Raw genomic sequence first — 1,153,433 nt, 5'->3', positions numbered from 1 at the left:
TATTTGAAGGAAACAAAGTCATTATCTTGAAGAGATATTTATACCACTATGTTCCTGAAAGCATTATTTGCAATTGGCAAGACATAGAAACAGCCTAAGTGTTCATCAGCAAATGAATGGATAAAGAAATGTGATTACTACTATTATTCAGCCATAAAAAGAAGGAAATACTGCCATTTTTGACAACATGGATGAACTTCGAGAGCATTATGCTGAGTGAAGTATGTCAGACAGAGAAACACCAATTCTGTATGATCACACTTATTTGTAGAATCTGAACTCATAAAAGCAGAAAACAGATTGTTGGTTGTCAGAGTTGGTAGGGTAGTCTGTGGAGGAAATGGGTGAAGGTTGTCAAAAGGTACAAACTTCCGGTTAGAAGATAAATAAGTCTTGGAAATGCAATGTACAGCATGGTGACTATAGTTACTGTGTTAATCATTTCACAAATCCTATGTGTCAATTACATATCAATAAAACTGAAAAGAGTATTAATCACATATTAGAGCTAGTAATTAGCAGAATAAAATATAGTACTTAATGTTCCCTGGTCAGTATTCTTTTTCTTAAATTCATTTGTCTTTGTAAATGTGTTTTTGTGGTACTACCTATATTTAAAAAGCAGACAAATTTCTTTTTCTTTTTTTTTTTAAAGATTTATCCATTTATTTTAGAGAGAGAGAAAGCTCAGGAGGGAGGGGCAGAGGAAGAGGGAGAGAGAGAGAATCCCAAGCAGATTCCCTACTGAACTCAGAGCCCAATGTGGGGCTCAATCCCACCTCCTGGAGATCATGACCTGAGCCGAACCAAGAGTGGGGTGCTTAACCAACTGAGCCACCCAGGTGCCCCAATCAGACAAATTTCTGAATGAGATTTGTACACTTTAAAGCAATAAATTATCACTTTTTAAAACAGAATTGTAAAGAAATCTATTAACTGACTTTGAGGGTAGCTGTTATCCACAACCTGGTATTAGACTATATGTGGTTGATACTTACAAAAGTTGTATAGGAGGATGTTCTGTTTTAATCCTCAAATCTCAATGATTGAAATTTCTTTCTTTTTGTTCTTAGTAAAAACCAGATAAAATATGCTGCTTGGTTTTATTGAGGAAAATATTTCCTTCTGAGCTAATGTAAAATATCCTATGATTTCTAGAAATGTATTCGCTAAAACAAAATGGATCAATTCGCCAAAAATTAAATGAAGCAATATTCAATCTAACCATCTGAGCACGATGATATTTGCCTACCTAAACTTTTCTTGACATTTTCATTGGTTAAGGAATTACTCCTCACTGCACGACTCAAAGTTGCTTATGTTTCAGTAAAAACATCTGCTTAGTCTCTTTCCTGAACTGACTATTCAAAAATTGTAAATAGAGCAGTATTTGAAAGTATTTTGATATTCATTTATAAATTATTTGGAAGTTTCGGTTGCAAAAGGTAGGCATACAATTCAATATGCTATACAGACAATTTCTCATCACCGCAATGTTAAAAAAAATTTTCAATGCAAATATGTCCTTTTTAAGAAAAATCACTAATACATGAACATGATTTTTTGGGGGAAAAAGGCTAAAATCCCTTTCAATAATCTGCAATCCAGTTCTTTTCCCCCAGAAATGAACACAGTTTTTGGTTTGATGACATCCTCCAAAAACAATTTTATATATTGATTAAATATAAAATATATACCTGTATTATAATTTTACTTAATAATTCACATGATATGTTTTGTGTCACAATTTGATTTTCTTCAATTATTAATCTTTTTTTAAACTGTAAATAAGAATGTATTGTACAGTTTTTAGTCATTCTGTTGATAGAGATTTAGGTCATTTATTTACTTGTTGTTTATATCTAATATATATATATATATAAATAATACTTTTTGAGACCTTACTGTGTGCCCTCACCCTATATGATCTAAATGAATTATTTTTCACAAAAATTCAATAAATAATTTCTGTTATTGTCCCTACTTTACAGACAAGGACTAGAGAGAGAACCTAATTTCCTCAAGGTCATACTGCTAGGAAGATGTGGTTTCAGGGTTCACCTTCAGGAAATCTGACCCCAGAACTGTGCTCTTTACTGCTATTTTGTATATTTTGATACTGCAATTTCAAATGTCTGTCTTCAGTTCTCAAAAGACCACCAGGAAAATCTGTAACCAGGCAACGATTAGATTGACTGCAATAAGAGAGAAATTCAAGTTGACATAGTCTTAGGGATGTCCAGGAAAAGGGAATCAAGATTTTGTTTGGGCAGGGTAACTTTTTAAGAAAGTCTTACATGGTAAAGAACTGAGTGGGACTGAGCAGAATTTATAATGTAACCCTTTTCCATTGGTGGGAACAGAGAAGTGAGGTACTGGAAGCAAGTTTTGACAAGAAATGTTATTCTTTTTTTTTTATGTTATGTTAATCACCATACATTACAACATTGGTTTTTGATGTAGTGTTCCATGATTCATTGTTTGTGTATAACACCCAATGCACCATGCAGTACGTGCCCTCTTTAATACCCATCACCAGGCTAACCCATCCCCCCATATGATGGACTCCTGTCTCATATTTAAGTCTTTCAAGCATTTTGAGTCTATTTTTGTGTGTGGTGTAAGGAAATGGTCCACTTTCATTCTTCTGCATGTGGCTGTCCAATTTTCCCAACACCATTTGTTGAAGAGACTGTCTTTATTCCATTGGACATTCTTTCCTGCCTTGCCGAAGATTAGTTGACCATGGAGGTGAGGGTCCATTTCTGGGCTCTCTATTCTGTTCCATTGATCTATGTGTCTGTTTTTGTGCCAGTACCATACTGTCTTGATGATGACAGCTTTGTAATAGAGCTGGAAGTCCGGAATTGTGATGCCACCAGCTTTGCTTTTCTTTTTCAACATTCCTCTGGCTATTCGGGGTCTTTTCTGGTTCCATACAAACTTTAGGATTATTTGTTGCATTTCTTTGAAAAAAATGGATGGTATTTTGATAGGGATTGTATTGAATGTGTAGATTGCTCTGGGTAGCATTGACATCTTCACAATGTTTTCTCTTCCAATCCATGAGCATGGAACGTTTTCCCATTTCTTTGTGTCTTCCTCAATTTCTTTCATGAGTTTTTATAGTTTTCTGAGTACAGATTCTTTGCCTCTTTGGTTAGATTTATTCCTAGGTATTTTATCGTTTTGGGTACAATTGTAAATGGGATCGACTACTTAATTTCTCTTTCTTCTGTCTTGTTGTTGGTGTAGAGGTATGCCACTGATTTCTGTGCATTGATTTTCTATCCTGCCATTTTACTGAATTCCTGTATGAGTTCTAGCAGTTTGGGGGAGGAGTCTTGGGTTTTCCACATAAAGTATCATATCATCTGCAAACAGTGAGAGTTTGACTTCTTCTTTGCTGATTCAGATGCCTTTGATTTCTTTTGTTGTCTGATTGCTGTGGCTAGAACTTCTAATAATATGTTAAATAACAGTGGTGACAGTGGACATCCCTGGCACATTCCTGACCTTAGGGAGAAAGCTCTCAGTTTTTCCCTATTGAGAATGATATTCGCTATAAGTTTTTCGTAGATGGCTTTTATGATATGGAGGTATGTACCCTCTGTCCCTATACTCTGAAGAGTTTTGATCAAGAAAGGATGCTGTACTTGGTCAAATGCTTTTTCTACATCTATTGAGAGGATCATATGGTGGTTGTTCTTTCTTTTATTAATGTATTGTATCACATTTATTGATTTGTGGATGTTGAACCAACCTTGCAGCCGAGGGATAAATCCCACTTGGTCGTGGTGAATAATCCTTTTAATGTACTGTTGGATCCTATTGGCTAGTATTTTGATGAGAAGTTTTGCATCCATGTTCATCAGGGATATTGTTCTGTAATCCTCCTTTTTTTGATGGGGTCTTTGTCTGGTTTTGAGATCAAGGTAATGGTGGCCTCATAAAAAGAGTTTGGAAGTTTTCCTTCCATTTCTATTTTTTGGAACAGTTTCAGAAGAATAGGTATTAATTCTTCTTCAAATGTTTGGTAGAATTCCCCTGGGAAGCCATCTGGCCCTGGGCTTTTGTTTGTTGGGAGACTTTTGATGACTGCTTCAATTTCCTTAGTGGTTATAGGTCTTTCACATTTTCTATTTCTTCCTGGTTCAGTTTTGGTAGTTGATACATCTCTAGGAATACAGCCATTTCTTCCAGATTATCTAATTTGCTGGCATAGAGTTGCTCATAATATGTTCTTATAATTGTTTGTATTTCTTTGGTGTTGGTAGTGATCCCTCCTCTTTCATTCATGATTTTATTTATTTGGGTCCTTTTTCTTTTCTTTTTGATAAGTCTGGCCAGGGTTTTATCAATCTTGTTAATTCTTTCAAAGAACAAGCTCCTAGTTTCGTTGATCTGTTCTACTGTTCTTTTGGTTTCTATTTCATTGATTTCTGCTCTGATCTTTATTATTTCTCTTCTCCTGCTGGGTTTAGGCTTTATTTGCTGTTCTTTCTCCAGCTCCTTTAGGTGTAGGGTTAGGTTGTGTAGTTGAGACCTTTCTTGTTTCTTGAGAAAGGCTTGTATTGCTATATGCTTTCCTCTTAGGACGGCCTTTACTGCATCCCAAAGATTTTGAACAGTTGTGTTTTCATTTTCACTGGTTTCCATGAACTTTTTTTAATTCTTCTTTAATTTCCTGGTTGACCCATTCTTTCTTTAGTAGGATGCTCTTTAGCCTCCATGTATTTGAGTTCTTTCCGACTTTCCTCTTCAGTTTGAGTTTTAGTTTCAAAGCATTGTGGTCTGAAAATATGCAGGGAATGATCCCAATCTTTTGGTTCCTGTTGAGATCTGATTGGTGACCTAGTATGTGATCTATTCTGGAGAATGTTCCAGGGGCACTACAGAAGAATGTGTATTCTGTTGCTTTGGGATGGAATGTTCTGAATATATCTGTGAAGTCCATTTGGTCCAGTGTGTCATTTAAAGTCTTTATTTCCTTGTTGATCTTTTGCTTAGATGATCTGTCCATTTCAGTCAGGGGGGTGTTAAAGTTCCCCACTATTTTTGTATGTTCTTGATGTGTTTCTTTGCTTTTGTTATTAATTGTTTTATATAATTGGCTGCTCCCGTGTTAGGGTCATAGTTATTTACAATTGTTAGATCTTCTTTTGGATAGACCCTTTAAGTAGGATATAGTGTCCTTCCTCATCTCTTATTACAGTCTTTGGTTTAAAATCTAATTTGTCTGATATAAGGATTGCCACCCCAGCTTTCTTTTGGTGTCCATTAGCATGGTAAATCATTTTCCACCCCCTCTCTTTCAATCTGGGGGTGTCTTTGGGTCTAAAATGAGTCTCTTGCAGACAGCATATTGATGGATCTTGTTTTTTTACCCAATCTGATAGCCTGTGTCTTTTGATTGGGGAATTTAGCCCATTTATATTCAGGGTAACTATTGAAAGATATGAATTTAGTGCCATTGTGTTGCCTATAAGGTGAATGTTATGGTATATTGTCTTAGTTCCTTTCTGGTCTATGTTACTCTTAGGCTCTCTCTTTGCTTAGAGGACCCCTTTAAATATTTCTTCTAGGGCTGGTTTTGTGTTTGCAAATTCCTTTAGTTTTTGTTTGTCCTGGAAGGTTTTTATCTCTCCTTCTATTTTCAATGACAGCCTAGCTGAATATAGTATCCTTGGCTGCATATTTTTCTCATTTAGTGGTCTGAAGATATCATGGCAGTCCTTTCTGGCCTGCCAGGTCTCTGTGGATAGGTTTGCTGCCAATCTAATGTTTCTACCATTTTAGGTTACATATCTCTGTCCCAAGCTGCTTTCAGGATTTTCTCTTTGTCTCTGAGACTCATAAGTTTTAGTATTAGATGTCGGGGTGTTGACCTATTTTTATTGATTTTGAGAGGGGTTCTCTGTGTGCCTCCTGGATTTTGATGCCTGTTTCCTTCCCCAAATTAGGGAAGTTCTCTGATATAATTTGCTCCAATATCGCTTCTGCCCCTCTCTCTTTCTTCTTCTTCTGGGATTCCAATTATTGTAATGTTGTTTTGTCTTCTGGTATCACTTCTCTCTTGAATTCTGCCCTGGTGATCCAGTAGTTTTTTTATCCCTCTTTTTCTCAGTTTCTTAATATCCATCATTTGGTCTTCTATATCCCTAGTTCTATCTTCTGCCTCATTTATCCTAGCAGTTAGAGCCTCCATTTTTTATTGCACCTCATTAATAGCCTTTTTGATTTCGACTTGGTTAGAATTTAGTTCTTTTATTTCTCCAGAAAGGGTTTCAGAAAGGAAAAAGAAAAAAATAAAAACAAACAAAAACAAAAACAAAAAAAACAGAATATGATCAAATATGATCAGGCTGGTGCATAGATCAGTGCCCCACACTAGATTTTGGGCATATTTTGTTCTGTTAGAAGAAAGTGCCTCCCTAAATTTTAAAGAAAGAAAAACTTATATATGTACAAATGTAAGGGTAAATACGATGAAGGGATGGAATATGACTGTAAAGATGAAAAGTATAAAAGATTTTATAAAAGGAATGGATAAGATAAGAAGTTGATTGAAAAAAGAAAGAAGAGGTTTAAAAAAAAAGGGGAGAAAATGTGATCAGGCAGGAGACTACAACAAAGCCATACACTAGAGATTTAGGGTATATTTTGATCTGTTAGAAGAAACTGTATCCCAAAATTTTAAAGAGAAAACAACTTTTATATATATATATACCAAAAATAAGGTTAACTACTATGAAGGGATAGAATATGACTCTAAAAATGAAAAATAAAAAAGATCTTTTAAAACAGGTATTGATAAGATGTTGGTTGGAAAAGGGAAAAAGAAAAATTCAAAAAGAAAAAGAAAAAAATTAATTTTGAAAGACTAAACAATCATGGGAAAAAAGTCATGAATTCTATGTGCAATATTCCCCTAGCGCTGGAGTTCTGCTGTTCTCATTGATCGCTAAACTTGGTCTTGGCTGGCTGTTCTTGTGGATCTTCTGGGAGAGGGGCCTGTTGCCGTGGTTCCCAAATGTCTTTGCTGGAGGCAGAATTGCCCCGCCCTTGTCAGTCTGAGCTAAGTAATCTGCTCAGGTTTGCTCTCAGGAGCTTTTGTTCCCTGCAAGCTCTCAGTACAGCTTTGGAGAACGAGAGTGAAAATGGCGGCTTCCCAATAATCTGCCCCGGAGGAGCCAAGAACTCAGGGCCCCGCTCCTCAGTGAGCCCCCAGAGAAAATCAGTCAGTCACTCCCGTGTCCCTGGTCTCCGGTTCACTCCGTGCTCACCTGGCCTGTGACTGAGCATTTCTATCTCTGGCACGTGACCCAGTGTGGAGTCTCCAAACCCAGCAGATCCCTGTGATGCACTCCCACTCTGCTCCTCCCGGGGGAGGAAGGGGAGTCTCCCCGGATCTGTCTCTTGTTGGGTCCCTGTTGGAGGAGCAGTGGCCCGACTGTGTCGCCAATCACAGTTTATGGCAACCCCGAGCTGAGAGCCCGCCCCTCGGCTCTGTCTCTGCAGCCAGCTTCCCCGCTCTGATACCTGGGAGCTCTGCCGCACTCAGTCACCCCCGGTCTTGTGTGACCCCGAGGGTCCTGAGACCACACTGTCCCGTGACAGTTCCACCCACCACTTAGCCACTGGAGCAACGTCCCTTAGTGGAGTAGACTTCTAAAAGTTCCAATTTTGTGCTCTGCTGCTCTATCATTTGCCAGTAGCAGCAGATGGAGGCCCCCTCCCGTGCCATCTATCCTCCCAAATATCACCCTGGATTCACTTCTCTGCATGTCCTACCTTCCAGAAAGTGATTGCTTTTCTGTTCAGAGAGTTGCTGCTATTGTTTTCTTCACTCTCCTGTTGAGTTCATAGGTGTTCAGAATGTTTTGATCCCTATCTAGTTGAATTCCTGGGACCAGACAAAATTTAGGTCTCCTACTCCTCCACCATCTTGCTCCTCCCCTTCAAGAAATGTTATTCTTAATGAGTAAGCTTATTATAATTGACTCTTAGTCTTACCTTCCTGGAGCAAGTATCTAAGTTATTTGGCCAGTTCTTGATATTATTTAACAATGGGACAGGAAGGTATATTTAACTTCTCACTAAACTGCTGCAATAAATAGAGTTTTGCATGACTCTCCATGTATGTGCACAATATTTTTCTATGATCTATAGAAGTGGAAACTGAGGCTCTATATTTGTATATTTTTTAAGTTAATAGGTACTGTCAAATTGTGTTCCAAAAATGCTATAATAATTAACATTTCCAGCAAAGGTATATGATGCTCAATTCCCCGTACCCTCACTAACACTATATATGATCAAGGTGGTAATTTTACCAATGAGGTAAGAGAAAAGTGCTGCTTTATTTGACATTTTAATTATAACTTCCCCAATTTTTTTCCTGTACTTTCCTAACAAATTTGAGCATCTTTCTTATGGTGCTTATTTACATTTAGTCTTCTGTAATGTATTTGTTTATATCCTTTGTCATTTTTTTCTGTTGATTTGCAGGACTATTTTATATAATATGGATTTCTTGCTCATGTGTCTAAGGGATGGTTTGGTCAGCTCTCATAAAGGCTGCCATTGAGTTTGGGTCCATTCCACTTGTACCAATTTTGGGCTTTGGTTGAGTGACAGCAGAAACTGGGAACATTTCCTTTTCATGGAGGAAATGGAAGTTCCCAGAGAGGTGAGTGGAAATACAGGATTTCTCCTCGGGGTTAATATACCTTCACTTCAATCCATATTTTACTGCTCAAACAAATCATATGGACCAGCTCCAAATCAATAGGGCGCTGAATTTACTCTTTTCATGGATGTCATGGGAAGAAAGGAGTAAATATTTGTGAACAAAAATCTAATCTCCTCAATTTTAGTCTTAGCTCACTCTAGCTTAAGCCCTCCCAGAAGGTGGTCATGATGCAGAATTTGGTGAATATCATTGCTATATATGTTTTTGTAACTACTCAACAAATAAAATGCATGTGTGTATGAACTATATTATATAGACTGTTCTTTTCAAGATTTATCCATGTTTACAAAAGTAATCACTAGTAAACATGAACAGATTCTCAATCTGACAGGTAATTAGGGAAATATAAATTTAAATAACAAGATATACTTTTTTTCTTTTTATGCAAATGAATGAGTATGATAACATCAAGTGGGGGCACATGGGTGGCTCGGTTGGTTAAGAGTCTGCCTTCGGCTCAGGTCGTGATCCCAGGGTCCTGGGATGGAGCCCTGCGCTGGGCTTCCTGCTTGGTAGGAAGCCTGCTTCTCCCACTCACACTCTGCCTGCTTGTGTTCCCTCTCTGGTTGTCTCTCTGTCAAATAAATAAAAAATAAAACAACATTAAGTGTTGGTGGGTAACTATGAAGTTACAATTTTTATTTATTGATCATGAAAGTATATATAGAGAGATAGTGATTTGGTTTTGACTCATTAAGCTGATGTTTCACAAGCCCTACAATAAAGCAGATTCCCTTGTTTTTCTGGAAGAGATTATATAACACAGGAATTTTCTGTTCCTTCAAAGTTTTATAAAACTCAGCCACATAACCTTTGGGGACTAATGTATATTTTTCATAAAACATGAACTACATTTTTCCCCCATGGTTATTATGTTATACGGATTTTTTTTCTTGATTCATGAATAAATTTAGATAATTTGTATTTTTAGATATTATTAATTAGATAATTAATAATTAGATATTATTAATTTTATTCAGGGACCCCATTGATATCTATATTTTCTCTGTAGATCCCTCCTTGTTTTCCAGCACTGCTCTAAAGTATTGCTACTTTTCAGATCTATAGTTTCCATGGCTTCATTTGGGGATGTGAGATAAGCCTGTCTGTCTAGGTTATCAAACTGATTTCCTCTGTTCATTCTAGCAGTGAGACTGGATAGACAACGTGTTAAATGTGTTATCTTTGACATGCCATGTCTTCAAAATTTCACACTAAGTATGCATACATTTTAGAAATCAAATGTTTAGGTTTCCAAGAAAATGTAATCACTTCCAATGAGACTTGTAATAGCTCTTGACCATGATTATAGCATAGGAAGTATCTTTGATTCAGCATCTTTTTTTCCTTTTAGCTAGAACTTAGTAAGAATCAAAGGTGGTGATGTTATCATTTCTTCCTCAGTTTGCACTATAGTACACATTCTGTGTTTCATTGTTTTTAGGTTCATGAAAATTCTTCATGTTCACACAACTTAGGCAATGTGGCCAATTTGCAAATTGAAATGAGGTATGAAACAATGTTATCTGGCCAATTCAGAAAATATTCTTAATTTTGAGATTCATATTTGGACAAACTAAAGCTACTTCATTCTGTATAATTAAAGTTTATTTGCAAATTTTTATACACATATTTTACACAGGTTTTAGTAAATGTTTTTATGGATTACTGAATGTATTATAGATATTTTATAATTGATCTAGTTTTTCCATGTACATAAAATTATCTGGAGTTTGGAGCCTCACATTTTTTTCTAAGATAATTCCAGTTGTATTTTATGATCTCAAGTGAAGCTGGAAAGATAAAAATGATATCATCTGAAAAAGAAAGTTGAGCTATTCTAAAATAGAAATAACTGAGGTGTTTGAACAATTTGTAAAATTAATTCTTCCAATGAGTTTGCTCTTGACCCAGAACTAATAAAAATCTGCCTAATTAAAAAATTCTTAGATGGAATTAGTGGCAAAACAATCATCACAACCCAACTGCAGTTATTTTAGCCATCCTTATTAATAACTAATAATTCATCCAAAAATCTTTCCATATTCTTTACTATTACAGTTTTACCAAAATATCTCTCTACATAAATATGTAATATAGCTTCTATAAATACAACCTCAGCTCAGAGTTATTTGGTGAGAGGGTAACTAAATTAAAGTTCTGACTATTTACTCTCTCACCAAACGACTTTGGGTTAAGGTTGTATTTAGAATATTCATTGAGTAGCCGCATCGGTGCCAACCAACTGGCCCATAATGAATTAGCCTGCTGTCTAATATATTTCAAAAATGAGATGAGATACATATTTTAATGTAACCCCAAATGTTCTTTTTGTAAATAGACAAAAATCTCAGCTTCAAATTCACAGTTTATATATATCAAAATTAAAAGGACATGTGAGATTTTTAATGTATTTGTACAAATTTGGAGGTTTCAAGCTGCAATTCTGTTTTAAAACTTCTTTGTATGAACAAATTTGCTATTAAAAATGATAATTGCATTTCTCAAATACCAATATAATTCCAAACATTAAAAAGATTCAGCACATTCCCACTCATTATTTGTGCTTCAGGCACAGGGCAGTTCATATTTTAATTAGTCATTATCATGTAATTTCTAATTTTCTCAATTTTAAACATTAAAAATTAGAAGATCAAAGTTTTAAATGATAGTAGCAATGAATTAGCCACCAAGAGTGTTGAGAGAATTGAATTCAATACAAGAAAAAAATCTATTATTTTCAAATGTCATTTTTTTATTAAATGAATTTTACTTTATATTACCTGAAAAACCATAACCAGTAATTTTAGAAGTAAATTGAAAGACCCAATTATTGAGGGGAAAGATCAACTGATTAACAAAATGATATTTCAAAAGCTTCTATTTCCTCTAATGATACAAAACTATAAAATATTAATATATTTTTGCTGCCAACACATCCCAGAACAATTTTCCCAATTTTCTAAATGAGAGAGTAGTGATAATAATCTGTGAGGTTTTACAGAACAAACTTCACCAAAGTGTATAATCTCTATGCCACAAGGGTGACCATAGGAGATCAAACTGAGTTGAAAATTATATAAATATCAATTAAAAAAACTAATTCTGACCAAAATGAATCCCATTTCAACAAGTGAATGAGGTCAAGTGACAGCACTGTTGGGTTGTGGAGGAGAGTAATGTTCAAAGTGCTTTACATAACATACAGTCTTGGGGGTAAAATAGTTTCTTTTGGAGTTTCAGTGTCCTAGTACAGAAAGTAAATATGTATTTCAAATTCACCTAAATAAATCCTTTTCAAATAATAGCTGAAGGTTAATTTCAAATTCAGAGAATGCAAACTCAGAGAGGTTTCATGGTAGAGCAGTGGAAAAAAGAGCAAATTTAATAGACATACAAAACTGTAAGAAAAGGAGGGGCGTCTGGGTGGCTCAGGTGGTTAAGCATCTGCCTTTGGCTCAGGTCATGATCCCAGGGTCCTGGGATCGAGCCCTGCATCTGGCTCCTTGTTTGGCGGGGAGCCTGCTTCTCCCTCACCCTCTACTGTTCCCCCAGCTTGTGCTCTCTTGCTCTCTCTGCCAAATAAATAAATGAAATCTTAAAAAAAAAAGACTTTGTTTCTAAAAAAAATGTAAGAAAAGGAAATCTACAATTATAATATGAGAGGCAACTTAAAATTGGGACAGATTAAAAGGGGTCCATGGTTCACTATAAAATTTAAATGTGATTAACTGGAAGCGATGAGTTTAAACCATGTTTTGGCATTGAAGGCACTTCCCAACAAAAGATAGAGTTCTGCCGAAGATAATTAAGATCAAGTCTTATTTACATGAACAATAGAGTTTTAAATAGTTATGAAAGTTGTTGGTGTTGTTTTGTTGTAGATGGAGTAGAGAATATAAAGGATGAGTTGAAGGGAAAAACAATTCTCTGAGAAAATTAAAGAAAGATAAAAAAAAAGAATCAGATCCTAGAGTAAAATAGGTGTGTCATAGGAAAAATGTAGCATATAGCAAAATAATTACACTTTATTTTCCAGGGTACAGTATTCCCAGGCCAGAAAATTGGGAAACAAACCTGGAATTATACATTGCCAGGTATACAAGTATTAATCTATGGGACTAGATCTCAGATCTGAATCATAAAAATAGTTATTTTTAGAAAGACCTATGTTACCCAAAGAAATATAATCAACTGCAAAGTTGAGAAAGGTAAGAAATTTTAGGCTTTATGGAAATACATAGACCTTATTTGGATAAGCCTCAAAGAAGAAAGGAGAAGTAATTACGTAATTACTTTGTAGTAATTACATGACTTCCCCAATCATTATTTTGCTATATGTTACATTTTTCCTTCCATGGAGAAAGAGGGTACTGGCATTTTTTTTTTTTCTAATAATGCTTATAGAACCAGTTCAGTGGGAAAATGTATAGGGGTGGTATATAATACAGAGATATAAGAAATGTTTCACTTTTCTAAATTCAAATTTCCATGAAGCCTTAATTTGCTTTACTGAGCACCAAAAAGGGTGGAGAAACAATGAGGCGGTGCTTTTTGAGATTTCTTTCATATCAGAAAGGAGGAGCTGGTTCATAAATTGAAAGTGGTAAGAATTGCAGTGGGAATTGACCCTACTGTTCCATATGTGTAATATTGAAGGACACAGTCACATGCAAACTAAAGATCAAATTGTTTCCTCCTTCGTGATTCTCCAGTGATAAGAACGCAATTACATTGGACTGGCATTACCTGTTGATATTCCATCTCCCCAGATAGACTTTTTTTTTTTAAAGATTTTATTTATCCATTCATGGAAGAGAGAGAGAGAGAGGCAGAGGGAAAAGCAGGCTCCCAAGGATCAGGGAGCCCGACGTGGGACTCGATCCCAGGACCCTGGGATCATGACCTGAGCCGAAAGGCAGACGCTTAACCATCTGAGCCACCCAGGCGCCTGCCCCAGGTAGACTTTGAACCTTTCAAAATCAGGGATAATATTTTATTCATCTTCTTTAATGCATAGTACAATATTTCTTGTTTGGGGAATTTAGTATAGTTGATTCTCATTATTCATGGATTCTGTGTTTACAAATTCGCTAACCGACTAAAATTTATTTGTAACCCCCAAATCAGTGCTCATGATACTTTCACAGTAATTTGGAGACATACATATGTCCAGAGAGGTGAAAAATGTGAATCACTCAACATGTGCTTTCCCATCTAAGATCAAATCAAGAGACAGTTTGTCTTCTTGTTTTGGTTCTTATATTATAAACAAGTGTACTTTTTGTGGGTTATTTATTGCCATGCTATTTTTCATATTTTATTATTAATATCACTGCTTAAAATGGCCACCTAGCAGAGTGTTGAGTGCTGTCTACTGTTCCTAATTACAAAAGGCTGTGATGTGCCTTACTGAGACTATGTGTGTTGGACAAGCTTTGTTCAGGCATGGGTTATAGTGCTGTTGACTGTGGGTTAATGTTAATGAATCAACAATATGTATTAAATAAGGTGCTTTTAAACAAAAGACATGTAAAACAAGGTTATGTGTGCAAAAATGTTGTGGCCATGGCTTGTAGGCATCTAACACTGCATTTTTTGAAGGAGCAATGATTCAGGATTTCCTCATTCACTGTTTGCAGCAACTTTACGGAACATGACTATAATGAATAATGAGAAACAAACGTATATATTTTCTTGAAAAAGTGTTCTTTCAAAGATGTATTTATTTTTCACAAAGCTAGTTAGACTTCCTTTTTTTTACATAAATTCTCTTTCATATATTTTTTAAAAATAGAGTTAATGTGTAATTAAATAGATTCAGATTTTTAAGTATTCAATAGCTAAAGTTCTTGAATTTAATTTGTACCTCCACCAGTTGCATTCCGAATGACATGCTATAACTTCACATTGTCTCTAACTTCTTTGAGTTTTTGCCCTCAATATTTGTATAAATAATTTCCTCATGAGGCAGTTATAAAGACACAAAGGGCTAGTGTACAACAAAATATTTTTTATACTTTAAAAATGCTGAACAGATCATTGTTATTCTTTGATTATATAGATTTGATCTATTGAGACAAATTAAACTTATTTAAATAATTATTACTAGCATAAACATTTTACTCAGTTTTTAAAAAAAAACTGACTCAGCAACTACTGGATACTTGGAAGGCATCATCTTTGGGGCTGTGAGCATAAGGAATGTAAAAGTATAAGGTTCCTATACTCAAAAGAGCTTGTAGTGTAGGTGGAAAAATTTGGCATTCATACATTTTAATAGCAGTATAAGGTAGTATTTGATAAACACAAAAAGTCAGTTTCCATTAGGGCACTAAGAAGGGTGAAACCATAAATAAAACTTCCCTCCAAGAGACAGTATAAGTGATAGACAGTTCTTTCACATGGAAACAGGAAGAAAGGAAGAGAAAAATTTTGTTTTTGGCATTTTATTTTTCTGGATTTTAAAAATTAATTTAAAATTTGTTAAGAAAAATACTGTTAAAAAATTCCTGTGTAATAATTTTTACCTAGATATGAAGTACAATACGTTTGATGTCAAGTTTGTTCCAAAAGGTGATTGGGGAAGTCATGTAATGCACTTTTTTTTCTTGCAAAAAAAAAAATACAGGCTTTTCTATACTTGTATGCTTTAATGATGTTTGCTAATTGTGACATGATCTCTACTTACACTAATTACTAACTGCTGTAATCATACAAATCATGCTTATACACACTAATTTACTTAAGATGGTATTTAAACAAAAATTAATTTTTCCTACCAGCAGCAGGAGAGGATGAGGTGCTGAGGTATATTAAATAAGGAGGGCCAAGAACCACAGAAGATGGTATGAGTGGTGCAAGCAAGTTGGTGGCAAGATGAGGCAGGTGTTCTTTACTTGTGCTGAGCAGTCTCTCCTTGTTTCTAAAGCACTTTCTTATCCCCTTAACCACAAGTGTGAAACCCACAAACATTGGGGATCAAATAAAAGGGAATTATCTTACTGGGTGATGTAGCAATCCATCCTAGATGCCATTTCTTTGTAACCAGATTCTGTGTACCTATTGCATCCTCTACTTCTCTAACACAACATTTTGAATGTTGCTAAGCACATCAATAAACCAGCAGCTAGTAGCTAGAGGAGGCACCTGAAACTCCCAGTCCTTCTTCTATATATTATTTACTAGAAGAGAAGAAGACAAAGAATGTATTAAACCCTGATAACTTGTTTTACTTTTAATATCCCCCTAGATTGTCATCACAATCTGAAGAGATTTTGCCTATTGAAAAAAATAAGTGGATTTCGAAGAATGGTTTTCTAAATTTATGGAGAATAAGTGGTAAAATTGGTATTAGAACACTGATTCTAATATACTGTTCTATGTTCTAATACCTGTCCTATTTTATGTTACATCAACAGCACCTGCAGGACACCTGTTAGAATTATCTTAAGCCAGAGTCACACAGGTCCCGCCACTCAAGACACAGTTTGACTATAAAACAAGTCGGAAAGAAAAATTCCTTTTCTCTACGATAAAAGCTGATTAATATTTGTTCCATTATTTTTGCCTTTGATTCTGGATCTTGCTTGCCTGTGCCAGCAGTTCCCACTAGGATCTGGGTCTCCGGCTCATAGTGCTCTGGTTGTTCCCTTCCCCAGTGCTATTCATATTCAGTATGTCCTGCCTAGTATAGAACAGAGATCAGGATATCAGCAGTCATCTTAACAAAATCTTCTCAGCCTTGGTGTTGGAGGCAAAACATTTGGATTTATATTACTATTCCCAAATAGTAAGATGTACTTTATCTAGAAGCCATACAGAGTTCAACAGCTTGGTTTGGTAGTTGACATTAAAAAGGCAGAAGAATATTTTTTTAAAGGACTTGAGGTTGGAAATTGAAAAGTGAGTAGGAAGACGTGGAGAATTGTGGAATATGGGTTCAGTTAAAAAAAAATCAGCTTCTGGGGCACCTGGGTGGCTCAGTCGGTTAAGTGTCTGCTCAGGTGTTCTTCAGCTCAGGTCATGGTCCCAGGGTCCTGGGATTGAGCCCCACATCAGGCTCCCTGCTCAGTGGGGCGTCTGCTTATCCCTCTCCCTCTGTGTGCTCTCTCCCTCTGTGTTCTCTTGCTCGCTCTCAAATAAAAATAAATAAAATCTTTAAAAAAAATCAGCTTCTTAACCATTGCATTTTATATATACGTTGTACTCATTTTTTTTTAACTTGGTATAGTTGACAAGTAATGTTACATTAGTTTCAGGTATATAACATAATGATTCACCCTCTCTATACTTTATGCTACGCTCACTGCAAGTGTAGCTACCATCTGTCACCATGCAACTCTATTACAATGTCGTTGACTATATTCCCTATGCTGGGTCTTTTATTCCTGTTACTTATTCATTCTATTACTAGAAGCCTGTATCAAGTACTTACCTGCACATGTTTTGCTCATCTCCCCCATTTCCCACCCCTCTGGCAAACACCAGTTTGTTCTTTTTATTTGTAATCTGCTTCTGCCTTTTGTTTGTTTATTCATTTGGTTTGTTTTTTATTCATTTTTTGTTTATCCTTTTGCTTTGTCTTTAGATTCCACATATAAGTGACATCATATGGTATTTCTCTTTCTCAGCCTGACTTATTTCACTTAGCATAATACCCTCTAGATCTTCCATGTCATCTCAAATGGCAAGGTCTCATCCTCTTTTATGGCTGCATGGTATTCTATTGTATATATGGATACCACATCTTCTTTACCCATGCATCTATCAATGGACACTATGTTGTCTTCATATCTTGGCTATTGAAATAATGATGCAATAAACATAGGGGTGCATATATCTTTTCAAATGAGTATTTTTGTATTCTTCAGATAAATACCTAGAAGTGGAATTACTGGATCATATGGTAGTTTTATTTTAATTTTTGAGTAACCTCCATGTTGTTTTATACTGTGGCTGTACCAATTTATACTCCCACCAATAGTGCACAAGAGTTCCTTTTTCTTTTTCTTTTGTAAAAGATCTTATTTATTTGAGGGGGGAGAGAGAGAGCGAGAGCATGAGCAAGTGAGAGCACAAGATCAGGGGGAGGGAGAAACAGACTCCCCACTGAGCAGGGAGTCCAGTGCAGGGCTAGATCCTAGGACCCTGAGATCATGACCTGAGCCAAAGGTAGACACTTAACCAAGTGAGCCACCCAGGTGCCCCAAGGGTTCCTTTTTCTCCACATCCTCACCAACACTTGTTATTTCCTTTTTGTAGTAGCCATTCTGACAGGTATAAGGTGATATCATGTTGTGGTTTTGATTTGCATTTCTCTGAAGATTAGTGGTATTGAACATCTTCTCATGAGAGAGAGAGAGCAAGAGAGCACAAATCAGGGGAGAGGCAGAGGGAGAGGGAGAAGCAGGCTCCCCGCTGAGCAGGGAGCCCAATATGGGGCTCGATCCCAGGACCCTGGGATCATGACCTGAGCCGAAGGCAGATACTTAACTGACTGAGCCACCCAGGCATCCCCCTTTGCCCATTTTTTAATCAGGTTTTTTCCCCCCTTTGGTGTTGCGTTGTATGAATTTCTTATATATTTTAGATATTAACCCTTTATTGAATCTATGGCTTGCAAATATTTTCACCCATTTAGCAGATTACCTTTTTGTTTTGATGCTGGTTTCCTTTGCTATATAGAAGCTTTTTAGTTTGATGTAGACCCATTTGTTTTCTTTTGCTTCTGTTTCCCTTGACTTTGGAGACAGATCCACAAATATGTTGTTAAGACTGATGTCAAGGAGTTTACCACCCATGTTTTTCCCTAAGACTTTCATGGTTTCAGGACTTACATTCAAATCTTTTATCCATTTTGAGTTAATTTTTGTGTATGGTGTAAGATTGTGGTCAAATTTTATCCTTTTGCATGTGACCGTCCACTTTTCCCAACATTTATTAAAAAGACTGCTCTTTCTCCATTGTGTGTTCTTGGCTTCCTTGTCATAGATTAATTTTTCATATGTGTGTGAGTTTACCTCTGGCCTCTCAATTCTGTTCTTTTGTCTGTGTGTCTGTTTTTGTACTAATACCATACTGTTTTGATTACTGTAGCTTTGTTGTACAGTTTGAAAGCAGGGAGCATGATATCCCCATCTTTGTTCTTCTTTCTCAAGATTACTTCTGTTATTCAGGATCTTTTGTGGTTCCATACAAATTTTAGAATTATTTGTTCTAGTTCTGTGAAGTATGCCCCTTAAATTTCGATAGGTATGAGCAACAACTTCATTAGTTTTCTATGTCAGCCTTCTATTTCATAAATATGTCTGTGTATGTGTGTGTATGTATATGCATAAAGATATACATATTTACATATGAGTACATATTGTGCATATACTGTATACTGTATACATAGCTTATATTACATTGTTTCAATATACAAAAACTAATATTATATATATATTCTTTTGCTAGTGAGATACCTGTTATTAGAGTCTTAAATGTCCATGAAAACACCATAAAAACTGTTTACAAAATCCTATTCCATCTAGGTTGCAGCTGTAATCAAGTGTTTTATTGTTGGTAGGTTCATTTTGCCTTTTTTTTTTTTAATGAAGTTTGAACAGCATGAAATGAACCTGTTACAGTAGATGAGATTTAGGTGAGTATTCCTAATTAAAAAGTATATATAGTCTTTAAAATAAATAGCTTTGTAAGTTGTCACACTTTCTCTGAATTTTTTAGAAATAAACAACACTAGTTTTTAGACTTTATTTTACATTTATATTTGGGCTAGGCAGATTGAACGGATGAAATTTTCTAGCATTCTGTTTCTTCAGGCAAGTATTCCAACTCATGAAGGAAATGAAATATGTTATCTCATATTTCACCTCTATATGGCTGGCATAGAAACCTAAGACATGCATTACACTTATCAAACACAATTCCCACTGTTTGTCTCTTTCCTCATTTATGAGCTCTTTGAGGAAAAAGACCAAATTTTTAATATTTTTGTTTTTCCAGTGCCTGGCATAGTACCTGAACATAGCAGATTTTGGAATAGTTTATTTGTAGAACTTTATATGAGAAGAGGCGGCTAGGTCAAGAACAGGGAACATTTTTTAAAAAGAAGAAAAATGGTCTCTTCACTTCATCTGTCCCCCTCACCATGTCTATCCCTACTAGAACAGCTAGCTCTTGACTCTTAAAATACATTGGTTGCATTTCATCTAACATTAGCTAAATCTATTTCAGGAAGTGGGAATATCGATGTCAATATTGGCTGTGTGAGTGGGTCAGTTTGTATGTTAGCTGCTAACACAGAGACCAAGAACTGTTAATTTTTTTTTTATTGTGCTTTTGAAAGAATTCTTCCTGTCTTCTTTATTCCAAATCTGCGAGTGGATATTTCCTAATACGACATTGAATCTACTGACAGAGAGATGATATTTTCTTTCTAGTCAACAACTGGTCTTCCCCCATATGTGGTAAAATAGTAAAGATTTTAAGTATTCACATTGATAATTCATTAAGCTGACCTCTAGCAAAATGTGGATTTCTGGAGTTTAGTCTGTTTCTGTGCACTGACTTCCCCATGATTTATATGTTTTACAATGAATTCTACTTTTCCAATCTTCTTGTCACCAATTTTACTCTTTCTGATCAGTCTTTTCTGTCGCTGTCTCTGGAGTCTCATTTCAGTCTGCCTCATAAAAAATATATTAGTTATCATCCTAAAAGACTCCCAACTTCTGTTTCTGTGCCTGTCTGTCTACATGCAGACTGCTCTAACAAGCATCACTGGCTCTGCTTGCTCGAGTTTACTGGGGTCCAGAATTATTATTCAAGGTAGCTTCTCCAGGCCCCAATGAACCCCTGGCCTTGTGCTAATGGGTTTTCTCCTAAAGATGCAAATAATGGCTGCCTAAAGTCCTGTTTAATTGTCTCAAAATGAGGCAATCTGGCATCTTTGCAGAGCCATAAATAATCCTCTGAAACTACTTACAGAAATACTCTATCAAGATGTTTTTTTGAGACTTGTAGTAAAAAATGTGCAATGCCAAATAGCCACCATAAACCAGATCACATCTGTAGGAGGAGGTTTGCTGAAAGAAACTTCTCTCTGAGTCTCCCCTTTTACTGTAGTTATAAAAACCACCTTTACTAATTAGTATTACTCTGGTACTGATGTTTAGGACTCATACTATCCAAAGAGCCAGTGTAAAGTTAGGGCTTTAGGAAAATGAAAAGTGAGGCTTCATTTGGTGCTGCAGTCAGATCAATCATGCTTATTTTTTTTTAAACCAGACTAGGTCAGCTACATTCTATCACTATTTAAATTTATTATTTCTTTTTTTTAAAGATTTTATTTATTTATTTGAGAGAGAGAATGAGAGATAGAGAGCACAAGAGGGAAGAGGGTCAGAGGGAGAAGCAGACTCCTTGCTGAGCAGGGAGCCGGATGCGGGACTCGATCCCGGGACTCCAGGATCATGACCTGAGCCGAAGACAGTCGTTTATTTCAAAACTACCCAGAACCGCACTTCAAGCACTTCGATAATTTATACCTAGGATTAGAAGAGTAAATAGGGTAAATTAGAGTAGTAAAGAGTTCTTGACAAAAATTCAGTTTTATTACTACATATTAAATATAATATAGCTAACCCATTATGGAAAATCAAATGCAGAGAATTAGGGTGTTAATGTTAACCAAGCCTCAATATTTATAATTGACATTTATATTTATCATTACATACTCAGATGTACAGTCTCTGAAGCATAATAAGTATGCAATAAATATTTATTGAACACATGAATTAATGAATAAAATTTTTAATATCATCCTTAGTTTTCTGATTAAAGCATTGCACACACTTTCGTAGGCATTCACCTCAGCAGTAATTAGACATTCATCCAGAAATCTAATTTCCATAATCTTAGCCCTCTGGAAAGGAGTCAAGAGCCCCACACACTGTACCTGAGAACATACAGGTTTTGGTGTTCACAAATGAGTCTCTGATACCACGGATATCAAATAGCTTTGTGTTTAAGAATTAAACAGAAAAAAAAGATGCAAAATACAGCTGCTTAACATTTTAGAATGTGGATAAATGAAGAGAAGTTTCAATCATACAGAATATTCATTTCCACTGAAGTTTTATATAATGTCATACCTTGATAAAGAAGTTATTTTTTTCATTAAGAAGACTTTGATGAAAACGAGATCCTGGAGAAGAAGGGTAGGAAGACTATGTGTCATAATTCAACATTCTCAAAATATAGATGGTGACTGGATTATTTAGTGAGCCAGGCACAGTGAAGGCTAATCAGTGAAAATAGAAATTAGCTGATTAAGCATTCTTAGATGACTGAGAGAAAGCATGTTACAAAAATAGAGAAATTGGAAAAAATTCATTTATCCTGTTCAGTCTTATTCTTCCAGAAAACTATTTAAAACATTTATTTCTAGGTAAAATAACATTAGAACAACTTTTCTCAGTAACCTACATTATCTCTTAACAATCTCTACTCTCAAAATGCACTTCCCAATATTGAATCCAAAATTTTGCCAAGTGACAAGCTGATAAATTATCCATGCAAATATTTAAATATTTACCAGCTTATTTTTCAACTTTTTATTTCTTTTCATGGTTCTCTATTCAATGTTTACAGTTTTTAGGGCACAGTTTTTCTGCATTCTGTACATCAACTAGTAAGAATTTCTGAACCTCTTAAAAATAGGACCTGAATGTATAATCTGCTAACTATGGAAACAAATCAATCAAAAGATAATTATGATTTTAACTTAGGTCTGTATGAAATAAAAAGACTTATGTCCCTGCCTCAAACAACAGGAGAATTGGATAAAATATTAGAAACCATATTTTTCAAATATTGGGCAACAGGCAGCATATGATGGTGATGCCTGAGTGATAGAAAGCAGATGAAGTAAACCCTCTGAACACCTCAGCTTCCTGCCCAGAAGAAGTTTTGGGGTTGTAGGGCAGGGAGAGAAAACCTACAAAGAATGTGGTGGTCATTTATATGAGGGGACATAGATCAAAGTTTATGGAGGCCATGGTGCCCATAATTTGTGACTCAATAATGGAGAGGGGTTGTTGCACAGAGGGAAGGGTAAAGAGATTTGAAGAAGATCCTCAGCTCTTCAGCTGAGTACAACTCAATGCATGTGATAAAGGAAGTTAACACAGGTTGGGAAAAGACCTTCCAGAAAAGAGAAAACTGAACAATTTCCAAATCTCACACATGTCTAGTAATAATTCATATTACTACCAGCCAAAAATGGAAAAATTTCAATAAATAAGACATCAGACAGAATTCTCAGAAAATATCACCTTGGTAATAGAGCTCAATTAGCCCTGGATTAAAGAACGCAAGTACTGACCAGCAAAGCTTAAAAGTAAACCTCAGGATATATTAAACAAATTCCAAATAACTTAAACGATGTGCCAAAAAAGTCCAACACTATTTACATGAACAGTAATAGCAAGAACTCAAAAACGTAGAATTCATACTGTTCAGCATCCAAATTTCCAAACTTGCTAAGAAACAGGAAATTATGACCCATAATGAGGATAAAATTCAATCAATGCAAACTCAAAAATTACATAGATGATGTAATTTTTTAAATTATAAGTTCTAATTATAATTTTATTTAAAACAGATCCAGAAAAATAAAATGTGTTCCATATATTCAGAAAAGTGAAGGGAAAACACAAACCTGCTAAGAGAGTAAAGTGAATAAAAACAAACAAAAAACACAGTGGAAATTCCAGAGAGATAAAATTCAATACTAGAAGTGGAAAAAAATAATGAAATTAGCAATGATTAGATATTGAAGAAGAAATCAATAGACTTAAAGACTTAGCATTAGAACTATCCAAAATGAAGCACATAGAAAAGAAATATAAGCAAAGCAACTAGCAGATCAGTGACCTGAGGAATGATATTAAATGTACTGTAATATTCATAATTTAATTCTTAGGAGAGGAAAGAAAAGAAAGCAGAGAAGAAAAAGTAAAAAATAAAAAAATAAATGAAAAGAAATTGATGGAAACTATAAAACCAAATATCCTAGAAACTTTAAGAAATCAAAGCAGTATAAACATAAAGAAAACCACACCAAGCCACCCTGAAATGAAACTTTTAAAAAACCAATGATAAAGAGAACAAAAGGTAAGAACAGAGAAGGATTAAAGTTATGAAGTGATATATTGAAAGTGCTAAAAGAAATAACTGCCAAACTCAGATTTGATAGTGAGCAAAAACAATTTTTTAAAACATAAAAGCAAAATAAAGACATTTCAGACAAAAAAAAATGTGTGGAGCAGCAGACCTGCATCACAAAATATGTTTAAAAAGTTTTTCTGGCAAAAGAAAAATTGGGGCACCCTAAACAGTAATTATGCAATTAATTGCAAAAGACATTGCTTATTTTTTAAATTTACTATAAAATATAACTGCCTCCTTATAGCAAAAAACAATAACAATGTAGAAGTCAACATATGTAGAAGTAAAATACATGACATCTGTAATGCAGGGGATAGGTGGTGGGAAATAATGGCTAAAACATACCATATCAATAATTTCATTAAATGTTCTTATAACACTTCTCATTAGAACTGTAATGCAAGCCATATATGGAATTGTAAATTTTGTAGTAGCCATATTAAAAAAGAAAAAAGAAACAGGTGTAACTAATTTTAATAATACATGTTGTTCAACTCAATATACACAAAATATTATCACTTCAACATGTAACCAATGTAAAAATTATTAATGAGTATTTCACATTTTTTTTACAAAATCTTTAAAACCCAGAGTGTATTCTACACTTACAGCATTTCTTAGTATCAATTACTACTTATCTCACTAGCATATATGGCTTTTGATTACCATAAAGAACAGAAGAGATATAAGTCATGATTGTGGTGTTGGTTATATGATCTAGCACATTTGTCAAAACTTACCAAATTGGGTGCTTTAAATGATAAGTTTTATTATACTGCGTTATACTCAGCATAAGACACCACCCAAATCACAGTACAGAATATTTCCATCATACTTGAAAGTTCCCTCATGACCTTTCCAGTCAATCCCAACCATACTCACAGAAGTTAGCACTATTTCAACTTCTAACACCATAGGTTTGTTCTGCCTGTTCTTGACCTTTATATATATATATATATATATATATATATATATATACACACATATATATATATATATGAAATCATATATCATTCATTCTTTCATGTCTGTATTATTTTATTTGACATGATATTTGGAAGACTCATTCATGTTGTGTACAGTTTATTATTTTTTTACTACTAAGTGGTATTCCATTGTATGAATACAATTTAGGTATCCATTTTTCTCTTGGCAGACATTTGGCATGCTTTCAGTCTTTAACCATTATGAATAAAGTCACTATGATGTTCTTGTACACAGCTTTTTGTGTATATAAAAATATTTTTTCATAATACCTAGTAATGGAATTGCTATGTCATGGACATTGCATACATCATATGTGTTGTGTTTGTGTTTATTAGAAAATGTCAAATAGTCTTACAAAATGGTACCATTTTATGTTCTCACCGGCAATGTATAAGAATTACATTTGCTTCACATCCTTGCCAATATTTAGTATGGCCAGTCTTTATAAATTTTAGTCATTTCAAAAGGTGTGCAATAGTACCTCTTTGTAGTTTTAATGGGCATTTCCTTGATGAATGATAATATTGAGCATCTTTTCAAATGTGTATTGATCATTATGTATCTTTTTTGGAAAGTGCCTGTTCATTTATTTTTCCCATTTTTATTTTGGGATGTCTGTGTTTTTATTACTGATTTATAGAAGTCCTCTATTCTCTCTCTGATCATTGAAGTATCTTTAGCCAATTACTTATCTTTATGGGAGAGCATGTCAGATTTGTTTTCCACATTACTTGTCTGATTATTTAGTTTATCTCTACCTCCCTAACTATAATGCAGATATTAATTCTTTTATTTTATTTTCCTTAAATAAGTATGTTTCATCCAGCTCACTCCCTCAGTGACATTTCCTTCTACATTAAATTATGTCATTTCACCTTCCATCTCTTATTTAATAAGATAATTAATTCAATATATTGAAAAGGAAGAAAATGGCAATTTAAAATTTTTACTTTTTTAATAACAAATATTGTTCCAAATGATGCTTGTTTTTTGTTTTTTGTTTTTTTTTGCCTTGTGCCAAAATTATTTAGCAGAATCTTTTTCAATACCATGTACTTTCTCCCACATTTTAGGTTGATAATGCTTCTTAAAGCCTGTATGGTGAATTTTTATTGAATCTTTTCAGTCTCCTACATTTCAAAGTTAAAGCAAAAGGATACATTGAGGGAGGGAATTGCAGACCAAATTTTTCTGCTCTAATGAGGATTCTGTTAGAATGAGGAAAGGGCTCCTATTTCCAAGGACTGATGACCATGGAAAAGAATATATTCTTCCAGGTCTTTCTTTAGTAGGCACTGTGCTTGAAAAGCTGACACACAGAGTATACTACTCCCTTGACTTTTATCTGCGTTTGCAGTTTTTCTTAATGACTTCCCAACCTATAACTTTCCTCTATTATTTTGACCCTGATATTTTTTGCATCATTATGATATGTGGACACCAATTTGATTTTTTTAAAAGCCAAGATGAGAGGTTATTCACTTGGCTGCCTCAGAAAGCAGATCATGGTCAATAGGTAAAGTGGCTTCTGACTGTGTACTACATCAAATGGTTTTTGTAATATTTATCATATCACATTATAGTTAGCTTTTTTTTTTTTAAGTGACTGCTGGCTGAACTCAGAGCTCATTCATAGGCTGCAATAACTACCAGAACACTTTTTGCCAAGCCTTGTATTAAACATTTCACAAGCAATATTTCTTTTAATTCTCAAGATAACATTTGAGGTAAATAGTATTATTACCTCTTTTTTACAGATGACAAAACTACTGACTAAAGGTGTTAAGTACATTGGCTAAAGTCACATGGCAAGGTGAAAATAAATGAAAGTAAGAGTTTCAGTAGGTCTTTTAGGGGTGTAAAAAGCATATTGGTAGAGTCTCTCCCCTTTGTCTTCATCATTTTTTTGCAGACTCAACTCAATATTGATATTGTTTAAGATGAGTTGCTTGAGTAATACTTTCTTATGGTGATTAATTTGTATCCTATGCTTTCCTGAGCACTGACATTCTAATGGTGACAGTAAGTCATCATGGGTAGAGAGGAGCACACAGATGGTAACACAGAACTCAGATCTCCCCTGTCCTTCTACAGCTCCAGTTTCCATTTTTTAAAATTTGTAAAACTATTTAATATCATCACTTGTGGTGCTCTTCAAAATTCTAAAATAATAATGTAAATTCATATACAATTAATTATTCCTAAATACTGAAAAATAAGAGCTAATAAAATCTGCTCTGTGAAGTGAATCTTTTTCTACTTTTAAAATTACTCACAATATCTTAATATAAGTGAATAAAATGAACTTCTTTGTTAAAGACATTATATAGGCAAAGTAGGGGAAACATAAACCTTTCCATCTTAGAACATTTGTACAAGTAAAATATAATCACTTTTATTAAACTGGACAGATAAACAAAAAAGTAAGTTTAAAAGAACTGTCCTGAAATCTCAGTACCATGCAATTCTTATCTTACCACATTTTCTTTTTTGTAAAACATGACAGGAAGGATAAAAACAAAATAATTCCAGACATATTCTGGTTGAGATGTGTGAGATGGGAGAGATGAAATTCATTCACCCCCTCAAAAGAATCCACCCTGTTTTAATGAATGCTATAGTGTTCTCTAATGCTAGACATTTTATAGCTTCAAATACCTTTAAGTTCTTGCTTATTTATATTCTAGATGTGAATTTCTTGGTAGTTCCTAGTGATTTTTCATAAAAAATGTAGGATTCTATCAGATGACATAGTCCACTAAATGGAAATATTTCAGAGAATTAAATTTTTTTAAATTTATTATTCTGGTTGTGATAGTGTATTATATAGTTTCAGAAGATGTTTACCATTGGATAAAGGGCACATGGGATCTGTCTGATTATTTCTTTTTTTTAAGATTTTATTTATTTGAGAGAGAGAGAGAGCAAGTGAGAGTGAGAGCATGAGCAGGAGGAGAGGGAGAAACAGACTCCCCACTCAGCAGAAAACCAGATGCGGGGCTCAACCCCAGGACGCTGGGATGGTGACCTGAGCAGAAGGCAGAAGCTTAACCGACTGAGCCACCCAGGTGCCCTGTCTTGATTATTTCATAGCACTGCATATGAATCTATAATTCTCTGAAAAGATTGATTAATAAAATTTAGAAGTAGTTTGAACAATACTTGCTCTCTTCTTAGTGTATAACTAAATATATGGAATGGGCATCTTCTCTATGCCTTGGTGAATTGCCATGCTTCTTTCTAAGTTTGCATCAGCTTCCAATATTTTATCCTTTGGTCTTTCAATTTCAATAAAATATCTCCAAATTTTCCTTTATTGTGAGGATTTTGCCAGCATCACTTCCTCTGAGACATCTTCATCTTTTTCATCACACCCACTTTACTTATTATGTCAATAAATTCTCCATCAAATTCCTCTCTGGGTGTATATCTAGAGTCTCTCTAATGACAGTAATGTTAACATTCTCATGGTCAGCTATCGCTTCTCTAGCTTTATTTACGTTATACTCAAATGTCACATCAAGCATTATTACTTTCTATTACTTCAAACACTTTCATCTTTTTTTGCATAAGTCTCTCTCTCTTGATGATCCATTTAAAAAAAAATACCACATGAGTTTATCACTAGGAAAGTAGGAGGTAACACAACAACATGCTTTTATGTCTGCGTGTGAACTGAATAATTGATGCTCAAAGATCATTTGCTGATTGGTCATTGATTATAATATGCATGTGTTATTTACACAGTGATTTGGGGACTGAAAAGCTACCAGCAAAGTTTGTGCTTTATGGAATTACAGTTAATATAACATGGTAACTGAAACTTGAGCCATGTTCTTGGGAGATTGGTTTTATCTAAATAAACTCTGGTAACTGAAATTTGTGCACATCAGAACCATGCACAGCAAAGGCTGCCTGTACTTAACCCTGATCACTAGATGATGTAGTGTAAGTAATGCTTTGTCCTTTTCAGGGCTATGTCAGAAAAGGCCATGCACTGTCTACCTACTTCCCATGAAATGCTTGCCTTGGGAAAAAACAGCTATCATGTAAGAACTCCAAATACTCTAGGGTCTCAGCATGTACTACTATAGATGACATCCTCACCTGAGCTCTTAACCAATAGCTTGTATCAAATGGTATCCAGGTGAGTGAGTTATCTTAGATATCTAATCCAGTTGAGTTTTCAGATGGCTACAACCTCAGCCAGCATCTGACCACACCAGCACGAGAAGTCCTGAGTAAAAACTGCCCAACTGAGTTCTTCCTGAATTCCTGATCCACAAAATAGGAGAGAAATAAAATGATTATTTTAAGCCACTAAGCTTTGGGATAATTTGTTATAGCAGTAGTAACCAGAACAAAGGATTATACCAACTAGCAAATAAGATGTGCATTTTGATTATATGTTTGAGGACTTAGAAAATTACTAACTAGTGTGTCTGTGGAACAAGTGAAACCAGAGTGAAATGAACCTGGGCCAGGTTCATTAATTATCCATTTATTATCTCTCTGCCATATACTCCCAGGAAATGATTATTGAGTTAATATTTGCAGATTCTTTTGGGGAAGAACTGAGAGAATCATTACACATTTCCTATGTTGTTACAGGGTGCTGGAGACCCAGCCTCCCATTCACTCTGTGAGTTCTTGGTCTATAAACTGACTTGAGTGTGCAAACCGGGCAAAGCATTATGACTTTTATTGAGGCTGTTTTTCTTGATTTCCTTTTCAACCAGTGTGGGTAATGTTTGTTTTACTTTGTTTTATTTTATAAATCCAGCAATGTCACTGTTGGCTACCATATAGTTTTTTTCCAGAAGTCCTGTGTTCTATTAGCAGTTACCATAGTGATGGTTGGTTCAGTTCCTGGCTTCCTCTCTGACTTTGACACATATTTCAATAATTTCACTCATCTTTCTCCTGACAATTAAGCCTTACCACCTGGCCTCTATTAATGTGGCATTCCATCACCTTTCTTTCAATCAGATAATATCATCTTTTAAAATCATTCCCAGCCTGCAGGGGATAGCCATCACGGATATTTACAATACCGGTGTACTCCTCACTAACACTTTTCTTCCCACTTTGCTAAATGAATTGCACTCAGGGTTCCCATAGCGTTTCACAGATTTATGTATTATGCGCACTCTAATTGCCCATGTTTGTGAGCAGTTGATCTTTTCTCCACTGTTTACCAGGGTATCTCTGCATTTCTCTTTATTTAGTGAGGGCAATCACTTTTTCCAGCCTTTCACAAGCCACCCAGTAGTAATTAGCAACATCTCCCACTGTCTTTGTCAAAGGGTCAAATTCTATGTGACAGGGCGCCTGGGTGGCTCAGTTGGTTAAGCGACTGCCTTCGGCTCGGGTCATGATCCTGGAGTCCCAGGATCGAGTCCCGCATCGGGCTCCTTGCTTGGCGGGGAGTCTGCTTCTCCCTCTGACCCTCCCCCCTCTCATGCTCTCTCTCTCTCTCTCTCTCTCTCTCTCTCTCTCAAATAAATAAATAAATAAATAAATAAATAAATAAATAAATAAATAAATAAATTCTATGTGACCGGGGAGTGTCCCCATGTGAGGAAACTCTTCCTTATATAACTATATAGTCTGTTATCCTTGATCTAGCACCCTCAGATATAATCCCATATATACTGTCCAGGGTCCTGTCTGTAATTTTGGCTAGGTCCTGCCATTTCTTTGGCACTTAGTGATTTTTTTCTCCTTTAGCAGACCCAGCACTTCCCAAGCCAACTTAATCTGGCAAGGAGCAGAAGTAGAGGCATACCCTGAGAAAGGAATGTGTTGTCTTGCAAGCAGAAGTGTCTGCATCATCCTTAAGTATGGATAAAATGGTAATCTTTGAACAGGGAGGAGTGAGACATTTCTGAAAGCCCCGAGAGTTTAAGGTTATCTGAAGTGTCAAGGTTCTAGGGACCATTAACCCAGATACCAACATCCTTAATCTCAGGCTTCCACCCTTCCTTATCGAAGCCCAGACTTCTTCTGTTCTCTAGCATCAGAAAATATGAATATTTTTTATGTATTTCCAAGGAGGCATTGTGACTTTAATATACTGCCTTAAAACAGTGATCAGAGTCTTTGTCTTTTTCCAGTGCATTGATAGTACCCCACGAGAGGCACCTAATTCCTACATTATAATGACTACTCCTTTTTTATTTCTTAAATGCTTGAGATATTGTATTACCCAGTGTATTTATTTTCATTTGTTCAGTACTGGTTAAAGTTTAATAATGGCATCGCTGTAGTGTACCAGGGCTTATCAGTATCCCCTTTACTATCATTCATAGGATTGATTCATCATGGTGGCCAGCCAGTGGGTCACCTAGCTCTAATATCCCATTTTATAGTTCATTCTTTAGACTCACTCTTGACACCAATTGGCTTAGGTCATGGTCTTCAAAAACAGTATCTATGATAGGAATTTGTATGCAGAAGTTGTACTGGGGAAGACATACCGGAACAACAACTGTAGTAAAGTGAAGGGAACAGGACAGGACAGAGAAAGAAGTTGAACTGTAATGCAGTTGCAACAGAAGACTCAACCAACCCCGTGGGCATCTATGGAATGAGTTGTCCCCGCAGAACTGTCCCAAGTTAAAGTTGCAAGGCCAAGACTTCAGAGACATGCATGTACCAGTCACTGACGCCAGCAATGGCCATGACCTTGGGAGAGGCAGCTTCCTCAGACTGAGAGCAGTTTCCAAAATGAACCAATTATAAGCCATCTGCAGCCAATACACATGACTATTGGAGGAATGAATATCTCCATCCTGGAGGAGAATCTGAGAGGTATACGTTGTAATTGCAAAGTACGTAAAGAAGGTCATTCAATAGTAATACACATATTCACTGGAGAATCTGTTTTCAGCAAGGAACTATAAGTTGCAAATGACTGTGTCAAATATCCTTTCACTAGGAGATATCTTATGGTGATGGTGGCATGGTGAAAATATGTAGCAATTAGAGTACAGAAAGCATGTTTAACTAAACTAGTGTTAGAGGACAGGAACTGTAGCCATTTCCAATAATAAGTAAAGAAAAAACAACTAACATTTTGAAGTTTGTGATACAAAGCAAAACTTCTGTTCTTAAAGGATGTTATTGTGAACAAATGCAAATATAAAAACCAAAAGTTGTCTTTAAGTAGTAATATGTCCCATACATGACAAATAAAACAGTATGGAAACCAGAGAAGACATAACAGACTTGAGCAATTCTAAGAGAAAACGTAGCCCAACCAAAGCCTTAAAGAAATGCAACCCTTAGACATCCTGCCCAATTAGAGCTCTCACCATATACTTTGTAAAAGAGAAATCAGAAATAGAACATCACTGAAGGGTTATGGTTACAGTCCTCTTCCACCCATAGAGTTGGGACAGATAAAATTATCAACATATATCCATATTGAACAATCCTTAAGTTAATGAATGACTATCAAATACTTATATTTAGCAACCCTGCTAAGCCAACTCTGCCAGGTTGTGGCAACCAGTATCCTGTTGTCCAGATAGACAAAATCAGTAGACTCTACGTATAGTTATAGCTTTCCAAGTCAGTCTTAGACTTAATTCTGTTTAGATTGATTGCCTGTAAAAACCATTGCCCCAGTGACAAGAATTTTGATAGAATTTAACTGTTAACAAGATTAAAACTCAATTTGGAATGAAATTTTTAAAAATAAACCACATTGAGAGAATCAGAAATACTTTAGTAATATAAAGCTTATAAAACATTTTAATTGGCAAGAAATAGGAGGGAGAAAATGTTAGGATCTTTTGGTTTCTCTAGATTATAAGCAATTTGGGGACAAGAAATGACTGAACTCATGTTCACTCTTACAGTCCCATTAATTAGCAGGTTTGATACTCATTGATACTTGTTTAGTGAAATGAAAACATGCCTCAACAGTATTTCAATATAATTGTCTGTGGACCTCTCAAGCCTTGTGCCTGTTTTTTTAGTTTTTTGTTTGTTTTTAATTCTAAAAATTGTTCTCTTTTGACATTTGGCTTTAGGTTTGTCATATCCCTCTCTTTCCCTATTTGTGACCTGTCTTATCCAGCTTTGGCCATTTAATGTCATTTCCTACCTCCTAATGCCTGAGATAGGTCTTCTCTCAGTATTCTTCTTCTATCCTAAATTCAGTTAAAGCTTTTTACCATACAACGTTGACCTTCAAATCCATACAGTAGAGCCCTTTTTCTTCTTACTGACTAAAAGCAGAAGGAAAAACATTTCCACACTGTCAGCTCTTTGCTATCCTTCATGGATTCCCATTGTTTATAACTTTAGCTGTCTAAATTTAAAGTCATGCTTTTAACTCCAAAATTCATAAAGTATAAATGAATAGTCAAGGCCATTTAACTAGTAAAACAGTTTATTAAGAAATATCAACTTTTGATATAAACAAGTAACAATTTTTTTTATCCAAATATTGCTATGCAGTGAGTCCATTAATATCTTGGGATTTTCAATAAACTTAGTCATTTGTAAGTAATTAGAAGAGTTTCATTTCAGTATTTAGTGTGCTGTCCCATTATTTAATAAACATTCACATTAAATTAGATTCAAACTTTTATTCTTCTTCCCACCATCCCAAGCAAAGTCTCTTATGGCTTCAGTGTTTTGAAAGAGGAGCAGGAAGAGGGAAAATCTGACAAGATCACTATTTACACATTCCCTTCTTTCATTTTCTAAGGCTAGTTAAAAGGAGGAATAGAGAGGGGGAAATAGGAGTGTTCCTTGACTTAACTGGGATTGATGGCAAGTTGGCTAGGTTGACTATAGTTGTTTCTCTACATAACTGAAAGTGGTTACTCTTGCTTTTTATATAGTAGTTACTTAAATACTGGCTTTTTTGGAAGGACACCTATTGGATGTTAAGATTCCCTTCCAAAGCAGTGTTAAATAGCACAATTTCTTGATATCAGAGATAAGGCTCTGGCTAGACCTATTCCAATGCCACTCATTTCCCACTAGCATCAATCTACCCCAGAGCCTCTTACTGATGAAGTTCCTTCTGTCTGTTCACAGCAGACACTGACAAATGGTGAAGGACAAGGAGCTCCATTCAGCTTCCTCTTTCCTTGCTCTACCATTTCTTCCTAATTCTCTCTTTCTGCCTCTGTAGTACAGTGGCAAGTTCACTGCCTAAGCAGACAGCCATTGGGGAACAAAATTCTCTCCCTTTATTTTGGGCACCCATTCCTGAGAAGTGATCCCTTGGCTTTGGAAAAGAGAATACTTTTCTCTAATAACATTTACAGCATTCCCTAAGGGCTTGTCTCATTTCAGTTCTTTATTATACAGTCTCCTCTGATTGGGTCTCACTTTTGAAAAACAAGGAAAATCCTACTTAGTCTCATTTGACATTAATAAGAAGAATAGCCAGCACTATAAGTTTCTACTCCTTTGTCCTTCAAGGGAAGCATGGAGAGGAAGACCCATCAGGCATGGGTCAGGAGGGTTTGAGTTGTGATGAAGCTGACAGGTTTTCAAGTCAAGCAAGCCAAGAGGATTGGCTGAGATCTAGAGAAGTCTGGCCAGATAGCACTCAAAGCAAGAAGATAGTGGGAGATAACTGCTGTCAAAATTTGGATCAGAGTATGCTGATTTCTATGAGATGTCAAAAGGAAGTTCATCACTTAGGAGAACCATATATAATATATTATATATATGTATATATATATATGTATGTATATATATAGCAACTTATATAACCATATATGTTACTTAGGGAACCACATATATTATATGTATAATATGTATAGCAATTTTGTAAACTCATAAATTTATGTTTTGAATAAATCTGGATGGTCATATATAAAAAAGTATTTCTTGGGCCACAGCAAATTAAGTCTGATATAATTGGAGTAAAAGTGACCAGTAAACAAACTCAAGAGCATGAATAAAGTGGAAACTTTCTGATATGTCCCTAACTTGGAATCTTTACACCTACACCCAGGAACATTTCCTGCCATTGTGCATATGAATATTTTGCATTTCCTTTGTAACCATTGCTACAAATGTACTTTTCTATGTTTGATCGTAAAAGCAGTAGTGCTTTGTGCCCTTTATTTTATTTTATTATTTTATTATTATTTTATTCAGAAGACTTGGCTATACAGTACTTTAAATATCTCAGCCTCCTTCCTTCCAAATTTCTTTGCCCTGATCAAAAGGTGCTGACGTGGGGAAAAAAAAAAAATAGTGTATGGACAGGTGATGCTGAGGTTGTCTTCATACACGTCACACTTTAGACCTTCTTGTCCTTTCTAGTATGCTGCCTGGAGTATGAAGAGTGACCTGATAATGAAGCAGGTTAGGCATCTTAGTCTTGGTGACTTTGTAATAGGGGTCTACTTAGTTGCCATGCAACATCCTAAAAATGATCTTAGTTAATCTGGCCCTACAAACCATACCAGTACCTCAGACTTTGCAACGCAAAAAGTTTTAGGTCTTCACTCTGAGATCTGTTTCTCACATATATTCAGTTTCTTTAAAGTAAGGTACATATACACACACTTTAAAAAGCTATATAGTGTATTTCAAAGGCCAAGAGCATACTCAGTAAGGAAAGAGTCTAAAAATAAGAATGAAATAAAGTTCTGAAAAAGAACAACTAGGCCGGCATATTTCAAACATACTTTTCCTTATAAAGTGTGCTGTCAAAATAATTCCCCGCTGATGTTACAACTTGAAAGCTTTTTTCCTGTTGTTTTTCATATTTTTTTCTGATAGAGCAAAAAACCAATTGGCTTTGTTCATTTATAAAGACAGTCTTGTCCAATTAACACAAAATTTTCTAATTAATTACTGTCAATTGGCGATTATTCTTTAAGTGAATTAAGATCATGGAAAATAGTTTCTAATCATTTGGTGTCATAAAAAAGGATTCTTTCCAAGGCATCTTTTAAAATATATTCCTCTAAAAGAGTATTCCTCTACATGTGCTTATTTTGTTGATTTATTATAGGTGTGGTTCCTGCACTTCATTTATTTACATCATTTCCTGATGTGACTCAGTAAGCAACCTGAGACTAACTATGGCCTCTGATCAGGATGAAAGAACTTGGAAATCACTTTTGTGAGTAAAAATGCCTATTGAAAAACAAGGAGGGCAATGGTAAGAGAAAGTCATCCTGTCTGTGTTTTAGTATAGTGCTTTAGTCTTCCCCTTCCCATTCCATTTTCTGCTTCATCTTGAAAAATTTAGTCTACTAACCATTGAGGGCTCTCATGAGCCCCTGAACCATGGGGCTAAGGACAATAGAAGTCCATGCCAGGGGTGGGGGCACAGTGCTCAGTGTGGGGTGTTGTAATCAGTGTGAGTAAAGAGGCTGTCCCAAGGGGAGGTGGTCCAGTGAAAATGATCAAAACTCAAAACTGTTTAGGAATGCCCAGTAAGAGGGCGGCCTGACCTGGGATGTCAGAGCCAGAACATGGTGAGAAGCATGTCCACATGAAGGTATAGATAGTTATAGGATTTCCGACATAAGTAGTGTAGAAGGGTATTCATGTGTTGGGTAGAGGCTGGCTCTGTGTGGGATGTTGAGTCTCAAAATGGATGAGGTGAAGTATCATGGGGCAGGGGGCAGTGAGGAGTCTTCAGGGCTCAAGCAAGGTAAGAAAAGCATGTGTAAAGGAGGGGGTTGCAATGTGGTCTGGCATGGGGTGTTGGGGCCTGAGGGGAGTGTGGAGGGGTTAATCCAGTGCAGTGTCAATGTTTGAGCGGCCTAAGGAGGACATTCCTGTGTGTGTGTGTGTGTGTGTGTGTGTGTGTGTGTGTGTGCGGAGAGAAGCTTGGCATGAAGGATCAAATTATGAACGGTATGAAGAAGATGTCTCCAGAAGGGTTATCTCTTCACTAAGTGTGCGAGCCCAGGTGGGTTAAGGAGGGCATCTGTGTGGTATGACTGTCCAACAGGGCTATCATAACTATAGCTGGGAGAGAGTATTTCCACCTGGGAGACCATATCATTAGGAGGTATTTGACCCTAGGTGGGGTAATGAGGATGGAGTGAGAACATTTTCCATATGATAGGGAAATCCCACCTGGGAAGTTGGAACAAAGTGTGGAGAGAAGGGCATTCATATGTGGTGGGGAGCAGTGCAGCCTGGTTCAGTGTGTTGGAGCCAAAGTGGGATGAGAGAGGAATCTGTGCATGAAGAGGCTGACAGTATCAATTGCATAGAGGGGGGAGATCAATTAAATAGAGGGGGATGGATCACATAAATAAATATGTCAGGTAGGGATAATGAGAACTGGATTTCTCATCATCACAGATGGAAATTACAAATATGGAAAGGGGGGAACCTAACATGAGCTCAGCAGTATTATATTGAAATTAAAGACATTAGTGTGAACCTGTGATTTTCAATACAGAAATAAATATAGGAATAGAGGTGTAAATGTGTATGTCTTTATTTTTTTTTCTAGTTTTTTTTTTTTTCCATGTGGAAAGTCTGAAAGCAAGGACATCCCAATAGTAATAAGCACATCTTGAACCCAGGTGTTGGTTTCTAAATTCTGTTCTCCCCCAAAATAACTAGGAATCCTTGCAGAAAAGTCTCATTCCAGAGGTAGGCCAGAAAAGGACAACATGAGCCTAGAACATCATGTATGAAGAATAATAAAAGTCTCAAACAATGAAGGGACATGCCAAAAGGACATAAAAGGCAGCTTGAAGGACTTCCACTGGCCAATTCTGGGACAAATGAATATCAAAATAAATAATGATGTTAATGGATTGCAGCCCACTGAATAAAACAGATAACCATGGTTCAGAGTGATACGCAAAAATGAATGAATAAATTGAAAGTTTGTGTAGTGGAGAAGCACGATAGATACCACCTTCACCACGTGATCAAAATTAACATTACCAGGAATAAGGCAAACTGAAACATTGGGCAATCTAATAAGATGCAATGGGAACACAATATTACTTCTGTGGTATTCCTAAAATGCACAACCTGAATCTAGTTGTAAGTAAACATCAGATAAACTCAAATTGTGGTATGGTCTATGAAATTTCTGGCCTGTATTCTATGAAGATGTAGTGTGATAAAAGCCAATGAAAGATTGAGGAAAGGTTTCATATAGAAGGGGAAGATTAAATACAAATACCCCCCACAGAATTCTGAATTGTATTATTTTGCCATTAAAAACATTCCTGGAACATTTGGTAAAACTTAGATGGCAGCTTGAATTCAACTTTGTTGAGTAAATGGTAGTGACGTGTCAATGTTAATTTTTCTATTTCTATGATTCTGTTGTGCTCTGTAGAAAAATGTTCTTGTTTTATTTATTTTTTTTTAATTTTTAAAAAGATTTTATTTATTTATTTATTTGACAGACAGACAGTGAGAGAGGGAACACAAGCAGGGGGAGTGGGAGAGGGAGAAGCTGGCTTCCTGCTGAGCAGGGAGCTCGATGCAGGGCTCAATCCCAGGACGCCGGGATCATGATCTGAGCCAAAGGCAGACACGTAACAACTGAGCCACCCAGGTGCCCCTTATTTATTTATTTATTTGACAGAGATAGAGAGGGCACAAGCAGGGGAAGCAGGCAGAGGGAGAGGGAGAAGCAGACTCCCTATGGAGCAGGGAGCCCCATGTGAGGCCTGATCCCAGGACCCTGGGATCATGACCTGAGCCGAAGGCAGGTGCTTAACCGACTGAGCCACCCAGGCGCCCCATTGTTCTCGTTTTAAAACTATACATTTAGGAGGGCATTGTGTAAATAACTCTTTTAAATGATAAAGGGCAAATATTTGTGCTCTTCTTGCAATTTTTTGTACTTTTGAGTTTTTTTCAAAATAATAAAGAATTAAAGTTTACGAAAATAAAAGCATGGCATTTTCAACATATACTGATGTGAGAAAAGGAAAAGGAATTTGATGTTCTTTCCACTCTGCATATGACAGTGTAATGCAAAGAAGGATGTAAAATGTTTAAAAAATCCTGAATTTTGGACCAGATAGCATCAGGAACTACTCCAAATCTTACTATGTTGAACTTGAACAAGTCTACTTCAGGTCTCATGTTTCTTCATGTTGCATGTGATATCAATGCCTACATTATTTACATCAGTTCTTTTATTTGAGCTAGGAGGCTCAAAGGGGTTGTTTGTGAAAACAGTCTGTAGACAGTAAAGCAGCATAGAAGAGTCAGCTCTTAGGAATTGACATGACTGAGCTGTGCTCAGCCTGTAGCCTTAGAGTGTATTGCAAAGTTCCTGGTGTTTTTGTTGGAAGTCCATCAGTTCAATTCTGATTCCATTGCCCTTTCTGTTGGTTTGACAAAGATCACACTCCACAGCTGTGCCATCTGGTCAAGGGGGGCTGTAAGTTTGTGACTACGGTATTCCTTCTGGTTCTGTTCAGCACAGTGCACTAAAGCCACCTCACTCTTACTGTCGGATGCTGGTGCGCACACTCAGCCAAGCAGAGCTGTATTTCTGCAAGTATTTGCTTTCAGATCGGTGAGCTGGCTGAGGTCAAAACTTTTTCCTGGAAAATCCATCTTAACTTTGAAATTAAGAACACACATTTGAAGTCAATAAAGGTCAGGCAAAATCTTTTTTTTTTTTATTTCACAGTGTGGTAACCCTCTAAGATTAATATGGTGGGAGTTTTTGTTTGTATTTCTTGTTTGTTTGCATAGTACTATTTCTAACCATTTAAAAGATTAAAATCCAGAGAGACAATTGGTTTCCTTAAGAAAACTCAGAGTCAGACAAGAGTCTGTAACCTCTCAGGTATTTGCTGGGACTATCCAACTATAATCCTATCATGAACGTTGACTCTGATGTCTGATGTGGCATTTGTTTCCAACTTGATGCTGCAAAGGGGGGGATACATTAAAGAAAGTGGTAACACTCCCTGCTAAGTAACAAGTGTACATTTTAAATGGGCCTTTAACTAAAGGCTGTTGGCATAGTTTTTTGTTTCTTTGTTTTCTTTTCTTACTTTTCTTTTTTCTTTTTTTTATTTTTTTGGTTGGTCAAATCATGACTTTTAACAGAACCAGTGAAAGCATCTTTCTGAGATATATTAAGGACTAAGAAAAAAGAAAAAAATTAGTATGATTACTGAGATTTTGGATGCTTCCTTAAATTTTGTGCTGAGACAAGTAATCTCATTGTGTCACCCTAGTCTTAGCCTTGGACCCTAGAATAAGCTTGGCTACAAAGCAAATAGTGTTTGTTACTACTGTTATTCCATGAAATCTAGATTTTCAAAACCATATCATGAGACCTGACCGCACCCTGACATCATTGTCTCCGTGGCTGCTGAAACCTATGCACACATCAGCATACGCTTGTGTGTAGATTCCTCTGCAGAAACTGAAGGAACTGTAAGAAAATGTCTCCATTCTCACCGCATTATAAGAGAGATGAAACTGAATGGGAGAAGCCTGAGAAAACATTCCCCATAAGAATTCATCTTTTCCTGTTAAGCTGCAGTAATCACCCACTAGTCCAATGGTGCCCATTTCTCAAAGGAATTCCAGGGAAGCTTGTACCCATGTACTGGCTTAGATTTATAATCTAACTTGCTCTCATTTAACATGTTTTTTTCCCCTTGCTTTAAGGCTTAAAGAACTCCATTTATCCATCCATCTTCTCATTCATTCAGCAGGCATTTTCTGAGCACCTACAGAGCTCATAGAAGAAGCTTGGGGAAGATATTTAAGAGGTGACATTTGAACAGAATGTTTGGGAACAAATATGTGGTCATGGACTGTGTAAGAACAGGAAAATCATTTAATGCATTTAATGCGGAAGAAGTGGACACATGAAACTGTAAAGTTTTCCTGAAAATTTTAGTCATACAAAAAAATCTAGACAATAGTGTGTGTTGTTGTGGCAAAATATGACTCTGGAGAGGAAGTCAGAGGCCCGTGTATGAATGGATGTGCAGAAAACGAGAAGGATTTAACAACATTCTTCTTGTCACATGGATCATGGACTATTTAAGCAATTGATTATGATGCATCTTGGAATGGTTTTCTTCATGTTTCTTCACTTGGGCTTCAGTGAGCTTTTTGAATATGTAGGTTGGTAGCTTCATCAAATTTAGAAAGATTTTGACCATTATTTCTTCAAATTGTTTTTCCTCCCTCTGCCAGCTCTTTTCTCCTCCACTGGGACTCTAATTCCATAAATATAGACTGCTTGATTCTGTCCTCAGCTCACTAGTCTCCATTCAACTTTTTAAATGCAATATACAGTTTAGGATAATTTTCAGTTTACAGAAAAGTTGTTAGGATAGTACAGAAAATTCTCCATACCCCACAACCAGTTTTCCCTATTATTAACATCTTACATTATTAGTATGGTACATTTGTAAATTATGTTTTCTGTATGTTTTTCATCTTGTATAGTTTCTATTCATGTGTATTTAACTTCCTTTATCTTTTCTTTGCAATATATAACCTACTATAATCCTATCCAAAGCACTTTTCATTTCAGACATTATTTTTTATGACTGGAAGTTCATTTTGGCCATTTTTATATCTTACATGCCTCTCATTTTTATATTCATGCTTCCTACTATATCTTTTTGCATATATGGAGCATATTTATAATAGTGGTCTTACTTTCCTTGTCTACTATTCTATTTATGTCTCTTTCCTTTTTCTGTTCTGTTTCTGTTGGTTAATTTTTCTTCTCATCATGAATTGTATTTGCTTGACCTCTTCAAATGCCTGGTAATTCCTACCTTCCTTCCTTCCTTCCTTCCTTCCTTCCTTCATCCCTCCCTCCCTCCTTCCCTCCCACTCTTTCTTTTTCTTTCTTTTTCTTTCTTTTTCTTTCTTTCTTTCTTTCTTTCTTTCTTTCTTTCTTTCTTTCTTTCTTTCTTTCTTTCTTTCTTTCTTTTCTTTCTTTCTTTCTTTCTTTCTTTCTTTCTTTCTTTCTTTCTTTCTTTCTTTCTTTCTTTCTTTCTTTTTCTTCTTTCTTTCTTCTTTTTCTTCTCTTTCTTTCTTATGCCAGTTATGAATTTCATGAATGGGGTGCTATAATTTTTGTATGCCTTTATGGATTTTAAAATCTTATTCTGTTGCAGTTAAGTTAAGTGCAGTTAAGTTAGTTGGAAGCAATTTGATCCTTTTGAAGTTTGCTATGCTAGGTGGATCTAGAACAGTATTGTTTTAATATGACCTTATTGTTTTAATATGACCTTATTACTGAAACATCTTTTTAAGATTCTACTAAATATCACATCATTTGAAGATCTTTCTAGCAAGATAAACTATTGTCTAATGAGAACAAACTGTTTCTATCCCTGTGTAAACTCTGAGAATGTACTGTAAGTTCTTTTCCAGTGGTTCTTTTCCTAGCATATGTTGATTAGACTCAGGTGAAGCCTTAAGGGAAAACTTCTGCATTTCTCTAGATCTCTCTCCCTCTCCCTTTCCCTCCATCTTTGGCTCTGTCCTCTATGACACTCTATCTTGCAATTCTATTTGCCTTGGCCTCCTTGAAATCTAAACTGTGTCTCTCAACTCACATTTCTAAATATGCTGTCTACATGGTATCCTGGAGTCATCAAAGAGCTCCCTTCTTTTTGTTTTCCTTCTCTCCGAGATTATCATCCTGCTATGCCTATGGTCTTGTGTCCATCATTTTATAGATTTTGTTTTTAGTTCTTTAAAGTAGAAGAGTAAATCTTCTTTCTATTCTATTGTGTCCATAAGAAAGGGTATTAGGTATATAGAGATTTTAGTTCTTCTTTTCATACTGATACAACGAAAAATTTAGATGTGTTTGACCACTAATCCATTTCTTTCACATTTTTTTTTCAATCAATTGATGTCTATTCTTTGTTTCGGACACATAAAATACAAAGGGACCCATTGTGATTTTTTTTTTTAAACTGGAATCCTAAGAGAAAGCAGCTGAAGTTGCAGGATGGCTAGGAATGTGCAAGTGTTGTCGAAGGCGGAGAAGAGTAGAAAGATAGGACTCTGGTTTGTTTTGGGTACTTTTAAATCGGCTTCTTCATGTATCACTATTTCTATCCGTATTACCTAAGAATGTGATTGAAAGTGACTGATTTTATATCTATGAACTCTGGTTGTTTTTGGTGAATTAGAAAACAGCCCACATTCCTCTTGGATTTTGATGCTGGACTCTTCTTTCTTTAATTTACAATCATGGGAGGGAACTTACGCCACTAAACTACCACAATTATAATAATTCTCTGACATATGAAGCAGTTGACTCAAATTGTTTTTTCCAAAATTAGCACTATATATGTATATAATCTGAATATATTTTCTGATGCATTTGAAATACAGTCAATAACCAAATGGTTGTGTGATGCTGGGTAATAGTAAGGCTGAGATTCTATTTTGATAAACAATAAAGAACTCACATTTAAAGATAAATATGGAAAATAACCTCATATTTATAAAGTGATTCTGGAAAGAAAATAATATAATTATTTTGAGAAACTCAACTCTATTTCCCTATCATATGATATTTTCCAATTTTGTTCATAAGTGATTATTGAATGATACATCTGGTGGGTGGTTTTATATATATATATATATATATATTTTTTTTTTTTTTTTTTACAGAAGATAAACCTAATATTGCCTTCTAATTTTACTAACTTCTATGGCAGCTTCCAATTTTGTCAGCAATGATTAAGGATGCAGTTCTCTTTGTCTCAAAAATGTTTATATCATTCAAAAGGTGAGAAAGAAAGGATATTCCAAGAAGCTGACCTTGTAAAACTAAATGGATTATTAATTAGTCTGCCAAGTTTAATTTTTGATCAAGAAAGAAAGGTAACACTTGAGCACATTTTAATTAGCTGATTTTAAATTTTTCCATCATGGCCATTGAAGATCTGCAAGTAGAAGAGATTCGACAAGTGATGGCATTTATTCTCATCTCTCCAAAGACATGATCATTTAGATGATTGTGGTGGATAGCATAATATATCCAGAAGACATTAGCAAAGAAAGGCTATTTTTTACCCCTGATCTTTGATTTGCTGGAGTCCCTATGAAGAACTGCACACTGCATCTCACTTACCCTAAAGTCTGTGCTGTCACTTGAAATATTTCCGAAAGTTTTCTTCTTCTGTTATGTCATCCAACAAAGTTTTACAAAACAGCATGCTTTCATTCACAGGGTTTTCCAAAATATATCTTACAAATGCCAACAACTGAGCACAACCTGAAACATCTGTGGATGTGTCCATTTAGGGGGCAAAGTAATCACTTTTCATACTCTTTAAAACCAGCTGTTCACAGGCATTAATTGCCATGTCACTTGTACGCTGTAGAACAGCAACATTTGACAGTGGTGCACGTGTTAATTTGTTTACCACATCTGGTTCTTTTTCAGTGAATACTGTCTTCATGGCAGATGGCAATAGAAGAGTTGTTGCAATTAAGTAGTTTAAGAGGGCTTTGAGTTGTGATGGATACAGTATGCATTTAAGTGACTACATTTTTATATTAAAATGCATATGTAGTGCGCCTGCGCGCTGCCGCCGCCGCGCCTGCGTAGTGTAGCCGGGAGGCCCCGGGGTCACCCTGAGCTGCGGACCGCGCCGCGATGCTGAGCAGGTTTCTGGGCCCGCGCTACCGTGAGCTGGCCAAAAACTGGATGCCCACAGCAGGCATGTGGGGCGCCGTGGGCACTGTGGGACTGGTGTGGGCCACGGACTGGCGGTTGATTCTGGACTGGGTGCCCTACATCAACGGCAAGTTTAAGAAGGACGATTGAACTGACTCTCCTCGGACCCCTCTGGTGTCTGTTGATGCTGTCTCCCGTGGGAGCCCCTGCAGTGCCTGGACCAGCCCCCACCCTCAGGATGGGCCTCAAGGAAAGGACAGCATGACTGAGGACTCTGTTTCTGAGAATAGCTTTCATGTTTGAATGCACACAGCATTAAACCTTGCTCTGGAAAAAAAATGCATATGTAAATGCCTTCAAACTTCTAGCTAAGGACTTCCATAACCTAGGTTTTGTCTTATTTTTAGAAATCTACATGTTGTCTGTATGATGACAAAGTGCAGAATGGTTTTAAAGATTTACTACTTTTATATATCAGATCTTCAGAATATATACCATGTCTGTCTTAAAAGAGATATACATGTTGGTGTCTTCTTCAAGTGATCCAAGAACATTAAAGCTCACTTATAGAGAGAAAGATTAAATATTGCCAGTTTCAAGCACTAAGGTTCTTTTTCTGTTTCCTCTTCAGTTTGTATAGATGCACACAAGTGTACACACACACACACACACACACACACACCCTACCCTGAAGGTCCAAGTGGCCTGGGAGAAGAGATTTATGTAAGAATTCTACCAAATACTTAGTCTCATGAAATCCCTCTGCAATTAATATAAATCTCTTGTAGCTTCTATACCTTGGCCTTGACTTGACTTCCTAAACTATTCTACATTCTTCTTTTTTTTAAACTATGATACATTCCTGATGCTTGATTTGGGCAGTCTCCTGCCTTACTCTATGTAGTGGCTGATGAATTCTTAGATTTTGTTTAATTCTTCTTCTTATCCTACCCTTTAGATATCAGTGCTCTCAGCAACAATATCAAAAGACAAACACTAAGAATAATATTTGCAGAACTGATGACAAAGGAGTAAGTCTTTAAATATATCTTTTCCATCAACCATGCTGTAACATCTGTCATGTCAAAAAAAAAAAAAAAAAAAAAAAATCCCTTCCATGACCTCACAGCTCTTGTGCTATTGTCAAGGCATTTCTCTTCCTGCTGATAGAGTAAATGTGCAGTTGCCTGTTTTGCAGTCTCCAGTTCTTTTCTGTCATTTCTTTTGCCTATAGCACACCACCACTGAGCTCTCACCAAGGTGGCCAATGCCATCTATCTTGCTAAATCTAATGAGACTTTGAAGTCCTCATTGTTTGTAACTTATAGACAGCCTTTGACATAGTTACTCTTCTTTCTTTAAAGACTTTCCTCACTTCGTGCCTAGGATAGCACTTTCTGCAGGTTCTCTTCTTCCCATGGGACCTGACCCACCTCCCCCAACCCCCCATTCTCTTTCCTGGCTTGTCTTCAACTCTAGGATTTCTCACGTTTGGGTGTCCTAGAGCTCAGTCCTCAGGTGTCTCTGCTTTCTTGTGGACCCCCACTTCCTAGATCGTTCCATCATGGCTCAGGGAATAGCATACTACTTGTATGCCGAAGACTTCATGACTTACGTCTGTGGTCAACCGTTCTCAATGTCATTTTTGCACATAAAATCACCTCTTAGAAATCTTCACTTGAAGGCTCAGTGGTATCTCAAACTTAAATGGATGTTTCAGTAAAGAAGTAAATTTAAAAACCTAAAAAAATATGTATTAAATTGAATATAAAATCCCACTCGATATCCAAATTTGCACTGATCATGTTCCTCGTTTCAGTAATTTTAGGAATTTTGTTATCCTATTTGCTTTGATCAAAAGCCTTGCAGATACTCTTGTGTCCTCTCTTTATCTGATGTTTTACAGACAAACTCAGCAGCAAATTAGGGCAATTCTGCCTTTAAAATACACTCAGAAGCTCACTACTTCTCTCTTTTTCACTTTTCACTTTCACCATCATCGTGGGCATGTGGGTGGCAATTGTCTCTTAGTAGATTTTCTTGCTTTGCCTCTTCCTATCCACCTTCCAGCACAATCTATCCTGAACACAGCAGACAAGGAGATCCTCTGAAACAGAAGTCAGATCACATCTCTCCTTTCCTCAAAACGCTTCAGTGACTTCCTGTCTTTCTGAGAGTAAGAGCCAAAGTTTTCTTTTTTAAAGATTTATTTATTTACTTGAGAGAGAGAGAGAGAGAGAGCAGGGGCGGTGGCAGAGGGAGATGGAGAGAGAAACTCTAAGCAGACCCTGTGCTAAGCACAGAACCTGACTCGGGGCTCTATCTCAGGACCCTGAGACCATGATCCAAGCCGAAACCAAAAGTCAGACCCCTAACAGACTGTGCCACCCAGGTGCCCCCAAAACCAGAGTTTTTTAAAGTTATACAATAGTTTTTATCTTGTTACCTGTGGATCTCAATTCTGGCTACACACTAAAATTTCTTGGCAAGCTTTCAAAATATATATGAATTTTGGAGTCTTATTCCAGAGATTCTGATTGAATTTGTATGGGATGAGGCTTAGATATTGGTTTTTTGTTTGTTCGTTTGCTTATTTGATTTCGGTTTTTTCGTTGTTGTTTTGTTTTGTTTTTGTTTTGTTTTGTTGTTTAAGTTTATGCAAACTAAGCTGAGAACAACTGTCCCATGGTCCAGCCCATAGCCACCACTCTAGCTGCCTTTTCAGCCACTCTTCCCTTCGCTTGTTTCACTACCGTGTTTTGACTTCTTGGCTATTCCTCTGACATGCCAAGCACATTTTCCCCCTTAGAGCCATTTCACTTGCTGTGATGTCCCAGTTACCTCCCAGGCTCTTACTACTTCACTTCCTTCAAGTCTCTGCTCAAATACTGCATAATAGATAAGGGCATAGCTCCCTAACCTATATAGCATAGCAACTCTATCACCATTACCTCTGGCCTTCTTTATGTTCTTCTTGCATATGATATATTTATTTATTTACTCTCTGCCTCCTTCCCCCCATTAAATGTAAATTCAAGTTTGCTGGATTGTTCATACATAGTCTCAGAGCCCAGAACAAAGCCCGACCAAAGTAAGTGCAGAATAAATATTTATGTAATAAATCAATGAATACAGAGTTATTTTTAAAAATGGGGGGGAAAAGACAGTTGAATTTTTGAAAATTGAAGGAATATACATGAGCAAGTGTCTCAGGCAAGGTAATTAAAACATTCAAAATGTAACAATACAAAGAAGGTTTCTTTCTTTCTTCCTTCCTTTCTTTTTTTTTTTAAGATTCTATTTATTTATTTGACAGAGAGCACAAACAGGAAGAGTGGCAAGCAGAGGGAGAGGGAGAAGCAGGCTTTCCGCTGAGTGGAGAGCCCAATGGGGGCTTGATCCCAGGACCCTGGGATCATGACCTGAGCTGAAGGCAGACGCCTAACTGACTGAGCCACCCAGGAGCACCACAAAGAGGGTTTCTTTATGAGGTGTAGGTGTAGGGAAAACACATGACACAGGTACAGACCCCCAGGTTTAGTAAAATTTCATTTAGTCCCAAACCTAGGCTCTAAGTTACCAGAACCTGGATGGACAGAGAGTTAGTTCTGAGAGCTCCATTGCCCTCAAAGGAGCTGTGACCTTCAGTTCAGGAACACAGTTGGCTTAAGGTGCCTCATGGTGGGGAAAGAGATTACCAGGGAATAAATACTTGAACTTTACCATCCTTCCTTCCTCTTTCTCTTCTTTTGGGATCCCTGTTAGGTGAATCCAATGAGAAACTAGAGAATGTGAGATCTCTGAGAGGTCCAGATGAAAGCCAAAATCCTTTGTATGATCTTTCAGGCCCAACTATGGGCACTTATAAAGTCTTTTCCTGGCTCCCATGGGGAGAAGCCACCCACCTCATATCAGACTTTGTACACAGCCAGTTACATTGCAATCTCTGGCGGGAATTACATACAGTAAAGGTCTTATTCCTCCTTGCCAACTCCCACTGGTCAGCCAGCCATGCTCTCACATATATCTGCATTCCTAGCTCAGGTGCTTGCATTTAGAGGCCTCTGAAGCAGGCAAAGGCCTTAAGACACTTCTACTTGTGCTTACTCAGTACCCAGTACTTCTCCATTCCTAACATTTTCCCCTTCCCCCAGGTCTGTAGAATGACAGGAGCCTTTCGGATTGGAGGTTCTCTTGGCAATGAAATGATCCCTCTGCATTGATTCACCTAATCCTCACCCCAGTGCCATTCTGTGGGGGAGAATGGAACTCTGGGGGAGCCAGAAACTTCTTTCTGGTCTTTATCTTAAACTATCTCAGTAAATGAATAAAAACTTGGCTGTTACTTTCAGTACTTTTAGTTTATTATCCTAATTGGCCACCTCAAAACTTAGCAGCGTGCTCTCTCTCTCTGACAATCCCTTTGATGTAATCCATATTTGTTATCATCTCTGGACAGATTACAAGGCAGAAAAATGGACCATGGATCTGGAGAATAAAATAAAAGATCTTCAGTAAATTTCAGTCCTTTTGCCTCTCAATCATCACTCTTGTCTTACACTTCAGCTTCCATTCTTGTCCTTCATCCAAGTAAACTTTGTGTCCCTAACATGGGGAATGCATGAAGTCCCATTAACTGCAATATCACGGTAAAGTGTTGCCAATTTAATCATATTCTAAAACCCAAATAAGCAAAGGATAAAACAGGGAGAATATAAACAATTTAATTCCATAAAACACAACTACTACAGAAACTGCTTCTATAGTTGATCACAAGATTTATATTAAATAACATAGCCGACTTCGTCAACTCATTCCAGGTCATCTTATCTTCTGCCCCCAGTTTATCTGAATGGATTCTCTACCTGATTGTGTGACTCAGCTATTTACTTTTATAAGATCTGAATCCTTGATGATCTTATCTCTACTGAATTGTTGCAGATTTCCAATGACCAGAACTATTTAGCAAGGGGCTATTAAGATGTACTCCAAATAAATTCCCGAGTTTCAGACATAGTCCTCTTGCAAAAAGTTATAGCAGCAACTCATTGACCTTTAATAATTGGGATCAACCCTCTTGGCCAATAAAATACTTCTCTTCCTAATGATTCAGTTTTGTGAAAGCCTATATCATCTGAAGATGGTCTCAAATTCCAATTTATGGAAAGCATGACCATGTTCCCTCATAGAAACATTACTTCCTTGGGCATAAGACCCGCCAAATTCATTGAGCCAAAATTCATGAGGAAAGGGGAACAAATTCTTCTGGTAGGCCATTCTTACCTCTTGCTTCCTCTCACCATTTGCTTCCTGGTTCTTACATCTTGGTTATGGGGGAGAAGGCACAAAATATTGACTAATAGACTGAGACATATACACCACTCTGTAGGACTTCACCCCAAACTTGCTGAGTTGGGTCCTATCCTGGCAACTAAGCCTTCAGCAGCCCAAAGTTTCTGCCAGGTCAGTTGTATGTGGATGATGGGACTTATCATAAGGCCAGTATATACCATAGGACTGAGCCACTGCCACATGCCTTTCTCTCACACACATACACACACACACACACACACACACACACACACACACACACGTCCTTTGGTTGGATGTAATATTGTGTGGGATACTGCAGTGAAATCCATAATTAGCACAAGTTTTTTGAGAAAAGAGGCAAATCTATATTGAAAATACTTGATTCAGGTATTTAAGAAAAGATTAATAAAATTTACCTTTACTAACATGGAATGAATTTTGTGACAAAATATAAAAGGAACTTGCAGAACAGATAGTAAAGTATGCTTCTATGAAAGTAAACAAAGAAAATATATGTAAATTATCCAGCTATTACTAGGAAATTTTATAAAATTCAGCCATGATCTAATTCCATTATCTGGGACATAAATGTCCTCTCCACATTTTCTATTTCTCATGCTTTTTTTTTTTCCTATCTCTGCCCAAGCATGAATATAGATTTGAAGCACAAACTCACACACACACCCCGGAGTCTTTTTTTTTTTTTTTAACTATGAAAGTTTGTAAGGAGGTAGAAGAGAAACGCAAGTCCAGGGCCCCCAAAATTTTGGCCATCATCCTTGTTCCCACCTCAATTTTTTTAACTTCTTATTTCCTCAGAGATAAACACAAATTATTCCTCTTCTTTACTGAAAGTCCTTCTTTATTTTACTCATACTTCAGTTCTTTCAGTCTCTTAGGGGGTCTTACCTTCCGTAATGAGTTGTCAAGTGAAAGGTATTTTCCAGACCAAAAATCATGATCTACCTGAAACTCTGGTGAATGTCATTTTCTCTATTTACTTATTTAAACTATAGGTTTGCATATTCTTAAAATACATATTCAGAGATATTTATAAAATTATTGACAGTAGCTATCTATAAGACCAGTTGGGATAGTGCATAGTAGAAACTTTATTATTTTTCCAACAAACATGTATCACTTTTATAAACTGGAAAAAAAAAACTTTTAATAAAAGTATTGACATGCCCCAGGATTAATCCTAGTTCACATCTCCTTCTATTTGTTTTCCTTTAGTCATCACATTCTATCCAAAGGTTTTAATTACATTCTGTATGGCAATGATTACAAATCCATATTTCCATTTAGATATTTTTTCAAGGCACAAATATCTGTATTTCTTACTGGAGATTCATCTTTTCATGGAGATACATGTATTACCTGCCTACTACATGCCCTGGTGCCATGATAACTGACAGGCTACACAGTGGCTAAAGTAAAGTGATGTAGTCTCTGAATTCATGCATTTGAAAACTTTTGGAAGTGCTATATAATAAACAATTAAGTAAATAAATAAATGTACTTAACATATTGTAAGCAATGCCTTTCAGAAAAATAAACACAATGCTATAATTAAAAAAATTAGCTTTCAATTGAAAAACAAATAAACAAACTGGGTAGCCAAGGAAGTTCTTTCTGAGGACATAATATTTAAGGTGAGGCCAGATGGAGAATTGTCCAGGCATGTGAAGAGTAGCTTCAAGGCAGGTGGACAGCAAGTGGGAAAATCTGAGTTGGGAAAGTGCTTGCTGTGTTTTCCAAATGGAAAGAGAGCTGTGTGATTTAGACATAGACATTGACGGGGGGTGAGGCATAAAATAATCTCAGAGATATAAGCACAGGAACTCAGTCATGACAATCTTAGACCATATGGAAATTTTGGACTTTTATCTTAAAAGCAATGGGATTCATTGGTGTGATTTAAGTAGATTAGTGATGTGTTTTGGTTTATATTTTTAAAAATTCTCTTTGTTCTATTATTTATGCTGTAAAAGGAGGTCAGAGAGGTAGGGAAAGAGCAGATCATTAAGAACATTTAAGGTATTTAGATTTTCCCTATTAACATTTTCCATTTCAAAACTCTGGATATTCTCTATTGACTTCTCTATTCCTTTCATTTGTCCTACCATCTCTGATCAAGCTTTGGCAATTTTAGATTCTTAACATCTTTCAGAGGTATAATTTTTTTTCTTTTTCTCAACCTTTACTTTCTTAAATTAGTGCTTCATAATCTTTTATCTGGATCATTACAATAGTCTTCTGAACACATTTCTGTGGCTACTGTCATGCATATCAACCCGGATCATGCAAACTGATGCCTTAGTCATTTTAATGAAATAAAAATTTAGATATGGTACTCTACTACTTATATTATCATTGCATGTCCACAATTAATTGCATGTATTTATTTACATAGGAAATGCCATTTATTGAGCACTTTTGTGGGCAAGGTTAATCTATCAGATATTTGTAACAGCCTTGTATATTGGGTTTTGTCACTGTTCTTGCTTTATATATGAAGAAACTGGGGCTTGGGGAGAGTAAATGATAGTGAAAGTGAGTCATTTGGTCCATTGCAGAGTAAAGACACTCTTAGAAACTCCTTGACTGGGGTGCCTCGGTGGCTCAGTTGTTAAGTGTCTGCCTTCAGCTCAGGCCATGATCCCAGGGTCCTGGGATCGCGCCCCACATCGGGCCCCACATTGGCTCCCTGCTTGACAGGAAGCTTGCTTCTCCCTCTCCCACTCCCCCTGCTCGTGTTCCCTCTCTCGCTGTGTCTCTCTCTGTCCAATAAAATCTTCAAAAAAAAAAGAAAGGAAGGAAGGAAGAAAGGAAGGAAGGAAGGAAGGAAGGAAGGAAGGAAGGAAGGAAAGAAAGAAAGAAAGAAAGAAAGAAAGAAAGAAGCTCAAATTTATAGATAAAATGCATCCTCTTTAAGATTTTAAACTGTTTTAAGTTCTTTGGTGTAGATCATCTTGGCCAGCAACTTGTTGTGCTGTCATTGGGAAATTTAAGACTTTAGAAAATTATAACAATTTCTGATTAAAATTAGTAAAACATTCTTTGTGGTGTTTTTTTTATTGGCATTAATATTTTTGACCTACATACTTATAGGAAATTTCCCAAATTTTGCCTTTTATGATACATTTACTCAAATAATTAAGCATAAAAATTTCAAATGACTGAGTTTTAAGATGAGTAGAACTATATCTCATTTTCTTAACATGGGGATAAACTTTATACAATAAGGAGTATAGATTTCTGTCAACTTGTGAGTCATTAGAATTGAGGCTCACTTTGTCTTCCAATCAAAGACCCTGAGCCTGGTACACTCAATATCTGTACTTATTGTTCTCACTTCTCTCGCCACTATACCATCATCCCTTTAGAATCAGCTTCATTTCCTGGAAAAGGTTACCAGCCAGTCCAACCAATATTGGTCCCAGCAGGCCTTAATAAAGCAAGTTTTAATAAAAGAAAATAACATAAAGTGACAACTATAGAATTCTACAGAGAGCTAGTCTGTTATCAAAACACACATCAGTGCCCCCCCACGCCCCCCCACCCTGCCTTTAATGCTTTCCTTTTCCTCTGATAGTTAAGAAGAGGAAGAACTGGAAGTGATTTGTAACTTTTGGTTCAGGGTTTTCTTTTCAATTTAAGGATTTGTTTTCCATATAGTTGTTGAGGCAATAATTTCATAATCTTTATGAAGATTTTTGGTTGTTCTGAGATTTCCATCCAAACTTGACCCCTGGGATGAAGAACATCAATATTAACAATAGATCTCTTTTGTCCAGTTCCAAGTGTTGGATAATTTTTTATTGACATCCCACAAACTCATACCCTACACACATCTCATGCATGTAAACATTGATTAATATATCTCATAATATATAAACACACTTTGCCTGCATTCAGTAATACTTGTGGAATTAGTTTGCTTAGTAGCTTCTACATACATGACATTTAGGACAGGAGAACATCCTCGGTCCTGGATGAATCTCCTCTTCCGTTATTCTTGTCAGGTTGTCGGTTTCTACCATTATCTATCAGCTCATATTCAGAAGTTTTATCATGCCCAGATGAAGCATGCAATCATCATTCCACATATACACAAACATCAGATTCTCATAAAAATGAGACTGCTTATACACCTCAATAAAATGGATAAATCTATTTCCACACATACAAATCTGTTTTGAATTGTATTACTTCTTTGAAAGAATTAAATTCAAATTTTTTTTGTTGATTATTCTTCCAAGTAAACATAAGGATCCTGACAATTGGAGGTGGGGAGGGAGTATTACAGGAGACATAGAAACAGGATTTAGAAATTATGAAGCTTTGCCCACTCTACAAGATTTATTAGACCGCTCCTGCTCTTAAGCCATATACTCCCTGGTTTTATTCATTCATAATCTGATTTATTTTTAACATCATGTGGCAATACTTTAAATTTTTTTCAAGACCCCTCTGATAATCAGCATAAGGCTGAAATATTATGTAAAAGAACAATTGAAGAGGTAATTTAACCAAAGTAAACTTTAACACATCTTTGTCAGACTGTCTACTTCCTCCTCACAGAGTTTTTTTCCAGCATTTGGCCCTAAAGTCCAATGTTAGGGACACACAGGAAATGCCACATCCTCTAATCCCTCTTTCCCAAAGGTTATGCTGTTAACTTGGACCTCATTTGCTTTTTCTATTTTAAATCAAATTTTCCCAACAAATTGAAACATTATTTAAGTTACTCCAATGCCCAGTTTAAAAATCAAAGGGAGATGAAAATTTGACTTGGCAATGATTTGTGAATGACAGTAATGAGTGTGGGGGAGATGAAGAACATGAACTTTTCAGAGTGCCTTAAAAATGACATTGTTATTTAAAGTGCTGATCATTTAATGATTTTTAAAAAAATTATGATTTTCTTGTTTCACCAAGAGAAGATTAAGCTGTGCTTTTCATCACACTCTTCTCCAAAGCACTGGAATTATGCTCTTTGTTCAGTCCATGCCCAGCTGCTGCCCTAGTAAGCCCCATAAACTTGGCTTCACAGCTGCTTGGCTGTTCCAGATTTTGGAGTCGGAATTTTCCTCTCAGTAGTCTTGGTGATGTTGTCCCAGATTTCAGGTGAACATTGTGACAATCCACTGAAAAGCACTTTTTGTGAAAATCACAAAGTGATTTTGTTATTTTATTTAATTTTTTGTTTTGTCTGTTGGTTTTTTGTTTTGTTTTGTTTTGTTTTCTGTGCTTTTCTTAGTGCTGTTGGAAATATCTAAACCGATTTACCAACTTCTTAAAGGAAGCTCAGTATATGAAAAGGTGTTCAACATCACTAATCATCAGGGAAACATGAATCAAATCAAAATGACATATCATCTCACATCTGTTAAGATGACAATTATTAAAAAAATAGATAACAATTGTCAAGGATGTGGAGAAATTGGAACCCTTATACACTGTTGGTGGGAATGTAAGATGATACAGCTACTATGGAAATAGTATGGAGGTAAAATTTACAAATAGAATAACCATATGATCCAGCAATCCCATTTCTGGGTATATGCAAAATAATTGAAATCAGGATTTCAAAAAGATATTTGCACTCCCGTGTTCATTGCAGCATTATTCACAATCGCCAAGGTGTAGAAAAAAAAACTTGGGAGATGAACGGATAAAGAAAATATGATGTATACATATAATATAAAATATTTTTGTCTCAAAAAAGGAAATCCTTCCGCATGCAACAACACGGATGAACTGGAGGACCTTATGCTAAGTGAAATACACCAGTCATGGAAGACAAATACTGCATGATTCCACTTTTATGAGGTATCTAAAATTATTAAACTCATAGAAGCAGAGAGTATGATGATGGTTGCCAAGAGCTGAAAGGAGGGGGAAATGAAGAGTTGTTTTCCAACAAGCATAAAGTTTCAGTTATGCAATATGAGTAAGTTGTAGGGATCTGCTATATAGCATAGTACCTATGGTCAACAATTCTCTACAGTGCACTTAAAATTTTGTTAAGAGTGTAGATCCCATATTAAGTGTTCTTAGCACAGACAGATACACACACACACACAATGAGGTGTGAGGAAACTTTTGGAGATGATTGATATGTTTATTACCTTAATTGAGGTGATGATTTCATGAGTATATGTAAAAAAATCATTAAAATGTATACATTAAATATGTGCAATTTTCTGTATATCAATTATACTTTGATAAAGCTATTTAAAAAAAAAGCTTGGGAATGTGAAGCTAAATGGTCTACCATTTCCAGTGACGAAGTGAAGCTGAACACCTAAGTGTTTTTAAGTAACTATTCCAGCCCTCAACTATCTCCAACTGACTTTGACAGTAGCCAAGGGCATGTATACGTCAGTCTCTATCTTGGGCATATCATCCTGGAATCCAAGGTCTCATCCAGTCTCACTGACATTTCTTCATTGAGCTTCCACTCAAGCAGAAGAGTATGGTGTACTTTTTCTGTTTCTAATTTCTGTTTTTATCCTCTCAGAAAACACCTTTTGCTTTGAATCTTTGCCCAGCCTCTCCTGGAAAGCAAAATATAATTGTCTTTTGTTTTATTCCATAGATAGTCTATTTAGTACAAGGCCAAGTAATCCTATAAATATATTTAATAAACTATGAAATTAATGCATGATAGATTATGACATTTATTCTCTCTGTATTAAAGTTATGTTTGTGCTCTTTTGTTATTTACTAGGTTGTGAGTTTCTTGAGGGCAAAATTATGTCTTATTTTTCTGTCACTGAAATTAAGCAATTGGTTATAATTGTAACGTGTATATAAATGTACGTACTATATTTTTTAAAAAAATCATAGAGGGTGTGGTATCATAGAAAGGTATTTGGTCTTTGTCCCTCGTTCCTGGCATCTCCTAAAACCTCTGGAGTTTCCTGAGTGATAGGGTGATAGGATCTTTTGTGCTGATGAGTTTCCCTTGATTAGCTACTATAGCTTCAGGGTGGTGGCTGATGTCCAGATAAACCAAATCTTGATTAGAAGTTTGGAACTTTCAGCCTCAACCTTCAGGAAAGAGAGAGAAACTGGAGATTGGGTTAGTCACCAATTGTTAATTTAATCAATCACACTGTATAATGAAACCTTCATAAAAACCCTTACTGATGGGATTCAGAGAGTTTGTCAAATAGATTCACGTGTCAGGAGCATGGCACACCCCAGCTGCAGAGCAGTAAAAATTCCTATGCTTGAGATCCTTTCAGACTTTGCCCTATATACCTCTTCATTTGGCTATTCATTTGTATCCTTTAAAATAAACCGGTAAATGTAAGTACTCTGTCATCAAACCCGAGGAGGTAGTCGTGAGAACTTCCAAATTATAGCCAATCAGAAGTATGGTGTCCATACTTCCGGCATCTGAGGCAGGGTGCAGTTTTGTGGGACGGAGTCCTTAAACTTGTGAAGTCTGACTCTAATTCCAGATAGTTAGTGTCAGAATTGAATTGTAGGACATTCAGTTGTTATTAGAACCAGTGTTGGTGTCAGGAGGAAAAAGAAACCTCTCAGAGAGCCAAAAAATAAGAAAATGACCCAAACCTTCTCACTCCCCAGATAGTTAAGATACATAGATATATAGATACACATACACCCACTCTTTCTTCAAAAACATTTACACACACAAATAGTTTGAGATCATAGTGTACAGACTTTTTCGCTGTCAATGCATAGTTTCTTTAATGGACTAAAATGTCATTTTACTAATATATACAATTTACTTAATGTCAATTATTGCATTTCAAGATAATATGAATCGTCATTTTAGTGTCTTATAAGTGTAACAGCATGGACAAACTACACTAAGAAAATATCGCACTAAAAGTTGTAGCAAAAAGTAGTAGGCTGTGACTGTCCATAACACTTTTCATTTTCTTTCCAATTAAAATAAGACCTGAGATAATGATAATTTCTGTGAAATACATCTGATAATATGAAAAAGTATTTATTACCTAAAATCTGGAGTTTCTGCGCTCCAAACTTTTAAAGGTTCTTTTATTTATTAAACCACATTTCATTGGAACAAAACTTTCAATTTATTTGAAATGGAATACACAGGAGGATTTTGGATGACTGAATCTTTGGATAAGCTGAGATATTGTATTAATCAAAAGAGACAAAAAGAGCATAAATCAAATTCCTCATATAAACTAAAATCAATAGGGTTCTGTCAGGCTGAATTAAGCAATATTGTAGTATTAACTTCAAATATTTTCTTGTGTGGTTAAATGATTTCATTTATTTTTATCTGAGTTCATTTTTTTCTTGCACATAAGAATCTAGAGTCATATAATTGTTGAGCACAGAGAGACAACCAAACAATACATGGTTGGAGTGCAAACTCATTTGGATTAAATACTGCATTTTCTTCATCTTCAACTCAATACAGTACTTTGTACAAGTGTACCTAATTTTTTATTTTAAGTGAATTAAAAATAAGGAAACTATGACCCAACAAGTTAAACAACTTATCCAGTGACTACTAGAGACTTAAGTATAGCTGGGCTTTAGAGTTATTTTTTAATCCTAGACAATAGTAGTAGTATTATGCCAGACTTCCTCTGTCAACATAAATTTCATTAATTACAAGAATATATTGGATATAGCAATTTTTATCTAATGGAATTTTATAGTGGTATGGGCTTATTTATATTTGAGTTTCCATACTGAAATGCCCATGAAGAATAGGACAAATAAAGTGAGAGAATATGTCCACTATTGGGTGTCTGAGTATACATTGAGTAAATGGAAGGGGCTGTGATAAACTGAATAACTCATGTCCTCTCTAAACAAGGCTTCTGCCTCTCAACTTCAGGAAATCTTAGATGTTTATCAGTGTTGGAGGGAGGTCAAGAAACTGTCTCTTCTCAATACTCAAAACAGATACAAGGCAGAGTCTGGGTGTCATTAAAGGGAAGACTCAGGGATGCAGACAGACAAAACCCCATCTCCAAGACCCAGGAACACAAAACCTGTCTCAGATGGAGAATGAGCCAAGAGAGTAGAGGAGCATAGATGTTTATGGCATTTTTATTCATAATTGCCAAAACCTGGAAGCAACCAAGATATCCTTCAGTAAATGAATGAATAAACTGTGGTACCTGCAGACAATGGAATGTTACTCAGCACTAAAAAGAAATGAGCAATCAAGCCGTGAAAAGACATGGATAAACCTTAAATGCTTATTACAAAATGAAAGAAGCCAATATGAAAAGTCTATATATTGTATGAGTCTAATATATGACTTTCTGGAAAAAGCAAAGCTATGGAGACAGTAAAATGATCAGTAGTTGCCAGGGAGGAGGTGGAGGAGGGAGGGATGAATAGGCAGAGCACAGAGGATTTTTAGTGCAGTGACAATACTCTATGATATTATAATGATGAATACATGTCACTATAAATTTGTCTAAATCCATAATATGGATTCACCAAGAGGGAACAATAATGCAGATTATTGACTTTGGGTGACTATGTGTCAAACTAGGTTCATCAGCTATACTTAATCTAACACTCTAGTAGGGGATGTTGATAATGAGGGAGGCTATGCATGTATGAGGGCAGGTGTATATGCAGAATCTCTATACCTTTTCCCTCAATTTTGCTGTGAATCTATAACTGCTCTAAAAGTAATAAAGACTTTAAAAACTCAAAAAAATAAAGAAATTAATAGAGAAGCTGATTGGTCAAAAGTATTATCAAGGAAGCTAATTAGATATATGGAAAGAAATGAGCAGGGCTAGAAAAAGCAAAATACATAAATAATTATAATCAATATATTTTTAATTATACTATGAATAACTTATAGATGACACAAATACTATAAATATGTATTATGCAATTTATACACATGTAAAAATAAAACACATGCCAACAACAGTACCAGGAATGGATGGCTCTAAAATTCTTATACTGTACGGAAATAATATGGTATTATTCAAAATTTCACTGTAATAACCCCAGAACGGTTTTTCTCAGATGAAGACAATTACTCCTCCACCTCTTGTCACACACACATACATAAACACTCACACACACGTACACAGGGTATATTCATCAATGTCTGAAGACATTTTTGTTCATTGAAATTGAGATGTGCTACTGTGTCTACTGGGTATAGTCCAGGGATGTGTTATACATCTTAGAGTGCGGAAGACGGAACCCTATGACAAAGTGAGAATTGTCTGACCCAAAAATGTTGTTGGTAATAAGGTAACAAATGCTGTTCAAGAATTATCATCCAAAAAATTTTTTTCAAGTAACATATATAGAAAACCAATAGTGGTGATAAAATGGGATATGAATAATTATGCCCAGTTAATCCAAAAAGAAGTCAGGAAAAGAGAACAAGAGGAATAAAGAATGGATAGGAAAAATAGAAAACACCTTGAAAAATGGTGATTCAAATCCAACTATACCTACATTAAATTACATTAAGATGCATTTAGTTGACATTAAAATTGAATAATCTAAACACCCTCTATTTTTTTTAAGATTTTTATCTATTTATTTGACAGAGAGAGATACAGTGAGAGAGGGAACATAAGCAAGGGGAGTGGGAGAGGGAGAAGCAGGCTTCCCACAGAGCAGGGAGCCCAATGCGGGGCTCAATCCCAGGATCCTGGGATCATGACCCGAGCCAAAGACAGACGCTTAAGGACTGAGCCACCCAGGTGCCCCTAAACATCCTCTATTTAAAGTTAGAGATTTTCAGATTGCAAAAGAGAGTAAGACCCAAATATATACTCTATGAAACTCAAATGTCAATACAGATTGGTTAATTTTTTTTAATGTGAACTATGTTCCATGTAAACATTAATTAAGAACAAGGTGGCCTGGTTATAATAATAACAGGCAAAGTAGAATTACAACAAGAAATATTATCAGGTATAAAGAAGGGCATCATATGATATAAAATTTAATTAACATAGAAGACCTAGGATCATAAATGTGTATCAGACACAGTTTCAAAATATGGGAAGCAAAACTGATAGAGCAAAATAAGAAATAGACAAATCAATGATTACAGTTGGCTAAATCAGTACCCCACTCATTAATTGACTGCAAAAGCATATGGAAATTTAGTAAAGATATAGACAACCAGAACAATACTATCAACCAATGTTGTCTAACTGATATTTATACTTCCCACCAAGAACTGGATGTGTATTCTTTTCAACTGCACATGGAACATTCACCATGATATGCAGAATCCTAGGGCATTACAAAAATCAACAAATTCAAAAAGATATAAATCATACAATCAACTGATGGTATGCAAATAAAAATAAATAAAAACCACCTCTGTGTAATGCATGCATCAAACAATATATCACAATGAAAATTAGAAAATAATTCAAATGAAAATAAAACAATATTTGAGGGACTAAGCTAAATTTTGAGGGAAAATTTGTAGCACTAAATGCTTATATTAGAAAACAAAAAGGCCTTAAATCAGTAATCTAAACTTCTGCATTAGGAAAGTACAAAAACAAGGGCAAACTAAACCCAGAACAAGCAGAAGGAATAAAACAATTAAGATAGGAACAAAAAGCAATGAAATTAACAAGAAACCAGTAGAGAAAGTCAGGAAACAAAAGACAGGTTATTTGTAAAATAACAAAATTGATAAGACTTTGACTAGACCAAAAAGGGGGGGGAAGAAAAAGAGATAGAATACCAATAATATCAATGTCGGGGAGGGGCAGGGAAAGGGAATGTCACTACAGATTATATAGACATTTAGAAGACAATAGGGTAGTGTTATAAAAAATACTTTATGTCAACAAATGTGATTACTTAGATGAAATAGACATTTTTGGAAAGTCACAAACTACCAAAGATTACACAAGAAGAAATGGATACCCTGAGTTACTTTTGTCTTTTAAATAAATTGCATTTATCATTAAACATTTCTGACTTCCTTCCCCCTAAAATGATAACAACTCCATGCCAAATGGCTTTACTGATAAATTCAACCAAACATATAAGTAAGAAATCATATCAATTCAATGGAAGCATCTCTCCACTATGTACTTACTACAAAGGAAAAAAAATAAAAACTTTACAGTAGAGTAATCCAACTGACACCATTTTTACCAAGTGACTGATTAACGTTAACTTTAATAGGACAGTTAACTTTAATGTCAGTAATAGGACAAATGAACACAGTGTGCATCTTCATGTGATGGACCAAGAACAAAGTATTACTTCTGTACTATTCCTGAAAAACATACATAACAGAATTAAGTCATACTTTACAAGATAAATGTCCTGTTCTCTATAAAATTATCAATGTCATGAATCACAAAGAAAAGCTGAAGAAATCAATACCTCAATTGAAGATGCCTGGAATGAAATTGACTATTTCCTCCCCAAACATGTTATTACATCTGATTTTTTAAATTATAAATAGTGGCAATACCACACACACCACAGTCACACAGATCAGTCAGAGGATGACATTTTATTGACCATCTTATTCATCAACATTCTAAGTTAATGAATTACTAGATTCTGCCAATTTTACCTTTGAAATATTATTCAACTCCACTCACACTTGATATTTTTATTTTTTAATTTAAATTCAATTAATTAACATATAGTTTATTATTAGTTTCAGGGGTAGAGTTCAGTGATTCATTATATAACACCCAGTGAACATTGTATCACGTGCCCTCCTTAATGTACATCACCCAATTACCCCTCCCCCCCACCCCAGCCCCCTCCAGCAACCCTCAATTTGTTTCCTATGATTAAGAGTCTCTTATGGTTTGTCTCCCTCTCTTATTTCATCTTGTTTTATTTTTCCCTTCCTTCCCCCATGATCCTCTGCTTTGTTTCTTAAATTCCACATATGAGTGAAATCATATGATAATTGTCTTTCTCTGATTGATTTATTTCGCTTAGCATGATACTCTCTAGCTCCATCCATGTTGTTGCAAATGTCAAGATTTCATTTTTTGATGGCTAATATTCCATTGTATATATATATACCACATCTTCTTTATATATTCATCTGTCAGTGGCCATCAGGACTCTTTCCATAGTTTGGCTATTGTGGACATTGCCGCTATAAATATTGGGATGCAGGTATCCTTTCTCATCACTATGTTTGTTTGTATCTTTGGGGTAAAACCCTAGCAGTGCAATTGCTGAGTCATAGGTAGCTCTATTTTCAACTTTTTGAGGAACCTCCATACTGTTTCCCAGAGGGGCTATACCAGCTTTCATTTCCACCAACAGTGTAGGAGGGTTCCTGTTTTTTCCCCAACCTCGCCAACATCTGTCATTTCCTGACTTGTTAATTTTACCCATTCTGACCAGTGTGAGGTGATTATTTCATTATGGTTTTGATTTGTATTTCCTTGATGCTGAGTGATGTTGAGAAATTTTTTCATGTATCTGTTGGCCATTTGTATGTCTTCTTTGGAGAAATGTCTGTTCATGTCTTCTGCCCATTTCTTGATAGGATTATTCATTCTTTGGGTGTTGAATTTGATAAGTTCTTTATAGATTTTGGATACTAGCCCTTTATCTGATAAGACATGTGCAAATATCTTCTCCCATTCTGTTGGTTGTCTTTTGGTTTAGTCGATTGTTTCCTTTGCTATGTGAAAGCTTTTTATCTTATGAAGTCCCAATAGTTCATTTTTGCCTTTTTTTCCCTTGCCTTTGGAGATGTGTCTAGCAAGAAGTTGCTGTGGCCGAGGTCACAAAGGTTGCTGCCTGTGTTCTCCTTTAGGATTTTGATGGACTCCTGTTTCACATTTAGGTCTTTCAACCATTTTGAGTCTATTTTTGTGTGTGGTATAAGGAAATGGTCCAGTTTCATTCGTCTGCATGTGGCTGTCCAATTTTCCCAACACCATTTGTTGAAGAGACTGTCTTTTTGCCATTGGACATTCTTTCCTGCTTTGTCAAAGATTAGTTGACCATAGAGTTGAGGGTCCATTTCTGGGCTCTCTATTCTGTTCCATTGATCTATGTGTCTGTTTTTGTGCCAGTACCATACTGTCTTGATGATGACAGCTTTGTAGTAGACCTTGAAGAATTGTGATGCCATCAGCCTTGGTTTTCTCTTTCAACATTCCTTTGGCTATTTGGGTTGTTCTGATTCCTTACAAATTTTAGGATTATTTGTTCCAGCTCTGTGAAAAAAAGTTGATGGTATTTTGATAGGGATTGCATTGAATGTATAGGTTGCTCTAAGTAGTATAAACATTTTAACAATATTTGTTCTTCTAATCTATGAGCATGGAATGTTTTTCCATTTGTTTATGGCTTCCTCATTTTCTTTCATGAGTGTTCTGTAGTGTTCAGTGTAAAGAACCTTTGCATCTTTGGTCAAGTTTATTCCTAGGTATCTTATGGTGTTTGGTGCAGTTGTAAATGGGTTCGACTCCACAATTTCTCTTTCTTCTGTCTCATTGTTAGTGTATAGAAATGCAACTGATTTCTGTGCATTGATTTTTATATCCTGCCACTTTGCTGAATTCCTGTATGAGTTCTATCATTTTGGGTTGGAGTCTTTTGGGTTTTCCACATAGAGTTATCATGTTATCTGCGGAGTGAGAGTTTGACTTCTTCTTTGCCAATTTGGATACCTTTTATTTCTTTTTGTTGTCTGATTGCTGAGGCTAGGACTTCTTACTACTATGTTGAACAATAGTGATAGTGGACATCCCTGCCATGTTCCTGACGTTAGGGGAAAAGCTGTTTTTCCCCCACTGAGAATAATATTCACTGTGATCTTTTCATATATGGCTTTTATGGTATTGAGGTATGTTCCCTCTATCCCTACACTGTGAAGAATTTTAATCAAGAAAGGATGTTGTACTTCATCAAATGCTTTTTCTGCATCTATTGAGAGGATCCTATGGTTCTTGTCCTTTCCTTTATTAATGTAGTGTATCACATTGATTGATTTTTGGATGTTGAAGCACCCTTGCAGCCCAGGAATAAATCCTACTTGGTCGTGGTGAATAATCTTTTTAATGGAAGGTTGGATCCTATTGGCTAGTATTTTGGAGAATTTTGGCATCCATGTTCATCAGGGATATTGATCTGTAATTCTCCTTTTTGCTAGGGTCTTTGTCCGGTTTTGGGATCAAAGTAATGCTGGCCTCATTGAAAGAGTTTGGAAGTTTTCCTTCCATTTCTATTTTTTGAAACAGCTTCAGAAGAATACATATTAATTCTTCTTCAAATGTTTGGTAGAATTCCCCTGGGAAGCCATCTGGCCATGGGCTCTTGTTTGATGAGAGATTTTTGATTACTACTTCAATTTCCTTCCTAGTTATGGGTCTGTTGAGGTTTTCTATTTCTTCCTGTTTCAGTTTTGATAGTTTACATGTTTCTAGAAATGCATCCATTTCTTCTAGATTGCCTAATTTGTTGGCATATAGTTGCTCATAATATGTTCTTATAATTGTTTGTATCTCTTCAGTGTTGGTTGTGATCTCTCCTCTTTCATTCATGATTTTATTTATCTGGGTCCTTTCTCTTTTCTTTTTGATAAGTTTGGCCAGGAGTTTATCGATCTTATTAATTCTTTCAAAGAGCCAGCTCCTAGTTTTTTTGATCTATTCTTTGATTTCTATTTCATTGATTTCTGCTCTAATCTTTATTAATTCTCTTCTCCTGCTGAGTTTAGGCTTTATTTGCTGTTCTTTCTCCAGCTCCTTTGGGTTAGGTTATGTATTTGAGAACTTTGTTTCTTGAGAAAGGTTTGTATTGCTATATACTTTCTTCTTAGGACCGCCTTTGCTGCATCCCAAAGGTTTAGAACAGTTGTGTTTTCATTTTCATTTGTTTCCATGAATTTCTTTAATTCTTCCTTAATTTCCTGGTTGACCCATTCATTCTTTAGTAGGATGCTCTTTAACGTCAATGTATTTGAGTTCTTTCCAAATTTCCTCTTGTGACTGAGTTCCAATTTCAAAGCAACTGTGGTCTGAAAATATGTAGGGAATGATCCCAATCTTTTGGTACTGGTTGAGACCTGATTTGTGACCCAGGATGTGATCCATTCTGCAGAATGTTCCATGCACACTACAGAAGAATGTGTATTCTGTTGCTTTAGGATGGAATGTTCTGAATATATCTGTGAAGTCCATCTGGTCTAGTGTGTCCTTCAAAACCCTTGTTTCCTTGTTGATCTTCTGCTTAGACAATCTGTCCACTGCAATGAGTGGGGTGTTAAAGTCCCCTATTATTATTGTATTATTATCAGTATATTTCTTTAATTTTGTTATTAATTGACTTATATAATTGGCTGCTCCCATGTTAGGGGCATGAATATTTACGATTGTTAGATCTTCTTGTTGGATAGACCTTTTCATTATGATATAGTGTCCTTTTTTGACTCACTTCTTTCATGTAACATAATGTTTTCATTGTTTATACATGTTGTGGTACATATCAGCATTTCTTCTTCCTTTTTCAAATAATATCCCTTTATATAGATATATCACATTTTGTTTATCTATTAATCAGTTGGTGAACATTTTGGTTGTTTATTATGCTTTTTGGTAATCTTCACTGATGCTGCTATGAACGTTTGTGTACAAGTATTTACATGGATATATGTTTTCATTTCTGTTGGGTATATATTTAGGATTGGAATTACTGGGTCATATGGTAACTCCATACTTAATGTTTGAAGAAATGCCAAACTTTTTCCCAAAATGGCTGCACCATTTTACATGTCTATTAGTGATGTGTGAGGATTTCAGTTTCTTCACATCTTCACCCACATTTGTTATTATACGTCTTTTTTATTATAACCATCCTCATAGGTGTGAAGTGATGTCTCATTATGGTTTAGATATACATTTCTGTAATGGCTAATGATGAACATCTTTTCATGTGTTCACTGGTTTTTGGGGTCTTTTTTTGCATATCTTCTTTGGAGAAATAGCTATTCAGATCATTTTTCTGGTATTTTAATTGAGTTATTTATCCTCATTGCGTTTTAAGTATTTTTTATATATTCTTAATGTAAGTCCCTTATTAAATGTATGAATTGCAAATATTCAGCTACATTCTGTAAGTTACCTTTTTATTTTCTTGAAGGTATCATTTGCCACCCAATTCTTTTTATTCTCACAGTAACTATTTGAATTTAGATCCTTATTATTTTTGGAATCATTTCTGAATTGTCTTGTAGACTTCAAAATGGACTCTTGTCTTCACTTTCTTAGCCTCTCACATCAATCCATCATGTAGCTGTCAGCTGTCCTCCAAAACCAAAAATCAGATTGCCATTTCTTCCTTACAAACTATCTGTCTTCTCTTTGTGTCTAGTATAAATCTTAACTCCTAAAAATGACATCAAACACCTTACATACTGGTCCAACCTAGGATTTTAGCATTATCTCAGGTTATCAATGCCCTCTGTTCCCTTAAACCTTCAGTTCACACCACCCTCACCATTTATTAGGTTATTTACACAATTACTTCTGTACCTCTGTACTTTTACTCATGACTGAAACATCTTTCTCTTCCTCCATCTCCACCACAAAATTGGCACTTATTCTTTACACCATATTTGGAAATCAACTTCTTCGGAAAGCCTTTTAGGAATTACTATGTCCCCAGCATAATCTTAGCATTTCTTCTATTCTCTCTTATGGAAATGCCATGGAAATGGTGTGAGGTTTAAACATTATAGTTAAAGATATATCTGTTTCACTAGTTGTTAAACTGCTTTCTTATGTAGGAGAACCATATATCTTTACACGTGTTCCATGTCCAAGCATGTATTGCACATACCAGGCACATACTTATTTATTAAATATGAAAATGGGGGGGTGCTTGGGTGGCTCAGTCATTAAGCATCTGCCTTCCATTCAGTCATGATCCCAAAGTCCTGGGATCGAGCCCCGCATTGGGCTGCCTGCTCAGGGGGAAGCCTGCTTCTCCCTCTCCCATTCCCCCGGCTTATGTTCCTTCTCTCACTGTGTCTCTCTTTGTCAAATAAATAAATAAAATCTTTAAAAGAATATGAAAATGTGATGTGATGAGCACTGGGTGTTATATGCAACTGATGAATAATAACTGAACTCTACATCTGAAACTAATGATATACTATATGTTGGCTAATTGAACTTAAATTAAAAAAGAGAAAAAATATGAAAATTAAAATTTTAAAGAGATTATTTAGAATTTATTGCCTACATTATGAAATAATTACTTATTTTATGAAGAGGTTAACTACATAGTACTTTTGTTTGTTTACTGACTTGTTTTTATGTTGAAATGTCCTGGCAAAAGTTTCATTGTTTTAGAACAGACTTTATTTACAATCTACTTTCAGAATATCTGTATCAGCATGACTGGAACAGCTATACTACCAGTGCTACAAATATACTTCTGAAACTCATGTTGCCAGAGGACCTGATTCCAGAAATAAGGCGAATTGCTTTGTTTTATTCCTCTTTTTCCTTAGCAATTTACATCAGTGGGAAATGCCACATTTTTCATCTTGTGCATTTTTAACCTCAGTTACCTTATCAGTAAAATAATTTCTTTTTTTTAAAGATTTACTTATTTATTTAAGAGAAAGGGAGAGCAGGGGGAGGGGCCGAGGGAAAGGAAGAGAGAATCCTTGAGTAGGCTTCCTGCTGAGCACCATAAGGGGCTTCATCTCAGGACCCTGAGTAGGTCAGATGATTTCTAGTGTTCCATTTAATTCTTAATACATGTCATGTGCTGGGCATTTGCATGTGATCTCTGGCAGCAACCACAGATTTGGGGTGTTATTTTCCCCATTTATATTTACCATCAGCATTTAAATTTCTGCTCCTTCTTTAAAGGAAATACTTTTAAAATGTTTCAGCTCTTCCAAGATGGTGGTGCCTTTCATGTTTCAAGACCTTAACAGGATATGCATGAAATTTCCACAACTGTAAACCTGAGCCAGTGATCCATTCTTAGCCTCTAACTAATTGTTTATAAGAATTTGTGAATATTTTAAATGTGTTCAACTCATACTTTTCCTTCCCCTTAAATTCCCAATATGATGTTTCCCTTTTCTGCCTTTACCTAGAAAAATGAATGCTGATGAGAAAAATTTAATTTGACTCTATAAAATTATATTTTCTTTGCTTCAGTCATTTTAACTTATACCTTTTCTCATTATATATTCCAATTTTCTGAGGTATCTCTCATCCACACTGATACAATTAGCTGTAGCTGATTTGTTAGGCTAGGTTATTTCCTTTCTATGCCTCAATATTTTTGAAGAGACTTACTCTTCTTCCTCCTATTTATCTTCACCATTCTTATCATCACCATATATCAATAGCAATAATAAAATGATAATAATAATATATCATTATTAAGTACCTTTTATGGGTCAGAACTCATTATAGGTGTTTTGCAATGTTTTTCTGTCACTAAACTATCACTACAATGAATGGCATGATGAAATGAATATTGCTAAATTCAATTTATCAGTAAGAAAATTGAGAATCAGAAAGATAAGATAATTTATCCAAGGTTTTATTGTTAATAAATGGAGAAACCTGGATATGTGGAAAGAAAAGTCTGACTTCAAACCACATTTTGCAGGTTCATATTTCCACTGAATAGATTTAATTAAAAACAAACAAACTCTTGCATATTAAGGATTTTCAAGTGAACGTTTTCTTATACAACTGTATAGAATTTTAGAAGGCTGAGTCTAAAATCATAAAATCAGAATGTAAGGAAAGAAACAATTTATTAAACAATATAGACTCTAAATTTGAGTCTCTGTCCATGACAACACTATCTAGACTTACACCCCTCTCATTCAGTGGATCTCTCTGGGGCTCAGTTTTTTCCTCTTTCAAAAAGGAAAACATTGTTTACCTGCATGAGTTTTGTAAAGATGATAGTTGTTATTGCTATTTCAATATCAAATTTTAATCCAAGAATGTACTGGAAGATATTAGCGAACCATGTGAACTTACAAAAAAATAGTATATGGGGTTTAAAACAGGTCAAATTTAAAATTTTTTTAAATTACTTCCCAAAAAAGTCATTCAACTAGTTTTTCACAAGATGATTTTTCTGAAGTATTATATATCAATACATACTAAGAAATCAATTAAGGGACTTCTAATCTGGGCAAGATGGTGTAGAATTGTTTTTCCCTGCATCTCTCCTCTAAGGACAACTTTATACCCTAGAAATGATACAAGACACAACCAAAGAACTCTGAAGGACACTGGGACTGGGGGAAAAACACAGCAGCAGTAGGGTATCTTGTTTCCCCACCCAACAGAAGAAGGCCACCCAGAACCAGCATTTCCCAAATCTTAAAGTGGCAACGGAAAGCAAGTCATTTCTCCACAAACAGAATTCCCTCTGACAAAAGCAGGGAAGCATGATACTACTAAAAAAGAGAGTCAGTTGGAAGCCCTGCCAGGAATAAATAGCCAGGAGAGGTATTCTCATTTCCCACTAGGCCTGAAACTCCCCGCATCCACCAGGAGATAATCAACTGGGCAGGCAGAGCTGGGAGAAGAGCCAACATACAGCAGGTGACCTGGTTCAGGTAGCCTCATTGTACCTGCTCTACCCACACTCACCTCCCCTGCCCAGCAAAGGGAATGGGCAGCTGGAACTGGGAAAATGAATGTAGCCACCATAAGCGGCCTGGTCCAGGAAGTCTTTTTGCTTCAGTGGAACCCAGATTCCTCCTCTCTGCAAGAGTCACTGGGTTGCGCTAGTGGGGTAAAGGACCCAGCTACTTCAAGGGGCTCAATCTGAGAAGCACCTATATCCCTGTGGGCACAAGACTTTCCTCTCTCATCCAGAAATACCATGGAGCAGAGGAACCCCCAGAGGGCAGTACCACTATACCCTCCCTGCTGAGAGATACCTGGCAGTCAGGACTAAGGAAACTCCTTCCACTCCCTGAGGCAGCACCAGCAGGAAATAGCTTGGAGCCACTGTAGCAACAGCTGAACCAGATTGATCAAAATAATACCACAAAAGCTCTGATAATTAAACTGACATTAGTACCAAAGCCCACAAATAATAGGCCAAGCCTCATGTGCTAAATCTGTCCACTAAAATTTAAAAAATATTAAATAGAACCCAGATTCTCCTAAGAGACAAAAGGTCCAGGATACAATAAAAAAAATCACCCATCATAACAAGAACCAAGAAAATACAACTTGAATAAAAAAAAGACAATCAACTGAAGCCAACACCAAAATAAATCATATGTTGGAATTAGCTGACAAGATTTTTAAGGCAGCTGTCATATAAAAATATTTCAACAGACAATTACAAAAACTGAAACAAATTAAAAAATAGGAAATCTCAACAAAGAGATAAAAGTCATAAAATAAACCAAATTGAAATTATAAAACTGAAAAATACAATAACAGCATAAAAAAATCTTGGATGAGCTCAATTATAGAGTGGAGATGACAGAAAATATCATGAATGAACAATATAATTGATGCAATCTGAAAAATAAAAAAATAAGCAGAAACAACAGCAACAGAAACACGAGCAGGGACTCAGGGACCTGTGAAACATAACAGAAGGTCCAATATTTGTATCATTGGAATCCCAGAAGAAGAGGAAAAAGAAATTGGGACTGAAAGGGCATTTTAAAAAATGATGGCTGAAAACTCCTCAAATTTGGTAAAAGACAAACCTACAAATAAGAAGTTGAACAAATTTTATACGAACCCAAAGAAATCCATATCAAGACACACCATAATTACACTTTTAAAAGCTAAAGGAAAAGATTAAAAAATATTGAGAACAGCCAAGATGGATGGCACATTACCCATAGGGAACACCAGTTTGGGTTGGAGTGGATTTCTCATCTGAAACTGTGGAGTCCAGAAGAAAGTGCCACAATATTTTCTAAGTGCTGAAAGAAAATGACTGTAGTTACTAATATTATAATACCTGGCGAATACCTTCTTTTTGGGATAATAGAGGAAATAAAAACATTCTAAAACAAAGCAAAACTAAATTTGTCACTAGCAGACCTACCCTGCAGATTGGCTAAATGAAGTTCTTCAAACAGGAAGGAAACAATAAAAGAAGGAATCATAGAACATCAGGAAGAAGGAACAGTGGGGAGAGAGGAAATAGGGGTACATACAATAAGCCATTCTTTTTTCCTGAGTTTTATAAATCATATATGATGATTGAAGCAAAAATTACAACACCATCTCATATTCAAGACAATGATATTTAAAAGTGGGACCGCAATGGAAGTGAGATTTCCACACTTCACTTGAACTGGTGAAATGTTGATGCCAGGAGCCTGTTGTAAGTCACATATATGTATTTTAATACTCAGAGCAACCACTATGAAAACTATACCAACGGATACTCTCAAACACATTTTAAGTAAATCAAGATGGAACCTTAAAAAATATTCCTACAACCCCACAATAAAGCAAGAAAAGAGTAACCCGGGTATGAGAACTAAAACAAATGGAAAGCAAATAAAATAGCAGATTGAAACTCTGACATATCAATAATTATCTTAAATGTAAATGCTCTAAATACATGCTTTTTGCAGCAAAGGACTAACATAGCAGGTTTGAGGTTGTTATCCTTAAAAGAACCAGCTTGTAAGATTGACCCCTACTTGATGTCCCAGAACTTGGTTTTCTCTAAGAATGTCTCTCTGTGCCCAAACTATGTAAACAGTATGGTCCATAATGAACACCTGCTTTTTTTTTGGGGGGGGGACTCTGGAATTTTGGTACATGCCCAGCAGAAGATGCCTACATGACCAGTTGCCAATAAAAAAACTCTGGGTGCTGAGTCTCTAAGGAGGTTTCCTAGTGGAAAAATTTTCCACACTTGCTTTCATAACACATTGCCTGAGGAATTGAGCACTTAGTGTGTGATTCTACTGGGAGAGGACTCTTCTTCAAGAGCTACACCTGTTTTTCTCTGGATTTTACTCTGTGACTTTCCCTTTGCTGAGTAAATCCTTTGCTCTAATATATCGTAGCTGTGAATCTGACTAGATGCGGAATATTGCTAACAAATCTTCACACAAGGGTATGGTGTTGAGAAATCCCGACACATGCTGTTTATGAGAAATGACCTCAAATTCAACATAAGTAATTTGAAAGTAAAAATCTCTCTCTCTCTCTCTCTCTCTATATATATATATATACCTCATGCAAACATTAAACAAGAATAGCAGGAGTGGCTATATTAACATATCATAAAGTAGATTTCAGAGCAAAAAAAATTAGAGACAAAGAGGGTCATTATATATTGATGAAAGAATTAACGTACCAGGAAGTAATATGATCCTAAATATAGACACATCTACCATTGGGAGAAACTGGGCAAAATGTTCAAAAAAATCTCTCTGTATCTTTCTTGTAACTGCATGCAAATATACAATTATCTCAATAAAAGTTTTAATTAAAACTAGAAAATAAAAGTCCGGCAGTCCAGAAGGCTTGTCATGAAAAATATTTTGGATTGAAAATCATTGTTCACTTAGTGTCACAAAGGAATGACTTCATTCATTTTCTTATAAGAACAATGATGCTGGGTTCACCTACAATGGGTTTTCCCCCACCCCATCCCAAAGAATTTTAGGATTTCCTCTGTATCTAAGCTTTGATAATTTTTCATTCACTGTGTATGATTCGGGCCTCTCTAATGTGAAAGTATTTCAATCAGAGAAATTTTCTTGTATTAATATTATCATTATTATTGATAACTTTCTATGACCTTTCTAATAGTTGAAATTTTTTTCTCTTTTCTCTTTTCTGTCATATTTTTACTTAAATTTATTTTTATGTCTTATATTCAGGGAGACTTCTTCAGATGTATCTTTTAATCTTTGTATATTTGCTTTTAGTTTCCAGGAAACTTACTTTGTGACTATTTCTTTTTCATAGTACCTTCTTTAATGGATGCAATACACACATATGTATGTATATGTGTATACGGAAATATATATTCTCTTGCTCTATCTGAAGATTTTAATTAGAATTTTGGTTCGTGTTATTTAGTTTTATATATATTTTTCTGTTTCCTAACTTCTTTCTCCTTCAGAATTGGTTTTCCTTTGTTTATCTTGGTCTTTGTTTTTCATGTTAGAGTCTTACATGGGACCGACAGTTAATTATTCATATTTAAGCGAGCCAAATAAAGGTTGATTTGCAGCTGTGTATACTTGTGTGAGTTTTGTCACCTGGAGAATGTATCTTCCGGGTGAGGGTCAGGCACAAGTTCATTTTGCTGGGGAACCCTTAAGTGCAAGAATAGGAATGGAGGCACTAATGCCTATTATTTCTGCCCAAGTAATTCATCCCTAACGTAGTTTTTTTTAAAGCAATGAAACCTAATTTTAGATTTCCCATTTGTGGGGTGGAGTTGTAGACTGGCAGGAACAACCACTCCCGTGACCTTGCAATCAACCCTACTTTGCACTCCCGCCTTTATAGCCTGGCAGGGAGTTTAGCTAGCTTGTCAGTTACAACTCCTTTTGCTTGTCAACTAAACTATGGCTTTCTCATGTCATCAGTCAATACTGTGTCTACTGTTTTCTGTCTTCTAGAAACTTACTCACATTTCTCATTTTTTCATGGCCTCCATTTGGTATTCTTTATTGTAGTGGTTTATACTACTTACTGTTTTGCCATTATTTTAATGATGTGTCAAGATAAAGAGGAAATATGCATTTGTGTTGTCTGCAATTTGCAAACATTAGTCACCGTTAAAATAATCTTGAAGTAAAAATATAACTGTTGTACATTTTACCAATGGTAATTTAAAAATCAATAAAAATTTCTCTTTACCCTCAGAAATATAATCAAAAACTAAAGCCATAATTAGATTTTGCCACGCTAACAAGTAATTGAGTCATGGATTTCTTTTACTTTACAACTCATGCTTCATGTGATTTTTAACAACCAGTCTCTCATGATTAAAATAAGTAAATTCCATTTCTTCCAAAGTGTTTTAAAATCCTAACTAGAAAGAGATTTGTTTATTTATAGAAAAGTATTTTCCTATATTATATTTTACTGAGTCAATGCTAGGCACACAGTATTCAATCAATTAATACTTCTTTGCAGAAAACCACAAGTGTAATTTTAATGTGCAGTGATGTGCAGTTTTGTGTTCTGTGAATCTCTGCTGGTCCTCTAACATCATCGCCCCCACCCCCAAATCAACTTTCCTTCCAACCTTGTCATAAGTTTCACTGACAGTAAAGTCACTCTTATCAGTGAAGCAGAAAAGCAAAAGCAGAATCACCATTTGGAACTACTGGCACATTGTACATTTATTTCATTTAGTTCAAGAACCAAAACATCTAAGTCATCTTAACCATGCCAATAATAACAAAAAATCTTCTGAGCCCTTCAATCTCTTAACAGCTACAAAACTTCAATTATGTACTTTTTTCCCCCCTTCTTCCTGACGTCCTATTTCTCACTGAAGCCATTTTGTGTAACTCTGTGTTCCTGATTAGAAGATGAGAACAAAGGCGATGATGAAAATAATAACCAGGGGAAACACTTAAAAATGCACTCCTGATTTAACTACTTTTGTGAAGGCTTATGTTAGCATATAATATTATTTATCATTTGGAGAGCTACTATTAAGATTTAATTAGCAGTGAAGGAAGAGGAGAACAGAAAATTTTGTGTTAAGGCAGCTTGACTTTGAGTAACTAAACACTGACATGGTGGCTTTCTCTAGTTTCTCTTCATAGCTACAAAAAAAAAAAAAGAAGGAAAGAAAAAAAGGTGAAGTTTCTCAAAAAAAAAAAAAAAGCCCAAGGCAAAGCAGTAAGTCAATATAATCTTGTGGTTATAAAATCACTGTGAAGGTCTAACTCTCTCACAGTGAAGCTTAAACCAGGGAATGGTTTATTTCCCATGGTGTGGATTATAGAAAAATAAAGTCCTAATTTAATTTTATCTTGCCAGTAGACCTTATAGGTTGGAGGAACCAGGGTAAGGTAGGAAAAGAGTCTAGGTTATTCTAATATTTTTCAAGATCATTCTTTTTTTTAAAGATTTGTTTATTTATTTATTTGAGAGAGAGAGTATGGGAGAGCACAGGGAGAGGAAGAGAGGGAGAGAATCTCAAGCAGACTCCCTGCTGAGCATATAGCCCAATGTGGGGCTCAATCTCACAACCCTGAGACTGTGACCTGAGCCGAAACTGACAGGCACTTAATGGACTGAGCTGCCCAGCCCCAGGATTATTCTTATTTCCTAACTACAACAACTGAATGAACAGTTGTTATTTTTGGTGTTACCTCTATTTTTATATCTAGAAATACTATTTCTTGCTCAGGTAATAAAGCTAAAACCTCTTGTTTTAGAATAAACTATGTTTTATTCAGAGGGGCCAGCTACTATAATAAACAATCTTAAAGTCCAGGGTTTAATATAATAAGAATTTATTTCTAGCTAATATTACAGTCCAAATCAAGGGGCTTTGCTCCATGGTGTCATTCAGGGGATCCATTTTTTTGTTCGGTTTTTATTTTGTTTTGTTTTTATAAATACATCTTTGAAAGTGGTTGAAGGGAAGAAGGGAAGTAGCTGTTTTGATCATTAGTATCTTTCTTAAAAGGTTTTATTTCAATCTGATAATCAGGATAGCTAAATTCTAGCTCTGTAACAAAACACCTGTAATTCTAAATATACTTTTTTTTTCCTCAGCTGTATTTTCAATGTCAGGCCATAGTCAGCAGGATTGTGAACTTTCTCCCTTTACTCATTAAGAAAAGAAAGGAAAGGAAAGGGAAGGAAGGAAGGAAGGAAGGAAGGAAGGAAGGAAGGAAGGAAGGAAAGAAGGAAAAGAAAGAAGAAAAAATGGAAGGGAAGGGGGAAAAGAAGAAAAGAAAAGAAAGAAGGGAAGGGAAGGGGAGGGAAGGGGGGAGGGAAGGAGAGGGAAAAGAAAGGAACAGAAAAAAGAAAAGAGAAAAGAAAAGAAAAAGAAAAAAACAGTCTAGGCCAGCTTCATGGCCTTATGACCTATGTAGATGAAGAAGGCTCCCCAGTCAAAAAGGCACTGCTCAGTTCTGCTTTTGGCGTCTTGAAATTTTTAAACATTTTGTCTTTGAACTGGTGTCATATAAGTTAAGTCAAAGGGCCAGTAGAGCAAGTGCCTGTACAGAGGTTTGATGTACAATATGTGTGACTCTTCCTTTCCCAGCAGCACCTTTCCATTCACGTGTTGTTGTTCATAGTGCCCAGTGAGCACAGAATTCCCGTTAGCCTTCCTAGCCTAGTGGACCCAGCATTTCTTGGGACTTCTGCATCCTTACTGGATCCTCTAATTCTTGGTAGCAAATGAAAAAAGAGAAACATAAGAATTGAGAAGTTTTTAATTTAATTGAATTATTTTATCTTAGGGTCCATCCCCCAAAGCTGCATATATCATCTCTGTCAATGTCATTGGGCAGACCTCGGTCCTATAGTCTCAACAGGACCATCTACATAATTTGGGGGCCCGGGAGAAAATGAAACTGTGGGGCCTCTTGGTCAACTATTATTGAGAATTTCATGATTATAACAACAGGGCATTAAGCCAAGCCCATGGCCTTCTTAAGTGCAGGTCATGGGGCACTCTACAGTCCTCATGCCCTTGTAGATGGCCCTAAGTCTCACCTAAATTCCAGGGAATCTGAGAAATGTGGTTCAACTGTTGTATCTAGCAGGAAAGGGCAATGGAGTTTGGTAAGTACATTGCCGAACAAAGGCTGCTACAACAAACTGCCACAAACACAATGGCTTCAATAATACAGATTTATTATTTTATAGTTCTGGAGGACAGAAGTCTAAAATGAATTTCGCTGGGCTAAAATCAAGCTGTTGGTGGAGCTGCGTTCCCTTCTGGAGGTTCTAGGGAAAATCTGTTTGCCTTTTCCAACTTCTAGAGACCAGCATATTCCTTGGCTCATAGGTTATTCTTCCATCTTCTGACTGCATCTTTCTGGTGATCCTTCCCCGGTCATATCTCTTTCTGACCATAGTTGGAAAAGATTATAAGGACCCATGTGATTCTCTTTGCCCACCTGGATAATCCAGGACAATCTCTTCACTTTAAGGTCTTTAATCACATTTGCATGGTCCTTTTGTCATGTAAAGTAACGGGTTTACAGGTCCGGGGCATTAAGGCATGGATAGCTTGGAGAGCCAATATTCTGCCGCCACAACAAGCATATGGCATTGTTTCCACTACATCTTGCTATATCATGAGGGTTAATATAAATTATTTCTCTAATGAATTCTACCCAAAGAAGTTTAGTTTCTGAAAGTGATTAGTTCTAATTAAGGCAGTATCTTATCATGGAAACTATGGCTCCAGTGATAGCCTGGTGGAGTCTTTCCTTTATACATTCTCCCTAAAATGTTTTCCTTTTCAAGATCATATGACTGCTATTTTTTTTGGAATGCTTATTAAATTACTCAGTCTTAGATCTCTTTTTCTACCTTTGTTTGCCTAATCTTATTTCTAAAAAAAAAAAAAAAAAAACAAACAACAACAAAAACTCCAGCTCTCTGAATTACATGAAGATTGAATTACTGAAGTTGAATCAGGGTGGGAGAAAAAGAAGGAAAAATGTGTGTGTATATATCCCAAGTCAAAGAGTTAAAACTAGTACCCACAAGTATTTTCTTAATTCATCTCTTTTCTTTATGTTAAATGCAGTTGTTTTGAATTCTGATAAAACGTAGCCTGCCAACTTATGCAGAGATTTTTTAAAGTTCATTTGGTACCCCCCAAAAGCAAAAAAAAAAAAAAAAAAATCCGTAACTTTTCTCTCATTTTTTAATTAGTAGCAGCAAAACTGTTTACGAGATGTTTAGGGGCATGTTCAGACAATGTAGTGAGGATACAATGAGAGGAAAATCACATTTTGATTCTTCCTTGGGCAACTTTGATTTAGTTCAACTACTTCTGAAAGAATGAAAGTCCCGCTTGAATGCTTTCTGCTTGATTTCTACTAAGCTTCATCTCTTGTTTCTTTATTAATAGGAGAACTTAGAGAAAGGATGAGGATTCACATTAAAAAAGGAAGAGAGAAAACTGGAGGAGCAGTTCTAGACATTTTATTTTCCCTTCATTTCACCTCACCTGTGTCAGAAATAACAATGAGCACTCCCTGTAAGATGAACTCACCAAACACAGTCTCTGATAATGGCTAAAATGTACCTGTAGGGAAAGGAAGAAAGATGACCCTCAGGTGCAAGTGACCTCTTAGACCACATTGGCTTAACAAGAAATTTTAATAGCATCAGATTAAAAAAAGGAAAACTTTCATTTGTATACATGTGTATTAGAATAAGTCCCTTATGCACTTTAGTATTGGACAACTTTCAGCAACTTTTGCAATAATGATAAGTAACCCTAACATCTTAATAGCATACATTAACATTAGTTTAGTTCTTGCTTGATAGGTCTATGGCTGTCATCTACTGCGCCTCTACTTTATATGCCATCACCCTTCAGAGCAGAGGCTAAACGGAGAGCCCCATCTGGGACATGCTATTCTTATGGCAAAGGGAAAAGAACAAGATTGATTTTTAAAAAGATTTCATATATTTATTTTATTTTAGAGAGAGAGAGAGTGAAAGCAGAGGGATGGGCAGAAGGAGAAGGAGAGAATCTCAAGCAGACTCCCCGCTGAGCGCAAAGCCCAACATAGGGCACAATCTCACCACCCGGAGATCACGACCTGAGCCAAAACCAAGAGTCAGACGCTTAACCGACTGAGCCATCCCAGCTCCCCAAGAACAAGATAGTTTATGGAAACGGACAACAACAGCATATAAAGCTTCCTCTAAGAATAAGCTTATACCATTTCTGGTTCATTTTATTGGCTGAAGTAAGCCACATGGACACACTTGACACTGAAGGAGGGAAATATATTTTACCTACAGTGAGCTAATGCAAGACATATAGCAATGTGCCAAGATATGTAATAAACCTCTAAGACAAAAAGAGAAAGAGACACAAATGATTTGGAATCATAATGCAATCAACCACACAAGTAGTAGAAAGGAAGCTATTTTTTTTTTCTTAAACTACTGAGTTCCTCAAATTATATCTCCTATATTATAAAAGTTACAGAAATTATTGTAGAAATTAGAGTAGAAACATTTTGCTATGTTTAGGGTAATTACAAATTTAAAGAGCTAATGTAAAATTTAGAGAAAGCTGGAATATTCATTGCAATACTACTGTTTTCCCCCCTAGGGAGAAAAATACTTTAATCAAAGAATACAAGTTTCCTACATCAAGTCTGGTCTGCTTTTCTAGTAGGAATGAATTACTAGTTCCTTGCTTGACCATGTGCCCATATAAACAACTACATTTCTCAGGCTCCATTGCAGCTAAGGTGGTCCATTAGGCATAAGTGGGATTTGACAGATGGCACTTCTGAGAAAATTCCTTGAGGGTGGGACAGAGGGCTAATGTGTTCCTTTCTGCCACCACTCCCTTCCATTTCCTTCTTCCTGTCTAGAACTAAGACTGAGTGGATGAAGATCTGTAGTTATTTTGGGCCTTGACTTTGAGGATGGAAGCTGAGTGTTAAATTGTTGGGGCTAACTATTAAAAGTGTTTGCATCTTTGCTGGCAATAGGTAGCCTTCCTATCAGTCCTGGAGGGCTTAACTGTGTACTTCTTTTATGACAGGGCAATATAAACTTCATTTTTGGTTGACTTGCTATGATTTTCTATTTTTTTTTACTAGCAGCTGGGCACAATTACTGTATGTTACAAGACTTAGTTAAAGAATATTGATTAAAAATTGAGGGGAGCTCATTGCAGCATTTCTCACTGAGACCTGTATGGGTGTTTAACTGGGGAATAAAACAATGCAGAATAAGATGCCAAGGAGAACAAAGCAAGATTTCCATGTCCAACACCAGGAAAAAGATTGAAACAGTGCTAGTGTTCAGCCAAATGAGTAAAACTAAAGAAATGGTATTGTAGTAAGATTATGAATGCACGAAGCTTAAACATTTAGCTGTAATGATAGATATAGATATAGGTCTTTGATTATATATGGATACATACAGATTCAAATACATAAATAAAAATCACTTATTTTTTATGGGTAGGATCAAATCAAATAGACTCCTCAAGACACTTAAACTGGGACACTATAGAACTATGAGCCCTTAGTTAAGTAGATTGATATAATGTTCTCTCTTTGGGCCACCTGGCACCACTGTCAGCCATTTGTTTTGCTTCTACAGACTTCTCAATGATAGCTACTCCCAAAGAATAGGAACTGTTCAAATGGGTCTATTGGTAATGGGATTGGGGTTCGTGAACACGTGAGTGCCCCAGTTTTTTAAAAATCTATTATTCCAACATTTTTTTCCCCTCTGTTAGTTCCTATTCAATATAAAACCAGAAAAAAATAATAGAACTTCTCATTCCATTCTGCAGAATCTCTGTTCCAAATATCCAGGATCCTTTCCAAACAGTGGGCTAAGCGGGCCAGTCTCAGCATTTCTTAACTCCTGTGATGGGCTGTCTTTGTCTACACCCTGATTTTGTCCTCTCTCATTTATTCATCATCAGTTGAAGACAGCAAATCTAAGAGGCCTCTTAGTTGCTAGAAGTTTTAACTGTTTAAATCTGCCAGAGCAGGTATCTGAATTTAATATGGATTGAGAAAAAGAGCAAGAAAAAATATTCTCAAATGGCATGTCAAGAAATATCACCAATACTCTAAAGCATGTGTAATCAGCCCATATAAGCTGATAGGTCCACAGAGGATGTTGACAACCAATTACACAATTCAAAAAATGATTTTAATTAATTATAATTGCAGGCAGAGAAGACTCATGGTAAATCCCTGTTTTAGTTTTCATAGAGAAATATTTCAAAGTGTCCCAGGAGGAATTGAAAATATTTGATTGTTTGAAGTAAAGAAAGTATTATTAGTGTGTGGAGTTGGAACATGAAGAATGAGAAGGAGCAGGAGTAAAAGGAGGAGGAAGAGAAAGAAGAGTGTGTGAAGTTGGGCTTTAAGCAAGTGAGAGGGTGAAATGAACAAATGTTGGAGGTGAGCAAGTGAAAGTTGGCTGAAGACCATAGGAAAATAAAGGAGCTGGACTTAAGCAGCTGGCTAGAGGCCAACAAACTAGCGTGTTCGGGCTACTTGAATACTTGCATTAGTTTCTATCGACTGGAATTAGAAATTCACTTAGATATTTCAAAGAGGATGTGAACTAACACGGGGTTTGGATAGTATTAATATCCTGGTTTTGTAGAGATGTTTGGGTAACATCTTGGTTTTGTAGTGGGCTTTGTTGTTTTTATTTTAATAACTAAAGACATAACATTTTTGTATAATTGACAAATAGTGGTAGATTAAAAAATATTAAATAATTCTTAAAATGAATCTCTTGCCAGTCAATGAAATATTTTAAATCTTTTTAACATAAAGAAGCCAATGTTTTATTTGTACTTATATTCCTTTTTCTCCTGGGGAAGGAGGAGTAATTATATATTTTTTTCTACTTCAGAATCTGCCTCTTAGAAGTATATCAATTGCATTCAAGTTCTTACAGTTAAATGTGTCCATTTAAAGTTATTTTCTGTATTTACCTTGCTGATGCTACTTAAGGCACAATAGCTAGGTGTCTTGTTGAAATAGAAATGTCCACACTAGACTCTTTTTTCCTTTCAGAAATGATTTCAAGCCTGATAAAGAAAGAAAAAAATAAAGGCAGCAAAGCGCTTGTCATTTTTTTGGAAGTGTTGCACTTGTTTGTTTCAGGCATTTGGGAAAGGACTGAATATATATTATTTGATTTATTTTACTGTCTCTCGAAGTACATTTGGTTTTGTGTATTTTAAACAGAGAGACAGAAATGACTTGATAAACAATAGCCATCAAAACAACTTGGAAACCACTTAGGATGTTGGTCTTTGTAAGAAGTCAAGACAGCTTTTCCAATCAAGAGGCTGTGAGTGCTTCTGTTGAAAGTATATAGCACGAAGGAGATGAGGATGGTGGTAAAGCAAAGAAGCAAAAAGGTTTAAATTGGAAAGAGGACTTTAAATACTGTTAGTACCTTTCAGAACAGATACCCCAACCAGTAAGCCCCTGCTTGATAGCAATGGATTGTCAGTGTTTGCTCTGAAGTTAAAGCACTGTTGAAAAGCTCATTAGCTAAATATGAAATTCTGTTTAAAATAACAAACTTTCAGATGTTGTAATTGATTCCAAGTGACTTGCTCAAGGAAGATACTCAATTTATGTACATGAGATTGCTTTATTGCTTTTCAAAAGACTAACTAGGACTTACCACTTTAGAATACGTGAATCAGCTTTGAAATATACCCTGGCAAATATTTAACAGCAAACAACGCTGATTAATAAGAGAGAAAAGGAATGGATATTGCTCCAGTAAAGTAATGGAAATTCAGGAAGTTTGTAAAGAATGATCCAACTTGAAATTTGACCAGAAACCAGTGCCTGACATACACCCACACCCTCCTTTGGCAATATGTTCTCTGCTATTTCAAATGGCCACGAACAGCTGTAACATTAGTTTTGTAGCTAAGTGATGAGAAAAGGATTGTAAAACCAGTACCCTGAATTCTAACCCCAAGCTCCCTATTTATTTTGTTTATGAGGATATATCATTTCTTGACATTAGTCTATTTTGTGGAGGACTGAGGGGCTTAACTGGTGTAATATATTTATTAAATTTTCTGCCAAGTCCCAGTAAATTAAAATGACCAATACATATGTAGTAATGATCATGTCTGATAAGAGTAACATGCATGATCAGTATTAGAGGGATAAAGAAGTGAAAGGAAACTCAATCCTTTAACCTACAATCAGGGTAGAGCTCAAAGGCAAACCCCACTACTGTCTGTGGAACCATCACAAAAAGCCATACTATCCCCCATAAAAAATTCTATTTTCAGTTGCTGCAATTCATCTCACTGTGTTCTCTTGCCTGAATCATCTCCCCTCCTGGGCACAGTAATTCTCCAAATTTTCACGTTAAATCCCCACTGAACTTTTGATCACGAGCAGCATGCTAGACAGGAAAGAAGCATGATGGCCTCTCAATCACCCACCTGATGGACAGCATGACTTTCTTTACAAGAGTAAGTGTGGTTCATTCTTGCAAACTGAGAAAATCCCATTTTAAATGCCTTGTCTATAGGCTATTTGGAGCTAATTTGAGACAGTGCATTTCTCTGAGGCTGAAGACTTAAGTGAACGTTAAGATTATCCAGCTAACTTGGAGCCCTGATAGATTCTGTCATGTGCAAGCCAGTAGTCTACACCCTTGGTCAAAGTCTTTTATTCCACCCACCTCTACTTCATGTCTCTTAAAAACAAAACACACAATTAATGGAAAAAAAAAAAAAAAGAGGAGGAGACAGTGAGGGAGTGCAGGAATAATGAAGTTATTCCAGCAGCTTATCCAAAAAAAAGATTACCTGTTATCTCTAGGTTGATATTTTCAGTGGATATTTTTAAGTCTTTTTCTTATTTGAACTCACAGTAGCATTAGGTAGTATTAATCATTCTCTTGAAATTCCCCTTTCCCTTGTCTTTCATGAACAATACACTCTTCCAATCTACCACACCTCCCGCCTTTCTGACCAATCCATGTTAATCTTTCTTCTCCTTTTTTTAAAATTTGTTTAAAGATTTTATTTATTTATTTGAGATATAGCACACAAGCATGAGTGGTGGAGAGGGGCAGAGGGAGAGAGAAAAGCAGACTCCCTGCTGAACAAGGAGACCGATACAGGACTCGATCCCGGGACCCTGAGATCATGACCAGAGCTGAAGGCAGATGCTTAACCAAGTGAGCCACCCCGGGGCCCCTCTTCTCCTTTTTTTTTTTTTTTTTTTAAGATTTTAGATATTAGAAGGCCCTAAGATTTGGTACTCTTTCTCATCCTCTTATTGCATTCTTTCTTCTTTGGCAATCCATTGACAACTGTGGTTTTGCTTTTTAATTTCTTTATCTCAGAACTCACTTCTGAGTTCTAGACCCATATCACCCTGTTTCTGTACAGCAACTGAATTTGAGTATTTCAAAGGTAACTCCTTTTCATCATACCCAAAGTTGAACTCAGTTTTTCTTTAAATATCATGCCCTCCTCTAACATTCTGTATTTTAATAAATGCAGAATAATAAATGCACATTCTTATGAAGCTAAGCAAATTAGAAATTCAGAGGTTCTAATTCTCCCTCCTTTTTCTATTTTCCATACCATATCCATTTCCCCCTTCTGTATTTATATTTTCTAAATATGTATTCCATCCTAACACCACCACTCTGGTTTAACCAGGCTCCTATTAGGCTCACCTGGACTACTAAAATATATTCCATCTAGTCTTTCCCCTTCCCTTCTGGACCACCTTGAATCTGTTCTTACATGAAAGCCATAGTGATATATTTTAAAAATAAACTCATTTCTGTTATTTTCTGCTAAAACTCTTCCAAAAATGGCCCATTGTTCTTGTGACAAATATGCATTCAAAATTCACTTCCTGACTACATTTTTAGGTGATTTTAGACCATTCTTCCTCTCTCTTTCTCTCTTTCATCTATAAAAAAATCTTTAAGTCTAAAAATTCCACTTTGATCTTTCTGTTCATGCCATTGCACCAGCTCCAACCTGGCAACCACCTTAAGCAAGTTATTCATCTTCTCAGGTCCAACATCTTTCCCTGAGGTGAGCCTCGCCCCTTGTACACCTCAAATAGCCCCATTCTAGCCTCTCATAACTCACAATCGTTTCCTTTTTCACAATTATTATACCTTATAATTATACATGTGTCCCAAATTAGATGATGAGCTCCATATAGTAACATTTTATCTACTTGTATTCACCTGAATGATAACCCAGTGCCTGAAATATACATATTAGACGCTCAAGATTTTTTTTTTTTTGGATGTCTAAAGGAACGACCTGGTTTATTTTACATATCATCAAGCTGAATTGCATCACTACCGTTGCTCCGCGTTCCCTGTGTCCTCCCACTTTTCCACATGGTAACTTTACTTTAATAACATCTTTTTTCCAGTGTTGCCTCAATGTCTTCAATGATCTATGAGGGAGCATAACACAAGGTTAAGAATACGTTTTCTGCAAAGGGCTGTGTGGTTCAAATGACTTGTCTCCTTTCCTAGCTCTGAGATACTTGTTAAGCTACTTAATTGCTCTGTTTTAGTTCCTCATGTGTAAAAATGTGGATTAATATTGATTTATAAGATTATGTGAAAGTTAAATAAAACTTCCTATTTAAAGCCCTTGGAAAAGCACATGATATATGTTCAATAAATATTAGCAAATTTTTCAATCATACTTTTCATTGGAAAATTTAAAGGGATATACAGGGCAATACTGGGGGCAGATACGCTATTTTTGAGTAACTGGTTGGTAGAAAGAGTTTTGTAGTAGGAATTTGGAATCTGTCCAAAACACTAATTTACAAAACTTTTTTTTTTCTCAGTAATGATGCAGTTTTCATAAACATTAAGGGGAAACACAGGCACTATCCCAGATCTTTAGGCCCCACTAAGGAGAAAAATGACAAAATACTGGTCAGCAATTCATCTTTTGTATAAATGCTTGAGTCTGTGCAGATGTTTTAAGTTATAGCCTTGGGTATGAAACTTACAGTAAAAATTACTTAATTGGTTTCTATAAAGAACATGTTTATTCTAGACTTGATTTTTAAATAGAATATTCATTTTGATGAGGATTATTACAGTTGCAGAATTTTCTAGCTTACATCAATATGATTCTGAAAAAAAAATCATTACAAAGTCTAGAGATAACCAGAATAAGAAGCAATTTATATAACAGTTGAATTGTAGGGGCACCTGGGTGGCTCAGTTCTTAGGCAACTGCCTTCGGCTCGGGTCATGATCCTGGAGTCCCGAGATCGAGTCCCGCATCGGGCTCCCTGCTCGGCAGGGAGTCTGCTTCTCCCTCTGACCCTCTTCCCTCTCGTGCTTTCTATCTCTCATTCTCTCTCTCTCTCAAATAAATAAATAAAATCTTAAAAAAAAAAAACAGTTGAATTGTAATAAAACATGGTAGGTATTTTGCATCTTTTTATCTGATAGCTCTGAAAATTATTTGCTCTTCACAATTATCTTGTGTTTTTTTTGGTATATTTTAAATTGGTTATTATATTTAGTTTGTTCTTGAATTATCCACTGCAAGCCAAAAATATAGATATATTGGAAAATACTTAATAGTTCCCGTGTTCTAAATTTAAATAGCACACAAATCTACCACAGTCATCAGTTGGTTGTACAATCTTCCTTTACCTTTTATAGCAGGATTATAGCTTGAAGGCAGCTTCAAGTGTCTTTCCCAGAGATAGAGACAATATGAAAAATAAGAGTATATGAACATTCACTCTACTGAGATTTTTGTCTCGTCTCAAATATACCGTGAGGTACCAAAAAGTTACAGTTTTAAACAAAGGTATAGGCAAGCATGAAAATGATGTCAACTATGGAAATACTCTGAATGTTAAAATATTTTTGTTAATTTACATATGTCCATATTAATAATTACTAATAAATTGATATGGCCAATTAACATATAAAAGGATAGTCAACTCATTACTAAAAACATGTTTACAAATTTAAAAAGCAATATAATTTTAACCTAGCATATGAAAATATTTAACAAAATCATAATATTCTGAGTAAATTCATAGAGGTAAATAGGTACTTACAAATTCAGTTCATGTACATAGTACACCCTACTAAAGGACAATTTAAAAATATATGTTCAAAGTATTTCAAATGTGAATTCTCTGGCCCCCAATTTTTTCATTCTTAGAAATTTGTATTATTTTTGATAATAGGAAATATTTATATAAGAAGTTTTTTTTTGAAAAGTTACAAAGATAGAATTCCCATACATCCCACACCCATTTTCCCCAATTATTAACATCTTCCTTGGTGTGGTGCATTTGTTACAATTAATGTTGTATTGTAATTAATATTGGTGCATTGTGATTAACTGAAGTCCATATTTTATTCAGATATCCTTCGTTTTTTTTTTAAGATTTTATTTATTTATTTGAGAGTGAGCAAGAGAGAGAACAGGAGTGGTGGGGAGGGGCAGAGAGAGAGAGAGAGAGAGAAGCAGACTCCCCGCTGAGCAAGGAGCCCAATGTGGCCTGATTCCAGGACCCTGAGATCATGACCTGAGCTGAAGGCAGACTCTTGACCGACGGAGCCACCCACGCACCCCCTTGGTTTTTATCTAATGTCTCCTTTCTTTTCTAAAATCCCTTCCAAATTACCATATTACACTTCGTCCTCATGTCTCCTTAGGCTGTATCTCTTGGCTGTGAGTTTCTCAGACTTTTCTTATTTTTCATGACCTTGATAGTTTTGAGGGGTACTGTTAAGGTGTTTTGTAGAATGTCCCTCAATTAAGATTTGTCTGATTTTTTTTTCAGGATTAGACTGGAGTTATGTTTTTTTCGAGAGAAAAACCACAGTGGAAAAGTGCCATTTTTCATTACAAAGGTATGTACTATCAGCACAACTTATCACTATAATGTTAAACTTGATCATCTGGATGAAGCAGTATTGGTCAGGTTTCTTTACTATAAAGTGCCCCTTTTCTTCCTATATTGGACTCTTTGGAAGGAAGTCACTATGTACAACTCACCTCCTCAAAGGCAGAGCGTTTACATAAATTATTTGGAATCTCTCTGCACAGGAGATTTGTCTGTTCTCTCCCATTTATTTTTTCAATAGTTTATTTACATTAGTATGGACTCATGAAAATTTTATTCTAACATCATTTATAATAACACAATTTTGAAAACTTTAAATGTCCATCATCAGTGATTGGTTAAATAAAGTATGAAATTCTATGCAATGGAGTAATATGTAGCATATTATATCAACGTATATATTGACATGGAAAGATATCTATATCCAAGAAGGCAAGATACTTATTCTTAGTAAAGTTAATTTTTACCAAAAAATAAAGTAAAATAAAGTGTGTGAATGAGTATGTGTATATGTGAATATATTTTTAAAAGTCTGAGCATTAGTTAACCTATAGTAAAATGTATATAATCTGTTGTATGTTTAGTTCTCCCTAATAAATGGTTTTTTCCTTAAAAAAAAAAAGTCTGAGGTGAAAGAAAAATGTTGAAAGTGATTATATCTAGATGTTGGGATTATGGAAGTGATTTTTAACTTTTTATATTATATAATTTTAAATATTTTTGTTTGGATATTTTTCACAATGAATAGATATTAGTCTCATCGGGGTTTTTTTTGGTTTTTTTTTAAAGATTTTATTTATTTATTCGACAGAGAGAGAGAGAGAGACAGCGAGAGAGGGAACACAAGCAGGGGGAGTGGGAAAGGAAGAGGCAGGCTTCCCGCGGAGCGGGGAGCCCGATGCGGGGCTCGATCCCAGGATCCTGGGATCATGACCAGAGCCGAAGGCAGGCGATTAACGACTGAGCCACCCAGGCGCCCCAGTCTCATCGTTTTTGTCTTTCATTTTTTTCCACATTGAATTCTGTTTTAAATGCACATCACTATTCACCTTCACACAGTTTTACTTTCTTCTTGCATTATATATAGTGACAAATAATTGGCTCAGTCCAGTTCTATTTAAATAAATCTGTCCGCCCATGCGATAGAAATACCTGTTATTTGTTGCATGTACCGAGCGCTATGTCCTCTGCGTGCATCCTCAGACTTTCTGATGCAAAAACCTATGTGTCATCATCATCATCATCAATACAGAGATGAAATTCCTGAGACTAGAACTTGTGATGAGTCCCACAGTTAGTAAAGGGAAGAGTTAAGTTTTGAACAAAGACATGTTTAAATCCAAAGTCCATGTTCTTATTCATTATGTTACATGTAGGAACACTTGCTCCTATACAAGACTGCCTCCACTCACCTATTTAATACCACCTGCTTTCTCTTACATCTTCCCTGGCTCTTTTCAATACCTCATCTTTACACCTTATGTCAAAATATTCTCCTGGAGTCCTCCCTTACTTAATAACTCATCCAAATGAGTCACCATTGTTTTTTCCCTTAAATTTCAAATGTATTCATGATGATGTACTGCCCTCTGATGCCACATACCTATAGTTATGAGTTGAATGATATCTCTAAGAAATTTGGGCAATATCAGGCCCACATTATTATAAGTCATATTCATAAAAGCAAGGTCTGTGGCATTGGTATGCTGTATTTGTGATGCACATAGAGTTTTTTATTAGCTTTTAATATTAATTCCATAGAAAGAGAAAATATAACCCTTACCCCTTTGAGAAGGACAAACATAATTTTTAAAAATGAGTTACCCCTTCAAGAAAGAATTCTGTTTTAATTAAAGGCTAAGTATGAAGTAATCACTCATTCTTTTTGTTTGACCAGGTTTAATAAATGGTCTGTGCACCTGAATATTTTAAATACATTATGATCACAGACCTTGACATCTGGTGCAGTTGGGCCAAGAGCAAGTCTTAACTGAGGTTGCATTCTATAACACTCTACCATATTTCAGCTAGTTTTTGTATGTATTTTTTTCCTGTCACCTGAGGCCCTAGGAAGCATGTCTCTCATTAATATTTAAGGACCCTGTATTCATCTTATTCTTTTGTAAATATAAATTTTAAATTTAAGTTTTGATGTTCTTCAGTTGTTGTAACATATGTTTTAGGTTAATTGCATGAAATCATAAAACATGGCTAGTGTAGGAGATAAATTTCAAAAAACGAAAACTGCTGTTAATTACTCAAAATGTAAATGAGTTCATAAGGAATAGCTAGCTTTCTTTTTTTTTTTTTAAGTTTTCTGCCCCCTTTTGGCTTTTCTCCCCCTCTCTCCAACACAATAACTTGATGTTACATAATTCACAAGTCACATAACACAAAACTCAGTGTTATATCTAATTTTGAGATATTTATTAATTTTCCTAGCAGTGGAGGTTTTAAGAATCTTGTATTATTGAAAATGCTACCTACCATAATGGGTTTGCTATCATTTTATAGGAGAGTAGGAGTATTATTAAGTAATCTTTTGTATTATTGATTTACTGTTGATGGTAAGTATGGTTGTTCCTCTCAACCAGTCACCCTCCTTAGATCATGTTTTTGGTGTAGACATATGATATTTGTCAATACTTTGTGCAGGTGGTCTTTGAAAAGTGTTAATTGTTGTGAACAATAAAAGGGTAACAATTAGACAAGGTTCAGATTGATCCCATTTAAAGTTTCTGTCAGTTAGGGAAATCTAAATGTGTATTAAATTTGTTAATGGAATGTTTATGAGTTATGCTTAACTTAGTAAAGAAGTTTAACAACACAAAAACAAAACAAAAGAAAACAAGAAACCCCAACAAGCTATGAAGTTCTTTAGGACTAATACATAATAATACTGAATTATAACAATTATCCCTTCAAATTGTGCCCCCAAAATGGCAGAATACAGTCTTCCATGTGGAGGCAAGAAGCAGGAGAGTTGCATATTTAACATTATACAGAAAACATGTTAATAAGTAAGTTGCAAAATGGTTATGAGTAGCAGATGAGAAGGCATTTAATCAACCAGTGTCAAACAATATGCTACTGTGGTTCAGAGCCAAGAATTTTGACGTTCATCTCATTTAATACTCATGACAATTAAGGGAGGTAACGGCTGTTACCTTCATTTTACAAATGAGAAAACTGAAGCCAAAGGTCATTCTATGTAAAAAATGGGTCAAAGCGTTAAGGAAACAGATCTAGGCAGAGGACATCAAGAAGAAGGAAAAGGACCTCTTAGACAAAGATTTCTAAACTTCTAGGGGAGAAAAGTATCTTTTTTATTTTTATTTTTTTGCAAAAGTAAGAGACTTTATCCCAGAAACTTACATAGGTAGAAATCAGCAATTACTAGTCAAAAACAATTCTCCCAAGAGATAAAAATCACAAGCCTCTATGAAGTCTTAAAAGTTGCTTTTATGATTCTGCCTCCCATTGTAAGACCATATGTAGCCACAAGATGTTTAAAAACAAATGAATCACATCATTGAGTAAGAAGTCTCGTTGATTACAATATTTTTAACGCTCCAAAGCATGTCACTTTGGGCCCCTTCCTCTGTACCCACTGTCACATGATTACTGAAGTTTTTCTATTTGTGCTGTTACTTCAGGGAATGAAAATAAACGAAGTGGAAATGCATTGATGGCTCAGGTTAGTGAAGAGGTCAAATGAACTCTTGGCTCTGGGCTTTGCAGCCACAGAAGGCGGTGGCTTCCACATCAAATAGTCCTACTAAAAAGATCTGGAGCACAGGAAGTGGAAAAGTTGGTTCTTTGGGGTTCCAGGACTGGAAAGAAATGTTAATATTGTTTTCATCATTCATGTACAAATGATCTTCTCATTGTTAATCATTAATCAGGAGAACTAAGGAGGGAATGATAGGTTTGGCTAGGATAAACATTTCCTCTAAAAATGTAAGTAGTTTTAAAAGAATCACCATGTTTCAGATTGCCAGATTTAGCAGATAAAACTGCAAGATGCCCAGCTAAATTAGAATTTCAGATAAACAATGAATGATTTTTTTAAGTAGAAGTATGCCAAAAACATTTACTGGTACATACTTATATTTTTTAAAAATTATTTATTGTTTATCTGAAATTCAAATCTTTGAAGGAGTCTATATTTTAATTGTCAATGCTACTAGAAAATGTATCGACTGGAAGACATTTGGGGAATATGGAAAATAAGATGATAGCTCGATAACACTTCAGGAAGAAGAATGGATATATCAAAATAAAATCAAGTATATTAGCCTAGGAGTTACCACTTTTCTAGGCCAAAGCCTATTAGGCATGAAAGAAATGTCAGTTCCCTGAAATAAGGGTGAGGTGGCTACTCACTTCCCAGTTCTGTGGAGGTAAATGCAGTGCTTTCCATAAATGATGTTGCTTTACTTGCTGAAGATACAATGGCTCACATATCACATCCATTGCATCTCCTGGGTTTTCTAATCTTTATTACTAAGAGGCATTGGCTTTTATTTATTTAGTTTTGACCTCAGACTTAATTCTGGTCAGTGATTTTATGTATGTATAAGGTTTGTTTCAAAGGACTTCTAGGACTTAGAAATTAAATAGGATTCCTGATTTTTTGTGTATGGCTGTGCCTTTACATTTTGTAATGTTGGCAGATGAGAAAACGAACAAAAAGGGCAAATTTTCGAAAAACTCAATGACCCTAGTTGCTTTAGACACTTAATAAGAATGGGGTTAGCTAGAGATAAAATGACAAGGGCTATCCAGTCTTACGCTTATGAACATACACTTATTTGCTAAATTTAAGAGCAACACCCTGCCCTCACCCCCATTTTCTCATTGGTAAACTGGTAGGCAATATAGAAAGAATGTCAAATCTGGGTACATTCCGTGACGTTAATGGGTTTCTCTGAAACATTTGCAAGCACATGTCAGAGAGGCTCAACACAAAGTTGGTTTGTCACAACAATCTATGTTAGAAGACTGGAACTTCATGCCTCAGAGATTGACAAAGCATTCAGCTATTGGTCTGGAGAATGAGGTTCAAAACTGGAAATAAGTTTCCCTGAATCCCTAGCCACATGTATTAATTAACTTTGTCCCCTCTAGCAAGAGTCTCAGAAGAGTTCTATCCTTCAGTTTGAGATTTTCACAATTAAATCATCATCTTCCCTGTTTTTAGGCTATACTTTTATTTATAAATGGTATTAATGCTTGGGTATTGTGTTAAAAGCTACACAAAAACACCATGCCAATTTTCTTTCATTCATCATAAGCAAAGGTTGAAAATGTTTTATCTTGTGAATATTTTTTGCCCTTGTGGACCTCATATTTATATAGAAAGACAGATAAAGAGATATACACATGTAAAACTCTGAATTTTATATATGTATATTTAACATAATTACATATATAAAAATATATATAAATATTTATTTTCAAATGATTTTGCTGAATTTCTAAGATGATGCAGACAATAATTCCATCTTGGAAATATACTCCCCTTTAGAGGATTGAGAATGTGCATTTGTAAATTTGTCACACACTTTGGTCACATTCTTGTTTGCCTCATTTGATTTGTGTTTGCCTAGTAAGCTGCAAGTCGCTAGCAAGAGCATGAGGCTTTCCTTGGGCACTGTAGGTGCTCAGTGAATAATTAATCACCAAAGGAAGCTGCAGCAGTTACCAGGAGGTTAGCCACCAGGCATCAGCTGCTATTGTGTGTTGGCTTGAGAGGAAAATAACTGACTGACATGAAATCAGGTAATTCCTAATGAAATTAGGACCTTCCTTTAAAAGAAAAAAAAGTCTGCTGGAATCATTCAATAATAATAATAGTAAAGGGAATAAGAGAAAAAAAACAATCAGCATTTTTTTTCAACTTTTCTACAAGTGAGTTGATAAAAAGCCATCTACTGTCATTCATAAATGCATTTCCAGACTTTATCATTTTCTCGACTTCCTTGATGATCTTTTGGTAGTTTTATTCCCTCCCCCATCAATTGTAACACCTTACTAAGCTTTAGCAGTTTTGAGTTACTGTGTCTTCCTGAAGCATTGATAATTTCTACCTCATACATTGTAGTGCTTGCAACTAGGAAAGGAAAATTGTGATGTGTCATCAGCTTGTTTTTAAGAGATTTCATTTGCAAAATTCTCTTAGTGCATACCTTACGATGATATTAAGTTAGACAACTTGAAAAGCACATTACAACCTGGCAAATTCTAACATACTCTAAATTACTAGCAAGGAGATCAAATAAAGGATAAATAAGTTTGCTAGTCTGTGGGTAGGTGGGAGAAGAAGGAGAAGGCAGCAAATATAGAGAAATGATAAAGGTTAGAAATTGTGTTCCTTGAATAAAGTTGGCATAACTCTGTTGAAACATTAAAATGCACTGGAGTTAGAAAAAGGCCAAAAGAACTCTGAAATCAGATAAATCTCTTTATCACATAACCAGAAAATGTGAAAGAACTGAGGCTGAGGTTATGTCAAAAGTATATTGAAGAGTTGTCTGAAACTTTTTATCACCACCAAACCTATGATTCCTTTGAATTCTCTGGTCATTAGTTGGCCAATTATATGAGTCACATTATGTCACCTGATTTTCTGTCTTCTAATCAAATAGATTTTAATCTCTAATCGGGATAAAAGAAGAACACAGTATGTACAAATTGTTCAAGATTGTCTTCTTTGATAGTTTCTCTTGATCACCTCCTTCCAGTACACTCTCCTGGTCATTTTTCTTTTTCATGTTTTCTGGTCTGAGGTGTCCTTTCTCTGGGAAACCCAAAGGCAAGACCCTGACTTCAGGATCTTTTTGACCCTCTGAGTACACTGCTCCATTCTCTGTAAACCCTGGGTCTCAATCAAAATTTTTTCATCTTTTACTCTTTCTTCACAGTCCAGGCCAATACACATAAAAATGCTTGATTATGAGATTTCACATTAAATTTTTAAGTTAAACTCAAAATTTTGCCAGTCATTTGAAAACTGACTGATTCTTCATTAGCCTCTATGACTCAAAGCATTAACCAAGCCAGAGAGGTAGGTAAGGAAGTGGTGAGGTATGCAGGGATTTTTCCATAGAAGTAATTTATAAGAGCATTCGTCTCTCACCCTCTCTTTCAACAAATATCTGTCTTTAGAGGCACTTAAAGATCACACATTATTTTCCTAGAGTAAATGTTAGAAAATATTATTATTAAATTTAGAGTATATTCATATCTTTAATTATAAAATAAACATCTTACTGAAGTGAGGGTTTAGAAGACATGACTCCAGGGACACCTGGGTGGCTCGGTCCCTTAAGCGTCTGCCTTCGGCTCAGATCATGATATCAGGGTCTTGGGATCAAGCCCCACTTTGGGCTCTCTGCTCAGCAGGGAGTCTGCTTCTCCCTCTACCTCTGCCCCTCCACCCCGCTCACGCTTGCTCTCTCTCTCAAATAAATAAAATCTTAAAAAAAAAAAAAGAAGAGATGACTCCAACTTCTCTTTTTTTAAGGGCTTTGTTGAAGTACAATTTACCATAAAATTCACATATTTAAAGTGTACAACTCAAGGATTTTTCATATATTCAGAGTTGTACAACCATCACCACAATCAATCTAGAATATTTTCATCAACCCAAAAAAGAAACTCAAAACTCTTTAGCTATCATGTTTCAACTGTGCCTACTTCCACCTTTACCCCTAGGTAACCACTAATCTACTTTCTGACTATATTTGCTTATTCTGAACATTTCAAATTTTTGTGATTGTCCAAGCCATCTTTTTTTCTTACTGGCTCCCAGTGTTGAGGGTGCACCAGTACCTGTCAGTGTCCCATGGGGGAGGATCACAGTCAGCACCTGGAGGCAAGTTGATGGGTTTCTTCATCTGCTCCCTCTGTGCTGGTTCTGGGTGTATTGTCAAGGGGGGAGGGAGGGTGCTCTTGTGCCCAGGAATAGTCTTTTTTTGTTTGCTGTAGTCCTATGAGACTTGAGAGAGCAAGCTGCATTGACTTTTAGAGCCGGATGACCTAGAAGCCTGTCCCTTAAGTGGTAGCCACAAAAGCTGGGTTGTTGGCTATGTGTGCAAGTTCCTCCTAGGGAGATATTGGCTATTAAGAGTGGGCTTGAATGAGAGGCAAAAATGGTGTCTGCTGGCTTCCTTGGTCCCTAGGGAGGATCACAGATAGCTCCCAGGTATGTGCTAAATTAGAAGCTTGACCCTCAGGCAGCAGCTTTTAAAGTATGCAAATAGTCCTCTTTCAGGGAAAGAGTAGGAAATGGGATTTTGTGTGCTCTCTCTGGGCTGAACCCTTGGAGCATAGCCATATTAATGAAGGATAGTCCGAAGAAAGGCAGGCAGGGACAAGGGGCCCCCAACCTACGAGGAAACCACCCTAAAAAGGATTTTATACCACCCTGGAAGGAGCCCTCCACCCTTTCCCACATGATAGGTAGATGACAAAAATCTGATAGGATGACAGGTGTAGGAAGGGTTAATCGGGATTAAAACAGCCCACCAACAAACCTATAAAAATCCCTAGACTTAGAAACTCCCATGGCAACCTCCCCAGGTCCCCTCCCTCTTTGGGAGCTTTGTACTATCACTCAAAAAACTTTGCTTTGCTGCCCACCACTCTTCATCCGGTCTACCTCTTCATTCTTCCAAGCGGCATGATCAAGAACCACAGGCACTGAAGGAAAAGAAATCTTGCAACAACATGTCCTTGCGAGCCCATTAAGAACAATGTTTTCTGTCATCTGTGGGTCTCTGGATGCAAGTTCTGTTGGCTTTAAGAGCTAGGTTTGGGGGGACATTTCCTAGGTGGGAATCTTAGAAGTTGGAACTTTAGGTGTGGGGTCCAAACCCATCATTACTCAGAGAGAAGCTGGGAGTTGTGGATTCCCTCCTGATTGATGAGTGAAGGGTTTGGACATTGTCTTTAAATATAACCCCTAATTCTGAAGTACTATGGTCATATACACTCCAGTTATGCACATCTCATGTATGCTATTTTGTGGAATTAAAAAAAAATTAATTAAGGGGTGCCTGGCTGGCTCAGTAAGTACAGCATGTGACTCTTGATCTTAGAATCATGAGTTCAAGCCCCATGTAGGGTGTAGAGATTACTTAAAGAAATAAAATCTTAAATAAATACAAAAATAAAAATCTTTATTTAAAATTCATATATAAAAGCATTACTGAAAAAAATAAATTAAAATCTTTGTTAAATTTATTTTGCTTATGTTTTCCCTTTCGTGCATGAGCAGAAATCCTACGTACCAAAAAAAAAAAAAAGTATAGTTCTAATAAGTCTCAAGGGGTTATTTAAATAAATATAAACATTCTAGGTGAAAAAAAAAACCAACCAAAACACCCCATAGATTGGAAAACTGAAGTGTGTGCTTGAAAGCAATACAAAAAACAAAACAAAACAAAACAAAACAAACACCCCCCCCAAAAAACCCAAATATCAAAGGAGTTTAGTGAAGTTTTAAAACTGGTAGAAATTAAAATGATGAATAAAGTGTCAAAATTGTCACTCTTCTGATTAGAATGAAAGCATGGATATTGACTTTTAAAGAGGTGGATGAAGATTAATCTTCACTAGTGTCAAATACAGGTATAAGTAGTCTGAGAGTACTAAATGAGTGTTTTTGAAATATCAGAAATTTTAAGGACATTTGTTCTCTCATGCAAACTATAAGGAAAAGCTTCTTTACTGGACTGCACAGAGAAGCTTACTATATATGTTTCCTGGATTATTTAAAAAGCATTCCCGCATAGCAGGGACTTGATGCTGGTGTCAAATCCATCCTAATGCCTGTTTTGAACAAAGCCACCCCCATTTTTGACAATTTTATGTGATTGTTTTCACCCTGTGTTGCAGAGTTGAGTAGTTGCGACAGAGACCCTAAAGCCCACAAAGCCAATTTTGATTCTCTGGCCTTTTACAGAAAGTTTGTCATTGTCTGTTGCACAGTAAACTTTTTAAAGTTAGTTCATATCACTGTTTTTAAAATTGGATAATTAGGTTTTATCATCTCAATAAATTTAATTGTATGTATGTTAGCATAGAAATGATAAAGGTAAGGAAGGAAAAGAAATCAAATCTCTATTGCTTTGGGACACTGCTGCTAATGACTAATTTCATGTTTACAATTACAAATCTCTGCGACACTCCACCAGACACCGTCTGCACTGAAATAAGGATGCTGCAGTTAGATCAATCTGGAATTATTTTCCGTGAAAATTTAGTATTTGGCCCTAGAAGTGAGTTTGATGAGACCAACAGCTAAGCCTAGACAAATTGTTTCTGTTTAATGCCACGTCAGACACCCACGCTCAGAGCTTTGGCCATTCTCTCTCTCTTTCCCTCTCTCCCTCTCTCTTTCTCCCTCTCCCCCCAGCCCCGACTGTCTCTGCCTTTCAGTCTCTGCCTTTCAGTCTCTGCTTCAGTCCCTCTTGCCTTCTTTTTGTGTCTTTCTCTTCCCGCATCTGGTTCTCCCAATCTCTTTGCTTCCTCTCGCCGTCCTCTTCTTGACTCCCTAATTCACAAAAGCCATACAAATTCCCTCGCTGAGGCTTTGTTTCTACAGTGTGACTTTCAGTATTTCATTAGAAACCCAAATTGAAAGCTGCCTAATGATCCCAGGAGAAGCCTCTCCCAGTTTAACATAACCTCTAAACAACATCTGAGAGGCGAGCGCAGAGGGCCACCGGGGAGCGGGTACTGCTAAGAAGCCCGTGCACGGGCAGTTGAAAGTAATACGCACTTTGGTTCCTCCTCTTTGCTTTTAGCACTGCCATGGGGTCCTACAGACATTTGCTCCCGATACTGCTGGCTTCTCACTTTCATTTTTATTAAAAAACTAACAAGGAGCATTAAGCAGCTCCCTGTTTAATTTCCCATAGAAAAGCAATAGTTTCGAGCAGGCCGCTGGTGGAGGGATATTTAAATGCAAAATGCACAGCTTGCCAAATGTATGCGCCCGAGCAAAAAGGCTTTTTTAATATGACAGGTTAACACCGTGGATTTTTATTTCATTTGCCACTGAAAAAGCTAATCAGAGAGAACTGGACCAGTGGAAGCAGAGGTGAAATTGGATAGTTGTTAGGAGACAAAAGATACTGCTTGTCGACCTTCTATGGTTTTAATATTATGCTAGTGAAGTGCTGCAGAATTGACCAAAAGTTACCCCGCTGAGGAGATTTGCTCGGACCTACCCTTACTTAGCTGAGCCTCTAGAAGCTTCCTACACGGAGACACTAAGTGAACCATGTTTTTGCCCAGCCACATGCTCCGGCCCTGCATCTGTCCTACCCAATGGGGGGAAAATTATATTAAATCAAAAGCTAGACAAGATCACACAGAGGAAATCTTGAAGGCTTTATATCAGTCTGAACACTTGGCTACCCTTTGGCTCTGGGTAAATAGACACATAGTAATGTAAATGATTGTAGAAAAAAGAATGCCCTAAGCACAGATTTCATGAAATCTCTGTATAAGCTAGGCAACCATGTCAGATGACCAGCTTAGGCCAGCCCAGCTTTATAGGAGAACAATCCTTTAATTACATTTTTAACAGATGTCCCTCCTAAGTGGATCCCGCTTCCTTAGGCCAGGTTTCCATAATGACCTTTACTTTTCTTTAGTTTGTAACATACACATTCTAGTGAAAAGCCATGTAATGAATAATAATGCTTCCTGATAGGAAACTTGGCAAAACCTCTCAAAGATATCTAAGATCTTAGGTAAAGATGCAATTATGATGTTCACACCCATTAGGTCTGTTTTCCTCCTAAAGAACAAGGTTTTGTCAAGAGATAGGTCAAAAAATAACTTTCAGTGTCAAAGTGAGTATTGACAAATATGCTCTGAATTGTCTCTTTTAGAATTTTTCCTTTTACTTGAAATGAATTTGTGCTTGGCCCCAGGGCACTTTCTCTAACATCACTATTCAAGTTCTAACATTCTGTTTCTCAAGTCCAGACCCACTACCACCTAGATCACGTTAGAATACAACTATAAAGTTTTGACACATATGTTCTATTTTTCAAATAGTAAGTCAAGTGATTAGGGTTTGAAAGAGGCCACAGTCCACATATCTGAAGGGAACAAGGCGTTAGATGTTCTAAGCAGTAGACAGATCACTACAGAGTAAAGGAAGGAAATGTTTTCCATTAATTTGTTGACTTACAGCTCAGGGAACAGTTCCCTTGCTTTCAAATTAAGTCATTTCTGCTCTGCTACCCTAGACAAGCATCATGAAGGAACCATCTGATGATCTGAGTGATGCTTTCAACAATAAATTGAAAATAGCCATTTACAAATGACTGCTTTCATACAGGTCCTTCGTCTGTTAGCTAAGGCAAAAGAGGTTAGCTTCCTAAAATGGTAAGCGGAAAACGAGAGAGAAAGAGAGGGAGAAGGGTAAAAGGAAAATGTATCTGTAGAAATTAACTACTAAAGGATTGATCTAAGGGGAAAGGCTATTATTATATTTCCAGGGGAGGGAGCAAATAGATCACCTGTAGTTTTATTAAGTAGACACCTGATATATGGATAACTCTGAAATGGCATTTCCATTTCTTCTGGTTAAATGGTGTTATGCATGTATAATGCAGCTTCTGAATGCTGAGCCCAGAATACACATGGATAGCAATATTTGCTGCCATTTGGTAAGTGTTTATTGCATGTCAGGTATCACATTAAGTGCTTTGTAAAAAAATGAATTTCAAAATCTTGTTTAGTGTTTGAGATGACAGGTCAGCCTGAGAATAGCTGGAGAATATTTGGGTATTAAGCCTTATAGCTAGAATCCGATTACTATAAAGTTATAGTTCTTCCTATTTAACACTTTCTTCTCTCTCAGTCCGTGCTCTTGTCCCTTTGGTACAAACTCTTCTTCCATCCCCTCATTCCTAACAACACGTAATCTGCACGCTGATTCCATAGCCCTTGGTCCAACTCCAAATCAGCACAATTGAGTTTTCTCCCCAGCTTTACTGGGGTATCACTGACAGATAAAATTGAAAATTTATTTTCAGCTCTGAGTACAAAAATAAAAGTTTACAAATCAACATATCCCCATGTCTCCTTTCATCTTCTACTCCACCCTTCCTCCTTTTTTTGTCAATAAGTGTAAACAGGCTCATCGTGCCAATTCACATGCCTGAAGTATTCATTTTTTTCTGCTGGAGAGCTACACCAATGAACTCTTCCAAAGCTCAGCTTGTGTCTTAATTTAAATAATAATGCTAGAAAATAAATCCCATCCTGATCCAGTTGAGTGAAAAATGGCTCCAGCGGCACAGAGGTCTGTCTGGCCAGTCTAGAAGTTCCTCTCCAGGTCTGGAATACACTTAGGCTGTGAGAGTAGCTCTGTCCCCTTGAGCACAGTAAAAGAATGTTCACAATTAAGCCCTACGATTTATTTACTTATAATTATGCTTGTCTCGGCAGATCGCCTTTTCCTTAGCTTTTCAATGCCCTGACTCTAAAGGCATCGTGTGCTTTTATAGGCCAAAGTATCTTTTTAAAACTTTTTAAAAGAGAGTTCAGTTGTTCTACTAACAAGAACATACTTACCCAGAGAAAGTGAATAAGGCAGGAGTAACTGAACTCGTAGAATTCTAGGTGATAACAGCAATGAAGTTCTAATTTGGCAAAGTCAAAGTGGGGAGTTTCCATCACCGTATAGTCTGTATTTCTGATATCTTATTTCTTCAGCTTTACCCCTTTTTACAAAATGCCTATAGGAAGAAGGTAACACCTAAGAACTAAAAGTCAGTACTTATAAAAATCTAAAGTGATTCATATATACTTTAGAGAAAAAATCATTATCTGAAATTAGTTGGAAGTGACACCAATAATGAATGACAAAGGAGGCATGTTGTCTCTATTTTGTCTTAACAGAGGAGACAAAAATGAAACGTTTGAAAGCTAAACAGAAGCAAAAAGCTTATTCCGTTTTTCTTCTTAATATACTTTATCCTTTTGATAAATTCACAAAATCATAATCTAAATTCCACTTCAAAAGTGCAGTTTGATTTTAGATATGCCCATGTTTCACGTTGCCCATCTGACACTTCCCTTCTCCTAGTCCTTTATCTCTGCTTCCCCTTCTTCCTCTTTCCCTTCCTCTTTGTATTTTCTTCCAAGAATCAGAGTCTGTCTGTAAGGATACGCATCTGTGTGTTTGTGTATAAGTTAAAGAGCATGTCTTTTCAGACATCAGCCTTTGGGAATTTCAGGATCTGGAATCGGGTCAGAACCTGGAATTAGTTGGAAAAGACAAAAGAAACTTTTTTGGGCCGATAAACAACATTTGAGAACCGTGGAACATACAGTTCTGCCACGCATCAAAGAACCTTATGCTAAACTTGATGGACAGCTATTGTTTAGTTCACTGTGCAAGAGAATCGAAGTGTGTAGATTCACTGGTAAAACTTACGAAAGCATTCTCAGCCAAGAGCTGTTGAGGGCAAACAGAGCACAGAACAAGACAACAGGGGCTGAATAATATCAAGGATTCATTTCCTTTACATCCGAAAAGAGTTCACCTTCAGGCCCTAGGAAAGCAGTCAAACTGACCATCTGAGATAGAGATTATCTGTGATCACCACCAACATCAACCTCTTGGTGTTTGTTTTTATTTATGTTTTTATCTTGTTGTTCTTGCCTTCTCTCTTTTAGCAATGTAAGGACTTTTCCCTGGATAACTTCATCATTTCTAATTTTAACATTCTCACTTTTTTTCTATAATGTAAGTGCTGTGTATTTCTCATAAAAATGTAGAAAACACTTAAGAGAAAACAGAAAAGAAAACAGATACAAATTGCTACCACATGAAGACAGCCACTTTAAAAAAAGTATTAATTGATGTTTTGACTTGCTCCTTGGTATGTTCCTGATATTTCTTCCCCAAAACACTGAGATCCTTAAGTATTAGTTGACTTCATCTCAGGTAGAGATTTCATCTTACATACATTAAAAACAAACAAACAAACAGAAAAACAAAAACGAGGGAGATGCAAAGAGCCCTTCATCAACATCACATAATACAGAAATAACTAAAGAGAAGCTACAATTAAAAGCAATGAAGGTTTGCAGATTTATTTAGCTGGGAAGAATAAGAGAACTAAACGTAATGTGGATATATTGATTCAGAAGGAACGTGGTTACCCATCCTACTCTACAAGGAACGTACAACTGTACTTCAAGACCTACAGAGTGTCTGTGCACCCACTTCTGTCCTGGCCAACAAAACAGCAATAATGCAGTTGTGGTTGGTACTAGGTTTGTGGGAGATTGGCATGGAAGAGCTCATAGGATAGATGGTGTCATGGCCGCATTAGGATAACATCTGTAGTGTATCATAACCATATTCATAAAATGTGTTCATTTGAGGCTTCAAATACTCATTTATATTTAGCATATTCTCTCTTAAAGATGTCTAGTTCATTCTCTGCATTCGTAAGGTCTCTGCCTTAAGTGTCATCTCCTCAGAGAATTATTTCCTGAACTTTATATTTTCAGTAGGCCTGTTTACTGTCATGTCATTTGATCTTAATTTCTTTTTTTTTTTTAAAAAAATTTTATTTATTTATCTGACAGAGAGAGACACAGCGAGAGAGGGAACACAAGCAGGGGGAGTGGGAGAGGGAGAAGCAGGCCTCCCGCTGAGCAGGGAGCCCCATGCGGGGCTCGATCCCAGGGCCCTGGGATCATGACCTGAGCCGAGGGCAGACGCTTAACAACTGAACCACCCAGGCGCCCTGATCTTAATTTCTTCATAGTAGTTATCATCTGAAATTATCTTATTTGGTAAATTGTTTATTTGTTTATCTCTCATCTTTCCCCCAAAGAATATAAACCTAATGTCATCAAGGTAGTTGTCTGTGTTCTTGATCATTGTATTACAAGATATAGAGCTTAAAATATTGCCTAGAACACAGCAGGTGTTTGATAAATACTTATCATAGAAACTTAAGTAAAATAAAACCAAAAAACAAAACAAATTGGATGCATGTAAGATCCAGAGTTTCACTGATTATTTTGTCTTCTTTTTCTCTTTTTCCCTGTTTTGAAAGCTATGTGTTAAAACTCCCCCGCTGTTATTGTGGATTTTCCTTTCAGTTTTATACATTTTTTTTCTGTTTAAAAATTAAAGAGATTTTATCATATGCATACAAAGTAAGAATTGGGGAGTGGAGAAGTGTGTCAGAGGCGAAACAGGCAACAAGTATTCAAAAAACATTTGACCTTAAACCAGTTTACCATCTTTAAGTTCTCTCTCATGTTTGTCACACCTTTCCCACCTCTTCCTGCTTACACTGTATGCAAAGAGTCAGGGCTCAGAATTACCCAAAGAACACTTGTTCCAGATTTTCATAGCACTCTTATATGGCTAGGAGATCAAAACAAAGACTTCATACACGTTTCATCTTATCAAATGCAGAGTAAAGCATGAAAGAAAAAGCGTGAAAAAGTTGTATCTTTTTTTTTAGTTTCTTTCTTTTTTTCACACAAAAAATAATAATATGGCTAGGAAGCCATTGTCGAAACTTGCATTCTGCATCCTTCAAATGAGCATTGTATTCGGAGGAGGAAAGCGATGTGTTTTATTTTAACTAACACATGACAAAAAATTTCCAGTTGAGTCATGGAAAGGGTGAAAAAGAGAAGAAAAATGAGCCGGACAGTGAGACAGTGCTGAATGCACAGATAATAAGGAAATGGTTTCCTTGGCAACAACAGCACTTTGGAAGGTTTCAGACAAGAGTACAACTGGGTACAAAGTATCTGATTAAAATTTATTGCCGGAGAAGGAAATTGTGCAAATTTAACAGTACCAGAATATGCACTGTAAATCTGAATGCGATTGCTGAAAATTGATATACATACAATTTTTCTAATTGATTTTATTTTCTCTGTTTTGGTATAAAGTAGCATTTGGGAGGCCACATTAATCTAGCAAAGAAAGTTTTAAAGTAGCCAAAAGATATTTATGCTTGATTTGTGACTTAAGAATCAAAATCCATTGACAAAAGCAACAAAGTATATATCTTTAAAAAAAATTCTGACACCTGTTATTAAATTCCTAATATCTCCTTTAAATCCATTTCTTCAGCGAAAGATAATATTCAGTCTTCTTCATTTTCAACCATCAAGAATAAGAATTATGGGTCATTTTCTATACATTTAAAAATAATTCATGCTTAGCATTTAGTTTTCAAAGCTAAAATGGGACTACAGATCATCATGATAAAAATCTATTGTATAAGCTTTGGACAAACAGAGTCAACGGGTCATTCTGATGGGCATATGCTATTACATACAATGATGACCACTTGGATTTCATATTCTTAGGCACTGTCCTGCATATTGCATACTATTAGGACATAAAGAATAAAGGGTTATTGGATCTCTAAAATATTGCCAGTTCTGGGGGGAAGATTTTAAATGTCATAAGCTAAAATGAATCATCATAGTATTTAAGAAATCCTGTTTTACATTCCTACTTGTGCACAGAATGTTTGTTATAAAATAATTTTATAAAGATAATTCTGTGTTCTAAGACTTATTTGATTGGCATTGATATGTAAGGAAACTTCACCATTCAATTCTCATTTACTTCACCTTACATACTGGAGGTAAGCATAGGAACTGGTGAGTGAGCTTTAGTTCATTTTTGTCTGTGATTACCACTTAAGTTTTCTGACAACTCAGCATGCCTAAGATGTTAACTCCTAAAGAAGTAAGAAAGGTAATATTTCTATAAGGAAATTGAAAGTAAGGGAGCCGTATTAGCTTTTTAATGTACAAGGTACACTTGGAGAATTTTGCTGAAAAGATGTAGAAAAGCAGAAAGGATTTCTATTTATTAATTTTGTCCTTAGTTACAGCTAATATTAAGAAATCTAAATAAAAGATACATATGCCTGTACTTAATTTTTAATTTTAGCTCTCTAGGAAAAATATGCTAGGTCAAAATTTTAGCAAAAGGTCTGGTTTTGACTAATGGAAACGATTCATTCATCCCAAATAATGGGCGCTTTCTAATGAGTAGAAAGCGAGAAATAAAATTAAAATGTTCTACAGAACAGTATATGGGTACCCACATTTTCTTTCATTTACTTCTATTTCTGGTAGGTTGTATTTAAGATACCATTGGTAAAAGGACAATGGAATTTCTAATTCTACCTCTTTTATAATTATATTGGCAAATAAAATGCCTTTGCATTTGGTTCTGAACTTTTACCGTTAATTTTTTAGTTTATTTAAATTCTCACGTTAAAAAGACTGTTATTTGAGAGTGAAAAGTCCTGTGTTTGGGTAGAATACAAACTTTTTTTCCCATGTTATTAAATTGGTATGGTGCACAGATCATTATTACCCATGTTAATTGACGTGCCATTGAAAATCTAATGATTTTATAGAGATAATTACTAATGTACACATTTCTAGTAATTTTCAGCATGATGTTAAATTCATTCTATTAGACCTTTATTTTTTTAAGAGAACTTTATAGAGAGCCTTAATATTTGAATGAATACTTAGAATCTGAAAAAGAAGACTAGAGCAAGGACTTTGCTCTAAAAGAAATACACACTCCCTAGGGGGAAAAGATAGGACTGTCAAATTACTTTCACATCTCTGGGCCTAGATACAAGTTACTAGTGCACCTAGTCATTAAGGTCTATCTGAAATGCCACTAATTCTATACCTGCACTGATTCACCCAGCTAGCTACACTCTTACATTATGTTTTCTTCCTCATAGGATTATTCTTGAACTGAGTATCATCAACACTAAGATGTGTATAGTTTTCATAGTTATTATCATGTAAGATCTTTCCCATTAGGGAGGTACATGAAAGGATATATAGGCTGGGGTAAAGCCAGAAGGGTCATTAAAAGGCAGTTAAGGAGCTACGACTCTGGCAAAGCAGATGGGAGGGACCTATATGAAGTGGGGATTATAGGATGATTAATTAGTGGTGATTGAAGGATGGGTAAGTTAGATAGAGAACTAAAGTCATAGAAGTGGTAAGCTGATGAAATCTGTGTAAAGATGGTGACTGTGATGGCACAAAGGAAGTGACGGATTTAAAAAATGATTGAAAAGTTAGAAAGCTGACTGGCCTTGATGAAAGAGTGAATGTAAAGGGAGAAAGACAAATCTAGGGCCAGAGTACAATCAGGAAACAAGAATGCAGTAAAAAAAAAGTGAGAGATGATCCGGGTTCAAGTTTTAATCATTGTACTAACTGGTGGACTTTTAGTAATTTTCTTAACTTTTCTTATCCTCAGCACTTCACTTTTAAAAGATAAAAATAATACTTATTTCATTTGGTAGTTTTCAAGACTAAGCAAGATAATACGATATAAGTTCCTTAATATGGTGTCTGGCAGGTAGGGAGAATTCAAAAATTATTCATTTAAATCTTACTAATCTGTTATTACATTAATAATAATAACTTAATATTAACTTATAACTTTAATAACATTGCTAGTATTATTCTTCTGATTTTTTTAAAGATTTGATTTTTAAATAATCTCTACACCAAATGTGGGGCTCAAACTCACGACCATAAAATCAGAAGTTGCGTGCTCTACCGACTGAGCCAGCCAGGTGCCCCATCTTCTGATTTGAACCTAGGTGACCCCCCCACCCCGAAGAGATGAGAAGGGACATCTAAATAAAAAACTGACTGGGAGAAAGAAAATATTTGAATATTTTTATTTTTAAATAATTATTGAAGATCTTGGAAACTAGTTCAAAGAGTTAGGAACAAGGATAAGAGGGGACCTTTCCATAAATCTTTTTGAGTTGAGCCAAAAGTGGTGTTTTGTCTATTCCTATGATGTCCTAGGAAGCACAGAGTAAAAATAAATAAATGAATGAACAAAAAAATAAATAAAATTTTGTAAGCCAAACTGGTCTCTAACTTTAGTTTGCTACCCCAAATCTGGGTGGTTTTGCTGAGACTAGTAACTGGCAATGTTATATAATTTCAAAAGAGGGTGTATTATCCTAAAAACCAGGGGAACTTCAGAATATTTATATCAATAAAACATAAGAGACAAAAACTATAAGATACACCCACCTGATTAAAAGCTCCATGGGGGCAGAAACGGTATCTTGTTCTATTTACAGGTAGATACCCAACGAGTCTTGCACTCAACAAGGAGGCTTTGAGTGAATGAAATATTATGAGTTAATACCAATTTGACTACCATTTATTATGAGCTCACTCATGACTGCCCATTCTGTAAGTCACCAAGAGGTGACTCTGCATCTATTCGACTCCAATGTGTATTTTGTCTTACCACATATGTGTCAGTAACTGAGTCCAGTGTTTGGTGAGATTCTAGTGTTTTTAATGATGCTCACAAGAGAGAATGTGATTGATCAAAAAGATTAATTTTTAGTTTTTATTCACTAGAACACGTTCTTTGGTTTTGAGAAGTAACATTAAAAATTTTCAATAAAAATTTAATATTTCTAAGGACCTTAAATTATATTATAGGTATTAGTTTTCCAGATAAATAAAACTATCTGTCTGAAATTCAGTTCTAATGAAACACTCTAGTCAAGGGCTTTGTGAAAGTAACTCTATTTATAACATGTCCTTCTGGAAATTGAAGGCAACCTCTGAATGGCACAAAACTTCAGAAATATTGTTAAATGCTTCTTGTCATTGTTAAATAAATATGGGTAGGCATCGGAATTTTCCAAGAAACCTCAGAATTAGTATACATAAGTGTCAGGAATTCAATCCTAACTACACATTGGATTTAAGGATGTCTCAAAGCTAATAAAGGTAAAATAAGTTATTTTCCTGTGATATATATGAGTTTTCTAAAACCAGCATATAAAAGTGGATTTGTATTAATTTTTGGAAGCAACAGAAATGTATGTTTTGGCTTCTCAGTGGGCTCCACAATTTCTTCTGTGTCTAAGTTGATGCTGAAAACAAACCACGTGTTTTAAATGCATCAATCTATAAATCTCACTTTTCTAAAACAATAGATCTTTTTATCTAGAGTCTTTGATATTAGCTTAAGGACCCTTCATTTTCCATAAGTTCACGTGTAAAATCCTTCTCTCCAATAAAAGCCAAAACAGACATGACATGAAACCACATTATATGCCTTGGATATTCGCCAGCTGTTAGGGGTTTTGTTTCCTTTTGTTTGTTTTGTTTTTTTTTTTTTTAATTTTCCTCAGTAACTCTGTTCTTTCAGTTATAGGAACATACAGTGACAACTGAATATGGATAGCACAAGTCTTTTCTTAAGTGTTTTAGTGTTCTTACTCATTGTTTTGTTTTACATTATTTTATTGATAAATATACTAAGCTTAGGGAACAACTTATCTTTGCAGTCTCATCAATTTAAAAGCTACATTTGATTTAATTAATAGGAGGAGTTTATGGGAAAAGCTTTTATCGATGGGCATTGGTTAAGATATCTTGGCCTTTTGGGGACGATGCACTATAATAATTGGTCTAAGATCACGTTAGAGAGGGCAGGTCACTTTATATTCTCTCCAAACTAATAGAGGAGTCAGGTGAGGTTGCTTCCTGACACGGCTACTGTTTCATTATTTTGGCTGATATTACCGACCTGAAGAAGCTATTTCCAGTATTACTTGGACCCAGCAGATATAGTCACTGACAAGCACAGTGTAAATATAGAAAACAAGCCAGTTTATTCGTATCTGGACCTCAATTTACCATTGATTTTCCACTCTTGATTACATGATAAATGACATCTATCAAATCCATTGTGCTGTTATCTAAAAAAAAGATAGGTAATTGTGTGTAGTCATCAGGGTAATTATTGTTCTGGATGCAGGGAAGCTGTAGTCTACCTCAGGTTTTGAAACAGTGAGGCTTTGGCCAAATAATTTTATGCAGTGATTCTCAACTTGCACTGCACACTCTAGTCACTGGAGCATCTTAACAAATCCGAAAGCACACAACTGACTTCCACTGCCGGAGTTTTATACTTCTATGATTTATTTTTAGAAAATAAAATATTCCAGGTATAAATTTGATACATTTGGTTTGGTTTTGTTTTTTTACAAATAAGCAGTAGCATATTTAACCTAAAATTGAGAAGTCAAGAATAAATATTTAATTTAATTCATATAATTTTTAATAATAAAATGCACTTCCATTTTTAAGTGATTTTGAAGCTGCAGATAGACACTTTCCTTAAAGGCATTTTGTATCCTCATTTTCTTCTTTAATGAAGTCCATATAATCTAATCTAAAAAACAAATGGAATCAAGTCTAATCCTAAATATGATTCTTTTAGAGGGTATAGACTCCTGATTCCTTTACCTTTTCTGTTAAAAACATACCTCTAAATGAAGCTATAAAAGCATTTTTCAAATAATTACCTAAAAGTATAAAAAAAAGTTTCATTAGTTGGTTATTACATAATATATACCTTTTTACTATTATCCCATTGAATTTTTGAGTCTTTTATGCAATCAGGAGGAATTATCGGTCTACAGTCTCTTCTATCTGCAATATGGTAAGGAAGATATACACTAATAATCTTACAAATATTATTACTGTGTTTAATAGATGAGGAGAAGATAGTCTTGGACTCCAGAAATCTTAAAACCTAACAGTTGAAGACACAGCTGTTGTCACTCCAGAAAATGAAAGAAAATCTTTAATTAACCAGGTAATTAAATTATTTGAAGGAGGGATAAAATGTAGAGATTTTTTAGTCTCAGAAAATGGAAAAGAGCAGAGGGAAACTGACATATACATCACACATATCTAGGGACACCTGGGTGGCTCAGTTGGTTAACGTCCAACTCTTGATTTCGGCTCAGGTACATATCTCAGGGTCTTGAGATCAAGCCCCTCGTGAGGCTCAGCACTGGGCATGGAGCCTGCTTAAGGTTCTGTTTTTGTCCCTATCCCCTCTCCCTCTCTCTCTTAAAAAAATTGGCACATATCTAACTTCTCATGCCTTGAATCTCTGACATGAAGCTATATATGGCATCCTGAAAAGGTGGCTGAAACTTTTCCCTCCCTATATCTAGCTATGAGCATTTGCATAGGGTATGCATCCCAGTCGGCTTTTGGTGGTTCCAAATTCTCTTTAATTTCTCCTGAATTTGCACAAATCATTAAAGTTGATCAAAAAAGTCAAGTTGAAGATCATATTTTCACAGTTTACACCAAGGAAATTAATTTAAAGCTAAAATGAAACATGTGTGATGGAATTAATGGGGAATCAGAAGCTATTAGAATCTCATTTCCAACGTAGAAGAAGGAGCTGAACACAGACACATTCCATCTTCACCTGATAGAGAAATTTAAGACCCTCTGGAAATGAAAATGTCTTTGCCTCTCTGTCTGTATCTTTTTGTCCTGCGCTTGTCGGCTAGGTTCATTGTATCAATTACTATCAAGCTATTTTTTAAACTTCTATTTCACACAATCATAAATTTTTGAGACTAAAAAAAGCCTCCAGAGTCTCATTCTTATTTCTCCTTCACCCTCCAAAAGGATTTTTTCCTCACAATCATAGGCTGCAAAAAATGTTCAGAGTATCTCAGGTTAAGTGTCCTGCACATATCAGAACCAGATACTATGTCACTCCTTATTTCCAGTCTTTAACAGAAAAATGTCATGCTTTTATATCTTCTTAAGAATCTACCTTTTGATACAAACTGATATTGTGCCACATGAACTCACAGGTTTATTCCCTGATTTCACTTTGATTCTATTATTTTATTTTTATTTCATCTTTTTGTATACATATTTGCTTTCTACTTCATTTCAATTAGCTCGCCTTTAGATTTTTCCTCCTTACAGTGCCCACCAATGAAAAATCTAGAAGGCTCTTCATCTATTGCTATTTGTAACCTAGAAATTACATATTGTCTCAGAATATAAAAGGACTTAAGCTTAAATTACCTATATCTATACTGTTATCTGTTCTAAAATTCTATATTTTATACTTGGCTCTATTCACTTTTTTTAAATTTTTTATTGTTATGTTAAGCACCATACATTACATCATTAGTTCTTGATGTAGTGTTCCATGATTCATTGTTTGTGCATAACACCCAGTGCTCCACGCAGAACGTGCCCTCTTTAATACCCATCACCAGGCTAACCCATCCCCCCACCCCCTCCCCTCTAGAACCCTCAGTTTGTTTCTCAGAGTCCATTGTCTCTCATGGTTCGTCTTGTCTTCACTTTTTTAACTGTCCAATTCAATTAGCACTTATTAATTCCCTGCTAATTGATGACATTGCACTATGGGTTGAAAGCATAGAACAATTAACTCTCAGGAACTTTACAATCATGGCCCCAAATGTCAATATGCCACAAGCATCCATCAATTTAATTTGATTTAAAATTGGCTTTTACTAGTTACTTGAATACACCAACAGTTAATGGTTCCCTTCAGTCGACTAAATGTGAATAGTTACTATCCTGTAAGTATGACTCCTGAGGTGAGCGAAAATGTGAGCTCTTATCATAGATACCCTCACCACCCCTGCTCACAACCTTCTGAAGACCTGACCCTACACATATTTGAAAGATATTTTACCATCCTTTCTAGTAGAGAAGAACTTAAATTTAATTACAGTAAGTCCAAAATTATAGCTTTTGGGAAAGAGTCACATACTAAATCCAGGTTTATAGATAACCATAAAATTGAAAAAGTTGGTACTTAGACCAAAGTCAGAACCGACTTTTAATACCAAGTTATTGAGCAGCCCATTCAGATTAAGGGGAAAACAAAACATTTCACTCATGGATTACTATCTCCTTTGGAAGCTTGGTGACTTTTTTTTTTTTTGGTCTGTTTCATCTTTGAAAGCTGTTATAAAATAATTTCATTATAAAATGTGTTACATGTATGTTGGCGAAGATAGTAAAAAATACTTAAACGCAATTCAGAGTCATTTTTCAAATGCACCATGCCTAATCTAATATTCCACAGATTACAAATAACATAAGTAAAATCTGGTCAGCCAAAATTTCTATTGTTTTCCATCATATTGAATGTGCACATCACAATAAGGCCTATTTTGTTCTTATTGATGTTATTAAAATTTTATTTTGAATGTACTTTATTTCTGAAGTGTGAATTCTTTCCCTTTCCAATGGATATTAATATTTCTGTGGAAAACAAGTAAGCAAAACTTAAAATGCACTTAATAGTGAACTAAAATTCTGTAGGATAAATCATTTTCCAGAAGAGAAAGTAAGAGGGAATGTTGAATTTTCCATCAAATAGCTCTTTTTAAAATTTTTCTATCTGCTGGACCTAACCCCTTTGAAAACATCTTCTTTCATTCTTCTCCTTTTCTTTCTATTGTCACTTTCTTGCATCTTCATCTCAATCATCATCATAAGCAACACTAATTGTGCCACTTACCATGTTCTGGACACTGTTCTCACTGCTTTCATGTATTATTTGATTTACTATTCATATCTACACAAGGTAGGTACTACTACTACTCTTGTTTGTACAAATAAGAAAAATATAGAGAGATTTACAGTTTTTTGTTGTTGCTTCTTTTTAAGATTTTTTGTTTATTTATTGACAGAGAGAGGGAGAGAGAGAGCGAGCACAAACAGGGGGAGGGTGAAGCAGGCTCCCCACCAAGCAGGGAGCCTGACATGGGGCTCGATCCCAGGACCCTGGGATCATGACCTGAGCCGAAGGCATATGCTTAACCGACTGACTGAGCTACCCAGGGGCTCCGAGATTTACAGTTTTTCTTCCCACATCTCTATTTCCTGAAAACCCTCAGTTATTTTAGAATAGATGAACTTTGCTCAAGTTTTTCTTGGACAAAAACAATTAACTTAGGATTTGAAATGCAAAGTTGTTAATAGGATATGAACACAATTTATGCATCCCTCCCTCCTTACTATTCAAGTATGAATCTGGCCCTCATCTGAATAAGTTCAAGAACTCAGTGTTTTAGCTCACTCAGAAAATGATCAGACCAGATCCTCTCTGGCATAAAAATTCCTTAATGCTAATCAAATTTATAAAAATATCTCTGATACAGCAAAGTGTCAATGTATTAATTTGCAATGAGAAATTTACTTTCCTGAGATACAGTGATATTTGCACTGACTAAAGATGAGGGCTAGTCTCATCCTTGAATAACAAGGAAGGAGGGTTGTATAAGTTATATTCATATCTTATTAACACCGCGTTCAGTCTCCCCTAAAGACTCGTCCTAGGCACCAAACTGCCCTTTTATTAAAGAATTTATCATTTATAGTTTCCTCTGGCCCCAACCTGCTTTCCATGCCTGTTCTCATATGCCTTAAGATATCTCTATGCCATCATTCCAATTAGCTAATATCCTCAAAGTACCTTTTATTTTTCTTTTGTCTCCTTTCTTCCTTGCATCTCTTTTCCCATCAAAGTAAGGCTTATTTTCTATTTTTCTGTATGTGCTGTAACATCTTTTGATTTCCATTCCTAATGTTATCACTATGATAAGAAATGTCACTATATCCTGCATAGAAAGTTATAATAGTCCCTGAATTGGAATATCCAATAAATTGTCTCCATTGCCACAAGATTCATTTTCTTAAAGTATAACTCAAATAATATTATTTATCTTCACAGGCTCTACTGAATTAATGAATATTTTTTTAAACAAACCCATAGTTGAACTTTTAAGAACATTCAATACCTTACTAATCTCCTTCATATACCACTCATGGCTCTCTTAATTAACTTTACACTTTTTTGATTTACTCATTCTGTTCCTTTTCCTAGAATAATTTCCCTTCCTATCTCTTGCCTACTAAAATTTTTATCACTCTACAAGACCATTTAAATGTCACCTCCATGCAGTCTCCTGGAGCTTTAGTAGAAGGATATCATTTATCCCTCCTTTGATTTCTCAGAAGACTACATTTTTACTTTTCTTACACATTATTATTCTTTCTTACATTAGAGAGATTTTGTAATCATTTGTTTCTAATAGTCCACTAGATCACAGCTTCTAAAGATCAAGGACTATGTATGTCTCAGTCATTTTTGCTTCCCTCTGTTATCTACTCCCTAAGTAAGTATTTAATAAAAGTGTGTCCCATTTTAAATTAAATAGATCAGAGTGAAGCATTTGGAGCCCCTACTTTTTGTTTTATTTTATCTTGAAACTTTGTTTCTCTGACATTTCTCCCAAAAGGTTTATACATTCTGTTTGAGCATAATTTCCCAATAGGTGAACAGCTTCAACCTATATACGAAAAGTTGTAGGCAGCAGTTCCTGTCTAGACAGTATTTCATTGTCTTCAATAATATTTGAGTCTAAGAGGATCATCTTTATTAGATGGATGCTATAAAGAAATGTAGTTTAAATGGAAAATCATGTATTTATTTTATACAGTTGAAGAATATTATCAGTAATGGTTCTTCTCAGGTTTTCCTTGAGATACCCAATGTCTTTCAGTGTTCAAATAATTTTAAAATTAAATTTAGCTACCCTTCCACTCAGACACCATGGGCTCTTTGGAATGGTTTTGTTTGTTGGTTTTTTGTTTTGTTTTTGTTTTTGTTTTTGATGGGTTTAGTGTAGTAGATGTCCTCTCTAGTTTTCCAAGTCAACATTTGGTAAGAGAAATTGTTGAGCAGACAGCATACATAAGGAATTGAGATGTGCAAGCTCTGCATTGGGCATCTAAGTGCTTATGGTTTATGCTCAGATATAGTGCAGTTTCACCAATGAACTCAGAAAAACAAAGTGGATATTTGGCATGTTCCTTTCCAATCTGTTTCAGCGTATTTTATTCATGGTATGGACAATCTTTGAATTTTTTTGTTAAAGAGATGAAATCTCACTGCTCATAAACAGAGGGGATTATAACATGTCAGCTAATTAAAAAAGATGTCAAACTAATAAGAGCGCCCTTTATTACAAGCACATATGGAAAAAATCTTCTTGAAAATGTAATTTCTTTCCATTCTCTTAAACCAATGAGACATTTCCCTCCTAGAAGAATCTTGATTATATGTGTTGAAAACCCCTTAGGACTTCTCCAATACTTTATCCAGCTAGGTATATTTTCTCTATATATCTACTAAAATAAAATTTGGGGCTTATATTATACTTTATTTTCTCCATTTTTTGAAAAGACAGACAATAAACCCATGTCCAATTTTGTTGATTTTTTTTTTTAGTTTTCTTTTGATTTAACCAGACATAGAATTCATTGTTTCTCTCTCTCTATCTTTCTCTCTTTTTAGGTTTTAGGACCTCAAAATAAAATTGTAAAGTGCTGCTGAAGGTCAAGATAAGTTAGGAAATGACAGTAAGTCTCATACTATCTGGTCACTTGCCTCTTTTTCTTGCTTTACTTGTGCTACAAGGTAAGCAGTGCTCACTTGCAGGAATTAAATTTGAATCTATCTATCTGTATTATGTATTATGTCATAGTATATATTATAATTATATATATATAATAACACATTTTTAAATATATATTGTTATGATATATATGTTACTATAGTCCAGTGAAAAAGAATGGACCAGAAATCAAGAAACTCTCCAGTTTTCTCTCTGGCATAACTAACTGCATGAGCTAGCACACATCATTTCCTCCATGGTCAAATATGTAGCAAAATGTATTTGCTTTACTTCTTTTTTAAGATTTTATTTATTTATTTGAGAGACAGAGAGAATGAGAGACAGAGAGCATGAGAGGGAGGAGGGTCAGAGGGAGACGCAGACTCCCTGCTGAGGAGGGAGCCCAATGTGGGACTCAATCCCGGGACTCCAGGATCATGACCCGAGCCGAAGGCAGTCGCTTAACCAACTGAGCCACCCAGGCGCCCCTTGCTTTACGTTTTTATGAGGTTCAACTGAAATATTGGATCCAAAAATATTTTTAAGTAAGCCTATGTACTGTGCAAATTCAGGTGGAAGCAGTAAGTTGAATTATAAAATAGAAAAGGAAAAAAAGTTAAATAGTTGAGAGGGAGTAGATAGAACATTTAAGAACATCTCCAATAAATACTTATCTTCTCAATTAAATTTGCAACATGGTATTTCTAAATAAATCTTTCATATACCTGGTTTCTTTTGGAGGTCAGTCAATGAACACTGATTACAACATGTAAATACTGATGACAATACTGACTGATGATGGATGGAGCATTTAGTTAAAGCTCATGTAAAGGCTGGAATAACTAAGAGGATGATGGAGATAAAGTAAATATTGGGAACATTCAGGAGGTCCTTCTAGTTCTGAAAGCACTCCTTAAAAATTTTGAAATTATTATTATTTTTCCTTTAAACTCAGGAACTTATAGAGCCTAGAAAAGAATATTGTTAAAAAGGTGTAAAGTCACAGTAGCAAATAAAGAGCTTACAAAAAATATATTCAGTGGCAAATTCCAAACAAATATAGCTATATTATACACTGTGGATCCCACGTTAATTCCCCCTAATCTTTTAAAAATATTTCTAAAGCAAGGAGTGACTTCTTTTCATTCTGTTGTCACCCCCAAGCATGAATCAATTACTTGCGATAACTGTTTGTCATCAATATTCACACCAATATCTTTAGTTTCCAACTGCAATGAATCAAAAGTTAATATCTTAAGTACAAGTCTTTCTGCATCATCTCAAAATCGATTGAAACATATCTGCCACGACTACCGAGTAGCTTGTTTTGTTTTTAGTTGTCATTAGACTAATTCCCTGCCAACCCACCGCCCCCCAAAAATGGATTCCATGAGATGGAAACAAATAATGCTTCTAAATATGAGCATACTGGATAAACTTCCTTGCTTGTGAATGGTACCAAGGGGAAACCTGTTACAAACTTCCCAGGCTTAGGCAGGTAGGCAAATAGCTTTTGGAATGAATGCTGTGTACAACACTCCCCTCCATCACCGTTCTCCCTTCTTTTCCCACGGTTATTCTTCACCAGCAACTACTTTAGGCTACAGCACCCAGGACTCAAACTAAATAATCTGCCAGGTGACATTGTTTTTCCCTGGCCTTATTGTTTCCTGCACACTAGTTAATAGTGGTAAGTAGAGTGATGGTGCAGAGCCTTACTTTGTGTATAAATGAAGGATACATAAAGTCACTACGCAGTGACAGGGATAAAACCAAAGATACTGAGGAAGTCACTGGAATATTTGGAAATGGGGTGTGGGCATACAGGTAAAAGAAAAAGGAAATAGGGAAAAAAGGGACAAAACCCACAAAATATCATGATGGAGGAAGTCAAGGCAGTACAAATTTTAGCCATTTTTCTTTATAAATATGTTAGAGTGGTTTTATAAAGTGATGCATCTTAGTTGTGATTTTCTCACCAGTGCAGAAAAAAATTTCAAGTATGTTCTCTGAACATTTTTCTTAAACAAAATAAACTTAGTTTTGCTTTCTTTTAACATGCTTTTTAAATTGCATGTTCAAATACCATATTCAGGTAGTATTTGTAATTCGAATTTAAAAGTTACCATGTGGTTGATGGAGCTGAGATAAAGCCATCAAAAGCAGGATATTTCTATTGAGTTCTCCCTGCACTGCAATGGTATGTGGAGTGACAGTATCAAAGAGAACAGTTGCAGTATTATAAAATATGAAAAATGATACATTCTTTACATAACATCTAAAAAAATCATCTTTAAAAAAATGAATTGCTGAGTTGTACTTGTTCTGTGGTGCTTTACATCTGATCCCTTTGAAGCGGCTTCAAAGGGATCCCCCAGTCTCCTTTACATCCACACATTGCTAAAGACTATTTTTTTGGCACTTTTCCAGATATTGTGCTTACCTTTCAGTTTTAAACTTTGTTTTGAAAATATGTGTTCGCTAAATTACACAATGTCTAAGGAGGCATTTAAATTCAAACTACTGTATTGAGATATTTGGAGCAAAACTGTAATCGTATTTTTTCTGTCTTTTCCTTTGGCATCTTAGGAAAATCCATGTCTCTGATGCAGTCCACATACTGCAAGAATGGTATGCCGTCTCAGTAATTTATCACTTTCTGTATGATGGAAAGCCTCATTTTCTAAAAGAAATATCAGAAAAGTGAAGGAAAGCACTTTGTACATTATTTTATCATTTTACCAAGAACAAAAAGAATGGTTTAATACTTCCTGTAATTCCACTTTTTCCTTCTGCATACAAAGTAAGTTGCACAAGTTCAAGATTAACAGATCCTAATTGAAATGCTAAAAGACAAATATACAGTGTAATTATCCAGTTTGAAGTTTAACATTTTTGAAGATATTTCAATGTGAAAAAATCTGTTCAAAGACTTCTCAACACATGTCATCTTATAGAAAGAAATGAGCACTGATTTTTCTAGATATTTTCAGTGCCTAACAAAATATGGTATTTTATCTTGACTTTGTAACCAAGCACCATATTTTTTAACAGATGCCATTTCTCTTCTGATTACTGTATCCCTTTATGAATTACCTCAGTTGGGAAGAGGAGGGGGAAAGCTTTTCATCAAAAAATAAATCGGGATGCCTGGGTGGCTCAGTCGTTAAGCGTCTGCCTTCAGCTCAGGTCATGATCCCAGGGTCCTGGGTTAGAGCCCCGCATCGGGCTCCCTGCTCCGCGGGAAGCCTGCTTCTCCCTCTCCCACTCCCCCTGCTTGTGTTCCCTCTCTCGCTGTCTTGCTCTCTCTGTCAAATAAATAAAATCTTTAAAAAACAATAATAAAAATAAATAATAAATCTATGCATCTGAAATACACTATGTTCTGAAGATAAAAAAAAAATGCACACATACAATAATTTAACTTTGCCAATTTGAAAAATCATCAGATTTTTACAGCCAAAATACTGAGGTCTTGGGAGTTACCATAAAACCACTCGCGTGGTATATTTATACTTCTAAAGGTGGTATTCTTCTATCCCGATGAAACCTTTCCACATATGCAAACAATAATGGCAACAATACAAACTGAATTATCTATAAAATATTATGTTTTTATTGCTAAAAAGATGTTGTGGATTACAGTGCGTTAGAAAGTGCTATCATGTTGTACATACCAAGGGTTCTAATTAGACTTGTCAATTACTGATTGATTACACCATAAGATGGAAGAGCAATTATATTATCTTAAGGGTACAAAATGCAATGCTCTGCTCTCAGCTGTCAGCAAGATTTCACTGAATGAAGGTCTGTTCTATCACTGCAGGCTGTTCAAAGGCCCTTCTGAGAACCTAAATGGAACATTAAGCTCTAGAAATATTGCTACTCAAAAGAAAATATGTAGTAGATTGAAATTGACTAAATTTTAATTGATGAATGAGAAATCACATGGCATTGCAGCTTCACATTCTGTAATTTTGGGAAAATATGATCCTTACAAACATGCAAAATTTCCCTGTTTCCATACTTCATATGGTTCCCTTCTCATTCCTCCCCACCTCTCTCTCCCTGTTGACTCTCTGCACGTATAGACACTTGCACTTCTCTGAGGAAGGCACATGTGTTTCATACACTGAACTTTGCTTTGTGGCTTTTTAGAATTTTAAAATATTCAGTGGATATTTATATTTCTAAATATGTTTTAGCTACATAAGTATTCTTTTTTCTCCTTTTCCTAAGGATGAAATATTGTCAAGTCAATAATTATTTAATAATGACTCAAGAATAATTATTAAACATTGTTTTTCATACCCAAACATACTCTTTGGGGATTAACAAGCTTTCCAGTAGCATTGTTTTAGGTGTATCTTTCAAATTCCAAAGTCAAGAATATGGTTTAGGAGAAGTATGTGGTTTTAGGAACTCTACGGCCATGATAGCTGCTAACTGCTGTAGTTTCAAATACTTTGGCGGGGGGGGGGGGCAAATAACTGATTTGGAATGTGGAAGAAAGGCTTTAAGTTAGAGACAGATTTTGAACTTAACTTTTTTTTTTTTTTTTTCAGCTTTTCCAGTAAGGACTACTGGATGGCATCCTGGTTACTATTGCTGTGAAACAAATCACCCAGAACTCGGAGTAGAAAACCACACCATTTTCCTACACTCAAGGTTTCTGTAGGCCAAGAAATGGGATGGAGCACTGCTTCACAGTGTCTGGGGCTCACCTGGGAAGGTTTGAACAGCAGGGGACTGGAATTATCTAGAACTTTCTTCTCATGCCTTCCTTGTACCAGGGATGAGATGACTCAAAGGTAGGCATAGCTGGATCTGCCAACTGGAACGCCTACAAGAGGCTTTCTGTGTGGCTTGGTGTTCTCACAATACAATGGCTGGGTTCCAAGAGAGAATGTGATATGAGTGAGCATGAGGATGTGGAAGAAGCTATATGAGTTTTCATAAATTAACCCCAGCTACATAGGGTCACTTCTGCTGGGCTCTATTAGTTGAAGCAAATGCAAACTTCACCCATACACAAGGAAAGGGGACATAGAACAACCTCTCCTGGGAGGAGGCTTAAATAATTTACCACTATTTAAAAAAGCCAACAAATTTCAGCTGGCCACAAATTATTTATATTTTTATATTTTATCACACCTACAAAATAAATCAGGCTTTCCCATGACTCTCAAAATGACTAAACTCTTCATGGAATTAGGTTCAAATTCAAGAGCCAAGATCTGGTCATTTAAATATGATCCAGGTATGGATGATGCTCCTTCAGTGTGATCCCTCTAGTATAATCCTGGAGTTTAGTTTCTCTTGGTCTTAAAGCTAGTGAACTGAAGAAATGTGTTATCTTACTTCACACATCCTAAGTACAATGGTGAGGTAGACATAGGCTAACTGCAAATGGCAGTCCTGCTAGGAGACAGATACAAGGAAGGGAGAGGAGGAGGGACAGGAAGTACAAAGCAGTCACTGTCCCATTGCATTTCTAAGATCCAGCCAGTATGAGTTGCCAGGTTCTGGATTAGAGTCCAGTCTTATCCCTTGGCTCCTGGCTCTGGAATTCTCCATGGCTGTGAGCTCCACCCTCCAGGCCCTTGTTCTTTCCTCTGCGGTCTTTTTCTGTGAAATGCAGCCCATATTTGCAGCTGTGTAGCTGTTGCAACCAGAATTCTGCCTGGAAAAATAGGGAGTTCAAAGCCCCCCCCTTTTTTTTTTTTTCATTTTGCTCTGTCTCTTACCATCCAAGCTGCTATAAAAATCTTTAAATTTTATGTTTCTTGTGTGCTGATTTATCATTCATTTCATTAGACAAAAGCCACACCTACAAATCTTTCTTTCTTGCACTTGCTTTAAAGGTGCTATGAGGGAAAAAAACCCTAAGAGTCTTAGAACCCTTGGTGTTCCACAAAACAGGTCCGAGAGAGACTTTATACACTGAAAGGGTTTATGATGCACATCTTAAATCTTTCAGGAGTCTTACAAAATATGTTATAGTCATCCATTGTTTAATTTTTAGTCTGAAACCATACTTTGCTGTTGCATCTTGGATTTGCCTTGAGGCCTTTTGCTACTTGAAAATACTCTGCTGGCAATAATGGGTGTGGTAGCCGTAAAAACATGCCACTCAGATATCTTGCTTGATGAAGCCCGTTGACAGATGATCCCAGCTGCTGTACTCAGAATCTACTACGTACGGAATGAACCTTTGTTTCCCATGGGCTGTTCTCAGCAACTAAGTGAGGCAAGGGTACTAAATTAAGCACATTCTTGTGAGAGGCAAGACTCCCCTGACAGGGGACTTGGGCTTGAGGACTCTTTTATCTGCCTAGCAGAAATTTCTTAGAACTGCACAGTAGTTGAGTAATCTGCCTACCCAACACTTTTTCTCTCTCTCCTTCAGGGTGGACAGAACTGCATCATGATCAAATGTTTTTTCCCACCACCTCTGGCTTCCCCACTCTTTTTCCCTCACAGTAGTTACTTGAGTAAATCTCTTGCTCATTTGATCCTTAGAGTAACTGACTAACACACATGATACTGAGAGTAAGAATTTCACAGTGGAGAAGGCCAGGTAGAAAACTCTGAAACTATCTCCCTAAAAACAATATCATATCTTAGAGTGACTAGAGTTGAGAACTAATGACCTAAAAGATGCAAAGGTGATGGTTTTATGATAGATAACCTCCATTTAATTCACCAATATGACCCCTGCAAAAAATTGATGGATTCTGAATAGTGACTATAGACTATTAACCAAGTACTAACCCAGATTATAGCTGCTGTACCAGAAGTGATATCATTGCAGGGTGCCTGGGTGGCTCAGTTGGTTAAGCGGCTGCCTTCGGCTCAGGTCATGATCCCGGGGTCCGGTCCTGGGATCGAGTCCCACATCGGGCTCTTTGCTCAGCGGGAAAGCTGTTTCTCCCTCTCCCTCTGCCTGTCCGCCGCTCCCCCTGCTTATGCTCTCTGTCTCACTATCTCTGTCTCTGTGTCAAATAAAAATGAATAAAATCTTTAAAAAAAAAAAGAAGTGATATCATTGCAAGAACAAATTAGCAAGACTTCAGGTACAGTGCATGTGACCACTAATCTGACAACTGTGTTAGACTCAGATTACAAAGGGCTATCAAACGGTTTGCATTCATGTCACTTAGACAACAACATTCATTTACAGTTTGCCTCAGGACTATGTTAATACTCTTATTTTTTGCCATAATATAGTCTGAAGATATCAGTTCTGCATGGACATCCCAAAGAACATTACACAGATCATTACACTGATTATATCACACTGGTGGACAAAATGATTAAGAGGTGACTGGTGGCCACGTAAAGACCCATAAGCCACAGAAGCTAAGAGATAAATGCTATAAAATTCAGAGACCTACCACTTCAGTTAAATTTTTAGGGGTCTTCAGAGACATGCCAGGATAATTTCTTTCAAAATAAAAGATGCATTGCTGCATCTTATGGGCTCCACCACAAAGAATCACAGTATTTGGTAATAAGTCCCTTTGGGTTCTGGAGACAACATATGTCAGACTTAAGACTACTGCTTCCCTCCATCTACAGAATAACATGGAAGACTTTAACTTTTCATGGGGCCTGCAAGCATCTCTGTTATCTGTAGTGTGACCTCAGTTTTCCTGGAACAAAGGGGTTTCCTGGGACATGAGACTTTCAATGCTAAAACCAAGAAAGCGCTAGACCAACGTGGTTGGTCACCCTAGTTGGGGCATAAAATCTGGCAGATGCGGCAGTGTTGTAGGCATCAGCAGTGGGAAAAATGTAGGATAGAGCTCATGGTAAGCCCCAGTGAAAGAATAAAAATGGAGACCCCTGGAATTATGGGAAAAGGCCATGCCATTTCCAGCAGAGAATTATACCCCATATGAGAGTGAGAGGAGTTTAGAATGGATAGCAGAGGAGGGAGAGGATGACGCTGATGGCCCCAAGAGATAAGCTACTGTGATGGGAGCTAACATTCATCTCAATAAGCCCTCCTTCGAAGTTTACTCTCAGGAAAAGAGGTCCCAGGGAACCATAGAGAAGTTGCTCTTGGCACACGTATAGAGAGTATACTGTGCAGTATAAGCAGTGAACTGTGGTTGCTCAGAAAATTCATAACCTAGATTTCCTGCTGCAGGGAGTCTAATTGACAGATGACCACCATCTGTCCATTCCTCTATTTTTGTACTGCAGTCTTAATTCCCAGCTACTTTGGCCTGGCTAAAATTTCTTAGAACTGCACTATAGTCTAAGATTCTGTCTATGCAGTCTTCTTTCCTTTTCTCTCTCCTTTATAGTTATCATGCCTGCATCATGGTCTACCACCTCTCTCTCCCTCCCTAGGCTCTCTTCTCTTCTTACCTTACAGCTATTTCCACCCGCCACCCACCACCATAAATGTATTACACTCTAATCTTGTTTGACATCTACTTCTTGGAGGACCTGAACTAATGCACTGGGGATGAGTTGTTGCATTTTATAACCAGAAAATTCTGATTCTCATAGTTTCTCTATGTTGCACTTGAAAAACTAAATAAGTTCTCTTTAGCTCATCACTCATTCTATTCTCATCTTATGGTGCATAGTTACAGAATATAATGGACACTTTGAACATGTTGCCTAAAAATCTCCTTAGCCGGCTCTATCAGGTCATTAGATAGTTTGCCTATTTTCCATGCTACTGCAGGTGCCGGTGGTGCTTAGTTCCACATCACTATGTAACAAGAAATCTGTTTTCCTCCAGCTTCCAATAACAACTTCTTTACTTATTTTTAAGCCTTTCCAACAGCCTCCTCAAGGCCTACTGAAGCATATTCCATGACCCAGTTCCAAGGCTAATAACATATGTTTTCAATTTTTGCTTTATATTTTAAATTCTTGTGTTTTGTTGTTTTGTATTTTATTTTTGTTTTATGACTTTAGCCCACCTCAAGGTACCACATTCCATTTCAATTGTTATTGCTGCATAAGAACCCATTTCAAACTAAGGGCATACACCAAAGACTCTACTATGTTCATGCATTCACTTTTGCCTTTCTCTCATGTTCGAAGTAGATCCAAACCCACTCAGTATTAAAAGGGGGAGTGCATAGACCCTACTGCTCAATAAGAAAAGTGCCAACAAATTTGGAGCCACTTATTAAAATGCCCATAGATAATATTTATCAACTGATTACCATTTTTTAAAATGTGTAATATTAATGAAAGGAAATGCATGAAGCTAACTAACAGCCTAGGGAGAGTTTTCAGACCTACAAAAGTTATTCACTAACCCTTCCTGTACTTAAGATTCTTCTTTCTATCACATGCTACTACCACCCTTTCAGTATAGAAAAGCAATTGTCTTTAAAACAGTTTCTCTACTACCAGGGACATGTTTTTTTTCTCTACTAATGAGCCTACAGTGCTTTCCCTTATGTTACCTCAAATCCAAATTTTTCAAACTTCCTTTGTCTCTGCCTTGAAATTTGATTATCTTCCTCTTCTTCTTCACACCAGTCCTCTTTTCTAGAGAGTTCAGTCCTTCCTAAATGCCTTCATAATGCCCAAATGAAATGGATTTTGTCTTTCTTCTCCATCAATCTAAAACTCATGTTTTTGTTATGACAAATGGTTAAAAACCTAACTTTTCCCAAAAGATTGTCCTAACCCACTATTTCACAGATCTTTCTCTTTGAATTTCTAAGTCTCCATGGCATGTATGTTTTCTAATCATATACCCTGTTAGCTACATGAGAATGAGATACTCATTCTTATTAATTTTGTGTTGTTTAAAATCTATTTCGGGATTAATAAATTAATTCTGTTTGTTGGGCATTTTTGCGTATTTGATTTTTTTTTCTTCTAATTCATGGTGTTGATCTTCCTCAGATGTCTGCTGCTCATTAGTTGTGTGCTTTAGTTTGGGAACAGAATTCTCCCATTTGCATTCTGGGCTGTGTGACCTGCCTTGTGGGCTATGACATCCTATTTGGGTCCTTAGCTTATTGCTGTTGTGGTAAATTTCAGTTGGATACCTTCAAAAAATGTTGCACAAGTTCAGTGCCTCTGAAAAATCCTCTTTATTTTGGTCAGGACTATATGCTCATTAACCGGTTTTTACATTTCTTTTCTTATAATTTTTGTAGATTGGAGATGGCAAGCAGTGATTTCAATGTGTGACCCATCTGCCATTTTTTCAGTGAAATTTTCCACTGTATACTTTATGTTATCTTCCATATACTTGACAAGGATTATATTTTCATCATCTTGGCTTTCACAGTAGCTAAAAGAGTATCTTAAATGTAGTAAATGCTCAATGAATGTTTTTTGAATGATCTAATTAAATATCATAGTTTTAACTCATGGTTTAATTCTGACATCTTGGAAATATAGTTTTAAACTGAAATGAAACCACAACATCCCCTTGGATCTAGAATATAAGAAAATATTCATAACCAGAGATAAATTTGGGAATTAAGATTTACTTCAGAGAAAACTGTAATTTTAGATTCAATCTAAATTTCTATAGCTTTTCAGCTCCATTCAAAGCTCCATTTTGCTCCATTCAAAAAAGAAAAAAAGATTTATAAAGACTAATGTTTTTTAGGTATTGTTCTGGATACTGAGTTTATAGAAATAAACAAAATGAAAAAATACCCCATCATCAAGGAGTTCATATGTGTTAGAGCACTGAGATGTTTTCAAGGAGGAAACAAGAGTGACAAGAACAATAACAGGATGGTGGGGGCAGAGAGGTTGTGAAGGAAAGATTGGGTAGAAACTTTAAGGCCATTGTGACGATTTTGGGTTTTAATCTGAGCTATATGGGGGACCACAAGAAGGTTTCAATAGGGGAATGACATAATTTTACTTCTATTTTAGCAGTATCACTCTGGCTATGTAGAGGCCAGCCTGCCATGTAGATATGAGCCTGGAAGAGGTAAGAGTGGACTCCAGTTAGGGTGTCATTGTCATTATACAGGTAGGAAGGCTTGGTTTAGGAGCAATAGTAATAAAAGTGGTAAGATGTGGGCAGATTCTTGGCTAGAAACGGGTTTTGGAAAAAGATCAGTATGTGCTTTTTAAATGTCCCCAAAGTAATATATTTTATTAACTGAAACCATAAGGGTAAAGGAGAGTGTTCTAAAATTATTATAACCACAAGAAGATGTCTCTCTTTCATTTCAGAAGACATTTTAATTTCTAAGCCTTTATTAGAATGGAATGATTGCTAGAAGGACAAGTGCTTTGAATGATATTGTTGCCTAGTGCCTCTATGCAGTGGCTGTCACCTTCGTTTACTTTTACACCCCCCTATAACAGTCATTCTCAAACTTCTTGATCTCAGAACACTTTTACCATCTCAGAAACTATTGAGAACTCTGGGTCCAACAAGGAGTCAGAAACCACACAGTATTTTCAATAGTGGAAGTTCAATGTAAATAATTATTATCAAGCTTTTATAGTAGAATAAATATAAAGATGGAAAGGTAACTCAGAAGGGTACCTTGGGGCTGAGAGAGAGTTCCTGAAAAAAAGGACAAATTTGAAAAGGGAATCCTGTCCTCAGGGTTGGGGCTCAGATCTTGTTGAAGAAGGTCTGAACAGCAGAATAGATGGTAGAAATTTTTGCTGAGTTGCCTGGAAGAGCTGGTCCAGAGTCACTGGACAAGGTGTAAGAACCCTCTGAGGAACAAGTGAGCTGAAGCCAGTAGCCACACTCCTAGAGGGACTCAGAGCATCACTGCAAGAACTGCTGAAAACTGGGGCTGGCCAGGCCTCCTTCTCTACAAACCTAGAATACTCTATGCATGGCCTGGGCTGTGTGGGATGAAGGTAGGGTGGTCTGCTCCCTAAATGGCAGCCTGATGGGACCTCTGGCATGTACATGTATGTGCAGAACTGAAGAGAGAATGCAAGGAGCAGTGATCTAGGCTGGGCTGCAGATGCTGCAGTGTCTGGGTGTCCTAGCTATACCATTGCTCCCTAATGTTGAAAGCCACAGAGCATGTTCTCCACAAGTCTGGCAATGAAGCCACACCAGAAGCAGGAAGGAAAACCTCCTCCATCTCTAGTGTCACTCCAGTGTTCTCATAGACCAAGCTTCACCTCCCACTGACTGGCAAAGGGGAAATATTTAGAGGGAACAACTCCATTATCACAGAGAAGGCAAAAAGAATGAATTTGGAGCTGAGACACCATAAAGTGGTAATTGGCACAAAGACCCAAAGGAGTTTTTTTTAATGTGGGTTAAATCTAGTATAAATTAAAACTGTAAAATTTTTAAAATATTTTTATTAACTTATTTAAATTGGTAATAATAAATCCACTTCATGTTTACATATAAACTTTTTTTATGAAAAAATATTTTAAAAATATAGAAGGGTAACATTGTTTGACATTTTGCAGATTTCTTTGATGTCTGCTTTGAAAGAAGACAATTGGATTCTTACATCTGCTTCTGCATTCAATCTATTACAGTATGTTGTTTTGGTTGTAGTATATTGAAAAAAATCAAATTCACCCTCATAAAAATACGTAGTTAGAAAATGGAAGAATATTTAATAGTCTTTTCATATGATCATGGAGAGTTTTCTTTGATATAACACCAAAAATTGATAAAAGGTAGTTTCTTAAATATTGATTACACAGCAAAACCTGAAATCATATCAATGAAACTTTCACACTCTATTGCACTAATATTCATTGATCAATCTTGCAATCTGAATGAATGTTATCAATACATGATTTTACAACAATGCGTTGATCATTTGGTAAATACAGGTTCATTGATTTTTGCAGATCTATTATTGACATGTTTCATTATATAATATTAAAATATCACACTCATTAAAGCACCTTTGATCTTACAAAAAAAAAGTCTTTAAATATTATGAAGCTGACAAACACATAGTGGCAGATAAAAGTTTTCCAAATTTTAATTTTCTCTTGAATACTCAATTTGTTTTTTCCCTTAGCATCATGTATTGTCAGTTGCTTTAGTCACTTGTTTATTTTTTTTTAAGTTTTTTTTTTTAAGATTATTTATTTATTTATTTGACAGAGAGAGCCATAATGAGAGAGGGAACACAAGCAGGGGGAGTGAGAGTGGGAGAAGCAGGCTCCCTACTGAGCAGGGAGCCTGATGCAGGGCTCGATCCCAGGACCCCAGCATCATGACCTGAGCCCAAGGCAGACGCTTGACTGAGCAACCCAGGCACCCCGTCATTTGTTTATTTTTGAGAAAATATCTGACAAATACCCAAATACCAGTTTGTCATTCTTTTAAGGAAAAATGATATTTCATGAAATTTTTAATTCAGTTCACAACTTAATCACACAGCTTTCCTTTAGGCAACCATCGTACTCAGTATGCTACAGAAGTACTATATGCACACTTCCCATTTTGTCATACACTATATTAGAAATAGGTACTCAAAAGCTGCTATTTAATAAAACTGGTAGTTTTTAGTAATTTATAACAGGATATTTATAACTGAAATTGTCATTGTATTACTGCCAAACTGTAGCAGTTATTACTGCAGTCTTACTTAACTATTAGTATATGCCTTGATCCCTGTTAAGGCACCAGTACTTTTACCCACTATTGTTTTTAGCCGTCATTTCTTTTCTTTATAATTTCTTTTCTGTACTCCCATAGATCTTTCAGTGAACTTCTTTTAGTGCATGTATCTTACTCACCCTTGAATTATGACTAATTATGTTTCTGTCTCTGCCATATTCCCAAGCTCCCAGAAGTCAGGATTTATATTTGATTTTACTCCATACTCCACCCCAGTAACCCCAGTGATTTCTATTTAGGAGTAGTGTAATAAGTACTGGTTGAATGGGTAAATAAACAGATTTTTTTTTTTGTCCTAAACAGGAGACAATATATATTACAATTTTGTTGATGATCATTCCCACCAAGTCCTCTGTACTTGAGCTATCTACAGTGTCATATTGTGATAGATGGGTACATTATAATTTATATTTACCAATGCACAGGAGTAATCATTTGCCTTACAAGAATATATACATGTGTGTGATTTTATTTCAATTATTGATTTACTCCTCTGTATCTTTTATGATAGAGTTCCTTGTGGACAAAGAACTTAGGTTTTATGAAAATTTAGTATCTAGCATAGTATCTTGTATGTATGAGTCATTCAAAAATTGATTGCTGATGAATAAATAAATAGATTTTTTTAATAAAAAACTTATTCACACATTAAAAAAAAAAGGCAATAGAGTCCGAGTGGGGCAAACAAGCTGAGTGGTTGTGTGGTCGCTTCTTGGAGACCAGTAATGCTTACAGCATGGCTGACCAACTGACTCAAGAGCAGATTGCAGAATTCAAAGAAGCTTTTCCACTATTTGACAAGGATGGTGATGGAACTATAACAACAAAGGAATTGGGAACTGTAATGAGGCCTTTTGGGCAAAATCCCACAGAAGCAGAGTTATAGGACATGATTAATGAAGTGGATGCTGATGGTAATGGCACAATTGACTTCCTGCAATTTCTGACAATGATGGCAAGAAAAATGAAAGACACAGACAGTGAAGAAGAAATTAGAGAAACATTCCATGTGTTTGATAAGAATGGCAATGGCAATATTAGTGCAGCAGAGTTTTGCCATGGGATGACAAATCTGGGAGAGAAGTTAACAGATGAAGAGGTTGATGAAATGATCAGGGAAGCAGTTATTGATGGTGATGGTCAAGTAAACTATGAAGGGTTTGTACAAATGATGACAGCAAAGTGAAGACATTGTACAGAATGTGTTAAATTTCTTGTACAAAATTGTTTATTTGCCTTTTCTTTGATTGTAACTTATCTGTAAAAGGTTCCCCCCTGCTGTCAAAAAATATGCATGTATAGTCATTAGGACTTCATTCCTCCATGTTTTCTTCCCTTATCTTACTGTCATTGTCCTGAAACCTTATTTTAGAAAATTGATCAAGTAACATGTTGCATGTGGCTTACTCTGGATATATCTAAGCCCTTCTGCACAACTAAACTTAGACGGAGTTGGTCAAATGAGGGAACATCTGGATTATGCCTTTTTTTTAAGTAGTTTTCCTTAGGAACTGTCAGCATGCTGTTGTTGAAGTGTGGAGTTGTAACTCTGCATGGACTATGGACCGTCAACAATGTGTACTTAAAAGTTGCACTATTGCAAAATGGGTGTATTATCCAGGTACTCATACACTATTTTTTTGTACTGCTGGTCCTGTACCAGAAACATTTTATTTTATTGTTACTTGCTTTTTAAACTTTGTTTAGCCACTTAAAGAAAATCTGCTTATGACACAATTTGCCTCAAATCCATTCCAAGTTGTATATTTGTTTTCCAATAAAAAAATTACAATTTAAAAAAAAAGAGGCAATAAATGATGCTGGAACAACTAGGAAATCACATGAAAAAAGTTGTCTAAACACAGACCTTACACATTTCACAAAAATTAACTCAAAATGGATCCTAAGCCTGCATGCAAAATGTACAACTATAAAACTCCTAGAAGAGAACATAGGAGAAAACCTAGATGACCTCTCATTTGGTGATGACTTTTTACATATAACACCAAAGGCAAGATCCATGAGAGAAAAGATTGATAAGTTGGACTCCATTAAAATTAAAAAGTTCTCTGTGTGGGACACTGTCAAAAGAATGAAAAGACCAAAACAAACAAACAAAAAACAAAAAAAGCAAAAAGAAAAGACAAGCCACAGAGCACAGATTGGGAGAAAATATTTCCAAGACTTCCTTGCTAAAATACCATTATTCAGAACACACAAAGAACTCTTAAAACTCAACAATGAGAAAACAAACAACCTTTTTAAAACATGGGCCCAAGGCCTTAACAGACACCTCACCAAAGAAAATATACGAATGACAAATAAACATATGAAAAGATCATATGTCATTGGGAAATGCAAAGTAAAACAACGAGGTACCACCACACACTTATTAAAATGTTCAAAATCCAGAACACTGACAACACCAAGTTCTGGTGAAGATGTGAAACAACAGGAACTCTTTTTCATTGTTGGTGAGAATATAAAATGGTACAGTCACTTTGGAAGACAGTTTGCAGTTTCTTTTTTTTTTTAATTTAAGTTTATTTTATTATGTTTTTTAGTCACCATACAATACATCATTAGTTTTTGATGTAGTGATCAATTGTTGATGTAGTGATTCATTGTTTTCGTATAACACCCCATGCTTCATGCAGTACGTGCCCTCCTTAATACCCATCACCAGGCTAATCCATCCCCCCATCCCCCTCCCCTCTAGAACCCTCAATTTGTTTCTCAGAGTTTGTTTCTCATGGTTCATCTCTACCTCTGATTCCCCCCCTTCATTTTTCCCTTCCTTCTCCTAATGTCCTCCATGCTATTCTTATGTTCCACAAATAAGTGAAACCATATGATAATTGACTTTCTCTGCTTGACTTATTTCACTTAGCATAATCTCCTCCCGTCCCATCCATGTTGATGTAAAAGTTGGGTATTTATCCTTTCTGATGGCTGAGTAATATTCCATTGTATATATGGACCACATCTTCCTTATCCATTCATTTGTCAAAGGGCATCTCGCTCTTTCCACAATTTGGCTATTGTGGACATTGCTGCTATGAACACTGGGGTGCATATGACCCTTCTTTTCACTACATCTGTGTCTTTGGGGTAAATACCCAGTAGTGGAATTGCTGGGTCATAGGGTAGCTTTATTTTTAATTTTTTGAGGAACCTCCACACTGTTTTCCAAAGTGGCTATACCAACTTGCATTCCTACCAATAGTTTAAGAGAGTTCCTCTTTCTCCACAACCTCTCTAACATTTGTTGTTTCTTGCCTTGTCAATTTTTGCCATTCTAACTGGTGTAAGGTGGTGTCTCAATGTGGTTATGATTTGAATTTCCCTGATGACTAATGATGATGAACATTTTTTCATGTGTCTGTTAGCTATTTGTATGTCTTCTTTGGAGAAGTGTCTGTTCATGTCTTCTGCCCATTTTTTTAGTTGATTATTTGTTTTTTGGGTGTTGAGTTTGAGAAGTTCTTTATAGATCTTGGAAATCAGCCCTTTGTCTGTAGTGTCATTTGCAAATATCTTCTCCCATTCTGTGGGTTGCCTCTTTTTTGTTGACTGTTTCCTTTGCTGTGCAGAAGCTTTTTATCTTGATGAAGTCCCAAAAGGTCATTTTTGCTTTTGTTTCACTAACATTTGGAGATGTATCTTGAAAGCAGTTGTTGTGGCCGATGTCAAAGAGGTTACTGCCTACGTTCTCTAGGATTTTGATGGATTCCTGTCTCACATTGAGGTCTTTCATCCATTTGAGTTTATCTTTGTGTATGGTGTTAGAGAATGGTCAAGTTTCATTCTTCTGTATATAGCTGTCTCATTTTCCCAGCACCGTTTATTGAAGAGACTGTATTTTTCCATTGCATATTTTTTCCTGCTTTGTCTAAGATTATTTGGCCATAGAGTTGAGGGTCCATATCTGGGCTTTCTATTCTGTTCCATTGGTCTATATGTCTGTTTTTGAGCCAGTACTGTGCTGTCTTGGTGATCACTGCTTTGTAATATAGCTTGAAATCAGGCAATGTGATGCCCCCAGCTTTGTTTTTCTTTTTCAATATTTCCTTGGCAATTCGGGGTCTTTTCTGATTCCATACAAATTTTAGGATGGTTTGTTCTAGCACTTTGAAAAAAGTCACTGGAATTTTGATCGGGATGGCGTTGAAGGTATAGATTGCTCTGGGTAGCATAGACATTTTAACAATGTTTATTCTTCTGATCCATGATCATGGAATGTTTTCCATCTTTTTGTGTCTTCTTCAATTTCTTTCATGAGTGTTCTGTAGTTCCTAGAGTATGGATCCTTTAACTCTTGGTTAGATTTATTCTGAGGTATCTTATGGTTTTTGGTGCTATTGTAAATGGAATTGTTTCTCTAATTTCTCTTTCTACAGTTGCTTTGTTAGTGTATAAGAAAGCAACTGATTTCTGTGCATTGATTTTGTATCCTGCCACATTCCTGAATTGCTGTATGAGTTCTAATAATTTGGGGGTGGAGTCTTTTGGATTTTCCGCATAAAGTATCGTGTCATCTGCGAAGAGAGAGAGTTTGACTTCTTCTTTGCCAATTTGAATACCTTTCATTTCTTTTTGTTGTCTGATTCAGTTTGCAGTTTCTTGTAAAACTAAACATACTCTTACCATACAATCCACTGTTATATGTGCCTTGGTATACCCAAAAGGGTTGAAAATTTACATTCACACAAAAACCTGCTCACAAATGTTTATATCAACTTTATTCATAATTGCCCAAGTTTGGAGGAGACCAAGATGTACTTTAGTATGTAAATGAATAAACTGTGGTACACCCAGACATTGGGATATTATCCAGCACACACCCATACACAAAAGCTATCCAGCCAAGAAAATACATGGAAGAAACTTAAGTGTACATTACTATGTGAAAGAAGCCAATGCTAAATAATTTCAACTATATTATATTTATATATGACATTCTGGGAAAAGCAAAGCTATGGAGATAGTAAAAAGATCAGTAGTTGCCAGGGTTTGGGGCAGGGGGAGCAGAGAGGATTTTAGGACAGTAAATTACCCTTTATGAAACTACAATGGTACATGATCATTTATACAGATGTATGTCATTATAAATTTGTCCAGTCCCATAGAATGTACTACACCAACAGTGACTCTTGTGATAACACGTGTCAGTGTCAATGTAGGTTTATCAGGTGGCTCAAACGTACCATTCTGGTCAGAATGTTGATAATCAAGGAGGCTATGTTTGTGTTGGGCGCAGGTGGTATATGGGAAATTTTGGTACTCTCTGCACAATTTTGCTGTGAACCTGAAACTACTCTAAAAAATAGTCAATAAAAAAAAGAAGAAAGGAACTTTCTTGTATGTTGGTGCCCACTGAATATAATCCATACTATATAGATTATAAAACATATTCACACAGAAAATTTTATTTTCCCTTATGATAAACCAATTAAGCATAAAGTACAGATGTTATTAACCATTTCCTTCACTTGTAATTGCTCTACATTTATGCTGCTGTTAACCAGTCTTTCTATTACTGTTAAATGTTAACTTTTGGCAAACCTTTAGCTGCATAATAAATGCATACAAATGGATGGATTGATAATTAGCTGAAAACTTATAGCTTGATCACACTATTAAAGTTATAATAAGAACAATAGTTAACATGTATTGACTATGCAGTAAAAATTGTGCTAAATGCTCAATATGGTCTCATTTATTTTTCTTAACAACTATGTATAGGTTATATAAGTATTTGTATTTTCACATAAGGAAATTGAAGTATAGAAACATCAAGTAATTTACAGAAAGCTACACAGTAAGCAGTTAGAACCAGGGTTTGAACCCATGTGTTCATTCCATTATGCTTCTAAATACCATAATATAATGTCACCCTGTTTGCAAAAATAATCATTAAATATTATTGAAAGCATGATAATTTGCTAAGTATTCTAAATCAGACACTGTCTAACCTTTTAATGGTTTATAGTCCAAAATGCCCATTGTGCAAATGAAGAACAACATGTAGGTGGAGTTTGTATTGGCCTAAATAGCTTGTTTTACATGACAGTATGAAATTAAATAATTGCAATGATTTAAATTCCACTGACTTATATCTCCCCTGCTATTGTAATAGACTAACAACCTACAGGGTCCTCTTTTCACTCATCACTACTTCCAGGAATCCCCAAGGGTGTTAAATATGTTCATTAACCTATCTTCTCCCCTCAGATATTGGCAGTTGTGATGGCTAATTTTTTGTGTCAACTTTGAGAGTGTTTTTGAATGAAATTAACACTTACATTTGTGAACTTTGGGTAAAGCAGAATGCCCTCCATAGTGTAGGTAGGCCTTTTCAGAAGGCCTGAATAGAACAAAAAGACTGGTTTCCCCAAGCAGAAGAAAATTCTCCAGTATGTTGCCTTTGGACTTCATCTGCACCATCAGCTCTCCTGGGTCTGCAGCCTGCCTTCCCACACTGCAGATTTTGGACTTCAGTCTCCATAATCATTTGGACAATTCCATATAATAAATCTTTTCTTTTATCTTCTTTCTTTTCTCTTTTCTTCTTTTCCTGTCTTCCTTCCTTCCTTTCTTCCTTCCTTCCTCCCTTATCTGGAGAACCCTGACTAATATACCAGTGACCTAGCCTGTCATGGTGACATACCTACATGGTGATGTATGACAAACTGTAGCAAAAGGCCACTCCCTCTCATGCAGTATTCTGCTGGAGAGCTCCCAAAGCAGACCTGCTTGTAACCCAGTGTTTTATATAGATTTTCTGTACAGTTTTTTTTACAGTCCTTTTTCTCCTTGGGATAAATGAGATTGGGCTGGAAGTACTCATCATGGTGTAATCAGAATCATGACTGCCCTTCAACAATGACTCTAAACAGTTAACTCTCATGCATGGCTACTTCTCTTGGGATGAGTTATTTCCCTCTGTTACTGGCAGGTTGGTGTGTTACACTCTTTTTCCAAGACATGCTTCAGATATTTCTGTTCCCTAGAAGAGTTCTTTCCTAAGGATCACTTCAGATGCCTCACAAAGAAAATTTTCTTAGGAATGTCCCACCAGGACTCTAAGAAAGCCAAGTATGTCTGAATCTCAGCAAAGGCAATATTACCCAACAAAGTTAATATTTCTGCAGTATGCTATACTGCAGAAATATTTCTTACTTTTGTTCTAATTCCCAAGGCATTCATATTCTCTGGAAAAATTAACCTTCATGTATCCTATATGATGTATCATTTTTCCATTTGACACAATGATATAAATGATGTATTGATACAAATGATGTATCATTTTTCCATTTGACCAGCTGGCAATGCACACAAAACACTGGAAGTTCCACTAACTTCACTTACGAACATGGAGAACTATAATTTTACCCAAATTGTGTCTATATAGGAGGAGTCTTCTGCATGAAGGGTAAGGACAAATTCTGTTCTATGAGGGAGTGATTTGATAAACATGTATGATGTGTCATCTGACCAGTAAGCACATATTTATGTGGACAATGAGGCAGAATGTGATATCTGAAGTGTCCCAAAAAATCTGACCTACACACTAATATTAGTCATCACTCTGTGAAAAGATGAGATTAGGAAGAAAAAGTAAGAATAGAAGAACATACAATCTAAAACAAAAGTTCTGTTTAATTTTTTGAGACAGTGAACAATGACAACTAATTAGGGTTTAATGTTTAACTAGGTAAGGTCACAGCTGAATTTTTGATTTTCCTCCTATTATTAAGTCTTCTATAAAGAAGACTATAAAAGTCTTCTATTAAATTTAGAACCTATTTGAGGATCAGAGAAGAAAATGCACTTAGCACTCCAGGGGATAAAAAGAAGATTCTCCAGACATTAAGGTAACTTTACTATACCTACTCATTATCTGTCTTACAACAATAGCCACCTAGTCAGTGACTCATCCAAACCAAATGTGCAAAGTGTGCAACAAACTCTGAATAGATCAAAGACTTGTACTCCATTTGCTGGTATTAACATACAGATGTTAAAGTTGAGGAAATAGAAAATAAAAAGTGATGGAAAATTTACTACAGTTGTTGGCTGTAAGGAGTTTCCAAGTGAGCCAACCTCAGTCATCTGTTGTTCAAACAAATGTACTCTATTATGCCCCTAGAGCTATGTCTACTGGCCTGAAGGATGCCCTCCAGGTGATCTCAGGAGATAACAATAATTCAGGTCTGTCTGTGAGTTAAGATAAATTTCTACCACATTAATATTGGATGTGTCAGTATTTAACTGATATTATGGAGGAAGCATTTTCTTTTTACTGAATTCTTTGTTCATTTTTAAATCTCAAAGTATTATTGTTATAATTACAAGCAAAAATTATTAGCTAGAGAACGCCCCCCCTTTTTTTAAAGAAAAAGGCTGTTTATGATTCTGTGGGCTAAAACTTCCACATCTAAAAGTTACCCTTCAAGTTAATGATACTAAGTTTTCTTAATAACAACTTACCGACAGTATGTTAGTTTTGAACATCTTAGAGTTAATTTTGAACCAGTATATTTAATACACATTGATAGATTTTTCAGCTCAGGTCATGATCCTGGGGTTCTGGAATCAAACCCCACATTGGGCTCTCTGCTCAGCAGGGAGCCTGCTTCTCCCTCTCCTTGTGCCTACCCACCCCTGCTCATGCTCTCTCTCAAATGAATAAATAAAAACAAATTTTTTAAAAAAAGAATAGCATTTCAGTGTAGCCTAAACAATAACTTTCTTTGGTACACCTGGGTGGTTCAGTTGGTTAAGCACTGACTCTTGGTTTCTGCTCAGGTCATGATCTCATGGGTCATGAGATAGAGCCCTATGTCGGGCTCTGTGCTCTGCGTGTCCCTCTCCCTCTGTTCCATTCTCTCTCTCTCTCAAATAAATAAATAAAATTTTTTTTAAAAAACCTTTCTTTTATATTGTAACAGAAGTTATTTATTGTTCCAATATGTTAAAATTTTCTTATTCTCTTTACCTGCATCAAGGGTACTCAGGTACGTCCTTTGCATTATTTTTCTTCTCCATATATATTTTCCAGTCTTTCATGGTTTTAATGTTTCCATTCAAATGCTCAGTCTTACAATCCATAACTATTTTAATTATACAACAATACTAATCATCAGAAGGATTAGCAAGTAAAAAAATAATATTTCTGCAAATGGGAAATAGTACCAAAACATCCCATTTTACCCCTCATCACATTCCTCTTAGTATTTATTTTTGGATCCTTTGAAATAATCCTCTCATGCTCTAGGGCAAGCACTATTGGTCACCTACCTAATAGTCATTCTTCCCCAATTTTTCTTTGTTAATCTAACCACAAATTTACTTAGACCTCAGGTGGCCACCTGCTTTAGAAAAAGGGGATGCTCTTCAGACCTAGCTAGAGGATGAATCTTGATTACTGAATATCATGGCAATTCTAGTCCTCTCAAGCCTGAATTAAGAAGGATTTAAGAAGGATTTTGTTATATAAGGACAGTGTTGAGGAAATCTAGGGACCTCTGGAAAAGATCTCATCCTTCTTAAGAATACATCCTCTTTGCCTCTTTTGACATTTCAATGGTTGTGTGAGGATGGGATGCTGAAAGCTCATCAGTAATACCAAAAAGAGTCAAGTCTAAGGACATTAGCTGACAGGAAGATGATGCTTGCTCAGAAAGATTAGAGGAATTGGGTGTTTGATGATTTCATTTAGCCATTGATTTAATGAATTCTGGAAACTCCTCCCTTGGGACTCTTGTTGCATGGGGTCATGTGGTCCCTATTGTCTAAGCAGTTCTGAGTTGGGAACAGTACTACTTGAGGCTGGAACAATTCTAATTGATACATCTTACATTTAGGACCCATGCATATTTATTATTTGCTTTCACTTTAGCTCCAGGACCTTGAATTTTTGAAAGGAAATGTTAAATCCCTGCTCTCAGAGAGACCAAACATTCTTCCACATAACCATTGGTGAGGAGCTACAGGGCACATTCTGAAAGAATATGTACTGTTTTTTAGGTATTAAATCTGAAATTAGGAATTCCCATCCAACTTTGGTAACTATACAGTTAAGCACTACATTTTAAAATGTAGAAGAGTGACTACTGTTGAAATAATTAGATTTTAATTTTGGATATCATCTTAGAAGAGTTAAAATTACCTTTATATATACATATTATTATACATTCCTTATCTTATAAATACTTCAGACTAATCTATAATCTGTGTCAATATTATGCAAATGCTGAGATTTGTAACCTAGATATCTCACTAAATTTTCAGAGAACAACTAGGAAACTGCAAAATTTCTTGTTAGAACAGATGGTCTTTTGATTAATTCTCTAGTGAATAATTCTACCTCTGTTGAGTCATTTTAACAAGAAAGTGTTTAAGTGTTCCACCAGTTGGCTGGTCAAATTAGCAACAGGCACCAGTTAAGGTGTAAACCACAAGCATAAATCCACCTAGTGACCCATGAGCAAGTGAAACTATATCTGCAAGAGTCTTTCTAATAGAGAAGATAGTGCTTAAAGATTTCAGAAAGCAGCATGACAAGTTGCTTTAAATTCCTAGCCAATGACAATTATTATATACAGGTCTATGTCAAAACTAGTCATTTAAATATTTCAAAAAAATCAGAAATAACCAAAGTAATCAAAGACCTTTGGATTTAGTCTTCAAAATGTTCTGAGGTTAGAACTGAAATGCCTCAACACCAGATTTAAATCAATTGAAATAACTGGAGAAATGATATTTTCAACTCACAAATTCATAGTTCATTGGGTTTAATAGTGTGCAAACATGACATTTAGAACACTACTGGCATTACCTACACATCCTCTCCCATAAATAGCCAAAAATGTTTGCATTCAAATAATTCTGATAAAAAAAACTTCAAATTTGAAATGTAGTTATGAATCCAGTTATTTTCTCTTAGAAAATTTAAAAGCTCCAGGAATTTATCCACTCAATTTCATTATAGTTCATTTCAAAGCCCTTTTTATAAAAATGAAGCCTTTTAGATTAAGCTTTTCCCAACTGCTGCTTTCAGTTTTACCATATTACAGAATTTTGCTTAAAAAAAACAAAGACTCTTGAATTTTTAACCTTGTCCTATAGGCTAAGTCATAAGTTTTCGGTTATTAGTGCTCTTTTATATAAATTGGAAAGAAGTAAAGGCAATGGATAGGTTTAGACTTCTCTGAGCATGTTGCTGGTTACCTCAGTCTGCTGGTTGATCTGCTGGATTCAGAGTATATCTTTTTACCTTGTACCACTTCCCAGCTTTTCCATTCATATCCTAATTATTAGTTTCCTTCAGCATAATTATTTAATGATAGAATAATTATTGAGGGCTAGTAATGGTCCTCCATTATTGTGGTCTTCCAAAAGCCCTAGTCCCTTTAAGCAACTTATTCATATACACATATACTTTCCTAATTTTTAACTTATTTTAGCCCCCCAATTATACTTAGATATATTTGTTGGATGTCTATATGGGTAAAGTAAGTGTCCAGTGATACTGAAGGGAGGAGATAAAACTGATATCTCAGATAAGAATTAGTCAGTACAGAGCAGGGTACACTATGCTAACAATCACGAGGGTTCTCTGGTTTAACAAAACAAAAGGTTATTTCTCTCTTGTACATAATCTGTTATGGATTAGGACAACTGTTTAGGACAGCAGGGCCCCAGCAATTGAGAATGAACTGATCTATGACTTTACCATATCAGCATGAGACCTTGTCTGCTTTTCCCTTAGCAGAAGAAAGAACTTGAGAGTTGTCTGTTGGCTTTTCTAAGCTTTGGCTGGAGGTGACACACATCATTGCTGCCCAAAGTCCATGGGCCGGTACTAGTTACAGTGTCAAGCGGAACAGAAATGTGGTGCAGATGGAATGCTTGGAAAGTACAATTGTTGCTGCCGTAGTGGGAATTTGAAAATATTTATCCTTTTTAATAACAACAATGACAACAACAAAAATTCTGCTAACATTTCAGGAAGGAGTGTGAATGAACAATGGTAGATTATAACTCAGAGGTAAACCAATTATTACTTGGTAAATTGGGACCCCTTTGATTCATTGATCTTATAATTTTTTTACAGTAGCAAGTAATTGTTTTTGTTTTGGGGAATTAGAAAATGTTAGCAAATCAGATAGAAAGTACCTGTTAATCCTCCACTTGATTTTACAGACCTCACTTCCCTCCTCTTTTCATTTATACTGCATTCATAGAACAAAAATTTAAAGTATAAAATTTGCATTTATTTCAAAAAGCATACATTTTGTATATTGGTTTAGTAAATCATGACTTTTAGACCCTCAATATATCTTATGATCATATGACTCTTTCTAGGTGAGAAAAACAAGAAAGTGCACATAGTTTATTTTTTTTATTTTATTATGTTATGTTAATCACCATACGTTACATCATTAGTTTTTGATGTAGTGTTCCATGATTCATTGTTTGCGTATAACACCCAGTGCTCCATGCAGTACGTGCCCTCTTTAATACCCATCACCAGGCTAACCCATCCTCCCACCCCCTCCCCTCTAGAACCCTCAGTTTGTTTCTCAGAGTCCATAGTCTCTCATGGTTTGTCTCCCCCTCCAATTTCTCCCCCTTCATTTTTCCCTTCCTGCTATCTTCTTCTTCTTTTTTTTTTTTAACGTATAATATATTATTTGTTTCAGAGATACAGGTCTGCGATTCAACAGACTTACACAATTCACAGCATTCGCCATAGCACATACTCTCCCCAATGTCTATCACCCAGCTTCCCCATCCCACCCACCACCAATCCAGCAATGCTCAGTTTGTTTCCTGAGATTAAGAATTCCTCATATCAGTGATATCATATGATACATGTTTTTCTCTGATTGACTTATTTCGTTCAGCATAATACCCTCCAGTTCTATCCATGTTGTAGCAAATGGCAAGATTTCATTCCTTTTGATGGCTGCATAATATTCCATTGTATATCTATACCGCCTCTTCTTTATCCATTCATCTGTCGATGGACATCTTGGCTCTTTCCATAGTTTGGTTATTGTGGACATTGCTGCTATGAACATCAGGGTGCACGTACCCTTTCGGACCCCTACATTTGTATCTTTGGGGTAAATACCCAGTAGTGCAATTGCTGGGTCATATGGTAGCTCTATTTTCAACTTTTTGAGGAACCTCCATACTGTTTTCCAGAGTGGCTGCCCAGCTTGCATTCCCACCAACAGTGTAAGAGGGTTCCCCTTTCTCTACATCCCTGCCAACATCTGTTGTTTCCTGACTTGTTAATTTTAGCCATTCTGACGGGTGTGAGGTGGTATCTCATTGACGTTTTGATTTGGATTTCCCTGAGCCGAGCAAAGTTCAGCACTTTTTCATGTGTCTGTTGGCCATTTGGATGTCTTCTTTGCAAAAATGTCTGTTCATGTCTTCTGCCCATTTCCTGATTGGATCATTTGTTCTTTGGGTGTTGAGTTTGATAAGTTCTTTATAGATTTTGGGTACTCGCCCTTTATCTGATATGTCATTTGCAAATATCTTCTCCCATTCTGTCGGTTGTCTTTTGGTTTTGTTGACAGTTTCTTTTGCTGTGCAAAAGCTTTTCATCCTGATGAAGTCCCAATAGTTCATTTTTGCCCTTGCTTCCCTTGCCTTTGGCGATGTTTCTAGGAAGAAGTTGCTGCGGTTAAGGTCGAAGAGGTTGCTGCCTGTGTTCTCCTTTAGGATTTTGATGGACTCTGGTCTCATTTAGGTCTTTCAACCATTTGGAGTCTATTTTTGTGTGTGGTGTAAGGAAATGGTCCAGTTTCATTCCTATGCATGTCCTTTCCAATTTTCCCAACACCATCTGTTGAAGAGATTGTCTTTTTTTTTGGACATTCTTTCCCGCTTTGTCAAAGATTAGTTGACCGTGGAGTTGAGGGTCCATTTCTGGGCTCTCTATTCTGTTCCATTAATCTATGTGTCTGTTTTTGTGCCAGTGCCATACTGTCTTGATGATGACAGCTTTGTAATAGAGCTGGAGGTCCAGAATGGTGATACCACCAGCTTTGCTTTACTTTTTCAACATTCCTCTGGCTATTCGGGGTCTTTTCTGGTTTCATACAAATTTTAGGATTATTTGTTCCATTTCTTTGAAAAAAGTGGATGGTATTTTGATAGGGATTGCATTAAATGTGTAGATTGCTCGAGGAAGCATTGACATCTTCACAATATTTGTTCTGCCAATTTTTGAGCATGGAATGTTTTTCCATTTCTTTGTGTCTTCCTCAATTTCTTTCATGGGTATTTTATAGTTTTCTGAGTACAGATTCTTTGACTCTTTGGTTAGATTTATTCCTAGGTATCTTCTGGTTTTGGGTGTAATTGTAAATGAGATCGACTCCTTAATTTCTCTTTTTTCTGTCTTCTTGTTGGTGTATAGGAATGCCAGTGATTTCTGTGCATATCATCTGCAAAGAGTGAGAGTTTGACTTCTTCTTTGCTGATTAGGATGCCTTTTATTTCTTTTTGTTGTCTGATTGCTGTGGCTAGGACTTCTAGTACTATGTTGAATAGCAGTGGTGATAGTGGACATCCCTGCTGTATTCCTGACCTTAGGGGGAAAGCTCTCAGTTTTTCCCCATTGAGAATGATATTCGCTGTGGGTTTTTCATAGATGGCTTTTATGATATTGAGGTATGTACCCTCAATATCCTATCCCTATATAGTATCCCTATACTCTGAAGAGTTTTGATCAGGAAAGGATGCTGTACTTGGTCAAAGGCTTTTTCTGCATCTATTGAGAGGATCATATGGTTCTTATTCTTTCTTTTATGAATGTATTGTATCACATTGATTGATTTGCAGATGGTGAACCAACCTTTCAGCCCAGGGAAAAATCCCACTTGGTTGTGGTGAATAATCCTTTTAATGTACTGTTGGATCCTATTGACTAGTATTTGGTGAGAATTTTTGCATCCATGTTCATCAGGATATTGGTCTGTAATTCTCCTTTTTGAGGGGGTCTTTGTCTGGTTTGGGGATCAAGGTAATGGTGGCCTCATAAAAAGAGATTGGAAGTTTTCCTTCCATTTCTATTTTTTGGAACAGTTTCAGAAGAATAGGTATTAATTCTTCTTTAAATGTTTGGTAGAATTCTCCTGGGAAGCCATCTGGCCTTGGGCTTTTGTTTGTTGGGAGATTTTTGATAACTGCTTCAATTTCCTTAGTAGTTATAGGTCTGTTCAGGTTTTCTATTTCTTCCTGGTTCAATTTTGGGAATTGATACATCTCTAGGAATGCATCCATTTCTTCCAGATCATCTAATTTGCTGGCCTAGAGTTGCTCATAATATGTTCTTATAATTGTTTGTATTTCTTTGGTGTTGGTTGTGATCTCTCCTCTTTCATTCAAGATTTTATTTATTTGTGTCCTTTCTCTTTTCTTCTTGATAAGTCTGGCCAGGGATTTATCAATCTTGTTAATTCTTTCAAAGAACCAGCTCCTAGTTCCGTTGATCTGTTCTACTGTTCTTTTAGTTTCTATTTCATTGATTTCTGCTCGGATCTTTATTATTTCTCTTCTCCTGCTGGGTTTAGGCTTTATTTGCTGTTCTTTCTCTAGCTCCTTTAGGTGTAGGGTTAGGTTGTGTATTTGAGATCTTTCTTGTTTCTTAAGAAAGGCTTGTATTGCTATATACTTTCCTTTTAGGACTGCCTTTGCTGCATCCTAAAGATTTTGAACAGTTGTGTTTTAATTTTCATTGGTTTCCATGATTTTTCTTAATTCTTTAATTTCCTGGTTGACCCATTCATTCTTTAGTAGGATGCTCTTTAGCCTCCATTCTGACTTTCCTCTTGTGATTGAGTTCTAGTTTCAAAGCATTGTGGTCTGAAAATATGCAGGGAATGACCACAATCTTTTGGTACTGGTTGAGAACTGCTTTATGACCTAGGATGTAATTTATTCTGGAGAATGTTCCATGGGCACTACAGAAGAATGTGTATTCTGTTGCTTTGGGATGGATTGCTCTGAATATATCTGTGAAGTCTATTTGGTCCAATGTGTCATTTAAAGTCCTTATTTCCTTGTTGATCTTTTGCTTAGATGGTCTGTTACATATCTCTTCTCTCAAGCTGCTTTCAGGATTTTCTCTTTGTCTCTGATACTTGTAAGTTTTACTATTAGATGTCAGGGTGTTGATCTATTTTTATTGATTTTGAGAGGGGTTCTCTGTGGCTCCTGGATTTTGATGCTTGTTTCCTTCCCCAAATTAGGGAAGTTCTCTGCTATAATTTGCTCCAATATACCTTCTGCCCCCCCTTTCTTCTTCTTCTGCGATCCTAATTATTCTAATATTGATTGTTTCATCTTATGGTATCACTTATCTCTCGAATTCTGCCCCCATGATCTAGTAATTGTTTATCTCTCTTTTTCTCAGCTTCTTTTTTCCATCATTTGGTCTATCATATCATATCACTAATTCTCTCTTCTGCCTCATTTATCTTAGCCGTTAGAGCCTCCATTTTTGATTGCACCTCATTAATAGCCTTTTTGATTTTGACTTGGTTAGATTTTAGTTCTTTTATTTCTCCAGAAAGGGTTTCTCTAATAACTTCCATGCTTTTTTCAAGCCCAGCTAGTATCTTTATAATCCTCATTCTGAACTCTAGTTCTGACATCTTACTAATGTCTGTATTGATTAAGTCCCTGGCAGTCAGACTGCCTCTTGTTCTTTTTGTTGAGGTGATTTTTTCCATCTTGTCATTTTGTCCAGAGGAGAATAGATGAATGAGAGAACAAAATGCTAACAGGGTAACAACAACCCCAGATAAATATACACTAAACAAATCAGAAGAGACCTGAAACCAGGGGAAAAAAAGGGAAAGAAGGAAAAAAGAAAAAGATAAAGATAAAGATAACAAAAAAAACAAAATATGATCAAATATGATCAGACTGGTGCATAGATCAGTGCCACGCACTAGATTTTGGGCATATTTTGGTCTGTTAGAAGAAAGTGCCTCCCAAAATTAAAAAAATCTATATATATATATGTACAAACATAAGGGAAAATACCATGAAGGGATGGAATATGACTGTAAAGATGAAAATTATAAAAGATTTTATAAAAGGAATTGATAAGATAAGAAGTTGGTTGAAAAAAGAAAGAAGAGGATTTAAAACAAAAATGGGGGGGAGAATGTGAACAGGCAGGAGACTAGAACAAAGCTATACATTAGAGATTTAGGGTATATTTTGGTCTGTTAGAAGAAACTGTATCCCAAAATTTTAAAGAGAAATCAACTTATATATATATATATATATATATATATATATATATATATATATATACATATATATATATACACACACACACACCAAAAATAAGGTTAATTACTATGAAGGGATAGAATATGACTCTAAAAATGAAAAAAAATGATATTTTTTTGGGGATTGATAAGATGTTGGTTGAAAAAGGAAAAATAAAAATTCAAAAAAAGAGAAAAAGAAAAAGAAAAAAAGAAAATTTAAAAAATTAACTTTTAAAGACTGAAGAATCATGGGAAAAAAGCAATGAATGCTATGTGCAGTATTCCCCTAGCACTGGAGTTCTGCCTTTCTCATTGATGGGTAAACTTGGTCTTGGCTGGCTGTTCTTGCTGATCTTCTGGGGGAGGGGCCTGTTGCTGTGGTTCTCAAATGTCTTTGCTGGAGGCAGAATTGCCCCGCCCTTCCTGGGTCTGGGCTAAGTAATCTGTTCAGGTTTGCTCTCGGGAGCTTTTGTTCCCTGTAAGCTTTCCCTACAGCTTTGAAAGATGAAAGTGAAAATGGTAGCCTCCCAATCTCTGCCCTGGAGGAGCGGAGAACTCGGGGCCCCACTCCTCAGTGAGCCCCAGAGAAAAGCAGTCAATCACTCCTATTTCCCCGGTCCCCGGCCTCACTCTGTGCTCACCCAGCCTGTGACTGAGCATTTCTATCTCTGGCACACGACCCCATATGGAGTGTCCAAACCCAGCAGATCCCTGTGGTGTGCTCCTGCGCAGCTCCTCCCAGGGGAGGAAGAGGAGTCTCCCCGGATCTGCCAATTGTTGGGTCCCTGCTGGAAGAGCAGTGGCCCAACTGTGCTGCAGATCACAGTTTATGGCAACCCAGAGCTGAGAGCCCGTGCCTCGGCAACATCTCTGCGGCCAGCTTCCCCGCTTTGATACCTGGGAGCTCTGCCGCACTCAGGCACCCCCGGTCTTTCTGTGACCCCGAGGGTCCTGAGACCACACTGTCCCAGCAAGGGTTCCACCCCCCACTTAGCCACTGGACCGACGTCCCTCAGTGGAGCAGACTTCTAAACGTTCCGATTTTGTGCTCCGCTGCTCTGTCACTTGCCGGTAGCAGCCACCAGAGGCCCCCTCCCCCGCCGTCTTTCCTCCTGAATATTGCCTCTGATTCAATTCTCCGCACATCCTACCTTCCAGAAAGTGGTCACTTTTCTGTTCAGAGAGTTGCTGCTATTGTTTTCTTCAATCTCCTTGTTGAGTTTGTAGGTGTTCAGAATGTTTTGATCCCTATCTAGCTGAATTCCTGGGACCAGATGAAATTTAGGACTCCTACACCTCTGCCATCTTGCTCTTCCCCTCAAGAAAGTGCACATAGTTTAAATGACTGCCAATATTCCTGAATTTAAGCACACAGCTGGCTCTATGTGCACTGAATCCAAGTCCTGTGTTCATATCTTGCTCCCTTTGTGCTATACTTTGAAAATATCTCCCTGTTATGTTCATCTCATCCACCAGATAGAGAACTTCTAAGGTCAAGCAACATGGATTTTTGGTGTATGTTTGATCTATACTACATAGACTATGTATTTGATATGGGTGCTCTGACCAGGAAATTAGTGTCTTCTATATTCCAGAGGTCTAAAGAGGCACTAAGTTGTGTTCACACTCATGCATATGCTAATGTCATCAGGTCCAGGTTCAGTAGCTGTTTTTATTTTTTACTCAAGTAAAATTAACATATACTAGTATAATAGTTTCAGGTGTATAATATAATGACTCAACAATTCTATACATCTCTCAGTACTCATCAAGTACTCTTTTTTTTAAAGATTTTATTTATTTATTTGACAGAGAGAGACACAGCAAGAGAGGGAATACAAGTAGGGGGAGTGGGAGAGGGAGAAGCAGACTTCCCATGGAGCAGAGAACTTTATGTGGGGCTCGATCCTAGGATCCTGGGATCATGACCTGAGCCGAAGGCAGACGCTTAACAACTGAGTGACCTGGGTGCCCCTCATCAGGTACTCTTAGTCCCCTTTATGTATTTCACCCATCCTCCTTCTGGCAACCACCATTTTTTTCTCTGTGTTTAAGAGTCTGATTCCTTTTTTTTTTTTTTGGCTTTTTTTCTTAGTTTGTTCACTTATTGTGTTTCTTAAATTCCACACATGTGTGAAATTATATGGTATTTGTCTTTCCCTAATTGACATTTCACTTAGCATTATACACTCTAAATCATCAAGGTTGTTGCAAATGGCAAGATTTCATTCTTTTTTGTGGGTGATAATATTCCATTCTTTATCCATTTATCTATTGATGAACACTCAGGTTGCTTCCATATCTTGGCTATTATAATTAATGTTGCAATAAACATAGAGGTGCATATATCTCTTTGAATTAATATTTCCATTTTCTTTGGATATAAAACCAGTAGTGGAATTGCTGGATCATAGGGCAATTCTATTTTTAATTTTTTGAGAGCCTCCATACTCTTTTCCAGTGGCTGCTCTAATTTGCATTCCTGCCAACAATGCAAAAGGGTTCTTTTTTTCTCCACATCCATGCCAACACTTATTGTTTCTTGTATCTTTTATTTTAGCCATTCTGACAGGTGTGAGGTAATATCTAATTGTCATTTTGATTTGCATTTCCCTGATGATTAGTGATGTTGAGCATCTTTTCATGTATCTGTTGGACATCTGTATATCTTCTTAGGTTCAATAATTTCTGAAAGATATCTGGCATTCATTACTGATTAACATACACACCACAGTTATAAATCCCTAGATATGGTAATTATCCAGGATTAACTACTGATGACAAAAAGAAGAGAATGGGAGAGACACTGTTGTACACAGGCTGCTTACATTATATGATGTAATACTCAAAACAACTATATTGACAAATGAGTTTACTGGCTCAGAGAAGTTCAGTAGCTTTCCAAAGTCAGTATTAAAGCAGAGATTTGATCACATGTCTACCTGATTCTAAATATTGTGTTTTTCCTCAGTCCCGTAACGATTCGCCCATAAGAATATTTAGTACTCTAGCAAGTAAAAACATCATCAATAAAAATTGCATGCCTTCCTTTCCTCTTTCCTTGACATACTATTCACTTTCATATTGAATAGGGATTTTTTTAAGATAAAGGTTTTATTTTGAGATAATTATAAATTTGTATATAACTATAAAAAATAGTACTTAGAGATCCTGTGTATCTTTTCACCAGTTTCCTCCAATAATTACATTTCTCAAAACTATAGTACAGTATCACACCTAGGATATTGACAGTGATGCAGTGAAGACAGCATTTCCATCACCACGAATATCCATGGTGCTGCACTTTTGTAGCCACACCTAGTTCATTCTAGCCCTGACTTCCTCCACAATCCCTGGCAGCTACTAATCTATTCTCCATTTCTAGAATCTTATCATTTCAAGAACTTGAATAGGGATTTTATCCACCCTTGCCAGCAGTAAGGCCACCAGTTGACATGTTTTTTAAATAAGTTTGCAGTGCATAAGAATTACTATTTAAATATTTCCCCTAGACTTGGCCTCTGCATTTTTCTTCTTTACCTGGGAAAAGTCAGAGATCATAGCTGTCTTCAGGCTAGGTATACCTGTTTTTGGGGAATGATGGAGTTTGTGAGAATGGATATCTCTCTTACAGGTATACCAAAAAATTATAAAGCGAACTATATTCTGGGTTTAAAAGGGGGAAAGGGTATCCTGCTAAATCTAGTTAAATCATAGTCCTCTCTCTAATCCAGAAAAGACTCTCTTGTTGAAATTTCTTTTTTTGTTTCTAAACTGGAGGTCAATTACATTTTTGACAAAGAAAGAGTTTTCAAATACTTACTAATTTGTTTATTCAGTAAATACATATTTATTGAATGAATTTTTATTGAGTTTTTAAATACTAGATACGGTAGTAATTGTGTATGGTTGAAAACATATTTACTGTCACTTTTCAATTTCAGTCAAAAAAGAGAGGGCAAAAGGAGATAGCATGAGTGCAGAGGAAAGAGTAGCCATCTCCTCTCCATCACCTCAAACATAACAAGATGAACAGATTCCAATGTTGTAATAGAATTTTCAATTTAAGGATATTGGGACAAAGAGCACACCCAAAGTCTTTAATGTAACAAGAGTCGTGGCTTTTATTCAGCTCCCCAAGTCTTGGATCATCCTCTGGGCCAGAGTAATAAACCAAGTACTTTTCTATTTACTACACACATTGTTGGTGTCAAGTTTGTATGTCGGTCTTTTACATTTATTGTTTCATTTAAGCAGGATGTTTTTCCAGTCAGCAAAAGTTGTTACTGATTTGGGGGCTTAGGAGTGAAGCAGAGTCAAGAATTTTTAAGTGGATCTTTGTGCTGAATGGGAAGTGGCTTTGATATATGCCTGATCTATACTGTAGAGATTACTTACTTGATACAGGTGACCTGACCAGGAATTCACAATCTTAAATACTACAAAGTTCTAAGGAACCACCAGGATGTGGTGGAAAATAAACGTAGCAAAGTAAAGAAATAATAAAGATGGGAGTATAAGTAAATAAAATAGAGAACAGAAAAACAATAGAAAAAGATTAACCAAGCTAAGGATCAGTTCTTTGAAAATATCAAAATCAAACTGAAAACCCTTAGCTAGACTAAGTAAGGAAAAAAAAGAAAGGCCCAAATCAACAAAATTATAAATGAGAAAGACATTATAATTGGTACCACAGAAATTCAAATGTGCACTGATGTCATCAGGTTCAGGTTCACTATTTTAAATCTAAGATAGAGAAGCAGGCAGTAGGTGGCTTACATTAGGGAAGAAGGAGTGACATCACAAAGATGGTGAATAGGTTGGTCCTGATTTCTATCTCACTCACAATAAGTATAACTGACAACTATTCACAAATAAGATACCACTGAGAGATCGTAGCACACAAAGGTGAGGCTGAAGTAATCCTCCCCCTGCCCCTGCCTGCACAAAAGAGGCCAAGAAAGACTGCATTAGAAGGGTAAAAGAAGAGACTACACAATGAACTCATTGTCCCCTCCCTTAGGCCAGCACACTATCATGTGGAGAGGTCTCCCCTGAGCCTCCAGTTTCTCCAGTGGGAAAAGAAAACTCAGGGGGTACCACCTCTCCCCAAATTGGGATTTCTCTGTGGGCACCCTTACTCTGATCTTGCACCATGGGTATTGAAGAAAAATCTGGGGGCTCTGCCACTGAGACTGTGACTGTGACAAAGAAGAGGGAAGGTGCTGGCAACAACTAGCACATGGATGTTGGCATACTGAGTTCAGACCTGCAGTGCCCATGTAATAATCCCAACTGGGAGATTTGTTCATCAGCAAAACTAAGATAGGGACACACCCTGCCCAGGGAGCTTGTCAGGGTGTAGATATTCCTGATTTGGATCCTCAAGTGATGAGCTTTGCTGGCTCCAGAGCCCTGTTTGCCCACCTTCAGCCAAGGAGCTGAATTACAGCCCAACTCAGTATACAAAGTGTTTTCTAACCCTGTCTGATCAGAAGGGCAGGTGACAACTCCTGGAAGCAGTACAGCCCAGCAGCACTTGAGCTGAGAGAAGGACACACAGAATTGATTGCCCACAGAGCAAATATAGTACCAAGCATGGAGCATTCTCATGTTCCACACAGGCAGGGGGATAATTCATAACCAAGGCTCAGGGTAGCACCTGACCCCATCCAAATAGAAAGCCTGCTTGAGAAAATTAAGATATTTTATGTAAGTTTCATGGTAACCACAATGGCAAATCCTGGAGTAATTACACACCAAAAAAAACATAATAAATGAGTCAGAGCATATGGATACCGTAATACATCAAAACACATACACAAAAAAGACAGCAGAAACAAGGAAGAATGGATCTACAAAACTAGAAAACAGCAATATTAAGTCCTTACCTATCAATAATTATTTTAAATGTAAATGAATCAAATTCTCCAATTAAAAGGCATAGAATGGCTGAATGAATTAAAACACACACACACACACACACACACACACACACAAGATCCAAAAAATGCCTTAAAGACACACACACAGACTAAGAGTAAAGCAATGGAAAAAGACATTTAAAGCAAATGGTGACAAAATAAAAGGTGGTGTGGGTAACTACACTTATATCAGACAAAATAGATTTTAAACTAAAAATTATAAAAAGAGACAAAGAAGGTCATTATATAATGATAAAGTTGTCAATACATAAAGAAGATACAATTGTAAATACTTACACACCCAATATTGTAACACTTAAATCTATAAAGCAAAAACTAACAGAGCTAAAGGGAGAAATAACATTAATACAAGAATAGTTGGAAATTTTAATATCTCATACTCAATAATGAATAGATTATATATAGAGAGAATCAGTAAAGGAACAGTGGATTTGAATAACACTACAGACCAGATGGACTTAATGGACATATACAGAACATTGTATCCAACAATAGTAGAATATACATTCTTCTCAAGCACACATAGAACGTTTTCTAGGATAGACCATACTTTAGACCATAAAATGAGTCTTAGCAAGTTGAAGAAGATTGAAATCATACCAAGTAGTTTCTCTAGCCACAATGGCATGAAACTAGAAATCAATAATGAGGAAATCTGGAAAATTTCCAAACACATAAAAAATTAAATAAGACACTCCTGAACAAGCAATGGATCAAAGAAGAAACTAAGGGGGCAATAAAAGTTCATTGAGACAAATGATAATGGAAACATAATATATCAGAACTTGTGGCAGGACGCCTGGGTAGCTCAGTCAGTTAAGTGTCTGCCTTCAGCTTGGGTCATGATCTCGAGTCCTGGGATCGAGTCCTGAATCAGGATCCTTGCTCAGTGGGGAGTCTGCTTCTCCCTCTGCCTGCCACTCCCCTTGCTTGTGCACTCTCACTCTCTCTCTTTGACAAATAAATAAATAAAATCTTTAAAAAAAAGAAAAAACAAAGAACTTGTGGGATATAACAAAAGCAGTTCTAAAAAGAAGTTTTATACCAATAAAGAGCTATAGTAAGAAACAAGAAAGATCTCAAATTAACAACCTAAATCTACACCTGAAAGAATTAGAAAAAGGAAAATAAACGTAGCAAAGTAAAGAAATAATAAAGATTGGAGTATAAGTAAATAAAATAGAGAACAGAAAAACAATAGAAAAAGATTAACCAAGCTAAGGATCAGTTCTTTGAAAATATCAAAATCAAACTGAAAACCCTTAGCTAGACTAAGTAAGGAAAAAAAAGAAAGGCCCAAATCAACAAAATTATAAATGAGAAAGACATTATAATTGGTACCACAGAAATTCAAAAGACCATAAGAGGCTATTATGAACTACTAAACACCAACAAACTGTACAACCTAGAAGAATGGAAAAATTGTTAGAAACATACAACTTGCCAACAGTGAATCAGGAAGAAATAGAAAATCTGAATAGCCCAATTACAAGTAACAATATTGAACCAATAATCTAAAATTTCCCAATGAAGAGAAGCCCAGGATCTGATGGCTTCATTGGTGAATTTTATTAAACATTTAAAGAATTAACACCAATCCTTCTCAAACTCTTCCAAAATATCAAAGAGGAAGGAACACTTCCAAATGCATTTTACAAGGCCAATATTATCTTGATACCAAAATCAGAAAAGGATACAAGTAGAAGAGAAAACTATGGGGCAATATCCCTGATGAATAGAGATGCAAAAATTCTGAAGAAAATATTAGCAAACTGAATTCAATAACACACCAAAAAGATCATATACCATATCAAGTGGGATTTATCCCTGGGATGTAAAGATAGTTCAACATATGCAAACCAACCAATGTGATACTTGATGAATGAAAGAAATGAATCATATAATCATCTCCATAGATGCAGAAAAACAATTTGACAACATTCCACATCATGCATGATGAAGACTCTTAGCACATTTCGCATAGAAGAAACATATGTTAGCATAATAAAGGCAATGTATGACAAGTCCACAGCTACCATTATCCTCAATGATGAAAGACTGAAAGGTTTTCCTCTAAGATCAGGAACAGAACAAGAATGCCCACTCTTACCACTCTTATTCAACATAGTAGTAGAAGTCCTGTGTAGAACAATCAAGCAAGAAAACGAAATAAAAGATATCAAAATTGGAAAGCAAAAGTAAAATTATCTCTATTTGCAGTTGACATGATATTTTTATATATGAAAAATCCTAAAGACTCAACCAAAAAACTCTTGGATCCAATGATGAATTCAGTAAAGTTACATGATACAAAATTAACACACAAAAATCAGTAGCATTTCAATGCACTAACAGTGAATTTTCTGAAAAGGAAATAAAGAAATCAATCACATTTCCAAGAGTACCAAAAAATAATAAAATACTTAGGACTAAATTTACTTAGGAGGTGAAAAATCTTTACTCTGAAAACTAAAAGACATTGGGGAATAAAATCAAAGAAGATGCAAATAAGTGTAAAGGTATCCCATGTTCATGGATTAGAAGAACTAATTTTATTAAAATGTCAGTAGTATAAAAAGTCATCCTTAGATTCAAGCAGTTCCTGTCAAGGGATTCCAATGACTGTTTTTTTTTTTTCCACAGAATTCAAAAAAATAAAAATAAAACTCCTAAAATTCATATAGAACCACAAAATTCCCCAAGTAACAAAGGAAATCCTGAGACAAAAAGAAGCAGGAGGTATCACCCTTCCTGATTTCAAGGTATACTATAAATCTATAGTCATCAAAACAGTATGGAACTGGCATAAAAATAGACAGTGGAACAGATCACAAGCCCAGAAATAAAGCCATGTATTTATAGTCAAGTAATATTGACAAGGGAGTCAAGAATATTTAATGGAGAAAAGACAGTCTTTTCAATAAATGGTGCTGGAACAACTGGATATTCATATGTAAAAGAATGAAACTGGACTTTATGTTTTAAACCACTCAAAAAAATAACTTAAAATGGATTAAAGACTTAAATTTAAGACCTGAAACCATGGAACTCCTAGAAGTAAACAGAGAAATAAAGCTCCTTGACATTGGCGTTAGTAATGCATTTTTGGATATGACACCTAAAACACAAGCAACAAAACCAGAAATCAACAGGTGGGACCATATCAAACTAAAAAGCTCCTGCACAGCAAAAGAAAGCATCAACAATGTGGGGGGGGGGGGAACCTACAGAATGGAAAAAAAATATTTTCATGTCATATATCTAATAAGGGATTAATATCCAAAATATTAAAGAAATTATGCAACTCAACAAAAACAAACAAAATCCAATTTAAAAAATGGGCAAAGGACCTGAATAGACATTTTTTTCAAAGAAGATACATGAAAAGCCAACAGGTACATGAAAAGATGCTGACTATCACTAGTCATTTGGGAAATGCAAATTAAAACCACAATGAGATATCACTTCACATTTGGTAGAATGGCCATCATCAAAAAGACAACTGATAACAAATGTTGGCATGAACATGGAGAAAAGTGAAACTTTGTGCATTGTTCGTGAGATCGTAAATTGATGCAGCCACTATGGAAAACAAAGGGAAGATTCTCAAATAATTACAAACAAAACTACCATATCATCCAGCAATTCTGTTTCTGGGAATATATCTAAAGGAAATGAAAACACTAAATTGAAAAGGTATGTGCCCCCATATTCATAGCAGCATTGTTTACAACATATATATGTATGTGTGTGTGTGTGTGTATATATATATATATATATATATATATATATATATATATATATATGATGGAATACTATTGAGCCATAAAAGAAACAAGAAAATTGTACCATTTGGGAAACATGGATGGATATGAAATTCATTATGCCCATATGAAATAATTCAGAGAAAGACAAATACTCCATGATGTCACTTTTAAGTGGAATCTTCAAGTCATAGAAAAAGAGATCAGACTTGTGATTATGAGATGGACATTGGGAAGGGAGGGGAAATTGAAGGTAGTGAAATGGTACAAACTTTGGGTTATTAGATAAATAAGTACTGGGGATATAAGATACAACATGATGACTAGCTAACCCTGCTATATGATATAAGAAAAGTTAAGAGAGTAAATCCTATGATTTAGCATCACAAGGAGAAAACCTTTTTTTTTCCCTTTTTTCTTTCTTTCTTTTCTTTTTATTGTATCTGTATGAGAAGATGGATATTAGCTGAACTTACTGTGGTAGTCATTTCACACTATGTAAATCCAATCATCATGCTGTACTCTTCAAAGTTATACAGTGATGTATCCCAATTATTTCTCAATAAAATTGGAAAAAATCAAGAAATGTTTTATTGTTTCTGGGTAAAATGTGATTGGACTTTTCCAAACCAGTCAATTATTCCTCTGTGTATTTGGGCATTAGCTGGATTCTTACTTATCTTGAACGTTGTCAAGGTACTTAGGCTTTACACAAAGGATTAGACTAAATAACTAATGAATCCATCTTAGTATGCAAAGGAACAGAAAATCAAAGAGTCATAGAACATTACAGATTTAGGAAATATTTTCTTGTTATTAGAGAAGAAACTTATTTTAAATTTGGGAAAAATAAACCACTGTTCATTTGAATGAACATATATACTTGGTTGGATTTGAAATCTCAATGCATACAAAATGCTAAGTTGAATGTATTTTTTTATTTATTTATTTGCTAGAGAGCGAGAGAGACAGCAGGAGCAGGTTGGGGGGTAGGGGCAGAGGGACAAGCTGACTCCCCACTGAACAAGCCTGACTGGAGGCTCTGTCTCAGTACCCAGAGATCATGACCTAAGCTGAAGTCATATGCTTAACTGACTGAGCCACCACACAATAATTATATGCATTTATAATTAAAATATTTTGTGCTGATATTTGCAATTTAGGTAAAGTTAGAGTCTATTTTTGATTGGAAAATTTAGTAAAAGAGCTGCATTAAAAATGATTTTTTTTTTAAAATTCCTCAAACAAGAAGTAAAATCCATTGTCTTCTCCCCTTCAAACTGAATGGGCCTTTGCAAGTGCCTTGACAAATAGAATGTGATGAAAGTGATGCTTCATGACTTCCAAGTGTAGTTTAGAAAAGGCCATGCATGTTTCTCTTGGGACACTGGTCTGGGAGCATTAACCCATCATGTACTAAGTTCCAAATACCCTCGGCTGCCATATGGAGATAGATACCATGTAGGGAGAGGGGGGACCAGCACCAGATGCTTGAGTAAAAAATTCTTCTCTATGTCCCAGTTCCAGCCAATGTCTGACTACTACTCCATGAGATGAGAAAGAACTGGCCTAGCTGAGTCCCAATCCTCAAATTTGTGAACAAATAGATGACTGCTATTGATTTAAGCCACTGTTGTGGAGTGGTTTGTTACAGAAAAATAAACAACCAGAACACACAGATGTCTCACTATCATGCTTTCTTTATACAGTGCTTACCTATTGACTTGCAAAGAGGAAAATTTGGTCAATTGATCAGTGGTTTTGGTTTTCTTAGCTCTAAATATAATTTCCCATTAAGTTCCTAGAGAGAGTATATTTTTGGTGACTATATGGAAGTATAGTTCATGTGGGAATTTAAATAAATAAGCTTTTGCCCTTAATTATTAGTTTTTAATCTTTGATATATTAACTTCAACCAATAAAACCCCAACTAATAAAAAGAAGATTTAGATAGATGATAGATATAGAGATATTTGGACAGAGACAGAGATAATGATAGGATAGAGATTTCTGTCCAAATATTAACCAAATTCCTAGATTAGTTAAAGAAATGTTTCAAGAATAGGGCAAAGCAAGATTTGTAGTGCTGACAAACATGAATGCCTCAGCTGTTAAGACCCTGGGGATGAATAACCATCTTAAGAAGGAATGAATGCTAAAAAAGTGAATAGTGAGTCAGTGCCCAAAACTGTGGGTGGCGATTTAATCAACAAGTCAGTTTAGTGCACCACCTCCTTCCCATTGAAGCCACCCAAATAACACATCCTTTTCAATATGTCATTGAACAAGAGTGTAAAGAAATAAAATCTTAATATTTTCAAATATAACTCGTTAACATATACATAAGTTCTGTTACTGTTTACTCATTTCATGCATAGTCAAATATACTATTTTAATCAGTACTATTACCAATTAATTAAAATGTTGATAAAAAGAAACATTTTAATTTTGTAGCTTGAATGTTACAATAACATCACTTAAAATAAAAATATTACAATATCTTATGCAAAAGTAATAGGAAAAATAATTACTTCTAATGCCTTATTTTATAGATTCCATTTTCAGATTAAAGTATAAATGAGGTAAAATATATATGCTTACTTATGTAACATTCAGCATCTTCTAAATATATTTGAAACAAAAGAAAGTATGAACAATCCATATTCTTCACATGTATAGAAATAATGTTCATATAATTCTAAAATAAATTAACATTATAAAAATGAATGAAAGTAAGACCATGTCAATATGATTCTATTTCTTTAAAAATTTCTTATGAACTTTACTTTTCCTGTGCAAATCAATTTTAATGTATATTCCTGTACATGCTGTTGTATTCCATTGGATATTTTAATATAATCCTGTTAACTGTCCATATTTCCCATAATTTTTTTACAATGATTAAAGAGATTGGTTCTCATCAAGAGTGTCTCTGGATTCTCATTGGTTGTTCTGCTTTGGATAATAACATATTTAAATGAATATTAATTTAAAGAAGATAGTAATAATTTCTAATTTGAAAAATAGACATTAGTTTGTAAACCAAAATTTATACTCAAGTTGTTTCTTTGGTCTTGTCCTAAAACCTCCCATTCCTTACAGGAATGAATGAAATCTGTTTTATTAGATGAACAGGAGATTATTAACAACAGTAAAAATTACAAGGTGATAAATATGAATCATGTGAAAGTTTAAATACCACAACCAGTGTTAATTACCCATCCCCAAGTGATTATTAGAATTAAAAAAGGAAATAAAAACTGAAAGTTTCAATATATGACATTCTGATAACATAAATTGTATAGTACTACAGTATAAGAGTGCCTCCAAGTGGCATTCATCAAAACTCCATATGAAAAAACTTAAATACAAGAGTTAAAATTTAAGCTTTAGTAACAGTAGACCCTAAAGGAACACTATCACTCTTTTCTTTCTGCTTACTTAGGATCTACTCTTCATATTTATAAACTAGTTTAGAGGAAATTCCTAAGTATCTTTAAATATCCACACGTAAGCCCCATTAACCTTCAGAACTCTAGGTTGTTTTTAAAACATTATTTATACTGTCTTGCTATAGTGTTTAGGTAGCTGATGAGTAATTTCCATTAAATTTGGATAGTAGAATCTGTTATGATTAGTAATACCAGTGTTCTGGTATTACTTTTCAGTGTTCTTGAAAATAGTTCCTAGATCTTAGAGGATAAGAGGGACAAAGGACTTATTTCCCATCTATAGAATCCTAGAGTCATTGGATCATCTAATTCCACCTCTCTGATTTCACAATTAAATAGAAGAGTTTAAGGAATTTACACAAGGTCAACCTGGTTGATAACTAATGGAATCTGCCTGACAAGACTTGTAATTCAGTTCACTTTCAAATATATTTGCTAAGACACCAAAAATAGAGCTCTTCCCCATGCCCTAAACATATGCATTTTTAATACATGGTTTTCTTAAAACTCAACCAAACCCTAGAACACCAAATAAATTTAGAAGTTGCCTAAGGCAAAAAGTGCTCAGTAACTGACAAATGTACCAATAGGCTCTAAATAGGCTTTAAAAAAAATTAATGTGTAGCGTTTGGGAATTATTCTAGGTTTATGTCACAGAAATATTTAAATTAGTAGAGCAGAAAGGATGCTAAAATAGTAATAAACAGGGCAGTTGAGCTTAGAACATAACTTAGAGACAGATCTGTTTGCTCTGAAAAGATAATCTTTGTAGTGAAAGTTATTTTCAAACTCATTTCATTTGTAAATACTACTCTCCATCATTTTACCACCCTTTTCATGATATTTCTTCTAAATTTTATGTTCTACTGTTTATTTCCTTTCTTCTGTTTCATATAAATGCTTCCAGGAAGGCATTCTTCTCTCTTTTCCCAAAGGTGTCATTCCAATGCTATTCTTTCCTAATTCTTATTCCTTTTTTCCCCTCTTAATTGCTTTTTATGGGTCTTTTTCTTTCTCTCCTGCCACTTCCTCTACAACTTTCTTGGAATGAGTTAGCCAACATCAGTAACAAGATTTAAAGTTTAGTCTCTGAGGAGCTATAATGTAGATATATCCAGAGTATTAAGTACAGAAAAGTACCTGTAGATTTTCAAATAGATAATGTGGCTATCTGTATATGTAATATAAACTACTAACTTCTTAAACTTTTGAATGTCATGCTGTACTATCTATGGAACTAAATTGTTGTGAAATTAGAAAACATGTTCTAATTTAATATTTACTGTTGTGTAACTGCAAACTGCCTTGTAAAGGCTGAGTTCACACTGTAGTTTCCGTTAATTTCATCAGCTGTATCCCATTTTTAAAAATTAAATGTGCTTTAACTTTCTTGCCAAGATTCTACTTGTTTGAGTTTGTCTCAAGCGATGACCATTTTTTTACTCATGTTTTCACTACCTACCAATCTGAGCTCATCTCAGAATTTCATTAGTACACTATTTGCGCCAACTCTCACACCATTAATGAGGTTTCAAATAAACCAGGCTGACATTCATCCCTATGGGCACCCAGAAAACATGACACTTTTTACCGTCATTCTGATTCAAGCCCATTGTCCAGATTTTAAACATTTCAACAGTGCTCAATGCAAAACCAATTTAAATTAGCTCCTCTGAGAAAAATTTGTGACAAATTTAATGAGACACATCAAAACTTGGCTATAATTAATACAAAGGTCTTCTACATGTCTGTAGTTGTTAATCCTGCCTATTTCTCCCATAACTAACTATTCATTGGCTTATTTGTCTCATAGTGAGTTCCTCAGATATTTTCTTTGATATTTGCATTCATTTTGTTAGTGATGAAAGATGCATGTCAACCTTCATAAATATTTCAATAACTTTTCATTTGGTAAAGATTACTTAACTTTTCATATCTCATGCCAAATAAACCCAGATGGTATGCATATATCAGAACTAAATACATATAATTATAAAATCCAAGTTAATATTTTACCACATTTTTGATGACTTATTCCCAGAATTAGAACAAGGAATAAACTGAAAATGAATAAACCACATATTCTCTGGGCTTTATGCTAATTAAATATAGCAATTTAATTCTTTAGAATTCAAAATTCTAAGGATAGAATCATTTTTAAAAGACCAAAAAATCTATAGATTAAACAAAATTATAAGATATTTAATTGACCCTAATAATAATAATTTATTTATATTCATGGACTATTTACTTTTCAACCAGCGGTCAATATTCTATGCTACATGTAGAAAAAGATGCAAGATTAACTTTCTGTATGCACCTTAAATGAAAATGGTCAGGGAAAATAATGTTGAAATAAAGGTAATGAAGAATATATGTTGAGAAACTACTCAACAAATACTACGTGATTATTATCTCACAGATATCCTAAAACCTGTGAATATTTTATCTCCCTAAATACATTTAAGAATACTCAAGGGCAGGAATATATGCTACTGAAACTAATACAGTGTTTCTCACTAAATAAATATTATTTGCTAAATGAGTGATATTAATTGGCTGTATTCCCTATAACAGTGTGGTCCTTGCGTTAATCTGCCTCAGAATGACTAGATGTGTCAATTATTGAATTAGAATCTCTAAGATGGGACCAATTATAAACTCTCTAGATGAGTTGTGAGTCAACAATGTTTGAGAATTATTGTCCTACAAGCAACATGAGCAATGAGTGAATGAATGAAAAATATTTAGGTGCTGTCACATGGTGAAAAAACAGCAACAATATTTCTATCGAGCTTAGACAGAATAACCTCAGGTTATTTTTGACTTATTATCAGCATCAATACGATGTGATGACAGAGAATTACTCAGTTTATCTGATTATACTGTCTAGTTGACTGAATGTGATATATATTGTAGCTGTTTAAGGACATAAAATGTCAGATTATAAATGATATGTCTCAAATTAAAATGACAGTGAAAGCTGAAAACTGATCAATAATGTATTTATGTTCATTTCCAAAGATTTAAAGGTATCTATATTGGTAAAATTGATGTCAACAATTGACCTAGAAAACTAAGTCAAAACATATTCACAAGATATACCTGCATCCTTTGGCTGTCTCTAGATTCCCAAAATTAATACTCCAAAATGGGAATTACCTAATTTCCCCAATTGTCACAGTAGTAGAAATGTAAAGAATAAATGTCATAAATTAAAAAAAAAAAAACTGCCATTAGTTCACACTTTATATTTGAAAGGATTTGTGGAGGCAAAATGGTTTACTCAAGAATGTGAATTTAAAGAAAGACAAATTTATATTTGAATTCTCATTGTAAAACTTGTTATTGCAGTGATCTAAGCCAAGTCATTTCAATTTGTCTTCTCTAAAACAGAATAATAAAACCTACTGTGGGTTGGATGGGGGATTATTACCACATAGGATGATTAAATGTGATGATAACACAATGTCTGAAACCTACTGGAGGCTTTGTGAATGTTTAGTTATTAATTTAAAACTGTGTGACTTAAAGCAATCACAATGATAAGAACCTAAAGATACTACAATTAACGGGGCACGTGGGTGGCTCAGTTGGTTAAATGTCCAACTCTGGATTTTAGCTCAGGTGGGCTCCGTGCTTAGCAAGGAGTCTGCTTGGGACTCTCTCTTCCTCTCCTTCTGCCCCTCCCCCTGCTTGCACACATGCTCTCTCTCTCTCTCAAATAAATAAATAAATAAATAAATAAATAAATAAATAAATAAATAAAGTCTTTAAAAAAATAATAAAGATACCACAGTTGAGGGCCTAGCTGCAGAGAGCAACTAAGGTTCTTCTCTGGTATATTTAAACAGACACCTCTTTTCTTATGTGGGTAGGATTCACTGAGTTCACAACACCTTGATTTTCTTCAGTAAAATTTGTAATTCATGATTTTGTTCCAGCAGAAATGCTATACCGAGGAAGAAGCAAATGTCAGGGCAATCTTCATACATTCTTGTGACTTGTAGCCTCTGTAGGGACTATTTCAACAGACGGAAAGTGGCTTTGATTAGACAGCCAAGGGGGTAAAGGTCCCTATTGCACTGATGAAGATAGCCTATCTAATGTTTTAATTAATAGATAACTGAAAATTGGCTGTTGGGGCATTAACATATAGCTGAGAGGATACTAAAACTAAATAGTACACAGAGTTTTGTGGTCCGTCTTAAACATTATCACATTGTCACTAATATTTACATTGAATCGGGGCGCCTGGGGGGCTCAGTCGGTTAAGCGTCTGCCTTCAGCTCAGGTCCTATTCCCGGGTTCCCGGGATCGAGTCCCACATCGTGGTCCCTGCTCAGCAGAGTCTGTTTCTCCCTTTCCCTCTCCCTCTGCCTCTCCCCTTGCTTATGCTCTCTCTCTCTCTCAAATAAATAAATAAAAATCTTTAAAAAAATAATGGATTCTTCATTGGAAAATTTAATGTGTATTTTAAAATTTTTCAAAATGTAAAGTTAAAGTTATTCTGATGAGAAGATAACAAGATAGTAAGATCAGAGAAGAAATCTTATCTAGCACATAGAATAAAAAGTAAACAATGATACTTAAGATTATCTGGCTTGATGAGGGAATTAAATAGAAAGATTTTAGACTGTGTTTATTTAGTCATTGGGAATTTGTGTGTCAGTGTATGTAGTAATAAATTTCATGTCTGTGTAATGCAAGTTAACAACCACTTCAAAATTCTGGTTAAGAAAGATTTATAATCTTCCAGATCTGAAGATGCAACTTCAATAGGTTTCAGGAATTATGAAAACAGAGTTGTCACAATTCAGTTACTTATGTCATTTCCAGAATTGGAAAACACAATAATATCACAAATTATTTTATAGCAGAAAATATCAAACATTTACAGACATGCACTAGAGATGACTTAGCAGCAGACCTGCTAATTGCCTACCTTCTATAAATTAGCAATTAGGAAATTACTTTCACTCCTCATGACATCTATTTCTGCACATTTTTCTGCATCATTTCCCAGGTGATCTTATTCTACCTCTTTATAAATTGCCTATTTTCTAAGCATAATAACTTTATATTAAAACATATGAATAGCCATATACATTTTAGTGTGAATTCAACAGAAAAACATTTATTGAAAACATAATATTGCTAAGAATAGGTTGGATAATGTGGGAACTTCAAATATTAACCAGGTAATGTCTTTGCTTTCAAGGATATTGAAGCGGATTGATATAGATACAGATGATACAGATAGAGATATAAATATAAATATATACCTATCACAAAATCTAATTTGCTGTTGACCATCAAAGTGTTCTAATTTTGTATAACAAAGAAGCAGCTGTGGTGAGGTGCCCGGGTGGCTCAGTCGGTTAAGCATCTGCCTTTGGCTCAGGTCATGATCCCAGGGTCCTGGGATCAAGTCCTGCATGTGGTTCCCTGCTCAGCGGGGAGCCTGCTTCTCCCTCTCCCTCTGCCCTTCCCCACCACCTGCTAGTGCTAGCTCTCCCTCTCACTCTCTTGCTTTCTCTCAAATAAATAAAATCTTAAAAAGAAGAAGAAGAGGAAAAGGAAGAGAAGAAGAAGGAGGAGGGGGAGGGGGAGGGGGAGGAGGAGGAGGAGAAAAGCAGCAGCTGTGGAACCACAGAGGGAATTGTTTTGAATCCACTCAGGGGGGAAATGCTTCAATCATGGTATATGTAGCTTTTGAGAGGACTCTCAACGAATGTGTAGGCTTTCAGTTGGTGACACACAAAATTCAGACAGGGGTTATGAATGGGAGGGGAAGAACACCAACATATTTTTTGAAGATGCGGGAACAGAATATGGGATTTACCTTTTGGGGTAGTAAGGAGGAGTCTGAATATATTATAGAGCAAGAAGCTCTTTCTGTGGCTCTTGTGTGTTGTTCTCCAGTCAGAATTACAGGAGTGTTAACTTACTCCTCACTTTGAAATACTGCTAGTATCTTTACTGTGCTGCTTTCTAATTTGGCGAATCTTTCATATATACAATTCTCATTCAGAAAACTGATTATCAAAATGAGCAAGTTCACTTAGGTTTCCTTTGATTATAAGTAATTTTATTTTAGCTAAGGTTCAGAATTTTCTTTGGTTAGATTTGACTAAAGAGAATATTGCAAACCTGGAGTCAACTTCATTTTAGTTGAGCTTCACAATACAGTCAATTGTTTTTTCTTTCCAGTGTAATCTTTTTGTCTTTTAGCAAACAGCTTTCAGACTTACATGGGCTATCTGGATTAAATGCTTTGCATTTAGCCAGGAAAAGCTGATGAAACTCTTCAAAAATTGGAGAGGTTTTACTTTCTAGAATTTAATATGTATTGAACCTCAAAATGGTCATCTATGGAATTCTGATGAAATTGCCTAAGAAGCCCAAGGTGTTTGTTAATTAATTGCTCATGATATAATTAAAAATTTTTCATTCCTCCTATGTAAAATTCATAATCAATTATTTTTATTTTATTATTTTTAATTGAAATATAGTTGACATACAATATTATTTTAGTTTCAGATGTATAACATAGTGATTAGACAATTATATACATTATGCAGTGTTGACCACAATAAGGGCAGTTACCATCTGTCACCATACAAAGTTTTCATACATAATCAATTATTTTTAAATTCATAGGTTTCAGCTGGAATGTATTTATGACCCAATAAAAATATATTGGGTAAAATTCTATCATGAAATGAATGTGAGGTTGCATTGGCAATACAGCCCCACACTCTAAAAAGCAATCTTTTCATGGTTTTTCTACCTGCTTTGCAGAGATTACATGGAATATCCAAGAGAGACCATATTGTTACCACAGAAGGGCATTTAGTGTCTACTCAAGTTTTTTTTTTAACTTTTCAACAGAAAACTTGATAATAACTTTGCATTTTATTTCTCTGGCTCTTCTTTTCTTTTTTTTTTTTAAGATTTTATTTATTTATTTGACAGAGAGAGAGAGAGAGCACAAGCAGGGGGAGCATCAGGGAGAGGGAGAAGCAGCCTCCTGCTGAGCAGGGAGCCCGATGAGGGGCTCAATCCCAGGACCCTGGGATCATGACCTGAGCTAAAGGCAGACGCTTAACTAACTGAGTCACCCAGGCATCCCTCTGATTCTCATTTTCTAATCCGCAAAGTGGAAACCAGTGAAAGGAGGCATAACCAGCACTCTCCACGCTTAAAAAGTCAACCCTCTCTTCAACCCATTCTACATTCTGCAATACCCATTAGAACATCAATCATGCATGAGGACTAAATGAATATTTTCAAAAATACTCTCCACAGATAGATGAATGGATAAAGATGTGGTACACACACAGTAGAATATTATTCAGTCATAAAAACAAAATCTTGTCATTTGCAAGAACATGGATGAATCCAGAGAATATAATGCTAAGTGAAATAAGCCCGTCAGACAAAAATACTATCCATATAACAAGACATGGAGGACTCAGAGAAATGGGTCCAAGGAGATATAATAATGAAAGGGTATCTATCTTTGAGATGATGAACAACAATGAACCGTGGTTCTCTAACTTTAATGGGAATGGGAACTATGGAGATACTGCTCTGGTTCATTAAGTATAAAGGGTCTTAAGATTCTGCATTTTCAACAAGCCTTTGACAAAGAAACGCCAATGTTGCTGACCAGTAGACTGCACTCTGAGTAGCAAATGATAAGAGACACTCAGAAAGCCTGGGCGTAACCAGTGAAGCATGAAGACAGGGAAAAGATTTTCATATATGTGCCCAAGCAGATATGTGACTCAGAATCTCAGTGGGATCAGAAAGAATATTAAATCCATGCTCTGTTATGGCAATACTTTGCACCAAAAGTCACTTACCAACCATACAAATTGAGCCTTGATTCTGGAAATTACCTGGCAATTGATATTTTAGCTAAAAAAGATCTACCTTTTTGTAGGCCATCTACCTGAATATCTAGAAAGACACAGGTCCTAAGAAGAGATAAGACATTGAAAACATTGTGAAGGAAGGCAGAATTAAGAAATGTGAATCAAAAAAAGGTGGTTAATCCATTTTCTGGAGAAAATATGGTGGAAAAATATGGTGGAAGATAATTGCTTTGGTCATCTGCGTATAATAAAAGAATGTAGTTTTTGTTTTGTTTTTTTTCTTTTCTTTTTGAGCTCCAATATATCACTTTTTTTTTTTTTACTGCCTAGATAGATTTCTTTAAAGTTTTTCCTGATATAACTCATTTGCTTCAAAGAATTGTTTCATTTTCTTTAATTTGTAGTTAGTATTCCCTCTTTATATCACCAGGTAAGGACAGTCTATGAAACCCCAAACAGTGGACTTGGACAAAGTAAGTACTTTAGGCTTTTCAGTTTTCTCTGTGCAGATCCAAAAGTTCTTGTGCTCATTCAGCATTGAGTTAATGACACAGTCAGGACCAAAACCCAGATATTAAATTCTCATTTCACTTCTCTCTTCACATTATCAAATGCTTCTTATTTATTGTATTGTGGTATGATATAAAATCAAAAAACTTAGAACTAGAAGAGTTGGGTTCAAATTCTACCTTGGGTAACCTTGGGAAATGCAATCTTTCTGAACCTATTACCTCATCTATAAAAGAAGGATAATTGTAATATCTTATTTCAAAGGGATGGTTCGAAGATGATATGATAACATTTGGCTATCCATCAATTATTATGTAACCATTAAATTTATAAAAATAAGAATTATCATTAGGCAATTATGTTGCTCTTATGTAAATAATCCACTGGGGTTAGGAAATTGTTTCTAATGCTATCCTAACATGTTTTTATTGCCCTTTTTTTCAAAACAAACCTATCATTAATGAATTTCTATCCAAATAAAGTTTGTTTATAATTATTGTCTTAAAAAATGGTGTGTATTCCATACTAGCCGTTATAACAACCTTTTATGTCAAAAATTAAATTTTTGAGAAGGTTTAACTTTTTTTAAAACATGTTACCACTCCTTTGCTTCTTTTTTTTAATATTTTATTTATTTATTTATTTATTTGAGAGAGAGAATGAGATAGAGAGGGTACATGAGAGGGGGGAGGGTCAGAGGGGGAAGCGGACTCCCCGCCCAGCAGGGAGCCTGATGCGAGATTCGATCCCGGGACTCCAGGATCATGACCTGAGCTGAAGGCAGTTGCCCAACCAACTGAGCCACCCAGGCACCCACCACTCCTTTGCTTCTTATTAGGAAGAGTTCTGCAGGCACATTCATCTTCCTAATGCTTTGGTACCTTAATCCAAATATTTGTCTCAACAACTCACAAGTTTAGATTGAGGTTAACCATTATTGTCTGATATTTTATAAGTATTGCTTCTGAGATTTCTCCTCTAGAATTAGGCAACAGCAAGAATGAAGGTGATTTGATTCATAAAATATTTTAATTTTCAAATAGTCCTAAAATTTAAAGTTCCATTTTAAATAGATGATCTCAACAATTACATTGTGTTTCTTGAACAGCAATCCAAGTCAGCAATCAAATGATTGAATTTTGACATTTTTGAACCATTTCACCAATATCATATACAGGACTAAGTTTTTTTCTGTGGGAAAAAAATATTATAAGAGGATTTCAGGATCCTATGCTTGCAAGATCAAATAGAGAAGAGGCAAAGGGAGCTATATAGAGAACAAGTGAATCAGCACTCACTTTCATTTCTGTTCAGGGAAATACAATGGAAAAAATGAAAATTTACAATAAATCCTCCACTCAAAGAAATACACAAGCTATTTCTAGCTGCGGTTTATTTCTAATGCAGTGAGATTGAAAGGCAAACTTCCTCAAATCCTTTCTGCTCCTCTCTCCGCTCAACCACTGACAACAATGAAATGTTTTAGAGTATTTTAACTCTTTGACTAAAAAGAATAATTTTAACAAAATCTGCTACCTACAGTCATAAAAGTAATATTTCCAAGAGAACAGAGTTAAGGAATAATTTTCAAGATCTGATGGTGGGTTTCTCTGAAACAATAAAAATAAAAGAAGGAAATTTAATTATGGTGTATTTGCCCTTTTTTCCCCACATAAACCTATGAAGTAGTCATTAGCAATAAAGAGTATATGAAGAAATTGAGACCCAATAGATTATATAACTTGACAAATATCACACAGCCAGTAACTGCAAGAAACTTGGATTCTCCAAAAACAATGTATTAAAGGTCAGGTCACATTTCTTTTTATCCCCAGATATGTCATTACTTTTATGATGTCACAAAATCTTTAATCTTTCTGGACTACAATTTATGGCTCCCTAAAATGAAGCTGTTTGAGTAGAGGCTCTCATTCTGCTTTGTACCTCTGTGATATCATGAGTCTGGCTGGGGCATACATTGATAGAATAATCGGCCAGTAATACAGGGTCGTGGCATCATCTCTGAAGCTTGCTATAAATGACCTGAATAAAGAAAACCCAAATATAATAACAGCTCCATTATAATTCACTCAATAGTCTTCCTTTGGCCTGAGAGAGTTAACATGCCACCCTGAATGCCTTGTCTAATATCAGACAGTAAATGAGGCATTTGGGAGATGGAGATCAATGATGTCCCTGCATGCACATCAGTTGTAGAATAATTAACTAAAACCAAAAACCAGGAAGTTCAAAAATTGAAATGCTCTCCACTGCACTTTTCTATCACCGATCATTGTTGTACATTATTGTACAGGATGTACTTGTGATTGAGGAGAGAAGCCTTGACAATTTAATGAAGAAAAGATAAAACACAGTAATCCTATAGAGAGAAAAGCTGGTCTCCTATTTATCAACAAATGCATTAGGAATCTTCCATCATTAAATTATACATCAATAATGGTATGAAATGAAAAGAAATACGTGCCAAATAGGTTTCCTGGTATAACAAAGGTTTTAGAAATTTAAGCTCTTATACTCATGTAAAAAAACCTAAAAATCCTCCTGATCTATGACCTAATTGTACAGTGATATTAATAGGAATGGTTCTATAGTTATTAATCATGCAAAAATTGAAATTGATAAAGAATTTGCCTGAGTAAAAACTACAACATGAGTCCCAATAAACTGCACAAATACTATGCAGCATTTTTTTAACTTATAAGGACACATAAATTAAAATAATACTGCTGTTGAAAGCACATAGTTCAGCACCAGAGGAAGCAAAATAGCTTAACAAATAATACAATAAAAAATGTATGTATTTTAAATATAGCTTCTTTAATTAAACTTCTGGAAAGAAACAGAATGGAAAATTTTGGATTAAACTTCAAAGATATTAAGGTAATTTGTAGCAGCCTTCCAAAACATCAGTAGATGAACAGAGAAGCTGCAGATTTCTTTAACCTCAAATTATCTGTATTGCTATCCTTAAGTAAAAATAAATGCATTGTAAAGTATTTTGCTTTGCTCTGCCAGTATTCAATTTTATCTGTGAAATCATAGCCATGATGATGTCCCATATGCAGAACAATGCAATAAAAAAATAATAAAAATATGAAATACGACTGTAAGTAATTGTGGGAAATTAAGATTTTAATTTTTTAAGAAAAACTTACTAGATTTTAGTATCAATGTGACTACTGTTATTTTAAAAGTAGTTGTTTCAGTAAATTTTGCACCAATTCTAGAAATAAAACAAATGTTCAAAAAGTTTTGGAACTTCTCTTCACCATTGTAACACAGAACCAAAGGAGAAAAAAAAATCTGTTTTTCTTCATTTTGTTTTCAATAATTTTAATCACCACCCTGAGACATTTCATTCCCAAGTTTAGACCCAACTGGTTGTAGAATTTTTGAGAAATTATGTTTAATTTCAGTGAAGATACAACAAACAGAACAACAGAATTTGGTGAAAGAGTCTTTTACTTTCTAGCTAGGTCATATTGGGCAAGTGGTTTAAATTCTCAGAGACTCAATTTCTTATCTTCTAGATGAAAATGAAATAACTACTGAAATCAAAGAGTTGTGAGGACTATATAATAGCACAGTTTAAGAGAAATGTTATGAGATCTGTAAAGATATTTAAATGATAGTTATTAATTTTAAGGAAAAAGTTATTTTTTTCCCATTTTATGGGTTGATAGTGGGAATACACTTCTTCACTCCAAGAATTTTCTTCTTATTAAGACTGCTGAATGAAAAAAAAAAGACTGTTGAATGAGCACAACTCCCAGACTCTTTGTGCTTATGTGTCCACTCTTCTCTGGACATAAAGTTACTTAACTGGTAGTTAAATTTAGGAAGATTAAGTAGATATGGCTGTCCCCGCCCTACCTGCTTTCTTCCTCTTGCTGCCAGGGAGTGAGTTCTCTCTGCTCCTCTGTGCTTTGGGCTTTGAGGGGGGTTGTTTAGGAGGGCTACTGTGCAGGGCAAGTCCTGCCTGGATCCAGAACAATTGTGTCTCGCTGGGAGAGTCTGCATATTTCTGGGATTTATTGAGAAGACTGATTCGGCACACGTGCTCTGTCTCTCCCACAAATCAGGCATTATCAGATATAAAGTGACAATTTGGCATCCATATTTATATTTTAAAATATCAATTATACCTCAATAAAAAAATAAAAAATAATTCTCTTCTTCAGTACCAGGTGGAAGCTTTCAACATGGATATTGAATAGAATATACCATAAACTCCAAAGGTAAGTTGAAATAAAAATAACAAAATGTATAAGAGCAAATCGTTGAAATTTGTTATAAGTATCTCTTAGTGACTACTGATAAGCATAGCACTTAGATGCTGTACATGTCCTGGCAGAAATGTTACCAAATTAATTCAGAAATAAAATAATCTTTTAATTTTGCATAAAGACATAATTATTTTTAGAGTTCTATGTTCAAAAAAAGAAGAAAATTCTGTAGCATTTTATGTGTACCCTTGTGATTGTGTTCCAGATCAATAGAAATATAGTGCTAACCATAAATGTGTATTTAAAATTTAAATCCCTATAATTTAAATTTTCTAGTAGTCACATTTAAAAAGGTAGAAAGAAAAGATCTAATTAAATTTAATAGTGTATTTAACTGAATATAGCCAAAATATTATCATTTAACATGTAATCTGTATAAAACACTGATGAAAAATATTATATTAATTTTTTTCTTACTACTTTTCCTAAAGTCTGATAGGTCTTTTACATTTATCTCAATTTGGACTAGCCACATTTCACATGTGCAGTTGCCGTATGTATCTAGAGGTTACTGCACTTGATAACAGCACAGGTGTAGACCCCTAACAGAATACTATATCAAAATATCAGACCCACACACATACACGCACGTGCACACTCAGGTATATTAAAGTGAAACCTTCATTAACCAAAATGAGTGAAGTATGAAAAATTCAAATTGAATGCTTTTGATTGATTTATGTTTGGGGTGGTTTTTTTTCCATTATATATATATATGTATCATATATATATATATATATATATATATGATACATATATGTATCAATCCTCTTTTCTTGATTAGGTGTTATTTAGCAAAAATAATTATATATTTAATATGGAGTTAAATAAATAAATAAGTGACATGATGAAGAGTTTGTCTGTCTGTCTGTTTGTTTTGGAAGAGAAAGAACAGATGCTGTGGACTGATTTACCTGCCATGCAATCTGAGCTCATAAAAATTAACTATATTTTTTCCCCAAATTTCCTGCAACACATCTAGTTATTCAACATCAGAGCAGCTTAAAATGTCTCAGAGAGATTTAGCACAGTCGGTAATCCAGCATTAAGTTGTTTTTATCAACATATTGAAGCTTATTGCTTTGATTGATTCACAAAGCTTTGTTCCCCCAAATTTTGTAAGGCTTCTTACAAAACAAATGTATGCAGAAACTAAAACTACAACTAGATCAAACTTAGAGACAATATAGATCAAATCAAGACTAGGGATCCTTGGGATATAGATGTGCTTGTCATAGTGTTCTACAATTACTCTCACAGAGTACAGAATTGCATTGTCTTTGTGGCAGCTTGTACAATCACTTGATCACTTATGTAGTATTTGGTAAGGAAAAATGTTCTGGTTTCTCATAGACACAAAAGTTTTCTCCAACTCAAATCTGAAGTCAGTCTTAACACGTAATTTGTCTGATTTTTTTCATCCACTCTTAGTCTTAAGCAACCCTTCCAGGAAGACCAAAAGGGCAGAAGCAAACACCTACCTTGCCTAGTCCACCCTGCGCTCCATCCTAAAGTCAGAGAAAGACTCCAGCTGCCATACTTCCTTAGCGTGAAAAGAAAATAAATTGTTTCTGAATATTTAAGTGCCTATAAATAATTATGTAGTTTTCCGATTCAAACTTTTCTGTAGTTTTTGCCACTTTGATGCAAATCTTAAAAAAAATCTTTTAAAACTGTATTAAATAGCTAGAGTCTATCTTCTGGAAATCTCAAAATAAACTTCAGAAGCTGCGAAAAATGGTTTACATATGTTATGATTGTAATTAAGTTAAAAATAAAGGTATGCATATAAAAGTACTAAAAGAAGTCAGATGTTAGTAACAGTGTCTTTGTGTTATGGAATATGGTTGTGTTGTTTCTTTCTTATTTTGGAATTTGATTTTGTTGTACAATAAGCATATATTACTTTTTGAATCATAAACTTCATAAAATAAAATGAAACACCCATAGATATGTGCATCAGGTAAGGTATAGTGACTCAGAAATGATAAAAACACACACAGCCCCAATACAATTTGATGTTAAAACATAAAATTACAGTTTTAACAACTCCCAGAAACTTCACTCCTCAGTGCATAGCTTTCAGTATTAACACTGTCATTGTTTTGGGTCAAAATACTTAATACCTATTTCAAATAACCTTCCCAGCCAGAACTTGTCTTGCTTCTCCTCATTCTTTTACTTCCAGGAAAATATTATCTTTCAACTATTGTATATTCTTCTATTTTTCACAGTATTATGATTAAATCGTAAACTTGAACACAAAAACATAGCTCATGCTAAAAATAAATCATGCTAACATCTAGTCAGTATAACTACTGAAGAAAATTCTTAATACTTCTGCATGCATTAATTTATTCAGACAGGCAGGCAGGCAAAGTGTTTATATTTTTGTATTTTTTTTAAGTTTTCATATTGAAATGTTTTAAACATACAGACAGAAACAAAGAATACTGTGACATATCCATGTTCCCACCGTCCACATTGAACAGTGCCATCATTTTTCCAGAGCTGCCTCCAGTCTTCATTTTAGAGAAATATAGCATTTCATAAACAGTTAAAGCTTCCCACTCTTCTATTTTTCCTTTAGTCTCTTTATCCAAAGGTAATAACTATCCTCAATTTGTGGGAGTGTTTTCTAGGTATGGTGTCAAATTTCTAGCATTTTATGTTTATAAATAATAGATTATATTGTTCTGCATTTTTAATTTCCATAAATGGCATATATCCTTTGAGACTTATTTTATAGCACATTAGGGCTTTTAGGATTATCCCAGTTTACCCGTTGGATCTAGCTAATTTATTTTAATAAAAATTTAATAATTTATTTCTCACTCCCATATTGATAAGTATTTTTTTTCAATTTTTTTCCAAAACAAACAATATCATAAGAAACACCATGAACATCCTTATAATGTGCAGGTGACAGTGTTTCACCAAGGTAGGCACATTACAAACAGAAATTCTGAATTATGAAAGATGACCATCATCAAGTATGCTAGGCAATGTCAAATAAAACTCCATAATAATCGTGTTAATATACACTCCCTCCAACCATGTATATTTTTCCATATCCTCAGATGAACTTGTTGGGATTTTGAATGGACTTGAAATAAACTCATAAGTTAATCTAGGGATAATCAACGTATTTATATGATGTATATGTTCCATTGCCATGAACATGATACATGCTGGGAGGACAGTCCTCCTTGGGCCTCTTGTATTCCTGCTACATATCTTGTGGGTGTGACAAGAATGCAGGGCCCTGACTGCTTCCCAGTGGGCTGGAAACAGGTCATTTCTATTTATTTATGTAGCTGGTAACCGTGAGAAAAGAGATAATGCCTCCTTTCAACCCTAAAGATGAAAACAAACAAAAAAGTCTTGCTTACTGCTTCCAGTGGAAGCAGTGGATCCCTAAACTGAGTTTTCTTCTCCTATAATTCAGCCCACTGTGTGTGCAGGCATCTACTTGTCATATCAACTCTGTGGTCTTGGGCCATGAGGGCAAAGGGACCAAAACAAATAGGGCAATATTCATGCTGCTTCTTTAGCTGTAATCGTTAGATCTCCAACTCAGGAGCCTTGTGCCCTCTGCCAGAATCTATGAAATAGTAAGGAATTGGGTGGGTTTTAAGTGGGGCAAAGTAAAATCTCAGAACCAACAGCATATATCTGATTTATCGAAGATTTGTAACCCTCAACACAAACTTACAATTTTCTCTATAAAGGGTTTACACATCTTCTGTCAGAAGGAAGGAAGGGAAGGAGAGAGGGAAGAAGATGGAGGGAAGGAGTGAGAAAGAAATGGATGGAGGGAAGAAGAGAGGGAGGGAGGAAGGGAAGGAGGGAGGGAAATGGGACAGTGTATTGGCCAAACAAAACACATCTTTCAATCAGATTTGGGATTATGGTCTGCTAAATTGCCACCACTGTGCCAAACTGTCCGATGTGTGTTACACATGTTTTGTGCAAACCTATATTATTCCCCTTAGCCCATTTTATTGCAATTATTTGGTTGCATTTGTTTTTCTTACTGTTACTCAAGAGTAGATACTCTGTCTTGATCTTGACATAGTTTATATGCTTGGTATTTCGTATATAATGTGCATATGTTATCGTTCACATATTCACTTAAGATTATCATGCGCTCTCTTTAAACTGTGAAGTCTTCAAAAATCACCTATCATGGAATCGCCTTCATTCCTATCTCACCAATTGTCATAATAGAGAATTCGGTGTGTGTACTCACAAAATAAATGCAATTGACTGACAGACTGACTGATTATCCTAGTTGGAAGCATATTTTAAGGTGTTCACAGCAGTTACTCTCACGATTTATGATGATTATAACAATCATGTCCATTTGTATAATGCTTTATATTTTCCAAAACCGTTTTTATATACATTATTTAATCTGATCTCCTAGGAAGCCTGGATCTACAGTAATCAACATATTTATTATCCATTTGGCAAGATAAATGGATTATATATACTTTTACACATAAGGTTAAAATAAACTAACATTATGCAAAAATAAAAAGGCAAAGGACACATTCGCTTGTCATTTTACCTATGGTGAACATTAATCCAAATCATTTATGTTGACTTTGATCAAACTACATCTGTTTATAAAAGTGCTTTGATCTGTTTTACAAAGCAAGTTGCACCTAGGGTATTCTCAGACTGAGAGAAGAGGGTAAAATTATCCTTTCTTCTCAGATTTTGAATTAGATAACCTTGCTTAGCCACAATGTCTCAGGGCAGGGAATATTACCATTCTCAACTTAATTTATAAGTGTGTTCATAAGTGGGTTTTTTTCCCCCTTCTTCTTCTCAACCCATTTGTAATATTGCTTACTGCTCTCCAGGTCTAAAATGTTTCTATGCTCAATCATCTTAAAGTGTAAAATTGTCTCTCAATTTGAAGATCCCCAGGATGGACTGCATCTCTGAGAATAATTAATATCTGGAGACCCAATTTAGTTCTTTTTGTTCTAATGCTCAGCAAAGATGCTCATTTATCAATGTATGTTTCCCATGTGTCACATTGCTATCTTAAAAGTAGGTCACAGGAAGAACACTATTAACTTTTAAGGTCTAGTATTCAAAGATGCTGTTCCAGTGAAATTGCACGTTCCCAAAACAATGACATCTAAAAGGTCATTGTATGGTCAACCACAACCACCTAATGATGATGACAGAAATCCAAGAAATGGGGGTGCTTCGGTGGCTCAGTCATTAAGCGTCTGCCTTCAGCTAAGGTCATGATCCCAGGGTCCTGGGATCGAGCCCCGCATCGGGCTCCCTGCTCAGTGGGAAGCCTACTTCTCCCTCTCCTCTTTCGCTGTGTCTGTCTCTGTCAAATAAATAAAAAAATTTTAAAAAGAAAAAAGAAAGAAAACCAAGAAATGTTTCAAAGTGGTAGAAAAACTGTTTTCAACTCAATATTGTACTATTACATTATATTACAAATCTGGAGAATATATATGTGTATGCATAGTAACTCTCAGCCCAATCTGCTTAAAGATAATATTTATCTTTAATTCATATGATTATGATGTCTATTACTATTTTAATTTAGAGACGATGTTTTTAGTAATAATAAGTAAGTTCATTGAACTAAACAGTCGGGTCAATTAATGAAAATCTGTCTAAATAGGAAGGTTTGGCATAAGCAACTTTAAATTACAGGGAAAGAAATATTGGTAAAAGACATGAAAGGAATAAAGGAAAAAGGGAAGGAAGGTAGGGAGAAAGGAAAGAAATAAGGGAGGAAGGAGGAGAGAGGGAGAGAGGGAGGGGGGAAGAGAGGAATGAAAGCCTAATTCATACATACTTTATCAAAATGCCAGTCAAAGCGAATGTGTCCTCTGCGGTATGTTTGCTTTGGAATAACCTAAAATTTTAAAACATCACAATTAGCTTCCACGTTTTAGAATTCTTTGGGGGGGACTATTCTTGTTCATCATAAGTGTTCCAACCTTCATTTACTTCAAGAGTCTTTATCACTGATGAAGAACTATCATTATTTGCAAAAGTCCTATCCTGGACTGTTGCCTTTTAATTCATTTGTATGATTAACTATTCGGTGCCTATTATATCCCTCAGTGTCTCTCACTTCAGGGATACAGAAAGAAGGAACAAGTTCAAGGGGTGCCTGGGTGGCTCAATTGGTTAAGCATTAGACTCTTGGTTTTGGCTCAAGCCATGATCTCAGGGTCATGAGATAGAGCCCCGCATCAGGCTCCATACTGAGAATGGAGCCAGCTTGAGATTCTCTCTCTCTCCCTCTCCCTCTGCCCCTTCCCCAATTGTCTCTCTCTCTCTCTCAAAAAGTTTAAAAAAAAAAAAAAGTCTATTGAAGAAGGAACAAGTTCTGACCTGAAGGAGATCATAATCAATGGGGAAAATAAGTATAGAAATAAGAGTAATTCTATCTGATAGACACTAAAGCAGAAAAAATATAGGTTATTTTGGAACACTCAGAGTTTTTTTCCCCCTCATGTATTTCAATGCGTGATCATTAGTATGACATTTTGCAATATGGAGCTACCACCTGAAGTTATGGCAACCCTCAGAAAGACACAGAACTTTCAAGTCCAAATAGTACTATTTTCCAATAAGGAAGAGGAATTCTTCCAAAGTCCAGTATCATATTCACAAGACAGTTGTACTAGGTGTTTTGGTCAGAATTCTCCACAGAAACAGAACCAGTAGGATGCGCATGTGTGTGTGTGTGTTTATATGTGCACAAGCATACCTCATTTTATTGTAATTAGCAGTTGTTGCATTTTTAACAAATTGAAGGTGTGTGGTAACCCTGGGTTGAGCACGTCTACAGGCACCATTTTCCAACAGCATTTGTTCACTTAGTGTCTCTCACATTTTGGTAATTCTCACAATATTGCTAACTTTTTCATTAGTATTACATTTGTTATGACAATCTTTGATCAGTGATCTTTGATGTACAATTGTATATTGTAGTTGTTTTGGGGGGCCATGAACCATGCCCAGATGAGACAGTGAACTTAATCCATAAATGTTGTGTGTTCTAACTGTTCCACTGACCGACCATCCCCCCATCTCTCTCCCTCTCCTTGGGCCTCCCTATTCCCTGAGACACGATAATATTGAAATTAGGCCAATTAATAACCCTGCAAAGGCCTCTAAGTGTTCAGTGGAAATGAAGAGTTGCACATCTCTCACTTTAAATCAAAAGCTGGGAATTATTAAGCTTAGTGAGGAAGACGTGTCAAAAGCTCAGATAGGCTGAAAGCTAGGCCACTTGTGCCAAACAGTCAGCCAAATTGCAAATATAAAGAAAAGGTTCTTTTTTTTCTTTCTAAAGATTTTATTTATTTATTTGACAGAGAGACACAGCAAGAGAGGGAACACAAGCAGGGGGAGTGGGAGAGGGAGAAGCAGGCCTCCCGCTGAGCAGAGAGCCTGATGCAGGGCTCGATCCCAGGACCCCGGGATCATGACCTGAGTCGAAGGCAGATGCTTAATAACTGAGCCACCCAGGCACCCCTAAAGAAAAAGTTTTTAAAGAAAATTAAAAGTACTACTCCAGGGGGCCTGGCTGACTCAGTCAGTGGAGCATGCGAATTTTGATCTCTGGGTTGTAGGTTCAAGCCCCACATTGGGTATAGAGATTACTTAAAAATAAAAAAATAAGATCTTTAAAAAAAAAAAAAGAACTGCTCCAGTGAACATATGAATAATAAAAAAGTGAAACAGTCTTATTGCTGATCTGGAGAAAATTTTAATGGTCTGGTTAGAAAATCAAACCAGCCACAACATTACCTTAAGCCAAAGCCTAATCCAGAGCAAGACTCTTCAATTCTGTGAAGGCTGAGAGAGGTGAGGAAGCCGTAGAAGAAAAGTGAACCTGGCAGAGGTTGCTTCATGAGGTTTATCATAACATAAAAGTGTTGGGTGTGTTGCGGTATTTGTTTTATTGTGTTGATCTGGAACTGAACTTACAATGTCTCCAAGATATGACTGTATGTAAATATATCTAGATATGTGTGTAAGTGTGTATATGTATATGTATATACATAAGGAACTGGCTTACGTCATTGTGTGGGTTGGTAAGTCCAAACTCTGCAGATCAAGCTGCCGAATGGGATGCAGGGAATAGCTGATATTGCATCTTTAGTCCAAAGGCTGTCAGTTCGGAGGCAGAATTTCTCCTCTTCAGGGGACTTCAGTTTTTTTCTCTCAAGACCTTCAACTGATTGGATGAAGCTTACCTACATTATGGAGGATGATATGCCTTATTGAAACTTGACCGATTTAAATATTAATTGCTTCTAAAAAAAAAAATGTCTTTATAGCCACTTCCAGGCTGATGTTTGACCCAAAATTGGGAATCATGGCTTAGCCAGGGTGACACATAAAATTAACCATCACACTAGCTGAAATGCATTCTCTGTATTTACAGTGTTTGGGCTAATAATTTTATGTGGAGGGATTTCTGCTAGAGCAGTACATCTATCTTCTTTCCCTAATATTTACAGTTCCCAGAAAAGAAGTAAGAATCTGATTGCCAATGGCATGAGTATCTCTATGCTTCTCACTGATGGAATTAATATATTAAAAATCTGAAAATACTGAAGACTCATTCTCTCTCTTTTCTCCATCTCAGATATGAGACAATTCTTGTCTAGTGTTTAGACTACAGAGAGATGCATGGTGTTAGCAAGTTCTTCTCACTGCAGATATGAAGACCTGCTCTTTAGTCAGCTTTATTAATATTACAGCTGACATTTTGAATTCCATTTGCTTCCTATAAATTGTCACTTAAATTCAGAAAAGAAAAAAGTGTATTTATTAGTGTTCTAAAACCAAAGCAACTTGGTCGTTGTCTAGGACCTTGAGAAATAGACAAAGACTGGCTCTTGGTAACCACAATAACAAGTGGACATCAGTTTATGGAGAAGTCATGTGGGTTGCTTAGGCTTTCACCTAAGTTAGTACAGCTGACATGGGATTGTCTCAGTGGGTCACTGCAGTTTACAGACATTTTGTCTACTGGTGAGTGACTATCATCGTATACCCAAGGCCATTTGTTAATAAATAGAAACTGGCCTTAGTAAGGTTACATCCAAATAAGGGGAGAAGAGATGGATGTCTTCAACTGGCCTTCACTTGATTCTTACACATACCAAAATAGATACCCCTGAGGACAATATTAAGTTACACAGAATGGAGTCTTAAAGTCTTAGTTAAAAGCTCTTGTATAAAAGCCTTTTAGGCATTAATGACTGGAATAATTTTCAGCTACTTTTACTCTACTCCTCTGTTAGACTTACAGGCCTGGACCTTAACTTGCTGAAGTAGCTAAATTACAAAGCAATATGGTACTCCATGCCAGGCTTAGTTAATCAGCACTATATCAGCTGTCTGAATCCTTTTTTTTTTTTTTAAGATTTTATTTATTCATTTGGGACACAGAGATACAGAGAGAGAGCATGAGCAGGGGGAGAGGCAGACTCACTGCTGAGCCAGGAGCCCAATGTGGGCCTCGATCCCAGGACCCTGGGACCATGACCTGAGCTGAAGGTAGACGGTTAATGACTGAGCCACCCAGATGCCCCCACCTGTCCGAATTCTGTTCCTCTAATGTTTAGAACCACTATCAGGATCAGTAAAAAGAACTGTGGAGAAATTAACCTCTTAGAATTATGTATCTCATCCACAGGTTTAGAAGTCATGCTCCATATGTGCTCTGAAGTTGGTTCCATATTTATGAAGTACATAAGCATTGGCAATAACTTTAGATTTCAGGGACTCAGTCTAAGGTTTCATCCTGAAACCAGAGAAAAAATTTACTAGTGAACATATGAGAAGAGACGGGGATATTATTACATAAAGCAGTGGTCTTCTTTTTTTTTTTTTTTACTTTTGCCCTTGTATGTCCAAAAGAATTTTGAGAACTATGTACCCTCAAATAAAATTTTAGATTGATATTTAGAATCTGTTTATTGGTTAAAATAATTGTGAAGACCACAGTTTCAGTTATATTATAGGCATTGGCACTTTAAAATAAAATGACCTTGTTTAAATAGAACAAATGGGATCTAAGTACCATAGTACTGTAGAGACTTAATATCTATCATCTTTTAAAAAAATATAAAATAAATAAGCTTGATTTTAATAATGAAATATTTTACACCATTTCTTTTTTCTTTGAACTTGTATTCCCATTCAATTTCTGCCATATAATTTTATTCAATATACATATTTTTATGCTTGAAAGACTCATAGGTTATCCACTGCATTCCCAGCAACAACAAAAACATACATATAATTAAATTTTTTTAACTGAAAAATTTCTACTTGCTATGGACTCTAAGTTTAAAATTTTTAATTAAATTATTCTTATAATTATTCTTTATTTGAATTGATCAAAACAATAGAAATATATTATAAAAATTGGCAGTTACTCTTTAAACCGTGTTAAAAAGTATTAAATCTTCTAATGGGATAATTGTAATTTGTAATTTTAAGTAGTTCTTGTATACACAGATGACTCATTTATGTCTAGAATAAAGCAGGATTTAAAGATTTAACATAAGTTCCATTTCTATAGTTTATTATTAATATACACACTGAAAAAAGTGGTTGTATTAACAAATGCAAGAGAAGAGGAAGAGTATTGTTTTGTGGAAGTTTTCTGTTTTTGTGTTTGTTTTTTTTGTTTAGCGGCAACACTAAATTCTCTTCTGAGATGCATGCCAAAATTTGCATAGTCATCTATGATTGCCATTATTAATGATATATCATCTGACAAATTGATTACTTTCACCTTTAATTTTACTGAAACAAGAGAATCAGAAATACCATCACTTGTAAAAATGACTAGGTAAACTGTCTTGAAAGATATATCCTAACTCACTGGAAAATATACCAATGAGGCATTAAAATAAGTTTATCAAATAACAATTATCCTGTTTAGTTGATTCTATTCATTTATTTTTTCTTTTTTGTTTTTTTCTTTCTCTTTTTGCTTTGAGATCCTTGTCAATCGATTACATTTCAAAGTTGTCAAAACTGTCTAAATTTCATTTCAACACATTTTGCCAAGAAATATACATAATAAATAGTTTTATTGTTTCTCAAAGTATATTTTTATCAAAATACGAATGCCACAGATTTGGGTCATCTCATTTATTGAACATGAGCCCCACCTATCTAATTATCAAAATTAACCATTATCATTATAAAGCTAACCAGCCAATCAGAATTAATTTTGATTTTAAAAAGAATCTAATATTATTTTCTAATATAAGTAAATGTGTTAATATGATTTAGGGAAGTATAAAAAATGATATAGAAATTATGGAATCCAATTTGTGACATACTTTGCTAAAATTAGCTAAATCGAGATTAAAATAAACAGTGTCTAAAATAATTAATTTAGGCTTTTCCATAGTAAGTTGAAAAACAGGGGTGCCTGGGTGGCTCAGTCATTAAGCGTCTGCCTTCAGCTCTGGTCATGATCCTAGAGTCCTGGGATCGAGTCCCGCGTCAGGCTCCCCGCTCAGCGGGAAGCCTGCTTCTCCCTCTCCCACTCCCCCTGCTTGTGTTCCTGCTCTCACTCTCTCTCTCTCTGTGTCAAATAAATAAATAAAATCTTAAAAAAAAATAAATAAGTTGAAAAACATAAACAATCCAACATTCTGTTTCTATAATTTAATTTTTAGTACTAAAAATAATGTATAAATAAAATTATATATATATATATATATTTTTTTTTCTGAAATGAAGAGCATAATAGGTACTGTGTTTGTTGAGTAAATGTCAGTGCATAACTGTGTTGACGGCTGGGGTTCAACTTTTATAAGTTATAAGTATAATAAATAGAACTGTGTTAAAAAAAATAAGAACCAACACAGAAATAACCCCATTAAGACATCACAACTAAACCGTTTGTAGGTATTTAATGAAAGACAGATGTATGCTATTTTTTAAAAAGATGTACACAGTTTAAGACTAACATGTGTTTTTAGTTTTGTTAAGCATTTTATATGATAAAATAAAATGATAACATGATTGCAAATAGAATGAGCATTTCATGATACAGTTTGATAAAATAGATTTAAAATATCTGATCATAACACATTCACTGAATCTGGTGGAATCATATAAAATGTCTGTGAGTTTTCTCAAACATAACTTAGAATATTTGATGGTCCTCGGAAAATGTTCTGATTTTATTTAAAATAATCAATATCATAAGCTGTACTGTTTCCTCTGTTAGAAGTTTCTGGCAATTAGCCAGTCCTATGACCAAGCATTAAAATAACTGAAAATAATTTTTATAATTAAAGACAATAAAATCATTTTTACATTCATAATTTTTAAACCAATGTTGTCAGATTTTTGCATATATATGGACCATGGAATTCATGAAGTCCCGAAGTGAAAACTGCCATCAGTTTTACCATTCACAATATGTAAAAAATCCAATTTAGAATATCTCCCCTTTTCTAATTTTGAATTCCATTTGCCTCCTATAAATTGTCACTTAAATTCAGAAAAGTAATGCGTTATGTAAGATACTGAATTCTTAAAACACTAGTATAGATTTATGGAACTTTGAATTGTCATTAAAACTTTTCTCCAAAAAATATTGTTTTAATTGTCTCATGGTTAGGATCTCTTATTTTTGTTTCCAGAACAGAGCGTAACTGCAAAATTCGGGATGAGAAATTCTATCCCTTTTGTAAAGTGGGGGGACTACTATGCACTCACTAGGGAAAAGAACACATGAAAGTTGAGGAGGCAGAAACTATGCCCCTGGGAAGATTTCTGTGTAGCTCCAGGGTTTCACACATCCCATTTTAAAGACCACTGACTTTAAAATACTCAGAGTACTGAGAATACAAATACAGGGAAGACAAAGAATACCAAGTATTCTCGGAAATACTGAGATTCTCTGAAAATACTGTTTTCTTTGATGGAGGAAGGAAATAGCTTAATGGAATTACTACATGCTCAAAGATAAATAAAGTAATTACAGAAGCCTGTGTTTGAAAAGCTCAGTCTCTATCACACAAGTTTGCTGGAATGTAAGTGGCAACCGGATTGGTTTTGTTTTTGTTTTTGTTTTTAAAGACTTTATTTATTTATTTGACAGAGAGAGAGACACAACGAGAGAGGGAACACAAGCAGGAGGAATGAGAGAGGAAGAAGGCTTCCGTGGAGCAGGGAGCCCGATGTGGGGCTTGATCTCAAAACCCTGGGATCATGACCAGAGCCGAAGGCAGACGCTTAATGACTGAGCCACCCAGGCGCCCCTGGATTGGTTTTAAAAACATATTTCAGTACAACTCTCAGAACAGAAGCAATGTGGGAATGATATAAATATCAGAAAGAGAAGGTTATTTTTTTTTCTTAAAAGAAAGGTTATAATGTTATAGGACAAGCCTGAGGTGAGGTAAGAAATATCAAAGATGTGCCTGAGTCCACCGCTGGTGAAGATGTGATAAAAAAAAGGGGGGGGAATAATTTTAGTTATTATTATGTATGAAAAAAATGCATGGGGATCAATGTTATAAAACAGAAAAAGAAAGGCAAGACTTCAGTGAGGAGACAAGTGACTGAGCACAAGCCCAGGTACCAGATACACAGAACCAATAAGAAAATGGACCGTAAGAGATTTTGGAATATGTTAAATACGAAGAAGAACATGTCAAGTAAGTCCTGCCTACTACAGTTGCCAAATTACAGCCGTCTCAATTTTGCAGAAAGTCAGAAATGTCCCAGTAGCTACACCCACAGAGCAGGTACATTATTTAAAGATAAGATTTCCCCCCAAGGAAACTTTAAATAAGGTAAGTGTTGTGTCACAGTCTGATGAGATATTTCTTCCTTACTGAGTTTTAGTTCACAATTCACTATCGATGGACAACTGTGATAAGCTGACCAACGAGGCTGTGCCATAGAAGAGTTTGCTTCTTCCCACAGATATTGCTGAGGCTCTCCTGTGGGTTTTTAGCAGGAGCATCAATTATCTGGTTTACGTGAAGTACTGATTTCTGGGTACTGAGTATTTTTGCCTCAGACAAGACCTTAGCAACTGGAAAGCTATTTGCATTTCTAAACTGTATGATGGGAGCTTGTACTGTTCATTTGTGTATCCAATTCCAAAAGTTAATACCGTTAGTACTCTTCAAAAATTAAAGAACGTGAATTTGCACTGGATTAGTTCAAATTTTAAAAATGCTAGAGAAACCATATCCAGAGTTTTTAAAGATAGCCTAGGTTGTTGCTGCTGAAAGGACCCCAAATATGCCCAGGTTTAAAAAAAAAAAAAAAAAAATCAAATCCTGTCCTGGCTAAGAGTGAACAGAATAAGAAATTAGGGATTTTTCTCAGACTTTAATTTTTTTTAAATCTGTAATTAATTACTCTGGACATTGATCATATTTTACTTTCACTTATGAGGGAATGTAGATTACATTTTGGATTTTTTAATTCCTTTCTCAGAATTTAATTCAAATTATAGGAATCTCTCTGTGGTTGGCATCCGTGTTGCATAACCTCTGTTGAGTTCTGTTGCACAAGGTACCTGAACACAATTTGGGAGGAGAATTAGAATAAAGGATACGTTTGGGTTCTTAGAGTTAATTATATTAATGTTATTTCATGACCTAATTTAAAATTTCCTCATGTTAGAGGTAAACTGAACACTAGTGTCTCCCCCCAAGATACAAAACAAAACAAACAAAAGGAGTAGTCCTAGGTATGGTGGGGAAGCCTGGCCAATTGCTGATCTCTTCCCCTGGTGGGGTCAGCCATGTTCCATTGACTACAAATCTAATTGTTAAAGTCTAGTGAGAGACAGGAAAGTACAAAGTATTGAGTAAGTGTATGGGGGAAGGGCACTCATTCATTACTCCTCCTGTATGTGTAGAGAAGAGCAAAATTTTACTCTCCTGCCCAAGTGGAAAAATAATAGAGGAAACATTTCCAGCCGCATTGTGCCCTCACTCATTCTGCCCCAGGGAGGAATGCTTCATTTGATTAATGCTTGTGGCAGAAGAAATTTAATTTCCTTGTATTCTGTCTTTTTCTATATTTGCCTTCCTGTGAAGAGGTTGTGTTTTGCTTGTTCTTTCATGGCAGGATGTGGTCATCCAGGTGGGTCAATAACTGAGTAGATCAATCTGCTAACTCTGGGGAGTTAGCTCACTTTTCCCACACTGATCCAAAACCATGTTCTTCCATCAACCTAACTAACAATAAATGTAAATATAAGTCTGATCTCTAAATGTTTGAACTGTGTCTACATTTCAACCAGTTATGAACCCACGGGGACAAAGTGGGGACGTTATTGCTATTCTGGATAAAATACAGAGGTTTTGGTACTATGTGTCAACTAGTTGGGCTTACTAGTTCCCTATACCCTAGAAGTCTCATTGTTTCCAGCTCAGTGCTATATCTACTCTTTAATTTTCTCAAGATCACATTTTAATGACAGACAGTAATCAGTGCAAAACCTAATGTCTCCTGCCCAGAAATATCAAAACCATACATGAATGGTAACAGGGAAAAAGGAGAGAGTTTGGTTTCTAGTAGAAGGTAGTCTGAGAGCAATATTTAAAAAGTTGCAATAGATATAACTGAATTTGTATTCAAATTATGAAAAGTCAATACTTTGTTCAAAAAGAAATGTTTATTTTCCTAAATTCATCTTACTCCAAAGTAATCAGCAGTAAAGAACTTTTTTGACAAACAAAAATCTCTGATTTAAATAATAACTGCTATTTTATAAACTCTACCTGGTTTCCATCAAAAAGACAAGGTAACATTTGTTAGATTTTGTTAATTTTTTTTAAATCTAAAAAAATTAAAATAAATCACACAGCATCGCAATGATTAACTGGAATGTTTTCCCTGTTGAACACATGTATAATTATTTTAAACTGATGACTTTTAAACATTAAAAATTACCTTCCTGTTTTCTTCTGTCACATCTTGCCCTCCAATTAAGAGATATAGTACTTTTTAACTTACTATGCCATATGGATTATCCACTGTAGTAGGATGCTTTGGCTGCAAGGAAAAAAATCTATGAAAAGCAGCTTACAGGGCACCTGGGTGGCTCAGTCGTTAAGCATCTGCCTTCTGCTCAGGTCATGATCCCCGGGTCCTGGGATCGAGCCCCACATCTGGCTCCCTGCTCAGCGGGGAGCCTGCTTCTCCCTTTCCCACTCCCCCTGCTTGTATTCCCTCTCTCGCTATGTCTCTCTCTGTCAAATAAATAAATAAAATCTTAAAAAAAAAGAAAGGCAGCTTAAAAACTAACACATGTAATCTCATATAACAAAAAGTATGAAGATTGTGTGGTCCCTCAAAATGGACCTCTCAGCAATATCATTAAGGTCCGAGGTTCCTTTCATGTTCTCTGCTCAGCCTTTTGCAATGGTTGGCTTATCCTCTAAAATGTACTCCTTTTTTTATCCAGAGATAGCTACCTTATTTTCTGGTGTCACATGTAGATAGAAGACTGTATCCAGATCCAGAAAAGTCTCTTTCTTCAGATGCATTTTTTTTTTCCAAAAACAAGAAAATATTTTTCGGAAGTTTTCAGTAGAGCTCTTATTACTTTTGGCCAGAATCAGATCTCATGCACCTTTCTAAATCGAGAAAGGGAGAACAAAATGAATTATTTGGAGTGATATTTAAATATTCAACAGCCAGTGTAGCATAATCACCTATCAAAACAGAATATTACTAATTAGAATGAACAGTGGTCATCAACCAGTATGTATGAATATTTGGATGTTTACTATCTATGTGTACGGCACTAGGAAGTACTTATTGTTGGCTTAGACTAATGGTTCTTAAATTGTATTCCCTGAACCAACAACATCAGCATCATTTAGGATCTAGTTAAAAATGGAAATTCTCAGCTGCCATCTCAGACTGACTGAATTAGAAAAATCTGAAGGTGGGACCCAGCAATTTGTGTCTTAGCAAGTCCCCCAGGTGAATACAGTGCATGTTAAAGTTTGAAAATTGTGGATTTAGTCCAATCATGATCCCTAACCTAAAATGCATAGTCATCAAACAAATACCCAAGTTAGGTACTTATTACAGCCAGGTACTATAAAGCTAAAACTAATATTCTAATATGAAAAAGAAATGGAGATAGCGGGTATTGGACAGGAAACCAACAGTGTTTCTGTCATATTCACCCGCTCCTTTGTATCTTTAAAAAATACCCCCCCTTTTAAAATAATATTACCTACATTACAGCATGCATTGCAAAATACATTGATATGACATTGTGGTTAATTATATTTGCCTTAAAAAACTTGTAGTGAAAATAATCATAAAGAAACATGGCTCTTTTTTTTTTGTCATGATTATGTTAAGATAAAATAAGCTAGAGATATTTCCAACAGAAGTGAGTTAATAAATTATCTTATCCTACCAGTAATTAATGAGCACCTATTATATGCCTGACTCTATGGTATACACTAATTATGTTGCATTTTTTCTTAAAACAGTTCAAAAATATCCCCCTTCAATGTAAATGAGTAGGAGTGGAATCTTATGGTGAAGGAATCTAATCTTAGGTCCAAAATTCTTAGGGCCACAGCCTTCTTCTTTGAAGAGAGTCATTGCCTCATCATTGATTTACTATGAAATCAAACAACAGTGATAGTCTTAGTACAGAATGGTTTAATGTTGAACACATGTACAGATAACGAATAATATTTCTACTAATCTATAATCCCTTCAGTGGTTTCTGTCACCTTTTATGAACTCCCTGGAGGAAGTCACTTGTGATAATGTTTCTAGGGTGAGAAGCATTTTCAGAAGTTCAGATTTGCACTTCATTGACAATTTCCCTACAGAGATAGGAGGATCACAGTTATTTTCTTTAAAAGAGATGTAAGTTAAAGAAAAAAGGCAAACTTTAAAGCTTTCAGGACATCAAACAGAATAATCAAATATTTTATAAAATATATATCTTGATATGTCAGCCAATATGTGTTTTCAACAGAAGAAAAAAGTTGTAAAAATCCTCAAACAACAATGATTTTCATGCATGCAAACTTAAATGTTAACTTTGGGCTTATTTTAATTCTACTGAAATATTTAAACTAGTTTTATCATATTGCTTCTTATTTCCCAACCCCTTTGACAAATACTCTTTACACAAAAAGTGAGACATTTGCAAGCTGATGAATCATTATCAATTCATGAGGTATGAATATGCAGTGAAATTTGCAACTAAAGGATATTTATACCTTGCAAGTTTGCAGTTATTTGTTATATTTCTTGTACCCAGCAGGTAATAGTGCTTTGAAAATTTTGTATTTGTCATATGTTAATATTAGAATTTACAAGATTAAATTCAAAATTTCTGGATTAAAAATTAAGTTAAAAACATCCTATTTGCTTATACATTTCTCCCTCATGTAGTCTTATTCCCATGCTCAATTTTAAGAATTCAATGTTTTGATTCAATTTTGTTTTTCTGTTAAATTATCAAATATTTAAAAAGTAAGAGTCTTTCTAAAGTTTTAGCTAGCACGTTTGAAGAATATACAATTATTCTGTTTGCAAAAATGTAAGAAATCAGACTTGCAGAGGTATTAACAATGGACTCTACTCTCTCCAGCCAAACCTCAGAAATTACACTGGAGCCAAAAATTTCACTCATGATTGTGGAGGCTAAGTACATCAAGGTTACTCACTGGAAATAGCAACTCCACTAAATTGGAGATAATGTGTTATTTTATAGCTTGCTGAAAAAAAGAAATAAAATCTGGAATTAAAGTTGCAAATTGACATTGATTGTAAGGCATCTTGATTTTAGAGATATGAAGATGTGTAAATACATTGGCTCTAGACTGATGGAATAAACTATATTATATATGTTTCCCTTCCTCTTGGCATTTTACTCAGAAATAAGAAAGGCTCATGCAAATTACGAGTGCACTACTACTAAGAAAGTGTATTATGTTTTTGGGAAAACTTTTTATTAGAACAATATCAAATGCTCAATTCAGATTTTTAACTTAGTTTAATTCATTACTTTATATTGGTTAAAACCAATACTACTAAAATGTTTTGTCAAAAAGAGTTATTTTAAGGTTCAGACCTGAAAACACCACAGTAGCTCATCAACAATTTAGAATCTGGGACTAACCCGGAGGTCTAAATAGGGAGGGTCTTGGGGTGCCTGGGTGGCTCAGTTGTTAAGCATCTGCCTTCTGCTCAGGTCATGATCCCAGACTCCTGGGATTGAGCCCGGCGTCGGGCTCCCTGCTCCTCGGGAAGGCTGCTTCTCCCTCTCCCACTCCCCCTGCTTGTGTTCCTGCTCTCGCGCTCTCTTTCTGTCAAATAAATAAATAAAATCTTAAAAAAAAAATAGGGAGAGTCTTAATCATTGCTTATCAATGTCTCTCTATTGCCTACAGGAGTGAAGCGCAAACCCTCAGCACCGTCTACATGCAAGCTGGAGCCACACCCACACCTCCCCTATGACATCTCATCTAAGCTTCTCTCTTGCACTCTGTATCGCCACCATACACGGTAACAGCCAGTCCCTCAACCTATATCGTACTTCTCTGGTTTCACAGATGCTCTTCCATTGTAGACTCCATGGAATATTCCTCTCCATACTTCTCCTCTCCAAGTGGCTCTTCTTCTCTGAAGACTTTCCTAACCTACTTATAAAAAAGCTTGCCCTTTAGCCACCACTGTTTCTGGCACTTAATTTATAGGATTAGTGTGTGTGTGTGCATGTGTGTGTGCCTATCAACCTGTCTATAAATTCCTGAAGGGGCAGGATTATGTCCTTCATCTCTGTTTTCTTCTGTAACAATCACAATGAGATGTGTATAACCAGCATTCAGTGAAACTGTTGAATCAATAACTATTTAATTAAATCAAATCTATACACACAGTTACACTTCCATCAAACAGATTACATTCAAGCTCCTTTTTAGAAATTTTTTTTTAAATTTTCCTTGTTTCATTGTGAAAACGATGAGGCATGAGCATTCTCTCTTTTCTACTCGAGAAAGGACATTAGTGATCCTTTTCTATCTGAAGAGTGAGATCCTTGCTTAGGACTTCATTTTTGAAAGGAAAGTTAGATGCTTTGTTATTAAATTTTCTGTCTTTATTTAGATAGTGTATATAGGATGGTAAAGAAATAATTTATTTTTAGTGAGATTTTTAAGAGAAGTAAGGGACAGAAAACTCTAAGAAATGTCTTACCAATATTGTTTCTTAGGACATAAACAAAAATAACTCCACAAGATTTCTCTTAGTGAGGTTGAATCAGAGTTCAGATTTAATTTTCTCTTCCCTTTTAAAAATAGAAATGCAGATAATGCAGGAGGCCAGGTAGGACTCTCCATTCAGTACAGATGGTGCCTCTTCACATTTGCTGTAACAATGAATCATGCCTGGCTTTACTGCTTTCCATTGGTGATTGCATTTCTTTCAACTAACACTCCTGACCAAACACATATCCTCAGTCCCTGTATAAAAACCACCAACTACTTATTCACACCAGCTCTCTTTCTTCCTACGCTCTTTCCCTACCACAAAGAGAGTAAGACTTTGAAAATACTTTCACTTCCTTACATCCCCACCAAGAGACAAAACTCTGGGAAGTACCTTATTTCTCTACTCCATCCCCACTCAGCAGAGTTTGCTGTGATGGTTTAGCACTTTAAGTTTCTTATAAAAGTTTGTTTCTTCTACTTTAAGAAACCATAACTTGGACTGCTCATATATTTTTAGTTATTGTATCTTTGGCCACCACTCATTACTGCATTGTTTTCTTCTCTTCCTCCCATTGGGATCACTGATCTGGTTCATTTAATGTTTACTGAGTTTTGCTTGAAAACTAAATATGAGGATAATATATGTTATGAAGGCTTATGTATTCTCCAACATTTCACAGCCATGTGAAAGCTTTCTTAGCTGGGTAGAAGGTTCTTGGGTTGAAGTCCATTTGTCTCAAGAATCTATATTATCTTGTAATATCTCAGGTCACTGAGGAAAAATTATGTTCCTTTGCTTATAACCTTAGTCTTCTATGTGGCAGACTATAAGATTTTTTTTTAACCTTAGGGTTCAGGAATTTGTCCAGGATATACCTAGGTCTGCATTCCACCAATCCTGTCTGGAAATCAGTGAATTACTGTAATTTGCAGACTCAAGTATTTCTTCACACCAGGGAAATTTCCTTCTTTATTTGTTGAATTACTGTCTCTCTTCCATCTGTTTCTTTTTCTCCTTTGGAAACCTTTATTATTCATATCTTATGTCTTTTGTATCTGTTTTCTTTGCCTCTTTTCTCTACTTTGTGATTTTCATCTCTTTATATTTTTGCTCTGTGTTTTGAGGTATTCTTCTACTTGATTTCCCAGACCACTAATTCAAATCTCAACAGTGATAATCTTTCCTTTTTATTCATTCTTTGAAATGATGGTTTAGAAGCATGTTCTTTAACTTCTAGTAAGTTATTTTTTGTGTTGTGTTGACTCTCGACTGAGAGGTAAATAGATAGATAGATAGATACATAGATAGATAGATAGATAGATAGATGGTAAATACATAGATAATTATAGAGATAGATAGAAGTATAAATGTATGAAACCAGAAGTATAATATGCATTTACTGTCTGGATTTCTCTATAGCTAAATATGCTTATGAAATATCTTTTTTACGGTTGTTTCTGTTTTACTAACTAATTCTTTAGTACACATTACTAAATGTTTTGGCTATTAGAAGTGTTTTGCTATTTCAGATATTGCTGGGGTAGTTCTGCTAGTTGTGCATATTCTAGAAGTCAATATACATGTGTGTTAATATCTATGGATTGAACAAGGGATGGGTGATTTTTCCCCTTGTTACACTGTCCATTTTATGAAAAATGTATTTAATAAATGCATATTACTTTTATAATAGATAAATTTAAAGGTTAATTTAAAAGCTTAAAAAATAAGTCTCTTTATAGTACAAATTTGGCTACTTAAATATTTACATATTTCTCAACTCACTTCTGATCAGCCACCCCTTCTTCTCTGATTACTGCCCTCTATCATTTTTATACAATTATATAATCTCTTTATAATGGAAATTTCTTCCAGGTTAAGGACTGTTTTATTCATTTACATAGGTCTCACAATGTTAAAACATTGCCTTGAAAAATTGCAGATAAGCAAACACACAAACAAAAAGGATGAATTAACAGATAAAAGTTATAGAAGATAAATTAGTAGCTAAAAAGTATTGTTATACGTTTCATTGTTAATACTGTGTTCAGTTTCCATGCAAACGTTTGTCATTCAACATAGGTGAAATTCAATGCTTAAATAACTTCTTTTAGCTGAATGTACCAGAGAAATACACTCATACATTCATCTTTTTACATTTATCATTTATTCATTTATTCATCAAACATTGATTATGTTTCAGATACTTAGCTTAAGGCTTAGAATCCTTCCCTGTCCTTTTAAAATGAGAAACATTCCATGGGCGCCTGGGTGGCTCAGTTGGTTAGGCGACTGCCTTCGGCTTGGGTCGTGATCTCAGGGTCCTGGGATCGAGCCCCGCATCCGGCTCCCTGCTCGGCGGGAGGGCTGCTTCTCCCTTTCCCACTCCCCCTGCTTGTGTTCCCTCTCTCGCTGTCTCTCTCTGTGTCAAATAAATAAATACAATCTTTAAAAAAAATAAAATAAAATAAAATGAGAAACATTCCAAAGGCATTCTTCCATCTCCCTTTTGCACCTTACTGGTCTGGTCTCCACAAATGGTTTCCACATCCCATTCTTCTCATTTAATCTCTCAATTAGCAATTCTCCCACCTCTCTGCTTGAAATACCATTCCATCATCTATAGCATGTTCAGGTACAACAATTTTGTTTATCAAAAAGAAGTTGGGGCAACAAAAAGGTCTTACTCTTTACTCGTTCCTGCCTTCACCAACCCTCTAAAAAAGATGGATGCTTTGGGGAATTATTAACTGTAATGAAGTCTGCAGAAAGTTTAAAAAACAAATCTTTTAGCATCAGACTTAGAGTCTCTAATCAATTTGGATGGACTGGGGATGGGTGTAAAAAATGGAAAATAGCTTAATTCCTGCCATCAGTTGTGAACTGCAGTGATATTCCTGTGTGCTAGCAGACTGAACAACGCCATAGGGCTGTGAATAGCCTCAAGCATTGTAACAGTGAGGCTAACTAATGCGAAGTAACTGTTGCCTTCAGATTAAGGGGGAGCAAAACCACACAGGTAACTATATTTTAATACTCCAAAATGTTTCACCATTTGCAAGTGTATTATCACTCTGTATCCTAGTTTTTGGTATTTTCCTGATTAAGAAACAATGAATCAGGCCTATGGACAAAATTCTTCTCTAGGACTATCAAAGCATTAGCTTGAACATTTTGACTTTAGTACTGCCCTTGGTTTCTTAAAAGTGAAGGCAGGAAAGGTTTACATATGTAGTATAAAGCAAGCAATAGGAATAATGTCTAATGAAGACTACTCTGGAAGAGTACTTATTGATATGTCTGCCTTCCTAGGATCAACAGTCTAAAGGGAAATCATGTGTTGAATTCACCTAGACAACTCTAATTTTTCTTGGATGCATTTGAAAAAAGAAAAGAAAAGAAAAACCTCCTATATAAAAACACAAAATAAGTTTATGAGAAAGACTATCTTCTTTCTATAGAGTATCAGCCATGTAGTTAACAACTCAAATTCTGAAATACTACTAATTCTGTGCAGTGTAATACTGGAAGTGACTTGTAATTATGTCTCATTAAGAAATAAGCAAAATTCTTAACCAGGCTAAAGAAATGTTCTCTAATGGCTCAAGCTGGATTATCTCTTTGATTAGCTCAACATCTTGCGTTTTTCTAGATCCAGTGCATTCTCTCTTGGAATGGCAGGGGGTGAATTTTATCAGTGCACTCTATTATAGTTATTCTATATATAATTGAAAAAAATTTCTAGACTCTGGGTTGCTCAGAATTTACATTCTAAATGCTGTTTTAATTCCAATTAAATATAACAAAGCCCCTTGCTTTCTTTTCACATTGCAGAATGTTAACTGCCTTTTAAATTTAAGACCAGTGTCCTTGTGCACCACTGTGATCCTCAAGCATGTCTCTCCGAACTGTGTGTCTGTGGGCAATCACTTCCATGTTCTGCTACCACCTGCTGAAGAGGAAAAGTTCTATAGCCCTTTGCTTTATGATTCAGGTTGAAAAATTTTCTAAATCAAACAAGTTATGACCCTATTAATATCAGTGTAACTCTATTAAATTATCTCCCTTTAAATCTGAATTTTTTTTCCCCTTTTCATAGCCACGGCAGTGTGTCTAGGCTAAGTTTCTTCAGTTTTCAAGTAACAGGAACTTACTCAGGTTAACTTTACAAAAAAATAAGAAATGTAGGATAAAACTAAAGCTGTAGCTCATGAACATCAGGAAAAGGTAGAGATGTCAGCCTTCAGGGGAGAGGACTAAAAAGGCATCAGGAATTAAGGCAGTTCCTCAATAGTCCCTCCGGTTGTTCTCATTCATTTTGTCCCCCTCCTTCTCTCTGTCCTCCCTCACTCTGGATCACAGTGTCCTTCAAATCTGAATCATTCTGAGTATCTTAAATTCCACTCTCAGTGAAGTCCTTCTCTGCTCTTCTTTTATATGGGAAAAATGTTAGCCCAACTGCTTTGTAGTTTGGAAGTTTCAGTTCGGAAAAGAACCAGAATTGACTAGTATCTCTGAATGCCCAATCAAAATTTCTGCTCGATCCAGCTGTCTAAACCAATTGCACATAGCTATATCCAGGAAAATGAAGTCACTCAGAGCATCAACCAAAGTGCCAGGACCCCCACTGTTAGCTTGGCAGACAATCTGAAAGGTCTTCATTTCACCATCTGAAAACAAACCAGAAAGTTTTTTCTCATGAAGTATCAAAAATATAAGCAGTCTTAGGTCATAAAGAAAAAAAGAAGAAAAAGAAATCATTTCCAGAACTACTATAGTCAAAACGTATACTGATGCACGTCAGTTTTCAGACTCTGAATTTATATGACTAGGATAAATTTGTAGCTTCTTCAGGAAAAAGTCTCAACCAAGCAGCCTAAGGAAATAGAGGGCTAATATGTAAGATTAGGGATTTTGTAGTTCCCATAGAGAAATAGATGCAGAAGTAATACAAGGAAATCAGGCAGTAGTTTCTTCTTTTCAAAGGTGCTTGCACTCTAGTTAGAGTGTGAGGCATCTGATATAACAAGAGAACTATATTCCCCAGTTTGAAGTCCAGTGTGAGGTAGTATGACATGAGTTAGGATTACTAGAAATCAGGGAAATCAGTTATTAATGTAGGTGATACGAGTTGTGTTGAAGATTAGACTTTACCCAGGCCTTTTGTTCAGGTGTAGGATTGGCAGCACAAGAAGGGAAGGAGATGGGGATAAACAAGACCAGTGTTACCAGGGTGGGAATGAAAATTGTGTGGACAGTGAATAAAAGAGATCATGAGTCATTGTGGAGAAAATGTTGATAGGGCAAGACTATTGTCAGATATACTGATTGCACAACTGTTCATTCTTTTCTTCTGTAAAACAATCAGAAAAAAAGTAAATTTTTAGTATCAACAAAAATGGTTTTTATCATCAAAATGTCACAATCTCATACATAAAATGTCTCCGATATTATTTCAGTTATTACCAACAGAAGGCTGGGAGTGGCCAAATGTTTTCATAATTTTCAGAATGGGTCAGTGATATATTAAAGATACTAAAATAGATTTTGGTGTTATTATAATCCCCAGAATAATTATAGATGAATTGATTTACCAAACAGAGAGTTCTCATGCAACAAACTAAATTTAACCTCATGTTTCATAAAATTACTGAATAGAAAGATAAGAAAAGTGCCACAACATAACACATCTTAATCACAGCACGAGATTCCATAGCGGCACAACATCTTTCAGATGAGTGTGTCAGCCCTAAGTGTAAACAACAGAATCTAATTCTGGCTGATTAAACAACAAAAACAAAACCAATATAAAGGTTACCCTAAAAATAGCTGATTAGAAGGAAACCACTTTTTCCAAAAGGCTAAAGTATAAATCACAATTCTTGGGAGAGAGGACGAATCAGACTTGAATATCAGGTACGAGGAGTCTCGCCCAAAGCCAAGGCACAGGTCTAGTTTTCAGAGGAAATCACTGTCACCAGCAGTACCCGTCTGAGCCCACTGATCATGTGATAGAGTCGCCAGCATTTTACTTTAGGAATGCAGTTTTGTCTAGTGGCTAAGTATATGAGCTTTGACATGAGATAGTTCAGGCTTTCTGTCTCCTTGGTAGCTATGTAAGCTTGGGCATGACATGGGTTTTCTTGTCTGAATCACATGAATAAAAATACCCAACTAAGATGGTTGTTATATAAATAAAGCAAACTGCCTAAAATAGTACCTGACACTTAATAACTGACCAGGAGGAGGAGGAGTGTAGTTGTTAATTTACCCAATTTTGACCAGCAGAGCAGCACTGCTGGGGGACAATGACCTGATACATATTCATAGTCCGTAGGAAATAATATTTCCATTATGCATTGCTCTTGTTAGGTAATACACAGTAATGTGTTCAGTTCTGGCTGTGATACTTTAGGAAGAATTTTGAAATCTGTGTATTTACTATTTGATATCTGGAGTAATGTCATGTAGAAACAGACTTAATCTGTATAGTTCCATACATGAGATAAGAACTTAATCTGTATAGTTCCATACATGAGATAAGAACGAATAAATTGGAATTACAGGGAAATAAATTTCAGATCAATATAAGAAACAACTCCCTAAAGAGTATAGAAATAGGGTGCTTTTTCATATCCAACAAAGGAGAGTGACTTTCTTTGAAGTAATGAGAACCACAGATATCTTCAAGCAATAGTTAAATGAGTATTTTTAACAATATTATGGAAGTTCCTACATTTTATAAGATTTTAAATGCCCTTAAGGTCATTTCCCATGATGAGTGAATTGGTTTAAGAATACTTACCTACCTGGGGCGCCTGGGTGGCTCAGTCATTAAGCGTCTGCCTTTGGCTCAGGTCATGATCCCAGAGTCCTGGGATCGAGCCCCGCATCGAGCCCCGCCCCGCGTCGAGCCCCGCCCCGCGTCGAGCCCCGCCCCGCGTCGAGCCCCGCCCCGCGTCGGGCTCCCTACTTGGCAGGAAGCCTGTTTCTCCCTCTCCCGCTCCCCCTGCTTATGTTCCCTCTCTCGCTGTGTCTCTCTCTGTCAAATAAATAAATAAAATCTTAAAAAAAAAAAAAGAATACCTACCTACCCCTGTGAAACATATTCTACAAGTTCATTTTGAAAAGAAGGAGGAGATTGGATCAACAAACTGCTAACAACCCACACAATATACTTAATGCAGTATTCAAAAATCTACTTTGTGACATATCAAATACCCTTTCTCTTACTGAGAAAGTTCTATTAGTGCTGCAGGAAAAATGACAAAATAAAGTTACCCTAAAAATCTTTTTACTTTGGTGGCCAGCTTTGGAGCTTTGGTGTTAACAGGAGTGAAAGACAAATTTTCGTAATATTTTACACATAGAAAAAAATTAGTGAATTTTTAGTTGCCTCATCAAAACAGAAAAGAATATCAGAAATTGAATGAAAATAAATGAAGTTTTCAAAATCTAGGAGCAATTTATATAGGTTGATATTGATACCAAATTCTACTATTCTCAAATAGCAGCATGCCTTAAAGAATTTTTAAATGTGACTAATAAAGGAACTCTTTTTAAAGATTTTATAGACTTATTTGAGAGAGAAAGAGAGACAGAGAGCATGGCGGGGTGGCGGGGGTGGAGCACAGAGGTAGAAGCAGGCTCCCCACTGAGCAGGGAGCCGGTCCTGGGGCTGGATCCCAGAGCCCTGAGCCAAAGGCCTATGTTTAACCAACTGAGCCACCCAAGTGCCCCAGAACTTTATTTGTTTTAATGATCTTTTAAAATAAGGCAAATTGTTCCTCTCATGTAAAAAATAATTCTAGTTTCCAGAAAGTGCTGTAAAGACTATTTCCTAATCAAAATGCGAGGCAAGCTATGACCAGGATGAAATTAGCATTCTATTGATTTTCAAACAATTTCCCTTTCATGTGGAGAAATACACAAAGTTGTTTTAGTGTAGATCGAGCCTCATTTTCTTCTAACTTATTTGTAAGGGAATGTGCTGAAATCCAAGGATATTTGGTTAAATTCTAGAAATAAACATGTAAGTTTCATTCTACCAAACTACTAATCCAGAAGTTATTTATCCACAGACAGCATTACAGAAGTCCAAACAATAGGGGCGCCTGGGTGGCTCAGATGGTTAAGCGTCTGCCTTCGGCTCAGGTCATGGTCCTGGAGTCCTGGGATCGAGTCCCATATCAGGCTCCCTGCTTCTTGGGAGCCTGCTTCTCCCTCTGCCTCTCTCTCTCTCTCTCTCTCATGAATAAATAAATAAAATCTTTAAAAAAAAAAAAAGTCCAAACAATAAGAAAGTCATGCAGTATAGAAAACAGCTAATGAAGTATTGAGTTTGTCTTGGATTCTCCACTCAAAAACCCTGTGACCTTGAATAATTTGCCCTTTCCTCCAACTTTTCCCCTCAAAAACTGTAGATAAAATACCTTCTGATCAATTATATTTCTACAAAGATGTTGGCATATTATGAATCACTATGCAAGAATAAGGGTACTATTATTACTTTAGTGTAACTACAGAAATAAAGTCTCAGAGGTACATGCTGGTTTAGTGGAATAATTTTCTGAAACTGCTTTCCATCTTGGGATTCAAATGCTCAGAATTTTAGACACACAAAAAGTTTAAAGTAAAAAAACTTATCAAACTTCGCCATAGTTAAAGGGGATGGATGAAATAGGTGATGGGGATTAAGGAGGGTAGTTGACATGATGAGCACAGGGTGATGTATGGAACTGTTGAATCACTGTATTGTACACCTGAAACTAATATTATACCCTATGTTAACTAACTGGAATTTGAATAAAACTTTTAAAGAAAGGGGGTGCCTGGGTGTCTCAGTCAGTTAAGTGTCTGCTTTCTGCTCAGGTCATGATCCCAGGGTCCTGGGATCTAGTCCCACATCAGACTCTCTGCTCAGCAGGGAGTCTGCTTCTCCCTTTTCCTCTGCCTCTCCCCCAGCTCATGCTCTCTCTCTCTCTCTCTTAAATTAAAAAAAAAGAAAAGAAAAATTTAAAGATAAGAAACCTAGCAATAACTTTTCTGATGCTATTATGTTAGTATATCAAGCATATATTGACAACATGAAAGAATAAGCGTAACCATAAAAATAAGCATCTGGCCTTCATCAGAGGGGTCATACTACTGTCATGTATCTCACCTGTTCTGATCAATAATGATGTATGGGGAATTATAAAAATAAATACAATAATCATTTCAATCTTGTGATGGATCCTTTATATGTATTATTTCTAGCTCCTCAACCATCTTAAATTGTACCCTTTTGTTCATTTTGGGGAGGAGGAAGCAGGTTTACCATCGCTGTGACTGGCCTAAGACAGTCAGTAAGGAAAAGGAATGAGTTTTATTTCAGGCCTGTGTTACTAGGTTTTTTTTTTTTTCTTACTCCAAGTTTTTTTTCTTACTCCAAGTTTTTTTCAAGATCCTGTGGTATGTTCATACCTAGCATATGGATCCTCTTCTCACGACTATATAAAAACCAGTGTGGAAAAGATGATTTGCTTCTCTTGTCTTTTATGTTCCATGTCTCTCTTTTCCTGAAGACAATCATATTCGGCCCTGGAGAAAGCTGCCTGTTTTCCAGTATTTCCTAATTGCCCATCAGAAAATATCATAGAATGACTAATTTTATTCTAAGACAACATCTACAGTACCAAATGTTGAGAGATGCCAAATGTGTTAGTTCCAAAGACAAGGGTATTAATCACTAAAAACGTCTGTGGATGTGTCTGTCAAGACAGTAAGGAAAATAAGTTTAAAGAGTAAGGAAAGGGAATATAATCACACAACACAATTATGAGAAGAAAGACGGGGATATAAAGAAGATATAGACGGGCTGCTCAAGAGAAAAGTAACCTTGGAATGTAGGCCAATAAAAGGGAGAGGAAAAGAAACTTAAGAGGGGCATATAGAAGTTAAGTGCCATTAAAGCTTGTTCTCGTGCCATAAACAGCACCATTGATTGCCCACTCTTTACTGGAATGCAATAAGGATTATATGCAAGGATAACTGCTTTGTTGTATTTCGTATTAGATTCCCCAAGTGGATTAGGAAGGCCCTTTCAGAACTTAAAATTGGTTATTATTGCTATCGTGTAACAATCAAATTGTTTTTGTACATGAGCTCTATAATCTATCTCCCTTTTTCTATCTATGTGTAAATTAATATGTTTAATTTGATCATAGATTAATTTTTAACAGTTGCTCTGGTTTAAAAGTGAAAAATTATTATTTACTTGTAGAAGTCAGATTACAGAGTCGGATTACATTGGAAATGTGACCTTTGTCCTAGATAAGCAAGTATCGCCGGGTCCAAGTTAAGCCAGTTTTCTTTCAATCATCACATAAGTTACAAAGACAACCAGAAGCATCTTTCTTTTCTATATTTGGTATCATCAAGATGCTCCAATTGAATGAATATATTATGTTAGCACCAAATCTTGTTGGCAAGAGCTTTATCCGACAAACTCCACATTCCTCATCCAACCATCTGTTTTTCTTGGTCCTTAGTCATAAGGAAAAAATTCTAATTTTTTGCAACACCCACATCAAGCTAACCTAATAACAGATTTCCATTGACTTCAGAGAATACTCAGCACTTGCATTCTTACCCATGGTGTGTGAAGAAAGATGCGAAAACGATTCAGAGAACTATGTAAATGAAGTAGTGTTGCCATTGGGAGCAGATACAGATGCCTTCACTCTGGATACCGTGAACTAAGGCCAAACATTCTCATGTATTGAAACACTTTGCAAGATAAGTTATTTTTAGGAAAGGATTGGAAGTGCAGGCTGACTCTCAACAGTGTACTCCAGTAAATATGTTTTCATGTATCATCCACTTGCTTTGATGGTAGACACATACTGCAAAAAAAGTTTGCCCTTGTGAATCCATCAATCATTAAAATGATTACTGGCCTGGATATTCATGATTTAATTACACAACACATTGGCCCTCATTCATACCTAATAGCTTCTCTTTGCTAACTCTTTCTAACATTTTCCTTCTCTAAACATATCATTGATTTTTATATATTCAATGTTTATGAACCCAGGCCATACCAAATGAGTAATAAGTTCTCCTATAGGTTTTATAATTATTTTAGGTTCGTTCAGTCACCAGCAAATAATTGAAGACCTTCTATATCCTCTGGCTATGCTTAAGCTAAGATACAGGCTTGTCACTTAAGCAACTTCACCCCCTTTAGGGATTGTACATTGTACATCTGTATATTTTTCTCTTCAAATAAGCTGGGAAATCCTCTTCAACAATAGCAGTTGTTGTGTATTTAATATTTCAATAAATAGTTTGTTTAGAAACTCAGGCACAATCCCTATGTTAATGGTGAAAAGTCTGAATTAGCCATGTAAACGGCTCTATGAAAACACCTTTTTCAGCGACACCCGTGTTACTGTATTCTTGCTTATCCATCATAAATTCTCTCTGTATTTGAAGTAATTTGGAAATAGAGACCAAATCCAGTCATCTTTATTTTCCTCTAGGATCTAGTACAATGTGTGGTACATAGAACAACATATTCAAGAAATGTATTTTTTTGGCTATGAAGAAGAGAAATTAACTCAATTAAGCCTCTAAATGGCTGCTCCTTAATCATCCGTAGTCTACACTAAATCAGTTTTGTGATTCTGTCATATTTCTGTGTCATTACATTGTTCTGCATAGCAGCAACATTCCTTTTGTTGTTTTTCCTCTTGAGTAGAAGCATTTGATCAAAAGATCTACAATTATAAACAAATATTTATCATCTTGACAAAAGAACATTATTATTCCATTCAGACAGCAACCCTTGTAACTGAGAGTTACAATAGAGATCTGCAGAAATAGTCCATGTAAGTTCCAGTCAAGGCATTTGTGGATTTATTGGAAATACTTTCAAAATGGCTCCAGTGGTATATGAGATAGTGATAATTGTTGGACAAAGCATTTATGGTTTTCTGCAGTCTTGACTACTTTAGAGAACTTAGTAATCAGCCAAAGTTACTCCCTATGAATGATTGCAGCCTTCTTTCAGGCATTCAGTGCAAGCCTCATTGATTCTCTTCATGATTTATTAAGCCAGGGCACTTTTGTGGTTAAGCGACAGAATTCAGATTTCACTGTAATATCTTTTGTATTGGTTTTTTAAAAACTTTATGTAAGAATGTGAAGATGTACATTGTCTAAATTAAGTGTGTACTTATTCAAACAAATGTGACTTGTTTTCAGACAATTTTGAAACTGTTCATAGTTAACGCTTACATCAGATATAAAATTATTTGACTTTAAAGTATGATTAAAACATTTATGCAAATGGTTGCTTGTATTATGTATACTATTTTAACTAGGACTTGGTCGGAAAGAGAATAGTCTCATCAATAATGACCAAGAGCTGGGAGACCGGTGGGTTAGAATATTTGGGAAAGTCCATGGAAATAGGCACTTACCCTCCAAGAGGATTCTGTTTAAGGAGTTTGCTAGGCAATTGGCCTCAGAGGGATCTAAAAGCCACGAGTGAAGACTCTACCATAACGAGGAGGAACAAGAAAGAAGCTATTTCCCTGGAAAAATAAAGGACAGGAGAATGAAGGATTTGGGTTCAGTAGAGCTTAAGTATTACCCAACGGACAGAGGAACAGCCCAACTCTATGCTGATACAAGAGGGTTGCAACAATTAGAAATGTAACATAAAGCAAGATCCTGGTCATAGTCAATGAAAAGTCCTGTTCTTAGTCCTGCTGTGTTAACATCTAAGTAAGATCAAAAACCTGGCTGAGTTGATCCTAAAAAGATAAATAGTAGCCCAGAGATTTTTTTTAACCCACCCTAGGCCCCAAGACAGTTCACCTTGTCACGAAGATAATTTTGAGTTAAAAAGCAATCAAACCCCAGCAGATTCAGGAAAAACTCTTTACCTCCACAACTGCCAAAAAGAATTTAGATCGAGGACCTGCTCCAAGATGAGAGCTATCACCATAGGTAAATTCACTAGGACATGAACTAGGTACAGTAGATAAAGAGGAACCTAGCAAGGCCTGTTTGATCAAAGTTCTCTATGTCCCAGTTTTTCTGAGTGGCCCAGCAAACATTTGTTTACCAAACATTAATTCTTTTTCTTCTTCCTCTGAATTGCATTTCTTCCCTTTGAAGTCCTAGAGCCCTACCCCCTTGTCCTTAGTTCAGAATGACCTATATACTTTCAAGTGGCCTGTCTTTGGAATTTCCACTTTTGTGTGGCTTCCTCATATATGTATGAAATTAAATTTGATTTTCTTCTATTAATCTGCCTCATGCCAACTTGATTCTTATTCCAGTTAAAAGGACCTTGGAAAGTCAGGAAATCCTTGCTCCTTGACACCTACCCAAGGGTTTTAGATTCTGTGGAAGAGCTAAATTTACATGAGGAAGTGAAATGACACCAGCAGAAAGGGTCAGTGTGCTGTTAAGAGCTGATAACTTGACAGACTCAGCATTCATTGCATTTACTGCCTCCATGAAGATTATAAAATCTAAGGGCTTTTAAAACAGAGAAGGAGATTATAAGACTTCAGTGGCTATCTTGAGTTCCTTGTGTGAAAGTGTGCAGAAAGAACATACTTTTAGTTTGCAATGTGTTTTGTTTTATTTTTGTTTGTTTGTTGTTTGTTTTAGAAAGAATCCAAAGGAATCGTGAATTTTCTGGCCTTTCCAACAAGATAGAGTGTTGGATAGAGAAAAGATTTGCACCTGAAGTAGAATAATAATGGAAGTGTCATTTTCATTGTCTTTAAATTATCAAGGGAGGGACGCCTGAGTGGCTCAGTCGGTTAAGCTTCTGCCTTCGGCTCAGGTCATGATCCGGGAGTCCCAACATTGAGCCCCGCATCAGGCTCCCTGCTCATCAGGCAGTGTGCTTCTCCCTCTGACCCTCCCCCTTCTTGTGCTCTCTCTCTTTCTCTCTCTCTCAAATAAATAAAATTATCAAGGGAATGAACTCACTACCTGGAAAAAGGAACTGAAGGAAAGAGAGAGGGAGAGACAGAAAGTGACAGAGACCCTTGTGGTCGTTTTCCCTCCCCTCTAAATACACATCACTATTTACCTTCATCACTGTATCACTCTGTGTCACTCTTTCGTTTACTGTGATTTTTTTTCTTTTAAAATGTTATTTTTTGGGATGAAGGGAACAATAAAAAAGAGAAAGTAGAAAATAATGCCTTGAAAATAAGTATTAGTAGCTTTAGTAGTGAAATGACTACCTTTTTCCTTCATCTTTCCCTACCTCCCTTAGCAACGTAAACCTGTGAAATCAATCCACAGCTGCACTTTTGTCTTTCCCCCGCCCCCCAGGTGTGAAGGAATCAGTGTCTGGCATAAGCACATAATTCAGAAATAAGATTTCTGAATGAGATCATTGCTTCTATGAAAAGGTTAATGAAACTAGGGCCTGCTGTGAAGAGCACATTACTTTATGCACAATAGATGTAGGGAGGTTTCATAATAAATTATAATTAGCCTTTTCATAATGCATTTCACAAATACCATTGATTTTGATAACCAGCTTCTTTGAGATACTCAATATGTTTCACACCTCAAATATCTAAAACATAAACAGAATAAATCTGAACTGACCATTAGATCTAAGCTCTGCAAGAAACTCCAAATGTAGAATTAGTAGGAGCAAAATCAGACTGGGGACTCCTGAAATTTTTGTGAGTTTATAAACATTTTATAAACTGATTAATTTGCTTGCCCTTCTTGCCAGCCACCATGAGTTTTCCCTCTCCTCAGCAGTCACAAAGATGCAAATATAGTAGCCTCATTTTGGATGCAAAAAGATGAATCTAGGTCATTAAATAATTTATGCTCTTGGGGCAGATTTACACCCTTCTGAACTCTGTGGGAAGAAGCTCAAATCCTTGCTTAGGTTTTTTACTTCAGAGTGTGACCCTAGAGCCTGTGTCTTAAACTGCCTGAGTCTATTTTATCATCTGTAAAAGCAGAAGCAACAAAATCTATTATGCTATTCTTATGAATGTTGCTGCACATAACAAGGGTGCATGCAATACAGCTCGAATAGGTTAAAATTTTATAAAAACACAAGATAATGGGATTAATCTTGGCATTCCAAATCACTTATTTCTCTACACTGAGGCCACTTGAGTCTATTCCTGAAATATTATGAGAGCATTCTAAGGATATGAATTACTCCTGCCAGGCTAGAAAAAGACCTTAATGGGATGCCTGGGTGGCTCAATTGGTTAAGCGTCTGCCTTTGGCTCAGGTCATGATCCCAGGGTCTTGGGATCGAGTCCCACATCAGGCTCCCTGCTCAGCAGGGAGTCTGCTTCTCCCACTGACTGCTGCTCCCCTGCTTGTGCTCATTCTCTCTCTCTGACAAATAAATAAATAAAATCTTAAAAAAAAAAGAAAAAGACCTTAATTATAGCAGTAAGAACAAAATCTTTATTCATTCAATAAATATTTGTTGAACACCTTACTATTAGGTACCAGGCATTGTATTAGTTGCTGAGTATGATGGTGAATGAAATAGACATAATCATTACCTTGATGGAGGTTACATCTCATGGTGAAGCAAACACTTTTATAAGAATTTCACTTAAATGATCCCCCCATGAGAAATAAGTTTTCCTATGAAGAGCAATTATATTTTTAATTTAGGCCTATGAACAATTCATAGAACCATAAGAAATTTAGAGTCATTCAATTTTCTTCTTTGGATTAGATCTTTGATGACAGTGTGTAGAGGAATAAAAGAATAGAAATCACAATACTACACACACACACACACACACACACACACTATTTATTTTTTTTTGCATTATTTGAATCTATATTTGGACAAAATTTTTCAGCTAACTTATTTCTACAGTCTGCCAAGACAAATATAAGGGGGCAAAAAGACATCGAGGCTGATTTATAGCTCAACAAAATCATCCCACTAGTAGAGATTCATCAAGATCAACTGAGTAATGGTCCCACCAAGTTAGTGAAGGCAAAATAGTGCTGACACAGCACATAGCACATCTTAAACTCGAGAATGATAGCTTTGAATTGGTGGAATTGATACCACTTTTACTCAGTAAAACCTCAATTCACTAGACATTAAAGGAAAGAAGGCTATGTCCATACCAGTTCTTCTGATTAACAAAAGGATAAGCAGAAAACTTTTTCTAGCAGAAATATTTCCACTTTCCTTCCTTAGTAAGTGTATAAATGATTTAATCTCTCATGACTCAGGTTCTTGCTTTGCTTCAAGTTCCTCAATTTATCTCCAAAGAGCCACTGAAGAAGCCACTTTACATTAAAGACAAAAATAACATTTAGAGGTATTTTATACTTTGTGAAAAACGTGGTTGATAATTTGGAAATAAAAGTTAGATGTGAGAGGTAACATAATGTAGTGGTTAATCAAGTACTATGAGGGCTTTGAGTTCAGTCTAACTCCCTAAATTCTTAAGTGTGTAATATTGGGTGATATGATACATCAGTTTCCTTATTGATAAAATTAGGAGGATCATATTATTTGCTTCATGAGGTTGGCATAAGGATCAAGTAAAGGAACATTTAGAAAGGACATTGTCTTAGGACATGGCTGCATCAATTTAGCCTATGTAAGTGTTTATTAAATGGGTAATACACAGAGACAAACAATTTTCTTAGGTGACTCATAAATGGGTTCTGAAGCTGAATGAAAACAAAACCAAATAGGCTTTAAAACATATTTTGAATAAGAACGGTGTCATTAGAACAAGTAAATGACCCCTCCAAAGGTGGCCACTTAGAGGAAAACATTAATTTGAATGTGTAAGTAGAAGCATGCTTCTTAAAAGCTATTTTATTTCTCTTGAATTCCACCCTATATGATGGCCTAGATCTGTCTGCTAATCATATCAAAGATTTCTTGTTGTTGTTCAACTTCTTCTGGAAGAGGAAGGGAGCTTTGAAATCCGCTGATGAAAATGAGATCCACTACATTAGACACAATAAAGGGTTCTTCTTTTTTCAAATTAACAAAATGTCATTAGCTTTGCACCTAAAGTCAAAAATGAAAAAGATAAAATACAGTTATTAGGAATCAGAGCTAGAACTCATGAAAAATATATGGAAATATAGGAAGACCAGAATTACTTAGCCCTTGCGGGGCGGGTGGTTAATATTCCGCAGAGGGCTTTCTTGTTAAAAACAACACTGTATGTCACAATTCATATGACTTAGAAAATATTGGAACTTTTAGTGTCAACTTGAAGAATCAGAATTTTGGAAGCTTCATTCTAAGATTCAATTGTGAGGAATTGGCAAATTTAGAAATAGTTTGTATTTTAATTTCTTAGGGGATGTTTTCCTGCTGCCAGGGAGCCACAGGGAAAATGACAATTTATTGAAATAATTGTCAGGGGAGAACAGGGGAGGGGTGTTAGAGACTTTTTGTTTGTTATAAAACAATAAATAATCAACTTTCTTTTATTTTGCTTTTATTTTTATTTGACATATTAGTCTGTGGTTTTATCACTGGCAGATCCAGACTTAATTGGAGACTTAAAATCTAGAAATGATATGTACACTTTATCATGTAAAGATATCAACACATGAAGACTATTCTAAAGGAAGTAACAATACTGAGCTCAGGGGGCTGGAAACTGTTAGTGGATTTAATGATTGTCAATTTGCCCAGCCTGCCCAACAAATAAAGTCTGACTGTGAGGCATAGCTAATAATGCTGACATCATATCCGATCATTTTGTCTCCCCTCATTCCCTCTGCCCAAACCACTCTGATCTCATTGCTTTCTTGAAATCACCAAAAATCCAAAAATATATATACACACATATATAGGAATTAGGTCACACAGCTGTGGAGATGCAAATCAAAAATCTTCAGGGTGGATTAGCAGGCTGGAGACCCAGGGAACAGATGCAGTTTAAGTTCAAAGGAGATCTGTTGGCAGAATTCCTTCTTTCTGGGGAGGCCAGTCTTTGTTCTATTAAGGCTTTCAACTGATTGGCTGAGGTCCACCCACATCATGGGGAATAATAGGCTTTACTCAAAGTCCACTGATTTAAATGTAACTCTTATCCAAAAGCGTCTTCACAGATATATCTAGAATAACATTTGATCAACTGTCTGGGCACTGTTACCTAACCAATTTGACACAACAATTAATGATCACATCTGTTATATCCCACTCATGACCATTGCACCTGTAACCATGATATTCCCTCTCCAGCCATCTGTGCAACACACTCCCTCCTCTTCTGGTCTTCTCTATCCTCTGCTCCATGGTACTTACCACTACTTCACCGATAATATACCCACTTGTTTGTTTTTTTGTATGTTGGTTTTTGTGGAGGGCCCATTTTTCCTATTAAAATGAAATCAGAGATGTTTGTTTTGTTCACTGTTGCTAACTTCTCACATATAGGCACTCAAGCATTCACTAAAAAATAATAATGAATGAACATATGTACCACATTGTCTTCAATTAACTCATTTATTAAAGGAAAATACCAAACTGCTTCATTAAATAGAATGGTTGTATTTCATACAAATTTTGAGGAATAAATCAGACAACTCTCTTCAATAGACTATATTGTCAATCTGTGCCACTAGGTCCATAGTTTAAGCTATGCAAAGAGTGTCTCCCAAGGAGAAAACCTTGTTAGAAACTCTGTACTCCCCCAACAATTCTCTGCTTTATCTCAAATACATCTATCAGTTAGAATTAGAATAATTGATTGCCAGGGTCACAACTTGAGCTGGCTTCAGCAAAAGTAGGATCGTGCTGGCTATTATTAGTGGCGAAGAACAAAAGTTGTAGTTGATTTAAAAATTAATCAACTAGATCCAGGAGCTCAAAAAATGTGATTAAGAATAAGCATTACACTCTGCAAATCTCAGCTCATTTTTTCATTCTGTCCTAAGTCAGGTACTGCTTTGTGGTGGCCTTCATGCACACAGCTCATCTGGCAGAAGAGAAGAAACATAAAACACCTCTTTTTTTTTTAGTCCCTCCAGAAAACACTTCAGGATTTGCTCTGATTGAGGTAATATAAATTCTATGTCCATCTCTGAAACAATTTCTGTTTATGTAAGAGGCAGTGCTCAGCTGAGCCAGGCCTGCTTCACATTCTCTACTGGTGTTGGGCATCAAGCAAGCTCTGCTGAAGTGGCATCATCTCAGAATGGAACAAGTGAATTTTTTAAAATAAGCTTCCTATTTTAAAACAGTCTTAGATTTTTAAAAAAATTGCAAAGGTAGTGAAGAGAGTTCCCATATACCCTATACCCAGTGTCCCCTGTTACTAACATCTTATATTAATCTGGTACCTTTGTTACAATTAATGTGCCAATATTGATACATTATTATTATTATTTCTGAGAGTGAGAGAAAGAGAGAGCAGGGGGACAGGCAGAGGGGAAGGGAGTGAGAAACCCAAGCAGACTCCAAGCTGTGCATGGAACCGGACATGGGGTTCAATCTCACAACGCAGAGATAATGACCTGAGCTGAAATCAAGAGTCAGACACTTAACCCACTGAGCTACCCAGGCGCCCCTTGATACATTATAAAGTCCACATTTATTCAGATTCCTTCAGTTTTATCAAATGTTCTTAGTCCATTCCAGGATCCCATCCAAGACAGTGCATTACATTTAGTTGTCACGTCTCCTTAGGCTACTCTTGACTGAGACATTTCCTCAGGTCTTTTTTTGATCACCTTGATAGAGCACTGATAAACTATTTTCTAAAATATTTCTCACCTGGGATTTATTTGATATTCTCTCATGATTAGAATGGGGATATAGGTTCCTGGAAGGCAGACCACAGAGGTAAATTGCCATTTCAATACATCATATCAAGGGATATAATATCAACCTAACATATCACTATTGCTGTTACCCTGATCACCTGGCTGAGGTGGTGTTTGAGATATTGCGCTCTAAGGAAGTCACTATGCTCAGCTCAGGTGTAGGGAGTTATGATGCTCCACCTTTTTGAAGACAGCGTATCTCTATAAATTATTTCGTATTCTTCTGCATAGGATATTTGCCTATCCTCCCCCATTTGTTTATTTATTCAATCATTTATTCATATCAGTATAAACCCATAGATATTTATTTTATGCTTACATTATAGTCTAATAATACATTATTTATTTTGTTGTTCAAATAGTTCCAGCTGTCGCCACTGAGAGCTCTTTCCATTGGCTCCGGTGTCCTTTTGACATAATTCCAACACTGTGGGATTTTCTTCAGTATTTTCTTGTTTTATGATGTTACACAATGCTGTAAAAGTGGATTTTTAATGACAGTCTGGAACTATGATCAGAAAAATGGTGAATGCATATATGCCCCAAAAAGTCCACCTGAGTTTGTTGTGTATCAAACCCTTTATATAATATTAGACCAAGAAAATTTCTATGAAATGAGCTCAGATTCTGTTCTATGATGTATGATCCCAGTCTAGTGTTGGGTTTCTCCACCCAGTCATGCTCTGATTCCTACCAATGATTCAGAACAATGACAGTTTATCTTACCTGCAGTCCCTCAATCTGAAGTCGCTTTCTTTCAGGAGCATATATTTACAGTTTTTTAGCCAAAGACTATTGTCTCTTAGAAAACTTCTATCATCTACAAACAAAATATTTTCCAGTTTAGTGCTATTTGAATGCATTTTTATGTGTTAAAATAGTAATTATTGCTTGTTATAATTTCCTACTGGTTTCAGAAAGGTCTTAACATTATTTATTACTTTGGAGCCAGTTGAAAGAGAGGTGCAATATGTTGGTACAAGCAAGATGACGGAGGAGTAGGAGACCTGGATTTTGTCTGGTCTCAGGAATTCAGCTGAATAGGGATCAAACCATTCTGAACACCTACGAACTTAACAGGAGATCGAAGAGGAGAGTAGCAACAACTCTCTGAACAGAAAAGCGACCACTTTCTGGAAGGTAGGACGTGCGGAGAAGTGAATCTGAGGCGATATTCGGGAGGATAGATGGCAGGGGAGGGGGCCTCTGTCGGCCGCTTCTGGCAAGTGATGGAGCCGCGGAGCACAAAATCGGACCTTTTAGAAGTTGGCTCCACTGAGGGACATCGCTCCAGTGGCTAAGCGGGAGGTGGAACCCTCACGGGACAGTGTGGTCTCAGGACCCTCCGGGTCACAGAAAGACTGGGGGTGCCTGAATACAGCAGAGCTCCCAGGTATTGGAGCGGGGAAGCTAGCTGCAGAACAGAGACAAGGCGTGGGCTCTCAGCTCAGGGTTGCCATAAACTGTGATCCACGGCCCAGTCGGGCTACTGCTCCTCCAGCAGGGACCCAACAAGCGGCAGATCTGCGGAGACTCCCCTTCCTCCCCCGGGAGGAGCGGCGCGGGAGCGCACCGCATGGATCTGCTGGGTTTGGAGACTCCACATGGGGTCGGGTGCCAGAGATAGAAACGATCGGTCACAGGCCAGGTGAGCACGGAGTGCGGCCGGAGACCAGGGACACGGGAGTGACTGACTGCTTTTCTCTGGGGGCGCACTGAGGAGCAGAGCCCCGAGTTCTTGCCTCCTCTGGGAAGGAGATTGGGAGGCCGCCATTTTCACTGTCGTCCTCCAAAGCCATACGGAAACCTTGCAGGGAACAAAAGCTCCTGAGAGCAAACCCGAGCAGCTTCCTTAGCCCGGACCGACAAGGGCGGGCAATTCCGCCTCCGGCAAAGACATTTGGGAACCACGGCAACAGGCCCCTCCCCCAGAAGATCAGCACAAACAGCCAGCAAGCCAAGACCAAGTTTAGCGATCAAGGAGAACGGGAGAACTCCAGCGCTAGGGGAATACTGCACATAGAATTCATGGCTATTTTTTACCATGATTCATTAGTTTTTCAAAGTTAATTATTTAACTGTTTTTTTTAATTTCTCTTTTTCCCTTTTTCAACCAACATCTTATCAATCCCTTTTTTTAAAAAAACATTTTTTATTTTTCATTTTTAGAGTCATATTTTATCCCTTCATAGTAGTTACCCTTATTTTTGGCATATATATATATATATATATATATATAAGTTGTTCTCTCTTTAAAATTTTGAGATACAGTTTCTTCTAACAGATCAAAATATACCCTAAATCACTAGTGTATGGCTTTGTTCTAGTCTCCTGCCTGATCACATTCTCTCCCTCCCCCCTTTTTTTTTAAATCTTCTTCTTTCTTTTTTCAAACAACTTCTTATCGTATCAATTCCTTTTATAAAATCTTTTATAATTTTCATCTTTACAGTCATCTTCCATCCCTTCATTGTATCAACCCTTATTTTGTACATATATAAGTCTTTCTTCCTTTAAAATTTTAGGAGGCACTTTTTTCTAACAGACCAAAATACACCCAAAATCTAGTGTGTGACACTGATCTATGCACTAGCCTGATCATATTTGATCATATTCGGTTTTTTTTGTATTGTCCTGTTTTTGTTTTTAATCTTTTTCTTTTTGTTTTTTTTTTCTTTCTTTTCTCCTTCTTTTTTCTTTTTTCCCTATCTTTTCCCCTGGTTTCAGGTCTTTTCTGATTTGTATAGAGTATATTTCCTGGGGATGTTGTTAACCTGTTAGCATATTGTTCTCGCATTCATCTCTTCTCCTCTGGACAAAATGACAAGACGAAAAAAATCACCTCAGCAAAAAAAACAAGAGATAGTACCGTCAGCCAGGGACCTACTCAATACGGACATTAGTACAATGTTGGACCTAGAGTTCAGAATCATGACTTTAAAGATACTAGCTGGGCTTGAAAAAAGCATGGAAGTTATTAGAGAAACACTTTCTGGAGAAGTAAAAGAACTAAAATCTAACCAAATCGAAATCAAAAAGGTTATTAATGAGGTGCAATCAAAAATGGGGGCACTAACTGCTAGGATAAATGAGGCAGAAGAGAGAATCAGCGATATAGAAGACCAAATGATGGAAAATAAAGAGGCTGAGAAAAAGAGAGAGAAACAACTACAGGATCACGAGGGCAGATTCGAGAGATAACCCATATGATAAGACAAAACAACATTAGAATAATTGGGATCCCAGAAGACGAAGAAAGAGAGAGAGGGGCAGAAGGTATATTGGAGCAAATTATAGCAGAGAACCTCCCTAATGTGAGGAAGGAAACAGGGATCAAAATCCAGGAGGCACAGAGAACCCCTCTCAAAATCAATATAAATAGGTCAACACCCTGACATCTAATAGTAAAACTTACGAGTCTCAGAGACAAAGAGAAAATCCTGAAAGCAGCTTGGGAGAAGAGATCTGTAACCTACAATGGTAGAAATATTAGATTGGCAACAGATCTATCCACAGAGACCTGGCAGGCCAGAGAGGACTGGCATGATATCTTCAGAGCACTAAACGAGAAAAATATGCAGCCAAGAATACTATATCCAGCTAGGCTGTCATTGAAAATTGAAGGAGAGATAAAAAGCTTCCAGGACAAACAAAAACTAAATGAATTTGCAAACACAAAACAAGCCCTCCAAGAAATATTGAAAGGGGTCCTCTAAGCAAAGAGAGAGACTAAAAGCAGCACAGATCAGAAAGGAACAGAGACAATATACAGTAACAGTCACCTAGAGGCAATACAATGGCACTAAATTCATACCTTTCAATAGTCACCCTGAATGTAAATGGGCTAAATGCCCCAATCAAAAGACACAGGCTATCAGATTGGATTAAAAAACAAGACCCATCGATATGCTGTCTGCAAGAGACTCATTTGAGACCCAAAGACACCCCCAGGTTGAAAGTGAGGGGGTGGAAAACCATTTACCATGCTAATGGACACCAAAAGAAAGCTGGGGTGGCAATCCTTATATCAGACAAACTAGATTTTAAAACAAAGACTGTAATAAGAGATGAGGAAGGATACTATATCCTACTTAAAGGGTCTATCCAACAAGAAGATCTAACAATTGTAAATATCTATGCCCCGAACATGGGAGCAGCCAATTATATAAGGCAATTACTAAAAAAGCAAAGAAACACATTGACAGCAATACAATAATAGTGGGGGACTTTAACACCCCCCTGACTGAAATGGACAGATCATCTAAGCAAAAGATCAACAAGGAAATAAAGATTTTAAATGACACACTGGACCAAATGGACTTCACAGACATATTCAGGACATTCCATCCCAAAGCAACGGAATACACATTCTTCTCTAGTGCCCATGGAACATTCTCGAGAACTGATCACATCCTAGGTCACAAATCAGGTCTCAACCAGTACCAAAATATTGGGATTATTCCCTGCATATTTTCAGACATCAATGCTTTGAAACTAGAACTCAATCACAAGAGGAAAGTTGGAAAGAACAAAAATACATGGAGGCTAAAGAGCATCCTACTAAAGAATGAATGGGTCAACCAGGAAATTAAAGAAGAATTAAAAAATTCAGGGAAACCAATGAAAATGAAAACACAACTGTTCAAAATCTTTGTGATACAGCAAAAGCGGTCCTGAGAGGAAAGTATATAGCAATACAAGCCTTTCTCAAGAAACAAGAAAGCTCTCAAATACACAACCTAACCCTACACCTAAAGGAGCTAGAGAAAAAACAGCAAATAAAGCCTAAACCCAGCAGGAGAGGAGAAATAATAAAGATCAGAGCAGAAATCAATGAAATAGAAACCAAAAGAACAGTAGAACAGATCAACGAAACTAGGAGCTGGTTCTTTAAAAGAATTAACAAGATTGATAAACCCCTGGCCAGACTTATCAAAAAGAAAAGAGAAATGACCCAAATCAACAAAATCATGAATGAAAGAGGAGAGATCACAACCAAACCAAAGAAATACAAACAATTATAAGAACATATTATGAGCAACTCTATGCCAGCAAATTAGATAACCTGGAAGAAATGGGTGCATTCCTAGAGATGTATCAACTAACAAAATTGAACCAGGAAGAAATAGAAAACCTGAACAGACCTATAACCACTAAGGAAATTGAAGCAGTCATCAAAAATCTCCCAACAAAAATAGTCCAGGGCCAGATGGCTTCCCAGGGGAATTCTATCAGACATTTAAAGAAGAATTAATACCTATTCTCCTGAAACTGTTCCAAAAAATAGAAATGTAAGGAAAACTTCTGAACTCATTTTATGAGGCCACCATTACCTTGATCCCAAAACCAGACAAAGACCCCATCAAAAAGGAGAACTACAGACCAATATCTTTGATGAACATGGATGCAAAAATTCTCACCAAAATACTAGCCAATAGGGTCCAACAATACATTAAAAGGATTATTCACCATGACCAAGTGGGATTTATCCCTGGGCTGCAAGGCTAGTTCAACATCTGCAAATCAATCAACGTGATACAATACATTAACAAAAGAAAGAACAAGAATCATATGATCCTCTCAATAGATGCAGAAAAAGCATTTGACAAAGTACAGCATCCTTTCTTGATCAAAACTCTTCAAAGTATAGGGATAGAGGGTACATTCCTCAGTATCATAAAAGCCATCTATGAAAAACCTACAGCGAATACCATTCTCAATGGGGAAAAGCTGAGAGCTTTTCCCCTAAGGTCAAGAACACGGCAGGGATGTCCACTATCACCACTGCTATTCAACATAGTATTAGAAGTCCTAGCCACAGCATTCAGACAACAAAAAGAAATCAACGGCATCCAAATTGGCAAAGAGGAAGTCAAACTCTCACTCTTTGCAGATGATATGATACTGTATGTGGAAAACACAAACGACTCCACCCCAAAACTGCTAGAACTCCTACAGGAATTCAGTAAAGTAGCAGGATATAAAATCAATGCACAGAAATCAGTGGAATTCCTATACGCCAACAAGACAGAAAAGAGAAAAATCAAGGAGTCGATCCCATTTACACTTGCACCCAAAACCATAAGATACCTAGGAATAAGTCTAACCAAAAAGGCAAAGGATCTGTACTCAGAAAACTATAAAATACTCATGAAAGAAATTGAAGAAGACACAAAGAAATGGGAAAACGTTCCATGCTGATGGATTGGAAGAACTAACATTGTGAAGATGTCAATGCTACCTAGAGCAATCTACACATTCAATGCAATCCCCATCAAAATACCATCCACTTTTTTCAAAGAAATGGAACAAATAATCCTAAAATTTGTATGGAACCAGAAGAGACCCTGAATAGCCAGAGGAATATTGAAAAAGAAAAGCAAAGCTGGTGGCATCACAATTCCAGACTTCCAGCTCTATTACAAAGTTGTCATCATCAAGACAGTATGGTACTGGCACAAAAACAGACACATAGATCAATGGAACAGAATCGAGAGGCTAGAAAAGGACCCTCAATTCTATGGTCAACTAATCTTTGACAAAGTAGGAAAGAATGTCCAATGGAAAAAAGACAATCTCTTCAACAAATGGTGTTGGGAAAATTGGACAGCCATCTGCAGAAGAATGAAACTGGACCATTTCCTTACACCACACACAAAAATAGACTCAAAATGGTTGAAAGACCTAAACGTGAGACAGGAGTCCATCAAAATCCTGAAGGAGAACACAGGTAGCAACCTCTTCGACCTCAGATGCAGCAACTTCTTCCTAGAAACATCGCCAAAGGCAAGGGAAGCAAGGGCAAAAATGAACTATTGGGATTTCATCAAGATAAAAAGCTTTTGCACAGCAAAAGAAACAGTCACAAAACGAAAAGACAACCGACAGAATGGGAGAAGATATTTGCAAATGACATATCAGATAAAGGGCTAGTATCCAAAATCTATAAAGAACTTATCAAACTCAACACCCAAAGAATAAATAATCCAATCAAGAAATGGGCAGAAGACTGAACAGACATTTTTCCAGAGAAGACAACCAAATGGCCAACAGACACATGAAAAAGTGCTCAACATCGCTCGGCATCAGGGAAATCCAAATCAAAACCTCCATGAGATACCACCTCACACCAGTCAGAATGGCTAAAATGAACAAGTCAGGAAACGACAGATGCTGGCGGGGATGTGGAGAAAGGGGAGCCCTCCTACACTGTTGGTGGGAATGCAAGCTGGTGCAGCCACTCTGGAAAACAGTATGGAGGTTCCTCAAACAGTTGAAAATAGAGCTACCATATGATCCAGCAATTGCACTACTGGGTATTTACCCCAAAGATACAAATGTAGGGATCCGAAGGGGTACGTGCACCCCAATGTTTATAGCCGCAATGTCCACAATAGCCAAACTGTGGAAAGAGCCAAGATGTCCATCGACAGATGAATGGATAAAGAAGAAGTGGTATATATACACAATGGAATATTATGCAGCCATCAAAAGGAATGAGATCTTGCCATTTGCAACGACGTGGATAGAACTGGAGGGTGTTATGCTGAGTGAAATAAGTCAATCAGAGAAAGACATGTATCATATGACCTCACTGATATGAGGAATTCTTAATCTCAGGAAACAAACTGAGTGTTGCTGAGTGGTGGGGGGTGGGAGGGATGGGGTGGCTGGGTGATAGACATTGGGGAGGGTATGTGCTATGTGAGCCCTGTGAATTGTGCAAGACTGTTGAATCACAGATCTGTACTTCTGAAACAAATAATGCAAGATATGTTAAGAAAAAAGAAAAAGAAGAAGATAGCAGGAGGAGAAGAATGAAGGGGAGTAAATTGGAGGGGGAGACGAACCATGAGAGACGATGGACTCTGAAAAACAAACTGAGGGTTCTAGAGGGGAGGGGGGTGGGGGGATGGGTTAGCCTGGTGATGGGTATTAAGGAGGGCACATTCTGCGTGGAGCACTGGGTGTTATGCACAAACAATGAATCATGGAACACTACATCAAGAATTAATGATGTAATTTGTGGTGATTAACATAACAATAAAAAATTAAAAAATAAATAAATATATGTTGGTATATACAAAAAAAAAGAAAGAAAAAAGGTGCATCTCTGGATTCCTTGTTGATGGGACTGCTTTCATAGAAATCTGTATTTCTGAGACAGTTGTTAAGTTCTGTGTATATAGTATTCCCACAATTGCATGAGTCTCCAAGGCCATGTTTTCCCATTATCAACAACCTGTGGGCTTCTAGCCACATTGCAAAATTCATCTCTGTGCCTTTCTTCTTTTGTGTGTGTCTCTCTCTGAGTATCTTCACATTAATTCTTGGTTGATGGCTTATAGGGCTTCATTCCTTTTTTGGGATCTGTTGACAACATCCCATGGATGACTGACCTGAAGTGCTCTTGTCATCTATAGCCAACAGGAAAGATCCTACTGTTCCTTAAGGCCAGCTTCTTCAAAGAGGTTTACCAGAGTGAGGCAATTAAAAAACAGTGATCAAAGAATAGTATGTGTGTGTGTGTGTGTGTGTGTGTGTGTGTGTGTGTGTGTGTGTAATTGATACTTTGAACAAGACAGTATCATATTATGGGATCAAAAAAAAAAAAAAATCTTTTGTTTTCACTCTAGAATTGACCCAACAGGGGCACCTGGGTGGTGCAGTCGGTTAAGTGTTGCACTCTTGGTTTTGGCTCAGTCATGATCTCAGGGCTGTAAGAACAAGCCCCAGGTAGTGCTCCAAGCTCAGTGCACAGAGTCGCCTTGGGTTTCTCTCTCCCTCTGCCCCTCCCCCCCGCTTTCTCCCTCTCTCTCAAATAAATAAATCTTTTTAAAATAAAATAAAATTGGCCCAAGAGCACTAATTTTTGGGGTAGGAAGCAGGACGGTTACACTTCCCATAGCCTTGAATAAAGATTCAGGAAAATTCTGTGATTTCTGCTATCACTGAAGGGTGTCCATGAGACACTGAATATCACAAACACAATTTCAATTAATTCTAATTAGAGAGCCCCATGTAACAAATCTTCACAATTTACTGTGGTGGATAGTCAGCTACCAGAATGAGAGTCATGATTAACAAACTCATCAAATCTTTTAGAAATATTCTCCCTGAAGTAAAAAGCAACATGAGCAAACCTAAAAGTTAGTTGACAATAATAATTTAATTCATAGAAATATGAAGAAAGTGAAAAAAATTTGAAATCCCAGTTAAATCCTTTTATCTTCCTCAACCAGTTTAAAACCCTTCAATGACTCCTTAATATCAAAAGAATTGTGGTCAGCTTGTCTTGGAGGCTATAGAAGATTGACATGATTTGGCTCTTGAATTCCTCTCTATCTTCACTTCTCACCAAAACTTTCTCTGTATTCTTTTGTCATATAGAACTGCTTGCAGTTCTCAAAACTCAACATGTTATTTCAAAGCTGTCTTTTCTATCATGCTGTTTCCGCTACTTGGAATGTATCACTTCTAATACAATATAGCCATTAAAAATCTCAACTTATGATTGCTGCATATTTAGAACCTTGGCTATCCCATTATGTTCTGTTTTTCATTTATTATGTTTTATTCATTGTTATATCCTAAGTGTCTAGTAAAGTGTATAGCACCTTCCAGACACAAAATGAATGCTTGTTGAATGTGTAATCGAATCCAATCCTTAAAAATTGAAAAAAGAGATAAACCAAGACCAGGCATATGACTATAGGAGAGAATTAAAATAAAATAACAAAGGCAGTATGGCCTGTTATATAAATGTAACAAAATGCATACTTAACTACTGATATTAATGTAACACTTGTACCTACAGTAGGTTGAGTGGTGCCCCTCAAAACTCTGTACTCGACTAAAACCTCAGAATGTGACCATATTTGGAAATGGGGTCTTTGCAAATGTGACTGAACTAAAAGGAGGTCATACTGGATTAAGTTGGGCCCAAATCCAATGTGCAGTGTCCTTGTAGTAGGATAAGAGACAGAGAAACAGAGGGAAGAAGTCCATTTGAAGATGAAGGCAGAGATTGGAATGACGCAGCTCTAAGGCATAGACTGCCACCAGAAAGTAGAAAGAGAAAATGGAGGATTCTTCCCTAGAACTTTCAGAGGAAGCATGGTCTTGCTGATAGCTTGATTTTGGACTTACAGCCTCCAGAAATGTGGGGAATAAATTTCTACTTTTTAAGGCACCCGGTTTGTGGTAATTTGTATAGCATCCCTTCTAAAACTAATATAATACCTAAGAAGTAATTGAAAGAAGTGATTATACCTGATACAGATTTTCATTATTAAAGTGAATTTGGGGGATGCCTAGGTGTCTCAGTCAGTTGAGCGTCTGCCTTCAGCTCAGGTTGTGATCCCAGGGTCCTGGGACTGAGTCCCACATCAGGCTCTTTGATCAGTGGAGAGCCTGCTTTTCCCTCTGTCTGCCACCCTCCCCCCACCGGCTTGTGCTCACTCTTTCTTTCTCTCTGACAAACAAATAAATAAAATCTTTAAAAAAATAAAGTGAATTTTCTCACAGTTTTGTTCATGTATACCTGTATAAATAACACTGCGTAATAACATCCTTTGGTGATATGTACTGCTTAGCCCTCAACCCTCATTTGAACCCTGACATGTAAATTCCTTACAAGCCAGACAGTCCAGATCTTCTTCCTAAAAGCCATAATTCCTGACTCTGATGGCTAATCCCACCCATTCCTAATGCCTAGATAGTCTTATATTTCTTATATTTCCTTATATTTTTCCCCCACAGATCCTCAATCCATCCCCTCCCAGGTGTAACCGTCTGGAAAGTCTTTAAAAATTCTGTATGTTCTGTAATTTTTCTCTGAGGTAGCATACTTTACAAACTCATTTTTCTTTCCAAAGTCTCATTCCTTTTCCTTCCTCCTGCCTCTGATGTTGCAGTTAAAACATTTTCTTACCTTTCAGCCAGTAATACCATGCTGTTCGACACTCAAAAGCTGAAATACCACCAATGGAAGAAGCAGAGACTAATGAAAGAAAAAGAAAAAAAAAAGGGAGGAATGATTGGAAGCTGGAAGTTTTGATAAAAACTTTGCTAAAAATCACAATTCCAAAGAGGACTGCTCTTTTGTTGTCAACACTGCTATGAAAAATACAAATGGCAAGAGAGGAGGTATTGGGGGTCTTGTTGCTCTTCATGTACCAAGCTCAAAGAGGGCATGTGAGGGTGAGGAGGCTCTCAGAGGAGGGCTTGCTAACTCCAGGAGCCCACTTTAACTCTGCAAATGGCTGATTAGGTATCCAGACTAACGCTCCTGCTTAGGAGCTCTAAGAAGGTAGGGCAGCATGTAAAGTTCATCAGACAAACATTAAAGAGTTAATAAGAGAGTGAAGAATTAGAAATCTTCTGAAAATCAAGAGAGGCAAAAACCACAGAGACAAGCCCAACATTTGGGGCTGCTTAGAGCTACATTTGGTACTTTGTAAGAAATTGCAGAGGTAAGTCTTTTTGTTATTAGTCCAAAGCTTGCAGCTGCCACCTTTTCTTAACCATGTACTTCCAATATATGCCTAGGCTATGGAAAACAAAAGGTGGAGTTCTCTTCTATGATCTCACAGAAAGAGGACACACACACACACACACACACACACACACACACACACACATAGGAAAGTAGGAAAAGACATATGAAAAATAAAATAAAAATTAATAGACTATATTAAAATTCACTGGCTCATTATTAACTTAAGTAATAGAAAGATTAAATTCTGTCTGATGTCCCCAATTTGAGGTAGGTACAGAAAAGTGAACTTTACTTTTGTAAAACCACTCCAGCTTCAGTGTACTGAATGAATAAAGCAATACTGTGGACGTACCCGTTTTTTTAGAGCCAACAGATCCAAGCACAGCACCAGCCTCAACTCATACCAAATAAATATCTATTGAATAGAAAGTAAAATTGCATGGTAATGTTTGTAATTATTTCATAAACCACTAAAAGATGCCCTCAAGATCTTCAAATGCATAGACCAAGTAGCCTGGGCTCTTTCTCAGAGCCACTTTTGGGACTCCAGCTGGGGCACTGTGGTGACTTACTGACACTATTTCAGAAAAGAACATGGATTCATCAGGAATCCAATTTGTTGGAGGTTAATAACATTTAGCATTTGCCTGCAGAGGTCTGTTAGCATAGGATTTAGAAAATGTGGATAACTTAGACACTGATGAAAGGGAAGCTAAAGAATGCCAAATTCAGGTGTTGCTCCTTCAATGAGCAATTTCTATTAAGAAACGACTGTAAAGAGGCTCTGAGTATAGTTATTAGGAAAAGCATGAGACCCTAGAAACACCATACTTTCCTAAACTGAGAAACTAGACATGGCATGTTATTAACATTTTCACATTTTGAAATGGGGTTTTTATTTATTTCCTGACATTCTGTTGAGACAAGGTTAGGTCTTCAGTTTTCTTCCCTGTATTATAAACAAAAGGGTACTCCGCAAATGCAAAAAGGAGTCGAAACTGATAAGATTCAGCATTTGTATCTTTAATAACATGTTAAGAATTAGCTAAACATATTGATAGCGCTGGGAAAGTTATACAGAGAATTTATACCATTCTAAATGGTTCTAAATAAAATACAAGGGGTTATATTCAAAAATAGAAAAATAATTGATTTCAGTATCAAACTTGAAATTCACAAAGCAAAGTAATATATTCTATAACTACTCGAAATACTTAATTGCAATTATACAATGATATTGGAAAAAAACATACTAATGTCCTGTATTATTGAAGAATATTAATGTTTACAAGTTAACACAGAAAGAAATACAGAGTTTGACATAGTGACTGACTTCAATTATTATTCAACACATTGACCAAGCACTACCAAAATTCTGCTAAGCAAACTTTATTGAATATCTGTCTTAAAAATGCTTAAACCAATAAGAAAGACAAAGTTTATTTGACTTGTAGTCAGATTCTAGTTCTACTTTCACTTTTTCTACAGGCTAAATAATTACAATTAACCACTGATTAATGTTGTAGTTAATGAGAAATTAAAGCATTCTTCAATTTTCTCCCTAAATCGAAAGCAACATTTAGCTAAAATATATTTCATTGTTGACAGGAAAAGCAGAATAGTGAGCAAATATTTGTTTAAGATTAAATGTTAATTTCAATCCTTTTTGTTTTAATACAAAAGTGTATTTTAAGTCCTTGAGATTTTTTCCAGGAGTATCAATATTTTAAAACTACATTGTAATTTGTTTTATTCTAAAAAGAAGGTGATTAGATTTCACTGAATCGTTCAAGACATTATTTTTTTCCAAATAAAAATCCATTATAATCAAAACAAAATCTTTGGAGAAGCTGACACAATCTTTAAAATAATATATTTACCTTCTATTTTATTTTCTTTCTTCAACAGCTGTTTTAATTGCATTGTTTAAAACCATTTTAACTGGTATAAAGTTGAGGAAGAAAATGTGAGAAAAAATTTGAGAGATTTTGAAGATCAAGTTTATCTATAAGAGCAACAATTTTAATTATCACAAGAAACTGTTGAGTTCTAGCTCAATTAATTGAAGAAAGATCATTATATTAAGAAAGTCTCTTCATTGTAACTTCTATAAACTTCGACAGAATTAACTGTTTTCCAAGCAAATTGGTTAACTAATTCCAGTGACAGGGTTAGATGAATGGAAAACTTACACGAACACCATTCTTTAGCACCGAAATCTCTTGTCACTATCAATTCCACCATATCACCTATCTTAACAGAGGACCTATTCATTATGTGGGTCAGGAGAAGAGTTAAAAACATGAAGGACTAAACTGATCATGTTTTCTTTCCAGTGTCTTTGTTTCCTTTTGTGTCTTCACTACAAAGTGAGCAAGGTTGAGGAATGGTAGTATACTTTTATTCTTCTATATTTATATTTATTTACCAATTTCAGTGGATTATCCAGTCCGATGCTGGTAAGTTTTGATGTGGGAAAGATTTACATTTGATGTCCTTGCACATTCTTAGATCACCTTTCTTTTCTTAGCTTATTATTTTATCAAGTGCCTGAGACCTTCATTCTGCTCATTGGTACCCAGAATTCCCCATTGTAATACCCAAGTAGCATTTCCTCTTAAAGTAGAACTATGCTTTTCAAAAACTGCATACTTCACAATTATTCTTACAGAAGATAGGATTTGAGTCCCAAAGATGTTCAACATCTTGCCAGAGAGATCACTCTACAGGGATACTTTTCATGATTATCAGATCCCAAACTATGTACCTTCTACTTACTCTCTTATATTCTGTACTTTGATTAGAGGAAAAGAACAGGTCAGTGAAATGCTTTAGGGAGATGATTCTATACACCTCCAGAGGGTGCCATTCCCAACAGAGAATATATGAATAGAAGCCCTGGAGTTGTGCAGTGAACAACATGAGTGACCATACATGCTGGCTCTAATGTATAACAAGAAGGAAAGAAAAAAAAGAAAGAAAGAAAGAAAGAAAGAAAGAAGAAAGAAAGAAAGAAAGAAAGAGAAAAAAGGAAAGGAAAGGAAAGGAAAGGAAAAGAAAAGAAAAGGAAAGAAAAGGAAAGGAAAGGAAAGGAAAGGAAAGGAAAGGAAAGGAAAGGAAAGGAAAGGAAAGGAAAGAAAAGAAAAGAAAGAAAAGAAAAGAAAGAAAGGAAAAGATTGCATGGATTTCAAACAACCGTAATTAATGATTTAACGCAAAAGACTAGAAAGGAGACATCAAGAATGATTCTAGAGTCCATCGTCTCTAATGGTTCGTCTCCCCCTCTGACTTACTCCCCTTCATTCTTCCCCTCCTGCTATCTTCTTCTTCTTTTTTTTCTTTTCTTAACATATATTGCATTATTTGTTTCAGAAGTACAAAAAAAAAAAAGAATGATTCTAAAACCTTAATTCTGAAAGATAGTTTTAATTTTAATAGAATAAAGGGATAGGAAAGGTCGCAACAGTGGAAAGAACAATAATATGTTCATCCTTAGATACTTTGGATTTGAAGTACACAGAGTACCTGTAGATAGAAGTCTCCAAGAGATAGTTAAAATTATGGTGCTGGATCATGAGAGAGAGAATCACTGAAGATTTGGATAATACCCACTGACAGAGAAGTAAAAATTGAAGTCATGGTATTGCCTGGAAATAGATTAGAGAAAATAGGAGACACTCAAGTATGAAACACTGGGGGAAAGATGGTTTTCTGTTCAGAGAAGTGAAAAGGCCAGACTGCAGTGTTAATAAATAAAGTGGAATCAAAAACTTGACAATGATACAGACCTCAAGGAATGGAAAATCTTTAAAGCCTAAGATACAAAACCTCTATGAAATGATACCAGGAAGAAATAGACAATAAAATCCAAAAAGATAAATTCCAAAAAAGGAGCTCATCAGTAAAAATAATAAAATTAAAATAAAATAAAATAAAATAAACCTACACTGAGATGTGCATACGATCTGCTAGGCTCACTCACTTAGCTAAGGGAATTTTCCTTCCCAGTAGTCTCAAAATATACCACCTATTTTAGCCTGTGCCTCAAACACTTTGCAGATTAGATATGTCCATTTAATAAGGGAATTCAAGGTAGTTTGAGCTTTCAGAATCTAGAAATCAAAAGATCTATTATCTCTAAGATTGTATAACTCCAGAGTTGAAAGGACCTGGATTTGACAGAAGGAGATTGGCAGAGAAAAGGAAGGAAAGAAACATAGTTTCCTTTATTTACTCTCTTGCCCTTTCCTTAGTTATAGGAAAAGCTGAAAAGCAAAGTTATCATGTTTATTGCCTGTCCCACACAATAAAATGTGAGCTTCCTGAGGTTAAAAATTTTTGCTATTTTGTATTTCCAGCATCTTGAATTGTACCTGACACCAAGCATGAATGTTGAATAAGTCTTTGTTGAAAAATTAGTATTTATTTTTTAACTTGGCCTTCCAAAAGTCAGTCCTAGAGACTTAAGGGTGGTTTATTGGATCAAATGTGATTCTTTATCTTATTCCCTGTCTATAGAATCTAATCCCTACACAAGCCAGGGCACCATCATTTTGGACGACTGTTTATGTCCAAAAGTTGTGCATGAACTCACATAATACATCTCTAGCACACCACACAGTTGGCATGCATGGAAACAAAATTGTTTGCCATCACATGTGTGGAGTATAAAGGAAAACTTTGAACAAACAAGAGCTGAAGTCTGATAAATTAGAATATCAAAAAAGAAAAAAGCTAGTATGAGATTTAAATTTTTAAAATACATTAAAATCTGGCCCTGATACTTTTGAATTTTAAGTATTTTTGTGGCTTCACTAAGAATTTTGGTATTCCATGAAGCCCAGAGTTATCTCATTATGGGCTATCCTCTTAAAATTGCATCTAAAATGTACAGATTTTCAAATATAAATTGCATATTTTCTTTTTTCCAGGGAACAAATCCATTGATTTCCTCAAATTTCAAAAAATAAAGTTTAGACTATTGACAAATGAGGATTATTTTTAAATCATGCTTTATTTTTACTCACACTCAGTCATTTTCATTTATTCAACAAGCACAAATATACTAGGAATATATACTAGGTGCATGCTATGTGCTCCGGGTAGGCCCTTGAGATAAACATAAACAGCAAATAGATGCAAACTATTCATGCCCCTTTACGTAGAGTCTATTAACTAACATCTAGAAGTGCTAAGGTTTCTAGTTTAGGACCAAATAGTCCTATGTGTTTGCATCATCCTTTCTTTTTTTTTTTTTTTTAAAGATTATTTATTTATTTATTTATTTATTTATTTATTTATTTATTTGAGAGAGAGAGAGAGAGAATGAGAGAGAGAACACGAGATGGGGGGAGGGTCAGAAGCAGATTCCCCGCTGAGCAGGGAGCCCGATGTGGGACTCGATCCCCGGACTCCCGGATCATGACCTGAGCCGAAGGCAGTCGCTTAACCAACTGAGCCACCCAGGCGCCCCTGCATCATCCTTTCTTCACTAAAATTCAACTCAAATCATATTCCAATGAATTCAAAACTTATTAACACAGAGATAAAAGCCATTCAATTACATGTTTGTGGAAATGTATTTAAAGAACATGAAAACATTCATTTCTCATTATGTGGTGTAATACCATAAATTATTGATAGTCAGCTCTCCTTTTACTTGTTAAAATATGCAGCATTTGGTTTTGATATTTTAAGTGTTTCACACATTTATAAAAATAAAATAGTCAGCACTTAAGAGTTGTTATGATCTCCAACCGAATCTTGATGCAAATGTGTAAATTTTCTTCTTGCAAATTAATAAGAAAATACATAAAAACAAACTAATTTGAAATCGCTCTTATCCCCTTTCCCTCTTCATAGTACTTCTTTATACTTCTATATAAGTGTGTTAGGAATGCTAACTCTCTTCAAATACTCAATGTGTTAGGCTTCTTATTCCTCTGTTTACAGAATATTAGTCTTGTGACATAAGACATTATTACTCTTGTGGACAGTTTTTAAATTTCATCATTGTTTCCCTGATGTATGAATAATCAGGTCAAAGTTCTGTCTAAAGTCCTTATGAGATAATGGCTGTTGGTTTCAGATTTATTTTTTCTCCTTTCCACATTTCTTAATTCCACACAACATGGTAGAGATAGAAATCAATTGTGATTCCATTACCTTTTCTCCTTTTTTTTTTTATAATTTCTCTACGAAGCTGGCCCTACACAGCCTGTGATAGTAGTAAAAAGTGAAGCTCTATTTTAATGGAGAGAAAGATCTTCATTCGGCTTTTTCCATGGAATCATGACTCATGCAACTTTTTTTTTTTTCCGTGATAAACTAAATACTGAAGTAAGTGCTGATTTAAGGTTACTTTTATGTAGTTAAAACCAACATTGTCTGCAAAAGCTTGCATTGCATTTACCATCAAATTTATATTGTTTTGTTCTCAGACCAAATCATTTAACAGGTGGACCTCCAGCTAAATGGTTTCCGTTAAATATATGTACTTCGTTATTTTAGATACTGCTCCTAATCTGCCTTTTAAACAGTGAGACTGTACTTTTCTGCACATTTATCCTCTTGCACTATGCGTGTACTTTAGCACATTGTAAATCCTTTTATTGGCTTCTTAACTAATATTTTATATATCTTAATATTATATACTTTAAATCCCAGAATATTTTTATAATCACTCTATCTCATCAGGATTCATTTAGATTTATTCCCAGATTCAAATTATTTGCCTTTTTTTTCTCTTGCTTCATCTCCTAGATTCCATCGGAATCATTTCTTTTCCTACCTGAAGAACAGTTCTTATAGTTTCCTTTTGGGTGTGTGCACAGGTAGTGAATTCTTTACTCTGTATGCGGATGCTTTTATGCTACCTTCATTTTTAAAAATGTTATCCACAGTGGAGAAATTAAGCTTGGCAATTGTACCCTTTAGCATCCTGAAGATGCTGTACCATCCTGTGGCCACTAATGTTATTTAGTAGCCACTCAGTCTCTCCCTTGAGGTTAATCTCTGGCTACTTTTAATATTTTATGTTTTATTTTCTTCATCAGTTATGGGAAAGTCTCAGCCATTACCTCATGAAAAATCTCTTGGTGGCCCATTTTTGCTCTTCCTTTTTTCTAGAATTTCAGATAAAAAGGTATTAGACTTTCTCATTGTATCCTCTCTTACCCCTTCTTTATTTCTATATTTTGCCTCTCTTTGCTTCCTTCCAGCTCAGCTGTGTCTAACTTGCTATTAAAATCATTCCTTGTCTTCTTGGTTTTAGTTATTATATTTTTCAGTTCTGTAATTTCTAGTTGATTCTTATTCTTATAGGCAGTATCACTATTTATAGTTTCCAGTTCCTTTCTCTAAATTTTAAATTCAGGTTTATTTCCCTGAACACAGTGGGCGTAATTGTATTACAGTTTATATCTAACAATTCCCACAACAGATTTTGTGTCAACCAATTTCTGTTCAATGTCGTTCTACTAATTCTGGTTTGTGCATTTTCATTCTGCTATTTGCTTTATTATCTTGATTGTTTCTTTGAACAATTATCTTCAGAAATAATTTGAGTCCTAGGATATTTCTATATTCTTTCAAAGATGAGTTTGTTTTCTTTTGCCAGGCAGAAGCATGTGCTAACCTAACAAATTCAGAGCAAGGGATGTTGCCCTAGAGTTGCTATCTTTGGCAATCACTTAATATGAACTTGCATCTTTCCAGCTCAATGACTTTCCTAAATGATAGATTTTTCTCTCATGTGTCTTGAGGATTGGCAGAATTTTTCAGTACAAAGGTGATAAGTGGTGTTCTAGTTCTCAGAGATGGTCCCTGTTCCTGGGGCTCCAGGATTCTGACCCCTGTTATCTGCTGCCCTTCAGCTGCCTGATATGATTGAAAAAAAATGCCCCTAAGAAGTGACTCATTCTCTCCCTTATTTTTAGATGAGGACCTCAGCAGTGTATTAGGATGCTTTTAGGTCCAACGTTTTAGGTGCCTTTGGCAGGAGGTGCCCAGAGTCACCTAGTTCACCATTTACTGGAAAAAAATTTCCTTCAAATGTTAATTTTTCATAGACTTTATTTATAGACATATTATATTTGGAATTTAACAATTTATAGATCTATATTGAGATCTTAAAAATAGTGATAGCCTTTGTCCTAACAATTTCACCTTGGCAGTTTATTTTAAGGAGATACAACCCTCTCCCCACCCACCAGTGATTCCCCCCCCAACACACAATAAACTATGGGAACATTTTATACAAAAGGATATTGATTATCACATTTTTTTAAATCCTAAGAAAAAATGGAAACAAATGACATATCAGATAAAAGGGAATAGATGTTCTAATTATGATTTATCCATACAATGGATTAGTATTTAGCAATTAAAACTAATATTTACTATAATCATGCTATCTAATATCAGAATATGAGATTTCATAGACTATGTGATTAACATTTTATAAATAGAAGAACCAAGACTATAAATCAAAAACACTAAAAGACCTGGGGCACCTGAGTGGCACAGTTGGTTAAGTGTCTGACTCTGGGTGTCAGCTCAGGTCATGATCTCAGGGTCATGAGATTTAGCTCCACGTTGGGCTCTGCACAGCGTAGAGTGTGCTCAAAATTCTCTCTCCCTCTCCCTTCATCCCTCTTGCTCATGTGCTCTCTCTGTCTAAAACAAATAAAATCTTAAAAAAAAAAAACTGAACAAATCGCCAGAAATCTGTATAGTTTTTCTGAATGCCAATTTATATTTTCATTTATATTTTTCCGTATTTTTCTATTTATACAATAAAACCATAACAACTTTTAAAATAAGAAAAATATTATTGTAAGTCTCTCTGAAAGAAAATATAGCAAAATATAATTAGTAATTTTATTTGGGTAATGGGAATTTCAGGACACCCCTTTCAAATTTCTTTGCATTTCATAAATTCTCTAAGATTAGCATGCCCAGCTTTTATGATCAAAATAAGATATAGTCTATTTTAAAACTAAATGCTAAAAAATCAAAGTCTTTATTCCTTCCTGAAAATAATGTTGCATATGCTCTTTTTTACGTTACATAAAGCTGTCCCTAAAATAAGGTTAAAACTTATTCAGAAGGACGTGTGGTAAAGTTCTGCAAAGCATGTTCTAAGCAAATGGCTATATGTTAGCATTTAGAGTGATAAGTACTTTCAGGGATCATTTCTATAGTTTGTTACTAGAGTGATAGGTAGTTCACAAAGGTAACCAATAGGAGCTGGCAGAAATTTATTTTCAAGTTCTTTTTTTTTCCAAAAACAATTTGGCTATTAAAAAAAATGCACTTACACTGTTTAAGTAAGCAGTTTAAATAAGGTCTGAATTAAAGAAGACTTTCATATGGAATTAATTTTTCAGTCATTTCTTCAATGTAAAATATAGCTAAAGAAAGGACAGCAGTCTCTAAAGGCTTTATACCAGAAGTAAAATACTACCTGCTATTTAAAAAAAGCAAACTTTCTAGAGCATATCTTTTGTGCAGTAAGTACCATAATAGGAAAGAGTAATACAGACTAATTGCATAAAGATATGGCCTTCTGGCCCACATAATGTGCTCCTTTTCTTTTTGTGCATTCTTAAGTACTTTCTCTCATTATAAACGGTGAAAGAAAAAGCATTTCTAGTTCTTCCGTTACTGTCTCGGTGTCCAAATCTGATGTTGCCCTAATCGATCAACTCCTATTAATTCTAGCTTTGTGTCCTTAGTCACTCTTGGCAACGCCCACAATTCTGTTTCTGATGTTGCAATTGCAGTTATGTAATATTCATCTTGCATAGTATTTATAAAAACTACAGGTTTTAAGTTGCTTGCAATAGTCTTTAGTTACCAAAATAAAACAAAACTGTATTACGCCCTTGAATTGTCTTGCACGCGCTGCGAGTTAGTTGTGACCTCATTATAAGGAAATAAAGGCTAACTAATAACTGGGTTACTAAGGTGGTTTGACTTGTTTGGAAAACAGAATGTGGTTCTTTGCAAATTAATCTGGTAAAATTGTAATTTTTACTTTCTTCACAAATCAGTGACTTTCAAACACATATTTGTTCACTCCTGATACTTACATAAACAAATCAATAAATATTTTTATATCCTAAATTTATCAAGATTTTTTAAATCCCGTATTCATCACAGAATTTGTTGACCAGATGGACATATGACCAACTTGAATATGAAAGTTTTAAGCACAGATCCCTTTTTTTGTGCCTTAAGATACTTTATGAAATCAGTCTTTATATCCATTCGTTTATATGTATCCCATCTTGTCTGAAAGATTTTGAGATATATGTGTAGGTGTGTATGCATGTAACAGGATACAAATATGAATAAAATTAATGATTAAGAAAAGTAGGACAAAGGAAAATGACACAAGGAAAGCTGGGGTCAAATTAATGTGGCATTAATGCATGAAAAGCTCACCAAGGACTTCTATGTATTTGCTGGCTGAAGAATACAAATTTGACCCTAAATTAATTAATTCATATGAAATTAAGTCCAGTAATTAAGATGAATTAAGAAACATGTTGAATAAATAAGTTAGCAGGAAGAAAGGAAGAGTTGTTTAGGAGAAGTATCATTCTCCCTGATACTAAGATCAGAGAGAAATTACTTTTGTGAATTCTCAGGGAAAGGATACCGTGTTATCCAAACAATAATTTTTATAGCAATAAAGCAACTGGTTCAATGCCACTCTTTCTTATGTAACAGGCTCCTTCTGGATAAATGGGAAAAGACCAGTATTCATTTCAGGAGAAACAGCTAGATAAGGGGATTTGAGATGAGTGAGACTAAGTGTATAAGCTCTACTCTGGTCTAGTTTACTTCAAGGCTCCTTCAAGATTCTTTTCTTTAAATAAAAATTCTCTCTGCCAAGGCTTTAGTTCATTTTAAACAGCAGTGATTCCAAGATTTTAAATCTTGACCAGTAGCTATTTTAGGTTTCAAGTTAAGCAAAAAGCCACAGGCAGTTATCAGTCAGTTGAGCTGACATACACGTGACATGCACTTTCGAGGATGGAGCACCCTAGCATGGGGCGCCTGGGTGGCTCAGTCATTACGTGTCTGCCTTCGACTCAGGTCAAGATCCCAGGGTCCTGGGATCGAGCCCCGCATCGGGCTCCTGCGGGAGGCCTGCTTCTCCCTCTCCCACTCCCCCTGCTTGTATTCCCTCTCTCGCTGTGTCTCTGTCAAATGAATAAAATCTTAAAAAAAAAAAAAAAAGAATCGACCTAAAGATAAGGCCACTGTTCCCTGGCTTCTGTGCAGAAATGAAGGAATACTAATGGGATGGATACAGTGTCTCTTAGGAAGTAGTTATGAATAAAGTAACAATTCATGCTGTAACTTACAGCTGTGTAGGTGTGCTCTGAATGATGCTCTCCTCGCTAGCATGTTGCCTGGCAGGATTGCATCTATGGGGGTTTGTTGGCACCTTTTTCTAATTCACATAAATTCTCTCTAGAACTCAGCATTGGCCAAGGTAAGATGTCTTAATAGATTAATATAGACAGTCCTTACATGGTTCTGAATGCATAAAATCCAGTAACAATGATTTAGTTAAATAACCCCAGTCCCCCAACAACACAGTTTAAATTTCAGTTATGGTGTTGTGAGTAATTACATACTAGTACAAACTTCACTACTAGCTCTTCAGTCCACAGATCACTAAGGAAATAATCGATGTGCGTCATGATCAGTGACCAACTGTGTTACTTGCTTCAAAGTCTGTTGGTGATTGATTTCTGAGCATCAGTTAACAAGTCCACAGGCAAACAGCAAGGTATGTAATTACACTGACTTCTTGTCTCGCTGTGGTAAATCCAGATGATATTTTACAAAATGGGTAATTAAAAGAGAGACATTGAAAGCCTTTTTTAAATAAATAAAACATTTTAATTTTCATGATCAAAATGCAGCAGGAAGAAAGAGAGAGAAAAAAAAGGAAATAAAGAGACAAAGGAAGGAAGGGAGGAAGGAAGGAAGGAAGGAAGGAAATAACATTGGAAGTGAAATTTGAATCAAATGTAAATGGAGTTATAGAAGAAATAGCTGAGTATGGGAATCTTGACACTGGCACCATTCAGAGGGTGAACTTGTTAACATAAATGAGTAAAGGAGTTGTGATGGAAAGGATGAAGATGTCTCAGGGGAAGTGATACCATCAAAAACCTTTGCATTAAAGGCACTCTTCAAAGATATTTCACAGCATTGAAGTACAAAGGGTGAATTTCGAAAGGAGTAAGATAATTCTCCAGAGCATAGAAAAGATGTTCGCTTCATATGGTAAGTGACATGAAGAAAAGAAAGTGTTGCTTAAGCAACTCATAAACTTTTTTTTAAAGATTTTATTTATTTATTTATTTGAGAGAGAGCAAGAGAGCATGAGTAGGGGGAGGGGCAGAGGGAGAAGTAGAAGAAGACTCCTCACTGAGCAGGGAGCCTGACCAGGGCTTGATCCCAGGACCCTGAGATCACGACCTGAGCCAAAGGCAGACACTTAACCGATTGAGCCACCCAGGCGCCCCAATATAAGCTTTTTTTTAATAAACAAATAAAACATTTTAATTTTCAGTGTCTCTAATGTTTTAAATTACAGTGTACTACATTAGTGTAGTTTCACTAATTTTTCAATTATCCATACATGTTAACAGATAGTAAGAAAACTTAATGTTTGACAACAAATTTTAAAGCCTACAGAACAATGATTATTTTCCCATAGATTATTAAAATTGCTTTACACAGTCACAGGCTCCGTGGTCTTTTTTATAGTCCCTTAAAAGGACCACTTGAAGTAAAATTTCATCACCTTTTGGTTCAAGGGGCAACTATGGTTGACACTACTTTCTGATATTATATGTCGAGGTTCTCAGTAAAAATTCTGGTGAACCACCAATTATTTGACTGGTTTCAGGACAAGTTTAATATCTGGAGATAATTATGCAATTTGTTGGCTATTTACAGGGATCTGAGCAGGACAGATACGTTTACTGACATGTGCAATCTAGGTAGTTAACAAAAGAGGAAATTACAAAGATTAATGAACATTTGAAGATACTTAAAATTGCATTCAAGGAATCAATCCATAAAACAGTGAGACATTTATCAGATTTTAAATGTTTTATCTAGTTATTTATTTACAGTAAAATATGCATCATCAGGAAAAAGCAGACAAATAAGAGAGAAAATTGACAACACCTATGAGCACTGCTTGAGAGATTACAAACTAGTACAGTTGTTTCAGGGAGAAATATCTGGATTTCCAAAGACCTAATTTCACTTTTATAAAAATTTACCTTTAGGAAATCATTATGGGTTTGTGAAAAAAGATTATATATAGGTAAGCTCATTTATATAGTATTTATAATAGAGAATGAAATGAACAATTTCAGTATTAGATAAGAAAGAATTACTAAGTGGTAATGTTTTCATATGATGAAATGTCATTCACTCATTACAATTCATAAAAGCCCTGAAATTCACTTTTGTAGACATCAGTGCTCCATGCAATAACATGGAGAAAAGTGTAAGTTCTGTACACACTGAGAGGAAGTTGTAAGTATGTGGAAGAATTTGATAAAAATTACTTAATACAAAAGAATAACTACAGATCAGTGCTTCTCAAACTATACGTGGTAAAAGACCAGTGTTACTATTTTCTTTTTAATCCCAAATCACTATAGACCAATACTCAAAAAAAAAACTATAATAAAGTAAATCAATAGAAAAATGAAATAAAATGATGTGTTAAAATGTGCTATTTTTATTAGATTATGTCACATTGTTATACAAGTTTCTAAGCACTTTCCCTTCTTGCACTTATCACAGACTGATAACAACCAATTTGCAGAACAACACAGGTTGAATAGCAATGCAATTGATCTTCTTTTTGCTGTCTCCTAAAAAGGGTTGGTCTTAATAACTGCAAAGCTTTTGATTTGCTAAATGAGATGCAAGTTTATTATTAAAATTAGTAGTTATCATAACTAACATATATTGAAGACTTTCTACGTTAGGCACTATTTTCTATACCAAAAATGACTCAAACCTCAAAATATCAATGTAAGATAAGTAAAATGACTCCATTTGTTTTTTTTTATTTTTTAAGATTTTATTTATTTATTTGACAGAGAGAGAGAAAGGGCACAAGCAGGCGGAGTGGCAGGCAGAGGGAGAGGGAGAAGCAGGCTCCCCGCTGAGCAGGGAGCACGACGTCGCAGGGCTGGATCCCAGGACTCTGGGATCATGACCTGAGCTGAAGGCAGACACTTAACGGACTGAGCCACCCAGGCACCCCTCATCCATCTGTTTTACAGACACACTGAAGTTAAGTAATTTTCCCAGGGACACACAGCTAGTCAGTAGTAAACCTGGGATTTGAATGGAGGCAATGTGACCCTAAAGCACACTTTCTAAGGCACTCTCCTGATGGCCCCCCCATCACCTCCCCCTTCACCATACCACATTGCCTTGTGGCCAGAAGCTAAACTTGGAACCATGGAGTAGAGGTGGAGCACTAAATCGGGGCTATGCAAGGATGGAGGTCTTCTCTTGACAGGAAAAGAACTCACAGACAGACACATCTTAAAAGGAGAATTAACGGAGTTTAATGTGAGATGTGTTCTGGAAACTCCTTTATCTGTTTTAGTAGGTCGCTGATAAATTTGTGTCTCCCAAACCCATAAAATATTGAGTATAATTGCATTTCTGAGGAAAATAGAAGAGGCTGAGGTGTGTTTCGATGTTCTAGTTGTCACTATTTTCATTGTGCCATAGATAACACACCAAAATTAACTCTGTTAAAATTTATATTTTTTAAAAATTAGGGACTTATTGTCTTATTTTTTCTTTTTTATGTATTTGTTTTTCTGGACCTCAGAAACAGAGAGTTGTATTAACCATATGCCTCCCTTTTTGACTCACATTGATCTGGGCGATTTCTCTTTTGTTTTATCTTAATTTTCTTGTCTTTTGTCCCAATTCCCTACTCACATTTGTCTACCCACCAAAGAAGGCAACCATTTTAACATGTTAAGTAGGTAGTGAGTTAGGGAGGTAAATAGATAGATGATAGATAAATAGATAGAGCTATAATATCACCTATCTGTTTTTAAAATATATCTTTTTAGGGATGCCTGGGTGGCTCAGTCAGTTAGTCTGCCTTCGGCTCAGGTCATGATCTCAGTGTTCTGGGATCGAGTCCTGCGGTGGGCTCCCTGCTCAATGGAGAGTCTGCTTTTCCCTCTGCCTGCTGCCCCCCCTGCTTGTATTCCCTCTCCCTCTCTCTCTCTCTGACAAATAAATAAATAAAATCTTTAAAATAAAAAATAAATCTTTTTATTTATATACATTCTTATAAAATATGTATCTTTGTGTGTTTTTAATTTTTTTCTCTCAGTACCATTTTTTTTTTTTTTTGAGCCTGACACGGGGCCAGGACCCTGGGATCATGACCTGAGCCAAAGGCAGATGCTTAACCAACTGAGCCACCCAGCCGCCCCTCTCAGTACCATGTTTTTAAGATCTGCCTACATCACTGTCTATACATATCGCTCACTGCTTCTGAGCATGCCACAACGTGCATTTAGGATGCAATATAACTTTAAAGACTATTTTCCCCTTGATGCATTGGCCCAAAATAACCATAATCCATTCCCATAAAACAAGTCAACAAAACAAAAAGAAAATCCTTTTTTTTGTAAAATTAAACAAAGCTCTTTTGTGGTCTTTAGCTTGATTCTATAACATGCTTAAATAAGAAATAAAAGTTAAATTTAGTCAGTTCTGGTGAATTACAATAATCCTCAAGTGGTTTTGCCCTTTAGACCACAGGTTTTAAGCCATTATTTTTCTATATGCAAAGTTCTGAGAACAAAAGTTCCTATCTGTGTGATTTTTAAGGATGTTTGTTATATTTCTAAAGAGTTATTTAGATAATTAAGTATCCTAATGCTGACCCATCTAAACCCCGACATGCTTAGGATTCTGGACAAACAATATAAAAAAAATAGATGCTGTAGATTCTCCACATTTTGATAATTAGGTCTTGGTGGAAAAAATTTGGGTGATTAAATGTGTGTGTGATACGACCCATTAAATTAGTCAAAATTCAAAGCAACTTAAAAGAGTTTAATTTCGGGCGCCTGGGTGGTTCAGTCATTAGGCATCTGCCTTGGGCTCAGGTCATGATCCCGGGGTCCTGGGATCGAACCCCACATCGGGCTCCCTGCTTGGCGGGAAGTCTGCTTCTCCCTCTCTCACTCCCCCTGCTTGTGTTCCTGCTCTCGCTGTCTCTCTCTCTGTCAAATAAATAAAAATAAAATCTTAAAAAAAAAGAGTTTAATTTCATTTGAGCTTAATGTTCAACATTATTTTGTAATGACTTTTAATAATAATATGCCAAATAATGTATGGCTAAGAATACATTTTATATTTTTTGTTTTTGTTTTCTATTATAAAAAGAAAAAAGTCTTTAATGATATTAAGAAATTTACTGTGGATTAATTAAAAATTGGCAGCGATGCCAAGACTAGCTATTGAACCCACTACAGATGGTCCCTGGTTTATGATGCTTTGACTTGGGATTTTTTTGACTTTATGATGGTGTGAAAGTGATATGTATTCAGTAGAAATCGTACTTCAAATTCTGAGTTTTGATCTCTCCCCAGATTAGTGATACTCGTTATGATGCTTTCTTGTGTTGCTGGGCAGTTACAAGGAGCCATAGCACCCAGTCAACTACCTGATCACGAGGATAAGCAACCATTCTGTACCCAGACAATCATTCTGTTTTTCACTTTCATTACAGGGTTCAATAAATCATTTGAGATCTTTAACACTTTATTATAAAACAGGCTTTGTGTTAGATGATTTTTTTTTTCCAACTGTAGGCTAATACAAGTGTTCTGGGAACATTTCAGGTAGGTTGGGCTAAGCTATGGTTGTTCAGTAGGTTAGGTGTAGTAAATGCATTTTTGACTTACAATGTTTTAAACTTACGATGGATTTATCAAGATGTAATCACTCTATAGGTCAAGGAAGATCTGGAGACTATGAGTTCTTAAGAGGATAAAGATACTTAGCTTTGTCCACCTAGCATCTAGCACCAGGCCAAGCACCCTGGGCATCCCCAATGAGGTTTGATAAGCAGAGGATAATTTAGCCTAATTAATAGTATTTGTCCATTGGATTTTTAGGATTTTAGAAGGAGGAAAAATGTACAGAACTTGGGGAAAATAAAGTATGTGATCATTGACAATATAATATTTAATGGTAGAGATAACATAAGTCAACATACAGAGATGGTTCACAGGTGTGCAGACCAGGAAATCTGAGGTATGTGGGTGGCAAAATAACTTATGCTAATCAATCACCTTAATTGCAGTTTCTCAACTCAGTTCCACATTTGAACCACAGAACATAGGAAATGTTTGGAGTGACTGTTTTCTTAATTGTTTCAGTGAGTACCATTTAAATGCATAAGTGAAAAGATAAATTCATAACCTTCAACGGATGCCTTAGGGCAACAGGACCTAAATCTCTCATGATATTCCAGTTGAGAAAGACCTAGAGACTGATATATATGTTATTTATGGATATACCTATGTTTATCTATGTATTTATATCCATATCTATATTGTTATCTATATACTTATCTATTATCTATCTATATCCTATATATTTGTGTATATCTATCCATGTGTCTATCTTTTTTTCCTCTTGAGAGAAAGAAAGAGAAGTTATTTACTTATAATGAGAAATATGACCATTGAGTTTGTCAGATACTGATCAGCATTTTCAATCGCTGCAGGCAGACCTTACATATAAAGGCTGATTATTATCAGAAAGATGGTTCTTGGACTATAAAGTAATAGTACCACTGGGCCATAAGGACCTGATTTATATCTTTCCCAAATAAGACAGACTTGTTGCAAAGCCTGCATGATTACTTGAAGCCCAGAGCACATTCTCTCTTCCCTGAGGCTTAGGCACACTGCCATTGTTTGTTTTTCTAACTGCTGTCTTTTTACTGCTTTCCTGGAAAACTCTCTTGCAATGGAAGCACCCTCTTTTTAGATATCTCTCGTGTATATTATTATGCTGAAAATATGTTTGACTTAACTTTCTAAGTCATATGGCTTGCAGGTTTTAAAGGAGAGCCCTTCCCAGAAGCTTAAAATATAAAATCTCTAATTGCATATCACATTTTAGATGTGATCTTTGCTGTTATATTTCAAGCATTTCATACATTTCTTACTTTGTTCTTTCCCTTCACAAGTGAACACACAGCTGACAGGCTTAAGTCTAATGAGCATCTATTTGGGTCAAAATATTCTCCACTTTCAACTCTCCTAATGAATTTAAACTTTCACCTCAAATGTATTTAGGTTATGAGACCTGTAGTCCTTATCATTAAAATCAATACTTTCATTTGCTGTTTTTTACTCATTTAATAAGATAAATCAAAAAAATGCAGTAAAACAGTGGTTTTAAGGTTTTCTTGAGCAGAATCATCCATCATTCAAATGACGACTTGTGAAAGGAGAATTACTGTGTTTGAAATGCAGTGAGTGCCTGGAGGCCCGATTTCTTGCTCCTTCCTTTCCTCCAGTCCGTGCTGTAAAGAAATTTCCAAGGCCCGTATGTGGGGCCAGACTGTGAGGTTTCAAAACCACTGCAAGACCCATGATAGATGATACATACAGATATTTAGATAGAGAGATGAGATGGGTAGATGTCTGGTCTGTACAGCAGTGTAAGAGTTTCCTTTCACAAACTGCAACAAACTCAGTGACTTACACAATACAAATGTATCATTTTACAGTTCTGCCTCCTGGAAGTCCAACATGGAACTCACTGGAACTAAAATCAAGGTGGCAGCAGGACTCCATTTCTTTCTGGAGTCTCTAAATTTTTAATCCCTTTCCTAGATTATTTGAGTCTTGGCACAATTCAAGTTCTTGCAGTTGTAGTACTGAAATCCCAATTTGCTTGCTGGCTGTCGGCTGGTAGCCGTTCCCAGCTTCTAGATTCCACCTGGATTCCTTGGCTGGTGGCCCCCTTCCTCCATCTTCAAATCCATTAGCAGTGGTCCAGTACTACTTATGCTACAAATCTGTCCTTTCCTCATCATCTTCTAACCCAGCCAGAAGAGGTCTCCACTTTTAAGGATTCATAAGATTGGGCCAACTGAATAATGCAAAATAATCTCCTTATCTCGGGATAATCTCAAGTTCTGCATTCATCATCCAATCTTAAAACCATGTTTTCCATGGAAAATAACATATTCATAGGTTCCAGGGATTAGAGTGTGGACATCTTTAGGGAGGGAGGGTCACTATGATACTTAGTGCATACAGGGTTTGTGTGGTTATTTGCATTTGTTTCTAAAGTGGAGGTCTCAACCAACAGGCAGGGCTATTATGAAATGTGCTAATTAGTTATTTTTTTAAATCTAAACAGCTTCTTTAATCAATTTTTATGTCTTAGATATCACTCTGATTTTGAAGTTTTGCACACCACAGTTTGGTTAATTATACATTGCTTTTCTGTTAATTCCTAGAGGAGAATCTTGGGTCTCTATTTCCAGTATTTTAACTGAATGGAAGTGGGACAAACTCACAATTATGTGATGTACTGTTGAAGTGGGGGAGTGAGGTTCTTGTCTCATGGAGTCCAAGAATGAATCTCGTGGACAAAGGAGGGTGAGTAAAATGATAGACTTTTATTAAGCAATGATACAGAAAAAAGCTCTCAGGAGTGAGAGCAGTCTTGATAGGGTTGCCAGTGTGGGCAGTCCTTTATTTAGAACTGACCAGGGAGCTTGTGGCCTTATCATTCTTGTGATGTCTTGGCTGGAGTAGGGACTGGCAATTACATCTTTAATGGTTTACTTCTTTTTTAAGGTCTGACTATTCTTTTTTCATCACAGGTGACTGTGATAAAAAAAGACACACACACCCCACCCCCATAACACACACCTAGGGCAGGGTGGTCTGGTTTGTTCCCTTATCTCTGGTTTCCTTACACCTCAGTATTTTGGGGATTTCTATGAGCCTGATCCCCTAGCCCTCTACCTATCTCTCCCTACCTAGCCCTTTCTGTCCCTTACTCATTCTTCCCCCTGGAATACTAACCCTAACTGCCCTTAGGAAATGGGACAATAACTGCTCTGACTGCTTCCTGCTGAAATGGGGTGGTGGGAGGTATGGCAGTTAGAATCTATCCAGGGGTGGGTCCAGGGGCCTTCGGTATGGCTCCAGGGGATCATGATGGACAGCAACCAGTACATGCATCAGCATATGCAAAAGGATAAACATGAAACAGGTATTAGGCCCCAAATTATGATCACATGCCTTAGATAAGATCTCCAATTACCAATTCTGTCAAATAGATCAGTGGTTATCTTGATCTTATTTAATTGATCACAAATGTCCCCCATTAATTGGGACACCTTGCAGGAGTTAACTGTAATGTTAAAACAACACATGTGGAGGAAATTCCTCACTCCCCAAATGGTGTAGCAATAGTAGACCATCAATAGTGGTGTAGTACTTGAGAAGTCCTTCTCTGACTTCACTTAATTCTTGGCCGTAGATCTAGTGCCAGGGAAGTACCATTTAGAGTCCTGCTAAACAAGCATACTGTTTTGCTTATTTTATGTTGCTGTCCTAACGCAAGTCCTGGAAGTCCCATAGTGAGCTTTGAGGCTCTTTTTACCAGGAGGGCTGTTGTATGCTTGGCTAAAGCCTTTGTTTGCAATTGTACCTCAACAGAGGTGGCTTCTAGGATAAATATGACTAAGGAATAAAACCATCAAGAAAGAAGCCCTCTGTTTGAGGTCCAGCCTTAACAATATCCTAATTATAAGGAATCACTAGCAAGTGGGGGAAGACTTGTCTCAGAAGATAAGAGCATCCCCAAGTACATCATCCAATCCAATCAAAAAGAAAGTGGAGTCATCCATTATCTCCATAAGCCTACAGTTAACCCCATGCAGTGGCGGAACACTCTGGTTTTGAAGAAATGATTCTGTCATCCCAGCCACACAGAATTGGTCAAGGTGCTAGTTGAGTTATACAACTGTTGGGAATCAATCCCATCTTTTCCCCATCTGTTTAAATAATCATATGCCCATGGGGTCCTGTTATTATCCCCACAGAATAACAAGCAAGAAGACTGCCTAGGGGCGCCTGGGTGGCTCAGTCGTTAAGCGTCTGCCTTTGGCTTAGGTCATGATCCCAGGGTCCTGGGATGGAGCCCCGCATCGGGCTCCCTGCTCCGCGAGAAGCCTGCTTCTCCCTCTCCCACTCCCCCTGCTTGTGTTCCTTCTCTCACTGTGTCTCTCTCTGTCAAATAAATAAATAAAATCTTTAAAAAAAAACATATATAAAAAAGAAGACTGCCTATACATGAGCTATTGTGGCAATTTCTCTAAAGTTTACCTCAAGCTGTCTAGCTTAGGCAAACAACATTCAAAGACAATAAGAACTAAATTTAACATCCGCAAATGTATGTTATTGAAACATAATTACAAAGGATTCCTCTTCAGGAGGTCCGCAATAAATCCTGAGGTTCCTGCACCTCCCAGGAAGTGATATTCTTTACTCACCTGGTAAGGCTGCTGGGAACTCTGTAAGCAAATTATCAGCCAACATTTCCAACGACTTTATGGTTCCATGTTTTATAAAGTCAACCTTGGCTCCTCAAAGCTGTCTGGTCATAACTGAGTCTTGCATGTCTCTCAAATATGACATTCCAGTCAAAGCCTTGGTAAAATAATCAATGTTTCCAATGGTGTCCTGTTATAAGGAGAACAGAATTTTTTTTTTTTTTTTTTTTTTAGGAGAACAGATTCTTCTTGAACTTATGCAAATGACTATGATTGCCATGGAAGAAAGAATACTTACTGAGACCTTTTGAATTCAGGTAGAGGATTCAGGTAGAGAGAAAAGTTAAATGCTTCCAATTGTTTACAAATAAATACTTTATCACACTTTTGTAAGTCATAGATATCTTAAGAGAAAGTTTCCTAAATCTGAGAGAGCAAACATTAGAGAATCAGTATTGCAAACAAGAGTCACAAAACTATAATTATCTTTTTAGTTCATTTAGTCCCATGTTACTATTCTTGTTTAATTTGACTGCAACTTTAGTTAGTTTTGGAAATTTTTATCCATTTCAGTTTGATTTGAAAGACCTCAAAAACCTGTATTTTTCCTAAAGTCCTCTTTATGAACCTCCTTGAAGATGAAAATCATTTTGCAAGAGAATAAGAACAATTATAAATGACAAAAACTCAGAATGGGCATGGTTAAAGATCTGATGAGATTGAGAGTTTACAATATAGCTGGCAAGGAAATCAGGTTATTTCTGTGACAGGTAACACTTCAGTGATCAAATATCAAGTGGTAACCTTATATTAAAACATAGTAAAACTTTAGGAATTGCATATCATCTCTAGAATAGTCATATCATTTACCCAAATGTAACCTAAGGCTTATCATTTGTTTAACAGTGTTTCTGGAGTAATTTAAAATACCAAATAAAAAGGCCTAATGAGTCAAAGAGACTTCATTTACAATTTAAATCTTGGGGAGTTTGTTAAAACCTTAGAAAGGTTTAAAGCACATGCCTAAATAGGATTACAGGTTATTACAAAATTTAATTTAACCAAGGTGACAATAAGAGATTCCAAAGGCAAATATGTAGGCGTATATAGCTGTTAGCAAAACTTAGCTTCTTTAACATGAGAAGTTTTAATTAAGTGATCAAAGACCGATAAAGGCAAAACATAGAAACTGGTTTTTCTGCGACGACAATGAAAAAAGTAAACAACTATATTTTCTTATCAAGAGCAGACCAATAATTCAAAAAAACTTTGTCTTTTGAACAGAAAGAAAAGCAGAATTTCAATCTTATACCCTTGTACTTTTAAAATCCCTTCATTTTAATCTTAGTCCATCCTGACCACATGTAAAATTCCTTTCCAAAGAATTCCCTACAACAAACCTACAACTTTCCTTTACATTGAGATTTTGTCCTAAGCCATTTCTCTCCAAACAACCATTCCCATTTCTTGGATCTTTTTTTTTTTTTTAATATAGCTTTGCTTCCCTTATTTCCATCAATCTAATGTAGGAAAGACCTTAGGGTTCAAAGCCAATGGCCAAGAAAGAATACTTCAGGTGTCTTTGGTGCAGAAAGTGATTTCATTAAAGTATGGGGGAGGAGCCCTGGGCAGAAAGAGCGGCAATGGGGTCATGAGGAGTGGCCCATTATATACTTTCAAGTTGGGAGGGGGTTAGAGAGAGTTTAAGTCTCTAAGGAATTTTGGAAGCAAGGTTTCCAGGATCTCGAGGGGGCTAGCTATGGTTGGGAAAAGGTCATTTATTACCGTTTAATAAAACGTTAGTCATGAGACCCTTCAGATATATATCGGGGGGCCATATGCTTAGGGAATGGTTGCCAACACGTATCTTGGGTGGTTTAGAGATAAAGGAAGTTTCCAAAAGAATTTTTATATGTTTAAGTAGGCTTACAGGATCCTGGGGTGGGGGGAGGGGGTTGGACAGGATTGCTTTTTGCCTTTAGCAAAGTGTCAACAATGAGGCAGTTGAGTCTTTAGAGTCATGTCACTCTGCCTGTTTCAAGGACTTGTCAATGGGCTGTAGGCAGTAAGGAAATTTAATAATTTTTCTTCTGCTTTTCTTTACCACATCAAGTCTTAATTATTTTAGCAGGATTTTAACTCTTACAAACATTAGTCTCCAGTGAAAACTAAGTAGTAACCAATTGTGAATTGTCACACCAGAATTCTTTAGATGGCAAATTTATGAATCAATTAAGCACAAAACATGTTTACCAACAGATTTAAATATCCTTAGTTTCTCTGCAGTAAGAAGTCAAAGCACAAACCTACATCCAGTAATCAATGCTTTAGCACTTTATCCCATTTGTAAAAGACCTAGATGGCCAATGAGCTGAATCCTGCTTATCATCCAAGCAAAACTCTAAAGTTTCAGGTTACCAAAGACTTTGAAGGCTATCTTAACAATTACCCATGAAAACTTTGAGATAGACAATTAACCATCATTTTAAGTCAATTTTTTGCTAAGAAATTGCAACAGCGATAACGCGAGCTTACTTGACCTTTAGCAAACCTTGATAGAATAAAAGTTTTATATTTAATGCTGATAATTTTAAAGACATGTCTATCTTAATTAAACCAACAAACTTAAATTAGTTTAAATAGTGAATATGTCTCACCTAGGTCCACTTTTAAAAGTCAATCAGTTTGTTCCCTATTGTCAGTTTTTATCTGAGACACTGGTGGGGAAAACTGAAGTGAGTGGTGTTTGCAGACCGCACCCAAGGTGATGCAGAAACAGGAGAAGGGGGAGGGGGAGGGGGAGGACAAAAGAGGCAAAGTGCAGCCAGAGGCAGAAGAAAAGCATTCCTGGTTCTAAAGCTCATCCACTTGGACAGATGAGCAAACACCATGTTCTTCCACCAATAAGTGGAATTAGTCAGTCCATGTCAGGCCAGAGAAGACAGGTAACTTTCCCGAAAGAGAGTTTCAGCAGCTGCTTGGGAATATTCCTTAAAGCCCCCTTCCTGAGGTAGACTAACCACAGTTGTCTCCAATTATAGCCATCAACCTGGGAAATGAGTGAGGGAGAGAAGCCCCCACATCTATTAGGAGGAACAATGAGAGAGTGAGAGTGAGAGTCAGTGTCCCTTTTGCTAGGGAGGGTCTGTGTTTCCTCCAGCAACCTAGGCTTATTTGGAGGAGGCCTGTTGAGACAATTATCCAGTATGTCAGGAGGGAGTTTACTGGTCTGGTTCTCAAGAGGCCCTTAGGTCTGGGTCCTAATTGAGAGCCCTGAAAGCCTGGATGGATCTAGGGTACCTCCATCTATTCACCTTGTTTCCTGCAGAAGAGACCTGATAGGTCCCACTGAGGTCACGCAGTGTTACAGGAGCTCAGTCCTTTCCTAAATTTGCAATCCAAATTGTTTTCAGTAGGTTAAAAGGCACCCCAAGGGAGAGTCCTTCGGAACCAAAGAAGAGACCATGCCTTGCCAGGAAGATCACACCTTATTTTACCTTGCCTTGAAGAACCTGCCATGTTTAATCCATGCAAAACACTAGGAAAGTTTTACAAGGGGAAATTACCCAATTTTGTAGTACCCAATTCAGAGGAGTCCCCACAGAGAATGGTTTGTTTTCCATCTTGTGATCCTGGTAGGAGTTACCCCATACCTGTTATAGAGAGGTAACTGTGAAGGCATCCCTACATATCAGCTCTCCCCTGTGAACCCAGGCATCCCATGGTTTCCTACACAAGGTGAAAGAGTGTCCTAACATATTGGGTCCAGGAGGGCTCAGGTCAGTGGGAGTAGCCACTCTTATCCGTCTGTCACCCAATCCTCCTTGTCTCCTCTGGATTTCCCTAAGAAGTCTGGCCTAATCATAAGGGGTTTAACGAGGTTAATAGTTTAAACTTTAATATTCTTTTTAGAGGGTTAAGAATGCGAACGGAACAGCTAGGGTCTCTCAGTGAGAGGTGTGTACTGCTTATGGATAAGGCTTCCCGAGGTGTGGCCCCCAGGGCCAGTCTCTATCATTTTATGTGTCAAGGAGACCCTAAGGTCACCAATGGTAATCAAAAGGCAGGATCAGAGGGCTGGATTGCCAGTCCTTACGTGCACTCCCCAGATGAACCTTAAAAAAGCAGGGAATCCTTTTAACGATCTCATTCTTCAGAGCTCTCTTGACTGAGCCCTCATTATTTGGTCAAATAAATTCGCTTGTATTCCTAGCTCCATGATGCCTGATCAGTCAGGCCAAAAAATCCTCCTCCTGAACTAAGTTCTCAGGAAACATACTTTAAAAAAGCCTCATATCTACATAGGTAACATTCTTCCTGAAATGAATCCCTGATTAAAAGGGCAGACTGATCATCGGAGATTGAAAGGGCCCTATTATAGGCACAGTCCCTGAGGTGGGAAAAGACATTTAAGAAAAGCCAGTGAACAGAAGGAGAACTGGGTAGGATTAGGCCAACATAACCTTCTCTTGGGAAGGGGGATTGACTAAAATTTGTTCGGAAGCCTGTCACTTGAGACTTAAGACCGGCCGCCATGCTATTTGCCTTTAACTGGCCAACAGGTGCCCGGTTTTGTTGTTTATTAAAAGAAGAGGTTATCCAAGGGATAGACATCTCCCCAGAAAGAAAGAAAAGAGTCTGCTTTTACTCAGCCCTCAGTGAGAGTGTTTTTGCGTTTTGGCACCAAAATGAAGCGGGAGAGCAAGGTCTTGTCTCACAGAGTCAAAGAATGAATCTCATGGACAAAGGAGAGTGAGTGAAGTGATAGAGTTTTATTAAGCAAGGATACAGTAAAAAGCTCTCAGGAGTGGGGCACCTGGATGGCTCAGTCGTTAAGCATCTACCTTTGGCTCAGGTCCTGGGGTCCTGGGATTGAGCCTTGCATCGGGCTCCCTGCTTAGCGGGAAGCCTGCTTCTCCCTCTCCCACTCCCCCTGCTTGTGTTCCCACTCTTGCTGTGTCTCTCTCTGTCAAAATAAATCTTTAAAAAAAAAATAAAAGCTCTCAAGAGTGAGAGGAGTCTCGACAGGGTTGCCAACGTGGGCCTCCACTGATAGTCTTTCATTTAGAACTGACCAGGGAGCTTGTGGCCTTATCATTCTTGTGATGTCTTGGCTGGAGTAAGGACTGGTGATTACATCTTTAATGGCTTACTTCTTTTTGAAAGTCTGATTATTCTTTGTTGGTCACAGATGACTGTCATAAAAAATGAATCCCTCCCCCCCACCACATGCCTAGTCTGGTTTGTTCCCTTATCTCTGGTTTCCTTTCACCTCAGCATTTTGGGGGTTTCTGTGAGCCTGATCCCTGGGCCCCTTCCTACCTCTCCCAACCTAGCCCTGCCTGTCTCTTACTCACCATCAGCATAAAAAAGAAGGTTGTATTTTAGATTATGGGCTGTCAGGTTGATCCGTAACATACTATTAGCCTTTCTGCCAGCAATTTAGCCATAAAACACACACACACACACACACACACACACACACACACCACACCACACCACACCATGGACAGTTACTAAAGTGATAGAATTGACCCAGAGTCAGGCTGACGACAGTTTTGAATACACTGAGGGACCAAATTTGGACATGCTTATCTGAATCTACTTGGAAATTCAGATCTCTATACAGTCATTTACCCTTAAGTTTTAAGCCCTTGCATTTCATCTGTTATTTATGATCTCATTTAGATTTCATTGACACATCTTAATTTATACTTTATCTTTAAGACCTGGTTACTCTTTGAACCAAGAGCACAACATTTATTCATGTGCACAGAAGTTATGAACCACAACCAAATGTGAACAAATGCACTTCTCCAATAAATACAGAGTCATTGGTTCAACCCTGGTTTGAAGAGCGATGAAAACGGCATTACTGTTTCTAAGAGTTTTAAGGGAGAATCTTCCCACAGGACCGTGGTTTTGGCCAGCCACCTCCTAGTGTGAGTAACAGAGGAAGATGGAGGTCCTGACAGCCATCCTGGGGTTCCCCTTGTTAGTTCTAGTCGCTGGAGGCCGATGTGTGGCTGCCTAAGACAGCTATAAAACCCAGCAGCACAACATTGAATATACCTGATATGCTAATAGGAGAGAGAAAAGCTTACTTTCTTTTTTCTCTCACTTGGGATACTAAAGGGCAATAGGGCACCTACCAGCAAAAAGTCCAGAGGCAGAGATCTAGCAACACAGAGAGAATTTGAAAGACGCATTTTCACAAATGGTAAGCGCATGATAAGCTTTCTTTGCATTCTCTAGGGGTAAGCTATTTCTCAAAAGCCAATTCCCACTATGACTGGCACCTTTGGCATTTATGAAATACTCAGTGTTTTGCACTCAGCTAAAGGAATCTGTGTATTCAGGAAAGAAGTGACTGAAAAAATTCAAGATGTCCTGGTCAGCTACTGCCAATCACCATTTCTCACTCCACAGGGATTTACTCAATGGAGAGCACAGCTTCGGGTCTCCCTTTAGGGAAGTTTCCTTCTCATCGCTAAAATAAGTCCAAGTGGATTCTTGACTATCCTGTAAAATCCTGACAAGCAATGTGGAAAGAAAAGAAGAGCACATTTCTGAAAATGGAAGATGTGCATAGATAATAACATTATATAAGGTAAAGATCACAGAATTTATTGCATATAAACATTAACACTACATGTGTTAGAGAATATCACAGTTCAAAGGGCAGGATTTTAATGAATCTCACAAACACAACAAGTACATTGTACACTGTATGCATTGTTGCTTTCAAAGACATTGATCCATTGCTGAGCAACGAGAATGACAAAACAACCTTCCAGCCCCAAAGGGTCAAATTCAGGAACATTTTACAAAATCTCTTTCAGTTTAACCTCAGACAATTGCATTTTATGAATGATTAAATCAAAGTGTCATGATGCAAAGAGAAATAATAACAAGCTCACTGGTAAACCTGTCATAGCAGAGGAAAGAATGAGGTGATCTTCTTTGAAACTAAAAATATTTTCACACATTATGGAGGCCACTATCAGTATGAGTTGAGAGTGAGGGAGTAATCATCAAGATTCAACCAGCTATTAATTTCCATTCACTGGGCAAAAAAAAATTTCTCGCATTCTGATTTGAGACAGCACAATGACTTATTTTTTAAAGATTAAGTTATTCTAGAGGAATTATACACAGGGGGCAGCATCAACACTTAGGTTAGTAGTGTTTTTTTTTTTTTCTTTTAAGAAATGGGACTGACCTGAGAGGCAAGTGTATAGCAATACAAGCCTTTCTCAAGAAACAAGAAAGCTCTCAAATACACAACCTAACCTTACACCTAAAGGAGCTAGAGAAAAAAACAGCAAATAAAGCCTAAACCCAGCAGGAGAAGAGAAATAATAAAGATCAGAGCAGAAATCAAAGAAATAGAAACCAAAAGAACAGTAGAACAGATCAACGAAACTAAGAGCTGGTTCTTTGAAAGAATTAACAAGATTGATAAAACCCTGGCCAGACTTATCAAAAAGAAAAGAGAAATGACCCAAATTAACAAAATCATGAATGAAAGAGGAGAGATCACAAGCAACACCAAAGACATACAAACCATTATAAGAACATATTATGAGCAACTCTGTGCCAGCAAATTAGATAACCTGGAAGAAATGGATGCATTCCTAGAGATGTATCAACTCCCAAAACTGAACCAGGAAGAAATAGAAAACCTGAACAGACCTATAACCACTAAGGAACTTGAAGCAGTCATCAAAAATCTCCCAACAAACAAAAGCCCAGGGCCAGATGGCTTCCCAGGGGAATTCTACCAAACATTTAAAGAAGAATTAATACCTATTCTCCTGAAACTGTTCCAAAAAATAGAAATGGAAGGAAAACTTCCAAACTCATTTTATGAGGCCACCATTACCTTGATCCCAAAACCAGACAAAGACCTCATCAAAAAGGAGAATTACAGACCAATATGCTTGATGCACATGGATGCAAAAATTCTCACCAAAATACTAGCCAATAGGATCCAACAGTACATTAAAAGGATTGTTCACCACGACCAAGTGGGATTTATCCCTGGGCTGCAAGGTTGGTTCAACATCCGCAAATCAATCAACATGATACAATGTATTAACAAAAGAAAGAACAAGAATCATATGATCCTCTCAACAGATGCAGAAAAAGTATTTGACAAAGTACAGCATCCTTTCTTGATCAAAACTCTTCAGAGTATAGGGATAGAGGGTACATACCTCAATATCATAAAAGCCATCTATGAAAAACCTACAGTGAATATCATTCTCAATGGGGAAAAGCTAAGAGCTTTCCCCCTGAGGTCAGGAACGTGGCGGGGATGTCCACTATCACCACTGCTATTCAACATAGTACTAGCAGTCCTAGCCACAGCAATGAGACAACAAGAAGAAATCAAAGGCATCCAAATCAGCAAAGAGGAAGTCAAACTCTCACTCTTTGCAGATGATATGATACTTTATGTGGAAAACCCAAAAGACTCCTCCCCAACACTGCTAGAACTCGTACAGGAAATCAGTAAAGTGGCAGGATAGAATTTCAGTGCACAGAAATCAGTGGCATTCCTATACACCAACAACAAGACAGAAGAAAGAGAAATTAAGGAGTTGATCCCATTTACAACTGCACCCAAAACCATAAGATACCTAGGAATAAATCTAACCAAAGAGGCAAAGGATCTGTACTCCGAAAACTATAAAATACTCATGAAAGGAATTGAGGAAGACACAAAGAAATGGGAAAATATTCCATGCTCATGGATTGGAAGAACAAACATTGTGAAGATGTCAATGCTACCTAGAGCAATCTACACATTCGATGCAATCCCCATCATAATACCATCCACTTTTTTCAAAGAAATGGAACAAATAATCCTAAAATTTGTATGGAACCAGAAAAGACCCCGAATAGCCAGAGGAATGTTGAAAAAGAAAAGTAAAGCCGGTGGCATCACAATTCCAGACTTCCAGCTCTATTACAAAGCTGTCATCATCAAGACAGTATGGCACTGGCACAAAAACAGACACATAGATCAATGGAACAGAATCGAGAGGCCAGAAATGGACCCTCAACTCTATGGTCAACTAATCTTCGACAAAGCAGGAAAGAATGTCCAATGGAAAAAAGACAGTCTCTTCAACAAATGGTGTTGGGAAAATTGGACAGCCACATGCAGAAGAATTAAACTGGACCATTTCCTTACACCACACACAAAAATAGACTCCAAATGGTTGAAAGACCTAAAGGTGAGACAGGAGTCCATCAAAATCCTGAAGGAGAACATAGGCAGCAACCTCTTCGATCTCAGCCGCAGCAACTTCTTTCTAGAAACATCGCCAAAGGCAAGGGAAGCAAGGGCAAAAATGAACTATTGGGACTTCATGAACATAAAAAGCTTTTGCACAGCAAAAGAAATAGTCAACAAAACCAAAAAACAACTGACAGAATGGGAGAAGGTATTTGCAAATGACATATCAGATAAAGGGCTAGTATTCAAAACCTATAAAGAACTTATCAAACTCAACACCCAAAGAACAAATAATCCAATCAAGAAATGGGCAGAAGACATGAACAGACATTTTTCCAAAGAAGACATCCAAATGCCCAACAGACACTGTTGAGGTTCCTCAAACAGTTGAATATAGAGCTACCATACAATCCAGCAATTGCACTACTGGGTATTTACCCCAAAGATACAAATGTAGGGATCTGAAGGAGTATGTGCACCCCAATATTTATAGCAGCAATGTCCACAACAGCCAAACTGTGGAAAGAGCCAAGATGTCCATCGACAGATGAATGGATAAAGATGTGGTATATATACACAATGGAATATTATGCAGCCATCAAAAGGAATGAGATCTTGCCATTTGCAACGATGTGGATGGACCTGGAGGGTGTTATGCTGAGTGAAATAAGTCAATCAGAGAAAGACATGTATCATATGACCTCACTGATATGAGGAATTCTTAATCTCAGGAAACAAACTGAGGGTTGCTGGAGTGGTGGGGGGTGGGAGGGATGGGGTGGCTGGGTGATAGACATTGGGGAGGGTATGTGCTATGGCAAGTGCTGTGAATTGTGCAAGACTGTTGAATCACAGATCTGTACCTCTGAAACAAATAATGCAATATATGTTAAGAAAAAAAAAGAAGATAGCAGGAGGGGAAGAATGAAGGGGGGGAAATCAGAGGGGGAGACCAACCATGAGAGACGATGGACTCTGAAAAACAAACTGAGGGTTCTAGAAGGAAGGGGGGTAGGAGGTTGGGTTAGCCTGGTGATGGGTATTAAAGAGGGCACGTTCTGCGTGGAGCACTGGGTGTTATGCACAAACAATGAATCATGGAACACTACATCCAAAACTAATGATGTAATGTATGGTGATTAATATAACAATAAAAAATTTAAAAAAAAAAAGAAATGGGACTGAGTCCGGACTATAACACCATTAAGACAGGCACCTGGAGGTGAGCATACAAATACCAATCAATTTTATGAGCAGCTGGTAGGTCTGAAATTTCTGCCCCCTTTTTATTTTCCTACAGACAAAATTGTTTACTTTAGTGCACAACTGTATGAAAGAAATGAGACTCTTTTTACCTGTGAAAGCTTATCCTGGCTCATTTGTGAAAACCCAAACTATCCCATACTGAAATAGTTTTAGAAGAGCCTCATATCTATGGACAATCTGCTTGGCTTGTAAAATTCACATGAGCCTTGCATACAAATTCTGTGTATTTTCATTGCTTCCACAACCTTTTCTCTTTTCCTATTATGTTATAGGTAAAGAGGATGTAAGTATGTGTTAGAAGTAAACACTTGCAGCATAATATGTGTTAGCATTCCCTCACAAATAAATATTCCCCCGAAGAGCCAAACAGAGTAGAAAGGGCAGGCAGAATGCATTATACTTATTTAGTTTCATTGCATCATTTTATTTAGGGCCTAAAATGATCCCCTTAGCATGGCTATAATTTCTTTTGGTCTTAGAAAGTATACATTAGGTTGCTGAGGTCAACTTGCTGAGGTATCCTAAACCAGTGCCATCTCTTAATTAAACATAACTTTCTGGAGACAAGAAGTAAATAGAGAGCAAATTTATATAAATCTTACTGAAATCTGGGAGCATTCTAGATTTTTTCCTTTTCCTCATGCCCCATATTTAATTTGATAATAAAAATTTCTCTCAGGTTGGCTCTCTCTGCAGTGTCTTCTAATGCCCTAGCTTTAATTCAAACTATCATTATTTCTCACCAGGTTGTGACAGTAAATGTCACAAACCTGATCCCTCTGCCTCCAGTCTTCCTCTGTATTTATTCTGTCATCTATGCCGATACTATAGTGATGTGTCTAAAGGACAGATTTATTATTTTTTCCATCTTGTTTAAATCTTTTGATTGCCTGGCTAAATCCTTGCTTGTTCACAATGACAGCAACTCTGTTAGTAGTATTAAATAGCCCTTGGGAATGTAACACCTGAGCACACAAGCAGGAGTCAAGCAACATACCCTGAGCTGCTGGGACATAGATTCTTCGCAGGAAAGAACTTGAACATGGACCCCAGCAAAAATCCAGATCTATGCAGACATGTCTGATGGAGAAGAAGAACACATAGTAACCTGATTTTAGAAAGTACCAACTGGGGGCCAGAGAGAAAATCTCTAAGTAAAGAATGAATTTACCAATGCAGACTACATCCAACAGCAGGGACAAGAGTGTGCTAATATATATATAAGATACAGAAGAAAATCCAAACTTCTTAATCTGTTTGCCATATAATGTCCTCAATGACACTCCATCTTGCCACTTAATTCTCATTGCTCATTATCACCTAAGCATAGTCTGTTTTCCCATATGGCCATGTAACATGGTAAGAGCTCTAAGAATTTAGTCTCCTATGACTTCTTGCTCTCACATTTGCTATTTCTTCTGCTTATGATATAATTTCTTACCCCTTCTCCCTATTTCCTTTCTTCACGTGGATAAATAAATTAGTTTTGGCAGCCTTCTATACGTCTCAACTCTTCAGATCCTACTATGTGCTGTTAGTGCCTTCTTTGAATCCAGTGACTCTATAATTGTAAACCATACTGCAATATAATGATTTCTTTACTTTCTACCTCCTCCATTAAATAGTGGATTCTTCAACAAGGGTATTCTAAATATTGCATGATTAAAATAAATAAATAAATAAATAAATAAATAAATAAATATTGCATGATTAATACAAAGTCTGATAAAGAATAAATATTCAGTGATTAATTGATTTATTTAATTTAATTGATTAATTAACTCCCCCTAATATTCTGTATCTTTCATACAGGTCTATCTCTCTATATAGAATGTGGCCCCCACCATCCAGGTAATATAACAACTGGAGTCCCATCCCCTCCCATTATATACAATTATCTGAGATTATTTGCTTTGCTTTTGCTTTCACTCTACCTGTTTTTCTTTTTTTTTTAAGATTTTATTTATTTATTCATGAAAGACAAAGAGAGAGAGAGAGGCAGGCAGTCACTCTACCTGTTTTTCTTTCCTAATTTTCTTAGTTTTCACCTTTACTTTTCCTCTTTTTAAATTTTGTTCTAGTAGTATTAAGAATATGCTAAGCATTCTATAAATATTTTATATATTTTTATTTGTATTGTGTAAAAGTTTTTGTACAAATTAATAAATAAATCTTGACCTTAAAGGAGCTTAGAATCTACTAAGAGATCCAAGACATGTGCAGCACACAAATCTAATGCATGATTGAAAATGAGAAGTTCCATAAAAGAGAAACGCATAAAGTGGTATGAGAGCTCAGAAGATAGTCTAGGTAGGTTATCGATAAAGTTGTAGTGGGCACTATGACTTGTTCACTCACTTGGTGTCAGCAGGACTTTTTTCCAGGCTCCTGGACTGAGGGTCTCAGTTCTTCAATGAGTGAATGTCTCTCTCACTCCCCTGCTATCTGATCCTCTGCTTAGAGCAACTCAAAACTTGGCAGCTGACTTTCACTGGAGCAAGCAATGAAGAGTCAAAGGAAAATGTGACAAGATGGAAGTCACATACTATTGGTAAATCTAATTTTGGAAGTGATATCCCATCCTCTTAACTCTATTATATGGTAGAAGAGAGACACATTAGGTATAGTCCATATTCAAGGGGAGGAAATTATATAAGTGAGTAAATACAAGGAGGCAGAGATCATCTAGAGACTGCCTGCCACATATATACCTCATGGAACTTTCATTACAAATGAGACAAAACAACAGCAAACAAAAATAGAAAGGTAATACAGGTCCACCTTCAAGCAATTCACATGGCTGTTTTTCAAAAGACATTTTGGAAGGAATGACAAAAGGAATGGTAAACAAGAAAATTGCAAATATGAGCAAATCTAAATAAGGGTTGACACCATAAAACAATAATAATAGTTTGATGACTAATTGGAGTGTAATTAAAAAAAAAAAAACAGACAAAATTATAAACAAAGGAAGAGAGCAAGACATCGATAACATAAAAGAAGAGAAGCAACTGAACGTAAATTGTCCAAGGCCCTTGCATTGTTTTAGAGTTTCCTAAATCCATGTATGCATATTACATTTTAGAGGTAACCACTGAAGTATAGACATAAATTCTGTTGTTTCCAGGCTGGTAGAATTAGTCTATGGATATGTGTTTGGTGGAAAGAAATACGACTATAAATAAAACCCAATCAGCCCAAAAAAACACAGACAATATGAACACTGGGAGACATGCAGAAAGCGAGGTAAACAGAAATCACAGAATGGTAGAAAATAAAAGGTTTGAAAATAAAGAAAGTACAAAGTAAAAGAGCTACCAATTAAGCAGAATCCACAGAAGATAGCACTGATTAGATAGGGGTCCCCAAGGAAAAAGAAAAACTAATGACCTGCCACGTTTCACTAGTGTGATTAGAAAGTTGACTGTGATATAATCAGAATTAGGGAATACAGGATGGGTTGCTATTTAGTGAACATGCACAACTTCAGTTTTGAAAATGTTATTTAGGATTCAGCAGCATTTCCTGAACAACACTACTGGTTGAATCTGAGTTGCCTGTGAAACATCCAAATGAACTGTTCATTCAGACAGAGTACAGAGGCATGGATGTAGGCACTAACGGCAGAGTTTCTTGTCAGACAGACCGTGGATTAAGTCCCAGTTTTTCCATTTACTAGCTGTGTGATTTGGACCAAGTTACTTTAGTGTTTCTAATCTCAGATTTTTCAACTTCATGATGGCCAAGAGTATCACTGTTGAAAGAATTCATTCAATTAAACAAGATGATGAATATAAAATGTTTAGAACAGTGCCTGAAACACAGTGTGTATTAAAAGAACTTATTTACAGTCAAATTTTATTCCCTTTAATGGCCATGATATTTATTTATTTTATTTTGTTTTGTTTTAAGAGTTCAGCTTTTTATTGAGCGGCTTATAGAAGAGGTTTAGTCAAAAAGACCAAAGCCCATGTCATCATCAGATGAGGCCCCCAATGTTGACTTGGCCAGAGCCTTTGCAAACAAGCCAGGCCAGAAAGGCTCAACATTCACACCCGCTGCTTTAATGAGGACACTGATGTTATCCTCTGTGCTGTCACCTCATTGTCCTGCAGGATGAGGGCCGAGTAAATGCAGGCGAGCTCTGAGACTGAGGCCAGAGTGCGGGCGAGTGCTGAGCGGACTAGTCGCCGGATGAAGTGAGGGCCTCACCCCAACACGGCCTTAGCTTCCTCGGAAAGACCGAGCACCTTAGTGGCAGCTGAGGAAAGGACTGGCCATGATTTTTAAAAAACCTCATAAATAACATTTTTTATTCAAAATGCAGCATAAAATGAAACTGCATCTTGAATTTAATTGTCTTAAAAGCAAATCTACTGAAAGGCTAACATGCTGTAAGGCTTCTGTTGAAGTACCCCATCATGTGGTCATATTTGTCAATATTTTTAGGAGAGTGTTGTCATGGAGTCACACAGTTCCTTGCCACCAATACCAGATTTCTACTCAGAGTTCAGAAACAGTTTTTCAGATTTTACAGTATCAGACAAGCTTGCCAGGAGATCAGCAATACAATAATTTACTAAAAATTCTTAGATCATTCATTTGAATAAATCGTATAGACTATATGAAGCCAGCATATTTCCACTATTCTTATCTTGTATAAGAGGGAGCTGACAACTTGAAAAACTTCAATTTGTATATGGATTCATGACTTCTCAGTGAAAATACAAATTGAGATAAAGCAAGTCATCTAATGTAAGAGAAGGAACCTAATTAAATTTTAAAAAGAAAAAAGAAAGGGAGTCACTTCAAGACAGTGTATTGTTCTGGCAAGAATACTGGGTAGCCTTTGACATTAATACCTATAAGACCATGGAAATCATGTACTAATTCTAAGCCCATTTTCTTTCTCTTTTAAAAGTGTTTTGTTTTGTTTCTTTTTTTATTTAAAGATTTTTATTTATTTATTTGAGAGAGAGCACAGAGGGAGAGGGAGAAGCAGACTCCCCACCGAGCAGGGTGTGCCCCCCCTCAATGGGGCTCGATCCCAGGACCCTGGGATCATGACCTGAGCTGAAGGCAGACGCTTAACCCACTGACCCATCCAGGCACCCCATCTCTTTTAAAAATGTTTTAAAATAATTTCAAACTAGTAATTTCATAAAATAAAGATACTCTCTTACATAATCATAGTACAATTATAAAATGAAATGTATTTTTTATCTCATTTTCATTTCTCTAGAAGTTTGATTTGGGTCAATTTTATATCTCCCTGTTCTCTACTTAACTTTCTTTTTATTTATTTATTTATTTTAAAAGATTTTATTTATTTTTTGAGAGAGAGAAAGAGAGTGAGAACACGAGCTGGGGGAGGAGTAGAGGGAGAAGCAGACTCCTGGTTGAGAAGAGAGCCTGACGTGGGGCTCAATCCCAGGACCCTGAGACCATGACCTGCTCAGGACCCTCATATCATGACCTGAACTGAAGGCAGATGCTTAACTGACTGAGCCACCCAGGCGGCCCTCTCTACTTAACTTTTTAAAATAGAAAATATGGTTATAATACCTTTTATATGACCATTCCACTAATTCAAATATCTCTGTCAGTCCCAGGCCAATTTTATAAATTAATTTTTTATTTTGAAAGAGTTTGACCCACAAGGAGTTGCAAAAATAGTGCAAAGATTTCCCATGTATTCTTCCTCTTTGTTCAATGATAATACCTTATACAACCATAGTGCATTGTCAAAAAGAAAATTGACATTGGGACAATACTATTAACTCAATTACAAACTTTTATTGGAATTTCTCAGGTTTTGCATGTACTTGTGTGTGTGTGTGGACACTGAGTAGGGAGAATGGTTCTATGAAAGTTTGTCACATATATAGATTTGACTAACAAAACCACATTCAGGATACAGACTGTTCCATTACCATACACACACACAAAACTTCCTTCATATTGCCATATTACTCCTTAATTGTCATTCCCTTTTTCCACCTCTAACCTCTGGCACTCACTGTTATGTTTTCCATCACTATGACTTTGTCACTTCAAAGTTGTTATGTAAAGGAAATCACTCAGTAAAACTCTCTGAAGTTAGCTTACATACAAATACACATAAAATACATGTGTTTCTAAATCTATTTTTATAGATATATTTCTATATTCATCATCTATATCTATATAGAACTGATTTTTAGAAAACTCAAATCTCTCCAAACGACTCAGATTAAGAATGGCATTGCTCTTACTCAAGATTTAGAGACTATCACGATATTACTGCTTATTTATTTAACGATTATTCTAGATGGTTGTTTATGCAGTGGATAATTTTGTCTTTGTTTTTTCTAGTTGTCTGATTGGTTGCTTCATTAGTTTTGGGAGAAGGGGATTGGAGTTTGAATTAAGTACAGTTTAGTGCATCAATTTAAAGAAACTCTCTTAATTATTGTCAAAAAATCAATCATTGAATTGTGTTCAAATAAGATATATCAAATATGAAAGAGGAGACTATTATTTCATACACCATAGCAAAAAATAGCCCAAATATTTTCTATTCAACAGGAAATCCCCTGGTATATGACTATTGTTGAATAATTGGCACAAAGCTGGTAAATTCTTTCATAGATATGATTTAGATCAACTAATATATTTCATAATTTACATAGTTTAAATATTTAACAGTTAAACTATATTTGAAATAGTTTATATTTGTAGTAGTCAAACCATTACAAACACATTTTGGGGACTTAAGTAGTTAAGATATTACATTTGAAAGACTAGCAATCAACCTGTCAAATTTTTTGACTCTGTTTACTTACAATTAACTAATAATTTTAGAAAGATGATCTGTAGTCAAGGTAACAAGGAACAGAAAATGGATATTGGAATTATAAGAAACCCTGCCCTATATGGCCCTGTTTACCACAGTGCAGTGTGTTCTCTGTGTTCCTGTGGGCACCAGAATGTAAACATGCTTTGACCTTCTCTTCTTTACCTTGCTGAGAAAAGTAATTTCAATAGAACATTTAAATTCTCTGAGAACATAAAAAAAAAAAATTCTCTGAGAACAGTTTTCATAAATACAGTTGTAACTTATGTTTCTATAACTGTGGTCAAATAATCTATAATTCCTGACATTTCTCTGTACAATCACTTTAAAGCAAAGTAAGTTTCATCAAGAGAGATGAAACTATAAAAACTATTTTTTGTAGTATTCCAAAGTCTCTACTGAACCTATTGTGTTGATAAGATTTATGTAGTATGGGAAAATTTTCATAATGTTTATTCAGAAGATGTATGCAGACACTATTATTAATTCATTTTTAAAGGTACAATACTGGTGTACAAGTAAAGTGGTGGTATACTTAAATTGCTTCCATTATTACAGAATTATTTCTTTTTTTTAAGATAGATTTATTTATTTATTTTTTGAAAGAGAGAGAGAATGAGAGAGAGAGAGAGAGCACATGAGACGGGGGAGGGTCAGAGGGAGAAGCAGACTCTTCGCCAAGCAGGGAACCTGATGCGGGACTTGATCCCGGGACTCCAGGATCATGATCTGAGCTGAAGGCAGTCGCTTCACCAACTGAGCCACCCAGGCGCCCTACAGAATTATTTCTTAGAAAATTAGACACTTAACTTTAAGCACTTTTGGCACTATAGATTTAAATCTGTATACCATTCTGAATTTCTAAGGGTAAAACTTGCCAAAGTAAACCTATTTGCTCAACTATATGTGACACAACAATACTGGGGAATGATAACAGACCTGATTTTCCACAGTTTTTTTCTTGCCTCCTGGATCTACCTATTAACTTAATGGCATCCATTCCTTGTGTAGATGGGATTTGGGAGGTGGGGGACACAAGTGAAAGCAAAATAACCAGCCAACTTTCTTTTCTTTTTTTTTTTTAAATTTTATTTTGTGCCAGCCAACTTTCTTTTTTTTTTTTTAAAGATTTTATTTATTTATTTGAGAGAGAGAGAAAGCACATGAGGGGAGGAAGGGTCAGAGGGAGAAGCAGACTCCCTGCTGAGCAGGGAGCCTGATGCGGGACTCGATCCAGGGACTCCAGGATCATGACCTGAGCCAAAGGCAGTCGCTTAACCAACTGAGCCACCCAGGCGCCTGCCAGCCAACTTTCTTAAGAGACTGTTTTAAAAACTCATATCTCATCCTATAGTTTTAAACCAAGGCACTTTTAAATTTGAATAGCTGGCCTGTTTGAAAAAAGTGTGTGTGTGTCTGTGTGTGTTTAAGATTTATTTATTTATTTGAGACAGAGAGAAGGAGAGAGAATCTCAAGCAAACTCTGTGCTGAGTGTGGAGCCTGACCTGATAGAAGGCACAGGACCCAAAACTTGAACAATGGAAATAAGAGCCCATGATTAAAAAATCAGTGGGAATTTTACACCACAGTAGAAGCCAAGAAGATGCTGTTGATGTGAGGCTGAGACATTTTTCCTTTATATGAGAATAATATGTGAGCCCTTGACTGAAATTTCTCATTTATCTGTCCAGATCTATCCTATTCTGTGTTGCCTTGGACTTAGAGGCTTACTTGTACAGACTGTCTCATTTAGGCTCTGTTGCCATTTGGCTTATGCTTGGATTTGGACAATAAGTACTGGCAAGACATAAGAGTGAGAGAGAGAGAGTGGGAAGGAGCAATAGGTCAAGGTATTTACTTACATTCTCCACCTACTCCCTCCATACCTCAACTCACTCTATCTGTTCCTCATAAGACAAATTTTGGCAGTGACTGCCTTCTTCTCCATGATCTATGACTATTCATTTTCACTAGGTTCCAGGTATTGCCTTTCCTGATGTTTCTAAAGAAACAGGTATAGGAAACTTCCCCCTCTCCGAATCCCTGGTGATTCATCATCGCCTACTGATACCCCTTAACTTTACCCACACCTCTGTAAATAAACCCATCTTCATATTCTCTTCCTTTACTCTTTTAAGTGTGCCATTTAACACCTGATCTTGAGTTTAGACTACCGTCTGGCAAAAATAAGAGGAAAGGTGAAGGTCAAAATTACTGAACTGATTAAATACTTATCAAGAAAACACTAGAAGCCATGAGTTTCTTTTGAATCAGTAGATTATTTTTCTACCAATAGAGGGAATGCTGTACAAAAACTAAGTAAAATTCTATTAGACACATAAAGAAATTTCTCATTTTGTACATTTGAATTTATGGTCTTGAAAATTGAACCAACTACATATAAAAGTACTGCTTTTCAATTTTCTTTTGACAGCAATTTCCAAAAACAAATTTTGACTCATTCCAAAAGATATCCTTTCTTAAGAAATTCTCTAGATTATTTTTTAAAGTTACAAAACTGAATATTAGTCTCAAATCAAATACTCATTTACAGATAAATTTTCTCAACTTCTCTATAACTTATTTATAAAATCGGTATTAGAGCTTAATTGCATGCTTAGAGTCATTTGTGTTCCAGAAGTAGTATAGATGCAATTATTATTTTCAGCTTGGACTAGTTTTAAATTTACAGGCCATTAATTTACTAAAGTTTATCCAGTTGTATTACTTACAAAGATTGAAAATTAAACCCACAATGTCTTTAAACTCAATACCCTTGAGCTGTGGTCTTCCTTTTCAAGGAGATCTGTGAGTACACATACATGTATATATGTGTGTTTCTCTGTGTGCAGTTGTGTTGAGCAAACCCCAAGTAAGATAAACCCAAAGAAATCCAGGACAAGACACATCATAATCTATCCTCTGAAAACCAAAGACAAGAAAAATCTTGAAAGCAGCAGAGAGAAATGATGCACTGCTTATCTGAGAACACTAATTCAAGTGACAGGATTTCTCATCCGAAACCATAAAGGCCAGAAAAAAGTGGCACAACATTTTTCAAGTGCTGAATAAAAATAACTGCAAATTCTATATCTGATGAAAATATCCTTCAGGATAAAGACATTCCCAGATGAAGAAAACCAAAGAAAATTTGTCACTAGCAAATCTATCATTAAAAAATGACTGAAGAAATGTCTATAAACAGTAAGGAAATTATCACAGAAGAAGGGTTGCTCTTTCAGAAAAGAAAAAAAAAAACTCTGGAATGGGTGAAAATAAGGCTGTATACAACAGACTATCTTTCTTCTCATGAGTCTTAATACATATTTGATGATTAAGGGAAAAATTATACCATCTGATGTGGTGTTTAAGATATGTAAAAAAACAACTAAGTCTACGATTTTGTAAAGGTAGGGAAGCTAAAGGAATCTAAATGAAAGTAACTTTCTACACTTCACTTGAAGTGATAAAACATCAATACCAGTAGACTCTAAATCACATAATGTATATTATATTATCCCGAGGGACCACTAAGAAAACAATACACAACTATGTACTGAAAAAACTAGAAATAAATCAAGATAAGCCTTTTTTTTCTTTTTCAAGTGTTAAAATACACCAACAAGGTGGCATAAAAGGAGAGGTATTTCAATGTTTCCCTGACAAGGCAATGGATACAGGGTCTAAGATGCCCTAACGAGGGAGCTGACCATGAATTTAAGGTTAAATTTGGGATCCACGGGGACAAATTAAAAATGAAAGAACAGGAAATTCCCACCAGGAATCCCATGGGATGATATACAGTCACTGTAAATTTAATTATGAAAAGTCAACAAATAAAAAATGGTGACCAAGAAAGTAAAAATGCTAAGGTCAGCAGAAGTACAAAGTCAAGCAAAATGAGACCAGAATGAGAGGAGGTCTACAGAAAGTGGAGAAGTTGGTGGAGGGAGGACTGGTTCATGGCTTGTGGCTTGGGCTGACAATTGTGTAATGTATTATGGGAAGGACATCTGACTCATTTGAGGTATAGGGAGCAGGAAGTCAGTGTAGGAGACACATAAAAGCAATTAACAGGTTTCTATACCTTTCAGGAGATTTTCTTATATTGTCTTCCTCAATCCTCTGTGCGACAAGAAATTTTAGCCTCATTTTACAAATGACACACCCAAGACTAGGCAAATTTAATAACTTAGATAAAATTATTTAGCCAAATATGAGTAAACTAAGATACACATGTATCATATGGGCACATTCTACAGCTGGACTGAGCAAGTGATCTGGGTTGGTAAGAATGAAATAATCTCTTCACTGTTTTCCCCTCCAATATCATGCAGCATGAATTTGTTTAGGTCAAGGCAAACAAACTGTTTTTTAAAGCTTTTTCTTTTATTATAGAAAGAGAAAAATTCTTAAAATAAAACAAAGCAGGGCTTTGGTTGACTGAGATCACAAGATTTTAAAGAATAAAGTAAAAGCCAAAGGTGGGAAAAAAAAGCAAAAATGGAAGTTATACAATGAAATCTTTTTTTTTTTTTTTAGTTAAAACAGTAGTGTGTGTTGTTTGCCTTTATCACTTTTTAAGTGATGAATCTTGTAGAAAAGTGACGCATCACCACTCATATTTACTATTTTGAGGAATCAGTGTTGCCCAGTATTTAAGAATACAGGCTCAAAGGCAATTGACATGGATGAATCCAGAATCTGCTACTTCTTAACTGTGCAAACTTGGGGTGATATTAACCTCTTTCAGGTTTGGTACGCTCATCTGTAAATTGGGGATAATCATTGAGGTGCTTATAGATTAAATCAATGATATGTATAAAATAATCCATATCTTCTTAGCAAAGTATTTTTTGAAAAGCCATCAACTTTTTAATAAATATCTACAATCTTTATTTAGAAATATTGATAGTAGATGGCCAAAGTCTTGACCTCCCTATGGGAATTAATCTCCACTTCTATGCACACTTTGAATCCTGAACAAAAGAACTAGAAAATGACTCATCGTCACTTGGAACCTGGGTGAAACAGGACAGCAGAATCAAAGAAAATGCAGGCCTGCTTTGGAAAGAGTATCTCAAAGTATATCCCCTACCTAAACTGAGTCCAACCTGCTGTGTGGAACAAAGAATAGTACATAGTTAATGAGTATATTATATGGCCTTTAGAGAAAACCAATGTAGCAAAACATAAAAAAGTTTGAAAAAATACAGTAGAAATATAATGCTCAGTCAGTGTTAGGAAGATAAGGAAAAGGGATTACTTGGAAGGAAATGATCGCAAAGAAAAATAAGCAGCAGTTTTTCTCACAGCTGAAGACCATAGAATAAAAGCCGAAAGCTAAACTCCTAGGTAGAATAGTATGAATTCCAACTGTGCACAGTGGAGGAGCTGATGAAGACTAATTTCTCAAGAAGAAAATGTTTTAAAAATAAGCACCTGAATCAATATGTCATTCTGGTTTAAAAGGAAAAAAAAAGTGGCATCTGGGGAGTGGATTTTTATTTTTTAATCAAATGTAAATATAAAGATCTTTTACAAATTTATTTTAAGTGATCAATGTTACTGTGAGCGATTGCTGTAATTTTATTTTTGTTAGGCACAGGCACACACCAATAAAATAATTAACTCTTTGTTTCTGGTAGTTTTATCAACAATATGATCTTATTTTAAAATATTCTAAAATAATACAAACATTTGTCATTGTAGAAAAATCCTATTCATTTTAAAAAATTTACAAAGTATTGACTCTGTAATCAGAGCCTAGATTTTTTTTTATAACTCATTTTAAAAATTAAAACATCAGAATTAGGACTTCCATTTTTTTTAAGATTTTATTTAGTTATATGACAGAGAGAGAGAGAGTACAAGTAGGCAGAGTGGCATATATGTATTTTAGTACAATATATAGGTATTTTTCTTTTACCTAATATGAAATGATGTCAAACTTGTGAGATGCATAAGAGATAATTTCACTTGGATAAGTTTCTCCTTAATATTTTTCATTTATTTCCTATCAGAAATCTTAGTATATATTCCTTTTCCTTTTATTAAATTTCATATATAAGTTAAAAAAAGATTTTCTATAACAAGTTCTGAAGCCAAATATAAAAGAAAATAAATTTTATTCTGAAGAACTATCATTTATTATTGTGTTTGCTTAGGAATATTATGGTCATGTTTTAATGTTAGTAAACAAAAGGAGAAGTAAAATCTAGAAAATACCACTCTGTCTGTATCTCTTTTCATAGGACAGAGATGAAATGTCATGTTTTGGACTTGATTTGGAATATTATATTTCAGTTTTAAGAGACCTCCAATTGCACCTATAACCAAAGAAGCCCCCAGTACTCTAGGCACTAAAATTACTCTTTTCTTTAAGGTCTAAATAAAATGATTAAAACTGGATCTTATGTTGTTGCAGTAATTAGAATTCTGCCTTGAAAATTCATAAAGATGAGCTAGAAAGGGGAATGCAGATGATTACGTTCTTAACCCCTCTCACTGCAAATTTCTCTCCCCAACAATTAGGTGACCATCTCCCACTATGCTATGTTCTATAACCAGAACGCATGAACAAAAGTTCTCCAAGGCAGGGCAATCACAAGGCTAAAACTAAATGTATAAGTTAATAAAACTTATTTAAGATTTGGGGGATGGGGTGGGAAGTTGGTAAGAGCAACCACAGCATGAAACAGAAAACAACCAAATAGTTGATGCTACACGAAGGGTAATGAACTATGAACACATAGAATCACACAGATGAACTCAAATGCATGATGTTAAGTAAAAGAAGCCAGACTCAAAAGGTATGGTCCAATTTATATCATAGGCAAAACTCAATAGATATATAAAAGACAAAACTATAGGGACAGAAACAGATCAGTGGTTGCTGGGGTAGGGGAAGAGAATAGACCATAAAGGGACATGAAAGTTCATGGAGTGAAGTGTCAGACACTTTGTGGTGATGTTTACTTGACCATAGACATTTATCAAAATTCACAGAACTATAGAACTAAAAACAAAGATTTTGCTAAATGTAAATTATACTTCAATGAGCCTCACTTTAAAAAAAAAAAATGAATGCTGTGCCATATTATTTTTCCTATCCCTTACCTATATTTTCAGAGGACTTCTTAGAAGTCCTCTCTCCATGTAGCCCCAACTTCCTAATTGATTCTCAAATCAGAAATTCTAGCTCCCCTTACTCTCGGTTCCCATTTCCAGAATCCCTAAATTTGTGTCTTCCTAATCCCTCCAAAATCCAAATGAATCCATTTGCTAAAAAAAAAAAAAAAATCATTGATAGACATAGACATTTTTGCCACTCATTGATTTGAACCAATTCATACCTTGCTCCTGTTCATAACCGCAGATATTTTGAAGTGATTCTTTTCCTTTTTCTTTTCTTTTTTTTTTTTTCCACAAATAAAAGAGCCATCTCTCTCTGAGGGGGATTTACCACTATCATTGGCATTCTCAAAGGCCTGTGGAAGCTTCACAGTCTTCCTAACCAGTCTCTGCAGTACCAGATGTACTTTTTAACAAGGACTCTGCTGCCAGTACCAATGCTTTCCTTCCCTGACCAGCACTTTCCAGAAAAAGCAAAGGATTAAGTGCTGGAAAATTCATCTCCTATTGAAATTTCTTTACAAACTGTCACGTTTGATGGCCCAGTCTCTTCAGTGACTAGGCATATTAATTGTTCAAAGGGCAAAAAGAACATACTGCATTAATTTGTCCATTTATTTGCTCACTTTCCTCCATAGATAACTATTTAGATTTATTTTATATTTTATATTCAGAACTGATTCTTTGTTAAGAGAAGAAAAATTAGTGTTAATCCAAGGAAATGAAAAATTTAAAAACTACTTTGCACAGCTGCCTTTATAAGTATTACAGGGTAGTCTGAAGCTTACTGATACAAGTGAGAACATACTAATATCCCCAGTCCCTTCTGCCCCTCACTCAACTGGTCTTGAGGTGTTATGTCTTTTGGGAGATAGTTCTCCATGGTATGTGTCTCCTGAACAAAAGACCTTGACATCTACACTACAGGATCTCTTAACAAGGATGTTAGTATAGCAAAGGGAATTGAAAAATAAAGATAGTGTCTCCTTCTAGAGCAGTGACAGATTTGTTTCCTGATCAGAATTATCAAAATAATGTCTTTCTTCAGTTACAAAGCTTGGACAGGTTGGACAGGTTGGCCAGGAGCTCCCTTGAAAAGATCAGGGCTGCTAAGCCAGGAGTACTCAGCTGTGACGCAAAACCACTGACTGTACTTCCACATCCAGGCCACCCCCTGTGGTATTTAAGGGAAAGAGGGGAAAGGATGTGACCACAAAGCTCATGAGGACTGAAGTGCCAGGAGTAATGAAGTCCTTTGTTTTGGACCCACGAGTCCCAGGTCTTCTGCCAAATTTCACAACTGTGGTGACCTCAAATCAGGTCTCAACTGGTACCAAAAGATTGGGATCATTCCCTGCATATTTTCACACCACAATGCTTTGAAACTAGAACTCAATCACAAGAGGAAAGTCAGAAAGAACTCAAATACATGGAGGCTAAAGAGCATCCTACTAAAGAATGAATGGGTCAACCAGGAAATTAATGAATTAAAAAAATTCATGGAAACCAATGAAAATGAAAACACAACTGTTCAAAATCTTTGGGATGCAGCAAAGGCAGTCCTAAGAAGAAAGTATATAGCAATACAAGCCTTTCTCAAGAAACAAGAAAGGTCTCAAATACACAACCTAACCCTACACCTAAAGGAGCTAGAGAAAGAACAGCAAATAAAGCCTAAGCCCAGCAGGAGAAGAGAAATCATAAAGATCAGAGCAGAAATCAATGAAATAGAAACCAAAAGAACAGTAGAACAGATCAACGAAACTAGGAGCTGCTTCTTTGAAAGAATTAACAAGATTGATAAACCCCTGGCCAGACTTATCAAAAAGAAAAGAGAAAGGACACAAATAAATAAAATCTTGAATGAAAGAGGAGAGATCACAACCAACAGCAAAGAAATACAAACCATTATAAGGATGTAATATGAGCAACTATATGCCAGGAAAGCAGATAACCTGGAAGAAATGGATGCATTCCTAGAGATGTATCAACTCCCAAAACTGAACCAGGAAGAAATAGAAAACCTGAACAGACCTATAACCACTAAGGAAATTGAAGCAGTCATCAAAAATCTCCCAACAAACAAAAGCCCAGGGCCAGATGGCTTCCCAGGGGAATTCTACCAAACATTTAAAGAAGAATTAATACCTATTCTTCTGAAAATGTTCCAAAAAATAGAAATGGAAGGAAAACTTCCAAACTCTTTTTATGAGGCCACCATTACCTTGATCCCCAAACCAGACAAAGACCCCATCAAAAAAAAGGAGAATTACAGAATATCCCTGATGAATATGGATGCAAAACTTCTCACCAAAATACTAGCCAATAGGATCCAACAGTACTTTAAAAGGATTATTCACCACGACCAAGTGGGATTTATCCCTGGGCTGCAAGGTTGGTTCAACATCCACAAATCAATAAATGTGATACAATACATTAACAAAAGAAAGAACAAGAACCATATGATCCTCTCAATAGATGCAGAAAAAGCATTTGACAAAGTACAGCATCCTTTCCTGATCAAAACTCTTCAGAGTATAGGGATAGAGGGTACATACTTCAATATCATAAAAGCCATCTATGAAAACCCTACAGCAAATATCATTTTCAATGGGGAAAAACTGAGAGCTTTACCCCTAAGGTCAGGAACACAGCAGGGATGTCCACTATCACCACTGCTATTCAAGATAGTACTAGAAGTTCTAGCCACAGCAATCAGACATCAAAAAGAAATAAAAGCCATCCTAATCAGCAAAGAAGAAGTCAAACTCTCACTCTTTGCTGATGATATGATACTTTATGTGGAAAACCCAAAAGACTCCACCCCAAAACTGCTAGAACTCATACAGGAATTCAGTAAAGTGGCAGGATAGAAAATCAATGCACAGAAATCAGTGGCATTCCTATACACCAACAACAAGACAGAAGAAAGAGAAATTAAGGAGTCGATCTCATTTACAATTGCACCCAAAACAAAAAGGTACCTAGGAATAAATCTAACCAAGGAGGCAAAGAATCTGTACTCCGAAAACTATAAAATACTCATGAAAGGAATTGAGGAAGACACAAAGAAATGGGAAAACGTTCTATGCTCATGGATTGGAAGAACAAACATTGTGAAGATGTCAATGCTACCTAGAGCAATCTACACATTCAATGCAATCCCCATCAAAATACCATCCACTTTTTTCAAAGAAATGGAACAAATAATTCTAAAAGTTGTATGGAACCAGAAAAGACCCCGAATAGCCAGAGGAATGTTGAAAAAGAAAAGTAAAGCCGGTGGCATCACAATTCCAGACTTCCAGCTCTATTACAAAGCTGTCATCATCAAGACAGTATGGCACTGGCACAAAAACAGACACATAGATCAATGGAACAGAATCGAGAGGCCAGAAATGGACCCTCAACTCTATGGTCAACTAATCTTTGACAAAGCAGGAAAGAATGTCCAATGGAAAAAAGACAGTCTCTTCAACAAATGGTGTTGGGAAAATTGGACAGCCACATGCAGAAGAATTAAACTGGACCATTTCCTTACACCACACACAAAAATAGACTCCAAATGGTTGAAAGACCTAAAGGTGAGACAGGAGTCCATCAAAATCCTGAAGGAGAATACAGGCAGCAACCTCTTCGATCTCAGCCGCAGCAACTTCTTCCTAGAAACATCGCCAAAGGCAAGGGAAGCAAGGGCAAAAATGAACTATTGGGACTTCATCAACATAAAAAGCTTTTGCACAGCAAAAGAAACAGTCAACAAAATCAAAAAACAACCGACAGAATGGGAGAAGATATTTGCAAATGACATATCAGATAAAGGGCTAGTATTCAAAATCTATAAAGAACTTATCAAACTCAACACCCAAAGAACAAATGATCTAATCAGGAAATGGGCAGAAGACATGAACAGACATTTTTCCAAAGAAGACATCCAAATGGCCAACAGACACATGAAAACGTGCTCAACATCGCTCAGCATCAGGGAAATCCAAATCAAAACCTCAATGACATACCATCTCACACCAGTCAGAATGGCTAAAATTAACACGTCAGGAAACGACAGATGTTGGCAGGGATGTGGAGAAAGGGGAGCCCTCCTACACCATTGTTAGAAACGCAAGCTGGGCATCTACTCTGGAAAACAGTATGGAGGTTCCTCAAAAAGTTGAAAATAGAGCTACGCTAACAATGAATCATGGAACCCTACATGAAAAACTAATGATGTAATGTATGGTGTTTAACATAACAAAATAAAATTAAATTAAAACAAAACAAAACAAAACTGTGGTGACCTAATGTATTAACTGAGAAGCAGTGTGAGCTCTCAGACCCTTTATGGTTCTCGATAGTACTATACCCACAAATCCGTCCAGGTCACATCTGTGTGACTTTCAGTGGGCTCATCTCACCTGCAAGCTACTGGGCCAAAAATACTGCCCAAACCACCTACCTGCTGCTGTACCAAGGCCTGCTGACCCAGCTATACTCAAGCAACTACTCTTTCTGCTATCCTTCCCTGGGGCATTCTCTCCTTGATTTTTGAAGACTGCTACCCAAAACACTGATGCCATCACAAGTGGGTGCCCAATTCAGGCCTCCTGCGATGCCCTACTGTAAATTGGCAAGGACACAACTTCTCTTTCCCTCTGTGGGCTCTTCTGTACACGTTTCACAGTAGGATTGCTTGGCCCTGGAGCTGTTCAAGTTCATTTTGATTTTACAAATACATTGGCTTCTTTCTCCAGGGTAAATACCCAGGACTAGCTGTTAACTAATCGATTTGGGTTTGTAAAGCCAACATGGTATAACCAGGATGATTCATCTTTTCCAGTTTTCCATCTTATTGCTAAGTCAAGCTTAGTTTGATGCACTCTCTCCCTTGGCCTAGATTCTTTACCAGAGGGCCTACAGTCACTGCTAAGTCACAGTAATTTGAATGCTATTGAGGACTGAATTGTGTCCCCCCAATATTCTTATGTTGATGTCCTAACCGCTAATATGACAGTATTTAGAGATGGGACCTCTAATGAGGTAATTAAGGTTAAATGAGTTTGTAAGAGTGAGGCCTTAATCCAATAGGACTGATGATTTTTATAGAAAAAACACCAAGATTCTCTCTCTCTCTCTCCCTCCATGCATGATTTATTTTTCCTCGGTGAAGGCAGTCTATAGGTACTAGATACTAGGTAAAATATGGAGGGAACTCCTTATGGAAAATATCTAATGTCAGGGACATTTTTTTCATTGTTATTGGTTTCTAAGTAAGAGATCAATGCAAAAAGAATAATTCCTAGAAATACTGAAGGGGTTATTTATCAGGCGGTTGAGACAATCCTGGTTTGTTTGCCCTCACATCTATTCCTTGCCCTTCCTGACTTCTGCTCTGTTCACAGGCTGCATTCCCTAGGATTCACTGGGTTCTGTTAATGGGAGATCAGGAGAAGCCAGGGTATATCTCCCCTCCCCCGCCTCAGCTACTCCTCCAACAGCTCCCATCTGCTCCATGGCTCCATCTCCCACCAGAAAGGCCCAGTGGATCCAGGCTCTGTCGGACAGTACTGGCCTCGACACTTTAGCATCGTCCTCCTCCCTTTGTCTCGACAACCTACAGGTGTAACGACTTCCTACTTTTGCTAGCATCTGTTACCTCACCATTCTATCTGCATCCCCGCCACTCATACAACCAATTCCTTAGAGTAAATCCTCTCTGTTGTAAATTCTTTTCTTATTGAAGTATAGTTGACACACAATATTACTTTAGTTTCAGGTGTACAAATAGTGATTCAACAGCTCTATACCTCATGATATACTCACCACAAATGCAGCTAACATTTTTTGACTTATTTATTCCATAACTGGTACCAGTAAGTAGTTTTAAATTTTCTTATTTAGATCCTAATTGGATTATTTATTTTCTTGTTTAACTATGCTCTGCCTTATTCCAGATAAGGCTTAAGATGATTTGGGGAAAACGGTGAAATAGGAGAAGATATCAAAACTTTGAAGTGGATTTTTTTTTAAAGATGGAAGATGATCTAAAATAATTAGATAAAATCATGTAAAAAATAAGCTAAAATAATGCACAAAATTGACCTATACATTGGCAGTAGATGACCTATCAATTTAGTTCTAAACATTCTGTCAGTCATTGTAAAAAACAAAACATGGTCGGTTAAAAAATTCAAAGGTAGGTGGAGAGGGAAAGGAGTCTATTGCTTATTTAATCACTAGGATCTGCTGTTCTTTGCAACATCTGCTTATGGTATATATAAGAGGGTTTACTGTTTTTTAAAATTTTATTTTCAAAAAAGAAAGCACTCAAGCATTGGTACACTCAAACTGAACCATTCTCATGTTCCTGGAGTTGATTCAATCCAAAGATCCTCCAGGATGTATCCTGGCCACTGCAGAAATTACAACCTTGTTAGTCAAGGTGGGTTTTGATTCCTACAGTGTAAAATTCTGTCAGGATTGCTTCATGTTTGTATTCCCAGTGGAGCTTCAGTTTTTTATTGAACAGAAATGTTTGTCCATTTTCCTCAAAGCAAAGAGAGGATTCAATCAAAATTAGCCCTTATCCAGTGATAAAAATATCCAGTGATAAGAATAGCTCCACATCCAGTGAGTCTATCAAATTTAGGTACAGCTCTATCAGACTACTGGACCAGCTTCACCCTCTTTACTCATGGAGAGGCTTCTTCTTTGGCTTTCATAGATCTTTCCCTTAACAGGGTCATCAGTCAAGGAAACTCTGGCTGTCAAAAGGTCCTAAAAGCATTGGATACTGTATGCACAACTTTTGTTGTTTTTCACTAATACACAATATTTCATAGTGCCCACAATAGCAAATCATTTTTTTATTTCCCTTACATTATTTTCAACATGGGCACTTGTGCGTACTGCCCAAGAATTTCTTTAGGATGTATATGTAGAGCTCATCTTTCAGGGGCATGAGAAAACACATATCTACCTTCATTAAATATAGACAGATTACTTTCCAAAATGGTTGCTCCAGCTTATGTTCCCATCATAAGAAAAGGTTTTTAAAAATTTCTCATTTACATCCTTGTCAATGTTGTTTTCATCTAATTTTCTAGTTTTTACCTACTAAGAGTGTAAAGAGGTATTTCATTGATGTTTGGCTTTCTCTGACTAATTGTGAGTTTGAGAGCATTTTCATATTCTTTTAAGTCAGTGGCACTTCTTTGTGAATCATCTGCTCATCTTTACCAAATCTCTAATCAGGTTTGCCCTTTTCCCTTGTTTATGTAACATAAATTTTCATTATGTTAAATTCTAAGTATAAGATAATGGCAGTTCCAATTTCTCCTTCAGCCCTAGGGTATTCAGTAATTTTTTTTAATACAGGGGAATGGATTTTTAAACCATCTTTTAATTCATTATAAACATACACACACATATAAACAAACTAATTTAGTGTGTTTGTGCATTTAAAATTGACTTATCTGACCTCAGAATACTCCTACAAGATATAAGTACATTCAACATCCCTGTTTTAGAGATGAAGAACTGAGGCATAGAGAAGTTAAAACTTGCCCAGGGTATAAAGAAAGGAGGTGACAAAGTCAAATTTGAGCCCAGTGTTTGAATCTAGAGCTCAAGCTTTTCACTATGGTATCCTAACACAAAGTTAATACTGAACAAAAAGCATAGAGTTTCTTAAAATGAAACCTTGGTAAACAATAGAGTTACAAAAGAGATTAAATGTGATTTCTGAGGGAAATAAAAATATCTTATTTAGATACCTCAAATATAAAACATAACGATCCACGTTCAGATACTTTTTGCAGATACAAAATTAGAAGCTGTGTGACCTATTTAATGAAAATAAGCATCCAGGTGTAATAGACACATTTAATAACCTATAATCTGAAGTCATGTTGACTATTTTTGTTAAGATAAATTTCCAGTAATATATCCAACAAAGTTGCCATTTAAATGGTAATGCTAATAATTACATTCTGGGTTCACACTTCACTGAATGGCATAATTTATTTATTGCACATTTCCCCTGTGGTTAAAAGAGAATGATTTTGTTCCTCTGAGGGCTCTTGGTTATCCCTTTTGAAATCTTGTTTAAAAACCAGTTTGAATGGAACAACTAACATCATTTTTTAGATGGGATTTCTGAAACAAAATATATATTTTCTATTATGCAGATATCCATCCATCCTAGGAAACAAAGCATCTTCTAAGGAATACTGCCAGTTAAAACCATACAATTCCCAGGAAAGAAAAAATAGACTGCCATGAGTAACTGCGAAGTATGTTTTTTCATTAGTGGCTAGAATTCAGTACCTATGATCCTTACTTAATCTGTCATCTCTGAGGTAAATAAATACACTTAATGTAAAATTTTATTTGTTTTAGTTTAACATCCTAAGTGTAGAGATCAGCATACTTGTCTTCGGCAGATGTCAAGAGATTCCAATTTATATAGGTTCATCACTATGCAAATAAATGAACAAAAACTGTAAAAATATCATATGTAATGGATACAAAATTATGAGATAAAAAGTTTTAAATTTTTTGATGTGAACTCCAAAATAGAAACTATGTGAAAATTGGAAGTCAGAAGTTCGGTCACAAGCTGCAAGCATTAAACAAAATCAAGAATTGTGTCAATGTTCAGAACTAGACAGACAGCCTTGAAAAGGTAGGTGTCCACTCTCCTAAACAAACAAACCAACAAAAAAGTATTTACTAATTTCCCTAAAAAATGTCTAGCAGGCCTCCACTTTGGCACTAGTGATTGTATGCTTGTTGAGGGAAAAAACTTGGAATCCTTCATCTCACAATGCTGAAAGACTTTTCACATAGCCAGCACTCAATCAATAAGCCAGACTGAAAGAAAATATTCACAATACACATATCTGACCAATAATTTTTACGCAGAATATGTGAGGAACTTTTATAAATCTATACCAATAAGAGAACAATCCAATAAAAAATGGTGAAAGTCATAAAGATATACAGTATAACAGATTTACAAATGCCAATGGGTTCCATAGACATCAGAAAAATGCATATTAAGCCACAAAAGGATGACATCTGTTACCCACTAAAATTGCTAGCATATAAAATACTGATACTACTAAAAGTTTGCAACTGTCTGGAGTAACTGAACATTCCACATACATGGCTCATGAGAGTGTAGAATAATACTACTGCTTTAGAGACCTGTTTGAAGGTTTATTATAAATGTAAACATGTACCTACCTTATGTCTGAACAATTCAACTACCAGATTTTTATCAAAGAAAAAAATATTTATGTTTACAAAAGAATTATACAAGAATGTTATAGAGGCCATCTGCATTATAGTCAAAAACTAGAAACAACCCAAGTGTCCATCAACAAGAGGAATGGATAAATATACTGCACTATATTCACACAATGCAGGGTCAGGACTACAGCAAGGCAAGGAAGGAAGATGTGTGTGTGTGTGTGTGTGTGTGTGTGTGTGTGTGTGCGTGTAGGTTTATATATTGGATATGTATTTATAGTATTAATATATTATATTAATATGTTGAATTTTATTTATTATAAATTTAATTAAAATCATTATATATTACAGTATATAATATATACAAGGACACATACATTTATCATTGCTAACTACATAATTTGTAAGGTCTAGTGCAAAATGGAAATGTGGGGATTCATTAAAAAGCAAGGAAAACAGCACCTTTACTGTTCATTATTGTGTCGTGCAAAGTCAGTTTTAAGTGCAAATAACAGCATTTAATAAATAGGTGGAATTACTGAAATTACACAGTTCATATTTCATAATTGGGACATGCATATGTATTTTGTTCTTACCAGAATGGTGGAAATGTCACACACTAACTCAACTGGCTTTATTTTACTTTTTGATACAGGTACATTCAACCAATACTCTCTAAATTCAGTTTACTGATTAATAAGGCACTGTTAAAAGGCAAAAGAACTATGGTTTGCCCCAACCTTTTCAATTTTTTCCCATTTAGTGTCATCATTTTCGTAAGTGGTTGGCTAATAAAGGGAAGTGACAAGACTAAGAAAGGATATGTTAGGAGACTTAGCTGTTCTTGTTTCTTTGAATACTCTTAGCTTCTTTCTGTATTCTAATTTTGTATTGAAAACAAATAAAATCAAAGTGTGGCCTCTCAAGGCTGTCAGCAGTCCCACTTAAACAGTCATAGACAAAACATCCTTGCTTTGTACTTTAAGTCTTACTAAACTCCTATGCATTGTGATTCCAACAGAAGTCTGTGCTCGTGGGACATCACAAAAGCTGTATGTGAATGGGGTGACAAGGATTAGCAATAAACATACATATAGCACTTATCTCCTCTGCTGATATGCATGTTTCATTCTCCCATTGGACTTCACTTACAAAACACAAGTTCAAAGATAAAATTTTGACAAATTTCAAGATGGTGACAGCAGAACATTAAACCAAACATAGTCCTTCTGAACTTGGGACTCTTTGAGACTGTAAAGGTCACATATGCAGGAAGCCAGCCCTGATTACAAAGATAGATAGATAGATAGATAGATAGATAGATAGATAGATAGATAGATAATAGATAGATGATAGATAGATGATAGATGATAGATAGATAGATAGATAGATAGATAGATAGATAGATAGATAGATAGATAGATAGATCCATCGATCTGAGGTAAAAGAAACCTCAGAGAAAAAAGGTGCTGAGAAGTGCTCAAAATCTGGATACATATTGAGGAAACAAAGGAGTTTGGATATGGGCTTTACAAGAAAAAAAGAAATTAAAAAACCACTCAGTTTTGCGACTGAAAAATGAGAAAGATAGAGTTAATATTTAATCAAACAGGGACTGAAAGAGGTGGTTTGAGATATGAGAGATATCAGAAGTTCAATTTTGAATATATGAAGTTTAAGTGCCTGTTATACACCCAAGTGTAAATGTCATTTAGTCATTTGGTTACTTGAATATGGAGAGCAGAGAAGACAGTAGACAACACAGTCGTGGCATGATATTTAAAGCCATGAAAAGTGAGAAAGGCTGACGTAAGGAGTAAGTATATAGGGAGAAGAGAAATACTCCTGTATTTAGAGATCAAAGAAATGGCATATGACCTACAATGGGAACTTGAAAATTGCCTTTGGCAAATGACTTAATCTCTCCATACGTGTTCACTCATCTGTTAAGTAAGGGTGTTGATAACTACTTCTTAAGATGGCTGGGGAATGAAAGATAAAAATAGTACTATCTAAACTATCTAGAGCGCCCGACAAAACTGCCTCTTTATTCCAGCCGGTGTGTCTCCTTCCTCTTATTCATTCCCCATAGAATTAAAAAGAACAAAACAAAACCAACAAAAACAAAAACCTTAATCCTTTCATTTATTCATTTGTATTACCACTCTTGGCCTTCTTAATGCTTTCGATTACTGGTCAATTGCCCAGGACAGAAAACGTGTCTTATTCATTTTTGTGACTTTACCACAGAACTCACTATAGAAATAAAAGACATTACTATTATTTTTCTTCAAAGAATATACTCTTAGCAAATGAGGTCATTTGATTGCCCTAAAGTAGTCATTACTATAGTTCCTAATACTTCTCAGGACAAGCAGGAATCTAATCTATAAAAAAATAATGTTTGAGAAGATGGTGGAGGAGTAGGAAACCTGGATTTCGTCTGGTCTCAGGAATCCAGATGGATAGGGATCAAACCATTCTGAACACCTACGTACTCAACAGGAGATCGAAGAAAAGAATAGCAACAACTCTCTGAACAGAAAAGTGACCACTTTCTGGAAGGTGGGATGTGCGGAGGAGTGAATCCGAGGTGATATTCGGGAGGATAGACAGCGGGGGAGGGGGCCTCCATCGGCTGCTTCTGGCAAGTGATAGAACCGTGGAGCACAAAATCAGAACTTTTAGAAGTCGGCTCTGCTGAGGGATGTCGCTCCAGTGGCTAAGCGGGGGGTGGAACCCTCACGGGAAAGTGTGGTCTCAGGACCCTTGGGGTCACAGAAAGAACGGGGGTGCCTGAGTGCAGCAGAGCTCCCAGGTATTGGAGCGGGGAAGCCAGCTGCAGAGACGGAGCCGAGGCGCGGGCTTTCAGCTCGGGGTTGCCATAAACCGTGATCCGCGGCACAGTCGGGCCACTGCTCCTCCAACAGGGACCCAACAAGTGGCAGAACCGGGGAGACTCCCCTTCCTCCCCGGGGAGGAGTGGCACGGGAGTGCACTGCAGGGATCTGCTGGGTTTGGAGACTCCACATGGGGTCCTGCGCTATAGAGAGAAATGCTCGGTCACAGGCCGGGTGAGCACAGAGTGCGGCCGGAGACTGGGGAGATGGGAGTGATTGACTGCTTTTCTCTGGGGGTGCACTAAGGAGTGGGGGCCCAAGTTCTCGGCTCCTCCGGGGCACAGATGGGGAGGCCGCCATTTTCACTCTTGTCCTCCAAAGCTATACCGAAAGATTGCAGGGAACAAAAGCTCCTGTGAGCAAACCCGAGCAGATTACTTAGCCCGGACTGACAAGGGCGGGGCAAATCTGCCTCCGGCAAAGACATTTAGGAACCACAGCAACAGGCCCCTCCCCCAGAAGATCATCAAGAACTGCCAGCCAAGACCAAGTTTACTGATCAATGAGAACGGCAGAACTCCAGCAGGAGGGGAATACTGCACATAGAATTCATGGCTTTTTTACCATGATTCTTTAGTCTATCAAAGTTAATTTTTTTTAATTTTTTTTTCAATTTTTCTCCCCTTTTTAACCAACATCCTATCAATCCCTTTTTTTAAAAAAACATTTTTATTTTGCATTTTTAGAGTCCTATTCTATCCCTTCATAGTAGTTACCCTTACTTTTGGCATATATATGTAAGTTGTTCTTTCTTTAAAATTTTGAGATACAGTTTCTTCTAACATATCAAAATATACCCTAAATCTCTAGTGTATGGTTTGGTTCTAGTCTCCTACCTGATCATATTCTCTCCCTTTTTTTCCTTTTTTTTAAATCCTCTTCTTTCTTTTTTCAAACAACTTATCAATTCCCTTTATAATTTTTTTTATAATTTTCAACTTTACAGTCATATTCCATCCCTTCATTGTACCAACCCTTATTTTTGTACATATATAAGTTTTTCTTTCTTTAAAATATCAGGACGCACTTTCTTCTAACAGACCAAAATACACCCAAAATCTAGTTTGTGGCACTGATCTATGCACCAGCCTGATCATATTTGATCATATCCTGTCTTTTTTTGTTTTGTTCTGTTTTTGTTTGTTTTTCTTTTTCTTTTTTCTTTCTTTCCTTTTCTTTTCCCCTGGCTTCAGGTCTTTTCTTATTTGTTTAGAGTATATTTTCTGGGGACATTGTTATCCTGTTAACAGTTTGTTCTTTCATTCATCTATTCTCCTCTGGACAAAATGACAGGACAGAAAAAATCACCTCAACAAAAAGAACAAGAGGTAGTACCGACTGCCAGAGACCTACTCAATACAGACATTAGTACAATGTCGGACCTAGAGTTCAGAATCATGATTTTAAAGATACTACTGGGCTTGAAAAAAGCATGGAAGTTATTAGAGAAACCCTTTCTGTAGAAATGAAAGAACTAAAATCTAACCAAGTCGAAATCAAAAGGGCTATTAATGAAGTGCAATCAAAAATGGGGGCGGTAACTGCTAGGATAAATGAGGCAGAAGAGAGAATCAGTGATATAGAAGACCAAATGATGGAAAATAAAGAAGCTGAGAAAAAGAGAGGTAAACAACTACTGTATCACGAGGGCAGAATTTGAGAGATAAGCAATACCATAAGACAAAACAACATTAGAATTATTGGGATCCCAGAAGAAGAAGAAAGAGAGAGAGGGGCAGAAGGTATATTGGAACAAATTATAGCAGAGAACTTCCCTAATGTGGGGAAGGAAACAGGCATCAAAATCCAGGAGGCACAGAGAAACCCTCTCAAAATCAATAAAAATAGGTCAACACCCTGACATCTAATAGTAAAACTTACGAGTCTCAGAGACAAAGAGAAAATCCTGAAAGCCCCTCAAGAGAAGAGATTTGTAACCTACAATGGTAGAAACATTAGATTGGCAAAGACCTATCCACAGAGACCTGGCAGGCCAGAAGGACTGGCACGATATATTCAGAGCACTAAACGAGAGAAATAGGCAGCCAAGAATACTATATCCAGCTAGGCTGTCATTGAAAATTGAAGGAGAGATAAAAAGCTTCCAGGACAAACAAAAACTAAAGGAATTTGCAAACATGAAACCAGCCCTACAAGAAATATTGAAAGGGGTCCTCTGAGCAAAGAGATAGCCTAAAAGCAACACAGACAAGAAAGGAACACAGACAATATACAGTAACAGTCACCTTACAGGCAATACAATGGCACTAAATTCATATCTTTCAATAGTCACCCTGAATGTAAATGGGCTAAATGCCCCAATCAAAAGACACAGGCTATCAGACTGGATAAAAAAACAAGACCCATCGATATGTTGTCTGCAAGAGACTCATTTGAGACCAAAGACACCCCCAGATTGAAAGTGAGTGGAAAACCATTTACCATGCTAATGGACACAAAAAGAAAGCTGGGGTGGCAATCTTTAGATCAGACAAATTCGATTTTAAACCAAAGACTGTAATAAGAGATGAGGAAGGACACTATATCCTACTTAAAGGGTCTATCCAACAAGACGATCTAACAATTGTAAATATCTATGCCCCTAGCATGGGAGCAGCCAAATATATAAGGCAATTAATAACAAAAGCAAAGAAACACATTGACAACAATACAATAATACTGGGAGACTTTAACACTCCCCTGACTGAAATGGACAGATCATCTAAGCAAAAGATCAACAAGGTAATAAAGACTTTAAATGACACACTGGACCAAATGAACTTCACAGATATATTCAGAACATTCCATCCCAAAGCAATGGAATACACATTCTTCTCTAGTGCCCATGGAACATTCTCCAGAATAGATCACATCCTAGGTCACAAATCAGGTCTCAACCGGTACCAAAAGATTGGGATCATTCTCTGCATATTTTCAGACCACAATGCTTTGAAACTAGAACTCAATCACAAGAGGAAAGTCAGAAAGAACTCAAATACATGGAGGCTAAAGAGCATCCTACTAAAGAATGAATGGGTCAACCAGGAAATTAATGAATTAAAAAAATTCATGGAAACCAATGAAAATGAAAACACAACTGTTCAAAATCTTTGGGATGCAGCAAAGGCAGTCCTGAGATGAAAGTATATAGCAATACAAGCCTTTCTCAAGAAACAAGAAAGGTCTCAAATACACAACCTAACCCTACACCTAAAGGAGCTAGAGAAAGAACAGCAAATAAAGCCTAAGCCCAGCAGGAGAAGAGAAATCATAAAGATCAGAGCAGAAATCAATGAAATAGAAACCAAAAGAACAGTAGAACAGATCAACGAAACTAGGAGCTGCTTCTTTGAAAGAATTAACAAGATTGATAAAACCCTGGCCAGACTTATCAAAAAGAAAAGAGAAATGACCCAAATCAACAAAATCTTGAATGAAAGAGGAGATCACAACCAACACCAAAGACATACAAACCATTATAAGAACATATTATGAGCAACTTTATGCCAGGAAAGTAGATAACCTGGAAGAAATGGATGCATTCCTAGAGATGTATCAACTCCCAAAACTGAACCAGGAAGAAATAGAAAATCTGAACAGACCTATAACCACTAAGGAAACTGAAGCAGTCATCAAAAATTTCCCAACAAATAAAAGCCCAAGGCCAGATCGCTTCCCAGGGGGATTCTACCAAACATTTAAAGAAGAATTAATACCTATTCTCCTGAAACTGTTCCAAAAAATAGAAATGGAAGGAAAACTTCCAAACTCATTTTATGAGGCCACCATTACCTTGATCCCCAAACGAGACAAACACCCCATCAAAAAGTAGAATTACAGACCAATATCCTTGATGAACATGGACACAAAACTTCTCACCAAAATACTAGCCAGTAGAATCCAATAGTACATTAAAAGGATTATTCACCACGACCAAGTGGGATTTATCCCTGGGCTGCAACGTTGGTTCAACATCCACAAATCAATAAATGTGATACAATACATTAACAAAAGAAAGAACAAGAACCATATGATCCTCTCAATAGATGCAGAAAAAGCATCTGACCAAGTACAGCATCCTTTCTTGATCAAAACCCTTCAGACTATAGGGATAGAGGGTACATACCTCAATATCATAAAAGCCATCTAAGAAAAACCTACAGCGAATATCATTCCCAATAGGGAAAAACTGAGAGCTTTCCCCCTAAGGTCAGGAACTTGGCAAGCATTTCCACTATCACCACTGCTATTCAACATAGTACTAGAAGTCCTAGCCACAGCAGTCAGACAACAAAAATAAATCAAAGGCATCCAAATAGGCAAAGAAGGAGTCAAACTCTCACTCTTTGCAGATGATATGATACTGTATGTGGAAAACCCAAAAGACTCTTCCCCAAAACTGTCAGAACTCATACAGGAATTCAGTAAAGTGGAAGGATAGAAAATCAATGCACAGAAATCAGTGGCATTCCTATACACCAACAACAAGACAGAAGAAAGAGAAATTAAGGAGTCAAACCCATTTACAATGGCACCCAAAACTATAAGATGCCTAGGAATAAATCTAACCAAAGAGGCAAAGGATCTGTACTCAGAAAACTATAAAATACTCATGAAAGGAATTGAGGAAGACACAAAGAAATGGGAAAACGTTCCATGCTCATGGATTGGAAGAACTAACATTGTGAAGATGTCAATGCTACCTAGAGCAATCTACACATTCAATGCAATCCCCATCAAAATACCATCCACTTTTTTCAAAGAAATGGAAGAAATCATCCTAAAATTTGTATGGAACCAGAAAAGACCCCACCCCAAATAGCCAGAGGAATGTTGAAAAAGAAAAGCAAATCCGGTGGCATCACAATTCCAGACTTCCAGCTCTATTACAAAGCTGTCATCATCAAGACAGTATGGTACTGGCACAAAAACAGTCACATAGATCAATGGAACAGAATCGAGAGGCTAGAAATAGACCCTGAACTCTATGGTCAACTAATCTTTGACAAAGCAGGAAAGAATGTCCAATGGCAAAAAGACAGTCTCTTCAACAAATGGTGTTGGGAAAATTGGACAGCCACATGCAGAAGAATAAAACTGGACCACTTCCTTACACCACACACAAAAGTAGACTCAAAATGGTTGAAGGACCTCAACGTGAGACAGGAGTCCATCAAAATCCTGAAGGAGAATACAGGCAGCAACCTCTTCGATCTCAGCCGCAGCAACTTCTTCCTAGAAACATCACCAAAGGCAAGGGAAGCAAGGGCAAAATGAACTACTGGGACTTCATCAAGATAAAAAGCTTTTGCACAGCAAAAGAAACAGTCCACAAAACCAAAAGACAACCAACAGAATGGGAGAAGATATTTGCAAATGACATATCAGATAAAGGGCTGGTATTCAAAATCTATAAAGAACTTATCAAACTCAAGACCCAAAGAACAAATAATCCAATCAAGAAATGGGCAGAAGACATGAACAGACATTTTTCCAAAGAAGACATCCAAATGGCCAACAGACACATGAAAACGTGCTCAACATCGCTCCGCATCAGGGAAATCCAAATCAAAACCTCCATGAGATACCACCTCACACCAGTCAGAATGGCTAAAATGAACAAGTCAGGAAACAACAGATGTTGGCGGGGATGTGGAGAAAGGGGAACCCTCCTACACCGTTGTTAGGAACGCAAGCTGGGCATCCACTCTGGAAAACAGTATGGAGGTTCCTCAAAAAGTTGAAAATAGAGCTATCATATGACCCAGCAATTGCACTACTGTGTATTTACCACAAAGATACAAATGTAGGGTTCCGAAGGGGTGTGTGCACCCTGATGTTTATAGCACCAACGTCCACAATAGCCAAACTGAAAAGAGCCAAGATGTCCATGGGCAGATGAATGGATAAAGAAGGAAGTGGTATAGATACACAGTGGAATATTATGCAGCCATCAAAAGGAATGAGATCTTGCCATTTGCAACGAAGTGGATGGAACTAGAGGGTGTTATGCTGAGCGAAATAAGTCAATCAGAGAAAGACGTATCATATGACCTCACTGATATGAGGAATTCTTAATCTCAGGAAACAAACTGAGTGTTGCTGGGGGGGTTGGGAGGAATGGGGTGGCTGGGTGATAGACCTTGGAGAGGGTATGTGCTATGGTAAGCACTATTACTTGTGTAGGACTGTTGAATCACAGGTCTGTACCTCTGAAACAAATAATGCAATATATGTTAAGAAAAGAAAAGAAGAAGAAGATAACAGGAGGGGAGGGTGAAGGGGGGGAAATCGGAGGGGGAGACGAACCATGAGAGACGTTGGACTGTGAAAAACAAACTGAGAGTTCTAGAGGGGAGGGGATGGGAGGATGGGTTAGCCTGGTGATGGGTATTAAAGAGGGCATGCTCTGCATGGAGCACTAGGTGTTATACACAAACAATGAATCATGGAACACTACATCAAAAACCAATGATGTAATGTATGGTGATTAACATAACAATAAAAAGTTTTAAAAAGTTTTACATTTTTCAGAGTATGTTCGCTTTAATTTGATGAACTAGAATAAATGAGAATAAATTTTTCATGTTTTTCCACCCCGAGTTAAAAGAAGTAACAGTAAAATCTTTAAACATGATAGCCCTTACGGGAAAGAAGTAACTCTCCCAACCTCCTCTGAGATCTAACTTGAAAACTAAATGTTCTTTGACATTCTGTAGGATTTATAAAATGTCAAGATAGCCTCCACTTTGATTAGTTATTCATAACTTTGAAATGTTTCCATTTATCATTCATGTTCATGAAGTACCTCTTTCTGTTTTCAGTGGAAAAACAGAGCCTTTTGCATTAGTGATAACTTATATAATTGTGTTAAAGAGCTAGACACTGAACCTAGGAGAAAAATATTACATTTACCCCTGTTCAAAGCTACTAATCTCTGATTTGGGTTGTATACAACCAAGTCAAAAAGCCACATGGATTTTGGCTTTATTATTTGCCTTCTTGCATAGCTTTTTTCAATGGTTTGCCATTGAAAATATGCAGAACTTCCTAGAAACTAAAAGTTAAAAATTGTCCCCAATGTTTCTTTCCAATGGCCTTTTACCCAAGCAGGTATCTTTTTGATTAAAGAGGGGTCAGATGCCTGTGACATCTGGGAATACTGGCTATCCTAGAGGTGGTGTCAGGACACAAACAGGAAAAAATGAAGCCACTCTGAATATATAAACCAGAAGGATTGAAATGCAAAGAATTGGCTGACAAATGATGAAATACTCCAAAACAACAGCAACCAGGAAACAGGAGACAGATAATCCAGACATTCACAGTAGGAAGTCCCCACATTACCCACCACCAGATGAAGGGACTAGGACTCAGGGATTGACATTATTTGGTAGAAGCTAGGGTATGTTCATACTGACTGCTCAGCAAATTCTTTCTATATAAGGCAGTAGTTCTCAAATTTCATGTGCATAAAAGTTGTATTGCTTAAAATGCAGACTTTTAGGACTCACTTCCAGAGATTAGGATTCAGTAGAATCTGATTTGATGGTATTAAGCATAGGAATATGTACTTTCTTTTCTATTTTTTTTGAAAGATTTTATTTATTTATTTGACAGAGAGAGAGCATACAAGCAGGGGGAGTGGCAGGCAGAGGCAGAGGGAGAAGCAGGCTCCCCGCAGAGCAGGGGAGCCTGATGTGGGACTCGATCCCAGGACCCCGGGATCATGACCTGAGCCGAAAGCAGTCGCTTAACCAACTGAGCCACCCAGGCGCCCAGGAATATGTATTTTCAACAAATACCCTTGGTGATTCCAGCATAAGTAGTCCATGGGCCACGTTTGTAAATATATTGTTAAGGAGTAATTTTTCACAGAAGATCTAACTATAACAAAACTACTTATTGAGAAAAAATGTTGAGTGAGGAGTGTTGGAGTTAGAGGATGTTCAGGGAAAGAAAAAAAAGGAATGCATTAATTTCATGCATCCATTAAAGCCTGGGTCTTCCGTCTCCTTTTCTTCAACCCCTTGTGTATCCCATTCCACATATCTCAATTTACACATTTGTATATAAAAGTATATCCCAAAGGACTTCTTAGATTGCACATAATAAAGACAACCTCAGATCACTTCAGGAGTAGTATTAAGTGACTCAAGAGGGTAAAAGCAAAGAAAAATATTTCAATTGCTGCACAGCTGCTACTGAAAATTGAAATTGCACATCATGATTTAGGACATCATGTCTAACATCAGTGTGGTGATCAAACAGAAGATCCTGTGACCCAGCTTTTTAATTCTCTTATATATAGGGGTCTGCACTGCCATTCTTAGGACTCAGCTTTTCTTGTTACCTCTTTCCATGAGTGTTTATCTCTTTCTTTCCATGTCTTCATCTTCCTCAACTGATTTATTCATCACTAACTCTGAATCTAAAGTTATTTATCTATCTTTATATTCAAAGCCCCTCAAAATGCTGTCATCAAGTAAATTAGGTAGCATCCTATATGAAGCCTATATTGAACAGACATCTCAGATTTGTTTAGATTCTTCCCATTACTATCCTGCTTTGATTAAGATTGCATGTCCCCGTATTTCTTCATATAAAATTAATGGACAGCTGCTCATGTAATTTTAGTAGATGACTAACTTTATCATTTGCATTTTAACTTTTTTTCTAAATTTCCTTTTCAAATTACAGATACAGTCAAACCCATGGGCTAACCAATCATCCAATACAGACAATGAATTAGTTGTTCCTCAAAGGTTTCAGATAATGGCAATCTCACTGTGTAATCTGTCAGTCTAGTCTATCATAGTAGATCGTTCATTGTTCCAAGGATCTTCCTTTCTAAGAAGTTGAAAGCGCTTCACTAAAACTTTAATAAACACATACCAAGAATGTCTGAAAGTTATATAAAATACATATAATTTATTCTTTCTTCAATAGAATAACTACTCAAATATTTAAAAGCATCTATTGTGGCTCTCCTAAGTCTTTTTTATCTCTAGCCTAAAATCCCCCAGTTCCTTTCATCTCCCTTAATGTGTCAGTTTTCCAACACCTCACTGTTCTGAACACAGGCTAATTCGCCAATACCTGTTTTACATTGTGATGTACAGTTTTAGAGAAATTTTTCCAAGTGTGAACTGCATAGTAGATGAGATGAGTAACTTTCTTTATCTGGATATGAGACTTTGATTAATGCAATTTAATTCTATGTTATGATCATGTTTTCAGTGGCATGATCAGAGTATTGAATCCTGCTGAGCTTGTCATAATCAACAAAAACACAAGAATTATCTATCCAAAGATGCTATATATCACTTTTTCCTGATCTTTATCCTAACTAGTAAAGACATTGACATTCTTTCCTTTTAAATTTCATAATATTGATTTGGTCCTCTTACTGGTCTTTGTAGCAGTAATTTGCAATATTGAGGTCATTTAATCTTACAGTTGAAAATAGTTTAGTTTTATGTTTCCAATGGACAAGATAATCTTATAGTCCAGAGTTAACTGATCTTCACTATACAACAATTCTTTAATTCCCTAATTCTAAACTTCATCCATGTATGTGCCATCTGAATATTTGACAGTTATAATTAGTGATGGTTCCCAGTTATCAAAAGATTAAAATAAAAATAATATTGCCTCAGGGCTCCTGGGTGACTCAGTCAGTTAAGTGTTGGACTCTTGATTTCAACTCATATTATGATCTCAGGGTCCTGGGATGGAGCCCCGTGAAAGGCTCTGTGCTCAGCACAGAGTCTGCTTGTCCCTCTCCCTTGCTCATGTGTGCTCTCTCTCTCTCAAATAAATAAATAAATAAACAAACAAATAAATAAATAAATCCTAAAAATTAAAAAAAAAAACAGAAATAATACTGCCTCAGCTGAGGTTTACAGAATCTCTGATGCAGAGAGCTGAAATTATTATTCTTGTTCTGAGACTCACAGATGTCAAAGGTTTCCTTAAGACATTAGAGCTAGTCTAATACACAGCAGAAGACAGAACAGAACTAATATAGATGGACAAAAAACAGACCTGGAAAGTGATGAAAGGATTACAACAAAGGGGTGTGAGGAGTCCTTTATGGTGATGAATATGTTTATTATCTTTTTTTTTTTTGGTTTCTTTTTTTTCAATTTAAGTTCAATTAATTAACATATAGTGTATTATTAGTTTCAGAGGTAGAGTTCAGTGATTCATCAGTTGCATACAACACCCAGTGCCCATTCCATCACGTGCCCTCCTTCATGCCCACCACCCAGTTACCCCAATCCCCCCCCAAACCTCCCCTCCAGCAACCCTCAGTTCCTTTCCTATGCTTAAGAGTCTCTTATGTTTTGTCTCCCTCTCTGGTTTCATGTTGTTTTATTCTTCCCAGGTTTGTCTGGTTTTTTTTACTAACCAGAATCATGCTGTATGTATTGTTCTTTGATGTGCTTGTTGGAGATGTTCTCAGCCTAGCACACTCCTTTTATCCATTCTATATTCCACAGAAATAGTTAGATGTTTGGGTTGCTTCATTCTGCTGTTATAATTATGCTCACTTTTGTGTATTATCTTAATTGTGGTGATGGATTCACAGGTGTATTCTTATGCCAAATTCCTCAAATTGTACTTATTTATATGTGCAGATCATTATATACCAGTAATACCTCCATAAAGCTGTCAAAATAAATTGAGGGACTCAAGGCCTTTGTTCATGCTGATTATATCTATCAATATTACTCAATAGGTAGTTAAAACTGAGAAAGTTTAAAAATATTTGTTTATTCATTTAAAAACAGTGATAATTTTCACTACATGTTAACCTAACATTTTTTATGAGAAAACTATTTTCCAAGATACAAAAAAGTTAGTGAAAATAGAAATAGTATTTTATATTTTTGTAAATCTCTTTTTACATCTGATAACAGAAGGCAACTAGATTTTCATACATTTTGACTTTCAATCTATTATTAAATGTTGTATTGATAGATGTATCTCAAAAAATACAGCCTCACACAGATGCATAATTAGAAATGAGAGTATTTATTTATTTATTTATTTAAGATTTTATTTATTTATTTATTTGACAGAGAGAGACACAGCAAGAGAAGGAACACGAGCAGGGGGAGCAGGAGAGGGAGAAGCAGGCTTCCTGCTGAGCAAAGAGCCCGATGTGGGGCTCAATCCCAGGACCCCAGGATCATGACCTGAGCTGAAGGCAGAGGCTTAACAACTGAGCCACCCAAGCACCCATGGAAATGAGAGTATTTAAGTAGCCTTTTCAGATAATTGTGGATATTCTTTGATGCTACACCAAAATTCAACAAGTGGTGATTTCTTAAAGGTACATTGCACTGTAAAACTTCAAATTTTATCAATAAACTTTATATGTTCTGTTTCATTAAAATTTATTAGACTACATTGCATATTAAATAGATTTTTACCCATGCATGAATGTGTGTCATGCATTATAAATTTGGAAAAATGATTACCTGAGCTCCGCAGATCTTTCCAAATTATGATCCATTTTAATTTGCAATATCAAAATGACAAATTCCAGTTTCATCTTGAAAACAGAGACTTTCTTCTCTGTATCACTATTCTTTTCTTGGTTCTTTAGGTGATATTCTGATTCAGTAAGTTAAAACATGTAAGATCATTCCTCTTATGAGTAAATGCCTAACTTATGGTATGGTAATCTATCCTTTCATGGATAGAGACTATTTCAGTATAAAATGTACACTCAAAATGTTCTAGTTATGGAACATGAGGCCTTCAAGATCTGATTTCTGCATATATTTGCAGCCTTTCACCATCCTGTGTCTACACTCAGTTTCATGAATTCAACTTGCTTGTACACATTTTATTGAGTTGCCACATATATATGTATCTTATTCTGGACAACTCTATCTTTTTGACCAAAGAACTCTTAATGTTTGCAAAGATGAGATGCTTAAGCATGACTTGAGGTGAGCCTCCTTGACCAGCCAGAACAAGACGGGGGTTCCTTTCATGTGCTGATATACCAAGGATCCTACCACTTTCTTGTTCTTCATGAATTAAGGAAAGGCACTCTTCCTGTAGGAAGAAGTGGCTATCCCTAAGTGGTAGATGGGAAATTTAATTTTTAGTTTTCCAACACTGATAGTAAAGAAAGACAAATCAAAAGTGGATTAGGTAAGTCTCTTAACTGAGAGCAATTATGACGTATGCTATAGCAACTAACCCAACCACATTTACATGTTTTCATATAAATGTTTGAGATTAAATTTAAATGAATTTACCAATATTCTACATTATACTTCCTTGCTCAAGTTGCTTTTGTACTTTGACAATGAAAAATGTCTATTGTGAAAAATACTCCCATTACGTCAACAAATAAGCTATTAGAATATCAAGGATTCAATAAATATTTGTCATAAGACTCTCATATATAGCTTGTTGAAATGGATACTACCTTTATTTTGTTAGACCTAATAATTCAGGTAGATTTTAGTTTATTTGAGTTATTTGTTATCATTTCAAAAAATTACAAAAATCTTAGATTTAAACACACTAAATATTTTTAAAAATCATATAAATTTTTGCTAACCTATTGTTAGCTTATGAGTAATATGTAGATAATTTTTCTTGGTGTAGCCATCAATATTTTATAACAATATGACAGTCTATCAAATAGTTGCAGATAAGACTAGGCAATGCATATATTGTGATAAGAAATTAGGTTACTATAGAATTTCATGTCACTAGGAATGGCATAGATCTCTAAATTTCTGAAAGAGTTGACAGTAGATCAGAGAACTTTATAAGTGGGTGTGTCTTTTGTATTGACATCAAATCTTTTGATAATCATTTACAATATCTATAATTTATCTTCACAAGCATTGTGAAGTGATTTGTGAAAGTGATTTTTTATCATTGTCTTATTTGTCAAAACTAATATACCCTGCATATTGCAATTAAAGGAAACAATCAGATTTGAAATATGGCATAACCTTACAAACTTTCAACAGTGTCATATTCTTTATTTAATCAATCAGAATTTTTTCTTCCTCTCCAATATCCTTAGTGTTTGCCTCTACATCACCCACTAATTTAATCCTTATTTAAGTAGAAATCATTATGAAAGTATCATAATTACTTTCCCTTCCTTGATTTTAGCAGAAAATTAAACATTTTGAATAGTTCAATTTATCCCATAATGATTTCTTAAAAACATGCTACATGATTTCCCTTGTTCCTTTTTCTTCTTTTTTATTCTATGCTACATTCTCAGACTGTTTATCTTCTTTTAGTTGTTTTAATTAATTTATAAATTATTTATCCTGTTTCTGAGAATTTGTATTCTGAGAGGGAAAAGAGACATAAAATGTGGTTTTGTGACAGATGTTGGTGAAGATGCAAAGAGAGGGGAACCCTCTTACACTGTTGGTGGGAATGCAAGCTGGTGCAGCCACTCTGGAAAACAGTATGGAGGTTCCTAAAAACGTTAAAAATAGAGCTACCCTATGACCCAATATTTACCCCAAAGATACAAATGTAGTGATCCGAAGGGTCACCTGCACCCCAATGTTTATAACAGCAATGTCCACACAGGCCAAACTATGGAAAGAGCCCAGATGTCCATTGACAGATGAATGGATAAAGAAGAGGTGGTGTATATATACAATGGAATATTATGCAGCCACCAAAAGGAATGAAATCTTGCCATTTGCAACGATGTGGATGGAACTAGAGGATGTTATGCTGAGTGAAATAAGTCAATCAGAGAAAGACAATTATATGATTTCACTCATATGTGGAATTTAAAAAATGAAACAGTGGAGCATAGGGGAAGGGAAGGGAAAATAAAACAAAACAAAATAAGAGAGGGAGACAAACCATAAGAAACTCTTAATCATAGGAAACAAACTGAGGGTTGTTGGAGGGGAGGGGATTGTGGGATGTGGTAACTGGGTGATGGACATTAAGAAGGGCACGTGATGTAATGAGCACTGGGTGTTATATACAACTCATGAATCACTGAACTCTACCTCCAAAATTAATAATATGCTATATGTAAATTAATTTAATTTAAATTTTAAAAAATCAATGTTTTTTAAAAAAAACTGTGGTTTTTGTGTACATGTCAGATGGTGGCATTGGTGGAGGTCATGGAATTCAAGGAGATAGTAAATAGAAGTAGAAGGGCAAAAAAAATATACATGGGTTTATTGAAAAAGTATTATAATAGACAAGTAATATCTAGAGATAAGATTAAGGAATTAGTACATAATTTTTTAGCTTTATTAAAGTATAATTGACATAAAATTGTAAGATGTCTAAAGTATATATCATGATAATTTGATATATATACACATTGTGAAAGTATTCCTCCCATTTAGTTTATTAACATATCCATCACCTCACATGTTTTTTTATTTTTTATTTTTTTTAAAGATTTTAGTTATTTATTTGACAGAGAGAGACACAGTGAGAGAGGGAACACAAGCAGGGGGAGTCGGAGAGGGAGAAGCAGGCTTCCCACAGAGCAGGGAGCCCAATGCATGGCTTGATCCCAGGACCCTGGGACCATGACCTGAGCCGAAGTCAGATGCTTAACAACTGAGCCACCCAGGAGCTCCTCACATATTTTATTTATTATTTATTTATTTACTTATTTAGGAACATTTAAGTTCTACTTTCTTAGAAAATTTCAGTGATGCAATACACAAATGGAAAATTATTCAGCCATGAGAAAGAAGTAACTCCTGCTGTTTGTAACAACATTAACAACATGGATGGAACTTAAGGTCATTATGCTAAGTGAAATAAACCAGACAGAGAAAGACAAATACTTCATGCTATGGTATTACTTGTATGTGGAATAAAAAAAAAAAAAAAAAGAAAAGAAAGAAAGAAAAAGAAAAAGAAAGGAAGGAAGGAAGAAAGAAAACGGGGCGCCTGGGTGGCTCAGATGGTTAAGCGTCTGCCTTCGGCTCAGGTCATGATCCCAGGGTCCTGGGATCGAGTCCCGCATCGGGCTCCCTGCTCCTTGGGAGCCTGCTTCTCCCTCTGCTTCTCTCTCTCTCTTTCCTTCTCTCTCTGTCTCTCATGAATAAATAAATAAAATCGTAAAAAAAAAAAAAGGAAGAAAGAAAACAAAAAGAAAAGTCAACCTCATGATATGTAATTTTTGAGAGAAAAACAAAAAAACATGGTCATCCCAAATATGTCACAAATTATTTGAAACTACCATTTACATGGAAGGTAAATTTATGAGATAGACAAAATCAAGATTAAAATCTAATTATTTTTAAGTCTTCATGGAATCATCAAAACATTTCACCTTACAAATATGTAAGTTCTTTACTAATTATCATAGAAAAAATATTTCTATAGCTTCCAGTAAATATGATGTGTTCAATTTACATGACCTTTCTTGTATTACTCCTCATAAACTGGTCATTAAGAGACTAAATAAAAAATAATACATAATTTTTCAAAGGTTTCTTGAAGTTATCACAAATCACACCATATTTTTTCTTCAAACTACAATTTGAATGAGCTTGTTAATCTATGAGAAATAATGGTGAGAAGTTTCTTTGGTTTATTTACAGCAAAATGCTTTTCTTAGTCATCTGTTTTATTGAATTAGTAGGCAATTAATTATATCAAATGGAGACAGGTTTCAAACTCACAGACTGACAAAAATATTAGCAAAAGAGGTCAGACGAGCAATAGTGGAAATATTTTAAGAAAACAGGTGCTTTTAAATTTTTTTAACAAAATTCATATTATTAATAAAATGTAATCTCGTCACTATTACCATTATTTTGTTTTTCTTTGTCTTTAACAACTTTACTGAGATAATTCATATACCAAAAACTTGACTCATTGAAAGTGTACAATAAAGTAGTTTTTAGTATATTCAAAGTTGTTTAACCTTTAGCACAATCTAATTTTAAAATACTTTTATTACCCAAAAGGAAAATCTGTATGCACTAGTAGTAACTCCCTATTCAACAACTCTCCCCATCGACTCCACCCCACACACAAGAACATAGACCTACCATCTGTTTCTATAGACTTGTCTATTCCGGAGTTTTCAAATACATGGAATCATACAATTCCACTGTATAAACAAAAGCTAAAGTTTTCAAGATTCAACAATATGGCAGCGTGCACTAGTGCTTCATTTCCTTTAATAGCTGAAGCATATTCCTTTGTATGAATATACCATGTTTGTTTTTTAATCAAATTCATCAGTGGAATGGCATTCGTCACTTCTCCTTTTTGTTATTATGAATAATCTAGATATGGACATTTATGTACAGTTTCTTGTTTGAACGCCTGTTTTTAATTCTCTTGGGTATATTACCTAGGAGTGAAATTGCTGCGTCACATACTAACTTTACGCTTAACATTTCAGTGAATTGCTAAACCATTTTACAAAGAGGCTATAACATTTTAAAATCCAGTCGGGAATGTATGAGGATTCCTATTTCTCCACATTACTTATCTAACTTATTTTAGCCATCTTAATGTTGTGAATAGGTGTTTCATTGTGGTTTTGATCTTATTCCCCTAGAACTAATGACATTAGACATCTTTCGCTTACTTATTTGCCATTTGTGTATGTTCTTTGGAGAAAGAGCTGTTCAAATCTTTTGCTTATTTTTAAAATTGAGAGTTAGCACATTATTGCAAATAGTAAATGCTCAATAAATACACATAAAATAAATGGGAATGGCTTTCCTTTTTAGGGTTATTTTTTGCTAATTAATGGATATTAAATTACAAGTGTTATTCTTTTAAAAGTTCAATTAAATATTAGAATAAATACTATGGAATGATAGGATGGTTATTCATTTTGCAGATCATGTAGTATATAAAAGCAAATGAATAAATAATGCCTGATATCTCAAATATGATTTAAAAAAACCTTTAGAATCTTAACAAACTATAAACAGGAATAAAAAGAAAAAAAATCACATCTAGGCATATTATAATTGAACTGCTGACCAAAAATTAAAATAAAGTCTTAAGTCAGCAAGGATTACTAATCTAAATAAAGGAGGATGGGGGAAGAAAACAGTTGGGCAAACAGAAAACAGAGTGAGTTTGTACAGTAAAACCTGAATTTATCAGAATTGCATTGAGTGTAAATGGTCCAAATACTCCAATGATCAACTGAGTATCAATCTGAATGAAAAAAGGACACAAACCTAACTCTGTGCTGCTTACAAGAGATAAGTTAAAGACACAAGAAGTTTGACTATAAAGTGATATAAGCATATATAAAAACAGCCAAAAGTAAACTGATGGTTACATTAATATCATACAAAGTCGATTTTAAGTCAAGAGCATTATGTTAAAAAACAAAATCCATCCAGCTAAATTTTAAAGATCAAATTGGCTTTATTCAATGATTCATGAATTGATCAGCATCCCATCCAGCAAACAGAAAGCTCCGTTGAGCTGCAGGGAAGAAAAATTTTTTAAAGGCAGGGAGAGAATGGAGAAAAGGAAATTATTAGCAAAGAATGCATTGTTTTAGGCTAGGTTGCCCTCCTAAGGGGAATGGAAGGGACCTATTAGTAAATTGCCTTCTGGTGCTGACCAGGAAACTCCAGGTTGTCTGGTTAAAGGTCACATTCCTAGAGGGAGTAAAATGGCAGTGAGGTTAGGTATTAAGTCTTGATTTGCTGATGTGGGGCCTTAACATAAGTGATTACCTGTGGGGTCTTCTTTTTAACAATCATTAGAGAAAAAAGTATATGCCATAATGAAAACAAATCTCAAGAAAATATAACAGTTCTAAATCATTGTGTGTGTAATCACAGAGTCACAAAGTAAGAGAAGAATAACAAATCCATTGAAGAGATCCATTTGTCCTGTTGATGAGGACAAAAAGTAATGGTAACTCTCATAGTCTATTAGTAAGGAGGTAAATTCATACTACCACTACAAAAAACTGAAGTAGCTACTATGTTTGTTTTATGACCCAGTACTTCATATATATTCGATAGAATGCTAATTTATTCAGTAGAAATGCTTACGTATCTGAACCAAAGAATATATACTGAAATATTCATGACAGCACTATTCATAATAGCTCCAAACCTGAAACTGCTCAGATGTCTGTTAATAGTAAAATAAAGTGTACTCTATTCATACAATGGAATGTTAAGCATTAATGAGAATTAATGAACCATTGCTACACGTAAGTAAATGGATGAATCTTACCAACATGTGTTGAATGAAATATGACAAACAAAAAAGGTACTATATAATTCTAGTTATACAAATTTTTAAAACAGGAAAAACTAATTTATGGTGTTAGAAGTAAAGAAGATAGTTCCCTTCCTAATGACTAGGAAGTGGCACAAGGTAGCCTTCTTTGTTCCAGTTATGTTCTATTCTCAATTGTGTGTGTGTGTATGTGGTTAAATGAAATTGGTAAGCATGGGGATATTTATTTAGCTCTGTGTTTATGGTTTTATCAACTTTCTGTATGTATATTATATTATGACTATTTGCTTTTAAAGATAGATTATGTATTTGGTCCCTACTTCCATGTAGAAAATGTTTTCCTAAAGAAGTTTCATTTGAAGTGAATCTTCAGAATCACATAGAACTAATTTATAACAAAGACCACCAAACTTCCCAACTACGTGACCTGAAGGAAATTAAGAAAGCTCTATCGGTGGAAATTTGGATGTATTTTTTTCCGTGATAACTGGCAATGTAAACGTTCCTACACACCACTGTGACTAGATAGACTATATAAATGATAAAAAAAAATAATATCATATTGATATCTATATGATATGATATCTATAGGAGATATCAATATGGTATTATGACATATACAGGACATTATAGATACTTGTGGCATTATAGATATATATGACATATATATAAAATAATATTAATTTTATTATATTAGGTATAGTATATATACATATATAATACTAATGATTTTGAAGATTATCCAAGAGATTATTGAAAACCATTGCATACTTTAAAAAAATCAATTGTTATAATGACCATTATAATACAAAGTTCAATTTCTGGAAAAGCAAAATGCTTATAAAGACAAGTAAGTCTTTCTCTTACTTTTTCCTCCTAGATCCCCTCCTGGGAAGTAATTGCTATGAACACTTTGTTGTTTATTCTTCCATTTTTTGTTTATATTTTTCCCAGTACAGTATTCTACACCTTATTTATTTTTCCCCCACATAAGTAAATCTTGCAGACAGTACATTTTTGTACATATGGATCTGTTCCTTTCATTTTAATGGTTACATAAATTCCATTGTATTAATGTGACACAATTGATTTCACTAGTCTTTTACCGATAGATATTTAGCTTTTCCCCAATTTTTTCTATCTGTACTGCATACAATGCACATTTTTAAACATTCATCATTTTACATGGATGAATATAGCTATAAGATGAATTCCTAAAAGTGAAATTGCTTAGTTAAGTGATATGTGGATTTTTAATTTTGATTGATAATGCTTCATAGCTTTCCATTAAGTGGAAGCAATTTACCTTCTCATAAGCCACGTATGACTTTAAGCATCTGTGTTTTAGAAAAATAATTCCGTGTTAAGTTGGACCATGGCAAAGAACAGCGATATGTGGGATGCTAATTCAGAAGCTAATACAGTAATAGTCTATGCAAGTGGTCAGGGCAAAGGCAGTAAGAAGTGAGAGGAAGTAACAATTTCAAGAAGTATTGAAATAGTTGAGTTGAGAGGATTGAGATAATGACACCTTTGAGTGCTCTATCCATAATGGCCTTAAGTATATCTTTTACTAAATCATCCAAACTTAGGTCCCAATAATTCAAGAGACATCCAGTCCATTACCACCTCAACCTTTGACTTGTCAGCCTTTCAGTTCCTTTTGCCAAATCCTCACTTCATTAAAGTGCTACTAAAATGAATTCCTTTTGTCAGATGTCTCCACTATTCTCCATTAAGCCATTAATACAGGCTCTTCTCTCTCAAGACCTTTGGCCCTAAAGGTTAGCGAACTTGAAGTTCAAGTATTTGGCCTTTATCATTAAAAGCCTGAAAAAAAAGCTATTCTTAAATCTGTCTCCATGTTTAACCTCCAAATTATATCAGGTCCAGCATTAACAACTCTATATTCCCTAGAGGAGAGCTGTCCTCATAATTTACATGTGGAGAAACATTTGAATTTCCTCTAGAGAAACTGAAGTTTATCAGGGAGTACAAGCAGCAGCTCTTGATTCTTTGCATAAATTCTTCACCAGAGACCAACCAGTATCCAAAATCATTTTGAGATGCATGAGATACTTTTTCTTCTTGACATGAGAACCCCATAAACCCTGTCACTCTTTCAAATGCGATTAGCTTATAAATTTGGAAGAAGGTAATGAAAGCTAAAACTGTGATGCATTTTCTCTTGTTGAAGGAAAGTAAGACAGATTCTCTGATATTGTAAAACTTTTATTAATCAGTTTTGCTTGGACCTGTAAGACATTTGACAATCTCACGTTGACATAATAACCTCATAGTGGTCTTCCCACTTTCCCTCCCCAGGTGGCATAACTAGCTGATGACAACATAAGAACAGGTTAAGGGACAGAAAAGGTAGTGTGATCCCTGGAAAGGCTTAATAAGGGCTTGAAGTTGATCTTCTACCGGTAGAGATGTCTGTGGAGGATGGGCATACCAGATATTTCGTTCTGGCTTAGATGCCAACTTCATGCCGTTACTTTTTTGAAATCTGAAGCTGGTAGATACAAAGTGGAGAGGCCTGGGGAGCAAACAAATAAAAACTAAGCTAAACAAACCTGTACTTTTGAAGCAGTCGGGATATTTTCTGCTTTCCAATTGTTAGAGGCTTATATTCTACTTTCAGAGAGGCTGTTTTACTGTTCCAGGAAAACCGTGCACTGAAAATGTGCTTTTTAATTTTGAAGATGTAAAGCAGTGATGTGACTCCAAGGGATGCAATTGCTCTGTAAGAAAATGTAAAGGTTGGCTACGTTGCAAGTAGACTAGCATATCTGCAGATTGTGCTTCCCTTAGAGGAATTTTTTTTCCAAGTATGGATTTAGAATGTGCTGTCTCTGACAATTATGGCAAGCCCTGGGGGGAATCCTTATGAAAAAAATGGCCACAAGACATGAGCAATAGAGACCTCATAGGACTTAAAGACGGGTAAGCCCTACTAACTTGGGCTTGAAGAGAAACTGTACATTGGAAATGAATCAGGCTTGGCTAAACAACAGACTATTGCATTGAACTGCTGATGTCCCACACTATTATTATTCAAGACAAATAATTTGCTTGAGAGGAAAGGGGTTGAGGCACAAATATTGTTTCCAAGAAACTGTTCTTTTGAAGGCATCAGGCCAGACTGCACCTCTGTGGTTGGAGGTAGAATCTTCCTTAAAAGAAGTAGAAATGCTCATGACAACCACCCTGGGAACAGGTGAAACTGGGGAGAGAAATTCAACTTGGTAGGTCTTAGATTAAAAAATAAAATAAAATAAAAGACATTGTTTGTTCTACTCTGGGTAGTAGGATTGTCAAGCTCAAGAACACCCCTTTAAGTATGGGAGGCAGAGGAACAAGGAGGGAGGGAAATTGGCCATCACCACAAAGATTCAGGCTAGAAGCTAAACAGAAGCCATTTTGTGAGGAAGGTCCTAATAGTAAGGCTAGTTTAAGTGGTACTTTGAGCTGACATATCTAATACTAATTATAAATTACATGCAGGTTTGTTTCTATTATATTTTAATTTTCAGCATCCTCAGTGGAAGATTAAGATCATGCCCATGCTTGAGATAAAGGACAAGAGAGAAAAAAACCCATTCAGAGACAACATACTTACTTGTTCTTTCTGCAAATGTTTGTCATATCTGCTGTATACCAGGCACTATTCTGGATGCAGGAAATAGATTGGTGAATGAGGCAATGTCTCTCATAACACTCACATTCCAATGTAAAGATATCAATAAAATAGAGAATCACCACTTTAAAAGTAAACAACCAGACAATATAAAAAATTAAATATTAATGTAATTAAATTAAAAAATTAAAAATTAATGTTATTAAAATAATAAAATAAGAATATATATGTATGTGTGAACTCAACCCTCACAACAGGCCCCCATTTCCATTTGGCAATCTATGTTGTCCATGATCCATGATCTATGACACCATGGTGCCAGAGTTGAACATGTGACCTACTTTAAGGCAATCAGTACATTCTCTTCACTAAAATGATAGGTTTGGGGATAGGCAATTGCCCCAAGATGATTCAATCATCTTTCAGTTTTCTAAGAATTTCTGAGGCTAATATATGAAGAAGGAAGCATACTCCTTTGAGCTGCTAGAAGCTATATTTATATCACGAAGGGAAAAAAATCCTAGGATGACTGCAATAGCATTAAAGGAGAAGTAGAAAGCCAGAAAGAAGCTTTGTCCTAGGGAACATTATTAAGTCAAACTTAAGCATTATCTGAGAAAAATGCCACCTCAAGTTTTCTAGTCATGCAAGTCAGAAAGTTCCTTTTACTATTTAAGCCAATTTTTGCCATGTTTTTTCATTGTTACTTCCAACAACAACAAAAAGTTATAGCATAAATTTGCCTATAGAATGGAGACTGGCTTAGAGTTCATTATAGTGCAGTGACTGGTAATGCTTGTTAAGTGACCTGGAATTCTTACGGGAAAAAGGGATGGACAAAATCCTCACATCAGATCAAAAGAATATAGAGTTTAAGATTAAAATACTCTAACATCACATCTTCTATGCCACAACTGATGCTCAATGATTTTTATATTACCCAAAATGTATATATGTGAAGTTTTTGTTCCAAGATGCTTGGAACCCCTGGAAAGGGACTCATCAATTTTCCTCATAATATCTCTCTAAAGTAGTCATATTATAAGTAGTATTATTCATATTTTACATAAAGCAGGAGCAATTTCAAATTCTTATAATCCCATTTATCTAAAAATATGAAACTATTCACTCCAAACAGACTGTATATACCTTGGCAGTGAGACATTTTGGTCCTGAGCTGCTTTAAAGTTCAGTTCATAGAGCAGCTAAATGCTTAAGATTTTAGGCATTTTTATTTTATTTTATTTCTTATTTATTTGTATTTTCTTAAAGATTTAATTATTTATTTGAGAGACAGAGAGCATGGGTGGGGAAAAACTTAAGCAGACTCCGCACTCAGCACGGAACCCTATGTGGGGCTCCATCTCACAACCCTGAGATCATGACCTGAGCCAAAAACAAGCCGAAACCCACTGTGCCACCCAGGCACCCTGAGTCTTTAGGCATTTAAAAAAAATTTTTTTTTTTGCAGTGCAAACCTGGGAAGAAAAAACTTTTTATATGCTAACACGTATTTATACTTATATATTCTAGCTAAACTGTTTTCAAACCATATTGTCATCCTGTTAAGAATTAATATTTCATTTTACCATCAGAAAATAAATGAGAACTAACATGATGTCATCAAATGGGACAAAGTTTTGAGATATTATTTTAATAATAATATTAATAATAGTGAATGATAAATTTAATATTGATTCATTAAGCTTATCCACCTATTCCAACTTAGTATTTCTTTGGACTAGTAATGCATATTTTGAGACACCATTTTTCTGAGTTAGAAACAGTCTATGGCAAGAAATTATCTACATTAACCAATTGAGACAATTGATTAATTAACTGACAATCACTGCTTTGCTAAAAATGAGCAGATAATTAGCATGACTTCTCATAATAATTTGTGAGTTTTTGTCTCATTTTGTAATATTAAACATTGCACATACATTGAGATTACAGTTAGTTAACTTACACTAGGCACATTATCATCATTAAATGAGTATATTTTGCCTATATAGATTGCCACTAAGTCAGGTGCTATGGCTTAACGAGCTTAATTTTAAACTGGTCTATGATTGCTGTCAAAATAGTCAAGTGTTCCTTAAATATTTTTTAAACAAAAAAAAAAGAAGAGAGAGAGAGAAATGGCCTATCTACTATAGACTATGCTAGAAACTAAATTTTAAAATTTACTTCTTATAAAATACCATTAAAATGAAGTAATAATGAATTTTTGTAAAGGTAGGTTCTTAGACAATGTTACTGGAAAATGAATCAACTTTAACTCTTAAATACATTACTAGGAAATTCATTTTGTTTGCACATCAGTTGAAGCTACTAATTGAAATATCTTAGCCACGAAGAGTCACCTTAGATACTGCAGGGTTGTGACACAGAAAAGTTATTTCCAGTAAATTTTTCTCCTGAAATTAATGAAGTATCAACAATTAGAGGTTTCTGTGACTCAGGTAAAAGTCATATTCAATTTAGAATGGTTTTAATAGTAAGTAAAAGTTAGAATTACTGCTTTTAAAAAATTATGAGCTGGTTTTAAAATTAAAATTTTCAAATATACACCAGTTCCTTTCTAAAGTTGCTAAAAATATTAAAGCAATGATTTTTATAGCAGTTTCTTTGGCACAGGTGTTATGTTAATTGGTATAAAAAAATCTAACTTCTGGATTAGACAATGTAGAAAATTGACCAAATATTGAAAAGAACAATATTACATTAATACGGGTGACACCTAATTTGTGAATTATCTAAAAAATAAAATGCCTAAAAATGAAATGCCTCTACCAATAAAATGCCTACCAGCATTAAGAGCATTCATCCTCAAAACTTACTCAGGATTTTTCATTTGAATTTGTATGTTAACAGCACAGAGTAGTTGACCACACAAAGTAAATTGGTTAACAAATGTTTGAGTGGAAACATCCCTTAAGTTCACTTCATAAAGGAATTTCACTATTATCTGTCTAATTTATCTCCCATATGTGATATGCATAAGCACACACACATATAAAGCAAAGTAATTTTCATTATAGAACTCCTCGTTGCATCTTCAACCATGATTTATTGTGCTGAAAAGAGATTCAGGTTTGGGTAGGGATTTGAGGGAATAGTTGAGTAGCAGATGTAAGGTAAAGAATATTCAGGTATAGAATATGAATTCAAGGATGAAGTGGGGAATGAGGCAGTTTCAATAAAATTGTTAGAGTAAATTATACAATTTAAGGAAAGTAAATTTTAACAAGAATTTTATAAAGCAATTCATCAACTTAAAGCAATTGTAAGCCCCAAATAAAGTTACATATTTTTAACCCACTCATCTTGTTCTTGAGAATTGATTCTTAAAGAAAATATATAAAAATTGTGAGGGATGGAGATCAACTGTACAGAATGAGGATGGTCTTTTCAGTGACAACATTTATATTCACATATGCTAGAAACAATCTAAAATTCCAATATTGTACAATTAGCTTGTTTATTTCAGATGCACCTACTTGATGAAATTTTTACATTAATTTATTCATTTAGCAAGCATTTATTGAGTGCCCACTCTAATTCAAGAAAATGTCCTTGGGGTGCCTGGGTGGCTCAGTTGTTAAGCATCTGCCTTCTGCTCGGGTCATGATCTCAGGTCCTGGGATCAAGCCCCGCATTAGGCTCCCTGCTCTGCAGGAGGACTGCTTCTCCCTCTCCCACTCCCTCTTGCTTGTGTTCCCTCTGTAGCTGTGTCTATTTCTGTCAAAATAAATAAATAAAATCTTAAAAAAAAAAAGAAAATGTCTTAAGTGTTAGAGTGGTAAAAAACAAAATTGTTCGTGATTCCTGTTTTGTTGGAATTAACTACTAGTCATCATCAATTATAATACTCTTCAATGTTATACAAGTACATAGAACAACGATTATGAATTATTCAGTTATTGACTTTTTAAATAAATTATTTACATAAAAGTTTCAAATATAGTGTATAGTATTTTCTTGCATCCTTCACCCAGCTGCCCTCAAATATAACATTTTACATAACCAAAGTACAATTGTTAAGGCCAGAAAGTTGAATTAAATATCTGGAATAAATTTGACCAAAGAGGTGAAAGATCTGTACACTAAAAATTATAAGACATAGATGAAAGAAATTGAAAGAGACACAAATAAATGGAAAGATATTTAGTGCTCATGGATTGGAAGAATTAATGTTGCTAAAATATCCATACTATCCAAAGAAATCTATAGATGCAATGAAATCCTTATCAAAATTTCAATGTCCTTTTTTCATAGAAATAGAACAAACTATTCTGGGGCATCTGGCTGTCCCAATCAGAACATGTGATTCTTTTTTTTTTTTAAGTATTTATTTATTTATTTATTTATTTGAGAGAGAGAGCAGGGGAGGAGCAGAGGGAGAGGGACAAGGAGACTCTACACTGAGTGCAGAGCCTGATGTGGGGCCTGATCTCACGACCCTAAAATCATGATCTGAGCCAAAATCAAGAGTTTGATGCTAAACTGACAGAGCCACTGAGGCGCCTGAGCATGTGACTCTTGATCTCAGGGTTGTGGGTTCAAACCCCATGTTGGGTGTAGACATTACTTAAATACAAACTTAAGGAAAAATAATGAACAATCCCCAAATTTGTATGAAATCACAAAAAAACCCAAATAGCCAAAGCAATCTTGTGAAGAGAAACAAAGCTGCATGCATCATGCTCCCTGATTTCAAACTATCTTACAAAGTTGTAGTAATCAACACAGTCTGGTATTGGCATAAAAACAGACTTACAGATCAATGAAACAAAATAGCCCAGAAATAAGTCCCCTCGTATATTGCCAATTAATTTATGAAAGAGCAGCCAAGAATATACAAAGGGGAAAGGACAGTCTCTTCAATACATTGTTTTGACAAAAATGAATAACCACATGCAAAAGACTGGAACTAGACCGCTATCTTACACTGTATACAAAAATTAGTTCAAAATAGATTAAAGACTTGAATCTAATACCTGAAATCATAAAACTCATAGAAAAAAGCTCTTTGACATCAGTCTTGGCACTGATGTATTTTTTAAATGCTTTTTTTTGAGAGAGATAGAGAGAGAGAGAGTGGGGCAGGAGGGACAGAAGGAGGGGGAGAGAGAGAGAATCTTAAGCAGGATCCTAGCCCAGTGTGGAGCCTAATGTGGGGCTCGATCTCACAACCCTGAGATCATGACCTGAGCTGAAATCAAGAGTTGGATGATTAATCAGCTAAGCCACCCAGCACCCTTGGCACTGATTTTTGGATCTGACAACCAAAAGCAAAGTCAACAAATGCAAAAATCAACAAGTGGGACTATATCAAACTAAAAAACTTCCGCATAGCAAAGGAATCCATCAACAGAATGAAAAAGCAGTCTACAGAATGGGAGAAAATACTTGCAAATCATATATCTGATAATGGATTAACAAAATATATAAATATATAAAATATATAAAAAACTCATACAACTCTACAAAACACAAGCAATCTCATTAAAAATGAATAGAGATTCTGAATCAATGTTTTTCCAAAGAAGACATACAAATGGACAACAACGACATAAAAAAGTGTGCAACATCACTAATTACCAGGAAAATGCAAATCAAAACCACAATATCACCTAACACCTAACAGTTGGAATGGCTATTATTATCAAAAAGAAGGGATAAGAAGTGTTGGCAAGGATGTGGAGAAAAGGGAAATCATGTGCACGTTTGTGGGAATGTAAATTGGTATGGCCACTATGGAAGGCAGTATGGAGGATCCACAGAAAATTAAAAATAGAAATATCATACAATCCAACAATTCTTCTTGGTACTTTTCTGAAGAAAACAAAAACACTAATTTGAAAGAATATGTGCCCCCCTGCTTATTGAAGCATCATTTATAATAGCCAAGATAAGCAAACATTTATCTATTGCCCGTAGATGGATAAATGGATAAAGAAAATGTGATGACATACATATGATAGATATACATATACCTATATACATATATGTATATGTATCACATATGAGATATATATAATACTTGATTGTGTGTGAATACACACACACACACAGTGGAATATTATTCAGACATAAAAAAGAATGAAATGTTGCCATTTGCAACAACATGGATGGATCTTGAGGTCATTATGCTAAATGAAATAGGCTAAGACAACTACTGCATGATCTCATTTACATGTGGATCTAAAAACAAAAACCAGACAAACAGCAACAACAAAAAAGCTCATAGATGCAGAGAATAGAATGGTGGTTGTCAGAAGTGGGGAGTAGGGGTGGGGGCAAAATGAGTGAAGGGGTCAAAAAGTAAAAACTTCTAGGTATAAAATAAATAAATCGTGGAGATGTAATGTATAGTGCAGCAACTATTGTTAATGATATTGTATTGTATATTTGAAGGTCGCTAAAAGAATAGACTTTAAAAGTTCTCATCACAAAAAAAAATATTGTAACTTTGTATGGTGATGTTTTAACTAGATTACTGTGGTGATCATTTCCCAATTTATACAAATATTGAATGATTATATTATACATCTGAAACTAATACAATATTATGTATCAATCATATCATAATTAAAAAAACAGGAAATTGACATTGGCATGATACTATTAACTAAACTACAGACCTTATTTAGATTTCTTTAGGCTTTATAGTCATTCTTTGTGTGTGTGTATAGCTCTATACAATTTTATCACATGTATAGATCCATAACCAACACAATCAGAATGCGTTAACCTTTTCTCACTCGAAACAAAATTTCTCCTGCTGCACCCCTATTGTCCCATCTCCCCCATAACCCCAACTCTTGACCACCACTGACCTGTTCTTCATAACTATAATTTTATGATTTCCAGAATACTATAGCATGTAACCTTTTGAAATTGGCTTTTCTCACTCAGGAACAAGTTGTGCCAAGCCCCAATAGTTTGCACTTTTTTATTGCCAAGTAGTATTCTCTTGTATGGATGTATCACAACTTGTTTACACTTTCAGCCATAGAAGAATATTTAATAATTGATGTTTGATAATATTAAAGTAACATATAAGTTATGTGTATATATTTTTAAATTATAAGAGTACATGTGCTCCCCTAAAACATCACTTCATAGCAACATGACTAGACCCATTAAGTGATTAATAAATATTTACTGGTTGAATAAATGCCCAGAAAAGAAAAATGGAAAAATTGTATTAGTTCATTTAGTGAAGTGATATATAGTGATTGTTATCATAATTTTGTTTTTAATGGAGCACTATTTTGAAAAGAACATGGACTGGGCAACCTAATAATTAAGCTTCCAAATCTATATCTTTTTAACTACAATGCCTTTAACATTCTACTAAGCATTTTATCTACACTGTAGCTTATATTATCAATAAAGAATTCCATGAAGTGTTATTTTCCCATGTCCCATATAAGAAAGATGAGGCTTAGCAAATAATGAACTCATGCAAATTGATAAAAAAGATTACTTCCAATAGAAAAATGGAGAAAAAACATTAATAAAATGCCTAATAATTACTTTAAAATACTTATCTAGTAAGCACATATACATTTATTGAAAGATCAGTATTATTTTCTATCAAATTATCAAAGATTTTTTTTTTAAGTGGTGAATATCCAGCACTTGTGATTTACTATTTATGGGATCAGAAGTTGGCACAAGGGCGCCTGGGTGGCTCAGTTGGTTAAGCAACTGCCTTCGGCTCAGGTCATGATCCTGGAGTCCCGGGATCGAGTCCCGCATCGGGCTCCCTGCTCAGCGGGGGGTCTGCTTCTCCCTCTGACCCTCTTCCCTCTCATGCTCTCTGTCTCTCATTCTCTCTCTCAAATAAATAAATAAAATCTTTAAAAAAAAAAAGAAGTTGGCACAAAGTTATAGAGGGCAATTGACTGCAAATATTTTCACTAAGATGATAGTAAATCCACTTCAAGTATTTTCTTTTTTTTAAAGATTTATTTATTTATTTGAGGGGGAGGGGCAAAGGGAGAGGGAGAGAGAGAATCTCAAGCAGACTCCCCGCTGACCATGGAGCCAGATGCAGGACTCGATCTCACGAGCTGAGCCAAAATCAAGAGTCGGATGCTTAACTGGCTGAGCCACCCAGGTGCTGCACTTCAAGTATTTTCTTAAAGAAATAATTATGTGTGCTGTGTGTAAACACACACATATATATTTGCATACACGTATATATTTGTTTACAAAGCTATTCATGCTAATAACAGAAAAGATGTTATTTAAATATCTAGGAAAAGAAGAATGATTATATAAAAAAGAAACAGCAGTATTTATAGAATTTATAGATGTTTTTCATAGTAACCCCATTATTTTAATATTCTTTATATTATATTGTAATATTTACATATACAATGGTTATATATTTTACAATAAGAATATACATGTAAAAATACATATGCTTTACATTATTAAGCCACTTTCTATGCTTAAAATCACTTCTCACTTATGTCTCATTTGATTGCACAGTAACTACTTAAGAATGTGGTTATTGTTCCCATTTTCCTGACAGACTACTGAGACCTAAACTGATGAAGTGATTTGCCTATATCTCACACATAGTAAATGTCAAATTTAGTTCTAACAATTGTGTTTTCTTTCTCACGGTGTATAGTATTCTTTGTACTATATTATGTTGACAGTATATGAAGAATTACAATTCATGGGTAATAAATATATCTCACCACATTTATGCACTTTAAAACTTACATTTGCATAAGTAGTAGTTTTAAGCACATAAGCTTGAAATGATTATAGCAGTTTTTTTAAATTATTCAATACTTGACAAATGTAAACGGTGACAAATACATTTCCTATCAAAAGAAAGATTGTCAAATAGCTAAGCATTGAATGGAACACCACCATCGATATTTCCAATATTTGGTTGCTGTGAAGGACATTGAATTTTCCTGTAATACAATAGCCCAAGGGTGCTATATTTAAAACTATATAGGCATTTCTATTAAAATCCCAGCTTTTCAAGGATTTATGCCAAAGCCATAAAATTTTTACTTGATAGAAAGGCAGAATTGAAAGTCTCTGTGGAGATTGTTTTCTTCCCTTTTCATATAAGATAAGCCTACCTGTTTGTTTTCTTCATGGAATCCGAACACTTTAACAGAATACGAATATCAGATAACTATTAAGCTCTTAATGTATACCAGCACTCTACCAGTCTGAGAAAGTATGAGCTGATTATACTGTCTCAAGGCTTGCTTATTCCAATTCTGTTCTTTTAAATCTAAGAAGGATTTTTGTTAATGTTAATGGACTCCAAACTCAGAATATTTTGAGTCACTGTGCCAACACTTTATATTGAACAGAGAAATGAAATGTTAAGTTTTCCATGTTTTTGAGAAAACTCTGTGATTATATTTTATTTTTGGAAGGGAGCCACAACTATCACCTGTCAGCTATCTCTCAGAAGCATCTGAATTTAAAACTAGCTTTTGTAATTCTTTTTCTATTATTCAATTATATATGCCTTTATTGAATCCTAGAATTCTTTGCTTAGAAGTATGTTACTGCTGTAGGAGATAAAGAGAAATACTGGAGATGGTTCTTTCCTCAAAGAGCTAGCAATTTCATTGGGGAGATAAGATAAACCCACGAAGCAGTGTGGTTCAAATACATAAATTGTAATCATTGTGAAACATTTGCTAAGAGCATAGATAAAAAATCCTGTGTGGCTGAATAAAATTTAACTAGCTATTGCCTCACTTCTTAAGGACTTTATGACTGAAAGCAGTATGATGCAACCTTGTGCGTAAGAAACATTAGGAAATTGGTAGTGTTATTGATCAAACTGAATGTTTTCTTTTTTTTTTTAGGATTTATTTATTTGAGGGAGAGACAGAATGCACATGCTGAGAAGGGAGAGGGGCAGAGGGAGAGTGAGAATCTCAAGCACATTCCCTGCTGAGTGGGGAGCCTGACACAGCTGATCTCACGACCCAGAGATCATGACCTGAGCCAAGATCAAGAGTCGTAAACTCAACCTACTGAGCCACCCAGGCGCCCCAAGAATCTGAGTTTTCTTAACTAAAGGGTGATAATTAAGTATGATCAGTGTTTTTCAGACTTTAAAAGGACTGTTAAACCCCCATTAGTAGTCATGAAATCAATTAAATTCTTTCACAAATTGAAATAGTATAAAATAAATAAATAGAAAATATCAAAGTAAACCACATAGTTAGGGTTAAGTGTTGTTTCATGAAACCTTTTATTTATGTTGTGTGTGTGTATCTGCATATATATAACCAAACATAAAATATATTTCCATTTGTGGGTCATAATAAATAAAGTTTAGATTAGATGGACTAGTTTCATTCCATCTCTTAAGGTCTATAGTTTTGTAAACTCTGTCAAATTTCATCAGGGCATTGCAACACTATACCACATTAAAGATCAATGCCATTGGCTTTAAACTTTCATCAATTTAAGCAAGAAATTCATCCTTCTAAAATCTCCTTTTTCTCAATCTGTTATTGTAAAGAATATGAAGGTTGGTGGTATCTTGCTTGTGACATGACTTTTTTAGTATAACTTTTTCTACTCTAGCACTCTTTTCTAGGCGTTGAGTCATATCTATCCTGAGACTTGTTGCCAGGGCCTGAATTCTCTGTAAGCGCTATATTTCATGCACAGTATCATGTGGACCCTGAAACCCCAAGACTCATTCCTGGGACCTCATATTGCAGTGCATAAACTGAATTCTTTCAACTTCTAGCTTACGGCAGCATTTTTTGTTTGTTTTGTGTTTTTAAACAGAGATCAAATCTTGTCCAACTAGCTGTTAGGGCAACAAATGCTATCCCATCATTTTCATATATATATATATATATATATATTAAAGGTTTTATTTATTTATTTGTCAGAGAGAGAGAGAGGAAGAGAGAGACAGAGAATAAGCATAAGCAGGGGGAGCAACAGGCAGAGGGAGAAGCAGGCTCCCTGTGTAGCAAGGAGCACGATGCAGGGCTCGATCCCAGGACCCTGGGATCATGACCTGAGCCGAAGGCAGACGCTTAACCAACAGAGTCACCCAGGCATCCCCATTTTCATATTGTGACACTTCCCTCTCCTCTCCTTAGGTTCCTAAAAAAGTCCCCCATCTTCCTCCAGCCAAGAAAGAACAGTCTTTAGTATTAATCATTTGCCTATTTGCGGTTGACCTCCAAAGTCCACCCTTCTTGGCTCTGCTATATATTTTAAGAGTCTTGGGGTCAGCATATTATATTTCTCAGGTCCCTTTGACATCTGGCTTTTCTTATCATTGGGAACTCAAACAGGAAATCAGAAAGTGGGAGGAAGCTTCTTGCTTCTGGGGCCTTTGATTTGGTAATTATTGAAAATTGCTGAAGATCCTGGGGCTGGGGCGTGATATTGGACTTAAGCAATCTGGCAAAGGCAGCTACCTTTTCAGTATCAGTCTTGGTTAAGCTGAAACCCTGGTGGATAAAACAAGTACAACAGGTTCCAATAGAACAACAGCAGGCATAGTATAAGGACTTTTGAGAATCATATCTTTTTTTTTCTCCAACTTCTCAATACAAAACCACCCTTTTTCTCTTTTGCTCTTTATATCCATCCAGAACTTATATAATAAATTCTCCAGATTAAGTCTCTACTGAATTACTACAGTTGCTCTGTATCCCTAACCAAACCCTGACTAATACAGTCCCATATGGGTAAATCCTTCAATATAACTGGGGATGGGAGACATGACTAAACAACACCTCCCAGAAGAATCTGGTTTAGTCAGTCAGCTCTGGTTTAGTCTATGAAATAACAGAAGAAAATGTTTGCCTTGGGTTTATTAGGCATTTGTTTGCCAGAGATTCTTGAAGTAAACTGTGATATTTTTCAACAAAATTTATTCTCCCCAGCCTTGCTGCATGGGGAATATATTTCTCAGCTCCATAGAAGTTGGGTATGGCCATGTGATTTATTTTGACCTATGAGATGTGACATAACTAACAGCATTAAAGTAGTGAGCCCTGGGGTTCCTCAGTGGCTCAGTCAGCTGACCATCTAAATCTTGGTTTTGATCTCATGGGTTGTGGATCAGCCCCACACAAGGCTCCATGCTCAGCAGGGAATCTGCTTGAATATTCTCTCCCTCTGCCCCTCCTCCCACTCGTGCATGCACACTCCCTCTCTCTCTCACTCTCTCTAAAAAAAAAAAAAAAAAAAAAAGCCTTGGCCTTATGGGACATCCTGCCCCAGTTGGCTTCTGCCCTTCTGATCTCAGAGGGAACATGCATGGAGCAGAACCATCCTAACATACATATGGACCTGCAACATGAGATTGAATTGCCCTTGTCAACCCATAGCCCTATAAACATGAGAATAAAAGTTATCATTAACCACTGAGATTTTGCAATCGGTTGAAGTGCAGACACTACTAAGGTCATAGATTCCTATCATATTTTAGCCTTTCCTACCTTGTTGACTTCTCTATATGTAATTGCTGACATAGATAATCTCTGCAATCAATATCTGTGTAACACTGACCTGAGCATTCTGACCTATTGTGACTTGCTATATAACATCTGGTGGTTTTGCATAGATCCCTGAGAAAATGAAAATGTGATTAATTTTTCAGGACTTGCACAACACTGAAAACAACTAATAGGCTTAGCCAACATCTTTGAGATATAGCATTTCTTTAAAAAAAAACACTGTACTGTGTTTAAACTAAAAATTTGTTATCCTTTATTCATTCATTCATTCATTTATAACTGTTTCAGTATAGGTGATATGGCAGCAAACCAAATCAAGGTCCCTGTTCTCATTCTAGAGGTGTGGACAGACTCCAAAATATAAATAAATAAATCTATAATATACTGCCATGGGCTGTTTTAGGTAGGGTGATCAGTGAAGACCTTTGGTCTTCTGACAATTATAGTAAACACTAGTAGAGCTATGTCTGTGTTATTGTTTTGTGTATATATACATATATAATTGTGTATATATAGTATTATAATATATATAATATTATTAAACTGATCCATATGAGAAAAAAATTAAAAGTATGTTCTTCGTGTGTTCTAATTTATGACTTTTCTGGATATATTGGGTTATATGTACAATTATACACATATTATTGTGTTTCTATAGTATATATAGTATATTATATATATTAAATATACATGATATAGTATTTTATATACTATATACACACATATATGTACATATAATATATTACATATATTATAATATATCACATATAATATAATGTAATATATATTATATTACATATGATATAATGTAATATACTACACAAGATGTATATAATTGTACATATAACCCAATATATCCAGCAAAGTCATAAATTAGAACACACGAAGAACACACTTTTAATTTTTTTCTCATATGGATCAGTCTCAAGGACATAGAAAAACATTTTATTTACATGGCTCCTCATAAAAAGTGGAGTATTTGAATTTCTCCTATATTGTGTTTTGGATTTTAAAATAGTACAAATACTGTCTTTAGGGCCATTTGATGGCTAAATAACTCCATGGGAATTCTAACACAATACAGTTCATAAATATTGGATAAAGCTATTTGATATTCATAAAATCTTTCCTCTGACATCCTTACATGCTCTGTTAGTATTAAATCCATAAAGGCACCAATGAGATTTAAAAGCATGACTTGTGCAGACTATTTTCCAGTAAAAATACGAATAAAGGCCTTTGGGTTTTGTTTTTTTTTTTTAGTATATCAACAATAACTTTTATTTTTGAATCAATTTCCAGTTCCTAAGACATTTTTCACATATACTTACTCATATCTTTGTTCTAATTGTACTGATAAGTATCTGGATACCTCACAACAAAAGGAGAGGAGAAACTTCCAGTGACTTAATAACCACTATTTACTCTGAAGTAGGAGGAATCACAGAAAATTCCAGTTCCAGGCACTGAACAAAGAAAACTACAAGATACGCCCTTTGTCCTTCAAGAGATTACAGTCTGAGAACATTTATTTTGCCTTAAAGAAACTGATTTAAGTGACCTAGGGCAGAGCAGAAGTCACACATAGAGTTCCCAGGCAGTTAGTATGGGGATGAGACAGAAATGGGAGACACAAGACTCATTTCATGTCCGTGGAAATGCAAACCTTCTAAGGGTAGGAGGAACTGATCTCTTCACCTGTGTTAAATACTTGTAAGGCACAAAAATCTTCTCACTGCAGTTCATTTACCTTTACTTCTCTGTTTTTTTGTTTTCATTTTTGTTTTTTCTCAACTATCAATAGTTAAAATAAATCATAGAAAGCAAGACAAAAATATATTTTTTTCTGGGAATAATAGAGGCAAATAAAACACATTACCGCCAGTATTACGCAGAAGGCAACAGAGATAAGAATGTTCTCAGAGTGGAGACAGCAAGAAAAATATAAAGACTGGATATTATTTTACAATGGCATTAAGACATATTAAGAAAACAGTGAGAATTAGATGGCACTTCAAAAACTGAAAACTGCAATGAAATCCAAGAGTGTAAAGACAATGAGGTTTTTAAAAAATTCTATGTAATATTTAACATATACACATACACACCAAACACGCATTTAAAAAAATAACTCCTGAACCGATCAACAGCATAACAACTAGAATGTTTTATAACCATGTGCTCCTACTGGATTTTATCCCTATCCTGACTTTTTGTCATCATATCTTTCATTACAAAATAAGTTTTACCACATATGCATGTGTCAAAGGAAAAGACTGATAAACAAAGGGGAAAAATAATCTTGAAGAATACACTGTAGAGGATGAAACTATTATATATAATTGATAACACACGAAAATAAAAGTGAAATGCAAAATCAGCAAACAATATGAATAACCAGTGTGTAGAAGAGGAAACGCAGATGATTTACACATATATACAAATTTAGTAATTCTCAGTTGTAATCGTAGCAATTGAAGCTTATAGAATAAATATTTTATCACTCATCAGATTAGAAAAAAATGAAAAAAAAAATGATATGAACATGCCAATAATGCACTGACAAATTCTGAGGAAATACTGTTTTCTGTTTTTCCTGATGGGAGAGTGTAAGGCAATAGAGCAGCTTCGGAGAAGAAGTTGGCAGTATCTGTTAACACTGAAAATGTACTTACACTGTGACTCAGCGATTCTAAGTAACTGAAACAGAAAAAGCAAATTCACATATGTGTATGAAGATGAACTAAAGTGCTTTATGAAAAAATGTTTCCAAAAATTAAAACCTAAAATAACCACAGCTCCCCAAACAGGAAAATAGTTAAATCTAGTTTGTTCATCTGATAGAATAATATATAGCAGCTACAAGGACTCAACTAGACCTCTCTGAGTTAGCATAGAGAGGTTGAAAACATATTTGAGTGAAAAAAGCAATCTGCAAAATATGTGCACTATGGTATTGTTTATGTAAAAATAAAAACCTGCACCAAAAATCTTATATTTTTTTGTTCATGTATTTGGATGTATAAACAGTCTTTTGGGTTTCTGTTAGAAGGATACACATGAAATTCCAGCAAGGAGGGAAAGACAGAAGGATGGTGATCAAAAGAGATGTAAGCTTCAAATGGACTATTCCTATGAACAGACTAATGCAATAATATATTACTTGAATAATTAAAAATTGTTAAACAAAAATAACATTGAATAAGAGGCATTTTCAGGGAAGTGGAAGGTTGAATCACACACTCAACCTGGACTCTAAATATAATACATATTATATCTTCATGGAAATCATAACATGAAACATCCAAATAATTGTTCTTCCTTTGAGTCTATATTCACTGAGTACCTTATAGTTTTGATATTTATCTCCAAGGAAAGAATATGTTTAGCTCGACAGAATAAATTCCTTTGTTCCCTGAGTATTGGATGTCTACCATGCACCAGTCACTCTTCTACATAATGGGGCCATAACAGTCAACAAAACAGACCATAATTCTTGCCCTCTGGAGCTTATCTAGTAGTGCTATATATGAAGATGTTAGATGGTAGTAAATTATATGGAGAAAAATAAAGTAAAAAGAGGGCCCAAAATTTGAGAAAGGAGTAATTGGGAATGAGAGGTGGACAACAGGATCATTATTAGGTTGTTGTAGGTTATCCTCGAGATTTTGAATCTGACTCTGTTAGTTGGGAAGAAATTGGTGAGTTTTAAGCAAAGGAGATCTTATTAGGATCTATCTGGGTACTGTGTTGAGAATACACTAATACAGAACAAGGGTAGAAATAATGAGATTTCTTAGTGAGTTACTTCGATAGTCCAGGCAAGAGAAGATGGAGATCTAGACTGGTGTGATAACAGGGAAATGGAAAGAAATGGTCAAATTCTAGATGTGTTTTGAATGTAGAGTCCACAGAATTTGCTGTAGAATGGTTGTAAAGGTTTACAGAACAAGGAAGACAGAGATGAGTCCAAGGTTTTTGGTTTAAGTTATAAATATCCTGTGACAATTAGCTGAAGTGTATAAGACTATAGAAGGATCAAATTTGTACGGATAATAAGAGGCTGTGCTGAACATGATAAAATTGAGTTATATATTTCTTAATACATGACTGCTCTAATTCTCATTGTAAATTAATAATAAAAATTCTCGTTAATATATCTTTGCTTCTGATTGTGGTTAGTTTCTCTTTCTCTTTAAGTTTACACAACTATCAATGCACAGGTATGATTATGAACATAAATTATAACGAAGAGAAAAAGACTGGATTTTGCAGGGGAGTCTCTTAGCAGCCAGCAAGCCAGTTTACTGTGTAACATTTTTCTAGGGACATCTAAGCTTCAGCGTCTACCTGCCTTCAAATGTCAAGACAGTGATGGAAAAATACATATTACTGTGACTTGATGCACCTAATCTACTATTTAGCTTGCAAGAGAAAGGGGGTCAAAGGCACAGACTGTACCTTCCAAGGGTGTTTATTTAGATGTACTGAGCATGAAGAAGCAAGTAGCAAAAGAGGAACTCTGTGTACAAACTTGGAGTTGGCCATGGTTGACTGCTTTTCACATACATCTTCTTGCGGGTTAGACAAGGAAGCAGTTTTATCACATTCTGTTGCCTTCCGTTTAATTTCCATTCACCCCAGACCACTTATTTATCTTTTCCTGCTTCAAAGACTTTAGCAAAGCACAAGTTAGACAAAACTTCTTTTGCCAAGGAAGCTCATCCCAGATTGAAATGTAGTTAGCTATAGCAGTTGCTACTGAGAATTTTGTTTTCTTGAGTTTTCACAGAACTTGAAAGAAAAAAAAAAGATAGGGAAGAGGTAGATTTTACAAGTACATTTAATTCAGAGAATGCAAGTGTATGAGGACAAATTAACAACTTGATATTTTAGAGCTAAGCATTAGGTTAATTTAACTTATGGAACAAGAAGAAAAACAAGTGTACTGAAATTTTCACTTTGTTCCTGTTGAACCCGTGATACTTGAATATGCTCACTATATTACTCTGTTTCATCAGTCTCGACATGTTGATTTTTTTTTCACATTTTGACATCTTTGCAATGGATATGTATTGAAATTAATAATGTCTCAAAGCAACAATCAGCCTAGTTGCAGCTGGGGCATATTTGGCATTACCTGTGCATGGGCAACCATCAAAATGCCTGAAGAAAACTTGCAAAAAGACGGCAGTGGCTTGTAGGAAAGTCCAGAGATAATACTGGAGTGTTTTTTTAAACTCTTAGATACCATCAGAAAAGACAATGTTTAGCAAAAATTCTTGACATGGGGTGCCTGGGTTGTTCAGTTGGTTAAGCATAGGACTCTTGATTTCAGCTCAGGTCATGATTTCAGGGTCACGATCTCAGGGTAATGAAACTGAGCCCCATGTGGGGCTCCATGATCAGCATGGAATCCACTTGATTTTCTCTCCCTCTACCCCTCCCCCACTCACATGCATGTGTGCATGCTCTCTCTCTCAAATAAATAAATAAATGCTTAAAAAATTTCCTGACCTGGTTTTTAAATTAAACTAGATTTTCATAATTGCAAAGTTGTCTTAGGAGCCCATTACTGAAAGATTTTGATTATTCTGTGTAAGATTTTAAGAAATGCTGTCTCCTCAGTACTCTTGACTGAATTAAAAAATTTCTCGGAAAACTTATAGTCTGTGTAAAAATTTCAGAAACAACTCAACCAATTTACTTAGAATGTTCTTTCCTTGTTTGAATGCATTAGATTGATAAAAGATAAAACTCTATGTCTATTTAAATCCAAAAGAGCTCTTTTAGTATAAAAGTATAAAATATGAGTCTAAGTGACAATAAGCATTGAGTTATAGTTTAATTGACATCATCTTTTTTATTTTTATTTTATTTATTTATTTTTTAAGATTTTACCTATTCATTTGACAGAGAGAGACACAGTGAGAGAGGGAACACAAGCAGGGGGGAGTAGGAGAGGGAGAAGCAGGTTTCCCTCAGAGCAGGGTGCCTGATGCGGGGCTCGATCCCAGGACCCTGGGATCATGACCTGAGCCGAAGGCAGACGCCCAACAACTGAGTCACCCAGGACCCCCTGGCAACATCTTTTTTAGAAGTAACAATGCATCTTAGAGTTAATGAAATATAGTCTACGCTTTACAGTGATGGCTTCTTATCAGAAGCAAGATCAATCACAGACCTGTACCCCTGAAACAAATAATACATTATATGTTAACAATAATAGTAATAATAATAATAATGGCAAAAAAAAAAGAAGCAAGATCAAGTTAGCTTAGGAAACTACGATGCAGTAGGCAATCAAGAGGTCTAGTTATGACACTATCTTGCTGGGACACATAAGGTGGTAAATATAAAATTTTGCTTTATTTTTCTCAGTCACTAATGCAAAAATGAAAACAATTGGTTAGGAGATAAATTATCTGTCAGAAGTGATTGTACAAATTCGCTTATCGCCCCAAATATTTTTATGATTTTTTTTTTTTGCCCTGGCTTCTTATATACAGAACAATAATCCACATGGCACGTATTTATAGTAATCCTTTTACCAAATACATGTCAATGTAGTTCAAAACAGCAACTTACAAATTAAGTATCTAAAAAAGCTCAAATTTGGCATCAACTCTTAAGTGAGTGAAGTTATCTCTTCAGGGGCCAGAGCTCAGATGATCCTTTTGGAAGATCAAAACAAAACAAAAGGGACTCCTGGATGGCTCAGGTAGTTAAGGGTCTGCCTTGGGCTCAGGTCGTGATCTCAGGGTCCTGAGATCAAGTCCCACATTGGGCTCCCTGCTCAGTGAGGAACCTGTTTCTCCCTCTGCCTGTCGCTCCCCCTGCTTCTGCGCTCTCTCTCTCTCTGACAAATAAATAATATCTTAAAAACAGAACAAAAAAAGTGTCCATTTGTTTCTTTGATGATAGAAAAATAAAAAATATTACAATGAAATAGACACTGCTAGTCAAGTTGTTTCTCTGACTACCGCGTACAAGTATAAAATAGCATCCTAGTCATGCTCTATCATCTGCTTCTGCATTATTAGACTGGCATTTTATATTATTACTGTGTTTTTTATGGTCCTTTTCCTTCCCCCAAACTATAATCTCTGTGAGAGCAAAAGGCTGGTCAGGCTTCTTTGTTTCGAAGGAAGTGTGTGAACTAGAGGAAGTTTTCGATAAAAATTTGTGGAATGAGTGAAAAAATTAGGTGTTTGGAAAGATCTCTGAGCGAAATAACAAGTACTGTATAAACACAATGTATCATTGAGAATGAGACTAAAGAGAGCATGATCTTTATCCTCTATTTTCACAGACACATGTTTAATAGATGTGCTTCTTTGGGGGCAAGTCTATGATATCCAGGGAAGGGGGTTTTCAGTCTAAAGGATGAGGCAAGGGTTAAGAAAATCAAATTTGATCTTTCTTTTATTCTCCAGTTTCTCTTGTTTCATCACATCCTGACATAATTTAAGAAAAATTTTAATGCCATATGTTCTATGACATGGAACAATTTGGTGATGGCTTTAAGAAGAATTTTGAGAGTAATTTTTATATCATACTTACTGAAACTTAAATTACTCTGTTTCTTTTGAATTGCTATGGTTATGTGTTTCTGCTACAAACTTTCAGAGGTTTTTCACAGCTTTGTAGTTCTGCCTTTTGCTGAAATTTGGAATATGTGTTTTGGTTATTAAGTGAAAACTGTTAATCTATTTTCTAAACAATGTAATTTGAACAAGTTGTTTAACTTTTTAATTTAGATTTAGATCTCTGTATCATCCATTTATGGAATAATTGTTATGCTATTGTGTCTGTAGTACACATTTGACCTTAAGCTAAATGATTTTGCAAAAATCAGTGAATAAGTAATATGCACATATGGACATTAGAGAAACTTAGTCTTTGAAGTTTGTTTTTGTTGTTTTGGGTTTTTTTTTTTAATAATAAATACTGGGTAAGTACATTTCAGTTCTGGATATGTACCTAATCACAGTTACAGAATTGATCAAATTTTTAAATTACCAAACAACTATTTTTCATGATTTTGTCCCTGATTAAGCGATCTGATGCAGAGGGAACATTAAAGTAGGCCTGTGAGTTAATCTTTAGAATTTTCAAAATTTAGCATCATCCTAAGGTCTAAGATTACTTCTACTGAGATGGATATTAACAGTTTAAGCATCATCTAAATGATTTAACAAAAGTTGACTTCTCTCTTTCTTGTCTCTCTCCAAAAGTCTAAACTATTCGGGCCATACTAATAATACTAACAACAATTAACATTTTTATGTCTTAACTATTCATTCTAAGCAGTAGTGCAACTATGCATAACCAAAACACTCAGTATTCTACATGTTATTACCTCATTTAATCTCAAAAAAGCCCAGTGAAGTAGGTAATATTTCAGAGTCTAGGAAAGCCAACATGGAGAGGTGAATTGTAAAGTTGTCTTTCTGTGTGTTGCCACTTCATTTTTACACAGAACACTACTGACACTTTTTGTTGCCAAATGTGTGTAAGTCTTTCCACACACCAAACAATTCTCCATGACACCCACTGGGTGTCCTACAATTTAACGTAGGTCTGAGAGTATCTACCTGGAGATAGTGTCCAACCCACAAAATTGATCCCACCCCACCTCAGATGCCAATCACGAGTAGTAATCCCCAGGTTACTCACAGCTTTTGTGAGATTTGGCCACAACTTGGATGTTCCCGTGACCCCCTGCTTGGGTTTGATTAATTTGCTAACGCTGCTTGCAAGGGATGATCCTAGTGCTCTTATTATCACTTATTATGTATCTTCTATTATCTCACAAGAGATAAAGAAACTTGTCTTAGATTAAAGACCTTTAAACACAGGTCTTTCCAACTCTAGATCCCAAATGCTATAAAGAATTACCATGCAATAATTAGTTCTCTCACACGATATGATTTTGTCAGTTACAGAAAACTTTGTTATGATGGAATGTAGCTGGTGAAAACTATTGCTCTAGCTATTTCTACTAGTCCTAAGATTCAAACATCTGACTTGAGAGGACTTACACTGATCTATATGTGAGAAAATACCAAGATATACTAGCTATTACCATAAGCAGATCTTTAAATGGAATAAGGAGAACTCTAATATATCTTCCTTTGCTATTCTAAGTAAAATAACACATTGTATCTTTAACACAAAGCAATTTGGCTCAAAATTTTCAGTGTAGATGATTCCTTTGATCCAGATGGATTGTTTTTTAAATTATTATTCATTTGCCTTACAATTTTTCACACTTGCTAAACATATTTGAGTGTAAGTTTATTAAAAAATAAACTGCAGAACATATTCATATCTTTACCTTTAGGTTATAACATTTGCCTGTAATAAATACTAAGTACATATTTTTAATAAATGAACAGCAGTATTAACATAAGTATCAGAACAATATTAATCAGAAAAAATAAAGAGAAGGCATATGTGTCTATAAAAGAACCACTTGTCAGTTCTGCAATTGTCTTAAAATGAATTTGATATGTGTGAGAGACTGAATAGTGGCCCCTCAAAGATGCCCTTGTCTTTAATTCCCACGCCCTATAAATGTGTTTTCTTACAGGGAGATTGACTTAGATGCTATAGGCTGCTAGAAAGTAACGGAGTGGAGCAGAGGGAAGCTAAAGAACAGATATTGAAGGCTTCATATTAATCTGCATGAAGATGCAGTCACCTATATCGAAGGAGATTGCATGATACCCAGGATTCTCAGAAAAAAGACGCAAACATATTCAGAAGAGAAAGGCAAGGTTAAATATCTGCAAATCTCAGAAAATGAGGATGCCATTTGATAAGAGTATCAAGTAGTTAGAACGTCCCTGCTTCCCTTTTCTCCGCTCTGTCCACACTCATCTTCCTCTCCTTGGATCCTACCTCTAGCACCAGAAACCACTTTTAGCCAGCTCCCGGAGGAAGGATGTGAAAGGGCCAGATGGGGAAGCTTGCCACGCCCTCTTTCAATGTGTCTTTTGCTGAAATAGATTTCAGCTGGGATGGTGAGCAAAGATCTTATGTTAAATTAAAGTCAGTTTTCATTATTAAATAGAATTGGACTATTTTCATAGTTGAGATGGTGGTTTTTGGTTTTTTGTTTTTAATTCAAAGAGGCTAACAAACTATTTATATTGTACAGGAATATATCGGAACTGGCCAAAATCTGGGATTGAAGATCTAGCTCCTATGGAATGTATATGGAGACACTGGAAAGCAAAATTTCTTTATGATTATACATCATTAATTATAACTTATAAAATATTATGATTCATTTAATAAACAAAAGATTGCTGATAAATCATGCAAGACGCTTATATTACTTACTTTTTGACAATGAATTTTAGAAATAACAACATGAATAAGGTTAAGTAGTACACAATTAATCAATCCCATTTTTTTTACAATTCTTGTAAAAGAGGTTTCAAAATGTTCTCTTGAACACGAAACCACTGATGTTAGAGCTCCTGGTGATAATGGGCCTGTGAATGCATTTCTGTGTTCAACCAAGAACCTTGTGTCAGAATGACCTTTAAATATTATGGATATTTATAATAGAAAATGTTATACCTCTTTATAAGTATAATTGAAAGTATAATTCAGTCCTTTCCAACTGCAAATAAATACTATGTCTCTGTTGGCAGTTTTATTAGTATTACTTAAAGTGATATTTTAATAACTGCCTCCCATGAGAACCCTGGACAGGGTGTCAGCAACTCTGGATTCTTTTTGACCCTGTTGCTAGAGTAACATGTTACCCTAGAAATACCATCTAACTTCTCCATTCTCTCATTCCACATTAAAAACAACAACAACAACAACAACAGCAACAATAACAACATATTATAGCTACTCCAAATAGGCCAGAAAATGGTTTTCAAGTGCCAGGCATGTGTATAAGATACGGTTTCCCAATACCCTCAACTATGCTTTACCATGTACTTAAAGGAGGCTTATTTGAAGATTTAAAGTTGCCTGGAAATAAGCAATCAAAAATGAAGCTTAAAAAATACCATTTAGAATACTGTCAGAGAACAAAAAGAAAGAATACATTTAATGAGAGATGTGCATATTGCTTGCATAGAAAAATGCAAGAACCTACAGAGAAAAATTAGAGGAGACCTAGATAAGAGATTTACCCCTGTTTATAGATCACAAGTCTCAATGCTTTTCAATTATCCTCAGATTGGTCTACAGAGTCAATGCCATCTCAACCAAAATCCCAATGGACACTTTTTAGTAAAAATTGGCAAGGTGGAAGGAGTGCAAATAACTAAGTATTGATACGGGGGAAAAAAATGAGCCCTCCCTTCTATCTCACATGATACATAAAGAATAATTCAATAGGTAAATTCATAGAGATAGAAAGTAGGAGAGTGGCTACCAGATAGAAAAAAATGATGAGTTATTGTTTAATGGATATGGAGTTTCAGTTTGGGTTGATGAAAAATTCTGGAGATAGGTAGTAGTGATTGTGCAACAATGTGAATGTACTTAACGCCAATAAACTATACACTTAAAAATGGTCACAATGATCACTTTTATGTTTTAGATAGATGATAGATTAGATAGATAGATAGATAGATAGATAGATAGATAGATAGATAGATAGATGATAGATAGATGATAGATAGATGATAGATAGATGATCGATATAGATATATTTTAAAACCACAATTATAAAGAAAAAGTAATAGAATCTTTGAAAAGCAACATGGCCCTCATAGCAATCTCTGGCCCTAACTTATTTGTGGCTTAACAAGTAGAATGGGATGAAACCCCTTGCCTCGCTCAAAGGCTCGGGATAAAAGATGAAATAAAATAGTGCTTAAAGACTTGAAAGTATACATCAGACTAGTGGAATTAAAAAATGCATGGCAGGTATATGTTGAAAATGTGTACTTAGAACTCTGAGAAAATGAAATAACAATTTCCATTAGACTGAGATGTAAGACTCCCTTGAGATGCCATACCTGGCTTCTTACACAATATGTACAGTTTAATATATGCCAATTATGCTTCAGGAAAGCTGTGAAGAAAATAGTGCAAGGTGAGTGATAAAAGGAATGTAAAACGTAAAGATATAAAACTTGTAGAATAAAAGAGAAGAATATCTTTGTGATAGAGGGTAAACAAATATTTCTACAGAACACAGAACACAAAGAGCACTAACAGAAAAGGTAAATAAGACCAACGGTGACAAAATAGTATGTGCTCATCAAAAAGAATCATTAAAAAAATGAAAAAGTAAAACACAGACTTGGATATTTATATTTTCAATGCATATATATGATAAAGAATTTGTTTCTAGAATATATATTTTAAAAATCTCCAAAGCTTTGCAATATAAAGACAAGCACACAAAAAATGGGCAAAAGACTATCAGACACTTCCCCAAAGAACATGCAACTGATCAATAAACACATAAAAGGCATTCAATATTATTACTCATCATGGAAATGCAAGTAAAACTACATCAAGAAATCATGTCACTAGAATGACTAAAATTAAAAAGAATGACAATACCCCGTGTCAGCAGGCATGTGCAACCACTGGAACTTTCATACATTTCTGGAGAAAGGGAACTGGTACCATCACTTGGAAAACTATTTAGCTGTTCACTATGAAGTTAAAATGCACCTACCCTGTAATCCAGCAAATTCACTCCTAAATATCTTCCCAGGAGAAATCAAAACCTATGGTCCCCAAAATACTTGCACAAGAATGCTTAATACAGTTTTATTTATAATACTAAAAATTGAAAACAAACTACAATATGAATGAATAAACACTGTGGATATTTATATAGGGAACACTGGTAAGAAATATAAATAAAAGCACAATCAGGGTACACAAGAGCATGAAGGAGTCTCACAGAAATCATGTTGGGCAAAAAAAGCCAGTTATTTAAAATTTTATTTATATAGTGCCATAGGCCAGAAACAACTGATAATAGAAATCAAATCGATGATTGCCTGTCATGGTGAGAGACTGAATGAAGGGTGCATGAGAAAACATTCTGTGGGATGGAAATATTTTCAGCTGTGGTGCAATCACCTAAGAGCATATACTTGCCAAAACTCTTTGCATTAAACACTTCACATCTTTGCATTTTATTCACTTTATACCTTGTGATTATTAGCTTTATGTCAACATGGAGGATATTTTTGGATGAAATTAACATTTAAATCGGTGAACTTTGAGTAAAGCACATTCTCTCCTTAATGTGGTTAGGCCTCATTCAGTCAAGGGAAGGCCTAAAGAGAATAAAATGACTGGCCTCCCCAGCGAGAGGGAATTCTCCCATGAATGCCCTTGGACTTGATCTGTGCCATAACCTCTCCTGGGACTCCGGCCTACTGGACTATACTGCAATTTTGGACTTGCCAGCTTCCATAATCATGCGAGCCGGTTCTTTATAATAAACCTCCTCTGTATACACACATTATATTGATTCTGTTTCTCTGGCAAACATTGACTAATACATACAACAAATCCAGAAAATAGCATTGATTAAATTCACCAGGAACAATATACTAGTTCTCCAAGGAAATCCTTCCAAGATTTCATTCCAGGCTGATTCAGAGAACACACTTGAGATAGCCAAAAACACTGTTTATTTTTCTTTATGAAACTTGAATGTTCCTACTATTAGGGAAATCAAATTTGAGGTTTTATTCAGTCAATCCCATACATTTATCTAATCCAACTTCCTCCTTCCTAAAGGTTCTGAGTCTCTATTCTCCATGAAATCTATTTCTAAGAGGATATTTTGATTTGTCCCTACTCCTAGATACAGTCCTCTGGCTATGCTCCTGCCCAGAGTTCTCTGGCTATTCTCCTGTTAGGCATAGCCCTTCTGGGGTCTCAGCTAGAAGTACTTGGAGTTTAACAAGGCCCCTCCATCTTGGGAGAATCTAAATGTCAATGCACCTGTAAATCCCTGCTAACCAGTTTGGCTTGTAGCCAGGCTTCTGCCAGGTTTCTGAAAATCTTGCTCTACCAAGGTATAGCTTGGGAATCAGCCAAACGTTTGAGAAATTTGCATGCAGCTTTTTGTACTCACTTTTATGAAGTTGCCTTTCTCCAGGATTTTTCTGTCTCAAGTCTCATCCATTTTCGTAGTACCAAACTCATCTCTGTAAAATCGGCCGTTTTCTGTTGCTCATTCCCATGAGCTGAAAATGGGAAAACACCTTTGAAGAAAGCAGCCCAAATGCTCTCGTCACCACTTTTGCTTCCCTTCTCCTAAGGACAAGAGCCTTACAACTGAACCTCTTTTAGTTGCTCTCCAGTGCTTTCTAACAGTTGCTTTGTATAGTTGGTCATAATTAGCGTTTTCAAGGACTTCACAGCTAGAACTAAGGTTACCAGAGCTATCTTTAAAAACATAAATCAAACCAAGTGACCCCCCCAACCATAAAATCCTGTAATGGCTTCCCACTATGCTTTGAACAAATTCAGATACCTTGTCTTGATCTAAAGGGCTGCATAATCTGACCCTTGCCTACCTCCCCTAGTTCACCTAGAGCCACTGTTGTGTCATTTCCAGGTTTATACGGCCACATGTCCCTCCTTGCAGTATAAACAAGACAGGGCCCTTGGTGCCTGGGCCCTTTATGTTTGCTACTGTCTCACCTCTGCCTGAAACACTATTCTCTGACTCGCTGGTTGATTTCTTCTCATCCCCATGGTTGAGCTGTAACCTTCTCAGAGAGCTCCACCCTGATTGCATTGTATAATTCCATACTCTCTGGTTATACCTTATTTCTACGCCCTGTTTTCACTTTTCCCTCTCAGTCGGTATCATGATAAATCATGCAGCAAAATCATATGAAAAAATTGGGGAAAGTGAACGAAAAATAAGTAGGATTTAGCTATGCAGAGAAGGGGAGAATACAATTACAACATCTGCAAAATCACCTACATCAGGAATTAATGAGAATATTCCGGTCCATGGGAAGAAGATAAACAAAGAAAGGGGTGGATTTGGGCTATGTTCTACAGTGTTCCCTGAGATCTACTAAAGAGATTTGCTTTCATCCTGGAATCAGTGCTCCAAATAAGCATTTATTAGAACCTGAGACCATTCTTTACCAAATTTTGTTTTGTTTTTCACTTAATAGTATATTGCAAACCAGTTCCTAAATCAGCACATATGCACTAATACTGTTATGGTTAGTAGCTGCCATTTAAACACCCCATATGGAGGGCATTAAATGTTGTTTTTAAAATATGACTACCATGACTAAAGTGTTCTTGAGCACCTGAGAGAGGCATTTTGTTCATTTCTCTGATTATATTTTGAAGACTTGATTCTCAGAAAGTGAAATTTCTGATTTAAAAAAAATGTACATTTTTAAGGTTTAATGTTCTTGTTGTCAAAATACTCTTAAGATTGAGTTAATTTACAAATAAACAGTATCATGCAAGAGTGTCAGTGTTTTGCCACATTCTCTCCAAATAGGATATTGTTGTTTTTCAATATTTTTGTCAATTTGGTGGAAAAAAGATACCTCATTTTGATTACAAGATAAATTGAACATCTTTTACTATATTTATTAATTGCAGTTCAACATGTATGAACTATCTTTGTGTGTATCCTCAACCACTGTTCTATTTATACAGATGTTATTTTTTTACTAAATTCAAATTGCTTTTTATGTATTTAGCAAGTTTTGATAGTCTAAAATAAATGATTAACAAACATGAAGTTTTTTTATTTTTATCAATATTTAGACTAAATTTGCTTTGTGTGTTCTCATCTCCTTCTATGCAAGTAAAGAAAATTAATATTTGGTGGTGCATTTGTTCTCAACTATAATGGATCTCCAAAATATTTTACATATTAATTTTGCAGTAAGATCACTAGATCTTCCTTACATATGTGGTACAAGTTTTAAAAGTTCTTGACTGTTATTTTAACTTTTCCATATTAACAGTTTTAATTTCATGTGGTAAATCTTTTTTCTTTATGCCCCTCCCCTTGATGTACTTGGAAAGTACTTCCCTACCCTAAGATGCATTCTATTTTTAAAATCACTTTAAAATTTCATTGTAACATATTAAATATATCTAGAATTTATTTTGATTTATGTGGTGAAAGGGAATTTAAGTTATTATTTCCTAAATAGAAGCAAGTCGTTGCTGTATATGATAAAGTAATCTTCTTTCTCTATATGTTTAAGATGTCAATTTTATGAAATACCCAAGTTTTACATGTAAGAATATATGAATATATGTGAATTCAGCCCACATGCACATACCCACATGCATGCACACACCTGGATTTGGTATTTTGCCCTGCTTAATTGATACATGGATTAACATTTACAATAATGCTTCTTAAATTATATATTGTATTAGTCACTAAATTTTCACTTGATATTTGCTTAGCAACCAAATGAAATAATTAAAGGTAGTACATAACATCTCAACTTTACGTACATATTTTAACTATTGTAAGGCAAAGCACCATTCTTTATTCTTGTTTTCAAAAGTTATTGAATATTTTACTTTATTTTTTAAAAAGGATACAATGTTAAATGATTATCTCAAACCACATTACAAAAATGTCACATCTGATGCAAAACTGAGAGTCATCTTGAGATTGGAACAAATATAGGGAGAGGAATGTTTTCTACAGAACTGGGATAAAACTAGATTCCAAGGATTTGCTCAACCCTATTATCATTCATCCAGTGCCTTGCTGAGTATACAGAAACCTTTCAGTAAATATGTATTGATTGATTGAAAAACAAATTTGAAGGCATTTAAAGTGTGAACTATTTGTTCAAGCTGTACAAATAAAATTACACAAATAGAAAATCTCCTTTACAGTTTTATGAGACATGAGTTTGAATCAACAATTAATACATGTTTATTGGATAGTTGTAAAAAATCTTAATTGTTTTGTAGTATATACAACAAAGTAGAAGATACAATGAGTCTCAGAGCTTGTAGGGAAATCAGAAGAGGTAATGTGCATTTAACCATTAGGGGGAAATTAAGAATTCTGAGGATAAGGAAGTTTCCAAGGTCTGGAATCCCACGGGTTCTGTAAAGAAGACTAAAAAATGATGGCCTTTCCTCTTGGGTCCATAACAATAGGCAGGGCAAATGTCAGCGCAGCAGAGATTGTCCCCTCTAGTACTCAGGACTCCTAATGAGAGAGCTTTGATGAACTATTCCCCTGGAAGCCAGTAGACTTCTTATGTCTAAGCCAATTACCGTGGGTGGAATTATTTTTGAAAATATTGACTGGAAAAAATAAAACATAATATTTTTAACTCCTTTATGCAGAATGTGCATTCCCCTCACACTCTCGCCCTTGCCTTTTAAAAAATTTTTGCTTTCTTCTCTTTTTTAAATTCCATTTCCAGGTAAGAAACTTGGGTTCATGACAGAGGGTATCAACTAAGTATTCAGTTCTGTATTCTACGGTTCTTAGTGCTGCCCAGCAGTTTAGGTTATCTATTTCCCATATAGTAACACTGTAAGCACAGCATATGCTAACAAAAGAAATAAGGAAAAGCAGACGAAATACATTTAAGCCCACCATGTGTCATGCGTGTAGACATGATGCCAGGATCTCCAAGGGAATAAAAGTAGGACCTTGAATAGGTTTGATTTTTGGGACACCGGACTAAACACCTGAAAGGAAAAAACAGAGCACTTAACAACTCAATGAAAAAAATCTATCAAGATTAAAATCTAAATAATTAGATGATACTTCACGTTTTTATTGCGTATATATCATCTGTCCTTAAAAATCTCTATAATATTTTGTTTGGAGAATTAAGTTCAAAACAAAATGCTTCACAACAGATATGTCAACTTGAGCTTTGCATTTCATATTTTATCCTGGAATGTTTATGAATTCTCTGCTCCATTAAGTCTTTACCCCAATAACCTTAGAATGTCCCTTATGATTCCCATTTTTAGTGTCTGTTGGTTGATATTTATATCTTTCAGAAACAAATACTTTTATTTGTTTATTATTCATACTTGAAATTACTTATGAAGGGTTAAAGTAGTTCATCACATGCAGAAAATAAGCACATTTTTTTCCTCTGATAAAATACCAAGAAAATGAAAATAAATAGACGGATTTATAGATGTACACCAAAACATAACTAAAGCTTAGTTGAGTCTGTATACAAAGCCACCTTAAGAATCAATAGAGATCACTGCCAAATCCATTCGACAATAACAATCAAAGTCAGTAATAAAGTCAGTCAGAATCATCCCTCCAACTACATTGTATCCTAGCTCAGTTATCTAGCCTCGGCAGTCATGTTTCCAGGTAGTGAACTCTTTTTGTCACTATCATTCTCGTTCATTCTTCCTCTTTTATCTACAAATACTCTATAGAAAATAGATTTGTGTAGCCCAGTTTTAACACTAGAGTTTCAATATAAAAGTGAAGTAGTCTCTCTCCCTTTCTCTCTTAAACCAATTCAAGAAAGGAGAAGGGATAGAGAGGAACTCCTGAGGCTCAAGTGTCCTCCGTAATTTCTTTTTGGTTTTTGATATGTGGTAATGGCTGAAAATGGAGTAATCAGAGCATCTAGCGCCTATTTCTTCTTAGACACAGGGTCAATTGATCAACAAGGTACATACGTCTCAGGAAGGCCCTGGGAGCTAAAAGATAAATTATGCTGGGGCAAATCATTTCATAATAATTTAATAGTTATTAGTTATGTGTTACTAATTACTCTGCTGAGCAGTTCACAAAGAAGCTCCTGGGAGAATAGGACGTACAGAGTATTTAACAACTAAGACACAGTCCTTTGGATCTCTTAACTTTTTGGAAAACTGATGTTCTAATCCAAGTAGATAATTCACAAGTCTTAGTGATTAATAAAAGCTCTTTCCATGATTTTCTATTCTAGTCTACCCTTGCCTCCAAGCTCTCCCAAAGAACCCTCACCAATAGAGAGTATGATGGTCATGATCAACTAATGAGAATCCACGTAAATATGTCTTACCTATTAATATCAACATTGTGATGACTCTGCCACAATCCCTCTCCATTCATGCCTGGCATATTAATAATAGCACTACCTCATAATATTGGGATAATTAAATGAATTGGTACATTATATTAGAACAGAGTAAACACTCAATAGCCATTAATGGTTTTACTCTTCTGCTTCTTGCTGTAGCTGCCATTGCTGTAAATAGCAGTATTGGACACCAGCCTGCATGACTGCCTCACTTTCCTGGTCCCTCTTCAGGACCCCATATCCTTTGGCCCATTGCAGCAATGAACTTGAAAGCATATGGGTGTGAGGAAGGCACAGACCTCCATGTTACCATTTTGGTATAAGAGTTAAATAGGTCCTACCCTAAATTTCCTCCTACAGAAATTGTGACTGAATCACAACTTTAAAAAGATTTAACTGAAAGTTCATAGTTAACAAAGGGGGATACAGTCAGCAGCTATTTACAACTGAGAATCTATGTGGTTTATTTCAGAGCTCACTGGCCAGGGGATTGCCCTCAAGGATTCCCTAACGGTGTAGCACTCTAGCTGACAACTTGCTTACAAGTAGCAAGGTCAGTTTATCTCTCACCATCAGAAAAGCAGTGGAACACTCTCTTCTAGGTTCAATTATTATGAGGCCCAGAGAGAAAAATTCTCCCAACTAAAAGCTCATCTCTTCAATTCTCATTTTTTTGGTCCCAGAATCTGCATTTTCCTCTGAGTCATTTTCAATAAAAACTCTGATCTCTGTAATCTAACAATACAGTTTAATGTAGTTTAATACATTCTAAGTATTCTAAAGAAAAGAAACATTTCTACCATCTGTCTCCTTCTGCCTTCTGATCCAGTCAAAAAACAGCAACAAAGTCAGCACACATAGAAAGTTCTGCCTCAATCAAATGTACACAAGTATTTGTACACTGAATATTTAGTTTTTTTATCTAAATCACCTGCATTTAGGTTAATGGACACTATAGTTCTTCCAAAGAACAATGGTTGGGTACATTATGGCACATCACAAACTTTTGCAGATGCACTCATCAATTTTTTTCCAAAAATTGCTTTAATTGCCCATGATATGCTTGGCACTGCTAGATAAAATCAAATAAGCAAAAAATATTTTAAAAACGAGTCTGTCTTCTGAAACTAAAAATATGCTTTTAGAGAAAAAAAATAGTTAAAAACAGAGTATTATTATGGCTTGCTATAACTTTTATGAAAGTAACAGGGAACAGCACAGAATAATGACAGATGACATTATTGATGGTAATAAAAAGACAGTGTATTGTATTACCATTATAATCTACATATATGTCTTTTCATGCTTTAAAAGTCAAAATTTTATTCATGAGCATTGCAAGTACAATTTTTTAAAATTTTATCAATTTTTGTCTAAAATGTGTTTATTTCTTCACAACTAACTTAAATTCTCCAGGGTATAGAGGAAAAAATAGAATAATGACAGATACTCCAGTCCAAGGATATCACTTTCTATAGAAATAATCCTAAATCTTGGTTTACTTCAGTCCTTTTCTGTGTAATTACACATTAACCCTGGCTGATTACAATGGCTAAAAATCATCAATATTTCACTTCTTACCTCCCCTTAAAAAAACTAAAACCTGATGGGCTAAAGTTAAAATTTAAACCACAATGTGGTATTAAATTCAGTTTTGGCAGCTAGTAGATATTTTTTATCCTACAACAACTGATGTGACTAAAAGAATTGATCTTGTTGACATGGTTACCCTTGTATGGATAAAAATCAATATTAACAATATCATCTACCATTGCACATTCTAGCAAGGAAATTTTTACCATTCATAAAGTCAGGTTGAGCTTGTTTTCCATTGTAGTGTCACAGCCTGCTTCTGATGGAAAACATTTTTATCTGCAATGGGCTAAGTCATTTATCTTAGTGAGACAGCATGTGCAGCAGATGGCATCAGCAAGTAGATATAAGAAAACTGCCATCATTAATTATCCTGAGGGCTGGAATTGGGGTCCCTGAGCTTCCAGTGGCCAACTCACAAAGAGAGTATTAAAACTTGGGATTCAAATATAATTAAGTGCAATATATTGTTATTGTCTTTTTAGTCACCCTTTTAAATGCAGGATCAACTCTACGTCTATGTGAAGCTGATTGGTATCCAACCAAATTTTGTAGTGTTTAATGTAGATTTACTATTGGCATTGCATTTGAGCTTCCTGACAAGTTTCATGACAATCATTTGTGTGTTATGGGTAACTTTAGCCCGGATCTTCACAAACCAATAAAGTGGAAGACTGAAACAATATTCTAGGTAGTTTTCTCCCACATTTTGATTGATTAAAATTTCAAAAGAAAATTTCAGAGAAACACCGTTTCCATTTAAAAATATTTTTCAAGTAAAGGTCATCTAAAATATAATTATCCATTAGCACCATCATTTTGACAAATGGGACATAATTTCAGAACATCCAGTTGAATAAATACAATATTATGAAAAATTTGCTCCACCTTTGTCCCTGATATAAGATATACAAATCTTGCTGACCCTTGTGACTTTTAAATATTAATTTAGCATTTATACATTTAGCTACTGACCCTTATACTTTCTGTTGTAGACTTTATAGTTTTTAAATGCATCTTTACATATGCTCATCTACGTTTAATGCAGAAGTTTCTGACTGGACTCTGATTTTTCTATTTGATGAGTTCTATAGCATTTTGCTATGCTATTCTTTATATTTATACTCATTCATCTCTTTAATATTTTCAGTCTGTTTAGCATTGAGTTTTAATTTTGCAGATAATCTATTTTTTCTCTAAAATTACACCAGCATTTCTACTAAAGTTTACCAGAACTTTTATAAATTGGTTCATCCATTTTTATCTTTCTTAAATCAGAAAAAAATGTCCTTATGCAGTGGAAGTCTACCCCACTCCCACTCAGTGAATTTCCTAACTACATAAATCAATAATCAAAATGCACATACCTGTTACAAATGCTTCCCCCACCCACTCCCACCCCACTAGATTAAATTTAAAATATTTTCTAATATGTAAGTTTGGTTCAGGTAGAATTCCTAACTTTACTCCAAAAAAGTAAAATTTATAAATCATTCAGAGATGTATATGATTTATAAAAACACTGTTTTCCTGTCATGGACCAGTATTTGTGTGTGTTTTAAGTGATCAGTGGATCTGGGGGAATGTGTTGGCCTGGCATGATCATGGAAAAGTCATATTTCACCAAACACGGAGGAAAATAATGAAAAACTTTCTATGTATCTTTTGTTCCTATTTCTTTCCCTCATTTTGCCATTGACTTAAAAATGTAGACTAGGGTATAAGGGGCAAGATGGCGGAGAAGTGGGGGACTCCATTTAGCTAGATATCTACCAAACCACTCTGAATACTCACGAAATCAGCGTGACATGTAAGATTATAGTTTGGATCTCTAAGGGGGCAGAGGATCAGATCATCAGTGGAGAGCTCTGAAGGATGTAGTTGTGATTGCGTGGACAGATATCAGAGGATAAACAGAAGGGGGAGGGAGCCACCAGAAGCTAGCTGCTGGAAAGTAATACCCCAGTGCAAAAGCATCGTGTGCCTGGGGACCAGCAATAGCTTGTAGAGCGGTGGTGGCGGGTCGGGAATGGCCTGAAAACAGCGCTCAAACAGAATCCAGGAGCTTAAGGGGCAAATGCCGGACCCAGGGACCAGCTGCCACTGCAGCCTGAACCCACCCAGTCCGGGATCGATCGCGGGTTTAGTGGCACAGGGGCCAGAGACAAGTGGGGGGCCAGGGTCCACCGCTGAGGTGATCGCTGGGGGCCCGCACTGCCTATGGGAGGTTTTGGCTTTCAGGGGGTGCTTACGGAGGGGGAGACTGTGTGTTCTGGAGGATTCAGAGAGGAGCAGACTGTGACTTCTCTCCCCTAGGGCAGAGGACTGGGTGCAGACATTTCCCTTTGCTCTGACCTTCCGAAAAGTAGAACAAAATCCGCCAGAGAACAAAAGCTCAAAAAACTGGTTTCCACGGAGCCCAGCCCCTTGATAGGGGGCAGGGCAACTCTGCCCAAGCAGGATTGACTGAAAAACAACATGGCAGGCCCCTCCTCCAGAAGACAAGCTGGAAGAACAAGAGGACGACAACCCACGGGTCCCCATAAAACTGTAAAACCCCAAAACCAGGGGAAAATACTATATTGTGCTCCTGGTGTTGCCTCATGGCCTGTGTATTTCTTAGATACAACCTTTTTTTTTTTTAATTCTTTTTCATGTTTCTTGTTTTTTTTTTTTTACCTACTTATCATTTCAACTAGATGTTTAATACAACATATTCCATAGTAACTTTTTAACTTGTACTTTTTCACACCTATATTTTTTTTCTTATATATATATATGTATGTATAAGCTTCAATGTAGTCCTTTTTTCCTTATTCAATGCTACCTTTTTATATATATACCAGTTTTAATTTTCCTGTAACTCTGGGAAGTAGTGTTCTCTAACAAAGAGAACAAATACACCCAGTAAGAACTGAAACACCCTACCTTACCCACATTGAGAGATTATAGCTCCTGCTTTTCCTCAGCCCCCCCTTTTTTTTAACTTCATAAATCTTATTCTTGGGTTTCATTTTGGCTGGGTTTTTTTGGTGGTGGCTTCTGATCGCTCCAAACTTTCCAAGGGTGCACTTTACCTGGATTGTGGTTGATATTTTCAACCATACATCCCCTCAACCACCCCTCAACAGAAAGACTAGGAGGAGGAACTCCCAACAAAGAAAAGAACCAGAGACAATGGCCTCTCCAGCAGACTTAATAGATATGGCTATAAGCAAGATGTCTGAAATAGACTTCAGGGTAACAATTATGAAGACAACAGCTAGGCTTGAGTAAACCACTAATGGCAACACAGAATCTCTAAGGGCAGAAATGAGAACTAATCAGGCCAAACTTAAATGCTATAAATTAGATGCAGTGTAAACTAGATTCTCTAAGTGCTATGGTAAATGAGGCAGAACGAATCAGTGATCTAGAAGATAAACAGATAGAATGGAAGGAACGGGAGGGGACCTGGAACAAACAACTTAAAATCCATGAGAACTGACTTAGAGAAATCAACAAAGCCATGAAATGTTCCAATGTCAGAATTACTGGGATCCCTGAGGGGGTGGGGAGAGAGAGAGAGCTAGAATATGTATTTGAGCAAATTGTAGCTGAGAACTTCCCTAATCTGGGGAATGAAACAAGCATTTGTGTCCTAGAGGCAGAGAGGACCCCTCCCAAGATCACGGAGAACAGACCAACCTCCCAGCATGTAATAGTAAAACTCGCAAATCTTAGAACCAAGGAAGCCATCCTAAGGGCAGTCAGGGGAAGAGATTCATTACATACAGAGGGAGGAACATCAGAATAATGTCAGACCTGTCCACAGAGACCTGGCAAGCCAGAAAGGGCTGGTAAGACATATTCAGTGTACTAAATGAGAAGAACATGTAACCAAGAATACTCCAACTGGCAAGACTGTCATTCAGAATGGATGGAGAGATAAAGAGCTTTCAGGACCAGCAGAAACTGAAAGAATATGTGACCACCAAGCCAGCCGTGCAAGAAATACTAAGGGGGATTTTATAAAAGAAGAAAGACCCCAAGAGTAATATGGACCAGAAGTTTACAGAGACAATCCATACAAACAGGGACTGTACAGACAATAGGATGGCAATAAACACATATCTTTCAGTAGTAACCGTCAACATGAATGGCCTAAATGCTCCCATGAAATGGCACAGGGTTGCAGATTGGATACAAAGACAGGACCCATCCATATGCTGTCTACAAGAGACTCATTTGGAACCTAAAGTTACCTCCAGACTGAAAGTGAGGGGATGGAGAACTATTTTTCATGTCAAAAGGACCTCAAAAGAAAGCTGGGGTAGCAATTCTTATATCAGACAAATTAGAATTTAAACCAAAGACTATAATAACAGATTCAGAGGGACACTATATCATTCTTAAATGGTCTATCCAACAAGGATATCTAACAATTGTAAATATCTATGCCCCCAACATGGGAGCAGCCAACTACATAAGCTAGCTGTTAACCAAAATAAAGAATCAGATTGACAATAGTACATTAATAGTAGGAGATTTTAACACTCCACTCTCAGCACTGGACAGATCATCTAAACAGAAGATCAACAAAGAAACAAGAGCTTTAAATGACACATTGTACCAGACGGACTTCGTAGATATATACCGAACATTCCACCCTAAAACAATAGAATACTCATTCTTCTCGAATGCACATGGAACTTTCTCTAAAATAGACCACATACTGGTCACAAATCAGGTCTCAGCCAATACCAAAAGACTGAGATTACTCCCTGCATGATATCAGACCACAGTGCCTTGAAACTGGAACTCAATCACAAGAAAAAAATTGGAAGGAATTAAAACACTTGGAAGTAAAAGAGCATCCTGCTAAAGAATGAATGGGTCAACCAGAAAATTAAAGAAGAACTTAAACAATTCATGGAAACCAATGAGAATGAAAACACATCATTCCAAAACTTACGGGATACTGCAAAGTCGGTCCTAAGGGGAAAATACACAGCCGTCCAAGCCTCTCTCAAAAAATTAGAAAACTCCCTAATGTACAAGCTAACCCTACACCGAAAGGAGCTGGAGAAAGAACAGCAAATAAAACCTAAACCAAGCAGAGAAGAGAAATATTAAAGATTAGAGCGGAGATCAATGAAATAGAAACCAGAAAAACAGTCGAACAGATCAATGAAACTAGAAGCTAATTCTTTGAAAGAATTAATAAGATTGATAAACCACTGGTCAAACTTATCCAAAAGAAAAGAGAAAGGACCAAAATTAATAAAATCATGAATGAAAGGGGAGAGATCATGACTAACACCAAGGAAATAGAAATAATTATTAGAAATTATTACCAGCAACTGTATGCCAACAAATTAATCAACCTGGAAGAAATGGATGCCTTCCTGGAAACTTACAAACTACCAAGACTGAAACAGGAAGAAACAGACAATCTGAATAGACCAACAACCAGTAACAAAATTGAAGCAGTAATCAAAAACCTCCCAAAAAACAAAAGTTTAGGGCCAGATGGCTTCCCAGGGTAATTCTACCAAACATTTAAAGAAGAAATAATACCTATTCTCCTGAAGCTGTTCCAAAAAATAGAAACAGAAAGAAAACTTCCAAACTTCTTCTATGAGACCAGCATTACTCTGATCCCAAAACCAGCAAAGACCCCATCAAAAAGGAGAATTAAAGACCAATATCCCTGATGAACATGGATGCCAAAATACTCAGCAAGATTCTAGCCAAAAGGCTCCAACAGTACATTAAAAGGATTATTCACCACGACCAAGTAGCTTTTATGCCTGGATGCAAGGGTGGTTCAACATTCGCAAATTAATCAACTTGGTAAAGGACATCAATAAAAGAAAAGACAAGAACCATCTGAACCTCTCAATTGATGCAGAAAAAGCATTTGACAAAATACAACATCCATTCTTCATTAAAACTCTTCAGAGTATAGGGATAGAGGGAACATTCCTCAATATCATAAAAACCATCTTTGAAAAGCCCACAGTGAATATCATTATCAATGGGGAAAAGCTAAAAGCTTTTAGCTTTTAGATCAGGAACACGACAGGGATGCCCACTCTCACCACTACTGTTCAACATAGTACTAGAAGTCCTAGCCTCAGCAATCAGACAAAAAAAAAAAAAAAAAAGAAAGAAAAGGCATCCAAATTGGCAAAGAAGAAGTCAAACTCTCCCTCCTCACAGATGACATGATACTTTATGTGGAAAACCCAAAAGGCTCCACCCCCAAGTTACTAGAACTCATACAGCAATTCAGCAGTGTGGCAGGATACAAAATCAATGCACAGAAATCAGTTGCCTTTCTATACACTAACAATATAACTGTAGAAAGAGAAATTGAAGAATCAATTCCATTTACAATAACAACAAAAACCATAAGATACCTAGGAATAAACCTAACTAAAGAGATAAAGGATCTATACTCTAGAAACTACAGAACACCTATGAAAGAAATTGAGGAAGACACAAAAAGATGGAAAAATATTCCATGCTCATGGATTGGAAGAATAAACATTGTTAAAATATCTGTCTTCCCCAGAGCAATTTACACTTTCAGTACCATCCTTATTAAAATACCATTGGCATTTTTCAAAGAGCTGGAACAAAAAAATCCTAAAATTTGTATGGAACCAGAAAAGACCCCAAATCGCCAAGGGAATGATGAAAAAGAAAAACAAAGCTGGGGGCATCAAGTTGCCTGACTTCAAGCTATATTACAAAGCTATGATCACCAAGACAGCATGGTTGGCACAAAAACAGACACATAGACCAATGGTACAGAATAGAGACTCCAGAAATGGACCCTCAACTCTATGGTCAACTAATCTTCGACAAATCGGGAAAAAATATCCAATGGAAAAAAGACAGTCTCTTCAATAAGTGGTGCTAGGAAAATTGGACAGCTACAAATAGAAGAATGAAACTGGACCCTTCCCTTACACCATACACAAAGATAAACTCAAAGTGAGGAAAGACCTCAATGTGAGACAAGAATCCACCAAAATCCTGGAAGAGAACATAGGCAGTTACCTCTTTGACATCTGCCACACTAACTTCTTTGAAGACACATCTCCAGAGGCAAGTGAAACAAAAGCAAAAATGAACTTTTGGGGCTTCATCAAGATGAAAAGCTTCTGCACAGCAAAGGAAACAGTCAACAAAACTAAGAGGCAACCCACAGAATGGGGGGAAGATATTTGCAAATGACATTACAGATAAAGGGCTGATATCCAAGATCTATAAAGAACCTATCAAACTCAATGCTCAAAAACCAAATAATCCAGTCAAAAAATAGGCAGAAGACATGAACAGACACTTCTCCAAAGACATACAAATTGCTAACAGACACATGAAAAAATGCTCAACATCACCAGCCACCAGGGAAATACAAGTCAAAACCACAATGAGAACCTTACACCAGTTAGAATGACAAAAATTAACAAAACATGAAACAAGTGTTGGCGAGGATGTGGAGAAAGGGGAACCCTCTTACACTGTTGGTGGGAATGAAAGCTCATACAGTCACTCTGGAAAACAGTATGGAGGTTCCTCAAGATGTTAAAAATAGAGCTACCCTATGACCCAGCAATTGCACTACCAGGTATCTACCCCAAAGATACAGACATAGTGAAAAGAAGGGGCACGTGCACTCCAACGTTCATAGCAGCAATGTCCACAATAGCCAAACTGTGGAAGGAGCCGAGATGCCTTTCAACAGATGAATGGATAAAGAAGATGTGATACACATACAAAATGGAATATTATTCAACCATCAGAAACGATGAATACCCACCATTTGCATCGACAGGGATGGAACTGGAGGGGATTATGTTAAGTGAAGTAAGTCAAACAGAGAAAGACAATTATCATACGGTCTCACTCATATGTGGAACATAAGCAATAGCACGTTAGACCATAGGGGAAGGGAGGGAAATCCAAAGGAGGAGAAATCAGAGAGGGAGATGAACCATGAGAGATTATGGATCCCGAGAAACAATCTGGGGGTTTCAGAGGGGAGGAGGGTGGGGAGAGGGGGTAACAGGGTGATGGGTATTGAGGTGGGCACGTGCTGTGATGAGCACTGGGTGTTATACTTAACTAATGAATCATTGAACACTACATCAAAAACTACATACTATACAGTGGCTAACTGAACATAATAAAAAAAATTAAAAAAATAAAAATGTAGACTAGGTTTGGTAACATTGTTTGCCAATTTCAGCAAAGATGTTGCTGTTTGCCTTCTCCTGTAAAGTGTACATACCTGTAGAAACACAAAGTAACTTGAGCACATTGAAATTTTCTTCCTGGCTGTGAGTAGTGTGTGTGTGGGTGTGTGTGTGTAAGCGTGTGTGTAAACTAGGTTTCATACATAATTGGAAAGGCAATAGTATGGGAACACTAGATAAGTTGAAGCAGGAGACAGAGAATGAAGGAGGCTACCTATAGCCTTCTCCATTTCACGATTTCCCCTATGTTCGCCCTTCTCATAAGTCAAGCCATTATACAAGTTAGAAACAAAGAGCATCATAAATATCTTAAAAATGCACTAACAACAACTCCGTCCGGGTTTTCAAGGGAAACAGTGGTGGTTTGGGAACTTTTTTTTTTCTTTTGACATTTGAGGTCAGCATCAAGTACAACCACGAGTCCCCATAACAATTCTTCAGTGTCCTACTAAGTGACAGGATTCTGATAAGGGCAGCACCCAACTGACTCAGTGTAGCAAGTATCATACTTTTGATTCATATGCATGGCCTCTTGCTTTTACGATGCCATCTGCAGAGAAATAAATCATCATAAAGTTGACTGAGTGTGTCCTATATTCATCTGCTTGACTGTGTTTGATGTAATTGACTGACAACAATAAAAGAGAATTAGAGGAAAGAGGCATCAGTACTGTCAAGTGGGTGTCATGTGACCCACGACTTCCAAAGGATGGTCAGGATGTGGATGGCCTGAGAGGAAAGAAGCCATCCAAGGAGAACAGAAACAGCACAGAAAGAGCATGACAGTAGGGCATCTGTGTCTGCGTGGGGAGGGTGTTGCAGGTGTAAGAAGAGAAGACAGGAAGGGTATTTTGCACGGGTAAAAGGTTAGTCTGATTGAAATAGTTCGGTTGTTAACTAATAGGAGATGATTTTAAAACTAGACTTCACTGAAGTTATTGGATACCGTAATTTGGGTTTATTTTCATATCACATTTGACATCTTAGCACAGTAGCACTTGTAGCACACTGAGGAAAAACTAATTATCTTGAAGTGAGAATTCTGTATAGTCTGTACCTTTCATGTTTTTTTCCTCCTCTCTTTACCAGAATATGAACCTAACAGAAGATCAATGTCCAGTCAGACCCAGACACTCTATAGAGAGCAAAATTCTGAGGTGTTTTTAAACTATTGTATAAAGAAAATGTAGAAAATACCTGAAACCATATCTGCTAAGACAGCCAACTACATGTTCCTCTAAATATTTATAAACCATGAACTACAACATCCACACATTTTTTTTTTATTAGTAAAAAACAAATGGAAATCATTGGCCAGTTTTTCTGACGGTCTGATTGGATGTGTTGCCTTTGCATCTCCTTCCTGACTCAAGATTCTTATTACACCTCAAATAGTTCTTAACATTTTCTTGTTAATTCCTCCAATTGCTTTTGAAGTTTTAGCTCAGCTTTTCCAACTTGAGTGCTTCCGTGTGTATGCTCTTGCTGTTGGGTAGCAGTCTTCTGAAATGAGAGAAAGTGTTTCTTTAAACTTCTCTTGGATGATTTTGTGAATAGATTCAATCTAAACAGAAAAAAATAAAAGCCTATATGCCACTTATCTATGTTGATTTATATATTTATTTTTAATTTTATTTATTTTTTAAAAGATTTTATTATTTATTTATCTGAAACAGTGAGCAAGAGAGAGACAGCACAAGCTGGGAGGAGATGCAGAGGGAGAGGGAAAACAGAGTCCCTGCTGAGCCTGGAGCCCAGCGTGGGACTGAATTCCAGGACCCTTGGATCATGACCTGAGCTGAAGGCAGATGCTTAACCTACTGAGCCACCTAGGTGCCCCTATGTTGATTTTTTTTTTTAATTTATTTCCTTTGAATTATCCCAATGTTAGAAACTTGGCTACTTTAAACTTTGTCTTGCAGGTAAATGCTCCAGGAATAGTACTTAATTAGTGTAGGATGACAGAATATGCCAGAGCAATATATGCCACTTTGGCATAAGGATTATTTTGAGCTGAAGGCAACTGAGAAGCAGCAGATGCAAGAAAAGTCTACCCCTCCACCAAACAGGCATTTGTCTAAAAGCAGGACATAAATTTACAAAGGTGTCCCTCCTCCCCTCTCTACCAGAAAGGACAAAAGTTAATCAGTGGAAACAACATTAACGATTTATTTATTTTAGAGAGAGAGAGAAAGCATGAGCAGGAGAGGCAGCGGGAGGTGGGGAGAGAGTCATAAGCAGACTCCATGCAGAGCGCAGAGCCTGATGCAGGGCTTTATCTCTTGACCCTGAGATCACAACACTGAGATCAAGACCCTGAGCCGAAACCAAGAGTTGGACCCTGAGCCAACTGTGCCACCCAGATACCCCTAGTGGAGACAAGTTTCAACTCTATCAGCCTGGAGACAGCAACCAAGAAATCTACAGAACAAGCTTTACTAACTAGCCTTGATCTATCATTAGTTTCCCATATGTTTCCCTTTCCACAATTGGCTGCCCCTCGAGACTTATGGTTCTTTTCTTTGGTCTTGTCACTTTTCTAAAAATGTATTATTCCTCACTGGGTGTTATATGAAAACAATGAATCATGGAACACTACATCAAAAACTAATGATGTACTGGATGGTGACTAACATATCATAATAAGATAAAATTAAAAAGAAATGTATTATTCCTTTGTAAAGATACTACATAAGCCCAATTCTAACTAAATCTTTGAGTTACCCATCTCTGGGTACTCCCAAGTGCCACATGGACTTCTGAACCTTTTTAATAGACTTCTGTTTCTTTTTCTCTTATTAATCTGTCTTTAGCAAGTCTAATTTATGAGCCCTCAGCAGGAAAACCTAAGATTGGTAGAGGAAGAGATTTTTCCTCCCCTACATCATTTAATTCCCAAATCCTGTCGGTCACTCAGCAAATCTTCATGGCTATGTAATTTCATTCCATGCCTAGCCATAATATTCAGTATAAGAACCTTGAGTTCCAGCTATACAATGCTGAGAAAATCCTTTGTGCATCCAGCCTCCCCATATGGTATAGCTCTAAAGATGGATAGCAGCAACAAACCCAGTGAGTCCCTGTGCAGGGACTGAAATGGGAATGACAGATAGCATGACAAATAGAAGAAACAGTCAATTAATCAGTCAACTTTGATGCATGGTGCTCCTACTAGGGTCCATGCCAGACATTAAAGGAGGGGATGACATAGGCCTTGCCTTAGAAGGTCTGACTTGGAGATCAAATATTTATTCCAGTATTTTTAAATATTTATCTCAATATTCCAAAATTCCCATATTTATTAAATTCTTAATTTTTAAGAGCAAATGGTGACATTAAAAAGAGTTAAATACGGGGCGCCTGGGTGGCTCAGTTGGTTAAGCAACTGCCTTCGGCTCAGGATCGAGTCCCACATCGGGCTCCCTGCTCGGCAGGGAGTCTGCTTCTCCCTCTGACTCTCTTCCCTCTCGTGCTCTCTCTCTCTCTCTCATTCTCTTTCTCTCAAATAAATAAAATCTTTAAAAAAAAGAGTTAAATATGAATGTTTTGTGGAATCATTAGGACTGACATGTTTAAGGAAAAAGGTTTTTTTGGTAGGACTTCTGAAGCAAGATTCCAAAACAAACATGAAAGGTATTGTATGATGCAAGAACCAGGTAGCAGAGAAGCTGAAGACGGACTAAAGGTGGCATATTCTGGAAATAGTGAGGAGATTTCACTTCAGAGAAGCTATCACCAAGACAGAGCCTGAAGTAACAGAAGACCATCTGTTCAGCCATCGGAAATGCCATGATTTACTCAGCATTCGGCCCACAATTCAAGGGACAAAGAACAAAACGTGTTGAAAAAAAGTTCAGAAATTAAAACAGCTTTAAAATCATGTTTCTTATGGATGGTCTGTTGACATTCTGCACATAATAGGTGTCCAAAGAATGCCAGAGAATTATTGTCTGGTCAGAATAAAATATGGCTCTTTAAAAGCTAAATTAAGGTTTCTATCTCCTGAATATGTTCTGACTTTGGAGATTTAGAATGATCAATTTCTATCACTGGTAGAGAGCCATACTCTGAATATTGAGTTTAAGATCTATCATTTGCTTGAGCTATATTATAGTAGTTTAATTTTTAAAACACTGCTGAAATCGTTTTCATACAGGAGCTAGATAATAGATTGTAATACAGATTAGAAGAAAATGCAGTACATTTCTTTGGGGCACAAAGCAGGTGCAGTTATGTCTCTGCAAGTGCATCTGATGCTTATGTATTTTAAATGTAAATTGTTTTCTTTTAAGAGAAAACGCTACATTGAATATTGATGCAAAGGGATTATATATTTGTGTTTTATTTTCCTGAGTTGTAATACTCATTTTCTACCTCTAATGAGAGTCCATGAAATATTCCACATGTTTGCAACAAATCTGGCTTTTAAGGAACAGATTTATATAAACTATAGCTGGGATTTTTCTGTGTCTTTATGCAATTTCTTTCTTTGTACTATTTTATGCAGGGTTATTATAATTTTATCTATAGATGTATTTAAGTATATTTTGAGTAGTACAGGAAAAATCAAAATTTGAAATTGAACACAGAACTCAGGATGAGTTATCAAGACAAATAATTTTCAAATAGTGAATTTTAGAAGATAAAATACTCCTGCAAAGGCTTCACTATATAGAGCATATAACTGAAAAATTTCAAGTTGTGACCTAGTAATCAAGGCTTTTCTATAAGACTGCCTACAATTATCATCATTAAGAAAGTGTGGATATTATATACAATAAACACTAAAGAGGCCTTCTTTGAAACTAATGGCCAATATAACTATAACTCAGAAGCATTTACATGAGTAGTTACATGAACAACTTTGTAAGAAAGAGGAAGCCCAATTGTATAAGAACAAGTTGACTTCAATCCCAGTTTGAAGTTAAAGCATAAATTGGGACCACAGTGAGCATCTGTAATTACAGAGATGCGCTGTAGAATGGTATGTGTTCTTTTTCTGAAGCTATTTCTGAAGAAGATAAATGAGGCATGACGATTCACTTTTTCACTGGTTGTGTTTTCGATACCTCCTTTGTAAAGAACCTAAGGTGGCTTGGGAGAAGAAAGACCGACACATCTGGAGATGGAGATACCAGAATGGTCTCTCTATGCAGTGATGAGCAAAAAAATAGTTGAATTTATCCGGGTAGTGTAACTATGAAAAACAGAAAGACCATGTATGAGTATTGCTGTAAAAGAGCTCGAACTCCACAAAAATCACAAAAATGCGAAAACTCAAAAGAGAGTCTGAAAATAATGATGACAGAATGCATGTTTCTACCATCCTACCCTCTTAATTCCAATCTGTATCCCGAACTACTGCTCTTGAACGAAGCACTACTGAGTAGACTGCTAAGGTCTCAGACTGCTGGGTAGGGAGGAAGTGAAGGTATAATTAAGCATAGTACTATCTAAATTCTAGGTTCTGAATAGCCGCTCCAATACTATTCAAAGCTGGTTTGAAGGGTGCTGGCAATGGGCTTCTTTCTCTTTGTAATGCATCCCATTTATTCTTCTAATAAAATCACAGGCCTAGAGACCTTCTGAGGCAGGCCCTGTCCTGATAAGCTTACCACATGGGAGAGCCAAACGGAACGGATCTTTTCCACAGATAAGCAGTTCTGAAACACAGAAAACTAGGAAGTGGTTGAAGCAAAACAGTAACTCATGCTGAAGTTTCTCCACATGAAAGCTTGAGGACAGAAAAGCAGAACCCCCGCTCCCCAAACCTAAACCCACACTGGAACCTGGGGGAAAGAAAAGAAAAGAAAATGCACACAGAAAGTTTACCTTCTCTTAGCTACATAGATGCCTCGGGACCAAGCGTGGAGAGTTCTGGGATGAGAAATCAATACTGAGGACCCTGGAGAAGACTCCATGTGCACCAACCCAAGGACTGCTGAGAAGGCTGGCACCGGAACCAGTGTCTGGTCCTCGGAAATCCCTGGCCTTGGGAGAAATGTTGGAACGTTATACCAGTAGACACACTTCAATCGGCATTTTTGGAGAATAGCAAATTTTTAAACGAAAGAGACTATGAAGTAGAAAGCGTTTTTGATGGAACTTCAACAGAGGGCAGACACCGCCAGCTTGTACATCACCAAAGCCCGGCTGCGCGCATCGCTGCGCTTCCTGCCACTCGCGTCCCTCAAGTTATCGCGATAGCGTGATCCGAATTATAAAGGCAAATAAAGCCCGGAGTGGATATATGCTCAAGGGAAGTCAGCGCCTAGAGCCTCGAAGAGCCGTGAAAAAACTCCAAACAGGTAGGTTCTTTTAGTGAATTTGAATTTGGATTTGAATTTGAATCTAGCTTTGAAATTGAATCTGGAGGAAACCGATGACAACTGTTAAACAGAAACAAAAAGGGACCTTGAGATTAATTCAATTCTTTAACAGTAAGGCTTTCAGGTACTAAAATATGTAATTCTCAAATTTACAAATTAGAAGAATTGAAGAAGTAAGTGGTGATTGTTAAAACTAGGCTAGTGTCCCATAATCTTAAAATGGTAAAAATGCAAAGAAATTGACAAGGGACTTGTAATGCATATCTGGGAAGTGTGCCATGTGAAATATAGAAGTTAAAAAGAAAATGAAAGAGGTTGGGGAGAGGCTATAACTACTGAAATGACAGAGAATTACCCACACTTATGGACATATGTACACACACACACGCGCGCGCGCACACACACACACACACACACACACACACACACCCGGGAATGCTTTGGCAGAACTTCTGTATTCTAAAACTTTTAAAAAAAAAATTAACAAGCTTCCGGGCGCCTGGGTGGCTCAGTCGTTAAGCGTCTGCTTTCAGCTCAGGTCATGATCCCGGGGTCCATCGGGCTCCTTGCTCAGCAGGAAGCCTGCTTCTCCCTCTCCCGCTCCCCCTGCTTGTGTTCCTTCTCTCGCTGTGTCTCTCTCAAATAAATAAATAAAATCTTAAAAAAAAAAAAAGAAATTAACAAGCTTCCAGACAAAAAGAACAAATTATTTGCAACCACCCTTTTCCCCCCTCAGTTTCCCAAAGCAACAATCATAGTTCTGGTAGTCCAACTTGTAAGGGGCACTTCTGTCCCCTACAGGAGCCAAACTTGCTAGACTCTTTTTTTTTTCACCCAGGTCCAGAGCCTTGTAGGTCTGTAACTTCAGCACTGCTCACTGTTTCTTTCTTTCTTTCTGATTTTTTTAATTAATTAATTTATTTATGAGAGAGAAGGAGAGAGAACATATGCAGGGAGGAGAGACAGAGGTTGAGAGAGAGAATCTCAAGCAGACGCCATACTCAGGGCAGAGCCTGACTCAGTGCTTGATCTCAGGACCCTGAGATCATGACTAAGCTGAAATCAAGAGTGGGATACGTAACTGACTGAACCACCCAGGTGCCCCTCTTTTTTTTAATCTATTTCCTATCCACGGAAATGTTTGTCATTTCTTTTGATACCAGCCATGATTACTTTGTTTTTCTCTATTATATTATTATTAATTTGGGGGCCTCTATTACATGAAAATCTTCTCTGTCACTCTTTTACACATACTCACACTTTATTTTATTACCTTTGAAAGATTCCTAATCCCAATTCCGTCCCACTATAAGCATCTCTTCTTTTGTTCATAATTTGCATTCTTCCCAAACCACTATCCATGACTGATTTACACAACTGTGGATTTTTGAATAGCCTATTTTGGTGTGTTTTATGCTCATAAACTGCATTATGCAATATATCTCATTATGTAATGCATCTCAGGAAAATGTCATGATTCTGGTTTTTACTGAGCATTTTACTTTTGATATCTATCTATGTTGGTGTAGACAAATCTTACTCTTTCGACTGTTAGATAATATTCCATCATAGGCGTATCACGCATTTTCCTTAATTTCTTTTCCTTGACAGCATTCTTAAATCCTTGCCCTGCAAAGCATGCTGGAGATGGACATCCTCACACCCTTCTTTCTGTCAATGTAGGAGCATTTCTATAAGAAATAGACCTAATTTTCAGCTGGTTGGGGAGAGATGTATCTTTACCCCTAGCGATGCTTGGATGTCTGGTTTTTGACTCAGCCAAGGTAAGGGCAATGGAATAGTATTTGAAACTTCCCTGACAACATGCAAAGTTAGCTTCTTTACTGATAATTTGCCACTGGCCTAACCATTTTTGAGACTGACTCGACTACTTACGAAGCCACTGCGAACTTTTGGAGGGAGCTCTCCCAAAGATAAATTCCTTATGCAGATCTTGGCAGCTCAAGTCAGAGAATCAGCCCACTCCCAGGGCACAGAGATTAGGCCCACAGGAGTTCATACTGTGCATATCTCTGAGATATCTGATGCTTGCCTGCATTCGGTAAATAAAAGCCTCAAGTGGGTATATTTTTTGGATCTGGTGAGTTAGTTCAAATATCTGAACTGGGAAAAACAATACAGATCTATCCCCAGGAATGGAATTGCTGATTCATAGAGTATATTTCTGTTTATTTTATTTTTTTAAAGATTTTATTTATTTATTTGAGAGAGAGAGAGAATGAGAGAGAGAGAGAGAGAGAGCACATGAGAGGGGGGAGAGTCAGAGGGAGAAGCAGGCTCCCCGCTGAGCCGGGAGCCTGATGTGGGACTCGATCCCGGGACTCCAGGATCATGACCTGAACTGAAGGCAGCCACTTAACCAACTGAGCCACCCAGGCGCCCGAGTATATTTCTGTTTAATTTCAATAAATTGCAGAAAGTCCTCTTTATTGGCTTTACTAAACCAAAATGTCCAGGACTTCTACTTTTCCTCATTCCCTCCAACTGTGGACACCATCTGAAAATTTTAATTTCTATCAACATGATTGCTGTATAAAGGTATGTTAGCATGACTTCAGTGTGCACTTCTCTGATTCCTAAAGTGTTTATATATCTCTTTGAAAATGTATGGACTGGCGGCGCCTGGGTGACTCAGTCGTTAAGCATCTGTCTTCAGCTCAGGTCATGATCCCAGTGTCCTGGGATCCAGTCCCACATTGTGCTCCCTGCTCAGCGGGAAGCCTGCTTCTCCCTCTCCCACTCCCCCTGCTTGTGTTCCCTCTCTCACTGTCTCTCTCTCTCTGTTGAAAAATAAATAAAATCTTTAAAAAAGAAAAAGAAAATGTATGGACTGTTCAGGTTTTCCTTTTGTGAATTACATATTAATCCCTTGTCCATTTTTTTTATTGTGCTTTCTGTCTTTTTTCTTGAGGAATTCCTTAAATATCCTTGATATTAATCTTTATAGTTTGTTTACTTTTCTGTTAGCTGAATCTATTATACCTCTACTTCAATTCCCTCTTTTTAAAGTAGAAACAGTAATAGTACCTATAGCTCCTTTTTTTTTCCTCTAAAGATTAAATGAGAAATGCATGTAAAACACTAGTACAGCATTTGATTGAATTCAGTGCATAGTAGTTATCTATTAAGTTTTTCCTTTTTTCTTTTTTCTTTTTTTTAAAGATTTTATTTATTTGAGAGAGAGAATGAGAGAGAGAGAGAGCATGAGAGGGGGGAGGGTCAGAGGGAGAAGCAGACTCCCTGCTGAGCAGGGAGCCCGGGACGCCAGGATCATGACCTGAGACGAAGGCAGTCGCTTAACCAACTGAGCCACCCAGGCACCCCTCTACTAAGCTTTTTCAAATTAAGCTAATACTTTTGTTGTTCTAGATACACATATAAATTTGAATTTAATTTTAATCTATACTTAAATTGAATGATTTCTTCTGTATTATATTTAATCCAGGACCAAAGTCTCAAGCTAGGTACAGGAAGTTTAGAATGTACACTATAGTGACAGATGGAGTAGATGCAGCTGGGAAATCAGAAGCCATTACTCTGCCCTTGAACTGACATCAGCCTGGCACTCCAGCCTGTGTGGGAAGCAGACTCTGCCCTTAAAGCTGACCTGCCTTTCTGCAGCAAGCACCTGACCTGGTGATGATGGAGGGGCCTACACTCTTCATTTGGGCACAGTTTTATCCATTGAATCGATATATTTGTATTTTCAAAACTGCAACACTATCATCACCATGACTCTTGCCCCTAGTGTGTGATTTATCATCCAACATGTCAAAATACTTTGAAAAAGGTATCATGAAATGCAAAGTTTAAGTTGTATTTGATTTCTTTATGAAGAAGAATAAACCTAGAAGGGAAAGAATACAATACAAGAGAATGTCTTGATAGGAAATAGAATCATTCATAAAGTCATGAGACAAAATATGTTTTCTAAAATTTGTATTATAGATATTGGCAAACAGAGATAGATATGGAAAACAATGGGTCAATTGGAATGCTCTTATATGAGCGTAAATTTTTCTCTTAGTAGAAACTTTTCCTTCTGGTTACTAAACAAATCCTCTAAACATTGAAAATATTTCAGAAGTTCTCAGGAAATGATCATTAAAGTAAACTGCTAGTGTTTGACAAAATTCCCACCCTCGTGTCCTTTCTTGGCCATTTCAATCAATACCTCTGTCCTTGGCCAGATTCCTTACCAGCAAGGAGTTCTGGGGAGCATTTTCTACTCACTTACTAAATCAGATCAGTATAAGATGCATGCTGTCTAAAATTGTGTATGTTCAGCCTACACTGATAAAAATACTTACTCCCTTCAAATTAGTTCCTAGAGTGGTCTATTAAGTGGATGAAAGATCAAATATAGGCACAGAGGGAAACAGTACGATGTGAATTCCATTAGCAGAGACAGCCACAGGCAAGGGAGAAAGGGTGTGGCTTCATGTGTGTATAGACTGTCCTCTGGAACCTTCTTTGACTTTCCTAAGCAAAATCATTATTACCTCTTCCTAATTCCACAGGATGTACTTTCAGAATACTTTGAATAATTTAATTATAATCATGTTCTCTGGAGATCTAATAGATCACATGTAAGTATGAAATAACTACTTTTCTTGAAAACTTTCAGACCAGCTATTGACTTCAATGACATTAATCAGTAAATTTCAATTAATCAAGTAAATTACAAAGTATTATAGACTTAGGGATTGTGCATATGTTCAAGCTTTCCAAACTGAGCTGACCCTCTTAATGTAATTCAGTGAGCAATGTAGGTGTACTTTTATGGCGTTTGGATTATTAAGAAGCTCTTACTAGATAACACACTGTTCTGTAAACCATATGCTGGTATATTCAAGTCTCACCAATGTAAATAGGGAGTATTCCTTTTATTGTATTATGCTGTAATTATATCATAATCAGGATGTAGAATGCAAGAAGCAGTAGTAATAGATGCACTAGTTATATCTCATAAGTCATGAGTGAAGAGAGAATGTTTTTGTAAGTAACAAAAGAAAGGCTGTGAGACAGGAATGGAAGACGTAAAGGGGAATGAGGGTAGAGATTAAACTGAGACGAGTACTGTAAAGGAAGTGCTGGGAACAAGAACAGTCACTGTAGAGGCTGTCAGCAGAGAAGGCAGTTTGGATTTTCCTAATTGGCAAATCGTTAGAGCTTTGCCCAAGACGAGGCTCAGCAATTGAGTAGAAGTGGAAGTAAGACTGAAGGATAGCTTGCGGTTAATGAGACACATTGATGGCATTACTAGGGGACCTAGGTGGCTCAGTTGGTTGAGCATTGGACTCTTGATTTTGGCTCAGGTCATGATGTCAGGGTCATGGGAATCAAGCCTCATGTAGGACTCCGTGCTAGGTGTGGAGCCTGTGTAGGATTCTCTCTCCACCCTCTCCTTCTGCCCCTCCCTCCGCCATGCATATGTGTCCACACACTTCTCTCTTTCTCTCATAAAAAAAAAAAAGGCATTACTACTCTGCTCTTCTCTTTGAAGTCAAGAGAACACTTCTTAGAAAATGGAGAAGAAAACTCTCTCTTTAATAAAACAGGTAATAGCTATAATTCCCAATCAGAAATTATGAAGAATAGCTGTTGAATACAGTAACATTTCAGATCTAAGGAGTCTGGGTGCAGTGAGTACACTCATATCTTATGTGAGCCCTAGATGGAGTTCTCCCAAGGCGGGTGTCATAGTTCTTTGGGATGCATAAAGAATGTCTTATCCAGAGCAGTAATTCTGGACAATCTGATAGACTGAGGAGCAATCTCTAAACTCCATTCCACTCTAAGTATTGGAAAGAAACGTAACAGGAAGAGGGAGGACATAGATCAGTATTGTCATAAGAAGTCACAGTCGGTGTGGAGGAAAGCGCAACAATTGGCTTTACACACAGTAAGATCTAGCTAAATCATCTCACAACACAAAAACCTTTGTCTACTGGACCTACACTCTAAGCCATGCTGATTTATTGCTTCAACAACAACTAAAAGGATTGGACCACACTGAGTAGATAAATTCTCTAGACCTCCTGGGTACCTGTTATGCTTCTGAGCTACAGAAGATTTCAATTCCCTGGGAACATAATCATTCAGTTAAATAAAATATCATGGGAAGCATTATAAAACAGACGAAATCTGACTGGAGTGTAAATGAAGTCCACAGAATTTAAGAGGAAAACTTGAGGCAATTTTTGGGAAAGTACAATCAAGAGAGAAAAAAACATTGCAAACAGGAGAAAGGAACTACATAAGGGAAAACACAGAGGTGGATGAGAGAGTTGGGGCAGTCAAATTTTCATAGTAAGTTTAGCATGGCTAGACTCTAACACACATGGGGAAAAAGGGCCAAAATGGGAATCCCAAGTAGACACAGGCCAAGTCATAAAGAGCCCTTTGTAAGTCATGATAGGAAGTGATGGTGGAAATGGGATGGTAGGAATGAATAGATAGTAGTTGGTCAAATTGAGGGCTTCATGCTTTCTGTAAAGCACCAATAGGATGATGATTCTGTGATTTTCATAGTCACACAGACAAAAGGAAATTAGGAAACAATTCCTCCTTCATATTTCTTCCTGCTGATGATTTTTGTTCTGTATTAGTGTCTTTTTATTTGAATTTTAGGGTCTCCTACTTAGCTACCTATGGTGTTAGTAAAACATTAACCTGCTAGTGCATTCATCCTGTGTTAGGGCAATGAGTCCAAAAGTTCATTCTTGCAACCACAGTAAAGATACAGGGGTTTTATAGGGGGTGAATTAGTAATTAGTAATAATTACAAGGAATTATCTTTGTTCTGTGTCAGATAATTCAAAGTTAGAAGTCAGACAATATATAAACTGTCCTATTGGAAGTAGGTCCTATGTAAACTGGGTAGGAGATGTGGCTACTCTACAAACTACTCCCTGACTGGCTTGGATCCCACAACAAACACCTAGACCATGAAGCCGTCTTGTCATGTAGAATAGCTTGGGGGTGCTCTGATCAACATAGGGAAGGCTATGAAGATCTGACTTTTTCAAAAGTTTTTTGAAGTCGTCTTAAAATGAAGGATTGTGAGGGTGAATATTTTAAACAAATGTTCGAGAGATTACAATATTGAGTCAACAAGTAATGGAGTAAGTGGATTATAGAAGAGCAGTTAAGAGCCAGACAAAGTGAGAGAGGAGGAATTTGTATGGGAGCAAGAATTACAATTATCTATCTATCTATCTATCTATCTATCTATCTATCTATCATCTATCTATCTATCTATTTATCCATTACCATTTAACAAGTGTTGAGGAATTTATAATATGTGTTAAAATGCAATAGGCCACACATAGATCGAAAAATAAATAAATAAATTGATTGATGCAGTGGATAAATTATTGTACAATAAATACAGAAGGAAGTTAGAATCCAGTGATGCAAACCAAAGGTCCCACCAGGACAGTAAAGGTAGAGCAAAAAGTTCATTTTATTCTCCCTAGTACCCAAAGCAAAGAGTAGCACCATTCTGCATATTTTTTCAAAAACTTAGACCTGAATATTTCTTCTATGATTTCTCAAAGCAGAATCACATTTGATTTGAAGTAGAATATATATAAAGTAAAATTCATGCTTCTCCTTTTTTTTACTTCCTCCTCCTCCAATTCCCACTAAAGCAGAAAGTCAAATTGGAGTTCTATAAGAGTTCACTAAGAGCCAAAAGCAGTGGGGTTTGAGTGTACAGCCTGAGATAAAATCTAAACATCCTGAAAAGCCACCAAGATGCCAACCTATTTACCACATTCTTTTAAATGTCAATGATACCTGAGGAGATTCATCCTCCGAATGCCTTCCCTTCCTCCAAGAGTATGTGTGTGTGTGTGTGGTGGGGTAAGAAGGATATACTTAATCACCTCTTCCTGAGTTCTTACTTCTACAAGTTGATTTTATTTTATAGACTCACTCCACTCAAGACTGTCTCTTTACCCCATCAAATCATACTGTGCTAAACACCAATTTTAGTATTTTATTTCCACCAGGTGTAACATGGACACAAGAATTTTGGCTGGCGTTTAGGTAGAAAAAGGTTTACAATGCAGAACAGTAACAGACACAATCACCAGTCTTCTTTGTCCCTTGCATCATTTTTTCTATGTGCCCATCACTTTCCACCTGCAAGAATCTTAACGTACCTTCCATTTTAAAAACGGTGAACAAATTTTGCTTTCTGTCTGTCCCATCCCAGCTTAGCTATACTAACTTTATGGAATGAGCTGTTTGAGTGTAAATTTGCAGTGTTGTTTGACCTTTTTTTCCCTCTGTGCTCAAAGTATTGAGAGGGCAAATATTTGCCTTAATCTCTTAAAGATGTCAAATCATTTTCTGGTCACTAGTTCCACTTTCCTTGCCTCATCCAGAGGGAAATGGTAGGGTCCAGTTGAAACACTTCAGGTGTTTGTCCTTTGAAAAACTGGGTAGATCACTTCATATTTAAGGAATAAGGTAAGCATTATCCTGTGTTGAAGATACATATACTTCTATACAAAAACATATACACATATTTATTATATATACATATGTATGTATGTAAATATATTTGTGTACATCTATTTGTATATTTAGATATTAAAATAGTATTTTAATTTTAATTATTAAATTAAAATTAAATATTAAAATGTTAAAAATAGTATTTTAAACATTAGAAATTAAAATTAAATCAGTAAGAATTGAGCAAATCCTGAAATTTAAAACAAACCAAAACAATAAATTGAACTGTGTCTTATAGATATAATAAAACCACCCTGAATGGAGAAAAGCCAGAACTAATCTAAATAACTTTTTCAGTACTATGTGCCTGGAGGCATTGATACCTGGTAGCAATAAGCTTATCTAGAGACCAGATTTGGTTTCTTAATTGTCCTCTCTAAAAAGAACCAAAGCCCCTTGGAGGAATGGCTGATTGTAAGGCTGATGCTGGAAAAATCCAAGATAGCCTGGAACATCTTTTGCTAGAAAGTAAGCAAGTGCTCAAAAACACAATGATGGTGACATGTCAGAAGGACATAAGAACCAGGTTGAAGGAGCTTCCACTGGCTAATGTAGGACAATTTGAGCACCAAAATTATCATCCCCAATGATGGGAAAAACTGGCCTTGTGTTCTTCCTAATGAGGTTCCCTGAGAAAGTCTTAATGTCACTAATGAAGCATTCTTGCCAAAAATTCAGAACCTAGGTCAAATCATGTGGAAACAGCAAATAATCTTAAATTGAGGAATATTCTATAGCATAACTATTCTCTGCACTTCAAAAGTAATAGTGTTTTATATGACAAAGACAATAACATGCACATGGAAAGATGCTCAATATCACTAATCATTAGAAAAATGCACATAAAAATGGAGATTCCTCAAGAAATTAGGAATAGAACTACCATATGATCCAACAATCGCATTTCTGGGTATATATCCAAAAGATTTGAAAGCAGAGTCTTGAAGAGATATTATTTGCACACCACATTTATAATAACACATTCACAATAGTTGAAAGGTGGAAACAACTCAATATCCATCAGTAGATGAATGGATAAACAAAATATGATGTAGACATACAATAGAATATTATTCAGCCATACAAAAAAAGAAAATCCTGTCACATGTTACAACATAGATGAACCTTGAAGACATTATGCTACGTAAAATAAGCCAGTCAAAAAAAAAAGAATACTATATGATTTCTCTATATGAGGTATCTAAAATAGTCACATTTGTAACAGAAAGTAGAACGGTGATGGTCAGGTGTTTGGGGCAGTCGGAAAGGGGTGTTGTTCAATTAGTATATAGTTTAAAGATTATAAGATGAAAAAGTTTTAGAGAATGGTTCAACAACAATGTGAATATACTTAACATTACTGAACTGTACACTTAAAATAGGTTAAGATAGTAAATTTTACGTTATGTGTTTTTATCCCACACAAACACAGAAAATGAAAAAAAGATATAAGGACAGGTAAGAAAAACTGAGAGACAAGGCAGTTAAATTCACTGCATAATCTTGGATTTGATGCTACACTTCAAGAGACAGTTATAAGAGACATTATTAACCCAACTGGAAAAAAAATTGAATAAGGTTTGTTTATTAGATAATAGTATTAATGTTGAATTTCCAGATATTGATAACAATAGTGAGGTTATGTAGATGAATATCCTTGTTCTTTGGAAGTCACATTTAGGAAGTTTTAGGGATTAAGGGATATGATATTTCAATTTAGTCTTAAATGGTTCAAGAAAAGACATGTGTATTGGGAGTGTGTGGGTATGTTTATGAGAGAGAAAAAAAAGTGTCACAATGTGAAATTGGTGAAACTTGGTAAAGGATATACAAAATTCTTTGTAGTATTTTTGCAACTTTTCTATAGGAATGAAATTATTTCAAAATAAAAATTAAAAATATTAAATCAATAAAATATGGTAAATTGATAAATCTTCAAAGTTTTAAAATTTAACATATTTTATATATCACCATACATAAACCAAATAAATCTAATTAATTAGCTACATACAATATCAAATAACCCATTAGCAAGCCTGTGTATATGGGTGTGAAAACTCTTTGTACCTAGCTCTGATTCTTATAATCTGCTTCTTATTTAAATAGAGAAAAAATGAATTTGTTAATTGCAGTTCTTCATGTAAACAGTCAGACATTTGGGCAAATTGACATGAAAACACATATTAAGAGAGAACTATTAAAATTCCCTTCCCTGGACACAACATGTAGATTGCCTTAAATACCTCTGTGAATTTAACAATGAAGGAGAACTTCTGATATAGGAAAAAGTGATTGGGTTACAAGAATTTTAGTTTCTAAATGAATTTTAATCACCAACTGGCAAAATGGCATTTGTTTATAATAAGCTTTTATATTTTTTTCAGAAAAACTGAAAATACTATGTCTGGGGTTGGGAAAGTCCCTGTCCCTTACTGGGAAATTTTTCTAATAGAATATATACCTCACAGGAAGGAAAAAAATAGAGTATTTGAATATAGCCTAGCGATTTATTGGCACATTAATTTGTTTTGCTTTCCTTGCTACAGAAGTTGGGCCCGGGATGAGGGGAGGGAGGAGTGGGGAGAGAGAGGGGGAGATGGAGGGGAGGCAAGGGGAGAGGGAATGGGGAGAGAGGAGTGATAAAGGACAGTTGGAAGAGGGGTGCCTGGGTGGCTCAGTTGTTAAGCATCATCTGCCTTTGGCTCAGGTCATGATCCCAGGGTTCTGGGATGGAGCCCCGCATTGGGTTCCTTGCTGGGGGTGGGGAGGGAGAGGGGGCAGGCAGGAAGCCTGCTTCTCCCTCTCCCCCTGCTTGTGTTCCCTCTCTCTGTCAAATAAATAAAATCTTAGAAAAGAAAAAAGGATAGTTGGAAGAAAGGCAGTCAGGGACACCCCCCCACCCTCACACCCTGCCCAAAAGGAAACCACCCTTAAAGGGATTTTACACCACCTTGGAAGGACCCTCCATCCTTTCCCAGGTGACAAAAACCTGATCAGATGACAGAGCCTTGGATGGAGGGCTAATCAGATTAAAACAGCCTGCCAACAAGCTCATAAAAACCCTAGATCTAAACCACCAAATCGTCAACGCTCTCAGGTCCTCTCCCTGTTTGGGAGCTTTGTACAGTCACTCAATAAACTTTGTTTACTATCACTCAATAAACCTTGCTTTGCTGCCCACAACCCTGTCTGGTCTGTTCATTCTTCAAAGTGGTACGACCAAGAACCACCAAAGGAAAAGAAATCCTGGTAACAGGAGAGAAGGGGGGAGGAAATGAGAAGGGGGGGGAAGGCAAATGAAGGCAAGAGGAAGAGGGACAGGAGAGGTAAAGATAGGGAAGGGAGGAATAGGGGAGAAAGCAAGGGGAAAGAGCAGGGGACATTTTTCAGTGTGTGTGTGTTCTGTTCTTTATATTTTTCTCTACCCATATAAATAAGATTCTGCCTTCTTTGGCTTCAGAATAGAAATTGCTTGGTGAGAGCATCCTGACATGGCTTTTAAAAAAGATTATTACTTTATATTGGTTACCCCCAAGAGGAAGGGGAAAGAGTGTTTGGGTGGGCAGGGCGGTGGGGTAGGGAAAAGGAGAGAGGCAGAAGAGATAAGAGAGAAGGAAGCTAATAGATTCATTTTAGGGTATTTTGTTGTGCTTAAAACGTCCAGGAAAGGAGAGTCCCAATAAGGACTCAAATTAAATCTCCCTCTACAGAGGTGACGATTGAAGTCCTAAAACAGTGTTATTTAATTTACAAAATAGAGTAATTAGAAAGTTTCTGCATACTGTAGAAAAGAAAAAAAAATTCCTCTATCCTTCTGAGTTCGTAGGTAGGAGCCCTATAATAAAGGACAGCTTAACAAGAGGAAAACAAGTTTATTAATGTGACTATCTCATGTATACATGGGAGGTACCCACGGAAAAATGAGTAACTCCCATAGGTGGCTTAGATTCAGACTTAAATACCATCTTAAAAGGAAAAGGGGAAGGGAGATGTAAGCCTCTTAAAGGGGAGTAAATGACTATTAGGAAGGATGAATGCGCCCTTAGAAGTATAGGTAAGAGATATGATAGTTGGTGACAAAGTTGGTCTGGGTGTGGTGTTGGGTGTGGTGGTGACTTCTAGTCCCCTCCCTGTGACAACAGTCAATCTCCCGAGGAGACTCCCAGGGAGGGGATTGGTAACTGAATTCCTTTTGAAGGATCTGTCTTCAGGCAGATAGAGTTCAGAGAGATCCTCTCCCTGACCTTGCTGTTTAAGTTCCTACAGCTCAAGATAATCAATATACCACAGCGACATATGTTATGGTGGCAAGTTCTGAATTCCTGCAGTCATATTTTGGAAGGGCGCATTCTGCTGTCCTTCAACGCCCAAATTTGTGAGTGCAGCTTTTTATCAGTTCTTCCCCAACTTGCTCCCTGAGGTTGAGGTTTTCTTTCACTTCTCAGAACACTTTAATTAATATAAGACCTGGATTGGCCACTGAGCAGCTCTGTGTTCAGTCTCATCACCCATTTCTACTCATGGATCATTTAGCATTAGAGTGTTATAGTTGGATGTGTAGCCTAAGATTCTTACAGAAACAATTTGCTGCGCTGAATTTAATTTGGTAAATAATAACAGCAAACACCCATTGAAGTCTGCTATTTGCCTGGCACTGATTTGGCCATGGTAAATAAGTCCTGAAAAATAAGGAAAATTTAAGGATTACCTCTGAGGCGGAAGAGCAAGTTTCTTGTCTCACAGAGTCCAAGAATGAATCTCGAGGACAAAGAAGAGTGAGTAAAGTGATAGAAGTTTATTAAGTAAGGATACAGACAGAAAGCTCTCGGGAGTGAGAGGGGTCCCTACAAGGTTGCCGACGTGGGCCTCCACTGACAGTCTTTCATTTAGAACTGACCAGGGAGCTTGTGGCTTTATCATTCTTGTGATGTCTTGGCTGGAGTAAGGACTGGTGATTACATCTTTAATGGCTTACTTCTTTTTTAGGGTCTGATTATCCTTTGTTGGGCGCAGGTGATTATCATAAAAAAGACACTCCCCCCACACGCCTAGGGTAGGGTGGTCTGGCTTGTTCCCTTATCTCTGGTTTCCTTACATTTCCGTATTTTTCGGATTTTTGTGAGCCTGCTCATGGAGCCCCCTATCTACTGCTCCCTACCTAGCCCCACCTGTTCTTTACTCACCCATAGGAAGAAAAGAACTTCCCTTGTATCCCTAATCATCAATTTTGATGGAAGAAATGGAATCATTTTTTTAAAAAAGTGACTAATTTAACAGATACTTATTTAGCTCCATTTTATGGACAAAGTGCTAAGGAGGGTAAAATCAAAGTCTCTACCTTTTAGATATTTATCATGTTGTAGGCAAGATGATATATATGGAAATTTATAGACAACCGAATTAATTCAACAGTTTATCCTAACAACAACATTATTTCTTCCTCTTCTTTCCAAAAAAAGAAGAAATGGAAGCTCAATCTATTCTCTTTTCCCTCCAAGCTGGCCCTTCAGTGGGCCTGGTTTTATCACTCCCTCCATGGCTTGATATTTTACATTTCCTTTTTATTTTGGGGGCGGGATATCCCTGGCATTTAGCTTTGTACCTGATGCAAAGAATATGCTTAATAATATTTTTCTTTTTTACTGAATGAAGTGTTAAAAACAAGATAATAGACCCATAATGTAGTCCCTTATGCTAAGCCCCACACTACCAAATGGAGACTTAATTATATTATAGTTTTGCGCCCCCCCCCCCCCCCCCCGCCGCCATGGAATCTTAAACCACTCCATCAGGAATTATCTGATCAGCAGTAATGAGGTAATCCACCTGAAAACCCATGCCATGCCCTAAGGGAAAGTGACCCTGCCATAACTAATCTGCTTTTTTAATCTAGTATAACATCTTTGTTCCAACATCCTTCTTCCTGTGAGTCTTTCATTTTGTACAGCTCCTAGGAGCTCCTCTCTGCTAGGTTAGGTGCTTCCTGATTCGTGAACTGTTGAGTAAAGCCAGTAAGATCTTTAAAATGTACTTAGTTGAAGTTTGCTTTTTAGCAGAAGGAAACTAAAGAAAATTACAAAACATAAGTAATAGGAATGTAGCTTAGAGCTTTAAGTTCTTTAACAGTGGTGTTAAAAAGGCAAAATTCAACAGAGTAAATTTGAAGATCTGATTAGATTTATTAAAGGATTCATGAATTGGGCAGCACATCATCTAGCAAGTAGACGGGAGTTTTAGGGGTTATACAAAATGGAATTTTTATTGGAAGGAGGATGGGGCAAGTCTTTTCTTTACTAGCAAAAGAAAAGAAAGGATTGTTTCAGGCAAGACCACTTTCCCCTGTGGGGAAGGGCGGGGGATCTTATCATAAGGCAGATTAATATTTTGTTGGGATGGTTTCTAACACTACTATCAGAAGATTTTAGAAAAACCAATGTGCAAATAGGACCTTGATAGGTCAGTCTGTAGCTCTATTTCTATCTCTGTGTCCACAGTCAGTAGTTAAAGGAGTGTGATTCTTCACCAAAAACGACACATACTCCAGGCCAGGCTCACTTCCCGGATATTGGAATCAGTCAGATCTTCCAAAGTTCTTACAGCCCAAGAAATAAATAAAACAGAAAAAAAAAAAGCAAATTTTGAGACACCCAGACCGGATTCAAAGTTTTACTCTCAACTTAATAAGGACACATTACTCACTTTGTAGGATTATTGTAAAAGTAGGATTGATGAAATGAAATATATTTTCTTTTCTTTGTTCAGTTACTTGTATTAAATTAATTTCATGTGTCTTATACCCGTCTTTTGGAGACTGGAGGGTAATACTTTTTGTCTGATTAATTTTGGGGGAAAGAAGAATGTGTCACTTACTTGTCTTGGTATTCTAGCTTTCTACATGCATTGCTTTATATTTTAGTAATTTTGTGAGAAAGGCAATTTTAGGTCCATTTGATAGATGGGATACTGAGCTTCAAAGAGGGTTAGGTGAATTGTCCTGAGTTATACAGTGAACACATGATAGAGATGATTAAATCAAATAATGCTTTACCTGGTATGTTTTGGATGCTCAAAAAGGCATAGGCATGCGTACAGAATAGATTCACTTATTCAGGCCCAGAATCTATCTTTGTTTTTTCATTTTAAAAAATTTTAATCTCAGTATGGTTAACATACAGTGTTATCTTAGTTTCAGGTGTACAATATAGTGATTCAACAGTTCTATACATGACTCAGTGCTCATCATGGTAACTGTACTCTTAATCCCCTTCACCTATTCCACCCATGCCCTTCCCCACCTCCCCTCGGCTAACCATCAGTTCGTTCTCTACAGTTAAGAGTGTTTTGGGGGCGCCTGGGTGGCTCAGTCATCAAGCATCCAGCTCTTGATCTCAGCTCAGGTCTTGATCTCAGGGTTGAGAGTTCAAGCCCTGTGCTGAGCTCCATACTGGGTGTGGAGTCTCCTTTAAAAAAAAAAAAGTGTTTTTGGTTTGTCTCCTTTTTTTCTTCCTTTTTCCTTTTTTTCTTTTTTAGAGATAGAGTGTGCATTCGATGGGGTGGGGGGATTGGGGGGTCAGAAGCAGAGGGAGAGAGAATCTTAAGATGGCTCTATGCCCAGTGCAGAGCCCAACAGAAGAGCCAAAATCAAGAGTCAGATGCTTAACTGACAGAACCACCCAGGGGCCCTTATTTGTTTTGTTTCTTAGATTGCACATATGAGTGAGATCATATGGTATCTGTCTTTCTCTGACTGGTTATTTTACTTTGCTGCTTAGGGGACAGCGCACTAAAGGAGCCCAACCTGTTTGAATAGAGAATAAGAGCAGCATTTTGCTTAGATGTTTGTCAGTGACTGGAGATTTACTATCAGTTTAGAAAGAGGGGAGGAACTAAAGTTAGCTCACAAATTCCCCACCGGGTGGAGTCTGAGCAGAAGTGCCCTGAATTTCTCACCCTGAGTTCTGACCTCTAAGTTTTCAAGGAAATCTTGAGAGATTTTTTCTTGAGAGATTTTTCCTTTCTTTCTTTTCTTTTCTTTCTTTTTTGTTTTTTAATAGGAGGCTGGGAGCTGTGGACCCCATCGTCAGAATCCTAGCTGGTAAGCACAGAGACGCTGATAATACACTCTGTACACAAATACATAGTGATTTTTCCAAAGGAAAATTCTCTCTGTTAGAATCCTTGTTAAAATGTTTTAGAGGTTTCTTTTGCCAATTTCTTCTCTTTTTATTTCTCCAAATTATCTTCATAGAAATGGCACAACCATCTAATGTGCAAGTGCTCACACTTTAAAACGTTGGGTTAAATGGAAATCTTTACCAATGTATTGCTGTCAATAGTACTATGCAATTCATTTAGTGAAAGATGATTACATTTGACTAATTGAAGTTAATTTTGTAGTTACTTGAGTTTAAATGGTACGATTAGATAAAAATTCAGATATTTAAATAAGTATTAGGTCCTATGTTTTCTGGTAATTCTAGTTGTCTTATGGTGCTATTAGTCATATTCAGTATTTATTTGGAGAAGTGAAAATGTCTATTTCATGAGCCGGGTTTCTTCCCCTTTCATTTTATGAAATAGTTGCCTAAGAATGGAGAGTTAATACACTTTTATTTCATAGCTGAAAAAAGTTTTTCTTTTCTGCTTTTATTTTGAGGAGGGTGGGGTGTTTTTTAGGTAGTAACATTAGAGCAAATGGGTTGATCTTATTAATGTGATGCTCAGCATGTAATTCATAGAATCCTTGACATGAAATATACAGTGCAACAGTGAACAATGATACATTTAAAGAATACTGCTCTGTGCTCGTGTATTAAATAACATTTTCTTTCTCATTGAAAAGCTCTGTACTTTATAATTTGCTTTGCTGGTTTCTAAACTTTGAACTCGTGTGTAATTTGCTCATTTCAGGCATTAAACCTGAAACTGTGCAAAGATTAACCACTGAGTAGTCATAGTCGTTTATTTAACTATTTAACCTTAGACACATAGGTGACTAGAAGATCCTTAATTCCATGATTCCATGAAAACAATCAGTTTTTTATAAAAGTTTTAGCTTTAAAGTTATAGCTGCCTAATAAAATTGACAGAACACAATTTACAAAATTTCAAAAGCTAAATTGAGGGTAAAATGGCAATTTCCATCATAAGGTATTACTATTAAAAAAAAGATTTATGAGCATATCTTTTATCTCTTTATAAAGGAATTTACCTAACTAATTTCATTTGATCCTAACCATGAACCTCTGAAGAAAGTAAAACTTAAATTATTAGTTTTATATAACATTGCAGCACAGAAAAGTTAGGTGGCTTTCCTAAGAACAAGTGTGTATGTATACATGCCTTCTTAAGACAATCAAAATTAAATGTGTGAAATGTAAAATTTGGATTTTTTTAACTTGGGTTGATTTCTTTTATTATCTCAAAGTAAGAGCATGTCAATCTATTTGCAAATGGTAAACCTACAGGAGGCACAAAATTGTGGCTTGTGAAGCACTGATTGCCTTGCTGACAGGGCAAGTACAGAATGAAACAGCTATTATTCTGAGTTAATAAATTGTTTCCTTGGAGTGAGGGTACTCTGGTATTGGCCACTGCGGATTCTGGTGTTAGCAGTACATTTTGGCAGGTGAGACCAGGTGTGTTCTCCCTGAAACCCAATTTCACCAGCAGGTGTTTCACTCTCGGTGCAGGTGAGGTTGTGACATCTGGGCTGTGATAGGCCCAGAAGTGGGAGTAGCCTCTTTAACCTCTTCCTGGCTGGGACTGGATTGGAAGGACTGATTAAAAAGAGTAGTAGATTCATTGCCTCCTGTATTTTGCAGATGGAGTACAAGGCTGAAAAAAAGAATGAAATTGGGGAAAAAAGAGAATGAGCCAAAGAAACATTTTTTTTTTAAGATTTTATTTATTTATTTGACAGAGAGACACAGTGAGAGAGGGAACACAGCAGGGCGAGTGGGAGAGGGAGAAGCAGGCTTCCCGCGGAGCAGTGAGCCCAATGTGGGGCTCGATCCCAGGACCCTGGGATCATGACCTGAGCCGAAGGCAGACGCTTAACGACTGAGCCACCCAGGCGCCCCAAAGAAGCATTTTTTAAAAATCATAAAGTAAGATACAAGGAAAAATAAATAAGAGGGCCAGGAATTCTGCTGCTCTGTGCATTCTATCCACATGCCATGCCAAAGACAAGCATGGCTGACTCTGTTCCTCAGGTGAGGTACAGTCCCAAACAGTGGACTCTTATTATCCCAGAGTTTGATCTGGAAGTAGAAAGAAAATTATTCTGATCCCTCAAGATTGTTAAAAGGATTAAATAAGAAACAAACATAAAAAGGCTTATGAATTAATATGAATATCTTTTTATTTTGTTTTTTTAAGATTTTATTTATTTATTTGAGAGAGAGAATGAGAGAGAGCATGAGAGTGGGGAGGGTCAGAGGAAGAAACAGACTCCCTGCTGAGCAGGGAGCCTGCCATGGGACTCAATCCTGGGACTCCAAGATGAATACCTGAGCCGAAGACAGTTGTTTAACCAACTGAGCCACCCAGGCATCCCCGAATATCTTTTTTTAAATAAAGAAAGTTGGATTTTACTGGGAATATGATGGTAGCAAACTAATCTGTATATTTAGGTAACCTATTCAGAGTTTACAGTCAAGCCCCAAAGAACCCTCAAAGTTCTGACTCTCCAAAGAAATTCCTAGATAAAAGGCAAGATTTTTGAAAATGTTTTTCTAATTAATTTCCACGTGGTTGGAGTAAGAAGGGCATCGCTCTATGAATAGTCACTAATCATGTGAAATAATTCAAGCTATTTTGTGCATTCTTATTAAACTGCTGTTTTAGGGGAATGCTCTATGTAAAAGCCACTGCTTGGGAATGGAATTGCTACAAAGATAAACAAGATTCAGGCCTCCAGGTAGAATATGTATAGTTGAGTAGGGGGGGTAGCCCGGCAACTCAATCAAGCCCCCATAAGTAATGTGTTCATAGTAAAAACACACTTGATAGGAAGAAAACAGCTCATGAGATTCTCAGGGCAGCCAATTCTCTAGGTGACCTTCCAGGACATTGCACGTAGTGTGTTGCATGGAAGGTTCAATGACTCTCCAGGCTGGTTTGTCCTGTCACTTTTCAGGAGACATAGGTGTTCCATCCCCTACCATTGCATAACTAAGTTGATTCTTATTTGCTTCTGAAGTCACTTCATATTTTAACAAGCAGTTGTTCTGTTTGACTTTGAAAAAAATGAGTCACTCAAGGCAATACTCCTTCTAGACCCAACCATCTTATTATTGATTTCTATGATTTTTAAAAAATTTTGCTCCTGTTTCCAACTGAATGAATAACTGCATCTCATAGCTCAGATTCCTGAAAGAATTTGATGAGATGTTCAGCTAAACACCATCATGACTGTTTGGCTAAAGTAGTCACAGCAAGTCACTGTCTAACAAAACAGTGCATTGTATTCAGTGAGTCAAGTGTCTAACAGAGGTCTAGTCAATTGTGACCAGGATAATGTCAAGTGGTAGAGACACTGTCATCTCTATTCTAAAAGCAGGTTATTTCATCACAAGGCAATAGGTGGGAACCCATGCAGATTCAAGTTGTAGGCGTGGCAACATATTTCAGCTTTCCCAACCACAGAGGCATCTAAATAAATAGGGTATCTGGAGGATGCCTTACTTACGAATAAAGAAAGGTGTGCTCTTAAGTGTTACGGGTATCCAGAGGAGGAAAAACTACTTTCAGTTGAGACAAAATGACAGGCCTCGTGGGAGAAAAAAAAAAAGTAGCCTTTGAACTAGGACTTGAAGGTGACTCGGATGTGAAAATGTAGAAAGGGAAGTGGAACATTTTGGGCAAAGGGAATGACATGAGATAAATCACAGAAATAGAAAATTTCATGAAAAAGACAAATAATTTAGTATGGTCAGATATTGAAGGAACTATCAACACCAGTGTTGAAATCGTTGACTTTTGTACAAAAGCATGGATTAGAGCAATTGGCAGCTGTTATTGGCATCAAAGCTAAAAACATGTTCAAATCAAGCTCAGTACCCTTATTTGAGAATATACAGAATAACTTACCAGGGGAGACCACTGGCCATTGAGAAAGGAAGAGGTCAAATAAATAAGAAGAATTCCAGTTTAGAAACTAGGAAGTGTGCTTGTTTTACTGGCATTGTATAACATTCAGACATGCAACTCTTCATCGCCTAACACTGGGTGTGTTGGTTGGGGTGGTAGAAAAGAGGGGAGGGTGGTGAGTAGAAGACAGATGATTGAGATTTGAGAGCCTCATCTCTGTTAGTTTTAGTTGGTTCTTAGGATTTCTAGACTTTAAGTATATGAGTTGAAAAATACCAAGCTTATATCTTGTGATCTAATTTTCTTCTAAGCTACAGACCCAAACATCCAATAGCCAGTTAGTTATTTCTACCTGAAACTTCATGTGTCCTAAATAGAACTTTGATTTCCCTCTTCAAAGTTTTTCTTCCCTAGGTATTTCTTATTTCACCACTTTTAACATATTTGCTCAGATCCCCCACCAGAGAAAATCTATCTGCCTTTCCTCCAAAATATGGAATGAATCCACACACTTCTCTGCTTTTCTCCTCATCACATTTAATCCACCATCATTTTCCCCTGAACTACTAAAATAGCCTGAATCTGCCTCTCTTTTTCAACTCCTAACTCCTCAGAGAGCAGAAAAAGTGATTTTTATTTCATGCAAAATTATATCACTTTCCTACTCAGGACTCTCCAGCAATTTCCCATTATATTGAGAAAAATATCCAGATTCCTTTCTGGCTTCAGAGTTCTTAATAATTAACTTCTGCCCCTGCCTTCTTTCCTTCATAGTGTCTCCTTCTCCCTTACTTACTTAGTGTATTAGCTGAACAGGCCAAGCCTGTCCCCACCACAGGATCTTTGTACTTTCTGTCATCTTTTTTAGTTCTTGGTCTTCATGTGTTTGATTCCATATCAATGCACATAGATCCCTGCCTCAAAGAGATACACTTGACCTTTCCCCTGAGGAAGTTATTCCATACCCTAGTAACTCTCTATCCCATTACTCTGCTTTTTTTATTCATAGCTCTTGAAACTCTCTGAAATTACATTATTTAATTATATTTTTCATTCTCCACTAAAAAGTAAACTCTAAAAATGTATTACTTATGCACCATCTTTTACAGTGCTCTTTCATCAGTGCTTTGAGCTACATGGTTGGTGCTCCACAAGTGCTCCTTGAAAGGTAAATGAATGGAGGAATGCATACGTGGAGACACAAAAGTAGAAGTCTGTAAATCAAGCTACCTGAGAATTTTTTTTTCTCTATTACTATTCTTGCTCAATTTCGAAAAAGCTAAAACTTGGGGAAATATAAATAAGTCAACATAAAGAAAGTTTGGGTAAAGTTTAAGAATATGTAGTTAAATTTCTGTTGTTTCTCCCCACCCCGCAGAAAATTAAGCTTTCTTTCCAAAATTGTGAGAAATTTTAAATGATGATTAAACAGAGCAAAATGTAGTTTCAGAAAATATCACGGGGTTCTGCTTTGTTCTAAGATGGAATATATAGTCTCGAAAGAGAAGTTTCTCTTTATCTGTAACAGGAAGAGCTCGTTGGTCTTCATATGGCAAAAATTATTAACATTATTTAAGGTAAAGTTACCTTTTTCATCAATATTGTTTTCATTCACAATAAAGAATTTGTTACGGTTCTATTGTATATATATGTCCCTAATTTTAAAACTATGATCCAAGAACCATTGGGAGTAAAATAGTGGGAGTGGTATTGGGAGAAGGACAAGCTAGGTGGGGCACTGTTTCTCAACAGGTTTCACAAAAGCATCTTTACTGTTACCCCCAGTAAGACATGTAGAGGAAAAGGTGATGAACTTACGTATGTTTGAAAGTCACTAATTTGGTTCATTTTCCAGAAAATAAAAATGGAAAGAGCTAACATTTATTAAGACCTTACTCCTCACCACCATTACCTAAATTTATTCCTTTCAACATCCCTAAGTTATTATCATTTTCTTTATTTCACACATGAGAAAAACTCACATGAGGTTTAATGCTGTTTGGTCAATTATATTATTTCTGAGGTTGGGAAGAAGAGAATCCTACTTAAGCCAAAAGGATTGGCTAATTTTCTACAGAAAAAAAAATGATGGTGGCTAAATGATTTTTAATTATTCACTTTGATTTTTAGAGAAGCAACTTGTAATGGAGCCTTCCCCTTTTGAGTTACCAGCTGACACAGTACAACGCATTGCATCAGAACTTCGATGCCACCCGACAGATGAGAGGGTCGCCCTCCGCCTTGATGAGGAAGATGAGCTGAGGAACTTCAAGGAGCATTTTCATATCCCCAAAATGCAGGATCTACCTGTAGGTAAGAACACTGAAAAGGATTTTATTTTTCTTAATTAATTTATTAATTTATTTTTGCTACTGCATGTGTTTATCATAAATCTTTGAAATCATTGTTCTGTTATATAATAGAACTATTGTAATTATGTCTGAAAAACAGCAAGTTCCTGGTGCTACTAAATCAACCTGTCAGCCTACCTAAGCCTCAGATTCTTTATGTTCCTTTTCTTCTTAATAAAATACTTAACAGGGTTTTTATACTATCATCTACTTCTCTGAACAATGGAGTGACTGATTGAAAATTATAGGCAGACGCATTTACTTGTTCTCTAAGCACTTAGAGCACAAAACAATTTCTTTTCAATACAGTATTAGAATATCTCTTATTTTGTGGCACCTAGTTTATGATAACATGATATTTGTCTTAGAGGAAATATTATTTTGGGATTTGAGTATATTAAGATACTATGTGAATAACCATCTTTGTGTGCTGTAAACATGGCATGTGTAAGACTTACCAAAATTTAAAAAAAAAAAAGAAAAGAAACATTATCAATGACTAAGAAATGCAATACTGCATTTTTTTTCTTTTAAATAATATGGTAAGCTGTTTCTGCTCTTAGTTTGGGGTATATCTTATTTAAAAAAAATAGGTAGCACAAATGTAAAAATATGACTTTTTAAAATACGTGACTTTGCTCCATTTTACATCAGTGAAAAAGACTACCAGGTTGAATAGAATTGATCAACCAAAATGATTTTTGGATACTTGATAATACAGTTTGATTTTCAGTTTTCTTTAGATTAAATGAGGCAGAATTTTGGATACTCATAATTCAAAAGCATCAGCTAATATGATTTTAGAATGAGATTGGGTCACATAGCTATCTTATTTGGCATATATGTTATTATATAACCCAGGAAGCACCCTGTGAAATTACAGAACGATAAAATAAGAGAAAACCCTTTATCCAACTTAAGGTTGCTTAATATCAGTTGAGGTAGACACTGATATAAACTACAGCTCAAGGAATAAAATGGGGTAAGTGAAGGGAACTGATATCACAGAAAAAAAATCTAGGTCTTTCTAGAATCTAGAATGAAAGGGCACTTTGATTTAAATCTTAAGGGATACAAAGAATTTTGTGAGTGAAAAATGAGGAAGGTAAGTCTAGGGATATTCTTTCAGTTAGGTGGAGAAGGTTGCCTGGTGACGGTTGGCACACAGGGTGGAAGTCCCCTCAAATCCCCATGACCCACCTGAGACAAGTCTCCCCTGGTGACCCAGCCCCAAGGTGCTCTCCAGCCCATGGGCTGCCTGGGAGATTTGATGGGTTCCTAGGCTGGAGATGACGGCAGAAGCCTGGAGGACCACAGAACTTTAGGTGCCCTTCTGAACAGGCAGCAAGAACTATAAATCAAGAATTAGGATTCTAGAACTTTATGACATTTATTGGAAGTTGTAATTTCCTCAAGATTTAAAAAGAATTATTTTATTCCTTTTCATGAGTGATAGGAAAAGCAGATATAGCAAAGTAAGCAAACAAAAATATTAACAAAACCTATCACGTGAGGACAGATGATGGTATTACAGAGAGAAGGAAAAACATGGCAGCAGCACTGGTGGGGGAGAAAGTGGCCATGGTCTAGTGTGGCTGCCGCATGGGCTGTCTTGGGAAATGAGGCTAAATAATGGCCACATCTAGATGCATATGTGAGCAATGACTACTTCCTGCACCTGAGAAGGGATGCATTAGGGAGTTTTGGTTGCATTGTCTGTCTTACCTTTTCTTAAGGTGCCTTTCTTCTATATAATACCATCAGAGATTTGAGGTAGAGCTCAGCCCTGAATTTCAAGACTGTTGAAATGAAGGGGTGCTCCGAAAGTTAAAACCCTACTTGATCACTTTTTCTGTTACTCAACCTAAGACTCAATGACTAACATGACTTCATCCTCATGCTGAGTCAGTTTCGTTGCAACAAAATATTTACTAGTTACCTTTTCACATTCCTCTCTGTGCCTTGGAACTTGCTTTCTACCCATCTCTTCCAGCACAGTGAATTTGAAACACAATGAACAAAACTCACTGTGTTTGTCCTGGGAGGCACTGTGGTCTGAGATTGCTGTGACGGCCTACTTTAACTCTATCTAGCTGGGTGAGTTTGAGAAGCAAGTAACCTCTCAGAGCCCATCGATATTCCTCCAAGTGGAAAAGACAAACACTGCTCCAAAATGTATAGGGACTTTCTCAGCATGAAAATGAGATCATGTTAAGTGAGCCTAAGACAGGGCCAGAATGTTAGTTTCCTTGCCCCCTTTAATACAGATTTTTAACTTCAATAGAGATTTTTAATATTGGCTCAATATAGGACTCTTCTACTAAGCTTTGAGATTAATCAGAACCCAGATAAAGATAGCATTATATATATAATCGCTTCATTAGACTGAAGAGTTGATTCTACTATCCTGACTATGGTTATAGCATTTAATTAGATATTCAATAGGAAATAACATAAAAATTACAATCTAGGATACATTCCTGATTCCTAAAGAAATGTAAAGAGAAGGAAAATGAATTCATTCAATAAGGAATCTGAACAATTTATTTGTTCAAAAAATACAGTTCTGAATGATACAAAAATTGACTTTATTTACTCCAATCATTAACCCCAAGAGTTCTTCTAAATTCATTACTGTCAAAGTCTGTGGATTCCTGACCAGCCCAAAGAGGATCACCAGGGAATTTTCCAGAATGTGCAAGTTCTTGGGTCCCAAACCAGAATTATTAAATCAGTAATTCTGAGGGGACTCCACTTATCTGTTCTAGATCACTTAGGATGGTGCTACAGAGAGATGAATCTGTTAATTCTTTTTCCCACTATACTCCCTCTAGATGCTTCTTACTTGTCAAGGGTTCATTCTTTCAACAAATATTTATTAAGCACTTACTCTGTTCAAGACACTATTCTTAAGAACAGTTTATCAGTGAACTAAAGAGCAAAGTTGTCACATCCCTGAGTTTTTATTCTAGTATAAGGAGACGGAAAATAAACTTAGAAACAAAATAAACAAACTTAGTGTGATAAATACTCTGTCTCAGGTGGTGCTCTTAAGTGTTGTGGCCTGCCAGGGTGCGAGTAACGTTCTTTTACCCAGGGCCATCTGGGAAGGAAATCCTGATGAGATGACACCTGAGCAGAGAAAAGAATGAAGTGAGGAAGTGAGCCTCATGATTACAGAGGTGAAGATGAGCCTGGGGGACAAAGTTCACTAGGCTCAGAGGCCGATAGTGTGCAAGTTTCCTCCTCCCCCTTTTTTTCTTTGACAAATAAGAATCCATCAAAAAACTAGTACTTCCCCTCTTAAAATCTTTCAAGAACATCTAAAAATGATACTGCCTCTCAAATTAATTTAAGAGACTAGCATGACACTGAGAACAAATGTTCTTTAGTAACTCTGAATAATGAAAAACAAAGCATAAATAAACAAGTTTTGAACAAATGAAAGGATCATGACTCCCAGTATAGGCTTTAAAAATTTCAAGGAAAGGCTGTAGGCACAGCTTGTGGGTTTCTGGTATTCTGCCATTAAATATAATGTTTGCTCAGGATTTCTAAGAGAAAGTTTTATCAAAATAAGTTTTTTCTAATCTTCGACGGTTTTTGAGATGTTGCTAGAGAAAAGGGTCAAAATTATTTTTACTCAGCTGGTATTGCATTTATATTCAACATTATTCTGAAGACCATACCCCCAAAATAACACACACACACACACGTGCATACTTGGCATGCACAAAGAAAAAGGAAGGAAGAAAGGAAGGAACATGCAAGACATAAATATTGGAAAAGACCTCTGTACATTTCTTGAAATTATTCCTGTTTGGAATATCCTTGTTCCTAAATCTCTGAGAGGATATTGGATAGTTCCATAAGATATATTGGTTTGGCAGAGATACAAGACAAAGTTTTTTTGTGGTGGTGGTTGTTTTTGTTTTTATTTTTATTTTATTTTTTTCTTACTAACATATAATGTATTATTTGTTTCGGGGGTATAGGTCTGTGATTCATCAGTCTTATCCCCAGTGCTCATTACAACAACACATACCCTCCCCAAAGTCCATCACCCAGTTACCCCATCCCTCCCACCCCCCTCCACTCTAGCAACCCTCAGTTTGTTTCTTAAGATTAAGAGTCTCTTATCGTTTGTCTCCTTCTCTCGTTTTGTCTTGTTTCATTTTTTCTCTCTTCCCCTATGATCCTCTGCCTTCTTTATGACCTACCTATCAAAGTACCAAATTGCCTTCCATTTATATTTATATTTCTTCCAGAAATAAACAAGTGTCTCGCTGACATCTTTGCTTATTTGACAATCAAAAATTTTTTCTTTCCTTGTTTGAAATTTGTTTTTATAAACTCCTTGGCCATTTGCTTTTCTTAAAAAGTTTTAATGTTCTCTTAATATGTAAAATGTATTGTTTCTATGTATTTTATTTTTTAATTTATTTTAATTTTTTTAGTCTTAGGTATATCACCAACTTGTTCCCTCTAAGGAATTTTAAGTGAGTCTGCTCAGTCCATGTAACTGGATGATATAACCAGAAATGGATTCCAAATTTTGTGACTCCTGCAATGTTATTACTTTATTAAAAAGTTATCCTAGCAGTGCCTGGCTGGCTCAGTCAGTAGAACATGTGACTCTTGATCTTGGGGTCTTGAGCTCAACCCTCATGCTGGGCATAGAGCTTACTTAAAAAAAAAAAAAAAAAATTACTGCGTTGTGATTTACCATACCATAGAATCCACTTTGCTTTATGCTCTACAAGATAACTCCAGGACTATTTATCTTAGAACTGAGAGTTTGTACCTTTTGTCTGCTTTCACCTCTTTTGCCTACTTCTTACCTGGCACCTTAGGCAACCACCACCAATCTGTTCTCTGTGTCTATGAGTTCAGTGTATTCATTCATTCATTCATTCATTTATTTGATTCCACATATAAGTGGTATCATACAGTATATGTCTTTCTCTGTCTGACTTAATATCATTTAGCATTTTAAGTGCACAATTCAGTAAGTGTATATAGTGTGACAACCATCAGCACAAACCCAAGTCTTTACTAACCCTTTTCCACCCCCACCCCCAAGTAGCCAGTCATCTACCAAACCTGCTGGTATTTTGCTCTATATAGAAGATCATTAAATCAGAGAATGTTCTTACCAGTAAATTGTATTTGAGAGTATTTTTACACAAAGAGTTGTTTAAAAAGGATTAAAGAAGACAATTTAGTTGATAACAAACTTTATTTATCACTTCATAAAGCTGGCAGTTTCCATTTCCTCCTGTCCAGGGAATTGCAAAATGGGTTGGGAGGCTTTAGTAGGACAAAGAATAAAGAATGAAGAAGAGAAAAGTGGAAAATAACCGATTTGCTAGGGCTGCATAGTCAAACTTGTTTGAGGCAAGAAGGAATAAGGAAATAAGTAGAGAATTCAACATTGCCTTGGCATTCAGGAATTGGCAGACTGTATAGTCTGCTTTTCTGGGCATGTAGAACACTAACAGGAGTAGGAAAATGGTTTACCTAAGTTTCAGTTTGCTGATGTGTCATCCTAGGCAGAAGCCGCTCCATCTTGGGCCTAGAAAGTTATTTCAACAGTATTCTTATCACTGTTCCTTTCATACTCAAATATTCCCCTCTTTCAGTTCTATCACATATCCAGGAAAGATGAGTAAATTGTCAGCCAACTGTAATAAGTTAAATTGAATGCTATCCAAATAAGATCTACTATTACTATGACTCTGTGATATTATCCTGTTAGATAAAATTGACATAGAAAACTGCCATGCTTGAGTTTGTCTCCAAGGGTTCCATGTAATATAATAGAGCCTTTTCAGTTCAACTATTGTTAGGCTCAGGAGTACGAGGTATCAGTGAATGAAATGTGGGAAAGTATGCTTTTCAGCATAAACTAGATTCCTTTATTTAACAGAAACTAGCATGTTAAATAAAGGCTTTATCCAGCTTTAAGAAGATGTATATTTATGACTATGTGATTTTAATAATGACATATATTTAATTTCTATAAGAAGAATAAGTAAGAGCATTTCTAGATATAATTTCTGTTGTTCTTCCTTCATTCCTAAAGTCCAGATTTCTCTCGAGTATTATTTCTTTTCACAATAAAGAACTTCCTTTCACTTCCTTTCACTTCCTTTCATGTTTCTTTCTTTCCTTTCCTTTTTTTCTTTTTTTTTAGATAAAGAGAGAAAGCAAGAGAGCTGGTGTGAGTGGGGGTGGGGGGAGGTACAGAGGGAAAGGGAATCTTAAGCAGGCTGCACGTTCAATGCAGAGCCTAACACAGGGCTCCATCTCACAACCCTGAGATCATGACCTGAGCCAAAATCAAGGATCCATTGCTTAACTGACTGAGCCACCCAGGTGCCCGTCTTTCAGTCACTTTTTAAAAATTTTGTTCCATTCGTTTTTGTCCTCCGTGGTATTTGATGAGAAACTGTAGTCATTAGAATTACTGGTCCCCAATAGGCAAAGGGCTGTTTTTCTCTGGCTTCTTTAAAGACTTTTCTTTGTCTTTAATTCTCAGCAGTTTGATTATAATGTGTCTGGGCATGCATTTATTTGACTTTATCCTTATTGGAGTTCACTGAGATAATTTTAAGTGTGTAAGTTTAAATTTTTGACCGGTTTAAGGGGTTTTCAACCATTATTTCCTAAAACATTTTTTGCATCTCATTCTTTCTTCCTTTCCTTCCAATGTCCTAATAATACAAATATTATACCTTTTGGTGTTGGCTTACATATCCTTGAGACATTGTTCATTTTCTTAAATTTTTTTTTCTGAGGTATAAATTGGGTAATTTCTATTGATCTGTCTATAAGTTAATTGATTCTTTCCTTTGTCATCTCTATCTACTCAGGTGTCTTTCCTAAGTCCATTTTAGAATTTCTCAAAATTTCATTTATTGTATTTTGTAGTTCTAAAGTTTGTTTCTTTTTAAAAATACTTCTCTGCTGAGACCTTCTATCTTTATTCATTTCAAAAGTGTCTTTCCTTACATCTTGGATTATAATTATAATAGCTACCTTTGGTCTTTGTCTGCTAATTCTAATATCTGTGTTGTGTTGGGGTTGATGTCCATTGATTTTCTCTTCAATTAAGATAGGTTGTGATTGTTCTGGTTCTTCTTATATTGAATAAATTTAGATTGTATTCTAGACATTTTGATACTACCTTATAAGTCTTTTGTCTTTTTAAATCCTATCAAGAATGTTGATATTTTTTGTTTCCTTTGGTTTGCTTTAGCAAGTAATCTACCCAGAATAAGGTGTTTTCAAGTTCCTACCACCCTTCTGTGGATGGAGTTTCTAATGTTAATTCAGTTTGCAAAGTCTTTGCAGTGTACTTGGATCTGCCCTGTGTATGTGACACTCAATCACCAATTTGGGATCTAGGTTCCGTTCTGACAACTTTGTTAGTAATACTGTTTACAGTTAGATCCATTCAGGCAGGGGTGAGCTCAAAAGTTCATGTACAACTTTATATGATCCTTTTCTTAAGCTCTCAATAGGCTTAAAAATACCCTGCTCCTATGGGGAGCAGGGGCCCGTTCTCATTTTTCTCTGGCTAGCAGACTGAGACTATCCTTTTTTTTTTAATGCACCTCGTATAACTATGCTTATTTTCGGTGCCCAGAAGAAAGAGGACAGAAAGAGAACAAAATAACTAGAGTTACCCAACATTCTTAGAACCTCCTCTGATTAGAGAGAGGGGTTCCCTGTCTCCATGATTTGGGTGCCTGTGCAGCCACTGTCCCTATAACTGTTACCACTGTCATAGGATTGACTAGTGATGACCATGAAAGAGAATGAAAGAAAAAAAGGAAACACCAACAAGATCTCTCAGAGTCTCTCTCTCTCTCTCTCTCTCTCTCTCTCTCTGGTCCTTAGTGATTCTCTCTACAACTCTGACCAGAAATAGGGAGAGTGGGCTTCTCTTGGAGTTCTTAGAGCTCACACTCACTGCATAGCTTGGAGTTTCTGGCTCTTTGAAAGCAAGTCCTGAGAGATTCTTCAGAAGTAAAAGGAAAATAAGAAACTCAATGACAGTTTGGTGGTATTTCAAATTCTGGTTTTCTTCCCCAGTATACTTATTATTATTTATTTTTCAAGCTCCTCAGATTCCAAAATGCTACTCTGCATTTTAGTTATATTCATTGTATCAGAATGTACTTCTCTATGTCAAATTGTGTCTTAGATTTCTCTAAAGTATAGAAGGCAAGAACTGTTTTTTGTGGTTCAAGAAAAAACATTGAATCTAAACTATACTTGAAAGAACATTTATTTTAAAACTTTTTATTTTATTTTATTGATTTATTTGAGAGAGAAAGAATGAGAGACAGAGAGCATGAGAGGTAGGAGGGTCAGAGGGAGAAGCAGACTCCTGCCGAGCAGGGAGCCTGATGCGGGACTCGATTCTGGGACTCCAGGATCATGACCTGAGCCGAAGGCAGTCGCCCAACCAACTGAGCCACTCAGGAGCCCCCTTTTTTTTTTTTTTTTTTTTTTTTTAAAGATTATGTTAGCAAGGTAGTCTTTTCATTCTGATGACCAGAACTAGAACTGGTCCTTGGGAATTTTTGAAATGCGGTACTCTATGTGTCATATCATAAAAGTGGTAAGTCTTGCCCCCATTGGTTTGCATCTGGAGATTATTTGTCTATTATTTTTTTAAAGATGTATTTATTTGAGAGAGAGAATGAGAGGGAGCCTGTGCGCAAATAGAGGGAGGGGTAGAGGGAGAGGGAGAGAAGAGAATGTCAAGCAGACTCCAGAGCCCAGTGCGGGGCTCGATCCCAAGACCCTGATAGCATGACCTGAGCCAAAATCAAGACTCACTGAAGCTACCCAAGAGATTGTTTGTTTATAAAATTTTGACCTAGTTCCTCAGAGGACTATGGTCTCAGAGATTTAAAGACTTAAGCATCAATCCCAGTTAAGCAGTATTCCAAATTGCAAAGATTCAATTCAGTATTGCCAACAAGAATAACAACCACCAAAACCCACCATAATAGTACCACAAGTATTTAGATTGAGACAGTTTTACAATTAGACAGTTCTTATCTAATAAATTCATATTATCTGCTTATAATCTTGTTGGTATTACCAGGTTTCCAAATAATTAAAACACAAATGAAACAAACACAGCTTAAATCTCTGTACTTTCCATTACTGATTATAATATAATCAGCAATAATTTCATATTCACCAGTCTGCAAAAATATCGTATATCTTTGAGGAGGGTTTTCTAAAATTTTTTCCTTTCTTTTTTCTTTAAATTTGAGAACAAAATTTCTTGTTTAAAAAAAATAAGCAAAAAACTTAGATCAGATTTATCAAATGGAGAGTAGTATGTTAAAATTTTAACCACTTCTGAAGTGAAACAGGCAGGATGTGGAATTTTCTTGTTCAAGAGAAAAACATCAATTAAAACTATATTTAAAAAGAAGGAAATTTATTTTTTTTAAATTAGAGGAGAATATGTTAGCAAACTAGTCTTATTCTAATGAATAAAAATATAATAATCTGACAACAAACATTAAAATTATATAGAACAAACTAAAAAGGAATTTGCAATGCTGAAAGAAAATATGTATGTATGTATGTATTTTTAAAGATTTAATTTATTTATTTGAGAGAGAGGGAGAGGGAGCATGAGCAGGGGGAAAAGCAGAGGGAGAAGCAGACTCCCCACTGAGCAGGGAGCTGGATGAGGGGCTGGATTCCAGGACCCTGAGATCATAACCTGAGCCTAAGGCAGACGCTTAACCACTTAACCAACTGGGCCACCCAGGCACAGCCTGAAAGGAAATATTTAGACTTATTTCACATATTGAACCCCCATTTAATGTTGGGTTTTGTGCATATAGTACCCTCATGACATATGTAACAAAAATATACACTGCCACCTTATAAACAAAACCATTATATACTGCCACCTTATAAACAAAATATAACCCATTTTTTTTTAAAGATTTTATTTATTTGACAGAGAAAGAGATAGCGAGAGCAGGAACACAAGCAGGGGGAGTGGGAGAGGGAGAAGCAGGCTTCCCACTAAGCAGGGAGCCTGATGTGGGGCTTGATCCCAGGACCCTGGGATCATGACCTGAACCAAAGGCAGACGCTTAACGACTGAGCCACCCAGGCACCCCAAATATAACCTTATTTTATAAAAAGTTTATTTTAGAGTGGTGCCTGGGTGGTTTAGTCAGTCAGGCATCTTGGGCTCAAGTCATGATCTCGTGGTCTTGTGTCCAGCCCCTGGTTGGGCTCCTGACGAGATGAGGAGTCTGCTTGTCTCTCTCCCTCTGTCCCTCTCCCCTGCTTGTGTGTGCATGTGCTCTCTCTCCCAGATAAATAACTAAAATCTTTAAAAAGAGGGACACCTGTGTGGCTCAGTCGGTTAAGCGTCTGCCTTCGGCTCAGGTTGTGATCTCATGGGTCCTGGGATCGAGTCCTTCATTGGGCTCCCTGCTCAGTGGGGAGTCTGCTTCTCCCTCTCCCTCTGCCTCCTCCCCCTTGCTCCTGCTGTCTCTGTCTCTCTCTATCAAATTAAGAAATAAAAATCTAAAAAAAAAAAAAACTTAAAGAAAAATTTTAAAAATTTACAAGTTTATTTTAGAAAATATTCTTTACATAAACAAGTCATTTTTAAAATCTTTGGAATTTACCTTCGTTTTTCAGTCAAACCAGAGGGTTACTTCTTGGTTTTCTCTTTATAATAAGGAAAAAAATAAGAATTACTTTATAATTACTCTACTAACCTTGCTTTTGAATGACTTCACATGTATTTTACTCCTGAGTCTTAAAATACTTCAAATGGTCTAATTAATTATAAATTACAATAACCAGCTGCTATATTAAGTTAAAAGTAAGGTATCCTCTGTGACCTTCAGTAATTCAGTTAAACTTGAGAAATCTCAGTTTTGGTTTTGTTTTGTTTTTAATAAGGGGGCTAGTGTCAGGCCTTCTGAAATGTGGCCATATAAGGAATAATTTGGAAAGATTTTAAAACTATGTCTATATCCAGGCCCCACACCAGACCAATTAAATTGGAGTCTCTGAATCAAGCCTAGGCACTGTATTTTTGTAAAGCTCCTGATATGATAAACTGGTACATAAATCCAAATAAAATACATAAAGATCATGAATATTTTTATATATCTATGTTTTAAATTACCATTTCATGAGTAGATTATCATAACTAGTTTAAAAAGTATTATACCTACATATGTATGATTTTAAAATAAATAATAGTTTATCTCATTCAAAGAAAACAGCTGGTACTGGTATCCAACAATGTATCTGCAACTGGATTAATATTTGGCCAACTTCGATAACATTAATTGTATGCTCCAGACATACTGGGTGTATTTATTTGTGGAAGGCAGCTTTACTCAAGACTTTAAAATAGTTAAAACTCAAAATTTAAAATAGCTTCATTAGCATGCCATCAATTACTATCTTAAGGGGACATGTTTATTTTCAGTTAAGTGAGCTCCACTGAAAAGTAGCAGAATTTAAATCACTCCAAAAGGACCCTACCTGAGAAAACTGCTTGCTGATTCATGGTAACATCAGCAGAAAGAATCTTGACATACGCTGTCAAGAGATGGGAGGTGTAGTGGTAGTGGGTAGGATCAAAGTTATCAGCTGGAGTGTGCATGAACTACTTAAGGCCACTGGAGGTTGGAGGGCTCCAGTGAGGAAGATTAATATTTTCCTGTCTCTGTTACTTATTTCCTTACTCCATTGGAGGGATTGAAAGGCGGCAGCAGTGAGGAACAAGAAAAAAAAAAAAAAAAAGGCCTACAATAGGCATATTCCTTTGTTCCAAACTGCATTTTTTAAATTAGATCAGCCCTGAGCTGAGAATGAACTTTAAATCTGAAGTGATGTTGAAATTTTGATTTATATTTAAGAAGCAAAAATGAAACTATTCCTGGGTTAGTCTTGGAACATATAAATAAACTAAGACTAAGAAAATAAGGTCTAGAGTGATGGACATTTTTGATTCAGTAAAATGTTACTCAGAAGCAATCAAGTGAATTTTCAGAATCATGAGCTCTACAACAGCAACCTTTGTGAAGAAATGAGACTTCCAGACGAATGGCCCTTAAACTGTTGACCTAATGCCCGTTTGAGGTGAGGCCTGTTTTAACCAAGTGTACCTTTAAGGAGGATGTTGTGGGTTGAATTGTGTCTCCTAAAAGATAATACGTTGAAGTTCTAACCCCTAGTACCACAGAATGTGACTTTTATTCAGAGTTAGAATCTTTATAGATGTAGTCAGGTTGAAGCAGGAGAGCTAGGTTCTTGTCTCATGGAGTCCCGAATCCAAGAAGGAATCTCGCAGACAAAGGAGAGTGAATAAAGCTATATAAGTTTATTGAGTGAAGATACAGAAAAATCTCCCAAGAGTGAGAGTGTTCCTGACAGGGTTGCCTTGAGGGCCCTTAGGGTTGGTCTTTTATAGACAGCTAACTTGAATCCTTTTAACATCTCTTTTGATAGCACCACTGAGCAAGGACTAGTGATAACACCTTCAATGGCTTACTTTCTTTGTAGGGTCTGGTTATTCTTTGTTGGTCACAGGGGATTATCATAAAAAAAGATACCTCACAGGCCTAGGGCAGGATGGTCCAGTTTGTTCCCTTATCTCTGGTGTCCCCACACCTCCACATTTTGGGTATTTCTGTGAGCCTGATCACATAGCCCCCTATCTATTTCTCCCTATCTAGCCCCACCTGTCCCTTATTCACTGTTAACTAAGGTCATTAGGGTGAGCGCTAATACGATATGAATTATAAGAAAGGGAACTTCAGAGACAGGTGGAAAGATACACAGGCATCATGCGTGGAGAACACCTGTGAGCCTGAAGAGAGGCGTTGACTCATCAAGTAGAGAAACCTAGGACACACCCTTCCCTCATAGCCCTCAGAAGGAACAAACTGCCAACACTTAGATTTGGATTTCTAGCCTCCAGCACTGTGGAGGTAATATATTTCTATTGTTTAACCACTCAGTTTCTGGGATTTTGTTACAGAAGCCCTAGCAAGCTAGTACAAAGGATTTGTAACAGTGATACATGCAGGTTGGTCGGGGGACCTCGAGAAGGGGCCCCACAGGACTAGCCAGGAGGGTCTTGACTTAAGGCAGGATGGAAATCAAACGTGAGCCAGCAGTAAGTAAAAGAGTTTATGGAAGATACATAGACAGATGGAGGGCACATCGCAGAGACTCAGAAAGGCAAAGAGTCTGAGTCTTGTTTTTGCTGGAGTTTTTATTGGGGATTGTGGTCTGGTGCATGTGTCCTTTTATGCATCCGAGAAATGGTCAGAACAAGGACAGGGTCCAGGTGTCCGTCATAAGTCACTCATTCCCTGAAGCCAGGGGTCTTGGTGTCAAGGTGTTTGGAGTTAGTGGTCTGGGAGAACATTTATGACGACCCTGCCCAGTCACTCCTTAGATGTTAACTGTTGTGCTGGAAAACTCCAAAGGTAGCATTATCTCTTTGTCCTTTACAAGGAGGACTTGTGCTATTTGCATTACAAGGCATGTGTAGAGTGGGGTGGGGGTGCATGCCCTAGCAATAACAGAAGCTGGAGCAAAGGGAAAAAAAAAATGGCTTTTTTTAATGGGGTCTCTTCAGTTTCCCTGTCTCAACAGGAAGCAGATATTCCCAGCTCAGAGTATTTACAGAAGATGGAGACTTGACTGTAAAGGAAATTCACGCACTCTTTCAACATGCCCAGTCTGTGCTTCAATTTGGAGAATGACCATAAGACCAGGATCAGAAAACAGTTTTTGTAATAACATTCTGTGAGAATACAGTGATATTTGTTTATATATTGTTTATGGCTATTTTTATGCTTTAGTGACAGAAATGGGTCATTGCAACAGATTGTATGGCTCACAAATATTTACTTTCTGGCTCTTAAGGAAAAAGCTTGCCTTGCCCTGACTAGAAAAAGATCACTGCTTAGGGGTACTGCCTATAAGGGGACAAAATGAGCAGATGTAGCAAATAGTCTGGTCTGGACACAATCAAGGGTGCCTCAATCATGACACCTCTCAGTATTTTCTCAGAGTAGTAGACTAGGACACTATGGATCAGGAGGAAGACACTGAGACACTTTATTTACATTTTCATCCCTAAAATCGGATGGAGCCAAATCTAATGGAGGAAGATCTTCTTGAAGAAAAGAAACAAAGACACTAAAAGAAGAAAAAATGGAAAAAAAAAAAGTTAGTTACAGTCCTGAGGCATTATGACTTAACCAAAATTTGGGACCCACCAATATGACATGTGTTAATAAAACTGAAGTTTATTTTGAAAAGGGAGAGATTACAGTAAGTTCCTAATGTCCTTTGTGAAAAGGCCATTGAAATAAGAGAGAAAACCAAGAAGAATATTGAGAAATCACAAAAGCTTATGTGCAAATTGGCAACTCCTACTGGCAGAACATCAAATCCTCAATGTGCTTTAAAAAAGTTGTCAAAAGACAGAGAATGTTCTGGGGCGCCTGGGTGGCTCAGTTGGTTAAGCGTCTGCCTTCGGCTCAGGTCATGATCCTGGGGTCCTGGGATTGAGCCCTGCTCAGTGGGGAGTCTGCTTCTCCCTCTCCCTTTACCCCTCCCCCTGCTTGTGGGCTTTCTCCTGTGCGCTCTCTGTCTCAAATAAAATTTTTTTGAGACAGAGAATGCCTGGAAGAAAAAGAATGACCGGTTTATGTCAATCTTGACGAGATTTTGGAAGACAATGTTTTCAGAAAGGTCATGAACATGAAATATTAACACCAGAATCCACAAGATGTATAATAGTCAAGCCACAGGCACTGAAAGACTAGGAAGTATGTTCTTATCTAGCGCCCACCCATTGTCATGGATATATTCCAGAAGACTCTAGACTTGGACTTTAGCTATAAAAAAGCAGCAGATGATGATCAGTAATAATTGATGTAACAATTAATAAAATTTGACGTGACAATTTTCAGGATGAGTCATGGCTGGCCCCAAGGTCCAGCAAGGAATGAGTATCTGGCGCGAGCCAAGCTACTCATGCTGTTTGACAAAGTCCAAGTATGGGGGATAATCCTGAAAATCAGGAGACTCCACAGCTGGCTCCTGCTACTTCCTTTCATTTTATTGGCGGCAATCTTTATAATCTTGGGATTTTTTTCTGGGGTTTCATGATAAAATGGTTTATAAATTTAGTTATGCCTATGCAAGCAATCATAATGAAACTGATTCCAAAAAGGCCGACGATGGGCCAAGAAGTAAAATTACCCAGTGTCCTCCAATCTGTAATTCATCTAATGAGCAACGCGGAGTTCTTTGATAAGCTTCGTTTAAGGGAGCTGCTGGATCCAGGCCCAGTAAAAATTCCTATTGATGAGATCCCACAGGCACCTCAGAAGCACTGGGGTTCTAAGAGAAGGGCATCTCATTGTCGTCGTTCCCACAGTACAGGGACCTCCCTATGTTGCATACAAATAGGAGGCCACCTCTCGTATGCCCCTTGAGGCAAGCCCTGGAAGAGGATTAACTTCCTTACCCCTACTCCTCCCATTCCTTATACTGGAGTTGATAATGAAGACAGAACAAATGGTATAAGATTAAGGGAAAAAGGGTGCGGGCATCATCTGACAGCCTCTGGGAAAGGATTAAGAGGAGTGATCCTCTGTGGTGTCTGTGGAGCGAGGACAAGAGACGAAAACATACAGAAATGGAATAAGTACTTTGATAAGATAGGGTGCACACATTGTAAGCTGCCTTTGGAGAAAGAATAAACTTCAGATAACCTTTAAGCAAGAGTAAAAGAATGGAAAAACAAGGAAACATTCTAATGAATAAAAAAGGTCCCTCCGAGGCTGTCGGGCGGGAGATGCTTACAACCTGATCCTGTGTCTGTGTCTCCTCACTCGCCGACGCCGTCCTTTCCTTCAAGAAACCCTCTCCTGCTGGAGCTGGGCTCCGCCAGGTATCCTAACCAATGGGGTCCTCTTGGCACAAATGCAGAATAACTCCTCGTATTCGGGGAGTAAATAAAGATCCTGTAACTGAAGAAGATCCAAAAGCTGATGACAATTTGGGAATGCCATGTTCAACTTCTTTTCCATTCCTGTCATACATATATAAAATATGAAAAAGAGGTGCTGGGCTACAATGAACAGCAAGGAGTAAACAGGAAAGAAGGGGAGAATGGAAAACAAATTTGAACTGTATAATAATAAATACCTATGTGTGCGATGTAGTCTTTATACAGCAGCTATCTGAGGGCCCTCTCGATACCCTCAAGGGCTCTTGAAGGTTGTCATTTGAGTCCCATATCTCCTCCCCACAGCATCCCTCCTTCCTGAGCTATCATAGGTACTCTGTCATAGTTGGTTACTGGCAAGGGAATGGGGGAGGGCCATAGTTGGTCAGTATGTATGTATAAAGATGGGAAGTGGTTCCCTCCAACCTTAGGTCCTAATAGTCCTCCTCATATTGCTTGCTTCATTCTCCCTTTTCTCCAAGAAAACAAACCATTATGGCAGTTCTGAGAGAGAGGTACCTACAAGTGTGGGACCTACAGGAGATACCACACAGGTAGATGAATGTGTTATAAGTAAAACTTGTTTGAAGGGCAGTGGTGTGAGAAAAATAAGGCGAATTCATAATTTATTCTACAGAATCCAACAGTAAAATAAACTAGTTCCCAATGTTTCTTAGAGTTAAGAAGAATGAGAGATGACTAGGAGAAGGAGAATCTTTTATTTGGTGCAATTAAAAAGTCTCTACTATCCTTCTAATGGTGTGGGTTACTGTACTGATTTAAATACTTAGTTCAAATTTGAGCCATGCGACATCAATTAAAATATACGGTAATGAGTATAATTTGCAGTCCCACACTGGAGGTATAAAAATGGTATAGTTTTTCATTTTTAAAAAAATGGAATCAAATTGGACACCTACCAAATTTGATGGAAAATCTTGGTTTCTTTATTTGCAGATTTGTCTTCGCTCTTCCTAGGGGAGTGCTAGGGGTCCGCAAATATTTGGAGGCTTCTTGGTATCCAAGAAAGAGGTCTGTGAGGTGAAGATGAACTCTGTTGCTCCCCCTTGCCCCAGCGTCTATGGCCATTCGAGGGCAGGTGGCTTCCCTGGCAGCAGCCTCTCCTTCCCATTATCTAGTCCCCAAACACCCCTGCAAAGCCACTTTTGGCTTCCCTGGGATCTTTAGTGGAGCCAGTTGCCGAGGATACATTCTTTCCTTTTTTCAGTCTTAGGAAAGCAGTTTCATTAACCTGGTTCAATCCTCGGAGGCCTCTGTCTCATTTTCCCTTAGCATACTATGCTGCTCGAGGGAAGGCGGACTGTCTTTTTCCTCTCCTTTTCTAAGTTCTAGGGCAAAGGCATGTAACAAAAGACAAATTAACAAGATAAAAGCATAATTTTTTTTTTTTAAACACAGGTTTTACATGAGAGGGGAGACTTCAAAAGGAAATGAAGACCCAAAGAAGCAGTTATACCTGAGCTTTTAATGCTAGGCTTGATGAAGAGTGGACGTTTGTGGGGAAAATGTGACAAGATAACAAAGGGTCTGAGCTAAGTGTAGTGAATTAGGGGAAACAGTAAGGCCTGTTTCCTTGCATTCCTCTCAGGGTCTTGGAGATGAATATGTATAAGGAGGGCACCTCTCACGTGAGGGTTTCATGACCTGCTTAGGGGACGGTCAGAAAGTCCTTGCACAAGCCGTTTCTCAGATTCCCTCAGCTTAAAATACTCACTATGCCAAGGTGCCCGTATTTTAGTGTAGTGTGTGTAGTCCTGCACCCCATCACTGCCAAGAACATCAGTTTTTAATAACTTATTTATCATTTTTCTGGCATAAGAGAAGCCAAGGCTTAAAGTTCTGCTTATCTTTCATGTTATACAGATCCAATGGGACTAAGGTGGAGAGTGGTAAACTCTCTATTCTTGTGGGGTTTTATTTATTTTTTTTTAAGATTTTATTTATTTATTTGAGAGAGAGAAAATGAAAGATAGAGAGCACGAGAGGGAGGAGGGTCAGAGAGAGAAGCAGACTCCCTGCTGAGCAGGGAGCCCGATGTGGGACTCAATCCCAGGACTCCAGGATCATGACCTGAGCCGAAGGCAGTCGCTTAACCAACTGAGCCACCCAGGCACCCCTCTTGTGGGGTTTTATAAAGTACATTTTCTGGATACTCTAATCTGCCACATTACATACTGCCGATTGAATTCTCAGATAATGCCATTTGATGTGCTTTGAGACTTTTTAAACAAACAACCAAGTAAGAGGAATGTAGTGAAAGGAGATGGGGAACCATGCTTTTGTCTGGCATGGGACAAGATAATTTAGTTTACATTTCTGCTTTTCTCTCACATTGAACACACTTTCAAAATGACTTTCTAAATATAAGCAGCCCGCTATGTATTCATCTGTAAAAGCATCAGCAATGATAGAACAAGACAAGACAATGGGAGCAGGGATCTGGATGATTGGCTCCTCATGCTGGGTCATTGGTGGGGCTGACACGCACGGAACATATTTAGTCTTCGAACATGGATTGGTTTGCTAATAAAACTGCATTTGTTACTGTCAAGGGAGAGTTGTAAGACAAATCTACTAAAATTCTGATTTATTTGACTAAGACATAAATACAGAGAACAATCTGCCTGCATATATATTAATATTATGTGTATAGAGATATAGAGTGAAAAAATGTATAAATCCAATATATCTATTTCAGATATGTAAATACTCATTTAGATATTTTTTATTTGCCTTATTTACAACACCAGTTACTGCAGCGGTTTAGTATGTGCCTAGACTCTGGTAACCTTCTAGTATGACTAGATGGGCTGATGATACACTTCCTATAAAAGTTCTGTTTTTAACTTTTTTTCTATTGCCTTCATCTATTTATGACTGGGAATAGCTGCTAATTTAGATTTCCTCATGGAACAATAAATAATGAGAGATCTCCACAAAAGTCTATAAATGTAAATTATATTTTAAAATACAAATGTAAAAGATTATTTTTCTGAAAACTTGATATTATCCTTGGGAAGAATTATGTTATTTATTATCCTTATTGGAATTAATTATATTAATCATTTGTACTGGATCAACAATGCCAAATGGAAGAAGGTTAATTAATTGAATAAGCATTTTTTTTTTACATGTCGTTCTGTTTCAGTTGATTTATCTTTAGTGAATAAGGATGAAAATGCCATCTATTTCTTGGGAAATTCTCTTGGCCTTCAACCAAAAATGGTTAAAACATATCTGGAAGAAGAACTAGATAAGTGGGCCAAAATGTAAGTATTATTTCAAAAGTTATCATTTGACATCTCATACAAGAACTTTTTTTTTCCTCCAAATTTTTATTTAAAGTCAAGTTAGTTAACATGCAGTGCAGTATTGGTTTCTGGTGTGAAATTTAGTGATTCATCACTTACATTCAGCACCCAGTACTCTTCACAACAAGTGCCTGCCTTAATCCTCATCGCCTATTTAACCCATTCCCCCACACACCTCCTCTGCAACAACCCTGTTTGTTCTCTATAGTTAAGAGTCTGTTTCTTGGTTTGTTTCTCTTTTTTTCCTCTGATGTTCATTTGTTTTGTTTCTTAAATTCCCCATTTGAATGAAATCATACGATATTTGTTTTTCTCTGACTGACTTATTTTGCTTAGCATAATACTCTCTAGTTCCATCCACATCGTTGCAGATGGCACGATTTCATTCATTTTGATGGCTGGGTAATATTCCATTGTGTGTGTGTGTGTGTGTGTGTGTGTGTGTGTTTGTGTATTTAATCCCCTCTTTATCCATTCATCAGTCGATGGACATTTGGGCTCTTGCCATAATTGACTACTGTTAGTAATGCTGCTATAAACATTGGGTTGCATGTATCCCCCCTTCAAATCATTAGGAACTTTAAAAATCACACTAGGTTGTCTAATATTTGGAAAGGTGTACAATAGGCTCCTAGAAGTTTAGGACATAGAGGAACCTTAAGAATCATGTCATTCAATACTCTCATTTTATTGATAACATAACTGAGGATCAGTAAATAAGGTCATATGGCAAGTTATGACAGAGTCAAGAGTAAACTTTCACAATATTAGAAAAAATAAGTCCCTCTTCCAATCTAAATCATGTGTAATTATTTTATTTTATTTATTTAATGGCTAATAAGGGAGTTAACATTTAGAATGTAATTCAATGTTTTCATGAGTTGTTCTTGCTAAACTCTATTACACTAATTTTTATAAATAAGGAAACAAATTTGTTGAGGGGGAGAAAAAGATTACTGGAGCAGAAGGCCACTGCCCTCTCCAGACTGAGTGTGCTTATTGAGAAGATACTCCATTTGGGCTTAGCTAAACAGGTTTGCTCCAACCATGCAAGAATCTGAACTCTTAAATCCATTTTTTTCTCCATCTCTCTGTTCTACTTTTACTCTTCTGCCTAAGAAACCCCCGACACTCCCTGCTTCTCTGGATGCTTACCTTCCTTAATCCCAACCTTCTCGACCATGCTGATGATCTCTCCCTAACTGCCCATTGTATTAATCACTGTTGGGGGATAGGCAGTTTAGAGGTATCTGTTTTCATTAGCTTCATATTCTCAACCATATTATAAATCCCTTTAGGAAAATAATTTTATGTGCTTTCATCCTTCCTCAGTAGTTACTAATAAAGCTGAAACTAGAAATGTTTTTAAAAATAAGTAACTATTATAAATTAATATCATTTTAATTTTTTTAATATTTAAAATATGAAAAATAAGACACATGAAAAGGTGCTCAACATCACTAATCATCAGGAAAATACAGATCAAGACCGCAGTGAGCTATCACCTCATACCTGTCAGAATGGCTAAAATAAAAAACACAAGAAATAACAAGTATTGGCAAGGATATGGAGAAAAGGACCCCTCGTGCACTGACGGTGGGAATGCAAACTGGTGCAGCCACTGTGGAAAACACTATGTATGTTCCTTTAAAAATTAAAAATAGAATTACCGTATGATCCAGTAATTCCACTGTTGGTTATTTGCCCAAACAAAACAAAAGCACTAATTGGAAAAGATGTATGCACGCCTATGTTTATTGCAGCATTTTGTATAATAGCCAAGATATGGAAGCAACCCATGTGTCCATCCATAGATGGTTGGACAGTGGGGTGTGTGTGTGTGTGTATTACTCAGCCATAAAAAAATGAAATCTTGCCATTTGCAACAACATGGATGGATCTAATAGTACAATGTTAAGTGAAATAGGAGTCAGAGAAAAACAAGTAACATATGATTTCACTCATTTGTGGAATTTAAGAAACAAAAGAATGAACAAAGAGGAAAAAAAAAGAGACCAAAAAACAAACTCTTAAGAGAATAAACTGATGGTTACCAGAGAGGAAGTGATGGGGCATGGGTGAAATAGGTGAAGGGGATTAAGAGTACATTTATCATGATGAGCACTGAGTCATGTGTATATTTGTTGCATCACTATATTTTATACGTGAAACAGATGAACTCTGTATGTTAATTATGATTGCATTTTAAAAAAAAGAAAAAAATACTAAAAATGAGTAGAAATATTCTTAAAATACATCCTGAATATTAAGATCTGAAAATAGATATGAGGAGGAAGCCAAACCTGAAGGTCAGAAAAAAAAATGCAGGAAAATGAAACTAAATCAGAAAAGAACTCTGACCAAGACATTTGGCTGTCATTCAAACTCCAAATGTCGTCTTCTTTCTTCAGTTTTCATGCCACTGGTCTTTCATATTGGGAGCAGTACCTCTTTTTAAAGTTTATTTTACACTGACTGTGCTAATGATTACTACCACAGGCATTAGATTACCCTGCAAAGTTCTTAATTTCAGGGGTTAAGAATATAAATTTGCACCTCAATGCAAAAATCATAGAGGTTTAGATAATTTATTAAGCCTGTTACAACTGTATCTGCATAAGTTGTATGCATAAATTGAAAAATAAATATCACCACATTTGGAAGCATTTTGCTTAGCAGGTTTTAGTATTTAAAAAATGAGGGTCATACTTAATAAAAATGGTTAATATTCATTTTTGGCCTTAATATAAAAGAGAGCAGAGAATTAGATTGAATTTGAACTTTAGAGAGTGTCCTTGCCTCTTGGATATTCATTCAGCAAGGCTGTGCATTTTTATCCTTCAGGCATTTAAAAAAAGATGCTGCCCTGCCATCCTATTCATCTCTTCGTGATTACCCTATTTTATTAGACTGGTTGATTATTTTCAAGACTTTAAAGTTATATTCCAGGAAAGTGCCTTTCTGTCATAACACCCTTCTATTGTTGTTAACTTTCAGTTTTATATTTAACCTTGTGACAATAGAAAATTACATAATCTTAATGCCTTCTACCAATTTTTCATTAGACAGATGATTCAGAAAAGAGGTGCATATTAATGCTTCAAGCAGTGTAAACCACATTTAAAAGACTTCTGAGAAAAAGATTAGATAGCTAGTTAGCTTTATTTTGTCTTTGCTTAGTTTTATTTAGTCTTCTTGCTTTCAGTCGTGGTGGCCCAGTCAACGTCACACCCCCTGTCTCTCTGTTGATGTCGTGGTGTTTGAGGGGCAAGGTCAGAGTCGTGTTCTGTTCTGTCCTGCTGCCCATCTTTGATCTCAAAAGTGTTTGTTCACTATTTCTTTGGTCCTAAATAGTTAGCTTAAAATTTTACTCTGGCCTTTTCCAGCTAAGGTTCTGTTGGGAGGAAAACTTTTCTTCTACCAGTTTACAGCCTGTTGGTTGAGGGCCTGTGGATTCATCCATAAGAGATTAACGGAAGTTTCTTTCATGGGCATGCAGAAGTACTCTACAAAAAGTGACTCACTGAATAGCTAGGAGTAAGGGTTTATATACCAGTTTAACCAAAGGGGGCAGTTTTAGGGCTTCAGTAGGAGGTATAGAAAGTTTTATTGGACCTTTTCATTCTGATGATAATGGACATATCCTTCCTGCCTGGAAGCTCCCCTAGAGGGAGATTGATGGCATCTGAATTTGCACCTCCTGGTGTTGAGTCACCTTCCATCTGTGAGTGGGCTAATGGCAACTATATTTTCAGGAGAGTCTCCTTAAGTCAAGGAGCGTTTCTTTCTTAGGCTGCTGTTTGTTCACATACTTTTAGTTTAAAGTAATCTTCTTGCCACTATGGTGGGCTGTTGGTCCCTTGACTTCCCTTTCTGACTCTTGCTTTTGTTTTTGTACTAAATATCCATGCACATGTTTAGTTTGCTTCTAGATCCAGGGCCTCCCATTACTGTGGTGAGTTTTCCTGATTACCTGTTCTTCACCTTCTCCAGCCCCACTTCTGCCCTACTTCTTAGCTGATACCCAAATCAGGCCAGTGCCTTCCTCTCTTCTTGACCAATGGAAGATTTTGAGAAGGACTGAGTCAAAGAGAGCTACACAGTTACTAAATACTCTAATGCAAACTGAAATTAGTTGCTTAACAAGAAAAAAATAATATTAGAAATGTATAATCTTAACAGTAACATAAAAATCAGAGAGTCCTTTGACTAAGTGAGATATTGTTCTGGGATATTGATAACTAGTCTGACTGGCCATCCAAGCCATATAAGCTAGGAAATACCACTTGGCTCATGGCTGTTATGTCCGTGGCTCTGTCTTTTATGTCCTATCACAGACATACTACCTACCTATCTACAAAATAAACCGTCACTGGCCATAGGGCAGCCCGATTTTATAATTCATATAGCTACCGACTTTGATTACTTACGCTAGAGGAAAGTCAAGAATAAAGGCATACTTAGAAATATTTTTGTGCCTAAATGACTTCTTCTAAAACTTTTAAGTTATTCAAGACAAAGCAAGGAAAATAAAGCACTTACTTCTGTGGGTTTTAAGTGCTTATTATTGTTATTTTCAACTGTATGTGATTTCCAAAGTAGATTACTTTACTTGGGAGAAGTATATTTGTTTTGGGAAATAACAATATTCAGATATTTTTAACATTCTGAAATAGAAGAAATTTATGGTGATTTGACTCATTTGATAATATAATTAATTGCCAGCAAAATGGGGCTATAACAATAAAAAACAGCATTGATAGGGGTCTGTGGGTCTGCCAGGATTTGTTTTAGAACATTTAATATTACATATTTATATATTATAGATTTATTAACGGCCCAGATTATTTAAAGGAAAATAACATGGGCTAATAATCACAGTGGGAACGCTTGGCTAGAAGAGAAAGATACATCCGATATATCCGTCCCGAAGAGCACATTGTAAGTTGAGAAATGTATATTTCTCAATCTTGTCCCTAAGATACAACCACAATAGTTTAGGTCTTCTGCGTTGTCATATCTACTCGATAAATGATTTTCTTTCTTTCTCATGGGAGCAAAAAATTGACCCAGTTGTATCTTTATAGATAGACCCGTGTGACACTTTAGGTAGGCTTATTTAAGAAGAAAATAGCCCACTGGATTACATATTAGGAACAAACTGCGTGCTTAGCGGACAGTGACTGACTTGAATGGCAATGTGTGCAGAAAGGGTGCTGGTGAAGCACAAGGGGGAGGCGTGCTTCTGCAGACACTGCAGTCTCATTCAGTTCATGTGTTCCTTTAAAAAAAAAAAAAGTTGGGGCACCTGGGTGGCTCAGGTCATGACCCCAGGGTCCTGGGATTGAGTCCTGCCTTAGGCTCCCTGCTCAGGGAGGAGCCTGCTTCTCCCTCTCCCTCTGCCTCTCTCCCTGCTTGTGCGCTCTCTCTCTGTGTCAAATAAATAAATAAAAATATTTTTTTTAAAAAAAGTGTATTCTGGGGAGAAAAAAATGCTCCCTCTACCCCCCTTTATTCAACAACTAGACCTATAAAATAAACTGACAATAGACAGATTAACAGGAAATAATAATTACTACTTATTAATTATTAATATGGGCATGAGGGCATCCCGGGGGGGGGGAAGTGAATACCAAAAAAAAAGAAAAAAAAATCTGTGAAATTTGAGAGCTTATATGTCATCTTAGTAGGGGAAGGGGAGGAGGATGTAGGCCACTTAGGGGAGAATAAATGATTTTTAGGAAGGATGAAAGGCACTTAGAAGAACAGATAGGGGATGTGATAGTTTGTGACAAAGTCTTCTGGTGTGGTGTCGACTTCTAGTCTCCTCTCGTGGGACCAGAGTCAATCTTCTCTGGTTGATGAAATTCCTGGGGAGAGATTGATGACAGTTGAGTTCCTTTGGAGGACCTGTCTTTAAGCAGATGGGGAAGCTCAGAGGAAGCTTGTCCCTACACTTGCTGTTTTTCAGGTGCCTTCAGCTCAAGGTAATCTTATGCCAAAGGGGTGAATTTTGGTGTGGCATAGTCCACTGCCCTTCAGTATGAATAAGAAAGTATGTGAAAGTGTGTACATGGTATGACATGTTACAAAGATTTTCCTAACATCTGTGGTGGCTAATCATCAATTGGATCATAGATTTAAAAAAAAGTGGTGATATTAAGGATTCTGTGATGTCTTATTTCCTTGGGGGGGGGTGGAGACAGGGAGGAACTTTTTAAAAGCCTGGCTACTTTTTATTTTTGTAGGGTGGTTAAAGTAGAGTCCTCTTTCAAAGAGGATCCTCTATTAACTTCCTAATTCGATTTTACATCCTGAAATCTAATTTCATGAGCAGATAGCACTCTGTAGACATATCCGAGCACACCCCACTCGGGGGAATGATGAATGCTGCTGTCCTGAGGGAACTGTCTGCCCCGCTCTTTTCCTTTGCAGCACTTGTAAGAGAAGATTGCAACTACGCTGCAAGTAGTAGTTCTGAATGAGAGCAATGTAATCTTTCTTAACTCTGATACATATGTTTAAAAGTGCACTGTAATCTACATCAAGGCTTTATAAAGACAGGCCACTTTAGTTTGAGTTTATTGGGGTAACAACTTCCTAAATACATTTCACTACCCCAGGCTAGTGGACTGACAAAAAGGAAAGAAGCAGACTGTGTGTGATATTTTAAAGGTGGTGGGGGAGATGCCAAAAGCATGGCTGGAAGAAACATACTCTTAAAGATTATTACCATGGTGTCTACCAGAGTGAGAAGTAGGTGGCCTACTATTCTGAAACATAAATTCTCTGAGGCAGAACATAGAATTTTACTACCTAAATGTAATAAGATGTATTGTGCTATCAGCAAGGCCACGGAGCCCTATGTGATTAAAATAAAAAAGGATCCAAGTATCTGCCTTTAACTACCATTTAATGATAATGATTTTTGTCTTTAGCATTTATATTGGAAGTCAAGAAAGAGGCAAGCTGCAGGCTATCTAATAATAATATGAATAATAATAACTAGCAATTGCCCTTCTCTTCCTCCTTAGTTCTTAGAGTTTCTATTCTCAAAGTCCTCTTACCTCATCTCAGTTTATACGGTAATCAAAATATTAGTTTAAAAATTGCATTGTACCCCACATGCCCACGCAGTAGATTTACGTTAGGGAACAGTCAGAAAAGGGGTGCTATGTGCCAGTCTCTTTTACATGTTATCTTACTTATTTTTCACAGCCATTCTTTCAGGTACATATTGCCACCCATTTACTTTTACTTTTACTTTTACAGGCTTTATCAGCTTATGATACGTGTAGTCTCATAACCGGTGGTGACCTGGAATTGGCTCAGACCAGGCAATGAAAGCCAGTCATTAAATATTAAGGATTTTGGTTGATGCCAGGAAATGGACCACAGGGGATATTCACATCATGAAAATCAACAAAGGCTAAAAACAGGGCTCCTTTCATCCTATTAACCCACTGCTGTCTTGGAGAGAGAAAATAATTTCCCCAGACCCTTTGGAGTTCTTAGCTGAGACCCCTGTAATAAAAGACAGCTTAGCAAGAGGAAAAAAAAACCTGCACAAGTTTATTAGCACGTATAGTCTTGTACACACAGGAGACACTTGGAGGACAAAGGACCTCCCCCTCCCCGCGATGACTTAGAATTTGGGCTTAAATCCTATCTTAATAAGGAAAGGGGGAGGACGTAGGCCACTTAAAGCGGAATAAGTGATTTTTAGGAAAGATGAAGAGCCCTTAGAAGAACAGATAAAATTTACCATAGGTTGTGACAAAGCCCATCTGAGTGTGGTGTTGACTTCTAGTCTCCTCTCCTGTGGCAAGACTCAATCTTCCCTGGTTGGTGAAACTGCTGGGGAGGGGATTTATGGCAATTGAGTTCCTTTTGAAAGATGTGTCTTCAGGCAGATAGGGGAGTACAGAGACAGGCTCTGGCTGCACTTGCTGTTTTCAAGTGCCTATAGCTCAAGATAATCAATCTACCACAGCGACATATTTTGGGGTGACATATTCTGCTACCCTTCACCTCTGAGAACAGGTTTACCACTCACTACTGCCAGCTTACTGAATTTCAGAGTATAGATTCAAGCACAGTTTGCACTATAGAAAAAATACCGGGCTCATTCCTTTCTCCAACTTTAGGGAGTTTGGGGGTTCCTAAGGAATTAAGAACAATTAATTCTGAGCTTCCTGCCGCAAGTTGGCAACAGCACATTTAGTCACTCCCACCTTGATTCTTTGTTTCAGTTTCTTCTTCCATATTTCAAATGTTATTTCCTTCCTCATTTAATGGAAACTTCTTTAGAGTGTAAGTTCTCTTACCTCTTTTGTGTTTTGCCATTATGCCTACTGGGATACTTACTAGAATAATATAATTGAGCTAGAATATGGGAGATGAAATTGCTAGAAAATAGGTCAAGATGTAATGTTGGCTTTGATTATTGCCAAGTTTATCTATCTACTTAAAATGTCATCATGAATATAGTCACATTTTATACACTTTTGTTTAGTTTACAGATTGTAGCTGTATTTAAAAACTGAATTTACAATCATTTTAATTTCTAGCCTCAAAAAATAGTAGCTATGTTTTAGTATAGATATTACTATATGCTACAGGTATACAAGTAGAATGTTCAAATAGTCTTGATATTTTCAAAATAGAGAAGAAAAAAACAATATCTTAGACTCTAAAATAGAGTAAAATAATGAAGTAGTACATAGGCAATCTCAACTACCCTCCAATAAAACGGAAATTAAAGAAATTAAGAAATGACAAGTTGAAAAATAGAGTTCTCAAGTATTACTTTAGGTTTTAAAGAAGCACGATTTTGTATAATTACTAAAACATTACAAAGATTCATTTAGAAATGTCCAGTTGCTAATGCTGATATATGAAAAATTACACATGCACACACATACACACACACAAATCTAATAGTGTCTATGTCCCTTTTCAATTTCAGGGGAGCCTATGGTCATAACCTAGGAAAACGTCCCTGGATTACAGGAGATGAGACTATTGTAGGCCTTATGAATGACATTGTAGGTAAGTACAAAATGGATTTTTCCCAAAAGAATCATAAAGGCATTATCATTTAGATATAAACCTAGATTATAAAGTCAACATCTTATTGAAGAACATCCTGGTTTTCTATTTTAACCCATAACAGTAAAAAGTGAACACACCGTTAATTCAGACTTGAGGGCTATAGCAAACATCACTGGGTTATTTGGCACAAAAATAAAATATTTAATTGTGTTTTCTTGTATTTTTTTAAATTTTTTATTGTTATTGTTATGTTGTTTTTTTTCTTGTATATTTTAAGACTAATGTTTACTCCCCAATAAAGAGCACAGGCATTGTATTTATTTATAATTAAGCTAATTTCATAAAAATCAACTTAAATGAATTTTCTAACCCTTCATTATATGATAAAATAAACACTGACCTTTTCATGCTAAAATCTTAAAACACCAATCAGGTTTTGGCTCATTTCAGTTTAATCCATGGTGACTAATTTTAAATTAAGCTGAGAGTTGTTAGAAATAATATGGTTGATGTTCTTTATTTATATTTATGTATATATTTATAAATATACTTATATATTTATAATGTGTTTCCTAAAGTGAGTTATATATACTCCAGGTAGTATTCAAGATACTTGTAGATGGGGCCTTGGGGGGATGGTTCCATTGTGGCGTCAATGCAGAAACGACTGCAGAAAGAACTGTTGGCTTTGCAAAATGACCCACCTCCCGGAATGACTTTAAATGAAAAGAGAGTGTTCAGAATTCAATTACACAGTGGACTGTAGACATGGAAGGTGTACCAGTTACCTTATATGAAGGGGAAAAATTTCAACTTCTATTTAAGTTTAGTAGTCGATATCCTTTTGACTCTCCTCAGGTCATGTTTACTGGTGAAAATATTCCCGTTCATCCTCATGTTTATAGCAATGGTCATATCTGTTTATCCATTCTAAGAGAAGACTGGTCCCCAGCGCTCTCAGTCCAGTCAGTTTGTCTTAGCATTATTAGCATGCTTTCCAGCTGCAAAGAAAAGAGACGACCACCAGATAATTCTTTTTATGTTCGAACATGTAACAAGAATCCAAAGAAAACAAAATGATGGTATCATGATGATACTTGTTGATGCCACTGTTATCATCCTCCTAGCAGAAGATAGTCCTACTGAGAAAATGAGCACTTTGATCATTCAGTCTTTGAACTTTAACCTTTGACTGGAAGTGACCTATAGGCAATGAAGACTACTTCCTTTTACTGCATTTTTACTCGTGTGCATTCTGGGCGCATGTTGATCGCTGGTTCAGTTCAGGCAACTGACATGCTTTTATTAGTCATACAGTATTAATGCAGGTGTCAGGAAATGTCAATATAATTCCATTTTTTATTTTTATTTTTTTAAGCTTTTGGAAAATTTCCAGGTCCTCATGTATTGTGCAGTAACAATGACTTCCTTGGCGGGTTTGGGACGTTCATTGCTGGCAATGGACGTTTAATAGGAAAAATTTTCATTAATTACTGCCACCCAATAATTAATGCATAATAGGGCCTATGAAATGAATTTATTGGTTATAGTGGGATTATAAATAAAGTGAGGGACCCAACATTACTTTGAAAGTCACCCCAACTGTTTATATTTGGGTTCTATGTACTGTGATCCTAAGGTTAACAGCATGAATTAACATGCGTCTTTAAAGGACTGTAGTGAAAGATCATTGCGTATTTATTGAATTGTTTATATCTGCTGTCAAATTGTTTTGACATGGAAGGTTTTCAAGTAACATTGGCAGAGAGGTACAATATTCTTATCCCTATGGTGAAAATAAATTCATTTGTTGTATATAGTTCCTCAATCTCTGAAGTAAAGGTATGAGTAATCTAGGGTATGAATGGTTGAATCAGGGCTTGATTTTGGAAGTAAGAACAATGGCAGTGATGAAACTGCTGCAGTCCTTGATCGGGGCTTGTTTGTACAGTAACGATATTTCCAAGTAGATTACACTCTGTTACTTCCTGCTAGCCATCAGCATGAGCCCTACTGCCTAAACACTATTTCATTTATTTATGTTTGGAAAATCCATAAAGAGTTTTCGTTTGCAATTTTGTTTCTTTTGTTATGTTTTAAGTCAAGTTTGAATGCTACAGTACTTCAATTGAAAAGCTTTTGTCAAGTTTTTTCTTGTAATTTTTTCTTTACTTGTATCATTTTGTCCTTTAATCCTGTACCCTAAAATAAGAAATACATTTTTGACAGAGGCTTAATGTTTAAAAAAAAAAAAAGATACTTGTAGATGGTAAACGTGTTAACCTTTTGAAAAAAAAAAGCTATTTAATTGGGTTGAATATTGAGCATTGCTTAAAATCTTATATGATATTTAGGGTATTGAACAAAAAATTAATGATGTTTAAGCATTTGGAGTGCTGTTATTTGGTAATATTTAGAGGACTTAGGGAAATCATAACTTTCATAATGCTTTTTCAAACCTCACTCCTCTACAGGCAAGTATAAACATATCTTTATTGCTTCATCCCAATTGCATCTTGGTCAGTGATCAGAAGACAATATCAATCTGAGCTGGGAGAAAGTGGAATTAGAGTGAGGACAGTAGGATTTACATCCGGAAAGAATATAGACAAACCATGAAAACCTGAGGAATACCTTGTTGATTCAGAAATGATTATTGAACCTCTGCTGTGTGTCTGTCAGCACTTACCGTGTAGGTACTGAGGATACAATAGTAAGTAAGATAGTGGGTCAGAATCCTCACTATCTTTATCCCATGGGATATCCTCATGGGACTCTCATTACAGGAAGATACCCCCCCGAATGTAAAATAAATATATATACATAATCATATAACATAGAGAAATTAAAAAAAAATCATTGGGGTTAGTGCTTCAAAAGAGAGGTAATTTCCAATTAATGATGAAGGGGACTGAACATAATCATTTAGGTACTCTTTTTTTCTGAATTTTCACTAAACAACTCTTAGTGGAATTTAAAAAATAAAAGTATAAAAGGACGAACAGAGAAATGGAGATGATAGCAGCATTTTGGGAATTGGATAGCAAGTGCATAAGTGGTAATTGCCTTTGTAACAACAACAAAAAAAGGTAAAGCAAATCTTCATCTCCCAATGGAAAAAAAAAAATGGAAAGCCACCTGCTTTACACTGCAGATCCTTCAAAAGTCTGGAAATTATAATAAGCATCTCTAGAAGTGGGAGTAAAATAGGAATAAAGAGAGAGAGAGATGTGTGTTGATAGTCTGTTTAAAATTCAGTTAGAATGGCAGCTCCCTTTGCCCATTCTATGCCACCAGGGGAATTGTTCTCCCCAGATGACTGGGTGAGTCTCTGAAGAAGGAAGAAGGCTCCCAAGGGAGGATATGTACACTATATTAGTCTGCTCAGGCTGTCATAACAAAATACCACAGACTGGGGGGCTTGAACAACAGATGTTTGCTCACAGTTCTGGATGGAGGCCAGAAGTCCAAGACCCGAGGGTGGTTTTCTGGTTGGACTGGGACTCTCCCTGGGCTGTACATGGCTGCCTTCTGTGTCCTCACCTGGCCTTTCCTCTGTGCACACTCAGAGACAAAGAGCACTCTGGTGTCTGTCTTCTTACAAAGACACCAGTCCTAGGGGATTAAGACCTCACCCTTATGACTTCAATTAACCTTTATTACCTCCTAGAGTCCCCATCTCCAAATACAGTCACACTGGGGGTAGGACTTTAACATACAAATTTCAGCAGGACACAGTTTAGTCTATAACATAGTCCTTGGTGAAAACAAAAGAATTAAATAAATGTTTATCCACTTCTGTTCTAATTTAATATCCAGTATCTATGCAGGAAACTGGAACATTCTTCTCTGTGAGACTTGGACAGCCTAAAGATTCTGACATGAGTTGTCCCAGTATAATGGCTCAGTAGGGTCCCCTTACAACAAACCCCACCACATGCACAGTGGAAAAACACACTCGTGTGATGTAGTCCAAATTTACCAGACTTTCAAGGAAAATCTGTTTTTAGTTTATGAACCATAGGAATGTATTACCTATTCAAAAAGTTGAAAAAAAAAATAGAAGGGTTGCAAGCAAAAGCAAGTTCTATTTCCTACTAGCTATTACTGAGTAATCATTACTCTATATACATTTCTGTTTTATGTGGCTGTATTAATAGGATCAGAATATTGACTTCTAGTTTAAAATAACAGATGTAGTCTCTCATGGTTCATCTCTCCCTCTGATTCCCCCCCCCTTCATTTTTCCCTTCCTTCTCCTAATGTCCTTCATGCTATTCTTTATGTTCCACAAATAGGTGAAACCATATGATAATTGACTTTCTCTGCTTGACTTACTTCACTTAGCATAATCTCCTCCAGTCCCATCCATGTCCATGCAAATGGTGGGTATTCATCCTTTCTGATGGCTGAGTAATATTCCATCGTATATATGGACCACATCTTCTTTATCCATTCATCTGTTGAAGGGCATGTCACCTCTTTCTACAGTTTGGCTATTGCAGACATTGCTGCTATGAACATTGGGGTGCATATGGCCCTTTTCACTACATCTGTGTCTTTGGGGTAAATACCCAAAAGTGCAATTGCTGGGTCATAGGGTAGCTCTATTTTTAATTTTTTGAGGAACCTCCACACTGTTTTCCGAAGTGGCTGTACCAACTTGCATTCCCACCAACAGTGTAAGAGGGTTCCCCTTTCTCCACAACCTCTCCAACATTTGTTGTTTCTTTCCCTGTCCATTTTTTCCATTCTAACTGGTGTAAGGTGGTATCTCAGTGTGGTTTTGATTTGAATTTCCCTGATGGCTAATGATGATGAACATTTTTTCATGTCTGTTAGCCATTTGTATGTCTTCTTCAGAGAAGTGTCTTTTCATGTCTTCTGCCCATTTTTGGCCTTGATTATTTGTCTTTTGGGTGTTGAGTTTGAGAACCATGAACCATGAGAGACTATGGACTCTGAGAAACAAACAGGGTTTTAGAGGGGAGGGGGTGGGGGATGGGTGAGCCCGGTGATGGGTATTAAGGAGGGCACGTACTGCATGGAGCACTGGGTGTTATAGTAAAACAATGGATCGTGGATCACTACATCAAAAACTAATGATGTATTGTATGATGACTAACATAACATAATAAAAATAAAATAATAATAATAATAATAAAATAACAGATTTAAGTACAAGCCAAAAGTGATCCCTTCTATTCCAAACACATAGAGATGATAGGAAAAACATTAGATTAACAAACATACAGCAACACTTAAAAAATAAAAATTCAATAGAAATCTCTACAGACCAGAAATACTGCCGCTGCTAAAGAAAGGAGCAGTTGGAAACCTGGAGGCACAGTTTTTTGGGGGGCAGCACATGAAGCCAGGCTGAGTGTGCAGAGCCTGAATCCAGACCCTCAAAAGGAGCCCCAGGGTGAATCTGCACAGCTCTGAATGCCTGAGGCTGAGACCCAAGGCCAAAGTATTGGTCAGGCAGGGCAGGTAAAGGTGAAAACCTAGCCTCTCCTACGAGACTAGTCAGATTCTGAGGAACACAGAGCACTTGATCAGGTGTCAGCATTATCTAGAGGACTGTGTATATTTTGATGGAGCAAACTACCACCTGAATAATCCTGGATTGTATGTAAGGGTGTGTTAAATAGTTGGTGAACAGTGCTTTCATTTATGTTCATTTTTTAGAAGCTAAGTATATTCATTCAAATGTCTAACATATAAATAAAAGACCTGGAAAAAAAAACGGATTAATTTGATCTGAGCATATGTTTTCTTTAGCTGTGGATTGTTTTTTTCCTTACTAGGTTTGCTTTCAGAACATAAACTGCATTCTAATCCTGTTATTTTGTGCTTAATATTTATCATCCTCTAAAAGAGGAGTTAGGATGTTTATATACAGGCCAGGGAAATGGGAAGGTGATACTATTTTGTGAGATTTATTTATGAAGCCAGTAAACTCTGAAAAAAGAATTCTTTTGACCATTTAAAAGTTTATAGCTCTAGTGCAACTTATTAAATATGCAAGTATTTTATTTGCCCAGCAAATACATCACAACCATCACTGAAATTTCAAATGAGGCATCTCTCATTATAATTACTATCGAAAATGGGGGGGAAAAACCCACTAGTCAAATTTATTTAGAAAAATAAAAGGATTGAACTTACTAAAAAATTAAAAAATATATATTTATCAACTCTAGCTTTGGAGATTTTTCTGTGTCTTTGAAATACCATACAAAATTATCACACAGGACAAACTTCATTATTTTTGTGTGGGTTTTTTTTTAAGATTTTGTTTATTTATTTGACAGAGACAGACACAGCAAGAGAGGGAACACAAGCAGGGGGAGCGGGGGAGGCAGGGGGAGTGGGGGAGGCAGGGGGAGCGGGGGAGGCAGGGGTAGTGGGGGAGGCAGAAGCAGGCCTCCCGCCGAGCAGGGAGCCTAATGCGGGGCTCAATGCAGGGCTCAATGCGGGGCTAGTTCCCAGGAGCCTGGGATAGTGACCTGAGCCGAAGGCAGACACTTAACGACTGACCACCCAGGCGCGCCTATTTTTGTGGTTTTGTCCTGAATGTTGTGTTAACTAAATTACAGACATTTGACCCTAATGATATGGGATATAAAAGATAACGATTCCTTATTGAAATGAGTACAGTCACTTTCCTAGAAATGAAGCTCAAGAAACAGTATGTATTTTGTTTATTACATATATCATAATTATTATGTATTGTAAGTAACAGTAAGCATATATAATAAATAATTTAAGGTAGGTAGTCTTTCCAAAGTCTCAAGTCATTTATGACAAATATAATATTTCATTTGAAATGTTTTCAGTGAACGAAGGTAATTTTTAGTTTTTTTTTTTTTTTAGATTATTTATTTATTTGACAGAGAGAGACACAGCGAGAGAGGGAACACAAGCAGGGGGAGTGGGAGAGGGAGAAGCAGGCTTCCCGCGGAGCAGGGAGCCTTATGCGGGGCTCAATCCCAGGACCCTAAGATCATGACCTGAGCTGAAGGCAGATGCTTAACAACTGAGCCACCCAGGCGCCCCTGATTTTTAGTTTTAATTCTGAGTTTATTAAATGTCTGTTTTGTTCTTTACAATTCGTGTTTTGTCGGAAGAAATACTTCTATTTTTTTGTTGACCAAAGGAATGTGAATTGACAGTGTCTACAAAGTATATTAGAAAAAATATTTTAAAAACTTGTACTTTTTTTAAAAAGTGTCAGTAACTATTATCTCCCAAATTACTTTTTTTTTTTTTTTAAGATTTTATTTATTTATTTTGACAGAGAGAGACACAGCGAGAGAGGGAACACAAGCAGGGGGAGTGGAAGAGGGAGAAGCGGGCTTCCCGCCGAGCAGGGAACCCCATACGGGGCTCGATCCCAGGACCCTGGGACCACGACCCGAGGCAAATTTACTTTTTAAATTGTGTATATTAGTCAGAGAAATGGTTCTTACGTCAAGGTGAAAAATGAGAAGTTCACTCTGTTTCATTAGGAATAGATTATTTTAGAAAGTGTTTTTGCGTATATTTGTGTTTATCTTATTTGTTGCAAATCCCACCAGGTTCCCTTTTTCCCTGGTTCACTAGGAAATTCTGAGAAAATATGATTGAATTGGAAGTAGCAAAAACATGTAACAGTTTCTATTTGTTTCTCATCTGCATCTTTTGCTGTTTTTTTATCATTCTTCCTCACTTTGTAACCCACGAAACCTCAAATGCTGCTTGGAAATCCAGGCTGCATAAATCATGAAATAATTAAAATGATTATCTGGTAAGTACAGTAAAAAACAGCAGAAGTCAAATTTATTTTTGCTACCTGCAAGCTACATAAATGTGTCATGAGCAAACAGACACATTGCATATTTGGGGCAATGGTTGACTCTTCCAGGTTCTTAAAACCACAGTCTTTATTTCACCATAAAATTTCCCAAAAAGAAGTAACAAGAGGATAATAAAAAGTACTATGTATACCAATTGGAAGAGTGGATAGAGGGAAGGAGGAGACAGTGAGCAACTGTATTTTTTCATAGATACAGAAAAGAATTTCAATTTCAGAAGAGAAGAAAAACTGTTAATAAAACATTTTATATAGAGCGAACAATTCTGCAAAACATGGAATAACTTTCCCTTATAATTAATGTCATATTATCAAGATGCTAGAAATAGAATTGCTGAAGAATATTATTAGTATATTATTAAGCCTTCTTCTCCCTGGATACATAAAAACCACAAAGGGCTAGATACATGCATATCAGCTTATAAAAATGTTGTAATGTGGACATAAATTTGCTTTATGAAACTTGTGGTTGACCCTCTGAGAAGCAATAATCCCTATAAGCTGTCTCCAGTTACGAATCCTCACCCATGCACTAGCCACCTCTGGAGGCCACAGGAATTTACTACTTGAAAGACAGAGTGGAAAGTTCTCAGACTTAGCCTGATTACAAACCTTACAAGCAAATCCACAATAACATTTGTGTCTGTTTAATCAATTATACAGAACATGGATGGCAGTTAGGAGATCCGTCACATATCCTCTTATTAAACACTAAGCAGCTTGGGGCTCTGTCATTCTTCTCTTGGCAAAATATTTGAAATTAAAATTAAAAAGATGCAGAGGAATGTTGGTAATGAACATGGGCCTCCTGTATTTGATTTACAGGGAGTGGATAATGTAGGCAGCGCTTTCCAGTGTAATCTGGAACAAAGATTTTAATCTTTTTTTTTTTTATTCTAAGAGAGGGTTAAGATTTTGTCTCACTTCCCTATCTATGAGACTTGAGGTGAGTTAGTTCATCTCTTCGGAGGTCAGTTTCCTCATTGATAAATACGGACAATTAAAGTAGATATGTTACTGTGTGACTGTGAAGAATATGTGAAAAAATACAAGTCACATATTTAGAAGTATTGGCACATAGTAAGGACTCAATAAACATTCGTGTGCCAGGCATTGAGATAAGAAGGCCGTGCTTGCGTTTAACTAAGTTACACCTTCTGGTAAAGCAAAAAATTATGATCAATAAATAAACAAGCAGCAAAGCACTCTACGAACAAGAATCCTGGCTCGTACCCATCTTCGATGAGGTGATTCAAATCTTGACATTTACTGCAATGAATTGTAGATGATCTTCTACTTTCAAATCCTGATAAGAGTTCAGGAAGTTTTTAAAAATTTTTGCCCTGCAATACTTGTAGTTCTTGATGTTTCAACAGTAATTAAAAAAAAAAGGTCTTGGGAAAAAGAAAAAAGAACAAAGAAAAGCAACTCAAAATAATTTCAGTTTGCTTAATTTTTTTTTTTATTTTCCTATGGAATGCTGATGATATTGATATATCTTAAAAGAACAAGTGTTGGTTTCAGAAATGCAATTGGAACCAAAAGAGAGAGGTCAAATAGATAAATTTTCCTTTAAAAAGATGCTAAAAATCAGTCTGATGTGTGGTGCTTCGGTGTTAGGAACCTTTGATTCTTTAGTGCCTTTAGGTTATATTTGAAATAAACATCTGTGTTAATGTCCTGAAACTTTAATATTTGCACTGTCCTCAGATACACCTGTGTACACATGCACACACATTAAATAGACTCACTGTCTCCTTCACAAAGTTCAGTAGCAGGTGAGGAGAGCATTTCGTGAAGTGCTTGCTTGAATTTGGAGTGTTCTAAGATGAGATAATTTCTGTGCATGGTGGCAGATAAATTATTCAAGTCAGTGAGGGATTATTTACAAAGAATTGATCCGAGTGTTAGTATGCCACTGAAAGTGAGGGAGTAGGTAGCACAGGGTCAAGTGTATGTCTACATTAATTGAGCCTACCACATCTGGTTCATTACATTCTTCACAAGAAAAATTTTAAGTGATCCAAAATGAACACTGTATTGTTTGGAGGACTAAAATTTTCAAGGAATCCACAATTATTTTAATCAGATTGCAATTGTTAAACAAAACTAGGATATCTTAACCTCCATTAGAAAGTCTCCTTCCCTCTTGCCTCTCTTAGTTCTTTGCTTTCATTTTGTGGTAACTAACCTATGAATTCTTTTTCCTTCTCATTACATTTTATTCAAATGCTTCTCTTTCTATGAATTCTCCTCTTATAAAATTACTTTTCCTTCCTTTTCTCCTTTCTCCTTGCACTTTCTCTGCCAAAATATTTTTGGAAATAAATTGTTCTCAGAAAAGATGCATGTAAAGAGCTAACAGGGATTTAAGGATAATATTAGATTAGATATCTTAGATAATGTTTTGTTTTAGAAATAACAGTAAAAATTCATACCATAATGCAAAGAAATAAATATAGTAAAACTGGCAGCATTTCTTTTACATATTTCCAAAAGATTTTCATATTGTAGGAGAAGACATATGCCACTGTATGCAACATAAGGTTATCATATTCATATCTATCTCGTATGTCTAGGACAAATTTTATTTAGTGCTAGGAATGTAGAATGAGATGGTCTCACTGCACCTTGACTTCAGACACTGTTCACCTTACAAGGACCAGAGAAAAAGCTTTTAACCAATTGTTTACCAACATTGCACATCAAATGGAGAAATCCGTCTGTTAAATGCAACCCAAAGTTTTTCTTGACTAAACGGCGGTGTTGAAATAGAAATTCCTAAGTTATACACTTATCTCTAGTGGCCTGCCCTCAAGTGAACTTATCCTGAAATCTAGCTGTAAATTAGATTAATTATTTTACTTACTGCCTCCTCTTCTAAAATGGAACTCTAACAGAAGTATCTCTTTGGATATGAAATATAGGACTTGTATTACACATTTTCTCTAACGCCTCAGCTTTACAAACAATGGCACAAAACCTATTTTTCTCAGTGATAGTTAAAGAGATTTTCCTACTGTACAGGTCTAATTGCTTTTAAGAGACTGTAAGAACTAAAAATATGAAAGTATTATTGTTGTTACACTCTGAGTTCTTAAGTATCCAATGTATGCTTTGTCTCTGGGTCTATTTCTAGTGCTCAAGCACTCATTAGTAAGAATTAGATCAGATTATGATTCTGTAGTAGTTATCTTAATTTTGCATATGTTCTCAATCAAATAATACCTATCTATTAATTATCTTTCATCTCTGTCTATGAATAAATCCCAGAGCTATTTAGGTCTTTGTGCTTTGCTTTCTAGCTCTTTTGTCTAATAAACTATTATATATCTCACTGTAATAACAGTGAAGTGTGTTTGGCAAACTAGCTCTCTTTTATTAAATGTGCGTTTTAATTGGATATTAGAAACAAGCAGTTCTAAAAATGTGATCGGCCCTGCTTTCTTTTGAGATACACTTACCACAAAAATGTACTCTGTGGGAATTTGGCAAACTACCTGATAATAGGATAAATCATTTTTAGTTTACAGGAAAAAGCAAATGCTTCATTATTTTGTTGCTATTATTTACTATATCAAAAAGCAAATATAATTTTAGCTAGCTATGTGCATCTGAGTCCAGATATCGTTTGATAAAATGAGGCAAGTGGGAAAACTTCCATTTCTTTGTGATGACACATCAGGTACGTCCTTATCTCTAAAAACATTAAGGAGGAAGGAGTGAAGCCTCCCTACTTTGTTTTTCCAAGTAACTTCAGCACTAATAGAAAAATCTAAATTATGATGTGTTTACTTTGCAGGAGCCAATGAGAAAGAAATAGCCCTAATGAATGGTTTGACTGTTAATTTACATCTTCTACTGGTAAATATCCTTTCCCACCAATGTTTCATATACACTCATTTGTAGAATCTGACATTTTTCTATCTTTAATTCATGAGCATCTGGGGGTTTACTTATTTAAAAATAAGTTGTGAGGTTATTTTCATTTTTACCAGGAAATGCTGGACTATGATAGAAAGGCTTCTTCATAATCATGGGAGAGTTGACTCTTGCAAAGAGCTTTAGAATAATGAACGGTTCTTATCTCAGAACATAAGGAATAAAAGTCACAGTGGATTAAAAGCAAAAACTGCTTGCAAGCACACAAAACAATGATGTACAAATGCCAACAAACACTGAGCTTTTCAGAAAGATAGTTTTCCAGCATGCTGGACTTTAGTAGGGTGGCATTCTGATCAGTTAATGTTTTTATAGACTAATTTTGGGGGAGAAAGTTAAAAAAGAATTAGAAAATAGAACTAAATTGGAGAAAAGGGATCTAATACCTTAAATGAGTTACTGTATTTAAAGTGCTTCCTACTTCCTAAGTACTTAATAAATATGTATACCTTAAAATGTCAAATATATTCTTGATTTGGAATATGGTGTCTGTAGTAACTGCTTGATGTCTGAAAAAATTTTATTTCATTTTTAAGTGAGTTTTTGGAAACATGTCCATGTGACCAAAGCACACGATGAATATATTAATATTTTATTTTGATAAAAATGAAGAAATGATTGTTAAATATCCCTAAAGGAACACGTTCACGGAGTATGTTAAACATGATGGTAAATAGCATAGTTTTAAATTCAGACACCTTGGGGTTTGATTCCTAGCTAAGTTACTTAATGTCTAACTTCGGATGAGGTTTTGGTGATTTCTACATCTTCATTTTCTCCCTGTGAAGATGAGGACAAGAATACCTACCTGATATGTATATACAAGGGTGAAATGTGATAATATGTGAAAATTGCTTTCGCACCCTGACCAGTGATCAACACTAAGTCAACAGTAGCGATCATTTCATTGTTACCGTTGTCAGTGTTTATTCTCTAGGAACTGTGGGGGGAAAGGAAGGGCTCTCTCCTGAACAAATGAGCTACTCCTCCCTGGTGCCTCTAGAAGTATCAAATGTTTCATGTTAGGGTTGAGGTCCTTTCAGTTGGACCGAAAATAAAATCCCATAAAACTATAAGGCAATGGAAATATTATACACCAGAAGCCAAATCAGCAGCATAAGATAAATCAATATAAATAAAATTTATATAGAACATGATATTTCAGTCTTACAATAAAAATTACCATTAAAGGCATTGGGAAGATAATTTTTCAATTAAAATTTAAGTAAAGCTTTGTTTTTATCTCATTCACGTTATCTCCCAAATTTGCTTTTCTGTTGATAAATGTAATGAGCCAATACCTTCTTTTATTTCATAATTCATTAGAAATAAGGCTAATTGGAAAAGGAGCCGCCCTTAACAGACATCTAGATATGTCATTGAGTCATGCCTTTAAAATGCTGGAGATTATAAAATGAAAGTATGGTATAAAATGAACAAATGTATAAACTGTGCATGAATGCTTTTCTTAATAAATCCATTTCATTGCAGTTATCCTTTTTTAAGCCTACACCAAAACGGTATAAAATTCTTCTGGAAGCCAAAGCCTTCCCTTCAGATCATGTAAGGATTCTTCAAATTAAATTTATATTCTTTCTACTCTTCCTAGAGGAGCACACCATTTGCCTGTGTTGAATAGTATATTCTCTAGTCTTTTCCAAGTAACCTTACAATAAAAAGATCTGTCAAATGCTTTTGATTAGGCATTTTTAAAATATAGATTGTAGCTTTATTTCTTTTGTTCAAGTAAAATGTGTTAGGGGAGGAAAGGATTGAATAGCAACAGTGATTTATTAGTCTTTTTAAAAACATTGAGCAAACCGCTGGTTTAAATCAAGTGCAGTTATAAATGTTTTATTAATTCTTGTTGCTATTTTATTTTATGAAATCAAATCAGTACATACCCTGGTGCTTAACCTTTTAGCTACATAGAATAGCGATAAAACTTTTATTTTTCCATAGCATGCTAGCATGTGCTTTATAATTGAAAAAACATTTATTAAGGATGAAAAATATTTCTTATGGTTTATTAAATCTTACTTCTTTAAGAAATTTGATCGTTTCAGACATAGACATGGATAAAAGTATGCATTTTTCAGTTTTAGTGTTAGAGAGAAATTTGATTTCTATCTTTCTATGATCACTGTTAACTATTCTAATCCACATCTTGTAATTTAAATCATTTAATTATGTCCAAATTAATAGCCATTACTTTACTAAAAAAGATCAAAACCCTAATATTAAGAAAAAATTCAGAGTCTTTATAACTTCCTGTTCCCGTTCATATCTTGTACTCTCAGTGAAGGGAACTTTCTGATGTTCTTTCCTTTTACTAGCTTACTCTTTTTAGGATAAGCCCTTCCTATAAGCTAGTTCAAATATAGCAAGTCCACACTACTCACTCTGGTTATTTTGTAAACTCTGGTTTTGACGTAAGTTAGGTGATTTAATATCTTCTACAAATCTCTTAGAACTCTCTAAAGTCTAGATGACCCCTATGCTTCCATACATTTCTAAGATACAGTGTTTCAAGGAATGTTCAGATTCCTGCATATAAATTATATTAAGCACTTCTTTTCTGGTGTATTCTGTTCAGTCACTTTTAAACTTGACCTTAGATTTAATATAATAATATGCTTTTATTGTTATTTTATTATCTCTTTTCGGAGTTATTTCAATGTATTTCTGTGCATTGGACTTGATTCAATAAATCATTCTTCTTTTCCAGTATGCTATTGAGTCACAGCTTCAACTTCATGGACTTAACATTGAAAAAAGTATGCGGATTGTAAAGCCAAGAGAGGTATATAAGAAAGAGAAATAAATATTCATTATGTTTCTATTTAGTATTGATTTTTTTTCTTCATTTTCCTCAAAAGTTTATTATCTCCATTACTTTAATGGAACTTTCAAGAAAGTATAAAAGACCTATACTTCCATTACTGCTAGCTCATTTTGCTTAAAATGGAGAATTAACTCAGAAGTTTCAAGGGATAGTCATATTACAAGAAAACTATTTTCCTATGAATACTGCTGGAGTTTGCCATATTCTTCAGTGGGATGGAAAGGGATGGCAAATTGCATATATCATTTTCTTTTATTTATTTATTTATTTATTTGACAGAGAGGGACACAGCGAGAGAGGGAACACAAGGGGGGGCGGGGGGTGCAGGAGAGGGAGAAGCATGCTTCCTGCTGAGCAGGGAGACGATGCGGGGCTCTATCCCAGGACCCCAGGATCATGACCTGAGCTGAAGGCAGATGCTTAATGACTGAGCCACCCAGGTGCCCCACATATATCATTTTCAATTCCAAATACCATTGCCTTTGGATGCCTGTAAAATGATATTTGTTGAAACTGAATGATACCTATCTTTTATATCTCTTTTTAATTTAAGTATCAGATGTTTTCCTTTGTGCTTGGACGGGGTGGGGGTGTAGAAAGGGATTTGGTGTAGCGGGAAGAGCTTGGGCCTTCGGGCCTGGCTAATACACTCCACAGAAATCTCAGGCCCACTGATTTACTGGGTAAGGGGCTTTGAGAAAGTTACTTTATCTCTCTGAGATTACTTCATATTTAAACAGGTAACAAAGGAAACACCTAATCAGGCTTGACCTATGTTCAAGATCTAAAATACTGTGCACTTTACGTTAATAGAGATGTAAGGCTCTGCAGTTTGTGTAATTTGGCTCCCAGAGATCCCCACAGAATAATTGTAGGTTTCACAAATGATGCTCCCAGGCTGTTAAGCCAATGTTTGAACAATGATTTCTTTCAACCCAGAATACTTTGAGAGATTAAAATCTACTCCGAGAGATTAAAATCTACTCCGAGAGATTAAAATCTACTCCATTTAGTTCTGTTTGCCAACATGCAGTCAATTAATAGAATAGAAAGTTCTTATACCAATGACAGGATATCTATTTCATATGTCATATATAAAATGCTAATTTTCAGCAAAAGTGAAGATAGCCACTAATGTATCAGAAGTTTTAATGTTGAAAGAGATAAGTGTTGTGGAACCTCATGAGTCAATCATAAATTTTGAGAGCATTCTTTGGCATTACTAGATTAGAGCAGGACAACATCAGAGAGAACCATATTCTTTATACTGCTTTATACTGATTTAAATAAATAATTATTATATATAATACTTTTCTTTATCTTCTTTTTGAAATTATGGTGGACAAACCATTTTAGATTCTTTGAAGAAAAAAAAGTTTTGGATTACCATGTTATTGATTTTACTTAGAATTTGTCTTAGAATTACTGAAATCCTTCTCTTTACATATAAAATACCCATCAGTTAACAATTTAGAGAGTTCAGTATCTATACTTCTTTTTATAGATTTCAATTTTGTAAACAAGTTCCAGACTTCTAGTAGAAAATAAAGTATATGCTGTATTTGTGATATATATATGTGCCTAACATGGGACACAGTAATTGATAAATAGCAAGAATTACCAAAAATTAAAAATAACTTAATGAACTTCCCCCAAATATTAATGCAGTTAATGATGCTTTGACCTAAAAAATTATGTCAGATTCAGACTGGAGAAAATTTATAAAAACTTTGTAAATGGATGAGTGATTAGGATACAAATAGATACTTTGTATTTAGCTGATTTCTCTTTGCTCAAGTTGTTTGCAAGACCAAATCTAAATTCACTCAGAATTTCCACTAAGTAACCAGTCATTAGTCTTAGCTGGGGAGAAGTAGAAAAAACTAAACTTGATACTGAGTTTTATTGATATTTCTCTTCATTTTTGGACCTTGATCTTTAGGTCAGTATGGAGGAGAGTTTACTCTTAAGATAACAGAAAATATTGGTTAGGTTATACTCAGATGAAAGATGTGTGTTTTTTATCTTGGAAAACATAATGTGATGGATTGATAAATGAAGTCGTATCCAAGAAAATTTTGCCATTTAATATTTCAGGAACTTCTCATACTTTCTGGTATTTATTTAGATGGGAATAAGGAGAAAACAATTTGTGGACATGTAAAGAGTAAAGATTAATTGAAAAATTGAAGAATAAATCAAGCAAGTAGGGTTTTGCAAAGACTTTATAAGCCTTTTTCTTACTATTTTGTTATCATTTCTTACAACAAAAAGTGTGCTGAAATGCTGCTCTCTTGCCAGACTTTCGAAGACCATTAATCTGAAAAAAATTGTTCTTATGTGGGCAAGAGCTCAAGGTGAATTTTAGATGGGAAATATAAAGTGACAAAGGTGTTTTTGTGGATTGGATGTAACTTGTGCCTGCCTCAACTTTAGGGGGAAGAAACATTGAGAATAGAGGATATCCTTGAAGTAATTGAGAAGGAAGGAGACTCGATTGCAGTGATCCTGTTCAGTGGGCTGCATTTTTACACTGGACAGGTCTTTAATATACCTGCCATCACAAGAGCCGGACAAGCAAAGGTATGCACATCATTTTCTCCTTCCCACCTTGCCCAAAACATCACTCTACTGAGGAGTATTCTAACTGCACTTCTAGTGAAATACCTTTGTGTGTGTCTGTGTAAAATTATTTAAAGAGTTAAAAAAAATAAAAGGTAAGCCTTACATTAAAAGAAAAAAATCTGCACTCTTTTGCTTTAGGCATCTTCTTAAACCTTTTTTTTTTTGTCACTTCTGTTGTCTCACTTCCTCAACTACCATCTGCTCCCAAAATTGGCCTCTAATCAGCAAGACAGGTGAGCTTCCTGCAAGATGATGTCATTGGTACTGAGTTAGTCCGTCAGCAGGCACGAGTCAGAGTCCTTTGGATAATAACTACATATGCTAGGACTGTTGAAACATAACTCTGGGACTTGGTCATATTATAACTCATTCTAAATGTAATTCAGTTCTCACTTAAACTTAGGTGCTTGAAGAAAGGGAGATGCAGAATAAAAGTTAACAGTAGATCGAGTTATATGCAATGTACTTTTAAAAAGCCACTTTTTTCTTATCTTGAGAAATGATGATCCTGCCAATAATGAGAGCTTTTCCTTACATATTTCCAAGTCACACTTACATTGTTTACTATTTTGAAATCGTGTCTCTTTATTTTTTTTAAAGTGTTTTGTATTTGTTTGCCTGAAAAAAGAAATCAGAGGAATAATATTCAACAGCTACAATTTGTATTTAAAATCCTTAAATAACAGTTCCATTTGATTCAGCAATGAAATTGTGCATTTAAAAAGGTGACAATCGAATTTTATTCTGAACATTAATAAGTTATGGGATTAATATATGTGTGAGGTCTAGTTAATATATTCAGTTATTGAAGCTAATGAATAGAACTAATGAAAAGAAATTTAACAACATTATCAGAAGTTGCTAGGAATTTCCAACCATGACTTCCAACTGGTTTGAGGGATAACTGTGAAAGTGGTGCATTACAAAAGATATAAAGATAATGTCTTCCTAATTTAGGCATTAAATGTTAAACACCAAAATAAAAGGAAGTCAATAAAAAATTATATTTTAAAATGTTATGCAAGTAATCACAGTCCCTGATGCCCTTAGTATACATGCATGTCTCATTAACCTTCACTGAAATGAGACAGGAAGATAGAAAAGAAAGACCATGCCTTTTGGAATCACAGTCTGAGGTTTAAATCTTGGCTGGGTCATTTAATTGTTACATGATCTCGGGCCAGTTACTTGACTTTTCTGAACCTCTTTTCACAAGTGTTAATTTGGGATAGCTGGACCCATTTCATAAATTCAGTCTTGAGAAGGAAGAATATAAAATATCTGCTGTATTGCGCACATTCTGCTGTTATAGTGAAGGATCCCTCACACCTTTTACTGTCCTCAACAAATATGAAACTATGGAAAGTGGCTCAGATATACATTTTATTTCCAATTGAAAAGCAAAATAAATTTGTTTATTTAGGTGCTATATGTAATTCTCATTCTTAACTACTTTGCTAAAACATTCTCTCAATATTTTGTAGGCTTTCTTTTACTTAAAAAGTATAATACATGCCTACCATGTGAAACTCTCATTGAGCATTCAGTCAAATGAAGGTAGGAATGAGCAGTTCCATCTCAATGTAACTGCACAGAAGTGACGGATACTATGGGAGTGAAATAGTGATTGAGTAGACTTCAATTTATCCATTATCAAAATTATTTTAATACTCATTTAAACTCTTGCTAGACAATTTCCCCCGTTCCCAATGGAAGATTGAGAGAATTTAAAATTTAGACTTACATAGCTGAAGAGAAAGGCAGAGAAAATTAAAGGTGTCAATCAAAAAAGAGAAAATTCTAGAGGAAAAAAAGGCATTAAAAAATCACTGTTAGAAATGGCTAAATAAGATAGAAAAAGAAAAAGGAAAGTTTCTGGAAATGAAGTATGGCATGAACCAAAATGATACTGAGATGGAGCAAGGAAAGTCAATAAGAATAGTTTTTATTTCATAATCATGTGAAAGGGAAGTGGGGACAAGAATTTTGAAAAAAAAATTAATTTTGAATTAAAAATTCAAAAATTTTGAAAAAAAAAACTTTGGCACGTATACCAAAAAGAGCACAAATCATAAATAAGTGGCTTGGTGAATTATTTTGAACCCTATAGCCATCACCCACATCAAGAAACTTCTAGAACATTTATGCTGCTCAGAATCCTCAATTGTGCCATCTCTCAAATACTGTTACCTCCCTTCCAAAGGTACCACTCCTGACCTCTAGCCATATATATTAACTTTGTCCATCTATAAATGTGTTAATATGTACTCTTTTGTATCTGTCTTACTGGCTCACTATTATGTTTCTGAGATTCTTTCTTACAGTATGTAGCAGTAGTTTTGTGAGGGTTTTTGGTGGCAGTGGTTTTGTTTTTCTTTTCAGTATATTGTTTCAGTGTATGAAATAGATCACAATTTATTTTTGTTTTCCATTCTAATTAGGATAGATATTTGGGGTTTATTTCCATTTGAGGGCTATTGCGGTAAATGCTACTCTGAACATCCTCAGACATTTTTTTTAGGTAAGCATTCACACTGATTTCTGTTACATATATACTTAGGATTGGAAATCTTGGAAATAAGGTATACATATGTTTAATCCTAATCAATAATACCAACTTTCCAAAGGGTTGTACCAATTTGGTATATATTCCCATCAGCATGTATGAGAGTATCTGTTGCTCCAATGTCCTCACCGATAGCCAATCTGATTAGTTTGTAATGGTAATGCATTGTAGTTTTAATGTGCACATCCCTGACTATTGAGGAGGTTGGGATCTTTCAAATGTGTTTTTGCCTCTAAAAAGAAAAATTAATTAGTTAATCAAAAGAACAGTTTTGATTCATGTAATGAGTTTCAGATGCTGAGGCTTTTCTTAAATGAGAAGGCCCAAGACCATGACAAGTGGGGCAGGCCGATGAAAATTAAACGTAGTATCAGGTTATAAGGGAAGGCCAGCATATGAAAAGAGACGTCAGTTTGAAGATACATTTTCATTTTTTGTCTTTGAAGCCATTTACTTTATTTTATATTATTGGCCAACCCACTATTGCAGAACTCTGCCTCACTTACCTATTTCTAAATTTTTCATATTCTATTACTTGTTTCTACTAATCATTTCTTCTTTTCTACACCCACTGAATATAGTTGCTCCTCATTGTCCTTTGAATTACTATCCCTAGAGATTTTAACCACTGCCATGAGTCCACTCTCATTGCCAAGTGAAAGCTACAGGGTACTCCCACACTCGAAAACGATTATTTATACTCATCTCCCTATTACACCTGGAAATCCTACATCCACTCTGAAATCAGTGTGCTCTAGTTTTGTCTCCCCCTAAAATGACTAATGGTTCATGCCACCACCCTTCTGGACCTTTAGACTCAATTCCGACACTCTCCTCTTCTTTGCCATTTCAACCAGTCACTTCTTAATTCCTCTTTCTCAGGTTTGGTCTTTTCTTTAATAGTCCCGAATCAGTTACGAAGTTTTTAAGCTTTAAAACAAAATTCCAGTGAGAAATTAGCCAAAAATTAGGGATTTCTTTTTCTTACCATGGAAGAGTTGAGTTAGGAGACTGCTGACATGAATGCACTAAGCAGTTGAATAATGTCTGAGTGGCATCTCCAGGGTTCTCTTGGTTTTTTCTTAGGCTTCTCACATCGTGGTCACAAGACAGTTGTCCCAAATCCAGATATCACAATTCTATTTTAAGGCAGAGAGAAGGAAGGAGGGAGAAGTAGCAGTGCAGTTTCATCTGTCCCTTTCATCCAAAGTGCAAAATTATTCCCAGAAAAAGCTAACAGATTCCTGCTTATGATTCATTGCCTTCTGAAGTGGTAGCTTCAAAAGAGCATGAGTAAAGAAATTTTTAACCTTTATGGTATTATAGTAGAGACAGGCTAAGAAGAAGGGTTTGGTTAACAACCCACAGTATTTTTTACACTTCCCATTTTCACCCCCATGGGGCATCATTGTTTTCTAACTTATTTCCTCTTTCCTCTTCCATCCTTTCCTAACTTTTCATTTTTTCCCCCTTTTTCTTCCCTTCTTCCTTTATTTCTTCCTTGCTTTATATTTTATTGTCCACCTCATTTCACAAAGCATTTGAAAATGATTCGCGGGAAATTGATTAGATAGCATAATGAAATGTAAAGTGAGAGAATAAAGGGAAAAATCTCTGGATCATCTGGAGAAATGAATAGACTTCCCATAAATTGTAATTTCTCAACTTGGATTAAGATAAGAAATAGGTAACAAATTGTTTTCAGTGGAAACTCCTGGTGTATTAGGTAGCCTAGGTCTTGGTAACTTCTAAATAAAGCCATAAATGCTTTCACTGTGTTAGATGTTTGTTTATTGTTCATGCAGCCGCCGGGACAGCTTTCTCCCATGAAATGGGAGAGGTTTCCAGGTTTCCAGGTTTCCAGGGACTCAGGATTGTGTCCTATGGCTTTCATACCCTGGATCCTTTGTCTGATTCAGCCGAAGGAATGGGATAAAAGGATGTGAAAGGGCATACTAACTTCTTAAAAGCATTAACTTAACCATGGCGAAATAGTTCCACTCATATTCCATTGACTAACACATGGACATTTCTGGGAAATGAAGTATATTTGTGCACTCAAGAATAATAGCTATTAGTTTTGCCACACCTGGAACTCAGATGTTTTGTCTCGCTGTTGGAGTAGGTTACTTATTCTGAGATGCAGTGTAGCATTTGCATTAAAAAAAAGTTTAGATAGTAGAGACAGAGTCAGATCTGGTCTAGAGTCCATGTCCCTCCCTTAGTTTCTAGCATACTTTGACGGGCTTAATTCACTTACCGAAGTGACTTCATTTCTCCACCAATACTACTGGGGAAGGTAAGAGTGCCTATTTCCTAGGAGAATTAAAGATACTATTCCTAAAACTTTAGTATTTAGTGCATTGTAAGTAATCAGTAAATGTTAGCAATTATCAATATATGAGAAAAAGACATGTTGGAATATCCAATCTACCAGAAAAAGAAATAATGGATCCTTAGGCAGAAAGTGAAACATTCAGAATTGTAAACTAAAGACTCTCACTGGACACTTCTGTATTAGAAAATTAAAAAGAAACAACAACCAATAATCTGAACAGCATGGCCAAAACTTGAGATATTAGATTGAACTTTTAAAAGGTTGGGTAATGGACTAATAAAAATTTTAATAACCTTATCCCTAAAAGAACTCAGTGCCAACTGGTTATACTCCACCTTCCTTCTTCAATGCCATATAAAAAGGCCTACAACATACTGGAACTTGTGGGGCCCAGCAGACAGTGAGTGACAAATGAATATTGGTTGAATCAATGAATGAGTGATCCCCTTATTTATCACATTTTTTACACTATTTTACTGTACCTATATTACTGCTGGCTTGCTAGTTTTCTTTTAGCCTACTGAACATTGAAATGCAAATGATACCTAAAAAAAGACTAAATTTTGCAAACTCTCCACTGAGTATGAGTACAAGCATCTCTTAGACCCAATCATAAACTGCCTAAATTATTAACAAGCAATAATCACAATTATAGCCCCAACAATTTGAATAAGAAAAAAATTAATTCTGGATCCAGAATAATGTAAGACTAAAGAAGGAATATAAGTAAAGACATCATTATAAAAGAAGAAAGACATTGTAGTTTAACATTTAGTAAAATCTGAACAACACATATAGATTGTCACCTCACCAAGCCATCCATTTATCTTTAGGGAAGGCCTAAATTCTTGTTAAAAAAAGTAATTTTGAGATGCTTGTAGGAGACAAATAAATGATTGATCAAGCCTCAAAATTCTACAGAAAGTTTGGCTGAGGTGTTTCTAGTATTGGCGATTGGGAGTCAATTCTGTAAAGGACAATTACAATAGAATAATATCAACAATACAAGGGGCATCTGGTGGCTCAGTGGATAAGCGTCTGCCTTCAGGTCAGGTCATGATCCCAGGGTCCTGGTTCTCCCTCCTCGGTGGGGGGGCAGGGGGGGCTGCTTCTCCCTCCCCCGCTGCCCCTCCCCACTGCTCCTGCTCTCTCTCGCTATCTCTCTCTCAAATAAATAAATAAAATATTAAAAAAGCCACAGTACTTGTGGGATTTGTGCAATGGATCAGCTGGGGAAAATTAGTACTAAATATGTTTGTATATAACTATAATATAAATTGGCATATTGTATGATTTTTTTTACATAAAAATTAACCTTTTCCAAAAAGGAATGTTCAGTATTAAGTAATCTTTACTAGAAATTGTAATGACTACAGTTATTCTGTTCAAGTGACTGCCAGTTCACCCAAAGGGATCTTCTCATTTCGTGTCTCTATCCTCTATAGTAGAATGACATGCATTTGGGTCTTTCATTCATTCTTTTTATCGGTAAACATTTTAGTAAATTATAATAATGGAGGTCCAAATAGGAACACTTAATTTAGCCTGGAATGTCAAAGTGACCTTAAAAAGAAAAAAAAAGATTTATTTATTTATTTGAGAGTGTGAGTGAGTGAATGAGCACACGGGGGGGGGGAGGAACAGATTACCTGCTGAGCAGGGAGCCTGATGTGGGTCTCAATCCCAAGACCCTGGGATCATGATCTGAGCCAAAGATAGATGCTTAACTGACTGAGCCACCTAGTTGCCCCTCAAAGTGACCTTTTTAGAGAAGATGAGACCTGAGCCAATTCTAGAATTATGGGTAGGAGTTAACCAGGTAAAGTCCCCTCCAGGTGCCTAGCTGTGTGATAAGGCCATTCTAGACAGCTTTAAAAAAAAATTGATTGGATTACAAGAAAGCAAATATTTTAGTATAATTTGACAGGAAACATATGACAAGAAATGAATCTGTATGGCAGACAAAGGTAAAGAAGGGCTTACTAAGCTATATTCTACATCTTGAGCTTCTCCCTAAAGGCATACAGAGAGCCATTGAAAGCTTTTAGACAGTAAAGATACTGCATTTTTTTTAAATTTTAAATAATTTTCTGCCTACAGAAATGGGTAGGAATGGGATACAAGTGGGCAGAAGTTAAAAAAGAGGCAATTGCCGTCACTATGCGAGAATTTGAAAAATCTCTATCATGATACAGTTCAACATGGGTGTACCAGATAACAGATTTATCTCATACTACATGAAATATTTTTTTCTGATCTCTCATAGAAATAACTTTGATTTAACTTTGTTATCTCAGGCATGTTATAGACAGTTTTCATATAAACGTAAGAAATTAAGCATCTATACTGAGCTCCTGCGGTTTCACCCAGATTTAGCTATTCATAGAATCCAAGGATAAAAGAAAGACCATAGGTGTAGATAGAAACACAGAGATAGAAAAAAGGGAAAAAAATGACCTAGAATTTAGATGAACTATCCATCAACTAAACACCTTTACTTTGAGAATAATGAAGGATTATTCTATTAAAAAATACACAGTAAACTTCATCTGTAGTCTTAAATTCATCCAGGTTGCATCCTGGGATCACTAAATCAAAATATGTTGGTAAGGATCAGTACTCAAGAATCTAAAACTTTTGAGCTGTTTCTAAGAAGTTTTCATCAGATGTTTTGTTTAAGTTAAGCTTTTCATTAGATGGACCACGTGAGAAAGACTGATTAATTCTTAATAAAAGAGGAATTTTGGACTCAAGATGCTATTTTAGAATTACAGATCTGGCAAAAGCAAGCCTCCCCATTGCCAGTCATGATCATTGCTTCTCTAACCAGTCTCATCAGGGCCATGGTACATAACTATTTCTCCAGATCTAGCTTCATCCAAACCTACGCCCCCCCCCAAACTAAATATTATACTTAGGTTGTTTTTGTTTTGTTTTGTTTTGTTTTGTTTTGGTAGATGATATGCATTTTGAAATATTTCGGTTGTCTAAGACCCAGGCTACTTTCTCCAGTATCCTATTTTTCATACTACTTGATTAGTCAAAGAAAGGGTAATGTAAGTCTTTGTTAAACTGAAAAATGGAAGTGTTCCGACATGACATATATAGACTAATTCTAATTTATTCACTAACCACTGTAAGAATGGAAAGGCAGTTTTGTGCCTCATGGCAGTGAAAGTGGAATTTCAAAATATCCTTAAGCAGAAAAAGAAAAAAAAAAATCCTGGGTGGCTCAGTTGGTTAAGCAACTGCCTTCGGCTCAGGTCATGATCCTGGAGTCCCAGGATCGAGTCCCGCATCGGGCTCCCTGCTCAGCAGGGAGTCTGCTTCTCCCTCTGACCTTCTTCCCTCTCATACTCTCTCTCTCTCTCTCAATAAATAAATAAAAATCTTAAAAAAAAATCCCAAATAAAATGTGAGAGTTCTCTTAATGTCCTCTTTCATGATTCCCTTCTGTAATCAGTAAAATTAGTTATGCAAACAAGATTAGGAATATCAAACTTCAGTTGAGGTCAAGAGAAAATGTCGATTTTCTTAGCAAATCTATCTTAAGTAAGGTGGCGAACAAATAAGATTATTGTCATATTGTCTATAAAAATAAACTTCAAGAAAAGAAATTTAAAAGAATGGTGTCTTCAAGAATTATCCTATAGACTCCTTTGCAATATTATCAAGTTAAGTATGTATGTAAATTTAAATATATAAGTAAATCTGGTTGAGAAATTTGCCATGTAAATTGACATAGTAATCACTAGAACATATCTTATGAAGAATTGTACTTTGATTTCACATCTAAATGGGGCTCTCTCTCAATATAGGTATTACTACCTTGTGATGGATAAATTAAAGAGTTGCTTTAAATTCACTTTGTAACAGGACAACAGGTTACAGCCTGTTCTAGACATTTGCTTTGTCTAGCCCTCTTTCTATATGCAAACATGGTATATTTAAAAATATAGTTATCACATGCCAACAATGAAAAATAAAGAGGTTTTATATGAAAATTCCTAGTTTCTTTTTTTTTAAGATTTTATTTATTTATTTGACAGAGAGAGACACAGCGAGAGAGGGAACACAAGCAGGGGGAGTGGGAGAGGGAGAAGCAGGCTTCCCGCTGAGCAGGGAGCCCGATGCGGGGCTCGATCCCAGGATCCTGGGATCATGACCTGAGCTGAAGGCAGACGCCCAACGACCAAGCCACCCAGGCACCCTGAAAATTCCTAGTTTCAAATATCTCCTAAAAAATTAGAAGGTTGACAGTACTGGGTCATCATTCCTGTAGAATGAGTGGCATGAGTGGCATATAGAATGAGAGGCTGGCTAACAACACTGCCCATTTAATGGGATTTGAGCTCTTCAGCACGACTCCCATCTGTACCTGGTACTGAAGCAGTGACGGCTGGCACATAGACTCATTCTTTATTACAAGAAAGAGTAAAGTGAAGTATTTCTTACAGGCCCAGTTCATATACTTCTTGACTAACTCCTGTAGAAAAATGAGTGTGCAGTCCTTGACCCTCATATCAAGATTTTCTTGCTCCTCCGTGTCAGGCTAAATCTGTCTTTCTGTTGTATTTTCATAGCATGATGGAAAATGTATTATTGGCCACCTTTTGCACTGTCTTATAATTATTTCTATGCCTATCTTAAGTCTCAAATTTAGGAAGCTTATGTCAGCAGAGTGCTCAATGACTTATTGAGGGTAGACACTATAAACTTCACAGACACATGCTAGTGCTTTGCACATAATCACTTATCTTTAAATACATACCTGTTTGGCCAGTGAATGAATAAGTGTGTGCACATCAGCAAGAATGGATTAGGCTAATTTTATGGATTACATACTGCATAAAAAGCACAACTGTATCCCCACTTAAATAGAATTAGAAAATTATGGAAGAGTTATTTATAATGGATAGGTATTATAAAAATCAAAACACGTAAATTTTGAGTCCTTTATCAAATTCCATTTCTATTCTTTGACACACTTAGGACATGCAGACTGCTCCATTAAATCATTAAATATTAAATGAACTAAATTAAACTTGAAAAATTACCTTGAGCTATTTTTCCCATCTTGGGTATCTGAAATAAATCAAACAAACTATTTTGTTTGAGGTCCTTGCCATGTGGAGAAAGACTCCAGAAGAGAACAGTACTACTCAGTTTGTCTTATTTTTTCCCTTCAGTTTTATACTTACTTCTGACAATAAATAGAGACTATAGTCACTGTTTTTTTTTTTTTTCCTGGTAAAAGAAATAGCTGAAATTTACTCTTGAAAGCACATTATGTTATAGTAAGACATTTTCACCTGCAAATTACACAACACTCTAGTCACAAGATCTTTCTGCCTTTTCTCTCTCCTAAATCCTTTACTCTTTTCTCTCCACAAAGCTGTTGGCTCTGTCTCATACCTTCTTAACTCACACATCCTTAAATTTCATTAACAAAGTGCTCCCATGTTCCCCACCTCCTATTTCTCATCTCCAGATTTGTCAGTTGTATCAATATCTACTTAAAGAAAGTCCAGCTAGAAGGATGAATCTAAGTTTCTAAATAGCACTTTACACAAATGTGAATAATAATAGGTACTGTTGGAGAGGAAAAATTTCCTTTACCTCCAAGATTCTTCTGGCTGGTCTAACAATTAAGTTAACACGAGACGGGTTAACAGGAGAACATCAAATTTGATTTTGTACTTATGGGAACCCAACATGCATGAGAGGTTCAAAGAGAAAAGTAAAGTAAGATATATATGCCATCCACAGCTAAGGAACAGGATAGAGGCCTGGTGCTTCAAAGGGGAGGAGGCAATTCACAGCACAATATGAAGAACCGATGTTTGATGATACTTAAATGTTTGCCCTGACATACAGATGGGTCATTCAGATAAAATTTATCTCTGGTAATAACTCCTATTCTGAGAAAGACCCCCAATTTAGATTCTCCTAAGTAGTTAAGAGTGTAGTAAAAATTTCTCTTAAGTTTGCAGAGTCTTGATTGCCTTTGGCTCATAATGACAAACATGCCAAAGTGGCACGAATCTGGGGACACATGTTCCAAACACTTTCATATGAAAAGAAATGTGAAGGATACTTGAAGAGCCTAGTAAATTTAGGCTGAATGAAAGACTTTCAGAATAAAAATTTACTCTGAAATATTTACAGATAGTGAGGCACTGCTTACAGAGATCTTTACTGAGTATTAGTATTAGATTATTATTTTAATTTAGCATCTATGTATGCTTTTGAATTATAGCACTTGAATGAATTTTGGAAAATTAAGTGCTTTAAGACTATGTCAGGAAAACCTACCAGCTTACATCTTCCTCTTCATTCCCACCTTCCTCCCTAATTAATCCACCGTTTGTTCTTATTGTCTATATAGGATTGACCAACACACACACAAACACATATACACACTCACTCACATATGCTCCTGTAACTTTTTTGTCTGTTCACTTGCCTCAAAGTTTCCTATCAGTTTTTCTTTTCAAGGTATTATTGTCCAAATTTATAGCACTGCAGTTCTTTGTTTCCTATGACGCTTATACCAAACCAGGAATGCTATTCAACAATATTTAAAGACCTGATTTGTATGGTGTGAAAGCTGTAGTTCCCACAAACAGCCATGGCAAGGTCACATTCTCCTTACATTACCAGCCTCAAGGTACTTAGAGGCATCTGTACTTTACCCACCATGATGCCAGTGCCACTGCCAAGGGCATCCACTGGTGTTTGGACATGCACTATACAGGAACACGCAGAGACTGGTATGTGTGAATGGCCACAGGCTAGCTGGCAAGCACCTCCTGCAGGTATCTCCCAGGAATCATGGGATCTGCAACCATAGGTGATTACTCAGGTGGCTCAGGACAAATGTTCTTTACTTACCTTAAGTATTTTATTACTTTAGCAATTATATGAGCTTACCAATGCATACGTGCTGACTATCAACTCTGTGTATACCTACAAATACCTTACTTTGATAATTACCCTTTTCACACCAAATCTGCTACTTATTGATGGTGTTCATAATTTATAGGATTTTTTTGGTGAAGAAGAAACAAACTAGTAATAGTCTAAAGTCGGTCTGTCTGAATGAATCAAAGTTATCAGGAAAAATTAATCTGTATTATTCCATGTTTCATTTTAATAAATGACAATGAATCAAACTTGAGAGACAGTAAGCTACCCCTTCACCTGGAAATCCTGAGATTTAATTAAAATCTATTGAAATAGAAGAAAATGCACAGCCCCTGTGCATATTATTCCACTGGTTAGAAAAATGGTAGTATTGTGCTAATTAAGATGGCAAGGAAAAAAACACATGATATTCCTTGTTTTATTGAGAGGGATTTTGAACATATTTTTCACTACTATTAATTGTCCAAGAAACTTCATTTTAAAAGATGCCAAGTCTGAATAAATTGCTTATACCATAAAATTGCAATAGGAACAAAGGGACTCAATTAATATTCTTTAAAACTTAGTTTAGAGAATATTTATTGACAATTGTATGACTCTTTTATTCATTTACTTATTTATTCAACAATTATTTAAGTTGATATTATGCAAAAGTAGAAGACAATAAGATTGGAAAATTTCTACATGCAAATAAGGCTGTTGATGAGATAGAAGAGAGAGTTTGACAAAAGAATCTTTCGTAGAGGTTATCTTACTATCAAAACCTGAGCTACCTATGCAAAGTGAGGAGGGAAGGAGTACCCCGAGACAGAGAAAGGTTTTTGCCAATAGAGGGAGGTAGGTAAGGGGCACCTGAGACATGAAAACTAGAAAGGACCAGGTTATAAATGTCTTTAAAAGCCATACTAAGGAAAGTGAGTTACATTCTGAAGCTAATGGGGGTTCTCTGAAGGGACACAAGCAGTCTTACACTCAAGTGTGATTTAGCAAACTCATGGGAGGAAGGCAAGGTTGGAACTATTCAGAATGGTTAGAAGATTACCGTAGTGGTCTGGGGATTGAGTACAAAGTGAGGCAACCTGGTGGCTATGCTTGTATGTGGTTGTGTCAATATGATTGTGAGTTCTTGTGGATAATTTTAATACAAATCTATTGAAAAATATTTGATTTTTACTTTAAAAATTGCATAAAGTAGACACGCAGATGTGGAGTTTCTGTTTTCACCTATTCATATTGTTTTTCTACCTACTCTTAAGAGGTAAAATTATGACAATATTAACTGGATGACTGTAGAGAAGTTTTGAAGTGTTAGCTTTTCCTTTATTTTTAAGATGCTGCCATCTAGTGAAACTTTTGTAAAATCACTTTGTGGTGATCACATTCAAGTTTGTATCTTCTGGTCCTTTCCTCAGTTACATTTTAATAATTTATGTTTCTGCCATCCATGGGGAAAGAATTGTACATACATTAAAACATATTGTAAGAGCCTCGAGTGATTTTTTTTTTTTATGCAGTACCACAGATGTAACTACAGGACCTTTAATAATAGGATATGGTATGTTGAAGTTTCATGGTTTCTTCATTGCGCCATTCTTTATAAATAATTGATAATAAAAATGCTGCCTTTTCTATTCCTTAAGTTTTCTAAGTTGAGTTTTAAAAACAGATAAAGAAAAAATTGAGTTGTAAATATTGTTTCACAAAACAAACAAACATCATTGCCTTTATTAGATATGTTGGCAAGAAAAAAAGAGGATTTTAAACTCAGAACCATTATTTTTTTTCCAAGTTGAATTTCAGTGTTAAAATGTGTCTTAAAAAGACAAACAAACAAATCTGTGTGTATGTGTGTGTTTACTGAACCTAAACAGTGGTCTGCAAACCCAGATTTTGATCATCTCTAAATCTTGATAGAGATTAATTGTATTTCTTTTCTATCATTCTCAAAACTTACGTTAGCACGGAGCATTTGTCATATTTTTATGACATATTTCTCATTTTTTCTACGAGAAGCAAAGTATGAATTCATCTCCCCCTGCAAAAAACAAAACAGAACAAAGAATATCTGGTATATAGTACTGGTAAGAACTTTTTCTTTTATGAGATACTAGTTATCGACACATTATAATGAATAAGGTTTCTCTTGACTCTTCAATATATTGAGCTTTGGGCGCCTGGGTGGCTCAGATGGTTAAGCGTCTGCCTTTGGCTCAGGTCATGATCCCAGGGTCCTGGGATCGAGTCCTGCATCAGGCTCCCTGCTCCTTGGGAGCCTGCTTCTCCCTCAGCCTCTCTCTCTCTCTCTCTCTCTCTGTCTGTCTGTCTCTCATGAATAAATAAATAAAATCTTTAAAAAAAATTCTCTAAAAAAAAAATACATATATATATATATAGAACTTTATGAGACTAATGCTACAGTTTAGGGGTCAGCAAATCTTTTCTGTAATGGGCAAGATAGTAAATATTTTTGATTTTGTGACCCATATGGTCTCTGCTGAAACTACTCAATTCTGCTTGCAAAAGTTGTCATAGACAATATTTAAACAAAGGAGATTAGTTTTGTTCAAATATAACTTTATTTATTAAAAACAGGTCATAGTTTGCATCCCTCTGTTCAAGGAAAGTACCTGTAATAGTAGTTTGAGGTTAGTTATTCTTAAGAAGTATTAGAACAATCTAAAATTGGTCCCCCTGCAATTATTTACTTCAAAAATTTCAATCAATAGATGTGTTCCTTCAAAGATGGAGGAGATTTAAAGTTTTGAAAATGTAATTATTATACATGCACTTATCTTTTGGTATTAAAATTATCCACTTAGTAAGCTAAAAATAGAAAAGCTCACAGGTAAAATGTTTTTGCAAAATGAACAATCACCCCTATTTAATGATCAGGGATTTTTTTTTAATTCATGTTTATGTACAAAATTGTCTTAATATGGAATGAATCACTATATTCTCGAAGTAAAACTTTTAACATTTTGATTTACAAAAAGTTAAAGGTTTTAATGATAAAACATTAAAGTGAAAAGTTTCTACTTGGGTATAATTTGGGTAATAGAATTTATTGCTTCAGGTTGTCCTTCTGGGAACTGAATGAAAACAGAGGCTTAGTTTCTAAAACAGTGAATTCTACTAGGCAGACATACAAAACACTTGGATCATGTAATCAGGTAAATAACTAAGACATACTAGAGTCAGACAGTAAGAGGCTATTAGGGTCTCAAGTCAGTGTATAGGGAGAAATAGTGTAGAGTCATAAACAGCATCATTTTTATTTGGTCATATTTGTGTCAGCTGATCTAGGCAATACTTAGTCATAGAGATCCTGCTAGTCTCTACTGAACTCACTCATGCATCTCTGGCCAACTAAGGAAAGGTGGGGAGAGTAGCTGATCCAAGCTGAGCTCAGGTGAGGGTGACTTTGATCCCCATTTCTTTCATCTTCCATCTGAGCCAGAAGTTTGGCTAAGCAGGTGCTTGTTACAGAGATGGCAGAGGGCAAGAGAGAGAGAGCAAGCCTAATCTAATCACTCAGAGTTCTTTGGAGTCTCTGCTTGTATTGCATGTGCTAACATTCCATTGGGTTGGTCAAAATAAGTCACCTGGCTAATCCCAGGGGCAGAGAATTGTATCCTGTCCACAGTGGGAAGAACTGCAAAATTACATAGCAAAGGAAATGGATGCAAGGAAAGACGAAGAATAGAACCCCTTAAGGCAATTTACCATAGCTTGTATATACTTGAATTAATTCAATATGGTCATGACTGGGGTTTAGTGATAACTGAAAACTACTATTCACTTCATCAGGTTGGTAGGATACAATAAAGCGGAGGTTCTTAAACGTTTTAGTAACAAAAACCTTTTACACTCTTAAAAATCACTGAAGACCTTAAAAAAGGTTTTGATACTGTTTATATCTATATTTACCGTATTTGTAATTAAATATGTTTGTTTATTCATTCATTCACTTATTTTACAGCAACAATAACAAACACATTACATATTAACGTAAATAATATGCTGTTAGGGAAACAAAGCCATATTTTCTAAAACAAAAAGAATGTTGTATATTTGGCAAATCTCTTTATTGTTGGCTTAGTAGAAGACAGCTGGTTTTCTTTATCTGCTTCTGTATTCAATCTCTTGCTTTTTTTTCTTCATGAAGCATATGAAGAAAATCAGTCCTCATGCAGATAGAGTCAGAAAAAACAGAAGTAATTTATTGGCTTTTCAGTTTATTGTGAATATTGTTTGATACCAGAATTTAACAAGTTGTGGTATGCAATGTGAAACCAAATTACTGACCTTTCTGTACTTTGTTACATTAAAATCCATTGTGTTATGGTGAGGGCTGTGGATTGTGTGAATTGTGTAAGACTGATGAATCACAGACCTGTACCTCTGAAACAAATAATGTATGTTAAAAAAGAAGAAGAAGAAGATACTAGGAAGGGAAAAATGAAGAGGGGGAAATCAGAAGGGGAGATGGACCCCGAGAGACTATGGACTCTGAGAAACAAACTGAGGGTTCTAGAGGGGACGGGAAGTGGGGGGATGGGTTAGCCTGGTGATGGGTATTAAAGAGGGCACGTATTGAATGGAGCACTGGGTGTTATAGGCAAACAGTGAATCATGGAACACTACATCAAAAACTAATGATGTAATGTATGATGATTAACATAACATAGTAAAATAAAATTTTAAAAAAATCCATTGTTTGGTTTTACACTTTGAATATATCTTTTATCCATGCTTGATCTGTAACATCAAACATTGGTTGTTTGAAAAATATTGGTAATCTACCTATTTCATTATATATTGTTTTAAAATTATATATTACTACTAAACTTGTCAGAAATATCTTTAAATATTGGGAAATGGACATACTCATAAAAGTGGATACAAATTTTCAAAATCCTAATTTCTCTTGGAAACTACTTTTTTTACTGGCAACAAATATTATGAGTGGTTTTTCCTTGAATTGACAGACTCACTTCTTCATTTTCAGAAGAATGTCTGTCAAACACCCAAGTATGAGTTACTGTTGTTTGTCTTTCAGTTGCTCTTTGATGCAAAAAAATGGTTCTCTGGGAAATAAAAGTGGCTAGTTCAGCTTGCAACTCAAATAATTACATGAGTACATTATTTTGAGGCAACCATCTTACTTCAGAATGTGGTCAGTTGTTTTATGCATACTTCCCATGTTAAACCTTAAACATATGAGAATTAAGGCACTGAGATTTAAAAGAAATTAATGATTTTTACAGCTTTCTCAAGGAGATTTTTAAGTGGAACTACTTGTTGTCCCCCCCCCCACAACTAAATGGTTTTGACCCGCCATGACTGCTAGTATGATTTGGTGCCGCTGCCTTGCTTGGTACTAAGATGCCGGCAGTTTTCCCAGAACTGCTTTTGTTTTTATCAGTGCAAATGTCAACACAGTGAGGAAGGCAAAGAACGTCTTCATATTATGAAAACTATTTTGACCTGAGAGGATCTTGGAAATGCCCAGTGTTTGCAGTTCAGACATTGTGAACCACTGCACCAAAGGATAAACTATATTGATAGTACAGCAGTTTGTCAAAGATTTTCTTAGAGATATTTATACTTACTATTTCTAATCATTAAGCAAATTTAAAACTTGTTCTTATGTTCTTCCCCAGGGCTGTTTTGTTGGCTTTGATCTAGCACACGCAGTTGGAAATGTTGAACTCCACTTACATGACTGGGGAGTTGATTTTGCCTGCTGGTGTTCCTATAAGGTACAAATTACTTAATATAGTTAGATCCTTTTATCACACATTGACATTGATCTAAATGAAAAACTGGATCAGCGGCCAGTTTTAACCATTTGAGTTACTTTGCTCCATTTCTTTCATTACTGCTTTTTCTGATTTTAGTTAATTACAAAGTCATATGATACAATAGTATAAAAATTAATTAAAATCAGGTATTTTCATCCACTGTAGAGTACTTATTCCTTTAATTACCTGGCTGCTATAGAAAAGTCAGGAGGTTTGGCGGGCGGCAGCTCCACACTTAGAACTTAATTCATATTGATTACGTTCTTAGTTTTTTGTTGGTATGTTGTGAAATTTCTACTATGTAAAGATAATTCTTACGGAATCAACTTGATATTGACATCTGAAGACAATTTAACAGAGAAGGGTCATGGAAATGAAACCAATTTTATTTTAACTTAGGTGATTTTAAAATATGCTACTTTTTTTTTTAAGATTTTATTTATTTATTTGACAGAGACAGAGACACAGTGAGAGCAGGAACACAAGCAGCGGGAGTGGGAGAGGGAGAGCAGGCTTCCCGCTGAGCAGGGAGCCCGATGTGGGACTCCATCCCAGGACCCCGGGATCATGACCTGAGCCGAAGGCAGATGCTTAACGACTGAGCCCCCCAGGCGCCCAATATGCTACTTTCTTATTACTTAAATATTTTTGTGACAAATAATTGAAATGAATAATAAAATTAGATAGACATCATTAGAACTGTTATCTGTTAGTTGGGGCAAAATTTCACCAGAAAAGTAATAGGTATTTATTCTCAACTAATAATGCTGGGGTGCCTGGGTGGCTCAGTCGTTAAGCCTCTGCCTTCGGCTCAGGTCATGATCCCAGGATCCTGGGATCGAGCCCCCCATCGGGCTCCCTGCCCTGTGGAAAACCTGCTTCTCCCTCTCCCACTCCCCCTGCTTGTGTTCCCTCTCTTGCTGTGTCTCTCTGTCAAATAAATAAATAAAATCTTTGAAAAAAATAATGCTATGTTTTTTTCTTCGAAAAAATAAGGTGACGCAAAATTCTGTTTTATTATAAAAGCTCAAATTATCACACGTTTTGAACTGGTCAAAAGTTGGTTTCATAACACAAAAGTCAAATGATTTCATTGTTTAGTTTTGTCATATGCTCAAACAATTTCTTTTCAACCCAGTATTTAAACTCAGGAGCAGGAGGTCTTGCTGGTGCCTTTGTCCATGAAAAGCATGCCCATACAATTAAACCTGCGTGAGTACCATCTTCACATTCTTTGGTGATGAATAAATTAATTTGCATTAATAATATGCTAAATTTACATAAGTTCATTAAGGTGCTATCCAATAAGAATCTGGATTGATTATAATTGTATCACTACTCTATTAACAATGATGCACTTTATCAGAAATAAATGCCTTTCAAAGAGTTCAATTGGTTGAACAAGAAATGTAATCACAAAAAGGGAAGCTTCAATGCTAAAAATGAGTCACTGTAATCATGTAGAGCAGATGGTTTAATGCAAAGAGACGACTTATTTTTGTTCAAAAATTAGACTTCAGAAAATTTCAGATTCCTCACATTGATGAATAAATCAAAGACAACCAGAGCTGTGCCTAATCGAGCCTTAAATGTGGTATGTTATTATTAAAATTGCATCTACCTTTAAAGCTAGAAACATTATACCATGGTCTTGTAAGGATTATCTTCTGTCCTAAAAGATTTTATAATCCATGAAAACTGAAGAAGCTGAACACCGAACAACACAGGCTGATTGCATAAAAAGCAATACTTTTCTACTTTAGATAACTTTTTCATTTTTTAGAGCAAGTATAAATGCAAATGTGATCTATTAACACATTTATACATTTTTATTTGGGGAACTTGTAAGTTTGTTTTTATCTGGTATGGAGATACAGAAATAATATTCTGTAAAAGTTCCTTTCATAGTTGTTGTATCAGAGTATGTGTGATGAGGAGACTGTCTAGACTCATAATAGGTAATATAATAATGTTTGATTAGTTTTCTGAATCTTCTCAGCCACTGGCTGAGCGGTGTAATCTTTACAAGAATTGAAGCTGAATTAGTAATAAAACTTGGAGCACCTCACATTTCTGAAGTTTTATGCATATAAATCCAAGAAATTTAAGATGATTTGCTGCAGTTCATTTAATCATGTCTAAAATTTCTTCAAGATTTTAAAGTTTAAAATTAAATAGAGCATTTTCTTTAGACAGGTATTTTGTCAGGCAGACATCTTCCACAAATATACTGTCAGTACATTAGATTTCTCCCCATGTCCCAAATTCTCTGAAAAGAATATAAAGCAATACTATGTTATAGGAATGCCATGCATATTTTAAAAGATCTCTCTTTCATTTTTAGCAAACCCTGCTGATAGTGTTTTACCTAGCATAATTGTTTTCCATGTAGACAGTATATAGGATATTGCTTCTTTTGGGTGAAGACTCACTACTCTGACCATTTCCCTTTCTCCACTTGTTTAAATTGTAATAGAGGATCTGATGTATTGTATCAACCCAAAAACAAGCTGGTGAACTGGTTGGAGGCTATGTAAATAACCTACACAAATTCTCGAGAATGTAAGGGTTAGCAATTTAGTTCTGATCTTACAGCATATGTCTGTTGCACTTGAGATTTCTTTTATCACTATTTACCCTTCATGGATGAGGAAGAGGAGATGAAGGGTTGTAGTGGGCTCATGTGTGCTTCATCTTGTAGAATCCAAACATCCTCTAGGACACTGTATGTGTTAAATCTTTGGTCCCAGGAGAAAGACTATATAGACACCAGATTTGCATTATTGCATGATCACTGGCTGGTCTATACCTGGAAGAACGTTCCTTGATCTCTCGGTGTTCTAGCCTCTAAATACAGGTAATAACAGCATCTACCTCATAGGCAATAATTCTGAGAATAAAATGAGATGGGTCACATGTAAAATGCTAAGCACAGTGGTGTAAGCATTATATGTGGTTCTTACATGGAGGTTAAATGCTTTGTTGCTTCACTGTGAAGTTGTATGTTAACTAGTAGACTTTGGACTAGTAGAGATCATTTCTCTTAAGTAGAAAACACAACCTCAGAGGTTATGTTTCGTGACTTTGAGGACATTAAACAGTTTTGTTCATTTCAGCAGGCCTTTGAGAAACTGCTGAACATGTAAGTCTCCATTCCTCGAATTCTCTCTTGTCCTGGCTTTACCATCTTACTGGTTCCTCATTAATTAATGAGTTAATGAGATCTTTATGCATCTTCATTTCATATTTGTATGAGAGCCATACTTTTAAATTTTTTGAAAATTGTATGTTATTATCTGTTGTTGCATTTTAACTATCTGGCTTTAGAGACTGACAAGACTCAAATCAGGCTTGACTTATGAAGCCCTCTTTACAGAAAACCCCAGTTGGTGTAGTTTGTTGGTTTGTTTGTAAAGCTTTTTTTTTATATCATGTCCGAGTGACTAATTCCAATGGTGCCAACTTCTACCCAATAGTGGAATGTAACTGCTATTGATGTTAACAAACTTTGTGAAGTAAACTCTGTTGCTTTTTTAAAGGGTGACATCTAGTGGCTAAGCGTGTTATTTCAAATAAATAGTATACAAATGACATTTCTTTTCACTATCCAGTTGTTTATTCTTTCCCAAGAATTTTTAAATTATATATATTTAAACTATATATATTATTTGACTATATTTTTATAGTGCAATAATTTTGTAGTCAAAGCCTTCAGTAAAGAAAAGAAATAGGATGAAGATCAAAGTTAAGATTAGGGGCATTATAGTATGTGATTAAACAGAATGAATAAATGTTCATCAAGGATGGTGAAGAAGGGCATTATGGAAGTGATTGACCCGCCAGGTATACGTATAGAGCGTAAATCCCAGGACATGCAACCCTGCATATTCAGTGTATAACTTTGAAGTATCTCTTATATGTTTTCATTAGCAACTGGTAAATTACATCTGTACCAAGAATGTCACTTCTTTTTCTTCTTCCCCCCCTTTTTTTTTTTAGTTTAAATAGGTATTTTGGCCATTGTTCAAACAGATGACCTAAGACTTTTTCCAAGAACCTTTTGCCAATAAAGAGAAAGAGTACAGGCCATAGTTTCTCCACTGCATTAAGCATCATAACTCAAGCTGTTATTCTCAACTAGAATTTGACCTTGTCCTAGTTTATCACCACCTTTTCTCATTCCATTGTCATATTCTAAACTTTGTCTGTAGCTAAGAATTATTCTAAATTAGAACTGATTGTGAGTAAATGCCACCTTTTTTTTTTTCCTTCAGGACTGACTTCAACTCAGGCTATAAAATTAATTATCATTCTGAGATATAAAGGAAAATATTTTTAATTGTAGGCATTTGAGGATCAGAAATATATCAATAAAAAAGTACTTAAATACTTTGTTTTTTTTAACTTTATAAATGTTGACTTTTCTGGTATACTTTAGATCAATACTTTTTGATTTTTATGGGATTCAAAAATATCTGAAGCTCTAAATAAAATAAGAAATTAAAAAACAAAAGCGGGGGGGGCACCTGGATGGCTCAGTGGGTTAAGCGTCTGCCTTCAACTCAGGTCATGATCCCTGGGTCCTGGGATCGAACCCCACATTGGGCTCTCTCCTCAGCAGGGAGCCTGCTTCTCCCTCTCCTTCTGCCAGTGCTCCCCCTGCTTGTGTGCTCTCTCTCTCTCTCTCTCTCTCTCTCTCTGTGTCAAATAAATAAAATAAAAAATTAAAAAAAATACCTGAAGCTCATAAAATGCAATTCAACAGCCCCCACCATACACACACATTTTTTTTTTTCTTTTGAGAGGCTTTAGCATAAGAACAGGAGTGGATCATATGAGCTATTAAGATTCCTTCTGTCACTTACTTTTTTACCTCATCCACTGAAACCATACATACTAGAAAATGGCTGGTCTTCATTTTCCATGCTGACATAATAAACCTCCAAATACTCGAATGTATTAGATCCCTTGAAATGTTCATTTCTCCTGGGATTTTTTTTTTCTTCTAAGTTTTTTGAGTGACCAAAAATGGGGCCTACTGATAATTTTGATGAAAATGCTAGAATTTTAAATCATGCCAATACATTTCCATAGTCGGCTAAAGGTGTTTGATTCAAGCCTATAAATAGAGATGTCAGTTTTAAGGCTTTATTAAGGGCTTGAGTCATCTCCTTTATTCTAATAAGCCCTTTCCAGGTTAAAAAGGACTAGCCAAGGGGACTGGAAAACTTCAGTGCATAGTTAAGGCAAATTTTAGAACTCAGAAATGTAAGTTATTATTTTTATTTGACAACTTAAAAAGAAAAAAAGACATACCAAACAATATTCAGGAAAGTCTTAAGAAAGGATAAGAAGAAAACAACTTAAAAATTATAAGCTTATGCCATGCTTGGCCCAACTGTATGATTAATGTCATGAGTGGAGATCATCTAATGCACATTTGTCTGGGGAATGCTGACTTGATACATTGAGTCTACATACTCTTCCAGGCAGGGTTGAAGAATGCCATCATCCAAAATTTACCTATAGTTTGTTTTGGTTTCTTAGTGATCCTTTTGGACTTATTACTTACCACATCCTTGTCTAGTACCTATGTAAGGTCTCCTTGTTAAAGGTTAGAGAATAAGGACGTGTAGCAGCAAGGTGTGTAAATTCATGACTCCAGATCCTTTAAAATGTGATAGCCCAATATCAATAAATTTCTTGGAATTTACACAGAATCTCTAGTTTAAATGTGACCTCTACTTCCCAGGGCATCTGTTCTACCCATTTAGCCTGTTTCTTTACGTTCGGTGTTTAGTATACATGAATGACTTCTCAGCCCCAACTTTTTGACCTCTCAGCCATATTAGATATCCTTGGCCATCTCCATTGTCATTGATGTTTCCCTCCCATTGCCCTGAGCTTCCAGTGCACCATTTTCTCCTGCTTCTGCTCCAGTTTATGTGATGACTCTTCTATATTTTGCAAAGTTTACTCTTTTGCTTTTTCATTGATTATCTCAATGCCTCAACCCTTTTTAGTCCCTGAGCCCAGAATATCTCATCCACACACATGATTTCAACAATAGACATTTGTAGAAGACACAGCTTTACCACTTGCTTACTTTTTAGGTGTTATTTTAATCTGATTGCAAGTTACAAGATTTTCTGATTATCAAAGCATTAAGCTAGTTCCCAAAGATACAGGATAATGTAGGAAAGCAAAGATTGTCATAATAGGAAATATTCCCTAATAAACTACACACTTACAAAATTAGTCCTTACTGAACGCCCTTCCCAATTAGTATTAGCATCTATCTCTGTGAATTATTATAAGAGGTCTTAGTCTCTTGCTGATTATAGAATGTTATAAATATCAGATAACACAATGAAAACATAATGAAAATAGATTGTAAAGTAAAATTTTTCAAGAGATTCAAGATTTCCTGATGCAAGTGATACTGAAGAACTGCTGAATCAAAAAATTATGGACAGTGAAAATCAGTCAGAGTTAGAACCAATAACAGATGAAGTAGAGGAAATTAGACGTGGTACTTCAAAAGCAAATGACTTGAATATCAGGGATTAAAAGGAAATGATGAATGCTTCAAAAATTTTTATAGAAGATCACTTCTATGTTCATGCTGAAAAAGTTAAATGTAATATAAAAGAGATTGTATTTTTCTATCTTAACATTTTTAAAAATACACCAAAAAATCAACACTTGATTTATTATTTATTCTTTTTAATAATTAGCACATTATACTTTTAACTTGTCAAATTACAAGTTAATTTTTATATAATTTTAAACTTACTTTTTAAGAGCATCTCAAATTTAATTTTTTCCAATTAATTACTATAAAAATAGGGTTATTGGTTTAAAGTGGATTTTATTTTAAATGGCCTTTTTCCAGTATTCCATTGGTCATCAAATAATGAAGACTTTCAGTATATCCATATATCTTTCTAATCTCAGGAATTAAACATGGTAAAACTTCCATTTTATCTTATTCCAACAAGAGTATCCTTTCTAAGGCACTCATTTCTTTGTCATGTAAAGAGAATGACCGAGTCAGTTAAGAAGACCTGAACAAATATAACCAACACATATTTTTGTGCAAGTAACTTTCACAGAGTGAAGTAAATATAAGATATTGCCTATGATTTTATATTATAATCCATTTGGAGAGATTATTTTAGTAACTGAATAAATGATTTAAATGATAGGTAATGCAGGGTTAGAATATGTGCCACAAGGCAACCTAGTAATTGCTAGGTGACTTCTCGGACATTGCCTTTGGAGCAATGGAGAGATAGACGTCTTTTAACTCAGGTGTTTTGGAAAAGCTTGAGTAAGGTGGTGGGGAAATTTACAGTTACAAATCCTCTGCTAACTGGAATGCTATGTTAACTAAGTGAATAAATTTACTGTCTGTTACTTTGAAAGCTGAAACTGTTGCCTATGAGAAAGATTTCACTTGGTTAGTTTCATAAATTTATGTATAAAGAAGAAGAATTACTTAAATGATATTTCTTAAAGGAATATATCAAGTGATCATTTTCTTCTTACACTTTTTACTAGAATTTTTATGGAATCTGAGTTATTGACTTAACATTTAAAAATCGGCCTATTGTCATAAAATTGCTGTATATTCCTATTTTTCTGTATTTTAGAAATTATAAACAGTGGTGAAATCAAGTTTGTTTCATGCTCTTACTTAATTTCAGAGACACGCTCGTGGAGTAGGTTATACCTGTCGTTAAGTTCTAGTCCCAAATCCTCACTGTGAGGGGTCCAAAAGATGACACATTGGTTGAAGAAAACTCATCTATGGAATCATGACATATAACCTACACCTGTCTTCATTCAGAAACCATTGTAGAAAGGATCCCTCATCTTCTTGGCTGGACAATTTTTACTATGCAAAATCATCTAGATGGTTTTTCTGTGTTGTGAATTTAAGCTGTGATCATAAAAATAACATTTATACTCTGAGGTGTGATCATGATTAAAAATAAGTTCAGTAAATAATCTCATGTTTTTCAACTCAGGAGATAAAGTAATCCTGGCTCTTAAAGGAAAGCTAAAATAGTAATTATCAGTATAAAAAGATACATTAAAGCCATTGTTCCTTGCAAATCACTCCTCTCAGATAATGATGACATAATCATTAATTTGGGAAAATTGGAGTCCTTTGAAATCTCAAAATTTATTTTCTCTTCTAAAATTGCAGTCTAGTGTCTCTGAAGATATATGAGATCAATGAACCTTTCAGACACCAAAACTAAAACTTGTCAGGGAGCTTCAGCTCTTGTTTTAATCACTGCAAGTTTTGCCCCTAAAGTGACCTTTGGAATCTTCAGGGTTTGTTGTTGTTTAATATTAATGAAACAGTTTAATATTAATTAAACAGTTAATATTAACTCTGAAGAACTACTGCTAAACTTTCATCTGTTCTTATTGAGAAACATACATGCAGCTACCTGGCTCTTGAAGATTTGCCAAAAGAGCCACATACAGTGATATCTACTATGCAGGGCAGCACGGAGAACTTGGTCCTTACACACAGACCCATTGGGTCCTGGTGCTACCAAGACGGGGCCGGGCTAATTTCACAGATGACAAGAACTCTTATCATCCATTGTTCAGAACAAAGGTCTGAACTCATGCGATGTGTTTTCTTTGTTTACTTGTTTTTACTCGATGCCAAAGAAGATGATTTGATTGGGAGGAAATGATCCTTTTCTCTAGAGTTGAGGTCTGTCTTTGTCATGACAGTTCACGCATGGAGAGTTTGCCTTGCTCTCATCTCTGCTCCAATCAGTTTTGGTCAAGATCTCAGAAGATTTGGCACAAGTTTGGTATAAACCACGGAAACTCAGGCAGAAAATGGCTTTTTTAAATTTAAAAAAATTTTTTTAAGGAGACTGTGATCCTTGTGAGAATTCGTTTTTACATGTTCAATGTGATTGCTTGAAAATTGATTATAAATTCTAAAATTTTTGAGTACAGCACATTGTCTTTATGATCTTTCTTTACTTTCCTAATCTGCAGTGCCCCAAAAAATACTTTTTAAAATTTTGTTGTTGAATATATGTCTTTCTTTACTCTTAGCATAATAGACAAACCATCTTCTAGCATATGGAAGCATTTCTACTTTGCAAGTTATTCTGAAGGGCGCATGATTTGCAAAATACTGTCAAATTAAAATGCATTTCCATATGCTTCTACAAAGACCAAATATATCCAGGGAAACTAGCTACAGACAATTTAAAAAAAAAACCTTCATGAGTATTTTAATGAACATTGAAACTAGTCCTCTCAAAAGTCCTAAATTCAGACATCTTCTCTCTGTTTTTCTGCTTTTAACATCAATATTACCTCAAAGGATTACAAGCCAATTTTTCAAAGTAATAATATATTTCAAGAAAGCATATACAGACACATTTAAAGGATTTATTTGTTAATAAAGCTTTCACACCAAGAAAATATTGACTTAGTTCTTTTAAGAACACCATATTATTCTGAAACTTCAGGAAATAATTTTCATTAACCAAAACTCATGATATCAGGAAGTGCTTTTTTATTTCATAACTACACTTGTCATGCTATTAGATAACTGGACATACTTGAACAAGCCTCCTGTTGAATAAGATTTGAAGATGTAATGAATATGTAACAGAACCAAGTGAAGCACTCTAAACAATATTTACAGATGAGTGAGCAAATGAGAGGAGAAAAAGGAATTGAGTTTCACGATACCTTCTCATAGTATTTTCCAGAGCAGCATTAAATCAGTAGACTTAGAAAGGGCAGAGCAATTGTGAACAGCTGAATATTTTTTAGAAAATAAGATTTGATAGAGATCTTTTCTACTAACAGTGAGTTGGTAATATTTTGCCTGTCTAATGTCGTGGACATGACAAGCCTTATAATAGTCATGCTTAGCAACTAATTGCTGGCATCAAGGGATGAATGTTCAATTTTCGAGCTAAAGCAACCTATTTGTCAGTTTTTGAGATTTTTGTTTGTCACTAACACCTTTGAATCTTCTTCTGTCACTTGGCTAAGCTTTTACTTTTCCTCCAAATGTGCTGGTCACCAACTGCCTGGAATTAGACCCTTCTTGTTTTATTTCCTTGGGTTTTTTGTTTTGTTTTGTTTTGTTTGTTTTTAGTGTCTTACTGTACTGCTTTCCCTGATCCTTATTCCTATTCACTAGCTCCATCTTCCTTATATGTACCTGAATTACTGTTACTTCTGGATTCCAGTATCTCCTTAACTATAGCAGTAGTGCTTCTGTGTCCAAGCCTTTCTTCTCACTCTGCAAGGTGGTTTAGCAGCGTTAGTATGCTGCTAAGGAATGGCCTAAGAATGTGGTTGGGAGATTGGGTACCTTGCAACCATGCCTAAATCCTACCAAACGGATCTGCCATGAGGGCAGAGTTTTAGTATGTTCAAACCCTTCCTTGTTTGCATTTGGTCATCCAAGTTGGATTGATTGGCCAGAAGATAGTGTCAGTGGAGCCAAAGAAAAAACTTTGGCTGATGACATCTATAGATGATAGATGAACAGAGCTTGGAACAACCAAAATTGAAGAGCCAAAAAAGTCTGTAATTGTTCATGAAAAGAAGTTAGTATCTTCACTGAACATTGTGGAAGAGTTTTGACTTATAATTGTATAATGCCCCTGTAGTACCTTCATAGTCATTAAATAAATATTTATTGAGCATCATATATGTATATATAGTCCGGGCAATTTTTAAAGTGTTTGGGACGGATGGACAAACAAAGCAAAGATCCCTGTCCTCATACACATTCCATCAAGAGAAGACAAACCACACCTATAATAAGGGGCAAATTATATAATGTGTTTGAAGTTGATAAGTCCTACGGATGATTGGGAAAAGGAGGAATGAGAATACTCTCTGTGGGATCCTCAGCAACATGCAGTATTTAAAAAGCATTCAGGAAAGCCCACACTGGGAAAATAAGATGTGGATGAAGAGGTGAGGGAGGTGGAGGGTGGGTCAAGCAGTTAACCTGGTGAAGAGAGTTCCAGGCAGAGGGAGTATCTAAGTGTAAAGGCTCTAAGACAGGAATGTGACTTAAAATATTTGAAGAACAGCAAGGAGGCTAGCATGGCTGGAATAGATTGAGCAAACTGGAGATGAGTAGATGAAATTAGAGAGATAGAGGGGTCCGTAAAATGTCGGCCCTTAATAAGGTTACAGAAAGACATGGGCTCCATTCCCATTTTGCCAGAAATGTGATAAGACACAGCAACTTGCAAAATGATCCCTCTGGTGGCTTTGTTGGGAAGAGGCTGTAGGACAAACAGTAAGGGTAGATTTTGTAAGACCAGCTGGGGAACCATTACAGAAGGCAGGCAGGAGGTGACCACAATTCAAAAGCAGGAGAGTAGCAGAGGAGGCGAGAAGTTGTACAATTAGGGATCTATTATAAAAGATGGCAGCACTCTGAAAGAGGTCAAGAACAGAAATAGATACGTCCGTTAAAGGATGTCTGCAATCATCCAGAAGTGAGCTGCTCACTCCCTAAAAGATGGCCATGGCTAATGGGAGGAAAAAAGCAAGATAGAGTCAAAAGTTCTTAGAAAGTTGAATCAAAAGGGCATAGAGAAAAGTTTGGATAGAGGGGAAAGATTAAGTTGATGTTTGGGCAAAAAGATGCTAAATCATTAATTAAATGTCATGTAGTTATTTCATTAATCAACTAGAAAAGTATATCTTGAGATCTACTGTAGGCAAAGCAGCACGCAGTACATAGGGGATAGAGACATGAATGAGCTCCTCCTGTTCTTTCCATGGGAGCAGCAAAAGAACAGAGGCTGGAGAAACCTTCGTTGAGGAGGTGATATTTGAGCTGACGGAGAAATTCTCCCAAATCTTACTGAGACAGGAGGGGAACAGGCCGTGGTGGGGTTTTTGAGGTAGGGTGGTTTTATAGGCATCCCAGTCAGGGACCAGAAGATGGAAGTCTTGCATTCCAAATGAGGAATTTCAATTTTTATCTTAGAGACAGTAGGAAGCCATTGCCTGTCCACATGGAACAAGTTTACAAATTCAGGTCTCTTCAGCTCTCCAGGTACTGGTTTCCTTGCGGGGGAAAAATAAATAATTAGGCCTGGGGGATCTGTGAAAATTTCTTCTGGCTTTTAAACTGTGATTGTCAAGCATCAGAATAAGGTGGACTGCCTCCAGGGATAATTTAGAAACTGAAACCTGCTTGATGGAAATCTGTGTGTCATCAACTATATTGATGAATTTGGTGACCTTTTTCATCTCCACCTTGTTGTAGTAGTTAGATGCAATAAAGCAGAGTTAAGTCCAGACAAATTTGTAACAAACTTTACTATAACCTTCTCATCTTTTACCTTTTCTCAAGTATAAAAGACTACTATATGCGTATTTCTTAAAGTTCAGCTGCCAAAATTTTGTTATGAAAATTAAGAATATGTAAAAGCTATTTGAATGAATAAATTTCTCATTACTTTCTGAATAAAACAATCTTTGTGGAACTTCTTGATTCTGTGAAGCATAATTATCTGATGAGGATTTTAGGTGATACACTTTTACTTGAGGTTAGGTTATAGAGGGCATTAGGATATGAGACGACAGGCATTCAAATTTATCCCCAATTGCTATTACAGATTTCTAAGAATAAGTAGTTATGCTGTACCCCAAATATTCCATGTTTTTTGGCAATGCTGTAACAATTTGTCTGATTCAACACATTTTTTTTAAGGCCATGAAAGCAGGAAGAAAATTGTATTTAATTTTCAGTTGTGACTTTGAGAGAAAGAAAGAGGAAGGGTGGGGATGGAAGAGACTGAATGGGGGTGGGGGGGAGAGGAGGAGGAAAAGGAAAAGAAAAAAAGCTTATTTCAGTCACGTTCATATTTCTAAACACAGACTCAAATTATTAAATGTATGGCAATAGTCAAATTAAAGGACATGATGTAAGCAGTCTTTTATGCAAATGTACTTTCTTAGACCAGATTGTGATCTAATTTTCTTATTTGCTCAATTGCTCCAGTGATGAACCGCGTTTTTTAACATAGATTAAGGAGACTGGGAAAAGTTGTTTTGTTTTGTTTTGGGGAGATATGGGAGGAGGAGAGGTGAAGGGTTTGCTGAATAAGTTAATTTAATTCAGTGCATGAAATATGCAGGGATTCATACTGGAGATTCTGCCATTAAAGTCTTGCTAAGGAGATCAAGGAGAGTTGGGTATTTCATTTCATAATTCTTAGCATCCAAAATCATATTCAGTGGATCCCTGGTGGCCTTCTCTTATGAATTTGAACATCATGCCTCAAAGATGTCTTTATAATAAGCGATGCTTTCCATTTGATAATACCTATTTGAAACTCCTTTTAGGAAATTTATGATGTTCAAAGAACACAAAGCATATTAAAATCTTTACTTTTTATTATTTATCAGATCTCTTCCGAAACCTTCTCTTAAAATTCTTTTAATGTCTTCATTCTAAGTAAATGAACTCCCTGCTTGATTTTTAATTTTTGGTGGCAAAAGATTAAAATTTCTAGTCCCAAGTGCAATGAGATTGCATCTTAATTGTTACTGTTCATATTCAGTTTGTAGAAATGATTTATGAGCTTGTTGTGATAATAGCTATTTATAAACTAATTTAATGGTTTTTAATTTTACTTCATTAGCTTTAGAATATTTGCTTTTTAGAATTCATGCCAAGATTTCATTTAGATTACATTTCTTTTGTATTTTATTTTGCCTTTCCTATGCTCCAAATAGTGGGGTCTTCAAATGAATTTAACTTTCCCTTAGATTTTTTGTGATGTATTTTGTGTTTGAATAAATATCTTTTAAATCACCATTTCTTTGACTTTTTTTCCCTTAATACATTTTTTAATTATGTTATGTTATTCACCATACATTACATCATTAGTTTCTTTATTTGACTTTAAACAATTCCCATTCTATCTATAAAGACTTCAAGGTGTGATATATGAGCAATATGAGCAATATGCTTGTCCAGGTTTACTAAATTAGATGCCTCAGCCTCAGTGCCCTTTGAAGAAGAGGAATTGACTACAGAGATTATAAAAAAACAGAGAAAGTAAAAAAAAAAAAAGTTTTTCAAGGAAAAAAAAAAAAACATGTTTCTGCTAACTCAGAACCCTGAGTGCATTTTTTAAGTAATCTGGGGAATATTGCTTTTATAGAATCTCTTGATTCATTAAAAAGAAAAAATCTGTCCTAGGTGATTTTGCATTTGTTTGTGAATATTCTTGATCATAATGGTCTATATCTACATTTAGGCTTCAACAACTAACACTTGAGTTATTTTAGACTATTCATCAAGAGTCTTGAAACCTCAATATCCTCATCTGTATAGTGAGGATAATAATAGTATCCAGGCCATAGGATTATTTTTAAAAATTAAGCAATTGCTTAGAACAGTGACTCATAAGGAAAGCTCAATTAACATTTGTTTCTGTTGCTTTCAAAAGTATTAAAAAATTACAAAAAATATTAAACAGTTACAAGAACTTAAATTGGGGAAAAAAACATGCATCCCGAAGTTAAACTTGTTGGACTGTTTGTGGTTTTTTAATTTTTTTTTATATTTTACTTATTTATTTATTTGACAGAGAGAGAGAGAGAGCAAGCAGGGAGAACAGCAGAGGGAGAGGGAGAAGCAGGCTCCCCACTGAGCAAGGAGCCCGATGTAGGGCTGGATCCAGGACCCAGGGATCATGACTGGAGGTGAAGGCAGATGCTTAACCGACTGAGCCACACAGGTGTCCCTTGTTGGACCGTTTTTACAAGACTAGTTGAGGAGTCAGTCACCTGGATTCACATTGTTCACACTGTTTAATTGGAAGATAATATGGGGAGAAGACTTTATCTCTCATACACATTATTTTGGTAAATAGAATTCTTTTCTTGTATCGTTTTATTTAAATTAACAGTGTTTTTTTTCAATAATTTAATCTAGTTAGTAGGGTAAGAGTTATAGTAGCATAGGCTCTTATTAAAAACATATCATTGATGTTGTTTTTCATGAAAATATTCAGAATAACCTGAAAAATGTCAGACATTAAAGAAGAAATCTCAATACTTTTTTACTTCACAAGGTGTTATGGGTAAAAATAAGTTTTAATAAGATAAAATGTCATTCTCTTATTACCATATTCCATTTAAATGATTAAATTTCTTTTTATCAAGTGAAAGTGTAGAGCAGTTAATTTTAGATAGTTGCAATCATTTCCCCGAGAAATAACATTTAGAATTTAATTAAGATTGAAAATAGATACCCCCCATGATTAAAAGAACATGGTAATTATTAATACTTTATGTCAGAATAAAGATGGAAAGGAAGAAAAGCATCATACGAAAAATCAGTGACAGTTTGAAACAATCACAACTACTGGCCCCAGGACTTTGAAGCACATACAACATGGAATGTCTCCTGCCATTTTTTTTTTTTTATGGCTACACGGCATAAAACTAAGAGTTTGTATTTACAATTTTTGAGTTGTTTTGATGAATATTTTCATCAAGTAATTGCTTTGATCACTGAATTTAATGACATTACTGTCACATCCAGATAATCGGATTATAGTGCTGTGTTATGTAGAAAGTTATATTATATCTCCCTACTCTGGTGTACTCTGATCCCATTTACTACTAATTGTTGGGGAAATTATGAATAGCCTCTATGAAGAGCTATTGTTTGTTTTCTTCTGTTTCTCTTACTCTCATCTCCTTCTTTTAATAACTTGAAAATGCATGTTGATGAAACTGAACTTACCTTCCTGAGCCTGTAGTTTCATTTCTTTCAGGGTTTCAATCCACTCAGTATCTCACTCTTAATGGAATATGTCGGCAACTCTGTCTTCCTTCGCTGTTGGTTAATATGAAACATCTAGTTCTAGTCCATTTTCCTTCTGTCAGTTCCTCCCACTTCACTATGTCCCCTGGATGCTTGCCTCTCGACGAAGACTCACAGGTCCACCCATAGTTACAAGGGAAGGGGCAACACAAAGGCATGAACACCAGGAGGCAGGGCTGGGGGGAAGCGAACCACCCTTTTGTTGAATTAATACCTATTTAATTAGTTCCTACCCCCCAGCCATGCCCAATAGACTTCAAATTCTGGACAAGGACCATTTCTCTTCTAGTTTACTGTACTGTATCTGTACCTTCTAGCAAAGTGTCTCATTAACTACATGTGAAGAATTAATGAATGAAATATAGAAAAACTTGCTATTTCTCCTACCCAGAGGGAGGCTCCCATGTGTGCGGGGCTGGGTGGATGTGGCCGGCAGGAGAAAACTAATTTAATTGGGAGCAAAAATGATAGAAATAAACTCACTAATAACAAGTGTCAACTTTACTCTAATTTCCATTATACCATTGACTTTACCCATGTCAATTTTAGCTCCTGCTCTTACATTAAGCTTCCAGAGACTGTGTCTCTCAGCTTCTACTTGCTTATTGGCTTGTTAAGATGCTCACTCTGAACCCTGTTCTTCAACTTTCTTCTGATGACACCATCTCAACCGCAGCTTCTTCCTTTGGGTCAGTGTTCCTGCTTATATACTAAGCAGGAATAGGCTTAGTTATATTCCTTTAGATAATCACTCAACCTCTGTAAGCCTTACTTTTCTCAAATCTAAAAGTGTGGAAATAATACCTACCTCAGAGTGTTATTGCAAAGATTAAGTGAAATGACATGAAACTATCTTTCCCATTTCCCAGCCAACATGTCTTGGTTTGGTCCTGTTTTCTTTAGCAGTTTGCTGTGCAAAACTTTGCTTAACCATGCCTTTTGAATAAGATTTCCTCTTGGCATAAGAACCAATAATTTGATTAACTACACCACTCTTAAAGGTACTATGGGATTATATAACTTCTACTCAGGAGTGATGCAGTGGCCAAGGGTGATGAATGGCGAACAATTAGAATTTCCAAGGGGGTCTAGGGGCCGGTTCCCTTCATGCTAAGCCCTTGGATAGAAAAATGTAATTTCTTCAGTAAATAAATGCCAAAGAGGCATATCATCATCAAATAATGAGGTAGACAACTTAGAAACAATCATAATACCCTGTTTGTACTTTTTCAGGTATGAGGGTAAAGTGCTTTTTATAGATTCAGTAAATAAAGCATAAAAATTGATGCCTGGATCTCAGTTATGGAATCAGTTCTGAATTTTTTTTTTCTCCAAGAACACATTTTTCCCTTCATGTAGTCACTTGTTTCTTTCACATTTAGGTCATGAATATGTCATCAGTACTTTCAAGCACAAGCTCTTATTCCTCCTGTGATACCATGTTCGCACACTAGGTCTTTGATGTTTCTGTCAGATAGTCCCAGCAACCATCATAACTCATGCTCTTGAATTTTTAATATCACTCCACAACCAGAAATGACAAATACCTAGTCCTTTAGCAAACACACAAGAATGAAAGAGAAGTTCCTAAATAGGTAAAACATATTGAAATGTTCTCCCGGTTTTTATTTTGAGCCCACTGAAAAGGACTGGAAAAAACAAACAAACAAACATGTTGCCCTTATTTTCATGACCTGTCTCACAGACACTATATTTGCCTCAAATTTTTAAAAAGAAAATGCAAAGAGGTAAATTTTGAATGTTTCCATAGAAAGCATTATGTGCAATATTTTTTATATGTAACTATAGAAGAAATAATTTTCTTTAACAAACTAGTTTTTTTCTTCTATTTTAAAAGATAAAAAATAAAACAATAGTCAATGCCTCTGTTCTAAAGGATAGTAAGTGGATCTAACTCATTCAGGCTAGAATTCCTTCCCTAATTCCTCCTTGTTATGCAAATATAATCTGAGCCTCATGAGAGTGAGTCCAGTCCGCTCAGGACCTACCACAGTTCCGTGCTACTGAAAGAATGGGCTTTCAATAAATATACATCACAGTAAACATAAAGACCTCAAATAAACAACTACTTTGTAGAGTAGTTTTGCTTTCCCACTCAATGTAACTCATTGATATGCTCAATTATGTGTTCAAATTGACTTAAGATAGGTTCTGATTCTGATATTTAATATAAAAACATTTCAGAACTTTGATAAATATACTTTTAATTTTATTATTGATTACAGTTATCAGAGATTTGATAAGTTTTAGAAGTTATGTATGTAAATATCATCAGGTCATAAACTTTGTTGGGTAAATAACTTTATTTGTTTTAATTTTTACCAACTTAATTGATGCAGGAAATTCAGTCTTGTCGGTTCTAGGTAAACTTGGTGACTTTTGTGATTTTTCTCAGTAAATCCAGAGGTTGAGCTCTGTGAGCTTAGAGTTTTTCTTGTTCGTTTTTCCTTAACAATGGCATCTGAGATTGTGGGGTTGGCTGATGTATAGATCACTCAGACATGGTTAAGGGAGAAGCATCTGGCTCCACAGCCATGTCTTGGAATCCACTAAAATGTACCCGACACCCCCTTGGTCATCTGCTTCTATTACTGCTGCATCCTCCAAGCTGTCTATGGAACCAGCCCCACGCCCTTTATCCCAACCCTCTAGATCCACAGGGATACTGAATCTCTCTGTCATTTTGGTTCTCTTCTCTGGAGGCACAGGAATTTCAGGATTCTCTCTTGGGCGTCTTGGATTAGTATGATCTTAGTTGTATGTGTTATCACGGTTCCATTCTGCTAACATTTTCACACGAAGACTGGCACTAAGCTGGCATGGAGGGAGTCTATACACACCCTCTGGATTGCCTTCTAAAGCTGAGGGGACATAGTTCAGGCAATTTTGTCATCACCTCTACCCAAACATGTCCGGAGTTCCCACTGACCTCACAACCACCCCAACACCCATCCCCTTGAACTTAACAAGGGGTAGAGAGTCCATCAGGGCTCAGTATTAGGGATCTGAATCCAATCTTTCTCTTCCCTTTCTGAAGCTTCTCCCTTAGCATGATCAAACTTTATTTTATTCATGAGTTAGGTTCATTGTTTTCTCAGTTTTCTTTTCTCTTTGCTGTTTACGGCATAGACTTTATGCTAGGCTGTATTAGACACATCATGATTCGAATTCTCGAATGTCTGTCTATTGCAAACCAGAAGTCTTGGCCTTTAAAGACTACTGTCTCTAAGTTTCAGAAGTTGGAACTCAAAACTAAAAGATGTTTTAGTACTATATACATCCTTTGGTGCTCTTAATTAAGTGACCCTGAAACAATAAAATTTACTGATTGGCCATGGAGAAGAAAGTTATAGGTAGCTATTTGAAAATGATGGGACAAATAATTAATTTCTTCAAAGTTTTACCACTCCGAACATTTTTTTCAAACAATAATGTATTAGTAGTTGTTTCTCAATCCATAGATTTTTCATGTTGGGGAAATTGGCAATTAATGTGTGACTAAAAATATCATTGATAGAGAGAGGAGAACCCAAACTGGACCATCGGTTTCTTAATCAGATATAGTATTTTATTCTGGAAAACTCATTTGAGTTGAATATTGAAATTGAATATTAAGTGCACACCTAGAAATTTAGTGAACTTAATTTAAAAAATCAGAATTCAGGGGCACCTGGGTGGCTCAGTTAGTTAAGCATCTGCCTTTGGCTCAGGTCATGATCTTGGGGTCCTGGGATGAAGCCCTACATTGGGCTCCCTGCTCAGTGGGGAGTCTGCTTCTCCCTCTCCCTCTGCCCCTTCCCCCTCTGCTTGTGATCTCTTGTCTCTCTCAAATAAATAAATAAACTTTAAAAAATAAAGTAAGATAAAAAATAAAAAATTCATTTAAGATTAAACAGCATAGAACAAAAAGAAAAATAAGAGTGGACAAGGGAGGCTGGGGGAAATGAGCCCACCTAGTCTGAGTGTGCTAGAGGTGGAGGACATACCACCTATCAGGGACATCATACAAAATGCTCAGTGAGCCAAACAGAATGAATTGGTTTGTGATGATTATTCACAGTGTCAGTGTATGCAACTGAAAATTGGACCAGTTTTCCAATGCTGGAGATTTCATTACCAGTGACTAGATAAAGAACAAACAGTAACCTCCTAACACTCTTAAACTTTCTCATGTTTCCAGAGGCACAATGGCATATTAAATGTAAGCTTAGATATGTGTTCATTTACTTATGATAGAATATTCTTTCTTACTTCCTAAATAGGTTTTTTTCCCCTGTTTTTTTAAAATTTATTTTGTTTTTGGAGATGAAAATTGGCAATATGTAGGATCACTGAAATATAATCATAGATCTTAGAGCACAAAAGTAAGACCATTTAAAACATTTCGCCTCAATACAAGACATATTTTAGGATGGATAGGAATATGTCATGTAAAATTGGAAATCCAGATTTTACTAGTAGTGAATAGTGTTTAACATAGAATGTCAACTTCAGACAATGAGAAATTCATCAGTGGACTCTGAATTAAACTCAGTGGCTTGAGTTGAATTTAGTGCAATGCCAAATTTTCCCTTCAGACTATTCAAACAAAATCTATCATTCAGCTATTAGTCTAAACACCAACCTATTCTGGAATATACTTTGCTCTCAAAATTTACTCCGTTGAAACATTTTGGCAAGTTAAATATTTTTAAAAAGGATTTATTTGGGGCACATGGGTGTCTCAGGTCATGGTCCCAGGATCCTGGGATCGAGCCCCACGTTGGGCTCCCTGCTGAGCAGGGAGACTACTTCTCCCTCTCCCTCTGCCTGCCACTTCCCCTGCTTGTTCTCTCTCTCTGTTTGTCAAAAAAATAAAAAATAATAATAATAATATAAATAAATAAATAAATAAATATTTATTTATTTGAGAGAGAGAACACGGGGGTGGGGAGGGGCAGAAGGTGATGGAGAAGGAAAATCTCAAGCAGACTCCCTGCTGAGCTTGGAACCTGCCATGACCAGAGCCAAAAATCAAGAGTCAGCCACTTGACCACCTGAGCCACCTAAGTGCCCCTGACAAGTGAACTTTTAAAATAAAGCTTGCCCTGAGGCTTTTAAAAGTAGAAGTGGGCATCTATGTGGGTAAAGTATTAAGTTAATTGCCATCATGTAAAATTTCAGTTAATGATTATTTCGGTTGAAATGAGATACGTTCTTCACAACTGAGGCAAGACCTCAGCTGCAGCCATAATTAAAATTCTATTGTTTCATAGATACATATTTCAGTATATGAATATGTCATTTAGAAAAATATCTGCTTATATTTAATAGGATTATTAAATCATTCCTTCTATACAACGTAATTGAGAATTTTCTCAGTCTACATGGATTTCATAATCATTTCCAGAAAAGTCTCAGGTATTTTTTTTATAACTATCTTTTAAATCAATGCTTAATGCTTCTCAAAGTAAATATCCATTATGATAGACTTCAGAACCTCATATAAACAGTTGTATAATAAAATTTATTTTCTCTCAGTTTATCCCATGGATGGAGTTCAAACTGTTATATGAGCTAATATTTACATTAGATTTGAAAAAGTCCTGCTGTGTATTCTAACCATAAAAAAATAGTAAGTTCTGATAATTATCCTTTTACTGTTTGGTTCCTGTTTAAATGAGAGATATTAAAAGTGGAAAGAAAAGCAAGTTTTTAAAATGTTGAATAAATTTCACATAATACCTCTTTTTTTTTTTAAGATTTTATTTGACAGAGAGAGACACAGCGAGAGAGGGAACACAAGCAGGGGGAGTGGGAGAGGGAGAAGCAAAGCAGGCTTCCCGCTGAGCAGGGAGCCCGATGTGGGGCTCGATGTGGGGCTCGATCCCAGGACCCTGGGATCATGACCTGAGCCGAAGGCAGATGCTTAACGACTGAGCCACCCAGGGGCCCTCACATAATACCTCTTCAATACATACTGGTTACATCTCAAATAGTGGGGATAATTGTCAGTTGTACAACATGGAGTAGTCTGCCTTTGGAAAGTCACTTACCTCCCAAAGAACCTTGTCCTTTCTTACTTCTGGTCTTTGCACATGCTACTTTGACCATCTGGAAGAGTCTTTCCTTCCTCTTTTGCCAAAATATACTCATTCTTTTACTCAGCTTCCTCTGCAGTCTCCTCTGATCATCACCACACTGGTTCAGCTGCCTTAACCAATGCTTCACTTATTGGCTGCTTATCACACATCACATCACCCACATTACAAACACTCATCCACAAGTGGTAAGAGGCAATTCTCTGATCTGATCAGCTTACATTCTAGTTGGGGGGCGGGGGGAACAAAAATAAACAAGTATTTAGTATGCACAAAAGATACTCTACATTCTATTCTACATCTTCTGTTTGTTTCATGTCTCCCTTCTCAGAACATAGAAGTCTTCCTTGTTCACTTTTAATTTAACAGTTATATGGCATTTTATTATATAGATTTACCATGATTTATGAAACCAACCTAATATTGAAGGAATTTTAGGTTCTTTTCAATCTTAAACTATTGCTAAAAAGGAAGCAATGACTATTACATAATTCACTTTATTCCTGTACAAGTTCTGGTGAATACATTCTCAGAAGTGAATTTGTTAGGTTGAAGGGTATATGTATTTGTAACTTTTATAGCTATTATTCATTTATTCTCCAGAAGGGTGCATCAGTTTATACCCCCACAATAATACATGAATAACTCATCACCCATGTTAACAGCAAGAGAATGTATAATCTAAGTTTTAAATTTTTGCCAATCTAAGAAGTGAACAGTGGTATCTCAATGTAGTTTTAATTTGTATTTTTCTTACCTTAAGTAAGTGGAGAGGTATCCTTTTTAACATTTAAGAGGCATTTTCCTTTTCTATATGATCAATTCAGATCTTCTGGTCATTTTTCTTGGGTTATTTTTACATTATTGATCTCTAGATATTTTTATACTAAGAGGATTAAATAACCTTGTGACATGGGTTGAAAATGATTTTCTTTTTTAAACAGATTGTTGTTTGATAAAACTTTCTCTTATGATTCATTAGTCTATGGAGAAAATCCTATGAATTTCTCTTTAGCTTTTTAAATATAGCGAATTGTATATTAATTGATTTGTTAACACAGTACCACGTTGTTTTCATTCTGAAGTTTTGTAACCGGAATATCTTATAGAAATATTGCTCTTCTTACTATGATTTGTTTTTCCATATAGTATGAGAATTGGCTTGTCTAGTATCCAGTTAAAAAATAAAATAAAATCCTTTGTATTTTTTTGCTGGGATCATCTAAATTTGCACATTAACTTGAGGAGAATTGATTTTTTTTCTTGTTGAATATTATTCAAATCTTTTTGTTGTTCAGATTCAGGAGTGTTTTAAAAATTTACCTTGTGTAGGTCTGGAAAATTTCTTGGTACTGTATTCATTTGTTGTCATTTTAAATTTTGGATATTTATTTCTCATATTAACTTTGTGCCAGACTACTATACTAAATAATGTTTTTGTTCATACTGGTGTAAGATCGTATAATTTGAAAGTAGTCATACTTTACTTTCTAGTTTCCAATTTTTGTAACTGCAGAGTCTTAGTATTTTTTATTGTAAAGATTTTATTTATTTGAGAGAGAGAGGAGGGAGGAGGGAGGGAAGAGCATAGGGAGTGGGAGAAGCAAGCTCCCCGCTGAGCGGGGAGCCAACGCAGGGTTTGATCCTAGGACCTTCAGATCATGACCGTCCAGGCGCCCCAGCAAAATCTTAGTATTAATTGAAAGCATGTTTAGTGTTTTCCATTAAGTGCAAATTTGACTTTTAGGCTGACAAAGATATATTTCACTGCAATAAGTATCTTCTTATTACTATTTTGTTTCATTTTCATTTTCTTTTAGCTAACAACAGTGCAGAATGTTGAAAATGTCTTTAGGGTCTATAGAGATGATCCTATGATTGTCTTTTTAGCTTTATTAATATAATGAATTGTATATTAATAAATTTGCTAATATAAAACCATTTTTGCATTTCTTAAATAAAACCTACTCTTCATAACACATTATTGTTTTAATGTGGTGTCTGAATCTGTTTGTGATTTTTGTATTAATATTCTTAAGTCAGATTGGCTTGTGTTTTTATGTGTGCAATTCTACCCTGGTTTGATGATAATGTTATATCTGCTCCCCAAAAAGTGTGAATCTTTCTTATACTTTTTTTTTGTATTAGTTTTGTTTTTTATGCTCTGTAATAGTTTAAATAACCTTGGAATCATTTACTCTGAAGAGTGGGGCAGAATTTCCCTATGTGATCACCTTTTAGGAATTTTAGATATTTGAGATGTTTCTTTATTTCTTCTATTAAAATCTACAGGTTTTGATGTTTTTTTTTTTCTTCTCTGGAATTAGTTGGGATAAATAAATTCCCCTAGAAAATTAAAAAATTAGGGCGCCTGAGTGGCTCAGTTGGTTAAGCGTCTGCCTTCGGCTCAGGTCATGATCCCAGGGTCCTGGGATCAAGCCCCGCATCGGGCTCCCTGCTCCACAGGAGGCCTGCTTCTCCCTCTCCCACTCCCCCTGCTTGTGTTCCCTCTCTCGCTGTGTCTCTCTCTGTCAAATAAATAAATAAAATCTTTAAAAAAAAAAGTAATTTGAGATAAATTTTAACTTCCCAAGTAATTGAGTCTTCTTGCTTTTTGAGTTTCTTATTAATTGCTAATTTTATTGGATTGTAATCAGAAGACATAGCAACATATCCACTTAGGAAATATTACATTATTTTGTAGTTAATTTTAGTCAGTATTTCATGAGCACTTTTAAAAAAGCTATAATCTTTATTTCAGGGCAAAGCATTTAACATTTATCAATTAGATTTACCTCTTAATTGGTATTTTGTTTACTTGATCTGTCATAGACTCAATGAGGTCAGTGAAACTCTTCTGAAACCACAGGATATTTCTACTTCTGTTTAACCTCCGCTTTATGAATGTTGCTGCCTTGTTTTATGATGCCTAGAAATTCATAACTTCTGTTTTTATTGTGAATATCTTAATTCATCAGCATTATAAAATGCCCTTCTTCAAACCATTCGATTCTTTTTGGTCTGAATTTCATCTTGTCTGATATAAAGATTGCATCCACCCTTGCTTTATTTTTGCATTTTCCACTTATACCTGTGCTCATCCTTTTAGTCTGTTTCTTTCTGAATCACTCATTTTAACTGATTCTCTTTGATTTATCGTATAATCTGGTAACTTTCTCTTTCAGTATTTGAATTAAACCCATTGATTTTTATTGCTTTGATGGCTTTGTCTGGTCTTAATTAGGTGCCATTCAGTGTCAAATTTTCTGTTTTGGATCTTTTTAGTCTTTCAACATGAGATAGGTTTTGCTCAGCAAATAGTTCTGGTATTTCATATTTTAATTAAAAATTTTAGTCTTTCCTGCTTTCTTCTATTAGTTCCCTTCCATGAGCAATGAAAGATTTAGCAGGTTTCCTTTCCTTCTGCCCAAATTCCCATCAGCCCATGACTTAGTCTGTTTTGACTTGCTTGGTGTTTCGTGCATGTTCTTAGATCTGATTATACTTCTATTACTTGATTTATCAAGTTTAAGTATAGATGATCAATGAAATTATTTTATTACCCCCATTTTGCCAGTTAACCATTTTCACATTGTCATATAGCATTCTCTTTTGTTATGTTCTGTCACCTTCATTCCCACATTTGTTTAATCCTAGTCCTATAATTAAAGGCATTCAATAGTTACCACATATATTTTTGTCATAATGTCTCTTCGCTGACTTAACTTTACCCTTACGTAGATTTTTATGAAGAATTCATGTGATCAAAGAGGCACATGCACCCCGATGTTTATAGCAGCATTATCAACATTAGCCAAACTATGGAAAGAACCCAAATGTTCTTGACTGATGACTGGATAAAGATGTGATGTGTGTGTGTGTGTGTGTGTGTGTGTTTGCGTGTATATGTATGTATATGTATATGTGTGTGTGGAATATTACTCAGCCATCAAAAAAATGAAATCCTAACATTTGCAACAACGTAGATGGAACTAGAGTGCATTATGCTAAGCAAAATAAGTCAGTCAGAGAAAGACAAATGCCATATGATTTCACTCATATGTGGAATTTAAGAAACAAAACAGATGAACATAGGGGAAGGGAAAAAAAGAGGCGGAAGCCAACCGTAGGACTCAGCAGTAGAGAACAAACAGGGTGGGGGATGGGCTAACTGGGTGATGGGCATTAAGGGGCGTACTTGTTATGATGAACACTGGGTGTTATATATAAGTGATGAATCACTAAATTCTACTCCTGAAACCAATATCACACTATATGTTAACTAACTGGAATTGAAATAAAAATTTGAAACAAAAAATAAAAACAAAGAGAAAAAAGAATTCATGGCAAAATATTAGCTGATCTCTTGCTTGATCAACACAAGTAGTCTTTATACAATTTGGCTTGTCCACACATAATATTCACGCATTATGTGTTCTTTCTATGGCAGGGGAATATTATATAGATATTTCTACATTATCCTCTTCACTGAATGGTTGCATTTGATGAATTGGGGACAAATCTAATTTTTTTCCCTTTCTTTTGTCCTCACCATTTTTGCCTGGAATCTCATTCTTTTTCTTCATCTTTAAAATCCAATAACTTTAACAAACTTTAAATAAAAGTGATTACTCTTGATTAATGCTCCCCAATTCGCTCAGTGTTGCATTTTTTCAATATTGTTATCTTGAATTACAACTTTAATTTTTTTTTTCTTCCTGCTTGCTTGCTTGTCTTTGGAAATTCACCTTGCTTATGATACAACTTTCTCTCTTGACTCTTTTAAATCTTTTTCTTTTTCTTTTTCTTTTTTCTCACAGCTGTCCTCTGACCCCTGGTGTCTTTTCTAGTTTCCTAACTTCCTTGCATTCTTCCCAAACTCTTTCTTTATTTCTTTTGTGTGTTTTATTTTTCTTTTCTGATTTTTTTCCTTGATTTCTGCAAACTTGTTTTCCTCCCTCCTGTTGTCAAGCTATATCAATCCTATTCCTGCATTTCTGCTGGATATTTTTGCATCATATGAAATATTACTTCATTAAGTTTCTATTGTTTAATTTACTTACTCCTTGCTTTGCATGTTCATCAGCTTTCTGGCAACCTTTTCCTGGTGCATGTTTTTTATCTGTGCATAGATTTTTCTACTTTTACATTTTTCATGTAGAATCTTTGTGACTGTGCAATACCCAGTTCCCTTTTCCATTGTTCATCCCTGAATGAGTTGAATTTTCTTGGATCAGCAATCTGGGGAGACACCTGAACTGGAGGTTAGGGAAGGGGGCAGGGCAGCCTTTCAGCTATCTCATTCTCTGACTACTTCCTACTGTTAGGGCTCCTCTTGTTTCTTTCTTTTTTTTTTATTTTTTTTTAAAGATTTTATTTATTTATTCACGAGAGATAGAGAAAGAGAGAGAGAGAGAGGCAGAGGGAGAAGCAGGCTCCCAAGGAGCAGGGAGCCTGATTCGGGACTCGATCCCAGAACCTTGGGATCATGACCTGAGCCGAAGACAGACCCTTAACCTGAGCCACCCAGGCGCCCTCCTCTGGTTTCTTTATATAAAAATGTCTTCTTTTCTTTTTTAATATAGCAGCCATTCTGAAAATAATCCTGCTCATCCCTGTATTTTACTTATGGTTTTATCAGGGGGTAGCTTTTGAAATTAAAATTAAAAAACTTTGCCTTCTCTTCAGAAAGTAGTGGAACTTCCTGGAACTCTCCTGGAGCTTCCTCAGGTGTTAATATCACTTGGGCTTCCACTGCTCTGCCCCGATTTTTTTCTTTCACTGCTCCTACACAGCTTCTACCCATGTAAGCATTTCAGGCAGAAAAACTGTTGTGTTGGGGTGGGGTGGGAGGGGTTTTTGATAGGTTTTGAGAATGAATCACTTGAAATGAGAAAAGAAATACTAGGAATAAGGTTTGAAAGTTATGCTTGGGCTAATAGGCTGTGAATTTTTCCCTTCAAGAGAAAGGGAAGCCATATGATATTTTTAAGGGTAAAAGCATTAGTTACCTTAGATAATTAATCAGTCTTTGCTAACTAAGTCTATATATATGTTCTATATACATAGAAAAATATATGTATGTTTATATCTATAGATAGAAATATATATGTATGTATATATTCAGAGTGTACAAAATAAGCTAATTTTTAGAATTAAAGCTTGAACTAATGAATATGGGTTAAAATTATAATTATAGGTTTTTCTCTGATGCAATAACAATACATGCTCTTGAGAAAATTCTGAAAGTTGTAGATAAGAATAAAGCAGAAATAAAAAATTTTAACATTTTGACCAGAGTTACATATAAATGCATAATTTTTTATTGGCTTTTTCATATTTTTTATTCTAAAATTGGAATAATATTCTAAATATTATGATCTCCATTTTATTCTTTTTGAATATATATTCTTTTAAGTAGGATTTTTTATAATGGCTTCAATAGTATTCCATTGTATGAAAGTAGTATAATTCATTTTATTAGCTCTCTGTTAAAAGATATTTAGGTGCTTTGACATTGTAAATAGTATTGTGCTCATTGTCCTAGTACATAAATAAGTACTCCAAATACTGTAATCCAAATAGTACTTCGAATAAATTGGAAAGAGTAAAAGTCCTGGGACAAGAAATTATACTTATTTTTCATATACATTCTCAAACGGTACTCTAGACAGGTTTTATTACTTATTATTCTCTAGATTAGACAAAGTACTCATTTCTTTTTCTTTGAATCCTTGATGAAAATAGGCTTCATACTTTTTGAATGACTTTGCCAATTTGATATATGAAGTATATGAAGTATGGTCTCATCTTTATGATATTTCACATTTTAAAAATTATTACTGAGATTGAACTTTTTTTTTCCTGAATTTGTGGGACATTTACATTTTTCCTTTTATAATGCCCAGTCCATGCTCTATGGCTGGGTAGCTTTGCGGGGGCATGCCCCTTCTCTGATGAAAAAACTGGGTGAAAACTCATAGATGGCAAGTAGCAGCCTTCTCCCCATCATTGGTTTGTCTTTTAATTTTGTTTGTCTTTTCAATACAGTATTTTAAATATTTATAAATCTATCGATATTTGCCTCTATATTTCCTTTTGTTTTATAGTCAGAAATTTTTCTTTTCAAAACCATATACATCTGTGAATATCTTTTCTTTATCCTTGCATTGTTTGAAATGTGACAATTATCACTTATTAAATTGTTACGTAATCTGAGGACTGTTTTTATATTTTTTTATTTTTTTTTAAAAAGATTTTATTTATTTGAGAGAGAGAGAGAGCACACGTGAGCAGGGAGAGGGGCAGAGGGTAAGGGAGAGGCAGAGAAGCTCAAGCAGACTCTGCCCTGAGAGTGAAGCCCAACCAGGGGCTCAGTCTCACAATCCTGAGATCACGACATGAGCCCAAACCAAGAGTCTTAACCCACTGAGCTACCCAGGCTTCCTTGTTTTTATATTTTCTGTCATGTTCCATTTGTCTCCCTGATGCTTCATTCACTGGTCCTGTGCACATTCATTTCATTAATTTTATAGCATGCTAATAGTATTAGATAGAGCATACTCACTATTACAGTCTTCTATTTCAAAATTTATTGTTTTCACTCATATATTCTACATAAACTGAAAAGTATTTTGCTCAGTTCTAACAAAGTACCTTGGAATTTTTTTTTATTTTGGCAGCATCAAAACGAAAAATTTATTAGAGAGAACATACCAGAAATACTGAGTTACTGTTTCTCAAATTTTATATTTTTCTTTAAATTATAATTCTTTTCCTCTGATATTCACATACACACATACATTTATATGATTTTTCCTACTTATTTATTAATCTCACTAAAATATGACAGTAATCAATTTCCTTAGGAAATTATTCAAAATTTTTCCACAATTATATAGGTTATTTTAACACCATTTCTCATTAGGGAGCCTATTGTGAAAAATATATTATTGCATTAATTGCTTTTCCTTTTTGAGCTTATACTTTTGTTTTAAAATTAAAAAAACAACATTTTTGTTCATTTTATTTTAAATAAGAAAAATCCTTAAATATAGATTTTCAGATGATTTAACATCACAAAAATAATATAAATAGTAATATGAATAAATTGATTTTTATCCTCATTCTTGATAAGGTTATAAATATTAATTGCCTTATGATATCATCTAACATGTATATGCTTAAATATTTGATGACTCGCATCACAAATGGTTTTGATATGCAGGCCCCAAATTCCTGTATTAATTGCAGTTATTTTTGTAGATCAAAATATCTAATGTTGTTATTTATGTTTTAGGTTAGTGGGATGGTTTGGCCATGAACTCAGCACCCGATTTAAGATGGATAACAGTAAGTGTATTCAATTTCACTTCCCAGGCCATTTCATTTTACCTTCATTTCAATTTTCATCTTGTCTTTGTATGATATGTAATATCCATGCCTCATGGAGAGTGCACTTTGGAAATGCCACTGAGAATTCTTAAAATAAGAAATGACATTTCCAGAGTGTAAGAGTAAGTGTTTGTAGATTTTAGCATGAATTTGAGTCTATCCCTTTGTAGGGAGATAAGTGGAAGTGAAATGTAAGGTACAGGACTCAGATCTCATCAGTGTTGAGTATCCAAAACATCGGCAGTGAGGACAGAAAGGAATTTTTTGCTTGTAGTTAGACCCAGAGAGACTTAGGTGTCAATCCCACTTTGCTGCTTAATCGTTTTGTGATGCTGCACAAATTATATCGTCTTGGGTTTTTTGTTTTCTGTTTTGTTTTCTTTCTTGCATGTCTAATGTGAATAGTAAAATCTATGTCAGGGTTTGATTTGAGAGTGAGACAGTTTCAAAGCTGTAAACCAAGTAACACATAGCAGTGCTATTTAATAAATGTTCGTTTTTAGCTCTCTTTTTTTTCAGTTTTTCCTTTTGTGGCTTTTGCCACACACCAAACAATAGCAGTTGAACCCCAGCAGGTAGAAATAAAAATACAACATGTGCAGTGTGCTCCCAAACTGCCCTACTTTTTCTTGAGTGACTGACCCTATTCTTCAATCACATAGGATGCAGAAAGCTGCTTAAACGTTCTGAGAGTTTCAGTTCAACTTTCCCCTTCAGACTGCTACCAACCTGAATTACTATTTTAAATAAGTTCGCGTTTGTAAAAACCAAGATGCAAATGATCAAGATGGGCTCTTCCAGTAAAATCAAAGAAACCTATATTTTATCTTGGCTGCTGGAATGATTAGCTCTGTTAATATGCCAGTTACTTAAATTTTTTGTGGTGGGTTTTCTTATCTGTAAACAAGAGAATTGGACTTTTTCAGGAGTGGGCAAAGTCTCTCTGTCAAGGGCCAGAGATGAGATATTTTAACCTTTGGGGGCTGTACTGCTCTGTGGCAAATATTCAGTTCTGCCATTATATTTCTAAAGCGGTCACAGACATAAATGAGTGAATGTGGCTATGTTCCAATGAAACTTTATTTTTTTTTAAACTTTTTTTTTAAAAGATTTTATTTATTTATTTCAGAGAGAGAGAGAATGAGAGATAGAAAGCACGAGAGGGAAGAGGGTCAGAGGGAGAAGCAGACTCCCTGCTGAGCAGAGAGCCCGATGTGGGACTCGATCCCGGGACTCCAGGATCATGACCTGAGCCGAAGGCAGTCGCTTAACCAACTGAGCCACCCAGGCGCCCTCCAATGAAACTTTATTTACAAAAACAAGTTGTGGGCCAGATGTGGTCCCCAGGACATAGTTTAGTCCTGGATTAGATGCATCTCTAAAGACCTAGCATATTCTAATGCTCTTTTAGTCAGTCTTAGCTTTAATTTGATCTCCAACTAGCAATTTAACTCTATTGGATTTGACTTGCTACTATTCAATCTAATTGATTCTAATTAGGATAATATCTGCTATTAATTTACCTCTTAAATATATCATACGTAGGCAGATCATTTTTTTTAAAAGCCTTTTTTTTTTTTTTTTTCCCTAGGAGAAGCCACTTGACCTAATAATCCTAGGGCTAAAAGTCACCTTCCTAGGTCATTTCATTTTATATTTCTGCTTTTGGATGGCATTGCAATTACAAGCCACTAAAATCTTGATGTTTTTCTCTCATTGACATGGTTTCATAGTGGAAAAGCAAAGCATGGGGCACGATAAGGAATACTGGTTTGGGAGTGGGAAGACAGAGGATGAGATCCAGAATTCTTCTACAAAAGGTCATTTGGTATGTGTCTAAGAGCTCTAGGTTGTGGGGGCAGGGGAGACAGACATTGCAGGTGAAGGGGAAACATGCCACTGTTTTACGTCCATGGAGTTTCTCTTAAGTATCTCGGAAAACTTAGGAATAAAAGCTTTTAAATCTTACTCTCTTTCTCTCTACTACTTTGGTGTCATAAAAAAAAAAATCCATAGAGGACATTTTTTAAGGTACATTCTATAATAAATGACATGATGTTCATTTTTCAGAACTGCAGTTAATCCCTGGGGCCAGTGGATTTCGAATTTCAAACCCTCCCATTTTGTTGGTCTGTTCCTTACACGCTAGTTTAGAGGTAAGTGATCTATGTATGCTTCAACCTCCCCACATCTTTACCTATTTCTTTACCTCACTGTGACCTACTGTAGGACCTCCTCTGCTAAACAGCAAGATTAATGAACAATGATCAAAGGCCAGTGTTCTCCTTCAGGACAGTGACTGTAGGCTAATTGCCATCTCCTTTTTCTATCTCCAGCCCCAGCACTGTGCTTGGCACATAGTAAGTGTTGTTGGCACTTGATAAATATTTTGGAACTGACCCGGGGATACATATTTTTAGTTCCACTTAGAATTTGTATGAACTTAAATAAGTTGTTTAATCTTCTCATGGTCTTTCTCTTACAAAATAACCGTGCAATATTTAATTCTTGATTAATTCACTCATTCAACATTTATCTATTAAGTAGTATTATGTGCCAGACATTGTTGTGATTACTGGGAATTCTGCTTCTGCTGGTTCTGTGAGTCAGTGAACTCACAAACTGCCATGTCACAAAACTATAGGAAGACATACTTTAAGGAAAAAAATAGAAATCGTCAGAGTAAACCAAAGATTGAGCAAGGGTGTCTCTTGAAGTAAGTGAATTTTTTTTTTTACTGGAGGTCTATGCCATTATATTCTTTTATAATCTCTACTATTCCTGGCTCAATATATATTTTTTTAGTAAATTCATATTTTTAGTTAAAATTAGTTTCACCCTAAACAATAATATCCAAGGAATCAGTTTGGTTTTTCTAGATGTGCATATCTACCTTTCTACCTATTTGTATAGATATATACTTATCTACTTTGCCTATTCATTTATATATCTATATTATATTCATAGGTATATCTATGTAACTTAATTATTTGGATATTAATTTCAGGATGAGACTAAATTTGTTTAAGTAAATATGTATTAAATGATTATATGCTATATAATTAATTTTGACACATATACTAAGTAAGTATATTTTGTATACATACATAAAGTAAAATATATTTTAGGTAAATGTGGGGCTTTTTTGGTAAATAGAGTTTCTAACAGAGATTTTAAGAGAATTTGACTTTTTAAATTTAAAATGTTTTAAAGTCATCTAGTTTGTGATATTTTAGGAAATCCTGTTGTTGAGTATTTCAGAATGAGTGACTGGATAAAGGCTTCCAGAATCTCTTCTAAATCTAAATTTTAGTATTCTGTGAACACGCATAGCAGTTTCTCCTTTTGGCCACTGGATGGCAGTGTCAAGTTCTTTTTTTTTTTTTTTTATACAACTTCACCTCTAGACAGTGGTGGTAATCAACTCATTTCACTTCATCCCAATTTAAAAAGCACCTACTCAGTGTGACCACTAGATGGAGCTTGTGTTATTTTCGCTTTTTGGCCGTTTTTTTTTGTTTTGTTTTGTTTTGTTGTTTTTTTAAGTGAAAATAGACCCAGTAACAAGATTTTTTTAAGCCAGTGAAAAAATTTCTTAAATTTTTTTTGGGGGGGTAGTGAGGGAATCTGCTTAGCAAGTCAGATAATGATATTTGAATTGTTTTTATAGTATCTATTCAGAGGAACACTTCTGTTAAATGTTTTATAACGAAATAAAATTTTGCTCGCTTTGCAAGTTTGTATCAGGAAAAAAATGAAATTCGGTATGAAAAGCACCAAGGTGTATCTTGGGAAGAACTAGTATTTAAGGTTTTTCCTCTGATTTTCCTTATTTTTGCAAATGAGTTCTCAGCCAGATCTAGAAATTTTAGACACTCTAGTATGTTTCTGCAGTGGACTGGTTTCAAGTATTTACCCCTTCTGCCATGAAAAAGAAGTCGCATTCTCAGTTTTCCTACCACTGGTTCTCCAGGCTGGCTTGAATGATAAAAAGCACAGAAATGGGGGGGGGGGGCGCTTTTATTTATTTATTTTTTAAGTTTTATTTACATCATTAGTTTTTGATGTAGTGTTCCATGATTCATTGTTTGCGTATAACACCCAGAAAGCACAGAAATTTTTGTGACCACATCACACTGTATTATAGTAACCTAGACAAGGTTTTTGTTTTCAGCTGGAATCTGAAGATTATTTTTTTTTTCTTTAACACTGAAACTTAGCAAAAAGACCCTAAGAGCCTCAAGAAGTGGAATATATACTTCTCTGGAGCAACTTATCCCTTAAGTATTTCTCTTGAGCCTCTTAGAAATACCTTACTCAAGTTTTTCGCCGCTGAGGCTCCATTCTAACCAAAATTAGGTAATCCAACGTTGTGTTTGAGAAAGTGTTTTGAAATCCTTCCTCCCCATTATAAATTGCAAAATTCTGAAGTTACAAAACAATGCATTTCTTTGCTTCTTACTCTTTACATAACCATTAAAATGTTCTACTCCCTAGACGCCATGTGAGTAAGCCCGAGGGCTGCTGCCCTTGTTTATGTTATAGCCTTATAAGAGATAGGTGATTAAAGTTCGAATAAATGAGAGATGGATGAATGAATCAAAGTGCTTTTCCTTGTAGCTACTTCTCTTTCAAAAAATATCCTACATAGTCAAAGACCAACTGGAAGAGCGATTCTAAACTTAAGAATCAATGTACACGGATATGATATCAGTTTGACAATATGATTTTTTAAAAATATTAATATGGTTTTGTTTATAATTACATGTGCATTCAATTGAATGATAGTATGAAAAATAGCACTTTATAATTAGTTTCAAACTGTCTTTTTCTTTATATTATTGGCTCTTAATCATTTGTACCACATATTTATATAGTATAAATACAAACACATATGGTACAAATATGGTACAAATTTTATATATAACAAAAATGTGGATCAAGGGAACCTAGGGTAGGAACCAGGAGGCATATACTCTAGTCCTCACTGGGACACTAAGTGTGACCTTAGACAGGTGACAGCATCTCTTGATTATATGTACTCTTGAGTCCATTTGTCTCATTTTTAAAATGAAGATGTTTATAGCAGATTACTTCAGAAATCTCGATCTTCTACCTGCTAACTTGAAATTAAAAATATATTTATTGTATTTTGAACGGTCATACTTGTATGCAGCGATAGGTAGACAATTTTTTGACTCTTTCAGTATATGAATTTATAATGAAATAAATAGCTCCAAAATACAAAACTAGAGCATTCAGTTCAAATATACAGAAATGTACTATGTGTTTCCTCAGAAAGTTATTAGGCAGCCAATTTCAAGAATTTAAGAGAAAAAAAATGTGACACTTGAAACCATCATATATCCTTATTTTTCCCATTTAAACTTCTCTAACTTTTCTAGCTTTGTATTCATTTTTCTCAGTAAGAAAAATAACCCATGTCGTTGAAACTCTACCAAAGACTGTTATAAGCTGATTATTTCCAAACTAGAGTTTTCATTTTTTTCTAATTAAAAAAATACTCTTTCTCAATATGGAAAGCATAGAAATAATGAGAAGCCAAAACGAAAAGAAGCTATTTATTCTATTCTCCAGATAACTCCTATTATCCCCTCTTAATATTTTTATGTGAGTCCTCAGAAGAGACCTTCACACCCTCTGACAGGATTTTGAGTGCCTCACAATGCAGCCGTCTTTACTGTGGTTTAATGATGGAAAATGGTTTCATATTTAAAAGTTATTTTATTATCAAAGAGTAATCGTATGTTAAATTTGAGACTATTTGTTCCTAAAAAAATCGGTTTCTAGCTATCAGAGAAATCTGCAAGAACAAAATCTCCTTTAAAAATAAAACAAACCTATAAACTTAAGTAAGATTCCCCAAAGTCCTACTGACCTATGAATACAAATGAAGTATCATTGAAAGTAGTACTTCACACCTTCCTCCTACCTGTACCTTACTGGGCTTATAGCAGAACCAGAAAATTTTTCAGAATTATTTATAAATCAAATGTTCCTTGAATTGCTATTAATCTCCAAAGAGAAGACTGGAAAAATTCCTCTCCTATTCCTGTATTCCTGTCCTCCAGCCAAACCGCTGGTGGGTCATGCTTTGCCTCTCCCTGCTCTGCCCTCTGTGAGAATTGATTCTTGATCCAGGCTCTCTTGATCCAAAAGTTAGCTCTGTTCCCTCGAGTCCACCTTGTGCCAGATGCACTTACACTTTGTTTTACACGGGGGAGTGAAGAGATGCCTCCTATCAAACACAGCGTAACTCGGGCTACCTGAGTAACTTGAGTTACCTGCTTGTACTGCCCATCCCAGATACCTCCTGAGGCTGACATCAAGCTCGACTTGCAGCCAATCTCTTCCAGAGTCTGCGAGGTCTGGTTGAGGACAGAGACAGATGCCATTCTATCCTGTTCCTCCCGTCTTCCTTGGATACTGTTACCTTCACTACAAATCCCTCAGTCTCCTTCAGCCAGATCTACAGGTCCCGTGCCATATAGATCAAGGAAATCTTTGCCCAAATGGTTTGACTTCTATCAGAATGCCTGCTCACACATGCCACATGTTTATACAGAAATAACTATTTTCCCAAGCTTCATAAAGTCTAGATGTCACTGAACGACCCTGTCTTTGCTCTGTGGCATAACAATAACATGATACAGAAAAGGGATATTAACTGACATGCCAGTGCATCATGCTCCGTTTGCAGTTTATTCAGTTCTTATATGTAGGATATATTTTTAAACTCTACTTGACCTTAAGAGATAAGCTAAAAAAGTATGTCTGTTTTGACCTCTAATGTTCCAACTCCAGTTATTGTGTGCACTTGTCACTCATCTTAATATAAGACACCTTAGGCAGCAAATGGTAGTATTTTCACACCAGTGCTGGAGTTTAGCAGGGGGAAAAATGATGAAAGAAGAAAGAAAGATAAAAAGAGAGAGAGGGAGGAAGACACACACACACACACACACACACACACACACACACACACACAGAAGTGAGCCTAATTGCCTTGGTACTAACATACATATTATCTAACATGACTTGCTTCCCTGTCTGACAAAACTTAATTTTATTATTTAACTGCTTGTTTGCTTACTGTTACTGAGGAGATTTAGGAATTGGTAAAACAGTTATAAATAATATTGGTCACACTGCCTTTCATATGTACACGAGTATTTAGCCCTTATTATACTTCTGCGTGGACCAAAAGCTATATCTGAATAGAAAAAAGTCCTCTTGATTATGGTTTTGTAAAATGGTTTGGAGGAAAAGGTTTGAATTTCATGATCTTTAAAAGAGGACATGTTTTTGCAAAGGATTATCTAAAATGGGATGTTTTTGGAAAGGTCAGAAGTGGACATTTCCTTTTTTAACATGATTTTCACTTAATTTTTTCTTCTTTGTAAATCAACAAGACACTGTTAATCAGATTGTTTCTCACTCCGTAGATCTTTAAGCAGGCAACTATGAAAGCATTGAGGAGAAAATCTATTTTGCTCACCGGTTATCTGGAATATTTGATCAAGCATTACTATAACAAAGATAAAGCGGATACCAAGAAACTGTTTGTGAACATAATTACTCCATCCGGCATAGAGGATCGCGGCTGCCAGCTTACACTAACATTTTCTGTTCCAATAAAATATGTTTTCCAAGAACTAGAAAAACGAGGAGTGGTTGTAAGTATATCTCTTGCTTTGCTACCTGGTTTTCTCTCTGAGTTGCATGTTGGGGATAAAATTTGGGTTCTTCATTTAATTTACTGTTGCATGTTATTTCACATCGGTCAGTCAGTGAGGTTAGATTAAGTGCCAACTAAATATTCATCACTGTGCTAATTGAAGACATAGAGATCTGTCATTTCTGATAAAAGGTAAGAAGCCACAAATTATGAATATAGGAACCAGTCTCCCATAATTTATTCGTTCTTTACATTACAGTTTGAGTACAAAAAAATTGTTTCGTCGTAATCAGGACGTTTTCACTAGTGAAAGCCCAAATATGTATATTTATTGAATACACAGAATTAAAGAACATAACATAGTGGAGAGGAAGAAAAGAAGTCCATCTTACTTAGTTGTTTGATTGAGCCAAGTCGTTTTCAACCTTGTCATTTTAGTAAAAAAAGAACTGTAGACACACATCTCAGCGGTGTTAATGTTGTATGGATTTTTTTTTTTTTTTTAACCCTTGGGCCTAAGTGATCTATTTCGTCTCTCTCAGAAAATAAGCATTAATAGGGTCATTTCAGGAAAACTGGTGGTCCGTGGATCTACTTCCAGTGACGGTGTAGTTTAGGAATTTCTCTGCTCATGTGGTCCTGTCACTTCTGAGGAGAGGTTAGCTCAGATTCCAGAGGCACAAATCCCTATGTTAGTGTTCCACATCCAGTTCTACCATTTGTAAGCTGTGTGCTCCTGGGAAAGATAGTTCACGTCTACTGGCTTGAGTGTTTCCATCTGGATTTGGAGGGCAAAAATGCCTCCAAAAGTGGTTATGAGAATTAAATGGTCCAGCACACATAAACCATTTACTGTACTGTCTAACTCACAGCGGCTGTTTCTTAAAGATTAGTCATAGTGATCTTCCAGCTAGACCAAGTTATCTGGGTCCACTTTGTGACATTTCAGGGATACAGCCAACTCCTTACAGGTGAGATAGAGATTAAAGGATCAAATGTAAAGACTATTGACTAAAACTCTCCAAGTCTCAGTGAGGTTCTCATTCATTTAAATGTGCCCAAGGGTTCCAGTCTCTCCAGAGTCTCCCCACTGATAAATTATATCCATGACTTATCGGATGCTTCAAGAAGGTGATTGCTGAGTAGACTTCAGGAAAATGCTTTGGATACTCATGACATTCATTCATATTTTAACTATTATTAAGGGGAGAGTTTCCAATAACATAGAAACATGTTTTACTACAAGTAAAAAAATGCTTATATATTAAGTTTTAGGGAAATCGGCATGATTGCTTTATGTAAGTTTATCTTGAATGTAGATTTTTTTCATTATGTGAGTAATGCTAACATTATTGTGACTTTATTCCCCCCCCCACAGTGTGACAAGCGAGAACCAAATGGCATCCGAGTGGCTCCAGTTCCTCTCTATAACTCTTTTCATGATGTTCATAAGTTCATCAGTCTACTTGCTTCTGCACTTGACTCTGCAGAAATCAAAAATAACAGTGTTTTCTAGAACAACTTAAGCAAGTGTTACTGAAAGCTTCTATGGTTATTATTATTTTCAAATTTTAATAATTGGAAGTCTTTCAAAACAGATTATACATACCTGGCAATGAATTATATACTTTACAGAAAAATCTGATATATTTTTTCCAAGAGTCTGTTATCCTGAGGAATTCACATGTCTGTCCAATTTCTTCATGCTTGGTGGATCAAAGTTCTCACTGGTCCAAGTATTATGTACATAGTCTTAGCTAGCTGTCACATTTCGTGGTCAGTGAATGTTTTATGTTGATGTAATTTGTAATTTGACTGACAACTTCACAATATATGTGCAATTTTTTGTGTCAATTTTAGAAATGTTACTTTAGTTTTAATTTACCAAAGAGTTTCTTATAGTCCCTGTAATTTCACAGTCTGATATATGTATGATTTTGCAATATTCCATCCAACTCTAATCTAGGGAACAGAAAATACATTTTCTAGGGCAGTAGCTTTCAAATGTTTTGTCCACAGTCCACACTAAGAAATATATTTAATATCAAAGACTAGTATTTATATGTGTTTATGCCTTATTTTATCAATTCTAATATACACATTTTATCATATTTTAACATCTGTGAAAGAATAATTTATTTTTCAGTTTTCAATCAATAGTTCTTACAGTTGCCATTGACCATTCTTTCATGTTACCATCCCTCGCATTAGCACGCTTCTCACAATGAATAGATGATTTTTTAAAAATGGCATATAGAGCAAAAGCAAAAGTGTCATAAATTATTTGCCCATGTTCTATTATTACTCATTTTATCTCATTACAGCAAGTGTTGGTTGAAACTTGTTAAGTTTATTTCCCCACCAACTCTTGGGTCCTAATCCATTTTACAAGGTTGTCCCTTTATTTGGTGTTACTGTAATTTCTTTTTAATGGGGACTTGCCCTTGTAGAAGCCTGTAGATGTTACCCTGTCTCTCAAATAGTGAAACAAATCATTCCAAGATACTTGCGATTAAGAATTCGGATTAGCAATGAGTGCGTCATCTCTTAGCCTCTAACCTGAATCTATGGACCTTTCTCCCCACTAGGAAAACTACAGTTACACTCAACCCTGTCGGACTTCCCTGTTTTTCAGCTGTTGATGCTATAACCACTATTCATGAATTGGCAAAATAGTCTACGTTTATATACCTGGGCAGCAAGAAGGAGTGACTACAATATAATTAGTGCCCCTGATGAACAAATTTGAATGAAATTAACATAGACAACCACTAGAGTTAAATAAAAGATGCAAAATGACAGCAATACCAGCACCTACTTGTATGTATTGAGTACTCACCCTGTACCATGTATGGCGCTGATCTATTTATATGTTAGCTTGCTTTATTTGAGTGGCTGCACAACTGCTTTAGAAAAGCTTCCCCCTCCAACTTTTGGCAAAACTCATCTTTGTGGATGGAAAAGTTCTCAGAATCCTAGAATTCAACCCCATACAACTTCTTGTAAAAGGAATCATTTTGAATCTCACAGTGGTAAGCAAAACAGACATGGTTTCAGTTCTCAGGGAACACGCTGCTTAGTGAGGGAAATCCGTGGTAAAACATATAAACACCCAGGTAAATCTATGATTACAAACTGTAGGTTTTATGAAAGAAAAACAGATGATACTATAAAAGTCTCAAGGGTATTAATTAGATGGTCAAGTAAGGGGAGGCATATGAAGGTGCTTGTAAGTTTAAGTTTAAATATTATGCTAAAAATTAAAAAAATATATCTTGCTAATCACATTAAAATTACATCAAATTATGTATACAGAATAATCAGTACTATGTCTTCATCACACAGGATAGGAAGCAGAGTTTTAGAAATTCCCTTTCTCGGGGCCCCTGGGGGGGTTTCAGTCGTTAGGCGTCTACCTTTGGTTCAGGTCATGATCCCAGGGTCCTGGGATCAGGCCCCAAATCGGGCTCTGTCTGCCTGCCACTCCCCCTGCTTGTGTTCCCTCTCTGTCAAATAAATGAATAAAATCTTAAAAAAAAAAAAAAAAGAACAAAAATTCCCTTTCTCCCTGCTTGTATTCCCCTTCCTCCCCAAATCCAGAGATAACCATCAAATCATATTTTGTGTTAATCATTCCCTTACTTTCATTGAAGTTTTATACCTATGTATGTACCAATAAAAATATATTAGCTGATTTTGCCTCTGTGTGAACTTTGTGTAAATATGATTGTATTGTATATCTTCTGCTTCCTTTGCTCAACACCAAGTTTTTGAGATTCATCCATTTGTTACATACAGCTTTTTATTCATTTTCATTGCTGCTCCATGTTCTAGTATATAATTGGAGTTATTAATTATTTAATTATTTTTGGAGTTACTCATTTATTCTACTACTAATGAACATTGAGTTTTTTCCAAATATCTTTAATGTTGCAACAATGCTTCTATGAACATTCCTGGTACACAGGTTCAAATTTTTGCCTTAGGACATATAACTCTGAAAACGTCAGGTCATAGGACACACACATGTTCAGCTTCACTATGCAGTATCTAACTCTCCTCCAAAGCGGTTGTACCAGTATCCATTCTAACCAATAGGAAATGAGAGTTCTCTTCTCTTGATCCTTGACAATAGTAGCTGTCGATTGCTTTTGTCATGTACGCAGGCTAAAACAGGGTGATTACTAAAATAGCAGAATGAATGTATACTTCCACACAAGTAGAAGGAGAGACAGAATGAGGACATACACCCTTCAGTTAATGCTTCAGAAACCATCCTTAATCTGTGGATTGAGCCAAGATTAGTAGAATTGTACCTGAGTTGCTCAGCTCTTTCCCTTCCCATGTTGTCCGAAGTTTCTCCTGATGAGCTCCCTTTCAATAAAACATACTAATCCAGGGGCACCTGGGTGGCTCAGTCGGTTAAACATTGGACTCTTGGTTTCGGCTTAGGTCATGATCTCATGGGTCCTGGGATTGAGTCCTGTGTGGGGCTCCATGCTCAGTGGAAAGTCTGCTTGAAATTCTCTCCCTCTCCCCCTCCCACCACACACAAATCTTTAAGAAAACATATGAATACAAATCCCAGCCTCAAACTCTATTTCTAGGAAACCCAGTCTGAGATAGCATTTCTTTCATGTAGTGTTAATAACAATAAGCCTTTTATATTCTATATCCAGTATATGATAAATTTCAGTTTTCAGTTTTGTTTCTGTTGGTTTTCACAAATAATGCTTGTTTCCTTATGTTTATTCTACTTGTTAACTTTAAGCCACTCATTTTATTGATCCCCTTGGAATTCTTTGAGAAGTGGGTTACAGTGTGTCTTTCCAAAGATACTCATTTTTGCTTCTGCCAGTTACTCAGGGTCATTTCAGACACAAGAACACTTAAATTTTTTTTTTTTAAGATTTATTTGAGGGGGGAGGGGCAGAGGGAGAGGGAGAGAGAAACTTAATCAGACTTCCTGCTGAGGGCGAAGCTGATGGGGAGCTCCATCTCATGACGCTGAGATCACAACCTGAGCCAAAACCAAGAGTTGGGTGCTTAACTGTGCCACCCAGGTGCCTCTAAAATTTTTGTTTTCAGTTTTTTCAGATCACATGGATAGTATGAAACTGGATGTATTAATCCTTATGAGGGCCAATTTAGAGTTACAAACTCTCTGAAGATGCTAATTTTTTTTGCTGACCTTTTGCATATTCTTCGGTTGCCAATGTATGTAGGGTTTCTTACATCAGTTTTTTTAGTTGGCTGGTCCTGAGCTTGTTCAATGTCTCATTGAGTTATCAGCACTGAAGCTCAATGACTCTAGGATGTGGCAGAAACTTTTAGGACGAAAACCTTACTTCTACTTTCCAAGTTCCTGCTTTTATTTTATTTTGGGGTTCTTAGAATTTCTTACTTTTATGCCACCTCATTTTAAAAGGCTTTTTTGCCATTGAGTTTTTTGTTTTCCAGTATCTAATCCCCCACAATATGTTAAACTGTCATGAAATGTTTTATGACTAAAAACAAATATTATGCACTTATTTTCTTTGTAGAAAATGAATTGTACTTAATAATTCATGCACACTTATATAAATGCAATTCTTTTATAGTGATGCCCTTGGGAGCTATTTTAATACATAGAGCTGTCTGTGTAACACTAAATTATACTTATTATGCAAAACTGACTGGGGAAAAGGCTGGGTGTGAGGTCAATAACTAAACTTCAAATTAAAGAAGCAAACTTTTTCTACAGTTATTTTCTGCTAGGTAACTTTCTACTTACTCTTGAGGTCAAAACTGAGTTTACATTCAAATTGTGTTATGCTTTTGTTCCATAAACTGAAATTGCTAGAGCACTGATTTTTAAGTAAATGGGTTTTTGCATCATCCTAAGAAAACTGCAAACACCTTGAAAGCATCATATCATAAAACACAACATTGGAAATCACCGAATTAAGGCATCCTGTAACTAAGATGATGGGTTTGATGCTCGCGTGGGTCACTAGCATCTGTATTATGTGTTTTCAAAAGATAAAATTTGTTTTCTGCCCTCTAGTAATATTATATTTTAATCTCAGCAAGACGTATTTTCAAAGAACAAAATAGTAAAAAGGATTATTATGAATTAATGAATTTAAACATTTATGGTGTGTTTTGGTTTATTCCAATTATTTTTATTAATGCTCTAGTTTTCTAATTTCTGACTCTTTAATATAGCTCCTGAGTCCTTTTGATATTATCTTAACTGTTTTTTAATATTTTTTGTTGCTTTTGGTGTGAGAAGATGTAGGCTCACCTTGTATATTTCCTATCTCAATCTTGACATCACTTGTTCCTCTAAGAATATCCAGTTCCTTTTGGAGGAAAATGATATTTAGAAACCATAATCTTAACAGTAAAAGTGCTCATTATAATTGAATTAATCATAGTTTCCAAGATTTTCAGTTGGCAGAGTTAGGAAATACATATTTTAAGAGAAGTTGTATTGTTATTTCATATATTTTTAATTTGGGGTAACAAAATTTTTTATTTAACTTTATCTCTTAGCAGAAAATCTTGGTTCTAATAATATTAATTACTGGTTTTATCATATATATGCTATAATTATCATCTGCATATATACATAGTTTTAGAATTAATAATACCAGAGCTATTATGAACAATATGATGAAAGCAGTTTAAATTTTTTGAACATTTTTTTAATGTCCTTACAATACATCTCACTAGGAATAGTAAGTCAGATTACTGTGTTTTGAAGGCAATGTAATAACTTTTCTCTGTATGGTTATAACACCAGTTGCATTCTTAGTTAGGTTCAGTACTTGGGAATCTTTTTCAATTTTCATAGATTTTAAATTTTCAAATTTAGTTCAAAATTGTGTAAAATACTTAGATGATTTCAACTTCAAATCTACAAAGCGAGATGTACTCAGAAAAGTCTAGTTTCTGTCCCTACTCATCACACTATTTCCTTCCCACTAGCTGTAGTATTTTTTCACGTTTTAGTTTATCCTTCTATTACTTTACATATCAGTAGAAGTCATGCCTATAGATAAAGTCTCATTAAATATATGTGTGTGTGTATTACCTATATATAATATATACCTATAATACCTATAATATATATAGGTGTATATATACCTATATATGATAAATAAGCCTAATATATAAATAATACATATAAATAAAATCTAGGTATATACATGTATTATAATTATAATATTACAATTATAACACACTTCTTTCTTAGATAAAAGAAATATAGTAGCATATTATAAATATGTTCTTCCACTTTGGAAAAAACACTTCTTTACAGAAAATTACAGTTAATACTTAAGGAAGGAATAATAGAATTAGAAGATAATTATTTTCAATTCAATATAATAATTGATTCAGGCAAAGATCAAAAATTAAAGGAAAAGTTGATGAAAAACTACATAGTGGGGCAACTCACTGAATGAAGCAGGTACCACTAAAAATAGTAACTATGTCCCTGATGTGCAATATGAAGGAGGCAGCATCACTTGTGCAGTTATCTCAGGAATTTATAAGCCTGAATCCAATCAAACTTTTAGGGCTGTTTTCCAGCCAAAAAAACTATGGGGCATAGAGAAACAAGTTAAATGACCCCACAAAGAAGCAAATGCAGGGCATGCTACATGCCAGCTGATTGGGTTTCCTCAACAAGTCAATGGCATGAATAGGGGAGAGGTGAGGGAGAATGGACTGTTCCCTTGATAGTGAAACCAAAGACACATAATAAGTAAATGCAATTTGTGGACTTTTTTTGGACCTTGATTCAAAGAACATCTCACTAGGAGTAATAAGTCAAATTACTGTGTTTGAAAGGCAATGTGGTAACTCTTCTGTGTATGCTTATAGCAACAATATAGCACCAACAAAAATACATTGCTGAGAGAATTGAGAACATATTATCGGGGAAAGAATTTTTATTCAACTTGTTAGCTATGACAACTGTACTTTGGATGTAAGAAGATCTTAATATTTCTAAAAAGATATACTCAGCACATGGGAATAAAATGATGCAAAATCTGGAGTTGGCTTTGAAGTTCCTCTGCCTCCTCTCCCCCCGCCCCCCAAAATACTAACAAGTTACCACAAACTTAGTGGCTTAAATCAACACACATTTATTATCTTACAGTTCTGTAAGTTTCAGTGTCAGCAGAGGTCTCACTAGACCAAACTCAAGGTTTTGGCAGGGTTCCTTTCTGGAGGCGTTAGGGGAAATTCCATTTTTTTTTTTTTTTTTTTTTTGCCTGTTTCAGCTTCTAGAAGTTGCCAATAGTCCTTGGCTCTGATCTCCTTCACCTTAAAGCCAGCCCTGTTGTATCTCTTTGACACATTTTTTTCATAGTCGCATAGCCTCCAACTCTACTCTTCTGCTTCCCTCTTCCACTTCCAAGGGCTTTTGTTACTACATTGGGCCCAACTGGTTAATACAGAATTATCTCTCTGTGAAGGTCAATAGATTAATCTTAATTCCACCTGCAGTCATAATTCTCCTCTGCTATATAATGTAAAATATTCATATGTTTTGGGTATTAAGACATGGACATCCTTGGGGGTCATTATTCTTCATACCACAGGAAGAAAGGATGGATGGGAAGAAGGAAGGAGAAAAATGTATATGACAAAATCTTGATAATTCTAAAGAGTTTTAAGATCCTCTCTACTTTTGTTAATATTTGAAAAATAAGAAACAATAAATTGTGATGGCTTAGATAAGAATCCAGGACACCTGCCTCAAAAATCATGATTTTAACAAAATCATGTATATAATGTTTTCCACCCATATTGTTATGATGGAAACAATCCCTTCTGTCTCCACATGTCAAAAAAATTTATCTGTAATTTTCTTATGATGGATTTTGAAAGGAACATTCTATCTTACATTATATATTTATATGTCTTTTCTCCCTATCTTAATATAACTTGGTTAGTATTTTGTGTGGTTTTTGTTTTTGTTTTTTGTGTTTTTTTTGTTTTATTTTATTTTTTTATTTTATTTTATTTTACTTTATTTTATTTTATTTTAGTATGCCCCTCAGTACTTACCACTGTGTTGAACATACAGTTAGGCTCTTATAAACAGGTAAATAATGAGAAACGTATAGTTATTAACAAGTCAAATATGCTATCCATTTTTACCTTGAGGCCACCACTGGTTATGTTAAGTTTACTATCACATTGCATCCTCCTTTGTCTTTAAAGGGACTCAAAAAGCCTCTTCCAGTGCCCCATGCAGAACCAAAGTTAAGAATGATTCATATAAATCAAATAAGAATAATATTTTAAAGCATGACTTCTCAAAGGAGACAAATGAACTAACAATGAATTCCTGGGTCTCTGTTGAAATTTCAATCACATATTCACAATAGTATTTTAGTGAAAAGAACTGCATTTTTGTGCCAATATTTACTAAACAGAGGTCTTAATTTTCTCTTTCCCAGTTTGTAAGAGCTTCACTTTATGCAGTTCTCCTTGCATTCTATTGTGTTAAAACAGCAAGCTTGTCAAGAATGGAGACATTGCAGTGATATATGCAGAGTCTATGGGAGACATTTTCTCTATGGGTTAAAGTAAGTAGTTGGATCAAAGTCAGGACATAGATGCTACAGCTGGTCTAGGAAAAAATGGCAATTAAGAGGAAAAAAAAGAACAGAAAGAGAGAGTCACAGACAGTCTTTTTTTAGGAGGCAACAACAGAACCAGACTGTTTGAAATTGGTAACTGACTCCAAATGTCACATTTTTTCACTGAATTCTAAATAATATTGCTATTTTATAACTGTTACTTGGTTGTATTGATGGCCATATTAACTTATTTCGTAACAAACTTGCTACATATATTTTTATACAGTATATATATTTGTTATCTTTTTCTTATATTTCTCTCAATAATACTTAGATTTGAAGAAAAGCATGTTAAAGTTTAGAGCGTATTTCTTCGAATGGCTTTCAGTTCAGTCAAAGCTGACACATTCATTGTGATCAGTTTTTGTACTTCTGCTAGTACATGTGTGATTATCTATTAGAAAATACCGAGTTCTTTAAAGATAAAATGTAAAACTGTAAAATAAGACAAGAAAGCTGTTTTCAAGTACTTCCTCTGGGAAAGTTGTACAAGTTACAATCATATAAGGAAACAAAATTAGTGTATGGTAATCCATATTTCTAGGTAATATTACGTATCTATCTCACAAAAATAATAGTAAATGAATATAAGTGGCATAAATATAGAAAGGCCCCTCAGATGATAAGGGACCAGAGTGCATGAAAGTGTCAACACACTTTCAAAGCTGGAAAGTAGAGGAAACGGACAGCAGGAACCTAAAACATAATTCCTTGCGTGACAAGGATATCAAAGAGTAGCAGTCTGACTCAGGTCAAAGAACCATGGAAATGGTTAGTCATTGGAGGTAAAAATTATTTCTGAAGGCCAGGTGCATGTGGGATGAGAAACAGGTGGTTGAAAGCCTGTAAAATTCACTGCTGGACCCCAGATCTCTTCCTTCAGCTTGTGCAATCAGAATATTGCATCTTTCCTTTACTTCTAGAGAGGATGGACTACTGTAGTTCTGGGCTTAGGGACATGAGGACAGCTGAAGAGATGGATGAACCATTTGACTGAAAATGGAGTGATTCCGTGAGATTTTGCATTCTCAACGGTAGAAGTCCCAATTCACTTCCCCCACTGCACTCCCAAGAAGTTATGCATGCACCCAGGATCATATCCACATTCCTCCAGCCCTCCTGAGGAATATGATTATAGATACCTCTCTGGGAAAACTGTCCAGTCCGATTGATAAGAGCTACAAATCCTTGTATTGAGTCTCACTGTGGTACAATGCTGCCTACCAATCAAAAAGTTCTACCCCTGAACAAAAGGCTTGCACCTGGGTTTTAGAGTTCCAGTTTTAAAAATGAATGAACACAAAGTATCACCACACATTCGACAATAACATTTAAAATGAGGGATACAATCCAAAAGAACAAACAGAAAACAAATAATACAATGGAAAAAGAAAGAGGAGAAAGTGGGGAAAGTTATAATTAATATCTTCCAAGAGAAAAGAAAAAATTATGGAACAAGTAAACTATACACTTAAAGAAAACATAACAAGGAAAAGCTCTTGAAAATTAAAAATAAATTGGAAATTAAAAACTCAAAGGAAATTTTGGAATATAAAATTGAGGAATTATCTCAAAAGCAGAACAGATTATACAACTACAAGATTAACACAAGAGGTCAACACCTGTTTAAGAGTACTTAAAAATGAGAGAACTGATAAAATAGAAAGGAAGAAATTATGTAAAAAGAAGAAACTCTTCAAGAACTCATCCCAAAACAAAGATATACCTTCAGAATAAAGAGGCTCATTGATTTTTAAGCATAATAAATTTATTTTTTAATGTAAATTACATCACAAGAAAAAAGTAAGACATTGGGGATAAAAAGAATATTCTAAACTTTACAGAGAAAATTAGATTATGCTAAAAAATCAACAATCATAACAATATGGGGACTCTAATCACCAAATGTGAAAGATAGAGAATAATGAAGGATGCTTTTGAGATTCGGATGACAAATTATTTCCAATTTCCAAGCCAAACTATCAATTAAATGTGAAGGTAGAATAAAGATATTTTCAGGTAGGCAAGGTCTTAGGATGTTTTCTTTCCACATATTATTTCTCAGTATTTACTGAGAAAGACTGAACCACAAAAAGGAGAAAAAAAAAAAAGCACGATTCCCAAAATGGCCATGAAGAGAAGTCCCAGGGCAACAGCTGTCCATCAGCCATAAAGAGGAATCACATCAGACTAGAGCAAATCCTCAGAAGTTACAGGGGATGGATGGCTCTCTCTCTCTCTCTCTCTCTCTCTCTCTCTCTCTCCCTTTGCCCCCACAAACAGATGAAATATCTAATGCTTGTTATAGTTTACTGTTCTGAGAAGAGTTTTAAGTTCTGTGAGAAGTAATTTGAAGATTCAAATTAGTACAGCGACAATATCGAGCAAATTTAAAAGAAGGCAATTATTAACTCTAAAAAATAAGATTGTACAATAAAAGAAACATTATCAGAGTAAACTGAATAGTTAGAAGATATATCCTCTATGTCTAAATTTAATATTACAAAAATGCTACGTTCTCAATATTTTTTAACATATGTTCCTATTCTGTCACATATACACAACACCAGCTGTAAATAGTATTTATGCAATTGTAAACATGGAAACAATGAATATTGCTGTAATCTAAATCAGGATTGCACCATATTTGGAGGATGAGTGAAGAGAAAATGTATTTGTGTCTATGAGGTTGTGGGCATGGGGAGAAGGAGATCTATAATAACTAAATCCTCAACTTCTGCAGTAGGAAAAGTGATGTTGCAAATATAGAAGATACAGAAAAGCAATAAATTCATATTATTTAAAAATATGAAGCTAAATATAAGTAGAAACAGCTAAAATAGTCAAGAGCCATCAGGTCTTGGCTAGCAGGAATTAAAGGTAGGTGTGGATGGGTCAGAAGACTACTATTTTAGGCATTAAAGTTGAAATAAGCAAAAAAGTACACTGTAAGAGTGAAGTTCACAGACTCTGAAACCAAACTACCAGGTTCAAATCTTGGTTCTATACCTATCATTCATGTAATACTGTGGCTTCAATGCTCAATGCTTTCATTTCTATTTGTAAAATCATATAATAATGGTACTATCTCATAAGGTTGTCCTACAGATTAATGGGTTAAATACATGACATCATTTAAATAATACAGCACACATTACTAGGACTGGCAGTATTATGTAACTGTCAACTATTTACATGAATTACTTTAATAAAAATTTAAAAAGAAAGTATAACACATTGTGTGATACAAAGAAAGTAGTCAAGAAAGAAGAATCATTATATTTAAAAACCAAAGATTAATGAATAGTCACTAATGAAATAAAGCTCTCTTTACCTACTACAGTATGTTTCTTGTTATCTAATACCTAAACAAGAGTATTTCAATAATTATACTTAATCATGAAAGATTAATTTGTGTCCATTGTAACTATCAGAATATAAACATATTGCCTAAGATATGAATCAAAATAGACTTCTAGGGGCGCCTGGGTGGCTCAGTAGGTTATGCGTCTGCCTTCAGCTCAGATCATGATCCCAGGGTCCTGGGATCGAGCCCCTCATCAGTATCCCTGCTCAGAGGGGAGTCTGCTTCTCTCTCACTGTCTGTGTGCTCTCTCTCTCTCTCTCAAGTAAATAAATCTTAAAAAAAAATAGACTTCTAGAAAATCAGAATCTCATTCACTAAAAGGAATGAAGAGAGTAAAATTGATTTCAAATTGATAATGTTTGTCTGAAGACTAATACTTAAGCTAATATTTCTTTGTTCTGCTGAATTAGCCCTGTATCTGCTTTTGGTATGCTCATATGGTAGTAAGCATGCCCTTTATGTTTCAACTTAATATTAAGAAAATCCTAAGGGCACCTGGATGGCTCAGTAGGTTAAGTGTCAGACTCCTGATTTTGGCTTTGGTCTTGATCTCAGGGTCATGAGATCAAGCCCCACATCCTGCTCTGTGCTTGGTGGAGAGTCTGCTTGGGATTCTCTCTCTCCCTCTTTCCCTCCCCCATGTGTGGACTCTTTCTAACTCTCTCTGTCAAATAAATAGTCTTTTAAAAAAGCAAAAAAAAAAAAAAAGAAGAAAATCCTAATTCTAAATATATTTTAACAAAAATCCCTACTGCTTAATACACAGTATTTTTTTTTCTCCCTAGCAGAGGTTAAGGATACAGATTTTTAAAAAAATCAACTGTGTTTAAAGAGATGCTGTCACATGGGGTAAAAACAGGTAATGTTTGGATTGTGGTGGTTTATTAATTGTAACATGTAGTAAACCATACTTGTGTTTTTGTTTATATTTTCAACATACAATATAAATAAGAGCACCTCCAGATATTCTTTTGGCAAGCACAAAAGCTGTTTATTTGACAGATGATATAGACAATAATGTATGGCTCATAATTAGGGAGAAAGCTGTAGCTTAAGAAGTTCTGATGGCATTCAAACAGTTTGTGTGTAACTAAACTAAGGCTGTTAGTGAATGGCAGCTTTAAAACATTTTAAACATGTGGACAAAAAATTGAATTTTTATTATTGTAAATGAAAAAGGAAGATTTCTGGAGAAGCTAGACAACATACTGTAATCCAGGCTTGAGCAAGTCGAGGAAGAATGGTGTCATATAAATAGAAACCTGCTCTTCCCTTGATGTATTTCACATACATAATCTGAAAAAGAAGAGAGCTCTAAGATGACAATGTACAACACCGTACATCTAGTGCTGACATAGAAGGGTTTTTCCTTCTGAATATCAGAAATTCAAGAAAGAATCACAATGAGACCTATTTATCTCTGCAAATCTAGGTATAGCCTGGAAATTTTGAATTTTACGAAAATAATTAAAGCCAGTAAGTTTGTGGATATGTGTGTGTGATGACTGAAAGAGAGAATAAGTTATCCAAGGGACAAAGCTTAATCCAGTGATTGCCACCAGACATGACAGCATTTCAAGACCTTTCTAGTAAGGACTAGGTTTGGATATAGGGAAACTATATGATAAAGAAAAAATTATCTTCATAGACTTCTGTTCATCGAACTCATATTGTAGTTAGCTATTTGTTATGTACAACTTGAAAAGATTTTAAAATCATATTCATAATTTCTTTACAAGAGAGAAAATGAAGAAAGATAGAATAATACAGAAAGAAAGGAAGGAAGAATGGATTAGTAAGACTGAGAAGGTCTTACTGCTTTCCCTTTGAAACATTTACCATAAAGAAAATTTATTTCATTTTATTTACAACTTTTAGGAATTTAGTAGAGAATCATTTTTTAATATTGAATCCTGCATACAGTAGGTACTTTTAAAAATTCACTATATATTGAGGGCCTAATCTGGGTAGCCTATGTTAATGTAAAAATGTGTACAGAATGGCAAAAATTAAAAAAAAATAGTGATAATACCAAATTCTGGTAAGGATGCAGAGAAACCAAATCACCTATACAGTGCTGATTATAACATAAAATTGTATATGCACTCTGCAAACTAATTTAGCAGTTTCTTCTAAAACTAAAAATGTGCTTACAACTACTTAGTAATGGTACTTTGGGGAATGTATGCCAGAGAAATGGAAGCCTATTTTAATGCAAAAACATGTATAGAGATATTCATAACAACTTTATTCATAATAGATAAAATCTGTAAACACTCAAATGTCTTTACATGGATGAGTGGTCAAGCAAACTAGCTCATTCATATCTTTCAATACTACTCTTAAATATAAAAAAACAAACTATTGATACTTCCAGCAACTTGGGTGGACCACAAGGGAATTAATTATATTGAGTAAAAAAAGTCTACCTCAAAAATTACCTACTGTGAATTTCAATTTATATAACATTCTTAACAATCTTGAAATAACAAATTTATAGAGAACAGATTACTGAGTGCCAGAGATTAGGGATTAAGAATCAAGAGAGAAGTAGCTAGAAAGGGTTGACATGAGGTAGCCTTGTGGTGATAGAGGAATCCCATGTCTTGATCGTTGTGATAGTTATATGATGCTACACGTGTGATAAAATTGCATAGAACTACACACACACACACACACACACATGCACACACACACAGAGGAGTATGTGTATTACTAACTCGTGAAATGTGAATAAGCTCTATGGATTATATTGGTGTCAATTTCCTAGTTTATTATTGTACTATAATTATGCAAAAAGTCAACATTGGAAGAAGGTGGATGAAACGTGCACCAGGCCTCCCTGTTGCCTCTTGGCAACTTCCTGTGCATCTGTATTTATTCCAAAATAAAAGGCTTTTTTAGAAATATGGTAATAAATATTCAAAACTTATTGCTTCCTAGTCATTTTATGATTATCTATATTTTTTAGTTTATTTATGCCTATTGTATCTGAATAATAGAAATATTATATAATGGCATAGATGTTTCTCTCCAATTCTTCATGCACAAACATTACATTGGTAAGTTGAAGTCAGTCATGTTGGCAGTATTTATACCATGGGAATTGGCAAACACTACAAATCAGGTTTTGATTTTATTGTATTTTTTTCTACCCCTGAGAAAATAATGATACAGATAAAACTTGTAAGTGTATTATATCTGTAGCTTCTACATTGTGAATAAGAAAAAATTAAGGAATGTTCTTTCAATGTTCAAAAACTATGATGTTTTAGCAAAGTGTCCCACGTCATTGAGGAATGAGTTCATTCTATCTTTGTTTTTCTCACCTGCAGTTTACACATTATTGTAAATAAATAATAAACTAACATTCATCCTGGAAGTATACTCTGATTGCTGGCTGTTGGACATTTACCAGCACACCATTGCTTAGAATGATCATGTGGTCCTGGTTCTGTAAGAAATTATAAGTGGACAAGTGTGAGTAATGAAACTGGGGATCTGGATCTCAACGTTAGAATTTAAGCTTCTGTAGCTCTAGAGTATGTTGGGAATTGGATAGCAAGAAGGGAGTAGATTGAGCCATGTATAGAATGGTAGGCAACACATATGAATTGGGCAAACTGCGTTTTGGGTTGGGGCTCTCCACATGCAGTTGCCCATCCAAGTATCATCATTGATCTGTTGTAGTCTCCACACACGTAAATGGTACTAGGGACTACTTAAAACTCTCTGGTAGGTTTAATGAGGACTCTAGTTAGTCAAAATATATATACATTCTTCAGGGCATAAACCTGATTAAAAATTATCTGGTCATAACTTTGCCAGGGAAGAGAATTCTTGGCCTACTTCTTGGGGGGCTCTCAGTATGTTTCTGACATGCTGTTGAAGCTGGAGACCATCTATTTGTCTATTCCAGGTTTCTCAATGTCCAGACTTGGGTTTCCCTCCTTTGGGCTTCAGGTAGACAAGAATAAGTGTACAATGTGTTCTTTTGAGTTCTGTCAAAACAAGTTTTTCTGCCTCCTAAAGTTAAAGTTGCTTTTGCAATGATAGAAGGACATTTTGAACTCTTGATTTAGTAGTAAAGGAAAATTGTAGATTTTAGAGACCTCTGTGGAATTAAATAAAGATTCAGTCTATAAAGTGGGGAATAGCAGATTCTATTTGTTCAGATGCTGAGGAGAATATAAACTCACTGCAATGGAGAACATTGTTACCATTCTTTTACACTGCACAAAAAGTTAGCTGAAAATGTTCATCACTACCACATCTCATTAGTGCTGGTGGGACAGACAATGATTCATAGAAAAGGGTACCTTTACATAATAAAGAGTGAGAGCATTCAGAACAACAAGAGAGAAGAAATCTACATTGGTTTAAATATCCAGTTAAGCTATTTCACCTTATATTTGTTAAATATAAAACAACTCTAGTAAAAACTTATAATTTATCCTAGGATTCTCTCAGCTCCTCTAATCTCTCAATCCACTGGTGAGCCTCCTAATGGCCCTGTATCTGTGTTCTCTCCACCCACTTACAAATGCCTTAGTTTGGGCGGTAAACATTTCTTACCTGAGGTGGGTTCCTAGACTCCTATTCTCATTGCTTTACAACTCATCCCCTTCTATTCATACTTCACTCTTACTGGTAATACATTTCTGTGTGAGCTGGATTCCAAAGATGGCCCCCCTGATAAACCAAGCCACCTGGTGTTTGGGATCTTATGAACGCTCTTCCCACACAGAAAAATAGCTTTGTCCTATAACTGGCTTTCATCAATAGAATGTAGCAGAAGTGACGTAACTTTCAAAATTTCATTTTAAGAGATCTTCAGCTTCCACTTTTGCCACTTTGAATGTTTCTCTTGGAAGCCAGACACCATGTTCTGTGGAAACCTAAGCAACGCTATAGAGAGTTCTACGTGGAGGTGAACTGAGGCCCTAACCAACAGCTTAAACTAAGCTCTAGCATGTAGCCAGCACCAATTACCAGCCATATGAGTAAGACCATTTGGACTTTTACCTTCTCTCAGTACTTCCGCTCATCTCATATTAAGCAGAAGAATCACCTAGCCAACTCACAGAGTTGTGAAAAATAATAAATTGTTACTGTTTTAAACCACTAATTCTGAGGTAGGTAGTTACACAGTTATAGATTATTGAAACAAAAAATTATCACCTAAAAGTGAGGTGCTAATAATGTAACAAAAACTTAAAACATCTGGTATTGGCTTTAGGACCAGGAAGTAAGCAGAGCCAGAAGGGTTTTAAAAGACTCTTAATGGAAGTTGGAAGTAAAGTAGTACATTGACATTGGAGGCTTGAAAATGTGACCCATTTTAGTTAGAGGTACCACATTTGGTAAAGTGGTTGCCATGAGGTAACATGAAAGGTAGAAAAAATATCTAATTAATCTGTATATTTAGCTAAAGTTTCCAGACAGAATGTTAAAAGTGTTAACAGTTTTAATTTTTTTTGTTTTCTTATATGAGCTCATATTCTTATGATTCTCATAAGAATCAGATCTAGAGACACGAACTACAGAAATAACTACTTTTCAGTTTTCAATCAGAATATAGGTGAAACATTTTTAACCCAGGACTTCCAGGGTTGGGAAATAAAATTGTTTCTCAATTACAGACTTCTCCATTTTGAAAAAGATTCTCAAATTAAAACAAAACCTACTGGTAAATATCAAATTCTTCCATTAAACATAATCTCAGGCTCAAGATCAGATGATGGGTACAGCTGTAAAACCTTTTGTTGAGATTTTGCAGACCTCTCAGCTGGACAAAATCCCTTCTAAGATCAGAGCAGTGTTTTTCACAGCAGTATAACTCTTAGCCGAATATGGAATGTAGCCTCTCTCCATAGTGTTTTCTCAAATGAAGTAGATTATATGATTATATTTACTGGGCTGGATTATAATTTGATACAAAAAAACCCCTACACTTTCTAAAAAAAAAAAAAAATGTATCACTCAAACTTGAAAAAAGCAAAACAAAGACAGTTCAAAATGAAAATAGTTTCGGACGCCTGGGTGGCTCAGTTGGTTAAGCGTCTGCCTTCGGCTCAGGTCATGATCCCTGGGTCCTGGGATCAAGTCCCACATTGAGCTCCTTGCTCAGCGGGGAACCTGCTTCTCCCTCTGCCTGCCACTCCCCCTGCTTGTGCTCTCTCTCTCTCTGACAAATAAATAAAATCTTAAAAAATAAAGAAAATAGTTCATAGGGTCCCAAAATGTTATGGGTAATGTGCAGGCAGACACCTTAAGATGTCTCCGAATGATCCTTTATGTAATTTCCTCCCCCGGGTATTGACTGAACCCAGTGGCTTGCTTTTAATGATGACATTATGGCAAAAGTGATGAAATGTCACTTCAAAGATCAGATTACAAACAAAAACAAAAACAAAAAAACCTCTGTTTCTCTTTTGCTTACCCCATCTTTCTCTTTCTCTTGCTCAGTTTGGTGGAAGTTAGACGCTATGTCATTACCTGCCCTAAGGAGAGAACTGTGTGTCAGGGAACTAAAAGCCTCTGGCCAACAGCCAACAAGGAATGAGGACCTTCAGTCCAATGGCTCGTGAGGAATTGAATCTTGCCAACAACCCCTGAATGAGGTTGGAAGAGGTTCCTCCCCTGTTCAAACCTTTAGATGACTGCAACCTCAGCAAACACATTGATTGCTGTTGTGTGAGCAATCCTGGTTCGGAGGATCCGGCTAAGCTGTTCCTGAATTTCTGAGCCACAGAAATTATAAGATGATAAAGGTTTACTTTTGAGCCACTAATTTTTTTAGGTAATTGGTAGCACAGCCATAGATAACTAATGTAAGCAGGAAGCCGAGTGTGAAAGCTACGCAGCTTCAAACAGGGTCCATTTCTCATGGAAAAGAAGACTCAGAATGTGGAATCAGGAGAACAGAAAGTGAAGCAAGAACTACAGAGGACCACTCCAAAGGAATAGAACTGAGCCCCAATAGAGGACTGGTGGCCTGTGCCAACTGAGAATTGTTATGGACCAGTGATTGCCTCCATCATTTTCAATTGCTCTCTTTTTTTTTTTTTTGAAGATTTTATTTATGTATTTGACAGAGAGAGAGAGAGAGCGCGCGCAAGCACGAGTAGGGGGAGGGGCAGAGGGAGAGGGACAAGCAGGCTCCCCACTGAGCAGGGATCCCGTAGGGTGCTCCATCCCAGGACCCGAAGATCACGACCTGAGCTAAAGTCAGAAGCTTAACCCACTGAGCCACCCAGGCGCCCCTCTTTTACTTAATTTCAATTAACTTTCACAAATCGGTAGAAACTTTACTTTGCCTGCAGGAGTCCCTGACCCTTCTAGACCAAGCCACATCTCTTCCACAATGTACTTATGCACTTGGGAATATCTTTATTAATGCTTTTATTACACTCTATTGTAATTTGATTCCTGTAACTATTGAGTCATGGCTGATTGGTCTTCGTATCCCCGAAGCTTAACACGGTGCTTAACATATTAAATGAATGAACGGATGATTTTAGGACTGATGACCGAACTCTGAGACGTGGAGAATATTTGAAACAATTAAAATTGCATGCATGAAAATAAACTGTTGTGCAAACAAAAGCTACTTTTGTTCCTTTTTTAATCATTTCAGTTGAGTTCTTAGAGGTTAAACATTTCACGTGTTTCACTAGTAAGTATCATTGTTTTATCTAACAGGTCTAATGATAAATACTGGCTCTGTAGCATAGTTAATTGTTTGCTTAATGTGTGTCAGACATTTGCCCAAACACTTTGCATTTAATCTCTATTACAATCCGGTGAGATAAATACTTCGCTGTGTTCATATTATACATAAAGCAGAAAAGATTAAGTAATATTTCTAAGATCAAAAAGCTAGGAAGTAGAAGAGTCGGGATCCAAAACTGTCAGTCTGGCTCTGGAGCTCACACATTTAACAAATGTATAATCTTTCTTCTCTTGGAGCAACATAGATAATTTGGTTTATTTTAATTATTCACCTATCATGACGTGTGTGGTAAACTTATACTAACTTTGTACATGCATTTCCTCAAATGTAAATTAAGAGAAAATTACTACTTACCTCATTCACTTCTCGGAAAAAATAAACAAAGAAGTATTTTATGAGCTCTGGGGTTCTAGCATGAGGCCTTCCATCACAGGTCAGTGATATCCAGTAGTTAATTTTCTGTCTTAAAGTCATCTTGCGGGTGCCTGGGTGACTCAGTCAGTTGGGCATCTGCTTTCGGCTCAGGTCAGGATCTCAGCGTCCTGGGATCGAGCCTCGCATCGTTGGGCTCCCTGCTCAGTAGGGAGCCTGCTTCTGCCTCTGCCTCTTCCCCTTGCTCGTGCTCTCTCTCTTTCTCTCTCTCAAATAATAAATAAATAAATCTTAAAAAAAAGTTATCTTGCTACTTCCCTGTCTTATTCTTTGTCGACTGTCATCTTTATATGCTTATTATAGTCTTAATTATACTGTTTTCCAGACTCTACCTCCCTAAAGGGAAAAGCAAACATAATTTTTAAAGATATTTAAGTAATTGCATAGTAGATATTGATTGATCGGACTTTAGTTTGCTCATCTTAAAATGAGTTCTACAGTTTCCTTAAAAGCACTGAGGGAAGGACAATACCAGAGCAGAAGAAGGTGCAAGACCCTCATCATTGCATTTCCACCAAAGCTTATCTAATTTCATCTGATTTACATACTCATCCTTCAGAAATATTAACTGAGTTCCAGCTACAGACACTGCCCTCTGCAGGTTGAGGGAATAGAGTGATAAGCCAAAAAAAAGCACCATCATCCCTGCTGCAGGGAGCTCAGAGTCTGGGGGGGAGGAGGGACAGGTGTAATGGAAACACACTGCAGACATTCAAGGAGTTTGGGGAAGGACTATAAAGAAAAAGAACAGAGTGCATAAAGGGAGACTGGCAAGGGAAACTTTTACTGATAGGAAGTTCAGGGAAGGACCCACAGAGGAGATGATAGTTAAATGAGACCTGGTGGATGAAAATAAGAAGCAGAGGGTCTGGGAAAGAGTATTCTAAACAAAAGGAAGAGTCCGTGGGGGGGGGGGGGGTAAAAGGGCTTCATATGGAAATGAGCTTTAAAGGCTTTTGAGAAACATATTAATAGGCAAGATTTTCTATTTAAAAGTTCACAAACTTTTCCTAAGTTTCTTAAGGTCCTTTTCAGTTTGAAAATCATAAAGCTCGATGAAACAAAAGAAAACATTAATTCGCAAGTGTTGTTTTAAAACTTAGTTTTAGTATTCCTGTAGCTAGTTCAGTTAATATAAAACAGCCTGCTGGGCGACATCAGTCTGAGGTGAGTGGTAATCATATGAACTGAAATATATATTTGGTCTTGGAATGTTCCTTTTATTTAATCTGTTCTCTTCCCAAAGGGAGATGGTTCTTCCTTTTGTCCTATGTTGACCGCTCAATTAAGTCATTACAACAGGGTCAGCGAATGATAGCCTGTGGGCCAAATCCAGTCCAGCATCTCTTTTTGTTTATCCTGGAAACTAACAATGGTTTTTATATTTTCAAATGGTTAAAAATAATATTTCATGACATTTGATAATTACATGAAAATCAAATTTCATTGCCAACTTATTTTTTAGGGGGGACCTTAGCCATGCTCACTTGTTCACGCAGTATCTATGAATATTTTCACACTGCAAGGTCAGAGCTGTGTGGCTGTGACAAAGACCTCATCATCCTCAAAGTCTAAAATATGTACCCTCTAGTGCTTGACAGAAACAGTTTACTGACCCCTGCATTAAAGCATTAGTTTGTTGAGGTGTTATCAATATACTCCTGCCACTGATCTTTGATTCAGTTGTATGCCCATGGCTTTTATTCTAAGTCCTACCTGTAGACGAGCTGCTTTTCCTACCTTTAATTTTCAGGAATAATATCCCATTAACACGTCAGACCATCAAATAACTTTATTTCCCAAACCTATACGATTTTTTTGTTGTCGTCGTTTAATCTTGATTCTTTAGTAACTTCCTAAGTTTTATTTTGGGATACTGAAAAATATCTGAAACTATAATACAAAAAGTTAACATTAGGTGTCAGTATTTTACATATTATTTAGTAAGTGTGTGGCAATGAAAAAAATGTATTGGATTATTACAGAGAGCATTTTCACTAGAAAATTTTACCTCTTGTTAAAACACTTGCTCTACCTTTTTATCCTTTCTTTCTTTCTTTCTTTCTTTCTTTCTTTCTTTCTTTCTTTCTTTCTTTCTTTCTTTCTTTCTTTCTTTCTTTCTTTCTTTCTTTTTGGTTTCTGTATTAATGAAATTGTTTTTTCCAATACTTACAAACCAAATTTTTGAAACTCTTTAGGTATCTACTGCTACATTTTTTATCATATGTCTGTGAGTGAGAATAGATATTAACATGATACTAAGAAGTATCTTTTAAATGTCCTCTATAATAATTTAAATAAAATTTCAAAATAGAGGCCAATTAGTGGCAGGATGGTTTTGCAGGAAAATACCAAGGAGGCATTATAGGGAAGGGGAAAGGATACTAAATTTGAATTCCTTCCTTACCTTTATCATTTATAACACTGTGATTGTTATTCCTTAACTTTCTAATTTATAACATTGTAGGTAAGAAGAGTAAATCATCTATTTTCTACTCTGCAGGGTTGCTGTGAAGATCAAACACCCTAACACTTATCCACAAGCCAATCGTCAAAGTGGCTGGCTCCATAGACAACCCACAAATGGTAGCACTTCCCTCCCACCATCTCCTATGCTTCTTTTATCTTTAAATTATTTTGAGTAAGTGGATTAATATAACATATGAAAGAGACCTAGCAGATGGTCTTCAAGAAATAGAAATTTTCTTTTCTCTAATCACTTAATCATATAGTCTTAAAACTCTATGTGTGTGTGTCTTATATGTGTCTCACATGCATTTTATTTGTGTTCATGTTGCTAAGCTTCAAATAATTTCCCAAATAGTCAGAGATTAAATAAGGTCAAAATCTATTCCATAACTTTAAATATCTCTGATAAAGATTTAGTCTGAGTTCCTTTTAGTGCATCCAGAGCTATATGCAATATACAAGCACAAAACTGTATTGAACCCCTATAAATCAGTAAGGGAAAAATCAACACCCAATAAAGAGCAAAGAACATGAATAGACAATACACACACACACACACACACACACACACACTATTACAATGATCAATAAATATTTAATGTAATGTTCAACCCCAGTAATAAAGAATAAAGTAAAAATGGAAACATTAAGCTTTAATGACTAACTGCTAAAAAATGATCATCTATTTTTCCTTTTCTTAAACAACTGTATTAGATTAAAGGTGGCTAGAGTTCTTGGTTGCTATTCCAACTAAGGAGTGGAATCTAATTCTCTTCTTGAATCTGAGCTGATTTTGGTGATTTACTTTACCCATTTTGGAACCGTCATAGAAGCCTTGCTATTTCTACTCATCTCTTGGAACACTCTCTCAAGGGGAAGCTGACTGCCATGAGAAAAGTCCCACTAACTTCAGAGTGTCATGCTGGAGACAGCATGTAGACACTCCTATCAGCACACCCAGTTGAACCCAATTATTAAGTGATTCCCCTCTAAAATTCAGATGTGGGAGTGAAGAAATCTTGGCCCCTCTAGACCAGTCCATTTGCCAGCTGAATACAACTGAATGTCCTCAGTTGATGTTACACAAAGTAGAAGAGTCACTAAGCCAAGACTTACTCAAATTCTGGACCAAAAATTCATGGGGTGTATTGACTTTAGCCACTAAATTTTGGGGTGATTAGTTAAATAGCAAGGCATAATCAGTACAAATGGAACAATCCCCAATGTCATGGACTGCATGGAAAAGATATCAAAAGCCTTAATTTGCCACATAACTTACAATTTGGTGGTAGAGAGTAAGAATTTAAACATTAGTACTCAATTATGCAAAAGTATAATATCCTCACCCCCTACTCCTGATAAATCTCTGTCTCCAAAACCCAATGAAGCTACCGGGAGTAGGGTTGGGAGGGTATTTTAATTTGCTAATTAAAGGCATTCTTAACTCATTTGATGGCAAAATCTGATCTGGTCCAAACTCATTTGATGTGAATTTACATAAGGCTATTTATTGCTTTTCTATATTATACTTAGTGTGATTATTCATATATTTTGCTAGAGTTGCGTTCATGCACTTAAGTGGTGCTGTTCTAGACCCCATTGGGATTATTATATATTTATTATATGATGTATGTATCATATTACTTTGTAAACTCAGAAAAATTCTAAATTCTAAATCACAGTGCAGTGGACCCAAAACTTTCAAATAAAGGTGTGTGAGCCTATGTGATACAGAGTTAAATATGTTATTTCAGGAGTCAGACTGCTGGCTTTAATTTTTTAATTCTGCCACTTACAAATGTATGACCATGGTCAAGTTACTTAGTCTCTGCACCTTAAATCCCCCATCTGTAAAATAGGGATAACAATTGAACGCAGATGTATTCGTAAGGCTTTTCCAAATATTATTTATAAAGGTGAAAAACTGGATTCAACTCAAATGCACAACTGTTAGGAAATGGTTTAATTAAGCCATCATTAAAATTCTAATTTAGAATTAAAAAAAAATTTAAGTCCTAAAATGCACTACATCCAACACTGTAAATTGATATTGAAATAGAAAAAACAGCATTCTTGCCCAAAAAAACCAAGAACCCAAAATATACATCAGTATCATTAAATCTACTTAAGAACGAACTAAATCCAGGCATATTTACCCTGTTTTATGCACGTAAAGAGAAAGGAGAGTTGTAATCCCAACTAAGAGGATAAGTGAGGACTTTCTCTCCTTTTAGTTGTTAGAAATCCGCAGAAGTCCTGGGGCACCTGGATGGCTCAGTCGGTTAAGCATCGGACTCTTGATTTGGGCTCAGGTCATGATCTCAGGGTCCTGGGACTGAGCCTGCATTGTGCTTCATACTCAGTGGGGACTCTGCTTGAGGATTCCTCCTCTTCTCTCCCTCGCCCTTCCCCCTTCACTCTCTCTCTCTCTTTCTTTCTCTCTCAAATAAATAAATAAATCTTAAAAAGAACGAGAGAGAGAGAGATCCTCAGATGTCCCAACTTCATGGGTTATCTTAGGGAAGGAGTGAGTCAAGGAGGAAACAGTGTCATCTAAGCACAGTGACATTGCTGCATATATAGCAGGTTTCACTTTCAAAAACTCAACTGAATGTGCCCAGCCAAAAAAGATTAAAAATAAAGACTAGCCTAAATTGTGTGGGTGACCTATGCAGCTCTCCATTCCACTGAATGAGTTGAGGATTCAGGTGAGCGTGACCAGGTTGACACGAATTCCTACTCATTTCTCAGATGCCTCTCAGGACACAAGCCTATCCCACACAACATAGGATTCTAGTATTTAAAGATGAGATTGATTTTCTTCATAACATTTTTTTTTTCCAAAATACATACTAGATGCTTTATCTGGAAATCAACCAAAGCATCCTGTTTTCCAATAATAGAGCAAAACTACTCACACTGGACTTATTTAAAGAGGAGAGGTCTTCAATATGTCATCTCTTTTGTAGATTTGTGGTTTGTTTGGGGTCACTGGAGCCCTTACATCTTATATCCCCACAACTCACAGATGTAGAAACTCAGAACCAACACAGTCGAGCTCAAAAGCACTTAAGTTCCCACTCTCTGCCTGTTCCTCTGCCCTCCCTCTCCTCTGCTGTGTTTCTGTGAGGGTTCCACAATTCTCAATTGCTCTTCAATCCCTTTCAGTGGGGATTGCTGCTTCAGCAGCCTCGTAAACCTGCTTCTTTCCTGTCGGAAAAGGGAATAGTACCTCAGAGGATTCTCTGGCTTCAATCACTACACAACTATTTTAAATATGGGAGATGTAGAATTGAAAACAGGGTCTAGTCATTGATTTGCAGGAAGTAAGCAAGCAACCTTTTGCATAAAGTCCATCTCAGCTAGGAAGAGGTGGTCCTGCCTCTGGAGCACTTGCTTTGTTCTCTCTCCATACCTTCTTCCCCTGCTTTCACGCTAACTTTGAAGAGAAGGAAACAATCATTCAAACATTCGGCCATCCCAGATACTTGATACTAATCTAGTCCCAGCTTCCTGCAACCTGTGGCCAGTCAACATTCCCTCAGTGGGATCGCTTTGTTTTGTTTTGTTTTTCTGCTAGCCCAGCAAGTTTTGAGGCAAACATACGAGCAGGAAATTAGGAGAAACAGAGCAATCTCACTCTCCCCACAAACTTTCACCTAATCTAGAATAATAGATTATCAATGAATGTAATTAATATTAAAAATCCAAAGCACGTGTCTTTTCCCTTAACCCCTCTACCTGGCATTTTCACAGGAGCAGTTTGTCTACTTTAACTGGAATATCACTTCCTCCTCCATAGCTACTTACTTTTTCGATTTTGTGAATAATAATACTGCAAATAAATTTTTTTAAAAGTTGTCTGTCTCCTGGCCCTGAAATTACGAGTCATCCTTCAAGACCAAGGCTAGGCTGGGTTCACTGCGTTCCAAGGCCTCATTTTGCTTGTGCACATTATTTAGCATCTTTGGGCTACCTGCTGACCTGTTGTATCTAGACATAACCCTTTCCACTAAGTGGAGAAGCAGGTACGGTACTTGTCACACATTTTAGAGATCTGCCAGCAACAGAAATGTAAAAGAGTCTTCTCAGATCTTTTATAAGCAGCCAGCCAAGGAGGAAAAAAATATCAAACACCCTTCACCAATCTCTGGAGTGTCACTTAATGTAGGAACTGACTTTAGCTCCTTCCCCCAAACTGTTGGCTCTTTCCTCCAAGTTGCTATCACCACCTCCTCAGTGAACCTTTGTTTTCTTCAAGTTCGTCCCTAGGTTGGTGTATTAGTTTTCTATTCCTGCTGGAACAAATTGCTGCAAAGGTAGTGTCTTAAACCAACACTCATTTACCATCTTACAGGTCTGTAGGTTAGATGTCCAACACTGGTCTCACTGGGCTGATACCGGGACGTTGGTAAGGTGGTATTCTTTGCTGGAGAATCTATTTCCTTGCCTCTTCCACTTTGTAGAGGCTGACTACATTCCTTGGCTTGTGGACCCTTCCTCCATCTTCAAAACCAGAAACAGTGCGTCTCTCTGATCATTGCTCCGGATCTCTGACCATAGCCAGGAAAGGTGCACAGGTTTTAAAGAGCCATGTGATTGGGTGCACCTGGATCATCCAGGATAATTTCCCCATCTCCAGGTCCTTGACCTTAATCACACCTGCAAAGTCCCTTTTTGCCATGTAAGGTAACATACATTTATAGTTTCCAGGGATTAGGGCATGAACACCTTTGGGGGTCATTATGTGCTGTGGGCCAGGAGCAAAAGGTCAAGAAAGAGTCCTTTAGACATTTTCAGTGCACAAATGTGTTTTTATTAAAGCACAGTGACAGGACCTGTGCAGAAAGAGCTGCATTGGAATTGTGAGGAGCAATTGATTATATACCTTTAAATTGGGAAGAGTAGCAATAAAAGAAGTTTCCAAAAGGATTTTCATATGTTAAAGAAGAACTTACAGGATTCTGGAGGTCTGGCTATTGTCAAGCTAAGGTTACTCTTGCCTCTAGCAAAGCATGAACATTAAGGCAGTTGTGAGTTCCTTGAGGAATGTCATACTGTGTCTGTCTCAGGTGTTTATCAATGGGCTGCAAATTGTAAGGAAATTTAATTTTATCTACATTTCTTTTACCTTTGTTCTCCTCATCAATTAGGTTGACTATCCCATTTGGTTTCTGACCATTCCCCTTTCTCTCCTCCTGCTTTTACTTTGCTGCCTTTTGGAATTCCTGCTCCCTCAACATGTATCTGTATGGAGGGAACAACAAGGGAAGCAGGACCGCACTGATGGGAGATGGTGAACGTTAATGAAGTCACAACAAAGTTCTCAGCCAATCCTAAATGGTGTTCGGGGTGAGATGGTCCTTCAGAATTGTCCTCCACTTGAAGTCTTTTGTATGGGGCTCCAACATGCTCTCTATAGAAGCTGGGGTGTAGGAAAGTGGCGGCTGGCATGACCCCAGGGTAGGCAGTCCTCAACACTCCCAACAATGTGTTTTGAGAAATTGGTGTTTTAGGGGCATAGAGTAAGAAATGGGCATTGAGGGGCACCTGGGTGGCTCAGATGGTTCAGCGTCTGTCTTGGGCTCAGGTCATGATCCTCAGGTCCTGGGATCAAGTCCTGCATCAGGCTCCCAGCTCAGCAAGGAGTCGGCTTCTCCCTCTTCCTTTGCTGCTCCCCCTGCCTGTACTCTCTCTGTCTCTCTCTTACTCTCTCTCAAATGAATAAATAAAATCTTAAAAAAAAGAAAAGAAAAGAAAAGAAATGGGCATTGAACTCAGAGAACAAAGGTAAAAGACTGGAGTCAGGAAAAGAAGATCAAAGTCTGGGGATCAAATGAAGGAGGGATAGCCTAGTATTTCTGATACCAATGACTTCTACTTGCTGTTGTTTGTATATACAGGTCTAAGTAAGATGTCAGTCTTCACTATCAGGAAGGAAACAGGGGTAATGATCTTATTTCTGCTACCTGCCACATTGACCCCCCTTTTGCTGAGTGGTTTCTTATTTTATCTTTAATCTAATGAGCCTGGGTACATAGATATGCATGTTATTTTATGACAAGCCATTATAAGTCCACATTTAATGTAGAAATACTATAAAATATAAATGAATCATGACATATATGTGAGAGTAAACCTATATACAAATATATATCATGTACACACACATATTCAGAAATCTGTGTAAATAGCTAATCTTGCTTGATAAATGTGTGTTGTTTTTGGGGTGGGCAGTGTCCTTGAAGATATTTCTGGGGTTAAGTAGAAGTCTAGTCTGAATTTGCTTTTGTTAAAAAAAAAAAGGAAAAGAAAAAATAGTTATTTTGTAACTACTACAACCAACTCACAAAATTTATTTTTTTATATATATAAGTACACAAAATTTAGTAAGTTTAATAATTTAAAAGATTTATAAAGAAAAAGTTGTCCCCAACCTGGTTTAGGACAGACCTTTTAATTCACAACAGGCTTCTGGGACGAAATTAGCATTCCTGATAAACTGCTTAAGCAATTTTCAGATAAACTTTTAATGGTATTCAGACCTCTTCTGGGAAACCAGTTGTCATCCCACTCAGCTGAATGATAGCTAAGAGTTCAATGATCTTTCACCAGACATCTTTTATCTTTCCTCTTTGCTTATGGTCTAAAAGACTATCTTACCACTCTTTCGTGTATGTGTGTGTGTGTGAGAGAGAGAGAGAGAAAGAGAGACAGAAAGTTTAAAATTGTCCAATTTAGGACTTATAACAATTTGGAAATAAAATTTGATCAGTGCATATAACTAAATTTTCTAGACAAAAGCCTTTTTCAAATATAAAGTATATTATTGGTATTTGGTCTCATTTATAAGCACGATTTTCTAACTATTTCAAACTACAGTTATGAATTTAATCCTGATTTTATTTATTAAATATTTACATTGTCTGAAAAATTTTCCAAGTACTTACATAATTATTATAAAATTCAGTAAATTAAATTTAAAAGTAGAATAAACTTATGCTTATAGATGTTCTAATACAGTATATAAACTTACTGAGATTGCAAGTTAAGATTTCAAGTTGGAATTGATTTCACAATAACATGTTTTATTTTTTTTAATTTTTTTAAAGATTTTATTTATTTATTTGAGAACGAGAGAATGAGAGACAGAGAGCATGAGAGGGAAGAGGGTCAGAGGGAGAAGCAGACTCCCCGCTCAGCAGGGAGCCCGATGCGGGACTCGATCCCGGAACTCCAGGATCATGACCTGAGCCGAAGGCAGTGGCTTAACCAACTGAGCCACCCAGGTGCCCACAATGACATGTTTTAAACTGGAGTTACAAACCTCACCTATTATTCTAATATGCTATTATCATCATTATATTAAGCTATTATTATTATTCTAATACGCTAAAGTCTGCAAAACATTTCAAATATTTATTTATTTATTTTTAAAGATTTTATTTATTTGACAGAGAGAGACACAGTGAGAGAGGGAACACAAGCAGGGGGAGTGGGAGAGGGAGAAGCAGGCTTCCCGCTGAGCAGGGAGCCCAATGCGGGGCTCGATCCCAGGACCCTGGGACCATGACCTGAGCCACCCAGGCGCCCCCATTTCAGATATTTAAAATACCAAGTATGCATAGTTGGCTTAACAACAATAACAAAATAATATCATGGATGTGATTCTCTTAAATATTTTAATACTTAATTCTAAATCTTTCCAGGTTTAAAAAAAAAAAAATGCTAGGGGCACCTGGGTCGCTCAGTCGGTTAAGCCTCTGACTCTTGGTTTCCGTTCAGGTGATGATCTCAGGGTCCAGAGATCCCGCTCCTACTCCTGGCTTCCTACTGAGTGTGGAGCCTACTTAAGATTCTCTCCCTCTCCCTCTGCCACCCCTCCACACTGCTTATACTCTCGCTCTAATAAAAAAAGAAGCTATACATAATGAAACAATTATGACACTCAACACAGCTTGGGGGATTATCTTCCCATGAGATTTCTGGAATTGCCTTTCACTTTTCTGGTTCTTAGAGACCAGAATATATTGATAAGGTAGCAATGGATCTTTACCTGGGATTCTGATGGACTTCCCAAGTGTATATGTAGAATCCAAAGAGCCTTCCTAACTTAAAATGGGTGGACTTAGATTTGAGTCATATGGCTATCTAATTTTGAAATGAAACAAAAATCTATAATACTCACTGAGGAGTTAAACGTGATTAGATTTTGCATTTTTCTATGGAAATGGTGTCTCCATTCCAGGTCTGAAGACCCATGAGCTGAAAGGATTTTCACATTATCTTGGTATCATATAACTTTAGCAAGTATGAAAATGATATCAATCATGTATTATTATTCAGTCATAAATTCCAAGATCATCTATGACTATCCTTTCTCCTAAGCTCTTGAACGTCTTGCCTCTCATCTCTGAAAACAGTGCCATCAAGCCTTATTTTCTTCATAAGGCAATAATGATGCAGGCTGGCTGAGTCCGAGGAACAAAAGGCGGGCCCCACAGGATCAGCCAAGAGGGTCCCTGGCTTTGTGCAGGATAGAAATCAAACTTGAGGTGAGAGGATGTGAGAGCAAAGCTTATTGAAGACATTGAGAGAGTGCAGATACAGACAGAGTGTCTGGGAGACTCGGAAAGGAAGGAAGAGTGAGCCTCATCTTAGCTTGGGATCTGGGGTTTTTATTGAGAACTGTGGTCTGTGCATCCAGGAACAAAGACAAGTGTCTAGGTGTTCTCCATGAGTCACTTACGCCCTGGAGCCTGGGGTCTTGATGAACCAGTGGTCTTGGAAACCCTTCATGACGTCTAAGTCCAGACACGTCACTCCTTAGATGTTATCTGTGGTGCTGGAAGACTCCAAGAAATCATGAAGTCCTTGACCTTTACACGGAGGATATACATTATCTGTTCTATAAGGCTTGTGTAAGGTGAGGGTATAGGTCCTAGCAAGAATAGAAGCAGGAAAAGGAACGAAAAAAGCAGTTTTTCACGAAGGCCCTATAGTTTTTCTGTATCGATACGAATAATAATGTCCAACTCACAGGTTTGTTGTGAATACTAAATTAAGTATTTGGAAATTTCTTTGTAATAGAATCAGTGCTGCAGTTTTTTTACCACAACTACTAACTAACTAGACTTTACTGTGTTCTCACTACAAGTCAGATACCACAAAAGGAGCTTTATAGTAACCCATTGAAACCTCGAAACAATGCTAAGTGTTGGATAATACTAATACCCACTTTGGAACCAGGGCTTTGGATTCATAACCTCTGGTTATGGCTACAGTTATGTTGTTAATACTGGTGGAACAGAATTTAAAGCCAGATCTGACAGCCTCCAGGGACAGCTCCTTTAACCTCTATTCTATATGAGCGCTGGCTTCAGAGTTTGATAAGTGCCTTAGCCAACCAGGAAAGGATGATCACTGTAAACCAGACCATCCAGATCTCATTGCACAGGGCGTCCACTATTTCTTACATCAACCTTTTCCTTTTACCTCCACAAATGCCCTTTTATTGCTGTTTGACTCCTTCACCTTTGCTGGGCTTGTATTACCAAGTATATATTAAGCTGTTCCAAGACAGGGAATATGTTTTACATTGTTTGCAATTCCTTGGTGACGTGGGACATGATGCCATTCACGTGGTAAGTGCTCTAAAAGCAGGTGTTGAGGATTGGACAAATAGTTAAAACAACAACAACAAAGGAACACTGACTTATGTTATTTAGTACCGAACCCAGAGGAGATATTTAACTGGGGGAGTGAGGAATGAATCCTTTAAAGACGTATATATATTTTTTTAGTTCTGCTCTACACTTGGTGTTTACACATACTTTATTTCATTCAAGCCTTTCAACAACCTGCCAGGATCTGTTGCATTACTGTTATTATCATTGCTGTAGAGACACTAAAGAAGTTAAGAAACTTGTCAAAGGATAAAAATCAAGTAAGCATCAGGGCCAGACTTTGGGGCCTACTGTGTCTGATTTCAGCAACGAAAGGAAAGAACTTTTCTTTTGATCATAAAGTGAGTACTGGAAGCTGCTTATTGTTGAAAGTATTTCCTACCACAATGCTGAATGTTCTTAGTAGAACCCTTTTAGCAAGGCTCCTGTATTGTTCAACAAAATTGATTTAAATATAATACCTTTCAGACTGGGCCAGTCATTTGAGGAAATGAAAAATATACCAAATTGATCTCAATGACCTTCCGCCCCACCTTTTATGCACTCCTCACCCTCTAAGCACGTAAGGGCTTTTTTATCATCCAGAGGGTCCTCAGAGCTGTCCTGTGATACCTTCCCCATTCTTTTTAAACAAGTCTACCGTGGAACTTTGCTGACGTCTCATTCTCAACATGGTTGAAATTAAACTCAACTCTTTCCCCAACTGCCCCATATAAACCTTGTTCCACTCTTCTTCCTGCATGCTCCGTGTCATTTAATGGACTTCCATCTATTCGTTTGCCCAAGCCAGATGGTCATGTATCACCTGCCCCCTTCCCTGAGGCTCCCACGTCTAATCAATCACCAAAATTTATTGACACTACTTCCTACCACTCCTAGAATTTGTTCTTCTTCTTTTTTTTTCTTTCCAATTCCCACTGTCAGGATCATAGTTCAGTCAGTACTCCTTTTTTCTTCCTTCCTTCCTTCCTTTCTTTCTTTCTTTCTTTCTTTCTTTCTTTCTTTCTTTCTTTCTTTCTTTCTTTCTTTCTTTCTTTCTTTCTTCCCTTCTTTCTTCTTTCTTTCTTTATGCCTTGGATTAATGAAAATGGACCTTTACATATTTTTCTGTTTTGGGATCATAACTTACCCTTTGAGTTCTGTACGCTACAGCCAAAAATATCTTTTAACAGGAAAATATGTTCTGGTTGGATTCCCATTTTTAAACTGTCCCTATTTCCAGGAATCTGGGGACAAAATACATATGTGCTCTGAGAACCTTTCAAGCATTATATTTCACATTCACCTCTTCCTCCAAACTTCTCTTTGACCAGAATTAGCCAAGTTTTTCTTGCTTTGTGATATTTTCTGTTCTCTGCTTAGAAGACCTTTCTCATGCCTGGTTCCCAGTGACATTCCATTCCTCCTTCAGGTCTCAGCCAAGTCTTGACTTACCAATGAAACCCTTGCTGATGGGTATCATCCTTACCTCCTGTAGCAGGCTTACATGAGCTATCTAAATATTCTCACAGCCAAACTAAGTACTCTTTTTTTCCATGTATTTCCATGGAAGTTTTGTACTTCTTGGTTTTTACCCCCATTGTATTGGTTCTCATGTACTGAGTATTGGACAGAGATCTGGAATAGAGTAGGCACTCATGGAATGTTTGTTTACCTGAAATATTAAACTTATTCATCATATTTATTATTGATTTAATGTAGGAAACTTCAGGTAACTGACAAACAAATTTTTACTAGGTCTTTTCTATTTTAGAAATTATATATGAAAGGCAAAAATAAGAAAATAATAAATCATGCTAACTAAAAGTAGAATATTATGCTTGTAGGAGTTTAAATAGCATGAGAACATAATGGAGAAATGTTTGTAATAAATGTGTACTAAATTAATGGAAGAACAGTTAATGAAAAACATTTATATAATACTTGTGTGACATAATGCTATATATTTTACTTTTCTTCTAGCTCTTTTTAGAATGCAGCTGAGCATTCAATTGGATGGACTGATTTGACTAAACAAATGGGACACTCAACTTTAGATTAAAAAAATAAAGATAAGATAACAAAGAGTCATCAAACAGTAAAATTGGTACAAGTGAAGGAATGTAAAATGCTCAATCAGAATAAAAAATAAAAAGTTCATTTGTTTGATATTGTGACATGTGTCTTTCACTGCATTTAACATCTTTCGTTAAAAAAACACAAAGTTGCATAAATTCATTGAATTTTATATTGACTAGGTTGGATAAAATTATTAAAAACATAACCATGAGAGACTTTGGACTCTGAGAAACAAACTGAGGGTTCTAGAGGGGAGGGCGGTGGGGGGATGGGTTAGCCTGGTGATGGGTATTAAAGAGGGCACATACTGCATGGAGCACTGGGTGTTATACGCAAACAATGAATCATGGAACACTACATCAAAAACTAATGATGTAATGTATGGTGATTAACATAACATAGTAAAAAAAAACAAAAACAAAAAAGTAAGTATTCTACAAGAATTCTGGTGGGTAACATAGGTTTAGACACTGTTTTGACCAGTTAAGTATTAGGTGGGTTTTTTGTTTTGTTTTGTTTGTTTTTTGCTTTTGTTTGTTTTTGTTTTTATCATGCCCCAAACTTTCACTCAATATTGGTGACACATTTTATTTACACGCCCTGAAACCTCCACAAATGACTCAGTTATAGATCAGTAATTCATACTTTTTTATTCTTCAATTTTATTACCTAAACTTACTCTTCTAAGCATCATTTTATGTTTCTAGTTAAATATAAGTGAAAATTGATTGGAGTATTTCTCAATGGAATTTTATCTTTATTTCATCATAATTGCTTCATATTTGAATAATGACAGATGAACTGCCTCATTCAATTGCAGTTTTAAGGCTTTGAAGTCACAATAACAGCACAGGATTTAAATGCTCAAGCCATTATTACAGCAGAAAAGACATTGGAGAAAATGAAAACTTATGGTGCTATAATTTGCTGGGGGGAAAAAAGACTGCAATGGTTAAAACATATTATTTCCTGGACAATTTCTAACCTAAGATGTTATGACATAAGAGTGAACTGGACAGTTACATCGTGGTCCGATCTTCCTAAATTACTTCTAGAGCAGTATTTTATACCTATTGAGCCAAAATTCACATAGCAAGTAAATGGCACCACAATTATTTTGCTTCAAGGTGAAGCATTATCTCAGTGGCATTTATAATTCTATTCAGCAACAATTCCATGTTTCACCAATAGAGATTTCATCAGATCTTTTTCTTTTTTCTCTGACATTTACATCAAGAGCTGAGTACTTGTTAATACTCCGAGGTATGCATTTCAAAGTTCTTTTTGTCTTTGTATTTAGTTTTAAGTAATGAATCAAACAATATGCAGAGGCTAAAAGTACAAAACAGATCTCGCATTTAAAATTTCATTAAACATGGCTAATATATTTTGCAGGGGCTGATTTATACATACAACACTTTCATTCCTTGATGAAGACACTATATTTCTACCAATGTGGCATCAAAAGTTTTTCAAGACCTCAATATACAGTGGGATGAGATGCAAAAGTAAATGGAATAAATGAAAACATAAAACACTAGCATAATTCAGAGCACACAAAATAACAAACATCATAAGAAATATTTATAAAGGATTATAATGAGTAAAATGAACATGAAAATAGCTCCCCTTTGAAATTACAGAAAGAACCCCTTTTAAGAGGGATTTTCTTTAGCCATTTACCAAAGCAAGTTGATATTCTTGATAAGTCAATACCTGTCTTTAAGAATAGAATGATATGAAATAAAATTAATTATATATTATAAAAATTATATTTTGTGCTAACACTAAATTTGGTGAAGTTAGAAAACCCGGGGATATCAGTTTCTGGGCTAATAGGAAAAACATCATTAGATATTTCTTCTTGAAAGGATCATAGCACACTATGAATGAAGCACCTGAGTCAGGAAAAAACACCTGATATTTCTCTAATTGTGGAGACGTTTTCAATGCTAGTGGAATCTGTTTAAACTCTAAAGCCTTGTTTATATCCTGACACTGTTTAACTACTCAGATGTCCTATGTCATTTGGGCTCTAGGGGAAAAGTGAGATTGAGTGCTCAATTTATGCACCCAGTCAATGTCTCCTTATGTTGCAGGCTATTGAGGAAATCACCAATGTCTTTTGGATCTTGGGGATGAATTTACAATTAAGAAAAAAAGAGTTTTATAACATACCGTGACAAAACCTATATGCATATAAACTTAATTGATTAATAGTTATTTTTAGAAAATATTTTTATATCATCTTCCTATCTGATTCTCTTTAACAGTTTTAGATTTCTGTCTGAGTTAAGAAGAGCTTTGTTTGGTGTATTTTATCTTTGAATTGAATTCGGTCAAGCTTCACCAAATTGACTGATTAATTGTAATCATCATGTGTCTCAATTTATTGTGATTCAAATCTCCATTTGCCAACTTCTCTTTCTTGAGGTTCTTTCTTTAAAAAAGAAGACTCTGAGAAACAAACTGAGGATTCTAGAGGGGAGGGGGTGGGGGGATGGGTTAGCCTGGTGATGGGTATTAAGGAGGTCACGTTCTGCATGGAGCACTGGGTGTTATACGCAGACAATGAATCATGGAACTCTACATCAAAAACTAATGATGTAATGTATGGTGATTAACATAACATAATAAAATAAAAAAAATAAAGATCAGGCACTTAGGAGTAGATGTTGGCAGCAATTGGTGGAGTCTAAGATGGCAAGAAAGAAGATGATGAACTGTATAAAAACATATCAAAGCATTTGCCTTTCTGTGCCCAAAGGCACAAGGTGATATCTGGTATCACAGATCTAGGAAAATGTTACAAAGAAAATTATCCCTGTGATATGTTCACATCTTAAGTTTTGAACCAAACTCTTAGGTTCTAGACACTCTCCTCTGTCTTTCAGCTGTGGTGCACAGACCTTTATATTTCCAATCCTTCCACTGAAATACCTCCTTGACTTATGTGCTCCAGCACTAAAATAATACTCTTTTTCCCTCTTCCCTCTTAGATCTGCCCCTAAACTTTGCAGGGTCCAGAGTAGGAGTACAAATAGAGACCTGTATGTGGATATATGCATATATATTACTCAATACTTAAAAGTTATTAAAAAATTACTAATAAACTATTAAACAATACCAAGTTCTATTTTCCTACCTTGGTGCATATTCCTTTATAATGACCTAGAAAACCAGATTCAAGGTTTGAATTTTTGTGCTCCTCGGAGACAACTCTGAAATGAGAGTATGAGGCTGCCAACCCCTGCCCCTGGTCTTCAGTTTGAGCCAAGCTCTCTCTTCCTACTCTAGGCTCCATCCCTCATCGGGAGGGACTTCACTGGCATGCATGTCTAACTTCATCCAACCTCTTTCCCCCAAATTGCTTTTCCTTAGTCAAGCCTGAGGCTTAATGGTGCACATGACTTGCAGTGTGGCCAACTCTTGGAAAGATGGAAACAGGGGAAAGACTGTAAGAAGATCAAGAAGAAGGCTAAGGGCTCTTTGGGCAGAAAATTCCCAAATCTTTGGCATCTATAGATGTCTAGATATCCAGAGACAGGACTCCAACTGGGTACATGAACCAAGTCTGTGGACCCTTCACTCATGGAGAGGAGGACTGCTGGAAGAGAACCAGAGTATGGTCCTCTAAAATGTGGGTCTCATCAAGGCAGGGGATCCTCTAGTCTCAATTGTATTTAGAGAAGAAGCAGCCTAAGGTCATTCATATTAATATGTGAATGGTCAAGGATACTAATTTTTCAGTAGGGTTGAAATGACCCCCTACTTTTAAAATAAATGGGGTCACCAAAATTTTCATATTAAGGATTTATTTGTAATGTGGTTGTTTAAATCTTGTCAGATGGGTCAGCAAAAGCGTGCTTAGTTTACAATATAGCTGGAATTCTAATGAAAAGAAAAGGAGAGACCACACTGGTTTTGCAATACTAGTTAATTAAATTATATATAAAAACATAAAACAAAGGAAAATAAACCCAGAAGTCTTTTGATTTCCTGTAATTCTTCATAAAATTTGAAATTTCCCAGTAATAAGTTTTGATCATGACTATAGCTGCTAATACCCTGGGACCATTCAGATCAGAGTCTCCTTAACTCAAAGGACATTGAAATTCAAGAAGTGAGCTTGAAGATTAAGGTGTTGACCCTGTGTTGATCTGTAAGTTTGAATCTAAAGTATTGCCTTTGAGCAGGGCTGACACCCAGCCAGTTTAAGTACAAGGCTAGATCTGCAATTATGGGCAATATCTATTAATGCCAATAGTCATCTGGTCAATATGTATGCCTTACCACTATTTAAATATTCTGAATATCCTTGCTTGTTGGATCTCTTAATTGTCTCTGGGGCAAGGAGTAAACTACCTGAAACATAATCTCAAACAAGCTATACACCAGAAAATGAGAAATATTTTTTAAAGATTTTATTTATTTATTTGAGAGAGAGAGCATAAGCTGGGGAGGGGGGCGGTGAGCTCAAAGCAAGAGGGAGAAGCAGACTCCCCACTTAGCAGAAAGCCTGACGCCATGGGGCTTCCTCCCAGGACCCTGAGATCATGACCTGAGTTGAAGGCAGACACTTAACTGACTGAGCCACTCAGGCACCCCAGAAAAATATATTTTAAAAACAGTAAAATGTTGCAATAAATCAGAATCAGATATAAAAAGAATGATATTGGTCCTCCACCATTCAACCTTTCATTAGAAAGCTTTCATCTTTGGGGAGGGTGGGCAGAGGGCAAGCAGAAGCAACACTGACTCAGGAGAGGCAGTGCGTTCTCCATGTCCAGTAATTTTCTGCCCAAATCTCATCAGATTTGGCTGATGGAACTAACCAGCCTAACTAACTAACCATAAAACCATGTAACTGAGATTTCTGAATTTATAACCTCTATTGAGGAAATCTCAGGCAGCCACAGAAGCCAGAATAGTCTCCATCTATATGTAAGCTAAAGTAAACAAATACCACAAGGTGACACCCAATCACAGATGAACCTGACACTGATTTGGATTCTGTAGGTAAATGGGTCTCAGAACTTCTGGCTGGCTGGATTGACAGGATGGTCCCTGTCATTTCGTTAACCTCTCAATAATACGGTCCAAGGTTTTGTGTGATTTATTATTGTTTGGACCCCATTTATCTTGACTTGGAGGGATTTTACTCTACAAATAAGTATAACAAGAAGGTAAAAAGGTGGAGATACTAGCCAATCAGTAAAGCCAAATAGGAAAGTTTATCATAAGAGGAGGAAACAACTGATCAAGTTTGAATTTGGACAGCAAGATGATGTCTACAAATGATGAAGGATGCCTGTATGTAATTCTACAGACTAGAAGACTCAGTTATGTCTTTCTATATTGGCAGCATTTCCTCACTCTGTGACATTGACCTGCATAAGCCAATATCTCAAGGAGTATTTTCTTGAATTAAATGGAATAATAAAAGTAGCAGCAATCCATTTGCCAGAATATTTGTTAACAAAAATGGTATAACAAACTTTGATGGCTCTCCTTTGATTTAAGAATACAAGTGAGCATCTAGGATAACATGATCTCAAACTAAACCCTGGCCTAATTGCAGGACTTACCTGTAGATCACTCATATTAATATGTTACTTCCTTTGATTCCTTGAAATGTGCTTGCACCTTTGTGTGTCTACATATACACACACACATAAATTCTAGACACACAGTACTATTTTTCATTAATTATGTAAGATTTACTTCATTGTTTATAGCTGAAGATAGAGTATCTTGCTAGATTTTTATATCTTACTAGATTTTGCAATCTGTAAAGTAAAAAATAAAAACAATTGTATTAATTATTTTAAATAATCTTTGTCTAGATTAATTATTTAAATAATCTTTGTCTAGACTCTGATTTTAGAGACAAGAAAGAGTGGTTTATCCAATGGTCATTTTCCCCTTCTTCCAAAGTAGCAAAACACCAGTTTTCTTTTTGGCGGACAATGTGCCCAGCAAAAAGATCACATTTATAAAACATTTTCTTCTGGTCGGTAGTGGCCAATAAGATATAAGAAAATTGTTCATCTGTAACTTACAATTTGCTGATAATACTCTCCTTACTATGAACTAAAATATAAGAACTAGATAATATTAGAAGAATTCATTTATAAAACTGATAGATTCTTAAGTTTTTAATATTTTCCAGAGTTCAATTCACTTTTTGAGTATTGTTAACACTAATTTATTTATTAGAATGTTCACAAAGTTTATAAGAATCTATAAATGAGATTGAAAGAAATTAGAGTAACAGAAGTAATCAAGTTATTTTTCAACATTTCCTTCACTCTGCTGTCTGCATGGTCATGCCCCATCAGATACTAAAAGAGTTTTAGTGAAGTTAGTTGAAAGGAGTGGGAGAACTTTCCCGAGAAGTGAAGGAGTCCATCTCATTCATTCTGAAGTTATCTATTTATATTTAATCAGGATATATACAGAGTGAATTTTTCTAAATATTTGTGTAATATGATAGTTGAGGTTAAAATAAATACAACCTTTCATCTAAAATAAAATTACTCCTAATATATCATTTTGGTGAATTGTTGTACTTGTAAATTTTTAATTATTCTAATATTTTTAGTTTACCCAAGATATATATGAACTTGAAGAGAAAAAAATATTACTTTGGAAGAAGTAATCAGCCCAACTTCCATAGCTGAATGTTGATAACAAAGTTTGAGTGAAGCAGTTAATAATTCTTCATCTTCTGAGTATTACTGCACTATAGTTTATTTCATAATATCTGCAGATTAATTTGAATATGTAAGAAAATAGTATAACTCAAGCATTATAATGAGTATTACTATGTTGAATGGGTCAGAATATGCTGAGATAAAATTGCATTTAAAAGTAAATATTTTCTGTGTTCCATGTCCAGAAACACTCTCATTCTGTAGGTCATCGGATGGACATTGAAATTTTTACACACACACACACACACACACACACACACACCCCTACATTCCTAATCATTATGGTACAGAAATTTTGACTAGATTTGGGGAAAAATAAGCAAACAAGCACTGCCCTCAAACTTCTAGTTAGCCAGGAAAGGTTTTCCAAAGAGCTAACTATAGGAAGTAGACAGTCTTTTTTTCCCCAAGAGCAAATGTATAGGTTTTGTTCATCGTAAGGTATATATGTTTTCAGTTTTAATAACTGAGCATATCTTGAGAGTGAAAATGTAACCTAGCTGAAGAGTCACTATAGGATTTTTTTCTTAACTGGAAACTTTTCCCCCAGCTGTCTGCAGAAATAGATTATTTCTCCTAATTTCCTGATTTAGTTATAGTCATAGTGTACATAAAAACAGATTTGATTTTCTTGGAATCAAACATAAAATGAAAGCCAAGGCCTTATCACTGAAACAAGACAGCAGTTTTGCAGAGCTGTGTACATCCTTTGAACTCAGATGACATTGTCTCAGAGGAAAAGATGTTTGATGAGTTTTTTACACTTTAAAGCTCTTGCTAAGGAAAATGAGCTGGGGATCTCTTTTGGTAGAATTGAAGGGGGGGTGGATCATTTCGTCTTCAAAAGATGAGGGAAAAAGTGTCATTTTCTATTTCCCTTAAGTATCATTCTTTCAAATACTTGTGTGACAAGAGGTTCAACAGGCTTAGATTTGGGGTTTTAGTTTTCCAGAAATGCATGGAGGACTTAAATGGCCCTGCACATCAAAAAGACGAGAGAGAGAGAAAAAAATCCCCCTAGAAAGAAGGAAATGGTGCAGCAAACTCTTAAAAAAATAAAATACAGTTCATAAAATTGCTACAGTGATTCAATGTCCTACAATTTAAAAGGAAATTAACAATTAAAAACTCAAAACTGAATTAACTAACATTATGCACATCTAATTCAAGTTGTCAATGATAAACCAAGGGAGAGATGCTCTTTAGAGACAGAAACTTTAAATGCATTGGTTCACTCAACACATATATTATGTGCTAAGTTCTGTACTAGTGGTTGTGTTTATATACAGAGGATGAGGTCAGGTCAAGTAAATAAAGAACAATGAGAAATAAGGTGATATAGGGTAGAAAGAAGGAGGAAAGAATAAAGTGATGAGTGACTGAAGTGATAAACAGTGCAAGGAAGAAAAGTCAAAACTGGAAGGATTGGACATGTCGACAAGTGTGGAGTCTGAGATTTTGTACTACTTACAACTTAGTGTGCTACAGTTTCATAAATGGTGGCAGAGGACAGGAGATTCCTGGGTCAGAGACAAAGGACATTTACTCACAGCATTGCAGGTAGCATGGGCTTCATGCCCACTTCAGCTTCCTTTGCTCCTCAGATTCCATGGCCGCAACATTGGAGATGGGCTCAGGTGGAGAAAGTGCACACAGTGGGTTTGTACATCAGAGCAGAGAGACCTTGAAATTAGCAAACCCCAATTATGTATAAAGGCAAACCTGCTCAACCAACCCTTGCCCCAAAGGGAGACAAATCTTCATTATCCTGAGCAATGAACAAACTCCTCTCTGTTCCAGGGGATGACATTACATTTTCCACGGCTGTTTGCTATTCAAAATCCTTGAAAAGCTACTCGAGAACAAAGCGGTTGATGCCTCTGGCTCACAGAAGGCCAGAAACAGGGGACCCATAGAGGATGTAGAAAATATAGCAATTTCAACTGTAATTCCTGCAACATTTTGCCACTTTAGATCTTGATAAGCCTTTTCTTTAGACCAAAATATTATTGGCACAAATCATTCTTCCACATGATCTTTTTAAACTCTGCTCATCCTTGCACGAAGCAAACAGATGTATCTTGACCAGTTTATAGGACACACAGGTTTATAAGTCCCATGAAAACTTGTAAAGACATTTTTAGGCATTTTCATCATACATGTTTTAAAAGTGATTTTAAATGATTTTAATTAATTATTTTTGTTTCTTTTTCTTCTTGTCACTGTTTTAGAGGAAAATATATCATTGTGGTGTTTGCCAAGTCTAGCCGCTTTGAGCTATTTATAGTTTTCTCCATGTCCTAATCATTTTCATTTCTTCTGGTGAACAAAAACAAGGCTCTTCAGCCTCATTATTGTGTTCTTTCACAGACTCTATAACAGTATAGAACCTAACAAGATAGAAATGCTTCTATTATGTTTTAGCATGAGTTACGGTAATGGTTAATTGTAATCTAAAATCTTGAAATAAAAACCCAAACTCTATTCCTTATAAGTTATGTAACTTTTGTTTGTTTTCTTTAATTTCATTGTTAGTTAGGGAAATAATTTTCTCAGTGTAAGCTTTGTATTGTTACTTTGAGGTATGTTGCTTCATTCCACCTGCAGAGCGTAGTTTCAGTGATATGTGATAAATTATTTAATAACCAACTCTCTGAACATTAAAGCCCCAACCTGTAGGATTTGCCAATTTTTGTGGTGTAAATACTTCCATCATAGCCAACTTCAAGCTACCAACACAATGTCACTGAACATAGGGTTTAGACGATATGTGCACATGTGGCTCTTGCAAGCTTATCTGAGCCTGCCCTGGCTCATCACTCATTGGACTGTTTCATCAATTGCTTATACTTTCCATCTGTAATATGGCTCATTGGAAAATAGGAAGGCCATAGTTTAATTTGTAGTTGGCCAAATAAAGTGTATATTCTCGTATGGATGACTGCTAGGTAATCAGAGAGAACAATTACAGTCCTTTTCTATTGGTGAATACGGGACTGTTTAGTTACCATATTTACCGGACTAGAGGGCACACCTCCATCAGTCAGTACCTTCGTGCATGTGCACACACATTCATACTGATAACTCACCAGCTTGTTTCTCTGCAACTCAGCTCAGAAAAGTCTCAGGTTATGGAAGTCATTCCTGAATCTGCCTTTCATCCCAGTCCACCATCTTCTATTCTACGTGTTGCTATCCTATCTTCAAATCTTTTTATCAAGTTAAGGAAATTCTCAGGCTTCATCTCTTTTTTTTTTAAGATTTTATTTATTTATTTGAGAGAGAGAGAGTGAGATAGAAAGCACGAGAGGGAAGAGGGTCAGAGGGAGAAGCAGAATCCCTGCCGAGCAGGGAGCCCGATGTGGGACTCGATCCCGGGACTCCAGGATCATAATTTGAGCCGAAGGCAGTCGCTTAACCAACTGAGCCACCCAGGCGCCCAGGCTTCATTTCTTTATATTTTGCTCTCCCCCATCTTCTGTGCCCTGAGCACGCTATGAAGATGCACACACCAGTCGTGTCTTTCCACCATGTCAGGTTTATTTAATCATAAAGCAAAGTTAAATCACAATTATAAAGCAGGTTCAGGATCTAAACTCCTTGACAATTCGCCATGGGATTAAACTTGGCTTCTTCCACAGCACACAGAGCAGGACAGAAGACAAGCCACACAGCAAACAAGATAACAGAAGGGTGCAAGAAGTGAACAAACCAAACGCGAAGTCAGTCTGGGGGCGCGCAGTTGAGGTAAGGCCTTGGTCTGGTCCGGGTCAGCTCTCAGCACTCCCTGCTTCTGATGTTCAGGCAGTGAAGGATCTCTGCAGCTGGGTTGCCTTTTTTAAGTGGTCAGACATAGAGGGGTCATGTCTGAAGAATCTGACAGTTTGTTGCCAAAATCCTTCCCTTTTTTTTTTTTAAATCCTTCCCTTTTTAAAGGGATTTCATCAGTTTTGGGTCTCTACAGACCTCCTCTGGCTCTGCTCATTATCAGTTCTGGGGTGTCAGCTGACGTTGGTCCCGGCGTTATCTTTTAGCTGTAAAACCTTAACTGCTTGTGTCATTGCTTGACACAGGCTCCTGCTTGACATGGGAGACTCCGTTTTGCTCTCTACACTCTGGAACTCCTTTAAAATGCATTCTAACCTTTCTCTGCCCTTTATTCATTCTTTCATATTTTGCTTTTTTTTTCAGCATTCTTGCCATCTTCTAGGAGTTTTCTTTAATTCTATCTTCTTTCTTCACCCATTATTGATTTTAATATTTCTTTTGAATTTTTAATCTTACTATTTTTTTGTCTTAGTACCAAATTTTGCTACAGAAAAAGTAAGTGGAAAACCACATTTTTTTTTTTTTTTTGGTGACGAGTTCAGAATAATTGGCATTTATTACAACACAATTGACATAAATTGTGTAATTTGTTAGACGTTTTGCATGTGCATTACTTTTAGAAATTAAAAGAAAAACTTGCCACCTACAACGCTATTAAAATTTCAGTATTTGTCATCTACTTATTAGAAAGTAAACATACATTTTCAGGTTATTTTATTTTTAATGATGTGAAATACAAGTGGCTGATATATTCTATAAGACACAATTTTTTCGTAAGTATTAAGAAGTAATCTTTGAAAAAAATTAAAAATTAAAAAATTAACAAAAAAGAAGTAATCTTTGGTTTCTAATTCATTTCCACAGAAAGGAAATAAAGTAAAGAAGAACAATAAACACTACAACCACACTAATTCAAAGTTATTTTTTAGCTAGAAAAATGAAGCATATTCTAACTGTGAATGATGCAAATGATCCTTCTAAAGTATTTCAAAAGTGACAAATTTATTTGAAGTAAATTATTTTTTAGGTTGTGTTTTTCATTAAGAACTCAAGAATATCCAATGCTTGGCCAAAACTAATCTCCTATAGTTGCATCTGGAAAAGAATTATGTGAATGAAACAACCCTTGATTCATAATGATATGCTTAGATATCAAGAAAAACCATATAATGGTAGAATATTTCAGTTAGAAGGCATCACGGACCAGGAATTGTATTCAAATTCATGGCCCAAAATAGGTATACCTATGGTACAAGTGGAAGAGGGTCTCTACCTACTACTAGAAAATCTCTGATAATTAAGAACATGAGCCCTTAATATGTATTTTTTAAATTTTGTATTTGCCATTTTTTTTAATTTTTTTTTTAATTTTATTTATTTATTTCAGAGAGAGAGAGAATGAGAGATAGAAAGCACGAGAGGGAAGAGGGTCAGAGGGAGAAGCAGACTCCCTGCTGAGCAGGGAGCCCGATGCGGGACTCGATCCCGGGACTCCAGGATCATGACCTGAGCCGAAGGCAGTCGCCCAACCAACTGAGCCACCCAGGCGCCCTGTATTTGCCATTTTTATGGAGCTCTGGTGTTTCTGATGGAATCGCTTTTATTTCTAATCTTTGTATTCAACTTAAATATCCTCATTTTGTAGATTATTTTCAGATATCCTATAATCTCAAATTCTGAAAAATCTATGTATCCTGGGTTTTTTTTTTTAATGCTGACTTCTGCCTAAAAGTTGATCATTTCTTCATATGCAGTGTCATTTTCATTGTGAAAGCACCTTAGACAGGGAATGAAAATGTGTGGATGGTGCTGGACTTCCATGCTCTCTGGCTTGAGGAAGTATTTGCTGCACAGCAGTTTTGCATTTGCTTTTTCCAAAAGCCACCTAGTTTCACTGGTCTAAAAGCAGTTTTACATGGATTTTTAGACAGAGTTTTCAGTATTGGAGGAGATATTATGCATCTGGATCCTCAACATGAATTAATTGTCAATTTCTCACAAAAGACTTTTTCGTTCCCCACGTAGAGCCCTAGTGTTGACAAACTTTCTTGTTTTTATCTACTTTAGTGTCTCTTTTGTGGTGGTCACAGACATTCTAGGGTCTTATCTTTTTTTTTTAAAGATTCTATTTATTTATTTGATACAGAGAGAGCGAGAGAGACAGAGAGCAAGCACAAGCAGGGAGAACAGCAGGCAGGGAAGAAGCAGGCTTCCCGCTGAGCAGGGAGCCTGGTGCTGGACTCGATCCCAGGACCCCGGGATCATGACCCAAGCCGAAGGCCACCCAAGCGCCCCTAGGGTCTTATCTTTAAGCAAGAATCAGTTCTACATCCCGGCTTTGGACAAGCCCAGTGATGTCTCTTCATTTCCTCAAAGAGCAGGAAAATCTCTAACCCCCAAAGACTCTATGCCTCCTCAGTTTGCTGTAGCAGCAGCCTGCAGTTTTTCTCCTTTAGCTTTGGATTTCTTTTTTAATCCTGCCTTTCCATGTGTTCGCTTTCTTTTCTGGGATGCTTCGTTACATATTTAATAGTTTTAATTCATAGTTTTTCTTGCATTTCCAAATGTTTGCAGTGATATGGCGAAGCCGTGTCAGAACAAGGCAGAACAAGAAGTCTTTCCATTACAGCTTGCACATATTCCTCTAGTATGAACTGCAGTGTTTTGTCAGTAGCTTGTTTCCTTTCCTCGTTCTTTCATGAAAGTGATATACTCAGGGGCTCCCAAAATAGAGGCCAAAAGGTAAACTCTGTGCTCCTGGGACCTGGCTAGTTCTAGATACCCAGAACACTGGGGCTCTAGAAGTATGTTCGTGAGACAGGAGCCTTAAAACTTCTCCTTGTGGCCACTTAAGTCAATAAAAGGAAGACAGCCTTATCCCTGCTACAATACCCAAATGTATAAGATGGAAAGAATAAACCAAGATGTGATGACAGTGCCTTGATGGAGGTAAAGGAGACAGAGGGAGGTGAAGACTTGTCTCTAAATTCTCACCACCTAGCACACTTATTTGCACAATGTGCATAAAAGCTATTGTTCTTACTTGGCATCCAGTGCCCTACATAATCTCGCCCCCACTGTCTGCTTTCTAGGCACACATGTCTCTTTGCTATTATTCAAATTGCCAAGCATGCTCTAACTTTGCATTTCCTCTTTCTTCTGCCTGGACCACTGTTCAGGTATATGCCCAGCTCCCTCTTTGACCTTTCTAATGTTTTGCATCAAGTGTCACCCTGTCGGAAATGTCAGTACTGAAAACCCCATTCCCACCCACATTCATTGGGATGCTCTCTTCTTTCTCTTGTTTCCGTGAATCATTTATGACTTGATGACAAGCCCAGTACCTTTTCTTTCACCTGCTCAAGGTCATTGCTTCAGCCAGCATCCCTTTTATAACAATAAATTTTCCTTCTCTATTGTATTACCCCAATCAGCATAGAATCAAGCTATTATTCTCCCATCTGAAAAACAAAACAAAACTTCTCATCCATCATCTCTTCCCCCTGAAAGCATTGCATATCTAACACATATCTAATTTCCCCTTAGATTTTGACTTCTTCGAAGAGTTGTGTATATTTACTATTTGCTGATTTTGCTTTACTTTTTCCATAGCTCTTACTACTCTTGGACATATTATTTATTAATGTGTTTTGGTATACTTATTTGTTTATTGTCTATCTCACACCACCAAATGACATTAAAAATCTTGGAGAAATTATGTCCTTGGAGCTTGGTGCCACGTATAGAATAAAGTAAATGTTCTGTATATATTTGTTGAGTGAATGAGTAAACTGGGAGAATGAGTACACTCATTTTTTTTCTATAATAGTATCACACTTGGTTGAAAGAAATGTTATTATTTCTTTCATTTCTCATAAATAATCTAAATCTGGTCTTGTCCTCAACCATTTTCTTTGTTGAGAAATTAAATTTCCATCACACTTTGCCCCCCAATTCTACACCCAACTTTAAACCCTTGAAACTATACAGGATTCCCAGTTACTTCCCTGGTCCTCAGGGGAGCAACTCACGCCCTTATGAATGTCTCTGAAATGCTCCTAGTCCAAGTTCCAGGATATAATTTGACATAGGTGGTTCTGATGCTTCTGGAAAAATGTAGGGTATGGAGATGTATCTATTCTCCACCCCAGAATCTCCTAAAACCTGTCTTCCCCATTTCTGCTCATTTTAGTCATCATTCCCATCTTCTTACTTTACTGATAAAATTATTGCAATCAGAAGAGAGCTTCCACCAACATCAAGTATTATACCTACTTGTGTATTTGCACCTTGCCCATGTACTCTGGCTTCATTCCTGTTACAATGAATGAATTGCCCATGCTTCCAGCTAAGGCGGAGGCCAGTGACACAGCTTGTGCCGATTTCTGCTCCTTTGCTTGAGGACAGCATACCACAATACTTTTTTTTTTCTATTTGGCATCATCAGTTTTTTCTTCTATAGGATCATCCCCCAATGGCATACACACATTCTGCTATTCTCCTATCTAAAAACAAAGGACAAAAACTCTGGTTCCATCTCTCCCTCAAGAAGTCACACTATTTCTTCTACTTCTATCATTTCCTGTAGAGTAAAACTCCTGAAAGGTATCTGTGTCTGCTGTCTTCAATACATTAAATTAAGATTTTCTGACCCATATCCCACTAAAACTGCTTTTTATTGAGGTCACAGTTAGCTCCACATTGCTATCTCTAAAGATAATTTTGCCACTTTCATTTTACTCAAGTTATCAGCAGCATTCAATAATTCATAAATCTCACATCTTTGAAAATGTTTTCACTTGGTTTCCAGGACATCAAATTCACCTGTTTTTTCCTCCTTTCCTGGCTGCCCTTCTAAAGTCTGTTTTGCTAATTTTTTTCTCTATCCCAATCTTTAACTGAGTCGTGGGCTCAGTCCCTACAACTTTTCAATATACATTCACTCTATAGACTATCACATCCAGTCTTAGGGTATTAAATGCTATTTTTATGCTGATGACTTCCACATTTATATCTAATCTGGACTCCTTCCTTGACATCTAGACCTTCATATCTACCTGCATATTGGTCAACTCTATTGAGATGATAAATAAGCATCTCACAGTTAACATGTACGATAACCCAATCGGCCCCAATGCAGCAAAACCAACTCTCCTAAAATCTTTTCCATCTCAGTTAATGGCAATTCCATTTTTCAGTTTTTCAGATTATACTCTCGAGTTATCTGTGGCTGCTCAAGAGGAAATTCAGTTGGATCCACTTTCAAAACACATCCAGAATTTAACCATTTCTCCATTAGACCTGCTGCCACCATCTTGGTCCCATTCCCAATCATCTCTGCCTTGGAATATTGCAATAGTTTTGTAACTGTTGTCCTTGGTTCTTGTCCCTCCTGCTTTAGTCAGTTCTTCAAAGACAGTGGTCTTGTAAAACTGTAAGACCAATCATCTTACTATTTCCCTTTCTCAGATTTTCCAGAAGGGCAGGGAGACCCACATGGTCTAGGCCTCTATTACCTCTTGGACATTATCCCCATACCCCTCCCTTTTTTGGTCCTCTGCAGTCACCCCAATCTCTGGACACTTTTTAACCATCCTAGACACAATCCTCACATAGAGTTTTTGTACTTGCTCTTCCCTCTACCTGGAATACCCACCTCCCGCCCCTCAGCCCACATGGCTCACTCCCTCTCTTTAGGTCTTTACTTTCCTTCATATCACCTCTCTTTTTATCGACTTAAAATTTTTATACCTCTTCAACACTTCATGGGTCATTTCACTGCTTGCATTTTTTTCTCCTTATCAATGATTACTGTCAAATATATTTTATATTTTAATTATTTATCGTTTGCCCAAAGCCTACTATATTGCCTGGCACATAGTAAGTTCTCGTGAAGTGAATAGATGTTGCCTCCAGATTAAATACCAGTGCTGGGCATCTGCTTGGGAGTGAAGCAGACCTCTCCTCCAGTGAGGGAAGCCCATCTCTCTCTCATGCTAGTCTCAGGGAATCTAATTTGTCCTCGGTCCAAGTCAAGCCTTTCCTCCCTTTCCTATTGTCCTTTCATGTCCAACTCACAACATCTGTCCAGAGGACCTAGAAATTTTTGGTTTTCTGCATAATCATAAACAGACATGCAGACTCAATACAAGTAAATGTTACCTGAATCACAAGAACTGAGACCAAAATCAGTTAACTTGGTGTGATAAAGGAAGGAAACCAACTCTGTCAGGAATCTACCAGAGTTGGATTGCTGGAACACAGGGCATATATACTTTATTTTTCCAATTTTTGCTAGATTGCTTGTCCGAATAGCTTCTGTGTACAATTCTGCTAGCAATGTGTGAGAGCTCTTTTCTCCATAAATTTTCAACCAGATTTTTGCCATTTCAACAGAAGCTAATTTAACTTGTTTTTATAGTGATTACTGGACAGTTTGCGCATCTCTTACATCCTAGTCAGATATTTTCATGAATTATTTATTTAAGTTATTTTCTTATTTCCAATTAGATTTTCTATCATTTTCGTATTGATTTGCACAAATCTTTTGTCAATCTAGGTATTTTCTACTAGTCTGTTATTTTTCTATAACTTTTTCAATACTCTTTCATAATTAACAGAAATTCTTAATTATTGTATAGTCAAATCCATATATTTTCCCTCTCTTCTTTTTAATTTAAGGATGTTGCTTAAGAAAGTTCCTGTAGGGGCACCTGGCTGGCTCAGTCAGAATAGCACACAACTCTTGATCTCGGGGTCATGAGTTCGAGCCCTCCCTACATTGGGTGTAGAGATTACGTAAATAAATAAATAAATAAATAAACTTAGAAAAAGAAAAAGAAAGTTCCGTTATTGCCAAAAAATAGTTTCCTTCATTTTACTGTATCAGCATTGTGGTTTTACCTTTCAATTATAGATTTTAATGCAGCTGGGTCTATGTTTGCATGTGGTCTAATGTAGGGGCCCAGCTCTATTTTCCTTCATTTAGTGATTATGTCTTGCCAACACCATCTACTAATCAATCTGTTCCTTCATGTTTACCTTTGATGCTATTTTTGTTATATATCAAGTTCTCAAATAAATTCAATCTTTTCCTGGGTTGCTCCTGACCTGTCACCAAAATGTTTTTTAACCCTATGGTTTTAATAATACTTTGGCTTTTAATAACCCTACGGTTTTTAATAATCCTGTGGTTTTTAATAATCCTTTGTTTTCTTAATCCTATGGTTCAGTATCTGACAGGGGAAGTCATCAGTCTTTGCTCTTCTGTTTCAAAATGAACTTAGATATTTTTAGACATTTTTTTCTATGAAAATTCTGGAAAAAGCTTGTTGTGTTCTTTAAAAAAATTAGTTGCAAATATAATTGGGATTTTATTGAATCTATTTGTTGATTGAATTGGACAGATTGATGCATTTAGACTGTTAGTATTCTTATCTGTGAACATAATATATTTCCATTTTATCCTACTATTCTTTTAGTTTCTTCAATAAAAAATTAAAATTTAGAGATTTTTGAGAGAAATCTGATTTTAGTATGATTCACAAGAATGAGTTTTACCTTAGAGTCTATTATTTCTGTTGGGAAAGAAGAGAAAAGAAATACCAGGTGTGAAACTTTGCCTTAGTATCATTCACTTTGAGTTGCGCTGTCCAGCAATCAGTTAGGAGATAGCTAGTACTTTAGAAGAAGGGCTATGGAGTCAGAGATTCTGGATTTGAGTCCTGGCTCTACTTCTTACTAATTGGGGCAAAAATTTAACCTCAGTTTCCTCAGTTTTGAAAAAATAATTAATCTATTTATTTGAGAGAGAGAGAGAGAGACAGAGATAGCAACAGAGAGCATAAGCTGGCAAGAGTTGACAGGAGTTGGGAGGAGCGAGAAGCAGGCTCCCTGCTGAGCCGGGAGCCCTATGCGGGCCCGATCCCAGGACCCTGGGATCATGACCTGAGCTGAAGGCAGACTCAACCAACTGAGCCACCCAGGCGCCCTGACAGTTTCCTCATTTTTTTTTTTAAAGATTATAATAACATTGCTCAGTTCATAAAGGTGTTGTGAGGATTAAATGAAAGAAAAAATGTAAAGTGCTTGGTATAATTCTTATAACAAGCAGTCAAAAAATATTAGACAAATATTAGATTAGAAAGAGTGACTACATTAAGCCACAAGTGTCAAAGCCTTAAGCTAGAGCCTCAGTCATAATCATAATTAGTAATTTTGTCTCCTTCTAGAGACCAAACTGAAGTGTATCACTGCCTAAGTTCCTCACTTCCCATTTTATACAAAAAAGGTGTTTTTGTCTCTATTTTGTCTCTATTTAATGTCTACTTGTTCCTAATAAAAAATAAATATCAAAAATGTATAACTTCATTTTGGTATTTGTATTTACTTATTCCCCATTAGGGTAAGATGGTATTTCATATTTCTCCTATTCAAATATCTGATATTAGTGCCTATATAAAAGGAAAGCCTAAATAATTTTACTTGTTCTAGGTTTCTGAGCCTGAAGTGGATTTACAAAAGCTTAAACCAAGTAGGATGGTGCTAAATTTTTCTTTTTTTTTTTAAGATTTTATTTATTTATTTGAAAGAGAGAGAATGAGAGATAGCATGAGAGGGAAGAGGGTCAGAGGGAGAAGCAGACTCCCTGCTGAGCAGGGAGCCCAATGCAGGACTCGATCCCGGGACTCCAGGATCATGACCTGAGCCGAAGGCAGTCGCTTAACCAACTGAGCCACCCAGGCGCCCAGTGCTAAATTTTTCTGTTGCTTCTTAGGAGGCATCAGCATTTCCCAGCTCATTCTTATGTATTTGTCTACATATCTTCATCATTTATTAAATATTTAAATCCATTTACATATTCTTGTTGAAGGAGGTCATCAAGAGGATGTGACCCTGGTTGACTCCCAAGCTGGACCTGAGCAATGGGAGGCTCCTTGCCCCTTCCCCTGTCCTTGGAATGTACATTTTGTTCACTGTTCCCACAATGGGAGTCATTTTTAAGGATGCAGACTTGAGAGAATAAGGTGTATTGAGATCATCTGGACAGTGTATGTAACTAAACTCAGTGACGGCCTGTATATAAACTTCTAGGATTCTGGTGAGACAGTGTGGAGATCTACTCATCTTTTTTTTTGGCTGCCCATGATAAGCCTCATATGTAAGTTCCTTTGCTTATTAAGCCTGTCACCTACCAATCTGGAATGGCCTGCCTCTTTCTTTGGCCTCTCCCCACCCTCCGCTCACTGGGGCCAGATTCAGATTTCAGCCAGGAACTCCCTAGGTTTCAAACCAACAAGGAGTTGGTTGAGCCAAAAAGGAGATGGAAAAGACGCATCCAGGGAAGAAAGAGGCATCCACGGGGGTCTTAGGAAAGAGGTATCCATGGTGGGCCCTGCCCATAATGCCTTCAACAGCCCAGTATGGCTGGTAAAAAAGCCAGACGGCTCATGGTGGTTGATGGTGGACTACTGAGAATTAAACAAGGTAATGCGCCCCCACCCCAAATTCTGCTGTACCCACCATTGCTACCACCCTGGATATCTTTGTTCATGGTCCTAGAAGGGTTCCATGCTGTCCTAGACTTAGCAAATTCCTTTTCAGTACATCCCTGGCTGTTGAGTCACAAGATTAATTTGCCCTCACATGGGAGAGGCAACAATGGACCTTTCCAGTGCTTCCCCAAGGCTACATGCCCAGCCAGCGGTATGGGATCTGATGGCAACAGATCTGTCCCTATTCTTCCCCACCTCAGTGAAATGGGCCCATTACATTAATAATATAACATTAACATGTGAAGACTTGCCTCTCCAACAGGGTACTTTGCAGATTTTGTTGGAGCATCTGCAAGGCACAGGATAGGAACTGAGCCAACAGGAAATTCAAGGCACAGGCACCACCATAAAGTTGTTGGGAATCATTTTGTTGGGTAAGATGTGAATTGTCCTAGAAGCTATGATAAGATGAAACTTATCCAACCGCTAGGAACATAAAAGGGATACAAACCTTGTAGGGATTTTGAGAATTTGGAGGACTTTTGTTCATCTACCTGGCACAGTGCCTCTGTCCCTTATACCACCTGGTAAAGAAAGAGAACATGTGGGACTGGGGATCAGAACAGCAAGCTGCCTTTGCTAAGACAAAAAATACTAGAGAAGTCAATTTGAATCAGACGTATCCATGACTCTGGAAGGTATGGGTTGGGCACTGTGGCAGAGATGACAGAAGGAGAGAGTGCCTCTAGAATTTTGATCCTAGTTCTGGAAAGGATCAGAAAGCTGATCTACCCCCTAGAGCAACAGCTCCTAACAGCGTACACAGTGCTCCTCTCATGAAGGAACAATATATTATGGTAACAACTTCCCTTCCTATCAGGGTGGGTTGAGAATATGTTCCATCGATCCACCTCTACCATGGCTCAAACCCCCGGTTGACTAAGTGGCAAACCTATTTGCAGTAGAGGAGCATCCTGTCCTCAGCCCACTGTCTCTAAAAATGTGAGTACTACTAGGTCCTGTAGAATATGTAGATTCTCTAAATGCCCTCACCCCATTCCTATGCCAGGCCCTGAGGCCTGTAGAGAGGCCCAGTATATACCGACGCCCAGTATACAGATGCCTGGAAACAGGAAAAAACACAGTGCGCTAAACAGAGTGGTTTGCTTGGCAATCACTCATGAACCCTAGTTGTTAATCCTTTGCACTGGCAGTTGGGCTGTTCTAAAGAGATTAACCCCATGACTTGAACAATGGAAAGCCAAGGAATAGGTGGTCATGCATAAACCCTTTTGGGGTCAAGATATATGGAAAGGCATTTGCAGTTCCCCTGCAAGAGCCTGGGGGAGCCCTCGCTGTCTTCCACAGCTGGGAACATAAAGCACTAACATCCTGTGGCTATCAGGAAGCTGAGGCCCTAGCTCGGGCACAAGCCCTAACAATGAGCCCTTCAGTAGATAAGATAGATTGGATGCATAGAAAGAACAGTCATCATAGCATCTGGGTGGGATGAATATGGCCAAGGATACCCGATTGCCCTTGGAATACATTGACAGCTTGTGCTGTGTGATCTAAACGATGCTGAAGGCAACTGCCAAAGAAGTCTGGGATCATCGGCCAGAGTTTCCAACCCGTGAAGGAGGCAAATCAATAATATTGGTCTCTGCCCTTTGAGTGAGGGTTCTAAATATGCCTTGGTTTATATGGACACTGAGTCTGGCCTAACCCAAGCTTTTCCCCGTTGTTGCATAAACTGTGCTGCCCCATTAGGGGATTAGAGAAGCTGTGTCCAGATTGGGGTGGGTTCATGTGACTCCCCCTGGGTTATAGACATTTGAGCACCAAGGAACTCTTACGCTGGGAACAGAAAAATCACGCTAAACAGAACAAACCCAACACACCAGAGATAAGGGATATGTATCACAGAAACTATATAGTTATTCTGTCATATCAAAGAATAGAGGCTGGTTTGGCACTGACCGGTATGGCCTCTTAGGTATTTATTGGGTAGCGCCGAATGGGACCCAGTGGTTATGTGGCACAAAGCTTTGGCCATGGCTTCCATCTGAGTGGTTGGGCCACTACACTCTGGGTTTTCCCTGGACACAGGCGAGAATCCACCCCACAGTAACAAAAACAGCCCGCTTTCCTCTCAAGGCACATTTTGTTTTCCAATGGACCAATCACTTAGCCACTGCCTTTGTCCCCTCCATGGGTCTGTAAGACATTGTAGGACACATAGAAGGTCCTCCTAAATCCTCCCAGCAAGACTTAAGTGATAGCAGCAAAACTTGTCTTTACTGAACCCTGAAATGTCTCCAGGAAGAAAAGCTGTGCTCCCAAATAAGATGACCTGGAGCATCACTATTGCCTCAAGAGGAGGGCCTTGTGCCATTGTATGTTCATACCTGATGAGTCAGCTGTTGTATCATCTTTATTACATCACATTAAACTACCAGAGAACACTCTGGGTGACCTGAACCCCAGCCTAGGGACTTAAATCCGCGGTTTAAAGCATGGGGCTCTCGGTTAAAAAACAAAAAAAATTGTTATGTATTTGAAAAATCATTACCTTAATCTATGTTTTCTCTTGTATGTTTCTATATTGTTGCTGTGGTATCTGTCTCCCATTCAGCCAGCCAGCCACCCGACTAGCCACCTCCCAGCTAATAAAACTTCTTGCTGACCCCTCAGCACATGTTATAAAAGAGAGGGGCATAAAAGATTGTAAGAGCCAGTCAGGAGAAAAAGAATGTCGGAGGAGGTCATCGAGAGGACTTGACCGCAGGTTGACCCATGAGCCACACCTCGGCAATCAGAGGCTCCTCATCTCCTCCTCTGCCCTTGAAATGTACATTCTGCCCATGGTTCCTACAGCTCGCACAGTGGGAGCTTTCCAAGGATGCAGCTTCGAGAGAGCAATGCGTTGTTGAGACGATCTGGAGGGATTATGTGATGAACCCCGGTAAGGTCTCTACATAAAACTTTTGAGATTCTGGTGCGGAGATCTACTTGTCCTGTGACGGCCCAAGACCGGCCTTGTACGTAAGTTCCCTGGCTTATTAAACCTGCAACCTACCAATCTGGAGGGGCTGCCTCTTTGGTCTCTCCTTGGCCTCCGTGTACAGAAGCCAGTTTCAGATTTCACTGGGAAGCCCCCAAGTTTGTGAACCAACGCTTTTATTCTGGCAGATAGATGGTTTTCATTTGCGTGTTCCATTATCTCAAAAATAACCTGAATCTCGGAGAATGTAAGTGGCTTGGCCAAGGTTAAATTAATAGCAGTGTCAGAATTGAGGCCTGAATTCTGATTTCCTCACTTTCAGTATCACGTTCTTTCCACTTTTTCCTCAGTGTTAAGGACAATATTGAGTACAAACCTTCAGGGCTCTACACAACTTAAAAAGGTGCATCCCAGAATGACCATCGATAGTGACATCGTGGGTCAAGCTGAAATATAATTTTGAAAAGGAGAGTCCTGGAGAAACTTGATTAACTTGCAAGGGACATGCCATCCTTCACTTGGGCTATATATACCAAATATTTTTTTTTAAAGATTGTCTTTATGTGTGCCAAACATTCCACACCACCGAGAGCTATTACACAGATTTCTAGTCTAATTGGTTTGTATGACAAGAGATTGTGATTTAACTTTCTCATATATTTGGAAGGGGAGCTTTTCCTTTTGTGAAACTCCTGCAAATCTCACAAAACCAGCCAAGCCTGGACATTCAGGAGCTTATTTCTTGAACTCCATGGTTCAATAAAGATGCACATCCTATACTGTTGCTGTTGAGAGCCCCCTCCCCCCAAAATATGTCTTGGACTGGATGAAGTCTGGCACAGATGAGCACGTAGCAGCTTGCCAAAAATGACACCCTTTGCATCTTTTATTTTATTTTTCTTCTGAAATCAGGCCACACAAAGGATCATTCAGCTAGGGTAAAAGCTCGTCAGCAGATTTCAGAGCTGCTTACGAAACTGCCACCCCAGTGTGAAAGCTACCCCCAGAGCAAGTGTCACAGCATGTGCTACATAAGCAGCCTTCTCTCCTCCAGGTGGCATCAGGGCCCTGGGCTGCTGCATGCTCTCAAGTTCATTAGCAACCTGTCCAAGCCCTTAGACTTAGGAACCAGGGCACCGCTTGGTTGGTCCATCCGTGAGTGAGACACAAGTATCAGCTCTGTGAATTGGAAGTGGCTTCTTGGCTTCCCAAATCAGTAAGCAGAGCCTCCCGATGGTATGTGAGCATGCCCGCACCGACTGCGGACTGCAGACACCTAGGCTTTAAGTTCTTGCAAGAAGGCAGAGAAAGAGGAAGTTCCCTTAATGCTTCCCTGCTGCCCCTCCCCCTGCTACATTTTTAACCACGCATTTACGCCCATTAAATCAGAATTGATGAAACCTATAGAAATGTAGTAATGTTTGAACATTGAAAAGCACACTGAAAAATAACAATATTCTTATTATACAAGGCAATTTCTTCAAATCGAGTAATGATGTGATGTGTGTGGTTAACTGTATCTATGCAGGAAGTGGTTTTATTTTAAAGTTTTTGTACTCACCCCCACCCCCTGCCTTTTTTTTTTTTTCCTCCAGTACTGAAATTAAGCAGCATCCAACATAGGCCTACTCTTACGACATGTGACTTGACTTTACTGTTTTCCGTTTTTGTTGAAAAAGTCATTAACAGTTGGAAGTTGATGGCAGTTTCAGTAACAAGTGATCACCGAGAAAAGGTAAGTGAATTTTAACTTCATACTGAACAGGAAATTTAAGCTTGAAAATGTTCGGCCGTGTCCTACGCTTTTGCGTGAACATACAAATATTTCTACAAAAACATGTTTTCACCTGTGGTTAAAACACCTGTTTGTTTCTTTTGGCGGAGAAAGACTATTCTTTTCATATTTGCAACTGTCAAATTCAAAAGTCCTTTAAGAGAAATTACACTAGGATCATTTGCTAAGATTTTATACTAAAATGTTAAAGACAGATTAAGGTATAGTTTTAGTTTGGACATACTTCTAAAAATAACTACTACAGAAAATACGGGACCTTGCATCTTTAACTGATAGTTTTACAAAAATGTGTACTATTCAGGATCCAGATAATGAAAGATTAAAAAGGCACTTTGTAACAACAAGAAATAACATCTGAATTGCAACGTGAAAGATTTCCACTATAAAGTGTTGTATTAAGATAGCGTTAGAAACCCTTGAAAAGGTGTAGTTTATTAAATGTGTAGTTTATTAAAGAGCTATTAAAAAGCAGGACAGTTTTAAAATGCAAAAGAAAGCTCTCTATTATGACACTTGAGTATTTTAATTCTTTTTCCCTAAATTGTATTTAAGATATAAGGTGAGAGAAGGGTTAGTTTCTATTTCATAAGCAAAACTTTCTGTTAAAAAAAGAAGACATAGCTGACTTTATCGAAGGTTACTTTTGGGAGAAGGGGCAAATTAGAGATATATTTTTGGTATTTATATAATTATATAATTTTCTTTCTTTGAGATTTTCCAAAATAATAACCTTAGAAATGAAAGGGATTTGTTAACCATAAAGTGACGAGAACTTTTCTTTTATACTGACTTCTTGCTTTTACAAAATGTCTTTGTGTTCTGTAACATATGTACAAAAAAATATAAAGTACTGCTAATCTCAGAGACAAATACCTAAAATAAATCTGAGTGTAGATTTTTGAAAGAATTTTAATAAGAGCTCCAGATATGATCCACTCTTCCCTAATATTATTTTTATTGTGCTGTTGAATGGGGGAAGTGATGGCCCCATAACACCGATTTTTTTGTGTTATTAAAAAATGGTTACAGGGTTGATAAGTGGCAACAATTCTTTTCTTTTATTATCTTTTATTGAAAGACACATATAAATGTTTTTTGATATGGTCAATTTAGTAGGAAATTATTCGGCATACTATTACACTCTATTTTAAGACCTCTTCAGTTGTCAATACTGAGGCTAGCTACTTGTTGACTATTAAAATGATCACACAAAAAAAGAGATTAGGACTTGATGTTCAATACATGTTTTATTGTTAGACTGTAGGGAAACCCTGGTAATATGCATTTGCTTTGATATTCTGATTAGCTTTTCAATTGGTTACATTTCCACACAATGGAGAGCATTATTTAAATCTGCCTTCAATATTGTGGTTCTGAACCTCTGCATCTACAGAAGCTATATAATTCAGATAGTTTTGGTTGATATGTTATTACTTTATTTCATTTCCTTATAAAAGAAGATCACATGAATAAACATATGTAGTACTTACACATTAGCAAGAGTGACTATCCACATAAGCATTTGGCACTGAAAAAAGGTCCACTGTAGTTTTTTAAACCATTTCATATTTTTAAAAGCCAAATTCCTTGTTAAATGATTGTTTCTTGCAGAAACTGTCCAATTAAAGTATAAATATCTTATGAGGTATGTCTAAAATTAAGAATGAATTACGTGGCTTGGTGTGGATTTATAAAGAGCAACAATTAGAAATGATAGACATAAAAACTAAGATACTCTCAGAATGGTTTGTAAAAACAAGTACTGCATTATCTCTTGAATACACAGACCAAATCTTAGAGAGAGTCAAGTACAAATAAGATACTATAGGTTATTATACCTTTATATATTTTAAGTGAATAAATAAGAAACAAATTTTGGTGAAATGAAACAATGCAGAGAATCTCATTTGGAAAGTAATTTCAAAACTGATTTATTAAAAGTATATCATGCTTTTCCACTTGGGGCCAGCATTCAGCAAAATTCAGAAAGGAGATTTTTTTCTTTTGATATTCCTCCTCTTACTCTTTTGGAATGCTTTGTTTTGGAGTGGCCTGCTCTGTCCCTAACTTAGGGTCTCGCAGCCTTGGTACCTAGAAGGACAGACCCCACTTGGGTCCTTCCATCCCATTCCCATTGTCCTTAAAACTTATTTATTTCCCGGAACTTAGAGCGTCTGATAAAAATAATCCATGTTCACAGGAGAAGGCTGCAGAGCTTAGTTTCTTTTTACTTCTTAACCAGGCCTCCCCTCCCTTTTATAGTTTTAATAAGATCTCTCAGCAGACAGATCCAAAGGAACAGCTACATGTTGAGGATTTCGGTCAAGTGAAGAGAATGATACCATAGCAAATAGTTGGGGGGGAATATTTGCGGGCAGGAAGAGTGTTTCATTAACCATTGGTCCTGCTATGGTATTTAAACACAAAGTGTCTTATACGAAGGGTCCCTAGACATGTGTCCATTTCTCTAAGATATTCCTGTATAAATATACACCAGTCTTGTAGTGGATGAAAATTAATTGCACTATGCCTTAACACTATTTTAATATTCCCATACACTTAGAAATTATTTAACAAAATTCATTGTTTAATATATATGCATTTTTTACATAATTTAATACTCTGAATTTAAATCTTTGGGTACCAGAAGCATATTTTTTTTTGCATTGCATAATACATGTTATAGAGTTAGACTTTAAAATATACTGATAAGTATTCTAAATTTCAGTTTAGAGTTGGCAAAATGCCTTTGTTTTCAAATGATAGAAAATGAGTTGAATTAGTTTAGGCAATAAAGATAGACATTAATTTGCATAACTGAAAAACCCAAGGAAAGCAAAGTCAGGCATAGTAGAATCCAGGAGCTCACACAGGAGTAAGATTGGGTTATATTTTCTTCATTACCTAGCTTTTTTTTTTTTTCCACTGTGCTATAAGCCCTCTCTGACAGAAGCTCACAGAGTTGACAAGAAAGCTTCAGGTTTACATTTGACCTTTTCAGACTCTGTTGCAGAAGGTTGGCTTTTCCTTATCACCACAGTAAAGGTCTCAGACTGAGATCTGATTGGACCAAATTTTGTCACATGACCATGGTAGAGCTAATCATTAACTCTAAGACACAAACACCATGAGTGACTGACTGGATTGGGTCACAGGCCTTCTCTTGCACGGAGGAACCACTTGAGCCTGCAACACGTGTACTCTTAGCTGAACAGAGGTGTCTCCACGTAGAAATGAAACTGCTTTCTCCAGAGGAAAGGTGGCTTTATTTCTTATGGGTAAAAGCCACAGAACTCTCCTACACAGCCACATATGGTCACATTTAAAAACAGTGCTTATTCAAATTATAAAATAAAAATTTCTCCAAACTTTATAATCAGACAGAAATACAGTATCAGTTTAAAGGTAGGTCTGAATGAAGCAAGTGTTTCAATTAAACTGAATTTTAAAGTATTTTTCAAGAGCTACCTCATATATGAACACCTGTCTCAATATTTTTCTTCTGGAAGTTTATAATCTAGTATGATTGTTATATTAATATTTATAATACAAGTAAAATTTGTCCAGTACCATACGAGGATTCAGAAATTCGTGAAACATTTTGTGTTCTTAAGTGACAGGCAATAAATTAGAGAATTTCCAGGTGTTATATCATTTGATTATATCCTATCAGAGAAATCAGGACAGTTTGGGAGGAAAGACTTGTAGTAGTTTTCAGAGACAGCTAGGATTTGGGATTTGAGAAACATTCCAGAGAACAGAAAGGAGATATGTCCAGGCAAAAATGTCAGAGAATTTCCAAGGAAGAATGAGTTGTCTAGTTTTGTTAGCTACAAGTATAGTAGTGGGAGGTAAGGCCAGAAAGACTATTTGAGACCCTAGTAGAGTGGACCTGCCTAGCAGATTATGATGAAAGGTTATAAGTAACAACAGTACTGCTTAGCAGGGGAAATACGTAATAGGATGTCCACGTTTTGCTTCTGCATGGGCTATCCAGCATCGGGATTTATTTGTTTCTTCCATATATCTCCCTGTTGGTGGCATACTCTTCAGTTTGCAGAAATTGTTGCAGTCAGTGAAGGTAGATATTCCTGTAACATCAAGTGCTGACTCCCCTCCCCAGGTGCCTTGAGGTCCTTAAGCTGTGGTTATAATGATTTTTTTTTTTTTTACTTTACGGAAGTATTTTTGTTTTTTGTTTGTTTTCTTTGTTTTGAATTTAAGAATAGGTGATGCAGCAAGATGGTTCAAATCAAAACCTAAATATAAAAATTATAGAAAAAAATCTTTCTTACATTCCCATTTCTATATACCTCTATTCACACCTACCTTAACCCAACAGGCAACCACTTTTCGTAGTTATTTCTTTTAAAACCTTTTACAGTTGCAAATATGCATATATATATAATGTATGTGCATAAACCCTCCTCTGTTATATTAAAGGTAGCATATTATACACACCTTGCCACTTTGCTTTTTTTTCTTTTAGTAATATCTTAGAGATATTCCCACAGTAAAAATAAGAAACTGTTCAATTCTCTCTCTCTCTCTCTCAGTATTCTCTCAGTATTTCACTGGGTGGATATATCACAATTTATTAAAAGAGTCATGGGTGTCCTCAATTTTTTCTAATGCAATGAATGTGTTAATGAAATTGTGTGTGTTTTAAAATACATCTGTGGGATGAATTTTCAAGGATACTGTTTATTTATAAGCCAAGAGACAAAATAATTTTGATAGTTATGGCCATACTAACTTCAGGTTAGTTGTAACCTTTTGAACTTCCACCAGCACTTAGAATGCTGGTAGAAGATCTGTAGCTTTTCCAATGGATTGTGTTGCTGAACTTTTCAGGTTTTGCTAATGGGTAGAAAATTGTATCTCAATATAGTTTTACTGATATTTCTGTTATTATGATTGAGATTGAGCTTGTTTTTAAAAGATTAAAGTTCTACTTGTTTTTCTTCTTTTTTTTTAAAGATTTTATTTATGAGAGAGAGAGAGAGAAAGAGAGAGGGGGAGGAGCAGAGGGAGAGGGACAAACAGGCTCTACGCTTGGCTTGGGGCTTGATCTCAGGACCCTGAGATCATGACCTGAGCTGAAACCAAGAGCTGGACACTTAACCAACTGAGCTATCCAGGTGCCCCTACTTATTTTTCTTAATAAGATAATGTATTCTTTCTCAATTGTATAATTGAGGACCAAAACCATTAATGAAGTTCAAGCCTTAGAAGGAAATGTCAAAGAAGTAAGAAATTGGGGAGAGCCTATGTAAAATACTCTTTTTATAAGTCTTGAAATAAGTAGTAGCTAAAAAAGGGATGAAACATGAATGTTGAAGTGAAGGAGAGAAAAGAAATGGAAATGAAGGAAACAAAGGGAATATATCCAGAAACCTGACAAGGTGTTGGAGACTAAGACAGTTGGGTGTAATCACTACTTGTAATCAAGCAGGTAAGTTAACAGATAAGTTAACCTGAAACCAAAGGGAGAGCACTTTAATGAGTGTGTATGTGGATGATAGGATATAAAGATGCGCTGAGGAGACAAAGTTGAGGAAATATACGCTTCATGGTTCCCGTCTCCTCTGAAATTGTAGGAAAGCTCATCTAATGAGACGGAATATTTATGGAATGCCAAAGAATAAGCAGAAAATCTTATTTTTCTAAAATTGGCCTTGTCGATTACACACAATACTACTGTGGGTTTAAAATTGATTTTCTCTTTTGGTGAGCATCAGCCCAATTCAATTCAATTCCGTAAATAATTTTGAACTCTAAGTACACTGTGTTATGCTAGGAATTATTGGGGACACAAAGAATCAATGTGCTATCTAGCCAGTGAAAACTTTTTAGGTAGTTTAGTGCACAAACACAAGAATTTAAGTATAAATCTATATGTATAAATGCAACGCTATAGAAATATCCCAGAACATTTTATTCTCAGAGTCCCAGACTCATTTTGCCAAATCCAGTGGTCATTTACATGTCTTCATATTATCTACTATGTGAGCTGCATTTGATGCAATTGAACATTCCTGCCCTCTTAAACTTCTCTCTTCCTTTGACTCCTGGGATATTTCATGCTTTCAGTTTTTCACCAAACTAATTGGATGCTCTTTCTCTGTCTCCTTTGATAAATCTTCTTCATCATTCAACTCTAAATATTGGAATGCCTTGCACTCAGTCTTCAGATTTCTATCTTTTTTAGCCTTAGCTCTTGTCTTCTAAGTTTATTCCTAGGCAAATGTCTTGCAGTGCCATGAGTTTAAATATGATCTGTATTCTAGTTAGATCTCAAGATTGGAACTTTTTCTTAGCATTATAAGTGCAACTGGCTACTCATCATCTTCACTTGAATGTCTCATCGAGATATCAAAGTAAGTATGTTCAAAACTAACCTCTTACTTACTCCCTGCTTGCCCCCAACCCAACTTGTTTCTTCTTTATTTTCATCCATCTCAGTTAATGGCACCACCATTCATCTATCTGTTGAGGACAATAAACTAGAATTAACATCAGTTATACTCTTACCCACACATTTCCTACCCCAAACCACATTCAATTCATCAGCAATAAGCAGAGCCTGCAAAATATTGACTTAGATCTCATTATCCTGTTTACTTAACTTTTCTCAATAGTGGCTCTTGAAAAGTTATGTATTTTTTTCAAACTAATGGTTCATTATTTTTTGTTAATTCTTTGTTTGTTGGTTGGTATAATGACTTTTCCTCAAAAAAAAAAACCTGCTAAATGAATACACTACAATTTGTGGCATGTAGTAACATCAAATTTTCGATAAAACTGCACTCCCTGATTCACTTTCTACTTTCAAGTAAGAAAAAAATCATACAAAACATATGGAGCAATTTTGGTTTGCACATGTTTGAATGAACTCAAGAAGGCTGAAGAGGTGGCAACTTCTAGAACCTTCCATATAGGTTTTTTTGTGACCCTAAAGATGTTTTTCTGTGCTATAATTGATTATTAAGTACACTCTGTGGGCAAGAAAACCATAAGTCTCACAAACATTGAAAACATTGGTAGAGGAAATGATGCAGAAAAAAAATGAAATTTAATAAATAAAAGAAACATTTCTATATTACATCTTATATACACTTTATTTTTTATCAAATTATTGCTATTACTTATGTAAGCAGATTTATTTTATCTATTCATATATTTTTGTATTTGTAAATGTTGGTTGTATATCTTGGGATTTTATTTAACAGCTTTTCTCTTAGGAAGAATGAATTAGACATTAAGCAAGGGGTAAAATGTATATTGAAATACCCCAAATTCAGTTACTTATTACCACTTCTACCGCTGATAATACAGAATCTTCTTGACTCATCTCCCTGCTTCTATTTTTCATACCATAGTTATCTCCCAAGAAGTAGCCAGAGTGACTTCTTAAGATTTAATCCTACAACTTTCCCAGTAAAAAAAAAATTCTAAATGACTTTCTATTATATTTCAAATTAATTCAGTCTCCTTTCATGACTTGTAAGGCCCTCTCTTTCTCATTACTTTGCTTTCATTTTTCTAAACAGCATTTTGGATGTAGGGAATTATTATTATTTTTTGTCCACTTGCTTAGTGGCTATTTTCAACTTAGACTGAATCATCTATGAGCATATTGACCTTGTCTATTTGCTACTGAATATCTAGAGAGTAGAACATGGTAAGCATATGAAAAACACTCAGTGAATATTTGATTAGTGAAAGAATAAATGATATAAAAGTTGACTCTGGACTGTAGAGTCAGAAAAGGCTTTCTGGAGATTTGTGGCTTCCCTGGGTCTGAAAAAAATAGGATAAATTTAGGGGAAGAAAAGCTGGAAACATATTTTAAACAAATGACACATGATGGGTATGTTTTGAGTAACCTCGCAGTGATGAAATGTTGGATTGAAAGGCTGGATTCACTACATCAAAAACTAATGATGTACTATACAGTGGCTAGCTGAACATAATAATAATAAAAAAGAAAGCTTGGATTCATTATATACTACAGTGCCTTTCTGAAACTCAGAAGAAATGACCCACCATCTGAAAACTTATTGCCATAAACTGAAGGAAAACACCAATCATCTTTAAGCATTTAAATTTTAGGCTATTTTACTAAAACCATTACTTTTATGTTTACTTTAAATTAATTTCTTAAAAATGTAGAGAACATTTTCTAGTCTCTACTGGTGTAATGCTGAACTTAGAGTTAAATGATATCTCTGTTTAAAGGAGCTCGGAAAGGTAGAATGCTCAGGAATTTGGGTGCTGAGTCAAGGGAAATTTTGTTTCTGCTAATTTATCTTTCGGCATTAGTTAATTTTATATTAGAATGGAAGGGCTAGAGTCTGAGCAATGGAACTCTTATTTATCGTTCTGCTAAAGGCACTAGGAAATCAAGTAATCTGAGCTTCCATGTACTGTTACCTATTCATACCAGGATGGTTGTCTTAAGTGAAATACAGGAGAAAAATGAGTGTTGATTACCCTAGTGGTGTCTCCAACACTGTGGTAGGCACTATGGTGTTACAAAATATAGACAGTGTTTTCTCATTCTCAAGATGCTTACATTAACGTGAGACATTCATCAATATAAATTAGAGTGGCATTGTTAATAATGAGCATCATAGCTATGATTATGGTATTATGTATAATGCATGTTATATATTAGGTGTTTTGCCTACCTAATAGTATCTGATAGCCACAAAAATCATGTAAAGAAGTTAGTACTCCCATTTTAAAGATAAAGAAGTTAAAGGTAAGTGGCTAAGTGCCCAAATTTACAGAGCTATCTGATACAGTGTGTCATGATTTAGAGGCATATCTGGGTTAAATCCATGAGTAGACAAAATCCATGTTATTTTCACTATGCCATGCTAACTATTTCTAAGCCATTTAAGTGTCAACAGTTAAGTAATGCTGGACTTCATTCGTGAGGCCCTAAAGTCTGAAAGTGTCTAAAAGGATCCTGCTTTGTTTGCTGTCTAAAACGATACCATCTGTGGAAGACCTTTTTCTTGTTTGCTGCATATATTGCCTTCTGTAGAAATGTTATACAACATGTGAGGAAGAAAACATTTTTCGTCTCCATTTCTGTCATACTGCAGGTGCCTTTTCTATTTCTCTTTTCTTTTTCCTGTAAACCTATGTCTCTTCTCAGCCCGCAAATCCCCCAAATACTTTCTTAGACCCTGCTGTCGATTATGAAAGCAACTGGCCACAAATGGTTATTCAGTATTTGAAATGTGCCTTGTCTAAATTGAGTATAAAATAACCAGATTTTGAAGATGTAGTACAAATAAAAAGAATGTTAATAGCTTTACATTGATTATATGCTGAAATTACAAAATTTTAACATATTGAATTAAATAAAATATATTTTTAAAGTTAATGTCACCCACTTCATTTTTCTCCTGTAATATGGTCGCCAGAACATTTAAATTTTTTCCAGTTACCTGGCCTGAAATTAAATGAATGAATGAATGAATGAATGAATGAAAATAAATAAATAAATAAACTTCCTCAAATATAGTCCTTAAATTTCTATCTTTGCTCTTGGCTTTTCTCCCAATATTGTTCCTCATTTTCTGTTGTCACTTGATGCCATTCCATGGAATCCCAACAGTAGTTCAAACGGATTATGTCTCAAGTTAGCCCCTGATCTCCCCACAGAATCCTTCTCTTTCTCCTGCTAACTTCAGTTAAGGTGTCCCTATTCCTGAAGTCACCTATACAAGTAAGCTTGGAATCTCTATGGACTCCTGGATACTGCTTATTCCATACATCCAATCAGTTGCCATGTTTTAGGGGCATCCATTTCCTTCTCTCCATTTCATTTATTGTCACAGTTACTAACTTGGTCATCCATTAAGTCTTGTCTAGACTATGGCCAAAAGGGTCTTACTTGCTTTCATTCTCCTGTTTCTCTTACTCCTCTACTTTGCCTATTTCAGATTCACTTTATGTCATCAGGGTGATGGTTCTGTTCAAGTTAATTAACACAAATAAGAATATCTATTATCTATTTATATTCTATTTAGAGTTTTAAAAGTGGTTTTACATACATTATTTTATGTGATCATTCAGCAAGTTAGTAAGAAAAACAAGAGCTTTTCATAGATTTGATAGAAGACAATGAAATATAGAAAAATTGAATTGTTTCCGGACATGTCAAGAACATTTTCCCTAAGTGTTTCCTGATTTCTGAGCCTGTGCTCTTAATATTTTATTATCACTGTAAGGAATAAAAAAAGTTCTGGAACAGAATTTGGTCAATTGATTGGATGGAGAGAGGAGAATGAATGGTCCTACAACCTGGCATTTGGTGCCTGTCTGAAATCTCTGGGCTTCACCACTTGCTACATATCATCTATGGTATTTTGTGCAAGTTACTTAATCTCTTGAAGACTGAGTTCCCTCATCTATAAAATGGGGAGTTTCCTCACAAGATAAAAAAGAAAATAACCTACGTAAAGAACTTTGCCTAGCTTGTGGTACAAAACAATTGCTTTAAAAAGGTTAAATGTAGTGTGAATAGTAGCTGTAGTAGTAATGGTTTTATCAGGTTGTCTAGAATCAAATGGTGACCATATTTTTCCTTCATTATGATATAAAAATCATGGCAGGATAATTCTGGTTTATTTCAATTCTAAGTATTGTGATAACATTATGAAACTCATCAAGAGCAATTTCTTGCCATTAGTTTCATTTCCTCAATACAGCTGTGTGGGGGAATATAGTATAGCCATGTGGAAGAGAAGAAAGAAGACTCTTTCCTTGTTTATTTCCCAATTTTTGGTTGATATGGAAATTTTCTTTCAAGCAGCTCAAAATGTGTCTTCACTGAAAATACCCTTTAATTTTGAAGAATTAATCCATCACACAGAGCAATTTATTTATTTATTTATTTATTTATTTATTTAGGCAGCAAAGTTTATTGGGCAATAGTACAAAGCTCCCAAAGACGGAGGGGACCTCAGAGGGTTGCCCACACAGAACAATTTATTTATTTATTTTTATTTTTTAAAGATTTTATTTACCTATTTGTCAGAGAGAAAGAGACAGAGAACACAAACAGAGGGAGCACGGCAGGCAGAGAGAGAAGCAGGCTCCCTGCTGAGCAGGGGCAGCCTGATGCGGGGCTCGATCCCAGGACCCCAGGGTTCATGACCTGAGCCTAAGGCAGACGCTTTACCAACTGAACACTTAGGTGTCCCCACATAGAACAATTTAAAAAGTGTTAGAGAACCATTGACTCTTGGACTTGAAATTAAAATGAAGCAAAGAAAAACTACAAATAAGGAGAGAGGAAAAAAGTAGAATTTTCCTCATCTATTTTTATTTTATATCTAATTTTTCCTAGGGTGGTAAGGCGGTGACATAAATGGTTCATGAGGCAGATATGCTGGACTCCTAGCAAAGTGATTCTGAAAAGGAAAAATAAGAAAGAAAATTGGAAGGTCCAGGGTCTAGGTTGCTGATCCAGTTAGAGAAGAATGAGAACTGTTTTGTTTTGTTTTGTTTTCTCCCTGGGGAATCCTGCTCAGGATACTATGTACGGAGGTTGAATGACTCCATCGATCTCAGTCCAAATTCTGAAAGCAGTCAGTGTGAGGACAGTGGATTAATGAAAGCAGGTGTGGCCGTGGGAAGTGACGGACCAAATACTCAGTGGCAGTGGTGTTGTCCTTGGAGAACTGGCTCTATATCCTACAGGCCAGAAGTCTAGCTCTAGGAAGGGGGATTAGCAAGTGGGCCATAGTTTCAGAGTGAGAAATCAGCTTGAAAGGAGGACTAGAGACTGGTCAGCACAGCAGATGGGTAGACAGTAGGATTTGAGACTGGGAAGGTGGGGAAGGCGAGATACAGTGATTGTTCTGACTTCCCCTGACCGTGGTGCACTGTATCCTAGGTCCATATGGCATCTTTTGATGTGGGGAAGTAGGAAAATAAAACAAACAAACAAAAAGAATCCAGTGACGCTTGGGATTGGGAATCCCAATCATTCTAATATGGTGGCCAACCTGAATTTGTTGGAGATGCTCATGGTCCTGGGGGACTTAAAGACAGGGAATTTCAGGCAGATGTCAGATGCTTGTAATGCTCTCCATACAGTACAGAGCAATGCTGACAAATATAGTGTCTGATGTTAAAGAACCCACAGCCAATTTGGTTGGAAGAGACACACAACTCAAATAGAGAACAGAAAACAATAGAAGTCCGGATATAATTATCTGCCAAAATGTAATAGGAACAATAAAGGAGGTCAGAGCAGGGAGGGGAGAAAAGCAATAGCAAGGAACCTAGCACAGTATCCTACTCTTGATAATGTGAGATGATGCTGAAAAAGCTATACAAATAAATGAGGTAATATTCATCTCTGAGGAACCTCTTTCTAAACCAGTGGCACAGATACAGTCTCTTGGTTTTGTTCTCCACTTCTAATTCTACCGGCTTGGACTGAAAAATAATAAAATATAGAAAATGATACCGATTCAGCATGCAGCAGAAAGAGCTGTATGCGAACATCAGAGGAGCAATACCCCCGGAGGTGACTGGCACCACAGAGGCCCACAGACCAGTCAGGATATCTATGGGAGAGAACCTCTGGAACAGAGAGAACTTGCCCTGTTTACAGGATGTAGAAGCTGCCCACCCCCAGCAAACTGTTATACATCCTTGACCAGTTTTCTACATCTTCTGATTTTTCAAGGGAAGACACACAGATCCGCACCTGTTTTTTTCTTTTTGAGTACAAATCCTGATTTTCAATTGGAAACTGATTCAAAACATTTAAAACATTGTTCAGGCCCAACAACATATGTCTGTGGGTTGAATTTGGTTGGCAGTCTGCCGGTTTTCCACCTCTTCTTGAATTTATAGCTGCTCCTAAGAAAGCAGGAGCAGAGTGTCATGATTAGAAAGAACTAGACTCCTCCAGATAACTTCCATATATAGAATAAATCTTAATAAAGGCTCAGAGACTAGCACATTAGATTATTCTATGAAAACACCATCCATTTTTGTATGGATTTTTCATTGAGGCCCTTGTTTTGCTTGTCTAACTTTCATGAGTGGGTTCCTTTTCCTAACTTGAAAGAACTGATGTTGTTCTATTGCTCATGTTCCTCAAAGCATTTTTTAACCATTAAAAGATGTCTCCAAAGGTTAACCTTTCTAAGCAATAACAAATAGAGTCATCCTTAATTTGCCTGGTATTTTCAAAGTCACATGATATAAGATATGGACCAGAACATGTACACTTGCATGGGTGCATTGTTTTAGGGGAGATCAAAGAGATTTGTATACCTTAGGGGGTGAAGATAATCGTAACAACAGTTTAAACACATGCACACACACGCACATGTGAAATCCACAGTGTGCTAGATGAGGAAATGTAGGATGGGTGTGGCTGTATAACTCATTTCATCATGTAAGGTGTCTGTGAATAGATCCGCATCACTAAGTCTCAGAAGTAGTTAGGACAAAGAATGTAAGTGAATAAAGGGAGGACAGAAGGAAAAAAAAAAACTACTGTTGAATACTTTTTAAATAAAATAGATAATCCTGATAGCCATTTTAAAATTCTAGATATTTTATGCATTTCCTTTTGACTTCAATGCTGCCAAGCCCAAATTCTGTATTTTGCTTTGTGAGGAGCCTAAATTAAGATAGGCATTTGGCTATACTACTTCAAATTATAGTAACACTCAATTAACTGGAACCTAGTGGGATAGATAGTATATCTAACCAGCTCCCCCACCTCCTACCTCCTGAGGTGAGGCCCTTGAATTCCACTTTGAGGAAAGAGAAGCACCCCTTGTTTAAATCGGGGATCTAGCCCCCAAACAACTCCTGGATGGAGATTCCTGATAACACACCTGAAGTTCTTCAGGAGATAAGGCATCAAAAGAGTCTTTTCAGCCTAAAAAGAAAAAGATACATTTTACATAATAAATACACTTGGCATATTAAAGGATATTCAAAGGCAAGAATTTAAAAACTCAGCCAAAAACTTTCAATTTAAATAATGTGAACTAGTAAATATTTTTTGCCGTTTTGATATTCTTGCCTTCATGAAAGGAAGCCTCACTGCCCAAAGATTTCAGATTAAGTTCGAGTGAAAACAACAATGTTTTGCGGAATTTGTTTGTTCTCACACCAAACATCCTTTGATGTTTTACAAGCAAGAGAACTGTTTTCCAAACGTTTAAATTGATGTTGTTGTACTCACACTTACCAAGTTCATGATATAAACATTAAAAAAAAAAGCACTCATGCTGAAACACTCACAATAGACCCAGATTGCCTGTAGTATGATCCTGTTGGGTTTTTCCTTTATATAAAATAATTGATTTTTCCGTATCTATCTACTTAGCCATGTAGTCACTTCTCTTCTCACTTTTCCCAACTATGATCAATGTCACTTCCCCAATCACCACCAAATTCCAAAGTGAAATTCATTCCCAGAAAACTTAATCGAAACAATATTAGCAAATATGAACCGAGTAGCAATGGGATTTAAAAATAGGAAGATACTATAGTAATTAGTAATAATTTTAGAACAACATGGATATAAAATTAAAAAAGAAGAGTTTTATGTAATTCTAGAGATCTGTTTGTCAGCAAAGTTCAGTGTGCATCTCAGTCACCGGGGTGAAGGCCAAACATTTAGTTTCTCGGGCCCCTCTTCAGTGTTGCTGGACGAGAGAGTAGTACAATCTGCGTGTTTATGAAGCTTCTCATATTGACACTTGAGAATCACCACTCTATAGCTTTCTTACTCCTCACTAGTTTGGTGAGTTCAATATTAAATTATAACAAGTGATCATGGCTTTGGTCTGCACTTGTGATCCATACATCGGGTGTGTTTCCCCTTACTTACCAGTCGCAGTCCTTCGGCAAGTCATGCCGTTTCTCATGAGACATTTGCTTTGTCTTCAACCACAACTTCTGCTGGTAACCTGGTCATTCATGGACTCATTCTCTTGCTAAGATTGAGGTCCTACCTCTCTACTGCCAGTCCCCCTTCTGGATAATTGAGATAGGTCTGAACAAATACCCAGTCATCAGAACTCTGACACTTAATAGCAAACCTCCTAGTTGATAACAGTCTGCAAATCTGAACTTGAGTATTCACCTTCTCCAGTTAAGAGTGGTTGTTTTTTCCCACCTGTCTGATAAATCTTTCTATTCAACTTGGATCTCCAATTGCCAGTGTTTCTTGATATATGTGATTGTTGGACACAACTGCCCCTCTTGTCAATATTTGTGGATAGGAGAGCTCTCCAGTATTTATTCACTTCAGATGAAGAGGCAGATCCTGGTCCTTTCTCACCTCAGTAAACCATGAGAGATGACAGGTCTTTCTAATTAAAAGAAATATATATATATATGAGAAATATATATGAATTATCTCTATAAAAGATACCCTTATCTCACAGCAAACACAGAAATTATTTCCAGAAGAATCACATTTCTTTTTTTTTTAAGATTTTATTTATTTATTTGACAGAGAGAGAGACAGCGAGAGAGGGAACACAAGCAGGGGGAGTGGGAGAGGGAGAAGCAGGCTTCCCGCTGAGCAGGGAGCCCAATGCGGGGCTCAATCCCAGGACCCTGGGATCATGACCTGAGCCAAAGGCAGGTGCTTAACGAACTGAGCCACCCAGGTGCCCCAGAATCACATTTATAAAAATAAAAGTTGAAACAACAAATCTTTTTAGAGGAAAATACAGGAATAGTCTTTGTGGTCTTGGATCAGGCAAGGATTTCTTAAGAGGACAAAAAAAAATCACTAATCCTAAAAGGAAATAAATGATAAAGTGGACTATACTAAAATTAAGAATGTCTATTGATGAAAAGATTCCATTGAGTAAAAAGTAACCCACAAGTGGGAAACGATCATTACTGTGACATATATATTTAAAAAATGGCTTGTATTCAGAATATAAAAATAACCTCTACAAATCAGGAAAAGGACAAAGAACCTAAAAGAAGAACTAACAAAAGTTTTTTATAAGCACTTCACAGAAGAATATTAGATAGCAATCAGCCACACAAATAAACGTTGGAGTGAAATAAGCTCAGCAATAAAAAGTACATACTCTAGGTTTTCCATTTAGATTAATTTTAAAAACAGGCAAAACTAAGAAGACAGAATAGTGATTATTTTTAGTGGGGTGGGTGGAGAGTGACTGGAAGGGAGCTTCAGGGGCTCCTGGAATGCTGAGACTGTCGAGTTTCTCAGTTTGGGTGTGTTTACACGAGTGTGTTCAGTTTGTGACAATCCGTTGTGATTTATACACAAGCATGGGCATACACACACACACACACACACACTATTTAAAATGTATTTTATGCATACACAACTGAGTGAGAAACTGATTTTTAAATGCATTAAAGTAAGCATACTGAAATATTTCAATTTAATGGTGACATTGTCACGACAATGGACTATGGCATTACTGTCTCATTTTCAGACATGTCCCCTTGGCACTGAAATCCGATCCAATCAATCCAGATTTTGAAGACAGGAGCATTAGGGAAAGACTAATCGGATACAATAACAAATTTGCTAAATAAAACAAATGTCAGCCCTATTTGACTACTGTCAATTACTGGCTCCTGTTAATTACTGTCAATCACTAATTATGCAGTATGCAGCTTCCCCATATTTTAACCTGGGCTGGCCAAGGTAGAGATAGAGGTATCCTGGTGTACTGAAATCATTGCATGATTAGATTTAATCGGCTTGATGAAAGAGCTTTGCAACTGAGTCACATCCTTTAGGAAGCCAATGCTATGGAACATGAAATCCCAGGAAACGAGCAATCACGGGTTGAAATGTACTTTTTGCCCTTGGTACTCTTCCAGCAAAGATCAGAGAACGGGTCCCGTCCAGAGAGTGTCTGAGACTGCTTGTTTTGTCAGTGTTTCCTAACACTGTGGCTGCTGAGCAACTTGTTGTACAGCCAATGTTTTCTCCTTAAGTGACATTTCATCATCCAGTGCCCTAAGATAGTCACCCTGTTTTCCCTTAATTGATACTTGTACGCAAGAGGCGGAAAATGGCTCAGCATTTCTTGCTGGATTAGGTCAAAACTGACAGAGGAAACAGAGGGAGGATTGTATTACTTATGCCCCTTATAGTTCTCCTGTGTATCAAAGGAGATTGCCATTTCATAAAATTTCTTATGCTGCCTAAACATAATTACAATAGCACAGGCATTTTATTCCTATTTGCTTTTCAATTTTGTACTACTTACCTGATCACCGGAGGGAAATTCAGAAGCAGTTCTACTAATCTTTGCTTTATTTTTCCTCTATGTCCTTAGTAAGATATGATTGTACCCTTTGATATCGCTTCCTTAAGTGCTTCATTTTGTCCTTCCTGTAAAGTCTTCACATTTCTCTTCATTTAATTGGTGACCAGAAGCATTAAACACGCACCTTGAGGTTCAAAAGGAGGTTCCTGAAGTTCTGGAGCATTTTTTTTTTTTTTTTCCCAGATCACTCCTTGGGTGCTCTTATCATAAGATCAGTGTTTACAAATAGATACTATGATATTTATTCTGATTTGAAGTTAATTGCTAAATAAAAGAGACGTCCCGTGAGACTGCTACCGTTCTTCAGTGGCTAGGGATCCATTTCTCTGGGTGTCTTTTCACCAAATCCTTTGGGAAGGGGATTATGCCTGAAACAAATCATCAAAGTTTCCGGGGCTCTATAAGACAACACCCAAATTCTTTACTGGAAATGGCAAGATTCTCCTCATCCAGCCCTGACTCTCCCTCGCTTTCCCACCTCCCATATTCCACCATTTGTTGTGAATGTTCACTCCTGTTTTCCTTAAATCTGGTGATCTCAGCCTGTGTTGCCCTGGACATCCCTCCACTGCCTTTTGGATCTTATTTTTATACCACATCAAGGTCAAATGTCACCTTCGCCTTACAATTGTCCTCCGTCCCATCCTCCATTGCACTTGTACCGGACTCCATGGTAGGCAAGCGTTCTTATGTCTGCCCCCAGGGTTTTCAATAATTTTTGTAGAAATGTGGGACCTAACAAGTTTATTTTTCAGGGTAAAGTCACAATAAAATACTTGAAATGTAAATCAGTTGCTTTGCTCTCAATAAGATGGAGACTAAAAGGCTAAGGTGCCCAGGGGATGAGAGGATGGCAACAAGATACCATGATCTAAAAAAGATCAAAGTTGCCTGTCACCCAATTTTGTCTGGGAATTATTCTACTTAAAAATATATATTTTACTTGTCATTTTCACCATTTAGAATGCCCACGGGTAATGACAATAACTGTATGACAGTTTATCCATGCAACTGACTTGCCAGACTTTGTCAGTAAATGCACACTATCACCCTGATTCCCGAATTAAGTTAAATAAATGCAAGGCCTTATTATCACATTTCCTATCTATAACACCTGCCCAGTCAAAGACAATGTTACCCAATGGGATGGCTATGGTCAAATTCCTTTACTATGATGTTCTTTTCTCATTATATTTGACATTTTTTGAAACTGAGTTTTATTGCACTCTCTCCGCTTATGGAAGTGGCCTGGGGAAATTAGACTTAATAGAGATGTAGAAGCCACAGGGAAAAAAAAGAGAAAGGAAAGTGAACTGGAAGGAAACTGAAATTAAAATGTTATTTTAGTAAATGGCTGCTGTGGTGGAGTCGACAAACAACAACAATGCAAGTTAATTACTGACCTGTCAGGAAAGTGTAGCACGAAGGCTATGCCCCACGTTCCTGGAGCTACCATGGCCACAAGTCATTTCCACAGGGAAACAAACAGACCGTGCTCTACCACAGATCAACATAAGATCTTTCCAGGGGATAGAAATGAATTTCTCACAGAAGCAATATTTATCTGTGGCATTTCCTTGAGCTCCTTAGCAGACCTGGAGAAACAGCGCTTCCGACACATTCTGGGAAACGAATGGAGTCAGATTGTCACAGAGGGCTCCTGTGTGTTGAGGGGACCAGAGCTCTTGGTGGTTGGGGTGACCAGACAGCTCATTTGCCACATGGTAAAAGTCGAGGCTAACACCCATGGGATGGGAATTCCCTGGGGACACACTCAGTGCTTGCGTCTGTGATAGTTCTCTTCACAATATCTTCATGTCAGGCAAGAGAGTCCTTCTATCTGGAAAAATAATATTAAGCACCTAAAGGAATTTGAAACTCAAGAAAGATTTTCTCTGTCGTCAGAACAAATAACCCTGCTAAATTCTAAGATGGTCATTAAACGTACTCATTTAATTTATAAGAAAGAAAAAAAAGGTTTATTCTGACATGAAAATAAGGTATTCTTCATATTTTCAAAAACTCATATTATTCTCCAAGGACGGGCCTCAGAAGGCATGAAAAGCGTTTCTTCTTTTTTTTTTTTTTCTGTTCTGCCCCAACTTATCACGCAGTAGCCATAGTTCATCGGACCTTAGAAACACTGGCCAAAGTGAGTTATACACATTTTTTTTAAAAATAAGAAATGGACTTGATCAAAGACATTTTCCGATTGGTTTTGCTAGCCTCTGTACACTGACATTAACTAGTTTCTATATTTGTTTTCCATTTATATATCTAATAAACATTTATTAAGTCTCTGTTGAAACACAGGAAGATTTATACACACTTAAACAGAAAGATGTACATGATATATACCTAATATGGCTGTACTATGATCATATGACCTCCCTGATCTCTGTCAGACTTCTTTGGAATTCTTGTTACCTTATTTTTCCATATGTGGTTTCCAGTTGGTGTGGGGGTCTATGACTAAAGCAGGGATGTTTGGAGATGCGGGACGTGGGTTCCATCCTGGAGCTACTTTGAACAGGCTGTGGAGCTGTGGGGAGGGCGCTGGGTCTAGCTGAGCTTCACTTTTCTCTGCTCTGAAGCATGGAGACGGTATCATTGTGCCTCTTCAGTTTCTCCTCGCCCAAATAACTCTTCATGCACTTTTATTTTTAATGCTACAGATGGGAAAGAGATGTCAGAAATATACTTTCTAACTCAAAAGGGCAAGCTGCTGAACCTTAATGTAATTAACAGAGTGCAACAAATAATTGACACAGCAGCTATGAAATTTATGATTAGATGAATCACCATATTCCCTCCTCTCTGGGTATTGGCTGTGAGAGCAGGAGAATCAGGCCCAGAATACCACTGAACCTCATCTGTTGAGCGGAGCCAGTTTGTGTGGCTCTTCAAAAGTGCATTCTCATCACAGTTTCCTGTTTTTCAAGCAGTATTGAAAGTGGAACTCGTGCAATATCACAGGCTCCTTTTGCTCTTCGTTTGGTACAAATAAAATCAGGAAGTCCAGAGAAATGGTGAAGCCAGTTGTAAGTGATTTACATTTCAATTTCTCACTCAAGGAGATTTATTTGGAGAGTTTTGTGAAATCAATGGATATTTAGACACATGCAAAATGAACTAATTCTTCAATATTTTCATTAGTCATTCACCACGGCTCTCTGTGCCTCCTGTAAGAATGTAAATGCATAAGGCAACACTGTTTTCTCTAATAAATTTTGATAATAATGATGATTATGATAATCATAATGAGTAGATGATATGTTATAGGAAGAACCAGAGGAATACTGAATAAGCATCTAGATCATAGGAAACTTAATATAACTTATAGTTAACAAAAGAAGTGGAATATAAGTGAACATAGAAAAATATTACTGATTTTACAATCTACTCTATGAAATAGAAAAAGTTGAGGGTCAATGGGGGAAGAAAACAGGGGTGGAACAACAGAATGATTTCAAAGGCTGTGAACGTTCCTGGAATAATAACACGGAAAGACACAAATTGCAGGTCTTCATCGCCTTTCTGACCAGTGCATCGTGAAATTGATACATATGTTCCTGCAAGTACCTCGAGATTCTGAGATTTAAGTAAATGCTTCCCTGAGAGTTAAGGGGAAGTCTGACCAATCATTGATGCCATTATGTGAATTAGTTTAAGTATTTCCCTCCCATCTACGTCTTAGTGATTCACCAAGAGGATGGATATTTAAAGGAGCTAGGTGAGGAAGAATGGATGGTGGGATTTCAGAAATGCTGACTCTGTAGATGAGATGGGACCTAAGTAGGCGCTGTAGTGGGGGACTTTGGCAGCCAAAAATGAAAGGGATCATAGGGTGTCTGGTAGAGGAACAACAGAGTATTAGGATGTAGGCAAGGAGAAAATGAGAAGTTGAAAGAGGGTGAAGAGAAAGGGCTATAAGTGGAATCCAAAGGCATCTTGAAAAATTTGGCCTAGAACACCCTTCTCCGATTTGTATGAGGCTCCTAACTGGACGGATGGAAATAATCATCTCTGAACTCTCAAGTGCAACAGTTAAAAGTTCCACAGCCATTAGTACAGCTGTCATTTCAGCCCCTCAGATTTCCTTCCTCCTCTGGCCTCTCTCCTTCCTCTTGCACATCCCCGGCTCCTGCAGGTGGGGGTGGGGGTCCTGCACACTCCTGTCTTGTACTCATTTCATCTATACAACACATTTGTGTATTACGCCAAGGAAACCCCTCTTCCTTCATCGCTCCCTCAGAGTGTCTAGAATAACGGCCCCTACCAGCCCTGGCTGGGTTAGAAGGAAGGGGCTCTCAGTCAGTCCCTCAGCCCCCCGAGAGGCTAGCAAGATGACAGACTCACCCACACTGAGGTTAAATGCCATTTTCTTCATGAAAGCCATCATTTCTCTTTTCCTTGAGCTTTCTTGGTACCATGTTTTTCCTTCATGGCACATTTCAATATCCACGTTATAATCTCACAGTTACTTGCATACTTTTGCATTGCTGAGCCCTTTGTCTGAAATGCCTAACCTGTCCTGACTTAGCACCAACACCAACTGATCTTCCTTTGTAGACTTTCTCTCTCTCCCCCCCCAGTGCCACCTGAGTTTAATGCCATTGCTCCTCTCCCCAACTGGACACAACTCTACTCTCATTTAACTATTGCTTTGTTTCTCTGTCACCTTCACTGACCTGTAAGGCACTTGATATTAAAAAAAAAAAAGAAAAAGAAATGAAAGAGAATCTCCAGCCTCTGATATAGTGCATGCCACTTAGGAGACACTCCACAAATGTTCAATGGATCATTTATTTTCTGCTGGTGGAAGTCTTTAAGAGGAGGTTTTGTGTCATACTGTGTTCTTCTCAGAGCAATACAGTGCTCTGCTAAGTTAGAAACTGTCAAATATTTGCGAATACAAGAACAATTATGAAATAGTATCAGGTGAATGCCCTTGTAGAACACAAAATACAAGGGAGGCTGAATAAAGAGAAAAACTAGAGTGCCTAGGGGTATCAACAAAATGTGAAGATGGGGGTCAGATGGGAAAGGAAGTAATGGCTAGAGGAGAGAAAGTGTGAGGAGAGAGAAATCACCTTAATACCACAGTCAAGGAGAAGTCAGCCTAACAAAAATGTCTGAAGAAGGAAGATTCTGAAAGTTTTTTTCTGCAACCTGTCCCTAAGAAAATAGGTGGAGAAGCCAGACGAGAGGCCTTTTAAGTAATCCAGCCTTTTGGCAGTAACTCTTCACTAGGCAAATAACAGTTGATTGTAAAGTCATTGCAAGAATGCAAATGTTGATTTGACATTGAAATTGGTGCAGACTCTGAGGAAGCAACATGTTCTGTAAATGGCACATGGCAAGGCTATGTAAATACTGTGGCTTCATGCTCTTGGTCAGAGGATAGTGGCTTTAGCCTAAGTGCTTTCCCTCACCAACATTACAAACACACCATCTTTTGAGTTTGAAAGATCAAGGCTTACAGGCACTCGGAAGAGAACCCGTATTTCTCTAAAGGACTTCTTTGTTTAATCATAGATTCACCTCAAGCCCTACCCAAATTCCTTGGGATCAAGTGCTACCAAAGCATTTACCTTGTTGGTTATCTGCCTAAAATTGTTGAGCTTTGTAAATCTGCAGTAATACTTCTGAGCTCCCAGACTTTGAGGGCATCAGTAAAGTAAAAAGGATCTTACAGACCCCAGCAATCCTCTTGCCTGACCCTCTCACTGACCATTTTTTTTCCCAGTGATGAACCAGAGGTCTGTAGACTTGTATAAGACCACAAAGGTGATCAGTACAGAGAGTGCTGTCACTAAGAAGTCATCATGACCCCTTTTTAGGCAACCAGTCTAGTCACCAAGGAGTCCAAGGCCACTATTACAATGACAATCCCTCAATTTTCGTTCCTTCACTTCCCCTAACTTTATTCACGAAAGCATACCCTGAAAAATCTCGTGCTTTAATTTTTAACTTTTTAAAAATTTGAGTATAGTGATTTGACAAGATTGGACATTATACTGTGATCACCACAGGTATAGCTACCAACTGTCAACAAACAACTCTATTACAATATTATTGGTTATATTCACTTCTGGTGCCTTTTATTCCTGTGACTTATTCATTCCATAACTGGAGAACTGTATCTTCTACTCCCCTTCACCCATTTTGCCCATCTCTGCACCCTCATTCTCTCTGCCAACCATTTTTTCTCTGTATTTATAGGTCTGATTCTGCTTTTTGTAGTTGTTTATCCATTTGTTTGTGTTTTGTTTTTTAGACTCCATGTATGAGTAAGAACATATGGTATTTGTCTTTCTCAGTCTGACTTATTCCACTTAGCATAATACTCTCAAGGTTCATCCATGTTGTTGCAAATGTCATGATCTCAGCCTTTTTGGGCTGCATAATATTCCATTGCATATATATATATATACCACATCTCCCTTATCTATTCATCTCTCAGTGGACATTTAGGTTGCTTCCATATCTTGGCTATTATAAATAATGCTGCAGTAAACATAGGGGTGCATATATCTTTTTGAATTTTCTTTGGAGAAACACCCAGTAGTATAATTACTGGATCATACAGTGTTTCTGTACTTATTTTTAGGTTTTTGAGGAACCCCATACTGTTTTCACAGTGGCTGCACCAGTTTGCATTTCCGCCAACAGTGCATGAGGGGTCTTTTTTCTCTATATACTCACCAACACGTATTACTTCTTGTGTTTTTTACTTTAGCCATTCTGATGGGTGTGAGGTTATATCTCATTGTGGTTTGGATTTGCATTTCTCTGATGATTAGTGATGTTGAGCTTCTTTTCATGTGTCTGTTGGCCATCTGTATGTCTTTTTTGGAAAAATGTTTATTCAGGTCCTGTGCCCATTTTTTAATTGGATTGTTTGTTTTTTGGTGTTGAGTTGTATATGTTCTTTATACATTTTGGATACTAATCCTTTATCAAGTATGTCATTGGCACATGTCTTCTCCCATCCAGTAGGTTGCCTTTTTGTTTTGTTGGTGGTTTCTTTTGCTGTGCAGAAGCTTTTTATTTTGATGTAGTCCCAATAGTTTATTTTTGCTTTTGTTTCCCTTGCATGAAGAGACATATCTAGAAAAAAGTTCCTACAGTCAGTGTCAGAGAAATTACTGCCTGTGTACTCTTCTAGGATTCTTATGGCTTCAGGTCTCACATTTAGGTCTTTAATCCATTTTCAGTTTATTTTTGTGTATGGTGTTAGAAAATGGTCCAGTTTTATTCTTTTACGCAGAGCTGTCCAGTTTTTGCAGAACCTTTTATTGAAGAAACTGTCCTTTCCCCATTGTATATTCTTGCTTCCTTTGTCATAGATTAGTTGACCATATAATCATGGGCTTATTTCTAGGCTTTCTACCCTGTTCTACTGATCTATGTGTCTATTTTTGTCCCAGTATCATACTGTTTTGATTACTACAGCTTTGTAGTACATTTTGAAATCTGCAGTTGTAATACCTCCAGCTTTGTTTTTCTTTCTCAAGATTGGTTTGGCTACTCAGGGTCTTTTGTGGTTCCATACAAATTTTAGTATAGTTTATTTGGGAAAACTCATGACTTTAATAGTAGCATCCTCATAAATATCAAAGATTCATAGATTTGCTTTGTTATTGTGAAATACTTTCTGACTGGCTATGAAAATAGTAGTTTCAATAACAAATAACACACAAAATAAAACCAAAAACTTATTATCCTGTACTGGGGTATATGGAAAATGCATTTACTTTTTTTTTCTTTCTTTTTTTTTTTTTTTAGCGGTTGTCTATATAGTACTCTATATATTATTCAAGTTAGATGTAGTGGTAAGATTCCCTATGTCTATATTAGTGGCCGGATTTGATACATTGAAAAATCTTTCTCATCAAAGCAGCTGTTATTAGATTCCTATGGAAGAGTGGAGATGAGATTTTCTTTTTTTAATCACTTGAAATTTTTATTTCAAATCTTATTGAAATAGCTCTTTTATTCTCAACTAGATGAGTTTTTATAATATATCACTCATGTAGAAGCATAAAAATGGGAGTATGAACAAAATAAAGAATTAAGAAACTTAAGTCAATTTAATTAATTTAGTTAAGAAATTTTCAAAACAACTTTCCTGTAAACATCTTTATGAGGTCTAACTGAAATACAATAGTGCAAGTACTTAAACAATTTGATTTTTAATATATGCATACAATTGTTAAACCATCACAGCAATCAAGCTAACAAACATATCCACCAGCTTTAAAAGTTTCCTTGTAATCACCATAATCCATTTTTCCCTTCACACCATCTTTAGGCAATCACTGATCAGCTTTCTATAATTAAATATTAGCTTGCATTTTCTAGAATATTATATAAATGAAATCATAAGTACTCCATAGGTACTTTTTTTGGCCTGGCCTCTTTCACTCAGCAATTTGCAATTCATCCATGTGGTTGCATGCATCAATAGTCCATTCTTTCTATTGCTGAGTAATATTTCATGGTATAGATTAATTAGAATATGTCTATTCACCAGTATGGGTCTTTTTTATTTGGAACAAAATACAGGCCCTCCACTTTTTCTGTCCATTATTCTTGAGAAAATTATTAGTCTCTATGATCTTTATGTTTCTCTTCTAGAAAAGTATGAGTTTAATGTCTATCTCATAGGAGTTTTGAAGAATTAAATCACTAAGTGCATTGCCTGGCACATAGTGAACGCTCAGCAAATATTAACTTCTTTTCTAAGTTATCACTCAATTGCATTACTGGTATCAGTTATGAGGTAACACTTTGCCTCCTACTAAAATGTTTTCATCCTTTTCTAACCGTCTTAGTGTTCACTTAGCTTGAACATTACCATGATGCCAGCTAGCCCCATTGTCTGTCCAACAGCCATAGGGGTACTAATAAAGTTAGCTCCCTAAAATACAATCCTTCTTTTGGATTATCTTGGCTTCTGTAACTGATGACAGTTTAAGAGAACATGTGCAATGTGCCCAGGAATGTCTACAGGTGAGACAGGGAGAGAACAATCAAGCCACAAGGGGGTCTGTTTCTAGAAGCTTAGAAGCTGTGTTTGCATTGCACATGTTCTCTTTTAAATGCGATGATATGTTCCTTGGAGGGACTTGTGGAGAGGGGCCATTGAAAAGGATTACGGATTTGGGGAAACAACTAAAGCCCTCCTAGCCTGCCCGTGGATGCTGCGACAGTTGAGTTCTCTTTCTTCATATTCTTCATCAACATTATGTCCAGCAAAGCTACTGAATCTAGTTCAGTTGGCAGATGGCAGCGGACAAAGGACCTTTACTTTCCCTCCTTGGGTATTGTGAGTGGGGGTCGGGGCTAAGGCTGAGCACCAGGCAAAGAAGGCTAAGCCAACATATTTCATAGTCAGTGGGACCAGCCTAGTTTGCCCTAACGCCAATTCTACTCACTTAAATATGCAGGTTTTTGGTCACCAAAAAAGGCTGTGGGTGGTAACGTGTAGAGGTGGGGTGGGATGAGGTGGGTAAAACGTCAGTGACGTTGTGAGTGCGAACAGCATGTAGCCTAAAGATGCTTAGTTGGCATTTCTACATAAGGAAGACTATCATATTGCCATTAGGAATTCCTTAATGGAATTAGGAATGACACGAGCATGGCTGTGCTGGCTATGAACTTTGAAGTCCTCTGGCATGTATAGCACTGGCCACATACAGAGGCCCCAGTTGATAAAAACAACTACAAAGTAATTACCTTCTCCACTATTCAGAGAGGCAGAGATTGTTTGTTTCATTTTTGTACCTTAGTGATGAACAGGAACCTGCACTCCACCAAGTTTTTCTTGGAAAAGATATATTTAGAATAACATAATGCTTTTATATTTTATCAGGATAACGCTATAATATGCAGAAATCTACGAATTCTGATACCTCTGTGGAAACACTGAATTCCACCCGTCAAGGCACTGGAGCTGTGCAAATGAGAATCAAAAATGCCAACAGCCACCACGACAGGCTGAGCCAAAGTAAATCCATGATCCTCACCGATGTTGGGAAGGTCATTGAACCCGTAAGTCAAATACCCTAAAACCCCCATGTTCCCAGATACAGAATTTTGTTAAAAAAGAAGAAAAAAAGAGAACTAATTAGCTTTATTTTATTTGTTTTCCTAATGTGCATGAGAAAACTGTTTTTGTAATGCATTTTATCTTGCCTACTTATAGTCATAATAATATCCCCAGTTGCGAGAGTGGAGCTGGGCTTAATCCAGAGTGATAAAGTGGATTTGGAGCTAGACTGAAGAGCACCTTTGACTCATTTTAAGGGCCTCCACTATCATGCTTCAGTGTTATAAAAATAATGAGGTTATGCTAGCATGTGGTGTTTGTACTTCCAAATACAGTACATCACTTTGAAAAGCCAGAGGCTAAAATTAGCTAAGAATGAACTGAGGGGGGAAAAAAAATCTTTAAAAAAAATGTGAAAATCTCTTTCTTAAAATCTCCCAACAATATATAATATTGGAATTACAATTTGATTTGGAATGAGCTTAAATGGTGTGGCGATGGAAGGTTTGGAGAGGAAGCCATTTTGTCTCGATAATGTGTCATTAGGAAGATCTGAAATAAAATAGTTAGAGATGAACTCTACTGCCAATTGCGTCCCTGCCCCTGCACGCATCCTGAGCCACTAAACACACTGATTGCGATGAGTCTCCTCTGGTTAATTTTCTTCCATAATGGTGGTAACTTGCAGCTGAGGCCATAGGATGTTACAAAATTATTTATGCAATGTTAGCCACTCTTTTGGACCCCAGATCTATTTTGTTTCTCACACTGAGAGCAAGAGCGGGAAATAGGTTAGCTGGGGACAGGCTGCGAGTCCCAGTCACTCTGCAGAAACATGTGAGCTATTAATTGAGTGTTCTGTTAATATCATAGGGGCCCATGAAATATTCAGCTCCCTAACTGAGTTATTAAATGAGATAAACTTGCTGAGTAGCATGTTACCGATTATATTTATTCTCTGTTTTCACTCAAATTTCAAGTGCGCGGAAATAACCCACCACCATCTCAAGAGCTTGAGAAGTACATGGTTTTAATCATGCTTTCTTCAGGTATTATAGACAGATTTAGCACAAGGAAGCCAGTGATTATATGTCGGGAATGGGAGATACATCCTGAGATAAGTTACCGGAGAGATGTGTTTTTCTTTATTCACTCTCTCATTTAAAAGTATCTCAAGAGCTTGAGAAGTACATGGTTTTAATCATGCTTTCTTCAGGTATTATAGACAGATTTAGCATGAGGAAGCCAGTGATTATATGTCGGGAGTGGGAGATACATCCTGAGATAAGTTACCGGAGAGATGTGTTTTTTCTTTATTCACTCTCTCATTTAAAAGTATTGTCTGCTGGGAGGCACAACACTGGCAGCCTGACTTTGCTTTTAAACCAGCTAAAATGTTCCTCAACTATGAACTTAAGACAGTGGTTAGAGTAAATTATTGGAATCTCTATAATGTATTAGCAGTAAGAACTGTACCTTTGAAAAAGTTTAAAAGTTAAGTATATTTAATGATGCCTAAAATATTTTATTGGCTGTGTTTAACAAAAGGCACTATGCCGCAGTTGTTTTTGACAAGCATGAAAACATCACAGCATGAGACTGCAAAAGGAATTATGGAGAGAAATTACAAGTGATCCATCTCTCAATGAATTATCCACCTCAATAGCCCGCAGAACTCAGCTACCAATTAACACCTACTTTATTACATGTTGGGATGTACTTAATAACTTTCATGTGTTTATGCACTATTACCTTGACTGATGCCTCTTGTACAATTAGGCATAATTGGCATATCAATATGCAAAAGTTAAAAGGATTAACCCTCTTAAAACTAATGAGCATTTCTGTATCCAGCTGCTAAATGAGACAAAATTAGCATTTTTCACTTTTGGGCAGGATTTTATCATGCAGTTTCTCATTGTTGATATTACCTTGTTACATAACTTTAGTTTGGGGGGTTATATGCTGGACTGCTAGAGAAGAGTTTTCCAAAGTTAAATTAGCTATAATTATCCCAGCTTTTGTTTCCGCATTCTTAGCCTGGGCAATATGTATTCCTCGATAAGGAACAAAAATAAAAGTTACTTTTGGTTATGTGTGCTCAGTGCATAATTATATAAAAGGGGTATTTTAGTGAGGATATGTCATTTCACTGAGAAAACTTGGCTGAGAGATACTGTATTGAAAGCTTGCCATGGCACTAATTTTCTTTCTGTCTCGGTTCTTTTCATCTCTTTTTTCCATGCACAATTTTCTGACTAGATACTGACAGAATGTAAAGTATTTTGGCATATTTATTCAAACAAGCCTGTTAAAGATATCTGCTCAAGCTAAACTAAGAACTTGATTTTTCAGAAGTTGGAGGTGGGGGTGAGGTCAAGGGGGGAGATCTTCAACTTAGGAGAGGTGGGAGGAGATGTATTCTAAAAATGTGTGCACGTGTCACATACAGAATGGTTTGTCGCAACAGAGACACTTACATTTAATCTGTACAGAAAAAAAGTTAGGACTACTTAGAGACACACATATATACGTTATGCATCGTATTTAATGTATGTGGCATATATTATACTACGTGTCCCCTGGCATAACTATCATGCAAATCTAATATGGACTTATTGAAGTATATAGCATAAGAATCTGATATTACATTCGCAAAGATTTAACTTATTACAGAAAATGATAAAAGGTTCTTGGGTCCAATCAATTGTATAATTTTGTCATTAATTCATAAAATTCTCTTTATTATTGTGTTCAGTTAAAAATATGTCTAACATGACTGTGAACTCGGAACACCATATAAAACTCTCCTGGATATGTCAGAAGAGCCTATATTCTTGGTATCCTAAACAGAGGAGCAGTATGAAATGCCAATATAAACATTTATTCGACCCTGTGCTATGCAAACACAGGTGAATTCACTTATTACGTTAAAGTTTTCATTACCTAAGGGCTGCACGGAAGCATTCCGTTAAAACAGGCATTAATCCTCCACTAGTATTTCATTGGCTGTGTGCATCGTTTTCTTTAAACACCAAATGATCATTTTTTAGGTAATAAGATCAATGCCTTTTCAAAATCTGAAAAGACCACTTTGCTACCTGGCCAGTTGTTGGAGAGGTGGGAAGTTTGGACATGGGAGGGTGTGGTTAGCAGAAAATTGCCTCTCTGTAAGAGAGATCTGGAGACCTCCGCTTGGTGGGGAAGGAACGGTCTTTGGTCTCAGTGATTTGTTGTCTCATCCTGAGCACCGGAGTGAGACCTCTTGAAGGTGGACTGCTTATTTGCCCGAATGTGCGAAACCCAGAAGCAGACAGCTTAGTGAGCGTAAATGGGGGGCAAGTGAAGTGTGCCTCTTTAAGGGCTGAAAGGCTAATGTGCAATCCAGCAAATAGCTACTGCAAAAGGTTTAATGCGGCTTTGATGTTATTTATAAGAGGGAAGCTCGAGCCTACTAGACAGTTTAGAATAGATATTAATGAAGAGTTTAAATAGCCCAAATCAGGGAAATTGCAGACCTAGGATTTTCAGACAGGAGCAGTTTCGGCATTTAATGCTGGTGTCTTAAGCAGCCACGTGTATGAATATGCACCATTTCCATCTTGTAAACTCCACAGAAGTGCAATACTTTATTCATGGCCCTCACGGACAGGGAAATATCTTTTTATTACTGTTAGGATAAGGACTTAGGTCGAGCCATTCCTAAATGCTAACGTACACGACTCCTTCTGCTTCCATTAACAGACTGTGCATGTTCATTTTTCTTTTTTAATATATTATAAAGAAAAAGAGGAAACAATTTTCTTTTGTTTCTTACTTCTGTGATTATAGGATACTTGCCAAAGTTGTGGCTAGCCAAAAAGGCAGACATAAAAATTGCTACTAAAAATATAAGCCTTCTGTTTAGCAGAGTTTTTGAGAAATATTATGAGACTGCAGGACTTGTCCATGTTTACTTCCAATCAAGCTTATAGTTAGGTTTGAGGCTTTGTTTGTATAAATTGTCCTGAAGTGGATCCTGATATTTAATTAAAATGACACTAAATCACATTGAATTGATAAGACTTGGCATCTCAAACAAAGGTAATTGCCCGTATTGGTTTTCTGCAAAAATAGCGCTGCTTGGAAAATGTGCAGCCAACACAGACTGTCAACTCCATTTATAGATCAATATGTGAAAACCATTGATCAAGCAGGCATGTATAACAGTAACACTTTGCATTTATTTGTTGTTTTTATACCACATTAAGGCTTACAGGATTATAGGCTTCCTAAATATTTTGACTTCCTCATAAATATATGATCTGTTGCATGTTAATTAAATGAGAGTCTGCAGCCATTTCTAAAATTGTTTTTAGTTTGATGATTTCCTTTTATTGCTGTGGATCGTATGATCTGAAAATGGATTAGTTTCCTTCTGCATAAAGATTATTAAAGCTTATTTTAATGTGTCCTATTTAGTGTAAGATGTGGCTGCCTTTTTGCTTTGAAAAATATAGATACAGACAATTATTTTCTCTTAGCGAGTGGCTGATCTTTTTTTATTAACTGAGCATTCTCAGTGCTCAGGGTAGAATTATTTCCTGACATATTTTGCACACTCTGTAGATAACGGGTCTTCTTGATTTCTCCTGATAGAATGTTTTTCTTTTTTTCCTTTTCTTCTTATCTAGCTCTGTAGTACAGGCATCTGATCAAACATTATGTAGAAAATAAACTGATCATCTCAATTAAATTCTAGCCACACATAAATATAATTTGAATTCTATTTTTCTCATTTGAGAACAAGCCTTATGAACTGTTCTTGTACACTGCATTCTGCAGTTAAATCTTTCTTATCTCATCAATGTAAGGACAGTGTTTTGTTCCTAATCTTTATTGGACTATTGTGGATGACATTTGTAAGCCATTTTGGTTTATAAGGGAAAGCTAGAGGACAGTGGAGTGAGACTCTCCATAGATCCAAGCCTCAGATATGACTACGCAATAATGTGTCTTCCACTGCAATTTTCTTTGCCACTGAGAGGTCAATTTTGTTGAGAAATCTTTTTATATCCTCTATATACATTAGGAGTGCTGCTTTCAAGACAATACTTGGCTTTATATACAATATTAAAGCAGTAATAAAAGAAACCGGATTTCAGAAATAGAAAAAAATACTCATGAAATCCAAGGGTTACCTAAGGTAACCAGTGTGCGGCACGGCAGACTCACTCGAAAGTTTGTTAGCTAGAATTTTGACTTTTACATAATATGCGCTGGTGGGGGGTGGGAATCCAGAAACACCAGAGATTTCTTTCCCTGTCCTTGCTCTCTCATGTCAGCTCACGCAGTGAAATGTTTAACTCTCATTTACCAAGCACAAATGGGACTTGCCAAAGGTTCAGAAAGTTTACGATGACAGTGGAGAGTCTGTGCTTCAAAGAAGGAGCAGAAGCTCTCGAATTCACGTTCGTGGCTGCATCGGTTTCATTTTAACTTGAGCACAGCTAAATTTGTTTATAATCTCCTACTGATTGAACATGGCGCTGGATGTACATGAGATACATTTTTTTTTAAAGTTAGTCCTCTGATTACTAATTTGAATCCAAAACTCTAACCTTGTTAGCATCTGGACTTATTTCCATAATAACAACCCCTTCAGAACCTACAAAGTAATGAATAATTGACAACAAATGAAATGTTTTGATAGTTGTCGGCACAAAGCATGTTTAATGTTTTGTGTTGCTTCCTAGCTAATTATGTAGATGACACATTTGTCAGACCTTGACTGCCATTAGAAACGTGTTTCCAGAGGGGAGAAAAACAGGCTATTCATAGAGTAATTAACTAGAATGCTCAATGACCTGTGAGAGATTCAAATCGCTGCCAGTTCAGACATTGTTTTGTTACAGAAGCAGAGGGGTAATTAAAATTCCAAATTACAGTCCTATGATGGAGCATTTGTTTGTTGACAGTATACTCTTACTCTAGTTTGTTAATTCTTTTTTAAATTGCTTCTAATCCATTTTATAGCTTTAGGAGTTCTGTCTTTGAATTTACTGACAACTAATATTATGGTAAATTGTACTTCAGTGGAGTACTGCAGAGCACAAGGTGGGTGGGATAAAGCAGCTCCATCCCTGAACTGACAGATCAGGTGCTGTGGGTTGGAAGGCCACTAACGTGGAACATCTTGTTAAATGCTGTGCTTCCAATTCTGTGTTAGGGGACATGTCCTAGCAGAAAATGCAGAGATAAAAGAAAAGCAATGACGAACATCTCCAGAGGAGAAAGAAACCTAATTTCTCAACGAGGAATGATCGATTCAGGGGTTCCGTTCCCATGGAAGAGAAAGGAGTTGGGGCTAAGGGTGACTTGGGGAAAGGTGTTGAGTGTAATGCAAGAGATGCAACAGTCTGTAGGAAAGCTCTCCTAGATCCCTCAAGAAGGAGGATATATTTTACAGCAGTGCCTCCCATCTCAGGTCAGTAACAAACCTCGGGATAATAGGTATCACCCGTGAAATTTTTCAAGGAATTAGTGGCGCGGTTTACAAATCCAGAAGGCTAACATCGTCTAAAAAATTCAGCTCAAGTGAAATATTTACTTAGGTTTGCTGAAAGTGAGAATATAGTTTTATTAAAAAGATCTGACAGAAGTCACACGGTGTTTGATGCAGGCGAGCTGACAGAGGCATCCAGTGAGCGTTGATTATCCCGAAGTCACTGTCAGCTAGGATTGATTTTCACTTTCTCCGTTTATGTAACGGTTCCTGTAATACAGCTGACCCTGAATCACGTTACCTTGTCATTTCTCTGCATGGATCAAGAAGAGATGAGCTGAAAATAGCTAGACACTGACCTTGAACTTGCCAGAAAAGTGAGAAGTGACAGTGGGGTTTTTCTGTAGTTCATGTACAAAGATTAAGGCAAACTCTTCCTCTGTTGAGTTCACTGTAGTAGCACAAGGGGGCAGAGCAGTACTAGAGATTACAGGTAAAATAGCTTCGGCACCGGCATGGAAAGGCTCTGAAATACCAAGTTAGAGCCAGCGGTCTCATTTTTACATCTTAGTGTAGACATAAAGGAGAATTACTGATGAATCAAAATTTTGGGTCCCCTGACGTTCATAATCAGTAATCTAAAAGTGTACATTCTAATTAAAAAAAGGTTACCTAATACTCTGTGTGGCAGCAACTGCGCTTTTCCACTAAATTATTTGCAGCACCTCTTATTTAATTCATATTATACTCTTCCCTTGTCAAATAACTTTGGAAGCATAGTCAATATTATTAGGAGAGTTTTATGGCAAATTCCTAAGCTGATAGGTATCATTTTAAGTATAACTGCATCAGAAGATGGGAACAGTCTTTTTATACTTACTAAGTATCGAAATCCCAAGACTAACATCAGACAGGGTTATAAGGTGATGCGCTCTCACAAAGAGGTAACATGCAAGCTGCAAAATGATGTTTGTCACATGATTTACATTTGTCGACATTTTATAATTTTCCCATTTTAATATTTGCCCTGGTTTTCAAAAATGTCCTTTAATAGATCATCATTATAACCTTGGTTAATCGAAAACACCGTATGTTGAACATTGCCCTTTGCTTGCGAGCACTTAGTTAAGCTAAATCATTGTTGTACTGATGCTGAATGTTTCTCATAAGTGGCACCCAAAGAACTTGCCAACTACAGCAGAGAACTGAAGCAGGTTGAGAAACAGAAGAAGAGCAAACACTGACTTGATTATCCCCTAGGTTGTAAATGCCTTATGTAATGGCAAAATAGCATCTTTGCATGTGTGATGGCACAATAACATTGTAAACCTCCACAGCAACAAGATCCATTCTTGCATATAGTGGATATTTTCTCTGTGTGTACATATACACACACACATATATATATTATACAAATACACATATATAGTGTATATATATATATATACATCTCTATATCTCTATAGATATAGATGTAGATATACAGAGGGATGTATAAAATATTTGTATATTGAAGCTTGTTTTTATATTCTGGGAAAAATAACCACATGCATACATTTATGAGCTGAAATATTAAACTGCTTCAAGACCCCTCTTTTGTAAATTTAACTCAGGACAAACTGACAATATGAAGATCTGAGAAATAAGAATTCCAATATGTTTCGAGGATGGAATAAATAGGAGAACATTCTGTTGCTGAGAATGAGGTCGAAAATATTCAGAATACCTGTGTCATCACAGAAGTCTATAATATCTCGTTTTTGGCCTCATGTAGAAGAAAATAGCTTTGTGTTTCAAGCAAGTCTTCCAACTTAGAAGATTTTGATGTGTGTGTGTGTGTGTGTGTGTGTGTGTGTGTGTGTGTGTGTGTAGGAGTTGGGGGGGAAGGTATAGTGGATTTACTGTAATGACTTGGTGTGTCTAAAACTGACATCTTTGAAGGCAATCCTTAGGACCATTGCACTCCTTTAGAGTCCTTTGCTTTCCTGCCCCTGGGAGGATGGAGAAAACCTCTTGTGTGCCCTCTCTCAGGTGGTAGGACACCCATTCCTAAACGGTTGTTTAGTTTCCGCTTCTGAGGTCAGGGCAGACATAAAAGTGTTGGCTGCTAAACACTTCCCCCAGAGTTGCTGGTCCCCCCTCCCTTCACTGTGTAAGGCTTCTAATAAGGGACTCCAGTCCCTGATGTGTTCAGATTCGGTTTATTGTTACCATCTGTTTAATTACCCTCTCAGGTTTGTGTTGAGAGGCATGAAAGTATTTTATCCAGCCTTTGAATCCCTGTGTTCCTAAAGAGATGTGGGTAAAGTATGTGTCAGTTTTCAAAGAGCATATTAAAAACTGATAAGCAGAACCATCTCCAAACAATACCATATAAAGAAAATGTATTATTTTTTACATTAATGCATGTTGCAAGTAATTAGCAAATGTACAGTGATGTGGCACTCTCTCCTAGAAATGATGCCATCTTCTTTACATACAATCTCATATGCTTCTCCTTTGAGGTGATGGATTTCTATGATTCCCATTCACTTCCAGTGCACTGGCAGTAAGTTTATTGGGGGAGGATATTGGGGTTTGAGTTGTAATAGGATGTATGGTTGTCATCTGTCAAACCAGTTTAAGGATGTGGAAAAGTGAAAAAGAGAAATTGTGTACTCAAGAAACAAGAATAGAATCTTTGGGGAGAGGTGAAAAAAAAACAGAGGAAAATCAGAGTTATTTTATAGTTTTTCCTCTTCCTCTCTTCGTTATTATTATTATTGCATTCCACATTTTTTTCTTCCTAGAGAAGCACCAGCTTGTTGTTTCTGGCGGCCACTGTAGTTACCATGATATGGGACATTTTCCACATGCAATTGCCTTTGATAACAAGAATTACACTGGGCTAAACTTCTCACCCCAATGATGTTTGCGTTATTTTATATATCAGTATTTGGGTGAAGTAAAAAAAAAAAACATAAAATGAAACAAAACCAAATTCGAGTGTTTAAGTCTCAAAATGTTTTAGAGGTCTGGCTCTGAAAACCCAAAGGAAATAAATCAGGTGATTTTACCTCCTAAATCAAACAAGAAGCCAAATGGCTACTAATGTTTCCTTTTTATTTATCCCTTAGGAAGTGATTTCAATAACTGAACACTTCCCCCAAGATTCCAAGATAATATCAGATTGGGAATGTGTTTGAAAGTGTTCAGAATTGGTAGTCTTGTTTTTGTGTGAATGCCCTTCCACAATACCAAAAACATAAACAACCAAAGTACCATTTTCTTTCCATTCCTTCATGAAGGAATCAGTGCTATTCTTGCCTCACGAGCTCGTATTATTTCTGTGGAAGAAGAGGAATAGTGATGACACTAACTTTCCTCCATGGCTTTCAGTCACCTGACTTGTTTTCTTTCCCACAGGCTAGAAGGAAGCTGTAGTTTTAATATTTCCAATGAGAAGGGACATGTGTCTCCTTACATTGAATTGTCTTAGATCATATCATGTAGCACAAAGTGACCCAATATAGGAAGACAGGAAAACAAAGTGACAGTTTTGTTTGCTCAAATATAAACACCATCGTCAAAACGTGGGGGCGAATTCTGGAGGCTCACAGCCAGATTGCAGGAATTAAATAGCAAGAATGATATTCTGTACTTAAATAAAATGTATTCAAGGCATAGTCTTTAACCAGCAGTGAGAAGATAATGAACAAATAAGCTTAGCTCAGGTTAGACAAACTGAGTGCAACTATTACTGTTTTTAAAATCCACTATAAAGCGAATTGGCTGATACTTGATAATACATCACCCACTGTGGTCTTACCTATTGATCATAGCCTGACAATGGGTAACTTTTCATGGCGATTTCCTCTTTTACCATGAATTATTGACAGTGTTAATGCCAATAACACATGATCAAATAGGAAAGAAGTTTACATTCCTGGATGTGCTATCCTTAACCTCCCGGCTTTTCATATCATAGTTTTAAAAAGAAAAAGGAAAGAAAGAAGACATTTTCTTTCTTGTCTTGAAAACACTAATGAATTAACTTTTACTTTCACGCAGATTATTGAGGTGACATCCTTGTAATTCTCATTTACAGTGCATTTTGGGGAGTAAAGCTCAATATTTAAGGGAATATTGTAATGGTCATTTTTACCCCAGTGCCCTCTATCTCATATAACAAGAATCCTAAGGATGTCACACGAATGGTGTGTCCTAAGGTCCCTGAATTAATAATTTCCTGCTCACAGAGTCGGCATCCTTCCAACCCTGCCTTTAAAAGTCCCAAGTGGAAAGGGGGTAAGTGGGTCAACAACTTTTATTCATTTATTCATTCAGTAGTCCTTTCTTTTGTTCACTTGATAGATACTTATTGGTATCTACTATATGTCAGTGACTGCTTTGCACGCTGGGGGTACAAAACAGAGTCTCTGTCCTTTTGGAGGTTACATTCAAGTGAGTTGGAGTCCTTCTCTTGGGTAGCCTTGGCTCCACCCACTCACTCGTTCCCTTTGTCTCCATAACCCCTCCTCACCCTCAGCACCAGTGTTAGTGTCACGTACCTTACATCTTGTCACAGAGATTGGATACAGGGTTTAAAACCGGGCCTGTGATGGAAGGGACCTTTATTGTCACTTCCGGTAGGTGTATTCCCATGGATTGTAAATCTCAACTGAGATATCTTTTTTAATTTTGAATTTGTGGGACTCCCACCTGAGTCTAACTTACTTTACACTCTATTTTGCATACTTGTTCTGTGCGTGTTTTTTTTTTTTTTTTAATTTTTATTTATTTATTTGCGAGAGAGAGAAAGCGCACGAGAAAGCACAAACGGGGGTGCCTGGGTGGCTCAGTCGGTTAGGCGACTGCCTTCGGCTCAGGTCATGATCCTGGAGGCCCAGGATGGAGTCCCGCATCGGGCTCCCCACTCAGCGGGGAGTCTGCTTCTCCCTCTGACCCTCCCCCCTCTCATGTGCTCTCTCTCTTTCATTCTCTCTCTCTCAGATAAATAAATAAATAAAATCTTAAAAAAAAAGCACAAACAAGGGTTTAGGGGCAGAGGGAGAGGGAGAAGCAGGCTCCCTGCTGAGCAGGGAGCTCGCCCCCACTGGGCTTGATCTCAGGACCCTGGTATCATGACCTGATGCTTAACCAACTGAGCCACCCAGGCACCCCTCTATTTTGCATACTTTGGCCAATTTGCTGTGTCATATCTCCTTTGACATACACAAGTTATTAAAGTACTTTCTTTGGTAACAAGTCAAAATGCAAGTATTCTTACCTGGTTAAAAGAGAATATCTCTTTTATTCATCCTTTGTTCTTATTCCCCCTTCCATGTCTTAATGAACTTTAATGATACACTTTTTATTGGAGTCAAAATAATAATTTTTATGAATAAAAACTAAAATGTTAGTATGTTTACTTGACATCTATGATTGTTTATACATTCAACATGAAAATCGAACACAGACACAATTTAGGCTTTTATAGAGCTTTCAAAATGTTCACCAAGTTCTTTAAAAACAATTTATTGTGATCTTTGCTGTTGGGCTCTTGCTGAACATTGTCCTCCAACCAGCCATGATTTGTGGAATTTTGTGGGGTTATTCATGGAAAGGATGATTTAATTTACAAAGGTACCTAAGCAGTCCATCATTAGTGCAGTTCCTGTCTGTTTAAGAGGAACATTCCATTATAGCCTTAAAACACATTGCCGGACATGACACTACTATGTACCTGTCCTAAAACAAAGATTGGTAACACAGACCATGAAACAAAGATTGGAGAACATAAGCTCAATTGAAATATGAATTATTTTGAGGCTTACTTCATTCAGGAAAAAAAAGAAAAAGCAAGCAAGCAAGCAAGCAAGCAAGCAAGCAAGAAAGACACCCTTTGAAGAGTAATTTCGTCAAACAGACAAACTAGGGACAAATACAGTTAACATTCAGGTAGTAAAATGAAATCATCAGTTAACCAGTTTAAAGATTTAGCTCTCCCTAAGGCAAGGTGATTCTTAGATCTTTTTGATTACTTGCTCATCCACAAAATAGGCTCTATTGAGACCTCACATTTCCTTATTTCTCCTATGTCTGCATAACTAGATAGCAGTCTTGCTATGAGAAGGGACAAGAAAACCAGGTTTAAATTCTGGATGCGTCGAAGACAATGGTTTTGCACCTTTTGACTGTGAATCTGAGCTTCTCTCTGCTCATGCTGTCCTTTCTAAATCTGAGTTCCCCAGCTCCTGCTTAGCTGAAACCAGTCTTGGAAGATCCATGCTTTCCAAGGTCACCAACATGTCCCTAGAACTCTGATAGCTTCCTTTCACCTGTGCTTCAAGGACCTGTTTAAGGACAATATTGATTTCATATATACTATTTACAATCTAAGGGTAAGGATAATGAGTCTAAGGTAGGGGTTACAAACAAGCAGCTGACCCGGTTTTGCCCACAGGTAGTTTATTTTGTTTGGCTGGGATGATGTTTTTAAAATTTTGAACTTAAAAGCCTGTAGTTGGAGTTGTGTCTTCATTAATTTATGTTACCTGCTTGGCTCTGAATACCTGTTTGGCATTTCAGTTTGTAATCTTAAAGTTATTTCATTGATTGGCCTATTCAAGAGTGAGAACATACTGAGGCAAGTCAGAAGATGACAATTGTTAGTTATAAATTTGGAAATTCAGAAGATGACAATTGTTAGTCATACATTTGGAAATGTAGTCCCTACCACATTTCACTGACAGTGTAAAAACATTCTGTTATATAGCTAAATATGAATTTTCTTATTCAGATTTTCTCATTTGGGTTTAATTTCAATTTTAGACTCTTACATTATTATAAATTAACAAACATCTTGCTGCCTTTTATACAACACTAAAAAATAACTGTGATTATCTATGGAAATGGCGTTCTCTTGTCACCAAGTTATAAATATTCTGTTTATTCTGGGTTATCTATGATTTAACTTTTGTAGGGTTTGTTAAATTGTTCTGAAAACTTGATGAGAAGCTACTTTGTATTTAAGTGAAACAGTGCACTTCTAAATCTTATAAAAAAAATTATACCAGGACCTTAAAAGTGAAAAATGATGCTATTTAACTGTCCACAATATTATACAAAATTTAAATCAACTTATATTTGACTAGGCATCTTATTACTTACCATTTACTTTACATTCCTACTAATTAAACTTAATTTGAAGACTTTTAAACTTTGTTAGAATTTGTGTATCTTTTTCAGTGGACATGTAACATCCCATAAGAAATGAAACACACATAAAAATGAATTCCACTGTCTCAACTCTGCTCCTGATAGCCAAACATTCTTTTCCCGAAGCATTTGCTTTACCAACTCAGAAGCTGTGTGTGCCTTTATGGAGAGAGATTAGGTTCACATGAAGAAGGAAAAATACCTTTGAAACAGATCAAAGGACTCTCACAGATCTCTGGATTTGCATCTTGCATGCTTAATTCAACCTAAAGACCTGTTTTACTTGGCCCACATCTTGCTTTCACCTTCTTTCTGTTTAATTGAGCTGACATTTTAACATTGTGAGTTTTCACATAAAAATTTGTATATGTGACATCTCTCAAAAAATCAGAAATTCTGGCTTTACCAGGCTGGCTTCCCAAAGAGCAGGCAATACTGGCTGAAAGTGAGTAGCTGTTGACCCATCTAGATGGGACAAATGCCCCTAGTTCACAGCAGTTGGACTAGAATCCCTTCACTGGGCCATGTCACCTATCTGACATTTGAGTTGGGGATTGCAGATGGAGTTTATGTATTCTAGTAGTCTAGCCTTCTTTACTTGCCTGCTAAGGACAAGAAGAAGCTGAGTTGTTATCCAGATAACTGTAAAATTCATGTTTCCTTTGAGTATGACTTTCCAAGTTGCCTCTTAAAGGTGGGAATATGAAGAAATGGTTCTTTCATATGTTTAGGTGGTTATCTACATAAATCCTTCGGAAAACTTTATCTTTTGCTGATTCCCATAGACACTAATTAGTGCCCCTGTGGCACACATATCTCCAATGACAAATCAAAGACTCAGTCGTGGGGAGATGTGGCAAGCCTCTGTCCCTGGAATGGCCCTTCCAGATTCAATCAGAACTGTCAGTGGCAAGTGTCATGAAGAGGTCGTAATGCCCTTATTTGTTAGTTATGAGTTTTACATGTTCAGTATTTTGATCAGTAACATTTGACTCTAGCCAGGATTAGAGTTATTTTTAGGTAATGTAAGCCAGGCATGAATCGTGCTCTCAAGGAAATCTACACGATGGTTACCTTTGAAATGCTTTGCCACTCTGTGGGAGTGAATAGGAGTCTGATTATGGACATGAAGTAATGCTGGGCAGACCTCGAAGACAATCCTGGCTTTCTCTTACCTACTATGTTACTTTGGGAAAATTTCTTTTGGGGCACTCTTATACATATGTTTAAATTAATAAAGACACCAGTTACCTATAGAGTAACAAAGATTAAAGGAAATGACGTATATAAAGTGCTAGATATGATAACTGGGCACCTAACAAGTGTTCAAAACTTATAGAAAATCATTGTTAGAATTATGCTTCTCATTTGTATGAAGTTCTTTGGGCAGGTCTGGCTTTGGGCTGCTCTGTGCCTTCTGCCATTGGATCATCACCTTTCAGTAAACAGGTTCTCAATAGTCACCTGTATTCTGAACCATTTTGATTCAAACCACTAGAACCCTTCTTACTCAACCTATTCTTGATTTATTCAAGCTTCTGATTCTTAGACAAGTCTTCTCTGATATCTGATACTGTTTCCATAATAATGCCTGCCAGGTTCCATCCTCAGCTATGGCTCTAGTTAGCTCTACATTACAATAATACCAATGTTTACCATTTGGGGGCATCTGCTATGTACTTGACACAGTGTTAAGTGCGATAACAATGAAGATCAGATTAAACCTTCACAACAACAAATGAAACACAGATGTTATTCCAAGAATGTCTGATACCAAAGTGCAACCTTTGGGCCATTCTGAGCCACAGAATGTATAGATCCTAAGCCCTGAAACCTTACCCTGTTGTTGGCTCCATGTTGAGATTCTGTTATGTATATTTTCTTTTATGCCAACTAAAATTCTATTCAACTTTATTTTTTTTTTAAAGATTTTATTTATTTATTTGACAGAGATAGAGAGAGAGAGCACAAGCAGGCAGAGAGGCAGGCAGAGGGAGAGGGAGAAGCAGGCTTTCCACCGAGCAGGGAGCCTGATGCGGGACTCGATCCTGGGACTCCAGGATCATGACCTGAGCCGAAGGCAGTCGCTTAACCAACTGAGCCACCCAGGCACCCTCTATTCAACTTTAAAGAATCAATTAAAACTCATTCTCCTACCCAGTGTTTTATCTGGCTTGCCTTTCCCTCATCTGAGCTCATAGAGCAATTATTCATTTGATTAATTATGTAATTATTCATTATGCATGGCTTTAGTGTATTTTTTTGTAATTTATTTTGAAAACTTATTAACCTTTATTATTGTTGTTCAACTTTTTGTATTTTCATATTGCATATCTTAATGAAACTTAATGAAAACTCCTTAAAGTCAGACATTATAGACATTATGTCTAACCTCAATAGAATCTGGCTGAAAATAAGTTATACACACACACACACACACACACACACACACACACACACTTTAAAAGTTATTTAAACTTTAAAAAGTTTAAAATATTATGTGGCTAATAACATATAATGCTATCTTTTCTAATTTCTGAGCAAAACATCTCTGAAGACACAGAAGGGACAAAAACACAAGAGTAAGAAAAAATTAGAATCTAGGGATAGCATGATTATAAGAATAAAGGGACTGAACTGAGGGGAGGAAACCCCATTAGTCCATCTATGCTTTGTTTCCAGAACAATAAAATCACCACTGTATCCACTGAGGATCAAAGAGGCTCATGTCTTCAACTGCCTGTCTTTTAATTCCGAGATGGCATGTGTGCCAACCAAAAATCAGGCGAGAATTCCTCTACTGCATAGCCGTTGTTTTCTGAAACAGCCAGAATTCTGTTGCCCTTTATCCATTCTCTCATATTATAGCCACACAGAAACTAAAACTCCCAGAAAACGACATAGTAATGATAGCAGCGGACGGGGCAGCGGGATAAGACATCCTGGGAACTATAGTAATGAGTATGTTGCTAAAGATGGAGCTGGAGTTACCACCAGGAGCACTAGTAAAAGGGCAGTCTGGGGGCTTAATTTTATATACCTAAATATAATTAGTCCATTGTACCAGAGGAAAGCTGGAGATGACCCCACCTGTATCTAGCAAAACTAAGTAGTTTGTTGACTAAAAATTTGGTAGAGAATGGTGGCTATCAAACAAACTGCTCTCAAGCTGAACCAAACTCCGAGAAGGGAATTCAACCACCCCTCTGGATGGTGAATTCGGTTTAGAAATAGTCACATGAGCTTTTGTAACCAATGGAGACTATATTTGGCCCGAGGTAACAAAAAAGTGAACATATAAGTAAGTAAATGGGTACATAAATAATGGGCTTAATTTTTTGTGTAACAGTAATCCGGAGGTAGTAAATTCCTAACAGTTGTAGTGCTTACTAAACAAAATTTCAAAGACACGGGGTTTTTTTTCCCTTTCCCTCACTATCTTTAGAATGCAGTTTATATCCTATTGCTGATCTTCTTATGGCCAGCAGATGGCTGCTTTACCTTTAGCATTTCAACTGCATGGATTCCAGGCAGGAAACACAAGCAGAGGGCAAAAGTCCTGTGCAAGCTGAACCTACCCTCTTTTTAAATAGCTTTCATGGAAGGCCAATTCAGTGATTTCTACTTATATCTCACTTTTCAAAACTATATCACATTTGCTTCAAAGAAGACTGGGAAATGTAATTTTTAATCAGGAAAATTCACTGCTTTAAACACAATAATATCAGATAGAGATAGGGCTAGTAAAAGATCAGAGTTAAATGATAGAGTGGATTAAGAGTGAGGCGGGCATGGGGACATTCCTTAGATCATATAGGGTTTTGCAGTTTTGCCTAATTTCTAATTCCTATGAAATTTAGATTTATGAGTTTAGATTTTATTACTTGATGTACAACTACAGACTATTGAATCTTCTAAGCAGATGAGTCTCTTTGCTTGGTGGAGAATAAGTTAGGAGAGGAAGGGGGAAAAAGGGGGGGAATACTATTAAGGAGTCCAAACAATTCTTGACCCAATAAGATCATGGTACCTCGTGCTAGATTGATTGAATAAAGATATATGGAAAAAAACAAATTAAAGAATATTTCGAGCATAGAACCGAAAAGCCTTGCAGATGGATTGAATATGGGTGGCAAGGAAGTGGAAAGGCTTCTGGGTGGAAGAAGACTTTCTTCTAGATGGAGAAAATGGATTGATGATAGTGCCAATCATTGAGATGGAAAGAACCAAGAATGATATGGATTTGACAAAGTGATTAGATTTGGTCAAATAGATTTGATTGCGGGAATTTTGAGATTTCAGTGACTTATCAAAGTCAAAGTGTCAATGGCACAATCAATTATGTGAGTTTGGAGCTCAGGAAATAGGTATGCCCTGGAGGTATAATTTTGATGCCAACAACAAACAGATGATATTTAATGCTACAGAAACAGTCAAGATCCCATTAGGATAAATTGCAGACATAAAAGAAGGCTCAAATCTGTAGGGTAAGTCTGCAAAGAAGTTGAAGGAGTGACTAAAAAGGTGGGCAGGAACCAAGGGATGTCCGTGGATTTCAAGAAAAAAGTGGTGCCTGAGAATATTTAAATAAATATGTATATTTCACTTAAGTGCCTGTAGATTCAGTTTATTTGAAGGCAAAAATATTTCATAGGAATTAGAAATTAGGCAAAACTAGTGGATCTAAATGTTGGTATTATGACTTAAAGATGTAACAAAAACAGAGATGTTGTTTGTTTCATGTGTAAGTAGTTTGTTTCATGTGTAAGTAATTTATAGTCATATGTGAATATACATCCATATGTAAGTAATATTTATCCCCACACATTTGAATAAAATCTAAGCAATATTAGATATCTTTACATGTTTTAAATGTTATCTTTCTGCTCCTGGTAGAGGAAAACTCAAAATTTATTTTGCACTTTTAACTCCCAGAAAAGGTATCAGATTCTAGTTCAAGAGAAGCAATCTCTCATTACAACATCACAAGGAATAAGAAAAAGTAAAAATGTCTGGAAAATGATAACTGGCTTCAACATGCAAAATAAATGTTCAAAGATAGAATCAAAGGGCAAACATCAAGGTAAAGATAAAGAAATAAACTACACACAGATAATAAAGATAATCCACAAAACTAAAAAAATACTTTAATTTTATCTTGAGTAAATTGAGTAGATACATTTTTGAACTTTATTTTTCACTTACAGTTTGCCCCAGGATAAAATGATAAGCTCCATTAATCAGAAAAGGTTAAAGCCATATTATTTCTTTGGTAGATTGGTAACAGTCTCTGAACCAAGTTGTTTGTAACTTCTGTCCAAGTGTACTATCGTACCTCAGCAGCAAATCACATGAAAATGTCAACCATATGTTTGATTTTACCCACTTAAAGAAAAAAAAAAATCCCACAAGGAACATTATAAGATAATGGAATGTGTAAAATTAATCGTTTTTAAAGGGGTCTTTTCCAGTTTTATTCTCCTTGGTTGAATTCCTTTCTCAATTTGGCCCTCAAGATGTGCATTCTCTCCTTGGAAGATGTGTTTGTGGCGACTGTCCCAGGGCCCACTTCGAGTCAACTCGCATTTATCAAACAATTCCCTCTCACCCAAATATTCCCAGTGTAGTCACTACCAGCAAGTCTCCTTTATTTGTACTCTCTATTTGTACCTGGTGGATTCTATATTATATTAATTCATAAAACCGACTCTGCCAGACTCCCTACGGTTACAATTATTAAGGCTGTAACTGAAACGATATCTCTCATATTGATCTTCAACCAGAAGTTCTTGTCCTGAAGCTTTTGTTTCACATTAAGGCACTAATGATCATCTCCACCAAATGAGCAGCTTTAATAGTCACAAAAAGCTGAATGAAAAGACTTTGATCATCACCTTTGAAAGAGCTATATTCCAACATCTTTTCCATCCATAATTGGCAAACACTAACGAAGCTTTTTTTTTTAAAGAAACAAACAAAATGCTTTAAAGAGACTTTTTTTTTTTTACAGAAATTCTCTCTTTTTTTGTTTGTTTCTGTCAAGTAATTTTAGCCCTATATACTCTATTTGTTTTCTAGGTCACAAAAGGATTGTTTGCCTATGGGTTATTTTTAATATTCTGATTTTTAACAATTTTTAAATCTTCTTTCTATAGGAACTGAAGTGTTAAAATTCAGTTGAAATGATTGAAAGGAAGAAGCACTTTAGAGTGCCTGTTTGATTTATCTGTTAAAAGAATTGGTACAGATTAATCAGTGTAGGCTCCCCCATGTCTGGAGGGACAGAGGAACTACTTGATGGTTCTTTCATATTCACATCTCCTCCTGGAAAAAGTAGAATAATGATTCTATAATGAATCCCCTATATAAACACAATGTATCCTGAAAAAATATTAACGATATTTTTGTAATTGATCAAATGGGAAAAAATCTCTTTAGGTATTAATTAGACATATTAGCATTATTCACTCGACTGCTAAAAAAGTAACAACACTACAGAGACTTTTCATATCCAAATTTTAAATCAACTTCATATTGTAGACTATTAATTTTCCCTGGGAACCTGCAGATGCATAATTTGAAAATGGACACTCTGTAGTGGTAGACTTATACATACAAGGAAAGAAAACCAGAGAGGGTTAAAAAACATCAAGCTTGAATTTTTATGGGTCATTAGCTCTTTAATGCATCTCGAGGGCTCCTAAACCAATGAACTGAGAGCCTTGGGAAACCTCTAGTCTGACCTGAGTGGAAGAAATAAGGAAGAGCACAAGGATTACCAGTACTCAATGCTATTAAAATATCCACAGAAGACTAATTTGAAAACGTATTAACCATGTAGTAAGTTAAGGCCCATCACAGATCAAAAGCTAAGTTTGGGGACAGGAAACAATTGGTGGAAGTAATTGGCAGATATTCAGGGAGGAAAGAATGGAAGAAAGAAGGCTGGGACGGAAAATGACCTGATAGCCTTTTAAGGCCTGTGGTTGGCAGAGATCCTTGTGATAATGATGTCCTTCCATTGGTGTTTCTTCCCTTAGGAGGCAAATGCCTGAGAAATGGAAACTCTGATGTCTCCAAGGATAAGGAGCAGGCTTCTGCATAGATAGCGAGAAGAAAAATTATCCCCCCCACTGTTATTTTCAACTACAGACCTTGGGGTGGCTAATGCTCTTTAAAGTCATCTTCATGAGCCACTACAACTATTTTAGGGCTTCTTCCTTGAACTTAGAAATTAATGCAATATTTTCAGGGAGCCTTTCTAACTACTGTAAGCCTCTAGTATCTCTAGGGCTATAAATGATGATCCTTTTGAAAACCCAACCTAATGCCAGAGGTAGTTTCAAAGGAAAAAGAAAAAGTCAAATTCAAGCCAAAGAATCAGAATAGATAACTATTTGAATAATAATAAAATTGGATATATAAGATATAATAACTTAAAAATTAATATTTTGTAATATGTTAAAAATAAAATATAATTGTCTAAAAAAACTTTTTTTAATGTTGGGAAATTTCAAGGCAATCACTGCACTGTCAAGCTTGAATACAATTGGCTTCCTATATCTTGAAATGTTCTCCCACACCACCCACTGATCATGTGGGAGAGATGACCTCATTCCCTTAAGCAAAATACTTCAGGATGATTTTGTCACAGTTGAAGGATTCACAAAGATTATTTTATATTGATGGAAAATGTTAAGTGGGCAAATGATACAGGGAACTTTTCTATTATTCACCTATACAACAATACATTTTTCCCCCCTCGAAATTATGGTTGTAATTTTCGGAAACAATTAAGGAAATTACTTAATAAAAAAATAGATCTGTATTCTCAGGGCCCTGAGATCCAGCCCCACTCTGGCTCCCTGCTCAGCACGGAATCTGCTTCTCTCTCTCCCTCTGCCCCTCCGCAACCCCCCTCCCCCACTCGTACTCTCTCTCAAATAAATAAATTAAACCTTAAAAAAAAAAGAATAGATCTATTGCTTTGTTAATTTGGGAAATCTGTTCACATTATTCAAAAATAAGGTGGAACTGATATTCGTATGCAGGATACAAGCTGTTAATAAATTAATCATTGTATATCCAAAACAAGTCTGGGCTTTGGGCAGCTGGTTAAAATTATTAGATGATAGCAGAGGAAATCTCCTTTCCCCTGTCTTCTCTATCACTTAATATTAAATAGTGACAACCAACTAACAAATAGGAAAATCTACATTAAAATCATCTTATACTGCTCAGATCTCTATTAGTTGCAAATGTAGAAACCCAATCTGAACTAATTTAACTAGAAAAGTAAAAGGGTATTGGCTCCCATAGCACATATTAGTTATCTATGGTTGCATAATAGACCATATAGACCATAATAGACCATCCCCAAATGCTAATTTAACTCACAACTCTTTAATTTGGGCAGGAGTCAGTAGGGAAGTTCATCTCATTGGCTGGGGCAGCTCCACTCAGACCTGGAGGATTTACTTCCAAGATGGCTTACTCACATACCTGGAAAGCCAATGCTGTATTTCCTGGAAGCCCAACTGGAGCTGAGGGTTAAGGGTGGGGGACTCTATTTCCTTCCACATGGATCTTTTATGACCTCATTCAGTGTCCTCATGGCACAGTAACTGGGTTCAAAGAGCTAGTATTTCAAGAGGACTAGATGGAAGTTGTATGACCTTTTATGTACCAGTTTTGGAAGTCATATACTGTCACTTTTGTGGTAGAAACTTGCTAAATTTAAGAGAAGGGAATATAGATTCTTCTATTTCTTTTTCTTTCTTTCTTTTTCTTTTTCTTTTTTTTTTTTTTTTTGAGAGAGAGCGCAAGTGAGGAGGGCCAGACAAAGGAGAGAGAGAATCTTAAGCAGGCTCTGAGACCGACATGGAGCCCGACATGGGGCTTGATCTCATGACCCTGAGATCATGACCTGAGCTGAAATCAAGAGCTTAACCAACTGAGCCACCCAGACACCCCAAGGGAATATAGATTCTTTTTTTTTTTTTAAAGATTTTATTTATTTATTTGAGAGAGAGAGCACATGAGAGGGGGGAGGTTCAGAGGGAGAAGCAGACTCCCCGCTGAGCAGGTAGCCTGATGCGGGACTCGATCCCGGGACTCCAGGATCATGACCTGAGCCGAAGACGGTTGCTTAACCAACTGAGCCACCCAGGTGCCCGGGAATATAGATTCTTAATGAAAGGAGTGCCAGTGTCCTGTTATAAGAAGAACATGTGGAATAGGAGATCTTGTGGACACCTGAGAAAACAAAATTTACCATATAATTGACATTTAGAAATGCTCTGTGCTCTGCCTCTGCCTAATTACTGATTTCTTTTTCCTCCACAACACACAGTCTTTCTCAAAAAGGGGGTAAGATGAGAGTTGGCAGTTCATATGCTTAGAGTGGTTTATTGTAGAAGAAAAAGTTCTTCCCCATCAGCTTGAGCAAGAAAAATTCTAGGTAAAGAATAATTGGTTTTGTTTTGATTATGAAGCTGTTCTTAGAACAATGGCTGATCAAGTTGGGTGGCAGATAAGGACTTAACAGGCCAGGTTATGATTTCGACAGTACCCACCAAGATCATTTCATTGGATTAGGAATGGCTGTCCCCACTCTCATCAAAGAGGGATTGCTTTCAGGACACACAACATAAAAAATATTCACTAGAAAATTTGATAGTAGAAGGGGGCTTTTGTATTTTCTACTCTTTACTTTCTACTGTATGTTCATTTGTTCATTCACTCATATATTTGCGCATATAGATCCGACAGGCAAAGTTCTCCATCAGAGTTCTCAAAGGTGATCACCTTTTAGGGATCCTTGGGGGTTCCTTGCCTTTCAGGGGGTACCAGAAGTCAAATCCATTTCCATAATAATTCTGAAATATTATTTGCTTTTTTTAAAACTCTTATTCTCTTATTCTTACATGAATATACAATGAAGTCTTCCAGAGGCTATGGGACATGTGATATCACAATAGATTAAATGAAGAAGCAGATGTGAGATTCATGCTGTCATCTATTAAGCCAGACATTAGACATCTGCAAAAATATAATGTAATGTCTCTCATATCACTACATTTTTCTTATTTCAAAAATAGTTATTTTCATAGATACATATTATTTACATTACTAAGCAATGGGTTTATTCTTCCTGTGTTCTTAGTTGGTACCCTACACTGTCTTAGGATTTCTCATGATTATCTTCACTTTCTCCCATGGGCATGAATTTATTGTTGCTGGGTGCTAGGCATGGTTACTGTGATTTTCTCTATTGCCCTAGGAAGGATTTTTTTTGAAGAGTAGGGAAAAAGAAACAAAGATTACATCCACTGAGCTAGACATCAGTGTTTTATATACATGGTCTTAATCTGTGTGCCTTATGGTGGATTTAGTAGTGGGGAAATGTCTTCTGAAACCATGCTAGGTTGCATATCGTTATGTAGGGTACCCAACGAAATCATCACCATTCTCTAGTGCAGTGGTTACAAAATTTGGCTGATCACAAGAATCACTTGGGAAACTTTTTAAAAATACAGATTCTTGAACTCAGTCTTAGTTTTATGAATCAAAACCTGGCTTCTACTATTCACTGGGTGCCAAATCTTATAGGCTTTAAAGCTAAACTAACAACAACAACCACAACCACAGCAACAATAAAAACTAAGAGTCCCCTCTATTTCCCAGCCTCTGTTTTGAAACTCAGCCTATGGAACCAGTAGCACAACACCATGCAATGTCAGCTTGCATTAAGAAGCTAGAGATGTTGGGGTGTCTGTGGCTCAGTCGGTTGAGCATCAGACTCTTGGTTTGGCTCGGGTCATGATCTCAGGGTCGTGAAACAGAGCCCCGTGTTGGGCTCCCCACTCACTGGGGAGTCTGCTTGAGGATTCTCTCTCTCCCTCTTCCTCTGCCCCTCCCCCTCCTCTTTCTCAAATAAATAAGCCAATCTTAAAAAAAAGAAGCTAGAGATCTCCAACTTCTATTCTGCCTGTAAGGCTCTAGCTCCCTCTATATCTTAGAAAATCTAGATGTATGTCTTAGAAAATCTATACTTTTTTTTTTTTGCAAATTTTTATTTAAATTCTAGTTAGTTAACATATAGTGTAATATTGGTTTCAGGAGTAGAATTTAGTGAGTCATCTCTTACATATAATACCCAATGCTCATCATAACAAGTGTTCTCCTTAATACCCATCACCCATTTAGCCCATTTCCCATCCACCTCACTCCAACAACACTCAGTTTGTTTTCTATAGTTAAGAGTCTCTTATGGTTTGCTTCCCTCTTTCTCTTTTTTCCGTTTCCTTTCCATATGTTCATCTGTTTTGTTTCTTAAAATTATGAGTTCAATCCTATGGTATTTGTCTTTCTCGGACTTATTTTGCTTAGCATAATACACCCTAGCTCTAATGAAAAAAGATTTCATTCTTTTTTTTTTAAGATTTTATTTATTTATTTGACAGAGAAAGACACAGCGAGAGAGGGAACACAAGCAGGGGGAGTGGGAGAGGGAGAAGCAGGCTTCCCGCTGAGCAGGGAGCCCAATGCGGGGCTCCATCCCAGGCCCTGGGATCATGACCTGAGCCAAAGGCAGATGCTTAACGACTGAGCCACCCAGGCACCCCAAGATTTCATTCTTTTTGATGGCTGAGAAATATTCACACACACACACACACACCACTTCGTCTTTATCCATTCATCAGTCAATGAACATTTGGGCTCTTCCCATAGTTTAGCTATTGTTGATAATGCTGTTATAAACATTGGGGTGCATGTACCCCTTCAAATCTATATTTTTGTATCTTTTGGGTAAATACCTAGTAGTGCAATTGCTGGGTCATAAGGTAGTTCTATTTTTAACTTTTTGAGGAACCTCCATACTGTTTTCCAGAGTCGCTGCACCAGTTTGCATTCCCACCAACAATGGAAGAGGGCTCCCCTTTCTCCACATCCTCACCAACATCTGTTGTGTTCTGTGTTGTTAATTTTAGCCATTCTGTCAGGTGTGAGGTGATAGCTCATTGGGGGTTTGATTTGTGTTTCCCTGATGATAAATGACGTTGAGAATCTTTTCATGTGCCTGTTGGCCATCTGGATGTCTTCTTTGGAAAAATGTCTCTTCATCTTCTGTTCATTTCTTAACTGGATTATTTGTTTTTCAAGTGTTGAGTTTGATAAGTTCTTTACAGATTTTGGATACTAACTCTTTATTAAATGTGTCATTTGCAAGTATCTTCTCCCACTCTGCAGGCTGCCTTTTAGTTGTGCTGATCGTTTCCTTCACTGTGCAGAAGCTTTGTATCTTAATGAAGTCCCAATAGTCCCTTTTGTTTTCCTTGCCTCTGGCAACGTGTCTAGTAAGAAGTTGCTACGGCCGAGGTGAAAAAGTTTATTGTCTGTGTTCTCTAGGATTTTGATGGTTTCCTGTTTCACATTTAGGTCTTTCACCCATTTTGAATTTATTTTTGTGTATGGTATAAAAAAGTGGTCCAGTTTCATTCTTCTGCATGTTGCTGGGTTCCCAACACCATTTGTTGAAGAGACTGTCTTTTTTCTATTAAAAATTCTTTCCTGATTAGTCAAAGATGAGTTGATTATATAGTTGCAGGTACATTTCTTGTTTTTCTATTCTGTTCCATTGATCTATGTGTCTGTTTGTGTGTCAGTACCATACTATCTTGATGACTACAGCTTTGTAATATAGCTCGAAGTTCAGAATTGTGATGCTTCCAGCTTTTCTTCTCTTTTTGAGAATTGCTTTGGCTATTTAGTGTTTTTTGTGGTTCCATACAAATTTTAGGATTATTTGTTCTAGCTCTATGAAAAATGCTGGTAGTATTTTGATAGGCATTGCATTAAATGTGTAGATTGCTTTGAGCAGTATAGACATTTTAACAATGTTTGTTCTTCCAATCCATGAGCATGGATTGTTTTTCCATTTTTCTGTGCCCTCTTCAATTTCTTTCATAAATGTTCTATAGTTTTCAGAGTACTGATCTTTTACCTCTTTGGGTAGGTTTATTCCTAGGTATCTTATTGATTTTGGTGCAAGAAAATCTATACTTTTTAAATACTTTCTCTAAGAAAAATTTCCCTAAGTGGAATGTGTGTTTGTGAGAGAGAGATAGAGACAGACAGACAGAGACAGAGATAGTCAGAGACTGAGATAGGGGGAGAAAGAAGAGATTATCAAGTTGTTGCAGATCCAAAATGGCATTTTCCATATGGTTTTCTAAACTTTGTAGGGACTTCTGTCTTGTTGCCATTCACCAGAAAAATTCAATTTCTGGAGCGGTAAAAATTAATACATTTTCAGGGACTGGTTCTGGTAAGACAAACGTTTAAGAGTAAAAGAAACTCAGACATTTTAAACAATCATGTTTACCAGTTGGTTCAAACACTTGGCAGGAACAAGGTCACAAATGTTTGGGGTGAGATGCTATTCTGTGCTAAGAGATCTGTGCATATAGCAGGGCCTCCACTAGAGGGTGACACAGATGCTAAGAATATAATCTAGTCCCAAGAAAGAGAATGAGCAAGATTTCAGGGGATGCAGCCCTTCGGCAACCAAGTGTGGTTCAGAGAAGGCACTCTCCCTTACAGGGGAGGATCAAGGCACCAAGGACTACCTGTCAAGGATGGGGGATCCATCTTATAGATTAAATCAATACTAGAGGCAGGTAAAGAACATAGGGAGGGGCCCAAGAATTCTTAGATTTAGACCTAACATTTAGGCCTAACATTAGAGCAGAGACTTAGGCTGGTTGCCCACCAACTCTGGGTCTTGAGAGCCTTACTGAATATTAATCCTCTCAAGACAGTGGGGCTGACATATACTTACTGCTGTGAGGACTGGCTCTAGAGCCATTAGAAGAGCTGGTCTTCAGAATCTAGCATAATCAAAGATAAGTCAGCAGTGTTGTTGGGTATTGTCAGATATTGTGATTTCTTCATAATGAATGAGTTATTTATTCATAACCAATGATTAATTATTATCAGCTTGAAGGGGTCCATGTTATTGGAATTACAGAGATTTAAGTTCTTTTTCTGGCTTAAGCCATGTTTCCTCTGTGTAAAGGGAACGATGATCAATGAGGAAAATGGAAATGAATTTGCTGGGCACCATCAAAGACTACTATTTTTCTTTGTATTGATAATAAACGTATCTTTGAAAAATAATCAAGTATATTAAGTATCTAAAAAGGATCAGATAGGAAACAGGAACACATGAAGGGGAAATAAGCGTAAAGCAACTAAAAGGGTCACACAGTTCCAGTCTGAGTGTGAGAATAGGACACTCTAAAACGGTCTGTAGATTTCTTTGTTTTAGATTGTATCCCCCACCTTTTTGTTTTTTAAGCTATAGATAAAATGCTGTCATTGCTTTAAGTTTGTTTACTTGAAGCAAAATTTACTAAAAGAAAAAGACACTGTCCTTAAATTGAAGTCTAAAGTTAGAATCCCATAAAAAGGTATTTTTTATAAATCATCAAGTTGGGATGGTAGAGGAAAAGACAGGAATGTAAAATTAGGCGAACCGGAAGTTTCTCTGCTGTGATTGCCCTTGCTCTTCAGCGCTCACGCTTTTTCTTTGACTAGTAGCCCATGGCAGTTGACTGCAACCGGGGAGGTCAGCGTTCCAGCAACGCAGTTTCATGAAGAAAGGACAGAAACATGTAACCCAAAATGACATGGCCGCTGATGCAGCTTGTTGCTCCGCTTGCTTATAATCTGAAGGATATCATGTGAGCTGAGTTGCAAAGAATAGCATTCGACAGGGTGAAGGGTTGCATACACTAAAGAGAAGGCAAGATTTTTGGTGAGGAAAAAGTCTGAAGGACAAGTGCCTTTAGCATTAGCTGAAAGTCTATCTGTATAAATATGACCTCAAAATATCGGACAGTGCTGCATGGCCAGTGAAGGGAGAGCAAACTGGACAAACTTACTTGGCTGTGTTGTTTACCTTGGAATTCTCTCTGATGACTTTGACTTGAATAAAGCAGGACTGTTTTCTTGACCCTTATGCCAATCCATACATCACCCTGACATTTTGGAAAGGAATAATCCAATGGAAAGAGAGCAGATTCTGCTCTGCGTGGCCTCAGGGAAACATTGTGTGTACTGGTATAGGATCAGATGACTAGCTGGATAATATGTAGTTACTTAATATCTTTGTGCCTCAGTTTAGTAATCAGTGATACCTCTTCAAGAGGCTGATTTTGTAGATCACATGACATTTTGGATGTAAGTAAAAAAGAAATATATTTATTATAACAGTAATTCTACCTGGCCTATGCAGGACTCAACACAATGTTTTGCTTATAGAAATCACCCCAGAAATGCTCATTTGAACGGTAGCTCGATTTCCTTATCTTTCAAATGGACGTAACAATTTCCTTCCTATTGTACAATACTACTGCTTTTATGAAATGGGATAATATATATGAAATCATTTTGAGAAATAGAGTGAAATATTTCTATTGATACTTTAATACTCAATTTAACAACATCTATCCCATACCTGCCAGATACAAAGTGCTGTGCCATTCTTTGGGGTTATTAGCATGGACTGCATATAGTCTCTACCTTAAAATAAAAATACATTTCTTCTCTTTTTAATTTACTTTATCCTTATTGAAGCTTTCTTTGCTCCATTGCTTTTAACTACTAATGCGGATTGAAGCTCATATACTTTGAACTTTTTTTTGGATTTTTCCTTGCTTTAAGCTTTTGGTTCTTTCTTTGATTTTTAATCAAGTTTCAGGATGGGAGCAGGTCATAATTACATGGAAGGTGTTTTTTTCAAAATACACTCTCCTTTAAGATTATGTAATATCTCCTAGGAGTGCTGCTAGATGCCTATAAATCACTGCAAATTAGCAGTTGTTACTTACAGTGTGTTTTCTACAGGTATGTTTGGAGTTCCAGAAAGAGTTGAGATTCTTTCTCTAGAGATATCCTTGTTTTATGGTTAGGATGAATTTTGCCTTCCTCCCAATATACTCACTGTGAATCCCCATTATTAATTGCTATTGAAGGGAATCTGTTTAGCCTTTATCAGTTTCGTAAGGGCTTTACAAATCATGAAGCAGAAATTTTAAGTGATGTTTCATAACATGGAAAGGAAAATATTCTATCCCAAATTTTATAAGAAAGGTATGAAATATACATTTAAAACATTTTTCCAACCCTAAATTCATTTGCTTCACCAAGACCTTCCAATCCCATCTTACTCCTTTTCTTCTTTCAACAGAGACCCCCCAAATTAACATCCCATAAGTCCCTGCAACATGTCTAGCAACCTACAACCAAACTCCTATAAAGGATATTTAATAAATACTTTTTACATTCCTTCAGGAAACTTGCAATTAAGTTTCTGTAGAACTTGTGGTCAAAATTTCAAAAATAACTCTCAACTTTTTTATTGCTGCTTGATTTGGGTGTGTCTTTCACTGTGGTTAGATGAGGAAAATCAAATAAGTGGTAAAGCCACAAATTACCAGGGAAACGTGAAAATATGAAATACGAACAAAAACATATTTTCTTTATTTAATGATTAAAACTTAACAATCTCTATTTAAATCATCTCTACTTATAAGGAGCAAGAATTTGCCTTTTGCTCTATGAAAAATTTTATTTGAAAGATTATTAAGTTAAAGCATTCTGTTTTAAAGTTTAGCCATATATACTTTTCATTTTAAGAGTTATATTACAAAATTTATCTCTATTATAAAAATTTCCTTTTAACATCTGACCTAAATCATCAAGTCCTAGGATTATTTTGCATCTGTTTTATATACAATGATTTACATTTCTTATTTCTCATTTTTGAACTGCCTCTGATTTCAGATCCCTGTCCCCAAATCAATATAATGACCATTCTATGTCCCTTTATCTTCAAACCATTCCCACTTGGTCCTATATTTTATTAGCCTTCACATTTCCCTTAAAATATCTCCTAAATGAACCACAGAGGACTCTCCTCTAAATGCTCAGGATCACAGTTTGGGAACCATTACTCTATGTGACTGATTTCTCCCCAAACAAACACTTTGATCATTTAAAAATGATGGCCCTTGCCGCGAGCACTAATGAGCTAACTTGTACATTGTGGTGTGTACACAATGGAGGATAAAAAATGGGCTCAGAATTAGACTTCCTCTTTATTCATCCAAGGGGAGCATTACTGAGAGAGTTATTTTTTAAAAATTAATACAATTTTGGCAGCTTCCCTTGATTTGGAAATGAAAAGGTTTTGAGTAGGTGAGCATTGAAGGGGCTTTCTCTTTTTCTTTGCAGATTTCTATAAAAGGCACAAGTATGAAAAGCTTTCCGTGGACGGCAAAGAATCAGGGAACTAGTTTCACCTCACCCTCTAATAACAACCAAGAGATTATTTCCCAACCCCTTCCACTTAATGTCCAGAAAGATAAATGCCGCGTTAAATAATAGCACGGATGTTTCTTTCTAATAGCGTGCTAAATTCAAACCTAAAGCATCTTATTCTTTGGCTTTTGGTTTGGCAAGGCTCATTTGTGTGGGTAAAATGCCTTCACAGGACAAAAGGAAGCCAGGCCAGAGGGAGTAGGAGAGGGGTTAAGGTCTCCACTTCCCCTTGCCTTCTCCTTTGAACCTGACTGTTTCACTGCCCTTAGTGGGTGCATTAGAGAATGAGTTGTCAACTGGAAACCATAGAAAACTCAACGGGTGACACCTCTATTTTCAGACGACTTCTGTTAGGGTTCAAAGTTAAGGAGTTATTTTGATAATAATAATAGCTAACCTTTATTGAGCATTTACTATGTACCAGGTGTTGTTGGAAGCGTGTTAGCAGTATTAATCCATTGAATCATCCCCTAAAACTATGAGGTATAAGATATATCCTGTATTTTGTAGATGAGGAAACGGAGATATAGAAAGATTAGATGACTCACCGTAAATCACACAGATTAATGGTGAATGCAGGGCTTGAATCCATTGGTTGTTAACATTGTGATTTTGTAACAATTATTCTCTGCTGAATCAGACTTACAATTCTTTCTGTATTTAACTTGTCTTCAGGATCTGATAGGCCAGTGGGACTTTTTTATGGTGTAGATGGATTGCTGAGGTCCTAGTTGGGCATTAGGTATAACTGCCTACTCTCTCTCACGAGACTATTGGAAGAAAATTTTTATTTTTTAAATGATACATCACACTTGGCTTGTAATCAGCTATTATTCCTTATCAAAGTTATATATGAACTTAAGACATTAGTCTACCTAAGTTTTGACTAAACATAGCATTCCTCTGGCTTCTCTTTTCCTGATTAATCCCACTTCCTAGGGGCAACCACCTTCAACAGTTTTAGTTTATTGTTATGGTTATTTCTTTTTTATATTAACCTTCATGCTTTTCAACAATATGCATATACTGATTTATCTATTGTAAGTATTATGTATTGATTTGTTTTAAAGATTTTATTTATTTATTTGACAGAGAGAGACATCGGGAGAGAGGGAACACAGGCAGGGGGAGTGGGAGAGGGACAAGCAGGCTCCTGGCGGAGCAGGGAGCCCGATGCAGGGCTCGATCCCAGGACCCTGGGATCATGACCTGAGCCAAGGGCAGATGCTTAACGACTGAGCCACCCAGGTGCCCCTGTATTGATTTTCTGTTATAATAGTTTGATATTAGCTCTCTTATACACCACAGCTTCCCTTCCCTCAATTTTCTTCCATTATAGTTCTATAACTAATTTTGTTTCAATTACTAGCTGCCATTGTTGTGTTTTTCTAGGTATTTGCTGTTGTGCCAAGAATTATTATACAACTATCATTCCTTTGGATTCAACTTTCTTTCGTGGAGTCAATGATTGCCTTAGTTTAATTCATTTATATTTCGTCATATCTATAGGTAATTTTCCCAAAGTTTCCAGCAATCTGTCAAACACCTACCAATCTTTTTCTCAAACATTGAAACATAAAATAATATATTTCTCCTTTTTCTTTTTTTAAAAGTCTTCTTCCTATCGATATCCACCTTCTTCCTTCCACTTGGACTGAAGACTCTGCTTCCCTGACACACATCCGTGAATATGTGACTTCTCCTTGCCACTTTTCTATGTCTGTACATCCTATTTCCCATGGCTCTTTTCCCTTGGTCAGAGCTGTCATTTTGCGTAATTATTTTCCTCAGTAGTTTCACAAAAAGAATGTAGTGGAAACAAATGCTTTGAGTCTTCTTATATCTGGAGATAATCTGATTCAATTCTGCCCTTTGATAGATAAACAGGCTACATGATTCTGGGTTGATAATATTTTCCTCCTTGAACTTTTTTTTTTTTTTTTTAGATCTTATTTATTTATTTGACAAAGAGAGAGAGAACACAAGCAGGGGGAGCAGCAGGCGGAGGGAGAAGCAGGCTTCCCGCTGAGCAAGGAGCCCAGCACAGGACTCGATCCCAGGACCCTGGGATCATGACCTGAGGTGAAGGCAGACGCTTAACTGACTGAGCCACCCAGGGGTCCATCTCCTTAAACTCTGAAAGCATTCTTCTAGCCTCCAGTCAGTTTTAGAAAAGTCCAACACCATTCTGATTCCCATTCATTTGTATGTGATCCTTGATCTTTCTCTCTTCCTACTTCTTTATAATTGCGTGACTTACTTCTTAATTTATTACACTGGACACTTGGGAGGCTCTTTCTTTCTCTTTTTTAGAAAAGATCTTATTTATTTATTTGACAAAGAGACAGAGAGAGAGAGCACAAGTAGGCAGAGCAGCAGGCAGAGGGAGAGGGAGAAGCAGACTCTCCCCTGAGCAAGGAGCCCGATGTGGGGTTCAATCCCAGGACCCTGGGATCATGACCCCAGCTGAAGAAAGATGTTTAACAGACTACTGACCCACCCAGGTGCCCCATTTGGTAGGCTCTTTCAGTCAGAAGGCTCATATAAAATCCTGGAACATTCTCTTGTACTTTATTTTAAAAGTTCTTACGACGCGTTTCATTTTTTTTTTTCCTTTTTGGACTTTTCTATAAGGCAGATGCTGAACATCCTAAATTATTTTCTTATTTCTTCTTTTTAATAATTCATCTCTCTGTTTTTTCTATTTCCTGACACATTTATTCTTATCCTCCAAAATTTGTGTTAATTAATTATATTTATTTATGTATTTAATTTTCCAATGCCTCTATTATTATTCCTGTTTTTATGAATCTTATATATTTTCTTATCTCTTGATATTATTACCAGTAGTATTTTTAAACATTTCTTTCTTTCTTTTCTTGGTATTACTTCTGCTTATTTTGAGCTCCTTTTTATGTTTGCTTGTTTTGATATTCCTTTTCCATCTTGAGACTTTCCTCAATGACTTTAAAGTAGAGGTTATTTTATTCAGCACTTAGAACAGTGCATTTTACATATAAGTGCTCAATAAAGAAGTATATAATCTAGTAATTATAAATTATTATATACCATATGATTATATAGTATTATATAACATACTATATATGATACAATTATTATCTGTAAGTATAGTATATAAATATTGTGTTATATAGTGTTATATATCATATAATAATTAATTTCTTGTGACCCATGCCTGCATATTCATATTTTAAAAATGCTGTCTGTATATTTAGAGTTGAGGTGCTGGGCTTGTTAACTGACAACCTTCTCTGTAGAACACATAGAACATACACAAAGAGGCTTTTCATTTTATTTATTTATCTTTAAGATTTTATTTATTTATTTGAGAGAGAGAGCAAGTGAGCAAGAGAGCACAAGCAGGGGGTAGGGGCAGAGGGAGAGGGAGAAGCAGATTCCCTACTGGGCAGGGAATCTCGATGCGGGGCTCCGTCCTGGGGCCCTGGGATCATGACCTGAGCTGAAGGGAGATGCTTAACTGATTGAGCCACCCTGGTGCCCCACAAAGAGATTTTTCATTGAGGATATCCAAATTTCAATATCTGATGGACTTTGAAGCCGTTTGCTCTTTCAGAGAAAACTCTTCAAGTCTTCTAGATGAAGGGATACATTTTTGCCTCTGGTATTTCTGGGAGAATGGTTGAGAATAGGAGATGAAGGTCCCATTGCTTAGCAGGTAAACTCTAACCCCCTGATTCATAGTCCCACAGTCCTTTCTGCCCTCTGTGATGCCAGGTGGGCCTGAATCAAGATTCTTGAAGATGCCTGGTTCAATGTCTCTCTTACACAGATCTGCGAACAGTCCTCTGGCTATATTCAGTGAATGAGTGAGCCTGGGCATCCAGCTGTTCTGGATGATGGCTGTTACAGGCAGTCTTGACTTTGTCTTTCATGGATGCTTCCAAGTGATGGTTATGAATATTTTGTCATTAACACCAATCTTCCATGTCTGGAAACACTGAGGTTGTAACTTCTTTCATTTTACAAAGTAATTACATTTTCATATACATTTTATCTTCCAAGAACTTTTTGAGATATATCACCCAATTGTGCTCACTCTCTCATTCTTTACAAATACATTTTTTTTTCTTTTACTCTGATTTTAGTAAATAGGGGAGATTAATGTGTGTGGTCAATCCATCGCTTTCAACTAGAAATCCATCCGGGAATCTTTATGGTATGGTAGGGTATGGTATGGTATGGTATGGTATGGTGTGGTATGGTATGGTATCTAGAACAGATGGTAATTTTCCAGTTCTAGGATTCACCAAATACAAATCTGTAGCACTTGTTTTGAGTGGATATAGTAGTAAAGTAGATACACCTTTAGTCTATTCATCTTCCTCATATCCCAAACATTGCTATCATTATTTCTTCTCAGCTAATGTTCAAGATGATTATAAAGATTCCTTATCTGAAATATGATGAAAATAGAAAATAGGAACTTAGGTGTAAGATAAGTGAGGGGGAAGTGTGATACACATTACTGCATATTTTAATCTGCAAACAGTGCAATATGATGGTCAGGCAACAAGCATTTGTTGAATATCCATATCAAGGGCCAGTAGCTTCAGCATTTAAAAACTTTGGAGTCAGGGGGCGCCTGGGTGGCTCAGATGGTTAAGTGTCTGCCTTCGGCTCAGGTCATGATCCCAGGGTCCTGGGATCGAGCCCCACATCGGGCTCCTGGCTCAGCGGGGAGCCTGTTTCTCCCTCTGCCTCTCTCCCTGCTCATGCTTTCTCTCTCTCTCTCTATCTCTGTGTCTCAAATGAATAAATAAAAATCTTTAAAAAAATAAATAAATAAAACAAACAAACAAACAAAAAAAACTTTGGAGTCAGAACGCATGAATTTTTGAATGAGATGAATCTGGGTTAACGAGCAGCCTCTCACCCTTACTTTATAATTTAAAGTCTTTTCTCACTGTCCTTGGATTTATCATCTATGCAATGAAGGCAATAACTGTAACTACTTCGTCGCATGGCTAGTGCACGGTCCTTGTTAAACACCACTAGTGATGGGGACGCCTGGGTGCCTCAGCAGATTAAGTGTCTGTCTTCGGCTCAGGTCAGGTCCTGGGATCGTGCCCCACTTGGGCTTCCAGCTCATCCGGGAGCCGCTTTGCCCTCTCTCGCTTCCCCTGCTTGTGCTCTCTCATGCTCTCTCTCTCAAATAAATAAATAAAACCTTTAAACAAAATAAAATAAACACCACTAGCTATAGAACTAAATTGTTTGATTCCTGCCTTTGCTACTTAATGGTTGATCTCAGTCAAGTTCAACTTCTTTCAAAACTGGATTTAGGTGACTAGATTTTTGGTCTTTGAGCCAATGGGAGAATGGAATTTAGATTTAGATGTTGAGACTCTGGATTTCAAGGAGATGCTATAACAGGGTGAGACTCTTTGGAATCCTGGGAGGACATGATATGTTTTGCTTGTGGGAGGGACATGATTCATTACGAGCAAGAGGTAGGATTGCAGTAAGCAAAATTCTAAAACGACACCAAGACTGTCACTTCCTGTATAACCAGTATAACGCCATCTCCTTGAGTGTTTAAAGGTTTTTCTAACAAAATGCTTTCAAAGTATCCTAGAAGGAAATGGCTGGAATTTCTTAAAGTAGAGAAACAAATCATTTTTTTGAAAGATTTATTTATTTTAGAGAGGGAGAGAGAGAGCACGAGTGAGAGGGGCAGAGGGAGAAGGAATCTACAGCAGACTCCACGCTGAGCACTGAGCCCAACTCAGGGCTCAGTCTCACAATCCTGAGATTACGACCTGAGCTGAAGCCAAGAGTCAGATGCTTAACTGACTGTGCCACCCAGACACCCCAAGAAACAAATCATTTTAAAAGTTTCTAGAATCATTGAAGATTTTATGAGTACATTTGCTTAATATTAATTATCCACTTACTAGAATATATTTACCAGAAGGAGTACTGGAAGAGGAATAATACAATTGGTATAGGGGAGATTATAATGATGAGGACTTACCATGTGTTCAAAACTGTATATGTATCAATTTTTTAAAATTTCTAATGTAATCCTATAAGGAATAAGTACTATGCTATGCCATATTTTACAGTTAAGGGAAAAGAGGCACCAAGAGATAAGGTAATTTACCTGGAGGGTAAGTGAACATAGAACTGTTCAGAATAATAGTAATCTACATAATTATGTAATGCTATTTAAAAGCAGAACTACATCTATCTACCTATATCTACACCCATCTGTATCTATGTAACTTCTCAGTTTCTCCCTCTAGAAGCGGAACCCTAATCCTTAAGCATCGTATATACTACACAGATCAGGAAACTATTAGCCAACAGTATCAGTTTGTTCAACGGTACTCTAATGAGGGGATCATTTTGAGAATTTGACCTGATTTCAGTAAGGAAAGATGACAAATCTCTTATGAGAAATTATAAGAGCTTACCTGGAAAAGAATATTTATTTAAGGGTGGCTGACTTTTGAAAAGAATGATAACTATGTTTCCAACAAAATAACTTTAGAACAAGGCATTATAGGCTATTGAAGCTTTTGGTGAATGGCATGAAATAGTAGGTCACATGTATAAAGAGGTGCATTATAAAGTTTGAAATGACCGATTCCATAATATATATTCCACACTATGTTAAATTTGGTGAATTTAAAGATGAGTAAAACATGATCCTTACCCTCAAGATTCCCTAGACAGGACATCTGCTTTTCTTCATTTTCAATAAATTAGTAGTATGTAATTCTTACTGTTATACCCTCAAGGCGTGATAAATCATGGGAAAATGATTTGCTCTGGGAACACTGACAGTTATAGCATAGTAATCAGATCGAGGAGTCTTGGATGATTATACCTATTCTTTGTCTATTTTCACGAGAAACTTCCCCTGATAATTCCAAATTGAGTTTCACGTAAACATTTTTTTTCAAAGTGTACCAACTTACCTCTTCTTTGATCAGTTCCTTTTAAAGTATATACATCTAAGCAAGTGGTGCTAACTTGAAGGTCAATCAGGAAAACAGGATGAGGGATTTGTCTTTTATGAAAATGTGCTGCCTTTGAGAATTTTTTTGATACCAAAAAATGGCAGATTTTCTCTTATAAACCGTATGTTCTTGCATTTCTGATATCTGGAATGAGTAGCTTGCCAGAAACATTCTCACTCAAAAGCCAGACTACCCCATGAAGGTGTCCAAAGAAGTCTGTTCCGATTACTGAAGATGTTGAACTAGTCTTGACTTCAAACAGTAGATATTTCCACACTTTAGTGGTATATGACAGCTCTATTCATTCCACAATGTCACATTCTTTGGTTTTGGCCATTGGGTATTTATGCATTTCTGGCTAGGGAAGCAGAGAAGCCTAATTTGATTCTGGAGCCAAAAGTTTTTAGGCCCTGTTCCTTTGGAACTTGGACTGGAGGATTTTGGCACTGCATAAAGACTAGGAGAGGGCAAGTAGTCACACATAACTAGCTCAGTCAACAGAGCATATTCAGGGAGCAAGATCATGCCTACACATTGGATAACCATTCTCCAAGGCAGACTGACAACACCCTGAATTCAATCACCCTTAAATAAACACACAAGGAAAGCGCGGCTTTCACGTACCTTCAGGCGCTGCTCTCCAGCGCTGCCTGATTGGTTTGAGTGCCACAGGCCAGGATGCAGATGCAGCCATTACTGTTGTTCTTACTTATGTCTGTCTGCTGTCTGCTAACAAGCATTCATATGCTTTGGATCATTAAAGTCACAACCTCCTATGCCAATCTATTCCTCTCTATGGGTTTGCTGTAGACTGGAAAGAGAGATGCTATTTTTGTTTCTTTTTCTTTCCATTAAGACCTCCAGTCAGGGTTATTTTTGAGGTCTGAGTATCATAGCTTGCACCCTTGCCCCCACTGAGCATATAAATTGTGTTCCCATTAGGCTTGTTCTTTTTGCCTGATTTATTTCATTTAGTGTTGTACGTGTCTTTTCAATGCAAGGCAAGTAATTTGTGCTGAGGCTGTGACAGGAAAAAGTGCTCTAACTTAAACTATTTCCTGGTGCCATTGCTATCTGTGAGAGGTCTGCTGTACTTACACCCATGCTAAATTTCTTCTGACAGACTCCAGGTGGTCGGGATTTTCACACTCCAGCCCATTTCAGTGTTAGAACTTGTCGTTTGGGGCTCTGTGGATTCTTTCTTCTCTTTCATCTTACAGTCGGTGGCAGGTTGGGCACATTTGCACACCTACCTGCCGAAGGCTGTGTGTGTCCACCGGTAAAATCAAAGGTGGAGAAACACGAGTTTCACTCTCAGAGAAGGCACAGAGGACAGATATTGTAGAGAGAGAAAGAAAAAAATTGTCACTTGTAGTATTATGCAGGCTGCCCATCTAAACCCATCATTGCTTGGCACCTACACACTAAGGGCAAGGATCCAGCCAACTTGTGAGTGGGCACCATGCCATTTGAGCAGATGGGCACGGAAGTCGGCAGCCAGTCGACCATGTATGTGCATCAACGGTGGGTGTTGAGGGCACGATTCCCAGAGGAGAATGTCCTAACAGCTGTCTGGCCTGAGCCAACATACTTACGACCAAGGAAAAGTGCCATCCTTCAATCCTGCTGAGTTGGATTAACCTTCAGAACTAAATCTGCTTTTTCGGCAGCAGAAGGTGAGTTTGGGGTCTGAAAACCTCAAAGAATACATAAAGAAAGGAAACTGGAAAGATACAATTATTAGATATTGACTAAAGCCGCCGAGCATATTCATGTGCATATTTTAGACATTTGACCAAAAATCTGTTAAATCTTGAAAGATTGGCATAGTCATTAAGAGCCTTGCCTCCCACAATGCTTGTAGAAGTGACCTTTCCATGCAGGCAGAGCATTTTCAGTGAGTTAGCACATGTCCAGCTTTGCATTAAGAAATAATTTTGTCTGAGGAATGGTGTCAGCAGACTATAGAAATCAAACTGTGGGTAAATATCTTTGTCAAACTTCGCATATCGTGGATCAAACCTGACATATGGTGGATTATTTTCTAAATGACAGAATGTCTTCTTCAGTGATTGAACAGATACCTGAAAAAGTAAGAAGTAAACTCAATATTTCAACTTAAGCACTTCAGGGCAATGAAAAAGACTGTTTGAGACTGAAAATAAAACCTGATTCTAATTTGTTCAGAGCTTTTAGACAGTTAAACATCCTAAAATTAGATATAGGTTGTTTCGGCCCAACATAGTCAAATGGTGATTTGACAATGATTTGTTTAATTTGGGTAAAATAGATGGACTGTTTTGACCATTTTGGGCCTCGAGAACTGTTTGTTTACTAGTTTGCTTTGTTTTAAGGTGTTTATGAGATAGTTTTCTTGGTATCGTTTCCTGCTGTCTTGAATCTTTTTATTTAAAAGATAACACATGACTTGCAGTTGTGGAGAAAATGTCAGGTTGGCCCAAGTGTTCTATTCATTTTTTTTTTTTTTCCACCAACAGAGTAGTATCTCTGTTATGGAGGGTAAAGGAAGTAGTAAGCAAGCTATATAATCTGCTGGCAATAGTAAATTTAGCTATGGGTCTAACAAAGTATATAATGCTTTAGATTTAATACCAGTAATAGTATTACGAGTAGAATAAAATGTTTATATGTCTATTTTAGCACACCGTTTCTCATTATATCCATTTGGAAATTCATGTCTAAATAAGAAGGAACCTACAGAGAAAAAAGTAAGCTAAAAACTAATACAATATATAAATATGCTTTGCGTGAAAAAAATGTAGAAAATTATGTTTTTCAGGTATGGCTATGTTTCTTGGTTCTGGTAGTTTTTATCTTAAGAGCATGTTCAAAAAGGCTAAAATAGTAGTGTGTCTGTGGACTATATGAATGACACTTCTCAATCTGAGAAAATTCTTGGAGAGAAACATTCTACTGAAAGCATGAAAAAAGAAATGAGAGAACTAAAGGAAACAGTCTTTAGCAATAAATGAGGCCATGTGCACGGTATATAACTAATTTTTATTTAAGCAAGAAGGTGTCAGGCAGTTTGATTTTCTTCTTGGAGGAACACATGTGTTTGGGACTAAATAAAGCAAGGGAGGAATATTAAGAAGTTAAATCATTCCAGCTATTGATTCCCTTTGGCTATCTGGGAGATAAGAAAATGTGGTTGGAGCTGAATTTAACTCAACTAGACTTAGCCCAGGATTGAAAGGCTGGTGAGCACCACAGATGACCCAGATGCTGACCAAGGACTATTCAACAAACTAAAAAAAAAAAAAAAAAAAAAAAAATTGCTGAAAAACTTTAATATGTCCTCCAGAAGGATTTTGAATCCTTCCCTTTCCTTTTCTGCAGGGGATAAAAGAGATAAGGGAGAGCGTCAGATTCCTGACTGACAATATATAGCCAAAAAGAGCTTATGGAAAAGCCAAACAAACAAAAAAGGGGGCATTTGCTTATGGAGGCCCACTATGGTAACCAAATGATATCATAGGCAGAGGGAGAAGGCCATCTTAAATGTGCATCAATATACCTGTGGTACATTAATAAGGAAGAAAAAAGAAGAATTTGGTTCCTCTATGGTTAATGTCATTACCTTCTATGAAGACTATGAAAAATACATATAGTTAGTGGATGAATAATTATGATTTTACATGTGTGAATTGACATGTGTCCACAGATGGGTAAAAGTAGAAGATTAAATGCATGATAAAATAATATCCTCATATATTAACTTTCTTTTTTTCCCAACAAAAGCAGTTACCTACCACATACACATGATTTAAAAAACACAGCCATCATTTAGGTTGATGCTTATTACAACTAAACAACCAAATTGTTGTGCATACAAGAAATATTGGCCATGTTTCCACATTCCAAAAAAAATAAAAATAAAAGTTTCAGTAACTTTTCTTAATTTCTGATTGTAATAGCTTTAAGAAAAAGAATTTGGCAAAACAAATGAAGATTTGAACATAAAAACTGGGATACACCGGGGGAAAAAAAAAGCTTTTGAGAATCTGTGAAGATAAAAACTAAACTTAACCACAGATTTATTTCTGCTTTTTATCCAAGTATCTAGGGAGGTTGCTAATGGGAGGTATGCCTCGGAAAATGTACATGTCTGCGAAAATGCTGGAGCTAACTAATGCTTTTATTCAAGTGATTTTTATTTCAACTCTAAGCCACAAGATATAAACTTTCATCAAAAATGGTAATCTATTTAAAATCAGAGCTATGTGGAATGTTTCATGTTTATGTATAACTTTCATAGTAGACCTTCCTATACCAGGAAAATAATATGCCCAAATTCTGTTATTTTTACTTTGTACCAAGCACTAGTCCCACCCATCAGTTTCATGTTCTTTAAATAGATTAAAATGAAGAAGAAATGGAAGAAAAAAATGAAAACACTTCAAAAAAATGACTTTTTAATTTTTTCTTTTTGGAGGAAAATATATCTGGAAAACTTAATTATGATGTATAGTAAGAACAAAAAGGAATTTAAAGGAAAATATGCATTGCACATTCTCAGTACTTCATGCTTCCAACTTTGCTTTGCACAATTATAAAGCTAACGTACCTGAGAAGGAGCAGAGAAGGAGTGGGGAGAGTGGTAGATGGAAACAAAGAAGGAGAAACACATAGATCTGATCTAAAAGTAATTCAGTGAAATATTCATCTGATATTGGTTTCCAAAAGAATCCAAGCAGAAGTCATTTGTATTTCAAGTTTTTTTTCCAATGATAGCTACAAATCATTCCCATTTACTGAACATAATAAATCAATAGGAAGATGACATCATCGCAAAAAGATGAGGACTGACTTGTTCTTCTCTTCAAAGGAAGGATTTTCAACAACTCACGTCTTTATTGTTAAAGCTCAGTTGCTTAAGATGCAGAACACTGTGGTAAGAAAACAGTTAAGACATAACCATATCCCCCTCAAAAGAAGCTGTGAAGTAACCTTTCTCAAATGAGAACTGTAAAATAATATTGAAACCAACATTTCATAATTTAAGAGTGTACAAACTAGCAAAAAATCAGACTGTGGACACTTAAATAAATATGTGGTAGATATACATACATGTCCACTTATGTTTAGAGGAAGGATCTGTATACTATTTCAGAACACTTGGAAGCAAAAAAGAAAGCAAACATAAGTCGTAAAAACCGTATTTTAAGACTTCCTCAGAAGAAATGCTTCTGTAACTCACAGAGAAAATAATGTATTAAAATAATGTTGTAACAAACTACTGCTAATATTATTATTGCTATTCAAGTTTTCCAAATTCAGTGATTAAGAATTGCTGCAGAAGTGAAAAGGACCTGAGATTGAACAATGGAGCCCACCATTGCTAGCATTCTGAAACTCACCCAGAAGTAATTTGCAGAGCAAAACATAGGTTTTTAATATCAGATACATTGAGAAAAAATTAGGATTGTCCAAAAATGAAGTACTCTTCTTGCAATACTAGTTTTAGAGATATTTGATAACATCAACAAACACAACAAACATGTATATTTTGAACATCTACTATTAGAAACTACTAGCATATAACTGTACTAAACATGCAATGTTTACTGGCTAAATGAATGGTTTATAAGGACATCTGATGTCTTAAGCAGAAACGTTTCTCAAGAAAGTGTCCTGTAATAATTTGCAAAATTTTCAGATATTACTAATAAACTATTGATTGAGAAACATGTACAAATACTATAAGATTTTCTGTTATTTTATACTATGTATGGCTTAGGAGAGCCTCTGTTCCCTTCAAACTTACCTCAGGAAGTTTTGATTGACCTCAAGTGTTCTTTATAATTATTATTTCAATTAAGTAAACCACATAAGACAGCTCTCTTGAAATATCTTAACTTTTCTTGATATCCATGTAACACAACTAAGCAAATTTGGATTCAGAATTTCCTATATCATAAGTCTCAGTCAGAGTAATCTGATTTGGGATGATAACACATTTCTGTGCCTAATGCTTAATTGAGAAGAGTATTAAAGCAAAGACAGGTGATGAAAGTTCTCTTTTTTCCTGCATCTCCATAACTTGGTTGAACATGATAGATTGGCTAGCTTATTGCTTTAGGAATGATCAGCAATATTACTTTCCCTAAAGGAAAATTAAGATAATTCATAACAGATTTGAAACCTGATTTCTAGCTCCCTGTGTAAACATGTACAAATTTATACGTTTGACTCAAATATCTTCCTTAGAAATATCCCCTTATGCATGCAGATAATCTCAACTTTGGAGTTCCCCAAGAATGTAATGATTGCCTTTATGCATATACATTATATTGCTGGTGAAGCAATAAAGTGTAATAGTTGAAGCCTTAGATCCTGGTTAAATATCACCCATGGCTTTTACTAGCTCTGGATCTTTAAAGTTACTTAAACTGTCTGTATCTGTGTTTCTACATTTATGAAAAAAGAGTGAGAATTAAGTATGTTAATATGTGCAAAATACTTAGAACAGTGCCTGGCAAATAATAAGCATTGAATACATGTTAACAGACAATAACACTGTGTAGTTTCCCAATCTGAATTCTTATTTATACCATGGACCCAATAGTTCCCTGTAAGGATGAAATAAATATGTGCTCAGTAACTGGTCATTTCTGTTCTGATTTCTTCTCATTAAAATTTGTTTCCCAGAGGGTCCTGGGTTGCGCAGTCTGTTAGGTGTCCAACTCTTGATTATGGCTTGGATAGTGATCTCAGGGTAGTGAGATGGAGCTATCCCTCCCCCCAGGCTCCGTGCTCAGCGTGGAGTCTGCTTGAGACTTTCTCTCCCTCTTCCTCAGCCCTTCCTCCCCTTCCCCCACCACCACGGCACTCGCGAATGTGCTCTCCTTCTCTCTCTCTCTAAGATAAATAATAAATAAATAAATCTTTAAAAAATTTTGTTTCCCACATTTCAGTCATTCACTTACTATGTTTGTGGGTTTTTTCCCCCATATTGCACACTACATAGTACTTATTTAATTATATTATTTATATTCTATTTTAATGGAAAATGTATTCATATGACTAACAAATGTCTTTGTGTGGAAAGTTTTCCTGCTAAAACTTAAGATTGTGTAAATGATAATTAAAACATTCATCAGCTAAAATCATCTCTTGTGCTTCTGGCAATATATACACAATGCATTTTAAAACATTGCCTCAAAAGAAAACTTTCTATAGTGACTAGAAGAGACTATTTATGAGACTGGCGGGCCAATATACCCATCAAAATCTAGTAGTAGTAGGACAAAGGTAGGCATGGTTTGGCCATAGAAGGAATGGTAAGACTGACACAAGTGAATGCCCAGGTGCTTATTCATCAATGCTGTGGAGACATCACTTGATACTACTTTCTCTAATATTTACAGCTTGAAGTATTTTATAGGCTAGGAGAGTGATTTTTAGCCCAAGACTGGAAATCCAACAAATTTCAAGGAAATAGAACAAGAAAAAAAGAATCCCAGAATTTTTCCACCATTGTAAATTGAATGTAAGGCATATATATTAAATTTTCAGTGAAGATAATAAATCCTGGTTTAATGACTAATAGTTAAGAGAAGTAAGTTCCAAATGCAGAGCAGTACAAAATAAATGCCTGGTTCCTTAAAAGGTTTAAATACCCAGTATATATATGAATATATATATATATATGAATATATATGTTCATTTCAACATGAATTAAGATCAACTATGGTTGTTTTATTTAAGGTAATGCTAGCAGCTATAAAATTCTCTAAAATACACAATGGCTCCAAGAAATAGAAGTTTATTTCTCACTACAAACTGTTAGAAGGTAATTTTCTACAGGAACTCTCTGTCCTTGCTACAACTTTTCTCTAAGTATAAAATTATTCCAAAATAAAAAGTTTACTAAATAAAACAAAATGTGTTTTCCTCGCCTATGTTTGGCTTTTCTTCACATGGTGATTCAGAGTCGTCTTCCATCTTGCCTCTTCAGCCTCCTGCATGGCCTCATTCAGTGTGCACTCCCAGCCAGCATGGGAGGGAACACGGAGGGGAAACACTCACTGGTTAATAGCTTTGAATGGGGAAGGCTTCTCATCCCGTTGGTCTGAACAGTTATGTGACCACTCCTAACTGCAAGGCAGGCTGAGAAATGCAGTCTAGATATATGCCCTGGAGAAAGGACAGAATTTTGGTGAGCAGGCATCAGGGGCTGCCACAGTCCGCCCCCACCACCTTCACTGTATGTCAATTTGCACCTGTCTTCAACACTCAGAAATACATCTATCCACCTCCCCAAAGATGACCAAAAGTCCCAGGCAGTTACTACATCAAACTCCAATAGAAGAATAGCAGTGACAAATAACTTTCTTCATCACACCAATTTCTCTCCAGGGGGTTAGAGGTTTAGAACTTGAAAAAAATGAATTCTCTGTTCTGTTTTTCCCATCACATCCAATCGACAATGGTGGAACGAGAACTTGATAACTGGAAACACCCTCTCATTTGTAAAGGAAATAAATGGTGACCAGCCAACAGTCACTTGACCCAAATGACTATTAAAGCTTGCTGGGCAGGCCCTGTGAGACCCCTGCCTTCGCCACAGAGTCCATTCCTGGCTCTCCTGGTTCTCCTTTTTGGGATAATTCCCCATGCCCATTGTTCTCCAAGGTTTCTGGTTCTGCTTTCTGGAGGCTCCTCCTCCCCCATCATCCCCCACTGGCCACATTGAAAGTGAACTTGGAAGGCAATGGCTCCCTTGGAGGTTGTACTGCTTTCACAGCGCAGTTTTGCGGAGAAAATATGGGGTTCAAGGGTTGTATAGAGTCACAGGTTTTTGAGGCCAGGCTTTTGGTTTCTTTGCTAATACAAGTCTCTCAAAATCTCAAAAGGCTTTGATTTAATCCCTTCAGTCAGTTACATGTGCCAGTACCACAGTCAAAGCCATCCAAAGTTCTTTTCTAGACAGTTCTCAGACCTGCTTTATTCTTTAATACCTCACACTCATCCTGCAGTCTCTCTTTCTCGCTCTCATTCTTTCTTTTCCTACTTCCCTGTCTCTTCCACTTTATACCCTGCCACCTTCATGTAAAATACTGGAGAATTCCTGCCTAGTAAAATAGGATTATTAATTAGAGCTTCTATTTAAATTATCAAACAATACAATATTTCATTATAAATTCCTTCTTCTTCTCTTTTTGTTTTATTATAGAATCAGTCTATGGTACTTTTTGGCAGAAACAACAATAGGCATTTTAAAAATTTTGTTCCAAAAACACTAATCCATTGGTTATTGTGTATTTAAATACATTTGTAGAAGAAAGCATGAAAATTAATAGAACATTGACTCTGAAAAAGCTGAGCTCACATCATATCATAAACACAAGGTGTTTCAACATTAAATATTTTGTTTCACTGCAAGTCACCCTGAAATATAAAGATATAAAACAGTGATTTTTTTTTTTTTTTTTTTAATGCTTACAGAGTCTGGTCAAAAATTCAGGTAAGACATAGCAAGAATAGCTTTTGTCTACTACACAGTGTTTGAGGCTTCTACTAGGACTTGAAGCATGGGGATGACTCAATGGCCAGCAGAGGGAACCATCAGAAAATATCTATACTCATATGACTGGCAGTTGATACAAGCTGTCTGCTAGAACCTCAGTTAGTCTCTTAGCCAGAAAACCTATGAGGTCTCTCCCTGTAATCTCTCTGTGTGAGATGATTTGGGCTTCATCCCAACATGGTGAATATTTTCCAAATGTGAGGGTTCTAAGAGAACAAGGAGGAAGTACATGACATTTTTATGCTCCACTATTTTAAGTCACGTAGTGTCACTTCTGCCGTGCTTTTTGATTGAAACAGGCATAAAGCTCTTCGCGGGTTCAGAATGAAAGAACATAGACCCCCCACTTGATAGGAGGAGTGTCAAGGTTACACGGTAAGAGGAGTATGTTGAATAGGAGATATTGTTGCAGCCAGCAATCTTTTAGTACACATTTTATTCAAATTAGTCAATGTCTAAAACATTTACTTTTCATTTTATATCTACTTTGTTTGACTTCTTGAATGAATCTGAATATGGTTACTTACCTGTGTGCTTTACTAAAATATGCTCTTTTAAATCATTTATAGCTTTTTTTGGAGAAAAATAATATATCTAATGCCAATATTTTTTCAGATACCCCGACACAGAAGGAATCATTCACAGCATGTCTTGAAAGATGTCATTCCTCCATTGGAACAATTGGTAAGTTTATTTCCCTGCAATACTGTATTATTTATCTACTGCTACAGAACAAATTAACCCCAAACTCAACAACTTAAAACAGCACACATTGTTATCTTATGTTTTTGTGGGTCAGGAATCCAGGCATGGTTTAGCAGAGTCCTCTAGTTCAGAGTCTCTCAGATTTCAATCAAACTTTAAGCCAGAATTGGGGTCACATCTGAAGGTTTGACTGGGGAAGGATCTGCTTTCCTGTTCATGCACTTGGTTGTTGGCAGGGTTCAGTTCCTCCAGGAATGTGATCCAGAGGCTGCTCTCAGTTTCCTGCCATGTAGGCTTCACCAAAATGGCAGCTTGCTTCTTCAAATCATGCAAACTGAGAAGGCAAAGGATTCTGCTAGCAAGACAGAAGGCAAATCTTTTATAACCTAATCATGGTAGTGATATCCCATCAACTTTTCCACATTCTCATGATCAGAATCAAGTCACTAAGTCTAGTCCATACTCAAGGAGAAGGGACTACACAAGGCTGTGAATAACAAGAAGCAGAGATTATTTGGGGCCTACTGAAAATTTTGACAATTCTTTTTAAAAAAATAGTTAATCCCAGGGTGTCTGTGTGACTCAGTCAGTTGAGCATCCAACTCTTGGTTTCAGCTCAGGTCGTGATCTCAGGGTCATGGGATCAAGCCCTGTGTTGGGCTCTATATTCAGTATGGAATCTGCTTGAGTTTCTCTCTCCTTCTCCCTCTCCTGCTCATGCTCTTTCTCTCTCTCTCTTTCTCTCTCTCAAATAAATGAATAAATCTTAAAGAAAAAAGGAAAAAGAAAAAAATTAATCCCCTACCAGTGGATTCTAAGCCCACTAAAGCTGGGATTTTTTTGTTTCCATTGTATCCCAATGACTAGAAAGGTGCCTGAAACATTGTAAATAACATGAATGAAGTATTAGAAATATCTTAAAAACATATGAGCCCTTGGGGCCCCTGGGTGGCTCTGTCGGTTAAGTGGCTGCCTACCTACAGGTCAGGTCATGATCCCAGGACCCTGGGATCGAGCCCTGCATTGGGCTCCCTGCTCAGGGGAGAGTCTGTTTCTCCCTCTCCCCCTCCTGTGCTCCCCTTGCTGTGCTTTCTTGTGCTCTCTCTCTGTGTCAAATAAGTGAATAAATAAAATCTTTTTTAAAAAGCCAAAAATACAAAAAACATATAAGCCCAAATTTCCTGATATGTTCTGACACTTCTTTCTATTAATGACTCCTTTTTGATAAACATAATACCCCTTTTCTCCACGCTTGTCCTTCTTGTTGGATTTCACATTGGCCAACATGCTTCCAGTTCCATTGGCTTATAGGATACAGCACCTAGATGACCTTATTCCTATCTTTTCCCTGCTATTCCATCCCCGTTATCTTTCTTTAAAATTTTTATTTTATTGTTATGTTAATCACCGTACATTACATCATGAGTTTTTGATGTAGTGTTTCATGATTCATTGTTTGCGTATAACACCCAGTGCTCCGTTCAGTATGTGCCCTCTTTAATACCCATCACCAGGCTAACCCATCCTCCCACCCCCTCCCCTCTAGAACCCTCAGTGTGTTTCGCAGAGTCCATCGTCTCTCATGGTTCTTCTCCCTCTCCGGTTTCCTTCCCTTCAGTTTTCTCTTCCTACTCTCTTCTTTTTTTTTTAACATATAATGTATTATTTGTTTCAGAGGTACAGGTCTGTGATTCAACAGTCTTACACAATTCACAGCGCTCACCATAGCACATACCCTTCCCAGTGTCTGTCACCCAACCACCCCATCCCTCCCACCCCCTACCACTCCAGCAACCCTCAGTTTGTTTCCTGAGATTGAGAATTCCCCCATTATCTGTGGGCTTTCTCATCCTCAACACCAAATATATTTATTTTTTCTAGTTCAGTTCTTTTATTTTCATTCATTTTGCATGTTCTAGATCTCCCATCTCCATTCTGGCCATTGTTCCATTACTTTCCTTGTTTTAGACTAAAAATTCCTTATAAGGATTGTCCACTTTTATTGTGGTCAGTTTCTCCCCTCCTTTATCTCTTGAACCAACTCCATTTAGACTTTTATCTCAACCACTTATCGCCTATCGAGGTCATCAATTGCTTCTATATTGCTAAATCTATTGGTAAAGTCTCAGTTTTCTCATTAGACCTTGTAATTTAACCCAATTGATAACTCTCTTTGGAACACTTTCCTCATGTGACTATCATGAGTAAACCACTTTCTTATGGATCTCCAATGAATTAAATAGCCACCCATTTTCCATTACCTTTACTGGTTCATCTTCATCTTGTAGCTCAACTTAACTTTTCTTCTTTCTCTTTATATTTATTCCCTACAGTGTATCATTCAGTGCTCCGGTTTTAGGTATTATGTTACACTAACCACTTCTCCAGCATGGCCCACTGCTCTAAACTCCAGTACTGTTTGTTGTGGCATATTCACTTATATGTCTAACATACATCTCAAACTTAACATATCCCAAGCTGATTCTGATTTTCTCCCAAACTCGCTTCTTTCAACCTTCTCCATTTCACTAGATGCTAACTCCATTCTTCAGGGTTCTTCAGCCAAAACTCTTAAGGTCATCTTTTCTCATAACATAAACTTAAACATGTGTTAAGCTGTTTGCTCCATCTTCAGAATACACCAGAATCAGTTCTCTTCTCACTACCTTTATGCCATGTCATCTCTCACCTGATTTACTGCAATAGCCTTCAACTGATGTGCTGCTTTCACCCTCTCTTTCTGCTTTTTATTTTCAAAACAAGGGCCAGAGTGACCTTGTTAAAATGTAAGCTAGGTCATGTCACTCCTTGATTCAAATTCTTCTCTGGCCTCCGGGATCTCCCAGGGTAAAGGCTGACAGACATGCAGGGTTCATCTTATCAGACCCTGCCGGTATCAGCTCTCTCTCTGGCCTCACCTTTTCCCTTCTTCTTCTGGCTCATTCTGCTCCAGCCAAGCTGACCTCCTTCCTTCTCTCACAGGGCCATTATACCTGCTCTTTCCTATGCCAAAATGATTCATTTTGTGCCCAGAAAATTGTAAGGCTCATTCATTCATTTGTTTTGAACCTCTGTTCAAATACCACCTTTTAAGATAGGTCTTTCCTAACCTCCCTAAAAACAAATAAACAAATACGAAAACACACCATTGCCATTCACGCTCCTTTTCTCTTATCCTAATTTAACTTTCCCCGTGGAATTTACCACCATGTGGCATGCTATACAATTTCTTTTTATTTGTTTTTTTTGTTAGAATATTCTGTGAGATCAGGGGTACTGTCTCCTATATTCATAACTCCATTCCCATGATTATAACACTTGCCAGAACATGGTAAGAACTCAGTAAATGTGTGTTAAATTAATGTACAAATGGAATAGTTAATGGTTTTTATTTTTACTTGCAAGTTTGTAATACACAGATCTATACTTGTGTACTTTCTCTTCATTATCTCATCCTATATCTTGAAGTGCTAGCCAGTCATTTGTTCTACTGTGTCTCCTTATCATCTTAGAAATGAATTCTCCCAGACTGAAGCCATCATCACTTTGTTCCCAAACTGGTTTCCTTTTCCATCAAGCCTCTCTTTACAAGTAGCAACCATGCCTCCAGGCTTAGAATGCATTTTCTTGGATCCTCTATTTTATCCATAGCCCATTAAGCAAGTCATTATTTTCCAAAGCAGTTTCTCTGCAATGGGTGTGGGGCCCACATTTTTCTTTATGGTTATACACACATCCTTGCCCCGGCCTTCAGATGCTTCTGATGGCAGCCCTCACCTCTCCCCTGGACTCCACTGTGCTCCTCCCACGGATCCTGTGTAGCAATTCCATACCAGTCTTCTGGAAACGGTACCGTCATTACTTCATTTTCCTTGTCAAAGCACTCAATAGCTTCTTATTCTCTATGACATCAAGTCTATAGACTTCTCTCATGGTTCCTGATTTACCTATTTATTATCTACTCCCAAATACACACCCTCAAGCTAGGGATGGTAACATGATTAAGCCATGGCTCTTACCCTAAGAGTGCTTGGATTTTCTGTGACAATTAGTTTCTTCATCTTGGCACTCTTTTGTATTGTTCACCCTCAGTTCATGGGTAATATACTTGTTGCATGGTTACACTGTAAATACTTTGAAGTTAGAGGGTCATGACTTGCATTTTCTTTATTATACCATACTTCCCCTTACACTGCTTTTGATACTAGGGCTTGCTCAGAAAGGACATGTGTGTCAACTGATTTAATAATAAGATATGAAAGGTGTATTAAAATTATATTGTTGATTCAGATGTTAACAAATATATGCCTGCTATTTGTAGAGGTTCTTTACGAGAAAGATGCTCTAAAACCTGCTGGGGGGAGAAGAGGGAAGGGCAGGGGGAGAGAGAGAATTCCAAGCACGTTCCACGCCCGGCTCAGAGCCCAGCTTGGGGCTTGATCTCACGACCCTGAGATCATGACTTGAGCCGAAATGGAGAGTTGGTTGCTTAACCAACTGAGCCACCTAGGCACGCCCCTAATTAAATTTTCATTATCCATTACCATTCACACTAAGGCTTGAATTATTTTCTAAAACCTTTAAAGTTTTCTTTGTGTCTGACTAATCTAACCTTATATTATTTTTTACCTAGACACACATATTTTTTTCCCACAAATCTGGTATGTTCCTTACTTTCATCTCTACTGCTCCCTTCCTTCACGCTATTGCTTCTGGAGTCAGCCAGAGGTTCTCACAATAGTTTCCCTTAGCAGTACCAGTCAGGATGAACTATTATAGATACAATAGTATACATTAAAACATTTTAGAAAATAATAAAATTCTTTAAGTTGGTGTTATTACTCATTATTTTTACCATATGGATTTTTGAGCTTATTTATGTCCAACACTTTTTGCTATATAAATCCCATTTCCTTTATTTCAGAACTCCCCTGAACATTTTCTAGAAATCATGAGAAGCCTTGGCTTTAAGCATAACTGGCAAAAGTATCTCATTAGATCTACCCCCTTGGAGAAAAATGATTCACTTTACAAAAGTGGAATCTGCCATGGTGGGTGCGCCAATAGATGCTATCACCCTCCGGTAGCCAGGCTTCACTTCTCAATGCTCCCTTTAATGAAGTAGATTATGATCAACATGGTTAAACAGAAGCATAGTGCATTTGTTTTGAATACTGGCAAAAATACATTTCTAGCTGGAGTCTAAAATCTCATGGCAGAAACCACCCAGTTCATTGACAGGTGACGTCATTCATGCCACATGGTATACAACTCCATATGCTATCAATGCAAGAGATCTAAATTATTTTCTGAGAATCCGTATGGTTGCTTAACAAGTGCTGTAATGCAGCAAAGATTTTAAACAAGAAACGTCAAATATACTAATACGTGTTTGTTTCCCAATCTTGTATATTTCATGTTGTAACTGTTCACGATACTTAATTATTTTCAGGGCACTTTCCCTTTTTCCCTTAAAGAAATGCTTGACAAAAATAACCATGTTTATAACATGCTAAATTTTTATCATCTTTATTTTATCAAAAGAGTATGAGACAGTCTATGGATAACCCTGCAGGAGTCAAAAGCCTGTGGCAGGTTTTAGAGAATCATCTGCTGCCTCCCATGTTAGGAGGATTTGTAGGATGGAGCTCAGGAAGTTGCCATGGCTTGGGGGCAAAGCAGGCTTTTGCAGATAAACCTTAAGTCTCAGATTCTACCTTTTGGAGCCAGATATCATTTTGTGGATTAATTAATACATGTGAGGGCTTTGAGGATGAAAGACATTGTAAGCATACAGTGTTTTCTTATTTTAAAACAAAGGACAGCCACTCTGGGGGAATAATTCTATTGATCAGGCTGTGCTTTCCTTAAATTGCAAAAAAAAAAAAAAAAAAAAAATTCCAAAAGCTCTTCAGGCTTTCAAAATTTGACTTTAGTAAGATAAAATTAGGCTTTCTGAAATAACATCCTCCCAGACCTTCAAGTTGGTAGTGTGTTAATACTAAGTTATGTAATTTAATAACTCTAATAGAAACCATCTCCGGGTTGTTGCTGTTTCCCGTGCCCTTCCTTTCCTCCAACAAAAGTGTCTTTATTAATTCCTGTATTTGTTGAGGCCATCCCTGTGCTAGGTGCTATGCTGAGTTTGGGGTGTGCAAGGATATGCTAAATAGTCATGTCCTTTCCTTGAGGAGCTTTCATTCCTTCAATCTAGGAATGAAGTATTAAACAAGTAAAGGAAGGCATCATTCTTTAAATGCAAATGACAAAACATGCTATGGCAGCAGAAAAATAAGTTCCCATGAAAGAGGGGCTAACCTACCCTGGATTAAGGAGTCCTAAAAGCACTCTTTGAATGGGGCATTAAAATTGAGATTGCAGGATACACAGAGTTTGTCCAGCAAAGAACTCGAAGAAGAAGAGGTTATGAATAGGAGGAACAGCAAGTGCAAAGGTCTGGAGGTCAGAACAAAGTCCATTTTAAAAAACTACAAGACTGCCAGGGGCACCTGGGTGGCCTAGTCGGTTGAACAGTCCGCCTTCAGCTCAGGTCCTGATCCCAGGGGCCTGGGATGGGGTCCCTCATCGGGCTCCCTGCTCAGCGGGAAGCCTCCGTCTCCCTCTCACTCTCCCACTCTCTCACTCAAATAAATAAATAAAACCTTTAAAAAACTAAAAATCTATAAGACTGCCATACTGGCTTGAATGTAGTGAACAAGGGAAATGGGTTGGGGGTGCAAGGAGTGGGAGGCAGTGCTCAGATGATGAAGGGTCTTGAGGTTATGGTAAGGAGATTACAAGCCATTAAAAGACAGAAACAGGTTACAATAACATCTCCTATCCACATTTGAATTTCATTTAACTCTAGAGTAGAGAAAAAGAACACACACACACACACCACCACCAACAAAAGCTATTAACATTGAGCAATGCTTTCTTCCTTACTGCCTAGAACAAAATTAGGTTATAACGAAACAATTGAATTACGCTAATAAATTGCCTAGACAGGAACTGGGAAGGCCATTCCTTTCTGAATTCCAATGACAGGCAAAGAAAGAGCAACATATTTAAATCAAGGACACAAAGAAATATAATTTAGGGAAGAAGAAAAAATTGAGGATGAGGAAGGAGAGATGGGATACAAGAAAAGCCTCCAGAAGATTGAAGAAAACTCTTGAGACACAGAGATGTCCCCTCATCGGCCAGTTTCCCAAACAGAACCTGGACCTGTTTGGTGGAGGCCAGATGAAACACACTGGTTACAAGATGAAAGGCTCAGGGAAAAAACCACGGGAGTTCTTAACCATCCAATAGCAACTTTTTCAAGATGACATTTTGATGAGTTAGGGGTAAATAAATCAGAGACATGTGGGTAAAATTTCCCTTGAAATACAACAGGGGTTTAAAATGATGGGGAAAAGCACTTGGCAACATATAATATGTGCTTTGCCAAACCCAGCATTTGAAAAATGGTTCAAGACATTCAACAGAACCCCAAAGCCCAACATGTTCTCTCATCCTCCGAGAAAGTGAGAGGGGCAGGATGTCCATGAAAGCATTGCACAACATATATACTAATGGGTGTAAATAAGTTGCAATGGGCAAATCATGCCTAACTCCGAGACCTGAAATCAAGACCAGCCTCTCTGAGAATGCTTAGTTGCTCTTTCCAGACACCGCTCGTGTACGACAGAGAATCATTCTTCTTCGCTTTTTTTCTGCTCTCCTTTTCATGTAATCACTGTATCCAACTTGAATTTTGGTTTACCACTCTTAAAACGTATATAGAGAGTAAATTATGTATTTATGTTAGGCCAAAGCACCATATTTCATTCTTGAGGTATATGTAAAGTAGTTCTAAAATTAAGCATCTAATTTTTTTTTAAATTAGTGCTTTATATGATGTACAGATAAGCTGGATTTTTAAGGTGATTTTTTTCCCCTCCGCTTTCATTTTCATTCTTAATGGACTGTGTCCTCTGCCAGTCCATAAACACGGTCAGCCGATCTGATAGTGCAATAAAGCTACAGCCAGGATAGGAATCACTGGAGACTGAGAAGAAAAATGTAGACAGCAAGTCCCACAGAAAGGAGTGGTGCAACCTGAAGACAATGTCACAAGAAGGAAAGCCAATGGAGATATGTAGGATGAATATATATAGCATGGTGATTATAGTTAATAATATTGCAGTGTATCCTGGAAATTTGCTAAGAGAGTAGACCTCAGGTGCTCTCACCACAAGAAATATTTGAAAAGGTAACTATGTGAGGAGATGGATAAGTTAATTAACTTGACTGGACTAATAGTCATTTCACTATGTATGTCAAAACATCATGTTGTACACTTTAAATACATACAATTTTTAAAAAAATAAAAAATTAATTAAAAAATAAAACCAATGGAAAGAAGAAATATCTATTTCTGTGGATAGTGGAGAGATGAAGAAGAGATTAAAGGAAAAAAGAGAAGCAGCATCTGGGAGTAAAATGATATAACCAGATGTGTGCTTTTTAGTAGAAATTATCCAAACAAACAATACTGTCCACAAAGTACTGTGATCTATAAAAAGTTCAGAAAAAAAATATAGCAGGTACCTTAATATTAAATAGGAAAATAATTAAATGCTACATCTGTTTGGAAATGATAGTGGCCCAGGGTTGTGGTTATAAAGGGATGATGCAGAGTTCTCATAGAGGAAGGTCAGTCAGTCATATGGAAAGTTTCACGGGGCAGCACTACTTTAGAAAGCTCCCTCCAGTTCAGGGATGGGGCCTACCTCAGCTTTGTGGATCTAGAAAGATTTCGTTTCTCAATGATCAGGATCCCCTGGAACTATCCCATAGTACCCGAATTTGTAAGGGGCTGATATATAAACAATAATTCTGATTTATAAATTTATAATGGGAGATATACTGATTACCTAAGTCACCCCTGTTACACATCAGAGGACCTCAGAAGCTGAATTAGGAGTCAGAGGGTTGCCAATGAACAGAAGCAGAACAAAGAGTAAAATAACAATAACTTTGTTTAATAACTTAAATACATCAACAGAGCAAATATTGTAAAACATAAGGGCTGTGTGATTCTGGTGTTAAAAGTCAATCCCTTCCCAAAAAAAAAAAAAAAAAAGGTCAGTCCCTTCTCATCAAAATCTGGGGAAAGTCTTCAATTCAGTTCATTTCTATTCATAAAGATGCATTTTAACAGAATTCTTGCGGTGGACTGGTGTGGATAAAAGCCTGTTCTTTTCGATTCGACTTCTTTTATCTGAGAACAACATGAAGTCTTCACATAATAAATGGTGGTGTCTGTACTTACGGTTACAGGCTGGTCTTTCTCCCACAATTGTTGCCATTAATCACAGGTTGTCTTCTGCACTCCCGTCTTGTCTGTAGCCTCCAACTGAGGTTGATAAACAGGTGCTATCTGGGCATCCCACTGCCATTCATTCTTCTCATCTATACCTCAGCGCAGTTGTGTCTGCTGTGTACTTCTTCAGTGCTAGCAGACTGGCTGGCATCCAATCTGGACAAATTGCTGATCTTCCCTGCCACTTAACATTAAATAGGGCTTCCAAGGGACATTGGACAAATAGCTCAAGAAGCCAGATTCAGCATCTAAAGATTGGTTGACATTTCTTAAGTATACAAAGTTCAGGGAGTGCCTGTACTTTAAAGAACTTCAAGTTGGCCTGGAACCTGGCATTTAGTATCCTAAATTTAGACATAAAGCTATACATAATTTTTTAAATTACTAGAGATAAGACCATCTGAGCCTTAGATGACCAGCATACTCCACTGTTATTTAAAGATTATCATCCCTTCAAACCATGGGATTAACATTAGAGTAGGAATAAATAATTAGAATAATTAATATGGAACCATATATAAACCCACAAACAAAATACATAGCAATCTTCTGCCTGTTTTAATACTTCTTTCAGCTCCTATGAGCCTTCCAGAATAACTGATTTCTAGTGCCTGAAACATGGTGAGTTATTTCAAAGCATCATGACAAGAAATAATAAAGTAATTAAATCTACCTCATGGAACCATTGCTTGCCAGCAGGGGACTTACCATAAAGCAGTGCTTTTCATTGTGGGAAGACTGGTTAGAATTTTCTCTTCCAGGACAGAAGCTGGTCTGAGTTGCTAAGATGACTAGAGGGGAGTATGGTATCCAGTCCTCAAAAGAGAGGAATATGAGCTCACAAGCGTATAAGCTCCAATAAGATTAAAAAGGTCCTATTAATCTTTGAAATCCCCTTGTGAGCAGTATTTAAGGGGAAGGGGATGTTACTAATTGAAAATTTGTTGAAGGAGTGAGTGAGTGTACCTGGAGTATAGAAGAGGCAATTGAGAGAAATGAACACATGATCCCAGAAATGGGAACACGTGCATGATGATTGCACATGTGTATAACTACATGTCAGTACATGTAAACACATAAACACATGTGTGGTAGTAGTAAGTGTAGTAAGAGTATGTAATAGGAGGATTATTAGCTGCCTCCAATGACCTGAAAGGGAGCTTGGACTTTGGAAGATGACATAGGAGAAGAAAACGAACTTGCTATTCACCTCCCCCTCTTTCCCTTTTCTGGGGCCTCTCTGTGTCCGTGGCTGGAAACTCTATTTGACTGACCCAAGACCATGGGAACTAGCTCAGCCTGTTTGATGACAATGATGTGATACTGATAGAACCTTAACCTGAGAAATCCAGCCCCTGGCCTCAATCTCAATATCCTGAAAAAGTCCAGGAGTATCTGGAGAAACATTTCTTATAGATTCAAGGAGAGAAAATTTTGAAGTGTGTATCTCAAGCCTGCTTGTGTTGGTTTCTCCCTGAAAGAGTATTAGGTTTTTCCTTTTGAATTTCTCTTCCCTTTAAAAAAAAAAATGTCCATCAATAATACATTCTGGGCACTACACATCCATCCAGTGGTCTTTTAGTGAATTTTTTGGGGGGAAGAAGGCAATATTCTTAGTTGAGAATGCATGCATCGATTTTTATGATGGGTTGAGAAGTTTTGTAGTTTTTTTGGTAGATAAATTCAGACTTTTGGTAACTATTTTATTGTCATCGGGAGAAAGCTTTAATAAAACAATAAAATTTGTCTATGGTTACGCAACAAAATTTCTCAATATACATTACTAAAGAAAGGGACCATCTCTGTGATGCTAATTGCTACTGAAAACGTTTTTCTTCCAAACATTTGTAGAAACCAGTGATGTCCAGTGTTAAACCCTGAACTTATTATATGGGTTTCAGAGGGGTAGACAAACAAAATTTTCTGGCACTGAGGACAAAAAGGGCAATATACATAAAATAAAAGTGGGAAAAACAAATAGATGCAGCCAAGTACAAAAAATACACCATTGACCATCATGAGTCTAAAAATTATCCAAGAGACCTCTGTAGACTCTTTTAGACTGTAGAGAACATGCTGAAGTAGAAGGAATTTTCTAGAAATGTAGATATGTGAAAAAACTTTGCTATGAATCATTATTAGTATCTTCATACTTCATCATTATTTATTAAAAATGTATTCATCAAATAGATTTTAAAAGGCAAATACTGTCCTTTGTATTAGGAATATAATAATGAACAAGCCAGAAAAGATCTTACCTACGTCAGAGTAAGTCTTGTAAATAGCCAATTCATTAACTGGTGAAATCTTAGTGGTTTGGGACAACTCATTTATCCCCAAATATCTCTTCCTTTCACCTGTTATAGGTAGATGGATTTTTTGGCTTTTTCAGTTTTCTTTTTTTTTAAAGATTTTTATTTATTCATTTGCAGGAGAGACAGAGAGAGAAGAAGCAGGGGGAAAGGCAGAGGGAGAGGGAGAAGCAGATTCCCTGCTTAACAAGGAGCCCAATGCGGGACTCGATCCCAGGACCCTGGGATCATGACCTGAGCCGAAGGCAGGCGCTTAACCATCTGAGCCACCCAGGCACCCGGCTTTTTCAGTTTTCTATAAAGATTTTTAAAAACATTAAAATAGTCACTCATGCATCCACTAATTTGTTTAAACAATATTTATAGTTGTGATCACTGGTGTCAGTAAGCCCTGTAGGTGCTGGGAATCTGGGGTGAAAGGTAATCACAACACAGGTGCAGGTACAACCACATACAGCAGTCCCCCTCATCCACGATTTCACTTTCCGTGGTTTTGGTTACCCATGGTCCATCGCAGTCCAGAAGTAGATAACCCTCCTTCCAACATATCGTTAGAAGGTCAATAGTAGCCTAATGCTATGTCACAATGTCTACATCATTCCTCTCACTTCATCTCCTCACGTAGGCATTTTATCATCTCACATCATCACAAGAAGAAGGGTGAGTATAGTACAATAGGATATTTGAGAGATAGAGACCACATTCACCTAACCTTTATTATAATAATTGTTATAATAATTATTTCATTTTATTCTAAGCTATTGTTGTTAATCTCTTACTGTGTCTAATTTATAAATTAAACTTTATCTCAAGTATGTATGTATAGGAAAGAACATAGTATAAACATGGTTCGGTACTATCCATGGTTTTGGGCATCCACTGGGAGTCTTGAGGTCTTGGTCTCCTCTGCAGATAAGAGGGCACTACTGTAAATGGACAATTATAATATGACCCAATAAATGCTATGATAGTGATAATGGCAGAATAAAAATGGGGATTTGGGACAAGGGCACCTAAAGGAGGTTACAGGGGAATCTTGGAAGGACCCTCTAACAACAGACAGACAAATTGCATTTTAAAGTAGATTTAATGTGTTTAGGAGTTTATGGGTTTGAGACATGGTGGGGTGGAGTATTACAGTGAAGGGGAAAGCATATAGGGTGGAATTGAGGGAATGTGGTCCTTTGATCTTAGGTAACTTTTTTTTTTTATTTGAGACACATATTTATTCAGTTATTGGCAAGCAAGTTCAAATGAGTCACTTAACCTCCCTGAACTTCACTTTTTGTTTCTATAAAAAGGCAAAAGTTATAGTCAGCATCTAGTTCAATTCCTGTGACTTAGTATGCATTTCAGAAATGTTTTCCCACAATTTTCCTTCACAGAAACATTGTGACATACTATACATTAATGTATTTGGTACAGTATGAGGTATGGGAATATAGCAATTTTAGAAACTGTATAAACATATGATACTTTATTATAATATTTGACTATTAAAATAGAATAGGATTCTTATGGCGGGAGAAGGCTTAAGAGGTATCTGACCATTTTCTATACAATATCAAATATAATCCTCCAATAACCCCTTAGTGAATAAAATATCATTTTCTACATTTTATAAGTGAGAAAAAAAAGTCACTTACCCAAGGTTGTATACTTACAAAATAGTTGTAAGATTTAGATTTAAAATGGAGGTCTGTTTGATTTTAAAACCCTTGTTGTTGTTGTTTTTTTATTATGTTATGTTAATCACCATACATTACATCATTAGTTTTTGATGTAGCGTTCCATGATTCATTGTTTGCGTATAACATCCCGTGCTCCACTCAGTACGTGCCCTCTTTAATACCCGTCACCGGGCTAACCCATCTCCCCATCACCCTCCCCTCTAGAACCCTCAGTTTGTTTCTCAGAGTCCATCGTCTCTAACGGTTCGTCTCCCCCTCCGATTTCCCCCTCTTCATTTTTCCCTTCCTGCTATCTTCTTCTTTTTTTTTTTTTTAACATATAATGTATTATTTGTTTCAGAGGTACAGGTCTGTGATTCAACAGTCTTACAAAATTCACAGCGATCACCATAGCACATACCCTCCCCAGTGTCTATGACCCAGCCACCCCATCCCTCCCACCTCCCACCACTCCAGCAACCCTCAGTTTGTTTCCTGAGATTAAGAATTCCTCATATCAGTGAGGTCATATGATACATGTTTTTCTCTGATTGACTTATTTCGCTCAGTATAATACCCTCCAGTTCCATCACGTTGTTGCAAATGGCAAGATTTCATTCCTTTTGATGGCTGCATAATATATATATATATATATATATATATATACCACATCTTCTTTACCCATTCCTCTGTCGATGGACATCTTGGCTCTTTCCACAGTTTGGCTATTGTGGACGTTGCTGCTATAAACATCGGGGTGCATGTACCCCTTTGGATCCCTACATTTGTATCTTTGGGGTAAATACCCAGTAGTGCAATTGCTGGAGTGTATAGTAGCTCTATTTTCAACTTTTTGAGGAACCTCCACACTGTTTTCCAGAGTGGCTGCACCAGCTTGCATTCCCACCAACAGTGTAGGAGGGTTCCCCTTTCTCCGCATCCCTGCCAACATCTGTCATTTCCTGACTTGTTAATTTTAGCCATTCTGACTGGTGTGAGGTGGTATCTCATTGAGGTTTTGGTTTGGATTTCCCTGATACCAAGGAATGTGAAGCACTTTTTCATGTGTCTTTTGGTCATTTGGATGTCTTCTTTGGAAAAATGTCTGTTCATGTCTTCTGCCCATTTCTTGATTGGATCATTTGTTCTTTGGACATTGAGTTTGATTCAGTTCTTTATAGATTTTGGATACTAGCCCTTTATCTGATATGTCATTTGCAAATATCTTCTCCCCTTCTGTCGGTTGTCTTTTGGTTTTGTTGACTGTTTCTTTTGTTGTGCAAAAGCTTCTTATCTCGATAAAGTCCCAATAGTTCATTTTTGCCCTTGCTTCCCTTGCCTTTGGCGATGTTTCTGGGAAGAAGCTGCTGTGGCTGAGGTCGAAGAGGTTGCTGCCTGTGTTCTCCTCTAGGATTTTGTTGGACTCCTGTTTCACATTTAGGTCTTTCAACCATTTTGAGTCTATTTTTGTGTGTGGTGTAAGGAAATGTTCCAGTTTCATTCTTCTGCATGTGGCTGTCCAATTTTCCCAACACCATTTGCTGAAGAGACTGTCTTCTTTCCTTTGGACATTCTTTCCTGCTTTGTCGAAGATCTTAGGTAACTTCTGAAAAGCTTTTAGCATTTAGTACAGGGGAGAAGGTTGAGGGCAATTCATCTATAGTGAAAAGATGGAACACAGGGTAGGGACTTGAGATGAGGGTATGTGGGAAAGACAGGGGAAAGTGGCAGTAGGGTACTCAGAAATCAAAATGCCTATTGAAGACTTTGCTGGGAGTCAGCTCATCACAATTTGCGTTGTACGTTTATTTACCCTAGTACTACACAAAAACCTCTGTGAAGTTATCACAAATCATTGAATCTCCTTTAAGAAACTTAACGTTGTATTAACAATGAAAGCCAATAAATACAAATAGGAAAGGAAGCAAACCCACATTATGAAAGAAGATAACAAAGTAGTGCTACTACAGTGTTTTCTTGGTGACTGAACAAAATGCATGAAATATCACTGTTTTAAATGCCCTTTCATGGTTCAACTGGTTCAGACACTTGGTTCCACCGAATTCCTTCCACTTTCTGGCCTCAGCAGATACATGAGGTAGTGAGGATTAGAAGTAAAAAGGAAGAACTTTTCTAGGGGTGGCTGGGTGGTTCAGTGGTTAAGTGTCTGCCTTCGGCTCAGGTCATGATCCCAGGGTCCTGGGATCGAGCCCCACATCGGGCTCCCTGCTCCGTGGGAAGCCTGCTTCTCCCTCTCCCACTCCACCTGCTTGTGTTCCCTCTCTCGCTGTGTCTCTCTCTCTGTCAAATAAATAAATAAAATCTTTAAAAAAAAAAAAGGAAGAACTTTTCTAAGGATGATCAGTAAAATTAAGGAAGGCATTATTAAATTTGTTTTTGTTTTGCCATTTTTAATCAGTTTTGTAAGCAAGTGACTTCAATGCCCAGAAGGAAAAGTGAGTAAAGGTGTATCAACATCTAACAAATCATTCACGTTACTCTTTGTAATCTTTCTTTTGGATATTTAACGGCTTGTAATGACTATGATCTTGCAGGCACTTCCCATAAGCTATATATGCATTATTAATGAAGTTCTATGACTGGAAACTTCCATCACTGCAATGACTGTTGGAAAGCATAGGTTCATTCAAAATAATAATGCATAGGAGTTTGTCACAGTTTTAATATATGCATTCTTCTTGCAGATGGTTGAAAAAGAAGGCTATCTTCAGAAAGCTAAAATTGCAGATGGTGGAAAGAAACTAAGGTAATAAACTTCCTTAATTCACCTTTACATAACTATGATAGTTCTCCATCTCCTCAATTTGTGTCACTGCTGTTTAGAAAGGAAGGCCCTATGGTACGAGACTAGAATATTTCCCTCTGCTATCACTATGATCAACATTATTTTCACTATAATTACAGTTTTCCAATAAAGCACTACACTCTATATTGTTGCACATAATATTAAATGAGGTGCTTCTTGTCCTCCTGGAACTTGAAATCTTAAAAAAACATGCAAATAAATAAGATAATGGGCCTTGATTTTTGAGATTAACAGATTAAAGGATGAGTGCTCTCATTTTGCAGTATATAAAAATCTCCCTACAATACACTGGGAGCATCATTTTTGAAGATTGGGGGGTTTGAAATACATTTGCTGCTCAGATAAAAGTCATTTGAGTAAAAAAGGAAAATAAAATTATTCTGTCAGATAAAAAGTTGAACGTTGCCGCATTTGAGGTGAAATGAACACAGAGTCAGTAAGAGAAAGTAGAAAAAGAAAATAAGAATTCCCCATGCAACAGCACCAAGAAAAACATGGAAGGAAAAAATGAGGTTGATAGGTAGAGAAAGATGCTAGACATTCTCTATGGATGGGATATTTAGAAATAACCATTTCCATTTTAGAATGTTTCCTATTTCTCGAATACGTACTATTATATACTTAGCTTTGTGCTAGGTGATATGTAAGCTACAAAGATACGTAGAAGGTGCTCAAATCGGGAGACAAGTCATTCACTTATGACTGTATTATTAACAGTTAAAACCATAAAGGATGAATGTACTAATTAGCTACACAATGGGACACTTGTTAATTGTATAATGCAATTCATTACTGGAATGACACTCTGGCCAACAATAGACCATGAAGTATGCTTTTGTTTGCTGCCTGTAATGGAGTATGTATATATTTATTTAAAAGAAGTAAAACTGGAGAAAACAATCATCCGTAATTCTGCTGCTTAAAAGAGCTATTTCAATTTTAAAGAACGCACTCTACTTTTGGCTTACGTTGTGTTTTATTGTGGGATGGTAAACAGGGCCTTGAACCCTCGTCTACACTGCTTCTGTATAGCAACCCTGCAGTCACATTTCCTCGTCGGGTCCAGGAGAGACATGAATAGGACAGAAGGTCAAATGCAAGGCTGCTTTAAGAGACCGGACTGGTCCCTACCCCAGTGGAGAATCTGGCTTAAAGTGTTGGACTCTGAAAGGACACCAGGATGATTTTTTGACTCCTTTTCCTTAGACCTCAATCGCAATTACGCCAGCCCAAGGGAGTAGTGCTGAGGGTACAGCAACGACTCTTCCCGAGATAAACAAGTGAAGACCTTCTCTTACCTTACCAGTTACGTGCTCACAAAGTCTAAAGAGGGACAGAAAAAGACCTGAGGACTTGTCTAAGTTCAGCTTTCACTGGGGCTTGGTAGGGGAGAGGAGGTGAGAGCTGAAAGGAAAGCCTCATACATGGGAGAGGAGGAGATACTGAGAGGAATTCCAGAAAATAAAGATGATGCCCCGGTTTTGCCTGTCAACCATCCTTATAAAATTTTTTCCTGGTGGGTGATGTCAAGAAAAAACAGAGGAGCAGAGCCAGGCCCTTTCCCCAACTATCTCACATGAATACATTTTTGGACAGTTTCAATCAGCGTGTATACCATTTTGTATTTGTTTCATTTGTTGTTACTTTAATCAGTTTGCAAATCATTTTTGTGCTCTAGTTTAAATTCATATAAACATTAGCTTGTACTCTGTTTTATTGTTATTTCAATCAGTTTGCATACAATTATGCATTCTTTCAGCTTTTTTCATTTAAAGCTATATACATTTTAGTTTTTTTTTTTTTAACATCAGGTGCACAGAACTGAGTTGATTTTACTGCTCAGTGTTGGCTTTGTATTATCATCATTCCGGGCAAGACCCCTAGCTGGTTTTATTTTATCCTCAGTCTCCAACCCTCACTTCAATCCCCTGTAGAATGTATGTTCATCACATCCACTCTCCATATACGCATGTGGTTGTATGTGTGGCATTCTAGTAAATAGTGTATAGTTGTGAGTTTGTGAATGTGTCCTAAATTGCATAAGCCTTTTTGTGTTATAAACTTCCTTCTGTTTCTTATTACTTTTATTCAGTGTTAGTGTTTGGACATGGATCTGTATCTATATATTAAAATGAGTTCACTTCTTCCAACTGCTGCCCATTTTGCCATTGTGTCCATACACCACGTTTTACTTAATCTCTCAGTAGTGGACCCCTGAATTGTCCCTAACCCCTTCCGTCCCCTGAACAACATTGCAATAAGCCACACATATATGTCTCCTTACGCACCCATTAGGTATTGTCTCCGGGGCATATACCCAGGAGTGAAGGATTGCTTTGGTGGTAAGACACACACATTTATAAAGCCATTGAGTGCTGCAGCCAGACTTCCTCCTGGATGAGCGCATGAGTTCACACTCCTGCAAAGGACAAGGCAGCTTGTCCTGCCATCATCTTGTCACCCAGCATTATGTAACTCTTAGTTTTGCAAGTCGATGGCGAGATAATGTTACTACAGTGTTACATTTATTTTTCTTCCTCTCATTGGCAAATCAGTTGAGCATCACTTCATCCATTTAGAGTTAGTCAGGTTTCGCATTCTGAGAATTGCCTAGGTATCAACTTCAACTATTTTCTGTTAGTTTTCTCACTTTATTTTTGAAAGAATTCCTAATATCATCAAGGTAATCATAACCTTGTGAACTTTGGACTTTGTAAATATCTCCTCCAAGTCTCTCACTCTCTATTTACCTTGCTGATGAAAGCCCTCAATGACCCAAAATCTTTAACTTTGATCCATCTTGTTCCATAATTTTTGTCCTTATTGTTTTTTTTTAATAAACATTTTACAAACTGAACACTGTAGATGTAGTCACCATGTTTAATAACATGTAATATCCCGTCAGGTTGATGGCACTGTACTATACCAGACCATTCCTATACTTCTCTTTTATTTGAATTTTAAGTTGATTCCAGCTTTATACTAAAATAGTTATAATTGCAGCAAAACTCCTATTGTTTGTTAATGTTTCTTTGTTTTTTTTAAGATAAATGCTAAGCCTGAAATACTTGATTAAATCACATAACCTTTTTTTTTAATGTTATGGATTGCCATATTGCTTTGTCCAATGAGTCGGTATGTTTTTGTAGCTAGTAACAAAATGGTCAGTTTAATCATAACCTTGAAAAATTGTGTAGTTTTTATGCCACTGAAAATTTAGTAAATATTAAATAGTATACCATAGTTGCTATCGTTTGTATTTTTAATATAAATGCCTTTTGATTGCCTTTTGCCCACTTATCAAGGTACTTTATATCTGTTATACATTTTACTGAGTTAATAAGCAGTATTACTAAATGCTTACTCTGTCAAGTTTAGCTAAATGCTTCATAATACTGAAATGATACTCTAAGATAGGCTATATTATTATTTTACTTTCAATTTTACAAATGAAGAAAATTAATCACTGGTATTAACCTCTCCTTTCTCCTGAACCTTATTGTATACATAGTTAGTACCAGATTTTTTGTTTAGCTTCCCTCTTTTATATATTTTTCTTTCTCTCTAAGAAAAGTTTGACCTCTCTCTGAACATGAACAAGAGTGGGTAAAAGGAAGGAGAACTCATTGGCTATATCTTCCATTCATAAATGGCTGTAAGTTTAGCCTTGTCTTGAAATGGCGTTCTATAAATTACCACATGATACACAGACAGGATTGAAAGCTGAATACATTCAGCACTCAACTTTAATTTTTTTAATTGTTAACATTGAAAATATGTTTTACTTTTCCATGTTTTAGTTTAGGAAGTCCTTCATTTTGGGACTTCCATCCCCCAAACTAAGTAGCAGCCCAGGTCTCTCTGAAACTCTGTGAGACCCCAGTGAAAAGCTATTTTCAATACTTTCCTTTACAAAAGGCACCTGACAGTGTGGACACTATGTCTCCATCTATGCCTGTCACTTTCACTTCATGCCTGCCCCTTCATCATCTCCCTGGTGGCTCTGCACAGCTGATCACATCTAGCTGTCCCTCTGGGGGCATGGAAAGTACTTGGGGGTGAAAAGATGAGCAGAAGAGGGGTATGTGAGGAAAAGAAGTGAAGGTAGTACAGTGTTTATTTCTACTAGTGGTCATTTTCATCCCAGAGCCCAGAACTATGAGACCTTTGTTTTTATTTGTTTTCTTTTTTCTTTTCTTTTCTTTCTTTCTTTTTTTTTTTTGAACAGTTGCTCCTCAAAGAGACTTCCTTAGAACATGATGCCAAAGTACCCTGCTAATGTGAACTTATTTTTTCTTTAGCACTTTCTGCTCAGGATCCCAGTAAATTCTTCCAGGCTGAATTGTCATTCTCTCCTTTTATGCTCAGTAGTGAGGACGGGAGGGAAGATTTGGATAGTACAGAATACAGAAGTTAAGTTGTAAAGGTTTGTTTTAGTTTTAGGATTTCCTTCATATGCTCTGTTATAATTTCCAACATCTGATAACTCTTCGGATATATCAAGATTTTACATTTCTTGCAATACTGACAGAGATGTGTGCATTTATACTGCAGTGTCTCTTTGGCCCACTTTTAGCAGTGGCAATTTACAAGAGACTTAGAGTATGAGAGAGAAGAAATAATTTCCCAACCTACGAGTTTGAGAATGAGTAAGAACTCTTAACAGTGACCAAGGGATTTTATGCGCAATCTGTCAGGGCCTCTAGAGTAAATCACTTTCACTCCCGCCACTGAGGGGAATCATGTCAAATCCAGTGTGATCAAGTCAGATAACAAAGGCAGGTGGCCCAGGAAAGTCTGAAATTTATGAAGTTGTCTCATATGTGTTTTCCTCTGACTTTTGGATGGCCACCCGTCATTACCTAAAGGAACCATGGGAGAGGTGGGTGTAGGATATAAAACAAATGAATGTGTGAAACCTGAGCTCAAGCTAACAAATTCTTATAATGGTAATGAATATTTTAAGAACTATTTTCCATCAAGCTGTCTTCAGAGAAGCCGTTACAAAGTTGCTGTTATTATGTGCTGCCACCCGGTGTCCATTCTGTAGAATGCAAAGAGTTTTCTGCCAGACTGATGGCTGTGTTGTTTTTTGGGTTTGGGGGATTTTCCCCCCTCCCACCTCTACAGCCAGGGATTTGTTTTAGGAAAGTTTTGTGAAGTGTCTCACTTGGATAAAATGTCCCACCAATTGCATACATGTAAATAGTTGTTATTCAAATTTAATTCTTCCCCCTCCTAACTGTAGTAAGCACCTTTTCCCACCGTCAGCGTGATTTTTTTTTTTTTTTTTTGGTCAAAAGAAAAATAAAATAAATACTTGCATTTCTTGAGCGGCAATCTGTTTCCTGCATTGAATCACTAGTATCAATATCAATACCTCACCTGACTGTTATCCTAAATTTGTGGGGAGACTGTCCACCTATTCCTAACACCTCTGACTTACTGAGGTTGAATATTTCCTGAGCTCTGTGTCTTCCTCAGCCCTACATCTATCCAATAGTTGGTGTTTTTTTTTCCTCTGTGTGGAAAAATAGAAAAAAATGTCCGTACTGCTTAGATGATGAGTTGGTGAGGCATTAATTGGCCCCCATCAATGGACAAATTTACCTGCTAGCCATCATGGGAAGGTAGGGAAGAAAGGGCCTGCAACATCCCAAGTCAGGCTCCAAGGAGAAAGACTTTTAAGGGCCTGTTTGACAAAAGTTCTTTATCTTCCTTTCTCAGAGCCTACACTGAGGCTCTGCGTAGACATGCTCAAAATGATTCAGGGAGAGCTGCATGCCAGCTGCTCTGGAGATAACTGATACAGTGGAGTGAATGTGGTCTTCAGGGTCCGGGAGACTTGGCTTGACTCCCATATTTATGAGTTCTATGCCCTTGGGTAGGATGTAGACTCACAGAGTTTCGGTTTGCTCATCTGTAATATGAGGTATCACCCACCTCCCAGCACCATGTGTTTCCATGTTCATTGCGTGTGTCCCCCTGAGTTAAAGGGAAACTCCATGAGGTCTCTCTTATTTGCCTTTATATAGTTCTAGACTTGTGACTGTTGTGTGGTAGGTGCTCAATAGATACCGGTGACTGGCTTTGTGTTTTAATTACTTGACATGTCCAAAATACCAAGTGGAATCCCTAGCACAGAGTGGGGACAAATGGATGCATAAGAGCTCATCTTACTGACACACGTCTGAGAGGTCAGAAAGACCTCAGGAGAAAGCTCAGGTATTGTCAGTAGAATTATAAATTAGAAGAAAATATACTAAACCAGAAGGAATAGATAGTTGTTTTTTTGTTTTAATACTAGGAATGACATATCAAAACACGAGGGAACTAAGGAACAGAGAAGAGAAATACAGGAGATTCGTGCTTTTGTTGTGCTTGTTAGTGAATAACAGTAACCACAGAGCAGGAAAAATCTAGAGGTGTGACCCTTCTGAAATTTGTGAGTCCATATATTCTTTTGCTCAAAAACCTTTAATGAGCACCTACTAAATGTCAGATACTTTCTCAGAAGTAAAAAAAGCTCCAAGAGGTTAGGGATGATGTCTATTTCTTTGGAGAAGATAGGGGAATAGAAGGACTTTCTCTCCATTCTGAAAACTGCTTCATCCTTGAAAGGTCTATTTTAAAATTCTCATAAGAAACCGTGAGACTTACCTGTTATGGCTAAGGCCTTAAAGTTTGTAGGAGTAACTCGCTTCCTGAGTTGTCTTTCAATATACTGGACAATAGTCACCTATAAGGATTCGGTTGCAGAGAGAAAGCCTTAAAGGTTCAAGTCAGGGCCCAAAACTGCCAACTGACCCTTTTCACAACTCCCTCCAGAGCTGACAGTGTCATCCAAGCAGCTCCTGTGTTACAGTAGCGAGGTGAGGGAGCTCTTCCAGTGGTATCCTGACAACGACTGGAAGCACAAGCCAAACCCATCAGACGGGGAATGAACCAGACAGATACTGTAATGAGAATGGTCAAATGCCCAGAGCACCTCATTCACAGAGTCAGGTTCTAGCTTAAGTCATAGATTAAAAGTTGTTCCCATTAGTGAATTCTCAGCCACTCCTAGACTACAGGCTTTTGACTCCTTGATTCCTGGTTGTATGATCTTCACTGACTGCAGAGGAGTCTGCTCATCACAGACCAGAATTCCTCAGCTGGAAAGAGACAGAGGTACCATCATTAGGAACACACCCCCTGCTTCCAGCTTCTTCTGAGGAGTTGAATGGTCCTTTGCATGACTCCTTTAAATCAGTGCAACTTCTAAGGGAAGTGGAGAGTTTGGAAGTGGTGGGCCTTTGTTCTGTCCTTTCAATTAGCATCAGGTAAAAGAGTTTATAAGGAAGACTACATGGCTTCTACCTTGTCATGGGCTGTGCACATTGGCTTTTATAATGTGAGCATTTCAACCAAAACCATAGTGAAATCTGACATTGACAATCTCCGGAGCCAAGATACTAATGCTTAATCTTTAAAAAAAAGACAGCATAAATTAGTGACCAGATTATAGCCTTCAGAGTCAGACTCTAAATCTAACTGGCCTTAAGTAAATTACCTAAACTCTGTGAACCTCATTTTCTGTATTAGTAAATGGACATATTAGTATCTTCATTATCTTTTTTGTGGAGCTAAACTTCCAGTAGGCAATCAAACTTTAGTAGGTACTCAAAATAATTTATGTTAATTTTTATTTTTAAAGAAAAAACGGAAATGAAAGTAGGGCATCTAAAAGGTTAACAGTATTTCTTCTTCCTTTTGAAATAAAATTATTTCAAGCAAATTGGAAAAAATCTTCACTTTTATTCTAACACCATAGAGATGCTGTAATTTATAAATTCAAAATGAAATAGCACTACATGTAAAGTGTCAGAGCAATTCATATTACTAAGGTTCCAAGACCTGCAGTTCTTACCCTCTTTGACTTGTTCATCACACTCACCTACGAAGGAACATTTCATAGCAGTTCAAAGTTCCAACAAAGAACCATGAGATAATTGAATTTCATGCAACTTCATTTCTAACCAGTTCCAGCTCCAAGTTTAGGGAAGGGAAGAGTAATGCCAACACATTCTGTAAACGATCAACATCTGAAACAGATTCAAATCAGAACCATTTATCCAGGGCTTGCTATAGACTGGAAGCAAATAAGGTATAGTATCTCCCTGCCAGGAGATGAAAAATATAGTGGGAAATATAACAGGCAGGTTAAATATGTGTTCCATCAGTCCGAGGGTGTTCCATATTCCCTGATCACACAATGTCAAAATAAGGGGTAGAGATAAATGATGCCCAGTGTAGACCAGCAGTCCTGCCAATGTTCTTCTTTTCTCTATCTGGGGTCAGCTAATATTATGACCTGCATAGAGACAAGGTCATGGCTACTCTGATTCATTTTGCTGCTCTTGGTGCCTAAAAGGAGAAGTGGGCTCTAGGGGAAAAGGGGGGAAAGGTCTATGTGGCTTTCTGTGTCATTGCTGTTTTTCCTACCTTTTTCATTGTTTGACAGAAAAAGGGACTCTTCATTTGAAGACAATTGGGTCCAAGAACATAATGTTCATATTTGCGTGTTGGAATATACATATTGTTTGTTTTGTTTCTGTTTATCATGTTGGGCTTTTTTTAGCACAATAGTGCATGGTTAAGAAAGCTTCAGGCATGTAAGAGCAATCTAATCTTGTTGTAAATATTAACTTTGCTGAATCAAAACTGTCCCTTCCCTCGAACCCCTAAATTCTAAGAAGCAAGTGGAAATAACTACACAGAGATCCTCAATGGTCTTGTAAACATATTTTTGTGTAGGTTTTTATTGACCTGAATAAAGTTTCTGTAAACTTTTTTTTCTACCACTTTTATAAGATGAATTCAGTTGTTTTGAAGTGAGTGTTAAACCAAAACCACCTGCAGCAATATGATATAATGGATAGAAACTTAAGTACGTTAATCTCCTTAGTGTTTTACCATCTACAAGAGGGCATCTTCGGAACACAAATATACACATACAACTGCTGAAGTCACACATCTTCAATGCAGGAAATTTGATAAAAACCAAGAAATAGAAAGGAGAATCAAAAGTTGTGATTTTATTACCTGATTTAGCTATTGTTATACCCAGCTCTTTCTCCCCATGCCTGAAGTTCAATCATCAGTCATCAACTCAGTTAATATGTTATGTAGTGCCTCCTCTGTGCTAGGCACTTGGGAATACTTTTGGAAGCACGAAATGCTCTTGATCATTTCGAGGCTTTTTTTAGGATGGGGAAAGATAGAGGTGAAATATACAAAAATTATTTTTTCATTTATTGTAAGTGCTGTGCAAGGAAGTCATGGATGGCATTTTAGGACATGATATTTGAACTTCTGATGAATGAGAATTAATCATCAGAAGGGGCTCAGAGTGGGGTGGGTACAGTCTTAAGCAAATGAACTAAAGAAACTACATATTGTATTATGGTCTTTATTAAAATCTTCCCGTATCAGTATTCTTTTATAGCATAGGGTTTATTATTTCATTATAGGAACCTATTACGTGCAATTTATACAACTAATCTTTTAAGATATATTTTAATAGGTGCACAATTAAGAAATAACAATGCGCTTCATTCTTGTGCCCACAGACTTAACAACTTATGAGATGACTACTTTAGGATAAACTCAAATTCATAGGAGTGAACTTGTTTAGTCAAAAAACAAACATGTTTTAAAAGATTCTTTTAAAAAAGCATATTGCCAAATTCACTCCAGGAAGATGTACTCATGTACTCTCCCACCAAAATTCTATGGGAGAATCCATTTCTCCACCCTTTCAGTAACCCTTGGTATTAGTCCTTCTAATTCCTGCCAATTTGATTGGCAAAGAGGGAAAAATCATTTCACTGTTTTCATTGGCATTTCTTTGATTTCTTTGATTTCTAGTGAGATTCAACATTAAAAAAATATTTTGGGGCTGCCTAGGTGGCTCAGTTGGTTAAGTGCCAATTGTTGATTTCAGCTCAGGTCATGATCTCAGGGTCGTGAGATCGAGCCCCATGTAGGGCTCCTCACTGGGCATGGAGCCTGCTTAAGATTCTCTCTCCCTCCCCCTCCGCTCTCTCTCTAAAAAAATTTTTTTTTTGAATTAGGCAATGACATTAGCTGGTTAGTTTTTCAGATTCTGAAATATACTGAAACAATGAAGAGAAGTAACAATGAAGGGAGGGGTTCTGATTTCTGTTTTTACTATGCTATTTTTGGCCTGCCGTGGAAACAGCCTCTAAAGTAGGGGACATGGATACACAAAAATTGGAGTTTTAGTACTTGAAAAAGATTTTGTGAAGATCTCCAAATGAGAAATATTTATTATAAATGCCATGATTTTTAAAAATTACAGAATGTCTTTATTATTACCCAAATTCCATACCACCTATAGATTCTAATAAAGAAAAGACTTTTATGAAGACTAGTTAAAAATACAGTCTCTACTCTTTCCAAATGTTGCTGATACAATATCTATGAATGATTTCTTCAAGTGATAATGCTTTTTTTTTTTCTTTTTTCTTTTCCTAAGGAAAAACTGGTCTACTTCCTGGATTGTTCTTTCCAGTCAAAAACTTGAATTTTACAAAGAATCTAAGCAGCAGGCTCTGTCTAACATGGTAGGTAGTTCTGCTTCTACGATTATCATCCTCACAGAAATATTATTGAATTAAAAGTTTGGTTTCATCAGAAATCCCACTAAAGCCTCCAAGCTACCAATGACTGAAAGCAGATGGAGGAAATGACTCAATAAACTTTTAATCAGATGAAGGGAAAATAGAACTTAGTGTCTGTTTTATTAAGTGGTGCATTTGGAGAATAATCACAAAATGAGATGAATGGTGAGCAGCTATCTAGTAATGTGAAGGTAACACTTTAAATTAAGGTGCCATTTATAAATGCTTTGTTCTTATTTATGAAATGATCGCTAAATGCAGCTACTTGCTCAAATAACGTATTATAAAGTATGTTATAAAATGCATTAGTAATAAATGCTTAACGGATGAGACTATGGGAAGCTGTTTTAAAGAATATTATAAGACGTAAATCCTATTAAACCATGTATGTGCATCTTTAATACATGAATTTAAGTTGTTATCTAGCATGGTATAAAGTGCTTCATACATTAATAAATAATAATAAACTGTTTATAAATGGCACCTCAATATAGGGTGTTATCAATGAGGAAACACTCTACGTTAACAATGTGATTTTCTATCTTAGTCTAACTGCGATATTCACTACATCCAGCTAACATTTCTGAGTATTTCTGACTCCGTTTAATGGAGCTAATACAATTTCTGTATCCTGTAGTTATTACATAAAGTGAAATTTGTAGGGTTTCTCTGTTGTACCTGGAGGAGGGCCTCACATATGCCCACAGAGATTTGACAGTGACAGTAAGTAGGAGCAATTCTGAGGTAGTTACTGGGGCAATTGGAGCTCAAAACCTTGCTGCCTTGAGCTCCAGAGCTGCCACACCATGAAGGAGACAGTGGGCAGGCAGCATGTCTGACAGCCTCCTGATTAGGAAGGACGCCGGGCAGGAACCAACCTGCCATACCCCATCGGCCTGATGGGCGGCAGGGAAGGGGGTCTCCTGGCAGGAGTTAACCACAATGAACTAATTTGTATTTGGCAGGTAATAAAACGGTGGCAAGTTCTTTGCTTTCCAGCCACTAGTCGCGTTTGCTATGTAATCCTCTTTAAATAGGAAATAGAAAATCATTTGCTAGGAGATGTTTGTTTGTTTGTTTTCAAATAGAAGAACAAAAGGTAGCATTTGGCTTGTTCCTGATAATTGCAATAGTCTTTATCCCCAAGTGGCTTGCTGATTTTGGAGTCTCCGTGCGGTCCAATCCATAAACTAATTATAAATAAATTAAAAATACATTTCAATCCTTTGTATTTTTAATTTAAACTGCCTTAGAAATTTGTTCTAGCCTTTTGTTTTGTTTTTATTTGGGGGCTACAGTAAGGTTGAGATAATCTTTTTTAAGAAAAATAAAGTACCCCTACGGGCTAGGCACAAAACAACTCCCATCCACTCACGGGTCCTTTGTCTTCCCTTTGAATGAGTTCTAAAGGGGGAGTCAGGAAAGGGAGGAAAAGTCGCTTGCCCGGCAAGTTTGGCTGCTGAGAAGATGATCTTCCTCCTGCTGGGTGAGAAGAATTCCACTGGAGCAGCGTTTGTGTGAATGTTCTGGGAGAATGGGAGAGATTAGATTCCAAATTAAAGCATTCACTTTATTTTTATTTTATTATTTTAATCTCCTCGTCCCAGGACCCAGAGACACAATTATCAGCTGTTTAATTTTATAGAAGTGAAAGAAAACTCTTTTTTAGATTGTAGGCAAACCTTTCAAGACAGCTCACTAATTGCCTGCCTCCAGTTCAACCTTCAGATTTGTAAATTGACAATAGATTTTACTTCTAGAAGAAATTCGTTAACGTTTTTTGGCAGTCCCCATTTATTACTTCTGGCCCCATTTTCAATGCTCTTATGGTTTCTCCCAGGCACTCATCTTCAAAGTGAATTCAGGGCAGGAACTAACTGTGTTTTGCGGTAATGGGGAAGAGAATTACAGATTCATGTTTGTACTGCATGAATTGTCGTGCTAGTCAACTTCTTGGATACATTTCTAACCAAGTATTAAAGGCCTAGTGGGATAGCCCACATTTACCAATTCCAGTCTCAGAGAAACGATACGATGATTGCCAGGCCTTGATTAAAGATGCTGTGGTTTTATTTTGAAAGAGATTTATGCTCAAGTTTCTGAATTTCCCTTGCACCCCCTTACACATGTCCTGGTATTGTTCATTGTGCTTCTGGGAAAAAGTCTGTCCTTTCCTCCAAGGGGTCAGTAGAAACTGACTGAGTAGTACAGAATGTGGTTTAAAGAGTAAATGGCATTTTAATCTTTATAGGAATGATCTTTGAATGTTAATGTGGTGGTAAGACAAAGCAGCAAAGTAGCTAGGAGCAGGGCTTTGAAGTTCAACCACAGGGCACTTCATTCCAGTTTTGCTGTTTAGGAGCTGACAAAGTTATTCAGCTACTTTGAGCTTCAGAATCCTCATCTGTAAAATGGGGATACTGATATCTGCCCAGAGAATCAATCGAGAATGAAATTAGTTAATAAAAGAAAAAACAAGTAATAGCAATAAGTTAATTATTATAGTCTAATATACTCTATCAAAATATATAAATATATTCTATAGCATGTAATACAGGGCATAATAAAATTATAATTATTTTTACAGCATATTAGTTTTGCACTTGAACTGATACAGACATGTGTAGAAGAGAAAATACATTGATTCAAGGAACACCAGCATATATGGTCTTCAAAAAGAGAACTGTGTATCCATAGGCAGCATAAATGTTGGGTCTAAGCACTGAATAATTCTGAAAGGGAAGCCATCGCTCCATCTGGGGCTCTAGATGTATCTCTTGCATGACCATATACATTTTCCTGGGGCCCTCATCTTCTTCCACTGGCCCTTACCCTGTGACGTTCACATTTAATATGGCCTGATCCCACATTCCATGTTTGACTATCTTTCCCTCTCACTGAAATTCTTTCGATTTTCAGCCAAGTCAGATTTCTATCAAAAGCAGCCCCCTCCTGGAACTAGACACAGAATCATTTCACCGGTGTGTGTAAATTAGAGATTCATAGGCTTTGGGTCCTCAGTGACCTCCTATTCAAGGAAAAAGAGGACTGACTCATTCTGATTTGTTTGTTTGTTTTTAGTGAGGACATTTCAGAGTAACCTACCACTTACTACCACTGTCACTTTCTAACAGAAAGGGCATCATAAAATATCCCAGTCCCACATCTAGATAGGATAAAACCTCAGAATGCAATGCAGTAGTCTTTACCAAAATGGGAAACTATACCCTTCTATGTCTATATACATTGTTTCTATTTTGTTCACTTCACCTTGGAACAGAGAAAGTTTGGTCAAGACTGGCCGGCCCTCCTGCGTAAAGGAGCATTTGAAAACCAGTGGTGTCACTACTGGATTTCCTGGATTATGAAGGAAAAGAAGATTCTCATATTCTCATCGTTTTTTACATATTTTGATTTGTAACTTACTTTAAATGTTGAAAATATTGTCATTGGAAAATAGTGCAGAAACCATTTTTAGTAAAATGTATAATAGATATGTATATTTTAAAAGTTATTAATCAAACTCCTATATAACCACCGCCCAAGTCAAGACTCTGTCAGCCCTCTAGAAGCCTCACCCCCTGCCGTTTGTCCCTATGTCATCCAGCTTCTTCCCTTGCCACAGAGTTCAATGCATTTTTTTTTTAAATTTTTTTTTTCGATTTTATTTATTTAAGAGAGAGAGACAGAGATAGTGAGAGAGCACAAGTGGGGAGGAGAGGAAGAAGCAGGCTCCCCACAGAGCAGGGAGCCCGATGTGGGACTCGATCCCAGGACCCCGGGATCATGACCTGAGCCGAAGGCAGATGCTTAACCGACTGAGCCACCCAGGCGCCCCAGAGTTCAATGCATTTTAGTTATTATTTTATAACCTTTCATGATTTTCCCACCTGTATCTATAGCCCTTAAGAAATGTAGTTCACTTTCTCTGGTTTTGAATTTATATAAATTGAAACACAGTGTATGCTTCTTTTGTTTCTTGTCTCTTTCTCTAAATATGCTTTTTCTTTTCATTTTTTTCTTCCATATTTTTTTTGCACTGGTTTAAGTGATGCCTTTTGTTTCTATTTTGTTAGTGGCTTGTTTAGGATTATAGCATTGATACTTATCAAAGCCTAAAGCTAATCAAATCCTTTACCCTCTTCCAAAATATTACCTTAGAATATTTTTTTTTAAAGATTTTATTTATTTGACAGAGAGAGACACAGGGAGAGAGGGAACACAAGCAGGGGGAGTGGGAGAGGGAGAAGCAGGCTTCCCGCAGAGCAGGGAGCCTGATGCGGGGCTCGATCCCAGGACCCTGGGATCATGACCTGAGCCGAAGGCAGTTGCCTAACCAACTGAGCCACCCAGGTGCCCCACCTTAGAGTATTTTTAATCCATGTACCCTCTTCCCAGCATAGATGCTATTGTTGTCTGATATTTTAATTCTTTCTTTTCTTTTTAACACCACCAGACAGTATTTTTTTTTTTTTTTTTTTTGTAGAGTCAGTGTTGGTTTAATATTTGCCATGTTCTTTGCCATTTACTTCTTCCTTCATTTTCTAGGAAGGTCTTTTTCTTTTGTTGGAAGTATATTCTGAGAAATTCCTGTAGTAAAGGTCTTACAGTAACAACATATCTCAGTGTCTGCTTGTTTCAAATGTCTCTATTTCTCCCTCATTCCGGAAATATATATATATTCTCTCTGGATATAGAATTTTGAGTTGGCAGTTGCTTTCTTTCAGCACATCAAAAATGTTATTCCACTATTTTCTGTCATCTATTGTTGTGATCAAGAAGTTACCTTAGTTTAACTGCTGTTATCTGGCTGCTCATAATATATTTATCATTACCTTTGTTTTTCCACAGTTTCATTCTTCCTACCTGGACTGTTGCCTTGAAATTGTTTATAACTGTCACTTAAGTATTTTAGAAATTATCTTATTATTATCTTATTATTTTGCTATTATCTTTTCAAATGAAGCTTCTTTTAAATTTTCTCTTATCTTTTTTTAAGTCTCTGGTTAAACCTACGTTGTCTTGTTAATCTATTCTCCACATTTTACATTCTTTTTAAAATCTTTTTTGTCTTTCTGAACTGCATTCCAAACCATTTCTCTTGGTTTATCTTCCATTCTTTAATTCAATCTCCCTTTGTGATAAACATCTTTATTTCAATTATTGTTATTTTCATTTCTAGAAGTTTTTTGTTTATTTACTATGTCATTTGTGATAGTTGTCTTCTGCAGATATTTTCCAGACTCCCTTTTATTTCATTAAAATTAGAAGCCCATGGGTGTTTTATATTTTTGTCTTGTGACATAACATCTGAAGTCTGCATCAGTCTGTTTCTGCTGCTTTGTTTCCTTGTGTGTCTGGTTATTTTTGACTGTGTGCTAATCATTTAGTCCTGGGATAAATGTGTCCTACTCCAGATTATTTTGCATTTTTCTCAAAGTGTCTGGGACACTCCTGGTGATTGATTAGCTCAATCTAAGTTAACAGTTTAAAACTCTCAAACTGTGTATACATAATAGGAGAGCATACAACTTCTCAGGGACAGAATTATTCTTCAGTCTTCTTCTTTTTTTTTTTTTCTTCTCTTGCTCATCTACAAAGGCAGTTTTCTTTATAATCCCTTGAGTTAGAGAAAGAGAACAAGTTTAATATTGGTTCTCCTTTATTCTTTCATAAGACCTCAGGCAGCACCTTTTCCATTATTTTGTGAAGTCAGTTGAACAAAGTTCAAATGTATAGTATAAACAAATGCCCTCAGGCAAAGAGCAGTTGTGTTGATTTGATATTCAGCTTTCCTCTCTGGGTTCAGATTCCCATTTCCCAAAAATATTTACCCTAGCAGCTCCCACTATCTTATGGGCTTTTGATATTTTTAAGGTAATTTTAAAAAGAAATATTTTATCCAGCATTTTTCATTGTTTTCAGTGGAGAATTGGTCTAAATAGCATAGTTTCTCATTTACAATCTACCTCACTTTCATTTAAATATGCATTTGGTTAATCAAGTTTGTGCTATTTATATAAGCCTTGGTAGGAAAAGACTTCATAAGAATATGTATTGAAATCCTACAATGAACAGCTTGCTCATTAGGGCTACATATAAGGCATAGAGATATAATCAAGATATAGTCTTTGCTTTATAACATCTTTGCCAAAAAATAGGGTGAGATGAAATAAGAAACATAAAAGAGTTTTTCTGAGATTTAAAGGAGGGAGAGCTCACATCTGTGAAAGATTTGAATTGGGCCTTGAAGGATGGTTATAATTTCAATATGTGGAAATTTGTGGGCAGGGAATTCCAGTGAATTAAAAAATATGAACGATGACATGAAACTGAGAATGGGCAAGGTCTGTGTGCTAAAAAGAGAAATGAGGGGGTTTTTTGTTTGTTTTTTTTTTAGTTTGGTTGGAAGATAAGATTAAAAAAAAAGAAAAAAAACCTTGAGAAGAGTATCAAGGACTGGAATTTGCTACCAGGGGCAAATCTTTAAGAAGGCGTGCCGGTATTCTCCAGCTATCTTCACCTTAGAATAATCTATCATAGCTGTTCTTGTTAATAAATACATACTGAACAGAAGTATGACCCAAGTGTTACATGTCTTCAAAGGACAAAGCCTATCATGGAAAAAGGCAAGAGAGGAAGTTGATTCTTCCAAGATCATGGCTTCATCTCATTTACTCCAAGAGAAAAAAGTTTTGCCTCAAAAGGCATCTATATTATATTTGCTTTACCTGTTTAAAAAAGTCCCAAAGAAACAAGAGCTGTCAGTTTGGTTTTTGATCTGAGGTCTGCACTCACACCCCTTGCATGTCTCAGGTACACTTGTCTATTTTAGTGTCAGTGAGGTAGTTCAATCAGCTCCAGCACTTCAAGTACAATCTGCCTCCTCGGTACCTGCTGTGCTTTGTGATTTTAGAACTTCCGCTTGATATGGACTGGAACCTGACTCTAGCCATGGGATGTGACAAATATGCATTCTTGATTTAAAAAAAAATGATAGTTTGCCTTATGGGAGGGAAGCTTTGTAATTTAGAGCACTCATTCATTTATTCTACAAAGAATTAACAACTCCTAACAGGTATCACACAATGTGTTTTTAAACCCTAGAGATATCAGATGAATACTGTATGATCCCTGCTCTTAAGGTGCTTATCTTCTGATAGAGGAGACAGAATCATATGTAGGTTTACTATAATAATATGTGACTAAAGAGATTATATATATAATATAAAATATGGTGGGGAACCATAGATCTAGCTACAGGTAATCCTCTCCCAGGGAAACTCTTTTTCCAAGTGATGCTCAACTATATATGCTCAACCTATATATGCTCAACTCTTTTTCCAAGTGATGCTCAACCAATATATTTCTCCATTTGTTCATTGCGCAAAATCACTGAGTATCCTTGATGTTTAAGCCGCTATGCTAGGTATTATGAAACATGCAAAAATGAATCAGACTCAGATCTTTCCCTTGGGGGTCTAGAAACAAATAGAAAGTATGCCCACAAATCAAGGAATTGTAGTGAGAAAGGTGGACATTGATAGTTGCTCCAAAATGGCTGAACAGAGGCATGAGTTAGTTTTATAGTAACTCAGAAAAGAGAGATTGCTTCCAACTGGAAAAGATTCTAAATGTATCTGTCAAGGAAGTGACAGGTGAGCATGTTTTTGAAGGATGAATAGGATTTCGAGGCAGAAATGGGTTGAAAAGGACATTTTATGTAGAAATAAGGGAGTAACCAATGATAAAATGTAGGAAATTAAATCTTGTATTTATTATACAGATATGAATTGAAATTTTGCCTTGCCCCATGCACTATGTGCTAATCATTGTTCTTGAAAATGATTCTTGGAAGTTCCCTAAGGCCTAGGGTAGATGTGCCTTCATCCGGACTATTTTGCATTTCTTCTACGAATTGCCTGGATGCACCTACAAGTGAAAGATTGCCTCAAGATAAGTTGAGGAACAGAAAGTACTCCAGTTTGGTTGGAAAGCCCATGTGGAACCAGTTTAGGAAAGACCTTGAAGAGGATTGTGAACAGAGATAATTTCATTCTGTAAGCACCCTGGAGCCCTTTGCAACCAATACTAACTACCCTTAAATTAAGGCAGATTCAGGGATGCTTGAGTGGCTCAGTCAGTTAAGCATCTGCTTTTGGCTCAGGTCATGATTCCAGGGTCCTGAGGCTGAGTCCCGCATCGGGCTCCTTGCTTCTCCCTCTGCCTGCTGCTCCCCCTGCTTGCTCTCTCTCTCTGATAAATAAACAAACAAATAAATAAATAAAGCAATTCGGAGTTTTCAGAGACAGGTTTGAGTAAGTAAGATATATATATATTTTCTACTTTTAACACAAAGAAGAAAGGACTTTTTAAATGATTTGAAAGACATATTCTAAAAATCTGGTGATAAAAAAAGAAGGTAGTAGGAAGGGAAAAATGAAGGGGAGGAAATTGGAGGGGGAGACGAACCATGAAAGACTATGGACACTGAGAAAGAAACTGAGGGTTCTAGAGGGGAGGGGGTAGGGGGGACGGGTTAGCCTGGTGATGGGTATTAAAGAGGGCATGTACTGAATGGAGCACTGGGTGTTATACGCAAACAATGAATCATGAAACACTACATCAAAAACTAATGATGCAATGTATGGTGATTAATATAACATAATAAAATAAAAAAAGATAAAAATAAAAATCTGGTGAAACAGGGGAGAGCCATAAGGCCTGTGCTCTTATTGACAAGGAAAATGGCAAAACGGCTAAGTTGTCATCAGTATGGCCCAATGCACTTAGTGAATCACAGGTCATCTCACTCAGAAAATACTTTAATATTCTCATATGTCCTTGACAATTCACCGTATGGTCCTCTCTAAAGAAGTCCTAGTGCAAAGAAAGCAAGAGGGACAGTTTGTCTGAGAGAACTATAAATATCCTAGCCCAAGAACATGGGTATATCAGCACATCAGTGAACACCAGTAGCAAACCTGGGCTTATTTTTATGTGATTCCAGAATATATGTTTGGTAGCATACCTACTAAAATAAACACAATGTAAAAGTTTTTTTGTGGTTTAAGAAATTTTTCTTGTCTCCACATCCATCAAAATTCAGACCAAGTGGAACTTATTCTCATCAGTCAGCTGTTTCTGGTATATTTATCCCACAATGCTCACAAATCCTAGTTAACATAAACCTAGCCTGACATAAATTTGAAAGCATTATAAACATTTTAGGCAATATTCCTCCCCTAAAATTTTATGGTTCTAAAACCAATATGTTCAGTATGGAGCCTACATGTTCATGGCGTGTGTAATTTTTTTTGGCGGAGGGGGGGGCTACTTTTATTTTTTTCTCTTTACACTGTACTGATCATTTTTATTCAGAAGCAAACACTGGCATATTTTACTCTTAATGACAGAAAATTTTCCAAGGCATTTAATAAACTATTAACTTTTTCAAACCACTCATTCAGTCATAACCTTGAAAGCAAAAAAAAAAAAAAAAAAAGAGTAATATAAAGGGCCACTTTAAAATAATTTGTTTACTTTTTTAATATTGTTTACTTCCAGTATAAATAATGAACACAAGCATTAATTAAATAATGTAATACATCTAATGCTCATTTACTGTAGCATGGCTTTAATAACAAAATGGACTTATTTATGGGAGTAAAATGATGTGATTTAGCAAAAAAGATGAAAATAGTTTCAATCAGAAAGCTATTCATGAATTATTGAGTATTCTGTGCAAAATGAATATGGAATTATTTTATCTTTGTAAAGTGAGTATTGAGCCCTTATTTGGATCCCTGCTCAAAAAGATCATAAGCATTGGGGGGCAAACAATAGATCTACCAAACTTAGTCTAATGAAGGCATCTTAAATTTCTGCTTAATATTTTAATTCTCCTAATGATAGTGCTCTGGCAAAGTCAGGATTGTTAACATCGGGGCAGTTTCTAGTATAATCACAGACTACACTATCATATGGCCTCATCAGACCTTTAAAAATTAGAGAAAAGTGATACTCCAAAATCTGGAGGATGATGGGTAGAGATGAAAAGAAAGCAAGCAAGCAAGCAAGCAAGAAAGAAAGAAAGAGAGAGAAAGAAAAGAAATTGAATTCTAGTGTTTTATTAGCATAAACATTGTAAGGAAAAAAATGAAATCAAGTGATCAATATTACTATAAATGAAGCCATGTTCTCTGGTTATAATTCTCTCAAGATTTAGCCATTAACCGCAATAAATTCTGTATCTTACATAATTTTTAATAACCACAAAAATCTATGAAATTGATAGGATGCTTTATAAATGGATAATAGCTTACTGTCCAATAAACCTCACCTTAGGCTCTCTCAGAAAACTATTTTAATTATGAAGTTTGACTCTCTGTGGTTTATCATTTTGGTCAATGTAATGCATCTGATTTAGAGTTTGCATTTCTCTAAGATAAAATAGACTTTTACTCCACAGTGCATTTTGAGGTTAAATGAATGTTATGTATTTGGTCTTTCTTAACAGTTCGCTACTGAGTTGAAATGCTCTGGGATGCAGTATACTGTATCAGGTGGAATAAATTAGACCACCTGGGTTGAGAATCCCAGGTTCACATTTTATTTTCTTTTAAGAATTTTTATTTTTTTTATTTGAGGGAGAGAGAGAGCAGGACCAGGGAGAGGGGCAGAGGGAGAAGCAGACTCCCCACTGAGCAGGGAGCCCAATGCGGGGCTTGATCCCAGGACGCTGGGATCATAACCTGAGCTGAAGGCAGACGCTTGACTGACTGAGCCACCCAGGTGCCCCATCAGGTTCACATTTTATTTATTCCTATAATCCTTGGATATTTCACCTGCAATGTGAGGTTAATAGGAGTACCTACCTCAAACAGTTATTGTGAATTATGTGAGAAAACTGATATAGCATGCCTGGCACATAGCAATGATAAATATTAATTGTATTTATTATTATTGTTGTTATTACTACATGGAGCAATAGAGTACAGTGGCTAAGAGAAAAATCACTGGAAGCCAACAGAATTGGATTCAGATGTCCAGATTGCCACTTAATGGCAGTGTACTTAAAATCCTTGTCTCCATTTTTCTTTTTTTTATAAATGTCCATCTTTTTTTTGCATTTTTAATTTTTTATTGTTATGTTAATCACCATACATTACATCATTAGTTTTTGGTGTAGTGTTCCATGATTCATCGTTTGTGCGTAACACCCAGTGCTCCATGCAGAATGTGCCCTCTTTAATACCCATCACCAGGCTAACCCATCCCCCCACCCCCCTCCCCTCTAGAACCCTCAGTTTGTTTTTATTGTCCCCATTTTTCCTAATATAAAGACTTCAGGTAGGGGAACACTTCTTTGCTGTCCAAATACAATCCAAAATTTCTGCAGAACCTCATTTCTTACTCATACCACAGTCCAAAACAGGTATCCCTGGTCAGTTTTCTTCTATATGGTGCTTCTCTCATCTTTTGGTTCTGCAAACTCCTAGTGGCTGATGAGGAAAAGGTAGAGAGAACATGAGAAGGTCTGCGTGCTCTTTAAAGCCGTAAGCCCGTAAGTGCCTCACATCGTTCTTGCTCCCATTCCAGTGATGACAGTGGGTAATGTGGCCACATGTTGATGCAAAGAGGGCTGGGAAAAGATGGAGTCCCTGGCTGGTGAGCTCCTTCCCTGTGACAACACACATTTTGGTGTAGCACTATTCATCTCTGCCACAAGGATCAATGATCTCAGCCCTGATTCTCCAGAGAACAAGGCCCGGATTCAGTGCCCATCCTTTTATTGGAAGGCATGAATCCATGATTTAGAGAGTGAGTCACAAAGGAAGCGAGGGAGGAAATGATGGGGAAATAGTGGAGGAGCTGTGTCATCAAGCAGGCTGCTACTCTCCAGCGAACCTCAAAGAGACACAGAGAATCACTGGGCAGCTGTAGCACTTGACTTAGAAAGAAGCGGTGGGTAGGCTGTTTGGAGAAAGCATGAGGCAGTGTGTGGGAGGGAAGAAGGGTTGGAGGAGAAGGAATTTATCTGCTATGTTTCTTCCCATTTCCTGCTCCCTTTTGGCTAAAGTTCACCACCCAGAGTCTTCACTGCCTGTATCCTATGAACCCTGGGCACACCTTTGGATGACTATTCAGAAAGCCAGATCCTATACCCTGTAAAGTGGCATTTTATACAAAACTGGAAGTGGATGAAGAGCCAAACGCCTGTCTGCACTCTGGCAGCCAGGAGAGAGGGCCTCGAATTCCAGAAAGGGGACTGGCCATCCTCAGGAAGTGGGACCAAATGGGTTCAAGAAGGCTGGTTATCTGCAGGGATAGCCGAGGTAGATTGATGGGATAGGGTCTAGGTAAGGACTCTGAGGGAGCACCTGAGGACCCAAAAATGTGTCCAAGCTAGTCACCTTGCAAAATTAAATAGCTTTTTATGTAATGCAAATGGAAGACAGTATCATCAAACAACAAAAATAGACTAAATAGAAACTATTGTATTTATTCTGGCAAGGTTTGGATTCAGAACTAAATGCAATATATCTGCTCATTTCTTGATAAGGAGAGCATACTTTTTCCTCAAAAAACAAACAAAAAACTCAAACATACAACATTCTAGTGCCCAAAGTCACCAACAAAGATTTGCTTTTCTGAAAATCTGGTTTGATTTGGTCTTGTATATACTGAGAAATTTCACTGTAGAAACAATTTCAGTTATTATTAACATCATTTATATTCATATACATAAAACCCACATCTTACAATCCAAGTCTCGTCTTCTATGCTGACAGCAGCCATAGTTTAGACATTAATAAGATCAGGTATCCATGAGGCACTCTTTCCTAAATCATTTTGCCCAAATGAGAATTTATAAGTGAGTTTTATCCTCCTCCATGAATGATTTGCCAGAATCAAAACCAGTTATGTGATAAAACTTAATTCCTCTAAACAGATTTTGTGTTTCATGTTTCAAACTGATAAGGACAATCTGAGTTTATATCCTGGAACAGCAATTAATCCAAAATAAAAAATGTTAGCTAATAACATGTTTCATAACATCTGAGTCTTGTTTTGTTTTTTTGTAACCCCATCTAGTGATAAGGGTAGGATAATGAGTGGTCCAGTGATTTGTTGCCTACACACATGCCCAGTCTTCCTCACGGAAAATGCCATCAAGCAAAAGAACAGCTGGCCTTTGATATTTTCTTAATGTGCCTTAAAGGGCCCCAAATTTCCCATAAAAAATGGAATAAATAATCCCAAAGGTTTAATCTAAGTCAGAGAAAAAGACAGAAAGGATACCCTGTCAGCTATTACTGGGGAGTAGTAAAGATAAACTAAAAGAATAATAAAAATCAGAAGTGGACAAAACCCAGGATGAATTTTTAATGACTTCACATTGCCCCAACAAAAAGGTTTTTATATTTTATTGTCCAGAAGCAGTAACTTTTAAATAATTCTATTTAAATATTTAAAAAATCAGTCATTTGTATTTTAAGTTTACCTCAGAAGAGATATGATAAGTACACTCTTAGATTTAAATCCAAATTTAGTCAATTTTTAAAAAGTATATTTTTATAATGATGTACAATATGATCCATTGGCATCATGTAGTTCATTAGCAGACTTTTTCTTGTGTTTTATAGCTGTAGAATCAGAAATATGTTTTCTATTAAAGGATTCTTTAATTTCAGCCTTCTTGAATAAAATCTTGACTGTCTTCCAAATAAATTTGACAACTTTTCTGAAAAACTTCTTCCAGTGTTTAACAATGTTTAAATTCTGAAAATTTTTCTTTCTAATAAATCTGAGTTCTTGGCATTGTTCTTCAAGCCTAGGTCTTTCTGCTTTAGCTTTGTAATAATGAACTACTGAGCAGGATCATCTTTATATACTCCTCTATCAATATATCTTAGTTTTCTCTTCTTGAAGCTGATATATTTATTTACTGAATTTTACTCAAATCAATTTAACTTTTTCCGGTATACTTCTGAATTGATCCCAAACTCTATCATTTGCTTTGATTGTGACATAAGTTCATTTCCTATTAAAGATCAATATGAATGGGAATATTGTGTTTTAATTCTGTAAACTATTAAATTACATTTTGTAAATGTTTTCATTTTGTAAACTGTTATCCTGAGAAGTATTATTTATTTTGTAAGGAATGTGGAAATTTTCCATTCTAATTCTCTATTGGATAACCAAAAGAATTGTAACAAAATGGATTTTAGAATAGGGGAGATGGTGGGAAGAGGAGACTGGGCCAGCAGAGCTAAAAGAACACCTTATGGAGATTATTTTGGAGTTACATCATCAAAATGAATGAAAGAGGGTCAAAGAAAAATAAATGTGTTCCAGATGAAAAGGGTGCATCCAACGTATAAAGTTGTGAAATCACAGTGCATATTGGAACTGCCATGAATTTAGCATGGTTGGTTGTAGAAGAAGGAGGGATAAAGGGAACTCAGAAGAATGGTTGGGAAACGATGTAAAAGAGCCTGTATATCCTACTGAGAGATTTGTGCATTATCCTGTAGATAATGAGTTTTCCAGAAGAAATATGGTAAGATTTGGGTTTTAAGGAAAAAAGTCAAAATGTAGAGAATGAAATGAAATGGTTTTTTGTGGACCCAGAGGAAACAGTGAGAGAATTCAGATGAGAGAAAATAAGAGCTTGAATGAGGCTGTGTTCTTGAAATGAGGAAGATGGGGCTCATTCTGGAATTCAGGCTCTGTTTCAGACTATTCAGGCTACTGTTTGCTTTAAGTGGTAAAGGAAAGGGAAGAATTAAGAAAATGAAGAAGGTGAAGTGGATAGGGGATAATTAAACAAGACAAGCAATAGAGAAAAGAAGGCAAATCTGAGAAGAAGATGATTTCACAGAGGTGTCTGTGCTACAGCCTAATGGTAGTTAGAAAACACAGTTCTGGTACGTAAGTGGGAGCTGGGGGCCAGAGGAAAAATTGAGGAGTCAATATGTCCCAAGTGATGGATCAGACCAGAAGCAAGACCAAATCCATAGGAAGCATATAAACTATAAGAAATAATGATGGCCTAGAACAGTAAGCCAGGGATTACCAACACTTAATAAGTGGGAAGAGGAAGAGAAGTCAGTAAAGAAACAGAGAAGGGAGAGTATAAAATGTGAAATAAAAATTTAGAGAGAAAATGTCTCCATAGCTTAGGGGCAGAGACCTTTAAGGAAAAGGAGCAGAATCTAACAGTCCAGAGTTCAAGTAAAAGGATGATGGGGGAGAAGGCATCAGATTGTTTTTGTTGACCTTCATGATTAACACTGGGGAGGGTACGTGCTGTGGTGAGTGGTGTGAATTGTGTAAGACTGAAGAATCACAGACCTGTACCCCTGAAACACATAATACATAATATGTTAATTAAAAAAATAAAAATAAAATGACATAAAAAACCATTTTAGATTAGTTAAGGAAGAGAGTAAAAGCCTGCAGTGGCTTGAGAAGAGAATGAAACATGAGCAAGCAGAGAATATGACTGTAGAAAACTCAAGAATCCTGGCAATCATGGAAAAGAAATAGGTGAGATTGAGAACAAGCAAGATTGTGGGGTTGATGCTTGCATAAACTTATATATTTTTTTGAACAGGAGTGACCTGAGTGTGGCTGTGGGCTAAAGGATGTTATCTATCTGAGAGAGGGAGGTTGAAAATGTAGGAGAAAAGGGACAACTCAGAAAATGAGGAAGAGGATTAGATAGAATTAGGAACCAGAGAGGAAAAGCCTTGGGCTGAAGAAGGAGCATCTCTTCCTCTGAGACAGAAAAGGACATGCTTTGTGAGTGGATCATGCACTGTCTGGCAACAACAAGCCAGGAGATTTTGATGTTCATAGATGCCACTGTCATGCCAGGCATGGGAGTTCATTAGACAGGTGGACCAGAATCACAGACGCAGATCCAAATGTCCAGGAGCCAGAACAGAATATGGGAAATGATGACACTTACAAGGAAGAGATAGAAAATGTTAATTCTCATCATGTGACCTAGTAGGAGGAAAGGCTAGGTATGGAGAGGAGGTCATGTATTGTGTTGTGATCAAGAACTTGGGACTTGGAGTCAGAGGACAGTGAATTCCTAGCTCAGCTCAGGCACATATTAAGTGCGTGAACTTATGTACGGCACTTAACCACTCCCTGCTTGAGTTTCTCCACATTGTAAGTTGAAGGCAATGGTAGCAACCGCACAAGACTGTTGTAAGGAATAAATGAGAAATTGATATAAAGCTTTCAGAGGGCACAACCTATAGGGATTTATTAAAGTTTATGGTTGTTCATTTTGATTACACGGACTATGAAAGTGGAAAGAGTGGTGAAAGTTCTAGCTCAAGGGCTATATGATCTCTGCAAATTAGGAGAACGCCATTTGATGGGCTACTGGAAAGGGGTGAAGCTTGGGAGAGAGGTGTTATGAGGAAGAATAGAAAGAGACTAGAAACACACAGAAAAGTTTGCTAAGTGTTGATGACATTGGTCTTGGTAATGATTTCATGGATATGTTAAGTGTCCTTATCACAGGGTTTTTTTTGTTTTTTGTTTTTTTCCCCCTAAGCAGAGTTAAAAACCCAGCTGAAGAAAGTGGCCATTATTTGTAATGTTATTACTCTGAGTAGTCAAAAGTTTTTTCTCCAGAATTAGGGGATATGAGGAAAATGGTAGAAGAAGGAAAAGTGGATGAAAGTGTGGAGTGGATCATCGCATGGGGGAGAGCAAGAGAGTGAGAGATGGGGGAGTCTTGAAGTGGCTGCTGAGTTGGGGACATAGGCCTGTTCGTGGAAGGAAGTGAAACCAGGAAGGGCCTGGAGGGGTACACAAAAGGTCTGGTGATTCCAATCACATCAAAAGCCAACATTACAGGGTAGAAGTAATGAAAACTCAGAACATGGGATTTGTTAGATGAAAAGCAGAATGAAGATTGCTGAAATGGAGAGGAGATGAAGCCATGGGTTCATGAAGAATGCATGAGTCAAGGGCAGGGTCGTGGGAGGTGACTGAATGATGGGCAGAGTTCAGATTGAGAAAAATCCAAGCCAGGACCAAAGCCATGGGATTTAATGTATGATGCTGATGAGAAGAGTGTGGCAGAGCTGGATGGTGAGAACTCTGGAAAAGCTTAGATTGCTTTTTCCCATAGAGAGAAAATCTATTGAAAATTATATAGAGTCTGAGGCTGGTATGGGATTCTGAAAGGAAGAGTGAGTATCTTCCTTACCTCTGGAGTCCCAGTGCCCAACACAGTGGCTAACACTTGATGTAAAATAAGTGTGCAGTTAATGTCTATTGAATGATTCTGTGAAATACGGGGTTCAATCCACATGAGTCCATTAAACTGTTTTTCACTTTTCCATATCGAAGCAAAGACAGCTTAAGAATTAAACCAAATATAAATCGCAATTGTTGTAACATGGGGAATTTTTAGATGCCCAAACCCCCTTCCAAAGCACAAAAGCTAGTTGCATTTTGGTATTTTTCCTTCATTTATGAATTCAGCAAATATTCATTGAACAACAACTCTGTGCCAGGCCCTGTTCCATACATTGGGAAAGACAGTGGAGGAAAAGGCAAACCAGGCCCCAGCTCAGGGAGCTTAATTTTAGTGGGAGAAAAACAGACAGCATATAAAAATATAAATGTTAATTTCAGTTAGGAAGAAGGCTGCATTGAAATTAAAACAAGTAGTGAGATAGAGAGTAAGCTGGAAGACAGCTCTCTTTTATATAAGACAGTCAGAGAAGACCTCTGACAAGGTGACATTTATCCGGGACCTGATGGGTAAGAAGGAGTCAACCACGTGAAGATTGGGAGGTTTTCCAGGTAAACAGGTGGTGTAAAGACCCAATGGGAAGATCGAGTTAAACAGAGGACAGAAACAAGACCAATATCTCTGCACTAGGATCTAATAAGAAAGTCATATCTTTTCCCAAAATGTTACATGGTTAAACATGAACGTGAGAGCAGTGAATGTTCAATTTTCAAGGACTGCACAGTGGTTAGGAGCAGACTCTGGAGTGACACTGCCCTCATTTAATCCGGGCTCCTCCTTTTCTACCTGTGTTACCTTGGGAAAGTATACCTAAATATTCTAGCATATCATTACCTGTAACAGGGTGATAATAATAGTACCTACCTAATATAGTTGTTGAAAAAATTAAGTGAATTGATAGTCGTAAAACAGAAAAGTGTTTGGCATATTAAAAGTGCTTCTTCTATAAAATAATTCCATCTTTTTTTTCCACAGCCTGCATTATATGGAAAAGATAATCTCTTTTGTTACATACTCTTAATGATTATTTCTGTTGATTCTAAGTATCCCATAATCTAATTAACTGTAGAAGAAGCAGGTTGTTTTAATTTTTCTGCATCATAAATCACTCGACAATGAACATCGTTATCATGCTTTGAGGTCTTCCACAATAGTGATCACCTGGGTGGCAGAGTACAAGTGAACCCATAAAAATATTTCACTGGCTGAAGCATCTGTAAAAGGCATCCTCATCTTGATTGACTTCTCATGAGATTCCTACCAGATAACAGAGAAAAGATATGCTCTCCATGGCTGTCCTGACAGCTGAATTTATCCTGAAGGGAAGTTATGCTTGGCTTATACAATGTTTCCCGTCCCAAGAAAATTTTATTTAGTTGCCAAGCGGAAAAAAAAAAAAACAAACCTCACAATTTACTGTAAATCCCCCATAATTCTGGCCTTTCTGAAGAAATAGTCTATTTCTATTAAACTGATAGAATTGGACATACTGGCTATGAGGCAACAATTGTGAACAAATTTCTTATAGCAACTTTGCCATTCTTCCATAATTTCATGTTTTATTTATTTTTTTAAAAAGATTTATTTATTTGAGAGACAGGGCAGGAGTGGGGGGGGCAGAGGGAGAGAGAGAATCCCCAATAGACTCTCCACCGAGTGAGGAGCCCGACGTGGTGTTCAATCCCATGACCCCAAGGTCATGACCTGAGCCAAAATCAAGAGTCAGTTCACCTAACTGACTGAGCCACCAGGAGCCCCCATAATTTCATGTTTTAAAGTAAAGTTCATACTGTTAAAATATTGTCTAAAATATTATATGCCCCTTATACTAAAAGTTTAAACTAGTCTATGGAAAAATTGTTTGAGAAAAATACTCAATTTATAGAGAAAACTAGAGTAGCTCAGAATATCTGAAAATAGTTGGAGTTTTTGAAATATGGCATTACTTCCTTGAAAATAAAGAAATTTCCCAAACAAGTGAGCTTTTGTTTAATGTGCTGAGTTATAGAAATTTAAAGTTATATAAATATGATACACTTGAATAAAATTAAAATATGAAGAATTGGCGTGCCTGGGTGGCTCAGTCAGTTAAGCATCTGCCTTTGGCTCAGGTCATGATCCCAGGATCCTGCGATTGAGCCCAGTGTAGGGCTCCCTGCTCATCAGGTAGCCTGCTTTTCCCTCTCCCTGCTTGTGCTCTCTCTCAAATAAATAAATACAAATCTTTAAAAAAATAAAATAAAATATGAAGAAACAAATATAGATAATATCCCCATTAATTATTATGAATTACTGAAGTTTTTAAGTAACATCCACATTGTTTCATGCAAAAAGGAAGCCCATGCTATAATCTATCTGGTCTAAATTAAATTCATTAAATACAAATATACACATACTCACATGTATTGTCCTAAAAGTCTGAAAAATGAACTTCCAAAAGGTGCACAGTTGGCACCTAATAAACATTTATTAAATTTGGGGTTTTCTTCCAGTTTATGGAGATATAAATGACAACACTGTGTAAGTTTAAGGTGTACTGAGTGATGACGTGATATATGTAAATATTGTGAAGTGATTACCACGTTAATATTAGTTTACACATCTACTACATCACATAGTTACCTTTGTGTGTGTGTGTGTGTGTGTGTGGTGAGAATGTTTAAAATCTACTCTCCTAGCAACTTTCAATTATACAGTAGTGTTAACTATCGTTACCATGCTGTGCAATTGATTCAAAGAACTTATTCATCTTCTAACTAAAAGTCTGTACCTTCTTTTTTTAAAGAATTTATTTATTTTGAGAGAGAGAGAAAGCACGAGCGGGAGGAAGGGCAGAGGCAGAAGGATAGAGAGAATCTCAAGTGGACTCCACGCTGAGTGCGGAGTCTGACCTGGGGCTCGATCCCACAACCATGTGATCACAACCTGAGCTGAAACCAAAAGTCGAGTGCTTAACTGACTGAGCCAGCCAGGCACCCCCTAAAAGTTTGTACCTTTAACCGACATCTCCCTATTTCCCCAGCCCCTGGTAACCACTCTCTGTTTCTAGGAGTTTGACTTTTTTAGATTCCATATGTAAGTGAGATCATGCAGTATTTGTCTTCTTCTGTTTGACTGACTTCACTTAGCATAATACCCTTAAGGTTCATCCATATTGTCACAGATAGCAGGATTTCCTTCTTTTTTATGGCTGAATAATTTTTCCATGTGGATCGATATTTATATCTATATATTTGTATCTACATGTCATTTTCCTTATCCATTCTTCTGTCAACAGACACTTAGGTTGTTGCCACATCTTGGCTATTGTAAATAATGCCACAATGATCATGAGGGTGCAGATAGCTCTTTGAAACTGAAAAAAAAAGTAAAAAAAAAGAAAAAGAAAGGGTTTATACTATAAATATGTAAAGTTGCTAACTCAATAAACTTTTATTTTTCCTGACATGCATCACCAATGATGTATGCTTTTTATTCTTATTTCAATTTTGTTTACAGAAAACTGGGCACAAACCAGAAAGTGTGGATTTGTGTGGAGCACATATTGAATGGGCCAAGGAAAAATCAAGCCGAAAGAATGTCTTTCAGGTAAGAATGTTACGTATATTAAATTTATTCCTATTCTTCTAAATGTGAGCTCTCAACATATACTTCCTTGTTGTGATGTTTTCATGTGCATGAACTAGTTGTTCGAAGGTCACTGTGAAAAACTGATTTCGCCTCCTTGTTGAATTTTAGTTTGTTTTGTGGCTTTTCCTTGGTTACTGGTTGCTATCTAAATAGGAAATATATGTTGTGTCTTGACTAATTCTACACTCAAAGTCATTGAGTGTTGCATTGTATTTGATAGCTGTTTGGGGTTCAAACCTAGAGTGTTTGACTTAAATAGATTTACTGTGGAACTTTCAGATATAAACTTTTTGCATTCATTTCCATTTCTGCCCCTAGTCCTACATTACATTTACCAGTGTAACTTAGGGGAATGGAAAGAGCTGAAAAGCTATAGAAATTGGATATTTTTGTATTGCATAATTTAATTTTTGGGAAAAAATAACTATGATTAATAATTTCAATCATGTTCCATTGAATGAAAAGAACCAGATGAGATCCTTGAGAAAAAGGAAATGAGAAAACTGAATATTTCATATATGATGTTACTAAGATCCCTTTGGCAATTAATAACTTTAAATTATGGAGCTTTATCTTTTTCTATCTTTATGTGAGATTTAACTTACTTTTATATTTCCAAAGTAACCAATAATTTTCTAGGTATATTTTAGGATTTATATAATTTAGTAGCCAGGAACTAGATTATTATAATTACTATATTAAATGCCTCCTAAGACCATTTTGGCTCTTGAAAAAAGGTCAATTCCATTCTTAAATGCATCAGTAAAATTAATATATTGAGTCTTACAGAAGTGTAGATAGGTGACATTTCCTATCTGAGCTCTCCCTGGGGAGAAAAGAACTGGTCTCCAGTTCTGCATTTCCCAGATGCTAATCCAGGTCTACCAAATAAACCGGACCCACATTAACATTTCTAGAATAACTTATTTTTCTGGTCCTGCTTTTATTCTATTCAGGCATTCATTTTTTATATGCTGGAGATTTATTTCTTTTTACCAAAAGAGAGAAAGAAAGAAGAAAAAAATAAAGAAAATTAAACATACTTTCCTAGAAATCAAAGGACTAAATATAGCCAAAAGTGATTAGAATCTGAATTTACAGAATCAAGAAAAGAAAAATAAATTTTGTTTTGAAGAGAGGAATTGTAAATCAGTGACATAGCCTGCCTCCAAATTTCTTACTCTTTTTTGTTATTCTACAATAAATAAAAAAAAATTAGAGGTCATATTCCTAGCTTTTATTATAACCTGGATGATGAGTATGAATAGTTCTGAACTAGGTTGGGTGAGTTAAGTGGGGTTGTCATATTATGTATTATGAGTTTAGCATCCTTGTCCCCATGTCATAAAATAAAGACATTAAAATTTGACATTCACGTAATTCTTGGACAATAGAAACTCTTGGAGTTGGTCTAAGGTAGCCTTTTTCTGTTCCCTCTGTTAGTCTTTTGAAAAGTTAAGTTAGATAAAAGATGAGGATGGTGAAATATATACAATGTATATAGGACTGCAATATGGAAGAAGAATATTTATGCATAATTTTACATAGCTTTGAACATAATATACATTGATTTATATTTAAGCCACCTGCATTGATGATATGTATGATAATATATATTAATGATATGAGATTGACCTTTCCTTATATGACTGACTGCCTCCTGCTATAATTTTTCCTTGCTTTTTATATTTCTGAATATAGGTACTTCCAAAGATATTAAAAAAAAAAATATTCTCACTTTTGGTAGCTTTTTGGAGTAGCTTTGCCAGCTACTTTTGTTTGTAAGGTACGTAAGTAGTTTATGGGACATCAGTGTTCTTATATCCAGCTTAACTCTTTTTGTCTTGTATCCTTGTAGTTTAGAGAAACAGGAAAGAAGTGATTATAAGGATGCTGTGAATAACAAAGCTAAAGAAAGATTCCAATTTCATTTCCTACTTCATTCTTTTTGGGGTGAATCATGTGGTTTTCTTGTCATGCTGACATCTTTTCATTACCCAAACACATGTACTTAGGTAAAATTTACTAATACGTTTCCATAGATACAGACTACAAGGGTAAACCCTTTGAGAGGAACAATATAAATAGCTTTTATAGTTCTGTTAACAAAAAAGCATAGGAAAGGATTTGCCAGAGAGCTAAATCTAGATGACTTGCATCAATATTTGATTAGATACATTAGCTGGTCTAACTCTCAAATGATCAGAATAAACATGATTATGTCTCAAAAACATGGTATTAAGGCATTGTTGGGTGTTTGAGTGTGTGTGTGTACAAGGGTTTCATTACCTACAGAATAATGAAGTGCTTCTTCCTGACTGAAAAAGACCATCATAGCTTCAGCTGATGTGCTACATCAGAAATAGCTTTAAAATTCCAAGTTTGAATTAGGCTTGGTGTTCAATCTCAGTCTATGAATTATAGATTACAGATAGTAAATGACTATTGAGATTTTTGGTTCAAGAAAAATCAAAGAAGAGCAAAATTAGAAATAATTTAAAATTTGAAATCTGTCTTTAAAAAGTTGATGGATTAGCAATTATATGCCACATAATTACAATGTCTGTAGAGAAGCCGAACTTAACATGAATAGGAAAACAAATAAAAATTATGCGCCTGGAAGACTCAAAAGCACACATCTGTGACACACAAAAATGGAAGGATTTCATTTGTCTCGTTCATTTGTATATGCCATTGGGACATTTAAGGTGTTCATTTTCTTTTTGTATTAAAAGCCAAATTTCCTTCATAGTCAAAGCCTTACTAAACTCTTGATGTAGATTCAATCTTACTTGATTGGTATGTGGTAACATAACAGTGACAATATTAATTAAGTTTTAAGGTTTGGTATTCAACAACTCTCAGTAAGTCAGAATGATGCTCACTGACTGAGTTCAAGAACATCTGCCTGTTTTTTTTTTTTTTTAAGATTTTATTTATTTGACAGAGAGAGATAGCAAGAGCAGGAACACAAGCAGGGGGAGTGGGAGAGGGAGAAGCAGGCTTCCCGCGGAGCAGGGAGCCCGATGTGGGACTCGATCCCAGGACCCTGGGATCATGACCTGAGCCGAAGGCAGATGCTCAACGACTGAGCCACCCAGGCGCCCTGCCTGTTTTATAACAGAAAACTCTTTGGCCTAATTGGTACTTCTTAATAATAAATGGTTTATTTTTTTAAAATCATTAGGAGCTTCTATAATAAAGTACGTATAGACAAATCCTAGTATGTGTTTCAAATGTATGATTGTGATATAATGTATGTGTGTCCATGTATGTACCCGCGTCTAATAGCTCGCCTTAGGAAATAGAATGACCATTTCCATATGCGTACACACAAACCCAGAAAGGCATGTTGTACTTACAAAAGGTCACGCAAATTCTAAGTTATATCAGTAAATGTTCATTGCTGCTAACCTTCATTTAATTCCGCATTTAGCATAATTGTCAAGGACCATCACAAGTTTGATGTAGCTCGAGAAAGCATTTAGCAACCGAGTGATTTGTAATGAACTCTGGTACAAGTTTTCTTAGTTAACTTAAGAGCAAAGCGAGGTCTTCATCAGGGAAAGAGTGAATAAAAAGATTTATGTTCAAATCACATGTTTTAAACATTCCTGCTAAGTGCTAGTTTGCTCTTTGGTGTTTAGCCTGAAATTTAAAGCACTGAGGATTAAAAGGATTACAACATAATCTTAAATAATCCTAACTGTCATTTACAGAGAGATAGTTGTAATAACTAAATAAAACCCTGTTACAGGATGGCAGTATTTCAGGCGGTAGCTGTGACACACGGGGTTCTCTGTCCCCTTCTCTTTCGCTGTGGATACAGCTGCACTTACAAAGCTTTTCAGGAGGAAGTTCAACTGAGCAAATGGCTACAAGGGGATTTAAAACAATAAGTAATTTTTTTTAACCATTAATATCTTCCTGTTTCCAAGTGGAAGGAACTTTTTCACTCAGGTTTCCTTCCTTCAAACAAAAGGCTCTCTCCGAGTTAATATTTTTGAAAGTCAGGGGAAGGGAGTTCACGATGTGTCTATCACGTCCAAAGATGCTCTGTGTCAAAAACATTGACCACATCCAAGGAGATACCCCCTTTTAAATAGAAGATGGTCCAGGTTTAGCTTAGCACGTGCACATTCTTTACTCTTGCGTAAGTGAGCTTTTCTCCTCACAGAGAACAAGAAAGAGACCATAGGGCATACTGCTTTGTACTTACTACACCAGAGGACTGGACTCCTTTCAACTCATTCAGTTGTTACTGTTAAGGTTAGATTGGCATTCTGATAGCTAAAAAAAGAATTCACTGTCAGAAAAAAATCTTAAGATATTGTGTCCACAATATAGGCTCTGTCCTCCAAGATGAATTCCTGAGTGTCCACTCTACTCACTTTTGTAAATAGGGGTAAAGAATAAGAAACATCCTATCTGTTTCCTTGGTCCTTTTCATGACAACCTATATGATGGTAGAGGATTATTTATCTAAGATAATGAAATCATTTATACTCTAAAGGTTTTCTGTTTCTCACAGCAAGACAGTGAGTAGGCCTCAGTGTTCCTGAGTTTCCTTTCAAATAAAACTTAAAAATTTACCCATGAACACGCAGCAGACTCATTTATAGATTATGTGCCTTAAACAAGATAATTCTACTATTAATGAATTATGGCTGATTAGAACTATATCATTTACCTGCTTGAAAGACGGGGGGAAAAAGGCAGTTAAATGACTCAACACGATGAAAGTCCGTTTTCATTCCCTGGCACCAATTTGTAACCTCGACAAAAATCATGATTGAATTTCCTGGATTTGAGATTCCTTTTTTAGTATCTAAATACATCTCAGGGGAACAGGTTCTGTCCCTAAAAGTAAAGTGAATCTCAGAATAGATTTATCATTACTTGTATTATCTTTCTTCGGTTGGGGGTCTTCTGCCTATAATGTATATTAAACATATTCATGTAATACTTTCCATGGATATGCTTTACATTTAAACATAATTTGATTGCTCTTCCTGATCTGAGTATGTCTTAGTTTAAAATGTTTAAGTACTCCTTAAGTTTATTAATGCGAAGATAATTTAATAACATCTCGGAAAATGTTATTTTAAGCCTAAAGGAAAACTACCGGTATTTTGCTTTTATCCATTTCCTTCTGTTAAAAGTGGTGGTTTAAAATAAATCTGAGCTTTTACCAATTTTCTCTTTCATTTTTCAATGCTTGTAGTTAGACTAAATGCAAAAGGATGATTCTTCCACATTCATATATGCATTAGATTTCGAGTAAAGCTGGTTTCACTTTAGAGAATTACTCACAGTATCTTAAAAGGCATGGCATTAAAAATAAACCAGAGTAAGAGCGGCATTAATGTCTAATACAGTTGGGTTTTTTTTTGTTTGTTTGTTTTTGTTTTTGTTGTTTTTGCTTTCTAGCTTGTCCCCAGTCATACCTGTTAGATATTCACCTATCATTCAGAAGGTGCAGTGGGGAGAGCACGCGAGTCTGGGGACACATGTTCCAGTTTGGCTACGTCAGTTGTAACTGTAGGTAAAACCAAGGGCAGGATTCCTTCCTCCAACTTAAGAGTTTTTCACACCAAGGAAATAAGAGATAATAGTCCTTCCCTCACCTGTCTCCCATCTGTGTTAACATTAAAATGAGGCAATCCGTATTTGAAGGCAACTCCAAAAGGCTGATTTTAATATAAATGCAACCAGGTATTATTATTCATCTGTTAACCCTGTCATCTCACAAAGCTTTGAGGGAAATTCCAGATGTGGATTTTGGAAGGATCTGGATACCTCGATATGTGTGAGAAAAAATTCAGGATTTCTGTTCCTCTTCTCTCCTCTGTACTGCCTTGTGAACTTATCCAGTCGACTAAGATTTAATACCCTGAGTGAAAATATTTTTATTTATTTTGTAACTAAGAATGTGTGTCCTCAAACTTTACAGAAATCATTTTGAATATTCTATTATTATATAAAAATAGTGTAATGTAGTGTCTAATCAATATAATTAATTATATTGTCTTAATTAATTAATTATTGTCTTTTCCCAGTAAATACTTTAAGACAGGCATCTTGCTCTGAAAGGCTCTACCATGTTATTGATAGCAACTTGCAAAAGGGGACCTAGAGACAAGTGCAGCAACTCTGCTCAAAAATGAAAGAGAGACAGTGGTAACTCTCTTTATTCCCCCACTGAAATATTGGGACAATAGTGATTTTCTTATTGAAGGGAAAGAGATAAGATTATTTTTATGATTTTTCCTTCACTTTTGCCAGTGGGATTGCACAGAAGAATTTTGATGAATGGAGTGATATAATTTTGTAACTGAGGTTTTGATTTAAGAATATTAATGTCAGGGTGTCTAAGATTTACGGCAAAGCAAAGAGCCTGGGGGCAGGAAATAAAATTGACTGTAAGAATCCAGGGTGAGACCTAAGGAACATGTAGCCTGACTGATGAAAGGAAAAACAGAAACAGGTTGATGGATGGAGAATACACCCTTCAAGTAAAGAACACGCCTATTTTTTCAGACCAGGTGACTTGGGGACCACTGTCCTTTTGAAGGTTCAATTTTTGAGGACTAAAGTTCTCTGGAAAAAAAATAGTCTCAAGTATCGAATGAAGATACTGAGAAACTGAGTATACTATTAGAGGAAACAATAGCAAGTGTATCTTTCCTGATGATCCCATGAAGCTTAGTAGTCTATGAGGGTATTTACACATTTTGCACAGCTACTTTATTCCACTTCCTACTGAAGGGCCAGATGCAATCTTTGTGTATTCATTTCCTTTTGAACTATTATCAAAGCAGAATGCAACAGGATGACAGTAAAGATTGACAATAGCCATGTTAGTAAATTTTAGTACCAAATTAGCCAAGGGAACCAAGATTTTAAGATTCAAAAATAAAATAAATCAAGATTTAGAGAAAAGAAAAATGTCAACTTGGTTTCTTATCCTTCTAACATTTTGGTGGAAGAATGGATGCATGTGACCTAATGAGCTTAGATCACTGGTTAGCTCACTTCACATTGTCTCCTGGAATGGCCGGCTCTGTCTGCTCAAAGATAAGAGCTGTGCATTTGGAATAAATTTTGGATTTTAATTTGACACAAGGCTAAATGCAACACGCTGTTCTTCATTTGCTGACATGATGTAAACCGCCTCCTTTCACGGAACATACTCTATTCCTTGAGGACTGGTGTGATGGTCACTGTGCCACTCATGGGCTGACAGTATAGTTCCTCATGTCCACAGAAGCAGAGTGAGGTTAAATGAGCTACACAAAATCAAACCTGGAACTTCAGGCCATGCATGCCCACCTGAGCAAAAGCTACCACAGCCTGATGGGGATTTCATGAGATCCAAGTAGAATCACCAAGTGCAATGGTTCTCCATTTGTGACTTTCATCTTGTAAAGTCCAGAAGATATTACATTGATACTGGCAAGACAACATTCAAGCCACTGGATCCCCTTTCCATGTTTGTTTCAAAACACTTACTATATATTTTTAAAGAGAGCAGCCATGTTTATTTCATGCTGAGTATGATTTTTTTTTTTTAATGGCAAACAGGCTTCTTCCAGAAAAAGGAACGACCTAATCCCTAAAGCTGGTACATAATAGATGGGGCCAGTAAATGGTATCACATTTTACAGCTTGTCCATAAGGATGACACAAGGCAAAATAAAACTGAGTGCTTTTGGACAGCCTAGGATCACTGGCAGATAAATAGTCAATGCCATTCAGTTTTTAGAAACATAAGGTAATGAGGCTGCTTCTGAAAGCAAGAGAAAAAAAATATATATATATTCACAGTGTTTATATGCCACAAGCCACTGAGCAGGAGAAAAATCTGGGCAGTGGTGAGCAAAACTCTCAAACCTCAGAGCAATGTTTAAAGGAGTATAAGAAAATAACAAAGCAAGCGTCCATAAACAAAGGTTTGAAATGAACACAAGGGGGGGAAAAACCCACTAAGTTTAAGATGAAAGGAAAATGCCAGCACTCATACAGAATTGGAGAGGCCACTTGTAGAATCTATGCATAGAATCTCTCAATATATGAGTTAAATGTGTTACTAAAAATTTGGTAGAAAATAAATATTCAAAAGCAAAAATATAAAACACTGCAGAAGAGTGAAGGAGTCTTGTTATTTGAAGAAAAGAGGAGGCTGCTCTAAATTTTATCTTAACAAAACAGGATGTTGAGAGATGACCTAAGTGAAACAATGAAATAAAGTGCCTGATGTTGAGGAGAAATCAGGAAGGGAGCTGTTTGAACTGTTTTCAGATAACAGATCAGATAATGACCAAGAAAGGAACATTCACATCAAGGGTTTAGATGGTTTCTGTTTTAGAAGAGCACTATTAGATTCTTGGCTTTAGTCCCACCAATTTGCCTAACATTTTATTTCCAGCACTGGGGAAATTCTACCAGCCTGAGTTCCTTGGTGAACATGTGCAAACCAAAAACTTTAGTGGCAAAATTAACTAATTACTGCAATCGGCTCCAAAAGGGAAAAGAGGCACTGATATGGGGGGTTGCCTGAGACTTGATGGTTTTTGTGTTTCTTTTTTCAGCTTGCATTTAAGCAAAGCTTCATTTTTCAAAATTCAAACACCCATCATCAAGTAGAAGACAAGCTTCTGATATTTGAGATGTGTGGTAGATTTGAAATCAATTCGTAGAAAGGGAGGTTATGAACATACTCTTTTGATGTGTAGGATGTACCAATGAGGGTGGCAGGAAATTATGTGAAACCCTTCTCTTTTGACAGCTACACTGGAACATTTACAACCACAGATGTTATTTGTCCATCAGAAAGGAAAATATTTGTTTCAAGCCACAGGCATTTTCTACCACAATATCAAAATGAAATTCAACAGCACTTTGGTGTTTAAAGTGTAAGAAAATAAATATTTTGGGGTACCCAAATACAAGAAAGCAAATAGACCCCACAAAATATAACTAGTGACATGAAAAAAATGGCTGGCTTCATTATGAACAAATCTGTCCTTTTACTAAAGTAAGGATTGTTCTATTATTAACATAGGAAATCTTAGATGGACTGCACAGAATGCTGCATTATTCATAAAAGCATTGCTGCCATCTGGTGGCTCGTTGGTGTTTCAGCACTGACTTCACTGGTTTGATTTTGGCTGGGGGCTCTGGCGAGGTATTCGAAGGAGGGCTGTCTTTATGTGGTAAAATATAGACGTGAAATCCCCTGGCCCTAAATGTCATTCACCTGATGGCAGTCCTTTCTCTCTGTCACAGAACGAAGGATTCAGGGGAAGCGATGGCTCACTTGTGTATCTTTTGTCCTGAACATAAAAGTATATTGGTATATGGCTTATCTAAGGAGTTTACTCTTGGCTGTTATTGACTGATTAATTTTATAGACACTCATATCTGTTAGCAAATAAATATGTAGTCAAATAATAGGAAGATTTATTGAATCTAAATATATACTGTATTGCTTAAATAAGAATATACATGAGACGCTATAAATTCCTTATCAGGATCCCAGCACGCATTTTTTGGTTACCACTCACTGAGTTTGATTTCAGAAATAACATAATTTACAATGTCAAAAGAGAAAAATCTGTAGGATTTCATAAAACTCCAGATTTCTTCCCAGTCATTCAATTGTTATATTAAAGAAATCTGATTAATTGTTAATGACTTAGGAGACTTATGATTTCGTCTTTCTTCAGGGATTTACAAATTAAATGGCAAATATTTTTCAGCTGAAGTGTGTGTTTTACCGGAAACAAAATAGTTAAAATGTAATTTAAGAAATTTCACTGTTTCTCAAGCGTCAGTGCATTAACTCATTCTTAATTAGAAGCAGTAAGTTTACCTTTACATTTTTAGTATATATTTTAAGTTTCTAATAACTGTGGGATGTCTCCTTATACATAGTGAAAATCCTCATCCTTAAAGTGGATATTTATACAGATCACAGGTCTCTGAAGAGTATAGGAGATAATGAGTTAAAAGTGCCCCAAGAGGAGAGTTGAAGTTTAATCCCGGATATTCAAGGATGATATCTGATAGTTAATACTCAGTTTCTAGTGGATATTTGCCTATATCATTAATCCCCTTATGATTCAGTAAAAGTCAGATAACAAAGAGCCATTGCACTAAATTTAGAGAATTATAATATTGAATAAATATTACCCTGTGCAAGAAAGCTTGTAAATGCCTATTTTTAAACGTTAGACTGTGGGTTTTATTTTAAGTTTCTCAGTTAAGATTTTCACTGTGAATGCATACTTGGTATTACCCTTGTTACTAGCTTCTTTTGCCACTTAAAATGTTTCCTTCCTCACAACATTTCATTTGACTCATGAAAGAACATTGCTCATCTTTCCTGGGAAGATTGCTCAATTCCTCACCCTTACTCTGTCTCTATTTAGGGAGAGGATATAAGAAAACACCAACAACAATAACACCTGACAAAGAAAGTGAAATCAATAATGATTATGCCCCTGCCCCTTTCATCTATAAGTATAAAATTTCTAGTAAATTGTTCTCCTAATCGACTTGGATACAACCCTATGGTAGTTTCTAATGGCTCCATAAGAGAGATAGTAGCTTTGGTCAGGATGCCCCAGGTTGTAGTCATAAGTTTCTAATGTTTGTTTCAATAACATTTGCTTTTTGGCAGCTTTTACAGCTACTTAACACTAAATTCCCATTTAGTCAGGAGGATCATTCATATACTGTAATGAATGATGTCACCTTAAATCCTTTAGTATGTAATTGCTAGATGTTATGTTTTATAGCAGGGCATTTGATGGTGTATTTGTTTATGCTAGATTTTATGACAGCGACAGCTGCATCTCAGTGGAGGGGTGATCCTTTCCTTTCAGAGGAAGCTAGTTTTGAATTCTCTTTAAGAAAATAGTTTTGCCATATATGCCTTCTGACTAGGCTGGGTTCCCTGTCATAGCAAAGTTTGAGACTGGGAATTGTGTTGCAACTAGTTTATTTAGGAGGTAATCCCAGAAAGCCAAGAATTCAGTACTGGCAAGAGTGAAATGGAGAAAGGAGAAAAGACAATGCAGGGCCTTTATTGAGTTGCTCATAGAATGGCTGGATGCTTGTCAGAATTTTCCACCCAAGGATTGACAGGACAAAGCATTTGTCCATCAGCTTCTCACCTCTTTGGTTATGGTTGCCTCTGAGATGAGAAGGTCCATAGACTCTGAATATCCATGGAAGAAAGTGCAAGATAAATCTTGAGCCAAGATACAGTCGACACAAAGGGATTTGAAACCCACACAGAACTGTTTACACCTGCTGCAGCTGGAGTCACAGTAAAGGCAAGAGGATGTAAGGCAGGACACAAGAAGTATTTGATTCAGTCCTCCTTGGAATACTCAAATTGACTTGTACCTCTGGTTAAGTCTTGTCCATTGTAGAGTCTTCAAGATGGTGGCTGGGCTCCATCTCTACAAGAAAACGGATAAAGAAGTTTTAGTGGAAAAACTACATTCTTCTATTCCATCAGTGTCTGAGGCCATATTTGATATTCATCATCCACCCTCTCCACCACTCATTCTAAATTTTTCTCAGTATCAGTCAGGCCTGTAAGTTGTGTTTGCCTCATGAGGTAAATCAGACCTTCATACCTGACAGCCCTGAATTCTTAATTTTTTGACATTGCCAGACTCTGTTCACTGCACTTGAAAGTTCACTGCTTTCTCTAGGCCTGGAAGCACCTAGATACAAATCAGTGAATCTCCTGAGTTCCTGAATCATTTCTCCTGATCCCATTGTGCAGAAGCTGCCTGACCTCTTCATTATAATTAGGGCCAATTATCCCTGAGTAGAGTAGCTATTTGGTTTTCCTGCTGGCCAACATCTTTAGTATCCACTGTCACCAAGGAGTGGCTATAGCTTTAAGTTCAGAGATACCATTACTAATCTGTGCTAGAAACAAATCTATTTCCCATCCCAAGAACAAGAATTTTTAATCCAGCTGAAGTTGAAAAACCTAGAAGCATAGATGCTGCAAATGGGTTACTAACAGGAGCAACTCCTACTTCTACCTCTTGGTCCTTGGATCTATGTATTCTGGCTACTGGGGACACTGTGACATGTTTCAGATGTTGATCAGTGTATATACTGCACTTGGAATATAGCAACCCAATCAAACAAGGTCTTTTCCCCAAGCTACTATCTTAATTGGAGTAATTCTATTATTTTATTAGGTTGATTACATCTATTAATGTGTTATTCACTAAAACCAGTGGATCCCAGGATCATGTGTCCAGCATTGTACTCGCTTCACTTCCCTGGTTTGAGACAATGTTGTGAATGGTCCTCTGTTGCAAAGTTGGGCATTCTTAAAACTATGGAATGGTGGGGCAGGCAGAGGCATCATAGGCAGAGAAGGCAAACCCGTATCCAGAGCTGATGTCAATTCCAGTGAGGATGAATCACTGTTCCCCCAAGGATGAAAAGGGTCTGTTACAGTCAGTTTGCCATTAGGTGCACCTGGTTGGTCTGCTTGAAGAGCTCAGGGCCTGCCTCTGTTGCTAGAAGACTGAGCAGTCAGCAGTGGTAGGAGTTACATCAGCATTGGTGAAAGGGAGGCATTCTGTTTGGATGTGTGCATAGTTTCCATCCCTGCCACCATGGCCACTCCATTCATGAGCCCATTTTGCAAGTTCTGAGTGGCTAAAGACAGAGGCTGGAGGAAACTTTGACTGATTAAATCATCTGGTACACTGACTTACTCTGGTAGACATTACGACATTAAGATGAAATACAAAGATCTACATGCTCTGTGCTCACTCCCGTGAGTCTACTGACATTTGCCAGACTTCGTTGTCTCTAGTCTTCCAGATCATCTGATTCTAGGCCTCTGACTGACCAGCAAAAGCATTCTCCACTTTCTAGAAATCAGTCTATATCCTTACTTCAGGCTACCCTACTCCCTATAACTCAACTTTATTGCTTCTATCCCTTCCTGAGGATTTCTCTTCCCCATTGTCCTAGAGGGTAACCCCAGAGTGGGCCCTTGGTGTACCTACAGTCCATTTTTTGGTGCTCACCAGCATATTTGAGCCATCCATGAATCAGGCTTCAGCTTTTCATCTTTCATCAGCTGGCTTTGAAGAACCCCCCATGAGGCCATAGGTGGAATCTCAGAGAGAGGCCCTGGTAAAACAGTGATAGATAAAATAAAAGTTTCAGCCATATGTTCAGGTAAGTTACTTAGGCACTCTGGACCCACTTGGACCAAATTCTGAATACAGCATTTCCATCCATGGGTTGCTTCCCAAAATTACATTTCTGTGGATTTGGCATTCCCCATCTCATCATGGGAAGCTGAAGTTATGTAGTCACTTGATGTACTATGATAAGGTATTCAGTCTCTATTCTGACCCAATAAAAGGCCAGGAGCTACTTAACAATGGTGATGATTTATTTACTATAGGAGGTAAAGCCTTCAGAACCCAGAAACATTTGCTGGGAAGCTTGTATTGGACCCTGACACAAACTCCATAGCAACATGATAATCTAATTCTTCATTGAATTTTCTGTCATAAAGACCTGAGTCAAGAAGTTTGCACCATAGCCTGGACTTGCCACAGGCACTGATAAGTTATGGATAACCACCCTGGTGTACGAAAGGCATCCAGAAACAGGCCTATTGCCCAATGTACTGACTTACCTGGTAATGTAGGTCCAGGACTTCTGGTTGCATTACTATATGAGAATATTCAAGTATAACCCAGATTTCTGATTCTAAGCAAATCAATACTTGTTGTAAGCCATTAAATTTTGACCTACTTTGTTACAGAGCAATAGCTGATTGATACAAGTAATATGTCTACAAATAAAATTCAATAGCTTGATTTTCATGATAAATGATGACAGATTTGAAAGCCAGTTTCAACCTGCATAAAAGGCTTTTTAAAAGGTTATGGAACCACAGTTCATGGTGTCGGTGTCTAATTATTAATGACCAAGCCCTGGCTCCTTACAAGGTTGTAGAGCAAATGTAGGTAGTGGCATTTCATCTGGTCATGTGTCTTTTCTATTACACAGTTTGTTTATAGAAATAGATGCCTAACAAAGTTAAGTTCCAGGAAAGATGCCAGGTTACACAGAACCATACCAGAGTCTTAGAAGCACTTTGGGCTTTCACCCAAAGTTTTTGCAACATTAGGTGGAGGAAACATAATTTGGCTTCAGAAGTTACAAGGGAAAAAAATGACAGCAAATGCTCATGGAACAGCATGTTCAGAGTCTTCAAGATAGTATCTTTCTTGGCTTCTTAAAAATCAGAGGGTTTTTATGTCTATACTAGTTTTTAAAATAGTCTGGACCAACAGGATCCAGGGTTGTCACAGGTCATTGCTAGGCCAGCAACCATAGAGGTTCTAACCTAAAAATTGAGCTGTAAGACCTAAGAGCAGATAGAGCTACAATGGGGAAATCTAAATATAACCAAAACGTTTTGGCACTTCAAGACTTTCTGGGAGAAAGAAAAGAAATTTGATTTCTGTGCTGCTGATGGAAAAGCTCGCAAATGACCTAAGAAAATGATCCTTGTCATATTTTCATTGCAAATGATAATTTTTTATTTGTTCTTAAAAGTTGAAAATAACCCTCCATGTTAAAAACCATTAGTGAAGAAAAACATAAAGACCACATTGCTTTGGCTTTTGAAATTAAAGATTCTAGCAATTTCTTTAATCTTGACAGATGTCCGCATCGAAAGTGTTGTTATTATTCCTGAGAATTTTCAGACAATGTTTATTTGTGTAAGGCAAATATACAATTCCCATAACTGCCTTCATCAATATGATTTTTAGTTTCTTTATTTCTTCCCAAAACGTGTTTATTTCAAATAGGTTTACTTCCAAAAATGTTTAATATGTTTAATTTATTGATTTCTTTCTGGAGTTTTTTTCTAACATAATTAAACCCAAAGACAAGCATAGTATATTCATATTAAAGCTGCATGATATGATGATGTCTTGGATTAAAATTTTATTTGAATTATTTAATTAAATTTAAAAATTTTAATAAGGTTTATTATTTCTAAATCTGTGTTAGGTTAAATTCAGGAACAGAAACTGATGAAAATCAGGAGATAAAATTATTCAGTTACATCAAAGCCTAGGTTTTAAATGAAATGATACTTTTATCATAGTTATTTTAGAAGTTGTGCGTTCAGTTATTACTTTTTCACAGTATTGAGTAGAACTCCAGAATCTTGGAAAAAGTCAGTTTTCAAAAATGTCTAATTTATGTTTAAGAAATTAAATAACACTCAACTATTTCCCATTTATTCCTATTATGTCCCTTGTTTCACAGTTTATTTTATTTTATTTTATTTTATTCACAGTTTGTTTTAAATCAATTTTCCCACCCCATATAAAATGCCATTTTGATAACACATGTTACTTTATCTTCTAAAGCCAAGCAAAATTATTTTTTTTCCAGTGTAATACAAATCATATCATGAAAATGTCTTTGGAGAAAGTAGCTGAGATATTTTCAAACACAGGATCTAAGAAAGGAACTAATACTTGGATTATGCACTTACTTGCTATTGGTGAATCCTGCTAACTTTTCTGGAACACAGAACAGGGCATACTGAAAGTGGTCAGTGGTTGCCATTGTAAGGAATTAGATGGCTTTTACAAAAGACACTCTTTGGAAATGTTATACATCTATGATTGCTAATTCATGTTTATTACTTACTTTGCTCACTTAGCATATGAATTTGTTAAATTTACTTATTAAAGGGGAAATATTTCTGAGAGTGTAATAATTTTCTAGTTCAATGAATCCAACCTGAATCAGAGGTAGGGAGACATTAGAGGGACCACCTGTATTATATTACATAAGGTTTCCACTGTATGGACAAAATCCTTATACTTCATTTTTTCCATAAACTTTGCTCAGTATTCACTCACATTTCCAAACTAATAAAAGAGATATAATAATTTAATGAAGAAAATTTTAGTGGAATGATACAAAAGACCAAATATCATCAGAGTTTTGATTTACCAAAATTAAACTGATGTTTCCTTTATTAGCCAAGATAGGGTAATTTACTGTTTAGGAACAAACTTCTGTCGTTTGGCTCTACACTGTCTTCACTCTGAGTTCTATGTTGATGGAATAGCGTCTCTCTGAAATAGATGGCAGACTACATGCTGGCCTTTAAATCTCCTCCTTAACATATGTCAGGTCTGTCTTCATTTCTTGGGACTAAGGGAGTCAAGAGTCAACAAAGCACAGATGCAGAACCCTCCCATATGCAGGGCCTCTGCAGGGAGAGGTGTGGTATACACGGTTAACTAGTAATAGACCCTACCACAATCCTGGCACAACTAAATACTCAAATCACCTGATACAACCTGCTCAATCTAAATAAATGGTTGTTTTTGTTATTTAAATGGAATAAAATTTCATCAAGCCATTCCAGAGATGAAAGCACATTTAACATAATTTATTGTGTACTTGTAATTGATGGTAACATAATGACTCATTTAAAAGAACCATTCAGCTCCTTTAATAAACACTGTTGAGTATGAAACTAGAGTTCAAGTTATTAAAAAACATATGTCAAACTGCATACCAACTCATATCTGTTTTAAAATTAGTTCAGAAGTGTTGAGAACTTAGAAAATTTCCATCAATAATTATTTAAGCCCAAGTCAGATGCATGACTTATGAGAACTAAAGGTCAAATTTCAGGGTGAAATGCTTTCTGAGGATGACAAAACTGAAGTAAGGGTTGGAAAATGTTTGCGTTTAGTAACTGACTGGAAATAGGTGTATTCCTTTTTACAATGGTGAATTAATATATGTCTTACATCATCAAATAAGTGTGTGTTCTAGTGATAGAAATTTCTATATCATCTTTTAAGGTACAAAGTGTATACATGTTGTGTCCATATTGTTATACTGTTAGGAAATGATCTGCTAAGAAAACATACCGTAGAGCGCTTTTGTTGAAAAACCAATTATTTTCTGGAATACACATATTTAGCATGGGAAATTATGATTGTTTTCCTATCCAGTTGTATGAGTGATACCCTTTTGGGGTCTATACTAAAGAGATAATATTAGATGGGATGGAAGAAGAAATGAGGGCTGTTAATATAAATTGTTCAGTAGCAAAAAGAACACATTTTCTTTGGGAAAAAAGCCATCTATATTTTTAGCATGAGGCATAAACCTCATTTTTAATGTTCTAGATTTGTTACAACAAGTAAAAACTACTTTAATTTAGCAAAAGTACCAACTAATGTCAGTGAAAAATGATTGCAATTCAACTGTATGTATGTAGCCATCAAGGCAAAGTAATTTTACAGAGTGTAGGGGTTTTTTTCTTTGAAAGCATCAGTTTTAAGTCCTATTTTTCTAATGTAGAGCATATTGGTATAAAACAAACAAACAAAAAGGCCCTCAAACAAAAGTCCCAGTAAACCAAGTTGCAATTAGCTGCCACTCCTGGGAAATATTCTAGTATATGTTGCTGGCACTTGAAAAATCTACACCTTCAGAGGAAAGGCAGGACAATTCTGTCAAACAATTAAACTGATTGGAATTCCCAAGAATGTGAAAAAACAAAATGAGTCCTGTGTTAGCAAAGAATGGCAAATAGATGTGTATACGGCTGTGAATTGGAACAGAAGGAGTAAAAGATTTTTTGCATCTTGTACAAACCAGTATTCTTTTTTTCTTTCAAGCAAATGTAATGCCAGTCAGGTAAAAACTCTTAGTGTGTGTGTGTGTGTGTGTGTGTGTGTGTGTGTGTGTGTGTGTACCTATATATGTATATTATGTGTATATGTATATATATATAATATATCTCACAATCTAGATTCAAAAATGAGATTAAATGACCTCTAAAATAGCAATAGAATGGCACGCTTGGTTTTCATATTTTCAGATGAGCAAGATGGTTGTTAAATCTATGTGAATGTACATTTGACAGCCAAGTTGGTTAAGGTAAAATATGGGTATGTTATCATCAAGTAATGTTGAAGATACCAAGAAGGGAACAAATATTTAGCTTAAAAGTGAAGTAGAAAAAATTGGCATTTAAAGACTAAATCAGGACCAACTCTGATATTTATTGAAAGAAAATTCTCCGGTGGGGTGAAAAGGAAAGACCCTGCTGCATGCTGCCTTTCCTAAGCAAATACATTTCAAAGAATTGTTAAAAAAATTTTAGAACATCTTAGATTCTCCAGGAAATAAAACAAGCTTTCTTATTTAGGAGGCTACATGTTTGGTAGACTTCTTTGAGCAAGAGAAAGTACTATGTTGGACATGTTTCCCATGCGAAATATTCCTATGCTAACATTTTCAAATATGTGTTCATTATGTTCACATGCTCTAATTTATATAGAATTATTATTATATTATTTCTAATTTATATAGAAATCATAGGAGGTGATGGAGGAGTTTATGATGTTGATTGTAATACAATTATTTTACAATTGTATACTGATCTCTGAGGTGATGGAGAAATTTATGATGTTGATTGTGATAATGGTTTTGCAGTTGTATACTGATCTCCGAACACATGAAGTTGTGCATAGGAGATACCTACAGCATTTTGTCTGTCATAAAGAAAAGAATGAATGAATCATGACTACTTTGAAAGGTCGGTATTAGTAGATGTATAACATCCCATACAGTTAATAAACACAGTATTATTATTTTACAAAGACATTATAAACTCATTAAAGTACTGCTTCTCAAACTTTTCCATTAATAAATCCCTAAAGAGAGAATAAAAAGGTCTGAAATGCAGAGACAGCAGAGATAAAGATATAGATTTACGGATCTTAAGGATTTCAGTAGTATTAAGCACAGGAGGCTGAACTTTTTTTTTCTTTTTTGCCATCAAAACTGTCATTGTCATCACATATGAAAGAAGTGAGTCTCACCGAAGTCAGGATCCTTAGAGTCAACATGCTCATCCAGTTCTTAAATTTCACAATCTCCACGATTTTGTTTAATTTTTGTGTGTTCCTTCACTGCTGATGGTTGAGATTCTTGAGCTTTGAATTAATATCTGCTCCTTCCTTATTAATAAGGTAAAATATGAATTACAATTCACCCAATCAGATTTTGACAATTTTTCTATGAAGATAAATAACAATATAATCCAGGAATCAAAAACTCTGATTTGATTAGTACACTCCTTCCGTTGAAAAAAGCATCCCAAGTCATTTTCTATACATTATGAATTTGGTTAAAAGATTTTTTTAAAGTCAAGCAATTTAGAAAATAGTTATCATTTTTACCACTTCACTGAGCACACTGAGAAGATCCAAAGGAAAATATCCCAAGCCAAATTATTCTCAGTGAATGACACTGTGGTTGGGAGTATATTCAGAATACAGGCTGGCAGTCCCACAGACCCACCTGTTCTATTGATAAGTGTACCAAAATCCCATTACATGCAAATATCAATAACTTAAAGAAATTTTCCACAATGAGGTGCAAATACTTTGTTAATAATTTATAAGCACTCCTCTAAGGAAATATTAATCTTTGTCTGTTACGTATCCTTTACCAACTACAATACTTTATTTGATTTTTACTTTGCTCAAGATGTTACTACCCAGATTTCAACCTGGTGTAGACATTTCTGTTTTGCTTTGGATATGATTTCCTTTGCATTTATGCTTTAAAGTAAAATCCTTACCTACCCTGAGGTCAGTTACTTTTCATCTGTATTGCCTATTTTTGAAAGGATTTTGATATTTTTAGACATTTAGCTATTTGATCCATTGGTGCTATTTAATTCATTCATAATTTATTCTGGTGTGGAGTGTGGAGTGACCCATCTAGTCAAACATGCAATAATGCCTTTTTGTGACTAATGCATCCTTCTCTATGGTTTTATGATGTTTATCTTTTATCATATATTATCTTCTTTTATTAATAAGTGTATTTCAGATACCAATTCAATTTCTTTGACATTGCACTCAATATTACTGTGTTCACTATTGTAACCACATAATTTACTATAGTTACTGGGGGAAGATCAAATCTCTTCGTTAGCTTTACTTTTTCAAAATTATCTTACTATTGCTCTATTGTCTTCAGGTTGTTAGTACAGTAGGAAAACAGTCTGATTTTGTTCTTTGTAAGTAACCCGTTTTACCACCCTGTTTTTATCTTTATTCTAGAAATTAAAAAAAAATCTTATTGATTTTTCCACTACTCTGCTAGTCAGAGTCAAACTACTTTAATGCACATTCAAAAGAGTTTGAGCTCAAAATTACTTTTTATTAGTTTCACGTGACTTATGATCCCGTCAAGTTGTCTTTTTTCATCTTCAGTACATCTACCTTTCTGTGAAATTGCTACTTCCTCTCTATTTTTCATGTGTATCACTTTTATGTCAAAATTTCTCTCTTTGTCTCATTTCTCTGTATTACACATTGCAGAATGTTTCTCTCCATTGTTGATTCAACTTTGTGCATGTAAGTTCTGATCTTTTCTGCCTCTAATAAAGATTTTAATTCTGGAGTCTTGCTCAGTCTCCCTGCCTTGTTTCTTACTGCTGGCAGCTGTTTGCACATCTCACTCTGTATAAGCAGCCCTTAAAGCATTTACCTTCCATTTCTGGCCATATAAATGCCACCTTTTTTTCTTCCTGAGAAGGTAACACAGGTACATACCTATGGGTTATAGTTTCAGAATATTTTTTTCCACAGATATATTTCCCTGTATTCTTTAAGCATTGTTCCCTTCTTCCAGCTTGCAGACTCTCTTTATAGGACTCAGGCTTTTATATCCTATCTTACAGTTTTTTTTTTTTTTTACACCTTCAGTTCCATTTGAGTGCTGACCAACTCACTCTCTCCCACCTCTAAGTTGAGGGAAAATCAATGTTGGTTATCCTTGTCTATGTTCTGCTAATAATAAGGAGATAGATTTATTTGTGAGAATTTCAGAAATAGTTTTTGGTTCTTTTTTTCCCTGAATGGGGGCATGAATCTATGATCATCTAAAAGAATAAACCATTTCGTGGCTTCTTTTTAATCTGCAGTCATTGTTGATTTTGCTCATCAAGTAAAATCCTGTGCTAGATCTTTTGCCTCCCTCGAAACTGATGGTGGCAGGAAGGAAACGATGGAGTAGGAGAAGGATGTGAATAGTCCTTGTGGCCCCAGGAAAAAACTCCCTTTAGGAGACACAAGTCTGATGATCACAAGACTTTGCAAGGAGCAGTGCAGGCCAAACCATATTAGGGAAGAAGAGTCAGCAGGGATTTTCTTAATATCCACACTTTTTCTTTGTGTATTATTCTGCTTAAAAGATGTAGCAATACATTCACTGCTAATCTCAATACAGATGAACTGTAAAGTATTTAAAGATAATTATTACCAATCTCTGAGAGATCACTGATTGATATCCTCAATTTCCAGTGCTACTAAGACTTATCTCTTCTGTATTTTCATGAGTGTTTCAGTAGAAAAGTAATAATTGAGTACATATTTAACTACCTGATCAGTCCTGATTCTTGCTTTTAATAGGCCACTTTAAAAAAAATTTAAACTTAGCCATATCTAATGGAATTTCTTTTTGTTTTGGGCATTGTGATTTTAAAATTTGACAATGGAAAGATAATGTCGAATGTTTTTATTTCATGTGTTCAAGTAATTGTCTAGATTTTGAGCTGTGTATATTCATTGTTCTTGTGTGTGTCAATAAATTTTTTAACTTAAAGATTTGGTTAAAGAAATTATTTATTCTGTTTTGTCTACACGACCACTATGTTTGTAGAGCTGGTGTTATTTTTAAATATTTCCACTTAAAATATTGCTACATTGATATTTTTGTCTTTAAGTTATTGACTTCCAGAAATGAAAGTAATTAGGTTGGGATACTTTTGTTCAGTAAAACAAATGATAAAATGAAGAGATGAAAATAAAGCAACAAATTCTACAAATTTCTGGAAAATTTGATGGTGGTATTTGGTAGTAATTGCTAATAACTGCTTTATTTTACAGTATAAGAGTTTTGCCATAACTCTGATTCTTAATAATAAATGTAGAAAAGATCCACTTATTAATTAGATGAGATATACTACAAATAAAAAAATCATGATGCATATCCTAAAGCAGCAAATTATATGACATTTTTTAAAAGATTAGATATTTCAAAATGAAGGTTAATATTTTATTTGTATAATTTTTAGTTTTATAAATTTTCTCTTCTCATCTTATTCTTAAAATTACTCTTTAATTAATTTTAAATGCTAGTCACTTCCAAATATTCCATATTTTATTCCTATAAAATTTTATCCACTTGATAATTTCCTCTCTATTTATTGCTAATTTATTGCCTGCTAATTCCAAAGAACCTAGGACAAATTCTGGCTTATTGTCAGGAGTTTAAAGTTTTTCAATGAATAAATATATTTTTTACCTTTTTTCTGGAATTTTAACAACTCTCAGATTACATTTTTATTGAGGTGGAAGCTTTAATATAAATGACTTTTCCAGAAAAGTAGTTTTTCAACATAGTCACTACACATTTTATCGTGGTCACTGTTTAACTTTTAACCTCAGATTTTATGTAAAATGTTCTGTGTATCTTTTGTTATCTATGTCTGTTAGAGGAACACCTCACTTTGTTAAGTACTCTGCTGTTTAAAAATCAATTCTATACCATGCAACTTTGCAGCCTTGATGAAAAGTGGCAAATGCATCTCTTTACTCCTTGTTATCTGTAACTAAGTGAGTTATCTAAGCCCTGGCTGGCTTCAAAATCCAGAATTTTAGCCATACAAAGCTGTCTTTAATAACTAGTTTGTTTTCATAGAGGAAAAAAAATCCAAAGTACTACATTAATTTTCATTGTTGCATTAGAACTAGTTTTCTCTGGTCTTCTCATCTGTCCTTCATTAAGTCACATTCTGTGGTATAATGTTGCAAGTTTGGAAATGCAGAAACAGTTCAAGAAATTGATTCTATTTGTTCTTTCTGTTCAATAGACCTTTGATCTGAAATGTTCAATGGTGCCTGGCTGTTCCAGCAAGCCACTTTCAAACCATTGTTCGCATTGTAATAGCCTTGTTATCAGGTTGTATGAATTAATTCCATCACATTAGGAGGAGGAAGTTACCCTCGCACAGCACAATCTAATAACCGTCTCGTGTTACTGGCCAATTGATTGGGTAACAAGACGACATACCACATTTATAATTCAGTTGTTTTGCAAGGTGGTCTTAATTTCAGAATTTCATAATGGCAATAATAAATTTTGATTTCCCCAGGACACCTTGCCTAACTGGCTTTGGGACCGTAACAATGTATAACTGAGAAATGTCACAATGAAGCAGGCCACCACTCTTGGTAATTCCTGAATCAAGAAGAAAACCCTTCTGCACAATGAAAGAACCACCCACAAACAAAAGCAGAAACCACCCACACGCTAAAAGGCTGAATCTGTGGTGCAGCGGGGAGAATACTTAGAAGAAATATCAGACTTCCTCAGGCAGCTACTGTCAAACCTTAGGCAGAGAGGAGCTACTGACTTGAACTGCTAGAGGAACGGGAGGAGATCCCAGGGCCCCCCAGGCTGACCACGCCGTCCCTGAACTATTGACACAATGGGCAAGGGAATGCAATAGCATGTTGTGTTAATGTCTACATCACATATTGTTGACCTTGGTGTTGGTGCGATGCAGTTAGACAATTAATTTGAAGACAGTAATTTAGAAACTGTTCAAATCGACATATTAACAAAATAATTGTTTGATGAGCAGAATCTATCTCTCTGCTTGATTAAGTTCGTATATGTGAAAACAGGCCCATTTATTAATTTACTTGCTTACTTCAGAAGACCCAGTGAGCAGATTTTCTCTAAGCGTCTAGCTCTTCAGGGTTAGCAGCTTGATGACCTGTCAGTTCCCTGCTTTGCTGTGTAAGGCAGCCTCCTGGTCTATTCCTTATGATGCAGTTGCTTGAACCCAGCATCCTCTTATCTACCTGTTTGCTGTGGCCATACTCTTGGTGATAATGTGTGACTTCTTTAAAATGACTGATAAAGCCCTCTTACTCCACTGCATGTTTGTTTGATGTCCCAGTGCTGAACCAAGTCCCTGCCTGGCATGCCATCACATTGCCTTTCTTCCGGTTCAACCCCTATGCATCCTTTACAATAAATTCTCAGAGCCAGAGTGGACGTTGCCCACCTCTAAACTTCCGTACTGCATATGACCTTATAAGGGTTGGTGTAGAAATTAAATGAGATAACTTAGGCAGAAGGGCCCCCACGCCAAAAGCATTCAGTAAGCTTTAGCTCTACTTATGAAGACCATTTATCCTGCCCACCATTCCTAATCTCATTATTAACCTTTACTAAACACTATCGTGAGGGCTCAGCACTCTGTTGAATACTTCACTTGTATCATCACTACTCCTCACCGCCAACCCGCCGAGTCTGTAGTTTGGTCTGTTTTCTAGTTAAAAAGGAGAAAGGGAATTTATCGGGCATGTTAGTTAAACTTTTCCAATTTTATGCAGCTCTTATGGCAAAGCTGAGGTTTGAACTCACAGGTTGCCTCTTCTGCCCACACTGCTAACACTCATTTAATCTTGCCTCTGGAATGCTGGCTTTGCTGTCTTTTCACATTATTAGTATTATTAATCCCGTTTGTTAGACACTTTGTGCTTACCATTTTATGCGTATCTCCACAGACCTATGCATCCTCTCTCTAATTACACTTTACACCTTTGGAAAGCACGGGCCACAGGTACTACTATTCTTTCCCCCTTCCTTCCTTCCTTCCTTCCTTCCTTCCTTCCTTCCTTCCTTCCTTCCTTCCTTCCTTCCTTCCTTTCTCTCCCTCTCTCTTTCTTTCTTTCTTTTCTTCTTTCCAATTTCTTTTAGTGCCTGACATGGTGTCATGGCTAGTGATGCTCTAAAATCATGTTTAGTCTTGTTTAGTATAATTTTGTGTCTCACTGAAACATTGGCTCAGCATTAGGCACACACTGGAAATGAGCAAAAACTTGGAGAGTGGCTAGAAATTCCATCACGGGAGGCTAAGCCAAGCCATCTTATCATTCTTCTACTTATTCGGATGCTTCATATTTCTTAGAGTTCTTTGTAGTTTGTTTGTGTTGTTTTGTGGCTTGTGTTTTGATCCCGGGGTTTATTGAAATACTGCCTTAGACCCTTTTGAACTTTTTTTGCTTTTTCCCCTCTAGTACACCCTGGGAACCTAAGGGTAAAAATGAATTCATTCTTACCATTCGCTTTTCAAATAACAAGCAATGAAGTAGTTTATTTTTCATTTGTTGTACACTCCTTAATAAGAAAAAATGAGCAGTTTCATTATGTAGCATTTGTTGCATATTTGTTTAGTGTAACTGGCAGACATGGCTTGTTTACTTTTTGAAAAATGAGTATGAGTTGGATAGATTCAGGAATTCACACCAGGACTCAGAATGTACCTCTCTCATCTGAGACTTACGTATGCTCCTGCCACATGCATGGACTGTGTCCCTGAGTATTTGCACAGGTAGAATTTTTGAACCTTAAGCTATCAGCCATCTTTTGGGCAGCTGTCTCAGAGAACTATCAAGCAGTGAAACAATAAGACAATCCATAGATAATACTGTCCTGCTTTGTTTATTACATTTATCTATCTATAGGCTAACTTCGAAATTGGCCACACAGAGCTACACGGTGCATTGTGGACATAGCGCACATTTTTATCAACTGGATAATCTTCAGATTATTCTCTAGGTCATTGATATCCTCAAACTCTTTGCCTCCGCATCCAGGTCTTTCCATTCTATTCTCACCAGCTTCTGTAGGGCCTTTTCCTGCCCAGTGTGTTCCATGTGATTTATTTAGGGAAAAGTACACAGAACGTTTTTCTACTCTGTGAGGAAACTTACATGAATACTGTATGCATTTCTGGCTTCTCTCAAACCTTGTGCTCACCCGTCTCAGTATTTCCACACTGGGGATAACAGCAGCTCTGAGACTTCGTCAGGAGTAATGACATAGAAATAACTCTGAAAACAACATGTTCTAGTTTGTATTAGTGACAACTCAGCTATATAGAAAACCCCATATTCCTAGAGTAAATGATGTAGAAATTGTAACTCATGTAGAAAGTAAGGACCAAAATACAACAGTTCCAGGGGTGGTTAATTCAATAAGTCAATGAGGGCACAGTCGTTGAGAGCATTCCTTCTTCTTGTTCTGACATCCACTTTGTGGACTTGTCTGACTCATGCCCGTGAAGACCTGGCAAAATTAAGCAGACTAGGGGACTTCTTCTTGTACCTCTTGACGATCAAAGCAGCCTCTCCCACATGGCCTCTGTGTGTGTCATGGACAGAACCACTTATATGCCCGCCCCTGCACTGTGACAGGAAAGAGAAATGGATGTGCTAGGACTGACAGGGAGGAGGACTGGCTGCCCCATAACTGGGGTTCCATTAGCCAAAAGAGAAGAAAATGACTTTTGAGTGGGGAACAGAGTACCTATTAAATTAGTCCCCTCTTCTAGACTCTGTCCTTGGCATTATCTCCTCTCCTATGTGTTTCATACCTGAATGTCTAATTACCTGGCCCAAATGCAGATTTCCTTCCCTTCACTACTGGAAAGTTCCATAGTCCCTCGGATATTTCTATTCTGATACTCACAACACACATTCAACTGTTTAAAAATACTAAATTGACGACGACAGCAATTTAAAAATACAAGAAATCTTATTCCTTATAGTTTAAAATAAAAATAACCTCTAGCCTTTTGGCCCAGAAGCCACTGCTAAATTCACAATCACATTTTGAGATATTTTGTTCTTTGTACCTAGCACGGCTAAAGACTTTTTGGCCAGACTACATGTAGGATGGATTAAAAGAAGGCAGATTTAATATACATTGTAGGTGCTCTTTTTACTCAAATAGCAAAGAATTTAGAGCCCACTTATTTAAGTGCAAATGCTGCCTCCTACCTAAGTCACTTAATCAGGACACTTTAATTTCTACAACTGCTAAATTCAGATAATAATACCTGCCCCCTATCTACCTCTCTGGGAAGCTGGGAGGATTAATTAGATAAAGTATTTAAAGCTCCTCAGAGAGAAGTGGCATATGTAAAAGATGTTATTATTTCTAGGGAAGAATGAAGCAGTGTCTCTTTTATGGACAGTCCATACTTTTAGAATTTTTTTCCTCTTATTCATTCAGCTGAAGTGCCAATTTGGTTGGATTTTAATTCATCATGTGAGACCCTTCTCGTTCTCAAGTAGTTGTGCTTAAAGAAAAGATTGTCAAGTATTGCCTTCGATGACGGGGAACAGCCTGTGATTTTTTAGTTTCTCTGCATATTTCAGAGCATTGCCTTGCAAATTGGTCTATATGCCAGAATCCGGTTACATGTGCAAAAACAAGTCACGGCTGCATTCAAGACCATGACCTGGGCCAGTTTTTGAGGTCACACTCAATCCTGATTTCTCCCATGAAGCGCTTGCTAACACCAGCGGTTCTCCCTGATTTTTCCCTCCCCGGGAGCTTAGACGGCTATGAGTGCCTTCACTCTTCAGTTTAGAACCTCAGTTCTCAAACCCAGGGCATCTGAGTTCCAACCGAGTCCTGTTTTGAATACACCAAATTGTTCAGAGGTTATTCAGCTTTGTGCAGGAGGAGCGAAATCTCTCCCACCCATTTACAATAGAAATGGGCCAAGTCAGATCAGAAAGAAGACAAATTCAGAGCATAATCTTTATTCATTCTCATACAAACCTTGTGAAATAGTTTACATTTAAATATCTTTTTTAAGCAATAAGTTTTCCTATTTAGGTCACACAACCCTATCTCTCATTTGCTTCTATAATTCTCCCTTTTTAGTTATACACTGAGAATGTCTCCACTTGGTTTCTTCTCTACTCCTTTTTACAGAGGTTTAGCTGTGCTTGACCTTTACGTTGTTTTATTGGACACTGAACACCTCTGTTAACTCGAACAAAATTCAGTTAGCAAGTCCTTGTGTGTTTTAATGACTGCAACTGTGGCTCGCTGTTGACAAATCTGCATCCTGTCAGGGGCACAGAAGCTCATCAGAGATGGAGCTGAGCTACTTTCCCACAGAAGGGTGGGAAGCAAATGAGTCAGGGAGTCTATTACAGAGCTTGGGAGGTGGCTGCTCTTGGGGACCTCAGTGTCAGCCTTTTGACAGCCTTGAGTCATTCACTCTGCCTAGACACAAATTCAATCTATGATCCTTCATACCTCAGAGATTTCCTTCCAAGAGAAGGGGTACCTACCAAATTTTATCTGAATCTGTTTTTCAAATTTACAGGCTCTTTGAAAACACTTCACATTTCTTACTTTCCTCATCCTTCTAGTTCTAAAGGAAAAAGAGAGAAATGGGCCTCGGGTTTTACTCAGCAACTAATCACAAACTCATTTAAGCGGCCAGCCTTCATGAAGTGAGCAACTCAGGAGGAGAATTCTGCAAGGGAGGATGTAGGGAGCATGCTGCCAGGAGCAGGGAGCCCGTGCCCTTCCACCTTACCAGCAGCAGGGAGTGGAAAAGAAAATCAAGGGTCAGGTCGGGTCTGGGTCCTCTAATCCCATGGAGATACAATAGAGGGAATAAGAGACAAGAACCAAGAGAGGATAAAAAGGAGTGCTTTTAAGAACTGGTGACACCACCCTTTAACTTAGGTCACGTGTTAGACCCTCACCTTTTGGATCAGACACTCCACCTTTGGAAAGCTAGAAATGAGAGTGTGTGAGGATGAAGCTGGCACGGGAGAAGGCAGAACGTTTCTTTCCCTCTTGTGCTAAAGTGACAGGCTCTGGTGATGCCAGCTTCATTCTACCCCCCAAGCACTGTGGGTCTGTAATGGCTTCTTTGGAAGCATTCCAACCAAGAGGGATGCCAAAACTAACCCAAAATGCTAAGTTTAAGGATTTGAGCAAGGATTTACTGAGTGGTTTTGAGAAGGTTTTGAAAATCAAATATGTCCTTCAAATCTACCTCCTGCTTCATGAAAACATGAATAATTGGACAATTTGTAAGAAAGTATACACACTTGAGTTTTTGATATAAGAAGATGGCACGTGTAAAAAGAGCACTCTCTTTGTTGTTGTTGTTGTTATTGGAAGAAAGAACGTTGGCAGACATATTTGCAATAAAAAAGTAGTAGAGTTAATTTATATTGTACTTACTATACACTAGACTCTAAGAACTTTACGTTTGTTTGCTGATTTAACCCTTGGAATAGCTCTGATACAATGATTATGCCCATTTTATAGATCAAGAGAAAGAAGGCTCGGAGAGTTCAAGTCACTTGCCCAAGGTCATAGAATTAATAAGTGAGAAAGGCCAGGCTTAGAACTAGGGCACTTCATCTCTAGAGTTCTTCATGTTGACCACTCACCTACACATAGAAGGAAGAGAATTTTAAATGCAGAAAATATCAAGTTCTAATTTCAGCTTCTCAAAGTACATAAAATACATATGTAGGAAGAATAATAATCACAAGATATCATTAAGCTATGCTAATATAAAGAGACCTAGCACTGAGATAAAGTCCCTTCTATGGAAAGTCCTAACAACAAGTCAAGATCAAGAATATTAGTCTATAACCTAGTAGTAGGTCAGTATTTCATCTACTGTTAGGATTTCTTTGCAATTAACCGTATTTGCTTAAAAATAGAGACCGGCCTTGTGAGGCTTTGAGACTGCTCACGTGGAAGCAAGAGCTAAATGGCAGTGAACCTGAAAGAAGAGAGAGCTCTATGATCATGGCTCTGCAAAGGGAATGTGGGCCCATAGGAAACAGGCTTGAAAACCCACTTCTCTGAACATTCTAATGAAGCTGCAGATTCATGGATGGTGCTTCATTAGATGATGAAATGGCCAGCAGGCGCCCCAGGACAAATGCGCTTTATTAAATGTACCTTGCGCTTCAAGCACCACGATTTTCACTAGTCCTTAGTGATGGACTCCAAATTTTCTAGTTTCTATTTTTTTAAATCCCCATATTGAGATAAAGAAAAGAGAAAAGCTTCTTACTTTACTCTTTTTTTAATGCTTTTTGATAGATGAACTATGTGCAAGTGTTACCTAGCCAAAAATATTTTTAAAGTTGTCTATGGATCCAGTATTCATAAGCGTATGTAACTCCTTCACTCTCAGACTAGATGAAATTATGATCGATGCAACCCTGTGAGGTTATCATCTAGTACGTGAAAGACTTCCTTTTAGTAGTTCTTAGTTTTAGCAACTTTTCTTAGAGTTCTCTCTTAAAAGCTGTGTTCCTAGTCCTCTCGTACTCGTAAGTAAATTTTTGAATTCACGAATCATAGTATTTATGGTATATGTAAATTTTGATTTTCCAACGAGAAGTTGATAGACTTTCAACCTGTCCTCCTACAGAAAAACTGCTATTTCTTTAATAATAATGATTTTAATTGTGATAAAGTAACAATAGGAATACCATTTATGAGGCATGCATCTGCCTGTCATTATCCCGCATCATTATCAGGTAAATATTAATTCCCTCACTTTAAATCTGAGAAAACTAGGATTCAGAGAGGTTAAATAACCTGCCGGATTTCACATACCTAATAAATAGCAGAACCAAAATTTGGACCCACATCTGTCTTTAAAGCCTGGGCTCCACCCCCCCCCCCCCGACTGGTTAGAAGCCAAGCCTCCCCTCCCCTCCGCCCCCAACTCCGTTCCTCTGCCTCCTTGGCTTGACGTGTGACTCAGAGCTGCCTCTTGCTGATCTCCCCTGGTACTACACTGTATCCAAACCTTCAATACAATCCAGTGAAAACAATCAGTTCTTGTTGGGAGCAGATCATTTTGGAGTATTGATTCTAAATTTATCATTGTTTTCCATGAAAGCTAAGCATAGAGTATAAATTGCCACTCACCACATAAAGTTGATGACTTTCTATGCTCAAATGATTTGACAATTTGTGATTTCACCCCCAGGAGATTTTTTGCTAACATTTTTCAAGGCAAAATATTCAATCCCTGTCCAAAATGATCAAATTTTGCCCTGAAGCAAACTTGTAAATTTTTGCAAGGACTTGTGAAACTTCACAAGGCAAGAGATCAATAATTTCACACTGTTCTGTTCTCACCACTTTCCTCGATGTACACTAGTCTGCAACTGCCAAGATGAGAAAGTAAAAAATTTAAGGGACAAGTAAGGAACTCCTTCACCATCATTTATAAAGTGCTATGTTTAAAATAAAGTTGATCAATCTGTAATAAAAAATTTAAAGAAAGGCAGAACATTCAGTTTAGATAGTAAAAAAATAAGTTTACCCAAAAAAAGGCAAAATGCATATCAAAGGCAAAAGTAATATCTTATTGTATATATTTACATACTCAAAAATGTTTTTGTTTTCTCCCTATTGTGTCTGGCACTTATTTGTCTTTGTTGCAAATGAGGATTTAGGCAAAGCACCGGACTGGGCTTTGCGCTGTTGTTATGCCAAGGTACCCAGACATTTGTTCCTACTCGTAATAATATTAAACTTTTAATTACTCACCTTTCATGTTACACACACCTCTCTTTCTCCCACAATAAAATACACCAATAAATTTGAGCCAATAGTAAGGTAGATTTTTATCATTCTTTCTTTTCAAACTTTCTGTCTCCCTCGGTTTTTTTCTCTGCCTGCATCACAACTGTGAGTATTTTCCCATGTTCAGTTATTGCTCTTTCGTTCTTCTGGTTACCTAATTTCCCCTTCGGAAAACTCACCCACTTTCATAGCTTCAGCTCTGCCTTTACTTGAATGATTCCAGTAATCTCTATCCCCACTCCTTTCCTCCGGTGGAGGCACTAGTCATTTATTTCCAAGGGTTCCCTGAACATTTCTACTTTGATGATTCACCCCTTCTTCCAAATAAACATGCTCAATCCATTTTAGCCCAAACCACCTCCTTCTCCTGATTCTTTTTTTATTTTCAAGAATAGAGACACGTTTCCTATCACTCATACTTGGAAACTCGGACCAGGGCACAAGGAGGGCAACAACTCAAATATGTTCCAGAGCCAGGAATTAATTTGCTGGGTTAGAGTAGGCCAGGCTCAGCTCCTTGTCCTGGGAGCCTTTGCCCCTTTTTACTACTCAATGCCACCTAATGGTCACCACATAGAAAAGCAGGCCCAGCTTTTCCAGATCCTGTTTTTTCCAAGGAAAACATAAGTCTTGATTTTGTAGTGAAATCTTTCAAATATGTTTAGATGCTGTTAACTGTTAAACAAAATTTAACTCCATAGAAGCCACTGGAAGTTTGTACGTGAGCATGTCTATCCCAAAGGCTGTCAATTTGTGACCATTACACAGACATTGAGCTAATAGGCAACTGGAAAAAATATAAATAAGTGAAAGGCAACTGTGAGAAGACCTTGGCCCTGTGGTACAGTGCTCTAGAAAAACGGGCTCAACTAACTTAATCAGCAGGATAACGGACATTGAACCAAAACCCATAAACCTGAAATTAAAAATCACACATTCTGAACCATTGAGCGCATGATATATGTAGCCAGAAACTATAAAAGGTGATCCTGATTCTTCAAAATAAGATGCAGATTATATTTTTTTCCTTCAAGTTTCTTCTAGGCTTGACAAATTTCCAACCAAAGACGCAGATTTCAGTGAATATGCTGTCCACATGTCTCCAAGTCTTACTTCGTTCTTTTAATTTGTTTTAGAAATAATGTACATTTGGGCTTAACAGAGTTACTGTAATAAACTTTTGGAAATAAATTTTACAGATTTCTCATGTTAGACTTTTGGAGATTTATTCAAAAATATATACTGTATTGATGACATAAAGCAATCTGAGACAAAATCTCTTAAGACATCCAAAAGACATGTGCAGATGAAATTAAACATGTATAAATTCATCCAGTTGTTACTTACAAAAAATTAAAAATTTGATTTAATACTTCTACACTTGAGGGTTTTTATTTGTAAACCCAATACTGACTGAGAAAATTAAATAACTGTGGAAGCTTAATTAATTCAATATTTTTTCAATATACTATAAAGAGTATTTTTTAAACATAAAGGAAATGAGAAGTGTAAGCATACAAAAACCTGGTTAAGATTATGTAGATAAACACTCAAACTACCAGTGCAAAGTCCATATTAACTATAAATTAGTTGAGTGGCTGAATAAATAATACCAATTACATTTGGTGTGTGTCCCTTAGAAATAGTGTTTTATCCTTAAATAACTTATTTACCTAGATCAGGTGGCAAATTGATTTGATTAGAAACAGCTTAAGGATGAAAATGGAAAATACATTGTGTGAAAAACTATGGTATAGGGGCTTTTTAATTTTTTCAGAGTTGTCATTGATCTGTATGCATTAATTTTTAAATTAAAAAACATCTATTATTTTGTGAGAAGATGCACATTTTTTTAAATTGAGAAACTAAATTTTGAAGTTAATATAGTATCAGTTTATTGTACTTCAGATTTCCAAAGCACAAGCATTTCAGAACACTGAAAGACTATATTTAGAGTGAGATCTACATATTCCATACAGATGGAATAAGTCCATGAATATATGTTGGTATCATCCTCGCCAGTCCTAATAAAACTCTATCTTTAGTGTGTTTGAACAAGACTTAAGTTATACATGAAAACTGAAACATCAAACCATTATATATACCCTTGAAGTGTAGATAAAATAATTTTGCATCCATACAATATTTTTAAATGTTGACTTTAGCAAAAACTTAAAATTCCCCTGAAATTTAAAATGAAAATTCATGATGCACAAAATTATGAAAGAAAAAAATGTCTTCTCCAAATATCCCATAACTTTTTTGAACAAAATCTCAGTGTTGTGATTTAATCTTCCTCATTTACATTTGCCAAGTGTATATGAGTTTACAAAGTGTTTTCACATGCAGTACAACATTTAACCTGCACAGTGGCCTTCAGCGGAAGTGGTGTTATCATACTTTTAATGATGAGATAAGAGTCTCATAGATATGAATAACCATCTTCATCACCACATATCTAGGTGGAAAAAATGGCAGAATTAAAGTCATAAGCCCTGGTTTTCTGAATCCTAACCCAGAGCTTTTTTTCCCAAGAGATCATGATCAGCTCTACCAACCTCTGCTCAGATCTCTATTTCTGCCATCCGCTTTACATACATATAATAGGTGAGGGCAATGTAAATGTGGTCATTTAAAATTTATGTGCTTCTCTTTTTTTTTAGAGATTTTATTTATTTATTTGAGAGAGAGAATGAGAGAGAGAGAGAACATGAGAAGGGGGAGGGTCAGAGGGAGAAGCAGACTCCCCACTGAGCAGGGAGCCCGATGCGGGACTCAATCCTGGGACTCCAGGATCATGACCTGAGCCGAAGGCAGTCACTTAACCAACTGAGCCACCCAGGCGCCCTGTGCTTCTCTTTTTAATTTGACCCTTGTTGTATTCCCCCAATGGTCTGAGCATAGCTTAACTAGAATGTGAAATTCTGTTTTGTATCCTAAAAAACTTTGGAAAAGATCAGTCTCAGTTTAATTATCTGGCCTTATGACAAGTGCTTTCCTCCTTTCTCCAAATCCATCTTGTCTTTGCTTGATTTCATTGTAGACTTGAAATTGTACTTGGGACATCATCTTGCCACCCTGAGAAGAACTGATATCCCAGATGTGTCCTTGAAAGCTCACTTCCAAAACAGAGAGGAAAATAGGATGGGCTTTCGTGGGCTTCTGATCAAGTTTAAAGAATTGTCTGAGACTTCTGTTCTGCGTGTCTTTCCAGGGGAGGCTAAACCTTAGATTTGGAGGCTGCCTCTCTTGCTGAGAGAAGGATGTTTATTGTCCATTTCTGCAAATTGACTTTCTGATCTTTCAAATTTGGGGAGACTGTATCAGAGTTATTACTTGCAATATTATCTTCTCAAGTTCCAGGCATTCCCTGGTTGTTGTAGAACTCATAACCCTTGTATACATTGTGTGAATACTCTTTGCACTGATGAGAAGCACAAAGGACCAAGCCCAGTGCACACTTACGTGGGAAAAAGTGCCACATGATTCGATAGTACATGAATCTGCCTGAGATGGTGATGGAAGGTGTCATGCTAAGTCATAGGGCACAGGGAGGGCACCACTCACAGGTGTGCACGTCCAGTTAAGTCTTGTGTGCATCCTACACCTCCTACTGCAGACCAACCATTTTTTCTTTGGAGTCATGTATACAATATGCAGAATGGTTATGCAGAAAAAAATCCATGGCAACAGCACATACAGAGCTTGTTAATTTTATTTGAAAAAATAAGCTTACCTATTTTTCAGTCTTAACTTTTTAAAAAGATATGTTTCTTTAGATTTACCTGATTCAGACTCGAAAAAAAATAGTGTGGTACAATTATATTATTTAAATTCAATTAGCCAACATATAGGCTGTACAATTTTTTAAAGCAATAGCTTACCATGGGCTTTATGAATAACCTAAAGGCTGTTCACCCTTCCATTTAGAAACCTTGGAGGCCCCCTAAGAAATGTTAAGGGGGACTCTGAGTGGAAAACCAAAACCATAAGCAAGAGTAAGAAAAATAGGATATACACAAAATAAAAGGATATAAAAGATGACGCCAAATATCTGAAACGTGGAGGGGAGAGGAGTAAAGAATGAGTTCAAAAATAAGCGACCATCAGCTTAATATAGACTACTATATGCAGAAGATGTTATATATAAATTGAAAGGTAACCACAAATCAAAAAACAGTAATAGATACACAAAAAATAAAGAGTAAGGGACCCCAATATATCACAAAAGAAAACCAGCAAACCATGAAAGAGAGCAAGAGAAGAAAGGATCAGAGAAAAACTACAAAAACAACCACAAAACAAGTAACAAAATGGCACTAAATACATATCCATCAGTAATTTGAATGTAAATGGACTAAATGCTCCAATGAAAAGATGTAGGGTGACAGAATGGGTGAAAAAAAAAAAGACCCATCTATACTCTGCCTACAAGAGACTCATTACAGACCTAAAGACACCTGCAGATTGAAAGTGAGAGGATGGAGAAACATTTAGAATGCAAGTGGATGTGAAAAGAAAGTTGGGGTAGCAACACTTATATTGGACAAAACAGACTTTAAAACCAAGTCTGTAAACACACACACACACACACACACACACACACACACACACACACACACACACACACCTTGGAGGTATTTTTCTGTCCTGTGTATATTTTCATCTGCAAGAATGTTCTCTTCTCGTCCTCCTAGATACCTGGGACATGTTTTTATTCTCTGCAGATATCTTCGAAGACTGTTTAAGACCCTAACCATTTCATCTACTCTTAGCCTCACCTGAAAGGCAAAAATCCCTAAGATCTGGACACAAATGCTGATAAATACATGGGATTATGAAAGGTGCTGCCTCAGCAGAAGAGGTTGCCTGCCGCCTTTGTTCTCAAGGAGATACATATTTCACCTAGTAGCCAGACACCCAACTGCTGCCACAATCAGAAAGCTCTGAAATGTATTTAAGCTAATCATCTTTGCATATAAGCTTTTGTTGTTGAATCAGGGACCTTCTAGATGCAAGGCACAGAAAACTTTTTTATTATTATTATTATTATTATCTTGGTTTTTATTTTTTTTCCTTCTACCTTGCACAAAACAGCATCAAGCCTGTCACGACTACCAGTAAGGTTCACTGATCTGTCAACATTCACCCCTGATGAAGACAGTGAGAGAAATCTGTAGCTCCGGAGAGTTCAGGAGAGAACCAAACAGAGTGTTTGCAAAAGAGCATTTTTATATGTTTTCTTGTGACAGCACTAGTTTAACAGAAAATAGTTGGAGTGTGCCAAAAAAGGGGAAAAAAATGAAAGACAGTAGTAGTAAGTTAGGCTAGCATGACATGATGGATCTGGGCTATGACAAACCGAATTGGAAAAAAGCTTCCCTGGGGACCAACTATACCAGGTTTGCTGAATTGTATTTCTTGATTTCTTACTGTGCAACAGTGCTTTTTACTGTTAGATTGACTAGGCTTCAGAATATTTTTAAAATTGTACAAATCAAAATCCATGTAGCTTAAAAATGAAGGATGTAAAAGGTTTAGGAGTTTGATGTATTGAAAGGCATTCTGTATTCCCTCATGTGAGTATTAAATATACACTTTGTCTGTTTGATGAATTTTAAATCTTTGTGGAAGGCAGTACACACGATAGCAGTTTACAGGGCTGAAAACTCTGGTTGGGAAGAAGGAGATAGATTGTAGAGATTCAAAGCAGCTTTCCTCTTATCCCACCCAGATGTGCCCAGGAATTACAACTTGCAAACTCTGTAGGTTCTCATTTGTTCTGAGATGTTGATGTAAAGGGCAAGTAAAGAAACCTAAAAGCTGAGGCGCCTGGGTGGCTCAGTCGTTAGGCATCAGCCTTTGGCTCGGGTCATGATCCCGGGGTCCAGGGATCGAGCCCTGCATCGGGCTCCCTGCATCGGGCTCCGCTCGGCAGGAGGCCTGCTTCTCCCTCTCCCACTCCCCCTGCTTGTGTTCTCTCTCTCGCTATCTCTCTATCTGTCAGATAAATAAATAAAATCTTAAAAAAAAAAAAAGAAAGAAACCTGAAAGCTGAGCCCCTCTTAAAAGTGTGATGCCTTATTCTTATTACTTGTCCTTTTAATTCTTATGTAGTGGCTTTCATACACCCTGGACCAGGTGATTTCTTAAAAAAGTCACCCATAATAAGCCTTGAATGAAAGCCTCCATGAAAGGACTATATTAGATTCTCACATGATTTTCAGTATTTTAGCTACAAATAATAAATAATTACAATAAACAGTTTGGGTCTGATTTTCAAGAAGTTTACAACCAACTTGAATAATTCACTTAATTGTCAGAGTGCAAAGTGATCAGTATTAAGTGACATCCAAGCTCAAGGCAGACAGCAAACTATCCAGCGAGCTCAGGCAATACAATTCCATGATGTTTCCCATCAGTTATTCATGTCAGGGAGAAGGTGTAGAGAAAGTGGGTTGGTGTAAGTGAGTTTTGGTTGAGATTTAATAAAATAGAAGATCTAAGCATTGAGAAATGAAAGCTACATGGCAAGATGTAGGTTCAGAAAATATTCAAGTAGGAACCCCAGACTAAAATGCTTATGGATGGCAAAGTAAAGAAATAAAATGATGTGTTTTAAGTGTTGAGGAAAATAGGGTAATTTCAAAACTGGAGTTTGCTTCTCCCATCTGAAAAAAAAAAAAAGCCCGCTGCTTTTTGAAATCACTGATACATGCAGGAAAATGGAGCAAAATTGCCAAGTCTTCTGGTTTTCCAGAAGCAGAAATCTGGATTTTTACATGAACTCTCTTGATTTTAAACATTAGCAACTAATTTTTAAAAGTTTACATAATATTATGTGGTTCAAATAAAATACACCTGAGATTTGTGTTTTAGCTCATATACTTTCAGGGTATGACCTCTTTATTAATTAAAAGAGGCAGCTTGAATTATGAATACACATATAGAAAGTCTTTGAGTTTGAGAATGTGGAGGGTGAACTATTCCGGTAATTCTAAGAAACAGTTTTAGCAATAGCTGGCCCCAGTGGGTAAGACTAAAGACATAAAAGGGATTTAGAAGTCAAGGAAATACAGGGGCTATTGGAGAGGTAATTAAGGTATCTAGGATGGTGGCAGGTAACAAGGTAGAGAAGAATAGCATCAGTTAAGTGTTGACATCATTGAGGTATATGAAAGATTTGTCTGGGAGGCCTTGAATGACAGAGAGAAGAAAGCAACAGGGTGTTATCAACTTGCTAATGAGATTATCAGTCGGGGGTGGGGGGGAAGCAATACTGTCCTGTGGCCTGAAAGTAGCATTGGGCAGATCACAAGGGAATGCCCAAAGTCTAGACAAAAGAAGTAGAGAATTACCAACAAGAGCAAAGAGAAAGCCTAAGTGCTTTTGACCTGGTTTGATAGTTTATATCAAAAATGTATCAATTCAGTTGGTTAACTGAATTCAATTCTGTCAAAAAAATATACTAAAGACTTACAATTTGTAAAGTATCAGATTAAATATTTTTGGGAGGTACAGGGGACAATAATAAATATGAAGACACACTGTCCTTAAGATATTTAAATCTGTATGGTAACAGCAGACACACACACACACACACACACACACACAGGCACACAGGCACACACACACACACACAGGTACACACGCCTATGTGTTTTGTTTCATTTTGTTAAGTGCTATGACAGAAAAGCAAAGCATTTTTGCATGGCAGTTCAAAATCAAATGATTGTTTTCAAAGAATTGTTTGAATGATATATATATAAATCAGAGTTCTCCAGAGAATCAATAGGACGTACATACAGATAGATAGGTAGGTAGATAGATGGATAGATAGATAGATAGATAGATAGATAATTATGAGGTATTGGTTTACATGATTATGAAGGCTAAAAGATCCTATGATTTGCCACCTGCAAGTGTGAGACCCAGGAAAACCAACTGTATCATTCAGACCTAGTCCAAAAGCCTGAGAAGCCAGGAGGAACTGATGATGTAAATCCAGTCCCAGGGCAGAAGATGAAATATGTCCTAGCTCAATCAATGAGGCAGGAAAAAAGGGACAAATTTCTCCTTCCTCCAGTTTTTGTTCTATAAATACCCTTCAAAGATTAGATGATGCCCACTCACACTGAGGAGGACAATCTGCTGAGTCTATTAATTCAAAAGCTAATCTCATCTGGAAACACCTTGACAGACACATCTAGAAATAATGTTTAATCAGAGCACCCTGTGGCCAATCAAATTGACCCATAAAACTAACCATGACACCATGTAATGGTGTTTTCCCTAATTCTAAAGAACTCCAGTGCTTTATTATCTGGTGGGTTCCTTTCAGAGAATCACAATAGCAAGCCAGGGGGAGTGCTCTGGAAGATATCAGGTAATCTGGATAAGACCCTCCTTTCTTCCTTTTTCACCTCGGTCTTTGAGATCTGGTTCAGGTTAGCACTCAGCTAATGAGCAGTGAGTTAAAAGTTTTAATTAGGATGGCTTGATCTGAATTCAAATGGATTCAGTTTGAACCTTTGCCCTGTATCTACCCATTTTATCATTGCCCTGCTTGGATATGATACCAAAGCCCACTTCCTTGCCTCCTCAAGGTTGGGGCTGAGACTATCATTAAAAAGTAAATTCTTGGTACAAGCCTCTAGTATCTTTAAGACTTGTATTTGGATACTGGACAAAGTTAACTAGAAATTCATTTAGGTAAATAGAGCAGGTTTTAAAATTTCAGAATAAAAATATTTCAGAAGCTGGAAAGTTTCAAAACACTTTTGGAGAGCTGTAACTACTTCTCAGAGAAATGTCCATTTCTCAGTGGTGTTAATGGACAGCTATGGCCGAGTGTCCCCAGATTAATAAGTGTAAGTAACGGTTGGCTTTTCTGTCCTATAAACACATCCTGTTCTTATTTTGAAACACAGTTGCTTGGACTTTGCAATGATTTACCAATTTATTCGGACATTTAAAGTAACATTAGCTTCTAGCCCATAACTTGGAATATTGTAAAAGGAGAAAGTTAAGATAAATCTATGGTTTCTATATAAGTATGGTTGCTGGTTTTTTTTAAGTTAGATTAATTACTCATCAATGCATTTCTCAATATATAATGCAGGAAGATTCCAATACTACTCAATTATTTTGATCCATTTACACCTTAAACTAAGGAAATAATAGGGATGCCACCCCTACTATTCATAGATGGTTATTCTCTTTGGTTTTTGTTTTATTTATGTGTAAATATGCATAGTTCAAAACTTGTTAGTAGCAACGCTAATAATGTCATTTATATATTTCACCTTGTCCATTTAAAATGGATTGTTCTATTTATAGAGTAACAGCCTGTAAAATTGAATTAAAAAATTTAATAGAAAAGGCAGTCCTTTTTAAAAATTATTACAATAGAAAGAAGCATAATTTTTTTCTTAAATTACTCCCAATGCAAGTTTTTTTAAAAAAAATCTTTTTTTAGTTCCAAAACTTTAAAATAGTCTTATTGATTTTTAAAAATAATTATTTATGTAAAATAATTTATAGCAGACTTCGGTATTTGAAATATATATTCTTATAATAGGAATTTTACAAGACCATTAATTTTAGCAGTGCTAGGAAACACAACTATAATTTAGGAGCTATTGTTGATTGTTTCTAGAAATAGATATTGACCCCATTAGTTCTAAGTGATATAACATTACTGAGCCGAAGTATTAATCCAATGGTAGCAGAATTAGTGATTTTAATTGGTATTTTTATTCAAACCCTTCCTTTAGCATTTAGATTTCCTTTAGCTTATCATATATAAATATAAATGTAAAATTTAAATAAATTATCTTAGAATTCTCATTTTTTTTAAAGTCATTACAAAGTTAATGTCTGTGGAGGCCCCACTGCCTAAAGTCTTTTGTTTGTTCTAGTCACTTTGGTATGCGTTTGGGTCTGGTGGTAGTGCTGCCACCCGTTCGGACATTGTTTCATTAATCAAGAGGGCACCTGGGGTTCAGAGAAGCCTTGTGGCCCAATAATCAATCACTGAGTCATTTATTCATCAAGTAATGCTCTCAAGGAGAGGAAGTCATCATCAGCAGCAGCAACAAAACAATAATAGCAACTAGCATTAATTGGGTCCTCATTATGTGCCGAGTATGGTTCCAAATTCAATGTGTATAAAGATATTTAGTCCTTACAACAAATGAGGTGGTTTGGAGAAGATTTTATGAAGTTTCTTAGCTGGATATGCTATGTAAAATATTTACACATATAGCATGTGTATCTCCATTAACCTTATCTTTATTCTTATCTTAGGACCCATAGATGTGTGGCGGCGTGGGTGCGGGGGGTGGGAGGTTACTTGATGAAGGCTACCCTCAAACAAATCTACCACCAACAAGAGTGTGATTTGTATTCATTTTGGCAGAGGTTAGATTAACACTGACTTCAGAGTTTTGAACCACCTCACAGCATCAAAGATGTCAGGCTTTGTTAATGATGCATAATCCCAGAAGTACCTGATGAAAAGGACTGAAAGTGCTTCAGATATGGGTCTTAATTAAGGCTGGGTGTTCTGTGTGTGTGTGTGTGGGGGGATCTGAAAGTGATATATGTGTTGTAAATATTGTGTTAAAATGATAATGTGGTGATGGACTGTCCATATTCAAACTCGAATTTAGGTATTATTTGATGGCAGATACCTAACACACACAAACATACACACAGGCAAAATTTTTTTTTTTTTTGTTTATTTAGTTGTAAAATTCTGTACTTAAGAAGAAGAGACAATAGCAAAATCAAGGATATTTATGTGGAGGACTTTACTCTAAAACATTTTAAGTGCATTCGACAAAAATTCAGTAAAGATCTGGGAACTTAACTCATGGTAAACTGGCCTTGCTCATCTTTTTACTTAAAACTCCTTTGGTGTTTGTCATGATGATAAATGATCATCTCCCTGCTAAGCCTTCCTTTCCCTTAAACCTGAATCCTAGTAAGCACCTTTCAAAAGTCCAAGTCAGTCTGCTGCACATCACTTACTTTGGAGTTTATGGATGAGTTGAGAAGCACTGGTGAGCTATGATGCAAGTTTAACACAATTTTCTCAGAATATAAGTACCAAGTAGGCAGGAAAATATTACCACATGTATTTACTTTGTGCTTTCTGAAACTTCGCTATTTTATGCATTAATAATAATTTTGGTAAGATGGGTATGCTTCTCTCCAATTTACTGATGGGCAACAGATTAGTTGGGATCACACTAGCTACTGCAACAAATAAACCCCAAACCAGGTAATGGATCAAACAGAACAGAACTTTTTTTGCTCACTCTTGTTAAGTCCAGCATGGGCATTGGTGATTGCAGGCTGCTTTCCTGCAGGCAGTACATCAGGGCCTCCTAGAGAATTCCTACCAGATGGACCCAGTGTCTTTAACATGTGGCTTCTGAGGTCACCATATGCATCTGCATCAAGCCAGGGAAGGGAGAATGAAGAAGAGGAGGGGCATACTTGGACTGGAAGTGACACACAGCCCTTCTGCTTATGTTTCATTGGCCAGAATGTGGCTCACCATTTAAAAACAAGGGGAAAGGTTTGTCAAGTATGGTCTCTGGGGGGAAGCCACTTCCCAGCCATAAATGTGTACTGTGGAAGGGAGACCACACATATTTGGTGTGGTCAGCATCATCTGCCAAAAGCAGTCCAGAAATATCAGCAATTATCCCAAAGAATCCTGGGCTGATGCACTGATCAGTGACTGAGGAGTCAGTCCCCCGTCCCTGCTACCTCAACATCCAGCCTAAGGCTCTGGGCACTAGGTCACTGGTCTCCAGCCAGTTGGAATGTGCTTTCAAACAAGTGACCTGTACTTAGAGAGAAACCAGAAGGGAGTGTAACTGAATACTAAGCTAATAGGAAGAAATGTGATCCTATCAAAATAATAGCCCTCATGTATTTAACACTCACTGTATTTCGGCTATTGTTCTAAGCACTTTATATATGTTAGTTTAATTAATACTCAGGGTGATGTGAAAAGCAACAATGTTTATTAAGTCCATTTTACAGTTGGGGAAACTGAGGCATGGGGACATGAATAAATTCCCCAAAGCCATATGGTAAACATCAATTGGAATTGGATTTAAATCTAGGCCATCTAATTCCATCAGACTATCACATCTCCCATGGAAGAAAGAAAAATGTCATTTGAAAAGAAAGAAGAAAATTGGGAGGAACAGTTTCTTCCTGAAAGAAACTTTCTCTAATTAGACTTGGCTTAGGCTACACAGTTTATAATCGTGTGCAATTCATCCCAGTCTGCAGACTCCTGTTCTTCTTCCTACCTTGTCTATATCCTAAGGGCTTGGCAGAGGGCAGAATTTTTAAATGACCTCTAATCTCAAGGAATTTAGATTCTGTTGAGAAGAAAAGAGATTTCTAAAACTGATAGACTAGGACAGTCATGATTAAAGGACAAATAAAAGGCAGGCAGTAGGATTTCCAGGAAGGGTGGGACCAATGCATATGGATTGTCAAGAGCGTGTTCATGAAGGATGTGAGACTTTAGCTGGTCCTTTTATGAATAGAGAGGAAGTACAAAGGGTTTCAAAGGAGAAAGATGATAGGAACAAAGACTCAGATGGATAAAGAGTATTTGTAGCAGCATGGCTGTAATAGAAGGCAATTTTGGGAATTAGTGAGAGTTATATCTTTATCCATTTTCACTTTAGAACTTATTTTTGCATATATTTTTAATTCAATGTAACCATCTGGTGAGGCCTGGCACTCTACAATTTGTTGCAGTAGTAATGTTTATCTGAAGAGCTACGTATGTAGGCACAGGAAAATGAATACTGGGTTCTGGGAACAAAGACTGGGGAGGGATTTCCAAACAAATGCCACCTTCTACTCATTTCAACAAGTGTGAGAGTTAAGGAATGTGCTCTACTGTCATTACATTTCTGTTACAGAGAACCTAACCAGGTTCTCAGTGTTCAGCCTGTCCTGCTTCTAAGTACCTTTAGAGTAACTGACCATTCTTCTGTACCTACATCACTTCATCACTTCTCATCTTTCTTTGCCTTTTCATGCAGAGAACACTTGATTCCTTTTTCCAATCAGGGGATGAACCCCTGGATGACATTGAGAGAGTTCTGAATTCTCTGAGGAGCCACCTCTGACTATTACTGTTCTTCTTTGTCAATCACAGAACACTTCCAGTGACATCATTGCTGTTTTCAGTATTATGCTGTTGCTGTAGGCAGCATGAAATTGACAAGGAATGGCACAGAGAAGAGCTGAAAGGGCACTTCTGTTTTTTTGATGCATCTGACACCTGTAGTTACAAGAAAGAAAACAGCTTTCATAAGCATATTGCTGGGTGATGTGGAAGGTGAATGATTATTTAGAAGTAGCTTTTCTGTGCACTTTTACCCGGAGAGTATCTCCCTAAGTAGAAGCAATCTGGTCAGATAGTTTCCTAGAAGTCTCTGAATCAGGAGTTAGGCTTCAGTGAAATCCCAGTCTAAACCTCAGAACCTCTTGGTCAATGAGGTAGGAATCCTCACTTGCTCTGATTTTTATAGAATATGTCTTTTGTTTTAGCTTATATGCTTGCCTGTGTTTCTTCTATTGAAGTAACTATATCATAGCTAGAAAAACTAGTGTCCAGAGTGAAAAAGAAAAAAAAAATACCTTTTTTTCTTTTGGTGAAGTCTCTCCTAAGAGTGAGTAGACACATCTACCTAAATTATTATTATTATTATTATTATTATTAATTATTATAAAAACAGGTCTGACAGGTAAGTCATGGGAAGTGAGAGGACTTAAACCTACATAAGGTCAGTCAGTTCTGTTGATAACCAGGGTAGTTTTAGCACTAAGTGGACAGATTACAAAATTGGGAAATGATTGATCATACTGGCTAATGATCACACACCATCAATAGTGCCTTGAACCTGAGCAGTCATACTGAGTCTACAGTATTCAGTAGTTGACTCTAAATCTTCACCTTCCTTAGCATTCCACAGTGCAGATGTTGTCCTGATAACTCTGCTTGGTGGCTTTCGTGACACTGTCATCCTGATCTTTCTTCAGTTGCCTCACCATGATTTCTATCTTGTTCCTTTTTAACCTCTCTGTGTGGAAGAGTATTTGTGTCTTTAGCAGCAACTCAGAACATTCTCAGGCAACACTGTTGACTTGTCTCTCTTACCAATACATCCTTCTATTCCAGGCGTATTATGATGAGTGCATGAAGCATGATGAGAAAAGATATCATCCGTCTTACTTACAAGCACTATAGGAAAGAAAAAGAAACTTCTCTGTGTAACTGTTTGCATGTCTCCTAAACCATGGCAACTAAGAAAAACTTCAATTATTGAAATAAAGTTCTACATCCCAGACTAGGATGAATAGTCAGCACAGAGCCTCAATATTTCATATATATGCAGTTAAGCAAAAATAACAAGCAAGCGAACAAACAAAAATCCACAGGACTGTGACAGGTGCCAATTACTAGGCTATCTGCTTCGTATACAGTATCTCATTTTGTGATCACCCCTTAACAAATGAGAAAACTGAGGCATAGAAAAGTTAAGTAATTATCCTAGGTCACACAACTAGTAATGGCACAGGAATTTTTATTCTTCCCCACAGGAGCCCTAGATTTTAGATAGATTTTTGCATTGTCTCATATATAGTGCACCTTGTTTGGACCTTTTGCTTTGGCCGTTTCCCTACATTCTTATGTCATTTTGTAGATTTACCATTTTAATTCTTAACTTAGGTTGCACTGGGTTAACAAGTATCATCCTCTTTAGTGGGAGTCTTTTATATTCCCTGGCACATATCTAGTTATCAATTGATTATATATATATTCTTTATCACTTCTTTATCACTCTGGTTCTCTATCACTTCTGGCTCTAGATCACATCCTGTCCTCAGATATCTCATCCACATGTGTATTACTATACAGATGTTGGTACGTCAGCCTCATCTGTGTATTTCCATATGGAAGAATTAATAAAAAGGTAATGTTATGTGTTTTGATGAGCACTGGGTATTACACAAGACTGATGAATCACAGACCTGTACCCCTGAAACAAATAATACATTATATGTTAATTAAACAAATAAAAAAATAAAGGTAATGTTAGGATTCTACCTCAAATGGATGTAATCCCTAGTTAGCAGCTTCAAATACTGAAACTCTTTATTGTCCTCTTAGCACACCATGGTATTGACAGTGCTTTGTTTTACCTTATCATTATAACATCATCTCTGAGAATTTCCTCTTATATCATTATAAAATGATTATGGCAGCTTCACTAAGCCTTATTCATGTGAATGGAAAATTAGTGCCATAAAAAATTTTCTAATAATTATTTTCCAAAACATACTGGTGCTTTTCAAACTTAAACTCATTAAACTGATTTGAATCTCACTTCAGCAAATCTACACTGAGTGTTCTTATTAATAAGTCAGTCTCATAAAACTTTTAGGTAAAGATTTAATCAGAAAATATATTAGTAAAATCCACATGCATGACCTTGATCTCATCACATATTTAGCAACAGTGTATATGGATCTCAATACTTGGAAGTAAGTATCAAAATAATTATATAGTAAATTAAATTATCAAAATAATTTAAAAAGTAAATGGTATACCAGATACTGTGCTAGTTGTTTTCCATTCATTATCTTATTTAAACATACACAACTTCCTTCTGAGAACTTTTGTTGCTATTTTACAGAGGTGGTGATTGAATGTCAAGGATGTTAAGTAACTTTCTCTGAGTCACACAATTACTGTGTGGCAAGAAATTTTTTGGAATACACTTCTCATAGATTCTAAAATCCTTATTGTCTTAACTCTGCTACCATTAATTCACATTTCTAGCCCGGCTCCTCCTTCCATTGTTTTGTAAATCACAAGAACAAGAAAGAGAGGAGCTGAGGATGAGTTTGATATAATGAGAAGCAAGTACTGAGTTTTCTTAAGTTCTAGCTCAAGATCTAAAAAATAATTTAGAAATGATTCAATTTTATTTCCTAAATGTATCCATTAAAAGAAATATTGGAACAAATACATATTGCACTAAGTAAAGTCAGCATGCAAAATGCTTTATGCAAGTCTATAGAAAGAGAGACACAGAGCTAGGGAGAGTAAAATCTCACCACTGCAAAAAATTTGTTTATGTAGTTATATTTTCCCAGCAGCTAAGATTTTCCTCTTTAAACATCAAAAGATAGTAGCCAACATTTTGAAAAGAAACAGAGTAAGTTTTTATCACACTTTCCTAAGGCTTTTATGTACATAATTTATCATAATGCTTTCTTGATGACCTTTTATACATGTATATTATTTTTATATGTTATTGTAGAATGGCTCTTGATGCTTATTAAAATGTGAGAGATTATTGAATCCTACATTGAATTTTTCTCAGATTTTTATAGATTTTCACCTCTTCGTCTCATCCTATTCTGGCCCTTTTTAATAATGTCATTCTGTGACATTTCCTGTCCTCTTTTTCTTTGTCTTAAGTTGAGAAACTTAATTTCTTAGAATTGTGTCTAAAATAAACATTCATAGGCCTTGGATGAGGACGTAAAGAGTTATGTGTACAAAATACAAGTGTTTTCCATGAATAGGTAACTCAGATGGTAAATTAAAAAAAAAAAACAAACAATTTTATTTTGACTTAAGACAATGTTACAGTGAATTTGTGGGCTATGTATACATACATGGATATATATATATATATACACACACACACACACAAATGGAGATAGATCAATAGATTAGATAGAGTGCTCTTTAAAGGTTTTAAATGATGAATATGATCCCACTTGGTTAATCCAATTAAGTGTTGACCAATGTGATTTCATATGAAAAGTCAAGAACTTCAGTTTCTGAAATACTATTGAGCTTAATTCTAGACTCAGTTATTTACTATAAGTATGACCTTGAATGCATTTTACTCTTGCTATCCTCAATTTCTTCATCTGCCAAATAGACCTAATAACCTTTCCTACGTAGGCATGTTGAAATGAGCACCTGAGATAATGAGCATCAGGTCCCTTTTGAGTGCATTCCTGGTGTTCCATATCTATTAGTCTCTTTCTCATTTCTTCTATGTGATTCTATACTTAAAGGATCACCGCACCATGATCAGCGCTACCACCCTTTCCCCCACAAGACATAGTTAAAGAGGATCTTTAATGAAATGGACTTTCAGATTTTACTTTTTCCCCCCAAGTTAAATTTTTTTGTTAAGTTTTCACATAAAAAAAAACTATAGCAAGGTATAAATAATACTTCTTGCTCTGACTAAAAATAATTCTGACACTTTATATTCTTTTTGAAAATTTCAGTCCAATGTGGTGTGAAATTCTGGGCTGAAAATCTGCATTTCTGGTGAAAATACTTATTTAACTTAGTGGCACAGATAATATGGAAGGTGGGAAAGAATTCTATTTTATGATTTTATGACAAAAATTGCTTGGAAGAAGGAAATCAGGCATTCTCTAGTTTGCAGATGACTAAAGTCTCTCAGGTAGTGAAATACCAGTCCTTTTTATTATACATGCATATATATTCCTTTCATTTGAACCAAGAAGAATAGTCCTGCCCTTTCACAAAAATGACCCTTTTATCAAAGAGAAAATACTCAGCTGAATAAATCATGAGCTTGACCACAAATAAACTCTCGTGGTTGTATAATCTAACCCTTACTTCGTAATCGGTAAGGATAAACATAATGGCTTATATCCTTAAGGATAAATATAATAAAACTGTTCCTTTGTAAATAAGTATAAAATTACAAGGTAAGTACGCACATTCATAGGATGCTAAGATCACTTTCTTATTTCTAGCTTGTGCATTTAACTTTTTAAAGCAGATTAGACTAAGATTATGGATAGTCTTAAGGCAATGCTCATTGAGTTTTATGGATACTTCAGAATCATTACTTAAGTCTTATTTGAACCATATGAAATTGCCATTTTTGTGGGTCACGGATGGTCAAATCTTGACTTTTCCACACCTTTAAAAACATAGTATTTCAAAAATCAAAGTTGAGTATAATAATGATGGAATTTTAAAACCCAAATTGTTTAGACAAATCAAACTTGAAACGCAACCAACCTTCTTTTTACAATGTTTTAATTGTCAATGGACTCTTAGGAGAAAACACATTTTTAATGTGAAGCAAGTAGTAGAATATCAGTGCTTTAGGGAAAAAATGGTCCTTCTATACAAATGGAATTTGAGCAACTGTTATAAACAAATTAAGGGTAATTTAAAATATATAAATATCATTTAGTGCCAAAAGTATGCCAGTCAAATAAATCTAGTTGATACTATATGCTTTAAGATATTTTCTAAATAAGTGTATTGTGTATCTTATAAATAATTTATTTCATTATAAAAACAGTTTGTGGAATACATCTAGATTGAATTTTTAACTAAGTTTTTTTTTGAAAAAATACTTTTGCAAACACCTGTTCCCCATCTCTATGTTAAAAACTATTGGAACAATCTCAGTAACATTATTGGGCATACTGTGAATTTCTTACATAGGGACATGCCACTTTTATTTAAACAAAAATGCTACCGTAAGGTTAGAAATGCCTTAATATACTGCCCAAAAATGTAAGAAAGACAGAAAATCTTTCTAAGATTTATGGGTAGATATTAAAGAGGTTAGTCATCACTATAGTGCTCAGATTGGTAGAAATAGAAAGGAACAAGTACGTGTATAGAGAAAAGGACCCCAGCAAAGTATTCAATCGTGGGGTTTAGAGAGCATTAAATCTGTTAGAATTTTGACTCTGCCAAGATTGGCTATGTGATGATGGGCACATTATGTATCAACAGTTACATCATCTGATAAATAGGGCTGATAACAATACATAAGCATACATCTCAGGGTGGTTATGGGGATCAAAATTTAAAATATGTGTAAATTGCATTGCACAGTGTCTAGCACCTAAGAAACACTCAAATATATTAGTCCTTATTGTTATGATTTAGGAGAGAGCATTTAGGACAAGTGTGGCTGATCTGGGGATAATCAGAAGTGTGCTTGGGTAAATGGACTCCAGGATCTGACCTCAGGCTTCTGTCTAGTTCAAACAGGAGGAACAAGGATTTATTTTCCTGAGTGCGAGTAACCCTTGGATGGTCTTTTTCCTCTCATTCTCCCCACCCCTTTTGCCTGTATCCCACCAATGTACTGATCCTTCAGATGATATACTACGCTGTTAGGTCTATGATATAGCTGTGGGGTGGGGAGAAGTTGAGAAAGAACTGGAATGGGGATGATATAAATTATTATTCAGTAGATTCAATAAAAATAGCCATACCAGAAATTGAATTAAATCATACCAAAACTTCTGTCTTAGAATTTGATTTCATACTCTATTAAAATTTTTCTATTTTTTTCATGCATTAAGTGGACTAACAGTACACATGAAAACTAGCAAGAGTTTTACAGTCAGACAGATCTAGAGTGGGATTCTATGTCTGCTACTAACTCACTGGATAATAGGCAAGTTACCCTCTCTCCAGGCTTCCAGTTCTTCAGTAAAAGGAAGATAATTGTATCCGGTTTGCAGGATTGACTTAATGATAAGAACACACACACACACACACACACACACACACACACACACACACAAAATACACAACACAGTGCCCAGCACATAGAAAAGCTATGGCAAGTATTATAATTGCAAGTCTTTATACTGCCATTGACATGGTTTTAAGTAAGAATATGATAGAAAGGCATTGCTGCTAACTTATCATGAAATTCTAGCAAAGCAATAGCGGCAAAATCATTGAGCAAATCAGGGAAGAGGTGCATGCTAATTATTCAGTTTCAAGACGACTTATACTATTATTATTCCAAGACAATATTCAGTAAGCTTTCTAGGAAAATAGAGACAGTATCTACTTAATTATATTATTTATTCATACATCCAAACATCTTAAAAAAAAGATAGTTAATCAGGGCAATGGAAAGGATAAAGAAACAGACACTAACCATTAAAAACTAGTATTTTCACTGCTGGTGAAATGTATACTTTACTCTGAATTTCTTGGTAGCTAGAACAAATTAAGAGGAAAATAGTATCTTTTAAGGAGAGAAAAGTTTTTCTTGACTTTAATTCTGAAAATATTATCTCCTACTAGTCTTTATATATGTTAGAGCATTGCCAAGGGAATTTTCATTTTTGTAGTTAATATTAAGTTTCCTTAATAAAAAAAATGAAAAAAATGAAAGTATAATATTAAAATATGACTCAAGGAAGATTTGTTCAGCTAATGAGACCTAATAAAAATATTCCTGTAAAATCAACACTTTTCTCTCATGCCCTACATCTGTTTCTTAAAATTTAACTGTAAATATCCTATTCCAAGCAGTCAAAGCAGGTTGGAATTTTAGCTCATATATGGGAAACACATACATAATGCAAATCAATGGTTTCATTTAATACAAATATATGGATACCATTGCCAGTTGTTGACTCCACTGAGAGCAGAGGTTTCAGTGTACAAAAGATTTGCCTAGGGTCTCAGAGTCAAGAAAACTCAGCTCAAACCCACCCATGCCAAGGTGAATGTAGGCAAATCACTTTACCTGCCAGGGCAATTATTTTCTAATTTTTAATTAAAGAAACTGGACTAGGCAAGTGCCAACTTGTTCTAGAAGTATGACCACAAGAAGACCTGGCACAGAGTATGCACTCCATAAAAATGTGTTAAGAACGAATCCTATTCCTCTAGGATGATAGTGCTCTGATTTAACCAGGCTGGTGGCTAAACAGGGTTGTTTGATGTAAATACCTCGCATATCTCAATGAAAAGAAGGCAGGTGGTAATAACAGAAACTATAGGTATGTATCAGGGTTTCTCAGTCTAGGTCCAACGGTATTTTGCAATGGGAAATTCTTTTGTTGTGAGAGACGGTTCTGTGCACTGTGGGATATTTAGGAGCATGCCTGGCTTCTATCCACTATCTAGTGGGCAGGGGCACTGCTCCTTGAGTTGTGACAACTAAAAATGTCTGGAAACGTTTAGACCCCATTTGAGGAAAACTGGTGTATATAAACTGGTTTTATGTTGCGCGCGCGCGCGTGCGCGCGCGCACGCGTGTGTGTACGTAGATAGTTTTTTATTGCATATTTACTTTTATTGTACCCTAAATATATGAGATGAGTCATTTTCAATTATTAATTTTATGTTCTCCCATGACATACTAGGTAATTAACACAATTAGCCCAATGGCCACTTCTTACTTTGAATATAGCTTGACTGGAGTCTAAAAGAATCAAGTGTTTTCTGAAATTGCAGCTGATGTACTTCATTCCACTGCTGATAGTTTTTGATAAAATCATGCAAACACAAGCAGTCTGATGTTATTTTTTTGTTTACAGTATTACTGTGTTGTTTTGGTTAACAGAATGAAAAACAGCACTGTAATACTACAAGTAAAAATGTTTTATTCTTAGTTTGTTTCATCAATAAAAGCTGACATTTTTGCAAGAAAGATGTTATACTATTGAAATTAACTCTTAGTCAATTGTAAATAATTGTATTATATCGGTATGTTATCATGAAGATTAGAAATCATTTCCTATAGAATCATGTTTTTGCTTCCTCAGCACTGTTTCAATTGAAAGGAATTTGAATGAAGTGCATCTCATTACTAACATAAAGTAGATGGAGCTTGAATAATTTTTATATTTATTTTCCATGGATGGCTATTACATTTCTTATCCTATCTATCCAAATTTTATAAAATAAATTGTTCTAATCCACTCTTTGGAGAGGAGCAATGAATTTATTTTTGCAAAAGCTATGCGTCTGAATATATTGTAATATGCATAAAGCTCCGTTAACACAGTTATTTATATAAAAAGTGTAGCTGTCTTACCTTTTATTTAATTTACCTACTTTATTTACTTTCTGACAGGTTCTTCCCCTTGCATTTTTATTTACATACCAAAAATGTCTTCAGATAAGTCAACTAAAACTTTAATGTACTGTATAATTTAAAACTCCATAAAATGTTTTACGTATTGCATAGCTTTATATGGATTTTTAGGCTGATGATATAGAATTTTGGAAATATTTCATCAATGATTTCTATACAATAACACCATATTTCTTAAATATGATAGGAAATAGAGTATTGTCTTTTGTCTGAGATCATGTTTAGAAAGAATTATAAAACTCGTGCTCAGTCTATTTGTTTCATACAGGGAAAAAAAATCTCTGGCTATTTTTAAGCATTTTTTTTCTTAAAATATTATCATGAACCAAAAAAAAAAGAAATATTGTCATGAACCTTATAGAATAAGGGCATCTCATCTCACATCCTTAGAGAATTCGGTACCTTTGCCCTAAGCTATACAAAAGATCATCATTCTTTCATTCAAATGTTAGAAACAGTATTTCCCCTATGTGTTTCATAAGCTGTAACAGAGATCACTCACCAGTGAAGTAATAAGGCCATGGTGTGTCAATACAAAGAAGTCCAGGTTTAGAAATATAAACTTAACCTTCATCCCTCCCTTTTTTGTATTTATCTTTTGTAAGCATGGTTTCCATTTGCATAACCCACCATTCATATTCTTGTGAGTTCATGATATAAATAATTTGAAAAATTTCATTCAGTTCCCCCAAATTATTCTAGTCATTATGGATGATTCATGAGAGGATTAATCTCTTGGATGTGACATAAAACTAGAGAGGAAAGACACTACCTATCATATCATTTGCAGTTAAGAACATGCTGCATATCTTTAAGCCTTAGTTAAAGTACTTATAGTAATTGGGTGTGCATGCCTTAGCTCCGTTAAAACCCAAACAGCAATATGGGAGAGTGTGGTTTGTTTTTTAAATGTGCAAGGAAGGAAAATTAGTGAAATCTGTTTAAGTCACAAAACTGCCTCATTCAGGACCCAATTCAGCAGCATGGAAAAAGTAACTCAAGTTAACTGTACTCTTAGCATATGTCTAAGCTCACAGATTTCAATTCACTTCAAATTCCTTTCTTTTCCCATGGATCTGCCTACAAAGAAAAGAAATACAAAGATGGCAAACTGGTTCAATAGTTCATGAGCTCTAGATTCTCTCAAGGTTTTCAGAACGAAAATGTGTCCAGTTACAGACCCAGTCCTTTATGTGTCGGAATGGGGATACACATAAAGAACTCTTTTTCATTTTACTATGGGTCTTTCCTCTTTTCCACCTTCTACCACCACCACGGGCATACACAATTACATACGCGCATGTGGAGTTAAGGGTATAATGTATTCACATTTTATCCATGCAGAGAAAATTTGCAGAAGAAACAAAACTAAGCTAATGAACAATAGGTTTAGGTATTATACAGAGACTGTGGTTTAGTGACCTAAATTGCACCATAATCTTTGAAAGATTAGAGTATTTGGGTAGGAACAAAAAATGATTTCTTTTTCTATAATGGCATCTCTGTATAAGAGGATATTATTGGATATAAGCTGCATGGTAGCAGCAGATATTTCTATCTTCCAGTAATTCAGAGTGGTTCTCAAGATACATCTGAGAAGTAGCACTGAAGAATTAGTCTTCATTTATAACCAAACAGTCTTGAATAACATTTTCTTCCAATTTTTGTTTTAAAGGTCTAACATTTGATCGTATGTTTTCTTTAGTTAACTTTCTATATTATATGGCAATCTCTGCAGTTATTTTTTTCAAAGATAAAAAAGAAAAAAAAAGCATGCTCAAAATGTAGAAGTTATTTTTGCAGTAACGTATGTCATGATTTTTAAACATTCAGGCCTTTAAACTTTTTTTATAGTGTATGTTCTTGCCAATCCCAGCACAGTTCTACAAAGTAAAATATTTGGCAGTGAATTCATATTAACAGATGGAACAAGAAATTAACACGTTTTTGCTTCGCTAATTCACAGTTCTTTTAATACGCTAATTCTAAATCACCTGTTCTGACTTTGACAGGCTACAGACACCTGTTTGGGGTAATATTCCACAGCTAATTATTACACGAGAAATTCAGTTTCCAACAAAAGGGATTCTGGTTGAAATTGTCATAGTTAAAAAATTAGTAATACCAAACATATACAAATGTATTTCAGATGTCTTAATTTAAAGGCAGTTAATCGACAACTTATCTTTAAGTAAAGAATGAGATATGAAAACTAGAGACTGTCCTCTTAGTGTTTGAATTCTGTCTATCACACTTTACACCATGGTTGCACTGATCAAGTCAGAATTTCTTCCCAGTTGCAGTGATTTACTGTATTACTGTATTTTAAATGGCAGGAAAAGAGTATAGAATTTTCAAGTGGCTGGAAAAATTCCTAACTGTATGTTAAAAATGACTCAGGAGAGTTAAAAAAAAATACTGACAGGATGAAAGAGAAAAAAAAAAGAAAAACTTAGCTTGGGTGGCATCGTATGGAAGGCAGACAATAAATAAATAGGAAGTTCACTGAACTGCGGAGTTTGAAGTATGACCGACTCACGTGAGGCACCAAGAGGACCACTGACTTGTTTGCTAAAAGAAAAGCAAGGTCATGATGCCAGGGAATTTATGGATATAAAACTCAAATGCCCCACCCCCACCCTGCTCCTTATATTTCAACCTCTAAAGAAACTACCCTTTTCCACTAAATCCTGATTTTCTTGATCTCCCCGTAGTGTTCTTCGTTATTCCAACAGGGCTATTTCCCCTTTGTCACCTTTGATGATTTCCTTTCGCAGTGACTTTTTCACTTCGATTTCCCCACAAAACCTGCTCCAGGGGAATGTGGAGGTAAAGACTGTGTATGTGTGGGAGGGCAGGTTGGTGGAATAAGAAGCAAAAATCAGAAACGTAAGGTTTTTCGATGTTTGTAACATAACGACAGATGCTGAGGTAGAGTCTATCTTTAGGTTTGCCAAAGGTTCCATTTTGTGTGTCTGTTTTTGATTCTTTCTAATTGCTGTTCAGCTTTGTATGTGGCTTTGCTAATGTGTCTTCCTTAGCCACGTTAGGGAAGCAGAGAACTTGTCGTTTCTTTAATTAACCTTTATGTCTTAGAACCCAGAGAGTAGTTCATCGAGCAGGCACTCTTGGAAGTTTTAAGATTCATGCTGTTGTACTCAGCTTTTGAAAAGGTATTGTACAAAGAGCATTTTTTAAAATACATTTTTATTTTGCAAGACTTCAGGTGGATGAGGAGAAAGCTTGTTTTTCACATTTAGCCTCCTTGTAATTTTGTTGTTTTTCTCTCAATTGCTGCTCTAGAAAGCACATGGTCTGTCTCTAAAACCATGCTTTATGACTTTGCTATTTGCAGAAATTTAACTGGCAGCCCACCCCAGGAAGATAAAATCCTGTTTCATCCAAGTTTTGTTCCCCTCCTACACCCACACCTGAAACCGTATTTCTGCCAGAGCCTACATTCTGCTAAGGAGGAAACCAATCTTTTATAATACTTTAACATACGTGAATTTTATTTTATTTTTAATTAAAAAATTGCATTTCTCATCCAAAAATGCTAGATGACATTTAAAGCTAGAAAAGAGTTTCCAAATAACTCACCTTTACAATTAACTCTTATCAGAACCAGACCGTTATTTCACTGCTAATGGCTATGACATAGCTGTGAAGTTGAAAGGCCTCCGTCACCACTCAAGTTCTTGGTGAAGTTCAAAAGCACATTATCCTGTAGGGATTTGCTCAGGGCTCAAAGTTTGGAAAAGAGTGACTGGTACAGAATTGGAGTGAAATCAACTTTTATTTTCAGTTAATAAGATGTCTCAGGAATACACTAAACTTCCTGGTCTTTAAGGGAGTAAAAAAGACTCTAGGGAGCTTTCTTTGAAGTTTTCCTGAAAACAGTTTTAGATATACACTTGCTACCTCTAAAACAACTTGAATGAATTAGGTCTAGATTATAACGCAAGCTATGTGAGATGGAACAGCAAAAGGAAAATGACCTCGGAAAAGGCTATTTGGGATTTATACTCAATGTGAAATTCTTTAAGAAAATTGTTCGAGATGATGAATGACATTACAATGCACTTCCAGTCATCTGTCCTCAGTTAAAACATTTTGACAAATCAATTAATCGATAAGAAAAACTACTGTCTCTGATCTGTCCTACTTTAATATACTTCTTATGTATAATGTCTGAAGACGTTATGTCACTGTTACGGACAAATACATATGAATGTATTTTATTTGTATGTAAGTATACATGTACACACACATGTACATACACACATGTATATACACATACATTTTAGGGAGCTTGTTCAGTCCTTCCAAGAGGACTGAGCAGGCGGTGACTCTTTAATCTGTTATAAAGAGTTACTGCAGCAACAATTATATTTTACTTAGTCATTCTTTTAAACAAATAAATGTTCAACATTTCAGACTTATTTAAAACGGAAAGATTTAAGTAACAAGCAGATGCCATTAATTAATAATCACCACTTCTATCCTTATACATATTTTTAAATGCTTACCCATATATATATGTAACCCAAGGTGCTGTATTACTCTTTTTTATAAAATATATTTTAAAAAGAATTAAGTAAACTTCATTTAGAAAATTTAATTCTCTCAATGTAATTCATCCTCAGCCAATTTTATTAATATGTCATCTGTCGTAGAATCATGATATTATTAGAATAATAGCTTACCATTTATTGATCGCCTGATAAGCTCTAACCACTCTCCAGAAATTATCACTAATTCCAGGTTTATCGTTCTGTTTCACAGAATAGGTAGCTAGGACCCATGGAGGCTAATAACTTCTCCCCTAGTCTCAGTACAGTGGCCAAGATAAAAATCTCAGCCTGGGACTCTGTTATTGCAAACCCCATTCTTTTCCCTCCACAAGATGTTGATGACCAATGTTCAAGTAGCTGGATATGTAGAATTCAGGTTTAGTAGTAGCCAATACCAAAAACCAAAAAAGGCACTTGGATTGTTATACAGTCAAATGAACTATCTGTATAAGAACTCAAAACTCACCTGCACAAAATAGCCAATGAACAAATAACTTTGCATCAGTAATCTACAGGAATATTTGTTTATCACTAGAAATATTAATGTCTAATAGGACATGAGTCAACTATCTCATATTTTAAAAACCCAACTTCCATGTTGTTTGCAAATTATTCATTGACCTTGCCTCTACCTTCAAGGAGTTTACAATTTACTAAATAACAAAGTTTATAACTTGAATTTTTAACTTTTAAAATGCCTCTTTGTGTTTCTATAAAATAATATATTTTATAAGCAAATTACCCTTAGCGGTGTCATTACTTTAAAGGAGTTTCTTTTAATTTTTATCCTAAAATGTAATTGGCAACTCTATTAAAATCCCTGGCTTAATTATTACCCGTGACTGGATTGCAATATTCCTAGGCCAAAGACCTTATCTGATTTATTTAGCATCAATTTTCTAATCTTTTCACAGTCATAGGTACATAGTGGAAATTTGATAACTCAATGTTAAATGATTGCAGGCGTGGGTCAATGGGTGGATGGATGGATGGATGGGTGGAGTGAAAATGAGGAGAAAAAGAACACACACCTATAAACACAAACACTGGTAATCCAGATGAGAAAAACTGAAAATTTCAGTGACTTCATTTAGCAAAACTTTATGGAATATCAGGCACTGAGTTAAACATGAGGCTATGGTGACGACGGACAATTAATAGTGGCCGGCCACATGGGATTTACTTTCCAATGTGGGAGGTACAAAGAATAAATAAACATTGTAAAGAAGGTAATTGCTTTATTTTATTATTGTTATAAAACTAAAAAAAAAAAAAAAAAACAACAACCCTGCATTATGACATAAAATTCACTCAGATGACCACTTTAGATAGCATAGACAGGGAAAGCTCGGATAGAGACCTCTGACTGGGAGTAAGCAATGTGAAGAAGGAGGAAAAGAGCATTCCCCTGAGCACAGGTGGAGAGCTCCTGATTGCTGGCAGTGGGGGTGAAGAAAAAAGAGTCATGCGTGCTTTAAGGGAGTCAGTAGTCACTCTTCTCAACGGGACGCATTCTTTGTCTTCCATACTTAAATATACATGTGACTCTCTAACTCAGCTAAACATAAGAATTTCTGGGGTAATATGTTTGAATCCCAGAGACCAGAACACCTATTGTTTTGCCAAGGGGTGGAACACAGCTGTTTGTATATTATAAAAGATTCCCATGTGCTTTGTACAGGATAGAAAAACAACAACAGCAACAATACTATCATCTTGTGGTTTCTACTAGCTAAAAATGACAGTCACAGAAAAATACTAACAACTATTATAGAAATAATCATACCAATGAAAACAACACTAAATCTACTCTTTCCAACAATTTTAACAAAGGAAATAACCCGAATCATGTTCTATATACCTGAATCACTTTAATCCCCCTCAGAAATAAATATCTTTTAAATATTTACTTGTATGCATCAAAAATTCTTCAACTCAAATTGCTCTAAATAGGATATTACTTAAGGAAAATTATAACCGTAAGTCTCTTCCCTCAGTTTAGTCAATCAACCAGTCAATTAAGCAGTCATCTACTAAATGTGGTCCTCAAACAGACAGCATCATCAGCATCTCCCAGAATTTATTAGAAACACAGAATTCCAAGCCACCCCAGACCTATTGAGTCTGATCTGCATTCTGACAACTTCTCAGGCAATTTGAATGCACAATAAAGTTTGAGAACTTCTTGAGCACTACTTTATGTGTCCAATCAATCCCACGCTTGAGCACATACGAGCAATACAAATTGACCAGGATTTAACTGTGTCCAGCAGAATCTAAACAGTTATAACTGGAAAAAAAAAAAGAAAAAGAAATCTAATAGTTTTTAGAGACTTTAATTTGAATTTGCATGTGAGTCAAAGTCCTAAGTCTGGTTACTAACTCTGATCCATAACATGAGATTCTCTGATCAATTTGTTTCCAAATATGCAAACTCATTGTAACATAGTACAACCCATCAACCCTCAATATATAACCAGAATCCCACCATTATTTTCAGCCTAGATTATAGTAAATCACTTTCTAACTGGTTTCCTTCTTCCAAATTTGCTACTACTATAGTTTTTATTCCAATCAGTTGTTAAACTCAGTGACTTTTTACTTTTTTTAAACAAATATTTTTAATTTTTAGAAGTAAACTCTAACCCCAATGTGGGGCTCGAACTCACAACCCTGAGATCAAGAGTTGCATGTCCTACCAGTTGAGCCAGCAAGGCACCCCATAAACTCAGTGACTTTTTAAAGACCTTCTGCTTATTGTTCCCTTCCCAAATTTATCTTATGTAATTACAGTATATATACTTATGGTGTCTGATCAAATGGTAATGCTTCAAATACATTTTTCTTGAACACTTCATTTAAACTAGACTTCTCATCTACCTCCCTCTCTCTTTCTTTCTCCCTCCAAGTGTATCTTGCACTTTTCTTTATGGCTGTTATCACTCACTGTAAGTACATTATATCATATTATTAACTACTGTCTATGTTCACAGTGAAATATAAAATCCAGAAGGCAGGGACTTCATCTTTCTTGTCCACCAGTGATTAGTTGTATGCTACATAAATAACAGGGACAGAAGAAATAGTTCTTGAGTAAATGTTGAATGAAATTAGTATTCTAGAATGTTCAAAGTTGTGTGGTTATATCATTATCAGAAATATTGAGCACCTAACATATGTCACTGTGGTAGACTATAGAGAATGATATATAAAACAGGATACGCCTTCTGGACACATAGAGTACAGCTGAGTAATAAATAAATGAAAAAAATTGGGGAGGTGTATGGTACACAAAATAAATTCTTCAGGAGCTAAAAGATTAGTTCAGTGGCGGGAAGTAGAAGAAAGAAGATTATTTGGATATGTGGATCATATGATAATGGCGTTTTCAGAAGCATAAAGGGCAAGCTTTAGAGTTGAGATAGATGAAGTATTGTTCATCAAACTGTAGAAGTACCTGTGGCACCCATGGTAGAAAGACAACCAGTGACCAGCTGACAGGGCTTCACCACCTAAACCAAGAAATTTGTACTTTATTCTGTGGACTTTTTTTTTTTTTTTTGAGAAAAGAGTCATGTGTTCAGAATGATGGTTTGGGAGGATTCATGCAGACAGTTGGGAGGATGAACGGGCTCGGGAAGAGGTTCACGGAGAGATAGCTGGCTAAGAGATTCCAAGTCATCCATGGCAGGTAGCCTAGGTTAAGGAGTGGCATTGGGAACAATAGGTATTAAAATGAGTCAATGATACATTAAATGATAGAAGAGCACATAATAGGGAGAAATACCATGAGTCATTGCCACCATCATCATCTTTATCACTATTACCACACGTAAGTGTATCACAAATTGTTCCTCCAGTCAGAGCTCCAAGGGCACTAATGTAAGCTGTGTAGAAAATTCTTCCAGAGATAAGGATATTATCATTTTCTGGTGATTTAAAACGCAAATCAGCGGGCTGCATTTTACAGTGACAGTTCTGGCAATTAGAAACCTAAAAACAGGAGCTCGTTCTCATCTTCTCAGAAAAAGCTGTGACCTCACCTCCAGATAAAGAGCCTTTTTTTTTTCTCAAACAGTCAACACAAAAGACAAGAGTTTTCCCTATGTTGCCAAGTGCCTTTATTTGTTTGCTAGATGGGAAATCCCTCATTCTTCATTGTTTCCTCATTCTAAACAACAGTTTTCTTAACCAAAAATGAACATATTAAAATCGACCTGAAAGACTGTGAGGAGTGTTAAGTGGCAAAATATAAGTTAAGATTCGGTCTTTGTGCTGGACTAGGACCTTAATAAATAATTTGTTGTTCTCTCTTCCCCATCAGCACCTTATAAGGTATCTTGACAGCATTAATTCTCAGTAATTACCTATCAAATCAATGAACATTGTTGAATTTGCATTAAGCATTGAGCTTTTATTTATTTATTTATTTAAAGATTTTATTTATTTATTTGAGAGAGAGCGAGAGACAGAACAAGGGCGGGGTAGGGGCAGAGGGAGAAGCCAGCTCCTCTCTGAGCCGGGGCCCCCACTCAGGGCTGGATCTCAGGATCCTGAGATCATGACTTGAGCCAAAGGCAAACGCTTAACTGACTGAGCCACCCAGCCACCCTAGCACTAAACTTTTAAACCACTGACCAACAAACATGCAAATGCCCAGATGGCAATGTCTTCATACAGATATCTTCTAGTGTTGAACCTCAACTGTAAGCTTGACATTTTTTATTAGTCTCTCTAATCCACAAATTTCCCTTCCTATATATTTGTATAATTATTTCTTTTCCTCACAATATTCAACTTCATACAATGTCTTCAGTGTCTTATATTTTGGCCCACAGTTTATTTGCTATGATATGTTTTTTGATGCTTTTGCTTTGATTGCTCTATGTCCATTTTAATCCCTTTCACTCCCTTCTTACAAAACACAGTAGTTTTTCTTTATTGAGTCCCACTTTTATCTATTGAATGCTGTTAATTTGTAATCTAAAAATATGTTTATAAAAATATAAATTCTTGATCCCATATTCTATGCACCCTAAACCACTTACTCTCTGCTATCTATATTTCTTTCCTACTTCTTTTATGAAACTCTTTTCCAGTCTGCTCTATAAACATTCCCACCTCTTTGCACAGTTTGTCTGTGCCCAAGGTATTGTATTCCTAATCGGGTTAGAAAACTCCTCTTTATGAGGCCTTTTATGTGTTCTATGCACTTACGGTTGTCGGTAAACAAAACAAACAAAAATAATAAATAACAGGTGGGTAGCTAAATATATAATTCACTGGGAATCAAGCATTTCCAGAGGAGGAAAATGCTATGGCAGAAACAGTCTACATAGATGACACTGCGTCCAGTAGAAACACAAAAGGTGCTCAACTGTCACTTTTAATAGACTAAAAGCTGTTGTTTTTATTAATAAAAAGTAAACATTTTTACTTATCTACCAATTTTTTTCCAGAAATGTGTTGTAATAAATGTTATTATAACTATGTTTTTTTTTTTTATAGCACCAAACATGAAATCTCTCTTCTGTCTCATCACTATCTCCTTCTCTGTAGGTACAGAGACAGATGAACCCAATAAAGGATGATTAAAACTGTGTAAGCAATAACCAAAACTTAGAAGTTTCTAATGTAAAGTAAATAATCTGGTTAGGATTCTTTAACCGTAGCAATTCCCTCTTCTCATATCCTACCTCCTACCAGACAAAGGAGGGGCCGGGACGGTGGTGGGCTGGAGCTGGCTGTAGCGCTGACCATGAGCATGTCCCCAGCTCCACATCCCCTGATGTCACCATGTCAGCTTATAATGGCCTGCAATGGGAGTGTGCACGCTATGGAGATCAGTGAATGCTACAAAGCAGGACTTTTCCCCAGAGAGCCTGTGGTGGACTTCGACTAGCACAGCACTGGGGCAGGGCCAGTAAATCTGTGGCAAAGATATGGTGGGAGTTACTTTGCTTCAAGCTTAGAGGGTAATCTCTGATAAGAAAGGGGAAGGCGGATCCTAGGATCTTGACTAGGCTGAGCAGAATTCAGGGATTAATGAACAAGATGCTATTCTGGGAGAAAAGATCAAGAACGGAGTTAAAAGTGAGACTAGGCAGGGAAGCCTGGAGAAATTCTCTGGGCAGAGAAAGGGGTAGCCACACATTCTTTTCTATCTGACAGTTGCAGTCTCTTAAGGTAATGGAGGGAGGTGGGGCTCATGGGGTTGGGTTTAAAGCCTCTAAGGTGAATGGGCTGCAGCATTAAACAAAAAAGGATTTTTGAGGGTCATAATACTGCCGAGAAAGCAAGGCTCCTGACAAGTAACAGATATACCTGGTGAGACCAGCTTGCTTGTACCTCAGTGCGGCACCATCTCCCCCACACGGGCCTTTGCTTGGGGCCCAACAGCCCCCACTCCCTGCAGGTCGAAGGCACAGCCACAGCCCTGGGTAGCAATGGAGAGCCCTGCGTCCCTGTATACCTGGCTCTAGAGGCCCACCACCCTCTTCCTGGAGAAGGGTAAGGTCTCAGAAGGAAGATCTTATGTACCCAGATAAGAGGAAAAAGGCCTTGGAACACCCAAACCAGAATGCTCATGTTTGTACAAAATGTATAAGCATGTGTTCAGATTAAGTGCCTCCCTCCAACATTAATTCATGGAAAGTATAGAGCTCTTTAGGATGCAAGTAATAAAAGCTCAATTCAAACTTGTGTGAACAAAAAGGGAATGAACTGATCTGTCTCTCTCCTCTTTTGTTGTTCACTAGAATTATTTCTAAACAGATTTTCTCTCACAGAGTGTTCACACGGATGTGTGCTTCAGCATTCAGGCATTCAGCCGAGGAGAGATTGCCTACTTCCCGAAACTTCTGGCAAAATGTCCTCAGGGGGCTTCTCATTGTCTTGTCTGTGGTCATGTGCTCTTCCCTGAACCAACAACCTTGGGCAAAGAAGTACGTTTTCTCCTGACCTGGAGTTGGGACCCACATATGGACAAGGGCTCAGACCCCATGAAATGAGAGGGGGAAGGGTGTTTTCCCCAAAGGAAGAGGTACAGACTGGACATAAGACACATCCTTTACAGTTTGTCTTCTTATTAGAGTCACAGGGAATTTAGTGATAGTTTCTAAGAGTAGATAAAAGCTTAATTATAATCACTCCATCTAGGGCATTGCTTCCTTTCTTGCTAGTGTTTATAAGCTCATTTTCATTTCCCCCAAACTCTTCTAGAATTTTTCTCTCCTGCACATGCACACTGTTCTTTGTCTATGTTACTGGTCAAGTTCCCAGACAGGCTGCTCAACCCGTGTGTGCCATGCCCACCCTCCTCTTGGCTTCCAGATCTCTCCCAGGGCTGGGCTTTCTTGGTGGCTGGTCTCCTGTGCAATTTGTTTCTGTCAGACTGGCTGAAGCACTTAGGAGAGGCTATGTTGTTTCAGCCAAGAAAATCCATTGTTTAAGTGAGAAGAAGAAGAGACTGCTTTATTAGCAGAGAGAAGCTAATAAACTTACTACCTAAGGTATTATTTTTATTCATAACTCTGAAAGTTTAATGAATCAAAGGCTAGGTTATATGCTCTGTAACTTTCTATAGCCCACATTAGGTAACTTGTAAAATGAATAGTACCAAAATGATAGAATAGCAATTAATTAATCTGAAAATGCAATTATGGACTTCCTGCTAAATATAGGAACACAATACAATAATACAGTAATAGAATAGGAATATAATTCCTAGTAAATAATAGTAAATGATTACAAAATTAAACGATTTCATTTAGTTAGAATTTTGAGGATCAAAGAAGTTTTGCAACTTTCCATTTTAAACCATAAACTTGCTTAATGGAAAAAACTAAAGGTCGGCATTACTGTGGACAGTAATGACCCAAAACCTAGACTAATTATAGCCGTCACTGAAGGGTTTGTTTACTTTTTGCCTGTGCTTCCTGACGCTTGTATGTGACATTGGCATTGAGGAGGAGGAATTCATTTGTGATAAGAATAAGTTCTGATAACTGGAAAAATGACTAAGGTGAAGGTTTCATATTATTACAAGTAAGCGGCACATTTCTGTATGCAACAATATGAAAATAATTCCTTATCTTTTAATGTTTGTACCTCTAAGTTATTAGCCAACTTGTCTATCTTAGACTAATGACTATCAGCTAACTTGGGAAATAATTTGCCCCTCCCCTGACTGCACTTCCTGGTTTGCCTGGGATTCGCCTGCTTGGTGCCTGTTTTTCCAGTGTAATTTTAAATGTACTTCCTTGCACTCCATAAAGTGTTTTAGTTCAGAGAATGTAAATAAGCTAAGTTTATGGTACATATGAGAATTATTTTTGTTTTGAAATGATGGAATGCTTGCCAAAAACAGTGGAATTGGGTAATGAATGGGGTCATAAAAATAGCTTTCTTCCAAAATCTCTAACATTTGATGAAGCTATAGATCTGTACATTGCCCTCAGATGGCTGAGAGAGAGTCTATGAATATAGGAATTGACTTGCACTTGATGATCACTCTTGTTCAGCATGCAAAACAGCAAACATCTTAGACAGGAATGAAATGTCCACCAGTGGGAGGAAATTTATCTCAAGACTGGAAATCAGTCTTATCTCAGAAATGATTTTCTGTTTTATTTTCTAATTAAAAAAAATCTAGACATGCAGACAATGTGCCATATATCAATAAATTTCAAATCTTTAAGACTTCCAGAAAATGCTTTATAATTTCCTTTGGAAAAACCATACAAAGAGATTTAGGCATGGAGGAGAAGCCAAAACCATGCACTATGTCATTGAAGATATCTGGGGTTCAAATCTCAGCTCTACCACTTATTATTTCAGACTACGGTACTTTGATTTTAAATTTCATTATTAACATACTGTGCATGCATAGAAACACACTCTCACATAAAGCTTCCGGGAAAACACAGGTTAGCACATAATCGTTTCTTTCCTTAGTTATAACATGCACTAAGGTTAATATTTGTCTGTCTTGTAGTGTGTTTTCCTAGCGTATTTTCTTCTCCCTTGGAGTTATAACCCAATCTGTGTGCACCCAGAAAATCGTCTATGGCTTTCTTTCCAGTGTTTACATACTTAATTCCTGAGGTGAAATACCTGCTAAAATGATTTATGTTTGCCTTTGATGGACAGCCAACAACATAGAAAGTCTAAGATAGTCTCCATGGCAGAAATACTTATTACTTTGTAACCTAATAGTTATTTGTGTTGCCTTTTAGTGAGGAAATGCGGGGAGGGTAAAACTGAATCTGTTCAGGTTTAAACATTCACTGATACTTTTTTTTTTTTCAGTATTGTACAAGCTTAGCTGGGGAAAATATGTACATTCGTTTTGAAGCCATAATCTTACTTTCAGTTGGTATGCCGGTCCATTGTGTAAATACGAATTTTTAAGCAATTTAGCATTTCATCGAAGTAACAGGGCACTTGATTTTCTTTCATCCATATGAAAACAGTTAGGAAAAAGTGCCACTTATCTTAAATAGTATTTGTCAGATTTTCTTCATCAAACTTGGTAAATACAGATCTCTTGACATTTTGATGAATTTTCATCACTCTGTGGTAAACCTAAGTGACTAGGCTGTGGCCCGTGAACAGCTTTTGTTTCTATGTGACATTAAAATGTATTTAAAAAAAAAACACGATTATAATGAATATTCAAAATTAGATTCATTCTCCAGCATGTGCACAATAGGTCAGAAGTCGTGGCTGGAGAAGAACACTTACTAGTCAATCTCAAGGTTTTATTATTTCTTATGAATCTCTTTTCACATGGTTCAGAGATATAACTATCAAAGAGGAAAGCCAGCTAACTATATACATGTTTCGGTTTACCTAGACACTTAGAAAATTCATTTCACATGTGGTTAAGTTAAAAGTTGGTGTTTCTCCCTAGCTGTATATTGTCTCGACTCAAAATTTCTTGGACCGTATGTTCAAAACAGCTTGAAACAGACATTATAAATGAAGAATAATCAGTTACCATAGTTCAGAGCATTTTCTTCAAATACTCTTCAATTTCTGGTTCCAGCAGAATTTTATTTACTCAAATATAAATCGTTTTTTTTTAATACTCTAGAGCCTCATCCTCAACAGAAAACCTCATTTTAGTACAATTGTTTTTATACTCTGTCACAGGGTGATGATGATAAATGGAAAATGATTAAGTATATTGTTTGTCAGATTTCTTCTTTCACAATTCAATAAATATTCCCAGAGTCCTCCCTTGTCACCTTACTTATAATGATTATCAAGTGGAAGATATGCTTTAAATTCAAGAACGAAATCTAGTTTTCATTTTGGTTGTTCTTCTTTGCCAAATATATAAAATATGAATTTAAACTTTGGATGCCTACAAACCAAGTTAATCACTTAGATATATTAAATCTTTTATTTGGGGACCTTGAACTATCCAATACTTACATGAGGAAAAGAAAACACTTTGAGCTTTAATTCAGTGGGAGGTATATCTGTAATTCATTGAGAGGCATATTCATAATGTAATTCTTTTATGTTGGCTGCACTTTTAAGGTTTAAATCACTGGTTTCCACATGTAATGCACTTATTCAATGAAAATTTATTACATTTACTAGTTTTTAAACACCAAAAAAAATCACTAATGAGAATGATGAGAAACAAAAAAAAGAGAATAAAAGCAGATTCTTTTCCTATCACCCACACTGACCTTCACGTTCCCTGAAATTTCCACTTTTTTTTAACTTTTGTGGTATTAAATTATAAAAATTCTGTTAAAAAGCTAATTATTATTTATTTGTCTGTTTATTTCTAAACTTCCTTCTTCAGAATAGTCTTAAAGTCACTTACACATTTATCCTAGCAAATACAATAAGGCAATAAATTAGAGATATTTAACCAAGAAGAGAATATCATGGGGGAACTTAGGATTTGCGTGACCTACATTTTTATGGCATTTTATGGCTTTCAAGGTCCTTTTCTCATTTGGATTTTTGTTACTATATTCTTTCTGTGATCCCGTGCATAAGCAATCCAAAAATTTGATTTCCTATTTTTTTATTAACACCGATGAAGTAAGTGTTTCTACCGTTTTTACAAGTGAGGAAATGAAGGTTCGGAGACTTCAAATAACTTACCCAAAGTCACACAGCTACTTAATGATAGAGCTGGAATTCGAACTTGTCTGCTTGGCTCTACAGTGTGCTACTAAGAATAGTAAACAGCTTTATAAGCTGAAGATTTGGTCCCTGTGTACTCAGCCAAACCTTTGTGTCTTTAGGGTCCAGGCTAAATCTCTTCTTTAATGGGGCCTCTCCAACAATTAAAGCTGTTTCAAATGATCAGTTTTCCAAGTTATTGTACATGGCACTCAATTTGACATTTAATTATAGATTATTTCCCAATATTATTTATGAGTGCATGCATTCCTGACTTCTCTCCCCTATGAGATTTAAGTGAAAGCAAATTATCAGTGTGTTTTGTACACTTGTTCACTCTAAAATTACCCTTGATTTCTGAATGATACAACCTTGCCCTCACCAAGGTTTAAGCAATAACTCTACTATGACTGGTAAGGTATGGTAGATAAATTCTGAAGAGGACTCCCATGATCTCTGCCCCATGGTCCTACAACCATGATTAGGTTACATTACATGGCAAAGATGATGGTGTCACTCTCTTGATTTGGTTATATTTTACGGCAATAGTGAAGAGATTTTGCCCGTGTACTTAAGATCTCAAAGGAGTTGACTTTAATCAAAAAGGAGATTATCGTGATTGGGCTTCATTTAACCAGGTGAGCCTTTTAAAAGAGATTCTAGATGTGAGTGAAAATCTACTGGCCTTGTAGAAGCAAACAGCTATGCTATGTTATGAATTGTGTATGGAGAGGAGCCGTCTCTAGGAATTAGGGGTCTTAGCTCTATAACCATAAAAAAATGAATTCTGCTAACAAGCACATGAATTGGAAAAAGAACCCCCGAGCCTCAGAAGGGATAGTAACCCCACCTGACACCTTGATTATGACCTGGTGCAATCCTGAATAGAGAATTCACCGAACATGTGCCTGACCGATGGAAATTGTGAATTAAAAAAAAATGTATTTTGTTTTGAGCTGCTAAGTTGGAGCAATTTGTCACACTGTCATAGAAAACCAGTGTGTAATGTCATGTCTAATATACTATAAAACTTGTTAATTTATATGAAAATTATATATAGTGCATATATATCCATATATTATATATGTCTTATACATATTATTTAGGTACACACATACACACACACACACAGAAGACATGCTTAGTTTAACAGCAACATCTTTGTTTTAGAGTTTTAATTGCACAACTTTCACCAAAATTGTGGAACCACTCTAGAAAGGTTATGAGAAAACATATTTTCAAGGAGATTGCCTGCTGATTAAGAATAATCTCAGGGGGGGAAAAGAAAGTTGACATTAAACTTAAAAGTTTAACGTCTATTTGTTGAAAGTAAAAGAGAAAAATTTAAGCAAAAACTGGCCTACAAGATCTATAAAGTATAAATAATGTAGTGTAATGTTAATATTTCAATGCCCCTGCTTGAAGATTTTTATAAATATATCTTTCTACTATGCTACCATTTCCCCATCAAATTTTAATATGTAAAATAAATTCGCATCATAGAAATAAAATTCTCAACTATAACTGTATAAGACAAATATATGACATATCCATAGTCAGAAATGTGTTAAATTTATAAGTATTTCATAAGTAGCCGTGCATGATTCCTAAGCCCCTGTCACTTTACAGTTGAATAAAATATATTTTGTAGGCTTTTGGGGAAATTGTGTAAGGGCAAAGAAAACTAGTGAATCATGCCTTCAGAGTTTTGTAGTAGCATATGCACAATATTACTACACTGTTTATGCAATTTCTACATATTACCCAAATGGAATTATGATTTTTTTCTAATTCAATTTGTCCTCAAGGTTTTATTTCTCCATCAGTGATATATTGGAAAACTCCTGCAGGCAATAAATACACACAGGATGAGTTGTAATTTTCCACTTCTAAAGTAATATGTCTGGTAACTGTCAATGTCCCCAGATCAGTTTGGATGTCCACAGGGAAAGTATTTATTTGCACATTAAACATAAGTAACCTACATTATAGACATACCCTTTTTAGTTTTCCTTGTTGAGGATGTTCAAGTAACTACTACTAAACTAATGTCGCTTTCTCCCTAAAGAATATCATTTCTTGGTATGAGTTGTAAGTTGATGTCCTCATTCTGCCCTTAATTAGAGATGGATCTTTGAGCTGTTCATATATTCATTTACTTCAGCTCCACAAGGAGAGAAATTATGACTGTAGTAGAGGTTGCTAGGAGGATCAGATATCTATGAAAGAGCTTTGCCAGCTACAAACCCATTCACAAGCCAGAGTTGTCTGTCTTTTACATGATTTAATACATAGCAACTAAACATATATCCTCCACATGGGATCTATAGTTTAGCATTATATTTTTCATTATGTCCTATTATTAGCTGTTGTACACTGATTGACTTTAAGATCCCTTGGTGGAACCTTCTTCCTTGCTATGCCTCTTCCCAACCCTTCCATGTTGTAAAAAGTCATACCTTCCTTACACCACTAGGGGACCATGGACCTATTTATTTCTACGCTGGTACTTCGATTTGTTGGCCCCTGCTCCTGGTCTATCAACTCCTCAGAACAGGAACAACAGTGTCTTGTGCCTTATTTGTCTTGTCAAAATCCAGCAGAGCACATAATGAATAGTAATCACTCAATAAAATGCTTTCGATTTTCCTTTGAAAACAAAATTATGAACAAATAAGTAAATAGTGAAATTTTTAACAGTCAGATCTAAGCAAAGATTATGGAGCAATGTCTCCCCTTGGTCATCAAGCTAAACTTTCTGAAAGGAATATTATTGATACTAAAATGATAACAACAAAAAATACCCTTAAGAACTACAGGAGCAAAGAGTTTGAAGTGTGTCAAGCCACTGTAGAAAGGCTAAGATAGTCTCTTGGGTGTAAAAAAGGGAGACAACTGGATATTTTGGCAGTTGAGGAAGAGTTAATACCACTTCTTAAATCTGACCTTAGGTTTTAAATTGTGATTCTGATGTTAATCATTATTAGACATAAGCCTCACACCTCATAAATTTAGTCAGTCTGTTTCCACTCTCCAGAGCCACGTTAAATAAAAAACAGTTTCACGAAGCATACATTTCTAGAGGGTCCTTTCTCCACTTTTCTCAAATTATGTTTCTTGTTGTACAAGCTACTTTTCATGAGCTGTCTGTCATAAAGCCCTAAGTATAATAATGCAGTTGTTTGAGTCAATAAATGACCCATCTCTCTTTCAGTCAACTTGGTTTATAAATAAAACTGTGTCCCCCGCTCCTACTGATTTATATCATGCTTAGATCACAATATCAATTCAAACAAAGAAACGGATGTTCCAGGAACTGGGCATACAAATGTATTATTTCTTCTCTTTTAAATAAGTAAAAGGAACTAATAATAATGTAACATTGTTGCCTACCACAAACAGTAGCCTGGAATAAAAAAAAAAAAGTCTTCTTCTGCTTGTCTTGATGGTGAGATATAACTGACTTTCATAATGCTAGAAGTACAAATGTCCTCATATTTAAAAACTGTTTGATAAGATCTTTATCTCTTGTATATTTCAGTTGAGGTATTTTGCGTTTTATATTGTATCTAATAGGCCTATTCAGAAATGAAGAGTATATGAAGGAAAAGATGAACATCACCTCATAACAGGACATTGAGATAAACTATCCAAAATTATGAAAGCTCCCGAATGTACATGGCCTTTTTATTCATTACTTTTTCTATTCAAATATCAAAGTGCTTCAAGTGGCTTTGATGACATACTTATGAATTCAGGCAAGAGCTCACCTTTGGCTCTTAGAGAGCTTGCAGATTGCTTTTACTTGTTTGGCTGGAAAAGAAGGGCCAAGAGTGTGTTGCAGATACATAACACCTTAAAACAATTTCTCACATTGTCCTTAGCTACTTTTCACAAACTTGCTGGAATTCTCCTCGCAAACTTCAGGCAATGATAAGAATAAATGTCAAATATTATTAGTTCTGGAGTATAACTACTAATTTTGGTTTCGACTGCACAGTACATATAAAAACCTTGGAACATTTCCAGTTATCTTCACTATCATTTAGTCCTTAAAACCCAGAACAGACATTTAAAATGAAAAAAAGAAAAAAAGTATACCATTATATTGCGGCGGCAGATGCAAGTTAGCATTATCAGAAGATGAATACTTGTAGCCTTCACTGGCAACCTGATCAGATATATTCTGTATAATTAAATAAGGGAGCAGTTTAAAAAATAAAATTACAACATCTTGGGCAATCCTTTGTGAATAATGAAGTAAGCAGAAGAGAGAAGAGAAAAAGTCCAAGTGTGATTAGCGGTTGCTCTTCATGAGAAATTTTCTCCACCTCTAATTTGACTTCTCTGAAAAGCTTTAATGAATACTTTCCTCAGTGATACTGTTTGTTGTTTTAAATATCATCATGGACTCTTTACAATGTTATTACCATATGAAGACGACACATTGGCGAACTTTAGAAAATACCAAGCGGCTCTTGGCATGATGTGTCTATGTTAACTCATTTAAACCAGTCTTGGGCTCTTTTGCATGAACGTTAAGGTTATCACAATTCCAAAAAGAAACTGGAATTTTCAGAGACTTGCCTTGTGAAGAAAAAAGACTTTGAAGGAAGCAAGAAATATTATTAGTACATCGAGCAAAGTGACAGACAAGGTAGTTTAACTTGTTGGTTTGTTTGCTGAAACTCAAAAGTAAATATACTGGAGCTGAAAGTGTTCCATTTTTATCCGCCTGCTGCAGTAATGGTTGTGTTACTTCAGGGCTTCTACTTCAATAATTGATCAGGGTTTGTATAGCACCGGCTAAGAGCAAAAATAAGAGTGTTGCTTTGAACAAACTGCTGCAATGTGATAACATTAGGCACAGAAACAAGATTCGGGAAATATAGATATAGAAGAAACAGGAAAAAGATGGATACATTGGGTGGTAAATACTGCTCCAGGCTAGAAAGTAATGAGAATTTTTCCGTAGAGAGTTTTGACCTGCTATTCAAAAATTGTTTCTTGTCTTAATAAATCCTAAAAGTGTAATTTACTTGCAAAAGGGAAAGAACAAAGGCACCAAAATTTTTTTGATAACAACACTTGTTAAGGTTGATAAGTTGGGTTTCAAATGTGTGAAGAAAAATGTGTGACAGTTTGTTTTAAGGTGACAACCTAAGTGTTCAGATACTTCCATCTTTTGCTACTTATCAAGCAGTAGCCCCATTGTAGTTTCCACTGTACGTTTGCCATACTACACTGAAGTGGAAGGAGCTGGATTCATCTAGAAAATGTATTTAGACTTATTGGTAAATTAACAACTACAGATCTCTATAATTTTTCTTAGGCTTGTAAAAATAAGACTTGCTTTTTTTTTTTTTTTGGTCTGGCTCTAATTTGTTTTGCATTGCAAATAAGAAACACCAATCCTTTCGGAAAAAAATTCTTTTTTTCTTAACAGAGTTTTCCAAAGACGATAGTTATTATACATTTTCTTCTTTTTCTAATTTGAATCTCATAGGACTCACAGAGGGATCAGTTATTAGATGCCAACTACTACGTACACGTCTATGTCCATTTGACCAAAATGTGCATCTGTCCCATAAGCTAATTATGAATTTTCATTTCGGCCTTCTTTATTGTGTGCATGCGCACACACGTGCAAATCAGCTTTAAGACTGAAAAGCATTAGGTGGTAAGTTCTACATTTAAGTTAACGTTTACAGCATTAGGTTCTGTAACTTGCTGCTGTAGTGTGGCAATAGTGAAAAGATGGAAAGCAAGATTGCTAAAGTTTCATCATTGTGCAGAGAAGAAACTATGATGTTAAAAATAATGTGATTTTCCCCATTAACATATATTACAAAGAGGTTATTTATTTGTTTTATGCCTAATTAATTACCATGGACAAGAAGAAAGTTGAGCAGTTTTGTATTTCAGACCAAAAATAAGCAAAAAAAGCATATAAAATAATGTGTTCTCAATTATGGAGATCCTTGAAGGTAAAAATGGTGTCCCAAATAATTGCTTCAGACCTCTACTTTGTATGTACACACACCATTGTAATTAAAAGGCAAGCGCTGGGTTGCGAATTTTATGATCAAGATTGGCTTTTTCCGCCAGAAATTCTTATGATGTTCATAGAACTCCACAATCAAATGAGTTTGAGATGTTGAACTAAATAAACATAAATAGATGTCTTACTAAAGAATTTCTCAGAGACTTTAAGATGCTGGTGTACCCTACAAACCTCCATGCAGGGCCAGGAATGCAGTGTTCTCACCATGAAAATTTTTGTTCAGAATCTCAAGAGACTAGTGAGTCTTGGAACATACTTTGAGAAATACTGATCTTAACCTATACCAGCACCAACCCCGATTAGCTGTACAATGAGAAAATCACTTTCCTTAGTTCTTTAGCTTTCTAAATTAAAAAATTTTATAGAATTCCCGGTATATTTCACAAGAATTGAAAATACTCTTGAAAATTGTTGTAATAAAATACTATTTAAAATGAAAATGACACAACTGTTAGATGCTGAGTCAGAGCGGTTGGCTAACCTTGCTAACCAGCTAAAACCCTTTATTTGGGCAGTAGTCTCCCTTCATGCATAATTTTGTTCAGGATTCAGCAAATTTCTCTATAGCATACACTTCAGAGAATCTCACAATGAGTTGAAAGCATAAATATTAAATGTTTAAGTCATCAAGAGAAGTATTTATTCTATTGTGAAAAACATTACAATAGACATTTATTAAAAAATATGTTTAAATGCCAAGGAACTGTTCAAAATGATTTGAACTTTTCTTCTATTCGTTCCATGTACGTTCATTATGCCAAGCAGTTACCTAGGATGTGGGGACACAAAACTGAAAAACGCAAGATCTGTATGTAAGGAGATACATAGGCAGGGAAGATAGACACAAAAAAATAATAAACAAGAATCATTCGGTGTGTTAAGGTGTATGGTGTGGTGGAAACCATAGAGTTCTATGGGTGCATGTGGTAGGGGTTGGGTAAATTATTCAGACTGGGAAAAGCAGATAGTAACATTTGAGCTGGTTCAAGAAGGAATTGAAGAAATTATTCAGGCAGAGAAAATATATTCCAAGAAGACAGGATGGCAAGTACACAGGCATGGGAAAAATCATGGTATGGTTCATGATCCAAATATAGAGCTCATGGGGAGGGGAAGGAAGCTGGAATGATAAGTGAAAACAATGATAGAGCTTTTAAATGTTATGCCATGGGGCTTGGATGTTTTCCTTTGGGCATTGGAGAAACCGCTAAAGGACCTACATATATGAGAGGTGAAATAGATGATAGACAGCCAGCAATAGAGGATACCTGTTTTTTTCTGACATGTGTGAATGTATGAAAGCATGACTGTACATTGGGAATAGAGTTTGGGGACTTGAAAAATTGTATCAGCTAACAAAGTTTACCAAGGACAATTTGTCCTTGCTATGGCTTTTAAAAACAAAATAATTGGGGTGCTTGGGTGGCTCAGTCTGTTAAGCACCCCACTCTTGATTTTAGCTCAGGTCATGGTCTCAGGATCATGAAATCCAGCCCCACATCAGGCTCTGCACTTAGCAGGAAGTCTGCTTGAGATTCTCCCTCTCCCTCTGCACGCCCCACCCCGCACGCGCTCTCTCTCTCAAATGAATAAATAAATCTTAAAGAAACAAAAACAAAATAATTACTATGTGGTTGTATTCTCTATCACTGACTTTCAAATTATTTTTACCCTCTGAATCCTTTGTTTATGGTTTCTGCAATAAAAAAAAAAAACACAGTGAAGAGGAAATGACTTTATTCGATTGGTGGAGATATTGGTATGAGAAGCTCAAGGGAACAATCCAACTGGGCCCTGGGGAATTTAGGAAAAATCCTGGGAACACAGTGAGACAGAGATTGAAAACCACTCTTCTAAGTATTGAAAAATCACACATGGACCAAACATGCTAACTGACTTATTTTGTATTTAAGGAGGACTTTTCCTTTTTAAAATTCTCTAAATCTTTGAGTTTCTTTCTTCATTCAGTAATATTTATTGAGAACATACTACTTGCTGGGCCCTGGGCTACACATGGGGACAACGGTAGTGAACACAGACAACATCCCTATGCCCAAGGAGTTTATAGGTTAGAAGGAAGATAAGCAAATCATTCCCTAAGTCAGTATGAAGCTAGCACTCCATAAAGTCTTATGAGAAAGAACTCCGTGGCACCATGGACTATTATGCAAGGGGTTGATCTGGTGAGCCAGGCCAGAGGAGGCTTCCCATGGACAGCTTCATTCATGCAAGATGGGCAGAAGGTGGAGCTAAGTGGTGAAGGAGTGAAATAGCAGGCTGAGGGAAGAGTGTGTGCAGAAGTGCTCTGAGGAGAGTGAGTGTGATACATCTGGAGAGCTGTCTACTGGCCGGTCTAGCTGGTGGGGGGTAGGTGGGTAAGGATGCGGGTGTTTGTATGGGAAACTAGGGAGGTGAGGGGAAGTTGTGAGAGTTGGGAGAGTTTTGTAGGCTGAGTTGAAGAGTTGATGCTCATCCAAAGAGCAACGGGAAGCCATGAAATGATTGAAGGCAGTGCAGCACGACGGCTTGTTTTTTGAGGTGACGCGTGGCATTGTTTCCATAGGATATTTGTGGTGAATATGTCAAAGTTTGCTTTACATTAAGGATTCATAGGTTTTTGCCTACACATGTTTCTGACTGCCATTGATCTAAGATTCAGGGATTTTTAGGAATTTAGCCTAACGTAAGTAACCCCTTATGGAGTTCTCTTTTACATTTTCATACTTTCAGGATCATAAGATTTATTTTCCAAAATAACTCCAGGTCAACAAAATGACTGGCAAAATATCAAACATTTTGTAAAAAGAATGGAAGGTGTGCTGCTTATATTATAACAAAATTCTACCAAAACACTGGAAAGTTGAATGCCATTGACCTATGATAATTAACTTGAAGGGAAAAACACAGTGTTAAATTAATTGCTCAGCTGGAAATTATTTAGTAATTCTCTGACTTTTAAATCCCAGGGGCTTTCTTCTTGCTATAATATTGTTAGACATCTTAAAATCATTTTAAAATGTAAATTTTGGGAGGCATTACTTTCCTTCACTTGTAGTTTGCAAGTGTTCCTCTATGTGTCTAATAATAATAATAAACATTGCTCGAGTGCTCAATATACAGTGAACACTAAATCTAAGCATTTTACATAACCTCTATCATGTTACCCTCACAATTGCTTCCATAAAGTAGGAGTATTTTTACTCTTATTTACAGACAGAAAACAGGCTTTAGAAAAGATGACTTATCCAAGGTTATACCCGGTAGAGAGTGGCTGAGTGGTATGAACCCCGAAAGCCTGTAGAGCCCGTTGATTAATTACAACATTGTTCTGCCTTGAAAATCAATAAAAATAAATGTAGAGTTGTACATTTCATGGTACTCAATAAATTTCTAACATATGGGGAGAAGAAAAGGACTGGTATTATCAACTCAGGGTAAATGTGGGTGGGATTCAGTGGCCCTTTGTATTCTTAGGAAGATTTTTGACAGAGAGAAAGACAATAGATTAGATTTGGTTAGCAATTAGAATTGGTTAATGCCAGCCTATTTGACATTGAAATGCTGTGAGTCAGAAGCATCCAGAATCTCCCCAACCAGTAGAATCTGGACCCTACATGTGGTTACTTGGCAGGCAGTAGGAGATAAAAGAAGACTTTGTGAAATTAATCTATTGACAAATTGTTGGCTAATGGGAGTAGAGAGAGTTTTGGAGTAATGATTTTATGTATTCCATTTAAGTGCCTTCTTGCTGACCCAGTTGGCCTCTTTGTGACAAATAAACAAAAAGGAAACCTCACATTAGGGTGTGACTTTTGCTCAGCCTTCTATCAAGGAAAAGAAAGTACACAAACTTGTGCACAAATGCCAGTGAGTCAAGCTACCGGGTTCAAATTCTGCTTCAGTTACTCACTTGCTGAGTGACCCTCTACAAGCAAGTCAAACTTTCTTAAACTCAATTTATCTGTAAAATTAGCATAACAGTACTTTCTTCACCGTGTTGTTATGAAATCCCTGGGTTCACTGGGCTTCGAAGTCTGTGTTCTTTCCACTATGCCATGCTAGATAATAGAAAACAAAACCTGAGCCCATAATAAGCAATGGATATGAGGTAATGTGCCCTCTAGTAGGGATAACTATTCATTTTTTTCACTGAATGCTCATTATAGTCAGACTAGAGTCTATTGGCTATGCTCCTTAAACGTCAAGCTAACTTGTAATATTTACATGGAGACTAGGAAAGGGGTCTTGTCATTGCCACTGTGGCTGTGGAAAGGGAGTGTTGCATGAAGTACCGATAAATATGGAACTAGGGAGATCAGGTGACCTCAGGTACAGGCCCAGCTTGATCAAGTCTCTATACTTCTGGCCCTTCATTTCTAGAGGGAAGGACTAGATGGCACACTGGGCCAGATATTATTCATAAATTTATGGTTGGATTCAGAAAATTTTGATACATACAGGAGCTAAGCAAAGAGATATAAAGAGATAGCAAGATGAACTACAGAAAGAATAAATGGTACTCCTTCTCAGTGACATCAAGCAAAATACAAGGTGTCAGAAACACCTGGCTGTGCCCAGATAGGGTTATATTCCAGAGAATCTTGAATGTCTAGAACGAAGTCTGGAATTATTCCATTAGGCAACAGGATCACCAAACAAAGGCAGGTCCCAAATGTCTCTGTCATGTCAGCAGACGTGAAACCCAGACCTAGAACCTTTCTGTTTAAATGATCTTGGATTCCATCTTGTTTTTCTTTGGTGTCCATGGCCTTACCTACTGAGGATCTGTTGCTAAGATTCTCAAGTTACACTGTTATATGTGTTCACATAAAATACCATAATATACTTTAAAAATGTAGCCAGCAATTGTATTCAGCATCCTGACTGTAATTTGCATTTGGATTATTTAAGCTATCTTGTGTCTCAACATGTGAAACTCTCTCTGTAGAGTATTTTCGGCTTTCTCACACACAGCTTTCACATGGTCCATGAATCAACAGGGATCTTCTTTCAGATGAGTCATTTTTCCTTTCTTGATTTCTAAATGCCTCAGAGTCACATAACCCAAAGCTAGTGTTCTTTCCTTCTCTTTGAAAACTACAATCAGCGTGTTTCAAATGCACTCTTCTTAAATATGGAAACAATACATATATAACAGAGACAAAAAATATGGGTCTTCAGTTTCTTGCCTCTGAAGAAGGAAGAGCCTTTTGCTTCTGGGGCAGAAACCTGCAAGGGTGGGCTTTCCACGCCTTTATTTTTCTGCTTGAAATAGGGGTTAAGCGGCAGAACCACAGAGACACCAAGACAGGTTAGAAACCACTCATGAGAGTGACCAAGAATAAACCAGCAAAGCAAGAGGGGAGAAGCCAAAGGAAAGAAGGCATACAAGTGCTGAGTTTTAAGTGAGAGTTTTGAGTGGTTCTGTTGGGGAGAGTAGGGTGATTTTGAGATATGCTCCACTCTGTGAGATAGTGGGAAAAAGTTGGAAAGAGATTTTTTTCTCCTGTGATACGGATGTTATTATATATACACCGTCTCTTGCATATTACATTATCCTGCCCACCCCCCATTTTTACTGGTGGGTTTTTTTTTTTCTTTTTTTAAATTTTCAAAGAAATCAGTCCTTTTTTAAGGAGGCAGAAGAATGCTGAGTTGGCGCAGCACACAGAAATGCTGGTGGGAAGGATTTGCTACTCTATCCATACCATAAGCATATAGTTCTAGTGGCCAGTGTGGGGAATGAGGTAGCTTAATGAAGAAGAGACTCATTGAAAAAAATATTTTTCTTTTCCTATTTTTCAGACATTTGACTTGACCATGCTGAAAAGCTAAAATAAAAACAATAAATATAAAAAATGTAGAATTAATCTAGTAAGAAACCAGGATACTGAAATTTTCAAACTATGTCAATTTACTAATGTAAAATATATTTATGTTTTCACACTTTGGGGGGCATCTATTCTTGCTTTAAACTGAATTTTGACCATTGAAAAATTGTTTTCCATTAAATATAGGGCAGTTTTCTCTTATATGTGGATGCAGGAGCCTACTGGCCCTGCCTTTGTGTTTCTGTCATTTTGTCTTTTTTTTGTATTTATTTACCTTTCTAATTTCCCTTCTTTGGGGAATTTATTAAGAGGAGGAGCTAAGTCATATTTTTTTTTTCCATTTTTGTTATCTTAGAAAAAGATAGCAACTGGTCATTGACTGTCTGAAGAATCACTTTTAAAAGACACTATTGAATTTGGGTTTTTTTTTTTTTAAGATTTTATTTATTTGACAGAGAGAGACACAGTGAGAGAGGGAACACAAGCAGGGGGAGTGGGAGAGGGAGAAGCCGGCTCCCCGCAGAGCAGGGAGCCTGATGCAGGGCTCGATCCCAGGACCCTGGGATCATGACTTGAGCCGAAGGCAGACGCTTAACGACTGAGCCACCCAGGCACGCAGACACTATTGAATTTGAATTGAGATATTTTATATTATTTTCTACCATCATACAAATATTTTTAAAAATCCCATCTACATGACAATTTTACAGATAAAACTAACAGACTTAATAAGTCTGTGGCAATGGCGGCCAATACATGTGGTTCTCCCCAGGATCAATAATTCCATCAAATGCACTAACAAATTTTTTGGAAATTACTTTGAAATCATATATGATCAGTCTCTCTAGCTTCACCCTCAGATCCCTCAGGGCCTCTTCTCTTCCTTCTTGGTTGTGACTATGCTTAGTCTGAAGCAACAAGTGTATTTGAAAGGAACAGAACAAGGAATCCCTCTACATCAAATGCTACCTTGCCAATATCATTCTACTTTCCCCTTGCACATAAGCTAAAATTTCTCACTTGTACTCTGTACTATTGCTAAATAGCAATGCATAGAATACCACTCCCGAATTTCCAATCAAAGGCATATTAGTTATTGTTTCTCCCTTCTGCTTATTTAATGAATTCAGTGGATCCAAATTGCCGTGACCAGAGCAACAAGAAGCATTATTAAAATTGTGGAAAAATTTAGAATTTAACAAAATCCTGGTTATCCTTAATTCTCATCAATCCTACTTCATAAGTGTCTTAAAATGTAAATTGCTTCAATTTCGCAACTTATAAAAATTACATTATTTTGAACTTTAAAGAATAGTTTTCATCATTAAAAGTAAATACAAATCCAATTTTATATTTGGCCTATCCAAAATCCTTCCCAATGCACATGTGTTATGGCAGAATTGGGGACAGTTTTGATTTATGTTTCCCACCTCCAACAAGATGCATTGTGAGCTATATGTTCATTTAAGAGCAGAATCTTACCGATTGTTTTTTTTTTTTTAAAGATTTTATTTATTTATTTGAGAGAGAGAGCACACGAGAGGGGGCAGGGTCAGAGGGAGAAGCCGACTCCCCGCCGAGCAGGGAGCCGGATCCGGGACTCGATCCCGGGACTCCGGGACCATGACCTGAGCCGAAGGCAGTCGCCTAACTAACTGAGCCACCGTAAGGACAGTATAGACAATTGTGATGATTTAGAGATTTGTGAAAATTGCAAGCTATATCCCAAGTATCAACAGATGCTCTCTGGGCTTTTCATGGAAATCATGGGTATTGCTAGTGTTTTGTGGAAAAAAATTTGCTCATAAGGGAAGTTTGTAGGTCAAGAAATAGAGGACAGAATAGTCTTTGGAAGGAAATAATACTCATTTAGCAGTATAATATTTCATAAGAAAAAGAAGTGCCTGGAACTGGAAAGATGATTTATTTTTTATGCTATTAATAAAGGCTTAATAAAGGGATTTTTAATGTGAACATGCCATGATCATTCTCCCTTGTATGGTGATAGAGTAATTTGCCTACTTAGAGGGTATTCTTCCAGACACAAGATGATTCTTCAGTGTTATTGTATAAGTAATTGCATTTTAAAGGCTATAAGCCTCACAGAGTCTATGTCTAGCACTAAAGTTCTAAGAGGCAGAAATAGATCATAGCATTCCACCCATTGCTCTGACAACCTTTAAGTTTGCACCGAATTATTTCTTCCTAAATCCCAGACTCCATCTACTCACTTATTCCTATGTGCCAGAAACCATGCTGGGTTCTGGATGAGGCAAAAAAGGGGAGAAAGCCTCAGAAGAATAAGCTTGAAAACTATTTGGGAAACACGATGAACATGTGATTGGTACACGTCTCGACTCAAAATCTCTCCTTTGGTGAACCTTCCCTGCCCACAATAGCAACAATATTAATCACCCCCTTCCAATACCACACATCTTCTTGGCTTCGATCTTTATTGTTAGAACTTAGCACTCTTTAACCAAGAAAGTTATGTAATATATAATATAAAGATATATTCTATATAAATTATTTGTCATTTATTTTCTGTGTTTATAACTTGAAAGTGTTTATAACTTGACGGTTTCACGAGATTAGAAAATTTTATCTATTTTGTTCAGTGATATATCCCCAGTACATAGCACGTAATGGAAGCTTGATAAGTAGTTGCTGAGTAAATGAAGACAGAATGATTGGCAGTATGATATACTTTTACAATGATATGGAAACACAAATGGAAGCTAGCTTTGGCCAAAATTTATATATGGAAAATTATGTTTGATCTGGGTTTTGATGGATGAGTAGGAGTTCACCTTGCAGACAAGGCAATGTGGAGAGAAGCTAATTCAGGAAGGGAGAACAGTACCTACTACTGAGTGTGGGGATATCAATTCTGAGATAAAGAATAAAGAATTGTGAATTCTGGGATAGAGAATAAAGTCAATAGGCATTTAGGGGAATTTAGCCGAGAGTGGAATGGTCAGGCAGGGTCAGAGAAGAAGGTTGATGAAAGAAGATCAGAAAACAGTTAGAGACTGGACTATTGAGAATCTGTCATGTTATGGTCAGAAGTTGGAATTTCATTTTTAAGGCAATGAATATCTTTGAAGGATTTTCTGCAGGGAAAGATCAGATTTGCCCTTGAAAGATCACTCCGTTGGCAGCATGGAGAATGGATAGGTGCTCAATATTTGTTGAGTTAATGAATGATTTCTCAACATTAGACCTTTCAATTTGGTGATTCTTCGAGCTTTACTATAAATATTGATGGATTGGGAAAATAAATAACTCTGAATGATGGAGCAGTTCTAAAGAGGAGGACAAGATTGCACCTAATTTTTCAGAACATTAAAAAGGGGAAATTTCCCTAAGCCCCTCATTGTATCTTCAACTTTTCCTATCTTTACACTAATCTTGGTTATTCCTGTTGATAATCTTTTTTTCTCTGAAAATCATTAACTGTCTTAAACAGAAGCTTTCTACTTTAAAAACAAAAACAACTTTTTGACTTTTTGCTGTCTGCCAAAATTGATTTGCTACAAATCAAGTTTAGCTATGTACTTCATATTCATTATAGAAAGTAGTTAATGCAAATTTAAATATCAATGCTCCCCACCACAGATGAAAACAAACTTATATAAAAGACAGATTGCCAGGCAGGCTTTGAGGAGTCTCTGGTATGCACATATTCAGAATGATTGCTCGTACCAAATCCCTTCCAATAACACACCTCTCATTCTCTCACCTCTCCCAGTATTATGGGAATTAGATCTTAAATGGAAAATAATTTTCTCAGATAGTTCTTGGGAAGCAGTGTGCACCTTTAACCCCAAGTGAAGAATTTAGATAATTTGTTATTTCTTCTTTCAAAGCCTAACATGGTTAATAAATTTATCAAGAATAAAAATTATAGGTAGTCTCACAATTGCTATTTGTTAACAAATATTGCTAAATGTTAACATGTTTAGGTTATATGCACTGGCTAATATAAAAATATTTTTTTGAGCTAAGACTTTAATTATGAAATTAGTTATTCAAGAAAAAAATTTAGGTAGCAAAGTGGTACAGCAAATATTAAGGAAGTGCTAAACTAATTTTCCTTAATTAAATAAAATTTCTCTGGCTGCATTATATAAACCAGGACTAACACCATGTGAAAATTTTCATTTGTCATGAACAAAATAGTATTTGTGGAAAACTTGACATAAAGTGTTTAGAAATTTATACTAGGCTGGTAAATCCTGACCATTCCAAGGAAACGTTGAGAATGTCACACAGACCATGGCCAGTGAAGGGCATTGTATATGTCACATTTAAGTATCTTATGCATTTTTTACTGAGTGTCTCATAGACTTCAGGCAGATAGTAGTGGAGAAGATCAGTAAGACCCCCCCTGTGACAGAGCTCACTCTTCAGTGAAAAAGGGAGAAAGACAATGAACAAATAAACAAGTAAACTACAGGAAATATCAAGTAGTCATAGGGTTTTGATGAAAACAAAACTAATGAGGAAGGCTGCTGGGCTATTACATGGTCAGGATAACCTTGCTGAGAAGACAAGGCTGCCATCTGATCCCTGATTTTCTCAGAAGGTTTCTCTCACTTCAACAGTATGCAGTTGAACAGCAACAAACCACACCACCAGCTCAGTGGTTTGGGTTGATCATTTACCATTTTTTTTTAACCTTACACTGTTAGCATTTGAAAGTTACCTGGCTTTATTAGCAAGTACATTTGCTTTCAATCTGATTTCCTGTTTAGTGGCATTTAAAACTACCTCAAAAAATGGAAATTACACTTTCAATAGTTAAAATTATCTTAGGGGTTTGGAGCATGTGAAATCAGAGAAGAGCTACAATTAGCCTAAGCCAGTTCAAGCTTCCCCCACATGGTTTTACTAATACCCTTCGAATTCCGACTTCTGCCATTCTAGCCATATGTCTCTTTAAGCAGATACACTCTGTAGTGCCAAAGTGTGTCAAGGACATCGTTAGGTTACCAAAATCATTTTTATGTGCAACTTTTTTGTAATATTCCAAAGTACTCTTCCACCTGAACCCCACCCCAACCCCTAAAATATAATTTTAATAACACACATTAAAATGTCATGCTGATAATAAACCCGAAGATATATTACAGGGAATCTGTCTGCATTTTTTTTTAACGCCTTTTGGCACTAACATAATGGCGTAAGCACATGGACTCACACACATTGCCTGAAATCTTTTTTTTTTTTTTGCAGGTTTTGGGTACAAAGTAGTGCAAAAATTCATAATGATGATATTCAGTGCATAAATGTCAATTTAAGAAAGAGCTAGGAGTGTAGGAATATAAATTTGTGTTTGAGAGATGTACTGAAAAAGTAGAACGGTACATATATGTGATGTGGCTTTTTGGTTTCTGATCACAGCTTTATCATCATATTATCCTGTGTTGCTGCTGGGGAAAGCAACAAACAGTGGCTTCTGCCATCTCAGTTAACAGAGATCTCTGGAAATTGCACCTGTTCATTATATGAGAAAGCCTTCTGTGGGCAGAGAGGAGGAATTCAGTTTTATTCTCAAACTGTTGCCTAATTCTTATAACTTCTGCATATTTTTTTGAGTCATGATTGTACAATCTGCTACCCATTTGGGGATAAAAACATTATTGAAATTGAGCATACTAACTTTAACCAAGCTGCATTTTTTTTGTGAATTGGGTTGTAAAGTTGACTGCCACGATAGAGCCATGTCCTGTAAAAATTAGCATACACACGCACATTGTCACACACACACACACACACACACACATTCTCTTGCAAACACACCAGGGAGGACATCATTTAGCACTTGGAAGCTCATTACTCTTTTAAAATAAAGAGTTAATTTTTTTTCCCTACTGCTCTTCCCATCTTTGAAACACCATGAGTCACGGTGTTTCCCATTTAACAAACACCACGGATTCTTTATTGTCTGTGAGGCTTCCGTGTACTGCAATAAATTTGAATTAGATATGTTATGTCCCAATCGACAGTAGTGATTAAGCCAAAAATAAGTGCATTCTCCTTTAAATGTTAGCTGCAGCATCCAACAACATTCCCTACATTATGCTATACTGAAACAAGTCAGTCTGCACAGACCAAAATGTTGATGGATATACAGCAGATCAAAAAGAGGAGAGTCATTTCGAAGTGCTTGCTATCTGTCTGAGACGATAGGCTTCTGAATTTGTACCTCTTTGCAAAAGAGACTTCACATTATTTTGTCAGTTTGTTTCAATTTGAGAGGTGTTGAAAATTGGTATTCATTTTTTTGATATAACCCTTAAATTGTACAATTTAAGAAAACTGACTGAAAGAGATAAATTAAATGGGTAGAAATATTTTCAAATCAAAGACCAACTGACATATATAAAAATGATGTATGTTTCTTACACGGTCCACAGGGAGAATTCTGCAGGCTTGCTATGATCTCTACAATTTGCTTCAGGGCAAACTAGATTCTGGGATATTCTATTATCCCTTTGGTCTGTTTATCATGGAAACTGATGTACAAATCCAGAGTTCTTTTTGGTCTGTTTCTTTATATATGGTTGGAACTGGTAGGAATTCACTTATCTCATGTCCTCACCTTCGGTAAAGTGCTACAGAAGAGTTCAGTGACCAGTAATCAATTATTATTGAGAAGCAATCAATTGCTAATTTCCATAATTATGCACATCTAAACACTATGAACAAGAAAGAGAAACAAAGCTGCACTCCAAGCATTGCCTTGTTAGCAGTATTTTGTTAACACAGGCTCTAAAAAAAGCTGCCGCAGCTGGTACCACAAATGTGTTTCCAGTATTCAGGCCATCAACGTGATTCGTCGCTAAATGTATAGAATCAGCTTCTTGCTAAAAACTACAATTACAGGTGATATACAGATTGAAATCACAGGGCTGGTTTGTCGAAGAAAATTGTCCTAATGATGGGTTTTCGGATGGGGAATGCAGCTCTTTTCTTTCTCTGTGATGGGTTGTGAAGGCAGCTGCACCTGCCTCTATGCTGTATTCTGCCGCACTTAATGATATCTGATGATATCATTAGGCAAAGTGTTCATAAACAGATGTTGAGCCTGTGCCTAAATGCTGTCAGATGAGCGGTTGCTGGCCTGAAACAGTATTATTTATATAGAACATTTACGTTTGTTATGTTAATAACCCCACTATTAGCTCTCTGGATGTTACGTTAGGAATGTAAATGTAGTTAATATGAATAACAACCTCTTTACTCTTTGTGCTGCAGTTGAGTATAACTTTTAGGCTCTGGGAGAGAAACAAAGATACCCCCATCAAGTCCTTTTGACTTCATTTTTTTTTTTTTTTTGGCACCATTCGAAATTTTGATCAGAAGATAAATGGTAAATTTCATAGGACAGATGTTAAATATTAGGATTTGATTTTCCTAATAGTTAATAATTGCAAGAGATTCTGATATCTGTGGGTTTTCTTGTGTCAGCCCAATCTGTGACCCTAATACTTTAGAGTGGTTATAGGAGGACACCAAACTGACAAGTATCCATTTCAATGAAAAAGATCTAAGCAAACTGTTGGATATGGACCCATTTTGTTTCAGCTCTTTTTTCTGACACTATTACTTTTCTTGCCCATATAACATGTTGGGACACTAAAGTCATGTGCCATAGACATTTTGTTCATATCTGTGTTGACGATTTAGGCATTACCTGGATTTTATCGTTGTAGTGCTTAAAAATATTACAGTTACTGTGTGTGTGTGTGTGTGTGTGTGTGTGTGTGTGTGTGTGTGTTTAAGCCAAAGTTGAATTTTATATCTCATAGTTAATTCATGCAGAGTAACTTATGTAAATTCTAACAGTCATAAAATGTGCACTAGTTCTACGAAACGCTGTTTTACTGTGATGGCCACATTATTTTTTGAAAGTGTCTTTGTCATTTTCTATGACATTTTAACTCTTGGAATTCTCAATACTGAAAAATCGCACTCACCTATTTTCAAGATCAGAAAAATTGTTATTTCGAATTCTTAACGAAGAAAAGAATAGTGTTAAACTGGTGCTTTATTATAACCATAATTAGAGGTTAGAGTGATTTTTGAAGTGTCATTCTCATCTCAATTAATGCTTATGAAATCATTCATATTGCTAAAACTGGCAAAGATGTCCATGTGTGTTTGTTTCGGTCTGGAAGTGTGAACAGTGTACTAGAGGTACGTGTTTACACATGTAACTTTCTCCTTTTCACCTTCTACTTGAGGATAACCTGAGTTATTTGTGATTTTAAATAATCATAATGCAATCTGAGAGATGGTAGCTTTTCCTATGCCTTCTACTACCTGTCATTTCAGTTGTGAGCTTCTGGAAAATTCTAGAAATTCCAGATTCTTTTTATATGGAGATTTACTATTGTCTTCCAAATAAGGAAATGGAAAAGTAAATTAAATCAGAGGATATTCTGTTCCATATAAAGTGCTTCTTAACTATGATGTTTACATGGATATTTTTTAAAACAATCTCTAAGTTCTTAAATTGGAACACTTAGAAGATAACTTTTCTTAAATTGTGGCTCTAGGTAGTAAAACTATAAAGAACTTTGCCTGTACAAGATATCTGGGTACTGGAAGGAATGAAATAACTCTCATCATATTCTGAACAACATGTGTGAAGTATCTTTTATAGGGAGAACTCTAAAGCAGTGAGTAGGGTGCTCCCACTGCTATGGCATTGTACTTTGATTTGCTTGACACTGCTAGAAGTTGTTCAGAAGAAACTCGAGGTTTGCCTTTTTATTTGTTCACCCAGTCAACATTTAGGAAAGCTAGCCAATAAAAATGTTCATTCTGAACTTCTCAGAAATTTAGATCGATCTGAGTGAGAGGATAAAAGGAACTGCTGAAAGCATCAACTATTGTTGAAACAAGATCAATTCATCAAAGTCTATTTAAGAGGCATGGAAGTCTACCACTATCTCCAAGAAGTCTTCATTTCCTGTCTTCTCTTCAGTAGCAGTAATTCTGACCAGTTCCTTAGGATGAATGTGTGTCCTTTAATGGTATAGATTAATAGTATACATTAATTTCTTTTCCTTCTTAGAGATGGTAAATGATGTAGTCATCTAGCTTGTAATTTTCCAAAATGTTTCAGTTTCTTGTGTTGAAATTGGGTGAAGGCCACTTTGTAAAAATATCTCTTCTGCAGCCAATTGGTACATTCTACCTTTTTTTAAAAAGTGTTTTTATTTATCTGAGAACTAGACTTCTATGAAAATCTCTTGATGCATAATAAACACCATGTGTACTGGTCTGATGACATGTTTTCCCTATGTGGAGGGTTTGTTGTTTTTCCTGTGTCCCACAGCAAATTCCAGCATTTAAGTGGAAGGCAGTGAATGAATCTGGAATCAAGCGATGTGAATTCTAGCCTTGGCTTAGCAAATCACCTTGTATGTTCGAGCAAATGCATTACCCTTCTGAGTCTAAATTTTTCTGTTGTAATATATTTCTGCCATCTTATTCTCTTGCTTCTTGGAAGGATATATATACAGATTATAAAATATTAAGATCTGTAGAAGAATAGTATGAGTCCAATTTCAATTGAAACTTTAGTGGCAGTTAATATTGTTATATTAAAATATAATAAGCCATTTTGAACGAACACATTAAAATAAACACTTATTACCGAATACCTCCTTGTGATGATAGCAATGATAATTTTGTCATTTATTAGGTTTGCTTTTTAAATTATTTTCTTAATTTTTTGTCTATGCCCCTGCAAGGGGGGGCATACAAAAGAGGAGGTATACAAAAATACAACTTTACCAACCAAATAATACAGATTCATTTATTGTCAGAATATCTACCTCCCCCCTCCAAAAGCGAAAGCCACTTAAAAGAAATCTGCCTTTTTGAGTTTATAATTAGCTTAATTTTTATCATGTTTTTATACAACATTATCTTTGATTCACTGATATGGCATCCTGTGTCTCCTAATGTGTATTCTCAGTTGAACAACCAGGGACTTTTAGCACTTGCCTGAGTTTCAAAGTCTGTGATAGTTAGGACATTTCATGTAGAACTTTACACTTTAAAGAATGTAAGAAAAATGTTTGCCTTTTAAAAGTAAAGCTAGTATCTTCAAAAAATGTTCATAACTAGTTTTTATATTAAAGACAAGTTAGACTCACTTAAGAGATACTAATTCATTCAATATTTTATTTTAGTATTTATTTTTCTAATTTATGAAATTTTTTGTTTTGTAATTAGATGGGCCTCAAGGAGCAAATAGAAGATATAAAACATTTAGTCAACTGTCACTGCTCTCTTTGTGTATTTTCCTGAACTTTATTAATATATCCATTATGTGATAGTATGCTATTTGAAAGTATGTGGTTTATAGTGTGCCCAGAATGTCATCAGGGGCTCTGTGAGAGGAAATTTGGAGATACCCAGGTTAGTAGGCATACCATAGTCATTAAAGTGAACAGTTTAAGAATGGATAAAGTATGCAGAAGTTGCTTTTGCCAATAAAAAAATGTAAAAAGTACATGCATTAATAGGAATTTCTACTTGTTATTTAGCATATGAGAGGACTATGGTCCCGTTCCTACAGTTTTGTGTTGGTGCCTTAGTCTAAAATGGCCACGAGCAATCAATGAATAAGAAAACTACTTGAAGGATCATTCATTGTCATTCAGGTTTCTGAGAAGGCACACCCTTTTGTTGGGTGCATTCACATCATCAGGGAATTGTCCAGCAAATAACTGCTACCTCAGAGCTGATTGTCACCTAGAAAGAGGGAGAGTGAAGAGGAGGAAAAGGAGAGAAGGAGAAAGCAAGACTACTGAATTTTTGAATATAACACTAGTAAGTAAATTCTGCCTTCACGAAGCAAAAGTCTTAACTCGACAAAGTATGAGTGAACTTGCCTCAGGTGGTCAGAAACACCAGTTACTAGGGCGCATTTCTTTTACAAGGAAGAGCTTTATAACTTGGGGGTCTAGGCTGGCTGTGAGGGTGGCCTGAACTTGGGCCCTTGTAATTACTTCAGCTTGCAATTAAGCAGCAGACTTGTGGTGGGAGGATTAATGTCAGAAGATTCCCCATTTTCCAATCTTGTGTCTACATCAATAAGATTGAACTAATTGCTAATTGGCATTTATAAAATGAACTACTCTGGTGCTCTGGAACTTTGCTGGAATGTGGCATGGAATTAGGAATATGATATTTCTATCATAGAAAAAAAGAATGGTATTTATTTCTGGAGGTATCATAGAGTCCCATTATGATATTTTTATCTGTAAAATAGCCAAATATATGAACCATCAGAAGAGTGTTTATAGGACCAGTTTATCAGTTATAGCATACATTTATTCGCAAGATGTGGATCTCTTAGAATGCATTACCTTGGACAACATTGTTAGAAACTGACATCATTCATCAAGAATTAAGACAAAGCTTCACCCGGAATGTCCCTACCTTCCAACCATCATCATAACAATACTTTGTGGTTTTGATTCATATTGTATTGCAGAATTTGAAAGGTTTGTTTTCCCCATTGCCCAGAATACCTTAATATATTTAATGATTTTCAGGCTTTTATGGTATATTTTCCAAAGAAATTTATAGTTTGGGAAACCCATCTATTCAAGGAGTTTTCTTTATATACTATCACCATCTAAATAAATCAGTAAGTATTGTCAAGAAGTTACTACTAGAAAATTGCGTTTTTAAGATTTAATAGACCTTTAATAGATTTGCCTTTTCCTACCTTCTAGAGTCATTGAAATAAAATAATGATCTTCAAAACGTGGTTCTCTTCAAAACACCTAAATATTTGAGGTATAATTTCAATCATTCATGATTAGCATTATTTTTTAGAGCAATATTTTCTAAAATGTGGCTTACGGCCTCCATGATGCTTTGTGGAAGAATTAGCCATGGCCAAATAAGTTTGAGAAAGTTTGTGTGCATTATTACCCTCATAGAGAGTCACAATACAAATTAAGATTAAAAAAGAATGTAAGAAGTTCTGCATAAAAACATTTTCTTGCCTAATTCAGTTTTTAAAAATTTATATAATTATGGAATCCTTTTTCTCTTTAGACTATATACTGCAAAACCCAATTCACTCTGCAAAACACCGTTGTTGTTGTTGTTGTTGTTGTTGTTGTTGTTGTTTTATGAACAGGATAGGCAGATTACTCACACATAAGTAATCTGAGTCATCTTAAAATTTCTAATTTCTTCCACATTCTCTGAATCTGCCAATTGAATATCTAAAATATGTTACCCAGGTGAATATACATCCTTCTTAAAGAGTGGACAAACCATCTTTGACATTTCCATGACATCATTACTAACATCAAGACCTTTATGTTCAAATTTTACTTTAATAAATACTCTGAATTTTCAAATTTAGGATTTCTCATACTGTTGAAGTGACACAAAACACTGAAACAGAACAAAATTTTATAAAAAAATTTAAAGAAATATTCTTTTTCAGAAAATGAAGAGCTATGACAATGACTTTTAGAAAATGAGCAGGTGTGTGAGCAAGAAATGGTTGGCATTAAGGCAAGGGAAAGAGGAGGCCAGGCCTTTAAAAGAAACTTATTGAGATACAGAGTTTCACTGCTTTTTCAGCAAATTAGGAAAGTGCACCAGTGTATCAATACCCTGTTGATTAATAGGTTAGAATCAAACTAGTTTCTACATCTGTATTTAGGCTACATAGTATTTGGTGTGAAGGTGATTTTGCATTCCTACAGACTTTTCTGTATTTTGAGAATCTCAAATCCAGTATATAAATGAAGAACCTGAGTAGGAATCATGACATGGCAGAGATATCTAGAAATACCGCCTATGAGTCTTCAACTTGAAACCAAGAATGAAAAGCTTCTTTCCATTCCAGGGGTCTAAAATTATGAAATGGGTACAGCCTGGTTTCATTACATTTGTTGATTGACTGAAAAACTAAGGACATGTAACTAGGAAACTGTTTTAGAATACACTGAACTTATTCTGAGGTGTCTTAGTAATTGGTTCTTATTGCTAAATATTTTCTTAGAATGTCAGGACTCGTTTTTCGGTTCAAGAATGTCAATAACCAACTCACTGATGTCTGGTGCCCCACAGTTGTAATGACAGAGCAGGCATTTAAGGCCCTAAAATGATGCTCCCCATGGTATGATTCTATGTGCTTCGGGATTATTTTTCTTAAAATAAGAACCCTTTGTTTGCATTGGCTTCAGTAAAACCTAAATGGCCCTCTGAACTACTTCCCCATAAATGAATTCCTAACGGGAATGACAATTACCCCACATTTGTAGATTAAAACAAGAAAGTCCTATCATCTCCAAGTGTCTTCACACTTTCACAGGAAACTCGTGAGCTCTGAGGTTCAGTATAGGAGGCAGAGTTTTGAAACTGCCACTCCTCCTTCCAAAGAGCTGCGCTTACCTCAGTCAGAGTGGAAATGTAGAAATCTGTGACACAATGATAGTGGCGCTCTTTGTGCAAACAAGTGTCTCATTGAAAGCAAAGAAGCACATTGCTTGAAAGGATCCCTCAGAACCTTGAAATAAAAGTATGGCTGCCTAAGAACACACTCGTACACAGAGAAGTATTTCAGCACTGCTGGTTTAGCTAACAAACCAAATATGGTTCAAGTGGCTTCACATTCCTAGAAACGGAAGGCATCCGTTTAATGAGGTCTCCTCTGCTTGAAATTAAAGTAGAAGGAGTTTTACGGAGAACCGTATTCAATAACAAAATATTAAATGATAAACACAGATTGCTTAAAATCAGACGGGCCATTTTAAGAAAAGCATTTTAGCTCATCATGATATGTAGCACCTTATTTAAATTAGGAGGTGTTAATTCGTAGCTTGAATAATATATTAATATAATATGTAAAGTGAATGGCATTGTTAATCACAGTCGCGCCTGGAACGACTTTGCTTCTGTGCACTGAATGTTAATTTTGCAAAACATTAATTTCAAAGATTTTGCAGCAGTGCTTTTGTAATTAAATATTAATGTCACATGTTATTGCAGTAGCATGTTTATGAAAGCCGGCAACACTTCAAGTCAACTCATTTGTTTTTATATTTATTCTTGTACATCTGCAATCCCTTCCATTTCACAATTTCAAAGTGAAGGCCATTTTGAATAGTCAATATGTGAACATTTTTCATTGTAAGCGTTTTTTAACATCCAACAGGGTAAATATTTAATGTTGTGTTTTTAGCTGGTATAATTTTTCAGAAAATTGGCTATAACTTTTAACAACTCAAAGGTACCTAAACTGTCTCCAGTTTTGGCTTAAGTGATCTGAAAATAAAGTAGCAATAAATGTGATGAAGCTGTGTAAAAATATTTAAGAATTAGAAGGCTTTATATGAAAGTTTGAAATTAGAACTGTAATTCTGTGCACAGGATATCTCAGCGGTTACTGATTTTCATTATGGCACATATTATCTCAAGAAAATTTAAAAGATAGGATTGACTTTTGGTTAACTTTGTTCAAGTTCCACAACTAGATATAAAAGAGAAAAAGCTCACTTTGCAATGGTGTACTCCACCGTTATTACATGTTTTGAAGTTATGTATCTGCTTTAAAAGACAGTCCATTTTATGCTCCAGCTTACTCCAAGAATATGTAGTATCTGTGTCATTGTGTTGGTTTGCCCATGACTATTTTGACCAAATTGCTACATCTGGTGATCTTGCTCATGATACTTTCCCAATCTGCTAATTGCATTAAACCTAAAAATGAACTCATTTCCATTTTTGAACCTTGACAACAATAAGTAATTCGAGGAATTATATTTTAAAGCTATTATTTTACCCGCCTAGTAAAATCATCTTTAAAAATCAAATCCCCTAGATACATTTTTTTTTTTGGAATTATGGAATGAGTTACCCAACTACAGGGAAAAAAAAGGAAAAATCAAGATACATAATGTTTGGTTATGGGCACATTTAACAGTTAAAAATTATATCTGCACCTGATGTTGCATGTTAACAGCTAATGCCATTTGACAGTGATGAAATTAAAGGATGAAGAAGAGATACAAACTACATTTTACAAGCATGATGGGTCTCCAACAATGCCATTTAAATATTATTTGTCACTATTTAAAATGAACCTTTCCCCTTTAAGCTATGCCATTACGCTCATTTGTCCTGTCACCGCTGACAGGCTATATGACTCACACACAAAAATGGTCATTAGGTACTGCATCTTCATCTTATTTAAAAAAAAAAAAGAAAGAAAGAAAGAAAGCATTCTGATGCCTCTAAAAGCCTGTAATTATTTTCATCCAAAGAGATAGTGTTGCTTGGAAGGTAATTTAATAACCTTTTGCATGTACCTGGGGAATGCCTCTCCAGGGGACCAAGGTGCCGACATGCCATTCAGTCGTCAAAACATGACCTTTAATGGTTGCTTGGAGAGAAGTTAGCATGGAATGTTGTACACAGTGCAATGCTAATTCTGCTTTCTAATATATGCAAAATTTAGTTCTTGAGCAATGATCTTTGTAAGATGAATTAATATAGGTACTGCTCCAGGAAACAAAAGAAATTGCACTGTGAAAGCCTCCCTCCACCCATGATCTTTTGTACTTCGGTTTGAAGTAGCTAACAACTTGCACAATTTGTATAAAAAATGGTGCGAAACACTCCAGAAGTTGTTTGCTTCTTTTCCCCCTTTAAGTTGGTTGATGAATTCCATTCTATATACTGTGGAAATGTAAAATAGGATTAAAGGGATTTCTTTGTTAAGTTTATTTCCCAAAATAAGGCATTGGCCTCAACTCCATGAAAAAGAAAAAGAGGAACTTACCTTTAATATACCCTCTCTGTTTTACAACACAATCTATGTGGCTTGCTGAAATTACTAATGCAGTTACTGAGTTAATTAAAAAAAGAAATCTTTCATGGATTTTCCCGTTAAAATATGATATCTTGAACACTTGCCTATACAAAAAGATGCACGGGCTGTTTCCTGTGACAACCAGGTTCAGAAACTCCTTATTTTGGTAGTCTGATATTAGATTCCTCCTTAGTTAGAAATGCTGGGATTTCAACTCCTACCCCTGACACGCCATCCGTCAATTTATTAGCACGCTGGTGCAGTAAGCCACTGAACAGGCTATATCAATTCGTTTAGTTTTTTTCTTTAAAATGTCTGTAATCCTCAGCTCTGCTCTCTCAACCGGTCAGCATTAAAGATTTATGTTGCACTTTTTTTCATTGCCACACCTGAATATGGATTACTTAAATGGGCTGTAAATAATTCATATCTGGGAATAAGTTTCCATTACTGACCAATGTTGTAATTTAATATACTGTATTATGGGTTATACAATTTTAGATTGTTTTCTGTGTGCATTCAGCAGTCAGGCAGACAACAGTTTAAGTAAAAAGGGTGAGATGTTTGTTCAGCTTATTTTCATGTTCACTCTGTGTGCTCAAATCAGCAACAGGGCTAAAGGAAGCAGAAAGCTACTTTCAATTGTGTGTTTTTCTGCTATTTATGGAAATCTTTTTTTTAAAGCACTTGACCTGAAACAAATACAAAAACGTGTAATAGCATATCATTGATAAATTCAAGAAAGAAAGAAAATGTGTTAATGTAGGTGCCTAGAAATCTCTTAGTTCTTGAGAACTGAAAAATAATCTTGATTCTTGAACCCAAAGGTTAACTTTCCTGTTCAGTGCTTGCCTATTCTATGCACAAAATGCCCATAATAAAATTATAATTTACTTGGCAGTTAAGTTTGAGTGAGGCTACTGGATCAAATGCGCAAAATGTTAAAGTACAAGCTCTCTTTAAAATATAGGCAAGTGTTTACTCTTAAAAGAGCTTTAAACAATTTAAGATCAAGTTGAGTATAGTAAAGATTAATAATAGATTAATACATGAAAATCTATGAAGACACATAAGATAATGATTTAAAAAGGAATAATTTAAAAAGATGAATTAAAAAGTCGAATCAGAAAAGAAGGCCAGCATAAACTAGGGAAAAACATGCTGTGAATAAAGTCTGTTAGATCTTGAAATAGGAGAACTGCTAAATAATGCATAGTTTTATTTTTCTATAATTTGCATAAACCTTAAGAGAGTATTTATTTGTGTAAAACTTGATGTATCGAGTAAGGAGAATGAAAAAATGGCATTCATTTTGTTTTCATTTTGGTATTTAGGAAAAATATTCTGTTACATATGGACTACTTAGACCTAATCATCTGACTGAATGTGATGTGTGTCTTGAGCCAGGTTGGAAAGGGGCTGGCTGGAGAACAGTGCCCTGGTCTTGCTGCAGGCGATGCAGGTTGGCCCATGCTCTGCTGGGGAGCAGATGGTGAGCCAATGCTTGTAGTCACACTTACCTTCCTTGCTAAATCCATAATCCCTCACTGGACACGGAGCCAAGGCAGGCTTTGGAGGCAGAAAGGAGGTTACAATCTGGACTTGGGTAGTGACTGCCAGAACTGAGAAAACAGCTCAGAAATTTCAAATGCTTAACAAGTTATCTGTCTTGTCCCTAAGCCAGTGCAGCATTTTTAAAAGTAATTAAGACATGATTGAAAATGTGTATGCCATCTAAATACAAAAATCTTCAAAAATCATCAAAACCAATAATGAAAAGCCACATTTAATATGACATTATGCAAAAATACATTTAAAATGAATTATATTTTTGTGATTGAAAGGGAATATATAAAGTAAAAAACAGGAAAGAGGAAGCATTTGTTTTATAGGAAAAGGCTTCCCCCCCCAACAAACCTGGACCTTATAGAAGGAAAATATTTCATACGTGCAGCATATTTATAGGATGTATGAAATGTTTTCCTTCTATAAGGAAATACATAGCTATGCATCATCTATATCTATATTAACATATGCTCCTCTATAAGTTATTCTTGCAGAATATTAAATGATTAGAGTTAATTTTTTCTATATATAATACGTATGCATGTATATGTATGTTTTTATATGTGTGAGTGGGGTTCATCATCAACACAGACATTATGACTCAGAAAGACAAAATAAAAATATTGAGTGGGTAGCCAAATTCTAATCATTTATAATAAAAGGGATAGTAACTGCCATCTGTTTAATGTAAAAAAAAAAACCTGATAAAATGCATACATATCTAGTAAATTGAAACCATGAAGTAATTCATGTAAAACAAAACATATATAAGATATCAACGTATTCCACTCGGGTGAGATTGACTTAAACATGTACTATCTACAATATAATCTGATATAAGAATGAGCAAAATCTTTTCATTATGGCTTGTGCTATGCCACAAATATTTTTTAAAAACATGTTTCAGTCTACTTTGTGGGCATAATGGAATTCCTTAGTTGTCTCCACTGAATTTTCATGGTCCTCATTCTCTTCAGCAGCACATCATTGTTCTTGCAAATCATTCTTAGGTATACTTGCACTCAAGTTCATTAACTGGAGCAAGTGTTGTAGAGCCCGTCATTAGTCCACTGTACCACCTACATTTCCCAGGCTGATAGAATGCCACCAACACTCTGCTCAGGTGTGGGAATAACTTGAACACTCACTCCACTTTGGGATGAACCTTTTCATTATTCTCTTTCGCTCCCCCTTTTTTGAAAAGTATTTAGCATCTTTATTTATACTTAGGAAACATCTTAATTTCTTCTCTTTATGAATCTCTTCGGAATTCATTTCTGGCCAGTGCCCTCTATCCCTCAATATGTCCTTTCCTGGTAATACTATCAAAATTGATATGAAGGGATACATTTAAAAAAATATAGAAACATCTTTTTCCACCTCACCCTAGAATTTAAGAAATGTGTCTTGATATGCAATATGTGCAGGCCAGTATTTATAAAAGGATATATAGGGGCAAAAATCTTCAATAGTAATACATTTTATAAATATTATAGTTTTTATCCATAAATAATATGACTATTTTTAACTTTTATTTTATCTTAGTCTATACTGGAAAAATAAACTCTAAACTATATAATGATATTTACAGCAAACAAATTTTTCATGATTTTAATAGGAAAATTTTCCTGTAAAATGTCATCATAAAGTAGTTCACCCCTAAACCTAAAATGAAAACAGATCTTGTGATATTTACATCCATTTATTTTTTTCTTTTTTTGAGGGGGAAATAATTTCATTGGCTTTCAAACAGGCCCGGAGGTGACTGAGTCAATGTGATTTCTGTTTTCAGACGTGAACAGATAGAAACCAAACTTCAAAGTTTTCTTTGAACGATGCAAGTTTCCTATGAAATCACATTTCTCTTAATATCAAAAGATTAATCTAGACCATTGTGGGCACCAACAACTTAAAAATCAACAAATCAACAAAAGATGGAAGATGTTTTACTAAGAGCTGAAGACAACACAAAGAAGTGTAAAACATAACTTTTCCCTTCAAGAGTTTTAAACAGGGGCACCTGGGTAGCTCAGTCTGTTAAGCCTCTGCTTTTGGCTCAGGTCATGATCCCTGGGTCCTGGGATTGAGCCCCACATCAGGCTCCCTGCTCTGGGGGAGCCTGCTTTTCCCTCTCCTCCTGGCTTGTGCTCTCTCTCGATATCTCTGTCTCTCTCAAATAAATAAATAAAGTCTTTAAAAAAAGAGTTTTAAACAAAGACATTGGACTTGAAAACAGGAGACCTAGGTTTATATTCCATCTTTGCCACTTGCTGACTATAGAAATATAAAAAGTATTTACATCTCTGGACCTCAATTTCCTCATCCATACAATTATAGTGTTTGTCTAATGATAACTAGTATATGGATCACTTATACAACATTCTGTGACTATGTGAAGCTGGAGAGACAAACTGAAGTGGTAAATAACAGAGTAAAGTGCCAATGAGTAGCACAATACAGGTGATGTCTCTGGGCAATATGTAATTAATTATCGAGTAAATAGTTCAGGCAATATTTGACACCAGTTAACAAGATGAACATTTTTTTAACAGGATGAACATTTATATGGATTTCCTAATGTTTTATATTTTAAATCTTCTGTTGCATAATTTTTGATAGGCAATTTGAAACATATTTTGGCCAAATTAAATTGAAACATTAACAATGGGAAATGTTTCAAATATAAGCCTCCAAGCAAAATTTTGTAACATTGTCTCAGGACAAAGCCACAAGAAATACCATTGCTCTGTACCATGCATGAGTTCCACGTTTGGGAGTGGGGGGAATCTAGGGTCCCAGAATTGAGCAAAGAGAGGAGTTATATCCATAGACACTAGGGAGAAAGTGAAAAGCAGAAGTGAGCTACACAAGCAAAAAATGTACTGCAGATTGAATTAAAAATCCAATTTATTAACATCCTTCGAGGTGGCTTCTGATCTCTAGTTAGATCTTCAACATTCTGATATGTCACCTATTAAGCTGCAGAGAGGCATATGCCAATTCTTATGTGGTATATAAAGCCTCTAAATAATTATTATATTATCCATCAACATTATTACAAACATTATTAATTAAGAGAGACCTCTGTATTTCCTTAAAAGGGAATAGTGCTTTTATGGCAAATGACCTATTATAGAATTGGAAATGACTACATTGTCAGAAGTTGTGTCTCTTGGATGAAGCATAAAGCAGAGATCTTGATGTTAATGGTCATGGAAGATTCTGTGTTACCATCTGTCAGGAATTATTTACCAGTTTTTGCTGACCAAATTCCAAACTAAGGGGCTCCATTTACTGGCTCAAACTTACCCATTATCTTAATTATAAATAGTGCCTATCTTCACTATTTATGATCTAATACAATATAGATGGACTTTGATGGACTTAAGTAAGATTTTTAGAAATACCTACTTCCTTTTCCTTAGTTCAGGTACTCGTCATTTCTTGATTGAATTTCTACCACAGGTTCCTAAATAATATTTGTATCAGCCTTCTTGACTCACTTTAGGCCATACTTTTGGGGCTGGCTGCCTGTCAGATTATCCTAAAATGCAAATTGTGTTCCTCCTTGTCCATTTTTCATAATTCATCCCTGACTCCCCATAGCTTTTAGAAAGAAGATCAAACTCATCACTGCAATTTTCAAAGGTCTCCGTGATTTGTTCCCTGCTTATCTGTCTAGCTAGCTATCTATATCTATCTATTTGTATGTATATATGTATGTCCTATGCTGCAGCTAAGTTCTATCCATCCTAGAAGCATACCTACAGTTACCAAACTTTCCGTCTTCTCCTTTTGTTGGTTTTTCACAAACTATTCTGTTTACCAGGAATGTTCTTCTACATAGGCACATCTTCTAATTTTTTCTCTCATCAAGCTCTTATATTCCATTTAGATGACACATTCTGCAAAGGGCCATTCCTAATTACTCTCCTCAAATTCTTGGTGGACATGTTCTCCTAATATGCTTCCATTATATCTTCAACTATCACAATTATGCATCAGAATGAAATTGTCTGTTTCTCTGTCTCCCCAATTTAAATATAAACTTTAAGTTCAGGAATTAGGTCATATTCCTTTTTGTACCTCCAAGGTCCAGGCTACTATGTGGCAAAAAGCTGTATTTGGTACAGTTGACCTCTCCGTTCCTGAAGTGTCTTCTTCTGTTGGCTTCTTTGGCATCAAGCCCTCAGGGATGTTCCTTCCAACTCCTTGGTTTCTGCCTCCTCCTCTCCACCCCTCACTTGTAGAGTTACCCAGGGCTCAGTCTTCAACCCCTTTATCTCCTTAATATCTACAATTGCCTAATTGATCTTACTCAGTACTAGGGCTTGAAATTACTATCTACATGCTGCCTACGCTCAAATCTCTACATCCAGTCTTGATCATAGATCTCCAGACCTACACATCCAACTGCTTTTTTGATGTCTCCATTTGGATGGTTTATGCATATCCTAAAGTAACAAGACTAAATAAGAATACATGCTTTCCTTTCCACTCAGATCTGTTTCTCTCTTGATATTTATTTGCCATCATGATAAACATACCACTCCAACCACTTGTTCAACGTAAAATCTAGGATTCATTCTGGACTCCTGTCTAAACCAAACCCAATTAAATCATCAGTCTGACCTCTTGGGCTTACATCAAAACAGCCTGAATGCATCTACCCTTTTCTGTCTCCATTAGAGTCCTAGTCACCATCATCATTGTCTGTAATACTCTAATAATCTTCTAGTTGGTCACCATACTTCTGTTCTAACCCTCTTATCATCCATTCTTCAACAGAAGCCAGAGTGATCTTTTGAATATGTAAATGAAATCATGCTATTTGTCTGGTCAAAGCTTTACAATAATTTTCATTGTATTTAGAATAAAACTTAACATCTAATTCCTATGTTAGTACACCTTGCATGATTCAGCTCCTTCCAAATGTTCTGTCCCATCTCATTCCACTCTCTCTCTTCTCACTTTGCTCCAGCCACACTGTTCTTCTTTCATTTTCTTGAATATGACAACTCAGTTTTTTCCTACAGGTTGTGCCCCTACTGTTTCCTTTGAGTAGAACATTCTTGTTCTTGATCTTTGTATAGTTTTCTTCTTTCTGGCATTCAAATTTTACCTATTTGCCAAGGCTTGTTATTTCTAAAAGTTGCCACTTAGTCCTTTGTTATTACATTGCACATTTTAATAGTCTGAATAATGCGGTGTGGCGTACGTGGGTATTACAGGACAGCGTGGGAGAGTCACATTAGGATCGGGGAGGTGGAGCGGTTTTACGAACTTCTAAACTGTATGGGTCATCGCGACCTTCGCCGAGAGAATGGAGTGCGCTGTGGGGGTGTTTTACATTGAGTCATTGGTCTCCTTAGTAATTCTGTATATTCATGCATGCCTAAAAAAAATTACCATCTATATTTCTATTTGTTTGTTTGTTAATCAATATCTTTTGTCCGTCACCAAAATGCCAACTTCATCACAAAATGGGACTTGTCTGTCTTGCTCATTGCAGTATCCCCAGCATCCAAACTGGTCCCGAACAGTAGAAGCCTAATACACTCTTGTTAGGTGAATGAGATAGCAATCACGCAGGAAATATGGTGTGAATTAGTGAAATATAGAACGTTATGAATTTAGGGATTTCTACTAATTAATGAACAGTGGAAGAATTACCATGACTTTTGTATTAAATTTTAGACTGATTGGTGATATCCATGAGCAAGCATTAAAAAAATAGATTGCTAGGGTAAAGAAGGACCTTAAAAAGTATCTGGTGTGTCCTATGGAGTGCTGATGAAGTCAAATCTCCTCTTGCAACTCTTTGTTCCCAGAGGAAGAAGCCAGAGAAGTATAAGTCAAAGAGGAAACAACAGCAGAAATGACAAAACATTTAGTTGTCCACTAACAGACTTCTGAATAATGCTCTTTCTAATCTTAGAGATCTCAATGAACAGTTCCTGGTTAGCATTAGTCTATGGTAAAATTACTTGGTTTATTTTAGGCACAGAGCTACCTTAATCCTGTGCTATTAAGGAAAATTCTTTTTTTTTTTTCCTTCCTTGAACATTTACTTGGAAATTATTTTGTCTTTTCATAGAAATGGTTTAGGGATCATTTGAAGGTGAAATCCTTCAACATTTCATGATTTATTTTTTCAAGAAATACTGAGTACTTTCTGAAAAGCTTGAAGTCTAATAAAAGATATGAAACATGAGCATAAAGTTTGTAATATGTCCATAGCAATTATATGCAACATATTATAAGTACCAAGTAAATTCTGAAACTTCAGATGAGGAAGAATTTATGACCCAATGAATACTTAGTAGGGGTCATGAGTTATAATATCAAGAAGTATATGTAGAAATTTACCACATTTAAACAGTGAAAGAAGAGGAAGAAGGAGGAGGAAGAGGAAGAAGAGGAGAGGGAGGGAGTAAAAAGAAGAAGAAAGAGAAAGGGGGAGAAGGAGGGAAACAAGGAAGCAAGAAAGGGAGGGAGGGAGGGAGCAGGAGAAGAAGTAGAAAGAAAGAGAAGAAAGAAAGAAAGAGAAGAAAGAAAGAAAAAGAAAGAAAGAAAGAAAGAAAGAAAGAAAGAAAGAAAGAAAAAAAGAAAGAAAGAGAGAAAGAAAGAAAGAAAGAAAGAAAGAAAGAAAGAAAGAAAGAAAGAAAGAAAGAAAGAAAGAAAGAAAGAAAGAAAGAAAAAGAAAGGAAGGAAGGAAGGAAGGAAGGAAGGAAGGAAGGAAGGAAGGAAGGAAGGAAGAAAGAAGAGAGAAAGGAAGGAAGGAAGGAAGGAAGAGGAAAGAGAAAGAGGAAGAAAGAAAGAACAAAGGCATTTCAAGCAGAAAGTACAGTGTAAGCAAGGTATGAATAAGATCATGGGATATGTGACCTAGTCTGAATAACTAGTTGCATTCCACTGAGGCACAGAGGGCAAGAAAGGGAGTTGGAATTAATGGTGGTAGTTTTTGGCCCTTCTATCGCAGAGGCTATGGCATGTCAGAATAAGGAGAAGAAATACTGTTCTGAAGTTCTTTGTAATATGAAAGACAACTGATCATCTAATTTTTGTTAAAACCCTATGGCACTTAACTTTATGTTTTGTCTTATCTTGTGACTACTTATGTTTCCACCTTTGGCTTCTGTTCCACCCCATCCCTAAGGGATAAAGTTAATAAGATGCTGGCCAGAGCACCTATTAGGATAGAGTGAGTGCTCCCAAGTATTTGTCTCATGGTTCTTTTAGCATAGGTCTTGGAGGAATTTGACAGATTAAAAATGTTCAGATTAAAATCTCTAGATTCTTGATTCAGCTTTCTTTGGCTTTCTTTTTGGTTGATAGTTTCTGTGTGGAAAATGCGAATATCCCCATCTGGAGATTGCCACGGTTGCCAAGTGCAATGTGCATTTTAAGCACTTAGGGATTCTGTGTCATGATCTGCACCTAATTTTCATATTCACCCTGATCTCTAATCTTTATCTTTTATGTATTCTTTAGTCAATGCTCCAGCAAGAAATTGATAGAGCCTGAATTATAAAGCTAGAACCTCCTCAAATTAAATCTTGGCTCCTCATTTAGGACTTAAAGGATCTAAGGCAATATTTTAAAACATCTCAACTTTAAATTGCCTTATGAAATAAGAATAATCTTATCTGGGGCACCTGGGTGGCTCAGTCAGTTAAGCATCTGCCTTCGGCTCAGGTCATGGTCCCAGAGTCCTGGGATTGAGCCCCATGTTGGGCTCTCCACTCAGCTGGAAGTCTGCTTTTCCCTCTGCCTCTGCTCCTTCCCCCTGCTCGTGCTCTCTCTCTCACTCTGTCTCTCTCAAAAAATAAATAAAACCTAAAAAAAAAAATAAGAATAATTCTATCTACCTTATAAAGAACTTACTCTGTGAAGTCGCCATCACAACTATGTTTTGGCTTTAATGGAGAAATAGTCTAAGGATCCATGGCGGAAGGTGTATAAAACATCATGTACACACCTCCTTGTTTTGATTTCCTGATTTCTCTTCTAGAAATTTCCTCATTCCGCATTTCCATCTGTCTGACTTTTACCCATATTTCAATATACAGACTCACTTTATTCTGAAAAATTTCAAAAGACCAACTGAATGCAAGTTTTATTGTCATAAATCTCTCTGAACCAAATTCCTTCGGCATTTTTTTCTGAGCCTCTTTCAGGTGGTTTTCAACCTCTATCTTGATTATAGCAGCGCAGATATATGTTTTCTCCCTTATGTGTCAAATTCCCATTCAGATTTTATATCCTTACAGCATCTAATATGGTATTTTTTCAAGCAATAGATCCTCTGTAAATACATGTTGAATCAGTTTTTTAATAGCTCTTTTTATATAAAACTGAAAAATAATTGATGTTGTGGAAAATCTATAAAATTATGTATAGAACTTTGCCTAATAAAATAAATACTTTGCAATGATCAACTAGATAGCACAGTAATAAGCTTTCTTAGTTTCTAGTTAACATGTTTATAGCATTCAAACTACCTAAAATCTATTGTCTTTTTATAACTATTTAAGAATATATATGAGATAAAATTTGGATATCAGTTCAGTTTCTATGTAATAGAAATCAAGATCGCAAACCCATAATAACAATAACAATAGTTACTTGATTAAGGCCTCATGAGAAAAATAACCTTTTATATTAAAGTCAAAGTTGTCACATTGATCATAAACTTAAAATACCCCAAAATTATGCATTTGAGGATCATGTTGTCATTTTCTGGTGTGAATTTTCTTTGAAGAATTGAATTATATAATCTGCATTTTTTAGTTTATTACTTAAATATTCTTCAACTAGTCATATGGAAATTGGATTCAAATAAGCTTTAAAGCAAAATTTAAAATCTGAAGAAAAAAACTCCAATTGAAAAAAAGATAGTTATGTAATTATTTATTTCTCCTGAATTTTTAAATTTATTTTTATTTTTTAATTTTTTTATTATTGTTATGTTAATCACCATACATTACATCATTAGTTTTTGATGTAGTGTTCCATGAGTCATTGCTTGTGTATAACACCCAGTGCTGAATTTTTTTTTAAAGATTTTATTTATTTATTTGACAGAGAGAGACACAGCGAGAGGGAACACAAGCAGGGGGAGTGGGAGAGGGAGAAGCAGGCTTCCCCGCTGAGCAGGGAGCCTGATGCTATGCGGGGCTCAGTCCCAGGGCACTGGGATCATGACCTGAGGGGCTCAGTCCCAGGGCACTGGGATCATGACCTGAGTCGAAGGCAGACACTTAACGACTAAGCCACCCAGGCGCCCCTATTCCTCCTGAATTTTAAAATAAAATATATAAAGCATGACCTAGATATTTCTGTCTTCAGCAACTTCTTTTAACTCTACTCTACTGTCCTGGTGTTTACCGCATTTTTCTTAAAGCTATTTTGTAAAATGTCGTTTATGTTCATCACGTAACTGGCAGGTTTGGAGCTCTAGCAGTCAACTCTGAAAATGCTTATTGTCGCAGACCTGTACCTCTGAAACAAATAATACATTATATGTAAAAAAAAAAAAAAAAAGAAGAAGATAGGAGGGGAAGAATGAAAGGGGGGAATCGGAATGAAAGGCGGAAAAAGGGGAGACGAACCATGAGAGACTCTGGACTCTGAGAAACAAACTGAGGGTTCCAGAGGGGAAGGGGGTGGGGGGATGGGTTAGCCTGGTGATGGGTATTAAAGAGGGCACGTTCTGCATGGAGCACTGAGTGTTATACGCAAACAATGAATCATAGAACACTACATCAAAAACTAATGATGTATGGTGATTAACATAAGATAGTACAAAAAAGACAGTAAAAAAAAAGAAAAAAAAAGAAAATGCTTATTGTAGCCAATGTGTGGTAGTAATATTGTTTAGTTTTACCTTTTGTTTTTAAATAGAATGAAACATGGAAGAAAAAGAAATACACTTCAATTGATTAGACATTCCATAGCAATCTTAATTTCCTTCAACATTTCTTTTCTATCTCTTGGGAAATGTATGCCTGTGTTTGCTATGTGAGCCTCTTCACTATTTGTGGACACTGAGGCAGAAAAAGAATTAAGTTTCTATTATCAGCTCCTCTACCTTTGCTGCCAATAAATTATCTCTTCCATCTTTTCAAGGGTCTGACCTCTTGCTTTTCCTACAGTTGAAAATGTCATTTTAGTTATCTTTATCATGGTTACAATTTTCGTTTCATTTGCCACCTTTCCTTTCTTATCATTTTGTACCCCTTTCACTTCATTTTATAATCTTCCCCATTCTGTTTTGAATCTCATGCAACTTACCCTGTACATTGCTATTCCTTATTCTTGATTATTTTTGTATTTTCTTGTTCATACTAATTGGCTCCATTTTTATTTCCAGTTTATTTATTACTAAGTGGCATTCATTGCCTTTAGGCATACGTTAATTTATCTTTCAGGACTTTCCATTTGCTCTCTGTGTCTTTTCTTTATATATTTCTTTTTGCAACCTCCATTTCACTTCACTTTTCTCATATGTGTTGGTGTATTATTTTTGTTGCTTTTTTAATATGACTTCCTATCTGTAATTCATGCTTCATGTATTATTAGGAAGGTATATAAAATAAACCGCTGTATGTTTGTCACAAACAACATTACTTTGGATCATCTAAAAATAGATTTAGATTCACTGTACTGTAATTTGTCAGCCACCTTCTTTACTGCCATATTATAGGGTTTATCTAAATAAATAATTAGAAGCTAATTTTGCAAATTAAAAACACTATAGATATTCTAATTTATGGCCCTGAGAGGTAGGGAAAGGGGAGTTTATTGGAAAGTGAATGAACAAAATGCAAAACATGTAACTTCTTTCAGGAGAGATATGTTTAGACCTTTTGAGGTATTTAACTGATGAAAAAGTGATAACCTTTTGAGGTATTTAATTGATAAGAAATATATATATATATACACTTATACCTAAGTGTCTTTTATATGTATAAAGCTTTTATACATATATGTATATCTTTTATACATCTTTTATGTATCTTTTATATACCCTGTATATATATATAATCTTCAGACTTCCTATGCCTTTATGCGCATAATTAAGTAACATTTAAAACCAAATATACTTTCTTTAGAAAAACCCTTGAAAAGCATGAAACTTAATGAGGCAAATAAAAATGTACCAAATTGCAGTGCAATGTGATAACTATTGTATGTTTAAGTAGGATTATACTTAGCATGTGATGGAAGTAAAGAGATATGAAGTGTCTTAGAACACTTCCTCGAAAAAATGACATTTCAGCAGAGTGTCAAAGAATCACACACACATTGCCACCTGCAGATGAAGGAAAGGGAGTCTTTGGAGACATTATGCTATGCTCTAATTGAAAGATAAGCTTCAACAGGAAGAGTGACAGGAAATGAAATAAAAAAAATAAGTGTATGTTTTATGGAGAAATTTAGGTTATCCCTTGGTTCAGTGGGAGTCACGGGAGATTTTAAGCAGAGAAGTGGCATACTCAGATTTGATTTTTGAGTGCAGATGAAGAAACTATGGGCTTGGAGGTACCATGACAATTTTGGGTGGTAAAATAATAATAATACAGGTGAGAGACAATGTAGGCCCATACTAAGGCAGAAACTGAAGGACTAATCAGAATATATGTGAGTCATTTAAGGGTTCAATCAAGTGAATTTGGGAATTCTTGGACATAAGCGCACGAGAAAGTAAGGGAGACAGCATTTTTCAGTAGAATTCAGGACCACCCACTTAATTTAAATTAAAAGAATAAAAGCTATGCAATGGTTGTCTATTAAGTCCAATTTCATCCAGATAGATGGTCCAGTATCCATTGACTATTTCCTTCACGACTACCTTATGACAGTAGTTAATTATGATTAATAGTTGATTGCCTTAAATGTATAGTCAATGGGAAAAATAAAAATAGCTGAATATTGGATTAATACTTTCTTTATTGCATAAATGAATAGTGACACATCCAGACTTCCTAACATGCAGCAAGGGAGCCCCCCCAAAAAAACAATAAAAAATATTGCACAGACATTCATGCAAAATGAACACTGATGGTAGTAAATTCTAAAAATGGCAGAATTTGGTTCTAAATCAAATGCAATTTCCACATTTGCATACTATGTTAGAAAGCATCTTATAACTATGTTCATAGTATATTGTTCAGCTCATTTCCATAATCTAATTCAGTGATACTTATGTTCTTCAAATAGTATTCACTGATCATATTTTATCTCTTCTTTATTTTAAATTGTGATTCTGTGAACTATAGACCACATCAGGGAAAGATTGTAAATATCATAAATATTATGCCAATTTCCTTAAAATGGCAAATTATGTAAAATTTATATTCTACTTTTTCTTAGAAGAACCCAAAGCAAACAAACCTTTAAGCTCAAAGGTGGATTTTAATGCTTTTTAATTATGAGCATAAATTTTTAAAAATCCTTAAATTTATTAAAAAAATAATTATTTTAAGAAGATAATCATGTAATGTACAGCTTTTGATCTTAAACAGACTTCAGTTTGGTCAAATTTCTCATCTAAACTTGCAGAAATTCTAATATAATTGCTGGTTGAATTTGCAGTAAATAATTCAGGTATTTGTTCCATCAATATAATACACTATTTACTCATGCTGTGTTTATTTATTACCAGTAAAATGATGATTGTGATACTATATTGAGACCCTAATGGGGGCAAAATACTGTATGAGGCACTTTGCTAAGACTGTTTTATGTAATTCAACCTTTAGGAGAAAGAAGGCTTCTTCTTCTTATCATTATTGTTGTTGTAACCTTTTTTCCTTTATTTCCCAGAAATTGACTATCAGAGAGGTTATGTAATTTGCCCAAGATTTCTCTGCTTGCAATTGTAAATCCTGGATTGTAATCCATATCAATCTTCTAAAGTTCATGCTCAATTCTACTGTGCTATGCTCTCATAATGTGACAGCAGTAGCACTTTTTTTTCTTTTTTCCTTTTTTTTTAAAGGAGAGAGAGAGAGAGAGCAAGCATGAGTGGGGGGAGGGTCAGAGGGGGAGAGAGAGGGAGAGAATCTCAAACAGACTCCGCACTGAGCACGGAGCCCTACTTGGGGCTCCATTTCAGGACACTGAGATCAGGACCTGAGCCAAAACCAAGAGTTGGATGCTTAATCCACTGAGCCACTGAGGCCCCCTCACAGTAGCATTCTTATTTGGGGGGCAGTGATAGGCAATTGGCAAATTGGGAATAGGTGTTAAACAAAAGAATTCTTATTGGGTACAGAAGAACTGCATTATTTTTGCACCCAAAAAGTGAACCATATGAACCCCAAAGAATAATAATAAGATGAGCCTTAAACAACAAACAGGACTTGTGCAAAGACATCAATGGCCTCAGATATGTTTAGCCCATGTTTTTCTCTTTAATATCGAAACTAAAAAAAAATTAAATGTCATTAATTATGATTTTTATATACTTATACATTGCTTTTTTCATTTATCCAGCTCACTTCAATAAGCTTGTTGTATCATAAGCCATAATGATTATGATGCATACATCTATAGTTTTTTAAATTATTTGATTTAGTTGTGATGGCTTATGAAACGCTCTAAGAAATTTACTGTAGCATACAGGTATTTATGAAAAAAATACATAATTAAAGGATAAAAATCTTTTGTGTCATTTCTAAAATTAATTGATCATATTTATTACAATATGTAATTGGAATTCTTAACTCTTAACAAGCATCTCTCGAACGAAGGTGGGTATGTTCTACTCATGTTCATGCTTTGTCCGTACCCACAGCAAGTTTACATTCCTGAACTTGTGTGATATTTGAAACAAGGGCTGCATTTCCTTTCATTTATTCTCTTCTCTTTTATGGCATCCTCTAAACCCATGAGAAAAGTGCAGTCTTTAGCTTTTCCATGTTTCAAATGATTATGCAAGACAAGGCCTTATTTCCTTAATCGTTACTTTTTTTCTCCTCTGAATATCTTAGCTCAAAGTGACTGTCAAGATATTTGCATAATATCCCCTGCTTAATTTGGGAGAGTAGGTTATTGGTGGGGGAAGTAAGTTGTTTTCATTTATTTGTTGTTTGTTGTTGGTGGTAGTGGTGTTTTGGCACTATAGAAACCTATTTTGGTCTGTTTTTGACAAAGAATGTTATTAGATGTAGAAAGTAATAAAAAATAATCATTGATTAAGTAAATTTCCGAAAGACACATAACAAATGAGGATTGCTTGCTGAGAACCTCTTGTCTAACAATAAAGAGTTTTGTATATTTTTCAGTGATCTTTAGAATTTCTATATGAGATTCCAAGCTGGCATATCTGCCCTCACCCCCACCCCCCCACACACACACACTCACATGGATACAATAGACATTAATACATTCAGGGGCATCTGGGTGGCTCAGTCAGTTAAGCATCTGCTTTCGGCTCAGGTCATGATCCCAGGGTCCTGGGATCAAGTCCCACATCGGGCTCCCTGCTCCATGGGAGCATGTTTCTCCTTCTCCCTCTGCTATCCACCCTACTTGTGCTCTCACTCTCTCAAATAAATAAAATTAAAAAAAAGAAATTAATACATTCAGCATGGATACATACAGATTTAGTTTGATTTAGGAGCAGTTTCAGCACTGAGCCCAACATTCCATTTTTCTTTGTTTTTTTTTGTTTGTTTGTTTTGTTTTTAGTTTTCTTTTTCGAGGCTAGCTTAAAACCAGTACAAGGACTAGTGCAGGCTCAATGTGAATGTTGGAATTTTGACTAGTAGGTTTATGAAAGATAGGGTTTCAAATCCTTGTTTTGAAAAATTTCTTCTTGATTGAAACATGATATTTTAACAAATGGTACACTCTGTCAACTATTTTGTTATATTTCTGGTGATCTACTCTAAAGCAATCATTTATCTGTGTACTGCTGGTGCTGAAGTCTTCAATGAAAGCTTTCAATTTGTACATCCTTTTACCATGAATGTATTCAGAAGTGACTTAACAGTTTATTCCTTAACTCAAACAATTAATTTTATTCCTTTGACATTCACAAAAATATCATTAGTCTTTCAAGAATGGGGACCAATTATTCTGTTTTACCAATACCACCCCAGCTTTTAGTTGACTCATGTATATGTATGTGTGTGTGTATAAATTTCAATTTCAAAAATTGCTTATGGATAAATTAAGATGAACAAAGGAAATAGTCAAGACACCACCTTACTTTGAATCTGCCAGTAAATTTTTATATAATCTTCAAATTACACATTCCAAATGGACCCACACACTTTTTTAATTGTTAAAGTTTAGAAGATTCTTTCCTTACTACTTTTGTTATGCAGTTTAATCGATAATTTGATGAATGGCATGAATATTTGCCTCAGAAAAAAAAGCACATAAAGAATTTCAAGTTGTGGAATTCCTGAAGCTCATTCATGGGCCTCCTCACAGTCTTCGATCCCAACATTATATCAGTTAGTATTTTTAAACTCCTACCATTTTTAAGAGAGTTTGAAAAGTTTAGTGTACAAAAACAAATGACATGCTCTTGGTATTAAATAAAGAATACTCTACTGAGAGAGATACACACTTGAACAGATAATTGTATTTAAAAGATATATATATATATATATATATATAGAGAGAGAGAGAGAGAGAGAGAGAGAGAGAGAGAGAGAATAGCTTTCCCAGTACCTACTAATATGCCACATAACTTTATAACTTCTTTTATATACTTACTCATCTAATCCTCAAGACCTTGTTAGTCAGGTATTGCTATTCTCCTATTTTATAAATTAGTGAATTGAGACACGATGGTAATAAAACTTGCTTAAGACAACACAAATACTAAGTGGCAGACCCAGGAGTCAAAACCAGGTAGTGCGTTTCAAGAATCTATGCACTTAACCATTCTATTTGCTGCTTCTCATAAAAATATAACAGAACTATATAGAGTAACATGAAATGGCAAGATGAGAGACCAATCAGTTTTGTTGGTAGTCTAGGAAAAGTCTCAGGCAAGCAACATCAAATTTGAGTTTGCCATTGAAGAAAGAGCAAAAAGGATATATAGCACCTAGGTTGGGATGTTTTCTCCCTTAAAAAAAAGTGTTTTACCATCCTTACATTATTGTTAATAAAGTTCTATGTCTCCTGATGAAAGAGTAAGACATAATAATAATTGAGTTACTCATGAACAAGAAATCCCAAATAGATGAAACATTCTTTAGACCTAGCAAAGCTGCAAAACCATTTTACTGAGGTTAAACTGTTATTAGAATCATGGTTAGATCTTAAAAATAGTCCCATAACAATAAATCCCAAATGTTATATATCTATGAGGCAAAATTATCCTGTTAATCACATATAGTTGGGTTTATAATTGTGTTACTTCTCAAACAGTTGGCAAAGGGCACTGAAAATTAAATTGTTGAAATCCATTATAATGGGTGAAATAAAAGCCAGTGGGTAAGAAAGAACATATTTCCTAACAGGGAACATATTGCTCATTTCTTACTTTTAAAAATGGGTTATAAAAATATTATAGGTGGATTATGGGATGTTGTTATTGGAATGAGACATGTTACATAGTACCACCATTAGTAGATGTCCACTCTCGCCAAACTCCCACCCCACTCCTTTCCTCTGACCCCCACCCCCACCAACTCCCTGCCTGATCATCTATGGAGATGATCCATTCTCTGATTCTGTTTTGGGCTGCAACAGTAACTCTTACACCCCACTACTAGAGAATTCACCTTGTGGCCAGAGTAGCTACCTATTGAAAGAGTTGTTCTCCTCCACCAGACTAATGACATCTCCAGGACAAGTACAATGCCTTCTCCATTTGCATAATCTCAGAATTTAACACTGTTAATAAATGTTTGCCAAAAGAATTAATCAATAAAAGGGAGAAATGATGAACAGATGAAGGCCATCACAACTTGACTACAAGGAGGAATCACTCAGGGATCTAAATTTGTCAAATAAAGCAATGAACAGCCACAATTAGAAATTTGGCTGGATGTGTTGATCATAGATGTGTACCTTACAATGTATTCTAAATTATTTTCTGGCAAGTCCTGATAATACGACATAATTTATATTTTCTAAAAGCCAGATGCTTGTTTAACTTTAAGGCTAATATTCAGCATGGTTACACTAAAATCTGTGTATTACTACTAATTATATTATTAGCATTGTGCTAGAATTAAAACTCTCTGCCTACCAGTGTCTGGAAATGTCACTGGCCTCTTCTCCTCCCTTCACCTCCCATCCTGCCATTCCTCCCTAGAGCCCTATTAAATATGAGTTTCCCAAATTCTTTTTTCTGACTTTTTATGGTCTGAAAGTAAGTCATCTGATTGGTGATGAAAATTCAGAACAACACAGCCCAAATACCCTGGGAATCAGAGTTCCGCCAAGCACTTAGGAACTAAGAAAAATATACTCTCTTGCACATGTGGAATGCTGAGGGGAAACTGTGCAGCTTACTCAGTGTTAGAACAATGGTGCAAGAGTATCCAGTGGTGACACGCATAAAGACATGACCTCGCTGGAGTGCTAGTGATTTAGAAATGAAACCTTAGACTGCCCTGTGAAAGTTGAAGATGCTGTTTCTTTAGGGAAGAATGGAAATTGTATAGGCTTTAGGTAAAGAAGCAGACTCACTGATAACACTGCCATGGTTAAGTGTTCCTATTGAAAACTTCTATCAGCACTCTGGCTCTAAGGAGTTCATTCTGGAAGCCAAGAACAGTAAAATGCCAACTAAGAACCCAACTTCTCCAAACATTGATTAAATGGATTTTGTTTTTCTTGTTGATGAGTGCTTGGAGCTAGGAGTGCTTTGGAAAAGAGCAAGACCTGCTTTAAAGAAAATCTGTTGGCAAATAACAACAGAACAAGTTCACAGTTTTGTCTATTATGCAAAGAAAAAAAATAAATGCACATCCAGTAAGACCTAAAGGGCACATGCACCCATTTTCCTCTCTGACATAATGCAAAGTCCACATTTTCCATCAGGTACAATCAGAAAGGATGTTTAAACTCGTGACTGCTAGGTACCGCATGACTCTTCATATTACAGACCCATTCCATTATGCAACCCTTTAGAATGGTAAAACTGGAGAGATGAACAAAAGCATTTTGAATATAAATTTAAGTTCAGGGACAGAAGAGTAAAAAGCTTTTCATTCACTCTAAGCTAATCAGGAAAATCAATTAACCAAAATCCTCATTGCCGGAGCAGTCTATATAAATTTGTAAATTTGGGTTTTACGTCATTTGGATTGTTTGTAACCTCTCTGGGATGATATGTCCTGAACAATGCTCACGTCTATCAATCATCATTGATAGAATTCACTCATTGAGGCCTATCATGTCTGGCTTGTATGAGGTTCTAAAATCACGATCCTTGACCATGAGGAGGGCTTTCTAGACCATGGACTAAGGGCATTTTTTTCCCATTAATTTCAAGTATATATGTGTTAAGACTTAGAACACATAGAAAAAAATTCAGGAATTAACATGTACCATGGAGGTTATTACTAAGCATTAGAAAATCTGATCTTAATTAGATTACTTTTAAAGGATGTATACCACAGAAAATCTATTGTTAACATTATGATAATATTTTAATAATTTAATTTAGTATTTTGATTATTCCCCATTTTCTTCTCACTACAACTCTCTTGCTTTTGTATATATATATTTTTGAGCTTATAAAAAAAAGGTATACCTGATGTTTGTCCTAGTTGAATATTTTGAAATGTTGAAAATTTAATTTAATAAAACATACTTTACCACTCTTGAAAAGCATTCTTTCTTTGCTTTTTAGATTACACGTATATATATTAAGGTCAGATTGTCAACCCCTAAATACTGTGTTTTGTATTGTTGGTGATGGTAAATATTCTCCTATAATTCCTTTGAAATATTTTCCTCTGGAAGCCATAAACTGAAGAATACCAGCCCATTTACCTGGCATTAAAATGAAACTCTGCTCTCTTATGGAGGAAGTTCAAGTTTTGGATTTCATTTACAAATGGCATATATGGACTACTTTCCCCAACATCTAATAAAATTTTCAAAGAGAGGATAATTTTAATAAACTGTGTCTTAAACATTTGGATAAAATTGTAATAAAGAATAAATACTTTTTTAATGTATAGCCAATATTTAACTAATGAAGTTGTATACAGTACAGTAGAATTTTAATACAGGAATAAACGTTAGTGATTATTTATTCTAGTTTCTCGTTCCAATTAACATACTTTTTAAAATAACTCTTTCTAAGAAATTTAAAAACAAAAAATTGCTAACACATTTTCAGTAATTTTTTTGTGATTAAGAAAAATATTATTTTGTAACACATGATTATTTTGAAAAAACAGGAAAAAAGTACAAATAACTGTTTTCAAAGCATCCATTATTAAATACATTACAAAATAAAGTTATATATTTCCTTTCTACCTTTTTCTTTAGATATCTATTTTTATCTTATAAATTGATATCCTATAGATAATTTTGTTTTCTCATTTTCTTTCACTAAATTTGGAGTGTGAAAATTCCAAATCACTAAATATTTTTTGAAAAATCCTTTAATGGCTATATAGTTTTATGATAATATTATGAGTAGAATGTTAAAGACGTTTGAGTTGGGGTTTTACATTAATTTTAAAGCAATAAATTAAGAAGGTGTTAAAGTAAATACACACACACACACACACACACACACACACACACAACATATGACTTTGCTTCAAAACCCTTCCAATCATTATTTTAGTACTTTTTTACTTCAGTCTTCTCAGTTGCATTTCTCAAAGGCTAATTCCTGGAATATGCTTATAAGTAGCCTTTTAAATATATAGTTTAAATCTTTCTGGTGACTTTTCCTTTCACAACAAACACACCAAAGTATTATCTCCAGTTAAACATTAATAATTAATTTAATATACTCATTATATCATAATATCCAATGACTAGATAACTCTAGCTTTAGAAATAGCCTTGGAGATAAACACATAAAGGAAAACAAACAAACAAGCATTGTGTACTAAGATTTATCAGAATGTTGACAATTTCCCTGAACCATGAGTTTGGATGTGTGTCTTTGGGAGATATGTTTCAATACAACAAAGCAGGTGATCTGATAATAGTGACTAATATGATTAGCATGTGTGAAAATGAGATCATAAATCCCAATTTCCAAGATCTTTTAGAAATAATTTGTGGGTGATTGGAAGTTCAAAGCCACTCTTGAGTCTGGAGGTATTAAACAGTTTATTAAACAGATATTAAAGTACTTCTAAAACTTTAAGAAATAAAGATACTTTTCTATAAATCTGGTTTGGTATTGAGGCTATTGTTATGTATCCATGTTACCTCTTGGCATATTGAGGTCAATTCCCAGTTATCTATCCAAAATGGTGATACAGTGTATCAAACTCATTATCCTTCCTGTTCTGAGTTCTCTGTCTGATAACAGGGGTAGTTTATAAAAGAGCCATGATCACCCTTAGTGCCTTAAAGAAAAGGATATATTCAAAATCAATGAAAACCTCAAATCACTCAAAAAATATCATTTTAGGTAGTTTTTTCAACATCTTCCTATACACCATCCTTTACCAGTTCTGCTAAAAGTAGAAACATTGACTGATGTGTTTTATCTTCTCCCTCTACTGCTGCCCTCCAACAGAGATTCTAAAGAAAAAAATGCCCTAGAGTTAGGTTGCTTGAGGGAATGACGTCAAGGACTCGAATTATATTCAGAAACAGGATAATCGAACTTGGAAGTATTGAAAGTTGACTGTACAGGAGAAATATAGCAGATAAATGATAAATGGTACAGTTTGTAAGTTGAATAATTTAAAATAATGAATAGAATAGGCACACTATTTCATGGTACACATAATGAACCTTGGAACCATGTTATGGTTGATTTCTGGTTTTGTTTTTTAATAGAACGGAGATCTCAAAAATTCCCAAGTTAGAGCACTCTCGATGACTTGTTTTGGAAATTTCGATTTCCAAATAGATGCAAATTAAAAGCAGGGAAGATTTACTGTCTCGTGTGCATACAGGTCTCTGATACACATAACTATAATACACATTGGAGTGAGTGTTGAGAACTGTCTGTGCACCATGCCATGAGTAAATCCTCCTCTAAAAGCACATTTGCCTGTTGGTACTGATCACAGCTACAGTTGAAGCCATAGTGAAATGATTCACACTGATCATTAACAAGGCCATTGCCAGCCATTGTATAAATAGCTTCACTGTGGCCTAGTTTACAAAATTCTCTTCTTAGCTTCCTGGAAAAAAAATCTGAATTTCTTATTTTCTTCATTGTTTTGTCTTCTGCAAAGACATATTGTCAACTTTAGAGAGGAGTGAATGACCAAAAATTGTTATAAAAGTTCAACTGAAAATCTAGGAGTTCAAATGACAAGATTAGCCTCCTTAGAGTAGATACGTGCACTTCAAAATGCTTGAGTAGGAAAAGAGAATGGCTATGTGTTTTTCAAAGAAGTGAAGGAAGCCAATACAGGTAGGTATATTTTCAGGAGGTTCTTAGTCCACATCTGTTAAACAGATATTCATGGTGCCAAAAACTGGGTGCTCATTTGCAGTCCTCAAAAATGTGCAGTGGAATAAAGCAAAAAGAACAAAATTGCCCATTTTTATAAGGACCTGCTTTATGCACAATGTTATACTAAGTACTTTGCAAAGAAAACAGTAAAGGAAAGAATGAAGATAAATACATCAGATCTCTGATTACAGCCTTTGAGCAGATCTAATCTAATTGGAGAATTGAATATGCATGTGATAGTGTGAGCAAAACAGATTAAGTAGATTAATAAGGAGTACTAATATATTATAATGATATGTTAGTACTCTGCTTCTTATTAGTCTCCCGCTTAATCCGCTCTGTTTAAAAAAGTAACAATGTAGTATAGTGGAAAGAATGTTACTTTGTGTTTTCCTTTTCTGGCTCTGTTACACACATTTAGACTGACCATGGGCCAATTGTTTAATAGCTACCATTGATTTGATTGCCTGGGTTATTTACATACAGTGTTTCATTCAATCCTCACATTTACCCTGTGATGTCCATATCATCTTGACATTACAAGTGACTGTAAGTCTAGTTTTCAGGGATGACCTTGCTTTATCCCCATTGTCTCAGCATACTTATTATTTGTGTCCTCTTTTTACCCTCAAGAGTGTCCTTGTTTGGATGATATATTAAACTGATGTGATGAGAAATGTGATAGTCATAATTGAACAAGTAGTGAAGGCAGATTTGATCCGAGGCTGTTGATGGTCAAAGCCAATACACATAACTGTATGTTTTCTCTAGTTAAATTGTTTCACTGCTTCTTTGTGTATAAATAAAATTAATTCATTAAAGCAAATGATCTCCAGGATTCCTTCCATCTCTAAATTCTAAGACTCTAACTTGCAAAGAGGCAAATGTGTGGGCTCATGATCCTGGGATGAAAACTTTGTACCAGGGCTAACAAACAGAATTGGGAAATAATGAAGGAAAGAAGGGGAGATGGAATGGAAGATTTAACACATTATTTAATTTATAATAGAAGTATAGCTCTGAATGCTTAAAAAGCAAGCCTCTCCTAGCAATTTGCCTGGCAAACAGATAACCCCTGACATAAATTAAGGGAATCTGTATTTTCCCATACCCTTCTGTGTTTAGAGCATGAAATGATGTGTCATCTTGGTCCTTATATTTTGAAAAAAAAAACTTGAATATTGCTTCAGGTAGTTTGCATTTACTTAAATTCTACTTCACAATACAGTGAGATCTTCATTCAAGTTCTTTATTTTGCAGAGTATGATATTGCCTATAGAAAATTGTTTGGCTCTCCCGTGATTTTAAGGTGCACTTCATATTTATATTCTCCCCAGATGATTCTGTTTTCCTAGAGAAAGTTGATGCATTCCCGCCAACTTTGACTTCTCATGTTCCTTTCTTTACCCTCATCTTACTGGATGCTTGCCATCAATATTAAATTGTCTTAATCCCAATTTTTCCACCTATTGCTGCTTTTGCAGTTGGCGCTGATTCTTATGCCCCTTGAAAGGTACTTGTGTGGCAAAAGACAGAAAAAAAAAATTGGCAGTTGCTGTCAGGGTTAATGTAGAAAAATAAATCTCTTATATTGCCAGTTTGGACTTACTTTTCATTTTTAATGGCCCCAACAGATGTTAGAGGAATCCTCTACTTCCTGCACGCTTCCATTTTTACAGCTGGTACTGCTTGACTGGTTCTTGACTTTGGGGGAGCGGTTCTTGGGTGTTTACACGGTGATTTACAGACACCCGCTCACAATAGACTCTGACCATTCTCTAGCTTTCTTTCACAGTTTTCCCTGACACTGAATGATGTCATTGTCCTCCCACCCCTCACTGGGGTCCGCCATGCCAGTGTTTCCTAGCAATTGATTCTTTTCTCATTGCGCATGCAGCATTTTGAAATGTTTGGTCTGCTAGGTAAAAAAAAAAAAAAAGGGGATACAAATAAGAGGTGATTTTCAATTTAGCAAATTAGGCAATCTATCCTTTTTGGTACCTTTCTTGGTATCTTTTCCTTACTTTTTTGAAGGTACTCGTGACAATTTGCGTTTGGATGCTTCACTTCTTTAGAACTTTCTCTTCTCTTGTCTTCCCTCCCCTCCTCTCCCCTCCCTCCCCTCCCCTCCCCTTCTCTTCTCTTCTCTTCTTTCCTCTCCCCTCCCCTCCCCTCCCCTCCCCTCCCCTCCCCTCCCCTCCCCTCCCCTCCCCTCCCCTCCCCTCCCCTCCTCTCCTCTCCTCTCCTCTCCTCTCCTCTCCTCTCCTCTCCTCTCCTCTCCTCTTCTCTTCTCTTCTCTTCTCTTCTCTTCTCTTTTCTTTTCTCTTCTCTTCTTTCCTCTCCTCTCCTCTCCCCTCCTCTCCTCTCCCCTCCTCTCCTCTCCTCTCCTCTCCTCTCCTCTTTTCTCTTCAGAGATTAGCCTGGGTGGCACTAGTTTCACCATCTGTATTAGTTTCCTAAGGCTGCTGAAACAAAGTAGCACAAACCGGTGGCTTAAAACAACAGCAAACTAATGACTCACACTTCTGGAGGCTGGAAGTTTGAAAACAAGCGGTCACTGGGGCCATGGTCCCTTTGAAACCTGAAGGAATCCTTCTTTGCCTCTTCTAATTTCTGGCGGATTGCTAACAGTTTTTGACATTCCTTGACTCGCATCTCCATATCTCAAACCTCTGCCGTCATTATCACGTGACATTCTCCCTGTGTATCTTCACATAGTGTTTTCTCTTTGTGTCTGTCTCTGTGTCCAAATTTCCACTTTTGATAAGGATATCAGTCATGGTGGATCAGGACCTACCCTAACAACTTCCTTTTAACTCAATTACCTTTATAAAGACTCTTTTCCCAAATAAGGTCACATTCTGAGGTACTAGGGGTCACTATTTCAACATATCTGGGGGAAACTCATTCAATTCATAACACCAACTAACAACAGAATTCTCCTCATGCTCCTTTGCAAAAGACATATTGATATTTTTCAGAAATTGGGAGGAATCCCGGCGCTTAAAATACCACTTATGGCTCATGACTTCTCTGTGCTGCTTACTTGCTCTCTTGGGTTGAGGGTTTCTGTAGAAAAGACAGTCAGACGCAAGACACTGACCAAAAAGCATTTGCTTAAGTCTTCAGTTCTGATTATAACCTGTATAAATAGTTTTCTAATGTGCCATATAAAATTTGTTTGGTAAACATCCTAAATTGAGAAAAGAAAAACTAAGCTACTCAGCACTGTGACATAGAATATTATCAAGTATTGGTAACTCCAGCCGTGGTTTTATTTTCCTTCTCAAAAGTATTGCCTGGACTTGTATCAAGGTTGCAGATGATACCAAAGAAGCTTATCAACCCACAATTTACTTCCTTGTTCCAGTAATCAATGAAATTATTTTAAACATTTTTGAATGATGCTAAGGAGAGAAAAAAGAACACATTTAAAATAGATGAAGCCATTTTGACCCAGAACTATTAGAATATTTGCCTAAGAGGCTTTCAAAGTTTTCTTCTGATGACAAATAATTTATGATTGTCATTGCCACCTCTATTAACTTTTTAAAAATTTTGTTATGGAAAATTGAAGAAAATAAAATGTTTTACTCAAGCAGATATTTTGGCTCATTTAAATAACAGTAATCTGGGGGCGCCTGGGTGGCTCAGTCATTAAGCATCTGCCTTCGGCTCAGGTCATGGTCCCAGGGTCCTGGATCGAGCCCCTCATCGGGCTCCCTGCCAGGCGGGAAGCCTGCTTCTCCCTCTCCCACTCCCCCTGCTTGTGTTCTGTCTCTCGCTGTGTCTCTTTAAGATAAAATCTTAAAATAAATAAATAAATAAATAACTGTAATCTGGCAATATTTTGATTTGAATGCATCTTTAATAAAAAGTATGGATAGCTATCAATAGATAAAGTATCCTTGAGGTCAGTAATAAAATTAAAATGTTTTAATGTCAAAAAAGAATTATATTTGGAAATCCTCTATTCTAATAATGCAGCTATAACCCTATGGCAGATCCAAACCATCTCTCACAGAAGTGCGCTTTAAAAAGTAATTATGCCAAACATGAAAAGTATACAAAATAATTTGTCACTTATTCTATATTGAGCCAAGTCCTTGCAGTTCTAAAGCAATTCTCTAGTGTGTTGATTTGATTTAAAGGGAAAAAAAAGTTGATTCAGGAAACTGTAGAAAAAAAAACAGTTAAAGCCAGTTGTTCAGACAAAACCAGTAATTATGTGTCTAAATTATTTTGCCTCCCAATTCATTTGCTTTGACATCGCACAGACCTAGTCTTATTCGCATACGGTAGCTGCTACAAGACCGCAAGGGTATTGCGCACTGAGTTACTAAACAAGTTACAGTGGGCAAATCTGATGAAATCAGGATTCGAGGGGCAGGATTTATGAGATTGTGTCTTGGAATGAATGATGAAGTCTTTATAGAAGCTTTAAGGAAAGGAAAAGTTACGGAGAGGAAACTTGAACTCATGGCCACCTGCATGCTCTTCTGGGGCCACCCGGGGAAAGTTCTTGCTGTCCCCCTGTGGCAAGAGAAAGGTCATCATTAGGATCCCTGAGGTAATTCAACCTCACAGATGATTATGCTTCCACTTGGAAACAGTTTCACAGTATGGAAGTGAAAAATACTCTACGAATTTTATTTTAGAATTTTATTTTAAAAATTTCAGGACATTTAAACGCACAGGTTTTGATTTTTTTTCTCTTCGTTGATTTTTCATGGAGTTGATGGAGATAAAAAGATCAGCCTGGCAGCTTGCTGGCATGGAACTGGAGTGTTTAGGGTTTGTTTTGCCTTTTTGCAAGATTGGTCCACAAGAACTTTAAAAGGAGAAAAAGACGATGCAAATTAAATACGTTAGAAACGTATGTCCCATCTGTTTTTATTTCATTTTTAGAATAAGGTTTTCATACCTTCTTTTATTTTTATATTCTATGATACCACACTATAATGTTGGCCACCTCAGAGACAAACTAAATTAGCTATCCTGACCATATGGAAAGGAAAAGCTTTACCAGCTAAGGAAACAAATTTAAACTCAGGCAAAAAGGCCTATGTGTTTTAGAGTTTAAAAAAAAATGCTGCTAACTACATAGTAGGGGAATATAACCCACCTGCATAAGTAAAATTTGAAAAAGAGTTTGGGTATTCCAAAATAGCTGTCTCTTTTCCTGGCGTCATTCAGGAATTACCCGTATTTGAGGCATACTTCTGTTGTACACTATCATCTGGATTTATTTGTAAGGAAGCATAATGAAAGGCACAAAGGCCCCTTGAAAGGTCAACTGCTCCTTCACTCAGTTGCCTCCAAACAGAATTAAACCTAACCTATCTGGATGTACCTTATCCCATTATTAAAAAAAAAAAAAAGCTTCAAAACACTTCAGAGAAGAAAACTTTTCCTCTAATGTCCATTCCATGGAAAATTGAATAAGAAGATGTGGCTTTATAGAAAAAGATTTTTTATTTCATTCTACAAATGCCAATATTGTAAAGCATTTGATAGAAGCCCTAGGTTACCATTTTACCTGGAGAGAAGCTTCTCATAATTTACCATGTAAAATTGATGGCTGCCTCAGAAATCTCCCAATCTTAGGTTTTTATATAAACCACAGTGAGAGAATAGAGCTCACCAAGGTCAAGCATGTGTTTTCTAACCACACAGAGAAGAGGAGTTCTGCCCCAATCCAAGGCTACTTCGGATTGACATGTGCAGTTATTTACGATGATTGAGGACAATCAGGTTTTATGCACAACCTATGAAGAGAAGATAAATAGATTGGTGGAGAAGATTCAGCTAAAAAGAGAGTCAGCCAAAATGTTTGCTGTCACCTAACTGTAACTAAGCACGGTTGAGCTAAGGCCACTCAACTTTTAGAGTATTGAGGTTAAAATTCACTTTATTTCACCCAAATAATAGCTAAACTTATAAGTGAAGGCATATGTGTTGAGAGTTTTTCTATGACATTGAAATGGCTTTTTTTTTTTTCTTTTTGGACACTCCTACTGGCAGGCATTTCACCAAAATGCACACTGATTACTAAAATTACCTGAATGTATTCAAGATGTGTCTTGGCATTTTTTCCTGTACTAAAGGAGGTGGAATTACAGTAATAGTTCCCTTTCTCAAATCATGGGACACTCAGTGTAACCATTATCTAGACTGCTAGATAATGTTCTGACTCTCAGACACCAGACTCATAGAAGAGTTTTGAAGTGTCCTATATTTCTCCTGAACTAAAGCCACTAATTTGCACCAGATAAAATGGACTGATTAATCAAGCAAAAGTAATTTTGGTTTAGAAGATGTCTTTAGGCACACATTGATCTAGCTTTTTAAGGTTTTCTCCAATTAATGCTTGTATTAATGGTAAGATTCCAAAGGAGACAGAACCGTAAGCGCCAGACTGAGACCATCTCATACTCAGTGGCCATCTTTGACAGTGGAACATAATGTTAATGCTCTGAACTACATAAATAAATACTTCCTCTCTATTGCTTCTTGGGACTTCTTAATGTTCATATTCAACTCTAATCATTGTCATGGTCTAGTTTATGGCTAAGCATAAAAAATGAATGGTTTCCTTACAACATACATGATGTAATTCACATTATCGATGAAGAGAGGAAATGCAGATGAATTCCTCTTGAGGTGTATTACAAGCTGAAACCACTCAGCCACCGACACAGAGTTGATAGATCATCTGAGTATTGTCAGGTGGGATATTTTTAAGTAGACCAAAAATGGCCATGGGTTTTTCCAAGGAAGAGAATTGTTAAAAATCTAAATAGATATGGCTGAATGTGCTATGTGTATTCATTCTGATCCAGAAGAACAAGCTGTATGTCAAAAAGTTTTTTTTTTTTAACTTAGAGTTTGTTCTGCAGTTGAGGAATGAATTTTTGCAAACCTAATGAAAGAAAAAAAAAGAAAGCACAATTGTCTTGGATTAGAAGGAAGAAAAAAATCAATGTCTACTGAAGACCTATGTTCAAGAAGTTCTCTTATAAATAAATAGTTAGACTTTTCTTCAGGTAACAAAAAAGTAAAATACATAGAAGGAATAGACTGAGGTTGGTCCTTTGTACTATTTTTTTCCCCATGTGCCCAAAAAGGGCCATCAGCAAACAAACAAAAAACAAACAAACAAACAAACAAACAAACATATCCTGGAAAGACATTTTGTGCAAGCATTTGTCTTTGTTCCAAATGGCCAAGTCAGCTTATCTATTCCAGAGCACAAGTCCATACATAACAGCCTCACTACTTTGCCATATAATATAATATTTAATCAGAAATAACTATAAAACATTAATCAATAGGAAAAGATGTGATGCAAAATAGGCAACAAAAGAATTACACATTTTTTGCAATAGAGGAATTTCACTGGCTTTATTAAGGGAATTTAGGAACATCTATGAATTTTGAGTGAACATAATTTTTACCTAAAGGTTCTTAACATCCACTAACAGGTAGCAATGGTTTTTGAAGAACTAAACAGGATATGAGTCCCAATTCAGGAATCTCTTTAATATTTGTCAGCAGATCTTATCTTTGATGAGTTCATACTTAAAAAGAATAGTGACTAGGTTGCAATAATATTGATGATATGAATGCCAATTACTGAGCACCCACTATGGGCTAGGTTCATGCTCTTGCATTTATTAATTCACAGAATTCATAAAATAAGTTGATGTTTTGTTATCATTGACATTTTAGATGAAAAAACTAATACACATTTTAGATGAAAAAACTAACACGCAGAGCTTGCCTAAGCTCATATAGCTAGTACACCACTAATGATCGGGTATGAAGCAGGCACAACACTAGGTCATTAGGATATATAAAAAAGAATAGAGCATAATATTAAATGTTTCCAAAATAGGAAAAATAAAAACGCCCTATTAATACTTATTATAAAAGCGAGAGAAAAATGTTGAATTCTTAGCTGCCATCCAATTCCTTTGCCTCTACCTTTATCATGGGGACTATACATTACACATTGTCAGGTGAGATATTATTAAGTAGACAAAAAAACAGCCATGGGTTTTTCCAAGAACACACACACACACACACACACACACACACACACACACACATGCACATAATAATAAATAGATATTCAGAAGATCTCTTCAATAGCCTCATTTAGATGCTTCAAAGATTAGCTTACCTTTTTTTTTTTTTCTTTCTAAAGTGTACTGTAGTCAACACGAAGCTAAATGTTCATGGCTAATATTCCACTTTCTGGTATATCTGAACTATTTTGTGCCTCACAGTTGAGTGGAGTACTTATAAAGGAACCTTTTCATTTTTTCCCCAAAACTATTTACATCATTTTTATGTATAGAAATACATGATTTAATTCAATAGAAATATATGATTTAATTCAATATTACATGAACTGATGACATAAGAATGTTCAAAGAAAGAAAGCTATTGTTTGTATGAAAACCAAAGGTGAATGCTTTGGAAAGACTTGATAAATGAGTTGCTAAAAGAAATTGCTCCAAATTAGGTATGGACAAGACAACCGTAACAAGTTGAAAAAGAAAATCTTAAAAAAAAAAAATAAACCGAAAACAGAAGGATTCTGCACTTCGTTGATTTTGCATGTGTCACAGAATTTGCACTCTACTTCAAAAAATTGAAAAATAGAAATTCTAAGTGTATTACAGAGAGGTTTATGGAAGAGATAGAACAAATTTTGATCCTCATATAAGGAAAAGCTTTGATCCTATGTAAAATATGTATTTGTTCTAAATTTAATTAATAGATTTAGGTTGGTAATATGTATGTATAATTCTATAATAATTCCTCACTTAACTTTTAAAAATTATTCATTAAGTATTGGTGTTAATTGCTACAGATGAGTATTTTTTATGATGATTAGATTTAAATTTGATGCTTATTTTGTTAATTTGTAATTTAATTCTATGTTAAATGTAGATTAAGAACAATCAGACTTTACATAAAGGCTTATGCCATTAGGAATTTTTTAAAGGTTTAACTTGATCATGTTATAATGAACTAAAGACATCTGCATGAATACTTTTAAACCTCTATTTTATGGCATGCCAAATGGAGAATTCACCTTTTTTGTTTGTTTGTTTGTTACATTTGGTAAACTAATAGTTTAGAGGGCTTCAGTCTAGGTAGTCCTTTACAAGTATCTAAGTAGATTGAAGTATTTTCCCATATGCCTCACTCATTTCAGTTTTTAAAAGGAACATGTTGAAATTTGTATTTTCCTGCTTTTATTTTTAAAGGCATCACTTGTTTTTGCAAATTGTGTTCAGTATATGTTTTTGAAACACAAAAATGGCATGATTCTATATCTGGTGCGTTTACTAATAAGCCCAGGTCTGCACCAGATGGGCAGGTGAAAATGTGATTATGAGGTGTGCAGAGATGGTCCCATCTCTGTAATACATGCCTCTCCAGGTTACTTGTACGTCTGTTATGTTCATGAATTCACTTTATGCTTATCCTTAGAGGTACCTGGAGAAGCAATCTTATACCACAAAAGGTCTAGAAGAGGAAAAGTTCCCTTCTTTAACACAATCACTATAAATGGTTCTCCTTGTTTCATAACAATCAAATAGAAATTGTCAACGTTTTTCCCTGGCATATTGAGAAGTTTGATGCTGCAATATTGCATTGTGTGTGTGTAGAGCAAAATTAGGTAAGTTAGCTATTTAGTAAGTAGATGCAAATTGAGTCATAGGCTGTACCTTGCTGCATCACTTTAGGGGGAATAACACATGGGGCAGACAAAGCGAAACCCCATCCAGGTGGTTGAATTCCCTACATATTCATTTGGGTTGAAACTTTCAAATGTCAGGTGCCTGGAGAGCTCATTTAATGAAAGGGTTATCTCTGCCAACCAGTTAGTAGTTGATATTTTTTTTGCACCAGAAGTTGTGAAATATTATTTATGTATGTAGAAGACAGGGGCTTCCTGCCGCTGTTGTTTACTTGTGGGTTTGGGCAAGTTTCCTCCTTTCCAGAAAGCAAGTTTTCTATAAAAGCAACTTTGCAACAGCCTCACTCCTTTTGTTTGGTACCCCAGGCAAAGAGCTTTTCATGGCATTGAAATCATTTTCATTTAAAAACAGGGATCTCAGATGAACCAGTTCTTTATTGAAAATATAAAAAAAGGGGGGGAGAGAGAGAGAGGCAGTAAGGTATCCTTGGTTAACTTTTTAGTTATTTAAAAGTAGCTTGTTGAAGATTGAATATTTCTATGTTTCACTAGAGCCTTTAAATATAAAAGAGATATGAGACTATATCTGACACCATCAGGCATATTATATTAAAATTTATGAACAACTTCATCAAAAACCACTTTCCCTCTCCTGCATAGAGACAGATTTGTTCTGACATAAACGTTACATGGCTGGTTGCAGCCTCAGATTAATGCGAAGACCCTGGCGATTCCTTTTAGACGTTATTTTATGAAATAATACCTGTCAGCTGCTGCCTGATCCTAGAAAAGGGGGCAGGTTTTCCAGGTCATCTTGCCATCTGTCAGCTAAAGCTCATCTGTCCCTCCACATTACCACCTGATCTGTGCTAACAGGCCTCACAGGGAGGCCTGCTTCATTGGCCCAGTGGGAACCCGGGAAAGAGACTGTGTGAGGACATCACCTGTGATGCTGAGATTTAATTATCGCTGAAGTGATGAAGATGTGCACGCAGATTGAAATGCTTTTGAATAAATTCATGGAGCAGGATATGCTGTGCCCCTCTCTCTGCTTCCCCCTCCCTTCACTTCTCCCTCTTTACCCCCAGCCCTCAGCCTAGTATGCTCGCTGGTTCCAACAAAAGCTTTCCGATTCACCCTCGGATAGATATTTGCAAGTATGGCCTTGGAAACACACACATACACACAAATGCATGCACGCGCACACGCGCGCGCGCGCGCACACACACACACACTCATGCACAGGTACAGGGGCACACATATGCAAACACACTTAATATGCCCGCTGAAGTATCAACCTACAGTGAAAGAACAGACCATGGAGTCAGGAGAAAATTTGCCTCAGCCTTTTACAGCAAACCTTGATTATTTTCTGCCAAAGTTCCTTGTTATCAAATTTTAAAGCCGTATTGATTGTTGCTGGCTTGAAAATCAGATTTCATTGTGGGGCCAGCTTTTTACCTACGGTTTTACTCAGCCTGTGGTAACGCCAGTGCAGAGTTACCTGGGGTCTCCTGTGGAGAGTTAATGCAAGGGTTCACAGTGGAGGTGGAAGTGTGGTAGAACACAAAAGGTAAAGAAGGGCATAGAAAGGCCCCGGACACCCCTGGGACCATGGGCTCCCTCATGCTCTCTGAATCAATACCCTGCACAAAAGTTATTACAGGTCCGGGCCTTTTTGCCTTCAAAGCTGCTTAGACCGTATGTGGCATTAATTCCCTCCTGTACAAAAATGTAGTTGATAATCACCTGGCTGAGGAAAGGATTTAGGGCCAGAACAGCAGATTTCCTCACAGATTACAGCATAAAACCTAGTTTCTTGGGATAAATCAGGGTAATTAACTGTAGTGAAATATGTTACTTTCGTTGATTCATGCCCATGTGATACCTTTGTTAGACGCCACCACAGAGAAACAGTTAGGCCATTATGTGAGGTGAGATCTGATTTCCACCCTGTTCTAAAACATGCTATGCTGTACAATACAGGTTTTTATTTGCTTGGTTTTGGGGAACCAGCCTTCAGTCTAGAGGCTAATTATTAAGCAAGCACTTAACTCAATTGACTCCTAATTATAAAGTTACAAAAGCAAATGATACACTGCAACTAGTCCACATTCTTGCCACCTTGTGAGCACAACTGCATGGCCCTGATCCACTCTTGACCACATGGTTGTCAGAGGTTACAGAATTTCCTGCCCACCATAACTTTAAGGACAGGAGACCCCTCTCCCTGAAAAGGAAGATTTGGAGCAGCCAAAGAAGACCCAAGGGTTTTCCAGCACAACAGTAGACTGAAATTGTGTATTTTCTTTTTCTTTTTTAAGGGAAATCATGAGCAAACATTGCCTTAATTCACATTTCAAAAATAATTACTACAGATTCAAGACATTTATCATGTTGTCATTGGAACCTGGGAAAGGTTATTCTTGTGGTACTTCAGGTCACAAACAAGAATGTATTATTAGAAACTAACACACAGGCTATCCAAGAGATTCCTGGGGGAAAAATAGAGGTCCATTGGCTTTGAAAAAAGGTGACAGGAATGAATTAGGTAACAGGGGCCCACAGAAACTTATCAGACTCTCGGTGGTCAGTTTCCAAAGTAACTCCTATCCATTATATTATGTAGCTCTTGTGAGAACATACAGAGAAAGCACCAATAGTCGCTATTATATTTTTCCAAATACTACTACTTTTATTCTCTGAGATGAGATTTTTATGAAGCTTTCGTTTTCCAATAATTCCAAAGAAAATAAAAAAAAATACAGGAATATAAATATGGAAATTTTAAAACTGAAATATTATCCTGTCAAGTCTTTTGCCAATTGGTTCACGTCTTCAACCTTTTTTTTTTTATTTTCACAAATATATATTGAAATTATATTTTCTGGAAGAATTACTGTATACTTTGTCAATCAATGTATTATTGGTAGGTTTAAAACATTAAGCATTCTATTGAGTGTTACCTCCCACCCATATTATGTGAATATTCACTTAGAGGTGCAAGTTTAAGTAATGAGTGTATCCCCGCAATATACCCTTTAGTTCACAGTCACACTTGCACATATACTCTACTTATAGAAGACAAATGAGATTTATTTTGGATAGTTTTTGGATGAATGTGGTTGTTTCAGTAGCTTGAGGTAATGCTATGAAATCAGCAAGTGGAATAGAGATGGATGAGGTTTTAAAGAAACATAAATAGAAAACTAATGAACATGCTGAGAGTTTCTTGTTGTTTTGGCTTTTCAGGGTATAGGACAATTTCTGTACAGCATGTGTGGGTCCTTGAGATGATTTTGACCTCTGAGTGACTGGTCTAGTTTTCAACAAAAGTCATCATTTGAGAATTGTCAGTATTCAGTGAGAAAATGTCATATTCTTAAGCTAACTCATTGAAGATGCATGTCCCAAGATAGAAATCTTGACAGATAAATGTGCTTAAAATCTCATAGTCAAACTTAAAAATATAGGGAATGTGTTAAATATATATATATTTGAGATGAATACGAAAGAAAAGGATTTTTTTCAGACATATCTTAGCTTTTTTCTCCCTTTTCTACCAAATAAATTAACATTTATATACTTACTTCCAAAAAGGTTATTTAATATATGTTTCATTCTAAAGGTCTCTGCTCCTGTTTTCAGTTTTGGATTTCTGAAATTAAAAAAAAAAAAAAAGGGAAGCCTAGACAGCCCAAAAGACCTAGACAGCCAAAGTTAGTCTCTCTTCTGCTTTGCCTAGATTATAAGATTTAGATTATATTGAAATTTTATAGCTCAGGTACTGACATTTTTAATATTGCAGTATATGCACTAAGAGCTAGGACTTATATCACCAATAGTGATTCATCCACTAGGCAGGCATCATTATTAATATTACTAAGAAGAATGCAATCTATCCATAATTTATCTTTTGAGAAAACTCTCCAGATAATTTACAAGAAATCTTATGTTATTACTTAATTGGTACTTAAGAAATGCAAAGTGAAATTTGGGGGAAGCCATTAAGGGAGGTGTCTTTCACAGGACTGTCTTCCCGGTTGGAATGTAATTGAAACAGAAAGAAACACTTCAAATTGCTATTACCGTAAAGCCAGTCTGACTGTAAGAAGAACAATCCACTGAATGTGTCCATGGAGCAAACATTGTTTTGCCGTAAACTTGTTGTCATTGGCATTTTTATGTGCCAGAAGGTGAGACCCACCAGGGTCATGTCAAACCTGCTTCTGTGGTTTAGGACACAGCAAAAATTAACACATGTTTTTCTAAAATCTTCACCCTTTGCTAAAACAAGGTTATTAATTGTTGACGCATATATGCAGTGATCACTAAATAAGCACACAGTACATACTATGGCAACTTAATTAGAGCTTTTCAGATGGACTTCTTTGCTCATCCAATGTGACAAACACTTAACAACTTCCCTACAACTTTAAGCTACAACCTCATTACCATTCTGTACAAACTTATAGACTCTTCAAGATGAAAGTAGCCATAAACATACTAGTCTATGAAGCTTGGGGAGATGTCCAAGGTGACAGCCAAGAGTAGAATACAAGTGATTCTCTTCCTTGTTGGCAAGTTGGAGAAAAAAATTAAGACTATAAAACACAAATCCTACACTACAGTTGTGAGCCCTGGAAAAGTAATGAAGACCATGGCCAGAATATCTGTGAAATAGTGGAAACATGGCTTCTGAGGGACCCTTACTAAATATTATAGCTGCCTTATGTCCTCTGCAAGTCACCAACTTCAGATGTACTGTCTTCTACCTACTCAAAAGAGTAGAACGGAAAATATGAAAGGGGACTCCTAGGTAATGACAGCCATGTTTTGGGAGCAGGCATCTTTTTTTTTTTAATCTTATTTAAGGACCTCTGAAGTATAACACTGACCTAGAACTAAGAATTCATGGGTAAACCAAACATAGTCCCTGCCCTCATGATGCTTATGGTTTAAACTGAAAGGCAGATACTAAGAAAATAATTATTCACACATTTACAGGGTGCTGTTTAGGAAAAGTATAAAGTCCAGTGGGAACACACCAGTGGTTATCTATGGAAGATCTCCTTCTATAAAAAGCAAAAGACATACTTAGGGTTAAAGATTGTCTTTATTTTGTATTTATTTATTTATTTTGGTGAAGGAGGAGGGGAAGGGCAGAGGGAAAGGGAATGAAAGAATCTTAAGCAGACTCCATGACCAGCATGGAGCTTGATCTCACAACTCTGAGATCATGAACTGAGCCAAAATCAAGAATCAGATGGTTAACACACTGAGCCACCCAGGCGCCCATAATGATTGTCTTTAAAGCTATCTAGTCTGAAGGGTCAAGGGAGCCTCTCTTAAGGAAGAAATCTCTCAATTTGCAACAGGAAAATTAGTGGATATACACAAGGAAAGAGAGAGGCTAAGAGAATGATACACACAAGGAGCAACTTGTTCAAAGATCTTGTGTCAGGAGAGAGTGTGACATGTTTGAGGAACCAAAAAGATCTGGAAAGAATGAAATGAAGATCGAACATGGTAAGGCATAAAGCTCTGAGGTAGGCATAAGTCCAATAATGCAGGTGCCTGTCAGCTACATTAAACATGTTTCATTTTTACCTAATGGCAATGAGACGCCATTGATAATTTTAGCAAGCAGAGACAAGGGGAATTCAAAGATGCTTCACTAAGGGTGTCATCAAAAAAGAGATGAAACAATGGTGCACATTTAGTTTCCAATTTGCTGAGTCTATTTTGCTCAGCTATGTTTGAGGGCAATGGAAAAAACCCCAAAACCTGAACATTTATATCATCATTATTTCTGTGTTTTAGAAAATTTCTTCCATTTTAACAAACTAAAAACATTATAAGACATAACACCAGAAGGTCATGTACCAAATCATAAGATGTTCTCTGGGCCATGACTGCATTTTCAATAATATATCAAGGAATGTTAACTAATGTCAGCTTGAATCAGGAATACAGAATCACCTGTTATGGGCTTTCATAAGCGGTAAGTCCCCCACTGAAGTGGTCCCTAGTGACTAGAGTAACATATAATTTAATTATATTATGACAGGCCCTGTAAAGGGTCTGATCCAATCAAAAGGAGCCAATTCTTTTTAGAGTATGCTCCATGTAAAGATTCTAAATAAAAAGTGATTAAAGTCATTTTTTTGTTTAAATCAAAGCTGGCATCACTAGCTTCTGAGTGATTTCCTGAACTTTTTCCTAAGGAAATAAAAATAACCTCGAGCACAACCCATCTATTAGGATATCTGTTGCTCTGCTAAATGTTCATCAAAACCCAAGTGATTATGGCATATTTAGTCAGATGATGATCCCAACATCCAATATCCCAGGCGTCGCCTGAACTGCATTAACACTTGTGATTATACTAATTTCTCTCATGGAAGTAAGTTCTTTGAAATTTGTAAAGGATATTTATATGAATTATCTCACAATATTTCATATTTAACAATAGAAATGACAAGACTTCCTGACACACCCAAAATTAGAGACAGTGGAGGAGGTGGGAGAGTCAGTGAGATGTCTTTGACATTTCCTCAAAGATAGAGTTCTGGTCCTCCGTGATACTTTCTAACTTTCCAGAGCTGCAAAGAGTAGAAGGCCAACAGACTCCTTTTTGTTTGTTTGTTTGTTTTGTTCAAGCTCAAGTATAACCTATACATGGAAGAAGGTAGATACAGACTTTTTGACAAGACAGTATGACTGGGGGTCAGATGACATAAAACCCTAAGCATAGTATGGGCAATTATTCTACCTCAGTGAATGAAGCAGATGTGGACATTACTGATTTATGTGGACAATAATGATGATGAGGGTAAATAGGGACAATACTAATAAATAAGAATGGATAAGTATGTTTTTAACTGTAGTTTTGTATGATGAATGTGGGAACAATACTTAGGTTTAGTATAATTTTTTAATTGCTATTAAAAATTGCTGAATTCCACACATCCTCAACAGAAGATAAAACTGATGTATTAGGGATACTTCTATAGAAGTAACTAACATCTTAAAGATATAGGGAACTTAGAACTTTATTGACCATTGACTAAAAATAAAAAAAAATATGATATAAACTTCAAACTTTTTACTCACAGTCTTTCCTTTTTTTTGGTTAATTTGTTTTTCATGGGTAGGGAGTTGTGACAAAATTTAAAACACTACAAATCCTAACACTTTAAGCAAAACTGGGCTCTACAATGCATTAGACGTGGTAGGGTGCTGGATGTCATAAATTTCCACTAATTTTAAAATTTCCCTAACATAGAGATCTACCTCCCAATGTTTCATCTTCATTTGGAATATTTATTCTTCTGTAATTATTTGGAATGTGTACAGACAGATTCATGTCTTCAGTGAATTGATTATAAAAGTTCTCATAAAAAGAAGGATAGTGATAAATTATTTTTCTGAGTAGTTAGATGGGAGCTGATTGTAGTCCATGATCATTAATTCCCTTCTGCCTTGAAATGTCTGCTTTCTGCCTTGAACGGTGCTTTCTTAAATAGCCTGCCTTTAAAAAGTTTCAGGTTGTATGGAAAGTCCCATAGGTATGAGTCATCTTTATTTTATCCTTCCACACTGTAGACATAAGAGCAAGAATTAGATTTCATATTCCTCAGCCTGAGCTGTTAGATGCCACTGTAGACTCAAGAGGTGCCAGTTAGGGTGACACTGTTTTGTGATTCATGCAAAGTTAATGTACCCCTCATGTGTGGATTAAATGTCATTCAACATAACACTGTAAGAGAAAGGACTTTCCTAGATTTTTATTGTCCCTACCATTGCTTAAAGAAAGCTTCCTAGCTGGGGTTTGGGAAGATTTCAGTTCTGAGCTTTTGTAGTTGCTATCTCGGCTTGTCGTAAATGCATTCAACCTGTATTTCCATCTGCAGCATTGTTGATTTTCTCCAGAAAACACTGAGGCACACTCAGTTCATAGGCACAGATGATTGGGTTAAGAGCTTCCTCCAAGCATAATGCTGTATATGATTGAATGTAAACGACCAACTCTGATCATCACCCACACAGTGGAATGGAAATAAGAGTTGCCGAATGATCCTGAATTTTCTGGTTCATAAACAAAGAGAAAATAGCAAACCTAATATATTGAGTTTTATGTGCAGTTTGGCCATGAGACAAACTTTTTTTCCCTTGCGATGTTTAATGAGAAGCATCTCTCTCACTGCACTTCCATTTTCAATTTAAACTTCCCTATCTCAGATAATCAATTGCTTATAATAAATAGAGAAATCCTTAAATTTTTTGAAATGGTTTCTGGTATCTAATTACACAAGATTTTTTGACCTGGCTAGACAGATAACGTTAACACAGCTTCAATACTAAACAAGTCTGAACATGTGTGCGCTTGACTTTTATTAAACTCCTACTGAAGAAACAGATTAATTGGAGGCTGATTCACTGGTGAACAGGCGTTAAAGACAGAAGGACCTTCTCACATTTTGTTCTGTTATCCAGGCTTATGCCACATCTCAGGTTGGCAAGGAGATCCCAACTGCAGTGTTTTGAAATATAACTGAAAGAAATGGTAGAATAACAGGTGCAAAAAAAATGCAAACCACTTATAAAATGTTGATCTGATTCTTTCCTTTTTCTCTTGCCAAATGGCCACCTGACACTTTATGGACTCAGGTACTGCCTAGATAGCATTTCACATAATAATGTTATGAGGAGACTGACTATGGAGGTTTGCAGTGGTCATAATTATTTCTTATTCCATTACTACAATTTTCTTCCTTTTAGAAAAATTTTTTTGGAAGAACCTGGGTACAAGCTGTGAGGAAACCATTTCAGATAGTCTCAAAGAACATGGAGGCTCAAGAAAATGCTCTTCTTGGCAGCTTTCCTTCCATCTATAAAAGCTGGAATTTTATCCCCTGATGTTTCCTTTGCTATTTAATGGTTGATGTCCTGTAAGATAAACAAGGCAGAAAATAGATGATAGATAGATAGATAGATAGATAATAGATAAATAGGTAGGTAGATAGATAGAAAGATAGATAGATGGATAACAATAATATGCACTAGGAATTAAGTTGCCGGTGAGTTGAGGAAATGGCCTATATGTATTTGTGGAATATAGTTTACAGGGCTTTCCCATGTATTATCTCATTTATAATATCTCTGTGAAATAGGTGTCACAGATTTTTACAGCTGGGAAAATTGCCTCTTAAAAAAGTTAAGAGCCTTCCTAAAGTAACTCACAGAGCAAGTTAGGCAGCCAGGACTCCAACCCAGACCATCTGACTCCAGGTCTGCCTGGGGCTTTTCTAGGAATGTGCCCCCTGGAAAGCCCCTTAATCTTTCTGCATCTAAATCTTTTCTTCTGTCAAACAAGGACCTTGTTGAAGAGAGGCTTTGTGAGTTCCCTTCCGGTTTCAAAATGTGATTTTGAGATTTGATTATCAACCGTCAGAATGATAAGAAATAAGTCCCAGATTAGTCAACAAATACTTGTTGCAGCTTGACTCTAGGCCAGTGTGATCCGTTCAAATGACCCTCATGGTCACCTAAGGTGCATATTCTGGTCTAGTTCATACACCTGGGAGGTTCTGTTAGGCGGTTTCTTCTTGACAAAGCTCCATTAGTGTCATCATTTTCCTCTGTAAATACTTCTGTGCAAGCCATTAACATAAATGTTGTGTAAGGATTTCAGTGTTACATGCTTAAAGTCCCAAGAGTTAGAAATTAAACATTTGGATGGAAATTTGGATGGGTTACATGTTTCATCACATTTTAAGGAGTTTAAGGCTCAGTAAAAGGAAAGAAAGTAGTCACTTGGTTGAAAGTGAAGGATGTGGTGGTTTTCCAGGAGTTTGTACCTCACATTATTCTATTTGTAAATAGGTTAAAATCTATTTACTTTAAAAAGGCAGAAAAGAATGATTAGTTGTTTACTTGTTTATCTAGACCCCCGTATCTTTCCAGCAAAGTTTTGAGACAGCCCATATCCTTACGTTTTCAATGTCAGTTAAATGCCCTGAGACTACCTGGTGAATATTCGCTATCACATTAAAATATTCAAGTGCCATGTACATCATTATATCAATTCACTTCAAACTAAGATACACATTCATGCAGCTGGAATGCACTCCCAGAACAAGAATAATAAATACCAAGTGAATCACTTATTTTCAGTAAATACCTTTAAAAATATTATGATAACGATACTTTCTGTCTCTCCATTTTTAATGAATGGACTGGTTGTTCAGCTCTTCTTAACTTTGGTTCTATCCTGGATAATAAATAGTTGACATGAAATACAAAAGAGAATTGAGGGATGTTTTCCAGTCTCCATCACTAACTACTAGAGGATTCAAGTAGACTTTTCTACGTGGCTTTGCAATAGCTGATTGGAGACTTTCTGGTTTTTTTACTACATTTCAATTCCAATGTAGAATGAAAGTCCAAGAACTAAGTGAACTTTTTCATTTCTCCACATTCCAAGCCTGGTAAAACTGTTCCGCTTGCTAAATGATGTTATAAATATCGAGATTAGTTTCTTCTAAAATTACCAGTGCCAGGTGCATTCCATTTCTCATGTCATATAATATTCTGTAACCAGTATTCACAGTTTAAGGGAGGGTTTAACGAATGTGTAGACCAAAAAAAAAAAGCGAATAGTAAAGACATTTAAATGTGACAACTGTATCTGTACAACTTAAATGGAAGATGCCGAAGAGAAAGATTGATTTTTTTTTTTTTAGTCTTGTCTTTGGTTTGCTTAGATGGAGTAAATTAGATGGGGGTAGGAAATATGGTTCCAAAATAGCTATTGTCTCCATCATAAGTGGATATAAAAGTTTAAATATATAAATCAATTACAAAACCAATGTTATTGTATTTTGTTAGTTGCACTTCCCATGCATAAAATCTCAGCACTCAAGATGTCCCCACAAAATCTTTCACTAAACCTTTGTTTTAAAGTATTTGAAAGGACATCATTCCATGTGGGAATATTACATACAGCCACTGATTCAACAGTAACTGAGAACTTATGTACAAAACATTCTTTACATATTGACAAATATTTCTAAAAAATGAATTGGTATTTTTTGTTGTTGAGTGTTTTATGAATGACCTTTACCTCTGTAGACATATGCAGTTTTCAGTTTTTTGGGTGAGACTTTCAAAATATTTTTTTAGAGTGTTCAATGTTAGCAGTGACATTTTTACAGTGATTTCAGAGCCGTGTAGTTTAGAATATTCTATTTGCTTTATTTCTAATTACTTATACCACCCTCATTTTAAATACTGTGCAGATGTAATTGACAGTGATGATATACAATATGTATGAAATGAGCTTTTCTCTATCGGTGGTGTGTGTCATGCAAGACTCCATTGCAATATTTACAGTTAAACTAAACTTTTTAGAAGGAGCAAAATTGCATTTGTTTTGCAGATTTGCTCATCATTAAATGTGAAACATTTCACATTTGTCTTTTTGAGTAATTGGCTTTTTAAAATGATAAGGTGCTCTGAACACTTGTTATGTGGATAGGTCTGACGTTGTATCCCAGAAATCCATATGCCATACAGACAGAACAGAAGAAAGATATTCACAAGCATGTCACAGATTGGACTAAAGCAAGCCAAAAACCCAAGTGCCATGGCATTAACAATAGCACCAGATTTACTGTCACGATCACAATCTGTGCTGCATCACAGACAGAAGGAGAACTTTTGATAGGTAACACCTCGGTGTTTTTTTAATCTTTTTGGCAAATTATCATTTATCATTATATTTTTGCCTGCCATATAATATTATTACAATGACATTAAAAAAAAAAAAAACACAGGATAAGTTTAATAGGCCCCAAGGACCGACTTACTAGCCAGGCCATGTAGGATTAAAGAGGGGGAAAGGTAAAGAGAGAGAGAGAGAGAGAGAAAGAGAGAGATTTTGTTGTTTTATTACTGATCAAACTAAAGCTAGAAAAATAGAAAACAGCTAAGGTACTCGTGAGGATTTTAGCTTTTTGAGTTCACAAAAGGAAATGGCTTATTAATGACAGGGAAAACAAAAGATTTACCCCTCTTGAGAACTTGAAAATTCTGATGTTTCCAAAATATGTGGTTTCCCAGGATAAAAACTCAGAGCTAATTTTATTTTTTGAATTGGAAGGGGGGTGGGTGGGGATATTTTGAGATGTGAAATTGTCCCATCCTGTCTAGTCGGTGTACATTTCCCCCATGATGCAGATACGAAGGGACCACACAATTCACAGGATGCCCCAATAGGTACTAAAAAAGATTTACAAAATCACAGCTTGCGACACAACCTCATGTTGGGCTGATTGAAGGAAAAAGTCTAGAAACACTGTACAAAGCTTCTTGGCGTCAGATAGAGCAACATCAGTTGATTGTTTTTCTTATTTGAAGTCCACTTTGGGACCTCATTTTGAAAAGAATCTTCCCACCTACATTTTAGTTGTCCACCTGGCTAAGAGACACTCCTGGAGAATAGCCTCTGTGGGTATTATTTTCATAGAGAAGAATGTATCCTAAAGTTAGCCAACTTTGTTAGCATAATTAAAAATATTAAAGCTAGGTTTTCAAGAACATAAAAGGAGTCTTAAGCAAAACATAAACAAAATTAATTAATAAGGTACTAAGCTATTTAAAGATAGCAATGTGGGAACAAAAGAATATAAAACCATAAATTAATTTGAAATTGTGTTAGCTAAAATGAAGAAAGTTTGATAACTGAAATAAAGATGGTATATTCTAAAGGAAGTAAATAAATAAGTTTCTATCATTTTCAAACCATGTCTCTCATCACAATTATGATATGATAAACATTTTTATTCCTTAGCCTTGAAACCAAAGAGTATGTTTGATTTCTAGTCTGGTGTCACTTTGGAGACCTGGGCACACTATTTTCTCTCAGCATTCCACTTGCCAGTGTCAGTCTTTCTTAAAGTCCTGGAGATTATTTACTGTTGACCACTTCCAGTTCATATGCCTTACTTTCATGGGACTTAATATATTTCTTCTAATTTTCAAACTCTGTCAACTCAATTTTAACTTATTAATCATTACCCTCGAAATAGTAGTCTAAGTATTGTGAGGCTTGCAAAAAAGTACATAATAGTTACTGCATTCAAAAAATATATGTTGTTGCTAGGTTGCTAGGAAGCAAACAAGAAACAAGAAGAAAACCACCTAAGATTAAATATAACAAATTGCTTCAATTGTTTTTGAAATTTCATAATCCATAATAACGGGCGGTGTTATGCTCAGAAATGAAAGAAATGTATGAGTGAGATACCAAAACAGACCAGAGAAGGAAAACTTGAGCTTCAAGAGATATACAAGGAAAAGGGAGGGAGAGAAGTAGAGAGAGGGATGAGAGGGAGAAGGAGAGACTGCAAGAGGAGAGAGAGCAGGGAAGGGAGAGGGGGAGGGGGAGAACAGACTGTGGAGTTGGGGGAAGGGAGGGTGAGGGACAGACAGAGAGAGAGGGAGGAACTTCAGGTACCATTTTTATCAAAGTTTATAAAACAAATTGTATTGTAAAATCTCTCATTTCTTTTTATTGTTGCATTTCTTCTACAAGTATACAAAGCTAATAGAAATGAAAATTTTCACCAGAGTTATAGAACAACTATATATACAAGATATTCACTTGGGAGCAACACAGTGAGGATCATGTGTGTGCTACTGGGATATGAAGGTTTGTTTTTGTTTTTGTTTTAAAGAAAAAGACAGGAGAGCCTTATTACTCAAAGCTTATGTAAGTGAAAATATATTGAAATTCCTCCAATTTAAGTAAAGAATCGTAATGTTATTTTTTAAAAGGTTTTGTATTTGGTGAGAGCCATGGTGCAGCCATGATATTAAAGAGATATTGAGGGGCACCTGGGTGGCTCAGTCAGTTAAGCGGCTGCCTTCACCTCAGGTCATGATCCTGGGGTCCTGGGATTGAGCCCTGCATTGGGCTCCCTGCTCAGCGGGGAGTCTGCTTCTCCCTCTGCCCCTCCCCCCCACTCATGTGCATGCCTCTCTCTCTCTCTCTCAAAAAAATAATCAATAAAATCTTTTGGAAACAAGAGAGAGAGATTGAAAGGAAGTGGGGTCCAGAGTCAACATGGTGGCAAGCCTTGGCATAAGTAAATAGGATGCAGAATATACTGGTGATTCTTTACATTCAGAGATGAAGAAAACATTATAAGTGATCATGTATTGGGGAAAAAGGAAATGGAGAAAATAAAAATGATAAAAACATGAATTGATGAAGTAGATGATGGTAGCACTGGAAGAATTATGAAAATCCAGCAGATAAAACATTTTAAGGAAGAAAAAGAAATTTTAAGATTTTATTTATTTATTTGACAGAGACACACAGCGAGAGAGGGAACACAAGCAAGCTGAGTGGGAGAGGGAGAAGCAGGCTTCCTGCAGAGCAGGGAGCTCGATGAGGGGCTCCATCCCAGGACCCTGGGATCATGACCTGAGCCTAAGGCAGACGCTTAACAACTGAGCCACCCAGACGCCCCATTATAAAAGAAGTTTTTATTGAAGAAGTAAAATTTGATAGAAGCTCTAAGATATGTATAGAATATGAGTGGATCTGTTGACAGAAAGCTATAGAAATCAAATTATAGACTAAAAATTTTGATGGGTGTCACTTAAGTTAATCTAATAGAAAAATCTATATTATTTTTAGGAACATGTTTATCTCCTAAAGCATGTTATACTTGTAATGTCTAATAGTTCATACGTAGCTTCCACTAGATTTGTATTAGTTTAATACTATTTCATTTAACCTTTGTTCAGCTTAAATACAATATAAACAATGAAGTGATGATTGATTTATTCATCAGTGAGCAAACACTTAGGAGTTCCTACCATGTGGGCACAAGTGAGGGATGGTTCTTAGAGAAGATCTGGTGCAAAGCAATAAAGTAAGATGGATGCCTCACTGGGCAACAGTGTTAATGAAAATTTATTAATTGAATTGAGCTCACAAAATAAGAAAAAGTAAATAAGGAGACCCTTGGTTAAAATGAATGAAAATTATTATTACTTAGTGGTAAGAACTTATGCCTGGTGTTCTTACATCTTAGGTTTTTAGTTCTTTAAGTTCTCTTAAGTTCTCAAGAGATAGAGGCTGTTGGGATACACTGTATAGAGTTTCTCAAAGGTCACCTGAGATGAAACTCATGGTATCAAAGTGTGTAACTTCCATTTCAACACAATTTGTAGATAGATTTTTCTCTCTTTGTAATGACTCAAAAGTATAAAGATAATTTTTAGGAAGTTAAGGTAAATTTTAGAAAACCAAAATATCTCTAGGCAAATAATTTGAAATACAAACAAATCCTTTCAATGAATTTTATACCAATTTGTGATGGGAGAATGCATTTTAGGACGCACATTTAATAAATTTGATAATATAAGATAGACTTCCCTACAGCAAAATAAATGAGTGCCTATTAGCAAGTTCTATTTGGCTTCTGTTTGTTTTCCATTGCGGTCTTCCTCAAATTTTGTTTATCATTTTGTTTTTTTCTATTTCCACTGTTATGAGAATGCATTATTCTTGCAATTACCCCTAGGAAATTAATAATTGGCTTGTTGACTTAAGCAGAATTGACTTCCCTTTTGTGTAAAATGAGAAATGTGTTTACTTCCTCTCACTTTGTCATAAATTAACAATAGACTTGACATTTTTTATTGTCAGGTATACAATATGTATATTTTTCTGTCATTCTAATTTTCAGACTGTTTTCGCTTAATTAAGATTGGTCTATTATTTTATACTCCTTTCTCACTTGAAAATATTTTTTTTGAACTGTTTAGATTGGTTGTTTGGAACTCTTTTATTTATTTCACTTAGCCTAATGCCCTCAAGTTTCACACATGTTGTCACAAATGGCAGGATTTCCTTCTTTTTTATGGCCGCACAGTATTCCACTGTAGATGTATACTGCATTTTCTTTATCCGTTTATCCACTGATGGACACTTAGTTTGTTCCATGTTTTGCCTGTTGTGAATAATGCTGCGATAACATGAGGGTTCTTCAAGATAGTGATTTTATTTCCTTCATAAATATATCCAGAAGTAGAATTGCTGGACCATATGGTAGCTCTACTTTTAAAATGTAGAAGCCATGTCTCTAAACCATGATGTCCTATGATTAGTAAGTAAAAGCAAACAAAATAGCTGAAAAGAATCTCCTTCCTTGAAAGTAATAACGTCTGAACAAACAGAACACACTCTTGAAAATATTTGGGTTAAAAGAGACATAAAAACTGGAATTATGGACTTTAAAAATGAGCATTAGATTACAAAACCTGGGAGGGTGTGATCAAAATACTAAGTAATAAGAAAATTTATTAACTGAGGCACATTCATTTCCATTTATAGAAGACAATAGATAGGAGAAAACAACATAGGAGATGTTATACACTCATCACTGTTGCACTTGAAAAAAGGAAATTTCAAGAAAAAGGAACAGAAATATCCAAAGATGTGACAGATGAAAATTTCACTGAAATAGAGAGAAACCTTAATTACAAGTAGATAAAATGAAAGTGTCCCAAGAAATTTTGTTATAGAAGTTAAATACTAAGAGACATCTTTGCTGAATTACCAGGCTTTGTGGATAAAGAAAAAAGTACTGTAGGCCTTTGGAAACATGAAGTCACTCATTAGAACAAAAAACAGTCTAGCTTCAGACTTCTCCATATTGACTTTCATATTCAGAAAATAATGGACAAAACCTACAGGTCTTGGTAAAAATTAAAGTGTTATGTTCAAGTTTATGTTCAGATGCAAAGGCACCAAAATACTTAGCATGCTTTCCCTCCCCCTACTAGAAAAGAAAAAATAAACAAACAAATTTAGGATAGTCTTCATATAGATATTGGCTTTTGTTGCTTTGAGGGGAATATGGCAGGAAAGTAGAATTAATGGTTGTATTCTTTCTACCATCTTTATTAAATCTTTCCAATATTACATCCGATAACTGGTCTCATTCTTTTTATGTGTTTTCTTCAGCATGTCATTATACCTATCCCATTCTTTGGAACTTTATTTTTTTTAAAGATTTTATTTATTTATTTGAGAGAGAGAGAATGAGAGATAGAGAGCACGAGAGGGAAGAGAGTCAGAGGGAGAAGCAGACTCCCTGCTGAGCAGGGAGCCCGATGTGGGACTCGATCCCAGGACTCCAGGATCATGACCTGAGCCGAAGGCAGTCACTTAACCAACTGAGCCACCCAGGCGTCCCTCTTTGGAACTTTATTGTGGTTTAATTTCTCCAATAATTTCCATTTTAGTATTCAATTCTTCTTTTAAACTTTGAAAACTCTCATTTTCTGTTTTTGCTAAACCAATTTTTCTTTGGTCATCTATGCTTCTTTTTGTGTCCTTGTTTCAATAGGTCCAAGTTCCTGTATTTTTTCCCTGAGAGTGTAGCATTTTATGGATGACATTTTCTCCTGTTGCTTGGAAGAATTTTTCTTCTGATGTGGGATTTTCAAATCTGACTTCTATTTATTTTTCATCTGTTTATCCTCACTCTTTTTTTGAGGGAATGAGAACAAGAGTTGCAGTGTCTGTGTACAATCCTATATGCCATGCTCTCTGCTTATTGATCTTCTCAGTGTAGAATTGGCTGTATTCAGACTCAAAGTATTTAATCTGAAGAAAGCTGCAAATTTCTTATTTGGCAGTCTTAATCTCCCACTCTCTCTCTCTCTCTCTCTCCTTATTTTTCTCCCCTCCTGCTTCCTTCCCTCATTTTTAATCCACATACTGAATTCGTGTACTTTCCTATTTCTGGATTTCTCTTCTATTCCTTCCTTATGAGAACTCTGTAAAGACTGTTAAAGATTCTTCTAGCTTTAGGCTACAGGTATCTAAGTCTGCAGCTATTTTTGAGAACATATTATTACCTCTTAGAATTGTTTAATCCCATCTAAAAGCTGAGATTGGATTAAGGGTTGTCTAGCACCTAATTTCTCAGATCTCTTTTTCCCCTTAATTATGCTAATTAGTCCTCAAATCATTTTTGCCAAAGATAAGTTCAAATGAATTAAAAACCTTCACAGACACTGCATATGCTTTTTAAATACATCAACATTATGTACGTATTTAAGTCTCTACTTTGTAGATTGCAAAAAAGACAAGAAGCGATCTCTTTAAATACAGATGGTATTTGCAGCATTTGATTAGAATTTATATATAAGTATAAAACATTCATGTTAATTTTTATAAGTTGAAAACAGAAGACTTGATCACTATAATAATGACATAATATTTTAGCCCTTCAAAAGAAAAAAAATATTCATGCTATTTGGCGAGGAATATTGCTGGCTTGCATCAAACCCCTTATTATTGAGATTTTTGTTTAGTTGGGACTATCGATAGAAGAGGAGGATATATTCCTTTTCTTTAAAGCTTGGTTTCAAGTATGTAACTTACATGTATTACATACAATATAAAATATCCTGATAATAACATTGTTTAATTATGAGGGTTTGATATAAAAGGCACTGGTCTCTGACACTTTCATTTTTTTTCAGGATGAAGTGAAAGATGTACTACCAAACCCACTAAGGTGCCACCACCTTCTAGAAATAGCTTACTGTAAAGCAATGTTAGCTCAGAGAATAGTCTACGTAAAGCATGTTCTTCAAAGATACAAGTCTAACACATTGACACATATATCACACACCCACACCTACCAATGAGAAAACAACAACAACAACAACCACCTCATTAAATTTAATGAGGCAAATGGTGCTATTTTTGATGGGACACTAATGAGAGAATTTTTTTTTTAGCCAAATAGAATCTTATTAATTTATGTCAGAAACAGTAGTGGAGACACATATTAGAAGCGTTAATTTCACAAGGGAGTATCTCCAATGGTCCTTTAACTGGGCTTACCCATTTATTTAATCAAACTTGTTGAGCTTCATGTAAATGTTACGTGCTTTAAGATCATTCCTATATCACAATATAAGCTCCTTGAAGACAAGAATTATGATTATTCACCTATATATCCCCTATTATGTATTTTTTAATGTAAATGAAATTGAGATAACTTTTTAAAAACCCACTAAAAGTCATTCTGAAACTAGTATTCACATGCATTATTTTAGAAAGTAATGTATAAAATCTGGACATTGATAATATTTTAATTTAAATGTATTGTAAAAATTTGCCACATAAAGTCATGGTAAATTCTCATAAAATGGAATATTCTTTGTAACACGAAAAAACTACTTCATTATTTATTTTGGAAGTCTGAAGCTACATCTGACATTTCATCAGCTTACTGATGTGGAAACATGCACATAGTCAAAAATTCATCTTTGGGACTAATGTATTCATTGATCGACAGTAGTCTGTGTGGTTGTCTATTACAATACATCCTCTTCTATGTCAACATTTTCTAGTATTCTGGATAGAATACTAACATTCCAATCTGGAGGGGGAAAACATGTGAAATGTGTGATTATTCATTCAACAAATACTTAATTGAGCATCTTCTTTGTGCCAAACCATGGTATACAGCTATGTGCCAGGTATTAGGATGGCCACCGGGATGCAGCAAAAAACAAACAGAAAAGAAGTTCACCTTCATGGAGTTTACATTCCAGTTTGGTGAGGCTGGAAATAGGCAAAACAATAAGATAAAAGCAAAATATGTAGTATAATGATGTTGCTGTGACAATTAGAAAATTAAAGCCAAGAGCAAAAATTAGAAATTTAAATAGGATGGCCAGAGAAGGCCTTAGAAAAGGTGACATTTGAATAAAATCTGAAGGAAGTAAGGGTTAATTAAGGTTAGGGTTAGGTTCTGTTGATGACAATGATTTATATGATCATGCTATCTTCAATCACAGTGATAATGAAAATGTGAATATAGTAGGAAAGGCTATATTATTTAGAGAACTTTGAAAATTATATATTTTAAAGACCATGGCATGATTTATATTTTAAGACCCACAGCCTTTAGTTTTGTATTTATAAAACTTAACAGAAAATGCTTGTCTAAATATAAGTATTTAGGGTAATCATTAACTAGCTGTGTGAAGATGATGAATTAGTCGATTTCTTTTTCACCAAAACAAAAGTCCCAGACTTCGCATCACTATATATGGACATTGTCTCTCTATTATAGTTATCACATTGGCTATAACTTGTTTATGTGTTTTTCTCCTATTACTCTAATGAGAATTAACTTTTCCTACTAATATGAACTTGTAATTCATTATTGCCACTTAATACCACTTTTTTTCCCCCTGTTTGCTTTTAAGATTTTTTTCTGGCTCTAGATTTCAGCTATTTAATTGTGATATGCTACGGATGGTTTTCTTTGTATTTATCCTGCTCTAGATTTGCAGTGATTCTTGAATCTGTGGCTTGATGTGTTTAAGCAGTTTGGGAAAATTCTGTCTCTAGCTTTAAATATAGTTTTTTCCCATTCTCTCTCTCCTCTCTTGCTGGGACTCCAATTACATATCTCACAGACCTTTTCTTGTAACTTGCGATCTCCTCACTATTTTCTATTCTTTTATTTTCTGTGCTTCAGTCTGCATATTTTATTCTGACTTAATTTCAGTTCATTTTTCTCTCTATATTGAATCTGCTGGAAATTTATCTTAATTTCAGTTATTATATTTTCAGTTCTAAAATTCATTTCATTCTATCCATCAATTGCATTCTCTGTCAAAACTTTCAATCTCATTATTTATTTTTTGAATATATTATATGATGTTTTACAACTGGAATATCTAGATTGATCCTAGATCTATTTTTCTCAATTTTTTTCTGTTTGTTGTCAATCATTTACCTATTGCAAACCTACCTTTTTAAATCAAGTGTGGAACATTATGTATGAAAAGAGAGATAATTTAAGAATCTGGTTGATATTTTCTTTCAGAGGGGATTTATTTTTTATTTATGGCAGGTGCTTTAGACTAGGAGCAGATCATCTTTATCCAAGTAGAGGTGATGCTAATTCAATACTAGATTTCTGGTTTTGTAAGGGCTGGGGTATTTCTGGCTCATTTAATGTTCTTGGGGCAGAATGCTTCTGGGTTCCAACTGAAATCCACAGGGCCTCTCCACCATGGTAGATCCTAAACTCCAATTTTGTTCCTCAAGTCCTGTGAGACCACTACCAACTCTGATGGACTTCTCATCTTACCATCCGTAGTTTTTACATGAAAGATATCTGAAGGAAAGAGAGACCAAATTCTGAGCTCACTTCTCTGGGCTTCCTTTCTCTTTACAAACTTGGTTTATAAATTTTCTGTGCCTTATTGGTTGTTCAGTTTCTTCAAAGAGAAGTAGTATGTGTATGTTGTGAGTGTGAGTGTGTGTGTGTGTGTGTGTGTGTGTGTGTGTGTTTCTCTGGCAGAGGTTGGTCTGAAGCTAGTCAGCCATTGCCTGAAACTTTTGTTTAATGACAAAAATAATGGTGGAGTACAAGTAGTTTTTAAAGAGATATTTATCAACTTCATGCATTTATTTAGAAATAAAAATATAAATAATTTAACAAAGATTTAAAAGATTAAAGTTATAAAAAATCAAAATAATACCAAATAAAATGTAATTGAGAAACTTACAAAGATAAAAGCAAAAAATTATGATGGAGTTAACCAAAAATGAAGCAGATTTTATCAATAAAATTAAAAGCTGCTCTCTTAAAAAAGAAACAACAATAAATTTGTAAAAATGGCAATTCTAATCAAGGAGAGAGAAAAGACATGTTAGAAATAAGAAAATGACTACAAAAAAGAAATGACTTTTGAATAAATTTGCATAAAAGTTGGTTAAGGAACTCAGAAAACCTAGATGAAATGTATTATTTTTTAGGCAACTTTAAATCTACAAATTTTATTCAAGAAACAGAAACACTAAATAGAAATTTATCATAAAAGAATTTTTTAAAGTAATAAAGTATCTATACCTGGAAAAGCATCAGGAACAAACACTTTTTATAGATACATTTCACCAAACTCAAATACCAAGCAATCCCCATATTATATAAACACTTTCTCGTGGAAATGTGGAAAGCTTCCCAATTTATTTTATGAGGCTGGCATAACCTAAAAACAAAATCAAACAGGGATCGCTCCAAAAAGAAAACTAACTGCAAGCAAATCATAATGATGAATAAGATGGTAAAATTTCTAAATATATTTTAGCAATCAAATCTTATTAACCAAATGAAATACTAATCCCAAGAGAGAAATATCTCCATCATGAGAAAAATCTGTTTTTGTTCATTCTTACTATAATTCGCTAAAGGAGAAAAACCAAATGACCTTCTTATTCAATGTTAAAAAAAAACAAACTCTTGATAAAATTCAATACCTGCTTAAAACAAAAGTATGCCAGCAATAGAAATAAAGACTTTTAGAAGAACAAAATGCCCCTGACATATATGAACATATAAAATTAAAATCGTCTATATGACTAAAAACAGTATGAATAAAGGAAAAGAAAAATGACAGGTGAAAACAATATATTTGCAAGAAGGACAGATACAGAGAGAACACCTCCAAATGATTAAGAGAAGGAGAAACATGACAAGAAACATGCCAACCTGAGGAAACAAACATTGAAAGAAATTGTAAACTAAAAATTAATTAAAATTGCTAATGGATTTATTGGAAAACTGTTTACCAACACTAAAAGTCATAGAATTGCAGCCTTCAGTGGGACACAATTTTCACTCATCAGATTGATAAATATTTGAAAGATCCATAATGTCCAGTTTTGAGACTGTTATTAGTGTAATTGCTGTTTTGGAGTAGAATCTGGCAAAATTTATTAAAAATTAATTGTCTATCATCTTGGATCCTGCTCTTCCACTTTGAAGAATCTATCATGCACTTGCACGTGTGTAAATAGTTATATGCCCAAAGTGTTCGTTGTATCATCGGTTTTTGTAATAGAGAAAATGGATTAAATATCTATAGGTAGGTAGTAAACAAGGTAAAAAAAAAAAGTTAGTGATTGAGGGCACCTGGGAAGTGGTTAGAGTGGAATAAGAATTTGGACCCAAAGGAAGCATTTTCCTCTCAGCTCTTGGGTCTGAGTACTATGGAGAAGGAAGAAGCAGTGATGAAGTCTCTAGCACACTACTGCTCTGAGGACAACACAGTTATTTTTGCACAAGTGGCACTTACATTACTCATGAAGAGCCCCTACCTCAAGGTCTTCCTGATGGCAGTATCATTTAGGATAAATTATGTCCAATAATTGCCTAACTTAGTTTTCAGAAATCAGCTCGCTGGTCTTCGCAGCCATGATCGACACTTAATGGGTTTTTAAAAAAACCAAAAGATTTCAAAAATCTCTTATGGCCCAGAGAATAAGAACAGCCAGTTTGTGGTTTAACTACATTTAGATTTTCTGTAAACTGCAGTGGAAGGCCTTTGGGTGGGGCACACCAACTGTGCCTATATTGCTAGAAACACTTCACATTTCCCTTTTGGCTAGACTGGATTTATGTGAGCAACTTAAACAAATATCAGTAGTTACACTGCAATAAAATGAAATTTTAAGTTAAGAAAATGTTTTTTAGGGGGATAGCAAAGAAGACTGAGAAGAAGTTACGGAATTAGGAAAAAGCCAGGAAAAGAGAGTATTCATGAGAGACAGTTAATTGCCTATAGCTACTGAGGTAGCAGATATATGGGAGATAATTGTAAGGGGGTCAAAATCACTTCCTATAAAGCAAATATTTTTTTTAAAAAGAACATCATTACACTCAAACACTCAAACACTCAATCACTCAATCACTCAATCACTCAATCACTCAATTCAGGAGCACCTGGGTGGCTCAGCTGGTTAAGCATCTGCTTTTGGCTTGGGTCATGATCCCAAGGTCCTAGGATCGAGTCCTACATCAGGCTCTCTGCTCAGCGGGGAGATATTTGGAGAGAGGTAGAGACTGGTCCAAAATTAGACAAATGTTTTTGCAGCTGCTGATGGGGAGGGGTTTTATCTACCCTGATTAAGAACAAGAAAGTTGGATCAGTAGAAATGGTACATTTTGAATATTAATAATTCTATTATTATCAGAAAATGAACATGGCTCTAGATTAGATTATTCCATTAGTTAGTTTAGAGTTATTTACATGGACTGTGTCCTATAGGGAATGCTCACCATGGGCCAGACAATGAATGGGACAGGGGAATGAATGGTCTGGGGCTCCCTGGGGTCATCAGGAAAGAAATTGTTGGCCTCATGCTAAAATGCTGCAACACACAAAAAAAATGTTCCCCATTTACTTGTTCTGAGCATTTTCTCTCTTTGGAGTCATAGTTTTCCTTTTTCTCTAAAATACATATTACCTCAAGTTTCTCTCCATTCTTCTATCAAAATTCTGTTTTTAATACCTAAGACTATACGTGTCTATATGAGTAAAACTATAAAAATGTACTAAGAGATATAAGCAAAACCTTAAAATAGGGAGACATACTTGGTTTCTGAAAAGGAAGTCTTGCTATTTGCAAATTTTGCATCTTTTCCAAATTAATATATAATATTATCAAAATCCCAAGGAGATATTGTGGGGAAGAGAAAAAAAATTTAAAGTTTATTTGAAAGGTTTAGAGTTGGGCACCTCAGTGGCTCAGTCAGTTAACTGTCTGCCTAGGGCTCAGGTCATTATCCTGGAGTCTTGGGATGCTGGGATGGAGCCCCATGTCGGGCTCCCTGCTCAGCGGGGAGTCCGCGGCTTCTCCCTCTCCCTCTGCCCTTCCCCCTTGCTTGTGCGTGCTCTCTCTCTCTCTCTCTCTGTCAAATAAATGAAATCTTTAAAAAAAAATAGGTTTTAGAGTTAGAAAGCGTTTTAAAAAATCATAAAAGGAATAACAGTTGAAACATACCCCATGAGATACAGGGAAAATCTAAAATAAGAACAATTAAAATTTGAAATAGTGTAAGTCAAGAGAGAAATCACACACAGAGAGCCCACAAAAAGGCCATGATATCTATATGATAACAGGAGAATCACAAAACTATAGGAAGAGAAAAGATTAATTAATGAATGGTGCTATTATAATACAGTATTTGGAAAAAAATTTAAAACAGTAGATTCTTGTGTACTCATAAAACTAAACACATTTAAGAAGAAGTATACAAATGTTTAAAAAATCATAACAAATAGTGAAAAATTATGAGTCAAGATCTGATATCTGGATGGTTAGGAATTTCTAAGAATTAAAATATTAATTGGAAAAATCACAAAAGAACAATTCTAAATTTTACAATGTAAAAATTAAAAATAACACTTTTAGAAGTGACTTTCAAAATAAACTGGGGACAATATTTGTAGCAATTATGACCAAGTTTTAATAAGCTTAGAACTCTTTGAATAAATTTTAAAAATCCTATATTTGAAAAATGTAAAAGAATACCAGCAACAAGTTCTAAGAAAAAAATACTAATTATACATACAATATTATATTACTTAGGATAAAATATGATTTGAAATGGTCTCATTCCTTAATTTTAGTGAGGTAGCACAACTGAGAACAATCTTTAAAAAGTAATTAGGAATGCCTTTCAGTAGCCTTCCAAAAGTGTATTTGTGATGTAATAATTCTAAGAATCTCTTCTAAGAAAAATAAATCATAAATTTTAACAAAAAATGTTATTTATTTAAAAATAAAAGCAAGATACAATATTGTATATTTAATTTGACCCATATATGACTAATATAAAATATATGTATCATCCACATTCAAAAATCTAGAAAGAAGTACATTAAGTATCAAAAAGCTTGTCTTTGAGTAATGTGATTAGAGGTAGGGTTTAATTTTCATTTTACATATTTCTAATTTTACTTATTTTTAATATTTTCAAAAACTATTTATTAGAACTAATTTATTTTAATACATCTTCCAATGTACATATTATACCAATATCTGAACAAATACTATACAAAAAGATTATCCTTCCATTTAACTGTTTAAAAGGCTTCATCTAAAGGAATAACCTGATCATTACATTTCCAGTCCTGATACAGCAGATTTAGGGGTTTAGTTTGTCATCCAAAGAGGCTTCTTAATGCTCCTAGAATCACATTACATGACAATTGACAATATTGTCAATATGTTTTAAGGTCAGGTCAGCATATAGATGCTGAAGTCCCATCTATGGGTAATGCAGTTCATCAATATATAAGGAAATTACCCAAGTTTTTCAAATATAGTGGCAGTTTTAGAATATAGTCATGATAATGAGTTATATTGCAGAGATTCAATTTACTCCATTTTTAAGCCTGAGAATTTTGGGAAAGAGTATCATGGGGAGAGGATGGAAAACAGAAAAGGAAAAGATTGTGATCTCAGAGCAGCAATCACCATGAGCTGTAGTTTTGTGGAAGATGGCACAGAAGATTCAGGATAGTTGGGGGAAATTTTATTGAATATCTGAAATAGACCAGCTCCATTTTGTCAGCCTTCTGCCTTTATATTGTCTGGGTTACATTACAAGAACACTGTCTTCCACACAGAGCATATAGACATCTCTGGTAATTTTGATGCCTAAAGGATGAGTAAATTTTGCTATATTTAGTTATCATAGCAGTGAGTGTTCTCTGAAAACCTTGATGTAGTCCAAGCCTCCGCCATAATTTACCAAGAAGTCTTTGGAGCCTACTTTCAAATCTTGCCATCATGAGCCCTTTGAGAACCCCGACTTTCTGTGATTTTCTTCAAGATAGCATATCAGGTATCTTTCTGACATCATGGGAGCATAAGGGCATCTGTTGAAGGCAAGGAGAAGACCATGGAGTCATATTCTCTGATAATGTTTATTCCACATCTGTGATTTGTGTCCTACAAGGCTCTTGGGAATTAAACCACATGTGCTGTATTTGCATTAATGGGAACTTGAGAAGGAGAGGCCATAACACTATTAAAATGTTTAGCTTTCCGTCTCCCATCACACAGACACACGCTAATAACTACTCCCAGACTTTGTATCATGGTGCTGCAGGATGCAGCGTGGAGCGCGCTCATTGTTTCAATACCTAGGGCTTAAAAACAAATAGATGCCCTCTCTGCCTGGGATAGTTTACCAGGCTTTTAACTTTTTTGGTTTTCTCTCTTCGGATCACGGTGAGGTATCTCGAATGTATTCCAAACAGCACATTACACCCAAGTCTTTGTCTCTTCTTTTATAAAGAAAACTCTTGCTTTAAGGTATATTTAGAAAAGCCAGGGTCTAAGCCAAATCCCAAAGAACCACATCCTAATTCTACTTTGAAAAGGCAGGAAATGACTTATCAGAGCAGAATCCCCTACATAGGGTTACTGATCCCTCAGGCTTAATTGCTAAAAACGTGACAAATATTCTGGAGTCTTTCCATAGGTTTAAATATTCAACTGTTAAATTATATATGGAGACATTTTGAAGCATGTTATAAACCAGTGGGGACAGAGATAGAAAGGGGTGGAGAGAGAGAAAGTCAAAGAGCAGAGTTTGAAGATTATTTCATCTTTCATTACTCCTTAGACCAGTGTTCTTCAAATTGCATTCAAGACCATTTAGTGGGTGAAGAAATCAATTTAGTGAGTTGGGACCAGGTTTTTTTTTTTTTTAGAGATCAGTTAAAGGAATAATAGACTAGAATAGAAATGCATACAGTATCTCATATACTTATTGTAAGGGAAAGTACTATTGTTTCAGTATATGATATATACATATATACACACAAATACACAAACTTATAGGATATGTATTGAATATTATATGTAGAATAATAGACGAATGGATGGATAGACAGATCAATAGAATTGTGTCTGTCTGAGAAAGAGAGGGAGAGAGAGTCAAGGAAGAGGTATGAATTGGCAATGTAAAATATATTTCTTACCAAGGATCTTGATCAAAAAAGTTTGAAAGCCATCATGAGACTATACCTCTTGGGCAGTGTCTTCGTTAACTTTGAAATAAATTCTTCTATTAATGTCTCCCGCATCTGCTTTCAGGTAAATTCACATGCTACATATAAACTTAATCTACTTAAAATTCAAACATTTTTAGAAAACTTTATGGATGAAATTCAGGAAAATATGAATCCAGTGCCATGACCCATTCATCAAGAGTAGCAAATTATAAGCCAGATACTGGTTGTAATGATGGGGAAATATTCTGTTTAATGCCCTGCTCCTCATGTTCCTGGAGAATGATAAACCACACAATGGTTCATAGTGAGCCTCAGAAATTAGGGGATAAAAATCACATCATTTATTCAGGGATTAGGATTATTTCTTGGGATCAGGAAAAATGCAGTTAATGGCAATAGAACAACCTTGATGAAGCAGGCAAAAAAACTACAGTTGAGACCGGTGCTAGGGAAAAGTCAAACTGATAATCTCGGAAGGAAGTGTGTCTGCTGGACAGAATACAGAAACAAAAACTAAGACGACAGAATACAGCCCAGGCTGTTAGAGTTAGAGTGTGAGTTCCAACCTGAAATGACAAGAATATTTCCCAGGCCAATTTGATAATCAATGAATTCACTGAAATGGCTCATTTTCAGATACTCATATGACCATCTGCCTTGAATGCAAGTATGGATTATTGTTTGGTTACGTGTCTGGTAATTTAGGTGGATGAGGCAGATGGAAGGTGGAGTTAAAGAAGGGGGGCAGGGAGAGAGAATCAGAGAGATGCTCAGCAGAGCCCCAGTTCCTGAAATGGGTATTGGAAAAAGGACTCCTGCCAGCTGAGAGGGTCTGGTGCACTCTGTAAGCCACCAGACTAGGGAATCGGAAGCCAGGAAACAGGGTAAGGATACACATAAAGAGCTGAACTTCAATGAATGAGAACTGGGTGTATTCTTATTTATCAGGACTGGAGATCATGTCACGTCACCTTGAGGTGAGATAAAGATCTGAATCCAAATAACAAGCATCTCACGAGGTAGCATCTAAAACCAAAGGCAGTAAAGCAAGCAGCTTGAGCTGTGTAAAAAGAAGGGTCAAAAGGCTGGGAACCAGAAAGCCCAGGAGACAATGGAAGAGGCACTTACATCAGACAGAAGTGGTGTATCGTCTTTTCAGAAGAGCTGCCCTGGCACAGCCTGGGAGGACAGAGTCCTACCAGCGATTAGGGCAGTTGCCATACAGATCCAGCTTTAGGCGAATGCGTCTGGCCCTCTGACCCTATGCTCAGCTCTACGGATAGATCTGCTCAGGGATCTAGCATTGCTTTCCTCTTGCTTAATGGAACAAATCAAACACGGTTTCTAAATGTAAAGGTCTTCTGTTATCTGAATACTACAACTCTACAGTATTAACCTATGTCAACTGAGCTTCCATTCATTCCCTAACCCTTTCTTGAGGGCCCATGGTGTTCCAGATGATCCGCTAAGTGTTGGGGACATGACGTGGTCATTATCATCAGGGAGTTTAACGTGTAGCAAACATCAGACAAGAGATTTGGTAAGTTCAATGGTGGGATAAACACCACGATGGAGTAGGTAGGTATGGACGACCAGAAGGATGCTTCTTTTTTGACCTACTGAGGTTAGAAAAGCCTTTCCTGAGCAGGTAATATTTGGCTAGTTTCCTGAAGGAAAAGAGTAAGTTTGTAAAAGTCCAGGGAACCCAAAGAATCAAATAACAATAACCATAGTATTTTAAAGTACTAACTATGTACGAGGTACTATGCTAAATTCTTTTCCTGAATTATATCTCATATGGCCTGCACAATTGTCCTATGTGGTATTATAATTTTCATCAGCTTATAGGTGAGGATATTGAGACACAATGATTCTAAATAACTTGCTCAAAGTTATGTAGTTAGTAAGTAGAGGACTTGAAGAGAAAAGGTTGGAGACAAAGAGAGAGAAGTCGTGAAGCACTCAGTGGTCCATATTAGAGAATTTAGGCTTGTCTTTAAGATAATAAGAATCCAGTCAGTGACTTTTAAATGACTTGTGACAGGTATAGGTTTGGAGATCATCTACCTAAAGTCTAGAGCAGCAAGTAACTTTCAAATTGCATGTGGAGCTCTGTAAACAGATTCCGGGGCTCTACTCCTAGAGTCCAATTCTTTAGGTCCCAGTGAGCATGAGAATCTACTTATAAAGATCTCCAAGGATGAAATCAAGAATTCATTAATAAGAGGATGTAGAGAATGGCTTGTAAAAACCCAAACTAGTAGTAGAGAGATCAGACCAGGGATAATCATGGCTTACATTGAAATAGATACCAAATAGATATTAAACAGGTAAAGATGTCTGAACTAGAGATATAAATTAAGGATTTATCAGTTTATAACTCCAGTTAAAACAAAATGGAGTTGATAATGTCACTCAGGAATGTGTCCCTAAGTGAGAAGAATCAAGGCTTAGGAGAGAATGCTGATGGACACCTCCATTTAAGGATGAACCAAGGGAAAAGAACCCACAAAGAGGACTTAGGAACAGCTTCTGAACGTCCTCTAGGAGATGCTATGTTCTTTCCTGCCTCTCATTGATTGCACAAACTGCTCCCATCACCTTCCTTCTCCCCTCCTTTTCTTCTACTAAGTCTCATCTGTCCTTGTAAGAACCTTCTCCAACCTTCTTCCCTGAGGACTCCAGTTTACCCTTAGAGAAACTGTGGTTTGTTCCTTAAAAATGAGTATATAGGCCCCGTGTTAAATCGTAATTATTGTTTCTCATTGTTTTCCCATGTTGCTGTTATTTGTCACATTAGATTATAAGCTTCTTAAGAGCAAAGGTCACTGCTAACTTATTTTAGAATACTTCACACTTCCTAGAATTTGACATTAATAGGAGTTCTCTAGGTCCCTAAAGATCAGTGGCTGTTGAATTGCTCCCCACTGTTGTGTATGATAAATAGTGATCCATATGTCCCAATGTATACAAGGTAGACCTATTGTCCTGGTGTAATTATTAATAATACCTTTTTGTTTCAAAATTGTCACAATTTAGGCAATAAATTATGTAATCACCCTATATAGTCACTAATAATGCAACCAATATCTTTTTTAAGTCCAACATTTTTAAATGGTTCTATTTTTAACACAAATATCATTTTGGCTGGGTGGGGGAATAAGGAATATTATTTTTGCACATATTTAGTATAGAGTAATGTGTACGTCATTCCAAATGTCAAATGTCTCCATTATTAAATATGTGTCCTGTTGCTCAACTGACAGATGCCATTGTCTACCATATAATCACAAGTGGTTTTTTTAAGTACCATTAAATTATATTTTATATACCATTGTATTATATATAATATGCCACTAAACTATAGTTTTTAAAATGCTCGATACTTTTTGTATGTTTGCTTAAAGATAACTCTTTTGAATAAATAGGGATTTTCTCCAATAGGCAGAATTATCATTTTTGCATATTTTCAGAAAAAAAATTCAAAATTTTCAATTTACTTGAGCCTAGAATTTATGAGAAAAGAGAAATTTCTCCTCATTTGTGAACATCCTAATTACACATATGCTTAATGCATCATCTTTCATGAATAATGATGCTACTTTATGGAGGACAAAATCTAGATTGTCAAGTACTTGGTTAAATACAATTTCAAAATTTTCAGAATCTAAAAGTAAGGTTTTACTATAGTATTAACTTCTTGAATTACATAGGTTTGGATTCCAGACAACAAAAATTCACTAGTTGAGGGGCATGTGGGTGGCACAGTCAGTTAAGCACCCAACTCTTGGTTTCAGCTCAGGTCGTAATCTCAGGGTCGTGACCTTGAGCCCCACATGGGCCTCCACACTCAGTGCAGAGTCTGCTTAAGACTTTCTCTTCCTCTCCCTGCAGCTCTCTCTCTCTCAAATAAATAAATATTTTTTCTTTGATTTTTTTATTGTTATGTTAATCATCATACATTACATCATTAGTTTTTTGATGTAGTGTTCCATGATTCATTGTTTGTGGATAACACCCAGTGCTCCACGCAGAACGTGCCCTCTTTAATACCCATCACCAGGCTAACCCATCAAATAAATAAATCTTAAAAAAATTCACTAGTTGATCCCCAAATCCTCACCTAATATTTGTTATTCTTCCCCGACTATATAGTGAGCCAGTAGAGAAGGAAATAAATACCATTCTTCCTTGTGATCTACACATTCTCCAAGGGGAATCCTCAGTTCCCTCATTTCCCAGGTCAAGGTAGAATTAATCCTATGAAAAGAGTTCATCTGTGCCCTGGCTAATCTGCATTTACTAGAATAGCACAGAGGCACTCTGTTTATGTCTGACAAAGTAGTTATAAATCACACTTCTTCAGATCATAAATACACATTTATCTTTAGAATATATCACCAACTGAGTCATTTTGATGTAAATATTGCACCTCTTAAATATAATGATGATAATAGAGGCTGTGAATCCACAGATTTGTGCGAGTGCTCCCTTTTCAATAACTGAAAATATTTAAATCGCAGAAGTTTTAACATCCTATGGGGAGTGGCAGACAGATGTGTCAATAGAGTGAGACCTACAAAAGTTACTACTGTTTTTTCTGAGTAATGAATAAGGCAGACTCACTGGCTTCTCTAAGGGAATTATGATATAATAACTTAGAAAAAGTGGGTAGGTTTGGGTTATGCTGTGACTGGGAGCTCAGAAGTGATAGACTCAGGGGAGCGGGGAGAGTGTCCTCAGCTCCTTCACTCCTTTCAGGGCTGTCCTCACATGGAAAGGGCCCTATGGCCAACAGTTGTAAACAATGCCAAGTGAGCAGTGGTCTGCGCATTTTCACTTGTGGAAATCGTCTGGCTTTCTGGGACTGGTAAAGAGATCATCCTTGGGTAAGAAGTCCCCAAGATTACGGAGAATCCATTTTGTGACGGCACTGTCATTTCTTACTGGTTGGCATCCTTGTCTGGAAACTTAGTTGGTTGTGATTTTACTTGAAGATTAAAGCGCAGATTTTAATATGTATCTTCTGTTCTCTGAATGTAATATATATATATATATATATATATATATATATATATATATATATATAAATAATACTCCTACCTTCACTTCTGTCAGTATTGTAATTCGGCAGATTTCTGTGTTTCACTGAAACCTGGAATTGAATTGTCTTGAGCCGGAAGGCATTCAAGCTGCTGTTTTTCACTCAGCTATATTTCTCTATAAGCATCTAATTGTTTCAAAAAGTGATGTACAGTATGCAAAAACCTGAATCTAATGCAAATAAGTCTGTACAGCACTAAAGTTAACAGGTGTTCTCATTAATGTAAGTAGACATGGAACAATTCTTGAATGTTTTATAAACACTCATCATCATGGCCAAATATGTTACAATAGCATAGAGATACATACTGCAACATCTTTCATTCTTGTTGTGCAATCTCAGCACTTATTAATGGGAAACGTGTAAGTAATAAACTTGTGACAATTACCCATTTCTGCCTAAGTCACTGTATCTTTAATTAGCTAATATTTTTAAATAAAACTCTTGGTAACATAAATATTGCCACTTGTCTTCCTACAGTTTGCTTGTTTATTGATGTTAATCGTGTTTTAGTGAAATTGATGGCTGCAATGTTGATTGACAAGCAATGAGCACCTTTGCATCACTGAGGTTCTCTAAAGACTTGACCCATTAACCTAAGTATTAACTCTTGAAAATCTTAAACTTTCATCCAATTTCCCACAGTATCAACCCAGTATAATCAAGAACATTTTATTCTAGAGATATGTATGGAAATATAAACCCACTCTTGGTGCTTCCTGACTCCTCCAAATTTAATCCTATTGTCTGAAGTCTAGAACTTGTTGAGTGATGGGAAAATATAACCTCAGACTGCCATTCTCAATCTTCGTAATGGATTGCCTACTCTACTCTGATAAAAGTGGTATTAGTAGATGTCAAAATAAACTACTTAGATTGCCTAAAAGAACACAATGGTTTTGCAACCTTTAAAATTGTATTACAATGTATGTCTTTCATGAAGATGGCACGGAAGTTGAGAAAGGAAGCTCCTGCCCCTCCCAAAACTGAAGCCAAAGCAAAGGATTTGAAGGTCAAGAACACGGTACTTAAAGACGCCCATAGTCACAAAAGAAAGATCTGCATGTCACCTACCTTCCAGCAGGCCAAGACACTGCATCTCCAAAGGCAGCCCAAATATTCTTGGAAGAGAGCCCCCAGGAGAAACAAGCTTGACCACTATGCCATCATCAAGTTCCGCGGGACTACCAAAGTCAGCCATAAAGAAAATAGAAGCCGACAACACACTTGTGTTCATTGTGGATGTCAAAATCAACAAGCACAAGATTAAACGGTTGTAAAGAAGGCCACTGACATGGCCAAGGTTAACACTTTGATCAGGCTTGATGGAGAGAAAAAAGCCTATGTTCGGCTGGCCCCTGACTATGATGTTTTGGATGTTGCCAACAAAATTGGGATCATCTACACTGAGTCCAACTGGCTAAATCTAAATATAAATTTATTTACCATAATTTTTTTTTTTTACAATGGAGGATGAATTAAATATACTGTGGCATATCTAACATTAGCATATAATGTATTCCCTGAAATATAGAAGGCAGATAATGTTCATCTATTTATTATTTACTTAATGCCTCATAGGTGTGGGTTGTGCAGCCACACATTAAGTAGACAATTGCCCTTGGCTTCAGAGTGAATATAGTGTAGTAGGGGGAACAGAGAAATCAACAGAGAATTGCAATGCAGACCAATATTTCTTTATAATAAAGTAGTATCAAGATATCATGGGAGCGCATAGGAGGTATATCTATTTCAGAAAACCCTTTCTGAAAAGGTGACATCTAAATTGATCTGAATGATATGATAGAGGAATCAGAGGGTTCTGGGCAATGGAAACCTACCGTAAGGGAAGAAATGAAAATGAGTATGGGACAGCTTGGGAACAAAAAAATTTCAATATGGCTGGGTCATAGAGACGCAAAGGGAAATATAGAGCAGGGGGCTGCAGTATGGGTACGTGGCAGAGAACACAGGGTCTGGGAGGCTGAATTAAAGTTTGCACTGCAATGTAACATCTGTGGGGAGTCGCAGAATGTAATCAAGCAGAGGAATAGGATGATTAGATACAAATTTCAGAAAGAAGACGATGGCTACAATATGGAATATGGACAGGAAGAGAAAGTGTGGATGAGATGGTGGGGAAATCAAAAGATATTGTTATTGAATCCATGTGGGAGATGATGGTAGTACAGATATTTATGTGCATAAAAATTTTTCATGACATGATATTTTCATTATAAGTACATATGTAATGTTAATCCATGGGTCAAAAAATATTGAAGGATAGACCATAATTTAGTATACTTTGGGGAAAGGGAGATTTTATATTTATACTTTTTTACTTGTTAATTTTTTTAAATCAGGCATTGCATAAATAACAGACAAAATGAAAATCATTCCAATTTGAAAATAGTGGGAGCTGCAGTTTCCAAATGTCATGGGACTAAATGAGTAATTTTGCACAGTGAACATAGCTCAGATTAAAAACTGATCTGTGATTGGCAGTGACTGATTGAGTGGTGGGTACCAGCAAACATGAGTCCTAGGATGATTAGTTTACCCAGAGACAACTACTCCCCCAAATTTAGAAATTAACATTAACAGCAATAAAACTCTAAGCTGATATCTTTGTACACCAACTGCTTCGATTAGTCACTTTTTCTGTTGTTTTTCATATGAGCACCACAGGCAAAATTTTGGTGTAGCTGCCTACAAAACTGTGGAAACTGCTAAACTATCTACTAATTACTTAGATAGTATTCTTTCATGAATATTGAGAAGATTGTTTCTCAGTACTTAAAACATTTTCCTACTGATAAAAGAAAGCACAAGAGTTTTTGTTTAACATTTATTTGATTGACATAAATTTGGGGTTTGGGTATTTCATTAACAAATAGAAAGGTAGAGTGGGCAAGTGATATAGATATGAATATTCACTGTAGGGACAGTTTTATTATGCAGAACAAATCTGCATGAACCAAATTATTTGGGTGTCAAAGGTACAACTCAATTTCAATTAAAAAGCACTGTTTCTTGAAAGGTGGGCCTTAAACCTTAGATTTTGAAATTCACTTGGGGATCTGTTTTGTTATGTAGTCTAACATTTGTTTACTTTCCATTAAATAAGAAATTGCTTACATGGGCAGGTTATTTTGATATGATGACACCACTGAGAGTTTCAATAAATGTACATGCAAATCAATCAAGCCCAAACATATTGAAAACATATCCAATAAACATCTGGAAACTAATGAACACACATTTGTTAATACAGGGGGAGTTGTGGAAATTCAGGATCCATTGGTGGCTAACCTTATTTAGTAGCATGTAGATTTAAGAATATTTCATGGAGTCAGAAGAAAGAAAGGGTAATTATAACATAAGGTTCAACATCTTTAGATATGTAGAACGTTTTCCGTTGCTTAAAACAAATATTCCCTAAGAAAGTATAAAACATTTTTCTGACTTGCGAAGTTTTTGCAGTCTATCATTTAAATTACTTAAATAAAGGGAGCTTTACTGCTCCCCAAAGCTAAGAATATAACACCCTCCATGCATATTAGCTTGATCTTCCTGACAGACCAGAAAAGTGTTTGTGTGTGCCAATTAAAACAAAAATGGATCCCTAGTGGCTTGTTCTTCACACAACTTCTGAAGACTGCTATCATTGTTTGCTAGGGTAACCCTGGATAAGGCTGCTATCCAAAGTAAACAAACTTTTCAAAACTTTCATGACAGATGGGGGTTACAAATGCATTTTAATAAGAGAGTTGCCAAAGCAACTTTTTTTTTCTTATAATCAGCATATATTTACTTAACATCTAGCAACATTGGGAACACAAGGCAGATACTTTCTCACAAAATGTTTTAACAAGAAACATTTTTGGAAAGACAAATTGAAGACCTTTTACTTTTTTTTTTTTAAGATTTTATTTATTTATTTTGACAGAGAGAGACACAGCGAGAGAGGGAACACAAGCAGGGGGAGTGGGAGAGGGAGAAGCAGGCTTCTCGCTGAGCCCAGAGCCCGATGTGGGGCTAGATCCAAGGACCCTGGGATCATGACCTGACCTGAAGGCAGACGTTTAAGGATTGAGCCACCCAGGGACCCTGAAGACCTTTTACTTCTAAGTGATATTTTACCCATAGTTTTATGTTAACTTTGCTCAACATGTTAAGAAAAATGTTAGGAGTTACTCAAACCAGACTGTAATTTGAGAGAGGCATGCAGCTTGATAATGTAATTTCATTGGTGGTCATAAACGCCTTTGAGACCAAGTAATTTAACTATAAGTATAACCATGACAACTTTTATTTGATCAGCTATATCAAATGGATACTTGTGGAGTGTGATGCAAGATGAAAAAAATGTGAATCTGAGGGTTTTTTTAAGCATTATTTCTTCAATTTTAGGTCTGAACTCTCACTATAATGTAGCCAAAATATATACCTATATTTTATGCTGTTAGAATTCAATAAAGATAGAGCCAAAATTAATTTCAAAAAATAATTTATATTCACTTCAAATGAATTTAGTATATTTTGACATAAATTTTTATACTACTTAATTTAATTCAAATATAATGACTTCATCATGAAGTCCAAAGTGTCTCCAAATACAATAGTAATTAAATTCCATCTTCCTAAATGGGTAATCCACTTATTTGTAAGAATCCTTGTAGCCATATCATTTAACAATTTTTAGGACTGTTTGAATATTTAGCATATTTATTACACATTTCCTACATATAGTTTCAGCTTCATTAAGATGGAATAAATTCTCCTTTGGTTCATATTCAAAGACTGATCATAAGCAAAATATGAATGATACCTAGTTCAAATGTAGGATTGTTTTAGTCCTTTCCAGGATTTGAAGGAATGTTTTTGGATGCCCCAATCCTGTTTTAGATATATTTTTTCATAGTAGGAGAGTAGTTGTTTTTCAGGGGGAAAAAAAAAGATGAAAACATCTGAATAAGGATATTGGGTGATCCTATAAAATTGGGTTATCTTTAACATAACAGTAAAGAAACAGGGACTTTTTTCTAAGATCTGCATTCCAGATTTCACAACTGAAACCAAATCACCATATTCCTTTTCCCATATGCATAGAGTCCTTGACTGTATAAGATTTTTGCTGAGGACTAGTGAACTAGAAATCAAGATCTTTGTAATCTCTTAATTCTATCATTTTAAATGATGCCAATTTGATAGAATGACATTCTCATTTGCTTCATTTTCTTCATTTGCAAAATTACTTTATGATAGTGGAGGGAAGCTGCATTTAAAGAATGTTTATTATGTGCTTTGAGATCATTAAAGCTGATATCACTTTGCATACCAAGTGGTAGTATTTTCGTATCCTTAATATACTAAAGTTCTGATACAATCAACCTTTAAAAAATAATGTATCATGACCAACAGTTTATGCATAATTCCATGATGTGAATGTGTCTGCAGTAATTACTCCCTCCTCTGAAATCTTGACATGAGCATTGTCTGTGCCACTCACACTGGGACTTGGTATAAGCTATTTTCTATTGTTATTTATCTTTATATGCATATGTCCTATTTATGCAAACAGATTGTGAGCTCTTGAGGCTTGGGGGGGGTGTACCCCTAGCTTCTAGTGATGTGCTTTGCACTTAATGGATGCTTAATCAGTCCTTGATGACTAGGGGGATATTTGGTCAGAGACACCCCTCTCAGTCTCCTGAACAAAGAATTATTTGTGGAATTATTCTGTGATAGGAAAGGTGCTACTATCAAAGAGGGGAACACATATCACTCATTATCTCTTGCACCTTTGATAGTCTGAACATGCATTTGAGATCAAGTGTAATGGAAATAGCCAGTAATATTTAGCCATCAAATATGTTTTATTGATAAGGTATCTATCCATAGCATAAAGTTTTGTATGAATCATTGTCATATACATTTGATTATTATTTATAAAAGATTGGCAATAACTAAATTAATATGTCCATAGTGTTTACTCTGTGGAGTCATGAATAGCTGGAATTTGCTTTTTTGCTATCTTTATTTTTTCCAAATTCTTCATAATAAATACAATTATTCTTATAATTAGGAAAAAATGTGAAATTCTAAAAAGTTTTTGTTTCTATTCTGGTAAGCCAAATTACAGAAATTTTTAATAGTTTAATGCCATTCTACATATTACTTTTCATTTAAATTAAAATCGAACACAGGAAAGACTAAATGCCAGACTGTATATTGACAAGGGCGATACTTAATTGACGATACTGAAAAGGGCAATACTTAAATAAACATAAACATTATTCATTAAAACTCCTCAAAGATGTTTAAATTAGCATAATAATATTCCATGTGTTAATTAAAGCCTGAACAACAAATTTCTTCTCTCCTTCTCACTTATTGGTGGAGTTTGGAGCTGGGAGATAACATGCTTCCATCTTCAGAGGAACCACAAGAAGGACACAGACATAGGTTCCTAGCCCAGAGGAAAACTATTGTTGAAATAGTACCCAAAAGCCTTAAAGAACGTGTCTATTCTTCATGTTGCCCAGTGGATACATTCATATGATTTCCTAGACATCCATGTGTCACCAGCAAGAATTCAAACAGATCCTTATTGAGTGTGAAAAGTTTGAGGCAAATTTCCCCAGACAGGCAATTAAAGATATCTATTATTGACAACACTAGCACATTTCACTAAGATTGCTCAAAATAGGAGTTGGTGGCAAGGAGGGATTTCAAGACATGTTTGTCTAAAGTAGGCTTCGAACAAAATGGAGACCAGCCACTCTTGCCTAAACCTGTTGTGCTTGCTGTAAGTTCTTTCTTCATTCACCTTGTGCCGGCATCTGTCACGGAAGCAAAACATGATATAGAAAGAATACATTAGCATGGCTTAATATCAAATCTTTTATGCCTGTTATTACATCACTTTAGATTGTCATCAGGAATTGTTCAATCAAAAGGTTTAGTCAAAGCTAACAGTCTTTACTGATGTCTTTTTTCCCCAAGAGTGTTGAAATTTTGATTGTTCAAACTGCAAATATGATTCAGCAAACCATTTAGCAGAAAACCTTAAGGAGGTAATGTAAAATGTGGCTAGGAAGCTGAATTAAATGGACTTGAGCAAAGACTTTGAAACTGCTTTCCTGTGAATGTCTGGGATAGAACAGAACAAAGTCAATTACTGACTGTAATTAAGAAGTGGATGCATTTAAACTGTAGAGAGCAGTAGCAGACTTCTCCAGACTGCCTAGTAACTGGAAAGATTAGTGGGAAGACAGAGGAAAGAATGTGAACTGTATCTTTCTGATAGTATATTTTGAATGAATTGCATTCATATAGTTCTCTGATCCTGTGTCCTCAAATGAATTCATAAATCACTGCTTATGTACAATTAATGCAGTCATATATTTGGATAAAGAAACTTTTAAAATACATTTTGTTTTTGGTTGTGTTGGCAATAAAAGATTCCTTTTCACTGCATAGCATGCACCAAAAATGCAAATGTACTGCTGAAGTACTTACATTTTATCACTGTTTGAATTTACTGGACTGAAAACTGAACTGTGAGCTCTTTCCTAAACCCTCAGAATATAGTAAATCTAATTATGTTTGCTTCTTGTACTTTGAAATTCTTCTTTTTACAATTTTAATAATGGTTTATTTATAATGGTGGAGAAATATATTAGATTGTACATTGTGTTTGGGCTAATTCATATTTCTTTGTGTGTGTTAACAAATTGTGATGTTATTTAATACATTCATAATCAAAATATTTAAATTTAGATTAGGAGGAAGGTAGAGGTCAAGGGTATTACCAGTTTTCTTAGGTTAGTTACAAGAGACCTTATATTTCTAGATTGCTATTTCTGTGGCAACACTTTATAAAGTAAATATTTGGAACTTTATGTAAGTAAAGAACATTGCTAGGGTGTTCAGATAATTAGGCAAACATCAGCTTAACTGTCTTTTAATAGATACATAAAACAGAGGACTATTTGGAGGCTATTTTGAGCCATCCCAAATCGTACATGCAATTTTACTTAAAAAAAAAAAAAAGAGCAATTGGCCCCTGTAGTCTGTCAAATTCTAATGTGGATAATTAAATTCCTCTTATTTTCTAATCTTTCACTTCTCATAATTGCATATACTTGGAGAGTTCCTCTCCTTACAGTTGTAAAACGTCGGAATGCATCTCACTCAAGAATGGTTGTGTTGCAGCCCTGAGTGTGATGTTGCATCTCTGAATCGTTTTTTCTAAAAATAAATGATGAGAGAATATATATGTATGTGTGTAATTGAAGATTTCTTTAAAACTCCAGGATCATTGGTCATTAAATATTGCCGTAAGAATCATTGAAACCTTCAGAGTGAGCTATTTTGGGTAATAATTGTCACTTTAATGATAAAATTATAGAGACATCCTAAAGCATGATTTGTGATTTTCTGAACCTGTGGGCACATGTCAGTGTTCACCTCCGATTTAGAGCAAGGAAGGCTGAGAAGAGGTGACTAGCTCCTGATTGAGTATTTTGAAATGTCAGTCCTCTAAAACTCTGAAGCCTTGCTTGATGTGTGACAGTAGCCGGGAAATGTTCATCTTCTTGTTGAAACAAAAAGTCAATACAAAGGGAAAATCTTCACAGTTCTGATTGATGGCCTAATACAGAAAGCGTGTCCACACCCACTCTAATCAAATTCATCTCTAAGTAGCCTTTTATGTGTGAAATAAAGAGCATTGCTCTGTTTCTATAGGGTCACATTCTTCTCTCACGATGCTGGAGAGGAAAAGATTCGCTGTAATGAAAAACGTATAGTTACATGTTAAATATTGCCAACTACTTAATAGCTCTGAGAGTCTGGAACGGGGATGTTCACTTGATAAATACTCTCCATGAGAGGTTCAAATATGTAAATAAACTTTTATTCTAATATACTCCTTTTGTGGGTGAAATTAGTCCTTTATTACTTTCCTATAGATCTTTATGATAGGAAAGTAGAAATAGCCAAATGTTATTCATTTGAATGACCTTTTGGAAAAGTCTGCATTCGTCTCTTTGGTAAATAATCTGTTTTACAGCCCTCCATAAAAGGAAATCAAATATAGAGATACTATTAGATTTGAAAAAGACAAACAGGAAAGAGCCAAAAGCGCAGAATGAATTCTGACACACCCGGGTGCATTTTTCTTAGGTTCTGACTTAAGTGGGTACTGTCTGCATCATTCTGAACTTCCTGACTTGCTTCTCCTTGAGTTGGAGTAATTCAACTTTAGTCCTACTCTGAGTTAATCGTTCTATTATTAAAACAATAATGTATTTGTTATGACATGAAAAAACAGTTTATAGAGAGCAGTTCAAAATGATCCTGGTCTCCCAGTTCCCAGAAAGACAATTACTGGAATATAAGAAAATATTTTGGTGTATTGAAGTGTGTTTTTTAAACAACATATATATATCTTGGAGATATATATATCTATCTCCATTTTTTAATGTAAGAGATCAATTTTATGTGGTCTGCTTACCTGTCGATTTTTTTCAGATCACAACAGTATCAGGAAATGAGTTCCTTCTACAGTCAGATATTGACTTCATCATATTGGATTGGTTCCATGCTATCAAAAATGCAATTGACAGATTGGTATGTATTTGTTTTGGCTGTTACCTTTATTAATTAAAATGTTGTCACTTAAATTGTTGCTTAGGCATATAACACACACACATTTAAATGGATCCTATAGATGGAGAGATATTAAGTTATTTTAAGTTTAAATAAAGTCCACAAAAAACCATTTCAACAGACGTGATTCGTAGAGCTAAATGTCATTTGATTTCTCTCTTTCAAATGAAAAACACAGTGCATTCATTTTTCCCCCTGAAATGACATGGACATTCATTTACTAGAAGCTGTAAAAAGCACACAAGCACTTAATGACTACTGAGTTTTCACATTTTCAGTTTATGTTGTCTGTAATACATATTCTCGAAAATAAATATCAATGTATTTAAGCCCATACTCACTGTTATAATACCAGTAAATAATAATCCTTTATACTGATTTTCATTGTTCTTCCAGTGAAACTAGATTGTTCTTCTCATGAAAATTATGAGTCTAAAATTTCATGAAATTACCCTAAATCATACATTTAAAGTATATTTATAAGAATCAAATTACTTAAAATTACCATTATATACTGATTCTAGACGAAACATCTAATTTTTGGACACTAATATTTGCAAAATCTTGAGGAAAAACTATTCTTGAGAGCTTTTAATAAGGTATATAATAGGAAAATACTGCATTTTCGGTGTGATTTTATTGCTATTTAATTGCAGTCTTCCTTTATATCATTTTGGGACTAAAACTTTAAAAAATAACAAATTGACTTTTCTCCATCAACCATATAGTTCCCTTATCCAGGCATGCTTGAGTGCTCACGCCCACATTCACCCACCCACACACAGAGTTTGTTGTTGTCATTTAGAGTGGACTCTGGCGTCAAACTGCCTCAGTTTGAATCCTGGTTCCATCCTTTGCTAGCTGTGTGGCCTTAAACAAATTACTTATCTCTTTTGGCTTCAGTTTCCTTGTCTGGAAAGTAGGAGTAATAATGATATCTACCTCATAGGATTACTGTGATGATTAATTGAGTTAATACATGTGGAGTGCTTGGGGTAATGCAGAGCATTTAGTAAGTTTTATATATATATATATATACATATATATATAGCTATTATTAAATTTGAGCTTAGCATAGAGGCCCTGTCCTTAAATAATTGTCTTAGTTCAGTCTTCCCTTTAAAATTAACATCAAAATAGATCACTAAACTATTTGGTGAATCCTTTCTTCCTTGTAAAATTGTTCAGTCTAATTGTTTGTTATTTCCAGCCAAAGGATCCAAGTGGTTCATCAAGAAACCTGGAATTATTCAAAATCCAGAGATCCTCCAGTACTGAATTACTAAGTCACTACGATAATGATATAAAAGAACAGAAACCAGAGCACAGAAAATCTTTAAGTAAGTACTTTTTTTTTTACTTGCTGATTTTAACTTTGTCTAAATGCAATGCTTATGAAATATAAATGCATCAAAATAAGATTTGAGCCAAACTCATACTACTCATGGAAGATTCGTAGCCATTTCCTGGCCAGGGATTCATATACTGGAGGGCAGTCTGGGCGCTTTTCTCTCATCATTGTTGGTAATGCCTTTTGAGAAAATAATTGTTCCAAGGTCATGGTCTCTGCTTAGAGCAAATCTCTGAATCTCTGAGTAATAGCCATGGCGTTCAGATTGGTGATTGATTTTGAAAGTGGGAAATGTCAAGCGTCTCCAAACCTTGGTATGCTGACTATTTGATTTCCATACATTAAAAGATGTATGAGTGACCACCACAGTTGGCCCAACTTAAACCAACAGGCTATGCAACTTTCCACACTTTCAGACCACCAGAAAGATTTAGAAATGTGGATTATGAATTATATGTTCTCCAGGGTCACATCAAATTCTAATATTCTGAAAGGAAGGAATTTAGAGTAAAAAGGACCAATCTCACCATAGAGTGCTCTTGAGTATAACTCTCAACCTTGCCCCACTCTTTCCTCCTCAACAAAAGGAGATTATGAAAAGGTGTCACACATATCTCACAGTTGGTTTGGATTTCGGCCTCCTGAAAGGTATCTCCGAAATCAAAGCAGGTGTCTCTGAAATCAAAGCAAACCAATTTCCCAAAGTCTCAAAAATTATAGTACCATTCCTGGATCACCTACTCTCAATCACTATTTTTTATGTCCTCTCCCTCTGATCTAAGATCAGTATAGTTACATTCTAGCTTTTTGAGTTAAAGAGAACTCCATAAGTAGAGAAGGGCTTCTAACCGAATATTTACACATGTACATGAGTACATGTGTTAAATGACTATATGTGTATATGCATAAATTTGTGTGCATTAGGGAAGACTATATATATATATACACACACACACACATATATATGTATATATATATAAACATAGATGCATTCTCTCATGCATATAACAAGGAAGAGAGAGGCTATTTATATATAACCTATCTTCCAGAGCTAAATTATTGGGATCTTAAAAATCTAGAAATAGCATGACAACTTTGAGTAGAAGCACCCTTTCAAAATTAAGTCATTATTCAAGAACTCATACCATAATTTCAACAACTGCTAGAAACATATTTAGCTAGCCAGTTGTGTTAAGTTGGTGTTTAAAATGATCAACGTTAATGTCTTAATCTGTATGGTGCTTTGCAAATCAAGTTATTTGTGGAGAGTTAGCAATGCCATTTAAAACGATTGTTCCATAAGGTGGTACAGTTTGGAGTTATCTCATTTGAATGTTTCCCTTTAATTCCTGGTCATTGTTCCCCTTTACTTAATATAGGATCAAGTTTAAGGTAAAATTTTAGAATTAGAATTCAATTGTGAGTATGTTAATGTTATGTGAGTATGTTAATGTTAATTATATGACCATTTTTTAGGGTATATATAATAGGATATGTGAAGGATTGATTAGTAGAGGTTTGGAGGATACCTTGACATGCTTCTAGAGCCTGAAGGTTGGGAGAAAATCAAGATTTGTAAAAGTGTTTGAGAAACACTGAAGCAAATGGATTCTGTGTTCAGCGATAGTCACTTGAAATGTTTTAGGACGACACTGGGGAAAAAAATCTTCCTACAGATAGAATACCAGCTACTCCTCTTTAGAATTTATTTTTGATTGGGAAAGACAATTATTTGTTATTGGGGTCTTAAATTCAATCCTGCCTAGAGACAAGGGAAGAGGCATATGATTTATCTACTCATTTTAAAATGTACCTAATTCTCTAGGGATCTCATAGTCACTTTTTCCTTTGCAGTTTAAAAATAATAACAGCTAGCCACCATTGAGCACTTACTTTTCACCAGGCATTGTTCTAAGTTTTCATTTATGTTGACTTACCTAATCCTCCCACTAACCCAACGAAGCAGGTACTACTACTAAACCTATTTTATAGATGAGAAAACTGAGGCGTGGAGAATTAAGGCCATTTGTACAAAGACAGGTTATGGAGACAAGTTTCAAACCCATGCAATTTGAGATAAGAGCCTATGCTTTTAACCATTACACTACAGTGAAGTGAACAAATAAAAGGTAAACTTAGTTTATATCAACCTTGGACTTGGATGGAAATATTACTTTAAAAATGAGATGCATAGAAATCAGTAAACTTAAATAGGGACCCATATTAGCAAAAGAACTAAAACCAAAAGTCTCTGGAGTTTGATTTCACTATTAAAATAAAGGGGTCATTTAGTCTATGATATATATATTTTTTAAGATTTTATTTATTTATTTGACAGAGAGAGACACAGCGAGAGAGGGAACACAAGCAGGGGGAGTGGGAGAGGGAGAAGCAGGCTTTCCGCCAAGGAGGGAGCCCAATGCGGGCCTCGATCCCAGGACCCTGGGACCATGAGCTGAGCCGAAGGCAGATGCTTAACGACTGACCACCCAGGCGCCCCTAGTCTATGATATTAGCCCTAATTTTAGAAAATGCTTCATTTCTATATTCTGATGGATATTTATAGTTGTAAGCCCTTTTTAAATCTTCGTATTTTTTTTTCTGCAATGTAGGATATAGTTAATATCTATTACTTAAAATTAAGTTCTTTCACTATTTATGTATTGATTTTCATTTGAAAGGCATAATGATAGACACACCCACAGAATGTCAAATTAGATTATGCATTTGAAATAATGATTGGCATGTTTTATATTTGATGCTTTATAAAATATTTTTTCAAGTAGGAAATATACTGTGTGAAAGCCCCTCTGATCTCAGTCCTAGATTTGAACACCCAAACTTAGATTCTTAAAACATGCATTCAGTTTTATGTTACCCTCTTGAGATTAAATAATTATGTGGAATTAGAGATTCACAGTATCTCCTTTCTTATTAGTAGTCTAAGCACAAACTTTATTGTCAGTTTGCTGCCTTTGGCTTCCTGTGCCCTTGATGTTCTCATGAGTTTTGTCGCCAAGATTGTAGACAGATAAAGCCAGAATTACTTTTTTTAAAGGCATGTGAACATCATTAGCAGCTAACAGGTGGTCATTTCATTGTCCAGTTTCTCTGGGTAACATGGGAAAAAATATGTACTCTCAATGAGTGAATTGTGAAAGTTAAGTGCTTAAATATACTTTCCTTTTTAAAATATGATTTTAACCTGCCAACATTATTAAGGACTAATCAGATATTTTAAGATATCAGTTGAGTCTAACAGACAAGAGGCCAGAAAATTCAATGTAAGGGCCAAATCACTGTGGGCAATTCAGGACACCAGCATGGGATGAGAGTGGGAGAGCAGCTCTCCGGGGAGGGTTGTTAATGGAAAGTGGAGAGTCAATCAAAGAAAATGCTAACATATTTTTTCCAAGGGAAGAGAAGTATCTTCCACTGATGGGAAAGAAGAAAGGGCCAAATATAAATCCTGTATCAGATAACCTTGGAGAGGTTTCTTAACTTTTCTGAGCTTTACTTTGTAGATCTATAAAAATGGGTCTAATACTGTCCTTGCAGGATAGCATGAGAATTTGAAATTAGACATGTAAATACTTAGCTCACAGCATTTTCTCAATGAGTAGGAGCTCTTATTATTATTCTCTGTGTCTCCAAGCAGATGGTACCAAAATAGGGCATGGGCCTAGGGTAGTGTCTAATGGAAGAATGGAGCAGGGCATATATTCTTGACCCCGCCCCCCAAGTATGAGAAAATAGGGGGAAAGAGCCAGAATTGGATATGGGAGTCATAACTACAAAACTCTAAATATGAGCAGCTGGTCTTTCTCCTGGCGACTCCCCAGGTGAAAATGGCAGCCAGGACATTCTTGGGAGCAGCACACCAGGAAATAATAGAAGGGAGCCAAGAGATACTCATGAATCTTTTATGCCCAGAAGAGCTGGTCATGAAGAAGTTCCGGTTGATGGAAAGGATTCAGCATCTAGCCATTTCACTATTCCTTTAGGCATAGCTCTAGTTTATTCATTCACTCATCTATTCATTCTTTTTCATTAATGGATATACCTGAAGGTACACAACTAAAATTCGTGACTTCACTCATTTGCACTTTCAATTTTTAAAAAATATTTTGTATTTGGGTTATGCTTTAGAAGTAGTATACCACATGCTGATCAGGTGCTAAACTGTAAAATCCATGCAGGGAGACCTTGGATAACTTCTGTATAAAATGGACACTTTTAGCATTATAAATAAGCACCCCAAAATAAACATGAACTAGAAGAATAAAATCAAAAAGGAAGAGAACTGAAAGAAAATGAGTTTTCTTCTGGCTGTCTTTCGATGAAGTTTTCATAAACAACAAATGTTTTCTGGGTGAAATCCTAAAAATATTTAGATATGGATTTCCCAATTGCATCTCCCCTTAGTAGGGGTGTATGTACAAAGCTACAGGGATAAAGACAGGAAGGGAAAAATTGGGATGAGATATTCATACAATATAGGAAATGAAAATACTTGTGAACCTTTAATAGCATCTTCATTTAAAAATTTGTTTGCAAAGTAATCATGATCATGCCAAGTGAAAACAAGTCTGATAGAGAAGGCAGTTATTTTTTGTACTAATTAAATAATTATAACACTGGTCATCCACAACTGTAAGTAGATTACGTTCTCAAAATCCCGTTGTAAACTGGTTCTTAGATCTCACTCAGCACACTTTCATAAGGAAACCGCGTAGCAGCCACAAAAGCACACTTGAACCTTATTGCAATCATTTAGAATGTTGTTTTGAGGGAACAGCTTGTTCTGAGTTTTTTGCACCTCTGGCCCTAAGAGCTAACACTTTCCAGTAGCATTGCTTTCCATCTGGTTTCCCTTTTCCTCCTCCCTCCTCCTGTACCAACCCCACCAAAGCAATTAGAATGATCAGAACGGCTTTGGCTAGGAGGCTCCTGGACCCTGAAAATCCTCAGTGGTGTCAAGGAGGGGATGCAGAGCCTCCAAGCCAGAAAAAAAAAATAGTGGGAAAAAGAGAGAATGAAGAACTGGGAAGGAAGATTTTTCAGCACGGACAGGGAATGAGTCCTTGGCAAGGGCAGATGCTCTTTGTACAAAATGTGTGTAATGACAGATTAAGTCTGGTATTGTCCCAAATGTTAATATTTGATGAATCTAGGTGGTATCTATAGGAGTTATCATGATGCTCTTGTTTTCTGTGTTTGAAGAGTTTCACAATTAAAAACAAATACACACACACACTAAGTATTACTCATGGTCATAATTCAATAAAAGAATATACATATTTTCTAATTCTGGCTTGAAAATTTCTAAAGATCAAATTTTCTGAATATGAATTACATTAAGACCTCTTTAAGTAATTAAAAAAAAAAACACTGATAGCTCTTTATTTTCCCATTTTTCCCCCCAAAAGCCAATATATTTTTTCTTGTGTCCATTGTGGCCTTTCTGGTAGCAGTGTAATTAAAGAAATTTGTAAGATGTTTATTATTGTCCAAAAAGGAAAAGTCCTACTAGTTTCTTGGATGAATATGTAACTAGCAATTGTTTAAAACACATACTGTGAAGTCTGTTCTGGAGACCCACATAAAAACATATTTTAAAGTTTCTTCCTCTTAAGAATTTTGTGTAAAACAGCCTAAGCTTGCCAATGCATGAAAATAATAAGATAAATAAGCCATCTGCCAAGAAAATGAAAACAATATTAAAATTGCACAAATAAATTATATCTCGCCCTGAAGAAACAGAAAATCTCCTACCTGGAAACAACAAAAAATTCATAATATTTATGTAGAGTATAATGGGTTATTGTGTTGTCAAAGGGAAAAAGGTTTTCAATTTGGGTAGGATGGTCCATCATCTGACTCGTTTCTTTCCCCTTAAAAACAATATTACTACCCTGGCACCGGTTTCAGTCAGTATGCACCTGAGGAAAACAAACAACTGAAGAAAAGTGTGAAAATAAAATTTATTTTGTTTTACTATAGTCATAAGACTGACAGTATCAAAGGAACAGTGAGTGTCAGTTCTTTTCTTTTTGTTTTCCACAGGTTAAGGGAGTTCTTTATTTCAAATTATTTCTGTAACTGAAGAAAAAAAGGAAAAATTTTAAATGAAAATGTATGTTGCTAAAACAGGAGGATTTAAACATTATGAGAAAAAAAAACCAGTAAAGATTAGACACACACTTGACAATCAGCGTCCAAAATATTTTGTCAAACTGGTTTTATTCATGAAGGTTACAGGGCTTCACTGAGCCACTGTGTGACTACAGAAATTGTTCTGACATGTGTTCCCAAGATAGTTAGCAGCAATCCCTGCTTTCCTGGGACCCATAGATTACAGTTCCTTCAAAACATTCAGTTCTCCATGAATCATTTGAAAGAGGACCTAGTTATAAGCTGAGCAAAGAATATTCTGATTAATCTCTTCTTTCCCATCTAAGGGGTTGATCTTGCCCTCTGAACTGTGGGTGTCCATTGTCATGTATCTTGTAACATCAGCTACTCTGAGAGTCCATCTAACCCTATCAACACTCAAGCACTAGATCACCCCATCTCTTCCTGACCTTGGCGGTAACTCCGCGACCGTTTTTCCCCTTAGATAAACTGCATTTAATCAATTTCTGATTTCATTAGGTCAAATGGCATCTTTCTTTCAATAATAGGCCAAATCCAAAGGGCTCTTTTGTCTAACTCTTGAGCAGTATTTCCTTAGCATTAATACACTACTGTGATTGTAAACAATATAAAAAATGCTCTTTGATCTCCTCTGAAAGTTTCCCTCCATTTATTCTATGACTCCAGGATGGCTATATATATTAACATTTCTTTGTAGAATTAAACATATAATATTTGTTCAGTACTGTCATATCAAGTTTAAAGTATCTTAGCTAAACATGATATTTAAGGCATTCTTATAGTGAATCCCTGTGTAGACAAAAACATTCTTTTGAACACACATGGTCACCTCTTTTTGTATACAGAATTTATTGGGTCTACTCCTTTTTGTTTCTGGAGTATAGGAGCAATGGTAATTTTCTTCAAAATCCTAAAAGAAAGTAATTTGCTTTTTAATGCATTTATTTGGATGTCCCAAATAGGCCTAATGGTATCCTTAGGGGGAAAAATTATATAATCAGAAATTTTCTTGGAAAATTAGTTTGTTTCTTATTACTCATCATAAAACCCACATTCACACAAGGAAAATCAGGTGTTGCTTTCATCCAAAGTATGAGATGTATCCAAAAATACCAGCTGTGTCTATCCAAATTAAATAAAGTGTGATCTATAACATTAGGACTCTTAGCTTCCTTCAAGAAATGTCTCATGGATGACTTGGGGAAAGGTAAATCAGTCGGCCAATGCATCTTTCCTTGATTATTTAAATAGAACCTGAAGCCAAGTACTCTTGCTACTCAATTTCCCTAATATAAATAAATATATCCTTTTTGTATACAAAATTAATTGACCTAAAAAAGTAGAGGCCAAATGGGGATGCAGTGGCCAAATAGAAAATATAAGGACTGGGATTGTGCCATTAGATATGATATCCTCCAAAATTGAAGTCAAAGGTTAAGAGCAATTTCTAATCAAATTACTGTATTGAAATGATTCAAGTCAAAGTTCCTCAATGAAAAGCTCTTCATGACCTGTGTCCGCATCTTCAGTTTTTTCCCACTACCCCCGACCCATGATTTATATTTCAGAGAAATGGTGCTTGTAATCCCTGACACACTACTCTATGCTGACTCTTACCTTTAATTCAAGGTCTTCCTTTGCTAAATTAAATGTTCTTTAAGACTCAGATCAGGCCACGCCTTCTCCAGAAAACTTTCCCAGATCTCTGTGATAAGTTAGTTGATCTTCCTTGGTTTTCTTATAATGTTCAATCCACATCTCTAGCATTGCAATTACCAAAGTGTGTTACAATAAGCTAATTTTGAATATCTGTTTGTCTATCCACTAGACTCCCGGACTCTGGAAAGGACTCTGCTAATTTACCTAATTTACCTCTGCTACTAGCAGAGTGGCTTGATGATATTTGAGAGTATTCAAAAATGTATAGTATTAAATTACTTAATAAATGAATGAGGATATTCATATGACCAATATCAACATACTACTTGTTCTGTGCTAAAAATCATGATGAAATTTTTGAAACTTGTTTAGGAACAATAATGAATTGTTCCTTGTCCTGACTACTTGTACTGGTTTGACATTCAAGGTCACTATTTATATGTTTCTCTCAGTTTTCTCTTAGAACTTTAAATCTCAAATCAGTGGCATGTTTTATGCAGGTCACATGTACTGTGCCTAACAAAATCATGTACAAATAAGTGCTTTATCCTGTAGTGAGGATAAAAATGACTAAGATGGGCGCCTGGGTGGCTCAGTTGGTTAAGCGACTGCCTTCGGCTCAGGTCATGATCCTGGAGTCCCGGGATCGAGTCCCGCATCGGGCTCCCTGCTCAGCGGGGAGTCTGCTTCTCCCTCTGACCCTCCCCCTCTCATGCTCTCTCTATCTCATTCTCTCTCTCAAATAAATAAATAAAATCTTTAAAAAAATGACTAAGACCTTGCAGGAGGGGAAAGGAGAAATCCTAATCCCTTTGCTTAAAGTCATTGTCCTCTCAACATCTTTCTCTTATATATTCTAACGCCTATTTTATTTGAGAGAACAACTCTGGTTCATTCTTACTCTTTAGGCTCTTCTATGGGCTCTGACAGAATTTGCAAGGCTCTATTGGAAGCAAGAAAAAAGGAGAAACTCTTTAGTGTACCAAAAAAAAAAAAAAAAGAGTAATAGTAGTTTGGATAATTTTTGTTTCTTTGATAATTTTAGAAGACTGAGAAGAATTTTCTTAAGGCCAGCTTATTTATAAAAATATGACTAAGCAAAAAAGTTTATAGAAGTGTTAATATGCACCCTTTTCAAAAGGTTGTATGGTTATTTTATCAGAAATTTGGGTCTAAGAGTCACAAAATTTAAGTACAATTCTTACCTCTGAGATATACTAGCTATAAAACTTGGACAAGTTTCTTAAGTTTCCTAAAAGTATCCAGATAAATATAATGGATGCTTTTTACATAAATATAAAATGAAATAAATATATAAATATGCATATGATTTGTATAAGAGCTAAAACATATATCAGATCTAGTGATAATGTATATACTCAATCTAAAATATATCCAAGAACTTTATAGATTTGTATTGTAATGTAAATATTAGATACAATGATTTCCAAGTGAGTGTACTCTGAGTAAAATTATCATGGCTTTTGTTTGTGTACTATAAATCCCTCAGTTCTCTTTAGAAATACAGCAAGAATGCACTTTGCCACTGATTTAAACAGTCAGCAAACTCAGATTAAAAAATGCATAATTTTCCAAAGGCTTAATTTTTTAATATCTTCATCATTCTATTGACTCATGGCATCATAATACTTTTACTTTAGTTTCCTTAAGGGATTCCTTAAGTGTTACGGGTAATAAACATTCCATTTTGCCATTCCTGAATGTGTGAGCCTGATGTTATAGTATTCTCTAGAGATTAAGCTTCACCAAGTGTCAGTTGTCTTTTCCATTCTTGTATAAAATGGTAAAATGGTGTAATAGTAGGATTTTGACACAGAGTTATGTAATTTCCCTTAACAACAAAAGATTTCATTTACCTTTAATATTATATATATTTAATTATATGTGTATATATATATATATATATATATATTAAAATCAAGCCAAACATCATAACACATCTGGTGATAAAAAGATGGCATTTTTACTAGAGTAAAAATATCAAAACCACATGAATAGAGAGTCACTTATAAGGAATAAACTGGAAGATGCTAAAAGTCTGGTCTCACTAAGACACACTCCATTGACAGGCTGGCAAGCATGCCTAGATGCCCACCATGTCTGCTCTATCTGAATTAAGGGAATTTGATATCTAGGAGAAGTAGTTCTATCTGAGCAAGGTTTCAGTCATTTGCTGAAGCCAGGATCTTTCCATTAGACTACAAGTGCCTGAGTGTATAAGCCTTCATATGATGACTCCTCCTCATCCCCATTACCTAGAACAGAGTCTGAAACATAGTGGTGTTCCATATTAAATGTCTCAGTGAGTGAGTGAATAAATGACTGAGTGAATGAGATGAAGAGAAGAAACCAATTGTAAATTTTATGTATGAGGAATGAAGGGAAAGTTTGACATGTGAGGCACTAACTTCTTTTTTTTTCCCCCAGACCCCTTGGCAGTTATATTTCTTTTTTTAAAAAGGTTTAAATCCAATTAATTAACGTATAGTGTATTACCAGTTTCAGAGGTAGAGTTCAGTGATTCCTCAGTCTTATATAATACCAAGTGCTCATTACATTCCTTGATCTCCTTAAAGTCCATCCCCCAGTTACCCCACCCCCATACCCACTCCCCTCCAGCAACCCTCAGTTTGTTGCCTAGGGTTAAGAGTCTCTTAGGGTTTGGCTCCTACTCTGTTTTTATCTTATTTTATTTTTCTTTCCCTATCCCTATGTTCCCCTGTTTTGCTCCTTAAATTCCACATGAGTGAAATCATATGATAATTGTTTTTCTCTGATTGACTTATTTTTCTTAGCATAATACCCTCTAGTTCCATCCACATCATTGCAAATGACAAGATTTCACTTTTTCTGATGGCTGAGTAATATTCCATTGTGTATATATACCACTTCTTCTTTATCCATTCATCTGTCGATGGACATCTGGGCTTTTTCCACAGTTTGGCTATTGTGGACATTGCTGCTATAAACATTGGGATGCAGGTGCCCCTTCCAATCACTACTTTCATATCTTTGGCGTAAATACCTAGTAGTGCAATTGCTGGGTCATAAGGTAGCTCTATTTTCAACTTTTTGAGGAACCTCCATACTGTTTTCCAGACGGGCTATACCAGCTTGCATTCCCACCAACAGTGTAGGAGGGTTCCTCTCTCTCTGCATCCTCTAAGGCACTGACCTCTTGATAGGTGTTTCAGTTTTGCTTCCTCAAGAAGCAGTTCCTGAGACAAGGATGTGAGTGTATGTAATATGTTTAGAAATCGACCCCTGGAAACACAGGTAGGAGATGAGGGGAAGAGAGCCAGGGAAAAGAAGGCAGTCAAAAAAGGGAAATAAAAGGTACCTAGAAGTTAATACTGCTGTGAAACCCTGAGAGTTTTTTTCAGATTGAGAAGAGAGGAATGGCAGAGAATAAATAAAATGAATACATATTAGACAGGAAAGAAAGAACTATAGAGCACAACATGTTGGAGAACAGCAGTAGATTAGTGAGCCTGGAGTGCACAAAACATTAGAGCAACAACTGGAGATCAGGTTGGAAATGAACAGAGAACATTGACAGAGGGTTATGCATGAACTGCTAGGAAATTTGGATTTTATTCTGTAAGTAATTGGAGCCTAGTGACAAACTTTTCAGAGGGCAGGAGATATTAACAGATCTGATACACAAAGTAATAATTTTTGGTGGAAATGTGGAGAATGGCAGAGAGAAATGTAGCACAAAAAGAGTGAAAGGTAAGAGATAAGGAGATAAATTAGGAAACTATTACAGTGGGCCAAATCACATAATGCAGGTTGAAACTAGGCAATGGGAATGGAGAAGGGGAAAGATTCCAGAACTTTCTGAGAGGATATTGATAGGTTTTCTTGACAAAGCATTTTAACAGTTGATTCACATGCACATTGAGAAGCACACTACCGTATGATAAAACTAATTTCTCTAAGTACGTTTTGCAAGTTCAGAGCCAGAGAGTGGCCTTTGAAACTTTGACAAGGCTTACTTATATAGAAGAGCTAGCTAGTCTTTGTGTAAAATAACTCTGCATATGGTTATTATCATAGTGGCCATGCCATGACAATGATTTTAGATGGTGAATATTTATTTAATCTCATCAATCGCTTTCAAATGGTGACTACAGACTGAAAGAGAACCAATACTTACACTGTCCTTGTGACTTTTGCCTGTGCCACACCTAAGTCATGAACTAAGTCAACAGCTCTAGCCAAGCAAAAACAACAATAACAAAATTTAAGCCAAGAATAAACTACCCTCACTAAAACAAATAACCAAGAAAGCAAAGCTCCAAACAATTCCCTGGATGTCATCCATGAACTCCCTGGATATACTCATGTACAAAGTCCATCTGAAATGCTATTTACCCTTTATTTTCCATTTGACTCTTTTTTGAGGAACATACAATCTCATATATAGCCTTCTTCTTCTTTTTTTTACTTCTCTATATTCAAGAATAATAGTATTTTATCGCTTAAATGTCTTTTATTTTTATGTTGTTCTTGGGTACTTGAATTAATTTCCCATTGGTTTTTCGAGTTATATGTCATGATTCGAAATGAGCCAGGGCTTAGCCGTTTTACTCCTAGAGTAAGCTTATCTGTTGTGCCTGCCAAAACAGTCAAAGCCTACCAGCCTGCACTCTAGTGAAGTTGGTAGGAAGAGTTGCAAAGAAAGGAAAAGTAGGCTCACCCATTTAGTTATCAAAAAATAAAGGACAAATTCGAAATAAAGTCTGATTAGTCCTTCTCGTAGTATGAGACTTTACTCACTAAGAAGAGCTCACAATGACTCTCTCTGAAACAAAAGCATCGTTTTCTCAGGTTCGTCTTTATCTATTCTCGGAAATGAAAACCAAAATGGGCAAATGATAATCCTTTTCCAAGTAAGAATCTTCCTCAGAAATTTGCCCCTAAATGTCCAGTCTTAAAAATGTGCTGGATAGTAATGAAACGGATTGAAAGAGCTTCCTCAAAATTTTAGTACTGCCTGGATTCACTTCACTTATTTAGCTTTATGACTCTGGGACCTCTTACATAAGAAAGATTAATCTTCTTTTTTTTTTTTCCTAGTCAGTACCTGGGTTTGTTATTGAAGTTCCATGCCTTATTTTTAAATTGGGCATAACTGATTCCACAGAAGGGGTTGGCGGAGAACCCATAGAATTTTTGCTTAACTCATTTTTATTGAACAGAATCCAGAATTTTAGTCAAGAAGTGTTAGATATTAATCACATGTGAGTGGGATCATTAAAATTTCCTTTACCTTCCAGAACAGTGGGTCATTATAGAATCATAAGAAGTGAGTTCACTTAATAATCTTTACAATTACATAAAAGCAATCATTTTCATAAGTCTTAGAAGAAGCTTTTAACTATTACTTGAAGAACATATTGGAATACTAGAATATTATGTTGTGTTATTATAGATGTGACTTGTGAATTGAAAACAAAATATTCTCTGACTCAAGGATGTTAGGAGTTTTCCTTTCCACATTGAATAGTTTTGTTAAACACAGTTTGTGATTATAATTTTTACACAGTTAGTAGAGACCTTATTGCTGAAACAGAAATTATAGTATCATTTCTTAATTATTACACTCTTAACTTTATAGAAAATTAGAGGAAAAATGCAATATTTTCTACTGCGGTTAAGAACAACAATTGGTGACAATTTAAGGTGAGTCAGTTAAGGAGAAAAAACTAAAACAAATCCCTCCTCTAACTTATTATCACCTTCTCTTTTCTTTTCTTGTAGCCACTTCTCATCTTTGACTTTGAAACCCAACAGTTTAAACTTGGTTCTTATTTCAGTGGGCTAATCCCCTTTCATAAATCATGCTCAAGAGCTGAAATAATTTGCACATCATTTAAAGAGTATTTGCTTTGAAATATTCACCTCAAGCCCTTTTGTATATCCTTTCTCTCTAAAGATTTGTAGTATTTGTTTTGTTCTCTGAGGTATAAAAGACCTGGATAAACTTTATTCCTGTTGTTTCAAGATTAGTTAACGAAAATGCATATTAATTCAGCGGGGATGGGAACAAACCTCAGTAAAGATGATCATACATATGCCTCTCGGGAATAGCAAAATACAAAATGTCAGTCTTCAAATCTCCTTGGACTTGCTCAGAGGAGCATTGAGGGATTTAAATTTCCAGAATATGTCTACAAATGTATTTTCTTTGTTGTGGAGAACAGGAGCTATGCTGATTATTTTTCTCCAGAAAATTGATTTAATTTGTATTTGAACGAAAATTGAGCTTTCTACAAAGTGGCTCTTCAAGAATACAGAGAAAAATGGCCACGGCAAAGGTAAATTTAACGTGAAAAAATGAGATACCTGATATGCCACTAGATTCTTAATTTATCTCATTTCAGACCTCAAATCCCAAAATAAAATTTAACAGAGCAATAATTTTTCCCCTAAAAACAAGTAGAATTGAAAGGACCTCATAAAATCAGAAGTAAACATATTCAGATAAAGTTCAATGACACCTTTCCATGTATAAACTCCAATGTTACAGTTTGCCAATAAACTCTGAAAAAAATACTGATTTCTCCAAATAGTGTATCTGTTTTGTATGTTAAGATGTGCCCTGTTCTTTTCTTAAACTGAAAATGACCATAAACTTTGGCACTGAAGTGCTTATCCGGAAATGACTAAGTAGATTCGGGGGTAATAAATCACTCATATGGATCCAGCCACCCACAGTCTTGTTCCACTTCTCTTCTTTACAAGTGTAGTAATAGACATTTCCACAGTCCTCAGGGTGCCAAACTTTGCACCATTAGGAAAATCTGCAAGTGGCTTGATTTATCTTCCTCACTCAGTTAGCTAAGACCCAACTAAGTAAAAATCAGCAGGAATAAACTTGACTTGTTAAACTTTTTTAATAGGGAGATGCAACAATTAGAACTTTCCTCCTTTGCCACTTCAATTTACTTTGGATGGGAAGCCCCTTGTGAAAAATATTCAGATGAGATCTCAGATTATAGGTGCATGGCTGGATGATGCTGACTCGGAGTTTTCATTATACACAGAGGATTTTCTGCTGTTTGCAATTAATCTAGACACAATCCTCCTGGTACTTGGGGAGGAATGTGGAAGAAATAGCCATTTTATAAGTTGTAAACTCCTAAATTACCCTAAATTAGAGGCACTATTAATCGGACACTTAGATATAGACAGGATCTGCTTATTGTGTAGGCTCATCTTCCCCTGATGGAGAAATCAATTAAATATTCAGGATGTGGAATACCTTCCAGGTTGGATAATGCATTTCATTTAGATTATGGCCCTCCAATCCAAAACATTAAAGGGGATCTTAACGGATGGAAGCACATTACTGTCTCTTGGATTGGGTGCATTAACACTTTAAAAATGAATGTGCTTCCTAGGATTTCCTATTTGTTCCACCAGCTGCCTGTCGATGCGCCAGATAAACAGTTTAAGGATAAGTATGTAAAAGATGCATGTGCAACATTCAGTGTGCTGAGGTGCACCCTTGTAGGAAAAGTCCCCAACTGTGGTCCCTTTGGATGGCTTTTCTAGATGCCCTAGCAACCTCAGATGATAGCGCTCATTTGATCATGGTAGAGTGGGAGGGGGAGCCAAAAATGAGATGCCATTAGTCCTCTTACAAAGGTTCTGTGGATTTCTAATCTTGTATCATTACTTTCTATAACTTAATTAATAACTAGTGATTATTATAAGAAAACACTGGGATGACATCATAAAATTGGAAATAAACCTTAGCTTTCCCATTATAAAAATATTTGGCATGAAGATAATCATTTGATTCTCACCCAAAGACCATTACATGGGGACCAAATTTATGAACAGTATTGTAAGAACAAAGCTCTTGCATCTCCCATGCTACAGAAGCATGGTATAGAAATAGCTGGTGTCTTGGAGCACTTACCAGGCTGTAGGCTGTGTTCTAAGCAATGTACATGTTCTCTCTTCCTTAATCCTGTCAATAACCCTATCAGGTACAGAGGTGTTATGATCACCCTCATTTCATCTATTGGGTGAATGAGACACTGAAAGGTTAATCAATGTGGTCAAGATTACACAGCTAAGACTGGCAGAATTGCAGTTCGAAACCAAGCACTTTTGACTCCACAGCCTGGAGTCATAACCATTGTTTCGTGAGACTCTGGGTTCTAGATTAAGGCTGAAGGTTTCTGCTACTTACTAGCTCTATAAACTTTGAACTTGTCACTTAACCTCACTTATATTCTGTTTTATAATCTTGAAGATATCAGTAATAGTAGCACCTGTCTCACTGAGTTGTTTGGAAGCATTAGATTATGGCGTTTATAGCAGTGCTTAGCGTAATGTAAGCACTCGATAAATGTTAATAATAATACTGGTAAAAGTATTTTGCTTTCTGCCATAGTATTTTGAAGAGCCCTCCTAATTTGGTTAAGAAAAAGATACTTTAGAGATAAATGATTGAAATCTTTAAAGATGAACATATTTTTTTAAAAAATTCCTGGGCGCCTGGGTGGCTCAGTCGGTTAAATGACTGCTTTCGGCTCAGGTCATGATCCTGGAGTCCCCGGATCGAGTCCCGCATCGGGATCCCTGTTCGGCAGGGAGTCTGCTTCTCACTCTGACCCTCCCCCCTCTCATATGCTCTCTCTCTCTCATTCTCTCTCTCTCAAATAAATAAATAAAATCTTTAAAATAATAAAAAAATAAAAATTCCCTTGCATTTATGAGGAACAAATAGTATATTGAATGACTTACAGAAGACTATAATCTTCCTGAACTGAGTCAGACGTTTGTCCTCTTTTGTTTCCATTTATAAAAGTCTTGATTCACAATTGACACAAATATATCATATTAGGTTACTCAGTGAAAACAAATTTATCCAGTCATAAAAGAGATGATGAAGATAGGGGTCGGTTTCTTTGTTGCTAAAGACAGACTCCTCATGCCAAATCTGATAGAACACATGCTTCAGTGTGTTTGCCTTGCTTCAGAAGACAGCAGAAAACTCAGCTAACTGGTATAATTACATAACTTGGATAGTCATATTGAGAGGGTTCAACGTTGGCACTAGAGTATGGAATTATAAAGTTCAATGAAGTTGCAGGAATTTAACTGAAAAGAAATTATTTATCAGCATTTTGACAGGGAATAAACAGAAAAGGAACAAACTGATCCTTTCAAAGTTGGGTGGAAAGAACGTTCCAGAAGCCTTCCTTTGTAATCACTGTCATTGAGAAGCCCTGAGGCCTCTTATTTGTTAGTAATTGATACCTAGACTTCAGGCTTAAATACGAAAGACAACTGCTATTTTAAGGGCTTGTCAAGAAAGTTAGGAATTAGTTGGAGTTCTTTTTCTACACAGTCCTCCACTATTTTTCCACTGTTGGGTCAAGTTTGTTGTAAATCAGAGGTGGATCAACCATATGCAGATACTTTTACCTTTCAAATACATTTGGAAGAGTACTGGGGTAAAATCAGAATCTAATACTTAAAACAACCAGAAATGTGCTTTATTTGGCTGGGAAAACAGCCTGAGCAGCAACCACTCTCCATTGGTTTGTTTGTTTCAAGATCCTAACAGTGGAGTGAAGCTCCTCATCTAGTCTTAAGCTCTGCTTTTCTTACACTGAACACAAAGAAAGAAAAGGACTTAGATAGCATGAGAATAAAAGAATGGGACCCAGGCCTAAGCAAATAGATTGTCTAGTCAACTCAGAAAACCAATGAAGAAACAAGTGGCACAGAACAATACTCCTCCCAATGTTTGTATTACATTCTTAGTGTAGAGGGATTAGTAATTTCTCTGTATTATAATATTTTCATAATATGGATGGATTAACTCAGATCAGGATGATTTATATCTGGGGACAGAGGGGAGACAAAATAAGGTCTAAAAAGCTAGGATCTGTATGTGCAGTCTAAGCAAAGATGACATAAAATCTGGAAAGCTAGAGTAGTAGGAGCAAGCAGTCAGTCCACACATTCACATCATAGGCATTTATTGAGAAGTTGTCTTTTGTGTGCACTGTTTGAAGCACGAAGGTTAAAGAGGTTCAAGATGTTATCAATTCTTCATTGACAAAAAGTGTTTATGGTCACATTTTCAGTAGATATTTCCTATTCTCCACCAAGATTATTTAGTTCAAAGATGAATTTCCACACGAAATGTTCTTAAAATATACCTGCTTGATTTTATCAACAAAATGAATTCAATAGTGACTAGTTAAATATACTTTTGGCAAAGTACTTTGCTCAAGTTTATATTTATATCTCACACTGAATTTATCAGAAATTTTGTATTCACATTAAGGACAAACTCCCATTTTTGTAGGTTAAGTAGCACCATGGACCATGGTCCACCAAGAATTAAGGGGATTTAATAAATGAAAATGCTGCAAGCTTGAGTCCTGGTGTATTTTTATCCTTGATATTCTAGAGGATGGAATCATTTCCTAGCTGGTTCTAAGACTAAGGATCTGTTAGTTTTCATTAATAAAAACAGTGTTAAATTACCTAGAGTCTAACTGTCAGGTAGCCAGAGCCACCTGCGCAACCAGTTGGGGTAGCTCACCTGGTTGTCCAGCTGTAGTATAGTAAGGAAAAGTGTTGATGCTAGAACCAAATGGCCCTGGTGTAAGTCATGGCCCTGCCAGTACCATCTGTGTGCCTTGGGTAACATGTTCTCATAGATTTGCATTGAGGACTAAATCACTTATTCCCTGAAAGTGCTTAGAACAGTGCCTAGAATAGAGTAAGTGGTCTTAAAATGTTAGTTGTTAATATTAGAGACTTCCATTAGACCAAATAAACTTAACAGTCCATATGACTTGCATAAATTTATTTTTTATTTTTTTAAGACTTATTTATTTATTATTTATTTGAGAGAGCGAGAATGAGAGAGAGAGAGTACATGAGAGGGGGAGGGTCAGAGGGAGAAGCAGGCTCCCCGCTGAGCAGGGAGCCCGATGTGGGACTCGATCCTGGGACTCCAGGATCATGACCTGAGCTGAAGGCAGTTGCTTAACCAACTGAGCCACCCAGGCACCCCATGACTTGCATAAGTTAAAAAAAAAATGGTAAAAATATAAACCACAGAGTGACAAATTAATTGGGGGTTGTAGAAAAATTTAGAATAATTATAAATGAAATAATTTTGAATTTTCCATAGTTTTATGCATTAAAATTAAATATATTAGGTAATGATATAAAGTAAACAAAGATATAAAGTAATATGGCTAACTTCACTTTCAAAAAGCTAAAGCATTCTCCTCCTACAGGAGAAAATTTTTAATTGATCTTCAGATATTAATATCAATATTAATGAAAAAGGTATAAACATCAGATGTGTTATGTGCTGTTCTAAGTGTATAGCATGTATTTTCTTATTTCTCATCTTTCAAACACCCTATATATTAAGAATAATTTTATATTCATTCACAGAGGAGGAAAAGCAAATATGTTAGTTTTGGAGCCCAGAATATAACTTAAGCAGCCTAACACAAAACACATGTTGCATCTTTTGGCTTTGTACAATTTTGTTTTTAGTTTCTCTTGCCTTTCTTTAAGTTTTACTTGTTAATATGTATAAATAATTATATTGTTAAATGATTTTTGTACATGTGTTTTGAAAGATAAAAAGATCTTTATACAGATATAAATGCATGTGTGTGTGTATATAGTATATAAAAATAAAGTTCAAGGGCCATATTGACAGATGGAAAAAGCACAAATGTCAAGGAAAGTTGTTTTAGAAAGTAATATATAATAATAAAAATTAAACTCTAGCATTTATTGATTTAACAGATGGTGAGATAAAAAGTAAAAACAAAATCTTAGAATGTAATATGATTTTTAAAATTAGTGAGATTATTTTATGAACTTATTCTGAAGTTTGTTATTTTCTAATTATATTTTTTAAAACTCTAACTTTTAAGTTCCCAAATAAGTTACTACTTTCCTTTAACAGTTCCTCTTCAGAAATCTACATATGCACAAATATTTAGTATTGGAACATAAAATTTAACCTTATAAATATTCTTAAGTTTTGGTGGAGGTATAAAACATATTTTACATATTTGTATTATTGATTAATAGAGATGTATCAAGCTTTGTACCCTCAATACAGACAGTACATGTTGTTTTCTATTATCTCATATAGTATTTATTATTATCAATCACATAACAAAGCCACAAAGACATTTTTGAAAAATCCCAAATGCAGAAATCATAAAGAAATGTGATCTGAATAAGATAAAATAAAATGTAATAAAAATTGAAATTCATAACAAGATATTTTTTAAAAATGCCCCGTCACTTGGTAATTCAAATAATATTTCCTTCAGTTGCTTTTGTCCTAAGGAAGAGTCCAGTAAATATCAAATTCAATAGTATGCAACCAAAGATATATTCAGAGGCAAATGCATAGCATTAAAATATTCCTAATATTAAAAAGGAAGTAAAATGAGTTTGTATTTAACTCAACAAACATTTTTAATAAATAAATATAACAAAAGAAATTTGAAAATAGAAGTGATTAAATTAAGAGAAAACAACCAATTAGGAAACAAAAAAATAAATCATTATTGAACTAAAAGTTTGTTCTTTGGAAAATAATCTTATTATTTTCCAAGAATGAAATAAAAGAATGAAATAAAAACTGAAAAATCTAATTGAAAAGAACATAAAGCACAATTTACTAAAATTCAAAATGTGAAGCAGATACAAAAGAAGTTAAATTTCAAGACAATAGTATACAAAATTTTATTCTATAAATGAGAAACCAATGGAATAGGTTATTTTGGAGAAATTGACCAAAGTAACTAACGAAAAAGTAGAATATCTAAATACACTCTTTCAAATTCTGCCTCAAAGTTTATTTATTTATTTATTTATATTTTTAAAAGATTTTATTTATTTATTTATTTGAGAGAGAGAATGAGAGAGAGCACAAGAGGGGGGACGGTCAGAGGGAGAAGCAGACTGAGCAGGGAGCCCGATGCGGGACTTGATCCTGGGACTCCAGGATCATGACCTGAGCCAAAGGCAGTCGCTTAACCAACTGAGCCACCCAGGCACTCTGCCTCAAAGATTAAATTTGCACAAGTTTAAAGGTTTACTGATGAGTGATATCAATTTCCTAAAGAATAGGTAATTTTCATGTCATTCCAAAGCACGCAAATAATCAATGAAAAAAATCTTAAAATGCACATTATAATCAAGGAACTGAAAATTAAAGCAATAGAGAGCATACCACCACCACTGCAGGAGAGCTGCCATGAGCAGAAAGGACTAAACATGACCAAAGCTTCAATCCTGATTTTCCAGTAAGTTTCTCAAGGGACTCTGCTCTGGAGATCTGCGCACAAATTTTCAAGCACTACCAACAGTGTGTTCAGAAGGCAATAAAGGGGAAGGATATTCCTATTGAAAGACTGGTGATCATAGGCCATGAGAAAGAATAGTCTGAAAGTTCTTCATGACCTTAACAGTTGAAAATGGACTCCTCATATCTGTTAAGAACTCTGGATTTTTTCAAGTAAGAGCATTAAGACAGATATCAGTTTGACCCAAGTAGTTAAGAGAAAGGCAATTTATTCCCTCCTTCCTAATGTTTTCCTCTCCATTGTGGATGAACCATTACTCATTGCTTTGAAGTCGAGACTCAGTTGCTTTGGCATCTTACAGCAACTCAATATGACAACACAGAATAATTTTTGGAATGATGGTTGCAATACTTGGTCTGTGATCAGCTTAAGATAATATATGTAAATAATTTTTTGAAGATTTTATTTATTTATTTGAGAGAGAGAGAAAGAACATGAGCAGGTGAGGGGCAGAGGGAGAAGCAGACTCTACTGCTGAGCAGGGAGCCTAATACGGGGCTCCATCCCAGGACTCCAGGATCATGACCTGAGCAGAAGGCAGCCGTCCAACCAACGGAGCCACCCAGGTGCCCCAACATATGTAAATAATTTAAAAAGTGGTAAACTAGTCAGGATGGTTATGGCTACCTCACCTCTCATCTTGCTAGTATAGCATACCAATTTTTTTTAATGGAAGTGATTGGCTAGATCTTCTTTAGCCTCAGGGAACTAATGCTCTGAAAACCATTCTAGCAACATGATTTCAATGTGTGGAGACACAGGTTTATATTTTTATATACTAACTTAATAGTTCTGAAGATTGCTACTAGCTTGGTTTAGCTTAGAGGGAGACGATATTTAATAGTCTGTCTCCTTCCTTAACAAGGGATATCAGAGTAAGACTTCAAGAGGTCATGGTGAATGCTGTCTCAGAGCTACAACAGAGTGAAGTAGGATGACTTGAGTAGCCATAGAAAATGACCCAAGTTGCAAAGATTTGCTTTAGCCAGCATTCAATCCAAGTCAAAGGGTGAAGGCATTTGCATAAGATTAAAATGCCAAAATGATGCATCTAGTTAAATGGGAATGCTTTACTTGCCTTGTTTCTGCATTCTGCCCTGTAACATCTTGAATTGTAAAGATGGAGTAAGTCATAGTATTTCAAATCTATCATTTAAGAACAAAAACAAAATTAAAAAGAAGAAAACATTACATTTTTTTCATGTATCTTGTCATCAAATATTACACTTCCTTGTATCAGAAATATGCAGATACAAAAGCATATGCATGTATGTGCAAGTTTATATATAACTATTCTATCTTTATTGTATATATAAGCTTTCTGTGAAACAATTTGGAAATGAGTACTAACAGCCTTAAAAATTTGTGCTCTTCAAGCTAAATTTCAGTTCTAGAAATCTGTTCAAAGGAAATAATAACAACAATCTAAAAGTCTGAATTAAAGTGCTATTGAGCACAGTAAAAATATTGCAATAACCCACCTGCTAACAGTGGGCAGTTGTTAAGTAAATCCTGGTGCATTCATGTGATGGTGTATTATGTATCCATGAACATTTTTGCCTTCAAAAAATAATCACCAGTGTGTTTGGATGGCTCAGTTGATTAAGCATCTGCCTTTGGCTCAGGTCATAATCCCGGGGTCCTGGGATGGAGCCCCATGTTGGCCTCCTTGCTCAGCAGGGGACCTGCTTCTTCCTCTCCCTCTGCTGCTCCCCCTGCTTGCTCTCTCTCTCTGTCAAATAAATAAATAAATAAATAAGCAAAATCTTTAAAAAAAGTAATCACAGAATGATTGTGCATAGTGTAATGTGAAGTGTGGGGAAGAAAAGACAGGCTACAAAACTCATTTAATAAAAAGTATGAAAGCAGGAACCTGATCTGTTTGTTCAGAGATATATCCCTGCACAAAGTAAGGGCTCATAAGTATCTGTTAAATATGTGAGTGAATATATGATATAGAAGAAAAATATACAGAAATAGCAACAGCTGCTAACTCTAAGTAATAAAATTACCTTTGGCTTATTTTATTGTTTTATTCTCTGTTCTGTTCGTCTCTTCTCAATTTTTCACAATAACTAGATGTTTGTTTCTAAATTCAGAAAATTTTAAAAATAGGGCATTATTGCAAAAGGCGTATATTATTTATAGGGAATATACCTTACAAAGTGTCTGTGATGCCGTGCTTATGAGCATTTGGCTTTTCTCTGCTCAGATTTGAAACTCTTGTGTCTGTTCACCTCAATTTTCTCCCTCAAATTTCACCTGCTTGGACATGTGACTACTATATATACACCAATCACATATACATATATGTATTATATATACATATATATGTATGTGTGTATATGTACACATGTAATGACTATAATACCTACTACTAGTTTTATTCATTTTTCCTTTATTCTCCCCATACATGAAAGCATGAATGACATATATCTGAAAAAATACTGAAAACATAATTTCTCATCAGAGTCAGAATGTAAAGGGTTAGAAGACAAAGTACTTGAACACTGTTGAATTATAAACTTTATGGTATACTAACCAGACCTTAGATATGAAGCAAAAACTGTGATCTATTGTTTGATATGGTAATTGCATCAGGATTATTATTCTCCTTACTATCTTTTTCTTTTCTTCTCTTTTTTTAATCCAAGAAGTGATATGGTTTTCTAGGAAGATTTTACTTAAGCTTTGATCCTTTCTAAGTAACATATAGGGGTGATTCCTCCTCTCCTTGACAAGACTGACATGAGAGAAAGAGGAGAAAGTTGAAATATTGCCATTTTAGAGGACACTTAGGAAAGGAATCCAGAGCACAGATGGCCTCAGTTGATTCTCTGAGCTGTGCCATGATTCAGGGCAAGGGCCGTATACTACAGGGGCCGGAGGGCTGGCAGCTCCCAGAGGATGTCTGCCACCTTTGACGCAGGGGAACAGACACAGAGAGCAAAGATAAAACACCAAACATCAGCCCCGGGATAGAGGTCCCTTCTGCCAGGAAAATTTCCCTTTCATTGGAAATAAGACATTAGCCTTTCAGATTTCAAAATACCTTAGTGAGTCTAGAAGACTCAAGCCAACTTTTCCATGAAAATCCTTGAAAGTTTTCTTCAAAGTTGACTTGTACTATACAAGTACTCTTTCACTTTAGCACACCTGTGGATCAATGAATTGTAGTGTGAGATCTTCATGTCCCTGGATTTAGAGGAAACCCCAGGGGAACACAGATATGTATCATTTCTTCATTTGGGCTGAATGGTATAAAGGCTAACATGAATTTATTTTTGCTATCATTAGAGAAATATGTCCTTTCCACCATCATTAAAAGGAAGCAAACTAATGTAATGGAATCTATCTACAAATGTAAGAAATTCATTGGGAAAAATTTTAAATTGACAAAAAAATGAACTATTTTTCACCTTTTCTTCAGCATGACCTCGAGTACCTTTTTCTATAAAGAAAAATGAAAAATATATATTAAAAAGATGCTAATTAATTCGGCTTCTGAACCCACCTGTAAATGTAATTCCCCTTTGGGGTGTCAGCATAGTACATTGAACAGATGGGCATTGACACTGGCTCCAACAGGACTGGAAGTTCACCATTAAAAATGGACTGTGTGCAGGTGCACATGAAAAGTAGAGATGGTTGTGGTCAAGGGTAAAATGCAAACTGGGACTGACTCATCATCTCCACTCTGCCAGTGATTTTTGTTGCTTGCTTGGGTTTATTATTATTATTATTATTATTATTATTATTATTATTATTTTGTTTTGGGGTAGAAGTTTTTCTTTACAAAAATGACAGCCTAAAGTTTTTTAACTTTGAAAAAACACTTAAAAAGCTTAAAAGGCTAAAAAGAAGAGATAGTTCCTGATGGTTAAATCTCCCACAAAGACAGTGATAGGAAAACACAAATCTTCACTGAAAGTTAGACACACGTCACATTCCCAGTACACACTTACAGAGAACAGAGTCCAGGCCATCCATCCAACCATTCATGCAATATGTTAGACACTGTTCTATGCACCCGAGATATAACTGTGGAAAAGGAGATCAGCTTCCCTTCTTTAAAAATATCCCACATGTTAGAGGCGCCCAAATCACAGTCCCATGCACTGAAGGTGGCAAGGGGTAACAGATTATACCTAACCAACTTTCTACTTTTACAAAAGGCAAAAGTTAAACCAAAAAGGTACTGTATAAGGTAGGGTTCAATCAGAGAAGCAGAACCACTACTAGTAGAAGGATGGACAGATGCACAGAGAGATCACTAGAGAGAGAGATAACAAGGAACAATTGTGGGGGCTGGCTTCGCGAGTTTGAAATCCACTGGGCAGGCGGTCAGGGGAAATCAGGTCCAGACTGGAATTCCTCAGGCGGGAGCTATTTGGAGTTTCTGACCTCAAGGAAAGCATAAACCCTCTTTTAAAGAGCTCACTTCCGATTAACTTAAAGTCTACTGATTAGAGACTTTAATTTCCTTTGCAAAATCCCTTCATGGCAGCACCTAGATTAGTATGTGACTGAATAACTAGGGTCTGTGGTTCAGCCTAGTGAGGTGGACACATTAAAAAGCCATCACAGGCACATTCATTTCCCCAATGTCACACAGCTGTCAAATGGCTGGGCAAAATTAGAATTAGCTCCCCACTCTGCAGTTCATTCTGTGATGGGTAGACCTGGCAGAAACTCACACACTTCTCTGTCCTGTTCATTGAAGACATCTCCATTCAACAGCAAAATTCTACTTTCACCTGGATGTTTCACCCTTTTTCCAAAAAGCAAGATTATAAAGTGACTTATAATTCTTGGATTTGATCGGGTGAGACTGATGACAGCCAAGGCCAGCTGAGCTGGAACTTCTAGAGTCTTGGAAGTAAAGGCTATTTTCCTATAAGAATAAGTTAAATGACCTCTTTAGATTTATTAAATTGATATTAGGAGAGTCAAGGTCAGTGATAATTTCTTTAATCATATTTATTTTAATGGTGACCTAGAAAGTTAGATAAAATTTGATAAAAATAAAGAATAAGCTAAAATTGGGGCACCTGGGTGGCTCAGCCAATTAAGCATCTGCCTTCAGCTCAGATCATGATCTCAGGATCCTGGGATCAAGCCCCACATCAGGCTCCCTGCTGAGCAGGGAGCCTGCTTCTCTCTCTCCCTCCACAGTTCCCCCTGCTTGTGTGCGCATGCACTCTCTCTCTCCCAAATAAATAATAAATAAAATCTTTAAAAAAAGAATAAGCTGAAATCATAATAATTTTATAGAAAATGGAGTTCTAAATTTGAGTAAACAGAACAAATTGCATTAGTGATTGAGGACATACTATAGCGTAACCTAAAATGAATTTTTATTAATATAGCAAACATTATGGCAAACATAAAAAGCAAAAATAAATAACCTGATAATTCTCTGTATATTCATGTGGTTGAGAAAGCTATGCTTAGTCTTGTCAGACGAGTTATTTATATTCTTAAATGTAAATAACAGAAATTTCTATGACAATTTCTAGGCAAGACAACTTCTGTTACAGTGGAAATGATATAATCAAGGCCAGTATTACTTCTTTACTTGTTAATTGTCAAAACATCTCAAGAAGTTTGTTTTGGAAGACTATGGTATTTCTAGAGATTTCTATTCTAGACTACACCCTCATAATGTTTCTTAGTTTCTAATTTTTTTCCCCTTTACCATAGGTACTCATGATGTCAAAATCCTATTGATTAGATTTCCAAGTCTTTTAATGGATTTTTTCTTTACCTTATAAGAAAATCCTTTTCATCCTCCTAAAGCAGTGATGACCTTGTCACAGTCAAGTTTTTATTATAACAAATTTTACTTTTTTAAACTTTCTAAAAACCTTTCTTTTAAGATAGTTCCTTAGGTTAATGAACATGCTTTACCTTCAAAATGTTGAGATAGACAGCCTTTCTCCCGTCATTCCCTCAAAATGGCTCTCCTGGTCCCCTCTTTAATGCACTGGTATATTTTTCCCTCTTCCCTATTTCCTTCCTCCTTACCGTCTTCCTATTTTTGTTCTTCTGTGGCTTTCCACGAACAGTTTTAAATACATTTTAATAAGCACTAGACAAAAGATCCAAGATGAGCAAAGGCAGGGCGAAGGATATGGGAGAGGGAGAAGAAAGGAAAGGAGGAACAGTGGGGGTTAAGGTCAGTCTTAAACTAGTTTCTGCAGCTTGCTGTCATTTCCGGGGCTTGACCGAAATCCCACACTATTTTTACTAAGGTGACCAACTCAGAGAAAAGCAACGATCTTGGTAATAAGAAGTCTATAGTCCTAGAATCATAGATAATTGCTATAGTCTTTACTCTCAGATATGATGAATATGGGCTATTAAATGTATAGGAAATCTAGTCACTGAGGCCTTCTTCATTGTATTGATCTCTGCATTTTTAGGGTGTGACTGACACAGTATTTTAAAATCCTCATTTACACTTTTTTTTAGCAGAAAGCTATGCTGATATATTAAATATAAAAAAGCATAAAATGTTTGAAAATACAATTACTTTTTAGACGCTAAGCAAGTAAGAGAAAGTATAAATATGTTTTTCTTTTCATCATTACTTTTGACAACTCAGCACATAAAAATTAACTAAAGGCCACCTTTTGTTATATTAGCAACAGTGACACTTTTAATTAGCTTCACTATCTCCATTTGTGCTTAGGTATGACACTTTTCAGAAGCCCAAACTCACATCAACTCTCTAGTTCCTTCCGCAAAAGAAGACAGAAAAGCTTTCACATGCCTTGGATGCTTTGTGTCTCTCTTGAGGACTCTATTTAACAGACAGCCATGTTTGCTGGTCAACAAACCGGTTCCTTGAACAACAGTGACAACATAGAAACTGAATTCTTTCTTTATTTCTCCTCATTCCAAAAATGGTTCCTGTTGTGTTGCTGTCTCTGTGGTTTGCTTTTGTCACACTGCCTGGGCAGGGCAGGTGGGGGGTTGTTTGGGGTCTTGGCAAATATCCCCAGGATAATAAAGTGATTTCAGAGAAGAACTTTTCTTTTGATTGGCTATTGTACTTTCAGTCTGTCACAGTTCCCTACTTCCATATAGGAGGACAAATTATTTGGGCCAAACAATACAGTGCAGTTTGGAAACAATTGGCTTCTATGGGCACAATCTTATTCTTTACATATCCATTTTTTTAAAATTGTGAAAATCGAGCCAATTTTTTTTTTTCAAAACAATGCAGTTTCTCAAGACTCATGGAAAAGACAGCTTGAATTGAATATTTTTTTTCAATTTCATCTTATGAAGGAAAAGAGTTGGTTGTATAAATCCAGCATATATAGTTGTCCAAGCATTCATACATTGTGTTTTGAATATTAGTGGAAAGGAGTATTTTACATGATGGGTTTTGTCTTCTGGTTTAGTTCTTCAAGTTCCTGACTCCTAGTCCTATCCTCATAAATCAAGCATATTCAGGCACAAAGCAGGTAATTGAGGGGAGCCATTCGCTCAGTAATTCCATCCTCTCTTTTGTGCACACATTTGCAAATGTAAGTGATTTGCATCTGTGCAGACACCCTTGAGGGGCTTGTCTATCCTCATGTCATTTTTAGACATCCAAGAAGTTTCTTTGTAAAACTCTCATTCTGTGATGCCAGATGGTTGATGCCACCCCATAACACCATATTTTGAGCAAGGAGGACCAGTTTAGCAGGTAGATCAAACAACACCCATTACAATTATTGTCGCATCTCCCGGTTTGGTAATGGCAAAATGTACTTCTCATCACATGTTCATTCCAAACGCAAAAATGAGTAAAATTGATATGGTTTTCCTTTTACACTAAGAATTGGGCACAGCTGCTCCCTTACAAACGTTAAAAGAAGAAAATACAAGATAATAACATCTTTAATTTCTCATGTTTCTCAGCATCTCTTAGAAAAATAGCTTCGTGATACATGTCTCCGTGGCCTGAAAACACCTACGTTTGCTACGCTTTTAAGCACCACTTTCCTTCATATTATAAAATGAGAGAGGAGAGATTTCTAGCAAACATAAAGACTTGGGGATCCAAGGAAATGGATCTGAAAACTTGAAATAATGCCTCGTCATAGTGTTCAATTCCATGATTTCTTCTGCAGCCTTTTGTTTGATTGCTCTTCTGTACCATTCATTTGCCCTGTCTGGCAAAAAAAGGTTAAACTAACAGCTATGTGCATGGCAAATATTCAGTAAAGATGAACATTTTAAATACTTGCTAAACTTTCAGTTATTTGTTCTTTCCCATGAAATTAAATGCTTGATCAGATAGGTAACAGTAGTTAGCTTTCAACTATACAATCTTCAAGGATTTATATACACCATAAATTAATGTATAAATACAACAAAATAGGCATTTCTTACTTGACTGAAAAACCTTAAAATAAACCCAAATGTCCAAAACTATGGTTTCCCTCCATAAAGATTGGTTAGAAACTTCCCTGAGAACACCTTCAGATCACATCATAGACATAATACACAATTCAAGTTATTAACTTTTTCCATTTGGGCTTACAGATCTTATAGATGCAACTCTTTTAAAAGAAGAACAAGATTTTCATGGAAAAATATGAATTATACAGGAGTTATATCGAGTCTTTATTGCTAATGCACAAGGGGTTCAGAACCATAATGACGATATTGGGCACTTAAGTCATTAGGCTGTCATATTACAGCAAAATTATTTGTACTATATAATCAGTTTCCTTTTTTATATTACACAGATCTAAGCTTAGTTCATCTATCTTTGCCATTACAGTACTACTTTGTTGTTGTAAATACCTATTTTTTAAGGATGATTTGAGTATGTTCATTGCAGTTCAAGTTCATGTTTATTAGACCTTTGCTTTCTTAAAGCTGGGAAACATGATCGAGGGAAGTTTGCAATCTACCTCACAGTGTCTTGTTTGATTATGTATTGCTTCACCATGTCAATTGCTATATAGTTTATATTTTAAGTACTTACATGAACATTAAAAAATTCAAGGGGAATGGGAGCCAGTTTTCTTTTCTTTTTTCTTTTTTCCTAGCAACATTTTCATCCTACTCATCATATTTAAGACATGATCTTGTTCTTAAAATTAAAGCGAAATTCTATTGATGTTCAACTTTTCTTTAGGGACTTTTAAAGATAAATATTTTAAAATGATATCTAATGATTATTTTCAATAAGAACAAAATCATTTGGAGGAAAAATAAAGTTGGTCCTGAAAGCTTCAGCTGAAAATCAAGGTGAATATGGCTTTGGTTTTTATAACTGGTTCTGCAGTTTCATCAGCCTATTAGAAATGGATATTATTATTATTCAACTACTCAAGCTGCTGTCTCAGAATTCGCTTTGCTTGTATTAAATGTCATGATGGATTGGTTGTTTTATTATTAAATCCTATGGTTTATGGCACAATATAGCTCACCTGACCCATAGAATGCTATGGGTTCCTTTGTGAGTGGGGTGTGTGTGTGTGTGTGTGTGTGTGTGTGTGTGTGTGTGTGAGAAGTAAAAAGTTGGGAGACATATACACTTCTGAGTTTGACTAATTTTTGGCTGAGACTATGTGAATTGATTCCCATACTGGGAAATGGCATACAAGTAAAATCAGTAGTCTATTCAAATCATTGTACAGTCAAGTCAGCTAAATATATGGCAATTAAGAGCAAAACCAAACCTCAAATTGAACAAAACCAATTTATTCTGTAGTCAAGTATACAGTATGCCTGAATGTGTGTGTCTTCAGCTTTTCTCCCCAGACCAAAACCATGATTTGGGGAATGCATTGTAAACCAGACAGTGCCTACTCAGTCTTTCCTATATTAAAATAGATCATCCGAAGCTGACCCTTTGTGAGAATTTAAATTTTGTATCTTGCCATGAGTTTTCCCAAAAATATACTTCTATTGAATAAGAAGGTCGAGTAAGCATTGCCACTTTGAAATCATTATAACTGTCCTGAGCACAGGAAGCACAGATTATAAACTTAAAACACCTAGTCCCTGAAAACCTAGAGTTAAACCATTCATTCCTTCCAGATCTATTTTAGTGTTTGGGTATAAAACCAGTTGGGGAGATGACTATCATGTTTCACAAGGAGTACACTACAACAGAGCAGTATTTGACAATATGCATGTTAAAATTCAGAAGTCTAATTATTGCGGATAAAAGAATAGACTGGCACTCATTTGACCTGTTCTAGCAACTTGAGATGCTGTGAAAGTCACCTTGCTTTTTTTCTAATTGTTTTCTGTCATGAATCACTCTGGATCCCCATACAAAGGGTCCTACTGAGATGCTAACATAAAGCCATATGGAGAAAGAATTGGAAATACAACTCACATCAGAAAAAGTTTCTGTTTTGGTGGCTCTGATTTCTGTCATGGGCACATGGCTTTTCAGTTGAAAGCTGTCTCTCCTGACATATCCCCGCCCACTGTTGGGGCGCTAAGCCTCTTGCTGAGTCAGATCACCAGACCAACTGCCTCGATGCCCTACCCGTGGGCTCCAGGGAGTCATCTCTACACTGACACATGCCCATGTTCAGACATGTCACCCAGAGGCTTCCTCTAGAACTGCACTGCCCAATATGGTTGTCCCTAGCCACCTGTGGGGATTGAGCATTCGAAGTACTGTAGTCGGAATTGAGATGTGCTGGCTATAGGTGTGATATACACACCAGATTTCAAAGACTTAGCACAGGAAAAAGAATTTAAAATATCTCATTAATAATTTTTATAATGATTACATGGAGATATGATAATACTTGGGGTAGACTGGATTAAATAAAATATATTATTAAAATTAATGCCTGCTGGTTCTTTTTTGATGTGATTACTGGAATATTTATAATTACATATGCGGATGGTACTGGTTTAGGGGGTCTGGGATCTCAGCCACATGCTGGGCCAGAATCAACCTCTCCAGGAAACTCAGCCCCTGCCCCTCAATCAATTTCTCTTTCTCTCTCTCTTAAATTGATACTGAGAGTTGAGTTTATCACCTTCATCATCCTTGTCATTCTTATTTTTGTTCGCCATGCAAGTTTTCTACCTTTACAAGTTTTTTTCCTTCATCTTTCATTCACCTTCCTCTTAATAAATACCATCTAGAACAATTTTAGTATATCTTTGGATGTATAAGTGTCCTTAAAAAATATTTAATGTATTTGTATATGAGTTCTCTTTTTCTTATTTAAATAAGATAGGAAGGATAACAACATGATTTCTTGTCTGTAAATAGGTAAAAAAGGAAAGAATACCACAACTTTTTCTAGATGTTCAAGGTTTAAAGAAAAGGGCCTGGAGCCAGGGTCTGTTTCTCTTCTCAGATCTATTGTGGATATAAATTCAGGCAGTCTTTCAATTATAATAACAATTATAGTTTTCCTTCTTTACAAAATATTAGGTGAAAATGTACTTTTCTGGAATATAGGGTTTTATCCACACATTAAAAAATGTCTAAAAAGAGGAATTAGAGATTTTATTTTTCTAAAAAAGGACTTCAGAGTATTCTAGTATTCATTCAATAAATGTATGCCGAGCACTTATCATTTACCTAGCACTGTTCTAGGTACTAGGATTAGAGTGTCCGAAAAATAAATACAATACAATAAAATACAGGTAAAAATCCTGCTCTTATGGTGCTAACATTCTAATGGGGGGGAAAAGATGTCAAAAAAGGAAGTAAAAGATGTATTGGTGAGATAGTGATACTTTAAAAAAAAGAGAGAGAGGGAACACCTAAGTGGGGACGTCTTGTGATTTTGAATATAGAGGGAGAAGCTGTGAGTGACGACATTTGGAAGAAGACCTAGGGAAGTGAGGAAAATGGCTATGTAGATATCTAAAGAAAGAATGAATGCTCATGTCAGAGGGAGCAGTAGCATGTGCAAAGGCCCTGAGTTAGTATGTGTTCAAGAAAAAGTGAGGCCAATGTATATAAAATAGAATTTCTAGTGACAATAATTATAACCAATCGTCTCCATCTGGTGGTATGGTATGGAAGCTTACTCATTCTGAGTTTTCTTTCACTCTACCAGTCAGAACTAATCTTGCTTGAAAGTAGTGGATATGGCCCTATGAACCGCAGCAGCAAAGCAAAGAGTCTTCTGCCTACTAACCTATTCCTTCAGCCCTGACACCTCACCCACACCCACACTCATAATTCAGGTCCTCGGATCTTTAGATTTTCTCCAGAACTGACATTCCATCTGCAATTAATTGGTTGTTAAGGGTCTTTAAATTTTTTCTTAATATAGAAAAGATGTTTTAGCTGTGATTATTAAAGGATACATTTGTGTGCCCTGAGGCTGCATGGCATGAGATATACTTCTGACACGATTCTGATAACAATTATCATTATATAAGGTAATGTTGCTGCCATATTTATCAAAGCAGGCCTCCTGCCATTTCTATTTGGTTAGACACAAGATTTCAATCTTAAGGTAATGTATAAAATAAGAGACTTTTATTACTGTTATTTTTAAAGTTATTATTATTAGCAAAAGTGGTAGTAGTAACTCCCACCATGCATTCACCTGAAAGGATTTATATTGGTGGCACATTTATTTCCATCAAAATTGCAATTAATAAACACTCATGCAGTTAGAGAATTCGGTATACAACGTGCAAAAGGGTAAGAAAAAGTGAAAACTGCCTCAACAAACAATTTCTAGGGCTCTTCCTATGTTATATGGACATAGTTCTTTACCGTTCACTAATATTAATATAAGCTTAACATAATTTTTATATATGTACTCTAAATTTCTTCAAGTATCCATATCTTCTTTCTGTTTAGTCATACAGGTATTGTGATTTTTAATTGTTACCTCCCAAAGCCCAAGGACCATCTCCATTTAACTCAGTTTTATGGAGTCCTGTGCAACCTGTAACTTCTGTTAATGATGTTAAGGATGATGAAGATTAGGAAGAAAGGGAGAAAATGGAGAAAGATGGTAACCTACCTGTATAAATACAAAGCACTGTGGTCTTTTACATCATAATATTTAATCCTGACAACATTGCATTTGAGATATTTATATCCCTATTATACAGATGAGGAAATTGGAATTCAGGGCCGCAAAGTCACACACTTTCTTAATGGTGGATCTGTGAACTCAAGATCCGATCTCTTAACACGAAAGCCTGTGTGCTTTCTACCATGCATTTTGCTCAGACACTATGCAATTATTAAACTTTTTTTTTTTTAACTGACCGCCGACTGTGTGTCAGGCTTGATGAGAGTATAGGGAGGACCATTAAATTCCAAACTCTACCATGAAGATCTGCCTCGCCCCACCCTCATTCTTGACTTCAGCGTGTGTCCCAGTGGCAGTTTATTTCATGTGGCCCCAAATTGGCAAAATAAATATTTTTGCCAAAATGTTATGTGACCCAGAGCACATAATTCTCAGTTGGCCATTCCCTCACAACAGAGCAATTACGTTCAATTTTCCCTAGCAAGGGCTCTGTCCCCACCCCACCCCTGCCCCTGTCCTGCTTTCCTAGCCATTACATAAGCCAGCACCTGTTCAGTGTTGTTGTCAGGATTGTTTTCAGACTAAAGTCTACAGGTGTTTTTTTCATTTTTTTTCTCCCATGCTATTGAATGAAAATAGCTACACTTGCTTTCTGATGACGAATTTAAGGGAATATTTCCTGGTGGAAATTTCCTAACTGAACTGCTTTTCAAAACAGAGAGGGAGTCAGATTCTGCTAGAATATTTCTCTTTTACTCTTGGTTCTGCTTTGACAGTTCGAAGGATTAAGGGATAACAACGACAGTAGTTCTTATTATTACTCAAGTCTTACCGTGCCTTTCTCACCATCCACAGTGTCCCTGTTGGAATAGATGCTGATGACTACATCTGTTGCGTTATTTAAAGTAGATCTTTAAGTCAAAATGAGGATGTGTGTGCGTCGCCTCATTTTGAGTTTGCTTAATGTTTCCAACCATATTTTAGAAATAAATCCCAAATGCTTTTTTGCTAAGTGCATTTTCCTTTCAATTTTAAACCTATGTGTATTTTAAAGGTCATTTAATCCTCTCATTTCCAGTTCCTCCGGTCTTAAATCATCACTGTGTTATTTTATGTAAGAGGTACTTAATGTCTCAAGAAGCTTTCGGAGACCTTAAAAACCCAAAGACATTTTTTTCCAAGACCAGAAGTTCTACTCTGTCAAGTGTAAACAAGCTTGAAGAAAACCAAGATCTTAGCCTGTTCAATAGTCCAAAAGTTCGAATTTCACAGGAGTTGGAACTCGGTGAAATGCATTTTCCCATCCATAGCTCAACCCTCTCTATCCGCTCCTAAGTTAGGCTGAAACACATGGAGAGGATATCCAGCAAAGCACTCTCCTCAGTGACATCTGTGTCAGGGAGCAGCAGGATCCTCTCCCCTCAGGGAAAGGGAAGGCTTAATACCCCAAATAATAATAACCTATTACAGATTTCAGGTTACCAAAAGTTAAAGAAAAGGATAATAGCAAAAACACTTAACATTGCTACATGTCAAAAGAAAAGCTACTGTAATTTCCCCTTTGGGTATGTATTTTTCATATTATTATGCACAATTATTGCATATAAATGTAAATATATTTCCATATTCTATTCAAAAGTCTCTATTTCTGAATATGTAGAATAAAACAATTAGATGATTTCACTCAGATTCAAATATAAAATTCCTGGTCACTGGAAGAACTGGGCCAGTAGTGGGCGCCTACAGCAACGAAACTGGCTCCTTGGGAGCAATCTTCTGGATTTAGGGACAGTGTTTCTAGTCAAACTAAATCCAGGATTAGAGAGACATAAGGATATGCTGACAAAAACCCAGAAGTGGTGGCTGAGAAACTTGAATCGAATCTTTACCTTTCTGCTCCTTATTATGTGGCCTGAGGCAAGGGGCTTAAACAATTTGGGTGTCTTCTTCCTCATCTCAGAAGTCAGGAGCATTGACTCTATGTTCCCTCAAGTTCACTCCAGAGTTAATATTTCATGGTTCTGGGACTCCAACACGAACCGTGCCTAAGAATGGGGTTATCTGATGGTCAGAAAACAAGAAAAAGCTTGGCAATTTGATTACAGTGAACTCATTTAGAAAAATAAAGATTTGAGATAATAACTGGTTTTGGACAGAAAGTCAATCTCCCATCACTATTTTTTAATGGGAAGACGAGCTAATCTTAAGGTGTGGCTGGCAAGCAGAAAGCAGTGTCACTTGACATGCATACAGTGACCACTGTCTCGATATAGGACCCCGGATAGATTCAAAATGGACAACAAATAAAGCAGCTTGGATCCTGACCACATCAAGCGTCACCATGATATGCGCCTGTATGGGTCTTTTCCTATTTTTCCCCCCTTCTTTAGAAATGTATGGTATGAATTATGATTATTGCAATGGAGCCAAGTATTCACCAGGCTCCAGCTAGATCTTTGTTCAGCGAGCATAAGCTCACGACCAGCTGCAAACTGCAGCTGTCTGTCAGCATTTGTGAGGACAAACTGCTCCACTCTCCCTCAACACTTAGCCATAGACTACATACTGTGTCCTCAGATCTGCTCAGCACACCCCTGGTGGGGGAGGGTCTCAGCGGTTCTCACGCACATTTGGGTGCAAATAGCTAGAAGCTTATGTCAAAATGATGCCTCTCAGAGAAGGTTCTGTCCCACTGAAACTATTTTGTGAGGGACTAACTGACTGGCCTGACATTTCCTGATCTTTCTCTGACAAAAGCATGGGAGGCTGCCACTCTGACAACTAGTCACTCTTCAGGACATTGTGACCCCTGCAAAGAATGCCAAGAGAGCAGACCCGAGGCCAGGAGTCTGTCTCAGAGCGAGGGAATGTGGGAGTAAGGCCATGGGCAAGAGGCAAAGCCAGAGGAAGGGCATGGCCCAGGGTGCTGAGTGCAGCCATTCTCCTGGGCCATAGTATGGGGTAGGAGGCAGGACTCAAAGGGATCCTTATCTCGGGAAAAACCCTAATCTAGAACTTTCAAGTAAACTTGGAACTCTGTTGCTTAATAAGGGGCTTTGAAGAATGACATATTTTGCTCATGTAGTATTTATCACCCTTCTAAGCAAAAAAAAAAAAAAAAAAAAAAATTAATTTCCAACCACACTTAAGGAGAAAAACTGGCAGCACCATCCCACATTGAATTCAGCATTTGTAGAGTTAAGCCAAATCTCCCCTGTTTTATCATCAGAGTGATTCATGTGAGCTGGAAGGATCATTTTTTAGAGGGGTGGCAATTTTAGGAATACCCTGAGAATTATGCTAAGAATTTAGGATTACCCTGCTTTCCCCAGGCATTTATACAGAGTAAACTGTGAGCTCCTTAAGGAGTAAAAACTAGGCCTGAAGTTTCTTTGGGCCCAGGAATGCTCCTAGGACACGGCAGAAAGCATGAGTTATGATCAGTCAGTACTTGTGGAAGGTATGTTGTTTAGGTTTTGTTTAATAATAATATTTTCAAATAATAAAAATAAATCTGGAATTCTTCCCACTCATGGGGTATTTTGAGAACTACTCTTTGTTATGTAAAAGTATAATTTCAGTAAGAAATGTGCTCTCTTGGGAAGAAAGGAACAATGCAAATTCAAATTAATAATAAAACTGTACAATACATAGCATATGGCCAAAGTTGACCTGAGTTGCTCACTGGAGAAAACATTCTAAGGTTTGGGAAAAGTCACATCCCTGGGGTGTGTGTTTGTGTGTGTGTGTGTGTGTGTGTAGTGCTGTGTGTGTTTATGGGCCGGGCAGCAGTGACCCAATATAAACACTTTCTTTCCCACAACTTAAACATACACACAATACTTAAAATAGTTTCATTCAGGGATAGAAACCATGAGAGTCACGGGATCATTAAACAATAGCGAAGCTCAGTTAGTCCATGATCTTTCCATATTCAAGAGGATTGTAAAATAAAAACAAGACTCTGCAAAGGATCAATATTTTCCAAAGGAATAGTATCTTACAGTACAAGACTATTGGGCTTGCTAAGTGCCTTCACTTCTCTCTGTGTTATAGTTTGCTGCTTCTTTCATTGAGAAGCCTTCTTGCTGGATGTGTTACATATGATGAGCTGGGGTGTTATAATAAACAGAGAGGAAGGCTCAATAATGTATTTCAGTTAGGAAGAAGCACTTGAAAGAAATTGGTTTTGCTATACACATGATGTGAGCCAATCAATAGTGGTTTAGTCTGACAAGCACTGTCAATATCCATTGTCACAGTTCAGAAAGTCTTTAATGGATAGTTCTTCAAAACCCAATGATTTCAACCCATGTTCAAAGTCTTGAAATATACTCTACCTGGCAGAAATTAATCACAGATAAACTCTTGGGGTTCTATACAAGTACTTTTTTTTTTAAACTGAGAGCCAAATAGCAGTGAAAATTGTATCTATATTAATACATATTTAATGTTATGTAAATTAATATATATTTTTAATTTATGCAACAGCTAGGGTTATAATCTAATAATACCAGATACATAGTAAATGCTCAGTAAATGTTGAAAAAATAAGAGACACTGAGGTGGAGGATGAGGAGGGCATTTTTCATACCACCTGTTCTGTTCACTTACTGATTATTACAATCATGACTGTGATAGAAAACATCTATCATAACCTCATAATTCATTATTGTTAGTGTTTATTGAATGCTTATTATACACTAGATATCGTGCTTGGTATTTTGCAAATAATGGGGCATTTAATTTACACAACAGTCCTTGGTGTGGCTATTATCAGCCCCATTTACCAGATGAGAAAATAGAGACACAAAGAACTTACATTGCTTGAATAAGATCTGACCTCTCTTAGGTGACAGAGTTGAGATTCAAAATCAAAATCCAAACCTGTAGTATTCAAAAGGGAGAGAAGAAATGAATGAAAGAGAAAGAAATATACTTTTTTTTTTTTGAAAGAAGCAACATTAGCTGTTGGAAAGAGGCCATAGATTAGTGGCTCCTATCTGCTTTCTCCCTAAACGCTGATCTGAAGCTTTACCCCTATGAAGCAACCAGGAGTAAAACAAGCCAACTCTGTGGTTGGACAGAGAGAAGAATGAAATTTCCTGACCTGCCTGAGAGAAGTGCTAAGGAGTTTATAGATGAGAATGCATGTGCTCATACTATTGTGGGCTAGGTATAGGTCCGTCTGTCTTTGAAAAAGATTGTGCGATGACAGGAGTCAAGAACAGAAAAACTGAGAGATCTGGCTAGGTTGCTAGCCCCTTTGCTTAAAAGGGAGTCCCAATGCCCATCCTATGTCTCTACTTCTATATTTATTCTTGTCTTGCTACATATAGCCACCTGGAGCATGGAGAGTGATTCTCATATTTGCCTACAGCCCGATAGCAGAAGAGTTCAATTTGTGTTCACGGTGGTTACGGCTCTGTGCGACCCAGATGCCATCTTCAGCTGTTCTGCCTGGCAATCCAGAGAGTATTCAGCCATCAACTCCATTGCTGTCCTGTGATTCACTAATCTCACCTAAGGCAACTCATTTTCCCTTTTAGGTCTATAGTGATGCACACCACCTAGAATCATTTCAGCCAGCAGGTTAAGTACAGCAGATAATTTAAGACCTTAGGTTGGAAGTATTGAAAGTACTTGACTATAGTGGGAGGCTATTGCCATCTCTCTGTGCCCTTAGAACTTTGACAGCATTGCCAAACCGATGGAGAGGCAGGCAGTGGACCAGGTTAGGAGTTTGCACGGGCTCGAAATCAGGCAGCCCTGCATTTGATTTTGGCTCTGCCACTTAACTGCTACGTGACTTAACCTCTTTGAACCTCAGATTCCTCATCTGTAGAATGGACAACAATAAGAGAACCCACCACATTGAATGGTTATGAGGATTAAATGAGATGTAACATACTTGGTACAGTTTCTTGTCACATTGCCAGTAGTCTAAGAACATCAGTCATTATTAATAATACATGTGATGTTAGAACGATCAGATTGGCTAAAGTGGAAATTGAGTCTGCTTTAAAAGGATTAATACTATACATATTACAACTTTGAGATTTAAGAAAAGTTAAATATATATTTATATATCATATATAAAAATTATAAATTACATATATCTTATATATATAAATATAACTTTTCCTACAATCTAGATAAATACTTCAGTCCACCACTTCCTCTCAAATATTGATTATTTAGCTTAAGATTTCTCTCAAACTACCTACCTATGCCTGAAATATATATATTTTTTGTCCTAGTTCAAATGTTTATGTTTGAAAAATTCAGGGTACATTGTAGCATATTCTTGATCGCACATAGGGTCAGGAGTTTAGAGATTAAAGAGAAAGCTTCAAAGTTGTCATATATTACTCTCCTCTATACCCTATGAGAATACATTTTCACAAAGGTACAAACAAATACGCGTGCACAATATGTAGTGGTAGCTCTCTCTATTTCTGTCTGTCTGGAAGGAAGATTTAAATACCACCCACCCAATTCAAAAACTGCTAAGCACGGTCTAGTATCTGAGTCAGTATGTAAAATCAGCATTGAAATTGCCCAATACCCTAAAATATGAATATCATTTCATTCTCCAACTTGGCTTTTTTTCCCCCCACAGAATTCTAAGTGTTAATTTCCTAGAATCTTGCCATGCTGTTACCTCTTGGGTGGAATTGTCCTGCCTACACTCTATTGTCCTGCAAACAAACTCTGTTTTGTTTTTTTTTTTTTATTTTTAGTCTCTGATGTTTGCATTCATCTATAGGGGTCTTCTCATTTGATTTGGCTATTGCCTGTTTTGTGTCACCAGCAGAGAACCCATTCCTGTATTTAATATATGATCTTTTCTCATGGAAAACATATTTCTACTACATGGTGCTTTTTGTCTGGATTAATGCCCTGTATCATTGTTTTTTTCCTTTTTTAGTCATTTCACTTTCAAAATCAGCTACTGCCTTAGCTCAGTAACCACTTACTTTACAAATTTGTCAAAGTTTTGAACAAGTGACAAAGATTGACTGACACTGTATAGTGTCATAAGAAGACAAGAGAAAATATCTAGTCAATAGAAGATGATCTGAATCTTTACATCTTATGCTGCATCTGATTCCATTTCAGGAAAAAAAATGTTATCATTTGTCTTTACACACACTATAGATTTTTGCTATTTAGGTATATTTTCTCTTTGTTCTTTCCCTTTTTTTCTGACTATGTAGTATTTTCATAACCTTTGAAGCAAATATCTTTTCCGACTCTGGTTCACAAAAAGAAACCAGATAGACTTAAAATTGAAGGCACATTACATCTGCAGTACTATTACTCAATATTTGCACTACAGAATTGAAGTTAGCATCATCACCATATCATCAAAAAAGTTATATAATTCAAAGCTATATACTAAAGAGTTTTAACAAAATGCCCTGACTCACACTACAGAAATACATTATCAACCTAGACACATCTCAGAAATATTATCAGCAAAATAAAAATATTAGGCCCATACATGAAAGACAATGATGATTTACATCATAGACAGATGACTGCATTAGAAGTAGAACACATGGATACATCTATTACTGAGAAAAGCAGTCATGGAATTTCCATAAGCTGAATGACAGGGACATTACAGTAAACTGCCGGCTCTTTATCGACACTGAAAATGGAAAAATATGGTTGGATTTGACCATTTAAACTAGAAAATTTGGTCTAAAAGTAAACGTTTTTCGTTGTATGAATTCTCACTTCTCTTCAAATTGGGTGGATAGCATAACTATGAATCATTGGATAGATATCGTCCACATACCCTTCCGCTTAGAACTGATCATTTATTTTGTATTCCTACAATATCTAAGTGGGAATTAAGTGGTTAAAACAAAGCACTGCTGTTAAAATGCTCCACATTCCCTCTTCCAATTATTTCCAGATTTATTCGTGATTTGTGTTTCAAGTAAGTCACTTAAAATTTCAATAATTTAGTTTCTCAGGCTACAAGTTGGGGGTTGAAATATGACTTCTATTTACATTGAGCATGTGAAAGAAAGAAATATGAAATGACCAACAGTATATTAAGCCCAAACTTACCCTTTCTGCTCACTCTGACACAGCAAGTAACATGCATGTTTTGCAAGCTCTAAAACCGCATGCCAGAGAGGGCAAAGCTGTATATGTTACATCTGCATGAATTAGCACAAGCATGTATGCCCTCTAAAGGAATCAGGCAGGAGGCTGAAAAGAAATTTTTTAAACTTGATTTCTCTTTTCAATCAGTTTTGGATAAGGCGTTCTTGTTTCCGTAAGTTAGAAAGTGGTACAACAGGGCAATTCCTGATACAAGAAGGTCATAATTGGAAAATATGAGTGGAGACAATTCAGAACTTTGTTATGTAATCCATGTGATGGTTGGAGAAGTGTTTTTGGAATATCTTGGGATTAAGAGCCTGATATAACCTTATTTTGTCATTTCTTTCTTGATCTCCGTCCCTGGACACTTTGGTGCGGTAAGATGATTGTAACTGCCCCCAGCTTTGCCCTGAACATCTTCCTAGACTCACAGTGTCGGGAGCTCTCAGCTACTAATACAACTCTCTATCTACACCTGATGTCGATCCCTATGTGAAACCTCACCAAAAAAGTGACAAGTAGCCTAGAAAGTTGTTTGTAATAGCATTTCCTTTAGCAACATTTCTGAAACGTTAGCTCTCCAGTATTTCCAAATTAAAAAAAAATAATAATAACAGCATGTAAGTGTAACATGGGAATACCGTGAAAACAGCAGTTTGGCAGGAAAAGGGGATATTTCAAAATAAGGTCCCCAGCAAGAAAAATTCTGGCAGATGCACAATTCTGGATCATATTATCCAAACCGTTGGATTCTGGAAAAATTTGAGGGTTTTCTTTTGTGGTTCTCATCTCTTAATAGAATAGTAGTGAATGTTCATCGTCCAAACTGTGCTGATTCCCCATCTCATTACTAAAGTTGAAAAATAAATATACAAAGGGCACTCCTTACAATAAGCTTTCCCACCCCTGGAGGTGGTTTTAACACCGTAACGGCTGTGACGGGTATAAAACTTGTGTTGTGCAAATGCCTATTCTCATATGCAATAATATTTATTAAAGATCACCTTAAAAAGCTCCCAATCCTTGGGGTGGGCATGGCATAACATATAGAGAAGTTGAATCGCTGTGTTACACACCTGAAACGAATGTAAAATTGTGTCAACTGCACTCAAATAAATTAAAAAAAAAAAAAAAAAAAGCCCTGGATTCTAACTATTCTTTGGTGTGAGCAGCTTTAACAGCAATTAAATCTCTCAATGTGTTAAGAATGGTGCTCAAAGCTAATGCCTTTGGCCTGTGTGTTGAGACTTAAATTGTATATTGTTATTGAAAATTCTTAGGCTTTCAAAAATATTCCGTTTGGGTTTAGAAGAAAAGATCACCCATCAATGGAAAAAAGAGAGGAAAGCATAAAAGAGAAATAAAAGTAAATTCTAGAATACCTGGAAAGCTAATCCAATTCAGGTTAACTTTTTGTGGAGATAAAAATATGTAGAATTAAGAGTGATTCCTCTGTAAATCAGATTAAATGCCTTAGCATTTAAACCCATACCGCTTTAGTCTCTTTTCATTTTTGAATAAAAAGTTTAAATAGGAATGGGAAAAAACTGCTCATTGGCTTAACATAAATCTTTAAATTGCAGTTAACTTCACCCTCACAAAGTAGTTGACTCTCTGAGGAAAAAGAAAAGGCTGAATTCTATTTTTCATAAATGATGGATTATTGTACCACACTGTGTATTTTCCAGTAAAGTGTCCCTTTATTTGCACTGTGTGATTACAAGTTTCTAAAAGTATGTGTGGGGTCACTTGGGTGCTGTGGGAAAATGGAAGGAACACTGTTCTGTTAAAATCAGTAGTGAAATCAGGAGCAAACTATGTCCTGATTATCATAGGCATGTGTTTAAATTTTGCCTTCCTTAATTGGTGATGTTGTATTTACTTAAAATGAACAATTTGGCAAGTTTTTCTCCCTTGACAACAGAAAAGCGTAAACTGTTTTATAAGTTCGCCTGTAAAAATCAGATTTGTAAACCACAATATTCAAAGACTTTTACTGCTGTTTACAGGGACCCCATGATGGACTTTGCTTTATAACCATGTGCTTTTTACATTTTGAGTTCGTGTTTATAGCGCTTTCAAGTTATTTGCTTAATAAAAATATGCCATATATTATAGTCATCTATTGACTTTAACTTCTGCATTACTCTTCTTAGAACAAAATGAGTGGAATGAATGATGGTAAAAGTCTTGTAATTTGACTTGTCATTCAAGGATAATTATTTATGGCATCAGGAAATAGAAGTGGACACCCTAGTCTGTCTCCAGGAAAGTCATCATTAGAGGCCACTTTGGAGAGTTGGCCCGTGTTAAAACCAGTGTGATCACACCCAAGACCCTGCTACTTTCTCAGTGTTCGTTAGAAGGAAATAAGACAAAGCATTTAAAAATATTTTTTCATGTTCTTTGGAAAACCAATGTACCTTACATGTATGTCTCACATGTAGAGCCAGATGATGGTATTGAAAACAGTATATATGTTTTATATTTTATATATAAAATATTTTGCATATATTTCATAAGTGTTTTATATATTTTATATATAATATTATAAAGGTAAATATAAAAAACATACAAACATAATATATAAATATATATTTATACAATTATGTAAATATTTCCATTAAATATTTCTATATATTTAAATATATATTTATTCATATCACCAGAGTATCTAACGGATTCTGAAAGATATAACTCACTATAGAATTATTTTCATAATCTTGCATCTATACTGTTTGTATTTTCTAATCACATCATTTTAACTAGCTCTAAAAAGGCAAGAAAAATGCATCCTTTGATTCTGTATTTCTTGGCATTCTGTCATGGAAAGTGACAAGATTTTGAGGTGAGACTAGAAATAGAAAATATCGCCTTTGGTAACCTGTGAAAATTTAGATTGATTAGGCCATATTATTTCAAAAGCAGACTTGAGACCAAAATTACCCTGAGGAAGATTTTTTTTCTGCAGGATGTTAAGTGTTTGTTTCTTCAGCCTCCAATCCCAGAACCCAGACCATGGGGCTTTGATAGAGCGATCCTGTGAAGCAGATCATATACAACTAGTGGTCACTGCAGTGACTGGACCCAGATAAAAATTGATAGGATATAATAGTATATCCATAGTATATGCATAGTATATTAAGATGCTCAGAATGACTCTTTCAATCATACAATTTTGAATCGGTTAATGCCTGATAGTCATGGTCCTATAAAAGCATTTGCTGCTTGCACGGGTTCTCAGGGCACTTGCTGTTTTCCCCAAATGATCTGAGGTCAATTCCTCATCTAAGATCCCTAAGTCATGTACTTCACACCCTGCCGTATTATAATTACATAAGCCATATGCATTTTTATCCGAAATAGTTAAATCCAGCACTGCCATGTATATACTAGGTAGTCAATTTGTGTTTGTTTACTTTTTCATCATCTAGTATCACTGTCCAGAAATATAACGTGAGCCACATGTGCAATTTAAAATCTTCTCGTAGTCACGTTTTAAGAAGCAACAGGAAATATGTTCTAGTAATATATTAATTTTAATAATATATTTATTTACCAACAATATCTAAAACATTATTTCAACCTCTGGCACAGCCTGCATTTCAAGTGCCCATCAACTCCAAGTGACTAGTGGCAACCATGTTGGACAGCACAGGTCTAAAGCAGTGCTTCTTAATTTTAAGTTCAGATACACATGGAAATAATATTTGTATAGCCCACTGGAGTGAATGGGTAGGATGGCTCATAGCCAACAGCAGCTGCCCCCGGGGCTCAGGCTGCATTGTTCCTACTCAATTACCCTGAGTGCTGAGGGAATCTGTAACTACAACCCTATAACACTGGTATGCCAGTCGGCAATCTCTGGTCGACAGCAGTGGTTCCCAGCCTCTTCAAGTGATAGACCCATTGAGCCTCCTCCTATGATAGTAGTTGTACTTTTATAACCAATTCCTTTGCTATATAGATAGCAGTTAGATACTAGGTAGATGATAGATTAGATATATGTGTTTTCTCTCTCTCTCTATAATATATATACATAATATAAATGTAACATGTAAATATATATACTATTTATATATGCTATTTACTATTTACTATATATTATATATACTTTATACTGTCTATACTATATATATTATAGCAGATAGATACCAGATAAATGATAGATCAGATATCTATGTTTTAAATATAAAATATAATATAAATATATATATACAGTATTTACTATATACACCCACTATATATATATATATATAATTTGTAAAGAGATATATTATTAAAAGAATACTTTTTTCCTTTTTTTTTTTTTTTTGCTCTCACAGTTTCTTTACATTTTCTCAATGTGTGAGTAGACCTTCCATCACCACCAAATGAGAACTTAAACAGATCCTGTAACTTTTCAGTTTAAGGAAGTGATCCTCAACAGGGAGCAATTTCCCCTCCACCCCCGCCAAGGAGACATTTGGCAATGTCTAGCAACATTTTTGATTGTCATAATGAGGAGGGGGTCCTCCTGGCCTATTGTGAATAGAAGCCTGAAAGGTTTCTCAACATCGTACTTGTTCTGCACAGGACAGCCCCCTATTACAATAAAGAATTGTCTGGCTTACAATGTCAATAGTGCCAGGATTTAGAACCCTGCTTTAAGGTAATAGAAAATATTATGGTCCAGGTAACTGGCAAGTATTATCTCAATTCACTATTTAATAGTACCTAATCCCATGTGATAAACAAGACTCTGAACTTAATTTAAAACTAAAATTCCAGGGGTGCCTGTTGGCTCAGTCGGTTAAGCGTCTGCCTTCAGCTCAGGTCATGGTCCCAGGGTCCTGGGATGGAACACTACATCAGGCTCCCTGCTCAGGGGGAAGCCTGCTTCTTCCTCTCCTCCTCACTCATGCTCTCTCTTGCTGTCTCTGTCTCTCTCTCAAACAAATAAATTAAATTAAATTAAATTAAAACTCTACTCTTCAGCTAGCTGAGAGGAAGGCAAGATGTTTTCCTCTTTCTGTCCTTAGCTTTACACTTTACCCCAAATCCCCATCTTGCTAACATGTTCGCAACTACTTTGTGGTCAAAGCTAGGGGCAGGAGGATGCAAAATGTTCTTATTTGACCACCGTAAGGAGGTTTCTCACACTCTGGGCCAGGTAGACTTTTATAGCAGACATTTTCCTGGAGGCACTTTCGTGGGTTCTTTGGAGACCCCGTAAGGAACATTTGACTTCAAGTCCTTTAATTCAGGCAATTTATTTTCTTCCATTTGCACGTCTCTCCTGTCTCTCTTTTTTTTTTCTTCTGAGATCCTCAAAAGGGGCTAGGATGGTTCATGTTTAGCTCTCATACAACAATAACTTAGCAAATGTTTTATACCCCCTAGCTACTGAGCCCTTGATATTTTCTTTTTCACTTTCCATTCTTTCACCAATACTCCAATAAATAAGAATACCAGATAAAATTCTTATGAGACTGTTCCCATATCCAACCTTGACTTTGGACAAGTTACTTAACCTCTTTGTCTCAGCTTCTTCATCTCTAAAATGGGTAGAACTATTTTACATACCTCAAAAGATCATTGTGAGAGTTGATCCAACAAATATTGAGTGAACTTTTACACTGCATGCTAAACAATGTTTGAGGTATTGGGGAGACATTAGTGAACAACGTTCATACAAGTTTACAAAAATCCCTGCCCACAGGGAGCTTACATTGCAGTAGAATTAAGTTAATTCACGTTAGATGCTTAGGAAAGTATCAAGAATGTAGTAAGGTCTCAATATATTTTACATACATTATTGTTAACCCAATTGAATGATTGGTTTATTCTAAAATATGATTTGAGAGGAAAAGAGTCTCTACATACTTAAGAAAGTGCCCCCAATCCTCCCACTATGTCAACAATTGGGTTAAGAAAAGGAAGGGCCCTGTCGAGATCTATTTATCTTATAGAGACAATGAATTCTTACCAGTCACTAATAATAAGATACCTTGAATGTATTTAGACTCAATACTTAATGAAGGTCCAGACCTTAAGTGTTATGTTCATCATGGAATTCACAGCCTTTAGCGTGGAGCCTGATGATCAGTAAACATTCAGCTAATATTTGTTCAGGAATGAATTTGACACACACCTAAGTTTGAAGATAGAGCTTAGAATGGGAAGCTGAGGATAGGGGACCAGTGAAGATATGGAAAAAGTCTGAGGCAAATTTGTTTCAGAATTTTACCTAGAACTGGTGGTAATTTCACATCAATAAGAACATAAGAAGTATCTGCTTCAGAAAAAGAAATCACTTTGAGTTAACATAAAAAAGAAGATTGGCAAAATTATTTGGGCCAGCAGGATGTTTGAAAACGCCTGAATTACCTACAGGCAGTATAGAATCATAATTAGTTGAAATGAACAATTCTAAGAGTTTTTTCCTTTAATTTAGATGAATTTTTCTTTGACCTTAATTCTGTGTATGGATACAGATAGGTGTAATATGCAGATAAAGGTTATCAGGTTAAATCTGAGCAAATGAAAGTGAAAATAAATTGTGAGTATATAGAACTAACCACATTCTCATTGCACATTCATGTGGCAACAGAGGTAATATTTTCATACAGGAAAATTTTTACTCATACTCTGTCTAAACAGACAGGCTTGAGCTATTAATTCTGGTATTTCCATAACTACTGCTTTCTATTCGTATTTGAATAAAGTAATAATCATAAAGGAGAAACTTACCAAAATCTTTTTTTTAATCTCCAGTGTTCAGACTGCATCATAGTGCTTCCGATACAAGTGACAAAAACCGAGTTAAAAGCAGATTAAAGAAGTTTATCACCCGAAGACCTTCCCTGAAAACTCTGCAAGAAAAGGGACTTATTAAAGGTATAGGATGTTTTATACTTTTACTGTAACAGTGATAAATGAATATGCCTCTTTGTCCATAGCTATTCACCTCTATAGAAATATTAGGATATTTTATTCTTTTTAGGTTGCTTATTGAATGTTCTGCTCTACAACAAAGGAAACAAAACAAAACAAAACAAAACTGTTGTCCAGAAAACTAATCCTGAGAAAATAAAGGTTGCAGCACAGTATCATTGAAAACAATACCTAGTTTTGCCTTCAGTGGAGCTGGGCTCTGCCCCAGGGAGCAGAGGAAGGTATCCTAGTGGCCTATTAGAATGAACCCACGTCACCATGTGCCTGGACAATACAGGTGCACACCTAGCATGTGCACAAACTAGCGTCATGAAAATTTATGGATCCGGGAGCGGGGGAACTAAAAGCTCAATCTAAATTGAAATAAGTAGGTACTTTTGTAAATGTATCTAAAGTAAAGAACAAAATATTCTAGACTACCCTAGCCACCACAGTAGAAAAATATAGATTCTGGCACTAAGACTAATCAGAATTCAGACCTTGGTTCTACCACTCACTCATGTTGACATTGAACAAGTTATGACCTCTCTGAAGATCAGATATCTCATCTGTTAAATGGGGATACTTACACCCACTACTGAGAGGGCCATTGAGAGAAACATGAGATAATCCATGTAAAGCATTTAATAGAGTTTCTGGAACATAAGTATTCAATAAATGTTCTCTGCTCTTAATGCTATTATTATTCACTACCGTTATTTCTCTTACGGCGCCAAGGGGATGAGAAAGAATGAATGGATACGTAGAACCCATGATAAAGTAGATTTCTATAACTGGAAATCACTTATAAATTACACAGGTAAAATGCATTATTTTCCTAACAAGAAACCATTTGCATCAAGTCCATTGTTTTCCTTTTTTTTAATTTTCTAACGGATGGATATATCCTGAAAATTAAATATAAGACGAAATTTGAAAAAGGGCTAAGATACCCTTCTAAGATAAATTCTGAGAACAAAACTAAAAGACTGATCCTTATGGGAGTCAAAAGTTTATTTAATACCCAGTCATTTCTCAGGAACAGGGCAAAACGGATCTTAATATTTTCAGCAATACTTAGCAAAAGAATTATTTAGATGGGCTATAATAACTGTCTGACCTACCCATTTCAGTCCATTTTCAAGCAGGAGAACTTATCACAAGAATCATCTGGCATTTTGAACCAATTGTGGAAGGTGAAATTTTATGAAGCATGAACATACATATCACTAATGGTGGAAAATTCTTAGAATGTAAACATTTGGGGGTCGAACTAGCACTTGCTTTGAATCAGGCTTTCCTCAGACTTTTACACTGAAGATGTCCTTCCCAGGGCCACTGACAGTATTGGATCCTCTAGAGATTCAACTTCATATATAAGATACCAGTACCTTCAGTTCTGTCTGAGAATGCACCCCATCGGTTATCATTTTCTTTGAGAAGATTCTGTTGCAGGTTATTTGCCACTTTGGAAAAAATAGAAAACCAAATTAGTAACCCAAAAAATCCCAATTTGACATAAAGTCCAAATTTTTCATGACTATGGCAAAATGAAAAGGGTTTTAATTCAGTGGCAGGGTCTGGCCCCAATCAAAATGCTAAAGAATTCGCAACTACAGTGCTCCAGCAGTGGTCTCAGAAAGCAGTGGAGGGCCTGGATGCCTCATGCAGTTTTCACACTGACGTCATGGAACCACTGAACACACTCCGATGTGTACATTTCCTATCTTAGAGCTCCATTAAATTTCCACCATAGCTGACCAATGAGTCAGTATTCATTAGTAGGGCTATGGAAAATCTATGTGAAATTCTGATTTGATAAGCTTCCATTGTTGTCTTCAGTGGAATTTTCTTCCAAATACAGATCAAGTTATGCAAATATAATCACTTCTTGGGCTCCTTTCAGTTTTAACTGTGAATTTTTAAAAAGCGTTTACTGATTTTTTTTTTCTCTTCACTGAATAAAAAGCATTAAAACAATTTTTAAAAATACAAGCCCACTCAAATTTAGAACTTTAAGTCTATTTTCTCAGCATACTTAAGTCAAAGACTTGAAAAAAAGCAATGAAATCAGTGTTTTTGATCAGTTATGAAAATTATATAAAATCAGTGAATGATTAATGGTTAAATGGTTTCTCCAAGTAAAATGACTTAACTCTTTCAAGAAGAATTACTCAGAAAGAGAGAGAACAGTCTTTAAAATTGTCCTCAGGATACCTGTCCACAAGAATATATACCAAATTCTTTCAGCTGTCTTATCTGCTAGATCTGGAATAAAGTCCTTCACAACAAGGTTTCAGAAAGCTGGGGTGACGGTGTCTTAAAAGTGTGCTTCCTGTACCTCTGAAACAAATAATACATTATATGTTTTTTTTTAAAAAAAGAAAATAGTAGGAAGGGAAAAATGAAGGGGGGGAAATCGGAGGGGGAGACGAACCATGAGAGACAATGGACTCCAGGAAACAAACTGAGGGTTCTAGAAGGGAAGGGGGTGGGGGAATGGGTTAGCCTGGTGATGGGTATTAAAGAGGGCATGTATTGAACGGAGCACTGGGTGTTAGACGCAAACAATGAATCATGGAACACTACATCAAAAAAATAAATTAATTAAAAAATAAAAAGTGTGCTTCCTGACACCTGGGAGGGACTCTGTAGGGCCATAGCCCCCTTTCAAAGAATTTCTTACTCCTTTATGTAATGTTGCCAACAGTTGAGAGGTCTGAGCTTTGAATTCAGCCAGCCTTAGGAGCAGGAAGAGCTGTGCCTTCTTGACTTTATAATGCCCAGCAGAACAATATCCACAAAGTACTTTATGCAGAAAGAAAATTGTCCCAATACCACACTGTCTGGACAAAACAAACCCTTCCTTCAATATCTATTTTTTGGACTCATGGAGACCTGGCCAATATGTGATTTCATTGGCTGGAAGCTAGATCTGGAAACAGTCCCTTGATGGAGCTGCATCTTCTACTTTCTTTAATATGACTAATGAGAAGGGTACATTATAATGTCAAAAAAGGCCCAGATGATAGTTATGGATGATCACTCAATGGAAAGAAATCTTAATAGCTCAGGTGGGTGTAGGGTTCATTGCACCATGGCGTTGGTGGCTTCCGAAAAGGCTGCAATTTCTCCAGGTGCTTTCACATTTGCCAAGGGAGTGGCAAGTGCCTTTTAAATGTGAGTTTATTGCATTGAGCGTCTCATCAGAAATAAAACTCGAATCTGTTGAATATGTAAATGATAGGCAAGAGGGTATATTTTAGGGTGGTAGGTGTGTTTGTACATATTTTCTGCTTGGTTTTGGAACTGAAGTAACAGCTCTTTATAAAGTGTCAGCCAAACTACCTTATATAATCCTTCAAATAACAGCATTGACATCCAAGAATAGAAAACACTCAGCAATGCAATTTCTAGAAAGGATAACAATTATTTTTTTTTTTAGGAGCCACAAGTATCTCCTTATATAAAAATGATAGAATTAGAGAGGATTGTGTTTAGAAAGTAGTTTCTTTCATCTTCATGTGGATAAAATCATCATGGATGGTATTAGTAGAAATTGAAAGTAATGCTGTACTATTTTATTTTGTAATCACTATATTATAAAGGAAACAACCTGTTTAAAGACTCAGTATTATGCTTCCAGGATTTAGGATGAAAAGCAAGGCTTTCCTGCCTCATCCCAGTTTTGCTCCTTATGGGGCACCAGTTGGCACCATTTCTATTTGTAGAATAGTAGTTCTGGTGGTTGACTCCATAACTTAGGTTGCTATTATTTGGGGTAGAGGTCAGTTAGTTTTTATCAATATCTTCCTTATCTTTAAAGTCATAACGTCTTGACTTATCAAGCTTAGGTGTTATCTCAGATTTCTTTTACAACAGACGTGAATTTGACTCAATTAAACCAGACCTCACTTACCTGGCCCTATTCCTCCCCAAATACTCACATTCAAATAGAGCAGGTCTTGCTCTTTTCAACGGCTTTCTCTGGAACATCCAATATACTTAAATCTCTATTTACTGTTTTAGTAACCATGGGAAACTGCGACTTAGTGTCTCCATTGACGAGACAAGAAAGACAAGAAGTTTAGTGTCCTTTCCCCTCTCATGTCCTCTGCCTTTGCTATTGTAATTCCGACTTCTACATCATAAAAAAACTCATTATTTCATAGATTTCTATAATTATGACTCATTTATAGATTGATTCTAAAAGTTAAAAACCAAAACCAGCAATCGTACAAATACAATTATATAAGATTGCTTACTGCAGCTCCAAGTACTAGACTTCGTTCTCTGTTCTTATAATATGACCTCTGTGATCTGTAAAGAGGAATCCCCCTTGATCACGATGAAAAAGACTCTTTTCTTTTATATTTGAAGGTTGCTTTGGTACATTTATGCTGTTTCACCATCACAATCAGGTCCTCCATTTCCTCCCCACATTTTAGATCTAAATGTGAAGAAAATCAGGCAGCTTCATTTACTTTGTATTGATCATGTAAATATTATGGAATTGCTGACCAAGTCACGTGCCAGATTTGGATTAACATATCCATGGGTTCAATGTTATGACTTAATGGGCCACACAAATTACAATGTTCTTATTTTTTTAAGTTTTTGTTTTAATTTCAGTTAGTTAACATGCAGTTTTATATTAGTTTCAGGTGTACAATATAGAAATTCAGCCCTTCCATACATCGCCATGTCCTCATCACAAGTGCCCGCCTTAATCCCCATCACCTATTTCACCCATCCCTCCCTGCCCACCCCTCTGGTAACCATCAGTTTATTCTCTATAGGTAAGAATCTATTTCTTGGTTTGTCTCTCTTTCTCTCTCTCTTTATAATAGTCTTATTTTTTAAAGTTTATGCTTCATCACTTCCTTAAATCATGCTATTTTTTTAGTTTGATACATTTTTTGATTGTGAATTTCTCATACAGATACTAGTCCGTGACTCCTTGTTTCCCCACCACCCCCAGAATATCTTCTAAACTCCTTCGATCACCTTACTCCACTTTGGATTGGTTGCATTTCAGGTTTCACCTTTATCACCCTCTGATTCTCTTTTACTGAACTTCTCAATTGTATTCATTGTCTTCTGAATCCATGCTTTCTTTTTCTTGCTTTAATTCCTTCTATTACTATGTAACAGCCTCTGATAACTCATTTAGAAAGCATGAGAACTTGATTGCCTAAAAATATCTTCAGTATGTCCACATACTTGATCAATAGTGTAGCTGGTCATAAAATTCCATTGCTTCTAGAACACAGAGTTGCAGTTTTCATTCTTACTCGTTATTTTTAATATTTTTCTTTCAGAATCACTGGGATTTTTTGTCTTTATTTTGAGAGTCTGTAATCAAGATAATCTATATAGTTGGCAGAATTTAAAAACATTTATTCTGCTTAGCACTCAACTCAAAGAATTATGATTTTTTTCTCTTTATCACTATGTTGATAAGTTCCTCCCATCAGTTTTCTCTGGTTCTTCTTTTGGGATCTTTACGATAGGAATATTAGAGCATCAGGATTTATTTTTCTCATATTCTGGAGGAATTCTCAATTGAACTCCCCTTGTCTTTATTAATTTATTTTAACTTTAGCAATTATATTTTCAATTTACTAGTCTTTCTTATTCTCAATTTCTGTTTTTGCATATCCCACTTTCTCAAATGCCCTAAGGGTAGAAACTTTGTTGACCATGTTACTCCCAAACCTAATAGTGAGGATGGCACTTGGCAGTTAGCACTCAATAAATATTAATTAATTGAATAATTGGAAAAAAATAGAAAATAAATTATGTCTTTTTCTAACTTATCCACGGATATAAATAAAAATTTGTTATTGTTGTTTGAACTTTCTTTTTATTTTTGATTTTAAGATGTTCTCTCCTGCTCTTTAAATCAGCAATTTTATCTAGGTACACTTGTCTCATTCTACTTCTATCATATTAGTGACTTAGCCCAAATGTCTGGTGGGCAATGGTGGTTCATTCTTATTACAAAATAAGGCTCCACAAAGACTAGCTAAAGCTCTGCGTACATGGGTAGAGCTTGTTAGTAATATGGTTTGCCATAGGGTGACGTGTAAGGACTCCCACACCTGCCTCAAACACCAAATATTTCCAAAGGATACAGAATGCCTTATATACTCTCGATAAACTTAATCAATCTTTACAGATGTTTGTGATGATAGAAACATTTTCACTCCATTTTACAATTCAGACAATTGAGTTTATTTGAAAGTACAGCAGCTTTAGAATTTGACTAAGCTAGGTTTAAAGCTGGATTCTGTCTTTTACCAGCTATATAACTTAATATTTGGTCACTGACTTTTTTATCTATGAAATTCACATTGTAAAATTTAAATGAGATGAAATTTGGAAGAATTTTATACAGTACCCAGCTTATCTTAATTATTTAGCAATTTTCTTCCTTCCATCTTTCTTTCTTTCTTTTCATCTTCTGTTGCTTCCCTTTTTTCCCTCTTCTTTCCTTTCTTAGGTTTATGCAGCAAATTATGATCGAGATGGCCCTGGGACACCATTTTCTCAAGTATTCCTTTAAAATTTGGGAAAGCAATCCTGGCAAGTGTCAAGGAAAGGCAGTAGTAACTTGCTTACTTCAAGGCAAGTGCATAGATAATTTATGGTTGGCTCATATTTATCTTTTTGGTAATTTTCATCATGGTACTCTTTATACATAAATGGGCATGAGCTAATTTTCTTTTCTAGCTACACCCACTTACACAGTGTCATCTAATTGCTGGAACATTTAAGTAATTACCCGCACAGACACAACTAATTGTTTAAGGTTTCCATCACATGAGAAAATAATGTCTTTGAAATTATAGTACTTTTATAAAATATGTCAATTATATCAAGAAGTAAAGAGAGATTTGCCATTCAAATTGCAGATACAAGTTATCAGCCCTAAACTTTCAACAGTCATCTTTATGAATAGCAAAATCATTGCGTTAAGAGGAAAGTATTTTTAAAATGATTTGTTAGAACTAATATATGACAGAGTAAGCTACCTGCCACATCGTCAATTTAAGCAAAACATTTATGAGCAACACTACAATATACCTTTGGGTCTAGATACACTCCAATTTTGCCACTTTATCAGTGTTAGTCTGAGAATAATTGTATTTGAATTTATATACTGGGGCATGGGTCTATCATTGCTTGGGCCTGAAATACTCCCACAACTTCCACAATATGCACTAATGTGCTTAAAAATATCTTGTAAATCTTCTTTTCTTTAAACTTCTTTATGGTTCATAATTGAACTGTGACCCTTACGTGTGAGCTATGTCATGATTTAATATTAACCAAAATTAATAGCCAACCTTAAGCTTCTTTATCTTGGCCTACAAGCTTCCTGGTTCCTTTGCATTTACAGTTCTCAGGCAGTTTCTGTTATTTAGAGGCTCTTGGGAGCAAATGTGTTGGTAATAGAGTACCACATAGCTAGCTTTTGTTCAATAATAAAATATAGGTCACCGTGAGAGATGGCAAATGTTGAGAAAAAAGTGCACCTGGGTAGCAGGTTAAGCCCATGTCTTTTAAAAGCCCGTTATTCAGGGAGGAAATGATCCAGGTCGTAGGAGATATTAAAAGCAGAATAACTCTGGGGCAACAAGAGAAAAATGAGGTCCAGAAATGGGAGCGAATTAGGTAAGGGGAAAAAGAATGAGCCAGAATAATAAGTTGGTTTGTCTGTAGCTCAAGAACTTCCTTTTTTATGGAGAGAGATCTTTTACAAAGGCATTAGTTAGAATATAATGTTGGAGATGATGACTTATATATAACTGATTTTTAATATCCACAAAATGTTTTTATCAATAATTTCCCAATGTAATCCACTATATTTTGTGCATTTGTATATTATAATAATGCTAATAATAATAAAATTCTCCTTTTACCTTTCTTTAAATTATATTTCTTTCCCTTTGAGTCAAACCCTCAAAATCTTTCCCATTTTTTTTTTTTAAGTAAGAGAAAACACCAAATAGTATCAGGCTTCAGCCCTAAAACTGACTGGTTGCCTAATAATAGCCATGCTAAGTGCTGGGAATATAAGATGAATATGACCCAATTGATTCAAAACCACCCATTTTAGCATTTTGTTTTTAGCCAATGGTCTCTAAAACCCATATTAATTCTTCCTATGGCTGTAGATGCTGTTTTTATTTATTCCATGGACTATCTACCCTTAAAAGAATGCCCAGAGTTTTGGCCTACCCTATGAGGTTAGTCTAATCCTGGTGCCAGTTCGAAATACTGGCTTTAAGCCTTCCGTTTTGAGGACTGACACATTTCCATAAAATAAGAAGAAATAGAGCGTGAAGACCAACAAGGAAACAGTAACAAATACATATGGGTTTTCTTTCATTAGAAAGGGGATCTACACCATGTTTTGGGCATACTCTGTGCTTTAACTCGTGTGTATGTGTGTGTGTATGTGTGTGTGTGTGTACAGATTGTAGAAAAGATACAAAATCTCCCCTTCCATCCCTGACACTGCACCAGCCAAAGTTTATATGTTCTTGGAAGCATATCCTCAACTCTTTGCAGATGACCAAAAATCAAGCTAATGTGCTATTCCCTTCTTGTGTCAGGAGGCTGCTTCCCTCTGGAGAGGGGGTCTGTGACCATTTCAGTCCTCTAATCACACCCTAAATCTCCCCTCCATGAAACCACCTGAAGAGAAGAAAAAGATGCAGGGCATCAGTGTTCACAAGCATCCCTCTTTTTAAAGGTTAGCATTTATTATTGATACCCCGCTGTTCTCCAGCAGGTGTTCTCATACTACAGAGTTCCCCCATGACTCCCAAACCCAGCTTCACAGGCAGTGGAAGATTCTTCTGCTTAGTTCCAATTAGCTTTGCAGGGCCTCCATAGGCCCTACAAACTGTATCCAAAGCCAGTGCTGGCTATTCACTTTCTCCTTCATAGTTTTTATAATTCTCCTGCTCACACAAGGTACTAGCTGGTGATTTCATTTTGTGGTGAGGTAGATAATTGAGGGAGAGGAAAACAGAATTTCATCGTGACCTAAAGATTGATAATTTGAACAAATGTATGAATAAATGCTTCATAGGCAGTGAGATGAATTGAATTTTCCGTGGTGCTTGAGAAAGGAGGGCCCAGTTCTTTCTTATTCATGGTACAATTGGGATTTGAGCCCACATTATGTGCACATTGAATGTATCTCTAAGGATAGAATCTCTCAGAGCTCTCACAACCAGTATCTCCTCATCGGGGTCCACATTCAGCAGATGTGTGAACTGTTACAAGCACAGGAAATATTAATATTAACAATTCATTTTGACATATCCTAAGATTAAGATAGTGCTCTTTTATTTCCTTTAGTATCACTGACAGTTTGGCCTGCAAATCTTTCCCCTCAAATTCATGTCTCTTATAAATCAACAATATTCCACAAATTCCCAAGAGAAAGAAGAAAACAAGAACTGCATCACGTTATTGGGGGGTGGTGGTGGTAAATTTTGTTCCATATGAAACTCTCCCTTTTGACTTGTTACCCTACATGATTAGCAACATTAAAGTATAACCATCCTCTCTGTAAAATTTAGTCATCAGAAAAATAACTCGGTGTTACAAAAGTGCTATCTCAGCATTTTCTATTTTTTTTGTGGGAAGGAGACAAGAGACCATATCAGAATTTGGATAATCATAATTGGTGGTCTGTCAGTGTTAGTCAAATTGCACTATGGAGAGGTATGTCTACCAACTTTTCTTTGAAATTGACTGTATTGCCGTAAGTATGTTTTATCAAAGCATTTTCTGGGGCAACAGATCTGAAAACATAAACTTTATGTAGCATTGTTCTTCCTTAGATATTCCCCTTTAATATGTCTTTTCTTTTTGAAGATGAAATAAAAGTACATAAAAGAGTTCTGGGAATAGGCAGCTATATGTCGTAAACACCCTTCACTCCCCCTCGCCCAAGGCCCCCAGCCCCAGAAATTTGGAAATGATTTGATTGAAGTGATGACTGCCTTGATCTTGTTTGAATACTCCTCCTTCTTCATTGTCTTCTTCTCTCTATGGGAGGCAACAGCCCTGTCATGGAGTCACTCCTGGGAGAGAAAGAGGTATTTCAAGCAACCATATTTTCCAAACACAAAATTGAGACACATGGCCTGACAATGACATAATATTTGAAGTAGGGACTGTGTGCAAAGATCCAGAACATATGGTTGAAACAGTTTTCTTATAAAAAGCAACTATTAAGACACGCTCTAGATTCTTATTCACAAAAGGCACATTCTTCCATCCCTTTTATTCTCATTTAGAAATATTACCCACAAATCAGAAGACTGACCGGTTTGCCTTCAAACATGTTGCTTTGCCAGTGAGCGGAGTTCCCCGTTGACTGGAAAGTTAAATGCACAGCCATCAAGGAAGCAATGCAAACCAGACTGCCAAACATATTATGAATATGTTGCTCTTCTTTAAAATGCTGGTTGGTTTTTCATACTGGAGTATTGACTAACTGTCTGTGTTTGATGTATGGTTTACCAGCCTGATGTCGACTTATGGTTAGAGCTTAACTTGTTAGTTCTGCTTTTGCAGCCAATTCAGAATAACTACAGATGCCTCGAGATATTAAAATTGACTGCTCAAATGGACTCAGTGTGGGAGTTTCATTGGTTTTAAATTGATAACAGCTGAAAGAGTGAATGATTATAGTGTACATGGGCATAGGACACAGCTCTTTCATAGGAGCTCTTGTGAACAAACTCCCTTAGTGTGGGAATCTTTTCTTTCTTTTTATATCATAGTTATTTCTAAGAAACCTTGGGTTAAATTTTAAAATTGCACAGGCGTATGCAGAAGCCTTCCGAAGAAATAATTCCTGAGAAACAGACAAATTTTGATGACGTGGGTTTCTATTCTGGAGGGAACATTTAAAGTTAAGTAGCATTCCATAAGGTGGTAATTGTGTCTATTTCCCAGGCATCTGAGTTAAATAAGCTGTATAGGAAGCATAAACTGTCATAATAGAAGGGTTGGAGTGTTGTGTACATCTCTTTCTTCAACTCACGCAAACCAGAGCTCCAAAGTGCCTTATCACAGATAAGTCAAACAAAGCCTCTTCTTTGCTTTCTTATTCTCCTGGGAACAGTTATTATTGTTTTCATTATTTAAAAAGATGATCCGAACACTTTCTTCTCACACCAGAAAAAAAGAACACAAAAGAGAAATGAGGAAACTTTTCTCCCCTCCTCAAATCAGCAACACTTATATAAAGAGGTTTTATGAAAATGCACTTTCACAATTTAATAGTAGCTTAGGGAAAAAGCCCAGTAAAGAAAAGAATTCAGAGAAACTTAAGGAAGTTTATAAGAAAGAAATATTTGTTTATATATGCCTTCTCCAACTTATATTTTTTCCAAGAGTTCAGTGCCCTTACTACTTAATACTAGGACCTAACTCCATCCTATTTTCAGTTATCTCTAGCATTTTACCTTTGATATTCCATCATAAATATTAGAAGCATTTCATGTAGCTAACTGATAGAAAACATCAATCTATAATAACAAGATTAAGCTGGGGTTTGTTGAAGAAATATAAAGCCACATTATCACATACTTATTTTTAAAGGAAAAAAACTGAAACCTTCTGCCCAGCTAGCGTATGCCAGACATGTAACAAATACCTAGTGCTAATGACAATCTGTGGAATTAGAGATTTATTTGACAATAACACCGACAATGCGTATGTTCAGACATGTAAGACAATCAAAATATAAAGGATGTTCTGATTGTAAAACTAAATAAGTCATATGTATTTAGGGTGCCTGGGTGGCTCAGTTGGTTAAGCGACTGCCTTCGGCTCAGGTCATGATCCTGGAGTCCCGGGATCGAGTCCCACATCGGGCTCTCTGCTCAGCAGGGAGTCTGCTTCTCCCTCTGACCCTCTTCCCTCTCGTGCTTTCTATCTCTCATTCTCTCTCTCTCTGAAATAAATAAATAAAATCTTTAAAAAGAAAAATAAATAAATAAATAAGTCATATGTATTTGGTCAATATTTATAAGAAAGTGCGTTATATATTTATTGCTCCAATTTTGCCCCAGATTCTAACCTGTGTAGCTGGACTAATCTTAAAATTATCCAATTTGATGCCTTTCTGAGATGCATATGGTCACTGAATCATGCTTTGTGTTGTGATGGATAACTTACGTGGATAGCCAACTAAGAGGCTGCTACAAGGATTGACATTCTCATAAGATCCAATTCCCTCAGAAATGTAAGAGCACAAGAGAGAAATTTTCATTCTCTTTCAACAGTTGTTGAGCTCCAATGTTTTCATGATTTTCTTATCTACCCATATTAGACGGGAGGGAGATTTTCAAGGAGATGTCATCCAAGTTAAACACATGTGAAGGTCATTAACTTGAATATATCACTCCTAACTTGTCCCTTTGAACTTGGAACTCAAACTCATAGGAGGAAAAGAAAGGATGGAAGGGGAGAGGACTGGCCTCCGTTAACCTCCCAATGAAGGAATCTATCGTGCAACTAGAGGCTGAGAAGTAAGAAAGCAGATGGGCTGAAAATAATATCTTGAAGTTCTCTTAATATCTTGAGATTCCAGGTAATCTAAACTTCAGAAAAGCCATCACTCCTCCAGACTGCATCCTCATTTGCCACACCTCATACATTCATTTCCTGAATAGTAGAATACTGTGTTTACATCTTTCATCATTCCACATTTCAAATGCACTGGGACCTTGAGCATGTGACAATTTTTCCATTAAAAAAATTAATTAGCATAGGAGAACATACAATATTGTGCAAAGAATTTGACAGGACCTCACTTAGTGTTTTTAGAAACAATTAATATGTCAAAAGAGGAAGTAAGAGCCTGTTTTGGCTATAAATATGTTTATGTAATTACCAGTTGAAGAAGTCAAACATTTTAGGGAGAAAAAAAAATAACAAGGTTAGGCCCTCTCTCCATCAAAAACAGAATTCCCAATGATGTCAGATATCTCAAATTCTCTAGCATACGTTCCCTTTATTCATGAACACACTCGCGTGCACGCCCTTTAACCAGAAAGATCACATATGTAGAGTATGAATGAATAATCTTGAAGAAAAGTAATATTGGTTAGAAATACAATGCTGATCACACACAAGGAGAGACAGTCACATCTGTGAAGTTATGTTCATTCAACTCAAGATGCCACAGTAATATGGAGAAAGCATTCCAATGGTGGTTGCACAATATAGAAGCAGAAGTATTCCAAGTGTGACGACACAGTGCCGCATACCAGGCACCACACTGGTAGTAGACATGGCTGTCTCCTACTCTAGGACAGAAAGGGAAGCAAAAGTTCTGGCCAGGGAGCTGTGGCCTCAGAAGGGACTGATGGGTAGGAGATGGATAGTGGGGAAAACAGGGATCTTGGTCCAGTCCCAGAAGGTGAAGAATAAATAGCCCATCCAAATAAAGTTGGGGATATGGAACACTCATTGTATTTGAGGAGTTTTGGAGATGGTATTAAATACTTACGAGTAAAGTTTTAGTGGAAAGCACTTTCCTGTGATAACCCAAAACCATCTGTTCCTACAATTAGTTAGTGTAGTACGAACATTACCAAAAGCCCAGAGGAAACTTCTGTCTCCCAGATGCAGTTCTTTCAGTCAAGAGTCCGAGAGGCTGGCATGGACATGTGTGTTGAGCTTCAGTTTCACATACCGAGCTGGATCATAGACACTCATCTGAGATCTGCTAGAAGGAGTCTGTGCTAATCGATTTGGCACACCATCTGGCGGTTAGAAGTGGTCTAAGCAACCTCTGCTAGAAAATGTTCCCACGCTGTTGCCCCCATTATCACCAGCCTAGAATCCTAGACTCCAAGAATATCTAACAAGAAATGCAGCTCATTCTTGGGAAAAAGAGATACTTGAACACAAAACTGTACTTAGTTTTATAGATGTTTAAATATATAAAGAATGCTTGCAATAGTGAAATATATGAAAGACCATATTCTCCATTGGATCTAGATACATACGGTGTGAAGTGATAAGGTGGTGGTGACAAGCTCTCCCTTGCTATTTGAAAGAGCTATATGCATTCTATTTTACTCAGGAAAACAATGTATTGCAGTCATTAAGCCATAAAGATCACTGAATTTTGAAGTAGATCTGAAGTCTAGTCTTGGCTCTGTTACTTACTTGCTTTGAGAGTTTGGACAAGGTAATGAAATTTTCTGTCCTAACACTTTCCAGATAATACCTCTTAGAATTGTTGATACTACACAAAGAACAATTATCATAGCAAATAATAACTATTAATTCTCATATTCTACTCCTAATTCTACTCTTTCTATGGCATGGCATACTGCAAGCATTTCTCCTGAATGCAGAGTAGGTATTCTGAAAATTGCAAAACAGATAAATTAGGGTGAGATTTTTGTGGCATTGCATTAATAAAGCAACATGTTGAGCATTCTCTGTGCCTCACATTGTGCTTGTAGCTTGGCGTGCACTCCCAAGTAATAAGGATGAAGGACAACTATGCTTACATTTCTTTATGCTTTGATTGTTATTTCTATCACCTACTCATGTATATTCTTTAAATCACCATGTTCTGAGAGGATACAAAGATGCATAAAACAGTTTCCCACGACATGAGTAAGGGAGATAAAGGTACAACAAATATGACATAATATATCAAATGTCAAATGCTTTAGGGACATTGAGGTCATGGATTTGGGGAAATTACAAGTGGGAAAAGTGTGAGAAAGATTCATGTTTCCTTTATTCTGTGGTCTTTAAACTGAGTCTTGACTGTGAGCATTTGGACATGTGGAGAGCTGGTTGAGACATTCAAAATGCATAATCGTAGGAAAGCATGAGAATGATGGTTTGTCTGCAAAGGAGAGGGTTGGATGAGAAGTGTCTATGGCAGGTGTTTTGAGCAGTGCCAGGAGGTTGGACTTGATTTTATAGGCAATTTTATTATTCACTTAGTGCCCATTATCCATTTTTATTTATTTGGCCAACATTTATTGGGGAACTCCCATGTGGAAAACAATGGGCTGGATACTGGGCCCAGGAAGATATATAAGATGCGATTCCTTCCTTCCAAGTTAGACACTTTAGCACTGCTTAGAAATATTCTACATCAAAAAAAAAAAAAAAAGCTCTTCCATACCCTGCAAACTTGTCCCCACTTTAGAAAACCAATGAAAAGACATATTAATGCTTTTTACCTAATTTTACTTAATTCCTATATAACCACAGTGGGCCATGCCCCAGCAGCCTGTGGATATGAACGAGGTACAACAGATATTAAGGCACCAACATCATAAGTTATGACTTCCACTTGTATAGCCATAGCAATTCGGGCTTTATCCTTCTCTAAAGTCTCCCTGGCTATTTCTGGGAGCACCTGAAATGTATTGCATTTGATACCCCATTACCTAAAAAAATGCCCAAGGCAGTCATCTCAGCACAGCCATGTAGCCAGTATCTTCTGAGAGATGGCTTCCTCACCTCCTCGGTACTGTCCAAGAGCTTCCAAATCTACAAAACCCTCCACATGCCAAATGTTCTCTAAACCTCTGGTTCCCACAGCATTTTGAGATTCTCTCTGTCTCCAGAGCAAATGGGGAGACTGCTCTTCTCAGCCACTTTCATGTTTCACCGTGTGTTAGGACTTGAAGCAACAGCTCTTAGGCTAAATCTCACAAAGTGAGAAAATGGCTTCTTCCTATTCCGTGTGAAGCCTTTTCCTCAAAAGAAGTCAGATCTACTCCCTGGAACTTAGCAGGGATACATGCACAATTTTGCCATCTCTTAGAATTCCCATTGACCCCCGCAAGCTCAAAATTCCTCTAAAGTCACTGTCTTTTCACCCACTAATACCAACACTTCAATTTAGACATCCGGATGGTGAACATCATTGCACTAATTCAGCAGGCAAACCCAACTGAGCTATTCCATTCCACCCTTACGTGCAGTCCTTCCCCCCAGTGGGAGGTCTGGTTAGCCAGAAAACTAATATAAATAAAGAGTGTGCAATAAACCCAGAGAGTGTGCGGTATACAAAGTGTATCTCACAATGAGATATCTATTTATTCAGTTCCGTGGGCAGCCTCAGGACAGGATAAGGTGTTTTAGAAGTGTTATTGCATAGTCACTTTCTAAAGGGAGGGCTGAAAAAAAAAATAAAGTAAGCGCTGAAAAAGAGAAACACACTATATTTGACTGGAAGCCCAAAAGAGACAAAATGTTTCAGAAACATGTGCATCATGGCCTACTAATTTAGGCTCATAACCTCCTCTCTCCAGTTACATTCCTGGAAATTTTTTTTTCAATTTCTTTGCATAGAATAACCAGAGGACCACATTGTTCAGAGCCGCCCAGGGGGAAGAGGCAGACCTGCGCAGAGCTTATACCACACCTCCACGGAGCTAGCCAACACTTCCACAGAACCACATGATTCCCCAGCTCTTAATATGGTTTATTATAAAATCCTTTACCTGCCTCAAAGCTCTTTTCATCAAAGCTGCTTTTGAGCTGAAGCTAAGGACCAAAGAATGCCTTTAACAGAATCCTGAAATAGCTTTTAACCCGAGGCTGAGGAGAGAAAGTGCTTTTAACCTAAAGTGCTTTCCTCTTAGGTACTTGAGCATGTACCTAGCACTCAGCATTAGTGGCTATGAGAACACCCTTAAGACCCAAATGAAAGAGACTCCATTATAGATATTCAAACCCGTTATATTAATATATTACAAGTAATATTTGAAATCATTAAGTTTTACTCCAACTAAATTTGAATCTTTTCTTATTGAACTATGCATTCATGCAAATAAATTGAAGTCTTACCACCTGGGATTCTAACATATCTATGCTGATATTAGGAAAAGTACAGTGTTCTTTCTAGATTTTACTTTAAATCAGAGTGAGCCAAAATTGCCACACCTTCTCTACCCTAAAAGAATCTCTCAACTTGTATCAGTCACTGAGTGCTACTTCCAGCTTCAGTCCATATTCGTTGGGCTGACAAGGTAAATGAAATCATTTAAAATTAATTCAATCAATTATCTGAGTAAATTTTATGGATCCAGTTTTCTCCCTCAACTTGTCACTCAAACAAATAAAAGTACTGATTTCACAGCACACACGGTCCCTGACTTACGTGGTTCAGCTTAACATTTTTCAACTTTATGATGGTGCAAAAGTGATATGCTTTCAGTAGAATCTGTGCTTCAAATTTTGAACTTTGACTTTTTTCCCTGGGCTAGCGATATGTGGTACTGGGCAGTCGCAGTTCCCAGTCAGCCATGTCATCATGAGGGTGAACAACCCATACACTTACAACCATTGTGTACCCATACAGCCCTTCCGTTTTTCACTTTCAGTATAGTATAGGATCAATTTACATGAGATAGTCAACACTTTATTATAACATAGGCTTTGTGTTAGGTGATTTTGCCCAACTGTAGGCTAATGTAAGCATTCTGAGCAGGTTTAAGGTAGGCTGGGCTAAGCTATGATGCTCAGTAGGTTAGGTGTAGTAAATGCATTTTTGTCTTATATTTTCAACTGATGATGGGTTTATCGTGACATAATCCCATGGTAAATTGAGGAAAATGTGAGTAAAGTTCCTACTAAGTCAAGTAAGTAGACAACCTAATGATAAAAGTTTTAACTTCAGAATAATTACAGTAAGTTATGTGATTGAGCAATTGAATTTTATGGACAGTTTCCTATTTTAAGAATATAAAGCATATATAAATATGGGATAAGGTGGCAAGACTTGAGGTCTTTGAATTTTATCCCCTTCTTCTTTTGCTAGTCCCCACTGTAATTCCAGTGAAATGAAGGCAAGCAAACCCCAAATAGAAAATATCCTCAACCCAAAATGTAATAATCAGTCTTTGCTAAACAAAAGTTAGCCATGTTAAGCATTCAAAACGCACTAAAGCAAACTAAACTGAAATATATTTCCCTCCAACTTACCTGATCATGGCACAAACTTTAGATAGAAATCATATTCTTTTACATACACTGTTTTTGCTTACTCATTCATTCTTTCCTTTATGTATTCATTTGACAACCAGAAGAGCGTGTAATAGAATGCAAATAAATAAATAAATACATAAATAAAGCAATAGAAATACAAAGGGAAGAGGGACGCCTGGGTGGCTCAGTCATTAAGTGTCTGCCTTTGGCTCAGGTCATGATCCCAGGGAACTGGGATCAAGCCCTGCATCAGGCTCCCCGCTCAGCGGGGAGCCTGTTTCTCCCTCTCCCTCTGCTGCTTCCTCCTGCTTGTACTCTCTCATGCATGCTCACTCTCTCTTTCTCTCTCTCAAAAAAAAAAAAAAGGGAAGAAATTACACTTATCTTGTTCACTGTGTATTGTTTCCTTCACCTTGAATATTCTTTTCCAGCTTCCTTTACCTAGTAAACATATTCATTTTCATGCTTCCAGCTCAGAGTTACCAACTCCATGAAGCCATCCCTGTCTTCCTCATTCTGAGTTAGTCCTCTCTTCTCTTTATCCCAAAATTATAATTTCCTCATTTGATTATTGTACTGTCTTTCTCGCTGGACCGTGAGCTGTATCTTGTAGATTAAAGACCATTTTACTCAATTTTACTTCCAGAGAATGTGTTGCCTGGGAAGAGGTAGAAAGGAAAGGAAGCAGGACATTAAGTCTTTCAGTGGTTTTACAATTACTCTTTATTTACAATTTCATCTTCTTTCTTCTGGAAACTCATATGTCAATGGACACTCCCTTAATGAGCCTGCTCCTCTCACCAGCCTCACAATGTTGGGTTATCCTATGTTATGTTCTTAGACTTCTCTTCCTTTTTTCATTCTTCTTCTAAGACTACTGGGCATTATTCAAGTATTCCAGGGCTGAAATATTGCAGTCCTGTGGCTTCAAGTTCTATCTATAGGCTTTCTAAACTTAAAACTTCGGCTTCATGCTCCAGACTCTCAAGACTCCAAACTTGCATGTTCAAATGTCTATTTGTCATTTCCCGAGATGTTTGGTTGACATCTCACATTTATTTAGAGCAATCCAATCCTTGCTTACCCGCTTCTGGCATGTTCCCCTCAGGAAATACCCAGCCAACTGCCAGCTGAAGTCACCCTCTGTTCCAGTCTCTCTTCTGCTCTCCTCAGCAAACCCACCTTAAAATATACTCCAAATTCAACCACATTTTGTCCCATTGTTACCAGGCTTATCTAAGCACCATCACCTCTCCCTGGAATATGTCACCAACCCCCTAACTGGCCTTTCTGCTTCTTTTCTTGACCCTCTTAAATACGGTCTCCACACAGCAATTAGAAGGATCATTTAAAAACATCACTCACATTATTTCACTCCCATGCTCAACAGTTGCTAATTACTTAGAATAAAATCATACTTAAAATAATATCTGATGACCTTTCTGTGACCTACAGGGTTCTACCTGCTTTGGCCCCCAGGCCACCTTTTCAGTTTCATCTGCAAGTTTACTTCCTGTTTGTCACCTCAGTCCAGCCACACAGGCTTCCTTACTGCTCCCCGACTGCACTCTGCTTACTCCCCAGTCTTATGCATTTGCTGCTCCTCTGATTGAATACACTCCCCGTGTACAGGCATGGTTCACTCCTTCACTTCTTTTGATCTTTGCTCAATGCCATTGCCTCAGAAATGTCTTCCCTGACAATACCTCCCTCTAGCTCTCTGTCTTACATTTTTTTCTCATAGCACCTATCAACATCTAACATTATCACACATATATTATGTATTAATGTGTTTATGTGTTTGTTTTCCCCATTTACATCTAAGCTGTATGAAGACAGAGAGTGGTGTATAAGGACAGAGAGTGTTCTATTCATTATTCCATCCCCAGCAGGCCTTGAAAAATACTCAGGGATGGATACAAAAGATGAATGAACACAAAAATTCATGAAATATTCACTTGGTCAGACCATTCTCTATACTGTTGTGATTCTGTGCACATGCATGTGGAGAGCAGTATGCATGTATATCTGTATATTTGTGTGTTGTATTGCTTTGGGTAAGCAGAAGGATGGAGAAGTATAGGATAAAGTTGCTGCCTAGAGTAGACAAATATTGAAAAATCTTATACGCAATCTTTCATTTGAGGTAATAAACTCATTGTTTAAGATAAAAATTTCTTTCTGGCTGGTAGACTCACCAAAATGTCCATTGCATTAATTGGATGAAAATTGAATTGAGATCTATTTCCATGAGAGTTTAGGAGCTTAAAAGAAGGGGCCAAGGTTGCCTGGTTGGCTCAGTCACTTGAGCAACCAACTCTTAATTTCAGCTCAGGTCTTGATCTCGGGGTTGTGAGTTTGAGCCCTGCATTGGGATCCATGCTGGGTGTGGAGCCTACTTTAAAAAAAGAAAAAGAAGCCAAAGAGTACTTCATAGAACTCTTGTTTGGGGTTGAGGGTGAAATCTTGAAAGGTGGGGACTGCTTGAAGCCTGAAAAGAGAAGAAAGAAAATAAGAGAAGCTGGGGAAGAACTCCATCATTCTGTCTGAATGACAGTGGGCCTGTCTCTGAAATTCACCTCTGGGCTGCTTGTGTCAAAGAATACTACTCCTGCATCCAATTGTCCAACTTTGATTGGAGGCTACAGACTACAGCCTACCCTTGTTTAGGTATATCTTCTCCATAGTCTGGGCAAATCTCCTCCAGGCCAGTCCTTCCAGAACAGACATTATCATTACCCGCCAGGGACTTTAAAATCTATTAGGTTAATGAGCTACACAAGTATGAATAAACATGCAGGGGGGGAAACTATACACAAAAGTGTATATATTTAGAATTTCTATTTATTTAGATTCCAAACTACTTAAAAGTTAAAATAATTATGCTTTTTTCCCCCTGTATATGCCTCTTTTGAGAAAAGAAAACACAAGTAAACAAGGCAATGGGAGAAATTTACTTCACTTGCAGTGTATATTAGAGATTCAGCAGAGAATCAGCCCAATTTTTTGTGTCTGTGTATCAGAAAGCAATAGCTGATATTTTTAATCAAAGCCCCAAGGCATTGTAAAATAACACAGTACTTTATGAAGCACTTAATATAGATTAAATTCAGTAGTGTTTTAGCATTAAACATATTTTTCTGAATCTTAGTTCAAAGAGATAAGCCATCTGTAAATTATAGTACTTACTTAAATCACCCATTTCTCCAAAAATTATCAGTAAAGCTGCAGTAAAGTTATATGATGAGGGCTTATATGGTGAGTATTTTAAAGGAGAAGAAGAAAAAGTAATAAGGATGGAAGTAGAGAAAATATAAAAGATAAAAGTAGAAACAGGATTCTTTGATAAGTAATCTGAAAGTTTGGGTCTAGGGATCTACTCTCAAAAAGAAAACCAAACGTTACTTATAGTTTAAAATCAAAGGTAAATTTCAGTTAAATTGCTAAAATTACCCATGTTGAGAATATTATTTTTGCCCTTCACTTTCCACTGCCCCTCCTCTAGAGCAACCTATTGGGAGATGATATGCCCATGTGTGTAGCATTGTAGAGGGAGAAATATTCCAAGTGCAGGCTACTTACTATGGAAGCTATCAGGGCTAAGTTTTTTCTTATCCCAACCCCATTTTTAACATAATCTCAACCAACTGGGCATCTCTGTTGGAACTTCCCATCTTGAGCATCTGAAGAGTGTAATTCATCAGAACAATGCTGGTGGGAGGGGTGGTAATGTAAATAGCATCCTGACCCAGCCGTCAGAGTTACAAGACTCAGGATCCAGCAGTGTATTTCCTCCTTCTTATTTCATGGATCTCTTTTGGACCTTCGGTTTGAAACATTTCCAAGACTGATTCTCCAGCCTCGAGTAATTAATAAATTACTTTGAGTTCCTAGTAAATTCTTTGAATTCCCTCCCACTGTCATTCCTCACTATCATTCGAATAAATTCTTTGCGTAAGATAGCCCTGGTGGCAGGGCAGCTTGGTGGCTCAGTCAGTTGAGCGTTGGACTCTTGATTTTGGCTCAGGTCATGATCTCAGGGTTATGAGATTGAACCTCATCGAGCTCCATGCTGGGTGTGGAGCCTGCTTGGGATTCTCTCTCTCCCTCTCCCTCTGCTCCTTCTCCCCCACTTCGCATGCATGCAGAGGCACACATGTGCGCTCTCTCAAAATGAAATAAACTAATAAAAGATAAATAAATAAATAAATAAAGCCCCGGTGTTTTCTTTTTTTTTTTTTTTTTTTTAGTTGCAGCCCAAACCCTTAACAAATATACTTCATGACCAAAATAATTGTCTGATTTGAGGGGGGGATGGGTGGATCTAAGCCACTCAATTTGTTATTACTGTTTTCTGTTCCCCTCTATGTTCTTCATGCATGTGTAGTTCTAGCTGCTTTGTTTTCCTTTTTAAAAATTACTAGACTAGCTGCAACAGCAGCCCTGTGTCCTGAAAGCAGAATAATCATTTTGAAAAGCATGTGGAGACTGTCTTCCTGGGTAAATGATGATAACACCGTCACATTATTTGAACATTTAACTGCCTCTATTGAGTAGTTTTCCTCATAGTTTTGATTCATTTGGAATCTAACTGACAAAGATCCCATTACTGGGTGTTCTTTCCATAATTTGTCAAAAAATATATAGCAGAGATGAGGGAGAATGAAGCTAATTTTTAATCTGGGAGACTTAACCTGGTTATACTGATGAACTAACTAAATCGGTCAAAAGTTTGAGAGCTTAAAGATTAAAACCCACAATTTCCTAGTTAAACTCTAATTCATTATGTAAACAACATGATTTATAAGTGCAGTTATGTGGAAGGTCTATTTGTTTTTCTCACCAAAAGATGCTTTCAAAGAAAAATTGCTGAAAATGGATTTTCTCCAACCAATGTGTTGCCTGCCACCCCTGGTATAAACGCTGAAGCAGGAGAAGGAAGACATAATGATCACACTAGCCAAGGCCATAGGCATTTGTGGAGCATTCCAAAAATATTGGCACCTCTAGCAAGAGGTGTTTTCTAAATACAAAAAGTTGTTAAGAGATGAAGAAAGGATTACCAGTGAGCCCACAGATGGGGATATAGGTAGGGAGTCTGGAGCTCGGGGTTCTGGGCTGCTCCGTTTTTTGGAATATCATAAGGAAGGGGAAAGCAGAAATAATCCTTAGTGTTGTGCCAGGACAACAGTCATGGAAGTTAAAGGGGCAAAGCTAGTTCATTAATGCTTGCCAAGACAGCAGAATACTCTCTCTCTCCCTCCCCTTTTCCTTATACTGTTTTAAGATAGAAAGTTCTATGGTTCAAACACATTCCTACAGTTTAATGGTCCTCTTTGCTGTATCAAACCCTGGACTGTATCAGATTTACAGATGGGTGGCAATCCTACAATAGCCCTGAAATTTGACATTGACATTTTAGCTAAATCTCTATGATTTACTTTCTTTATTTTTTTTCTATTTCTGTCTATGATTTACTTTCTTTAGATAACACATTTTACTTTGCAAAGTCATTTCATGTGCATCATCATCTCCTCTAAGTTACATGATCCATCATTTTATGTTGAAGGCTAATGTTATAGTCAAGATTCCTTTCATAGTAATTGATAGAAACTTGTCTAAACTGCAAAAGTAAAAATGGAATTTATTGGACTACTTAATTGAAAAGTCCAAGGGACACAAATACTATCAAATCTTTATTTCTTCCATCGCTCAGCTTGCTTTCCACTCTGTTGGTTTAATTCTCCAGTATGTTTTCCCAGAAGGTGGCAACGTAACTTCTGGAAGCTCAGACTCATATCCCAATAGTTTATCAATTCCTGTAGAAATAAGGCTCCTCTTTCCCAGTAGCACTAGAAAAAGCCTTAGAATTTACTCCACCAGATCAACTTGGGCCATGTGTTCATGTCCGAACATGAGGAAATTCATGTTCATCCCTGGAACTACAGGTGGTGGATACAGTGCTACTCAAACCAAATGGCAGCCAACATGAGAAAGGCATCATCCCCCAAGGAAAATCAGAGTGATCTTACCAGAGAATAGGAGGATAGTTACAAGGCCAGTAAAACCAATAGTCATCCACCATACTCTTCCTAACCAGTGTCATCTGTAACAGTGGATCTCCCTGTTTAGCCAAGACTGGCACTTTCTATTGTGGGCGTAAGCCCTCTCCTGAAAACTTCCGGCCAATGTTATGTTCGTGTTCTGGTCAAGTTTATTTGGTTGCAATAAACAGAAGTTCACTCAAAAATATTCAAATAAAATGGGAGTTATTGTCACAACACAGGGTATGTCATGGCACCCCATGGAAAAGATAGATGATCTCTGGAGTCAGGCATCAGAAAGTGAAGACCTAGGGTGTGTCTGCTTCATTCACCTCTCTCTGCAAATTAGTTCCTGGGCCCAGTCACCCATTGCACACAGCCATCTCCCCATATGGCTGCCCCTGGCATCCAGTGTCTAAATCTAAGGAGTTTTGCTATTTAAGTCCCTGGCACTAACTACTTCAGTCTGTAGTATCCCAATTCTAATCATTTTGAAGGAGAATTTCTTTGCCTTGGCTTGGGTTATATGACAGCCTTGCATTTAATCAGCTTCACCACAGAGACTAAATTCTTAATTCCAGAGCCATACCTTGTTGGGTGAGTACAGCCAGTTTAAAGAGAGGCTAGAATTTAGAAGACAATTTTTGGCTTTTCTGGTAACTAGTCAAAGCAAACATCTCCTTTCTGTCTAATGATGTTGATCATATCTAGGCTCTTTTCTCACCAGGACACACTATTGGCAATCAGGAGGGGACAATTTTTCAATGAGGAATTGCTTACACTTGCCTGGACCACCCAGTAAGTGGCAGTGATGAACCTCTCCCACTTCCCACTTTAGACCAACCAAAAGTAGCCAGTAGTGCACCTCTTCCCCTCCTGCGCATTATGGCAGAACACCCTGTGGTTGAAATTCACTCCTAACCACCCAGCTCAAAATCTTTCCCAAGTCCCATCTTCCCTGATAATTAATGAATTCCCAGCACTTAACTTCTTAAAGCAGGAATCCATTTGCTGTTTTCACTCCCTCACCTTCTCTTCAAACCTTGTCCACCACCATCTGCTTTTCAGCTGCATTCTTCTACTAAGGCCATTTTTCCTCGTGGTCACCAATAGCCTCTGAATTGTCAAAATTCAATGAGAACTTTTCACCTTTAGCTCCCACCGTCATTCTTCTGCATCTGAAATGCTTATCCTCATTCCTGAATACCTATCTCTTTATTCTTCTCCCAACCTTCAGGGTTCCTTCTGCATGTCAGTCTCTTTTACTCAAGCAAGGAACTAGGAAGACCTCTCTCTGGTGGGTTGACTCACTTTCTGCATCCAGTTAACAAATCCTACAAAATCATCCCTTCTTTCCGTTGTCACAGGTCAGGTTCTTATCTTTTTTCTTTCCCTACACCATGATACTTTGTAACTTTGGACATAGGATTCAATATTTTGGGGTCTGTGTTTCCTCTCCCATAAAATCAGGTTAATAGTATCTACCACCAAAGGGTCGAAGATTCATGTAAAGATTTAATAAGTTAGAATACATAAAATACTTTGAACCATGCCTGGCTTAGTTTAAGGGTACAATGAAGCTTCACTGTTATTATTACATAGCCTTGAGATAGCACTAATCACATTATATTATAAATGCTTGTGAGAGTTATCCACCATCACCACCCCAGACTGTAGGAGATCATGCTTCAATGCATCACTGCATTTTCCTGCTAGAGCATAGTGTTTGGCTTATAGCAGGCATGTTATAGCTACTGAATGAGTGAATTAATATTTGTATTCTTTACAATATCTGGCACATGGCAGGTGCTCATGAAATATGCACTGAATTGAATTTGATAGAATTGAATCGAGTGGGAGAGAATACAGAGTAAAAAGTGCCGTCATATTAGGTAAAGCATAATGAGTTCATTTTAAAGGGGGAGAAATTTCCTTTGGGACTCCTCCTTGCGTTGAATCTAAACTGATGCATGATTCCACAATCCTAGCAGACTTAGAATTGTTTTAATCTATTTATTTGCTCCGCAGTTTCAGTTTCCATGCTCTGTCAATTCTCTTTGTTGTCATTCTCATAGCGTAGCTTAGGTCACCAACAACCTGGACTCCTGTTATCATCTTTATCAGTAAGCTATTGCTGTATAACAAACACAAAATCTCAGTGACATACAGCAGGAAGCACTTACTTCTGATGTGTCTGTGGGTCAAGTAGCCTGGGGCAGGTTTGACTGGACAGCTGTACTTTAAGCAGAAGGTCTGACTAGACTTGTCTCCTAACTGAACATTGGCCTCAATCTCTGCCATATGTATTTATTCTGGATCCCAGACTGAAAGGGCAACAGCTACCCAGGGAAGTTCTTGTCTTGGCAATAGCAGATAAGCAGTCAGGTGAGTAGAAATCTACAATGCATCTTAAGACCTCCGTCTGGAACTGATACATGGTCATTTTTACTCACACTACATTGTCCAAAGCAAGTCTACAGCCAAGCCCAACATCAGTGAAATGGGAGAAATAAATGTTGCACACTGTAGTGAGTTTTACCACACAGTCACATGGCAAAAGAGGTGAATGTACATATCTAACTCAGAGAAGATGAGAAGAATCGTGAACAATGATTAAATTTACCACAACTCTATCCTGATTCTGGTTTCCATAACACCTTCATAGGTGATCACATTAGCCTCTTAACTAATCTCCTTGTGTTCAGTCTTCTTCACAATCTGTGCCTCCATTTGGTTATGAACGTTTTGGCTGCAAGGGATAGAATGCACAGTTAAAAATGACTTTTATCTCCCACTAAATAAGAAATCTAGAAAAAAAATGTTTTAGGTTTAGAACTTCAACAATGTCATTGAGGTCTGGATTTTTTTGTGACTTTTTTAATCATGTCAGCTTTTGTCTGGACGCTTGTTGTCTCATGGTGATAAGATTGCTGCAGTAGCTCCAACATCACATGATTGCACAGTGATGTTCAAAGCAGGAAGAAAAAAGAAAGAGTGCCTTCATACACACCTCTCTTTTTAGCTGGTTAAAAAAAAAAAATCTCTTGTAGCTTCCCAAGTCATTTCTCCTTACATTTGACTGATTAGAGCTGTCTAATTACCCAGATCTGCAAGGAAGACAGAAGTCAATAGGGGAACATTTTCAGGCTCTCTCTTATGAATGGACTCTAAAAATGAGAAGTCATGAGGGGAATAGTGTATGTATGAGAAATCATTGGTGTCTGCACACTTTCAAATAATTTAACCTACTTGACTAAAATATTTAAGGCTCTTATAACACATCTTCATCTTCTTTTAAAGCTTAATACATCAAGATTTCTCTAAATAAGAATGAGTGAATGTATCCCTCAGCACATCTCATGCTTCCTGCCATTTTTCCCATCACTGATGTGTTTGTATACCTTCCTTCCATCTTCCCTAAATGGCCTTTTGTCCCTTGTCTTACCTCTTCACTTAAATCTTACTTTTCCTTGAGGATTTGTTTCTTCTCTGGGAGGTCTTCTGTGGGCACCAAAGCCTGGTCTGATGTCCTGCCACATGCTCAATAAATGTTTGTGAAATTGATTTGAATAATAATTTCCTTTAGGAGTTTTTATACTTTATAGCATTTCTTCCAGACTATAATCTCTAGCCAATTTAAATCATTCCATCTGAAGTTGGGGGTTATTTTTCTTAGATAATAGTTTATGTCATTTTTTTTCTTATAGTGGTGGCTGTTTTTGAACAAGTCTTTGTTATTTGACCAAAGAGTCAAAGCAAATACACATGATTATTTCCCACTTCTCTACACTCTGTTGATATGTTTGGGATTTATCATCTTTCTGTCTCTTAGATGAAAATGTACATTTTCATACTGAAATATGTTTGTGCTTTAGCCTTAATTTCTTTCCTCCCTGCTAGGTTGTCCTTAACTCAAGCCATCACCTCTTCTAAGAAATGGATGAAAATCATGACTTCCTTCAAGTCTCATCACATTCCATTTTGACTACCCCTTTGTAATATTTCACTTACCAATCTGTTATGCTGCATTTTATTTTTCTCCCCACTTCTACAACAAATATTTTTTTAAAATCATTGAAGACCTCCACTGATGATTAAGACAATGTCTTTAATAAATATTTATTGAACTTCTAGTATAAGCCAAACATTGTCTACTTACTAGGGACCCAGCAAGAAAGGAAATAGGTGTAGTCTTTACTCTCCTTGGTTTTGCATTCTAAGCAGGGGAAAACTAACCAGTAAGCACATCAATCTAATATGCCAGGCAGAGATAAGTGCTCTAAGGAAAGTAAAACAGGAAAGTATCATGGAGAGTTCCTATTGCAGTGCAGCCCTTTTTTAGGGGGAAATAAAAGTGTGTAGGAAAGGCCACAAAAGAGACTTAATGCGATGGAGTTTCATGCAGAGGTCATAATAAGTGCAAAGTCCCTGAGGCAGAAGTGTGCTTGGCATAGACAAGAATCAGTAATGTGGACAGCCAGCAGGCAAGTGATGAGGGGGAGAGAGGGCAGAGGGAGCAAATGAACTCAATTAATGGTTGGAAGGGCAGGTCATATATTACCCTAGAAGTTGCAGTAGGGAACTGGAGTTCATTTTGAGCAAGATGGGAAGCCCTTGAACCTACTAAATATTTGATTCACTCTCAGTAATAAACATCTATGCTGTTTTTAAAAAATCGGGAAATGGATGGTGGTGAAGATTACACAAGAATGTGCTTGGGGCACCTGGGTGGCTCAGTTAGTTAAGCATCTGCCTTTGGCTCAGGTCATGATCTCAGGGTCCTGGGATCGAGTCCCGCATCGGGCTCCTTGATCAGCAGCGAGCCTGCTTCTCCCTCTCCCTCTGCCTGCTGCTCCCCCCTGCTTGTGCTTGCTCTCTCTCTCTGACAAATAAATAAATAAAGTCTTTAAAAAATTAAAAAAAAAGAATCGCTTAATGCCACTGAACTGTCCATGTAAAAATGGTTATAATGGTAAATTGTATGTTATGTATATTTTACTGCAATAAGAAGTATCTATGAGCAAATCCTGTGGGCCAGAGTCTGTGTTAAGCCCTGGTGACCATATGAACACATAGAGCCTGTAGGCACTCCAAATCTGCTTTGAGAAAATACACTCCATCTATTATAAATGTAAATACACAATGCAAGGTAGGATAAATCTTGTTCCTAAATGAGAAGACCAGGTTAGGATTTCAGAGTGTGTTCTCGGAAGCCTTAGTCTGGAGGGATGCCGCTTGAAATAAAAGTATCTTACTCAAATAAGTTTGGGAGATAGTGCATCCTCCAACCCTCTGTGGGGATTCCCAGTGCAGAATGGCACGCCACAAGCTGTAAGAGTACACATGAAAGAAACCTGTTTAACTTTGTTTAACCCAACATTGCTAAACCATTTTGATCATAGGCCTTTTCCCCGCAAATTGCCTATTAACATCCCGAGGAACTGGTATTCCAAAGAACTGATATTAAAGGAGACACAACACTGAGATAGGAAGAAAAGAGTTTGTGGAGAAAGTGTGGTCAGAACTGAGCTCTAAAGGGAAGGGGACACTTAGATGTTGAGGAAGGGCATTCAAGGCAGAAGAGATGTTAAGAAATCCACTTCAAAGTAAATCTGGAACTTGCTTCTTCAAAGATCATTGACCCACTGAATGAATCTTCTAAATATACTGATAAAATCATAATTTTGGTGATCACTGACAAATTTCTTCTAAAACACTCAAGATACCAATTCATTAAGATTAATTACTTTGTAGAAGTTTTCTTAATTCCTTGTTACTATTTTATAAACAACAAAGTTATGCCCTGTCATCCCAGTCTAATCGATGGTGGAGTGTTAGCTTTCTTTCTCTGGGCCCAGGGTCCTGTTCTATAAAGGAGGGACTTATGGCCTTTGCATCTCTGCAATAGACCCTTTGGAATTAAAGCAAAAAATCAATTCCTATGCAAGACACAGATTTCAGCACGCAGTGGGTATGGAAACAGAATCAAATTAAAGAACAACGCAATCTTGGATTTTAATGAAGCTCATCTTTGTTTCTTTTGCAGATCAAATTTTTGGCTCTCATCTGCACACAGTGTGTGAACGTGAAAATTCCACAGTTCCACGGTTTGTAAAGCAATGCATTGAAGCTGTCGAAAAAAGAGGTGGGTAACTGAATATGCAGCAATTTCTTCCATTAGCGTACCCTCTAAACAACCAATGCTCAAGTTAACAGCGCTCTTTGATTTGTCTGGGAAGCCATGCAATTAAAACTTGACTTTTGTTAATCGGTTAAGAGGATCAAGTTTCTTATTAACTTCAGTTTGTTTTTACAATAGGGACATCAGTAATTCCCACTAATGTTCTTTTTTTTTTTAATATTTTGTCTGTCTGACATGTTGTTGATTCAATTGCAAACCTCTTGTTTTCAAGCCAGTGATAAAACATTCATAAAATATCAGTACTCACAGTGTTAGAACCCTCCTAACATTCATGCTGGTAGATGTTGTGCCAGAACAATTTTTGGTAAGCCCCCAACATTACCCAAGTGAAGCAAATAGCATTCCTACTCACAAACAGTGATATCCCGTCTTCCATGTGTTTCTGTTCAATATGGAATATGGCTAACTGGTTCTCCCGGAACAATTAACAGATGCACCTCCGGTGTCAAGACGACCTTTGATTCCTATATTCCAGCATTCTGTTTTTCGTCGGAAATTATTTCATCTTAGCACGGGGAACAGAACAAAACCCAATTGACTCATCATTTCTTTGCTGGTCTATCTGTGGGGTGTTTTTCCCTCAGACTGTGACTTCATTCATTCAAGGTCATTTTCCCTGGAAGATACATACAGTAGATGCAGAATCTCAAAAAATGTATAAAAATGTGAAGCTTCATCACCATCTGTTACAAGTTTACAACATATTCCCAGGATCTAGGGGGATATATATCATGTAAAAGATAGAGGTGTTTTCAGAAAAAGAATTGGTGAATCTAGTCCCATTTTCAGCTCCCAGTGTCTTAAGACAATAGAACCAAGGGGAAAAAAATCTTTACCAAGTTATCTACTAGGAAAAAGCCATTTTAATTCTCTCAGTGTTACCTGGCTTTATTATAGAAGCATAATAAAAATGGCCTGCAATTTCCAACTCCTGGAAATTCACACTTTAATTATACTGTAAGGACAGCTCTGGGATCCCATTATTCCCATATCAGTAGAGAATGAGAGAGTGACAACAAGAAGGGGACGAGTGGGTAGGGAAAGTGGATAAAGAGAGTGGCTTTGGGGGAAAGCATAGCAACACATCAGAGAGAAGAGCCGAGAGCTCACAGAGGGTAGAAAACAGTAAAAGCAGAATGAACACAAGGAGAGGTATCTGTGAGGAATGGAGTCAGTTGGAGTTTAGAGAGAAATGTGTTTTTATTGCATGTTGCAATCTCGTTTAATTTTATAAGTTCATAATTTAGGAATAAATATTATTTAATAAGTACTTAAAGCCAAAATGGATCACTGAGAATGTTATAATGTTATTATTGCCAATAGCTAAATTATCATCATTTTCAGGAAATCTCCATCCACTTAGAAATACTCAGCACCGACGGTGTGAGCACTATTATATTAGAGCAAATATCCGAATAGGACTTTGGGGGAGCTGTACATAATAAGACGTGTGCACATATAATAAAAGGACTCTGTACCTCTCTATTTATGTACATACCCGAGGCAAAATGAAAACTCTGCTAGATACAGCCTGGTGGTGTGCAGATACCATAATACAGTAGAGTAGAAAATATCTATAAATAGAAACTGTATCTTCTGTTCACGGCATTTTGTTGGCGATTTTTAATAAAATAAGACAATGTTTCTGCTGACAGCAGCAATCATATCTGGCATTATATTTCATTGTCCCAATGTTTACTCTTAAAATGAATTTGTAGATCCAGCACTAAACAGGCGCTAATCACACATATGATTATTAAAATGACTCCTAAGCATTTTAATGAAACTCAAAGACTTTATAATTCCACAAAGCAACTGATAATTCAAAGCACTTTGGCAGTGTCAGCTTAAAGGAACTCTATGGAAATATTCAATAAAAACTCAGAGGCACAAGATAAACCTCTCACATCATTGCAAGATTTACAAATGTGTACTTTTGATTATATTTTCCTATGATCATTTTGTTGGATTAATATTCTTACATTTATACGCCAATTCTATTTACTCAAAGTGTTGTTTTTACTAAATTCTGGCAGAAAGCACCTTAGGACAGAAATAATTTATGTGAATCTAAGTCCAATGTTTATGCAGGCTTCTGATGACATTTTATGCTGGGGTTGGTATTAGGAAGTAGCATATAAAGGTGCCAAGTCTCTCAGCACGGCTGGGACTCAGCATATCTAGAGCCCTCCTTCCAATGGCCAGATCCTCCTCCAGCCAAGATACTCAACGGCAGAGTCATGGGAAACGCTTATGGACCAGTTATGGGAAAGGCACATTTAATGAAAATTGTGTGTTTACTCTCACAGTCTTAGGGAAATGGCCTCAAAACTCACAATTGCAGTACACAAGGTGTTATAAAAAGATTTGTTTCCTTTCTTTTTCTCTTAAGATTATTTCCCCCACCTTTACAAAAGAATCATCTATAAATTGTAGCTGTATTTTTGTAATACGTCTCACATCGTTGATTTTGAATGAAACAGTCTCAGGAAGGCAGATCTCACCATTGATTGATTGATTGATTGATTGATTCATTGACTCATTCATTCATTCATTCATTCAGTTATTTGTCTTACTGGCTTGCAATTGACAGAACCAAATTGTTCATGCTCCTGTAGTCTACCAAGGAAAATCTACCCAGTGCTTGGCATAGTTGCATTCTTTAGTCAACCCTAGTAAAGTGGTATTAGTCACATTTCAAAAATTTTGCATCTCACAGACATGCCTAGAAGAAAATCTATTAGTGAGCCGAATGTAAACCAATTTAGCGAATAACTTGGTTAGTGTGTTTCCTTATCTTGATTTGGTTTCCTTTATTCCCTTAAACCACCAGAGCATTCTCCCGCTCACTGACTATTCTAACCAGATTAAAGTTATTTCTGTGGTTTCTGACATTGTCTGCTCAGCCTAGAGAACATACACAAAACTTGGAGGGAAACTGTAAAGGAGCGTGTTAGTCTTTAAAGCTCTTCCAAGGGTTTCATTAACGCTTGTATTGCCTTTACAGTTGTAGAGCATGAGTAGAGTTAAGCAGCCAAAGAAAAACTCAGTTTATGTTTTTTCTTCCAAAGCAGTTTCCATGCAAATATCGAATCATTGTTCAGCTAATGCTCAATACATATGATAAAGTGACCCAAAGCCTGAGGTCATCCGGTACTCTTCTTTGAGGTCCGACAAAACAAGCATGCAGAAGGTGACGTTGTGACATACTGGTATTATGTAGATGTAAGCAGTGAGAATTCCACTTTTCACTACTTATAGAATACTTCGTGTAGTTAAGGATGACCTCAAAGGGTATAGAAATTGCTTACTTAAAAATACTTAATAAGGTGAGCTGTATCACTCAGAAGACAGGGGCTTAGGAGATGTGACTTAAACAAAGTATGTAGTCTACAGTGATGCAATTGGTATTAAGACAACCTGTAGTTCTTTTTATGTGAAGCATGTAACTGGCTGATCACTCTGTGAAGGTGCATCCAGGGGAAGAGACTTACCTAGTACCTGACACACTGTAAGCACTCGGTAAATTTTGGGTGAATGATGTAACACATACTAAGTGTTTATTGTGCTCCAGCAACAAGTAGCTCTTTAGTGCCTACCCATGTGTCATTTTTCATGCTACCAGTTGAGAATATAGAGGAAATATACATTAAGCAAAAAGACAATTCGCTGAGTACCAAACTCTTAGGAGTGTTATGAAAGAAAAGAACAGGTACTAGAAGTGAAAATAAACCGTTTAATATTCTTGTTTAAGGTAAGGGGAGTTTGTTTGCTTAAAAATCACATAATAGGGAGTGGGGCAAAAGGAGAGAGATTGGTGAAAGGGCACAAAATTGCAGTTATATAGGCTGAACAAATCTAGATATCTAACGTACAGGCATGGTGACTATAGTTACTCTAAGACAGTAGGTTGCAGGAAGTCTCATCACCCCCACACACAAATTAGTAGATATGGGAGGAGATGATATATTAATTAGCTTGACTGTAGTAGTCACAGCAAATCATCATGTATACCTTAAATATATCTAATATACAAAGTATACTATGAAATATTACTTAATACTAAATATACGATTAAATATACTTTAAATGACATAATAAACCCTGAATAATAAACACACATTTGTCTGGCTTCAGCCTTCTGCTGAGAGCAGAAGTTTAATTCATCTCATTTCCCAGGTTGGTTTCCTGACGTATCATACCAATGCAATTTAAGGAGTCACTTCATGTGAGATATCCGAAAGACAGTCCTTTTTCCACCCAACAATACCAGAATTTCCCAAAGACTTCTTTCATATATAATGGAGTTAACTACATGAATGATCATATCTCTATTCTAAATATATTTTTATGTATCTAGTATATGTTTGTCTATAAGGGAATAAGGCTGTTTAAAAAGGTCAATTTTGTTTGGACCGGAGTTCATCCTTTGGAATATGGTTTAACAACACATTCTTCCTCCGTGAGCCTCAGTCCTAGTCAGTATGCCCCCAGACGACTCACCAGCATTAAAATGACACTTGGAGATCAGTCGCAAATGATATGAATGTACTTAACACTACCTAACTGTACATTTAAAAATGGCTAAGATGGTAAACTTTATATTATTGGGGGGGGTTAACCACAATTAGAAATAAATGGTACCATTTGATGATTCCAGCTATAAGCTACTCTCAGCAGATGCTAATCACCAAGTTTGTCCTCTGTCTTTATTCTGGAACACAAAATACTATGACAAGAATGATACACAAAGTTACATTTTTGACTTGGTGCCCAAAATCCACCCTGGGATACATAACCTTGCTTTAAAGATTTAAGAAAGACCTTTAGTCTACTTCTGAGAAGGTCCTCAGCCTCGAAAACTTTATCTCTCAACTTGACTTCTTAGCAGCTGTTATATTTTTTTTGCTGTCATTTGTTTGACAGGATCCAGTTATAGGTTCCGATGTCTGTTTAAAGAAACAAGGAGGCTGTTGGCTTTAAAATTCCCTCATTGCTTGTGTGATCAGCATTTTCCCAGGCTTTTCTACATAGTTTGCCAAGCAAAGGGACTGACCTTTTGTAGCAAACACTTTTTCATTTCAAAATGCTCACTTTGATTTTTGTCCCATTTTATGCTCATTCCAAACTGTTTACAACCCACTAAAAATGACTGTGAATTATATGTTTGTGTAATGGATTCCTTTTGTGGTCAGAGTGGAATGTTTACTTTGAACAATTAGTTATCTTTGGGTAGATTATAGCAACTTGGAAAAAGAATGGCTAAAATTATTATTATACCTTAACTATTTCTTTTTGGTAATTCCTCTGCTATTACATGAAGTTTGAGAGAATGTCACATCAACAAGCCCATGGCATTATAAATGAAATCTATTTCTCCAATGTGGGGATATTTAGACATAATTGTTAATACTATACGAAGGTAGAGTTATATACTTACTCAGAGATATATTTATCTGACTCCTAAAAATTCACAACATCGAATATACATAAATACAAGGATCTTTAAATACATAAAATAAATACATGGATATATATATATGTGTGTGTGTGTGTGTCACATTTGCATATAAGGTAAAGTATGTACATGTATGTATTTATTATACAAATAACAGACATGACTGTAGTATAGCTATTATGCTCAGACATACCAAGCATTGTCCTTGTGAATATAATTTTCCTGATACTTGATTCAGTGCATCAGTCTGCTTCTTGGGATCCTAGCAAGTGTTCACTTGCAAAAATAAAACTTTACATAGTCTTTTCCCAATGCCTGAGAATCCAGACCCCTAAAGTACAGATCAGATTGCCTTCACTATACAAGCTCTGCTCCCAGTTCTGCTAATTTTGTAATGTTCATTCTTTCCCACTTTGGGATAATCTATTATAGTTGGATCCAGGCACGCACGAAAGGCTGATACTTCCATGAGGAATGTGCAATTTGTACTGTTTAGTTTGTGACGAGATTCTTGAAAACTTTTATGATTCTATCTTGTTCCAGAGAGACTTCTGCTTGCTAGTTTTATAAGCAGTGAGTGAAAAAAAAAAGTAACAAAAACAAAACAAACTGATAAAAATTACATGCTCAAAAAAAAAAAAAATCAAGAGTTCAAGATAAGCACTTTTTCTTTTTCCCCAGAGAATATTTGTGGACTGAACAAAAATGTTTCTGAGGGCACTGACCTATATGTTGCTTTTTTTTTTTTTTTTTAAGTGCTTGCTTTTCATGCCTAAAGTTAGGCATCCACATGCAATTACAAAAGAGCTGATCCTCAAAGAAGCTCCGTACAAGTTTGCCGCGAATTTTCCTCGGGTTTCATTTGTGAATTAAAATTAAGTCCAGTTTCGTGTTTTTGTGTTTTGTGTTTTGTTTTGTTTTGGTGCAACCCAACGACAGCCACCTTCCTGACAGCTTTAGTGTTGTGCTGGGTCCAAGTTGGAATTGGAATTGGCTCTTTGGGGTAGTCGTGCTGGGGCCTCTGTGTCTGCAAGAAAGCCACATTCAGGGCTAGAGGGGAAGACAAAATCCAAAAAGAGTAAACAGGAAACAGCCAGCAAGAGTATAAAAGAGAAACTGGGAAAAGACAACCAAAAGAAATCAGAGATGACAAGGTGGAGAGAGAGAAAAAAGCTGCATTTTGCAATTAAGAAAACAAATGTGGATAAAAGGGCACTCTTGTAAGGTCCCGTAATGGGGAGAAGACGGTGATTGAACAAGTTACCAAGTCGACCATAGTTACCTGAGACCTGCTTCTCTGTTCCAGAGAAACTTATTCCCACTTAAGAAAATACTTGTAAGTTCGATCTTGCCGTTGAACGGCAAGCTTACCCTGAATGTTCACAAATTCTGTGCGCCCACGGCTGGGAATTAAGTCACTGTACTTATTAGTGACATTTCATGGAGTTTATCTACATCTCACAATACACAACAGTCTTATTATCAGAAAGAGAGCTTAAACATAACAGAAGTTAATGGAGGAATAAATGTGCAGTTCAATAACCAGCAAGGCTATCTAATGTATCCAGCAATGTGGCTCTGGTCAAATCAGTCAGCGGATATTCCCACACTTTTGTGTCCAGAATGCATGAGAATAAATAATATCTCTTCCCAGATAAAGCCTGAGTCTAATTTCCAACCTCCACCCCCACCCAGTTCCACCCCCATGTTAAAGTTTAGGTTCTTACCATACTTTCCCTTCGAGTCAGTTGGAAGGAAACAGAGCCAAAATTAATACCCTAGGAAATTAGTCTCTTATTGTGTGAATGGAGGATTTAAATAATGCAACACCTCCTCATGTTGAGATGTAATAGTCTAAAATATCCTATAGCGGTGTCATTTATATGATGAGAGTTCTGGGTCTGGGAGTTTTTCTATTATAGGCCCCCATATTCAGAAGTTAATAGTTCAACCATAAAAATAATCTTGGCTGAAAGTTGGCAGGATGTTTTAGCCTGGAAGCAAATGTTTACAAAATTTGAAAAAAAAAATCACATGCATTTGGAAAGCTTTCACATTTTCAATAAAAAGGCACACACAAAAAAATAAGGCAGAGAAAGATTTTCAAATATTTGTTGCCCTGGGATTCAAAACTGGATTTGAAGTTTTTAAATAGAATTTTAAAAAATTCTTGTTGCATAATGTGAACCAACTGATTAAAAAAATAATCAAAAAATTTATCAAAGCTCTCCCAGAGTGCACTTTGTTTTGTGAAATAACTTGTTTTTTGGTTGAACGAGAATCTATATATTTTTATAAACATTTCACCAGAGCTTAAAAATTTGTGATAATTAAGAAATCTTAAGTTAATTCAAGAAGCTGTGAATGAGAAGAAAATATTATACTCTTTTGTGGGTTTCCTAATAAATAAGGTTCCCTTTTAAAATGTCTAGAAAAGAATTTCTTTTTCCAAGGAATTTTCACACTTTCAAATGAAGTGTGCAACTTAAGCATTAATCATTGATCTACATATAAATTAAAAAAGACATACAGATTCCAGAAGTAGTTGCATGGGTCCGTGTAATTGAACATGGCATATTTTCCTCTGTAGGATGTTTTGGAGTAATTTACTCATCCCCTAAAAAGATTCATGTCTTAGTGATTCTTCTAAATTCTGTGAAAGGTTATCTTACAGTCTGTGGAATTAAAAGTGTGTGTTTTCTTAGGTTCAAGTAATCTTTTCCTTGCTAGTTTTACACCTTTTTGCCGAATTTTATAATTTTCAAGCCACTTTCTATTTTCAGTTCAGACAAAAAAAAAAAATCAGGGGCAGGACACTGTGAGAGGAAAAACTGCAAAACGAAAATAACTCTAAAATGATACTGCTGTAAGAGTTCTTGAGCTTATAGTAGACTGTAGTCCCAAAATGTCAAATCACACAATTTTTAAGGAAATAAGAATGTCCTGAGATTTAGAGTGAAAGCACAGCTTACAGAAGAAAAATATTTAAAATATTACCCTAGTCCATCATGTGCTACTTCATGTAGAGAGCATGGATTTATTTTTAACTCTTCACAGTACCTGGCACATAATGGATTTTCAATAAATGATGAATGAACGGATAAATTACATTCAACATTGCCTAAATCTTCATGGAAAGTTACACACCATTGTTACACCTGCATATCATTGAAACCTAAAAAAAAAAAAATCAATGACCATGTCGTTGGTTGAAGATAGCTGTATGATTTGCATGGTTTCCCAATCTGTTTTCTAAACATGTAAACCATTCTGATAATAGTATATTATGTCATTCTAAATGATATTATTTTCTATCTATACCCAGCTACACTAAACATCTGAAGGTATGTTTCCTTAAAGACTTTATGTTCATCAGTTTTTTGGATACTACATTTAAGGGTGCCATGCAGCATCTAATAGAACACCCACTTTTTACTCATTTTCAGCAGAGGAAGTCATATCCCATTAGACATTGTTTCAACACCAATAGCCTGCTGTTTTGAATCAAGTAATTGAATGGCAACTACGACTTATAAGTGACATGCCTGAGAATAGTCAGTAGTGGGCTTGGGTCTTATAACCTCACAGAAAGTAACGCACCGTATCTTTTCCTCTAATTCAGACTTAGAATAACAAGCTGGTGCTGTTCTGAGTGTTCATTTACTTCCCTGTGAACATCTCACCTTCTTGACTCAGTGTTTATTTTTTTACATAAATCTGAGGAAATTTTTATTTTGATGATAATTTCTTGAGTTGAAAGAGCCTGTCAAAGAATTTGAAGTAAGTTATATACGGTCAACTACACAGACGTGTCAATTGGAAGCTAATGAAGACAGGATACCAATACTCTAAATTCTGACATGATTTTGCTATTGGATATTGATTTCATTTTCTCCAAATTTACTTTCTGCCAGAAAAGTTAAACTCTGCTGACACTATCAAAAGCTCTCTAAAGACTTTGAATATGCTAGTGCCATTAAAATAGGACTGTTATCTTTCTTGTCTTAAAAATGATGATCTTCTTGTTATGTTTTGTATTTTTTACTCTTTGGGTTAACTTAATTCTTTACTCTCCCTACAAAGCAGTGGAATACCTAGCAGACAGTATAGTGATCACTGTAGTAAGGTTTCTTTCATCTTAAATGTCGGCTGTTGACCTGTATTTGAAATTGCATGAGATAATATTGGAGTCCATGCCCTTAGCCCAGAGTTTGACAGCATAAGAAATGTGTGTTTTCCTCCGGACTTAATTCTTGACTCTGGGATTTCTCTATCCATTCTTTCAGCATAAACTCAATGATACCAAAACCTTCAGTGATTTTCTTCAATGACTTCAAAGTTCCTATTTCAGAATGACTCCTCAAGCTATGTCTTACTCTCAGGTCTAAGAACAACCCTTCTTGAATTTTCCTCTGGTATCTCAAACTCAACTTCTTCAAACTGCACTTATTACTTTCCCTAACAAATCTATTCCTCCCTCTTTATTCCTTAACTCAGTCAATGGCATCATGGCTTATTTTTCCCATTCCTCTTTTCTATTTTTCCCCCCATTCTTCTAAAAAGAAATATGTTGGATATTTTGGACTGTTCTCTCTACTTACACAGAGCATTATTCACCAAGTCTAATAATATCTCCTTTCTTACTATCTCTTGAATCTCATTCATCTTTTCATCTGCTATGGCCTTGATTAGAATTCCATAATTTCTTTTGAGAAAAACCTCCTAATTGATATTGCCTTTGTTCTGTTTTCTGCCCAGGACACCTTCTCAATCATGCCAACCTCCTTCCTCTTTAACACAAATAGAATTGTGTTATGCCTTCTTAGAATATCCCTCCAATGGTTTCTTTTTTCCATCAGGATAAACAAAATTCCATCTTAATTATCCCCATAAGCATATGACCTCTGTCTACAGTCAGGCCTCATATTCTCATAAGCTGCTTCCTATGTTCCAGGAATATCAACTACATCAAGTTTTTCCAAAGACTGGTATTTTTCCATGTGCTTTCCTTCTTTCTAGGGACCCTCTCTTTGCCCATCCACCTGCCAAATTCGTATTTATCCTCTTGTGCATAGCACAGGAGTCCCCTTATTCAAGGAATATTCTCTGATTTATATCCTCAATCACCCCTCCACGGTCTCTTGAACATTATTAAGATTTCTTTCCGCAGTGTTCCAATGACAGTTTTGCTCTCCCTAATACAGCCCTTAATGCATGGGGGTGTGATGGCTGGTGTCTTTACCTGTTTCTCCATCTAGAGTATGAGTCTCAGAGTTAGGGATTGTGTCTGGTTCATCTCTGTCTCATCGGTGCTTAGCATACCAAAGCTGGCATATGGTATGGGCTCAATTCATGATATATGATTAAATGGATGAAGAGATGGATATTATCCAAAATTCCTTTCCATCCATCTATCCATGCATCTATCCTTAGGGAATCAAATCCTATACACTGAAGACTCATTGAACTGATAGAAGAGATAGTGTTTAGATAGCTCTTGAAGCATAACTTGAAGTCATATTATCCAGAAGGAAGAGAAACTCCTTAAAAGTAGAAAGTAAGGAGTTTTTTTGATTGTTTGCAGCATAGCCAATATGTATCTACACTCATATCAATATCTATATCAATATCTGTATGATATACCATATTAGTAATAGTCTACAATAGGATAAGACAGAAATAGAGCAAAGACTCTGGTGTTCAGGACAGGTTTCAGACAAAGCGGACTTTCTCATCCTTCATAGGGTAAAACCAGTCTCTCAACAAATAGTGTTAAGTTATTTCATGAACCTGAAGAATTCAACTAACTACAGACAAATGTGATGCTTTTGAGATCTAACAGTATCATAAGAGTAGGACTATCATCTTTCTAGTTCAAAAAATTATGTTCTTTTATATGTAACCCTCTGGGCATTGTGCCTACTTCCCTGTAAGTTTGTGTATAATTTTTCCCATTATCACCCCCTAGGTCTCTTTCACCATCACCACTTTCCAGGCATCTACTATCCACTGAGTAGCCATGTTTCTGATTATCTTTTCCCAAATGTATTAGCTTGCATTATTTAAGGCAGAATCTCTTTTTATTATTTCCTGCTCATATTTCTAAACTCTTTAAGTCCATTTGTATGATTCTTTTGTCTTCACAGATGTCCACAGTTCCTCCCAATTTAGTATCATCAGCAAATTTAATTAATGCTCTGTTTACCTCTCTTTCTAATGAAACCAGTCCCCTGTTTCATTTCATCATACAAAGTAAAAATATATTGGCAATAAAACAGTCCAAAGAAATGTTCCCTCACTGTAGGAGGGGAAGTTCAGGATACAGCAAAGAACCGTGTGGTGAGGAATGGACAGGGCAGCGGGGTGGTGAGCTAGTTTGCTATTGCCCTAAAGCAAAACCCTTTTCAGAGCGACCACATTTGGCAGATTGCCTGGGTTGGTGCTGGTTGTGTGTGTGTGTGTTCTGGAAGGTGACTATATTACCCTAACTGAGGACTTTTTACTAAAGATATATTTATTGATACATGAAAAGCATATTTAAAACTATATATACATATACAAGTGCAAGCTAGTAACATTTAATCCATAGTGTAGCTACAAGCCTAGATATGGACATATACATCTGGATATATACAGGCTCACAGCCATTTTCCCTGGGCTTTGTTTAACATTCACTCCTGTCTAAATTTTTATCTCAGTTTTTAATTTGATAAATGGTTTAGACCCAAATTACCCATTGGGCTTAAAGCAATTTTCTTATAAGCATTAGATTTATAGAATAAAGAGAATTTTTATTCAGTTGTATTCAATAGGCAAATATTAGTAAAAGAAATATTTTAACCTCTAGAATTTATAGGCTAGAAAGGTGAGCTTCATCACAGGAAGAGGTTTTACCTGTTAACTCTAAAGTGAGCAAGTTTATGTTGAAAGAATTATAATAATGAATTGTGGATCACCATATCAAAAACTAATGATGTATTGTATGGTGATTAACATAACATAATAAAATAAAATTAAAAAAAAGAAAGAATTATACCATTAGTCTTTGACGATGTGGCCATACAATTATGGGGTGATTTACATAAGGAAAACAAAGATGACATTTATTAAGCACCCACTATGTGCCACACATAATGCTAGGACTTTCCAACCTGAGTCAATACCATAGATTTAAAACCCATATTACTTACTACCTGATATTCCATAGACTATTCCAAACTGCAATAAAATTTCATAAATATTTGCTATGTTGCACATGAAGAGCCACTCTTTAAATATGGATTAATTAGTATAAATCTATTGATTCTAAAGGGAAAAAAACTGTCAGGTTTATGATTAGGTCTGATTAGGACAGACAGATGGTAGACCAACATCTCTATTGATATATATAGAAGACAATGCACACTCTCAGTGTTGAAATGAAGGCTGATATATACTTTACATATAGCACAAGGTCACCAAAGATGTTATCCCTGAGGAATGATGTTAACAAAATAGTGACTGGGAATACTGTTAAGTAGTCACAGCCTCATATTGTTTTTCTAGTGAGAAAAATCTGATGCATAATGCATTCTCAGATGCCAGGACTTTACAGGCATAACTTTCATAAGCTTTAATGGGAGTTTCCTGCCGGCACCTGTTACAGTATAGAGTTCTTACTTTTCACACATAATCCAAGACTGGCTTGGAACACTGACTTGGAAAAACTAATATAGTGAAACCGTCTTATAATGTTTCCTCACGTATAATGTTCATCTTTTAATTCTTGGTCTGATATATGTATGTACATTTTTTCCTTTCAAATTCTTTTCCCACCCGAAAGGCTTTTTTTCCCACAAGCTTTTTATGGATAGGAGCAGATAATTTTTTTTTAACTGGGTAAACTACTAGACAAGATGTATAAAGGGGAAAGTTACTAGGCTAGAGATTAAACTAATGTTACAAATCAACTCTTCTTAGCTGGAAATTGTTCTAGAGACTTTGGATTCCTGAGGAGCCAGCAGAAACAATTTGAGTGCCGTGTGCAAAAAGGAATCACCATGGATCCAAAACAAGGATCACAGGTCAAAATAATATCATTTGGCCATATTTTTCTGTGTCTTTACAGAACAAAATATGGGAAACTTCAATATTTAAAATAATATTGCTTTTAACCCTGTGGATTAATCAGCAAGGTAATATTTTGTATAACAGAGAGTTAAAAAGAATTCTTAAAATTTCATATTTTTAAAATTAACTCCTACAAATTGTATTACCAAAACAAAGAAAAAATAAGTGTTATCTGTTTAACTAAAACTGTTGGAGATTGCACAGAAATTCTATTTTATGAACAATAACTTCTCTTTTAAAGGTGTTTGAAGTCTCCTCTTGTTGACTATTTCTAACATACCTGCCATATAAGAATGAAAACAGACCTTTCTACTCAAAATCCTGAATCATTTATTGTCATTGTCCCATTTGACAGCATCGTGGTCAGAGGAAATGGTTTTTACTTGTTGAACATCTTCAAATAGTGAATTTGAGGTCCATATTTATAACAGGATATCATAACTAATGTTGGTAGGTTGAGTTAAAGTTGGAAGGAGTCTGAAATCCTGAAACCATAAAAAGACAACTACAAATCTGTTAGTGAAATTTGTCACAGGGAAAAAACATGGGTCTGAATAAGGACAACCCCAGGACAGATAAGGATGTATTTTTGGGTTCTCATTTGCTCCCTTCTTCTTCTTTGCTAGATAGTTACATTACTCCATAATGTCCCCTTGAACACCGTGTCTGACCTCCAATATCCTCCTCCTGGCAAACTTGCCTCAGGAATATCATTTATATATTAGCTTGAAGTTCAGACATCCTTAAAACTCCTTTGAGTGTTACCGTGGGTACAGTAGTTTTAAGAGGTAACAACGATTTAGCATTAAATAAATGTCTTTGTCTCCAGAGATCTTTTAGTCTTTTCCAAGCACCAGGGAAGAAGGGTTTTATTCTGCTTTGTTCTTTTTGATAAGGCAAAGAAGGGCAAAGGGTGTCATACTGACATCTCAAAAAGCATGCTATGTTCCCAAGCTTAGTATCTTCCTCCTCTCTAAGGGTTTGCTTGTAGCGTACTTTGCTCTAAATTTGGGCAAAATAAGGTCATTATTTCCTTTTGATATTATGGCCAATGATTTAATAGAAGTGCATTTGTTTCTGGGTTTAGTGTCTTTGTTAAGGTTTGTTTGAAAACTTGAAAATAGACTGGGTAATCTAGGACCTCATGAGGCTGCCATTGTTCAGGGCTGTTTGTCTCCTGCTGATCAGCCTTAGGCGGTGTTACTTGGGGAGACTTAAGGCCACTACAAGGTTGAGGGGTTTCGGATGGAGCCACTGGTTTAAAACAGGCAGCTCCACACACAGTGCAGGTGAAGAGGAATGACATGGTGGGAGGAGGCTCCAAGACTGTTTTCTGCAGGCATGGGGCAGAAAGGAGAAAGGCCTGATTTGCAGAGATCTCATGATTCCAAGGATGAACAATGTATGTCTTCACAGAATTTCAATCTGTAGAGCAAAGCCCTATATGGATTTATATAAGCTCAGCTTTGAACCTCAGTTTAGAGCATTATACTCACCTACATGAAAAAATCATTGTATACGTCGTCTCTGAAGAAAGATAATTTATTACACTTTTTACATGATAGAAAATTATTATGATGATAAGAATAAAGTACGTTTAAGGATAAAATGTGTTTAGACAGGCTGAAAAATGTTCCTTTCCTCCCCAAAATCTTTAAATACGTTAAGACCATTTCGTACCATTTCCCTGTATCCTGGTATATCTGAAAATAGAAAATCCAGGCAGGGGAAGCGTTTGGATAATGACAACTACCTTGGATTAACTTGAAACCAGTAGAGGACACCCACTTCCCCTTTCTGTTTCTTTCCCATTGTGTATCACACTTGCCGTCTTGTCACCTGCTCTCTCTGCCGGTCCCATACCCTACACAAGTGAAGTCTTGTTGTATGTTCTGTCCCTGTAGCTGAAGTCTGCTGTCAGGTCAAGACCGAATAGATTAATCTACACTAAAGTGCCCATGATTAGTGAGGTTTGACGTGAAATCCTTCCAAGGGATTTGAAGACAAAGGAATAAAATTCTAATCGCATAATTTTAGACCTAAGAAAATTTGAATAAAAGGAACACTTTAGGACAGTGTTTTTATCCCCAAACTTCTGAAAAGATACCCTAAGTATGGACTTTGTAATTAATGTTAAGACCAACCTTGGGGACCGATGGTGTAAACTCCAGGTCTGCAAATTGATAATCTTTCATTTCTAACTTCTATAGCACTTCAAGACTCAGCTAGAGTGAATCATCATGGATTTTCTAATATTCTTAAAATTCAAAATCTGCCAGCCCTTAGGGAAAATGGGGAAATTGGGACACTATTTAAATTCCATACAATGGAAAACATGAGATGTATTTGTAACTTGGCTTCTTACCACTTAGAAAATTACATATATGAGATAGACACTCAATAAATATTATATTAATGAACATCAACATATGTAGCATGTCTTAGTTTAAGATACCTTCTTTCTGTGACAAGAGATCAGAAAAAAGTGATAGATGCTAAATATGCATACACACACACAAATATTTCAATAAGACTTTTTATGTAGACCTATGTGACAAAACTCTCCAGAAGCAGGAAATCTGGTTTGTATTATACTAGTGCTAGATGAGTTTAAATAAGGGAACAATTGGTATTGGAATGTCTTTTTTTTTTTTTCAGTCAACAAGTAATGTTTTGAGTAACTAGAGTGTGTGCAATGCTTTACTAGATGGTTAACAGCCCTCAAGTAGTAAAGAATGAAGCTGAGGAGATAGGTCTCTCCTAAACCACTAAAAGAGAACATGCCTTACCTTTCTACTTATGGAGTGATAGTAGAAGTTTAAAAAGCCAACCCCGGTGCTAGCTTTGGGGGTCTTTATCTATGCATTTCTTTTTGTACAAAACTTACAATCATGAATGACAATGGTATACATTGTCCAAGGATAGTTAGAGCTTACAATTAGGGGAAATGATTTTGTCTTTTTGGCACTATTGCAGAAAACTTGCATTTGTATTTCCAAACCTGGGTGTGATTTGTCCAAAAATAGACTAGTTTGTAAAATACTTAAATTTTGAGATTTCTATTGTGTCTCATAAAGCCTTGGAATCTGATATCATGGGTCTTAAAGTATGTTTCAGATAAATTAGAGATACATAATAGAGCATTCAAGGACACTCAATAATTTTATGTTTCAATCTTATTCAAATAAGCCTATAGGAACATAAACTTATATCATAACAAAGAAATGTAATCTATGGCATGATATTTTGGTAATGAAATAAATACCATTATTGTTTTTGTTTATAATAATATACATACTCTTACATATGCATATGTGTATACATAAGCACACATACAAAATAGTCAGAAATACATAAAATAATAAATAAACCAGAATCACTTTTATAATCCCACTGTACAGATAATTACTATTAATAGTATAAGGCATAATATATATATGATACATATAACATATAGTTATATAGAGAGTACTGCATAACATATATGTAATATGTGACATATTGCTTAACTGTTTGAGGATATAATGTGAAACTGAATATATATCATAATGTTGTTTCCTTCTAAAATTGGCTATAGAGCATGCACTAACCTGAGTGTATTGCTCAGATGTGTTGCATGTGTGAAAATATTAAAGATTGCAGGTGCCATTGTTTACTAACTCATCAATTTGTGTGCAGGATTCACCGTCAGTGTCTCAGAACAATACTAGCTCCATCGTATCTGGACTGTGTACTACGTTCGTTGTTATAACTCCAGTGCCTAGCACACTCTTTCACTATAAGTGCCTAATCAATATGTGTTAAGTGGTATGCAAGGTTGGAGTTCCCCAACTCAAGGTCTTTCCATCCAGAATATATTAGAATTCGTCTTTCCTTCCACTTAACCACAATTTAACACAGGTCCATTTGCCAAAAAGGGAGGATTGTGTACTAGCCCCATCTCTCTGTTTAGCAGAAGTATTAACAATACCCACATGATAATCTCTCCTGTATTATCAAAAAGAAAATAATACGCTTATTTATATTTCCTGAGAAGAAGGAAGTTTATTCTTTTCAGTCTCATTCACTGTCATGGCCAGGAGCCTCTTCTTTAACTAGAAAAGAGTCTATTGGCACCAGAATTTCTCAGAAGTTCGTCTGTGATCTAAATAGGAAATTTACCGATGGTAGATATACTCAAACAGGTTTGTAGTCTATTTTGCCTTTGTGTCTGGAATTCTGCTTCCCTGCCCCACGTTAGAAGCCACAGCCAGAAGGGCTCTCTCTTACCTGAATGCTTAGCAGAAGCAAGCCATCAGAACCCTCCAGGAAGTGGCTAGCTAAAGGGTCTGAATTAGAGGCACCTCCCCAAAGAAGATCAAAAGTTATGCTCCACCAACACAGAGACACTGAGAAATGGTTGAATGTGTTCTAAATTAAACTGCCCTGGTGGTGAGCAGAGATCTGCCAAAATCTTTCAATTAATCACTTTTACCTTCAGGGCAGAGTTAGGCTGAGAGTATTTCAATAGGTTTTTATTGGAACAGGGTTATTTCAGATATTAAACTATGTTGCACAAAGTAAAAATAATGTTATTTTTAAGTTGCTACTCTTGTTAAATAAAAGTTGGCAAGCAGCTTAGGGTCTGTATTGTGTCTGTGTATTTGTGTATGTGTGTGGCTTTTTTCTGTGCCATAAGCCTCATTGATTTAAAAAAGTGAACAGCAATGAATTAGGTGGTAAACATATTCATACAATCATTTTCATTAATAATATGTTATAAATAATAGAAGAAAGGTTTTAAGTGTATAATTCTGTGCGACACAATTGAGATACTTTTTTCCTACATCTTCAGCAGTAAGTTAATTAGAATCACCTGCATTTCCTTGGGTGGACACCAAATGGATTGCAAACAAAAACAGATTAAAATAGCTGCTGGAGCTCATGGCATACAGATGACAAGATTCACAAAAAGGACAACGAGGCACTGAAAATGTTCACTTTTCAAACAATTTTAGAGGAAATTTAGCTCTTGCAACTTCTCGGTAAAAGCTGCTTGTAAGTGTTTTGCTGAAAGACTAGAACAGCTTTGTTTCTGATCCCTTGATGAGTGAGAGAAATGTTTAAGAAAGATCACTTTACAGAGAGATTCAGGCTGAAATGCGATGACTGTGATTCAAGCCAAGCCAAAAATTACAGTTCAGAATGAAAGGGGAGGGACGTGGTTTGGGAATCCATTTTCCCACATTCCTGAATCTCAATCATCCCAGCCAATGTTTAAAAAAAGTCCAATGGAAAACAATGAGGTCACTTTGTTTAGATGTTTAAAAAAAAAATAGGGGTAGGGGGATTGAAAAGAATGAGGGCAAGTATATGAATTTTAAATCAATATCTATTTCAAGTATAATGGGATTAAAGGCTAGACTTTATGTTAACTATTTTGACTTCATCACCAAAGGAGCCATTTTTCAGTGTTTTCTTCTTGTTTGTGTTGGTAAGCCTTTTAGTGCATGCCTTTAACTCATGAAAGAGTTTGTTGCTGAAATTTTTAAAAGAAAAAGCGTGCAAGGGCATAGTCTACAGATGATCCCTTCCTAAGCTCCAAGCTTTCCTTAGGAATGACACCTTCAGGAAACTGGCTTTCTTTCATTAAACCTGCTCCACGGATCCCGCTGCGGTGAACACCCAGGGCTGTTTGAAATTCACGTTATGCCAGTGCATTTGCTTGCAAACTACCAGATGATAATGGCTGACCAAATTAGCCTGTTCCTTCTTATTACTCCTATGTATTTCAAAGAAACACTCTGAGCAAGTCACAATACCAAAAAATGATTTATTTACATCAGCACGATCATAGCAGAACATAACAATGAAACTCAAACATAAAAGAAACTCAGAGAATGAGATGCGATGAACCAAACACAACCTTCAACTTCAATATCTTCCAGACACATGAAATTTTTCCTCAAGACGAGAGCTCTCACTTAATGATAATCAGAATCATTGGCTAATATTTGTCTCCAAGACTAAGAAAAGAGAGAAAGTGAAGAAAAGAAAGAAAGAAACATGTAAGAGAATTTATCAAAGACTATGTCCAGGTACTTTGCTTTCTACTTTACAGAAATCATTTTGTCTTGTCAAATCAAGGACATTGGGTTTTCTAGTGAAGTTTCACAGGCAAATTCAAGGTCTCTCGGAGATCCTTCTTACCTTGAGATACTTTCAGAATGATTCTAAGATCAATATAATTCTATAAACCATATTTGTGTCTGCCATCCTACAGGCTTCATATTGTTAAGCTTCAAATTCTTCGCTGGGTTTAGACAGATATGTAAGGATCAAAGTGTAAGAGACATGAGGAACCACACATGGGATGCCATCCTTAGACTCTCATTTCATTTTACTAGGTATTAAGGAGGGTACACAAATAAATTCCACCCGTATCACATCAGCATGTTGTAACTTCTTTTCCTTTTTTTTTATCTTTATTTGCCTATCAATTAGTATTCTGTACATTTAAAAGCATGATTTTAAAGGCATTTGGCTCACTGGTACATCTAAATGGAATATGAGCTGAATGAAATGTATGGAGGTTATATGCAAAAATAAGCCTAATACATAAAAAGAATTACAGTGAATGGAAACCAAGATCTAGCCCTCAGTATTGATGTGAGTTTTCACAGGACTTTTTATAAACTACTCTCTACTTTTCTGGACTGTGATGGTATGGATGAGCACCTCCAATTCTGACACAGTGAAATATTATGATAAGAACTAAGGAGAAATATAAGGAGAAAATTCTAATAGTGAAAAAAGACAGTGTACATTGAGGAGATTTGCACATTGAGGAGGATGGCTTTTGTGTTTCTGATAACATTTAAAGAATTCAGTGTGATTCTCCTGTACTTCTCAAAGTGTCCAATGTCCAACTTAAAAGGAACTGGAGAGATGGGAAACTAATTCAATAAATGGTTTTCCAATTTTTTTCTAACAAAGTAACTCTATATAAAAATAACAATAATAATACTTAATAATAGTAGGAGCACCTGGGTGGCTCAGTCGGTTGAGTACCAGACTCTTGGTTTCTGCTCAGGTCATGATCTTGGGTTGTGGGAGGTGGGGCTCGGAGCTCAGCACAGAGTCAGCTTGAGATTGTCTCTCTCCCTGTGCCCCTCCCCCTTCTGTGCTCTCTAAATACATACATACATAAAATCGTTAAAAAATAAGAAGAATACTTAAAAGTAAGAAAGTCAACCATCCCCCACCACCATCCACAAATACTAGTGCCATAGATCTTTTTAACGTATAAATGGTACAATACAGGACCACCAAGAAACACAACTAGTAATGCTCCTAACACAGGATATTTTGTCTTTTTCCTCTCCCAATTTTAAGTTTATCTTCTCAGGTGCTCAAATAGGACAAAACTGGTTAAGAGGTCAGGCCTGGGCAAATAACAAATATGAATGAATGAATGAATGAATGAATGACAAATACATATGTAACTATTTTTGGCTAGGATCCTTAACAATTTTATCTCCTGGTATAACACCTTAAACAGATGCGAGTTTGGGGGGGAGGGGTGAGAGAGTAGGATTTGATAATGATCCTAACTACACAAGTGTTCAATGAATAGTCTTTGAAGAAAAACCAACATCTCTCCCTCTGATCCAAAATTCTGTGTTTGATACCATTTTGTCCTTAGTCCCATATATTATTTACTTTGTGCTCTTTTAGTTTTAAGACATTAATTTAAATCTGGAATTTGGTCCTTATCTAAAACACTAGCTATATAAACAATATAAAATAATGTCACATTTATCAGCATCACAGGTCGTAAACAGTTTTCTCAGAAATAAAAAAGCACCCTTCTCTTAGTGATCTCTTTTTCACTCTAATGTTTCTTTAAAAATTTTAGCAATAAATATTTATCTCTTTCACATCTTAAGAGGACTAAAATTCTTCTTTTCCCTATGAATCTACTCCAAAATATCTGGTAGATGAAAAACTCATTTCATTCAGACATAAGTCATTGAAAAAAGACTATTACCCAAATCAATCAAACAAACATAGTGAAGAAAAGTTAAAGATAATGTATAGACTTGTCAAATCACTATGTGGTGCACCTGAAATTAATATAACATTGTATATCAACTATACTTCAATAATCAAAATTAAACTAATTGAAAGTAAGTATTTTGTTATGATTTTAAAAAGAAAAACTTACTATGACAATTGTCTCTATAAGATTTTATAGCAGAGATACAGAGAAGGTAGGAGAAAATATCAAAATGAGATGAAAATGTAAAAGGAAGGGCAGAAAGGGATCATGAAACAAATGGAAGAGAAAAAAAATAAAACAATCGCAGTAATAAGGGGAACATTTGAGAAATCATAAGTGATAATAGAATTTCTGTAAATACAAATAAAAGGACAGAAGTGAGAGAAATAAGAGGAAATGAGGAGTATACTTATCCTGGACCCTACATTAACATATTTTCCCCATGTTAGAATTAGAGACACTTGAATATTTTAAATATTCATAATGTAATCCCAGGTTATTTATATCCCATATGCCAACAGAGAAGATTATTATACAGCTAGTTATCTTCATAATCTAATGAAACTTTTGTTTTCAGCATTAAAAAGTCTATCTTTATGAAAAACAATGCAGGGCCCCATAAAAGCTGGCATACTGAAAAAAACTTGTCTGCTTCTTCTTCCTCAAAAAATCCTGATGAAATAATAGAAAAGATATGTTGAAAAAGAAAAAAATAATAATGTTGCTGAAAACAAAAAAGGTGCCATCAGCCGACCAGAAATAGAAATTCCAAGAAGACAGAAAGCAGATGGGATCAAACAAGTGGAGAAATTAGAGCAGAAGAAACACCATTCCCAGACACAATAATTAGGCACAATTCTTTCCAGGGATGTTCTAGAGAATATCTAAACTTGGAGTTGAATAAAAAGAGCAGAAATTGGCAAGAGGATAATAAATAAATAATTCACTACATATCAGATCTAATATCTGGGAGACCTGGGCCCCTCTCCATGTATCCTGTACCAAGCAAGCACCTGCAGCAGCTGCTGGAGCCTGAGAACAAGTTCTACAAAAACAGAGGAGAGGCTGTTGGCATCTGAGGAAGAAGGCAGTGGAGAATAAGGTAACTCAGACTCAGAGTTAGAGAGGAGAGCTCTGTCCAGGAGCAGAACAGTTCAAGTATTCCTTATCCAAAATAAGGTCCTCCCTCCTTTGGTAACTGAAGAACTACTAGCTTACTGTCTACTCACCCCTTCATCCTACAAGAAACCCTCATTTAGTCTCCCCATATAAGACTGAAGCTAATTGGAGGAAAAAAAGATGTGTGCAAATACAAAAATACCCATGACGCACCATATATTCTAATTAATTTGCTCTTTCAATCATAAGGGCAATCTGATATTGGAACAGCATCCATCTTAAGTAGTTTTAGATGGAAAAGAGACAATAGAGGGAAGGATATATCAAGAAAATAATATAAGAAACTTTTCTGATTGAAAGGGCCTACATGTAGACACATCTGAATAAAATTTTACTTCTACAAGTTTAAAGGGAAAAATCTTTTTTAAAAAAATCCCAAAAGAAAAAGCAATTGACCTACAAAGCATCAATGATCAATTTAATAACAGACTTAACAGCAGAGATGCTAGAAAATAATGAAATGTTTTTTCAAAGTTAGAAAATAAAAGTTAATGAGGCTCAAACAAGTATTTAAATGAACAATTCAGTATGAAGCAAAATAAAACAGTCATTGAGACAGAAGAAATAAGAAAATTTACCAATCACATACTTTTATGAAAACAAAACTCTTAAAAATAAATCCAAGAGAGAGTAACAGTGGAACCCAAGTAGTTCACTGTGACCTTGAGTTGCACGGTCCAATATGGTAGTCACAAAGTTACAGTATTTAAAATTAAGTAAAATAAAAATTCAATTGCACTAACCACATTTCAAGCACTCAGAAGTCAGCCAAATGTGGCCAAGGGCAACTGGCTTGAATAGGTAGATAGAACATTTCCATCATCACAGGAAGTTCTTTTGGGCAGTGCTTAATTTGAGGAAATGAAGGAACCTCTAAAAGAAAACACATCAGGCCTTGACTTTTGGGAGAGCTCCTTTGTGATGCAAAATTTTAGTGTTGAACTCAATCACCTTCCTTTTTTTTTTAGTAACATTTAATATTGAATTATAGGTAAGTGACAAAATATTTATAGAGAATAAAATAAAATAATCTTAAACTCTGAGAATACAAGGAATAACGTAAAGGATAAAATTGTAACTATGAGGGAAGGAAAGGGAAGGAAGAGGAAATGCACTAAGTTTCTTATTTTTCTATAGCACAGAGGTGATTTGACTTAAGAAATAGAAATAAGCCAATGTAACTAATAAGAACAGAGAGAGTACATAGGAACCATGCACTAAACTCGTTCTCTTTTCTAATAGGGAGTCAATAAATACCATTCAAAGTTAAATTAATAAACAGAAATATGACACATTAACATAAAATGAGTAACAACAAAAAGAACTACAACTGAAATGTTAGCAATGATTATCTTTGGATAGCAGGATGGAATAGATATAGTATTTTTGTATAACATTTTGTGTGGCTTAATTTTCATTTTTGCCCAAGAGGTATATTTGCCTCTATAGTAAAAAAAAAAAAAAAAATCTATTCAAAATGGTTATTATAAAGTCATAAAGTTAACATGTAGAAAAATCTTCTTTGACAATCAGAATCGTGTCAAGTATTTCCTAAGTTAATCGTTCTTCAAGGATGGACATCTCACGAGAAGTTATTAATAGTTAAATAAAGCCAGCAAATAGATGCAGCATAAATACCAGCCATTGAGACAGAGTAGGAATTAAATTTAGAGTTTCAGATTATATCCTATTCTCTCAGTCATTGGATTTAAAGTGTGAGAACAAATAAGTTGGCAATAAAAAGTTGGAGAGACTCAATTTAGGGGAGGAGGAATAGGTCTGAAAGGCACATTAACTTCCCCTCATGTTCAGCTCTAAACTCAAGCAGGACCTTCAGAAGGACCAAGAAAGAAACGTGCAGATCTTTGGGGGCATTGTGGGTGTTCCCATGCTCACTGGTTTTTGCCAGAGGGAAAAGCCAGAAGACCAAAGAATTGCGAGAATGACTCTTCTTGCGGTAGCTCTGGCCTCCTAGGAATTAGGAAGTGCCATAAATCTCAGGAGAGGGGCTGTTTGCGCAAAATTCCCAGCCCACAATTCAGACTCCAGGGTTTCAGATGCATTTTGTTATGTTCCAGAAAAACAAGCAAGCTTTTGGGGCACACATCTCAACCAAGCTCAAATTCTACATCTTCGTGGTTTGCCCATCATTCAAGCTACCAAGAATGCTACCTAATCCACCGTTTGCAACTATTTTTAACAGGCTCATCTGCATTGTTCAAAACTGCCTGTATTTTGGCAGATAAGCCAGTCAACTGTGGAAACAGTGCTGGTCTCTTAGATTTCTTTTTGGAAAGTGTCTAAGATTTATAGTGGGAATTACTCATGACAGCTGCATTCTTTCCACTGGGTTTAGACCACCATTTAGTCTAATAACTCCTAATTGTGTGTCTATCCTAGTCTAACTTCTTCAGAAGAAAAGGTGGGGGCTAGCGGAGAGAGACTTCTGAAAGTCTCCTATAGCAACACCCAGTGATTTCTGTCAATGGTAAACACTACTTTGAAACGGTCAGCTGATGATGAACAAATAAATGACCTTTCAGTGAACATGGATTTCTTCAGAGAATTTTTCATTACTGCCACTAATGCCAGTTTGTTTAAAAAAAAAAAATGAAAATGACTTAGTGTCACCGTGTTCCCAAAGTATTTTTAGCATAACAAGAAGAGTTCTTGTCAGCATCCAGTTATGGTATTTTCTTGAAAGAAGTACCTTTCAAAGTGATTTTTCTCCGAACTTCACCAAAGCACAGCATGGGTACCTTGAAGACATTGCACATTTAAAAATCTTAAGAGGTCTAATTATATTTCCAAAATAAGTAGTTTCCAATTCAGCAAGGATAATGTGGTCATGAAAAGGATGTCCAAATCCACCAATTTACATTGGTTTGGTTTGGCATGACTTTCAAAGTTCTTGGAGCAAAAAGAGGATGGCACGTGAACCGTTGCAATTTGGGTCATAATTCCTAGGACTTTGGGTTTGCCACTCTGTGAGGCATTCGGGGGAAGACTAATCAACTTCAAGACTGTACCTATATAATTTATCACTGCTAAAATTCACAGATATGTTCCAGATTATTTGGCAAAATGTCATGCCCTCCTTTTTAATATGTACTTTGTCATTTTCACTCTATTTATGTAATTTAGAAAGTATGATAGTAGGGCAGCATAAGCCATTTGAAGCAGGAGCACTAATGCCAGAGACTGTTACCCTTCACAAGATATATGGTGTTGATATCTCTGAATCCAAAGGGCTTGGAAGTTGTGTCAAGTTAGATTCAAATTGCATCTAATATGTTTTGCTTTACTCCCTCTTACTTTCTGGTTTCTATCTTAAGCCACAAAGCAGTTTCTCTGCTGTGACTTAGTTCTATAACCACAGTGGTGGCACTGGTCTGAGTTACGCTCCCTGTCTCCATCCCCAGCCCTCCCTCCTTTTATCCCAGAAGAAAATTGGGTTATTAATTTAGGATGAGGCTGCTTTGTTTAAACAGTATAGTGTTTTCCAATTGCTCAAGCATAATATATCCAACCCATACTGCTCTTTCAAATGTTTTTGATTACCCAACTTAAAAAAAAAAAGACAAAGAAAAAACTTCTACTGAAAATTTATGAAACACCAAGTGTGTGTGTGTGTGTGTGGGGGGGTACTTCTTATGTTGTAACTTTAAATTTCTAGAAAAGGAAAAGAAAGTTTTGGATCCTGGGTAATTTCAGTAATTGAAATTCAGTTTACAATTCTAGACAACATATGCATTTACAATAACATATAAAATAATTAGAAAAGAAAGAGTCCCAGCTTCAAAATAGAAATGTGCTTGATTTTGTACCTTTTGAATAAAGAGTTATGCATATAAAGTAAAACTTAAGTAAAGTCCTTATTTGCAATAAAAATTCATTGACATTCAAGTAACATCATTTACTATTGACCTCTGATAAGGGTCCAACTAATTAGCAAAACAAAAATTGATTTTAAAAAGAATTGTATAGCGAATTTTCTTGTTTGTATTGTAATAGATTTTAAACAACATTTCACCTTGAATCATTATTTTAAACAGGGCTAATTTAACCAATTCTAAAAAAATCATATTAAGATTTCTCACTTAGAGAATGTAGGTCTGCATATTGCATCAATGTTTCTATTTACTAAAATATCCTTTTTCTCACATTCTTTCAAAGAAACTGGTAACTCATGGGAAAACACCAGACAACTTTCATTTGGTGAAACTTTGTCTGTGGTGGCAAGCAGGCTGACATTATTCACCAATCATGGTTTTGAATGACCTTTATCTAGTTCCAATTACAAATCTATTACCAAAGGCCCCAAACTTGCCACCAGAAAAATTTTTCTACAGATAATATGGAGCCACTGAAGGTGATTTTAAAGAATTCCAAAATATTTTCCCTAATAGCTACATGTTCAGAAAAAAATTATATATAACTGCAAGAGGAAATATTTTGAAAGGGACATACTTACTTGGAAGTTTTAATATTTCTAAAATCTATCATATTATTTAAAATTTTTAGGGTAAATCTAGGTACCAAACACTAGCTAATGACAAAGCAAGAAAAGTAATGTGTAATAAATTATAAAGTTCTGGGTATAAGTGTATATGCTGAAGACCAAAATGGTCACATACTAAACCTAGGAGTTACCTATTAGAAAAATTTTAATTAGGATTATTGTTACATTTCAGTTGTCAAATGCACATTGTACTTAAAAGCAAACACACTGGAGTAACTTTTCATTAATGTAGCTATTTTGTGCATTAAGATGAAATAATATATGTGATTTTTATAAATATATGATGTGTCTTAGACACTCATACACACTAATAGGTGTCCAACCTCATCTTAATTCCTCACAAATTCATAATTCTCATGAAGGGACAGAGACAGTGATTTATTATTAGATTATTCTAGAACTACAAAACTCAAACGAATTAATACGTTTGCTAACAACTATTCCATTTTATTGATATTATTCCAAATTGTTCCATAGTTTATCACATGGAAGGTTAAAAATCATGGAGATGAATAGTAGGGCAGAGAGGATTTATAGGGAAGGGAAAATACTTTGTATCACTCTATAATAATGGATACGTGTCATTATGTATTTGTCCACACCCATAGAATGTGCACCACCAAAATGAGCCATAATGCAACAATAAACATTGATTATAATGTATCAATGTAGGTTCCTCAATTGTAAAAATGTATCACCCTAGTGGGGGGGGGCTGATAATGGAGGAGGCTATACATCTATGAGGGACAGGAAGCATATGGGAAATCTCTGTACCTTCCCTTCAATTTTGCTATAAACTAAAACTGCTCTAAAAAAATAAAGTATTAAAAAATAGTGAATGATTATTTTGAATTATACCATCAATGTCAGTGTTGCAAGTTATGTTATTCTACCCTAAACTATTGATGAAATATTTTGCACAATGGCAGAACTATTCCTACTATAAAGAGCTTTACAAAGCCCTTATTCTGTTATATTATGACAATAATTTCTACCAACTCATTTAATACGTATGATTGTGAATTACAATGTTTAATCTTGGTGCTATGCCATTTCCATAAATAGTTGAGACAGTTGGGTGGTAACCTCATCCCTGGCCTCTCTGAGGGCCTGGACACATCAAGGAATATACACTCTTGACATTAAAATTATGTTATCCACATTCCTTAGGGACAATAATAGTGTTTCAGTAAGTGTTTCTCTTTCTATTTTCCTGTTTCCTCAATTTTTGATAACTTGATCATGGAAATAACTAGATGCTATAAATAGATGTGTGGAAAACAAGTGGTTGATCATCCAAATCCACTGCCAGGATAGGTTATTTTGAATTATAGATGACCAGTTTTAAAATACTCTGAAACTAATTTCAGCATTTTGTCGAAGACCTTTTTCTTTATTATCCCTCCATAAGAGAGTACCCCCATTACCTGTAATATACTAGAGATTATCAAACTATTTATACATCTGGGGAATAGAATTTTCTTCTGTAGTTTAAAATAATTAGACCAATGCATGCTATGTTATAGGATTACAAGAAAAAAGAGAATGGAATTGAATGGAATGGGATGAAACAGGACAGGGCAGGATGGAATAGAATAGAATAGAATAGAATAGAATAGAATAGAATAGAATAGAATAGAATAGAATAGAATAGAATAGAATAGAATAAGAAAGGAAAGGAGGGAGGGAAGGAGGAAAGTAGGAAGGAAGGGAGATCCCACAAATGCCTTGGGTTGTTTTCTGTCCAGAAAGGGGCAATAATATATAAGTGAAGGTTTTTCTCCTACCTACCACCAGTTTAATTCCTGTGTTGGGACTAAATCTTAACTGTAGTGTGAAATCCAATGCTACCTATTACTCTTCTATGATTAAACTAGATTCAAATTTGTTGATGATTGACTATGACTGAACTTTATGATTAGTTTGTTGAAATTAAACTATTGAAGATTGCTTGGTTTAGAACATAGAAATTTGTCTTCTCTATGAGAAAGGGATATTTGGCGTTGATTTACTATTACCTTCCTTCCCACATTTAATTTTTTTTCTTTTACCATCTCAGTTCCTTTATGAGCAAATATAAAACATGCCCTTTTATTTTCAGGTCTAGATGTTGATGGAATATACCGAGTTAGTGGCAATCTGGCAACAATACAGAAGTTAAGATTTATTGTGAACCAAGGTAAGTGATTTCTTCACTTCATTTTTTTCAGTAGTTTCATCTTTAGCAATACCGACTCTGTGCTGTATGTATTATGAATCTATAATGATGAAAGTTTTGAAGGGAACAAGAGAAAGTTGAAGAAATGAAACAATTATCACCAGAGAAGTAAGAGATAGCCAGTTCACTTGGAGATTAATAGACTAGGAGAGAGGGACAAACTAACAGTTTATGTGAAATAAATAATTAGTGGAATATGACAAACTGAAAATGAAAAAAGAATAATAAAAGGGTAAAAGAAAGAAAAATAGCCTAGCTTTGAAAAGTGTTACTGGCATATAGTAGACACTGAATGCATGTGGATAAATAATTGAATAAATGGATGATTGAAACATAAAGGTCAAAATCACAGATGTTAGAAAAATATGTAATAGATAAGTAAGAGAATTAAAAATTAGGAAATACATATGTCATCAAAGAATTACAAATTAAAACAATAATGCGAGGGGCACCGGGGTGGCCCAGTCGTTAAGCATCTGCCTTCGGCTCAGGTCATGGTCCCAGGGTCCTTGGATCGAGCCCCGCATCGGGCTCCCTGCTCTGCGGGAAGCCTGCTTCTCCCTCTCCCACTCCCTCCGCTTGTGTTCCCTCTCTCGTTGTGTCTCTCTCTGTCAAATAAATAAATAAAATCTTAAAAAAACAAACAAACAAATAAAAAACAGTAATGTGATACTACTAAACACCTATTAGAATGGCGAAAAGCTAAGCCACTGGTAGCCACAAATGCTGACAAGGATGTGGAGCAACAAGGAATTCTCATCCACTGCTGGTTGAAATGCAGAATGGTACTGGAACTTTCAAAGAGTTTAGTAGGTTCTTAGGAAAACATATTTATACCATACTATCCAGCAATCGTGCTCCTTGATATGGACCCAAATGAGTTCAGAACTTGTGTTCACACAAAAACCAGTGCACAAATATTTCCAGCCACTTTATTCATAATTGATAAAGCTTGAAAGCAGCCAAGATGTCTATCAATAGGTAAGTGGGTAAAAAAAAAAAACTGTGGCCCATACATATAATGGAATATTATTCAGTGATAAAAAGAAATGAGCTCTCAAGTTACCAAAAGACTTGGAGGACTCTTAAATGTATATTGTTAAGTGAAAGAAGCCAGCTTGAAAAGGCTTTGTACTGCATCATTCCAAAACTATGATGTTCTGGAAAAGGGAAAACTATGGAGACAGTAAGAGATCAGTGGTAGCAAAGGATCTAGGGGGAGATGGGGATGAATCCATAAGCACAGGGGATTTTTAGGGCTGTGTAACTATTCTGTTTGATATTATAATGGTGGATAAATATCAGTATACATTTGTCAAATCTATGTAATATACCACACTAAGAGTGAACCTTAATGTAAACTATAGACTTTAGTTAATAACAATGTATCAGTATTGGTTCATCAATTGTAACAAATGTACCACACTAATAAAAAATGTTAAAAATAGGGAATTGTGTGTTGGCGTAGGGGGTTGAAGGGGTATATGGGAACTCTATATTTTCCATTCAGTTTTTCGGTAAACCTGAAACTTTTCTTTAAAAAACTATGAATTTTAAAAAATAAAAATAAAAAATAGGAAATGTTCTAGAAAACAAGCAGACTAAAACATCTTAAGTTGGTTAAGGATAGAATACTGGTTGAAATATCTGTCTCTGCAACAATCTCTGTACATCTTAAAAGGTAGGACTGGAATCATCTTTGTCTCTTACCCCATTAACCGACAGTAGCCCTAGGATGTGCATAAACGGAGGTTTTAATTAATAATTTGTTGAATAATGTGTGTGTGTTGTAAATAGGAAATATATTAATACTGAGAAGCATTAAGTCCTCCAACAGTTTAATTTGGGTTGAACTACCCTTTTAAGTGTTGACTGCAATACTTCTGGCCAGTGGACACATGATTTTTATTTCTGAGAATCTTTATAACTGAGAATCTCCTCAGCTCTGTTTGCTCGCTAATATGAACCTTTATGTTTCACAATTACTCTTCTTTCCAAGGCAAAAACAGAAACAAAAACAAACAAAATAATTACAAAAAATAAAAAATAAAGCAACTCCCTCCCCCCAGAACTTAGCTTTACTTCATCTATTCCTATTGGCCCCACTGGACTGAACCAGAATGCCCCTTCTGTGAGTAAAAACTGGATAAAATAGGCCCAGGCTCATTTTCGTTCCTGCTTATAACCAGCTAAAATCATTCTTTTAATATATTTCATACTGAAGCCATATCCTGATTGGGATTCTAGACAGCTGGGCAACACATTTCTTCTACAAAGAAGAAATCTCAAAACAGAAGCCATGCTAGAAACAAACACTAGTTGCATTTCCTGCCTTTAAAAAAAATTATGCTCAGCAGTTTGAAAGGCAAAAAAAAATCTGCAATGAAAATATGAAATCTGTCCATCTCATCTTTTGCAATCCAGACTTCAGCGTCCTCTGAGGCTGTGTAACTGCTCATGTTTCCACAAGAGTTGACAATGTAAAGCTGGACAGAGGCCTGAGTTGGTATCTGGTAGCACAGAATTGTCAGTAAACTGTCTCCCTGGTTTATAGCACTGTCACAATGCAGCATGCTCAACACAAATTATGCTACATTAGGACCTTTGATACTGGCGATTTCATCCAAGTTGTGTTGTGGAGTTTTTTGAATTAGATGATAAAAGAATGCATATACAGGCCTGTCTCAAATTTTGCTAATCAGATTATCCTTTGAATGAAATCTCTGGAGTGGACCCATAACTTTGGTGCTGACACCATACCTTCAGCTCCATCTGCACACTGGTCTCTAACAGCAGAGCTGACTTAGAAGAGAAGCAGTGCTGGGTACAAAGAGGCTGACTGTGTACATTGTAGCCTCCCCTTTGTGCATGTGCGCGCGCGTGCGCGCGCATGCATGCAATGAAATAAAATGGCAATGAGTGATAGTTCCATGAAAAGCATAAAGCGATATGTGAATGCAATACATTCTTTTTTGTTTTCAAAGATGGAACATACATGATTTTGGCATATTCCCTTTGTATTAACACCTTTTGTCTCCTCCATTTTCACATTCCACAAGGTTTCCTTTTTAGAAGGTTCTAAATATACATTTTAAAAATGAACAAGTCCTACCCACCATTAGGCTAGACAAATGAAAACTGATTTGGGGGATTTTCAAGAACAGTTCAATTGCAATTTATGTATTTCACTAACTTTCTTGAATGCTATAATCATCAGCAATTCTAAATACACCAGTTGAATGATTCAATTTGTTTTGGTTTTCTGTTTGACTCACTAAATCAGTAGGAATTGGATACCCTCATTATACTTCCAGATCAGATGGCATACAAGTTAAATTCAAAGTGATCACTTTTGAAAAGCATGTTCTAATTATAACTAGTAATGATGATAATAATCGTAATAATTATTATTATAAAAGTAGCTAACATATTTTCATAACTTACTATGTGCCAGACACTGTACTAAGTGCTTCACTTATTTAATTTAGTGCTTTCTACCATCCCATAGAATAGGCACTATTATTGTTCCCATTTTAAAGGTGAAGAAACTGAGGCTCAGAGACATTAGGGTCATAGTTCAAGTCCGTGAAAGAGTTAGGACTAGATCCCTGGTGCTTCTGACTCAGAGCCTTCGCTGAAGGCCACTGTTGCCATTCATTAATTGTTGATTACCTCCTTACAGAAGTGAGTATCAGTCTTTTCATGCTACACGCACTTGTTAGTCACTTTCTGTTTACACCTGCTTTCCAGTGTTTGTAAGTGACAAGTACTGCCATAGGAGTTTGGCTAAACTAGGTCAAGAAAGAAAAACGTGGAGGAAAATGCCAAACATCACAGTTAGGAAGGATCTTGGCATTGCCGTTCTCTGTAGGGCTTTATGTATCTGTGTTTGGACCGAGAAACCTCTTTAATACAATATTCTGTTGCAGCCTTCAGCAGTCATTGAGAACTCTTGATTTACTGGGCCATCGGTGCATGAATAAGCAGTGCTTTGCCTTGTTTACTGTATTTGGTTACAGCTTTCGGTGACATTTTGCTGATGCAACACTTCCACTCTATGAGGGCATCCCCCAAAGAAAACTGGTCCATGACCTTAGATGTCAACCTGTCAACAGCCTGTGACACTGTGTTGATTCTTCAGAATGATCTGTGACCTGACGGTTTTCTTGCTTGGGGGTACTTTTGCAAAGGACCGACTTCGGCATTGAGGATGCTGCATAACTGTCTTGAGAACTTTTGACAGTGGGTCTTGGAAATCCCACTAGGTTGAGTTCCCCTCCTCCTGACATCAACATTCTGGTTTCAGCTGCCCTTCTAGGCTTATTGCCCAAACCCCAAATTCAGTTCAGACTCTCTTTCGGTACCGCTTCGATGTTCTCTTTCACCCTTTAAAAAAGGGACAAGAAAGACTGGCATCCTTTTTGGAAAATATTGACTATGAAGCTTCCCAAGCCCATGAGCCAATGGGAGAACTATGAAGCACCGGGGGAAGAACCGAGTGGGAATTTTCCAGACTGGTGTTTCTTAGTATACAGTAACAAATATTCCCTCTAACCATTTCTCTGAACTGGAGGAAGTTACTTCCCACCAGGATTTTAAACATGTTTTCCATATATAGGAAAAAAATTTACAGGAAGAATCTTAGGGACACCCTCCTTCACTTTTTCACACCCAGAGGAACAAAATATATAAATGCTATAAATCTACGTGGCCAAGAATCTTAATTGGGTGTGTGGGTGTGTGTATGTGTGTGTGTGCATATGATTGTGTGTGTGTGTGTTGTTTTAAATGGGAAAGGGTTTTTTTTCCCCCATTAATTTACAGTCTTGCACTTTGCATATCTTTATTCACCCAGATCTTATTGGCATAATAATCCAAATTAAACATTGGCTTAAAGAGATGAATTTGCTTATTTTGAACATGCTAAGAATAAGCTCCATTGAAAACAAACTATTAGAGAAAAAATTTCGTGTTACCAACTATATCTAAACTACTTTTATATAGATTTGTACCACAATGCCAAGCAAAGCATTAACTTTAGAGCTACGCCCAGGATTTTCATATTATTTGCAGCATCAAAAATTGAATAAAAGAGGAAAGAGAGGAAGAATGTGAACAATTGGCAGTTTTGTTCTTATAAAATAGCCCTGTATCAAGTCCATTCACTTTTCTATTAAGGGCATTTGTATTGCCCTCTTATTATTTTTAAAACAATGTATTTCTTTAAGCCTACTTTGCTGGGACTGCCAACAACAGCAACAACAAAACAAACTGTTACTTGCTTTATCCCATTCCGCAGGGCGGTTTTTTGGTAAGTCGAATCATTGATATTGCACCTTTCTGGCTTCCATGTGACAAGATTATCTTTTAACAATGATTTATTTTTTCCCATTAAAACTGAAAAGATCACTTGATCATAAAAGGGCCAGACTCTAACATCGTTCAGGGCTTTGGAAACTTTCGTAGACCTCATTTTTCAGCTACACTGAGTCAGGGAGCTCAAAGACTATTGATAGCAAAACTTGTATTGCTTTCTAGCTGCTCAAGAAAATGTACTGTCATTTGTAAATAATGCTGAACGGAAGTCAAACAATAAGCTCTTCCCATTCACACACATTTATATCGTCCTTAGGTTTTACACAATATTTTTTTTGAAGACGTTAAAAAATTTTTAAGTACTCTCTACACCCAGTGTGAGGCTCAAACTCACAACCCTGAAATCAAGAGTCACATGCTCTGCTGACTGAGCCAGCCAGGAGCCCCAGTTTTTACAAAATATTCTAATAACAACTTTATGAATACTTCTAGTATCTAAAATACACAAAATTATATCATACATTTATCGTGAGTTATATTTTGTAATTTGTTACATGCCAAGCAATAAGGAGCCTACTTAACGCTGTGATGAAACAAAGGCAGAGACCATCCAGTGGAGAGAGCCCTGGGTGGGAAACAATGGAACTGCCTCCTTATCTTGCTTCTGAGCTATTTGTTGGTCTAATGGAAGCAATTTTAACCCCGTTGAATCTGACTCTTTATTTCCAAAATGAGAATGAGAAGGAAAATGTGAGGACTTGAAAAACTCTGTATCAGTCAAGTGATATTTAGTACGAACTTTAAGATGTTTAAATCAAATCAATACAACTTAGTTTTCTTAATACAATCATGATACTAAATATTAATAATCAAGTATGGTTTCGGGCTTCCACGTGATTGAATTTTCTTTAATGATATTAAGATTCCTTTTTTAGGAAGAAATATCAAGTGTGGGAAAGCTCTGGAGACTCCCTGCCATCCAATGATTTGTTTCACTAGTCAAATTCATAGGATTTGGAGGTTCCTGAACACAAAGGAAAAATTTAGTTTTATTTTATCAATAGGCTTTTGGGATTTGCCCGATTCCGAAAGAATAGCCCCATCCATGTTCATGGGAGAGGTTGAGTAAAATCTACTCAAATTTTAGGTCTTAGTTCAGTTATGGCTTTTCCATGTAGATTTGGCCATTGAGTCCAGAAATTAAATCAGTGAGTTATGCAACTGCCAATCCCCAAGGAAACCCCCAAGGATATTTATAAAAATCCATCATCATCATAAATCATCATCATCACCAACAGTATTAAGTAATAAAAATTAAAAATTAGTGGAGAAACACAACAAGCTTATATCTGCTCTTAACTATGCTTGATATCACTGATTGTGTACACTAACTACATTTCAGAACTGTATTAGTTATCCACTGCTGCATAACAATATTACCATCAGCTTAGCTATTTAGAGCAACACACATTTATTATCTCCCAGTTTTTGTGGGTCAGAAGTCTGGGCATGGATTAGCTGGATTCCCCATAAAGTTACTATCAAGATGTTGGCCAGGGGTGTGTCCTCATCTGGAGGCTCAGCAGGAGATAGGTCAGCTTCCAAGCTCACATGATTGTTAGGATTTAGTTCCTTGTGGTTTGTTGGACTCAAGACCTCAACATTACTGGCTGTTGGCCAGAGGCCTTGTGGACCTCTCCATAGGCAGCTTGTTTCATCAAAACAGCAAGGGAGAGAGATTAGTATCCAAAGCAGAAGTTATAATCCTAGGTAAGATAACCATAAAGGTTATATCCCATCACCTTTGGTGCCCTCTGATGGTTAGAATCAAGTCACAGTACCTATCCATACCCCAGGGAAGGGGATTATACAAGGCATAAACACAAGGAGCAGGGGATAATTGGGGATCATGTTAAAGTCTATCTACCTGAAGAATCAAGCTGGGGAGCTTTTAAATGTAAAGATTTTGGAGCCCAGTCATAAAAATTCTGATGTAGAAAGTCTGGGGTTGGAGCTATATGTATGCATTTCAAAAGAAAAACTCCCCAAGTGAGTCAAGTGCATAGCCAGGTTTGGGAACCCCCACACAATATCCAGCTACTTTTATGCTGGTTATCTTGTGGAGGCATGACCTACAAGCCATAAAACATGCAAGGTTTGCATTTGAGTAAGGCAGAAATAGACTATGAACTCCTTTTTTGATAAAATTTTGAGTGGTAAGAGGTTTTCTCTTTGACTATTGATTGATGTAATCATGCTCACCAATTTTTATGAACTCTGAGTCATAATTTGGAATACAACTAAAAAATGCCATGGCTATAACGTGTATGTTAGTAGTATGATTAAAATTACTGATTTTTTTTTTTACAACTACAATCTTTTCCCAATGTAGATTCTAGAATAAATTAAAAAGAAAAGAATTTAGGTAAATTAAATTATCTAAAGATTTGCTTTAAAAAGCTAGGGAGTAAATAATATTTTAAAATGTAACAGAATGATGCTGATGCTGATGTTAGCTAGCATTTAACTGAGAATCTACTGCATGGTGGGTATGGAAAATTAGACTTAGCTTTCACCCTCATAAAAGTTTGCAAGGTAGATAAACTTTATGATCGACATTATTCATACAAGAAAATCGTGGTTCAGAAAGATTAAGTAACTTTTCTAAGGCTGCAATATTAATATGGTTTGAAGCCAGACAGTGAATCCATTTTAAACCTACTCCAAAGAATATATTGCTGAGTGCTGGATTCAATTTACCATGGAGAAGGAGCAGAGAAACATGTTCTTCTTTTTAACATCAAAGAATCCAAAACCACTTATTCCTATTATAATACTATACTTTCTTGGTGTCCAGTCTGTGAAACCCTTTTATAAGAGAAAACTTCATTTAAAGGATCCTTTTAATAAATAACTCCTAACTGCCTGTGAGTTCATCAGGAGGAGTAGGAAGTTTGATTCATCACTGTATCCCCAATATAGCAAAGTGCCTGATAAGAACTGTGTATGGACTGAATAAAGATATGTTCCTACATAATAAACTGACGAACTTTTAATACAAACCAACTCCATGTCAACATTCATTGATACGTTGTGTTACGATCCGTTTCTTGGGTGTCTTAGTAAAGAAAACTCAAGCTATACTTTACATTATACTTTCTCCCACTCTTATAAACGAGCATTTAATTTTAGATTGGATAAAAGAATCAAGGGACAGAAATGAAGAGTGAAGAACCCTGTATCCCCATTTTCTGCCTTTATATGACAGTTTGAGGAGATAACGGCTTACTCTTCCTTCACAAAGTATGTTATTAGCAATTAGGCAAGTCAGGAATGAAATTGAGAGCGGTGGGATAACTTGGCTTGCCATCTCGGCTCTCCAAAATCTGGGAATGGCCAGGTAGACAAAAAATCTGTATTGGATAATAGCAATGAAACTATTGCTCTTGTTAACCTCATATACTGAATTTTTGAATTTTGAAAGGATGCTTTTGTTTTTGTTTTCACACAGGAAGTCCCTGTTGCTGTTAATTTCATCTTCTGTGATTCACATATATTTATCTAGCACCTCTTTTCCAAGCTTTCCATGTAGTTTAGGAGCATTTTCTAACAAAAGTGTGCTATAGAAAAATAAGTATTCTCATCACCTCAAAGCTGCTTCTAAAAAGGAAAAGTAACAGGTGCAAGGCAAGGAAGGATTTTTTTTTCAGGTTTCCACGCAAACCCTCAAGATAAAGTGTCCAAAATTTACAAATGTGGGGGACTGAAGTAATGCTCAAGTGAAAATCTGAATGACTTAGAGTCAAATAGGCTTCAAAACCCATTCTCTTGTATGCCGTCATATTCATGGGCCCCCTGGAAGGAATGGCAGGTATATCTGTAAACTTTCTTCCTTTCTGAGGGTCCCAGCACATCAGGATCAGAGGTGAGCTCCATAAAATACGATTTTAGCTTTTCCATCCTTCATTCATTGGCAGACACGTGCAGAGCTCCCATCATGTGCCAGGCAACATGCAGGATGCTGAAACTACAGCAGCAAATACAACACATGACATTCTCATGGACATAGAGCCTGTATTTCCATGGCTATTCCAGTCCAATAGCCAAAAAGACTGGTGATCTATTTGGTGTAAATTGTCGAGAAAATACCAGGATCTGCAGGCTTCACAGATTCTTCTTTCCTCCCAGCTCTCTGATATCACCATGCCCCTCTCTGTCATCTCATCATTGTCTATCCACCCTGGTTTCCTTCCTCAGACCCATCAAGTTCATTTCTTTACCAGGACCTTGGCTTTTGCTCCTGTCTACCTGAAATGTGCCTCCTTCAGAACCTGACAAGACTTTCTTTTCAACATTCAAGTCATCTTCTCGGCAAGACTAACACATCTGAAACATGTGCCTCCATCCTACCCACCCGGTCACTTGCCATCCCAGTGTCTTGTTTTCTTCCGAACACGTCCTTTCTGGAACTGCCTTGCTTCTTTGTGTGTGGCTTCAGTGCCGTCCTTCCCCCCTCTATACTGAAGCCTCTATGTGAGTGAGGCTTTACCTATTTTGGTCACCCAGTTCTTAGGGTACCTGGCACATAATCCCCTTAGAATAAATATTTGTTGAGTATGAATGGATTCAATAAGTGAATGATTGATGAATAATGTTGGATGATCAGTGATGGTTAGAAGAAAATCTTCGGAATTTGAGAGTCTCTGTGCAACCAGTCCAATGAACCATATACTTGTCCCCACCTCCTACCTCCCCCTGAAGTCACAACCTGACTGTCCAGCATGGACCACATAGGAGAGGCATGGTGAAGAGAGGAAGCAGCTCTCAAGCTGGGAGACCTGAACTAGCCCTAACAGCCTGGCTCTTTAAGCCAAGAAAGACTGTCTGAGTGAGCAATGGGTGACTCCCAACCCCAAGCAGCACAAAGATCACATTGAGGATGTCACCTGCTTATGTGAATTTCCAGGGTGATCCTTCCCAGTGTCATTGCTTGTGGCCAAGGCTCTGCCAGCTCCATATCAGTCTGACAAAGGACACCTTGGGCTCAAATTGCAAGTGACTATCCTAGACTTGCCATGGCTCAAATAAAGTAACACAAACTGCAAAGTATACAAGAAGAATCAGGAAAGGAGCAAAATTAGCTTAAAGATTAAAATACAGCTTTAATCTCCCTGAGGAAAACTTCAAATGAGGATTTAGTTATTCAAAATTATTTGTTGAAAACTTCCTATGAGCCAGGCTCTCTTCTAGGCACTGAGGAGAACCTTGGGGAATCAGGCTGTGGTGGAGTGTTATTTTAGTGTCAAGAGGTTTATAATAAGCAAATATATGAGATGCTTACAAGTCATGTCCAGAATCAAGATAGTGATGTAAGAGAGAATAACTGATGAGATTGGATGGTCTAGGAAGTTCTCTTTGAAGAGGAGCCATCTGAGTGGAAACCTGATCTGATAGGAAGGAGAGAGGCCCGCGGAGATGTGGTGGGGAGAGCTGAGTAGCAGCGGGAAACTGGTCCCAGGGAACACAGGCTTGTAGGAGATCAGGACACAGAAGTCAGAGAGATGGGCAGAGCCTGTCCAGTGAGGCCCTTGTAAATCAAGATAAGAAGTTTTGTCTTTCATTCTAAGTCACTGCAGTGTGGGAGGGGTAGTTAACCAGGAAATAATCTGATATTATTTATGTGTTTTTTTTTTTTTAATCATTCTGACTGCTATGAGAAGAATAAATTTTACAGGGCAAGAGTAGAAGCAGGAGAACAGTTAGGAAGCTTTTACAACAGTTCAATTAAGATATAATAATGGTAATGGATTTCTATGAGAATAACTCCATATTCCAATAATCACTTATTATTATTACATAATCAATATATATCAATATATAATTAACATATATAATTATCATCATTAGTATTATTATTGTATATGTGTGTCATATATCATTAAATTATGTACATATCATATCTCCTCAACACTCTGGACACTGCTAAAGAACAGAGCTCATGTTTTTTAAGTCTATCTGTCCTACTTCACCTCAAAGAATATCTTGCATCTGATAGAATCTCAAACCATTTTAATTAATTTATTGATTAGATCCAGGGTTGAGTCATTTCCTTCAAAAAGAAAGTGAGGCATTTTGTACATGCTAGAGATCAGTCTATTTTAAATACGGACTATTTTACTGTGTATTGCTGAACTCTGTTTCTGAAACAATGGCAAGACATGCATAAAATGTTAAGAGGTGCTGGTGATTTTTATTATCTTCTTTTTTTCAAACTGTTTCCTAATTTCCTACAATTAGCACATATATCTTTTGAAAGGAGATTTGTTTTAAAGAATTAGGTGAATCTTCTTTGAGAGAATGGAGCTTACTCCTTTGAACATGCCAAGAGAATGTCAGTACGTCAGTTCTCCAAAGCACTTTTAAATGCTGACCCACTAGGTCTTTATAAGAAATCTATCCACTTCATAGATGAATAAAAGTCCCTATGAGTTTAACTGAATTGCTAAAAGTTACATTCGTTCATTCAGTGTATCTTTCGAGAAGGCACTATGTGTCTCACAGTACTCTAGAGACAAAGTGGAATGGTAGCCTCGTTATGGTGTTCCGACGTCTGGTCTCCATCTTGGAGGCACTCAAGGTGAGCAGGATATCCAATAGTCTACTCAACATAATGTCTGGAAGATTCTAAAGGGCCCACTGGAATCATTTTGCTTAAGTAGCAGCCTTTCTCTGTGTTACACCATCTCATCTCATATTTTACATTCCTCCAGATTGTTTGTCTTTTTGTGGCCTCCTCATTCCCTGATACATTTTTCCTTAGTGAGTACCCTGCTGTCCCTTCTTATTAATCTGTTCCTTCTGTGTTATGACAGCCATCAAGGATTCACTTACCTTTCTCTGCTCTTTCTCTGAAGTCTGTTGGGATTCACTGTCCCATCAGTAAGAGGGACTGGAATATGTATGTACAGTACTATTTGATTGGTTTCAACGGAAGGAGCAACCTATCTGTCTTTTCAAGCAAGAGGCACACCATCACAGCTCTTGCTGACTGATGAACTCACCTCCTTAAGACAAATTTCATGATTCCTGGAAAAAAAAAAATCTCAATAGGAATTAACTTCTTTTCTACCCCCTTCCCCTAGCATTTTGTGCCTGTGGTTAACACTGGTTTTTGTCTGTTTTGCATCAGATCTCTCTCCCTTTCCCAACCGTTAATGCCGGCGGGAGATGTACTTCACAGTTACCTCTGAATTCCCCATCATGTCCATTGTGTGCCAAGCGCCTTCTAGGCCTTTTAGGCCCTGTTATTTCAGTCAGGAGAAACATGTGCCTTGGCATCAGCATTGCATGTTTTAGCCCCAGAGATCTAGCTGACTTCCAACTGGGCTCAGTTGTCAATCAAAGTCAATCAAAGTGTGCTTCAGGAGCCTCTCAGGTCAACCTGCCCTCACGCCTGACACTTTCAAGAGGTTGAGTCTTAATAAGCCCAATTTCTCCATACTCCTACCCAAAGCCCCCATCTCCTCCGTTCCTTCCCCTCCTCTCCCTTTTCCCTTACCCACCAACGAACTTATCATCCCCATCTGCCAAGAGTCTGCTCCCAAGGTGACAGTCTGTTAATCTGAGTGTTCTTGATCAGGCTCTCTGCTCGTCCTGGGAAGCATAATGTAAGGGACCTCCTATAATCAGAACAATAGTGAGGATATCAAGTTTTCACATCAGGCATTTCAAAAAGTGATCTGACCCAGCTCAGATCACACCACTTGTCTAACTATAAAACTAGCCTTGCCTGAAATTTTCTTTTTATGACTCAAGAAAATGTTGTATCTCTTCTATGTTTATTCTTACTTCTGAATTAATGTAGTCCTCCTGAATCCTAAAACCAAGTGTCTGAGATCACCGCCCTCACTACTAATCTGGTTTCCTAGGAATTCCTCCTAATTAAAAATTTTTAAAAGATACAAAACACAAAAGGCTGTTTCAAGAACCATTAAAACACTTTAAAAGTGAAGTATACTAGCTACATAAATTCAGACCTCCAAATTACAAAACTGGAAATTCAAAAGCAGAAAAAATACTTCTAGATATCTTCATCTGTTCCTTTCTACCACCTTGTGTGTTTACAGAAGAATAATATTCAGGTACTATTCACTTCGCTGGGATATGAACAGAAAATGCTAACTACAATGCAGCTTCATGACTCAAAAGTCTGTAACTGGCATTAATGAACTTTTAAAATGCTAATTTTCCTGCTTACCCCAACAGAAAGATGCCTTAAAGCAAAATCTCTCATTTCTTATCTGCTAAAACCAAGGTGTTTGCATCCCTTACAAAATAAAATGGTTGAAATAGGGTTTTTGAATGGTTTGAAGTTTCAAGGACTTCTCTTGTTCACAGTTAGTCTTGTAAAGAAAAGAAATTTATAAAATCACATGCCTTCATGGTCCCTTTGCTAGAAAATGGAAATATCCCTAAATATGTTCCACTGTAAGAAAATCAAAAATAACATGTAAACTACAAATATGTTAGCCAATGGAGAATATTTATTAACTAAATAATTTAATAATAAAGAAAATGCCTACTTGATTAATTGTTGCAGAGTAAAAATTATAATAAAACTGTCTTGATCAGTGCTTTGCAGAAGCACCATTACTGTCTGTGCAGTTGTTTAACAAGGATTTAATTGGAAAGATAAGTGAATGCACATTTAAAAGTATTGTTAATTTGCTTTATAATCACCCCATCCTTCACAGTATTGACAGCACAAGGCACAAACCCCTTTCTGCTTTACAAGTATTATTTTCCATATGTGCACAATAAATTCTGAAGCAGTAATTGGAAATTTTATGGGTTCCAACATACCTAGTATAGTGGGTTTAGAGGTGCACTCTCCCTTTATAAGAGGTAACCCAGTTCTAGTTGTTGGAAGCAAGTGACAAATCAGATTTGTATATTTCCCCCATTCACTGCAGATCATAATCATATTTTGTCCACTTCTAGAAAAAGTCGCATCCCTTATATTTTATGTCTTATAAAATCAGGATGGAGAGGAGGGAAAAAAAAAGTCTGGATTACTCTCAGTCTGTGACTGTATTGTTTTCTTAGAAAATGCATATAAAGAGTGGAGGTTCTGGGCCAGAACCTCTAGACTATCTGGCTGTACCAAAACACCATTTTCCGAAAATTGTTACACCCGAGCGTATAAAAGAATACAAGGAAAGGAGCAAAGAACATCTTCAATGCACCATCTCTCCTTGTGCAGTCACACATGCACGCACACAGACTCTCCCCTCAGCTCACACGCCCCTTAAGAGTTTGGAATCATCTGCTCAAAAAGTCAATCAGTGCATAAGTTTCCAAAACAGAATGAGGGTCATGCCTCAGATTTCTGTGAAGTGGGAGCTTTGATGACCAGACTTCCAAAACCCAGAGAGCTTCCTTATCACTGAGAGTCCAAAGCTGCTCTAGAAGCAGAGCATTTGCTTAGTCCTGCACACAGAGAGAGACTGGAAAGACAGTGTTCATGTGCGTTATTTATTTGCTAATTCTAAAGGACCCACTCTCCCCAGGTTTTATTTCAAAAAAGAAAAAGAATGAAAATATGAAGCTCATCTTGAAAATGGATGTGGACTATAATTGAACCTATTTCAAAGGCAAGAATTGTTCCGATTGTCTGTTATCTCTCTGCTGATAAAGGCTGCCCACTTGATTGTGAGGAGAATGGAGAGTCCCCAGAGTGTCCCATATGAGTAACATTAAAACTCTGAAAAGTTACGTGGAACATGCTTAATGTCCCCCTCGTCCATGCCCCCATCCTTCTAGAATTGGTAGAAATATCTTTAAATTTGGTTAACTGCAGGTATTTTTGTTTTGTTTTGTTTTTTTCTGTAGACAACAAGCGCTTCAATTATGAAAGCCTAGAAATTCTTCTGAAGAAAATTTTCATTAGAATGTTTTTCAGTAGAAACCCCTTTGCCCTCTTGATAAAACACTTTGCCTCCTATATTGGCATGGGAAAATTATTTTTATCTTTAATTTGGCTAGGCCTCTAAATCTCTAAACCTCTCACATTTACATTAGTTTTTTATGCTTATAGAGTAAAATAGATATATATCGAGTTTCCTATGTCTAAAGATTTGCCAATAAATGCTAATATCCAACGATTAATAACAACTCACTAATCATGTAACAACTTTTTTTATTCCTTCCTACATATATATAATGTACACGATATATGAAAAAGAAATAAAAATCGTCTCTGGAGTGTGTACCTGTGTGTGCCTGTGTTCTCTCTCTTTCTGTATATACATACATACGTACATAGATGATATGGATATATTAAAATTCTTCCATGCAAGTTTCACTTTCCCTGTCTATGTATGTACTTGTGTGTTATGAAAATCAGACACAGGCACACGTAGATACACACTTCAAGGATGATTTTTACTTTTTTTTCCAATTTCTCCATCAGAGGCACGAATTGTAAAACCGTTTGTTTTGGGTGAAAGTGTCTTTGGGACCAAGACCTTTACGTGCCCCATTTCAACTAGACAGAGCTGAGACTGGTGCAATAACGGAATGTCCAGCTGTCCTTTAATTAACTGAAATGAGGAAAATGTAATGTTTTGATGAGAGAACCAGGATTCTGTGCAGGATAATGGGAAGGCTATATGTTTCCGTGCCTTCCTGCCTATGATGGAACCATGGGGTGCAGGAAAGAGATGAGGCTTTTTTATGCTCCAGTAGGGGGAGCTTTCTTTTCCCCACTGTACAAACAGCATGGTGCATGTGTTTAAATACGCCATCCTAAAATGCAGACTTTTCATTTTCATTTTGCAAGTGGGAAATTTCACTATGTGATGGGCACATTACTCTTCTTAGCGACACATTTTGTGCAAACTCATTTGGGAAAGAATAGGAAATTTAGAATACTGCCTTCATATTTCTTCTGGAAATGTTAGCTTGAATCCATTATTTCCAAACCTGATGAGGATTACAGTTCATTTGTATTTCACAGCAACACATATTGTCTTCTGTTTTGTGAAGTAAATAAGAGATGATACCATTCTAATAGTGTCTGTATTTTGTTCTCCATATGAATAGTCTTATTCTGGGGGCAAGGGGGAAGGAAAAGGAAGCCGGCACTGGAGTACTTGATTTAGCCTTCTCTAGATGGAATGTGTTATTTTGACAAAGAAGTGCCCTGAATTAGTTTATAAATAATCTGAACTGGAGGAGGTAGAACATAAACTCGCTTAGGTCACTGAGTACATCCATATTCAAATGACATTATAAAAAGCACTGCTCAGTAACACCCAAATCTATATCTCTTATTTAACTATGTTTAAAATACTCATGGACAAACCTGATTTGATGGCAGTGTAGGTGGATGCTTATGTGCTGATGAAGGAAATTCTTTACATACAAAATAATTTCCCACCGTCACTCCACTATGCCTGAAACACCACAACTAAGGAATCAATTTATCTGGCTAAGGCAAGAGAGGCAAGTCATTTCACCTCTTACACTAAATATGGTTGATTGTTAGTAGCTGGTTAAGGATGTTATGTTAGGATGGAGACTGAAACATTGTCCTAAAAAAGTGAGAGCGAGTTCTGTCATCCATTAATGATGTATGGCATAGGCCTTATTTTGGGGGAAAGAAAGCACATCAGTATGCATGCCACATACTTTCTGCTTCTGGATTATCATTTTAGATTAATAAAATTTGACTATTAGAATGTAAGTATCAGGGGCACCTGGGTGGCTCAGTCGGTTAAGCTTCGGCTCTTGGTTTCAGCTCAGGTCGTGGTCTCTTGGTTGTGGATCGAGCCCGCATGAGGCTCTGGGCTCAGTGCAGAGTCTGCTTCAGATTCTCCCTCCTGCTCGCTTTCTCTCTCTCTCTCTCTCTCAAATGAATAAATAAAATCTTTAAAAAAAAAGAATGTAAGTATTATATGAGGTTTCCACATTAAGAAAATATCTTGAACACAAATCTGTTTATCAGGAAGAATAGCATACAACCTAGCATACATACCGCTAAGGGAATACATCAAAGAACAAGGAATCTTGAAAGAGTTAGAAGACGAGAGGAGTATATTCTAAAGAATGACAAACTCAGAAGAAATCTTAAGAAGTGTAAGAGGAAAAAAAAGCATGGAGTCTAATAATGAGTTAGATTTTTAAAAGCCACATTTTGCTTAACAGTTTTATCAAGACTAGTCCTGCTGTATCCACTAGTTAAATTCTTCCCTTGGTGTAAGGTATGACAAATATTTTTGTTGGCTCTTGCTAACTATGTGAATCACATATTACTGAGTTGATTCCCATTGGAATGACAGGAAGCCTAAAATAATCTCCTCTAAGAAATGTCCCATCCCAGTTAATGACTTTAGCCGAAGACCATAAACACCATCTTTCTGCCCATAAAGGTATGGTCTAACTGTGCAGAGTACTAACTCATTGAGAAAAAAGCAAATCCCTTGAAAAAGAGAAAAACTAAAATGGTGTGTCTAGGCACAATCTTCCCACTTTACTTTCACTTAGTTTGGGCTCAGATTGATGAGTTTTTTTATTAAGACAAATTTTGAAAGAAAAATGGAGGAAATTTACCATCTGCGCCAGATCTCGGTATTTGACTTTAATATGCTGTCAGCCCATTCCTTATATCAGCTAAAACACAGTCTCCTTCATCACAGAATATTAAGAAAATTTGACTTTTTCATTGATTGACATATTTGGTCTTTTGGTATATGAAAATGCAGTGGCTGCAAAGCTCAGCACCATCCAGCAAACAAAAGAGTGAATAAAAAGTACAAGTGAATCAGTTAGGACTCTTGATTTCGAGAGGCAGAAAGCCAATCCAATCTTTAATTTTTTTGTTCAAGTACCTGGAAAATTCAGGAAGCAACCAAGATTTAAGTTTCTCTAAATTCTGGGACCTAGATAACCTCATTAGGACCTAACTTCTCTTGATCTCCCAGTACTGCTCTCCTCCATGTTAGCTTCATTCTTAGTCTTCACATGGTGTAAAATGACTGCAACATCTCCGGGTCAACATTGTCTTTGCTTCTAATCCATCAGGAATCTCTTTTCCAACAGGCTTGACCACTAATGAGCCAAGTTGAGTCATTACCAATATTCCTGAATCAACCACTGTGGCTGAGGAAATATGGTGAGCTGATTGACTGAGATGAAGGTCTCATGCTCCATACTTGGAGGTGTAGGTAGAGTCCCATCCAGGGCACATTAACAGAGAGGAGAAGGAAGATGCTCCCCCAAGAAAACTTAGTACACTGTGTCTGGAAATCAGAAGCTCTCTCCAATGAATAAATGAACTTTTACAGTTAGGACAATGAATCCTGTGCCATGGAGATTGGTATGTGGAAGGGATGTCAGGCATCACTCAGGCAGTGCTCTTACTTTCAAACAGTCCTCAAACATGCTTCAAACTCTCTAGGTAAATTCATTTCATAAGTTTTGGGGGCTTTTTTTTAACATACAATAACTGGTTTGGGAGATGATGTACACAAACTTTGCTGTAATTGATAGGTTCAGGAAAGGGGTAATTGCTTCCCAATTAAGTTGGTTAGCTTGCTCAGGCACAAGCATGGGCCCTCACATGTGCTCAGCATTCTATTAATATATAATCTTTGAAATGTTTTAGAAGCAAAACCCACATGCTTTCAAGGTATTTTAAGCTACCAACACTGAAAAGAAAAGAAAAGAAAAACTATCCTTAAAGCCAAGTACATGATGGTATACAAGCATCCATGGACCAAGATATATAAAATTACAACATAGATTATGAAATAGAAGATAGTTAACCTCGGACCAGCAAAGATGATTATTGGAAAGGTCAGAACGATGATGTCGAACTATGTACCTGGGTACCAGTTTAAGACGTGATAACAAATGCAGTTTAGCAAAGGGTTTGACACAGTAGTGTTGAGATCTTTGTTGTCTGCAGGGTGCCCAGAAATCTTCAGTGATTCTCTAGACACGGAGGAAGGTATTTTTTTGGTTGATTTTTTTTTGGTCACTGTCAGTCGCATCTGTGCAGAAGAAAATGCCTCCATACAAAAAGAAAAAAACTGTTTTTGGTTGTATCAGGAACATATGACAAAGCATTCAAATATAATGCAAATAACTGCAAACCGATGCATCCAGCAGTTTAAAAATTGAATAAATAACTTAGATTTTACACATGGGCAACTCTTGCTAAAAAAATACAAATCAGAACCCTTCTGTTTAAATCTATTTTATTTTGTTAACAGACGAGCTAATATGATAGGCATTTAATTGTATAATGTATTATTAGACATTTTCTTTGGCATACCATTAACTTTAAATAGTATTAATATTTAACATTTCATAATACACACTACAAAGTTCTTATTTTTTCCAGCTGAACAGAAAATGTGCATTGATAGTAAATCTCTTTAAAGTGGGTTTTAAGATGCTCAGTATGCAAAACCTGTTCCATTTATACTGTTTGATCAAAAATACTCAAAATGCCACAGCATAATAAGGCAAGTGCTGTAAGATGACAATGATGCCAAAACTGTATTATGCTTTTATATTCAAATACAATGTATTGCATAATTAGGCATAATTATATAATTTGAATATTTAAGAGAGCATTTAAAATGTGATAGGAGGCATCTAAGTACATGGACTTCTCAGGGATGGTTGAATCAGAGGGTATAAAGTTGCAATTAATATTTGTTATTGAATGGCAAACTAATTCAAATACAAGTTTGCTAGAAGAGGACCTGTAGCTGACTCAGATCATAAACACTAACTGTCTGGCAAATCTGAATCTATTTGAATCTGACCTATAATTTTTTTTTCCTTGAGAAAATACAGTATTTAGTTAATTGAGTTAGGATACAGTAGTCTCTGTATCCACATCTAGTCTCTGTGTGGGCCAGTCTGATGCTCTGTATTCCATGGATATAGATTATGCCCCTAATTCGGATCAGCATGCTCAGAAATGTATGTTCATGATCATGAGGGAAACTGACCCAGAAAGAATAAATGAAGCGACACAGATCCATCCCCATTTCCAGAAAGACTATTCAAAGGACATGCCTCCACATGAAGTAAATCAGCCAGATTTTTTGTCGAGAGGCCAGTGTTAGAAGGCAACTTTTTAAATAGAGCATGAAGCTTGATTTCTCGTTAATAAATATTTTGGAGGAGTGCAATTTTAAGTGAGCAAGAATTAAGACTTTGAGCTTTGCGCAGCTGTCCCCACATGGAACTTCTCCTTCCATTACCAGCATTAGAAAAACATTTGTTTGTTTTATTAAGTAAGAATATTGGGAGTTCACAAAAAGCTTTTTATTTCCGATCTTGCTTAAATTTTCAATGATCTGAAAATAGGGCCAACAGACTAAGTTTATGGCAGATTCTAAAATTAGAGGAGAAACGCGTGCGATTTTTTTTCTATTTCGTTTTCATTTAGTGGTGACTTAATTGGGGGGCCAAAGATAGATCGGTAAAAGAAATTGTCCCAATTCAGAATATTCAATATGTCAATTCTTTCAGAGATTTGTGCCATTGCAATTAGATAGAAAATGAAAAGACAAAATTTAACTAAAGATTTCCTGTATCTGTTAGTACCAAAACCAGACAAATTTCTCCAGAGTTCATCACTTTCTCCAGAAGCTGACCACATCCAATTATTTTCAGCCTATGCCCAACATGAATCTTATGCTCTTGGGAGCAAATGTTATTGTTACAATCAGAAAATGGTATGTTTATTTCCACCCCCATGACTTGCTGGTGCCAACAGATTCCACGTTCTGGGTCTTTTGTTTTCCCGAGATACCCTGGCTTAGCGCATTTCTCAAAACTCAACTCAAGTTCCAAATTCCTTTGATGAATTCAGTTTATTTCCTTACTCTTCCTTTTACATTTTTATGTGTGTTATAATAATTAATGCCTTAAAATACCTTGCTGTAGTTTTTAATTTCATATACATTACTACATAATTCTAATTAATGTATGTATTTGCACTTACGCTAGGTCTCCCCAAACAAAGCCATCTACAGATTGGATCATATTTTATTCTACAGTTTCTGCTCTCGAAGTGCCCAGAAAAGTACTTGTGACATAATGGATGCTTTATAATGATGATGATAATGATAACTAATGTTTATTGAATACTTACTATGTGCTAGGTACTTACCCAGATATGCTTTAAAAGAGCCTGTGTTTTCAAGCATAGTTGATCAATGAATTAGCCCCCATGAAAAGCCAAAAATGCAGGAGCCAAGCCACATCTATCTCAATGCACTGTAAAGGTTAAACAACACGGAATTGTCTATAGCTTCACTCTCCAAAGAGCTGCGCTCATGTTGTCAAACCAGCACTTTGCTATGCTTGGTAAAGCATAGCTGTGCGTCCCTGCACACCTTCTCGTCCCATCCTGGAATACACTCCCACCTCACAGCCCTGCAAACACCTGCAAATCGCCTGTCATCCTGAAAATGTCATCGTCTCTCTGAAACTGTCCTTAAATCCCCAGGCAGAGGTAACCTCTCCCTCCCTCCTTTGGTCTTCCTCCCGTTTACCAATGCTTTTATCATAGCATTTTGTACTGTGTATCATTTACTTATTTATTTGGCTCTCCCCACCTTCTCCCTTGAAGAGCCTGCATTCCCTACGGGCAAGAGTTTTGTCTCCCCTTTGCCTCTGCTACCTGGCTCGAGCGCTAGTGCAGAAGTGATGTGGCTAATTGGGTCTTTGGTGAGTTCTTGCAAAAAGAAAAAAATGCAGTTTGTGCATGAAATCAGCCACTCCAACTTCAGAAATGGCACCTTCTGGCCCCTAGGCATCTCCCCCAAGTTCACATTCTCAGAATCTTTGGAAGAGCCCAACTCTCCTCTTCAAAGACGACTCCTTAAAACTGTCTTTGGTTTGGAGCTACTTTCACAATTCCTCCATTGATGGGGAGGGGGTTGGAAGATATGGATCAGGGCCATTTCCTTCCTGAATGATACTATGTTAGGTTAGGTTAGGTTACATATGTAAAGACTGGAAAGTGGTAACTGCCATTTAGCGGGCCTTCATTTCAAGTGTTTCTGATACAGTAGAGCTCTTGTTTCTCCATGCTGAGCAGGTCTATTAGAATCTAATATTAGACTTGATAGAAGATGTGCATGTCTTTTACATTATAAGGCTTTATATTTCAAACCCGTATACCTTCCATCTATGTGTTTGACAGCTGGTGTCCTGCAAGGCAATGGCCAGTAAGAGGCATGATTGTACTAAATTGGAAGCATGAGGCAAAGGGGTGTTTTTATTAGGGGGGGCTGGGAAGGAAATTTGAGGGTAGTGGGTTAGAAGAAATCATCCACAGATGCTGATCTCTGTCCGTTAGTGGATGGGATTTTTGAATTGTGGTAATTCCTGTTTCTGTGACAGTTCATCAAAAATTGAGGGCACCACATTTGAAAATTACCCATGGTTTCATTTCTAAACTAGATGCAGACTCTGTGCCTTTGATTATTAGAATTATTCAACTCACTCAGTAGGGCAGTGAGGAGGGGCATTTGTAAATTCTCCCCCAACCAATATTCTGTAAGAGATTCGTTAAAGAAGCCCAAGGCAGCAGAATAAACTCCCAACACTCTTTAACAAGTGTTATCTAAACACACAGCAGCAACCGGTGAGTGAGCCAAAGTGACAATTTGGAAATTCATTTCTCTCCTTCAGAAATGTCTATGTCAGTGAGGGGGGGCAGTCAAACTGAAAGATGTGGAAACAAACTTCTTTCTGCTTTTATGAAGCATTTTCAGATCAATTGTGGAAGGCAACTCAACAGATGTCTACAGGTGTCTCTCTTTTCCCCAAAAGTTATTTTTTAAAAATAATATAAAGTAGGTCTTGTACCAGCTTGCCAATGAGTAAGGTGAGAATAATACTTCAAAAACTCTCCACAAATAACACCAATTTGATGACTCCTTTCACAAAAGCTGCTTTCCTTTTATTCCACCAAACGCTGACTGGGTCAAGCCCCAACTTTCTCTTCAGGGATAGGAGAGAACTCAGACGGAAGATGTGTGGAAAGGGAGAGGAGGCGAGTGTGTGTTGGTCATACCTACTACAAGAGAATTGTTTCTTCACTGGTCTTGTGTAGAACCTTGCTACACTCCTGATATTGCTGAAGGGCACATGAGTGCCATTGCAAAGAGACAGGACTTGGGCTCCTGGGTGGCTCAGTCGTTAAGCGTTTGCCTTCGGCTCAGGTTATGATCCCAGGGTCCTGGGATTGAGCCCCACATTGGGCCCCTTGCTCAGCGGGAAGCCTGCTTCTCCCTCTCTCACTCCCCCTGCTTGTGTTCCCTCTCTCGCTGTGTCTCTGTCTGTCAAATAAATAAAATCTTAAAAAAAGAGAGAGAGACAGGACTTAAATTGTAAGGATTTCAAGAGAAGCAGGCTGCTGATTCACATAGGAGTATGTCAAAGATTATTTAAGTGGCCAGTAATGTAAACATCATGCTACTAACACTGAACAGTTTATCACATAAATATAATTGTCTTCTTTTAGAAGAATAATAAAAGCTGAATCCATATGTTACATATTATTTAAAATTGTTTCTGCAAGATGTATTAGTCCCATAGAAGAAGCAATTCTTCCACCAGAGGAGGACAACAGTGGTTTTATTATATTACATTGTCATTTGTTTAATTTGTTTGTTCCCAGTAGTAGTTTTACAGATTTTTATGAACTGTTACTTTTACAGAAAGTCAAGTTACTCATGATGGATGGTACTTGCATTCATTTAAAAAAAAAAAAAAGGTCAGAAAGGTAGGTGGCATGTATTTACTTAACAGAATCTGTTTAAACCAATGTTTCTTAATTCTTAGACAAATCGAAAATTAATGGAGGGAGTTAAGTTCTGTTAGGGATATTTCTAAGATTTTGTCTGAGTTTATTTAAACATGGAGACCAAGCTAAAGCTCCGACTGGAAGGCCTCTTGTGAGCAAAGATAAACTAACAATTCTTATATTTAGAAATATTTCTGAATAAGAGTTGCCTGAGGTTATTTTTTTTTAACTGGTAACTACAAAATACTAATTTTATTTACTTATAGTTAAATGTGTATTACTAATTTTAGGCATTTTATTGGTTAAGGAAACTAGTTCCTCCTATCATCCCTCATAATTTCAACTAGATTTTAGTTTTTACTTATATGAAGTGAGACTTTTCTAGGTACATTTGAAATTTTAAAAACTGAAATAATTGATATTTTCCATTAACTGATAGATTAAATAAATGCAGTATGAAAAAATATCACCCAAGAGCCACCACCACCATTTTTTGAACTGCTAAATGTGTATTCTACTGAAGTCAGATATTTGAGGAGTGTCATGAGAGTAAATGTCCCAAAGTATTTGAATAAACCTCTCCAGAGAGGGTTGATGCAAGGCAGAGATGCTGATTCCTGAGAATTGGCAATAGATACCAAGTCTTCTGGATATCAACTATGTGAACATTCACAATCAAATTCGTTTGCCTCATCCTGGTAAACTTAAAACTCTAGAAGAGAATAGCAACACTATTGTAATATAATCTGGATAGAGAGTTAAAATTCCCACAGTATAAACAGGTAGCGCATATCCACCAAAGCCAATTGAAGCCAAGCTATAATTCAGCAAAATAATCTTTATCCATGTAAATAATTTAAGTCATACATCTTTTTGTTGCAAGATTTTAAATCTACATACTTGAATAATTCTGAAAATGAAACATGATCAGATCAGAACCGCTGGAAGGTGAAATCCTCATCTTTTTAATAGTCCCAGGTAATTTATATGTGGCTTTGGAATATCTTACAAATATATTTGTACTTGTGTATTACTTTTTGCTTCGAAAACAATTTTATATTTCCTAAGTGTATTGATAAAGGCACAGGGAGATGGATCAGAAACATACTGGGTGTTAAGAAATCATCCTGAGATTTAAAATGTTCTTTCTAAATTTAGACAAATGCAAGATAAATCCTACAGAAGGTTCCTCGTTCCATAGATGACTAAAACTCAAAGAATGCAGAGATTTGCTTAGCTCCGTGACTTTTCTGTATAATTGTATATTGACCAAATGGAGAATGATAAAATCACCCCAGCCCTGATCTTATGCAGCTGTGTTGCTATGAAAAGAATATTTTAAAATACTCTTTTTTTATTAAAATACTAAATAACTGTTACAAAAACTCAAACAATAAAAAAAGACAAAGAAAAAAATTGTCACTTAGACATTCCATAAATACACACCTAAATACACACATGAATAAATACATTAATATTTAATAAATTGCATTCTAGATGGCCCTTTGATGTAACAGAAAGATAAAAAATATGATTCTGACATAGTGGTTATTCCTCAGTAAAATGTTTTATGTTTTAGTTTTAATTGAATTTTAAGAAGAAAAAGACATTTAAATGAGCTTGAAAGAATGATTAAACTTCAAATAAATACTTATTTGACTCAAAAAATATCAGTTCTTAAAAAAATAACCTCAAAAGAAACATTAAGAATTTGAGACCAGTGAAATTATTTCCATTTTTGACCAAACATTTTGTTCTTTGTCTATGAGGAAATTAGTGCAGGTATTCTTCCTTTCAAGATGATCTTCCAGTTTATTTAGGATTTTATTATCCTTGAGATTGAAATTTATATTTGTAATCGTTATCCCCAGTGTTGTTGAGACTTTGTTTTATGCTAAGGAGAAAATGCTCATACCTACTCATTTTGCCAAGTTTTCTCCATGTTCAAGTTCTCTATTTTAATTTTCTGTTTATTATATTTCATCTTCTAGTTCCATTTCCAAGAAAGGGTCATGAGCAGATTCTCCTCACATTTCTGAATGAATATCTCTGAGTTTTGCACACATTTTCATCTGGCACTCACTGCTACTAAGAAGTGTTCTGAGAGCAAACTTTTTTCTCCTACTTTTAATATGATTTACCTGTGCTACCTTAGAAACCATATGGCTTTTTCTTTTTCCTTATATTTCAGTAACTCTCTTAGGATATGTTAGATTAATTGTTCTATACCAATTTTTTCCTGGGAGTAAGTATATCCTTTCAGTAAGCAAATTGAAATCCTTTTCTATTGCACAAAAACTTTTTTTCTATTACATCTTTGTTTTTTGCTTCTGTTCCACTTGCTCTTTAATCTTCTTTAAAAGTCTTGCCTTCTGTATTATAGTCACCTTTATCCATACATATAAAATTATTCATTGGCATATTTTATGTCTTTAATCTTTTCCTTTTCATTTTGTATAATATCTTCTAGTCTGTATACCATTCTGTTTTCAATTATATATATATTCTATTTTTCTTCTACTTTGACGTTTGCTGGGTTTTTTGAATTGCACTTATTTCCTGAGCTCTATCAACTTGCTTTGAATATTTATAGCTCCTTTTTAAAAAAAAAAACTCTTTCTGATACATTATATGTAAATAATTTTTTGAAACTACTTGTCTGAATTCTCCTGAATTCTTCAATAATTCCTCTTGTGATTTATATTCTTCTTTCCTTTTACTCTTGTCTAATCAATGATCCTATGGTGCTTCTACAATCCCTACTTATCTTTTTCTGACAACTAATCCTTGAATAGGACCATTCTATCATCTATCTATCTATCTATCTATCTATCTATCTATCTATCTATCTACCTATCATCTATCTATCAATCATCTATCTATCTAACATCTATCTACCTCTATGCTATCAGGAGAACAGCTCTGTGTATTGGGAATCTAGCTGTTTCTCTCTCTTATCCCTTCTTCATGAAGCTTCATGTTTGAAACTGTTCTTAAGCTAGATGACCGGGGAATAAACAATAAAACAGTTTTGCCTTCTATGCCCCCTTCCTTGACTTTCTGTGGCATAAAATTTCTGGTATATTTTCCTACTCACAGGATGCACCTATTCTCATGGTCTGATACTCTAATCAAATAATCAGATATCACTGTCAAGACTATGACCCTTTTAAGGAAATCTCTTTCCTCTTCCATGTCTGAAGTTTGTGTTGGCTCAGATTCTCTCCTCATTTTGGTACAGCTCCACAGCATTTCACAGTACACATGACTGTTTATGGTTTGAGGCTATGGCTATTTTTGTTTTATTGACCACTGAGGGCTTTTGCTTCTCGTGTTGTTGTAGCTCCCTATTTTTCAGTCTTTATTGTTTTTGGTGTGTTTTCAAGAAACTCAATTCAGATGCTTTTTAAAGGAAATAATCTAGGACCCCAGCTCCTCTGGATTTCTGAAGTTTGTGTCATTTTGTTTTGATCTTACTTCAAATACTCCTGAAAAAATTGTCCTTTCTAATGAATTAATTTAAACAACTCAAATATATTACAGACGGTCCCCAACTTACGGTAGATGGTTCCACTTACAATTTTTTGACTTTACAATGGTGCAAAAGCGATATGCATTTAGTAGAGATCGTACTTTGCATTTTGAATTTTGTTCTTTTCTCTGGCTAGCAATGTGCTGTATGATATTCTTTCTTGATGTAGGGCAGCAGCGGTGAGCCGCCACTCCCAGTCAGCTATTCGATCATGACAGTAAATGACCAATACACTTACAACCATTCTGTGCCCATAAAATAAGGCTGTTTATCACTTTCAGTACAGTATTCAATAAACTACAGGAGATATTCATCACGTTATTATGAAATAGGTTTTGTGTTAAGTTGAGTTTGCCCAACTGCAGGCTGATGCAAGTATTCTGAGCATGTTTAAGTTAGGCTAGGCTAAGCTATGATGTTTGGTGGGTTAGGTGTATTAGATGGGTTAACCCATCATGAGTGGAGGAAGATCTGTACTCTTTTTCAATTTCCTTTTTGCTTTAGTTGACTTTATCCTTCCCAAAATGAAGGATAAAACCTTTTCTTTCATCTTCCCTTTCATAAAAGTTTTGGGAAAGCCAGTCCCTCCATCAGAACTGAATAGAGACATATGAACACCCCTGGTGGGCTAATAACCTTGCACGCTGATCAAACTTATTATTTGACCTCTAGAGCAAGCCAACAATTCGTCACTTCATTAAACTGCTATAAATATTTATTAAACATATTTTTAGAGACAAACTCAAGTATCGGGTAATGGAAGAGCAAAAAAGAAGTCCACTATTTTCAGCACTTCCACTTGCAAACCCCACTCAACAAATCAAAAGCCTTTCCTTCACCTGTACTCACCCTCCTTAGAAGACTGTCGAGGGGCACCTGGGTGGCTCAGTCAGTTAAGCGTCTGCCTTCAGCTCAGGTCATGATCTCAGGGTCATGGGATCAAGCCCCACATGGGGCTCCCTGCTCAGCGAGAAGCCTGCTTCTCCTGCTCACTCTCCCCCCGTGCTCGCTTGCTCTCTCTCTCTCAAATAAATAAATAAAAATCTTAAAAAAGAAAGAGAAGGCTTTTGAATGATATCTTGTTTTTACTTAAGCATTACCACTTATGATTTTAGTTCCTCTCTTCCTTCTGAAACAACATATCAAAGAACCATATGTAATTCTCCTCCTAAGACAAGTTCTAGTAAAATAAATTCTCCCTGTTCATTATATTGTAAGGGATGTTTTAAAGTCCCCTTTGGACAGATGCTCTAGGACACCAATAGTACCCATTGGTCAGAGATTTCTAGCCAGTTAGATTAGGCACCCCATCAGAAATTCTCCCACAAATCAACTACACTGTGTTGAGCAATAAATGATTCTGGAACCTGCTCTTTTCTGCCAAGTTTAATTCATCTGCTTCCTGGCTTGGACAAGTTCTCTATGCTCTTTGACTTATATTCATGTTTGCCCCCCCCACCCATCTGTCATCTTCTATGGCCTTTTCTACCTACTTTCTGATTCAAGACACTGAGTCAAGACTTTAAAAAGGCCTTAATGGTCCCTTTTGCTGGTTTCTCTTCATTTCACCTATTGAACTAGACTTGAAAAAGTTCACCTCTGGGCCCTTTTCTCTACCCACTCCTTCCTCAGAGAACTTGCAGTTCAAATGTCACTTGCACTCAAATTATTCTCAAACCTACATTTCTATCATTTAGTTTCTGTCTTTCAACATATCATTAGAAGTGTGATTTTCATTGCCTGCAAATATATCCCCACTTAAGTGGTTACTAATTACTGGAATAATAGTGCAGCTTAATCTCTGTTCCAAGAAATCCACTTCTTCTGTGTACACTCCACTGCCTACAAAAGTTGACTGCTCTTACTACCCTAAGATGACAAGTTCGAGTCATTTCCAATATTTGCTTTGTGACTATCTCAACCATTACAGCTTTAACATTTCTTGAACATTTATTAGGTACCAGGCATGCCATAGCATGTTTTACATGTATTATTTAATAATCACAGAACACTAAGTGTTGGACATTATCATCTCAGTTGTGCCAATAAGGAAACTGAAGCTTAGTGAGGTTAATTTGTGCAAGGGCCACAGCTCATATGTGACAGAGCCAGGATTTGAACCTGGGCCTGATTGAATCTAAAGTCAATGTGCTCTCAGTCACTATGTCTTAAATTCTCTCTCCATAGGTCTAGTGTGGGTTTCTTGAATCTGCAGTCATTTTCTTTTCAACAAACATAAATTGAATGGTCATTATGTCCCAGGCATAAGGCAACAAAATATAAAGATGAATAAGATGTGGTCTTTGTCCAGAGGACTTTGGGAGCTAGTGAAAAACAGACACTAAAGTTCTCGGAGTGGGGGCATTTTTTGTTTTTTCCCTGAGTTGGTGAGTATGACTATTGCTATTTCAAACATTAACTTGTGGTAGTTAATACATATATCTTTTCTCTCCCTTGACATTGTACCTATTGCAGATGATAATCTCATTTGGGGAATATAAGTTTTCACTTTGTAATTTATGTTCTACTCATGAGCTATTTGTTCATAAAAATTAGGCATCCAACCCAGAGCTTTGTTCTCCTAGTGATGACTTACCTGAGGTTGGGATATTGTGTATATTCAGGAGCTGGAAAAAAAAATTCTTACAAATTTCCAAAAGTAACCATTTGGTACACCTCATTCGCCTCACTGTGCACAATTACTTTGTTAACTATATTTGCTATAAATCTTTTCTACCAACTTCTACTCCATTCAGAGGATCCTCTTCCACAATCCACTTGACTTTGCTTTCCAGTTTTCAATAAAGTTTCCAAAATACATTCATTAAGTCCCAAAATTAGATTGTGACAATCAGCACATTTAATTTCTAGGCACAAAATAATGTGTGCTTTAAAACGTGGGTTCTGGAATCACAGTGCCTTGGGATAAATTTGAGCTTTGCTGTGTAAAAGTGGCACAGCTTTGAATAGATGAAAACTTGTCAGGACTCTGCTTCCTCCAAACTATAAAGTAAAGTTAATAATACTTCCTACTCCAGGAAGTTCTGCTATAAAAGGCAAATGAGGTAAATGGTTATTATTATTTTTATTATTATTCTGCAAGTGTTGCTGAGATAAAATTTGTTATAACTATTTTGGAAAGGATTTGTGTTTGAAGAAACTTCCTTTTACCACCTTACTTCGCCCAAATAAAGCAGCACAGTGCATCTGTCCATTTCAAATGTTACATATTATTATTTATTTCCTGGATGATATGCTCGTTCTGAATGATAATCAAATACCATTCAATAATTTCCTCTTTTAATTTTTTTCTAAATTCTAGTATATCCTAGGATCATACATGAAAAGATTTTTTTATAAATAATTCATTTAAAAAATTTTTTTTAAATAAATTCATTTTTTTAAATAATGATAATGATATCATTAGGTGAACTACCTTTATTTTTCGAGATATTTATTACTTGGTGTGTGTTTAACTTCACAACTTAGTAAAAAATTATAGTATCGTTTTGGAAAATCTCCAGTCAGACTCTGATCTTTTCCTATGATGTATCTGGTTTTATTTAACCGAAATGGGGGAATTGAATACTTTTAGGTTTTTCTGCTATTCTTAGTTGACTATTTGACTTTCGTTGTGTCATTCTGTAAGAAACCTTGACAAGTTAAATTTATCCACACAGAAACCTGTAGTTAAGAGACCTGCGAGACGACTATAATTTCCTTCCCATTAGTTTCAATGAATTCCATGCACGTGAGAGAGAACACGGAGAGTGGGGTCTGGAGCCCCGCGCCTCCCATTGTGCAGGTATATTGAGGAGAGATATAGTCCAGGTCTCCTTAACATTGTTCCTTGGCCACACATTAGCCTTAATCCTTCTTTGAGGAAATACAGACTAGAGCAGCCATGCCAAGAATTGGAGACTTAACTCTTTGAATGCAATAAGCCTATGGACATGTAGCTTACTCTTTGCACAAAATCTGTGAAATGGTTAATATACAAATGTGTCTATTGTAGCCAATGTGAACCAGAAGAATTCAGCCATAGCCAGCATTTATATAAGCATCATTTTTGCCATCTGGATTCTTTTGTGGGGAAAGACGTATTTGAGGGGAATTGGTCACAAAGGTGATTTGACTTTCCTCCTTATTTATATGTTAATCATCCTTAAGGCGCCATTGTTCAAAGTTCCATAAAGAAGAATTTTTTTTTTTTCTTTTTTGCTTTTCTCACTGTGGCTCTAGACTTTAGGTAGCAGGGAGATCTTGAAGAGGATGTGGGAAGTATATCAAACATTTCTGTGGAAAAAGTACATTGGCCTATATATATGTAAAAATCAACTGAACAATTTAACCCAGGTAAAAAAATCATGCAACCGAGTCACTCAGAGAGGGCCAATTCACCTCTACTCATAGGCCTCTTTCTTAAATTATGAGCCATAAGATACGGCAAATTACTTGGAGTTCAGCGATCAAATTCAATATCTTATTGGCCACATAGGATCAGATGTTCTAGGTCCTGTTTCAATCCATTCCTCGGCATTGAAGCAGAAAACAAAATTATATCTATAGCCCAGAAATCATACTTTCTAGGCTCTTGTGACCTATGGAAAAGTAGAATAATTCAAAAGCAATAGGGAGCTTCTATCACACAAATGTTTTGAAGATTAAAACTTGAGAAGATTGGTATTCACATCTGGGAATTATAAATTTCATTCTGATGTGAGAATAAAAAGCTTTTACATTAGTATGGCTTAATTTATTTTATTGCTATGTTTATAGGATTCAGAACCAGTGGTTATTTTATGATTATTGTAAGATCAGGTAATTTTGATCTCATGTGAGAGCTCTTTAATAATACCATATTAATTAAATCTCTTATCTGAATCAAGGGTTTAAAAGGTGTAGCAGGCAATGAGGCAAAGTTTGTGGGATCCCTAGCCACAGAATATATTATTTTAAAGTATATTGAGATAAGGTTATTTATTTGAGTACTAACTCCTGGAACATATAAAAGAAATACCCACAACTAAAACTCTTTTAGACCAACGATAAAGTTAATAGATCAACAAATGCAAAATAATAGAATTCATACAAAATATCTCTGTGCTATTTACGTACACACTAAAAGAATGACTGGAGTGGAAATGAAAATTACTAGTATATAATTCTAAATCTTCACCCCTGATAGTCTTAATTAGAAATTGATATCTTATTTAACTCTTGAGCAAGAATGTGTGGTGTTTAAAAATTAAGAGGAAGTTATGAAGTCAGAAGGTAAATGTCAAGATATATGTGTGTGTGTGTGTGTGTGTGTGCATGTGTGTGCGTGTGTGGATATATTAATCTCATCATTAAAAGAAGGACAAAAGAGACTTTAAACTTTCCATTATCCATTATGTCAGGTAGCAAATATCTTCTCCATGTAACTCCAGACATTAAATCTGTCGAGAGGAATGCTGTAAAATAAATGTCTGGGATACCTTCATAAACAAAAATCTTATTTCCATAATTCATACAGCTGGCTGGCATTTATTGGCACGTCAGGTGCAATGGGGACATTTCAGGAACATTAACATGTACAGCATCATTTGTCAACAAAGCAACAATGTAAGCAAATCGTTCAGAACTCATACAGATTTACAGCTTTCTCAGCCAGCTGCTAATTACGGTGTGCTCGGCCTATTTGGTATGGTCTTTTTATTGGAAAATGACAAAGGGGTTATAGTGCCCCAGTTTGGAATATAGATGTGGCTTTTAGTAATAATATGAGTGTAGCTTGGAGTTGTGATCCAGTGTTGCTGGTCTTATAATTGATCTGCTTTGATGGATGAAGGACAAAGAGAAATTCACAGCCTATTTCCTTTCTGATGTAACCTCTAAAACAAAGGAAAAATAGGAAAAAAAATAAAAAATTGGATCATAACAGTTCTAAACTTTTTTCCCCTATTGAACAGGACACATAGTATTTACCTCTTGAAGAAGAGCTGATGCGTTGATTGCTGATGGAACAAATGTTACAGGAGCCTATACATTTCACTTCCTAGGTTGTGCTTTGAACAGTCAGGAAGCCCTTCCATAAATAAGCTTAAATAATGTTAAGGTTATGACATAAGGTGACAAATGTCAACAGTATCAAAGTTAACACCTATAATCACCCCCTGCTTAAGTTGTTCAGTTTTAGGAAAAGACACAACTGTGCAAGCAAATGATGGAGTGTCAAGTCTACCTTCAAATTCCCTGGATTGTGCCAAGATATATTATAATCCATAAAATGAATAGTGGTGCTGCCTTCGTGCCCATGATGTAAATCTGTATTTAGAGATATAAATGCCTTCTATTCAACCAAAATATAAAAAGTTAAATTGGTAAATACTTACTCAAACATTATTTAGATTTATCCCATCCCCAATCTTATTAAAACCCATTAAATTCCGGAGTGAAAAGATTTGACATTCAGCAAATCAATTGCTGTCAGAGAAGCTGACTTGACCAGATATTAAAGTATTTTAAGCTTTGCTGGCACCAGGTCTTCAGAGAACAAATGTAGTGAAGGATTCCTAGAGCTGGTAATGTTGGGCCAGCAATGGTTGACTGGATTCAATGTGCATTATACTAAATAGGTGTCTTCTCATATTCTTATGAATAAAGATTCTAACTCCCAAAAATAGTTTGTAGATAAATGGAGTCCCTTATTTTACATAATCCTCCATGGAATCTCTTACAGTCTTCTTTTACACATTTGTCACTCTGTATATTGATTGTTGGTTTCAACCTCCTCCACTGGAATAGGATTCCTAAAACTAGAAAGTGTACTGTGTTCATTTTTACACCCCTAATGCCTACAGCTGCCTGGAAGATAGTAGATACCAAATTAAAGCTCGTAGAATGAATGAGTGTGTGCACGAATATTGGGGCAGCCCTTGATAAGACTGTGATGAAGGAGAAATTTGCTTCAACATTTTGCCCACTAGTCCTTCCTTGGCAGTGCCTTCTTTTAAATCCTCTAAAATGTATATTTCCCATACACTCTTGTCTCTTTTTCTAAAACCCACTCTCAAGAAAGTATGTGATGCTCACAAATATCGAGATTGAAAAGAATCGTTAAAAATACTGTCTTTTCCAGGGGAATTTATATTCTAACCAAGATTTAGCTCTTAAACAAGATTGAATCTTAATTTGAGGATTTCAAGCATGACTTTTTATGTACAGAAAGATATTTAACTTGAGGGTAACATTTTGATTTTCTTTAATAAGAGAGACGATCTCAATTTTTGCCTAAGCCTGCTTTGTGCCAAAGGAGGAGGTCACATTGACTCTCTCTCCAGGATTATATGGCATCCAGATTGTACCAGGAATTAAAACGCAGTCCCTAGAATGGAAATGTGGGTTTGCTAAAGAAAAATGCTATGGTCTAATTCACATTAAAATGGAATTTTTAAGTTGAGTCAATATGAAGAGAAGCATCTAGATTGCAATATCTCAGCAGAGACTTTTCAACCTATATTGTCATTTCCTGTGTGAAACAAAACTTTCTAATGAAATTAGAAACAAGCAAGAGGAAGCAAGAGGGTTTTTTTTTAATTTTTTACAGTTTGAAGAATGCTAAAACTTTCAAATCACACCATAACAACCCCAGAAAAATGGGGTTGAGGGTATCAGATCATTTGGAAGAGAGGCACATAATTATTTGAATAAAACCCACTATTTCTAAATGTACCCAAATGCCTAAAATGATTACTTCTGAAAATAAATTACTTACCCATAAACTAGCATTTGTGTTAACCCTTACCCAAAACTGTTATTTTCATTTAGAATCATTAAATCAGTGTTTTAGAATATTCTGTATCATCCTTCCAAATAATTTGGGTTGCACTAATTAATGATTCATATGTACTTGAGATAGAAGGGGTTGTGTACCTGTTTGTTATGCAAAAAGTCTTCAGAGAAAATACATCCAAAATTCTAGGAACATTTTTAAGCATCCTTAATTATTTTTGGAGGTATCTGTTTGTCTTCACAAAAGTGGTATTCTAACTATAAAACCCTCTTAACTAAGCATTAACTCAGACCCTCTAAGGAATTCTACTAACAACCATTTATTATCTTTAATAATACATAAGGATGCTATTTGGAATGATCTCAAAGTTGACTATGATTTTATTTCTCACTAATTTAATCTGACCTCTCCTTTTCTTATCCCCTCCCCACTCCTCCCTCCAACCACTCTCTTCTCCCCACAGTGATACACATCTGTAAAGCATATTGAAAACATAAATATATCAGATGGAGAAGGATTTTTGAGAATTAATTTACAATTCAGAAAACATGGCGGAATCCATGGTTTCTCTTATCTTATTATCACTGTTAATTTGTTTAAATACAAAATATAATAATAAAGAGATACAAATATAAAATTGGTATTCTTTTCTAAGAGTTATGTTAAAATTCTAATTTATGGTGTATATTATATATAACACATATAAGCTTATAGATCTTCATACAGGTGCAGATGTAGGTAAAAAGTCTACTTTTAATCCAGTTTATAAGGAAATGCCCTGATGTGGCCTTTCTAGAAAACAGCAGGTGGGAAGCATCCAGCCTAGTGATCCCTTAAAATATTAGTCACCAGGCTGACAGGAGGGAGCATTTAATCAGCCCAATAATTCCCTCCTATCTATTGTTCTCTTCTTAAATCTAATTTGAGAGAGAGAGACTTTAAAATCAAAAGGCAAATAGTTTTAAAAATGGCACAAAATTGGCACAGAAAGGTGGAGAAAGACATTTGATAAGTAAGTAGCATTTACATGCATGAGAAAATAACATTCAAACTAACAATGCATATCCGTTTTTAAAGATGTATAGCAAAAACAAAACAAATACCTTCCATACTCAAGCAAACAAATCTGAGAGCTTAATATCAACAGAATCTCTAGAAAAGTTATTATAAGGATGTATTTGAGGAAAAAAGTTAAGTTATCCCAGATCAAATGCCTCAAATGCAAGGAAGTTTTAGCAAAGAACATCTAAACTTGTGGGCAAACCAAAAGAAACTGTATAAAACAAAGAGAAATTTGTGGAGTGTAAAAAAAAAAGTCTAAATAGAGATAAAATCTTGATCAAAAATAGTGTATAAACTGGGCAGCAGAGTGCACAAAGGCAAAGACTTTCAAGATCTTCATTAACTCTGGAGGGATGTAAAGACTTTTGATTGTATTAAGTGAAATACACATGTTAAAATTTCTACGCCACTGTGTTATGTTACACAGCCATCATTAGCTGGAAAATGGCTACAGGGAAAAAGAGTAGGAGCTGGGTCTCCAATGAGCCACCCAACGAGATTGGCCACATCCTATATTTCGTTTATCACTCTCTGCTTCTTCTGCACAGCACCCTTTATTTTTTGTAAGTTATTTATTTATTTATTTATTTATTTATTTATTTATTTATTTGAGAGAGAGCGAGAGCATGAGAGGGGGGAGGGTCAGAGGGAGAAGCAGACTCCCCGCTGAGCAGGGAGCCCAATGCGGGACTCGATCCCAGGACTCCAGGATCATGATCTGAGCTGAAGGCAGTTGCTTAACCAACTAAGCCACCCAGGCATCCCCACTCCACCTTTTAAAAAGAAGTTTTATTGTATTTTTGTTGAGGATAGAAAGTGTACAACCAGTCTATGGAAAATGGAAATCCCAAGAAATGTAAGACAAGTAGAGTTATATTTCTCATTGTTGAAAAGTGAACTTGAGAGTCTTCAAGAGAAAGATCTACACACTTCCTTTAAAACAAAACAACAGCCAACAGGAACATAAGCAATGTGTTCTGGAATAAATGTTAGCAATTAAGAAAAATATGTATTTGTGTATTCACAGAATGCCAAACATCTAGATGCTTCCACTTGGAAGAACAGCAAAAAATCATCTTAATAAACATGGATATTTGAATAGCGGTGTTTCTGCCCATAGATGATAGCCTATGTAATTTTTCTACCAGCAGAGAACAATGTACTTTGAGAAATGTGCACACCTGTAAGTTCCCATTAATGCACATTTCTTCAAAAATAAATTTGAGCATGAGCCATTTGAATGTTTCATATTAAGGAGGGAAAAATGATCTTTGTCGTAACAAAAAATACAACTTAAAAATTGTCAATCAGAAACAAATAATAAATGATAAAGAAATGACCAGAAAAACAACCTTAGAGAACAGAAGATATTTTCCATCCAAAAACAAATATCTGATATTTTTGTACAGAATTCATTATATATTTTCAGTCTAACCTATTTTAGGTTCTTTCCATTGCCACTGGTGTACATGGGTCATTTTTCTCTGATTTTTTTTTTTTTAACTTTGCTATTTCTTATCATGTATATCTGCCTCAGTGAGTTTTAAATGGCTAAACTGTTTGCTTAGAATTCAGGTGTTTTTCTTAGCAGATTATTTCAAGCTGAAGCTGGTCCTCTCACATACTGTTGAATTCCAAATGTCCCCTAAAACATAACCAGGAAAGTAATTTCTTTCCTATCCTCATCAACACTTCAGATAGTTAATAGCTGCAGGCACATGTTATAAAAGAAGTTGCTGAAGAAGGGAACTTGAAGCGAATTTGGCATAGAGTCATGGATGGTACTAAACACATGGATGAAGTTATTTACTTAAGATTTTTCTTGTCGGCCTGATTTGGCTATATTTTCAAAATTGACACATACTATGCTGTAGACTTCTATTTTCACTAGCTGAGAAACAGAATGATTGCAGACTTTTGCATGTTATGCATTTTTAAATATCACCAAGTTAAACTTAGATTTTGATTCCGTGCCCAGGACCAAGTGGAAAAATCTCCATCTTCAATAGTTCCTATTATCTTTTAGTCACAGGGCCACATACTGTATTTCTTCCATGAGTAAAACTCCTACTTGGAATTCCAAACATTGCATAACCAGAAGAGTATTCATATTATATGTTACTCAGTAGACTTTCATATCCGTAATAGACATTTTATCAGCATGATATTCTTTTTAGCAGTTAAAACTCTTAAAAATCATAGTTCAGAAAGGTGCCAACATTTAATTTATCCAAAAAATATTTATTAAACACCAACTTCTACCACGAGGATCACAATCACGACTACCAACTTACATACTTCTTCATTGCTTTAAATTGCGCTAATAAACCTCATCTCATTTAACTACTGTGTGAAATTGCCCACTGTCTTGAAGGAGCTTAGAGTCCTGTAAAGTAGATTAAACCAACTGCCACAAGAACTACCTTTAAAGTTGTTGTCTATAGTTAGGTAAATGGTGCCAACTAATGCAGTATTTTTGATGCTTTTGGTGAACTGACAAGCGATCTGGGGTAAAAGATTCACCTGCACAGATGTACATTTATTTTTTTTTATTATATCGTGCTCCTTTTTATTCCAAAATGTTAACTTTTTGAGAATGAAGGAAATGCAGCTAAAATAGTATTTTAAGAAGTATCATCTATATGAATGGCATATCTTGAAACAGATCATATTAAAAACATGACCTATTTCAAAAAGTAAGTTATCTATGCCATAAGGTAAATTTGGCCCATGGGCCATGGTTTGCCCATTCCTATACTGACGCAGTAGTTCTGAAAGTTTGGCTGGAGAATGTTAGTGGCCGTGAAAGTTCCTAGATTAGTCTTCTCAGGTTTTAATAACAGAATTGCTGGGTTTGAAGGAACCTCAACAACTTATTTGACTTATTCTCCAAACCTGATTCAATTTCTCTTTGTACCTTTAATATTTATTTTACAATGTGAGGTTTCTACATGTTTTGATTTCGTGACTTTATAATGTTTTGTTGACAGCCTGTACTAGTGTCTCTTTGAAAGATTTACTTTTCTTAATCTTGGAAGATTTCTTGCTGGGGAAGTTAGGGGGAAGCATGATAAGCAGTCAAAGAGAATAGAAGAAATTTAAAAACTAAATGCTGTTTTCTCTGATACAGTTAGTATTCACACACTTTAAAAATTAGCATCAGTCAGAAGTCAAGCAAATGTCACTAGTTGCAAACACAACAGGGAGGAGGCGGCCTTACCATAAGCTTGACCATTTAAAACCCGAGCTCTGTGATTATTCTGCTAAAGTGCGTTGGATACTCCCAATTTCCCTCAGTAAACCATTTGTCTTTCATAGCCCAATAATGAGAATATAATTGAACATTTTTACTTCATCTGGTATTGAAAATTTTTTATGATTAGGATTGAAAGTTTTCCATCCTAATACTTAAAAGCTTTATTTCAAGCAGCATTCTAGTAAGTGTGTCTCACTTAAAATAAGAAAACTATTAAATAGCTTGATGAGATTTTTTTTTTCTTTTCTATATCCACTCAATTGTTTGTGACTTTCTTGGGAATGATTTGTTAATCTTACCCCAGTCCCGTTTATGTGCCTTTACTTAGCAATGAACATTGTCTAGTGGACACTTACCCTACTCCTTTACAAGATGTATTTTTCAGGTTTTTTTTTTTTAATATATATAACATAAAACAGTAAGGCATTCATTAATCATGATTAAATCCATTCTTCTCTTCCTCTTTATTGAATTCTAAAGGCAAATCAGCTAGTCTTTTTTTTTTGGCATGCAGCAGCAAAGCATGTTATTATGAGGTATTCTAAAATAATACATCTTCATAAAACAATATAGGTGGAGGTTTAAAAAAATAAGGAAAATTGGAACCATCTGGATATCCAAAGTAGAGAAAAGTTTTTGCTAATGGCTGTCATGTACACATTACAAAAGTAACATTGTATGGTTTGCTAACAGGACGGGAAAACAGTGCTATCAAAAAGTTTAAAAAGAAGACAGTTCTGGAGTATAGTGATTCAACAAATACATTATTCAAAAGACCTATACTTAGAAGGAGAGTTGAGATTCACACTTCTTAGGTCAGTAGGGATTAAGCATCTCAGGGAAGCTCTGCCTGGTTGTGGGGATGGAAGTACAACTGTGTTCCAGAGAAGATGGGTAGGGACAGAATTTTTTTTTTTTTTTTTTTTTTTTTTTTGGCAGAGGTGAGGGTAGGGAAAATACCCCTTGCTGATTTGCTCCTAAATCAGCCTGATGAACTGGGAAAGGGTGAAGATTCCATGAAAGAAAAAATATGAATACATGCTTTAGAGAAAAGAGGGGAAATGGGAAGAAGGAAAGACGGAAGGAAGAAAGGAAGGGAGGAAGGAAAAGAGGGAGGGAGGGAAGGAACTCCCCACAAATAAGTTGAACTTCCTCACATGTTAATTACAAGAAGCAATGTTATCAGAAAGTCATTTCAAAATATATCACTTAAATATTAAACCACAAATTAGGGGCACCTAGGTGGCACAGTCGGTTAAACATCCCACTCTTGGTTTCAGCTCAGGTTATGATCTCAGGGTCGTGAGATCGAACCCTGCTTCAGCTCTGTGTAAAGCGTGGAGTCTGCTTGAGAGTCTTTCTCCCTCTCCCTCTGCCCCTCCCCCTGCTCTCTCTCTCTTTCTCTCCCTAAAATAAATAAATAAATCTTTTTAAAATAAATAAATAAATATTAATTCACAAATTATACATCGAATTTAGGAAGGTTATCCATTGAATGGAAGCATTTTTCTGGCTTTCCTTCTCCTTGTTTTTACCACCAAGTAACCACATGGGGAGGGTGTATGCCTCTTCTTAAATGAGATTAGTAAAGGTGGTCTGATCAATTTTTTTTAAGCCAAACCAAACAGGCATTCCCTAATTTCACCTATCAGCATGATATTGGCTAGCTTGATAGAATACTTATTTAAAAAGGCATATCAATCTCAGGTATATATATATATATATTTTTTTTTCCCCCTTGAAGTCAATTGAAAACAGAATATTCCTTATTGATTTTGCCTGCCCAGCTGCCTTATGTAGTCAGTGGCACTCACACGGATGTAAATAGAATGAATCAACTCCTTGCTGGCCCTGGGCCTCCTTGAGTCATGTGAAGTAGGTTTCTGATTCCTTTATGTTCAGGCACAGCCAGGGAGACAAGAGTGCTACTGTCTTCTGCTGGTACACAGAGTTACCTCAGGCTATGCAAGAAAAATGCTTTCTTCTTATTTTTAGACCAGAATCAGTCTTTGCCACTAAATGTATTCTTGTGAATACAGATAGCACTTTGTTGTCGTGCTCATGGGAAGGCAATGGGGTAACCTGTTTGCACGCAGCTGCAGGCCACCTGTAGAGAAAGTCAAATTAGGGAGAGACCCCACTGTTTTTTGCATTAATGCTTTTTGTATTGTTGTTTGACTTTTCCCCCTCTGTCTATGTATCTTTTTCAACTAGGGAGATCAGGAGCACATTTTAAGGCCTTCTGTCCCTTTAAGGCATCTAATGATTGAAAGGACTCTAAGATTTGAAAGGCTGTAAAAACTCCCCAGTTACCAATGAATGATGGCAATACAAAGAATCTTAAAGCTGTTGAAGTTGAAGTAGTCTTCTTACAGATTTAGTTTGTTTGGTAAACTTCTAGCAGCAGCTCTTGCAAGGTACTGTTCAAATATTCCCACCTATCTGAGCTGCTTCTCCTTGTAAAGATTTATCATGTTCTCAGCGGAAAAGTAGTCATCCATATTAGCAGTTAAGTTTGCTGCAGATCCGAATGAAAAAAAAAATTCTGAAAGAAAAAGAATAAACTTGTCTTCTTCCTTTCCTCATCTACCAGTTTGAAGTTTTGAAAAAGAAGCCCATAAATGAAATATCTACATTAGCCGTAAATATTAAAGGAGGGAAATGAGCAAATAAAACTTGTTTCTGGAAAGCTTGATTTTGGCTGAATATCAAAACCCATTTCCTGACAATGAGATCCATTAGACTACAAAATAATCTCTCAAAGTAGTGGTTACATTGCTTATAAGATTTGACGTTCAAGGTTAGGCTGAACACAGCCACAGATAGGTTCAAATGCAGCATTGTATCCCAGCAGTTGGAAAGACCAACTCTTTTGAGCTTAGTTGTTCCTCATTTTTGTTCCTTTAACTGAAAATTCAGCTTGGAATGTAGGATTGAGATTTTCCAAGATCCTGCATCATGGACACTTGCGAGAAAATTGGGATGGAGTTGTATGGACAGATGTGGCTATGACTGCGCATTGCCTCTGTTCTTCAAACATCTGAAGCAGAAGAATCACCACAGTTATCATTTAGAGCCCTCTCTGCTCAGCTTTCCAATTTTTATCAAGCTCCCACACTAGCTCAGTTTAACATCATGCGGTTACAAAATTCAAAATTTGGATCGTTAGCATTTTGACAATATGAATTTACTTATACAAAATGCCCTTTCAGAGAAAGTATACATTTAGGTAGCAACAGAGATGCTCGCTAACAAATTCATCTAGACAAAGCTCCAGAACGTGATCCTGATGACCATGATGTCATTCATTCAATACGTATAGGTTATATGCTCCTGCTAAAATTAAAAGATACGTAATTGAATTTGCTGCAACTGCATAGTGACATTCAGATGACTTTAATTCTCAAATACGTGGCATGTATCCTGAAAGCTCTTCCTCTGTGCTTTCTCCTAAATGTTCTACCCTCTTGAGCAACTCTATGCTGGTGAGGAAAAATTTGGAGTAATCATAATGCCTAGAGCGTATAATATTTTGCAGTCTTGTAGATGGTTTCTAGATATATTTTCTTTAGTAAATGCTCATAACAACCCAGCAACTGAAACTAAGAGATTAAGAAACAGAGCCACAATTTGGAGTAGGAGTTCTGACCTGGCTCCTTGCTGCTCTTTCCACCTTCGTTCCACAGCTGAGCTCTCACATGAAAAGCATTTTCCATTTGGCATGCTCTTCCACTGGGACTGGCATCTGATTTGCATTTTCAGCTATACATCCAGGTAAGGAAGTAGTCCTGAGGGAAGAATATAAAACTTACCCGACTGCACAGAAACAAGGCACTCTAAGAAGTGTTAAGGTGCTCGGAACTCAGGGTTGGAAATAGGGCAGTTCCTGGGGAAGAAAACCAGAAATGATCCCAAAATAACAGTTATGCTATCACCTACTGCTAGGAAGCAGATTCAGGGCGTTTAATGTAAGGACACTTTGGTCTTCCAGAGTAAGGAGATGAAACAGATTGACCTCAGGGAGATAATTGAGACCTACCTTAAAACCATTCATCAATATCTTTCAAACTACTTGTGCTTTGAATTTGAAAGGATGTTACTCTTTTCATCCCCGGATGCTTTCTTTATAGTTCAACTAGATATGGCTTAAAAATTAAAATGGAAAGCTGATTTAAATAGCAGCAATAATGCTGTAATGGTGCAATAAAAAGGGTGTCTGACTCGGACTTGATTCGAATCGTGGCGCCCCTGTTTACAATGTCTGTGTAGTTATTTCACTGAACTTCCATTGCTTGTCCTCTAAAACGTAAGGAATGCCAACTAATAACTTTTTCCCCAGATTGTTGTGATTATTAAATGAGATACTGAATGTGAGTGTTTTATCTGTCGTCAACAACATAAACACAATTCTTACTATATTTTGCTTCAATTAGCTTAGTAAAAATAATTTCTTAAATTATCAAGGTAATTACCTCTTTAACACCCCAATTCGATCTTTGTGTGCTACTGAGATTAGCCCATATCAAAGTAATTAACAGTGAAATGGGAAAGGTATTTAGAATTTGCAATGGTTCTTGAACCACTGCATAGGGGACAGCCCCTACTTTGGGTTAGCTTGTATATGAGACATCCATATCCAAACTTAAAGCCTACTTTGTAAAAAAAGTTTTCAATGCCAGAAATCCCATATGGTTTTGATGTAAGTAAAAGGTGCACATTTCCCTCAGGGTCAAGTCTAAAAACTGGACCACTGCCGGCCCTGACCACATGTGTAAGGATCCAAAGGACCTATGACCTCACCTGCCTCATTCATACGCCATTATTTACTCCACTCGCCTCTTTTGAACAGGTGTGATCTTGGCCAAACATAGTGGATGAGAAGGTTAAATGATAGTAGGAAAGTTATTACAGATGAAAATACTAAATTATACGAATTTTGACATAATGCAACAGAATTAAAACTACGTACATAATTCAAATATAAGCCATCAATGTGGAGGATTCCTTGCAATAACTTTCTTCTCCCCACTGAAATGTCAGTCATTTTTAGTTTTAATTTTTGCAACATTTGGCAAATGGTTTTCTTACTTATCCTAAGCAATTGACTACAGATATCTTTCAGTCACACTGCTCTAACTGGGGAAGAGAATTAGCTCCAAAACTCTATGCTTTTTTTTTTTTAATTCTACTATGTTTTCAAAATTCTACTATGAGGGGTAGAGTCAAAGAAGCACTAGAGAGTCTTAGCAGAAACCTCCAGATTTTACTTCTTTTATTGGTATTTTTCATAAGACTTGTCTTTGGACTGGGAATATTTGCCAGAGAAACTTTGCTTCCTGATATTTTAGAATCAAGAGATGGCTCATAATCTTGCAGACATGTATGCATTATCAAAAGCCCTGTGAATTACGTCAGTTACATAGCAGCTATCTATTTTTTCCTGATTGCTTTTTCATTTTAATTACTCCCGTTTCCTGTCTTAACCTTAATGTTTCAGAGAAAGGGAGGCATCCAACAGAAGAAAGAGGCTGATCTTTCATTGTGAACTACAAAGCTTCATAGGTCCTCATTTGGCCAGTGCTTTTGCTGCACAGCCTCGGAATGCTGTTTTGCAATTTCAAAAGTGATCACACTCAGCTTCCCAGAATTTTTTATGCATGGAGGATGCCACAGGAACAAGGACAGCCTTGTTAACAAGTTGCAATCTCTCAAAAACAAGATAGGATTCAGATATAAATCATCATTTCAACTCAAACAAAGCTATGTTCTCCACCCCACTAAAGGACTTCATTTACATCTAAAATGGTTAATACTGATCTCCACTAGAGCTTCTAAGTGGAGGAATGCAGCTGCCATGTGCTTAGTGACTCTGGGGTTAGGGAAGAATGACATCACCAAATTTAAGCATATTATCATGGTGACATAGAGGCACCTTGTTTTCTCTTCTGTGGATAGAGCAAGGATTGTGTTCTGTGTCTTGTTTTTTTCCTCCCAAAGAATACCTTTCCCCCCCAACTTAGCAGCTGCAATATGAAGAGTTGAAAATGTCACTTCAACTAATGATGAATGATGCTTGACCTCTGGACGGGTTACTCGGAATTTTATGCAATGCTAAATTAATATGAAAGATCCCAACTCAAAGGACTTTGGCTGTTATGAATTGCTCCGAGGATAGATGTGTGCAAAGCAGTCTGTAGCTTTAGGGGTTTTTTTGTTGTTGTGTCCTCGGTGTAAGTGGGTTTTGGGGGAGGGGAGCACTGGATTCGTGTTCTCTAAGCAAGGTGAAAGAGGGTGCTAAGACTTTAGTGTTTTCTCTTGTGAGATTAATATCTTTTCATACTGGAAATATTGTCAGTAAGCAGAACCAGTTTGTGAAAAAAAATTCTCAAAAGGTCAACTGGCCCACATGTCTTTGTTGTTTTTATTTGAATATAATTAATTATGTAAAGCAATAGTTAGTGGGAGATTAACAATTAGTAGATTCTGTCAAGTAGTCACACAGAAATTACTAATTGAAGGACTAGTCCTCTATTGTGTCAGAAAGCAATGCTGAGTGTCATCCTTTTTATCTCTTTACTTTGTTGTTTTCACAGATCCCCTTTTTCTAAGATGTATGTTTCACAGCAGACTAATAAATAAATAACCCCGGTTGTAATTTCATAACAGGCAAAAGGGTTTGAAATAAAAACACCTGTTTTAATTAGCATTATGGTTTGTTCACTTTACAAAAAAAGTGATAATCCTGATGCAGTTAGCTGACATTTTTAAAGCTTTGAATTTCCATCTGTATCTTATATTATGATGTTTCAGGATTGTCATGAGTTAATTATGTTAACTTGGGAAGCATTGCTTGCATTTAGAATGAAAAAACTTCAGCTTGAATAGACAGAAAAGCAGATGCTATCTTTCTTGTCAATTGCTTTGTTGTGGGCTGCCTTGCAACTTTTCGTGTATTTCTGGATCTAAAGGGAAGCGTAAATCTCTATTTATTTTAAGTTTAACATAAACTACACAATTTCAGTATTCTTCTGTTTTGGCTGTATGTGTCTTGTGTATCTTTACATGTGTAGCTTTCCTGACCCCAAAACCAAAAATCCACAAATTATCTCTTCTTTAATTCTTAATTTGTTTTGTTGTGCCTAAGCATTATGGAGATTAGAGCATAATGAAGTGTGAGACTAGGACAATTCTATATGGCTTGATTCTCTCTCCAGTTAATTTTTCCCCCACCTTTTTGCTTTTGTACATCAACCTTTCAAATACTACAAAAATACATGTAGCATCTGGGCACAACAAGGCATGTTAAGGATGGAGTAGGCACTCTAAGTAGGAATTTCCATGCTTTTGTGAGCTTAATGTTCCTTGAACATAGAGAGCAGCTGTGTTTATGTCAATAATTATACATTGAAATAAATGCATGTACATGTGTTTCTTTATGGGATTAAGGATGTTAGGGATGTCCTTACACAAAAGATTTTGTCCCCACCCATAAAGTTTCTATGAAATTCAAAACCAAGTTACACTATTTTGAAATTCTGAAATATTTCTCTGGGCAATTGGACTTCCATGTTTCAAGTGACAGACTATTAGATTGGATTGATATGCTCGTTATTTTCTCCTCCCTTCCCCCCACCCCCATCTGTTCTCCACTTTTCACTATCCTGTTCAGTACCCAGGATCTGACCTGTATGCCTTACATCGCCAAGGTCCCCTTGCGGAAAGGCTTCCAACTAGATTGGGCCAATAGGAGGTATCTGCAAGAGAGCAGAGGGCAGAGGGACACAATGCAAGAATGCCATGATTGTCAATGCTTAATTCCCAAATTAGTGTCAGAGGCAATAAATACTTAGCTTTCAAAGCAGAGTGAGATCAAGGAAAAGTGGATGGCTCTAGGCAAGATTTCTGGAGATGTGAAGGTTTCCTTTGGGCTTTAAAGAATTAGTAGGATGGGGTAGAGGAAAGACTCGGCATTAAAGTTGGTCAAGAATGAGCAAGAACCAAAGTAGAGAGGTTATAGTGTACAGTTCTTACTTCGGAATAGCAAGTACACCAGTTTAAGGGAAACAGATGATCGGGGTCTTAGTGAAGTGGAAAGTAAAGATTAAATGGCAAGTTGTGTCGTATAGTAGAGTCCTTGAATGAATGGAATAAAAAATCTTAGTCTTTATTTTTTTTAAAGATTTATTTATTTATTTTAGAGAGAGACAGAATGCATGAGCAGAGGGAGAGGCACAGAGAAAGGGAGAGAATCTCAAGCAGACTCCCCACTGAACGCAAAGCCCATCTTGGGGCTCCATCTCAGGACCCTGAGATCATGACCTGAGCCTAAATCAAGAGTTGGATGCTTAATGGACTGAGCCACCCAGGAGTCCTAAGAAATCTTAGTCTTTAAAATATATGACAAATGTGTGTTCGGTATATAAATACAATCTGCCAATGGTATGTATTGTGGAAGTTTATTCAAGTGCCTTATCACACATTCAAATTAATGTATGACTGCTCTATCACTAAAAATAGCTCTGTTCATTAAAGGAAATGTAACCTGGATAATGTTCCTAAAACCATTTTATGTCTTTAACCAACATTCATCATTTAGTACTGTCTTCCTAAATATTTAGACTAAGATGGATAGTTATAAATCTGGGAGTTTATCTATACTTGACCAACCAAGTTTCCAATTTGATTGCAAACTATCAACTTGTTGTTTGCAGAGATACAACTACTGAACCTGGAAAACACCTATCATTCCATGTGTTTCATTCCTCGCAACTTTAGATGTGTTTTGCCCTATAAAGTTTATGCCATTGTCTTTGTTATTAACCAGCAACGTATCAAAGAGCATTGGGTTTGCATTAATAGGTGTTCTTCAACAGAGATGACCCGAATCACAACGTGTGACTTATTCAGTATACTTAAAACCACTGCAACTCCTTTACAGACAAAACTGCTGTAGAATTTGCCTTGTCAAACATGCTGATTTGTATAGATGCTGGTCACTGGAGATCAACTATTAACACAGGAATCTATGTTATTGGTTGGATATTTCTTTTATACCATAGCCTGGAGCTGTTTATTTATAACCTTGTGTAAAAATAATTATTATATTCTCACTTCCAGGACATAAATATGAATGGTGCTCTTCTTTTCTTGTTTTTCTGTTCTTATATGACCATTTTCCTCCTTTATTATTTTAGGTGGTTTTGCCAAATAGTTTGTGAGTGAGGCAACAGTTTTAGAAACAGCTGTGGCATTAACTTCCTGTGTGAACTTGAGCAAATTATTTAAATTCTCTGATCCTTAGATCTTTACATGTTAAGTATGGATAATACTACTTTGCTTGGTTGCTATGGAAGCTAAACAAGATCATGTGTTCAAAGTGCCTCTCACGGGGCGCCTGGGTGGCTCAGGCGGTTAAGTGTCTGCCTTCAGCTCAGGTCATGATCCCGGGGTCCCAGGATGGAGCCCAGGGTCAGGCTCCCATCTCCCTGTGTCAGGCTTCCCGCTCCCCCCTCATTCTCTCTCTGTCTCTCTCTCAAATAAATAAAATCTTAAAAAACAAAACAAAACAAAGTGCTTGTCACAGTGATTGTCACATAATAGGTGCTAGTTTCCTCGCTTTTGTCATCGTTGTTATTATTCAACTTTTACTTCTATCAGTTAATTCTCAAATTGACCTATCCAATTTTTATCCCCCTTTACTAAGCTCCTATTCAAATATTCAAATGTCTACCGGATATTGTCACATGAAAATGTCAATAGCATACCCAAACCAAACTCCCTGGCATCTTATTGCCGAGAACAAACTGAATGAATAAAAAAACCCTAGCTACTCTTTCTCAGTTGTCCAATATAAGACAACTGCATCAGCACATCAACATCCTTTTAGCTAGAAATAAGAGTTGTACTTGATAGTCTTTTCCTTTTATCACCACAACTTTTATTAAATTTCAAGGTCTCACATAGTCTCTTTTTTCATTTCTACAAACCCTACTTAGTTTTGGTCTTCCTGATGCCTTGGACTATTACAATAGCTTTGTAACTAATTTGCATCTTTCTACTTTCTCACCTCTCAAATGTGTCGTTATATTCCCAACTGACTCATCTCCATAAACTACAGTCTGAATGATGTTATTTCTCCATTCAACTTTTGGTGGTTCTCTTTTGTCTAAAGGAGAACATTTAAACATTTAATCACTTAGCTGGGCAGTTAAGGCATTCCACCAACTTCCAAGCTGAGTTCTAGCATTTCATAACCCACCTTCACACTACCCATCAAGAGGTGCTTGCCAATAATCAAACTTTTATCCATATCATCTCTGTTTGCTAGAATAGTGGCTCTCAAACGTTAGCATGCATGAGAATGACCTGAAAGACTTGTTAAATCACAGATGGCCAGCTGCACCCCAGAGATGCTGATTCAGTAGGTCTGGGGTATAATGTGATAATTTGCATTTCTAATAATGTCCAATGTGATACTGAAATGGCTAGTCCTGTGATCACATTTGTAGAACCCTTGCCTACAACATGCTTTTTCCCCCAACTCAGTCATCAACATTCTATGAATCCCTTACTGTCATAGCCTTGGAAAAATTTCCCCTGCCACCCCAGTTAGAATGAATCAGTTCATACTCCATGATGGCGGAGTGACTAAGGTTTCAGGCTTGGAGCCCAGTGGATTGGACTCTAGCTAAAACCTGAGTGAACTTAGACAAGTTGCTTAATCTCTGGACCTCCATTTTCCTATCACTAAAATTGAACTAATAATAGTTCCTATAGCATATGTTGGTGTGAGGATAAAATAAATTAATACCTGCGAAGCACTCATAATAGTGCCGGGGAAGTGCTCAACTGTATTATGTTACCTAGTAGTTTATCTCTTTAATCTAACACTCCACTTAGCAATGTAATAGTGTTTGGTGTTTGCAGACCTAAGTCCTTTTTTAGACATTAAGTTCCCTGAAAATAGAGACCACATCTTTGTGAATCCCAGAAACATAGCCTTGGGCTTAACACTTTACAGATATGCAGTATAAAATAATTTTCAATTAAATCAAAATTGAGAAAAGTCTGCAAAGGGATCTTAAGTAAGTAAAAATCTTCTAAACAATAAACAAGCCATCCATTTCTTCTTCCTGCGTCATAAAGATGAAAAAAATGAGGTCAATTATTAATAATATATTGAAAGTAGGTGTGCTTTTTCTTTTGAATTTTCTGAACTCTATAATTAAAATGACTTCAAACTGAAAGATTGTAAAGAAGAAATTAATCTTATTGGTAAGTAAAAAAGCAAATCCCATGGTTGATGATAGATATGACCTGTTAGCAATAGTTACACTTTTATACTTTCTTTTCTTACAATCAGCAAGTGGAGACCAGCATAATCCAATTAATTGTAATTCCCTTTTGTAGAGTCAGTAAAGTAGTGCATGATATTGAACACCATTGAAGTCTTATCTCTGGTCAGATAATCCAAACGGATTCTCATTTCCGACTACCAGCAGGTCTTTCTAAACTTTAGGAAAAATAGAATATTTTGACATCCCTGAAACTATGATAAATGTGATACACAATAATTGGTCTCTGAACTTTAATCTTTGTACATGCCTAACCATCAGTTTTCTAGACTTCTTTCTCTGCCATGTAACAGTTTCATCAATACACCTAAATGTCTCTTATTTCCTGACTTCCTTTTAAATATTTTTTTCCACAATGAATATGCAGTATTTTCACACAACGGAGCTTCTCAACTGAGCTCCTTGCTCACGATGCCTCTTGGACACACCACCTCTCATCCATATAATCACTATGATTCATCCTGCTCATTCCTGCCAGAGCACCTTGTTAGAATGTCACTGTCACTGCTGCTTCATCCAGCTGATTTCAATTGTAAGGTCCTCATGCTCTGGCCTGTGTCTTCCTTTCCACCCTCAGCAATCTGAGACACGGAACTTATACATCTGGGCTCTCCAGCAACTTGTAGTCCCACAAATGCATTGTGTTCCTCAGACTGTGGCATGACTGTTACTTCTCATGTCCTTTATACACCTCTTCCCACCCTCTCCCCAATCCCCTACCCCATTGTCCACACGGCTGCTCATAAACTAAGATAATTGTTATGTGACACCTCATCTGGAAAGCCTCCCTTGACCACCTTCCAGAGGACACTGGATACTCATCTTCTGTGTTCCCATAGCCATCCACACTAAATTATATAGTAACATTTTCCATGTTCTATTGTAATTTTTTTTCCTATATACTGCAAGATCTTCAAACTTAGAAACCAGGTCTTCATTATGTATTGTTTCATCCCAGCAGCTACAACATGTCCAGCACAAAATAGGAGTTCAGTGAATATTTGATAAACGAATGAACAACCTACTTATATCTTCAGTACTAAGGGTTTTGAAAGAGAAAAATGAACAAAGAGAACACAAAAATTGTGCTGTATACATGTGTGTATGTACATAGACCTACTGTTATCAGCATTATTGTTATACCATGAAATAGCCTCTACTTATCTAAGGAGGTTAAAATTGGACAATTTTACCCATAAATAGTAAAAGGGAGCACACCAGCATGAGGCACTAGGCTAAGCACTGGGGATACAAAGATTAATATTAACAAACTTCTTCAGAAGAGGGATACCAAAGAAATTTTTTGGTTACGTCAATAGAGTTAAAATATTTAGGGTGTGCCTGGAGTGATGGGATTATCAGGGAGGATTAGAAACATAAGAAGCCTCAATGGGGAAAAGCTGAGAGCTATTCCCCTAAGGTCAGGAACGCGGCAGGGATGTCCACTATCACCACTGCTATTCAACATAGTATTAGAAGTCCTAGCCACAGCAATCAGACAACAAAAAGAAATCAAAGGCATCCAAATCGGCAAAGAGGAAGTCAAACTCACTCTTTGCAGATGATATGATACTGTATGTGGAAAACCCAAAAGACTCCACCCCAAAACTGCTAGAACTCATACAGGAATTAAGTAAAGTAGCAGGATATATAATCAATGCACAGAAATCAGTGGCATTCCTATACACCAACAACCAGACAGAAGAGAGACAAATCAAGGAGTCGATCCCATTTACAATTGCATCCAAAACCATAAGATATCTAGGAATAAATTTAACCAAAGAGGCAAAGGATCTGTACTCAGAAAACTATAAAATACTCATGAAAGAAATTGAAGAGGACACAAAGAAATGGAAAAACGTTCCATGCACATGGATTGGGAGAACGAACATTGTGAAGATGTCAGTGCTACCTAGAGCAATCTATACATTCAATGCAGTCCCCATCAAAATACCATCCACTTTTTTCAAAGAAATGGAACAAATAATCCTAAAATTTGTATGGAACGAGAAGAGACCCCGAATAGCCAGAGGAATCTTGAAAAAGAAAAGCAAAGCTGGCGGCGTCACAATTCCAGACTTCCAGCTCTATTACAAAGCTGTCATCATCAAGACAGTATGGTACTGGCACAAAAACAGACACATAGATCAATGGAACAGAATAGAGAGCCCAGAAATGGACCCTCAACTCTATGGTCAACTAATCTTTGACAAAGCAGGAAAGAATGTCCAATGGCAAAAAGACAGTCTCTTCAACAAATGGTGTTGGGAAAATTGGACAGCCACCTGCAGAAGAATGAAACTGGAACATTTCCTTACACCACACACAAAAATAGACTCCAAATGGTTGAAACACCTAAACGTGAGACAGGAGTCCATCAAAATCCTAAAGGAGAACACAGGCAGCAACCTCTTTGACCTCAGCCGCAGCAACTTCTTCCTAGAAACATCACCAAAGGCAAGGGAAGCAAGGGCAAAAATGAACTATTGGGATTTCATCAAGATAAAAAGCTTTTGCACAGCAAAAGAAACAGTCCACAAAACCAAAAGACAACTGACAGAATGGGAGAAAATATCTGCAAATGACATATCAGATAAAGGGCTAGTATCCAAAATCTATAAAGAACTTATCAAACAACACCCAAAGAACAAATAATCCAATCAAGAAATGGGCAGAAGACATGAACAGACATTTTTCCAAAGAAGACATCCAAATGGCCAACAAACACATGAAAAAGTGCTCAACATCGCTCGGCATCAGGGAAATCCAAATCAAAACCTCAATGAGTTACCACCTCACACCAGTCAGAACGGGTAGAATTAACAAGTCAGGAAACAACAGATGTTGGCGGGGATGCAGAGAAAGGGGAGCCCTCCTACACTGTTGGTGGGAATGCAAGCTGGTGCAACCACTCTGGAAAACAGTAGGGGGGTTCCTCAAACAGTTGAAAATAAAGCTACCATACGATCCAGCAATTGCACTACTGGGTATTTACCACAAAGATACAAATGTAGGGATTCGAAGGGGTACGTGCACCCCAGTGTTTATAGGAGCAATGTCCACAATAGCCAAACTGTGGAAAGAGCCAAGATGTCCATCGACAGATGAATGGGTAAAGAAGAGGTGGTATATATACACAATGGAATATTATGCAGCCCTCAAAAAGAATGAGATCTTGCCATTTGCAACGACGTGGATGGAACTGGAGGGTGTTATGCTCAGTGAAATAAGTCAATCAGAGAAAGACATGTATCATATGACCTCACTGCTATGAGGAATTCTTAATCTCAGGAAACAAATTGAGTGTTGCTGGAGTGGTGGGGGGTGGGAGGGCTGGGGTGGCTGGGTGATAGACACTGGGGAGGGTATATGCTATGGTGAGCGCTGTGAATTGTGCAAGACTGTTGAATCACAGATCTGTACCTCTGAAACAAATAATGCAACATATGTTAAGAAAAAAGAAAAAGAAGAAGATAGTAGGAGGGGAAGAATGAAGGGGAGTAAGTCTGAGGGGGAGACTGAACCATGAGAGATGATGGACTCTGAACAACAAACTGAGGGTTCTAGAGGGGAGGGGGTGGGGGGATGGGTTAGCCTGGTGATGGGTATTAAAGAGGGCACATTCTGCGTGGAGCACTGGGTGTTATGCACAAACAATGAATCATGGAACACTACATCAAAAACTAATGATGTAATGTGTGGTGATTAACATAACAATAAAAAATTTACAAAAAAAGAAACATAGGCAGCTGGATCTGAAATGAAGCTGAATGTAGCCACAGTCAAGATTAGCAGGATAGGTAGCTGAGTAACATCAGGAAACACAGGCAGAGACCTGAGAGTTAGTGCCACGGATTTGTTTAGTGTTAAACTGGAAAAGAAGCAAGGAGCAGAGTACCGCATTGCAGAAGCCTCAGTCTTCCCATATCCATCACTCCAGCTTCCTCTACTGACTTTTTGTGGGCAGTCTAACGAGAGAATGTGTATGGTGAGGTTAACCCAAGTACACCTCTGTTCTCTTTGCTAAAAGAGAAGTTCCTATGGCCCAGAACCTCCTGGGCTACTTGGAAATATGTCTCAGTACTAACAGGTCACCTGAGACCATAGCACTTGATGTCTTCCTATCTTTCTACAAGAGGAACTGTAGAAAACCCTCAGACTTGGGAGGGTTACATAGCTATCATCATCATCCTCATCATGATCTTTACTAAAGAGGTACTTATTAAGCAACTAATTGAGCATTTATTTGTATTGATGAAACAAATAGAAAATTAAAAGGGGTAGCTTCTTCCCTAAAGATAGCACAATCCTAGCTATGATGTTAAAGAGAACTTGAGAATTGTCAGGACTTTAAGAGATTTTTATATCATTTCTGAAACATCTTGCAATCCTCATTCTGTCCTTAGAATTACCTTTCTTCTCATACTTCTTGCACTTAACACAGCATTGACATCTAGTAGTTGTCTCAAATTGTTTTAATGAATGAATATGTTAATTACTTTGATCAATACTTAATTCATTTGACTCTGTACTACTAATTGCTGAAATTGACATACATGGTGGAATTCCATTCCTTTATTTATTTTTGGCATACCCATTCTTTCTTTTTAATTTGATTTTACTTCTATTTAGTATCTTATTTTATCAGAAAACAGTTACTGTTTTTGGTGTTTTATTTTTTTACTATTTTTTCAATTTAAATTCAATTAATTAACATATAGTGTATTATTAGATTCAGAGGTAGAGTTCAGTGATTCATCAGTCTTATATAATACCCAGTGCTCATTAACATCACGTACCCTCCTTAATGTCCATCACCCAGTTACCCCATCCCCCCACACTCCTCCCCTCCAGCAACCCTCAGTTTTTTCCTATGATTAAGAGTCTCTTATGGCTTGTTCTCCCTGTCTGATTTCATCTTGCAGAAAAGAGTTATTGTTATTGGGGCTTACTTTCTTATTTGTAGTTATTATTGTTTGTATATGTTTGTTAAACATCAATTGTTTACCCATTATTGTCATTTAAATAGTCAAAATTTTTCACTTCATTCACCAAGATTTTTATGTGTATTTTTAGTCTAAGTCTCTATATCTCTCCTTATTTTATTCTTTATTTAGTATTTTTTCAACTATACAAGTAAAAGCACAATTTACGAACATCTGAGAAGAGTGACAGGCAGTAATGAGTATATGTTCCCAATGAATCATAGTCTTCAAATATTGTGATGGTAACATAAATTGGTGCACTAGCTATGAGGGCAATGTGGCAAGGTCTATCAATATTTTAGATATACGCACAATCTTTGATCTAGAAACTCTAGGTCTAAGAATTTGTTCTGTGCACATAGTACACACTTATACTTAGATGTAAATGATCTAAGAACAAGATAACTTACACTAGCACTTGCAAAATATTCGACAATTGAAAACTGACTACGTAAATTACTGTGCATCCATAAAATTAATTATGCAACTTTAAAAAAAGAACAAGGAAGCTCTTTATGTCCTGATTTTGAATAATCTCTATGATATATTATCAAGGGAAAAGAATCAAGTTGCAGAACAGTACATAGATTATATTGCTGTTTATGTTTTAAGTGATGGTGGAGGGTAATGTAGCTTGAGTATAGAAAATGGCTTTAAAAGGATACATAGGAAATTGATAACATGGATTTTCTATGGGTGAACTAGCTAACTAGGGATAGACTAGAAAGAGACTTTTGCAGTATGCATTTTAAACTTTAAATTGTGTGAATACATTTTCCATTTCAAAATAAAATAAATAAAATTTTCTAAATAGCAATAAGCACCACAACTCTTCATATTAAACAATGTAACTTTTCAAGTATGTTATCAAGTGTTTTGACAATTTTTATCAACTACTTTTTATAGCTCCTTTGTAATGAAAACAGCCCACATTGTGAATTATTTGTATGAATTACGATTCTCCAACGTTATGGAAGAAAGGGACACAAGGGTGATTTTATGCTCCATATCTTTGAAAGCTGGAGGCCCCTGGAGTCAGACAGGCAGACTCTCTTTTGAGGTGGAAAAAAAAAATTCTCTAAAACTTTTCATTCAAAAAACAAAATAACCAGTTATTGATAATAGGTTCATGAAAAAATCTATATCATTATTCTGGACTGAAAACATTGCACAGATACAGAATTAAGAAGATTGTGTTATTCAGTGGTTTCACAAAGAAACTGATGCATAGAGATCTAGCTATTCTGCCTAACCTTATGCACACAGTTGTAAAACTTACAGATCTGCCAACTCCGACTTCTTGTGCCTTTGTGTTTGTTTGTTTGTTTTTTAATTTTTATTTATTTATTTGAAGAACTGGCAGCTCTTGAGATATGAAATAGAAAATTTATTTAACTATGCCCATGAATCAATTAATCAAGATAATTTAGGGGGAAAATGTTCTTCAATGATTGCCAAAACACTCTCTTCATTTTTGTTATCTTTAATTGATATCTTATCTAGGAATAAAATGGTTTCAACAAGTGAGAGTAGCTCTGTCTTAATCTACCAATTTTGTTTACCTTTTATTTCTATTTTCCTGACGAAATATTTCCAGATGGGAGACTTCTAAACTAGCAAAGACCCCAGTCCTTCCTGCTAAATGATACCATTTCTAACCCCACAAACATCAACCACGTAGTAAAGGGAATTATAAAAGCTAGAAATTATATTAGATTCTGGAAACATTTGCCAAAGTCCAGCCGACCAAGAAGATAATGTCCAGATAAATTTTCTAATAACGTTATAACAAGTCTGTACTAAATCTTTTACATACATTACTTCACTTAATTCTCACACAAAATTAGGAGGGCGACGTGACAGTCTCATTAGACACTCACATGTGCGTATACCTACAATAAAAATGTTATCTGTAGATGGGCATTTATAGGATTTAGTTGTATTTATTTCCCAGATATCATTATGAAATATGTTTTGACCTGATCTTCTGCTTGATATTTGCAAATGTAATATAACTTTGAGGGAACAAATAGCAATGGTGTTGAAATTTAGAGCCAATAACGAAGGAAACTCAAAAATGACTTTGTTGAAATGTAATCCTACGGATTCTCTACCCTTTGGAGTATGTAATGTATGAAATCATCCATGGAATTCAAACAAATTCAGATTCTGTTTGGAGAAGACGGTCAAATAAAATGAACCATTGTGTATGGTGTCTGCAGAGCACAAAAAGCCTTTGACAGAATGGAAATAAGAGCAGTGTTGGAAGCTCTGAGTATGAAAGGAATTAAAGAAATATATATTGGGACCATGAAATATATCATTTTTTTAAATGTATGATCCTCACAAATAAAGTCAGTTCATTTTTTTGGGTGGTGGTGTTGTTGTTAGACTCTGAACAGGGCTACCTCTCCTCAGATGCCCAGACAAAAATTGTCTAAAAGCCTGGAGAGAAGCATAATGTCAATAACATCATTTTATAAGGTGGCATTATACATGGAGTTGTGATGATGGGGAGATGTTTTATGGTATGCCATTATAAATTAAAAATGCACGAAGCAATGACACGTTTGTTATACTTTCCATCTGTGGTGCTTGCTTCACAAGTTTCAGTTGTACCTATTTATTATGTTATTATTTACATTCAAATGAAATCTGAGAAAAAATAAAAATAAGACATTCTCATTCCTGACCCAGTTCCTGTGCTGGATATAGTAGAAGTCTGTTTCACTTCCTTCAAAGAGAGTAACTAAAGATATTTTATATTAGCCTGTGACATTATTTGCTTGCCTTGGGCTTCCTAAGTGATTTGCAAAGGAGTATACACAACATGAAATACATAGAAAGCAAGCCAACATGGCATGCCAAAACATCCCATTAAGAAATAAAAACTTGTTTTTTTGTCTTGTTTTGTTTTTAGTTTTAGTATCTTAAAGAGTTTCTGGTTATTTCCTTGGTTCCTCCTTCTTTCTTACTAAGTTGGCCACACAAAACTATATTTTGTAGGCCAGGTGGCAAAACTGCCCAGATCCAACCATGTTCTCTTACAGTAAAGTAAGCATTTTTAAATATAGGCCTGTTCATAGCTTCCTGGAAGTTATTATGATAAATTGTAAGGACCATATCTCTTTGATTTTGGAATATAAAGTTTCATATTTAAAACCACTTTCCACCTTATTTGATAGATACCATGGCTGTAGAAAGTTGATTTAGCTTGCATTGAGTGTTTCCTGAGAACATTTTAAATGTTCCCCAGTATTTTGTGTCTGAGGTTATAACAGCAATGAAATATTTGCACTTTAGAAGTAGTAGCTGGAAAAAAGAATGAGTAAGAAAATGGCAATCATAATTTTTATTCTTTGTCTAGAGGCCAAGATAGAGAGCATCCTGCATGTTTAGAGAGCAAATCATTTGAAATAGTTGGGTTGCGTCTAAATAGGCAAGCTATTATCCAACTAATTCTAGCTTCAAACCCGTTGTCTGAATCTAGATAATTATTTTATTCATCTGGAATAACCTAAACAGCTTTCTGCTGTCTATTATATTTCATAAGTGGGGCATAGCCTGTGTGTTAAGAAAATATTTAGATACGATCCAGGAACATGACATCTTTCTTTATGCAAACTTTTGGCCATTATATTCATTTTTTAGGGCTGCCATAACAAAGTACCACAGACTGAGAGTTGGGTGGGATCAAACAACAGAAATTTATTTGTTCATATTTAGGAAGGCAAGAAGTCCAGGATCAAGGTATTGGCGGGGTTGCTTTACTCTGAGGCCTCTCTCCTCGGCTTGTAGACGGCATCTTCCTCCTGTTTCTTCACATGGTCTTCCCTCGGTACATGTCTGCGTCCTAATCTTCTCTTTGGACCAAGGACGTCAGTCATACTGGATTAAGGTGCACCCAGTATGACCTTATTTTACCTTAATTACCTCTTTAAAGGTCCCATCTCCAAATACAGTCACATGCCAAGGTAGTGGGGGTTAGGACTTCAATGTATGAATTGAGGGTGACACAAGTCAGCCCATAACAGACACACTGCACATTTTTGGGGGTGATATGTTTATTCTCGGAGCTTGTTCTTGCTTGTCTGCAAGGATCAATAGGGTCTTATTCTAGAGAACAGACATAAGATGTAAAATGTCTAGAACTTAGTCTATATTCACTTGAATAGTATTTCTGAGCACCTGGTGAAACCCTCTCCTCTGACGAATATAAAACAGCTTCAACAGTTGTGGCTTTGAAAAGCACACAATACAGCCCCGGTATGTAGTCTCTATTCCATCTATGTTTATTCAATACGAATCAACTGAACTAACAAATTAACTGTCCATTTGGTCAAGTTCTCTAAAATAACATCCTCACTGAAGTCTCATGTTAGTCCCAAGATGCTGTAGGAAGGGGCTGGAGTGAGTGCAGCAGAAGGATGCTACTTTTGACACAGGGTTTACATCACTGGGGGGTTTGAGAATTTGGAAGCTGTCTAATCTGCTGGAAATCACACTGAACTGTCACTTTAAGGGGCCAACACAACAGGAAAGGTTGAGCTAGTCAAATGATTCAACCAACTTCCTTTTGATCCACTCCCTTAAGTGCTACACTGAAGATCATCTATGTCCTTATAGATAAACAGTGTGTCTTATCCACTTTAATAACTAATCTTCCAGTTTGATTTGATGGCCAAACACATTATTATTTTTCAGATCGGTAGTCCCTCTGGCATCTCTTTCATTTGGGCCTTTCAAATAAGGTTCCCGAATGGTCATCTGCCCTGGAAGCAGATACCACATCCTTTATGAGAGTTTTACAATGTAATAGATTCTTTTCACTATATTAATAAAATCAGAGCTCTTCTCCCCACATCCTGGGGAAAGTTGGGGTGTCTTTTCCTCTTTTTTATTACAACAGTAAAAGAAAGTTGGAAAGAAGCTTTAAAAGTGCCTAGAGAAAACTACAAGGTAAACACGCACTTGCTCTTCAATACACAAAGAAGTACCTCTCTACTCTTATGTCACTACTCGCTTCTGGATAGTTCAAGTTATCTGCAGTCACATTTCAATCAGCACAGTGAGTTTAGTTAAAATCAGAGCAGATATTGCAACTTCTGTTTATACCAATCTGTAGGGCAATATTTGAGGAAAGTGGCCATTGAACTAATAAACGTGCCTTTTTCCCGAGGAAATTACCAGGATCTGCTGTCACTATCAAAGGTGCATCTTTTAATTCTCCATTTTAAGAAAGACTGTTCCTAATAGTAATTATCTATTTTTTTTCTTTCAAATATAATCAGCTTGATATAGATGTTCTTACTCAAAATAAATAAAATACACAAAAGATCCCACAAGAAAGGGCATTTCAAGATGGCCTTATTCCAACATGTAGATAAATGTCTTGGTGATCTCATAAAAGTCACATAGTGTTTGGATTCTAGAGCTTGACCCATCTTCAATTCTGTTTCTATGCTTTAAGCCAAAAGCCATGACCAAAATGAATTTAAGAAAACCTAATTAGAAGGCCAGGAGAAATCAGCACGATTATCAGAGTAAGGATTGCGAGATGTCATGATTCAGCCATTCTTCTTCCCAGTACTGGACTCCAGCATGTCAAGTTTCTACTGATGCTCTCACACATCCTAGTATGCCCAGCACAAACCCCACAACAAAGAATTATCTAGTGCCAAGTGTTAATAGTGCTTTACTGTTGAGAAACTTTGCTCTGTTGAAAAAAGGGAGAAGCGTAAGACGTCACCACCGCTAACGGTTTATTTATACAGTGTCTATCAAATAATACAAATGTGTTTATAACGATACCTGTTGTGCTCACTTCGGCAGCACATATGATAATGATATGTGTTACAACCAAGTTACAATTATGGTCAGTTCATTTTGTATATGGACATAACTGCATGTTTCAATAAATCGCAATGGCCTTGGAAAATATTCCTTAAAGCCCTCTGGTTTACAAGTAATCTTAAACTTGGTTGGTTATGAAAAAATTTAATATAAAAGTTAGATTTTATATTTCAAAAGATTCTTTCCAACTGTTTGCCATACTATTTATTTAAGCTACTTGTAGAGAGCTACACGTTGTTTTGCTTTCTTTTTTTAAGTGAAGACTACATAGTAGGAATGCTAGTTTAAGTAACACAAGTCAATAATATCAATATGTCATTTCAAGTGCATATCATCAAATGGTATTTATTGATATTTTCTTTTTTATGTATATTGAAATATCCCATTTTCACAATCACTTGAATTAACTGATGTTTATCTGGAGGGGACAAATATCAGTCATCAAGCCATTGTTTGTTCTTGTTGTTTTCTTGCTCCAGATAAAACCACTCTCTTTTTTGACCTACTGAACACTTCCTTTTGGCAATCTTGAACCTGTGCATCAGAATGGCATTTTGTCTTGGACTTTTCTGACAAATATTTGGTAAAGATAGTTGTGTGTGTGAGAACACACGTGTGTGTGTGTGTGTGTGTGTGTGTTTAGGTTTCCACTTAAAGTTCAGTGCCAAAGCTACAGTACTTATACATTTTCTAAATGTGTTTTAAGCAATAAGTTGTACAACATTTTTAGAACATGTGTTAAGCTATTTCTCTAAGAATGAAGCTCTTAACAAAACATAAGCACTCTGCATGAGATCTTAGCAGCAAAGTGCTTAAAAGATAAAGTAAGAATTGGTACCATGGGAAGAACACCAGCTGTAGAGCGCACAGGTCCATTATGAGAAGTATGGTAGTGGGTAGGGAGAAAATGATTTAATCAGGAGTAAAACCAATTTTATTATAAGGGCACGCAGGGGGTGTGGCACCATAGTGAGAGGGACATTTCAAAATATCTGACAGATTTCAACAATGTGAAAACCCCGTTCTTTAAAGTGACAGTAAACCCCATCAGGTCTCCCTTTTTGATGCTATTGTTAACAGTTGACTGTTTAAAGCTGGCCTGCTAAGATGCTGTCGGCCTATTTCAATAGTATGTAGCCAAATAAAAGACTAATTGTTGAAATACAATCAATCAAAAATGATTACAGGGCAGAAAGAAGGTCTCCTCCGCTGATTTTGTTGTGGATCATATTATTGTGTTATGACTGAGGTAAGAATGAAGACTGAAAGGGAAGAAGAAAATAGCCCATCTGAAATAAACAGATGCACCTTCTCTCCTTCTCTTTGCAAATGTCCTATTGAACAGGAACGTCACTTGCCAGCCCTGGAGATAGTAGTCCATTTAGAAAAAGAGATCTGATAAAGATTTTGGCTAAGATTTTAAAAGGACACGAACACTATTAACAAAGGAGCCCGTGCAGAGATTCCCCACAGTGACAATTCTCAGCTTTTCTCACATTTTTGGTGCAGATTCTCCTCTGCCTCATAAAACTGACACCAAGGGGGCATGTGAATGCGAACCCAAGACATCGGGAAAGAAACAAAATTCCGGTGGACTAGATACCTGTGAAGTTCTGGCCAGGATACCAGGCTTTTCAGTTAACCTCCCCCTCCCAGGTTGTTTAAAACGATTAACTTTAGTTTCTATTCAGCCCAGAATTCAAAATCTTTTTCACGTTGCATGCTTACAAAGACAAATAGAACAGCAATGCTTTTCTGCCTTGCTTCCTTTTAGTGGTGTGTAAAGATGTCCCTTTCAGACCCTGCCACATCCACTTCTTGGGGAAGAATGATTCCAGACTTTCCTCTTGAGGGCGAACAAGAAGAAAATAATTGTCCAGCGTCTCCTTATTTCTTCTAAAAACTTCATTTTGGCATTTATGTTCTTTAGTATTTAAATGTTTCAACTCACTCAAGCTTCCCAAGCAAACATGTCTGTTGTTTCTAGACGGAGCTGGTAAGCACTTGTGGTTTGTCTTTAGTGTGTTATCATTTTTGACAGTTTTGCATAGCCTCTGTAGGCCAACAGGGGTCTGTCTAATATTGTTGCTGGGCACATTTTCCTCGCTGAGATGAAAACTAAAAAAAAAAAAAAAAAGGTATTTTTGAAGCAGTAAGAAGGAATTAATATCCTTTCTCACTCAGTATTCTATTCCTTGCTGACTTTATATTCAGCAAAAAAAAAAGCAAAAAAGTGTTACCCATTATTCCCTTGTACATAGCAAGGCTAACACATGTAAAGCAATAACTCATTTTCTATTGCCATGTTTAGCATATGTCTCCTGTTGGCTCAGCAAGGCCTTTAGGCCGGTCCCTTGAGCCGGCCATCATTGGCAACTCTTAGCCCCTCGGCCTCAAAACCAAATAGCTTTGAATCATGTTGAGCTGTGATGCTAATTTTCATACTGATGCATTATGGGAATAAATGTATCTGACATACTGTGTCAATGGCACTGTCTCTTTGTGTCTCTTGTTTTTTTGTTAGCTGCATTCCTACAGATGGTATTCCATTGAAAATGTTCCCTTCCTACGGAAAAAGGGGAAAAAAAAAAAAAACAAGCACAGCACCAAACCTCTAGGTGCAGAAGGCTGTTAACGGTTGCTGATGATAGTAGGCAAACATTAACATAATAATTAGTGTCTTGTAATTGTTTCATTAAAACCAGTTGTTCCATTTCTCCTCGTGTTTTCCCAGAAGAGAAGCTGAATTTGGACGACAGCCAGTGGGAGGACATCCACGTTGTCACCGGAGCACTGAAGATGTTTTTCCGGGAGCTGCCTGAGCCGCTCTTCCCTTACAGCTTCTTTGAGCGGTTTGTGGAAGCGATCAGTAAGTAACCTCACAGACTGGAGCGCTTGGTGGAGAAACCTGGTGGCGTGGAGTTATTAAGTAAACAATAAGAAGGACAAGAATAGTGATCGTGGAGATGATAAGACCCCCAACGCTCCACATGTTTCATTTGCTGTGTTGTGTTTTTGATGGCTTATTTTTATTTCTGGCCCTGCAATATTATCTGAGTTTTGTTTTGGATTTTGGTTTTTGGTTTAAAAAAAAAATAAGGTAACCTATTTAGAGTGGTTGCTTTTCAACTAAAAACTCCTCAAATGAAAATAACTTCTCACGGAATCAGTTTCGAAGGGATCACCTTTGGCATTCTCAGCACCTACCTTTCAGAGTTTGGGGATTGGCAAGGAGTTTGGGTACAAAAGGGTCTTGAAAAAGAACTTAAGTGACTTTCATTTTGTTTCATTAAAGAGGTGTTAAATCATCAACTCAGGCATCGCCTTCTCGAGGCTCCCTCACCCTCCACCCACCAATACTAGTAAATAGCTACAATTTGCTTATGAACAGTGTGATATTAAATTAACTACTGGCAGGTTTCTTTGGTTAAGCTGGTGACTTTGTAGGAGGTTGAATTATATCACATACTAACCAGTAGTCATTGTACACTCACTCCAGGAAGCTTCTTTTTCTATTGTTTTTGCATTCAGAACACACACACTTAAGTCAAAATGAGTAAATCAATGAGTGAATGAATAAAAATCTTTCCAAATGCAAGGAAACTTTTGCTATTGATGCTTCGAGAAGCAACTACTAGTACATCTAAATTTAGTATCTTAGGGTACACTTACTATAATTGTGGCAGCTTAAAAAATGTTTCCTGGCAAGAAAGCTGATTTGAGGAGGAAAAAGAAAGAAGAAAGAAAGGTAAAATTAAAAAGTTTGCAAGCCTTGCAGGAGCTTAATTAAAGTCCAAACGAGAAAAATCTCCAAGAAAAAAAAAAACTGCTCTGTTTAGGAAGTCTGATAGAGGATGGCTGTGTGTGCAGTGTTCCCATTAGTGGGCGTAGGGGTTTGGGGGGCCCATGTTGGAGAACAGCCCCTCAATATGCCCTTTATTCTGTGGCCCATTTCACAAGTCTTCATACTTGTTTAAAGTTCTGGTCACCAAATGATATCAAGAGGAATATAGCAAAGTTATTTCCCCAAGGTCTTTCTCTTGTGTGCTCACAACGTTGGATTTTGTTGTTGTCATTGTTGCTCTTGTTGAATATAGCAGCAGGTTCTCTTAACGATGGGTTTTGAGGTGAGGCTGGGCCTCTTAACCCCCGTCTTTTTATTTCATGAGCTTTCTGCTTCTCAAGGAGAACAGTATTTTATGGTTCCCAGGCTCAACTTTTTAAAAGGAGGAATAAAGAAAATAATAAATAAGCATGCATTTCCATAACAACTTATTCTGACATTCTGTCTTGGAACATGGCTGGCGAGCATGAAAGATTACTGGCAGTGTTAGCACAGTGTTCTGGTAAGAAGTCAGGAAACTTGCATTTCAGTACCTATTTCGATTATGTATCTTTAAAGAAGTCATACAAATTTCACATTACGGCCTCCAGACTTTTAGGTGAGGATTATGTTATTTGTAAACATACCTGTACATGTGCTGATTTGAGGGCTGTGATATAGAAACCCATTGTTTAAGCTTCCTTTAGTTCACCTGATTCTAAAGATACAAAGCAAGTCATTCCCTTAGCTTGAGAGATAGGGGAAGCAGAGGGCCCTCAGAGGGCATGTGAGGGCATGTCCTTTGAATTTCTCCAAAGAGTAGGACCATCCCTGCACTATTGTAGACTCAACCCTCACTTAACAGAACTTCAGAAACACTGGCATAGTCAGAATGGAACAAGGCAGAGTTGAAGTGGCCGCATGCTATCGTGACAGATGGCTATTGAAAGAGTTTTCGGCAACATGTATAAAATGGGTTATGGCAAAAACGAAAGAGATAGTGCTTAAGAAAAGTCCTTTAAAACTGTAGGACACCGTACAGATGCTAACAGTGTTTCTTCAGTTGAGCTTTGTCTGAGAATGTAATATAGAAACAAGGAGGTAGTTTTTCCTTCATTGTTTAAGGCAAGGAGAATCCACCAAACTGCCTTGCTTCACCTAACTCAAAACAGTACCTATTATTTCTTACTATGTAAAATGGAAGGACTAACCAACAGGGTTGTATGGTGGAGAACTATATCAAGATGTTGGACAGAGACATAAGTTTACTAACCCATGTGTTTTAGCAGAATCTTGAAGTCAGTTCTGGTGTTATAAACTCAACTAAACTCGGCTCTAGGTTGTAGTTCATATTTAAATATCCTTAAGCAATGAGAGAATGGCCACTCCCCCTTTGGCAATGGTAAAACTACACCAGAGTAGGTATTTTTACTCCACTGTGTACCAATCGAGTAAAAAATCTTTCAAAACTATAAAGACATTTATATCCAGCCCCAAAGGGGCGATGGGTTTTATTGTACCTCTCACTGCTTCCTATAAAATCTACACAGTCTTAAAAGATAAAGTAAGAATTGGTACCATGGGAAGAACACCAGCTGTAGAGCGCACAGGTCCATTATGAGAAGTATGGTAGTGGGTAGGGAGAAAATGATCTAATCAGGAGTAAAACCAATTTTCAATAGACCGGCCCGTGAGTTCTTGGCCTTCTTTTGAAAAGGAAACAACCAGGTAAAGGAAATTCATGGCGAAAATGTCCATCCATGCTGGCTCTGGGCCTCTCGGTCATCCGATCTCTGCCCCTCACTCTGTGCTCTGTAACCTAGGAGGGTTGACCCCAGCGAGCTACATTTCACAGGTGCTCTTGAGGGCTGGCTTCCTGCTGCCACAGCCAGTGGAGGCCCTGGAAGTACAGAGCAGAGGGAGAGGGAGGGAAAAGACCAGCTGGTTTGCTGGTTGATTCTCCACCCCCTCTCCCTTGCCCACCCACCTGCCTCAGGTAGTTTCTCTACCTGAGGGTCCATCTTGTCCATGGTTTCAGCTTTGACTGGAGAGGCCTGCTCTGGTTCCAGCTGCCATCTAGTGATGCAGAATCTCCTCTCTTTGCCGGTCCAGCCTGGTAGTAGCTTCCTGCAGGGGCTGTTTTCTTTGTTACTTCACTCTTCCTTACTGGGCTCTCAGCTTCTTCATCACATGGGTAACCAGTTCCCTGCATCAAATTAATTCCCACTGTTTGTGTAAATACTTGAAGTGGTTTCTGCTCTTTGGTCAAACACTAGCACACCACCATGTCAGTCAGTGTTACGGTTCATGTCGCTATAACATTATTTCCCTTTTCTCTTTCATTACCCTCAATCCTAGGCTTAACATTTTTATTTAGGAGAGATTGAGAGATCTGTTATCCTTTCATGACAGAGTTTAAAAGTGAATAGACCAAAAGGAATTTTACTTCCAACTGGAATGCTTTGCCCTCTGAGGAGGAAATGTTATTTCATGTACAAGCAATTAATGACCACTTGTGCCATTGGAATTACTGTTAATTCTCATTATATGTTTGAAAGTCATCATTACATATTCCGAGAAAAAAGAACAGAAGGCATTTACTTTTTTAAATAGTTTCTTTTTGGACCAAACACAAATATTAATATGAGAAAAACCTGTAATTGCCATAGCGATCCCCTGTCTGATAACACTCATTGGGGTAACAAAAACACAAGAGATTGTTTTATATTTCAGAATCCAAGTAGTGCAGCTATTGATCTGAAATTCTATATTTGAGGTCAGTGCAACTGGGTCACTGCAGGTTATTTCTTGGGGATTTAACCCACTGACTGCAAGGACTTAATTCCCTGGAAATGACTTTTGCTGAAAGCAGTATTAGTACTCTAAATGTGAACTCAGGACAAAAACACGGCTCTAGAGTTTTATGATCTGTGATGCAATCTTGGGGCTAAAGTCCTGCAGGGGGTCTGGACATTTCCAGTATATCTAAATCCTAGGAAATGTACTAAGCTTACCTCTTTTCCTATTTTATTCATTCTGGTAGCTGTACATATCCAAAGAATGGAGACAAGTATTGTCTTTTCTGATTTAACGTCTGCATTTTCCCCAAGTCCCTGGGATAGGGAAAGAGAGGAGAAAAACTTGTTGTCATTTTTCACAATTATCTCACTTAACCCTCAAAATAACAAAGCAAGAGATACTAGAGAAGTAGAAAGATCCTGTGGAAAAGAATTTCTAGTTCGTAATGTTACTGCAAGAATTAACTAGGATAGCATTTTCCTTACTCTATATTAGGTACTCAATCAATAACTTGACAGAGATAAATTCTTCAGAGGAGTAAAGCGAGTCATAAAATATTTCCCAAGTTCACATGGCTCAAAAGATTAGATTTAGCATTCAGTTCCAGACTCTAAAACATAAATACTTTCCATCATCATACGTTGCCTTCGGGGGACTATTTAGAAGAAATCTTGCTCAAAGGATAACTAACTAGCTGTTGACAAATACCTGTCTGTTATGTCTTCCTATGTAAGACCTGTATGTCTTATATAAGTCCACAACCAATTTCTTCTTTCTTTTTTGTTTTTAACCAAGATTAGGATTAAATTCAATGATCAGAAGTTTTGATAATGGAGTTTTAAGTTAGAAATAAAGTAGAATTCTCCAAGGATGGGCAGTGTTGGCAATATTTAGTACTCAACATTAAAAGCATCTGTACTTTAACGTTATACTCTCTGAATATATTTTTAATCTTTTACTCTATTATTTTTTATAACCAATTGCTCACCCATCCTCTTTTGATACATATTTAGCTATACACTATGTTATTTTACTCTTTCATATGAGTAACTATTTCAAGCTTACGTTTTCTTAGTATTCTCTTTTGCAGTTTTTCACTTGTATCGAATTACAACATGCAACAAGCCAAGACTGCTTCAGGGTGCTCAGCCAGGGGTTTCTTTCTGCTTTCTGAGTCAGCACTACTGTTTTCCAGAGGACATGTATATGAGTTTCCTATTGCTACCGTAACACATTATCTCAAACTCGGTGGCCTACAAATAACAGTAATTTCTTCTCTGATAGTTCTGTAGGACAGAAGTCTGACACTGGTCTCACTGGGCTAAAAGCAAAGTGTCTGCAGGTCTGCATTCCTTTCTGGAGGCTCTAGGGGAGAATCCATTTCCTCACCTCTTCCAACATCTAGAGGCTGCCTGCAGGCCTTAGCTCCAGTCCCTGGCTCCACCGACACAGGCAGCGATCCCCTTCTGACTCTCTTCTGCCAACTTCCTCCACTGTTGAGGACCCTTGTGATTACATTGGGCCTAACTGAATAATCCAGTAACATTCTCCCATCTCAAGGTCCTTATCTTCATCACATCTGGAAGATCTCTTTTGTTCTGTAAGGTAAAATAGGCACAGGGTCTGGGAATTAGGTGTGGACATCTTTGTGGAGCCATTTTTCTGCCTACAACACCCTTCTCCCTCTCCTAGCATACGCAGGTATAGCACCAGCTCCACTTTCATGCCTCAGAAGCTCTTAGGCTGGTAGTTTCCATCTGCCTTCTTTCAAATCCAAATGACCACAAGAGTCGAGATGACAGTGACACTGTAACTTGATTAGTAGATGAGAAGGGGCTAAAGACAAATTACCTCGTGTATTTACTTACAAGGTGTGTTATTTTTCATTTGTGATGGGTAAGCTTAGAGATTTGACTCAAGCCCGGATCAAAGCTCATTTATTCAAGGACTGTCTGGTAATTTCATTTTAGGCACCTTCACCTCAGCTCTTTGGTGCTCTCACTAGAACATGTGAGTTTGCATTTGTTGGTTTATCGTGTTCTGAGTTTCCAAAGTTGCCTCTATATGCAAAAATAATGACATTTCCTTCCACCCCTGAGCAATGCTCTGTATATTTACCATCATGGGATGGCAACCAATGCTAGTTACTCGATGAAAATGACCTTCTGGTTCCAATATCAATTCCTTTGTCATCTTTTCCAGTCTTCTGAAGTAAATATTTTGTATATACGTAAATATTGTGTATTACTTATTTTTAATATATAGTATTTATATTTATATGTTATTATTTATAATGGCTATTTTATATATCATGCTTATTTTATGTATATGCATAGACATATATAGATACATATGTATATAACACTTAGAGATTAGGCAAGCCAGTGATACAATGAAACAATGATGATGTTCCATACAGTTCTTCAATTTAAAAGCTGTAGTCACACATGCATTTAAAGACAATATATTTTTTTAATGCCCAGTGTTTGTAAACACTGATTAATTAAGCAGTAAAACAAATTGTGAGAAAATGTATCCAGAAGACTGTCTGAACACCATTAAAATGCAGGCTGTTAGTCACCAAAGGTAGAGCATACCCCACGCGAGTCCTTAAATACAATTCCTAGTCCTCTGTTTCTATCAGTCACATTAGCCTCATATAAAAATGATTTAAATTAAAGGCATTGATTGCCCTATGGCAGAAAGTATCTATTGCTTGTTCTAATGTTTTTTGTCTTCCCCCCTATGGTCATCATGCCATTTTTACCTTTAAAGTATGCCTTCAATAAGTAATTGGGGGGAAAAGCCAGTCAAGTATATTTGCAAATATTTTCTTTACTCTTGACTTTATCTTGCCCTTTGGTCAAACTATTTCTGATGCATCATCAACTCCATGATGACACTCTTTGGGAGAAAAGATACAGAACTTGCAAGGCACTTGACTACAAACAGTTGCTAAACATTGAACCCATAATAGTGACAAATTGCCTTAAAACTGTAGAAAGTAAAAACCAGGGTTTAAAGGGTCACCCCAAAGAAACCAGAGAAGTACAACTAATGGAGTATAAAAATATCCTCTACAGTACCATTTCAAGGAAATTTGAAATTAAAATAAAGGTAGATTTCACAAGTACTCCCCTTCCACTAACATTTCCACTGCAAGCTAACATTCTCACAGACTTGGCGGGGGTTTTTGTTGTGGTTGCTTTTTAATCAGTGCGTGTGTGTGTGTATGTGTTCTAGCAAACTAGAAGTTTTATGGCTGATGCCTAGCTTGTCTCTTAACTCATTCTAATTCTATTCATAATTAAATTGTAAAAAAAACAGTTGACTAGAGCCAAATGGCTTGCACAGGTGTCTTTTTGTAGGAATGGTTTAGTGCTAGATAATAAACAACTGGACCTCCATTTACTTAATTTGGCTTAATGAAAAGTCCTTTATAAGTAAAACTAGAAGGTGATTCAGGATTCAAATTGGGCTTTGACTCTGAAATTAATTGAGTGGTAAGATATCAGCTCCATTAGAAAATGTGGTGCTTGCCTTTTTGCTTTTCCTTAAAACTCTCCTTTTACTCGCACTCCTTCTTCCATATCCTTAAGAGGTCACTTTCAAAGCACTAAACTTTGCAAACTGAGCAAGCAGCCAGTCAGCCTTCATGAGTCAGCTTCCTAAGCATCCCTGCTCCAACCGAATAGACATGCTTTTAAAAAATATATAACAAAATGCAGAATTTCTCCTCAATATCTTAGTGGAAAACAGTTACCTTAAGCCATTCCTCTAATGGTAGATTTAAGTGACTGGTTTTCATTGCCTGTTATCAGGTTCACTGCATCAGTAGATGTTAATGAAATTGAGAGTTTGTGGCCTTTTATTCTACACTGAGGCTCTTGCCTCATTTCACACTCTTGGGTTGCCACCACATTGTGATCACCACTGAGAGGTCTTCCAAAAAACTGCCTGCCCAACCACCACCCACTCTGACTCTGGCCACAGCTCCAGAAGGAGAACGGCTGCCTCTAAGTTGTTTCTCTCTCTCTCTCTCTCTCTCACCCAATACGGTATCATTCTGGTCAAAGAGGCTAAATAATACAACTGGCTGACCATTTCATTTCGAAGAAGAGCCATGTTCTTTGCAAGATCTTCAAATTCCTACATGCTCTGGTGGCTCACAAGTTCTTAGACTTCATTATTTACTGTTCTTGCCTTACCCATCTCAGTCAAGCCCATTGGTGTCCTGGCTCTTCTTTGAACACCCCCAGTGCACTGAGGGTCTTCACCCAATTACTCTACCAGTGGCACGCCCCCAGATTTTCACCCATGTGTTTACTTCTCAGTGAGGTCTACCTCATTAACTAAGCTAAAGTTTTTACCTGCACGACATACCACGACATACCACCACACTATTCAAAAGCTGACCCCACTATTTACTACCTGTAAGACCTTGAGCAAGTTCTTAACCTCCACACCTCAATTTCCACATCTATAAAATGGATATAAAAAAATATCTCCCTTGTGGGGACTGAAAGAATTTAATGGAATGCTAACCATGGCAAAGCACTTATTACAGTTTTCCTGACATGTGGTATTCAGTGAATGTTAACTTGTCTTGTTAAATTAGAGTACAATCAGACTATTCTTAAGACCACACTCTCAAACGACCTTTCTGTCCATTCCCACGTCTTTCCATGCCTCCGGGACAGCTGTCTTACGTGAGGCGTATGACCATCTTGATTCTGCTTTAATGTTTGTTTCCAGAATTCCAAAGACTACCAAACATGTTTAAGATAATATTACAAGATATTGTCTTGCTTCACAATCCAGGGACTTCCACTTTCTGTATCTCATGACATTTGTAATTTGTTCTGCCAACCATTCCCAGGCCCAATCCCGTGTGATTCATCCGAAGTCTGTCACTTTGCTATAGGATGTACATCCTAATCATAACCCAGAGGCCAACCTTCTTCTCCAACCTGACACTGCCTTGCTTCTATTAAGTATTAGTAAATCTGTGACATTCACAGCGGTACCAGAAGAGACAACTACAAAGTAAAGCTTTCTCCCAGTTGGGAGATGAGCTGCCTGGTAGTGTACCCTGTGTTTCAGCCTGTGAAAATTATAAACTCATTGGTAGGTGAGGAGTTTAGGGTATGGCAGGGGAATCTATACACCAGCCTGTGCAAATATTTGTAGCATTGTGCATCTTTCTCACAATGAGAAACATTTAAAAAGTTATCAACTAAACCATATTAAACAAGAAGTCATCCCCCCATATGCATGCGCACACACGTACTCACTGTACAAACCTGAAATACTTCATTTTTATTTTTCAGTTCTCATATTTTATGATATTCTAGCTTTAAAAAGGTAGAATTATTATTATTACTATTATTATTATTATTATTATTAAAATTCTCTTAAGAGAACTTTCATATTAACCTCCTGTGAGCTATTTTCAAAACCTGCTGTGGAACACGACCTGATGCCTACCCTCTTTTCTCTTAACTGGTTCACACACAGTCACATGCCCTGACTTGCTCAAGCCCCTGTCCTTTAGTTCTCCACCTCTCTGTCCATAAAATAATTGTTTTCAAATAACTTCTAGGACTATGGTGGGCTCCTTGAGATGTGGCATTTTTTCACTTGGCTCACCCCGCCTTGTTGTGGAGAGTTGAACTATAGACATGATGGCTCCTGGAGTACTCTAGCTGCCTGGGGAGTTCTGCTCATGTTGGAACTGCAGAATCCAGAATCACCTCGCTGAGAACTGCAGTGTCATTTGGAGAAGGGGAATTTTCCCCTAACAACTGACTTATGTATTTTTTCCCTACACTTTGGGAAACAGACACATGGAAAGTGGGTACACTTTGATGGAAAACAAGCAGCTGTGCTGATTTTAATTTTTTTTTAAGATTTTATTTATTTATTTTTTTGACAGAGAGAGAGCACAAAAGGGAAGCGGTAGGCAGAGGGAGAGGGAGAAGCAGACTCCCTGCTGAGGAGAGAGCCCTACGAGGGGCTCAATCCCAGGATGCTGGGATCGTGATCTGAGCTGAAAGCAGATGCTTAACCAACTGAGCCACCCAGGCATCTGCTGTGCTGGTTTTAAAAGTAAAAGTAATATGCTTGGAAGATGAAGGCAAAAGTAGATTTTTAAAAATCCATGAACTATAAAAAATTATATTGGATAATTATGAGAGTTTCCTCCTTTTGTTGACTTGTAGTCTTCCATTTAAATGTGCAGTTGCTGTCGCCATTTTATTTAATGCAACATCTTTATTATTGCATAAAATTGGAAATTCCAAAAGGTCAAATGCCTGAGGCCCTTCAGCCCTGATTATTGTTTAACCAGTCAGCTCTTGGCCCCTTTCTCTCTTCTTCTCACTTTGAGTGTCCAGCCGGTGAAAAGTTGACTCTGAGATCTCAAGTCCATTCTTCTGCCAAGTAAGGGATGGACAGACCTAATTATGGCCATCTGTCCTGCTGGTGGAGAGTGGATACTGTCTTACCAACAGATGAAATCAATGATCCTTGGAGCTCTTCCCCAAGTCCCTACCTAAGCACAATGGTAAGACTGTTCTTTGACACTTTTGTGTATTATTCTTTGAATATCTAATTGGCACCTAAGAAGGAAATATTACCTCATTTAGAATTTTTTTGGAAATTTTTATTTCTTTGTGCTCTTTATAAAAATGTTTTAGGAAAAAAAATGGAAAGATCTTGAGCAAATACTAGACACAGAAAGACCTCAGAAGTCCCTGTCTGCTATGTTTGAATTTGTAATGCTTAGTGCTTCTGAGAGCTGGATCCCTGAATGAATATGGAGCAGTGTTAGCTGAGCAGAAGACCCAAAGCCCTCCCCAAAGGGGAAAGACAGAGCAGCTAGAGTAGAGCATAACTATGAAACTTACATTGGTCAATGTCAGAATCCAAACAGGCTCTTTCTCTAATAGTCCCTTAATATTTGAGAAGGCCTAAAACCTAAACTGCAAGCCCTGTCCAGTGTTCACCTTCCTTTCTCTGTTCTTTCAATAATTTTCACGAATTAATGTTTCCAGACCCTTCATCAGTCAGATCACCCTTGTCTAAGCGTGGTCCTCTGTAGTTTAGAAATCTTCTTGGTGAGCTTAGTCTGCCCTAACAAAATACCATAGTTACTGAGCACCTTAAACAGCAGAAATTTATTTCTCACAGTTCTGGAGGCTGGAAGTCTGAGATGAGAGAACCAGCACTGGGTTCTGGTGGAAGCCTTCTTTGTGGCTTGCAGAGAGCTGCCTTCCCACTGTGTGCTCACATGGTGGAGAGAGAGCAAGCTCTGGGCTCTTCCACTTCTTATAAAGACACTAATTCCATCATGGGCTCCCACCCTCATGACCTCATCTCAACCTAATTGTCTCCCAAAGGCCCAATCTCCAAATACCATCACATTGGGAGTTAGGGCCTCAATATAATCATTTCAAGGGCGGGAGCCGGGGGGGGGCGGGGGTGGGGGGGCGGACAAAAACATTCAGTCCATTACATAAATCAGACTTCAGGGGAGTGTTTTAAATGTATAACTTTATCAGTGCAGGATAAACTTCCCTCCCTTATTCTGGCGATAGCTTTCTATTACTGCAACACAAAATTTAATTAGCTCTTTATTAATGTTATATAATTATATTATTGGAATCTGAAATTAAATTTCAAGTCCCAGGTGTCACTTTTACCCATTTCCCTCTCATCTGAAGTTTGTGCATTTTTAAACTTCCATGCAGAACTGTGCATGCGACCCTGGACCACGTGCTTGTCTCCTCGTGATTCCAGCACAGGGGAGTATTGTTTTACATTTTACCTTCTGCATATGCACAGAGCTTAGCTCACCTGAGTCACATAACAACTGCAACTGGGACCAAAACCCAAGTGTTTAATTACAAAAGTTTCAGTCTTAGCATTCAGCCTTCCTCTCAGCATTCTGACATTCACAGATCTGAACCATCTATGCACATCCAGGCTCTCGAATACATTTCAAGACCATGTAGCACAGTCTGGAAGGCCTTTGGGACAATGGAGAATTTAGAGATAATTTACAACATTTGGGGAAAAACTTCAAATACCGTGCCAGGAGGAAGAATTGTAGAGAGGGGCATTCCAAATTTACAAAGAGGAATTCTTTAGATTTTTGGACAATTTTAGAATTAATCTGAATCACAAATGTGGTAAACTAATAGAGTCATGTTAATACATAGATAAACCGCTCATCACTTTATTCGTAAAAAGATTCTGTCCCGACCATACAATTTAGAAAAAAAGTGACAAAATTTTGTATTGCTTTCTGTATCCACAGCAACATTTCAGGTACTCATTTCTTGTGCCTGGGTCAGTGGAAAAACTTTTAAATATGAAACTACACACAAGTGCCATTCAAACACACCTAACAGATGGAGAAGGAAATGCTTAAAGCGTGCACAGAAACAAGGCACTATGTCTTCACTATCTTTTCTAGCAAGAGAATTAAGAAATAACGTCATAAGATTTTTTTATGACTTTCATCATAGGTGTTATTTAATTGAAAGGCAGGACTACTGCAAAGCTTTGCCTTGCCTCCCATGTCATGTGTTAGAAATGTATTTTCATTTTTGAGTCCCTAAACTAAATTCATTATTTCAACCCATCATATTCATAACAGAAAAAGCCCAACTATAGCTAAAAGTTGATACTGTGTCTACTCACACTCGATGATATTCCTCTTGTTAAAAAATGTTTAACCTCTTTTTTGTAACAGAGAAAACATACAGAAAGATATACAGATCATGGGAGTATCATTCATTGGGAAATTTTTTTTATAGAAGTGATTTTCCAAGCTTATATGTTTGTCAGTCTTTTCTCTGATGATTAATTGTAAATTATCTCTGTTGAATTTTTAAGTATGAAACTGAGAAATGCTGTCTCGGGTCTAGGTACAGAAGAATACAATATTGTTTTCCTTCCCTTGGTCTGAACTAAGCATCTCTGGGGTAAGAGCCACTTCTTACTCATCTCTGTAGTGCCAACTCCAGGCTAATATAAAAACATAAGGTGCTTTATGGCAGTTGTCTCATATAATTCCACCTCTAACAACCTATGGTAATGAGCAGCAGTGGACTGTTGACATAGGGGTTGGGAACGGTCATTGGCGAGTAGGTGAATAAGACAGGTGGAAACTGCTTAATTTGACCCATTTTGCTCGTAGTAAAAGTAAGGATTAACTGCTTAGAGTTCTTCAAATATTCTTACATGTCTTTTAAGCTCTGTTGTACAGCTCCCTTCCGAAGAATATGCCGACTCTAGTCTTCATATTTTCTCTATGTCAAAGTACCATTGCTATGTAATTTACAGAGAATTCATCTTGGTGGTTAAAAAGTTTATGAGACAAGAAGGGGAAAATTAAATGAGCAATAAAGTATCTTGATCGGGGTAGTGAACTTTTGCAGTCTTCAAAGGGTTACCTGAACTCCTGCTCAGACAACTTGCCAGACTTAAATGCAGAGCAATGGTGGAGAGAACAGTGAAACTGTACTATAAAAATAAATTACTGTCATGAATATTAAGCAACAAGAATATAATAAACATGACTGTTTGCATGATTCTGATTTATTGGTACTGATACGTGTATAAATTATGACACTAAGTGTTTATTCTAGTTGTTTTAGAATATGGGCCAAACAAAGCTGGGTGGACACTTCCCGCAGACCTTTCCATCTGCCACCAAATTCCTAATTCTCTGCTCCTGTTGCTGTGTTTCTTATGTCGGTGGCATCGGGACCATGTGTGAGCAGCCATTCCCTTTAGTTTACTTTGCAGACTGAAGGAGATTGCCTTTCCAGGATCTGGTATTACAACTACCATCATGAAGTTTCCGTTCTCTCGCGGTGGAATAACCCCAGCTGCAAAGCATCCTATAGGCCGTTCTTACTTGCTCTGTTAAACAGTGCTCGCTTTTGACACGAGAGGGTTCATTACTATATTTATAAACCTTTTGGCCCCAGATCTGGGATTTCCCGATGCTGAGCAGCACTCCATTTTGCATACTTGCTTAGCAGTGGGTGTTCTGGATCACTAGTGCTGAGGTATTAGAGAGAGAGAGAGAGAGAGACTCTCTGTGTATCCATGGAAAATCTGGAGGTACCTCAACTGCCATCAGATAACTACACACGTAGCACAATGTTGGTCTTGCTGATATTCACAAGTAGAAGTTATTAAGATTTGCCATCAGTTTTAATTGGCACTCTTTGGAGCCGGGTATTTGTTAAACAGATGGCCAGGATAGGGTATTGCAACAGAAAATAGCATTCTCCTGCCTCAGGTTTTTAGCTTTTGTGTTACATCTCATCAAAGTTTACTTCTCTTTTCTCTAACTTTGGTGACAACCTACAAGAAAGATGGACAAAAATTTAATGACCTTAACAAGAGCTGCAATGTCCACGCAGTGAAGTATGCTATATGGGTGTAAGCTGATGATACCTCTAGAGAACTGATGATAGAAAAACACCTGGCTATAGAGGAAATGCCTGCTCAAGGTCATGATGAGGCAAGAATTGTTGGCTACTTAGAATTGGAACTCCCACAACATTCTTGGAGGACATTTTAGCTGTATGTATCAAAAGGCTTGAAAATGAGTACACCTTTGTATTAGCTACCACACATCTAGAAATTTACCTTAGGGAATGTTCACAGGTATGTACAAGGCTGTGTACAAACTTGCTTTCCAAAATCTTATTTATAATGGTGAAAAATATAAATCTAACGTATGTCCAAACCTAGGGAAGGTTAAATTTTAGCATATTCATATAATGAAATACTATACATTTGTTAAATTGTGTTGTAGGAAACATTACTTCTGCAAGTAAAATGCCAGTAAGTATTAAAATAGAACATAAGAGTGTACAGTATGGACCTATCTTTAAATGTGTGTGTAAATATTTGTAAGTAGAATGCTTAGACAGCCATTGGATTTTGTCCTCTTTTGCTTTACTCTTCAAGTTTCTGGACTACGGATAAGTACCTTTGTAATGGTAAAAAAGAAAAAAAGAAAACAGAATGAAATAGAAGTGTAAGAAGAGAGTGAGCTGACATTGTAAGACATCTCAGAATCAGTTACTCTAGCAGATCCTAAATGTGGTTTCTACCTAAATCACCTTCATGGAAACACATTCCTAGACCAACTCACAGATTTTGATTCACTGTGCCCGGGATGGATTTCAGAAATTTTTACAGAAACACAATCCTCGGGTGATTCTGATGTGTGGTCAGACTTGAGAACCAGCGATTCCAGTCCTTTCTCCTCCAGAAAGCCAAATAAGAGAGCCAGCATTTCCTTCTCGTAGTATGCTGACATCACAGCATCTTACCCCAAGCCAAGATGTACGGTCCTTGAGGGGGACACTGAAGAGGTAAATTCCCTGAACTGGAGAGGATGATGCAACCACATGTGTGCTGGGGGCACAGTAACCTTCTCCCTACAGAAGGGAGAGATAAAAGGGCAATGGTCGGAATGGTTTCATTAAAGATTCATTCAGTGTATGTGGAGTTTGAAGGGCCAGCCAGGGGAAGAACATTAACAATGGCACTAGCCCTTATATGAGGGTACTGTTTGGGGGTGAGTGAAGAATCTGAGTAGAATACAGTAAAGACTTTGGAGGTCACAGCAGAAGGTAAGGGGAGGACATACGGTAAGCCAGCATTGCAAATCCCATGAAGGCTGTGGCCGGCAACTGTCGTACTCCATCCTGCAACCTCCTGCCTAACATGGTACCTTCCTCAGAAACACTACTCAGTACATATTTAGCCAATAAATTAACTAATTTCAGAGAATTCAATACTACAGAAGGATTTAAAATTTAATCTACAGCAATGAAAACCCCTTTAAATAATTTTGAGGAAAGCAGTGAAAAACAGAAAATGATGTTTTAAGGAAATTTTTTTTGGTGATAATTGGCAAGATGTGTTGAAGAGAAGAGATTGGAGGCAGAAAACCCTGTAGTGTTGTCCTGGTATTACACTCAGCTACCAATCAAGTGTGACCTGGGGCAACTGTCCTATCCACTTGGGGACCCAGATTCTTCTCTCTGTAAAATGATTAAATGATACTATGTCAAAATTCTGAAATTGAGGATCTAGGGATAGGCAAGAGACTTACGATCCACTGCCCAAAGGATTGGCTGAATTTGTTTGTATTTTTGCCTGTGTGTTTTCTGGAGCAAGAGTCTCAGAAGATTTTTCAGAAAAAAAACCCTAAAAAGTTATAGAATAAGTACTACTCAAAGTATGGTCTGCAGACCAGCAGCATCACACTCACTTGGGATCTTACTAAACATAAAAATTCTGAGGTCCCATTCCAGACTTTCTGAAAAACAGTCTCTAGGGAGGAGCCCAGGAATCTGTTTTCATAAGCCTTCCAGTTTATTTGTATGCATGCAAAAGTTTAAGAAGCATCTGGTAGCTGGATGCTGCTCACCAGCTGAAAAATCTGACTATTTTGTAAAAAAAAAAAAGGAAAAGAAGGCATATATAAGAAAGATTACCAGAAATAAATAAAAGTTGCAAAGATTTGATGAAAATTTGGATATACACATAGTCAGGTTTTAAACCTAGACAACTGACAGAAACAGAGACGCTATGATGATGGGTTGTTTTGTACACAGTAGAAGTCTGGACCAAACACAATTTAACAATGAACTGGTTTTTCTTCCTGATATTATTCTGGAATACATAGGATCAAGATAGTTCAATGTACATTTGTGCTTAGAAAAATTCTTCCAGAATCACTCAGTTGAATTTGGCTACTGAAACACTAAATAGAAGCTGAGAAATATCAGAATGAAAATTTTGGCAAAATTGAAGATACCATGAGATATATTGATTGTGTGTGTATAGGAAAAAAAAAGAAAAACCTAAAATTAGGATTCCTGCATGTAAGAAGATTCGTAAGTTTTGATGAATATGTATAATACAAAATTCTTATTCACAGATGAGATTGTTTTAAATTTTCAACAGAGCATTGAGAAATGACCAAAAAAAATGGTTATTTAGGCCAGCAAAATTGAACCTTGGCTAAATTTGACATAAGCTTTTAGTTCTACAAGCCAAAAGGTGTTTTTAAAGTAAATGAAACCAACTCTTGATTCAAGAAAGAGAAAAGATATGCAGATTGAAAAGAACTTGTAACTCTGAGTCTACACTATCATTAAGTGTACTTAGATTTGTACCATATAATTATTATGATTGTAGCAATTAATCAATCAACTGATTAACATGTAGGGTCAGCAGGATCCAGTGATCTTATCTTGAAGCTTGAATTAATTAATTACACTTTCTTCAACATTATTATTTTCTATTTGTGTACTCCGGTTTGTGCACGTTGCTCCTATTGACAAAATATGGTTTAGTCTCTCTACTTATCACAGCAGGTACGGGCACTCACTGAGGTACTTTTGATGATATAAAGTCAGAATTATAGGGAAATTGAAATATTTTCATTACTCCCTCAAGTAATTGCTTTGTTATTTTTATCATCAAATGTTTTATATATTATACAAATTAATAAGATTATTTCTAATGATTTTTAACATAAGACCAAAGGACTTTTGTCTGTTGAAATAAGTCAAATCCAACCACACTATTGTATATCATATAATAATTATATTATTTAGACAATTCAGTTTATATTGCAAGAAATACCCAAAGCCCCACCTTGCAAACATGTTTTTTTTAAATATTTTAGACATATTTTCAAATATATTATCTCTTTTGCTAATGTTTTGTGAAATGTTTAAAGCCGTACTATTCCCATTTGTTACCTCAGGACACAAACTAAAACACATTCGAAGGGGTTTGTCCAGATTGCTAAGAAAAGAACTGGAATTGAATGACTTTCTCACCAAATATATATGGAACGACTTCTTGAGCAGGCACTCTGTTGAAAGTTAGAGACAGTTGGATGAACATGACATGGTGCACCGCTGTGGAAGTCACTATCCACAGGTGAAACAGACATGGGGTGAGACATTTGCAAGTGCAGCACCAAGACAAAGATGCGAAAGGCCAAGAAAGTGTGAAGGTATTCTCTTCCCCTGCTCATGGGGTGTCAAGAGGATACTCTTGACAGAGGTGCTCCATATAAAAGGAGATAGAACGCTAAAGAAATAAATACTTTGTGATCTAAGACCTGTTGCCTATGTTAAAGCTGGCTTTTTTTTTTTTTCCTTTTTACTAGAAGCCACTTATTAGCAGGCCCCGTCTCAGTTGGAGGCCCTGCCTTTTTGCTCACAGACTGTCTGACGCCTTTATAAAGTGGGCCACTGCATTGTTGATTACTGCTCACCAGGGTGGTCCATGCGCCGCTCTTGTCTGCCATCCCACAGTGAGACAGCATCTTCTGAAGTTCTGGTCTCCTATGTCTTTAGAGAATGGTTTGTGTTTCCTCGGAAGCTTAAGCCTGGATGATTTACATGTAACATTTTAAACTCCCATTGTGTAATGCCCGGGCAAAGATTTATATGCGCTGAAAAGAGTTTTTCAGGTCTCTGTAGAGCATTAAGTTATGTATCATATTGTCTACCGTCACTTACCCACACGGCCGGAGAAGCGGCGTTCACGTGAAGCCCAGTAACGAGGATCTGAAAATCCTACATTCTACTGCAGAATAACTCCGTGCACAAAGATTCTCTGGCTACTTACTACATTCTCATAATCAAATGATTCAGTGTTTTGTCAACCCACATTTGATGTGTTTAATTTTGACTTGAAAAGAAACAAGAGAGAGGCAATTGGGATAAGAGGCGAAATGGTCAGTTTCCTTCTGCCCAATTTGAGTTTGTTTTCTCCCATTTACTCTTGCTCTTTTCCAAGTGAAACAGCACATTCGCTGGACGTGAGAGTTTGTCAAATGATCACACAAAAAAATTCCAAAAACAATTTCAATCTGCCGATGAAAAGGGAACATTCATACTTACTCTTGTAAGTATTAAAAGAAAAATGACCCACAAAAATCCAAGCTACACCGACTCACACCAGAAGTCTCTGAATATGATATTACTAACATGTTACATGTGGTGGGTGTGTGGGTGTGGGTATGAGTGTGTGTGAGATGTATCATTGCCGTAGTGTAAAAGAGTTGAATTGGCTTCCACTTGACTAGATGAGAGCTCTTAGTTCTTAGTTCTTATTTTGAAAGCAATCAATTGAGCATGGTTAATTAGGATATCACCAAGTAGTTAAGGAAAAAAAAAAAAGCCAAGCACTTATTAGAAAGTATATTTTGAATCTGCTCACATTACAGTGCTGATCGAGCGATTATGGAAAGAATTCACCAAAACTGTGGTTGTTAGGTGATTTCTGCACAAGCACATTTTTCTTCAATTACAACAAATTATTATAGTTATTTTTTGTGGTGTTACAGTGCTACCTTTATGGGAATCATTGAGTTATAAACAAAGAATACATTCCAGTACTCCAAGTAATAATTGTAAGAGGACGAGCCAAAAAGATCTCATTTGGGAAAAAAAAATATCTTTAATTCCATTCTTATTCTATCCATCACAGTTCTTTCAACTCAATTTTAAAATATACAGCATTTTATGTAATGTTTAATTACAGTAAAAATTCAAAATAACTAGCAATACTAACTAGCCATCTCAGATTTATATTGTGCCATTTTATTCAAGGTATGCCTTTCACTTGAGTGTCTCAGTGTCCCAAGTAAATTAACTTTTCTCATTAATATGGAAAATGAGAATGGATTCCATATTTTCACACACATGCCCTTTTCATTATATTCTGATGGTGTATACACTCTTTTCAAAATAATTCCAGAAATCTAGCAGCCCCAGAGAGCTGAGTATTAATCCTCAGAATATCAATCCACTCGGAGGATTGATACTCCACCACCCAGATCGTTCCCCACGTATACTAATAAGCTCAGTGGGAGTCTTCTTAACCTTGGGCAAGGTTGAACACTTACATGATTTGAGGCTTACAAACAAAATACAAAGGCAAAATCCACCTTCTGCCCTAATGTTTGGATAACTTCTTGTTACTCAGTTTCTTTGTCTGAGCTGCAGCCCCCTTTCATGCATTAATTTGAGTTATTTGTGAGCAGAGTATCCTAGAGTATGCTTGAATACAGGAAAATACAAACGTTAAAATTCTACATTATTGCCCTAATTGTTCGAGTACAGTATTGGGCAAGTTCTAAGTATTAGTAGCCCGCTGAGGGGAACTCAGACTTTAACATATTTTTATCTGCTTGCAAAAGACTAACACTTTAAAGAGAAATTTGCTGGGTGTTTTTGTCAGGGACAAGAAGCATTTGTTCTTCTCATGTCTGAACCTAAGAGAGTAGGACTGGATTTGTTTGGATCCACCTGGTGATGTGGGCAAGAGGATTCTTTGCTTATTCACATCTACCAAGTCTTTGAGGTATCTTTTTTCCTTTCCCCCAATTTACTATAAAAATACTTCAAATACCCTTCAAGTACGTGAGAATCTAGGTAAGAATCCAGATCATCAAAAATAATAGCTTTAAATTTTCAAGTGAAAATAACTGCCTTGTATCCAAAGTTATAGCAGACGTTCCCACCATGGGCTGTAAGCAAATATAACATTACTGGGATTTCCACCCAGTCATGGTTGTCCAAAGAAAAACCCTTGCTTGTAAAGATGTGTTGTTAGCACCTGTTTTAATCTTTAGATTTCTGATTTTTATTTTTATTCCTTTTTGTCATTATGGGAGTGAATAGTAGGGCAGTCTTTGCAATTCAGTTATGTAAGATACGGCCATGTCTGTACGAACATAAGGAGGCACAGGAGGGACACTGACCCAGCTCGCTGGGCCACTTCTACACCAACCCCACAGTGAAAACCGCACATTTAGTCCCACACCAAGTGACTTACAAGCAAGTCAAGGGATTTCTCTGACCTTACTTTATAACCTCAAGTCAGCATACTCACTGTATTTTGGTTCAGTCAAGGTAAGAAAGTGCAAAGTGTTTCCTAATAAATACTGTCATTTCTTTTTCAAATATTGTATAAAAACAAACCCGTTCTTGAGCAACAAGCTTAATTCTCTTCTGTTTCATTCATTCATTCATTCATTCTTCATCATCATTAACATCATCATCATCAGTGTAACCAGTTAAGTAACCAGCAACTTGATTCTGTACTCTAACTGGTATTTGTTGAAGAAGCAAGCAGCTAAAATTCAGATATCTTGTTCGTTTCAAAACAGTTGTCAAATTCTCCTTTGGACTGGAAAGGAAAACTTTGAAGAAATTGACATCTCAGTCACTGGTTAGGAAGTAAATACGGAAGTGCAAAATGGCATTTTTAAACAAAACTGCTTTCCTGACCATGACTGAATTTTCACATTGTCAGCACTTCCATTATAAACATTTTTTTTTTAGTTGGGAGTTTATAACGCAAATGTAAAGATTTGCTATGGGCTAAATCTCAACCCAAGAGCAAATGTTTATACCAATTTTGAAAACAATCAGCTTGCCCATTTGTAGTTATGCATGTGTTCATCATCTGTTATTGCTTGTCCAATGCTCTCCAACTTCTGGGAGAAAAAGCAGACATCTGGAGAGAAGAAACAATGTTTGCTCTCCGGCAGATGTAGTCTGTTTTCCACAGTCATTGAATAAGGAAGGTATCGAATAAACATGTGCCCTTTAATACAAGGAAATGAAAATGACAATATCCTGCATGCATACCAATACTGTTGAAATACCAAATTGGGCAGTCTAAGAATTGGTCACTTTGGGACACTAGGACTCAACGTTATGCCCATTTTACAGATAGGAAGGAACTGAAAAAGTACCATGAACTGTAGCGGTGAAATGCCCTCTCCTATAAAGTACATCATACTTTGGGGACTGCCAGAATAAATCAAGAATAAGCACTTTGGTCAAAACAATTTTTTTTACTAAGAATAATAAATATTTTCCAAGATTGTAAATTATTGCTTAAGTCCCAGTTTCACATCATTTGGGCTCTTTCCCTCTTCTTTTAAATTCATTCAGTAATCTAAATATTCAATTAGTACCTTGAAGGGGGGAAAAAAAAGATCAGAAACTAATTTATATCTGGAGCAATTCTGAAAATGTTCCCTAACCATAGGTCCTGATGGGCTGGGGAATCAAGGATGTTTCTGTACAGACTTTTTTTTTTTTCCCAAAATAATATGATAAAATTTCAGCGGGTCCTTTTTGTCACCTACATTGGATGGTACTATGGATAACAGAGGGCAAGTATGGTTTACCAAGAACAGAGCAGGCTCATAAGTGATTTAAGTTCTCCTTGTTTAGGCTCAATTTAGCTTCAGCACATCAAACAAGTCCTCTGTCCTCTCAGATTTCATATTTGAGGTTATTGAACAAAGTAATCTCTAACCATCTCTTCCTGCTCTAAAGTTCTACAGTTTTGTGGTGTTATTCCTTACAGTGCCTTCCTCAGATGTTTGGAGTTCCCTGGTGAATTAAGTCAAGGTTTTTGCCTGACTTTCCCATAGTCTTATGTACTCTACTTAATAAGCATTGCCTAGCTCAAGAGCATAGTCAAATGAAGGAAACAGGAAAGCACACTTGCCTTGTTTCAAGGAAGGTAAACTTAACAGTCTTTTTTATGTAGCAAATCCTGATTGCCGATACAACTCATTTGGTGTTGATGAGGATTTCTGTGGTACTGGCAACAAAATTAAATTCTTGCCTTAACTTGTCATACCTATATGCTAGCAGTTAGTGTACCTCTCTATAATGTAAGTTTTTAATTCTAATTAGTTATATTTTATTACCAAAACCCTTAAAATATTATCTTCAAAATTAACTCCAGAGTATGTTTACATGGCACTCATCTCATGGCTCATTTTCCCCCAAATCAGCACATTCCCATATGTTGTCCATTTTGCTAGACTAGAGATACTTTTCCATGGTGGCCTAGAGGACTCTTGGAGGAAAACTCCATGTCTCAATGCTCTAAGTAGATTTTTAATACACAAAACCATCAATTACTTATGTCTTGTCACCAAGAGAAAAAGTCAAATGCAATGGATTCACTGCAATCAATATATGTTTCCTGGTTTTACCCAGAGGAAGACCAGGGAACATTTAAGTTTGGTTGCCGTTGTTGTGTGTTTTTGATTAAAGCTATGTAACTAAAAGTAAAAGTGCTCAGTATTAGAACAATTCCTATGGATTTTTTCCAGCTGTACTAAAGTATAATTTGGTGTACGAATTTAGTATACAATTTGATAAGTTTGACAAAATTTGACCTATGTATACAGTGTGAAATCATCATCATCATCATCAAAATCATGAGCTTATCTTTCACCCCAAAAAGTTTTTCCATGCCCCTTTAGAATTCCCTCCCTCCACCCATGGTACCCCTCCCCCATAACAAATGATTTGTTTTCCATCATTATAGATTAATTTGCATTTTCTGGAGCACTGTATAAGTAGAATTATATAGTAGTTATTCTTTTTTTTTTTTGGTCTGGTTCATTTCATGCAAACAATTACTTGGCAATTTATCAAAGTTGTGTATATTGAAGGTTTATCCCTTCTTATTGCTGGGTAGTATTCTACTGTATGGCTATATCACAATTCACTTATCAATTTACTGTTCATATACATTTGGATTGTCCAGTTTCTCTTGTGTAAATATCTCGGACTGGAATGACTAGTTCAGATGGTGGATGTATATCTTTTTGTTTTTTAAGGTTTCGTTTTTAAGTAATCTCTACACCCAACATGGGGCTCAAACCCACAACCCTCAGATCAAGAGTTGCATGCTCCACTGACTGAGGCAACCAGGCACCCCTCGATGTATATCTTTCTAACTTTATAATTAACTGCCAAACTGTATTTCAGAGTAGCTATTTTTTGTTTTTCATTCTCACCAGCAGTATATGAGAGTTGCAATTTTCTCACATCCTTATCAACGTTTGAGGAGGTCAGTCTTTTTAATTTTGGCCATCCTAATAGGTTTGTAGAAGTATCTCCTTGTGGTTTTTATTTTCATTTCCCTTTATTGCATGCCAGTAATGTTGGGCATCTTTTTATGTGCTTATTGGACATCATTATGTCTTCTTTGGTGAAGTGTATGTTCAATTTTTTTCTTTTTTTTATTGGATTGTTTGTTTTATGATAAGAGTTTCGAGGCTTATTTATATATTCTGGATATGAGCCTTCTCTCAGATATGCTTTGGAAATATTTTCTCCTAGTTTATGTCTTCTTGGTTCATTCTTCTAAAGTGAATATCAAAAAAAAAGCTCTTAATTTTGATGAAATTCAATCTATAATTTTTTTTCATTTATGGATGTTTTTGGCGTCATATCTAAGAAATCTTTGCCTCACCTCATGTCACAAAGATTTTCTCCTATGTTACCTTTCAGAAGTGTTATGGTTTTAGATTTTGCATTAGATCGATGATCCATTTTGAATTCATTTTTGTGTAAAGGTGAGAGACAGGAATCTAAGTCCACTCCTTTTTACATGCAGATATCCAATTTTTCCAGCAATCTTTGTTTAAGACTACCCTTTTCCACTCAGTTGCCTTTTCACCTTCATCAATAATCTGTTGTTCATGTAACAGTAGATTTATTTTGGGACTATTCACTTTGATTCATTGATCTATTTATCTAATTCAATGCCAGGACCACACTTTCTTTATTACTGTAAATTTATAATAAGTCTTTTTTTAATTATGTTATGTTAGTCACCATATAGTACATCATTAGTTTTTGATGTAGTGTTCCATGATTCATTGTTTGCGTATTATAATGAATCTTAAGATCAGGTAATGTTACTCTTCCAACTTCGTTCTTTTCAAACTTGTTTTCACTGTTCTAATTTAGGGGACAGCACACATTTTTTTTTCTCCAAAGGGACAGAGAATAACAGTTTAAGGTTTGCTGGCCATAGAGTCTCTTTTGTAAGTGTTCAACTTTGCCATTGCAATGAAAAATTAGTCACAGGCAATATTTAAACAAATGGACGTGGCTATGCTTCAATAAAACTTTATTTACAAAAACAGGCAACAGGCTGGAAGTGTACTGCAGGTCATAGTTTACTGACCCCTGTTATAGGTCCTTTTGCATTTCCACATGATTTTTAGAATCATCTTGTCAATTTAAAACCCCCTCCAAAAAAAAAAAAAAGACCTGCTGAGATTTTGATTGACTTTGAATTGAACCTATAGATCAATTTGGGAAGAAGTGACATTTTAACAATATGGGGTCTTCTAACCAATGAACAAATTATATTTCATCATTTATTTAAGTCTTCTTTAATTTCTCTCAGCAATGTTTTACAATTTTCATTACACATATTTTATACATTTTTGCCAGATTTATCCTAGTATTTAATATTTCATTGCTATTATAAATAGTATTTCTTATTTCAATTTCTGATTGTTCATTGCTTCTGTATAGAAATACAATTGATATTGTGTTTTGTTTGTATATTCTGGAACATTGTAATACCAAATTATTGGTTCTGATGGTTTTTTGGCACATCATCGAATTTTCTACATACATGATTATGTCATCTTTGAACTAAAACAGTATTAGTTTTTTCTTTCTTACTGGATGCATTTTATTTCTTTTTCTTGCTTCATTGCACTGACTAAAACCTCCAGTACAATGTTAAATAGAAATAATGAGTGTGGGGCGCCTGGGTGGCTCAGTTGGTTAAGCAACTGCCTTCGGCTCAGGTCATGATCCTGGAGTCCCGGGATCGAGTCCCACATCGGGCTCCCTGCTCGGCGGGGAGTCTGCTTCTCCCTCTGACCCTCTTCCCTCTCATGCTATCTCTCATTCTCTCTCTCAAATAAATAAATAATCTTTAAAAAAAAAAAGAAATAATGAGTGTGGACATCTTTTTCTCTTTGCTTTCTTTAGATAAAAATCACTTACTCTTTCACCATTAAGTGTGATGCCAGCTATAGGTTTTTCCTTCTCTTCTATCCACGATTCCTGAGAGTTTTTGTTAGAGTAGATGGTGAATTTTGCCAGAAGTTTTTCTGAACCTATTGAGATGATCATATAGTTTTTCTTTTTCAGTTTGTTAATACAATTAATTACATTGATCGATTTTTCAAAAACTAAACCAAATATGCATTCCTGGACCAAATTTCACTTGTTCATGATCTATTATCTTTTTATATATTATTGTCTTTCATTTCCAAAACTTATGTTTAAATTTTTGCATCTATGTTCATGAAGGATATCATTCCTTAAGTTTTTTCCCCTCGTAATATATTTGTATGGTTTTGTTGTTCACTATCAGGATAATGCTGGCCCTAATAGAATGATTGAGACATGTTCTTTATCTTCAATTTTGTGAGAAAGTTTTGACTAAAAATTCAACTTCTTTGCTAGATACAGAACTATTCAGGTTATCCACTTTTTCTTCAGTGAGTGTTAGTAGATTTTGACTTTTAAGGAATTTCTCTATTTCCTCTAATTTGTTAAGTATATTGGAATAAATTTTTCCATAATGTTTTCTTATTGTTCTTTTAGTGTCTGTAGAATCTATAGTGATGTCACCTCTCTCACTCCTGATTTTAGTAATTAGTATCTTCCATGATTTTTTCAAGATAATTCTAAGGGACAAAGGAAGGATGCCTCAAAGAGAATACAAATATTTAGGAAACTGATTAGACTTTGAGAAATGTGAAATAAAAGAGGTAAGAAATAAGACATCCCCAGGTAGTAATAAATGTTCCCCCAGACTGGGTTAGCATCTTCTAACCCTAATCCTTTCCCTCATTTATAATACTTATATTACTTTTTTTGTATATAGTTTGGGGAAAGTAGTTATTTAACAACTGTTTTATTTACTTCCATAGCACTAGAACACAGCATAGTACCTGGCACATAGTAGGTGCTCAAAAGTTACTTTCTGAACGTGTTATGAATGAATCAACATAGTTACTTACCATGTTTAGAAAGTTTTTCTATGATTTACTATGGAATCTGGTTTTATCCTTAGGGAACTCCAAATCCAAGGAAGATTTTATACAAGTGCATGACGTATTGAGATTTGCAGTGTGACATTATATTTAGGGCTTCCATATATATGGAAGGTAGTAGACTAAGGAAGACTGAGGCTAGAGAGTTAAGGAGACCTTGTTTATTTAAGGACTATCTGGGGTATAGAACTTATAAAATTCATTTGAATACTTACCGGAGAGAATGAGGGGGAAATTCAACGTAGAGAATGAGAGAAAAAAGGAAGCAGAACAGAGTCTCAGTAATTTGGATAATTTGTTAGATATGTGCCATTAAGGAAATTTAAAAATAATAGAATAAGAAAAAAACTTCACACATTTCAAAAAGACAGGTACCCAGTTGTTACCTATATGAAACAGCACTTTGATTCTTTTTTCTTGAAATCATTCTCAATGAGGTTGCCATAGTTTACTTTAAAAAGAGGTGAGAAAAGCATAATATACATACAGATTTCATGATCTATATAGCACTGATTCAACCTAAGTAGGTTCAATGGATTCATATAACAATTTCCCAACAAGTGAAACATCTGTTAAGTATAAAATATTTTGATGTTACATCAATGAAAATATTCTAAAATATATCACCTACTTCCCAGAAGCATTTTAAAATTTCCCTCTCTCACTTTCTCTCTTTTTGCTTCCCACTCTGGGAATGACTATTATAGGAACACTTGTTATTTTGATAAATAAATTAAGACTCGGAGAGGTTAAATGACATTACAAGTTTCACAAGTTAAATTTGTCAACCTCAAGATTTGAACTCAGGTGTTTTTATTCTAAATCTGGTTTCTTCCCACCTTACTGTGTTATCTCCATCTATATTTTGATATTATCCAGTGATGCTCTCATTAATTCATTAATTGACTGTAAGGTCAAAAGCACAATCAAAATTTAGAATAAGAATTCTGAAAAACTCATGGTTAAGGTAATAACATGTTTCCCTAAGGCAGCATTTTAAGGAAAAAAATAAAATACGAGGTTACGGGAGGAGCATGGGCCTTGTAATCAGGCCAACTTGGGTTCAAATGTGGGCCTTAACCACATACTATGAAACACTGTGTGGCAAGCAACTAATGCTCAGCGTGTCCATGTTCTCATCTTTAAAATGGGCATGTCACCCAGATGATAGAGTTATTGTAAATGTTATTGTAAGCATTGATAACATCAGCTGTGTACTTTCTGTCATAAAGCCTGGCATTGTAAAGTGTTAATTTCCCTTTCTTACACTTAGTAAAGAGTTGATTTTAAGAGCAAAGGTTTTAACTTTCATATATCATTGCCCAGCCATACTATGTCACTGCCTAGTCGTAAGAAACACTTTCCAAACCTTTAAAAAAAAATCATAACTTACCATCCCGCTTGGAAGCAGTAAGTACATAGACTGAAAATATGAATCCATTTCTTCCTGCTTATATAAAATCGGCAGTTTCATTGTCTTCCCCTGTAGTCATTCTCACTGAGGTAAAGCAGGAAAAAATTTGAGAAGAAAAGCAAAGCAAGTCAGCATTCAGTATGGCTATTTTCTGTATTTATTTTAACAACTGGAGAATATCATTTGGTTTTCTTCTTGGACCAGAGACCATTAACTTCTATGCAGTATGTGATTTTTCACTCTGCAGGTCTGGTTTAAGCATGTTCTAATTCTGAACTGATTAAGTGCAGCTTGATTTCTGGATGGCAGTTGTTTATAAGTTATAATAGTTTTCTTAGTTATTGTGTTGGAATCCACAATGATGCTTACCTCGCATACAAGATGATGTCTTTGTCTGCAGAAGTCATCTTTGACCACAATACCCACAGGTCTAGGGTAAAAAGCCACCACAAATGGCTGAGAGTGTCAACATAAATAACTATCAATAAATATTATGGAATATAGCAAAAGCATTTGGCTTTTATCTTGCTAACCTATCAGAGCTAACTGTATGGCTATTATTGTCACAAGGGATACTCCCAGTTTAGCTATATACAGTATTTATAAAGGGTCCATCACCGTGGTATCTAAACACTTGGGCAATCTAATTAGGCTAGTCCAATTACTTGTGTAGAAGTAGAAAAGGTGCACTTCCTTGTATTCCACTCCACTGGAACCAGTTTGTTTGTGTTTTTAAAAGCAAGAAAAGCCTTCTGTGAGAATAGCTTTCTAGGCCTCTTGTTCCAAGATTAAAAGCCTGTCTGGGTAAAGAAATGACTGTTTCCTATTCCTGAAGGTGATAATGTTTGGAATCAAGCTACTCTCTAGTGGTAGAAAACACCACAGCCCAGAGATCTTGATTGAGAACATTCTACTCCCTTTTCTTTTGAACTTCACTCTGGGGGCAGGTAACTGAAAAGTACTTTCTAAAAGCAGTTCACCTGAAGGTGAATTATTTCCGAAGACCTCCTTGGTGGAAAAGCAGTGTTCTCGCCTGGCCTATGAAGTCAGAGTACTTCTCCTCCTCTCTAGGAGATTTAACTGGGTCAGACCTGAGTTTAACCTTGATAACCAAAGCCGCCCCTCGATTTTTATTTCTCACAGACAAGAGAACTTAGGACATATTTTCTAGTGTGTGTGTGTGTGTGTGTGTGTGTGTGTGTGTGTGTGTGTCAGGAGTGAGTATTAGCCATGAACATAATCACTAATAAATATTTTTAGAATTTAAAGTTGATCAAAGTTTGTTAAAAGCAGTTTCTGTGCCCTGAAATAAACTGTGAACACCATGCTTATATAGAAAAATAGTGTGTTGCTAATACATACCTCAGGATAAAGAACAGTTATCCTTCAGTACTGCTAAGACTTCTCTCTGAAATTTATCACTAATTCAGGTTGATGGAAATCTAATTTATCTGATATTTTCTTTTATTATATTTTTCATAACGAGGTAGCAATCAAGTCAACATGGCCTGCAGTGTTTCAAAGTATAATTTAAAGTTTCCTAGAACTAACATTTACCTTAAAAATGGGTAGACTATTATTTTGCTCTTTGGTCATCCCATCTATATTGTGCATATTATATTTCTTGCTGCTCAGTTCAGCTTTTTAGCAATCTTATTTCCTCTTTATCATCTCCAACATCATCAACTTTCTACATGTGTCTCATTGATTTCTTCTTATTGTGGCACTGGACATAATTATGAGTCTTTTTTTAAGTTGATTTTCTTTCAATGCCTCCACTCTTCTGAGCCCGTTCTGTTAGTTGGGCGCTTCTCTTTTACATATCCATTCTTAGTTGTAAGACTTTTCTTCTCTTTTTCAATATACATTTTTGGGGGGAAGTATCTGAGTTCGTGGAACATAGCCCTGGACAGTCACATCAATTCCTTTAGCTAACGATTCCTTTCCTTTCTCATCAGAATCATTTGCAATTGTCTTCTCAGAATCCCCTATTTTAGAGTATCCTTGCCCTCTCGAGCCATCTTCCTATATAGAAATTTTCACCAAGGGATATTCCCTCTCTGGCCACTAAAACAATGGATGTAATTATTGAGCATCTACTTCATGACAGGAATTTTATGTGTGTTATCTCATTTATTCTCTATAGCTATCTTATAAGGTAGATTAATAAGTACCAATATAAAGACCAGAGTTCAGAGAAGACAACGGTTGGAATAATGGACAAAGCAGGGTGGAATTTCAGGTATATTTGGCTCAAAGGCCTGTACTCTCTATTCTCTACTATAAATTAGAGTAACTTAAATATCCTTATGTTACTATCAAATACTATGTCAGCTGAATTATATTTGGCTGCAATAGGTGGAAAATCAGCTCAAAGCAATAAGGAAATCTACTGGCTCATGTCACTAGAAAGGGTTACTTGAGATAGGCCGAATTAAAGGATTTGTTGATACAAGGATTCAAAGATGGAATCACAGACCCAGGCCCATTCAAAAGCTGTGCTGCCATGCACAAGGCTGGATTCAGCCTAATGCTAATCGCCCTCATTGTGCAGGATGACCCTCAGTCGCAACACAAACCGCGTCCTTCCTCTGTTATCTCTGGTGAGAAGTAGAGGAGCATGTTTGCCAGAAATCTGAGCAACAGTTTCCTTTCACCTAATTTATTTGAATTATATCACACATGTATTTCTTAATATAGCCAGGAAAAGTACATGGCATTGGATTAAGCCAGGTTGAATCCCAGATCAAAGACTGGGATCTGCTAATGGTGAGACATATAACAGATCCCTGTACAATACTATTCTGTTTAGAAGAAGGAGAGGAGCATCAACTCAAAATAGGCAGTCAACGGGTATCTCCAGTCCAACTCATTAACTCAACCCTCACAAGCCTCTTCTATTACCTTTGAAGTTTTTATACCTGTTCGAAACCACTCACTCCTCTCCAGAGCTTCATATAGCAAGCAACAATAGCTGGTTCCAGGAATCTGAGCTTTGTGCTCAATTTTCTTTTTCAGGTGTAATGTCACTTCTCTAACAGACAGCTATCTGCCACCAAAGCACTCAACTATTCAAGAGTAGGGAAAGAAGGGTTAACTACAACTAACTTTTCTATTTGTAAACGTGAACAATGGAAAACATATGGTAGTTCTTGCTCCATAGAATACATGATATTCTCCTGAGGAAGAAGAGTGTGAGTTCCATGCCCTAGCTGTGGAGTGACTTTCTGAGCCAACCAGTCCGACAGCTCTTGATTCTACTTTCTGGGAAAATCTCACTTACCCATTGTCTTCCATGGTTCACAACTGAGAAAGTTATGGTGAAGGTTATCCTTCAGAAGCATCTTCATCCCAGGGACCCTGGGAGATCTGAAGTAGTTGTCTGTCCTAGTCAGATTTATTTGGCAATAAATCCCTTTTGAAAGTTGAGAACACTTCCAGTTTATTTGTTTCTTGTCATTTATATTAGCTTTCAATAATTCTAGAGATCTTTTGTGGTCATATTCTGGAAATTTCATTCTCTTAGCAACAAGCTTCTGCCCATTTCTCTGGTGCTCTGTTTAACTGATGCTATCTTCATCTTAGAACAGCTGTCAAGAGAAATTGAAAGAATAACTGGGTATTCTTCTTATGGAAGGGCATTAGAAATAGCCAGCAGAGACCAACATGGGCTGTGTCTATGGTTCCAAAATACCACAGATCTGAGTCAAACCAAATTTTTTGCTGCTGTGTGCCAAGAATAATTACAAACTTCACAGCCTGAAATGATGGGGTCTTTAATGCCTCCTCGCTAACTACTACATTCAAACTTTCTTCTGTGCAAAACGTGTTACTCAACATGTCCTTGATTCTGTTTTTAAAAATTATACCTCGTACTTTCTCCCTCCTTCTTCTACATTCAGTATAATTCTTCAATTCTTGTATGCCTTTCCAGCTGGTCATTCATTCTTCAGGAATTCTAGGAGAGCCAATGGAGCTATCAGTTGCATTTATGAAAAAGATGATTTTGCTGATATTACTTTCAATCAGATTCCAAAGTTCCATGTTTCTGGGCAGCAGGTGGGGAACCAAAAAAAGAGCTCTTTACCCTGAGAAGTTAAAGCATGATTAGTGGTTTAACACAGCCAGGTGAAAAAAGGAAGGACTTTACAAAAAATTATGAGAACAAGAATCAATCCTAAAATGCATAGCTTATGAATTATTAGGGGAAGATATCAGGAAATCACTCATTTAGAGATAGATCTGCATGAATTCCAATGAATTGTACAGGTGATATGTCTCCACTGGAGTTATTTATTTTAGTACAAGAATGCTAAATTACAAAAGAAAGCACTAAATTGTCACAGAGCATGATAGAAACCTACCATATATGTTTCCTTGAGAGAAACCTAATCCCTGACCTATTATCTAGAAATAGTAGCAAAAAGGCGAGTTTCTGATGACCTGTAAATAACATAGGGATGTGTCTTAATTTTATCTCATCCTACATGGCATTCACTTCCCATTGCTGCTACAAAAAATTACCACAAAATTAATCACTTGTTATCTTACAGGTCTGTAGCTTGCTTAGAAGTCTGACAAGGGTCTCAGTGGGTTAAAATCAAGGTTTTAGAAGGTCTGTGTTCCTTTCTAAAGACTCTAGGGAAGAATTGATTTTTGGACCTTTTCCAGCTTCTAAAAGCCTTTTACGTTCCCCAGCTCATGCGCCCCTTCTTCCATCTTCAGAACGAGCAAAACACAGTGGTGTCCGTATCTCTCAGAATATTCCTCCATACTCACCATCTCCCTCTGACCACCACCAGGAAATCTCTGCTTTTAAAGAACCTTGTGATTAGATAGGCCCCGCCCAGATAATCCCGGCTAATCTCCTCATCTCAAAGTCCTTAATCTCATCACATCTGCAAAGTATTTTTTGCTATGAAGATAGCATCCGAATAGGTTCCTGGGATTAGAACATAGGTATTTTGGGGGTCCATTATTCTGCCTACCACACATGTTAAATAGGATATCACATTGCTTAAGTGAAGGTACTTGAAATGCTGCATTATTCTTGCCCAAATTAATGAAACAACAAATGTGTAGTCCGTGTCAACTATGAATAAAGAAGGAGGAGGAGATGAGGAGGGGTACAAAGGTGCAAAAAAAAGAGACTCCCCACTTAAGGACTACGTACTTTATTATGGAAAGATGATTATTGATAATAACTACTTTGAAAATACATGCACAACAGAGGTGTGTTGATTTAATCTTCAAGAAAATTCAATTTATCATAATTTGGAATAAATCATGATAAAAGTTCAGGTAAGAATAAAGCATTAAAGAGAAGCAAAAAGGGCTTGGGGTGTGCTTTATAGATTGAGTAATATTGGAATGGAGAGTAGTTAACTCTGTCATTAAACCTATATGCAGCCTAACTTTCAAATCTCATAGGATAGAAAATACTGTGGAGATATTCATCTGAATCTTGACAATATGTTGGTGTGACATTCCCATCGCCTCCTAAAAGGTTTCCTCACTGCCTTGATTCTGTTTTCTTTTTATTTTCAATCATTGTATTGTGTTTAGCATACAGAGCAAAGTTTGGCGGCAGCTTTGCGTTCTGAATGACTAATGAATTGTTCATCTGTGTGTAGGATCTCCCTGGTGCAAACTCTGTGTGAATCTCTATTTCTCCCTATTTAAAGATGACATCGTTGATTGTGGTGATATTACCCATGTATGCAGATCCAGCTGAAAAGACAAATGAGAGACCAGCATTCCTTTCTAAAACCCCATGCCCTTAAACTCTGTCCTCTGTTTGCAGGCGCAATCTGCTGTTTGACAAGTCTGTATTCTGACTCTTCCTTTTTGTGCAGCCTACATGGCCATCTAGCTCTGAATAAGTCACCCTGTTCCTTTTTCTACTGTTGATCTGTCAGTCATTTTTGTCAGCCCAGAGTTCTGATGTACTTGTGGTTCAAGTTACCCTTTTTCCAATTCTTTGACGAACAATTCCAACTTTCTATTTGAAGCTGAATACATAGACAATTCCTTAAAGTCAAGGATACAGGCCACAGAGGGCCATGGAATCATTCAAGTTCATAACACAAAACTTGGTTCCCCATAGCACTTCCTAAAGAGGAGGGACGAGAGAATCATTAAATTCATATGGGAATAAAATATAATTTCCAATATAGTCTTCTCTTCTCTATGAAACATCAACATTTTAATTGTTTTTGGATACTGGAATCAGTAGTTAAGTTGAAAATTTACATTTCTATCATGCTTCAGATCCCTGAGTTTAGACTTTAAAATTTTAATTATAACTAACATTTACTGAGCATTTATTATGTGCCGAGTACTGATCTAAGCACATTAAGTGTCAATTTAAGCTTTATAACAATCTTAACAGGTAGGTGTTATTGTTATCTCTATTTTACAGAATAAAAAAAAATTGAAGTATAGAAAAGTTATTCTTATTTCCTCAGTAGAGGGACTGGCATTCAAACCTAGGCAGTATGGTGCCCAAGCCAGCTTATTTAGCCGCTAAACTACACTGCCTCTCCCATGTCCCTTTTGTTAGAGCATAGTTGGACATCAATATGTTACCTATATCGGGATGGAGCCCAGTGAGAGAAACCAGACTTAGAACTAATGCCTAGAACAGTGTCTGAAACCCAGTAGGTCAAATGAATAAATGAATGAACAAACTAAACTTACCATGTCATGGGTCAAACTTTTGAAGACAGACACAGTGTAGGTACCATTTAGAAATCCAGAAAGTCAGTGAGAGCAACAACTGTGATTTGTTGAACACTAGCTATATATCACAACTGTGTTAAAGGTTTTCTATAAAGTCAGTACAACTTAAATAGTGTGATAAGGCACCTATCACTCTCCCCCTTTTAAAAACAAGGAAACTAAGACTTAGAAAATTTATGTAATTTGTCTAAGGTCTTGTCCAAGGTCAGACCACTAGTAATTTACAGACCCAAGATTTAAATCCAGGTCTCTCCGGTTCCATGATCCAAAGACTTAACCTCTTGTGGGCCCTAACAGTAGGACTTCAAGTCTCCATCAAGAGACATATATCACATGAAGCCAGAAGGGTAAATCTAAGATTAGGTTATATTTTATAATTCACACAAACAACTGACAGGAAGAGGACCTCAGGGCTCTAGGGACTAGAGGGATCCAGGGTATGTCTGATCTCATCACCAACACATAGATTCAGGCAAAAAAAAGGACCAAGTTGGGGTGCTTGGGTGGCTCAGTTGGTTAAGCATAGGCCTTCGGCTCAGGTCATGATCCCAGGGTTCTATGTGTGTAAAATAGATAAATAAAACCTTCAAAAAAAAAAAAAAAGGACCAAGTGGAAGTCCAATGTATCACACTGAAATTAAATTTTGGCTAAGACAAGAAGCAAAGGTGACATGCCATTTAGGTAGCATATGCAGGGCATGCAGTCTAGAGTGTCTTCAATGCCCACTACTGCTTAAGGTCAGGGCAGATCTTGTACACCAGGGAGGAACTGAGCCCACTGGTGGCAGTTAAGTGTTCCATGATGGATAGAAGAGACTTAAAAACTCTAGGAATTAGGCTCCCCCTAAAAAGGTCTTTGTTGCTGCTTAAGCTTCTTAGAGCAAATGCTGCCTCTGCCCCCCATTTCATTTCAGCTCCTTTTGTTTATATCACCTACTTTTTTTCTCTCTCATAGTGCAAAGACCTCACCTCTTTCTCTATATTTCTAGTGCTGTTGCATTTCTTCTATTCTGTGTGATACCTATCATACCTTCTATTGGAAGTTGAACCAGTACAGATGACAAAATCTGGGTTTGAAGATTAGTAAGACTGATGACTCACATCAGTTTGAGTTTGCTCTCTCTTTGTCATACTGCCACCAGACCAGCAGAAAGGCAGTGCAAAAGACACACAAAATCAAGGATATACCTGAGGGTGTTTCTGCCTGCCCCTGCCTATTCTATACAGTAGCATACCACAGAGTTCATAGTTTCAACAGCTTGCAAATAGTCAGGGATCCAACAGGTCACTGGAGACCAGTACCCTTTGTGGGCTTCCTAGTATTTACACCATTTGGCTGCTGGTGGTGATCACATCATCTTTCAAGTTCACCTTATAATCATATTTCTTTCTGTACCACAGTTACATCTACCTAACTCATCAATGTCTTTTATTACAATAACACATCCCCTTTAGGCAGTAGGACTGGTCCTGTCCTATCAATGAAATCTAAAGGACCTTTAAACTATTTATATATTTTAAAAAAAATAATTGTTTTGCATATTGCAGATTTCTAAAGATGAACATATTATCTCTATTTAATCAGCAGGTAAATTGACCTGACTCACGAAACAGAATGGGTTAACTGGGGTAAAACATCAGGTCCAGGCCAAAGAAAGCCATTGGCAGAAATTACTGGAAAATAATTCTCAGGAATACTCATTAGTTCTTCTGGATTTAACTACACTACCTCCTTTCTACAACTATATTTTCTTTGAGAACAATGTGTTAATGGCATGCCTACTGAGAAAATGATGTGTGAGAAAGCTAAATAAAATAGTCTATGTTATTGGTTGAACAATAACTGAACATTACTATGAACAATGTTCATACATTATAATGCAATGAAGAAGCAGCTTTAGGTTTTGCTTTGAAGGGTCCTTTTGTGAAACTATTATTTTGGTTCAGTAGCTCAAAAGTTAGGCTTTATTAACTAGTTTCTTTATATCAATGGGAGTTTGGCTTCTAGGTACACATGTGTGGTTCTCTGAGTATTTCTACTTGAGTGGTTACTGAAAGGAGTAGCTCCTTGGAATGTGTCATCAGTAATGGCTCTTGTGACACATCAGAGCAGTTGGATACAATGCATCATTCCTGATTTAGGAGATAATTTTGTCTTTAATTACAAAAGTAAAGGATTATTGATTTGATTAAGGAACTTCATACTTACGGACATCTTAAATAAGATTATGCTAGAGGGGGTCCTAGCAAAATTTGGGGATACTTAAAGAAATGACAAATGTATAGGTGTCCCATTAAAACAATGATGGCAAAAAAAAAAAGGCAAATAGTTTGCTTCAGTAATGATCGATAGTCAGCCATTATTATTATTATATAGCTATGCCTTCAGTGTGTTTGGCTGTGGGTAGTTCTATAAAATCAGGTTGTCTATGTAATCTTTAAAGAGTGCAGTATATTCAACTGCCTTCCAATAGTTTATTTGGAATGTTTTGATTTTCTTTATGTATTTGCTTAAATACAATATAGAATATTTATATAGGTAAATTCATACCAGTTGTTGAGTGTGATTTCAGGCCAATGACGTTCTCCTTTTACACCAGCAGCTAAAGATATGAGAATCATCATTATTGACTTACTCAGGTCTCCATGATATAAACTTTATAAAAGGTTTTATATATACCACAGACAAATAGTGTGTACTCCATGATATGAAAAACCCATTAACAATTTTTATTAATATAGCAGTAATTATAAGCTAGGTCATGCCATGCCTGCTCTAATAAAAATAATATTTTGCCTAAATAGAAGGAGTTGAAAAGCATTATTTGAGACAGATAAGATTTTCATTTCAGAAGAACTACCACAATTAATGGATATAAAGGGCCAAGATATGAGGCAAATCCCCTACATACATGTGTTAGAAGACCCAAATAATTTTTAAGTTAATTAATGGACTTCACTACAGAAAATACATAATACATTCAGTATTAGTTGATTTTAAAATTTAGCCAAAAATTGCACTTGTGTTAAACTGGTTCAATTTATTTATTTATTTATTTATTTATTTATTTATTTATTTATTTATTTTTATGAACTGGTTCAGTTTAATAAAAAGGATACAGAATCTCAACTTAGCCTCATCGATTCAGGAAATAAAGGAAATGCTGAGTCAATAAGGCGGAATAGTTTTCCTATGAGATTGGGTGTTCTTCCACTTACCATGGTACCCTTTAAGGGTCCAGTCTGAGAATAAGTTAAATCAATATTTATATTCATTTGCTTTGCCTACAGTATAAATATCCAAGGGCAATGGTAAAACACATAATTTAGAGTTGGTTTAAGCTCTAATTTGAATACAAGCATATCAAGAAGTTATTTTGCATTCCTAATCTTGACTCCTGAAAATTAAAAAAAAATATACCAGGAAGACAGTGTTTGCTTCTTTCTGTAATGGAATAACTGTTAATGAACCTGCCCTCCCACTCTAAACGACTATGCAATTTGACAAAATATAAGAGGCTTGAACAACACATCATCACAATGATGCAAAGAAGATTGCTAGAGATGTAAAGAAGCAAAAGATATAGCCCACAATCAAGAAAGAATCAGACAACAGAAACAGAACTTAAGATGACCATGACAGTAAAATCAGCACATAATGATTTGAAAACAGCTATTATAAATACTTTCAAAGACTTAGGGAAAAGATGGCCTTATTGAGTAAACAGATTGAAAACCTCAGCATAGAAATGTAGAAAAGAAAAGAAAAATAAAGTGAAGGAGAGAAAAGGAAAGAAAAGAACCTAATGGAAGTTCAAGAACTGAAAAGTGCAATTTCTGGAGTAAAATTTACTGAATAGGCTTATCAATAAATAGATATTTACAATATAAAGCATTAGTGAACTTGAAGACATATAATAGATATTATCTATTATGGATATGTATTTTACATATATATTTGGGGGAAAATGACCTAAATATCCCAAATTTGATGAAAAACTTCAACTTATAAATCCAGAAATTTCAGTAAATCTTAAGTAGATAATATATGAAAGAAAAGCAAAAACTCTAAACAATAAATTTGAACTTAAAGCCAAAGATGGAAATAAAAATTTTTAAAGTATACAGAGAAATCAAAATATAATTTATGCATATATGGAAACTACATGAATTGTGACTGACTTCTTACTAAAAACAAAGGCAAAGCATCCTCAAACTGCTGAAAAAAATCAATTCAGTGTCTTGCTATTTCTATTCAAAATTCTACAAAATTTTCTAGCCAGTACAATAAGAAAAAAAAAAGTTTGAAAAATAACTCACAGATCACATTATTATTTGCATAGAAAATTCTAAGGGATCTATAAAAAACATTACTGGAAATAATAAGCAAATTTATAGAAGTCATAGGATCAAGATCAGTAAAGAAAAACTATTGTATATCTGTATGCAAGCAAGCAGCAAACAATTAGAAATTGAAATTTTAAGAATTTAAATTAAAAATTACATCAGAAACTCCAAAACATTGCTGAGAGAAAATTTGAAAGACCTAAATAAATAGTGGAATATACCATGTTCATGGATTAGAAGATTTAATATTGGTAAGAAGTCAACTCTACTCAAATTGATCAATACATTCCACACATCAAATTTCAAACAAATATTTTTATAGACATTGATATGTTGATTCTAAAATTAATATGAAAATGAAAACAGCATAGAACAGTCAAAACAATCTTGAAAAGAAGAAAAAATCAATAGGAAAGAAGGAAAGAAAAGTCTTTTCAACTTTTCAACAAATAGCACTAGAGTAGTTGATTAAAAAAAAAAAACCAAAAACCTTTGATTCCTAACTCATACGCACAAAATTAATTTAAGATTGACCATAGGCTTAAAGGTAACATGCAAGTCTACATAGCTACATATTGCATATTATAGAACACCTTCAAGACCTGGGAAGTAGAAAAAGATTTTTTTTTTTTTTTTTTTTTTTTTAGTAATCTCTATGCCCAATGTGGAGTTTGAATCCACAACCCCAAAATCAAGAGTCATATGCTCCACCCACTGACCCAGCCATGCACCCCTAGGCAAATATTTTTTAGACAAGACATAGAAAGCAATAACCCTAAAAGAAAAATTTGTATTGGAATTTACAAAAGTCACCATTAAGAAAACAGAAAGCAAGCCACAAATTGGAAAAAAAAATGTTTATAACACATATATCTAACAAAGTCCTTATATATATATGTAGGATATAAAAATATATTACATATCAATAAGACAACACATAACTTATAAAAATGGACAGAAGATTTAAACAGACCTTCACAAAAGAAGACATGCAAATAGTCAATGAACTTATGTAAACATGAAAAGTTTATTGACGTTAATATTCAGGGCATCAGAGGAATGCAAATTAAAGCCACAATGAATACAACTTTAACTCATCAGAATGGCTAAAATTAAGAAGACTAATAATCCCAAATATTGGTTAAAATTATAACTAGAACTCTTGTACATTATTGAGGAGAGTATAAAATGACACAATAATTTTAGAAAATGTTAGGCAGCTTCTGAAAATTGAACATACTTCTGTCTATAACTCAAAAATTGTACTCCTACTTATATACCCAACAGCAATAAAAAAACATTAATCAGCAACAACAACAAAAAAACTTGTACAAGAATTTACAAGCTTTTTTAATTATAGCCAAAACTTCAAAATGACTCATATGTTCATCAAAAGGAGAATTTGTCAACAGATCACATAATGGAATACTATTTAGCATTAAAAAAGAACTATGAATACAAACAATAAAATGAATCTTAAACATTTTCCTGAGGAAAAGAATTCAGACAAAAGAATATATACCTACATGATTCCACTTACATGAAAGTTCAAGAACAAGCAAAATTAATCTATTGTGACAGAATCTATTATAATGAGAATAATGGCTGCATATGAGAGGATTGAAGACTGAAAAGATGTCTGATGGAAGTTTTGGTGGGTGAGAAAATGTGCTAAACTTTGTTCTAATTCAACTGAGTTGCTGAGTGCATACATTTGTCAAAGTTAATCAAATAGTACACTTAAGATTTATTTATTTAACTATGGTTTTACCTCAACTGTACTTCAACTAAAAACAAAAAGGAAAGTAACTGAAATATCATTAATGGCTTGTTTCACTATTGTTACCCCATTTTGATTCTACATGCTTCCAGTAGTTATCTCCTTCATTGTTTCATTAACCCTGATGATGCCAGTGATTCTAAAGTTAACTCAAGAGCCTCTGAAAGGGGTGGGGACCCAATCTACCCGTTAACTAGGCAAAACTCTTAAAGCAAGGAAATGAAATAGGAAAATTAACCTGCCTGGGGATTTCTGTGTTGTGAACATAAAATTTGAGAACATGTGGTTGGTGTACTTGGTAACTAAATCCTAAGTTTGGATACCAAAATCAGTGGGTAAACTGGAGAATGTATATTGCTCTATTTATCTTTAGATAGTGGACTAGGGAATGAAGCAAAGCTCCTTGATTATTGGAACCCTCAGCTCCACTTTCATGCAACTTTCTGGATTCTCTCAGCTCTGTTCTTCTTCTTCAAATGCTAATAGAAATTTATACTTCGTTACCGTGCTTTGCATTTTAATTGCATCCGTGCTCTATCACCCCTCCTAGTGGGTGTGCTCCTTAGGCTAAAAACTGTTTATTATCTCTGTCACTCATAGCACCTAACATTATTTAATTTAGATCAGGAGCTTGGTAAAGGTTTTAAGTATTTAATGGATTGAATTTGATTGGACTAGATGAAATAACCTTTGTAGATAATAGAGTCACAGGTCAGGTAATATTAATAGGGATCTGAAGAATTTAATTCATTTGTGCTATCATATAACAAAGTTATTGAAGACTCATCATGTGAAGAAACTGAGATGAGAAATTTTTAAAAATCAAAGATAAAGAAGGTATAGTTTCCTCATGCAAAGTTCTACTATGCTGTCAGAGAAAAGACCATGTGTATAATTGATGTACAATAAAAAGTGGAAAGTGGTGTGAAAAAAGAGAGGGGGTTATTAACTCCTATAAAAATTCAAAAGGGGAAGAATATGGTTGCCTCTATTGTGATTCTCCTGTTAGAGAGCTTTTGCTATCTATTACACCAAATTTAACTCATGTTCAGTGTATGCATGCTGGGAAAGCCAAAGTAAATACTAGAAAGATGTTCTAGGGATTCTCTTGTCCATAAAGAAAAAAAAAAAAAAAAAACCTTTTATAGAGGAGGACATTCAGCATTCCTTCTAGAAATCAAGTGTGAGTGAATGGAAATGACACCAAAATTTGTTCCTTTTTTCCTAACAACAGAGACCACTAGCCTGTGAGGAGCCCTGGTTTTTAATTGTATTTTTGTCCCTAACTTGATAGATGGCTTGTTCATTCACTTAAGCTCTCTGTAACACATAGCTTTTACATTCACAAAATTAGAGATTAGGACAGAATGGTTTCCAGGGTCTACCTCATCTCTAAAAATGTCACAGTTCTATGTTCTGTGGCTTTATGATTCTAATTATATTTGATAAGCTCTTTTATGTGATTTTGGTGATTGGAATGAGGTTGTCAGGTTTCCCAAACTTCATTGATCTATATGCTAATTTTATTGATAATATTTTCAGTAATATCAATGTTAAATATTTTTTTCTGAAAATCAAATGACTTTTATACTTAAGTATATTTAGCTTTATCCTAAGTAATAATGTCCATGAAAGCATACATTTCAAGTGTTAGATTTTCCTAATACTCATTAATACATAACCATTAAATTTGTCTCTTGACCACCAGTAATATTGTATTCTACTTTAAGAAACACTGCTATATTAAGAAAGACTTATCCAATGTCTTTGCCAGTTGACCGTCAATCCTAAATGTTATCAGAATAGGTTAACCTAAATGCAGCAGTATCTATAAAGACTAAAAAAAATATGTATATATGGTGCACTCAATCAGAATCTTCTAAATCCTGAGATTCAACTCTTAAGTGGGTATGTGCATTACCTGGAAAACAATTTGTAAAATAGATTTTTAAAGTTCAGAGTAAATTGGAGAAAAGGCTACATTACATTTGAACCTTAATAAATACTTAATAGCCCATAAGACAAATAGCCATGAATTACTAGAATGATTTCAAGCACAGTGCTCCTGCATAGAGCCAACCTGCTCTCTTATTTTTGTTCATTATAAAACAGGAGTTATAGTATTGCAAAGTTTATTAGCTCTGTTGATTTGTGCATTTTATAAAATAAGACATTTGAATAATATGGAACCAGAACCGTTAGGAGAATCTATTTCCTTTCTCTTCTTTCTCTTCTCTATCTAGTCTCCCCTACCCAAGATAGCTGTAAAATGTCTTTCGCATAGAGAGGGAAAAACGTGAAGATTCCTCTAACTCTGTCCTCTTTTATGGAGGTTGTTTATTTCTTGAACGAGGGGTGTGTGTGTGGGGGGGTGTGCACACACACTTGTGTGTGTGTGGGTGGGTGGGTGTGCACGCACACTTGTGTGTGTGTGTTTGTGTGTGTGTGTGTGTGTACAAGCTTAGGTCCTCAGGTGGAACCGTGGTTCCTGTGCTTTAGTCCTCGAAGCTGTTTTTCTGGAAGGGAATGGAGGCAGCTGTGTTTACAGCTCAAGTCTTGGCATACATTTACCAGAATCTATTATTCATATCATTCAGTATCAGGGAGAGATCTCAGGCCACCTGTCTATCTGACAAATTCACCCTTTTGTGAGCTTTCTGTTCATAGCAAATTATGTTCACATTGATGAATTGAGTTTTTATGAGCATTGCTAACTAACATTCTCACAGAAGGCCAGGGGCAAGAGCCTGCAAGTGTTGCTGGTCCACAAGTAAATGATAAAAAAAAAAAGAAAAGAAAAAAATGGTAGTGTTTAAAGACAATTTGCCATGGAGGGATAGTTAAATCATTTGGCAGTGCCTTAATATTTATAATTCCAAGACTTTCCATAAATTATTGCAAATACTTTGCTTATAACAAACAAAAACACAGGAAAAATCCACACATTATTTTTCTCTGTGGCACAGAATATTTTTCAAAAATTGTTCCACATTTTGACAGGTAACCATTGACCAGGGCAAAACATGGAGTGGTTGAAGTATGCCCAGCATTAATAAATCCAGCAATTTTATACTATAATGTGGAAAACTTGCAGCAATTATGGCTTAAATTCCAGATTCGTATTTCCATAGATACAAAATGGATTTTTTTTAATCTCTAGAAATCCTATACCGGTTATAAAGCTAAGCCATGTGGCATGAGTTAAATAAATGAGAGCAATCTTTCATAAAAGACTAACAGAAATCCTTCTAAATGGTGGGTGGGGAAATACCCAATGTTCATGAGAGAAATGAAGATTTCCTTCAGTTTACATATAGAATTGGTTCTTCTCTCAGGCTTCTGAGAGAAGTCCCCTGCATTTATTCTGACTCTTATTCTGCATTTCATTTCAAGCTGCTGGAAAAGAGGAGAGAATCTCACAAGAAAGACACATTCTAGTTCTGCTTTACCCACATTTCAAAGCTCTAATTCAGAATCTACTTAAAATGATAAACCTGCTTAGGTGGCAGATCTACTAGTCAGTATGAACTTAAATTTTAAAAAAAGCAACAAAACAAATTTTATAGGAGAGTGAGAAATATCATCAATAAAAATCCACGTTCTCAGTTCACTACAGAACTGTGACCCTGTCATCCCCAAAGTCAGATTATTACAATCTTATTCTCTTAAGTCTTAGTAAAAGTGGAAAATTTTTAAGCTCTTCACAGTAGCCTGCCAAAATGTGTCAGACACATCACCTTTCAATGCAAAGACACCATAGCACAAAGAACACTTGGCATTATCCCTTGAAAATGCACACCTTTCGGAGGAGCAATTGGGAAGTGTAGTCTGTTAAACACCATATGTGAGGGAGCCGCACCAGTCTTATTTCTCTTTCCAAATGCTACAAGCTGCTGCCTCGATGTGGTGTGTGTGTGACTCTGGGACAAAATTGGTGACAGCCAAGTGTCTACCTGGTCCCAGTGTCAGGAAGGCTGTTGACCACTTGAGTGTACTGCTCGATATGATACTATGCTTTTGTACCTCTGAGAAATAGATTGCCTAGGCCTTTGTGTCAATGTAGTAGCCTATGTGAAACTTGCAGCCTTAGCAGTGGCTGCCATTGCCCTGAGAATCATGGGTAAAATGAAGAGACTGGGTTTGCCATCCTTAAAGTATGGGGAGTTGCAGAGGCAGGCAATTAAAAAAATTTTTTTTTTTTAACTTTTCCTTCTGGTCTAAATATATTACAGATAGATGTTTATGTGTTATTAAATATAAATTTTGAGAGAGTCATGGCAACAAAATGCTGCAGTCACAGGTTTGATTGGAATTTTCTGTGGGAAGCATGGGAACCATTCATCCCTGATTCCCTCCTTTTATCCAACTATGTTACTATTTCTGTTCGGAAAATATGATAAATGCAGCTTTAAGGCAACAGAACAAATTTACCTGTAATAATTTCTCACTGTAAGAGAATGGGCATTAACAAAGGAGATAGGGATCGAGGGTTTTCATCGCCAGGTAACCCATTTGAGATGAAAGGTGCATTCTTTGGTGGCAAAGGCATGGCAGGCAGCATTCTGCAGCTCAGTGCCATATTCATAGTATCAAGCAGCTGAAAGACCACCATTTTGCTCCCTGAAACTGCTACTGCATTTCAAGCATTGCTAGAAGGCTGAAAGTTGGCTGCAACTGGCAGAGCACTGTTCTTTTTTTAACCCATGTGATAGGTATCTTCAAGAGTGTCAAACAAATTTGTAGAGCTGGTGATTAGTTGCCCAAAGAGCATAATGTATGCATTATTAATTAAAGAAGGTAAGTTTGGCTAATTGTCATTTCTATACAGTAGCAGTGCACTAAGATACATTTTAACAATCTATAAATAATTGATAATTTTTTTTCTTTCATCTTCCTTCCTAGTTTGCATAAAACTAATGACTTGGTAAATGTTACTCACTTCAAAATATTCCACCGCTTCTATGAAAATTAAACTAACACTGTAACCTTAGCAAATAAGAAGATTTTTTTTTCTTCTATTGCAGGTTAAAAAAAGATAGGAAATATAACACTTGTAACAAAAATGTGATTCTGTGAAATCCAAATGAGAATCATAAATAATATAAAATCAGCATTAAAAGTGTGACTTTAATAAATAGGATTGACTTTTAAAACCTGAAGATTCATATATATATATATATGTATACACAATCACATATATATTCCAGTAACCCCAAAGTCTTGCTTGTTCAGCTTTCAAGAGCCTAAAACTAGGACCCAAAGATTTGCTCCAGGATATCAGCCATGCCCGGTGTTGGTGTTTTAAATACCTACTAATAACTACATGAATCATCTTTTAAATCCAGTTGGCAAAGGACACAAATTTTTTCTCAAATGAGATGTTCCAGGGTAGTTTCTGTATGCTTTGTTGATTTGACTATAACACCTAGCCAGATCCTTGTAGCAAGAGATTTACTGCAGCAAAAGTACCTACTCCTCCTTTTTTTGAGGAGCTCTCTGTTATTTTTACAAATCCACAATCTGTCAGTCTTGTGTAATAGCATAAGAGCTTACTCTCTAATTTTCAGTGCAACTGAATACATTCTCGGAGTTATTGATGGCACTATAATTTCACGTTTATTTTGTTTGGAATACATTGTGGTTAAAAAAAGATTTTTTAAGAAGACCCACAAACTAAAGTATTGCCTAAGTGACATATTGTTATTTAAGCCTTCGTTGAGTCTTACATATGCTTCATTATGATAAAAAACAGGTTGTAAGGACTGATTCTGTGACCTTTTTTTCTCATTTTAACCCTACTGATATGTCACCCATGGCAACCTTAAACTGATTTTAATAGAGTCTATCCTATTATTCATTTAAATTGAGGTGCAAGAGCACTTAGACCACGAAAATTTGCATTCAGCAAATGGGGATTTGATGAGCAAAAATGATAAGATATATGTTGTATAACATGGCCTATTTTGCTAGCAAATAAACAGCTCTTGAAATTGATAAACTTCAGAATATTTTATCCTCAAATGTTTATACATAAATGATTAAAATGCATTAGCAATTCTGCTTTTGAAAAAAAACATATTGGGAAAACAACACAGTTGTGTTGCTTAAATTTGTAATTAACAAATTTATTACTAATTCTGTTCAGTGCTTTAATATGCTGCATTCCTGAAGAAGAACATTAATACACAATGGCAGAAAGAAGCTAATTTTAAGACTTTGGAGAAATGAATGTCTTTTAATGCTGTGTGTTTCTCTTATCTACATGCCACATTATTGTAATAAGTACATTCAGGAATAATTTCTTTTCAAATATTTTTACAAATCTTGCTCTTATTTGCATGCAAGTAAGTTGTCAGCTTAAATCTTTGAAATGCAAAATATATCTCATTTCTATATTTCATCAAGGAGCCTTTCATGTTTAATAAATTACAACTTAGATCCTCCAAGACTTTGTTTTTCATTAACTAAAAGCAAAAGGATACATTTAAAATCTTAATCACAACCTGCAAGGGTATTTGCATGTTGCTGATATTTGTCTTGATGGGACTTTTAATATTTGCAAACTAATCAGGATAGCAAGGTTATACCAATAATTTCTGAAGACAAAAAACTTTCTGCATTATTTTCTTTATTATATTCAAACAGAAAACTTAAAAAAAAAACTTTCAGTGCCTTAGCCCCGATAATCAGTAATTTTTTGCACATCTTCTTCTCCTAAAGATTTTAATTGGAGAAATGGCCGCATCTCAGAAGCACTATGGAAAAATGTGTAGAAGAATGTCACATCTGGGTTCAGTCTAGTCTTTCATTATGCTCGATCAGCATGTATTGGACAGAATTGTTAACAACACAAAACAAGCAAGGTAAAACACCCACCACTGCCACCCCAATAACCACCTCATGGTTCTGCATAGAGATGCAGATCCAGGAGAAATCACAGATCTTCACTCTTTTAACTTAACTCCAGTTTAGACAGGAGGTAAGGGCGTTTCTGCTTTTTTGGTTTCAGTTGTTATTTTTATTTTGTCCAAACATCTAGCTGATCTTGCAGAAAGTGTTCTGGACTGTGAAATAAGATGGATCATCTCATCTCAGCAGAGGCAAAAAAAAAAAACTTGACAGCACGATATCCTTGGGGGGTGGGAGGCGTGTCCCATGGGCCACAGCAATACAATGTCACAGAAGAGGCAAACTTCTGCTGAACTTGCTACCCTGAGACCTTCGGTTAATCTTTTGCTCTAGAATGGAAGATCAAAAATCCCGAGCAGTTTAAAAAATATGCAGCTAATGTCATGCAGTTAAACTGATGTAGCATGCATGTTGTTTTGCAAGCTAACAGGTTAAATATGGCTTTGCTTTAAGATTCCCATCAAATTTCGTTTTTATAGAGAAATCTCAGAAAGCAGAAGGGGTTGAGGGAGGGTGAGGTAAAAAGAAATAAATCATTGTAGTCTCAGGAACAGTAATCCTTGTTGAGGATTTTGGCTGATTGATATAAATAACATCGTCCCCGCCATCTGTCCGAAGAGGGACCTTTCCAGTCAGTGTTAAGCTGCAACGGCAGAATAATTAATGAATGGTGTCCTTTGTGCTGGTAATAAAGACAAGACAAATTATGTTATAATCCAACTGCTGCTCATTTGTCACAGCCAAATAAAATGTCAAATAAAAGTGAGGGGGGCACTGTGTTTGTTTAATGGACTGCAAGCTACCTGTTTCTATTGTTGACAGACAACTAGAGTGTAAGTTCTGTATGTTGCAGGGAAGAAAAACCTACAAACGGAATTCATGTTTCCTGGGGGGTGGGGGTGGGAATGTAGGGAGACCGTGGGGGAGGACTGACAGATAAACACTGAAGTAAGTTTTAATTAGAGAGCTAGAATACCACCCGCTCCTTTGAGTAAGTTGGTTGCGATTACAGTGCAAAGCGCTGCCTGGAAAAGTCCAAGTTCAAAATACAGACAAGCTATTTGCAAATCTGTAAGAACTTGGTAGGGCTCTCATCTTGCATTTTCAGGATAGACACATTCATCCAGTTGCTAGGAAAGCCAAATAATGAAAACATAGCTGGGATTTAGCAAGTTCCACTGGGAATTACCTATGATAGAGGGCAGGGCTGCACTTCCTCAGAACATGCTCCTGCTGTAAAAATTCACAAACCTGGCATTCATACAGGCATCTGTCGCTTGCTCTAATGCCAGTTCATAGTATACATACAAACATCTGCTTCCGCGCACAAAGGGATACAGAGCGCTTGACAGGTCTGTGTTAGCAGGGTTCGCAATGCCAGTTCTTTATGCAAAAACCCTAATGCTTCCCGTCAAGCCATTAGAAGTGATACAATCAGCCCAGGCCCCATTAAGCCATCAGTGTCCACCTGTGATAAAGATGGCCATTTGTTTTCTTAAAGCCCACTTAATGTCTGCTTAACTCAATTTGTCAGGAAATGTAGAACAATTTCCTCACAGCCTGAAATTTGGTAGTGGTTCAAAGTCAAAAGGCCAGGTCTAGTCCTATTCAAATGATATAATAAACAGTCTTCAAATCGAAATCTCCCTTGAGGAGCTGATGTTTACTTAAAAAAAAAAAATTACGTTAGCTAGAAAAGAATATCATTTGCATCCTTTATTATTATTTTATTTTTTATTTCTAAAGTCGGGGAATATGTCTACCAGTGAAAAGGGCCACTGCTTGATTTTAAGAGAAAATAACTTTCTTTTTTAAAATTCAGCCAAAAATTGGGTTTAGAAAGAACCCGAATGGCCTTTGCAAAACACCAGTCTTGGGCTGTAGCAATCACTTCCAACCTCTTCAAGGAATCCCACTGCAACGTGTGGAAATTTACTTTTTGGCCGAATTTTGTTTAAAACATTCTGCATATTCTTACGCTTCTAGCTATTTGTGGGAGATGGCCTTTTATATCCCTTAAAACTAAATGATTGCTTTTGAAAATATTTTACTTTGAAATGATAGTAATCAAATAGGGGGGCTGACTTTGCAGCCGTCCAAATTCACATTAAGTCACATGGCCTATTACGCATGCGTAAATATGTCTAGTCATCTGGAAGGCAGAAAGGAATCAGAAGACATTTCTAAGATTAACCATAAGGGGGCCCTCTTAAATATTATAGATGCACTGGCTTCCTACCGTTCCAAATTGGTGGCCCTTACAAATCTAACACCAATTTTGAATAAAATTTTAACCAAAAAATTTAATTTTTGTCCAGCAACTGCCACATTCAGAATAGTTAACTTTTGGTTCCTTGGGTTTCTGCTTATAAGAATTCTGCCCTAACTACTGATGCTGACTAGAAAGTATAGTTTCTCACTATGGACGTAGGTGAACCGAAGAACTGAGTCAATTATCTGGATAATTCAAACAACAGATATTAACTGGGAATCTGATATGTACAGAAAAATTGGGGCAAAAGTAAAGTTTAAGGGTATAAATCAGCCGGATACTACCTCATTCTTTGACTTTACAAGTAGAGAAAGCTTTAATGAATACAATTTCCAAAAGAGAAGAGAAATTGTGTGACTTAAAGGGGTAGAGTATGGGAATTAAATGTGTGCTTCAGCATAAGATGAATATCAGCTTATTTTTTCACTTAGAAATATTACCAGGAAATCTCATCCTTGAACCAGCGCTATGTTTATAGGTTTTATTTTCCACTCTTCAGAAGTTCAGTCCAATAAGCAATATAATACTCTAAGAAATGATTGGATTGAGGAAGAATCAGAAGTTGGAATATGGAACTAAATTATATTTACATACAAGGCCCTGCAGGATCAGCCATTTTTCTTCAGGTTGCAAACGCAGAGTACTGTGAACCGTGGTACTTTCTATCTTCATCCTCTCCCTGCAAGCACCCTACACCCAGTATTTTCAGCCATGAGAAGGAAATGTCACATTCCGACTTTGCTTTCTTGATTCTGGAGCATATTCACAAAGAAAAAGATTAACTGCAACAGAAATACCTAGAAGAAAGTCTAGTACATTATTTTCCTAGAAATGGTTTCATCTGTGAAAATAGCATATTTTCCCATGCCATAGAACAACTAAAGGTTATCATCTGTACCAAACACAGAGAATTTTTATCAAGATAACATATATTCATTATAGAAAATTTGGAAAACGCATTTTAAAAATGGAAGGAAATCATCCATACTCCTGTTATTCAAAGAGAACTTACAGTTAGTGTTTTGGTATGTTTTCTACTAGTCTTTTTCATTAACTGCTTAGTACAGATATATAATTATATAGTATCTAAGCAATTGTACAAATGTATTTTAAATTGTCTAACAGCTTATAACAATAATATATATTTATTGAGGCTAACTTGAACAGAAAAGTAAAAAGAAGACAATTAAAATCACTCTAAATTTCATCACCATATTTTGGGGTATTTCTTTTGGACCTGTTTGCTTGGCATTTTTTTTTACCTAGCGTACTTAATTCTTAAAACATATGTAACATAGGAAAATTCATATACAATTCCAATTATTGCCTGATTTTTTTCAGTCTTTATCACTTTAACTGTCCCCAGACTCAGTTTTTTCAACACAATTATTATAGATACAAAGCATGTTTACCAAAGAATCTTAGCAATGGGAGTAAACATTCTGCTGTTCTCTGAAGCTTTCATTTTTAAGAGAGGAAGAGAAGTCTTGTTTAGTAACTCTTCAGTGCAATGTTCCAATAATGGTGTTTGCTAGCAAATGCCAGAACTGAACAGCACCAGTCACTATTTTAAATGGTCATCGTATGTCCCCAGAGCTTTCACCTGAACTGCGAAGAGAGGACCACTCTTGGTCTGAGAATGAAATAGAAGCCAAAGAGAGATCACCAAATGGTGCCTTCTGAGTTTTGGGTCCAAACCAAATAGATACTTAGTTTTGTTTATAATGTCTCTATTTTTGAGTTACAAATTTTGATTCATCACTCGTAGGCTTACATAAGCCTTCCAGTAAACTTTTCAAGAAAGCAGTGCTATTATAAATCTCTGCATGGATGAGAATGTCTTTCTGTTTTTTTAGCATGCAAAAGATAATATGAGTGTGCACACAGTTTGGGACCACAATTTTCCCCCTATAAACAGTAGATACTGCTTTGTTTTACTTTAGAATTTAGGAAAATAAGTCTTGGGAAAGCCTGGATGTTTACTTATTTTGTCTTCTTTTTGTTCGAATATTTGTAGGATTGTGCTTGATCTTTATCACTTCAAAGTTGTGCCAAAATCCATCAAGATAGTGTCTATGCTCGGTAATGTTTTCTTAGAATCCAGCCATCATTTTAAAGACAGAGGTAGTTTTTTTATTCACAGAATTTTGTCTAAATTTTGTCCTTGATTATTGTATATTTTTCAAATGTTCTGCTTTCTCCCTCAAGTATGCTTATAAATCATAGATAATCTCTCAATTCTCTGACTTCCTACATTTCTTTTTTCCTATCATTTTTATGTTTCCACATACTGGGGAAGCTTCTCTATTTTGTTATCTATATCACTGACCTAATTTTTCTGCAATTTAAAAAAATCCTTTTGCATTTTTAGTTTTCTCACTGTCTTTCCTCACTATCTTTTTATCATCTTATCCTAGTATCTTTCCATCTTACCCTATTCTCTCCTTATGGCTTGCTGCCTCTTTTCGTTAGAATCCTTGATGTTTCAAATTCTACTGAAGATGTTAAATGGTTTCTTATTTGTCTCACGGACATTGCGAAAGTTCTGCACTTCAGAACATTGTTCCCTTATCTGAAATGGGTGTTTTTAAAGGTCATGCATGCATTGTTGCATACTTTGTTGTGTTTACTCATCTCAAAAGGTGGAAATGTAACCAACACTTATGCATGTTGCCTTTTACCCTCTGCTTCAGTTTGAGTCAAATCCTTGTCTTGGAGCTATACTCAGAAGACTAACTGATTATCATAGCTCTTATATTAAATCTTACCTAGCATATTTAGTATCTTATGGCCCTACCATCCTGATATTGAATTTTCCCCCACCATATTCCTTAACCCACTACACTCTAAAAGATGAAATACAGAAATAAAACATTAGAATTCCAAGAATTGATTTCTAACAGATTTTTTTTGCCAGTCTCCATCCCTCCTATATTTCACATCTGGGTCGGCAGTTTCTATTGTGATGTGTGCCATTATCAGAGCATCCTTTCTGCCTTCCACCCTCAAGCTCTCAGTTCTCTTATGAAAACTGCTATCTCCAAATTATTACAGGGCAAAAAGAAGTCCTGATGTATAGTTAGAGGGGGAGAGGACTAGTGAGAAAGGAAAGAGGGAAAATCACACTACTCAATAGCATTAGCTTTGTAGAAAAGAGAGTGCTGCTGGTGGAGTGGGGCAGGGCGAGGCTCCTGGGTGGCTCAGCTGGTTGAGTGTCTGGCTCTGATCTCAGCTCAGGTCTTGATCTCAGGGTCATGAGTTCAAGCCCTGCATTGGGCTCCACGCTGGGCATGGAGTCTACAAAAAAAAGAGGAAGAAGAAAGAGGGCTACCTAGTGTTTTAGGTTGACGTAGACCTTGAAACTGATTTTGAAATTGGACAGTTGAAGAAAGATAAGGATGTTTCTATCTGTTTCTAGAAAGTCAAGCTCTCTGATTCAATAGCCCCATAGCACGGGTGGTCCCAGCCCTGGCTTTTTCCAATTAAATTTAATCTGTCTCAAAGGAAATTATTCTTAATTCTTTGACACCATGTCCATCGTCAGTTTCTGTTTATTTCAAGAATTCTGGTCTATTTTCTTTGTAGTCAAACATAGTGACAGGTTTCAAGAGGTGGTTAGGTGGGGCGCCTGGGTGGCTCATTCGTTGGGCATCTGCCTTCAGCTTGGGTCGTGGTCCCAGGGTCCTGGGGTCGAGCCCCGCATCGGACTACCTGCTCCACGGGAAGCCTCCTTCTCCTTCTCCCACTCCCCCTGCTTGTGTTCCCTCTCTCGCTGTGTCTCTCTCTGTCAAATAAATGGATGAAATCTTTAATAAAAAAAAAAAAGAGGTGGTTAGGTGTTGCCAAGCAGATCCCACTTTAAAAACCAAGAGTCAAGATTTGCATCACCTCTTTTTAGAGGACATCACATTGAAAGTTTGCATTCAAATTCTCCCCTGGAGTGTGACCTCTGCCTATAACTTCGTCTTTACATTTGCGTCTTTACCTGGAAATGGTAACAGGTCTGAGAGGAGGATATTTATTTTTAGTCCTGCCATTTGCAAGGCCCTTTGAACTTCTAAGAAGATGCTTAGAATCACAAAATGTAAATCAATCATTTATCATAATGACAGATTTCAAAGTCTTATTTTTCCATTTGGGGAATTTTTTTTTTTCTATTATCTAAATTACACCTCGGTTCTTTATAAAAAGAGTTTTGGACTTTACACCATAGAAAAAAGAAGTTTCTATTGGCTTGAATCGCTGGTAAGGTAGTGTGCGAATGGCCTCCAGTTATACATTTGCAGAGGAAATATCATCCAGATGCTCAAGTCAGCCTTTTCTTGGCAGACAACTAAGAACCACACAAAAAGAGTCTAAAATCTTTAACAAAGGAATTCCACATTCTCTTACCTTTGGAATGGACATTAATTAAAAGAAACAGTCGTATCCCCTGTGATCAGAGTTTAACTAGTATTAATCAGAGTTCACCACACAATTAACACTTTGAACTGATTAGCAAATGGAAATCATAGCAAGAAATTTTGAGGTTAGATTAGCGAGTGGACGTATTCTCTTACCCAACTCACTGTACCTCGTCTTTTAAAAGAAAAGAAAAATTAAGCACTCCAGTCATAACGAACTGGGCAGATTTTGTTTTTGGTGAGGTGTTTGCCGTTACATATTGCACATAATGTATGGCACTGTTAGGAGGAAAAAATTGGAGTCAAAGTGGCTGGAAAGTTAGGTCTGCTCTGTAGCACTGTGAGATTGTTGACATCTGCCGAGGTTGGAGCGCTCAGTAAGCAGGAAATGGGGTGTCACTCTGAGTGGTAGTTTACCATTATCCTGGCATCCTAATGAAGTGTCTGCAGTGCACAGAGCTTCTGGATGGCATCTTAACGCACGGCTAAGCAAAAGCACTTCTCTCCCTGTCACTGTCATCCATCTGCCTGCACCCTACTGTAGCCAATGGGATGGAACCATGCTACAATGTGCTATAAGCCATTTAGAGTTGCACATTGCATAATCAGTCCCATCAAATATGTAAAAAATGGCTATTATTGGTGATTTTCCTCAAACTCTGGCACCTGGAGTTTGATACATTAAAGTTAAACTTTCCGAGTGCTGTTTATGCTATTAATTCCACTTTCCCTTTACTATCTAAATGGGAATGAGTTGCATCCTCATTGTCTTAAGTCCTGTTAATGGGTTGAAAGAGTTGTATGAATATTCATTAAAAACTCCACTGTACATCACACTTGGTGAATTCATCAATTTACAATATAATGGAATGGTCATTTTCTTTGAGATAACCGTTTTTAAGAAAAGGACAAAGAATAAATCAAGTCAAATCAGATATTGGTTGTTTTCATCTTAGAGCACATTATTTAGTTTGCAGTGATTGTTTGAGGTCTTTCAATAGATTTCTTTAAAGACACAGTGCATTTCATCAAGTACGTTTACATTTTTAAGCTAGTTTTGTCAAAACCAATGATGAATTTGGTGCTTTAACATCACCTCTGATGCAATTCAAATGCAGCAGAAAGGGGAGTGTCTGTTATCAGGTGGCATAAGTAGAGTAAGGTGTGTGTAATCCTCCAGAATCTTCTAGATAGACCCTGTATGGTCCTCCAGACATGGCTGCAAAGCAGCTGGGCTCTCATGGCAAGAACTGAAGTGGTAGGTTGGCCACACAAAGTTGAGAAGGAGCTTTCTGTAATAGGCAGGGGCAACAGGAATCTGCCAAATTCGGGGTGGGGGAGTGGGGTTAGATAAACAAGAGGGCATAACATAGTTCAGTTGCATCAGGAATTTTTTTTTCACAGACATTAAAACTATGGTAAACATAACAGCGGGGAGGCTTGCTCTGCAGCACAGTGGGAAGCTTAAAGCGTCTGCCCGCGCTGTGCCTGGCTCGAACCACTGCTAGAAGTCTCCGACTTTCATTAGCACTCAACGATTCACCCAGTTCCCCAGAAAAGGAGAAAAATCCAAGCGGCAAAACCCCTGGCTAATTATTGTAAACGCTCTCAGGTTACAGTATTTTGGGGGCAATAATGACAGGAAAATGTTAAACTAGAAAAAAAGAGTCATTCTGAAATAGAAGAATAAAAAGCTGGTTTGTTGTTTGTTTGTTTGTTTGAAATCAGTGTAGCCCTTTATCTGATTGGTAAGGTGGTGTGTTGGAATATTGGATCACCCCTTTACAATGACATTTTAGATGACTGAACCAAAGTGCGTGCAACTCATTTTGAGCAGTAAAAGTACAGGTTAATCTCACTAATGACCTTCTCCAACCACCCCCTCCCGCAAGCCGCACCCAAATTTATGCAAGCATGTCTCACAGGTCCCTGAAACTGAAACTGTTTCCTTTGGGAGAAATGTGTAATAATACAAAAACTAATGTGTGACCAAATGTAACCAGGGCGGCAAACTAATGTACATCCCTGCAAAATCCTGTACATCAGCTTAAAGTGTTTATCCCATCCCTTCAGGAGCAGAGTTAGTTGAGAAAAAAAAAAATATTGTTTGTATCAAAGGGACAGTGGTCTGCTATTGATACCCATAAACATGTAAAATGGTAATTTTTTTTAATGGAATGATAGGTGTTTATTTTTGCTAAATCCAGCCTTGGGAATCTGGTTTCTTCATTCATGTCCCCCCAGCTGCTGTCAGCATTACAACACATCGGCTTTCCTTCATGTGCGAATATTTCTCCAGAACTCATTTGCAAAAGAGTCTAAGCAATATTAAAACACCACATCCAAACCTCTTTTAAACACACAAAGAAATGGGAAAACACATCAGAACTAGACCATTGAGAAAATCCTCCTTTCAAATTTACTGTTTGCTTCACATGCTGGTATAAAATATCCCACAAAGTCCCGTTTGTGATCCATTTGAAACAATCTTGATTTGCTTAAATTGTCACATTCTTCTTGCACATTTCTTCCTAAATGCAAAAATGGCAAGGAATTCTTCTCCCTCTTCATTATAAAAGTGCGGAATTTCTGGCTTGTTTATTCCTAATGGAACACTTGAGAAAGAAGAAAATATATAAATATCTCTTTCAGAAGATTAGTTGTCTCAATCTTTTTAAAAGAGAGGATTTGCTCATTTCTTCCCCATGGTAAACAACTTGGGCTTTTCGTTGTAATTTTCCATTGTCAAATTAATGCATTTCACTTTACTGACTTGGTCCCATGGTTCTAAAACATTGTACCTTTTAATATCCTTATTTCTTCTGTATAATATATTAACGTGCATCATTAAGACACAGACAAGGATAGAACCTAAGATCCTTTTTACACAAATTTGTTGCAGGAAACTTCTACTCCATTGTAACTTACTAAAACAAAGTCTGAAAAAACTCACCATCCAACAAAATAAAAGTATATTTTACTCCCCATGAGACCACATTTCCAAGCTAAGGATTTCAAGCAAGAAATGGCATAAGTGTTTTGAGTATTTCAAATCAAGCACCAGAAATTTTGTCAGATCTACGGTAAATATTCTATTGACAAGGTCAGGAACAGAGCAAAATCTGGCCACCAAGACAGAAAAGAGAATAAGCATTTAAAACAACAACAAAAACAACAACAAAAGTAGACACTTTATCAACTTCAATTTCTAAAAGTACTGTGTAGTCCCTTTACTGAATGTGGAGCAGAGTCTCCTAACTATAATGAAAGTATGTCCATATGTTCACCTACCATATATATAGTTCTTCAAAAATTATATTAAGGATATTAATGAAAAAATGGCTAATATTTTCAAGAAACTATAAAGAAAGAGAGAGAGATGGAGAGCAAAGCAAGCTGTGGCAAAAAAACCTGGGCTCAGCAGCTTTCTGGGGGAAATGGTGAAATGTGACTATGTGATTTATAATGAGAAAAGGTATCTACAACATACAATTTTCTACCTAGCTGCAAATAATAATTCATAGTGATGTCCCTTCCAGATAAAAGACCTTTGCTATGTAGGACCCATGTGGTAAAATGATCATGATAAATGTCAGACCAGTGCAGGTAACGGCTTTACAAACCATTAAGATTAGCTGGCTCTTTTTTCCGATGATAACAGTAACCATGCTGTGACTCTATGTGGTAATAATATCTCAGTCCTGATAAATGCCAGAGCCAAGCAGAGGTGTTTATCATTCCCAGTTCAGAAATGCTGACTAAAGTTACCACATGTTGCCTGTTTTCTTCTTCTACAATAGTCTCACAATTAAAAAAAAAAAAAAGCTGAATCATAAAATTATTTTATTCCCCATTTCTTAAAGGATTTTCATGCTTGTGCTATTAACTCTCCCCTGTTCTCAGTGTCACTGTGTGGTCATGTCAAATGGACTGGCTGGAAAAAACAGTTCACCATACTAACCACTATCTCCTCTTCAGAGGTCTTCTGCTCAAAATGAATAGTTATGGATATGCTTTTAAATATATATATATATATTGTTTTAACCTAAAAGACAGGGGAAAGTATTTCTTAGTTCATATGTTACTTAACTGTGTGACAGATCCTAGTTGTTTTTAAGTGAGATTTTTAAAATCCCCTGTAAATTTAATTTATCTACCAATGGAAGGAGGTAGACACATATTAAAAACTTCAAATCTAGAAAAGTATTTGTAGGATTTCTACCCTCATGAAAATATACAAAGATAATGCTTCATATAAATAGCTACTTGAATACTTGAAAAGGATTACTGGTTTATGATTAGGAAGATGTCAAATGACTCAAAAAGGTAATTCCTGTTTTTTTTTTAAAGCTTGTAAAGGCAGATATGCTTGAATAAGTATAGTTTAAAGAAAATTCTCACAGGAGAACTGATTTCAAAGAAATAAACTAGTGAGCTTTATTTTCTCAGCACAGACTAACACCTGAGGATGAATTAGTATCCTTTGTAAGTTACAGAAATATACTTGGCCACCATGACACCTCCAAAATTACTTTGGAAACAAGAAATTCTAGGAAGGACGATACAATCATGCTTTTCCCGTAAAGATTACTACTAGGGTGTCAGCCATTGCTTTAGTCTTCAATTCAGACAAAGAGGGGCAATGCTAAAATTGAGGAAGAGGGGTTTAAGAGACATTATTGGGTTGGTGAATTTTAGGAAATACTTCATCCCAAAACTGGTTGCACCAAAGCAATCATGCCCTTTTTAAAAAGTTACTATTCAAGGCGCCTGGGTGGTTCAGTCGTTATGTGTCTGCCTTGGGCTCAGGTCATGATCCCAGGGTCCTAGGATCGAGGGAGGACTGCATTGGGCTGTCTGCCCAGCAGGAAGCCTGCTTCTCCCTCTCCCACTCCCCCTGCTTGTGTTCCCTCTCTCGCTGTCTCTCTCTCTGTCAAATAAATAAATACAATCTTAAAAAAAAGTTACTATTAAAACTTGAATACTTTTCCCAAAATATTCCTCCCTCAAAGTGAGGTCAGTGCCTTTGAAGTCCCTAGACTAACATGGATACAGTCACATGAAAAAGAAAAGGGGGTTTTTATTTTATTACTTTCCTGAAAGTATTGGGGGAATGTTAAGAATATATAAAGAAGTTAAGAATAATAATTCTAAGGCCTTCAGAAAATGATTAAATAAAATTTTACAGTTGTTGATTTAGTATTAAGTACATTTCTCAGTTATTGTGAATCTTTTTGGTTTAATGAGCTAACACGTCAGAAGCATTTTGAGTTTAACAATCAACTTAGAGGATCCCTTCAGTCGGAAGAAGCATATAAACTTCACTGATACCTGTATTATGATATGACTTAAATTTAAATATCTCTAATGACATATTTTGTGTTGTATCTGCCCCCTTGGATTGTCAAATGACAGAAGACAAGGATCAACGTTGTATCTGCCACAAGTTGCAAATAGCTCTTAGGTAATATTTTGTCTTCAACCATGTATACATGTATGTGTTCAAAACTCTAAAAAATTATTTAAGAACGAGTTTTATTCTTTTAATTTTATAATTAATTTCTTTAATTTTCTAATTGTTCATTGCCAGAGAGTAGGAGTAGAGGTGGAAAGAAATCGAGGTTGCACTTAACAAGATTAGGCTTGTTCCCAACAGCATGCTCTGAATGGCCTGCCTCCTCTTGTGCAAGGATCAGAAATGGCCTCCGGAAATGACGCTAGCCATTATGCTGAAGATTTCTGCCCCGGCTAGGGAATCCATGGACTTATGGCAATCAGTTGGCCATAGTATTTTCATTACTGACATTTATTAGCTATGGAGAGTTATTTCATCTTTACAATTCTTCGTAAAAGCCTTCTTTATTCAAAAATCAGACAAAATATTAACATCTCCTAGAAGGAGAAACTGAGAATACAAGTGTGCCAGTGAGGTGATTCATTCTAATTTTCAGGGGATTCACACTAGAGAAAGAAAGAGGGCTTACCTAAGTCAAGTAGATTCAGTTCCTACCCTATCTTTCCTGCCCTGCAAGTTACATACCTCTGTTCTCATTTTGAACTGTTCTGACGTAGACTATCAACACCTAAAGTCAAATTTACCAGGAATCTGCAGGCATTGAGAATAATGCCTTTCTTTTAATTAAATATAAAATAAGGCTTTTCTGATTTAGAGGGGAATGAGGAATGGGGTGGGGTGGAATCTTGAAAAATTGTGAATTGCCAACCACAGGTTAACCTAAAGGCCATGGTTATTCCCAGTTTATGATACAGGGACCCTTCTATTTATGATACACTATACCTACTTATGAATTATGATCAAACATTCTTTGATAATGGACTGTATTCTATGTATTTACAAAGCTATCACAGATTGTGGGCTGTTCCTGTTTATAGGAAAGGGTACTGACGATTAAAATTTATGGCTTCATATGATTTTGGAAACAGCCTTGAACTATGAGTAATCATGTGCCAGGGTTGATAGGATGATTCAAAAGAAAAATTTTAATGGCAAGAGGACTTGCATTTAATGAACACTCACTATCTGTGCATTGATGTGCTCTGAAACGTTTATTCTACAAACAGTCTTATGAGGTATGAGCTTTTGGGGTTTTTAAGGCATGGGAAGCATCAAGAGTTCAAGCAACATATCATGTGTTGCCCAAATCATATAGCAGAATAAGAATTCTCACCAAGTTCTTTCAGACTCCTTCATGATATATAACTTCTCTTATTTTATAACATGAGTTTGAAGTATATGTCTATTTGCATTTATTTATGAATCCTGAATTTGCCCCCAGTTGTTTCTCCCTAAAGTAAATGTAAGTTATTTAAAGAAATGTATCAGGTAATTGTCATGACTTGGATGATTCCTCAACATCGAACTCAAGTTTTATAATTAAAGGCATATCCTCAAAACTCATACTCAGTTGTAGGGTACAATAACAAATAAAGTGTTATCTGAAGATACTCATTCCTCCTATAAGCCAGGGCAGTCTCTACCTAAATTCTGAAATGGTCATGATACAAAAAAGTGTAAATCGAATAGAAACTCAATTGTTTTCTTCCAAATATGGCCTTAAAGTATAAGTGACTACCATTTTTTCATACAGGATGCATTATACATCCCAGAATAACGTTCAGAAGCAGAACAGCTGTGATATTGCTGACCTTTTTAAAACAAAGGGGTACAGTTGTCCTTTAAGAATTACAGATAAATAGAATGAATAGTACTACCAATATATTGGCTGTTGCAAGAATTTGGTCTTTTCTTCCTCTGGGTGAACCTACATAACAAAGAAGAATTAATTTTGGAATATGACTTAACATGTGGCTATAAATAAGAATAATAAATGCATGGGTGATAAAGCCAGAAAAGTGTCCGGGGGTCACCAGGTCCAGAGTGCACTGCACTGCACAGAACTCTTTCCATCGTTATATAACTTTATCTTATCTCTTTGCAGAAAAGGCATTTGGTTGTAAATGTCCTTGTTTTAGTAGCAACATTTCATGCAGACGAATGTAAATGTAACTATTGTAAACTGTATTTTTAAAAAATGTGTCCTCAAAACCATGAATCAAGGCAAAACTATAAAGCCATATCCTTATCATAACATTAAAGGCTATTTCACATCATATAAGAGCTGTTGCTTCTCTAAGTAGCCTGGAGTTGTTTTTGAAGAAGCTCATTTACACGGAGTTTGGTGTAGTTTGAGAATATGGGGCCAAGTAGGTGTGGGATAGGCATTAGGATGATCATTTACTATTTAAATAATATACATGTCCATTATATGTATTTTTACATAGACGTTCTTTGCCACCCAATAGTGGCAAAAACGAAGCACTATGGAAAGATTCTGTATGCAGTTAGAGCTGAAGTTATGTTCACAGCTTAGAGACTGGTAAGGAGGTTGGGATATGGGTAGAGAACTAAAACAAAGGTATTGAAAAGCATAGGGTAAATACAAAAATAGGTCATAAGGGAATGAGGTTAGGAGCAGAAGTGAGAGAAAGGGAGAAGAATTGTGGAGTTTCTTATTACTGGAAAGATTTTGTGTAAGTCTCACAATTTACCCAAGAGATTCTCTAATTCTCCGTGTAGAAAAAGTTTTCCCCCTCCCTTCGGTCATAATGTAAGAAAGTCAGAGATATCTCAGTGTCTTCTCAAAACTCTCAATACTTCACAATAATGAGAAACCATATGCTGACTGAGAAATATTAATAGAAAATGCTGTCTTTCAGATGCTCACTGAATCAATTGAAGACAGTTGACACATCTTTAGTAAAGCAGTATATGAATCTTAGCTCATTAACCAGTCCTGTATTATGTATGCGGATTCCAATTCCTTATATGACACATCAATAAACCAGATCTGAAAAGGTGTCATTTCAATTTTAATGTATCCAATTGTATTTTTAGATGTTCCTCCGCTTAGAAGTGTTTGTGTTATTTCCTGATTTTACAGGCTATGGAAGAAGGGGTGTGGTATTGATTTGAAAGGGTAACCACTGCTCTCCTATAACCTTTTCAAGATTATTCAGAACAAGATTTTTTTTTCTGATTATGTTGTAAGGAAAGTAAATTTCTCTTCCTTAATAATCTTTCAGCTTTCTCTGAACCATTGTTCAATTGCCCCTTTAGTACTGAAATATAACTTAGCCACAAACTTGTGTGTACCACTATTCAACTGTGCGATTTCTCAAGTATGTGTGAAACTAGAGAAAGAGAGGAAAAAATATTCTTATAAAAGAGCCTTCATGTAGAATATTCCTTATAAGCAGATATGGGAACCACCACATACTTTTATAAGGATTCTTAAATGTAACTGAACTGCTTACCAATCACAACATCAGTCTCTGGTGATCACAAAGTATCTAGTGTATTGTGGAATATCAGGCTACCATAACAATTGGATTGTCACCCACGGGCACCAGCTCAGTTCCAGTTTTGGCAATGACATTTGGAAGGGTCACTGCAACCAGACAGAATGCTCATTGCTGAAAATAAAAGGTGAACCAGACCCAGCATGGGCCTCAAAAAAGGTGAGGGTGAGAGAGGGGTGAATATTTATAGAGTACTTACTTTTTACTGGTCATTGTGCTAGGTACATTACATACTATCTTGTTTAATCCATAAAACTGGCCTTTGAGATATTATTCAAAGAAAATGAGAATCTTGTCCAAGACCACACAGCTAATAAAAAGCTGTTACAGAATTCAAACCAAGGTCTGTGTATTCCAATCAATGTTCATGTCTTTCATTTGTTCGCTAATTCTTTCTTCATACACTTAACCCGCTATATGACAGGATAAAAGCTGTCTAGCTTTATAGGAAAACTCCCAGCTAAATGGGAGAACTTGACAGGCATTCAAGCCATAGAAATACCATGCAGAATGTTGTATAAATAGAATGTCCTAAGTGCAATGCAACACGGAAGAGAGCAAAGGGACTCTGTCTAGGGAAGTTCATAGTTCTTTTACCTAATGGTTAAACAGACTTATTAAAGTTTTAATTCCTGCTCAAGCACCATGGAAGTGACCTTGTGAATTCAAATATTTCCAGTTAAGCAACCTCCAACGTTTCTTAAGCCGGAGTCATATGTTCCCTAAAACTGAGGTTTGCTGGATGTAGCCATTTAGACCACTCTCCACTTACCATTTCTCAAACTTAATTTATGGCTGCTACCTCTGTAATCCCGTGTCAACTGATTCCTTTTTTGGAAGCTCTGACATTGATCTGTCCATTACAATGGCGAGAGATTTCAGTGAAATTAGAAAGGTTTCCTCTCCTTTCCCAACATCATCTTGATTGCTTGAACCAAGGGGTTTACCAGCTCCTCAGGTAAATTATAGCACTAGCATCAGGCCAAACTAGGCAGAATGTATCCACCTTGTAAATACATAAATGTGCGTATATGTATTTGTATATGGATTTGCATTAGATATATATGTATATATACCTATATACTTAATATATAATAATTGGTGTGTTGTATTAGCTTCAGATGACTAGATACAAAGTATCCGAGTATCCCTGAGAGCTTTGCACTGGACATCCTATACCAATTTCACTCTCATCTTTATTGAGTTGTTTTACTTACTTTTCTGAGTTTGTTATATCCCATAGTATCCAACCGGTCCTATGAAGCATCACATTGTCTTACCATCATTAAACTATAAAGGGGCTTTCTTCCCTTTTGACAGAAAGATTTTATCTGCTGTTTGCTATGATATTGCAACTGGCTTTCCTTTTTCTTTCTCTTTCTTTTTTTTTTAATTTCTCTCTCTCTCTTTCTCCACCCCCTTTGTCTCTTTCATTTACAGTTGTCCAATCCATATTATGTTGGAACTCTTCTAAGAATAACTGCAATTTTGAAAGCTCTAACTGTGGGAGGCATTATTTATAGGCCTTTGTGGTTTAGGGAGGAAGAAGAAAAGTTTCCAAGGCAGAGTTCTACTAGGAAGATTGCCCCCCACTCCTTAGCCAAATACCATCTTTTGCAGGATATTTTCCTATAATTCCTTGTTAAAAGTTTCTTTTGCAACAGTGTATTTAAAACCTGCCGGTTTCTGAACTAACTTTTTCTTGCCTCACTATGTAAAGTTTATATACCTAATAACAGGTGATAATGAATTGGGCTTTTGGGAGCACATTGCATTAGGAATTAGGCTTTAGTATCAGAGACTCATCTTCAAAGGCTTCGGTACACTCTGGCTGATTTTCTTATGGTAAAGAAACTCAGAGACAGAGAGCACAGGACTGGTCAGACTGCCCCACAGATTCAGAGAAGCTCTTTTCAGCTGTGTGTTCACTCCACATCCAGATGGATGGCACACCATTCCATCTACATTCTAGGGAACAGAAAGGTGAAAAGGCTAAAAAGCTAAATTAGCTCCCTGCACATGGCCTCACCAGAAGTTCCATCTATCACTTTGACCAAAGGCTCATTGGCCAGACGTGGTCACATGGTCGCTCCGCCCACCAGGGAGGCTGGGAAATGACCTCTTTTAGCCAAGTACATTGCCATCCCCTCAACAATGTATTGTCTTGCTAAGGAAGAAGAGAGTGAATATTGGGTGGGTGTGTACCTTACATATTACCCGCATACATTGTCTTTTCCAACAGTGACCTCTTAAAGATCACCACGAGCTCTGTGCTAGAGGTCAGAGATAGAATATAGAAAGGAAAGGTACCTAAGTCAATGTGTATAAAGTGTTTAAGTTCAATAAATAATTACAGTTCTAAGTCCTGGTTAAAATTATGGTGAGAAGAATTCTCTAGGTGCTAAGTAGATCAATTCTTATTATGCCATCCATGCCCATAAAGGAAAAAAGAAACGAAATGAGGGAAAGCAATCTATGTGGTATGTAGTTTTAAACAACTTATTTTTTTTTAATGTGTATGACTAGGTATTACTCTTCCAATTTTTACTTTTTGCACTTTTTTTATTTTATAGCAAAAACAAAATGTGTTAGGGAGAAAAGATAGCATGAAGTAATAAAAAAGATTATTTCCCCTTCCACAAAATCAAGTGAACAATAGAATATTGGTCATTGAATCACACTGTGTGTCTTCATCTGTCCGTTGCTTTTGCTACTAAAACAAATTATCATAAACTCAGTGGCTTCAGACAACATGAATATTTTATCTTACATTCCTGGAGGTCAGAAGTCTGAAATCATCTTCACTGGCAGAAATTGAGGTGTTGGTAGCCCTGTGCTCCTTCTGGGTCTCTCTTTCCTTGCCTCTTCCAGTTATTAGAAGCTGTCTTCACTTCTTAACCCATGGCCCTTCATCACATAGCCATTTATCCTCCTGTTTCCATTGCCACAGTCATCTTTTCTCTCTGACTCTGATACTCCTGCTTTTCTCTTAACCACCTTTGTGATTATACTGGCCCCACTCAGATAATCCAGAATAATCACCCTATCTCAGACTTCCTAATTGAATCACATCAGCAAAGTCCCTATTCACAGGTTTCAGAGATTAGGGTATGGACATCTTTGGAAAGTCATTTTGAACCTTACCACATCTTATAAAAGAGTAAAGCATTTATAAAACTGATTCAGTACCTGATCTTAACAAGATGATGTCAAAGCCACACTGTTGCAGGTTTCATATTACTATAATTCACATCAGAGTCCAAATAAAGAAACTTCATGGTAATGATGTTGAATATACTTATCCTCTTTGGCTGCTGATTAGGACTTTAAGTTACTAAGTCTTTGTCCAAAATTCTCCTAAGAATATTCCCTCATGCAATTATGAAATCTCCTTCTTTTCTAACTTTTTTTTTCCAGAAAAGCAAGACTACAACACAAGAATTGAAACTATAAAGTCTCTTGTGCAAAAACTCCCTCCACCAAATCGTGACACCATGAAAATCCTGTTTGGACATCTAACTAAGTAAGTTGTAAGGGTTTCTCGTTGTGTCATCATATTCTCATTTCTTACATAAGCAAGTATTTAATTTCAAATCTCTAAGACAAGATTTTCCAAATGCATCTATCTCAAATTTTCCCCTTAGCCAGTCTAAGTGTTCCTACAGAAGCTGGAGAACATACTAGAGGTAGGAAGGAGAGCCTACAAAAAGAACTTCTAAAATAAGTTATTTTTTCTGGTCTTTTCAACAAGTAGGTATTTGCTGATTCATTGTCATAACCTTACCCAGAGCCCTAGGATAGACCACCTTTATTTCATTATCTAGTATAAGGGAGGAGCATGAAATAATTCAGATGTGAGTGCAAAACATAGCTTCATCATGTACAAAGTGCTAGGACCACAAATAAGTTACTTACACTGTCTGAAATTCACTTTGCTCGTTTGTAAAACGTTGATTCAGATTGATAAGGTGCTATCCATGTAAAAAGCTGAGAAGAGAATGAAGGCAGAAAAAAACAAGTGTAAAGGCCCAGAGGTCCACAAAACTTGATGTATTTGAAAAACAGAAAGCAGGCCAGGATGGCTAAACTTAACGAACTAGGGGTGGTGGGGTTTGGAGTTAAGGTCATAGCCGTTAGGCTGACTGCTGTCAGATCACATAGGTTCTTGTGGGCCTCACCTAGAGCTTTGGATTGTATTCTAAGTACAATTACAAACCATAAAGAGTGCTAAATTGAAGGAGTATAGAAGATCACTCTGGCTGCCATGTGAAGAATGGATTGCAAAATAGAAGCAGGGAGACCTACCTGTAAGGTGGAAACCATAGTGGTCCAGATGAGAGGTAATGATAGCTTATGTGGAGTCCTTAAAGAGATAGATTGGTGATGGGTCAGGTTGGATCTGCTGCTGGTCAAAATGCAGTTGGAAAAGGAAAGGAGAAATCAAGTCTGCCCCTTAGGGTTTGGGCTTAGGCAAGTGAAAAAATGGAAGTACGACACAGATGGGTTGAATAGGAAGAGCAGACTGGAAAGTTCCATTTTGGATGTGTTAGGTTTGAAATGACTGTTACTCATTTGCTCTCTGTTAACGCCTTCTTCAGATAAGTCAGAGTGCAATACAAGTGATGAGGTTTTAGCTTTCACCATATACCTATAATAATGTTGAATCCTGATAGAGTGTCGCATAGATTGGACAGTTTTGCTTTTGTGAGATTGAATCTCCTTAATCACCCATTCCTTGGGTTGAGTCATTCCTATAGATTATTGAACTAATCCATTACATGATTTTTCACTGTGAATTTAATACATGTAATTGCACACACACAAAATTTAAGCATCAATGGTGCATGTAGATTAAAAAGTGAAATTTGCCTACTGATTACTCTTAGCCTTCTGAACAGAAGTAACAAACATTTTTGTGTATATGTGTATACACATATAAACATATGTGTATATGACTGTCATTATGTTAAAGTTTATCATACTGAACACATTGTTCTGCAATATTTTGCAGCTCATGGACAGTCTTCCATTTCATTAAGACAGACTTATGTGATTCTCACTAATAATGACAAAGTCTTCCATAATATGGGTAGTCCATAATTGGCTTAATCAGTCACTGCATTAGGGAACATGCTTTAATCTAATCCATCATATTAGTTTCTTTCTTATTTTACCCAAGAGGAGAACCTGTGCCAAAGTTCAGACAATCCTTTATTGCTAGAATATCCCTTCTTATCACCTCCACATACTGGCTATAAGGGGAAACCCAGTGTGGCTTAGTGAAAGGATCTTGGTTGGCCTTTAAGGAAATAGAGAGCTCTAGAGTCAAATCCTTATTCTATACTTTACTCTTCTTATGATCTCAAGAACATAAAATTGGATTAAATAATATCAACCATACCTTGTGGTCATGAGAATTAAATGAGATAATGCATATAAAATGCCTGGCACAAGGTAAGCATTCCTCAAATGTAAATTCTTTTCCCTTAGGATCCAGACATATCATGAAGGGGTTTCAAGTTACAAGTAAATACTGGAGTGCTTATGCCAGTAACTTTAACTGGACAAAGTCATAAAACAAATGGAAAAGTATACTCTTTAATGCTATGCAATACCTAGTCTTAGAGATCTTGAGAAATATCCATTACTCGGTCTCAATTATTCCTTTTTTTCCCCCAACTGAATGAACAGCTATAAAATGAAGAAACTTAGAGTCAGCTAAATCCTCCTTTGAAAAAAATAAAACACACAGATGAAAATCCATCCGCTTAAAAACCTTGGAAGGATGAGAATCTTCCACCTTTATGCCACACCATCCCATTATTATATCACCTTCACAGCATTCACATTATAAGATTTTTTATTATAAATGGAGAGAAAAGTGTTATTTACTAGTCACCAACCTTTCTTGACTGGTGTGACCATATTCCGCCCTGCACTGATTTATAAACTGGGTTTAATTATGCATAAGTGTGTGCACATGATTATATCTTGTTAATCATTTTTTTGCTAAGTTTTTAATAAACAGCCAATCGTGGCATGTCATGAAAGCCTGAGAAGACTAAATAAGAAGAAGATTGTTTAATAGGAATTTAAAAATATTCATGTTTGAAAGAATCATTAGAATGTTTTCCTTAGTCCTGATGCATTTGGTAGTTCTTCAGAAAATCTACCATCAACACTTGTGTGTAGTGTTTATTTCAAGTTGTTGCAAATATATATATTTTGAAGTTTGTTTAGTGAGGGTCAGGGAATGTAATGAAGTGCCAAAAATTCCACTTGACCTATGTACTCTGTAGCCAACAGAAGAGAACTCCATTTTTTTGCACTGCACTGAATTAAACGTTCCCTTGAAAGCAGAGCTTTCTACCAACTACCAACTGAGAAAGCTTAATACAGTACAATTGGACTACCGGGTGGATGCCAGTCCTGTCTGCAAAAGCCAGAAGTTTTAAAGGGTTGTGATTACATTAAGCATAAGATTACACAATGGCTGAACCAGCTGAATAGTCTCAGAGTCCAGCGTCCTCATTCTCGATCAAACTCAAGGTCAAGTTCTATGCTTCTGCTGTGCTAAGATGAGACCAGAAATTCAGAATAAGCTATCATCTCAAAATGCCATCAACCAGAAACCTTTATTAATAGCCACTTTCACAAATTGACATTACAGTGATAAGTACTGTAAGGTCCTGTAGTACCTTCTGAATCATCACATAAATGGCAAGTTCTAGCTCTATAAAATATGTGTCAAGTGCATCTTCCTGCTTCTTTGGAAAGGCAGGGAGGCAAAGTGAAGATGAAGTTAATGAGGAAGGAGGACCTAGAAAGATAAGGTTTAGTTGCTGATGGGCCATAGTTGTAGATTAAAAGCCAGGCAAAGAAGTTACATACGCAATAGAGAACCACTGAAACTTTATTTATGGGACCCTTGTATGATGTGCCCAGTGTTTATGAAAGTAGTCCAACAACAGAGTGTAGTGTGAACAAGATAGAAGGGGAAAAGAACCCAGGAGGCCACATGGGAGTTGTGGTTGGATTAGACTGTTGAACATCAAATGGAAAGACATGGCCTAAATCTTGAGAATTTTCAGAGGAAAATTCCACACAATTTTTATTTCTCTCATTTCTTTATCCCCATATCCCATCAGCCATGGAGTTAAGTCTCAGGTTTCAGTGCTAGGTGATTGTGAAAATAGTCCCTCTGACAACAACAACAACAACAACAATAATAATAATAATAAAGCAAAAGGAGATACTGTGTAGAAGGGTGCACCCTTTTTCTCTATTTTGCAAATATAGAGGAAGAGGAAGATGAGGTTAATGAAAACTAATTAAATAGGATGAATCCCATTTTGTCAGATGTATATTGAATCAAGCCCTTTATATGCTGCCAGGTAGGATGTACCAACCAGCATGATGGGAAAGCCATATATGTAATATATCTCAAGAATAAAAACCTTTCAAATCTTCCTGTCTTTTGAGCCAGTCATCTTAAGTAATGAGGGAGGCAGTTTACACAGACAAAATCACTTATACAGTTGTATTTGCACTGGTAAAAACTTGGAAACAACCTAAGTGTCCAGTGATAGGGGAAAGTTATATAGAACATGATACATCATATCAGCTTAGTGAAATGTAGTTCATAGATAATTGTTTTTTTTCTTAATTTGGAGATAAGTTAAAGTCAGGGATACAATATCTTATGTACTCAAAAAGAGTATAACTGTAAGTATGTGGGAAATTTGTGCATCTAGAAAAGACTAAAACTTTTTGTTGAGATGTTCATATTTCTTCCTTATAGTCATTATGAGTTTTTTTTCCCCCATGTGTTGCTTTTTCTCTCCTAATAATGGTATAGAAGGCAATCTTGAAGTTAAGAGAGCAGGTAAAGAGAGCAGGCTTTGGAGTTAGGCAGACCTGAATGTGAGTCTTGGCTCTGCCACTTATGGAAGGTGTAACTTTGAACAAATCACCTCTAAGCTTTCATTTTCTCATCTGCAAAATGGAAATCATAATAGAAGCTATTTCTCTGGTGAGGAGTAAATGAATAGTGTTTTTAAAGAGTCTCACACAGTACCTATCACTTATTATGTTCTAGATAAACATTATACATCAGCATGTATCATTTTTATAGGGAGAGAAAAAGAAGACAATTTTTTAATAAAATAAATGTAGGAAGAATTGTAGAAGCTGCATTGCCAAATTTCCTGGCTTCCAGAAAATTTTTTATCTCACCACAGAATCTTTTTCCAAAACCTGAGTCCCTGCACTGGCCTGACTCGGCCAGTTTCCCCTAGTCCCAGGGAGGCTGATTTCACCTGTTTGACCAACCATATGACATCCCACACCATGCCAAATCCCTTGTGAAATGCCCAGACCAACTCTACCCTGTCCTTAACTCTCCATCTGCCTGATTTGCAACTTGTCCCATGTTCACAGATCAGACTATTTTTACCTTCGAAGTGGTAGCTCGCTGAGATCAGCTACTCTACCTTAAGTCTTAGGCCCAGTGTGAGGAGGCTGGAGAAAGGGCACAGGTCTTCTCTGCTTCTTGTCCAGAGCCTCCCCTGTTACAGCCGTTTCCTAAGGACAGACCTCTTGCCTTGTAGTCTTACTTAGCATAAGATTCTCACAGTGAGGGCGCCTGGGTGGCTCAGTCGGTTAAGGGTCTGCCTTCGACTTGGTCATGATCCCAGGGTCCTGGGATCGGGCCCCGCATCAGGCTCCCTGCTTGGCAGGAAGCCTGCTTCTCCCTCCCCCACTCTCTCTGCTTGTGTTCCCTCTCTCGCTGTGTCTCTCTCTGTCAAATAAATAAAATCTTAAAAAAAAAAAAAAAAAGATTCTCACAGTGAGAATTTCCTGCCAGACAGCACAAGCACACTGGCTTCGTGGGAGCCTGGTAAGTGAGACACGTTGAAGCCAGTAGGGCCTTATCCTGTGCCTCAAACAGCCTGTGTAAACACTCTTAGAATCCTATCAACTACCTATCTACCTGATATGTAGCACTGATCTTTTGAAGTTCTGGCATTCCTATTGCTATTACTCTGAGGAAGGTGTTCTAGCTATGGCTGCAGTCTTTCCCCACATTTTTATTTCCAGGATAAAAATCATACATGAAATGTGCAGCAAATTTAGAAATAAATACAAAAAGTATTCCCACCAAGCTAAATTGAACTCATTAGCCGGATTAACTTTGTGGCATGAGTTTTGGAAGCCAAAACAATCTCACATTTTTGAGTGGGGCAGGACATGAAAGAACATTCCATTCCCATGTAGGGTATACATTGTTCAGAGACAGTCAAAATGTCTTAGAAATGGGTGGCTGTTAGAGATGACTAATTGTCGTTCACTGATTTTCAAAAATAGCTTTGGAAGAATATATTTGCTGCAGACTTTAGATGCAAATAAATATTCTTACAGGAGACTTGCACTTTGTAAAATACGTTCAAAAGACAGCTAAAAAATCTTCCCTGTTGCATGGACTCTGAGAAAATCGCCCAGCTGTTCATAGAATTCCAAGGTGAAGGAATGATATGGCTGAATAGACAAATCTCATGGAAGCATGCCAGTTGAATGCCTTGTTGAAAGGCTAAACTGTTGAGCTATGGCTATTTTGTGAGAGTAAATTGATATTTAAAGCTTCTCTGTGGTCTTCATGGGTGTTTAAAATATTCTACAAGAACATGTCAGAGGCAACTCAAATGATGATGACCTAGAAATTGTATGAGGAAACAATGGTGAGGAAATAATTCATCCACCCTGCCTATGAAATGGCATGGTGAGCGTTTCTGATATGAGGGGGCGGGGGGAATGACACATGGCCAAAGAATGAACTTGATAGCCCATGAGCTCTTGTCCCTTTCTCTGGTCTTCAAGACCAATGGCTGGTGAAGCTCTCTGCCTCCCATCAGGCCTTTGAGTGCTCAGCTCTGGTGTGCTTTGGAGCAGGCTATGTTTTTCTATGCTGTCTTCTGGCACTCCACCCTTTTTCTGTACACTTTGGTCGCTAACCCAACCATAATACCTGATAGCCAATGACTTGCAAGCCATGGGTATTTTTACTGGAAAATGAGGAACCTGTACAAATTGTTATTTTCTTTTTTCTCTCTTTTTTTCTTTTCCTTTTTTTTTTTTTTCCTGAGGGACAAGGGCTGCAAGTCGTTTGAAATAAGCCAGAAGCCTAATAGCTCCTTTGCTTGTGTATTTGAAATGGCACCCTAATCACTTTGAAGAGCTAATGTACTTCCTATGGGCCTGAAATTTCTCAACTGGACTCCTGTGGCAGAATTTGGCCTGGTAGTTAAGAAAATTAATTACTCTGATCGCGAGGATGAAGCAATAGTTCCCAACTCCCTGTAGTAATCATTAAAATGTCATCTACTTAGGAGACATCTTGGCACAGGATTTATAAGGTTTGTGAGCTGGGGACTAAGGTTCAATGATCCTTCCAGTGGTGGATCCTTGTTTTGGAGGAAGGCTTTGGGAGATAAGGTTTTTAAGACAGCAGGGAAATTATTACTTTAGATCTTTTAATTTAACATTTGAATGGTAACATTAGCCACTGAATAACAGGAAACAAAATAAAACTTAAAAAGACTACTGCTCATTTGTCACTGGGTTCTCTGTGGTTAGTGGTGGTCCACCCCATGTGGGTATTTCCCTCATAAGAGGTAAATTTTTTAAGTTGTCCCATCCTTCTCCACTATGAAACGTGGCCTTTTACCTAATGGAAGGAACCAGGGATCTGGAGTCAGAAGACATAGGCTCAAGTCCCAACCTCAGCCCTTAGAAACTACAACATTAAGAAAAGCTTTTAATGTCTTTAAACCCTCCCTTTCGATCATGTGTGAAATAGGTCAAATAAATTCACACTTAGGAAAATGTTCGTCAGCTGTGAAATCCTGTCTATTCCTTTAGGAAGTCTTAAATACGTTCCCACCACATTCCAGGCACTGGACTAGATCATAGGTTGGCCAAGTATGGCCTGCCCTTGAGCTACATACAGCTTGCTGCCTGTTTTGTTAATAAAGTTTTATTGAAACACACACACACACCCATATGTTTATGTATTGCCCATGGCTGTTTCCATGCTACAATGGCAAGAGTTAAATAGTTGTGACAAGTTGCACAAAGCCAAAAATATTTACTATCTGACCCTTTACAGAAAAAGTCTCGTGGCCCCTCAATTTGATGCTGGAGGCATAAGGAAGACTCCTACCCTCACTTCTCCTCTGGTCTCCCGGCGTAGATAAATTAGTAAACAATTGCAATAAATACGGTGCAAAGTTGCAAGATGCCGTGAGAGCCCCAACCAGGAGCTGGAATTTCGCCTAGAGAAACCAAAGAAGGCCTCCCAGAGGAGACGGAACAGGCTATCTTTAAAGATGTTGTTTTGGCAGACAGCACAAGCAGAGACCAGGTACAAAGACGTGTGGAGGAGAACTATGGTGTGGTGAAGAAAGAGCGAATCCTCTGGCGTGATTGGAGGATTAGCAAGTATGAAAGAAGTAGCAGAACATACGCCCAGAATGTAGTGAGCTAGAGCTAACTCGTGAAAGACCTTTCACAGGCCTTGTTGAGGAATTTGAAATTCATTCTTTAGACGTTAGGTAAATCATGGAAGGGTCAGAAGCAGGGAGATAAGATGATGGGATTTCTATTTATAAAGATCACAGTCTCTGGAAGGCTGAAGGATAGCCTGTAGGAGGGCAACACTAGAGACAGTAAAACCAGTCGTGAGGGTACAAGCTAGAGATCCCAAACTTAAGGAGGTGATGGGAGGAACGAGGACGCGGGATGGATGCAAGAGGCACAGAGGAGGTAGATTCAATAGGACATGCTCACCAAAGGTATGCAAGAAGTTAGGAAGAAGGAGGAGTCCCAGGTTATGGACTAGCTGAGTGGTGATACCCTCAACTCACATAGAGGAAAAGCATAAAATTAGACGTATGAAAGAAGTTGAAAGTTTGGGGATGTGATGTGGGATTCTTGATAGTTCACTAGCGAATTCCATTTGAGGATAAGCAATATCTGTTGGGAATGCAGGAAAGGTGATTGGGATCTAGGTATGAATTTGGGAGTCATCAATTTCAAGGTGGAATGGGGTAAGGTCATGAATAACCCCAAGGGACAGTGTGAAGCCAGAAGAGAGCTGAGGACAGATTCCTGGGGTTTGTCTAACATTGAAAGAGTGGTCAGAGGAAGACGCTGGGGTGAGAGTCTGAGAATGGCACACATGGTGATAGAAAATTTGGCAAGAGCAGAGGTCTTATGTGTTTTTGGCTGAGATTATTACTACAGGGGGCCTAGTAAATTCTCGTGGTAACGGGACATCAGGCAGAATTTCTGGTAATGACCAGCTACTGTTCAATCCTTCATTGTTTGCTTCTTGAGAAATCACAGGAATAAATATAATAACCGAGCAGGAAAAAAATGTTATTCTATAGCATAATGAGGTCCTGAAAAATACTGATAAAGATGGAAATTATAAAGAACTGAACAGGTTCCCTCTGCCATTAGATCGTAGGTTCCAGGGGGGCAGGAATTTGTGTCACTTTGAATCCTGCTATATCCCCAGAGCTTAGTACAGTGTCCCAAACGTTATAGATCCTCAGTCATTTTTGTTGAACATGACTTCATGGAATAAGAAGATAATAATCTGATAGCCAGTAATGGTTCCAGTTAAGATCAGCTGGAACCTTGGTACCTTGATATATAGTTCAGACTAGAACCAGGGAATATTCCATATGGAGAGTATAGGTTAGTAAGCTGTTCCTCTCAAGTTTCTCTCTCCTCACCTGATATTTATCTTTTCATCATGATGAAGAGAAAAGCAGCTGTAATTGCAAGAGAAACAATATTAACATTAAGATTGCATGTTAAGAGACCCTGAGTATAATGAATGAGTGGTCAAAGAGGCTTCCCTTGCTGAGGGAGCCTTGGTTAGGGAATGTGTGAGTGTCCACCAGTGTTGGAGCCTGTGAGGTAAATTCGCTGGAGTCTAAGGTGAGTTGCCAGTGCTTCTGATTTCTTAATTGTCTGGGATTTGTAACAGATCTTGGAATAGAAAAACTTCATTTCACATCTTCTGTCATGGCTCCCACTATGAAACTAAAGAATCTCTATCACTCCTGTCTCCTATGAACCCACCCTGACCATCATTGCTTCCAGATCCAATCTTGACTTCCTACCACCTGGAATTATTGAGCATTAGGTGAAGCAAACGAACAGAAATGATCTTGATTACAAAAGTTTGCCCTCTGCTATTAAGTATATAAAAAAATTTGGTTCTCCCATTTAATGGAGCAGAAACACAGCAAACTTCAAAGTGGAAGGGGGAAAAAAAATCAACCAGACCTCAAGTCACCTGATTTCCAGTCCACTAGACCACACTCTGCTTTCTTGCCAATACCAATACTCGATTGTGTTTCCAGGGAAGAAGGAATGGTAAAACAAAGAGCGAGAAAGACCAGCCAACTATGATAGAGGCACAGGCCTATCCCTTGAATTCCCTTTTTTTAATTGAACACCAGCTATAATCCCAGCTCTTTAAATAAGATTACCTAATTAGTAAATTGACATATTTATATAAGGGGTTTTCTGCCTGTCTGTTCTCTCTCTCTCCTTCCCTCTCTCCCTCTCTCTCTGTCTCCCTGTAACACATTGCTTTGCACCCAAAAAGCATCAGGGAAACTTTGATTTCTGGGGTTCTTTTTAGAAACAATTTCCAAATCCACGTTCATTAATGCTGTGTGTGTGTGTGTGTGTGTGTGTGTGTGTGTGTGTGTCTACGCACCCTTAGAGAAAGCACGTTTTTTTAAAAGGCAACGATGGTTCTGCCTTTTACCACCTTCTTTCTCCTCTTTAAATGGAAAGCACTGAACCCAGATGCCCAACCACGGAAGATATTCTTCCAGAAGCAGCATCTGGCTTCCTGGCAAGCCCTACCGGAGAGTTGTTTGGGGAGCTTTGCAGTTGTCTCTCGGTCTGTCACGTGTATCAGAGACCGTGGCCTCTCTGGCTGGCATGTCCAGACAGCTGCCAATTCCTTTCAGTTCACCTTTAATTCTGAGACCGAGTTTCCTCATTTTCATTTCTTACCGGACCTATTTTTTTTCTCCCCACTGCCCATATGAACTCTAGGACAAGAAGCATTTCTCATTGCCGCCTGCCTATCAACTTCCTTTGCAGGCCTCTGTCTTTTGAACCCGAGGGAAATTCTCAGCCATTTAGAACTACATTCAAAGAGGTGACTTTAAATAATATTTCTTAGTCATTTCTTGTCAGCATAGCTCCTTGTAAACTGTGGGGTCGTTCCCTGAAAAAAAGAAAAGCGAAACATTCCATTGGAGTAATTTATTCTGGTCTGTACACAAGACATGAAAGTATTCTTGACATTTGTGTATTATTTAGTTAAATCATATTGGCTCCCCACATCCTTGTCACACCATGAACAAAAGAGCATCGCAGGACTGGAAAACATGAGGCAACATGGCAGCATTACAAATAGCACCTGCTTCAGGGTACTAAATTTTTTAAAGTAGTTACATTTTTTTTTTACCTATATATATATATATATATATATATATATTTGTTTTGTTTTACTTGTGAAGGATTCTGTGGGGTTTTTTTTATGGATAATTGTTAAGAACACAGAGTCCGATGGTAGCCCACGCATGAGGAAGCCGTGACAAGGTGCTGACAAGTCCAGCAGCAGTACCCAGAATGCAGAGGAGAAAGCAGAAATTAGAGCTGCAGGGTGACATCCAGGAATAGTTAACACGGGGTAGCTGCACATTTCCATGTTGTTGGGTTTTTTTTTTTCCCTGCATGCAAGAAAAAGTGCAGATTATATATGGGATTTCTGATCTCAAGACTGTATTGTCTGGGCTGAGAAAAGATGGGACTTAGCAGTGGACAGGAGGAAATCTCAGCCATTAATAATAATTGGTCTGTGGCCAGTGGCAGACTCAACACACACTTGACTTTGAAGAGATACCCAACTGAAATGATGGGCTTAACTGGAATGAGAGCGTCTGGGGAGCAAGGAAATGAATTTAGGGGCTATTTGGATCAGAACATTGGGAAAATCTCTTTTGAAACCATCTGTATGACAGTAGAGCTCAAATTTAAGATTAGAATTTTTAAGTCTGTTAATCTCTGCCTCAGTGACATTTTTTGGTCTGTAATTTTTCCTCAGGTGAATTTGTTAATGTGCACAAAGGAAGTTGAAAATACAGGCAGAACTTAGAAACTTTATACTAAATATCGCCCCTTGTGTAGAGATGACTGTGTCTCACTTCCAGTAATTTCTTCTCTTCTGTATCATATGCACATTCTTTTTAACCAGGCTATTTTCTCTTACATTTTCCCTTCTCCCCGCCCCCTTTCCTGCCTTATATAATCATCATCCTTAAATTCTTCCTCCCATTCCCCTCACTCTGAGAAGTCTCTTCACCCTCAAGTATTGCTGCCTACATCAATCTCCCCTTTATTCAGGACCCACGATAGTTATATACCCAGTAACTATCATGATAGACACGGAGCTGGAAGCGAAGACAATTTTACCTGGATGACAATCAGCCCCTATGAGCTGGGAACGTTATTCAGTTGTGAGGCCTCCCTCCCTGCCCCCTGCGAAGTTCCCTTCCCTCACCTCACTCTCACTCCCAACTTTGTGGTTCCAGACCCTCCTCTTCACACGAGATTGGCAAACCATCCTGTCTTTATAGAGATTCTGTTAGTCTATCCATCTGTTTGAGGAAACCTCTGTTCTTTTCTTTCTCACTTTCAAAGAGACAAGTAGAACACTTGGGGACAGAGCCATAGCAAGGAGGAGGCAAGACACAGGTGCTGGCACTCCAAAACTAATAACATTTTTTTTCTGCTCTCCATGAACTGACAGTCAGCATACACCTCTTAATAAATATTTTTCCCTTCATCAGTTTGTTCACTCATTCATTCATTTCACTTACTAATGAATTCCTTTATTTCCCATCGTGTTTGGGATATGAAAAGAAAGAAGAAATTACCTCTGCTGTAAAGGAATGTTTATCTAATTAATTTGTGTCTCTGTGCTTGGACATCAGAACAAATTTCCTCACATAGTGAAAAGATATGCAAAGTGATATTTTACCTAAAATCTGATTTTTTTTTACCCATTTGAACACTTTTTTTTAGCAATCATTTCGCATCCTAGAAAAATTCTACTGTTAAAAACACAACTCTTCTTCAATGAGAGCACAAGTCTTCCTCTTGGCCCCCTGCTCACCCATCTTTTTCCATTTCTTTTTCACTTCCAACTGCTATTCCGGGGTCATAAGTGCTTCCTTGGTACTGACCTTTGAGTCATCGGAAGGGGATTCCATTCCCTCTCCTAGGGCCACATTTTCTGCTTAGGGTTGGAGATCCCCCACAGAGATAGTGAGGCATTTTATGGGTGGTATACATGTCCCACTCTATTTTTCTAACTAGCAAGAAGGGGGAAATAAAATGCATGCCCTGTTCTCTCTGGCCTCACTCTCCATTCATAGCACACTGAAAATAACCAATTCCTAGAGTGCCAAGCTCTTAAAGTAATTCATACTTCCCTGGCAATGACAGGAATTTATCCTTCATCTTGGCAGAGGAAGGCCTATTTGCTTCACCCCTTATCACATTCTTGCTATTCTCTGCGCAAGTTTCCCCTCCAACACCCTATAATAGGCTAGGTGGGCCTAGAAGCAAGTGGCTACATAGGAAAACGAAAGAAATGTTTGTTGTCACATTCTAAGAATTTCTGATCCCAAAGCACTTGTATCCAAGAAATGGTAATATCCGAGAAAACAGTCATGCGGTCGTGCGGGAGACCCTGGGAGGTAGGGGTAGCAGGGGAGGGAGGAGATGGCCACAGAAACGTTTTGTTCATCACGAACGCAGCCACCTGAAAAACACCAGCTAATTAGCAGTCTGTAGCCACACAACACAGCAGTTGAGTACAAGAAGTGAACAATACTTTACCTAATTGAAACTACAGAGCGGACTTAGGTAGACTGCATGCAATTACACAGATTGGAAGTCAGCCAGGACATGGAGGTTAACAATCCCTTCTCTCACAAAAAGCACCGCGGGAACTTTAATGACCACAAGTGGTAAGGGCCGTTATCCTGCAGCCCATCCAAAAGGCCTCACCTCTCACAACCCAGATTCCATCAGAAGTGCTTAATGGTGTCAACTAATTGCCTGGGGGGAAGGGGCGCCCTCTATGGGCACAGGTGCGCTTGTACCATGTGACTAATTCACCTTTCCCAGACTAAAATAGGCTTTCAAGTACTGAGGTGGAGGGGCCTTCGAAAGAGAGGGGACATTTGGGTGGGTCACATGGTGGACAGTGGGAGCTGCGGAGGCTGTGCAGTCTCCTCAGCCTCCTAGTCTCCTAGCCTCCTCAGCCAGCACTACTGTGGCCTAAGCAGTCCAGAAAGTTCTAGGCTAAGATTTCTTAAACTTGAATGTGCTTACAAATCAGGTCACCCAGAGATCTTGTTAAAAATGTAGATTCTGATTCAGGGGATCTGGGATGGGGCCTGAGATTCTGCGTAGAGAACAAGCTCGCAGGTGCTTCTAATCTAGGAACCACACTTTCAGAAGGCAGTTCTTACAGGGAAGAGGGAAGAGGTCTCCCTGAACCAGAGAGCAGAGTCTGGGCAAAGAGAAAGAGGACTTTAAGATGAGCTTAACGCCCAGAAGAATCAAGTTCACTTTCATTTGTCCCAGAAACTAAAGAACAGAAACACAAGAGTCCAAAATAGTAAATATTCCAATCCGGTCCTAAAATCTACTCATGAAATGGCTTCTACTCTTGGGGGAGTGTGGGAGGAGGCACAGCCTTTGATCCCTGAACACGTTCCGTGAATGAGACACCTACTCTGAACAGTGGTAGGATTTGCCACTCACTGGTTAGTGCCGTAGCAGAGACACACCAGCCAGCAGGGGTCTGTGATGACCTCCCAAGAACCAAAACGGTCTTTCAAGATGAATCAAGAGAAGACAAGATAGCAGAATGCAGACCTTCAAAGCTTGACCAATGGACAGTGAAAGGAGTGATAATCTTGCTTCAAAGCTTTGTAAAATAGAATCAGAGTTGCTGAAAAACATCAAAGAATGGGCCATTTTTAAGCTTATATTATGCAAACTTAATTTATTGCTGCTTACTACAGAGGCTTTCATGCTAAAGCCTGCATATACCATTAAAGATTTAATTGTTAGTTGGATTAATGATTATATTCTTTATCTAGTTATTTCCTAAGTGCTTCTTATACTAATATCTACATATTTTGTGACTTCTTAATGATAGAATTCACTTTAGATGTATGGAAAGACACACACACACACACACACACACACACACACACACACACACACACTTAAAAAGCAAGACCCAATTAATCCCTGGTGAAAGGAGTATGAGTTCCTACATTTAGACATGCTGTAAACATGCTATAAACTAGATAAGGCTGGAGTTTAAATATACATTTATCCTAATATATAGCTCATCAGTATAGCTGCAAAAGTGCTATTACTTGCCAAAGATATATAAATTTAGGATATCATTCAAAATATATCATTTGAAATGCTCAGCTGTCTAAAGCCAGCATGGTAAAGTACATATACAAGAAGGAGAAGAATATAAGCATCCATCAAGGAATCAACAGGATCTATGGAGTGTCTACTCTGTGCTGCATACTACACTGGGGAGAGCTAGGAGGATAAAAGAAGTATAAAATCAGAAGTATAAAGTTCTACCTTTGCAGAGCTGCTAATCTAACAGGGGACAACGCACTTAGAAAGAGAGAGTAAAGAATAATTAACTGTTAAACTGTAGGTACAGAGAGAAATAGACGAAAGGAGTTGAGAAATCTTCATTGAAAGGTGAAGACTAAGTTAGGCTTTGATGCACAGGTGGAACTTTGGAAACACAGGATTGTTCCATGGGTCAGCTTGAGAAAGGCCAAGGGAAGCCAAGATGTGGCTGTGAGCAGCCTGTACTAACCGTGACAGGGGGCAAAGGAGGATGAGACTTGAGTGCAGGGAGAGCCAGGTTATGAGTGCACCTGCAGAAAAGTTGGAATTTCATGTCTCAGATTCCATCGGGAACCAAGGCAGGTTAGTAAGGGGGTAAAGAACTTGTGTTTTTTAAGTATCTCAAATTGAAGAGTATCTCAGTATCTCAAAGCTATTGAACAGTCATATGAAAATGGACTTAGCGGTGGAAGGGCTGAAGAATGGGGTTAGAGCAAAGCCAATTAAACTGAGCGGATATCTTGCCATGACCAGAGAGCAATTATTCCCGTGTTGTCTGTGGAGCTCTGTGGGAAGAACGTAATGCCTAGACAGACTTTCACAGAAGTCAAGAGTACTTGCTGATAGGTTTGATATAATGGATGAATGACTGGAAAGAACAGAAATCACTGCCAGGGTGTCCAATTAGTAGACTAAAGAGAATGGAGTTGTCACTGGTAGAAACTGGGTCAACTTTGATGGAGCACCCACTAGGCGCCAGGAACTTAGGATACATCGGTAAACTTAACAGAAATCATTTTGCTAGCATGGAGTTTATGCAATACATATAATATAAACAAAACAAGTATGCATAATAAACAAGGAAATACTACACATATTAGAAAGTGGTGGTTGCGAGGGAGCTCAAAAAAGTGGGGCAGAGGAGGAGAATCAAGAGGGGTGTGAGGGTGGTCTGCAGTAATAATTAAGGTCCGTTGGAGAGGAGGTGAGATTTGAGAAAAGATGGGGTGTTATTGAACTGGATATTTGGAGTCAAAGCATTCCAGGCAGAGAGGACACCTAATGCTTGGTGTCTTCAAGCTACAGCAAAGCAAGAAGGCCAGTGTGGCAGGAGCCAAGAGGAAGGGGGGAGAGGAGGAGGGAGTCACATCGTCGACAAGGGCCTTGCGAGAAATTGGTCTTTTGCTCCAAGTGAAAAGAAAGGACAACGGGTTGTAAAGTTGGAAACAAGAATGGCATGAACAGACAGACGTCTATTTTAAAAGAACATTTAAAAAAAAAAAAGATAAAGTAAAAAAAAAAAAAAAGAATCGGGGGTGCCTGGCTGGCTCAGTCAGTAGAGTGTGCAACTCTCAATCTCAGGGTTGTAAGTTCGACCACCACGCTGGTGTAGAGATTACTTAAAAAATAAAATAAAATCTTTAAAAGAATCAGTATGCTGAGAACACATCCCAGGAAAATTGGAAAACTATTTAAATTAATTGGAATCTAATTGGAAATAGTTATGCGTGGGTGGGAAGTGTTTCAGGCATTTACCTCTGATGGTTTGAGAGAATCGGAAGAAGTGAATTCCAGTCCCCATCCTGGGGACAACTTTAGGTCTGTCACTTCACTTCTCAGACACTGTGTGGTCATTTTCAGCATGGGAATAATGCTTAACTCTACCTACCTTGCTGTGTGTGTGTGTGTGTGTGTGTGTGTGTGTGTATAATTGAGTGAGATAAAGAAAGTAAAAGCCAATTCTATATACTATTTTAGAGTTTGACAGGTTTGGAAATCCAAGCAGAGCATCCAGCCCAGACACTTGATCTTGCACTAAATCCGAGAGAGAGAGTAGAGAGATCACCGGATTCAGAACCAGAAAACCTAAGTTTGTGTCCTGGCGATAATTCTTTAATAGTGTCACTTGGATAACACAGCTTCTCAGAGCACCTGTTTCCTCTTCTGTGTTAAAGGAGGTTATGATACCTACACTTCAAAGGACTTCTTTCAGAGTTACCTATAAATAAACCCATTATAAACCATAGAGCACCAAAGAGATGAAGGCATCTTGCCCCGAGCTCCTCCTGCAACCACTGACAACCCTACCCAGCCAACTAAAGATGTAGTTAATCTTTTCCTCATCATAGGTTAACTCTAATTCCTTGAGGGCAGGAATCATTTCTTCTTGGAGTTGGTAGTGCCCTGTGTAACTAGCACAGGCTAGTGCAACAGAAGGTATTTAACGAATCATTTTAGCAGGTGGGTAAGTAAAAAGTATGATATTAAAGAAGATGTGGATTTGGGAATCAGAGTTTTATGGTTAGAATTTCAAGTGGTGTAAGTGGATGCACTCACCAAAAGAGTTTAGAGCCTAAAGACAGGATGGTATTAAACACCACTTTAGGGACAAGCCCAATAAGAATCACTAATCAGCGAAGCGAAGCAAAGTAGAAAGTAAACAGTTAATTCAGAATAATCGGCAATATAAAAACCCAGAGATTATCATCAAATACTATAACTCAACAATTAACTTCCACTACAAAAGATCCAAACAAATTTCAATTAGCTGTCATTCCACCAGTCAGAAATCTCTAATAACCACCCATTTATCTAATAACCAGTCTAGTACAGAGATAACTCAAGTTCCTTAATGAGAGCTTCAAGATGCAGAAGTTCCTTGTGAATTATCAAAGGATGGCAACATGGTGTCCATTGTAATTTTAATATTAATTGTGTTGTTTGATTACTGCTAATCCACAGATGATAATATAATGTAAGTGTTTTTCACCAGAGCGTTTGCTTAATCAGAACCTTATACTCCCTGGGCTTTCTAAGTAAAAGTTTACTGGTATGAAGGAAAATTGCACACCAAACTGTTTCCCCAGTCTGTTTCTTAAGTACGTACTTACCAGGCCATCTTGCAACATACTTAGCCAATAATCTTCCTCTCTTCTCCAGAACTCACTTTGTTGTTCCTTTTTAACTGACGTTTTGGAATTCACCTGAAAACACCAACATGCCAAGACAAAACTTGGCCTGTGGAGGAGACACCATATTCAAAACCAATCTGGAGAAAACAACGTACTCAGTATTTTTTTTATTATGATCTTAATATTTATTTTAATCATTATCACAATTTGAGGTTGATAACCCAGCCCTAGGAAAACTGGCCTCTAGGCAATAAAGAGTTAAGACCAGAAAGTTCACTCCCTGTGCCCTTATTTCCATCCCTCCTTCCCTTCAGTACCACAAAATGAATAATGCCTTAGACATAGTTTTTGCAATGCTAATATTTGAACAGTAAAAGATACCTTAAGACCTTCATCAGGATTTTTTAAGGCCTCATTTAATGTCAGTGTCAAGGTTCTGTGAGGAATAATTAATATAACAAAACAAGGTCTATGTGCCCATCGATTGCCAGGGGATTTATGCAGGTGACTCATTAATGCTGCAGGGGGTTCTGCATGTAAATCCCAAAGCCTCGATAGGGAAATGGGACCCAATGATTTTTCCCCCTATAAAAAACACAAACAATGACAAGTATAAAAGCAGATAACCTGAATATCTATACAAACTGCTATATGGCTTGTAAAAGTTTTCCATTTACATCCTGTCACCTCTTCTTTTCACATGTATAAAAGATGGGACAATTATTTCAACAAACCTACCCGTATAAATCAACGCAGTTTTGCTGTGGGAAGACTGGGTGTTTAAGGCATTTAATATTTCAGCATTGCCAGATTATCACCCGGATCCATTTCGTTTTGTGGTCAAGTGCATGATTAGCACTGTGACAGGATATTGGCCATTTTCGTATGAAGATCTGCAAATTCTAGTAAACAAATACCAGTTGGAAAAATTAAGAACAAGTCTGTGGACTGGAATGCACTCTACTTGTAATGGGAACAAAAAGCTGGCAATCAAATCTAAAGAAAAAGCTAAATCACAGCAGAATGACCTACTTTAAGGCATTTGCCAAAGAGGCAGTGTTTTTAGACAGCTCTTCTGAAGTAGCGTCTTTCTGTCTATGCCATCTGCAGATTTATTATTGCCTGAAAAAAAAAAACAACCAAAAAAAAAAAGCTCTATTTGAATGATACTAAGAGCCTGGTCTATAGGAAAGATTCCAGTATTGTGGGCACCACACCCACACCTACTGATGTGGTCCAAGGTTTTGCTTTAGAGGCACCTAATTAAGAAACCCTGACTCATTTACATGGAGACGTTTGATCTAAATTACACTCCAAACCGCACCAAATTGGGAGCATCTGTGAATGTGAAATGTTTGTTCCCTGTGACGGCTAGAACAGGGCCAGCTCTGGACGGCACATGTTCAAGTGACGAAAAATATTTCACATGTAACGTACTTCTGAGACCCACTTTTCCACTAATAATTCATAGTGATCCTAACCAGTATCTGTACTTCCACAATTATTTCAGGCTGTGAAAAATTATGTCACTTTTTTTTTCCTACAGCTAGGAAGAGGTAGAAGACCACCTACTTGGTTTGTTGTCATTGATATTGGCCTTCAGGGCAGCCAATAGCAAAGAGGCAAAGCTGGATGGTGCAGAGGCTGGTCAGTATATATAGCTCTTGACTTGGGAACCCAGAAATGCAGAGCCATCATCTAAGGGGATAAGTCACAAGGATGACCCCTCTCATCACTGCCTTGACTTCTCCAGGTTCCCACTTGACTTGCTGGTTCTTAGCAAAGCTTTGCCTCCTAACTCCTTCAAGGTTGTATTTGTGTCCAGGACGCACGCACTGCCTGTGAACACGAGGAGACTGACACATTAAAAGTCATGTTCTCGTCAATGAGAGGGCATTCAGGTGCAGTCCATTTTGTTTCCATGAGGCAAAATGTCTAAGAAAGTAAAATTAAAAAAAAAAATTCTGCCATTGGATGCTAGGAACAGTACTCAGTACATAATCCTCAGGAAAGAGTGCTGTATTTCAAGTACAAATAAACAGTGTTTTATGGCTGCAGTCAACCCTCCACTCCAGCCACTTTACCTTATTAGGCCACATATCACCTATATTTCAGCAGGAGCCCAGGGAATAAGAAAGAAACTTTAAAAAATAATTCCAGAATTTTTTTTTTGTCTAAGAAGGATATTAATGCATTGATCTGATATACTGTTTTTGCAGTAGCTAGAATGAGATTTGAATATATTAATATTTTCAGCAGCAGGGCCCAGGGAGCCCAGTTAATAACTTATGCATGGATACATAGATATACTTCAGACAGAGGTAAGGTTTTCAGCTCTCGTGTTGGTAATACTTAGAGAGATCGAATGAAAGGGGCTGTTCTCCCTGAGTCTTTGTTGTGGGCATGCATTGTGACAGTATGGAGCCAGAGTTCTTCTGGTTGTCTACACAGCCTGGATTCAATAAACTGTTATATATGCATATTATGACAATGTGGTCAAGGAAACCAGATTTTTTTACTCTACCTTCAAGTGCCTATGTAGCCTAAATCTGGTGCTTATTTTTCTCGTCCCCATTCAATATGTTAACATATTCATAATTTAATACAGGTTATGTTCATTTTATAATTAACGTTATGGACTTGGGTGGAAAAGCATTCAGACTATACTGTATGAAAAATATCTTTTTCTATATTGTACTGTATGGTTCGGTGTGAATCCTAAATCTGGATAATCCCAGACTCTTTAGCTTGCTGGGGTTGCTATAACAAAATACCACAGACTGGGTGACTTAAACGATGGAAATTCATTTTCTCACACTTCTGGAGGCTAAAGGTCCAAGGGCACAGTGTCAATGGATTGGCTTCTCCTGAGACCTCTCTTCTTGGTTTGTAGATGGCCATCTTCCCACTATGTCCCGGCATGGTCTTTCCTCTGTGGGCACACAGTCCTGGTGCTTTGGGTCCCAATTTCTTCTTCTTATCAAGACAGCAGTCATATTGGAGAGGAGCTCGCCTAATGGTCTCATTTTAACTTAATCACCAAAGGCCTTACCTCCAAATATGGCCACATTCTGAGGGACTGGGGGTTAGGGCTTCAACAAATGAATTTGGGGGCTAGGGGTACATGATACAGCCCATGACAGAGACCAAGGATATTTTCGTATCCATGTGGCCGACATGCCCCACACCAAATGTCTATTGATTTGAGACCAAAATGAAAAGTTAAGTTAGTATTTTTAAGTCTGTGGTATTTTTCCAGTATGATTGTCAGTCACTTTCTCCATCAATAAGAAACAAAGATGACTTTCGAAGGTTTAGGGGAACAACAGCAGCAACATGACTGTTCTCATACCTTCTCGCTAGACTGGAAGGAAGCAGTTACTGAGTACAGTAAGTGTTACCACAGGGCCGGCCCGAGCTCCACCCCGCCTTCAGGGACCCCTGGTCTCCAGGCCTAAGTGCCTCACTCTCCATTACTGCCGCCCTCCATTAGAAGCAGATAATGCGAGAGAGATCACTTTCACAATAAAACAGTGCACTTACACCACACCTTTCAACTCAGCGTTTCCAAATGCTTTAAAAATCATTATTATTTTTATTATTTATTTGTAGAATCCCAGCAGTCTACTCAGCACTGGGAAGTACCGTCAAAGCCACAGAGCTACAGTCTCAGTTTCACAGAGACTTAAATGACACTCAAGTCCCTGCCTCCCCACCCCCCGTCCCGCCTTGATGTGCCAGTAAAAAATCTGAAGGTGGATGCCTGTATGTGCAGGCTTACCTTGAGAAAAGGGGAAGAGAAACTTGCCTGAGTTACCCTGCTACTTGAATAGCCGAAGAAATTTAGCAAAGAGCTTTTGTAGAGTGTTGTTCTGATAAATCAACAACAAAACCAAGAAAAAAGCAAGAAAGCAAATACATAGTTCTGGACCTAAAATTCAGAAAATGGAAATGAACTGCCCTCATCAAGGGCAACTACAATAACACTTTAAAGGGGTTATTAAGCAACGCAGGAAGTAGAAATCAATCATGCTCTGCATATTGTTCAATGGTCATTATTTCCTGGGTCAAATCTGCTTGACATTCAATTTGATACAGTCTTTCATCAAGCTGGAAAGCCCTGGAGAAACTTTCTTTTTTTTTGTTTTGTTTTGTTTTTAAAGATTTTATTTATTTATTTGAGAGAGAGAATGAGAGATAGAGAGCACGAGAGGGAAAAGGGTCAGAGGGAGAAGTAGACTCCCCGCTGAGCAGGGAGCCTGATGTGGGACTCGATCCTGGGACTCCAGGATCATGACCTGAGCCGAAGGCAGATGATTAACCAACTGAGCCACCCAGGCGCCCCCTGGAGAAGCTTTCACTGGGCACCCACATTTTCCAGTAGGACTGTTGCCCGATCCACCTCATTTTTGTTTTCTGACTTTTTTATCATTGTTACATATTTCTGCCTTCTACTGAAAGAATTCTACTGCTTTACACATCTTCTGAGGTGGTGAATATGTGTTGTCCATTCCCATAATGCTAGAACCTGGTCCAGTGTCTGACACATAGTAGGTACTCAATAAATATTTGTGAGATGGGGGAACAAGTTTTTATAGTACTCTTCAAAGCCATCTGACTTGGCATTTGACACATCCTGCTCCCTCAAGGAGTTATAAACTAAGACAGATGGCAACAAAGCAGAGGTAATCCAGATGCAGATTAAAAATCTAATGAAATAATGATTTCAATTGCTTTAAATCAAAGTGACCAAATGCATTTGTAGAAAGTATTTGTTGAAAGTTATCTTGCCTAGTCTTGAATTTAGCCAGTGAAGGTTTTTTTTTTTTTTGGAAGAAGTATGAGGTCAGGAATTTTTGTGATGATGGGAAGGAGAAATCATAAACTGGAAGGGGTTGTAGAACATGGGGTGGGACCATGGGGGATCACTGGAAGGTAGAAATAGAGATCATTAATTGGACTCAGTAGATCGGAGGAGGCAAGGGAGTCAGGGAGGTAGAGAAAATTTCAGTTACTTGGTGTGTTCTATGAAAAGTCAAGACCATCAAGTATAGAAACCTACTTTAAGGATATTGTTGGAAATATAGGAACATCATTCTCAACATGATGGAGGAAATAATAGAGTAGAAATTCAGGAAATAGGAGCTGCCCTATTGCAGCCAAAATAAGAAGGATGTTCGTTGCGTCTTCTGGGCTTAGTGCTGGTCACCACCCTGGGCAGTACCACGTGATCACCAGAGCTGGGGACTTAGGTTGGGCCTAGACACACAATATAATCATCCATAAATCACCAAAGGGTGTTTCCTGTGTTGGAGAAAAATATGCAATATTTCTTTGTCTTTCACTATCGCAAGTTGGTAATGCGGAAAGACTATCTATATCCTTGTGTATCAGGCTGTTCTGAGGCTTAAATAGCCTGAGCCTCTCAGAGGAAGGATGCTGCAAAGCAGAGGAGAATAGGGTGCCTTCTGAAAATGAGTGAACTAAAGCCACTAAGAAGCTGCTGGGCTCATCTCGAAACCCACCAAGTTACAGCAGCCCAGCTAGAAACAGAGTTCAAAAGTCAAAAATGCCTGACTACCCTAAACTAAAACAACATCCAAAAGTTCAAATTGCACCGGCATGGCTCAAGCTGCTCTATTATATTTCGAATTTAGCTTTCAACTGTTTATATTCCAATGTGCGATGTCTCTTTAAAAATGTAACTGTTGAGTTTAAAATCAGGAAGTAGTAAAGTGGCTTCACAGAGAGACGCATATGGAAGGTTTTTGTTTTGGGGGGTGGGGGAAGGAGTTGGTTTTGGTTTTAGTTCTGTGGAATTTCAGTTCAATCAACACCTAGGCCACTCCTTAAAAAAAAAAGAAGAAGAAGAAAGACTTTTTTTCTTTTTCTCTTTCTTTCTTTTTTTCTTTCTTTCTTTCTTTTTTTTTTTTTTTTTAATGATTCAGTGTGCAGAGGTTTTCTTGCAGACATCTGGGAGTTTAACCAAAGACATCCAAAAGGCAAATAGAGGTATTTTGGCCTATTACTGCTTTGGCCAATATGCTCACAGCAGCAACAGTGAGCATCTAACCTTTTATTCTCACTTTCAATAGGGAAATGCTTTATAGGTCTTCAAGATGTCAGCGCCCAAAGGGAAACTGTTCAATCCTCTCATTTCAAAGATGAGCAAACCTGGGAAAGTCCCAGGTCATCTGGCCAGTTCACAGGTCCTAAAGCACAGGTTTACTTTTGTGGTGGGGGAAAAAAATGGAAATAAGCCACCTTGAAGGCACTTGAGCTTCAACTAACTAGTTATTCTGGGTAGTTAAATGGAGTTAGGATTCTTAGAGTTGCAGTTTCCAAAGGAGATAATATCTCACAGAGGTCTCCTTTCAAAAAAATTGCCGGTACTTCCTTACTGTCTTAACTTTACCTGGAATTCTAACCATTACTTCCATGCTTGAATGTGTCACTCCCCCAGACGAATGAATTTTCTCATCAACACCACTGTATGGCCTGCATCCCCATCTGGAACGGTTGGCCCACACTCTTCTGCTCCTATCCAGGTTCTTCTCCATGCTGTCTGCCCATTCCAGATTCTACCACTTCTTCAAAGAATCTTACTCAATGCCCAGCTCTTTTAAGATTTGCTTGATCAGAGATCTGGCCCTATCTGAAGAGGTCTTCCTTACTCTCACTCATAGCCCTTCTTATGAACAGCTATACAGGTGAATTGGACACTACATTCAGCACAGTGAATGTAATAGGCCAAAGGCTATCCTTGTGCTTTTTTAATTCTTCCAGAATGCCTAGGATGAATAGACACAATTTATTCAGCACTGGTTATGCGTCCCATACTTTGCTGGATATTTAAAATACATTATCTCAATTTAGGAAGCATGTAAAATGGGCATTATGTTTGATTGATGTAGCTAAAATCTAGCATCCAGAGGGATCACATCTTTTCCTAGATCAGCCAACTAAAAAGTGGTGGGATCAGTATTAGAATGCGGATCTGTCTAAATCCAAAGATCCTATGCCTAACTTCTACACAAAACTGTCTTCTGTCTGAGTAGCCTGTGCATAAAAGTCACTAAATATTTGTGAATTTCATGAATAGATGAATGAATGAGTAAATTAATATGGAACCTGTTCCCTGCACCAGCCTGACTTGCAAAAGTGAAAATAATAAGAAATTCTGAATCGTGGTGCCTCTGAACAGATGTGGTCACATAGAAAGTACAAGGAAAACAGAAATGTTTTCAGAAGTTAGCAGTAAATTGGATCCCTGGTAGTCTACCTGGAAGTGGTATGACTCACGGGGAATGAAGCAAGTCTCCAGTCAAACTTGGCAAAACCATTCGGAACTTTAGAGCATGCATCTTAAATATTCTACTAACTTCACCCCTTATTTTCCCTCTGCTCTTGTTTTCTTACTCATTTTAAATATATTTTAACTTTTTTATATCGAATGCATGTTTTATATACAGTAAATGCTTTTATTTGCTACAGTTTATTACATAATAAAATTAATTAAGAAAATAAAATTGGTACTCAAATTTACAGAACAGGTTTAGAAATGTTTACTGAGAGGATAGAAGTGGGGGCTCATGGCCTCATGTATCATTTCAGCCAAGCATAAGACTATAATTATGAAGTTGTATTTCAGGGAAGATCTGAAATGTGTGGAGTTCCAGGAAGGTACCTAAAGCTACAACCTCTCAGTATTAAAATCAGGAGAGTTTAGAGGCCAATGAAAGATATTGAGATTTTCATAGAATTAAAAAAAATCCCAGTAAACAGTACAAATATCTGAGTTTTAAGATGAGTTTTTGTTCAAACACCATAAGATTTGCACACTGATATTTTAAAACACAGAGATGAGGGTTGACTAAGACTGAAAGACACGGTTTTCTTGAAGTTTCTTGGCGAATTAATATCAAGACAACAAAGAGAAGCACATTTTATTTCTGAGGCCACCTTCAGTTGTGTTTTCTAATGGTAATGGAGGCTGGGATCCACTGATCTGTTCCAGTCATATCACACAAATACCTCAATTTTAATAAAGAAAGGCCTTGTTCAGATTTCTCCAGTTGTGGTAAGCAGCAGTGACATTAGGCGACTCTCAGTTCATGGGAACCAACTTAATTCAGTGAATGAGCCATGGAAAGGGAATCAGTTAGGAAAAGGGAGAGAGTATTTCTTACCAAATTGTCATTGCCCTCTGCTTTGTCAGTGGGTATTATTGTCTACGACAAATTCTCAAGGACCTCCAAAGAATCAGAGTCAAGCCCTTTTTAAGAGTGTTGAAAGGATGGGTATCTGATTTGTTTTAACTGCAGGCATGTGTGTGACCAAATAAAGCAGATCTCTGAAGAGTCTTTTTCCAGATGTATATATGACATTTGTACTTTATCTGAGCCCATTTTGGAGAGTGAAGGCCCTTCAAAAGTAATATAATCTGTGTGGATTGAAGGTTTGATACTCAAGAACCCAGATATCCGTTTCCAGTTACATCAGTGAACTGTACCTCCAGTTACTGATTTCAATTCTAAAATAGAAAAATTAAAACTGCCCCCATTTTATTTTTCAGAAAACACTGTGACAAGTTTAACGAACCTATGTCTCCAACTCATGTGTTATAAGACAAGCTACCATAAATTTTCAGTCAGAAACTACTTTTAGATTTATTCAGAGACTAGAAGAATTCATTTCCATTTTTTTTATTCACTCAGTCTATGGAGTTAAGAAGCAAGAATATTCGCTCCTCTTTGTTAAACGGTCCTATCTACGAAGATAGAGGTTCTAAATCTTGGGGAGTCTTCAAAGTCTTTAACAGTCATCATAGAGATCCAAACTGTAATTATAGTATCTATAATCTATTTTTCTTAAAAAATAGTCTAAGTTTATTTTTGCAAGAAAAAATTAAATATAACCTAACAAATCCTACACACTCAAATACGTCTTTATTCTAAATTTAACTTGCTTTTATCTTGGCCTACCCTCATTTACGTTAATATTTGATTCATAAGCTTCATCTTTTCGTGAAATGTCCAGTCTAACTAGTCTAGGATGTGTGGGTGGTGCTCACCTTGGTTTAGATGTGCATGAACACTAACTTCTCCTTCAAACAATCACAGTCCTTTGCTCAGCACAGATAGCCAGGGGCGGCAGCAAAAGGGTGAAGGAGATCCATCATGAAATGTCCAGTGTCAATGTGTTCTCCCAATTTATTTACTGACCCTCAGCGTGCAGCCACACTCCTGACCCTCATGAGATGGAGCCTGAGGGGGAAATGGCACTGGGTACCAATTCCTATGTCCTGTTGTTCTGTGGTCTCAATTAAGTGCTAATTAATTACCACTGGCATCTTTGGCATTGCTTGTCAAATTGCATTTAGGAGTATCTTTTCAGTGTTTAAATATCAGTAGTCCAAACTCCACAGCTAAAAAATCCCATGTGTGACGATATCCTTTGTCTTGCTTTTCAAAACTATGTTTTAAAATTCAGCAAATATATCTATAACCACTGCAGGTAGCTTTCAAATACAACAAATAGGAATTGGTATTGTCAATTTTGATTAATAGTACTTCATTAATAAACATCCTGTTATTCAGTCTCCACCTGCACTTGCTGATGTTGCCTGGAATCAATTAACTCATATAATTTGATTTATTTTACAAAGACATTTTGGGATGTGCTGTGCTGATGATAAAGGTCCTATTTTAGCAGTTCTTGATTGCAAGTTAGATTGTACCTGAATGGATTTGTTTCTGCATGGATATGTATACATGAGTGTGTGTTCTGCAAGTGAGTAGGAAGCAAATACTGTTTGAAGAAGTCTTGAATTAAAGAATTAATTTTAAGACATGGTGGGGGGGTATTCCTCCTCAATATTCTGACTTTCTCCGAACAGCTCTAAAAAATACAGATCCTGAAATGTTATGTATTCTCTCTTAATCAAGTTATTTTACTTAGCAGGTTAGTGAGTCTTCTTTTAAATCAAAGAGCAAAATGTGTTACTAAGCACCAAAATTAAAACACTAGCTAGGGCTAAGATAGTAAAGCCAAATATTGGATTCAGCTTTATGCATAATTTTGTTTTGTTTTGCTTTCTTCTAGGTGTAATTTCTCTTTCTCCCCTAAATATTTACAAGCCACAGTTTCTGGATCAATCCATTTGGTCCCAATTATGTACATTATGAAAACATTTCCTAGATTTCTATAGGTACTTGAGACATGCCAAGTGTGGTGCAAGCGACAAAAGTCTAAATCAAACAGGTCAGGCAAAAAAAGAGAACTCATTGGGTTACTTAACTGAAAGTTCAATGATTAGATGTGACTTTGGACATGACTAGATCCAAGTGCCCAATGGGTATTGCCAGGAATTTGCCTCTTTCTGTCTCTAAACTGATCATCTCTTGGTTAGCCTCATTTTCACTTAAAATCTTTCCTCCTGGCAGCAAGATGGTAGCAGCAGGATTGTATTGTACCAGTTTAACATCCTCAGGGGCAAGTAAACTTCTCTTTTGTTGTGGGAATAGAAAATTCCCAGGAATAATTCTCCTTGGCCTGGCTTGGATCCCTTGTTTATTCCATATTTGTTCCTAATCCATTCACTGTGGCAGGGCTCTCATGAGTCAGATGTGGGATACAAGCCCATCCCTGGAGCCAAGGACTAGGTCAACTCCACTCAAAACACAGAGATTGGGAGTGGGGTAGAGACTGTTTGCCCCAAAGATGGTCTTACCAGAAGAAAGAAAAAATGATGAGTAGAAAGAGAAAAAAAAAAAAAATCCATGTGTCCACAATAGTAAATTATAGCTACAATCTCTTATTTTCCCAACATCACTATCCTATCTCTTACCATAATACTTCAATCAATAGAAGTAAATGAAGGTTAAGTCACATTAAGGAGCACTGGTGTCTATAAATAAAGAAGGTTTCCTATCTCTTATTCCCATTTTCTAGAAAACTGACACTAAGGTCCATCAAGCAGAACTGAAATAATATCCACCCATCCATGCCTTCCTTCATCCATGTAACACTAATGACTCCCTATGGTGAGACAGGCACTGAACTAGGCACTGAAGCTACAAAAATAAATAAGACAGCTCCTTAAGGAGTCTGTATGTGGACGTAATACAGTATAGTAATAAGAGAGAAGGCTTTGGAGTTAAATAGAGCTGAGTTTCAATCCCAGGTCTTTTACTTATTAGTTGTGTGAATGTAGACAAAGTTTTCATTCATTCTGTACTTCAATTTGCATATCTAAAAATAAGTGTATTGTAAGAATTAAACGGACAGTATATATGATCTGCTCAGCATAAGGCCAAGCACATAAGGTAATTGTTCAATAATTAAGAGTTACTACTATTTATATCAAGTAAGATAATGCAAACAAATCTCTTTACACAATGCCTGGCACATAGTGAGTATTCAGGGAATGGTAGTTGGAAACTATGATCATGCGAAATAGAATGAGGGACTAAATCTAAGAGAAAGCAAAATTTTAAAACCCAAGAAATAGGGGTGCCTGGCTGGCTTAGTCGGGGGAGCATGGGACTCTTGATGTCGGGACTGTAAGTTCGAGCCCCACCTTGGGTGTAGAGATGACTTAAAAATAAAAATCTTAAAAAAAAAAAAAGACCCAAGAAATATCTATGATGATAGATTTGGGAAAGACCTTAAGGTTTCACCCAGACCTAGCCCCATCTTCAAGAAAACCCTTTTGTAATTTTAGATAGAGTCAAATTTATCCTCTCTTCAAAGGAAGTGCTCCCCAAAGCAACTTTCTTCCTTTTTGCTCTCACATTTCATCTGTTTATGTAATATTTAATTAAATTACATAATTATAATAATAAATACAACTGGCATAAACTTGTTTGAGACTCTCTCCTGGGACTTCCTTCTAGTGGGGAAGCAATGCACACAGTTGAGTCATTAGCTAGCCACAAAGATCCAGTGTATTGTGGGTATTGGTCAGTATATTTTGCAGAGGAAATAGAGAGCTGGCTAAGTGGAAGTCAGCCAAGGGAGCTTCTATGGTATTTCAGCTATTTTTTTGCTTCTCTTTATCTTCTTGTATGCCCCCAGTTCTTGAAAATTTGGCATATTTGGCATATTTACTTGTATTTTTAAACAGTCTTCTATAGATGATAGGCTTAAAACTTTATAACCAGAATTTTAACCATGCCTTCTGGAATCAGTTTTGTCATTCCATAGTCACAACTTTGTATCGAACAAAATAAAGCAATGTGAGTAGAAAATGGTGGAACACGAGGGATGAATACTTGGTGCTGCCCTAAATCCATTTCTAACTCTAGTCTTAAATAATAGATTTTATGTTCATTCCTAAGAATGAGAAGATAGAAATTTGTCTCACACATTGAAATGACACTATCCCCTTTGGGTGGAACCTAAAAAAAGATTAGAATATGCTTTCCACATGCACCTGTCCAAATGCATAAAATTAAGGAAACATTCTTTCCATTTTTCATGGTGATCTCATGAAGATTTTGGAAACCTATTTGTTTACTGTCTTGCAAACCTTAAAATCAGACTGCCACAAAAATGGAAAGTATTAGCAGCATATCTATTTTAAAATTGGGGTTTGGGGAGATTAATGACTCTGTTAAGTTTTAGGTAAGAGTCATTAAAGGCTGAAATCTAATGAAGTTCTTATGTGTAATCAGGTACTTCTTCTGAAAAGAGTATTAGAAGTAGCTCAATCTGTGCCTCAGAAAGTTAAAATTTTATGATCAGAGTAGAAAATAAGTTATCATGTAGAATTGGTCAAATGCAGAAGGCATATGACTTTCACTGATGGTCTGTGAGGCATTAAAGAGTCCTAAGAAATAAAAGCATATTCCAATCCTCAACTGCGTGTTAGAAGTTTGGATTTTTCTCAGGTAATCACTGGCCACCCAGCAGATACTAGTAATAAATAGGATGGCTCGTTGGTTAAAGATGACCTGAACCAGATCAATTCTTTAGATTTGTACAACCTCCAGGTTTCTATTGGAACATCGGGAAGATTGACTGATTTCACCATTTTTTTTTAAGATTTTATTTATTTAGAGTGAGAGAGAGAGAGAGTGCATGCACGAGCAGGAGGAAGGGCAGAGGGAGAGAAAGAGGGAGAGAAGCAGACTCCTCACTCAGCTGGCAGCCTGACTCAGGGTGGGCTCCATCTCAGGACCCCGAGAGTCCTACACTTAACCGACTGAGCCACCCACACGCCCTGATTTCACCATTTATGTGAAATATGTCTTCTGTAGTCATTATAATTTCAATATTTTGGTGTAAATAACAATTTAAAGTTTAATAATTACTTTTGGTGAGAAAAAGATTTATGAGCCAAGGCATTCTTTTTAGTTTGTTTTTCTTAGTCCATGAACTGAAATAGTTACACAATCCAAATCATATGCTCTGCTCTGTAAAGAACTTACATTAACAGCCATTTGCACAGACTGGAGCATCCTTCTTAACACCGAGTTTAGGTGCCAAGAAAGAAAGACACTGTGTTTGGTCCCATTCCTTGGTTCAAGCCTCCACTCCTGGTCCAAACAACCTTAAGGAAATATGGCCAGGTCTACCCACTGGGAGAAAAAGGAATATTCTGGTGAGTGCTCATGGAGAACATTGAATGGGGGTGAAGAGGAACTAGAAAGAGAGGCTGGAATCAGGTTATGAAAGAACTAGTATGTCTTAGTAAAGAACTGGGATTTTTGCCTAATAGGCAATAGAAAGTCACTAATGGTTTTCAAGCTGAAAAGACTGATCCACATAATGGGACTAAGAGAGCCCAGCTGCAGGCCAACTCTATCTTGGAAGGCTCTGTGACCTGTGTCTGGGGACAGGCAAAGACAGCCATTGTAGAGAGGAGAAAGAGACAGTAGCCTTAGCCAAAAGGAGCTGGCAAAAATTAGGTAAGATAGTTGAGCTCCCCAGCAATCGATCTAGGGTTCAGAGCTGAGCTCTGGTCCTCAAGGGGAAATGAAAGGCAGAACCAAGAATCAAAACCACAGGCAGAAGGGTCATCTGGGAGAACTGGGCGCATACAGCTCAGTCCTGCTGCTTGCTGGAATTAGTCATTCCTGGCAAGATCCATAGGCTCTTCTGAAGAAACGGGTACAGCTGAGGCAGGTAAGCCATGGCACCGGGAATCCTTAGGAAATCTCCTTTGTCAGTCACCATCACCATTCCTATCAAATTTAAAATAAAATGTGTTCAAACCTCCCATCCTTATAAAACTAGAAACCCAGTGTCTCTCAAGTTATCAGAAAGGATTTACCTTTCATCCAGTTGTTTCTGATTTCCTCCTTCAACTGAACCCACCACGGACGCACATCTCACCACTTGCCAGTGGTCCCTGACCTTGACAATTCCTTTACTTTGCTTTCCAAAAGCTCGCTCCAGGATATAACACTTGGTAGACATTTGCTGAAGATTTGTGGAAGATGGAAAGATTACAACACACCCAGCCTAGCAGATGATTCAAAATTTAAACTTAAATGATGGGTGTCTTTGTCATCCTTTCCATACCCTCCGCTAAAAAATTTTCATGGGTTGTCTTTTCCATTGGGCCTCCCACTTCCCACCATGTCACTCTGCCCCAACGCTCTTCTGCATTCTTTCTTTTTGTATACAACCTTCCTAAGTTCATTTCATGTTTTGGACGGAGATTTTGGTTCTCTTTTTCTGACTGTGTTCTAAGGATTTTCTTCCCACAACTAAAACGGTCCAGCAAAACGTTTCGTTAAGAAAGAAAGAAAGAAAAAAGATGTTTTTTTCTCCCTTAAGAGAAATTCCATGGCCAGCTATTAAAATACTCTTTTCCTAGTATACTTGAATCCATAAGTTGAACATAATTGTATCTTTTTAACTTAGGTGTGGATTCATATAACTGGAGTAACCTGCAAGCAGGTTCCTGGGCTACCCCTGTATTGTCCTGACCCCCTCTGGCTATCACTGCCTGCCTGCCTATTCTGAACAACAGTCACGTCGGAATCTACCTCTTGACAATTTATAGATGCAATGCTATTTAGACAGGTAGAGAGGTAATCTCACCAGCGAGGCAATTCCCTTGGGCTATTATACATGCAAGGTATTTCCTCAATTGAAAAATGCTATTGGAGGATTTCACTGTGAACTCCAGTAAAGAAAATTCTTGATATTGCAGTGTTGAAACTTTAAAAGGGCTCTATAAGAAGCAATATTCTCACCAGGCTGTTGATACCACTTGAGAAATTTACATCTTGAGACAGTGTGGAACGGCGGTGATAACAAGTATGGTGTCAACGATTCTCCAGGTCTGTCAATTTACCTCGTCCCAGGTAAAGCCGGGGCAGTTTACTGTCTTATTGCAAAATAAATGCAGGCCCCAAACTGTCAGGAGCACAGCATGAGCTATTTAATGCCTAAAAGAGAATGAAATCCTCTCGGGAAACCACGAGCACCAGGTCTATTCAGTTTCCAGTTTGAGGACCATATTTACGTGCTTGAGACTTGATTTAACCTGCGTCTTGTTTTTCAAAGACTAAAACCATCCTACCCATTTTGGGGGGAAATACTGAAACTGTGGCTGATCAAGAGAAAAAAAAAAAATAAAACCAGCAAGGATCTAGCAGCTATATTCATCGTACTGAATTGTATGTGAAACAACGTGAACATCCAGTCGTTCATCCCCCTCTCCCATACCGGTACCACCCCAAGTCACTGAACCAAACAATGACAGAGAGGTAAGAGACCAAGGCAACTCACCCGCCCTGAGCAGTAGTGGTCCCTTGGCATACATGGTGAAAATGTCACCTTGGCAGGTGACAGACACTTGGGCCTTGGCTAGGGCATTAGTGAACAATATTAATGAAGACTAATTAGATAGCTTTTGTTGAAATGTTTCCAAAGTGGTGAGCAAAATAAAGCCAACCTGAAGAAAATATTTAAAAATCTCCCACTGAGCATGCTCAGAGAGAGCATTTTATCTTCTTTTATTTTTTAAAATGCTCAACCATTTTCTTCAAAAACTTGGCTTGATCTTCCTGATTCAGTGATAACTGAAGTCATGCCAACTTTGATGTTTTTAGCTTCAGCTGTTTTAGAGCTATATGTGATCCCCCCAAAAGGTTGGAATGATTTTTTTTTTTCTGAGTGAAGAAGAAAGCATATGTTTTAACCCTCATGTGCCTTTTTTGAAAAGGATGAATTAACATCTTATAATATTTTACCTTTGGGCTTAAAATAAAAAGTTTAGTTTGAAAGTCAAGGAGACATTTTTCAGAAATTAAAACAGAGACACAAGGCTTTCAGGATTGTCTATGGATTTTGTCTGCTTTACCAAATACATTTAGTGACTTGCCTGTCTGCTGGGATTGTTTTTAACATGGCAGCGGAGACAAGGCAGTTTGGAGTCTTGAGCAAGATGGACCACACACAAACCTAATTTCAGGACATCAAAAGAACATAAAACTAATATGCAGAAACACTGGAGCATCTTGAATCATTTTTTTCTAACCAGATAAACGACAAAAAGAATGGGGAATAAAAACGAATTTAAAAAGCTTTAATCCACCTGGCAGTCTAATTTTCCCTTCTAATTTATAGAAACAGGAAGGGAGGAATAAACAGTGAAAGGTTAGAGACTGAGTAGTACCAAATATAATTACTCCCATTGAAGGAGAAAGTACTCAGAGGGGAGGGATTATCAGGGTGGCTTGTGAGAACCATGTCGACATTCTTTTCTATCATCGACCATGCCAAGACTTCTCTAAGCTCTCCTTTGGGATCAGTTGGTCATTGGCTCTTCCTAGGACACACCAGAGATGGTAAGAAAGGAGATCAGGATAATTAGGGCTGATAAAATTATTAGCTAGAATGGCAGACAACAGTCCCAGTAATGCAGGAGGGGTGTGTCAAACGGCTCCCAGCAAACCCTGTATTTAATGCAAAACTTACATGAGAAATAGCTTCTGATCTAGGGTGCAACATCCCCAGCTTACTATAGATGAAAACATTGGATGTTATTAGTGCTTCCAGAGCAGACCTAGGTCACTTCTGCAAATGACTTTGCAATGCCAAGTCCAGCAGTATCAAGTTAAATTTCACTGAATCGCAAATCCCACTATATTCTGGTTACGTACCCCAAACTCTGGAAGAACAACAAAAGGAAAGAATTGGTAAAGAAATGACAAATGTCTCACCCTCTTATAATGTCAGAAGAACTATGGGCAGAAAAATTGAAACCAGAATGAAAGAAAGGTTTAAAGAGGAAATTGACTCTGTGTTTACAAAAGGATTCCAATTCTGGGTGAACTGTCCAACTCAACCAGTCGCTTTGGAGGAACATGATTAAAGTGATGACTGAGGTGTTTTGAGTCCTAGCCTCAGTTTCCTTTATGCCCCTCTGAGTCCAGGAACAGCCAATCAGAAAAGAACCTGGCCTGGAGGCTTGTCAGTGATAATAATTGAAAACATCTGTCCGTGTAGCAAGTGTGGGAAGCCAACGCAGTTCCCTGACGGAGGGAGTTCTCAGACAGCAAAGCCATAACCACGACTGTGCTCATATTCTCCTTCACAGACTTTTCTCACTGCCAGCTCTCTTTATTCTCCTGCCAGGAAAGCAAGGGGCCTGGGGCTCTTACCCAGGCTGGGGTTAAGTGAGCTGGGACTCGGGGAAGGATGGGGACAGGCTGGCTCAGAGTTCTGGGTACAGAGACAAGGGCTATCTGATTGGGAAGTAAAGAGACCTAGGAAGGAAGGAAGAGAACAGGAAACAGAAAAGCCCATGGGGTATGAGAAGGACAGAGGGACAACGATAGAGGAACAGGTTAAATTCTGCCCCCAAATGACATGGGTTTAAATCTTGGCACAACCGTTTCTTTGTGACAATAGACAACCTGCCTCAAGTTTCCCATCTTTAAAATGGGTCTAATAATAGCACCTAGCTCAAAAGGCTTCTGTCAGGAAAAATAAGTAAGGGTGTTCTTGGTGATGATGGCATATTGATTTCAACAATCACCATGTTGTTCCCACAAATATTGCTCATCTCCTGGCCATGGGATTTTAAAAACGATTTTACCAACCTGTGCCACTTAGCTTCTTGTGATCTCTGTACTGACTCTTTTCTTGTAGCCCCTAGAGTCATATATGTGGACTGTACCAGCTTTTCTCTGATCTAGCTGCCTTCACCTCACCCCTAATGTCCAATGCCTCCTCCCTCCTCCATCCCAGTAGTTTGGCAGATCCTGCAGTATCTGTGAATCAACATATCAAGCGAATATCTGGTCAGAAGAATCCCAGTAAAACATTATTTTAGTCAACTGAAGAGAAAATTCCAGGTTGTAGGTTAGAGAAAATTTAAAATAAGGAAAGTTGGAGGAAGAAGAAGAAAGAAAATAAAGTTCTTAGTAGGAAGATGTAGATGTTTTCCTCGCCTACAGGGGAAAAGAAAAAAAAATCTTCATTGAGAATATAATAAATCAATAGGTTTAGAAAGAAAATATAAAGAAAAGATTATAAAGGACAACATTTAAAAATACCAAATTATCCAGATCATTTCTTTGTTTAAGATACTCTGTACACAAATTAACCACCTCTGGAAACTACATTAACAGTCACATCACAATTTTATTTATAACTAACTCACAGTTATTTGATGCATGATATTCACTTGGAAGCTAGAAAGAATAAATCCAGCTTGCAAAAAAGCAGAACTTACTTTAAGGGTGGGGCTTAGGTCCTGAGAAAATCTTGCTCAACTCATGGGTGGCGAGAAATAATACAAAGGGAGAAACGTGGGGAGGCCGACTTTGTATCATTAGTTAAGAACAGTTATGTATTGTATATGTATCCAACATAAACACTTGGCTAAGGATGTTATTCTACTGACAGTGTTTGCCTTTCCTTATGGTCATCAGCTGGTGACTACTGCTACTTGGCTGGGAAGCACTTCATCCATAAAGAAAAGCACCATAAGTAATAATGAGTGTGAGTTTGTGTTCGTCGCGAAGCAAGAATTCAGATTCAGCAAGAGATTTTTTTTTTTAACCAATTGAAATGAATCAAACTGTTTAACCTAATTGGGCTTCTATAAATCAGGAGTGTTGTCATATTAGTAATCCTTCCAGATAAGGCATTTCAAGGAGGCGCCATGCAAGAGTACAAATGTATAAACACAAAATAAATAGAATCCATTGACCCTTCCATTCAGCAGCCCTGTAGATCTTCCCTCTTTCTATTATCACTATTTAATAAAATCACCACTTAACAACTGACATTAGTAGATTTTTTTTTAACCATTGAGAGACTTGAGCTTTTGATGATTATAAGGTCAACCGAACATGGGGGTGGAGTGGAGAGGTAATGTACATCCATTGGGAACTGGGTTTTAAAAATCCATATCATGAATATTATACAATTTTTTTTTGTTTTATCATCCCCATAGTTAACCAAAAGCCTAGTTCTATAATGGGCATTCCTATAGGCAACCCTGATTTGCAGGGTAAAAGCCCTATAACTGCAAACAACATTTTGTAGAGTATCAATGGTGCTTAGCAATAGCCCTTCAATCTCATTGATCTTGCAGTTACTACCCACAAATTCCCACCATTATTTTTAAATGCTTGATACACTACACCAACTACTAGTCTCTCCTTCATGGATATAACATCTCAATTCACCACCAGTGGGAGTTTTAACCGTTTATACCGAAGCAGGTATGTATGTGTTAATCTGGAGGATCACCAAAGCAAATCTCTTTTATATATTTTTCTTTAAGTCTGTTTCAAACAGTTATCTTTGAAAACTAATTCTAACACGTTTCTAAATGCACTATTTGTCTACTTTGACCCCTCTATACAGCTATAATTTTCCCTCTCCTTTTTTTTTTTTCTATACCGACTTAAAGGTAACTTGGTTCAAAACCCACCCCCCCACCAGCAGCTTGCCTCTCAAGTTCCCAGATTTCTTCTCATCCAGGGATACCTGGTATTACTTCTATAGATGTATCTGATTTCCTTTTGAAATGACTTTTCCACTGAATGGCACATTCCTGGAGCATATGCTACCGTTCTCCATCCAAATCCCATGTAGTAGGCATTACTGTTGGTCACATCACCCTTTCACATTGCAGCTTCAAGTTCAGGGTCCTTCCCTGCAGAGCAGACAGCTAGCATCAGCCAGGTAAAGCAAACCTGTGTATCATCCTCTGCCAGAGTGGGTCTCTTGGTCCATTGCCACCATTCTTTCATAGGTGTTATGAAAACAAAAATGCAGACTACAGACACACCCTTATGCTTCCAAGAGAACAGGAGGCTCATGTCTGTTTCCTTAAAAATCCCTAGTGTCTGCCTTTTTGCTTCATTCTTTATTTTAATAAATAAATGTATATCTTATTGTAAAGATATACATACACATCCTTTACATAACATATAAAGTATGCATAAACATATACATGAAAGTATACACACATAATGTAAAATATTACTACAAACCCCTAATATTTCAGGGTTCCCTTATTTTGCAGTTGATGACTATGCTTGCCATGTGTTTTCAAGCTTGTCAACTTTCCTTACAAATTATTTCAAGTTTGAGGAAGAAGAAAGGGTTTAAACTTTTTTTTTTTAAGGTTACACTACTCAACAATAGGATTTAGAGCACAGGCCATTAGAAATCGTCCAGCCCAGCCATCTACGTTTACAAAAGGGGAGGCTGATGCTGTGGAAGCCTAAGTGAATCCCTCAAGTCTTGCACATGGTAAAAAGTGGAGTCAGGGGAGAAAGGCAGGCTTTCTGTTTCTTTGTACAAGTTGATCTTCCATCCAAACAGTAAAACTATTGGACACTAACGAGACTAAATCTTCCTCATGGAATCACCTGTTCCTCCAGGTTTCTGTGGTAATCTGGGTGGGTAAGCCTCCTGGATTGCTACACAATTCTATAGGTCAGAGAAATGGATTCTTTCTCACTTGGGTGATGTACACGGTATCTGTCAGGAAACAAGACTTTCCAACACAAACCTCATAACTCCTGCATTCTATTTTTGACACCTTAAACTAATTTCACACTACTGCATAAAACCTTTGAAAATGGTGCACTCAAGGATGATGTTTGGAACTTACTGAATTTCCTTTTCCAAAAAAACCTCATCTACATGTTACATTCAATTGTTGCATTTCCATATTATAGTCTCTGGTCATTTTCTGTAATTTTTTTCCAAAGAAAGTAAAAAAAGAGAAGACAGGACAAAGTGGAAAGGGAAGAAGGAATGACATGGAAAGAGACTTAACATCTTAGCCGATGAACTTGGCTCTCCCTCTTGGACCTCAGAGAGAACAGCTAACAGGAGGACTGTGGACAGCTTTGCTGCAACTGTAGATAGAAAAATATGGGGGAGTTCCTAATTTCCGTTCAGGTTAGCTCCCCTTCTGCTGGAGCAAAAGGCATCCAGATGAGGAAAAGTCTTATTGTTTCAGCCACCTATAAAGTAAAAACTAGGGGCGCCTGGGTGGCTCAGATGGGTAGGTGTCTGCCTTTGGCTCAGGTCATGATCCCGGGGTCCTGGGATCAAGCCCCGCATCGGGCTCCCTGCTCAGCGGGAAGCCTGCTTCTCCCTCTCATTCTATTGCTCCCCCTGCTTGTGCTCTCTCGCTCTGTTAAATAAATAAATAAATAAACAAACAAACAAATAAATAAATAAAAAGTAAAAACTATTTATAATCATAAAAAGGTATAGAATGCCTAAACTTTCTATTGCAAATGAAAATAGGAGTAAAGCTGAAGGTGACATAGCCCCTAAAGTCAAAGATTCTGCAATCTAATTGAGGGAGATAAAACATATGTGCATGAAATAACTTAGAGATAAAAATAAAACACGTCAACAACAATGTAATACAATCTGAATGTTTAAATGCCAAGAAAGCAAATAAGGAAGTGATCAGAATACAATTTTTAAAGGCTCCCTAGCAGAAACAGGCTTAAATATGGTTTTGGATATGGTGATTGACACAGAGTGCAAATTTTAAAATATACAACCAAAAAATGAGAATTATAAAATTAAGTTCTGAATTTTTAAATGAACATGGTTTTTATCAGACATCTATTGGGGATCATGTCTTTTCCTTTCCTCTAGAACTACAATGATGTGTTGTTTTCACAATGAATCAGAATATAAGTCTGAATTTGAAGGTATGCCTTTTTCTCTCTTCTTTAGTTAGAGTGTTAATTATGCCCCCCAAAATTTCTATGATTTTTTTCCAAAAGCGACATCCTAAGCTGTTGTTGATTCTCTAAGTTGAAGCAAATGTCACCTGACATATCTGTGTCTTTCTTCTTGACATCAAATAACAGTGGTAACCTAATGACTCCTTAATTGTAATTAATAATAATGATAATAATAATAATAATAATAATAAAGGCTGCCCTGCCATTTGAAGGTAATTTACAATGAAAGCCATTTACTTGGCTCCATGATTATATATATACATTGATTTTAAGACAGCACAAAGGAGATTTTGCCAGAAAAATTTAAAAGTTCAAGTAGAAAAAAATAATCACAATGTCTTTCAGTCATTTGCTGCTCATATTTGTGTCCTTAAAATGCACAACTAAATGCTCTCTACATACAGATATCACTTGGTAGGCGGGGTGTATCTTATTACTGGGTTATTTTCCAGTACATTTGGCGTAGTTAAGGTAAAGTGTATTAACTTTCTCTCAAAATAAAGATGAAAACAGAGTTGTAGCAGCCGTGAATGCTTCAGCCATTGTCAGGAAGTTAAGAACTGACAGGAGGTCCAAATAATCAACTCTGCCTGGTGCATATACCGTAGTTTTCCCCTGGGATATCTGGTCTAATCCTACAATGTATCTGACTGGCATGAATGTAGAATTACTTTCAATAAAGATTTTATTTCAAGCTTGGATGATTTCCCCAAAAACATCTTGTCACTAAGGCAAAGTATATCATGGAATATCTGATTTTTTTCCCCTACAAGTCAGCTTTTGAGGGGGAAAAATACACATTTCAACTCAAGTACTCAACTCAGGTCAATTCACTGTAAAAAATCACATTTTAACATTTCTAGACTGATTAAAGATTTGCTATGTTAAAGAAATCAGGGAACTGTCAACGGAAGCTTACCCTAAGTCTGCAAATGAAAAGAATAAGTAACACATTTGCTCATCTACAATTTGCACTATCCCTGTAGTAGCCTCCAATCGAAGAGCAGGCAGGACAGATGACTCCATAAGCTAACACCCGGCTTCTAGAATATTTGTCTTTTTGCAAGTAAGGAACATTTAAAGGTCACATCTTCCAATAAGTATGAGATTGTTTCCAGGCTATATGAGAAATATGAATGGCTTGGTCATGATCACGCTAAAATGATCTTCATTTCTCTATTTATCTTTCTCTGTCTTTATGCTATTCTCTTCCCTTGTGATGCCAAATTAAGTCAGTGTGTTCAAGATAGGGGAACAGGACAGTTGCAGTACATTACTTTGAATTCACTGAAATGTTTCATTTTATGCTTGCTTACATTATTTCAGCCTTGGTGTCACATTACTTAATTTACGCTTAGCTCTTAAAAATATCTTATGTTACCTATAGAGTTTCACCTTTTAGTCACTAAAAGCACACAAAGCACATGGTTTAGTTCTAATGGAATAGGAGTAATTACTTTAATATTTAATAACCATAGTGCGTTATAGTTATACATTTTAAATTCGAAATCCCTCTTATCTCTATTACTATAGTTTATGACTAACACATAATATTATGATAAGATATATGTGCAAGAATGAAAACTCAGTATGAACGATAGCAAAGAAAACTCAAAAGAGGCAGAGAAAGGCCTAGATTTGAGTATCGACTTTTTTACTTAATTGGCTGTGTGAACTTTAGACAGGTCATTTAGTCAAAAGTCCTCAAAGTGTCTGAGTTTCTAAAAAGCATCACAGCAAATTTGGGGGGCTGCACACCAGATTTACCTGTGACGCTTTTTAGAAACTCAGACACCTAGGCCTCAATCCTGTAAAACTAAATCAGGATCTCTGTGCAATTTCTTTGCCCTAGCCAAAGTGGGAAACCAATGAGTCCTAATTTCCCTTTTCTTGTTTATAAACTAACAATTGACAGAAGTAAGTGTTATCACATATGACAAAAATTAACATTTCTATTAACTTGCAAAAAGTTTTGCACACACTTTTCACTTAATCTTCAAAACAACTCCGGAGATCAGTTTTACCATTCCTTCCTTTCTAGACAAGAAATCTGAGGCTCAGAAAACTGGTCAGGACTATCGAGGACCATACAGTCAATAAATACACGGAGAACAAGAACTTAAGATTCTGAGATTCCAGGTTCTCCCTAGAGCAGTGGTTCTCATCCCAGAAACAAATAATCACACACAAGAGTTTTTATCATACCCAGACCTCACTGTGGGCTAAATGCAACAGATTCTCTGTGAGTGAGTCCTGGACGTTGATATGGTTTTGAATGCTTCACACATGATATTAACATGCAGCCAGGATTGAGAATCTCTGCTCTAGAATGACCAGAACAAGTTTGGAAAATATGAAGTACTATACACAGGGCACTATGACTTTATCCCAGGTTTCTTTGTTTCCCCTACAATGTTAACTACAATATTATTGTCTATATTCCCTATGCTCTACTTTTTATCTCCACGATTTATTTTATAACCAGATGTTTGTAGGTTTTATCCCAGTTTTGTTGATGATAAAACATGAATTTAGAGTGGAAGGGAATGATTCATGAATGCAGAGCTGATCAGAGCTAGACTCTGAACTAGATTTTAGGTCTCCTTTTCTGAAGCAGTTCTTTTTTTACTAGAACTTCTCTAATTCCCCAGAGCTCATGACTATAATCACAGGTTGTATTTCATATGATGACGGTTATCTATGAACGCCAATGGAAGGAAAGATGGGGAAAAAAGAAGTCAGACTATGATGTGGCCCAACAAAGTCCAGCCAACCCACAGGAGTTCTGGAGCATCTATGGCCCATCAGAGTTGTTTCCAGAGGGACCAACATGTCTTGGCCCATTTACCCCTACTGTGATCAGTCATTGGCTGTGGGCTGTCTCTAAGACTCTCTTGGGGTTAGGCTCTCTTCAGCTGAGGCACATTTTTTTTTAAAGATTTTATTTATTTATTTGAGAGAGAGAGAATGAGATAGAGAGAGAGCACGAGAGGGAAGAGGGTCAGAGGGAGAAGCAGACTCCCTGCTGAGCAGGGAGCCCGATGCGGGACTCGATCCCGGGACTCCAGGATCATGACCTGAGCCGAAGGCAGTCGCTTAACCAACTGAGCCACCCAGGCGCCCTGGCTGAGGCACATTTTGCAGGGTCAGACCACTGAAGCTCACTGCTGACTAACACCTGCAGCTGGAGCAATAGTCCTTCCTTGATGAGACACCTGGGCAGCGCATCTTACTCTACCATAGTGAAGAAGAAACTTTAGTAGGATGAACCCAAGGCTTGGCAGCTGCAGCTGAGCCCCAGCCCATGACTGACACTCATTGTCTCTCTCCTCCATGGTCCCTTCTAGTTCCCTTCACCCTCAGTTATCACCTCTGCTGGTCATGGTGGCTGACCTACTGCAACAACTCAGGGGCCCAAGCTCTGATCACCATGTCTTCTCAAGGATCACTGCCCTATCCATTAACCATCTCTGTCACAACTGGGTAACAAAGAACCTGGAGATCCCATTGGATCATCTAGATGTCACACATATTACTCCCTGTCCCTATTGTATAACAGCAGCCCAACCTCCTCCACTTGATCAGGGTAAATGACCCCTGCCTAGATGGTCACTCTCTGGCCTGCTGGTCACTGGACAAGAAGCCCCAAGTGCTCAGGAGCAGCAGTAGCTGCTCAAACATAGCAGCATAGTCCAAACAATGACTAGATATATCATCCTAATACAGTGATACAAGCTGAATAACATCCTTGTTAGCTGCCCATTTACTTTATTCTTGGGGGTCCCATATTCTATTAGCCATCTTCATAATTCTCTGTGAGTCATGTCCCCTTGGCTGTCCCTGGTCCCTGCTGCTTATTATTGTAACTGCATTTACCTGACTTCTAGCAATTAAGTCCTACCATATGGCCTCTATTATTTCAGTGTTTTATCATCCCCATAGTTAACCAAAAGCCTAGTTCTATAATGGGCATTCCTATAGGCAACCCTGATTTGCAGGGTAAAAGCCCTATAACTGCAAACGACATTTTTGTAGAGTATCAATGGTGCTTAGCAATAGCCCTTCAATCTCATTGATCTTGCAGTTACTACCCACAAATTCCCACCATTATTTTTAAATGCTTAATACACTACACCAACTACTAGTCTCTCCTTCATGGATATAACATCTCAATTCACCACCAGTGGGAGTTTTAACAATTGGACTGCCACCCTGTGCCAAGACCCAATTGCACTTGGCCGCCACCACTGACCAACTCTTCATTGCCAGCCAGGCAGCAAGTGACCTGGCTCCAAATCCGTATCTTGTGCTGGCTTTCTTGGGCCACTTTTGGAACCAATAGTCACAGGTTATGTTCTCTCCAGGGAGACCCTGAAATAGAATTTGACACGCAGTTTATTTACTAGGGACCTCTGTGGAAGGGAGACGGGAATAGGATCGGGAGGAAGAAGTTGAATAGAGATGTGTACCCAACGAAACCTCAGCCAGCTCCACCGGGAGCTCTGGAATCCATGCAGCCTGTCAGTATTGTCCTACAGTGAGAGGAAATGGCCATGTTTATATCTGCAGTGGGTCAGTCAGTGCCCTTGGGCAAGGTGGCTCACTGCAGTTGAAGTAAACCTTGAAGAAGACAATTGAGGCCATCTGCTAACCTCATTTCCTATAGCTATGCGGGGAATCTGAGTGGCCCATCTCTGTATCCAAAGCAGCCACCATCATTATCATATAGGAATGATCCATAAGCAGTCTGGAGACTAGGAGACCCTTTTATAAAGCCCAGCATAGTGCTCCATCATGGTCCCTAAAAAATGACACACTTCATCCTGCTCATAGAATTTATTATAGCAGGTGATTACAAATGGGTGAGCTGAACAATAAAATCATGAGTTGGTCCGGCATCCATATGTACAGGACATATGTAGAAACTGGCACATTTTATTTCTCTACCACAGTACGGATTATAAATTTATGTGTGTAAAAGCAAAATAAATAGTTTCTGTCATTGAGCCAAGCATTATATACACTTTGAAGGCATTTGTATTTTTGCAGATACATTGAGCATTTTACCTAAAATGAAATTTGGTGGTCAGATTTTAGAAGGGTATCATAATCTTTAACATCCATAATATCAACCAGATAAAAATTACATTCTATTCTAAGTTCATTTCTCCAATTTTCTTCAAACTGGGTACATGTTGGAAACTCATTGTCAATAGTACATAGGAAGGAAAGGCACGCTGTACAATTATAGTCTTAACAAGCTCTCCAGAAATACTCACTCTCTTCATCTCTGCCTTCATGTTCTCATCATCACAGAGTAGGTATGAAACTCAGATGTGCAGGAAATGTAATTATTGTGCCATAATCAAAACTAATTTCCTTTCCAAGGCACAGTCTTCTAAATGATTTAGTCAACTCAGAGTGTCTTCTAGACATTTTCCTGGGTCATTTCTAGTTCTGGAGGGCTATGTACAGCCCAAGCATTCACTGAGGCCAGGTAGAGCATCCGTTTATACAGCATTTCAATAAATATTTGGTGGGCACTAGTACTATGAGCCAAATACTAATCTTGGTCTAGGGATACAGTACTAAACAAAAACAGAAGAAATCCTGGTGCTTAAGATGTTTACATTCTACTGGAAAAAGATAATAAAGCAGATAAGCAGGGTAGAAAGTTGTCTGGCTCTTGTCATCTGTCTAAACTGATCTTCATTCTCTTCTGGTTTTCTATCATCATCTCCAACTTCCTGTCCCAGATCTGGTTTCAGTCACTGTTGAGGCAGAATTCTGTGAGGCTATCTTATGTCACCTTTACCTAGATCTGCCATGCAGGAATTTCTATCTTTCTATTTCTGGTATATTGAACATGAGGAACTCTGAAATCCTGCTATATCCTTGGGTTTCCCTCCAAGAAGAATCGGAGCCCTTCTGATCTCAGAATCTTCAAAACTTCTAAGAGCCTATATTTTCAGGGAATGAGGTAGGAAGGACTTGGTAGTGGACCACTTCTGTGGGACCTCACCAAAGTCTCAGCACTCTTCTCCCTCACTTTCCTTCTTCCAGTCCAGAGAATCTCTCTTGCTGGCAGCAGAGTAACCTGGCTCTTCATCTACCTTCCAATCCACTGGTTAGGCCATGGCTGCAACTCCGAATCCTTGGGCATAACTCAAAGATACAGTCCTTGGAATTCACATGCCCTCTCTTGCAAAACTCCAAAGCATATTCTTTGCTTTTCTGCTGCATCATCCCTTCACTGTGCTCAAAATGCTGCTAGTCAGCAGCATTGGGGAATCTTCGGGGAAAGGTAAGAAGAACAAGGAAGGGTGGGGAAAAAAACCTCAGTTATTATATATTATCCCACCTCATCTCAAATGATAGTTTGACTTTCCCAGAATGTCCATTCTTTCATTTTAATCTGGGAGCCCAAACCACACTTTAGATGTCATTCAATTTGCCATCTAATAAAAGAACTTGACCATCACTGAACACGTCCTGATGGTGGACTCATGGCTCTTTTATGTCCAAATACTTAAGGACCTTGACAGATGCTCATAGTATTTTTCTGGTACACATATGGAAACATCAAAACCAAACATTAATAGCAGTGATATCTAAGTGGTGGAATTATGAGGGATTTTCATTTTCTATTTCAACTTGTCTGCATTTTCCTAAATTTTCTGTAATAAGTATGAATATTTTGAAGCAGCCTCATCTGTTTTCACAACTTGAATTCTCCATGTGGAGGTGAAGTTGGTCTCTGGGCTAATTCCAGGAACTGGATTTCCAAGAGGAAAGTCCACTTTTTCTTCCATATCATGGCTTTCTCTGCACTCAGTCATCACAACTTCACTAACTATTCTCTTTTCCAAATCAAACACCTTCAGTGTCTGCACTCCACTGCTGATGAGCATATCACTGTGCTGGGCATGGTCACCTTGGTGCTCTCTGATTGTGCAGTGTCTCTCCTAAAGTCAAGTCTCTACAAAAAGTATCTAAAACTTATTTTTTTTCTCAGAAAGTAAAATTAAGCATGGAGGATTGAATGATGATACCCGAATGGCAACTCATTCTCTTCCAAGCTATTCTAGGATCTTTGAAGTAAGGAGACAATTTTCAAGAAAACTACTGAAGGTTTGACACAGATGCCCTTAGTGGGAAGCAAAATAGCTTTACTCCTCACCTATGTGAAAAGAAAAACTAAAAGATTGATGAATTCTGACTTGGCATATTGATAGCATTCCTTTTAGTTGTGTCTAACATCACAAGGCAAATATTTAAGTTCTGTATTTTCCACTGATATTTCATAATTAGGTGACTTATTCTGGTCAGCCTAATTAATGCTGGTCCATGCACAACCCCCAATATTCTGAATATGTTTCTACGACACACTAGTTTCCTTAACTGCCTTATTGGAGAAATTCATGTAGAGAATAATGATGATCTTACCATGTTTTCCTTTCTAAAGATAATCCCAACATGTAATATATTTGCTAGCCTTTCATCCCAAATCAAAGTCTTCCTAGCTACCATTATCAGTAGCTAGTGGTAAATCAGCAGAGCTCAGGGGGCATAAAAATTAAGACTTCTTTTACTGCTGACATGGTCAAATGTGGATGGGCAAAACCATTTTAAAAGCACCTAAGGGAAACCATACCTGAAATTTTCAACCTTTTTTGCCAATAGTGTATTTCAATTCACAATGAGAAACAAGTGTTTTCAAAAGTTTAAAACACTGTGTGAATCTGGAGAAAAAAGTAGTACAGATTAATTTGGTTTTTCTTCCACCTAAAACACCCTTCTCAACTCTATAAATACATCCTTGGATGTGAATTAGGTGATTAAAAAAAAATCATAATATGTTTCACAAGACTTCTTGTTGACTCTAACTCACTTCTCTCCCCCAGTCTTCCCCAGGCCCCAGGCCTCACCATTAAGAAACCCCTTGATTTCAAACTTAAAATTCTTGACTCTCAATTATTTGTGGAAAGACTACCCATATCCCAAATCTGCATTTTAATCTATGCTCCACCACTTCTTACATGGCTTTGGTCAAATTATTCAATCTTTATCATGCTCATTCTTTTCATCTGAAAATTTTATTTCACATCTGAAAGAGAAAAAAAATAGGAGGAATATCCCTAATTTATAATAAAGTTAAAATGATTTAAGCAGCAAAGTACTCATTCAGAATATACACAGAGATCATCAGCAAAGTAGGATATTCCAGGTATGTGTGTCTGTGACTATAGAGAACTGCCCTCAAAATGTAACATCAAAAATCAAGGGAGAATAGGCAATTTATGCAACCAAATATTATTGGAGAAATTAGTTAGCTTTTACAAAAAAACAAATAAATTTAGATCACCATCACATTTCACATACTAAAATATATTTAAGATGAATTAGAAGGTATATTGAAAAATAAAATTATTTTAAAAACTAGGAGAAAACATTCATGATATTTATCTGATCCCTTTAAATGGGTGAATTTTATAATAACAAAAACAATAATAGAAATTCCAAAAGAAATAGTACTAGGATTGCAAATATAAAAATGTAAATAAATAAAATTAAAGAACCAAAGAATTGGGAGGATAGAAGTACAACAAAAATCATGAACTATCAAGCTTCTTAATACATAAAAATCTTACAAATCTATATATACAAGTATGTTCATTGTAGCATTGTCTCTAATGGCAAAGAATTGGCAGCAACCTAAAAGCCAACCAGCAGGGGAATGGTTAAATAAATTAAGGTATTTCCATACTATGAAATGTAACAACTTTTAAAAAAGGATGGGGTATTTTTATATATACACTGACTTGGAAAGATGCCCATGATACATAGTTAAGGGGGGAAAAGCAAATTATAGCATATTATGTATTTTTTATCTCACATTCTTTTTAGAAAGAGAAATACATATATATATATATAAAGATAGATGGATAGATGATAGCTGATAGATAGATGGATAAATAGATAGATAGATGATAGATAGAAAAATATCCATTTATTAATTATAGTTACCAATAAGGAGTTTGACTAGAAAACAGGAGGTTTTTTACTTTTTATCCTAGATATTTCTGATTAGGACTTTTTTTTCAAAGACTATGCATTAGTTTTGTCATACAAGATAAGTAAAATGTATTAAAGTAACAAACAAACAAAATTACATGCTCTTAATAAGAAAGGAAACAGGAGATACGAAAAGCTATTCGCAGAAGAGAGCATCTACCACACGGCTGTTTGTTTTTTCTTTAACTTTGCACACATTTCCTAAATTCAAAGAATCGTAAGTGCAAAGAATGACAGATCATTGAAAAATGCCTCTCAATTGGCAACTATTTTAAAAAGAATAGTACCTGATGATGATGATGTTAACAGAACTAGTAGGCCCTCCCACATGTTATCATATTTTAAGAAAAGAAGAGCTGTAATTTAATGATCTAGTGTGAGTCCTCAAAGTGTGGTCCCTGGAAGAGCAATATCATCATCTGGGAACTTGTAAGGAATGCAAATTCCCAAGTCCCTCCCCACACTTGGTGAATCAGAAATCTGGAGGTGGAGCTCAGCCATCTGTGTTTTAACATGGCTTCCAAATTAATCTCACAAATGGTAAAGTTTGAGAACCATTGTATCTCATTGTTACATTTCTACTGTTTTACTGTAAGGCAGGGTTTCTCAACAGCAGGACTATTGATATTTTGGGCTGGAAAATTTTTTGTGATGAAGGGCTATCCTATGCATTGTAGAATGTTTAAGAACATCCTTTGCCTCTACCCACTAGATGCCAGTAGCAACTCCCCACCCAGTCATGACAATCAAAAATGTCTTAAACATTGCCAAATGTTGGGGGTGGGAACGGGGTGGGGGTCAAAATTGCCCCTGGTTAGGAACCACTGCCTAAAGAAATACTCCAAAATGTGGAGGAAGAATACATGGAAAGATGTTTTTATATATCCCTTTCACTTATACCAAGAAATCATTGGGTATAGGGTACAAGCCATTCTGTCCCATATAAGGTAATGAGGAAATAATATGTACTACATATGTAAGACATGAGAATTGCTCATGATCGAAGTGAAAAATGCTGGGTACAAGTTATATAAAAAGGATTTTCTCAAATACCTATGAAGATACATTGTTTATACTTCCTATCACCCAAACGTTGGCGGTGTCATTCTCCTGCTCAAAACCCGAGAATGGATTCCCACACTCTTGGAATTAGATCTTGAACTTTTATCAAGGCCCATGAGACTCTCCATAGCATCTCCTACCTCCACTGCCTTACTCCCCAGTCTTCAGCCACATTATCCCCTTCTCTATTTCTAGAACCACCAAGCACAACTTCACCACTGAGGCTTTGTACCTACTATTCCCTACCCGGGGTTCTCCCTCCCCTGCTATGTGCAACTAAGCAGGTCCCCGCTCAAATGTCTCTTCCTTCAAGGGTGCTTCATGAATACCCTGTCTACTATGTGTCACATTTCCCACTACTCTGTTCATTAGAATTATCTGAGGGCTACATTATCTGCAGGCGGGCAGGCCCCACCCATATTAAGTAAACAGGAATCTCTGGAGGTGGATTCTGGGTGACTAGGATTTTTAAAAGGTTGCTGGGATCAGTGAAAGAACTACTTCTCAGTTTTTCTTGTACTTCAGTGGCTAAAATCACATTGTATACTGATTGGTGTACTATTTGTTGTCTGGCTCTCCCACTAGATTATAAGCTTCATATGGGCAGGGATTTTGTCTATTTTACTCAATGTACTATCCTTAACATCCAAAACTGTCAAATACCTGGTAGGCACTCAACAGATTTTTATGAATGAATAATAGTTACATTGAGTTACTGTTTATGGTTACTAGTGGGTTTTTTTCTTTATTATACTTTTCTAAACTTTTCAAATTCTAATAGAATATGTTACTTTATAATCAGAAAAAATAAATTAAATCAGATTTTTAAATCCACCATTGAAAATTGTGATATATTTGAAGCACAGTGGTTAGCATGTAATAGATATTCAACAAATAGTAATTACCATTAGTGTTCCTTTTTGATATTATCTATTATGCAAGGGCTTTGGCTGTAATATTTTATCTATGGTGTTACTACCTTATAGAATACATACTCCCCTAGAAATAAGTCAGTTTGCTATGGTGTTGTTACCTTTTTGTCTATGGTATTGTTATCTATGGTAGTTTTACCTTATGGAATACGTTTTATCTATGGTGCTGTTACCTTATAGAATACATTTCCTCCCTAGAAATAAGTCATTTTGAAGCCCATGGGCTATTCTTTTTTTTTTTTTACTTTATCAAGTCCACCTGTCTTGTTAGATCTTCCAAATATTACTTTAAAGATACTTTAGAACCTCCCTATAATGTCCAATCAATGAGTATGAAACAAGTAATTGAAAATATTTCAATCTTCTGTGCTGAAATCAGTGTAAAAAGGTATTTACTAATTGCAAAGAATAAGGCCATATCAGATGTGAATATGCAACTGCTATATAAAACTCCTTTTCCTGAATATGCTTTGAGAGAATTACATGCACATGGTTTTAAAGATTATTTAAAAACAAAAATGTCAGCATATAGCCATGATTCCCATTTAAGAGGGTAGTTGTTAACTTGCTTCAGAAAATAATAATATAATATTTGGATATAAAATTGAACACTTTATAATCAGTTAAACCAATTGATTTGTAACTTAACATATTAAAAATGGCTGAATTACAATGAATGACCATGTCAACACACATTAGTGTTAAATACAAAAACATTGGTGGAAGGGCGCCTGGGTGGCTCAGTTGGTTGGGTGACCGCCTTCGGCTCAGGTCATGATCCTGCAGTCCCGGGATCCAGTCCCGCATCGGGCTCCCTGCTCAGCAGGGAGTCTGGGTTCTCCCTCTGACCCTCCTCCCTCTCATGTGCACTCTCTCTCTCATTCTCACTCTTTCAAATAAATAAATAAAATCTTTAAAAAAAAAAAAAAACAAAAACACTGGTGGAAATTCTTCTGCTTTTGCAATATTTGAAAATTTTTCTAACGTACAGCCATGACTGTAAGGGAGAAGGTTGAATTCCTGCCTAGTCCCCAGTCTTATAAAAAAAAAAAAGACCACAATAAACAGCAGCATACTTTGTGCACACCGAGGGTAGGCAAGCTATGGTTAGCAAGGATCCCCTCAAAATAGTTATAGCACATAGGAATCATAAGTCAAGCACATTAAAAATTTATTCTCTTTTTAACAGCTTCTCTTCACTTAAGTGGTCAAAGTCACACGTAACATTTCACATGCAGTGCTTACGCTGTATTTTGTAAGGCAGGTGTGAGCTGATTGCAAGAAAACATTTACCACTGCAATTTCCCCCATTCAAGTTAAACCATCCTAAAGTTATGTGTGTTGGAAAATAACAGCATTCCAGAGATAAGGAAGGGAACACTTCTAATACACCTCCAATAACTTGAGAGTTGTCCTGCAGGCAATTATGTGGCTTTCAACTTCCTTTGCAAGTCACTATGGTAACAGCAAAGCACAGAGTTAAAAGAAAGTTTGCATCTGTATGTTTGTTTGGAAGTGAACTATTATTAAATGTTTTGGTCTTCTTAATTCAGCATTAATTTTGAGTTTTATAGTAAAGCTCTCTTTCAGTCTGAGTCATTTGGTTGTGATTTAAAGCAACTAAGAAATTTCTTTGGGTTAGCAATTCAGCTCACTTTTGAAAAAACTTACCCAGCAGAAGGCTGCAAAGATTTTTTTGTCTGGGGTCCAACATCTGTAGCACTGGATCATAGATTATTTCTAAAATAATCTTAAATTGATGGATCATTGCTCCTTCCATTTGGACCCAACAAAAAAGTAGCTCTGGCATTTCCTCTCCTTTTTATGCTGTAAACTGTATATCATTTTTTCAGCTCTTGCCAGAAAAATGAATTCTTACCCATTTCAAGGTTTTATAAACTTGAATTTTACTTAACACAGTATTAGAGTTGCTTTTATGGTGAAGGTATATCAAGTGCTATTTCACGAACAAATTTTAAAAATCATAATTATTTTTGCCAGGCTATTTTAAGCTAAGCAGTATTAATAAATAGCCATTTTCAAAAGAGTGCAGTTTGGGGTCTTTTTCCTATTAGTCAAGCATTCACAGTCACTAAACTTTGAGCTCTTCATGTTGCTTAGAATCTTTGCTGTAAGGACTTCTGGGAATAAATTAATGGTAAGTAAACAACCATGTAGAGGAATTCCCAAATATTGTTATAAGATCTGAATGTTTGTGCACCTCCTTACCCATCCATCAGTTCACTGTACATTAATCTCTCAACCATGTCTCTGCTCTCACCTTTCTCATTCAGATGTGTTCTTTTGCCTTTGGGTCTTTGTTTTGCCATAGAAGGGGAGTTTCTTTCATTTCGTTGCTGAAAACAGGTTAAATCGCAGCTCAAAATTTACAACACTGTCATGGAGTTTAAGGCCTAATGAAATCTAAGCCCTACCAGAGGGGTGGACCTTTCCAGAAATGACCACAATCTGACCTCTTTGAGTTAGCTACTACAGAGTTCCAAAGCCAGGTGGCATAGGAGAGTAAAATCCGTAACATTTTCAAACTTATATAGTAGGCCTTTAGCATAGCAAGCTAGAGCAGCAGTGCCTAATACATGCTCCTCACGAAAGAGAATCTATGACGTCCAAGTCAGCTAGAGAAGACATGAGTCGAACAAAGATGAGCAGGGATACTTTTCTTCAGGACTTTTCAGAGCCTTTATTAGGCTATTGTGTATTGTGAATTTCCAAGAAGAAAAAAATGGCATACAATTTTCTCCAAAACTTATTTTACTCTGGAATGCCTATTTTTGTAAATCATATCACAGAAAGGGGGTTTTGCAGAATTCACTTTAGTGAAAGATATCGTTAGACCCATAGTAAAAATCTACTTGGTTACTAGTCAGATCCTCCCTTCCAAAAATATGACTCAACTGCATTTTAAGCTACTGGAAGTATAACTTATTGTTTTTGAGAGTTTTCCATCTTTGGTACTAGACTGGATTTATTTTTCCATGCATGGTTTTTCTTGCCTTCACTAGCCTATGTTTCTCCTCTACATGTGTTTACTGGTTCAGATCTTGAGAAATAATGGCACTTGCAATACCCAGCTGGTCCCCACAGTGGGAGTGGGAATTTTGATAATCTTTGATTTGAAGTAAAAACAAAACAAACCAACCAAACAAAAAACCTCTAATATTTAAGTAATTTTTCAGGATAGTATTCTAGCTGTACTTTGAAATTATGGTTGACTCCCTATGCAGTCCTAAACAAACCACTTCACTATTCAACAGTTTATTGAGGTAGAGAATAGGTAAGTTCACATTTCAGTAAGGAAGTTTATAATGGCCTTAATACATATTCCAAGACATCCTCAGTTTGGGGGACTTCTTTGCTACCCACGATTAGAAAGGAATCTAATCTAACTTAAACGTTGATATGAGAATGTATTTGCCTATCTACATGAATCATATAATTTGGTAGATGGTGATTTCTACCCCAAATTCGTCTTCATTCTCAGCATCTTTTCTAACTGAAAAGTTGTTTGATATTTCAACACACCAACTACTGGTTGGTTGATATTTGGAAAAATAATTGCCAATGAAATATAGATATACATGTATACACACACACACACACACACACACAAGCACACATTCTCTAACAATGAATCAGAAAGCATATATTCTATTTAATACACTTCCACAATGTCTTATTAACTTACCTTCCTAACTACCTTTGATTTTTCTAAAAGTTGTTGCAAGTAACTTGATTTTCCAAAATTAGGAAAAAATTCCAAGCTGTTAAGGAAATTTAACCTGCGGTAATGTAAATATAACAAGAATACAAAAAACTATGTGTTGTTTAGTAAAATCTACTGATAACAAGATTATTTTAAAGCACTCGTAAGTTAAAGCTGGTTTTATTAAAATCAAGTAGAAAGCGGGCAGAGAAATGGACAGAAAGGATACAAGCTTGAGATGGAATGAATGCTCCACATTCATACATGCATAAAAGCACAAAATGAACATTTGTCCACAGGAAATTTAGGAAACTGATGCATTGGCAGAAATCCATTACAAGAGGCCTCTTGCATAACCCACTGGCTAAGAGAAATCTTTCCCCGAGGTGGATTCTGACATGCAGTTCTAGCCTCCTACTCTCAATCCTGTTTCAGCTCAGTCTTGGTGTCCTCTTCTAGATTTGGTCCTACTGGGGATTCAAAGACCAGGCCTTGGGCTGAGCAGGAAAAATATGAAGAACTCTGGGGAATATTGAAAACTAGTCTAGCCCCATTTCAGCCTTCTTTCGCCTCCCTCACAGCCCATGTCTTATATGCTGTAACTTTCTGGGATGCCCTGGAAAGCTGAGCGCCCCCTCCCCTCACCCAAGTTTCTCCAGATGCTATAGACCTCTCCCAGCTTCCACCTTCTATCCTCCTGACAGCCTCTGGACACTCTCTCCAATAGTCAGTTCTTGGGTCTCCCTTGATTTCTAGCCTCACCTGTTTGAGTTTGATGCCGTTCTGTCTCCTGACTATCCCAAATTTCACTGTTCCTGCTATTAACTGAAATTACAGCTGTTACTGACTAGGAAAATACATCTTCAGTCTTCAATTAATCTTCCCATGTCCCTTTCCCTTTTCAGTCTCCCTGGACTCCGGTCCTAATCTTCCTGGACCCTGTTGGTCAAGATGCCTTATGTCAGTGATTTACCTTCACTCTTTCAATGCTTTCTTGCTTCCATTTTTACCTTCTCTGTGCCCTACTACCTCTGAGCCCTGTTCTCTGCTACAAAAATCTTATCAACTTAGATCTTTGCTAGCTCTGGATAAAGTTGTTAAGGCAACTTTTACCTAATAGGTACTCTACTGAACAGTTACGTTTTCCTTTCATATTTGCCTTTAACGAGTTTTTTTTTTTTTTATTGTGATGGAGTCAATGAATATCACAAAAAAGTCTTACTTTAAAATCAAAAGAAAAAACTCTATTTTTCCTTCACAGTAAATCTTACTAACAACTTTTTAAAATTTTTTTATTGTTATGTTAATCACCATACATTACATCATTAGTTTTTGATGTAGTGTTCCATGATTCATTGTTTGTGCATAACACCCAGTGCTCCACGCAGAATGTGCCCTCTTTAATACCCATCACCAGGCAAACCCATCCCCCTACCCTCCTCCCCTCTAGAACACTCAGTTTGTTTTTCAGAGTCCATCGTCTCTCATGGTTCATCTCCCCGTCTGACTTACTCCCCTTCATTCTTCCCCTCCTGCTATCTTCTTCTTTTTCTTTTTTCTTAACATATGTTGCATTATTTGTTTCAGAAGTACAGGTCTGTGATTCAACAGTCTTGCACAATTCACAGCGCTCACCATAGCACATACCCTCCCCAATGTGTATCACCCAGCCACCCCATCCCTCCCACCCCCCACCACTCCAGCAACACTCAGTTTGTTTCCTGAGATTAAGAATTCCTCATAGCAGTGAGGTCATATGATACATGTCTTTCTCTGATTGACTTAATTCACTGAGCATAACACCCTCCAGTTCCATCCACGTCGTTGCAAATGGCAAGATCTCATTCCTTTTGATGGCTGCATAATATTCCATTGTGTATATATACCACCTCTTCTTTACCCATTCATCTGTCGATGGACATCTTGGCTCTTTCCACAGTTTGGCTATTGTGGACATTGTTCCTATAAACATTGGGGTGCACATACCCCTTCGGATCCCTACATTTGTATCTTTGTGGTAAATACCCAGTAGTGCAATTGCTGGATCGTATGGTATCTCTATTTTCAACTGTTTGAGGAACCCCCATACTGTTTTCCAGAGTGGTTGCACCAGCTTGCATTCCCACCAACAGTGTAGGAGGGTCCCCTTTCTCTGCATCCCTGCCAACATCTGTCGTTTCCTGACTTGTTAATTTTAGCCATTCTGACTGGTGTGGGGTGGTATCTCATTGAGGTTTTGATTTGGATTTCCCTGATGCCGAGCGATGTTGAGCACTTTTTCATGTGTCTGTTGGCCATTTGGATGTCTTCTTTGGAAAAATGTCTGTTCATGTCTTCTGCCCATTTCTTGATTGGATTATTTGTTCTTTGGGTGTTCAGTGTGGTAAGTTCTTTATATATTTTGGATACTAGCCCTTTATCTGATATGTCATTTGCAAATATTTTCTCCCATTCTGTCGGTTGTCTTTTGGTTTTGTGGACTGTTTCTTTTGCTGTGCAAAAGCTTTTTATCTTGATGAAATCCCAATAGTTCATTTTTGCCCTTACTTCCCTTGCCTTTGGCGATGTTTCTAGAAAGAAGTTGCTGCGGCTGAGGTCAAAGAGGTTGCTGCCTGTGTTCTCCTTTAGGATTTTGATGGACTCCTGTCTCACGTTTAGGTGTTTCAACCATTTGGAGTCTATTTTTGTGTGTGGTGTAAGGAAATGTTCCAGTTTCATTCTTCTGCAGGTGGCTGTCCAATTTTCCCAACACCATTTGTTGAAGAGACTGTCTTTTTGCCATTGGACATTCTTTCCTGCTTTGTCAAACATAAGTTGACCATAGAGTTGAGGGTCCATTTCTGGGCTCTCTATTCTGTTCCATTGATCTATGTGTCTGTTTTTGTGCCAGTACCATACTGTCTTGATGACGACAGCTTTGTAATAGAGCTGGAAGTCCAGAATTGTGATGCCGCCAGCTTTGCTTTTCTTTTTCAATATTCCTCTGGCTATTCGGGGTCTCTTCTGGTTCCATACAAATTTTAGGATTATTTGTTCCATTTCTTTGAAAAAAGTGGATGGTATTTTGATGGGGATTGCATTGAATGTGTAGATTGCTCTAGGTAGCACTGACGTCTTCACAATGTTTGTTCTTCCAATCCATGAGCATGGAACGTTTTTCCATTTCTTTGTGTCTTCCTCAATTTCTTTCATGAGTATTTTACAGTTTTCTGAGTACAGATCCTTTGCCTCTTTGGTTAAATTTATTCCTAGGTATCTTATGGTTTTGGGTGCAATTGTAAATGGGATTGACTCCTTGATTTGTCTCTCTTCTGTCTGGTTGTTGGTGTACAGGAATGCCACTGATTTCTGTGCATTGATTTTATATCCTGCTACTTTACTGAATTCCTGTATGAGTTCTAGCAGTTTTGGGGTGGAGTTTTTTGGGTTTTCCACATAAAGTATCATATCATCTGCAAACAGTGAGAGTTTGACTTCCTCTTTGCCGATTTGGATGCCTTTGATTTCTTTTTGTTGTCTGATTGCTGTGGCTAGGACTTCTAATACTATGTTGAATAGCAGTGGTGAGAGTGGACATCCCTGCTGTGTTCCTGACCTTAAGGGAAAAGCTCTCAGCTTTTCCCCATTGAGAATGATATTCGCTGTAGGTTTTTCATAGATGGCTTTTATGATATTGAGGTATGTACCCTCTATCCCTATACTCTGAAGAGTTTTGATCAGGAAAGGATGCTGTATTTGTCAAATGCTTTTTCTGCATCTATTGAGAGGATCATATGATTCTTGTTCTTTCTTTTGTTAATGTATTGTATCACGTTGATTGATTTGCGGATGTTGAACCAATCTTGCAGCCCAGGGATAAATCCCACTTGGTTGTGGAGAATAATCCTTTTAATGTACTGTTGGATCCTATTGGCTAGTATTTTGGTGAGAATTTTTGCATCCATGTTCATCAAGGATATTGGTCTGTAATTCTCCTTTTTGATGGGGTCTTTGTCTGGTTTTGGGATCAAGGTAATGCTGACCTCATAAAATGAGTTTGGAAGTTTTCCTTCCATTTCTATTTTTTGGAACAGTTTCAGGAGAATAGGTATTAATTCTTCTTTAAATGTCTGATAGAATTCCCCTGGGAAGCCATCTCGCGCTGGGCTTTTGTTTGTTGGGAGATTTCTGATGACTGCTTCAATTTCCTTAGTGGTTATAGGTCTGTTCAGGTTTTCTATTTCTTCCTGGTTCAATTTTGGTAGTTGATACATCTCTAGGAATTTCTTCCAGGTTATCTAATTTGCTGGCATAGAGTTGCTCATAATATGTTTTTATAATTGTTTGTATTTCTTTGCTGTTGGTTGTGATCTCTCTTTCATTCATGATTTTGTTGATTTGGGTCATTTCTCTTTTCTTTTTGATAAGTCTGGCCAGGGGTTTATCAATCTTGTTAATTCTTTCAAAGAACCAGCTCCTAGTTTCGTTGATCTGTTCTACTGTTCTTTTGGTTTCTAGTTCATTGATTTCTGCTCTGATCTTTCTTATTTCTCTTCTCCTGCTGGGTTTAGGCTTTATTTGCTGTTCTTTCTCCAGCTCCTTTAGGTGTAGGGTTAGGTTGTGTATTTGAGACCTTTCTTGTGTCTTGAGAAAGGCTTGTATTGCTATATACTTTCCTCTCAGGACTGCCTTTGCTGTATCTCAAAGATTTTGAACAGTTGTGTTTTCATTTTCATTGGTTTCCAAAGACTTTTTTAATTCTTCTTTAATTTCCTGGTTGACCCATTCATTCTTTAGTAGGATGCTCTTTAGCCTCCATGTATTTGAGTTCTTTCCAACTTTCCTCTTGTGATTGAGTTCTACTTTCAAAGCATTGTGGTCTGAAAATATGCAGGGAATGATCCCAGTCTTTTGGTACCGGCTGAGACCTGATTTGTGACCTAGGATGTGATCAATTCTGGAGAATGTTCCATGGGCACTAGAGAAGAATGTGTATTCCGTTGCTTTGGGATGGAATGTTCTGAATACATCTGTGAGGTCCATTTGGTCCAGTGTGTCATTTAAAGTCTTTATTTCCTTGTTGATCTTTTGCTTAGATGATCTGTCCATTTCAGTCAGGGGGGTGTTAAAGTCCCCCACTATTGTTGTATTGTTGTCAATGTGTTTCTTCGCTTTTGTTATTAATTGTCTTATATAATTGGGTGCTCCCATGTTAGGGGCATAGATATTTACAATTGTTAGAACTTCTTGTTGGATAGACCCTTTAAGTAGGATATAGTGTCCTTCCTCATCTCTTATTACAGGTTTGTTTTAAAATCTAATTTGTCTGATATAAGGATTGCCACCCCAGCTTTCTTTTGGTGTCCATTAGCATGGTAAATGGTTTTCCACCCCCTCACTTTCAATCTGGGGGTGTCTTTGGGTCTAAAATGAGTCTCTTGCAGACAGCATATCGATGGGTCTTGTTTTTTAATCCAATCTGATAACCTGTGTCTTTTGATTGGGGCATTTAGCCCATTTACATTCAGGGTAACTATTGAAAGGTATGAATTTAGTGCCATTGTATTGCCTGTAAGGTGACTGTGACTGTATATTGTCTGTGTTCCTTTCTGATCTATGCTGCTTTTAGGCTCTCTCTTTGCTTAGAGGACCCCTTTCAATATTTCTTGGAGCGCTGGTTTCGTGTTTGCAAATTCCTTTAGTTTTTGTTTGTCCTGGAAGCTTTTTATCTCTCCTTCTATTTTCAATGACAGCCTAGCTGGATATAGTATTCTTGGCTGCATATTTTTCTCGTTTAGTGCTCTGAAGATATCATGCCAGTCCTTTCTGGCCTGCCAGGTCTCTGTGGATAGGTCTGTTGCCAATATAATGTTTCTACCATTGTAGGTTACATATCTCTTCTCCCGAGCTGCTTTCAGGATTTTCTCTTTGTCTCTGAGACTCGTAAGTTTTACTATTAGATGTCGGGGTGTTGACCTATTTTTATTGATTTTGAGAGGGGTTCTCTGTGCCTCCTGGATTTTGATGCCCGTTTCCTTCCTCACATTAGGGAAGTTCTCTGCTATTATTTGCTCCAATATACCTTCTGCCCCTCTCTCTCTTTCTTCGTCTTCTGGGATCCCAATTATTCTAATGTTGTTTCGTCTTATCGTATTGCTTATCTCTCGAATTCTGCCCTCGTGATCCTGAAGTTGTTTCTCTCTCTTTTTCTCAGCCTCTTTATTTTCCATCATTTGGTCTTCTATATCGCTGATTCTCTCTTTTGCCTCATTTATCCCAGCAGTTAGTGCCCCCATTTTTGATTGCACCTCATCAATAGCCTTTTTGATTTTGACTTGGTTAGATTTTAGTTCTTTTATTTCTCCAGAAAGGGTTTCTCTAATAACTTCCACGCTTTTTTCAAGCCCAGCTAGTATCTTTAAAGTCATGATTCTGAACTCTAGGTCCGACATCGTACTAATGTCCGTATTGAGTAGGTCCCTGGCTGACGGTACTATCTCTTGTTCTTTTTGCTGAGGTGATTTTTTTTTGTCTTGTCATTTTGTCCAGAGGAGAATAGATGAGTAAGAGAACAAAATGCTAACAGGTTAACAACGTCCCCAGCAAATATACTGTATACAAATCAGAAAAGACCTGAAACCAGGGGAAAAGAAAGGGAAAGAAAGAAAAAAGAAAGAGAAAAAAAAGATAAAAAAAGATAAAAACAAAAACAGAACAATACAAAAAAAGCAGAATATGATCAAATATGATCAGGCTAGTGCATAGATCAGTGCCACACACTAGATTTTGGGTGTATTTTAGTCTGTTAGAAAAAAGTGCCTCCTAAAATTTTAAAGGAAGAAAGACATATATGTACAAAATAAGGGTTGATACAATGAAGGGATGGAGGATGACTGTAAAGATGAAAATTATAAAAGATTTTATAAAAGGAATTGATAAGATAAGAAGTTGTTTGAAAAAAGAAAGAAGAAGATTAAAAAAAAAAAAGAAAAGAAAAAAGGGAGAGAATGTGATCAGGCAGGAGACTAGAACAAAGCCATACACTAGTGATTTAGGGTATATTTTGATGTGTTAGAGGAAACTGTATCTTAAAATTTTAAAGAGAGAACAACTTATATATATATATGCCAAAAATAAGGGTAACTACTATGAAGGGATAAAATATGACTCTAAAAGTGAAAAATAAAAAATGTTTTTTTAAAAAGGGGATTGATAAGATGTTGGCTGAAAAAGGGAAAAAGAAAAATTCAAAAAAAAAACAGTTAAAAAAATTAACTTTGAAAAACTAATGAATCATGGTAAAAAAGCCATGAATTCTATGTGCAGTATTCCCCTAGCGCTGGAGTTCTCCTGTTCTCCGTGATCGGTAAACTTGGTCTTGGCTTGCTGGCTGTTCATGCCTTTCTTCTGGGGGAGGGGCCTGTTGCCGTGGTTCCCAAGTGTCTTTGCGGGAGGCGGAATTGCCCCGCCCTTGTCCATCCAGGCTAAGCAAGCTGCTCGGGTTTGCTCTCAGGAGCTTTTGTTCCCTGCAAGCTCTGGTACAGCTTTGGAGGACCAGGGTGAAAATGGCGGCCTCCCAATCTCCACCCGGAGGAGCTGAGAACTCGGGGCCCCACTCCTCAGTGCGCCCCCAGAGAAAAGCAGTCACTCCCGTCTCCCCGGTCTCCGGCCGCACTCCGTGCTCACCCGGCCTGTGACCGAGCGTTTCTATCTCTGGCACCCGACCCCGTGTGGAGTCTCCAAACCCAGCAGATCCCCGCGGTGCGCTCCCACGCCGCTCCTCCCAGGGGAGGAAGGGGAGTCTCCCCGGCTCTGCCGCTTGTTGGGTCCCTGCTGGAGGAGCAGTGGCCCGACTGGGCTGCGGATCACAGTTTATGGCAACTCCGAGCTGAGAGCCCGCGCCTCGGCTCCGTCTCTGCAGCCAGCTTCCCCGCTCCGATACCTGGGAGCTCTGCCGCACTCAGACACCCCCGGTCTTTCTGTGACCCCGAGGGTCCTGAGACCACACTGTCCCACGAGGGTTCCACCCCCCACTTAGCCACTGGAGCGACATCCCTCAGCGGAGCCGACTTCTAAAAGGTCCGATTTTATGCTCCGCGGCTCTAGCACTTGCCAGAAGCAGCCAACGGAGGCCCCCTGCCCCGCCGTTTCTCCTCCCGAATATCGCCTCGGATTCACTTCTCCGCACGTTCTACCTTCCAGTAAGTGGTCGCTTCTCTGTTCAGAGAGTTGTTGCTACTCTCTTCTTCAGTCTCCTATTGAGTTCGTAGGTGTTCAGAATGGTTTGATCCCCATTCCGCTGAATTCCTGAGACCAGATGAAATCCAGGTCTCCTACTCCTCCGCCATCTTGCTCCAGCCAACTAATGACTTTTATAATAAGGGGCTCTGGGAAAGGCTCAAGAGAGATCTTAAACTGAGGTAAATAAGTGTATTCAAGTGAAGCAAAGGCTCGCTCACTCCCTTTATCCCCACTCCAGGGTAAGAGAATGTTTAAATCATTCTACAGGCTTTTGGTAATTGCAGTAGCAAAGTGGCAGAGTTTTTTATATTTCAAAGGAAACTTTAAACTTGAAGTCTCTGATAACTCATTGACACTCTAAAATATGAGAACCCCTTCCAGAATGTAGCCAAGTCAACTGCGCTCATAGGTACAAATGCTCTCCTCATAAAGCAGAAAAAAAGTGAAAAATGGGAGGCAGAATGTTTGAATATTCAGTCCAAATTTGGAACTCATTTTGTGCACAATAAATCTATTAGAATCAGGCTGTCAATCACAATTCTGAAGTAAGGAATACAAATTCAGACCCACTATGGAAGATCTTATAATCTATGGAAGGTGACAGAATGAAAAACCAGCCTGGTAATTAAGGATAGGAGTCCTAACACACACACCACGGCAATGATGCTCCCAAAGGCACTGGAACCAGCTCCGTGGGTTTGCACCTCAGCTCTGTATGATATCGGGCACTTCACCTCTCTTGGCCTCAGTATTCTCACTTGTAAAATGGGCTGAATAACAGAAGCCACCTTGTGGGATTATTATGAGGATTAAATGAGATAATACCATTGCTTAGAACACTTGATTTTTTTTTTTTTTTGTAGTGATTAGGTCAAGGGCATTTGCTGGCCATGAACTTATGCTGTGGCGTGGGGGGGGGGGGTCATAAATAAATGGCTTTGGTCCTTCTCAGTCTCATTCAGGAGAGAGAAGACATGGCTTCTTGGTCACAGAAGTGGTCCTTGAGAGATCTGGGTGCGTGAAGAGATGGAAATAAAACAAGTCTTCCTGCCCCCTCTGATAGAGGATCAAACAAAGAGTCCTCTTAAGTCCAGCATTCCAACGTTCCACAATAGGCTCTGAGATGGAGACCCCATGGCCTTGCAATAAATTCCTTTGCCTCATTATTATTCTCTACACTCATAGTTCCCTTGGGTACAGATGTCTGGTGGAGTATGGAGTTTAGAATTCTTAGCACCCTGTCCTTCCATATGCTAATCCTATTTCCTTAACATCACTAAAACCTCACCTTCCTAATGTTAATATAAAATGAAGTAGGCTTCAATGGTAAGAATAAGCATCATTGTTTAAAAGTCTCAGTATCTAGGATGGGGTTTTATCTTCCTTTTAAGAGTCCTGTATTGAAGCAGGCAAGGCATTACCATTAATAAAACCACATCCTAATGTTTCATTGGTATTCCAACTCCCCATATAGTCCTCACACAAGCAAAGATGTCTTCGATTCCAATGGGACTCTTTTCCTCTGCAAATTCTACAGGATTCCATATTTTATTGAGGTATGAGCTAGATGGGATGTCCAAAATGAATGGAGACATTTAGAATTTCACCATACACCTAAATGTCTCAGAACCAACCTTCTCTACAAAACATCTTGCAGTTAGCATTTGTCAAGAACACTTTTATCACTCCAATCACTAAAAACTTATTAATTTTTTTGGTCTATGTCAACCTTTTATCATTAACTATGTATATACTATTCTATTTATTGTGTTTAGATTCTTATATATTTTAGGCATGTCTCACCTGTTTCTTCCATTGATTATAAACCTTTCAAAGGCTGAATCTTGTTGACTTTCCACAGTAATTTTTGCTGTTTATTTATTCATTCATTCCACATTTATTGAGCACTCAAAGTGCCCAAGTACTACAGGGACAAAAAGTTGGACAAGGCAATGAATCCTTCTCCCCAGAGTCATAGGTTCTATTTTCATACAATGAAGTACAAATAGTAGAAGATTTGAAAATGTCATGGTAAACTTACTGTTTTTCTAGAACTAGAAAAATGTTTTGCCTATGTTGCATTCTCTGGTTTGCCAAAGCCAATCACTGCCCTTACTTTCTTTCTTTAAATTGAAATTGAAAAAAGAAAAAGAATTCAAGAACACAGAATTTTACAAATCAAAGGTATCCACAGTTTAACTTCAAACTCATAGAATCTTCTGTCTTTCCCTCCCCCTCCAGGATTGTGGCCAAAGCCTCCAAGAACCTCATGTCCACTCAAAGCCTAGGGATTGTATTTGGACCCACCCTTCTGCGAGCTGAAGATGAAATGGGGAACATGGCAATACATATGGTATACCAAAACCAGATAGCTGAGCTCATGCTGAGTGAGTACAATAAGATCTTCGGCTCAGAGGAAGACTGACAGACAAGACAAGTGACTGAATATGTTCACATCTGTCTCGATGCCTAATATTTTTACATTTCTGTAAACATATTTCTGAAATATTTTTTTCCTTTCAAGCGACAGATGCCTCATTTTGTGAAAACTTAATGATAATTTTGTGTTTAAGTTCCAAACATTTGAATAAAATAGTTGACAATATTTGCCTATATGTGTTCTACATTAACCCCTTCATTGCTATTCCTTCTAGCACTTCTAGGCATTCATTATGCACGCTCCAGACTATAAAATAATGTGCAGGCACAGCACATATCCAAAAGACAGTTTTAAAACTGCTCCCAGGCATTGGGTGTGTAATTGTGTGAGTGTGAGTTTTGTCAATATGGGTATGTGTGCACACAGGTGAGCCTGTTTACTACCCTGGCAGCCTCGGGCATGTTCCCATACTCTTACTTACATGAGTAGAACCAAAAGAGGGAAGAAGTCAGAAATTAATCATTTTTAAATTGGACAAAAAAGATCAGGTTCTCCACTAAAATAGATATATTTCATCTTTCAGGAACATTTTGCATGTGCAAATAGAAAATACAGCCCAGCTATCCTCAATGCTATATGGTGAAATTTACAAATACAACATGTTGAATGGCAATTTTTCTGAAGAGAAATGACAATTCAAAACATTTGCCACTGAAGATTTTATACACACACACACACACACACACACACACACACACACACGTATATACAGACACACTACTTGCAGTCCCATAAACATACTGTCTTATAAATTAGAAGCAAAATTAGTGTCCTAGAATTTTGATCTTTATAGTATACAGGAATTGCATGAGCGCTCATTTTTAATGTTAGCGTCCATTTTGAATCTTCATCAAACTGTATATCTTCCTATGCCCTGGCTATGTCATTTTATATAGAATTTTTATTATGCTTCTGAGGATGCTTTATTGGTGAATTATATTAAATCCATCTAGAAAGAACTTTTTAAAAAGCCTTTTTTTATATGCCCTAAGGATTACTTGACTAGACTTGGATTGCTTTATCCATTTGATTGTTAGTTTCAGTTGTCATGGATAAACAAAAGGGTAACTGTCTAGACTACATCAAACATGTTTTATTTTTGAAAAGTATGTTCTAACTGAACACATCTCATACCCAGTTTTGTGAAAGTATCCTGCTGATAAAAATGTAGACTTCTGTTTGACAGCTTTTTAATCAAATTCAAAAGAAATTAATAAAATTAATCCAGTGCAATAAAGAGTAAGTCTATCGATTTGTTCATAAAATGAGGAATAAAGCATGTAAATAAAATGTGTGAAGCATGGATTCAAAAGCAAACACTGAGCAATAATGAGCTCAGTGGCATAGGCTGTCTACATAGATGGGGTATATGGTACAGGGAGAGAGTCTGTTCAAGAGATAGCCAGATGTGCTGGCAGCTCCAGCATCCACGGAGCTGCCCAAGAAAGAAGTTACCTTGCCCCTCTTGAATGTCTTCATCTTGGCAATGGCACCAGTAAGTCGGCTCTTGGCCAAGAACAGAAAAGCAACCACAATAAGTGCTGAAGAGTGGTTTCATCAAGTGGGATATATACACATTCCATGAAGCCAAGGCAAGTCACATGAGGCAGAACCCCATGAACTAAAGTCACTGGTAACAGTGAGCTAATAGGCTTGCCAGCCTTAAACTCTTATATGTAGAGTGGTACCGATGCCTTTCAGAAAAGCATGGAGACATGAAATAAGAGTTTCTGGCATTCTATTTCAAGTCCTCCTCATTTCCATGACATTCCATATTCTGAATTATATCTCTCCAAGATTTTAATTACTTCTCTTTTTGAAGGGGGGAGAGTGGGTTTAGTGGTCCCCTCATTTAAATCGTATCCCTTCCCATGTCCATCTTTAAAGTTATTCTGGGAGCATCAGCCAGAAAGAAACAGCACTAAGAGCCAAAGAGAAGTGGCACTACCTGCTTTGAGCAGAGACTCATAGCCCCTCATCTCTGCTGCTTTCCAGATTTATAATCTTCAAAAGCACCAACTTCTTGATTTTCCATCTGATGGGATTTAGTCCGATTCAAACCCAGCTGTGTCCCATCCCTGCCTGCTAAGGGCATTTAATCAGAGACTGTGTTCCTCTCGGGGACAAGACCATTCCACAGTACTGAGGCAAAGCGCCCATCAGAGGATCTGACTTGCACACACCAAGGCATAAAAAGGGTTACACCAAAAGGTCATTAGATTCCAGAACATTCCAAAGACAATAATGATGGTCATAACAACTATTCCAAGTTTAAAAGCCGAGAATGTAGGTTTACTAGGTTGACCCACCAAGGGGTTAGATTTTATAAAACTGATCAATATTCTTCATCAAGAAGACATAAAAAAAAATGAGCTCTTCTTAATCACCTCTTTAAGCCAGCTGCAAGTCTAGGCAGGAGCAATACAAATATAAAATAAGGCAAATTCCCACCCTCTGTAAGTTCCACAGTCCAATAAGAGAGAAAATCATCTAAAGATTAATATAAGATCAGGGACCTCAGCCACCTTAATAACCATGTTGCCCCAGGGTTCAGCAGCTATACATAGAGACGTTCGAAAAGCATTCTGAATGAATGAACAAGCAGAAGCTAGTACAGAAACATTAACAAAGTTCAGTCATTGACAGAGAACCAAATAACAAGTTGTGCCTGGGGTGAGTCAGGTGAAGTTTCACTGGGAAGGTAACCTTTTTAATCTAATTTTGACCAGGGAAATAAGATTAACCAAAGAAAAATGTAGAAGACATACTGGGCAGCAGGGATGGCGTGAACAGAGTCATGAAAGACCCACTATCTCCAAGGTAAAGAGAGAAGCTCAGGGAACAGAGGATGAAGTGCATGCCTAGCAACCTGGGAGGATAGAGCTAGAACAATGTTGGGGTTAGACATAGGACATAATAAAATATGTATGCAGTAGGCAAAAGAGATCCAGTGGGAGTTGTAAAATAAGAAAGCCATAGAAAAACTTTGTTTCTTAAAAAAAGAATCTCTCAATTCACCAGTGGACACAAGAAACCAAATACCTTGAGAACACTGCCATATTCTCCTGTATGTGTTTGTATGTGTGCATGTATGCATGTGTACAATTTCTAACATGTTCCATCATGCAATGATAATCTCGTATCCTTAGGAGCATTTCTATATCATGATGACTAAATATTTTCAGATATTATAACTGGTAACTTAGTCTATAGAATGGAAACCCGAGTCCAAAACAGTCTCCCTGGAAAAGCCAGCTAGCTGGTACATCCCATTCCAGCATGGATTTACCTACCCAGGATGTGGAAGATTGCCCCCCTTTCGCACTAATACAAAAAACTTTGTGGAGATGGTATTTGTTTTGTCCTATATGTTGAGAGTGTGACTTTACTTAGCGTGTGCCACATAACAGGATCACCATGCCACAGCTAGTAATTGAAAGCCATATGATGGTTCTCCCTATCCAATTAGAAAACAAAGGATCCAATTAAGAAAAATTAGAAAAGCTGTTAAAAAGGAACAATCACTTGCCAATGCTGCTGTCCTTACAGTTTAACACAGCTAGAAATTGACCTGTACTTCTCTTTTCCACATTTATTTTTGTGAATTATAAGTTAATCACCCTGTCAATTCCTAATTAAAAGGCCCTGTAAAGATTTTCATCCAAAAGGACTGTCACTAAGAGTTCTGGGTCAAATTGCTCTGTTGTCAAAAATAAGAAATAAAACCAAAACAATATCAACACTCTCCTTGGGAAACTCGAATCTTAATACCAAACAACAAAGACTTTCTTCAAACATAATAATCAGATACAATTTCTTCAATTAATATGCTTCATCTTATCTTTAAAAAATAGGTGGGTTTTTTTTTTTTTTCCTCTTTCTTTAAACCAAGGCTTGCAAATTCAAATGTTACTAGGGCCAGGCGGGTAATATAGATGAGTAAAGAAGAGCAGGCTTAAGGCCTTATGAAGTGGTAGCAGCTAGGGAAAACTCAAGCTCAACCCCTGGCCAAAAGGGTCGGCTTCTACTCAGCTCAAGCCGATACTGCTTATGTGGGAATGTGGGCACAATGTTGCCAGACCTTCAGATCTTTCATGACAAGCCAGAAATTCAGGAACTTATGTGAAATCTGATTTTTAAGGGCACCTCATAAAACACATCTGAGCAGACTTACCCCAACGTTCTCCATTTTTGTAAACTCCATCTTAAGCCTTCCGATGTTGCAAAGTCTGCTTTCCAGAAACTGGTAGTGCGTGAAGCAAATGGTCGAGATATGTGAGTGAGCCAGAGCAATGTGTAAGAGAAGAAAATGAAAAAAACGACAGAGAGAGAGAGACGAGTAGACATAGGAGAACTTGCTTTTTAGGTCCTGCGCAAATTATTTACTCTCTCTGGGTCTCAGTTTTCCAATCTATAAAATAGAATACTTGCCATATCTTGCCTCTTAGGACTAACAGAATCATTTGATGGAGATGAAAACACGTAATACAGCACGAAAACCTAAGTTGTTCCTAATGGATGTGGATGATAAATCTCTAGCTTATTGACTAACAGTTAGCTTTATGAACTTTTAAAGGTAAGAGTGCCTGGGTGGCTTAGTCAGTTGAGCCTTTGCCTTTGGCTCAGGTCATGATCCCAGGGTCCTGGGATCGAGCCCCGCATTAAGCTCCCTGCTCAGTAGGAAGCCTTCTTCTCCCTCTCCCTCTGCTGCTCCCCCTGTTTGTGCGTGCTCTCTCTCTCTGTCAAATAAATAAGTAAAATGCTTTAAAAAATAATAAAGACGATGTGAAGGTTGGGATCAGACGCTAAAAAACCTTGAATGCCATCCCAAGAGGTGGTATATTAAATCTCTCGTCAATTCTGAGACCTGAACGTTGTTTAGCAGGGAAGTGACTTTATCAGACTTGTAGAGATTCTCCTGGCACTTGATGGGGAGAGTTTGAAGAAGGGAGAAATTATAGACACCATCGCCAGACAGAAAATTATTGCGGTAGCACTACTAATGCAGGTCTGAGTTCAGACAGTGACAGCAGATATGATAATCGATACTGTGGAGCATCATCCTACTGAACTTTGGCGCTTCACCCACCATCTCTTAATTATGGCTGCTAAGTGCAAATAACCATTTGTTATTACCCAGAACTCCTATAGCAGGCCCATTTCCAGCTGAATTATAGGGTAGGGGGTGATTCTGGTATTCTGACAATGATTTGTCATTTGACAGTAACTACCCTAAGATATTTTGACCAAGTCACATAAAATATACACGCTACCACCTTCTGCTTTCAGCATGCTTCCTGAATGATCAGAACGTCATTTCTCTCACCTGGCTCTAATTTCTTCATCCTTTCTTTTGGAGCAATATTTCTCCTCTGGCCACCCCAGGGACCACAAAGAGAAATTAGTTCTGGGGAGACTAATTTTGATTAACCAACATTTATGGAATGCTTGTTATGTGCCAGGAACTGCACTTTATATATATATAGTTTTATTTAATCTTCACAGCTCTATGGAGTGAGGTGCTATTATTATCCCCGATTTATACTTGGGGAAATTGAGGGGGAAAATAATGAAGTTACCTAACTTCATACAGTTAGTAAGTGTCAGGTTAGTATTTGAATCTAAATAATATGGCTCCAGGGGCCCCTGCCTTAACTACTATACCATATGCTCACTCTATTAAGAAAAGGAACTGAAGAAATATAAGCACATAAACACCCTAAATATTTACACTCCTTATGTGGGTACCTGGTCACTCTCTTGTTACAACACCTGAGGAAAGTTTCACTTTCATACCAATTTTCACAAAAGAGCAAAAAAGATAATTATGAATTTCCGCCAGAGAAATACAGAGTACCTTTGTTGTTATGTCAAAATCTCATTCATTTTATTGCTATTACACTTTTAATGTTTATGTACCATTTCATCTTCCTACATGCTTTATGGACATTGTGCTTACCATTTTACCACATTATAGGGGGACAGAATGGAAGCCTCCTAGCCCACCTCTGTAAAAGTACCTGTTTGAAAAAATAAAATAAAAAATAGAAGTACCTGTTTGGGTGGATTCTACTCTATGTTACATCATAGTGTCTTATGTTGGATCATATTTGTTAATGTCATTTTATCATCCATGATATCATACTGCCTAATATTGTACTGAAATTCAATCTGGTCCTGTAGAGGTCCTATGCAAAATGAAAAACATGAGTCCCTAACAGTCTTCTTAACTGTAATTGAAAAAGAGGCAGTTATCAAGACACGCTGCGCCTCTTGCTGCCGAGGAGTGATCCTGATTCATCCAAATGATGAGAATACAGGGAACATCTTGTACAAAAAGATGACAATTTTCTGTAGTAGTGTTGTCAAAATGAAAATGTCTAGCTGTCTTGGTGAGAGACCTGGCAGAAGAATACACACATACACACACACACACACACACACACACGCTCATACACACACATGCTCGTTCTCTCTCTCTCTCTCTCTCTCACACACACACACACACACACACACACACACACAGACACACACACACACATCCCTTACAAACTTATCCAGCTGAGCGTTGTTATCTTATACTTGAAACGAAGCATGCTGGGTCCATGAAATTCTTAAGCAATGATCCAGGTTCTAGAGAACATTTTTCAATCAGGAGAGGGCCAAGAAAGCAGTGAGGGAGAGCGGTGACCCTAGCCCATAGCTGCTGCTCAGTCTACACTTGTTGGATGAGTGAACCAAGACAAACACCCAGAACATAAACAACACTAAATACAAATATGATCCACCATCGGGTTTCCAACTAGTCACAGCAAGTTAAATGTAGTCTCAAATCACTGGAGTTTGTCCTGATTCCTATGCCCACTGATAAAAGGTCATCAAACAGATATCCCTTCAACAAACTCTCTTGAAGTCTAAGTCCCCAAGAAATCCTTCTATCCTATAGCTCAGCAACAGAGAGACAGTGAGATTCACTAACCTAACTCATGCAAGTCTAACAGCAAATTCTGATGACCTGGCTTCAGATCTGGAGAAGTCCCAGGATGTGTGACATGCAGCCGCATCTCCCACTCACCTTCCCTGCACTGTTGAATCTAAGGTTTACGTGGGAGATAAATTCTATAGAGCACAGGATTTCTGACCAATATAGGAAAATCTCAAAAGCCAAGAAATCTGGCAAATACACAGCATTGGCCTGAAAATTCCTCACTTTCCTCTGGCACTGTTTAAGCTGACAGGTTTACTTGAGACACATACACACTCACATTTGAAGAGCAGGACTTGCGCTAACCATTCTCACATCACCAGCAAAATGTGTTCTAAGTCCATATTGTGAAGCATACTTGAGGACGTGTGGATTTTTCCACATCATTTGGTGACATTTTACACAGTTTAATTTCTGCTCTTTATTGCTAGACCCTACCTTTTTTTCCCTTGCAAACATTCCACCAATGGGATTTCCTTCAGCATTTTAACCCTGGGCTCAGGCTCTTCCCTCTCCTCTCTGCATTGCCGCTGCACAATTTTGCCATGATGTGTCAAATTCGAGCCTCCCTGATTGAAAGGAAGGGGACAGAGGTGTTGAGTTGCTGAGGAGACAGACAGATTTAATGGGGTAGGGGCCAGCCTGTGGCTCTGAGAGGAAGCCTGCAATGGCCGCCCGGAGGCCAGGAGGGAAGGCTCCAGGGAACCACGATCCGGCTCAGGATGTCCCCCTCCTCGGTCTCCACAAAAGTCCAGGTGAAAGGCAGCTTTTAAGTTGGAAGGAGTGAAGAATACAATTGAAACTAAAATTGGTTCGGGCTCACCATTTTTCTAGCTATCAGTTCTGAGGTCACAGTCACTAAAACTGGAAACTTAAAAATGACTTCAAAAAGGCAAACGCTAACTAGATTTCACACTGGATTTCATTTTACTTGGCATTACAGAAAGAATGCAGGTATTAAATAGACTGTTTCCTGTATACAATAAGGTTAATTAGTAGTGAGGGATGGAAAATCAATGTAGACATAACTCTTTTCGACAGGTATCAAAAATAATCCCCAGATCCCTACAGACCCCAGCTGCATTGAAAGAGGGGCAATATAAAAGATTCTTTAAGCACAAAATTTTCAAACATTCTCCAGGTGTCCGGAGCACCAGTGACGCAGGCCCCGAGACTCCAAGCACACACTGGCTCCGCATGCCCTTCCTTTGCTCTAACTTGAGGTACAGCCACTGACCTGCTGAATTTTGAGATGCCCCCTGAAGGCCATCCAGACAGAGCACCCGGGATTGCAAACAGAGAGACAGTCAAGAGAACAAAAAGAATATATTGCGGCCTGAATGGGACTTCCCTAAGCTCCTTATCAATAAGGTTAATAAGGGTCTATGCAATTTACTGATCACGAAGATGGAACAACCCTCCTCATACTCCACATCTCCACACTGGAGCTGGCTTTTAACGCTTTTCACAGCCAATCACATAAAAGCCCCTTTGCCTGCACCCAGAGACTAAACTTGGGTTCACTTTCCTGGCCTCTATGAAATCTGTGGTCTGTTATTCCACTTCTACCTGCCCTAGTTAAGCAGATTAACAGTTATTGCCTAGAATGTGATCTATGAGGTTCTTTGTAATTGAAGCTGGAGTACTCAGATATTTCCAAAAAAAAAAAAAGAAGAAGAAGAAAAGAAAAACTGTATTTCTGAAAAATGCATTCCTTTTTTTCTCTTGGTTTAATTTTGTTATCCTCAATCATATGCATGATGTAAAAAAATATTCCAAACTTCTATCTCCTCTATAAAATACATGTCATATCAAAAAGGTGACAAGAGGGGGGAAAAGTAATTAGTGAGTTCACAGAGTTCAGTAGAAAAGTTAAAATGGAGTAACACATTACTTTTTATGTTAAGATTTCACAAGACAAATCTTGCCTGTGTTTTAATTGCATGTGACCCTGGCAGTCCGACTCTGAAATGAAGTGCCGTAAAATTAAAGATGACAGACGCTCAAAACAAGTCTTGTGATCTTGATTAGACTACAAAGACCACACTCTCTCTCTGCTGCAACTCAGATATCATGGACTGTTTTATTTGGGGAATTGCTTCATTAATGCCTTCTTTGACTAGACATGTTTATTATTTAAAAAAAAATACCGAATATGGTGATATCTTGCATAACTAAATAATTCCCAAAAAGCAAGTTATAAATGAGGAATGTTTAAATAGCCCTGAGACCTAATATTTTTATAAATCCATATATATGCATACACACACACACACGAATGTGGGTGTCTGTAGATGTGCATGTACATATTATATATCCATCTTTGATATATATATTACCTGTTCTAACCTAAGATAGCCTGAGAAGCAGAGCAATTAATCTGTCATATTTCCTTACAGCCATATTAAGTTTCTCAGGCCAAGAGAATGTATGGAACTATACATTACCCTATAAAAACTGTTTCTGAGAAACACACCTTGAAATTTTAAACTTTCCAAGCGTAATCTGAGAAGATAACTTGGATTTGACTGCATTTTACTTTTTTTCTTTGTTTTAAGATTTTTTTATTTATTTGAGACACACACAGAGAGAGAGAGAACATGAGCAGGGGGAGAGGAGCAGAGACAGAGGGAGAGGAAGAGCGAGAAGCAGACTCCCGCTGAGCAGGGAGCCTGATGTGGGGCTCTATCCCAGGGCCCTGGGATCATGACCTGAGCCAAAGACAGATGCTTAACTGACTGAGCCACCCAGGAGCCCCCATTTTTCAAAATTGTTGCCAAACCATTCTACCTAAATGATATAAGATAGAGAATAGATCCTTTTAAGTCCCACTCTCCTTTGTTTAAAAAAAAAAAAAGCAAGTTGCTGGGGGGCAAGTCCTTATTATATTACACTCTGTCTCCCCTGCACAACCACCAGACAGGCCAGATAAAGGACCTCCTTCCATCCCTTAAGCCTTCTAGTCCGGTGTCCCTTCTTACTCTGAGTAGCTCAGATTATTATTCATCTGTAGAATCACCTACATTCTAAATTTCTGTGATTCTATTATTTTGTTCCATTTTAAGAGCACTATTTTCACTTCATATATTTCATTTTAGGAAGCAAAAGGATTTGTGCTGGTTATATGGATGTTATGATCAACAGGGATATATGGATTCAACTTAGAATCAGACTTGGGAATCTGGTTTCTTGAGTTCACTTTTTTAGTGAGTATCTGTGATTACAGGGAAGTCTCTATACACATCTGTTTCAATTTCTTTCAGTTTCAAATTCATATAACAATTTTCCCCCTACCTAACAAACTGGACTATTGAGAAAATAAAATATGATAACATATACAAAACCTCTTTGAAACATATAAGACATAAGGCTTCCAAATCAGTAGTATTTTTAGGACAATTATTCTATCAGTGGTCTTCAGTATACACAACAGGCTTTTTCATTTACAAGCCAAGTGGTCCTTTAACCTAAAATCCTGTGTCTTCAAACGGCCTACATATTTGCCTTTAAAATGAAATCTTTGTCCCTGCAGAGTTTCTCAATGTCATCAAAAATCCTCAGGTGTGGTATATGTTGTGTGTCTCACAGGAAAGACTATTCACCAGAAGAACTCGGGATTATGAACATCAAAAAGTGTTTATTAGAATTTAATTGAGCAGAGCATTGAAAAATTATCTTATGCTGAGTTATATCTACTTCCCATCTTTTAATCTCTCTGTCTCTGTGTTTCTCTCTATGTGTACTTCTCCGTCTTTGTCTTTTTCTATCTCTGTGCTTCTTTGTCTCTCTTTATTTCTGGGCCCCACACTCAAACCCAGGGCAAGAATTTTAACCTAGGATTTATGGTTTCCTGGACCCCAGGGCTTTGGCAGATAGGTGGACTGTTGGAGCTCTCATGATAGGTTGTTCATGCATTTTTCTGGAATTGAAACCTCGAGTGTTCATTACATTCTCAAGGAGATCTGCAGTTAGGAATTACTGCTGGAGATTCATTTCCCGGCCTATGAATACTACTATCCCATGTCTGAATTAAACCTCAGATGGGTCACTTTCGACTGAATCCCAAGCTCTACCCTCCCCTGAGGAGTCTTCATGACTTTCTGTCTGCCCGCCTGACAGGACAAGCTGATCCAAGGAGTGAAATGTAGATCCAATAAAATCAATTAGTACACACACACACACACACACACAAAATGATGATTTAATCTTTAGAGGAATTCCCATTTAAAATTGATGCAAATAGTAATTAGGGGCACCCATGAAATTAAGATACTGTGCCTGTTATTCAATGGAGGATATTTAGTATTTTAAGAATAAATCCAATAGTAATAGAAACAGTCTATTCTCACAATGCTCACATTTAAACTGTGCCAGACACATGTCCTGTGCCGGCATGGTACTTCTACACCATTAGCTGCCACAAATCAAAGGGAATGTCATTGCT

General features: G+C 36.4%; 3 protein-coding genes, 3 long non-coding RNA genes and 2 pseudogenes across 22 annotated transcripts; 6 read left to right on the top strand and 2 right to left on the bottom strand.

Annotated features, from left to right (window-relative positions):
- The first annotated feature begins 44,545 nt into the window (after positions 1-44,545).
- LOC114224572 (cytochrome b-c1 complex subunit 10) lies at positions 44,546-44,929 on the top strand. The gene has a single exon (XM_028123812.2). The coding sequence runs from the start codon at positions 44,577-44,579 to the stop codon at positions 44,745-44,747; it is 171 nt and encodes a 56-aa protein (XP_027979613.1). The 5' UTR covers positions 44,546-44,576; the 3' UTR covers positions 44,748-44,929.
- An 86,259-nt stretch (positions 44,930-131,188) lies between these two features.
- LOC114224581 (calmodulin pseudogene) lies at positions 131,189-131,881 on the top strand (annotated as a pseudogene).
- Positions 131,882-246,825: 114,944 nt separating this feature from the next.
- LOC114224571 (uncharacterized) lies at positions 246,826-352,911 on the bottom strand. Of its 2 annotated transcripts, none has more exons than XR_015767877.1 (4): positions 352,584-352,911; positions 335,460-335,554; positions 331,968-332,079; positions 246,826-247,056 (listed from the first exon to the last, which is right to left on the bottom strand). It is a non-coding gene; the product is annotated as an uncharacterized LOC114224571 (long non-coding RNA). The 2 variants fall into 2 exon arrangements; XR_003612408.2 differs by lacking the exon at positions 246,826-247,056 and adding an exon at positions 304,003-304,271.
- On the top strand, positions 352,490-481,190 carry KYNU (kynureninase). 7 transcript variants are annotated; one of them, XM_028123808.2, is made up of 16 exons: positions 352,490-353,059; positions 354,692-354,864; positions 369,682-369,722; positions 375,851-376,033; positions 395,298-395,418; positions 404,429-404,511; positions 416,175-416,236; positions 417,806-417,877; positions 419,043-419,117; positions 421,596-421,742; positions 439,279-439,377; positions 440,558-440,631; positions 469,703-469,755; positions 471,868-471,953; positions 477,264-477,494; positions 478,875-481,190. In XM_028123808.2, the coding sequence occupies exons 4-16, from the start codon at positions 375,865-375,867 to the stop codon at positions 479,010-479,012; spliced, it is 1,410 nt and encodes a 469-aa protein (XP_027979609.1). In that variant the 5' UTR covers positions 352,490-353,059; positions 354,692-354,864; positions 369,682-369,722; positions 375,851-375,864; the 3' UTR covers positions 479,013-481,190. The 7 variants fall into 7 exon arrangements, with proteins under 7 accessions (XP_027979609.1, XP_027979610.1, XP_087877858.1 ...); XM_028123809.2 differs by lacking the exon at positions 354,692-354,864; XM_088021732.1 differs by lacking the exon at positions 369,682-369,722 and having other exon boundaries at positions 375,893-376,033.
- LOC114224568 (ubiquitin-conjugating enzyme E2 W pseudogene) lies at positions 405,146-405,855 on the top strand (annotated as a pseudogene).
- A 56,333-nt stretch (positions 481,191-537,523) lies between the features above and the next one.
- Positions 537,524-1,142,169, top strand: ARHGAP15 (Rho GTPase activating protein 15). Of its 3 annotated transcripts, XM_088021728.1 has the most exons (15): positions 537,524-537,664; positions 564,941-565,119; positions 613,365-613,433; positions 629,512-629,573; positions 640,174-640,261; positions 661,113-661,202; positions 833,795-833,893; positions 835,143-835,272; positions 884,389-884,511; positions 914,653-914,751; positions 944,219-944,296; positions 1,009,046-1,009,180; positions 1,076,078-1,076,183; positions 1,139,430-1,139,524; positions 1,141,806-1,141,945. In XM_088021728.1, exons 2-15 carry the CDS (start codon positions 564,955-564,957, stop codon positions 1,141,850-1,141,852), a joined length of 1,386 nt encoding a protein of 461 aa, XP_087877854.1. In that variant the 5' UTR covers positions 537,524-537,664; positions 564,941-564,954; the 3' UTR covers positions 1,141,853-1,141,945. The 3 variants fall into 3 exon arrangements, with proteins under 3 accessions (XP_087877854.1, XP_087877855.1, XP_027979594.1); XM_088021729.1 differs by lacking the exons at positions 1,139,430-1,139,524; positions 1,141,806-1,141,945 and adding an exon at positions 1,083,825-1,084,113; XM_028123793.2 differs by lacking the exon at positions 1,139,430-1,139,524 and having other exon boundaries at positions 537,525-537,664; positions 1,141,806-1,142,169.
- Positions 548,624-559,599, bottom strand: LOC114224561 (uncharacterized). Of its 8 annotated transcripts, none has more exons than XR_015767872.1 (6): positions 559,420-559,599; positions 557,488-557,729; positions 555,001-556,900; positions 552,873-553,101; positions 551,614-551,657; positions 548,624-550,621 (listed from the first exon to the last, which is right to left on the bottom strand). It is a non-coding gene; the product is annotated as an uncharacterized LOC114224561 (long non-coding RNA). The 8 variants fall into 8 exon arrangements; XR_015767870.1 differs by lacking the exon at positions 559,420-559,599 and having other exon boundaries at positions 555,001-555,428; positions 556,464-556,900; positions 557,488-557,922; XR_015767873.1 differs by lacking the exon at positions 559,420-559,599 and adding an exon at positions 557,863-557,915.
- LOC148164715 (uncharacterized) lies at positions 679,704-694,063 on the top strand. Its single transcript, XR_015767876.1, has 2 exons — positions 679,704-679,911; positions 684,547-694,063. It is a non-coding gene; the product is annotated as an uncharacterized LOC148164715 (long non-coding RNA).
- Positions 1,142,170-1,153,433: the final 11,264 nt, after the last annotated feature.

Source organism: Eumetopias jubatus, unplaced genomic scaffold (genome assembly GCF_037043125.1).
Source record: "Eumetopias jubatus isolate StellerSeaLion01/CBP00866 unplaced genomic scaffold, mEumJub1_p1.0 scaffold_3, whole genome shotgun sequence".
In the NCBI taxonomy this organism is placed as follows: domain Eukaryota; kingdom Metazoa; phylum Chordata; class Mammalia; order Carnivora; family Otariidae; genus Eumetopias; species Eumetopias jubatus.
This window is presented reverse-complemented; position numbering and strand designations above follow the sequence as displayed.

What these genes read in the sequence shown, in the direction of transcription:
- LOC114224572 (XM_028123812.2), top strand. Translation starts at nt 44,577, where the DNA reads ATGCTGAGCAGGTTTCTGGGCCCGCGCTACCGTGAGCTGGCCAAAAAC.
- KYNU (XM_028123807.2), top strand. Translation starts at nt 353,002, where the DNA reads ATGCTCAAGGGAAGTCAGCGCCTAGAGCCTCGAAGAGCCGTGAAAAAA. An exon ending in AATGCAGGATCTACCTGTAG is followed by an intron (nt 376,034 to 395,297) that starts GTAAGAACACTG and finishes GTTCTGTTTCAG; the next exon opens with TTGATTTATCTTTAGTGAAT. An exon ending in CCTTATGAATGACATTGTAG is followed by an intron (nt 404,512 to 416,174) that starts GTAAGTACAAAA and finishes TTTACTTTGCAG; the next exon opens with GAGCCAATGAGAAAGAAATA.
- ARHGAP15 (XM_028123793.2), top strand. Translation starts at nt 564,955, where the DNA reads ATGCAGAAATCTACGAATTCTGATACCTCTGTGGAAACACTGAATTCC. An exon ending in GATGGTGGAAAGAAACTAAG is followed by an intron (nt 629,574 to 640,173) that starts GTAATAAACTTC and finishes TCTTTTCCTAAG; the next exon opens with GAAAAACTGGTCTACTTCCT. An exon ending in AGAAAAGGGACTTATTAAAG is followed by an intron (nt 884,512 to 914,652) that starts GTATAGGATGTT and finishes TTTCTTTTGCAG; the next exon opens with ATCAAATTTTTGGCTCTCAT.